General features: G+C 39.8%; 4 protein-coding genes, 2 long non-coding RNA genes, 2 other non-coding genes and 1 pseudogene across 22 annotated transcripts; 5 read left to right on the top strand and 4 right to left on the bottom strand.

Annotated features, from left to right (window-relative positions):
• Nucleotides 1–94,977: 94,977 nt before the first annotated feature.
• On the top strand, nucleotides 94,978–189,605 carry ELAVL4 (ELAV like RNA binding protein 4). Of its 8 annotated transcripts, none has more exons than XM_070786568.1 (7): nucleotides 94,978–95,053; nucleotides 137,762–138,002; nucleotides 164,623–164,726; nucleotides 180,228–180,381; nucleotides 182,232–182,457; nucleotides 184,086–184,124; nucleotides 187,178–189,605. In XM_070786568.1, the coding sequence occupies exons 1-7, from the start codon at nucleotides 95,045–95,047 to the stop codon at nucleotides 187,545–187,547; spliced, it is 1,143 nt and encodes a 380-aa protein (XP_070642669.1). In that variant the 5' UTR covers nucleotides 94,978–95,044; the 3' UTR covers nucleotides 187,548–189,605. The 8 variants fall into 8 exon arrangements, with proteins under 8 accessions (XP_070642669.1, XP_070642668.1, XP_070642666.1 ...); XM_019958413.2 differs by lacking the exon at nucleotides 94,978–95,053 and adding an exon at nucleotides 100,160–100,251; XM_019958412.2 differs by lacking the exon at nucleotides 94,978–95,053 and adding an exon at nucleotides 100,849–101,021.
• Nucleotides 189,606–244,844: 55,239 nt separating this feature from the next.
• Nucleotides 244,845–244,916, bottom strand: TRNAG-GCC (transfer RNA glycine (anticodon GCC)). The gene has a single exon. It is a non-coding gene; the product is annotated as a tRNA-Gly (tRNA).
• A 143,577-nt stretch (nucleotides 244,917–388,493) lies between these two features.
• On the bottom strand, nucleotides 388,494–394,832 carry DMRTA2 (DMRT like family A2). 4 transcript variants are annotated; one of them, XM_070786563.1, is made up of 3 exons: nucleotides 394,115–394,832; nucleotides 392,023–392,586; nucleotides 388,494–390,640 (listed from the first exon to the last, which is right to left on the bottom strand). In XM_070786563.1, the coding sequence occupies exons 2-3, from the start codon at nucleotides 392,576–392,578 to the stop codon at nucleotides 389,589–389,591; spliced, it is 1,608 nt and encodes a 535-aa protein (XP_070642664.1). In that variant the 5' UTR covers nucleotides 392,579–392,586; nucleotides 394,115–394,832; the 3' UTR covers nucleotides 388,494–389,588. The 4 variants fall into 4 exon arrangements, with proteins under 4 accessions (XP_070642664.1, XP_070642663.1, XP_070642665.1 ...); XM_070786562.1 differs by having other exon boundaries at nucleotides 394,119–394,831; XM_070786564.1 differs by lacking the exon at nucleotides 394,115–394,832 and adding an exon at nucleotides 393,645–394,093.
• LOC139182243 (uncharacterized) lies at nucleotides 394,787–399,967 on the top strand. Of its 3 annotated transcripts, XR_011565890.1 has the most exons (4): nucleotides 394,787–394,890; nucleotides 395,086–395,128; nucleotides 395,395–395,557; nucleotides 399,201–399,967. It is a non-coding gene; the product is annotated as an uncharacterized lncRNA (long non-coding RNA). The 3 variants fall into 3 exon arrangements; XR_011565888.1 differs by lacking the exon at nucleotides 394,787–394,890 and having other exon boundaries at nucleotides 394,930–395,128; XR_011565889.1 differs by lacking the exon at nucleotides 394,787–394,890 and having other exon boundaries at nucleotides 394,931–395,128; nucleotides 395,415–395,557.
• Nucleotides 399,968–410,993: 11,026 nt separating this feature from the next.
• On the bottom strand, nucleotides 410,994–908,706 carry FAF1 (Fas associated factor 1). 3 transcript variants are annotated; one of them, XM_070780362.1, is made up of 20 exons: nucleotides 908,271–908,706; nucleotides 853,592–853,660; nucleotides 777,841–777,887; nucleotides 763,697–763,902; nucleotides 719,019–719,110; nucleotides 711,105–711,196; nucleotides 684,522–684,627; nucleotides 637,962–638,048; nucleotides 583,284–583,379; nucleotides 562,396–562,522; nucleotides 561,395–561,458; nucleotides 560,170–560,251; nucleotides 545,275–545,429; nucleotides 520,760–520,896; nucleotides 516,565–516,653; nucleotides 473,505–473,585; nucleotides 471,868–471,945; nucleotides 454,538–454,753; nucleotides 449,395–449,522; nucleotides 410,994–411,250 (listed from the first exon to the last, which is right to left on the bottom strand). In XM_070780362.1, the coding sequence occupies exons 1-20, from the start codon at nucleotides 908,313–908,315 to the stop codon at nucleotides 411,247–411,249; spliced, it is 2,001 nt and encodes a 666-aa protein (XP_070636463.1). In that variant the 5' UTR covers nucleotides 908,316–908,706; the 3' UTR covers nucleotides 410,994–411,246. The 3 variants fall into 3 exon arrangements, with proteins under 3 accessions (XP_070636463.1, XP_070636478.1, XP_070636470.1); XM_070780377.1 differs by lacking the exon at nucleotides 449,395–449,522 and having other exon boundaries at nucleotides 908,271–908,698; XM_070780369.1 differs by lacking the exons at nucleotides 410,994–411,250; nucleotides 449,395–449,522 and adding an exon at nucleotides 414,541–414,651 and having other exon boundaries at nucleotides 908,271–908,705.
• On the bottom strand, nucleotides 424,808–424,934 carry LOC139182384 (small nucleolar RNA SNORA31). Its single transcript, XR_011566049.1, has one exon. It is a non-coding gene; the product is annotated as a small nucleolar RNA SNORA31 (small nucleolar RNA).
• LOC109556878 (large ribosomal subunit protein eL34-like) lies at nucleotides 872,104–873,783 on the top strand (annotated as a pseudogene).
• Nucleotides 908,707–908,830: 124 nt separating the features above from the next.
• On the top strand, nucleotides 908,831–911,250 carry LOC139179809 (uncharacterized). Its single transcript, XR_011564175.1, has 2 exons — nucleotides 908,831–908,978; nucleotides 910,923–911,250. It is a non-coding gene; the product is annotated as an uncharacterized lncRNA (long non-coding RNA).
• Nucleotides 911,251–915,857: 4,607 nt separating this feature from the next.
• CDKN2C (cyclin dependent kinase inhibitor 2C) lies at nucleotides 915,858–921,841 on the top strand. The gene is made up of 3 exons (XM_019957505.2): nucleotides 915,858–917,085; nucleotides 917,538–917,677; nucleotides 921,087–921,841. Exons 2-3 carry the CDS (start codon nucleotides 917,549–917,551, stop codon nucleotides 921,462–921,464), a joined length of 507 nt encoding a protein of 168 aa, XP_019813064.1. The 5' UTR covers nucleotides 915,858–917,085; nucleotides 917,538–917,548; the 3' UTR covers nucleotides 921,465–921,841.
• The last annotated feature ends 139,170 nt before the right edge of the window (nucleotides 921,842–1,061,011 follow it).

The raw sequence follows: 1,061,011 nt of genomic DNA, 5'->3' as shown, positions 1-1,061,011 counted from the left end.
TGGTATCTTATGTTCTATAATTTTTTATAATTGCTTTGTTTGCTGCTCAGGTAGACAAATGCTATTGATTTCTTAAGCTAATAATAGAATTGTGAAATTCAGTGAACTCTCATATCTAACATTCGTTGACTGTTTTCATATTTTTTAAACTATAAGAAAAATCAATAGCAAAACCAGAGTTGTCTGTACCCTTCCTACTCTTTTAACATATTTCATTTTCTCTATTATTATTTTACCAGAGTCTCTAGTATTGTGTTTAAAAACTGGGATTCTTGTCTTTTCCTGACATTAAAAGAGCTGCATCTAAAGTTTTTCCATTAAATGTAACTTTGACTCAAATCTTTGTCAAACTAAGGAATTTTTCAAAGAGTTTTAAGTGACACATTCCCAGGTGGCGCTAGTGGTAAAGAATCCAGCTGCCAATGCCGGAGACATAAGAGACCAGAGTTCAATGCTGGATCGGAGAGATCCCCTGGAAAAGGAAATGGCAACCCACTCCAGTATTCTTGCCTGGAGAATCCCATGGACAGAGGAACCTGGCAGGGTCCAGTCCATAGCGTCATGTGTCAGACATGACTGAAGTGACTTAGCACACAGCACATTGAATTTTAGGTTTGTCATAGATTTTCTTCCAAGGAGCAAGAGTCTTTTAGTTTCAGGGCCATAGTCACCATCCACAGTGATTTTGGAGCCCAAAAAATAAAATCTGTCACTTTTTCCAATTTCTCCCCATCTATTTGTCTTGAAGTGATGGGACCAGATGCCACGATCTCAGTTTTTTGAATGCTGAGTTTTTGTTTTGTTTTATTTATTTTTTAATTGAAGAATAATTGCTTTACAGAATTTTGTTGGTTTCTGTCAAACATCAACATGTATCAGCCATGGTATACAAATGTTGAGTTTTAAGCTAGCTTTTTCATTCTCCTCTTTTACCTTTATCAAGAGGCTCTTTAGTTCCTCTTCACTTTCTGCCATTAAACTGATATCATCTGCATATTTGAAGTTGTTGATATCTCTCCCAACAATCTTGATTCCAGCTTGCAAGTCATCCAGCCCAGTATTTCACATGATGTATTCTGCATATAAGTTAAATAAGCAGGGTGACAATATACAGCCTTGACGTACTTCTTAAAAAGCAGAGACATCACTTGGCACACAAAGATCCATATAGTCAAAGCTATGGTTTGTCCAGTAGACATGGACAGATGTGAGAATTGGACCATAAAGAAGGCAGAGTGCCAAAGAATTGATGCTTTGAACTGTGATACTGGAAAAGACTCTTGAGAGTCCCTTGGACAGCAAAGAGATCAAACCAGTCAATCCCAAAGGAAATCAACCCTGAATATTCATTGGAAGGACTGATGCTGAAGCTGAAGCACCAACACTTTGGCCAGTTGATGCAAAACACCAACTCATTGGAAAAGACCCTGATGCTGGGAAAGACTGAGGGCAAGAAGAAAAGAGGACAACAGAGGATGAGATGGTTAGAGGGCATCACTGACTCAATGGACATGAGTTTCAGCAAACTCTGGGAGACAGTGAAGGACACAAACTTGGTGTGCTGCAGTTTATGGGGTCACAAAGAATTGGACATGCCTTAGTGACTGAACAACAACATCACATTTTAAACCAAAAACCTTATTTTGCAACTGCTAAGATAATCATGTGTTTTTTTCTCTTTTAATGTAGTAAAATTAATTTATAGATTTTCTAATGTTAAGATATTTTTGCATTTTTGGATTAAATATTGTTTGATCACAGATTGTTTTTTAAATGCATTGGTGGATTCAATTAACTATTTTAGTTTTAAAATGTTTACAAATACGCTAGAAATAAAATGGGTCATCTGAGCCTAGAGAATTTGGGAGGGGAAATTTTTTGTTATCATTTCTGAGTTTTAATGGTTATTATTTTGTATCTTTCTGGACCCAACTTTGAAATTTATATTTTCCAGAAATCCATCAATTTTATTTATGTTTTAAATTTTCATATTTTAATTGTTAAGATCTCTCTTGTGTCTATTTATATTTTTTATTATGAATGGTATATATTTCCATCTTTTCTTGATTCACATTACCAAAGATATATTTATCTTACTGATCTTTTCAAAACTTTTAATTTTATGAAGCTCCCACCCTCCCTCTCTCTATCCCCTCTCACTCTCGCTCTCCTTAATTTTTTTTTCTCTCTCACACAGGATTAGATTAAGATACAAATTACAGGAAAACTCAAAATGCCAATGGCTTACACAAGACAAAATATGCCTTCTTTCTTAAGTGTAAAACATCTTGAGCTAATTCAAGGTTGTTATGTTTCTCTAGGTGTCAGGGATCAAACTATATGTATCTTGGTGTTGTACCTTGCATGGTTTCCATTTCAGTCCAAGATGACTACTGGACTTCCAGTCATTAAAGTTGTATTTTTAGCTAGCAAGAAGGAGAAATGTTTTTTAAAAACACATTCCATAACTTGCACATATAATTCTGCATATATCCCACTGAGCTGAATTTGCTCATAGAAACACTCCTAGCTGAAGAAATAAGTCTCTATTATGGGCAGTTATATACTCTGAGCAGGAAAGGATACATAATTGGAGGGGCACAGTGAAAAATTTGAAAAACAAATTTTTCAAAAACTGTATGTGAGACAGCAAGAGACACAGATGTATAAAACACCGTTAAGAATTTCAAGATGGCAAGGTGAAAGCATCAGACTAATCTTGGAGCACTGTACTGTGTGTGACTGCACAGGTCACATGCCCATGAAACTGATCTTGCCCCAGGGTTCTCTATTTAACGAAGAAAAGGAGGAGAAACACTTAGAGACAGCTGGAAGTCTATGCCCCCATTATTTAATTTAATCATTTCTGCCTTTTCCCCCCTTTGTGATTCTTTGGGACTTTCCAGGTATCTCAGTGGTAAAGAATCTGCCATGAGTCAGGTGGATTCCCTGGAAGAGGAAATGGCAACCCACTCCAGTATTCTTCCTGGAAAATCCCATAACCAGAGGAGCCTGGAGGGCTATAGTCCATGGGGTCAAAAGAGCTGGACAGAACTGAGCACACATGCAGGCATGCATGGCTCTTGGGTATACTCTTCCTGATTTGAACATTTAGCTAATTGCTGTATTTCCTAAAAAAAAAAAAAAGGTTATGTATTTCCTTCCATGTACTTAGATAGGTATCATTACTATTGCCATTTTATAAAGCATAAGAATAAGCACGAGAAGATGAATAACATGATCAAGTTCAAAGAGTTTATTGGCAACGTAATTGGGATATGAACCCAACCAACTTATCTGGATTCCATGGTTTCAACTAGTGCATCATGCATACATCTTAATTGTACCTGTCACTTGAGTTGCAACTTATTTTCATGTATCTTCCTTTCCAGTTGTGGGTATATAAGTAAATTAAAAATGTGCCCAACAATTATTCCATTTAAGGACACACACTTGGGTGATAACACCATAAAGAAGCATATAGAAGTGATTGTGTGTCCTTGGTAAGTCTTGATTGTCTCCAAGAAATATAAGTACCACATATACATACACACACACACACACACACACACACCCTCCATGAGGTGTGATTATTTCTTGTGTGAACTAAAGAGGAAATCAGTAATGATATCTTTCTGTTAGGGATAGGCAATGACTGAGAAGAGCAGAAGCTAAGGGAAAACTGACACAAATCAGGCATATATCAACAAAACATCATAGGACAAATTGTTCTCCTTCAGAGAGAGAAGTAGAAATTCAAAAGAAGGGAATGAGATCACAGGCTTCAGAGATTTGGAAGAAGATGGAACGATCCAGAGGGATGGTACAGGGAGGGAGGAGGGAGGAGGGTTCAGGATGGGGAACACGTGTATACCTGTGGCAGATTCATGTTGATATATGGCAAAACCAATACAATATTGTAAAGTTAAAAAAAAAAAGTCAAGGGAATGCCCTTGGCAGTCCAGTGGTTAGGACTCAGCACTTTCACTGCAGTGGTCTGGGTTCAATCCCTGCTTGGGGAACTAAGATTCTGCAAGCCACACAGAGAGGAAAAAAAAGAAAATCAAACAAGACTTTGAACAAATGTTATCATAAGGAAGTCCAAGCAGATGTATTAATATGCGGGCTTTGGGGAGAAGTCCAGTTGTGTAACTAAAACTCATGATCTGGAGTTAGACTTCCTGGGCTCAATACCTGGTTCTACCACTTACTGTTTGTGTTTAAATAGCACTTAAAGCAGCTTAAGCCTCCTGACTTCATCCCAGCTCTTCAGATATTTTACAAATCAGAGACCAGCCTGATGTTAGTGAAAGCTGTGAACCTGGGTGGCGCAAGCATCTTAAGCCAAGCCTCAGTTCCCTAAGGCGGTAATGGTATCTGTCTCAACCAATGTAGGGATATTACAGGAACCAATCCTTGGGAAGCACATGGCACAGACACCAGTTGATAAAAGTAAGCTATCATTACTGGATTTTTCCTATGATTAAAAAAGATATTGAAAAAAAAAAGAAGATAGAGTTAAAGAAAAAAGGTCAAGGAAACTGAGAAGGGAAAATGGTCCCAAGGATGGAAATTCCCACAAAGGCCACCCTCTTTTTGAAGGACCAAGTCTAAAAAGCTTCACTTGCTCCATAAAAAGACACTGCTGAAAATGGATGTGTTTCAGTCTCTGTTTCTCCCACTTCTTGCTAAGTGCTACCTCCTTAAAGAACTTTGTATATTTTATATAGTTCTTCATTTTGGTGAGATTAGCAGGACAGGGTAGTCCAAGAAGAGTCAGACTTCACTTCACCAACCCTTAATACCTAGGGACTCCAGTGGAGATGAGACTGGAGAATGCATTGTACCCATATATAAATTAACTTTTTTTAATTGAGATCTCACAAAATATATTGTCTGTGCCTTAGTTTTATCACTTAATGAGAATTTTCTCATGTCACAAGGTCTTCTTTGAAAACATTATTCCTGTTGCTGTAAAAAATATTCATCTTATTGAGGTGCAATAACTAAACCATTCCCTTCTTCTTGGATATTTAGGTCAATTAGGTCCTCCCTTTTTTTTTTCTGTCATAAATAATGCTGTAGTGAACATCCTTGTGCATATATCTTTGATCACCATCTTCAATCAGTTCTTTGGTTTGGATTTCTAGATACGAGGTCAATGGATCAGAGAGTGTGAATTTTCAAGACTCTTGCAACATATTGATAAATCATTCTCCCTAAGGACCTCATCCCTTTATCCTCTCATAGGCAGGGTGTGCAAGTACCTGTTACACGATACCTTTACCAACATTCTGGCTGTGATATTTACACAAAAAATGTTTTACCCAATTAACCAGGACACATGCACTGATAGAACTTAAACATCTGCTGAGAAGAAACTTGAGAAGTTTGGTTTAAATGTGGAAAAGCTAATTGCAGTTGTCACAGATGGGGCACCCGCCAAAAAGGGGGAAAATTGTTTCATCAGTTTAGGAGAGAAGGATTGTGCAGTCCAGCTTTCATGCCTCTTTCAGAGTGTGTGGTATGAACTAGAGGGTGTGCTGAGTTCTCTGTGATTTAATGAAAGTACAGATGAAGATTTCAAGCTTTCTTCATGCTCATGCCTTAACTGATACTTATTTGTATATTTGAAAGAAGACTCAGTAGGGTATGGAAATCTAGCTTATTTAATGAAGGTGGCTTGATTTTTTTAATATAAATTTATTTATTTTAATTGGAGGTTAATTACTTTACAATATTGTACTGGTTTTGCCATACATCAACATGAATCTACCATGGGGGTACACGTGTTCCCCATCCTGAAACCCCCTCCCACCTCCCTCCCCGTACCATCCCTCTGGGTCATCCCAGTGCACCAGCCCCAAGCATCCTGTATCCTGCATTGAACCTGGATTGGTGATTCGTGTCATATATGATATTATACACATTTCAATGCCATTTTCCCAAATCATCCTACCCTCTCCCTCTCCCACAGAGTCCAACAGACTGTTCTATACATCTGTGTCTCTTTTGCTGTCTTGCATACAGGGTTATCATTACCATCTTTCTAAATTCCATATATGGCTTGATTGTTAAAAACTATTTTAAGAAATAAAATTTCAAGCTTGAAGCTAACATCCATTCTCTGACATCCATTTTGCTAAGTACCCCCAGTGTCATTAGACTGGACTTAATGATGTAACAAATATCGGAATACACTGAGCTTGAAACTGTAGGGAATAAAACAAAGCTATTGCTGACTTATTCACGAAAGTCACAACATTTAGTCTGAACGTGAGGCCACAGAACCATATTATCCAATGCCCAGAAGAATAACAAATTCTAAAGCCATAGCGTTACATGGTAGAGATGGAGTAACAATTTCAGAAGAGGTTCACAGATTAATGCGAATAAGACTAAACTTCCAGAACTGCTATTGGATAAGCATCTCTTCTATCAGTTTTAAGAGAAAGTGATTGTTATTGAGAAATATCAATAACCTCAGATAAGCAGATGATACCACCCTTATGGCAGAAAGAAAAGAAGAACTAATGAGCCTCTTGATGAAAGTGAAAGAGGAGGGTGAAAAAGTCGGCTTAAAACTCAACATTCAGAAAACTAAGATCACGGCAACCAGCCTCATTGCTTCATGGCAAATAGATGGGGCAACAGTGGAAACAGTGAGAGATTTTATTTGGGGGGGCTCCAAAATCTCTGCAGATGGTGACTGCAGCCATGAAATTAAAAGATGCTTGCTCCTTGGAAGAAAAGTTATGACCAACCTAGATAGCATATTCAAAAGCAGAGACATTACTTTGCCAACAAAGGTCTGTCTAGTCAAAGCTATGGTTTGTCCAATAGTCATGTATGGATGTGAGAGTTGGACTATAAAGAAAGCTGAGCTCCAAAGAATGGATATTCTTGTATTAGTCATTGGAAGGACTGATGCTGCAGCTGAAACTCCAATACTTTGGCCACCTGATTCACATCAGAACCGACTCATTGGAAAAGACCCTGATGTTGGGAAAGAATGAAGGCAGGAGGAGAAGGGGATGACAGAGGATAAGGAGGATAAGATGGCATCACTGACACAATGGACATGAGTTTGAGTAAGCTCCGGGAGTTGGTGATGAACAGGGAAGCCTGGCTTGCTGCATCGATGGGGTCACTAATAGTCAGACAAGACTGAGTGAACTGAACTGAATGATATGATTAACTATGCCCAGTAAAAATATCCCTCAATTTGTGTATGAAAGTATATAAATTCCAGAACTGCCTGGAAATTTACTGCTATGTAATGAAACACTGGGCCATTAATTTTTTCTATACAATATGTGAAAAGAATGCTTAATATACAGTAGTGATATAAATCTGGAATTGGAATAGAGATGTTTTGATTTATAAGTACAACAGTTTTCAATAATAGTTTAACCTGATAAAAACCTATATCCTCACTGAGTTGATCAAAATAGATCAATGAAACTACTAGGGTGAAAACTGTATATTTCTGTCCTGTTTAAGAAATAGGATTAATTTTTTCAAAACAGTTGTGCTACAATTTAATACATTTTAATTTTATATTTTTTGAACAGGGGCCTTCCCAGATGGCTCAGTGGTAAAGAATCCACTTGCCAGTGCAGGAGATGCCAGAGACACAGGTTTGATCCCTGAGTTGGGAAGATTCCCTTGTGTAGGAAATGGCAACCCACTCCATTATTGTTGCCTGGAAAATTCCAAGGACAGAGGAGCCTGTCCACAGCATGTGCTGCACCCCGTGGGTTCACAGTGATTCAGACATGACTTAGTGAAGGAACATTTTTGAACAGCCTAAAGGTTTCACTTCCCATCATTGTATTGTCGACTGAAATATAACACACAACCTTAAAGTTGAGAGTTATGTTTTACTTGGTGCAAATTTTTAGGACTTCAAGTCCAGGAGGCAGCATCTCAAGTAATCCTGAGAGAACTGCTTGATGCAAGAAGGGAAGCTGAGTTATACAGAAGTTTGGCAACAAAGGGCAGGTAGTCAGAACATCAAAAGATTATTGTTAATTAGGGAAAACCAGATATCCCAAGTTAAGGAATTTAGTGCTTTTATACGTATGGGAAGATGCAAGAGTCTGGGCTCACTGAAATCATTCCTTTGATAAGTACCTCAGCATCCTGTTTTCACATCCTGAATATCCTCAGGGTTTAACACAGGGAGCAGTTATAGCATGATGGCTGCTAGATAGCAGGTATCCTTTTCCTTCCTGAGTTTCCTCAGGCTCACTGGCTCATGTTGGAAGGTTGAAATGGCTGATGACTATGGATGTGAGAGTTGGACTGTGAAGAAGGCTGAGCGCCGAAGAATTGATGCTTTTGAACTGTGGTGTCGGAGAAGACTCTTGAGAGTCCCTTGGACTGCAAGGAGATCCAACCAGTCCATTCTGAAGGAGATCAGCCCTGGGATTTCTTTGGAAGGAATGATACTAAAGCTGAAACTCCAGTACTTTGGCCACCTCATGCGAAGAGTTGGCTCATTGGAAAAGACTGTGACGCTGGGAGGGATTGGGGACAGGAGGAGAAGGGGACTACAGAGGATGAGATGGCTGGATGGCATCACTGACTCAGTGGACGTAAGTCTGGGTGAACTCCGGGAGTTGGTGATGGACAGGGAGGCCTGGCGTGCTGCGATTCATGGGGTCGCAAAGAGTCGGACATGACTGAGTGACTGATCTGATCTGATCTGATAGCATCCTTCCTGAGCTGGCTTAAAAAAGCTGACTTAGAACTCAACATTCAAAAAACTAAGATCATGACATCCAGTCCCATCACTTTATTCAAATAGATGGGGAAACAATGGAAACAGTGACAGATTCTATTTTCTTGGGCTTCAAAATCAATGCAGATAGTGACTGCAGTAATGAAATTAAAAGATTCTTGGTCCTTGAAAGGAAAGCTATGACAAACCTAGACAGCATATTAAAAAGCAGAGACATTACTTTTCTTTTTTTTATTTTTTTTTTTACTTTGCAATATTGTATTGGTTTTGCCATACATCAACATGCATCTGCCATGGGTGTACACGTGTTCCCCATCCTGAACCCTCCTCCCACCTCCCTCCCCATACCATCCCTCTGGGTCATCCCAGTGCACCATCCCCAAGCTTCCTGTATCCTGCATCGAACCTGGACTGGTGATTCATTTCTTATATGATATTATACATGTTTTAATGCCATTCTCCCAAATCATCCCCCCTCCCTATCCCACAGAGTCCAAAAGACTGTTCTATACATCTGTGTCTCTTGCTGTCTCACATACAGAGTTGTCATTACCATCTTTATAAATTCCATATATATGCATTAGTATACTGTATTGGTGTTTTTCTTTCTGGCTTACTTCACTCTGTATAATCGGCTCCAGTTTCATCCACCTCATTAGAACTGATTCAAATGTGTTCTTTTTAATGGCTGAGTAATACTCCATTGTGTATATCTACCAGAAACTATAAAAATCTTAGAGGAGAACATAGGCAAAACACTCTCTGACATACATCACAGCAGGATCCTCTATGACCCACCTCCCAGAATATTGGAAATAAAAGCAAAAATAAACAAATGGGATCTAATTAAAATTAAAAGCTTCTGCACAACAAAAGAAACTATAAGCAAGGTGAAAAGACAGCCTTCAGGGTGGAAGAAAATAATAGCAAATGAAGCAACTGACAAACAACTAATCTCAAAAATATACAAGCAACTCCTGCAGTTCAATTCCAGAAAAATAAACGACCCAATCAAAAAATGCGCCAAAGAACTAAACAGACATTTCTCCAAAGAAGACATACAGATGGCTAACAAACACATGAAAAGATGCTCAACATCACTCATTATCAGAGAAATGCAAATCAAAACCATAATGAGGTACCATTTCATACCAGTCAGAATGGCTGCGATCCAAAAGTCTACAAATAATAAATGCTGGAGAGGGTGTGGAGAAAAGGGAACCCTCTTACACTGTTGGTGGGAATGCAAACTAGTACAGCCACTATGGAGAACAGTGTGGAGATTCCTTAAAAAACTGGAAATAGAACTGCCATACGACCCAGCAATCCCACTGCTGGGCATACACACTGAGGAAACCAGAATTGAAAGAGACACGTGTACCCCAATGTTCATCGCAGCACTGTTTATAATAGCCAGGACATGGAAGCAACCTAGATGTCCATCAGCAGATGAATGGATAAGAAAGCTGTGGTACATATACACAATGGAGACATTACTTTTCTGACAAAGGTCTGTATAGTCAAAGCTATCATTTTTCTAGTAGTCATGTATGGATGGATGTGAGAGTTGGACCATAAAGAAAGCTGAGTGCTAAAGAATTGATGCTTTTAAACCGTGGTGTTGGAGAAGACTTTTGAGAATCCCTAGGATTAGCAAGGAGATCAAACAAGTCAATCCTGAAGGAAATCAGTCCTGAATATTCATTGGAAGGACTGATGCTGAAACTGAAGCTCCAATTCTTTGGCCACTTGATGCAAAGAACTGACTTCTTGGAAAAGACCCTGATGCTGGGAAAGATTAAAGGCAGGAGGAGAAGGGGATGACAGAGGATAAGATGGTTCGATGGCATCACCAGCTTGATGGACATGAGCTTGAGCAAGCTCCGAGAGTTTATGGTGTACAAGGAAGCCTGGCGTGCTGCAGTCCATGGGGTCACAAAGAGTTGAACACAACTGAGCAACTGAACTGAACAGACTGATAGCATCCTTGTTTACTGATATGGCAGAAAATATTACATTTCTCAGAATTATTGAATATGATAGGCAATAGGTAATAATAAGTAGGCACAAGTTTTGGAATAGAGAAAGTCAAAGTACAAATCCTGGCTCCACCAATGCATAAAATTCTCTCCTTGGCCTTTAATGTCCAACAACCTGGCTAGGCTTGCCTTTCCAATCTCACCTCCGACCCCACTTCTCTTCACTCACCATGCTCCAGCCACACAAGCTCCTTGCTGTTCCTCAAACACTTCAAGCTTGTTTCCCTTTCACAATCTTATTGCTCCCCTTTGATGGAACTGCTCTTCCCTCATATCTTCATATCATTTGCTCTCTCACTTTATTCGTGTCTTTTTTCAAATATCACCTCCTCAGAGACATCCTCCCTGACCATTCAATTAAAATAACCCACACTTTCAGTCACTAATTATTACATTAGCCAGATTTTTTTCTTTACTATCTAAAATCATAAAATTTATTTATTTACCTAATTGTTTATTAATTATTTTCCCATTATAATCTCTATGAGAGCAGGAGTCTTACCTGTTTTGTGCCCTGCTGTATCATCAGCAGATAGGATAACTTTGGACACATCATAGATACTTAATAAACATTTTTGAATGAATGATTCAATACATGAATGAACCAACAAAAGCTAGGATAATTCTATGCACAGCTATTTGGGGAGTACACAAAAGGTGTACCTAACCTAAATTTGCAGTTGAAATGGAGTATGATCAAAGGAAATTTCCTAGAAGAAGGTAAACTATAATCTGAAGTTTTGAAGGATGAGTAGGGAAGGAGAGGATTCTAGGTGAAGGAAACAGAGATGTGAGGGGCAGAGGATGAGAGAATACAGCCTGAATACTCAGGAAACTGCAGGTAATCTGGGATGATTCATCAAAATATGAACAGGAGAAAATGGCTTCTGTGTGGTTGGAGGGGTTGAGTATGGTCCCTGAAGCCTTATAAATGATTTGAGCCCCAAAGCCGCTAAAAACATCCTCTTTCTAAATTATCCCAAGGGTGATCAAAATAATCTGGACTTTCTTTCCAGTAGATTTCCAGAAATATGAAAAGTTAACCGCAACATGGAATGAGGAAGAATTCTTTAAAATTCTCTGTGTGTGACTTGTTCATTTCCCTTCCTACATCCACTCCCCAATTAAGATCTGATAGAGATTGAGGTCAGCTCAGGACATCCAACAAGATCTATAATTATAAGCCAGCAGATTCTATACAGTGAGTTCATCCCTCATAGCTGCATTTAATAATGTGTTGCTATATGTGTCTTGGCAGATGCCCCACAATAAACTGATTGCAAAAGATGTAATTTCATGTATGCATGTTTCCATTGCTTTTACAGTGGCCAAGTTAAGAGCCACATGTCCTCTGCATTTAGAAGGAGAAAGGATACATGTTGCTTTGCAGCGGGTAAAATGGTCCAAACAGAAAACCGTATCCATACCCCAAGGAGTTTGTAATCCAAAAGCAAGAGTGGACATGCTATGAAACCCTGCAGAACAATACCCACATAATACATGCAGATAGAGCAGCATATGTCTATCACAGCTGGAGTGCTTTGTAAAGGATCCCCAAACCATTGCTAGTCGTTGAACATTACCCCAGTTCAAAGCACAGAATACCATCTCTTATCAGCAAACTCAGAAAAGCCAAGCAAGATGCTTAAAATAGACATGAGTAAAGGTCCTATTCCTAAACTGTAGAAAACTAAAAAGCAAAGCTCCCTGACAAGTAAACTACTGCCAAGCACATTACCATCCACCCTCATTGGTAACATACTCTGTATTCATGTTGTCAGAGGCAAATACAACTCATTGACTTTTCCTGATAAGATGCCACTTTGTTCTTTAGTTGTTCAGTTGTGTCCAACTCTTTTGCAACTCTGTAGACATTAGCCCTCCAGGTTCCTCTGTCCATGGGATTTTCCAGGCAAGAATCCTGGAATGGTTTGCCATTTCCCCTTCTAGGTTATCTTCCATATTCAGGGATCAAGCCTGCACCTTCTTGTCTCCTGTGTTACAGGCGGATTCTTTTAATGCTGAACCATTGGAAAGTCCAAGATACCACTAACCAATGATTAGATGAAGATCTTGGATAAACATCTTTTGGGAACAAAAAGGAAAAAGTTAAAGAATTAATCATTTGGCTTAAGTTCATTAATGATTAAAACCCTAGAGCTGTTACTGCTTTTGTTATCCTTGTTGCTAACATCTGCAAACAAAAAATAGAAAAGGAACTGGGATGTGATGAAAAGAACATTGAAACGAGAGCCTGATCAGCTTTTTATTCTCAGCAAGTCACCTCATCTTTCTAAGCTCCATTTTTCCTAACTGTAAAATAGGAGCAATTAATTGTGAACAGTCTACTTCACTAGACTGTTTAGTCTTTGTGATCCCATGGACTGCAGTCTGCCAGTCTCCTTTGTCAGTGAGATTCTCCAGGCAAGAATACTGGAGTGGATTGCTATGCCCTCCTCCAGGGGATCTTCCCAACCCAGGGATCGAACCCAGGTTTCCTGAATTATAGGTGGATTCTTTACCAACTGAACCACCAGGGAAGCCCAGAAATTAGTTTGCATATATTATTAAGGCATTTTCTAAACCAGAAAGCACTGCAAATGTTAGAGCTTATTATGTAATGTCCACTGTTTACATGTTCTCCTAAATTTCCGTGGAAACCATTCAAGTGACCCTCTAAGGATTTTTGTTATTTTTTAAATATATTTTACTTTTTAGAATAGTTTTAGATTTATAGAAAAGTTGAGAAAATAGTACATAGAGAGTTCTTAATATCCTACACATTATTCCCCCTATTATTAAGTTCTTATGTTAGTATGGTTTCCAATATTGATACAGTATTATTAGCTAGTTGATGCATGCTTAATTGTGTACAACTCTGCAACCTCGTGGACTGTAGCCCTCCAGGCTCCTCCATATTTTCAAGAATACTGGAGTGGGTTGCCATTTCCTACACTAGATTATTAACCAGAGTTGATAGTTTATTGATATTTCCTTTGCTTTACCTAATATCCATTTTTCTTTCCAAAATCCCATGCTGAGTATCACTTTACATTTAGTTGATATGTCTCCTGAGGCTACTCTTAACTATGACATTTTCACAGATTTTCCCCATTTTTGATGACTTTAAGCACTATTACTCAAAATGATGCCCCTGTATTGCAATTTCTCTGATATTTTTCTCATGATTAGACAGTGGTTATGGGTTTTATGGAAGATGATAACAGAGGTAAGTTGCCATTTTCTTCACATAATATCAAGTATCAAAGGCATATACTACCTATATGATTTATGACATTGAGGTTGCTCTTGATCACCTGGCTGTGGTAGCATTTGTCAGTTTTCTTCACTAAAAAGTTGTACTTTTTTCCCCCTTTCTGTACTATATTCTTTGGAGGAAATCACCATGTGAAGCCCATACTTAAGGAGTAGTTATGCTTCCTCTCTCTGGTTTTGTTTTTACCAAATAAAAGCAATTGTCCACGGTACAGAGCTTGCCCTTTTGCAACGGGGACTATTACCTTTTAAGATATTTTCAAAGAGCTGGTATGAATCACTCTTTTCAGAAGAAAAACTACAGTAACAGTAGCTTTCTGTTCCTTGCCTTGAAAATCATTTTCAAAAATGAAAATCATTTTCAAAAATGAAAATCATTTTCAAAAAATCATGTTCCCATTTTTACTTCAAGATAATTTTTATCTTAAAGAAAAAAAGTTTTCTTTGTTAAATTTGCCATTCAATGCTTAAGGGGGCCTGTCCTCTTCATACAGTTCTGCCTTTCCTTCTTTCTTCTACTTTTTTATCTGCACCTTCTTTAAAAAGAAAACTCATGCATTCATTTCTTCTTTTAGATTTTTCCACCATGCTGCTTCAAATATGTTGCTTGTATAATTTTCTGAGATAAAAAATTAGAATCTAAGCATCTCTCTGAGGGAATATTACCTTTGAAGTTCAGGGAGGCATCAGAATCAAAGTGAAATCTACAATTTACTTCCCTACAACAAATTCTGGGAAGATAAAACTAACAAGATACAAAAGGAAAAATCTGTTTCAAACTGATAATAAAGATGCAGTAATGAGTAGAAATAAAGAAAACATGAGGAAGTCATGAATAAGAACTACTTGGTTTACAACAATTGCATTTCCCTAAACCTCAGCAAGCCAAAGTATCTAAACCTCAAACTTCTGATTCAGTCATTCCTGGACAAACTTTATTTCTCAAATACAAGTTTCTGTGGCAGAATAAAAAAAGTAAACATACAGATGCACCCAGTGAAATCTGACACAAGGAATTTAGATGGATTAAACAGGAGCCACTAACATTTGTCTTGAAAGAAGATCATACAGAGGTAGGTTATCTTTTTCTGGGGCTTCCCCGGTGGCTTAGCAGCAAAGAATCCACCTGCAAAGCAGGAGACGCAGGAAACATGAGTTTGATCCCTGGGTCAGGAAGATCCCCTGGAGGAGGGCACAGCAACAGACTCCAGTACTCTTGCCTGGAAAATCCCATGGACAGAGGAGCCTGGTAGACTGCAGTCCATAGGGTCACAAAGAGTCAAATGTGACTGAACACGCATGCAATCATTTTCCAAAGATAGTAATGTGGATGTACAATTCTTGTCATCTTGCAAATCGAAAATTTGCACATATCTAGGAAAGAAATTTTGCATTTGGCTAACATACTCTTAATTTCTTTTTTAACAGAAAAAATAATAATAATGATTAAAAGCTTCCTAATCACAAGCAATACAGTGGAAAGTAAGGAATACCAGTTTTCGAATCAGAAGAAACTGAATTCAAATTCCAACCTCACCACTTACTAGCTGTATGACTATATGATAAATTATTTAACTTTCCTGAATCTCTATTTCCTCATCTATAAAAGACACACTAGACCTACCTTATGGGTCATTAGGATGATTAGATACAAGGTAGGTTAGATACATGGCTGCTGCTGCTGCTGCTGCTAAATCGCTTCAGTCGTGTCCGACTCTGTGTGACCCCATAGATGGCAGCCCACCAGGCTCCCCCGTCCCTGAGATTCTCCAGGCAAGAACACTGGAGTGGGTTGCCATTTCCTTCTCCAATGCATGAAAGTGAAAAGTTAAAGTGAAGTCACTCAGTCATGTCTGACTCTTCGAGACCCCTTGGACTGCAGCCTACCAGGCTCCTCCGTCCATGGGATTTTCTAGGCAAGAGTACTGGAGTGGGGTGCCATAGCCTTCTCCAAGATACATGGCAAAAAAGTCTAATTAATATATAGCAGACTCTGAATCAGACAGAGAGAAAGAAGATACTATTCAGATCCTCAGTTTTTAATCTTAGTGGAAGAAATGGAGTCTAATCAAGGAAAAACTAAAAACAATGAAATTATTAAAATTATAAATTCTACAAAGTCACTTAAAAAAAAGGTAGTTTTCCCTGAGTAGGTGATGATGGAACTAAAATATATCACTGGAAAAGCTGAAAGAAAAGTGAAAATTTTAGTTGCTCAGTCATGTTCGACTCTTTGCAACTCCATAGACTGTAGCCCAAAAGATTCTTCTGTCCGTGGAATACTCGAGTATTCAGAAGCCACTCCCTTCTCCAGGCGATCTTCCTGACCCAGGGATTGAACCTGGTGTCCTGTATTGCAGGCAGATTCTTTACTATCTGAGTCACCAGGGAAGTAGGCATTAAATAAATAAAGCCCCAAGGAAGAGCAATTAAGATAAAGGAAACATGATATGCAAAGTTCCCATGATGAGGGAAGAAAGGGTGCTTTCAAGGAAATGAAAGAATACAGGTTTGAGGGGTAGTGCAGTAAGAGATGCAGCAGAAGCCAGGACAAGCAAAGTCTTGTAGACCATCTTAAGGATTTTGGTCCTTGCCGTACAAATAATGAAAAAGCATTGAAAGGTTTTGAACAAAGCAGTGACATTTTTTCAACAGGTTCACTCAGGCTGCTGTGGGGATAAACTATATGGGGCAGGAAGTTCAGTGCAGTTCAGTTCAGTCACTCAGTCGTGTCCGACCCCTTGCAACCCCATGGACTGCAACATGCCAGGCCTCCCTGTCCATCACCAACTCTTGGACATTACTCAAATTCATGTCCATTGTACCAGTGATGCCATCCAACCATCTCATCCTCTGTCGTCCCCTTTTCCTTCCGCCTTCAATCTTTCCCAGCATCAGGGTCTTTTCCAATGAGTCAGTTCTTCCCATCAGGTGGCCAAAATATTAGAGTTTCAGCTTCAGCATCAGTCCTTCCAATGAATATTCAGGACTGATTTCCTTTAGGATGGACTGGTTGGATCTCCTTGCAGTCCAAGGGACTCTCAAGAGTCTTCTCCAACACCACAGTTCAAAAGCATCAATTCTTCAGAGTTCAGCTTTCTTTATAGTCCAACTCTCACATCCATATATGACTACTGGAAAAACCACAGGTTTGACTAGATGGACCTTTGTTGGTAAAGTAATGTCTCTGCTTTTTAATATGCTGTCTAGGTTGGTCACAGCTTTTCTTCCAAGGAGCAAGTGTCTTTTAATTTCATGGCTGCACTCACCATCTCCAGTGATTTTGGAGCCCAAAACAATAGTCTGTCACTGTTTCCATTTTTTCCCCATTTATTTGCCATGAAGTGATGGGACCAAATGCCATGATCTTAGTTTTCTGAATGTTGAGTTTTAAGCCAACTTTTCACTCTCATCTTTCACTTTCATCAAGAGGCTCATTAGTTCTTCTTTTCTTTCTGCCATAAGGGTAATGTCATCTGCATATCTGAGGTTACTGATATTTTTCCCAGCAATCTTGATTCCAGCTTCTGCTTCATCCAGCCTAGCATTTTGCATGATGTACTCTGCATATAAGTTAAATAAGCAGGGTGACAATATATAGCCTTGACGTACTCCATTCCCAATTTGAAACCAGTCTGTTGTTCCATGTCCAGTTCTAACTTGCTTCTTGACCTGCATACAGATTTCTCAGGAGGCAGGTCAGGTGGTCTGGTATTCCCATCTCTTTCAGAATTTTCCACAGTTTATTGTGATCCACACAGGCAAAGGCTTTGGCAAGGTCAACAAGACAAAAATAGATGTTTTTCTGGAACTCTCATGCTTTTTTCTTGATCCAGCAGATGTTGGGAATCTGATTTCTGGTTCCTCTGCATTTTCTCAATCTAGCTTGGACATCTGGAAGTTCACAGTTCACATACTGTTGAAGTCTGGCTTGAAGAATTTTGAGCATTACTTTGCTAGTGTGTGAGATGAGTGCAATTGTGCGATAGTTTGAGCATTCTTTGGCATTGCCTTTCTTTGAGATTGGAATGAAAACTGACCATTTCCAGTCCTGTGGCCACTGCTGAGTTTTCCAAATTTGCTGGCATATTGAGTGCAGCACTTTCACAGCATCATCTTTTAGGATTTGAAATAGCTCAACTGGAATTCCATCACCTCCACTAGCTTTGTTTGTAGCGATGCTTCCTAAGACCCACGTGACTTCGTATTCCAGGATGTCTGGCTTTAGGTAAGTGATAGATACAGGAATTCTTGAGGAAGCCAAGGCAGCAGGCTAAGCTGGGGATGAGAGAGGCATCAGAAGAGTAAGTGCAGGCACAGAGAAATTAGTAAGCGATAGAACCAAAATTGGCAGGTCTATCTTCCCCCAGATTTTGTGTTTTCTAGCTTTGTATGTTGTAATAAAAAACTAAATACCCACAGTGAACAAACATAGGAAGCAGGATACTGAGTTTAAGAATTTCCGCAAGGCCTAGCACTTAGGTTTCTTCCCAAGGATAGAATCACATGGAGAAAGTGAAGAGCACAGAATAGAAGTGTTCTCAGAAAACCAAGGGACCAAACATATAAGGGAGGGAGAGTGGCTGGGAGGTAGAAATGGCACTGGGTACAGACACTGTACCCAGCACAGATTGAAGCTCTAGGCCCAGCTCTGCCACATACATTTGAACAAACAAAGCCCTTCTCCTCTTCAGACCAATCTCATCTGTGAAATGACCAGGAGGAACTAGTTGATCTCTAGGATTCTTTTCAGTGCATATGTTTCCCTAACTCTGGAAGTCATATCTATAAAGGCAACTTAGCACAGTGGTGCAGAGTACAGGTTCTGAAGCCATCATATTAACAATAAACACGTAATGAGCATTTACCATGCCCCAAGCATTATTCTAAGTATTATATACAAACTGCCTTAATCATCTCAATAAATCTGCTGCTGCTGCTGCTGCTAAGTCGCTTCAGTCGTGTCCAACTCTGTGCGACCCCATAGACGGCAGCCCACCAGGCTTCCCCGTCCCCGGGATTCTCCAGGCAAGAACATTGGAGTGGGTTGCCATTTCCTGCTCCAATAAATCTGGTGAAAGTGAAAATGAAAGTTGCTCAGTTGTGTTGGACTCTTGGTGACCCCATGGATTATACACTCCAGGGAATTTTCTAGGCCAGAATACTGGAGTGGGGATCTTCCCAACCCAGGGATTGAACCCAGGTCTCCCACATTGCAGGCAGATTCTTTACCAGCTGAGCCACAAGGGAAACCCAGGTAGTAACTATTATTATTCTCATCAGTTTCACTTTATGTTTGAGAAAATCTAGGCATAGAGACATTAAATAACTTTTTCAAGATCTCACAATTAATAAGAGACAGAGATAGGATTTCAATATCATAGTCTATGTGTTATTATATGCACATTCTTTTAAGGATGTCTAGGTTCAAATACTGGCTCTGAAAAAAAATACTGGCTTTGTTGTTTTTCAGCTGTGTAGGTCCCTCTGTGCCTCAGATTTCTTATCTGTAAAATGGGAATAATAATAGTTCTTACCTAAATGTATTTTATGAGGATTAACTGAGGATATATGCCTATATATTTACATCGAGATACATACACAGTGATTAAAAGAATAGGCCTTGGAATTTAGTAAGTACTCAGTAAATGTTTGGTGTGATTATTAATTGATGGTCCAAGGAAGAACAGACACATACATTGTGGAAAACACTTGTTGGCAAGAATGACTCTGATCCCAAGTTTTCATGGTGTTTCCAAGGCAAGGAAGCAAAGTTTAGATACAGAGACCCTACAAAGGAGAGCTATTGTCTGTTCTGTGCAAAGGATTTCTCCTTGTTTCTCTTTAATTGATGTCCTCACTTAACATTTGAAAATATGAAAGAAACATGGAGATGGTAAATAAAGTAACCTATGAACAAAATAAAATATAATCCCTAAATATAGTCCAAAATAATGCTAATTCATTTTGGAATGCCTTATTGTTTTTATAAACCAATTTATTAAGTCACAGCCAGAATTTAAAAGAAATAACATAATAGGATGGTATAGGATTGGATAGAAAACATCACAGTGCATTGCAAGTAGTAAAAGTAAGTATTTTTTTCATAAAAATTTTGTTTCAGAGGGAGATAAACAGATCATGAAAATTATAGTCTTCAACTTGCACAGTTTTTAAAAAGTTTAAGTAACACTGAACTAGACTATTCACTCAACAAACTTACACTATCAGTAGTTCGTGCTAAGCATTCTGCCAAGAGTTGGATTCATAAGAAATAACTGAGTTCCAACTTTAAGTGAAATGGGAAGACAAACACTAAACAAAACCACATATAACCTTACGGGGCTTGCACCTCACTTCCCGGTAGAAGAGTGATGTTTAGGAGAACAGGAATGTTTGGAATTGCTAAAGTATCATGGTAACTACACCCCTGGGGAAAAGGGCGCTTATTCTATCAGTAAGGTAGCTTGATATATTTTCTTTGCTTTTATATTTGCCATGATTTTTTAAAGTCTAATGTTTACATGGCCAAGGAAATGGTGAGATATAAATCACATTTTATGTAGCTGATTTAATATATTTTCTTTATTTTTAACAGATTCTTTTCTTCTGGAACATCATGGGGGGCAAAGGGTGGCATGGGAGAAAACTAGATCCTTGTTCACTCCTTCTCCTCTAGATCCTACCACTATGGGTTAAAAACAGAAGCTGTTGAACTGTGGGAAATAGACATAGTTTAAGCCCTGCTGTAATTAGTCCAGGAGCCCCACAGATTGTTAATGAGGTTGTTTGAATTAACACCTGCTCCTCGAATGGTTGGGTGTGAGCCCATTGGCTGCCAGGCCCCTTGAGTCAGCGAGAGGGATATGGGTTTGGAGGGAGGGGTCTGCATGCTGCCTTGCAGGTGTTTTCTGAGGGTCCCTGAATCAGTATTTTATTTTCTGTGTATTTTGTGTCATTCACTAAATGCAAGAGGCTGGGCTAGATGTTAGAGGAAATGCACAGGTGAGAGACAGCCCTTGCCCACAAAGAACTCACGCAGAGAGACAAGATATTCACACAAGGGACAAAAGCCCAAAGCAGATGTGGGAACACTGCGTGAGAACACTGACCTTGGAATGAATCATGGTCCTATTGCTTTCTAGCTGTGTGACCTGGGGCAAAATCACCCTTAAGGAGTTTTAGTTACCTTATCTGCAAACTCAGGATGATTGGGTATTAATAAGGAGCAAATGATAGCCATGAGTGAAGTGGGCAGTATCTCACTGAGTGAATACAGTAACTGAGCTGATTACAAAATCAAAGTGCCTGCAAAGAAATACAAATGAAATGCTTTGGAGCTTTAAGGAGGGAACATATCAGGAAAAACTTCTTGGAAGTGGCATCTGAAATAAACCTTACAGGATTTGCCTGATGTTAGAAGGAGGCAGTGGGGGGAAATATTGCCAGGGAGGAATGGAATAAACAAAGGCATGGAGGTGGGACGACCTGGGACATTCCAAATAGCAGGCATGTTTTTGCTGTGGATTGTAATTACATACAAATAAGTGTGGGCTTCCCAGGTGGTGCTGGTGGTAAGGAACCTGCCTGCCAATGCTGGAGATGCAAGAGAGGCAGGTTTAATCCCTTGGTTGGTAAGATCCCCTGGAGGAGGGCATGGCAACCCACTCCAGTATTCTTGCCTGGAGAATCCCCATGGACAGAGGAGCCTGGTGGGCTACAGTCCATAGGGTTGCAAAGAGTTGGGCATGACTGGAGTGACTTAGCATGCATGTAGACAAATAAGTCCAGTTGCTAACCTCAAAAAGCTCATAGTCTAATGAGGAGACAGACTCACGAACTGATAAAGCAAAGTGACACCAGTTTGTGATAGAGGGACTGTGGGAGTCCAGTGGAGGTCCGCTTGGACCAGTCTGGGCTAAGGCTGACCAAGTGGGAATGGTAGAGGATGAAGGGGGTGAGTGGGACTCTACGGTGGCAGGGAAAATGCTGACTGTGTGGCCCATTCTCAATAGAAATGCCAGTAAAGAAATCATATTGGCACACAGGATAGGAACATGACGAGGATGAAAACTGGATTGGTAGCAGTGAGAGAATATGAGAGGCAACCAAGAGCTGGAATTAGAGAGGAAAATGGCAGAATTCTAGAACTTAGAGTTGGAGTCATTTAGTACCATGATGAAGCCTGGAGTTTCTTGTGAAGCTAGGTGGCTGAAATGGAGAGAAAGTGAATCATTGGTGATGAGGATTTCAAGGATAGTGCGATTAAGTGACTAAATAGACTATTACTGTCTGTTGATGACTAGGAGGGCATAGATAGGAGAGAATGCTCTGTGGAGCAGGTCAATGAACCAAGTATTAATATAAATATCACCCAGAAAGGTGGGATTGTGTCTTGGAGGGCAATAGCTGGTTTTAGTGTTTTAAATGCGCTATCTACTTACTGCTGAGCACCTGCTCTATGCTAATCACTTCAGGCTTGCTTTAGTATCTCCAGTTGTGTAGGTTAGCATATTAGCAGGTTTGCTGTGACAAAGGAAGGTCCAAAATAAGTGGTCTAAATAAGATACAAGTTCATTCCTCTGTCATGTAAAAGTCTGGATATGTAGTCCACGGCTGCTATGACAACATATAATCATCAAGGTTCCGGGAGCTTTTCTGTTTTGTTGTCCTGCTACCTCGTATCTCTGTTCCCACCATGGCTTCTGCATTCCTATCAACTAGAAGAAGGGACAGTGGATAGTGTGACCCAGAGTCACCAAGAGTGACCAAGATTCAAGAGAAAGAGGATTAGATTCCCCTCTTGGTGAGGGAGTAGCAAGGTCACATTGCAAAAGAGAAGGTGGGTAGGGAGATATTGTTGTTGCCACATTTGGAAAATACAATCTACCACGCTTTATAAAAATGACCTTTAACAGAATGCTGCTCAGCTTAATAAATGTGAGTAATCTGCAGGACAAATGATCATGAATAAAATGGATTCCATTTACTTGTTCTGTTCATTTTAATCTATAGAACAACCTTATAAAGTAGATTTATTTCACACCCTCATTTTACAGATATGGGAAGTAGGTAACCTTCCAAGATCCATGAGACAGTTGTGGAGCTGGGATTTGAACCAAAGCCTGTTTGATTCCCAAGTTTGTGCTCTTTCCTGACATGGCACAGCCTCTCGCGAAGCCTGGCATCCAGAGGAAATGCAACAGAAAAAAAGATTTGCTTTTCCTATCACAGAAATGAAGTCGCTCAGTCGTGTCCGACTCTTTGCGACCCTGTGGACTGAAGCCTATCAGGCTCCTCCGTCTACGGGATTTTCCAGGCAAGAGTACTGGATTGGGGTGCCATTTCCTTCTCCAGGGGATCTTCCTGACCCAGGGATCGAACCCGGGTCCCCCTGCATTATAGGCAGACACTTTTACAGTCTGAGCCACCAGGGAAGTAATATTTGTCAACTCGAACCAAGTTAAATCAAACTCCTCAAGGAAAATCTTAGAAACAATATCTAAAAGATGTACATAAAGCTAAAAAAAAAGTTAGCTTTGAAAGAAATACATTAACCAGCTAATGAAACAAGATCTATATGAACACCATTTCTTCATTCACTGGTACCCACACAACAAGTAGTAATTCCCTGTTTCATTCTAAACGGATTCAAATTAGATTAGAAATGTCAATAAAATAAGACTTAGAGATTTTCATTATCATGTTAACACACTGGAAATGTCCAGCAAGTGGCAACCACAGTCATTGATGAGAGCAATGGGCAGGGAGCCCAGAGAACTGGGTTCTATTTCTGGCTCTGCATCTCATCAGCTGTGAGAACTTGAGCATATCTCTGAGCTTCCCTAGACTTGACTTTTCTTGCCAGTAAAATGAGGATGATATCAATGGTCTCTAAGGTTCTTTTCAGCATGAAAACCTATGTGAAGGCTGAAGACTCTTTTTCTTACCATTTCCTGTAAGTCATGATTGCCTGAGTTATTTTCTACTAATAAGCAATTAATCATCTAATCTATTAAATGCAAACTGCAACTGTTAAGGAGCAACTAAGAATAGTTAAAAACTGTTAGAGCAAAAGCTCTAATCAAATGTTTCTGAACATATGCTCACAGGTTTACTTAAAAACAGCACTTGTTCATTGTTCCCATTAAAATCTCCTGTGAGGAAACATCAGAGAATGCACAAATTCTGTTATATTCATAATACTACAATGTAGCCTCATTCTGACAATGGAATACATCATTTACTTCACAGCTGTCTTTTTTAAAATGTATCTCTCTCAAGCTTCGATGTTCAGTCTTTCACCTTCTAACCCCTGCTTGTTCAGAACTCAATTCTAGAATCACTTTTTCCCCAGGAATCTTCCCAGACCTTGCCTTCCCCCTCTCCCCAGAGGCTGCCTTGGTATGCTCCTATTCTATACTTTCACAGTCCTCAGTGCTGCTCCCTACTTTAGTACTTGTTATACTGTGGGGTCACAAAGACTCAGACACGAGTGAATGACTGAACACACACACATACTGTGTTATATCGAATTGTCAGTCTGTCATTTCCTTATTTACTGTCCCCTAAGGTTGAGATCTTCTCAAGGACAGAAGACAACTCTATTGCCAGTGGTTAGCAGGAAGCCTAGACCTAGTAGGTGCTTAATGCATACTTGTTTAATGAATAGACTTCTTTCATTCCCTTTCAGGAGATGTTGATGATGAAGACAACAGATGCATTTCTACCTTATGTCAAATCCACAAATATCCATACTTTCACACATGCCTTTTCTCCTACAAATGTATATAGTTGGAGACTTTTTTTAATATTCCCAATGCAAAGGGGAAAGAGGAAAGAGAAGCAACTTGTATTAACTGGTTACTTTACACACTTTTTCCATTAATATTAAAAACAATCTTCAAAACCCATGAGGTAAGTACTATTAAATCTATTATATAGAAACTGAGGCTCAGAGAGATAAAGGCACTTGCCAAAGATCACAGGACTCTTATATGATGGTGGAGGGATTAATCTGACTTATCTAATATCACACGGCCTCCCCAGGGAGAAAAGGGGGAGCATTGGCGTGGTGGGGGAGAAGGGGGTGGGGGTGGAAGGGTAGGGATGGGGTTTCATGCTATGTTTTAAAATTAACATATCCCACTCAAGTTTATACTTACTAACCCTGAATTTTAGCCCTTTACACGAAGATTCAGCAACAAGTGCTCCTCCACCATAACTAATAACTGTATTCCTCCCCAGTCATTATTTGGGGCTTGGAGGTTGTGCAGATGGTATTGCTAAGTTGTTCTCATTAAGAGAGAAATAGGGCGGGACAGGGGAGGAGTGTGGCAAATTAAATCCTCAGGACTGACCAATCAGATAAACAAAGAAACACAGGTGCCCTTATAATTAAGGTGCACAATGAGCTTGTAATGCCTTTGTGTGAAAATTCAGGACTTCTAAAGAAAAATATTGCCATTAATACAGGAATTGTCTTCCAGAGGAAGAAAGTAAGTTTCCAAGCTCTTACTAATTGTTTTGTTACATCCAAGTTGACTATCCTAGAGACACAGTTGACTTGTAATTGTAAAATTATCACAGATTCATTTATGGTGTATTGGGAAGTACATTGTAAAATTATCACAGATTCATTTATGGTGTATTGGGAAGTACAAAGTAAATTATCATTTACTTTGGAGAATTGAACATAATTCTAAAACAATACTATGCTGATAAAATTAATATGAATATATTACCTTTAATTAAATGTATATATGCACATATGTATATAGTTTAGCCTAAAATATATTTTCAATTGATGACAAATAGTTTTTTTCCTATAGCATGGTTCTTAATACTATGATGATTTGCTCTTTTTATGAATTTTTCATAAGCAGTATTAACTTAACATATTCGATTACAAAATTGAAGATGCTTTATTTTTTATCTTTGTGTGGAATTTTTCAATTATTTTCAAAAGACTTCATAAATCCAGAGAATAGATCAAATCTCTAATTGTAATAAACAAAATGCATGACCAAGTAAAGTCCTAAATATGCCAGATTGTTTTATTTGAAGAATCCATGGCTGAACTGTTTTTGGAAAAGTTAAGACTGGAAGAATTGGTATTTTTGTGTATATCTTGTTTCTGAGTTTGATTTCTGTTTTAGTAATATAAGTGCATGTAGATGCCACATGGGTTTCTTTTAAATGGAGACCGCTTCCTGCTATGAATTCTGACACATTTTGCATTTACATAATCTTTTGGCATTAAACAATAATATGTTCAGATATCAATATAAGGAATATGCACTAAGATCTTTATATTAGTGTAAAAAGAACTTACAATTTGTAAACTGTGTAATTATTTAAAAATTTTAATTATACCACATACTATCCTTATTGCTTTCTGTTAACTCAGTTAATACTCAGAACCCCCAAGGAGTCAGTTCTAATGTGATGTCCATCTTACAAATGAGAAAACTAAGGCACAAAAAGAATTAAGTAACATAACCAGGATCATAGAGCTTGTAAGTGGTAGAGCTTGGATGCAAACCAAGATAGGTTTTAAATCCCATGATCTTACCTACCATAGTATAACCCAAGTAGATTCCCTGGATTTGAGTACTAAAATTGTTAAAAAGAACACAACTTGCTTCAAGGGTTGTGCCTAAATTATTTTTTTAAAACTGACATTGAATATATATATATATATATATATATATATACACACACACATATATATATGCACACATGTGTGTATACATATATATGCATATCTGCCAGTATATTAAGCTAAGTGCTTTAAGTACCTGTTGCATTTAACCCTCACCACCACACTATGAAGTATTTATCTAACTGTGTAGACTCAGCTTGTGTAACTTGCCTCAGCTTGAGCCTCAATTTCCTTGTCAGTTGATGTGGGGATGAGATTGTAAACAGAGTGCATAACACAGTCTAGCACAAAGTAAACTCTCATTAATGTTAGCTATTATTGTCATTGCTGTTTTTAGACTTAGAAAAACCAAGTAACCTATTCAAGATGACGTACTTTAAAAAGGGCAGAGCTTATTGGAAACTGCATCTGTTTAATACCTTAACTTCAGTGGTTACGACAGTGTTCTTTACTGTGCTAAACTGAACTGAATTCTTGACTGCTGGCCTTTCCTACATTGTCTTGCTCATTGTAGGTACTTTGATAATAATCAGAGATGGTGATTCATTAAACAAAATTTGTTTTAATTCCAAAACAATAAATATTTACCCTTGACATTTAAAAAAATACAGACAAGCAAAAGAGAGAGAAATAAAAATCACTCCAAAATAACCATTGCTACTCTTTCAAAAACAGGATACAATTTTGTGACCTCCTTTTCTCAGTTTGAAATGTATTGTGAACATCTTCCCATGTTGATAAATATTCATCAACTGCATCATTCTTTATGTTTACAGAATATTCCATTGTATGGATGATCAGTTCTCTTTGTTGACCATTAAAGACTATTTCCAATTTATTCCATATTTCAAAGAATGCTACAGTAAATAATCATAGAGCCAAGTCTTTGAACATATTACTGATTACTTCTTTAAAACAAATTTATAAAAGTGAAACTACTGGGTCAAAGAATACAAGTTAGAATTTTGAGTTGGTATATCCCCATCTTCTCAGGAACAAAACTCTTTTGTATTACACAGTCAAAGGAGACTGTGGGAAACAGCTCTTATAGCCATCAGGGATTATTCCATATTAAGGCTGCACTAAGAATTAAACCATTTAAAACTTGGATTAAATGAGATAATCCATGGAAAGTGCACATAAGTTCTTAATAACTAACAGCTATCATTATAATGAAAATAACATCAAATTCATTTCATTTGTCATTCCAAGTCCTTCTACTACCTAGGCAGTCACTTTATTTGTGTCCAGTTGAAGGTTTGAATGGATCAAGTCCTAAAAACAGAAAATGTGAAAATTCTGAGAATTGTAAAATAAAATAGTAGAACAGGGATTAGAATAACTTTTACAGTTTTTCCTCCTGATTCCCTTGTGATGTGGACCTCAGTGTTGTCACCTATAAAGAAACATTGGATAAGATGATTCTTTAATATTTCCATTCTAACACTACTGCGTTAATGTTTACTTCAACCCAGTAAGTCTTGTCCTACTCATGCTTGTATTTCCTGTATTTTGAATCAAAGTAGATTTCCTTTAGGCAATAATGGGCATTCTCAACCTAACTGAGTTTCTGAGTTTCTGGGCTCTTGGCGGGAAAGTTTTACAAAGGTCTGGAGGGCTTGAAAAGAACGTTTTTTAAACAATTTTTCCCACTTTTAACTATCAGATTTATCCAGCACCAGACCAACACTCTAATACTCAAAAGACTAGTGTGGTTTAAGAGGCCACAGAGTAACTCTGCTCTCCCAAGTCACTGAAGCCAATAAACATAGCTGAAATCATAATGCACAAAAGTCCCAGTCATTTTTGTTTGGGATTTAGTAATGTTAATCATTGTCTCTCTCACTTTGGATGTATCTTAGACACCAGCCAAATGGTCAAACATGGCTTGAAGGACCCAGTTAGTGTGTCCACACTCCGTCAAAAGTATATCCACACTTTTCCAGTGCACCTTTGCCTAAAGCATAAGATTTAACCTAGTGTTAGTCACTCACTCGTGTCTAACTCTGCGATCCTATGGACTGTAGGCCCCACCCCCCCCCCCCCAGCAGAGCCTCCCCAACTCCCCAACCTCAAACCCCACCCCGCCTCCTCCCCTATTCTGTTCATAGATTCGCCAGACGAGAATACTGGAGTTGCAATGCCTTCCTCCAGGGATCTTCCTGATCCAGAGTTCCAATCTAATCTCCTACATTGCAGGCAGATTCTTTACCATCTGAGCCATGAGGTAAGGGCTACCATTTCATCTAAGGATTCCAAATTGATCGCGTTTGTAAATCCTTGGAGCCCAACACGGTATTTGGTCAAAACATTGGTCAGTTGCTGCTGGTGGACTTGAACTGCCAAAAAAAAAAAAAAATGCTAACTCATTTAAAATTTAAGCACCGGTAGGCAGTATTGGTGAAGAGATTCATTCATTTAACTTTTTAAGCATAAACTCGATGCCAAGCCGGGAGCTAGGCGCCAGGGTCGGTTCTGCCACCTCCTGCTCAAGGCTCCCCCTGGAGCCAGCGGTGGGGGTGGCAGCAGCGACGGCATTGGCAAAGCGACAGCGCAGCGCCGGGCGAGCGAGCGCGGTGCGACTCCGCGGATATCCTCCCGCCCGCCGCGCCCAGCCCAGCCCAGCCCAGCCCAGCCTCCGCCGCTTTCGGCTGGATAGCGCCGCAGAGAAGATGCGCCTCAAGAACCAGGTAGCCGCGCCTCGGGCGGGCCCCATCCCGGCGCCCCGCCCACCCGCTGTCAAGGGCGACAGCGGCTTCACGGCTATGTGGCCGTGACTCGGTCGCTCCAGGCGCCCAGTGCCGCCACCCCGACTCTTAGAGAGGGAGAAGGGACCCTTGAAGGCAGGAGCTGCCCCCTCGCGCCCCTAGCTCGCGGACTTCTGGCGGTCCTCTTGACCGCCCACGTGGAGGCTCTGTTCCCGATGGGCTCCTGGTCATTCCCTCGCCGGCCACCAGAGACTTTCCCCGCCTCTGGGGAGACAACCGAAAGTTGGGTTGCCGCGCACCCCGCTCCGCGTCACAGTCGACCCAGCCTGGCTGAGTCGCTGCCCCGCGCGCGCCACTCCCTTCTGGCTTTGCTGAGTGGCTTTGCTGAACTAGCTGGTGGCGCCAAAAAGTCCGGGCTGCTTCGAGCGAGCGGGGCCCTAGGGTGATGAGCGAGAGAGCACAGATCCTCAGGGGGACCCCTCAGCCTGTGTGACTCCAGCTAATTGTCTAGAAGCAGCACCCTCCGATGCGTTTCCCCGATTACAGCCCGTCGTCAACTTGAGGCTTGGGGTGTTTCTATTACATGAAAGTCAGGAGGCGCGTCTGTTGCAATGAGCAGTGCCCTTGTTCAGCAGAGGAAAAAGGGAGGATCAGATGTTGGCTGGGATATATTTGTGTGTTGTAATCGTTGGCTCTCTTTGGGCTGGGGTTGTCAAACGTTTAGGATTTACTAAACGCAGGTCTTGAAGTCTTGAACCTGCTACAGACAATTCGTTTCTAAAAGAGAGAAAACCTCCCATCCCCCAACATATGTTCAGGGATTTGGGGAGACCACAGGGAAACTTCCCAGAGGGACTTCTCAAAAACAACTCCAGGTTTGGGGGAAAATGAGTCATACTGACTCCCCAGGGGTTAGCCAATACTGCTTTTTTTTTTTTTTTTTTTAGCAAAACCCCAACCAAGTTCAATGCTATCTGCCCCCAGCCGCCCACGTGCTCGCGGAGCCACGAGTGGCCCCATCACAATAAACAGGGAGATGTAAGATGTCATTTCGAGAAACTGGGGAAAATATTCAGACTTTGACATTTGGACTGTTTTTCCACTCTAATAACATCAAAACCAGCAAGGGTGGTAATTCTCATAAATCTTCCCTCAGGGTATTCCCTATATACCCACTCCACAACACATTTTGTCACGACCCCTGTGGGCTCCTGAGAGCGGCCTTGTACCCCTTACCTAGCTGCTTTATTCTAGTAGAACCCCTTGAAGAAGGCTGTCTCACATTACCTTCCTGCATTTGTGAGCCTAGTTTTTCATTATTTTATACTTGCAAACTGACACTGAACAGGCTTTAACCTCAGTCATTTCAGAATAAGTTTGATGTTTTAAGTGAAACGTGAATGGAGCTCCATTCATGAGAGAAGTAGTCTGTGTGAAGTGTTTTGTAAATGTGAGTGGGTTGAGTTAAAACACTGAATAAAATTAATGTAATGAGGAATCAAAAAGTTCAATCCAGCTGTTCGCCTCTGTGCTTCCCTGATAAAGTGACAGTGCAGTGCTACAAAGTGATCTCCTGGTGGGTTTTGTAGAGTGAATGGCTGGATTCCTTCTGTTCCTTTTCTGAAGCACTAACCATTCCTTAGGGCTGATGAGGTTGTGATCCACCACCTATATAGAGGATTTTCGCCCTCTCCTAACTACCTTCGAAATACATGAGGGATTTATATGCAGCTTTTTAGTTAAGAAACTTGTAAGTAATCCTCTTTAGTTATCATTAGTATTAGCTTCTGAAACCTTTGCTTGCTTATAAGATAAGGTACTTGGGTGTGATTGTAATAGAAGTGGAGTTGTGGGTTAGAGCTGGTGGCCTCACTAATTCCACTTCTTAGAATGTATTTTGAATTAACAAGAACTCCTTAGTATTTGTATAGAGACAGTGTAGTTTAGCATGAGGAATTCTAATTCAGATATTCTCTATTCAAGTCTATCCCACCTTTCAGTAGTTATGTGAATTTGGGTAATCAATTTCTTGGTCTTCCTATTTTTCCCCATTCTTTTATTCCCAATAGACTAATGGGGCTAATACCAGCCTTTGACATGGGAATTGAATGGAATACCATATATGCACAGTGCCTGGCGTGTGAGCACTCTGTAAATACTCCTATTGTTAACAGTCCATAAACAGTAGCTATTACCATCACTGCTGCTACATCTGAAAAATACCTATCTATAGTTGGGGAAAGAGGTTGACTGCAAAGGGGCAAGAGGGAATTTTCTGGAGTAATTGAAATATGCTATATTTTCATTAGGGTGTTGTGTATCCATTTGTCACAACTCATCACATTGAACCCTTAAGATCTCTGCATTTCTGTGTATTACATCACAATAAAATGTATTTAAAAAAATTAACCTCCAAATGTGTTAAGTACATCCCTCTTGAGAGGTAGGAGTTGACGTAACAGTGTAATTCTGCTTAACCTAGTAATTCATTTCCAGAGGTCCCTCTGCCTGTGAGATATCTTCTTCATAAATTCATGTTGGGTCATAGGAAACATAGAGAGAGGGATCTCTAATTTTTCAGGTTGTTGTCAGGAGTGATGGTCCATGGAGAAGAATGATTATTTGGCTTGTGCCAGGATTATATTTAATTTGGAACTTGCATATGGTATTAGTTTTTACTAATAGCTTTTTAAAAACCCAATTAAAATGTTTTATTTCATCTAGAAATGCTCATTTGCATAATATATCCATCCAGTAAGCACAGTTCCTGAAAGGTCATAGTGATTTCACATCCCTTTCCTTGCTTTCAATAAATTCTTTGCATTGCTGGTAGTGAAGTGAAATACCTAATGCGCATTTAGCATAGTATCAAGGCACATAATAAATGCTAATATATGCTAGCTGTTATTATTTAAAATTGATATGTTCATCTTTTTTGGAGGTCAGAAATCAATACTATACAGATTTTAATGTAAATTCACTATAAAGATGCTGTGAAAAGTTTTTGAAGTGGAAACAAGCCAATAATTATTAATAAAATATTATAAAAATAAAATCTCACTTATCCAAACATAGTGGTCATAAAAACTTTTCAATGTTAGCCCTTAGGAATACAAGAAAAAGCTATGGAGGAAGCAAAAACATTTCTGAGAACCAAAAAATATGCCACAGAGAGTATATTAAATTGTTTACTCATGGGCAAGCCCTTTGGACCCTCCCTCAAGCCTTTTAATTCTTAAGACATAGTTCTAACATACTTAGATCCCTAGTGTCTCAGCCTGCAGCAGATTAGATGGCCTGCTAAGAGGGGAGACACACTGGAATTTTCAGTAAAGGTGAACTGGAAGTAGGTGCATGTGTGCATGCATGCTCAGTCACTAGGGCATGTCAACTGTTTGCAACCCCATGAACTATAGCCCGCTAGGCTCCTCTGTCCATGGGATTTTCTAGGCAAGAATACTGGAGTAGATTGCCCTCTCAACTGAAAGAAAAACAAATTATAAAAGACACGAGAAATTAATCTTAAGTAGAAGCAATAATTGAATTTGAGTACTGAATAACAATTGCCAATTTTATTGAAAGTTTCCATTCTATTCTTTAAAAGTTACATCATGGTATACTCTGTTGTAAAAGGGGAATAGCATATACCAATGTATTTTTAGGAAGCTTTCAATCTGATATGATTAGAATTAGGAACTTTGGTTTGTTAAGAGGCAAGCTTTAGTTACCTGTAAATTTTACTTAGTGTGTACTGATTTATTCCCTTATGATGCTGAATAAATGAGGTGTCCATCAACATTCATGCTTGTGATTTGTGATTGGGAACTGGATTTTTTTTTTAATAATTTAAAAGATTTTTTTTTTTAATGTGGATCATTTTTAAAGTCTTTGTTGAATTTTTACAATATTGTTTCCGTTTTATGTTTTGTTTTCTTGGCCATGAGGCATGTGGGATCTTAGCTCTCCCACCAGGGATCGAACCCACATCCTCTGCATTGGAAGGTGAAGTCTAAACCACTGGGCCACCAGGAAAGTCCCATGAACTGGAGTTTTTAAACTTCATTCTTTTCATGCAGTGACATAATGAGATGAATCATACATGATATATTAGGTTGCTAGGGCCACCATAACAAATACCACAGACTCTGTTGCTTAAACAATAGAAATTTATTTACTCACACTTCTGGAGGCTTGCAGTCCAAGATCAAGGTGTAGCCAGAGTTGTTTTTCTGACGCCTCGCTCCTTGGTTAGTATATGGCCATCTTCTCACTCTTCATATGGACTTTCCTCTTTGTGTGTTTGTTTCCTAATTCTCCTCTTCAGTCATATTGGATCAGGACCCACTCATAGACTTAATTTTACCTCAATTACTATGTCTTTACACACCCTGTTTCCCAATACAGTCATATTCTGAGGTATTAGAGTTCAGGTTATCTACATATGAATTTGCATGGGGGGACACAGTTCAGTACACAACCCATAGTATCTAGTAAAGCTGTGTTGGTTCTTTCGGAATAGCACTACACAGTATGGGAAACAAGTGAGATTTTACTTCTTGTTTTGAAATAGTTCAGTTTGGATCTAGATGTTGTAGTTCCCTGTTGCAGTAAGAAACCCAAACATATCCATCGGGTATAACATACACACACACCTTTTACTTATGAGGTTGATTACAACTGAATCAGGAAGGGTTGTTGTCCAACTGAGTTTAATCTATGACTGTAGCCTTTCAGGCTCCTCTGTCCATGGAGTTTTCCAGGCAAGAATACTAGAGCTGGAGTGGGTTGCCATTTCCTGCTCCAGGGGATCTTCCCAACCCAGGGCCAACCCAGGGATCAAATCCGTGTCTCCTACCTCTCCTACACTGTCTCCTATGCTCCTACATCTCCTACTCCTAAAGTCAGATTCTTTACCACTGAGCCACCTGGGAAGCCTAATTTGTTACTGGGTCCACTAAAATCATGTCCTTCATTGATTGGCTGTGCAGTGGATTCCTAATCTTTCTGACTCTGTAGCACTTGAGTGGTAGAGGTAGAAGATTTGGCTTTCTGGAAAGAAACCATTTAACCCTTTGATACCTTGATACCTAATTCTGTCATCTGAACTCTTTGACTTTCCAGTTATTTCTGCAACACAATAATTATACTAATCACTCAATTCATATTTTTTGCATATTCAGGCCATGAATTTATGGGCCCAAATTTGCTGCACAAGTAACCTTTTTCACTCAAATCAGAAACCAGTGATAGTTTACTTAGAAGTACCTAAACTGCCCACGTCATGATTTATTCCCCTTTCCAGTTTTAACTTTATCTCATCTCCACATGTTCATGTGTCAGGATTGATAATTTATCTAAAGAAAAAGAAAAAATCTTTATTGAAAAAAAAAGAGACATAAACTTATGTTGTGCAAAAATGGGTCCCAAATGCATTATGTGTGTTACTACCAATTTGTTTAATTTGCACAGCCTCTGAACAACTGGCAAAGTGGCTAGTGTTGATATTGCAGCTGCCATGGAACTCCCAGTTGCTTTGGGAGTTTTTACATTTTATAAGTATGCTGACAGAGTTAACAGTTATCCACAGTATGTTATTTACAAACACTTATTATCTATAGTACCACCTTGATGCTTGATCTTATATTTCCTTTAATAGAAATGTTACAGCTTTTACCTTTGGCTATAATGGGGATTAATCATCACTTATATGTTTTCACCTGTAAGCAGAAAATTTTGAGTGAATTATAGTTGAGATGAGGCTATCAGATTTAAAATGCAATGCCAACATAGCTTTCTTTTTTTCAACTTATAAAATTTCCATTAACAGAAAATTGCTAATGTCAGTGAACCTCCTGAAACCATTTTACATGACTAAATGATTGATTGATTAATTCAGTGAAAATTTGTTGAGTGTTCAATGTGGGCCAGGCCCAGTTATAGTTGCTTGGAATACCTCAGTGAACAAAACTCAAACATCTCTATCAGTAGAATTACAAGGGGAGATAGAAATTAACATATGCTTGTTAAAAGTTATAAAAAAAATAATAGAGTAGGATAAAGGGAGTCAGGAACTTGGGCAGGGGACTGCAGTTTTGAATAGGGTTGGCCTCACTAAGAAGGTGATGTTTGAATAAACTTGATGGAAATTAAGAAGTTAGTCAATATGTCTTTCTGAGGAAAAAGCAGAGGGAATAGCCCAAGGAAAGGTCCTAAATCAGGAGTGTAATTTGAGGGGTCCAAGGAATAGCAAGGAGGTCAGAATAGCTAAATAGGAATGAACAAGAAAAGAGTATAAATTGGATTATAAGGTTTGTAGGCAGAATAAATTTTATCATGGTTCATCATCCACTGATAAGTAGATGTGGGTGCATGCCCAGTCACTAAGTCCTGTCTGGCTCTTGTGACCCCATGGACTGTAGCCCTCCAGGGTTCTCCTTGGGACTTTCCAGGACTCCAGGACTCCAGGACTTTCCAGAATACTAGAGCCATTTCCTCCTCCAGGAGATCTTCCTGACCCAGGGATCAAACAGTGTCTCCTGCACTGGCAGGCAGATTCTTTGCCACTGAGCCACCTGGGAAGCCCCAGTGAGTTAGATAGTGCTTATATACTAAGCACTTGGCAGTGGTGGTTAGTTAGTTGCTCAGTCGTGTCCAACTCTTTGTGACCCCATGGACTGTAGCTGATGGGATTTCCCAGACAAGAATACTAGAATGAATTCCCATTCCCTTCTCCAGGGGATCTTCCTGACCCAGGGATCGAACCCCGGTCTCCTGAATTGCAGGCAGATTCTTTACCATCTGAGCCACCTTGTTTCTGGCAAATATTAGAACTGGGATTAGGAAACAGGAAGAGCAGAAAAATAACTTAGAGATGCTGATGAGTAGGTTTCTGAGTCCTATCTGACCATTGTCACATGGACCTCACTAGGGGAATTCATTTTTTCACTTAGCCTTAACCATTTGATACTGAACCACTCTTTTTCTTTTTTTTTTAATTTATTTTAATTTGTTTTATTTCATTTTTTAACTTTACAATATTGTATTGGTTTTGCCATACATCAACATGAATCTGCCACAGGTATACACGTGTTCCCCATCTTGAACCCTCCTCCCTCCTCCCTCCCGGTACCACCCCTCTGGGTTCATCCCAGTATACCAGCCCCAAGCATCCATTCTTTTTCAGTTAGATTTTTCTGTCTTCAAGATTTGAACTTTTAACTAGAATGAAAAAATTCTAGTGGAGAGCTACTCTTGATTTGAAAGTTTGAGATATGTCAGCCTCAGGAGACCCATACTATAGATTGCCATTATTCTTTCTTGTTTACTCCTTATAGAATGAATATTATAATTATTATATTTGTCCTCTGTCCATGGGATTCTCCAGGCAAGAATACTGGAGTGGGTTGCAATTTCCTTCTCCAGGAGATCTTCCTGACCCAGGAATTGAACCTGGGTCTCCTGCATTACAGGCAGATTCTTAACCATCTGAGCCACCAGGGAAGTTGGTATAGTTTACAAATTATATATGTTACCTCATTTGACCCTCACAGCAAATCTGTGTGAGAAGTAGGTATCCATTATTACATTTTGAACTGGGTATCTTACATTTACAACCTATATCTACTCTATTCTTTTCCCCATTCTTTCTGTGGCCTTGGAGGCTGACCTTTATAGACTGCATCAGTAGGCCCTCTTTCCCTCTTGTTTGTAGAAGGATTTGGCCAGTGGGGACACTGGCAGGATATCTAACGACTGAAAGAAAGTGAATTCTGGGTATTTATTTCCCCAACTCTCTCTCTGCTAGGCTACTGGTTAGTAGTGGCTGTGTGCAGGCCACAGCCCATATTTATCCTACAACTACACCTCTCTTTCTCTCTGTCTCTCTGTCTCTCTCTCTGTGTGTTCTCTCAAGGTCAAAGAGGTGATGAGTCTCCACTATTACTAGCCCCAGGGTGATTCATCATCCTGTGATGAATTTCCTTCGTTAAACCTTGCTCCATTTTACTCTTTGAGTATGCCTTCTGTTTCCTGACTCTGACTCTGACTGAGACACCACTTTTAAGATAACAATTTAGACATTGGGGACTTTGCCCAATGATACAAAGCTTTTAAGTGACATCGTAGGAACCTGGTTTTATGATTCAGAAGCGTAATCAATTTTGAATATACCACCGAGGAATATATCTCAATTGGTGGATACTGTTGAAAACCTTTCTGCTTTGGTCTCCAGTTAAAAGTGTACTGTATGGGATATTATTTATTGTATGTCCTTAAACATGGAAGGGCTTTTGTAAAGATTAGTACTCTATAAAAAGAAATACTATTCCCCTTCTTGCCAAAACAATACAAACAAACAAAAACCCTGAACATGATATATCTTCATAACAGAAGAATGTAGACAAAATCAGGAAGCATATACATTGTTTGCTTTTAGTTATTCATGGTAATAAAAATAGGGACAATTGTGAATAATCAATAATCTTAAATTTCTCATTTTCATCTCTCTACTGGTCTACCATAAAATTCTCTTAACTCTTAGCCCCACTTTTCAGTCTCTTCCCCTCCAAATAGCCCCCAAAACCAAACGTCTCTAAAACTTGTACATGTGACCCTGTCATTTCCCTGAGCTCCACTATCCACAAGATGAAGCCTAAGCTTTTTGGTTTGTTATCATACATTTATCCTTACATTTATATCTAAGTATTTGGCCCCCCATTTTCGCTCACTCAAATCCTGCATTTGCTCTGATGTTAAACCATTTGCAACTGACCAAAGGTGCCGCTCATTTGGGCTTCCCAAGTGGCGCTAGTGGTAAAGAACACACCTACCAATGCAGGAGACATATGAGACAACGGGTTCTCTTATGGGTCTTATGGGTTGGGAAGATCCCCAGGAGGAAGGCATGGCAATCCACTCCAGTATTCTAGCCTGGAGAATCCCATGGACAGAGGAACCTGGAAGGCTACAATTCATGCAGTAACAGAGAGTTGGACACGACTGAAGCAAGTTGACATGAATGCACGCAACTGAGCATTTGCTTTTGCTTGTTTGCATTTGCTGTTTTCTCTGCCTACAATCAGTTCAGTTCAGTTGCTCAGTTGTGTCCGACTCTTTGTGACCCCATGAATCGCAGCACACCAGGCCTCCCTGTTCTTCACCAACTCCCAGAGTTTACTCAAACTCATGTCCATCAAGTCAGTGATGCCATCCAGGCATCTCATCCTCTGTCATCCCCTTCTCCTCCTGCCCTCAATCCCTCCCAGCATCAGAGTCTTTTCCAATGAGTCAACTCTTTACATGAGGTGGCAAAAGTATTGGAGTTTCAGCTTCAGCATCAGTCCTTCCAATGAACAACCAGGACTGATCTCTTTTAGAATGGACTGGACTTGCAGTCCAAGGCACTCTCAAGAGTCTTCTCCAACACCACAGTTCAAAAGCATCAATTCTTCGGCACTCAGCTTTCTTCACAGTCCAACTCTCACATCCATACATGACCACTGGAAAAACCATAGCCTTGACTAGACGGACCTTTGTTGGCAAAGTAGCATCTCTGCTTTTTAATATGCTCTCTATGTTGGTCATAACTTTCCTTCCAAGGAGTAAGCGTCCTTTAATTTCATGGCTGCAATCACCATCTGCAGTGATTTTGGAGCCCAAAAAAATAAAGTCTGACACTGTTTCCCCATCTATTTCCCATGAAGTGATGGGACCGGATGCCATGATCTTCGTTTTCTGAACGTTGAGCTTTAAGCCAACTTTTTCACTCTCCTCTTTCACCTTCATCAAGAGGCCTTTTAGTTCCTCTTCACTTTCTGCCATAAGGGTGGTGTCATCTGCTTATCTGAGGTTATTGATATTTCTCCCAGCAATCTTGATTCCAGCTTGTGCTTCTTACAGCCCAGTGTTTCTCATGATGTACTCTGCAGAGAAGTTAAATAAGCAGGATGACAATATACAGCCTTGACGTACTCCTTTTCCTATTTGGAACCAGTCTGTTGTTCCATGTCCAGTTCTAACTGTTGCTTCCTGACCTGCATATAGGTTTCTCAAGAGGCAGGTCAGGTGGTCTGGTATTCCCATCTCTTGAAGAATTTGCCATAGTTTATTGTGATCCACACAGTCAAAGGCTTTGGCATAGTCAATAAAGCAGAAATAGATGTTTTTCTGGAACTCTCTTGCTTTTTCCATGATCCAGCAGATGTTGGCAATTTGATCTCTGGTTCCTCTGCCTTTTCTAAAACCAGCTTGAACATCTGGAAGTTCACGGTTCACATATTGCTGAAGCCTGGCTTGGAGAATTTTGAGCATTACTTTACTAGCATGTGAGGTGAGTGCAATTGTGCAATAGTTTAAGCGTTCTTTGGCATTGCCTTTCTTTGGGATTGGAATGAAAACTGACCTTTTCCAGTTCTGTGGCCACTGCTGAGTTTCCCAAATCTGCTGGCATATTGAGTGCAGCACTTTCACAGCATCATCTTTCAGGATTTGAAACAGCTCAACTGGAATTCCATCACCTCCACTAACTTTGTTCATACTGATGCTTTCTAAGGCCCACTTGACTTCACATTCCAGGATGTCTGGCTCTAGATGAGTGATCACACCATCATGATTATCTTGGTCATGAAGCTCTTTTTTGTACAGTTCTTCTGTGTATTCTTGCCACCTCTTCTTAATATCTTCTGCTTCTGTTAGGTCCATACCATTTCTGTCCTTTATCAAGCCCATCTTTGCATGAAATTTTCCCTTGGTATCTCGATTTTCCTTGAAGAGATCTCTAGTCTTTCCCATTCTGTTGTTTTCCTCTATTTCCTTGCACTGATTGCTGAGGAAGGCTTTCTTATCGCTCCTTGCTATTCCTTGGAACTCTGCATTCAGATGCTTATATCTTTCCTTTTCTCCTTTGCTTTTTGCTTCTCTTCTTTTCACAGCTATTTGTAAGGCCTCCCCAGACAGCCATTTTGCTTTTTTTGCATTTCTTTTCCATAGGGATGGTTTTGATCCCTGTCTCCTGTACAATGTCACGAACCTCCATCCATAGTTCATCAGGCAGTCTTATTATGTTGAAGTAGGATTTTGCTTCCCTTTGAGGGTGTGATATATTCTTTTGTGGTACATATTATACAAGATTAGAATATTCTTTTACTTAATTACATTTTTTTAATCTTTTAATTTTTTAAAAAATTGGCCATGCTGCATGGCATGTGGGATCTTAGTTCCCTGACCAGGGATCAAACCCACTCGCCCTGCATTGGAAGCATGGAGCCTTAACCACTGAACAGCCAGGCAAGTCTCTAGAGTATTCTTACAATAAAAAATTTCAAAAGACAAACATTTTTACCAGACTAAAGTAAGCTTGAATTATTTCTTCTGATTTCTGAAATGGAAGACACACAGTCTGCAAGGGGGAAGTGATCAGAGTAAACTTAAAATTTAGCAATTTGTCCTCTAGTAACAAATAGTGTCATGCAGAGTCATAGTGGACTGCTTTTCTAGATATGTTCTGTTTGGTGGGAGACATTCTCTAATTCATAAATCAGAGAAGAGTTAATAAGTTTGCCAAGCCATATTTGGATAAACAGTGCTATAAAGATTGTCATAATAATGATGGAAAATTGGACATATATGAGATGGAGTGACATTCAGCAGGGGATGAGGTCAGGATAGGACATAATAGGAAGAAAAATTTTTTTCCTACAAAATATTGAGATAGGAAATGTTTGTGAGTAGAAGCATTATTACATCATGTTTGTAGAATACCTTTTAACTTCTTTCTTACCTTTTTCTGCATAGAAAGTGTGTTATATTAATAAAAGGAACATGAAAATTATTAAAAAATAAAAATGAAACTCCAATTAATGGTAAGAATTCTGAGATAATTCCTTCATCACATGTGTTCTTGCTCCTGTATTTATTATCCTGGTTAATGGCATCATCATTTTCCCACGGGACCTAAGTAGAAGGATCTTGAATTATCCTAGATCAATCCCTCTTCCTTATCACCTACTTTCACTTATAAGTCTCTTAAACCAGGTCAGGTCAGTTCAGTTGCTCAGTTGCATCCGACTCTTTGCAACCCCATGGATTGCAGCACACCAGGCTCCCCTATCCATCACCAACTCCCAGAGCTTGTGCAAATTCATGTCCTTTGAGTCAGTGATGCCATCCAACCATCTCATCCTCTGTCATCCCCTTCTCCACCTGTCTTCAATCTTTCTCAGCATCAGGGTCTTTTTCAATGAGTCCGATCTTCGCATCAGATGGCCAAAGTATCAGAGTTTCAGATTCAGCATCAGTCCTTCCAATGAATATTCAGGACTGATTTCCTTTAGGATTGACTAGTTTGATCTCCTTGCAGTCCAAGGGACTCTCAAGAGTTCTCCAACATCACAGTTGAAAAGCATCAATTCTTCAGCACTCAGCTTTCTTTATGGTCCAACTCTCACATCCATACATGACTACTAGAAAAGACCATGGCTTTGACTAGACAGATCTTTGTCAGCAATGTCTCTGCTTTTTAATATGCTGTCTAGGTTGGTCATAGCTTTTCTTCCAAGGAGCAAGCATCTTTTAATTTCATGGCTGCAGTCACCATCTGCAGTGATTTTGGAGCCCAAGACAATAAAGTCTGTGACTGTTTCCATTGTAGTCAACCTGATTTCTTTAGTTAGCCAACACTGATTGAGTGCCTAGTATGTGCCTTGTTCAGACCGGGAAATGATGTAGACAAAAATTCCTGCTCTCAGGGGGTTTTCATGTTCTTAAACATCATATTTCTCTGATTTGAAGATAAGATTCCTGAAATGGAAACCCACTTTTACAATCAGTGTTTGAAAAAAATGCGATTATCATTGCCTGTGCATGGTGCAGTTTGTGAAGCTCATCCAAGTTATCTGTGTAACTGTCACCTTGTTTATTTGCGTTTGGAACCCCCCTATACAAATTTGTATCCCTAGTTGTCATTTAACGTGTTAAAAAGTAGCCAAAAGACACACAAAAGGGGAATACACATCAAAACCATTTTTGGTACTACTTCACATCCACTCGCTATAACATAAAAAGAAACAAAAAAATTAAAAACCAAACTAAGTGTTAGGGAGGATGTGGAGAAATTATAGTCTTCATATCTTGCTGGTGGGATTGTAAAATGATGCAGCCACTGTGGAAAAGTTTGTCAGTTGTTAAACAGGATTACCATGTGACCACCACAATTCTTTTCCTTAATTGTATACCCAAAAGAATTGAAAACAAGTATTCAAGTACAGGTACACACATGTTCATAGCCAAAAGGTGGAAACAGCCGAAATATTTATCAATGGATAAAGAAATTGTGCTATATACACACAATGGAATAATATTCAGCTGTGAAAAGGAATGAAGTTATGATACAGGCTACAACACTGATGAACCTTCAAAACATACTAAGTCAAAGAATCTAGACACAAAAGATGACATGCGATTTTGTTTATATGAAATATTCAGAATAGATAAAACCACAGAGTTAGTAGGCATATTGGTGGTTGCCAGAAGATAGGGACAAGGGAAATGGAGAGTAAGGGGTTTTACTTTGCAGTGATGGAAATATTTTTGAACTAGACTGAGGTAGTGGTTGCACAACATTGTGAATGTACTAAATGCCACTGAATAATTCACTTTAAATGGTCAATTTTATATAAATTTCACCTCAGTTATTTTTAAAATGTTATACTCTGATGCAAAATTGAAAGAAAACTTATTGTGTACCCTGAAATTTGCCTGTCATATGCCATTCAGTGCAGTTAAAAACTGAATACATTTTCAAATCTTTTTATGTAGATTCTAGAATTTCAGAATTCAGAGATTGGTCTGACCTTTCCATGTGTCACCAAGGGCTGTCATATAAGCATATCTTAACATCTCTATGTCAAGAGCTCAACTTCCAATAGAAGCTATATGGCTCTTCATGATACCTAAATATAACAGGGGTATGTATATCCTTTTTCTCTTCAGCAGCTCAGAGCATGTTGCTACGCCCCACTAGGAATCATGAGTGGTGTTTTCTCTTTGCAGCTAAGTCATGAAGTAGGTACTGGTGGCAGAGTTACAGCTTGCCTGGGACAGGTGGATTCAGAACCAAGATCCAGAGCTGTGACTTAAGGACTTTGTGAAGTGGACTCCTGCTATTGCCATGTGGAGGAGGGCCTGGGCTGGCTGTAGCTGAGAATATGCTAGACTAGGTCCTCTTCTAACCAGTGCAGTACCACCAGCATGATCTCATTGTAGCAGTGCTCTCCCACTGTCATCAGCCAAGTCTCAGAACTCAGTGGCACTGTGAGACTGTATTTCCACACCCTTACAGGCCTGGAACCCTGACCATCCTACTCCATCTCTTAAGAGTGTGGCTGGACAAAGCCATCTGCTTATTTCCTATGGCAAGATACTCTGAGTGCCTGTAGCACTCAAGCATGGTTTACACTCTTAATGTGATAAATCTTTTAACTTAGGAAAGGGAGAACAGAGAGGTTTTTTGCTTTTGTTTTGTATTTATTAATTTATTTATTTTTGGCTGTGTTTTTATTGCTCTGTGAGGGCTTTCTCTGGCTGCAATGAGCCAGGGGCTACTCTTCATCAAGGTTCGAGGGCTTCTTATGGCAGTGGCTTCTCTTGTTGCAGAGAACAGGCTTTAGTTGCTGTCAGTTCTGTCCCTTTCTTATGTCTCTCTGGGCATCCTTCAAGGTCATTTTGTTTCCTTGCAATTGAAATAATGCATATTATTGGTACATGCTTAGTAGTTGAGTAAAACTTTCATAAAGTAAATATTATTGCCATTATTATTAATACAATCATATAAATGGTCTTCCCTGGTAGCTCTGTTGGTAAAGAATCCGCCTGCAATGCAGAAGACCTGGGTTTGATCCCTGGGTTGGGAAGATCCCTTGGAGAAGGGAACGGCTACCAACTCCAGTACTCTGGCCTGGAGAATTCCATGGACTGTATAGAGTGGCTTTCACTTTCAATCACGTAAATATATTCTGTGGCTTACACTTCTTCCTTTCTCTTCTGATGCCTCCTCTTGCCACGTATCCTGGTCATTGTCTGCTGTGTACTTGTTGCTTTAAAGCTGCCTGTAGCTTTCCACATGAGTTTGAGCAAACTCCGGGAGATGGTGAAGGACACGGGAGCCTGGCATGTTGCAATCCATGGAGTCACAAAGAGTCAGACACGACTTAACGACTGAACAACAACAGCTTTTCACTATATTAATTCCACTTTTGGAAATACCTGCATAATGTGACCTGGAGATTCATCAGCTTCCTCTGTGGCCAATCTCTAGATTTCTGTTCCTTTATCAGCATCTGCATTCATCTGTTTCTAAGACTTTGCTTTGCTCATCTAGCTAACCACCCCTCTCCCACCAGGATCTCTTGGAGCATGTGCTCTTTCTCTTGACATGCAGCGTTTGTTGACATTTTTCCTACCTCCAGATATCAGGAATTTCTCTCTCTTCTGTCAGTAGTGAAACATTTTTCTTTTGTTATGTCTTCCTGCTTTTATGGGGATCCCATGAGCACTGGGGCTTGGGCTTTTTGTGATGAGAGTTAATTCATTCTTTATCCCACATCCTTCCTTTTTTCAAACTACTAAATGTGGCTTTCAGTCAGAACCTCCCACTATACCTGGAACTGCTGATCCCATCCACCTTGTAAGCCCACTATCCCAGCCTTTTCCCTTGTTTATGGTGTTTTCCCCCCACAAAGAGTTTTCTGTTTTCCTTCTGTTCTACCTGGAAGTAACATTTAAAGTAAGGATGAAGGAAATATAGGAATTAGCTAGTGGAAGAAGGGAGGCAGGATTGGGTAGGGTGATTAGAAGAGATGAGAGATCCAGTAGAAGGAATAGGCTGTGCAAAGCCCCTGAGGCCAAGAGCAACATAGGTGTGTGACAGAGCAAGGTATGCTGAGATAATGCAAGCACTGCAATGTAGCTGGTGCATGATAGGGTGAAAGGGATTAGAAGGTGAGCAGTAATTCTGGAAGGTTAGATTGTGTCAGATTAAAGAGCGTCTTTCCTGGATATTGAGAATAGAAAAAAATAAAATAACCTGGAAATTAAACTTGTTGAGTTTTGCCAAGTGCAGGTGTTTTATTCTTAGCTAAGTTTTCCCTGGTCCTCCAAGGGCTGGAACATGAACTACTGACATTGTGTATGCATTATGCATGGCTTGGATTTCTTCCTGGTCATTCTATCCACCTTCTTTCCTATCTGGTGGGGGGGATTGGTCTAGACATAAGTTTAGACTTATTATCTATTTTCTGGATTTGTTGACTGTCATGATATGGTAGTTGCTTCAAGTTTCTAGGAACCTGTTTCCAGCCCTTCCAAGTTTTGTATGTATTGAGACTCTCAGATAAGTGCTTTTTCCTCACATACAAGGAATTGACCTTGTCCAAATTTACCAGGTTTGAATAATCACCATGTGGATATCTTGAAGCTACAATCACCATGACAGCCCTACAAGAATCACACACCTCCAGCCACAAAAGACTATGATCCCATAGGAAATCTACCATCCTATGTGTCCTTAATGTTCTCTCCCATGTGAATCCTTGCCAGACAGATTGAACCCACATTTCTTTCCCTCTCCCTTGAACTCTGGGCTCTGACTATTTTGTTTCTTCCATTTATTCAACACTAATACCTTCTTACATTTCATCTCTTGTTATATCATTTAGCTTTTTATGTATTTCACTCTTGCATTCTCAACTAATCTTGAGTTCTTTGAGAACAAGAGAACATGGATTTAACTATTTTGTAATCTCAAGAGCCAGTCTTGTGGCTAGAGACATGGGAGATATTTGGTATCTGTCTGCTAAGTGAATCTATTGATTGGCATTGAGCTGCAGGAAAACATGGAGAATGTGGAAAAGCTGCCTGCCAGGCAGCATGACATAGGTCCTGAAGTTATCAGACCAGGAATGACAGCCCCACTGGGCTACTCACAGGCTGTGTGACTTAGAGAGTTGCATTAGTCTCTCTGAGACACCCCCTCCACCTTCTTTTCTCTCCTCTGTAAAACAAAGGTGATAACACAGCTTATTGTAAGGATCAAATGAAGTAACGTATCAGCAAATGAAGTCACTGATGTTATTGTTATTTTTCATAGAAATGGATCTTTGAGTTGGGACAATCAGAAGCATAGGAAAAGGCTAGAAAAGATTATTTATTTTAGAGAAGACTGGGGAAAGTTCCTTATTTCTTGAATTAAATAAAAGATTCTTTTCTTGGATTAACTGCTGCTGTGTAGTTGAACAACCTGACTTAAATTTCGGCCCCACTGTTTGATAGCTGTACAACACTGGGCAAGTGAACTTAAGCTCTGTGCTTGATTTTATAATCTGTAAAATGGGGATAATATTTACTACATAAAGTTATCATGAGAAGCAAATGAAATGACCCCTGTAAACTTGGGGCTTCCAGGATAGCTCAGTTGGTATAGAATCTGCCTGCAATGCAGAGACCCCAGTTCGATTCCTAGGTCAGGAAGATCCACTGGAGAAGGGATAGGCTACCCACTCCAGTATTCTTAGGCTTCCCTTGTGGCTTATCTGGTAAAGAATCCACCTGCAATGTAGAAGACCTGGGTTTGATCCCTGGGTTAGGAAGATCCCCTGGGGAAGGGAAAGGCTCCCCACTCCAGTATTCTGGCCTGGAGAACTTCATGGACTTTATAGTCCATGAGGTGACGAAGAGTCAGACACGACTGAGCAACTTTCACTTTCAAACAGTGCTTATCAGCATGGTGCCAAGCACGTAAAAGGCTCCTGGTAGGCTGGTTTATTTATTGCTACTTACATCAGTTACCTATTTCTAGATAACTAACCAGTCTAAAACTCAGTGGTTCATTATGACTCATGAGTATACAAATCAACCGAGCAGTTCTTCTGATCTTAGTTGGGCTCATTCATACATTTGTAGTGAGCTCTAGGTCAGGTAGGCAGCTCTTCTGATCTTGGCTGGGCTCCCTCACATGTGTGGAGTTGGCTTGTTATAGGCCTTTCTGGTGACTAGTGCATGTGTTCAGTCATGTCCGACTCTCTGCAACCCTATGAACTGTAGCCTGCCAGGCTCCTCTGTCCATGGAATTTTCCAGGCAAGATTACTGGAGTGGGTTGCCATTTCCTACTCCAGGGGATCTTCTCAACTCAGGGATCAAACCTACATTTCCTGTGTCTTCTGATTTAGCAGGCAGAATCTTTACTAATGCACCGCCATTAACATAATAGACTGTTCTAGGATGGCCTTGATTGGGCTCACTGGGCTGTTTTCTATGTAGTCTTTCTTTTTCTGGCAGGACAGCTGGGGCTTGTTCACATGATAGCTGAGCAGGATTCCAACAGAAATTGAAAGTAAGCAAGAGCTGACACAGTAGGAACTCTACTGCATCCTATTGACCAAAGCAAATCACAAAGCCAGCCCAGATATAGGAACCAGGAAACAGATTACATCTCTTGATAGGAAGATATGCAAAGTCACATTGTGAAGGGCATGTGTACAAGGAGCGTTAACGATTATGACCAGTTTTGTAGTTGCTCTGCTACACTACTCTTAACATTCCTTATAAAAATAATAGAAACAGATATTTGTAACACAGTTTGCAGAACAAAAGTCTTTTTGCCTATAACCCCTGAGTCTTACAGCAAGCCAGTAAGTTAAGTATTTCTGAGGCTAAGTATCTGCTTCTATTCATAACTTTTTCTTAACCTTCTTCTTCTTGTTGTTAAGTCACTCACTCACGTCTGACTCTTCGTGACCATATGGACTGCAGCAAGCCAGGCTCCCCTGACCTTCACCATCTCCCAGAGCTGGCTCAAACTATGTCCACTGAGTCAGTGATGCCATCCAACCATCTCATCTCTGTCGTCCCCTTCTCTTCCTGCCTTCTCTTTCTCAGTATCAGGGTCTTCCAATGAGTCAGCTGTTGCATCAGGTGCCCAAAGTACTGGACTTTCAACTTCAGCATCAACCCTTCGAACAAATATTCAGGACAGATTTCCTTGAAGATTGACTGGTTTGATCTCCTTGCAGTCCAAGGGACTCTCAAGAGTCTTCTCCAGCACCACAGTTCAAAAGCATCCATTCTTTGGCATAAAGCCTTCTTTATGGTCCAACTGTCACATCCATACATGACTACTGGAAAAACCATAGCTTTGACTATACCAACCTTTGTCAGCAAAGTAATGTCTCTGCTTTTTAGTATGCTGTCTAGGTTGCTCATAGCTTTTCTTTCAAAGAGCAAGTATCTTTCTTAATTTCATGGCTGTAGTTGCCATCTGCAATAATTTTGGAGCCCAAGAATATAAAGTCTTTCACCATTTCCATTGTTTCCCCATCTATTTCCCATGAAATGATGGGACCAAATGCCATGACCTTAGTTTTTTGAATGTTGAATTTTAAGCCAGCTTTTTCACTCTCCTCTTTCACCTTCATTAAGGGCTCTTTAGTTCCTCTTCAGGAGAAGGCAATGGCACCCCACTCCAGTACTCTTGCCTGGAAAATCTCATGGACGGAGGAGACTGGTGCGCTGCAGTCCATGGGGTCGCTAGGAGTCAGACACGACTGAGCAACTTCCCTTTCACTTTTCACTTTCATGCATTGGAGAAGGAAATGGCAACCCACTCCAGTGTTCTTGCCTGGAGAATCCCAGGGACGGGGGAGCCTGGTGGGCTGCCGTTTATGGGGTCTCACAGAGTCGGACACGACTGACGTGACTTAGCAGCAGCAGCAGCAGTTCCTCTTCACTTTCTGCCATAATGGTAGTGTCATCTGCATATCTGAGATTATTGATATTTCTCCCATCAGAAATATTGATTCCAGCTTGTGCTTCATCCAGCCTGGCATTTTGCTTGATGTACTCTGCATTTAAGTTAAATAAACAGGGTGACAATATACAGCCTTGATGTACTTTTTTCCCAATTTGGAACCAGTCTGTTGTTCCATGTCTGCTTCTAACTGTTGCTTCTTGACCTGCATACAGGTTTTTCAGAAAGCAGGTAAGGTGTTCTGGTATTCCCATCTCTTTAAAAATTTTCCACAGTTTGTTGTGATTCACAGTTAAAGGCTTTAGTGTAGTCAGTGAAGCAGCAGTAGACATTTGTTCACATTTAGGCACTAAGGTTTCCGCCTCAGCCTTCAGCTCTCCTGACTCTTCAAGGGTCATTATTCACTTTGATGGTTACACTGATACTCTAGCCTAAACCTTCCAAGCTTTGTTTCTCTATGTCTAACTGTTTGTTAACCAGCACTTCATAGTTGTCACGTGACCACCTCAACCTCAGCATGTCCAGATGTGTACCTAGATGTGTTATCATTCTAAAATATAATTATACTGATAATCCCAGAGTAAAAATACTATGGAAATACAAAATATATGATGTAATTGTTTGGTCCCTCTATGACCTTTATGTATGAACTTTAACTCAAAATTTAGAGACATTGTAAATAATTTTCTGTAATTAACACTCGTAAAAATATTCTCTTGGATAAAGGCATTGCCTATTTGGTCTTAATCTTGGGTTGGTAATTAGGGTCCTAGAGATAGATTGCGTAGTTGAGGAGTTTAGGAAATTCAGTTTTTATTTAGGGATTTAGTGTGCTACTAAATATAGCATGTCCCATTTTCCCTTTTCCCTCAAACTGTCTCATTGATGTAACATGAAACCAAATAGAACAGTGCTGAACAGCTTGAAAGAGTGAGTATCATGTGTTGAAAAGGAATATCACAGAATCACCTGATAAAAATAGCTTGTATCCACAGCAAGCAGAGATTGGTGTACTCCAGAAGAGTATGTGGTTTTTAAAGGTTTTATTCTCTTTTTTATCCTCAAGAAATTAATAGATGTTTGCAAAAACCCTACCAGGTAAGGGTTTGATGGATGGGGTGAAAATAAGCTTTAAACTTGGTCAAGCAATTAGTTCTTAAAAAGAAGCAGCAGTGATGTAGTAAAAAAGATCCTTTACCTTTCCATGTTATCAACCAGATATGTTTATATTTCTGAGGATTGTGGTAGAGTTTTGACAAAGTCAAGATTAAGAAGACTGAAGATGAAGGGACCATTTGTTTATTTATTCAACAGATCTTAACCAAGGGACAACATGATTTTTATATTCAACAGGCATTAGCAAAGGAAATCAAATTAACAAAGGAAATACCCTGGGTATTGAAGGATACAAAGGTAAAACAGACATGGATCCTCAAGGTGTTTCCTGCCATGTAGGGAAGACATATTCATGTATTAATATAAAAATAAACATATAAATACTACCATAGAGCTTCCCAGGTGGTGCAGTGGTAAAGACCCCGCCTGCCATGCAGGAGATAGAGGAGTCACAGGTTCGATCCTTGGGTTAGGAAGATCCCTCGGAGTAGGAAATGGCAACGCACTCAACTATTCTTGCCTGGAAAATTCCATGGACAGAGAAGTCTGGCAAGCTATAGTCTATGGGGTTGCAAGGAGTTGGACATGACTGAGCGGCTGAGCACAGTACATAAATATTACCATGTCAAAAGAAATGGATACCCTCAGAAAGGTACAAAATGATATGGAATTTGCGTGTTCTGTTGTTTATATATTCTGACAAAGATTGATTGAATACCTACTGTATCTAGGGACTGAGGAGGGATGGATGTCACAGTTGGTGCTGGGGTCACAAATTACATTCCAGCAGAGCATATAAATTATAAGCCATTAACAATTAAATAATAAAATAATGCACTTTCAGATCACAGTTAAATGACATGAGAAAAATAAGGTTAGATTAAAGAGCATAGATCTTGGGATGTTATTTTATGTAGATGGTCAGGAATATGTGGAGATGGGGGTGGGAAATGGAGATCTTGAAATAAAAGACTAGACATGACTGTTGCTGCTGCTGCTAAGTCGATTCAGTCATGTCCGATTCTGTGCAACCCCATAGACGGCAGCCCACCAGGCTCCCCTGTCCCTAGGATTCTCCAGGCAAGAGTACTGGAGTGGATTGCCATTTCCTTCTCCAATGCATGAAAGTGAAAAGTGAAAGTGAAGTCGCTCAGTCGTGTCCGACTCTTAGCGACCTCATGGACTGCAGCCTACCAGGCTCCTCCATCCATGGGATTTTCCAGGCAAGAGTACTGGAGTGGGGTGCCATTGCATGGGAAAATAAGGACTGTTTGGGGAAGAAAAGTTCAGTTGGACTAACTTGGGGATGGGTGAGATGGTGTAATAAGGCTCAGGAGAGTTGGTGAATCTCCATATCCTAGTATTTTGAAGGACTCTAGTGGAGAAGGCAGGAACAACCTGGGACCAATGGCTGGAGGTTTTAGGGGTAGTCTACGCCGTCTAATAGTAGAGGGTAGAATGGGTTCTGGCACTGCTATAGCAACATGGTTAACTGCATGTAAGCTCTGTAGGGACACAGGAATGTTGTCTTTTTCATCTCTGTATCCCTGTTGGTCTGTCCTACCGCCTAACACATAATATGTGTGATCAAGAGTTCATTTTTTAATTGCATTTCTGAATGTCACACATGTAGTTGTGTGAAATCCATGGATCTTCTTGTAGGTATTCAGTTGAGATATATGTGAATTTAAATGGAGGTCTACAGATAAGTTTTCCCTGGAAGGGTAACCTATTCTGTTTGCTCTCCTATATAAGAGGAATAAAAGTAACCTCTTTTTCATTTCATAGGCATTTTTTCTTTCTCGGATCAGAGAGTGGTTTTCGTGTCTGTAGAGCTGTACCTGATTTAAACAGAGTATGGTAATTTCATTTCTATTTTTTCATTTATTCACAATCATTTATTTATTTCAGAGAGAGTAAGTAATTTATTGAGGATTTCACAGACAGTAATCACTGAGGCCTTGTAGCTCTAAGTTCATGCTTTTTCAGCTATATCCTGTTGTCTTATATGAAACAGATTTCATTTCTTGCAAGTTCTGTTTATGTATCTCTGAATCATATTTCAATTTCTTTAACAGCAGCACCATTTATCAACTAAGAGGACTGCCTGTTCTAGATGGAGACCTAGTCACTGTGCTGATGAGGACACCTCACTGTCTGTCTTTCATTAATGAAGCCCTCCTGGATCTTTCTGGGCCCCATTATTTTCTTTTGTCACCTCTAGCATTCATACCCAGACCCTTCTCACAAGCTGGTTTTCTTATTATTTCTTCTGGTGGAGTATTATCTCCTTAAATGTTCTTGTAACCCAAGAGCCATGTTTTAAACCAGGAACTCTGTTAGTATTTTGTGCAACATGAGACACAGGTGCTTATGAAATATTTGTTTGATTCAGAACCACTCATGGGTGAAAGGAAAATTACAGTCACTTCCTCCAGGGTAGGGATCATATTGTCAACCGTATTTATATTCCCTGCCACTACCATCTGGCCCAGAGTATGTGCTCAATAAATGTGTTCTGGATATGTGGCCTTGGATCCCCTATACCCTTGCAGTTTGTTCTTGGCATCTCTGTTTAGTAGTATTCCTCTTAGTGATGTTACCTTTTTTTTTTTTACTTCACCATCCTTGAGGCAGGATCTGGGACTTATTCATCTCTTTAATTATGGTAATAATAATAACAGCTTGGTTTTTAAAGTTATTATTATGTACTGGGCATTATGTTAAGTACTTTACATGAATTATCTTATTAAGCCCTTACAATCATGCTCTGAACCTGGGCAGTCTGACTCCAGACTCACACTTCTAACCTTGGTCCTATATTGCCTTTGTAACCCCCTCCCTGTGCTCAGTAACTCATAGGGAGTCAGTCCTATCCTAGTGAATTTCTGAGGAAGGCTGATTGGAGATATTACCTAAGTATTTTAAACATTTCTAAGTCCTTAGAAAGGACTAAAATAGAATTTTAGTTTTAGGGCTGTAATTAATATCTTTCATGAAATTCTGTGAGCTTTTTCCCTCTTGGGTATATTTGCTACGTGCAGAATTATTACAGGAAATAGCTAGACTAAGTTAGAATTGGTGTATTTGCCACCCCTGGCTTTGCCAGGCAACAGGATTCCTTGTTTTTCCAAAGCTTTCTTGGCAGTTAATGTAGTTAGACGTAGGCGGATATGCATAATGTAAATAATGGCCACTGGAATGGAGGGGATAGCAATTATTGAGACAGTATCTCTAGTTTTCAGGAGATATCCTACAACTGCAATGGCCAGAGAGGACTGAACACTGCATTTGTTTCCCTATTTCCTCATTTAGATTTCTACTCATTTAACACTATTAAGAGCAGTTCCTGGAAGAAAAATTCATGGTCTCTTCCATGGGACTTTCTTCCCCATTATTTTCACTTTCCTCTTACCTGACTTTTCATTTGTTGGCAAGAATATAGAATTTGAGACTTCTACCACTAACTGGTGAGATTTCAAAAGGGCAGAAAGTTATATTATTGTTTTAGATCTCAAATTTTTCCTGTAAATACCACATACTCCGTAGGACTGTTGGTGGAATAACAAGACCCATATTCCTAACTGTGGCCTGCAACAGCCAGTATTATCTGATCTCAGCCTGTCTCTCAGACCACCCAAATCCAGCCCTGCTCCAGCCATCTTGTCTCATTTCAGGATGCTCATTTCAGCTGGCTCCTGCCTTGGGGTCTTCCTGCTCTACTCATACCTCCAACTCTCAGATGGCTTCCTCCTTCACTTGGCTCAGGCCTTTGCTCAAATGACCCCTCCTCAGACAACCTTCTGACCCTCGGTCCAGAAGAGGTCTCCTTCCCTCCCTGTTCTGTCTGTCCCCTTTATCCTGTATTATTTTCCTTATACTGCTTACTTAAACTATTTTGTTTTTTACTGCTTGTTTGTTTTCTCCTCATTTAAATGTAAGTTCCAAGAGGTTGATGACTTCATCTTGTTTCTTTATCTCCAAGTGGTGCTTGGTACACTGTAAGTACTCAAACAGTATTTCTTGCTAAGGATATAAACATGCCTGGTATTATTCATTCCTTGAGGAATAAATATAAATCTTAATTTCAGTTTTGTAACAGCTTTTTTCTTGGATTACACATATTTTTATTTATGATAGTGATGATGATCATGATGTAAGTTTAAAGTGTGTAGCATTATAAAACAGCATCAGTGTACACTACAGAGTGATCACCATCACAAGTCTAGTTACCATCCATCACCATATAGGTCCCCCTTCACCCACTCCCAATCCCTTGTCCTCTGGTAACCACTAATCAGTTCTCTTCATCTATGAGTTTGTTTTTACTATATTTCATTTGTTTGTTGTTTTTGTTTTTAGATTCCACATGATTGAAATCTTATAGTATGTATCTTTCTCCATCTTACTTATTTCACTTAACATAATACCCTCAAGTTCCATCCATGTTGTCAAAACAGCAAGATTTAATTCTTTTTTATGAATGAGTAGTATCCCATTCTGTATATATATACGTGTGTGTGTGTGTGTGTGTGATCTTATCCATTTATCCATTGATGGACACTTAGGTTACTTCTCTATCTTGACTATTATAAACAATGCTGTAGTGAACATAGGGGTACATTTATCTTTTTGAATTAGTGTTTTGGTGTTCTTTGAGTAGATACCCAGAAGTGGAATAGCTGGGTCATATTATAATTCTATTTTTAATTTTTTGAGGAATCTGCATACTACTTTACACAGTGGTTACACCAATTTACCATCCCACAAACACTGTATAAGGGTTCCCTTTTCTCCATTTCCTTATTTGCTATTTCATGTCTTTTTTATGGCAGCCATTTTAACAGGTATAAGGTGACATCTTTTTGTGTTTTTTATTTTGTATTCTGATAACGTTAAACTTTTTTCGTATGCCTATGGACCATCTGTGTATCTTCTTCAGAAAAATGTCTATTTGAATTCTCTACCCATTTTTTAATTGGGTCGTTTGTGTTTTTTGTTGTTGAGTTGTATGAATTCTTTATGTATTTTGGGTATTGAGCCCTTATCAGATATATGATTTTGAAAATATGGTCTTCCATTCAGTAGGTTGCTTTTTCATTCTAATGATAGTTTCCTCCACTGTGCAGAAGCTTTTTAGTTTGTTGTAGTCCCATCTGTTTATTTTTGGTTTTGCTTTCCATCTTTTTTTGAGTCAGGTACACAAAAACATCACTAAGACCTATGTCAAGGAACTTACTAGCTATATTTTCTTCTAGGAATTTTATTGTTCAGATCTTATATTCAAGTCTTTACTCCATTCTGAGTTAATATTTGTAAACAGTATAAGATAGTGGCCTGGTTTCATTGTTTTGCTTTTGGCTCTCCAGTTTTTTCAACACTATTTATTAAAGAGGCTCTCCTTTCTCCATTATATGTCATATTTCTGTTCACATTTATCTCTAGATTTTTAAAAAATTTCTTCTTTGATTCTGATGAAGACCTATTGGTTATTCAGAAGCGTGTTGTTTAAGCTCCATGTTTTGTTTTACCCTTTTTGTCTTACGATTGATTTCTGGTTTTGTACCATTACGGTTGGGGAATATGCTTGATATGATTTCACTCTTCTTGAATTTATTGAGACTTGTTTTTTTATCTATCTGGAGAATATACCATGTGCACTTAAGAAGAATAAGTATTTTGCTGATTTTTGATGAAATGTTCCATATATATCCATTAAGTGAATCTGATTTAATGTGTCATTTAAGTCTACTATTCCCTTATGTATTTTCTACCTGGATGATCTGTCTGCTGATGTAAGTGTGTTATAGTCCTCTGCTATTGGCATATTCCTTTCGGTTTTTCTCTTTAAATCTGTTAATATTTGCTCTGTATATCTTGGTGCTCCTGTATAGGATGCATGTACATTCATAAATTTTATGTCTTTCTGCTTGATTGACCCCTCTACCATTATGTAATGCCCTTCTTCTGTTCTAGTCTTTGTTTTAAAGTCTGTTTTGTCTGTCATGAGTATAACTACTCCAGCTTTATTTTCATGTCTATTTGCATAGGATATCTTTCTCCAGTCCTTCATCTTTTGACTGTGTGCATCCTTGCTTCTGAAGTCAGTCATTTACAGGCAGCATATGAATTGTTTTAAAAAAAAAAAGCCATCAATCACTCTATATAGAGTAATTATTAATAGGTATATATTTTCTGCCATTTTGTTCAGCTTTCTGGCTATTTGTCATTCCTCTCTTCTGTTGCTCTTTTCTCTTGCATTTTGGTGGTTTTCTTTAGTGTTATGTTTAGTTTCATTTCTTATTTTCTTTTGTGCTTTTACTGTAAGCTTTTTTTCTTGTTGTTACCATGAGTTTTACATGTAACATCCTATGTAAATAACAATATTTTTTGATAGCAACTTAAATTTGAACATATTCCAAAGCTATATCTTTTTACTCCCCACCTCCCCATGTTTTATACTTCGATTATATATTTTATATTCTCTTATTTTACATAGTCTTTAACTCATTATTGAAATTTTAGTTAATTTTACTACTTTTGTATTTTAATCTTCATCCTTACTTTATGTGATTTATCAACCTTTACCATTTCCAGTGATATTTTTACTTTAATGAATTTTCTTTATATTAATTAGTGCCATTTTTTAGTTTAAAGAAATCCCTTACCATTTCTTATAGGATCATTTCACTTTTGCTTATCTATAAAACTCTTTTATCTCCTTCAATTCTGAAAGATAATCTTGCTGGATATAGAATTCTTGGTTGGGAGAGTTGTTTTGTTTTGTTTTTTTCTTTTTATCACTTTGAATATATTGTGTCACTCCCTTTTGGCCTTTAAGGTTTCTGCTGAAAAATCTGGAATATGGAATTTCTTTTGTAAGTAACAAATTGGTTTTCCTTTGCTGCTTTTAGGATTCTCTCTTTATCCTTGACTTTCACCATTTTAATTATAATGTGTCATCATGGGTTTCTCTTTGGGTTCATCTTATTTAGAACTTTCTGGGCTTCCTGGACCTGGATATTTGTTTCCTTCCCCAAATTAGAGTTTTCAGCCACTATGTCTTTAAACTATTATTCTGACCCTTTCTCTCTTTCTTCTCATTCTGGAACTTCTATGATATAGATGTTATTGCACTTGATGCAGTCTTAAAGCTTCCTTAAGATATCCTCACTCAAAAAAATTTTTTTTCATTTTTGTCTTCTGTCTGGTTGACCTCCATTGTTTTGTCTTCCAGTTTGCTTGTTCATTTTACTTCATCCAATCTTGTTTTACCCTTCTAGTTTTTCAATTCAGTTATGAATTCTGTTTGATATTTTCTTATATTTTCTATCTCCCTGTTGCAAAGTTTTTGCTGTGTTCATCCATTCTACTCCCAAGTTCAGTGAGAATCTTTATGACTATTCCTTTTAACTCTTTATTGGGCAAGCTGCTTATATCCATTTCATTTAGCTCTTTTTCTGAGATTTTGTTTTGTTCTTAGGATTGCAGTGTATTCCTCTGTCTCCTAGGGCTCAAGTCTTAGTATATTTGAATGAATTAGATAAATAAGCTACTCCTCCCAGTCTTGAAGGAGTGGTCTAATGTAGGAGATATCTTATGGGGTTCAAAAGCACAATCCTGCATGACCACCAGAGCCAGGAGCCCCTACAAAGCTATGAGTGCCTCGTGTTGTGGCAGGGCTGCACTGCTGCTGTGATGCCCTAGTGGGCAGGGTTGTTCCCCTAGAAAGGCTTCTGGACCTGTCTACAGTATGCTGGTGGGTGAGGCTGGCCCCTGGAATAGCTTGAGGCTCATCTGTGGTGGCTGCTGGGTACTGGTGAGCAAGGTTGGCTCCTAGAACAGCCTGGGTTATGCATCTTTTATTTTTATTAATTTAACTAATAAAATTTTATTTGACATTTGATTAAGAGACTCAGAGTCAAGTCAAGGCTTGCTGTGGATATATCTTCCTGTGGAATATGGGACGGACTTTTCTGTAGAAATCATTGGAAACTGATTTTTAGAGAGGCAGCTAATGTAGGATGGGAAGAACTGGAGTTGAGCGGATAAGAGAACACCAACATTTTTGTCTGAATATGACGGAGACTGTAACCAAACCGGATAGGCAATGAGTGCTAAATGCCTTGTACTGATAGTGTGACCTCATTCAAGTCCTTCTACCTCCTCTGCACTTCAGATTCCTTACATGTAAAATGAGGTCCATAACTGGGGAAAGGAGATGGGGAGGGACTGCCTACCACATAAGGCTGTTGTAAAACTATTGAGAAAATATATCTGATAACAGCATATGTTGAGTACCACTCACATAAATTGATATAAATGCATATAAAGTGCTTGGCACCCAATAGGTACTCAACGAATGATACCTATTATTTATATTAAAATTATTAAAACACTTAAAAGTGATTTGAAACATTTGTAAAGATTTGGATGTCTGGTGTTAATGACTAGCTTTTCTTGAATTTAAACAAACTTTAAACAAACTGTTGGATTGTTTTCTGCTCCCCGTTTGCACTTATTAAGCATGGGAAGTCCCTTGAGCATAGTAGGAATATGGAGTCTAGAAACAGAAATGAATGCAAGTCCTGAAGTGAATGAATAAATGAATAGGCAGATGGACAAGTGCCCAAACCTAATCTTAGCCCATGCAAGATTCAGTTTTCTTCCCCCATTGAATTCCTGCCCATCATGTGAAGGATGCCCAAAATGCCAGTAGCAAGAAAAATAAACTGTAGCCTGAATAATTCATAGATGTCTTTTGTATCCCAATATGAATGTGAAAAGTGAAAGTTGCTCAGTCGTGTCCAGCTCTTTGTGACCCCATTGACTATACAGTCCATGGAATTCTCTAGGCCAGAATACTGGAGTGGGTAGCCTTTCCCTTCTCCAGGGGATTTTCCCAACCCAGGGATTGAACCCGGGTCTCCCGCATTGCAGGTGGATTTTTTACCAGCTGAGCCACAAGGGAAGCCCAAGAATACTGGAGTGGGTAGCCTATGTAGCGGATCTTCCCAACCCAGGAATTGAACTGGGGTCTCCTGCATTGCAGGTAGATTCTTTACTAACTGAGCTATGACGGCTTCCCTTGGGAATGACATAAATAATAATCTTGATACAGAGATTGATTGAGTACCTGCTAGTGTCAGACATTGTGCTCAATCCTTTATCTAAATCCTTCTACAACACTAGAAGAAACTACTGTTGTCTTCATTCATTTTTCAGATAAGGAAACTGAGCTTTCCAAAGATGAAATGATTTTCCTAAAGTACCCCAGCTAGAAAGTGGAGGAGTTGAGAGGTCAAACGAAGTCATTTGACCCCAGAGCCTTACTGAGTCATCACTCTCTAAGGTGGTTTGTTGTCTCTGCTAGATTAAACTCTTTAGGAGGTGAGACAAATCTTACTCACCTTTAACTGCCATCCATCCCCAATGTCCATCTCAGTTAATGGTTATTAAGATGAAAATTTTAAATCCCCTCTTTTTGGATGATGCCCTGATATATATTTTGAGCTATAAGATAGAAGGTGTCTTACCTGAATGCCTCTATGGTACTAGAAGGTATAAGTTCTTTTGGTCTGAATTCAACTCAGTCCTTTGCTCAGACAGCCTCCCTCAAGACTCACAACACCTGGAGCTGGAAAGCATTACTCCACCTTTATAGAGAAAGAAATATTCTCCAAGTCCTTCTGAGTAAGCAATGAAGTTGGAATATAAACTCAGGGCCCTTAATTTCACATTTCATTCTTTCACCTCCTTTTTATCCTTAAACTTTTAAGAAACTTAGAAACTTTGGGTATGAGAGCAAGGATATTTAACAGAATCTCTTAATATTGTTAAAAAAGATAAGCTTACCCTAATTGTGAGACAAAAGCTATTTTAATCTCTAAAATAGGCACAAATGCTTTATTGATTTTTTTAAGCAAAGTAACAAAAACCAATGTCCCTCTTTTTGTGAGAAATCATTTTTACTAGGTGTTGTGGCCTGCATGATGCTAAATAAGGATTCTAGCTAAAGTGCATTGCAAAACTATTTCAATGCAAAATCAATAATATACATGAGAAATTTATGAAAGATGAAGCAAGGACAAAACAACTCCTTACCTTTTAGCGAATACATATACATGTATGAAAAATTAATATACACTGTAAATTTTTGGTCATCCACTGGGGGTTTGGGATCTAGTGGCTTTATAAATGAGGAAAATAGCAGCAGCTGTGTCTGAATATAATGGTAAGCATAACCAAACTAGACAGACCATGGATACCAAAGACCTTTCATGCTTAGAAAGGTAGAGATCTAACTGGGTACAAGCTCTTGATTTCCAGGTAGGACTTCTTTGTCTCCAATTGCTTTCCAGACATCTTCCAAGGACCATGTGAACATGACTGTGAGCTATTATCTGGACAGTCATGGCTATAAGAGATGCTGTGCAGTGTAGAGACAGAAGGGGTAGGATAGAGAGGGAGGGGGGACTTGAAAATTATTTAGGGATACAATGCCTGGCTCATAACAGTTACTTGATAGATCAGATCAGATCAGATCAGTTGCTCAGTCGTATCCGACTCTTTGCGACCCCATGAATCGCAGCACGCCAGGCCTCCCTGTCCGTCACCAACTCCCGGAGTTCACCCAGACTCACGTCCATCGAGTCAGTGATGCCATCCAGCCATCTCATCCTCTGTCGTCCCCTTCCCCTCTTGCCCCCAATCCCTCCCAGCATCAGAGTCTTTTCCAATGAGTCAGTTGATAAGTGGTTGTTAAATAAATGAAAGTACAATCTAAAGGATTCAGGAAATCCTGGGGATGAAGGACAAGGAGATAATATGTAAAAAAAAAAAAAAAAAACTGTGCAAGTCATTCAACCTCTCTGAACCTCAGTTCCTCATCTGTAAGATGGGAAAGGTGAGAATACTTCCTATATTAGTGAATTAGTCATGGTTCTCCAGAGAAACAGAATGAATATCATGTATGCTTGTATGTATAAGAATTGGCTCATATATCAATAATTATGGAGGCTGACAAGGCCTAAAATACACAGTCAGCAAGCTGGAAACCCAGGAGAGTCCATGGTATGGTTCCAGTATGAGTCTAAAGGCCTGAGAACCAGGGGAGCTGATGGTGTAATTCCAGTCTGAATGCCTGCAGGCTCAAGACCCAGGAAGATGTTTCAGCTGAAGTCCTAAGACAGGAAAGAACTGCTGTCCCAGCTCAATGCAATCAGGCAGAAGTTCCCTTTTATTCAAAGAAGGTTGGTCTTTTTGTTCTGTTCTGGTTTCAACTGATTGGATGAGGCCCAGCCACACTGAGAAAAGCAATCTCCTTTAGTAAGTATACTGATTCAAATGTTAATCTCATCCAAAAGATCCTCAACCATACCTAGAATAATGTTTGGTCAAATATCTGGGTACCATGTAGCCCAGTCAAGTTGACGTATGATTTAACCACCACATTTTCCATGCTTGTTATGGAAATGCTATGTGAGATTTAAAGCCCTGTATGGATATAAGATAATACCACTATTTATTCAAATCTAAATGTATTCTCTTGAGAGTCCCTTGGACTGCAAGGAGATCCAACCAGTCCATCTTAAGGAGATCAGTCCTGGGTGTTCATTGGAAGGACTGATGTTGAAGCTGAAACTCCAATACTTTGGCCACCTGATGGGAAGAACTGACTCATTTGAAAACATCCTGATGCTGGGAAAGATTGAGGGCAGGAGGAGAAGGGGACAACAGAGGATAAGATGGTTGGATGGCATTACCAACTCAATGGACTAGGTTTGGGTAAACTCCAGGAGTTGGTGATGGACAGGGAGGCCTGGCGTGCTGGAGTTCATGGGGTCACAAAGAGTCAGACACGACTGAGCGACTGAACTGAACTGAACTGAAATATATTCTTTAATGATAATGGCTTTATCTAATGCTTTACAAATACCAGTTACTGTTAAACTTATTTTATATAAGTTCTGTTAAACTTATTTTATCTCATTTAATTCTCACAATGACCTTATCACCCCTTTTATGCCTTGGAGGGATCCACCTCTATAACTGTTACTGCTCCCAGACTGCCTGCACTATGACATGCTAATCTGCTGTGATTTGCATCCCAACTCTTTCACTGGCTGCAAGGAGTCAGTAGTTAACTACTCTGTGCCTTGATTTTCTCTTCTGTGATTTAGGATAATATCTATAAAGTGCTTAGAATAGAGCTTGCATTTAGTATATAAATATTAATATATACTATGTATATATGTTATTGATATTTCTCCCGGCAGTCTCGATTCCAGCTTGTGCTTCCTCCAGCCCAGCGTTTCTCATGATGTACTCTACATATAAGTTAAATAAGCAGGGTGACAATATATAGCCTTGACGTACTCCTTTCCCAATTTGGAACCAGTCTGTTGTTCCATGTCCAGTTCTAACTGTTGCTTCCTGACCTGCATACACGTTTCTCAAGAGGCAGGTCAGGTGGTCTGGTATTCCCATCTCTTTCAGAATTTTTCACAGTTTATTGTGATCCATACAGTCAAAGGCTTCGGCATAGTCAATAAAGCAGAAATAGATGTTTTTCTGGAACTCTCTTGCTTTTTCCATGATCCAGCAGATGTTGGCAATTTGATCTCTGGTTCCTCTGCCTTTTCTAAATCCAGCTTGAACATCTGGAAGTTCACAGTTCATGTATTACTGAAGCCTGGCTTGGAGAATTTTGAGCATTACTTTAATAGCGTGTGAGATGAGTGCAATTGTGCAGTCGTTTGAGCATTCTTTGGCTTTGCCTTTCTTTGGAATTGGAATGAAAACTGACCTTTTCCAGTCCTGTGGCCACTGCTGAGTTTTCCAAATTTGCTGGCATATTGAGTGCAGCACTTCCACAGCATCGTCTTTCGGGATTTGAAATAGCTCAACTGGAATTCCATCACCTCCTCTAGCTTTGTTCGTAGTGATGCTTCTTAAGGCCCACTTGACTTCACATTCCAGGATGTCTGGCTCTAGGTGAGTGTGAGTGATCACACCGTCATAATTATCTGGGTCATGAATATTTTTTTGTGTGCAGTTCTTCTGTGTATTCTTGCCACCTCTTCTTAATATCTTCTGCTTCTGTTAGGTCCATACCATTCCTGTCCCTTATTGAGCCCATCTTTGCATGAAATGTTCCCTTGGTATCTCTAATTTTCTTGAAGAGATCTCTAGTCTTTCCCATTCTATTGTTTTCCTCTATTTCTTTGCATTGAACACTGAGGAAGGCTTTCTTATCTCTCCTTGCTATTCTTTGGAACTCTGCATTCAAATGGGTATTTGTTTCCTTTTCTCCTTTGCTTTTCACTTCTCTTCTTTTCACAGCTATTAATAAGGCCTCCTCAGAGAGCCATTTTGTTTTTTTGCATTTCTTTTTCTTGGGGATGGTCTTGATCCCTGTCTCCTGTACAATGTCACGAACCTCCATCCATAGCTTATCAGGCATTCTGTCTATCAGATTTAGTCCCTTAAATCTATTTCTCACTTCCACTGTATAGTCACAAGGGATTTGATTTAGGTCATACCTGAATGGTCTAGTGGTTTTCCCTACTTTCTTCAATTTAAGTCTGAATTTGGCAATAGGGAGTTCATGATCTGAGCCACAGTCAGCTCCTGGTCTTGTTTTTGCTGACTTTATAGAGCTTCTCCATTTTTGGCTGAAAAGAATATAATCAATCTGATTTCAGTATTGACCATCTGGTGATGTCCATGTGTAGAGTCTTCTCTTGTGTTGCTGCAAGAGGGGTTTTTCTATGAGCAGTGTGTTCTCTTGGCAGAATTCTATTAGGCTTTGCCCTGCTTCATTCTGTACTCCAAGGCCAAATTTGCCTGTTACTCCAGGTGTTTCTTGACTTCCTACTTTTGCATTCCAGTCCCCTATAATGAAACAACATCTTTTGGGGGTGTTAGTTCTAGAAGGTCTTGTAGGTCTTCATAGAACCATTCAACTTCTTCAGCATTACTGGTCGGGGCATAGACTTGGATTACCATGATATTGAGTGGTTTGCCTTGGAAACAAATACAGATCATTCTGTCGTTTTTGAGATTGAATCCAAGTACTGCATTTTGGACTCTTTTGTTGACTATGATGGTTACTCCATTTCTTCTAAGGGATTCCTGCCCACTGTAGCAGAAGAACTAAAGAGCCTCTTGATGAGGGTGAAAGAGGAGAGTGAAAAAGTTGGCTTAAAGCTCAACATTCAGAAAATGAAGATCATGGCATCTGGTCCCATCACTTCATGGCAAATAGATGGGGAAACAGTGAAAATAGCGTCTGACTTTATTTTGGGGGACTCCAAAATCACTGCAGATGGGGACTGCAGCCGTGAAATTAAAAGACACTTACTCCTTGGAAGGAAAGTTATGACCAACCTAGACAGCATATTAAAAAGCAGAGACATTACTTTGTCAACAAAGGTCCATCTAGTCAAGGCTATGGTTTTTCCAGTGATCATGTATGGATGTGAGAGTTGGATTATAAAGAAAGCTGAGCACTGAAGAATTGATGCTTTTGAACTGTGATGTTGGAGAAGACTCTTGAGAGTCCCTTGGACTGCAAGGAGATCCAACCAGTCCATCTTAAGGAAATCAGTCCTGGGTGTTCATTGGAAGGACTGATGTTGAAGTTGAAACTGCAATACTTTGGCTACCTGATGTGAAGAGCTGACTCATTTGAAAACATCCTGATGCTGGGAAAGATTGAGGGCAGGAGGAGAAGAGGGTGACAGAGGATGAGATGGTTGGATGGCATCACCGACTCAATGGACATGGGTTTGGGTGGACTCCGGGAGTTGGTGATGGACAGGGAGGACTGGTGTGCTGCAGCTCATGGGGTGCCAAAGAATCAGACACGACTGAGCGACTGAACTGAACTCATGTATATATGTAGCAATTGTATGTAAATCGATACATATTAATTATGTATTAGTGTTAGTGGTGTTAGTGGTGTTATTAGTGGTGGTTGTGATGACAGTGATTACACAAAGACAAACTCACATGCCTTCCAGGGCCCATCAGGTAACATCAGTATGTGAAGCAGCCAAGGATGAGCTGGAAGAAGTAATAGGATATGTGGAGACCTAGAGAGTGTCCTCTTAGTTTTCCATTAGGATTGACTGGTTTGCTCTCCTTGCTGTCCAAGGGACTCTCAAGACTCTTCTCCCCTACCACAATTTGAAAGCATCAGTTCTTCGGTGCTCATCTTTCTTTATGGCCCAACTCTCACATCCATACATGACTACCCAAAAAACCTCTTAACTTAAAGACACTGAAATCTGAGAATTTATAAAACACTGCTCAGCCACCATCAGTGTTTGACCCCTAGTCTACCATATGCCAAGCTGTGTAATGAGTGTTTTACAAGTAGTTCCCTTAACAATCCTTCTAGTGAGGTGGTCTGTTTTACAAAAAGTGAAAGTTGCTCAGTTGTGTCCAACTCTTTGTGACCCCATGGACTATCCATGGAATTCTCCAGGCCAGAATACTGGACTGTGTAGCCTTTCCCTTCTCCAGGGGATCTTCCCAACCCAGGGATCAAACCCAGGTCTCCTGCATTGCAGGTGGATTCTTTACCAGCTGAGCCACAGGGAAGCTCAAGAATGCTGGAGCGGGTAGCCTATCCCTTCTCCAGTGGATTTTCCTGACCCAGGAATCAAACCAGGGTCTTCTTCATTGCAGGTGGATTCTTTATCAACTGAGCTATCAGGGAAGCCCATTTTACAGATGTCAAAATCGAAGCTTACTTGCCAGGTAGTAAGTACCAGAGGAACTGGAACTGAGTAAAGGCAACAGAGGCTCAACTCCAAAGCCAGTAGTACTCTTTTTTTTTAATTGGAGGATAATTGCTTTACCACGTTGTGTTGCTTTCTGCCATACAACAACACAAATGTCATAATTATCTATATATCCTCTCCATCTTGAGCCTTCCTCCCTGCTCCCAGCCTACCCCTCTAGATCATCACAGAGTGCCAGGTTGGGCTCCCTGTGTTATATAGCAGCTGACCATTACATGCCAATAAAAGTAGTACTCTTCTGACCCTGCTGTATGGTGTAGAGGTTGCTACATGAGTGGAACTGGGGTAGGCATTCTACAGGCCATCTGTCAGCATTGTCCCCCTTATAGACGTGCTTTCTTGCTGATCTGCTTTTCTAGGTTGTGGAGTTAGGGCAAGTGAAAGAAGGAAGGTGCCTGTGTTCCTTGCAGTCTCTCTGGCATGTCTTCAAGACCCTCCCTGTACAAATCACACATCCTGCTGACATCACTCTCTATGCTCCATTCTCATGCCTGACATAGGATCCTGTGTTGGTCACCATGCAGCTTATGACTGTGTTTGTGTTACTCACTCCTTTGTAAGCTTAAAAGGGTTGGGCCTTTATTCATCTTTTCATCCCCTGCCACACTTGCACACTGGTATCCATTGAGTGACATCTGCTGGGTCTGAGTTCTGCTTGTGTCTATCTCACCAGGTGGTGAATTCAGGCAATCAGTTTACTGTCTGAGATGTTTGGTTTGCCATCTTCAAAACTGGGATAATAATTGTCACAGGTTAGATTACCTAGAAAGCAGACTCTCAGATATAGACTAGTATGCAGGAGGTTTACTAGGGAGTACTCTTGGGATCATTGCCAGGGAGGGAAAAGGAGGGGAGGAGAGAGGATCAGGATCAGGCAGGGGGAGAAGTGGGTTTCCAGTACAGTCTTAATAAAGGCCTCAGGCAACCCCAAGAGGATCTCTTGAGATAGCCCTTCAAAACTGTCCTAAGTCAGAATAAGAGTCCCAGGTCATATGAGGTCTTCATATTAACCAGTCACTGGATGTGAGGTGCCCCAAGAAGGGGTCATGACCTTGGGAGAGACAACTCTCTTCAGTCAGCTGAGGGCTATCTATGGGACTGAGTCCTTCAGTCCTGAGGGAAGATCTGGGTGGCTTATCACAGCCTCAACAGCAGAAGCAACTTCCAGGGTCATTGGAAAGCTGATACATACAAAAGCATACTCAAAAGTGCTAAGCAAATATAAGGTTTTAGTTAATATTATATATAATATATATAATAGTAATTATATGTGTATAAATGTATAATATATGTACTATGTATACATACATAATAATGTATTAATATATAATTACTATTTATATTTATATGTATTAGGGAATCAGTAAATATTTCTTCAACTTAGTTTAGTCTATTTTCTTAGAGTAGGGTCTCAGAATCAGGAAGTCAGCATAAACCCTTGTTTTTATTCCTCTCACTTCCCCAAAGACACCCTTTCCCCTCTCTCTTTGTTATTAATCTTGTCTTAAAAGTGCTTATACTATCTTATTTTTAAACCTCTAGGGTTGGTTTGATTTGATTTCCTTTCCTCTGAAATGACTATTCTGAACTCTGACCTTAATCCGGGATGGTTAGAGCAGCTGGAAGCACTTTCTTAACTATCTATCTATCTTCACACTTTATATCCCATATAGGCTCAGAGAAATTCTAAGTCCTGGTACAGTTTTTAAATATTGCTAGCATTATTCCTACCAGTGAGGTTAATTAAACATCATTGAGTGCTGGCTCTAGCATTCCCAACTTTGTACTGACCCTGGAGTCAATTCTGTCAGCTTACAGGGCTCAGACATGAGAACACCTTGGCAAAAACCGTCAGTATGGAAGATGAATGTTGCAGAGATCAAGAATATTGAACAGCTCTGAGTCAATTCCAGGGACCAGCTGCTTATAGGAAGAACTGTGTATGGGAGTTCAAAGGTGTAATACATTCTTGATTTCGCGCGCACACACACACACACACAGATTGCTTAGGCAGTTATTCTACGAATTTCATTACATGATTTCTCTCAAACATGCACTCATGCGAATATATTTCTAACACAAATCTCACTGTCACTTCCCTGCCAAATATCTTCTGTAGCTCCCTAGCATCTCTGCCATAACATCTAAAGTCATAGGAAAGCTCTTTTAGTTCTCTGTATATATCAGGATCTTTTATATCCATGCCATTTCCTTTCCCCAGAAACCTTCTCACTATTATGCATTCTTGAGGTCTCAGTTCAAATGTCATGTCCACCGAGCAGCCTTCCCTGGCTTCCCCACAATGCCACAACACTTTCCACTCTGTATTGCCATTGCTTCCAAATTGTGAGCCACTGAATGGGAAAGAAATTAATTCATGGACCTGACAGAGAAGTGAGAGGATGAGGGTGGAGGGAGAATGAAACAAGTTATATGCAAAGCCCTTTTAGTTAAAACTTATGTTCTGTAGAGTCAGAACTCAATTATGTATATGTCTAAAAGTGTGACATAATATGTCTGATATTTGATTTTGTTCTTGGTTTTAAGAAGAACCAAGAACCATCTTTTGATTCAAAGATTAGAAGAGCTTCTAAGGAAAGGTGTTCTGACAGTAAAACTTTCCCCTGACTGCCCTCTTGTGGAGGTGCTAGAAGAGCCCAGAGATGATAGATAAAAACAAACCTTGTTCCCCAGGTTGAGAGAACAGTGTTCTGGATTGTTCATTGTTCTGTGTATTCAACCTGCCATATGTAGGTAATTACAGATTTTTAAAGAATTAGAGTATAGCGAGACTTGCCTCACATGGAATTCAGTTTGTCTCTGGTAGATCAGATGGTTTCTTGAGAACATTAGAATATCCAGTGTGAAGGTTAATGAACAGCACATGGAGAAAGGCCATGTGTGGTTAAGAGAGGTCACTGGTGGATCTAAGTGCAGATGCACACCAGCTTTCACTAGCATATCTTCACAAGCTGAAGGAAGCGCTATTAAGCAAGAACACTTCAGATTCTATTTCCCCTAGACCAGTGGCTCTAGCCATGCCAAGAATCATCTGCTGAGCTATGTTAAAACACTGATTTCTGAGCTTCTAATTCAGATCTGATTCAGCGAGTCTGGGTCAGAGCCTTAGGAATATGAATTTTAGTGAGTACCCTGTTGTGATTCTAATGGATGAGACCCCACATATCTTTCAGTGGAGAGGGGTTTTGTAGACTCATGTATATGCTTTTCCATAACTAGGGCAACTTTGTGTAGAAGTCATGATATTCTGACCCGTCATCCCATATAGTGTACTTTTTAGACCTCATGCCCTGATTTTTGGCTTGAAAGACATTGTAGTGCTCATTTCTGTACATGGGATTGCTAGTTAGAATTAGTGTTTGATCTATAAGTATGGGACAGTTTCCCTAACTCCCTTCCTCTCTTCCTCCCTTTCTTTGTACCCACCCTCCTGTCTACCTGTCTATCTATTTACCTTTGTACCTGCTTACTCATATTTATGGACCAACCTATGCTCCGTGCCCTGCGCCAAGTGAACCACAGGAAGAGCCAGCCATTTGAAAGAGGTTACCCAAGATTTGGGCATTTTTGAAGGGGAAAGATGAAAGGCACTGGCTAGGAAAATAACTTCCCGTAGAGAATAATACCAACTACCATTTCTTGGGTCCTGGTGCATACAAGGTTTTGTTTGAGCTCTCCGAGCATCTCTGGTGGGTATGGGGTTTGATTCTAACATGATTTTGCCCCTCCTACCATCTTCCTGAGGCTTCTCCTTTGCCCTTAGATATTGGGTTTTTTTTTTTTTTTTTTTTTTTGGTGGGATCCAACATTCTCCTGTCAATGGTTGTTTAGCGGTTAGTTGCAATTTTAGAGTTCTTGTAGAAGATGAGAACACACATCCTTCTACTCTGCCATCTTGGTTCTGACTCACCTTGGTTCTCAGCTATGAAGATAACACAACCCTTATGGCAAAAAGAGAAGAGGAACTAAAGAGCCTCTTGATGAAAGTGAAAGGGCAGAGTGATAAAGCTGGCCTAAAACTCAACATTCAGAAAGCTAAGATCATGTCATCTGGTCCCATCACTTCATGGCAAATAGATGGGGAAACAATGGAAACAGTGACAGACTATTTTCTTGGGCTCCAAAATCACTGCAGATGGTGACTGTAGCCATGAAATCAAAAGACTCTTACTCCTTGGAAGAAAAGCTGTGACCAACCTAGAAAGCATATTAAAAAGCAGAGACATTACTTTGCCAACAAAGGTCCATCTAGTCAAAGCTGTGGTTTTTCCAGTAGTCATGTAAGGATGTGAGAGTTGGATCATTAAGAAGGCTGAGTGCTGAAGAATTGATGCTTTTGAACTGTGGTGTTGGAGAAGACTCTTAAGAGTCCCTTGGACTACAAGGAGATCGAAGTAGTTAATCCTAAAGGAAAGAAGTCCTGAATTTTCATTGGAAGGACTGATGCTGAAGCTGAAGCACCAATACTTTGGCCACCTGATGCAAAGGACTAACTCATTGGAAAAGACTCTGATGCAGAGAAAGATTGAAGGCAAGAAGAGAAGGGGATGACAGAGGATGAGATGGTTGGATGGCATCACTGACTCAATGGACATGAGTTTGAGCAAGCTCCAGGATTTGGTGATGGACAGAGAAGCCTTGAGTGCTTCAGTCCATGGGGTCACAAAGAGTTTGACACAATTGAGTGACCAGACTGAACAGACTGACCATTTCTTGAGCGCATACTAGGTGCCAGGTAATCTACAAGGCTTTTTAGGTACATTATCACTAACCCAGCAAAGTAGTTCACAGGTGAGAGAACTGGAAACTTAAAGAGATAATGTAACCATTTAAGTTGTCCAGAGTCACCAAGTTTGAAACTGTAAGTTGAATCCAGGTGTGTCTGACTCCAAAGCTCACTGCTTGCTTTCTCTGGATGAATAATATCTCTAACTACCTGCAGATGGGCACCAATGTTCATCAGCCTTTTCTAGGTCCATCAGTTAGTTTCTTTCTCATTAAACATAGAATTTTAGTTGAAAACTCCATTTTCAAGAAAGTAAATTAGCAAATCAAGAATTTGTCCAGGGCACTGCTACTAACATCTTCCCAGTTTTTGGAAAATCTAAAAATCGGTTGCATTTAAGCAAAGAGAAGTATGCTTACTGTGTTTTTTTTTAAGAGATTTCTGAAGCTTGTTTAAGGACCAAACTGGGCAGCCATATTTCTTAATTTTGTATGTTGTGGAGAACCTGAGGCATTGTTGGCACTCCTAAAAGGTCAATAGCAAGTTGTTTGATATTTCAAGTTAATTGTGAGTCTCTGCATGTTTGCATAGCTGAACCTTTATTGCTAAAGGTCCCTTATAAATGTTGCATTGCCCTCAATGTTTGAGGCTGCCTTGAATGCCTTGTATGCCAGTGGAAATGCATTTGTTGCAATGGGAAAGCATTTAACACAATATAGTTCATTTTCCTTTAGTCATCAAAACATTTTAAAAAATTAAATTTCTGTTTTTCTGACTATGAAAGAAACATGTTCAATTGTTTAAAATTAGGAAAATATAAAACTGTGTATAAAGAAGATGAAAGTGTTAGTTGTTCAGTCATGTCTGACTCTTTGTGACCCCATGGACTGTAGCCTGCCGGGCTTTTCTGTCCATGGAATTCTCCAAGCAAGAAAACTGGAGTGAGTAGCCATTCCTTCTCCAGGGGATCTTTCCAACCCAGGGATCGAAACTGTGTCTCTGCATAAAGATGAATCAACCATAATCCTCTCATCCAAGAATAATGGTAGTAATAATTTTAAAACTGCTCTCTGAGTAAGGTGTGCTTACTGTGTGTCAGCCACTGTTGTGAGATAGGTAAGATAATCCTAACTTTGTAGATTTGGTAGCTAAGTCTTAGAAAGGTTAAATAACTATCCTTCTGAGTGGCAGGTACTGTAGCCTGGAAATAGTGTTTTATTTTTTTCCCTAGTTCCAAAGCTAATGCTTTGTGCATGTGTCTCGCCCATGTAATCACTGTTAACATTCTAGTATGTTCCTTCCAAGTCATTTTTATGCATATTTTCATGCCTGAGATCATACTGTGAACAGAATTTTTGACCTTCCTATTTTCACTTAACATAAGGGTATAAGTGTTTTTCCTATATAATCTAGCTCTGCCTTCCTCTCTGACTTCATCTCATACCTGTCTGCCAGGTTTCAAGATCTCATGCAGAGGACAAATCTGATGAACTGAGGTTTGAAATGCTTCCATCCCTTAGTTGTCCCAAGTTCTTCCTCCATCATTGTGATCTATCCTCAATCATCCTAGTAAAATATTTCTTAAGTGACATTCTGTGAAAAAAAAATTTTTTTAAGTGTCTTATAAGTATTTAAAAAAAAAAATGGATGTCACATTCCAGCCATACTGACCTGTGTGTTCCTGGGAAAAGCCTGGAGTGTTCCTGCCTCAGGACCTTTGCACCAGCCACTCCCTCTGCATTAGCTGTTCGTGTCTCAGCTCTCAAACGGTTAGTTTTTTTTCTCATCCTTTAGATCCGAGCTTAAATATGTTGGTTTTTCCTGAACGTCTGTCTCAGATAGGTCCTGTTCTCTTTCTTAGCCCTTGTGGGTTTCCTTCATAGCACCTGTTACAAGTTACTATCGGTTTACTTTATTTGGCTTTGTATTGTATCCTCATGTCACCTTCATCTTTGTAGATCTAGCCTAGTATGGGCCTAACATGACTCTATACTGAACTCATTTGTATACACGTGCATGTGTGTGTGCTAAGTCGCTTCAGTTCCACATAAGTTCCACATAAGGGTACCAGTCACACTGCCCCCTTGCTAGTGTGATCAGTTTCAAAAGTCTTAGCTAAGTATACATCTGTGAAACCATCCCCTCAGTAAAGTGGTTTTAAAATAAAGTGAAATAGAAAAAAAAAAAAGTATTAGCTTTTTTGATAGGTGACTCAAATGATGCCTGCACATTATAGATACCCAGACATTTTTGTTGAATGAATAAAGGAATCTCACTTGATAAGGGGATGATATACATTGACACGTGGCCAGAGTTTCAAGAACACCAGAATCCTTTTCTCGGTCCATTTTCCTATCAGGTCACACAGAGATGTGTAAGTGCAGAGAGTGATGGCAAGCAGAGGTGCACAACTGGGCCCCCTCTTCAGCCCTGGTAACCTGGGCTGGACCTTGCAGAGGGTTCCTTTTTCTGGACCTACGGGCAGCCAGAACCTAAAAACAGGGTTGCCCCCTTTCCCTTTTCCCTACATCTGCATCAGAATGGTGAGCAAAAGAAGACTATTGTTGCTGGAATAGACCTCTCCGAATGTCATTTCGATATCATCTCCTTAACAGATAAGCTACTATTTTTATTCATTGTATCACATTAACAAAGACTTTAAAAACTGATAATATTTAATGCATGGCATAGTAAAAACTTTACTCTCTGAGACTGTGAGCCAATAAAAATCTCCTGAACCTGACTGGATTTGTTCCTGCAAGCCTCTTTTTCAAGTGAGCAGTGAGGGGGAGATAAAACCGGAGACCTGCCCTTATCAGTGTTGTTTTCATGTATGTGTGTTTTAAACTAGTCATGAGGTTAACACCTTAAGGGAAAAAATCAAAATAACCTTTTGGCCAACCCAATATTTTCCAAATGTTTGTTAGCCAATTTTAAGCCCTCTTCTGGGTAACTGTTCACATGTTTTGTCTGAGTCTATGTTGATGTCTTTTGTAATATATTTATGTGAGTACTTTAAATAGTAAAAGCAGTAATCCTGTTTTATATCTGTGGCAAATGTTTCTCCATCTTATGTTTCTTATAATTTTTACTGTTTTAGTCTTATTAAGATTTTAAATTTACATGTAGTCCATTCTGTCAATTTTTTTCCTTGTTAGTTGCTTTTAAACTTAGAAAAATCCCAGATTGGATAAATGGTTACTCATATTTTATTCTTATTTTATGCTTTGATGAATATGTCTGGTTTAGAAGGTGCTTTTTAGTTGTATAAAGGAACATTGAAATTGTTTGAGCTGTAAATACCTGTTTCTGTAGTACCTTCCCCGAAATTGGTGTAAACTTTTTTTCCAATTTGGCTTTGAAAAAAAATAGATTTCAAAAAGAGGTATGTCCAGATAAGCTCTAGAGGTATTTCTTTGTTTAGTTCCTTGGAATCATTCAGCTTTTTTTGTGCTCTCCCTGCTATCTCCTGGAATAGTATGCAGAGGAACCCTTTAGCATACTAACATAATAAGGATGCTTTTTATGGCTTAAGAGATCTTGGGAATCCTTGGGAAATTGTTCAGTGACTCTCTGCAATGGAATTAATGTGTTTAAGCCAGAAACCTGAATTCTATGTAAGAGATACATTTTCAGAGCTCTTCTTGCTGTGAGCTCTACCACCCCTCCCTCCTGCTGTCCCAGAAGTGATGTGCACTTGCCCCCCGCCTCCCCCGACCCATGCCGCCCCAGATAATTAGATTGCTGCCAGTGTTCCTTTGTTGCTTGTTTTTCACGGACGGGAGGTTGTGTATTATTCTAGAGGGCTGGGGGCTGCTGTGGTGTCAGGAGCTCCACAGATCCAAGGCTGGTCCTTCATTCTGAGCACCTCAAGTCACCCCCTGGCCTTGGCTATTCATCATCTAAAGGGAGAGACCCCCAAAGGCAGGTTTGATCCTTGAGTCAGGAAGATCCCCTGGAGCAGGAAATGGCAACTCACTCAGTATCCTTGCCTGGAAAATACCATGGACAGGGGAGCCCGGCAGGCTGTAGTCCATGGGGTCGCAAAGAGTGGGACATGACTGAGCAACTGAGCTCACACACACTGATTGTTCTGACCTGTATTTTCAAAGGGAGAGTGCTGGTACCAAGGAAAAGGGTGGGAAAATCAGTTATCTTATTGCCTTAAAACTAAAGAAAATGAGCCCACACTCTAAGGATATTTATTTTATCATCCATTATTTTCCTTAGAAAGACCTTGTTGGAGCAGAAGATTCTTTTCCTAATCACCATGCTGATTTGGATCCCCAAAAGAGCCACCCAGAAATGGGACTCTGAAATATGATTTATTTTAAATTAACGTGTTTTCTTATTTAAACCAGCTTGGTATAATAAGGAAACAGAGACACAGAGAGGGTTAGGAATTTAGCCAAGATGTTACTAACTAGACAGAGCTACTTAATTACAGAGTAAAGATGCTTGGTGTTCATGTCTTCCACGCCAGGACTTTCTATTGCTTCTTTTCTCACAATCTCCAGAGAAGTATATTTTACAGCTTTGGCAATGAACAACAAACAGAATACATATAGCTTCTATTTTTAAAATTCTTTGCTAAAATGACCCACTGAGGACAGATACATTTTTATTTTTGTGAGTTTTACCTTAGTGATGTGACGTAAATTGTAACCACCTGAAGTAGAGGCTGACTTTTCTACATAAAACTTACTATAGACTAAATAATGTCTAAAATTATGTCTAAAATTTATATGTTGAAGTTCTAACACCCACTGAGACTGTATTTAAAGATGGGGGTTTTAGGAGGTATTTGAGGTTAAAAATGTTAGTCATTCAGTCGTGTCCAACTCTTTGCAACCCCATGGACCATAGCCCACCAGGCTCCTCTGTCCATGGCATTCTCCAGGCAAGAATACCAGAATGGGTAGCCATTCCGTTCTCCAGAGGATCTTCCCCAACCAGGGATCGAACCCAGGTCTCCTGCCCTACAGGCAGATTCTTTATCGTGTGAGCCATCAGGGAAGCCCAACTGAGGTTAAATGAAGTCATAAATGTAGAGTCCTAATTCAGTAGGACCAGTGGCCTTATAAGCTGAGGAAGAGAGAGATCTTTCCCTTTCTCTGCCATGTGAGTCCACAGCTAACATGAAAGTGTTTGCATCTATGAGCCAGGAAAATCACTATCATCAGAACCCGTGACACTTTGATCTAAGGTGTTCCAACTTCCAGAACTGTGAGAAAATAAATTGCTGTTGTTTAAATCACACGGTCTATGATCTTTTGTTATGATAGTCCAAGCTGACTAATATACAAGTTTTATTGTCTTACTACATTCTGGTTCTTAGACCCAGCAGACCTGAAAATTACAAGCTCATTGAGAATGATCTGTGGGTTTTTATTTCTCTGTTTTTGTGTTCTGTTTTTGGCCATGCCATGCGGCATGCAGGATCTTAAGTCCCCAACTAGGGATAGAATCCACGCCCTCTGCAGTAGAAGCATGGCTCTTAACCACTGGACCTCCAGGGAAGTGCCATGGTCCATGTTTTAGAAAAAATTGTTCTGATGGTTTCTTTGATGCCCTGGGTTCCTTTTGTGGATTTGAGTTGTGAATGCTTCAGAGCACTTGCTTTATTTATAAGAAATAGCTTTTTTTTTTTTTTGACTGGTAAGAAATAGCACTTTTTTTAACTGGCAATGTCCTGGCTCACTGGTGGGTGGCAGCTGGCCTGTCTTCCATTAAACCAGGAGTAAAGGATACTTTAGCGTCATGATGTCACTGCAGCCAGAGTTCTTTGCTATGCTCTGGACTCACTGCTGGGCCCCTGAAATCACTTAATTAAAGATAAACACACATATACCTGAACAGCATTAACACTTGTGCTTGTTTTGTCTTCCCTGCCATGCTGAGTTATTAATTAACGTTTGTATAAAACATCTGAATCATAGAATTCTTTTAGGAGGTCATCCCTTCTCTCTGTAGACCAACTCTTCCACTTGCATCTATAATGAAATTCTGAGCTTCTCATCCTCCCCACCACAGATTTGGTATCCTCACACCAGTGGATCCAGCTGATGTCAAAATTGGAAGCAAATATTTAACATTGCAACCTCGGACAAAGTATGAGGTCTAAAAATGTGTGACCTTGTGCCTCATAAAGTTCTTTTTTTAATGAATGTATTAGCTCATTTAAAAAAAATTTAATTGGAGGATAATTGTTTTATAATGTTTACAGTGTTGGTTTCTCCCATACAACAATGATAATTAGTCATAATTATATATATATATATATATATATATATATATATATATATATGTATGTATATATATATATTCCCTCCATCTTGAGCCTCCCTCCTATCCCCCCACCTCATAAATTCTTGAAATAAAAGAAACCCTGTCCCTGGTCTGCAGGTGTTAGCAGAGTGGTAACACTACTTTCATAGTGTTAACCATCTCTGAGGATGGACAGGCTCCTTGGATCACTCAAGGCTCTAGAAACCAGGAAACAAGAAAGAAAACCCACCCACATACCAATGAGCACCTCTCACATCCTCCTACAGACCTTGTTCTCCAAATGCTATTCAGTAGACTAATCAGTTAAATCTTGGCGAGCTGCAGTGATGCTTCAGATCCATTCAGATGACTATATTTGGTTCCTAGACAGGGTGGAAGCAAGCAGGGTGCAACCACAGCTCTATTTAATAGCTGATGATGTTGACCTAAAGCAAAGCTTGAGGAGTCCACAGCAAAGCTCTGTGACTATGAGCCACCCTGAAAACCAACCAGCTCTCTAAGGATTATCTGGCCCACTGTCAGACACTGGGATCAAGAGGAGAATTAGACAAGATCTGTGGCCTTGCAGAGCCCTCAACATAGTGGGAAAGAAAGACCTATAAACCCATCATTACAGCATGAAAAGTGCTGCAAAAGTGAAAAGGAAACAGGGGAGGAAATAGGAATAGAGAGGAGGGTACCTAACGCATATTCTTAAAAACTGGCTGAATTAAGTTAAAGAGATAAGACATTGTGACCTTGTAAGTTACCTTTTAGATTCTAAGTAACCTTCATAGTTTCTAATTGCAATGAAGAAAACACAAGTTTTGATATATGTCTTTTAAACTTTGAATTTCAGCATTTTCTCAAGTGTTGGCTTCTTAAAAACTTCTTTCTCACCCTTTTTGTAGTTAGAGTGGACTGGAGAGGTGGGTGTGTGTTTTCAGTGCATGCTACCTTGGGTGACATGGATGAAGCCATGTGCAGGAAAACGCAGCTACTGGCTAAGGCCACCTGCAGAAGAATAGGTGGGGAACCTCAGTGCCCAACAGACTCAGCTGTTTGTTTTAAGAGTCATGTAAAAACCTGGCATTTGGGGTCCCAGCATGGAAAGCACAGCATTGGGATTCTGAGATTGATATTTGGGCATTAGGCAGGTAGAGATTGTAAGAAAATCTGTCCATTGGAGGCAGTTGGAGGATTCTGGTGCTGAGATCAGTGGAAAATGGCAGAGGCCAAGCTCAGTCAGAGGTTCTGTACATCAACCTGCCTTTCCATTTCCTCCTGTTCAAAATGGTGATAGTTTGGCCTGTCTGATAGTTATAAGGGATAAATGAAAGTCACATGCCTACAGACACTGGTCCTTGAAAAAAATCTAACCTTCCCCACCCTTCCTTCCTTCCCATACCCCCTTCCCCTGCCTTTCTGCACTACTCATTTTCACTTATCAGGAACTCGTAGTCAGTCAGTCAGTTCAGTCTCTCAGTCTTGTCCAGCTCTTTGCAACTTCATGCACGGCAGCACACCAGTCATCCCTGTCCATCATCAACTCCCAGAGCTTGCTCAAACCCATGTCCACCGAGTCAGTGATGCCATCCAACCATCTCATCCTCTGTCATCCCCTTCTCCTCCTGCCTTCAATCTTTTCCAGCATCAGCAGGGTCTTTTCTAAAGATTCAGTTCTTTGCATCAGGTGGTCAAAGTATTCGCACTTCAGCTTCAGCATCAGTCCTTCCAGTGAATATTCAGGACTGATTTCCTTTAGGATTGACTGATTTGATCTCCTTGAAGTCCAAGGGACTCTCAAGAGTCTTCTCCAACACCACAGTTCAAAAGCATCAATTCTTTGGCGCTCAGCTTTCTTCACAGTCCAACTCTCACATCCATACATGACCAGTGGAAAAACCATAGCCTTGACTAGACAGACCTTTGTTGGCAAAGTAACGTCTCTGCTTTTTAATATGCTGTCTAGGTCTTCCCTGGTAGCTCAGAAGTTAAAGCATCTGCCTGGAATGTGGGAGACCGGGGTTCAATCCCTGGGTCGGGGAGATCCCCTGGAGAAAGAAATGGCAACCCATTCCAGTACTCTTGCCTGGAGAATCCCATGGAGGGAGGAGCCTGGTAGGCTACAGTCCATGGGGTCGCAAAGAGTCAGACATGACTGAGCGACTTCACTTTTCAGGTTGGTCATAGCTTTTCTTCCAAGGAGCAAGTGTCTTTTAATTTCATGGCTGCACTCACCATTTGCAGTGATTTGGAGCCCAAGAAAATAAAGTTTCTCACTGTTTCCATTGTTTCCTTATCTATTTGCCATGAAGTGATGGGACCAGATGCCCATCACTGGCCAATCTTAGCTTTTTGGATGTTGAGTTTTAGGCCAGCTTTATCGCTCTCCTCTTTCACTTTCATCAAGAGGCTCTTTAGTTCCTCTTTACTTTCTGCCATAAGGGTAGTGTCATCTGCGTATCTGAGGTTATTGATACTTCTCCTGGCAATCTTGATTCCAGATGTGATTCATGCAGCCTAGCATTTCACATGATGTACTCTGTATATGAGTTAAATAAGCAGGGTGACAAAATACAGCTTTGACTTACTCCTCCAATTTGGAACCAGTCTGTTGTTCCATGTCCTGTTCTTAACTATTGCTTTTTGACCGGCATACAGATTTCTCAGGAGGCAGGTAAGGTGGTCTGGTATTCCCATCTGTTGAAGAATTTTCCGTAGTTTGTTGTGATCCACACAGTCAAAGGCTTTAGTGTAGTCAACAGCTCACAGTACACAGATCAATACTAAAATGTTCTCTACGAAATGGACCAATAAGGCTTCTAAGGGAGGTGGAGATACAGTAACTTCTAAGACACTTAGTGTGGTGTTGCCATTTGAATAAATGGAAGGAAAGGTTTGCTGCAATAAACAAACAACCCTAAAATCTCAGAGACCTAACAAGCTTACTTCTTACTCATACCAGAGTTCAACAGGGTTTGAAGAGGCTGTGTTGCTGTCATTCAGGACCCAACCCCTCCCATTTAGTGGCTCTGCCTTCTTTTATTGGCTGGGAGTTTTCCTTGGTACCTCTGCATCTACTTAGTAGGCAAGGAAAGAATGAGAAGATAAAACGTCATACACAAGTTATTTATGGACCAGTGTTTATTTCTACCCACATTCCAATGGCCAGAACTCAATTTACTCAGCCCCACTGTTGCCTAGCTGGGTGGCCAGGCAGGAAAGGAGACAAGATTTGGTGGACACATAGTAGTCCTTGCCCCATGGCAGAACTAACTAAAATTGGGCAAGTTATTGGGAAAGAAGTGAATAGCCTTCTCTCGTTGAAGCTCTATAAGCAGAGTCTAGTGACCCTTTGTCTGGGATATGCTGTTGGGGTGGGTGGGGGCCTTTCAAGCCAGAAAAATGAGAGGACATTTTTCTCTGTGAGATTCTCTGATTTGGTAAAGCAGCAGAGAATTGGAACCAAATTACCTAGCTGAATTTCTGGTGCCTTAAACTGAGTTCTTGGAGTAGAAATAGAACATTGAATTTCATTTCATAAATTGTTCTTCCAGCTTGACGTATTGGAGGTTTTTAGCATGCGGGATCACACCTGGCTGCCCGCCACCTTCTGCCATTGCAGATACGCTTACAGGAAGCTGTAAGAGGATCTGTTTCTGATGCTGGCGGCATCTTACTAAAATGCTTTTGCTGGCATCATGAAACAGGAGCAGAATTCAACTGGGACCAATAATGAGGCTATTTAGAAAGTTCTTTTCTCCACCACCTGACAAGGCAGATATGGTGGGGATTTTTCCACTCTCATTCTGTCGATGGTGGCCGAAATTAGTTCAAGACCATCAAAAGTGTTTAGACCTCCAGAGCCGAAGTCCCAGACCCATAAAGAGGACAAATCCTCTTTTTCCTATCTAGTAAGAGAAAAAGAAGCTCACCCCAGAGACTCCCAACACAGAGGTTTGTCATCTATTTGTTCTTTTAACAGACCTCGAAAAAGCACAGCCATGTGTTAGTTTGAAAGGAAAGAAGTATTGGCGTTTGTTTAAAATATCTCTAGATAACATTACTGTGGCAGATGCTTTTGCCCCATGAAGTAATATTAAATTGAAATCTTTTTTCCTAAGCACTTTCACTTCTATCTTCTCATTTAAAACTCCTGGTTATTATTGTATGAGCTAGGGATTTCATGATTTATTCCAATTTAATAGATAAGACTACTTGAGGTTCAGAGAGATTAAATGACTTGTTTAAGGTCTATGAGATGTAAATCAATATTAGTACTCAGTTATCTATACTTCCAAACTCTTTCGCTGGACCACATGAGATTATCTTAGCTGATGCTTTTTCTTTGGGCTGGAGGGGAAGGGGTGGTGGTGTTACAGACCATTGTAACGGGTTCCCTCTATATGCTGACCCATTCATCCATCTGGCCATCCACAAACTCTGTAGCAGGCACTGTGTTTGAGATACAAAGATGAATGAGGGTCTTTGCCTTCAGTACGTTCACAGCTTAGGAAGGGAGATTATTGTTGTTTAGTTGCTAAGTCTGGTCCAACTCTTTGCGACTTCATGGACTATAACCCACCAGGCTCCTCTGTCCATGGGATTTTCTAGGCAAGAATACTGGAGTGGATTCCCATTTCCTTCTCCAGGGGATCTTCCCAACCCAGGGATCAAACCCACATGTCCTGCTTGGCAGGCAGCTTCTTTACCACTGAGCCACCTGGGAAGCCCCTAGGGCAGATGCACATGTAGATAAATAAGTGATAGATACAATTGTATGTGAAGACCCCAGGGTATGATGGGTGTGTACATGGGGAAGGTGCAGGATTAGACACACAGTGAAAGCATGATTAGTTCTTTCTGATAAGGTCAGGGATGGTGTCACAATGGGGATGACTTTTGAGCTGACTCTTAATGACTATCAGACACATTAAGGACTTGGGGGCATCCCAACCAAGGGTACCAGTTTGTGTGCAGAAGCGTAAGAGACTAAGAGAATATGGCCAATGTATGGATATTCTGGCATATTTGGGGATGGTTTGGAGAGTAGTGAACTCTGGAGGGTACCTGGCAACACTGCTGGGCTAAAAGTGAAGGATGACATTCTATAATGCTTTTATTCACTCGTGTCCTTGGTCCCATAGTGATATCTCAATTCTCTAAACTTAGGGAATGTTTGGGTCTGACCTACTAGAGGCTTCCCTGGTGGCTCAGATAGTAAAGAATCTGCCTGCAGTGCATTAGACCTGGGTTCCATCCCTGGGTTGAAGATCCTCTGGAGAAGGGAATGTCTATCCACTCGAGTATTCTTGCCTAGAGAATTCCGTGGACAGAGGAGCCTTGTGGGCTACAGTCCATGGGGTTGCAAAGAGGTGGACACAGTTGAGCAACTAACACTTTGACTTCAATTCACATAGTCTAGAAAGCAATGGCAGCCCACTCCAGTACTCTTGCCTGGAAAATCCCATGGATGGAGGAGCCTGGTAGGCTGCAGTCCATGGGGTTGCGAAGAGTCAGACACGACTGAGCGACTTCACTTTCAATTTTCACTTTCGTGCATTGGAGAAGGAAATGGCAACCCACTCCAGTGTTCTTGCCTGGAGAATCCCAGGGATGGCGGAGCCTAGTGGGCTGCCATCTATGGGGTCGCACAGTGTTGGACACGACTGAAGGGACTTAGCAGCAGGAGCAGCAGCAGTCCTTGATTGTGCATTCTCTTGTCTTATTCTGTCCTTATTCCCATAAGTCAGCTTGGCCTCCTTATTGTAATGGTAAATGTCCAAAGATCCTGAACCATGTCATGTTCTTGCTGCATCCCCTATCCCAGAACTAAGTACATTGTGGATGCCAAGGAATTGCTTAGTGGTTTGTAAATCTTCATAAATCAAGCAGTTAACTCTAGGGAATGTTCATAGGGCATGACATCATGAGGCGGGGAAGCATGTGGCTTTCAGTTCAGTCAGGTAACCCAGCACTGTGCCCGTCATGGGGACATAGATGAGGACTGGCTTTTGCCCTACAAGAGCTCTCAGTCTTGAGTGGAAGGTAGACATGGAAGGCAGTCATTGCAATTCCATGAGGAATGGAATAGTCTTAGGAACAAGTTCTGTGAGATGTCAAAAAGGGAACTGTTCATTCTGCCTGGGGGAAATTGGGAAGCTTTACTGTCTGCTCCTAGTCTGATATAATCTCTCAAGGCAAGGGATTTGTGTGCCTTGTTTAATGTTGAATTCCTAGTGTCTGGCACATAGTAGGTGCTCTGGGAATTAATACTTGGACTTGATATTGAGGAGTGAGTATGTGTTCACCAAGCAGAAGAAGCAGGGGAGATTGTGATCCAGGCAGAGAGAATAGCTTGTACAATGATACACACGAGTATACATTTTTATTTACCTAAATGTTGTTCTTTGAATGTAATTCCAGAGAGTGTTCTTGTAAAGTGTGACTATTAGTGGGCTTTCTTGATAATGGCCTTTCTTTTTTTGTTGTTGTTTTTGACCACATGCTCCTCACATATTGCTGTGCTAAGTGTCTTAGCAAGGTTGACCATAACGATTATATTTACCAGGGACTTTGTCAACATCATAAGTAGGTATCAGATTAAGCTGGTTTTAGCTAATATGACCATGTAACCTGATTTGCCTTGGACAGTGCTGATTTATGCCTGTTGTCTAAGCATAGTTATTAACAAAGCCTCCTTGTACTCTCAAATGTATCTGAGTTTGATCAAGAGAAAGAAGGGTTCCTTCTCTCAAGCATCAGTCTGGGAAAGTGGTTGATGTAGAAAATCCCACCACCAGATTTCAAGGGCACTAATTCAACACCCATTTAACAGATATTGATTGAATGTGATTCTATTCTGAATACTCCAAGAATCTCCAAGGACGACCAAGACATGGTCTCTCCTTGGCCCTTATTTCAAAGTCATGATTGCTTATATCCTGTCTTTCTCGTGGTTGGTTGTGAGAATATCACAATAAATACTCTGAAAATGTTTGTTGAATGATTATAATGAGTCAATGTATGCATACGTAACTCTCTCTTCCTTAGTTGCCCTCATCTGTCAATGCAGGGATAACAGTAATAGTACCTACCTTATAGGACTATTGTGATATTAAGTGAGTTAGTGCATGTAAAGAGCTAAGACTGGTGCCTGGCATATTTCTTATTGAGCATTTTTGCCCAATAGAAGTTTTTATGTGAAAGCACTTTGCAAAGGAAACAGAGCTACCTATAGCTTTATGTAGCTTAAAAATGAGAAAAACATCTATTTGGAAGCCTTGCTTAAGGAAGGTTGCATTTTTCAATTCATTCAACCATTTGATTATGAATCAGATATGATCATACCCTTAAGGAGCTTAAGCCTAATAAGAGAAACAGACATGCAAAACAAAAGACTATGAACTTACGTATCTTTGTGTCATGAAACAATGGCTTATAATTTGTGGAGTCTGTTATAGGTCTGCTGGGTACTCCTTAATAGACCATTCATTGAAAATCTCAGTAGAAGAGGAGATGGACATTGAGGTTAATCAAGGAAACAATGTAGTTAGATTGAAATTCTAGAAAGGTCACTGTGGTTGGTAAGTGGGATTCAGTCAAAACTGGAGGTAAGAATATGTTGATGATAATAATCCAGGAAAGAGATGCAAAGACTTGAACCATGACAGTAGCATTGGGTGTAAGAAAAATTAAGGAGATATAATCTACACAACCAAGCAGTTGGCAGGATTCTTGGGAAATTTTTTTTCCATTTGGCTGCACTAAGTCTTAGTTGCAGCACATGGGATCTTTAGTTGTGACCAGCAAACTCTTTGTTGCAGCACATGGGCTCTAGTTCCCTGACAAGGGATCAAACCCAGGGCCCCTGCATTGTGAGCATGGAGTCTTAGCCACTGAATCACCAGGGAAGTCCCAGGACTCTTGGGAAACCTACAGACAGCTTTTCTCAACAAAAAGAGGTATATCTTGAAGGATAAGATAGATTTCCAAGCCTCCTCCTCAACAAAAAGAGGTATATCTTGAAGGATAAGATAGATACACCATTTTTATTTTCCAAGCCTCCTCCTCCTCTACACCATTTTTATTTTCCAAGCCACAAGTTAAAACCTGTGTTGTCTTTGCTATTAATTGTTGAAGTTTGTATTTCTGTAAGTGAATAATGAAAGTGGATTAATTGTGAAGCTATAAGGTAGGTAGAAAGTATAAGAGGAGTAAGCAGTATTACCCTGCTTGGTTGGGGAGCCTCAGAAGCTGAGACTTGCCATTTGGAGTCTCGGGTAACAATTGTTGTTGTTCAATAGCTAAGTCATGCCCAACTCTTCAAGATTCTGTGGACTGCAGCACACCAGGCTTCCCTGTCCTTCACTATCTCCCGGAGTTCAAACCCACATCTACTGAGTCAGTAATGCCATTCAACCATCTCATCCTCTGTTGTCCCCTTCTCCTCCTGCTTCAATCTTTCCCAGCATCAGGGTCTTTTCCAGTGAGTCAGCTCTTCACATCAGGTGGCCAAAGTATTGGAGCTTCAACTTCAGCATCAGTCCTTCCAATGAATATTCAGGATTGGTTTCCTTTAAAATGGACTGATTTGATTTTCTTGCTGTCCAAGGACTCTCAAAAGTCTTCTCCAGCACCACATTTCAAAAGCATCAGTTATTTGCCACTCAGCCTTCTTTATGGTGCATCTCTCATATCCCTACCTGACAATTACCAATGCTTTAAATTAGATGTAATAGATAAGGAAACTTGGGCCTAAGGGTGGTAGCTTTGGTGCTAGAACCCAAGTCTTCTGACCCTCAATTCACCTTTTACCCACAATATTATCATTTAGACTAGGCTAGATTGGTTTCCTCACTGGTTTCTTAGTTCCTCAGAGTGCCCAGGAAGTACGTGGGGGCAGTGTAGGTATTTAACAGGGCCCAATCTTCCCCCCACCAGGACACTTGCCCCATTTTACTTGTTTATATGTTGGAGACTTTCCTAAGATTTTACTTTGAAAAATTCACTTGCTGGAAAAAAGTTTGAAAGCAAATCCTCTGGAGTTACAAACTGGCTAGAAATAGCATGGTAGTCCTATAGTGCAGAACTGTCTACTCTCCTTTTAAACTAACTATGTACCTATCCATCTGTATATAATGATTTAACTTTACACACATGTACATATGCATATTAAATATTAATTAATGTTACTGTCCGTATAGGTAGTTATATTAGTTACATGATATTTAGAGTACACTATTAATTCTCCTAAGCACTTGAATTTCCTAGAGTTTTTGCAGAGTTGTGGTTGTTTGGAGCATGGGAATGTGAGCAGGTGATGAATTTATACTCCAAGCTGTAACATCAGCAGCACTTTCCTCTTTTCCATACTTTCTACATCATCCGGGCCTTATTGGAGTTCTCTGTGATTGAAGACCTCTCCAGCTATACAAGCACAATTTCAGTGTGCAGACCCTCCCATTATACTCATTAAATAAGGTTGCAGCCAGAGCATCTCCCCCTCTAGCAATAAAATAATGTCTCTGTTGAAAGCTCATGGCTTCAGCTCATGGGTTTATTCTAAAGAGAGACTTCCACTTTATAGAGTTTCTGATTTTAGTCACTTGAACATTTATTAGAGGGGAAAAGATCATTCTTTAGCAGAGATTTCTCACTTCAGAAAAAATGGTTTTGTGCAAGGGTAAATTCCAAAGGTTAGTTTTTTTGGAACAATCTTTGAGATTCATCTATTTATCATTTATTTCTGAGAGGCCATATCTTCACCTGCCATGTGAATATATTCATTTTACTTTAACAAATATTTAGAGTGCCAACTATGAGACAGCCACTGTACTCAGCTGGAGGGAAACAAAGACAGATAAGAACAATCCTTGCCCTGGAGTACCTTGAAAACATCTCCAGGAGACAGACCTGTAAACAACCGTGGTAATTCTCTGGCATGAATTCTGTGGAGGCAGGAAGAACAAGCAGCTATGAAAGCTCAGATAATGAAGCAGCTAATTTTGCCTGGTGAGGCTGAAGCCTTGAAGGATGGGTATGATTTTTTCTCAGGAGAGAAGTCATACCAAAAGGAATGAAATAGCAGGGGGGAAAGCATGGGATAGAAAGGCCAAGTGATGTAGGAGATTAGAGTAGCCAGCTTAGAGTGGTATATATGGAAGGGAATTTCCCAGAGAAGTCAGAAAGCTTAAATGAAGGTCAGATTATAAGGAGTCTTGAACATCATACTGCATAATTGTATTTGATATAGGCAGTGAGGATCATGAAGTTAAAAAGTCACGGAACATAGATTGAATCATATGAACTTGACAGGATTTGACTGCTTTTGACCTAGAAAAACAATTTCATATGTTCAACCTAATATAAAAATTAGTTAACATTTTGAGTACAGTATTACAGGGTAATACATGCCTTACATCCATTATCTCATTTAATCTTCACAACCTCAGATTGTTGTCCTCATTTTAAGCATGATGACACCAAGAGTATCTTTGAACTTAAATCCAGATACTAGTCCAATTTTTAATTTTAACCTACCATCTATAGTTCTGTAGTTTGTTAAAATAACTCTAATGGCCAAACTAGGTACTGGAGGAACATGACACTAATCTGGCTCTTCATTTGGGGCAGATTTTAAAATCTCCTTCAAAAACTTGTTTTCCCTTTAGCCAGCATTCTTATACTGTAACATCAGTTGAAAAATCTGAGTTAGCCTTACCGAAAATTTTGTTTGCTAATTAAAAACTATTTACATATAGACCCTGACATATTAGAGCTGGCATCTTTCACTTCTTCTTTACTCAAAAACATTCTGGTCCAAAGAGAACAAGTGATTTGCCCAAAGTCTAGAATTATTAGTGATAGATGGAGCTGACCTTGAGATCGCCTGACTCTTCTCTGTTCCCTTGCGATTTAAAATGGACCTTACTTTCAAGAACACACATTTAACACCTATTGTACATGAGGGCCATTGTTCTAGGCATGTTCTTCAGTAATACTCTTACACATGGATATGTGCAAAACTTCTTGTTAGCTGGATGGCACAATTTGGCTATATACTGATACCAACTGAAAAGATATGTGGAAAGAATCTGTCTCTTACTTATTTGTATCTTGTAATTGACACACATAGATTGTGTGGACTTGGTAATAAATTTTTACAGTGAAGAATTCCATTGAAGTCACGGCCTTTGTGCATTTACCCCAAAGTACCCATACACTAATAGACAGCAAAGACAAATTTCAAGTAGGAGTTTGTATCTGAATTGTGAAATCTTGAAGATGACAAAAGAGTTTCGAAATTCTTGAAAAAGAAGTTTTAATAATATACATAGCATATATGACACTCACAGTTTATATTCCTAGGGTTTTGAAGGCTAGCAAAACCTTCAAGCACTTTCATTTTATTGGCAATGTAAAAATAATCAGATGTGATGATTAATTGATTATCCCATGATCCATTTTATGGCTAATAAAGTAGGCAAGGTAGGTATTGTGCTTAGTCACTCAGTCGTCTCCGACTCTTTGTGACCCCATGGACCACAGCCACCAGGCTCCTCTGTCCATGGGGATTCTTCAGGTAAGAATACTGGAGTGGGTTGCCATGCCCTCCACCAGGGATCTTCCCAATCCAGGGATCAAACCCAGGTCTCCCACATTGCAGGTGGATTCTTTACCATCTGAGCCACCTACCAGGGAAGCCCAAGGTAGGTATTAAATAACAGTAAGTACCAGGTTGGGGTAAAATTGGAATTCTTTTTTATATTCTTCTTTAAACTGTCCACAGAAGCTTAGGTTATATGTAACATAGTTTGTAAAACCTTGATGTAGGGTTTAAAACTGTGATTTTAGTTATTCACTCTTCTCAATAAGGGAACAGACTGAATAGTGAGATCAGTAACAATAATCCTTTTAAAAGAACTTAAGTATAATTTCTGTAATAACCTAGAATTGATGGTGACTTGATAAAAGTTATATATTTGTGAATAGTGTTAGAGTAGGACCAGGGCTTCTCCAAGAGCTGAAATTTCACAGAAGCCCAACATTATTATGGTTACATAGAGCAGAATGTTAGATAATTTCATAATATCATAGAGCAAGGTTAGCATGAAATCAGTATTTGTAACCTACAAGGCTTTGGGGGTTACAATGTTAAAACTTCTGTTCAAAAATCTTATATTAAAAAAATACTCATCCTCGTTAAAGGTGTGATCCTTTTCAAGGAGGTATTTTGAACTTGAATCTGCTGTTGCTAAGGTGTTGCTAAGGGAAATGAGCTACTCAGCACTAATGTATAACTTTACTCTTCTGCCTAAAAGTAGTTAAATTGTTCCCCCAGCTTCAGAGTCAGAGAGGGAAAGAACTAAAAAGGGTCAAGTGGACAGTTGCCTCTTTCTGACAGTTATATAGCATGCTTCTTGTTTTTCACATTTTTTTCTTCACTTTTCATAGAGAAAGGAAGTGGCCTTCCTAGGCATAAGAGGGTTGAAAAGGCAAACTAGGCTGCTGAGTAGGGCAGAGCTTGTAATGAATGTAGACTGTCCCTGGCTAAGGCAGAAGGAAGTGCTTGACCACTGAGAGAAATGCTTCTGCTGATGACCAACCTCAACAAAGGGCTTTTTACAATACACCAGCAAGCTGTAAGAGTGGTTTGAAAGAAGAAAATTATGTATCAATGAATGAAGCACCAAATCATTGTGCCCTAAGCATTTGGTTCAAAGTTCTAAAATATTTGGAATTAATTATTTACGTTCTTTTATTGTGTGCCCATTATGTTCCAGATACTGATATTCTATGTACCGGGGTTCTAAGGGAAATAACATACAATTTCTACCCTTCAAGCTCACTGTACAATGTGAGAGTAACAAAGAACTAGAATTCATCGAATACAATCTGCAATAGAATTGTTTGAAAATTGTTGAAGTTCAGAATTATGCTCACAGTTGAGTTTTTGATAAATAAAATTTTGAAAATATTTGGAAAATTTAACCTCTTGGGGATTTAGTTGACAATTCTATCTGAAGATCAGGCACTCTTACCTTTACTTTCAGAGATGGAGGAGGGTCCAGAACACACAGAAAATAATGGCAGGCAAAAACATGCCCCTGTAATTCTCAAGGACCAGGATTCTATCACCGCCTGGTGGCAGAATACTAAAATTACAGGTGTAAGTTAGGTAGTTGGGGTTTTTATAATTATTGTTATTGTTTTAGATGTCAGCGCATAGCAACAGTATTATTCTTAATGTTAGTTTCTGATTATAGAGTAACAGTGGATAAGATTTAAATTTTTTAAATATACACTTTTCTATATAAGGTAGAATTTATAGCAAAAAAAGTGTGGACTGAGGTTAAACATATTTAAGCTTAAAACCTAAATTTGCATCTTTCTAGCTGTGTGATCTTGTGCAAATCACTTAAATTCTCTAATCTTTCATTTTCTTATTTTTAATCTCAGAGTTGTGAGATTAAATGGGATTTATAAGCAAAGCACCTAATGCAATGTTTGACACACAGTTCAGTTCAGTTCAGTTCAGTTGCTCAGTCATGTCCGACTCTTTGCAACCCCATGAATCACAGCACGCCAGGCCTCCCTGTCCATCACCAACTCCTGGAATTCATTCAAACTCACATCTATCGAGTCAGTGATGCCATCCAGCCATCTCATCCTCTGTCATCCCCTTCTCCTCTTGCCCCCAATCCCTCCCAGCATCAGAGTCTTTTCCAATGAGTCAACTCTTCACATGAGGTGGTCAAAGTACTGGAGTTTCAGCTTTAGCATCCTTCCTTCCAAAGAAATCCCAGGGCTGATCTCCTTTAGAATGGACTGGTTGGATCTCCTTGCAGTCCAAGGGACTCTCTAGAGTCTTCTCCAACACCACAGTTCAAAAGAATCAATTCTTCGGCTCTCAGCTTTCTTCACAGTCCAACTCTCACATCCATACATGACCACAGGAAAAACCATAGCCTTGACTAGATGGACCTCTGTTGACAAAGTAATGTCTCTGCTTTTCAATATGCTATCTAGGTTGGTCATAACTTTCCTTCCAAGGAGTAAGCGTCTTTTAATTTCATGGCTGCAGTCACCGTTTGCAGTGATTTTGGAGTCCAAAAAAATAAAGTCTTCCACTGTTTCCCTATCTATTTGCCATAAAGTGATGGGACCAGATGCCATGATCTTCGTTTTCTGAATGTTGAGCTTTAAGCCAACTTTTTCACTCTCCTCTTTCACTTTCATCAAGAGGCTTTTCAGTTCCTCTTCACTTTCTAGATGCTTAATAAGTGTTAATTCTTATTTTGGGTTTTTTTTTTTTTTTTTTTTCATGGAAGTGCTTACTGAATAAAAGGTTGTCTTTCCCACAGTCATCATATCATAATTTTCCTCTATTTGCAACTTTTAAAAAATGGAATGGATTCAGTTCAATTCAGTCACTCAGTCGTGTCCCACTCTTTGCAACCGCATGAACCGCAGCATGCCAGGCCTCCCTGTCCATCACCAACTCCCGGAGTTTACCCAAACTCATGTCCATTGAGTCAGTAATGCCATCCAACCACCTCATCATCTGTCATCCCCTTCTCATTCTGCCCTCAATCTTCCCCAGCATCAGGGTCTTTTCAAATGAGTCAGCTCTTCACATCAGGTGGCCAAAATATGGATTCAGAGGAGATCTCAAAAGGGGTCTAACTAGAATGAGCTGACTGCCAATATCTCCTTCCTGTCTTCCTTTTCAACCTTCATACCTATATGAAATACTCAGAACAAACCTTGTCATTCTTTAAGCCTACCTTCAGTTCCAGCTTCTCTCATGAAGCCTCCCCCCATCACTCCAGATGATATCCTCACCATTGACTGCCCTTCAGTATTTCATTTTGATACTATTTTCTTTACATTCTTCCTATTCTTCCTACTATTAGGATTTATGCATAAAATGAACCTCCTTTCCCAGCCAGACTGTAAGCTCCTTGGTGTACATTGTGACTTGTATTTCTTTTTATTCTTTATGCTAAGAATTTAGCACTGAACTTCACCCACAGGACCAAGTAAATGTTTATCTGCAGCAGAAATTTTTCATTAAAATTGGAACAGACAATTCAGCCTTTCTTAGTTATTATTGTCTTTTTATTCTCTAATTATTTTGGGAGACTTTGAATTGTATTTTCTTCAACAAGATTGCCTTATCTTGTAGCTAGGTATTAATTCATACAGTTTTTCCGTATTCTCCATGTTAATAATAATAACTACCATTTAGAGTGCTGCCTCCACCAAGCCTGTATCCACTTAATTCTGGAAACAAACTTTAATGGAAGTATTATTTTACCCATTTTTACACATGAGGCTATTAAAATTTAAGGAGCCTAGCATATTATTTCCTCCTGAGAAGGTTTTTGTGCATGCGTGTGTGCTCAGTCACTCAGCTGAGTCTGACTCTTTGCGACACCATGGACTGCAGCCTGCCAGGCTCCTCTGTCCATGGGATTTTCCAGGCAAGAATATGGAAGTGGGTTGCCATTTCCTACTCCAGGGATCTTCCCAACCAAGGGGTCAAACTGATGTCTCCAGCATCAACAGGCAGATTCTTTACCACTGAGCCACCTGGGAAGCATCAAGAAGATGTTCATCAACCCCTAACGAATCAAAAGTAATAAGCTGTGGGATAGTATTTGAGGTGATGAGTGTGACTATTGATCTTCATTCATTCCCTATGACTGGAGTGCCGTCTGGAGCCAAGCTCTGTACTGTAAGGGGCTGAGAACAAAGAAGCTGATTCAGTGTTTGCTGAGCAGATACTCTATGTAAGAGGTTTTGCCAATCTTGGAAGAGGAAGTTGGGGACAGGGCTGAGAACTCAATTGTGCCTGCTTAGATTTTGCGCTTTGTAGCTTTAATTCTTTATTTGTCTCTCACTCCAAATTTATAGCCTGGTCATAATGAAGGATTAAATGAGATACATTTGTGAGCATGCCTAGTTAGAAGCACGTTGCAAAAAAACCTTTTGATTTTGTAATTGAGAAAAAAGTCAAACATGCCTTCCATCTTCCCTTTCCTTTCTCTTTTAGTCTGTGCCCATCTTCCTCATTCATTCAGTATGTGTATACTATGTATCTTTTTATGTGATTGTGGAGGGGAGCTCTTTTTTAGATGAGGAAAACACCTTTCTAGAATTCTTAGCTATAAAAATTGTCACTACTGTGATGTTGAATGAGATTGTGCATATCAAGTGCCTAGTACAGTGCCTGGTATACGGTAGACTCCTAGTAAATCTGCAGTGTTCATTCACACTTTTTAAGTCCTACTATTTCTTTCTTTCTTTCTTCTTCTCTTCCCTCCCCTCTATTCCCCTTTACCTTCATCTTTCCCTCTTCCTTCTACTTCTCCTCTCCCTCCTTCTTCCCCAAATTACCTACCTTGTCTTTTATAGTACACCTATTTTTTTATTTGTAGTTACAGAATTATAAATGAGTCCAGAGTTTTAAAAGGCCCTACATTGAATTATTTTCAATATTGTATTAATCTAGTTAAACACTATATCCTTTTGTGAATATTTATATCTATACTAGGGTTTTTTCCCTTTGTTTTTTATTTTTAGTACAGCTCATCTGAACTGAAATGGAAAAGCCTCAAATCCCTTAATACAGGGGTCTTCAGAAATCTCTGTGTGTCTGCACATTGGCCCTTCTGAGTTCTCTTAAGTGATCATGAAGAATATATCAGTGAAAAGTCCAGTCAGGGACACCCCTAAATTAGATTTCTTGGATAAATGTGTATTTACCATTTTTTAGAATTTTGTAAGTAAGGCAATTTTCTTGTTTTTTAAATTTTCTTTCCCAGAAAGATACCCTGGTTATTTAAGAGTGTGGTCAGAGGCACATTTGAAAAATCATGCATTGTTTCTGAAAAGAAGCCTCTGCTTTCAGCTGCTGTTCTAGCATAGGCTTCTGAGTATGGTAAGAAAGCAGGGAGATCAATTGTGTATCCATCCTTCAGTTAGTTTCCCTGCCTAGGTGAACTCTTGGCCATTTAAGTGGACTAGACATCCATTTGTCATATTTCTCACACAGTAGCATTCTTACAGCTATTTCCCACAATCCACAGTAGATATAACTACTTAGGAAAGGGAAAGGCATCACACAGTCAGGTCATATATTAATATCTCTAGTAGAACATCAACAGTGAGTTCCTGATCATACTGATAGACTCTGTGTCATTCTTGGCAGGTTCTTCTTTCCTCTGTGGTATGTTTGCATTTTCTTATAAAATTTGACTTATTGTTTCTACAAGAAAAAAAAAAAAACTAGACAAAACCAACACCACAATTTATCAAAGGAAAATTAGGCTTTAAATTTTATCAAAAGCCCTTAAATATAGTATGCCATTGTCTGGGCATACTGATTGTATTTTCCCTAAAAGAAGAAATGCCAGCAGCTCAGGTTTATTTTTCAAAGGAAGAGAGAGAGGATAAAAAGAAATTGAACCACAGGAAAATGTCAGGTCATAGTCACTGATGATGCTATTTAAATGATGTGCCATAATCATATTAGACCAGAGCACAAGGAATTCCTGAATTCTGCATGACAGCGAAGAAGGGCTGGCAATTATCTGTGTGTGTGTGTGTGTGTGTGTGTTTGTGTGTGTGTGTGTGTGTGGATATGTGTCTGTTCACTCTACCTTTCCACCCCATTTTGCTAATTCAATTGAGGGGCAAGAAGAGGTAATCCAGACACCCGGAACAGGAGGAAAAGGTCTGCAGCTGTGCTCGGAGGGACTGGTGTGAAGAGAGAGGCTCAGTCTGACTTGGAGTTGTGTGCTATTGCACGTGAATGCTCTGGAACTGCTCTAATCGACTGAAAATGAGCCGGCTACGGTCATATGGAACAGGTCTGTTTAGCCACATCGCTGGGTAGCATGGCAGATGGTAGACCGTCAATGGGTGGTATTGATTGGCTGGATTTGCCTTAGGGTAACAAGACTATGGGTCCTTAAAAACCCGCTTCATCTTATTTTCCTTTGTGCAGCTACGTACAGTTGTGGTTTTCTCTTGTCACTCCCCCAGCCCCCAATATCTCCTTTTTTCCCTTTCTAAATCAAAAGCCTTCCTTGGTAATCAAAATAGAGAGGTTACCTTGAGATAAACACTCTTTAAATTATCACCAAGGCAAGAAAACTCGAGAATATTTTATTTACTAGGCTGATTACATTTTAATGTTTGAAGAAAGTGACATTTTTAAATTAGTGTTTAAGGCATATGGTGAGTGTACAAATTAGCTTATTTCATACAACCAGAATTTGATGAGAGCAACTCCTCCTTCTCACTCCCTAGTTAAAAATTGTCATTTGAAACTTAATATATGCGAGGAGGTTAAATGGTATTAAGGGATGCAGACTTGACTTAAAGATGAAAAAGACAGTTACTGTTGTATGTGGCTAAATGTTATCTGGATGGGCTGGAAAAACACTAATGTTGACATCCGTGTTTGCAAGAGGATGTGAAAGTTTCAGGGCTTTAATTTTGTCCAGCCAAGAAAACAAAATCCCAGGTATCTGTGTGTGTTGGTTTCTCTTTTAGATATGAGGGAACATAGAACAGTGCTTGCTTGCTCTGTGAGTAATAAAATCCTCCTTAAAAAACAAGCCATATAATGATATAAGTGATGAGATTTATTTTTGTCAGGTGGTTCTTTATCCTTTTAACGTCATTCCTCCATCACTTGGGGCTTTCAACTTGAGACATTCGATTTATTCCTGGCAGAGTAGCAGATTAATTGGGATAGAATTGTACAAAGGAGATGCCAAGTTTAACTATACAGACAAAATAGTGCACGACAGAATTGTTCCATTTCAAGGTGGATCCTAGGGAAAAGGAACAGCACTGGGGAGATATATGTGATTAGTTTGCTCTTGTGGTTGTTAATAACTATTTGTATAATTGTGTTCTAAAAAGAGATGCTCAAGGCTTAGTTTTTTGTTTGTTTCCAGTATCTTTCAAGCTTGTGGTTACTTCCTATCATGAAACATCATAGCAAATATTACTGTGAAAAAAGTTAACACCCTTAAACTCTTGCCTCCATCTTGTGTGTGCTTCACTCATATGCACACTTTCAAATTGGGTTTTATCATGTGTCAACATTTCTTTCAAAATATCTCCACGAAGATTTTGGTTTTCCCCCCTTGCTCTGCATTGATTGGATTTTCCTTTTTCATCCTTTGCTGAATGAAACAAAGCTTGTTTGCGTTTCATTCTTCACAGTTCTTATTAGAATGGGTGGTGGTGTTTTGTTTCCTCACTATTAAGTCAGGAGAGGGAATTTTATTTGTTTATTTTGACAAGACACAGAGAGAGATACAAGACAGATGCCTGTTAGGATGCTGGTGTTTCTCATGTTACATCCTACACCAAGAGCTATTCCAAGGAAAAAAAAAAACACAAAACAATCTTTTAAGATGGTTCATTTGAATCTGTGCACTCTACCCACCTGGTGGTTATACAGTGAACTGTTACTTTAAAGAGTAGTTTAAACACCAGCCATGTTTGGGGCAGGCTGCTCTTGCAAAGAGAGCAGTACATATAACAGGAGTCTACTGTGTGTGAGATAAGGGGAAAATTCAGCTCACTGACTAGAGGTTTTAATGTGCAAACTCTAGGGAAATAATATATTGACTGTTCCGTGGCACGCAAGAAAATTGAAGAACCCTTTGCAGACGGAGTGCTTTGCAAAGGATTCTATCTGTTTCTCTTAAAACAAAATCTGTGGCAAGATGTTTGAAATCAGCAGGACGCTTAATGCTGCTTTGTTAAATAATGAGGTAATATTTTGTCACTTTTTTCTGGGCAGCATCTGTTTTTCCCCCCCTCTTCATTTTTTCCTGTGTGTTTATGAAGGATTCCTTTTTTTTTTCTTTCTTTCTTTCTTCTTCTTTTTTTTTCCCCTTCTCACTGAAGTCAAGGAAATACAATTCACGCTTCCATTTCTGTTCCTTCCTTTCCGTGCTTTTGGAGAATTTGGTTGTCTTTTTTTATTTGCAGTTTCAGCCGGCTGCTGTTTCCTAGCCCATTGTGCCACGTAAGGCTTCTCCACTGCGCGGAGTAGGTAGTTATTAACGCTGAATTGGCTTCTGGTACAGTCCATCTGGACTCTGTATGGGAAAGCTGTCTGCCGGCGACTGATGCTGAGATATCTGCAACCTTTGGGATGTGAGCATGGTGGCGAGGGGCTGACTGATAGGAGATTACTTCTTTTAAGGGAAATTGTTATTAATGAGTCAAGAAACTGCTCATTTATGGTAAGAAGGATACAGCGGCACTGGCAGCCCCACTGCTCTAGGATATCATTTTTAGGTTGCCTTTGCTGCTGGAGTGAGACAAGTTTCTTCCCGTGGTGGTGGTGGCTTGTGGTGGAAAAAAAAAAAATCATGCATGACTGGGAGACTCGCCTGCCTGATTCTTGCGATAATATATTGAGAATCTGTTGCTTTACAAATGTCATACCACTGATGTAGCGGTCAGCCCCTCACTCTGAAAGATGAATGGTACTATTGGAAATGCAATAATAAGGTTGACTTTTCCCAACAATAGGATTCTGCCTTTGTCTTTAGAGAAAAGGCCTCTGAGGACATTTGTGCGTTTGTTTGAGGATTCTGTTGAAAGACTTTAGAGTGGAGGTTTTTGGAGAAGTGATCGATGTACAAAGTGCATGGATTTTTTAGCCTAGCAAAACCAGCTAATGATTTATACTGTAATATACACTTACTATTTTGGAAAAGTGGCCAGAGTATCTTCTGATACACCTAATGTTAATTTATGGCTCACTAAGCGTGCTGATATTAGTATGGATGAGAGAAAAGGATTTTAAGAAATTCTGACTTTTATAAGCTCCAAAGAAATATACAGCAAATATTTTGTTCCCAGTGAGCTGTTTTTATTTGTGTGTTTGTCAGCATTGTGTTCATGTTTACTTTTCACAGTATCTTGATATTGGTGAAATTGCACTCAGAGTTTCTATTGTTGATTTAGGGCACCTGTACCTGCTCTGGGTACATATACTGAACTCCTTAGAGTGCATAACCTGTGCATTTGTCCTTCGTACACAATTCAAAGGATACTGTAGTACTATTGTGACTCGTAGGACTCTTTATACATTTGTTCAAGAAATTATTTTAAAAGTTTATGTAATTCAGTATTGTTCCACTTTATAGGATTATGGTTTTAACATTTCTACTTTTCAGTTTCATGTATTTTCATTTCTAATAGCTGAATTTATTTATATCCAAGTGTAATTGTTCATATTGTATGTATAACAGATATTGTTTTATGGTGTATCTGTATTTATAACATGTGTGTGTATATCTGTATATTTGTATCTGTGTGGTCTTGAAATAGTAGCTTGGAGAGAATAGTTTTAATTTTTAATGTAAAGGTTATTTCCTTTGATAATAATTTTTCACAGACCCATTTATTCTTGGACTTTGAAGCCCAGAGTGTAGCATGATTTTCGGCCTGGCCTGTATTTCCACATGGCTCTATCCCATCCTGTTGTCAACTACAGCCAAAGATTAAAAATTGTGTTAAACTATGACTTGAGTAATATTTGTTACTTCTGTGTATTTATTGAGGAACAAATTGACTAAATTATGAATTAAATAAATAGTGATAAAACTGCCTTTGGGGTAAACATAAAGCATAAACTTCTCAGATAAGCCACTTTAAAACCCAAAGTAGAACAACAACAAAAAAAATTATACTACTGAAGGCTTAGTAGCATAGAGGTTATGAAATGTATAAAATAGGCAGACAAACTGTATACATCACCACACATTATTTTAAGAGGCCAAAATAAAAAGACATCCTTGGAAGGAGAGAAACAAAATCATGTGTTCAGTTAAGATGAGCACTCTGCACTGGTTATGAAATGAGACTGTTGTCAAAAGTGTATTTTACCCTTCTGTGAAGCAGTACAGAAAGCAAAGAGAGAATGTGTTCCAGTAGATTTTTAAAAATTCAGATCATGCCCCCATCCAAGCTGAGAAATAAATTCATTTAAATAAATCATTCATCATTCTGTTTTGAAAAACTCAGGCAGAAGGCAGAAAGGTAGAGGGTGGCAGCTGACCCCCTTCACCCCCAGCTTTTTTTTTTTTTTTTCTGTTTATGAGGAAATAGTTTTCTGAAGGAAACTTGTATGAACCTAGTTCACAGAGCAAGCCCAATTCTTTTAAGACGCTGGCCATATTAGCTGCAGAAGGAGCATTACTTACTAAAAATCAGCAATATTGGGAAATAATAAAGTTAAAATGTAGATATATTTGCACATTAAAGTGCTTTTGTTGTATCTTTAAGCCCAGAGGCAGATCATTAAATATGCATTTCGCTAGAAAGCAACTGTCGAAAAAGATAAGGTGGTTGAAAACATTCTAGGAGGGAAAAGCCCTCCTCTGAGGGGTGGGGTGGTACAGCCCTCAGGACGAGGGCAAGGGAGAACACTCCCACTGTTAAGGTTTGTAAGCCGCCAGTGACCTGCAGTTGTTACGGTACTTTTGAACTGGGAGGAGGGAAAAGGTAAAAATACAAGTATGGCTGTTGTTGCTTCAGCCTGGCCTTAATTACCAGACACAAGAAGCAGTTCAGAAATCTGGTCTCTGTTGTTGTAGAGGTCACCAAATCATTAACATCGTCAATCTGGCAGTAGCTAATTTAAATAGCACCTGATGTTGCAACGCCTCCCTTCGTTTCCCCAGCCAATCAGATCCTGGCTTCGGCTGACAGATGGTCCCATAAATGGATGTAAAAAGGGGAAGCTTCGAGCCAATTTCAGCAAGGCTCTGTTCAGTTGTTCTTATCTACATCCTAGAATCGGGGGTTTCAGCTCACTGCTCCTTTTCTTTCTTTTTTTTTTTTTTTCTCTCCCCCAACTCCCCCCATCAGATAATTGATTTACTTTACAATCATCCACGCTGTGTTTGTGGATCTTTAAAAATATATAACAATAGTCATTTAAAAATATATTCTGAAACCTTTGCAAATTTTAAGAGAAGAGTCGAAGCTCTGCGAGACCCAATATTTGCCAATAAGAATGGTTATGGTAGGTATGACTAGATTTATAATCTGTTGTTTGTGTTGCTGGAGGGAAGAAAAGCATCTCCACCTTGACCAGTCTTATGCTTGCACAAGAGTTTAGTTCTCTGCTGCTGTTTGGTTCCTACATTTACTATCTCTTTTGTGTAGAGAGTGCGGGTAGGTCCTTTTATTGAGAAGCAGTGGGGAAATAGATTTTCATTTTTAACAGGTCATTGTCAATTTTCCCTTCAACATAAAGGTGGGGGTGGAGAAGGGGAGGTGGGCTGAAATAATTGCTGGTTTGCTGAAAGAGGTTATATTACATGAGATAATAATGGCAAAAGAAGGATTTTCTTTTCTTAAGGGAAAGGGAGGTTTGTCTATGTGCCTGGGTTTTGTGGGGCTGGAGGTGGGTGCAGCCGGCTTAGGAATCTCTCCATTTCTGAGCTGGAAATTTAAACCTTGCGAGGCAGCTCCTGAATCCTGAATGTTGAGATGGGCAGTTGTGTTTCGGGGGACTGCGCAGTCAAAACGGCAAAGAGAGTGATTTATTTGGGCTTCAGTAAATGCTGCATCTTGTATTTCAAAGAGTTTCCTGTCATGACCTCATAAAAAAGAGGAGGCGGCTTGTATGTGTAGCGGTGCCTGGCGTGTTGAGTTGTTGCTTCCTTCTCTGGGCAGCAGCTCTGTTAGAAGGAATGTCAGCTTTTACATAACGTTCCTTTCCGCTTTTGACACACTGTGTGAGGGTCCATCTTCTTCTGATCACAGATGGAGTGGAATGGCTTGAAGATGGTAAGTGAAAAGAGGAAGGCAGCTTGGAGATTCCAGCCGTGTGTGTGTCTGTATGTGTGTGCATAAGGATGGTGGACTGTGCATTGTAAATCACTGTGCAGATCGTTTGTGTATGTGTGTGTTTGTTAGTATTTCTCTTTTCTGAAAACCAGAATCCATCTCCAAGTGTGATGGCACTGCATGCACACAAGGAACACACACTGTCTCTTCCATCAAACTCACATTTTAGCCAAGGAAGGCTGGTGTCTTTTTTGACAATCACAGTGTCACCATCACTGTTGGCTGGCGTGTCCACTGCCTCTGTGAGCTTTCAATGGAATTGCACGACTGTTAAAGTTAAAGGCACATTTCTTTTTCCGTCTCCTGCTCGGAGTGATGGGGAAGGCTGGGAATGAGGGGTGGAGGAGATGAGGTGCAGTACCAGCAGATGCAATTGTGGAACAGGACTTTTGGATGTGGAAGGGGAAGTGGAAAACCTTTCTGCCAAAGTAGTAGATCTATTTTTAGTATCATCTTTTTCTGAAAAAAAAAAAAAAAAAAGCAGGGAAACTCCTTGAGTCCCGCTCCTGTCGCCTGATGTTGACCCTGAAGATATGGCACAAAATGGCACAATCAGATGCCACGGGTGCCCACTTTGACTTTGAATTTCACTAGCAATAGCTTTCACGGGATTTCAAAGCTGGTATGGGGGAAGGCTGTAAATTCATATCAATCTCACTTATTTTTTGCTAGAAAAGCCTGGGGAGGACTTTTCACTCTGCATAGATGTTATAACAAAGCTGTGGTCTTTTTCCCATTCTTAGCGGATTGCCTTTGTCTGGCTGCTTGTTTTGATGGGTGTAAAACAAATAAGATTAGACCGAGCAGCCCAACTGAAAGCGATAGCTGGGAGGAAAACCCAATGAAAGGTTGCCGGGGAAACGAACAGAGGAAAAGCCGAGTAGGGAGCAGGTGGCTATCATGAGAACACACTGCAAACAGTGTAAAAAAAGGAGGGGGGGGGACAGGACCTCGATTATCTTTGCTGTTCTTTGTGGCCGGCCCAACTTTAATTATTCTTTATAAATAGGTGTTAATTACATTTCTAACTCTGGTTTACAGTGATTTTTAGAAATCTATTTTTAAGCATCTGTTCTGTCTCCCCTGGCTTTTTTTTTTTTTTTTTTTTTTGGTTTAAAGAGAGAGAGAAGGAGTGGGGGAAGGGAGGGTAGGGAATCTTGCTTTTTTTTCCCTCTCTGCCTCTCTGTCTTTCCCCCTTTTCCCTGCTGTGAAATTGTATGTGCGAAAAATCGCAAGGAATCCTGTGAGGCCATTTGAAAAAAATGTAAATTATATTGAATGAAGTTGACAGAAGCATAATAGTGAACTCCCACGGCTGATACGTTCTGCAAATGATTTCTTCGAAATTTCCAGCAAAATATCCATAGGAGAAATATAGGTAGAATAGATTTACCCTAAGCAATGATTTTGTGCTAGGCAATATTGGTGTTTTTACTACATCAGATATTGATACTACAGTTCCAGGGAGTTCACTGTATCTCTTATTTCATATCCCGAGTAGAAATTACTTTTTTAAAATAATACATGAAAAGCTATATTCTAGTCTACTACTTCACCTTCATCTCTATGCCTCCAGCCGCAGGATCCATCAGGCTGTATCCTTGCAACTACTGCCTTCCATTTGGCATTTGGTCCTAGTCCTGGTCTTGGCATAAACTGAGTGAAAAGCTGATTTTTTTCCAGCGTCTCTGAACGTCTGGGACCCATGCGTGCACTGGGTGATAGGCATCTCTCGCTTTTTCTCTCTCAAAGTGTGCTTTACTAGTGGTCTCTTTCTCATGATGGTGGGTACCAAAAGGACTGAAAGATATATTACTTAGGTTAATAGAAGGTATCATAAAAACAACTGAAAGTATGATCTATTATGGTTTCTTCCAGAGAGATAAATTAGGTACATGATAATTTTAAGCCCAAGAAAGAGAGATTAAAAGGCACTGAAATGTGTTAAAAGGTTGGGAAATATAACTGGCTGTATTGAAAGTACTCTTAATTTTACTCTCTCCAATGCAAATCTCCGCACCACCACCCTCCACCCCGATTCTTTCGTCCTTGCAGATGCTTATGTTTTATCTTCTTATTGGGGGATTTTTAAAATTTTTTTTGACTGTCAAGGTAATAATAAATAAACTTATATTTTTTTTTTGTCATACACTTAAACCTTCCTCTCATATCATGAATGTGTAACTATATGTCGCTATTAAAAATAGAATAGTTTTCTGATTATCTCGAATGTATTTTTTCTGAGAATTTTTTGGTATGTTTTAGTTAGGGGGAAAATAATTTCTGTAGGAAATGTCACCTTGGCTTGGGTTGTAAAAAAGACACGTGGTTCTACTGCTGACCTTCTTTGCGTCTTTGTCTTAAAAATATTAATACATACTACCTGCATGTGGAGGTGTGTCTTTATGGAAACACAAGGCTGAGTGTGCATTTATTAAGAAATGAAAATCTGATTGGGAATATTTCTGCAAAAAACACCTGACTACATCACAGTTTTAGTAATCAGAATGTTCATGTATCTTATTGTAAAATAATGCTTAAATAATTTAGTATTTAAATTTTTGAATGTAGATGGGTAAACAGCTGGAAAATCTCTTTGAAAATCATTGATTTATAGGACAATGTTAATATCTCATTAAAAAACTAGCAAGCAACTTAACCATTCATTTGTGACCTCAGTTCCATTCATTCCTAACTGCCATTCCTTCAAGTCATCCTCCTGACCAGATATAGATGAGTTTGCTTCTGTTTGATAGTTTTCCAAAGCCCTAAAACTTTTTTATCTTCCTGTAGCCTTTCCTTGGTCCTTTGAATAGTCAAGGATTTTATTATGATAGGAAGACCATATCGTTGTGAGGTAATAACAATAGAATATTTTTTAAAGAAAGAGAAAGAAAATGGGCTACACAGTTTAGTATTAAAACTCCGTCTTGAAATAGAGTTTGAGACAGGTTAGACTTCAAATATTTTAAACTTAGCATTTCTATTGGGGATAATCTATTTAAATTTTTAAATCTGGAAATAATTGCATGAATAGTGCTCTGTGTGTGTGTGTGTTTAATACCTCTAAAAGAATTTATAAGTGAATCAAGGTGTTTTACTCAAGTAAGGGTTACCATGAACAATAAAAGGGTTTCTTCAGGGCAGGTCTTTTTCTTTGGTTTGATTTCTTCCCTTTGCTCTTATTTCCTTGTTGTGGGTGGGTTCTCTTCCTATATGTAGACCAAAAACTATTCCTTCCATGAGGAGATATGTTGATATGCTGCTCCAGTTAGCCCTTGGTATCTTAATGCCTTATTTTAATTAAGAAAAAGCTAAAACAAATTATCAGTGTGTACTGCGAGTAAGAAATGGCGGTCTTGATAGAGGTCACTGTACATAGACAGAAGTACTTTGGCCTTGACAAATTTCTCCATCAGTTTCAATGATCTGTGGCCACTAGGCACTTAATTTATATGCCTGGACACTTAATATGTACATTTGTTGGCGAGCTGGCCAACGGATTCTAGACACGTGAGTATGCGCTGGCAAATGCTGCAATGCAGTATTTTTTCCCAATGTCATTGAGAATTTTGGGGGATTGAAGAGACATAAACGGTCCTAAGCTTTTATCTTACTGTTTTCCAGTCGACGGGCCATATTGCATAGAATGGGCCAATTCCCCTTTTGAAAGTGAAGTCAACATTTTATTGCCCACTATCCATCTCCCATCCATTTGATAGATTCTGTGTGTGTGAGCAAGAAGGATTGTGTGTGTGTGTGTATGTGTGTGTATATCAATGTAAGCATTTGTGTTTCTGGAATCCTGCACCTGTCTTAGGCTTTCCTTATTTGGTATTACCAACTGTGTATACATACTTGCAAATATATGTGCATCTAAAAATGGAAAGAAAACCAAACTGGGCCGTCTTCCCATAAAAAGTGGCTTCTCTTCCTCACAAACTCCAAGAGTTTTCTTATTAGAAAAATACAAAAATTCATCCAAAAGACCTATCTAAACCCCTTGGACCATTAGTAACCAAACACCTTTCTTTAGTTGTGGTTTGAGAAACCATATATGTGCAGATTCATAACAATATTTGTACACTAGATGCTGCCCTTTCAACCAAGCGTTTGGGTTCAAGTTAAAATATACGTGTATATGAAAGCAGAATTGTGTTTTCTTTGGGAGCATTTGCACCTAATCTTTAACCATTGGTAAAAACGAGGAGGAGGTCAGGTGGCTTCTTGTGCTTCATTTTGTGAAGTGTGTGTGTGTGTTTTAGGAACTTCCTTATATTTTTTAAATCTCAGTGTATTTTAGGGGTAGAGAGCTTTTATAGGTAAGCAGCTTTCTAAGGGTAAAAGGAAAGGTGATCTGTGGGTAGCTGGAAGTTATCACAAGCAGTAATTGTCATAAATTAGCCTTCTAGAGGTGGAAGGAAAAACGAAAGCTGGAAGACAAGAGTAGAGAGGGGTACCAACATGGATCTGAACCTTGCCGACATAAGAGATAATGAGTGATAAATCTGAACTGGTGCAGTGCAGGATGCCGGATAATTTCTCAGAACCTTGACTTTGCAGGTTCATTACTTCTTTGCTTGCTTGTTCACACCTTTAATTATATCCAGTTTGGGATGCTAGCTGGGGGCACCGAAGATGAGCCATTTTGTTTGTTGTTTACTTCATTAAGCATTCAGGCAGTGTGCTCACAATAGCTTTGGAGCATCAGCAATAGGAATCAAGCACTTTGGAAATGGAATTGTTACAAAAGAACAAAAAATGAGAAAGCAATCAGTCAGCTAGCTTGCTTTAGATGTTCACATCCACTCTGCCTAATGGTAATATTTATGCTATTCCTTGTACATTCATTAAGAAATCACTTATGCAGTGTCAGTGCTCTGAATAGGCGATGGCTCTCTCTCTCTCCCTCTCTCTCCCCTCCCCATCTCTCTATCTCTATCTCTCCCCATGCCCTCTCCCTACTCCTGAGATTTTTACCTTTTGATGGACCATTTTAGCACTGGCCATTTTTGCTTTGGGGAAGAGCATTATTCAGATCTTCATTGTATCAAACACCAGAAATATTTTCCCCTCTAATGTGGATCCCCGCCCCCTGCAAGGATCAAGAAAGATTGAATGCTGAAAAAAGAATTCTTAAATAAATTTTGGTCGAAAAAGCAGTGAAAATGTTGAAGAAATAGGGTCAGAGTAATTGTTGTAGTTGCATTTTTGTCTTTTGTTGTTTTAGGAAAGCCTTATTTTTAACCGCAAAAGTAAAATGCAAAACTAGCAGATTTGATTTTTTTTTAATGGACAAAAATTACAAGTCATAGGTTTCTCCTGAAAATAACTTTCTCTGGACTCTAGGTTTGAAAGTTACTTTTAAAATTGAATTTCATTTCTTAATTACTCATTTTAAAGCTATAAAATATACTAATTCATGAGGATTTTTTTCTGTAAGAGGTTTAGTTCCCTTTTTAAGATATGAGGAAGCAGAGAAACAATTCCAATCAAAATGGTGAATTCTAAAAAACACACCACAGTGTAGAGGTTGCTTCTGTTTTGCACTTTGTGGCTTTGAATCCACTCCTGCTCATTCCGAGTTAGTTACCTTCTATTGTCTGCTCTCTTGGAACAACTCACCCTTGATGTTATTTTGCCAACTGTATTCATAGTCGAGGCTGGCTGCCATTTGTTGTTGGATGAAGAAATATTTGTTGAAGACTTACTATGTGCATTTTTTTTGAAATGTGAAACTGAAAGTCACCATTTCTTCTGACACTGATCAAAATATATTTTACAGACTAAATCTCTGTGACTTCGGGATAAATGGGAGTGAGGGATATTCAGGTTGGATGTCATTCAATGAGGTTTATGTCAAATTTTGGGAAAAGATCTGCTGAAACATTCAAGTACATAAATGTTTTTCCTTTTGTATTTTAAGAGTCTGTGCATGACTCTAGAAGATAAAAATAAAAACTCTTCTGGACATTTTTGTCTATAAGCTTCCATGTATCCAGATGTTCACTCTCAGGAAAAGGTAAAGTTTGGACAGCTGGAAGGAACTTGTCTATCTGCTATAACTCGACTAGATAATGTATTAATTTTGCAAAAATAAGAAGGCCTTGCTTCTGACACGGATGATTCTCTGAATACGTTTTCTCATGTTACTCTCCAGGGACGATTTGAGAAGATGGTTACCTCCTTGGCATACCACTATGCAAAATTTTTTTTAAGTTATATAGAAGTATAGCTGATGTCACCCCTGTGTAGACTTTACGTTTGCTAGTAAAAGAGTTACTTTGTCATGTACACCTAGATACTATGTGCAGTGTGTGTATATGTGTGTGTTTGTGTTCGTGTGTGTGTGGTAGGGATAGACAGCCATGACCCTCAGTGTGTCCTGTGAAGTATCAGTAATGGCTTTTCAAGTAGCCTGTGTTTTCCTCAGCTGCCAGTCTAAACCCTTTAGAGTTTTGCTTTCTAATTTGTACATGAAAAATAACAGGCTGAGTTGAACTTTTTTTCTAGTGCCCCCTTTGAAGATGCAGCAGTAGTAAATACAGCTTTAATGATAAACTTTAGCTCTAAGTGCTATTTAAAAGTCTGTAGTGGAAAGCCTGAGAACTTGCAATCTTTACTAATGAAACTTTCATTAGGAAAGGACTCACTTAAAATGGAGTAAATGACTAAGTCCTGTAATTTGTGATTTTGACCAAATTTGACTCATCGTTTCTTATGTTACTTTTTGTAATGCAGCCAGCCACACATCTAAAATTCTGGATATTGTACATGTCTTCAATATTCATTATCTCTGTTAATGCACTGGGTACAGACAGTACAATTCCCATAAGTCCAGATTCTTACTGTAACACTAAAACAAAAGTGATATTTATAAATAATATTGGGAAAGTTGTCCTCATAGTAACCGTTCCCCGAAGGAAGCTTTACATAAATGTGCATTTATTATTCACGATATTAAAAGGGAATCCTTAGCTTTTACTTTTTTAATTTGGGCTAAAATATGTAAATTGGTTTTATTTTGAAGTTGCTCTGTTTTAGGTGGCTTTGGGGGAGGATAACTTTCTAGCTTGATTATATTTTAATCGTCTCTGTGGTAGAAAAGGTTCCAGGCCTGAAATCAACCTGGTTATTGAGATTAGAAACCAGAGGGCCAGTGTGCAGATGAGGCTACAAACTTATTACATTGACTTGGGCACATGTAGGAAAATTAGATTTGTTTCTAACTAGATACCACCCTTCCCATGTCTTTGTTAGCAGGGCCAGCTCAGATGCCGTGGAACCATGAGTCTGCCTCAGACTGCGAGGACCTTCACAGGGCATCTGTACTGGCAAGCCTCTGCAAAGAGTGCTCTGTCTTAGGAAACCAGGATGTGCAAAGAACTTCAGAGTCAGATGGACTTGGTTAGAATCCTGGCTTCTCCAATTAGTAATAGGGTGATCTTGGATGAGATACCTAAACTTTCTGGGCCTCAGTTTCCTCATTTTTAAGATGGGAATGATAATGGCTAACTCAAGGGAGGTTCAGTGAGGATCAGATGAGAAAGTATTAGAAGGCAGTCATCATACACAGGATGTAAAGATGCGTAGAGGACATTCATGCCCTTTCAGTCTGTAGTCATTCTATCCATGCCAGATGTCCTGGAAAGGAGTAATATTGCATGCTATGCGCACAGTCTCCTTCCTCTCCATGGAACTCATGAGGATGGAGGTTTTGTTTGACACACATTGCTTTTTAAACATAGACAGGCCCTCAGTTCTTCCCTGGAGTTGTGTGGTTTTATTAAGTTTTCTGTATTGTCCTAGGCTTTTGCCTAGGTATGGCCATGATCACCTTTGGAATTAGAATTAACTTGGGGTTTGTCATTAGAAAAAAGGTGAATATAAAATTAATTCTAGTTGAAGCAGTTTTTTTCCATTTCATGAAAGAGTGTGTTTAGGAACTTCAGAATTCAGCCATAAAGAAAACAAAAGGAAGTTGATGGTTGGATAGCATCACTGACTCGATGGACATGGGTTTGGGTGGACTCCGGGAGTTGGTGATGGACAGGGAGGCCTGGCGTGCTGCGGTTCCTGGGGTTGCAAAGAGTCGGACACAACTGAGCGACTTAACTGAACTGAACTGAAGGTTAACTGATATGGTCTCGTCTTTGATGTCTGTGATAGATAGATAGAGTGAGTTATTTGACTTTGGCCCAGAAACCGACTTACTTTAGACCTATTTTTTCCCTTTATCACATCAGCTTTTCTTCCCTCTATCCCTCTTGTTTCCCCAACAGACTCAGTTTTGAAGTTCTATTTCTCAAGGAGTTGGGAAGAGGTTGAGGCAGAAAGCAGTTTAATGAGATTTTTCTAACTTGCCATCAGTTTTTCTCCTGCTTGGTGAGGCAGGATGATGGATGACTTTGGCAGTATAAACAGCTCTAGAAGTGATCAGATTGACTGAGAGGTGTGGGAGGTGGGAGTGGAATGCTGGCCCTCAATTAATAGCCTCCCATTTGAAGGAAGAAAAGAGAAAGGGGGGAAATCACCCCAAAGGTCTTGACATAGGTGTTGATCACACACATGTGGGAAGGGGTAGTGGGTGTCAGGACTGGTGTTAGGCCAAGCCTAATTTTATACCTTTTCCCAAGGCTCTGAAGCAAGAAATAAATAGGCATATAAAATAAATTCACGAATTGTTTTCAATTGGGACCTGTTGCTGTCACCAGTGAGGGTGAAGAAATAACACATGTAGTCCCTTCAGGGGATTCAAGAATTAAAATGGAAACATATCTTTAGAATACTGTTTTAATATCATGGATTTTGAATTCCACTCTATATAATCATAGCAAGGATGTGAAGGGAGTAATTTTCTTTCCTTCAATTTAACACTTAAAACTAGGGGAAGGGATTATAAATTGATCTGATCCCCCAAGTGCCATTTTGCAGGCCCTATGTTTTTATGAGAAAGATCCTTTACTGTAAAACAGACAACTGAACTTTTCTCTTTCTACATGTATACTATCTCAAGGCTTCACCAAGTTTCATCAGAGGATTTTGTAAGCAGCCTTATATGTGGAATGCAAACTCTCTGGAAGAATTTGGTCAATTTTTAGATTGTGTTTATATGGTGTAAATATATCAGTGAAAGAAAGGGGCTTAAATTTGAAGAAGGTAAACTAGAAGATGTTTCTGCATATTTGGTCCTAGAAAAATCTCATACCTAGTAATCAAAGACCAAAACGAGATGTTTAGGTAAAGGATTTGAACAGGTGAGTGAACAGGGGAGGGGCAGGTGGATATTCTTAGGATCTCCTTCCCAGATAAGTGTTTACATTATTTTAAAATGACACATATTTAAGCCTGTATATGTTTGCATTATTTAAAAATGATACATATTTAAGCCTATACTTGAACCTCAATTCCTTCTTGCTTTATACCTCTGGCTTAAGGTTATCTGCAAGAAGGAAAAAAAAAAGACTTCTAGCTTAAAAGAGCTTTTAAGGACTCTTGAACAGGTGAACTTTGGAGACATGGGCTTGTATTTGATATAATGTTAATGGTACTGTTCCTGAACTGTCAGTTGTTCAGGAATAGAGGAGGAAGTTTACATTTCTAGAACTTCAGCTGTTCCCAGTCCAGTTCTGCTGTAATGGATCTGTGACCATGGAGATCATTTCTCGTATTCACTTAACATTGTAGGATAATTTTAACCCTGTGTTGGCAGTACAATCTCTTTAATGTAATTAAAGAAGGGACCATTGGCCCCTTTTTATAGAAAAATAAAGCTCAACTGCCTGCCTTAGGTTACGTGTTTAGCAACACCAGAAGTCCTAGATCCAGAGTGTTTGAGAATACATCCAACTTGACTTCTCAGGAAGCGAGGGGAAACAATTCCTTTTCCAGATCAAGTTATTCTATATGGAATCAGCAAACACAATTGTGTGTCTGTTGCATATAAACTACACTGTCGGTGCCTCCTGGGATGTCACAGTATTTAAAACATACTCTAATATAGTAGATAAGGATTATGACAGAATGTGCAAATTGTCTCAGCAGAGGAGGTACAATGTACAGAAGAGGGAGACATTCACTGTTGCAGGAAGGAGACACGGCTTCATGGAGGAAATGCCATTTGAGTGGGGTCAGGAAAGATGGATAGACAGAAAAATTAGGAGAAAGGGGAATCACAGATGGAGGAAATAGTATAAGTAAAAACACAGAGGTGGGAACTTATTTATGGAATAAATAGTTTGGCATGAGTGCAGCATTTGTTGTTGTTCAGTTGCTAAATCGTGTCTGATTCTTTACAACCCCATGGATTGCAGCACACCAGGCTCCTCTATCCTCTGCTATCTCCCGGAGCTTGCTCAAATTCATGTCCATTGAGTCAGTGATGCTATCTCTCTCATTCTCTGCCATCCTCTTCTCCTTTTGCCTTCAATCTTTTTCAGCATTTGAGTCTTTCCCAATGAATCAGCTCTTCGTATCAGGTGACCAAAGTATTGAAGCTTCAGCTGCAGCAACAGTCCTTCCAATGAATATTCAGGGTTGATTTCTTTTAGGATTGACTAGTTTGATCTCCTTGCAGTCCAGGGGACTCTCAAGAGTCTTCTCCAGTACCACAGTTCAAAAGCATCAATTCTTCAGCGTTCTGCCTTCTTTATGGTCCAGCTCTCACATCTGTACATGACTACTAGAAAAAACCATAGCTTTGACTATACAGACCTTTGTCGGCAAAGCGATGTCTCTGCTTTAATACGCTGTCTAGGTTTGTCACAGCTTTCCTTCCAAGGAGCAAGCGTCTTTTAATTTCATGGCTGCAGTCACCGTCTGCAGTGATTTTAGAGCCCGAGAAAATAAAATCTGTCACTGAGTGCAGCATAGGATGTGTAAAGATAAAGCTAGAGAGACGGGTAAAAGCTATGGTTTAAGGTGATTTGGGTGTTTTGTCTTGGTTTTGGCTTTATTTGAATCAGTAGCTAAGAAACGTCTTAGATCAGAGGACTAGAGTTTCCTGATGGTTTTGCAGGGGGTCAAGACCTATCTTTATTGAGTCATGATTTCTCAGAAGTTGAAGTCATCATGAAGATGCTTCTAAATTAAATATTGTTTGTTGAGAGGGTGTCAACATTGAAGCACTCTTCTGGTTATGGTGTGATGTTATAATGCTGCTGCTCATCAGCGGAGTCCTACTGAGGATTGCTTTTAGGGTTACAATGGCAAAGAGCGGTAGAAGGGAAAGTACTGACTTTATTTCAGATCATACAGAAATGTGCCATTAGAGGAGTTCACTGCATTCTCTCATCTACTGGTACTGGTGCTCATTTTGTGAGATGGGTGGCCAGAGAGAGGATGGTGGTAGTTTGGGAATAAGATAATTTCCTCCAGAATATAAAAGTACCCACTTCAGACTTTCAAGTGCATGTACTGAGACATGCTTGTCTCCTCTGGTAGTCTGGAAGCCCTAGGGGGCAGAGATCATGTCAAAGGTCTCTTACTTCAATGTTGGGTACACGGTAGGCACAATAAATGTTTATGGAATTGTTATCATAATCTTTTTAAACAGCTTGATTTACAAAGTTAGAAAACTTGTGAATCTTGGGTCTGTCCTCAGTTTGTGGGTCTATTTAGTCCAAATCACCTAACCTTTCTGAGTTTCAGTTTTTTAATTTGTAAAATAGAATTTACTACAGCTTCATAGCTTGATGGGAAGATCAGTTAAACTATATCCTTAATATGCTTGAACAGACAAGATAAAAATATTAGCTAAATTACTAAGTTCTAGTTTGCCTAAAGTTGTTTTACTGAGTCTTGACCAGAATTTAAAAAAATTAAAATAGTAAATGAAATAGAAAATTTCAGTTGCTGGTACTTAGTAAGGGTATTATTTCGTGAAACTTTTGTTTTAGTTACTGATGTTCTGAGTTGCAATATGAAGTTGCTGTGTTCAATATATTTCCAGCTTGTTTTTACTTTGTTAGATTGTGGTTAGTAAAGTTTGAAAAACACTGTTCTAGATGACAATGAGCTCTGAATTATCCAAAGGGAAAAAACTAGACAACTTTTTCCAGAGCTGTGCAATGCAAGTTCTCTAGTATCTTCCAAATTATTAAAGAAAGGACAACTTCTGATTATTTTAGATTTAAAGTAGAACATTATATCCTAAATCTTTGAAAATTAATATCTACCCAATATATGTTGGTGCTCTGTATTAATTACAGTATTTGTTAACTAGCAAATCTCATTCCTTGGTTGAGCTCTTTTACCTGAACCTGCAAAGTAATAATAATAATGAAAATAGTAAGTAGTGGAGGTGAGTTAGATGTAGGACTAGAAATAATGCAATTAGCTTTCACTAGTTGAGCTCTATGACACAGACACTGCGTCTTACAGACAGCATCTCTTTTAATCCTTAAAACAGCCTTAAATGGTAAATATTACTTTTCCTGTTTTATGGATGAGCTAACTGAGATTTTGGAAGATAAAGTTGATAGTCAATAATTGTTTGGGCAAGGATTTGTTTTGAACCCAGGTCTGTCAATTTTGTCTATTTCCAGAACGAAATTTTAAAGAACTATTCAATTTCATGAAGTTGTAGTAAGATGCCTACTGTGTGTTAGCACAGTACTCCTCTACAAGGACAGGTGGGTCAGTTGGTCTTTACCCTCGAGTGCTTACTACATGTGCTTGAGATTTTTCTGTGCATGAAAGTAAGTAAAATGTGATTTAATCATAAGAGGACAGACATAAAGACTCTCATACTAAATATTTTATTTTTGCAAGTACTCAATAAAGTGCCTGGCACATAGTTGTTATTTGCTATTGTTGTTCAATTGCCAAGTCATCTCTGAGTCTTTTGTGACCCCATGGATTGTAGCCCCCCAGGCTCCTTGGTCCATGGGATTTCCCAGGCAAGAATACTGGGGTGGGTTGCCATTTCCTTCTCCAGGGAATCTTCTCGACCCAGGGATCAAACTCATGTGTCCTGCATTGGCAGGCGAATTCTTTTACCACTGAGCCACCAAGGAAGTCCCTGGCACATAGTAGGTATTCAATAAAGATGCACTAAACTGAATTGAAATTGGATTAATTCTTCCCTGATGACTGGGGAGAGAATGGGACAGTACTGGAGAAACTTTGTGCTAAAGAGTGTCTTTACATACAGTGTGGCAGGTGTATCTCTCCTAAAGCCACTGAAACTCCTGGAATGGCAGCATGGAAAAGCCCACCAAAGTTCAAGAATTCGAATTATAAACTTCAAGTTTCATTCAGGCAGAGAGAACCTTTCCCATTTTAGAATGAAATAAAAATCTGTGACAGAGACATTTGGAAAATGATAAATGGAGGGCGGGGTTCCTTAGAATTAAAAATAGCATTAATTATTATTGTTGTTATTTTTACTATACCACTTACTAACCTTATAACCTCAAGCAAGTCACATTACCTCTCTGAACCTCAGTTTCCAAATTTGTAAAATATTTATCCCTCTGAGTGTTGTAAGGATTAAATAGATCCACTTGATAAATATTTACTAAGCACTTGGTGGTCTCTGAGAATTTATTATAATAAAGGAGACATAGCCCTCTGCCCTCAAAGAACTGAGTGTTTGGTGAAAGTGCTGTGAGAGTAGGATTCAGATTCCTACCACATGAACAGGCCACCACTGAAAAAATGCAACACCCTGCAGTCTGCTTTGGGGCATGCCTGTTATGGTCATGCATGCCTCATTTGCATCGTTAGAAGTTCAGGTTTATTGAGGGTGCTATGATAGTCGAAGAATTGATGCTTTTGAACTGTGGTGTTGGAGAAGACTCTTGAGAGTCCCTTGGACTGCAAGGAAATCCAACCAGTTCATCCTAAAGGAAATCAGTCCTGAATATTCATTGGAAGGACTGATGTTGAAGCTGAAACTCCAATACTTTGGCCACCTGATGCGAAGAGTTGACCCATTTGAAGAGACCCCTGATCCTGAGAAAGATTGAAGGCGGGAGGAGAAGGGGACAACAGAGGATGAGATGGTTGGATGGCATCACCAACTCAATGGGCATGAGTTTGAATAAACTCCAGGAGTTGGTGATGGACAGGGAGGCCTGATGTGCTGCAGTCCATGGGGTCACAAAGAGTCAGACACGATTGAGCAACGGAACTAAACTGATGACAGTCATCTTCTTAGCCCCTCCTCCCTTTGGGACCCAGCCATGCCCATTGTTACAATGTTACCTTATGTAGTTGTCACTCAATGGATCCAGCCTAATTCAGCAAATATTTGTCAAGTTGGTTGGGTACTGTACTGGGGAAGAGAGGGTAACATTTGCTGAACAGAGTTGAGTTTAAAACAACTTTGGAGCACGAAGGGGGAACATTATCATGAGGTGATGATAAACTACCCTAGTGCTAAAAGTTCCTGTGATCTGTTCAGGAAGAAAATAGGGTCCCAAAGAAAATATGGCAGCAAGCCTAACAAAAATAATATATTCTTTCTCTTTCTTGGTGCTGTTTTGTTCATATTTCATGGGGAACCACTGTATTGCTACAGGCACAGAAGTTGAGATGAGATCACAGAGATGGCTACCAAATAGATTTGTGGCTTAGGACCAAAGCCTACCACCTTCACCAGACCCAGGAGATCCTCCATGGGAAGGCCTTGCCCACCTTTCCAGAGTCAAGTCCTGCACCTCTCTGCCTTCCACTCATTCTACACTGTGGAACTGCACTCTGCTATGCTGTTCTTATGCCCAAACAGATCCCTGGGTCTCAAACATCCTCTGCTTTTTTTCGCCTGACTTCCTGAGACAATTTGGAGGTGATTTCTCACTCAGCAAAGATTGTCTGTGTGATGCCGGGTTAGAGCCTCCTCTGTGAGCACTGCCAGCATCCGTCCATCATTGATCTTCCACATGGCATAATCAGTTGCTGATTTGTCCATTTCATGACCACCTCAACACTTAAGACTGGGTTTATCTCTATATCTGGCTCAGTAGGTGCTCATTAATTAATTGTTAATTGAATGATGTAGTTGGATGTCTGTTAGATTGTCCATAAAAGGTTCTTAACTGATGGCCTATTAAACTGTAGCCTATGAGAGAGATGTTGGCCCCAAAGCCCCATAATCGCTGACTGATTTTGAAACTCCTGTTGCTCACCAACCACAGTTCTATAACTTTAAGTTGAAGATTTTGAGTATTCTGTTTACATGAAACTTCTCCTGATTACCATGACTCATCTATGATTCCTCAATAATTCTTCTTTCTTCTAGACTCCTTATGTCACTTGCTCTTTGTACCACACAGTTAACGATGCATCACAGTGATAGTGGCCCTTTATAGTGTAGTGTCAGACTTAGCAAAAAGAACTTTGCTTAGGTTATCTCATTAAACCTCACAGCAACTCTAGAAAGCAGGTATTTTTATTCCCGTTTTGAAGAAAGAGCACCAAATAGCTTATATAACTCACATAAGGTCACATGGGTAAGAAATGTCAGATTTGGAATTCCAAGCCTGGTCTGTTTGATTTCAAAGCCCATGTTCTGTCTCCCGTTATCTGTTCAGTTCAGTTCAGTCGCTCAGTTGTGTCCAACTCTTTGCGACCCCATGAATCGCAGCACGCCAGGCCTCCCTGTCCATCACTGTCTCCGAGAGTTCACTCAAACTCAAGTCCATCGAGTTGGTGATGCCATCCAGCCATCTCATCCTCTGTCATGCCCTTCTCCTCCTGCCCCCAATCCCTCCTAGCATCAGAGTCTTTTCCAATGAGTCAACTCTTCACATGAGGTGGCCAAAGTGCTGGAGTTTCAGCTTTAGCATCATTCCTTCCAAGGAACACCCAGGGCTGATCTTCTTCAGAATGGACTAGTTGGATCTCCTTGCAGTCCAAGGGGCTCTCAAGAGTCTTCTCCAACACCACAGTTCAAAAGCATCAATTCTTCGGTGCTCAGCCTTCTTCACAGTCCAACTCTCATATCCATACATGACCACAGGAAAAACCATAGCCTTGACTAGACGGACCTTTGTTGGCAAAGTAATGTCTCTGCTTTTCAATATGCTGTCTACGTTGGTCATGACTTTCCTTCCAAGGAGCAAGCGTCTTTTAATTTCATGTCTGCAATCACCATCTACAGTGATTTTGGAGCCCAAAAAAATAAAATCTGACACTGTTTCCACTGTTTCCCCATCTATTTCCCATGAAGTGATGGGACCAGACGCCATGATCTTCGTTTTCTGAATGTTGAGCTTTAAGCCAACTTTTTCACTCTCCTCTTTCACTTTCATCAAGAGGCTTTTTAGTTCCTCTTCACTTTCTGCCATAAGGGTGGTGTCATCTGCATATCTGAGGTTATTGATATTTCTCCTGGCAATCGTGATTCCAGCTTGTGCTTCTTCCAGTCCAGCGTTTCTCATGATAAAAGTTAACTCTGCATATAAGTTAAATAAGCAGGGTGACAATATACAGCCTTGACATACTCCTTTACCTATTTGGAACCAGTCTGTTGTTCCATGTTGCTTCCTGACCTGCATATAGGTTTCTCAAGAGGCAGGTCAGGTGATCTGGTATTCCCATCTCTTTCAGGATTTTCCACAGTTTATTGTGATCCACACAGTCAAAGGCTTTGGCATAGTCAAGAAAGCAGAAATAGATGTTTTTCTGGAACTCTCTTGCTTTCTCCATGATCCAGCGGATGTTGGCAATTTGATCTGTGGTTCCTCTGCCTTTTCTAAAACCAGCTGGAACATCAGGAAGTTCATGGTTCACGTATTGCTGAAGCCTGGCTTGGAGAATTTTGAGCATTACTTTACTAGTGTGTGAGATGAGTGCAATTGTGTGGTAGTTTGAGCATTCTTTGGAATTGGAATGAAAACTGACCTTTTCCAGTCCTGTGGCCACTGCTGAGTTTTCCAAATTGCTGGCATATTGAGTGCAGCACTTTCACAGCATCATCTTTCAGGATTTGAAATAGCTCAACTGGAATTGCTCAACAAAGCAATTTGAGCTCAACAAAGCTCAACACTAGCTTTGTTCGTAGTGATGCTTTCTAAGGCCCACTTGACTTCACATTCCAGGATGTCTGGCTCTAGATGAGTGATCACACCATTGTGATTATCTTGGTCATGAAGCTCTTTTTTGTACAGTTCTTCTGTGTATTCTTGCCACCTCTTCTTAATATCTTCTGCTTCTGTTAGGTCCATACCATTTCTGTCCTTTATCAAGCCCATCTTTGCATGAAATGTTCCCTTGGTATCTCTAATTTTCTTGAAGAGATCTCTAGTCTTTCCCATTCTGTTATTTTCCTCTATTTCTTTGCATTGATCACTGAGGAAGGCTTTCTTATCTCTTCTTGCTATTCTTTGGAACTCTGCATTCAGATGCTTATATCTTTCCTTTTCTCCTTTGCTTTTTGCTTCTCTTCTTTTCACAGCTATTTGTAAGGCCTCCCCAGACAGCCATTTTGCTTTTTTATATTTCTTTTCCATGGGGATGGTCTTGATCCCTGTCTCCTGTACAATGTCACGAACCTCCGCCATAGTTCATCAGGCACTCTATCTATCAGATCTAGGCCCTTAAATCTATTTCTCACTCAGTGCCTGCTACATGCCAGACACTGTTCTAGGTGCTGGAGATGCAGTGATGACTCAGACAAGTCCCTTGCCTCATGGAGCTTTCACTTTAGAGAGGGCAGACAGACAGCAGAGTAAATAAATAAGTGGATATTAGCAGGTAATATATATTGTGTGATATCTTCACATAATGGAATGTTATTTTAAAAATACAGATAATGGAAAGTGGCACTAATGAGTACATGTCGTGGACATACCGGGAGGCCACCACAGTTCACCCACTGTCTTGTTTCTACTTGATGAGATAGAACAGTCCATGTTCTACTCTGAAAGGCCGGGCTTTATACATCCACCTGCTGACTTTTGGGTGACAGACTTGCCTTACCTGCACTTAGTGTAGGGTGGTTATCCCTGGAAAAGTAATTCGATGATTAGGTTGAGGTATCTGGGCCTCAGTAAAGCCCAACATAGAGAACTCATAAGTAAGCCCGAGGTCTCTGCTCATAAGTTGTCTGTGAGGGAGAGGCTCTACTCTATTGCCCTACAGTTGAGGCTGCGAAATGGAGTAAACATCCTGAGAGGGTCAGAAGGAAGTTTTGGCCAATCATTCAGCTAAGGACAAGGTCAGTTGGAATGTTTTGTCAAGTAATTTCATAAGATCTGGTAGCTCTTTGCAGAAGCCTGGACCTGAAAAGTGCAGGAGTCATTGACTCTATCTTAGGATTCTTTATGTTTGTAAGAATATTATAGTGGTTAAGAGCATAAGCTTTGGGCACTTCCCTGGTAGTCCAGTGGTTAAGACCCTGTGCTTTTACTGCAGGGGACATGGGTTCAATCCCTGGTCAGGGAACTAGTCATGAGACACGGCCAAAAACAAAGCAAACAGACATATGAGAAAAGATCATGAGCTTTGGAGTCAGAGAAACTGAGAGCTTTTTCTTTCCCTTCTTACCTGTAGTGGAGTCCTATAAGGTCACTAACTTGTCTGAGCCTCAGTTTGTCAATAAAATGGGGCCAATAATATCTACTTTAGTGGCTTGTTCAGAGGATTAATTGTCAGTATATGTAAACAGGCTGGTTCAGGTTCTACTACTAGCTACGTAGTCCCCTCAGGGAGTGCATTTTATATATGAATCATTTATTGCAAGGCTCACAGAAAGAGATTTAGACTAAAATATGTGAGCTACTTCCCATTGTATAGCCTTCAAAAAGGAGAGCATATAACCTCAAAACTGAGGATATCATCTCAGAAAGGGCTGTGGATGCCAGAGGAAAACAAGATTTGATTTGCTCCAAATCTTTACAGTAGAGACAGAAACAGCCAGTCTCCCATCACAAAGTTGTGTGGGCTCCATCCTTCTGAAGTCACAGGCCCTTAGAGGCCTGAGGCTCTGAGAAGAAAGGTACTTGGTAAAAGGGCTTTGGAATCTGAAATCCTAAGTTCAGTTCTACTTTTAAGTTTGAGTACTTAAAAATGTGTGTTTCCATTGGTCAAAAGGCCCCTATACTAACTGGAATTGTAAATAATTGATGCTACTTGATACTTCAGTGTGAGCCACTAAAGAATATTGGTTTTATAATATAGATAATATAGATAAAAACCTCTATATTTTTATTTGCTCTCCATTGTATATACTGTTGCCTAAAATTAGATTAAAAATCTTAAGATTAAAAAGGCGAGAGAGAGAGAAAACTCTTATCCCAAAGCTCCATTGCTTTCATTAGCAATGTGTAGAGTTAAAATTACTTAAAACAAACTCTCCATTCGACTCTCTTAACAGTAGAAAAATACTTATCCAAGCATTTGACAGCACACCTTTTGTGCAGAGCACTGGATGAAGCCCTAAATATTTTCTTCCTCTTGTGGTTAATGGCATGTTAGTATTGTGATTTTAGAGACTTATTTGACCCCCTCAGCTATTAGTTTGTGTTTGTTTGATCTTGATGCCTGCACTCATCTAAAGTGAACAGTGAAGAAAAGGCTTAAGAAAAGATTTAAAAATTCAGAACCACATTTTCCTCTTTCTCAGCACACTGCAGAGTCTGGTGGATCAGGAAAAAGAAAGTCTCTTCCAGGATGTCCTTGTCCTCTCTCCCTCTAAACTCTGCTAACACCCCGCCCTTGCCTCTGCTCACGGACTCATTCAGTGGGCTTTAGCTGATTTCTTTCTGGGTACTGCATGCAGGGAGCAGGAAGTCAACCAAAATTCAGGCCCTGTTCTCAAGAAGCTCCCAGTCTGTGGAGAGACAGGCAGGTAGACTGTGACTGAATGCAGGATGGTAAGTCCTACAACAGGAGAGAGAGGAGGTTCCCAAGATTGTGTGGGTCAGGGAGGCTGGCTTCAGCTGAGTTTTGCAAAATGTCAGGGTTATTTAGATGGTGATGGGAGAAGCATTTTAGTGAGGGGATAGGGACCACACCTTCAAAGACATGGAGGAGACATAACGTGAAAGGAGCATACCGCAGGAAGCATTTCAGACTATGGCACTTCCCATATCACATTTTGGAACTTTGTTTACAGATCTATCTGCTAATCCCTCGAGACCTGAATTCCTAGAGGGCAGGTATCAAATGCCTTGGAACTCAATTATCTAAAAATAATAAAATATTTAATCTTTGCCACATCCCTGTTCAGTTCAGTTCAGTCACTCAGTCATGTCCAACTCTTTGTGACCCCATGGACTGCAGGACACCAGGCTTCCCTGTCCATCACCAACTCCCAGAGCTTACTCAAACTCATGTCCATCGAGTTGGTGATGCCATCCAACCATCTCATCCTCTGTCGTCCCCTTCTTCTCCTGCTTTCAATCTTTCCCACCATCAAGGTCTTTTCCAATGAGTCAGTTCTTCATATCAGGTGGCCAAAGTATTGGAGTTTCAGCTTCAGATCAGTCCTACCAATGAATATTCAGGACTGATTTCCTTTAGGATGGGCTGGTTGGATTTCCTTGCAGTCCAAGAGATTCTCAAGAGTCCTCTCCAACACCACAGTTCAAAAACATCAATTCTTCAGCGCTCAGCTTTCTTTATAGTCCAACTCTCTCATCCCTGTGAGTCCATCTCATCTCATCTCAACCTTACCAATACTGAGAAAATTGAGACATAGAACTAATAAGTAATATGGCCAAAGTCACACAGCACAACAAAGATTTGAACCTAGACATTCAGGATCTGGTGCCTGTGTTCTTAAACATTATGCTATGCAATAGACATTTGATAAGTGTTTGAACTGGTTTGAATTGGATGGATGTAGAAGTAATTACATGATAATGTATTCTCTTATTTCTTTGGAAAAAATGGCCAGCAAGCAAGACTCTGATATTAACAGCCAAGTATTAAGAAGCCCCCTTGGTTTTGGCTATGGATTATGTGACATGTAGAAAATCTTACAGGTGGAAATGGTCTCTGGGCTCTTAATCCTCAGACTTCAGCCCGATTCAAACTCAAAGTGAAAATGAAATATGAGTTTAGGCCTGAAACAGAGGAAATCAGAGGTCAAAGGAATCTGCAAGTGAAGAGACAGAGGCTATAAAGATTACCCAGAAAATGGAAGACCCCTGGCCTTAAAATACAGTCTTTTGAAACAGTTTTAAAGAAGTTGAGGGAAACAATAAAGGTAAGTACATGTAGCTTTAAAGGATCAAAGTGCTCCTGTTTTTAAATTGATTTTGAGGAGGAGAGAGATGAGAGAGGTTTATGATAAGAGCTGAATGGTGGGAAACAGAGCAAGGAAAACAGATTTCACTTAGAGCACAGAGAGCCATCCTTTCACTCATTTATTCTACTAATAAAACCTGGAGCTGGTCCCTGGGATTACAGATGAATCAAACACTGTCCCTGTGCTCAAGGAGTTCACAGTCCAATGATAGAGGGAGATAGCAAGATGGAGAGTCCCGATGATGCTCAATGTCTGTGTTGGAAATGTGTACAAGGGATAGAGGAAGGGGCCGCGATGGGTGGGGAGGGAGGGAGCATTAGGCCTGCTGATGAGAGAAGAGGGCCTTCTGGGCCAACAGGAGTGCTTTACAGAGCATAGCATGGGAGGGAACACAGTGTGCTCTGCTTTGCCGCTGCTGGTCACAGAACAGTGCTGTCCAGAGTGTGCTTTCCAAGGGCTTATGGAGGTTGTGGTGGGTAAAGGAGGAAGATGGGAGCCGGATCCCAGCTCTGCACCTTATGAGCAGGGACTAGTCGCTCTACCCCTCATTTTCTCCTTAACTCTCAGTTTGCTCACGGGTAAAATGCCATTGGTGGGAGGAGGGAGGATGGACCCCAACCCTCTCTGAGGATCTTCAGGAAAATTAAATGGGATGTTGAATGTGCTTACAAACTTTCCTACGTCTAGCTTGTGATTTAATGAATTCTTCCCAGTGGCTTTGTAAAGGTTCGTCTTGTTTCTGCAGGGAAATAACACTTGCCACGTAATCTCTGCTCTTGCCAACACACCTTTCCCATGGTAGCCTGGAAAATCCCTGAAGTGCATTTGGTCCATGTCTTTGCCCTTTGGGATCCACAGGAAGGCAGGAGCCATCCAAGTGGAGGGTGGACCAAGAATACACCCTGCTCTTAAACCCTGAGAGGGTCCATGTGGAAAGCCAGGAGCGCCCTCCACTCTCAGTATACAGACAATGTTGTGGTGATTTACTGAAATTTCCCATGAAAACAAGAGGGTTTTCGTTTTGAGAAATCTGAAGCCCTAATGACTATGCTTATTGCATTTGAAGTATCTAACTTTAACCCGTTCACAGTAAAGAGTTTTTTTTTAAGGGCTAAGTGCACCTGAAATTGTGTTTGTAAGTGATTAAAATGGTGCTTTCATCATTCAGTTTTTAAAGTTCACTTAATCTCTCCCCCTTTGCTCTATATTTCCCTGACTGGCATTATTGTGAGAACTTATTAGTTAATGCTTGTGAAGCATTCTGAAGATAGAAATGACTATTGATATAGCTGATGAGTAGTAATGTTTTTAAGTGTTCTTTTCTATTTCAGAAATTAAATTCCAAGGACAAATCTTTCCAGCTCTCAACTTTGCCACCTGCAACACATTTTAATGGGCACATATTTTCAGTATGTTATGTTTTAGACAACAGGAATGAACATATACTAAGTGATTACTATGTGCCAAGCTCTGAGCCAAATACCTTAAATTTGTTATTTTTCAATCTTCACAGTAACCCTGCAAGGCAGACAGAAAATTGTTCACATTTTTCAGATGAGTAAATTTAAATTACACCTCAGAGTGTCGTAAGTAGCTAAGCCAAGGTCAAGACTGGAGTTCATTTTCAAACCCAGATCAGATCAATTCTAAACTTCATGTTCTTTCCATTACACCATGTAGAATTTTGAATTAAGATCTTTCCAGTAATATGAATTTATTTGGCAGTATTTACTAATAGCAGATACATAGTCTAGAATTGTTTTAATCAGATTAGATTATTGACTTTCCCTGAGACTGCTGGATTGCCTTTTATGCTGATAGGAATTCTTTGCCCAGACTTGGAGGTTTGGAAAAGGGCACAGAATTTGGTTTCAGACTTGAGTTGATTGTGTTCTGGCTGAGTGACAGTGGGCACTGCCTGAAGCCTCATTTCTCCACCATATGTCAAGTGACTTCACTTCAAGCCGCAGGCCTCATCTGTAAGTGACAGGAGTGACAATTACCTACTTTGCAAAGTTGTGGGAAAATTAAGTGAAGTAATATACGTGGAGATACGTGTCACCTTTTTTGTGTGTGCTGTTGGGAGTATTGGAAAGGCTTCTGGTAGTTGCTTGCCTAGACATCTTCCTGTGTAAACCAAAGTACTTCTTAATCAGCCTTATCACAGGATCTCCTTTGAGATTGAGCCTTTTTGCCACATTCCAAGCAGGGACTGTGTTAGGCACTTAGTATGTGCTTCTCCATTACCACATTTATGACATTATATAGTAATTACTTATTCACTTATTTATTTACTTCCTTGCAGGCAGGAACCTCTTTTATTTCCTTCATATCCCTGGCATTTAACAGAATGGCTTCTGGCTCATCGAAGGAACTCATTAATGTTCAGGAAGTTAGCTTGGCTTTTGTTCCTTTATACTGCTTTTCTTCTTTTAAAAGCTAACTTCAGTTGTGGGAAGGGGCTATTCAAATGAACTGGTATATTATCATTATTAAATTGTAACTTATAACTTGCCTTAAAATATGCCTGTAACTAAAGAAGTGCAGGCTTCCCTGGTGGCTCAAACAAGAAAGGAATCGGTTTGCAATGCAGGGAACCCAGGTTCAATTCCTGGGTCAGGAAGATCACTTGGAAAAGGGAATGGCAACCCACTCCAGTATTCTTGCCTGGGAAATCCCAAGGACAGAGGAGCCAGCAGGCTGTGGTCCACGGGGTCACAAAGAGTCAGACACAACTGAGTGACTAACATACGCTATAACTTGCTTTAAAATATGCCTGTAACCAAAGAAGTTTAGGTTGCACTGATTTGGCAACAGCTGATTCCGAATATTTGGTAGCCTTTCACTCTTTTAAAAGGTAAATTTGGGGGATGAAAAGAATATGTCAAGAGTCGAAAGACCTTGCAAACAAATTTATTTTGTGATTTCAGAGATTGGTTACCCTACTCAAAGAAGTAAACTCCTCAGTAACCTTAGTGTATTGTAATTTGGATGTGTCATATCCAAATTATTCTTAGGGATGTATTAAATTAGCCCTTAAAGGACCTTACCTGAGAATTATTTATTACACACTTTGAATTTTAAAAAGATGCACATATATATATGCATATATAATAATTTTGGAACTTTATCATGTGTTTTTAAAAGGCTGATTATTTCTCAATTTTTAAAATACCAGTTTGACTCTTGCCCAATTGGTATGAATTAGATTTAAAAGGCATGTTTCGATAAAGACAAAAGATTGTGAAGACAGAAATAGTAACATATTTATCCTCTGTTCTAATCCAAAATTCTCACTGTTATGAAGCAAATCATAATGCATATAGTAGGAGAGTTTGAAAAATAGCACAATGAGATTGAGATGAAGGAAAATGAAGAGAATTTTAAAAATAAGATAAACTCATGGGTAAGGTTTATGCTTAAGAAAAATTAGCTGCAGTGAGGTCTTGTGCTCTTTCTGTACACAGAGAGGGCTACAGATCTGGCACTCGTTTTTCTAGCAGTATTACAAAGAGGGAACCCAGTGAATTACAGGATGTAGCATCCATAAAATAAAAGTAAATCCATCACACAGATAATAGAGAATATTAGTTGTTCATTGTCATAATAACGTATTTGCCTCAGAGCAGATAGAAGTATTCTGATATTTGTGATTTTTTTCTTTTTTTTTTTTTTGCCTCTCCACTTTGCCTCTTGTTCATGAGATTTTTATAAATATGTATTAGGAGGATCTCCGTAAGCAGGAAAGAGAGAGCGAGAAGCTTAAAAAGCATAGCGTGGAATGCTGCTTGACAGTGTCATACATTCACAAGATGTCCTTGAAGATGGAGCACAGAACAGAGATCAGGGAAATCTTGGCAGCTGCAGTTGGGAAAATAAATGGCTGTTGTATGATTGGGCAGATCCTGAAAGCAGGCTCCTGCTCAAACCATGTAATTAAGAAAAGTGGGAGCTTTTGTCCAAGTGCAGAATGTTCATAATATCAGAGTTTGTCAGCAGGAGCTTTTAGAATGGATCAGTACTTTTCACTCCCTGATCCAAGAAATGGTTTTCTTATAAATCATCCACTCTCCTTGCTGTCCTCATGAAGGTTGCCACCAGGCGATAAGGCAGACTTCAGAGTGTAACCTTGCTAATACGCAATGATTTAGGTGAAGGGGAAACCAAATCAGACTGTCTCAAAAAATGCGATTTTTATTCATTTGGGCTCCTATGTAGAAACAAGCAGAGCGTGGCCAAGGAGAAATCCTGCAGGACGGCTCTGGGAAGGAGATGGCATCCTTGTTAATACTGGGTCTGAACTGGGTTGAAGTATTTGATACTTCTTTTCTTTTTAAAATATAACTTTCTTTCAGATTATAAAGGTGCTATTGTAAAACAAACAAAAAACTTGAAGAATAGAAATGGTGACAAATATAACAATCACCTATAATCCTACTATTTATTATTAGCATTTTCATTTTTTCCCTCCTACTCTGTGCATGTTTATGTGATTGACATAATCCATTTTTAATTCTACCTTTTCTCTACATTGATTACAAACATTTTCTCATGTTATAAAAATGCATTATAAACCTAATTTTAACATTTGTAGAATACTGTATCACAAAATTATACAATAGCTTAGTCACCCCTCTGTTGGGCCCTCAGCTTGTTTCTATTTTTCACTCTTCTAGGCACACTGTTCTTAAGATATTTTACTGTGCATACTTTTGGTCTACAGAATTTTGGATTCTCTTCTGAGCTTCAGAATGGATCAACAGGTCTAAGAATATGAACATAAGGTTCAGAAAGGTTGTGCCAATTTATATTTCCACCTATAAAGATAAGAGAGACTATTTCATGACACTTTAAAGCAACACTTGCAAACCTTGAATTTCTGTGAATGTTCTCAGTAAGCATTTTGTCCAGAGATAATTCAGATCCACACTTCTCCCTGCCCAGTTCAGTTCAGTTCAGTTCAGTCGCTCAGTCATGTCCGACTCTTTGTGATCCCATGAATCACAGCACGCCAGGCCTCCCTGTCCATCACCAATTCCCGGAGTTCACTCAGACTCACGTCCATCGAGTCAGTGATGCCATCCAGCCATCTCATCCTCTGTCATCCCCTTCTCCTTCTGCCCCCAATCCCTCCCAGCATCAGAGTCTTTTCCAATGAGTCAACTCTTCTCATGAGGTGGCCAAAGTACTGGAGCTTCAGCTTTAGCATCATTCCTTCCAAAGAAATCCCAGGGCTGATCTCCTTCAGAATGGACTGGTTGGATCTCCTTGCAGTCCAAGGGACTCTCAAGAGTCTTCTCCAACACCACAGGTCAAAAGCATCAATTCTTCGGCACTCAGCTTTCTTCACAGTCCAACTCTCACATCCATACATGACCACAGGAAAAACCATAGCCTTGACTAGACGGACCTTCCAGGTCTGCATTATCACCAACCATGGTTTTCTAGAGCCTAAGTTTACTTGCTCCCCCTTGCTTTCCAAGAGGGTGTCCCTTTTTTCTAATGTTTCTTTCTTATACAAAAACAAACAAAAACACCTGAAAGGAAGTCAGTGAAGAAGGAAATCAAAAACCAAATTGCAAGTGTGATAAAGGAATTTTTAAAACTACCGTATCAGATTGATGTTCAAAACCTTTTCACTGATGAACAGATAGATGTACTATGCAGCTGTGTGCCTTGTCCCTGGGTCTAATTTATATATTGGTCACTTACATTACATGCACTGAGGTGCTGAGAACTGGTTTGTTTCTCTCAGTGTCTTTGACTTCGTAATGTCCCAAGATAATCACTGTCCTTTGAACTGGAAGAACCGTTGGCATTATACAATTCCTCTCAACAAAGCAAATGTTGCTCTGTGCAGATTTTTCTAGATACTAATTCCCTCCACTTCCCTCTGCTCTCTTCCTCATCTCTACCCCAACTGTGTTAAGAAAACAAGTATCTGTTCTCAAAATAAAAAATATTTTTATGTGGATTTCTGAAAAATTTAATCTGAGTTTGCACAGAACAAATGCAGAGAAGTGACCCTATGCTTTAGGTCATGATATAGATACCAAATAACCCACGACTTTTTACAGCTGAATCTTGGTGAGTTTGCTCACACTCTGAGCCACTAGCCAGGCTTTTTATAAATACACAGTATTTAATATGTTTACATAAATTGTGCCACTGGCTATTCTTTATGCATTTAATCAGAAGTCTGACTTAGTCTGTGGACAGTTTTACAAGTGACTCATTAGTGTTCTTTGTATGGAGGACGAAGATAACATAGATACCATCACAACTGGCTCCCATCCCAACAGGAATCCGTAGCTTATTATTAGGCATTTTGGTTATTTTGTCTACATTAAATATTCAGAGTTTGAGGTCTTAGGGAGTAGAATGGGAAGGAAATTGTTTTCCAATTGATTTTTTTATTAAAGGTGATATTTTTTCAGGAAGCCTGAGAGCTTGCCCATGAAATTACATTTATATTAATATAAAGACATTTCTTTTTCAAATATGTCTTTAACAAAGAGAGCTTATTGAAAGTTTGGGACTGTATTTACAGGCCATTTTGGAAAAGAAGACTCAATGGATGGTGGGGTGGGTGCGGTTTGAGGGTTTCCTTGTCTTTACAGTGAACTAGGTGATTAAGCCATCCCTCTGCTCTGGAGAGTTTTCTGTAAAAGTCTGTTAAAACCAAGTACTCGGGGGTTTTAGCAGCACTGCCCCAGGATGGGCACACTAGGAGATCATTTTAGGCCAAAACTGAAGCCCTAAAGGGACACTGTAAGATATTAAGGAGGCCAGTATTTATTTAGGAGGAGAAATGTATGTGATGTGTCTGGGGAACAAGATTAAAAACTCGGATTTCTGTGATTTTGAGAATAATGCCTAAGAGAAATTAAATTTTGATTATGCTTTTCATTTAAATGCTGGCCCTGCTATTTTAAGTATTAATGCCTCTTATTCTCTCCAGTGGCTGCTGATTTTGAAAAAAAACACAACCCTGACTACCACCACTGAGAATACTTTTGGCATGCCCTGTGCTCATCTCCAGTGAAGAAGATGCTGTTTCAGAGGAGTAATGCCTCAAGCTTACCTCATTGTTCCAAATAGTCATTTGTTCAGGACATAAGCATTCAGACCAGAAACAGGATTGTCAGTTCAGTATCAGAGTGGCATATGACTTGTCTGTGTATAATTTCATTCACGTGCTTTTGGTGAGGGGGTGGGGGTGGGAGTCATCAGAGACAGTCTGGAGGGAATTGCTTAAAGAAAGGGGTGTATACCATTGATTTTAATTATTTGTTTATCTCCCCTCCTTTCTCATTCTCTCAACTTGAACTCTGTAAGAGTAGGGATCAAATTATTTTTGTTTCCCCAATTCCTCCAACGGTGCCTTAGTCTATAAAGCATTCAATAAACTTGTCTTGAATTGAATACACTTGTTTTAAAGATATGCTGAGAATTTATTACCACATAACTTCCTAGAGTAAATAGGTCTTTCAGGTTATTTGTGCATCTGCCCAAAGGTATTATTAAACTGTCAGCATGTTTTCCCCAGTTGGAATTAATTTTTTTTCCTAGAGTTTTCTAGTTGCCTTCTAGTAGAATCTACAAAAACTTGGTACAAATGGTTTGGGGGGACATGCAGGCAGTCTTCAGCCAGATCCTCCTGTCTAGCGGTCTCTGTGAGTCATTACCTTAGTGGTGGGGGTATAGTCCTAAATTCCCTTTTCCTAGAGTGATCAGATCATAGATCTCAGCCCCTCCTCTTGGGCCCCACTAATAACTTATGGCTCCTTCCCAGTTGAATCATAACCAGGAAAGCATTGCATTTAGAAAAAACTTAATCTGAAGGGACCTGAGCAAATTAAAACCTCTTGAAAAGGAGAAGAGAGTATAGAGTTTATGAGCTGATGGACAAAACTTTAAAGAAATATGAATTTGGAGGGGGGGGGTGTTGTAAGGACATTTTTAGTATCTTTCAAGGAGCAAGAAGCAAAGTGAAGAATTATTCCTAAAAATAATATGTCTTCAGGAACACAGAGCCTGCTGTGTAATTTTCTAACTTTGGGGATTTGTTTTTCAGGCTTTTGAAAAGGGGGTGAGAGGCAGTAGTCTGGGCTGCTCCACCAGAGTCTCACATAGTGCATGTCAGAATTTATAAGGGTTAAGTGGGAAATGCCTACAAAGAGAATTAGGACTTTTATTTTTGTTCTCATGAATAATTTAAATCTATTTCTTTAATGGCTTGATTCAGTGACTGCCCTTGGTAAACATTATTCTTCATGCTCTTGGGAGTGCTTGTTCTATTACATAAGGCTTAGCTTTTATACATAAATTTTCAAAAGTCCTTCCAACATGGTAAAAGAAAACACCTTTAAATACTCATTAAAATATTTAATAAAATGCATATGTGTATTGCAGATGTACACACCTGAGACGTGTTTGCAATCAGCACAGTCCTTTAGTATCTTTCTAGTTTCCGGGAATACTGACATTTTGAGGGCACTGAAAGTAGAAGGAAGAGTATTTGAAAAAGAAACATATACCTGTGACCTTCTTAGGTTCTTTTCTCTTGATCCTTCTGCCTGCTTTTGGAGTATCAAGGCCACCCCTCCCCTAGAAAATCAGAAGTTGAGAATAGCTGAGTGTGGCATGATAGAGTTACAAGGGTCCTGCGCTGATGATAAATGTCAGCAGTGAGTTCTACAGGCGCAGGTTCCTGTAATATAAACTCGTAATCTTTTATTTTGCCTCATGACGTAAATACTGACGGTGTAAACTAGGTTAAGATACATAAATGCAAGACCATACAGTTTATTGTCAGACTGCCACTTCTATGGAAAATACTGGAGCAGAGCTATGGCGTGTTGTGGCTGACAGAACTGGTGAGGGGGCTGTGCTGGGACCCCTGATTTGCCTCTCTGGGGCCTAAAATAGTGATGTCCTCAGGTGTAAGGCGAGAGACCAGCCCTATAATTCTAACCTGGCTTCCCCACCCCTGAGCTTGAGTACAGGAAAGCCTTGTGAAGAGTGGGGGATAGAGGGAGCTGCAAGGGATTCATGAGCTGATGGAAGAAACATTAAAGGAGGCTTTAAGTCCTTTTTAGGATTTCAGAATGGCTCTTGCTTAATACACTTAAAGGACTTTCTGGCCATAGGACATGCTTATTCTCTCCTCTGTCATGTGGACCCTTTGGCAATAAATATTTGTTTGAATGAATGAATGAATTCTGAGGGCAAGAAATTCCATGAAAAGAGTGATTTGGGAAAGAAGGGAAGTTTCTGCCCTTTGATTATATTGCTACTCTTAGAGTCGATTGGGAGATTTCAGTCTGAGACCAAGGATTGATTTTAGTGTACCCAAAGTGTTATGTGTATATATATAGATAGATAGATAGATATTTCCAAGGAGAAAGGGCAGAGGTATTCAGCAAGTTCTCTACAGGGTCCATGTCAGCCAAAGCTTTAGCGGTCCTGCTTGAATGAATGCCTCTTAAAATCTGCATTTAAAATAATATCTAAATGTATGTCTGGCATATGATAGGAACTCAATAAGTATTCTATCTTCTTGCTATACAGAAGATGGAGATGACACTACTAAAATTGTTGGCTTATACTTCACAGGGTTGTTAGAAGGATTTAGGAACTATTGAACTTGCAAGCACTTTCATTCATTCAGTCGTTCTTAATGCAGAACCTACCCATTCTCAGGCCCTGTCCCACATGCAGGAGGTACTATTATAAATAAAACAGATGTGGTCTCTCTACTGTGGAACTCGGAGTTGAGGTTGCCATTCTTTGTGAACTGCAAAGTACTCTACTCAGAAGAGTAAGGAAATAAACATATCTCCACACCTATATTCAGGCACATTTTTGTGATATAACCATCTTCACACTCCCCCCAAAGATAAAATAGAAGTAAGCTCTCATCCAAATGGCCATGTCTGCATTGTCACAAGAATACGCAATGAGATATAGGCCTGGACCTAAGTGCCATTTCTGCCTAACTAGCACTGTGACCTTGTGCAAGTCACTTCCCCTTTCTTGTCCTCAGATTCCTTGTTATGATTACAGGGTTGGACTCAGTGGCCCCTGATGTTCTTTGACATCATGCATCCACCCTGTGAGCTCAGTGAGGGCCAGCTCCCAGTCTTTGTGTATCCCCTGGACCTTGCACAGTACCTGGCACTCCAGAGCTTCATCCCCGTTCATCTAACATTTCCAGATCTAGCTATCATGGAAATAAACCCTTTTTTTTTAATGAATATAACCTGGCCTGTCCAGGAAGCAGTATAACATATACTTTAGGTGAACAATAACGAAGGATGTTATTGAATGGTTACTTAGGACAGTTGGGAAGGACCCTGGATTGTGGCAACAGAGAAGCCACAAAGGGCTGAGAGGGTTGGCTTTTTTTTTCTCAGTATCATCCTGAGAAAGAAAGAAGCCTGGCCCAACCTCTGCTTCTTCTCCCTCCTGCCTCCGCAGAGATAAACGTCCCTGCAGCTGCATGCCTGAGGCCTTCCCTCTTGCTTTTGTTGTATATTTTGCAGGAAAAAAAAAGAGGGTGGGAGGGGTGAGGTTAATGTGTTGAGTGTGAGTAATTAGTCATTCAAACCATCGACATTGACAGTGACAAGATTTGAGTGCCTGCGTTATTGTGCACTGCTTTAATAGTTTATCCCTGAAATTTTCTGCCTGTATAATGTTTCTTAAAATACATCATGGGAACATAAAAGATTTAATGCAGTGCTTTGTGTAACCATTAGAGTTTGAAGTCAACTGAACCTCCTCAAGGCTCTCTTCTGGATGCTGACTGTAATTCTGTTCTTAATTGCTGTTCAGAAGAGAGAAGGAAGGCGAGTCAGGGGGTTGGAACCTGGTCAGCTACGAAGTTGGCTGTGAGACCCACACAGAATCCTTCATTAAAGTACATATGCACACTTAAGTAACTGATATATTTACTTGCAGTGAAAATTGTGCTATTAGAATATCAAAGGTGTTACCCTGGGGAAGCAAGCATTCTGATTTCGCCAAGCCAGCTTCTGAATTTATTGGAGGATAGCTTCCCACGAACACACATGTTTACCTCTGGTCTTTTTCCCAAGTTGAGATTGCAGGTGTCCTCTCTATAAGGTCTAGCATGTGACCTTAAAATGCCGTAGTTTCATACTCCATACATTTACATCCTCGCAGCTTCTCTTATTTTCCAAGTAACGCTCTTGGTTCTCTTGTGTGTCAGTTTTCAGTCTGACATTTTACATTTCTGATTCTTTTTTTAAGCCTGTCTTGCATCCTGGGATGCGTCATTAAGACCAGCAAGGGGTCTTATTACACAATGTATATTAACACATTTGCAAATGTTTCTCAGCTTTAAAACTGTACGCTTTTATTGAGAAAACTCTGTGTGTGTGCATATGTATATTTCCCTCAGTTCCTTCTGAGTCCACAAAAGGATAACTGTGCAGTGTGTGTGCAGAGTAAAGAGAGCTCCATCTCCACGAGACGGGAATGACTTGACCTGATTTATAGGTTTGTTCGATGAAAGGAGCTCAGTACTGAACATTGTATTTCATGGTTCCTTTTCAGAGGTTTGGACCCCAGTTAGGGTAGGATTGTCTGATGCACAGATGGGGCTCAGCTCCAGGAGTCAACATAAATTAGGAAATCCACACAGGATGTAAGGAGATCCAGAAGGCTTACTGGGGAACTGAAATTTCTTTGCTGCAGACCTGATACTTCCTAGGCCTTTCTGGAGCAGGGAGACCTGTGAAATATTCACAGGGACAAGTACTGGCTTTCACGACATGTGTCTGTGAGTCAAGCATCCAGTGAATTAAGAATGAACACAGCTGTCAGATGACCTGTTACAGTCTTGGTCCCACAGCATCTCAGCGTGCCTGGGTATGACTTACATTTGTCCTGCTCCATCACTGATACTCTAAATGCTGCCTTACTGCAGGATATTTCTCAGGTGTTTGAGTAGGAACCGTAGTGGTGCAGGGAAGGCGTTCTGTAGATTGTGGGACTGATTTTTTTGCCACTAAATCAAAATGTAGCTGTTGGGCAGCTCTGTGGTTCTGCTGGCCGAGCCTCCTGAACTGGATAAATTCTGTTTTTCATGTTCCTTGGTGAGTTGGTGGTGCTCCTTAGGTTTGTTGCCTGGACACCTGACTCAGTGAAGCAGTGAGACAAGACAGCAAAGGGAGGCACTGCACAGACCCAGGAGGCCGATGGCTTGGCAGAGCAGAAACCTACCTCCCAGCCAGGAGTTGTGATGATGTTCTAAAACATCATCTCCATTAGCATGATCCCTCCCCTGGGCACAACGCCCTGATTCTTTCCTGGACCCTTGCCTCAAGGGCAGAGTATCTGCATAGGAGTTACTGGGTGCATTTTTTTGTTGTTGTTAATCAGTGCTGAGGAGAGCTTGATTTAAGATTCCTCTACAGAGCCCTTTACTTTCTCCTTGCTCTCTGGACCAGCCTAACACAATCCCACAGTTGTCCTGAAAGTTTTGATGTGATAAGTGAAGCCACTTAGTTACCTACGTGATGGCAAAGAATCTTAGACGCTTCCCACCTTCCTCCATCTGCCTTGTTTCCCTGATTCCTCTTGAGACTTATTTTCTTTCTTTTGGTTTCAGTTCCCAGTTGTGATTATCAGAAGAAGAAGCAATTAGAGCAAAGCTTATCCATGTAGGGCATAATGAGGAGTAATAGTTACGATGCTTCTAGCCACTTTATGTTCTAGGCATCTTACATACATAAATAACCCTGCACAGTGGTGTTATTCTGGTTTATAAAGAGAAAACAGGCCCAAGAACCCAAGTGCCTGAGATCACGGAGCTAATAAGTAGTAGAACTAGAGTTTTAAGTCAGCTAAAACTCTAAAACTTATTCCCTTCTTACTATACCACTGTGTTTCAGATGAGCAAATAAGCAAAAAGCAAAACAAAACAAAAACAGCAACAACAAAAAAAACAGCCTCTGGACATTGATGAGGATGAGCAGCAACTAGAACTTTCATATTCTGCTAGTGGGAGAGTCGGTTGGTACATCTATTTAGAAAAACTATAGACAGTACCTACTAAAGCAGAAATACCCCTGAACCCCAAAATAGACTCCAAAGAATATTCCCAACAGAAATGTGTATGTACACCATAGGATGTGTATGTAATGCTCATAGCAGCATTATCTATAATAGTTAAAAAAAAAAAAAAAAAAAAACTAAAAATAACCCAGTGTTCTTCAAAGTAAAAGAGATACATAAAACATAATATTTTAATACAATGCAATTTTCTCCAGACATGGAGAAGAACAGTCTACCTCTATATTTCAAAACATGAAAGACACTCAGACATAATATGTGAAAAGACATAAAAGGGTACATTTTGTGTGATTCCATGTATATAAAATTCAAAAAAAAAAAATAAGTCTATGAATTAGAAATCAGAGTAGTGGTTACCTTGGTGGGTGGTATGAATGATGAGGATGGGGACACAAGAAAGTCTTCTGGAATGCTGGTCATTTTCTGTATCATGATCTGAAAGGTGGTTACTTGAGTGTGAGTTGTGTTCATTTTGTAAACATTCCTTGAGTTGTACCCTTGAGACTTGTACAGTTTACTACATGTGTATTAGAGAAACAGGCTTATCTCCCCAAATTTCTCAGAGCAGCCAAATAATAGTAATAATAATGGAAGCTACTAGTAATCAGATATCTGCTAAGCTTGGGTTTCCTTGTCTATAAAAAAACACAGAGGATGTTAGAATATGCCTCACTCCTTTCTGGTGGGGAGTCAGTGAGAGAAGTCACATCAGGTAACTTGCAGTGCCACCAGGGAAGCCCAAGAATACTGGAATGGGTAGTCTATCCCTTCTCCAGGGCATCTTCCCCACCCAGGAATCAAACCAGGGTCTCCTGCATTGCAGGTGGATTCCTTACCAGCTGAGCTACCAGGGGGGAAGCCCTAGAATGACTTTAATGGATATCAATGATTGTGGTTATGTTCCCACCACTATTCAGGCACTTTACATATATTCTGTCACCAGATCCTTCTTAACACCTTGCAAAGCAGGCAGCATTGTTCTTCTCCTCTTTCAAATGAGGAACACTAAGGTTCTCAGAGTTCAAGTCCCTTACCCAAAGTTGTACAACTAGGGAATGACAGAGCATGATCCCATTTCCAAGGAGCTGATGTTCAATTTCACAGAAGATGGAAATAACACCGTAAAGATGAGGAAGGGATGGAGCTCAGATAGAATGGAAAAGTGGGACTGATGGACTGCATTCGGGCCAGGAAAACTGGGTACAGGCCTAGACTCTGCCCCACTTTCCTGTGATGACAAAGAAATCTCTGGATGTCTCTGGAATTCATCTCCAACAGGAGAGTTTTGAACTGAATTGTATTGCCTGAAGTGCCTTCTTTCTGGCTCTGCAGTTTTCTGATTCTCAGTGCTTGTCATACCATACAAGGCATCTTCCTGAACCAGCTCCATGAGCTTAAACCCACTTTTCATGTAAAACCTAATTCTAACAACATCTTGGGACTTTCCCTGAGTACCCCTGTCCTTTAAGCAGGTTTGATTGCTCCTCCATTACATGGCCACTGTCCAATTGCAGCCCTTTGCCTTCTATGTCCTCTGTGGACTGTAAGCTCCTTGTGGATAGAGACTGAGGCTTGTCTCTTTATTCCACGCATGCTGCCTCAAACAGTTAACACATTCGTGGAAATATTTCTTTAAGTAACTATTTAAATACATAGAAGTCTTTTTTTGAGTAATGTGTGAAAGGACCATCTGGGGCTGGACTAGACTTGAAGTAGAGACCTAGAGAGAACTTTCCTTCATGTTTTTTTATTTTATTTGAGGTCCAGGAGAAACAATAACAGAGTAGCTGGGGAGAAGCATCATTAGATAACTTTGTAGCTCCCCAGCGTGCTTTTATGAAATCTAAAGTTTGATCATTATTAAGCATCAGTGAAAATCTAAACCCTTCCCATATGAAACAGCCCCACTTAATTTAATGTCATTTTACTTTATGAGATAGTTAATAAACAGGTACTGTATTTGATCTTGTGAGCGTAGCCCTCTATGTTTAGCTTTTTCAGCTTTAATGGAACTATAATTTTAATCATGATTATTACTTTACATTTTAATTATAATTTGGTGTGGCTTAAGTATACATTTCTGAGAGTGATTGTGTAATGAAAACAGGAATTAGCTTTTCATTAACAAAATAATGGGAGAGTTCCCACTGCATTCTAGTCTGTGTTCAAAATCTATGGGCTGGCCTAAAAATAGCAAGGGGAGTTTAACATTTTGGTTAAAAACATGTTTCTAAATTGGCTGTGTTCACAACCTCATCTCTTTTGCTCCATCCTGCTTTATCTTGTTCCCTTTCTTTACAAAAAATAAAATCAAATCTTGAAAGAGACTTTGTGTCTTTGAGATATCAAAAGGCTTAATATTTTTATTTTTATTTAGATAATTAGCACCATGGAGCCTCAGGTGTCAAATGGCCCGACATCCAATACAAGCAATGGACCCTCCAGCAACAATAGAAACTGTCCTTCTCCCATGCAGACAGGGGCAGCCACAGATGACAGCAAAACCAACCTCATAGTCAACTATTTACCCCAGAATATGACCCAGGAGGAATTCAGGAGTCTCTTTGGGAGCATTGGTGAAATAGAATCCTGCAAACTCGTGAGAGACAAAATTACAGGTACGCTCTTCTTCACTATTCTAGGCTTGGGATTCACAGCCACCTTGTTCCATTAGAAATGCAGACTTTGGCAGGAGTGCGTGTGTGTGGTGGTGGCTTTGAGTGTTTGTAGCTTGTGTCCTGCATTCAAGGATAGCATGGTTACAGTCACAAATGCATATGTGTGTGAATACTACATGCAACCGCTTTGCGGACTGGTAGGACCAGGAAGCAGATAAAGATTTTGGAGCTTCCTCAGCTTTGCTTTATGTGAAATAATCCTTTGGTTGTATCCTCTTTTATTCTTAATCAGCCACCCCTACACTCTGTTCTTTAGTTCTCAGTTCTGCCCTCTGTCCCCAACCCCGTACTCGTCTTTGTCTGTTTATCCCTTTCCTCTTAAACGTTTGGTTCGTGTGTGTCCAGTGTTCTTCCATGTGTCCGAGACAGTGTTTTAGAGGTGGCTATTGTCGTCACAACTGCCCATTGTCCCTGGGAATAATAGGCCTTAAGGAGAGCAGATTATCCTGGAATAAATCTACTCTGTCATGGGAGGGAGATGCTACATGAAGGAATTTTATGTTATGTGTTTGTTGTGAAGATACTCTTTGAGAATTCAGAGACTTTTTACTGGAAAGTAAAACAATACCCTACCCTTCAATACTTGAAAGCTTTAGGTTGTGATTTTTTTCTAATTGACAGTCATTCATTGAGGACCTCGCGTCTGCCAGATACTGACGCTATAATCCTTTGGGGCTGGGGCTGGGGGTCGTTTCCCTGTAATCTTTCTGGAAGTGAGAATGTTTTCTTAGAAAAATATTGGACTACATCGTGATGGCAGTGAAGCTGCTATGCTTTGATGCTCCCCTCCTAAAATCATTCACACTCAGCTTTGAGTATTTATCATTTTTGAATGTTGACTTTTATTTCCCTCTCTCTGGACAGTTTAACTGAAGAGCAGCTGGCCTATATAGGAAAAAGGAAACTTTAAAATATTGAAATACGTTATCTTGATTTTTAAATCAGAGAATACAGTGTATTTGTGTGCATGTAGCCATATTCTCCAATTCTTCTGATTCCCTTGTCAATTTGTCCCCTATATATATTATTTTGAAAAATCATAAAACTCAAATAATTGTCAACATATAAAAATCACATAACTCACCAAACTTAATTTCCTCTTCTGTAAAGTTGGAAAATAATACTTATCTTAAAGGATTTTTTGTGAGGACTAAATGGAAGATTGGATATATACTGCCTAGCACAATGCATCTTGCATAGTAGTCTCTCAGTAACGGGGAGGGTATTATTATTATAAGTACAGTTAGTATGTTTCAAGAAGAGTGACTAGAACAGAGAAATTTTATCAAGGTCTCCAAATAGGGCCACGGCTTTGGTGTTCTTATCCCAGAGCCCTGGATCATCCATCCTTTGACAGAACTGCCTATGCTGTCAGAAAGCCAATGTTTAGATTCCTGAATAATCTTTATATAATAGGATGATAATTCAAACCAAATTAAAACCAGTTAACCATATGATTCTTCCTCCTACTCCTGTATGGAAAATGTATTTTTGGTATAGCCTTACCTTCTAAATAGGGACTCTGCCAGCTATCTTAGTGAATATTATTAAGCACCTTTTCAAAAGAGTTCCTTTAGAAGTGTAGTGAGATTTTTCAGAAGTACTGATTCATGGTGTTGTTCTTTGTTTTCTAAAGACACATGTTTAAACAAGCAGATTCCTTTACTGAAAGAATGCTAATTTGGTAGTTCACTGAGTGGATTTGAATAGGAGTGACAGCTTCGAAGACAGCCTTTAATTTGGTATACAAAACCAAAATTGTCAACTTGGGTTTGTTTAGCACCCTCTCCAGCACAAGCAGAGACATACAGTGGCATCTGAGCTTAAAGAAGAAGCTTATGGGTTGAAGGCAGAAATACAATTCAGGCATAAATTTATAATTATGCATTTTTTAATTCAGGGAGAAAAAGAATTTTATTTGCAGAGAACTTATGGGAATGAGGCAGGGAAATATAGAAAGACCAGAGATATTTGCCCTCATTTGGTAGCAGTGTTTAATAAAAGTAGAACTTGTGGCTGTAAAGAGTGCTTATTAAATTCTTCATTTACACTACCTAATTAATTCTAGCATTTTAAATTAACAGTGAAACTGGTCCCTGCTGTACCATTCCATAGATGCAGCATATTTCCTCCATCCACCCGTTGTTCAGGTTTAATTGGCTACGCTAAAAGTCAGAGAAGGAGAGAGAGAGAGAGACTGTGGGGAGGTAGGGACGGAGTGGGGATCTCTCTAGTGGAAGACCCTCTGAGGCCTGCATTTGGGGTTAAGTGATAACACAGGCTGGGAGGCTGAGGTTTCACCTGCCAAGTTAAAAGGCTGCTGGTGGTGGTTCAGAAGTCAGGGTAAATGACATCATAGGTATTTTTGTTGCCCTGATTTTTAACATCCCAGTCCCCCCTTTTCCTCCAACACCTCCTACAGATCTCAATGCATCTCGATCCTGTGAAGTTTACAGGGAGTTCTAAATACCCAGTGGGAGGATTAGGGGGTGGGAAGTGGCAAAAAGATAAGAATTCAAGATTAAGATTTTCCAGCCTAACCACTCCCTAAGAGAATGTAATCGATCTCCTTAGAAAGTTCTGGCTTCTGAAAGTACAGGAGGGTGGGGAGGGAGGGAAGGAAAGAAGGAGGGAAGGAGGGAAACAGAAACTGTTAATGGTGTTGCCAGTAGGCTGGCTTCACTCCTTGCTGTGGGCTGTCAATGAATTCTCCATTTGAATTTGGGCATGGACTTAAGTGTCATGCGGCCGAGAACATACTTGCTATTATTTATCAAGCACTTACTCTAGGCCAGGTACTTACTGGACACTGAACATACCTTATTTTATTGAACATTGAGAACAACCTCCATTTCCTTAGATGAAGACGCAGAAGCTTAGTGAGGTTTAGTACCTTACCGTGGCAGCACGGTTTATTAGCAGGTGATGGAGCTGGGATTTGCTCCCCGTTTCCAAAAGCGTGATCTTACATGGAAGCATGTGACGACGCCCCTGCCTGTGTTACCTGAAGATAGCCGCTAAGCCTCCCCCATAACCCAGTGAAACATGGCATTCCTCTGAGCAGCAGTTGCTCCACTCTGCCAAGTCTACGTAATGCACCATGGCTTAAAACAAGACCCCTGTGTATAACCAGAGGCAAAGATAACAATATTTATCATCCTCTGGGGATATAACTCAGCCTTCAGTGGAGACTCAAATTTACTGAAAATGCCAGGTTTAAGATTCCCTTACAGTGGTTTTGGACATCTCTGTTACTTATCTTCTCAGAGATATTAGATTTTCTTTTTTCCAATTGGGAAAGGACACTTATCAGGATAATCTAGGTACCGGGGAGAGAAAATATATGTTGCAAGTTGCTTTTGTGTGCATCTGTGAACACAAGGAGGCTCTGGAAGCTATGTTCTTTATTTTTCTCCATCCACCTGCACCTCTGCTCCTGGAGAGAAAGGAAGATGGCATGTGTCCTGCAAGGATTCATGCCACCGAGGAACTCAGGCAAAGAACACCAAACCCCTGGTAGAAATTCTGTTATTCCTGTGGACTGTGGATAATTGAATTAAGTTCTTTTTTGTTGTTGTTGCCTTTTTGTTTTTCAGGCTTTGAGATTGCATTTCTGAATCCAGGTTCCTAGATGATTAGTATTTTAGGGGAGGAAACATATGGCTGAACCAGGATAGTTAGGTGGCTCATGGTATATCTTAAAGCCAGCACAGCTGGAATGCTAAATTGCATCTTTATAATTGTCTCTCTTGTTATCACCCCTCTCGAAAAGGAACAGAAAAAGGAGGGAGGAAAGTAACAAAGAAAATTCCCCAGAAATAAATCAGTGTACGATAGCAAGGAGTTTTGATCTGCCTATCTAGACTGATTATTTGCATCATGGTGATAAAAAAAGAGTTATATTTTTACTTGGTATCACTCTTCATGTACCCATGCAGTATGGTTTTTAAGAGTAGTTTTCTATCCATTTCAGGCAAATGAGAACTCTGAAGTGGGGGTTTAAGGATGGGGTGGTCCAAAATGAACATTATGCATTATAAAACTGAATATATGGAGTGACCAGTATATGAAATAGACTATATGGACTGTGGGTGGTTGAGGAAAGGTGAAGTCTCCATTAGCTAGAGCTATTGAGGTGGCATTTGAAGAATGGGGTTAGGATTTAGGTAGACAGAAGAAAAGCAAAAGGAATGGAGCAAAAATTCCAGTCTAAGAACAAAAGTCTTTTTTTATTCTTCTGTGCTTTGGACAAAGGAAGTAAAGCCGGGTCATGCCTCTCAGACGCAGTCCTCTCATACTGAAGTGCTGCCAAGTGAAGTTAAGCATATGAAAACATTAAGTCAGGGACTTCCCTCACAGTCCAGTGGTTAAGATTCAGAGCTTCCAATGCAAGGGGTGTCCATTCAATTCCTGGCCAGGAAACTAAGATCCCACATGCTGTGCCCTGGGGCCAAAACACAGAACATTATCAGTTAGAGTTGCACCTGATGGACAAAGACAACATTTCCTAAACCCCACCTCTAATCCATCTTTTCATTCTTCCTTTATAATATATGACTTTGGCGTAATTAATATTATCATTTAGTGGAAAGAGCATAATAAGGCAAAAAAGATGCTTCACTACTGGAGGCATGAGGGTGAATGCTTTGCCACAGCCTTTGTGTGTAGAATCACAGCTCTAATTAAAGGAACCAACTCAGTGTTGATTCAGTGACACTGGGTAACTTCTGTTCTTTCTTAGATTTGTGAAAGTGCTAATAATTCCCTCTCAGGAGGTAGGATTGGACTACAGCAGTGGGTGGTTGGGGGTTAGGGGTTGGGAGGAAGCTATGTCTGTTAGAGCATCAAGGCCAAGAGGTATTACATAGGATACAGTCTCTTGGGTTCAAGAGGGAGAGGTGAGTGAGGGTTGTGGGTTACCTTATGTTACCTCATATATTTACAAGGAACTGGACTAATAGGGACATTGTGGGAATTTAATTGTTTTGCTTCTAAGATAACATTATTAACAATTAAAAGGCTCTAAAAAAAAATCCTAAAGTACAAAAATGCTTTGAATTTACTTCTGAAATGTCAGTTCAGCCCTGGGGTAAGTTTATTGATGTAATTTCTGACAGCATCCAGCAAAGACAAATAAAAATAATAGCAGCAGCTTTTGTATGTTTTTGTGTGCTTTCTGTGTATTCTGGATACTATATTACAAGCTTTAAATATAGTCGCTCATTTAAATAGTAAATTGGGACTTCTTGGAGATTCATAATCATAGCCAGTGTTTATTGAGTGCTTACTATGTGCTGATCATTGGGCTGAGATCAATAAATGAAGTTTCATGTAATTCCCAAGACAGTCATTTTACAGTCCAAGAAACTTGAGCTCAGGAGCAGTTGAGTCATTTACCCAAGATGACTTAGCTTCCAAGTATGGGAGCTGGGACTTGAACTCTTGGCTCTCTGACTAATTGTGAGTTGTCCCATTATAGTTTATCTCTGCCAGTTTCCCTAAAAATACTAAACTGACATCTCCCCCTTGCAAACCAACACAATTTATATTACCTAGGGAATGAAAACTTTTAGTACAGGGAAAATATAATTAGAGTTTAAAATCTTTTGTCTCGGAAGATAGCATGATATGCATTAAAAAAAAATACCAGTGACCAGTAAGGTCACTGCTTACCTGAACAGAAAGAATAGACTTCGAGTGGTTCTTATCTTCAAATTCTCTCTTCACAAGATACCCCTCACTGTGTTCTCCTTTTCTTTATCTTCCAAGCACTGTGTTGAAATGGATGCCGCCTTAAGTTTAAGCATACTTAAAACCCAGCCTCAATTATGCAGATCCAAGAAAATCCCAAGATATTGATTAGCTAAATGAACTTTTCTACATGCACATCAGAGGGATATGCGTTAGCAATGGGAAGGGTAGAGGAAATAGTAGCATTTATCAGCATATTTTGCTGCTGATTTTGCAAATGTACTTGATACAGTGCAATGTGCCTCCTGAATTCAGAGGAAAATCAGGCAGATTTGCATCTATTATTTTATTTATCACCTCCCTGCAGTCATTTTATACACATTCCACAAAGAAGAGTAAAAGAAATTTGAGTTGTTGACTTGGGGAGAGGATTGATTATTGTTGGGGGTTGAATGGAAAATTTTTAGTTAAGGAGAAGATTTGACAGACTAATGGGGTTACAAAACAGGAGAATAGGGGTCTGCTTTATTAAGGGGAACTTAAAGAACTCCAAAATGTTAAGTGCAAACCGTGAACCATATAATCATTGTGCCTCTTACACACCCATCAAGGGCAATCAGGGACCTCCCATCCTTTCTAATTAGGACAGGTTGGCAATTGAGTGGAGCTGTGAGGCTTAGAGCTTGTGCAGGTACATTCTGTTTCTTTCAACATATTTTTTCCCCAGGACGGCAATAGGCAGGATTATAGACCAGGTATGGTTTCCTTTTGCCCCCTGGCTATCTTTCCCTTCATCTTCCCTTCCAAATCAGATGGTTCTGTCCTGCTTCTGAACTCAGATAACCGTAGGAAAATATTCTCACATCCCAAGAGAGGTGTCTCAAGGGATTTTTACCTGGGATGTGAATCAGGACTGAGTATTTTAAGGATTTTCTATTTCTGTACTTTAACTGGCTGTTTGGTTCCTAAGACCAATTCCCTGTTCACTCAGCCACCCCTCCTCCCCCCAACACACACACACACACACACACACACACACTCTCTCTCTCTCTCTCTCTCTCTCTCCACTTCTCTTCCCCCCTTCTCTATAGAATGACCTGGTTGATTGAGACTAGGAACTAAGTAGGAAGGTAATGTCTAACTGAAATTTCCATACATTATCTAAAAATGTAATTCATCAGCTTCAGGGTAGGAGGAAAGTGCTTTCTGAAATGTGTTAATGGGAAAATCATTTTTTCTTGTCTTCTGTGAGCTGTGATAGTGGTGATTTTTTTCATTCTCCCCCACCCCACCCCGTACTGCTCTTAACTGATGAACTTTGTTACCTTTTATTCCTTGTCAGAACTAAAGATCTTTAAGTTGCCTTTTTGTTTTTCCTACAGTCCCAAAATTGAGCTTTGATGGGAGAAGATATTTCTAGTTTGGAGAAAAGATAAAATTCAGATGGAGACCATATAGTTGTATAAGGCTTTTACATTTGTGAAAGATTTTCAATCAGCCAACTTTATTTATTTAGTGTCTGCTCCCTCAGACCAAATAAATGTTATATCTTTTCCTTCTATTCTCTTAAATTCTGTATCAGAGTCTGTGAGGAAGCTAAAGAGAATAAGACGTAGTTTGTGCCCGCATGTTGCTGCTAGCACGGCCAATGAGTAGAGGAAGTCAGGACAAATTACAGGGCCCTACAGCAGTCTGCAGGTCTGGGAGTGGCTGGGAGCCCATGTGACGCATAAAGGTGGTGCCACATTTGCTGTTTTCTGTGCGTTGGCGGCAGGGGAGTGGGGGGCGGGGCGGTGCAGGAGGGGCCTAGTGGTTGGGCGGGGGATGTTTGTTTTGTTTTTCACCAAAGCCCAAACTTGCTTTTCCTGACCCTTGCTGTTAATTTCACTGGAAAGAGAGCACAAAAGGATTCATAACAGAACAATGAAGTTGGCGGTTTGATGAGGTACCTACTGTGTGTCAGGCCTTCCCGGGTGGCGCTAGATCCCCTCAAGGAGCGCATGGCAACCCACTCCAGTATTGTCTAGAGAATCCCATGAACACAGGAGCCTGGAAGGTTACGGTCCGTGCTTAGTCGCTCAGTCGTGTCTGATTCTTTGAGACCCCATGGGCTGTAGCCCACCAGGCTCCTCTGTCCATGGAGATGCTCCAGGCAAGAAAACTGGAGTGGGTTTCCATGCCCTTCTCCAGGGTATTTTCCTGACCCAGGCATCGAACCCAGGTCTCGCACATTGCAGGCAGATTCTTTACCATCTGAGCCACCAGGGTAGCCCATGAATACAGGGAGTAGGTAGCCTATCGCTTCTCCAGGTATCTTCCTGACCCAGGAACTGAACCAGGGTCTCCTGCATTGCAGGTGGATTCTTTATCAGCTGAGCTACCAGGAAAGCCCTAGGGTCGCAAAGAGTCGGACACAACTGAAGTGACTTAGCACACATGCACACAGTACTGTGTGTCAGCAACGGTCAGACACATCATGTATGTTATCTCATTGAAGCTTTGTACCAGTTATGCATGGTCCATGGTATTATCTCCATTTTACAGATCAGAAAGCCAAGGATAAGAATCAGTTAGTTGCACAGCACTGTTTACAATAGCCAGGACATGGAAGCAACCTAGATGTCCATCAGCAGACGAATGGATAAGAAAGCTGTGGTACATATACACAATAGAGTATTACTCAGCCATTAAAAAGAATACATTTGAATCAGTTCTAATGAGGTGGATGAAACTGGAGCGTATTATACAGAGTGAAGTAAGCCAGAAAGAAGAACATCAATACAGTATTCAGTTCATACTAATGCATATATATGGAATTTAGAAAGATAGTAATGATAACCCTATATGCGAGACAACAAGAGAGACACAGGTGTATAGAACAGTCTTTTGGATTCTGTGGGAGAGGGCAAGGGTGGGATGATTTGAGAGAATGGCATTGAAACATGTATATTATCATATGTGAAATGGATCGCCAGTCCAGGTTCGATGCATGACACAGGGTGCTCAAGGCTGGTGCACTGAGATGACCCAGAGGGATGGGAGGGGGAGGGAGGTGGGAGGGGGGGTTCAGGATGGGGAACACATGTACACCCATGGTGGATTCATGTCAATGTATGGCAAAAGCACTACAATATTGTAAAGTAATTAGCCTCCAATTAAAATGAATAAATTTATTTTTTAAAAAAAAGAATCAGCTGGAGAATACAAAGCCTATGGTATTTCTGTTACCTTACTACTCTGCCGTTGCTGAATGAAAATGAATAAAACATCAGCTATGGGTGTTCAGAGGAGAAAAGGATCACCGTGGGCTGGGGTTCTCAGAGCAAGTGTCAAATAGGAGTGAGCCGTGAACTTGGTAGAGAGTAGATTATCCGAGATGAGTAGACACAGAGAAAACAGCTGAGCCAAGCTTCAGAGACATCGTCAAGGGATAGTGAATAAAACAGGCAGAACTACTCCTTGGAGTAAAGTTAGGACTCACTTTGTGTTGATGAAATAAGGTCAGAGTGGTTAAGTAATTTATATAAGGTCACAGCTAATAAGTTGTGAAACTGAGATTTGAACCCAAGTCTGTCAGACTCCAAAGTCTGTGTTCCTTCTACTTTGCCAATAAATAACCTGACCTAACACAGGAGGTGGACAACTTGGCAGACTTCTCATGGTGATTTGGGAATTACTGTTTTTCTCACTGAGGTCAGAGTCATGTTCTCTAGTGAGTCTCTTTCCAAAAACTTCAGTTTCGCACTGATTTATAAGTTTGGTTTTCTGCTTGGCCCTTGTTTTGTTGTTGGATGTCTAGTGAGACAGGGCCCAATCTACACTGAGTGGAATACAGCTAATTAGGGTAATTACTCTAACTCCTATGGCCGCCTCTCTTCACAAACATCTTAAATCAGATTAAATAATTTTATTGGTAGTATGACCGTGAAAGGTATACTTAATAACCCCTGATATTTGCCTTTCATGTTTATTTGCAAAGGTTTTTATACTCAGTACTTCTTCTGACCCTATTAAAGTACCCAATATCGGCAATGTCTATACTTACTTTACAGATAAGACCAGTGCACCTCAAAGAAGAAACTCTTGACTTCTTATTTTCCTTTCTTCCTCTTTTTTCCTTTCTTTGCTTGTTTCCTGTCCTACCTCCTCTTTCTGCCTTATTTATTTATATGCCATTTGATCCAAAAAGAATTTGAATTGACTTATGAGATAGAAAAGAGCTAAAATTTAAATAGCCATAGATTTAAAAAAAAAAACAAGGTAGAAGGGAAATAGTAGAATGGTAAAAGGAGACCAGAGAGAAAGTTCATAAATTAATTGTGGCTAGATGACTCATCTCAGAAGTAACAGACCACCTCCCCAAAACCACCTAGTCTGAGTTTTCTTTACATCAAGGAAACGTGGATGATAACAACCTTGATCCCATTCTCAAGTGGTAACCAGGTTCCCAGCCCTGCTCCCTTCCCACCACACTCACTAGAGCCTCTGATCATGAAGACTGTTGCCAATTATCCTATAGGTTGGGGTATGAAGCCTGAAATCACATACATAGAGTTTTCTTTTTTTCAAATTAAATCCATGTTGGATTGATAGACTTGTTTTTTATGGCTGGGGCAGGCAGCCAACAGAGAAGCTGCCTGAGTGGAGTCCCTGTTTTCATTAATAAAAGGTATAGACAGTTGAAGCAGGCTTCCTTGCCTGCTGCCCTGAACTGAGATGCAGGTGGCTTCTGAGTCTCCACAGTCACTCTGTCCCCTTTACATCCCAGGGTTGGGCATGCAGAAACATCAGACCTCTGCACCCATCTCCCTGGTGAGGATTCCTACACTGAGTTCTGGCAAGTTCCCCATCATCCAGGACCCTGAGCTGGTTAATAAACAGGAGAAACAAATGTCAGCCTCACTTCCAGGTACTGACCCTGGAAGCTGCAATTAGTCCTCAGCTGCCTTTTCTCTCCCCAGTGGCCCTCACCTGTCAGCGGAGCATTCCCAGTGAGACAGACCACCCTTTAACTACAAAAGAAATGAGCACTACCCAAGAGCTCTACAGTCCCCAACACACACACACACACACACACACTCACATACTTTCTGGTCAAAAACACCAGATGCCAGAAAAAAGAAAACCAGATGCAATGCATTGGACTAACCAAAGGTGGGACAGGTGTCAAACTCCTGTACCACAACCCCCCTCCCCACACACACACACTTAGTAGAAGTGGGCATGCCCTTGCATAGGTCTGTATTCACCTAGACCTCCATTCTCAGTGTACAATATAAAGATAAATCTTTACCTTCTTTGAACGGTACTTGTGAGTTCAAACCAAATGCCACATGAAGACACTTGTAAACTAAAGCAATAAATGGGACGGGCCCCTTCTATCTCATAACTCCTTCCCGCTTCTCTCCAAGGGTTCTACCAACTGGGCCAGCAGATGGATAAAGGGAGAGGAGTGGAGAGGAGTGTAAAAGTGGATTTCTGTTCTGGTGTAGTCCTCAGCATGTTATTCCAAGGAGCAAGTACGACGCAGGGTGTGAGAAGGCCGAAGAATGGAACGGGAACTTAGATTTATTAAGTACTGCTAGACGCCAGCCCCTCTGTTATCTCATTTAATCCTGGTCTTGCCCGCAAGAGGTAATGGTGGCCCTGTTTTTCAGATGAGAAAACTGAGGCTCAGAAAGTTTAAAATGACTGACCTGAAGTCACACACTTGGCAGGCGACCAAGCTGTGTACCTGTGTCTGTCTGACTACATGCTGCGGCCAGTTGGGTCAGGAGACCTTCACAGAGAGGGTTCCTTGTATTCTGCTGTTTCATCCTGAGTCGTGAACGTGGCTGTGTAGGATGATCCTGGTAAGCCTCAGAGATAACTACAGTAATAATGCACAGCAGTTTTAGTGGCTCTGGAAGATTATAAATGAAAGCCTTTAGTTCAGTATTGGAAAATGTCAGGACGGTTTCTGAGAATTATTTAAAAATCATACCAGCTTTTATGAGTGGCAGCATGAGGAACTGGAAAGAGTCACCAGGTTCTTATTCTAGCTCTAGCTCTGGGCCATTCAGTACCTCAATGCCTCATTTTATGCTGGGCATAAAATGGCAATGACACTGGCTCTTTCCACCTTGCCATCTGTTGTGACATCAGATGAGCTAATGTGTCCATAAGTAGTTAAAGAGCTACACCAATTCAGGACATTACTGTGGTCACCCAGAAGGTAGGCTACTGTAAGCAGGGGATCTGAGGGTAAAATAAATACTAAAACCCCTATGATAAGCTAGCTTTGCTTTCTAGTCCAGATGTTTTGTTCAGTTATCTACGTACATCTCAACAAAAGCTGATTACCTCTTTCAGACATCAGCGTGTAACTGTTATTAATGCTCAAGCTGATCAAATTACAATGCCACAGATCCTACTTGTGCTTTAATATTAGATTTTGGATTCCGGTCTATAATGAATGATTTTTCTCCATGCATTGGAAAAATTGGTTAGCAGAGTTCATAAGAAAGTTTAATTAGCAGGCTGTTTGTGAAAATAGCGGCTGTGAGTCATCGTTCAGAATGAACTAACATTTCTTAGGGTTGGATTTGTTCTTCTGTTCCTTGAGCAGCCACACAGGATCTTTGTGTTTGGGAAGCTGATGTCTGCACGCTGCCCACTTGAACTGCATCGTGTAATAAATTAATGACAAAAACAGCAAATCTGAAAAGCTAGAGAGGAAGAGGAGGTGTAAGGTGTTTATATATTTGAGTATGTGTGTCTCTGTCTTCCAGGGAAATATCATGGACCTACTATAATCCAGGATTGTATGAGGCAGGAGAGCCTAGTGATTAAGAGCTAGCTGCCTATGCTTGTATCCCGGCCTCGCAACCTGAAAAGTGTTAGTCTCACAGTCATGTCCAACTCTTTGCAACCCCATGAACTGGACTGCCAGGCTTCTCTGTCCATGGAATTCTCCAGGCAAGAATACTAGAGTGGGCAGCCATTCCCTTCTTCAGGGCATCTTCTTGATCCAAGGATTAAACCCAGGTCTTCTGCATTGCAGATGGATTCTTTACCGTCTGAGCCACCAGGGAAGCCCTTACTAGCTGTATAACAGGCAAATTTTCATTCTTTCTGTGCCTCAGTTTTCTCATTTGTAAAATAGGGATAGTGATAGGATTGTTGTGAGCATCAGTATATGTAAAACACCCAGAACAACACCTGACATATAGTATATAATTCTCACAGCAGTTCTGTGAGGTGTATGTATTATTTGTCCTATTAAACGGGTGAGGAAACAGACTCAGAAAGGTTAAGTAACTTGTCCTAGGTCACACAGCTTCTAAGAGGCAGAGAAAAGTTGAACCCATGTTTATTTGACTCCAAAGCCTCTATTTTTATGTACAATACTAAACTTCTCTAAATGTGCCTGGTTAGTAAGGTATAGATAGTGTTCACATGTGTGCCTGTGTGTATATATACCTATAAGTGTGTATTCCTGCTTGGGGGCCCATGTAGTCACACACAATTATGTTTTGTTTTTCTCCTGGATCTTTGGTTCTCCTAGTGAAACTCCTTGAACTCGTTGCTATTGATATGTAGCAAGCTAGAACCAGACTTGTACAGTGTATGCTCAGTCTCTCAGTCGTGTCCGACTCTTTGCAACCCTATGGACTGTAGCCCGCCAGGTTCCTCTGTCCCTGGGATTTCCCAGGCAAGAATACTGGAATGGGTTGCCATTTCCTTCTCCAGGATGTACAGTGTGTACTGACATGAATATCTATACACAGATGTCTGATCTCCCCACTGTGCATTTCTGTCCTGTCTAGATTATCCCAGAAGCAAGTCTGTGTGATGTCTTCTGAGAAATAGAATCATGGACTATCACAGTGAAAAGAGACCTTAGACGTAATCTCTGGCTTGGTCTCCATGTTTTCTGCTAGCCCTTCTGGTATCTCTGGAATTGTCAATGTCCACACCCCCAACTTTAGGTTAATTATATCTTGAATTCAGTTCTGTTTCAAAGAGTAATGTTCATTTGGGAATTCTGTCTAAACTTCTTTCCCAAAGATATTTAATAGGTAATTTATGTTTAAAAAATAGTTTATGTGATTGCATGAGTTTTGGGAACTGAAGTAAATCAAGTTAGGAAGGGGTTTCTTTTTATCACTACTTCTCTAAGTCTGTGCTCATGTGTACTATAAATCTTAAAAAGAATGGTATATAATATGTAGCATTACCCAAAAAAGCTTTTCTTCTCCAACATTTTGTGGAATGTACACTCTAAACCAAGAGGAAGAAATGGAGCTCCTTAAGGTAGAAGGGAAGAAGACAATTTGGGCCAGTTACTACCTGATGACCTCATTTCTTTTGTTAAGAAAGAGGTGGGGTCATCTACTGCATGGGGATGGGCAAGTGGAGGCCTCGGTGACCCAGGAAAGTCTTTCCAACACCCAGGAGGAACAGAAAATGATGTCACATGGGTTCATCTCTCAAGCACCGGCAAAGTCCCATCATATACTCGGCATTTTAGCTGAAAATTATTGAGTACTAGATATGTTCTGGAAATTATTTACATTATGGATTCTTTTGGTCTCCTGATTGTCAGGGTGACATTTCATTTTCCATTGCTCAAAAAAGCTGAGTTATTAGAAAATGTTTACATCTGGTGATTCTCACACACATCCCAGATACGCCTTCATTTTCACCTCTCCCAGGCATCTAGCTCAATGTAATAAGGTTGGTCACACGTGCTTGGTGTCCATTCCCCATGAAGCCCTTGGCTTAAAAAAAATAATAACATAAGTTGACTTTCCTCCTCAATTCTTGCTCTACAGACTCCTTTCTGTGTGAGTTGTTTTGTTCCTAGGTTTTTCTTTCTTTCACTTCAGTTCAGTTGCTCAGTCATGTCCGACTCTGCAACCCCATGGACTGTAGCACACCAGGCTTCCCTGTGCATCACCAACTCCTGGAACTTGCTCAAATTCATGTCCATCGAGTCGGTGATGCCATCCAATCATCTCATCCTCTGTCCCTCCTCCCGTCAACCTTTTCCAGCATCAGGGTCTTTTCCAAGGAGCCAGTTCTTCACATCAAGTGGCCAAAGGATTGGAGCTTCAGCTTCAGCATCAGTCCTTCCAATGAATATCAGGACTGATTTCCTTTAGGATTGACTGGTTTGAACTCTTTGCTGTCCAAGGGACTCTGACAAGTCTTCTCCAATGCCATAGTTCAAAAGCATCATCAGTTTTTGAACCACAGTTCAAAAGCATCAGGGCATTTATTTCTTTATTTTGTCTTACTTCTTACCTGTAAGCTGAATGGTGAAGAAAAGGAAATATAGACTTTTGCTTCTTATATCTCTTCTTTTTCATGCATCTGGGGACTTTCTTTCATTTCTAACATTTGTTGGAACCAAACTGAGCTTTCAGACCATGGTCATGAGCTTCCTGATGGCACTTTGCTATCAGTGAAGTCTTTGATGGTAGGGATAGGGAGTTCCCCACAGCTATTAGTAGTAAGTCCAAGGCCAGAGAACCCCAGGTGCTTAGTTCAGAAAAGACACACTGACCAAGATTTTCCCATAAAGTTCTTCTCCAAGTCATATTTGGCATGTTGACTTATCTCTGCACAGACAATTATTTATCTCACCTCCTTTGTTGGGAGCTATGAATTTTCTTTTACTTCGAATAAAGGAAATTTTAATAGGTTTATATTCAGTTAATATTTATGAAGCATCTCCCTTTTACCAAGCCCTCTCACATACCTTATCTCGATTAATTTAAATCCCAACATGATATCAGAAACCTCCACCTGCTCTTTATAAGAACAGTGTCTGATGGGAGTTTCGAAAGCCATTGTTTTAGTGCCTAAATACAGCAATTCCTTTCTTCCACAGGCATTTCACCCAAAGACAATCTCATTTTGCCCAAAGGCTGATTACAGTGTATATAATTAGTATTAACCTGATAACTTTTTCTACCTCTTCCTTTGTCGCTAAACTCTCCGCTGATATTAGCTGCATTTCTGAAATCACCAGTTGGTTCACATTCATTCTAGGGGGAAAGTCTTGTCTGTCTGACCTCTGTGTCATGTGAGAGTAAGCCAACCAAGAATGAAGAATTCTAGTTCGTCTCTCTGGCTTGCTGGGAGTTTGCCAAATTCTCCCTCTTTTTTTTTTCCTAGTTAAAAATATTTAAAGATGTGACTATTCTTTCATGTCTGTAAGAATATTCTGAACATAAATTAATTTAATGTTGCTTCTATTAAGAATATTTTATTGCGCCAGGGTCATCAGTCTGAACACTTCTTTCTGTGTGATAAATGCTGAAAGTAAGATAGTTGTCATTGAGGCTTCTATTTTCTCCCATACATTACCTAGAGTATTTTTTCCTTTTTTTTAAGTCTAAATTCTTGATACTGGCTTTTTATCCTATGAATTGCCTTTCTTTCCTGAACAGACAGAAGAAAAATGAGGTTCAGATTAGTTCTTAAATTCTACCTGATGAATTTATTGAGGCTTATTATTGAAAAGTATGTTTGAAGATCTGTTTGGAACAACTAATTTTATAGGGTGGGCTTCCCTGGTGGCTCAGACAGTAAAGAATCTGCCCGCAGTGCAGGAGACCTGAGTTCAATCCCTGGGTCAAGAATATCCCGTGGAGAAGAAAATGGCAACCCACTCCAGTATTCTTGCTTGGAGAATTCCATGGACAGAGGAACCTGGCAGGCTACAGTCCACGGGGTCACAAAGAGTCGGACATGACTGAGCGACTAAACAACAACAATTTTATAGGATAAACCAAAAGGGTAAATTAACCAAAAAAAAAAAAAAAAACCTCCTTTGAGAATTGGTTGATTGTCTTTCTTTATGAAACAGTGTACTTTGTAGCTGGTCCTTCTTGCTTTGGGGACTCCGGGAAATCATCATATATATACTCGGAATTTCCATGTACCTTACCCCAGTAGCAGAGGTAGTACTTTACATCTACTTGAACAGGTTGGTTGATATTGTCTCTGAAGTCAGGAAACTCTGTTAAAAGCCTGTGTGAGTCCACACAGATGAACTTGTGTCTTGGGATCTGAGGCCTCTGAATATCAGTTTTCTCAATGGTAAATGGCAGTGATCATGCCTACCTTGTAGGATTGTTTTAGGAAGCAGAAGAGATGATATAAATAAAGCCGTCAGGTAGAATTTGAACGTTCTCACCACAGAAAAAGATAAATATGTGTTGATAAACTAGATGGGAGGAATCCTTTCACAATGTATACACATATCAAATCATCATGATGTACACTTTATCTTACAAGCTTATTTGTCAAATTATACCTCCATAAAGCTTGAAAAAAAAAAAAAATAAAGCACTCAGTACAGTGACTAACACATAGTAAGCCCTCAAAAAAAAAAATGATATCTATTTGGTTACTATTTATTTGCTTATTGAATTCATGCATTCATTTAGTCATTCAACACAGATTTATTGAAAGCCTACAATGTGCCAGACATGGGTTATGCCAAGATTAATAAGACCTGTATCCCTGTCCTAAGGAGTTTAGGGTCCTTTGAGAGACACAGTTGGTTCGACAAGTTTATATCAAATGCCCACTATGGACCAAGTGCTTTGCTTATTTTCATCTTGATGTCACATGATGAGTTTTCAACTGGGAAATTACATCTTCTTAGGAAGCCAGAATGTAGCCTCTGGAAATAACCAAGTACTGCTTCAATGTAATTTTAAATACTTTGGGAAATCAGAAGAAGGAAGGCTGGGTTCTGTCCTTTTTTAATAGTGCTTGTTGTTGGCAGAGAACTGAGGCACTCAAAATTTCAGATGTCTAAATGGTTTCTGAATCTGTGCCAGACTATGGGGAGATCTCTTATATACATCTGAGCACTCAACTTGGAGTCGGTATTGTCAGTTCAGGTTGATATCAACAGTATTGACCTCCTGGAAGTGATAGTTATAAACTGAGTAGCAGTCTTCTCTCCTCAAGGAGTAGATGCTCAAACTGTCCCCTCCTCCTGGAATGCTCTTGTCTGTCTATTGCCTGGCTATCTCGTCTCATATCAGTCTTTTCCAATTAGTCTCAGCTCATATATATCTTCTAGAAAATCCTCTCGCCTTCTCTCCATCATAACACTTAGCCACACTCTACTATAGTTGTTGATTCACAGTTCTGATTTTCTTACTAGGCCGTGAACTGCTTGCTTCTTACTTGGTCGTCTGGTGCTGAATTTGTAGGAGACTCAAAGAGGATTGATAGTTAAGTCTTTTCCAAGACTGTCATTCCGTGACATACCAGGTCCAGTTTGAGAGACACAGTCAGTGTAGAAGATGGGAATGGAATACTTTGGGGTATATATGGGAATTAAATGGAAAGAATGAGGATTTGAAAATAGTCCTAGAAAACTCAGGCTCTCTGGAAGTCTCAGGCACACTGTGCTTTGTCAGGGCAAATGTTTAACACACAAATAAGCACATATTGAAGAAATCAGGGCACAGCAGAAGGGTACAGGCTCTGGAATCAGATGAGTCTGGCTACTATTCTCCAGCCAAATAACCCTGGTATGTTGCTTCTCTTTTTGAGGCCTCAGTTTCCCCTTCTGTAAAACAGGGATAGAAATGCCTGCTTCAGAGACTATAAAGATTTAGATAATAATGTATGTAAAGAAGGAGATCAGCCCTGGGTGTTCTTTGGAAGGAATGATGCTAAAGCTGAAACTCCAGTACTTTGGCCACCTCATGCAAAGAGTTAACTCATTGGAAAAGACTCTGATGCTGGGAGGGATTGAGGGCAGAAGGAGAAGGGGACGACAGAGGATGAGATGGCTGAATGGCATCACTGACTCGATGGACGTGAGTCTGAGTGAACTCCGGGAGCTGGTGATGGACCGGAAAGCCTGGCATGCTGCGATTCATGGGGTCACAAAGAGTTGGACACAACTGAGTGACTGATCTGATCTGATATGTAAAATGCTTAGCCCACAGTATGTGCTTAATAAATATTCTCTATTATTTTTATTTTCTCATTTAGAAAATCAGGATAAACTGTGGACATGGGGTCTCAAATAAATATAATTTAGAAGCTTTGTGTCTTAGCATTAGAAGGGATCTTATGAGTTGATTTTGCTAACTGCTACAACATCCCCTGATAAAATGTATACCTGGCCTCTGTTAGCATAGTTCTAGTCATGGGGTGCTTACCACCTCACAAGACAGCCCACATCTTTATAAAATCATTTGTAGAAAGTTCTTCCTCTTATCAAGGCAAAAATCCACTCCCTAACTTTCTTCTGTTGCCTGATCCTCATTCTCTCCCCTGGTAGCCCACATAGCAAGTCTACCCCTGCCTTCCCATTGCAGCCTTTCAAGTATTGGAAGGGGCTTTGAACACCTCTAGAATTTTCTCTCCTTCAGTATTAAAGCCCACAGGGCTTTCAAATGTGTCTCGTGAGTTCTGGTTCCATATGTCTTACCACCATCCTCTGGGAGCATAGCAGAGAACCAAAAAGACTTGGTTTCTGCCATTAGTGAATTGATATTCTGATTAGGAATGAGGGAGTGAGACAAGTTCCCTGAAGGCAGGAACAATTTTTTGGTCACAGTGGGCCCACTTGTAGTATCTGGCATGTATTAGGTGTCAGTTAATTGTGGAATTTATGTACCTATTGCATGGTATGTGCTCCAGTGTGAAAGTAAAGCATCAGAAATATTCTCCACCTTTGAGGAGATTGGGGTCTCAATCAAGAGATAGCATCCCCAGAGACATTGGTGAAGGCAGTGTCTATTGGGGCATGGGGGCAAAAAGGAAAGGAACCAGAACGTATTGTGAAAATGTTAGTCACTCAGTCATGTCTGACCCTTTGCAACTCCATGGACTGTAGCCCTCCATGCTCCTCTGTCCATGGGATTTTCCCAGCAAGAATACTGGAGTGGGCTGCTATTTCCTCCTCCAGGAGATCTTCCTGACCCAAGGATAGAACCTGGGTCTCCTGCATTGCAGGCAGATTTTTTTTACCATCCGAGCCACCAGGGAAGCACTATTGAGCATCTGTTATATACCAGGCACTTCACGTGCATTATCACTCTCAATACTCCTAATAACACCATGAAAAAATAATAGTAAGTCCACTTTACAGATGAGATTACCACAGCAAAAAGGGGGGCAATGTAAGAATGCAAAATCTGAGAATGAAAAGAAATAGCACATATTAAGGAACCCTGAGAGCTTTCCTATCATAGGGGCTTCCCAGGTAGCTCAGCAGTAAAGAATCTGTCTGCAATGCAGGAGACATGGGTTTAATCCCTGAGTCTGGAAGATTCCCTGGGGAAGGAAGTGGCAACCAGCTCCAGGATTCTTGCCTGGGAAATTCCATGGACAGAGAAGCCTTGTGGGCCACAGTCCTATCTGAGCTTCCCTTCCCCGTAACTATGGTTAGATGTGTTGTTTTCTCAGAATCCAGGGTATGGGAAGGTTCATTTAACTTAGCAAGGGTCACACAGCAATAAGCCAAAGCTGCATTTCTTAGAAGTGCCCACTGAGGCCAGTGATGCTGGTACAGGGATCACACTTAGAAGAATAAGACTTTAAACCATGCTTAATTTGAGGGAATTGTGTGAACTACCAAAAGAAGATAAATCCTCTGATTAGTTGGCTCTGCCAACACCCAATCTGCAGGAGAAAAGCCAAGACCCAGACAACCACAGAGGTGGGATGGGAAGGAGCAGAGCCATGGCTGCTCTAGAATCTCAAAGCATCCCAGTCATTGTGAGGAAGGAAAAGGGTCCCCAACATAAGGGGTGTGCATCCCCTTGAGTTCTTGCCTGGTGTCAGACACTCTGCTGTGCCTTTGCACAGAGAGCCAAACCCCATGGAGAGAAGGTATGAACTGGGAAGTCACATAGACCTGGGTTCATTCAAATCCTAGCCTGGAAGCCTACTTCCTGGTTGACTTTGGGGCCGGTTATTGCACAGTTATTAGCCTCACTTTCCTCTCCTCCTCACAGTGAGCTTGATGGTACCCATTTCGAACAGGATTAAATTAGGTAATTTTATAAGCCACTTAGCTGGGTGCCTGGCACAGAGTCAGCACTGAATAAATTGTAGCTGCTGTTCATCCACATGTTAATATAGTTAATCCACAATGATGCTTTGATTGTGAGGATAAGGGATTATCCCTGTTTTTCCAGATAAGGGAACAGGCTGGCGAAGCTTAAATGATTTAACCAAGGATATACAACAAGTACAGTTTGGGGCCACACACTCTAACACATATATACATGCAGTAATAGCCATGGAGCTCTCTGACCCACTTCAGGGTGTGTTGAGATAGGTTTCAAGGCAGCTGGCGGCAGGGAAAGTCATCCCAGGACTGGCAGGGAGGGAGTCCTGGGGTTTGGAGTTGGCTGCAGTGAACCCAGCATGTGGATTACTGCCACGCAGGTGATCTTGAGGTGACTGGGGATTTTATCATGTGCTTTGAGAACAGAATTTCAGCCTGAGCTAGGAGTTCTAACATCCACAAAAACTCCTTACTCGACTCAGAAGTTTTTATCAACAGCAGCTACCCACCTGGCTGCCCCCAAGGGGACTTTGCTGATGAGGGGAGTAGCTGTCAGGTTTCTGGAGAATGACAGTTTTGGGAGAAAGAGCAGAGTGTGCAGGTTGACGGGCAGAAATGCTGAGGTTCCTTCCGGTCAGCCCTGAGAGGAGACAGCTTCTCTTCTGCTGCCATCAGCCGTGAGGATGTCAAATTAGGGTCCTGCTGTCATAACCTCTAGGGCCCCAAAGCAAGGGACAACTTCTGTCTGGAATGACTGGAAGATGAGGGGTTGTATTTAGCTGTGATGATAACACTTCCTAGAGTTTGAATACAATAAAACTGCTTAACACAAACTATTGAAGGTAATTTGCTTTTTCTCAGGTGGTTCAAAAAAACTTCAGAGCAATTTCCAGGCCTCAGAATAGTCACTAACACTTTAGTTCCAATGGAGTAACTGTAGTCACAGCAAAGGAGACTGGATTTGCAGTCAGAAGATCTGGACCAGGGGTCAACAAACTATGGCCCAAAAGCCAAATTGAGCCCACTGCCTATTTTTCTAAATAAAGTTTTATTGACACTCCGTCATGCTCATCAGTTTACACATTATGCGTGGCTGCCTTCCTGGTACAATGGCAGGATTGTCATGACAGAGCAGAGGACCCACCAATCCTAAACTATTTAGTCTCTCACCCTGAACATAAAACAGTTTGCCATCCCCTGATCTAGACTTAGTTTCAGCTATGCAGAAAGAGTAGAGCAAATTGCTATTTCCTCAGAGCTTCAGTTTCCAGCAAATTGCCATTCCCTCAGAGCTTCCGTTTCCACAACTGGGAATGATGATTCTCTCTCCCACAGGGTTGCTGTGAGAATCAAATGCGACAAAATGGGTGGGAAAGCACTTTGGAAGCTCAGGATCTCTATGGAAAGGTGGGCAGGGATGGGTTTTACTGTTCATCTGATCTGTGCTGGAGAGGAACCCACCAGGACATATTTTGTTTCTGGTTTTTTGTTTTTTTTTTTCCAGTCTCTGGTGTCAGCTTGTTGTCCTGTTCTCCCTTTGACACAAATACTAAATGAATTCCCCTCTCAGGCACTCTCATGCTCTTCTCCTGCCAAACATAAACATATTCTGGTTATACACTTCCAGCAATGGAGAATTAATACAAATGTACGTATTCATTCTTCCCCTTCTCAGATATCTGTTGAGTACCTACTGTGTTCAAGTATGCAGACTTTATAAACTAGATTCTATAGGGAGAAGTGTTCTGTTTCTAAGGAGAGAAGTTAGGTATAGAATTACAACAGAAGAGAGATAATGCCACATCGTAGTATGAGGACACGGCATGTCTTTGTATGTGTATGTGCACATGTGCACCATTTAAAAAATAGAAGTATTCAGGTTCACATTTAAGAAAAGCTTGTTAAAAACAAGAATCTGTTTAATCCAAAATACACTAAAGCGCCTTAAAAATGTAGCCATTATGTGTAACAGTTTTCTCTTCAAAATTACATTCTAATTTTAAGTTTCCATCCCAAACTGCCAAGAATGCCTTTCTTCCCATTCATGGTCACTGAGGCCTCTCATCCAAGCCTGCTGGTCAGCCTATTAAGGATTATTAAGGACTGGTCACACGAAAGGGTTATCCTGGGCATCAGGGAGCCAGGCACTCACTATAGTTTGTAAATTTTGAAGGTACTCTTTATTTGGGGCTTTCCAGGTGGCTCAGTAGTAAAGACTGCATCTGCCAAGCTGGTTCAATCCCTGGGTCCAGAAGAGCCTCTACAGGAGGAATGGCAACTCACTCCAGTATTCTTGCCTGAGAAATCCCATGGTCAGAGGAGCCTGGCAGGCTACAGTCCATGGGGTTGCAAAGAGTCAGACGCGACCTAGTGACCAAACAGCAGCAGCAGCAGTCATTTTATAACATTTTATCTTTTCTTTAATTATTGTTTCTCTTTTATTGATGATTCAGTGCACACAACTTCAGTGATTTAATTTCTTTGATTTGCTGTCAAAATATGCTCATAAACTTGGAGCAAAAAAAGTTTAATTTTATGTTCTGAAAGTACTGTCACCATACCTGTATGGTCAGATCTTGCTACCGTTGATAAAAGGAGATGATGCAGTTATTAGAGAAAAAGAAGAAGGAAACTTTATCTATTTCTGGGATGCTCTAGACTCCAGACTGGTTATCCTGGTCTTTCCCAGTATGGTGACTCTTTTGGTCCTCATGGAAATGGTGTTGATATTCTTTGTGAATGTGTATGCTCCATATTTTTCTACAGACTATGTACAATTTGAATACAGAAGTGCAAATCAAAAACCCATCACCAATATATGGCCACCAAAATTAAAACATAAAATTCTTCCTCATTTTACTCCCTGTCCCCCTCCCCCCATTACTAAAAAGTTTCTGAAAGAAATGAGGCTTGGGTTTTTATATTTTCTACCTAAGGGATTTAATTCTCTCTAGAGTTTTTTTTTTTTTTTTTAAAGAATATGCTTAGATCCATCAAGTATTTTTTTATTAGACTTAGCTGTATTCCTTCTATGATGGCAAGAAGCACATGAATGAAGCTTGTTCATGAACTAGGCTAACCACAGGTAGTTTCGTTGTGTTGCCAATTTATCTCATAGCTTTCAACTCACAGGCAAGCCTTTCCACCCGGCTCCTCCTCCTGTTCTGTGCAGTGCCCTGTTTTTGAGTTTGCAGTTCGTTATTTTATATCAAGGAGAATCTCTGATCTTTTTTCCCCTTCCATTCTGAAATGATGTTCATCGGGTTTTTTAGTTTTCCCCAAAGCACCTTCGTTCTTGACGTTAAGTGCAATCTCTCTCTAACCCTAAAGCTGGTGAGGATAGCACAGTTGTGCTCACTGCAGTCAGGTACTAAGGAGATGGTGGGTTTGCAACCACACAGACAGGTCAGTAGATATGATGTATCTTGCTGGGCAGGAGTCTTTCCTTCACTTGACCTTCAGAACCTTCCTAGAATCCGAGTGTGTTTTCCTTCCTCCTGAAGCAGAGCTCTAAAATAAAGATAAAATATAGAATATAAAATTATAGCCACTATATATACTTAAGATTTCCATAAATATATGAATAATTGGAAAGAAAGTATCTCAGGGAACATGCACCACTAGTAAGCATGATAAATTCTTCCATATATATTTCATCAGTGCAGTGAGTCATGAATTGCTTGAAGTTAAGTGGTGAGTGTTTTGTCTATGTTTTCCATATTTCATTTTAATTTTATACAAATTAAATTTAGTTGGATAGATTGACTCTGTCTGACCTGTTTCCTAGTACTCATACATAAGGTTTGTCACTGAGATTATTGCTTTTAAAATGCCTTTTAAAGCCCCTCAACTTGGTGCATGACTGTTCAAAAGAAATAACTGTAAGAATAGTTTACAGCAATTGTTAAGGCTTCTCTTATATACATGGTAAATAGGACTGATAAATTTGCATGATGAAAATAAATTTAATTAGGTGAATTTAGCTAGGCTTGATGAGGTGAAGCTGAATTTAGGATGAATGACATTTTTAAGCCAATGAATTAGTCTCATGTATTTTTGGATTTGCAAAAAATTTTCTCAGAACATGTGGCAGGGTCTTGTAATTCTCACACACACAGCTCTGTCTCTAATTCTTACTTTCCTGTGCACGTGTGTGAATGTGTGTGCCTGAGCACCGGCATGTGCATGCACACGCTGCTTGTACACACATGGCTCACATACCACGCACAGCACAGTAAGAGAAGGGGCCCAGCTACAGGGTGCTCCACGTTCTCTCCCCCTTCTTCAGCTACTAATTCTGGCTGGTGAAGGCATATCTGGCAAAGTTTGCCCCTGTCTTTCCTATTCTAACCTTGTTATTCCAAAACAGAAGGAATATCCTAATGTATTGTCATTTTAGGTTTCCCATTTTAGGGACAAAATTCAGTTGAATTTCCTCCTGATTCTCTCTACTTCCACCCTGTAAAGAATAACAAAGTCACCCATTTTCTGATCCGGAACCCAACTTGTTTTCCCAGGTTCCCTCCTACAACCAACATAAACACAGACATTTACCAGCAAAACAGAAGCTGTTGGAAAGATTTTTTGGCTGCTGAAATGGGCTCCTGTCACCAGGACATGGCAGACTTTTTGCTGTATTGTCTCCCAGCCCTGGCCCCGGTACTCCAAAGAGAGCTTTATGTAATCAGTCTTTCCTGACATGTGACGTCCTGTCATTTTCCTCCCCTTCGGCTCTGCTGCCGCCCACAAATCAATAACATTGCCTGGGAAGTTCAAGCTGGTTGTGCAGCCACCCTAAGCTCTGTATTTCTTAAAGGGTATGTCAGAAAATGTAAAGTTTCCTAATGATATTTCTGGCTGATGACACATGGCAGAGCTGATGGACTATTTATAATCAGTGGCACGATCGCAAGCACATTATTTTTATTTCACTTAGGGGGGAGCCCTGTCACTTGCTACTGCTCGTTTCAGACAAGTTGATGCCATCTTCACCTAAAGTAGCTAAATCCTCTTTGCGGAATTCATTTTCACTCTTCCCTTTGTGTTAGGCGCTCCCCAGTTCCTTCCAATCGAGCCACCTCCCCTTTTTATTGTTCTTAAGCTGGGTGGATGATGAGGGCATGAATGATTTGTAGCAATTGCTTTAAATTCAGGCCATGCCTTCAATATAAATGTCTCCGGTCTTTGCTGCTTGGATCTTGCTACGGTCTTCTGAGTGTGGGCGTGGCTGACATGACAGAGGCAGCAGACACAGCCACTGCATCCAGCACTTGCCCCAATTTTACAGGTCTGAACATAGCAGAGCTGTCTTTTGTTGAGCAGCTACTATGTTCCAGGTAGGCATTTATTTCAGATTCAGTATCTCATTAACTCTCTCACACCTGTCTGTGCAAGTGCTGTTATCTGCAGAGAAGAAATATCAGGGGATGGGGGGAAGCAAGAGATTAAATGAATTCAGAGTCACACAGCTTAATTCCTGGGAAAAACCCCAGGACTCCAGTTCAAATCTCTTCTAACAGACCACACCTTCTTTCTTTCCACTTCCCTGCCCCGCCTCTTCCCAATTAAGTGGACACTTGTGGGTATATGATGTGTATATGGTATGGATGTAGGAGAACTTATGAGTTCCCAGCTAGGGCAGCTCCTGTGAGTTTAAAGGCTGGCCAGAGTGAGAGATAAAAGAAATAGAAACTTCTCAACCTGAGAGTAAACCCTGGTATAAAAGGAACCATATACTAGAGGGTTTTGACACAGTGCAATGGGAAGTGTTACCTCTATCAAGATAATGAGCTCTCTCTCTCTTTCTCTTAAAAAATGTTTCCACAGGACAGAGTTTAGGGTATGGATTCGTTAACTATATTGATCCAAAGGATGCAGAGAAAGCCATCAACACTTTAAATGGACTCAGACTCCAGACCAAAACTATAAAGGTAAGAGGTTATATGTTATATGCCTCTTTATTTAGGAGACACTGGTTAAATTTCATCCTTTGATCTAATAAATCCAGGCTATGAGGGAGCTGGCGGTGGCTTCTTCATTTTTTCAAAGGACACTTACTATCTACTGTACTAAATGAGGGACACAGATCATTACAGAAGAACAAGGTGAGAGCTGAGTAGAAGGAGGGGACCACAGGCTATAGGACTTCCTATCCAGGGAGCAGGTAAGATGCCAGGGATGACCCACACCAAGAAGGCCGGGGACCCCAAGCCTTCAAAGATGGTCAGAGCAGAGCCAAGGGAAGAAACTGCTCTAGGTGGAGATAACACCACATGCAAAGCTGTGAAAATGTATATATACATTGTGAGTGAGGAATGACATACAGAACTCTATGACCTGAAATTCAGTGAGAAGATGATGAAAAGATGAGGGTGGGAGGTGGGCAGAGGCCTCACATGCTAGGCCAAACAGCTTGGCTTTACCCACAGGTAAAGAGGACTGTCTTAAACAAGACTTGAAAAGGAAGAATCAGTTATAAAGAAACACAGTGGTATAATAGGGATGGGTACTATAACATCTGGGAACATAGTAAAGGGATGACAGGAAAAGTAACATTCTAGCAATCCAGAAATAATCAGACTGGTAGGTAATATCTCAAGAGGGGTTGTTTTAAGTTAAAAAAAAAAAAAATCCAGTTACGCAGAGTCTAGTAAAAAAAAAAAAAATCCAGTTATGCAGAGTCTGCTCCTCCAGACGGAGGTTTCTGTGGCTGGATTGTCATGCTCTCGGTTCAAGTTTCAACCTGAGGGGATCCTTGAGGAGGCGGTGCTGTTTGCTTTTGGCCAGTGACCCCTGACAGTCGGTGGTGGTCTCCTGGATGGAGCCTGCCTCCTCCTCAGCCTCCCTTTCCCTTCTTCCCCTACCTACGGGCAGATTTCTGTTTGGGGGCAGCTGCCAGCCGATTAATGAGTCCCATCCTTCATAGCCTATTAAACCACGAGGAGGTGTCTCCTGGGCACTCTTATCCTCACGACAGCAGGTCTGACGCAAAATAGGACAAAAGAGAAACCTCTCCCAGAATGGAAATCTATAGATGGCACCAGCTCTTAGCATCTGAAAACACAAAATCAGAACTTTTTAGTTCAACAGACTACTTTTCTAACATCCAGATGGATAAGGAGGCTACCTGGTGTAAGATAATCTTAGCTGGGAGTTAATCAAAACAAAAAACAGAAACCTCTTTTGTGAATGTATTATGTGGTTATCTATTTTTTCTTTTCTACTCTTTCTGCCTTCCTTCCTTCCTTTCTACCTTCCCTCTTTCTTTCCTTCTTTCCTTTCCTTTAAGCCACTCCACTTTTGGAATTTCATTTAGCTTATTTCTAAAGATGATTGCTTTCCAGATCTCATACAGTCTGCTTCACCAAGACCCCAAAACGGGCTTGATTCAGATTGCCTCAGTCTCAGCTTAGAATCAGTCCCTGTGAGTTCTCTAAGGGGGAAATAATTGAGAGTTGTATAATTATGGAGTATCCTCTGAGAGGCAGGAGTGTTGATTTCTATCGAAGGAAAAACATACCTATTTTCAGTGCTTTGAGATGGGATGCTCTTGTCACCTGACTCTTAGATGAGGCCACACTGGGTTGATGGCTGTATTTGTGGGTTTGATTTTTCTCTGTTATCCAGTTCAGCATTAGAATGTCAGGCATTTGTTCCTCCCTAACTTGAACTGAGAAAGGTACTTTTCTTTCCTCTAGTTTTCTTAAAACCCAAGCCTCCCCAAGAGCTTATGATCAAATTCTCAGCCATCCATTCTGCTTTTTTTAAATAAAATATCCCATGAAGCTGTTGGGGATTCCCCAAAGGCTGAGTGGACCCGGCTTTTCTGACCTCAGAATGCACTCCTTGGCCCACAGTGCAATCAGGAGCAGTGCTTTGTCTCAGTGGATCTTAGAGACAAGGAACATTGATTATTTTCTTTCTGTGAAGAGTCAATCTGCCTCCTTCCCTTCTCTGTATCCCTTTCCCCACCCCCTCAGCCACCCTGTGCTCACCCAGCATCAAAACCCTGCCAACACGTTTGCACCCAGCAGTAACGTGGGCTTCCGTAGGATCCAAAATGCATGATGCCACGGCTGAATCAATAATTTCCATTCTCTACGACGAATGAAAATTTAATGTGCAAACCTGGGAATTTCAGCCCTTTCATTAAAGCAGTTTATTTGCCATACTAAAAATTAAGTTTGAGTGATAGGTTCCTTTATTAACTTTTCTTCCCTTTCCTAAAGGGACACAGTGTTTAAGGTAAAAATCATATTAAAGAGAAGGAAAAAACCAGACCCTTTTCCTGTGCTGTTAATAGTCTCATCATTTATTAATTTTTTAAAAATTGCTTTTCTGCCTTTCAGGCTGCTATTTACTTCTTCTGCATCAGTTTGCTTTAATAAGTGACATGAGATTTATCTCTTTGCTCTGACTCTCATGAAGGAATAGATAATTTGCCTATCTGAAAAAAATAAGTATCTTCTTTGGAAGCATGCATTATATAGATCTCCTCAGAACCATGTAGGTTTGCAAACTTTGGTCAAGTCTGTCTCTCCTTTTGCTTCATGCAAAACACATGAGTTTAAATGTACAGCACAGATGCAGGCAAACCAAGAGTTAATTACTAAGCTTTGAAGGTTAATAATAAGCAGCTAGATTCAGAGATAGTTCTAGGAAGCCTTGAGAAGTGGTGGAAACCATCGTGAGCCGGAGAGCACTAAAAAGGGCAGCTGTTCTTCAGCTACTGCTGATTATTTAGGCCCAGTTCATTGTCAGATCTTCCACTTATTCCGTAGAAGCCAAAATCTAGGTATTTTATGCCAAATCTCCCAATTTTGAAAGGTTGAATCAACTAAGAAATTTTTAGAGCATTATGTAGGCAAACCAAACAAAACTTAAAAGAGTTGACCTGTGGAGAAGTTTGCAACCTCTGAACTCAAATTTAGATACACAAACACTGTTTTGCGTTTTGAAAGTGAGTGATTCATTACTAGGTTGCTAGGAGAAGGTGCCCACAAATGATAGTTCCCTGTTAACAGATATTCCTCTCCCCTTGATTAGTGGGGATGTCTTGTAACTGTGCATGAATACTGAGGACCCATGGAGGGCGAGACCAAGTCTCTGTGCTCAAGGAGAATACAGTCTTGGTGCAGACACAGCATCAAAGCAGAAAAAAGAGACTGCTTCATTAAGTATTCCCCTCCAAGTAATGTAGATGACTGCAGATAACTTGCCTATTAGGAAGAAACAAGTATCTTCGTTGGAAGTATGCATTACCAAGATCTCCCTGGAACCATCTAGTACATGCTTGCAAAATGAGGCTGCAGAGGAATTGTTCTTTGAATCATAACTTCTTTAGTGGGAGAAAGTGGCCAGGTCCCCATCCCTCTGGAGATCAGGCTCAGAGATGAAGTGACTTGTGCAAAGGCACACAATTGGCCAGCAGTTGAGCTGAGTTAGCATCCAAAGATACTGTAAAAGAGTCTTCCAGGAGTTACTTGATAGGCGTGCATGAGCTTGAAAGGAAATAATAGTGATAGTAATGATACCTTACATTGAGTGTGTATAGTGTCTAACTCCTTTGCATTTCATGCTTAATAATATTTAACCCTTGAAGTTTCCCAAAGACTAGAAGCTTTACACACATCAGCTCTGATTCTTAAAATAATGATTCTCTCCCTTATACAAATGAGGAAACTGAGGCCCAAAGAGGTTAAGAGACTTACCTAGGATCAGTTAGTAAGTGAGATTTGGAGTAAGAAAAATATGTGTTAAAAATAACTCTGGCAATAGGTCGCCTGTGTTGGAATGTCACACCACCTGCTTGCTCAGCGGCACATGTATTCTGTGAGTGTGTGGGTGTGTATTTGGTTCTGTGCACACATGGGTTATACTCACTGGCAAGGGAAGGAGATATAAAAAGCAAACAGATGAATTGTGTGGCTCCTCTAGGTTCTTCAGTAAACAGATTTGCGGTTCAGGGCTTCTGCCATCCTTCTGGAGACAGACCTGACTTCAGATCATGTCTTCTCAGACCCCTACCTTCCAGGCCCTGCAGTAGGTCCTTAGGTGACCCAGAGACGACAGTGCCCTGCAGAGTCTTCCATCCATGTATGTCAGAGAGGCATAGGGTAAGGACCAAGGGGTTACTTACACTGACTAGCCCCGAAGACCCCAAACTGGGTCTTTTCTCAGCATTTCAACCCTAAACCCAATGAAGATAATTTGCCCCGTTTTAGGGCCTCAGAAGTGTTGTTTAGCTCCCCGTAACCCACTTTCTCCAACAGAGATCACTTTAGACTCCAAGAAGCATTGGGTTAAACGGCTGTGGATTCTGGAAAATAATTCCCAGTATCCCCTAAACTTCACAGTGGATGCCAGTCCAGTCCTGAACTTCCCTGTAGGCTTTACAAAACAGCTTCTGAATTTACTCTTTATTCCAGCTTCTCACTAAGAAGCACTCCCCTTCTTAGTGCTTCTTCAGAATGCAGTTGCAGTGGTCCAGCTCTTTGTTGCATGAATTAGGAACAAAGAAAAGTAGATGATTCTGTAGTAGTCTCAAAAGAGGGATATGTTTATCAAAAGTTTGGGCTGACATACAAGTGACACTGACCACCTCCAGTAAAAAGTGATCCAAAATGGAATTTGAGGATTTGGAATCCTAAAGCTCTGAGCAGTGGGACACCGTTTGGATTTTAACCCAAGTTTGAGAAGCAGGATTAGAGAAGCATTCAGTGCTCTGCCTCTGGAAGTTCCTCTCTCATGGAAGACACAAACACTCGAAGGAGCACCTCTAATGCAGGGAGGTGGGGGTGGCCACGGGGCTGCAGGGGTCCCCACTTGATTGGGGTAGAGGGGCGGGACTAGGAAGCTGTACCAGGTTTGAGCACAGGAGGGATCTAGTCAAAGTGAAGTTCCAAGAAATTCCATCCGGCAATGGCATGTCACTTGGGGTGTTTGACGAATGAGGCCAGTGGCCTGCGGGCTGTTATGCTAAGTTTTTGTCAGCCTTAGACTTTGGTTTTTCATCATCTCTATTAGGAGCTTTGTTTTACTCATTTTAAAAGCAAAGCAGGCTTATTTATAAATAATTTGGAAAATTCATTATCATCTGATGAAGGCAACATCAGCCATTCCCAACTCAACGCTGTTAACATTTTTGTATTTCCTTCCTTTTCCCATTGTATTACATTCAGAAATGATTTTGTGGCTTTTCTTGCCCTAATCATTGCATTCAGCTATTCCTCAAATTCTGAAACTGTGACTTTAAAGACAGCATTCCCAGAGCACAGTTCTTGTGCAAACTGAAGGTGTGAGTGATTTCAGGATTAGGTTTGGCTGAGGAGACACAAAGGCTGCTCCTGCCACTCTGCCTGAACCCAGGAGAGTTGGCACTCCATCAGGAGAGAGGGTGAGAGAGTAAGAAGGAAGCTTTATCATGAGGCAGCAGCCTGGTTCCAGACGGAGCAGGGCTAGAGGAGGGGAAGGTGTGTGAGTGAAGGCTTTTCAGAAGGGAAAAAAAACCTCTTTTCTCCAGGAAGGAGAGCAGTTCCTTTATTTCAGCCTCTCTTGCTCCGACACCGCTTAGCCATTTCTCCCTTTTCGCTTTATTCTTCTAATAGCACTAACGGTGCCTCCAGGGGAATCTTTCCACACTTGAGTTTCACAGGTTCCCGTTTGCCCCTCCCGCTTCTTTCTCTTGCCAGGGGTCGTCAGGGAGCCTCGCCTCCCTCCCTCCGCCCACAATCCACCTGCCTCGCTAAAGGCCTCCATTCCGCTGAGGCATCTTTTCTTTGCACTCGGCATAAGCAATTATTTCTCCTATCACTGCCCTTAATGCCTCCCGGAGAGTTAGCAGATCATTTTTTGCTGACGGATATCACCCCACCCAGAAATGATAGACTACCTCCCTCAGTCTCATTAATAATAAAAAGGCATTTGTCTCTCCTCCTCCATTATGGCTGTAGTCAGAGCCAGTGTGGGAGTGCTTCCCGGCCAAGGTCAGCAGGGGCGGCTGGATCACTGAATCCCCAAGGAGTGAAGAGAGAGAGTGGCAACACCAGTGAAAATGGGAGACCCGTTTACCCCAGCAGTACAGGACCCTCTTTCTCTCCTGTGATAGATTCTTTTCAGCTGCTTTGCTTCCCAGGGCCCTGTTAACTTGCTCTGAGTGAATAATTTCAGATACAGGTATAGGAGTTGGAAAGATGGAGATACAGTTAGTGAGGTTCATATGTTTCCAGTATCTTAAAGGTCATCCACAGTGCCCCGTGTCTGGGAGACAGGAGAAAATTGGGCAGGTACAGGTTACAAGCACACCTAGGTTTTCATGTGGAATGAGGCTTAGGGCCTTTAGCTGGCTGCCAGTGTAAAAGATCCCACAATGTGATGTGAGCTGCTTAAAAACAATCGTCTACCTCAGCTGTCTTAGGAGAATTGTCCACTCCAGATCCTAGGAAGCAGTGGTCCTTTCTGGTCTACTCTGGTCAACCCATCCCAGGTGTCTTGTTTCCCATTCTCAGCTCCGTGTTTTGAAAGGACCAGACACTATAAGGCTTGTTCAGAGGCAAATGAAGAAGACAGCCAGATGGTCCTGCACTCACGTATTCACCCACAGTGGTTGCTCTTCCATTCTCTAGAGAGGAAAAAAAAAAGTCTGCAGTGACTCTGAAGCTCAATCTTGTATGTCCAGAATCTGAGAAGACAATCTTTGTGTCTGTCATTTGCCTGGGGTCATAGTGAGTCCCTGACTGTCAGAGACATTCGTATGGAGTCATTGGGGATGACTTAGAGGGACTGCTATAGCAGACTGGAGTCTGACTAAATGATCCTAAAGGTCCCTTGTAGCTCTAAGTTGCTATAACTTTGTGTTGTTTCTGGACTTTGAACTGTTCTGTCAAGTATAATTGCCACTAGCCACATATGGCTATTTATATTTGAATTTAAATTGATAAGTTAATAAATGAAAAGTTCAGTTCCTCATTCACACTAGACACATTTGAAGTACTCAGGAGCCACATGTAGATGGTGGCTACCAGGTTGAACAGCACAAATCTAGAACTTTTTCTGAACGTTCTCTTGGGCAATGCTGGCCTAGAGCATCAGTGGCCCTGGAGAATAAAAGATCATTTCTCCATGGTTACCGTGAAGCCCCAGAGCAAACCAGCTGGTCTGTCAAAGGTCATAGAGCCACATCCCTCTCTCCTTCCCCTTTGTTGTCCATTCAAAAGAGCTCTGAGTTCAGACAGAGTCAGATCCAGCTCCGTTAAAAATTACTAGGATGACCTTGGACAATTTAGTTTATTTCTCTGGACTTATTTCCTGATCTGCAGAATGGTCCCTTCCAACTTTAACGGTATAGCTAATAAAATATTATAGCGTGATCTTTCCAGCTTGGTAATTTTCCAAGGAAAGTAGCAGCTTGTGCCAAGTACGTGGCTTCTATTTCACTGTCCACGTTAGCCTGGCATAGTGGAAAGATCCCAGAGTCATATCCAGCACTGGCACAGTGCTGGCTGTGTGACTTTGGACAAGTACTTGTCACACTGAGCCAGAATTATCTCACTTATAGGTAATCCTGGTTTATAGGGAATTCTCAAGATGCTTCCCAGAATGAAGATGATAGTGAATAGGGTTACCCCAAGGTAAGAATTACATAGAGAGAGGGGAAGACTTTTCCCCATCTGCATGTTTCAGAGATACATGAAGAATGAATCTGAGTCTCACTTTGTGTAGTGGAAAGTATTATGGAGCTTTCAAGAGGCCACAGCAGTCTTACCAGTATAGTGAGAGTCGGAAGTTGCAATTTAGTGAGGACACTCAGTATCTTAAGCCCTGAGTCTGAGACCAGCTCTTCCACTAACCAGGCCATGAAATCTTTAGCACATCTCTCTCCCTTCCAGGGACCACTAGACAGACCACAAGGTGCTTATACCAAGTAATCCCCCTTGATAATTTGATGGGCTTTTAAAAAGAAGTTGTAAGGCACATGAATTCTATCACCACACCCCTTTTTAAAAGAAGTCTTTATCCAGTCTACTGTGTACCAAATACTTTCATGATATTGTTGGATTCACTTCATATCCATGGGTCCCTCTAGCTCCTTCTTTACATCTGAGTCAGTTCCTGGGAAAAGAGCTAAAATGTGTTCCATATAGTACATTACACATTTTTTTTGCTTCAGTTCAAAGAATGTTATTGAGTTCCTGCCCTCTATAAAGCTTGGAGACTAGATGCCACAGAGAGTCTGCAGAGACCACCAGAATGCTCTTACTTTGGGGGAGATGAAATGTTAGCACAGATGGTTGTGATGGGTGGGAGGGTGTGATAGCTACTGTCATTGAAATGTGTATCATCTGCAGAGTCTGAGGGGAGAGCAGGCCTTTGTGCCTGGGCTTCACGGAAGAAGTGGCATTCAGTCTGAGCCTGGAAGGATGAGCAGGAGTTCATTTTACCATGAGGATGATGGATAGCAGGAACAGAGACATTTTGTTTGAACTGAGGCTTAGGCTGCTTAGAGGGGTTAGCAGGAGATTAGAGGTGGATCCAGATCCCAGAGGACCTTAGATGCTCAGGTAAGGGATTTGAGCTTCCATCACAAGGTGCTGGAGAAACACTGAAGGTTTTGAGCAGGAAGAAGCAGCACAATTTTAACTCATTAGAGGGATTTCCCTGGTGGTCCAGGAGTTAAGACTCCACACTCCCAATGCAAGGGGCCCAGGTCCGATCCCTGGTCAAGGAAACAGATACCACGAGCTGCAACTGTTTGCACGCTGCCGCTGAAGATTCTGCATACCACAACTAAAAGGATCCCGCACGCAGCAACGAAGAGCGTGTGTGCCACAACTAAGACCCAATGCAGCCAATAAGTATTAAAAAAAAAAAAAAAAAAAAGAACTCATTAGAAACAGTACCATCAGGTCTTGCCCCTGATAGAAGGACATCATATACTAGGCGGTAGGTGGGGAAAATATGAGGCGTGGGGCCACGTAAGCAGACACCTGTCCTGTCTGTGGGCAGGGCTGCAGCCATAGGCACAGGAATAAGCTGATTCTCACAATAAAAACTGTCTTGTCTAGGAACTGGCTGGCTGCTTTCTTCTCTCCCTACTCCAGGAGGTGGGATCAGAGGTCCCAGGGAGGGTTTGCTCCTAGAAGGCCTTGGAAGCACCAGAGTCTGTTCTCTGCTGCCATCCTTCCGGTCTCTTTGGAATGAATGTCCCCAGGGACGTGTATGTTCTGGGAAGTTTCTGCTCACTCAGAGAGTACTGTGTTACAACAGACTGGGGAAAATCTGCAATCTGATCTTCTGAAATAAGTGTATCCTCTGCTAAACTAATAGTCCTGCATGTCAGGGGTTGTTGTATTCATCTTTGTACCGCCAGTGTCTAGCATCAGGCGTAAGTACACAGCAGTTGTTTCAGAGCCCTATTGATTGAACATTTGCTGTGTGGCAGGCATCTGCAGAAGGGAATGGCATGGGAAATCCCATGGACAGAGGAGCCTGGCAAGCTGCAGTCCATGAGGTTTCAAAGAGTTGGACATGACTGAGCAATTTACCACTTTCACTTACTATGTGCCAGGCATGGTGCCTAAGAATCATATATGCATCAGCTTGTTTAATGCTCTATTAGCTCTATTAGGAAGCTTCCAAACTAGGTGATTCAAGTGATAAGCTCAGAAAGTGTAAGTGACTTACCCCAAGCTTTACCATTTGTAGCTAGTAAGTGGTTAGGATTCAAACCTACATCTCTCTACCAAAACCCTTGCTCTTAACCTCTGTCTCTTTCCCATTGCTGAAGAGATGCTCCATTTCTGTTAAAGTAACATAAATGAGAGCTTCCTTGGAGTTATCTGTCTCAAAATACAGTTGTCTGATGCTCTAAATATGACGTATCAGTGAGACCCACAAGATAAGGGGTGATGAGGACAGGAAGGATGCTCCTAGTATGTGGAACCAGAATAGAAATAGGAGAAGATTAGAAGCTATGGGAGAGACAGGTTTGAATTCAGCAGAAGGAAGAACTTTCCACTAGTCAGTGATGGCCAGTGATTACATAGGATGCTTCCTGTCCTTGGAAATGCATAAGGTGGTTGGCCAACTGTCTTACATCCTGCCCTGAACTTTTGAGCTCACTTCCAGCATCAAATTTCTATGAAACAAATTTCAAAGATAATGCATTCTGCTGAGATCACCATTATCACTTGTCACCCTTACCACTTACCGTGAACTATGGTTGTGGAAATGAACAGTTTTGTGAACAGAACACCAAGCTCATGAAAACATCCTAGAAAATGCTAGAGGTCCTTGTAATTCAAATGAGCTCAACAAATGACACCTCTGTTTTCTACATCCAAGTTTTTAAGCCAATTGAGAGATAAGACAGAAAGAAAAACTATGGAACCCTAAGTTCTTTATTACTGATTAAGGCCCAAAGGCTTCTGTGGACACTTTGAACTTCTTAACACAGAACCCCATGCTTTGACAAACTAATACACTATGTCATGGGTGCTTTGGACCCCATAGGACTCCCCACATGAGAGCATAGCCGACTCCCATAGAACATAAAAGCGGAAATAGAAAGTGGACTTCCAGCTGGCATCTGGCTCCCAGAAGGGAGGAAGCAGGCAGCGTCTGTGGCTCACATGCTCATTCCCTTTATTAAAGCCTATTCAGAGCCATTGCACCACTTCCCTGGAGAAGAGGGGATGCAGGGGTACAAAGGAGCTGGACGTTATCCAGGAGGCATCCTCCATGTGGAAGGAAAGTGAGTCTCCCCCTGGCAGGAACAGCCCTCTGCATTGCACTCTCCACCTGTTTGCTTACTCTCCTCACTGGACTGTGAGATCCTTAAAGAAAAAACCCTCCCAGCAGAGGGCCTGGCACACAGTACATGTTCAAGAAAGGGATGAATGAGTGAACACTCACCTTCTATACCAGTGTTTTCCTAAAGAAGCCCCTTTCCTCTCATCTCACCCTCCTTGTAGCACTCAAGACCATGTCTTTATCATGCTTTCCAAGTGCCCTCTTTTTCTGTTCCATGTTGGGTCAGACGAGGGCCACAGTGTTGCCAGATGATTCAGGAAAGGTTTTCCCCAGGCCGTGTTGTTCCTGCCACGCCCCAGCTGTGAGCAGGTGAAGGTACCTGTGAGTGCTGCGCAGCGAGGGGCAGATCCCGCCTTGGTCCTGCTGCCCCATCTGGGACGAATGACAGTGCCTGCCTTCCCACCTTGGTGAGAATCGCTGAGAGCAGCCTTGTGAAGTCACTTTGGAAAGTGAAAAGTACTTTGTAGATGGCAGGCAGAGGAATCTGTAGGAACTTGCTAGAGGAAATTCATGGCTGTGAAGTGGTAAAGGATGATCCCAGGCCCCACCAGTCTGATGGAGGAGGACAGAGCTTCTATAAGTGTTCACTAGTCATGTTCCAAATGGTTGCTTGTGTGGTCAAATTGAAAGATGTGCCCTATGGGAGCTAGCATCCCAGGGTGACCCACAAAAGTCAGTCTGAGTCATCCCATAATAATATTTACTAAGTAGATTCTAAATTCTAGGTATGTGCTAGATGCATTAAGTCTGATGTCTTAATTCTTTTTGAAAAGCCATAGAAGGAGAATTCTCCTCCTTTTTGTCAGTAAACAAACAGACTTATCAAGATCGAATTACTTGCCCAAGGTCACAAAGTTAGTGAGTACTGGAGGCAGCCCACATCTCAGAAGCTCTGTGCTGTACTGTCCCTCTTGCAGAGAGTAGGAATAACTGTAAGCATGTAGGAACAGGAAGGGAGAGGGAGTTTGGAGTGACTTGATCTTCCGACAAGATCATTTGTACAGTCACCTGCCTTTGGGCCGCCCTTCCCCAGAGAGAGGAGTGGTCTCCCTACTCCAGCTCCTGAGATTCAGAGCAAGATTGGTGCAGGCATAGAAATGCCAGTCTTGTCTTCGGAGATTCTGGATGAAAGAAGTGAGCAAGACCCAGATGGTCTGAGACTCAGGGTTCTTTAGGGCACTTCCAGTGTTGGAAGCCCTGGGTTCTAGTGGGGTTAATAAACAAGCAATTGTGTTAAATGTCAGGACAGAGCTAAAAGTCAATGATGTTTTTAGAAATATTTCAGCCTAACAAAGGGCCTGAGACCTGTAGTCACTCAGTTAGGATTTAACAAATGTATGAAGAAACTTGAAAAGTTTTCATACTGGGACAAGCATTTGGATACTGAATGTGGGAAGGTCCGTTTTCTGTTATTTTTGTCCACTCCCACTTCTGCAGGTTTCCAGGATGGGGGACTAAGAGAAACGATAGACCTAAAGTTCCAAATAGAAGAGAAAAATTAAGTGGGATATAGGCTTTGGTGAATGATTGAGGTGCTGTTCACCCTTGAGATCTGTCGCTGGGCTGGGACTGGAGTATGTTGTAGTAATCCTTCCCAGCTGAGATTCTGTCTCTGTCAGAATCCTCTTCTGGGGAATCGATTTTGGTTCTGTCATTAACTTTCCTGTGCCAGCTCCTTTTCCCTAGCAGGCCTGTCCCCAGCCTGCTCTCCCCTGTACCCCAGCCTGCTCTCCCCTGTACCCCAGCTCAGACTGCCTAGAACTAAGGGGATCAAGGTCATTACTACCCATTATGCATTGATGGGGTGCCAGGCAGGCACTGCCCTATGCCCTCAACCTTCACCATCTCTTTTGTCCTCACAGCAGTGGAGGGTCATCATCAGGCGATGGTTCCCTGACCCCACCACACAGTCATACAACCTGTCTCCCCGCCTGTCTCTCCCCATATAGCCCTGGAACGGCACTCACCTTGTGGCATTATGATAACTGGTCCATTTGTACACCATTCGTCTCTGCAGCTCATTTGTTCAGTACCTGCTGTGGTGTTGCCTGTTGCCCCTGTTGGACTCGGAAGTCCACTAGGGCAAGAGACCATGCCTGTTCTTGCTTGCTGTGTATCCCCAGCATACAGCACTATGCCTGGCTCATAGTAGATCTTCAGGAAATGTTTTCTAAGACTGGCCTCTAAATCTAGTTCTTGAACAAGATTCAGTCCTTCCTACCCCAGATTCTGGAGAATAGGAGACTTATCTCTTAGCTCACAGCTTAGCCAATAAAGCTATGATTCTGGATGCTGAACTCTCAGTGATCCCCCTAAGTGGAGGAATTCAAGCTGCAGTTAACCCAACATGCCATTAATGCCCGAGTCATTCATTATGACCTGTGGGTGTTCATTCACTCTTTCAGTAGATGTTGAGCACCCTGTGAGAGTCCGGGTAAGGAGCTAGAACCACAGAGATGAATGAGACACACACACGCAACGCATGACCTCAAGGAGATCAGCAGACTAGATAGAGAAGTGGAGAATCAAGGTCAGAATGGGTTAAGTACCATGGATACCATCAAGAGCACTGCCAGGGAGATTTTTAAGAGGAGGTAAAATTAGGGAAAGCCATCTAGAGAAGGTGGCGTTCGAGCTGGACCTTAAAAGGGCCATACAATTAGGACCTGAGGAAGTAGGTGGGAAAATGTTCCCTATGAACAAAAGCATAGAGATGGGGACGTATGTTTTTGGGAGCATGAAGATCATTCAGATAGTTAATTTGTCAGCAATCGGCAGGGGTGAGATAAGGGTGACCCTCATTACCACAGACATATCACTGTGATGTTTTTATTTTCTTCTCCCTACTGCTCTCTCCTCATGCCTAAGAAAAACAGTTCTGCTAGATTATAACCTGAAAGGTCAGGGTAGGACAGCCTTATGTGGAGTGATGTCCTGTCTTGGCAGTCACATGGTCCTTCAGTCCTCCCCCCTAAATGCACACACAAGGACCTTCCATGCAAAGACCTTCCTGCATGTCGTCCATTTGCTGGGAAGGAGCCTACAGAAGCCACACGTGAGTTTCTGGAAGAGGTAGACGCTGCTGACAGGATTCCTTGCTCCACTGGCAGTAGGAGGCCAGCGAGGCAGATTCGTCACTAGCATCATTTTATCTGTTGAGTCAACATCTATTTTTAGGTGTGGAACCCATAAAGGGACCTGGCATCTCTGCATGGAAAGGGGTAGAGTGAGGGGATACACTCATCCTTCATGCCCCTCTGTGGGATTCACTGCTAGACCCATTCTCAGAGGCAAGGTCTGCTTCACTGATGGAGGTTTAGTTCCTAATGCCTAAGGTCCAATTTAATGCATACAATTCCTTTTGCAAACATGCTTTCGTGTGTGCAGATCACACATACACACAAGCATACCCACTCATTCCCTCACCCCTGTAGTCTTAGCAGGTCCTGTGAATTGTTTATACAAATTAAATAAAACTGAAAAATGCTAAGGCATATAGGTCCCTTCCTGTCCAACATTGTCAGATGTGCTCTGAAATGACTGTTTTCATCATCTATTCTGAGCCATAACCGCCGCAGAAATAGCTTTAGCAGGAAAATGCTTTTGTTAGACTAGCTGTAAATTATATTTCAAATGTCTGATGTTGTTTTCTTAAAAAAATAAATAAGTAAATGAAAGTCTAAAATTAATGACTGCTGGGGTTTGCTTTGCTTATGTGTACTGCTACAGATTTGGCTTCTTGCAGATGGAATTTCAGATCTGTTTACACTTCTGTGTTAGCTTTTTGGGGAGGAAAAAAAGCAGTTGAGAGATCTGGGAGGACAAATTTATAAAGTCAAACTTATTATAACCATCGGAGAGGCTCGAGTCTCTCTCCACTGGCCTCTCCTCCCTCCTTCCCATCGTGCCCTCATTTTTGTTTATTGTGGTTTTAGCTGCTCTGCTTCCAAGTTCGAAGGCAACTGGTTCTTGCAGATGCTATGACAAGGTCACATATCTAGTTTCGCAAGCAGATGTTCATTCAGCCCCATTTCACCAGCACTTTGTCATTCAGCGAGAGCAGACCTTGTGGGAACAGATTGGAACAACACAAAGGATGGGACATTTAAAAAAAAAAAAATCTTGCAGAGAACCTGATCGCTTTTTATGTGTTCAAGAAGGGACTGGGGGTTGGGGGTGGCAAGGAAAGAAAGCTGCAGAGCAGAGTTTCATGGGGATTTTTTTTTTTTTTTTTTGGTTTATTCAAAAATTATTATGTGTTGGATACAGTAAATCATCTATACACCCACATCCAGGAGGTAAATCTTCAGAACTCCATGCGTGGGTTGTTCTGCATTTAACAGCTGCCATACAGTAGCTATTTTGTTCTGCACTTAGAGACCCTCATCTGTGCATTTGTTTTAAGTTATCATCCACTCTCCTTTTGTTCCTCTATTGCTGTTCTCCTGGTGCTCATTACTAGTCCAAGCACAACTAAAAATCTGGGAACTACAGAGTTAGTTATTTGAACTGACACTGTGAGTTAGAATGATAGACGCGGGGCTGTCATCTCGGTTGTGGACTCCGTCTCTACTTGAAAGGTGTTGCCTGTAATGCATTTAGCACCTCTTGCCTTTTCCTAGGTCTCATATGCCCGTCCGAGCTCTGCCTCAATCAGGGATGCTAACCTGTACGTTAGCGGCCTTCCCAAAACCATGACCCAGAAGGAACTGGAACAGCTTTTCTCACAATATGGCCGTATCATCACCTCACGAATCCTGGTTGATCAAGTCACAGGTGAAGTATTTCTAGGCTATTTCCTTCCTTTGGGTCTGTGCCCTGTGACCCACCGGAGCAGAAGGGTAATGGTCACTTAGGGAAAAGGGTATGGGTCATAAGTAGGCAGCTTTCTGACTTAAAAGAAAGACTTTTTATCAATCAACGGCTGAAATTTAAAATGGGCCATCCTGGGAAGTAGAAGGACTCCATCATGGGAATGGTTCCAGCAGCAGCTAAACCACTTGGCAGAGTTGTAAGGAGGATTCAGCCATCAGGCTGGGAGTGGGGCTGAATGACCTTCAAAGTCTCTTTCAACCCTCAACCAAATAACATTACTTTTGCATGTGAAAAGAACCTCTGTGTATAGCTCTGTCTGCTCTGATAGCACTGTAGAGTTAAAGGGAAACTGAAACTGGCTCATTTCACAGGTAAGAGAGCAGAGGTCCAAAGTGGGACACCTGTCCAGTTAGTGCAGGGATAACCCAGGATTGGATCCTGTGGTACTTGGGCTATCATAAAGAAAAGCAGCTGCCACCACCTCTCAGTAAGAAAGGCACCCAGGTTGCATTTTTGATGACAGAAGGTTTTCACCTACTCTAATTAAAAACATCCCCTGAGAGTCGTTTGAAAGTGAGTGTTAGTCACTCAGTCATGTCTGACTTTTTGTTCCCCCATGGACTGTAGCCCACCAGGCTCCTCTGTCCATGGAATTCTCCAGACTAAAATACTAGAGTGAGTTGCCATTCCCTTCTCCGAGGGATCTTTCCGACCCAGGGATCCAACCCGGGTCTCCTGCATTGCATGCAGATTCTTTACCATCTGAGCCACCAAGAGAGTCATTTAGCGTGTGTTTATCATCTGATTATTGCAACAAACCTCACTGAAGGCAGCTCTGCCCCAGATGCTAGGCAGAGGAACACCAGAGATCAGGGACAAAGGTGTCACAGCCCCATTCTTACAAGACCACAGTGTGATGAGTACCAGCTAGAGCTGCCCAGCGCCCCAGGAGAGCTCAGGAGGTGTGCTGTGCCTGGTAGGCACTGATGGAAGGGAAGTCTCCATCAAGGGGATGGTGTTTGAACGGAGTTTTAGAGAATGACTTGAAGCTGTCTGGTGAGAAAGAGAGATAGAACATTCTAGGTGGATAGGATATATCCCATAGAATAGGTGATAGGACATACCCAAAGGCATGGAGTCAAGGAGGAACACAGCCTGTTCAAGGAATATCTGGCAGTTAGTTTGGCTTACATGAAGTTCAACAGGGAGTTGGGACCAGATCATCAGGGGCATTAAATGCCATACCAAGAAGTCTGGAGTTCCTCTGTATGCCACCTGGAGCCATGGAAGGGGTTTTTATGGGTTTTGTTCATTTGTTTTTCTGCCTTTGGAGTAGGGAACAATGAGGAACAGGTACATTCACAGGGTAAAAAACAGAAAAGGTACAAAAAGGTATAAAAGGTGTTTTTAAAGGGTATCGTATGGTCAGAGTTTGCTTTCAAATGGATTATTTAGCTGCCAGGTACGGGGAGCACATTGAAGGGCTAGAAACTGGACAGCGGATGATCAGTTACAGCAACTAAAGGAAGGCTTGAGGGCTGAGCAGGATGGTAGAGGAAAGCAGGAAGGGACAGATGTGAAATATGCCTGTGTTCTGTGGGCAGGAATTGCCAGCCCAGAGCCATGATGGCAAAAAGGCAGGCAGATGCATTTTGATGGGTGAGAGAGATTCAGGAAGCCAGGCTCAGCCCTGGCCCCACAAGTGGGCTGACTCCCCTAGAAACATTGATGGGACTCAGCCCATAACTTCCTGGGGATCTTTACCAGTTTGGTTTGTTCACTGTTTACAAAGGCTCTTTCTCTTTCCCCAGGAGTGTCCAGAGGGGTGGGATTCATCCGATTTGATAAGAGGATTGAGGCAGAAGAAGCAATCAAAGGTCTGAATGGCCAGAAGCCCAGCGGTGCTACGGAACCGATTACTGTGAAGTTTGCCAACAACCCCAGCCAGAAGTCCAGCCAGGCCCTGCTCTCCCAGCTCTACCAGTCCCCTAACCGGCGCTACCCTGGCCCACTTCACCACCAGGCTCAGAGGTTCAGGTAGGTGTACCCACAGGGGCAAGAGCCCCACTACACAAGTACAGAGCTGGGCAAGAGCCAGGGAAGCCCTTGGCCCTGAAGGATGTGGCTGAGTGAGGACATCTGCCCCCTGGAATCACTGTGGGACACTCCCCCTGAACCTCAGTTTCCACTGCTGTAAAATGTGATGACTGGGCCAGGATGCTCTTCTAAGCCCCCTTGCAAACTAGCACATGACTGTGATTAAACTTCAGATTCTTTAATTGAAACAAATTTCTACATTTAACCAGATAAGAAGGTTCAGTTTCAACAGGAGTTCATCACAGATAAGGAACTACATTCAGCAGTTTAGACTAAGGCAGTGAATGACTTTTAATGAAGTCAAAGAAAAGAGTAGCCCAGGAGGCATGTCCTTGCCAAAGGGAGTGGTCTGGTCTGCTCTCCTCTTTCTCTTGCTTCTATTGGGTTGGGTGGGGGGATTAACCCAATCTTCTGTGTTAACTTCACTCTGACATTAAGTCAGCAGACTTTGGGAAGGCAAAGAGGAAGACTTTGTCCAAGCCTTATTTGCATTTCCCTGAGGTACCCAACCCCTAGGAAGCTCCAGGTGCAGTGGGACGTTCTCCTTCTCCTGGGACATTTCTGAAAGGCACATATCTCTCCATGAAGGCAGTCTGACATTGACCAGTCTCTACTGTGCAAGAGATAAGAATATTCTTAACCTACCCATAATAATTCTAAATAATTATTTTAGTTGACCCATGCCCTGACTTCCCTTTAATGAAAGGGTCTTTCTCTTTTTCAAACATCACATAGATAATAGGCCCTTCCATCTGGCCACAATGAGGAGAAAAATCAGCCTCCGAATGTCCTCCCATGCCCCCTGAATATGAAACGGTTAATGATTTCATGAAGAGTCCAAGTCATTTAATTTTTATTTTGTGCGAGAGCACATGCAGTATTTATGTAAAAAGCCTTTCCAGCAGGCTTCTAATGGTGGAAACTATGGTTACTACTGCCCCATGATGTGAAAAGCTTGTCCCTGAGTAAGATACTGAATATGAAGGAGATTATAACAAAATGGCAATTTGCTGGGAGGTGCTTTCAGGTTGTAAATAGTAAGCTAATTAAAAAAAAAAAAAAAAGTCTGAACCCTCAAACTCCTTCCTGCCCAAAAATGTGTGTGGTAAGAAGATTTAGTTAAAATATCCAGGCTAATAAGAAAGATCCATTCTGATATGCATGATGTGTGTGCATGTATTGTTAATCCGTAACAGAGACCTTTATTCATAAATTTCATTACAGTAAAAGTGAACAATATAAGAAGCCATTAGTCCCTTTTTAAAAATTTTCACACACAACATATATAATATCCACACATGTTCTAAGAGATGGGGCGGAGTGAGATTAATTTAGACCTTGAAAGAAAGGAAGGTTCATTTAGACACTTGCTTTAAACTCTAGCATTGACCTCAACATGAATTACGTTAGGTAGGAAAAGGGGAAACTACCAGTGGATAGGCTCCTGAGCACCGGGGAAAGTTTTTGAGCTTTTCTTCTTTGAAAATGGAGCATTCTTATTAATAGTTCCATTGAGCGATCTTGCCATCTGTGAGGCATTAACCCAGAGACCCTCCTTCTCTTTGCAGGCTGGACAATTTGCTTAATATGGCCTATGGCGTAAAGAGGTAATTAAAACTCCACAGATTGCCAGATGTCCGTGTTGGCACAGACTGGGGCTAGAATTTTTTTTTTTTTTTAATTCACTAACTTTACTTTTTTTTTTTTTTAATTCTTCCTTTTTCTTCCACCAGCATGTCAGATTCTTTTTTACTTTCAGACCTCAGTTGGTTTTGTTTCTTTTAGGGCACACAAGTGTGTTTGTGTGTTTCACTTTTTCTTTTATTTGCAGGTGGGCTTCTCCTACGGTTCAGGTGCCACAGCTACCAAGCCCTTGATAATCTGGTCCTCGAATAGCTCCCCTAAGAGGGAAGGCTGTGACTCTTTGCCAGCTGATTTTGCAAACTTGCAAGGCAACTGTTTTGCATTAGCGATGCCAAGATTCACTTAAGAGGGCAGATTCCAGCGAATCAAAATTAGAACATTTTGCTTATCATGGTTGACAATCTTATGATTGCCAGTGGAAAAATTAGATTTTGGACTACCAGCCCTGGCCAAAGCATGAATAAATGCGTGGGTGACCTTATGACTCCTGCCCCCACCTCAGTGTTCATTTCAGGGCACAGTTTGAGAATAAAGTGTATCTGTGTGCACCTCAACCAGAGGTTTCTTTTGTTACAGGTTTTAGCAGTAATTATCAGTCCTCCCTTGGTTATATGTGTATGTACGTTTTAAACTTGCTGTTTCCTTTATTTAAAACCTTTTTGTGGGATCGAGGGTTCAAACAGAGTCAAAGTTTGGGGGACTTTCTAAATGTAGTCACAGGAGTGTTCCAGACCTAGTCTGAAAACTGAATCTGTAAATTGGGTGCTGTATGTCACTGTGTCCATGAGATTCCCACGTGTACTTTTGATAAGCCCCATTGAGCTCCCAGGGACATAGCATCTTTCTCATCCTGCTCTGCAGAGCTGCACACTTTAATTCCCCTTCCTACTGTCAAGGGAAAAAGTGTGGTCATGAGTAGTCTGAATCATTCTCCCCATATGAGGCGAGTCTTTCACCACTTGGCTGTGCAGGGTAAGTGTTGGGTTGCCCAAAAACTTTGCTTGAGTTTTTCTATAACATCTTATGGAAAAGCCCACACATACTTTTTGGCCAGCCCAGTATCCTGCTCTGGAAACCGGCACACAGTAGAGGAAGTAACTGGATTGCAGACTTCACTCTCAAGGCACCAGCCTCTCGAATCGCAATCCCAGCCCCTGTGAGATTAACTGTGAATTACCTCCATGGATCTGGCACACGGCTTGCCTGTTCCCACATTTTACATTTTTCCCAGCTCTGTCCCATACCTTTGCTCCTCTTGGACTTAGTGAGATGCTATGAAGAGAGTGATGCTTATATACAGATGAGGTCAGGGAAGACAGCACACACGCTGCCATCTTCTCCAGTTCCCCACCCATAGTTAAACATCACGAGTCGATAAGAGCATTCTCTTTTCCTACTAAGCCCAGATTTGGATCCAGAGTCCTTCCTACCAAAGTGCTCAGGTAGCATTACCACCTGCAGTTGAGGCTCTACTTGAAACCTCTTTGCTAGCCCCTGACTTTGGCTTTATAATATTTAGCTGTTCTCTACCTATGAACTGAAAGAAGTCCGTTGACTTAGTTGGAGGAGAGAAAGTTGAGAAGACAGTCTTCAGAAATAATGCAAATAACAATTACATATGGATTTGCCCTTCTAAGAATTCGTACCATGATGATTTGGGTTTTGTCCTGTTAATTTGTTTTTAAGTAAGAGGGAAGATTGACTTAGTGAATAATACCGAAAATAATATCTGTTGAGTTGTTGTGTTTAGCATATTTTCAGGAGCCATTTAATTATTTAAATAGTTAGATACAGAGTATTCTTTCATAGGACTTTCAAATCCTATGTGTATATGGATATATGCTTATTTTTAAAACAGTCCTAAATGACACTTAATCCATTCTCTTCCCCAGTTTTTGCTTCCTCTCCTTCTATCCCTCTCTTCAGGAAAAAAAAAAAAACACTAACCAAATGAAAAGCAAATACTAGTCAGTGTATAGAATCAAAATACCCGTATAAGTTTGGTATAAGTAAAATGTTAACAAATATTTTTTCTGCTGTAGGCACTGGTAACCTAATTGTTTCATCTGATGCATCCATCATGAATCACATACATATTTTATCAGACAATGAATAGTATCTGAAGGATTGTTTTTCTTTCCAAGATTATGTGAAAACTGAGAAGATTTCGAAGCCTAATACAAAAGTAGTCATAATAGGACAAATAACAGTTTCCTGCTTTTCTAATGTACAGTGATTCAAGATATGTAAATGTGCAAACCACTTGAAATCTCACTCCTGTGACGCTTAGAAATGAATTCCAGATAATATAGCATCAAGGAGTGATCACCTTTATTATTATTGCTCAGGGGTTTTTTTGGAACTCTCTTGAATAAATGCTAAATGAAACATAAGCTGCCCTTTGGAGTAATAACAAGTCTTGTCTGTTCATTCTCATGTATCTCCATCCTCAATACTGTCAAGAGATCTTTAACGATTGTTAAGTCAAGGGACTGCAAAGATGGTGGACTTGAGCACTTCTAGGGCCATCGCCTAGACTTCCTTAAAAAAAAAAATTTCCCAAGCATTGACCTCTACCAGTGTTATTCACCTATTCAATCAATAAACAGTTATTGAGTGTTTTCTATGTGTCATGTCTGTGAGATTCCTGTATGGCTTCCACTGAATAAAGAAATAGAGTGAAAGGATGGGTGAAGTAGGGCCCCTTCTATGAAGAGTTCACTATCTACTGTGGGGAGGGAGGGAGAGGGTCAGGGTGAGACACCCTATGAACATATACTGTGATAGCGTGACAGAGCCTTGCTCTGAGAGTTCTTCCTGGTTTTTAGGAGTTGAGCTAGGATTTTCTCTTGGCATTTACATGCCTTAGCCAGTCTAGCTGTTCCCATCAGAAGAAATGCCACAGACATTAGTTTTTGCATTTTGGTTTTTAAACCCTGAAGACTCTCCTGCAAACACTCACTCAGCCCTCTGCCCCGTGTCTGTGTCTGTGCATCTGTGTGTTATCCACGGTCAGACTGATGTCTGGACCAGTCCCCCCTTCTGCTTGTCCCCCCAGGTTCTCTCCAATCACCATTGATGGGATGACAAGCCTTGTGGGAATGAACATCCCTGGTCACACAGGAACGGGCTGGTGCATCTTTGTCTACAACCTGTCCCCTGATTCTGACGAGAGTGTCCTCTGGCAGCTCTTTGGCCCCTTTGGCGCAGTGAACAACGTCAAGGTCATCCGCGACTTCAACACCAACAAGTGCAAGGGATTCGGCTTTGTCACCATGACCAACTATGATGAGGCAGCCATGGCCATTGCCAGCCTCAACGGGTACCGCCTGGGAGACCGAGTGTTGCAAGTTTCCTTTAAAACCAACAAAGCTCACAAGTCCTGAATTTCCCATCCTTATTTATTAAATTATATATATAAATATATACGAACAAAACACACGCGCACACACACACACACACACACACAAAAGAGAGAGAAACAAACTTTTCAAGGCTTATATTCAACCATGGACTTTATAAGCCAGTGTTGCCTAAGTATTAAAACATTGGATTATCCTGAGGTGTACCAGGAAAGGATTTTATAATGCTTAGAAAAAAAGAAAAAAAAAAACACAAAAAAAATACCTTTGATGCATTGAATGTTCTTTCATAGCTGTCGTTGTTGACTATATATACATAGATAGCGACGTGCAGGGATTTTTACCCAGCCAGCTAACTTTACTACCTTCCTTGAAGGTGGATCTTTTTAAGATGACCATTCGCTCATTTGAAGAAGAAAAACAAAAAACAAAAAAAAAATAATAAAAATAAAACAATTTTTACAAAGTAATGGGATTCAAAGAGAGAAAATAAAAGTTTTTTTTTTGTCAAAATGTTGATCCAATCAGATTGGTAAAAAAAAAAAAAAAAACAACAACAAAACCCCCACACAAATTAAAGAGGAATAATAAAAATTGCAAAAATTAAAAAACTTTTGCAAATTTTTTTATTTTTCCTTTTTTCTTTTATATCATGTGAACTAAAACAGTCTTCTGTTAGGGGACGGGGGCGAGGGGGATACCTGATGACATTAACAATTTAATAACATTAACATTGTTGCCAAAGAGGTGGTCTCTTTGCTGAAAATGGGTTTCAAGAAAAATCTATTTTTATAAAATATAAAGAATTTTTACAAGAGAATCTGGATTTGAGAAAAAAATATTTTGACTGGCTAATTTAGGGGAAATTGACAACTTTGTCGCGTTCATACTGCACTGGTAACTTTTTAGAGATCAAGATGTGTGTTTTAAACTGGATTCGTAGACTGTTTTTTGAAGGATGGGCTATAAACAGATGATCTTCATATCTTTTCATAGCATGTAATAATAATATAAAAAATTATTAATTACTAGGGGAAAGGAGTGTTCGTTCTACCCAGGGTACCACAGTTCCCCACAGTCAAAACCCAAAAGCAAGGAGATGAGTTGAAAGACAGTTTTTCTTTAAGTCATCAGTATGGGATGTCAGCAGAACAAAAATTAAAAAGATTAATTTTCCTTTCAATCTAAAACTTCCTTAGTTTGAGCAGTAGGTGCTACGAAATTATTTACATATCTTAGTATCATAGTTAAATGTAATGTGTTTAGGAGAGGAAAACAAAAGATACATTTGCTTTAAATTCATTAAGGAATTTTCAAATTCACTTTGTAGCCCATGCTGATAGAATTGGGCTGTGTTGGTACATTTGAAACACTGTTTATGTTGCTTGAAACACTTATTTATTTAATCGCAGATGTGATGATGCCTATGGCCGAGATCAAATATAGCTAGATTGGCTAGACTATGTATTTGTTTACTTAAACTATGGGAAGAAGCATATTATTGTGTCATTCTGTTGTGTGTGTATGTGTATATACAATATAAATATATATATATAAAGTTATTTTTTCTTTGGGTTAATTTATTATAAGTTGTAACACTTGGCTAGTTTTGTTTGTATATGTCTTAAAATGTTTTCTTATGATATTTAAGTGACAGTTAAAGAGGTATCAAGGTAACTTGTGTAGAACTATTGTTTGATATATTGTCATGTTTGTTGTGAATATTTTTTTCTTACTGCACAGTAGAAAAATAAAAACAACTGGGTCTTTCTTTTAATGTAATTCAGATTGGGGAAAACAAAACAGAGCTAAGGGAACAAAACGACTGAGGGAGCATTCTCCCACGTCCAGTGCACTGATCATTTTAGTATGTTTGTGCTTTGTACGGTTATATATTTAAAACAAAAACGAAACAAAAAAATACAAGGGTTCATGCTCTTCCCTGGGTAATAGAAACAGTTACTCGCTATGCATAATCTAGTTGATAGTTAAATTTGCTATTGCTTTTCTTGTCTTGTTATATACAATCTTTTCAATACCAGTTTAGTCTTAATGGTAATAAAACGTTATGGTTATTTATAACTTGTGCTTATTTTGTGCGTTTTTTCCCATGCTGAACCCACTAAGTGCATGTAGACAGAGCTGTTGTTTTCACACTGGAAAGGCAAACTTTGTGGTAGTAGTCGTAGTGGTAGGCAGATAACGCAAACCAGGCTGCGCCGTAGACTCCTCCTTGAAATTTTTTTTCTATTTTTTTTTCCTCGTTTCGGTTTTGAGAAAAAAACAAAAAACAAACACCAGATTTCAGTTCAGAGAACACTCGTTCAACATTCAGGGAAACCTTTTTATATCACCTGCTATGAATGAACGCAGTTTGCTGGCAAAGTTTTGATGCATTTGCTAAGCATTAGTGGGAAAGGCATGCCAACATCTCTTCTCTATAATGTGTTCACTCTTGGGGGAAAAAAAAAAGGAAAAAAAATCTTAGGACCAGGCAGTTGTATACTTTAGTTATAATGAATGACTTCATGTTAATCTTGCTAGTTTAGATGATTTCTGAGGGAAAGTATTGTAAATGTTTTTTTTTTCCTTAATCTTGTTGTGTTTGAATTATTTGTACTTTATCTGTCCAGACAATAAATGAAAGTGTGTAGAATGGATTTGAGCTTCCCAGATTTTTAAATGTGTTTATTCACACTTTTTTTTTTTTTTTCTTTTTGGTAGCATCTTCAGATTCCCCCAATATTTTTACCGTTAAACGAAAAAGGCAGAGTAAAATTCTGTTTTGCAACTTAGCCAAGTCTCTCAAAGTCAATTCAGTATTCAAAAGTCGTTGCCCTAGTTCCACACTACTATAAGGTGTGGTCTTTAATCCGCAGTATAGGCGTCATCTGGGAGCTTGTTAAAATGCAGAGTCTCAGGCTGTATGCAAATCTATATTTAACCAGATCCCCAAGTGAATCACTGGTAAAGTGTCAGAAGCACTGTCCTGGTTGATAACAAGCCAACACATTTGGCAATGTGTTTGGCTTTATGATCCGTTCGCGTCTGTTATTCATTTATAAGTGTACTTGTGACTTGTGCAGAAGAAAGGGAGTCACTATTTGCGGACCATCTATTATGTCTGTGTGGTGCCCTCTGTGTTCCCTCCCTTGGTCCCACAGCGATCTGGGAGAGGGAGATAGCACTATCCTCATTTCACAGATGGCAAGACTGAGGTCAGTGAAAGAGATTAAGTAACTTGAAATGGCTAGCAAATTTCCAGCTGGAACTTATATATATATAATTTATTGGGCTGTACCAGGTCTTAGTTGAGACATGTGGGATCTAGTTCCCTGATCAGGGATTGAACCCAGAGCCCCTACATTGGGAGCACAGAGTTGTAGCCACTGAACCACCAGCAAAGTTCCCCAGTTGGAACTTGAATCCAAGTCTGATAGCACAGACTTCGGTGCACCACACTTCAGTTTTGAGATGGCAGAGCTTGAGCAATAGTAAGGAAACAGACCATCTCTACTGTAAGTGACAAGAAAGATCACTTCTTTATTTAAATTCATTTTTGCTTAGAAGTGGCAAATATCTGACTTTCTTATCTTTGAATAGGAACCCTAAACAAAGACTTTTTCATACTGTGTATAAAGTACATGATTTAAGCTCAGCCTAGGGGGAAAAGACTACCTAAAATATCATCAAGTCATATTAAAATATGATCTGAACTTTACAGATGAGCGTTATAGTGATTTCCTGATATGATCATTCACTGATGATGTACTGTCTTTCTTTTTCATCTTCTCACTAATTGAAAATTCATATTACTCCATAAAACATCACATCACCATCCACAAGCTGACACAGGAAGAAGAAATGCCCCCACTGATCCAGAGGAAGGAGTAGTCAAGATTCACCTCCATTTCTCATTACCTCCTTTTTTATTATTATATTAAATTACTTCAGTGGTTAGCATAATTAAATTCAGGGCAAAGAATGGGATTTAATTAACCACACTAAATATTAAAACTCTAAGCCAGCCTGAACTTCACATACTTAAAGTTTCTTCCTTTAGTTTTATCTTAAAGGCAAGACCCTACGTTCCTTTTCTGAAGAAAAACAGGCATTCAAACTAATCACTGCCCCCCAGGAATAACAGAGCTTCACAAATGTGTGTCTAGGGTTCAAAAATATTGCTGCCAAGCCTATGATAGTTATCACCAAGCATCACCACCTCTGCTCCTTAAAGGTGTCATTTTAGTGCACTTTAAACAAATGGATACATTATTTTGGAATATTGGAAGTTGGTGGAATCTTACCAGTTCAAACAGTTCATTCCCCAACCTCCAACAGATCTATCCTAAAAGTTTCACAAATAGCTGTAGGTGTTTAAATAGATCTTTAAAATATCCGTAGAAGGGTATTCTACATACGCCCTCTCAGCAATGCTTCCCACCATCAGCATAATGTGTCTGCCTAACATCTAATAAAAAATCCATCTCACTGCAAGTGTAAGCCTGTTACCTCAAATCTCCAGGCAAACATTGTATAGTTTCTCTAGGTGTTTGTTGGAAAAGGTTTAACAAATCACAAGAATGCAGAGATTATTAAATTTCTTTCAGGTCCTAGGTACATTATGTTTTGCTTGGATGAAAAATTGCATTCCAGAGAAGACTGAAGGCATTTACTTAGTATTAGTTCTGTCAACGTGATAGGAAGAGAAGGCAAAAAAAACCAGAGACTTGTGTCCACAACCAGCCTGCATCATCACCACCATCATCAAAACTACTTACATCTTCTACCAAAGATCAAACACAACCAAATGATAGTTGCAGCCAGCAGTTTTCATCAACTAGGGTCCTGTTTAAATTTCTTTCATCAAAATCAATCATTACTTGTTCATTTGTAAATAAAACATTTGAATCCCAAAGAATAATATTTAAAAGCGTATTTGATACTCATAAAGCCTCTTGGGGCCCCTGCTTAGTCAGTGTTTGGGTCTGGCTACTTTATCCTTGTCAGAGTTCAACACTTAATCACCTTTTACCGTAGATGATTCAGGAAACTCCCAGTTCTTGAAATTGTTTTGTCCTGCCTTTCTGTAGGCACTACGCATTTGTCCCCTAACAGACAAATGCATGCAAACACACGAGGCAAACATTTGTACAGTTGAATAGGAAATGGGGTTTTCTACTTTCATCTGCAAATTCAAAACTCAGATCTGATAAGACAGCATTAACAGCCAGAGTATGATTTCTAAATGGAAGAGCTATTGAGGCCATCCTTCCTGGATCCATTCCACAGCCTTAACAAGCGCTCACAGAACACAGCTATATAATATCCTTACACCCTTCACTGCCTTTGTTCTACCTGTAAAAGAGAATAATAAAAGGAAATTACATTTTATTTCCATGAGCTAAAATCAAATTTTAATATTGTCCAAAAATGATTCGAACTGTTCCTTTATCTTATTAGCTTTTTGGCATATTAGGTAATAAGATAATTTCTCATGGTACAGTATTTATGTTAGAATCCTATTTCTCTCTGTGCAGATCACTTACAGAAGTGTCTGTTAACAGGAGAGAATGATGCATAATCGGCACTTAAGATTAAAATAGACCTGAGAACATAAACGTGTTCCTTCAATTAAAGGAATACCATTTCTCCAGTCTCATCATTTTGGGATTCCGCGGCAGAATAAAAACTGGCTCAAAATCACCCAACCCCGGGTTAATTACCAGAAGTCCTCGCTATGCAAGTCCAGTGTGATCTACTAGTAGTTCAAATGCAAAGTGGACTCAATGCCACTCCAAGATGCCATGTAATTATTTTAAATGGTTTCCAGCAAAGTCCTCGAGGTTTAAGAAACTGTTTCTAGAAAGAGCGCTAGCATTTATTATCTTTCCAGTATGCCAGGCACTGTACATTTAGCATTTGGTCCTTCTACCAACTCAGTGAGGAATGATATCCCCTTTTCACACTGAGCAAAAAGATTCAGAGAGATTTGGCATCTTGTCCAAGGGAGTAGGTGGTGAAGACAGAATTCAAACCCAGACCTTTGTGACTCCAAAGCTCCCAGTTATACCACCCTGGCTATAAGCCAATTCTGTCATATTTAGCATTTCATTTCAATTAAAAGTGGAGATGAGTCCTGTTATATAACAAACAAGGGAAATAGCATTAATTCTCTGTGCCTGGGGCTAAACTTCTCCCCAAATCTTTAATGGAAAAATGAGTCCAATAACTTCAGTTTACTAGCAAATTGAAAAACAAAACCTAAAAGTAACAGTTTAAACTGCTGTTTGCCCAGCAGTGCTAAAAAATCAAGTAAGATTATTTGTTGACAGACACCAAAAGTCATTGAGGTAGAAAGGGGTCAAGGATAGGATTAGAAAGTAAGAATGTTTACAAGCCACCTTAGCTGCCCTTGACCTTGGTCCTGTTAGACTCCCTATGAATTAAAGGCATTGTGTGGACGAACCAGCATTACTGAGGTGGGAGCTCCTTTCACTCCCTGTGTGCCACCATATCCTCAGACCAATCCTGGGAAGCACATTACTTAATTCCCATGTTATATCTGACAAAACAGGCTCAGAGATGTTAAGTATCTGGCCCAAGATTGTACAGCATGAAGTAGAATTGGAATTTACACCCATGCCATCTGGCTCCAGTCCAATGTCTTTCCACTAAACCACACAATGACCTTTCAGTGTGACACCGCCATCAGTGAGGAAACCAACCTAAGCCTTATCCACACTAGAATCCTTACCCTGACCATCTGCCACGTGCCAGGCATTGAGCTAGAGGCACACGTTGAGTAAACATACTCAATTTTCTTTTCTTCCACTTATTTTGTGTGTGACACTTCAGTAGGTTATGACAGAAAACAAAGCAAAAAAAGCGGGGGGTAGAAGTTTGGGATTCTGTTACAAAGACAAAATATATGGATCAATTATTTAGCTATGCCAGATCGTTTCTATGTTGGGAGGAGAATTAGAGGAAATTTTTAAAATCCGTGAAGAGTGAAAGGAGTATTCCAGGGCCCAGAAAGGAATGGCCTGAAGGGAAGAGGACAGCTCTGGTGAAAGAAAGTTCTGGGTTTGAATTCCCTGGTAAACTGTTTAATGTCTCTGAGACTCCTGATCAGAGAAGGAAGGATATAAAATATATTGAACTTCCCTTGTGGCCAGTGGTTAAGAATTCAGTTACCAATGCAGGGGACATGGGTTCTGTCCTGGTTCTGGGGAGATCCCACATGCTGGAGAGCAGCTAAGCCCATGCGCCACAGCTACTGAAGCCTGAGAACCCTAGAATCCATGCTCTGCAACAAGAGAGCCATCACAATGAGAAGCAGACACTGCGACTAGAGAGTAGTCCCAGCTTGCCGCAACTAGAGAAAGCTCAAAGCAACAAAGACCCAGCACAGCCAAACATAATAAACGGTTAAAAAAAAAAAAAGATAAAATACATCAAGTCTCTGACACTCAGCAAAGAATAGTAAAAGTCGAACTGTAGCCAGAAATCTTGCCAGAGAAAAGCAGCTCAGATGGGGCCATCTGACTGACTGGAAGGGAGGAGGGCAGTGGGGGTCAGTGGTGGATGCCTCTGAATGTAAAGAACAGAGAAACCCTCAAGTAAAGGAGGGACAAGATAGTAGAGATGCATGTGGGAATAGGTGCTTGGAAATCTTACTGGGTCTCATGGTACTTGAGTTGCTTTTGAAACATTGGGTTGGCCAGTTGGGTTCTAATTGGGTTCCCCATCATACAGAAAACCCAGAACAAACTTTTTGGCCAACCCAGTACAATAGTAACTGCAACCACACACCAGAAGAGGCTCTGATTCCTCCTCAGCAACCAGAGAGGGAATTGGCCCATCCTCTGGAGCCCAGCCACTATAGTGACTCCGCCATTTTACTTCCTTACTCCCTGCAACTCTTCAATGATGCACTTTATTGAAGGCCCACTTATCCCTGCATAAACAGCTCAAATTCCAGAGAGAGGGACCAGGTTGACCCTGGTGGGCTGGCATTTACAGGCTGCTGCTATTATCAATTCTCTTTCCCACAGACCAACCTAGTCCAAACAGCAGAAGCCAGGGCTGGAGTCATGTGCTATACAACATGGCCTGCTGGTAAAGAATGGCTTGGGTGGGGCAGGCAGCTTGAAGAGCCTGGGCAACACAGTGAGGAGTGTCTGGGCATGGCAGAGCTAAGGAAGGCCTTCCTGAGGTTAGTGAACAGATGGAGGCAGGTGCTGAGGAGCCTAGGTAAGCAGTCGTGGGCAGATAGCAACAGAACAAGAGAAAAAGAATTGAACACTCAGGCTGAAGCAGTGGTTTTCCTTATAAACACAGGGTGCTAGAAAGTTTTAAAGGAGAGAAATGAGGCATTTTCATTCATAAGCAAATACCTGTTAAAAGACTGATATCACCAAGTCCAGCTCCTCTTGGCTGTAGGCACAAGAGTCGTAAGATCTGGCTCACCCAAGGTGATCTGATCAGACTATTTATAAAAGGTAGCCCTCCCCAACTTTTCACACAATTGGCCTTGGCCTTGCCTTCCTTGGTGGGGCTTCCCAGGTGGCATTAGTGGTAAAGAACCCCCCTCCAGATTCAGGAGACATAAGAGACATGGGTTCAATCCTTGGGTCGGGAAGATCCCCTGGAAAAGGGCATGGCAACCCACTCCAGTATCCTTGCCTGGAAAATCCCATGGACAGAGGAGACTGGCAGGCTATGGTCCACAGGGTCACAGAGAGCTGGACACAATTGAAGTGATTTTGCAAGCAGCATGCATGCACTGCCTTCCCTGGTAGCTATGAGAAGTCCTTGGAAGTCAGTTCAGCCTCTTTATTTGGTCCTCCCTGACCCCCAGCATTAGTGAGAGCAGGGCTGGGGTTTGTGGTGGCCCCATCTGCCCACCCCTTAGCATACCCTCATCAAACTGGGCCCTCCAGGAGCAAGATGCCACCACTGGATCAATTTCATCTCTGGACTCTCATGACTTGGGGAATAGAGGAGGGGAAGACAAATCAGTGGGTCCAACGACATCAGGAGACTGTTTTTCCTGGCTCCAGAGGATAGAGCTTGAAGAATAAAGTAGAAAAATGGAAAGAACACTTTCCTATGAGAGCTGGATTCAATTACCAGCTCTGCCACCAACTTCCTGTGAGATTTTGAACAAATTATACAGTTGACCCTTGAACAACTCAGACTTTAGGGGTGTGATTGGCCCTTTGGCAACTGAACATCTGAATATACATGATAGTTGGTCCTCTGCATCCCTGGATTCAACCAACCATGAACTGTATAGTACTGCTGTGGTGTTTACTATTGAAAAAAGTTCGTGTATAAGTGGACCCATGCAGTTCAAACCCATATTGTTCAAGTGTTGACTATATATTCCAGACCTACTTTTGCTCTTGTATTCCAATTCCCAATTAATGGGGGACACCCAGGAGTATTTCTAAACTCCAAACCCCTTCCCCTAACTATGCAATCATTTACCAAACTCAGTCATTTTCACCTGCTGAAAATTTCTCAAATTCCTCCCTTTCTCCCCCTCTTCATGGCTGATATCCTAGTTTGAGTCTTAACATCTCATTCAGAGATCACCTGGATACCGTCTGTGTTTGTACACAGATTCTGGCACTAACTTCACAGGAGAACTTCCCTCCTCACCATCAACACTCCTTTCACCCCCTCAGCCAGGATGATCTGCCAAAAACACTAATCTGACCAAATCACTCCCCTGCCTACATCCCATCACTGGATTTCCATCACTCAGATGATACAGCCCAGACGCCTGAATATGACTTTCAAGGCCTTGCATCACCTTGGCTCTGATGGTTCAGCTAGCTTCATCCCTCTTTTTTTTCATGCCTCATAATTTGTGGTCCAGCTCTGCAAAACTAGGAACTGTTTCCTGAGTACACGCAGCATTTGTCACAGTCCTACTCACATTTCGTCTTTCTTTCTAATGGAACTCTGATTTCATTGGGGCAACAAAATGCTTAGCCACAAAATATCTTTCAGTTTTCCTTACAATTAGAGGTAGCCACATCACAAGGTTCTGGTCAATGAGATATAACAAGTCCTTGGTGAGGCTTCCAGGAAAGCTCTTTAAAAGATGACACAGGGGCTTCCCTGTTGGCTCAGTGGTAAGTCTGCCTGCCTCTGCAGGAGACACGGGTTCAATCCCTAGTCTGGGAAGATCCCACATACCTCAGAGCAATTAAGCCTGTGTGCCACAACTACTAAACCTGTGCTCTGGAGCCCATGAACTGCAGTTACTGAAGTCCATGTGCCCTAGAGTCTGTGCTCTGCAACAAAAGAAGCCACTGCAAAGAGAAGTCTGTGCACTGCAACTAGAGAGTAGCTGCTGTTCACCATAACTAGAGGGAAAAGCCCACCCAGCAATGAAGACCCAGCACAGCCAAAAATACATTAACAAATAAAATCTGTAACCTAAAAAAAAAAAAAAAGTAGAAAAAAGTGTCTAAAAAAGAACAGATAACACAACATTTACCCTTTTCCATTGCCCTCTTCCCCTTCTTCCTTTCTCCCACATGGAATGCTGGTGTGATGTCTGGAGCTGCATGTGTCTGGCTGCAACCAAAAAGGCACTAGTAAAAACCAATGAATGGCAGATCAGAAGCACATGAGGTGACTAGGTCCTCGGTGGTACCTCTGAATTGCTATAGCAACCCTGGATTATCTCCCCAAGATCTCTTATTACTTGAGAAAAAAATGTCCTCCTTACTGCAGAGCTTCCCAACCACTGAACATATTCTCATTGATGTGCTAATTTTATTTCCTCGGCCCTCTGAGCCACCAGGTGCGACCCTGGGCTCTTACAACCCCTGAGCATGCATCTCTGGCCCCACACGTCTGTCCCTCTACTGGGGACAAATGAATATTTTTGTACTACATCACCATGTGACAAAGACTAGACAACTTTGTCTCACTGGTTTAACTTTGCTTACTACTTTGTCGCACTTGGCTGTTGCCTGTGCCCCTCAGTTTGACCACATTGATGAAGCCTGTCTTGAACTTCAAGTTCACACCAGATGTTCAGAGCCCTTAATGTCTCCACTGCCATGAGTTCCGTCCCCACTCACCTCACTGTCACAGCTGTATTTCTTCCTGCATCAGTCCATGTGGCTAAGGCTTCTCCTGGGCTATCCATCCAGTGGCACTGACCTGTCTTTGACCTCTCATGCCCCTTGGGGCCTTGATCCCTGCCACCCGCTAACTGGAAACCTCAGCATCTTTGCTCACCTCCAGATCCCCAGGGCTGTCTCTCTCTCACATGCTTGCTCTCTCACTCTTGTTCATCACTGGGGATGCACCCTTCCTCTCTCTTATCCTACTTTGCTGGGACAGGAATGATCCTACCACAGAGTTACCCTAGTGTCTTACCAAAATGGTTTTTAGGATTTACCAAGGGGCCAGGTCAAAGTCGGCTAAGAAGAGCTCTATACTATGTCCACGACTAGTGCCCCTTACCTTCACACCCGTTTACCAGCCTGATCCTCTGTGCTTGCCTCCCTCCACTCCTATAGTAATGCTTTCTCTCGGTAATTCCTTGTCCTCATTGTAATCTGGCTTCCAATGCTCTCTTTCCCCACAACCTCAATGTCCATCATATATGCTTATATATGTCTGAATCTCAAATATGAACAATCCAAATTCTTACCTGTGGATTCTATGCCAACCTGGGGACGTAGCTAGACACCCAAAGGGCTTAGACAGTGTGCAGAATCCTGAGGCTCCTGTGACAGAATGAATATCTAAATTCTCTAGGCCTCAGTTTCCCCATTTGTAAAAGCAGGACCAGTACTACCTAATCTCAGCCTCATCAGTCTGATACCAGGAGGAAGCCCAGGGGCAGGCTTGAGGACCCAGAATATAGTAGAACCAGTCTAGGCGCTGGGGGAGGGGGAGAGTGAGGGGGAGAGGAAGTTTTCAATCAGGTGCTGAGTTTTCACTGCCAAAAAATTTCCCACAAACAAACCCACCCCAGCAAAGGAAGCTACTGTCGGCTGGCACACTGCAGAAAAGAAGGCGGGCATGAGGCCTCATTAATCCGGCAAACGTGGGATCAGTCGCAGATACCCCCAGCCCACCCACTTCTCACCATCTGCTGCTGCTGCCACGGAGCTGGAGGCATGCAGCTCTGGTGGGAGTCCAGCCTGAAGCCTGCAGAAGGACCTGCGCCCTAGACTACCGGGCAACCTCGACCACAGGGATCCACACATTCCAGGCTGGTGCCCCAGCTGTGTCTTGCAACCCCCATCCCCACTTGAAATGCAATATCACAACCCTCCACGGAGCTCTGCCTCACTTGGAAGTACCCACAGGAGAAGCCTCAGCACCCTGAACAAATATTAGCAAATAAATGATCAAATTGCATTGACTGAGAACCAACCATGTGTCAGGCACACACCTATCTCTCATAAATACTCCCCCAAATCACACTAAGACTCTCCAAAACCAGTGAGTCTTAATTCTTGATGATTTCGATATGCACACAGATGATCCTTCCAATATAAGTGCTTCTGAATTCTCAACCTCTGCTTCTCTCTCCTCCTCATTACTCCCTCCCTGCTCATACATCAGTCCTTAAGACCTGAATGCCAGTTTCAAGCATCCTCTTGTCAATGCCTACTTCCTATCCCACTCTCTTTACTACCCTGACTCAAAATAACCCTTCAATCCACTGAGACCTTCAACTCACTTTTTACTGTCCCTTCCCTCCCCAGCCCGTATGTCCTCACTTCCATTTCTATTCAGTTTAAATTCCGTTGTTGAATATATAGTCCCATGCTTACAAGCATCCTTTTTTGGCCCTCCCTCATTTCACTGTACTCTAGTTCATTCACTCTCCCTCTCTCCAAGATGATGCCATCCTGCTTTCTCCTCTTTCTTTCAAACCTCCAATACCTCCTGCCTCATCTTCACTTTCAAGTGAGGACTCTGCTTCCTATCCCTACTTTCCTGGCCATCTCTAAATTTCTTCCTCATCTCTTTGACCTCTAAATATTGGAGTCTGAGTTCTTGGACCTTTTCTCTAACTACATTCACTCATCAGAATCACTCATCCAGGGTCATTGATTTTAATATAATTTATGTTCAGATGACTCCCAAATATAATTCCAGCCCAGATTTATCCCTTTGGCTCTGAAGACATATATAGAATTGCCAAATTGATGTCTCCTCCTGACTGTCTAAAAGTGCACTTCAAACTTAACATAACCAAAAGCCATGGCTTTTTACCTTCACATGCACTCAATCTACTCTCTTCCCTATTTTAGCAAAAGGCAGCACCATCCTTCCAGTCTTTTAAGGCAAAACCTTTACCATTAACTCCATTTATTTTCCTTCTCTCCTCTAGATATTTTCCCCATTGTGCAGAGATTTGGACCTTTGTTCACTATTGTAACCTCAGCCCCTGAAATAATGGCCCTTAGTAGGTACTCAATAAATGTTTAATAATGAATGTTAAATAAGTGAATAATTAAGTTAATTGAATTAAATGACTTGAGTATCAAGTCAACCTGTTTATTCAATAAATAAAATAATTACACACTGTGATAAGGTCAACAAAAGAATCCAAAATGCAGTATTTGGGTGCAATCTCAAAAATGACAGAATGATCTCTGTTCATTTCCAAGGCAAAACATCCAATATCACAGTTATCCAAGTCTATGCTCCAATCACTAATGCTGAAGAAGCTGATGGTTCTATAATGAGCTACAAGAACTTCTAGAACTAACATAAAAAAAAAGATGTCCCTTTCATCATAGGGGACTGGAATGCAAAAGTAGGAAGTCAAGAGATAACTGGAGTAACAGGCAAGTTTGGCCTTGGAGTACAGAATGAAGTAGGGCAAAGGCTAACAGAGTTTTGCCCAGAGAATGCACTGGTCACAGCAAACACCCTCTTCCAACAATACAAAAGATGACTCTACACATGGACATCACCAGATGGTCAACACCAAAATCACATTGATTATATTCTTTGCAGCCAAAGATGGAGAAGCTCTATACACTCAGCAAAAAACAGGACCGGGAGCTGACTGTGGCTCAGATTATGAACTCCTTATTGCAAAATTCAGATTTAAATTGAAGAAAGTAGGGAAAACCAATAGACCATTCAGGTATTACCTAAGTCAAGTGCCTTATGGTTATACAGTGGAAGTGACAAATATATTCAAGGGATTAGATCTGATAGACAGAGTGCCTGGAGAACTTCAGATGGAGGTTCATGACATCATGCAGGAGGCAGAGATCAAGACCATCCCCAAGAAAAAGAAATGCAAAAAAGGCAAAATGGTTGTCTGAGGAGGTCTTACAACCAGCTGAGAAAAGAAGAGAAGTGAAAGACAAAGGAGAAAAGGAAAGATACACACATCTGAATGCAGAGTTCCATAGAATAGCAAGGAGAGATAAGAAATGGAGGAAAACAATAGAATGAGAAAGATTAGAGATCGCTTCAAGAAAACTAGAGATACCAAGGGAACATTTCATGCAAAGATAGGTTCAATAAAGAACAGAAATGATATGGACCTAACAGAAGCAGAAGATATTTAGAAGAGGTGGCAAGAATACACAGAAGAACTATAAAAAAAAAAAAAAAAAGATGTTAATGACCCAGATAATCATGATGGTATGATCACTCAATTAGAGCCAGACATCCTGCAATGTGAAGTCAAGTGGGCCTTAGGAAACATCACTACGAACAAAGCTATTGGAGGTGATAGAATTCCAGCTGAACTATTTTAAATCCTAAAAGATGATGCTGTGAAAGTGCTGCACTCACTATGCCAGCAAATTTGGAAAACTCAGCAGTGGCCACAGGACTGGAAAAGATCAGTTTTCATTCCAGTCCCTAAGAAAGGCAGTGCCAAAGAATGTTCAAACTATCGCACAATTGCACTCATCTTACATGCTAGCAAAGAAACGTTCAAAATTCTCCAAGCAAGGCTTCAACTGAGAATTTCCAGATGTTCAAGCTGGATTTAGAAAAGGCAAAGGAATAAGAGATCAAATTGCCAACATCCACTGGATCATCGAAAAAGCAAGAGAGTTCCAGAAAAACATCTACTTTTGCTTTATTGACTACACCAAAGCCTTTGACTGTGTGGATCACAACAAACTGTGGAAAATTCTTCAAGAGTGGGAATACCAAACCACCTTACATGCATCCTGAGAAATCTGTATGCAGGTCAAGAGGCAACAGTTAGAGCCAGACATGGAACAACAGACTAGTTCCAAACTGGGAAAGGAGTATGTCACAGTTATATATTGTCACCCTGCTTATTTAACTCATATACAGAGTACAGATTTTATTTTGGGGGGCTCCAAAATCACTGCAGATGGCAATTGCAGCCATGAAATTAAAAGACACTTACTCCTTGGAAGGGAAGTTATGACCAACCTAGACAGCATATTCAAAAGCAGAGACATTACTTTGCCAACTAAGATCCGTCTAGTCAAGGCTATGGTTTTTCCAGTGGTCATGTATGGATGTGAGAGTTGGACTGTGAAGAAAGCTGAGCACCAAAGAATTGATGCTTTTGAACTGTGGTGTTGGAGAAGACTCTTGAGAGTCCCTTGGACTGCAAGGAGATCCAACCAGTCCATTCTAAAGGAGATCAGCCCTGGGTGTTCTTTGGAAGGAATGATGCTAAAGCTGAAACTCCAGTGCTTTGGCCACCTCATGCAAAGAGTTGACTCATTGGAAAAGTCTCTGATGCTGGGAGGGATTGTGAGCAGGAGGAAAAGGGGACAACAGAGGATGAGATGGCTGGATGGAATCACCGACTTGATGGACGTGAGTTTGAGTGAACTCCAGGAGTTGGTGATGGACAGGGAGGCCTGGCGTGCTGCGATTCATGGGGTCACAAAGAGTTGGACATGACTGAGCAACTGAACTGAACTGACTGACAGAGTACATCATGTGAAATGCCAGGCTGGATGAAGCATAAGCTAGAATCAAGATTGCTGGGAGAAATACAATAACCTCAGATATGCAGATGATGCCACCCTTATGGCAGAAAGCAAAGAAGAACTAAAGAGCCTCTTGGTGAAAGTGAAAGTGGAGAGTGAAAAAACTGGCTTAAAACTTAACATTCAAAAAATGAAGATCATGGCTACTGGTCCCATCACTTTGTGGCAAATAGATGGGGAAGCAATGGAAACAGTGACAGACTTTATGTTCTTGGGCTCCAAAATCACTACAGATGGTGACTGCAGCCACGAAATTAAAACACACTTGCTCCTTGGAAGAAAAGCTATAAGCAACCTAGACAGCATATTAAAAAGCAGAGACATTACTTTGCTGAAAAATGTCCATCTAGTCAAAGCTATGGTTTTTCCAGTAGTCACATATGGATATGAGAGTTGGACCATGAAAAAATCTAAGCGCCGAAGAATTGATGCTTTTGAGCTGTGGTATTGGAGAAGACTCTTGAGAGTCCCTCAGACAGAAAGGAGATCCACCAGTCCATCCTAAAGGAAATCAGTCCTGAATATTCATCAGAAGGACTGATGCTGAAGCTGAAGCTGCAATACTGGCCACCTGATGAGAAGAACGACTCATGGGGAAAGACCCTGATTCTGAGAAAGATTGAAGGCAGGAGGAGAAGGGGATGAGAGAGGATGAGATGGTTGGATGGCATCACTGACTCAATGGACATGAGTTTGAGAAAGCTCTGGGAGTTGGTGATAGACAGGGAAGCCTGCCATGCTGCAGTCCACGGGGTCGCAAAGAGTCAGACATGACTGAGCAACTGAACTGAACTGTGATCAGATCTGGGAAGGAAAATACTACAGAAGAAAATAGCAGAGGGGTTCTAGCTATGCAGGGTAGAAGTCTTTTCCCTGAGAAAAAGACTTTGAAATGAGACCTGAAGGTTTAGAAGGAGTCATTGTGAAAGAGACAGGCAAAGAATATCCATACAAAGTCCTAGAGGTAAGTGAGAACTTAATAGGTTCTTCAGTTCAGTTCAGTTCAGTCGCTCAGTCATGTCCAACTCTTCGCGACCCCATGAATCGCAGCACACCAGGCCTCCCTGTCCATCACCAACTCCTGGAGTTCACTCAAACTCACGTCCATCAAGTCGGTGATGCCATCCAGCCATCTCATCCTCTGTCGTCTAGGAAGCAAGAAATGGCCAGAGGGGCAGAAGAACAGGAAGTGAAGGGACAGAGATGTCAGAAGACATTGGAGAGCTGGCTAAATCATACAGGCTTTTGCAGACTCCAGTAAGGACCGTGGATTTTATTCTAAGGTCACTGAATTCATCTGTCTTGTCAGCTTTCTAAAGAGTGTGGAGTAATGTTAAGACCTGAGGATTTGGATCCCTGTTCTGCCAGACTTACACTGTGTGACCTCTACCAAATATCACTCCTTTGGGAAAACCATTTCTGACCTGCTTCCTTTGGATCTGTCTTCAGATTCAAGTGAGATTAGCCAGGGATCATCAGAGGTGTCATTGCCAGGGCCTGTAGGGCATTTTAACCACATTGTTAAACACACAGACCAAGTGAAAGGGAAAGCTAGAAATGGATTGCATTTAAAGAGGTTAAATATAGTTTATACCAGCAAGGGCTGTTTTGCTATGGTGACAGTTAAAAGGCATTTTCTAGCAATGCCTGGGGGTTTCCAGCCAAGATTCCAGCTAAGTGCCTGGCATTTGAGAAGGGAGGTTGAAAAGTGACCTACTAACAGGAAAGTACCTGGAGCCTAGAGCTCGGTCCTGTTAAGACCACAAAGTTGGGGCTGGCTTTGTCAATCCCTACTTCTGATTTGGCCATGAACCCTCACCCAAACTTTTACCTCTGCAAAAACTTGCTAGGTCTCATCTCCATGCTTAGGGAGAGTTAAATATAAACCTAACGAAACTGCCTTGAGGTCAGGACAGCCCCAAGAAGACTTACAAAAGGAGTAGGACGTGTGAATCAGGCTTGCCAGACCCATGTGTGCTGGTGACCTGAGAGCCAGGCTGGAGTTCTAGGTCAGCTCCAGTTGGGCAGGATAGTAGCTACAGGTAGCTACATCTCGTCCATCTTCAGACAGTTGCCCATGGCTGCTCAAGGGAAATTGAGGCAGTTCAGGGAAAAGGACCAGAGTTATACACACGAACATAGCCAGGTCAAGCCCAGGCATGGGATCTAGGCACTCAGAGCAGACTTAATAATGATGATGCCTTTTCTTGAGTACAGACCAGGAACCAGGAGCTTGAATACACTCTCTGTCATCTTCCTACACCCCCTTTGAAGTATGTAGCATTTTTCCCACCTTACAGGTGAGGATTCAGATGCAAAGGAGTCTTGTGACTCTCCCACCATCTACAGGTTGTCTGTGGGGAAGATGGGATTCTAGCCCAGTCTTTCTGACTCCAAAGCTTATGTATTCTTTCTACTAAATTTCATTATCTCTCCCAAGATATCTGCTTCCTCCCTTCTCTCACATAGCCTGAGGGAGGGGACATGTAAGGCACTTTTGCAACAAAAGTCTTTGCCCCTCAAAGGTGGAAATTTAAGAATATCATCATTGTTTTCAGTATCAGCATCATCATCTAACCAAGATCCCTTCCCATGCAGCTGTGCCTTTACCTTCCGGAGACCCAAGGTTATTCTCTCATTGGCGTGAAATCCTTGAACTTGGTGTAAGAGTTAAGATAGTAATTTTTAAAATGTAGTTCCCATACAGGCAGCACTGCCTATCAATTAAAAAAAAAAAAATACAAGTTTTAAGGCCCTACCTCAGGATCTAGTCAATTGGAAATTTGGAGTGGCGTCCAGAAATCTGTTTTAATAAGCATCGCTAGTGATTTCGGTGCATGCTAGAGTTTGAGGAGCACTGAGGAAAGGCATCCGCCAGCTGCTATAATGGCTTCCCAGGTGGTACAGTTGGTAAAGAATCCTCCTGCCAATAAAGGAGACACAAGAGATGTGGGTTCGATCTCTCAGTCTGGAAGATCCCCTGGAGGTGGAAATGGCAGCCCACTGCAGTATTCTTGCCTGGAAAATTCCATGGACAGAGGAGCCTGATGGGCTACAATCCATGGGGTCACAAAGAGTCAGACACGACTGGGCATGCTCAAAGGCAAAGCTACTGTAACAGAAAACCTGCCCCACCCAGAGAAGTTTATTTCCCATCCACACAAAGTCATAATGGGTGTTCCTGATAGGTAGGAAGCTTTCCTCCAAGTGGAAATTTACAGACCCACGTGGGTCTAGAAAGCCATCCTGTGGCTTCACCATCCCCTAAGGCCCATGACTCCTCTGCATGTAGTCAGCAGACAGGGGAAGAGAGGGGATTACATGTGGGAGGTTTCTATGGAGCCAGCGGCAGAATTACTTCTGCAAACGCCAGGTAAGAAATGTATTTCCATGTGCAAGTGGTACTTGCTTATCACTGGAAGCAACAGCTGGAACCTGCAGCTAAACCTGCCCACTACGAGGTATGTGGGAGGTGTGTGCCGGGCTGACACTGGTGAGAGAAGCAGAACTGTCACTAGGGCCTCTCCCAGAGATCCAAGGGGATGGAAGCAGTGGGTCAGAAGCAGGGACTCAGAAACATGAGCTGGAACTAGTGGGAGGGCGCAGGAAGTCTGCCATGGTAGAACTTGGCCATATGGAGGGACCCCTGGAACTTGGTGACTTGCCCACCCCCATAGCAGACCAGCACTTCTATCCCTTGCAATTTCCCCATTCCCCACCCTAGCCAGTTTCCATCTGTTCGTTCCTCTTCTCTAAGAATCCCTGACATGCCACGTGGCTGCCTTTCTTCCGGCCCCATCCTACTTATAAGTCCTGCTGCTGCTGCTGCTAAGTCGCTTCAGTCGTGTCCGACTCTGTGCGACCCCAGAGACGGCAGCCCACCAGGCTCCCCCGTCCCTGGGATTCTCCAGGCAAGAACACTGGAGTGGGTTGCCATTTCCTTCTCCAATGCATGAAAGTGAAAAGTGAAAGTGAAGTCGCTCAGTCGTGTCCGACTGGCAGCGACCCCATGGACTGCAACCTACCAGGCTCCTCCGTCCATGGGATTTTCCAGGCAAGAGTACTGGAGTGGGGTGCCATTGCCTTATAAGTCCTAGCTCTCCTCTAAGGTAAGACACAGGCGCCATGGAAAGAGCTTGAGTTTGGGGTCAGACCTAAGTTCAAATCTTGACTGCATCACAAGATTTGCAGTGGTTGGTTCCCTTGTCTCATAAAATAGAGATAAAGGTATTAACCTTAATGAGTTGCTGTGAAAGCTAAATGAGAAAATGTATTTCAATCACACATAGTAGATAAGGAAGCTATTTTTGTTGTGCTGATCTTATGACCATATGTTAAATCTTTTCTCCTAAACTAAAAGATCCTTGACGGCAAGGACAAGGCTTCTTGAGAATACTTAATCCCCAGCACCAGCTTCTAGGGCAGTGCCTGGAACCTAGTAGATGGTTAAGAAATATTTGTCAATATACAGTGTTCTGTTAATATAAGAAAAAAAGATCCTGATATGTGACAGGTGGTAAAGACACACAAATCCAAAGTTTGGCCCATCCTCTGGAACTGGCATCCAGTTGTCATCATTCTTATACACGGCAAGAATTGGACTCATTATTAAAATCCCTCCAAGTAACTTCCTTACCAGCTGTCCTTCAGGCTGCAATAAGATGACAAAGATCTGACATCTTCATCACACAATTACTAAAACATCCTTCTTGAGTTGCCATTTTAAAATGTTTGCCTAATTTAGCTGGAATTTGGGTTTAACTACAGGAAGAATGTGGGCTTGAATTTGGGGAAGGGAGGAATAGATGACTGAGGCCCTTACACTCACTGAAAGACTTCCTTGCTAGAGAACGCCCAAGTAACAATGGCCTAGTCAAATAAAGCAAGTGACACAAAAGGAACCTGGAAACATCTTTTTTTTTTTTTTCCAAAGAGGCTTGGAGCAGGAGTCTGAGAAGGTCTAACTCCAGCTAAAATTCCTTCAATGTCTTTCTAGGGCTTCAGGACACAGGTCAGGATGCTTGACCTGGTATTTAAGATCATTTCTTCCTTCCATATTTAAGATCCTTCCAGGTTCTGGCCACACCTCCAGTCTCTGCAATCTTGTCCCCTCCTCCCATCTCTGATCCCCACTACTACATACCCCATTGACTGTGTGGACCTTGAGGCTCTTCCAGCTTCTCTCCTGACCAGGGCCCAGTTTTATTTCTTCTCCTGTGCAATGGGGCTGTTCTAGTCCATCAGCCAGCAAATAATTATTGGGGATTTGCTATGTACCCAACATGATTCTAGATGATGGGGGTAAAGCAATTAACAAATAGATAAAAATCCCTTGGCTTTAAAAAGAAAATAAACAACAAAAATGACCAGATAAATGTCAACAATACTGTCTTTTAAATGGTGATAATTGCTGACCGTATTAGCTCATTTCCCTTTTTGCTGGCACTGGTGAGTAAAGGTAGCAAAACAAAACTTGTGCTTGATTCAGTGTATAATTGTTTTAATTAATTTATTTATTTGGGCACTAATAAATGCCACGTTTATTACCATGTGGCATGTGGGATCGAACTTGTGCCCCTGCAGTGGAAGCTCAGTCTTAAACTACTGGACTGCCAGGGATGACCCTCAATGTACTGTTTTAAACATCTTTCTTTGCTGTTCTAAAGACTCAGAGAAATGCTCTGTACCTTCTCCTACCATTGCACTGAGACCCATTAACTGATATTTACAGCACATTATATTGTCCTTCTGACTAGATCAGTAGCTACTTAAGGGCAAGTATAGAGTTTCATTTTCGTGAAGGCACCAGAGATTATCTACTGAATAAATGGGAGAAGGATTGTGTCAACCCTGGCCTGTCTGTCCACTGACCCCTAGTCATAAACCCTTTTCAATATTTTTCAATCCTTTCATTCTTTTCTGCCTCACAAAGTTTCTGCAACTCTTGCAGTGGGCCTGTCCTGGTTTCTAAAGGGGTCTACTGGGGTTAAAATACCTTGGAGCTGAGATCCCTGCGGACATTCTGGAAATAAGCATGGCTATTTTCCAACCCAACTCAATGAAAATAAATACTGCAAAAGTCATCACCTAGTGAGCATCTTCAGTTGCCAGGCACCATGCTAGGCCCTTGACTAGAATGTCTTTCTAATAAGTAAAAAAATTCTCCTTGGTAATCCTCACAGCGCCAGTAACCGTGAGAAATACATGGAAATTACTAGCTGCTATCAATATTACTGTGTCTGAAACTACCGTTTTCCCCTGCATTAGAACAATCTGAACATTGTTAGGCAAAGACATCTAAGCAATTTTAAAATTATTTGAGTCATGACAGAGAGACTCACAACTGAAATATTTACCTTTCAATTTCAGGTGAGGATGTTCCCAGAGATGGAAGATGTGACAAGTTCCCGCATCACATGAGCATCAGAGAAAAGTTCCCCTGACAAGTCACGTGCAGAGATGGGAACCGCTGATTAAGGAGAGGATTAATTTTATCTTCCAAAAATTTCTGCCAGGAAAATACTCTCAGGTTCGTAGAATGGTGAGGCTGGAAAGGTCTTTTGAGGTCTCCTGCTCAGCCCCTTGGCCTGAGGGATGGGGAAACAAAGGCCCAGAGATCAGAATCGCACCCTAATTGTTCAGATTGCCTTTTCATGTGCCCCACACTAAAATTCACTGCAGGAACAAATGAAACAAATAGGGGGGGTGTTTGGATCTTGAGTTGAGTGTGGATATCCCTTTACTCAACAAATATTTATTCTTTGCCAGGCACTGTTCTAGGCACTGGAGATACAGCAGTAAACAAAGCAAACAAAAATCTCTGCCCTCATGGGGCTTACACTCTAAAGAGAAGAGGTGGACACTAGAGATACATATGCATGCAGGACTTCCCTGCTGGCCCACTGGTTAGGAATCTGCCTACCAATGCAGGGGCCATGGAATTTGATTACTGGTCCAAGGAGATCTCACATGCCGCGGGCAACTGAGCCCATGTGCCACAACTACTGAGCCCACGTGCTGCAACTGGAGTAGCCCATGCCCAGCAACAAGTTGTGTCTGATTCTTGTGATTCCATGGACTATAGCCTGCCAGGCTCCTTTGACCATGGGATTTCCCAGGCAAGAACACTGGAAATGGGTTGAAGTAAATAAATATACATACAAACATAAATAGCAAAGACTGTTAAATGACCATTAAAAATAGAAGTATAAAACAGGAAGGCAACAAGGAGGGCCAGTGGAGGAGGGGATAGAAACTTAGGTAGAACAATCAAAGCCCTCACTTAGAAAGTGATAGAAGGAAGGGAGCCATGTGGACACCCAGTGGACAAAATTCAGACAGAAGGAACAACAGATGTAAGGGCCTGGTGAGTCCAAAGAATGCTGCGGAGGTCCATGTGGCTGGAGCATAGGGAGTGAATTGCAAGATTTTGGACATGAGTTCAGAGAGCTAATGAGGAGCTGGAGAGGGGTATACCATATCCTGAGGGTTCTGTGCCATCAGTGGCTGGTTTCCTCTTGTATTTATCCTTGTTTTTACTTCTCCCTTGCCCTGTGACTTCTGACTAGGTCTGGTCAATGGAAGGCACTGGTAGGAGATGAGAGAGAGGGAGAGGGGAAAAAAGCCAAGTATATCTCCCACTCTCTCTGTTTCAAGTGGTATATCTAGCAGGGGCCACAGCTTCTGATGGGTCCAGCTCCCACCAGACAGGCCTACCTGGTTCTGGCTCCAGAGGGACAGGTCTAGCCCTTGGGTTCCCTTTATTCCAGCATCCCAAGAGGAAGTGGCCACTCCCTGAAATCTCAGTGTTGCTTCATTTTCCCTTGGTTGCTATTCCAGATTTTCTAATGCCTTTGTGGTAAACTCCCTGTATTAAACACTCTCTTCTAAATTCCCTAGAGTGGGTTGTTTTCCCAGCTGGACCCTGCCTTTATGTAGGCTGCAGAGGCCCTTGTAAAACTTGAGCTTTTGCTCTAAGTGACACGGGCAGTCACTGGAGGGCTCAAGCAGAGGTTCATGAAGGGCTTAGAAAGTCCAGATAAAGCATTTGTTTCCATCGGCCTTTCTTGAATTGAAGACACCTGTCCAAAGTCACACAAAATCTGTGATGGAACAGATCCCTGGTGCCTACTCCTCTGCTCTCCACTCAGTGTTTAATAAATGGCATTGAGGATCCAGAGATTTGAAAGACAAGGAAAGGTTTTCATATTCTCAAGCAGTTTTGCCCAGGACTCCAACTTGAAGCCCTTTGGTGGTCAGAAAGGGAGATGACACTGCTCAGAGGGAGGCTTTCCTGGTTGGTTTCCCAGGAGTGCCAGCAGAGTAGAGAAGAAAACCCAACACTCAGGGAGCCTTTGCAATATCCTAGGCACCTTGCCAGATAATTTTGCATCCAGTGGCTCATTTAATCCTACAAGGACACTACTCAGTGGGTATTTTTATCTTTATTTTGCAAACACAGCTTCTGAGCTTCAGAGGGTTAGGGAATTGATCCAAGATCACACACCCATTCCATTGACAAGTAGACCAAGGATTAATTAAGACCCTCAAGGTGGCCATCCAGGCAAGGGAGTGGGGAAGTCTTTGGAGAAAGGATTGGACAAGAGACCAGATCTTTGAACTAAAAGTCATTTGGCTTCTCTGAGTCTCAATTTTCTTATCTATGAAGTAGGAATAATACCAAAGATAATCCATTTCAATGGATTTGGATGGTTGTTCAGACTTGAGGTTGATGCTAAAATTTTATGTACAGGCAGAGATCTGCTGACCCTGCAAAAAAGTCTGACTTTCTTCATGTGTCTTCTACAGATAAGCATCTTGCTGTGTGGATGGCAATTCTAATATTTAAAGAAGGATATTCTCATACATGGCTCCCAAATGTAAACCAACTACCTATTGTATAGACTGTAGGCACATTAGTCACTCAGTCATCTCTGACTCTTTTCGGCCCATGGACTATAGCCCACCAGGCTCCTCTGTCCTTGGGATTTTCCAGGCAAGGATACTGGAGCAGGCTGCCATTTCCTTCTCCAAGGGATCTTCCCAACCCAGGGATTGAACCTTCATCTCCTGCATTGGCAGGTGGATTCTTTACCACTGAGCCACCTGGGAAGCCCATAGACTATGTACTCTGGACTTTAGAGGCAATTCAAAGGATTTTCAAGAGTAAGTTTGATTACATACAATTTTTGCCTCACAAACTATCTTTAGAATCCAACTCCTGCATAAGATGTGACTTCTCTGTTTGTCTGCATGTGGCAGGAGAGTCTGTGGCTCCCAGTAGCAGATTCTCAAAGGAAAAAAATGACCCAAAGTTGGCTAGGAAGCACCCTTCTAGACAAATCTTACAAGTATTACAATGTTAATAATGATTAGCATGCTATGGTGATTGTCACTACATATACATTTACTGAGCAACTACTACATATGTGTCAGGCATAATTCAAGATTGAATTAGAGAAATCCATGACCCCACATGGCTCACAGTGCTGTGGGGATAATGAACCAAGTGTAGTGGGCAGATTTATTGGAGAAGGCAGAATATGAGCTGGATCCTAAAAGATGCTGCTGCTAAAAGATGCCAGGATTCTTAACAGGTGAAGATGATACACGGGGTTGCCAGACAGGAGAGATATCTTGAACAAAGATATGGAATGAAGAAGGTGGCAGAGCATGCTTAGAGAATGCTCAGGTGGGATGGAGTCCAGGTTGAGATGTGGGATGAGCAGAAGTAGGGCCCAGCTATGGACACCTTCAGTGTCAGCCAGGATGCATACCTTCCCCTCTGTCCCAGTTTCTCCAGCTCATTCAGCCCCTTATCTTCCCCAGCACCCATTTCAGGGCTGAATACATATGGATGCTTGGAAGAGGAAAACCCTTAACCTAGATAAAAGCAAGACAGACTTGGATCCCAGTCCTAATTCATCTACTATCCAGCTATGTGACTTTAGGCAAGATCCTTCCTCTCTTTGAACCTCAGTCTCTTCAACTCTAAAATGGGAATAGCCATACTTCTCCTGCCCGTAGCATCCAGTAGGGTGTTCAGTCCTTAGTGGAAGCTCATTTCATGTCAGTTGAACTGGACTCTTGCAGGGCATCAATTGAGGCGGTAGATGGTCATATGATTAGGAAAATAGACCACAGACAGACACAAAGCCCTGTGTTATTGCCATGGTCACTGACCTTGAGCAGTTCTCACTGTATCCAAAGACTCTCAGCCCTCTCTCTGCACACCAAGGTCCCTCTGCTGCAGAGGAGACAGGAGGGACATTTATCAATTGCCTGAACTGATGCCAGACATTGGAAATCTCCCAATGCATGCTAATGCCATCGACCCTCACAGAGATGTGCTGGATTTTCAAACAAGCATATTTGACTCTGATTCACCTCTGGAGAAAAGAAAAGTTACATTATTGATATGAAGAAATATCAGGAACAAAGTCAGTCATCCAAACAACAACAGTTCTCTCCAGGCTTCAAGTTTCCCAACTTCTGCTTAGATTCAGGTGACACACCTTGGTTAGAGAACCCACCATGCCATCCACTCACTTGATTATCTAACAAATGCTCACTTTGAGCAGACCCCGGTAGCACCAAGAGAACACAGAGCAGACCCTGTGCTGAAGAAGCTCCCAGTCTAGGGGCAAGAACAGGGCAGAACCATGGACCCAGACCACTGGGTAAGATGGTTCATAGGATTGGGTAGCCCAGAGTGCTGTGAGAGCCAGAGAAGGGAGCACTCACTAGCTTGAGGTGCACAAAGCCAAAGAGGTTTTGAAGATACCAGACCCTCTGCAGGCTGGGCACAGCTGCAGCCACAATGCTTCTGCCCATATCGTCTGCGCACCTGCCCACATCCTCTGCATCACCATACCAATGACCTGCAACCTTTCATCTGCTCCAGGGCATTTCATGCATTCACACCCCTGATTAGGTACGCAAAATGAGGCTTGGGAACCAATGAATGAACCCTTTTCCTGGAAGAGGATTCAGACAAAGTCTCATAGGGAGAAGCTCCAGTTGGCTCTTAGAATGAATATAAGTTCACCCAAGTTGCGGGTCAGGTACTCCGAATGGCATGTGGGCAGAAAAGAAAACATGGGCAGGGGATGGTACAGAGTTCAGTGTAGCTCGAGCATAAGGGGAGCGTGGGGGGATGTGGAAGTTGAGGCTGGGTGCTGGGACAAGGTGGATGAGGGCCTTGGACACAAGCTAAAGAGTTAGGACTTTATCCGGTAGGTGATAGGAGCCCATCATGGGTTGAAAGCAGGATAGTGACTTGATCAACCATCAAAGTGACCACAGCATTCTTGAAGTAGATTCAGAAGGGGCCATATTTTTGCACATTGAAGGAGAAAATCCTACAATCTGACTCAAAGGCAAGAAAGTGCACTCCAGGCCCTAACAGAGCCTTAGCCAGTGAGCAGTCGCTTCCCCTGCTAGTCTGCAAGGGGCCCAGGACTTCCCAAGGTCACCATTCCTGACAGCCTTTGATGTCGCCAGCAATTCTCCCCACTCTTCTAAACCATCACCTTTCAGCAGGTTCTACACCAAGGACAGATTTGATGGCAAGCAAATGGCCCAGTGGAGAAATAAAATGCTTGTGTTTCTTCAGCAGAGAAAGCTGTTGGGGTTTTTTGTTAACATTATTATTATTTTTCTCTGAGCCGTACAAGTGGCAGAACATAATAATATCATTTATTCTAACTCACTCCTGCAAATCAGAACTTTTTAATATTTTCCTTTCAGATGAAAATGCCATTTATCATTATCAAATGAAGTGCTAATGAAAACAACATGTATAAGAAACACATTCACACAGCAGAGCGTGATGGAGCACCTTGTCAGCAGTCCATAGTCTTGCCGTTAATTTGATTTCTGCCAAAAATCACTTAAGTGAGACTTGGGGATTTTTTTCTCAGTGCTCCAGGCCTTTCTACTGAGGCCTGTTTATGCCCCTCTCCTGAGAAGGCTCTGAAATCCTGAGCCAGTTTTAATCTGACTTTTAATGGAACTCCCATTGATTGCGTGAGGGATGTGTACATGGTGAGGAGATGGGGTCATGCTTGCCCTTGTGTGCGTCACTGCTGATGTATCTCACCCAGGATGTATGTGGCTGGTAGACTTTGGCTGCTTCCTGTTTAGGTATGTGTCTGTTATGTGTGTGTTTGTGTACTTCAGTCTGGGTGTGCCTGAGTAAGTGATTACGTGTTTGTGTCCTTAAACCATGAGGACAGTATTTATGCCTGTTCGTTCCCCATTGTAGGCCCATCATCCAGCCTATTGCCTGACACATGCTAGGCACTACATAAATAGTAATTAAATGAATTAAGTGAACGTGCCTGCATGTCTTCACGAGGCCTGCGTTTTTGTCTGTATGGGTTCATATCTGTGTGACTTATACATGTGGGAGCTTCAAGGTAGGAACTATCCCTTATCTCTTGTGCTTCATACAGTGCCTGGCACGTGCGAGGCTCTCCGTAAGTACCTGCTGAGTGAAAATGTCTAGGGGTTTCCACATATTTTTTTTTTAATACATAATATAAAATTAACAATTTTGGAAATTTTTCTGGTGGTCCAGTGGTTAAGACTCCACACGCCCAATGCAAGGCTCTGGGGGTTTGATCCCTGGTCAAGGAACTAGATCCTCATACCACAGCTAGGAGCCTGCATCCCACAACTAAGACCCAGTGTAGTCAAAGCAGAAATTAACCATTTTTGAGTGCACAGCTCATTGATGCTCAGTATAAATTCACAGTGTTGTAAAACCATCACCTCAATCTAGTTCCATAACATTTTTATCATCCCCCAAAAGAAACCCTTTACCCATTAAGCAGTCACTCCACATCCTCCTGCCGCCAGCCCCGGGCAACTGCTAATCTATTTTTTGTCTCTAAGGATTTACCTGTTCTGGATATTTCATATAAATGGAATCATGTGACTTTTTGTGTCCAGTCCCTTTCACTTAGCATAATATTTTCAAGGTTCTCCATATATGTTTTCATGTTTCTGTATTTAAGTCTGTTATTGTTGTTTTAAGTCACTAAGGTGTGTCTGACTCCATCACAACCCCATGGATTGTAGCCTGCCAGGATCCTCTGTCCATGGGATTTCCCAGGCAAGAATACTGGATTGGGTTGCCATTTCCTTCTCCAGGGGATCTTCCTGACCCAGGGATCCTGCATTGCAGGTGGATTCTTTACTGCTGAGAAACTAGGGAAGCCCATAGGTATGTATTACGTGTTAGATTTTCGGCACAACAGGTGTATCCCGAGGACCTTGCATAGGGTCCAGCAAGGAACAGCTAGCAATGAAGAAGCCTCCTTTTGCCATTTCTCCATCCCCTTTCCTGTCTGGCACTGCTGAGCCTTTGGGTAGTCTGTTCCTCAGCCCAGATCACCTTTCCTCACTTCCACCTCTGCTAAAGCCAAGCTAACTCTGAATGATTCCTTAGTGATCTGCCCAAGTGTTATCTACTCCAGGCAGGCTTTCCTGACCCCAGGCTCGGTTACAAGAGCCTCCTCTGGTCTCCCACTGCCCCACTGTGCAGTCATTGACAGTCTACACATCTCTCTCCCTTTATTGGATCATGGGCTCCTAACTGACAGAACTGTATCTTCTTCACCTTTGTAGTCCAGTGCTTAGCATGTTTAGCTTATAGTGGGTAGCCATAAGCGTCGGTTAAAAGAATGATTTTTTTTTTTTAGTAAAAGATGTTCCACGTAGACAGAGCAGCCTTACAAAAGCCCTGAGGCATGAGAGGGTGCATTCATTTTCAAAAATGTCTGCAGTTTGACATGACTTGAACCCCGGTGTAAATCAAGAGGAAATAAGAATTTAAATAAGAAGCAAGAAGCAGGAATGTGTCTATTGTGACCCACACTGAAGACAGTGGAAAGTCCTAGGAAGGTTTAAGCAAGTGCATGACATGGTCCATCTGTGAACTAGAATGATGGGTCTTGCTATCAGGTGGAGGATGAGTTGGAATGGACCAGAATACACGAGGGCGGAGCATTTAGGAAACCGCCGCAGAAGCAGGCAAGTAAGGAGGGTGGCTTGGTCCGGCATGGTGGCAGTGGGACTGGAGACAGAGACTTGAGCAGCGCTCAGCGAAGTGTGGTCTGCAAACTGGAGCTGATTTGTGAGCTACAACCAGCCCGTAATGAGAGAAGTACAAAAAGGGAAAGGTAAGAGTAGGGACTTAGAAACCTTTACAGAGATTTGATATTTCAGAATAGCATTTGGATATTGCTGAGATGTTCTTATTGTATTTTATAGGACTGTTGGTCCAGAACATAGCAAAAATGGAAAAATTAAATGTCCCTCACCACAGATCGTTTAAAGGACATGCTAATGAGTGGGGTATGTTAGAGACAGGGAGAGAGGAACAAGGATGTCCCCAGCAAGACTGTCAATGACACAGGCCATGTCTGAAGCCTCTCTGTGTCCTCAAGCAACCCCCAGGGTTCATCGGATGGAGGATGAACAAGGTCGAGGCTCCCGCCAAATGCCAGGAAAGGTATCTTAGTCTGTTTGGGGTGCTATAACAAAATACCATAGACTGGGTGACTTCAGTAACAATAAATTATTTCTCATGGCTCTGGAGGCTGGTGAGTCTGAGATTAGGGCATCAGCAGATTTAGTGTCTGGTGAGAGCTCGCTTCCTGCTTCATAGTCATCTTCTGACTGTGTCCTCACATGGAGGACGGGGCAAGGGAGAGCCCTCTGGGGTCTCTTTTATAAAGTCACTAAGATCATTCATGAGGGCTTTGTCTCATGATCTCATCACTTCCCAAAGGCCCCTACCTCCAAATATCATCACGTTGGGGCTTAGTTTTCAAAGTATGAATCTTGGGGAGACACAAACATTCAATCTATAGCAAAAAGTGAGGAAAAAAGCTGGGCCCAGAAGGAAAATGGGCTCTGCGTCCAGGTGGTCAGAAGCCGCAGAGGCGTCCGGCTGTGCTCCCTTCTACCACCAGCTCTGCCCTTGCTCTGCCTAAAGGAACAGGACAGCATGAGCTTCTGTGGAAACCGGAGGCATGGAAGACTCTTCCTTATCCTGCATTTAATCAGCCACCAAGCGCTGTGATCTCGAGAGGCAGTCGAGTGTAAGGTTGAGAGCACGGACTCTGGAGCCAGATTTCCTGACTTTGAATCCTGCCTCCACCACATACAAGGCATATATAAACATATATACATCAAGTGCTTAGAACAGTGCTTGGCATATGATGAGAGTTCTGTGTCGTGGCTGTTATGGTTAATGCTATTATACTAGTTGCTTCTACGTCCTAAGTGTCACCTGGATAAACCTGCCCTCTCTCTATGCTTAGTCCCACTGCCCCAACCCAGGGAACCGCCATTTTTCTCCCCAGACACAGTAGCCTCCTCTCCCCCACTGGCCTCCATGTCTTCCATTGGAGTGTCCTTTGCTCCACTCTTGCCCCAGAATGCTCTTTCTGAACCATGAACCTGGCCATGCCACTTCCCTGCTTAAAACCCATCAGCGGCACTCCACTGTCCCCAGGAGGAAGTCCATGCTTGCAGACATAACTCACTATGCCCTTCATGAGTCAGCCCTTTGATCCTCTCACAGCCTCAGCATTTGCCTCAATTGCCTCCACACTCCATGCATCAGCCTCCTGAGCACTTCTCAGCTCCCCACAGGGGGAGCTTTTGCATATTCTGATCTCTGTGTCTGGATCAGCAGCCCCCACTCCTTCATCAGACCAGCTCCTCTGTCTCCTTCAAGCTACAGCTTCTGAGATGCAGCTTCTGACTCCCCAGGCAGAATGAGGAGCCCATTTGCTGTGTTCCCATAAGCCCCATCCCTCCTCAACAGCGCTGACCACACAGTGTTGTCTTCCGGTGACATATCTGCCTCCCCAGACTTGAGCACCTCCAGGGCAGGCTCTGGGCCTAACCCATCTGTGCAGATGCTCGACAAACCCATATAAAATGGGATTGAATTGGAACCAGCCCAATATTGCATTTTAAGAGCCAGAAAGCAGAATAAAGTGGCTGGATCCAACTTCTCCAGGAGAGGCTCATGCGTGGGCAAAGGGAGCAGGGGATGTTCTTTTCTCACACAGTCCTCTTCCTGCTGCCAGCCCCCTTCTCGCCACGTGAGTCTCGTGAGTTGACTCCAGATGGGATGGGCTTGGCAGTGGCTGCCTGGCTGTGTGCCCACCACCCGTGGGCGCCCAGGAAACACTTGCTGAAAGGAGCTGAGGACCATCCAAGCAGTCCAGCTCTCCAACTCCTGCCAGGAGGCATTGGAGACAGGAGTAGGTGGCAAGCAGGTGGTAGGTCACCTGAATCTCCAATATCTCTATGAACTGGAGTCCATAATCCCTACTGTAACGATTGTCGTGGGTGGTCAAGAAGGTCACAGATGTGGGCACATCATGGGCACTTTTTATTCCTGCTCAACCCTTGTTAACTTTCTTGGCATCACCAGGGAAACTGAGGTGAAGAGAATGAGAAAAATCACAGATTTGGGTAGGATCCCACTTCATTTCAGTGTAGATAAGAAAGCCCTCTGAAAATGTACGATATCTGCCAAGGACTTGGCTTGTTTTTAAAAGCCCCCATGGGTGGTGAACTGGGCACTGATTTATAATGTTTAGGAAGAAGAGATAAGCAGTTCAGGAAACATAAGGTTGTGTGTATATGGAAGGGAAGTGAACTGAAACACTACTGTTGAAAAGAGCTAACATTTATAGAGAGAACAGTGCGCTATATATATATATATATATATATAAAATCCAGAGCATCTTCTTTCTGTATCCACTACCCCTAGACACTCACATACTTAGGGGTTGACTGTTCTCTTCATTTGGGAACTTGACTGAGAACAAGCTTTGGAAATTTTGCAAACCCGAGTCCACATTCTCGACCAGCTCATCCTGTTAGTCACTTAGTCCCTTCACCATTCAAGTCTCAGGCTTCTTGTTTGTAAAATAGAGACTGTCATACCCACTGTGCAAGTGTGAGGATCGAGGGAGGTAATGTATGTGAAGTGCCTAGCTCAGCTCCTGGCCAGTTGTAGATGCTTAATAACTGTATTCCCACTCCCTCCTACTCTTCCTAATCATAAGCTCCCTTATTTGCTTATTTAATATATCCTGTATGTGTGTCTCTCAAGCTCCATTCTAAGATCTGGGAAAATAAAGACCAGGATGTAGCCTTCCTTGCCTTATTCAGAGCACCTAGTTCACTTTTAAAATAATAAGAAAGATGGGAAAAGAGAAATAAGTTTTCTCCATTTAGCCTGAATATGGTACGCTGAGAAAGACTGCGACTTTAAAGTCTACTCAATATAAGCATTTAATTCTCCCTAACTTTTCTCCTTCCTTTTCTCCCTTCCTTTCTTCCACAAATGTTTATTTTCCAATCCTGGAAACACAAAGATAAATAAGACATAGTCCTTACTTTGAGGAGTCCACATTCTAATGTGGGAAACCTCACGTAGACAGATGTTCACAAGACATGGGTGCCTCTATGGTGCGTGATGTTCATGCCCACAGTGCAGGCCCGTGCTGTGACAGAGGGAAGCTCCATGGTGTGGAGGCCACAGAGGACACTTGAGAATTCAGAGAAAGCTCTTTGGAAGAACTTACTCATGGGCTAGATCTTAACAGAAAAGTGGGAAAGTGACATGCAAGAGCAGGAATGAGAAGATATAGTAAAAGGAGTGCAGCCATCAGAGTCAGGTAGACTGCAGTTCAGAGCCTTCTCCCTGTGTGGCTCAGGATGACCCATGTACCCTGTATGGAATTCAGTTTCCTCTTCTGTAAAGTGAAGTAATAATACCTGCAGAAAAGGTTATCATAAGTTTGTTGGCAATACAGAAAGGACTTGCCATAAAATAAGTGTCAATGGAAATTAGGTCCGTCCCACCAACCACCACTGGGACAATGACCTTTTCTAAAGGAGTGTGTGAGTGTGTGTGTGTGTGTGTGTGTGTGTGTGTGTTAGTCGCTCAGTCGTGTCTGACTCTTTTCAACCCCATGGACTGTAGCCCACCAGGCTCCTCTGTCCATAGGATTTCCCAGGCAAGAACACTTCAGTGGGTTGCCATTCCCTTCTCCAGGGGATCTTCCTGGACCAGAGATCAAACCCGTGTCTCCTGCATTGGCAGGTGAGCCACCTGGGAAGCCCATCCTCTACTTTTCTAGATTTGGGACACGCAGTTCAAGAAAAAAAATCCCTGACTTTCTTCCTCCCTTTTCAAACTGAATAAATTCCTGAACTTGTCAAGTTCAGTTCACTTCAGTTCAATCACTCAGTCACGTCTGACTCTGCGACCCCATGGACTGCAGTGCGTCAGGCCTCCCTGTCCATCGCCAACTCCCAGAGTTTACTCAAACTCATGTCCATTGAGTCGGTGATGCCATCCAACCATCTCATCCTCTGTTGTCCCCTTATCCTCCCACTTTCAATCCCTCCCAGCATCAGGGTCTTTTCCAGTGAGTCAGTTTTTCATTTCAGGTGGCCAAAGTATTGGAATTTCAGCTCAACATCAGTCCTTCCAATGAACACTCAGGACTGATCTCCTTTAGGATGGACTGGTTGGATCTCCTTGCAGTCCAAAGGACTCTCAGTCTTCTCCAACACCACAGTTCAAAAGCATCAATTCTTTGGCACTCAAGAACTTGTCAAACATAAATGCAAAGTTATGAAAAAACAATCATAAGTGAAAACTCCAGTTATTAAAATGTATGGGGACTAATTATTGATCTGATGATATGCTGAATAAAAAGAAAGCGACATGCTTGGATAAAGGGAAATCTTTTTAAGTCATAAATATGCATGTGTTTATTTTCTTCATCTACACTGGAAGCTGCAGTAGGGTGTATTGTCTTAACAAATTACAAGGGGTGACAATGCCATGTTCAGCCCGATGTGTGATGTCTCCCTGCTCACTTATTAACTTCTGCCAAATTAAAACAAGGGCACCCTCCCCAGCATGGGACACAGGAATGTGTAATGCAAATATGGAATGCTATTAGGAAGACTGCCGGGGGAACCTGTACACCGGCTTCAAGTGGTTTCCAAGGAAACTGATGGCACTGCCAGCAGAGGGCGCTGCTAGGAGGGGCAGCACCTTGGTTCTATTCCTGGAAGGGTGGCCCTCCCAGCCAGCTCTCCCTTTCCCCTACAGGCAATCCTTGAGCCACCTGCTCCTCCCACGTCTCACCACTGCCCTGCAACTCCCTTGCAAAATAACTGCCTCCCCTCCGAACCTTGGTTTTCTCACCTGCAAACTGGATCTCCTAGTGTGTGTGCATGCATGCTGTCGTGTCCGACTCTTTGTGACCTCATGGACTGTAGCCCACCATGGGATTTTTCAGGCAAGAGTACTGGAGTGGGTTGCTATTTCCTCCTCCAGGAGATCTCCCCAACTCAGACTCACATCTCCTATGTCTCCTGCATTAGCAAGCAGATTCTTTACCATTTGAGCCATTGGGGAAGCCCAAATCTTCTAGAACCAGGAGATTCAGTATAATGGTGAGAAGCTGAGACTCTATCCAGAGTCAGGAAGACCCCACATTCTAGCTGTGTGATCCTGAGCTATAATAACCTCTCTGAACCTCAGTTTCATCAATTAAATGGGGAAACAACAGCCATGTAAACCTCATGGGATTGTCTGAGAATCAAGGAATATAATACATGGAATGCAGTTAGAGCTAGGCTACGTAGTAGATCTTCAATAACTTGCCAGCTATTGTTATTATTGCCTTCCTCACAGCTAAATTAAATCACATAAAGTTTGTGAAAGCAATAAACACTATGCCTCCTCAAAATATTTTCTCAAATGTAAGCAAATGGCTCTAAATTCACTCCCCTCAAAAGACCTCACAGCTTACAGATATATCAGCCAGGCTGGCTGATCTCTGTCAGGTCTGGGCCCCAGGACGTAGCAAAAGGCCAGCCCAGGAAAATAAGCAGAATCACTAAACTTTACCAGATATTGGTTCTGGGGAAGGCTCTGGGCTAAGAAATTCACAAACACAATCTCACCGAGTAGTGTAGTCCTTCTTAAGGTAAGAAGCAGCACCTCATAGTTTTTGTGGACTCAGAGAAGTCAAATCCCTTACCAAAAATCACACAGCTGGTGAGTGGTGTAACCTGACCAGACTGTGTCTTTCTTCCCCAGAACTTTCATCACTTCTGAACCTAACCTTAACCACTGCTTCTTAGAGGGGAAGGAAGGTAGAACGAGGAGAAACTACTTCACTTGCCCCTCTCAGCTTTGACTAGGGCAGGGACGTTGGTTGGGAAGCTGTTTCCAGCTTCCAAAAGGGAAAGGTGGCCAAAGGTGACCACAGCCTCAGCAGTTGGGAGTAAGGGGAGAGCTCAGGCATTCCATGGTGGAATGGAGACGTGTTTCAGAAGGGGCACCTTCAGGATGTGTTCAGTTGTTAAGTAAACGAGTGCTGAGGAAGAGGGATGGACGGATGGGTAGATCGTAGTGCTGTTGTGAGAAACATGGGCTGTGAGTCATCACCCTCATCATTGCCTGAGAGGTAATTTCATGCCACGCCCTGAGCTAGGTGCTTTACATGCATGATCCCATTCAGGCCTCACAGCAACCCTATTAGAAGCTATTATTGTCCCCATTTTATATATGAGAGCATGGAGGCTTCCAAGCAATAGCCTATTTGGGACAATTTATATTGCCAGTGACTTGAACCTTATAAAATAAATATCTCACCAGCCCCTTTTAACCATGAAATATATACCCTAGCTACTCAGTCCCTTCCCCTGACACAAAGAGGTTGGGGTGTCCTATGCCCCTACGTTTGTCCCAAAGTCACAATTCCAGCATCCTGGCACCAGACTGTCCCTCCTAAATTGTTCCTCAGGCACCTCTCCCAGCAAGTTTAGTGAGCCTGCCTACCAAAAGAACTTGGAGGCACCCAGGAGTTCTCGAAGGGGACAGGCAAATCAGCATCTCCCCACTGATGTACCTAAATCTCTACTGTCCACCCAACGTCTACATTCCCCTGTTTCTGAATCCCTGAGTTCCCCACCCCACTGGCTCACTCTGCAGCTTGGGTGTCAGACTCACAGCTACTCGGAGCCCCGATCCCCGGAGAGCTATCACAATTGGGTAAATGCAGCTGCTCTTTTGAAGGAGTAAGTTGAGGGCACTTAGCAAATCAACTTCCTAATGAATCTTTTCAGGTCTGGATGGAAGCCGTTCCGTTACTATGGAACTTGGCTTGATTTGGAAATTAATGTGGTAATTTACAGCCACTCTGCCAGGCAAGAAGATTACAGGAGAGGGAGGGAGAGAGTGAGAGGAGAGAGATGTGCAGCGGCAGAGCCTCAAGAGGCGCCAGCCTGGGGCACGTCTGGAGAGCTGGGCCACACACACGGTTTGGGGGCAACACGGTGGCTTCTGCCAGGCTGGGCCTACCAGGCTGGGTCAGAGGCGGAGAGAGACACTCCTCCAAGCAGACCCCAAAACTGATGACCTAACTCCTCTTTAGGGATTTGAGTCATCAATACTGTTAATTTATATTTTTCTTGAAAGGTACTCACTTTTTATCTTAAATAAATTTTATATCACATCATACATGAAAAATCTATGTTACATACCAAGAAGAGAAAAGTTAATGTAAAATTAATTACACTGAAAACAAAATTATTACATTTCAGAGAGGCCTTTGCCCACTAGAAGTTGAGTCTGAAGCTTCCTTTCTATTTGGGAAAAATCAAATATTAGAGAAATACTCAAGACAGAGTGTGAAACCAAGGTATATGTACTTTTTGATATAATCAGACAGATTGAAAGAAGATTTAAATGGAATCCACTTTTTCAACGTATGAGTTCACTGCTATTTCATACAACGACCTTTGCAGTTTATGTATTTGACAAATGTTTACATAGCACATACTATGTGCCAGAGGCTGTTCCAAAAGCTTTTTTAAAAATTAATTCATTCAATCCATTTAATTCACCTAATAGTCCTACGTGGTTCAGCATTCTTTAGCATTCTTCCTGTCTTTGGAGAGAAGAAACTGAGGCACAGAGAGGTCCAGGAACTTGCAAAAGGTCACCTCAAACCATCTTACATGGCACCTAAAATCATGCATGCCCTGATGAGAGTGGCCCAGGCCACTGTCCAGGCCTGAGCTGCAAGCACATGGCAAGGATACTGTTCAGGCTCAGAGTTCTGAATAGCTGCATGCTGATTCCTCAATGACAGTGTCTGTGGGAGGCCCCCATCAGGCCGCCCCTCTGGGGCCCTCTGGGGCTCTCTGACTGTGAGTCTGGGTTTTATGACTAGTAGAGGAGAAACAGTTGGATGCTGATCCAAAGAAGAATTCCAGAGAGAAGGTAGTGGAGTTTTTGTTTTGAGGGGAGGGTGTTTTTTTTTTAAGAGTAAAGAAATACACATAAGCTTGAGAACCACTGCTTTTTTCTGTTAACTACTGAAGGACGTCTCTGAACAGTGCTCCAAGGACCAGTCTAGGGCTGCAGCTGGAGATCAGGTGGCTAGATCTGAGTTCCCCTGGCACAGGAGTGGCAGCAGGGGTGCAGATGGGACCTGTGGAGAGACGAGGGGCTGTCTGCTGAGGGCTTCTGTGATCAGCCACCTCTGCAAGTGCAGGCAGGTGCCCTCAAGGAGCCCCACTCCAGCAGTCCCACCCAGAAGAGGCCCTGCCTGGTTCTGGCCACAGAGGGTAAGATGTGGGGCAACCTTAACCAAAGCTTCGAGTGGATGGTGGGAACCCTGCATCTTTACTGTGATAAGCCTGCAGTATTTCGGAAATCATTAATGCATCATTTCTTTTGCTTCTCCAAGTACATGAGCTTTGCCCAGTCCAGTGTAAAGTTGAGAATCTTCCAGAAAGAATTTCAGAGAAAGATGAAGTAATATGTAGCTTCCAGTATTAAAAAAAAAAAAAAAAAGCCAGAATTTTATCTTGGCTGAAATTGAAAGCAGTATTTTCCCTATAACTAGTTGGGGGAGAGAGGGGACTCTTAAACAGAATGCCTGAGCATCAATAGAAAAACTAATGCAATCCTTCTGCAGAGTTGGGCTAGAGTGTGAGTTAAATTTGAGAGTTCATGATGGTTAATGGACTTCCCAGATTGCTCAGTGGTAAAGAATCCACCTGCTAATGCAAGAGATGCAAGAAATGAGGGTTCAGTCCCTGGGTTGGGAAGATCGCCTGGAGTGGGAAACGGCAACCCACTCAGGTATTCTTGCCTGGAAAATTCCATGGACAGAGGAGCCTGGCAGGCTAAAGTCCATGGGGTCACATAGTGTCAGACATGTTTGAGTCACTGAGCACACACACACAGGGACAGATAATAGTTAACATTGGCTGAGCATTTCCTTTGCATAAGATTGTTCATTTGACAAATGTTCTACATACACAGTCTCACTTAATCTGAATAATCTTGAGGTTGGTGCTAAATATTGTCCTCCTTTTATAGACGAGGGAAGGGAGGAAGCTTAGTAGCTTGGGCAAGGAGGCAACTGTACCCAAGAAGCAACCAGTTCCCTCAGCCACCGTGACTCAGTTCCCGGAAGCAATCAGAATACATGTCCGGCGAGAGTCTGTCTCCAAGACACACATTTTTAGGCTCACATCACTCAAGGGTTCATATCATATCAGTGTTGGGCTCAGGTCAGTCAAGGACTCACCAGGGAACTTCCAGGTAAGAATCTCTGTTCTGTATCTCATGGATGCTAAAGCCCACAGAGGTTCTAAAGGCAACTGGAAATACACAACCCTGGTCTGCCTCCTCTGGGCACCTCCTAGGACCTTAAACAGACTAGGCACCTGCTCCCACATTCAGATTCCATATCTGTAAATAATTCCAGGGCTTGACACATTTATTTGGCAGCCCAGTGAGTGCCCACAGCTGCCACAGGCTCCAAGCATCAGCCCACATGAGTTACAACACTCTTCCTCCCAGGAGGCAGCTCAAAGGTCAAGCAGGACCTGGTTTTCCCTCTGACTCCTGGGACATTGGAGAAGGCCCCTCCCCTTTCCACCTTTCTCCTGCCCTCTGCCCTCCAGACACAGTCCAGCAGAGAGGGGTCTGCCCCTGGCATACCCAGATCTCTTCTCCCCATCAGGCCTTGGGCCTGGAGGTCAGCCTAGTTCTGCTACTATCTACCACATGACCTTCAACAGGGAAGCTGCCCTCTCTGAACCTCAGTGTCTTCATCCACTAAATAAAGGATTGGAGGCTCTCAGGTTTAGCTTCTACTGTTCCTGCTGCCTGGCAAATCCTCCCTCTACTTCTTAACTGGCTAACTCTTGCATCTTCCTAGACTCAACTTATGTTATTGGGACAAGGAAGTCTGCCCCAACTTTCATCTTCTACCTCCTATCCCAAGCCGGATTGCACCCTCCATGGTAATATTAATTACCTTATTAAGCACTTACCATATGCCAGGGGCTTTTCTAAACATGCTACATATATCGATTTATTTGCTTCTTGCAACGCCACTGGGTGGATACTATTAGTACCCTTATTTTACAGAGAAGGAAACTGAGAAATAGAGGCAAAATGAAATGACTCAAGTTCACTTAGCAAATAAGTGGCAGAGCTGGAATTCGAACCCCTGCATGGTTCCCATGAGTGATGAAAACCTGTGAGAATGTACGAAGGAAGTCAACTTGCCTTGTCAGAGTTCCTGTTTTGATATACGAGCCCATTCAGGGAGTCCCAAACAAAATTTTCAGCCAAATTACATCTTTTCTCTGGGCAGTTTTATTCCTCAGGGATAGCCTCAAATCCAACTTTCTGGCCAAACTCCCAGCATCCATAGTTCTGTCTGTTGACATCGTCAAGCTGACTCTCGATCCACTCAGAACAGAAGTCCTGGGTGTGGAGGCACAAGGGCATAGCAGAGCTGTCAGAAAACTTGGGCTCAGCGTCTGACATTTGGCGTGATTTTAGAAAAGTTCCTGCTCCTCTCTGACCTGGTTCCTCACTGAAAAATGGGGATACAGTTACCTTACAGACTGAAAAGATCAAAAGCTTGTTGAAATTAGGGGGGGAAAGGAGGGGCGGAAATCTCACAAAAAACCCTGGGCAAGAAATATTTGGTCCATAATTACTCAACCAGCAGCTACCTGAGCCTGGTGCTGTTGGTGTTAGGACAAGGAAAAAAAAAAAAAATGCCTGTTCTCTCAGAGTTTCCATTTGAAGGTGACATTTGCACTGGAGTTATTTCCAAGACCTGCTCTTCCTGAAGGGGCCTGTCTCTATGAAACTACCACATTCCCCCACATCAGAACCTCAGGATCCTCACTTTCGGGCACCCATAGCCCCACTCACTGCTGTCTCCTCTTCTCCCTCCTCTGCCCCACCTAGGTTAAGGGGTGACCTCTGCCAGTTCCTCCCCTTCTCTGGGCCTGCTTCCTCTTCTCAAAAATAAGGATCCGGAGTCAGATGGACTTCCAGGAACGTCTAAGTGGCTGTCAGGGATTGTGTGGTTTTTTACTCTTTCCTAGAGGGTATTTCTCCCTTGCATGATAAGGTGGTGGAGGATGGTGGGGGCGGGGAGAGGAAAATGAACCCACACATCCAAGAGGGCCTTTGGAGATAACCAGACATGTTCTCCGGAGAAGGCAATGGCAATCCACTCCAATACTCTTGCCTGGAAAATCCCATGGACGGAGCAGCCTGGTGGGCTACAGTCCACGGGGTCGCTGAGAGTCGGAGACGACTGAGCGACTTCACTTTCAATTTTCACTTTCATGCAGTGGAGAAGGAAATGGCAACCCACTCCATGTTCTTGCCTGGAGGATCCCAGGGACGGGGGAGCCTGGTGGGGTGCCGTCTATGGGGTCGCACAGAGTCGGACATGACTGAAGCGACTTAGCAGCAGCAGCAGCAGCAGCAGCAGCAGCAGCAGACATGTTCTCATTGATGCTGAGGCACTAAGTTTTACTCCCTGGCCACGTCAAGCATCTTCAAGTTCCTTCACCTCCTGCTAAGATCACATGCTGCTTCCTTTGCTGGGAGCTCCCCTCCAGTTCTTGCCTTCCTGGTCAGGCCCTATATTATCTGTAAACTTCAGAGCAGAAATCACCTCCCCCCTAGTCCATCTATTTCTGCCCTCATTGCGCTAGAGTATAATTTATTGATTTGGACATCTGTTCTCCCACCACACTGAGAGCTACTCAAAGGCAGGGACTGTATTTTATAATATTGTGTCCCCGGGCCCTAGGTCAGTGCACGGCTCATAGCAGGTTCTCAACTGGTATTGAATGGATTAAATTGAATGTAATTTAAAGTCACCTGCTGAAGTTCTCAGTTTCAGGAAATGGCAAGACAGGGACTGGAATCCAGTCCTGGGGATGACAAATCCAGCACGCCTCATCTCCCTGCAGCTGCCAGGAGCTGCCCAGAGGAGGGGTGTCTGGACCAGCCACCCTCACTGCCCTTCCTCCAGGGCAGGGATGGTCTTCTGGAGCCTGGCTACCAGAGAAGGTCCTCAGGATGCCCTGGGGCCACTGTCCATGCTGGCATTGCTGTGCATCCTGTTTTCCTTCCCTGTTCCCCTCTGAGTCTCCACCAGCTCAGTCCCTGGCTTTCTGGGGGCTGAAGCCAAACCACCCTTTCCCCGTTCTGCTCCCTCTCCCCAGACCTCTATAAATACGGGTGGGAGCCCAGCTCTCTGAATGAGGTGGGAGGAGACAAAGAGAGCCAACCACCCCCATGCCTGTCGAGTGCCCAGTTCATATTCCTGCTGCGACTGTATCTAAATTTGCAAATCATCACCCCATGCCCCACCATCATGTGTCATCTTTTATGCATGGCCACCTCTGCCGTGCTGCTCGGTCAGTTGCTACGCAACCGACGACGGCGCCGCGGGGGCCTGACATTAGTGAAAGCAAATTGACCAGAGGAGCCCTCATCCCGCATGCAAAGCAGCCAGGGCCTCCCTGAGCCACCCTATTCTTCTCCAGGGCCAGACCCTTGGACCACAGCCTCCTGAGCTTAAGCTGTGGACAGGGGGAAAACCCAGCACTCCTACTTCTCCAAAAAAGGCTAAAATCTGGCCAGTGACAAGAGCTACCTCCAAAGGGAAAGCGGGAGTAGGGGCCAGTGTAGCTTCAGGCTCTAAAATTCTGAGTTTCCAGTGGGATGGACATTGACTCCCACAGGAGGGAAAAGGGGCTACTATTCACTGAGTGCTTACTATGTGCTAGGCATGGTGAGAACAGTACAATGCAAAAACTCTAACTTCCTGGATTCCAGCCCAGCTCCACCATTTCTCAGCTGTGTGTTGTGCATGCAAATTTATAAGGACTGAGACCCAGTCACGGAAAAAGGCTGTCCTCAGACACCTCAGAGGGAAATAAAAGGCTGGATAACAGGCTGGAGGGGGAGGGAGACCAGCAGACCAGAGGGATGAGAAGATGAGCGAAGGCAAGGAGGGGAGGATGGGCCTTGCCCTAAGTGTTTCAGGCCTCTGAGCCTCCTGTTGGGAGGAGCAGAGGAAATTAGGAGTTGGCAGTTCTGATCTCCCGTTCTGCTCCATCCCTCATGGTCCCTACCCCCAGGAACTTGACCTCACCAATCTCCTACTTGAGTATATGCCATTTTGCACTGGGAGGCAGCAAGCCGTGCTAGAAAGAGAAAGAGCTTTGGAAATAATTAGAACTGGCTTCAGATCATCAAATCCTGAAGTTACTTCAGCCTTTTGAATTTCAGTTTTTCAATCTGTAAAATGGGCCTGAGGATACCTACTTCACAGGGTTAAACAGCTGACACTTGCAAAGTGCCTAACGGGAAATCAGCAAATGTTGCTCTTCTCCCCCAAACTTCAATGGCTCCCAATTGTCAGAGAACAAATCTGCTTCCAGAGCCCTACCTGGCCCCCACCACTCAGCTTCTCCCTCTCCCACTCCCTGCACCTCTGTACATGTGCTCAGACTGCTGCGTCTGCCTGGCAAACCTTCCTCCAGCTGTTCACTTTCTGAAATCTGGTATACTTCTCAGGACCCAGAAAAAAATAAAATTCAACTCCAATAGGCAAGCCTGCACTACAGGCCATGCCCTAATCCACTGAAATTTTCCAGCAGAAGAAGGAACAAGGAACCAAGAAGCGATCTTCCCTTCTTCAGGGGTTAATTCGAGAAGCTTTCCCAAACTTTGAGATGAGATCACTCAAAGATCAATCATTTATTGATAAATGCCATTTCTGTGACTCCTGGATCCACGCGTCTACATCTCACCCCAAGGATGAACAAGCCCCGAGGATAAGCACAGCTTACAACTTACTGGGCATCAGGCATGGTTCTGAACCCTATAACATCTTGGACTTGACTAACCACTAATTCACAATTATCTGTTAACATATTAACAGTATCTTTAATGTTTATAGAAATCAGTGAAGTAGATTTTACCTCCGTTTGCTAAGGAGGAAACTGCAGCTCAGAGAGAAAACGTGACATGCACAAGTGGATTGCTAAAGATAAAACTGGAGCAGGAACACAGTTCTACATGAAAATAGACTATGAGGCTGTTGTATATGGACTTCATATCATCAATCATCATTAACATTTCAGAGAGATTTGCCCATTTTTAAAACCTACAAGTTACCAGGGGAAGCCATTTATCTGTTTCTTGTCAGGACAAAGTCTGTACCAAACCTAGAGAGGGACGGCGTGGAGGGTGCTGAGAGCACCAGCTCAGCTCTGTGCCCCAGGGCGGTCCACCCTCTGAGGAGTTCCCTTTCTCTGAAACAGAAGGTAAGTTTACCCATCCCATCCATGTCTATTCTAAAGGGCAAAAGTGATTTAGACACCCAAGCGCTAAACTATGAAGCCTTGTTAGGTTTTAGTATCCCCTTAAAAGAGGCATTCCTCCCAACTAGAAGTTTACCTGTTTCTGACATGTGCATTTCTTTAATTATTCAACATTGAATCGTCACTGTTGTTTAAAAGGAGACATGCCAATTGTATTGCCTTCGTGTTGTATTGAAAAGCATTTCTTCATTATTTGGACTAATTTCCAAACAAATTAAAAACGGTTGTAGCAGTTAAGCTCTGACTGCTCCATCTATTAGATTCAGAAGATGGCAAATTCCTTAAACACAGATATAAACAGTTCTGGTAACACAATCTGATTTTATATAATTAATTTTCTGCCTGAGAAGGCAAAAGTTCTCCTTCCCGCTTTCTTTGCCCTCAAGTTCCTGACGGTTCTCACACTTCTGGCAGACTTTTGGTTAAGGAAAAGCAGATTCTGTTACATGGGATTCTGTGGTGTGTAAAAAGATAAATCCTCTCAAATGTCCTTTGATCACAGAGATGGCAAGGGTAAAGGAACTCAAGAAGTTCCTTTATGACCTGATCTCATTGCTTCCTGTTTCTTGCCCAGTGCAGCCACAGCAAACACATCTTCCTCAATGCCTGGTCACTCAGTGAACCAGCAGCCTACAGAGGCCCCAGCCTGAGCCAGCCTTTGGGACAGACATGCCCTGGGGGTGCTCAAGGTTTAATAGAGGTGTGAGGCTGAAACAGGTGAAATAAGGAAAAACATATATGCAAGGAATTGTTTAAATAGCAAGAGAGTTGCCTGGACTGAGCCCCTTGTGAAATGATGGGCATATTAGATGGATCCAAGGTCTAGTCTGTGACCAAGATCAGGATTCAATGTGAGATCAAGTTTATGGTTCACTATATGGCCGGGATCAGACTCTAAGGCTGAGACAAAGGTCAGGGCTCCATTTGTGACCAGTATCAAGACTCAGGCTATGAACAGGATCAGGGCTCAGTCTGTGGCCAAGATTGAGACCTGAGATCCAGCACCAGTCTCTGGCAACAGCCAGGTTAACTTGTGATCAGGATCTTGGCTCAATCTGTGACATGCCATTGGGATTCATAAATAATTTAGTCTCTGCTCATGGATTTCATAGTCTAGTCAGGGAGAGAGTAACCAAAATTATTCTATCAACTATTAAGAGCTTGTGAAAGAGGATAAGAGGAAACAATAAGAACATGAGTGTTGGTCAGTCAATCGTGTCTGACTCTTTGTGACCCCATGGACTGTAGCCTGCCAGGCTCCTCTCTGTCCATGGAATTCTCTACCCAAGAGTTCTGGAGTGGGTAGCTATTCCCTTCTCCAAGGGATCTTCCAGAACCCAGATCTCCTGCATTCCAGGCAGATTCTTTACTGTCTGAGCACAAGAGAGGGCCAGATTGTCTAGTCTTGAGGACCAGAGACTATCTTCTCAAGAAGGTGAAGCTAGAACTGTGATGCCTTAAGGACCTGGCAAGCTCCATTTCAAAGTCCTTTTTTATATCATTGTTTTGAGCATGTGGCCTCATCCATGTAGTGTCCTCCAATTGCCCCCAGTACTCGGTTGGATGCAGAGTTAGTTCCAAGGGACTCTCCCGATTTTCCTCTAACCCAAGTGTCACCAACCCTGGGCTACAGACTGGCAATGGTCCATGGTCTGTTAGGAACTGGACTGCAAAGCAGGAGGTGAGCAGCAGGTGAAATCTAAGCCATTCACCCTACCCTAGTCCATGGGAAAATTGTCTTCCACGAAACCAGTCACTGGTATCAAAAAAGTTGGGTAGCACTGCTCTAACCAACGAGGTCCTAAAGAACACATAGTTTTCTTCAACCTGAATACTTTCCAGTATCTTCTGTCCACCATGGAGATGCTCTGTTTAACCCTGAAACAAATTCCCAGATAACTCTGTGTCTTTGGTTTGGTTGGATGTACTGGATTTCTATGCAGGGATCCATTTACTCCCTTGTACTACTCATCTCCATCTTGCAGCACAAAGGTATGGACCCTTTCCCTTGGTTTGGATTTAATATCCCTCAGAGGAACAGAATGGTGAAGAAAATCAGACCGTGAAATCAAGGAAACCAAGTGGGTTCTGAGGCCTCAGGAGAATCACCCAATCACTCTGAGCTTCAGTTTCCTCATCTGTTAAGTGGAGCTGAAGCAATCATTGCCCATATTGCAGGGTGTTTTGGATGCCCAGGGAGAGAAGTGATGTAAAAGGACTCTGGAGATGGGGAGAATTACAGCACATCTCCCAGAGATAAAGGAGGCAGAAGAAGTTCATTTCAACTTCATGGGACTGGTCGATTCTCACTGGGGTCCCAGGAGGTAGGATCCCTGGCCCCTGTGTCTATTCACAGTCCAGGTGTGTTGGTGAGGGAAGACTGTGTGCTTCTGAGCCACTTCTTTGGGACATGAGCACAGTTTGTATGCCCACTTGTATATCAATGTATATACCCTTATTGTGTCTTACAGTGGCTTCTTTAGAGCAGATTCTGAGATGGGGAATTCATCTGCAAATGGCTTATTAAGGAGATGCTCCCAGGAGAAACCAGTAAAGAAGTAGGAAAAGCAGGACAAGAATGAGAAGGAGCCAAACAAAGATGTGATCTCAGGAAAAAATCCTATGGAGAGCATATCTTAGCCTGATCTTGCAGGAGAACTCTGGAGTGTAAGATGTCCCAACTCAAGAGTGGAGCTGGGCTTTCACACTGTCCCTTCCAACAACCACACAATTATTGGCGAACTCCCAGATACTTCTGGCTGTCTGGGATGGTGGGCGAGTGCTAGTGTCCAGCAGCCTGAGAGCTGTCCCCTGGAGAAAAGTCATAGGTGCCACTGAAGCACATGAAGTGAGGGGTGGAGATCCAAGGAAGCTGTGTAGAGCACCAACATTATCTGCTAGAAGGCTTTCATTGATATTGGTTTCCCCCAGCCTGTGAATTTGCTTTCCAGTCTCTCCAGCTAACCCTTCTCATTTTCCTGTAAGAACTCTACTTTGTCTGTCACTTAAATGGTGGTATTTCAGGGGCTTAAAACCTTTCCCTGACTCCTGACTGCCTGTAGGATAAAGTCCAAGTCCTTTCACATGATTGAAAAGCCCTTTCATGGTTTGTCCTCTGCTGAACACCCCAAGCCTCATCATTAACATGTCCCCCTCACTCTACCCCCAACAAAAAATTCCGTGGTATGGGGAACATATGGGTTCTAAGGAGCTCTCGAACTCCTTGAGCCCAGTAGGGAAGATGGGGAAGACAGAGATATGACAGGAAAATTTAAATCTTTTAGGAAAAAAAGATAAGGTATATGACCCATCTGGGTTCCATGAGGACTTCCCAGGGAGATGAATGTAAAGAATACAGAGGGAATTGGCAGAAAGGGTTGTCTTGGCAGTTTTTGCAACATGAGGGAACGGTGGGAAGAAGTGCAGGAGCAGATTTGGCAGAGAGTAGTCACACATTAACTATTTGTGGAATGAATGAATGAATAACACAGCCTGGACTTTGGAATTCAAAGTCCTTGATTCCTGACTCCTCTGCTTACTCACTGAGAAACATCCAACAAGTCATTTAACTGCTCTGAGCCTCAGTTTTCTCATTTAGAAAACAGGGCTAATGAGACTATCTGAGACAATAGATAAATATACCTTGCTTCAAAACCCTGCTCAAAGGTTAGTTTTCATTTATTCACCCATTCAAATAATATTTTTGAGTTCCTGTGCTATGCCAGGCCATGTGCTGGAAATTAACTTACAAACAGGAATTAGATGGGAACTCTACTTGTAGACAGAGAGGAGACACATTTAGGAGAGAAGGTGAGGAGAGGAGAAAGTTTAGCTTTCTCCTATAATCAAGATCTGGGAGCTCAGAGACAGTTTGACTCATGTCATCTACTGAGAAGATTTCCCAAAGAAGATAACATTTGTATAACTATGCCCTAAAGGATGAGTGGGGTCTTGCCAAATGCAGAATGGGTCTGGGTAGAAGGAGCTTATATGGAGACACAGAGGCATGAAAGAGAAGTGTGTTTAGATCTTCGGGACTGGTCTGGATGGCAATTGTGTAAATGGGATGATGTTGAGATGTAAGAGGGAATGGGTAAGTCTCTTGAGGTCAATGGATGGATAACTAAACTGTAGTATATCCAGACAATGGAATATTATTAAGCACTAACAAGGAATGAACTATCCAAGGCATGAGAAGATATGGAGGAACCTTAAATGCATATTGCTGAGTCTTAAGTATTATAGATGAGACCCATCAACTTAGAGAAGTCTGAAACACCGTGGACATTCCTCAGATTCACACTAAACACAGCACAAAATAATGGCTACATAAGTTCAGTGTGGTCAGGCAGTAATTTAACTTCCTCTTTTTTTCTCTTTTGGCTGCACCACGTGTGGCATGTGGAATCTTCCTCTCTAACCAGGGGTCAACATATGCCCCCTGCAGTGGAAGTGCAGAGTTTTAACCACTAGACCACCAGGCAGGTACCTGAACTGCCTCTTAAAATATTAATCAACACTCTTCAGAGGAAGATAATAGCACTCATTATTTCTACATGTAATATCCATAGTGTACAATGTTCAATAAGAAGTTATTAGAAGTACAAACAGAAAAATGCAATCCATATTCCAGGAAAAAACATCAAGTCTATTTGTAAGGTGGCCCAGATATTGGACTCAGCAGACAAAGAAGCTGTTATGGATAATCTGAATGATGAAAAGAAATACAGTGAACAATAAGTAGCCTTAGCAGATAAATTTTATTGTTGTTTAGTTGCTAAATCATGTCCAACTTTTTTGCCACCCCATGGACTATAGCCTACCAGGCTCCTGTCCATGGGATTTCCCAGGCAAGAACCCTGGAGAGGGTTGCCATTTCCTTCTCCAGGGGGTCTTCCTGACCCAGGGATCAAACCTGTGTCTCCTGCTTGGCAGTCAGATTCTTTACCACTGAGTCACCTGGAAAGCCCTTAGCACATAAATAGAAACTAGACAAATAGAAATACAGAAAAAGAACCAAATGCAGGGACTCCCTGGAAGTCCAATGGTTAAGACTCCACACTTCCACTGCAGGGGGCGAGGGTTCAATCCCTGGTCAGGGAACAAAGATCCTGCATGCTGCATTGTGAGGCCAAAAATCTAAAAAAAAAAAAAAAAAAGGAGAAACTTCTAGGCCTTCTTAATTATTACCACACACACACAACCACAACAGCACCACTACCACACTTCAGCAATCTCTCCTTTAGATAGTTATTCACTGTGGAAATATCTGTTCAACATGGTTCTGCTTGAAAATTTTGCTTCTACATCATGAGAGTCATTACACACTAGCTCCCAGGGAGCTTTGTTTGATTCTATTGGCAAGGTACAAGATGAAACACCTTCTAAATACTCTTGAATACCCCTCCCTGAAGAGGTCTTAACCAGTTATCTATCGCTGTGTGACAAACCATCCAAAGCTTAATGGCTTAGCACAACCCTGGCTCCAAACTTCGTAGGTCAATAGTTTGGGCTATCCTCAAGTGGGTTCTCCTGCTGGTCTTGGCTTGGTTTATTCATCTGTCAGAGTATATCTGTGGGTCAGCCTGGAAGCTTTGTGTCTGGGAGTTTTCTGTCTGTCTACAGAATGTAAGGGGGTCAGCAGAGCCACGTAATTTTCATCAACCAGTAGGCTAGCCTGGGCTTGGTTACATGGTGATAGCCTCAGTGATCCCAGGACGCCAAGAGAGAAAGCTGCAAGGCCTCTTGAAGCCTAGACTTAGAATTCTCCCAATGTCATTTATTTTATTGGCCAAAGCAAGATGTAAAACCAGACTGAACTGCATTAAATCTCCTGCTGGAAGAATTTGAAAGTATTGCGGCCATTGTTGCAATTTGCCCTAAGGCTTATTTAAGAACTTTTTTTCTATTAATCCTGGCATATGCAAGGAAGAAAGAATGGAGAACACTCCAAAGAAAGCTTTTGTTTTTGTTAACTGAATTATTCCTTGTAACCATAACATATACTAACAGTGTCCTATATTCCCATAGATTATTTATTGTTATATCTTATTATTATTTACTGAGCACCTCGTATGTGTCAGAGACCAGTGAAATAACAGTGGAAAAGGCATACACAATACTTTTTCCCATGCAATTTGTGTAGTGTAATATGGAAAATAACAAGTAGCTATAATGATTTGATAAGTTAGGTGGCGCTAGTGGTAAAGAACCCACTTGCCAATGCAGGAAACATAAGAGACGCCAGTTCAATTCCAGGTTCGGGTAGATCCCCTGGAAAAGGGAGTGACTACCCACTCCAGTATTCTTGCCTGGAGAATCCCATGGACATCCCATGGACATAGGAGCCTGGCAGGCTACCATAGGCAAAGAGTCAGACATGACCAAGGCAATTTAGCATGTAGCATGTGTGGCTTTATTAATCTTTTCCTTTCTGATTTCTGTCTTTAGAGTCTCAATTTTTAAAGCCTTCCATAACTCCAAGATTAAATTAATATTTTCTTGTCCAAATGGATTTGTGGAAGAAGGAAGGTAGATCCCTGACTGGAGGCCCTCTTAACTTGGGTCTCCAATGAACAAACTCAGGCCCTGCCAGAAGGCCAAGCCAAGGAGGGAAACCACAGTTCATCGCCAGACCCAGGTCTTGGCCCCCCTATAAAAGACTGATGCCGTGTTCCTTTCACATTATGTGGCCTCCCTAGGTAGACACCATTAGAGGTTAAAGATCCTGCTTCTATTCAGTTCAGTTCTGTTCAGTTGCTCAGTCGTGTCCAACTCTTTGCGACCCCATGAATCGCAGCACACCAGGCCTCCCTGTCCATCACCAGCTCCTGGAGTTCACTCAAACTCATGTCCATCGAGTCGGCGATGCCATCCAGCCATCTCATCTTCTGTCATCCCCTTTTCCTCCTGCCCCCAATCCCTCCCAGCATCAGAGTCTTTTCCAATGAGTCAACTCTTCTTATGAGGTGGCCGAAGTACTAGAGTTTCAGCTTTAGCATCATTCCTTCCAAAGAACACCCAGGGCTGATATCCTTTAGGATGGACTGGTTGGATCTCCTTGCAGTCTGAGGGACTCTCAAGAGCCTTCTCCAACACCACAGTTCAAAAGCATCAATTCTTCGGCACTCAGCTTTCTTCACAGTCCAACTCTCAGACTTGATGTCGACCCAACTCCAGACTGTATTCTGTCACCACGTCTCCTACTGAACCCCTCTCACAGGTGTTTTAATGTACAACCTGATGTATAATTTAACTACTCAGTAGCATTTGACTGGATTTCATTCAAATGTATACATTCTTACACACTTATGTAGCTATAGGTGATAGAAAGACAGACAGATAGATAATAGTTAGATATACATACAGATAGACAAGAGATAGTTTTGTATTTTTCCACTTAACAGCATATTAGAAAAATTGCCCTATGCTGTTAAATAGATCTACCCTGAGGGATATAGGACAAATAAGTAAATATTAAAGAACCATAAGAGAAGCTGTTTACCCAAGCACCTCTCCTTGGAGTGTCTCCACCCCCAACCTCCCACTGCAACCAGGCCAGTCATCACTGAGAATAGAGCCAAGTACCCACCATCACTCCCTCCCTCCAGTTTTCTGGGTGTTGGATTAATATTTCCTTGAATCACAATGATTAGGTATGAGAGTGGATTTTAGCATCAGTGGCCTGCTTCAGTATGGGGAAATGCATCCCTGATGAGTTTAGGAGAAGGAAATATACCCTGTGGCCCAGTTCAGTTCCCTGGGGCTTGGAAGTGAAAAACCTTAGTTAATAGTAAAGCAGTCAGGGCCTTCCAGTGCAACCTTGGGGGGGTTCGGAGCTCCATTAACAAAATAGAGTTAGGAACAGTACATCCTTTTAGGGCTGTTGTGAGGACTAAGGCAATCAATGCAAAGGCTTTAACAGGCCTCAACACACAGTAAAGAGCTCACTCACTGTTGACTCTGTGCTGTGCTTAGTCTCTTAGTCATGTCCGACTCTTTGAGACCCCATGGACTATAGCCCACCAGGCACCTCTGTCCATGGGGATTCTCCAGGCATAGAGAATACTGCAGTAGGCAGCCGATCCCTTCTCCAAGGGATCTTCCTGACCCAGGAATTGATACAAGGTCTCCTGCATTGCAGGCGGATTCTTTACCAGCTGAGCTACCAGAAAACCACCCCCACCCCCACCCCCACCCCCGCCCCGTTGACTCTACCCACCACTATTAACATTCATTTATTTTATTATTATGTGGTCTTGAGTGAGTCACTGAGCCCCTTTGGGTCTGGGTTTCATGTTTCACCTTGACATGTTTCAGGGCTTCATGATGTTTTTGCACACACTTTTTCTTCTGCTAGAATCCCTTCTGCCTATGCCTACTGGGAAAACTCCTACTCATCCCCCATGTCCCCTCTCAGCCATCAGTTCCCCAGGAAACCTTCCTTCACCTCCTCAGGTACGCTTAAGAGTTCTCTTCAGGGCTCCTGCACAATGTACCCCCTTTGTCGTGGACTGCTTCCTTCCTTATTTCTACTATTTATATCTATGTTACCCCTATACCTTCCCCTCCTTCACCTCTTCTACCTTCTTTGCTCAAGTGTCACCTTCTTCAGGAGACCATCTTTCGGCATCCACTGAAAACTGCTTCACACAAGACACTCTTCATCCTCTTCCTAGCCTTAGTCATCTTCCTAGATGGATGAGCTTCCCTTGCGGCTTGGCTGGTAAAGACTCTGTCTACAGTGCAGGAGACCTGGGTTCAGTTACTGGGTTGGGAAGATCCCCTGGAGAAGGGAAAGGCTACCCACTCCAGTACTCTGGCCTGGAGAATTCCATGGACTGTATAGTCCATGGGGTCGCAAAGAGTCCTAGATGGTGTTAGTGGTAAAGAACCAGCCTGCCTATGCAGGAGACATAAGACTTGGGTTTGATCCCTAGGTCAGGGAGATCCACTGGAGGAAGGCATGGCAACCCACTCCAGTATTCTTGCCTGGAGAATCCTATGGACAGAGGAGCCTAGCAATCTACAGTCCATGGGGTCACAAAGAGTCGGACATGACTGAAGTGACTCAGCACACACACCAGGGTATATGTTCCTTGAGGGCATGGATTCAAGTCTGTTTGGGTCACTGCTATAACCTTACCATCTAGAAAAGGGCTGGGCCTAGAACAAGGGAGACAATATTTAATGAACAAATAAATGAGTAAAGTGGGCCTCCTGATACCATTTCATGCTGGGTATTGGCAATATTGGTGAGACCAGTCAGCTACCAGCTGGTGCTATGATGGAGGGACTCAGTACTAGCTGTGCCCCACCGTGCTGAAGTCTCCCTTCCTTCTTCCTCCCTCAATATTTCCAGCAATACACTTGTAAATGATGGGGATCAGCAGAGTTGAGCTTTGATGCCGAGCTGGTTCCAGAAGCTACACATTCTGCCTTTATTGCCCGATATGGACTCAGAATTGCATCTTTGTATTCCACCACTTCCCAGGCATCTAAAGCCCAAAAGTCCTTGGTCCCTCCCCCTGTCTTTGGACTGGTATGATGTGAATGTCCTCGTTTAACAGGCTAGGCCCCTAAAGTCCAGGAGAGATCAATCAGAGAGACCATTTCTATATACAGGGCATGTGGCCATTGGATCACCTCACAGAGGATTTTCTTTTCTTTATTTTCTGGTTCTCCTGGGTCTTCACTGTTGCATGTGGGCTGTGCTCTAGCTGTGGTGAGTGGGGGCTACTCCTTAGTTGCAAATCACGGCTTTTTGCTGAAGTGGCTTCTCTTGTTGCAGAGCGCCAGCTTTAGGCATTCGCGGGCTTCTGTAACTGTGGCTTGAGGGCTGTAGAGCACAGGCTCAGCAGTTGTGGTGCATGAGATTAGTTGCTACATGGCATGTGAGATCTTCCCAGACCAGGGATCAAACTGGTGTCCCCTGCACTGCAAGGTGGATTCTAAACCACTGGACCACCAGGGAAGTTTGGATTTTCTTTTCTTTACAGATGAAGCTCCTAGGGTCCATCCAGTCCACTGTTTCTCAATCTTTTTTCTATTGTTTCCTACTTAAGATGTGCTTTTAAACAGTTTTTTCTCTTACTTCTCTTTGCCTCATGAAATTTTAATACTACAGGTATATGCTGGGTATCTGTTTATGTACTCTGTGTATGTTGGTGTTTTTTACACTTAAAACAGAGTAAGCTCTTTTTCAACCCCCCAAAACCACATTCCCCCCTCTTCAGGTGAAAATCACCACTTTCTTGGGGGCAATATTGCCCCCTCTGAGAATGTATGATCTAATCTAAAATTTTCATTTTGCAGTTGAAGAAACTGATACCTCAGAGGATGAGGTATTGCCTCAAGGTCACTTAGCTCAGACCCATGGAGTCAAGAGCAGGTCCAGATTCCTGGCTCCTCCTCCCCACACTGCCTCAAACATAGCTGTCCCCTCTCACTCTCACCCCTGCTTTTCCTTCCCCACCTCAGGGCTCCATCCAAATCCAGGCCCCCAACGTTCTTTTTTTTAAGGAATTTGAGGAAATATTATTTGTTATTTTCTTTTTGTTTTTGACTGTACGGGGTCCTCACTGTGGTGCGGGGGCCTTCTCTGGTTGTGGCGCCCAGGGCTTCTCTCCAGTTGCAATGCTCCAGCTCAGTCGTTGTGACATGCAGGCTTAGTTGCCCCATGGCATGTGGGATCCTAGCTCCCTGACCAGGGATCAGATCTACATCCTCTACATTGAAAGGCGGGTTCTTAACCACTGGGGAAGAAGAACCACCAAGGCAGTTTCCAGGCCCTCAACTTTATACGAGCAAGATGGTCTGAAACTAAGGAACCAGGTGCCTTCTAGACTCGGCTGTGGATCAGTCCATGGGGAGACCCAAAGGGTCATCTGGGGCTTCCTTCACAGAGGGCTGGCGTGAAGGGACAAGCATTGCTCACCTTAGGTCTTCACCGACAGATCACACTGACACTTTATTGGAGGTTCAGCCCCATCACCTTTTCCAAATGCATGACAAAGATAAAACTACTGCAGCAATGAAAAAAAAAAAAAAAAAACTTGGAAATAATTAAACAGCAAGGCAGCCACCCATAATGATATTCTGCAGCACACTTTGGGGACAGTTTGCTGCAAAAGCGCCCGAGCACTCTGGTTGTTTAATTAACATTGAAACGGCAGTTCCACAAGAACTAAAAACCCTGCTAATTTATGTGTCTTTTAATGATGCTCATTTAAATACTGTCAACTTTCCATTAGTTTAATATTCATGATTTTGAATCATTAAAACACCCTGATATGGGGGCAGTGGAGGGGTGGGTGCAACTTACTTATATACCCAAAAACACAAACTGAAGACAATAATTTCCAAATTCCTATCTTCCCATCCATCCCACCAAAATCCTAGCCCCTTAGAGAAACTGTAAACCAGCTGGGGTGCTTTGGGGGCTGCAGATAATGCAGTGGATTGAGTGTAGTTTTATCATTTACTGCCCACTCCCCTTTAGAACTGGGGCTTCCCTGGTGACTCAGTGGTAAAGGCTCCGCCTGCCAATACAGGAGATGCAGGTTCAATCCCTGGGTTAGGAAGATGCCCTGGAGGAGGGAATGGCAACCCACTCCAGTATTCTTGCCTGGAAAATTCCATAGACAAAGGAACCTGGTAGGCTACAGTCCACGGGGTCACAAAAGAGTTGGACACAACTGAGTGTGTGCACAGACACACCCCTTCATAACCAAGCTGGCCCACTCTCACTGTGGGTAGTCACAGAACTGGGAGTTCAGCAGGCAAATGCAGGCTCTTGATAAAGCACCAAGAGGCCAGGTTTCAAACCCCATGGTGTTCAGAAATATTTCAATCATGCCTGAGAGACAAAAGTTACCCTGAAATGTGTTTCTGGAAAAGAGGGACATTTAGGATGGCTCAGAATAAGATGCCAATGAAGTGAAGAGGCATAGGTTCAGAAGGGGCTGTGGATGCCTTTGCATGTACAGCTGCAGGACCTCAGACATGAGCATCACACATGCAATTGCAAATGAGTCAGCCCACACAGAAAGCAAAGACTCAACACACACAGATGCTCACAGAAACACGTGCTCAGTAAGAGCACGTGTGAAACTCAGTAAGAGTGTGTGAAAACCACTAAGGGGAATTCAAATCAATCCAGTTCAAGAGGACCAAATTCTCACAGTAGCCCACATAGTATGCTGGCCTCTGAAGATTCCGAACTAATTAAGTAGGGAAGATGGACAAATGAATGGGCAAGAGTCATTCACCATGAGATAAGAACCAGGGGACACGAGCGTGGGACTGTGCTGGGAGCACGGAAGAAGGGGCACGCAAGGGGGAAGTGGGACTGGCATCAGAACCCAGGTTGTCAGTGAAGTGAAGTGAAGTGAAGTGAACTCTCTCAGTCATGTCCGACTCTTTGCGACCCCATGGACTGTAGCCAGCAAGGCTCCTCTGTCCATGGGATTCTCCAGGCAAGAATACTGGAGTGGGTTGCCATTTCCTTCTCCAGGGGCTCTTCCCAAGCCAGGAATCGAACCCTGGTCTCCTGCATGGCAGGCAGATGCTTTATCCTCTGAGCCACCAGGGAATTCCCAGGTTGTCAGTGGGCACTTCCTAAATGCTAGTTCCCATCTCCTCCTCAAGATCTCTCTTTGCAGGAGTATGCTGCAACACTGGATCCTGCTTCCCCTGAGCTAAAAACCAAATGTGGGGGTAAGTCACATCTATCTGTATCTCTATTTATATATCCTTTCCTCAAGGCAGACAGATTATGATTAAGCATCTTGAGAGCAGGGAACAGAGCGCTGACTTCAACACCACCCAGAGCTGGGTTCCACTTCCTATCCTTATGACCCTGGGCAAAGCCAGTTAATAAATAAATATGAATCTGAGTTCCTCATCTGTGAAACTGAGATAATAGCATTAATATTATTTTTTTATTACTGAGGTACAGTGGATGTACAATATCATATAAGTTTCAGGTGCACAACATAATGACTCAGTTTTTAAAGGTTACATTTCATTTATAGTTATAAAATATTGCCTACACTCCCTTTGTGGTACAACATATCCCTGTAGCTTATCTATTTTATACATGGTAGTTTGTACCTCTTAATTCCCTCTCCACTTCTTTCTCCCCACTAGTTTGTTCTCTAAGTCTGTGAGTTCTGTTTCTTTTTTGTTGTATTCACCAGTTGGTTTTATTTTTTACAGTCCACATGTAAGTGACTTTATACAAAATTTGTTCTTCTCTATCTAACTTATTGCACTAAACATGATACCCTCCAAGTCCATCCACATTCTTGAAAATGGCAAAGTCTCATTCTTTTTTAAGGCTGAGGAGTATTCCACTGTGTGTGCATATCACATCTTCTTTATTCATTCGTCTGCTGATGCACACTTTGTTTGCTTCCACACTTTGACAATTGTAAATAATGCTATGAACAATGATCACCAATATCACTTTTATTGAAAATAATCTGTTAATGGGTGTGTCTTTTCACTAGAATGTGATCTACCTTGGGGAATGAACAGTTTGACTTATCTCTGCATATTCAGGGCACGGCACATGGCAGGAACTAGATAGATGCTGAACTGAACCGCACTGTTCACCCCAGAGAAAAGTTGTAATATAAATGAAGTGAAATATATAAAGAGCACTTAGTAGGTGCTCAAAATAAATTAACTGTGACCAGGGAAGGGATCAAGGAGGATCCAAGAGAGAGTCTGAATCTAAAGTAAACCTTGAAGGGTGGTATCAGGTAGACCAAAAAGTAAAGCATCTTACATTGAAAGAACAGAGAGCACAAAGAACCAGGCCAGGAAAGCCCAGCCCCACCTGTCCCTTCTTCAGGCCTCATTCCACCTTGATAGACCCCTCTAAACACCATGCTGTCTCGCAATCCCCTTCCTGTCTTCAATTCCACCTGTTCTTCCTTAATCACCAGTTAACTCCTACCTGGACTTCAAGAACTGGTTCTGGAGTCACCTCTTCTAGGAAGCTTCCCTTGATTCCCAACCTCCCACTGGGGCCCTCTCTGGTTTTTTACAAGTCCTCTGTCCCTGCCTCATCACACCATGTGGTCATCACTGTTTATATGCCTATCTTCTCACTTGGAGATCAAGGCTCACTTCTGAATCACCATTGCACAGCCCAGTGCCCAGCACAGAGCCTGGCACAGAAAAGTTTTTGCCTAACAGATGGAAGGCAGTCTGAGTAAGAATGGTGATTGGAGAATGCAGCCCTCAAATCCACTGGACACAGACACGTGTCAGAAGTGGACATCTGGTATAAACCACCAAGGCCTGGGCCAAACCAGCTTCTTCCTCTCCCTCCCCCAACCACTATCCAGTCATGCTCTTTGCTGGGCACTGGGCATGCAGTGATGATTGATAAGGAGGCCTGACCTCCAAGTGAGAGGAGAGGCATGTAAACAGTGATGACCACATGGTGTGATGAGGCTGGGATAGAGGGCTTGTAAGAGCCCAGAGAGGGCACTAGAGGGAGGTTAGGAGTCAGAGGTCCTGTTGTCTAACAGGATCCTGCTTCCACCCTCCATCCTCTGTGCCTCTTCTACCCCCATTCCCACTGCCCCAGCTCAGGGCTTGCCAGCTCTCCCTGCCTCGGGCTACCACTCCCAGCCCCCCTGTAATCCATTCTCTGTGCAGGGCCAAAGAGACCGAGCTAAAAGCGAAACTCTTCCTCAGAGGGAAATCTAACTTCTCAAACTGACCTGGAAGGCCCTCAGGGATGTGAGTGCCGCCAACCCCTCTCCTTCTCCAGCCTCATTTCTCAAGCCTGCCGGCTTTTGCCATCACCTCTTTCTCCTTCAGGCCTTCCACCTGCTGTTTCCTCTGTCCGGAAAATGCTTTCTCCTCTTCACCTCCTCTTCTCCCAAATAATGTCTCTTCACCCTTCAATCTCAGCTTCGATGTCACCCACTCCAAGAAGCCTTTCCTGGTACCTCCCAGGCTGAGCCAGGCCCCCTCCTATCTTCCCTGGGTCCCCCTTCTCTGATTCTGGGCATTTGTCAGATGAGAGAGAAGATGCTTAGTTAGTCAGAGGTAACCTTATGGAACAGGAGGGAGTCCTCCATGGGGCTGTTCTTTCCTGGCTTATTTCACCCTAAGGAGCAGCTGTACATAGACCCCCAAGCATGTCTGTGTGGTCTTTGCCAGGGGAGGGGGGCTGCCAGAGCAAGAGCACCTTCCTCCTGACCTTCTGCCTCTCTACGTTCTTGTGACTCACTGATGGAAAACATCCACCCCTTCTGGGCCTCTTCCTTATTTCATCACTTTAATAAATTAAGAACAGATTGAAAGGCAGGAAACATTGTCTCCTGGGCCCCAGCACCCACATTCCAACTCAATTACAGGATTTGTTTTTCGGGTCTGGCCAGAGGCAGCTGGGATGTGGCAAAAAGAGTGAGAGAAAGAGTTTAAACGAAGAGGCCAGAGAGAAGGCAATTCAAATTCCAGCTCAGCTGCTCACCAGGGGCCTCAGGCAAATTCTTTCACCTGAGTCTCCTAATCCACACCTGAAAAATGGGTGATAACAATGATGCACCCTTCACAGGGTAGCGGGAGCAAGTCGAATGAGTTAGAGAGTGTAAAAAGGCTTTGTAAGAGAAAGAGATCATTGCTGATTCTCTTGGTTAAAGTTAGCATGGTATCAGGCCTGCTTTCCCTTCTAATAACAGCTCTGGGATTTTGAACCAAGACTCCCAAATTCCTTGAGGTAAAGTCTTCTCTCGTGCTTCGCTGCAGCTAATACCAAGAAGAGGGACTCCCTGAATCTTTAGTCATACATTCAACTGCTGTTCCTTTTGTTTTCATTTGATAGCCAGCATGCTGTATTGGAAAAAAAGCTGAGGTTTGGGTAGGACTTGGGAGATAAAGCCTTGTTCCCAACTGTACTACCTGATTTCTTGCCAACTGCATCACTTTTGCGGCTCACAGTTTAAGTTTCTCTATGTTTAAAGTGAGGGCAGAGGGGGGATAAGTTAATAATCCATTATAATTTCACAGGGTGGAGAATAAGATCAAATTAGACTTTTTACAAGCTGTACACAAACGTAAATTGCTGTTAAAAGGATATTACTAATTCAATTATTATAATAACAACTAAGTAATGATTAAGAAGAATATTCCAGCTAGATGACAATGTCTCCTCTTCTTCAGGGAAGAGAACTGCATAGCTTTCTTTAATCACCCCTTCTGAGTTCTCTGCAATCTATGATACTGGAAGTTCTCCCTTCTCTAACCCAATTATTCCATGCTTCAAGTTAAGCCGTTCTCATTTTATGCTCTCCCTTGGAAAGGAGAATAAGGTCACCATATCCCCTATGAAAACTTTCACCCAGTTTAAGACCATTCATAAGACACACTTCTTCCTTCCAACCTGCCTGAGGAGAGCACACTGAAGGAAAGTGATAAATTCTGTTTTGGAAAGGTAGGTCAGAAGTGCACATAGATCTTTCAACTGAGATGCACAATAGGCTAGCTGGAAATAAAATCTGGAGGTTCAACAGAATGCTCTGTGCTGAAAATAGTGGTTCAGGAGGCCTCAGAATAAAAGTTGCAGCTGAATAGCTTCAATCTCATTAAATGATTCTCCATTTCCTGGCCAAGTAATCCACTGTCATGCCTCCCTGCTTTTGTTCCTTCTGTTTTCTCTGCCTAGAATGTCTTCTCCATCTTATCCACCCATGTGAGTCTATGCATCACCTCCAGAGAGGCCCTAAAATTGCCAGAGACCTCATTCACCTTTCAACAAAATGCTGTAAACTAGTTGTACATTCCAAGCACTGCACAAGGTATTTTGTTAGACCTAACCTACTCAGTCCTCACAACACCACTGTTAAGTATTATAATCCTCAATTTACAGATGAAAAACTAACTAACGTGTCCAAAGCCATGCAGTTTGTGGTTGATCTAGGGTTCAAACCAGGGTCTTCGGGTGATAATCCCAGAGATTTTATTACTACAAGATTCTGTCAACTATTCCAACAGCAAGAGATGTAAGGCGGGAGTGGACTAGCTTCCAGTTCTCAGACTCAGATTCAGATAAAAGCCTGACCTCAATTTAGGACAGTTACTCAAGCTTAGGGCTGAGTTGGCCAAGCAAATCAGCTGGTCAGCAAATAGAGCACTCCTTTGCTTCATGTTATCTCTTCAGAGGTTGCCCTCCTTTGGAGCTCTCCATGGTACTGATATGACTTCCATCTGCGAGTCCTGAACGCCTCACATATTCTCCCCTTAGGGATTATGTAGGTTTGTAAGGGGTCCACCTCAGCCATTTCCCAAGTATGTTCCTCAACTTGAACCTCCAACTTTGCTCTTCCCTATACCAGATACTCCTCTCTCACATACCTTGTCTTGGCTCTCATCAGTTTCTTGATGTAAAGAAGTCACAGTAGCTTTCTCAGAGAGGGTTCTTAGGTACCTAATATGTATCAAGCACTATGGTGATGACTTTTACAGGCAATACCACTTATAACCTACTAACATACTACATGGCTTACTTATTTATTGTATGTATTATTTATGGTTTCTTCTCCACCACTAGAATAGAAAGCCCAGAAAGGCAAGGCAAGGTTTATTGTCAATCCACTACTTTATCTCCAGAAACTAGAAAGAGATGCCTAGCACACAGTTGTTCATCAGCAAATAAATGTTGAATGGTTAAGTGAATTATTATAGAAAAAAATTATAGAAAAACAATACTATAACATAAAGAGAGAATTATGACTGCATTTAACATCTCAGAGCTTGGGCAAAATGACTTCTCATGGATGTTTCTTGTCCTTTCCAGATCCAAATTCACAGTGGGCTCTGAGGGAACTGAAATATCAGAGGCAGCCCAAAGAAAACAAGCAAGGCATACCCTACAATTGCTCCAATTTAGTGCCTTGAGAGAGTTTTTAGACCTTAGAACAAAGAGGGAGGACCCAAGAAGAACCTGGTAGACTCTCTGATTTGAGGAGTCAGAGCTGAAGTCAGGGAGAGCAAGGCAATGAGAGTTCATGAGACAGAATACTGGGGAGGAAAAACACCACACAGAAATCCAGAGATTTACAGAGATTTCTCCTTGAGTATTGAGCGCATACATGGAAAATTACATAAGGCCTAGGAAAAACCCGTCAGTGCCCAGCACTCACATAGGTCAGAAACAGTGCCTGGTGGTGCAGTGGTTAAGACTTCATCTTCCAGTGCACGGGGTGTGGGTTCGATCCCTGGTCAGGGAACTAAGATTCCACATGCCTCAAAGTCAAAAACCCAAAACATAAAACAGAAACAATATTGTAACAAATTCAATAAAAAACTTTTTTAAAAAGAAAGAAATAGTGCCTGTTTCCACTAGTCAGTTTGAAAAACAGCTCATAATTCATAGGGCATTGAGTAAAGCATTCAAAAGGGTCTTACCTTAATAATGGTAAGTAGTTAGCTCTAGACTAGAAGCTGCTCTGGTCCTTTAAAAAAAATCTTACCATCCAGAACCAAATGGATCAAACCACTCCCAAGTAACTTAACTAAATTCCAGAACAAATCTCAAGAATATTTAAAAAAAGGCAAAACATATTCAAGTAAAAATTATCAGAGATGCAAAGAGGCAGGAAAATATGAGCCATACTGTGGAGAAACATAAATAAATAAGAAATGACACAGATATTAGAATTAGGAAATAAGGACATTAAATAGGTAATAAGATTAAATTTCCTTTGTTCAAAAAGGTAACTAGAGTCATAGAAGATATGAAAAAGAGACCCAAGTTAAACTGGTAGAGTTTAAAACTACAGTGCCTGGAATGAAAAATCCACTGGATTGGATTTAAAGCAGACTAGATCTTGTCACGGAGAAGGCAATGGCACCCCACTCCAGTACTTTTGCCTGGAAAATCCCAGCCTGGTGGGCAGCCGTCCATGGGGTCGCACAGAGTCGGACACGACTGAGGCGACTTAGCAGCAGCAGCAGCAGATCTTGTCAAGGAAAAAAAAAACCAGTGAACTTGAAGAAATATAACAAAAACTATTTAAAATGAAACACAGAAAAAGACAGAATTTTAAAATCAGAAGATCATCAGTGACCTGGGGGACAACTTCGAGCAACCTCATATACATATGATTAGAGTCTATGAAGGGAGTGCAGAAAATTATCTGAAGAAATAATGGCTGAAACATTTTCCAAATCTGATAAAAACTATAAACTCATAGATCTAAGAAACTCACCTTACCCCAAACACACCAAAAAAGATGACAAAAACTACATGAAGACACTTCATAATCATATTTCTCAAAACTAGTAATTAAAAAGTCTTAAAAACTATCACAGAAAAAAGAAATATTTTATTTCTTTTTTTATTTCATTTTTTTCAGAGGAACAAAAATAAATTGGAAATAGATTTTTTCTTAGAAATAATGTAAGTCAAAAGACAGTGAAGCAGCATCTTTAAAATACAGAAAGAAAGCTGTCAACTTAGACTTCTATACCTAGTAAAAATACCTTGCAAAGGGGAAAGCAATATAAATCTTTTACAGACCTACAAAAGCTGAAATAATCCATCACTAACAGAACAGTGATGAGTTATAAGAAACGTCAGCTGCTGCTGCTAAGTCGCTTCAGTTGTGTCCAACTCTGTGCAACCCCATAGACGGTAGCCCACCAGGCTCCCCCGTCCCTGGGATTCTCCAGGCAACAATCCTGGAGTGGGTTGCCATTTCCTTCTCCAATGCATGAAAGTGAAGTCGCTCAGTCGTGTCCACCTCCTAGCGACCCCATGGACTGCAGCCTACCAGGCTCCTCTATCCATGGGATTCGCCAGGCAAGAATACTGGAGTGGGTTGCCATTGCCTCCTCCAAGAAATGTTAGAGGAAGTCCTTTAGTCAGAAGGAGAATGAAACCAGATGGAAAAATGGAATGAAAAATATCAGAAATGGCAACTACTTAAATGTATAGGACTTTTAAAATATTATTTAAATCTCTTTAAAAGATAATTGACTTTTTAAGTATAGAATTTCAGTTTGGCAAAATGAAAAGAGCTGTGGAGATGGATAGTACTGATGGTTGTGCAACATTATGAATGCATTTAATAACACTGAACTGTACATTTAAAATGGTTAGACGGTTAACTTTATGTTGTATGTATCTTATCACAATAGAAAATTTTTAAGATAAGTGACTGTTTAAAGGAAAATAATAGCAATATATTGTAGAATTTACACGTGCAATGTTTGACCAAGTTCACATAAATATCAGATGGGGAGAAACAGAAGGGCAGTATTGAAAGGGCCCTATATCGAGTCGTTCAATGTCACTGAAGGTACACTCTGATGGTAATGTTTACTATAAACCCTAAAAAACCACTAAAATAGCACCACAGAGAGTCCATACACCAATAAAAGAGATAAAATGGAGTCATTAAAAAATACTGTCCATCCCAAAGATGACAGATGTAAATCTACCCCACTTTACATCAATAATGGCATGAAATGTAGATGGCTCCCTGCCGCCCTGGGCCTGTTGAAATGACCATGTGATGAGCATGCCTCTCTCACATCTGGATTCAATCCTCAAAGACATTTCTGAGGTAGACAGAGCATGGTTATTGTTTCCTAACACAGATTAGGAAAGCAAGACCTCCTGTGGGAAGATAACTTGTTCAGATCAATGGCAAGTTAGCAAATGAATCCTGATCTCCCTCCTCCCAAGTTGAAGCTGCTTCGACCAAGCCCTGAGACAGACTCCTCCCTTTGAAAACTCATTTATTCCCACCTACCCCCACTTTTCTCTGTCTCGCTCTTAAAAAGAGAAATACAATTTGGCATGAATTAATGATGAGCCTGCCTGACCAATTACCAGGGCTAAGTGCTCTCCTGCTGGGAGCGACCCCCACAAAGCACTAAGTGATGTGGGCCTAGCCAAAGGGCCCCCGCCCACCAAGGCCTAGTGCTCTCCTGGGTCCAGGCTTAGAGGAAGCAGCTTTTCAATTAGTTTTTGCCAGACAGACTGGCTTCTCTGCACAGCAAATTGGGTTAGGGAGCTCTCCTCCAGTTGGCCTCTTTGTCTGGTCCCACCCGCCCCAGCAAAGAGGGAGCTAATCAACTGTAAGGCCAAGCCTGCAAACTTCAGGCCTCCACAGAGGGAGGTCAGCACAGATCTCAGGGTCCTTCCACTAAGGTGGCATTCCAAAAGCTGGGAAATGTACCTGCACTAGTCAGACAATGGCCTCGGAGCCCTGGGATCCAGGCTCCTGAGCTAATCAGAGAAAACCATGCTCAAAGGAAAGAACCCAAGGTCTTACGCTTTCACTCCACCCATAACCACCCTGTTAGTAAAGCCGAGAGTTCAGCTTGCTCAGTGTGCCTTCAGCCTGGGTTTCTCTATTTCTTTCTCTTCTAGCACTTCAGAAGATGCAATGCAGAAGACCCAGTTTCGATCCCTGGGTCGGGAAGATCCTCTGGAGAAGAGAATGGCTACTCACTCCAGTATTCTTGCCTGGAGCATCCCATGGACAGAGGAGCCTGGTGGGCCACAGTCCATGGGATCACAAAGAGTCAGACACAACTGAGCAACTAACACTACTACTATTAGCACTTCAGAGAGAGCCCAGATGTCATTTGAATATGGATAGAAACATGAGCAGAAGGGAGCCTGGGATCTCATCATGATATATTTTAAACCCTGAATCCCCCTTTTCTGGACCAGTCCAGGTTCTAGCACAGAGGTGGCACTCTCCATCCACAGAGCTCAATCAAGGAGGGCTTGACCTGCTCTACCACACCCTCTAGTGGGCACTGTCACATCGAAGCATTGAACTCGCCCTCAAAGTACTGACACACCACTTCACAGTTTACTGTAATTTCAGGGACACTGTTGTACCTGATCCTCACAATAACTCTGTTAGGCAGTCTGAACAGGGGTTGTGGTTCCAATTTTAGAGCTCAGGAAACAAGTTTGGACACGTGAGGAGATTTCTCAGAGTCAATGTGAAGCAGGGTTGTTACCGAAGCCCAGGTCTCTTGCCAATCCATAGATGCATTTTCTCAGCTTCCCTTAAATGACAGTGTGTTTTATTTATCCTGTGAGCCTGAGGGTCAGGTGTATCTTCTTATATGCTATAACCCTCACCTTCACACCTCATGCACACTAAGGTTTGACTCTGAGCAACAGGGAAGGTTCCAGCACAATGTACCCACACAGTCAGCCAGCCAGCACAGACCTGAGCACCTGTCATGATCCAGGTACTTGGACTCCAACATGAATTGGACCAAGTCCCTGCCATCAGGGAGCCCACAGGCATTTTGAGAAAATTAATAGACAATGACACCTTGTGAACAGCATGACATTGGAGGTGCCACAGGAGTTAGGAGGTACACAGGGAAGGCCTCTGGCTCAGAGGAAAGGAGAAGCCTGAACCAAGCAGAAGAGTGAGGATGAGTTCACTGGGCAAAGATAGGGGAATGGGCAGGTGGAGACTATTCCAGGCAGAAGAAACCATAGAGAAAAGAGAAATCACAAGGTGTCTTCAGGAAACTTCTTAGTCTAGCTGTAGCCTGAAGCATGAGGATGCAGAGAGGCATGGGGAGGGACCCATGGCAGGGCCAGACCAAGAGTCCAGAGAGGCTTTCTCAGAGTGAGCTCCCTGTGAGGTGGTAGCTGCAATCCCACAGCTAGGTGGGTTTATGGTCAAATGTGCTTATACCCATCAGGGAGCTAAGCAGAGACAGGGCCTCTGGGGAGTGAGCAGCTGGTGATGCTGAAAAGTGTCTGCCAGGAGAATTCAGCTGTGAACACTTCCCATTCCCAAGAGGTCAAGAGGCCCTGTTGTTCCTCTCTAGTGGAGGCCCTGAGATCACACTGTCATCCATAATTCATTCAACAAACAGTCTGCCTTGTGCCTGTGCTAGCTCTGAGCTAAAACTCCAGGGACATAGAAATAAAAAGACATGGTCCCTGTTTTTGAGGGATGCATGGTCTTTGGGAAGAAAGGGAGCCAGAGGAGAACAGACTGGGGAATTACTGCAGTGCAGTGGGTGGTGGGCACAGAAAGGAAACAGCAAATCTTGTACTGGTGCCAAAGAGGAGAGGAAGCTTGAGCTAGGTTTTAGAGGATGGGCAAGAGTTTGCCATGCAGGAAAGGGTATTCTAGGATGCAAGAAGAGTCTGAAAACCATAAAGACATAAAGGGGCATGGAGGAGCAGGGAGCAGCAGGAAGCAGCTGTGTGTTGAGGTGCATGCATGATGGAGGATCAGGACACAGGAAACCAGTTTTGCTGGCTTAAAGAGCTGGGATGCTCTCCTAGGTTGGGTTTTGGTTTTTAAAGATGACTTCAGCAGAGAGTGGCTGAAGCTGAGGGCTGGCGCAGAAGGCTTAGATCCAAAGGTACTAAGGAGGAAGAACTGGCAGAGCCAGAGGACTGACTGATGATGGGAGGAGACATTCATTCATATCTTGCTTTTTTAAATCACCAAGTCCTGCTAAGTGAACTTCTTCTGCAAGGTAGATATGAGGATTCAATGAGCTAAAGTAAGTGAGACCTCCCAGTACAGACATCCTCACCCTCACACCCAGTAAACATAAAGTCAGGACTCAATAAAGATCTACTGTGCTGACTCCATACCTGACTCAAAGAATGAGGAATGAATGAACAAGTGGATGAGGGAACTGATAACCTGTGGACCCCTAGCAAGCAGCATCAGAACAATACAAGTTTTTATGGCCTCCCAGAAGTTCTGGGGAAATGCTACCCAGAAGCCTAGCCTAGTGGTTTATGTTTCTTAGAGAAGACCTGGGTGAGAGTAAATCTCAGGGATTGTCTTAGAGCTTGGGATCCACCTGATCCTCCTTGGAAGATCTAGCCTTCATTCTTCTGTCTGGTGTCAGGCATTGGAGGGTAACATATCTATACCTGACTCTGAGGACCCATCTCTAGAACTGAGGTTTGGGGGTATCCAGCTGTCCCATCTTCCTTGCACAAATCTCAGTAAGTCAGAAGACAACTAGTGAGAAACGGAAGAAACTCCAAAGGAGTCATTAACATCTCTTAGTCCTACAATGCACAGGCACTGTGCTAGGTATGTATGCATACTGAGTCACTTCAGTTGTGTCTGACTCTTTGTGATCCCAGGGACTGTAGCCGGCAAGGCTCCTCTGTCCATGGGATTCTCCAGGCAAGAATACTGGAGTAGGTTGCCATGCCCTCCTCCAGGGAATTTCCTGACCCAGGGAATTGTACCCACATCTCTTGTCTCCTGCATTGGCAGACAGGTTCTTTACTATTGAGCCACCTGGAAAGCCTGTTCTAAGTATATTATATGTATTATCTCATTAAATATAGCAATCCTGGAAAGAAAGTGATTTCCTCCACATTTTATTGATTAGGAAACTGAAGCATAGAACAGTGTAATCTTTCTTAAGTCATGTAATGACATTCTGGATTAATTATCTATACTTAAGAAACTTATAGAAAGTTGCAAAAATAGACAAAAAGTGATTCAGTGTGATCATCCTAACATAGCAGCTATTATTTTGCCTAGCTCCTGTATGCTTGGCATATACTTAGGATTTTATTATTCATAAAATGTTATCTCACTTTTTTATTTATTTAACATTATATCATAAGCATTTTTCCAGGTAACTATGTTGCCCTCAAACTATTGTTTTTCATGGCTGCAGACTGTCAAATCAGGTGTAAATACCTGACTTTAATTAACCATTTCCCATGGCTGTATACTAAAATTGCTACCAATGATTTTATATTATAAATAATCACTCTTCTTTCTTTTATTTAAAATGGTCTCCTTTCAGCAGGATTATTTCCTTCGGGCAGACTCCCAGACACAGAAATAAGAGGTCAAAGGGTATGGATATTTTAAGGCTTTTGATAACTGCTGCAAATGCCTTTCTCATGGGAACTTTCAACTTCACTGCCCATGTCTAGATACCTTCTTTACCTGTCCCTCTTTCCCTAGTCTCTTTTGCCCAGGCACAATGCTTCCTTGACCCTCAGTCTCCTTATCTGTGAGATGGAATGAATGACTCTGCTCTGCCAACCCCTTGAGCTGGAGATACAAGAGATTCAGAGACCGCATAGGGAAGAGAATGTTATTCTATTCAATGTCCTATTTATACAACATGGCACCAGACTACATGAGTTGGGAGCCCATATCTGTCACTCAGGAGCTGTGTGTCTTTGGGCAAGTTACCAACCTCTCTGTACTTCAGTTTCCCCATCTGCAAAACAAGAGTGAAGAAAACAATAGCAAACTCCACCCCCCACCCCAAGAGTTGCAGATGAAGTTTTAAGGAGTTATTTTATACAGAAAGCACACAGCAAGAGCCATGGTTGCTATAGAAGTGGTGTCTGATAAGGGAGGCAGCACTAGCAGAAAAAGCTCCAGCATTCCTTCCTACGGGGCTGCCCCGAGGGGAGGGGGCACTTGCCAGGTGCCCAACAGACGGACTTTTTGTGGAAACAGCTGATCTAACTCTAATGGCAGTGACCATTACTCCCTCTCTGCAGCCTGCCCAGTATGGGGTCTGCGTTTCTCTGCCCCCAACCTCACCACCACTCCGCCCTCGGGCTGCTGTGGCCCGATCTTATCCCTTTTTCATCAGGCTGCCTAACTGACCGGAAAATGCAAACGCATCCCTAAATGCTTGAAACCCCCCCAACAACCCCCAGCCTTCCTCCCACCCCCGTTCCGGGAAGCCCGGCCCCAGCGCCAGCCTGACGAGCAGCACTTAATTCTTTATTGAAAACCATTAACTGGAGTTCAGTTCTCTGAGCCCCAGTTTCAAATTACCCACAGGAAACACCAGGCTGAGAGAGTGGCTTTCAAGGGCAGAGTCATCTCCTCGAAGAGACTGGCTCCGGGACTGGGGCTGTGGGGACTTATTTATTTTGAGAGGCAGTAACAGCAACAGCAGCAATCATTTCAACTCCTGGATGCATAAAAGCAGGCGAAGCACCCTCCTCTTCCTGCTCTTCCTCCCTCTCTTTAACAATAACCCAAAGCATCAAGGCTGGCAGGAAGTATTATCACCCAGGATGGATGGGAAACCGATGGCCTGAGGGTCACACAAGCAAGCAGGCAGGCAGGCTCTGGATCTCCCTGCCTGTGAGCCCCATGACCCTCCTGTCACAGCACTTCACGGACCACCCATAGCGGGGCCTGCCCGGTGAGAAGCACTGCAAGGGAGATAGGTGAGGGGAATGGGACTCTGGCCCTTGACCAGAGACCAGTCGTGACTGGGCGGGGAGACAAAGAAAAAGACAAGGGTCTCAAAGACCCTGGTTCTAGTGGGGCCTGTCACTGACTGCCTAACCCACGGTGGGGTTAATTATTATTCATGGGACATGAAGGGAGAGGCATTGCTAGAAGAATAAGGACAGGAGTGGGGAAACCGAAAAAAGTGTATCCTCAGTCCTCTCTATCAAGATTTCTAGCCAACTGGAAAGAAACCGCATTCATTCATTCATTTTTGAATCGCCGAAGGTTACACTGAGCAAAGTACAAAGAATTCTCACTGACTCCTCCAAACAGCATTTTGAAGTGGTACTACTAGTCTCCCCACCAACCAAGAAGGAAAGTGAGGCTCCAGGAGTTTGGGTGATTCTCTCATAATTACACACAAGTAGCAGAATCTTCACCCTGACTTCACGATTCCCATGACTTCTTTATCACCATCACAGTCACAATTTGATGAACATCTGCACTGAGACCCAACAAGGGTCTGGAGACCACAAAGGCCCTGTGGATCTCCAGGGAAGGTATCCCAGAGTTGAGAGGTGGGAGAGACTTGGCCAAATGAAAAAAGCAGGGGAGAAAGTTCCACAAAGGGGCAATGACACAGCCCGGGGTTGGGGATATCAAAGCACACGGCGTGTTAAGGCGACTCAGGAATTGCTGAACTGTCTGAACTAAGCACAGACAGTACAGAGGGGCCCTGCCCTCTGGAAGTATGCAGCCCCCAGGAGAGAGATGAAAACACATCAAATGACTTAGTATTTGAGGCAAATTGGGTAAGAATTTTTTTCTAAGTAAAAAGAGCTTTCTACTTGTGTATCTTGCCTCCTCCGCCCAGGAGCCTGAGAAGCAGCTGAACAAGGAGGCTGGGGGAGGGAAAGAGCTTTGGCCTCAAATCAGGGGCCTCCTTCCCCAAGGCTGACTTACCATCTCTGTGAATCTGGATTTTCTCTTCTCTACAAAGCCCCCTTCCCAGCACTTCACATTACTATACCTGACAGCAGCTTGAAAAGAATCAAGAGATTGGGTTTTATTCTCATTTACTTCGTTATACAAAATGTGAATACTGAGGTTCAGAGACATTAATAACTTGCTTATAGGCATTCCCAGAAAATACTTGACGTGAAATTTGATCTCAAATATAATGGATTCCTCTGCCTTTCTGTCACTTCCACCCACAGATCCTATTCAGCTCTCTGGAAAGCCCAATGCAATAAGCCTGCTCCTCTGTCCACAACGCCCCTTCGGATGGATGAAGACAACAGCTGTTGTTCTCACATCTCCTCTTTCCAGCCAAACACTCCCAGATTTTGCACCCAATATGATTACCAAATTACTACAGGATTTAGCCGCCCTTGAGAAAGAAACAAGAAAGAACAAACAATAGAAGTAGTTCCCTGATGCCCAGGCTGGTGTCTTGCCTCTGGATCGGCAGCCAGTACCGCAGTGAACTACCCGCGGAAAACAGTCACAGCCTGTTTGCCTTCCCCAGTCCCTCAGCTCCCACAGCCAAGCTGGACACCAGCTTGGACACTCCAGGGATCTGTCTCCACCTAAACCTTGTCCCGTCCCTGCCCCTGACTGGCCCTTATTTGAGCTGGGTCCATTTTCTTGGCCACATTGCTGACTGCAGTGCACGCTCATTCCAGAAAATGCCGACCTCTGCTCCAAGCCGCCTTGTCGGCAGTTTCCCAGACATAGCTGGACTGTTTATTTATTTATTTTTGTGTTAGCAGAGAGGAGAAAATCACATCGGCCTAAAATGAATACTAATGAAATGCCTTCGTTAGCTTCCTTTGTGATCAGAATGAAAAATCGGATTTCCGCAGAATTGCAAGCCATATATTTCTTTCCCCCAACCTTTTTCTTTTCTTTTTTTTTTTTTTGCCCTTTCCTCTGATAGGAAGATTAGGGACAACCAAGAAGGAAAGTTAAAGTCATTCCATAAAAGATATCTGCATTTTTAGGGGTGCCTTTGTTGCAGAGGGACAAGGAGGTGCAATTTCTCCAAACCCATTTTTCTCAGCCTGTAAAGCAAATGTACCTATTTGTCCTCTGCTGCAACAATGCCAGCTGCATTCAATCAACTGAGAAGCTGCAAGCCATAAACCTTCTTCCCCCAGCTACAGGGGTGGGGGTGGGGGGAGGGAGCAAGCAAGAGAGGAGACATGCCATAAAAATTCATCAGAATAATGTAGGGATGAGACGCTCTCAGATCGCCGGCAAGCAATCAACCAATCACTCATCTCGTGGCATTTACAGCACGTCTCATTCCCCTGTTCCTTAAGGACAATTGATTTTTCCTGATTCCATTAGCATAACGGCGTGGAAAATGTCTGCAGTGCAATATTTCTGGAAAGTTCCAACAAGTAGGCTGGGCACTGGAGTGTGACCATCTCCATAAAGCTTCCTCAGGCTCCGCGGCAGACATGGCCACAGTCACTGCACAAGGCCCAGAGAGAATGGCGCAGCCTCCAAAACTTGGGGGTCCAAGGGCACCTCAGGGGTGTCTAACTAGGTAATTGTCATTGATATGAAACCCCTCATCTTCTCATCCCTGAACAAAGAGGCATTTTTTTTCATGCAAGACAGGGCACTAGGGATTGAAACCCACCCAGCCCAGGAGGGATGATGTAGGTTTCCAATCCTAGGTCCATTTGTGGGCTTTCGAAGCTCCTGGATTTGGGAGCCAAGAAAAGAATGCCTAAGGTGGTTATTCATTTGTGTGTGAACAGGAGGCTGCAGGAGTGGGTGCAGGAGTCATTATTCTGCTCCTCCATCAGCGGGGTCACCATCACCTTCTCCACTGAAACAGCATACACGTGAGGAGGGGATGTGAGGAGTTTGGGGCATGTAGACCTAGGTTGAAATCTGCTTCTTCTTTTTATTTTGTGTGTGACCATGGGCTACAGTTAATGAATCTCTCTGATCCTCAGTTTCTCTGTGAAAATTAGGGGCCTCATTAATTCACAGGTCACTGGGAGAATTAAAGGAAAATGTGCAAAGTTCTTAGCATGATGCAAATGCAATGACTATTCAACAATCAAATTCTTGTCCCTCCCCCTTTCTCCAAACTTCAGTTCTCTCCTTCTCCATCAGCAATGGAATTCTCGAACTATGTCAGTTTCAGCTGGTCAAGGTGGTGAATCTTGAAAGTGCCAAAAGGAAACATACAAAACCCATCTACTCTTTCAAGCAAGATGGAAACCTGGCTATGCCCTTTAGAATGTGCTTGGGGAAACTCTGTACTCTTATTCCACCTCCTGAGTCAGCCCCTATCTCTTCTCTTACCCTCTCCTTTATTCTCACATTGCACTAGAGGGGTCTTTCTAAAACACTACATATATGACTGTCATGCCCCTGCCTAAAACTCCTCCTTGGTTCCTCACTGCCGTTGTCTCTTCAGCTCAGACTGGGTCTCCTGAATGCATGAATGAAAGAATGCATGTGTGCTCAGTCGTGTCCAACTCTTTTGCAACCCCATGGACTGTAGCCCACCAGGCTCCTCTGTCCAAGGGATTTCCCAAGCAAGAATACTGGAGTGGGCTGCCATTTCCTACTCCAGGAGATCTTACCACCCCAGGGACCGAACCCATGTCTCTTGCATCTCCCACATAGGCAGGTGAGTTCTTTACCACTAGCGCCACCTGGGAAGCCCATTGCCTAAGGCTCTACACTTATTTCAGTGTTTGGTCACTGTTTGGGTGCTGGCCATGGTCCTGAATCTTTAAGCGCAACGGAAAGAAGAAAGTAATAAAGAAACCTGGAGTGTGGTGAAAACAATCCACATTCAGATAACCTTTAAACAGCGAGCCTTTGGAAAGCAGAAGGGGGCAGGGATTCTGGGCACTTAAGTTCCAGTCCTGGCTCTGCTGCAAACACTCTGCTCAAGACACAAAGCCTTTCCAGATCTCAATTTTTCTTGCCAGTCAAATGGAAACAAAAATCTGAACTTCCCATATCACAAGATTGCTCTAAGGGTTACAAAGATGATGTCTGTGGATATTTTAGTGATCTTTTTTGAAATTGCTTGCTATGAAAGGGCTGTAAGTTTCCTTCCAGCCCTTTAAGTGCTCACTGACCAAGAATTATCCACAACTGACCACCTCTACTTCCTTACCTCCAAATTGCTCCTCAGTCTATGCTATGTGGCTTCTGGACCCATCACTCTGACAGAACAGTTCTCAAGAATGACCTCATGCTACTAAACTCATTGGCATTTTTCAATCCTTATTACACTTGCTCTCCTAAGACCATGTTTCTTGCTCTCAAGCACTTACCTCAGGATATAATTATGCATTCATTTGTGTGACTGTTATATTAATACCTGCTCCCCAACTAGACTGTGAACTCCATAAGATTAGGAATTGCATCTGTTTTTGTTCACCACTGCAAACCCATGTCCTGGCATAATGGTCATGAGGAGTAGTCTCCCCCATGACTTAGCAGGAAGGCAGGCAGTGTGCCCAGAGTAGGCCTGACCATATCTAGCACTGAGACTCCAACAAAAGCCTGGAACCTCCTGGAAGTCCAAGAGACAACTTCCCAATGCCAGAGCTTCTGCCCCAAGCTTCATGGGGCTTAGAGCTCTGAGAAGGCCTCCACCCTCTTGAAAAACATGGGTGACATGATGAAGACTGGCATGGTGTCTATCCACCTGAACACAGTAAGTATAAAAAGGTAAGTATCATGGGATAACATCTGGGAAAACACTGAGCCCAGATGCTTTGCTGTATGAAAAATGAAAACCAAGGCCAGAGAGTAAGTGTGATCTCTCTACGGTCTCATAGTGAGTTAGTGTCCTCCATAGTACAGAGAGAGAAAGAGGCAAGAAGTGTGATCTCTCAGGTCCCTTGGACTCCCTTCTCTGGACTACCATGACCTCTAGGCTGCCTTCTACCATAATGTATGTGTCCTTGAGTGGTCATTTTCTATTCATGTCTGCCCCCTCCTGAAGGGCAAAGGTGGTATCTGATTGGTAGTATTGTATTTCCAGGGACTAGCTTAAAGTGTGACACACAGAAGGGATCAACCAATGTTTCTTAAATAGACACTGGATGGTGAAGAGATTGAAGGAATGGGTGTTGAGGTATAAGAAGTCTGACTGTGAACAAGGCTCTGAGCCCCACCTAGCTCCAGAGCCCAATAATGAGAGATGGTCAGTCTCTGGATATCCCTCAAGAGCCAGCCTTGGGCTCCATGGTGAAGTCCCATGGTATGCTACTGAGTTTTCAGCCTGTTCACCCAAGAAAGCCAGAGTCATTCCATAACCTCCTGGGAATGACAACTTTAGAGTTCATGATTCATCCTTGCAGGTAACACAAAGCAGAGAATATTATCTGTTTGCATTTGAAGGCCAGGGAGACAGGTTCTTCTATCCATTCCATGGGGAGGCATAAGCAGAGATTTTGCAGTTAGAGCCCCCAAATGTAAATTCCAGCTTCTTTACTTACAACTGTAAACCAAAGTCCACAATGTAGATTTATGAGGATATAGAAAATATGAGCTTTGCCTTGAAGGAGCTTTGTTGTTGTTTAATTGCTAAGTCATGTCTGATTCTTCTGTGACTCCATGGACTGTAGCCTGCCAGGCTCCTCTGTCTAGGAGATTTTCCAGGCAAGAATACTGGAGTGGGTTGCCATTCCCTTCTCTAAGGGATCTTCCCAACCCAGGGATCAAACCCACATGTCCTGTGTCTCCTGCACTGCAGGCGGATTCTTTACCACTGAGCCACCAGGAAAGTCCAGGAGCTTACACTCTATTAATAGGAAAAAGACATGTCAACGAGAACTCTATTGCAGGTAGAATGTGATTAAAAGTCCCCCAAACAGGATGGTACTGGAAGCTCATAGCCAACTGGGAAGAAAGCTTTATGGAGAAAACAGCCTCTCATCTGAGTCTTGAAAGATGCATGGGATTTTAATGGTACAGAAAGGAAGAATATCCTGGTGAAAGAGGAAGCAGGAGAGCATGGGGCGTGTTCCTGGAATGAGAAGTAAGCTTGTTTGACTGGAGGGTTTAGTGGATACATGGAATATAAGTGGAAGTTGAGACATAAAAGTAAGTTGGGCCAAAGTAAAGAGACTTGAATGTTGTTTAAATACTCAGAGAGGTTAAATAACTTATCCCAGAACACACAGCGTCAGCGTGGGATCTAAGACTGGGCTCCTGAATGCTTCCCCTTTACCACTTTGCCCTCATCTTCAATTTGAGTAATGGCACAACAGTTAGCAGAGCCAACACATGAGCACAAAAACACATGGAAAAGAAATAATCAGAATTAGTGTAGCTGATTGTGGAGAGATTAGAGACTCTAAAAAAGAAAAGTGTAAATTACAGGGTGAAAGCAAGGAAATATGTTTTGCCCCGTACCTCTACAAGAAGTATACTCTACCGCCCATCAAACTCATGTTTAGAATAGCTCACTTCTAAAAAACAAAAAACAAAAAACTTTGCCATGGGCATATCATGTTGATACATTAAGTATCAATTAAACACCCCATCACAATTTTTTCCTTCAGAAATATTTATCTTTGCTAACATTTTTTCATGGAAAATGCAAAGGCAAATTTCAGACCAGCTCACAAATTCTGAATTATCACAAACTGAATTTGTTAGTGAAGAGAAGCTGAGATTGGAACCAGGTGATTCAAATATTCAGCAGCTTTAGAATGCTCTATCAAAATGTTCCAGCATCCCCCAGGCTCTAACAAATTGACTTTGCAGAAGGATAGCATGGGCTTAGCCAGACCCATGTCCAAGGATCTGCTCAGACACTATCTAGCTATGTGACCAGGCGCTCCAGCTTCACTCCACCCCTTAGGGCCCATCTCATATTGTGAGGATAAAATAAATCAGGCAATGGATTTGGAGTCTATCACAGATCTCACATTCTAGAGGGGGGAGACAGCAAAGAAAACAAAATAAGTGAAATGGGATGCCCCAGCTCTGTAGGTAGGGTTTCAGGCCAGCGCAAGAGAACTATTTGTGTGTTAACAGGCAGAAGAAGCTTTCCAGGTGGCACTAGTGATAAAGAACCCACTAATGCAGGAGATATAAGAGATGCAGTTCCAATCCCTGGGTTGGGAAGGTCCCCTGGAGGAGGGCATGGCAACCTACTCCAGTATTCTTGCCTGGAGAATCCCATGGACAGAGGAGCCTGGTGGCCTACAATCCATAGAGTCACAAAGAGTCAGACACAACTGAAATGACTCAGCAAACGCTCAACAGGCATAAAGTCACCTTTTGCTTCTGCCCCTCTGAGAGGCACTAAGCTTACCCTTTTATGTAAATTATTTATTGTTGTTATGATGGAGGTTATTACGTCTCCATTTTACAGAAGAGGAGACTGAAGCTCAGCGTATCTTGTCCAAAGTCATATGGCAAAGAAACTATAGGCTGAGATTCCGACCAACACCTCTCTAAGGGCCTGTATGTGCCATCTCTAAGTTATGCCATCTTCGAAGCCCAGTGGGTGTCACCATGGAGACCTAATCTGTATATCCACCTTGCAATCCTGGGGTAGTAGGGATCTTTCTCGAGTGAGGCTCCAAGAACCTTGGGAGAAATGGTAAAGAGAACTTTGGAAGTGATGTTCATGTAAGAGTCACAAACTTAGAGAGGCAATAAAGGCAGTCTAATACCAGAATGGAGTAGTAGTGTGGAGGTGCCTTTTGAGGTAAGAGATGGTTGAAACATGAATGTCTCATTGGGGAAATTAAAGGAGCCGCAGGGTTCCCAAGTTTTGGAGGGGAGTTCCGGCTCAGAGATTCAATAGCAAAATGAGGGTGGGGAGGGGCACTGCTGGTCCCAGGTCTAGGTTCTCAGCTACTTCCTGCTCCCCACCAGGAAGAGGTGATACTCCTGGTATGGCTGAGGATGGATGCAGAGTCTGAGTGTATCTTGCTGTGGAGGAGTGTGACGTAGGGAAGAGGCTAAAAGTTTGGTAGAGCCAGATGCTCATCCTCGTCGGAGGCCACATACCTGATCAAATCAGTGTAGTACAACTCTCCAGCATCCTTAAAACCCTTCTTGGACTTCACTGGCTCTGAGATGCTTTCCATGACCTATTCCCTTAGGTTTGATCAATCTCTCCCTCTGACTTCCTGTTGTGACATCTTCCTCACCATAAAAACCACTGTCAGTTTACATGCCTATCGCCTTGTCCAAAGTGAGAGATTCCCTGGAACAAAGACCTACATCTGAGGCATGACTGGGTCCCCAGGGCCTGGCACAAAGTCCTGCTTAAGTGCAAGCTTGGGAACTGTTTGTTGAACTGGATAACAAAAAGAGTGCTCACCAAAAAAGAAATACAAAGGCATAAGAAGAGCAGTTGTGTGTGTGTGTGTGTGTGTGTGTGTGTGTGTGTGTGTGTGAGTGTAAGGGGTGCTTGAGGCCACACCCTGCCCCTACCCTTTGAGGGAGGAAACCTCATTTCTGGAACTAAGATAAGCCTCCTACCTACACAGAATGTTCAGCCACCTTCACAACTTCTAGGTTAAACCTTCTGCAGGGAGTTCAACAGCAATCCTGGTGTTTTCTAATGAACTTCAACTACTTAAAACCAACCTCAAGCTGATGAACACCTCTAGAGGCTTCTAGAAAAATGCAGACAGACACCTCACCCTTTGCAGAGACGTCTTCAAATACTACATGAGACTACTGTCTGGGCAGAGTCTTCCACGTGGTCACCTGAGAGATCTTTCCTAAGACTGATCCCATCACGGCCAAGCTGAAAATCAAATTGTAAGGTGATCAGCCCTCTGCCCCACCCATACTGCTACCCTGGCCATTTGCCAAAAACACTCTGTTCACATCTCTGTGCCTTTGCAGATGCTGTTCCCTCTGTCAGGAATTCCATACCCATCTCCACTTCCTCTACCCCCATCCCAAGCAAAGGATCTGATACACCTTAGGAACTATCCTAGTTTGGGTTTCCCCAGAAACAAATTCTAAAACAAGGATTCATTTACAGGTTGTATACTTGGGAAATATAGTGTAGTATACTTGAGAAATATTTAGGTCCCTTCTAGAGTTTCCTGAAACACTAGAAGGGACCTTGAGAAGTGAGACAGAGAAGGGAAGGCACCAATAAAGGGTGCAGCAATTTACCTCCATGAGTAAATAGAACCTAACTGCGGGATCCAGTGTAGAACTCTTTGTCTCAAAGTTACCCAGCCTGGAGGGTGAGGGAGCTGGGCTGTTTATCCACCAGATCCCATCCTTCATTGACTGAGAGCTGCTCTGGGGGAGGTGGGATGCTAACAACCTGGTACTGCTCAGAAATGGTAAATGCTGGGGGCCTGAGAGTGGGCACTGATAGCATCTGCTTTAGATGCTTAGACATTTTGCTGGACAAATGGTTGACATGCAACTCAATAATGATGATAATAATTACTAATATTTATAATAATTAGTATATAATTACTAATAGTTTGCTGTGTTTCCAGCACAGTCTAAGTACTTAATACTTTTTTAACCCTTCTAACAACCTAACAACTGAAGTTATTGCTATGTCCAATTTACAGATAAGGAAACAGAAGCACAGAGTCAAGTAACCTACTCAAAGCTGTGCAGCTAATTACTGACAGTACCAGGACTGAACCTTGGCAGTCTGGCAGGTAGGTGCCCTACTTACTCTACCCATACAATCTGGAGATGCTCCACCTTAGAACCTGGAGCTGCCATTTCATGTAGTCTTGGACAAGTTAGACCACAAGTTTAGTTTCCTGATCTGTAAAATGGGGGGCCATACCACTTGATTCCTGTACACACAGCAGAAGCTAGTGTATTAGGGCTGGGCTAGAACTTGGTCTCCATCTATAAAAGGAACTCAAAAGTCTCTCCCAGCTCTGGCACTCAGCTGTCTTGTAACTCAACCTCCTGCATCCTTCTGTGACCTTGCTTAGGTGCACAGCCCCTCATGAGCCTCATTTGTCTCTTCCATGAAGCAAAAATGCGTCCAGTGTCATCAGGGGAGAAGAGGTTGTCTTCCTGCCACCCAATCCTCCTACCAAGAATCCTGACATAATGGCTATAGGAAACGCCAAAGTCTGGGCTGAGGGTCAAATTCAAATTCCAACTCAACCACCACCAGCTGTGGAGCCTTCAGCAAGTCATTCATGCAAATCTCAGTTTCTCCACCTGAAACGCAGAGTTTACAGCCCCTACCCCTAAATGGTTGGGGAGAGCTTAAGCCCCAACACATATTAGGTGCTCAAGTACAAGCAGTTTCACATTCTTTGTTTTGAAGAAGTACGCTGATACAGTTCCATTAGGGTGAAAAAAATCTTAACGTTCACTTTAATTCTAAGCCCTGGGGGCCTTTTGCAGGGCTGACAACTTTGTCTGGAGGATGGTAAATATTTGTCTATTTCAGAGGCAGCATTTATCTTCTAAGGCGCTCGTGCCAGTCCCCGTGCTGACAAGCAACTTGTTTATTTATTACCCTAATAGCAAATAGATTGTCAGGCCTGGAGGCTCTGCAAGCACCATCCTTGAGTTTGGGCCTGCTTCAAGCCCCAGCCACCCAGGCTCTGGCCAGCTCTATGAGGCCTGGGGAGCTGGGGGAGCAGTGACCAGCAGGGACCTAGCTCCTTCCATGTCTTGCCATTTATATTTTTATTTGTTCTATCCAAAAACCCCTGTGTAGAACCCATATCATGAGCCTTGCCCTGGGCTGGCCCTGGGCTGCAAAGAAGAACCACACACAGCCATTATCCTTAAAGGGCTTGCAGTCTTGACCGTGGGGGGATGATGAGAATAAAAACAATAATAATGTGACTAATAGAGTAGCATCAAACACTTACTCTGTGCCAGGTCCTGTGCAAGGTACTTTGTATATACTAACTGATTTGATCCAACAAACAAGTGGATACTTTTATTATCCCCATTTTACTGATAAGGACACTGAGGCATGGAGAGGTTAAAGAACTCACCCAAGACCACCTCTATAAAAATCACAGCAACAGAGAGCAGGGGTAGATGCTGGAAACTATATAATAACTATACAATAATACTTGTACATTTTTGGTGACAGTCACATGTCCTCCTAGCTATTCTTCCCACATGCCAGGCACACCCCTGCCTCAGGGCCTTTGCACTTGCTGTTTCCTCTCCCAAAACAGTCTTCCTCCAGACATCTAGCTCACTCACCTCCTTTAAATTTTCATTCAAATGTTGCCTTTTCAGTGAAACCTTCTCCATCTGCGGCTGCAGTCTCACCTGACCCTCCCTAAGCCTTTTGCTTAATGACCTTCTAGAGCACTTACCATCCATCACAGTACATACTTTACTTCTGTGTGTGTCCACCTCTCCACACTAGCACCTCCACAGGGCAGGTTTTTTTCCTGTCTTATTTTCTGCTTCATTCATAGCACAAAGGGCAGAGCCAAGCACACGGGCGTTTTTTTAATTAATAAATCTCACCTTAAAGATTGAAGAGCACATCTCAGCAGCTCACCCTGGAACTGCTGGTCTCCTCCAGGTCCAGTCTTTCATCCTCCTTCCAGGGGTCACCAACATTGTCCTCAAGAGATTTCACCTCCTCCCATGGTTTCAGGTTCTTCCCTTCTCTGAGGACTCTTGGATCTTTATCTATAAACCAGAGCCCACTCCTGAGCTCACCTGTATAAGCAACAACCCTAAGGACATCTTCACCTGGGTCCTACCTGAGTCTGAGTCCCAAAAGATCTCCCCCATCACACAAATGCACCCCCTCCTCCCAGAAACCTGTCCCCCAGTTACCTGAACCAGGAACCCAAGGGTCAGCCCCAACACCTCCACTCCTCTGCCCCCCAATCAACAGTCCTAAGTCCTCAAAGAGAATGAGATGGTTGGATAGCATCACCAATTCAATGGACATGGACTTGGGCGAACACCGGGAGATGGTGAGGGACAGGGAAGCCTGGTGCCCTGCAGTCCATGGGGTTGCAAAGAGTTGAACACGACTGAGGGACTGAACAACAACAACAACAGAGTTTTCAAAAGCATTTCTTGGCTGCCCCCTTCTCTATCATCAGCTGAATTCAGACCATTATTATAGGAGCATATGGCTACAGCCTCCCTCCTGGCTGCCCCACAGCCAGTCCCTCCCTATGACCATGGTCTGCAGTCCTTCTAAAACACTAATATGCCCTGCAGCTCTACTGTTCCATATTCTTCAGTAACTGCCCTTTGCCCACTGACTGAAGGCCAAAGTCATAGCCTCTTCCTTCCCAGTCTTATCGCTGACCTTGGCCCTCCCCATTCCCTAAATACACCTTGCTGTCCCGCATGCCCATGCCTGTGCTTGGGCAGTTCCCTCTACCTGGAATGTCTGTGCTCCTCTCCTCTGTGTAAGAACTCCTCCTCACCCTTCACAGTGCAACTCAGATGTCACTTCCTCCATGCAGCCTTCTCTGAGAGAAGGGGGCATTGTGAGGACATGAGTGTGAAAGAAGGAGGCCATTTTGGGGGAACAATGGCTTTTGCAGCTTCCAGGACCCTCTGTCAGGGCTGGGCTCCTGTAGGTGGTGAGCTTACTCCTGCTTTAAGGGGATGGTGTGTGACTGACCACGGCTGGGGCCCTCACAGTGACCCCCCCCCCCAGCAAATACATGTCATTCCTGGGCTCTCAAGAGCTTGTGTCAGAAGGTAGCTGATGCCTGAGACTGCAGGACTTCTAACCACACAAAACATTCTGGAGGAAGGAGCCTTCTAGGGCTTGAGGCATCACCTCCTGCCACTGATCAGAGAGATGATGGCCCCACAGGGAAACTGGAACTGTGTTGTATGGTGGTTAAGCCCACAGAGACCCTAGAACTAGGCTGCCTGGCTGCTCTACCACATCCTACCTGAGTCCCTGGACAAGATACAAAATTAGCTTGCCTCAGTTTTTCCATCTATAAAATAGGCAGAGTGCTTATAGCCACTGTACTTCATAGGGTTGTTGTGAGGATTAAATGGGTCATTACACACAAAGCACCTAAAACATGATAAGCACTATTTAATTTTTGGTTATTGTTGTTATTCTTCACACTGTGTTTTGGCAGAAAACCAGCAATGAGATAGAGCAATGACTAGGCACCGCTTCTCCAGGAGGGTAGTGGCCGGTGGACATGACCTTGGGGTGTCCAGGACTCAGCTCCAGCCTACTTTCTCCATCCTCCAAGGCGCTCTCCACTGGAGATCCCACCAACCCTCACCTCCATTATGACCCAATACTGCTCTTGTCTGCTTCCATGCCTGTTTCCCCATCCAGGCTGTGAATTCTAAATGGCAGAATCCATCCTGAAGCAGCTCTGGAGCCCAGGTACATCACTTGGTGCCAGGCAAGTAGTATGGGATCCATAGCTGAGTGGAGCTACCAAAGTCGCCCCAGCCTATAGCCTGTGGCCTGAGATCTGAAGCTTGCAGTGCCTGCCTCCAAGCTAGAGCCACAGGGAAGCACCACACTCCCATGTTCTCAGACCTGGGCATCTTGAAGGGAGTGCTTTTGTTACTTTCTGGAGAGCAGGGCCTCCAAAGCTACAGAGACTGTTTATGAGTTAGAAGTCAAGACCTTGGAGGAACTAAGGTGTTTGTCTGGTAGAGAAGGACAGGGCCACAGCTCATTCCCTGTGAAAGGCCTTATTGCCACAATCAACTTGACCAATCAGGAACCCCCTGCCATTTACCATTCCCAGTATTAACTTTTTTATTGTTTCTTGGCCATGCTGCTTGCTTATGGATTTTAGTTCCCTACCAGCAATCAAACCCACTCCCTCTGCAGTGAAGGCAGAGAATACTAACCACTGGACCACCAGGGAATTCCTCCAGTATTAACTTTTTACATTGCTAGACAGTAGGAAGGCTGAGAGTCCTACGGGAAATGCCAGGACAGCTATTGCCAATCAGTATAAAAATATTTCAACACGTTGGTAGTCAGCAGAGCTCTATTCGTACAGCCCAGCCATTAGCCCTGGTCACACCAATGAAGGGGACCCAAGGCTTTGTCCTGCAGGACTTTACTGCCCAGTGAGAAACTAAGGGGCACTGCAGAGACATAAACACCAGTTACAACCCAATGAAACCAGTGCTATGAAAGAACCACATGCAAAGCTAGATGGGACTCCAGTGAAGGAGAACCTGGGGGGTTGGGAGGAGGGTTATTTTGGTTAGGCTTTGGAGCTTTGACTGGGTAGATAAGGGAGAAACAGCACCACAGGCAGTGTGAACAGCAAGGGCAGAGGCCTGGAATTGGGTATAATCTGGGCGTGTAGAGGGAACAGGGCCAGCAGGGAATGTGGGAGATGATACTGAAGGATAGGCAGGACTCAGACCGTGAAAGGTGAGACTCATATGCCTAGCCAACGAGTTTGGAGTTTTGCCCAGTTGGCAGAGAACAGCTGAAAGTGTTTTTTGACAGGTAAGTGACATGGAAGGAAAACTGATGTGGCCTCAGTGTGGACAGTGAGTTGGACAGGCTATATGGGAGGTGGAGAGGCCAAGGAGGGTCCTGGCCAGGGATAGTGAGGGTGAGGGCAGGGCATGGGCAGTCAGAGAGAAGAGAAGCTGGGCAGTGCCTGTGGGCAGCACCACCTCAGAAGAACATTATCAGCCCTGTTAGGCCAGACTCAACCTACAGGAATTGTTCAGTTTCTGGATTGAGAGAACCCGGAAGGCTTCTGAGAGCCAGGGGAAATGACGCATGAGGGTTTTCCTCCTCATGTATTTAGCCAACAAACAGGGGAAGATTACTGGTGGGTCTCAACCAGCACAGCTCCCAAGCATGGCTAGCTATCCAAGCTACTGTTGTCATCTCCAGGCCTTGAAGAAGAAAGGGAGAAGTAGCTCCAACTCATCGCAGAAGGTTCAATCATCATAGATCTTTCACTAACTGCTCTGTGGTCAGAGCAGTTCTAGAGGCCCATGGATTATCATCCAACCCACCAAAGAAATGTTGCAAAGTGTAAAATCAAAAGGCTGTTGTTTGAGGCTGAGCCCTGTAGATATTTCTGGGCCAGAAGTCCTGCTGCGGCCACTATTTGTCTATGTGATCTTGGGAAAGTCAGTCCACTGACGTTTTACCCCCATTTCCTCATCTTTAGAGGATGAACATTCTGCACCTGGAGATAGCGAAGGACAAGGAGGGGCCTGTTGCAGTCCATGGGGTTGCAGAGTCAGACACAACTTAGTGACTGAACAACAACCATTCTGCCCCTCACCTGAGGATGGCACTTCTGTTCTTGGTCCATCTTCTGCACAACGGTAACAAGCCAACTACCCAACTCCTCAGCTGTAAAGAGTTTTATACAAATATCTGGCACCCTATTGGGAATAATTAGAACAAAAGAGCTTGGAGGCAGGGAGGAAGGAAGAAAAGGAGGATAAGTTGAGATCATCAGGGTTAAACGACAGGTAGATATTGGAAGGTTGAAAAGAAGTCATAACAAGTTGCTGGCTAAGCCAAAAAGAGCAGCCTCTCTCCCCTCTTCTCTCTCTCCTCCTCTCCCTCAATTGCCATAAGAATAAAATAGAATGAGATGTGATAGAAGAGATTGGCTAGCTCTTTACCAAACCCACATCCTCTTCTTCTGGGCACACGGCTAGACCACACTTTTCAGTCTCCTCTCACTGAGAGAAGCCATATGACTGAATCCCGATGCAATGTGAGCAGAAGTGACAAGTGCCACTTACTGACCTGCACACAGAAGCCTCCTGCTCTTTCCCTTTCTGCTGCTAGGTGTAGCTGAGAGAATGCTTCCACAGCCACATGTTGAACTTGACAGACCCACAATATATTAGCAGTCTGGGTCTCTGACTCATCACTTGGAGGACAGATTCCTCTCAATCAGGAACACCCATTCTGTGAATAAAGAAAATGTAGTATATATACACAGTGGAATATTACTCAGTGAAAAAAAATGAAATAATGCCATTTTGCAGCAATATGGATGAACCTTGAGATTATCATACTAGGTGAAGTAAGTCAGAAAGAGAGAGAAATACCATATGATATCACTTATATGTGGAATCTAAATTATGACACAAACGTATTTACAAAACAGAAACAGGCTCACAGACATAGAAAACAAACTTATTACCAAAGGTGGAAGGAGGTTGGGGAGGGATAAATTAGGAGTTTGGGATTAGCAGATACAAACTACTGTATATAAAATAAACAAGATCCTACTGTATAGCACAGGGAATTATTTTCAATAACCAAATGGAAAGGAAAAAAAGGAATACCCATTCTAGACTTTACCAGAGAATAAAATAAAATTCTATAATATTTGAACCGTTATGCTTTCATGGGTTTGCTTGTTATAGCAGCTAGTGATACACTAACTAAAGCTAATAATTGCAGAGTTTAGTGTGGTCTCTGGAACATGGTGATTACTCAGTTTATGGTAGCCAAGAATTCAGGAGGCCAGAAAGCCCAACAATGAGACCATAAGATACCAAACTTACATGGTTCTAGAAAACAAGCCTTCATTCTCTGTCTATTCTAAACCCACAAAAGAACTGATGAGTACATCTCTGGCTCTCTGTGAAACAGAATAAGTAATCCCCATCTGAAATGGTGACCCTGAGGAATAAAGGAAATAATTATGATGTGTCATTTTTGTCAAGATACTTGATTGCATCAGGCATTTAACTAATGGCTTTACCTACATTATCCTATTTCTTTCTCCCAAGAACACGAAGAATCCTCATTTTACAAATGAAGATAGAGACGAGTACGTTAAATAACTTGCTAAGTCACACAGATAGTAAGTAGGCAGTCAAGCCAGGACTTGAACCCAGATCTGATTGATGACAGAGGATAGTCAGAATCCTTAACCACTGGCCTTTTCTGGGTGAGCAGATGCCCTCCAGGGCCCATCTCAGGCTTATGGGCTCCACACCAGGACCTTCGGCCAACAAGGAAGGACAGTTAGGTCTGGGCTCACCAGGGCTGATTAAGTTGAGTCTCAGTGTAAGATTTGGGGGTTCTGCTGGCTCAATCCATCTCTCCAGGCTCAGCTTCATCTCTGTCTTCAGGGACCTGGCCAGCTGCTGCCAGACCAGCATACGATGCAGCATATAAAACACTGAAAAGAAAATGGAGGAAAACAACTCCACAGTAGGCAGCAGGGAACTTGTCACCCAACTCCCTTCCACCCCATTCCCAGACTCCCAGGAGGCAGCTGGAGGTTGGACCCTGGCTTATTCCCAAGGTCACCTTCATGACAGTTCCACCAGGGCTGTGGCTGGCGCACCCGCCAACGCCAGGCCGTGATGGATTACTGCTCACTCTGGCTACTGTTCACTGCACAATCCAATCTACGAGACACACATATTTCTCAATTCAGGGACTTCTTTTATTTTATGAAAAATCAGCCAGCCGCTCAGGCATGAGCGGTTAGGCTTGGCAAGTGCTTAGATTTTGTGAGCCTCCTCCCGCCTTGTTGCCTTCCCAAATTCCCTTCCCTCTGCCCTAGTCTACCCATTACCCACTCTTAGCCCCATAGACGATAGAAGAAAGAACACAGTCTGGGGGGTGAGATAGTCCTGGGGTTAACCTCAACTTCTGCCGCTTATTCTCTGAGAGATTTTACATGAGTCACTTACACTTCCTCATCATGATGACATTACTACACTTGAAAGTTTTTACAAGGCATAAATGAGTCATGGACGTAGAGTTCCTGGCACAGTAGACAGCTCATCTGCACCTACTATGCACAAGAGCTTACTCAGTTTCCTCTTCTGCATCCCTATTCTTCTTTTTTAAAATATGTATTTATTTGGCTGCGTGCATGCATGTTAAGTCACTTCAGTCATGTCCAACTCTTTGCAACATGGACCAGAGCCTGTCAGACTCCTCTGTCCATGGGATTCTCCAGGCCTACATACTGGAGTGGGTTGCTGTGCCCTTCTCCAGGGGATCTTCCTGACCCAGGGATCGAACCTGCATCTCTTACATCTCCTGCATTGGCAGGCAGGTTCTTTACCACTAATGCCACCTTATTTGGCCACACAGGGTCTTAACTGCAGCATGTGAGATCTAGCTCTCTAACCAGGAATTGAACCTGGGGCCCCTGTATTGGGGACATGAGTGTTAGCCACTGGACCACCAGGGAAGCTCCTCCATCTCCATTCTTAACCACTTGTTCTTCATTCTCTCTGTCCTTTGCTCTCTCTTCTTCTTCCTTCTCTATTCTCTGCTTCACTGTAGTTCATGTCAATCCAAAAGATGTCCCAGACTGCTCTATCCTAAAAGTCAGAGAATTACTGCCACAAGCCTCTCTGAACTAAGTTTGTTCCTCATTTTCTATCTTTATCTGGACAACCCTGGTCTGTTTGTGCTGTCATTAGGATATAATCCATATGACTCAGACAACAGTGGTTATGATACTGTGTCACTGACTTCCAGAAAGGCTGATTCCAGGGTTCCCTAAAGATCTCTTGTCATTAGCCTTTCAAATTCTGATGAATCACTGTTCCCAGCCCTTCATCTTTCTTTATACTTAACCCTTCAGATTTGAAAGGGATACCCCTACCAGCTCAAAGAGTGGGGAAATTATTCTCTCGTGGGAAGTGACCAGGAGATTATCTTTACAGAGGTGAGTAAAAGCAAAATGAATTTGGGCAAACTCTGGAAGATGGTGAAGGACAGGGAGGCCTGGAATGCTGCAGTTCATGGGGTCGCAAAGAGTCAGACACGAGTTAGCAACTGAACAAGAACAACAAAAGCACAATAGCAGCTTGATCTGTCCTGTGAACCCAAATTCTCCCACCACTTCATGGATTACTTGAGTCATCTCGATGATGAACTTTTAGATGGATGGAAAATCAAAAAGCTTGATTGGATATAAAATCAAAGCTGAATTAGTGCTATAAGAGAAGATAAAAATTGAGGATAGCTTTATTAAACATCCCTAGGTCTCCTTTTGCTGATGCCATCTTAAGGGTTAGAGGAGGTTGGTCCCGCACGTCAGGAGATACCAAAGACCTTGAGTCCAGGGCAGCCACATGCTGAGCACTGGTACCAGCAGTCAGAACAGAGTGAGAGGCTCTGAGCTGCCTGACTTATCTGTCACACATGTCAGCAGCAGAAGACAGCATCTCCCCAAACATCCTTGACTTCTCAAGTGGACCTTCCCCGCTCAGATACCCAGCCATTCTTCAAGCACCACCAAATCTACCCTCTTTTCTCCATTCACAGTGCTTCTGCCTTATTCCGGGCCCCATCATCTCTCACCTGGGTCACTGCATCAGCCTCCTTCCTGCTCTTTCAGCACCCCCACAACCACCATCACCATCCTCTCTGCACAGCAACAGTGTTCTTCCCAAAATGCAAATCTGACCAAGGCTCTCTACTCCTTGGAAGTCTGCCTCTGTTCTCAGGTTCATCTGACTGGTTAGAATAGCAAACATCCTTGGTAAAGGGCCAGGCAGTAAGTATTTTTGGCTTTGTGGACTCTGTGGTCTCTGTTACAACTGCTCAACCATGCCATTGCAGTCAAAGTAGCCATTTGACAATAAGCGAACAAATGGTAATGGCAAGTTTCAATAAAGTTCTACTTATAAAAACAGGCAAGGAGGGCCTCTCTGGTGGTCTAGTGGTTGAAAATCTGCCTGCCAGTGCAGGACACACAGGTTTGATCCCTGGTCCAGGAAGATCCCACATGCCGAAGAGCAACTAAGCCCATTGCACCACAGCTACTGAGCTGCCCTCTGAGCCCTCCAGCCACAACTACTGAAGCCCACATGCCTAGAGCCTGTGCTCCACAACAAGGAAAGCCATCAGGATGAGAATCCATGCACTGCAACGACAAGTAATTCCTGCTTGGCACAACTAGAGAAGGCCCAGGGACAGCAACGAAGACCCAGAGCAGCCAAGAATAAATAAATAAATCTTAAAACAAAAAAGCAGGCAAGGAGCTAGATTTGGCCAGAGAGTGATGGCTTTAAACCTCCATGATTTACACCAGTCTACATGCCCTGCGTGACTTAACCACTGCCTCACAATGGTTAGCCTCATCACTCATCATGCAATGAGTTCACTGGCCAGCCAATCAATACAACTCAGTTCCTCCAAACAGGCTGTGCTTTATCAAGTGCCATGCCTCTGCTCATGCTGCTCCTTATGCCCATGGCTTTACCTCACTAGTTCCTATTCATCTTAGAAGACTCAGCTCAGTCTTGGAAGAGAAATTTAGCAATACCCAAATACACATTTCCCTTTGACACAGCAATTCAACTTCTAGAAATTTGTCCTTCAGATAAACTCACCTCCTCCTCCTAAGTTACTTCAGTTGTGTCCGACTCTGTGGGACCCCATAGACCACCAGGCTCTGCCGTCCCTGGGATTCTCCAGGCAAGAACACTGGAGTGGGTTGCCATTTCTTTCTCCAATGCATGAAAGTGAAAAGTGAAAGTGAAGTCGCTCAGTCATGTCTGACTCTTTGCGACCCCATGGACTGCAGCCTACCAGGCTCCTCCATCCATGGGATTTTCCAGGCAAGAGTACTGGAGTGGGCTGCCATTGCCTTCTCCATAAACTCACCTATGAGTGTTCAAAGATTTGGGAGAATGGCATTGAAACATGTATATTATCATATGTGAAATGGATCGCCAGTCCAGGTTCGATGCATGAGACAGGGTGCTTGGGGCTGGTGCACTGGGATGACCCAGAGGGATGGGATGGGGAAGGAGGTGGGAGGGGGGTTCAGGATGGGAAACACATGTACACCTGTGGCAGATCCATGCAATGTATGGCAAAACCACTACAATATTGTAAAGTAATTAGCCTCCAATTAAAATAAATAAATTTATATTAAAAAATAAAGTAGTACATAGTATTCCAGAGTACAAAAAATAAAAAGATATATTGAGAAGGCAAGATGCAAAACATTGCACATGATAGAGTCCCATCTGTGTATAGAAGGATGCACACACACACATGCCATGAGTGTACACACAAATGCTTGATATGTATAGAGCATCTGAAAAGATACATAAGAAATATAACAGGGGTTACCTCTGGGGAATGTAGCCTTGGGATTTCTTTGGAAGGAATGATGCTAAAGGTGAAACTCCAGTACTTTGGCCACCTCATGCAAAGAGTTGACTCATTGGAAAAGACTCTGATGCTGGGAGGGATTGGGGGCAGGAGGAGAAGGGGACGACAGAGGATGAGATGGCTGGATGGCATCACTGACTCGATGGATGTGAGTCTGGGTGGACTCCGGGATTTGGTGATGGACAAGGAGGCCTGGTGTGCTGCGATTCATGGGGTCGCAAAGAGTCGGACACGACTGAGCGACAGAACTGAACTGAACTGAACTGGGGAATGGAACTGCAGTTGAAGATGGGGGCGGGGCTCTCAGATACTGTTGTAAAGCTTATACACTACACAAGCCCAGATGGAACCATATACCTAGACCATAATCGTGATGGTGTCCTCTGGAATTGTACAATACAGCAGCAGCCCTGATTTTGGAGAAAATAGATCTTTTATTACCCAACCTTTTATCCCATTTGAATTTTTATGACATCAAATCCTGGACCCTGAGAGTTGGCCCTGGATTTGAAGACTGTGCTATAGCTGTTTGCTTGCTTTCCAGGCTGCGCATTTTTTGAGGAGAAAAAGCCTGCTTTACTCAGACCACTGTGTGAGTCACACCATCGAACACAAGAGAAAAAGATACAGAGACCATAGATTAACCTGACTCGGAGCTGGATCTTGTCAGAGAGAAAAGTAAGGAAGGGTACTTAAGCCAAAGGGAACAGCAAGTGTGAAGGCATCGATGGGTGAAAGAAGCTGCACACTCAGTAGGTGATCAGAGTAATATAGAGAAGTAGACTGCATGTGTGCATGTGGGTATTAGATTTATCAAACAGTTCCTACAATCTACTGGGGCACAGAAAACATGCTGGCCAAGTCACGTTCTTCTGAACAAGTCACATACAGTCAAGGCCAGCCATCCAGAACTGGACACATAACAGCCTTCTGTGATTCCAGTGCTCTGAGGCAGGAAATGAAGAGGAAAACAAGCTCAGATGCCTTTAAAATGAGGTAAAGTATTGCTGGCATCCTGGGAATCAGAGGCAAGAGACAGCTTCTGATAGGGGCTATCAGAGAAGGCTTCCTGAAGAAGCTGGCATAGCTTGTGGTGGGTGGAAGATGAGAAGAGTTTAACCAGGCAGAGATGGAACAAGGCAGGACTGAAGGGGGTGACATTTTAAGGAAAGGAAGGGGCACAAGAGAGCCCAGGATATGCTCAGGTTGCTGGAGCATACAGCCACATGAGAGGAAGGTGGAGATGAAGCCAGTGAGGTTGCTCGGTTGGCTAGATGGGGAGGGCTTTGATCATGGGGCCAAGGATGCTGGCCTGTTTCCAAACCATTGGTAGAGTCTGGGTTTCCAGCTGACATTCTCGGAAGCCGAGGGTCATTATCCAGGACATTAAGTGTCTAATGGGCCCATCTCAGTGCCCTGTGCAGCCTGGAGCACAAATGTTTTCCAAATGCTGTTTTTATCTCTTGGCAACCATGAGGCCAAGCCCTCTGAACTAAAAGCCGTGTGTTGGCTGTAGTGCACTCTCCTCTCTACTGCCCAGGGCCTGAAGCCCTGAGAACTGTCTCCTCATCCCTGCCACCCGACCCCGCCCCAGCCCCAGCCCAGCCCACCCTTCCCCAGAAACAAAGCCAAGCCCACACCTGGTCTCTTTGACCTCATTTCTGCCTCACTAATTGATCAGAGCACAATAATAGCAGGCAACAGGAGGACTCGTCCCCAGTGGATGCAGGGCTCAGGAGAGAGCCTCAATTATTAATCCCACACCAGCTGCTGGAGCCAACAGGCCTCCTGGGTGCCCAGAAGAGCGGCCTGGTCCCAGGTGGGGGTGGGGTCAGGGTTGGGGGTGGAGGAGTAATATGCAGCAGCTCCTAAGCACATCTGGAGTAACCATGGCAGCAGGATCTAGTGCCCAGGCTGACTGAGTAGGGGGCCTGCTAGCCATCTTGGCCTTGCTGAGAGGCAGGCCATTTAAAAGGCCCAGAGGACACCCTTCCACTTCCCTTCTGCTCGTCTGTAGCAGATGCCCTTCCTGCAGCTTCCCCGTCCCACAAAGGCCCTCTGGACAGAACCAAAGAAAGAAGAACAGAAAGAAATCTTGGCCAGGACCAAGCCCAGTGCCTCCCAAATTTTCTCTCCATGCTTCAGGTCTTCTTCCTGGGGTTCAGATCAAGGTCTTTCTGGGGACCTGGGTGTAGGGACATAAATATTACTATGCCGCTTCTGTCTGCCCCTAGCTATACCCAACTTCCATGGCCAACCTACCCAAGCCTCACCTCCTCCAAGAGGTCCCTGACTGTTCTGCCTTCCCTGGCTCAGTTCACCTCTGAATTCCTTTTGCTCTGTGCCATGGAGTCCACAGGATTATAGCCTGCTTTCCTTTTATGTCTCTAAGTCAGCCATTGTATCCCTATAAACTCTTCAAGAGCAAAGTTCTGCCTTTTCCAGACATCCCTGGTGGCACAGTGGATCAGAATCCACTTGCCAATGCAGAGGTCATGTGTTTGATCTCTGGTCCAAGAAGATTCCACGTGCCATGGAGCAACTAAGCCCATGTGCCATAGCTACCGAGCCCATGCTCTAGAGCCTGTGCTCTGCCACAGAGAAGCCACCACAATGAGAAGCCCATGTACAGCAATAAAGAGTAGCCCTGCTCACCACAAATAGAGAAAGCACACACAAAGCAATGAAGACCCAGCATAGCCAAAAATAAATACATGAAATTATAGAGGGGGGTGGAGCTCTGCTTTCTCCTTCTTCTTCTTGTGGGAAAAGGGAAAAGGCATGGAATTGGGAGCCACCAGAACAGAGTTCAAGCCTGGCCTCTGCCACTAATAAGCTACATGACCCCAGAGAAGTTGTTCAGCCCCTCTGAGCCTCAGGGTCTCCATCCATAAATGAAGAAGACAGTAATCCTAGCCTCCCAGGTGACAGGCCAGTGGGGCTGTCCTGTCCATGTCTTCTAACTAGGAACTCCACCTTTCCCACTGGGTCTACTCCTCCAAATACTGTATGCTCTCAAAAGAACCTTTTATCTACTTAAAAATCATATAAAGCAATACGTGTATGTACTGATGATTTGCTGTACCCTGCAGGCTGCTGATGTCACTTCAGTGGCATGTTCTACCAAAGGTGGGTTTCATGGTCAACAAAGGGATGTGTAGTTATAATGACTCCTGGTAGAGAGACCAGGAACCAGGCACAACCCTGGGATATCTTTTAGAACTCATTAGGCTACAAGAAAGGACTGAGGGATATGGGACTCAAGGCAACCATCCAGAAGTATCCCAGGTCCTGGAGTCATCAGGACCTGGGTTCAAGTCATACTTCTTCTTTGAAAGCTGTCAGTTCCCATCTGAGCTTTGGTTTCCCCATCTGGGGATCATACCTTGAAAGCATATTTTAAAAAGGGAAACAAATTCTGTAAAATGCCTGGCACATAATGGATACTCAATAAACTGTATCTGAGGGGATTGATTTTGTGAGGAGCCATCAGCTTTCTTGAGGTATACCAAGATACAGACCAGAAAACGCACCCATTTTAAGTGCATAACTCAGTGGTTTGAACAACTGTTTCCAGTTGTGTAATCACCACCACACTCATGACGTAGAACATTTCCCTCACCCCTTTATCACACATTGCTGGTTCTCCCTTTCAATCTATACCCTCCCCCTACTCATGGCCCCTAGAAACCACTGATCTGAGGTTTGTCGTTATAGTTTTCTTTTTCTAGAATTTCATATAAATGGAATAACACATTACATATTGTTTTTTTCATTTAGCAGACTACAGTGGAGATCCATCCATGTTGTTGAATGTGTCAATACTTCATTCCTTTTTATTAATGAATAGTTTTCCATTGTCTGGGTATGCTACAATTTGCTTATCCTTTCCCCTGTTTGATGAATATTTGAGTTGTTTCTATTATTAATAAAGCTGCTACAAACATTGGCTACAAAAGCCATGGTTATTATTTATTATGGAATTGCAAAGAATTAGAACTGGACGTGTCTTCAGAGATTACCAAGTTCTATCTCCCCGAAGATGAAGAAAATGAGGCTCACAGGGGGAAACTCATTCTGCTACTCAAAGTCTGGTCCATGAATCAGCATCATCAGCAACATCTCAGAGTTCACTAGAAATGCATAATCCCAGGCTCCATCCCAGACTTTCTGATTCAGAATCTAGATGTTAACAAGATTCCCAGGTGCCTCACAGGCATATTCAAGCTTGAGAAGCACTGGTCTAGAAGACAAGAGACCTGTGTGGGTCTAGTACTAATTTATCTGACTCCCAGGCCAGGGCTGCTTTCCCCAAGTCACAGTGACTGGCAGTGGAAGTAGTGGGTCATGAGGGTCCCAGGCTTCAGGATCTGGAAAGCCCTTTGAATCTGGGTCTGACTGGTCCAGCTAAGAGCAGAGCTACAGCTGCCTCTGTAGCCCGAGGGGCCACAGGGCTGCTCAGTGTCTGGGTCAGCTTGGCTCCCAGAGGTCCTGGGCTCCTTAATTGAGAATCATAATTATTTATTTAGGTAACAATGCTATTAGCATGTAGAATTAATGACAGCCATGTGGCCTCAGTTGAAGAAGGCAGAAGGCAAGGGCAAAAGAGTCCTGGCTGGGGCTTTTAAAGCCCAGAAGTGCTCAATAAACTTTTCTCCTACAGAACATAACATAACACCCCTTAACTGTGTTATGTCTATTAAACAGATACCTGTGAGCATAAGCACACTTTCCCCAAACAGCTAAGGAAAATAATAATATTCATTACTATTAAATTTTATAATAATATTTTATAATATTTAAAAATAGTGATTATGAATTGTTTCTGGTTTTAACAAATTATAACACTTCATTGTTCTCATTAATGGGTGGTAATTTCAGGACGGTAAATTTAGAAGAGAAAATAATATTGCTAGACATGAAATTTTCTTCTATTTTGTGACTGGCTATTACAGTATATTTCCAAACTAAGAAACAGGGAACAATCTGGTTCACCCCAAAATGGACAATCAATTAGTAAACCCAGAGCTTTGGGCCTCTCTAAGAGAGAGGGTATCACTGATCTTCATATATTTAATGAGTGTCCATGATGTTCTGCTTACTTAAAGCAGGGAACAGAGAGACAGGAAAGAATCCTTGCTCTCCAGGAGCTCATAATCTAAAGGGGGAGAGGGTAGGAGAAATTTAAGACACAAGTCAAAAACCATACAAGGTATTCTGCCCGTGACCAGTTAGTGGTATAAAATGTCAGTGCTTCTGTAGCTCAGAGAGAAACAAAATCTCTGTGGTTGGAGTGGTTACACAACACTTCCAGGAAGAAGTAAGACTGAGAAAAGTCTTAAGAAAAGGAGAGAATGCACCAGAAAGGGAGAACAGCTTGAGCAGAGGGCCGGAGGTGGGAAACACACAAGCTGCAGACTTTGCCTGACAAGCATATGGCGCCGTTGAGGACAATGGTGTGAGCTGAGTCCAGACACGGAGTTGGGGACCAGCACCCAGCCAGGCTAAGCAAGTATAACTTCGGCAAGAGTTGCTGAAGAACTTTACACAGGAGCTAATGTGGTCAGATTTGTAACCTAAACTTGAGGAAAATTATAGACTCATTACCTATAAAATCGAGGAAGAACCAACTAGTTCACAATGAGACTAGTCCACATGTCACAATCACCTGGTTTCTTGTATAGAAATCCTAGGCCCCGTTTCAGTCCCAATTAATTAAAGTCTCTGGGGTGAGGCCTGGAAATCTGTTTGAATTTAAAAATGCTGACTTTAATTTGTTGAGAGCATTGATTTTAAGTCTTTCATTTTTCAGAAAAGGAAACTAAGGTTTAAATGACAGATTAATTTTTCAAAGGTCATACCACCAGTAAGTGGCAGGGCCAAGAATCCAGACTCCAAAGTCTTGGAATGGCCTGCCTCACCAGATTGACTTAGGATAGATTTTATTTTATTTCAAAAAAACCAAAACTATATCGTACAAGACACTGATCTGCAAAGGTATTTAACAGCACTATCCATAACCTCCCCAAGAGGAAGCATTCTGGTACTTTCTGCTCACCCTTCTCCTCTGGCTGCCCTCCAACCTCTCCTCCCACCCAGGACACTCAATACAAACCAGCCAAGGCTGGTTTGGATCAGCCTTCAGAAGGGCTTCCTGTTGCTGTACAGAACACTAATGCCTCTCAGCATCCTCTAGACCCAGGTGTGGAGCAGATTAGAGGCAGAGAAAGGAGGAGTCAATCTAATTGCATTTCATATCACATAACACAGAGACTTCATTAAGGGTCAAATTTTGCAATTAAAAAAAAAATAGTTATAAATTCTCCTGTGCAGTCTTCCTCGGCCCGCTCTCCCCTCCAGCCCCAGACACTTGGAACTCATTCTCACAGCTAAATTTGGGGCAGGGGTCGGGGAGGAATGGAATCATACTTCCTAAAAAAGGCAGACCTATTTTACATAAAGTGAAGATCCAAAATACACAAAATAATAATAGTCAACCCTTTACAACATTTACTCAGTGCTAGGCATTGTTTAAAATGCTTTACATTGTTAACTCTTATAACAACCTTATGAGATAATTGCCATTATAAAACTCCCACTTTACAGATGAGGAAGACCAGAGATACAAGTGACTAGCCCTGGGTCTTCAGGCTAGTGAGTGGCCAAGCTGGGAATCAAACACAGGCAATCTGGCTCCAGAGCCCATGCTCATAACTGCAATGCCAAACCCACTACATGTCAAGCCCCGTGCTGGGAGCCGGACACAAAGATAAACCACAACCAGCAGCAAAGGAGCTCACAGTGCAGTGGAGGGAGAGAGTCACTAACACAGACAATAACCGCACAGTGTGATAAGGGCTGGGACAGAGGGCAGCCCAGGGATCTGGGAGCATGGAGGAGAATCCCCTCAATGCAGCTTGGAGATCAGGGCTCTCATGCTTAGCTGCTCAGTCATATCTGACTCTTTGTGACCCCATGGACAGTAGCCCACCAGGCTCCCCTGTCCATGGGGATTCTCCAGGCAAGAATACTGGAGTAGGTTGCATGCCCTCCTCCAGGGGATCTTCCCAACCCAGGGATCGAACCCAAGTCTCCCACACTGCAGGCAGATTCTTTACCATCTGAGCCACCAGGGAAGCCCAGAGATCAGGGATGAATCCTGAAAGAAGGAGTGCCTGGTTTGCCCTTGAAAGATAATCATCTGTCAATAATTGTTCCCCAGGAGGCAGGCATTAGCATTTCCTGTGCCTGGACCATCTCTGTTCCTAATAATCCCTTCCTCTCCTAATTGGATCTGGATGCTTTACATCCAGATCCTGCCCTTGATGAAAGAAGACTCAGTAAAACTCTACTTCCTGGATTCTCAATACTCAGGCCTCATAGAAAGCTCCAGCTTAACAGTCTCTCAAAGTCCCATGGCCACAGTGTGGAAGAGATTTTTTTTGCAGTAAACCATCTAACAAAACACAATTCAATTATGTCCTCCAAATCCTAAAATAGAATAATTCTCTTCTCTCTTCTTTAGGGTCTTTAAGGAAAAGGGAACACACACGGGGTCTGGCTTAATCCAGCCACTGTAAGGTTTCCGCAGAGGAGGAGCATGAACTGAGATGTGGACAATAAACCCTAGGTTTCTGCCTACATAATGGAGAGGACAGTCCTCAACTGAGATCAGGAACAAAGGAGAGCATGTCTTGGCTAAGACAGCCTAAGAAACTGAAAGCGTCCTAAGGAGTGTGCCAGCTGTGTCATTCTCCCATTTGGAATCCTTTGAATGAAGAAAAAGGTACAGGTGGCTTCGTTTATTAGTTTTCAGGAGCACCCCATGTGGGTGAGACCTCTAATCAATTTCTGGAAAAGAGATTTTATCAAGCATCCTTAGGGCTAAAAATGGAATGGGGGAGGGGGGAAGACCAGTATTGTTCCCAGAGGCAAGGCGGAAGTCTGAAAGAACAAGACTGGCCTGTCTTTCAACTGACTTGCATGAAGACAGAGTTCTGGGCCCTAGGAACTATGGGTGGGCTGAAAAACCAGGAGAAGAGGTGATGCTGAGGCTATCCTGAGATTCAGCTTCCCAGCTGATTACTTCCTCTGAGTCTCAGTTTTCTCATCTGCGAGATGAGGCTGATAATCTGTGATAGGCTCATCCCTACAGGCTCATCTCACAGAGCTGCTGAGGGAATTGGATGGGATCATGTCTGTGAATGCTCTTTGTAAATGGTTTCAAGGCACAAATGTGACTTTACAGTAACAATGCTCAGTTTGCTTTCTATTCAGTCACTGATCCCCACACAGGAATATGGTCATACTTTTTGTTTGTATATACCTATCATTATTTTATCATGGGTATTTTTCACTTTATACCATTTCTTTAAGGTAGTCAGGCCAGGTATCATCTTATTCCATAGACAAGAAAGCAGAGGCCCAGAGATGTGACTTGACTATAATTCAGAATTTTCTGTTCTGCATCAATTAACAATTAACATATATATTATTTTCAGTTCAGTTCAGTCAGTCTGATTCACGACCCCATGAATCACAGCACGCCAGGCCTCCCTGTCCATCACCAACTCCCAGAGTTCACTCAGACTCACGTCCATCGAGTCAGTGATGCCATCCAGTCATCTCATCCTCTGTCATCCCCTTTTCCTCCTGCCCCCAATCCCTCCCAGCATCGGAGTCTTTTCCAATGAGTCAACTCTTCACATGAGTTAGCCAAAGTACTGGAGTTTCACCTTTAGCAATATTCCCTCCAAAGAAATTCCAGGGCTGATCTCCTTCAGAATGGACTGGTTGGGTCTCCTTGCAGTCCAAAGGACTCTGAAGAGTCTTCTCCAACACCACAGTTCAAAAGCATCAATTCTTCTGCACTCATCTTTCTTCACAGTCCAACTCTTACATCCATACATGACCACTGGAAAAACCATAGCCTTGACTAGACGGACCTTTGTTGGCAAAGTAATGTGTCTGCTTTTTAATATGCTATCTAGGTTGGTCATAACTTTCCTTTCAAGGAGTAAGCGTCTTTTAACTTCATGGCTGCAGTCACCATCTGCAGTGATTTTGGAGCCCAGAAAAATAAAGTCTGACACTGTTTCCACTGTTTCCCCATCTATTTCCCATGAAGTGATGGACCAGATGCCATGATCTTTGTCTTCTGAATGTTGAGCTTTAAGCCAACTTTTTCACTCTCCTCTTTCACTTTCATCAAGAGGCCTTTTAGTTCCTCTTCACTTTCTGCCATAAGGGTGGTGTCATCTGCATATCTGAGGTTATTGATATTTCTCCCGGCAATCTTGATTCCAGCTTGTGCTTCTTCCAGCCCAGTGTTTCTCATGATGTACTCTGCATAGAAGTTAAATAAGCAGGGTGACAATATACAGCCTTGACGAACTCCTTTGCCTATTTGGAACCAGTCTGTTGTTCCATGTCCAGTTCTAACTGTTGCTTCCTGACCTGCATATAGGTTTCTCAAGAGGCAGGTCAGGTGGTCTGGTATTCCCATCTCTTGAAGAATTTGCCACAGTTTATTGTGATCCACACAGTCAAAGGCTTTGGCATAGTCAATAAAGCAGAAATAGATGTTTTTCTGGAACTCTCTTGCTTTTCAATGATCCAGCGGATGTTGGCAAATTGATCTCTGGTTCCTCTGCCTTTTATAAAACCAGCTTGAACATCAGGAAGTTCATGGTTCACATATTGCTGAAGCCTGGCTTGGAGAATTTTGAGCATTACTTTACTAGCGTGTGAGATGAGTGCAATTGTGTGGTAGTTTGAGCATTCTTTGGCATTGCCTTTCTTTGGGATTGGAATGAAAACTGACCTTTTCCAGTCCTGTGGCCACTGCTGACTTTTCCAAATTTGCTGGCATATTGAGTGCAGCACTTTCACAGCATCATCTTTCAGGATTTGGAATAGCTCAACTGGAATTCCATCACCTCCACTAGCTTTGTTCATAGTGATGCTTCCTAAGGCCCACTTGACTTCACATTCCAGGATGTCTGGCTCTAGGTCAGTGATCACACCATCATGATTATTTGGGTTGTGAAGATCTTTTTTGTATAGTTCTTCTGTGTATTCTTGCTATCTCTTCTTAATATCTTCTGCTTCTCTTAGGTCCATACCACTTCTGTCCTTTATGGAGCCCATCTTTGCATGAAATGCTCCCTTGGTATCTCTAATTTTCTTGAAGAGATCTCTAGTCTTTCCCATTCTGTTATTTTCCTCTATTTCTTTGCATTGATCACTGAGGAAGGCTTTCTTATCTCTTCTTGCTATTCTTTGGAACTCTGCATTCAGATGCTTATATCTTTCCTTTTCTCCTTTGCTTTTCACTTCTCTTCTTTTCACATCTATTTGTAAGGCCTCCTCAGGGAGCCATTTTGCTTTTTTACATTTCTTTTCCATGGGGATGGTCTTGATCCCTGTCTCCTGTACAATGTCACGAACCTCATTCCATAGTTCATCAGGCACTCTATCTATCAGATCTAGGCCCTTAAATCTATTTCTCACTTCCACTGTATAATTATAAGGGATTTGATTTAGGTCATACCTGAATGGCCTAGTGGTTTTCCCTACTTTCTTCAATTTAAGTCTGAATTTGGCAATAAGGAGTTCATGATCTGAGCCACAGTCAGCTCCTGGTCTTGTTTTTGTTGACTGTATAGAGCTTATCCATCTTTGGCTGCAAAGAATATAATCAATCTGATTCCGGCGTTGACCATCTGTTGATGTCCATGTATAGAGTCTTCTCTTGTGTTGTTGGAAGAGAGTGTTTGCTATGACCAGTGCATTTTCTTGGCAAAACTCTATTAGTATTTGCCCTGCTTCATTCTCTATTCCAAGGCCAAATTTGCCTGTTACTCCAGGTGTTTCTTGACTTCCTACTTTTGCATTCCAGTCCCCTATAATGAAAAGGACATCTTTTTTGGGTGTTAGTTCTAAAAGATCTTGTAGGTCTTCATAGAACTGTTCAACTTCAGCTTCTTCAGCGTTACTGGTTGGGGCATAGACTTGGATTACTGTGATATTGAATGGTTTGCCTTGGAAACGAACAGAGATCATTCTGTTGTTTTTGAGATTGCATCCAAGTACTGCATTTCAGACTCTTCTGTTGACCATGATGGCTACTCCATTTCTTCTAAGTTATTCTTGCCCGCAGTAGTAGATATAATGTTCATCTGAGTTAAATTCACCCATTCCAGTCCATTTTAGTTCATTGATTCTTAGAATGTCAACGTTCACTCTTGCCATCTCCTGTTTGACCACTTTCAATTTGCCTTGATTCATGGACCTGACATTCCAGGTTCCTATGCAATATTGCTCTTTACAGCATTGGACCTTGCTTCTATCACCAGTCATATCCACAATTGGGTATTGTTTTTGCTTTGGCTTCATTCTTTCTGGAGTTATTTCTCCACTGATCTCCAGTAGCATATTGGGCACCTACTGACCTGGGGAGTTAATCTTTTTGCCTTTTCATACTGTTCATGGGGTTCTCAAGGCAAGAATACTGAAGTGGTTTTCCATTCCCTTCTCCAGTGGACCACATTGTGTCAGACCTCTCCACCATGCCCACCTATCTTGGGTGGCCCCATAGGGCATGGCTTAGTTTCATTGAGTTAGACAAGGTTGTGGTCCTAGTGTGATTAGATTGACTAGTTTTCTGTGATTATGGTTTCAGTGTGTCTGCCCTCTGATGCCCTCTTGCAAAACCTACCATCTTACTTGGGTTTCTCTTACCTTGGACGTGGGATATCTATTCACGGCTGCTCCAGCAAAGCGCAACTGCTGCTCCTTACCTTGGATAAGGGGTATCTCCTCACTGCTGCCCCTCTCGACCTTGAACGTGGAATAGCTCCTCTAGGCCCTCCGGTGCCCATGCAGCCACCACTCCTTGCACTTGGGGTCGATATTATTTTATCATATATCAAATATTATATATTTATAATTAAGTATGAACTTATACTTAAGCATCTTCTATGATCATGCTAAAACCTTGAAAGGAGCAAAGTAGCCCCTTCTTCTATTTCATAGTGAAAAAACTCATGCTTCTAGAAGTGAGAGTAGCAAGTTCAATGCCACATAGCCAGAAAGAAAGAGAACAAAAACTGGAACTTAGCCCTTCAGATTCTAGATTCAGTGTCTGCTTCTCTCCACTGTTTCAGGTTAAGCTACTCTAGTTAGAAACTCCTTCTATTGTAGTGGTTGCAGAATTTGGAGATGGATCAAAATCCATCCAAAGCATTTGCTACCTGACCTTGATTGTCTTTGACCAGTTCACATGAATCTCTTTGACCTTTAAGTGTGCTACTCAACGAATGCCTCTTCTTTGTGACTGCACTAGGCCCCACATAGACTCTATCCTTATGTCTGTGACACTTAACTGTATCTACTTGTTTCCTTCTCTTAGCCTGGGAACCTTCTGAGAACATGAACTCTATCTTACCTTCCCTGTGTCCCTAGTGTCTACACATAAAAAGCCTACCATAAATGACTTCATAATACTGAACAAGCCCCTCATTGCTCTTGACTTCAGTTTCCCTGTCTATCAAATGAGTAGGAAGTGATTACCTCTACATTTCTTCCAGTATTAAAATTGCCTGATTTCATGTGAATAATGTTATCTCTGCCTATCACAATCGTATTCACCCTCCAGTGCCAGTTTGGCTCACTCATGCTCTCTGAGGACTTCTCCAATCTCCCATAGAAATTCAGGGACACTTCCTCTCCTCAAATGCTGGAGCAGTCACTCTCTGTACTACTCACCAGCCCTTGGCCATACCGCCTCTCCCATTTTCTATATCCTGAGTACCTGTACCTTGTTTCCACACATCAGATGGTGTAGCTTATCTCCACATTTGGATTGTAGTTTGAGAACACAATCCATGTACTAACCTTCAGTTTTTGCCCCCATGGTGTACTAAGTGCAGCCCTGGGTTCATGACTATGAATTAGGAGAGCTGGAGCCAACTCCCAACTTCTTCACTGACTCTCTGTGTGACCTTGATTAAGCCACTAGGCCTATGGGCTTCAGTTTCCTTTGTTATAAAATATAACTAATATTGCCTCCAGAATTATTGTGATAAAGTAGATAACAGACAAAAAAGCACTTTGTTAACCATAATAACCTTACAAATATAAAGAACTAAACTTATATTACCATATGTAAAATAGATAGCCAACAGAAATTTGCTATGTGTCTCAAGAAACTCAAACAGGGGCTCTATATCAACCTAGAGGGGTGGGATGGGGAGGGAGCTGGGACAGAGGTTCAAAAGGGAGGGGATATATGTATACCTATTGCTGATTCATGTTGAGGTTTGACAGAAAACAACAAAATTCTGTAAAGCAATTGTTCTTCAATTAAAAAATAAATAAATTTTTAAAAAAGAACTATGTTAGTGTAATTGCTATTATGGTATGCTGCTAAGTCACTTCAGTTGTGTCTGACTCTGTGCGACCCCATAGATGGCAGCCCACCAGGCTCCCCTGTCCCTGGGATTCTCCAGGCAAGAACACTGGAGTGGGTTGCCATTTCCTTCTCCAATGCGTGAAAGTGAAATCGCTCAGTCGTATCTGACTCTTAGTGACCCCATGGACTGCAGCCTACCAGGCTCCTCCATCCATGGGATTTTCCAGGCAAGAGTACTGGAGTGGGGTGCCATTGCCTTCTCCAGGTATTATGGTGTGGTTGCTATTTAATGTATTTGACTAGAGAGGAATAGAAATAGCATGCATGTATTCATTTGTTCAAAAAGTTTTTCAGATACTAAGATTGGTGAACAAGACATGGCTTCTGTCCTCAAAGGATTCTCTGTTCATTGTAGTGAAAGAAGCACTGAATTTAGTGTCAGAGACTTGGGCTTGGATCTCAGTTTTGTCACTTAGAAATTATGTAACCTTGGGTCAAGTCATTGTGACTCTTTGAAAGCCAATTTCCTTTATTTATAACAAGCGATTTGGACCAGTCCAGCCTCCCAGATATGAAAGTCTAAGATTCCATAAACATAAGAAAATTCACGGCATCTTTTCACTCAAGAGGATCTGTGGTAGTGGGGAAAATACATGGTTAACTTCTGAGTGGCTGCTGTCAAGCACAGGAATAGAAAAGTACACCATGACTAGAGTGGAAGATGCTGTCCTCAAAAAGCACATGTCCTAAGCACTACAGATCCCTGGCCTGCTTGTGTCCTTTATCGAGGCCGTGAGGCAGAGACTGTTTCAGCACCATGGATAGCACCATGGCGCTGCCCCCATGGCCTGGAGCCTAAACAGGCCTTTCCACCACCAACCAGATGTTCCTGCTTTCTCAGCCAGCTTAAGGCTAAAACAAACCTTTTCAACCAGGGTTTATCAGAGTTTCTAAATTACATACTGGGAAGAAATTTAATTGGTTTAATTAAGAAAGTTTATTTCATGGTAATTCAGTTTTGTTATGCTGCAAGACTTAATGTGTCCTCTGGTGGGAGCGTCTGTTATAAATATTCATTGCCTCACTCAAATACCCTCTCCTGGCCCTAATCTCCCTCCCTTACCCCCATAGAGCTTGAAAATATGTCTGAAGAACATTGAGAAAAGTGAGGCCTTCCTGAGCAAGGACACCAGGCCAGAACAAGGTCAAATGAGTTCAGTGGAAAGGCATAGAAGGTAAGACTTTTATAATGTGTTACTCCTGCATTTCACAAATAGGGAAACTGAGGCCTGGAGGGGGAAAGACAGGTTATATACTCAGCCAATGACAGAACTGAACTAGGGACCAAGTCTCCTGGCTTCCAATCCATGGCTCTCACCTCCCAGTTTCTAAATTCAGACTGTTTTCAAACTAACTCTATAGATCATCTGGTCAACTTGCTCACATACAAAGGGGAAACCAAGTCCTAGACAGGGGTCTGTCTCATGTGTTTCACTGTCTCCAGTGAAAAGGAGCTCAGTGTTACATTTGCACACATTTGCTGATTATAATAAGGAGATAGAATTGAGGTTTGACATTGCCCTTCCTTGAAGAAGCTTATAGTTCAGTTGCACAAAAGAAACAAATTGAAAATAGGCAGCAAAATGGTAGTAATGAACACTTGTTATGCACAGCTCAAATACATTCCTCAGAGTCCCCCTAATGTACCCCATTACTTCATGCCTTTTTGCTTTTGTTCACAGAGACCCTTTCCCAATGCCTAATCAACTCTCATACATTCTTCAAGACCCCAGAAAATCTTCCCAACCCCTCCCCTGACACACACAACCATAACTAAGTCCCTCTTTCCTCCATGTCCCACTAGACTCTACCCTTCTATCTCATGGCATTTATCACTCTGAATGGTTCCTTTTTCACTTGTCTGTCTGTTCACCTTGGAATCACTCTTTGGAAACACCAGTGCCCAGAGCACTGTCTGGCAAAGACTAGAATCTCGGCAAAGAGAAGCTAAATGGATGAGTATGAAACTGATTTACTGTGGAGTATCAGTACGTTAGGGTATATACCTGGAATAGTTTATTTTTTCCAATAACTGCTACCAACTGTACTTGGTTAAACCCCTCTTTTTCCTTCTGGGTAGCAGGCCACCTTAACAAATTCTCAGTCTGAGGCCACAACTTTTCAGTCACTTTCAGTTATTAGAACAGTTTCATTTGAGTTCTTTAGGATCCAATTCTATTTGCTTTTTTTTTTTTTTTTTCATTCTTGTTTGTTTCAAATCTCTTCCTACCCCATCCTGTCATTTCCTGCCCCTCACCTCTACCACCCAGATCAAGCATCTGACTCTAGCTGGGGTGGGAGGGGCAGGGTCTGCTCTCACTCACTTCCTTCTTCCTCTTCCACTGCTCCAATGTTAGGGTACGAGGAAGGAGGGAAGAGGAAGTGGACACATAGGGTGATGGCTCACAGTGAGATGTTGTTGTTCAGTCACTGAGTTGTGTCCAACTCTTTGTGACCCCATGGACTGCAGCATGCCAGATCTTCTTGTCCCTCAATATCTTCCAGAGTTTGGCCAAGTTCACGTTCATTGCATCAGTGATGCTGTCCAGCCATCTCATCCTCTGACACCCTCTTCTCCTTCTGCCCTCAATCTTTCCCAGAATCTGGGACTTCTCCAATGAGTTGTCCGTTTGCATCAGATGACCCAAATACTGGAGCTTCAGCTTCAGCATCAATCCTTCCAGTGAAAATTCAGGGTTGATCTCACTTAAGATTGACTGGTTTGATCTCCTTTCTGTCCAAGGGACTTTCAGGAGTCTTCTCCAACACCACAGTTCAAAGGCATCAATTCTTTGGTGTTCTGCCTTCTTTACAGTCCAGCTTTCACAACCATGCATGACCACTGGGAAGACCATAGCCTTGACCTTTGTCAAGGTATATATGGTCCATATATGGACCTTTGTCAGCAGAGTAATGTCTCTGCTTTTAAACACACTGTCTAGGTTTCTCATCGTTTTCCTGCCAGGAAGCAATTGTCTTCTGATTTCATGACTGCAGTCACTGTCTGCAGTGATTTTGGAGCCCAAAAAGAGGAAATCTGTCACAATGAAATAGTCCTCTTCTAAGTATACCTTAGCCACTGACCCAGTTTGTTGTTTGTGGGATCCTTATGGGTTGTGGGGAGGCTCTCATAAACCTGGTAATGAGGAGCCTCCCCAAGTAGCTCCCCTATGCACTGGAGATCCCCACTGAGATATGCCTCATTATTGGTTGACACCCTCACATCCTGGTCTCACAACTCAATCCCCTGACACCTCTCACTATATAGGACCCTCAATCTCATCTAGTCTCTGTGGGCCCCTCACGCCCAGAGGCCTGTGAGCACATTTGAGACCTGACTGGGGCAGGGAAGCTGACCTTGCCCCTTTTGTTTGAACACCATCTGTCTCTCCTTAGTTTTTCCAGTGCTACACCAGAGCCAGGCCAAGTAGTTAAGTGGAGAGGCTACCCTTTCTACAAGGCCTTGTCTCAGGGAGGGAAAATTCTTTGTCTCCTCCAGGGAATTGGGATGAAAAGTAACAGCTTTCCCCTCTCCCAATCCTCTCCTAGGGATAAGAGGTCAGAGTGGGACTGATTTTCTAACCAGGAGACTCTTAGCCAGCAGTGGTCATCCTGACTCCTGGTCACCCCACCTAGAGTATGGAGAACAGAGATTACTGCTTCATTTTATAAATGAAAAATTTGAGATCAAAACATGCTGGTGAATGGAGGTAGTGACTTAAAATGTAGGGACTTGCTGTCTTTTTTCTAAGCTATGAACTTTAGTTGTCAATTTCTGGGGGACAAAATGATCCACTTTGCACCTCACTTTCTCCTGCACACTATTTCCTAGAATTGAGGCTAGCACAAGAGAGGTTCAGAAAAGAGTGATTCCCAGGAGATAATCAGGGGAAACTTCCTGAAGGTAACAGTCTGAAGTTGAACCTTAAAGACTAGACAGAATTAGAATTATGGCCTAGCCATGGGAAAGAAGAAAAATAATGGTTATGACATTTTACAGGAGATAGAACAGAGCTTAGCATATAGTGGACATTCAATAAACAGCCCAATTACATGGATCCACTTGCAGCTGGCTCAGCCAGTAAAAAATCCACCTGCAATGCAGGAGACCTGGGTTCAATCCCTGGGTTGGGAAGATCCCCTGGAGGAGGGCATGACAACCGACTCCAATATTCTTGCCAGGAGAATCCCCATGGACAGAGGGCAGAGGAGCCTGGCAGGCTACAGTCCATGGAGTCACAAAGAGTCGGACATGACTGAGTGACTAAGCACAGCACAGCGCCTGCAGCTGGAAGTTCTCTCAAGAAAAAAGTAAAATTGCAAGGACTGTGCAACCAGATTGATTGAATTCAGATCACCACCCTCCCATGATTTTGCATCTTCAATAAGTCATTTGACTTCTCTAAGTCTTTATTTCCTCATCTGGAAAAAAAAAAAAAAAACAGGATATTAAAACCATTTAGAGGATTGTTATAAGGATTAAGAAAGTGGGTGGCACATTGTAGCTGAGAAAATGCCATGTGTCCACAAAATAGGTTTATTTTCTCCCTGGGCACACAGCTTCATTTCAATTCCCAGTTCCCACAAGGAACCCTGTACTGAATTTTATCCAATCCTGCTGCTACTGCTAAGTCGCTTCAGTCATGTCTGACTGTGCCACCCCATTGAAGGCTGCCCACCAGGCTACCCTGTCCCTGGGGTTCTCCAGCCAAAACACTGGAGTGGGTTGCCATTTCCTTCTCCAATGCATGGAAGTGAAAAGTGAAAGTGAAGTCGCTCAGTCATATCTGACTCTTAGTGACCCCATGGACTGCAGCCTATCAGGCTCCTCCGTCCATGGGATTTTCCAGGCAAGAGTACTGGAGTGGGTTGCCATTGCCTTCTCCGTTTAGCCAATGGAATATGGACAAAAGTGAGGCATACTACTTCCAGGCTTGGCCTTAAATCCACCATGTACCTTCCATGCTTCTTTTATTCACCCTTTTCAGTGAGGCTAAAAGGGAAAGAGTCTAGGAAAATAAAGTTAGTATAGAGCTGTTCCCAAGAGCCAGCTGGCCAACTTCTGACTATGATGGACAAGGAATAAACTTTTCTTGTTTAATCCACTGAGATTTGAAGGTTGTGTGTTTCAGTAGCAAGCAATAATGCCTCAACAAACACACACATAGAAAATGCTTGGTAAATATTGGCCATTATTACTGATAATATTTTATAGTTCATAAGAAGTTTGTAAGTAGCTGATTATCACAGAACCCTTGTGAATGGAGTATGGAGAACAGAGATTACTGCTCCATTTTATAAATGAAGAATTTGAGATCAAAGCATGTTGGTAAATGGAGGAACCCACTAACCACACATAAGCAAGGATGTCACATAAACAAGACCAGAAGCACTATATGCGACTCAAACCCCTCTTACCCTGCATGCCCCTGAATACCTGTTCTACTGGGCTGCATAAAGCACTGGCTGCCCTGGTATCCATCCAGGCTAGAGGGTGATAGTAGTGGCAGGATACAAAGAATTACTAATTCCTGACAAGGCTTGTGCAAGGGCAGGCAGACAGATACTAGAGCCAGGTGAGCTGACATCTTCACTCATTCAGAAGCCCACATGCCACCGTGGAAAATACAAGGAGATGTGAATTCTAATGCTGGCTCTGTCACCATCTTGCTGAGTGACTCTGGGCAAGTCACTGTGATCTCAGGACCACAGTTCTGAGTCAAAGTATATAGAGTAACATCAGGACAGACGGAGTAGCCTTGCCCCAGAGGTCTGGGGCCCCCTAGTTACACGTTGAGCAGAGAGTTCCCCACCTCTAGGAGACCTTGGGAATCCCCTCAGAGCTCCATGAGATTAGGCCGGCTCCACCCCTTACCACAACCACACAAAGCTGCTCACTCTCCAAAATCCCAGTCAAAAAGCACCTGCCACCAAAACAAGTGGCCTGCCATTCCAGCAGGGGCAAGAGCTGGAAACAAACGGTGTTTTGTCTAAATAACTGTTTCCACAGCAGTTCCCTCTCCAAGAGGGTTTTTTGTTATTATTATTATGCTTGTTCACTAAATATTTCCAATACAGTTAACAAATGCCTCCATCTGAGGAATCAGCTGCCCTCAGACTGCCAACTCTGGTGAATTACCACCTGTCAAGGGAGGGACCTGAGCACCAGAGACTACACCGTGAGACCCCAAGAGGGGACAGCTTTGCAAAAGATGACATATAGACCAGAGACAGGACCAAAATGAGGAAACAGGTTATCTTGACCCTGAGAGCTGTGTCAAGCTAATAATTGTTACTAATATTTATATTATCATATTGTTAGTACCACTGTTACTATTTTAGAACAGATAGACCTAAGTTTAAATCCTGACCCTCCACTCATTAACCACATGCCCCTCTTTAAGTCTCAGTTTTCTCATCTACAAAATGGGCAAATAATCTCCATCATCTCAGGAAGATCAAATGAAAAAAAATAAAAAATATGTTAAGTGCCTGGCCTGATCATTCTTGTGCTTAGTCGCTTAGTCACATCTGACTCTTTGCGACCCCATGGACTGTAGCCCACCAGGCTCCTCTGTCCATGGGATTCTCCAGGTAAGAATACTGGAGTGGGTAGCCTATCCCTCTCCAGGGGATATTCCCAACCCAGGAATCAAACTGGGGTCACCTGCATTGCAAGTGGATTCTTTACCAGCTAAGCTACCAGGGAAGCCCATTCTTAACTAACATTTAAACACAAGTGGGAAATGTCTCAGAAGGAAGAGCATTTTGGATAAGGGCACAGATGTAGAGCTGGATTGCCAGGGTTTGAGCCTAGCTTTTCTACTTATTAGTGTCTTGCCCTTAGACAAGCTATTTAACTCCTGGAGCCTTGATTTCCTTCATGTTCTAAATGGGGATGATGATGGTGTTGGTGATCACATGTATATTGTAGGGTTAGAGATGCATGCAGTAAGTACTATAAAAGTGCTATCGATTGTTATTTCCAATTTTGCCTCACTCCTGTTCAGGTTTTAAAGAATTTTCACATTAACCTCTCATTGTGGCCTGGAAGGTGGGAGGGCAAAAATTATTCTACACATTTACAGAGGAGACAGGAGACTCAGAGATGCCTAGAGACTTGTCCAGGTCACACAGTCAGGAGGAGGAAGAGCTTGGTCTTGAATTCAGTGTTCCAGTTGTGAGTCCTGATCTCTTCCTGGCCTCTGACAACAGGCGGCCTAGGCCATAGAGCAGAGCGAGGAGGGAGGCCCCTGCCCCTTTCTACCAGCTTCAGCTCCATTCTGTGCCAGGCACCAGTGGTTGAAAGTGGACCTAGTGAACTGAGGAAATGAGTTAGAACAGGTAATGCTGCATGGTTGGCTCCTAAAGTGGGCAGGGGAAGGAGAAGGCAATAATTCTGACTGGATTGATTTTGCCTGTAGAGCCATTAACTTCATGCCTCCCACTTGGTTAGGAGCAAAGCCAAGTGCAGCTGCAGGTCCTTGCAGCCTGCTGCCTCTACCGCTGATGTTAGAAGAGAGGCGGTCACCACTGAGAAGGAGGCCAGACTGGGCTGGGGCAAGAGTGAGACAAGAAGAGAGGGACTCAACCCCAGGATGGTGTGAGGGCCTCCCTAAATTTTGTACCATAGGCTTCTAACTTACCTTACCACTCCTGACCCTGAGCAGAGAAAAGGTCCCACACAGACTGGGGATCAGGACCGCTGAGTTCAAGTCCTGGCTCTGCTGCTCACCAGACTGTGGACCTAGGCAACTGGTTTTACCAATTCCCAGAAATAAGGGTGTGCATCCCTACAATGAAGGACTGAAGGGTGACATGTGGCCTAGATAGGAGGCTGAGCTCTCACAGTGGATGGCAGCCTTTAGTCACCACCTGCTTTGCAAACAGACTTGCTCTCTGCTCCCTCCCAAAGTCAAGGCACATTGAGCTCCCCATTCTCCTCCTCACTCCTCCCCTCCATTGCCCAGCCTGCATATTCACACTTAGTCCAGCCCCCACACCTTTACACAGGCTGCTACCCCTCCTCACCTCCACCCTAGGCCACTAGAATCGTCTTCTTCTCATCCCTGATCGTCCCATTCTTCTATTTCTCCTCTAAATATCAAGTCCCATCTTGCACCCTTGGCTCCACAGGACACACAAGAGTGAACACAAAGACAAGGCCATGTAAGGACATAGCAAGAACATGGCCACCTACAAGCCAGAAAAATAGGCCTCACCAGAAACCAACCTTGCCAGCACATTGACCATGGACTTGCAGCTTCCAGAACTGTGAGAAAATGAATGTCTGTTGTTGAAGCCACCCAGTCTGCGTATTCTGTGGCAGCCCTAGCAGACTGATGTAGAAGGCCTGTGTTACTGTTCATTTGTGATCTGGGCTGGTCACTTCCCTTCTCCAAGACTATTTCTACAGCTGATAAACAAAGAAAGCTCTGCTGAGGGAAACTCAGGAATGTCTTCACAGAGAAGGTGATTATCAACATAGAGTAGGTGCTGGCAGGAAGGGTGACATCCAGCAGAGGGAGGGCACCCAGCAATGCCACGAAGGCTTGAAACAGCCCATCCTAAACCACCAGGTGATTTTTCATCTGAAAGAGCCGTGCATGATGAAGCTGGAGCATGCAGGGCCAGAGGACAGGGCGGGTGGGGGACGGGGTGGGCGGGACCTGCTAAGCTGTACAAAGGGCCAAGTTCTCATTGCTGAGGGCAAAAGACATCCACTGAATCTTGAGTAGGGCAGTGGCATGGTTTATGTTTTAAAAGGGTCGCTCTGGCTGGCATGTGGAATCCGGATTGCATCTGCAGAGAGGAGGCTGCTCTGGGCTCCCTGACATGGGGTGGTGGTCTGGACTAGTGCAGTCGGAGGAGGAACAGGGTGAGTGACAGTAGCAGAATGAATGGACTAGATATGGTGTTGTCTGGATGAAGAGGGAGGAAGAGGGATACTGTTCCCCATCTTCCAATTGGGCAGCTGCTGGGTGGGGCTGGTCCGAGGTGGAGGGGGGCCTGTGGATGTGGAGGTGCTTTTCCACACTGAGGGTGGGGCTGTAGACCACCCCAGCACCAGCACCACATGACATGTGTTCAATAAACATTGGCTCAATAAATAAATGTGAGGAAACAAAATGGTAAGGTTGTCACCTTGGCTACACTCTTGGTCTGAAACTGGGCTCCCTATCCATGAAACTGGCAATCCTCCTCATTACCCCTTTGACCCTCCCAACCAGCCACAACCAAGTAAGACCAGAATTAGGATCACGTGCTGTGGGAGGGACACTCACACTCAGTACTTCATACGACCCCTGCAAGGACCATCCTAGGTAGGAAGATCACCCCCACTTTGGACGGGAGGAAACTGGGGCTCAGAAGAGTTAGCAACTGGCTTAAGGCCACCTGGGCTACTCCATCCCACAGCCTCCTGTCTCCTTGAGGGCTGTGAACTCTCCACCTTTGATAGAGAACAAGAATAAATTCCTAGAAGTCATCTGCTACACCATTTAGCTGAAAAGTATTAATATTTCTTTAAAAATTATTCTGTCATCTTCTTTCTTCATATTTCAGAGTCTTGGGCCACAGCTTTTAACTTAATCTGCTGGAAAATATAGCCTGGCCATGTATCCTGTCCCTCTGATCTGAGGCATGGCTCTCAACCACAAATTATTTCCACTTCTCATTAATAATATTCATCCATCATATCATATTCAGGGCCCACTTATCCTTCCTGAGACATATAATTAGAATAAAACTGGAAATTTAAAGTATCAGAACTTCCTCTGATCTGCCCCTTATTGTCAGCTGGGGAAACTAAGGCCCAGAGAGGAAAAAAGACTGGTCGAGCCACACAGCCACTCAGAGGCAAAGCTGGGCTTTGAACCCCAGTCTTTCAGCTCTGCAATCAGTTTTCTTCCCACAGCCCCTGCCTCGTCTCAATGAAGTCAGAAGCCAGCAGGTCACCCTTGTGGGCCAGTTCACTGCCTTCTTTGAGATAGATTTTCTGTGGCTTGATTGCTGAGGTTCTGGGCTGTCACTGAACTCTCCTTTTACTCACTTCTGATTAAAAAGAAAAAGAAAAGAGCTATGCAGCAGAACCACATGCTGGCACTCTGGTATGAAGAGCCCAAGGAACAAGAAAAGGTGAGTGGAAAGTGAGTTGGGACAGCTAGAGGGCAGGGGGCAGGGGACAGGGGTGGAAAGGAAGGATTCAAAGATCAATGAAATAAGTGAACCCTTATTTTTGAACATCTGCTCTTGCCATGCACTAGGCTAGACAAGATGCCTTCCTTTCCTCATTTAACCCTCAAGTCAACACTATTGAGTGGATTTCCTTCTTTTTTGGATTTCCTTCCAACCTAGGTTACTACAGAGCACTGCACAGAGTTCCCTGTGCTCTACACTATTTTCTTCATTAGCTATCTGTTTTATACATGGTACCATCATGTATGTATGTCAGTCCCAGTTTCCCAATTCAACCCATTCCCCCTTGGAATCCATACATTTGTTCTCTGCATCTGTGCCTTTATTTTTGCTTTGTAAATAAAATCATCCATGCCATTCTTTTTTTCAGATTCCACAAAAATGTGTTAATATACGGCATTTGTTTTTCTCTTTCTGACTTACTTCACTCTATATTGACAGTCTCTAGGTCCATCCACATCTCTACAAATGACCAAAGTTCATTCCTTCTTATCTGCCCCTAGGTATTGTGATTTGGGTAGTTTGAGCAGGGACCCAGGAATCTATTTCTAAATAAATGCTGAAACTGATTCCAATTCACAGTAGGAGTTAAAAGCAAGAGGACCCCCTTGAAATATCCTTTGACTCCCACCTCCACCTCAAGTCCTAGTGAGGAGTGTGGAAAAGTTACCACCCTGGTATGAGTTGGAGGGCTCTGTATCTTTCAAACAAGGGTTTTCCCTAAGATCAGATCAGATCAGATCAGTTGCTCAGTTGTGTCCGACTCTTCGCGACCCCATGAATCCCAACACACCAGGCCTCCCTATCCATCACCAACTCCCAGAGTTCACTCAGACTCACGTCCATCGACTCAGTGATGCCATCCAGCCACCTCATCCTCTATCATCCCCTTCTCCTCTTGCCCCCAATCCCTCCCAGCATCGGAGTCTTTTCCAATGAGTCAACTCTTCGCATGGGGTGGCCAAAGTACTGGAGTTTCAGCTTTAGCATCATTCCTTCCAAAGAACACCCAGGGCTGATCTCCTTCAGAATGGACTGGTTGGATCTCCTTGCAGTCCAAGGAACTCTCAAGAGTCTTCTCCAACCCCACAGTTCAAAAGCATCAATTCTTCGGCGCTCAGCCTTCTTCACAGTCCAACTCTCACATCCATACATGACCACAGGAAAAACCATAGCCTTGACTAGACGGACCTTTGTTGGCAAAGTAATGTCTCTGCTTTTGAATATACTATCTAGGTTGGTCATAACTTTCCTTCCAAGGAGTAAGCGTCTTTTAACTTCATGGCTGCAGTCACCATCTGTAGTGATTTTGGAGCCCAGAAAAATAGTCTGACACTGTTTCCACTGTTTCCTCATCTATTTCCCATGCAGTGATGGGACCGGATGCCATGATCTTCATTTTCTGAATGTTGAGCTTTAAGCCAACTTTTTCACTCTCCACTTTCACTTTCATCAAGAGGCTTTTGAGTTCCTCTTCACTTTCTGCCATAAGGGTGGTGTCATCTGCATATCTGAGGTTATTGATATTTCTCCCAGCAATCTTGATTCCAGTTTGTGTTTCTTCCAGCCCAGCGTTTCTCATGATGTACTCTGCATAGAAGTTAAATAAGCAGGGTGACAATATACAGCCTTGACGAACTCCTTTGCCCATTTGGAACCAGTCTGTTGTTCCATGTCCAGTTCTAACTGTTGCTTCCTAACCTGCATATAGGTTTCTCAAGAGGCAGGTCAGGTGGTCTGGTATTCCCATCTCTTGAAGAATTTGCCACAGTTTATTGTGATCCACACAGTCAAAGGCTTTGGCATAGTCAATAAAGCAGAAATAGATGTTTTTCTGGAACTCTCTTGCTTTTTCCATGATCCAGCAGATGTTGGCAATTTGATCTCTGGTTCCTCTGCCTTTTCTAAAACCAGCTTGAACATCAGGAAGTTCACGGTTCACATATTGCTGAAGCCTGGCTTGGAGAATTTTTAGCATTACTTTACTGCGTGTAAGATGAGTGCAATTGCGTGGTAGTTTGAGCATTCTTTGGCATTGCCTTTCTTTGGGATAGGAATGAAAACTGACCTTTTCCAGTCCTGTGGCCACTGCTGACTTTTCCAAATTTGCTGGCATATTGAGTGCAGCACTTTCACAGCATCATCTTTCAGGATTTGGAATAGCTCAACTGGAATTCCATCACCTCCACTAGCTTTGTTCATAGTGATGCTTTCCAAGGCCCACTTGACTTCAAATTCCAGGATGTCTGGCTCTAGGTCAGTGACCACACCATCGTGATTATCTGGGTCATGAAGATCTTTTTTGTACAGTTCTTCTGTGTATTCTTGCCATCTCTTCTTAATATCTTCTGCTTCTCTTAGGTCCATATCATTTCTGTCCTTTATCGAGCCCATCTTTGCATGAAATGTTCCTTTGGTATCTCTGATTTTCTTGAGGAGATCCCTAGTCTTTCCCATTCTGTTGTTTTCCTCTATTTCTTTGCATTGATCGCTGAAGAAGGCTTTCTTATCTCTTCTTGCTGTTCTTTGGAACTCTGCATTCAGATGTTTATATCTTTCCTTTTCTCCTTTGCTTTTCGCTTCTCTTCTTTTCACAGCTATTTGTAAGGCCTCCCCAGACAGCCATTTTGCTTTTTTGTGTTTCTTTTCTATGGGAATGGTCGTGATCCCTGTCTCTTGTACAATGTCACAAACCTCATTCCATAGTTCATCGGGCACTCTATCTATCAGACCTAGGCCCTTAAATCTATTTCTCACTTCCACTGTATAATCATAAGGGATTTGATTTAGGTCATACCTGAATGGTCTAGTGGTTTTCCCTACTTTCTTAAATTTAAGTCTGAATTTGGCAATAAGGAGTTCATGGTCTGAGCCACAGTTAGCTCCTGTTCTTGTTTTTGCTGACTAAGCCTGTGAGAATTCAGGTTTAATTATTCTTTAGCTCTAAGAGACTAAGATTCTCCAGTTCTGTGATTTTTGCCCAGAGGTCTGGCTCAGCAGGGGATGGAGGTACACCCTGCAGTTTCCTGCTAAGAGGTAAAGAGAAGGCAGGCAGAACAGGCTTGGGGCAGTGAAAATGGCCTTACCAATCTGTTATACCATTTGATGAACATCTAGCTAACATAGCATAAGTATTTAATAAATACTTGTAGAGTGAATAAAATATTTGTCAGAGTTACAAGTGTTGGAAACCCAGTTGAAATTTGCGGAGATAAAGAAGGGAAGGATACGGAGTGTCCCTTGTGAATGAGGTGCGGCTGGGCCTCAGGAAGCACAGCAGCCAGGGTCTCAGATAGTTCCAGGTCTTCCTGTCACCCATCTTGCCCTCTTTCAGCATGTCAGCATCATTCCACCCAAGAAAATCATGCTTTCCCCTATATAGCATGAAAAATGACAACCTACTTCTACCAAGCCTCACATCTAACAACTCCTGCTCTCACCAAAGACCTAGGATTTCCTTCCTCTTATTCCAATTTGAAAAATCCCAAAGACGCCCTCCAACTGGCCCAGCTGAATCAGGGATGCACCTCTGACCAAGTGGGTAAGATTACATAGCACATACCCTGTTCCTAGAGAAAAGGAAAGGTCCATATAGTCAAAGCTATGGTTTTTCCAGTAGTCATGTATGGATATGAAAGTTGGACTATAAAGAAGGTTGAGTGCTGAAGAATTGAGGCTTTTAAACTGTGGTGTTGGAGAAGACTCTTGAGAGTCCCTTGGACTGCAAGATCAAACCAGTCAATCCCTAAAGGAAATCAATTCTGAATATTCATTGGAAGGACTGGTGCTGAAGCTGAAGTTCCAAAACTTCAGCCACCTGATGCGAACAGCCAGCTCACTGGGAAAGACCCTAAGGCTGGGAAAGATTGAAGGCAAAAGGAGAAGGGGTGGCAGAGGATAAAATGGTTGGATATCATCACAGACTCAATAGATATGAACTTGAGCAAATTCCAGAAAATACTGGAGGACAGAGGAGCCTGGCATGCTGCAGTCCATGGAGTTGCAAAGAGTCAGACATAACTTGGACACTGAACAACAAAAATGAATCAGGCAGTTACTTCTTTTGGTGACTATTATAAAAAAAATTTTTATTTGAGTGTTTTCCATTGTAAAGCATAGTAGAGTCAACTTTCCATTTTCACATTATATTGTTTGGTCCTCAAAAGAGCCCTGATTTGGGATGGTAAAAGGAGCATTCTTTACTGTCTGACAGAAGAAGAAAAAAAAAAAAAAAAACTGAGGCTCAAAGAGGTTAAGCAAGGCCCAAGTTAGGTTCAAGGGCTGGGACTAGACCACATGCCTTCTGACTCCTGGTCACATATTTGATGAGCAAAAAAAAAGATAAACATACAACAACAGTAATCACTGCCATTTATAAGTGCCAAGCCCTTTACATCAATTATTACATTAAATTCCAACTACCCTATAAGTATTATTTCCATTCTCATTTTATAGATAAGAAATTTGAAACATAGAGTGTTTCTGTGGCTTGCTAAAAATTAGCTCAGAAAGGACAAAGCCAGGATTGGATCTGTGATGCTTCCAATGTGAAAACCTGAGCCCCTTCTCCTGCCACATGCTGCTAAAAGAACATATTATCAGTGTCAGGTAATTTTGGAAATGCCAGAAAGTTCCTCAGCTTAAAACCCTCACCCCCATTTGCCAATTACAAAAGTTCAGCATTCCTACTTATATAGCACAGAAAACTATATTCGGTACCCTATGATAAACCATAATGGAAAAGAATAATTTTTTAAAATGTATATATATATATATGTATAACTGAATCACCTCACTCTGCAGCAGAAATTATAAATCAATCATACTTCAATGAAATAAAAAGTTGAAATTGAAGAAAAGTAAACAAATATTCAGCATTCCTTCCAATTAATGTTTATAATTCTTTGAGCCCAAGTCTGTTCTGCTGCTGCCGCTGCTGCTAAGTCACTTCAGTCGTGTCCGCCTCTGTGTGACCCTATGGACAGCAGCCCACCAGGCCCCTCTGTCAAAGGGATTCTCTAGGCAAGGATACTGGAGTGGGTTGCCATTTCCTTCTCCAAGTCTGCTCCTGTCCAGGAGCATATATGCCAGAAAGAGGAGCAATCATCCTAAGCCAATGATTATGCAAGTACGGTCCCTGGACCCGCATCACCTGGGAGCTTGTTAGAAAAGCACATTCCGGGACCCCACCCCAGACCTACCTTAACGGGTTGAGTTGTGTCCTCCTCAAATTCACATGCTGAAGCCCTAACTCTTCAGCACGTAGAATGTGACTATATTTGGAGATGGGCTTCCCAGGTAAAGAACCTGTGGTAAAGAACCTGTCTGCCAGTGCAGGAGATGTCAGGGACGCAGGTTCCATCCCTGGATCGGGAAGATCCCCTGGAGGAGGGCATGGCAGCCTACTCCAGTATTCTTGCCTGGAGAATCCCATGGACAGAGGAGCCTGGTGGGCTACAGTCCATGAGGTCACAAAGAATCGGACACTGAAGCAACTTAGCACACACACACATATATGGAAATAGGGTCTTTAAAACAGTAATTAAGGTTAAGTGAAGTCATTGGAGCGGCCCCTGATCTCATATGCCTGGTGTCCTTGTAAGAAGAAGAGATTAGGGCACAGACTCACACAAGGGAGGAGCACATGAGGACACCAGAGGAAGACGGCCATCTATGAACCAAGGAGAGAGGCCCTCAGAAGAAACCAACCCTGTAAACATCTTGATCTCAGGCTTCTAGCCTCCAAAAAAGTAAGAAAATAAATTTCTCTTGCTTAAGCTCCCCTGGCTTGTGGTGGTTTCTTATGCCAGTGCCAGCTAACTAATACACTAACTAAATCAGAAATTCTGAGGCCTAGCAGTTTGAGTTTTAACAAGCCCTCTAGGTGATTCCAATGCACCCTCAGTGTGAGAACCACTTCTCTAAGCCGTAATCAGACATGTATACCTCTCTGTTGCTAGGATGTATGAATACAAGCCTGGACTTCAGCTGTGGTTCTAGCCTGGTGGGGGCAGCCTGTCTGAGAGAATGCAGTCAGATGCAAAGAGAAGCAAACATGAAACTTGGAAAGGGAGAGAGAGAGAGAGAGAGAGCAACAGGGAGCAGAGATGGAAGAAATAGATGACAGTGTTCAAGTTCATAGGAGGCCACTCTGGGATACCCCTGACCAGCTCACTCCGAAGTTTTGACTCTTAAAAGACATCTTTGTCAGTTTCACGTCTGTAAATAGAGTAATATGCTCCCAACAGATAGGCCCTGGTTCATTTCCCCTACATTCTCCACAGCTCTGAGCAACAGGATCATAGAATTACAGATGTCTTCCAAGTAACTGTTGCCTGGTGAACCCTCACAAAACCACTCCTCCTTGCCATCCTTGAGGCCGTGGCTGAGTGTTGGCCTCATCGACTCCTGCCTAAAACCCTACAACAGCCCCTAACTGGTCTTCTACATTCAATCTCTCCTCCTCACCCTCCCACATCCTTCTACCTTGCAGTGGAGGGACCCAATTAATCCCTGGCACTCTGTGACCATGCTGCTGCCCTGATGACCCCCCTTTCCAATAGCTCCCCACAGTCTTCTGATCCTTCAGGAGCTGTTTCATTAACTCCTCCCCCAAGTCCTAACCATTGACCCTTGCTCATATGGGTGGGTTCACCTCTTAGCCCCCAGCACCTGGGACAGAAACCAGCTAGCTAGCCCCCAAATCCATTTTGCCTTCCTTCTGGGAACACATCTAGACTGTATTACCCAAACTCTCTTGCAGCTCACCATATCTATGTGTCTAGCCAATGAAATGTAAGAGGAAGTGATGTGCGTCACTTCCAAACTTGGCCCATAAAACTTCCTGCATGGGAACTTGCCTGGTGGTCTAGTGTTAAGTATCTGCCTTGTAGTGGAAGGTGCTCGGGTTCTATCCCTGATTAGGGAACCAAGATTTCACATACTGAGGAGCAACTAGAGAGTCTGTGAGCTGCAACAAAAGATCCTACATACCGCCACTAAGACCTGACATAGCCGATATACAAATATTTTTTAATAACACCTGCATGACCCTCTATACTCTTTTCCCCCATCTACCAGCTGGAGGTCAACACCCAGGGTGACCTTGGCAGATGCAGGGAAGGTTGTAGAGCCTGGATTAATACTGGTGAGGTTCAGAGTACCCCTCCTCCCCCACTGTCCCTAACTGAACTTTACATGAGCAAGAAATTAACACCTATTATGTTAAGCTATTGACTTTTTAGAGTTTTGTCTGTTATAGCATCTGGTGTTAAGCAGAAACCATGGCCTGGATCATTGCAGACTTGTTTGGGGCCCCAAAAGAGACTTGCTGTGTCTCTCTGTTCACGCTGCTTCATCATCCTATCCAATCCCATCCACTCTTCAAGTCTAGCTCTGGTCTCCCCTCCTCCACAGTGACTTCCCTCACCCCTCTATGCCCCATACCCCAGGCTCAGTGGATCCTCCTCTCTTTGCACCATGGACTCGCTAACATTTATTGAGCACTCACTATGTGCAAGGCTCTGTGCTTAGGCTTTATAATCATTAACTTTTTGAATCCTCATCACCATGACAAGTGGATGCAACCATTCTCCCCATTTTAGAGATGAAGCTTGGAGGACTAAGTGACTTGCCCACACAGCTAGTAAGTGGCAAAGTTAGGATTTCAACTCATGAAGATTGGCTCCAGAGGCCCCACTTTTTTTTCTTAACTTTACATGGTGACACAATACTGCCTCTCCATACCCCCATTATTTTTCTCACATCTGGTAATACTGTCTCCTATGATGATATTTGTAAGTGCAAATTAAATATAATGTGATCCTTTAATTAGAGGGCACAGTGTACACTGAGCAAATCGTGGTTGGTTATAACACAGTGGAGAGGAAGAGTCTGCTACAGGGGAATCAGTGGGGGTGGGGGAGTGGAGGGGATTGGGGGACTACAGTCCTGATGTCTCTAGGATGCTTCCTTAGAGGGGCTTGGCCCTTTGTTTCTCTGGCAGTGAACAGTCAAAGCAAAGGAAGGAGAGAGGAATCTGTCCTAGGACAATATCGCAGTGATAGAAAAAGAAAGGCTGTTCATGTTAAGCAAAAGGGTGGGGATGTCTAAGGATGGATTTGCTCTGTGATGTTCAGGTTTTACAGCCATACACTTATAGCTGTAAAAGCACCTTTATTATTGACGTTCCTAAAGGAAAAATAACTTTGGAATGGCAAGTCTGAAACTGCCTAGCCCTTAACCTCTTTCTCCCCATTGAGGCAATTGTCTCTATGATTTCACTTTTTATAACATAGGATTTTTCAGATGCAACCTCTGCATCCTAATAGAACACAGCACACCACTGGTGTCTGTTGGGATGTCAGTTCCCACAGCAGAGTGCCCTGAGGGCAAGACCAGGTCAGCTCCATTGCTGGGACCTTAGCATCTGGCACAGAGTCTGGCATGGTCTCTGCCACCACCACCATCCTTCCTGAGATCCCAATCTTCCTCTCTCTTCTCTGTCATACCTTTTGGCAAACAAAGCGTCACTAGCTGGTCTGACCCACCTGCTCTATCTCCTGCACTCCTATCTACTGTTACTGCAAACCACAGTGCCCAGAGCCCATCAGCATGTGAAACCCCAGCACATGCCAGCACACACTGCACCACCACTATTATAAAACTCACAGTAGCCCAAATAGACCTGGGTTCAAACCCCAGCTCTACTACTTCATAGCTCAAAGATTTGCAGCCTCTCCAAGCCTCAGCTTCTACATCTGTAAAATGGAGACAAAAAAATACCTAGTGCTCAGGGTTGTTGTGAAGATTCAGTTCAGTTCAGTCGCTCAGTCGTGTCCGACTCTTTGTGACCCCATGGACTGCAGCACGCGACGGCAGCTGTCCATCACCAACTCCCAGAGCTTGCTCAAACTCAGGTACATCGAGTCAGTGATGCCATCCAACCATCTCCTCCTCTGTCGTCCCCTTCTTCCCCTGCCCTCAATCTTTCCCAGCATCAGGGTCTTTTCAAATGAATCAATTCTTCACATCAGGTGCCCAAAGTATTGGAGCTTCAGCTTCAGCATCAGTCCTTCCAATGAATATTCATGATTGATTTCCTTTAGGATTGACTGGTTGGATCTCTTTGCAGTCCAAGGGACTCTGAAGAGTCTTCTCCAACACCACAGTTTAAAAGCATCAATTCTTCAGCACTCAGCTTTCTTTATAGTCCAACTCTCACATCCATAAATGACTATTGGAAAAACCATAGCTTTGACTAGATGGACTTTTGTTGGCAAAGAAATGTCTTTGCTCTTTAATATGCTATCTAGGTTGGTCATAGCTTTTCTTCCAAGGAGCAAGCATCTTTTAATTTCATGGTTGCAGTCACCATCTACAGTGATTTTAGAGCCCAAGAAAATAAAATCTGTCACTGTTTCCATTGCTTCCCCATCTATTTGCCATGAAGTGATGGAACTGTATACCATGATCTTCATTTTTAGAATGTTGAGTTTTAAGTCAGCTTTTTCACTCTCCTCCTTCACTTTCATCAAGAGGCTCTTTAGTTCCTCTTTACTTTCAGCCATAATGGAGGTGTCATCTGCATATGTGAGGTTATTGATATTTCTCCCGGCAATCTTGATTCCAGCTTGTGCTTCATCCTGCCTGGTGTTTCACATGATGTACTCTGCATATAAGTTAAATAAGCAGGGTGACAATATACAGCCTTGACGTACTCCTTTCCCAATTTGGAACCAGTCTGTTGTTCCATGTCTGGTTCTAACTGTTGCTTCTTGATCTGCATATAGATTTCTCAGGAGGCAGGTAGGGTGGTCAGGTATTCCATCTCTTTAAGAATTTTCCACAGTTTCAATTGTGATCCACATAATCAAAGGCTTTAGTGTAGTCAATGAAGAAGTAGATGTTTTTCTGGAATTCTCTTGCTTTTTCTACTCTCCAACGGATATTGGCAATTTGATCTCTGGTTTGTCTGCCTTTTCTAAATCCAGCTTGAACATCTGGAAATTCTCAGTTTATATACTGTTGAAGCCTAGCTTGGAGAATTTTAAGCATTACTTTGCTAACGTGTGAGATGAGTGCAATTCTGTGGTAGTTTGAACATTCTTTGGCATTCCCTTTCTTTGGGATTGGAATGAAAATAGACCTTTTCCAGTCCTGTGGCCACTGCTGAGTTTTCAAAAATTGCTGGCATATTGAGTGCAGCACTTTCACAGCATCATCTTTTAGGATTTGAAATAGCTCAGCTGGAATCCCATCACTTCCACTTTGTTCGTAGTGATGCTTCCTAAGGCCCACTTGACTTCACACTCCAGGATGCCTGGCTCTAGGTGAAAGACCACATCATCATGGTTATCTGGGTCATTAAAATCTTTTTTGTATAGGTCTTCTGTATATTAAATAATATATAGAGTCTGGCATAACACTTAACACAGAGACATCGAATGAATGGTTAAGTAGCACTGCTTCTTCTGCACAAAAGTCCTGAGACAGCAGCAGAGATGGTCCTAGTATTCATTTTCAAAAGAGGAAACTGAGGCACAATAGCCTAGGTGACAGGCTTCGGATCACACATCCTACAGATCCTACTTCCTCCTTTCCTGCTTCAGCATCCCATGAGCAACGCCAGAAATCCCCACTCCAGCAAGGCAAATGGGAGGGCAAGTAGCATTTATGGTGGCTGAGGGTCTGGATGGGCCAGCTAGATCTACACACTGGCCCTATGAGCTGGACCTGCCCTTTGCCCCAATCTCTCTCAAAAAGCCCAGACCCACAGGAGCCATGGGATAGTGACCTCCTGTTCTGGCACTAACAGTCCTAAACCAAGAGGTGGGAGCAGGAGATTCTACCTTCTACTCCACAAGTTAGGAGTTGTGTGAATTTAGGAAAGTCACTGCTCCTCTCTGAGCCTCCATTTCCTCACTTAGCCCTCCATGGGAGTAATAATACCTGCTTTTATAAGTTATTCAAAGATCCAGTGAACTGTTGCATGTAAAGTACCTAACACAGGACACAAGACCTGATCTACACAGGTGTGCTGTGTAAGGAGAAGCTGTTTGACAGTGATGGTGGTGATGGTCATGATACTGCTTCTCAGCGGAACAGGACCAAGGTCTCAGCGAGATTTGCCCCCCCACCCCCCACCCAGTAAGCACTAAACGTGCTTATTCTGATTGGTCAGGGGATGCTATTAGAAACCAGGATGAGTCCAAGTGCCACTGGATATTCCTGTGCCCAAACCCTGCCCTCCCTTCCCTATCTCCTTCAAGTCCTTGAGTGAAGAAAGAACCCAGACAATAAATAGAAAAGGAATGGTTTGGTTACACTGATTTTTAAATGTAGTCTTGACCCCAAACCCAACTCTGAGAGCTGACTAGGCCATGGGAAATCTCTTTCACCTGAATGAGCTGGGACAGAACCAAGGCAGGCCCCCAACTGATTATTCTAGCCCATGACTGAGCCCAAATCTTGGCAAACAACCCCCTCTGTACCTAGGTAAATGCAAGAGGAGACCAGGACAGAGGAGAGAGGCTGCCTGATGCTCTGAGTAGTGTGGGTGCCCTGGGGGAGAAAGCGAGCTGAGAGGGAACCAGGGAAGTCCAAGGTCAAGAGATGGAGCAGGGCTGCAGCAGAGAAGAAAGTGAAGTCACATTCATGAGCTGTCCTTGATCACCTTTGAAACTTCCAAAACTCCCCCAACCCAGAAAGGACCCCACAGATCAGCAGTCCTCTAAAGTCTGAACTCCACCAGAGTCTCTGGGGGGTCCAGTCCTTTTCAACTGGTGTGACACCCCAGAAGATGAGCCCACATTTCATCTCTTGCTGGCCCCAGGTCCCTGCTCCAGCCAGGCCATCCCCTTGCTGGATAGGCAGCAGTAAGAACTGGTCCCAAGGATGCAGTTTCTGTGCATTGAAATCTGGCCCAAATCCTTTAGCTTTATGTTTTCAGCCCACATCTCTCCTTCTCCTCAGCCTCAGGCCCAATGTGCCTCTACTTTGATCATCCACAGCCCCATTTTCCCAAGCCCACTCCAAGTCATGCTGGTTCCAGCCTTCCCTGTCTACATCAGCACCCCACCACCCGCTTTGAGCTCCCACAGCCCATTCTCCCTGCTTCCTCATTTGCTATATTGGCCATTTAAAAAAAAAAAAAAAAAACCTTAACAGAAAGCACCTTGTATCATCAACAGATGTTTAGCCCCTATTTTATGTTAGAGGTTTGGGGAACACAAAGACAAAAGGACATGGTCTCTGACCTCAAGGAGCTCCTGGACCGGGGTGGACAGCACTCCTAACTAGAATCCATGACGGTATGGTGAAAGGATAAGAGAGAGACAAGCCTTGTGTAGTGGAGTTCAGAAGAGGGAAAGATGTGGGCATGTTTCTTGATGTGTGCTCAGTCGCTTCAGTCGTGTCCGACTTTTTGCAACTCTATGGACTGCAGCCCACTAGGCTCCTCTGTCCATGGGATTCTCCAGGCAAGAATAGTGAATAGGGTTGCCATGGCCTCCTCCTTGGGACCTTCCTGACCCAGGGATTGAACCCTCATCTCCTGTGTCTTCCGCACGGCAGGCAGATTCTTTACCCACTGAGCCACTGGGGAAGCCCCAAGACTTCTTGGGAGAAGCTGCATACCAGTAACATCATCAGAAATGAATGGATTCCAGAAGGCAGATAGAATAGAGACGGTATTCAAGGCTGAAGTATACTCAAGTATACTGAAGTACACTTGAAGTATATTCAAGGCAAAAACTTGGAGTGTGAAATTGCCTCCTTGAGGACAGCAAGTATTTCCATTTGCCTAGAATGTACATGTAAAATTACATGTACTAGTAACCATGTAGAATATTTCGCTGATTGAATCAGTCTTTGCTGAAAGAGCCTTGACTGGAGGAATGATACATTTGTTCCTAGACGTGTTGAGGGAAAGAAAGAAAAAATAGGGCCTTTGAAAGATTTTCAGGAGGAACAAACATGACATGATCAAAATGTCATCACAGAAATATTAAGCTGGCAGTGTGAGAAGGATGTATTAAGATGAGAAGAAACTGGGTACAGATATATGAAATACCATTTCATATTCATTACATGGGTGAAAACAGAATATTTGATAACGTCAAGTGTTGGGGAAAATGTGAATCCATGGAAATTCTCAGATGCTAGTGATGGAAGTGTTAATTGTTACAACTATTTTGGGAAACAATATTAATTTATATAGCTTGAATATTTGTCTATGTTCATATGCAACCCCTATGACTCAGCAGTTTCACTTAGACCAATATTCCTTGCTGCTGCTGCTAAGTCACTTCAGTCATGTCCGACTCTGCAACCCCAGAGACGGCAGCCCACCAGGCTCCTCTGTCCCTGGGATTCTCCAGGCAAGAACACTGGAGTGGGTTGCCATTTCATTCTCTGATGCAAGAAAGTGGAAAGTGAAAGTGAAGTCGCAGCAGTTTTAAGTGTGGTTCAGGGACCCTGAGACTTTTGAGGGGAATCCATAAGGTCAAAAACACTTTTGTAATATATTTGAAAGGCATTATTTGACTTTTTCTCTCTTGTCTCACAAAAATACAGAGGAGTTTTATAGAAGCTGTGTAACATAAGATAGCTCAACAGACTGAACATGGAAGTAGATATGAGAATCTGCTATCATCTATTAATCCAGACACTAAAGACATTTGCAAAAATTTAATAATGCCACTCCTTCTACTTAATTTGTCTTAGTAAATGTAGTGATTCTTCACTTAAAATATATAATTTATATTAACATATCATGAGTTTGTTATTGCCATTTTTAAATGAATTAATAAATAATATAGTTATATTTTTCTGTTTTAATTTCTAATATAGAAAAATCTATAGATATAATGCATGTAAACAAAAGTTCTCTGGAATATTGAAACAAAAATGTTTGATAACCACTGCCCTAGACAAATTCTTGCACATGTGTACCAGAGACATGAACAAGAATACCTGTAACAGCATTATCTTAGCAAACTATTTGTAGTACTAAAAACTGGAGACAACTCAAATGTCCACAAACAAGAGAATGGATAAAATTATTACAGTATAGTCACACTACTTTAGTGGACTATCATACAGCAATGAAAACAAATGAACTACAGCTTAAAAAAACCAACAGGATATTTCTCAGATTTATTTTGAATTACATTAGGCAAAATCAAGGCAGAAAATAGAAGAACATTCTTCACAATATCATTCTTACAAAGCTCAAAAAAGCTATAAAATAGGTATGTATATTTAAGGACACAAACATAAGAGATAAATTTTTTTTTAAGCAAGAGAATGATAAATACACATCCACCCTCTCAGATGGAAGCTGAAAGCTGCGATAAAGAAGGGAGAACTACACAATGAACTGCTGTTGATAAGCTTCCGATTATTAAAGTGGGTGGTGACTGATGAGTAGCCCTTTTATGATGATGCTTCATAATTATATATATGGTATATATCTTTTTGTATGTATCAAATAGGTGAACTGTGAACTTCCAGATGTTCAAGCTGGTTTTAGAAAAGGCAGAGGAACCAGAGATCAAATTGCCAACATCTGCTGGATCATGGAAAAAGCAAGAGAGTTCCAGAAAAACATCTATTTCTGCTTTAATGACTATGCCAAAGCCTTTGACTGTGTGGATCACAATACACTGTGGCAAATTCTTCAAGAGATGGGAATACCAGATCACCTGACCTGCCTCTTGAGAAACCTATATGCAGGTCAGGAAGCAACAGTTAGAACTGGACATGGAACAACAGACTGGTTCCAAATAGGAAAAGGAGTACGTCAAGGCTTTATTTGTCACCCTGCTTATTTAACTTATATGCAGAGTACATCATGAGAAACGCTGGGCTGGAAGAAACACAAGCTGGAATCAAGATTGTTGGGAGAAATATCAATAACCTCAGATATGCAGATGACACCACCCTTATGGCAGAAAGTGAAGAGGAACTAAAGAGCCTCTTGATGAAAGTGAAAGTGGAGAGTGAAAAAGTTGGCTTAAAGCTCAACATTCAGAAAATGAAGATCATGGCATCTGGTCCCATCACTTCATGGGAAATAGATGGGGAAACAGTGGAAACAGTGTCAGACTTTATTTTTCTGGGCTCTAAAATCACTGCAGATGGTGACTGCAGCCATGAAATTAAAAGACGCTTACTTCTTGGAAGAAAAGTTATGATCAACCTAGATAGCATATTAAAAAGCAGAGACATTACTTTGCCAACAAAGGTCCGTCTAGTCAAGGCTATGGTTTTTCCAGTAGTCATGTATGGATGTGAGAGTTGGGCTGTGAAGAAAGATGAGTGCAGAAGAATTGATGCTTTTGAACTGTGGGGTTGGAGAAGACTCTTGAGAGTCCCTTGGACTGCAAGGAGACCCAACCAGTCCATTCTGAAGGAGATCAGCCCTGGGTGTTCTTTGGGAGGAATGATGCTAAAGCTGAAACTCCAGTACTTTGGCCACCCCATGCGAAGAGTTGAATCATTGGAAAAGACTCTGATGCTGGGAAGGATTGGGGGCAGGAGGAAAAGGGGATGACAGAGGATGAGATGGCTTGATGGCATCACCGACTCAATGGATGTGAGTCTGAGTGAACTCCGGGAGACAGTGATGGACAGGGAGGCCTGGCGTGCTGCGATTCATGGGGTCGCAAAGAGTCAAACACGACTGAGAGACTGAACTGAACTGATGTATCAAATATAATATGAAAAAATACTCCTAGTATTCAGACTCCAGTTTCTAAATACCATTTCCCACTAAAAAGAAAGGGAGACAATTGGTAAGTAGCATTTTAAACTAGGAGCTAAATTAGTTTAAACTACCTAAACTCCCTTTTGCCCCAAGCCCTTGGAGAAATGGCTGATTGCAGGCCTGGGGCAGGAAATGCACAGAATGGAACACCCTGTCATTCTAGAAAGCAAGGAAGCTAGTAGGGACTACTGAGGTTATAATCAAAGGCAGTTGAGGTTCCCATTAACCAAAAGATAGGACCATATGAGCATTAATAAAGACAAAAACTGAAATGGATTGAAAAACATCCCTTTTATTTAAATCCATGAGTTCATTAGGATACAATATCATCTCATTCGTCACCTTTGGATAATGCAGGAAACCAACCTGTTATTTTTTAAATTGAAAATAAATGATAAGAATCAAGCATTTTTCCTGCTTTTCCTATATGAACTGCACCTCAGGGTATCCAAATAGTTTATGAGAGGATGTTACTCCTTAAACAACTCCAGCTAAAGAACAAAGGAAAAAGTAATCCTGTGGTGGTTATCATTCCCCTTGAGGCTATGAATGCCTAGATGGCTAGCACATCACTTAGCAATCCTCTTATCCAACTGTGCCCCCAGACTGCCCACACTCAAACTGAAACACCTCATTGGCCAACTTCCCTGAATTTACTTCATCAAGTTAGAAAGGTCCTACCAGAGGCACTCATGATTCAGGATTCTCTTCCTTTGGCAGATCCCTACTTTCCTCCATAGTAGTGAGTAGGAATGAGGCTATAATCAGGAACCTCTCCTCAATTCTTAAAGATATTGCAAAATTCACGCTAAAGCAATAGCTGCCAGACAAAATTCCTAAGCCTCTTTGGCCAAAGTTGTTCTTGATAATAGGATGCTGCTGCTGCTGCTGCTAAGTCGCTTCAGTCATGTCCAACTCTGTGGGACCCCATAGATGGCAGTCCACCAGGCTCCCCCGTCCCTGGGATTCTCCAGGCAAGAACGCTGGAGTGGGTTGCCATTTCCTTCTCCAATGCAGGAAAGTGAAAAGTGAAAGTGAAGTCGCTCAGTCATGCCCTACTCTTAGCGACCCCATGGACTGCAGCCTACCAGGCTCCTCCGTCCATGGGATTTTCCAGGCAAGAGTACTGGAGTGGGGTGCCATTGCCTTCTCCGTGATAATAGGAGAGTCCTTGATTAATCTTTCAGCTAAGCAAGGAGGTGTCTGCTGTGGCCAATACTACTTGCTGCCACTGGATTAACACTTGTGGGAAGTTGAAGTTGAGCTGCTTAAGTTCACTGAACAAGTCACTTGGCCAGGAAATCAACGAGATCTTTCTTTGACTCATTTGGCATTGATATTTGGGCCTTGGGGACCATAGCTCTGAAGTGCACTCCACATATTAGAAATTATCTTGTTTATAATACTCATAATGGTCTCCCTAATGCACTGTATTCTCTCAAACTCTTTAAATGCATGTTTGCAGCCACTAATTACCAAGTAAATTATCTTCTTAGGACTGGAACATCAGAAAAGGAATGAAGAAAATGACCAAAAATGGGTTTCCCGTGTGGCACTAGTGGTAAAGAACCCATCTACCAATGCAGGAGACAGATGTGGGTTCAATCCTTGGGTCCGGAAGATCCCCTGGAGGAGGAAATGGCAACCCACTCCAGTAATCTTGCCTGGAAAATCCCAAGGACAGAAGAGCCTGGAAGCCTCAGTCTGCAGGGTCATAAAGAGTTGGACATGACAGAGACAACTTAGCGTGCACATGAATTTGAAATTATGAACTGTAAATACCACATAGATTCTGCAAAAAGATATTATAACCTGTGAACCTCATACAAAACTAGAAAAAAACTGTAAGAACTTCAGGACAGTAACAAGGAGTGATGCTAAGCCCCTAAATTTTGATCAGATCTCCATTAGGCTCTCTCAGTTGACAACATCCCAAAATGTAATCACTTATGCTAAGCCCCATGTCATCAAACCAAGACTTAATATTTAATTACTTAGTTTCAGCCTCTCCCAAGAATGAAATCTTAAACCAGTCAGTCAGGAACTACCTAGTCACAACTAGTGAGTCAATCTGCCTGATAGATCCCTGTCGACCCCTAAAGGAAGGTGACCTTGCCACAACCAGTTCGTTCCCTTCTGCCTGTAAAGTTCTTTTATTTTGTATAGGTCCTCAGAGCTCCTTTCTCTCTGCTAGATAAGATCCTGCCCAACTCATGAATTGTTGAATAAAACCAATAAGATCTTCAAAAATTATTTTAATGACAGACTATAATTATTGTGCAAATGCTGAGGAAGTAATGGATCGATGGCAGCTAATAACAAAAAGAGATGTGATGATTAGACAATTTTGTGCCTCATGGTAAAAGTTCACCCCACCTCTGAAGTATTCTTGCTCAGAATTCAAATCTGATGATGCCTCTAGATTTAACTCCTAATATGGAGAAGGCAATGGCACCCCACCCCAGTACTCTTGCCTGGAAAATCCCATGGACGGAGGGGCCTGGTGGGCTGCAGTCCATGGAGTCGCTAGGAGTCGGACACGACTGAGCGACTTCACTTTCACTTTTCATTTTCATGCATTGGAGAAGGAAATGGCAACCCACTGCAGTGTTCTTGCCTGCAGAATTCCAGGGACGGGGGAGCCTGGTGGGTTGCCGTCTATGGGGTCGCACAGAGTCGGACACAACTGAAGCGACTTGGCGGCAGCAGCAGCAGCATTCAGCAAATACAGGGGACAAATGACCATATCAAAGGACACCATGGGATACAAGCAGCAAAGTCCAGATGTGGCAAACAGGATAAACAACCAAGGTTCCTCAACAAATATAGAGCTAGGGAAAAACAGGAGGAGTAACCTACAGATTAAAAAAGACTTAAAAGACACTATAACCCAATTGCAATATACAGAACTTACTTGGATTCTGAATCACATAAAATTTTAAAGAAACAAAATTATGAACTAACTCAGGAAATTTGAACACTAACTGCATATTTGATGACATTAAAGAATTCTTTATTTTTAGGTATGGTAATGATATCACGCACACTTAGCTGCTCAGTCATGCCCAGTTCTTTGTGACCCCATGGACTATAGATCACCAGGCTCCTCTGTCCATGGGATTCTCCAAGCAAGAATACTGGAATGGGTTGCCATTTCCTTCTCCAGGGGATCTTCCTGACTCAGGGATCTAATTTGGGTCTTCTGCACGGCAGGCAGATTTTTTACCATCCAAGCCACCAGGGAAGCCCCTGATGATATTATAGTTATGTATTTTTCCAATTTTTATTGTGGTAAAATATACAGAATATAAAATTCACCATCTTAACTATTTTTAATAGTTCAGTGGAATTAAATATATTCATAATATTGTGCTACCATCCCCCACCATCCATCTCCACAACTCTCTTCATCTTGTAAAACTGAGTTCTGTACCCATCAAACACTACCTCCTCATTCTCCCCTCCCTCCAGTCCCTGGCAACCACCGTTCTACTTTCTGTCTCTATGATTCTGACTACTCTAAGTACCTCCTGTAAGTGGAATCATATGGTGTTTGTCTTTTTGTGACTAGTTTATGTTTATAGCTATATATTTTAATGTATTCTTATATTTATAGGCCTGATGATATTTTGTCTAAGCTAGGCTTTGCTTTGAAAAGAGTCTAGGGGATTCAGACAGACTGATTTTAAGGCAACTCCATCTATTGTATGACCCTTCATCTCTGATACTTAGTTCATCTTTTTTTTCCATTTGCTAAATGGGAATAATAATGGCACATATTTCAGAACAATTTTTAAAGTATTAAATTAACTCACATGCATAATGCTTAAGAGTACCTACTTATAGACAGGTATCTAATAACTGCTATTTTCCCCATTCATTAACATTATTCTTTCAATAAATGTTTTTATTGTTCATTTGAAAAGATATTTCACATACTGATTTTTTAAAAAATATATGTATTCGAGATGACTGGCTAGAAAGGTTAACAGTTCAGTTCAGTTGCTCACTCTTGTCTGACTCTTATGACCCCATGAACTGCAGCATCTAGGCCTCCCTGTCCAGCACCAACTCCTGGAGCTTGCTCAAACTCATGTCCATCGAGTCAGTGATGCCATCCAAAACTTATTTTATATATGTATACACACACACACACATATATATAAATAATCTGTGGGCACTTCCCTGGTGGTACAGTGGATTCGAATCCTCCTGCTGCTACAGGGGACACGGCTTCAATCCCTGGTCCAGGAAGATCCCGTGGAGCATGCCACAATTCCTCAGAGCAACTAAGCCCATGCTCCACAACTACTGACCCCACACTCTAGAGCCCTGAGCCACAACTACTGAGCCCACGTGCTGCCACGGAAGCCCATGCACCTAGAGCCTGCACTCCACAAGAGAGGCCGCTGCAAGGAGAGGCCTGGATACCACAAAGAGTAGCCCCCACTTGCGGCAACTGGAGAGGGCCCACGTGCAGCAATGAAGACCGAGCTCAACATAAGTAAATAAACAAATAATTTTTTTAAACAATAATAATCTGGGGGCATGGAAGTGTGAGGAGAGTGGGCAGGAGTAGATAAAACAAGGCAGCCTGTGGGTTGACGACTATGAAGCTGGGTGACGTTCACAGGGGTTCATTACTCCCTCTACTTTTGTATGAACTTGGACTTTCCATAATAAATCTTTTTCTAAAGAGCAAAGGCAAAACAAAGATATTTCCAAGCAATAGCAACAACGAAAGAAAGAGAATACGGAAGCAGGAGGGGGTTACAATCATGCAGAGGGGAGGACAGTGATGCCATCAAGAGAGAGACACAGAGAGAGCAGGAAAAGCAGCTTGGGAGGAGCAATGATAAATAGGGTTTTGCACACATTGATTTCAAGATGCCAAACTCCCTCATTTAAGCATCCAGGCAGAATCAGTGCATCTTGGAAAGATCATTTTTAAAAAAACTCCAAAACCTAGCTGACAAGTTCCAACACAACCAGAGCTCTATCCTCTACACTGCCTATCTGGGAAAGCAATTGTTTGTCTCTGCCCTGTTTCCAGTCCATAACTCAGTTCTGTATCTGTGACAAGCAGCTTCCCAGTCCCATGGTGACCAGACATGATGCAGCATTCGGTACCTTGGAAACCGTGAGAGAAGGGAGGAGACCTTGACAGGGTGGGGGCCAGGAGCGTTTCTCAGAGAAATGAATTCACCTCACCTGCCAGGGAAACTGAGGCTTGGCGAGCACAGAGCTTATCCCCAGCAGAGACACCAGCAGAACTCAGGGATCAGGGTTCTCAGCTAAGAGGGACTGGGACAAGGAGGCAAAAGGTAAGTAGCATTTTTAACTACAAATGGAGGACCTTTTTCATGCCAAGCCCACTGGTCATCCCACAGACAGCCCATCACTCCTAGCAACAGTGAAAAATTCAAGTTTACAAGAACTGAGATCTGCTGGACATCAGCAGTGGGGACTCCTCCCATCTCCCATATCTGCCCCCTCAGTTCCTGAAAAATGGAGCCTCTCCCCAAACCTCATATCACGAAGCCCTCACCATCCACCCATGCACCCAGGCAGAAGCCAAAGGACTAATCTTTATGCCATGTCCCTGTCCCTCACACCTCACAAGGATCCCCCATCCCTTCTCCATCCATTATTATTTACCGAGCACCTGCTGTGTGCTGAATACTCTTTTATGGTTGACAACGTGTCAATAAACGAATCAGAAAAATAAATCCCTGCCTTTGAGGAACTTACATTGTAGTGGAGGGAGACGAACAATAACCATAACAAGTAAGTTGATTATGCGGCACATCTGAAAGTACAGTAAAAGAACAGGGTAGTAGAGGCTGGGGTTCTGGGGGGGCGGGGAGCAGCCCGTCACTGAGAACCATCTCTGCCTCCTCACTGCCCTGAACCAGGCCTCTCTCTGTCTCCTGGACCACTGTAGCTGCCCCTTCATAGCCTTCCCTGTCCCCACCGGCCCCTTCCCATCCATCTTACAGTCAAGTTCATCTCGCTCAATCACAGATCAGATCATGTCATTCCTTACGTAAAACCTCTTATGACTGTAAATCCCTCCTTAGCATCTGCCTGCTCAGCTCATCTCCCACCACACAGCCCTGCCCTCCAACTGTGCATGCGTGCTAAGCAGTTTCTGTCGTGTCCAACTCTGTGCAACCCTATGGACTGTAGCCCCCCAGGCCCCTCTGTCTATGGGGATTCTCCACGCAAAGATACTGGAGTGGGTTGCACGCCCTCCTCCAGGGGATATTTCTGACCCAGGGATCGAATCTGTGTCTCTTATATCTCCTGCATTGGCAGGCAGATTTTTTTTTTTTTTTTTTTTTTTACCACTAGTACCACCTATAGTGCACCCTGCCCATCCTGCATGGATGTCAGCCACCCCCACCGGTCCTGAGTTCTGCAACAACCACCCTCAGCCCAGCTTTCCTCACCCTGCTGATGAATCCTGCCCCAAGACAGCCTGGCCCAGCTTTCCTCACCCTGCTGGTGAATCCTGCCCCAAGACAGCCTGGGAGTTCAGGATCTCCATTACCAGACAAGGCAGCAAAAAATCAAGGACCATGGCTTCTGCCTGACATTGGGTTTCCCACAAACAGACTCTCAAGTGAGGAGTTGTGTACAGAAGGCTTACTGGGGAGTCCTCTCTGGAAACACCCCTGTAACTGGGCAGAGACACAAGCTGACCCACAGTGAATTGCAACTGGTATCTCAGCAGATCCCACAGAGAGCCCTGGATCTGAGATGGCCCCTCAGAAGCACCCAAATGAGGGAAGACGGCTGGGCTCTTATACTCCCACATGGGCACAAGGCCCCTTCCTAGCCACAGTGATCCCTTGAGATGAAGCACATGTAAGGGCGAGGCAGTTCCTACAGCCAAGGACAACTTTCAGTGAGCCACCAGCAACCAACATTCCCAGCAGTTGGAGGATGGTGCGTTGACCCTGGGGAGGGGATCCAAGCAAAACACCGCAGTATCCACTACAGCCTCTGACAGACCTGAGTTTGAAACTTGCTTCTGTCACTTACAGCTGTGTGACCTCTGTGGAGATAATAACAGTCTCTGCCACTCGCTGGATGCTGGGAGTCTTAAATAAGAGAAACTGTCTGGATAAAAATGGCAGCTGAACTTTAATGCTTATCTTGTCTCTCTCTCTGCACCCCCTCCCCTAAAATGACAATAAGGAAAAGAGAAGATATAAACCCAGAGGACAGGAAGCAAAGAAAAGGAGTCATAATGGATGAGAAAGTTCAATGAATTTCTGTAAGATTGAAAGGGGTCAGAGGAGTGAGTGGTACTTATGTTGCAGAGTGATGGGACCTAAGCTCTCACACTCCACCACCGCTGAATGAGTGCTCTCAGAATAGCCACACTTGCCTTCTCTTTACATACTTTGGGAGCTGAATACCCCTGTCTGGTAGAATGTTCCTCAGAATGCCCATATAATATCTCCTGCAGTTAATTCATCTGCTTTTCCCAGAAACAATTGTTTATTCCCAAACCTGTTTATGCCAGCTATACTTGCTCTTGTAATTATGTGAGTCAATTTAATATTAATAAGCCAATAAAATATGATAGTGAAAGGGAGTTATTTTATGAAACTAAGTTGAAAGCCTTGAAAAACTCAGTGAAGGCAGATTGCTATTTAAAAACATGTTCAGATAAGTTACAGACAAGCAATTGTAACAGATTGGAAGGAAATTATATAAATCTAGAAGGAATCTGCGTTCAGATTGTTCCATAAGCTCCTGTAAGTTTAGCTGTACTATAAAGAAGCAAACCAGGATCTGGTAGACAATGCTTTAAGCACTGGGGTTTGCACAAGAAAGACCTTACAGAATTCCCATGAATAGACCCATACTCAAAGAAAAAAGAATAGGCATTTGTATGTTTGGGGTTAAAATTAAATGTTTACAATTTAATTTTTCAATGATTAAAAATTAGAAAGTATTTTATTTTTCAATGATTTCTTGCATGGAACAATTTTTGATGAACTAAATTTGTACTAGTTTCTACTGAATCACGTAAGACCCGCAGAAGGTATGCCACTGAGAAGAAAGTCAATGGCTCTGCTGAACTGGGAAGGGGGCACGGAATAGAAGATGAGATTTTGAGGCCAGAAAGGGCAGAAAACAGGAGGATTAACTGAGAATCTGCCCGGTGGTCTGACCTTATTCTCTGCAGAGAATAAGGCTGAAACAGTGACCACAAGACCCATCACTATGTACCAGGATAATAGCTTTACAAACCCAACAACCCATGGGGTAATATTCTTATTAGGTCTAATTTACAATAGAAAACTGAGGCACAGGGAGATTAATTGACTTGTCCAAAGTCATACAGCTAGTAAGTGGCAGAGATGGGATTCAAACCCAGGTATTCTGGCTCCAGAATCCATGCTTTTAACCACATCCATCCTGCCTTACAGAGTAGTCCCAGAGAAAAAAACTTCCCTTGTTGATATTTATCTGTCTCCCAACCAAAAGGCCAGACCCTATCTGATCCACCTAAAGGGAAACTGGTACAACTGCCTCCACAAAAGTCAGTCAACTTCTTGGACTCTCATCCTAATTGTGTACAGAAACCTAAGATCACTAAATATCAGCAACATCTCCAACATGGGGAGGGACACAGAGTCTGAGAGAGACCACAATAAATCAAACAAACAAAACAGGTCAACTAGAGGAGACAGAGATAAGCCAGGGAACAGGAGGAGAAAATCACTAAGTAATATTCTGAGAGATAAATAAAGCAGCTATTTCAATTGTTTTATTTGGGAGAGAACAGGGAACAAATAAGAACCCTTAGAAATTAAAAATATAATAGCTGAAGTTTAAAAATTCAATAGAAGGATTAGGACATAAATTTAAGGAAATAATCTAGAGAGCAGAACAGAGAGAGAAGGACAAAGGAAATAGGAGAAAAGAGGCGAGGAAGGATCCAACTCATAGGCGCTTCAGAGAGGAAAGAGGAAGAAGGAAATTATTAAAGAAAACAGTGTTTTGTCTCCATGGAACTGAAGGACATGAGTCTCTAGATTGAAAAGGGCCACCCAGGGACTAGCCCAATGAATGAGAGTCACAAATATGTCACATGCATTCTGAAATTCCAGAATTCCAAGGATAAACAGAAAACCCTAAAAAACAGAGAGGGAGAAGAAGAGAGAGAAGTTACACATGAAATAAGGAATCAGAAAGCACAAAGATTCTGAACAGTAAATCCAGGTGCAGAAGACAATGGAGCAGAGCGTAGAGTTTCTGAAGGAGAATAATTTTCAACCTAAAATTCTATGCTTAGCTGAATTACCAATCAAGTACAAGAGTAGAATATAGATTAAGTCCACACACATGAAAATTTCCCACCCCTGCCCAATTTCTTAAGAGACAAGTGGAGTTTCCCAAAGAAGGGAGTAAACAGAGCCAGACAGAGGCCCAAGAAACAGGAACATGGGAAGAAAGCTTTGGGGAAAAGAGCCCCAGCAGACAGCTGGCCAGTGCAGTTTGGGAGGGAACATCTCTGGGAGAAGGAGGCCCAAGTCAGAATGTGGAACATGACGGAGGTTTTGTTGGGGGGAAATATGGGTTGAGAGGTGTAAGGCAATTCTGATACAACATTTGCGGAAATGAAGAGCCACATTTTCTTAATAGGAAGGCTGATCACTGAGTTACCTAAATATAGTGTTCCAAATATACTGGGCAGGGGAATGGGATTGGAACACAGCTAATTCTTTATTTATTCCAACGGGCAGACAATAGGCAATGTCTGAAACTGGTAAATTGAGAAGCAGCAGTATAAGCATATTAGTTCAAAAAATATAAGTAAACATTAGAAAACAAGTTAAAAGGGCTCAAACGATTACTACCCGCGGGCAGAACTGGCAGGGTGGATTGGGTGAGCAGGTAGAGCTATTTTTTCAGTAAGAGCATCTGGCCTGGGCCTCAGATTTCCTAAAGCATTTTCACATGCAGTATCTCATCCGCTTCTTAGAAACTCCCTTGCGAGGCAGGAAACCGAGGCTCAGACAAGGGCAGTGATCTCTCAAGGTCAAAGAGCGAATGAGGCCAGACCTCCCAGAGTTTGCTCCTTGCCCCTTTCCCCCACCCACACACCGAGCTCCAGAAACCTGCTGAGGACCAGCGGGTGCACCGGATGGCTCACCCCCAGTCCCGACGCCCCAGACAGTGTCTGGGAACTACAACAGCAGGAGTGTGGGCGCGGCCGGGCTCGGCCAGCCACTGCCCCTGCGCCGCCCGCCGCGTCCACGCTGTCCTTGGAAGAACGCGCGGGGAACCGCGCGCAGTGCGGCAGCGCCCCCTGCCGGACGCCGGGCTCTCCGCTCCCAACCGGCCCCGCGCTGAGCTCCGGATAACCGGATGGATCCCCGGCGCGCGTGGCTGTCACCCGCAGGCTCCGACCCCAGCGGGGCCGACTCTGGACCATTCAGGGCCAGAGGATGAAGTATTGACAGAGAGACCCTCTCTAGAATCACAAGACGCGTCGGCCCCCGGGACCCTCTCCTTGGACGGACTGTAGGACTAGAGAGGGTGACAACCTACCCAAGGTCACACAGCACGTCCATTGTACAACTGCTACTAGGACCAACACCTCCGGTGGAACCTTCCAGAGATCCAAACCTCCCGGTTTCTAGAGCCCCTTCAAACTGGCCTCTTGGGCTTTAGGGAAGAGCCAAGGACGAAGGGATTTGGGTTCCTGCACTGTTAACACGCACCCCTGGGTGACCTTGGGCGGGACCTCCTCCTCCTGGGGGGCCTCGAAGGGCGCATGACCTCCAAGGGTCCTTCGCGCACCCAGCCGAGCTGTGTTCCGCTCTTGGCAGCCGCTCATCGCTCAAGAGGCGCCAACAGCGGCTACGGCTGACCCCTGTTGGCCACGGGAAGAGTCGCTGCTCTGGAGGCTGGCGGCGAGGCGAGCCCCACTGACGGCGCCCACCCAGAGTTGGGGGGACCCCTCCCTTCCCGCGTGTGCATCAGCGGGCACTCTCACGGCGCTCACACTGAACACACGGACTCAGACACACCGCGGCTGGCGCGGGCGGTATAAGACGCTTAAACACACCTTTATAGTTGCGTGTTTTAGATGAGGGAGACCTTCACAGTGTTCCCAGGAGGGAGCCAGGTTTCCGTAAGAGCAGCACAGTGAAGTGGTTAAGAGCCTTGACTATAGAGCCCCAGCAACTGGGTTTGAGTCATACTTTGTTCTTCTCAGCTGTATGACCTCGGAAAAGTTAACAAAACTCTCTGTGTCTCAATCTTTGCCACCGAAAAGTGAGGATAATGCCTAATATATAACGCTTTGTGTATGTGAACTCATCTCGCTACATTGCAACTCCGTTGTGACGTGTGCTCAGTCCCTAAGTCACGTGGAACTCTTTGCAACCCCATGGACTGCAGCCCGCCAGGCTCCTCTGTCCGTGGGATTTTCCAGGCAAGAATACTGGAGTGGATTGCCATTTCCTGCTCTAAGCGTTGTGATGTAGGTACAGTTATTATCCCCATTTAACAGTAAGGCACAGAAAGGGCTTCCCAGGTGGTTCAGTGGTGAAGAATCCATCTGCCAATGTAGGAGACGCAAGAGACGCGGGCTCGATCCCTGAGTGGGGAAGATCTTCTGGAGGAGGAAATGGCAACCCATTCCAGTATTCTTGCCTGGAAAATTCCACAGACAGAGGACAAAGAGTCGGACATGACTGAGCACACACTCACACACAGAGAGAAAGAAAGGCTAAGTAACTTAACCAATAAGTGGTAGAGTCAGGACAGGAATCCGGGTAACCTAGCTCCAGGATTACTGCTCTTAATCATCATACCAGGATGATAATAGTACCCACTTTATGTGATTGTTGTGAAGATTTCATGAACGGATATGTGTAAAGTGCTCCAAACAGTACCTGGCAGGAAGTCTTGGTTCAGTGTTACTATGACTGTTCACTCAACACCTACTGTGTGCCAGACACTATACTAGGCACCTCGGAGCCACTGCCCTGGTGAAGCTGCCAGCCCAGGAAACAGACAGTGAACAGGCCTGAAGAACATGCGGGTGCCCTCAAAGTCAGGATCCCTGGCCCGAGGGTAGCCAGACCCATCTGTCCAGTGACCGAGAGTTGATTGAGAGAAGTCCAGTACAGAGAGGTCTCAGAGTAGAAAACAAGCACCTCAAGCTAGGCTGAGGAAGGCACTCAAGCAGAGTGGCTTCTCCACTGAGGTATTTGCTGAGCAGAGGTGAGCCGGTGTAAGGGTGACAGCCCTGTGGCAGCCGTGGTGTCCATCCGCACCTGCTGCTGCTGCTGCTAAGTCGCTTCAGTCGTGTCTGACTCTGTGCGACCCCATAGACGGCAGCCCACCAGGCTCCCCCGTCCCTGGGATTCTCCAGGCATGAACACTGGAGTGGGTTGCCATTTCCTTCTCCAATGCATGAAAGTGAAAAGTGAAAGTGAAGTCGCTCAGTCGTGTCCAACTCTTCACAACCCCATGGACTGCAGCCTACCAGGCTCCTCCGTCCATGGGATTTTCCAGGCAAGAGTACTGGAGTGGGGTGCCATTGCCACCCGTACCTGGAAGGCCTCAAGTCCCCTGCTACAGCTGGGAATTACCTGCAGGTTGGTCTGGACGGGCTTCCCTGGTAGCTTAGCTGGTAAAGAATCTGCCTGCAATGCGGGTAAGCCTGGGTTCCATCCCTGGGTTGGGAAGATCCCCTGAAGAATGGAACAGCTACCCACTCCAGTATTCTGGCCTGGAGAATCCCATGGACTGTATAGTCCATGAGGTCACAAACAGTTGGACACAACTGAGCGACTTTCACTTCACTTGTCTGGGTGCACGGGTTATTTTGTTTTTAAAAACATCACCCCCATAGCCCAGGGGAAATATTTGCTGTGCAAGAGCTGGGGTCCCAGCTTGAAGCCTGAAGGAGGGGAACTCTGAATGACTCCTTGGGATGTAAACATCTCACCCCTATCAGAGGTGATAGAGAGGCTGGAAGGCCCCAGCAGGAGCTTGTGTATGGGGAGGGTGATGGGACAGGCTGACTTTCCTGGTTCTTCCACTGGTAAATAAGATTGCTCTTTCAAAATGTCCTTGTTGATGCCTTTTGGGGGCTAAAGGGACAACCACCCCTCTCCCCAAGGGGCAACCAGTTTAATCAGATTGCTTATCTTATGGCTCCCAGTTGCAGCCTGAGCTTATAGGAAAAGAAGCATGATAACCAGGTTCTAAAACTTTAAGGTCCTCTTAGGGCTTCCCTGGTGGCTCAAACGGTAAATAATCTGCCTGCAATGCAGGAGACCTGGGTTTAATCCCTGGATCAGGAAGATCCCCTGGAGAAAGAAATGGCAGCCCACTCCAGTATTCTTGTCTGGGAAATCCCATGGACAGAGGAGCCTGGTGGGCCCCAGTCCATGGAGTCGCAAAGAGTTGGGCACAACTGAGCAACTAACACTTTCACTTTTAGGGGGAACAGACTGGAGAACTTTCAGAGGGAAGGACAAGGAGCAAATATTTGTTGAACCCTCTTTTGTGTCAGACCCTTAGTAGGTGCTTTATCTCTATGGTTGTTTCATTTTTAATTCTCATTTTTAATTCAATTCTCTTTAGCAGCCGTGTGAGGTAGAGGTAGTATTCGTCATTCCCTGTAGGCTTCCCCAATGGCTCAGCGGTAAAGAATCTGTCTGCAATGCAAGAGACACAGCAGGAGCCATGAGATCGATCCCTGGGTCAGGAAGATCCCCTGGAGGAGGAAATGGCAACTCACTGCAGTATTCTTGCCCAGAAAATTCCCTGGACAGAGGGTCCTGGTGAGCTACAGTCCATGAGGTCAAAAATGAGTCAGACATGACTTAGACACAACTTAGACACGACTGAACAACAACAACAAAATTTTTTATATATAGTAGAACCAAGACTCCATTGGTGGCATTGCTCTCCCAAGGTCACGGGGCAGGAAAGCAGCAGAGGCAAGATTTGAACTCCAATCAAGGTGACCTTAGAATGGGAACCTTTCCCACCACATTCCAGTGCTTTCTTAGAGGGGACTGGTGGCAGGGAGGGATGATGGGGATGACAGGAAAGGAGAAAGGCTAGAAGAGGGGGGTTTTCCAGACCAGCAAAGTTAGAGAAATGCAGGTTACGAGTCAGCATCTTCACCAAGGTCTTTGTTTCCTCCTGGCCACACAAACTCAGCACGACTGGGGCCTCCTGCCTCTGCAGGGTATTTTTAAAACCACCCACCTCTAAAACTCCTCTGTTCCTGTGCTTTAAAGTCCCTCTGAAAAGTTGGAATAAATTCGCCTGTTTTTTCTCCCAGACAAATGCAGAGGAGGAAAACAAAAAGAACACGTATTTTATGAGCGCAAATTTGGGACAGTGACACCTCCAATCATCATTTTACAGCACAATGATATACAGTAATTAGGTGTCAGGAGTAATCTATGGCCACGAGAATAGAGTCATCTCTGCGAGGAAAAAAAAAATTATTTCTTCCCAGAAGGAAATCTGAGCCGTGGAGAGAGGGAGAGGGTGGGAACTGCAGCCTGAAGAAGGCAGGGCACAGCTGCCCACAGGGCACAGGGCAGCTCAGGTGGCATCCATGAGGGAGAAAGAAGGGGTCACGAGGACTGGATTTGAGCCCAGCCTCCTGGCTGTGATATTTTGCAGCTGAGAGATTCTGGGCAAATCTGTTTCCCTCTGTGGAAGGTGTTTCCTGGGTGTGCAGGGCCCCAAGTCCTCCTGGAAGGTTTCTGAGTAGAGGAGCTGGAGATGGGCCTGAGAGATGGGAGGATATGGACGGGTCCGGTGAAGCAGGAAAGACATTCCAGACCGAAAAGCCGGCCCCAGCAAAGATGTGGAAGAGGGTAGTCTGCCTTGAGAACCCTCTTAAGGGAGAATTGTTTATTAAGACTGTACCATTCACAACCATTTCCAGTTTAATCCTTTATGAGATAAAATTCTGGGGCTTTGCCTCCATTTTCTTCACAAAAACACTACCCAAAGGTCATTTTGTGCCTGATAACTTGGGCTCAATTTGTCTCTACAACTTCCTCAAGTAAGTCAACCATTCAACCTGAGTTTCCTGATCTATAAAAGGGGGATATTGAATCTGAAGCTATTGTGAGGATTACATGAGATAATATAAATCCATGCAATATAGTCAAATTAACTTTCAACAAAGGACCTAAGAATATATAATGGGGAAAGGACAGTCTCTTTAACAAACGGTGTTGGGAAAACAGGATATACATGTACAATAGAATGAAATGGGACCACTCTTACACCACACCCAAAATCAACTCAAAATGGATCAATGACTTGAATATAAGACCTGAAGCCATAAAATTCCTAGAAGAAAACATGAAGGGAAAGCTCCCTGACAATGAGTTGTTGACACCAAAAGCAAAAGCAAATAAATGGGACTACATCAAACTAAAAAGCTTATGCATAGCAAACCACAAATCTGATAAAGGGCTAATATCCAAAATACACAAGGAACTCATACAACTCAACACGAAAAAAAGAAAAACATAACCCAATTTTTTAATGGGCAAAGGATATGAATAGACATTTTTCCAAAAAAGACGTACAAATGGCCAACAGGTACATGAAAAGGTGCTCAACATCACCAATCGTCAGGGAAATACAAGTCAAAACCACAGTGAGCTATCACCTCATGAATGCTAGAATGACTATTATCAAAAAAGACAAAAAATGATGACTGTTAGCAAGCATGTGGAAAAAAGGAAACCCTTGTGCATAGTTGGTAGGAATGTAAATCATTACACCCACTGTGGAAAACAACCAAAATTCTAAAGAAATTAACAACAGAACTACCATATGATCAGTGGTAAAGAATGCAGGAGACGCAAGGTCTCAATCCCTGGGTTAAGAAGATCCCCTGGAAAAGGAAATGGCAACCCACTCCAGTATTCTTGCCTGGGAAATCCCATGAATGGAGGAGCCTGCTGGGCTACAGTCCATGGGGTTGCAAAAGATTTGGACACAACTTAGAGACTAACCAACAACACCACTGTATGATCCAGCAATCCCATTTCTGGATGTATATTCAAAGGATACCAATCACTGTCTCAAAGAGATATCTTCACTCTGTGTTCACTGTAGCTTGAATTTGTTATAGATGGCCTTTATTATGTTGAGATACATTCCATCTATACCTAATTTATTGATAGACACTTGCTCCTTGGAAGGAAAGCTATGAAAAACCTAGACAGCATGTTACAAAGCTGAGACATCTCTTTGCCAACAAAGGTCCATCTAGACAAAGGTCCATCTAGTCAAAGGTAATGGTTTTTCCAATAGTCATGTACGGATGTGAGAGTTGGACCATAAAGAAGGCTGAGTGCCAAAGAATTGATGCTTTCAAACTGTGGTGCTGGAGAAGACTCTTAAAAGTTCCTTGGACTGCAAGGAGATCAAACCAGGCAATCCTAAAAGAAATCAACCCTGAATATTCATTGGAAGGACTGATGCTGAAGCTGAAGCTCCAATACTTTGACCTCATGCAAAGAACTAAATCATTGGAAAAGACTCTGATGCTGGGAAAGATTGAAAGCAAAGGGAGAAGGGAATGGCAGAGGATAAAATGGTTGGATAGCATCAACGACTAAATGGACTTGAGTTTGAGCAAATTCCAGAAGATAGTGAAGGACAGGGAACCCTGGCATGCTACAATCTATGGGATCTCAAAGAGTCGGACATTACTTAGCGACCGAACAACAACATATGATTTTTATTAATATGGTGTATGAAATTTATTGATTTGAATATGTTGAACTATCTTTGCATTCCTGAAATAAATCCCATTTGATCATGGTATATGATCCTTTTGATATTCTGATTAATTCAATTTGATAACATTTTATTGAGAATTTTTGCAGCTGTGCCCATTAGGGCTTCCCTGGTGGCTCAGCTGGTAAAGAATCTGCTTGCAATGCAGGAGACCTGAGTTCCTTCCCGAGTTGGAAAGATCCCCTGGAGAAGGGAATAGCTACCCACTCCAGTATTCTGGCCTGGAGAATTCCATGGACTGCATAGTCTATTGGATTGCAAAGAGTCAGACATGACTGAGCAACCTTCACTCTCATAACATTAATTTTCAAGTGTTGAAAGAACCAGCCTTTCAGGCCTGGGATAAATATCACTTGGTCATGATCAATACAAAATTCTAAATATTTTAAAAACATTTTTATTATGGACAAATTTTTAATATACAGAAATAGGGAGTATAGTAAGCATTCATGAACCTATGTTCCAGCTTCATCAGTTATCAACCCCTGGCCAGTCTTGATTCATCTACATTTCTACCAGCTCCCTCTCCCCACCATCCCCTCATTGTTGAGGGTTTTTTTTTTAATCAAATTCTATTCACTTAATCCATAAACATTTCAACATGTGCCTAAAAAATAAGAATTCTTTCTGTTTTAAACAAATCCCTTAACCTACCTTAAAATTTTAACAATTATTAATGTCATTAAAAATACAACCAAATAGCAGAAACTAACACAACATTATAAAGCAATTATACTCCAATAATTAAATAAATAATGCAATTGGCACACACAAATATTTTTAAGTAGAAGTGTTTTGTTTTATAAAATAGATACAGAAAGTGCACTAATCATAACTACGCAGCTTGGTGAATTTTCACAAAGCCCACTGCCGGTCTAACCAGCTCCCAGATCAAAATACAGAGCATGACAGCACCCCCAGAAGCCTCCCTTGCCACAGAGTAATTCTGCTATTCTTTAAACCCAAAGATTTTCAGGGACAGAGTCAAGCAACAGTAAGCCTGTGACCCCAGCACTGAGAACAACGATTCCAGACAGAAGCCACACAGCCAGTACCTCAATTACTTCTCCTATCCATCAGCTCTTTCCAGTTTTCATTGATGGATTTTTAAGTACTCCTTGTATCATTTCATCCTTGCACTGACCTAGTGAGGTAGGCGCAAGAGGCAGTCCATTAGTTACCCCATTTTATCAAGAAATTGAGATTTGGAGAAGTGGTGTGACGTGCCCCAAGTCACACAGGTAGTTAATACTCAGTAGAGAGAATGCAAGGAACTTGCATGGGCCAGGTTAGTCATATAATTTGTGTCATGTAAACCTCTCAGCAGCCCTCAAGGAAGCTGAGGCCCAGAGAGGTTGGAGTCTTGCCCAGGTCACACAGTTAGTGGGTGGTGGAACTGGGATTTGAATACAGGTCTGCGTGCATGCGTGCATGCTAAGTCACTTCTGTCACATCCAACTCTGTGCAGCCCTATGGACTGTAGCCTGCCAGGCTCCTCTGTCCATGGGATTCTCCAGGCAGGGATACTGGTGTGGGTTGCCATGCCCTCCTCCAGGGCATCTTCCTGACCCAGGGATCAAACTCATGTCTCATGCCTCCTGCATTGGCTGGTGGGTTCTTTACCTCTAGCACCACCCGGGAAGCCCGAATACAGATCTGTGAATGTCGCTCTGTCATGTCCGACGCTTGGCAACCCCATGCACTATACAGTCCATGGGATTCTCCAGGCCAGAATACTGGAGTGGGTAGCCTTTCTTTTCTCCAGGGGATATTCCCAAACCAGGGGTCGAACCCAGGTCTTCCACGTTGCAGGTGGATTCTTAACCAGCTGACCACAGGGAAGACATACAGATCTACTGGCATCTAAACCACAACACTGCCCACCCCACCCCAGAGCCATCACGCCTCTGGATTTCAAGACTGAGCTTCACCCACAGTCACCGACCATGCCCCCAGCCCCTTCATGGACCCTGTCCATTCAGCTCACTTCAACACACTCAGTGAGCAGCCACAACTCTGCTCATACCCACACAAGTTGCCTCCTCCTGGCCAATACCAGGCCTTTTCCAGCACACTATTTGTGGACGTGAAGGACAATCCCCACCTTTGGAACCCCAGAGGCAGGCAGAGAGGCAAGGAGAAGAGGGCCCCCAGAGCACCGCCATCTCAGGTCCTCCTCCCCTTCCCTCCTCCTTGCCTTCTCACTCCCCACCACGCCCCCCTCCTCTGCCCCCCTCCTCTGCCCCTCCGTGCCCCCTCAGTTCCCTTCTCCTCCCCTCCCCGCTTCATCCCACAGCCTCTACCCCACCAGACAAACTTCGTGATCCCCAGTGCCTTCAGCAAGTGAGGGGAAAGTTTTTCATTTAAAGTCAAGCCTCAAAAGAGAGACAGAGGAAGAAAGAGGAAATTAAAGTGGCTCCTGCACCAGGGAGCTGGTGCCACCTCCCAGACCAGCGTCAGCAGGGAGGCCACTCTGGACACTGTAATTCTCTTTGGCTTCTTATCACCAGCGACCTGTGCCCAGCTCTACTAAAGACCCAAGGGGAAGAAAGGGAAGAAAACAGGATGAAAACCAGGTGTGGGAGTAGGCCTGTGGTATGTGAGTAATATCACTTAATTTTAGCCACCTCTAATTTTCCATCTTGTCATCACATTCGATTTCTTCTCCCCGCCTCGCCCCATTCCCAGCTGAACAGTGATTTCCAAATAAGTGGCTCACTCTGGCCCTATCATATAACAAATCTGTGGGCGGATACCAAATAAGGCAGCGCGCTGGATCAGAGGAAGGGGAAACAAGAGATGCTTGTCACTGTCGGTACGTGACCTTTGGGAAGTTATTTAGCCTCTGTAGCCATCAATTTCCTCATCTCCAAAGTAGGGAATAGATAGACAGCAGCTACCTCATAAATTTGATGGTATGAAGGGAGTTAATATGTGGAAAGCACCTCCAGTGCCAGGGACATACTAAGTGCTCAATAAATGCTAATTGATATAGTGATAAGCAGCATCCTCAGCTGCATCTCCGTGGGGGGGAGGGTGGGGGACAAGGGTTAACTCTGTCCATCTGAAGCACCAGCCATCCCTAGGAATTGCAGAGCTGCTGTCAACACTCCTAGGCTTCACTTAGATGATGACTGCAGCTCTTCTTTCATGCCTCCCGGTTTCACATGTGTGGTGTGCCCAGAACATTCTTTACCCCTTTCTCTTTTGGGAGAACTCCTATGTACTTCAAGACCCAGCTCACATGTCACCTCCTCTATGAAGCCTTCCTGACTTCCCAGACCATTAGTCAGTCCCTCTCTACTCAGCATATCCCTGGCATTTTGGGTAGAACCTCAACTGAGAAAATTCAAGACCTCTCCAAGTACAAAGTGCCTTATTATCTGCTCAGCCACTTCCAGGGGCAGGTGGTCAATATGTTTCCTGTGTGATATGAAGCCCTGGAGGACAGGACCTTGATTGTCAACATTCCACTCCAGATAGTTACTGAGGACCCACAAGAAGCCAAGGACCAAGGACTAAATCTTTTAAGTTTTAAGCTACAGCTGAGAAATTGCTTCTGATAAGAAATAGTCTCCACTACAACATCCCAAACTGTAAAAATGTCAGATGTTTGGTAGAAAAACGGGAGTCACAATATCCTACCCCCCTTCCCCGCAGAGTCTTCATTCTGCTCAGCTCTGTCAGTAGCACACAGGGAGAGAAAGAAAAAAGAGAAATACAGCAAACCCAGCTGTCACCAGAGGGGATACACACCAGCAGTGTGGTGCATCCATTGACTTTACATCCCTTATTTCATGTCATCACTGTAAGGCAGGGATTGTTCCTGCTCCCCAATAAGAAAACTGAAGCTCAGAGGGATGACTGACTTTCCCACCCTCATGGGCAAAAGTGGCAAATCTGAGACCACAGCCCAGTGTGTCTCTGGGGAAAGCAGGTGCCCTTCTCTCCACAGGGCGGCCTCCAATCACACGACTGGGGCCATAATTGCCCATTATCTCCATAATCTCCCCTCCCTGGGTTGGCCTGCCTTCCCCCTGACTTCCTTCCCTGTTCTCAGGACATATCCGTGTCCCGAGATTATTTATGAGCTCACCATTAATCAGAGATCAATTTCCACGTGTCTTCTGACTTTACAGCAACCACGAGGCAAACAAACATACCAGGCCTTCCATATACTCCGAGCTCTGTGTTACTTAGGGCAGCTCTAACACCCAGGAAATTGAGGAAAGTACCAGACATTCGGGTCAGCGATTCGGTGAGACTCCGAACTGTGAACAAGAGAATTAAGTGTCTGCTGCACATCACAGCAATGGTGACTAGGCGCTCCATAAGGTTGACAGTATATAATGGAAGATACTACGTTTCACCCCTATAAAACTCAGGTTTAAAAGACGAAGACGACACAAATATTTTAGCCTTTTATCTCAGGCTCAACCAGTAGAGAATTACCATCTCTCTCAGCCTCTTTCCATTCTTTGAGATTATATCCAACCTGAAAAACCTCTCTCAAATCTCTAAGGCCTTCCGCCAAGTGTTCTAAAAATAACAGCATGTAAAGCCCATCTCCACCCAGCTCGTCGCTCTCCCCCCACCCCCTGGGGAAGATTCTATGCAGCTGCAAAGATGTTTGCTGTTTAGATGGCAACTCAAGTAGAATCCGTTAGTACCTAAACATCCTTCAGTCAGAAGCCTCCTGCTCCAAGGGACAGCGAAACTGCGCAGGGTCTGCAGAGTGGCACGGTGGCAGAGCCTGCCTTTTTATTTTGTTATTTACATAGGGCAAGTGTGCAGTGTGCATGGCCCTTCCAAACAAGCACTAATCTATAGGGAGCAGGCACCCTGTAACGTCACTGACTCCTCGGCCGCGCTCACTGGAGGGGAAGGCCATCCCCCAGACAGAGAATGAGGAGTCCAGGAGGCCCCAGCCTTCTTGTCTTGGTCCCTGGGGAGGCTTGCGATTCCTGTTCCATGGCATCCAGAGCTTTCCAGCTGCCTGCACCAGTACTGCCAGCTGGGAGTTCTCCACCCCTGCTTCTGCTGCCCTCCTCTGTGTGGGCCCTGCACCAAACCAAGGGAAAGACCTGGACACTGCTGTTCCAACTCCAGCTCTGCTGATTAATGCTGTGCAACTTTGGGGAAGTAACTTACCCTCTTTGAACTTCAGCTTCCTTAAGTATAAACTGTCTGGGCCCAGTTTAAAAAGTCAGATTGTCCCAGTTCTCATTTCTATGGTTCTACTAAGCACCCTTGCCAATCTTTTTAGGAACCTGAGATTAGTGCTTGCTGGATGGCTTAGTTGGAAGCCACTTCAGGGTCCCTACTCAGAGGTGCTTTCCTTCACTGAAGACAATGACAAGCCCAGCTGCTGCCTCTTCTGGACACTCTTCGCAGAGTCCCAGGACAGTCTTTGTCCCCCTTTCTTTGACTAACACCGGTGTGTGGAAGCCAAAGTTTTCTTTGGTCTTTTTTCCCAGAAGGTCAGTGCATCTCTATGAAGACTGGAATCCTAGTGAGCCGCCCTAACGCCAATGCCAACACCCAACTCAAGAGCCGGGTTGCTCTGATAGACCAGGATGCTCACGAGGGCCAGGCTCAGGTCTCAGCACATTCTGAGTTGTTGTTCAGTTGATAAGTCATGTCCAACTGTTTGTGACCCCATGGACTGCAGCACGCCAGGCTCCCCTGTCCTTCACTATCTCCTGGAGTTTGCTCACATTCATGTCCATTTAGTCATTAATGCCATCCAACCATCTCATCCTTTGTGGCCCTCTTCTCCTCCTGTCCTCAATCTTTCCCAGCATCAGGGTCTTTTCCAATGATTCAGCTCTTTGCATGAGGTCAAAGTATTGGAGCTTCAGCTTTAGCATCAGTCTTTCCAATGATTATTCAGGGTTGATTTCCTTTAGGATGGACTGGTTGGATCTCCTTGCAGTCCAAGGGACTCTCAAGAGTCTTCTCCAACACCACAGTTCAAAAGCATCAATTCTTTAGCACTCAGCCTTCTGTATGGTCCAACTCGCACATTTGTACATGACTACTAGAAAAACCATAGCTTTGACTATATGGAGCTTTGTTGACAAAGTGATGTCTCTGCTTTTTAACAGGCAATCTAGGTTTGTCATATCTTTTCTTCCAAAGAGCAAGTGTCTTTTAATTTCATGGCTGCAGTCACCATCCACAGTGATTTTGGAGCCCAAGAAAACAAAAGTCTGTCACTGTTTCTACTTTTTCTCCATCTATTTGCAGCATCTTATTATTCCTTAGTGTGCCCCCTTTCACAGATGAGGAAACTGAGGCATAGAGGAAGGAGCAGCTAACTCTGGGAGAGTGAAGGAGGGTATCCTAGAGGAGGTGGCTTGGAAGCTCCAGTTACCAGATGGAGAAGAAAGGGAAGGTGCTCTGTGTAGAGAGGACAGGGCTCCAGATGCCCCTCTCCCCTGACCCCCACTACCTAAGTAGCTTCTGGTGAAGTTCATACAGTTATTTTTTAAGTCTGAATCCCAGGGTGTGATTCCACTCATCTTCCAATCCCTTCCAGTCATCTTCTTTGGCCAGAACTCAGCCCGTGTTCACACCGAATGATGAGAGAGGCCAGAGAAACAGTCTGCATGCTCAGGAGGAGAGGGAAACCGGTTTGGCAAGCAACAAACCAGTGTTTGTCACTTCAGATCAACTCCTGGCACTTAGGAATCACAGAACCTTAGAATCATAGACCCATAGAATGTTAGGACTATCACTTTAGAGAATCTTAAAAATATGAAATCAGGGGCCTCCCTGGTAGCTCGTGGTAAAGAATCTACCTGCCAATGCAAGAGACAGGGGTTCCATCCTTGGTTTGGGCAGGACCCCACGTGCCATGGAGCAACTAGGCCCACATGCCACAACTATTGAGCCTGTGCTCTAGAGCCCAAGAGCCACAACTGTGGAGCCCGCACGCCACAGCTACTGAAGCCTGTGCGCCCTGGAGCCTGTGCTGCACAGCAAGAGAAGCCACCACAACGAGAAGCCCACGCACCACAGCGGGAAAGTGGCCCAACTCACCTCGACTAGAGAAAAGTCCACGCAGCAGTGAAGACCCAGCACAGCCAAAAATAGTAAATAAATAAAATTATTTAAAAAAATATGAAGTCATAGAACCTCCAAGTCCTATACTCAAAGAATTTTGAAATAACACAATCCTGGACTCTGAGGAGTTGGTCATAGACTCATCCACCTCGTCCATCAGATTATAAATTATGTGAGAAGCATTTCCCACAACTGCATATCCCCTCAGCATGCGTGCCTAGTTGCTCGGTCATGTCCGACTCTGTGTGACCTCATGGACTGTACCCCACCAGGCTCCTCTGTCCATGAGATTCTCCAGGCAAGAATATTGGAGTGGGTTGCCATGACCTCCTCCAGGGAATCTTCCCAAGCCAGGGATCAAACCCTCATCTTTTATGTCCCCTGCATTGGCAAGCAGGGTCTTTACCACTAGCGCTGCCTGGGAAGCCCCCATTTCCTCAGCACCACCACATTAATCACAAAATAGAAACACTCATAGTGGCAGCAGAGAGGGATGTGGTGCCTCCTATGTGCAAGACACTATTCTAAGCACTTTCAATGTTTAACTTCTCACAACAACCCTAGGAAGTAGAACTATTATTATCCCAATTGACAGATGAGAAAACTGAGGCAGCGAGGTTAAGGAATTACCCTGGAGTCAGACAGCTAGTAAGCATTCAATAGATATTATTGATGTATAAATGTTGAACTCATACGAATTGCTGTACAGATGTCACTGTTTTCCTTTCATGTTATCTCTCAGTTGTAAAGGAGAAGGACAGTGAGTTGTCAGCGCATAACCGAGCATATAAAAGACGCCCACTGATGGAGAACAACTCACTTTGTCACTTGCTCCCTAAACTTCTGAAACAAATTCCCCATCACAGTGGGGAAACTGGCAGGGCCTCATTAATTTCTGGGAGGGGGTTTGAAGTCAGTTTGAAGCACGAGCGAGCGATGGAAGGGCTTATCCACCCGCTCACTGAGGCTCCATCTAATTAACAATAAACCAGACGCCGACACAATCCGCTTCTACATCTGTAACACGCTGACAATCTAAAAATGCCAGCCTCCTCCTTGTGTGTCAGCTAAATGTCACTGGCGACATTTGATGCAATTCAGAGATGAAAGTAAATCCAATATTATCACTGACTAAATAACCACAGGCCCAATCACAGGGCCCCAGGCCCCAGAGCAGGATGGGGAGAGAAGGCAGGGCAGCAGGAAGGAGGGGGAGACGGAGCCCTCCGAGATGAACCAGCCCCCAGCTGCCCGCTGGCAGGAAACTCCAGCTTGCTGACCTGCTCTGCTTAGGAAGATCAGGACTTAAAACTCCCAAAGCCACCTGATTGGCCCCTGAGGGCTGTTTGCCCTCTCTGAGCCTTGACTTCTTCACCTGTTAAGGGAGCAGACCAAAACACTGCCTCTAGCGAAAGATTGATGCTACTCTAATGTTCAGTGATTCATTCAGTCACCCCTTGGCACTGTGTGACAGGTACTGGTCTAGATGCTGGGGACGCAGCAATCTTTTCACCGGTGGTCCTCTCTGCTTGAATGTAAGCATCATGAAGGTAAGCACCAGCCCCGCTTTGTAGCCCAGTTCCAGCCCACACAGGCACTCAGTAAATGTGTGTGGTGTGGAATGAAGGAATGAGTCTACTTGTTCCACCTCCCCCTCAACTTCGAGCTTCTCAGGAGGCTGCGTAGTCCTCAAAGGCAGACATTAGGTATCACTTGTCTCCTCATCGGTTCCCAGCAGAGTGATGACCACCTTGATGCAAATTCCCGCTTCCCACCACATGGGCCACTTCTCAGTGGCAGCCAGGATAAAAAATTACACCACCGACGGTGGACATTGAGTGCTTCCTGGTGTTACCCTGAGAAGGACACAACATCACTTATGCAGTGCTCCAGCCATGGGGGCAGCACCTGAATTTAGTCACGAGGGAACAGCAGACAAACCCAGAAAGAGAAACATTCAGCTGAAAAAGGAGCAGGCAGGGATGGGCAGACTGCATCCTCAAAAATGTCGTTGTCATAGAAGACAAATAAATGCCGAGAAATGGATCCAGTTCTGATCCAGTTATAGGAAGTTAAAAAGATCTGACAACTGAGCACAATGTGTGGCCATAGACTACAGGGAGAGGTGTTATAAAGGACATTACAGGGTCAATCGACAAAACTGAAATACCATCAGCATTGATGAAAGTGTTAATAGTAGTTTCTTTGCTGCCACAACAAATTATCACAAATTTAGTGGCTTAAAACAGTGCAAATTTATTTAGGACATGGCCATCTTTAAGGGCCACTTTTCTGCCAACTCAGTCAATATTTGAAATAAGTATTGTATTAATGATAAATTTACAGAAGTTGATAACTGTTTATCAATTATGCTTATGTAAAAATATATCCTTCTCCTTTAAAAATATGCTTTAAAATATTTAGAGGTTAAGGATTGTGATGTATGCTGCTTACTGGCAGATGGTTCAGGAGTAATAAATAATATACAGTCGGGAGGGGAAATAATAAAGCAAATGTGATGATTTACAACAGGTGATTCAGGATAAAAAGCATATGGTATTCTTTTGACTATACTTGAAATTTTCTGTAAATGTGAAATAATTTCCAAATTAAGTGTGTATGTGTGTGTTCTGGATTCTCCATAAGTGAGATTGCCAAAGAGCTGCAATTAGAGATTTCCTGTGTCTTAGTTTCGCCTCACCAAGTAGATGGAGCTCCTCAGAGGTTCCTCATTGTAGAGAGAAGAAAACCCTAGGTCTTCAACATAGCATTCAAGCTCCTTCATGACCTTCAGCCTCCTTTTCTGATAATCACATCTTCTGTCTCCCATCTATTCCTTTATCCATGCCCAATTACTCATCATTTCTCAAAACTGTATCATAACAATTTCTCCATTTATTAAGCAACTAGTGTGTACTGGGTCCAACCCACGGCATTTCACTTAATCCTCAAACAACCATTCAAGTTAGGTACCAATGTTTTCTCTTACAAATGGCAAATCATAGGCTCAGAGAGGCTAAGTCACTTAAGGTCATACAGCTAAGGCTAGAGTTTAAATCATGTCTCTCTGATTCTAAAGCCAGGCTCTTTCTCGCATACTACACCACCCACCCTCCAAGTACTGATTCAGTAATCATTTCCTAAGTACCCAGTCAGTGCTGGGCGCTATGACAGACTCAAATGCAATCAACTCCACTCCCAACCACTCAGTTCAGTTCAGTTCAGTCACTCAGTCGTGTCCAACTCTTTGTGACCCCATGGACTGCAGCATGCCAGGCCTCGCTGTCCATCACCAACTCCCAGAGCTTACTCAAACTCATGTCCATCGAGTTGGTGATGCCATCCAACCATCTCATCCTCTGTCATCCCCTTCTTCTCCTGCCTTCAATCTTTCCCAGCATCAGGGTCTTTTCCAATGAGTCAGTTCTTCACATCAAGTGGCCAAAGTATTGGAGTTTCAGCTTCAGCATCAGTCCTTCCAATGAGTATTCAGGACTGATTTCCTTTAGAATGGACTGGTTGGATCTCCTTGCAGTCCAAGAGACTCTCGAGAGTCTTCTCCAACACCACAGTTCAAAAGCATCAATTTTTCAGCACTCATTACTATTTTAAACAGTTTTATTTATTTACTTATTTTTGGCTGCTCTGGGTCTTTGTTGCTGCATGCAGGCTTTGTCTAGTTGCAGAGAGCAGGAGCTATTCTGTGGTTGCAGTGCCCATCCTTCTCTTTGCGGTGGCTTCTCTTGTTGTGAAGCATGGGCTCTAGGGCATGCACAGCCTTCAGTAGTTGTGGCTCCTGGGCTCAGTAGTCGTGGTTCTCAGGCTCCAGAGCACTGGCTCAATAGTTGTGGCTCACAGGATTAGCTGCTCTGCAGCATCTAGGATCTTCCTGGACCAGGGATGGGACCCATGTCTCCTGCACTGGCAGGTGGATTCTTTTTTTTTTTAATTTAAATTTATTTATTTTAATTGGAGGCTAATTACTTACCACTGAGCCACAAAGGAAGCCCAGCCCCCAAGAATGTATGATTTAGCCAGACAGGGCCAGGACCAAGGCTGGAGTTAGGTAGGGGTCAGGGTCAATCAGTTTCCAGAGCTTAATCCAGAAGGCTATGACTCAAACCATAGTGGTCATGCAAGTAGAGGAGGACATCTACTGCCCACTCTCAGCTGGTAGGATCAAGCCTGGTGCTTGCTTCTCCACTGTTTCCTGGGTGAAGAGGCTAGGGGCCTTTGTATTAATAGTCAAGTCTCTGCTGCCCTCTAGTGGCAAATATGGAGATGACCGGAGGAGAGGCTTCACGGAAAAGACAGAGAAAGTCTACAATAACTGAGCCTTGGGAACTCTGTGGCTGTCCATTTGGTTAAGACTCTGCCCTTCCACTGCTGGGGGCCCAGGTTTGATCCCTGACTGGGGAGCTAAGATCTTGCAAGGCGCATGGCACAGTGAAAACACACACACACAGTTAACTGAGCCTCTGCTTAGCTGGGGTCTGTGAGCTGATTCCCAGGCTTGTCAGCAGAGGCCTGGTGAAACATGGTTCAGTCTCCTTTAACAGGAGAAGTGGTCAGCTTTTCTCAGATCATATATCAAGCCCCCAAGTTAACACCAGACACAGCCTCCGCAAAGACTGAGCCACGATGAAGGTCACAGCCTGAGCCTGGCCTTATCCATAGGCTGCGTTCTGACCATAATTAGAGACTACAGCCACCCTCAGACCTCCGCCAGTCCCCTGGCCCACTCCCCCATTGTTTAACACCACCATTATTAAAAACTAAATTCTACATATTTACAATTATATAAGCTGTATAACAAAACAAAGGTAATACGAAATGTATTGCTTCTGAATTATTTTATTACATTTTATTTACTCTTCCCCATGCTCTTGAGGTTATTTAGATCTACTGCATCTGCATGGCCCAAATACTACATAACAGTGAGCTGGGGTGCCTCTCCCCCCATCTCCGTCTCCAGGGACATTGGTAGCTTGAAATCACGATGGTGAGAGTATTTACGCTGCAGAAATCAGTAAACACTACGAAACAGGCTTGAGTTACTGTTTTGCTAATTGTCTAGACCAGAAATTAGCCAATCACAGACAACATGTTATTTTTGTATGGTGACCTGAGAATGATTTTTGCATTTTTAAAATTCTGGGGAAAAAAATAACAAAAGGATAATATGCAAGAGAGATCATGGGGGGCTAAAATATTTACTCTCTGGCTAGTTACAGAGAGAGTTTGCTGAACTATGGTCCAGACCTAGGAAAGTGATGGAGAAAATGTTAATACTGCAGATTATTAACATGTCAGGTCTTTAGCTGTTACACTGTAAATCCATAAAATATTGAGGAGGTATTTTTCCAGTTTTGAAAGCTATTATCTAATGCAGAAAAAAAAAATCGTTGACAAACAGGTGAAATTCCATAATGTGTAGTACTGAAGCTGAAAGAGGTTTAAATTTAATTTCAATAATTTCTATGAGGTTTGGACAATAATTTCACAGAAGAACATACATCTGATTTACTGACTAAATTTAAGTGGGAAAAGAGCATATTGGAATGCATCTCTCTTTGTCAAATAATGGTTGAATCACAACCATAGTTAGCCACACATGTAAGAATTTGACAAATATCAGTGAAACTATCCTGTGAGAATCAATTAGATAGATAGAATTAACAATAAAGAATATTACATATTTTATTGTTTTAAATATTTTACTCATATCAGTAAAAATTTATAATTAAAAATATGGATGCATACACACGCATACATTTTTAGATGGCTTGTTGTTAAAATTTTTTCAGCACACCCCTACCCAGCAGTATTCAAATACCCATTAATGCTATCCCTCATTTGGCAAAAGGCTGGGTTTGCCCATGTCCACCAACACCCAGCCCCTTCTTTCCATGAACCTTACTGCCATTTTCTCTCTTCTCTTTTTCTAGAACTTTTACCTTTCAGATTTTGGACCTCTGTTTTGTTTTTGCTTTTATATTTTCCACCTCTTTTTTTTTTTTTTGCTTCCATTTTAGTTATCTCCTCAGCTTTATCTCATAGCCCCTCAATTGCGTTTTTCATTTACACTCTCAAGTATTTAACATCCAATATCTGTTTCTTCACCAATCATTCTTTTTATGGCATCCTGTCCTTTAACGGATGCAATAGTTTCTCCTCTCTGAAAATATGCATGATAGTGTGTTGAATATTTTTAAGTGTTTATCTCCGTATACAATCTGTTTCTGCCAAGTAGCCATTATCCATTTGTTTGTTTGCTTTATTTTGTCTTATCTTTTCTACTAGACACCTTCCTTGGCTCTCTGGTGAGCATTACTAAAAGAATGAAGAGTCCTTGAAGAAATGTCTGATTCCTGAACTAGAGCAGAGAAAGTAGTAGATGAGGCCAGAACATCTCTGTGACAGCTGTGCTCAAGGAATGACATAATGATGGACACAAGAACCAGCCTAAAGGAGCTCCCACAGGATAGATCTGGAATATATTGAGTAGATATATTAAGTAGATATGTAGACTGAGCGATTTCAGTGGTAACAGACTGTAACTCATTGATTGAAATAAAATCCATGAGTCCACATTGATGTAACTTTATAAATAAATATATGGTAATTAAAGGAAGCTCTTCCTTATCCCAGAAACCCAACTAATAAGTATAAAAGGAATGGTGGAATTAGAAAATTGCCACCAGATAGTATCATGATCGGAGAAGGCAATGGCACCCCACTCCTGTACTCTTGCCTGGAAAATCCCATGGATGGAGGAGTCTGGTGGGCTGCAGTCCATGGGGTCGCTAAGAGTCAGACATGACTGAGCGACTTCACTTTCACTTTTCACTTTCATGCATTGGAGAAGGAAATGGCAACCCACTTCACTGTTCTTGCCTGGAGAATCCCAGGGATGGGGGAGCCTGGTGGGCGGCCATCTATGGGGTTGCACAGAGTTAGACACGACTGAAGCAACTTAGCAGTAGCAGCAGCATGATAAGAAGTGATTTAGGAAAGACTTGATGATACTAAAACTAGTGAGTGATAGATATTAATTGTAAGGGGAAACCGATAATTTAACACTGGCGAAATGTGACATCTGCCTCCTTAAGCATATGATTGAGGTTAACATCACTGGCAATGGGGTGAAGAGATGCCATGGGCCTCCTGAATGATGCATCAAGAACCGAACCATTTCTGCAGTGTTCCTGCCAACAGGGCATAAATCAGGGGGAAATATCAGAAACAATCTGAGGGACATTCTGAAAAATACCTGTCCTGAACTCTTGGAGAAAATTATCAATGCCATGAAGGCAAAGAAATACTGAGGAACTGCTTCAGATGATAAGAAACAGGATAACTAAATGCAGCACGTAATCTGGCCTTTTCTCCTTTAAAGGATATTATTGGCATATCTGGCAAAATCTGAATAAGGTCTGCAGATAAGATGATAGCCCTGAAACAATGTTAATTTCCATGTTAGGAGAAGGTCCTTGGTCTTGAGAAACACTCACTAAATTATTCAGTGATAAAAGGACTTTATGTTTAGCAGAAAAAATAATAGGAACATAGGGGAATTTCAGAGAAGGCAATGGCAACCCACTCCAGTACTCTTGCCTGGAAAATCCCATGGACAGAGGAGCCTGGTGGGCTGCAGTCCATGGGGTCGCAGAGTCGGACACGACTGAAGCGACTTAGCAGCAGCAGCAGGAGAATTTGGTGAAGAGTAAACAGGAATGCTTGCGATTTGTCTCTAAGTCTGAAATTAGCTACCCACCACCCCCCAAAAAAAAGTTAAAAGAAAAAATTTAAAAGTTGATTGGGAGCTGTGGGGCTTGGGGCTTGTTGACAGTGGCCACCCTGGGGTGAAGTCTGCCAGAGATCTGACTGGGCCATTTCATTAGGTGCTGCCCTCGTCCCAGGATCATATTCCAGTCTTCTGCTTCAAGATTCCTGCCTGGCTGCCGGGTGCCAGGAGCTGAGGCGGACAGGGAAAGGAGCATTGTCCTGGGGACTCCACAGACATTCAGGATGTAAACAGTTACTTAATCTCCTTCTTTCCTGCCCTCAGGTCCCTGTTTCCCCCAGGTCAGAGACCCTCTGTTTTATACTCTCCAAAGAATAATCCTCTAGTTTTCTGCCCACTTTGGGGTGGGAGGGACATGGGTGGATGGGGGTCATCTAGCCGCCATGCTGTGCTTAGTCGCTCAGTTGTGTCTGACTCTTTGGGACCCCATGGACTTCAGCCCACCAGGCTCCGCTGTCTATGGGATTTCCCAGGCAAGAATACCAGAATGGGTTACCATGCCCTCCTCTAGGGGATCTTCCCAACCCAGGGATGGAACCCAGGTTTGCCACATTGCAGGTGGATTCTTTACCACTGAGCCATCAGGGAAGCCCAAGGCACTGTACTTTAGTGAAATAAACCAGTCACAAAAGGACAAATATTGTGTGATGCTACTTATAAAAAGTACCTAGAATAGCCAAATTTATAGAACCAGAAAGTGGAACAGTTGTTACCAGGGGTTGAGGGGAATAGAGATTGAGCAGTCAGTATTTAATGGGTACAGAATTTCAGTACGGGATGATGAAAAATTCCTGAAGATGGATAACAGTGATGTTTGCCTCACAATATAATGGAATTAATGCCACTGAGTTGTACACTTAAGAATAATGGTTAACATTTATGTATATTTTACTACAATAAAAATAAATTAAAAATATAATACTGGAGTGTGACGTCAAGTGGGCCTTAGGAAACATTGTTGTTGAGTTGATAAATCATGTCTGACTGTTTGTGACCCCATGAACTGCAGTGCATCAGGCTTCCCTGCCCTTCACTAACTCCCTGTGTGCTATGCTTAGTCACTCAGCGTGTCCAACTCTTTGCAACCCAATGGACTGTAGCCCGCCAGACTCCTCTGTCTATGGGGATTCTCAGGCAAGAATACTGGAGTGGGTTGTCATGCCCTCCTTCAGGGGATCTTCTGAAGCCAGAGATCGAACCCAGGTCTCCCACATTGCAGGTGGATTGTTAACCAGCTGAGTGATCAGGGAAGCCCAAGAATACTGGAGTGGGTATAGCCTATCACTTCTCCAGGGGATATTCCCAACCCAATATCTTCTCAACCCAGGAATTGAACCGGGTAGCTGAGTTACCAGTCAGGTGGTCTGTCTACTGCTCTTTTTTTTTCAGCCCACCTACTTCTAGAAGTGCCTGAGCCTTTGGAGGGTTCCCAGTGTAAACCCAATTTCTTGCATAGACCAGTGGGGGTGTAGCATGCAGCTTTCTGAAGTCTTTTGACTCAAATGAGGTCCTAGCTTCCTTGCTGCTGGCATCTCCTCTCCTGTTCACTAAGTCCTTGCAGCTTTAAATCTAGTAATCAAATTTTTTTTGCTGTCATTTTAGTGGAGTTTCAGGAAAAGAACATACATGTGCAGGACTTTAGTTGGAAGTCCTTTGCTGGGTTTTCTAATTTTTCTACAAAGAGCACACATGGCTCCTACAGTTTTAAAATATATTTAAGCACGCGCGTTAAATATTGTGAAATCATATAAAACAGTTTAAGAAGAGGATGTTCATCAGGTGTCCGACGGGAGAATACCTCGAACGGGCTGGGTAGTGTAAGAAAGGTATCCTGAGATGCCCGCGTTTTCAGACCAGGAAGGCGAATAAATTCCTCTGTGTATGCATAGTAACCGCCGCGACCTGCAGTTACAACCGCAACAATTAAGAGAGAGACCACTGGGTTTGGCGGGCAGAGCGGTCCTTGGGGTGATGAGGCTAGCGAAAAACCGTCACAGTTCCTCAGTTCAAACTTCACCGAATTTCAGAGGCAACGGGACGCTTGCACACCCAGATCGGCCGAAGCCCTCCTCGGGAATGAAGCTGAGGAAGGAGCCGGGCAGCGTAGCGTAGTCGAGGGTAGCGGGGAATTGAGGGGTGGGGAGAGACACACAGAACCGAGGTGAGAGCCAGGCCTCTATCCCCTGCACCTAGATGAGGTCAGATAGGTCGGGGGCAGAGGGGGGAGCCAAGACCAAGGCTGAGTGCCAAACCAACACCCTTGTCTGAAGCGGGCAGATGCACCAGGCTCACCCCAGCTGCGCGCTCAGGTGCGCGGAGCCCCGAAGAGGCGGGGCCCGAGATGAGCGGCCTTTCCACCTTGGGCCACACGGGGGCAGCAGAGGACAGGCGGAGAAGACAGAGGGCCTTGGGATGGGGGTGGAAGAGGGTAAGGAGACGGGGAGAAAGAGCTAGAGAGGGCTAGAATCACACCGAGACAAAAGATGAAAGTGAAGGCAGTAAAATGAAGAGAGGGGAGACAGGCAGCCAGACGTCCCGTAAAGGTGCGCCTGGAAGCCCCAGAGCCACCGGGGAACCCAGCACTACTAATCCTGACAGTGACCCCCACCAGGTGCTGTTTGAGGCTGTGATAGAGAACTGCAAACCCATTTTATTGAAGGAACTGGGGAACAGAGAGGACTGTGATCGACTGATAGCACGTGGAATCCTCACTGGATCGTTTCCTGGCTGGGTTATTTAACTTCGCTGCCTCACTTTCCTTACTTGTCTCACGGGGTTGTTGTGAGGATAAAATGAAATAACATATATAACGTGCTAGAGTAGCACTCAGCATCAGTTCAGTTCAGTCGCTCAGTCGTGTCCGACTTTGCGACCCCATGAATCGCAGCACGCCAGGCCTCCTTGTCCATCACCAACTCCTGGAATTCACTCAAACTCACGTCCATCGTGTCGGTGATGCCATCCAGCCATCTCATCTCTGTCGTCCCCTTCTCCTCCTGCTCCCAATCCCTCCCAGTATCAGAGTCTTTTCCAATGAATCAACTCTTCGCATGCGGTGGCCAAAGTACTCGAGTTTCAGCTTTAGCATCAGTCCTTCCAAAGAACACCCAGGACTGATCTCCTTTAGGATTGACTGGTTGGATCTCCTTGCAGTCCAAGGGACTCTCAAGAGTCTTCTCCAACACCACAGTTCAAAAGCACTCAGCATAAACGCCAACAATTATTGTGTTTTTCTACCTTGTGACAACAAGTTAGAATGTTTTATCCATTTAAAAACTTAGTTATCTGTTTTTTAAGTTTTTTTTCTGTGAAATTATTTACAGATATCTTCCTCCTCCCTTGCCCTTTTTAACCTTTACACATATCACAAAGTCAACCAAAATGTTTGCCTACTCTGAAATCTGAATCCTAATTAGTGGTAAAAATTTAAACTTGGTTGGCACATCACACTTTAAAAGTATATGTACCATTTTTTTTTTTTTGGACTAACATTTTATTTGGACATCAGATTATAAACAAGACAAATAAGTAAAATCCAGTGTTAGGAAATAAAAAGAATTTTAAAAGAACAATCACAATGAAGTAAGTCAGAAAGAAAAACATCAGTACAGTATATTGATGCATATGTATGGAATTTAGAAAGATGGTAATGATGACACTATATGTGAGACAGCAAAAGAGACACAGATGTAAAGAACAGACTTTTAGACTTGGTGGGATGATTTGAGAGAATAGCATTGAAACATGTATATTACCATATGCGAAATAGATCGCCAGTTCAGGTTCAATGCAGGAGACAGGGCGCTCAGGACCAGTGCACTGGGATGATCCTGAGGGATGGGATGGGGAGGGAGATGGAGGGGTGTTCAGGATGGAGGACACATGTACACCCATGGCTGATTCATATCAATGTATGGCAAAAGGCACTACAATATAGTAATTAGCCTCCAATTAAAATAAATTAATTAATTTTAAGTAAATAAAAAGAACGATCAGGACAAATGACTCACAAGGGAAAGGGGAGTGACTTTTGAACTAGTCTGTGATTTGTATCATTCTGTAACTTAATTTCTAAATATACCAAATGAATTGATAATTTAATCTCTTAATTGTAATGCTCTAATTTTAAAAAAACTAATGTGAATTATAACATGAAGAGATTTTCATCTTGTTAGTTTTTTTTCTTCTGCCGTATAAAAGATAATTTTTATATCATGTTTTGGGAGTAATAACAGCTTTTTTGCTCTATATAAACACTAGTGGAGATTCTCCTTAACAAAATGATTATTGAAAACTAATAATCTCAAAACATGGAGGGGAGCCTTAGTTTCCATGTTTGCTTGGTGCTGCTGAAAATATTCCCTCCATCCTATAAATGGGGAACCTGAGGCTCAGAGGGATTCAGTGACTTGCCACATGGACTAGAGCCAGGGAAGGCCAGAGCCAGGACTTAAAATCAGGTCCTTTGACTTTTCATGGCCGGCTGACTCAGCGGGAGACAGGAAGTGCCTGCTCAGCCCAGGGGCTAAAATTCGGTTCCACTGTCTAGCGGAGCCAGCCTGATGCCATGCCTTGGCAGGGGCTCGGCAGTGGCCAGCAGCATGTTTTGCTCTCAAGCCGCTTGCTTGAAGGGCTTGAAAGGTCAGCGCTGGACAGCGTTGGGAAGTCTGTCAGATGGGCCCACCGTCGCTGTCTGGAACAAACATCTGGACAGGGAACACCAAACAGGTGGCACGGGAGGGGCACATGCTGGCACAGGAGGAGGGAAGCATGTAGTCTCCCAGAGCGGGGCCCCAGGTGCAGCTGGGCGCCCCTGGCTCAGACACTTAGACTTCCTCCCCCGCCCCTCCCTCTTCATCTGCAAAATGGGGATAACAATGGTCCTTTCTTCCTCAACCAGGCAGATGGGAGGGTGGAATGAGGTGACAAATTTGAAGGGCCAGCCCTGTGCACAGAATGCTCCAAGCAAGGCGCTCCTTTATTATTACTTGAAAAAGGAATAATACTCTTTCAGAATTATTTCAAAGAGTAAAACAAATGAAGGTATTTCAACACTTTGGACACAGCAGACGCTCAGTGGCGCCTTCAGTGGCATCTGCTGCCACGCCTTGGAGTGCCGGAGGCCCCCCGGGGGGATGCACACCCCCACACGGGTTGGTCTTTTCAGCCAACAACAGTAACTGGTGGACAGAACCCCTGGTGCCCCCAAGCCATGCCCTTCGAGAAGGATGTATGCACAGAACAGTGAGGCCGGTGTAGGAAAGTGAGCTTGGGGCTCCCTCAAGGAGGCCCTGCTAAGCTCTGCTGGGCCCACTGGTGGCCAATGGTGGTCTCTCCTCGTGCACCAGCCCTCAGTCTCACAGATGACCCCAGACTCTGCCTGTCAGCTGTGGCCCCAAAGCAGATGACCTGCCCCCCAGCCTTCCCCTTCACCAGTTGCCAGCATCCTCCACCATCCTTGCCCCTGTCCTCTGTCCCTCCAAAAGCCAGGATCCTTCCTCCTGCCCAAAGCCACCCCGCAATCCACGCCCCTCTTCATCAGCTCCTTCTTTCCAGACACCCTCTCACACCTGCCCACTGACACCAGCAGGTCACCCACCCCCATCTTTGCCTCCTCCACACGCTTGAGCCTTGCAGCCCACACTTTCCTCTCCCGGTTCCCTCCCTCGGCTCCATTCCCCACCCCCTTAACAAGAGTCCTTGTCCCCTCCTGTCTCTGACCCCCTCTGGAAAGCTTTGTGAGTTTTTCAAACAAGCAAATGAAAGAAAACCTGGCTTCTATTTGCTAAAGCAGCCCCTTGGCAGCCTGTGGCAGCGAAGATCTCCCTCCTTCGAGAAGGTCCCATGTCCCCTTGATCAGGTCACCCCAGGTTTCCCTCCTTCCTCTCCAGCCACATCTCTGCTTGGCAGACTCTTCTTCCCTGCTGACAATTCCTGAAATCTCTGTCTCCAGCCCAGAGATCTCTCCTAAGCACAGACTCACATGCCCAGATGCCCCATTCATCTCCACTTGTGTGTCCCACAGAAACCTCCAACTCAAAAGGTTAAAACCTTAGCTGACTTCCACCCAAACTGCTCGTCCTCTCCATCTTGGACATGGCCATCTCCACATCCTCTGTCAAATAAGCCCCAAACTTCAGCACAACCCGGCCCCCAACCAACTCACCTTCACCTCCTGCCAGCTCCTCTCCCCAATTCCCTCAAGTCCCTCTTCCCAAAGGCAACTGGGAACACCCAACCCACCTCCCCTGGGAAGTCTTTCCTGCTACTCCACGAGCCACTAGCCGCTCCACCTCTGTCACGCAGGTCCCAAAGCCAAGGGTGCAAACCGGCAACTCAAGGACCAGGGTCAGCCTCCAGAGGTGTTTTACCCCACCATGGACTCAACACAAAGCTTTTAAAAATGAGCCACTGTCAACTGTATTCGTTTCTGAAGGCTGCCAACAGAGTATGACAAACTGGTTGGCTTAAAACAATAGAAATTTATTCTCTCACAGTTCTGAAGGCTGACAGTTCAAAATCAAGGTGTCGGTAGTGCCTTCCCCTCCCATTGCCCCACCACCAAGGGCCCTAGGGAAGCCTCCTCCCTGAATTAGGAGTGGCAGTGTTGATCTCCCTTCTTCAAGAAGGTCCCATGTTCCCTTGATGAGGTCGCTCCAGGTTTCCCTGCTTCTCTTAGGGCTTCCCAGGTGGCTCAGTCGTAAAGAATCCACCTGCCAATGCAGGAGACACAGGAGATGTGAGTTTGATCCCTGGGTTGGGAAGATCCCCTGGAGAAGGAAATGGCAACCCACTCGAGTATTCTTGCCTGGAGAATCCCATGAAAAGAGGAGCCTGGTGGGTTACAGTCCATGGGGACGCAAAGCATCAGACACGACCAAGCACACACGCATGCACACGCTGGCTGATGCTCGCAGTCCTTCACACTCCTTTGCGCCTGGCAGCACAGGTCCAGTCTCTGCCTCCGTCTTCACGTGGCCGTCTTCCCTCTGTCTATCTCAATCCTTGTTTTCTCTTCATATAAGGACACAGTCATTGAATTAGGGTCCGCTCTAAACCATAGGACTGGGACTTCCCTGTTGGTTCAGTGGCCAGGGCTCCACGTTCCTGTTTCATTCCTGGTCAGGGAACTAGATCCTGCATGCCCCAAATAAGAGTTTGCAAGCTGCAACTAAAGACCCCACATGCAACAACGAAGGCTGAAGATCCCACATGCAACAATGAAGGCTGAAGATCCCACATGCCAAAACTAAGACTTGGCACTGCCAAATAAAGTAAATAAATAAAAATAAATATTTAAATAAATAAATAATAAACCATAGGACTCCATAGTATTTATGCGAAGCCCCTATTTCCAAATAAAGTCATGTTCAGACGTGCCAGATGAACATGAATTTGGCAGGGACACTATTCAACCCAGTGTATTTAAAATTAGGAGATTATACATAAATATCTAGATTACCACCCTTCTTTTTAAAAAAAGATCTGACCCCACATCATACTCGTACATTACTTTGCCAACAAAGGTCCGTCTAGTCAAAGCTATAGTTTTTCCAGTAGTCATGTATGGATGTGAGAATTGGACTATAAAGAAAGCTGAGCGCCGAAGAACAGATGCTTTTGAACTGTGGTGCTGGAGAAGACTCTCAAGAGTCCCTTGTACTGCAAGGAGATCCAACCAGTCCATCCTAAAGGAAATCAGTCCTGAATACTCATGGGAAGGACTGATGCTGAAGCTGGTCAATACTTTGACCACCTGATGTGAAGAAGTGACTTATTAGAAAAGATCCTGATGCTGGGAAAGATTGAAGGTGGGAGGAAAGGGGACAACAGAGGATGAGATGCTTGGATGGCATCACCAACTCAATGGACATGAGTTTGAGTAAACTTTGGGAGTTGGTGACAGACAGGAAGGCCTGGTGTGATGCAGTCCATGGGGTCGAAAAGAGTCGGACACAACTGAGTGACTGAACTGAACTGAACTGACTGAGGCTCTGTGGTGACAAGTGGCCAGAGCAGAAAAGTGTTTTTCATTCCCATGTATACTGGGCACATGATCTCCACCCACCACAGTCCCTACACCGAGGGGTCTAACAACTTTGACAGCAGGCCAGGATTAAAGACCACTCCCCTACCCACACCCTACGTCCTTAAGACTAGCAGCGACATTCTATCAGAGTAAGAGGCAGCAGCAAAACAGAGGGTATGCAACTCTTTAAGAGGCAACCGCGCTCCACCCAAGCATTTCTCTCATTGACATTACCTACCTGCCCCTTGGAATTTTCACCTGGAGCCCGGCTGTACGTTAATGACGTGTTTATGTGACTGTCCGTGGCTGGAGGTACCACTCACTCAGCACACCCCCACCCACAGCCCTTGTCCTAACTCCTCCACCACCAGCATCTCCACTGCTTTCCCTAAGGGCTTCCTCTGGCTTCCAGAGCCTGTTTCCCCACCCCACCCCCTTGCTGGTCCTCAAATGACTGACTGAGTTCCTGTATAAAACTCCAGCTCCCTCACCAGCAGCGAAGCGCTCTAAGGCGCATGTTCTCCACGGAGCTGCGCATGTTCTCCACGGAGCTCCGCAGGGTTTCCCAGCGCAATGTGAGCTCCAGCTGCTCACTGTGGGGACGAGGCTTCAGTGACACACCCTCAGGTGGCGCTCCGCCTCACTTCCTCTCTGTCCTGCGGAAGTGCCTGCTGGATCTCCCCTCAGATAACCTGCTTACACAAGAGCCCTTATCCCAGGGTCAGCTGTGGAGGAACCCAGAGTTGAGGACCGAGATGTGGTCTGTTTGCTTTGTTCATCGCCACAGCACACAGCACAGCGCAGGCACGCATCTAGTCAGCTGTCTGCGTGGACCTCTGCCGTCTCCCCTCCAGCCAGGCCTGGCTTAGGTGCTGGGAGACAGTGATGAGAGCGCCACTCTTCCCTGCCCTCCAGGAGTCTCCAGTCCAGGGAAGAGAACAAAGGTGGCTGCCTCCCTAGAAGCCTACCACTTGGCCATGGAAAAAAACTTAGGAATGTGAAAAAGTGGGGAAACAGCACAGACTAGCAAAGAGTGAGAACTAAGATGAATGAACTGATCCTTCATTCACTTGGCAAAAATCCACTGAGGGATATCCTGACAGGCGCGCACACACACAAACAAGCCAACAAAACACCAAGAGGTCAGTGGTCTGATAGGAGCAGAGAGACTGCGGCAGCACGAAGGAGGGCTAACTCAGCCTGGCAGGGCAGGAGGACTCCCTAGAGGAGGCATCTTCTCAGCTGAGTCTTAAAGGATAGGAAGATATGTATAAGATATTAAAAGGAAAAAGCATTCTAGACAAAGAAACCGCACAGAGACTCGTAGAAAGGTATGAAGATGGTTCTGTTTAGCCACTTGCAGTGGCTTGGCATGGCTGAGACAGGAGAGGGCTCAGAGGGAGGAGCAGCCAGGGGCAAGATTATGGACAAGTTTCTCCGTGCTAGACAGAGGCATTCAAACCTCTTTGGGACTCAGTTTTCTCCTCAGTGGAATGAACATGACGAGGCTCTTGTAAAGATAAGACGTACTAATGCAAGAACAGACCTTTATACAACAGCTGGCATTTCACTGGCTCTCAGGGAACTTCAGCTACTTCATCCTGAGAACCATGAGAAGTCACTGTAGGATTTGAAACAGCACAATGCGTGGTCAGCTAGGAGCCTTGGGAGACACCAGCAGGGAGGCTGCTGGGATCCGAAGTGAGATGTCAGCTGCCTGGAGCCCTACCCCACCCCACCCAGTGCCAAGAGCTTCTTATGTCTCTGCCTGAGAACTCTCTCCAGCACTGCAGTCTTCTTGGGTAGGGGCAGGGCAGGCCAGAAATGCTGAGGAGTTAACACCCTCAGATCAGATCAGATCAGTTGTCAGTCGTGTCCGACTCTTTGCAACCCAATGAATCACAGCACCCCAGGCCTCCCTGTCCCTCACCAACTCCCGGAGTTCACTCAAACTCACATCCATCGAGTCAGTGATGCCATCCAGCCATCTCATCCTCTGTCGTCCCCTTCTCCTCCTGCCCCCAATCCCTCCCAGCATCAGAGTCTTTTCCAATGAGTCAACTCTTTGCATGGGGTGGCCAAAGTACTGGAGTTTCAGCTTTAGCATCATTCCTTCCAAAGAAATCCCAGGGCTGATCTCCTTCAGAATGGACTGGATGGATCTCCTTGCAGTCCAAGGGACTCTCAAGAGTCTTCTCCAACACCACAGTTCAAAAGCATCAATTCTTCAGCACTCAGCCTTCTTCAGATACAACCTAACCCAAGAAGAGTTGGGAGTTGGTAGTAAGTCCTACCGCCTCCTGGATCTCATAGGGTCTTCAGTTGTTCTGAGCTCCAGGTGATGCCAGAGGCAACCCACTTATTAGCTTAACTTTTATTAGCTTTTCTCCATTTCCTGACTCATTTCTGTATTCCCTCATTGTGTCTCCTAGAATCATCTTCCAAATAAATGACTCATACCCTAATTCTGTCTCAGGATACACTTTCAGGAAAATCCAAACTGAGTAGCTGGTACCAACCAATCCCCACCCACCCACCCCCAGAAAGCAAATGTCAGCAGGAAATTCCAGAACTAAATGGCTAGCCAGCCATTTTTGCCATTTAGCCATGGCAAAAAGAATCCCATTTCTGGTGGGAAGTGGGAGGTTTTAGCAGCATCACATTCATGACTCTCACCTGTGATGGGTGGACTGGGCAGATACATAAGTGGAAAGGGAATCCAAGCTATGTAATAGCTCCAGCAATTGAAAGATATGGAGGCAACGTAAGGATTATGGAGTTGATTAACTTTTGTTATCTGCCACAAGAAGCCTCAAAGAAAGATAATCTTACAGGTTTAATAAAGTCCACTAGCAACTCAGAACATATTATGAAAACTAGAAGGGCTCCATGACACCAAGAAACATTTATCTCTTACAACCAGAGAACGGACTGTGCCAAAAATCAGCCCAAAATTTGATCGTAAGCAAGGCCGGGTTACAAAAGAGGCTGAATCCACAGGCCCAGTAAGTCATGGGCTAAAGTTAGGGTCCAAAGGGCAGAAGAGGCCCTGAGACTTGGGGTTCAGATTTAAGAACTTCAGACTGCCACATTCTCCTGAACCTTGTAATGGTGTCACAAATACCTCCCTTCCCCTCATAGGCAAGGGGAGCTTCCCACTGCCAGGAGACCATGCCAAATCCTCACCCAAGACACATGTTCTCCAAGATAATGGTCCTTCTCCTGCCTCCCACCACGCCACCCCACCCCAGCCCACCCCACTGCCCATGGCATCCAGCCCAAAAACTACAGTCTGATCTCACAATGACTAGAGTAGTCAGTCAGTTGCTCAGTCATGTCCAACTCTTTGTAACCCCATGGACTGCTGCACACCAGGCTTCCCTGTCCATCACCAACTCCCAGAGCTTGCTCAAACTCATGTCCATCGAGTTGGTGATGCTATCTAATCATCTCATCCTCCATCGTCCCCTTCTCCTCCTGCTTTTAATCTTTCCCAGCATCAGGATCTTTTCTAATAAGTCAGTTCTTCACATCAGGTGGCCAAAGTGTTGGAGCTTTGCTTCAGCATCAGTCCTTGCAAAGAATATTCAGCACTGATTTCCTTTAGGATGGACTAGTAGGATCTCCTTGCAGTCCAAGGGACTCTCAAGAGTCTTCTCCAGCACCACAGTTCAAAAGCATCTATTATTTGGTGCTCAGCTTTCTTTATGGTCCAACTCTCACATCCATCCATGAATACTGAAAAAAGACATGGCTTTGACTATACGGACCTTTGTCGGCAAAGATGGAGTAGTACTGGTCCTTATATGGAAGGTAACAGATTATTCATCATCAAAGCTACAGGAACTGACTAATGGTTTCAGAAGCAACTAAAAGATGAGGGTGTTGGACCATGTTTCTAGACTTGACCAGGTTTTCAGATCCAGAGTCCATTAATTAAAAGAGAGGCCAGATCCCTTTGCTAGGAGCTGATGTGTCATAGCAAATATATACAATACATATTACCCCCCTTTCCCCAAAAGCCATATAACCAGTTACAAGACTAATTGCATATTGAAGAAAGAGAACACCCAAGTCCCTTAAGAGCCATTGAATAAAGTGCCTGAACAGGCACTCTTACCAGGGAACCCAATATGCCATAATGGCTCCCTTGTTGGACTGGGATTGTTTTAAGGCCAGATGACACAGAGAGTCCTAGCCCAAGTCCATCTTATAGTGAACTCCATCCTGTGAGAAAAGGTCAAGTGACATCCCCTGAAACTACCCCCTGTCCTGGCCAAGAGAAGGAGTCAGAAGCAGTGCTACATCATGGGTAGGATGGCAGGAATTAGTTCCACCCTCCGTGATTTAAAGGCTGCCAAGGTGGTGCATTTTGCTACATGTGTGTGTGCTCAGTTGTGTCTGACTTTTTGCGACTCCATGGACTGTAGCCCACCAGGCTTCTCTGTCCATGGAAATTTCCAAGCAAGAATACTGGAGTGGGTTGCCATTTCCTATTCCTGGGGAATCTTCCCAACCCAGGGACCAAATCTGTGTGTCTTTTGTCTCCTGCATTGGCAGATGGATTCTTTAGCACTGTGACACCTGGGAAGCCCCATTTTTACCATATCTCTAATTTACCATTATATCCCCTGAAAAAAAAAAAATAGATTATGGTAGACAATAGAGGACTGTTGGAAACATAACCAATCACAGCCATCATGCCAGATATGCTACCTCTGCTACAAACAATCAGCCCCTGGTTATGGAGCTACTGATTCCACACATGTATTCTTTGCAGTCCCCATCAAAAAGCAAGATCAGCAGTTCACAGTTCCCATTTCACAGTCACCTAGGATAAGCAGCAGTACACACTGATCCTCTTGCCCAAGGGCAGTGGTAATCCTCCTTTCTGTCTCAATATATGTCAGGGGAACACAGATCATTCTGACACTGCCACAGAGTATCATCATACTATCCACCCTGCTGATGGCATCATCTTAATCCCATTACAGAAGTACTCTTGCAAAGATACTTGTGCGCCAGAGAGTAAGTAGATTAACCCTACAAAGATTAAGGGGACTGCCACATCAACAACACTTTAGAAGTCTAATGGCAAAGGGTATTTAGAGGAGATCCCACCACCCCAGAGTAAAGGCTGTTATTGTACTTTTACCTCCTACAACTAAGAAAGAGTCACAGCCCTTAGCAGGTCAGCCCACACTTAGGTAAACTGCTCTAATCTGTTTTCTGGGTGACTTAGAAGGTTACCTACATTGAGAATTCTCTACAGTTGGTTCAAGTTGCTGTAAAAGCTGCCCTGACCCATAAGCTATATGAACCAGTAGACCCAGTGGTGATAGAGGTGTCTGTGGTCAACAAAAAGACCATGTGGAATCTCTGACTAGTCTCAAAAAAGAGCTTCAGTGTAGGCTTCTGGTGTTCATAGTTCTGCAGCAGAGAAGACTTCACTATTCAAAGACAAGTTCCTGGCATACTACTGGGCCTTAGGATATAAACCAAGAACATGACCTAGAATATAAGATGACTACAAAACCAGAGATGCTTATCAAGACCTGGGTGTTGGGAATTCTCTGGCAGTCCAGTGATTAGGACTCTTCACTTTCACTGCCAAGGGCACAGGTTGGTCAGGGAACTAAGATCCCGTAAACCTAGTGGCATGGCCAAAGTAAAAAATAATTAATAAAAAAAAAAACTTAGGTAGGGGTTTCCCTGGTGGCTCAGTGGTTAAAAAAAAAGAAAAGCCTGCCTGCCAATGCAGAAGACGCAGGTTTGATCTTTGGTCCAGAAAGATCCCACATGCTGCGGAGCAACTAAGCATGAGCACCATAACTACTGAGCCCATGCTCTACAGCCTGGGAGTCATAGCTACTGAGCCCACGGGCCTCAACTACTGAAGCTCTTCGAACCAGGTGGCCAAAGTATTGGAGCTTCAGCTTTAGCATCAATTCTTCCAGTGAATATTCAGGACTGATTTCCTTTAGGATTGACTGGTTTGATTTCCTTGCAGTCCAAGGGACTCTGAAGAGTATTGTCCAACACCACAATTTGAAAGCATCAATTTTTTGGCACTCTCACATCCATACATAACTACTGGAAAAACCATAGCTCTGATTGTATGGACCTTTGTCAGCAAAGTGATGTCTCTGCTTTTTAATATGCTGTCTAGGGTTTTCATAGCTTTCCTTCCAAGGAGCAAGTGTCCTTTGGTTGGAGTCACCGTCTGCAGTGATTTTGGAGTCCAAGAAAATAAAATCTGTTACTGCTTGCACTTTTTCCCCTTCAATTTGCCATGAAGTGGTAGGACTGGATGCCATGATCTTAATTTTTTTGAATGTTGAGTTTCCAGCCAGCTTTTTCACTATCCTCTTTCACAGCATCAAGAGAATCTTTAGTTCCTCTTCACTTTCTGCCATTAGGGTGGTATCATCTGTGTATCTGAGGTTGTTGATATTTCCCTGGGCAATCTTGATTCCAGCTCATGATTCATCCAGGCTGGCATTTTGTTATGACGTACTCTGCATATAAGTTAAATAAACGGGGTGACAATATACAGCCTTGACATATTCCTTTCCCAATTTGGAACAGCCAATTGTTCCATGTAAGGTTTTACCTGTTGCTTCTTGACCCGCATACAGGTTTCTCAGAAGACAGATAAGGTGGTCTGCTTTTTCCATCTCTTTAAGAATTTTCCACAGTTTGTTGTAATACACACAGCCACAGGCTTTAGTGTAGTCAATGAAGCAGGTTTTTCTGAAATTCTCTTGCTTTCTCTGTGACCCAATGAATGTTGGCAATTTGATCTCTGGTTCTTCTGCCTTTTCTAAACCCAGTTTGTACATTTGGAAGTTATCTGTTCATGTACTGCTAAAGCCTAGCTTGAAAGATTTGGACATAACCTTACTAGCATGCAAAGTGAGTGTAATTATACGGTACTTTGGACATTCTTTGGCACTGCCCCTTTTTGGGATTGGAATGAAAACTGACCTTTTCCAATCCTGTGGCCACTGCTGAGTTTTCCAAATTTACTGACATACTGAGTGCTGCACTTTAACAGCATCATCTTTTAGGATTTGAAATAACTCAGCTAGAATACCATCACCTCCATTAGCTTTGTTTATAGTAATACTTCCAGTCAATCCTAAAGGAAATCAACCTGGAATATTCACTGGAAGGACTGATGCTGAAGCTGAAGCTCCAATACTGTGGCCACTTGATGTGAAGGGCCAACTCATTGGAAAAGACCCAGATGCTGGGAAAGATTGAGGGCAGTAGGACAAGGGGGCAGCAGAAGATGAGATGGTTGAATGGCATACCAACTCAGTGGACATGAGTTTAAGCAAAATCTGGGAGTTAGTGAGGGCTTCCCTGGTAACTCAACTGGTAAAGAATCTGCCTGCAATGCAGGAGACTCCAGTTTGATTCCTGGGTTGGGAAAATTCCCTGGAGAAGGGCTAAGCTACCTACTTCAATATTCTTGGGCTTCCCTGCTGGTTCAGATGGTAAAGAATGCACCTGCAATGCGCTAGACCTGGGTTTGATCCCTGGCTTCTGAGGATCCCTGAAGGAGGCCATGGCAACCCACTCCAGTATTCTTGGCTGGAGAATCCCCATAGGCAGAGAAGTCTGGTGGGGTACAATCCATTGGGTTGCAAAGAGTCGGACACAACTGAGTGACTAAGCACACACAGGGAATTAGTGAAGGGCAGGGAAGCCTGATGCACTGTAGTTCACGAGGTCGCAGAGTCAGACATGACTTAGCAACTCAATAACAGCAATGCTTCCTGAGGCCCACTTGACTTCACAATCCAGTATTATATTTTTAATTTATTTTTATTGTAGTAAAATATACATAAATGCTACCATTTTAACTATTCTTAAGTGTACAACTCAGTGGCATTAATTCCATTCATACTGTGGGGCAAACATCACCGTTATCCATCTTCAGGACTTTTTCATCATCCCATACTGAAATTCTGTACCCATTAAATACTAACTGCCCATTCTCTCTTCCCCTCAACCCCTGGTAACAACTGTTTCACTTTCTGGTTCTATAAATTTGGCTATTCTAGGTACTTTTTATAAGTAGCATCACGCAATATTTGTCCTTTTGCGACTGGTTCCCTAAAGTACAGTGCCTTGGGCTTCCCTGATGGCTCAGCGGTAAAGAATCTGCCTGCAATGCAGATCTGGGTTCGATCTCTGGGTTCAATCCCTGGGTCTAATCCCTGGGTCAGGAAGATCCCCTGGAGAAGGAAATAGCAACCCACTCTGGTATTCTTACCTGGGAAATCCCATAGACAGAGGAGCCTGGTGGGCCACAGTCCTTGGAGTCGAAAAAGCAAGACACAACTTAGAGACTAAAGAACAACACAGTGTCTTCAGGCTTCTTTCATGTTATTTCATGTATCACAGTTTCATCCTTATTTTAGTCTTTTCATTTTCTATCCATTATTGAGAGAGAGCTATTGTAGTCTCCCACTATTATTATACAACTGCTTCTCCCTTTAATTCTATCAGTTTTTCCTTCAGATATTTTGAGGATCTGTTATTAGGTGCATAAATTTATTATTATTATTATTATGCCCTCACAGCAAACTCTGAGGTAAGACCATTACTATCCCCATTTTGCAGATGAGGAAAAGGTTTACAGAGGTCAAAGTAAATGATTCTTTTTAAAAATGTATTTATCATCATTGGAGACAGTCAAGAAGAGAGTGAAAAAGTTGGCTTAAAACTCAATATTCAGAAAACTAAGATCATGACATCTGGTCCCATCACTTCATGGCAAATAGATGGGGAAACAATGGAAATGGTGAGAGACTTTATTTTCTTGGGCTCCAAAATCACTGAAGATGGTGACTGCAGCCATGAAATTAAAAGACACTTGCTCCTTGGAAGAAAAGCTATGACCAAACTAGAGAGCATATTAAAAAGCAGAGACATTACTTTGCCAACAAAGGTCCATCTAGTCAAAGCTATGGTTTTTCCAGTAGTCATGTATGTATGTGAGAGTTGGACTATAAAGAAAGCTGAGTGCTGAAGAATTGATGCTTTTGAACTGTGGTGTTGGAGAAGACTCTTGAGAGTCCCTTGGACTGCAAGATCAAACCAGTCAATCCTAAAGGAAATCAGTGCTGAATATTCATTGCAAGGACTGATGCTGAAGCTGAAGCTCCAATACTTTGGCCACTTGATACAAAGAACTGATTCATTTGAAAAGACCCTAATGCTGGGAAAGATTGATGGCAGGAGGAGAAGGGGACGACAGAGGATGAGATGGCTGCATGGCATCACTAACTTGATGGACATGAGTTTGAGTAAGCTCTAGGAGTTGGTGATGGACAGGAAGTCTGGTATGCTGCAGTCCATGGACTGGCAAAGAGTCGAACATGACTGAGCAACTGAACTGAACTGAATTGTACCCACTCCTAAGTCTGAGTATTGTCAGTTAACAGGAAAATATAAAGCTTTTAGCCTGCTTGTTCTACTCAAACTGCCTGTCAAATTGCAGGCAAGCAAGTACCTTTGGCCAATGAGGAAAGGTCTTTCCTTACAAAAGAATTTCAACTAGAAAATGTTGATGGAATGATGGGATTAGAAAAACACTTTTTGCAAGTCCTCATGGAATAATATTCTAGATGATGATGAGCAATGGATAAAAAACACATTTGATAAACATTTGGTGGATGTATTTTCTATTGCTACTATATTTACAAACTTAGTGGCTTAAAGCAATATACATTTTATTATTTTACAGTTCTGGAGGTCAGGAGTTTGAAATGAGTCTCAATGGGCTAAAAATCAGAGTGTCACGAGGGCTGTGTTCCTTACGAGGCCCTAGGAAAGAATCTGATCCCTGGCCTATAGCTGGGTTCTAGAGGCCACCTGCATTCCTTGCCTAGCTGCCTCTTTCTCCTTCTTCAAAGCCATCAGTGTAGCATCTTCAGAGCTCTCTCAGACTTTGAGCCCTCCCTCCCATGCCTTCCTCTTCCACTTTAAAAGAGCCTTATGCTTCACTGGGCTTCCCTGGTGGCTCAGACAGTAAAGACTCTGCCTGCAATGCAGGAAACCTGGGTTCAATCCCTGGGTCGGAAAGATTCCCTGGAGAAGGGAATGGCAACCCACTCCAGTCTTGCCTGAAGAATTCCATGGACAGAGGAGCCTGGCAGACTATAAACCAGGAGGTGGCAAAGAGTCGGACATGACTGAGTGACTAACATTTTCAACTTTGTGCTTACACAGGACTCACCTAGATAATCCAAGATAATCTCTTTATCTTAATTTCAGTTGATTGTCACCCTTAATTCCATCTGCAGTCTTTCATCTTTCTAGGTAACATATTCACAAATTCTGCCTATCACAATAAGGAACTAGATGCTTGCAATGTATCAAATTATCAACTTACTTAGAGGTAATAAAGGGGGAAAACACACCTTATCAATGAAGGAGTCAGATTGTCTCCAACTAAACCCACTGATCAATTTTAACATCACTAACAGATGTGGTATGCATTCTGATATTATATAGCATGAAGTAAAAAGAATCACCTATGAAGTATTCTTAACAGGAATGTTTTACATGACTTTAAACAACCTTTTGTAACTAACTTCCAGTTTATCAGAAAGACTGGGGATGGAGGAAAAAGTTAAATGATATCACGAAAAAGCAAGAAAATTATCTTAGTTTCTTTAGTAAATCACTGACCAAAAACAACAACAACAACAAAAACCCAATGGCTGTTTAGGATTAAATAATAATGGTTCCCCCAGAAGCAGACCCCCATATATGGATTTGAGTGTATGTGGGAAGTACTGGAGTATCTGTAGAGATGCAAGGAAGAGATACAGGGAAGGAAAGGTGTTGATACTGGGTTTACCATTAAGCCAGCTACCACTGTGGGCAGCTGAGTCTCAATCTCATGAAGAAACTCTAGGAAATGACACAAAACACAAGATTCAGAATTACCACACCCCCTCAAAAAAAAGAATTACCACACCCAAAGAGCAAGGGAGCTATATAGCAACTGGTAAAAGTCACTTCTATAGAATTGGTCCCTGGGAGTGTTCATTGCTTGGCATGCAGCAAGCAAGTAAAGCAATCTTGTACAGTGGTATACCTAATATATTTGATACATGCAATGGATCACATTTAACCTCTTTCACAATATGAAAACATTGTTTTCAATAATTAGTATGGAATAAGATGAAAAATAATCAGATGGGAAATACAGTAAAAAGTTTCTTTTGTTGAACTTTGTACAACCATGACATTAAAATGTAAAATAATAAAAAATAAAATAAATAATACAATGCCAAAAAAGAAAAAGAAAGATAAAGGCTTTCTAAATATATCAACATAGTTTTTGAAAAAGGGGGGAAACATTCCCCCTATTGATCTATTGCCGTAATGAATAATAACAAAATTTATTTTTAAGCCTTAACTTTTACAAATTTTCCAGGGACTTCATCAAAATTATCTTCTCATATATACATGTCAAACAGACAGTATAATCTGTCAATCTGTCTTTACTCCTTGATAGCAGTTTTAATTTTGAAAAATCTCTTTTTTATGAAGTAACCCATAAATACTTTGATGGAGATTCTTAAAACTCTATTTCACAACAAATTCTGGAAATCATAACATCACATACTACTTTGTTTTTGGAGAATGATGTTGCTGCTAAGTCACTTCAGTCGTGTCCGACTCTGTGCGACCCCAGAGACGGCAGCCCACCAGGCTCCCCCGTCCCTGGGATTCTCCAGGCAAGAACACTGGAGTGGGTTGCCATTTCCTTCTGCAATGCATGAAAGTGAAAAGTGAAAAGGAACTCACTCAGTCGTGTCTGACTCTTAGTGACCCCATGGATTGTAGCCTACCAGGCTCCTCCATCCATGGGATTTTCCAGGGAAGAGTACTGGAGTGGGGTGCCATTGCCTTCTCCGTGGAGAATGATGCTAGTGGATTCTAATTGTCTCCAGAGTCAGTTTTCCACTAGAGTATCTTCACTATTCTACTATGCTTGGTAATCTCCATTTTTATTCTGCAAAATAAGATGAAGTGGCTGAATGACAGAAAATATCGATATTATTTGAGTCACTGTTTTAGAATGAGTGTCCAGTTCTTGGTCGAAATGATCAAAATATTCAAACACTGACTTTTTGTTTCTTCTGGCATCTTTTGTCATTTCTCCTGGAAGTCTTCTTCAAAATTTGGTTCTTCTTTTCCATGTAAATATCCATTCCTTTCATTTTGTGTTGTATAGTCAATGGCCTTCTCCACAATTCTTATGTGTCAGTCTTCAACCATGACTTTTACCATACATTGTTCAAGGTTGATTCTGGACCTTTGCAAACATTAGTTTCCTATTAACCTCATCTAAAATTTCAAACCAAATAATAAAATATAATTCAGAAAACAAATCATGTAGGGCAAAGAACAAATTATGAGTTGACTCTCTTATGTGCATGCTTTCTTTCAGATTGCACAGTATCTCAAAAGTTAACATTAACTTTCAAACTTTGTCTTTATTGTGGACACAGCTTCATTTGCCTAGAATAGTTTGTTTCACTGACATACTCACATTCAGCAGCATTTTTAGTAAATTAGGTGATATTGAAAAGAAAGAATAATTTTTCCCCAAAGTTTAATAAAAAAAAGTCACACATTAAAAAGAACTTCCAAAAGTGTGAACTTCATAAAAGTTCAGAGAATATTGTAAAAGGCATAAATAAGGATTTGGAATTAATATCTTTGATTTTTATCTGAACTACACTATGCTTACCAAAAAAAAAAAAATACTGCACCTCAAATTTTACACTTTGTTTTACTGTTTTAAATTTCAAACACAAAGTAAAATCTCCAAGAGGTCACATGAAGTGACAAAATTAACTCAAGTTCTGATAATTTTTTGATTTTATCACCACTTATTTTGAATCTGCTGTTTAAACAAGGGAATAAATGGTTCCACAGAAGTTGGAGTATTGAACTACATCCTAAGTAAGCTCCGATGATTCCAAACCTTTAGTAATTTAGTTTTGAAACAAATGCAAGTAGTTGAGTTTTCATATACTGGGTACTAACTGTATACCTTTAATTGCTCTGAATTAACTTACAAGTAGAATACAAGGCTTGTTAAAATGTAAGTAATTAAAAAGAAATGATTTGGTTCTGGTTCCAGTTTAGTTGGAGTAAGCACATTTCACCCTCTCTCTCCCAATGTATGCAACCAAAACTTCCCAGAAAGAACACGTGGACCTGTTATCTGAGGACTCTGAAAAGTAAATAATAACAGGAGGGTTGAGGAAGAAAACCAGAACATGAAGAACCACTAACCCAGTGGTGAGTTTTCTTCTTTTACTCCTCTAATTCCCCCCAGCCTGGACTTAAAGTTAGCCTGAAATCTAAAATAGTACATCCAGAACTAATGGTAAAAGACTAAATATTTCCCTCCTAAGATTAAGATATGGCAAGGATCTCTACTCTCATAACTCCCATTCAACATTGTAGTGGAAGTAAAACTACCCCTACTTAAAAGATGAGATGATGATTTATGCAGAAAACCCCAAGGAATATACAAAAAAGCTCCTAATAAGTGAATTTAGCAAAGTTGTAAGATACAATGTCTGCTTATAAATATCAAATGTATATATAATAGTAATGAACAATTGGAAACCAAAAATGTTTAAAAGAGCACTTTCAATGGTTCCCCCCACCCCCCACAAATGAAAGAGGTATAAATCTAACACAACACATTCAAAATCTGTGTGCTGAAAACTATGAAAAGCTGATGAAAGAAATGGAAGGAGAACTATATCATGATCATGGGTTTGAATACTCAATATAGTTAAAATTCAATTCTTCCTTGAAACTGAAATTAAACTATAGATTCAACACAACTCTAACCAAAATTCCAGCAGGAATTTTTGCCGATACAGACAAACATATTCTAAAATTTATAAGGAGACCTAAAAGGAACTAAAATAATCAAAGCAATTTTAAAAAATGAATAAAGTTGAAGGATTCATGGCACTCAGTTTTAAAGCCACAGTGAGGAAGATAATGTGTGATTAACAAAAGGATAGATACATAAATCAATGGAACAAAATAGAATCCATAAATAAACGCACATAGACATGGCCACTTGTTCCTTCAACAAAGGTGCAGAGACAGTTCAATAGTGAAACGATAGTCTTTTCAACAAATAGTGTTAGAACATATGTTCACCTGTATGCAAAAGCATGAATTTCAACCTGAACTTCTTGCCTTTTACAAAAATTAACTCAAAATGAGTCATGGGTCAAAAGTCAAATAATATAGTTATTAAAATTTTAGAAGAAAAGATAGAAAATCTTTATGACTTTAAGCAAACAGTTAGTAGATATGATACCCGAAAAACAATTCTTTAAAAATTGATAAATTGAACTTAATGAGAATTTAAAATGTTTCTCTGTGGAAGGTACTGTTAAGAGAATGAAAAGATAAGCTACAGACCAAAAGAAAATACTTGCAAATTACATATCCAGCAAAGGACTTGTATCCAGAACATACAAAAACAAATGCTCAGTCTGGTTTATTCGATAAGTTATATACAACTCTTTGTGACCCCATGGACTGCAGCACACCAGGCTTCCCTGTCCTTCACTATCTCCCAGAGTTTGCTCAAATTCATGTCCATTGAGTCAGTGATGCTACCTAACCATCTTATCCCCTGCCATCCCCTTCTCCTTTTGCCTTCAATCTTTCCCAGCATTATGGTCTTTTCCAATGAGTTAGCTCTTCACATCAGGTGGCCAAAGTATTGGAGCTTCAGCATAGGTCCTTCCAATGAATATTCAGGTTGATACCCTTTAGGATTGACTGGTTAGATCTCCTTGCAGTCTAAGGGACTCTCAAGAGTCTTCTCTGGCACCACAATTCCAAAGCCTCAATTATTTGATGCTCAGCCTCCTTTATGGTCCAACTCTCACATCCATATATGGCTACTGGAAAAGCCATAGCTTTGACTATACAGATCTTTGTCAGCAAAGTGATGGATGTCTCTGTCTTTTAATATGCTGTCTGTGTTGTGAGAGTCCCTTGGACAGCAAGGAGATCCAACTAGTCCATTCTAAAGGAGATCAGCCCTGGGTGTTCTTTGGAAGGAATGATGCTAAAGCTGAAACTCCAGTACTTTGGCCACCTCATGCGAAGAGTTGACTCATTGGAAAAGACTCTGATGCTGGGAGGGATTGGGGGCAGGAGGAGAAGGGGACGACAGAGGATGGCATCACTGACTCAATGGACATGAGTTTGAGTGAACTCCGGGAGTTGGGGATGGACAGGGAGGCCTGGCATGCTGCAATTCATGGGGTCGAAAAGAGTCGGACACGACTGAGCAACTGAACTGAATTGAACTAAACTGGATTTGTCATAGTTTTCCTTCCACGGAGCAAATGTCTTTTAATTTCATGGCTGCAGTCACCGTCCACAGTGATTTTGGAGCCAAAGAAAACTAAATCTGTCACTGCTTCCACTTTTTCCCTTTCTATTTGCCATGAAGTAGTTCAGTACATGGGACTGTATGCCATGATCTTAGTTTTCTGAATGCTGAATTTTAAGTTTAAAAATTTTTTATATTTAAGAATGTATAAAAACAAATGCTCAATATTCAATAATAAAAAGAACAAACCAAACCCAAGGCAAGTAGAGAAAGGAAATAATAAAGATTAGAGTGGAAATTAATGAAATAGAACATAGAAAAACAACATGCAAAATAAAATTATATGTTATTTTGAAGATTAATAGAATTGACAATCTTTTAGCTAGACTGGCCAAGAAAACAGACTAAAGATTGAGGGAAAAGACTCAAATTACTAAAATCTGAAATGAAAGAGGAGCTTTACTACTGGCCTTACAGAATTCTTTTAAAGGATTATAAGGGAATATTGTAAACAACTATGTGCCAACAAATTAAATAACTTCAATGAAATGAACACTGAAATTGATACAAGAAGTAACATAAAATTTGAACAGATCAATTACAAGTGAAGAGATCAATTTAGTAATCAAAAAACTACCCACAAAGAAAAATCCAGGCCCATGTTGTTTCACTGATGAATTCTACCAAATATTTAAGGAAGAATCAATACCAATTCTTCACAGACTTTCAAAAAATAGAAGAGGGCACAATATTTTCCAACTTATCCTATGAAACTAATATTACCTTGATACCAAAATCAGACAAAGACATCACAAGAAAACTACAGCCTGAAACTCCTTATGAAAATGATGCAAAATTTCTAATAAAATGGGCTGGATCCAACAACATACAAAAAAGGATTATACACCATGACCAAGTGGGATTTACCTCAAGAATATAAGGTTGTTTTAAAATCTAAAAATTGATTAATATAATAATTAACAGAATAAATGATAAAACCATATGATTATCTTGCTGCTGCTGCTGCTAAATCGCTTCAGTCGTGTAGGACTCTGTGCGACCCCAGAGACGGCAGCTTACCAGGCTCCCATCCCTGGGATTCTCCAGGCAAGAACACTGGAGTGGGTTGTCATTTCCTTCTCCAGTGCATGAAAGTGAAAAGTGAAAGTGAAGTCGCTCAGTCGTGTCTGACCCTCAGCGACCCCATGGACTGCAGCCTACCAGGCTCCTCCGTCCATGGGATTTTCTAGGCAAGAGTACTGGAGTGGGGTGCCATCACCTTCTCCGATGATTATCTTAATTGATGCATAAAAAGCATTTGACAAAATTCAACACCACTTCATGATAAAAACACCCAACAAACTAGGAATAGAAGGGTACTTTCTCAACCTAATTAGGACATCTACAAAAAATGCACAGCTAATATTGTATTTGGGCTTCCCTGACGGCTCAGACAGTAAAGAATCTTCCTGCAGTGTGGGATACCTGGATTCAATCCCTGGGTTGGGAAGATCCCCTGGAGGACAGCATGACAACCCACTCCAGTATTCTTGCCTGGCGAATCCCCATGAAGAGCCTGACAGGCTACAGTCCATGAGGTCCCATAGTCAGACACGACTGAGCGACTAAGCACACAATGCTGTAATTAATGATGAAAGAAAGATTAGGAATGAAACAAGAATGTCCAGTCTTGTGGCTCTATCCAACATTTTGAGGGAGATTCTAACCAGGGAAATTAGTCAACAAAGTGAAATGAAAGCCATCTGATTAGAAATGAAGAACTATATGTTTACAGATGACATAACCTTGTATAGACTACTCTGAGGAACTGACTACAAAAATCTATTAGAACCAATAAATGAATCAACAAAGGTGCAGGATACAAAATTAATATACAAAAATCAATTGCACTTCTATACACTTGTAATGAACAATCCAAAAGTGAAATTAAGAAAGCAATTTCATTTACAATAACATTAAAATAATAAAATACTTAGGAATAAGTTTAACAGAATAAGTTCAAAACTAATTTCTTAGAAACTGCAAAACATTGTTGAAAGTAATTTTAGAAGACCCAAATAAACAGAAAGATATCCCATGTTCATCAATCAGAAGACTTAATATTTTTATGATGGGACTGATCAAACTAATCTAACATAGTCAACCCAATCCACATCAATTTTCTGGCTTCTTTGTAGAAATTGACAAGCTAATCCCAAAATTTATATGGAAACTCAAGAAACACAAACTAGAAAAAGACAAACAAAACTAAAGGACTCAAACTTTGCATTTCAAAGCTTACTACAAAAGTGCAGTAGTCAAGACAGCATGGTAGTGACATAAAGATAGACATATCAACAGAAGAGAACTGAGAGTCCAAAGTAGGTCCTCATATTTATGGCTGAGTTTTGACAAGCAGGCCAAGATAATTCAGTGGGAGGAAGAAAGGTCTTTTCAACAAGATTGGGACAATTAGATATCCATATGCAAAAGAATGGGCTTCCCAGGTGGCACTAGTGGTAAAGAACCCTCCTGCCAATGCAAGAGACATAAGATCCCTGGGTTGGGAAGATCCCCTGGAGGAGGGCATGGCAACCCCCTCCAGTATTCTTGCCTGGAAAATCCCATGGACAGAGGAGTCTGATGGGCTCTAGCCCATAGGGTTGCAAAGAGTTGGACACGACTGAGCCAACTTAGCACTCACACATGCAAAAAAAATAAATTAGGACCATTACCTCACACATATACAAAAATTAACTTAAAGTGGATCAAAGATCCAATGTAAGAGTTAAAACCATAAAACTCTTTGAAGAAAATAAAAGTGTAAATCTTCACAATCTTAGTTTAGGCAGTGTTTCTTAAATATAATACCCAACTACAAACAGCAAAGGAAAAAACAGATGAGTTATCCCTTATCAAATTAAAAACTTGTGCTACAAGAGACACTGTCAAGAAAGTGAAAAAAATAACACTACAATGGGCAAAAATACTTGTAAATCATCTAGCTGATAAGGGGCTATATTTTGGATATATAAAGAATTTTTACAACTTAACAGCAAACAGACAACCCAGTTTTAAAATGAGTGAAGTACTTGAACAGACATTTCTACAAAGGTGATATATGGATGACCAAAATGCATATGAAAGATGCTCAATCATTAGTCATCAGGAATATGAAAATCAAAACCACAATGACAAACCACTTTCACACCCACTAGGGTGGCTAAAATTAAAAAAAAAAAAAAAAAAAACAGATAATAACAAGTGTTGTCAAGGATGTAGAGAAACTGAAACCCTATTGCAATGCTGGTAGGATTGTAAATGGTGCAGTGGCTGTGGAAAACAGTTTAGCAGCTCCTCAAAAAGTTAAATAAAGAGCTATGATCTAGTAATTCCATTACCAGGTATATAGTTAATAGAAATGAAAATGTATGTTCACAGAAAAACTTGTACACAAATATTCATAGCAGCATTATTTATAATAGCCACAAAGTAGAAGCAGCTCTTAATTTCAAGGCTGTAGTTGACATCTGCAGTGATTTTGGAGCCCAAGAAAATAAAGTCTGTCACTGTTTCCATTGTTTTCCCATCTATTTGCCATGAAGTGATGGGACCAGATGCAGCCATGAAATTAAAAGACACTTGCTCCTTGGAAGAAAAGCTATGACAAACCTAGACAGTATATTAAAAAGCAGACACATTATTTTGCTGACAAATGTCTGTGTAGATGCTAAGGTTTTTCCAATAGTCATGTATGGATGAGAGAGTTGGACCACAAAGAAAGCTGAGCACCGAAGAATTGATGCTTTTGAACTGTGGTGTTGGAGAAGACTCTTGAGAGTCCCTTGGACTGCAAGGAGATCAAACCAATCAGTCTTAAAGGAAATCAGTCCTGTATACTCATTGGAAGGACTAATGCTGAAGCTGAAACTCCAATACTTTGGCCACCTGATGGGAAGAACTGACTCACTGGAAAAGACCCTCAGGCTGGGAAAGACTGAAGGCAGGGGCAGAAGGGCACGACAGAGGATGAGATGGTTGCATGGCATCATCAACTTGATGCACATGAGTTTGGGCAAGCTCTGGGAGTTGGTGATGGACAGGTAAGCCTGGCGTGCTGCAGTCCATGGGGTCGCAAAGAGTCAGATACAACTGAGGGACCAAACTGAACTGGAAGCAACTCTAATGTCCATCAGCAGATGAATGGATAAACAAGATGTGGTGTAGTCATTTGATGGAATATTATTCAGCAATAAAAAGGAAGGACATATTTATCCATGCTACAGTGAACCTCAAAAGCATTATGCTAAGTGAAAGAAGCCAGACACAAAAGACCACACATTGTATGATTCCATTTATGTAAATTTTCCAGAACAGACAAATTTATAGGCAGAAAGTAAATTACTAGCTATGTAGAGTGGGAGAATTTGGGGCAAATGGGTAGTGACTGTTAATGAGTATAGAGTTTCTTTGGGGGTTGATGGAAATATTATAAAATTGATTTTGGTGATGGTTTCATAACTATGGGAATACACTAGAAACCATTGAATTGTACACTTTAAAAAGTGAGTTGCATGGTACTTGAATAATTTCTTAAAAAGCTATTATTTAAAAATATACAATTGTTAGAAAATAACTCAACTTTTAAAAAACTGGGCAAAATATTTGAACAGACAATTCAGCAAAGATATATATGGATAAAATATAAATACATGAAAAGGTGTTTAAGGTCATTAGTCATTAGGGAAACGCAAATAAAACACAATAAGATACTACTGCACTACTATCAGAAAGGCTTAAAAAAAATGAGCAGACAAAGCAAGACTGATGATGCAGCAACTCTCATGTGCTGCTGGTGAGAATGCAAAATGGTATCACCTCTCTGAAAATATAAAGTTAAACATACACTTACCATATGACTTGGCAGTCACACTTCCAAGTATTTACCCTGGACAAATGAAAACTTGTGATCACACAAAAGACTGTTCATAGTTTATAGCAGTTCCATTCATCCATTCATAATCACCAAAAATGAAAACAATCCAAAAGTCTTTCAACAGTGAATGGATTAGCAAATTGTGGTACATCCATTTAACTGGATACTGCTCTTCAGTCGTGTCCGACTCTGTGCGACCCCACAGACGGCAGCCCACCAGGCTCCTCCGTCCCTGGGATTCTCCAGGCAAGAACACTGGAGTGGGTTGCCGTTTCCTTCTCCAATGCATGAAAGTGAAAAGTGAAAGTGAAGTCGCTTAGTCGTGTCCAACTCTTCGCGACCCCATGGACTTCAGCCTACCAGGCTCCTCCATCCATGGGATTTTCCAGGCGAGAGTACAGGAGTGGGTTATCACTGCCTTCTCTGTAACTGGATACTATGCAGCAATAAATATGAATAAACTACTGACATATGCAACAACTTGGTTGAATCTTAAAGGCATTATGGTGAGTGGAAGAAGCTAATCTGAAGAGGCCACATACTGTATAACTCCATCTATATAACACTCTGGACAAGAAGGAATCGTAAAGACAGAGAACAGTGGGTGCCAAGGGCTAGAGGCTGAGGAAAAGTTTTGATCATAAAGGAGCAGCATGGACAGTTTTCTGGGGTGATGGAGATGTTCTGAATCCTGATTGTGATGGTGGTTATACAAATTTATTTGTGCGTTCCACCACTTAGCAATGTACCACAGAATAGTCAAATATAGAAAAATACAAATAAAAATTTTAAAATAATAAAAAAAAGAAATACCTGAATGTATTATATACATGTGTGTATCTATCTGTATATGCACACAGTCACTGCAAGGTTTGTTTAGGACTTTGACCACCAACAATTTTTTTGAGATAAGTAATATTTTCTTTCTGACACTTTTCAGAATTTCTGGGCTCTGGTGATAATTTAAAAAGCTGATCAACTTGTCAGTATTATTATTGTTTTAGTTCAGTTCAGTTCAGTCGCTCAGTCGTGTCCGACTCTTTGTGACCCCATGAATCGCAGCACGCCTGGCCTCCCTGTCCATCACCAACTCCCGGAGTTCACTCAGACTCACGTCCATCGAGTCAGTGATGCCATCCAGCCATCTCATCCTCTGTCGTCCCCTTCTCCTCCTGCCCCCAATTTCTCCAAGCATCAGAGTCTTTTCCAATAAGTCAACTCTTCACATGAGGTGGCCAAAGTACTGGAGTTTCAGCTTTAGCATCATTCCTTCCAAAGAACACCCAGGACTGATCTCCTTCAGAATGGACTGGTTGGATCTCCTCGAAGTCCAAGGGACGCTCAAGAGTCTTCTCCAACACCACAGTTCAAAAGCATCAATTCTTCGGCACTCAGCTTTCTTCACAGTCCAAATCTCACATCCATACATGACCACTGGAAAAACCATAGCCTTGACTAGACAAACCTTTGTTGGCAAAGTAATGTCTCTGCTTTTGAATATGCTATCTCGGTTGGTCATAACTTTCCTTCCAAGGAGTAAGCGTCTTTTAATTTCATGGCTGCAGTCACCATCTGCAGTGATTTTGGAGCCCAAACAAATAAACTCTGACACTGTTTCCTCATCTATTTCCCATGAAGTGGTGGCACCAGATGCCATGATCTTCGTTTTCTGGATGTTGAGCTTTAAGCCAACTTTTTCACTCTCCACTTTCACTTTTATCAACAGGCTTTTTAGTTCCTCTTCACTTTCTGCCATAAGGGTGGTGTTATCTGCATATCTGAGGTTATTGATACTTCTCCCGGCAATCTTGATTCCAGCTTGTGCTTCTTCCAGCCCAGCGTTTCTCATGATGTACTCTGCATAGAAGTTAAATAAGCAGAGTGACAATATACAGCCTTGATGAACTCCTTTTCCTATTTGGAACCAGTCTGTTGTTACATGTCCAGTTCTAACTGTTGCTTCCTGACCTGCATATAGGTTTCTCAAGAGGCAGGTCAGGTGGTCTGGTATTCCCATCTCTTGAAGAATTTTCCACAGTTTATTGTGATCCACACAGTTAAAGGCTTTGGCATAGTCAATAAAGCAGAAATAGATGTTTTTCTGAAACTCTCTTGCTTTTTCAATGATCCAGCAGATGTTGGCAATTTGATCTCTGGTTCCCCTGCTTTTTCTAAAACAAGCTTGAACATCTGGAAGTTCATGGTTCACGTATTGCTGAAGCCTGCCTTGGAGAATTTTGAGCATTACTTTGCTAGCATGTGAGATGAGTGCAATTCTGCAGTAGTTTGAGCATTCTTTGGCATTGCCTTTCTTTGGGGTTGGAGTGAAAACACCTTTTCCAGTCCTGTGGCCACTGCTGAGTTTTCCAAATTTGCTGGCATATTGAGTGCAGCACTTTCACAGCATCATCTTTCAGGATTTGAAAGAGCTCAACTGGAATTCCATCACCTCCACTAGCTTTGTTCGTAGTGATGCTTTCTAAGGCCCACTTGATTTCACATTCCAGGATATCTGGCTCTAGGTCAGTGATCACATCATTGTGATTATCTTGGTCGTGAAGATCTTTTTTATACAGTTTTTCTGTGTATTCCTGCCACCTCTTCTTAATATCTTCTGCTTCTGTTAGGTCCATACCATTTCTGTCCTTTATCGAGCGCATCTTTGCATGAAACGTTCCCTTGGTATCTCTAATTTTCTTGAAGAGATATCTAGTCTTTCCCATTCTGTTGTTTTTCCCTATTTCTCTGCATTAATCACTGAAGCAGGCTTTCTTATCTCTTCTTGCTATTCTTTGGAACTCTGCATTCAGATGCTTATATCTTTCCTTGGCTTCTCTTCTTTTCACAGCTATTTGTAAGGCCTCTGCAGACAGCCATTTTGCTTTTTTGCATTATTGTTTTAAACTCTCTGCAAATCATGTACCCACTCACTGCCTACTCTGGAGAAAAGGCTCTCACCACCCCAACCCTGGTGTGCCACTTGCTTCTGTGATTCTGCACTTAAAGCCCTTACACATAGAGAAACTGTTTCTGGAAGCTGGAAATAAGTGAACTAAAAGGTCCAAGGGATATAAGTGGAACTCTGACAGGATCTGCTATAGATGACCAAATCCTAGTTCAAACAATCAATAAGTTATATGTTATATGTGTGTGCATACATGCTCAGTAATGTCTGACTCTTTGCAAGCCTATGGACTTAGCCCACTAGGCCCTTCCGTCCACGGGGTTTCTCCAGGCAAGAATAGTAGAGTGGGTCACCATGCCTTCCTCCAGGGGCTCTTCCTGATTCAGGGATCCAATCCATGTCTCTTACGTTTTCTGCATTGGCAGGAGGGTTCTTTACCACAAATGCCACACTTTACCACTTAAACAAATAAATAAGTCTATCCCCAATGGGAGCAATTGGGTAAATCTTCATACATATTGAGTATTAGATAATATAAAGGAATTATTTTTGTTATTGATATTGTATTAACAATACTGGAGTTCTGTAAGAAAATGTCTCATGCTTTAGAAATGCACACTGAAGTATTTCACAATGGAACTTTACAATGTCAGTAATTTATTTTTAAATACTTCAAAGAAAAATTTAGATCAAACAAATATGGCAAATGTTAGTAATTAGTAAAGTTCTGTGATGAATATGTAAAGACATCATATTCTTTTCTCAACTTTCTTAAATGCTTGAAATCTTTCATAATAAAAGGTTTTCAAAATAAAAGTGCACCAGAAAATCCCAGAAATGTTGAGTCTCTTAGTCCCTGAGCCAATGAACCTTCTTTGCAATTAGACCCCATGGTCTGATCATGGTATATCCTGAGATGAGTTTGAATCAGAGAAAGTTTAGAGTATTTCAGTGTCCCTTGGAAACGAAAATGGAAAAGTAAATAGCATGTTTTATATAGCTCCTACCCTAAAATGTTAAAACAAAAACTAGTAGGGCTAAAATAGACATTCAACTGTCCTGAAAGCTTGGTTTTCCAGAGGCCCTATATCCTGCAGAAACCTTGGTAACTGAGGACAGGTTTCAAGGAGGACTTCAATTATCTCTTTTTAAGTTAGTGTGACTTGGGTGTCAGTCACTTGCAATAGTAGAGTCTTGTTACATTCCCTGATCTGTAAGGCTAGATTGTAAAGGGCCACATAGCTGTCACTTTGTTTACTGAAATACCTGCTCTTGGAACTCTGAGTCAACATGTAAGAGGTCTGATACCCTGAGGCCACCATGACAAAGGGCTGCAGGTAGGTGCTCCAATCAATGGTCCAGCTGAGCCCAGCCTTCCTGCCATCCAAGCAAAGGCACCAAACATGTGACTGAAGCTGTTAGCCTCCAGACCAACACATTGACCAGCTGAATACCACTAAGAGATCTCCATCAGCACTGTATGGAACAGTTTTTAGAATGACCCAGCCATGTGCTTAGTTGCTCAGTCATGTCTAACTCTTTGGGACCCTTTGGACTGTAGCCCGTCAGGCTCCTCTGTCCATGGGATTTCCCAGGCGAGAACACTGGAGTAGGTTGCCATTTCCTTCTCCAGGGAATCTTCCCGACCCAGGGATCGAACTAGTGACTCCTGAGTCTCCTGCATTGCAGGTAGAGTCTCTACTCGCTGAGTCATCAGGGAAGCCCAATAAAATAAAATAAAAGACACTGCATATTTTTACTGGAAGCCACCGAAGAATTCCAAGCTGACATGTGCTGTGCTGTTCTTAGTCGCTCAGTCGTGTCTGACTCTTTGCCACCCCATGGACTGTAGCTCACCAGGCTCCTCTGTCCATGGGGATACTCCAGGCAAGAATACTGGAATGGGTTGCCATGCCCTCCTCCAGGGGATCTTCCCAACCCAGGGAGTGAATCCAGGTCTCCTGCATTACAGGCAGATTCTTTACCCTCTGAGCCACCAGGGAAGCCCATGCCCTGTCCAAATTCCTGACCCACAAAATTATGAGGTAATGAAACGATTATTGTTTTAGGTCACTAAATTTGGGGGCATCTGCTATGCAGCAACAATGAACAGAAACAGGAAACCAGAAGGTGTGACCAATGTTGTGCAGTAGCAGATGCAACTTTTAATGGAGCCTGAAACTTTAAGACAAAGAAGCCACTTGACTATGTGCACAAAATGCAAGACCTTGGAAAGAACATGTACAGGTAAGGAGTCTCAAAGTTTAAGTTTTAAGCTCCATTGTGTACAACAGATTCAGGACTGACTGCCCAGGGTCCTGCCCCAGGACAATGACCTTTAAAGGGTGCAAAGTTTTAAGAGAATAATTTTAATATGCCAGCCTTCTTGGCATGAACAAAAATGAGGGAGGCAGAATTCCAATGTCTGGGATCTTGACACCCTTCGCTGGTTCATGGCCTCTACTAAGAGAGTCCTATGTCCTAACGAGTCGGGGAGAGGTAGTACCCATTCATCCTCCCAAGGCCCTGCTACCACTTAAATGCTGACTCTACCATTTTGGTGTCCATTCCTAGAGGTCCTGTAAGTCCTTCCAAGTCTGTATTTTGAATATTGAAAAAATGTTCCTCACCCTCCAACCTTGCCTCTGTTTCAGGAGCCCACATTCCGAGTATCATCCTCAATGAGTCACCCAGCCCAGACATCTGCAAATCAGCCATGAGCTCTCCTCCCAGCTTACTCCCAACACTGGATCACCAGTGGAGAGTCTGGCTCCCAACAGTGCTTGCAGTCAACCTCTTTTCTCCCTGTTCCTGCTCCCACTGGTCATTTTTGGTGCTGCCATCTCTCACAGCTCTTCCTCAGAGGTGTTCACCCTCCCTCCTAACAATCTATGCAATCCAGGATCTTCCCAACAAAGGTTGAATCTTCCCAACGCAGGGATGGAACCCGAGTCTCCTGCATTACAGGTGGATTCTTTACTGTCTGAGCCACCAGGGAAACCCTAGGCTATCCAATACAAATGCAAATCTCACCAGGCTCTGCTATCAGTGTCTGCCAGTACCCATACTCTGAAAGCCAGACCCCTTTTACTGGAGTTCAAGGATCTCCATGACCTAACCTCTAACCTCTAATCACAGAAGGCCCCCAACTCCTTCCTCTCCACCTGCTCCTTTAGAGGGACACTTCACTCCCTCACCAATTTCCTTCCATGAATTGCAATGCTGCCCCTCATCAAGCTCCTTGGAACCCAGTTGCAGCCTTCCCCCGTCTCAGAAGCATCTCCAGAACCCACACTCTCCAATCTGATGACCTTTCTCTGTGGCCCCTTCCGCTGGGCAGGGTGTCTCCCATAACTTGTGACGCTTCAGAGAATTTATAAGCTGAATTTGTCCCAGTCACTCGACCCCTCTGAGCCATTTCTTCCTCTGTGAATTGCGACAATGTCCACACCAAAGAAATCTGAAAGTGAAAAGTGAAAGTGAAGTCGCTCAGTTGTGTCCAACTGTGACCCCATGGACTGTAGCCGACCAGGCTCCTCCGACCATGGGATTCTCCAGGCAAGAATACTGGAGTGGGTTGCCATTTCCTTCTCCAGGGGATCTTCCTGACCCAGGGATCGAACCCAGGTCTCCCGCATTGCGGGCAGATTCTTTAACCTCTGAGCCACCTGGGAAACCCAAAGAAATCTGAGAATTACAATAATGGAAGCCTAGTGAGTAGGCACTGAATAGTGAGTACTGACTGAGCTAAGAGCTTTTCACACAGTATCTCTAATCCTCACAGCACTCAAAGTGGCATAGGCTACCACACCTCTATTTAACTGAGAAGGAAACCAGGGTGAAGCACCTTGCCTAGCTTGCCTTTCACTGGCCTCCCTGGCAGACCTCCTTGGCACTGGTCAGCACATCCTGCTTGCCTGCTTAGTTGTTTCCTGACTTAACTCCCAACACAGTTTTTATTGGGCAGGGATGGCACCTGTCTTGCACTGGGTTTGGCATTCAGTAAGCACTGAGTAAATACTCGCTGACTTCAGTGATCTGTGAATGAATACACATGGCAGACGACAGAGCCTGGATCCCAGCTCTTGGCTCTTCCTCACCTGCCCCACCCCAGGAGGGTCCTGTGCAGGTTATATGCTTAGTACAGGTTCTGGCACACAGCAGACACTCAGTAGCATGGAGCTGCTGCTGTTGGGCTCAAAGGGAAGTTAATTTTTAAAGACTACTATTTCAGTGGTGTGCCCTGCAAGGCAGTCCAGCCCAGAGTTGGCTCCAGCAGGCTTAGGGGAGGGTTTGGAAATAAACAGCCAATACAGATCAAGGGAACTTCTGTCCCATCTTCCCCTCCCGGGATAAAAAAGGTTATGTTCCCATCTTTGTCCTCTATCAGGGGAGACAGCACCGCCCAACTCAAGAACCCCAAGCTCTTCCCCAATGCGGATCCCAGCTACCTCAGGCCCCAGCCCCCTCCAGCCCATCGAGGAAACTCCCTGAACCCGAGGTGCCTCCTCACCCACCCCCGCCACTCCCACCGGTGCAACTAGCAACCTGGCTTGAGCTTCCTGGGCTCCCGACTCCCACTCCTCGAAGATGTCCGACTCTGAACGGGTCAGTCTTAGCCTTCCTGACTGCTCAGTGGACGGTGGAGTCTGGAGCGCCAAAGATGTAGGCCTTCGCCAGGCGCCGAGGCCGTGACTGACTGCCCTGGGTTTCCAGCAAGAAACGAGCTGAAGAACCAGCTTGAAGAGAAACCCTGGAACCCCACTACCCCAGCCCCTCTAACTTCCACCGCCTGAGAACCGTTCTGAGTTCTATGAAAGATGACGTTCGAACCTAACGGAGGCTCCGCGGCCTCTCTGGGCGCTAGGAGAGAGTCGTTTCTCCTCCCTGGGCCGCGTGTGTACACAGGAGTGCAATTTTCGCAGAGCCCCCACCGTCGGTCAGCTTCAAGAGAGGAGAAGAAGGAGTAGGCCCAGTGGGAAAATAGAAAGGGAAAGAGATCCAAGGTCCCCGGATGGGTGGACAAGTCCCTGAACCACTCTGGATCTCGGTTTCCTCCTGATTTGCCTGCGAGGATGAGCTAAAATAATGCCCTTGGAATCTGTGAAGCTCTAGGTGTTTTAGAGAGTGGATAACACGGGCCTATAGGCAGCCTCCCCAGGCCTGGCTTGAGGACCATCAGGAACCAAAAACGTCAGAGCATCCAGTATAGATCCCTCCTGAAACCAAGACATCAAGGCCGATCTTAAGTTCACCTCGAGTGGGGATGAGGGCAGATACTGAGGAGGGGGTGGATAGAACCCGGAATGAGAGAGACCGCGAGGCATCCGAAAACCTGAAGTGAGAGGCAGGACAGCGCAGCCTGGAAGCACAAGCAAGTTCACACTTCTAGAAGCTCCGCTCACTTTCTCCCGCTTTCCTCTCTCCTTCATAGGTAACTCTCTCCTCTTTTCTTTTCCCCCTCTCTCTCCTTTCCTTCCTTATCTTCTTTGCCTGTCTCGAGCCATCTCTGTCTTGCCCCATCTTTCTTCTCTCGCTCCTTCTCACCGCCCCCCACTTACAGCTCTCCCTCACCCTCTCACTTTATAACCAAACAGCCAAACCCCTTTCCAATTAAAGTGGAATTAGGCAACTCAATCAAATTAGTTCCCTATTAAAGCCCTTCTTTATTAAACCGTTTTCTTGTCCTGCTATTAAGTTTCACCGCCTGGCGGAACTCGAGTCGGCCTCAGAAGTTTACCTTGGGAAGTCGCCGGCCCAGCCTAGGGGAGGGGGCGCGCCCGGTTTCTCGGACAGGGGGAGTGACCCAGCTGGGAGCTAGAGGGACGCGGGAGGCCGGAGGAGGGGGTCGGTCCGGAGCCGCTAATTTCCTCCGCTCCGCTGAAGCAGGGAAGGAAAAAGGGGTGCGGAGTGAGGACTGAGGTCTGGCTGGAAAGCGCGTCCTCACTGCTGCTCTCAGATTTCACTGCCTAGGGCGAAGGCAGCACCCCGCCACCCCACCACTCCAAAATAACTCCCAGGCCTCTGGCGGAACACGGTCTTAGCCTTCCCGCCCCAGTCGCCTGATTGTGCCTAGGCTGCGGGTTCGTTCCAAAACCCAGCAGAGAGGCGCGCGGTGGGCGCCCAGATCTGCGCCCAGAGAACAGGAGCCGGGCCTCCAGCCTCGCAGGATTCCAGAGACAGAGAGCACTGGCCAGGCGACCCCGCCGCCGCCCGAGCGGGAGCTGGAGGGACACCAGGTCCCACGCGAGCAGCGGGCGCCACTCCTCCTGGAGGGCGGAGCGCACGCCTCTCCCAGGCGCGGCTGGAAGTCCCCTCGTCCAGCACCCCCGAGGGTCGTAGTACCCGCCGGACCTCGGCCAAGCTTCTCCCAGGCACCGCGGTTCCCGCGAGAAATTAAGATTTTTCAACCCGGCCGCCCGAGAAGCGGGACGGGATTCGTTGCTCTTTTCTTAGAAAATAACATTTATTTCTAGCTCATGTCTATGCAAAGGAAAGCACAAAGTGAGCCATTCTCTGCAGCAGCGTTTCCCGCTGCCGGCCCTTCGGCCGAGGTGTTTGGCGAGTCCAGGGAGGCGGGGATGGGCTCCAGCGGGCGGCTCTGGCTCAGTCACACGTCACTCCGTTCCTGCTTTCATGCGCACCTTGACCGTTCCTTAGGGAAAGACTGGCCGCAGGCAAGAGGGGCGGGTGGGCAGGATTCGTCTCGAGTTTACGATATATTTCATCTATAAAACCTGATAAGTACAAAGAGCGCATAGTCTAATTTTTTCCGTTTTGTCCTTTTTTTTGCTTGTTTTTGAATATTTTTCACGTTAATACCGAGGTCACCTACAGATTACAATTAATAACTTAGAATTCCATTTTATAACATTATACACTGGCTTGTATATATATGTATAGTTTATATAGAGATTTATACATATATAAAAACTCACACTGCACCAAGGAAACCCATGCTTATCGGCATAAGCAACAAAGAGAGCGACAAATACCGCAACGAGGAAAGTGCACCTTAGAATTTCTTTTTTTTTTTTTTTACAATTGGTATCGATATATATGTGTGTCCCAAAGACTCAACTCAGTGCCAAGAGATTTATACATCCTAAATTTATATTTGTTAGAATATTTAAACTTTTTTAAGGAAAGGGGAGACACATAAGACAGACTATCCTGCCATCCATTTGCGAGCGTGGGCAGATGGGACAAGCATAGAGACAGGAGAGGCAGGAGCTGGCCCGGCGGCTGCAGCCTCTGAATTCTCAAGAATTCCTGGCCTTTCGAAGGGCTGGGGAGCCTTGATGAGGAGGTTGGGGTCGAGGATCTGGGCGGCGCATCCCCTCCGAGAACATTTGCACCCGAAGCTGCTCCTCTCTGCTCGGCTCTCCCCACCCACTGTCCAAAACAAAACTGAAAACCACCATGGAGCGAGAGGACCCCAGCTGGGGCGCAGAGAGCGCACCAGGCGAGGCCTGGCCGGCGGCCTGCGGGAACCAGGCTGGAGTCCCTGTTTGGGGGCCGACAGGCTCGGGGCTGCTCGCCCTACTGCTTCTCAGGGGCGCCGTTGACCATGGGCCCGTACAGGCCGCCGCCGTAGGTCGGCTCCTTGTGCACAGCAGCGGCGGCGGCCGAGCGGTCGCGCATGAGATCGCTGAAGGCGTAGTCCATCGGCGGCCGGAAGCCAAGGGTGGGCACCAGGCCAGCGGTGGAGTAGGGAGCCATGAAGGCCAGGCCGCGGCTGTGCGCCGCCGCCGCCGAGTAGGCCAGGCGCAGGGGGCTGAGGCCGAGCGGCGCGCCCAGCGGGTAGGCGCCGGCGTCGGCGCCGAAGTGACTGGCGTTGGGCTGCAGTGGCGAGAAGGCCGAGCGACTGCTCAACGAGCCCAGAGCCCCGGGCGCCATGGCGCCGGCCAGCAAAGGTCTGTGGTGCGGAGGTGCAGCGGGGCCCGCCTGCAGCGGCGCGGGGAGCCCCGGGCCCCCGGCGGCCGCGGCGTCCACGCGGCCTGGCCACGCGTCGTCCGCGGCGCCTACCGCCCCCACTGCGGCCTTGTCTGGGGGTACGGTGGGGCCGAGGCCGGCCGCCAGGCCCCCGCGGTGGTGGTTGAGCACCTGCTCGATGGCCTGCACCACGTCGCCGCCGCAGCCCTGCAACACCAGCTCCAGGACGCCCCGCCTGTGGCCCGGGAAGACGCGCGTCAAGATGTCCAGCGGCGTCCGCTGCCGTGGACCCGGGCCCCCGCCCAGCCCTGGCGCAGGCGAGGCCTCCGCCTCTTCTTTGTCGGCCTCAGAACCGGATTCTGAACCCAAAGGGCTGGCGGATCCCGGGCTGTCCTCCTCGCCGCCACCTCCGGGGCCAGCACTGCCTGGGCAGCTGCCACCTGCCTCCTTGGAGGCCCGAGCCAGGGGTGACCCCGAAAAGGACTCGCCGTCGCCGTTCTCCGAGCCCGAGCCTGGCCGCACCTCTGGGGACGATGTCCCAGGACCCGAGTCCGCGCCGTCGGGTGATAAGGGCTTTCCCGGCTGCGGTTGCGGGCTGCCTGGGCGGCCTGCCTGAAGCAGCGTCTTGGGGAACAAGTCAAACTTCTGTAACTTGGCCTCTAGGAGGGGAGAAAGGGGTACGTAAGGAGGGGTTAGCACGGAAATGACCGCACCCTGTGGCACCTGAGCCCTTCGGATCTCAGCTTCCTTTTCCTCTGAGCCCCACAACCCTCATTCACTGGGCTCCAAAGCCCGTCTTTTTGCTCCAGCGGTCCTTCCCCTCTGAACTCCTATAGCCCTAGCTCTCTTTCCAGGCTGTCAGAGCAGTCTTTCTGTACCCAGAACTCCAGCCACCTATGCCCTGTCAACTCAATGTCCAGTGACCCTCTTCCTACGACTGTGCCCAACATCTTCACTCTTCCTAGTCTTGCTCTGCTCTGGAGAAGTGGCCTGACCCAGAGTTCAAAAAGTAGCCAACACAACTCGCACCTGTACCACCACGCTGTATAGAAGGCCTCACTCTATCCCTGTGATTCCAAGAGCCAAGCCAGCCTCGGGTGTTCTCTGGCCCTGGGCAGCACAGCCTGTAAGGGAGGGTACCTTGGGCGTTTATAAGATTCAAGCCTCTCTACAGGCAAAAGTAGAGCCTCTGTTTTAATCCATCCTTTCCAAAATCAAGAGCTAAGAAGTTCTTCCCTCCCAAGCTGGAAGCTGAGACAATCCGCCCCCCTCACCCGCCACCCCACCCCCCCCACCCACCCCCACCCCCGCCCCGCACCCCGGCCTAATTCCCAGCCCTACCAAAACAGCCTAAGGAGTCTCAAAAAGAGTAGGGCAGGGGCTAGAGGGGGAAGAGGAAAGGAGATTGAGAGAAGGGAGAGAGCGCATACTCTGAGAAAAGGGAGACGAGTGGGGAAAGAAGCTGGAAAAAAGGAGCAGAGCGGTTGATCAGGGAACACTGGGAACAGAAGAAAAGGAATCTCGCCCGGGGAACTGAGGGGTTTAAAAGGAATTCAGTGTCTTCAATACTAGAGAAAAACAAGAGGGGCGGGGGAGGAGATTTGGAGACAGTGGGATTTCTGACGAGAGTTGGGAAGCAGAGGGGCGAGGGCGGGGGTGGGGGGGTTGGGGTGGGGTGGGGAATCTGCGGCATGTGGAGAAGCGCTGAAAGAAGGAAAAGATAAAACGCGTGGGTTTTCGCGCTTGGGAGATGACCCAGTGAACTAATCAAGGAAGCTGGGACATCCCTGCGTTTGGGTAGAGGCGATAAGATTAAAACCTTTACTTTGGGGCCTGCGGTGGGAGAAAGGAATAAAGTGCAAATGCTTCAGAAAGGGGAGAAAGGAGAGTTTTGTGTGTTTATGGCCCAAATTAGCAGTTGGGTGCGCGGCCAACTCCAGCAGTTGGGGCATTTGGAGAACGGGATTCTACTCTTTCAGTATCGAGATTAAGTCCCTAAGGCCTCGCACCCCTGGACCCGTCCCTGCTCCCCTCTCCTCACCTGAGCTCCCCGCGCCCGCGGCGCCGCCCCCGGTCCCCGCGGGCGCTCCTGCTCCCGGCCCCCCGCCGTCGGCTGCGCACACAGAGCCAAAGACCTCATAGGCCGGTCGCGGCGGGATGATGCCATTGGCGGCGGCCAGCGCCAGGCCCTCGGCGGTGCCGTAGAGCAGCTGTAACTCGCGCGCCTCGTTCTCTTCCTGCGCCTGTTGCCTGCGCAGCGCCACCTGCGCCGCCATGACGCGCTGGCGCTCGGCGATGAGCGTGCACTTGGCGCACAGGCAGTCCTTCCAGCGGCAGTAGCGCTTGTGGCCCTTGAGCGCAGACACCACGCCGTGGTTGCGGCAGCGCGCGCATTTGGGCGTCCGCGGGTACTTCTCCGCAGCCCGCAACAGCAGCGGCGGCGCCCGTAGCAAGCCGCCCGCCACGCTCACCGGTAGCGAAGCGGCCGCCGCCGCCGCCGCTGCCACCGACGCCACCGAAGCCACGGGCGGCCCCGTCGCTGTCGCCGCCGCCGTCGCCGCGCCGGGTACGCTGGGCAGCTCAGAGCGCAGCTCCATGGCAGGACCTGGCGTGTAAGACCGTGGGAAGAGAGGAGAAACTTGCGGTGAGGAGCGCATGGTGCAATAAGCTAAAGCGCACCCTTGAGGAATCCAGGTTTAGAGAGGGGCATATCGGCAGCGGAGAGTTTGGCTAACAGTTACCAAATTGCTGGGAGGAGTTGCTTTGGAGCCTCCTTGTAAATGCCCAGCTCCTTCACCCCACTCCCTTCAGAGTTCTTCTTATAACTCATTTATGCACTGTGTGTAGATTTCAATTGAATCAGTGGTTCCGCTGGGGAAAAAAGTTTGAAAGTCACTGGTTCAGATGAGTGTAACGTGGGTTCTTTTTCTTTTTAATACCCCCAAACTTTAGCATAACTGAGGTTAGTCGGGTAGAGAAGAATGTTTGATGGGACTCGGATTAGAGAAAAATTTGACCCAACAATTAGACTGATGCCAAGACCAAAACGGGGAAATCCGGAGCGAAACGTTCGGTTTTGTAGAAGGGTGACGAGGAGGGAGGTACTAAAGCATGGAGATCAGCTGGTGGGGCTGGAACAGTTTTCTCTGGTGAGAGGTGAATGAGAGAGGGAAAAAAATCAAGAATAGGAAAAAAAAAAAAAAAAAGCTCTAGGAAGTGGAGTGAAGGCGAGGAAACAAACTCAGGGGCAAAATTAGGCCCAGGGGCCCAGGGACCCGTGGGAATGTGGGGGCTCCAAATTCCAAGGTACGAGCCTCCAGAGAGTAAGAGAAAATGGTTGTGGAGCTGAGTTTAGGAGGCCTGGGAATGAGGACTAAAGAGGAAATTCAGAGCAAGAAATTTCTTTTCAATAGGCAAACCCACCCCGAAGGTTAGCATGAGAGGCGAAAAAAACAGCGAGAAACAGATGATACTGGGGTCTGGGACGAGGTCTGGGAGAGAGGTGTGTGCATGAAAAAAAGAACCCTCAGGCATAGGCTGGGCTGGGAAACGAGTAAAAACTACAAGTTTTTAGCCTTGTAGTCTGGAGTAGTCGGGGAGGAAAAAGTATCTTGCAGAAGTTAGGCACTGCAGAAGAGAGAGCCTTTTCGCTGAGCTACTCACCCAGCCTTCCCCTCCCCTCCTGGTTTAGGGATCCTAGTCGTCAGACACGCCCTCCCCATCCTGGCGCCCCGCGGGACCCCACTCGGGAGCAGATTTCCCAAGTTCTGGTCTCGGAGTTGGGTTCGTGGGACTTGAACGGCCCAAGCTGGTAGGTCCGAGGCGTTGGGAGTCGCCTCTGGAACGGGGTCTCGGAGAACACAGGAGTCCCCCCTGCGCCTTGGCCTCTGAAGGCCCAAGGAGGCCCAACTCTTAAGCTTCCGCCGCGGCCTCCTCTGGGTCCCGGGTTCCCGGCCTGAGCCCAGGACCCGGTGTCTCCGCGCAAGAATTCTGGACCCCGTTCCAGTGAGCGCTGCCTCTTCCCTCAGGCCCCTCGAGCCGCGCAGTCCCTAAAGCCAGAGTGGCCCGGGCTTCGTCAACAGGGGCGGAAGGCCGGGCCGCGTCCCCCCGCCCTCCCTGAGGCCCTCAACTACCTGCCTTGGGCTCGGGGATCCTCCTCCGCGGGCGCTGCGCGCGCCTCCCAGCTCCGCCCGCGACGCTGGTGCTCTCGGCCTCTTCCCCTTGCCCCCGGCCCCTGATCTGACCACGTCACCCTCCTTCAGTCACCATGTCCGAACTTCCGGACCCCCTCTGAACGCTGCGCAGTTCAACCCTTTCGTCGGAAATCGGAGCCGGGGGACCGTTTAGGGATCGACTGGCTGGAACCCGCGACCCGGCCCTCGCCGCGTCCCTTCGCTGAGCGCGCCGGACGCTGCGCACAGCCGGGCCCCAGTTGCCCGGCGCTGCCAGACTCTCAATGAGCCGCTCGCCCGCTCTATTGTTGCTCCTTAGGGCTCCATTAGACAGAATTGGACAACAATGTGGCGCCTGCCATTGGCCAGGGGAGGCAGACGGCGCTCTGATTGGCCGGGCCCGCGTCCGGGGAGCCCCGCATTCTACAGTGTCCGAAAGATTCGAAACTCCAAAAGCTTCTCTGAGCGCCTCGGGGAGGGGAGGGGGCGCGCCAGGGAAGGAGTGGAAAAAAGTGGGCAAGGAGGAGCGTTGAAAATACCGTGACAAGTAGTTTCCGTGTGCCTGAGAGCGTGTGAATTGCGCCTAATTACCGTGTCCGGTGCGCCTCTACGTAGACGTGTGTAACCCTTCGGTTTCTGGGGCGCGGGCTCTGCTGCGCCGCTCTCACTGGCTAGCGGCGCTTGGCAAGGCCGACATTCCCAAGTAGCCCTGGCGGCTGGGGGCGGGATGGGGGCAGGTGACAATTCAATTACCGCGGCCGGGGTGGGGGTGGAATGGGAGCACGAGGGTGGAGAAGGGAGGGTGCTCATGGCATAAATGCCAGGATGATTTTTCCTGCCTTTATCCCGCTCCGTTTCGGCTTGTTCCCAAGTCCGACGCGTTTGGGGTAGTTGAGACAATTTTCCCCCCCTTTGCCGCCTTTAAAACGCAGGTCCTTTATTTTAAAAGTCCTGATACGATAGGCATCACGGAGGGTAAGTGTGGCTTAACGATTTTCGTTTTTAGAAGGGGGCCGGGAGAGAAGAAATGAGATTGCGCTTCCTGTCGGCGCCCGCCGGGCCAGAGCGCTCTGCGCCTTTCCCCTCCCAGCCCCCCTACCCCGTCCTTCTGCCCCATCTTGCGCTTTCTTTTCCTAGCTTTTGCAACATCCAGATACCTTTTCCGTGGTGGTGGGGTTATTTTCATCGTTGTTTTAAGTTAACAAACAGTTTGATTTTCTTTTTTAAACGAAAATGAAAAGTGGCCTCTCCGACTCCCCAGATCCCCTTCAACGCAGGACACACATCAGTCTGTCCTTCCGGTCCGGAGACAAGGTCGCCGCGGGCCCCCAAGAGTAGTTTTAACTTTGGTCACACTCTCCCGTCCTGACGTCACGGCTCTGAGGAACAGCTTGGTGCGCTGAGGTAACAGGTTTCGGATTTTGTTTCCCTTTTGAATGGCAACATCTGGAATTAATGCCGCGGTCCTCGAGCGGGATCGCTTTGGGTTTTTCTAGCTCTGACTCTTTCCCGTTTCTTTCTTTTTCTCGTTCTAATGCTCTCTCATTCTTTTTCTTTTCTCTTTACTCCGAAAGTAAAGAAAATTCATTTAATTCATGAGCAAAGAAAAATGAATTTCCTGTCGTTCTCTCTCCACTCCCGACCAAGCTTTTCAGCGTAGCTTTTTCGAACTTCCAGGGCCCCCAGGCTCTGGTCCGCAGTCCTGGGCGCGAAGATTCGGCTGGGGCCCTCCGGACGCAGCCCTTCCCACCTGGAAGGTCAACTGCTGCCAGCGCAGCCGCCTCTGAGCCCGGGGCTGGGCAGCTGGGGTGGGAAGGCTAGACAAGCGGGGTTGCCGCCGCGTGCCAGAGAACATCGCGCAAGTTCCTCAGCGAAGCCAAGCCGGGGACCCCGGCAGGGGAGGGGCTGGTTCGAGGAAGCGCCTGGCACGTACGGGGAGATTGCTTCCAGAAAGTTGACCAGGCCCGCACGCGACATGCTCAGACCTTGACCGTCTTCGATAATGATAGAAACCGGACTGTTCGCCCCTAGCATATTCCATTCGCTGGAGCCTGAGAGAGAAAAGTGTCAGCCCCCGTTGGGTCTCCCGCTCTGAGTGAGGGTAAGGGAGTGAGTCTGGAATAACAGTTCTTCAGGGGCGTAGGACCCAGACCCCCACCTTCCAGCACCTTGACAAGGTTATGAGGTTAAGGAAATCTATGCCTTAACTGCACCCTAGCGGGGGCGGGGTGGGGGGGGCGGGTGGCTGGAGGAGAGAGAAGAGAATGTGGCGCCGGGGGCCAGGCGCCTCCCAGAGCTCCCTTGGATAAAGTTTTCTAGTCATTTTAAACCCCAAACGAAAAGAAGTATAGACGTCCGCCTAGTTTGGGAGGCGCAGGCGGGGGTGGGCGTTAAGGCCAAGCCGCTATGAGATTCCCTCTACTCCCATCCCAGTGATCCTGCGGCATCCAAGGGTCAAGCCACAAGGTTTGGGGTCCCCGTATTTTATCCCGCTGGTGTAGAAGGAATCTCATTTCCTTAAGACGGGGAGAGGACACAGCCTGGAGCCCTGCTCAACCAGAGGAACCCAGCCTCCCTAGAGCCTGGCCTTTCTCCTCGCATTCACAACCCAATAGGTCCGGGACCAGAACCTTTTCTTTTGATGTCCCTGAGGTTCTGATGTCCCCCTATGCTCATGTGAGTGCATGTGTCATGGAAGGAGTCAGAGTAACCGTCCTCCGACGAGGTGGCTGTACTCACACCTCCATAGGCCACTTCGGGCTAGTCCTGATTTGAACTGTGCTCTCAGAGGGGAGCAGACCGGAAGGGGGTCATTGGACCTGGCCGCCAAGGGTGGGGAAAGCATGCTCAGGTTGAGGCATTAGGGGGTATGCCCCTTACGCACGCCGCAGTGTGGCTTCACAGCTGGACATACAATCTGCACGTGTGACCTCATTCTGCACAAGTCTTGGACACACCCTCACACCTGAGCACCTCAGGTGGTGCTGGTTTAGTCGCTGCCGGGAGGTTTAGTCGCTCAGCTGGTTTAGTCGCTTAGTCCTGTCCAACTCTTGTGACCCCATGGAATGTAGGCCATCAGGCTCTTCTGCCCATGGGATTTCCCAGGAAAGAAGACTGGAGTGGATTGCCATTTCCTTCTCCAGGGGATCTAAATGCATCTCCGACGCTGCTCTCCCATCCCAGAGGACCCCTACTGAAAGTTTGATGGACTTTACAGCCCTCTCATAAGCATGTTCTCATTCTGAAACATACACTCGGTGTGTGACCTCTCACCCAGAGCTCCACAGACTCCCACCCAGGTGACTAAACACCCAGACCGGAGCATAAGCACTTGTGCCTGGCTAGTCCACGCACGGACCTAACACTACTACAGGCCCCAGCGGGCCACCGGACCCTGGGCAGAGAAAGTCAGACCTCTGGGACAAATGAGGTGAGGAGAGCAGAAAGCCCGCCTTCACACAATCGCACACATATTCACTCGCTTACGCATGTCCTCTTAGCTCTAACTCATTTGCACACACAGTTCTGCTGTGCCAAGGTGTGGGGGCCCCGGGTGAGCGCTCCAAGCAACGAAAATCTACTGCTTGCATGTCTGAGACTGGCTCCCAACCTTCGCCCCCGCCCAGGCAGTGGTGGGGTACAAAGGGACGGCCCTGGTGGGGGCCCAGGGTGATGCCGGGGGTGGAGACTGTAGGAGGGCGCGGTGGCGCTGAGTAGGAGCCGGGCCGGGGACGAGGATGGGGGACCCGGGAGGCATTGACTTTTGCGCTGTTTGCCCTCGGCAGCGGAGCGAGAAGACGCCATCTGTTTGCCGGCTGCGGCGCGTCCCGTTTAATTACCCTCCCGGCAGCCTAATAGAGATGATATTAAACTAAATCTTTCTGACATTAAAAGTAATTATCCCCAAATCAGGGGCTTCGGGACGGAATCGCCCCTCCTGTCTCTGCCCTTCCCCTGGCCGCGCCAGATTCCGTTAGTTTGGCTGAAACTCCTTACCGGGAAGGGGGCGCGGGGAGAAGAGGGAAGGTACCTTTGGGAGAAGGAGTCTACGCAGGCCGCCCCAAGCACGCTGTTTCCAGTACAACTACAGACGCTCTTGTGTATACGATCTGCGCATGGATACACACACACCTGTACATGCACAGACACACAACGACAACATCTTCCTCCAGTTCAACTCATTAAGACTGTCTGCCGCGTGCACCCCCATTTGGACAGGGAGAAGCGCAGCCTGGTTTGCAGTCTCGGTCCCCAGCCCCTAAAATGGTATTTTTGCGTGGTCGAGCCCTCGGATCTGGCCTAGGCCAGAACCAAAGACCTAGATACAGGTTTGCAGCCACAAAGACCCTCTGCCATCGTGGGGCTTGACTTCTCAGGCGCTCGTCCTGCGAGGGGCCCTACGCCGCGTGCTTCCTTCACATGAGATCGTTAAGTCACACCACCCTCTGCCTCTGAGAGGCAAGTCCTGTTATCCCACTTGACAGGTGAGAAGACAGACTCAGAGAGGTGAGGTGACTTGTCCCACATCTTACGACTAGTACGGGACACAGCAGAATTCGAACTCGGCTGTACCAGGAAAGCCAGAGTCCAGGTTCTGCCGGATTCCAGGCGCGGGCTCTTGCTGGGCACGGTGGATGTCTGGGCCTGAGGCCCCTCTCGGAACCCTTACCCTGGCGCCCGCAGGACCGGCCTCTTCCCAGGCTTTCTCAACTCCCCCAGGGAAGGAGTGAATTGGAGACCTAGCTGCAGGCGGAGGGAACGAGGGCATCCACGCGGAGAGCGCGGCCGGAACCCCAAGGCAGAGCCCCAGCCGCAGCCCTCCTCTGGTTCAAGCCCTTGCCTCTGCAGGTCGTGCCCAGGAGGAGCGGCCGCCCCTTGCCGCCTGGCTTCCCATCTCCACATCCTTCTTGTTGAGCGTATCTGAGCCTGGGACAAACGCGCAGAGAGTGATGTTCATCACCCTCTTACTTGCTTCTAGTTCTGAGTGCCTACTGTGTACCGCTACTCTGCTAAACGCTTGGTGTGTGCTGTCTTGCTTGTTCCGCAGTCCTTGGGGGACGTGTGACGTGCGCCTTTCCGGATGAGTCGGCCGAGGTTCCAAGGTTCAGCGAGGCGACGTGACTTGCCCGGAGTTGTAGTGTTGCTGAGCCCAGAGGAAGACCGGCACCCAGATCCGACTCCCACTCCCAGGCGTTTTTCTTCTCACCTTCAGTTCTCGGCTGGTAGGGTCAGACCTGGGGGCTTTCAGTCGATTCCATTCTATTCAACTCGCTGGTTATTCACGGAGACGTGAAAGTTGGTCATCGTTCATTTCATTAATGTCGAGCACCTTGTATGTGCCTGGGCCTGAGGACTGGAGATAAGTCAACCGTGATGGGCCCTTAAAGAGTTCATTGGCCAACTGTGGACCCAGTCACTTAACAATGACCTCACAGGGAGTACAGGGCTGAGGTGTGAGTGGGCAAAGAAGGGTCAGAGGAACCTTCTGAAGAAAGGGACCCCTGATGCAAGACTAAGGTTTCCAAAATGGAAACATTACTGCCTGTTCTGTTAAGTAAAACATTTTAGATATTTCAGCAAAGTGTATCTGAAATATTTCTATGTGCCTACATTTACAAAAATACACGTTGTTACTTTTTAAAATTTGCAAATATGATACGTACTTTTCATAGCAATCAATGTATCTACATAATCTTTTAAAGAATAGCTTAATATTTCATTGTATGAATGTACCTTAATGTATTTAACCAATTCCCTTTTAATAGGTATTTAAGTTTGTTCCCAATATTTGCTATAATAAAAAAATACAGTGAACATCCTTTGTGAATTTGCCTAATTATTTTCTTAGGACAAATTCCTAGAAATAAGACTGATTAGTCAGAGGGTCAGAGGCTTTTTTCAGTTTTTGATTGCAACCTGTCAGCACTCAGGAGAAGTTGTATCAGTGGATACACTCAACAGCAGTGCATTTTGCTGATCTTTTTCATCTTTTCCAGTTCAAGCAGGAAAAGGGGATCTTATTGTCACTGTAATTTGCATTTCCTTAGTTTTCCCCATATGTGTTGGTCACTCATGTTTAAAAAAATCTGTGTATAGCTTTACTTATTTTTCTAACAGATAGCTTCTCTTTTCCTTAATTTGTGATTGCTTTATATAGTAAAATCAACAGTATCCTCTTATCTGGACATATGCTGCATTTCTCCAATTTTATTGATCTTATATTGCTATTGTTATACCAAAACTAACACTTTTCATGTAGTCACATCTGTCATTTTTTCTTTATTCTATTTGCAGATCATACTTAACAAGAGTTTTTCAAATCCAACTATCCAAAAGCATTTACTTATATTTTATATTAGCACTTTAAAATTTACATTTATTTACATTTTTGAAATTAATTTGAAAATTAATATTGGAATATGTGAAGTAAGTTTGTGGTTTAATTTCCCCCCAATAATTAGTCAGTTATTACAGCACCGCTTAATGACTCACCATGTCCCCACTGACAAAATACCATACTCTGCTTTCTCAGGTGAACTCAGGTCCTCTCTGCGCTTTCTCATCTAGGGAGCTATTTCCTTTTGCCCTAGTCTCACCCTTTTGATTATTGTAGTTCTGTAATGCTTGAAAGGGCAAGTCACCTTCTGATTCCTGATTCTTCCCTCCCTCCCCAAATTCTCATAGTTATTTTGAAAAGATAGTCTTCTAAATAAATACATTCGAATTTTTAAGGCTAGTTCCAAAAAGAAAGTGAAAAATTTTAAACCCTTTGGAAATTTGATTTAACTGCCTTTAGACATTACTTTGAGGGAGATTATACATCTTCACAACATGGTATTTTTTCATCTAGGACCCAGAATGACTTTTACTTATTCACAACTTTTACAGCCTTTTGTAAATTCTGTCATGCTTTTTTCCCCCTGTAATTCTGTTTCTTAAGCATTCTTTGGCATTTAAATGCTGTTGTGAATGGAATCTTTGCACTCATTACAGTGTCTTAACTAGTTATGACAGGAGCACAAGAAAGTTATGGGTTATAGTATATTTATCTTGAAACCAGTCTCCTTTCTGACCCCTCCCCCTTTTAAATTAGTTCTCACAGTTTCCTGGAGCTGAGTTTGGAAGGACCTGGAATTGACCAGGCCAAGCAAGGGAGGGAGGGAGAGGCAATTTTGCACAGAAAAAACCATGCAGAGGCCCATGTGATTTGCAGGTCCTCCTGGGACTTTGGAGATGGTGTTCACCTGCAGGGTGGTCTTCTGGAGCATTCTTCTCCTGGTCTCCATCTCCCAAGACGGCCTTTGGAAACAGCAATTGGGGAATCAGCCCTGGGGGCCAACAGGCCATCTAAACTTAAGCCACTGCTGCGCTTTGTGACCCATGCTGGGCTCACCTCCTGGCCACCCTGAAATCAGACTACATGGAGGAGGGCAGCAGCCAGGCTACCGAATTTCAGGGGAAGAGAATTCGAAGAGGATGAGCATTAGGGCTAGGCTCTCGCCTGAGTCTGAGTTCTGACTCCACTTCAGAAATGCGTGGAGGAACGCGTGTTAGCTGGTGTATGCACCCAGACTGTAATCCCCAGGTCACTGACCAAAATGAAGATATGAGGGAGGGATGGGGCTTGGAGGGATGAGACCTAACCCATCCTCACTGGCAGCCCCAGCCCCCACCCTGGGCCTCTTTCCCTCAGATAAAAGAGTTCTGCTACTCTAACTTCCACCCCCCGCAGCCCCACCGCCCATTCCCTCCACCCCTTCTTTTGCGCTAGGACCGCCCTAGTCTTTAAACTGTGTATGGTGGGTGAGTTCCAAGCTGCATGACTGGCTCAGGACCCGTAATTGGTTGGCTTGGAGCCCAACATGTTAGCTCTCTTTCCTGGCCGCGGTGGTGGCAAGGTTGGGGTCAGGGAGCTGGCTCACAAATAGGCCTTTGTGCCCCAGTGGGTGGTTCAGACTCTAGGCTTGAGGTGATAACTAGGTACAGACCACCAACCCCACCCCCCCCTTCCAGGTTCCTAGGCCCAGGCCAGTAAGTTACCTGGAAATTTCTACTGATGCTCTAGTACCCAGCCCCTTGGATCCCTTACTGTCCTTGCCAGAGGCACAGTAGGCACAGTGTGACCCTGCAAGCTCTCCAAGTGCCTCTGCATGCCCCTCTCCCCTCTCTGAAGCAATCTACATCATGTCGTATCAGAGGAACCTGAGAGGGGAAGTGACTTTTCCAGGCTCATACAGCTGGGTGCGGGGTAGGGGAAGCGAGCTGTTCTTTGCATCTACAGAAGAGACTGGTTGGCAACTTGGAGGAGTTGAGGCCACTTTCTTTACCCGCATTTCTCTGAACTGATCCCGTGGGGATGGGTGGAGGAAGGTGTTGGAGCCTCTTCTCTTGGGGGTTTCTTCACTCCTTTCTGTGCACCTAGAACCCCCCTTCACCCCTCAGGAGGGGCCACACTGTGCCTCACTGCTGGGCAAGACTCGAGCACCACCTTTCACTCATCCTCGGCACCTTTGGTCACAAGGCCTGGCTGAGCAGGGCTGCCAGTGTGGAAGCGAACCTGGGCTGGAGTCCTGCTTTTGTCACATCTCCTCCTTTTTGTCACATAGGAGTAGAACTAAGGCTTTCACGGGAGCATCGTGAGGCTTCAGTAACACAAGTGAAGTAAACTCCTCAGTGTCTGACACGTAGTGGACTCAGCTGTACTGGATATTCTTATTTGTTAGCAGTTGTTGGATGAATGATTTTCTCTTTTTTCAGAGAGGAAAATTGTTCCTTTTTCAGTACTTTTTTTTTTTTTCCTCCATTAGAAGGAAGACTGGGGAGGTGATGACAAGAGGTGCCTCCACACTTGAATCAAAATCTGAAAACCCCCTCCAGAGTCAGAATTCTGATGGATCTGCATGGCTCAGAGAGCTTGTAGTGGGCCCGGGGTATTCCCTTCCTCGGTCACTTCACCCACTCTGCCCAGCACCTTCTCCTGGGACTCCATTAACCAGAGCATGTCTGCTACAAAGCACAAAGTGGTACAGTGTCAGTAAGAAAGGAGCAGCCCAGCTCAGGGCACACCCCCAGCCTCTGGAAGCATCCCCTCCTTTCTCTTCTCAGAGGCCTCCACTATTTGGAGCATGCCTGGCGCTGCTGATTCCTAGGAGAGCTCCCCTAGTAGGCCCTGGACCCCCATGACACACTACCATTTTTATTCCACAGAACCTGTTCTTCATTCTGTGTTCATGACTTCCCATAGCACGTAAAAGACTCATAAAATGTACCCCTTTTCGTATGAAGAAACGGAGGCATGTAGGCAATACCTGTGTAAGCCAGTTCCCCACTGATGCTTGGTGTGGTTGAGGAGGCCAGAAGGGAGGCCTTGGCTAAGTCACTTCATTGCTCTGGCCCTCCATTTTCTCATCTGTAGGTAGGCCTGCTGATCTGGAAATGCTCTGAAATGAGAGGACTATGCAGACCCCGCTAGGAAGATGATGATCCCTACGTAGGATGCGCCATCCAGCTGAGGCCCTGGCATCCACCTCTGGAGTACAGCAAAGTTCCTGGCCTCCACACCTGGTTTCCCATGCATGTGCTTCCACCTGACCCCCCAAACACAGAAAAATTTCAGTAAGACTCTCCTTGTTGCCACCTCCTTGGAAAAGTCCTACACAAATGTTAGCAGTTTGTGCCCAAGGAAGGCAAGAAAATTTCCAGGGGGCTGGAGACCTGAGCCCAGAGGGGCAGATCTGATCCCTAGGATGCCTACCTTCTCTAACTCTGGGATCTGACTCTTGGGCTTGGGCGGCCCATTCATTACAGAGGGTACTCTGGCCAGAGCTCCTAGATGGGGTTCACCCCTCCCCAGAGCCCCTCTGACTGCCTGCATGAGGGCCTCCTCTGGGGTCCCACATCTCCTGGCACTCCTCTAAGCATTGCCCACACTGCCTTGAAGTTCGTGGCCCCAGGCCAACCTGGGACTTCTGGGTCAAGGGTAGAGGCTGCGAATCTGTGTTAAACAAAAAGCCTAAATGATGAATGGATGTGTGAGTCAAAACTGACCGAATTTCCATAAGGAAAAGAGCACTTAGGTGCCCTTAAAAGTGCTTCAATTAAATGCTGGTTTGATGAAAATGCATGATGGAAAAAGCGTTTATCTTAGAGTATGCTATATAGTAGCTGTGAGACTTTGGGCAAATGATTTAACCTCACTAAGCCTCAGTTTATCGATGTAAGAGACAGGGATTGTAGATCCTGTATATTTCACCTCAGAGGGCAGTTTTGCTATTCATTCATTTATATAACACTGACTGTCTGTGCCCTATGCCAGGCCCGGTGAGGACACACCTATCATGGTCCACAGAGGAGACTTCTGTGCAAATAATCACAATAATGTGATAAGTGCTCTACTGAGGGTAAGCGCAGGGATTAGAAGGGGCCCTAACTCGTCCTGAGGATTCCGTGAGGCTACCTGGAGGAGGAGTAGTGGGGTGATCATTGCCTGAGTTCTGGAGACAAACTGCCTGTGTTTGAATCTGACTTCTTGGTTTACCAGCTGTATGACCTCGGGCAAATTACTTACCTAATCTCACCAATGTGCTTTAATTTTCTCACCAATAATGTGGGGATACTAATATTAATAGTATTTCATAGGATTGCTGTGAGATGTAAATGAGTTAATACAAGTAAAGCACTTAGTGCTTGGCATATAGTAAACATGATATAAATATTCACTATCGTAACAGCCATCTATCAAGCACCTACACATGGCCAGGCCTGTGCTAAGGGATCTGTCAATGATCAGATTGACACGGACTCTACCCTCATGGAGGCAAAATCTGAACTGAGCATCAAAGTACAAATTGCTTCTTATCTAAGGAAAGTTTGGAACAGAGAAGGCAAAGGAAGGAACTCAGTGGGTGCTGACATTTCACAGGCAAGCAGAGCAGGAAGACTACAGAGCGGACAGAGGGGGGCCTTTCAGAGAGGTGGGAGGGACAATAAAGAAGTGCAGAATCCTGGAAGGCAGAGGGGAGTGGGTGAGAATGTTCACTATACTCTATTATCTGTGAGCTAGAAGCTACAGCTACTGAAGCAGCTCGTGGAAGGCGCCTCACTGGAGGGGAGACAGAGCAGGCATGAGCGTTGGACTCAGATCCAGACTGGAAGGTCAGCTTCTTTCTCTACTTGGACACGTCTCTTGGACAGTGTCAGTTTCTCCGAGCCTCAGTTTTCCGGTTACATAAGAGACACTAACAGTAGGGACCTTACAGTGATGCTGAGGCAGTTGTGGGAGGACAGTGCATAGAGCCCCCAGCACCATGCAGGTCTTACCTGTGCACTCAACACCAATTCTTCTACTCTGTCTCTCCTCACCAGTGCCAGTTGGTTTTGCTCCAGCTCCAATTAATTAACTGCTTCAGTTACTACTGGGTGCACGACAGCTACATGCCAGACCCTGGGCTGGCTCAGAGAATAAACAGATGACTACGATCTGGTCTCTGCTCTCACAATGTTCCCAGAAAGGCTGGATGTTAGAGATGGAAGTGACCACCTTATTAGTATTGATACGTGACTATCATTATTTCTTTGTTTGAATTTGGTTAGTAAGTCCAAATTACTGTGTGTTTACTTCGAGTCATTTTGCTAGGCCTTGAGGATATGAAATAACAGACTCTTTGGGGAGCTCACAGTCTGGGGTCAGGGGGAGGGAGAGCACGTGAGCTGAGAGTTCCAGTTCAGAGCGATTCAGCACTGCAACAAATCCAATCCAGCTCAGCACAGGCCCCTAACCTGGAGAGTGTGCGGGGGTGTGGCCATGGTCCGGTATACCAGCCATGGTGGAGGAAGTGAAGCCTAAACTGAAAGTGAGGGCTGGATGGATGGATGGTGCAAGGAGTCTCATGGTGACGGAAGAACAGTCAGGGGAGAGGGACTAGAAAGTTGATGCTTTTAGGAAACTGCAGGTATTTCAGGATTGAGGGCGTGGCTGGAGATACAGATGGGGAGGGAAGTAGGGACAGATGACAGGTGGTTTAAATCCAAGCAGAGTTTGGGTTTATTTGGAGGACAATGGGAAGCCTTTGAGGGGATAGAAGCAGGGGTGTGGCATGGTAAGGCAGATGTTTTAGAAAGCTCTTTCTGGCAGTTAGGTGGAGACTGGTCTAGAAGAGAAAGGACTGGAGTAAGGGAGATCAGTTAGAATGTAGTTTCATAAGCCAAGTGAGAAATTTAGGTCAGTAGGGACAAAGGATGGAGTAGGGAGTGGAGTTTGGAGATGTCAGAGGCAGAAGCTATGGAAACCTTAAATCACTGCATGTACTTAAGAGGCAGTGCTTAAATTCTGGCTCTGATGCTCTGGGGAATGAGTCATTTTGGAATGCTGAGTTTTCTATAAAAAGTGACTTTTTAAACCCTCTTGGCATCCACCAACATTTAAAAGATGTTATGATTGTAACTATTATTTGAAATGCTTTAGTTGTGTCATACTTTATCTGAAGGTGGCACTGAACTGTCATAAACACAGAAGCTTTGGCGTTGAAGATCTGGGTCCCAGACTTCGCTCTGCACTAGTTCTAGAGCTCAGCCAAGTCACTTCATCATTTTGAGTTCGCTGCCTCTTCAAAGTGGGGTCGAGATGACCCACCTAGCTGGTGGTTGTGGTCTTATGGGAGGTAACGTACCCAAAGCTCTAAGCATAATGTGGGCATATCCTGAGTGCTCAGCAAGCTAGTCCTCCTCGCTCCTCCACCTTCTCACGATGCCCTGGGCTGACCCTTACGGACACCAGTAACTCAGTGACACTTTATGCAGGGCTCTCTGACCTTCCCTGAAGGACCCCAGAGCACTGCATTTGGACTTCTTGTGTCTGCTTTTCATGTTTTCTGTGTCTTCCCCCAGAACCTGCCATTTCATACTGCTGTCGTTACCCAGATAGTAGATGTTCTCTAACTCCCTTACATGTTAGCTAATAGTTAAGTGTGAATCATTTAATCTTCACAACTTTATCAACCAGGTACTTTTATTATACACTTCACAGCTAAAAAGCTGAGGCACAGGAAGGTGAAGTAATTCCCAAGGGCACACTATTAAGTGGGGGAGTGACTTGAATTCAGGCAATATGGCTCCAGAGGCTATTCTCTTAACCACACATTATGTCACAGTTAATAGACTGAAGACTGGAGAGCAGGTCTCTCTTATTGGTGTTTCCTTTCAGAGGAGACTTCCAAAATGCAGGAGCTGCATGGCCAGTTGGGGTTGTTAACGGTGATCTTCCAAAGCAGACTGAGACAAAGGAGAAACACTAAATGTAGAGGGAGGTTCAAGGCAGGAAAGCCTGGTTGTTGCATCTTACCCTCTTTGTGGCTTTTAGAGTTATTAATAATAAAAAAAAAGACTTGATGAGAAGAATCGACAGATTCAACTTCCCAAATGGTCTGATGTTGTTTGCATAATGTAAACGGTGGTGGGGGGAGTCGATCAAACCCACTAACAATTTGATAAATACAGATTCTCCTTCCAGAATAGAACACATTTAACTTTTTGTATACAGTTGTAGGGAATTCTAAGATCCATGTTTGGACATGAAATTTAGAGGTTCTTTATGGAAGAGCTGTGGACCTGAGTATCAGAGCCTGGGGCTTGAGTTCTACTCTTCTACTGCCATTCTCTCTGACTTCAGGCAAGCATCTACCCTCTGAGCCTCAAGTACAAAATGCAATGATCATGCCTGGCCTGCTTCCCTCGCTGCAGTGGACTGTAATGATGGCTGTGGAAGGTGTGGTAAAATGCAGAGTGCTGTGCAAATGTTATCAGCACACTGAGGTTCAAAGAATTTACTCACCTTGGGTCACACAGCTATTCAGTGGCAGAACCAAGGTTCAAACTAAGACACTGTAGTCTCTGGAATGTGTGTGTGTGTGGTTAGGTCTCCCTCCGAGAATCTGAAAAAGGATCAAATGAGATAATGCATGTGGAAGGGTCACTTAGACTATAAAGTGAATTACTCCTGGACTGAATTTAAGATTCCACATCCCATCTGCCTGTGGGATTCAGGACTGGTCGGATGAGGGGCTGAGGGGGATGGTGGAAGTGTGTCAATCAGAGACGCTGCTTATGGAGACAGTTAAGACCCCCTCCCATATCCACATGAACTTCTGTGCTTTCAGGGAAATCTGCTGGAGCTCTGCAACCTCCCTGACCAGCACATTTGACTCAGCATGTCTAGCTTTGAGAGTAGAAATTTTAATACAACTGCAGACTTACTTTATGTTTTTAATGTCACTAATAAAGTCTATAAAAACCTGAATCCTCTTCTCTTACACTGAAAAGGAAAGACTCCATAAAAGAACTCAGAACTTGGATGCTTGCAATTCAAAAATGAACACCTGTGTGTCCCAAAAAACTAGTGATGCCCGAGCACGACACCATTGTAAACCAGCAAACTCCCCCAAGCTGCACCTTCTGAGAGGCAGCAGGAAACTGGCAATACTTCCTTAAACCTTCAAACAATTTCTCCAAACATACAAGTGATAATCCAAGAAATACAAAGGAATGAACTGGATTGAGGCAGGGATGACTGCAGCCCTGGAATGATACTCTGGACAGATGGGCAAGAACACAGAGCACGTGTTCTGACCAACACATTTCTGTGTCCGGAGGCTGGGATGTAAAGCCCAAGGAAGCAGTAAAGCCAAGGACAGGAGGAAGAATTACAAAGGACAATGCTCTTTCTGTGGGGACAGTAAGTCATTTAATGTTTTTCTTGGATCCTAACTTTACATGTCATTTTAATGTTGTGTTTGTAAGAAAGGACATAACATTTCTCTGGCCTCCTGTTCTAAAGCTCAGTAGAACAGAATGGCATGAGTGGACAGTGATAACTAGCTGGGGTGTCTCCTAGCAGAGGGACCAATACGATAGGATTTCATGAGACCGAGCAAGAACTTTTCAAGGCAGGGCTGAAAAAGGGTGTGTAAACTTCATACAGGTTCAAGTAGCATTTAATAACTTTTATGAAATCGGTTTCAGAGTAAAGTCTATATTATTGGAATACAGAAGTGAAGGTGATAGAGGGGAACAATATGATGCAGTCAAACCCAAATTAGATGGAACAGGTCAGATATGAGAGTGAACTCAAGAGTCGCCTCCCTCCAGTCCCCACCCACACCATTGCTGCTGGTCCTGAGTGTGGCCTGGGTTCAGGGCTGTTGCTTCTCCACAGCAGCTACAGAACATGGGCTCCCTGGAGAAAGAAGAGCTGGCGTCCAAGTACATCTGTAGCATTGGAAATGATCGTCTTGTGGGGCCATCAGTTTAGGAAGGTGGGAGTGGAGCTGGAGAGGAAGTGCTCAGGTTGAACTACTCCGGTTTGGGTCTCTTTTCCTTACAGCCTCCCTTAAGAGACCCCTGGGGCCAGAGAAGGCCTGTATACAGGCAGATGTAGCATTAGTCTGTTAGGAACACACTTCTCTTAAGAGAGTGTTCAGGGGAAGTCCCTGGTTTGCGTGTCAGAGAAAAGACACAAGGTGGAATTTTCCTGGCCAATGCCCATTTCTGGGCAGAGGGAAAATGACCAGGCATATCTCAGGCTGTTGTTAAGAGTCTCCTGAGAACCCCTTGGTTTGGGTCAGGGGGACAAACCCAGCACTTAAGACTCTTCTGGGCATGTACAAAATGTCAAATCAGGATCCCAAACCCTAGGATAGAGACCACAGGTGATGTAAAAACAGATACAGAAAAACATTTCAAGACTGAAAATAAATCACTGGTGGTGAAGGTATAAACAGTTCTTGCAAGAACTAAATTCCCAACCCCAAATCCATAGATTATTAATAATCCACATTTACTAAATCATCCCAAATTATTATAGGTAAGTTCAGGCAATACATGTCTTCTGAGCTGAGCCCTCAGGTTTGCTCTCTTAAATATATGAAATCAGAATTTTCAGCCACAGAATGAGATCCCTTTCATTTGAGATAGGAGTCTACCATCTAATACTGAAACATTAAAACAGTGAAACAGTGGGGCAGGTTCCTTATTACAGCCGGGCTCAGAGTCCACGGGGTGGCTGATCGGATTTTGGCGACAGTCAAGGTGCTTAAAACACCAAGTGACAAGGTCCAAATATGTGATGGAGTAGAGGGAGAAAAGAGCGAGAGAGAATTGCATTCAGTGTACACTGACGGACCAGCAACCTGGGAGCTGGTACCCATGAGGTTCTACCTGCCCAAGTGCAAACCTAACAGCAGCTTTCTGCAGCTGGGCCAGGCACTGAAGTCCTGGCACTGGTCCTCTTCACACTATCTCAACATTCACATCGTGAGCTTAAACAGTTTCTCACACTGTAATGGGACAGCAAATAACTCCCAGATGGAACCTGGGGACCCCAAGGCAGCAGCAATAAATAAATATCTTGCTATATGTCAGATGCAGTCCTCAAACACCTTACATCTTAGCAAAGGAGTCAGGAAGTATCAAAAAAAATGATATGCCTTTTGTTTTCCTACAACAATGTTTAATCTCCATGCCAAGAAGTCCCATTTGACTTTATCCCCCTGCCTCTTAAAATTAGGTGACAAAGTAGAAATCCAGTCATGAAAAGAAAAAGGCAGGGGTGTATGAGCCCTGGCTCAATGAGACATATCAAATACACAGCAGCCTGGTGTCGCAGGTCAGGCAGAATGGTCCCCGACCCTGTGTGGGGAAGATGGGCAGGGAGAGGTAAAAATCCTACTGCATGATCACTCACACTTTAACAGCGCATTAGTCATTGAACAAAGGTGAGGTGAAGGGGTCAGGGTGGAAGAGTTGTAATTCTCTACAATGAGGATTGGGAACATATACTCGCGGATGGGAAATTTTAAGTAGCTATGTTTATTATTACTTTTTTCCAGCAATCTTGCAAGAGGCAGAAGTGTGACATTGAGTTGAGTGAGACGAGCGTGTAAATGGGTTGATGAGGAGCCCTCCTCTTGATGCAGGCCTCTGGCTTGTCAAGGAATGGCTGGTTCCACCGCTGAGCCATGTTCACTCTTTTGCTTCAAGGAAAAGGGTTTCTTGAGGGAACAACTTTACTTCCAATAATGACTTATTTGGGTCCAGCTGGGTTACCTAAAAAGAAAGAAAATATATACTCAAAAGACGGGAAGCAGCACTATTTTCTCTCGCGGCATTCAGGTCCTGTCCTGAACTCTGATTCTGAGCCTACTATGTACCAGCACGAGCATTTTCACACCTACTATTTTCATCTGATTCTCAAAATAACCCTGTGAGGTAGGTGTTGTCCCCATTTTATAACCAAGGAAACCAGAGCTCAGAGAGGCCAAGTCTCATAGTTTAGTGGAAGAACTAGCATTTGACCTCAGGATGTACGTTCAAGCTGGAATCTCTTCCTGGGCAGGTGGAGACCCACAGCTCAGCTGGGACAGCAGAGCAGGAGGGCCTTAGGAAAGGGTGCTGGTTAAAAACTGATCGGCATTCCAGAGGACATGCACTTGTTTAACTCTGGACAGCAGGGAGAACCTTTTCTGTTTGGTGGGAGAGAGCTAAGCTTTTGGGGCTGATCTTCCTGCTGAACACACCTGCAGCAGAGACTATACGGTGCCCACCCCATGGAGCCCAGAGACGAGCATCTCCCCTACTGAGGAGAGGCTCCCTAGGGAGGCATATCAGTCTCCCTGTTGGTGGCATTGGTGAAGATATTTAGTTCCAAAAAAAGGAGGGAGTTGATGCCATAATATGACTTTATATTTTAGAAGTAAAAATTATTTTATAATATGAACTAGTACAGAGAATAAAAGACAGAGTCTTCTTGGCTCATTGGGGTATGTTAATCATATCCCAAATCAAACCCTATATTATGTTTATGTCTTCCTTGGTCACCGGCAAGGATGTGATGTGGAGACTTTCTGAATCCAAGAGTGAAAGAAAAAAAAACCTCAAACTTTCCTAAAGGGAACATGAATTTTAAAAAGCTGAGACATACTAATACTAGTCTAGCGATATGGACAATGGGCCGTGACTCCAGAAAGATTCTGGTTTAAATCACAACTGCGTAGCTATTAGCTCTGTGGCTTTGGAGTTAATATCAACCCTGTAGGACTGATATGAGGATTAAGTGAAGAAAAACATAATTAGCACAGTGCCTGGCACAGAGCAGGTATTCAGTGATGGCTGCCATATATGTGAGTAACTATAAGGGTGGATGATGGACACACAGATAAACGGACAGCTCCAAGTGTGTGTGACGGGAGGCTGGGCAGTCTGCTCAGTCAGATTTGTGTACAGGAGCTCTGGGCCCCTGGGCAAAGACTACAGCACCTGAGACAGGCAATCTTGTCCTCTGCTCAACTCAAGCCACACCTAATGAGATGGCTCTGCTGTCTTCTCCAAGATGATGGGGAGAGGACACCCTGGGGGCCTAAGTGTCACAGGCAGGCTGGTGAACTGAAGAAGGGTATACTATCTTTGACTGTATCCAGATGGAAATCTGGTATGCCCAGGAGGGTCATTAAGGAGACACATCCGCCTCCAGAATCCTCTCTGCTTACAAGGAACCCATTGCAAGGCTGCTCTACTGATATCTCTTGGGCTCTGGGCAGATGGGCAGACAAGGTGGTGGGGAGAGCCTAGCCTGCTGTCTGTCTTCCAATGCACAGGGGGTAGGGTGGGGTGGGGAGGGGGGGCAAGCTGCAGGCAAATGTTTACCCACTTCCCCAATTAACGTACAACACTGCGCCGGCTTCTGTCAACAAACAGAGCTATGCTGCCTCTGCTTCTGACTCGTTGGCATTTTCTGCCCAGCTGCTTCTGCTATTGTTCTTAATTAACAAGCCAGAGCTCTTCCGGCATCTTCTACTTTGTTATTTGTGGTTCATAAATATGATGTTTTCTGGGAGAAACCAAAATCATAATACTGCTAGAGCTGTGCATACCAGCAGAAAGTTAGGCTAAGAAGCAAAAGAGGCTGGGAGATTGGAGCCTCGAGGCCATATTATCGATATACAAGGTTAGATGTTTGGAAAACACACACAGTTTTCACTGTGTCTGATAAAAGTTGAGTGATTTTTCCCAGTCAGTTTAAGTGGGAGAACTGGGATTTGAGAAGGAGAAAACTGTAATTTCTTGAACACCTACTACATGTAGAGCACTTTAAATATGTTATTTCATTTAATCCCTAAAAAACTAGGCAAGGTAAGATGGAGATGACAGAATTGAGGCTCAGCATGGCTGCCACTTGTTTAAGGCCACATAGTTAGTGAGGGTCTGTCTATACAGTACAGTAGTTAAAAATAGTGAGGTAACAGATTCAAACTCTAGCTCTGTTACTTACTACTTATATGACCTTGAAGAAGTAATACAACCCAAGGGTCTCAGTTTTCCCACCTCTAAGATGGGAATAGTAAAATTCTCTTTTATAGGTTGTTGTGCTAGTTAAATGGAATAATGGTGATGAAGGCTCTGGTACAGAGACTGAACCAGTAAGTGCTCAGCTGGTAGCAGCCATTACTAGCTGGAGCACTGCCTTGGGTGGGGACTGGATCTGCCTAACTTTAGCTGGAGCTCTTTCTCCAAAGTCTTCTGGAGCTCAGGCCTGCACTAGGCTCTCTCTCTTACTTCCATCTTGTTGCTCAGCAGAAGGGCTCCCTTCTCTCTGATAGATCAATGTCTCAATACTTGGAGAATCCCGTCAGCAGGGCTGTGCCACCAAAAGACTGCTCACATTAAATGTGGTTGTGTTGGGACTGCTCCTTCTGGTGCCCCGTATCACAAGCAATTTTGTTCTCTGAAGGTCATTTCAGACAGAAATTTGAAGTGAACAAGGACAATTTCGTTTCCATTCTCATCTGCCTGGAGTAGACAGAAAGACTGTACTGTACGGAACCTAGCGAGATGCAGGGTGCCATGCCTTTCCCCAGCAAGAGTGTGGCCATACTGTGAACTGATCCTGCAGTGTTCTGGGCCCCATTCAAGAAGGATAGGGAGTGTGCTGGAGGGACCTCCTGTTAGGGAGGAATCTAAAAACCATGTTTTCTAACACACGTCTGAAAAATGGGGTATGTCTTCTTGCTGCTGTAGGGGCAGGGAGGGGGCTGTGTGCCCTCTTTGAACATCTGCAGGGCTGGCAAGTAAGCCAGGCAAACAGAGCAGATGTGTTCTCTGCAACTCCAGTGAACAGAGATGGCAATGATGAGGTGAAATTGTAGGGGAGCAGAACTCAGCTGGTCAGAAAATACTTTTTAATAGAGCAGCAGGTGCTGGTGTGGCCACTACTTTTCTTTCATCTTTCTTCATTCCCCTCTTGTTCTGTAATTGTCTTTTTGTTTTTCTTTTGTCATCATCATCATAGTAGCAATTATCATTCCAGTCGACCCTTGAACAACCTGGGGGTTAGGGGCATCACCTTTCTAAGCAGTGGAAAGTCACATAGTAACTTGTAGTCGTCCCTTCATGTATGCAGTTCCTCCATATCTGTGGTTCCTCTTTATGTGGGTTCTGCATCCACGATAAAACTGAGATCGTGAGAATATGAGAATGGCATATTACTGTAGTATTTGCCGTGGCTGCTGCTAAGTCACTTCAGTCGTGTCCGACTCTGTGCGACCCCATAGATGACAGCCCACCAGGCTCCCCCGTCCCTGGGATTCTCCAGGCAAAAACACTGGAGTGGGTTGCCATTTCCTTCTGCAATGCATGAAAGTGAAAAGTGAAAGTGAAGTCGTTCAGTCGAGTCTGACTCTTAGTGATCCCATGGACTGCGGCCTACCAGGCTCCTCCATCCATGGGATTTTCCAGGCAAGAGTACTGGAGTGGGGTGCCATTGCCTTCTCCGGTAGTATTTGCTACTGAGAAAAAAAATCTGCCTATAAGGGAACCTGTGTAGGGTTCAACCTATAAGGGAACAACGTGGGTTGTTCAAGGGCTAATCATATTCAGTGCCTACAGTGTAGCTGGAACCATGCTAAATACTTCATATAAAATGCTTTTGAAGTAGTCCTCAAAATAGCCAAACAAAGTATGTATTATTATTACCATTTTAAAGTTGAAGATATCATGGGTTATCTTACCCAAGGTTGCAGATTGAATAAGGTTTAAAACTCAAGTCTGCCTGACTCCAAAGCTAAGGATAACCAGAGTGACACTGGCCTACATGTTGACAGGCTGCCCTGGGACAATACAGGGGTTGGGAGGGGAAGGGAAGTGTTCAAAGAGGGGCTTATTTGAGGAAGAAGAAGATCATGATGATAAAGCTAACATTTATTGAGCATTTAATTTGTACCAGCCACATTCTAAGCACTTAACATTTATAAACAATTTAATTTTCATAATAACCCTCTGACATAGGCACAATTGTTATTTCTATTTTACAGATGAGGAAACTGAGCCATGGAACATATTAACACTTGCTTAAGTTCTCAAAGTTGTTAAGGGCAGAGCCAGAATGTGAGTCAAGGCAATTTAGCTTTGGAATCCATATGTTTAACTATTGGACTATTTTGCCAGAGGTGCTGCTAAGCATAGAGTCCACACAGAGAGAAGAAGTTGGATGACATGACCCTGAGGTTGTTTCTAACCAAGCTTCTAGGATATAAGATCTTCACTTTAAGAATGGCAAAAGGTCAAGGGTCAAGGAAAAAATCCTGAAATGTTTATAAAATACGAATACAAAAATGCAATCTGAGCTTATGTCCTGCCATTTACTTGGGATTTTACTGAATTATTGACTTTCTAAATCAACAGAGAAACCCTCCCTTTGGGACCTTCTGGGGGAGGAGGGGCCATTCTCAGATAAGAAGTATGGTCTGACTTTGTCTAGGTTAGAAAAGGAAAGTCAACCTTCTTGATACTTTATTCATTATATTTAAGAAACCTGAAAAAAAAAATTCTCATTAAGTTTACATTTTAGCAAACTGGCTTTTGTTTATGTTAACAAAAATGAGACATGCTTTCTGCCAAAGAGAGTTATTCTTTTCTAGGTCACTTTTCTCAGCAGTTTGAGCTTTCATGTATATTGTACTTCTATTATTTCCCTGGGCTTTTTTTTTTCCTGAAAAAGTATAACATTGCTGCTGAGAAAAATGTGAATCAATATGACAGTTTCTCATCCTTAGGCCATATTGAGTGAGTCCTACAATGTTAGAGTGGGAAAGCTCCTTAAATGCCAAATGGTCCAAGCCCTTCACTTCTCTGTGGGCAACCTGAGGCTCAGAGAGGTTAAGTGACATGGCCCAGATCACATGGTTGATAAAACAGATACAGTGCTCCACCTGTTTCTGACTTCTGATTTGAGGTTCTTTCTAGTCACACTATTTTGCTTCTCACTTAACAAAAAATGCCTGAGCAGAAATATAACACTACTACTAGGCTGGGAGCTACCTGAGAGTAGGAGCTGAGTAATACTAAAAATAATAGTAACTGCAATATATGAACAGTACTTTATAGTCTGTAAGATATTTACACAAACATTAAATCAAAATCTGGTAGGGTTGGTATTATTAATCTTTTATGTTTTATTTAGCTTTCCTGAGGTACGCTTTTATTTTAAAATTGAATAAAGGCAAGTCTGGATCTAATATTTTTACATTTAGAAAAAAATGCTAAGTTCAACAATTGGTTTTGAAACTGAACATCTGCAAGCAAAAAAATGAATCTAGATGCACAGACATTACAGCCTTCACAAAAATTAACTTGAAATGGACTGTGAACTTAAATGTAAAACACAAATCTATAAAATTCCTAGAAGATAACACAGGAGAAAATCTAAATGACCTTGGGTATGGTGATGGCTTTTGGGATACAACACCAAAGACAATTCATGAAAGAAATAATTGATAAGCTAAACTTCATTAAAATTAAAAACTTTGCAAAAGACACTGTCAAGAGAATGAAAAGACAAGACAGAGACCAGGGGAAAATATTTGCAAAAGACACAACTGATAAAGAGCTATTATCCAAAATATACAAAGAACTCTTAAAACTCAACAATAAGAAAATGAACAACTCAGTTAAAAAATGGGCCCAGAACCTTACAGATACCTCAGTAAAGAAGATTGACAGATGGCAAATAAACACATGAAAATATGCTTCTCCAACAGCATATGCCATCAGGGAAATGCAAATGAAAACCATGAGATACCACCACACACCTATTAGAACGGCCCAAATCCAGAACACTGACAACACCAGATGCTGACACTCATCTGCTGGGGGAATGCAAAATGGCAGAGCCACTTTGAAGACAGTTTGATGGTTTCTTACCAAATTAATCATATTCTTACTATAGTTCTGTAACGGCACTCCATGGTATTTACCCAAAGAAGCTAAAAACCTAAGGTCCACACCAAAATCTGCACACAGATGTTTAATAAGCACCTTTATTCACAACTGCCAAAACTTGGAAAGAACCAAGACGTTCTGTAGTAGGTGAATAGGTAAACAGATTGGAATATCCAGACAATGGAACATTATTCAGTGATAACAAGCTCTCCAACTACCGTAACATATATTGTCTAAACCTTAGAGCAATCCTAAGAGATTGGACTAATTTATCCTCATTTTCACAGATGAGAACACCAAAGTTCAAATAGGGACATTACTTGCACGTGGTTATACAGCTAGAAACTGGTGGAGCTCAGGTGTTCTCACTCTAAATCCTGAGCTCCTTCTACTCCATGAGGTAGCACAAAGGCCACATATGTAAATCCCCATATTATATTTAGTAAAACTGAATACATCTACCCTTGGTTTTGTTCAAAATTAGCATTTACTTTGAACTTGGAGAACAACTTGTCTTTCTGGTAAGCTATGAGTAACATATTCTGTTAGCTGTGTATGTGTGCTCAGTCACGTCCAACTCTCTGCGACCCCATGAACTGCAGCCTGCCAAGCTCCTCTGTCCATGGGATTTCCCAGGCAAGAATACTGGAGTGGGTTGCCATTTCCTCCTCCAGATCTTCCCAACCCAGGGATTAAACTCACATCTCTTGTGTTTCCTGCATTGGCAGGCGAGTTTTTTACCACTAGCGCCACCTGGAAGCCCCCAACATGTTCTGTTACTTACTCTATTAAAAATATGCATATTAAATATTACAAGTTTAAAAAATAATTGTCAATGTCATCACTATCAAAAAATTTACCATTTATTTGGCAAAGTGTCAGGCACTATACTAGCTGTTCTATATATTATCTAATTAAATGGTCACAACAATCCTATGAGATCAGTACTCCTGTTATTCTTATTTATAATGAATTCTCTGAGGTCAAAAACGGTTAAGGGACTTGCCCAAGATTACACAGGTAAGTAGGAAAGATAATGCTGGAATTTGCACCCAGGTTTGTGAGCTTCTAGCCTGTATCTGATGCACTGTACTTCACCTCCTTTTAAGTTCTGATCCTTCTTCTAAACAGGGGACAGCTAATGTGACTAAATGGCTTTTCTTGGCCATAAAGAAAGCAGGCATTCTGCAGCTGTCCTGGCTCATGTCCCTGTTGTGGCACAGACTTTGTTGTTCCCCACAGGAAAACAAGCTACCTTTTGTTACTATCAACTTGGTCCTAACAGCTAATTGTCCATTTTCTTTAAACACCTTTTGATGAGCTGGGAATCCTTAAAGAGGGCAGTTATACACACAAAGTATCAGAGGAAGAACTTAAGACCCAATCTGCTGGTCCTGTGCTGATCAGGGTGTGAAAAGGCTTTGGTAACTGTAAAGTCTTTTGCAAACATAAGGGACTGACCATCAACATCATCCACAACACCAGTTGTAGCTCCTAGCAAATTCTCCTCTACATTTGCTGCAGGTGGTAAAGCAAAAAGAACTTCCATTCTGGAATGGTTGCACTATGGGGCTGGGGCTTCACTATGGCTTATTTACATGCCAGCTTCCAGTATAGTTTCTGGACCAATCTGTCTCACAGGATCACAGAAAAGAGTGGCAGTGGGGTGAGGATTTCCAGAAAAGAGTGAGAGGTGCTACTCTTCCCAGTTGTGTGGTAGAACAACTGCGGTGCTAGAAGTGAGGGTGGGTGGTCTTCTGTGGCTGCTGAGCACAGGAGTGCCTATAGGACATCTTATCAGTGTTTTCAGGTGGGAAGAAGAGAGAAAGAAAGAAAAGTTAAAGGAAGAACAAAGGGAGAGAAAACTAAGGTCTAGGCTGCCCTATGTGGTGTTGTTGGTTTTTTTTTTTTTATAGTATAATGATAACAACAGTTAACATTTATGGGAGCTTACTAGGTGCTAATTGTACCAAGTACTTTATAAGTACTACACAACCCCATGAGGGAGGTACTATTACCTCCACTTTAAAATGAGGAATAGAAGCTCAGAGAGTTTATATAACCTGCCTAAGATTGCACAGGTGGGAAGTAACCGAGCAAGGATTTAAAACTAGGTCTGGTTCCAAAGTCTGTTTTCTTAACCACCACATTAGGTATTCCTAGTACTGTAGTCATACAATGCACTATTTATTCTTTGCCTTTTGCTTGGAAAGACTATCCCCTTTGTGTAACTGAAGCATAAATTTCCCCACAACGGAGTATATTACCAACTCAGGCACTTGGGCAAATTTCATTCATAGCTCCTCAATTATCACAGACCTAGTGATTGTTAAAGCTGGAGGGCCTTTAGGAGTCCATCTCTGTAATAGATGGGGAAAGAAAAGCCCAGTGAGTGGAAAGAACTTACCCAAGGTTACTCAGCACTCTCAGCAGATGTGGGACCAAATCTGGATTCTTCATTCCCAGCCTATGCCTTTAGACAGGCTGTTTAATGAGGATACCAATTCTAAAGTGTTCTCAGTAACAAAATGACCTCAAATTTGGTACACTGTCAGGGAGATCCTAGGCATCAAAACAAAAAATGTGATCCTCTCCTTGCACTGCTATCCCTGATGGTGGTTTTGGTCACTACACTTTTTTTTTTTTAAGTTTAAAGCAGGTTTTTTGAGAAAGACACATACTCCACAGGCAGAATGCAGTCCATCTCATAAGGTGAGAGTGGCCTGGTCACTGTATTAAAGGGTAGTGGGGAAGACCCAGAGGGAACAGAGGGACTTCTATCAGGAGAGGTGGGGGGTGGGTTGTGGAGGGGAAAGCCTCTTTAGTCTAGAAACACAAGAAGATCCAAATTGGCAGAATGAATATAAAAAACATTAAAAAAATAGAAGAGGCATGCCTCCTCACCCTGGGAAGCCCAAGATTAGTCCTGTCTCTCCTGGGCTCTGGAAGACACAATTTCAAGTAACTAAAAGGAAGTCCTACTTTACAGAGTGGTTTGCAAGCTCACTGTTTCTGAAAGCTTAATAAACAGGGTATAGGCAAATTCATTAATGAGGATTCTGGAGTGTGGCAAGAGAAAGCCAGAGCCACTCAGCCTTGCTGGTGTGGGTTACAGGTGTACCAGGAAATGGGTCTCATTCCTCAAAGCAGCCAGGATCCTGAGGGGTGGGTCACCTTTGACCCTGAGCACCTGGTGTGATTATCCGAAATGAGGTGCACAAATATTTGCAATGCATGTTCTGATCTGAAACAGTCTGGGAAACATTGAGGGAAGGGACATGCCTCACTTTCAGAGGCCCATATCATGGAAGGCAGCCAGGATCTTGCATAAAAAGCTCCTGGAATAGAAGCTCAGAGAGTTTGCCTCTGATAAAAGATGAGTCCACAACACCGCACTAAGACAAATGAAAGGAGAGAAACCTGTTAACTGTTTAGATTTAGAACTGCTAAGGTTAAGTCACTTCAGTCGTGTCCGACTCTGTGCGACCCCATAGGTGGCAGCCCACCAGGCTCCCCCGTCCCTGGGATTCTCCAGGCAAGAACACTGCAGTGGGTTGCCATTTCCTTCTCCAATGCATGAAAGTGAAAAGTGAAAGTGAAGTCGTTCAGTCGTGTCCGACTCTTAGCCACCCCATGGACTGCAGCCCACTAGGCTCCTCTGCCCATGGGATTTTCCAGGCAAGAGTACTGGAGTGGGGTGCCATTGCCTTCTCCGTTAGAACTGCTACTTCGGCTTAAATACTCTCATAGAAACTCTGATTATTGTTCTTTAGTAGACATGGATTAAGTGCTAATTAGGGAGGCAGTAAGAAAAAGGTCTGGTGGGTTTTGAATCTTCACTCTGCATGAGTGCTCTTGAGTAAGTCACTGGACCTCCAGAAGACCCAAATTTCTCACCTGTAATGACAGTATCATTCAATACCTAATAAGCTCTCACAGACCATTTCTCTGGGTTTCTCCTGTCACTTGAAAGAGAGTTGAACAAAATATCTGAGTCCATCTCCCTCCTACTTAAAACTCCTACAAGATTCCATACGACAACAGGATAGTTCCTTTTTGCTTTGACCTCATTTACCCCAATTTGTAAATGGGTAAGTTTCCTGGCAAGGCTCATAGCATGCCAATAGTGGAAGGAATGGCTGGAAAGACAGTTTGGAGACAGACTGTAAGGGGCTCAAATGCCATATTATGTTTAAACTTCTTGGAAAATTTTTTCTCTCAGGCTTTACAGAGGCCTGGAATAGCATACTAGAAGCACTCTTCAGGCAGAGTGGCTGGGGAGAATGTAAGCACTTTGAATGCATTTTAATACTCAAGCAGAGCCATGTGCGCCGGTGTGTGCGTTAACTCTGCACGCCAACACAGCTCAAGAGCTGGAGCTTTGAACAGGAGTTAAAAGAGTTGAGTCCCTAACGACATACAAAAGACTCGCTGGTGTGATTTATTCTGATGTATTTACTTATCCAATTACCAAAACAGCAGGAGATCATTAAATTTTCTAGTTACCAGATGCAGCACGTTCAATATCTTAAATGTTACCAAGGCTCTCTCTGAGCTATTTTGATATTACATTTCATCTGCCCAAAGCTTATGAAACTGGAAGGCAAGAGTCATGAAGAGAGCAGGTGTTTTCTTTGAAGGCTGGTACAGTGGGTGTTTCTACTGCACCAAACTTATACCAGCTCCCAAACTCATGGATTTAAGGAAAAGTACTCTGATGAGAAACAAAAGTATTTAGGAGGGAAGATGTTAAGAGAGTGGAGATAAGCAATTGAAGGTGGCTGGAGATACGCATTTTACCTGGCCAGAACTTTCTTCATGTTCATTTCCTATCGCTTCAGTTCCGAAGTCCACAGAGGGTGAGTCAGGCCTCAGAGTAGAGGAGAAGAGAACAGAACGAATACCCTCTTAGTGACTACAAACTTCACTACTAACCTTAGCATACCTGTGTGAGCTTGAACAAGTTACCTTTCCTTCTCCACGCTTGACGCTGACATCTGATGCAGCATCTTACAGGCCTGTGATGAGCATCATCACAGCTTGTCTTCACACAAATATTTCCTGTTTAAGACTGAATAACTTAAAAGGTAGGACTGTTTCTGGCTTCTGTATCTCCAACATCCAGCAAAGAATCTGGTATATTATATGCTCTCAATAACTGCTTGTTGAATAAATGACCAAACCAGGGAATGGACATTATGGAATACTAAAAAATACAGGGCAAGACTTTATTAATGATATTTTAGGAGTAAGTTGCAAAATAGACATCTATTCTATTTTCTTTTGAAAAAAATATCAAGAAGTAGAATCTGGGCCTAAACTTTTTGAAAGGGTGGTGGTGGCTTGGCCCCAACATTCTTTACTATTTTGATCTCTAAATACCATCCCTTCAAAGATGTTATGCCCTGGTCAACCAGAGCAGTTTGCTATTCCCCATTTATAGCTTCTGCTTCTCTTCCCTGAACCTTTGTTTATGTTGTTCGCACTAGTGGACCATCCTTTCTCCCCAGTTTCACATGTTGAAAACATCCTTCAAAGCTCAGCTTAACTGCTACTTCTCTCATGAAACCAGGTCTAAGTGACAGAGTGTCTTCTCCCATTCGCGGGGTCATGGCTCCTGTTGACAAAAGGGCCATATATGTTCACTGAGGTCTCTCCTTCATATTCCTATTCCACTACCCTGCACCTGATGAATTCACACTTGCTTAACTAATACTTTTGTTTCCCCTTAGGTTTCTCAGACTAGGTGGCTTAAAGGGTCTGCTGGCAGACTCAAGGTTAGTGTTTAAACTGGAAAACAGGTACAGGTAATGCCAACCTTGTCCTCTGTTAAAATAGTACTCCTATACTTTGACCAGACGGGGGAGCCTGGTAGGCTGCTGTCTATGGGGTCGCACAGAGTTGGACATGACTGAAGCGACTTAGCAGCAGCAGCATACTTTGACCAACCCATTTCTGAAGGACCTACCCCAAAGGATCAGCTCCTGTCTCAGACTAAGTTATCTGTCTGTTCTGTCTCTTAAGCTATATTGCAATTGTCTATGAGTCAGTCTCTCCAGTTATATTGAATTCTGAGGGCATATTCTGAGGGTTTTACTGACTTTGTATCCCCAGGGCCTAGTAGACTACTGGAAACAGTGTGAATTCAACAACTGTTGACTGACAGACAGACCTATTGAATGACTGAATGGAGGCTCCCCACTATCCACTAAAGCCTCCACCAATCCAAAATCAAAAGAAGCCACATCCCTAGACCTCTTCCCTTAGACCCACGCCTATGGCAGGGAGACCCTGCCAGTGATGCCACCAGAAGGTCACCCAGGCAAGTCCTCTAGCTCTGGATTCTCTCTGGCCCTTGCCTCAGTTAGCCCTGCTGCATAGACAAAGGGAATGAAAATAAGTTTGCATCTGTTGCCCTTTCAGAAGGGACAGATTTTTCCCTGCCTATTTAAACTGCTGTTGGAATTGGATAATTAGAAGGATTTAAAAAATCTTAATACTCTAAACAGAGAAAACTGGTTCTGAATTATTAAGCAACATTTTCAATGCATGTGAATAACCTTAAGTGACTTAACTGCCACCTGATCCTAAGCTCTGGCTCAGATAAATAAATGTGAAATATTGTCAAAGCCCCGGCTTATAAGAACTGCCAAGTACAGTAAATAAAAGCTTAAGTCCCCATAAACTGCCTGGGACAGAGACATTCTCATATAAAAGGAGTAAGAGAAGATGATCTTAAATAAAGCCAGCAGGACTGGGAAGCCAATGGTTTTGTTTTAATTTTCAGAAGAGAGTTGTCAACAGGGTAGGTATTATCTATATCCAGGTCATTTAATTATAGAATCACATAGTATCAGAGCTGACAGAAGATTAAGAAAGCACTTATTTTAATCTCTTCATATTTCAGATGAGGAAAACAGGACCCAGAACTTACTTCTCTAGTAAGTACCTTCCTTGAGATCATACAACAAATGGCTGGAAGAGTAAAAATTCTGTTCCAGGATACATGGCTCCCAGCTCAGTTTCCTTTCCACTACATTCCATTCATCTGAGACTACCCTACTGGAGATGTCAAAATAAGAGGCTGACTGTTAAAAAAACACCTGAAATATTTTTTCCATCTCTTCATTTTTAATCTATGTGTATGGCGCTAGTGGTAAGAACCAGCCTGCCAATATAGGAGACATAAGAGATGCAGGTTTGATCTCTGGTCTGGGAAGCTCCCCTGGAGGAGGGTATGGCAACCCACCCCAGTATTCTTGCCTGGAGAATCCCACTGACAGAGAAGCCTGGCAGGCTGCAGTCCATAGGGTCACACAGAGTTGGATACAACTGCAACGACTTGGCACGAACATCCTTTGCCCTAAAATGGGTCTCTCTTTTTTTTTTTCCCCCTGTGTTCCCCCATTCAATCTGGGCTGCCACAATCAGACAGGCAGAAAGCACGAGAATGTTTTTCTTCCATCTGTAGTGTAAACCTTAGCAGACAGTAACTGCTTCAGGTCTGTCAAATAGATGCATTAAAATGGGTCTCTTGTAGGCAACATATTGTAGGTTCTTGTCGGAGGTTCCTTAAAAAGCTAAAAATAGAGTTATCATATGACTCAGAAATCCCACTCCTGGGCATATATCTGGAAAAGAGGAAAACTCTAATTTGAAAAGATACATGCATCCTGATGTTCACAGCGGCACTATTTACAACAGCAAGACATGGAAGCAATTTGTGTCCATTTGACAGATGGATAAATAAGGTGTGGTATATACACAGTGGAATACTACTCAGCCATAAAAAGAATGAAACAGTGCCATTTATAGCAACACGGATAGACCCAGAGATTATCATACTAAATGAAGTAAGTCAGACAGAGAAAGCCACATGTTATATGATACCACTTAGTTGTAGAATATAAAAAAAAATGATACAAATGAACTTATTTACAAAACAAAAATAGACTCACAGATATAGGAAACAATCTTATGGTTACCAAAGGGGAAGGGGGGTGTGTGGGAGGGATAAATCAGGAGTTTGGGACTAACAGATATATACTATTATATGTAACATAGATAAATAAGAAGGACCTAGTATACTGCACAGGAGATTACATTCAATATCTTGTAATAACCTATAGTGGAAAAGAATCTGAAAAAGAACATATGCATATGTATATCTGTATGTCTGAATCACTTTGCTGTACACCTGAAACTAATACAACAATCTAAATCAACTATACTTTAGGAAAAAACAAACAAACATGGGGGAAAAGTAAAAACAAAACAAAACAAAAAAACCACTAAAAATTTAACTACATGGGTGACTTCTTGAATTCCAGAGACTCCATGCTTCGAAGTTCTGCTTCCATGACTATGCAGGGGGAGCAGGAGAAAACCAGAGAGGGAGAGGGAAAGAAAGAAAGGAGAGGGAGAAGAAGGGAGTGAATGAGCAAGTGTACAGGAACATGGAGGGAGGAAAATGGAATAAGTGAGAGTGAATGCCACTATAATGTGGTCCCTCTCTTGCCTTCCTCAACCATGAGGATACCATAAATTACACATGAGTTTCAGCCTGGTGAGATGAGAAATACAAAAACCAAACAAAAACAGTAGATGCATGAATGGGTAGGAGTATTTTATTTTCTCTCATTTATTTACTAGACAAATATTTCCTGAGTGTTTACCATGAAGTCAGAAATCATGCTGGGCACTGGGATAGAACGGTGAACACAGCACTACCCTGTATTCACAGGAATGCAGCATCCAGGCAGGATGTGCAAGAAATCGGCCCACTGCAACTCAGAACAGTCAAGGGCTACAGTACGGAAGAAGGCGGCAGGGGAGCACAGGGAAGGTAAGCACCTGACGCAGTCCTAGTGTGTCATTAACTCTGTGTTGCTCTCTCTTCTTTGTCTCATTCCAGTACACACGACTGTTTCCCACAATCTAATGAACCATTCTACTGACTTTCAGATACAATAAACTAGTATGTGCCAGGCACTGTACTAGGGAAAATTCAAATGAATCAGACATAATCCCAAATAATTTCAGATTTCATATGTACAAACTTTTTTTTGTTTAAAAAAAATGTATATTGTTGTTATTGTGTCCAACTCTTTGCGACCCCATGAACTGCAGCACACCAGGCCTCCCTGTACCTCACCATCAAGTTCATGTCCATTGCAATGGTGAAGCCATCCAGCTGTCTCATCTACTGATGCCCTCTTCTCCTTCTGCCCTCAATCTTTCCTAGCATCAGGGACTTTTTCAATGAGTTGGCTGTTTGCATCAGATGACCAAAATACTGGAGCTTGAGCTTCAGTATCAGTATATCTTACGCTAATTCCCTGACTATGTAAACTTGGGTTAACCATTTCTGTTTTTGGTGTCTTTGGTTTTTCGAGGCCTTGATTAAATTATATTTTTCTCGGCATCTTGCTTTTCTCATCTATAAAATAAGGATTTTTTGCAGTTCTCACAGCCTAAAATGCATGCATGAGGAAGGCCTGTTCACACAAGGAAGGAAAGTGGAATAAACTAGGAAATATCAAGAATCTTCAGGTTTGGGATTCAGCCACAGACACTAAACCTAAAGCCTGCAGGGCTAGATTCTGGATAAAAAGCAGGGTGTGGTCCAGGTGAGGTAGGCTAGGGCTGCAGCCGGAACTGTAACGAGCACCGCAGTGAGGCCCAGGGGAACTGGTATGTTGATGCATGAGCTACTGCACTGGGAAACTCCAGCACTGGCTTTGAAAATTACAAGGAGTGTCTAGAAAAGGTTAATCTGCGCATATACACGTTTGCAGTTGTTTGTATTTACAATGGGGTTATTATACAGACTTTAAGTGAACAAAGCGTGTCTGCAGAAGCACCTGGAATACTGAGCACAGAACTAATGATTTTTTATTTATGGCCGGATGGAGCCAGATTGGATTGTATGTACAGCCTTCAAAAATTTATTTGATTTTGGATACTGAATGATATAGTGCTTTATAAGGACCTTATAAAATTAAGTTCTGGGGCAAAGTAAGTTAATTTGGGAAAGGTTTAAATACATCAGCCTATCTACACACAATCCTAACAGTCACTGCATTTTATGTTTAGCATGTATAGGGAAAGAACCTGGATTTTAGAATCAAATACTGGTATTGACATTTACTATGCAACTTTGAGAAATTTAAGCTCTCTAAGCTTCTGTATCCTCATCTGTAAAATGGAGATGATACGCATCTTTCAGATAACTAATCTACTTGATTGTGCATACAAGTGGCATAAAATAAATGGCATTATTCATTGTTATAATCCCCTACTGTTCCAAGTACTTTGTAAATGAGTTAGAAAGGGGCAAGGGCAGATTTATTAAGTTTTGAATCCCATTCAACTTTCATGAAATGGCTGTAATCACCTCAAATATAAAAACTGTTTTGTGTACCCCTTTTGATCTGGCGAGGAGCATTCAATGATGGGTTTTCTTACAGGGTATCACTTGGTCTCTCAATTTTTTTGTGGGTTAGCAAAATCCTTTCTGTTCCTTGCCATCAACTTCATCACAACGGCTTAGGTATACTGAGCATTTACTACATACTGATGCTAGTGCTTTATAAGTATCATCTCATTGCATTTTTCCAAAAGCCCTGTGAAGTAGGTACTAGCATTATCCTTCTCTTATAGATGAGGAAATTGAGCTACATAGAGGTTAAGTAATTTGCTAAAGATCAAAAAGTTAGGAAATGCAGAGGTGAGAATCAGCTTGGGACTCCAGAATGCAATCTTTTAACTACTGCCTTATACTGTCTCTCTGTCCCGTATCTCCTTCAAATCCACTCCAGTTACTGCCAGGGCCAGTTTTGGTATTGAGCCAGTCTCAGTTTAAATCTCTTTGTCCTCATCAGAAAGTACCTCCTAGACTTTCTCCTGGCACCTCAGACTTAACAAATTCTAAAGCGAACCTGCATCTTCATCAGTCTTCTCTGATTCTGCACATGGTACCTCTAAGCACCTTTGACAACTCCTTCTTCCTATCATCCCTATCCTGACATAGTTAGACAATCACCAAATCTCAGCGATTTGTGCTTCTTCCTGATTCTGTCTCCTCCTCATCTCTACCACTGTCATCTTAGTTCTAACTCCCATAAACCTGTCGTCTTGTGTACTTCAAAACAAGTACCTGGTTTCCCTTCCCAGGCTCCCACTACTCTGATCCTTTCTGATACAAATAATCAACAGGTTTGAGACAGTAGGGGAAAAACACAGAAATATGTAATCAGATGAGATCAGGCATGGTTAGGGTGGCATGATGTAGACAGAAATGTGGACTCAAAAGACCTAGCTGGAGCCATTGATCTGCAACTTATTAGCAACCCAATTTGTTAGCCATTTGACAGCTCTAAGCCTAAATTCTGCATCCTTACACAAGAGCCAACATCTACTTTTAACTAGTTAAAATTTCCACTAGAATTGGTTCCATGAGGGTAAAAACTTTATTTAGGCTATTCACTACTGTATTCCCAATGTCTTATGCTATATAAGAAGTACTCAAGTGTTTGTTTAATGCAAAGAGAACTCTCCAGTATTTTTTACCTCCCATCTCATTTTTCTCCACATCCAACTTCATATCCTAAAATCTAGTCACTGCAAACTGTGAGCAATTCCCAATCAGTTGCTGCTAAGCCTAGTGCTGAGGTGCTAACTAGTGTTCCTAAGTGTAGGAAGGCTGGGTGTAGGAAGGAGAGACTGTGTGTGTGTTAGATGAGCTGTGCTTACGCATGAGTTGGTCACAAATTCAATGTTAACTAATCAACATTATATGTCAAATAAGGTGTCTTTAAAAAGAAACACACATAAGACAAGGTTATATATTGATTGGTTGATGAAAATTTGTGAGGAGAGGCTCATAGTAATTTAACCCTCCACTTCACCTAGGGGCAACAATTGAGTATTTAATGCTTGTGACAACTTTATACAACGTAACTACTGCAAATTATAAGACCTGGCTACACCTCTCAGTTCTAAAGCTAACAGCCCCATGGCCTACAGAATAAAATGGTTAATTTCTTAGCTTTAGTTACCTCTCTCACCACAATGTGCACTCCCGACACAGACCTTTTTGTTCAGTCAAATCAGTGTATGCTTCTGTGCCTTGCTTGGTGGTATGTGCACCATGCCTGCTAGGGTGATCTCCTGCCTTATCGCCCCTACAGACTTGGTCTTTTAGACCAAAGCCATGTTATAATTGTCGTTACATTCTGCCCAGTGTGTGTCATCCACCTACACTCCATCTACCCACAGTTCAGGGAGCCCCTACTCTGCGATAGGCCTGTGTGGTCTCTGTGTCAGAAACAGGGGTCACAAAGGCAAATAAGACAGTACAGCTACTGCCCGACCTGAGTTTACAGTCAGCCCTGGAGGACCGGGATATAAATGTCATCATGAGGAAACGAGCCTGTCTCTCACTCTCAGAAAGACACCATAAACTAATTTAGGAATGCTTCCTACTATGAAAGAAATCTGCTGTTTTGGTAAAACAGAATGCAGATACTAAACTATATATTTCTACTTGAACAGCCCTTACTTAACCTTTTGTTATTGGTCATGCAAGGTAGACTGTTAGATATCCTTCCTGTAAAAGCTGATAGTTTCTAAACAGTTAATATTGGATAAAGATTTCTTGTCTTCTTAAAACCAAAACAGAAAAGAAAAACCAAGGACAGGAAAGAGGGTGTGGGAGTGAAGTGAGAAATAATCATCATTACATCATGTCAGTTACCATTATTAGATTCTTACCCTGTTAAATGCTATATATATATTAAACATGTTACATTTATTCTTTCACTTAATGCTCACAACAACCCTTTAAAGTAGACACTGTCACTCCCATTTCATCAAGAGATGACACACTCTCTCTAAGATCACTTAGTAAAAAGTTGATCTAGAATCAAGGCCAGGTCTGTTTGGCTTCAGGTTGATGCATGCTCTTGTTTTAGGCTACAGCGCCTCAGAAATGTGACTGAAAAGAAGAAGCAGTGTTAAATAAATCATCCTTACAGTGTTGATTTATATTTGCTTATACAACAAGCAAGGAAAAATAAATACCAACAACTCCCTCTTTAAGTAGCCAGTTTGAAGAAAGTAATTCTCCCTCTGTGGTGAGGAAGCATAGTTGCAACCTCAAGAGCAACTGCAGGGGCTCTGAGCAGACCACTACAGATTTGGGGGCGAGTTTATATTGAATATATTGGCACCCGTTTCCCTCAGGTTCTCTTAAAAATCTTTGAAAATACAGGGTTAACTGATGCCTGTTTGTATTCTGAGGTTATTTTTATCCTTCACTACTGGACCAAGTTCTGCTACAAGTAAAGATGAGAGGCAAAGTCAAATGCTTAGAAGTTTCCCAGTTTACGGAGTTCTACCTACATATCTACTAGTAAACCCCAGAAGTAAACTTGAGATGTGACTGTCTTAAAAAATAAAATTATATCTGCAGAGAAGAGGCCTGATGACTATTCTTTTGACAGGCTTGCTTACGAGGTCGGCATCTGGGAACCTGGCTTTGAGGAGGGTTTGTACGATTCCTGGCTTTGAGGAGGGTTTGTAAGACAAGTGTGGCTTACTGTGCCTAGACAGTCTGTACAAACAACTTGTTAATAGTTTATGCTGAACATCTTCTTTTCTTCTGGGATTCTGGATTTTTGGTGTATACCAGGCAGAGGGTATCTACGTGATCAGCCCCCAGTGAAATCCCTGAACTGAGTCTCTAATAAGCTTCCTTGCTTGGCAACATTTCACACGTGTTGTCTCAAGTCATTGCTGGGGAAATAAGTCCATCCTGAATGACTTCCCTGGGAGAGGACCCTTAGAAGCTCTGCCTGGTTTCTCCTAGACTTCAATCTATGTGCCTTTTCTCTTTGCTGATTTTGCTTTGTTTCCTTTTGCTGTAATAATCATATCTGTGAGTATGACTACATCCTGAGTTATGAGTTTTGCTATGGAACCATGAAACTCTGGAGTGGTCCTGAGACCTCTTCCCCAGAAGCCCAACCAGGCTCATCAAAATATGGTGGAAACACTACTTTGGGGAAAAAAAGGATGAAGAAGCAGGGAATGATGAACATTTGGTGCCTGAGTGGATACAGAGTCATTTATCCATGGTATGAAACAGAAGCTGAGCTGATGGTCTGTTGTGAGGTAAAAGCTACCTTATGGAATTTTAAAATAACAGACTCAACCTAGGAGAGTTGGCTTACTGCCTCCCTTGACTGCTTTTGGCTGTACTGGCTAAAGTGAGGGGAAAAAGGTGAGCCTTATAATGCCTTCAGCTTTTGTTCTCGCTCTCAGGTGGCAAGAGATTGGATGGGCCAAAAATGTTAAAAGTTTGTGCTGTTCTCTTCTTTGAGTGTGAGGGAAATGAAAGTTACATGAATTCCTGGAACTGGAGCACAATTTTAGATAAATTAGCAAGAAAACTAAGGGAGAAAAATATTCCAGAAATTTCTTCTGTTTGGCTGCTGTTACCCTTGCTGGGCTTCCCTGGTGGCTCAGATGGTAAAGAATCTGCCTGCAATTTAGGAGACCTGGGTTCAATCCCTGGCTTGGGAAGATCCCCTGAAGAAGGGAATGGCTACTTATTCTAGTACCCTTGAATGGAGAATTCCCTGGCGGGCTACAGTCCATGGGTCACAAAGAGTCAGACACGACTGCATGACTAACACAACACACCCTTGCTGCAGCAGCCTAGTATGGTTCCCTCCCTGACTTCCTTCGTATTCTAGGAGAGGTCTTCCCCCAGCAACTTTAACATTCGAATTTTTGTGGTACTGGAGAAGACTCTTGAGAGTCCCTTAGACAGCAAGGAGATTAAGTCAATCAATCCTAAAGGAAATCAACACTGAATATTTATAGGCAGGACTGATACTGAAGCTGTACTACTTTGACCACCTGATGCGAAGAACCGACTCATTGGAAAAGACCCTGATGCTGGGAAAGATTTAGGGCAGGAGGAGAGGGGCTGACAGAGGATGAGATGGCTGGATAGCATCTATGGACACAACTCAATGGACATGAGTTTGAGCAAACTCCAGGAGAGAGTGAAGGACAGGGAAGCCTGTCATGCTGCAGTCCATGGGGTCACAAAAAATCGGACACTACCGAGTGACTGAACAAAATGCTAAATTTACTGCTGGAGGGTTAAGTAAATTTGCAATGAGAAAAAAAGGAGAGACTAAAACATAATGGTTTTGGGCCTACTATATTTGGGTATATAGTAAAAATTGATATAAAACATGATACACTTCTAATTTAATAAATGCTAGCAGAGTCAGCTTAACTGGGGAAAACTGCAAGCAAAAAGTGTTAGCAGAAAACAGCTGCCTTGCTCTTTGCTGTTGGTGAGTGGGTTAGAATTTAAACTCTTTGAATAACAGAACAAGTCTCCAGAATGATTTTTCCTTATTAGAGCATCTGGAGAAAGAGAGACAACATAGAAAAGAGAAGCAACCTCCAGAGAGAGATACACATTGGGAGTTTTTAAAAAGTAGTTTTTAGTTTACTTATCAGCACTTATAAAATCAGATGTCTAGTCTTTAGAGACTTATGATTTTCCAAGTAAACTGTGCATATTTTTGAGTAGGTAAATTTGGACAAGGCCAAAACAGCATAGAGAAGTCTTGCTTGCCATTTGAACTTGGAAAACAGCTGTCCGTCCCTATAGCATCTTGGCTTTGTGGCTGCAGAAGAAAAGTTGCTGGCTTCTGTTGTTCAGTTGCTAAGTTGTGTCCAACTCATTGTGACCCCATGGATTGCAGCACGACAGACTTCCCCGTCCCTCATTATCTCCCGGACTTTGCTCAACCTCATGTCCATTAAGTTGATGATGCTATCTAATGATCTCATCCTCTACCATCCCCTTCTCCTTGTGCCTTCAATCTTTCCCAGCATCAGGGTCTTTTACAATGAGTCGGTTCTTTGCATCGGGTGGCCAAAGTATTGGAGTTTCAGCCTCAACATCAGTCCTTTCAATGAACACCCAGGACTGATCTCCTTTAGGATGGACTAGTTGGATCTCCTTGCAGGGACTCAAGAGTCTTCTCCAACGCCACAATTGGAAAGCACTCAGCCTTCTTTACAGTCCAACTCTCACATGCATACATAACTACTGGATACCATAGCTTTGACTATATGGACCTTTGTCAGCCAAGTGATATCTTTGTTTTGTCTAGGTTTGTCATTGCTTTCCTTCCAAGGAGCAGTTCAGTTCAGTTCCGTCGCTCAGTCATGTCCAACTCTTTGCAACCCCATGGACTGCAGCACGCCAGCCTTCCCTGTCCATCAACAGCTCCTGGAGCTTAACCAAACTCATGTCCATCAAGTCAGTGATGGCATTCAACTATCTCTTCCTCTGTTGTCCCCTTCTCCTCCTGCCTTCAATCTTTCCCAGCATCAAGGTCTTTTCCTATGAGTCAGTTCTTTGTATCAGGTGGCCAAAGTACTGGAGTTTCAGCTTCAGCATCAGTCCTTCCAATGAATATTCAGGGTTGATTTCCTTTAGGATGGACTGGCTGGATCTCCTTGCAGTCCAAGGGACTCTCAAGTCTTCTCCAACACCATAATTCGAAAGCATCAATTCTTTGGTGCCCAGCTTTCTTTATAGTTCAACTCACATCCATACACCACTACTGGAAAAACCACAGCCTTGACTACACGGATCTTTATTGGCAAAGTAATGTCTCTGCTTTTTAATATGCTGTCTAGGTTGGTCATAACTTTTCTTCCAGGGAGCAAGCATGTTTTAATTTCATGGCTGCAGTCACCATCTGCAGTGATTTTGGAACCCAAAAACATAATTTTTCTCTCTGTTTCCATTGTTTCCCCATCTATTTCCCATGAAATAATGGAACCGCATGCCATGATCTTAGTTTTCTGAATGTTGAGCTTTAAGCCAACTTTTTCACTCTCCTCTTTCCCTTTCATCAAGAGGCTCTTTAGTTCTTCTTCAACTTTCTGCCATAAGGGTGGTGTCATCTGCATATCTGAGGTTATTGATATTTCTTCTGGCCATCTTGATTCCAGCTTGTGCTTCATCTAGCCCAGCACTTCTCATGATGTACTCTGCATATAAGTTAAATAAGCAGGATGACAATATACAGCCTTGATGGACTCCTTTCCCTATTTGGAACCAGTCTGTTGTTCTATGTCCAGTTCTAACTGTTGCTTCCTGATCTGCATACAGATTTCTCAAGAGGCAGGTCAGGGGGTCAGGTATTCCCATCTCTTTCAGAATTTTCCACAGTTGATTGTGATCCACACAGTCAAAGGCTTTGGCATAGTCAATAAAGCAGAAATAGATGTTTTTTTGGAACTCTCTTACTTTTTCGATGATCCAACAGATGTTGGCGATTTGATCTCTAGTTCCTCCGCCTTTTCAAAACCAGCTTGAACATCTGGGAGTTCATGGTTCATGTACTGTTGAAGCCTGGCTTGGAGAATTTTGAGCATTACTTTGCTAGCATGTGAGATGAGTGCAATTCTGCAGTAGTTTGAGCATTCTTTGGCATTGCCTTTCTTTGGGGTTGGAGTGAAAACTGACCTTTTCCAGTCCTGTGGCCACTGCTGAGTTTTCCCAATTTGCTGGCATATTGAGTGCAGCACTTTCACAACATCATCCTTTAAGATTTGAAACAGCTCAACTGGAATTCCATCACCTCCACTAACTGTTCGTAGTGATGATTCCTAAGGCCCACTTGACTTCACATTCCAGGATGTCTGGCTCTTGACACACCATGGTGATCACACCATGGTGATCACACCATCGTGGTTATCTGGGTCATGAAGATCTTTTTTGTACAGTTCTTCTGTGTATTCTTGCCACCTCTTCTTAGTATCTTTTGCTTCTGTTAGGTCCATACCGTTTCTGTCCTTTATCGAGCCCATCTTTGCATGAAATGTTCCCTTGGTATCTCTAATTTTCTTGAAGAGATCTCTAGTCTTTACCATTCTATTGTTTTCCTCTATTTCTTTGCACTGATCACTGAGGAAGGCTTTGTTATCTCTCCTTGCTATTCTTTGGAACTCTGCATTCAAATGGATGTACCTTTCCTTTACTCCTTTGCATCTTTTCTTTTCTCAGCTATTTATAAAGCCTCCTCAGACAACCATTTTACCTTTTTGCATTCCCTTTTCTTGGGGATGGTCTTGATCACTGCCTCCTGTTTAATATCATGAACCTCCGTCCATAGTTCTTCAGGCACTCTGTCTATCAGATATAGTCCCTTGAATCTATTTGTCATTTCCACTGTATAATCATAAGGATTTGATTTAGGTCATACCTGAATGGTCTAGTAGTTTTCCCTACTTTCTTCAATTTAAGTCTGAATTTGGCAATAAGGAACTCATGATCTGAGCTACAGTCAGCTCCTGGTCTTGTTTTTGCTGCCCATATAGAGCTTCTCCATCTTTGGCTGCAAAGAATATAATCAGTCTGATTTTGGTACTGACCATCTGGTGATGTCCATGTGATGTCCATGTCCTCTTGTATTGTTGGAAAAGGGTGTTTGCTATGACCAGTGCATTCTCTTGGTCAAACTCTGTTAGCCTTTGCCCTGCTTCATTTTGTACTCTAAGACCAAATTTGCCTGTTACTCCAGGTATCTCTTGACTTCCTACTTTTGTGTTCCAGTCCCTTATAATGAAAAGAACATCTTTTTGAGTATTAGTTCTAGAAGGCCTTGTAGGTCTTCATCGAACCGTTCAACTTCAGCTTCTTCAGCATTACTGGTCTGGGCATAGACTTGGATTACTGTGATACTGAGTGGAATGCCTTGGAAATGAACAGAGATCATTCTGTCATTTTTGAGATTGCACCCAAAAACTGCATTCTGGATTCTTTTGTTGACTATGAGGGCTACTCTATTTCTTCTAAGGCTATTCTATTTCTTCCTGCCCACAGTAGTAGATATAATGGTCATCTGAGTTAAATTCACCCATTCCAGTCCATTTTCATTTGCTGATTCCTAAAATGCCGATGTTCACTCTTGCCATCTCCTGTTTGACCACTTCCAATTTGCCTTGATTCATGGACCTAACATTCCAGGTTCCTATGCAATATTGCTCTTGCAGCATTGGATTTTACTTCCATCACCAGTCACATCCACAATTGGGTGTTGTTTTTGCTTTGGCTCCATCTCTTCATTCTTTCTGGAGTTATTTCTCCACTGATCTCTAGTAGCATATTGAGCACCTATCGACTTGGGGAGTTCATCTTTCAGTGTCCTATGCTTTTGCCTTTTCATACTGTTCATGGGATTCCAAGGCAAGAACACTGAAGTGGTTTGCCATTCCCTTTTCTAGTGGACCAAATTTTGTCAGAACTCTCCACCATGACCTGTCTGTCTTGGGTGACCCTGGCATGGCTCATAGTTTCATTGAGTTAGACAAGGCTGTGGTCCATGTGGTCAGATTGGTTAGTTTTCTGTGATTGTGATTTGAAAAGAATGAAAATCCAAGGAGCAAACATCTTTTAATTACATGGCTGTAGTCACTATCCACAGTGATTTTGGCAAAAAATTCAAAACAAAAATCACTAATGCCTTGTATTAGAATCCTAAATCCACAAATTCTAATGGCCCAGACCTGACTTTAACCTAAAGTCAAAAACCTGACTGTCTGCTGTGAGCAGTTTCAACATCAGAACGTACTGCAAGTGCTGAACTGCAATTAAGCATAGGTTCAATGAACAGGACTCTGACTCTGGGACCACTGGAGATTTACGATATCTCTGGGTAGGGCCTCAAGTTGTGAAACATATGAATGTTGTCTATACCATCTGGGTCACATACAAATGCCAACATTAAAGGGTTTGTTTTTTGATCGGACCATGCAAAATCAAGCTGCTGATGGGCTTATATCTGATACGGAGACGGAACTATCACAAACAGTGTGACCTCCTTGCCCACTCCTGACAGAATGGACTCCTGACTACCTCGGGGGACATCTCATTGCTGTTGACTTGTGTTCAACTTCCCAGAAGAGTTGTAGTGTGCAACAATGGACTAATAAATAGCCTGACTCTGCTTCTCTCACTTTCTCTAGGAGCACACAACTTTGAAAGACAATTTGATTATTAAATGCTACTGTTTTCAGAAAGGGATTGATCTTTTCCAGGCTGCTCATGGGATAAATGAACAGGACAAAAGAGTGGGAGGTTATATAAAGTCATCTTGAAAATTTTTCGTAATTCAGGATTTTGTACTAACCAAACCCTAAACATGACATGCCTTTCTGGTTTAGTTGTATAAAAATGATATTCTGTAAAAATCTTTTTTCCCTGTTGCATATACAGTCCTTCCTAAGGAAGGGTCTGGTGAGACCAGGGGATAGTTTTTAAAAAAGTAAAATTATGACTGCTGAGACACAACAATTTTACAAAGGAGGGAGAAAGCATTAAAGGTCTTTGCTTTTAAAAACTGTTCCTGGATGTTTCCCCTTCTTCCTAAAGGAAAACTCTCCATGCTGCCTTTCCAAGCTGCTGCAAGTGCTTTGAATTCAAACTGACTGCTGAGTCTACAATCACACATGACAGTGGTGACTATGAGACAGTAAGGGGTGGTCTCAGCTCCATACATTCCAAACAGAATGTCTCCAGATGCCATCTACACTCAGGAGGTGAATGAACCGGTGTCACGGATAAGCAAAACTGTTTGAGACTGCCTTAGGCAGTCCCTCTGAAACCAAGGGCTGAACTAAATCACTGAGAACCCAGCAGTGGGAGGTATCACAGTGGGCCCAACTAACGCCATGTCCTGCTTGGGGTGCTCTAACACTTGTAAGCTTTGTTTCCCATGACTGTCCTCTGTGATTGCACTTCTGGTGTGTACCTGGATATTGTGACACTGCCTCGTCCCTGGAAGGAGCTTCATGTCAGCTTCAACTAGCTAGTTGTGCTGTACCTGAACTGATGCCTTGGGCCAGGTGAGAGAAAGGGTTAACACATAAACTTAAGGAGGAATCCATCTGGCTTTCTTAGACAGACTATAATGGTTAATGGGATTTGTTTTAAGTGGCTAAGTCCAGGATCCCTAAAAAGCATAAATAATTGAGATCAACAACTATTGGTTTTTCTCAGCCTGTGTGTAGGTTCCTACTGATCATAATTTTTCTGTAAAGATGCTTCGGACAGGAGCAAAGGGTGATCTGTGCAGAGTTAACAGAGCAGGCCCAACTGCTATTCTTTGAAAGGTTTGCTTACAAGGTCGGCCTTTGGCTGGTGTCTGGGAACTTGGCTTTTAGGGGCGTTCCCATTATTCCCAGAACTGGTAAGAGTAGCTCACTAATGTTACTTAAATGGTTTGTACAAACAATATAGCTATGCTAAACACCTGCTTTCCTTATCAGATTCTGGAATTTTTGTATGTACCAGGCAGAGGGTCCTTATGTAATCAGGCCCCTATTAAGCCCCTAAAAAGCTTCAGATTGGTGACATTTCACATGTGCTGTCCCGAATCACTGCTGAGGCAATGAAGCTCATCCTATGTGACTCCAGTGACAGAGGACCCTTGGAAGAAGCTTTGCCCGATTTTCTCTGACTTGGCCCCATGTGCTCTTTCTCTTTGCTGATTTTGCTTTATATTCTTTTGCTATAATAAATCACAGCTGTGACTATGAGTATGCTCAATTCTGTGAGTCCTCCTAGAATATCACTGAACCTGGAGGTAGACCCTGGGGACCCTCCTGACACATTATATGAAAAAGTTTTCCATTTAGGATAAAAAGCATAGGTTTTGGATGTTCAAGTCCCAATTATGTCAGTTACCACATATATGACCCTGGAAATAATACTAAATGTCCTGTAGCCTCAGTTATCTTATTTGGAAAACAGAGCCACTATCTATGCTTTAGGGTTTGTATAAAGATTGAGAGAATACTTTCTAAAGTGTCTAGCACAGCATAGCACATTAATAATTATTATTATCCTTGACTGAGTGAAAACTGGAAAAGGCTGTAAGAACTGAAGAGATCACCAAATCAGGCATAAACATTTCAAAGAAAACTTTCACATTAGCATCCACTCACTTTCAGAAGGCTCAGACCCAGCTCATCTGAAACTAAAGTAAAAAACTGTACCAATACTTTTTACTAAAAACCTCTCTGGTGTTTAGTCACATTTCCATGCAGTTCTAACTAAGAGGATTCTGCTTTATGAAAACGGTGGTGTGGAAGGAGGAGAAGAGAATATACTTCCTTAAAGGAAAGTCTGACTAAAAGTGACATGGTGTGGTTTCATCCGACACACGGTGCCTTGCCCAGGAGGCACGCCCATGGTGAGCTATGTCACTTCTTTCCAGCGTAAGCTCTACATATCTTAAAGCCTCACATATCCTGAGTACCTACTACGTGCCATGTCCGTGCTCTCAAATCACCTCATTTAATTTTTAAAACTGCTCTATAGGTGGCTATTATTATCTACCTTCTTACATGTGAAGGAACCAGTTTATAGAGGTTATGTGATGCATCCAAGGTGCACCTGATAATTCACTCCTTATACTACAGAATGATGCCATCTCCCGCATTGTGACTGCCAGTGCTCAGAAAACATTTTTCCTACACCAGGGGAACTACAATAAACAGTGGACTTTCTTCCAAGGAAGGGCCTGTTATAACCCAAGTGACAAAGTGCAGGTCACCCTCATATTAAGGATGAGAAATGTGTCTAAAAAATTTATCTTTTAAAAGTTAGAGACAGGTCAAAGGCAATGACTTGCTGGAGATGGATCAAAGAAACTCAGCATTACCAAATCAAATGGCATGGCCCTCTGAGGTCTACCAAGTGTTCTCATTATCACTTTTGATCTTATCATCACAGTGTATCTGTGAAGATGCACATTATCCTCTCTTGAAAGATGAAGTAACTGAAATATAGAAAACAAATGACTTACTCAGTGTAACTCAGCAAATGGACAGAAGTGCCAACATGAGAATGAAGATCTGTCTGACTCCAAGTACAGAAAAGGGAGGAAGAGCTGTGGAACCATTTATCACAATACTTACAGTCTAAGCATTAGACTTTACATACCTACAACCGTCTCTCTAATTTCCCCCTGTTTAGTTGCATTTTTATCAATCTTATTTTAAGTATTGTGACATCCCCTGACTATTCTTCTGGCTTCAGTCTTTCTCCATGTCAATTCATCTCTCCAAAGTGCCAGTGAGATATGTAAGAAAAAGAATAAGGACCCTCATATTTAATTTCCAGCTCTGCCACTCTCTGGCTATGTAATCTTGGTCAAAACACTTAAAGAATTTCAGTTTCTGTATCTGTAAAATAGAGATAATATTTGCCTGCTTGATATAACATATTCTGGACCTGGGTTTTTAACTTGGTTCTTTATGCCTTTAATTTTTTTCAATTATAAAGTAATGATAATAGCAGTCTCATAGGGTTGTTGTAAGGATTCAATTAAATGATACCTGTCCAGTGCAGAACATAGCTGCCCAACACGCAGTGGGAACTCACACAGTGGTAGACAGCATTATTATTACTTCACAGGTTGTTTGTCTGCTTTATTCAATAGAAAGTTATTTACTGAGTATCAATTAACTTCCAGGTACTGTTCTAGGTGCCAGGTATACAACAGTGAACAAGTAAAGTTCCTGCCTTCAAAAAGCTTTCCTTCTGGTAGGGTGTAGACAATAAACAAGTAAATGTCTATTATTATCTATATAAGATAGTGATCAGTTCAGTGTAGGAGGAAAAAAAGCAGGCTAAGAGGCATAGGGATTGCCATTCTGGCAGCTTAGGGAAGGTGGGGACAGAGAAGAGGGAAGGAGAACTGTTTTTTTTTTTACGTAAGTTGGTGAGAAAAGGCCTCAATGGAAAGGCAGTATTTGAGCAGAGATCTAAAGGAAGTAACAGCATGGGTACTATGGATATCTAGAGGAAGAAAATACAAGTGCAAACACCCAAAGTGGGAAAATGTTTCATGGTTTAAACAAACAACAAGGATGCCAGGGTGACTGCAAAAGATTGAGTGGGGTCAGAGGAATGCCAAGGAGTCGCATCAGAGAGGGCCTTTCAAAAACTCATAACTAGATGGGATGCCATTATAGGGTTTTGAAAAGAGAAATGACATGATCTGCCTTATATTAAAAAAAACAAAAAACAAAAAAGCTGTTACTGTTTTTCAGAAAAAGAGACTGAAAAGGGGAAGGTGCACGGGTGGAGGCAGAATGGCCAGTTAGGACACCATTACAGTAAACTAGACAAGAGGTGACAGTGACTTGGACTAACATTTATTTGCAGAAGCAGTGAGAAGTAGATTCTGAATGTATTTTGAAGGTAAAATCAACGAAATTTGCTCATGAGATGGACAGCAAAATGAGAGAAAGAGAAATCAAGGATGAATCCGAGGTTTTGGGACTAAACAAGAAGAGTGAAGTTTCATGAGATAATGTCATTTAATGAGATAAGGATGACTATGAGAGAAGCAGTTTGGGGGAGGAGGAAATCAGGAGTTTAGTTTTGATTTAATTTGAGATGCCAGTCAGACATAAAGTGGAGATGTTGAGCAGGTAGTTGTACGTATAAACATCTGGAGTTTAGGAGAAAGCCTGGGCTGGAATATGCAGCTGTACCTGTATACAAAGCATTTGAAACTACAAGATGAATGAGATCACTTAGATATTGAGCACAGACAGACAGAGATCAGAGATTTGACACTTACTGAGCACCTACTATGTGCCAGGGAATGTGAATTTATACATTATGGAGTAATGTAGGGGTAATCTTACATTGAAGATAACCGTGACTACCAAGTCTTTCCTTTGTTCAACAATCTACTCATGGAATAAGCTCCCTTTCCTGATATTTGAGGTTTTATATAACCCCCCCATCAGTCTTTTCTCAGAACTTTATAATACAAACTCCATATTTCAATCAATCTGTTCTATGCTCCGATGCCTAGCCATGCCTTGAACTTTCCAACATTAGCTTCTTTCCTCAAGCTGGCTCATGGCATGCAGAATGTTCTCCCTCTATCAACCTACCAAAAATCCTATCATCTTAAAATTTTGTTTATCTGCTTCCTCCTTTACAAAACTTTTCTTGGTCATCCAGGCCAGCTCTGACTTCTTTTGCCCTTTTAGTCTGAAATACTCTTAGGACTTACTATGTAAATCGCACTGTGAGGATTATATTTATAGGAGAGGTGAGAATATTCCCAAAGGAAGGACTGTGCTCCATTCCTTAGCACTTAGCACAGTGCCTGGATAAACAGAGTAAGAAACATAACTAAGTGTATATTTTAGCTACATCTGGCTGTGACTCAGGAATAAAAATTACAAGGATAATATAAAGAAATCAGAGATAATGAAACTTACCCAAAATGTATAAAACTGGGCTTCATTTACACATCAGAAGCATTTTTTTGACCATAAACTATCTCACTAATTCATTCCTTACTTGGCTCAAGAGGCAGGAGAACAGTCTCTAGAATCATACACACTTAGGTTTATATTCAGTTTGGATATTTACTATGACATTGGGCAAGGTGCATAACGTATTTTGTGTCTGAGGACTATATGAATACTGACCTTTAGATCAGTATTAAATGATAATGGATTAAATGGATTAAATGATAATGCACACAAAATTGGGAAAGGAGTACATCAAGGTTGTATATTGTAAGCCTGCTTATTTAACTTATATGCAGAGTACATCATATGAAAATGCTGGGCTGGATGATTCACAGGCTGGAGTCAAGATTGCCAGGAGAAGTATGAACAACCTCAGATATGCGGATGATACCACTTTCATAGCAGAAAGTAAAGAGGAACTAAAGAGCCTCTTGATGAAGGTGAAAGAGGAGAGTGAAAAAGCTGGTTTAAAACTCAACATTCAAAAAACTAAGATCATGGCATCCAGTCCCATCACTTCATGGCAAATAGATGGGGAAGCAGTGGAAACAGTGGCTGAGTTTATTTTTCTGGGCTCCAAAATCATTGTGGATAGTGATTGCAGCCATGAAATTAAAAGACGTTTGCTACTTGGAAGGAAAGTTATGACCAACCCAGACAGCATATTAAAAAGCAGAGACATTACTTTGTCAACAAAGGTCCGTCTAGTCAAGGCTATGGTTTTTCCAGTAGTCATGTATGCATGTGAGAGTTGGACTATAAAGAAAGCTGAGCACTGAAGAATTGATGCTTTTGAACTGTGGTGTTGGAGAAGACTCTTGAGAGTCCCTTGGACTGCAAGAAGATCCCAACAGTCCATCCTAAAGGAGATTAGTCCTGGGTGTAAATTGGAGGGACTGATATTGAAGCTGAAACTCCAATACTTTGGCCACCTCATGCGAAGAGCTGACTCATTTGAAAAGACCCTGATGTTGGGAAAGATTGAGGGCAGGAGAAGGGGACGACAGAGGATGAGATGGTTGGATGACATCACTGACACAATGGACAGGGGTTGGGGTGGACTCCAGGAGTTGGTAATGGACAGGGAGGCCTGGCGTGCTGTGGTTCATGGGGGTAGCAAAGAGTCGGACACAACTGAGCGACTGAACTGAACTGAAACTTACCTAAGGAGACAAAAAAACTGTACACAGAAAATTATAAGACACTGATGAAAGAAAGCACAGATGACATAAACAGACGGAGAGATATTCCATGTTCCTGGGTAGGAAGAATCAATATTGTGAAAATGACTATACTACCAAATGCAATCTACAGATTCAACGTGATCCCTATCAAATTACCAAGGGCATTTTTTACAGAACAAGAACAAAAATTTCACAATTCATTCAGTTCAGTTTAGTTCAGTCAGTCATGTCTGACTCTTTGTGACCCCATGGATTGCAGCATGCCAGGCCTCCCTGTCTATCAGCAACTCCCAGAGTCTACTCAAACTCATGTCCATTGAGTCAGTGATGCCATCCAACCACCTCATCCTCTGTCGTCCCCTCCTGCTCCTGCCTTCAATCTTTCCCAGTATCAGGGTCTTTTCCAATAAGTCAGTTCTTCGAATCAGGTGTCAAAAGTATTGGAGTTTCAGCTTCAGCATTAGTCCTTCCAATGAATATTCAGGATTGATTTCCTTCAGGATGGACTGGTTGAATCTCCTTGCTGTCCAAGGGACTCTCAAGAGTCTTCTCCAATACTACAGTTCAAAAGCATCAATTCTTCAGCGCTCAGCTTTCTTTATAGTCCAGCTCTCACATCTATACATGACTAATGGAAAAACCATAGCCTTGACTAGACGGACCTTTGTTGACAAAGTAATGTCTCTGCTTTTTAATATGCTGCCTAGGTTGGTCATAACTTTTCTTCCAAGGAGTAAGTATATTTTAATTTCATGGCTACAGTCACCATCAGCAGTGATTTTGGAGCTCCAAAAAACAAAGTCTGTCACTGTTGCCACTGTTTCCCCATCTATTTGCCATGAAGTGATGGGACAAGATGCCATGATCTTAGTTTTCTGAATGTTGAGCTTTAAGCCAACTTTTTCACTCTCCTCTTTCCCTTTCACCAAGAGTCTCTTTTAGTTCTTCCTCACTTTCTGCCATAAGGGTGGTGTCATCTGCATATCTGAGGTTATTGATATTTCTCCTGGCAATCTTGATTCCAACTTGTGCTTCATCCAGTCCAGCATTTCTCATGATGTACACTGCATATAAGTTAAATAAGCAGGGTGACAATATACAGCCTTGATGGACTCCTTTTCCTATTTGGAACCAGTCTGTTGTTCCACGTGCAGTTCTAAGTGTTGCTTCTTGACCTGAATACAGATTTCCCAGGAGGTAGGTCAGGTGGTCAGGTATTCCCATCTCTTGAAGAATTTTCCACACTTTGTATGGAAACATCAAAGATGTTGACTAGCCAAAGCAGTCTTGAGAAAGAAGAATGGAGCTGGAGGAATCAACTTTCCTGACCTCAGATTATATATACTACCAAGCTACCGTCATCAAGACAGTATGGTACTGGCACAAAAACAGAAATATATACAAATGGAACAAGATAGAAAGCCCAGATATAAACCTACACACCCATGGGTACCTTATTCTTAACAAAGGAGGCAAGAATATACATTGACAAAGCCAGCCTCTTCAATAAATGGTTCTAGGAAAACTGGACAGCTACATGTAAAAGTATGAGATTAGAACACTTCCTAACACCATACACAAAGATAAACTCAAAATGGATTAAGGACCTAAACGTAAGACCAGAAACTATAAAACTCTTAGAGGAAAACATACATAGAACACTCGATGACATAAATCAAAGCAAGATCCTCTATGACCCACCTCCTAGAGTAATAGAAATAAAAACAAAAGTAAACAAGTGGGACCTGATTAAACTTAAAAGCTTTTGCACAGGTGAAAGCAAGGTGAAAATACAACTGTCAATGGGAGAAAATCATAGCAAATGAAACAACTGACAAAGGGTTAATTTCCAAAATATACAAGCTGCTCATACAACTCAATGCTACAAAAACAAACAACCCAATCAAAAAATGGGAAAAAGACCTAAACACACATTTCTCCAAAGACATACAGATGGCTAACAAAAACATGAAAAGATGCTCAACATTGCTCATTATTAGAAAAATGCAAGTCAAAACTATAATAAGGTATCACCTCACACTGGTCAGAATGGCCATCATCAAAAAGTCTGTAAACAATAAATGCTGGAGAGAGTGTGGAGAAAAGGGAACACTCTTGCACTGTTGGTGGGAATGTAAATTGATACAACCCTATGGAAGACAGTATGGAGATTCCTTAAAAAACTAGGAATAAAACCACCATATGACCCAGCAATCCCACTCCTAGGCATATACCCTGAAGAAACCAGGGTTGAAAAAGACATATGTATTCTACGTTCATTGCAGCACTATTTACAATAGCTAGAACATGGAAGCAACCTAGGATGTCCACTGACAGATGAATGGATAAAGAAATTGTGGTACATATACACAATGGAATATTACTCGGCCATAAAAAGGAACACATCTGAGTCGGTTCTGATGAGGTGGATGAACCTAGAACCTATTATACAAAGTGAAGTGAGTCAGAAAGAGAAAGATAAATATCGTATTCTAATGCACATATATAGAATCTAGAAAAATGGTACTGAAGAATTTATTTTCAGGGCAGCAATGGAGAAACAGACATAGAGAATAGACTTATAGACATGGGGAGAGGGGAAGAGAGAGTGAGATGTATGGAAAAAGTAACATGGAAACTGACATTACCCTATGTAAAATAGATAGCCAATGGGAATTTGCTGTATGGCTCAGGACACTCAAATAGGGGCTCTGTATCAACCTAGAGGGGTGGGATGCGGAGGGAGATGGGAGGGAGGTTCACAAGGGAGGGACTATATGTATACCTATGGTTGATTCATGGTGCAGTTTGACAGAAAACAACAAAATTCTGTAAAGCAATTATCCTTCAATTAAAAAAAAAAAAGCGAGACATTACTCTGCCAACAAAGGTCTGTCTAGTCAAAGCTATGGTTTTTCGGTAGTCATGGATGGATGTGAGAGTTGGACCATAAAGAAAGCTGAGTGCCCAAGAATTGATGCTTTTGAAGTGGTGTTGGAGAAGACTCTTGAGAGTCCCTTGGACTGCAAGGAGATCCAACCAGTCAGTCCTAAAGGAAATCAGTCCTGAATATTTATTGGAAGAACTGATGGTGAAGCTGAAACTCCAATACTTTGGCCACCTGTTGTGAAGAGCTGACTCATTGGAAAGGACCCTAATGCTGGGAAAGACTGATGGCAGGAGGAGAAGGGGATGACAGAGGATGAGATGGTTGGATGGCATCACCAACTCAAAGGACACGAGTTTGAGTAAGCTCTGGGAGTTGGTGATGGACAGGGAGGCCTGGTGTGCTGCAGTCCATGGGGTCACAAAGAGTTGGACATGACTGAGTGAGTGAACTGAACTGAACTAGATGCAGAAATAATATTATAACCTACTAGATACTAGTTGCATTCCATTCCACAGTCATAGTTCTTATTCTCTGAGTCTTGATTACTTAGAGATACTAGAAAATCTCAAATTAGATACGGTGATGTAAAGTGTCTGGAGGGAATGGAACAAGCTCAGCACTGCAACTTTCCTGCATTTCATTGATTCGATGCTTCATCTTACTTTACCATGAAATCAATGCTTTTAAGATATAGGTAGTTAAATGGCATTAAGGTTTTTCTTCTGGTTCTCTTTTTTGGTTTATTTGTTTGTTTTTAATCAAACTCAGTCTAACTCAGGGTCTTTTCCAAGGAGTCAACTCTTCACATGAGGTGGCCAAAGTACTGGAGTTTCAGCTTTAGCATCAGTCCTTCCAAAGAACACCCAGGACTGATCTCCTTTAGGATGGACTGGTTGGATCTCCGTGCAGTCCATGAGACTCTCAAGAGTCTTCTCCAACACTACAGTTCAAAAGCCATCAATTCTTCAGCACTCAGCTTTCTTCACAGTCCAACTTTCACATCCATACATGACCACTGGAAAAACCATAGCCTTGACTAGATGGACCTTTATTGGCAAAGTAATGTCTCTGCTGTTTAATATGCTATCTAGGTTGGTCATAACTTTCCTTCCAAGGAGCATGCATCTTTTAATTTCATGGCTGCAATCACCATCTGCAGTGATTTTGGAGCCCCCAAAAATAAAGTCTGACACTGTTTCCACTGTTTCCCCATCTATTTCCCATGAAGTGATGGGACCAGATGCCATGATCTTTGTTTTCTGAATGTTGAGCTTTAAGCCAACTTTTTCACTCTCCTCTTTCACTTTCATCAAGAGGCTTTTAAGTTCCTCTTCACTTTCTGCCACAATTCTCTGAGCCAGGTATTATTATTCTCTTTTAAAAGTGAAAAAATAAAAGTTCAGCAGGGCTAAGTAAGTTGCTCAATGTCATAAAACAAGTATGTGATGAGGTGGGATTCAGATACAGGTCTAACTACCACTAAAATTTTTATTAAAAGCATGACTTTTAACTAATCTATTTCATTTTCATTCACCCAACTCTCTGTGAAAGGCTCAGGTCAAATTCATTTCCTTTATGAAGTCTTATCATTGCAGGCTGAAATTACCTATCCTTCCAACTGTTTGTATGATTCGTAATGCAGTTTGCTTTACATATGTGTTTTTACTAGAATGTGAACTCTTTAAAAGAAAGTGAAGTCGCTCAGTTGTGTCCGACTCTTTGTGACCCCGTGGACTGTAGCCTACCAAGCTCCTCTGTCCATGGGATTTTCCAGGCAATAGTCCTGGAGTGGATCGCCATTCCCTTCTCCAGGGCATCTTCCCAACCCAGGGATCGAACCCAGTCTCCCACATTGTAGACAGACGCTTTTACCATCTGAGCCACCAGGGAAGTCTGAACTCTTTAAGGTCAGTAACAATTCCTTTATTTCTGTGTCATTATGTCTGGTATGGAGGCTGGCCGAATGGTTGCTCAGCAAATGTTTTACTCTATGAAAGAATGAATAGAAGAATGAAATGCCAGTAACCTATTTTTATTTCCATATGGTGGTAAATAGGACATCCTTTTTTAATTTAAATTTATTTATTTTAATTAGAGGCTAATTAAACACATGTACACGTGTTCCCAATCCTGAACCCCCCTCCCAAAACCCTCCCCATACCATCCCTCTGGGTCATCCCAGTGCAAGTCTAAAGTCATCCAGCAGTAGCTTGTGGATACAGACTGTTAAGTCTGACAAGGGTAAGAACTATGCCATTGTTTTTTAATACTGTGTTCTCAGTACTGAGCTTAGTGCTTGGTGCTTAGTGTAGTAAAGGGAGATGGGGGACAGAGGAAGGAATCTGTTTACCCTAAATTTGTAAGGCTTTCCTCCCAGCTCATTTAAACAAATCTTCACTGTGTGGGGGACTCATAGCTACAGATCTAGAGGAAGAGATGTTCTTGGGACAAGAATGGGGGCTATGTGATTATGCAAGTGGCAAGGCACACAGGTCACCAGTCCTGAAGCTCACCTGTCATCCCCATCTTCATTTAGAAGAAGTCTGCACTCATCTGATAAATAGTAAGACCTCACATTCCAGTTGCAGGTGGATACGAATAGGGTAAAGAAGCAAAGGACAGGAGGCAGGAAGGAGAAGAGCTGTGGGATTAAGAAAACAAAAAATGGAGGGAAGAGTGAAAACAAGGAGGAGAGGGTAATAAGGGTAAAATGGGATTGGAAAGAAGATGGAGGGGTGGGAAAGAAAGGAGGCGAGAAAAAGGAAGAGGAAGGCTGGGGGATGCTGACAACTTTGCACTGAGTGGCGCCAGACAACTGCAGAGGGCAACGGGGAGCCGGCAGGGATCCCTTACTCCAATTCCAAGGCAGGGTGAGGAACAGTGGGGGGCAGTGTCATTCTTCAGTATTTAGACTCAATTACCTCACTGCCTGGGTATGCCTGAGTAAGGCAAATGGGCCAATGATGTTCATATGGCTCTAACATACTGATGAGGTAGGGCCTAATGATGGCAGCTCTGAAATGAATATTACTTGTTCTCTTAGTAAGTGTCATTAGCAAAATGGAAGACAACACAACTAAACAAACAACTCAGTGTTCTCAGCATCTTGACAATCAGCTTCTCCCAGGAAGGCCTGTGTCTGCTGCTATTTTTGGTTGTCCCACAGCACTCAGTTCAGTGGTATACCCAGCAGACATTTAGTAAATAGTTGGGACAGCTGGGAAATCTTAACATGAAGTATTGTTTTGATTGGGGGGATAGGGGGAGGGGCGCAGAAAAATGTTTAACAGGTCCTCTGGTGAGAAACCCGTCTCTGCTTTGTGGAGAAAAGGCTGAAGACACAATAAGACTTCTAGAGTTAAGCCATGTTATTTGTTATTAAAAAGGCAAGGTCTTAAGATGTGCTTTTTAACAGTCTTTAGTTTGGCTGTAATTTAAGATGACTTTTACAAATTAGATCCTAATCCTTGCAGACACAGATGGCTGTTACAGAATAGCCTTGCAAAAACACTAGTCATTCGACTTGAAAGAACATTCAGAGAAGGATGAAGGGCCATTAACTCTCATCCCACCCCTAGCTCTAGGAGGTCTAATGAGTCCTGGGTGGGCTTTTTGGGTTTAGGTGTGGGTCTGGAATCTGGGTGGGCCTATGGCATCTATTCTCATTTGGAACAGTCTCTCTAGTTCACTCTGGAATCAGGGATTTAGGATCAATCAGACTTGAGGTCATTAACACTTGACAACATTAACTTGAATGCTTATGTGTGAGTCATTATGCTGGTAACCTCATGGGAGATAGATACGAACATGATATGAACAGTCTCTGTAAATAATTACAGAACAATAGGACAAATCCTCTGAGAGAGGAATGTATAGTCTAAACTGCACTGGATACATAGGTGAGGAGCTTAAGAGAAGGGGAAGGCTTCCCAGAGGAGGTGACATTTGAACTAGGCATTAAAAGACAAGTTCAAATGGGTCAGGAAAAGTGGGAAGGGTAGATATTCAAGGAAAAGAGAACAAAGTATATACAAAAGCACAAAGGCATGACAGTCTCTTGTGTCTTTAGTGAAAAGTGAGCAATATCTATCTCCTGGTGACAGAATTAAGTAAGGGGAGGCAGGATTTAAGGTGGGAGAGATAGGATTGTGGGCCAGATTGTGATGAGTTTTTAAAAAGCATTCTAATGGGTCTGTACTTATCCTAAGGGAGTAGTAAGCTACCAAAGATTTTTTAAATAAGAAAAAGAACACATGTATACCTGTGGCGGATTCATTTTGATATTTGGCAAAACTAATACAATTATGTAAAGTTTAAAAATAAAATAAAATTAAAAAAAAAAGAAAAAAGAAAAAGAATGATCAGAGTAGGGTTTTAGAATAATCATTCTGTGGCAGATAATTTCAAGTTGACCAAGGACCATAAAATGGACTTGTGATGGATACTGGGAAGCTCTTGTTACAATAGGAACAAGCCTTTTTGGCTAGACATTTTCTCTGAGCAACTGGGCCAAATTTAGTCTAAACTGGCCTTCGGATGAGATGGAAGTAGAAAGGGATCAGGGAGAAGAGATTGTTAACCAGATTGAATAGTGTTCTTGAGCAGAGTAAAACAAATGCGATCTAAGAGTAAATTTTTTCTAAGACCAAATGACTGACCCTCCATTTAGGGCAAATATATAGTGACACTTAACATGGTCTACACTGAAAAGGTTGAATGCATGGTGACTAAGAGCTCAAGGCAGGCAGGGCGCAGGCCTAAGAACCCTCTACATTTCACGTCTCAGTTGCCCTGATTCTTTTTAACAGAAACTTTTCACAGTCCACATTTTTATCTTATGGGAAGAAGTTATTAGTGTTGATCATAAGACCCAGCTCCTTTTAAGAGACTCTTCCTCTCACCCCACTCCCAGTTCAGTTCAGTCGCTCAGTCATGTCTGACTTTCTGCGACCCCAGGAACTGCAGCACGCCAGGCCTCCCTGTCCATCACCAACTCCCGGAGTCTACCCAAACCCATGTCCATTGAGTCGGTGATGCCATCCAACCATCTCATCCTCTGTCATCCCCTTCTCCTCCTGCCCTCAATCTCTCTCAGCATCAGGGTCTTTTCCAATGAGTCAGCTCTTCACATCAGGTGGCCAAAGTACTGGAGTTTCAGCTTCAACATCAGTCCTTCCAATGAACACCCAGGACTGATCTCCTTTAGGATGGACTGGTTGGATCTCCTTGCAGTCCAAGGGATTCTCAAGGGTCTTCTCCAACACTACAGTTCAAAAGCATCAATTCTTTTGCACTCAGCTTTCTTTATGGTCCAACTCTCACATCCATACATGACCACTGGAAAAACCACAGCCTTGACTAGATGGACCTTTGTTGGTAAAGTAATATCTCTGCTTTTTGATATACTCCCAGGAACCAGGTTCAAAAATTAATCTAAAAGAAAGGTTACTTTTAAAAGCCAGGAAGGTCCATAGATTCCATTTCTTTCAGTACTTTCATTTTATAGATGAAGCTCAGAAGGGTGACTTAAAACCAAGTGTTGGAAGGGGTTAATTTGGCTCCTAAGTTATACAAGTTCTCCAAGGTAAGATGTTCATGGTCCAGCATAGCCTGAAAGAAGCATGAGAGCCAGGCTGATCTTGAACACTTTGACAGTACCTCTTTTCTAAGTGTTCACCCATTTAAAGTTCAACTTCAGCCCTAGAATTTAAGGTAGTTTCTTACTTGGCCATCTGGTCCATAGAGCATATGCATGCATGTGTTCCACTATGCATATTTTGCATCTTATATAAGAAAAAAGAAGAAGAGGTTGGAGTAGTAGGTGGGGGCAGTGAGAGAAGGGACAATGTCCAACACCTGAGGTCCACTTTAGTCTCCTTGGGTTAGAGATAGTTGTTGGATCTTCATCCTACTTAAGAGATTTGTGGCTGAGTGGCAGAGCTAAACATATACTACTAGCTTCTGTTTCTATCCTGCAAATCCAATAGCTAATGTGAGGGACTAAGTAGGTGAAGGACAGGGAAGCCAGGTGTGCTGCAGTCCATGGCGTTGTGAAGAGTCAGGCACAACTGAGTGACTGAATGATGATGATGAAAATGAACCTTGACCAAATTCTTGGTTTTGGTGTTGAAGTCTATGCTGTTAAACCTTACATTAGCAGATCATACTGTAGTCACAGAATATCAAGATTTAAAATGTATCTTAGAGATAAGCTAGTCTCAGCCTCTTTTCATATAAAAGAGGAACACCAGGAATGACTCCATATATATTCATTACTGGCAAAAAGGGATAATTCAGTAGTGCTTTGTTAACTTCAAAAATAGAAAAATTACTACCTCACAACACAAAATATTCCTTTCTTAGAAAGACCAAATTTGCTTCCCAATAACTTTCAACTTACTGGTCTAGTTTATTGTTGGAGTCACACAAAATCAGATTTTAGTTTTTATTGGTACGCTTTCAAATAGCTGAAGACAACAATCACATCTCCCATGGCCATTCCTTCTCTAGAGAAAAATACTTCCCCAAATGATATGATTTCCTGTTTCCTTCTCTTCCTAACTGCCTTGCTCTACATAAGCTCCTATTTCTTCAAGTGACAACAAGGGGTTTCAGCATGGAGTCTAAGGACTATTCAAAGGTAGTTTATTTTTGTACAGAGTTGACTACGACTTAAGTTATTCTCTTGATGGGATTACACCTCTAAAAATGCAAAATGGCTTTTTGATGGCGTCATAACACATTATTAATATATTCACCTTAATTTAACCATAATAACCTGTATTCAAGCATGATTTTTCCATCTCAAACTTCAGCAATTTTTTTTCTAAGTCTATGCAGGCATCTCTTTCCATATGTATATATTTCTGTAAAATTTTTCTAGGTTTTACTATTTGAAGGGTTTCCTGAATCTTGTTTTTCATAATCCATAAATATGATAATGTCTTCGTTTAAGTTGCCAATAAGTATGGTGAATAATTAGATTAAATATAGAGCCTTTTGTTTCCTTCCAGGGAGAGGACAGTCTCTTAGCCAGCAGTTTCTGGACACATCTATTTAATCAGTAAAGAATCTACTTAACTGTTAATTTATATCTACTTTTCTCCTGAATATTGTGAGAGACTATCAAAAGCCTTACTGAAATACAGATACACAGTGAATTCAAGTCACCCTCTCTGACTTCCCAGGCTAATAAGAACTATATTATAGTTCTTATTATAAAGTTCTTATTATATAGTTCAAATTATAAAATATTCTTGGTTTAGCATGACTTTTCATGGTGAACCTATAATCACTGACCCTGATCTGAGTGTTAAGTTGTTCAGCACATAATTCTCAGAAGTCCTATGGGATACAGAGATGAGATCTTGGGAAAGCCTGTATGAGTGCTGGAATAGGGGGAAATCATTAGGAAGGAAGAAAGACCTCATACTTAATTCCTTACCTAGGCTATTAGGCACACGTCTGCTGGCCCGGTAAGCCATACCTTCTCCAAAGGCTGAGGAGAGAATGGTGTGCAGAACAAAGAAGGACTCACGAGTGCCTGGTTTTGTGGTAAAGTGTGCCATGGCACTTTGCTTGGACTACTTTGTCTAGACTTAATGATGCGTTATCTCCCATCAGGACGTACTTCCCGAGACAGCTGTGGGAACTTACATCTCTCCTAGGAAAGGTACTCAGTAACTTGAATTCATCCCATGGAAATCCTTTGGAAGCTACAAAATCAAAGACGATCTGGAGCTTATTGCTGGCTAGGAAACGCCGCTCGAGGAACTCGCCGCTTGGGGTCCGGATCCGCAGTTTGCTCACAGGCTCAGCAATTTCTTCCTTTGGCTCAGGAGGCAAGGCCTGCTCTAAGGAGAGCCTGATGGCCTGAAGAGGGCAAAAACAACGTGTTAAACTGCTGATAGATGGAACTGTGGGGGGTGGGGGAAGGAGACACTAGAAAAACCTGCTGGCTTCTAGAACCCATCAAAAAGTCATTGCCCATTTATTAACTAAGCCTAATACTTGAACAACAGAATCACGTGTTTTTCACCTTTTTAAATATCAGCACAATATGCAAGTAATTAAAATAAATCCCATCATGATGACACATTAAACTGATAGGTAACAACATAGAAAAGAAATTAATTTTTTACTGAAAGGCTCAGTATTTGTGATTGATGAAATAGGTATCGAACACCCAATTGCTTCCTTTCTGTGGTATGAATTAAGGCTATTAGAAGCATTTGCAAAAGCACGTGTGTGTGCAAACACACACACACACACACACACACACACACACACACACACAGATGGGGAGGTGGAGGGAAAGACAGAATGAAAGAAGAGAGAAAACATACATTTCCCAAGTAGAAATGGCTGAAGACTTTGTAGAATTCTGGATAAGATATTAAAAATGAAATGGAGGAATGATTCTGCTTGGGGTGATGAAAATTTTTGGAAATAGTGGTGGTGGTTGCAAAATTGTGAATGTAATTCATGCCATTTAATTGTACTTAAAAATGGTTACAAAGGCAGATTTCTGTTATATATATTTTGTTTCAATACAAGAAAATGGAATGGAAAGAAAAGAAATTAAAATACCAGGTTTACTAGAGCAGACTATGGTCCCAGTTCCAGCCTTGCCACTACACTACTGCTGTCACAGTTGGCCAAGTCCAGATCTCTGGATCTAGAGATGGCAGATTCAAACACCTTAGGGTAAACTGTTGGGAGATCTCATGGCTAGGGTTGGGCTCTAGTTCTTAACCTAGTGTTATGTTGTTTTACATTCAAGATACCGCAGCAGAAGGACGTTAAAGGTCTCTGATGTCCCTGCCTATGGCAGAAACTCACTAAAACCATTTTGTTCCTAGCACTGGGGGAGGTTGCTTAGACAAATAAGCCTGGAATTGGCATGCTTAGCTTCACAGAAAGTAACCAGTTGTGTTTCTGGTTACTCTCGCTCTTTCATGTTCCCAGTTTTCATCAACAGGAAAAATAAAAATTTCTCCCAATTAATTTACAACTATTAAAATCAAGTAATATGAGTAACATGAGAGAGTTCCAAAGAATAGCAAGGAGAGATAAGAAAGCCTTCCTCAGCGATCAATGCAAATAGAGGAAAACAACAGAAGGGGAAGGACTAGAGATATCTTCAAGAAAATTAGAGATACCAAGGGAACATTTCACGCAAAGATGGACTTGATAAAGGACAGAAATGGTATGGACCTAACAGAAGCAGAAGATATTAAGAAGAGGTGGCAAGAATACACAGAAGAACTGTACAAAAAAGATCTTCATGACCCAGATAATCACGATGGTGTCATCATTCACCTAAAGCCAGACATCCTGGAATGTGAAGTCAAGTGGGCCTTAGAAAGCATCACTACGAACAAAGCTACTGGAGGTGATGGGATTCCAGTTGAGCTCTTTCAAATCCTGAAAGATGATGCTGTGAAAGTGCTGCACTCAATATGCCAGCAAATTTAGAAAACTCAGCAGTGGCCACAGGACTGGAAAAGGTCAGTTTTCACTCCAATCCCAAAGAAAGGCAATGCCAAAGAATGCTCAAACTACCACACAATTGCACTCATCTCACACGTTAGTAAAGTAATGCTCAAAATTCTCCAAAGCAGGCTTCAGCAATACGTGAACCGTGAACTTCCAGATGTTCAAGCTGGTTTTAGAAAAGGCAGAGGAACCAGAGATCAAATTGCCAACATCCACTGGATCATGGAAAAAGCAAGAGAGTTCGAGAAAAACATCTATTTCTGCTTTATTGACTATGCCAAAGCCTTTGACTGTGTGGCTCACAATCAACTGTGGAAAATTCTTTAAGAGATGGGAATACCAGACCACCTGACCTGCCTCTTGAGAAACCTATATGCAGGTCAGGAAGCAACAGTTAGAACTGGACATGGAACAACAGACTGGTTCCAAATAGGAAAAGGAGTACGTCAAGGCTGTATATTGTCACCCTGTTTATTTAACTTCTATGCAGAGTATATCATGAGAAACGCTGGGCTGGAAGAAGCACAAGCTGGAATCAAGATTGCTGGGAGAAATATCAATAACCTCAGATATGCAGATGACACTACCCTTATGGCAGAAAGTGAAGAGGAACTAAAAAGCCTCTTGATGAAAGTGAAAGTGGAGAGTGAAAAAGTTGGCTTAAAGCTCAACATTCAGAAAACTAAGATCATGGCATCTGGTCCCATCACTTCATGGGAAATAGATGGGGAAACAGTGGAAACAGTGTCAGACTTTATTTTTTTGGGCTCTAAAATCACTGCAGATGGTGACTGCAGCCATGAAATTAAAAGACACTTACTCCTTGGAAGAAAAGTTATGAATATTGAAAAGCAGAGACATTACTTTGCCAACAAAGGTCCGTCTAGTCAAGGCTATGGTTTTTTCAGTGGTCATGTATGGATGTGAGAGTTGGACTGTGAAGAAAGCTGAGGGCTGAAGAATTGATGCTTTTGAACTGTGGTGTTGGAGAAGACTCTTGAGAGTCCCTTGGACTGCAAGGAGATCCATCCAGTCCATTCTGAAGGAGATCAGCCCTGGGATTTCTTTGGAAGGAATGATGCTAAAGCTGAAACTCCAGTACTTTGGTCACCTCATTCGAAGAGCTGACTCATCGGAAAAGACTCTGATGCTGGGAGGGATTGGGGGCAGGAGGAAAAGGGGACGACAGAGGACGAGATGGCTGGATGGCATCACTGACTCGATGGATGTGAGTCTGAGTGAACTCCGGGAGTTGGTGATGGACAGGGAAGCCTGGTGTGCTGTGATTCATGGGGTCGCAAAGAGTTGGACATGACTGAGCAACTGAACTGAAGTGAACTGAACTGAATATGAGAGAAACTGGGATATACATTTTCTGAAAGCTCAACACAGTTTTCCAAGTTGGTGTCACTCTTCCCTTTGGAGAAAGAACAATCACAAAAAACCACTCTATTAAACAACTCTCAGGTAAAAGGGGAAATATAAATGAAAACTACAGAGTATCTAGAAAACAATGACTATTGAAATTTCATATTCATATTAGAATGTAAGGGATTCAGTTAAAGCCGTACTCAGAGGAAATTTGTAACTCTAAAATTCTTATATAATTCAAAAAGAAAGAATAAAAATAATTAAGAATGAGGCTTAAAAAACTAGGAGAAAAAAAATCTCAATAAAACAAATGGAAAGTAAGCTGAGAAGAAAATAAAACTAAAAGCATAAAGGAATTACATTAGAAAAAAGAAAAACATAACTAGTAACCAATAAATAGGCTGCTTCTTTGGAGAAAAATCCATAAACTTACAAAGTAATAAAAAGAAACACAAAAATGGTGACCTGCAGAAGTGGGATAAACAGCGTAGAAGAAGTGACAGCATTTTCTGAATACACTGTTGAATATTTTTTACTTCTGACTTATATAAATGTATTACCTGTTAAAATATATTTAAAACAACTAACAGCAAAACAAAATCTGCTCAGACTCTAGTATGAATAAGAAATTACCTTCTGTGTTATTTATATAATCTGGTTGGTTCTTACACTGAAGTATTTTCAAAAAAGCATTAAAATTTTCTGTACTGTATAGAAAATCTAGTCTTTTCTATAATACTGAGGTCATTTTCCTTCTGGAGGCACTGAATTAATATCACCTACTTCATCCTGTGTGCTCAGTCATGTCCAACTCTTTGCAATCCCATGGACTGTAGCCTGCCAGGCTCCTCTGTCCATGGAATTTTCCAGGCAAGAATACTGGAGTGGGTTGCCATTTCCTTCAAAGGGGATTATAAACATGGGATTATATACACAACATATGTAAAGTTCCCAGTGTGGTGTCTGAGACATAACAGGCTTTGGTTAATGGTTGCTTAGGGTTACACTGTCTAAATAGTCCTATACTCTCATATTTTATATGGTGAAATTGATACTCAGAAATGGAGACAAAAATATTGTTTAAAAACCAGAAGAATAGAAAGTTAAATCAGTTACTTTTATCTTTTTTTTTGGATACCACAAGAAGTTTATTTACTATTAGTGTTCTGAGTCAGCAATAAGTTTCAGCAAAATATTTTCAAATATTAAACTATTTTAGTAACACTGTCATATGTTAAAATCCCAATGAAGAGATGAACCCATGTACATCAAAATTAAGGTCCAATTATGTCTATTATGGCTTTCAGTATACTATATTATTGATACCTGCTTAATGTCTGGCTTTCCCACTAGCCTGCAGGCTCTGTAAGGATGTGAGAATATGTTTTTATTGTAACTACAGGGCATAGTACAAAATAGATGCTCACTATATATTTGATAACAGAAGCACTAAACTAACATGTTAACTGAAATACTGCATGTAAAAGTGCTTAGTATGGTGATAAGCATGTAGTAGGTGCTCAGCAAATGCTAAAAGAATCTGAATATCATGGCTTCTATTTCTAGGAACCAAGAACTGAACACCCTGAGTTTCCTTTCTTTGAGGTTGACTTCCTCCAGCATCAACTTTCTACATGTTGTCCATTAAGTTTCTACATGTGTCCTACGAGGGCCAGCTAACCAAGAGTTATTTAAAGGGTAAACTACCTCTATGGATTAGTTATTTTCTAAATATTAAGTTATTTTCTAAACTATTTTTCCTGATTATAAATGTAATATACATTTACTGTAAAAACTAGAGTAAGTGATAAGAAAGCATTACTAATTAATTCTAGATTCACCACCAAGAGAGAGCCACCAGTGGCATTAAGTATATTCATAGTGTTGTGTTGCCATCACCACTATCTGTTTCTAAAACTTTTCATCACTTCAGAATCTCTTCATTAATTTTCATTTAAATACACATTTTAAACTTTAAAAAACAAAATTTGAAACAGTGTTATACACAGCTGATACACGGTATCTTTTGTTAAAAGTTGTATTTTGTCATTGTTTTAAAGTTTTTATTGAAATATAACATACATGAAAAAGTGTACATATATTAAATATACAACTTGATAAATTTTCAGTAAGTGAACATTTCTGTATAACTAGCACCCTGATTAAAGTTCTCAGAATCCTTTTGTCCCCTTCTTGAGAATTACCTTCCTTAAAGTTAATCACTATCCTGACTTCTAACACTGCAGTTTAAAAAACTCTAGTCTACTAAATGTAATGTACGGTTAGAAAACAGGCTTTTGGTATGACAACCAGAGGTTCAAATCCTGGCCAATAGGCATATGACAGTCTTTATGAACTTCAGTTACCCTATTTAACAGGACCAATAATATCTTCCACATAAGGGTGCTTGTATAAAATGCAGTCACATTTATAAAACACTTAGCAAGTGCTGACACATGGTCAACACTCAAATTAGTCAGATGTGCCCAGCACTGAAGTTCATGCCATAACACTGTGCACACAGATGACAGAGCACAACAACAACTGTTGGTGTTGTTACCATTATCCCTTTGCATCTACTTTAAATCAGAACTTATGTGATATTTCCTGGTTTCTCTTCCTGTTTCTCTTTTAATCCACCTGTCTGCCTGCTTTCTATTTTGACATTTCCCTGCACAGTATAACAACAGATGCTACATTATTATCTGAACTCAACCAATTATACTATAGACAAATAAACAACAGTAGCTCATTACCCCGTTCATTGTGCACACAATGTCTGCTCCTCAATGCACCCGGTCTCCAGGGCTTTTACCCAGAATGAAAACAGACCTCAGATATCTATTCCTCACCAGTGATCCAATGTGGAAAACAATGGAGAGATACTAGGTAAGTCAGCAACCTTGGGATCTGAATACCCAAGTTTTACTGGCAAAAAAAGAACAAAAATACATCAGTAGCTCAGTTTCAAACTGGCTAAAAGCAAAGGCCTTGTGTAAGTAAATACTGTGGCAAAACAAATGACATAAAGGACAGCTACACTTGAATAGCAGTCATAGTAACACTATTGTTAAACTTCGGTTTGCTCAACAAATACAGTTTTTCATTTGCATTATTTTAGGTTTGTAACAAAACGAGGAAACCTAGTGTAAGTTGGAAATACAAACTGGTCTTGGGCTTTTTGTTTCACTAAAGTCAAATGAATATTCAAAGCATTCACATCTGAGGGATGAGAAATGAGGACTTTTTGAAGTGAAATTAAGCAGTAAAGACAGATATCCAAAAAAGATTGTCTCTATACAATTATGTTTTTTAAACAGAAAGTGTAAGGTACACCTACACCAACTTTTCATACGAATAATCCAAGACTGGTCTAACTTACACCCACACATACATACATAAATACATGCACACTCTCTTCTAGTCAGTTATGAGTACACACTAAATAACAATTTATAGCTGGCTGAAGCAGAGTGTGAAATAGGCTAAAGCTAACATTAATTAATTCCATGAACTCTTAAAATGAGCACCTATGTGTCACCTCCCATCTAGATGATGGGAAAATAAGAGGGAACAAAACAGATAAAATATTCTGCTTCCATGAGGCCAACATTTTAATAGGGTGGGAGAAAAATAAATATACACACAAGAAAATATACAGTTTGTCACATAATGATGAGTACTGTGGAGAAAAGAGCAGGAAGTATTGGTAAAGGAAGGTACTGCTGCTGCTGCTAAGTCACTTCAGTCATGTCCGACTGTGCGACCCCATAGATGGCAGCCCACCAGGCTCCCCCGTCCCTGGGATTCTCCAGGCAAGAACAATGGAGTGGATTGCCATTTCCTTCTCCAATGCATGAAAGTGAAAAGTGAAAGGGAAGTCGCTCAGTAGTGTCCAACTCTTAGCGACCCCATGGACTGCAGCCTACCAGGCTCCTCCATCCACGGGATTTTCCAGGTAAGAGTATGGGAGTGGGCTGTCATTAAGGGGAACATTAAATACCATAAACCTCGGTACAAATATAAATACAAATACCATAGGCCTCAGTGAGTAGAGGCCTAAAGGAAAGAAGGAGTCATATTTATATCTAAAAGAAGTATTATAGGCAGAAGTCACAATAAATGCAAAGCCAAAATGATCAGGTGGAAAGGGGTAGGAGTTGGAGTCATAGAGGAAGTAAAGGAGATGAGTGATTAGATCGTTTGTCTTGAGTAGCCCACTTAAATGATTTTTTTCCCATTTAAAAATTTAGGTATAATTTATATATAGTAGCTCAGCTGGTAAAGAATCCACCTGCAATGCAGGAAAACCTGGTTTGATTTCTGGGTCAGGAAGATCCACTGGAGAATGGATAGGCTACCCACTCCAGTATTCTTGGGCTTCCCTTGTGGCTCAAATGTTAAAGAATCCTCCTGCAATGCAGGAGACCTGGGTTCAATTCCTGGGTTGGGAAGATCCCCTAGAGAAGGGAAAGGCTACCCACTCCAGTATTCTGGCCTGGAGAATTCCATGGACTGTATAGGCCATGGGGTTGCAAAGAGTCAGACACAACTGAGCGACTTTCATTTTCCCTTTCCTTGGAAGAAAAGCTATGACAAACCTAGACAGCATATTAAAAAGCAGAGACATTACTTTGCTGACAACAGTCCATCTAGTCAAAGCTATGGTTTTTCCAGTAGTCATGCAATGATGTGAGAGTTGGACCAAAAAGAACACTGAGTGGCAAAGAACTGATGCTTTTGAACTGTGGTATTAGAGAAGAGTCTTGAGAGTCCCTTGGACTGCAAGGAGATCAAACCAGTCAAACCACTTTCGCACATACACATATATAGTAAAACTCATCCTTTTAAATGCATAATTCAATGAATTTTGATAAATGCATACATTTGTTTAACCATCATCACCCATCAAGATAAAGAACAATTCTATCGTCTACCTCCCAATTCCCTTATCCCCCGGCAACCTGTTTTCTATCCCTAGTTTTGCCTTTTCCAGAATGTTATATAAATTTAGTTATAAATGTCATATAAATGGCTTCCTTCATTTAATGTAATGCATTTGAGATTTATCTATGTTGTTGAATATATCAGTAGTTCACTTCTACCTATTACTGATTGGTATTCCATTATGTAGCTATATTACAGTTTGATTACTCTTTCTCCAATTGAGGGACACTTGAGTAATTTCCAGTTTGGGGTGATTACAAACAAAGCCAATATAAACATCTGAGTACAGACTTCTGCATAAAAATACATTTCTCTGTTACTTTCATTTCATTGATATAAATACCTAGGTGTGACTGCTGGGTCATATGGTGTGTATATTATAACTTTATAAGAAAGTGCCAAATTATTTTCCAAAGTGGATGTGCTATCATTAATGATTCCCATCATTAATATATGAGCATTTCAGTTGCTCTTCATTTTTGCTACTACTTGGTATTGTCCTTTTTTTTTCTAAATACTATTCTATTGATAATTAGTGTATATCTATTGTGGTATTAATTTGCATTTCTCTAATGACTAATAATGTTGAGTATCTTCTCACATCTTTATTTGCCCTGATGTATATCTTCCTTGGTGAAGTGTCTGTTCAAATATTTGGCCCATTTTTAAACTAAGGGTTTTTAAAAAAAATTGACTTTTGAGAGTTCATTATATATTTTGGATATTAGAAAGATGACTTTTCTATCAGTCTGTGGCTTGTCTTTTCAGTTTCTTAACGATGTCTTCTGAACACAAGTTCTTAATTTTGATGAAGTCTAAATATTTGTTATTTTTTGACTTGTGCTTTTGATGTCAGAACTAAGAAATCTTTGCTTCACTCAAAACCATGAAGGTTTTCTCCTATGTTTTCTTTTAGGGCTTTAATAGTTTTAGGTTTTACATTTAGGTTTATGACCCGTTTTCAGTTAATTATTGAACATGATGTAAGATATGGATTGGAAGTGTTTTTACTGTTTTGTCTTCAGTTTTGTTTTGCATATGGATATTCACTAGTTTGCAGCATCATTTGTTGAAAAGACCATCCTTTCTCCATTTTATTGTCTTGGCACTTTTTAAAAAATCAACTGACGATCCACACATGTGGATCTATTTCTGGATTCTTTGTTCTGTATCATGTATATATGGGACAATCATTTTGGCAATCCCCACACTGTCTTGATTATACTGTCTTGAAATCTAGTAGTGTAAATCCACTGACCCGTTTCTTTCACAACTGATTTTGGCTATTCTAGTTCTACTGGCTTTTCATAAAATTTTAGAATCCATTTGTGAATGTCTAGAAAAAGAAAAAAAATCCTGCAAAGATTTTGACTGAAATCACTGTAAAGATTTTAGCTTTTATTTTGAGATATGAAGACAGGTGATGTGAAATGACATGATATGCTAATTGTTTTAAGAAGAATGTATCAAAAGACATATAGGAAAGGCAAAATGGAGGCATGGAGTCAAGCTGCGAGGATACTAAAGTAATCAAGGTAACAGAAATGGTTGCTTAGGTGAGGGTGGTAGCAATGGGGTTAGTGAGGAGCATGTGAGTTCCACATATATTTTGAAGGTAGAGTCAACAGGATTTGCTCATTAAATAGGGACATGAAAGAGAGAAGTTCCAAGCTTTTTGGCTCAAACAACTGGAAAGATTTTCCACTTATGATAGGGAAGACTATGAAAGGTAAGATTGGGTGGGGAGAGTAAGATCAGTTGTTCAGTTTAAGATATGTTAAATTTGTGATGCCTATTAGACATCTAAATGGAGATGATGGGCTGGCAATTATACATTCATGTCTGGAGTTCAAGGAATGGGAGGAGATGGAAATATAAATTTGGGGGCCAAATGTATAGACAGTACTTAAAATCATAATAATAAATGAGATCATCAAATAAGTGTAATAGATCTTATACAGGTATTGCTGGTCTGACCCAATCCTAGAGCCATTCTCTGCTCCTGGCAACCAATCATCAATCTAGAGGATATAAAAGCTTACTAAAAATACAGCCTCACTGCTGGATAAAGTAAATCAAGGCAAATGAGATCATATTTCATAAACTGATATTCAGATATATGATTTTTGGGCTGCTTCTGGATATGAAGAACAGGCTTCAGGTAGTAGTTCGGATACCATGAAAATGAAATTTCTAGTTTAATGGTTCACAAGGCTAGTAGCAGAATACTTTAAGTGGAACCACCTAAGCAATGCTGCTGCTGCCGCTAAGTCGCTTCAGTCGTGTCCAACTCTGTGCGACCCCAGAGACAGCAGCCCACCAGGCTCCCCTGTCCCTGGGATTCTCCAGGCAAGAACACTGGAGTGGGTTGCCATTTCCTTCTCCAATGCATGAAAGTGAAAAGTGAAAGTGAAATCACTCAGTCGTGTCCGACTCCTCGCGACCCCATGGACTGAGCCTACCACGCTCCTCCATCCATGGGATTTTCCAGGCAAGAGTACTGGAGTAGGGTGCCATTGCCTTCTCCGGCCTAAGAAATAAGTCTCTATAATTATAGTAAGGTGTATTTATATATTGTCACCTTCCTTACTAAGTTGTTGCAGAGATTCAACAAGTTAATATCTGTAAAGTGCTCAGCACAGAGTTTAGGACACATTAACTGCTCAAGAATTGATGCTTTTGGACTGTGGTGTTGGAGAAGGCTCTTGAGAGTCCCTTGGACTGCAAGGAGATCCAACCAGTCCATCCTAAAGGAGATCAGTCCTGGGTCTTCACTGGAAGGACTGATGTTGAAGCTGAAGCTCCAATACTTTGGCCACCTGATGCGAAGAGCTGACTCACTGGAAAAGACCCTGGTGCTGGGGAAAGATTGAGGGCAGGAGGAGAAGGGGATGACAGAGGATGAGATGGTTGGATGGCATCATCGACTCGACGGACATGGGTCTGGGTGGACTCCAGGAGTTGGTGATGGACAGGGAGGCCTGGCGTGCTGTGGTTCATGGGGTTGCAAAGAGTCGGACACGACTGAGCAATTGAACTGAACTGAACTGCTCAACAGACAGTGACATGCTGATGGCAAAATTGATTATCATTATGGTCCAGTGTAATGGTATTATCTATGTGAAAAGAAGCAACTTACCTAAGATGAAAACACAAACTATAAAAAACAGTTTTAGTTTAATAACCTGTTCATGGTGCCACCTTCATTCTTCCTGTGTAGAATAATAGATAAAAAGAATACTGGATCGGAGTTCTGGTTCTGCCTTTACTAGACAAATGCTAGGTAAGAATTTTAAAATAGGCATTTTAATCCTGCTGTGATCTTATTTTCTTCATCTGTAAGATGGTAATGATTGTTATCTCCCATAATCCATTTTGTAGGATGGTTGTGAAGATTAAATCAGAGAATTGAAGAGAAGTGCCAATGTTTTTAATTTCATGTTCTTCTGTTCTCTCATTTAGTGGTCTTTAATATTGCTTAGGATTTTCTACTTGAAGAGGCATAAAGATTGAAAGGAACCAACTCTGGGTAGATAGGCAAAAACATAGTGTTAGAATTTTCTGTTTGAGGAAACCAGCAGCAAAAGGGAATAGCTTTGGGTCCATTCTTTCCTACCCATGATTCCCCAAAACCTGGCCTTTCAGCACTTAGCTCTAGTGATTGAGACTATGTTCCAAATTTGCCCATTTACAGTTCTGAGGAAGTCCTATGCTTTTCTCCCTTTTTTCCAGCCCATACCTTTTGCCATTCGTCCAGTCACCTATCTATTCAATCCATCCAAAATACTCTTCTACTTCATCTTTAACCACCAATGTATTATCAGTCCTCCAAAGCTTCCTTCCTCTGTTAAGTCTTCTCGTTGCCTTCCTAGTCAGAGGTCATCTTCCTCCAAACCTGCAATTCTAATGGTTTTTACAATGTGTATTATGTTTTCCTATAGTTATTTGGTATTCATCTACCCCTCTGTACTAAACAGTGAGTTCCTTGAGGGTACAGGCTGTCTCACACTTGCTAGATAGTACCCACAGTACCAGACTCATTGATCTGTACACACAAAAATATTAACAAATATTTGCTGAATATTGACTGATTAAAGTCTTGGGAGTCAACAATCTTAGTTGAAACCTTCTCTACTTACTCCAAACTCAGTGACAAAAAACAATATTCAGGAAAGATTTCTTAAAGGATATGTAGTTCATACATTTCTTTAAAAATAAATTAAAAAAAATTTTTTTGGCTGCGCTAGGCCTTTGTTGCTCACAGGCTTTCTTTAGCTGTGGCACATGGGGGCTAGTTTCTAGTTGCAGTGCACAGGCTTCTTACTGTAGTGGCTTCTCTTGTTGCAGAGCATGGGCTCTAAGTCACGCAGGCTTCAGTAGTTGTGGCTCCTGGGCTCAAGAGCACAGGCTCAACAGTTATGGCACGTGGGCTTAGCTGCTCTGCGGCATGGGGGAATCTTCCCAGATCAGGGATTGAACCCATGTCTCCTGAAGAGGCAGGCAGTTTCTTTACCACTGAGCCACCAGGGAAGCCCCATACATTTCTTTAATTATGATAAAATCCATTCTTTAAACTGAACTATCAGAAGAATGTATTGTTTGAGCCTTTGCAGAGATGCTTTCATTAAATTGTGCTCTGGTCTTATGACTTTAAAGTTGAAAGTTGTAAGAAGCTGTTATACATGACTTGCTATTGCTATTACAGCTACTGGATATACTTGAGAACAGTATTCACCATACTGCATACTTTCCTCTCGAACAGGAACCATATGGAACATTGCTCTATGGTCTTTGTGCTTGAAAAATCTAGGCACCTTCTGAGGGACTGTAACATCAGCTTTTATCTGATATTATAGACAGAGTAACACCTGTAAACAATCATATTTTCCTTTAGCCCAAGAGAAGCAAATAACAAATTCTGTGGCAAATGTACAGAACTCAGTCATATGCATTTGGTGTCTCTGCTGGATTATCTGTTGTCAACATATTAATCTTATCTTTCGCTTTATCTTCCTTAATTTACCTTGTCTTGATTTCTTCATCTTTTCTTTTGCTTTTAATCCATTTGAATCAAATTGCATGTATTTATGTCAGTTATTTGAAATTCATTTTGGAAAGAGTAAGTAGATATATAAATTAGGAAGACAGCACAAATTTTTCTTGTCATTTCTTTTTTTTTCCCCTTCAGAATAGTCTTACAGACTTTCACCTTATCATGGCCAAGGACCAGATCAAATGCATTCCTAGATTTTACTGATTTTACTTCAGGACTTACCATAGCAAAATAAAGCCAATTCTGAAGGAATTTTCCTGTAACCAAGGTGATCTAACTATTCAGTACTTCATTTTTCTAAAGAATGTTGTAATACTTAGAGATAATGAAAATAATAAAACCATTCTTGTTTCTCTACAATTACATAGCTTAGGTTTTCTGGTTAGAAAGGGATGCAGTGTTACTGTGAAAAGTCAGGTGACTCGGTTTCTAGTCCAGATTATGTGTCCAACCTGTTTAGTGACCATAAGCAAACTGGATAATCTCCCTGGGTCTCAGTTTTTTCAGAGGTTTCAAAATACCAGCTTTTCCCAAAGAGACATTTATTATACACTAGTGTGCTGAAATATGTTAACTGGTGCTCCATGAAAAAATAGGAACTGAGTCTGGATAGCACTGAATTAAATTGAGATAGGTGCTCGTGCTCAGTTGTGTCTATGACTCTTTTCAACTCCATGGACTGTAGCCCATCAGGCTCTTCTGTCCACAGGATTTTCCTGGCAAGAATACTGGAGTGGGTTGCTATTTCCTCCTCCAGGGGTTATCTTCCTGATCCAGGGATCGAATCCGTGTTTCCTGAGTCTCCTGCGCTGGAGGCAGATACTTTATCCCTGAGCCACCAGGGAAGTCCAAACTAAGATAAGCAGAAGATAAAGAGTTTCTCAGTGGTGGGATTTATAAAAGCCATTAATGCAGCTCTCTGAGGGAAAGGATAGTTCAGCATTACCTGAAGTTGTTTTTGGGAGTACACCAAAGGACAAGTTCAAGTAATGACTAACTGCAAAGTATGACTTATCCTTTCTCCCCCTGCGTCCTGTCCTTACACATGTTTACAGCTGGTACACACTTCCACTGAAGTATGCTAAAGGATATTTATGGGGTTTTCTATGAGAGGACAAGCTTTATCAACATTGGAAAGAGAGAAAATTTTAGCGAAGGGTAAATAAGGTAAATCATCAGAAGAAAGTACATATGCTACCAAGCTCAAGATCCCTTGGAGATGGGAAAAGCTACCCACTCTAGTATTCTGGCCTAGAGAATTCCATAGTCCATGGGGTTGCAAAGAGTCGGACATGACTGAGTGACTCACTTTCACTTTCTAGGTCTAAAACAGGCAGTTAATTGTGTACACTTGGCATCTAGCGAATATATGTTGAAAATATACTATTAGAGAGGAAGCAAGCACATTTGTGAAAGAGCATAAAAGTAAAAGTTCTAATATTTTAAAACTATATTTCTTGGGACTTCCCTTGTAGTCCAGTGGCTAAGACTCCATATTTTCAACGCAGGGGTGTGCTTAGTCACTCAGTTGTGTCTGACACGACTCCACGGACTGTTGCCTGCCAGGCTCCTTTGTCCATGGAATTTTCCAGGCAAGAATACTGGAGTGGGCTGCCATTTCCTACTCCAGGGCATTTTCTGGACCCAGGGTTTGAACCCAGGTCTCCCACCTGGCAGGCAGATTCTTTACCAGTGTGCCACCTGTGAAGCCCTCAATGCAGGGGGCTTGGGTTCAATCCCTGATAAGGAAACTAGATCCTGCATGCCACAACTAAAGATGCTGGAATTAAGACCCTTTGCAGCCAAATAAATAAATACTTTTTAAAAACACTGTATTTCTTGAAATAGCCTAAAAGTATAGTGACAAATCTCTTATCCAAACTTTTATGAAACTCTACACACATGATTCCTATGGTCATACACAATGAAAAATGGCCTTGTACTGGAATGGAGTAAGCAAAAGAGCATGAGCTTGGTACACAGTCATAAAGACCTAAGTGAGAATCTCAGCTGTTCCCATTTCTATGTGTGACTTCTCAATGAGCTTCAGTTTTCTCACATGTGAAGAGAAATCTCTAACCTTATAGCTTGTTTTAATGGTCAATAAGTAAACACAGGTAAAGCAGCTGGCAGAGTACTTGACACAGAAGATGTTCAACAAAGTTATTTCTACCTTCCATTATTGAGAGTCTTCAGCATGTACAAAGACTAGAGTTTGTCAGGTATAGTATCTTGCACATATGTGATAGGCACTCAATAAGTGTTTGAACATGAATAAACTCTGATTTCCAAACGGTGAAATCTTAAGCATTTCTCAAGACCTACCTCAAATATCACCTCTTCTATAGTGTTGTCTGATTTCAAAAGCTGTGAAAGATTTTTACTTTGCCCCTAAACTCATAAGTATTTTGCTTTTATTTCTCTCATGTTATTTAGCACCTTTTCCCTTGATCTGCTGTTAATTGTAGACATGTTGCAACTTCCCTACAACATGTAATCTCTTCTTGCAGGCAGAAAATGTCTTTCTAGCCTTTGTTTCTCTTTCAGTGCTAAGCATAATTCTTATTCAAAAATCATTTGTTGATGCTGGAGAGGATGTAGAGACAAGGGAACCCTCCTACACTGTTGGCGGAAATGTAAATTGGTGTATTCACTATGGAGAACAATATGGAGGTTTCTTTAAAAACTAAAAGGAGAGCTACCACATGATCCAGCAATCCTACCCCTGGGCATATATCCAGAAAAGATTAAAAGCTCTAGTTTGAAAAGATACATACACCTCAGTGTGTTTACACTGAGGTATAAACAGCAGCCCTGTTTACAAAAGCCAAGACATGGAAGCAACCTAAGTGTCCATCAACAGATCAATGGATAAAGAAGATGTGCTACCTATACACGATGGAATATTACTCAGCCATAAAAAAGAATGAAATATTGTCATATGTGGCAACATGGATGGACCAAGAGATTACCATACTCTTGTGAAGTAAGTCAGACTAAGAAAGACCAATATTATGGTTATCAAAAAGGAAAGAAGGGGAAAGGGATAAAATAGGAGTGTGGGATTAACACACTACTATATAAAAAATAAACAAAAATAATTTATTGTATATCATAGGGAACTATAGTCAAAACCTTGTAATTATCTATAATGGAACAGAATTTGAAAAAAAAATATGTGTGTGTGTGTGTGTGTGTATCTGAATCATTTCTCTGTACACCTGAAACTAACACTATGTTGTAAAATCAACTATATATCAATTTTTAAAAATCTGCTGAATAAGTTATGAGGCAGCATCCTCTGACAAAGAATGAAGACTAATGGAGTTTTCCTCAGCCCAAGTTAGGGCCCTCCAGGCTTTTCCATCACTTGCTTCCTTTTTTGATAAATGAATTTGGCCATTAATTTCACGTCTAGCAAAAAGTTCTAAAAGTCCTTTTCTGCGAGCCATCCAAGGAAGTCATTTGATATCACTTCCTTTTTTTTCCCATTGCACTTCAGATAAATCACTAGAATACCTTTTACAAATATTATGTAATTTTATTTTTATAAGACTATGAATTCCTGGAAGGGAGGACCCATAGCCCTGTTCCTAAAGATTTCAGACATGTACTAAGTAGGCAAAAAATATTTGCAAAATGAGTGAATGAAAAATTCTCTACGTTATCATAGACATGACATGAACTCAAGGGGGAAAAAAAACATCAGCTAAGCTAAATGGATTTCTCATAATTAGGGGCCCAGTGCAAGATGTTGTAGGAGTAATTCTCTTTCTCTGGGTGGGTATAGTGAAGTCTGGGAAAAGGGGAGAAAATACAGTCTTTGTGGGGTGAGACAATATTTAGGAAGGATGGGAATATCTGTCAGGCAGGAAAGGGGAGAGGAATTGAGAAGAATAAAAAACCATGAATCTAGTACAAGGTCAAGCTTTCTAAGAGTTCAAAAACATAACAGATCAGGAATGATTCTTCTTAAAAAAAGGTTAGTTTTCCATACTAAAATGAGTCTGGGAAAAGTGGAAAGAATTAAGTTATAAGACATATTAACATCCTTAGTAGCAAATGCAATGGAAATAGACGTAGCATTTTAATAACTTTTCTAAAAATTATGCCCTACCTCACGTTCTTCTTCTTGTTCTTTTCGAATCTGTTCCAAACGAAACTGTTCTGCCATCTCTCTCTCATGAGCTTCCCTCTGTTGATAAAAAAGAATGGAATTCAACACTCAATAAACACTGGTCTACTTAAAAAAAGAAAAAATCCATTCTCAGCATGTCCCAGAGGTACACTATAGTAATGAAAATGTTTCTCTCTGGAACAAAGATGGAAATTAAAGCAACAACAAAGCATAGGTCTTGGATCATGTTTAGGTTCCTATTAAACTTGTGTTTAGGTGCTCTGGGTATTGCAGCATTCAAGATCCTTTAGAGCCTTTCTCTGGTCATCCTTTCTGGTCTTTTCTGCTACCTCAGTTCAGTTCAGTTCAGTCAGTCGGTCATGTCAGTCTCTTTGCCACCCCACGGACTGCAGCATGCCGGGCTTCCCTGTCCATCACCAAGTCCTGGAGCTTGCTCAAACTCATGTCCATCAAATTGGTGATGCCATCCAATCATCTCATCCTCTGTCATCCCCTTCTCCTCCTGCCTTCAATCTTCCCCAGCATCAGGGTCTTTTCTAATGAGTCAGTTCTTTGCATCAGGTGGCCAAAGTATTGGAGCTTCAGCATCAGTTCTTCCAATGAATATTTAGCACTGATTTCCTTTAGGATTGACTGGTTTGATCTCCTTGCAATCCAAAGGACTCTCAACAGTCTTCTCCAGCACCACAGTTCAAAAGTATCAGTTCTTCAGCACTCAGCTTTCCTTATGGTCCAACTCTCACATCCAGACATGACTACTGGAAAAACCATAGCTTTGACTAGACGGATCTCTGTTGGCAGAGTAATGTCTCTGTTTTTTAATACGCTGTCTAGGTTTGTCACAGCTTTTCTTCCAAGGAGCACATGTCTTTTCATTTCATGGCTACAGTCACCAACCTCTCCTGTACCCAAATATCAAGCCAGCCTCTGTCATGAACCCCTGCTTTCTGCCCTTCCTGCTAGCATATATTACTTCCTCTCTTATCTCTCTTTCTCTATCTGGTTGGAATAAACAGCCTCTTCTATGAAACCCTTCCAAGTACATTCCCACTTCTTGGCTGTCCATAAAAGCTTTCCACTGGAAATTCTGTTCATTGAACTCTTACAGAACTCAGGGCTTCCCTTATGACATTTACGATCCTTGCCCAAGTGTTCCAGCTATCTGTGCTCTTAACTTAATCTACTCTCCACCACAGTGAGCCTTCTTTCGAGGGTAAGAAACTGTGGCTTATTCATTTTCCTCTTGTGGAAGTGTGTGCTCAAAAGCACTAAATAAGCCAGTGGTTCTCAACCCTGACTGCACATTAAAATCACCTGAAGAGTTTTTAAAACATTGCTAAATTTCACCATAGGCTGATTAAAGAACAAATGAAGTAAATACTAGGCCCATTTGTATCTTCATTTCTCATGATTCTTGAAAAAGCTATATCTTGTCAAAATGGACCATGCTTTAAGAACCAGAGGCAGAATTATATTCTTTCTGTTAACTGAATCCAGCTTTCTCCAAGGCAAAGCCACCTCTCATGGATCAAGATGATTAAAGGACTGGCACTTAAATAATCAAAGACTATTTAGGACTGATGTCTTTATCCCAGAAGTCCCTTGACCAAACCTACCTTTGCTCTGTCAGCCTCAAGTGAAAGGCGATAGGCCTCATCTTGTTCTCTCTTCACATTTTCTCTGGCTTCTCGTTCATCCTTATTAAGAAAGGAAAATATTCAATGCATTTTACCACATTACTGTTTTTTAAAGAAAAAAACAATAATCCCCTTGTCTTATCCCTGTATAAATTTATTATAATTAACAAGGCACTTATAAAGTATACAGCATAAACAAGTAATAAGGTGCACAGCACAGTATACAGTGAAAATAAAAAGTTTGAAGCTGAGTGCCACCACTTACAAATTGTGTGACCTTGGGTAAGTTATTTAGGTTCTCTAGGTCTTAGTTTCCTCAACTATAAAAAAGAAACAACATTTGTCTCATAGGGTTGTTGTGAGAATTCAATACCATATTATATAAACTATTAATATCTAGAAAAGTACTTGACATTTAGTTCATTTTCAGTGATTAGTTCCTTTCTCTTTTTCTCCTGATTTTTCTAAGATAAACTTGGAGACTGTCAGAACTGGGCCTAAGGGTTGGGGGACAGAAAAAGACTAGGAAGTAATCCCCTGGTCAGCACAGAAAGAGGCTGAAGTGTCACTGCTAAAGCTTGGTTGTGCTGTGCTGTGCTTAGTCGCTCAGTCATGTACGACTCTTTGTGATCCCCTGAACTGCAGCCTACCAGGCTTCTCTGTCCATGGAATTCTCCAGGCAAGAATACTGGAGTGGGTTGCCATGGCCTCCTCCAGGGATCTTCCTGACCCAGGGATCGAACCCAGCTCTTCTGCATTGCAGCTGGATTCTTTACCATCTGAGCCATCAGAGAAAGTATTTCCCCATAACATTCACACTCATGAAGTGTACATAATGTAGAAGTTATTTGAGTTGAAGATCTTTTAGAATATTTTTAATGTCAGAAGTGATTATGCCATCTGCCTACATTTAAACTGTGATGTTATATGAAATTAAGTTAATTCAACTACCAGAATTTATTTGTTAAATTCTGGAGTATAGCCAATATATCAAGGTGCTGTGCTGTGCTTATTCGCTCAGTCGTGTCCAACTCTTTGTGACCTCATGAACTGCAGTCCACCAGGCTCCCCTGTCCTTAGGGATTCTCCAGGCAAGAATACTGGAGTGGGTTGCCATGCCCTCCTCCAGGGGATCTTCCCAACCCAGGTATCAAACCCAGGTCTCCTGCATTGCAGGTAGATTCTTCACCGACTGAGCCAGCAGGGACATATTTATCAATACGTGTACTTAAATTTAATAAATACCCACATTGGTTGACATTAGAGTAGAGCTTCCTTTTATGGTTATTTTGCAGGATAGGTTGAATCATATAAAGTCATCAATATTTGCTGGCTTTTGACCCATAAAAATGGATATTTAGTACGGTTTAACTTAATTCTTTCTTTTTGTCTCCTTGATTCAATATATGTTTACTCAGGCTGAGTATATGCTCAGCACTGTCTTAGGTGCACCCTGTGATATCTACTCAAGGTTGGCCTTCTCCCTGAAGTCTCATACTCCTTTTGGTTTCAATGATCCCATTAACTCTACAATCTCTGGTATAAATAGTAACATTTCATTGATTCCTAGTCTTTCAAATAAAAAATTATAAAGAATTAGATGCTGCCATCCTGAAGTTAATTGCTATACTCTCTATGATGAAGTATGCCAGGGAAATTTAATGTTACAATAAAATATCAGGAACAATGTTTAACCTGAGAGTCACTTAGATTGCAAAGTAATCAGGATAATTTACAAGCCATGTAATATTATTACACATGAATAAAACTAGGTTGTAAAAACTTCTACTTGGAGACTTAGTACTTAGCTATTAGTATTTTCATTTTAAAGAAATAGAAGCATATTCCTTTAAAAATATCTTCATTGATTCCAACGGGTATTTCCCACTTTGGTCTACATACTACAGTTTTACTATGACCAGGTAAAACCAGACTGATGAGACATATTTTGTATATTTCTGTTTATATTTACATTTGCCTAACTCATTACTTTGAGTTAGGCACCTCCTCCCTCCAATATACACCTCCCTCCCCCAATATACAAACTTGTACAGAGTGGACACTTAATAGCTCTTTTGGCCATGGCTGATCTATATTTGACGTATAATATCTTATTTTTTCACCGAGAGAGGTAATGAGAAGATTAGTAGACCTGTGTTCAAGTTCCAGCCATGCTATTAGCAAGCTGTGTATTCTTGGGTAAACAGTGTCTCCCTTTTCAGTCATTTATTAAGTTGAAGAATCGAATTTTTAAGGATTCTGTGCCTTTCTAAACAAGTCTATCTTTCCAAATTTAGATATCCCTAATATTATCAACAACCTATGGGAGTTCTCTTTTAATATTTCAAATAGGGAAATATTTAAGATGCTTAAAATTTTAACTGTAACATACTTTTGATCCCATCCGCAAATTAGTTTAGATTTCTCTTGTAACATCCTGTACTTTCCCTTTAAAAACATTTATAACAATTGTATTGTCATGTGATTATTTATTTAATGTGAGAGTCCCCCATGACAACTGTAAGCACCATAAAGGCAGGGACCTTGTCCATATTACATACCGTTATATTACAAGTGTTTTGCACAATGCCTAACTTTTGGGAGGCATTTAACAAGCATCTGTTGAATAAATGAACTGCCTTTTCAGGCATAAAACATTTATTGTCTACTGTAAAAATTAGGGAGGAAAGTGATACAGCTCATTCACAAAGCAGCTCCATCTGAGTCAATGAAATTGACTAGCTGGGCAGAAATGACCTGTTATGACACTATGTACACACCACAAAGGGATCTTCTAAAAGCTCTATGAGCACAAATACAGTCTAGGATAGAAGTATTCTAGTTGAACAGCTCTGTTTTAAAACAGACTGTTGCAGATATGAAAGGTCATTAAATACAGGGATCCATGGCATAAAATGTGGCACCTGTTGTGACAGGACTTCCTAAACCAGCTAACTTTCTTCCTTCCCTCTCCCCTCTTCTCCTTTCTATTTCTCTGCCCTTCTTTCTTTCTTACAAATATTTTTTAAGCACCAATTTTACTTTAGGCATCACACTAGCAGTGTGAAGCAGGAATACAGAATACAGAAGCAGGACACAGTTTAATAGAGGAAGACATAGATAATTATACATGGACCACCTTTATCATTATTTTGGGTATCTACTGATTTACTGTGACAAGTTCAGTGTTCAAGTTTTGCATTATTTTCCTTTTGTTTCTTAAATAACGTCACTCTTACCACCTGGAAAACATCTTGTTCCATTGGCTGTATCCCTCAAAATTCCAACAGCTTTTCATATATTTTTAGAAATATAAGAGACCAGTATACAGATAAAAGAAACTGAAATCACATAAGGATAAATAAGTTACACATGACCATTAAGTTAGTGGCAGAACTCAGATTCGAATCCAAATCAGCAATATTCTCCTCTCCTCTCCCCTGGTAATTCAATGTTCCTTTCCTTACTCACGATGTCCCTGAGTATCAGACAGGGAGACAGAAGGCCCAGCTCAGGCATGTGGCCCAGGGTCAATTTTCCTAAATTCTATCATGGTCATAGATCCTTGCATGTTTGGTAGTTGCTTGTGATTGACTATCATCCATTTTTTCCCCCTGTCTTGTAGATTTTATACTTGCCTCTCCAACTGTCCTACTCACAGTCATTCCCAATTTGGGGCTATAGAGAATGTTGCTTAGCCTTTCCCCCCATTATCCTATGTTGCTGCTGTTGTGCAGTTGCTAAGCTGTGTCCGACTCATTACGATCCCTTGGACTATAGCCTGCCAGGCTCCTCTCTACATGGGGTTTTTTCAGGCAAGAATACTGGAGTGGGTTGCCATTTTCTTCTCCAGGGAATCTTCCCAGATCAGAGATTGAACCCGCATCTTTTGCACTGGCAAGGAGATTCTTTACCACTGAATCACCTGGGAAGCCCATATTATGATCAAACTTTTAGGACAATTCCAGGTACTGTGGTTAACAGTTCATGTATAAGTTTGTTTACATAACCTGTGCCTCTTGGAACTTCTGTGTCCTACAAATACTGTCCTTGCAGAGGTGCCCCTTGCTAAATCTCAGGGGATGCATCAGACAAAGTGATTAGAAATACACTGCTGCTTAGGTGGAGGTAGAACAGCTGGATGATCCGGTTTAGGAACAGGTTTCAGGTGCTGCCTGATCTATGGCTTGGACTACTTAGTATAAAAATACTTCCTGTTATAGGAAAATGAGAAGCTGGATTGCTCAGAACTAAGCAGTAACCTCTACGGGAGCCTTTCACCTGTAGCATACTTGTCACTGCTCTCATGCTGCTTTGTGCCACACTCATCTGTGTATCTGTCTCACTACTTCCTGCTGCTGCTAAGTCGCTTCAGTCGTGTCCAACTCTGTGTGACCCCATAGACGGCAGCCCACCAGGCTCCCCCGTCCCTGGGATTCTCCAGGCAGGAACACTGGAGTGGGTTGCCATTTCCTTCTCCGATGCATGAAAGTGAAAAGTGAAAGTGAAGTTGCTCAGTCGTGTCCGACTCTTCATGACCCCCTGGACTACAGCCCACCAGGCTTGTCCGTCCATGGGACTTTCAAGGCAAGAGTACTGGAGTGGGTTGCCATTGCCTTCTCTGCACTACTCCCTACTTGAGCTGTAAACTCCCTAAGGGAAAGGACTCTATATGTTCTATAGCATCTAGGCTACTATCTTATACATAGCAAGCATTCGATACACATTTGGTAGATGAATGAGTGGAATTATCAGTGCTCACCAGTTTTACATCTGAAGTTCTTGAACTTCTAAGTATTCTTTAGACTAGTGATTTTTTTTACATAAGCATATTTTTTCTGAGTAGTATAATTACTTGCAAAGAAGTGCTAGAATTCAAATTCAAACCCAGTCTTTTCCTTCTGAAAGCCTAGACCTTTTTTCCACTGTGGCTCTCTGGGTTGCTCAGTAGAGTTTTATATCTCTGAAACAGTGACCACTGAATTAGATGTCTCTACAACTCATCAAAAATAATGTCCATTAGACAGTAAAGTGTCTGCTTACAATGTGGGAGAGCTGGGTTCGATCTCTGGGTCGGGAAGATCCCCTGGAGAAGGGAATAGCAACCCACTCCAGTATTCACGCCTGGAAAATCCCATGGACCAAGGAGCCTGGTGGGCTACAGTCCATGGGGTCGCAAAGAGTTGGATACGACTGAGTGACTCCACTTCACTTCACTTCAAAAACAATGAACACATTTTATGAGCTATCAAATGATTCTTAAATGAGGAAATGAACCAGACATGGAATTTAAGTGCAACTTGTTACTCCTCCTTGTTTAAAGTTAGTAATCATCAATTAATTCTCAAGAACGAATGCAAAATTTCATATTCTCAAATCGAAGCAAGCTATAGTGATTAGGCTGGTTTCAAATAATAACCAACTGTATACACTAATACCCACATACATATATACATATGGTATTTATTTGTTCCTCTGAATGCCCAGGTCAAAATGTACCTTAGTAAGTAGGTCTTTGATAATAAGGAAATGATCCTGGTCTGTCCCTGAGGAGATATAGACCAAGATAGTGTGAAATTCTTTCAATATAAATACTTAGAAATAGTAGATAAAATATAGCAAAAATGTTAAAAAGTATTGCTTAGCATGTGAGAAAGAAAGGACAAAGGAGAATTCCTAAGTACCAGAAACAAAGAGGAAATTAAATATCAGCACTGTAAAGAGTGAGGTAATATGGAACCTGACAGGTAGATTATCCATCTTGGTAACCTAGAGGCCCAGTTGGAACCAGAAGATTTTATTTTGCACCAAAGCAAGGTAGCAAGTTGGAAAAGTTATCTATGGGATAACTTTTGGTAATCTAACAAAAGTGTAACTGGAGGGTGGAAATAGGTGCAGGGAATAGGGTAAGAAAAACTATTTTAAGAAATAATGGCCAAAATTTTTTTGAATTTGATAACTATAAAGCCACAGATCCAAGAATATAAATGAACATGAGACAAAATAAAAATGAAGAAAGCTACACCAAGGCACATCATAACCAAACTGCATAAAACTAATATTAAAACAAAAATTCTTAAAATCTATCAGAGAAAAGACATAATATATATAGAGAAAAAAATAAAGATGAGATCAGACTTTTCATCTAAAACAGTGCAAATGAGAAGACAGTGAAGAAACATCTTTAAAGCACTGAGAGAAAGCAACAACAAAACTTGTTAACTTAGAATTCTATACCCGGTAAAAATATCTTAAAAATTGAAGGTGAAATGAAGACTTTTTCAAATATATACAGAAGCTGAATTAACTACTATCATATGTACTACAATAAAAGTTAAAGGAAGTCCTTTAAGGAGAAGGAAAATAAGTCTAATCAGAAATCTGGATCTACCCAAAGGAATGAGGAGAATTGAAAATGGGCATTTCATGTGTAACTTAATAGACACTGTCCCTTTACTATTTAAATCTCTATAAGGAACAACTGAGTGTATCTCAACAGCATTTGTTACAGAAATAAAAAATCCATTCTAAATTCACATGAAAACTCAGAGACTCTAAATAGTTAAAAAAAAAAAAAAAGGAAAGAAAGAAAGAAAAGAAAAAGGAGAACAATTTTGACAACTCACACTTTCAAAACTTACTACAAAGTTAAAGTAACCAAAACCATCTGGTCTAAATCAATGCAATAGAACAGAGAACCCAGGAATAAACTCTCATATAGGAATGCCAAGACCATTCAATGGAGACAGGTGAGTTTTCTCAACAAATGGTTTGGGGAAGCTGGATTTCCATATGGGAAAGAATGAGATTGAATTACCACTTTACACCACATATAAAAACAGCAACTAAAAATGAATAAAAGATCTAAAATTAAGAAGTCAAAATTATAAAACTCTTAGAAAATAAAGGTAAAAATTTTAATTGCTTTGGATTAGGCAATGATTCCTTTAGTATGACACAAAGCTCAGGCATTAAAAAGTAAAAATAGATATGTCAGTTCAGTTCAGTTCAGTCGTTCAGTCATTTCCGACTCTGTGACCCCATGAATTGCAGCACACCAGGCCTCCTTGTCCATCACCAACTCCTGGAGTTTACCCAAACTCATGTCCATCGAGTTGGTGATGCCATCCAGCCATCTCATCCTCTGTCGTCCCCTTCTCCTCTTGCCCCCAATCCCTCCCAGCATCAGGGTCTTTTCCAATGAGTCAACCCTTCACATGAGGTGGCCAAAGTAATGGAGTTTCAGCTTCAGCATCAGTCCTTCCAATGAACACCCAGGACTGATCTCCTTTAGGATGGACTGGTTGGATCTCCTTGCAGTCCAAGGGACTCTCAAAAGTCTTCTCCAACACCACAGTTCAAAAGCATCAATTCTTCGGTGTTCTTCACAGTCCAACTCTCACATCCATACATGACCACTGGAAAAACCATAGCCTTGACTAGACGGACCTTTGTTGGCAAAGTAATGTCTCTGCTTTTCAATATGCTATCTAGGTTGGTCAAAACTTTCCTTCCAAGGAGTAAGCATCTTTTAATTTCATGGCTGCAGTCATCACCTCCATTTTTTTGGAGCCCAAAAAAATAAAGTCTGACACTGTTTCCCCATCTACATGCCATGAAGTGATGGGACCAGATGCCATGATCTTTGTTTTCTGAATGCTGAGCTTTAAGCCAACTTTTTCACTCTCCTCTTTCACTTTCATCAAGAGGCTTTTTAGTTCCTCTTCACTTTCTGCCATAAGGGTGGTGTCATCTAGATATCTGAGGTTATTGATATTTCTCCCAGCAATCTTGATTCCAGCTTGTGCTTCTTCCAGCCAAGTTTCTCATGATGTACTCTGCATATAAGTTAAATAAGCAGGGTGACAATATACAGCCTTGACGTACTCCTTTTCCTATTTGGAACCAGTCTGTTGTTACATGTCCAGTTCTAACTGTTGCTTCCTGACTTGCATATAGGTTTCTCAAGAGGCAGGTCAGGTGGTCTGGTATTCCCATCTCTTTCAGAATTTTCCACAGTTTATTGTGATCCACACAGTCAAAAGCCTTGGCATAGTCAATAAAGCAGAAATAGATGTTTTTCTGGAACTCTCTTGTTTTTTCCATGATCCAGCAGATGTTGGCAATTTGATCTCTGGTTCCTCTGCCTTTTTTAAAACCAGCTTGAACATCTGGAAGTTCGCGGTTCACGTATTGCTGAAGCCTACCTTGGAGAATTTTGAGCATTACTTTACTAGCGTGTGAGATGAGTGCAATTGTCCGGTAGTTTGAGCATTCTTTGGCATTGCCTTTCTTTGGGATTGGAATGAAAACTGACCTTTTCCAGTCCTGTGGCCACTGCTGACTTTTCCAAATTTGCTGGCATATTGAGTGCAGCACTTTCACAGCATCATCTTTCAGGATTTGAAATAGCTCAACTGGAATTCCATCACCTCCACTAGCTTTGTTCGTAGTGATGCTTCCTAAGGCCCACTTGACTTCTCATTCCAGGATGTCTGGCTCTAGGTGAGTGATCACACCATCGTGATTATCTGGGTCGTGAAGATCTTTTTTGTACAGTTCCTCTGTGTATTCTTGCCACCTCTTCTTAATATCTTCTGCTTCTGTTATGTCCAAAGCATTTCTGTCCTTTATAGATATGTCAGATTTCATCAAAATTAAAAACTTTTGTACATCAAAGGACATTATAAAGAGAGTGAAAGACAATCTACAGAAAGTAAGAAAATATTTGCAAATCATATACTTAGTAAGATTTTAACATACAGAACTCCTATAACTCAACAACAACAAAAAGAGCAAACAATCCAATCCAAAAATAGGCCAAGGATTTGAATTAGATGTTTCTCTAAAGAAGATATATAAATGGTCAATAAATACATATTCATAGTAGCATTATTCACAATAGCCACAAGGTGGAAAGAACCCAAGTACTCATCAGTGGACAAATGAATAAACAAAATGTGGTATATATACAATGGAATATTATTCAGCCATAGAAAGGAACAAAGTTCTAATACATACTATAATACAGATAAGCTTTAAAAGACATTATACTAAGAAGCCAGACACAAAAAGACAAATATTTTGTTTCCGCTTACATAAGGTACTCAGAATAGGCAGATTCAGAGAAAAGAAATATTAGAGGGGAGGTGGGGGGGAAGGGTGAGTTATCATTTATTAGATTGGCTAGAATCTCCAGTTTGGTGGTGGTGAGTAGAAGTGATAGGAACAGGCATCCCTGCCTCTTTCCTAATCTTAACAGGAAAATATTCAGTCTTTCACCAGTAAGCAAAACATTAGCTGACAGGTTTTTTAATAGATGCCCTTTATCATGTTCTAATCTATTCCTATTTACTAAAAGTTTCCATCGGGAATGGATTAACTTTTGTCTAATGCTTTTTCTGCATCCATGAGATGATTCAATGTTGAACACAATGACTGATTTTCAAATCGAAGGCAAGAAAAAGAAATAAAATACATCAAGAATGCAAAGGAAGAAGAAAAACTCTTACAGATAAAATGATTAGGGATCTGGAAAATACTGTGGATTCTACCAAAAAACTATTAAAACTAATAAGTGATTTTGGTCACAATGCAGGATATAAAACTGACATACAATAAGCAACTGTACCTCTATACACTAACAACAAATAATCAGAACTTAAAATTTTTAAGATGCCACTTATAATAGCATGCTGCTGCTACTGCTGCTACTAAGTCCCTTCAGTCATGTCTGACTCTGTGTGACCCCATAGACGGCAGCCCACCAGGCTCCCCCGTCCCTGGGATTCTCCAGGCAAGAACACTGGAGTGGGTTGCCATTTCCATGAAATACTTAGGAATAACTTTGAAAAAAATATGTACACTGAAAAAGTAAAACATTCTGAGAGAAATTAAAGACAACCTAAATGGAGACATATAACCTTTTTATGGATTAAAAGGATAAATGTTTTATATGTCAATTTTCTCTAAATTAGATTCAATGCAACACTAATAAAAATACAAGGAGTATTATTTTTTTTAAAGAAGTTCACAAACTGATTATAAAACTCATATGGAAATGCACAGGACTTAGAACAGCCAAAACAACAATGAAAAGAGGAACACTAGAGGACTTATACTACTTGATCTCAAGATTCATTATAAAGCTAAAGTAATTGCGTGTGGTATTAGTATAAGACAGACAAAAGAATAATAAAATAGAATGTAGAATGGAGTCTAGATATATACCTGCACAAGCAAAGGTAATTTAGCAAATAGTGCCAGAAGTACTGAGTATCTATATATTCTTTTACCTCCAAGAAAAACAAAAAAACCCTTCAGTCCCTACTTTATACTAAATATGAAATTTAACTCAGATGGATCACAGACCTAAGCATACAATCTAAAGGTATAATGTTTTTAGAAGAAACATAGGAGAAAACAGTGACCTTGGTTAGTCAATATTTCTTAGATATGATGCAAAAACAGAATAAAAGAAAAAATTCTAAATTGAATTTCATCAAAACTAAAATCTTCTGCAGTACTAAAGACAGTTGAAAATGATAATGAAAATTAAGCCACAAGTTGGAAGAAAAATCTTTGAAAATTACATATCAAATAAAGGACTTGTATCTAGAGCTTATAAAAAACTCATTTAATATAAAACAAAGAACACAATTTTAAAAATAGGCAAAAGATTTACAAACTTTTTATTAAAAAGATACGGGTAGCAAGTAATCACATGAAAAGGGGCTTGACCTCATTAGTCATTGGGAAAATGTAAATCAAAACTACAATGAGGAACCACCAAAAACATATTAGAATATCTAGAATTAAAAGAGACTAGTTATACCAAATATTGACATACAAACTGGAGCCACTGGAACTCTTACATAGTGCTGGTAGAAAAGTAAAATGGTACAACCACTTTGGAAAACACTTTGGCACTTTCTTAAAAAATGAAGCATATACCTACCATACGATTCAGGTAATTACTATGCATATTTAAATTTAGAAAGCAAAGCTTAAGAAGCTTTATTTAAAAGTAACATATATTGCTTAAGTGACAAGTGGTTGTGATGTTACTTCTGCCTTTAGAAAAACCATAAATGGAGAAAGTTTATCTATACTAGTGCAGAATGGTTAAACACTAGGACCAGGACCTAATTCTTCAGCAGTCAATAAGTCTGGGAGACAAGACCTATGCTTCTGAACAGAGTCCTATAATAGGTTCCCAAATGGACACATAGATTTCTCCTACCTGTCTACTGAGAACATAAACTCTCGAGAAAGGGAGAGAGACAAACATATTTCCTTTCCAGTATGGCAGCCCTGTTACATGGAAAGTCCAGCTAAATGCTCTGGAGATTTTTTTTGGTGCATGTGTGTGCATGCACATGTAAAACAGAGATGATGATGTAACAGTCTTTGAAAAAATCTAAATATTATAGTCTGTGGCCATTCCTTCCTGAAGGCAGACAGATAAGAAGGAGGAAGGCTATTTTCAATCACAAGTCAGCAAACTGTGGTCTTTGGGCCAAAGCTGGCCTGTGGCTTGTTTTTGTAAATACAATTTTTAGTGGAACACAGCCATGCCTATTTGCTCATGAACTGTCTATGGCTACTTCTGTGCTGCAAAGGCACAGTTGAGTAGTTGTGACAAAGAGTATACAGCTCCCAAAGTTGAAAATATTTACTATTCGACCCTTGGCAGAAAATGTGTGCCAACCCTTTAAAATCATCATAAATGTTGGTTTCAGCCTTTATAACTTTTAGTAAGTTGAGAATAAAACCCTAATGAAATTTTAAATTCATAAGTCTAGGGAAAGCTTCAGGAAAAGGTCAGATGGAAAGAATAACTAATTTGCTTATCACACACAAAAAATTAGAAGCCAAAAACTAGCTCTGACATCAGTATGAAAGGTTTAAAGTCAAAGGTCTTACAGCAGCCTATTACAAGGACTAATAATAAAAGGTCTTGAAGGTGGATCACAGATAAAAATAACTGTATTAAATGTAAGAATGAAAGAGAATTACATACTTGGATAGGTTTTCAGGTATCTAGGAAAAGTGGAGGAATGATTTCTAACTCCAGACACATTTAGGGGGCAAATCATCTGTCTTACAGGCTTAGGTATAGAACTTTTGTTCTGTACCATTTGGTATCTTGGCTTAGTTTCAGGCAATGACTCTGTTGAACATAGGGTATGAGTAATACACTGAGCCAGGTATTGTAGGAAAGAGAAAGATGGTAAACTAAACTAGTAGTTGTTAAACTAGCCCTACTTTTAGAAAGTGTTTTAAATTTCATCTAAAAGAAAGGGACAAATGATTTTGGAAAGCTATTTCTATGGAGATTTTGTAGTTATGTATGGCTGTTATCAAATTTTTACTGTTCAAAGTACAATATCAAAGACTTACCTTTCTACAATATAAATCACAGTATAATACTCCTTTTTCCTAACCTTCAATGACTTTCCCACACCCTCAGGATAGTCTTAACTTCCTAGCACAGGAGCCCTCAATTACTTTATCAGCTTCATTACCCATTTTCCCCTTCCGCATACCCTATGCTCTAGCCCTCTCACTGCTCCCTGAACTGCATCTCACTGCATCCTTCTCTGCCTTTGCCTATCCTTTATCCTCAGCCTGGAATATGCTTCATAACTCCTCCTTTGGCAAAATCACACTTATCTTTCTGGCCCAATGTAAATGTCTAGGCATTCACAGGTACTTCACCCTGGGTTGAATGGCTTCACTTTTGTGTTCTATTCGCACTGTATTATTATAATTATATATTTACACATGCCTCTCACTCAGTGGACCAAGCATTTAGAGGACAGGAATACTGTCCTATTAATTTCTGAATTTCCAGCATACGTGAACACTACCATGTTGGCATTTGATAGACAGTAATAGTAAACATCCAGTGGATGCTTAGTATATGCCAGACATTCTTCTAATTATTATTTTGTTGAATCCTCAGATATATTAAGGGAAGGAGGAAAGAAAAGAGATGACTATACAGATAAAAAGAGGAAGAGACCTAAGGTATCTTCTCCAGGAACTGTCTTGCGACCTCAAAAGTGGCAAAAGTCTAAATGCTCTTATTTTACTTTCCTCTTGCTACCATAGGGCTTCCCTGGTGGTTCAGATGGTAAAGAATCCACCTGCAATATGGGAAACCTGGGTTTGATCCCTGGGTTTGGAAAATTCCCTGGAGAAGGGAATGGCTATCCACTCCAGTATTCTTGCCTGGAGAATCCCATGGACAGAAGAGCCTGGCAGGTTATAGCCCACAGGGTCACAGAGAGTCAGACATGACTGAAGCAACTTAGCATGTTTACAGATAGATGTAATAGGTGCACAACACTGTGAATGTACAAAATGCCAGTGAATTGTGTGCTTTAAAATGGTTCATTTTCTGTTATCTGAATTTTGCCTAGCCACTGCACACCCCCCCACATATCAAATTACAGAGCCAAGAACTAAATAGTGACAAAGCTCTCTATGTGTAAAATGGACGAAGATTTTAATTTTTCTTCATGTCAAGTGTAAATGATGAGGGCACTACTTGAAAAGATGTCTTAAGTTAGCATTCAAAAGAAGTACTGACTGGGTAGCATTGGCTTCTTAGTGTACTGTGGCCAGGGCATTCGTCTTCCAGCCAACTTGGATTCTAATCCTTGTTTCATATTGATGGCAGCGCAGTACAGGGAAAAAATACAGCTTCAAACACAGATATTTTAGTTCGGTTTGAATTTTAGGTTGGCCACTTAATTTCTGTGTCCTTGGGCAAGTTCCTTGACCTCTTTCAACACTTATCAATTTTGTCTCTAAAATTGGAAAAACACCTCCTTGTTGGATTGCTGGAAGGAGGAAATTAAATGATGAATACCTATCACCTAGCATAGTGGGCATTTGATAAATGTTACCCTAATAATCATCACTATCATCATCACCTTAATAATATTAGTTCTCTTCCTTGTAATAACTAATGTATAACCGTAGGCCAAACAGTTATATTCCTCTGAGTTTTTCCCAAGGACTTCCTAGGGAGGATGTGGGGCAAATCATCCCTCATTAACAGCATCATTTTTCAGCAAATATATTGGCAATGGTAGAAGAGGATAAACAGGGGAACGTTCATAAATGATTATATAGACACGAGCCTCAGGTCTCTGAAGCATCTTCCCACTGTCCCGTAGCTGAATGCTGTGCCCTACTCTAGTCACTGTCTGAGTACCAGGGCTCTGGCAAGGATCCCAGGGCCAAAAAAAGAACATTAGAGGTCTGAAGCGAGATATACAGCCCATGTAATTTAGAGGCAATATTAAACTGTGTTCAGAAGTCTGACAAAATTGTAATTTTTCTTAAGACAACTTTGATTTTTCTGAAATAAATAATAATAAATAATAATATAAATAATAATATAAATAATAATATAAATAATAAAATAATAATAAATAAATAATAAATAAATTCCAAAAAGGTATCTCTCTGTCTCTATATATTTTTCCTATTTGGTGAAACTACTTTGCTTATTTTACAGGTGCTTGGTCTGCCTTTATATAATCACATTTTAAGCTGCAAAGGAGGGAGGTTTTTAATATGGAGGCCCAGGACAGATCCCTAAGTTTGCTCTACTTCTAAGAGACCCAGGCTGTGAGGATTGAATAGAATACATGTGGGATAGTGCTCTGAAATGGACTAAGACTCCAGACTGGAAGGAATGATCAGTTTGTTAAAAGAATTAGGAATGACTTAGAAGGCCTCATTTACTCTGTGGTAAGAATGAATTTCTTGGCACTAGGCCTAATTTATCACTGATTTCCATTCTGTAAAAAGCTCTCATTTCCTTGTTAATCAAAGTGACCATTAACTAAGTATTTGCAAAGGAAAACATAGTATTAATAAATATCCCCCTGCCTATATCTTTATCTAAAATTTTTAATCCTTTAAAGTCTTATATTTCAAGGTTTACAAACCACTTTCACATGTGATACTTACAATAATTAGGCTGGCCAGGAAGGGACTTCGATCCCCATTTAGAGAAGAGGAAACAGACTAAGAAAGTTTAACTGATTTTCCCAGGGACACTTAGCTTATTAAAATGTAGGCCACTCGTTCTCATTTACAGTTCTTTCTGTCATTTCACCTCTCTTCAACTAACACACTTATCATGTTTCTCCCTCTCTAAATTTTCTTCCTTCCAAACATTGCAAATATCATTCTTGAATCAGTACAGGAATGGTTACGGTATGATTTTATGGGAATAAACTATTTTCACTTGCTGAATGAATGAAGCAGGAAAAACAGATACAGGTTTAGCTCACTTCATTACCAATGGACTCTCCACAGAGAAGAGCAAGATGGTATAGAATGGATGTGTACCTCCAGCCTTGTATTATCCTGTAGAGTTGTCATCATCTATTTACTTGTCTATTTCTCTCTTCAGACTCTAAACAAACTGAAGAGACTTTTCCTTATTTATCTCTAAATCCCTGGTTCTAATCTCCAGCAGTACCTATTACTTTGTAGAAACTTAAAAATGGAATAATGAATGAACACTTTGAACCCACAGACGTGCATTATAAATTTAGACTTGTTAAGCTGAATTGCTTGTAAAATCATCAATGACAGCTCAGAAACAGTGAAATGATTATGGCTAACCTGACACTTGACATTCTTTCAGGTTCCTGAAACAATAAGTTTGGTACCTATTATATCAAGGGCAGAGCCTAAATGTTAGACTTATTGGTTATTTTTAAAAATCCAGTTATCTAAAGTTTTAAGCAGAGAAATTTCAAGATAGTTGTATCTGGTATTTATATCATAGTCTTATCATAGGACTATGAAAACAGAGATGAATTCACAAATAGAAAGTAACTTCCAAGTCCTAACTAAGACTGTCTGTCCTGCTTTGCTAGAATGTCAGTCTCTGGAATTTCCGGCGGAGATGTTTAGAAAAGATTCTTTTTCATCTGGATAGAAGTGGTATGTGGGAGTGAGTTGAAAAGCTGGATTTAAGACTGGTTTGCTAATTTCTTTAGTGGCAGGATTTCAAACGATGAACTGCGTCTCAGAGTCTGCTTTAGAGGAAGTGGGACAACTTGTTAAAGAGAGGGTTCATGTTAAGCTAAAACAATCCAGAGAATCTACCTACCTGCTTGGTAACCTGGGATGAAACCTGCATATTTTCCAAGCATGATGCCTCAGTTCAGGCCCTGGTCATCTCTTGCGACTATGGCATTGGCCTCTTAGTAGATCTCCTAACTTCCAGTCCCTTCCTATAAAATTCATTTATCCAGTCATTTCACTTACACATTTGTAAATCATTTATGCTCTTCTACTATATGTTAAGCTTTGTATTAGGAAATGGAAACAGTAAGAAGTTATTTCCTTCTCTCACTAGTTGCTGGAAACAGATGTATAAGATTGGAAAGGAAGGCAATATGAGGGCCTATTATGGATTAGTCATTTTATATGTTGTTTCTTTTCATCCTCACACTACTACAATTATTACTTCCACTTCACTATGGGAAAACCAAGACTTGACTTGGTTACATAATTAGCCTGTAGTGTCTAGCTTGTATGGGACTGAATTGGCTTTAATATTTAGGTCTTTCTATCAATTTGTAAAGCCTATATTCTTTCCACTAAACTAATGGTCCTCAAATTTTAAGATACACAGGAACCACTTGTGAAACTTGTAAAGACCCAGATTCTCTGGCCCAGCTGATTCAGTAGGTCTAGCATGGAAACTAAAAAGTCTGTACTGTTAACAAACATGTGCTCAGGATCACATTTTGAAAAGCACTGCAACTCAAAAAGAAAAAAATGATAAAATTATAACTCCAAAGTAAGTACTATCATAAAGATTTGAACAAAATAATTAGCAAATAGCATAGACATCAGAATTAATTTCCTAAATAACAAATCTAATTAGGTCAACTTCCTGCTTAAAAGAAGAGATGAATACTCACTCTGCCCACAGTTTAAGGTTCAAATGCTACAGCACAGCATAAAAGGCTAAAGCATATGTTTAGCCTCTTCTTTTCTCTTTTCACACTGTTCATGCTGTTTATGGGGTTCTCAAGGCAAGAATGTTTAAGTGGTTTGCTACTCCCTTCTCCAGTGAACCACGTTTTGTTAGAACTCTCCACCATGACCCATCTGTCTTGGGTGGCCCTATACTGCATGGCCCATAGTTCCACTGAGTTAGACAAGGCTGTGATCCATGTGATCAGTTTGGTACAAGATGGTGGAGTAGAAGGACATGTGCTCTTCTTCTCCTGTGAGTGTCTGGAGTTGCTGGCGGAGGCATGGGTCAACAGTAGCTGCTGGGTCAGGGGCACTGACTACAACTGTCCTGGGATCCGTGGTGTACTGGTCAAGACACTTGCTCCTTGGAAGAAAAACTATGACCAACCTAGACAGCGCATTAAAAAGCAGAGACATGACTCTGCCAGCAAAGATCTGTCTAGTCAAAGCTATGGTTTTTCCAGTAGTCATGTACGGATGTGAGAGTTGGACTATAAAGAAAGCTGAGCGCAGAAGAACTGATGCTTTTGAACTGTGGTGCTGGGGAAGACTCTTGAGAGTCGCTTGGACTGCAAAGAGATCAAATCAGTCAATCCTAAAGGAAATCAGTCCTGAATATTGTCATTGGAAGGACTGATGCTGAAGCTGCAATACTTTTGCCACCTGGTGTGAAGGACTGACTTATTAGAAAAGACCCTGATGCTGGGAAAGATTGAAGGCAGAAGGAGAAGGGGACGACAGAGGATGAGATGGTTGGATGGCATCACCAACTCAATGGACATGAGTTTGAGCAAGCTCCTGGAGATGGTGAAGGACAGGGAAGCCTGGTGTGTTACAATCCAAGGGGTTGCAAAGAGTTGGACACAACTGAGTGACTGAATAACAACAACTTTCCCCTTCCCTCTACTAATATCTCCTTGTTGTCTTACAGAACTACTTTACATTTCTCACTTGTCTCAAGTCATTTGATAATCTCCAAGCTGTAACACATTTCCACATTTTTTCAATGTACTTCTTCCTTAATCCAAATGATTATTTCCTACTTGTTCTTCAAAATTCAGTTTATATATTATTATTGAAAATATTTCAAAAGTACTTACTAGATACCAGGTACCAATCCAAATACTTTACATGTATCAACTGATTTAATCCTAACAAGTAACTACCAACTACTAATTGAGGAAACTGAGGCACAAAGGGACTGAAAGAGTTTTCTCAAGATTATACAACTGCTAAATGGCAGAGCTAGGGCTTGAATTCAGGCTGCATGGAACTTTATATGAACATAAAGCAAAATAATTATTTTTAATGTATGTTCCTATGAATTTTAACACATGTATAGATTTTAACCACCACTGAAATAGGATACAGAACAGCTGCATCATCCCACAAATATCCCTGATGCTAACCCTTTGTTGTCATCCTTGCTTTTGAGTCCTAATTCTCAGCAACAACTGATTGGTTCCCTGTCCCTAGAGTTTTGTTTTTGTAAAAATATAAAATGGAACTCTACAATACGTAACCTTTTTTTTTCACACTAAGCAGAATGCCTTTGTAATACATCCACATTGCTGTACATATAAGCAGTTTTCATTTTTATTTTTTAAGTTTCTGAGTAGTATTCCACAGCATGGATGCAAGCAGTATATTTATTCACTCACCCACTGAGGTGAACTGAAGGATAATGAAGGTCCTATTTGTTTCAGCTCTGACAATTATGAATAGAGCTTTTATGAACATGTGCAGTTTTGCTGTTAACATAAGTTTTCATTTTTCTAGGGTTAATAAATACCCAGGGATAAGACTGCTGGGTCATATGTTAAGTATATGTTTAACTTCCTGGGAAACCATCACCAACTATTTTTCTGAATGGCAGAACCATCTTGTATTCCCAGGAACAATGAGAGTTCTAGTTGCTCTTCATCAGGCATCTCAGTATTCTCTCTTTAACTTATGGGTAATAAGCAGCCCTAGTCCAAGTTCCCAAAGCTATACAAAGCAGTGATGAGTATTTTAGCACATAAACAGTGAATTGCTTCAATAAGACAATGTGTGAAAGTTGCTAAGTCGTGTCTGACTCTTTGCAAACCCATGGACTATACAGTCCATGGAATTCTCCAGGTCAGAATACTGCAGTGCGTAGCTGTTCCCTTCTCCAGGGGATTTTCCCAACCCAGGGATCGAACCCAGGTCTCTGGCACTGCAGGCAGATTCTTTGCCAGCTGAGCCCCAAGGGAAGCCCAAGAATACTGGAGTGGGTAGCCTATCCCTTCTCCTACAGATCTTCCCAACCCAGGAATCAAACTGGGGTCTCCTGCATTGCAGGCAGATTCTTTACCAGCTGAGCTACCAGGGAAGCCCCCCCAAAAATGGGTACAACTGGGAATTCCAAAAGCAAATCCTCTATTAAAATAGTTTTCTCTAATCTGCTAACTTTTTCCCTAGGCTATTTTTCTACATATGTCCAGACATGAACACACACACACACACCCCAAACAACAAAAATTTAGAAGTGTGGAGTGCAGAGGACCATTTATCTTTGTGGTATCTACTGTTAGCGTGCTGCTGCTAAGTCACTTCAGTCTTGTCCGACTCTGTGCGACCCCATAGACAGCAGGGATTCTCCAGGCAAGAACAATGGAGTGGGTTGCCATTTCCTTCTCCAACGCATGAAAGTGAAAAGTGAAAGTGAAGTCGCTCAGTCGTGTCCGACCATCAGCGACCCCATGGATTGCAGCCTACCAGGCTCCTCCATCCATGGGATTTTCCAGGCAAGAGTACTGGAGTGGGGTGCCATTGCCTTCTCTGACTGCTAGCGTACTTTATGGTAAAAATGGTCTGCAAAGACAAGATGAGTATAATAGGAAATGGGAGGTGTATGGCTGTTGTTAGAGTGACATATTTAATCTGAAATTAGAATCATTCTGCCCAATTAACCAAGCAGCCCTCATTTACTTATAATGTGTGTCTCTTCTGGCTGATGATGTAGTCTTCTGATCTAGCCATCTACTAGAAAAGTACCCTTCTTCTGGAAGACACTGCCCTATAAGTCTACCTGCTACAATGTTGCTTTTTCCTTTTTTTAAAGTTTCAACTTAAAAGAACTTTCCCTGACAGGCAGATTTAACATTCTACATCTATCTCCATCTTGGAATTATATAATTATACTGGTATCTTTTTGCCAACATGTCACCAAACATCTAAAGGATTTTGTCATCCTTATATCTACTGGTGCTTGGCACAAATATGGGTCTATAGCAGGTCCTTAATAAAATGTGTTGATTTAGTGGCCAAAGTAATGAATTAATGGTGGTTTACCTGGTGAACATCTACACGTCATGTTTTAAGATTCAAATGTTTCTGCCTCTGAGAATTCTTTGTGTCACCTCTGCACTTTGTGTGTGTGTGTGTGTGTGTGTGTGTGCGCAAGCAAAGTTGCTTCAGTTGTATCTGACTCTTTGCAACCCTCTGGACTGTAGTCCACCAGGATCCTCTGCCCATGGGATACTTCAGCCAAGAATACTGGAGTGGGTTCCATGCCCTCCTCCAGGGGATCTTCCCAACACAGGGATTGAACCCACACCGCTTATATCTCCTGCATTGGCAGGCGGGTTCTTTACCACTAATGCCACCTGGGAAGCCCTCTGTATTATGTACTTATTACTTATTGTCACTGCTGTTTTACATACTATACCATAATTATTGTTTGCTGGTAGAAGTAACTGGATAGTCTAACTGGAGTTAAGGCAAATTTATAACTGTAAGAAAAGTATTCTCCCCCAGGAGAGGCACAAAAATCAGAGAAAAGTAATTTTGAAAGGCAAAGGTGACTCGTTGAAAATACTAATGGTAGGCAATTTAATTTTCCCTCCTGCTATTCTTTCTACACAAATTCTCTGTTTTATCTAAACCTGACTAACATGCCTTCAACTTCTTTACACTATTCCTTTGGTCATACTTTCTCCAAATTGTAATGCTCTCTCCTTTTATTTCTGAACATGCAAACTGCTTTGTCCTTTTCAGTTCCAGATCCAATCTCACATCTTTAGAGAAGTCTCTTGTGATTACACATTTCACTCCTTCTGAATTCTTTCAGGTCATATAACAAACTGTTTACTTTTGTAAGGATGTGCTTTAGCTTTCAAACTGTAGGAACTAAGTCCCTTAAAGGAAAGTACTGTCCCTCATGATTTTATTTTTAAAACCTCTCCAAAAACAAACAGTGACTGGCCCTCAATCTTGTAGCATAATACTTCAAGGTAAAGGAAGAATGCACATGTACTTTCAGCCCCTAAATTCCTTCTTACAAACACAGCCATATATTTCCTAGTGGGAAAGAACAATTTGTGAAGGATATGACTATCTCTAAAGATAGGGATTTAGGTATCATTTAAGATATGAATGGGCTTCCCTGGTGGCTCAGAGGTTAATTAAAGTGTCTGCCTCCAATGCAGGATACCTGGGTTCGATCCCTGGGTCGGGAAGATCCCCTGGAGAAGGAAATGATAATCCACTCCAGTATTCTTGCCTGGAGAATCCCATGGAGGAGAAGCCTGGTAGGCTACAGTCCATGGGGTCGCAAAGAGTCGGACACGACTGAGCGACTTCACTTTCACTTTAAGATATGAACAGTTTCTTCTGAATCTTTTGAATCTTTCTGGTGCCTGTCAGGCTTATGACACTGGGAAAATCTTAATAGCCACTTGAGAAAGACTTTGGAAGTAGTAGAAGGCTTTAATTTTTACTTAGAGAACACTAAGATAGCTACTTTGAAAACAATGGTACATAAAAGAAAATATAATAACTAGATATACTTCCCCCAAAGCTAGCTAATATTGAATAACTACAAAAATAAACATACTTTGTTAGACTCTACTGACACTAAAAACAAAAACTGGACAGGTTGGGCCAGTTGTTTAAAAATTAGTGCCTTTATAGTAATAAATGTTGACAGCCCAAATCAAAAAAGAATGCATTACTGAGATATCATCAATTGTGTTCTGTCATTACAAGGCAGCTCCACCCAGTCTAAGCTTGTCAAAAAGTGTTACTGTAATCCATGAAGAAGTCTCCACCTCAGGCAAAGGAAGGAAAAATGTGATGGGCTGGCTCTGAACAGGTGTGTTGAATTGTAATGCTAATGTTGAGTCATAAATCTCTTTACATTAGCTTCACAAATGACAAATTATTAACTTCTACACTGAGGTGTCAAGCATGAATGAACAGATCTGTCAGTAGGCACTTTAAGAGCAACAAATGTAAATAAACAGCGTGTGGATATAACTTTTTAACAGTGAGCATTATTCCATGGTCAAGACAAACGTTTTTATCCTGCTCAAGTGAACATGATATTTGGGAATCTCTGAGTGTCTGACCTATTCTTGGGTCAGTCCATTGATTCTCCCTAATCTTGATAAGAGAACTGCTTCAGTTTACCCCTTGCATATTTAATGTGAATGTAACTCAGCTTTATAAGGGATGATAAGCGTATGAAAAGCACGTAAGTGTGTATTCTGGTTTTGACACAGCTGTGTGACTTTGGGCAAATTATTTAACTTCTGTAAGCCTCACTTTCTTCCTCAATAAAACAGGGATAATAAGTATCTCATAAGATTACCATGAAAGCTAAAAGAGAATATTTATAGGAATTATCTAACAGACACTCAACACATGCTTGTTCCCTTCTTGAAGGTACTTCAACTGACACCCTTGGTTCCCTAACAGGTAGAAGTTAGGAATTTAATCTAGAGTAATAAACTGCTCAGGATGAAAGTTCATGAAGGTGAAGACTGACTCTTTTCCACTCTATGTCAGTCCCCAGGACTGTCACAAGTATTAAGCCCAAGAATCAACAAGATTGCCAGTGCACAGCATTCTGTATTCTTTGCACTCGAAAGTACTAAACATGCTTGTGTATTGTTTTCTTTTATAAAACATTATTACAGTTATTCCTTTTTTAAAACCTTATTCATTAGAGGGACTGATGCTGAAGCTGAAACTCCAATACTCTGGCCACCTGATGCAAAGAACTGACTCACTAGAAAAGACCCTGATGCTGGGCAAGAAGGAAGGCAGGAGAAGAAGGGGACAACAGAGGATGAAAGGGTTGGATGGCATCACCAACTCAATGGGCATGAGTCTGAGCAAGCTCCAGGAGTTGGTGATGGACAGGGAAGCCTGGTGTGCTGCAGTCCATGGGGTGGCAAAGAGTCGGACACAACTGAGCAACTGAACTGAACTGATAGTAAGATATATATAGATACTATTTTAAGTATTCACTTTAATGGCATTAAGTATATTCACAATGTTTTGCAAACCATCAGCACTATTTAGTTCCATAACATTTTCATCATCCTAAACAGAAACTCTATACTCATTAAGTCCCTAATCCACCCCTTACCTCCACTCCCTGGGGCTCTGATCTACTTTGTTCTTAGGAATTTGCCTATTCAAGATATGTAAGTGGAATCATATAATATTTGACCTTTTGTATCTGGCATTTTTCATTTCAAGATCTATAAGGTTCATCAATGTTGCAGCATGTATTAACACTTCAATCTTTATTGCTGCTGTTGTTCAGTCGTTAAGTTGTATCCGACCCTGTGTGACCCTATGGACTGTAGCACGTGAAACCTGCCACAGTATCTCCCAGGGTTTGCCCAAGTTCATGTCCATCGAGTCAGTGATGCTATACAACTATCTCATCCTTCAGTTCAGTTCAGTCGCTCAGTCGTGTCCGACTCTTAGCGACCCCATGAATTGCAGCACGCCAGGCCTCCCTGTCCATCACCAACTCCCAGAGTTCACTCAGACTCACGTCTATCGAGTTAGTGATGCCATCCAGCCATCTCAACCTCTGTCATCCCCTTCTCCTCCTGTCCCCAATGCCTCCCAGCATTAGGGTCTTTTCCAATGAGTCAACTCTTTGCATGAGGTGGCCAAAGTACTGGAGTTTCAGCTTTAGCATCATTCCTTCCAAAGAAATCCCAGGGCTGATCTCCTTCAGAATGGACTGGATGGATCTCCTTACAGTCCAAGGGACTCTCAAGAGTCTTCTCCAACACCACAGTTCAAAAGCATCAATTCTTCGCTGCTCAGCTTTCTTCACAGTTCAACTCTCACATCCATACATGACCACTGGAAAAACCATAGCCTTGACAAGACAGACCTTTGTTGGCAAAGTAATGTCTCTGCTTTTCAATATGCTATCTAGGTTGGTCATAACTTTTCTTCCAAGAAGTAAGCATCTTTTAATTTCATGGCTGCAGTCACCATCTGCAGTGATTTTAGAGCCCAGAAAAATAAAGTCTGACACTGTTTCCACTGTTTCCCCATCTATTTCCCATGAAATGATGGGACCAGATGCCATGATCTTTGTTTTCTCAATGTTGAGCTTTAGGCCAACTTTTTCACTCTCCTCTTTCACTTTCATCAAGAGGCTTTTTAGTTCCTCTTCACTTTCTGCCATAAGGGTGGTGTCATCTGCATATCTGAGGTTATTGATATTTCTCCCAGCAATCTTGATTCCAGCTTGTGCTTCTTCCAGTCAAGCATTTCTCATGATGTACTCTGCATAGCAGGGTGCATAGCATAAGCAGGGTGACAATATACAGCCTTAATGTACTCCTTTTCCTATTTGGAACCAGTCTGTTGTTCCATGTCCAGTTCTAACTGTTGCTTCCTGACCTGCATATCGGTTTCTCAAGAGGCAAGTCAGGTGGTCTGGTATTCCCATCTCTTTCAGAATTTTCCACAGTTTATTGTGATCCACACAGTCAAAGGCTTTGCCATAGTCAATAAAGCAGAAATAGATGTTTTTCTGGAACTCTCTTGCTTTGGCCACCTCTTTTCCTTTTGCCTTTAATCTTTCCCAGCATCAGGGTTTTTCCCAGTGTGTCAGCTGTTTGCATCAGGTGGCCAAAGCACTGGAGCTTCAGCTTCAGCATCAGTTCCTCCAGTGAATATTCAGGGTTGATTTCCTTTAGGATTGACTAGCTTGATTTCACAGTCCAAGGGACTCTCAAGAGTCTTCAGCACCACAATTTGAAAACATTAATACTTCAATCTTTATTATGACTAAATACTAATCCATACAATGCATATAGCACATTTTGTTTATCCATTCATCTGTTACTGGACATTTGGATTGCTTCCACCTTTAAGCTTTTGTGAATAATGCTGCAATGAACATTCACGTACAAGTTCTGAGTCCCTGTTTTTAATTCCTTAAAATGGATTGCTGAGTAAAGTGATAATTCTGTTTAACTTTTTGAGGCGCTCCCAAACCATTTTCCATGTACCATTTTACATTCTCACCAGCAATGTACAAGGTTCTGATTTCTCTACATCCTTGTTGACAAGTGTTATTTTCCATTCTTTTAGATTACAGACATCCTAGTGGATGTGAGATGGTATCTCATGGTGGTTTTTACTTGCATTTCTCTAATGACTAATGATGTTGAGCAATTTTTCCTGTGCTCATTGGTCATTTGTATATTTTCTTTGGAGAAATGTCTATTTAAGGCCTTTATCCATTTTGAATTGTGTTGTTTGGCTTTTCATTGTTGAGTTGTGAGAATTCTTTATATTCTGGATATTAAACCCTTACCATATATGATTTGTCAGAGAAGGCAATGGCAACCCACTCCAGTACTCTTGCCTGGAAAATCCCATGGGTGGCAGAATCTGATGGGGTCGCACAGTCGGACACGACTGAAGTGACTTAGCAGCAGCAGCAGCATATATGATTTGTAAGTATTTTCTTCCATTCCATAGGTTGTCTTTTCACTCTCTTGACAGTATTCTTTGATGCACAAACGTTTTCAATTTTTATGAAGTTGAAACTTACCTATTTCCTTGTTGTGTTTTCTGTGCTTTTCATGTCAGATTCAAGGAACCATTACCAAATTCAAAGTCATAATGATTTCCTTCTATGTTTTATTCTAAGGGTTTTACAGTTTTTATAGTCTTTTTATAGTTTTTATAGTCTTTTTTTTGAACAAGTGTTTTATTTATTTTTTTACTTTACAATATTGTATTGGTTTTGCCATACATCAACATGAATCCGCCACAGGTGTACACGTGTTCCCAATCCTGAACCCCCCTCCCACCTCTAACACCTATATATGGAATTTAGAAAGATGGTAACGATAACCCTGTATGCGAGACAGCAAAAGTTTTAACTCTTAAATTTAGCTCTTCGATCCATTTGGAGTTAAGTTTTGTATATGGTATTAGGTAAGGGTTCAACTTCATTCTTTTGCATCTGGGTATCCCGTTTTCCAGCACCATTTGTTGAACAGACTCTTCCTTCCCATTGAATGGTCGTGGGCCCTTGTTGAAAAACATTTGACCATACATATGAGGTATGTATGGTTCTCTTCTTGGTTCTCTTTTCTGTTCTGTTGGTCCACATTATTATGCTAGTGCTATACTGTTTTTAAACTGTAAGTCTGTAGGAAGTTTTAAAATTAAGAAGTGTGAATCCTCCAACTCTGTTGTTCTTTTTCAAGATTGTTTCAGTGATTTGAAGCTCCCTGAAATTTTATATGAATTTTAGAATGGATTTTTCTATTTCTGCAAAAATCACCTTTGGGATTTTGATAAGGACTGCACTGCATTCGCAGATCACTTTGAAGTGTTATCTAAAAGGAGGCCTAGGCCTCCTTGGTTACATTTATTTCTAAGTATTTTATTATTCCTAATGTTATTGTAAATAGAATTGCTTTCTAAATTTCCTTTTCAGATTCTTTGTTGCTAATTTATAGAACTACAACTGATTTTTAATTTTATGTCTGGCGACTTTGTCAAATCTGTTTATTAGTTCTAATAGTACATGATGTGTGTGTGTGTGTGTGTGTGTGTGTGTGTGTGTGTGTGTGTGTAATCTTCAGGGTTTTCTACACAGAAGATCATGTTATCTGTGAACAGAGGTAATTTTTATTCCTTTCAATTTGAATGCCTCCTATCTGTTTTTCTTGCCTAACTGCCCTGTATAGAATTACTACTACTGAAAAACAGTGGTGAAAGTAGGTATCTTTGTCTTGTTCCTGATCTTAGGGGAAAAGCTTTTCAGTGTTTCACAACTGACTATAAATGTCAGCTGTGGGTTTCTCAAATATGGCCTATATAATGTTGAGGAAGTTCCCTTGTATAAGTATTTTTGTTTTTATCATAAAAGACTGTTGGATTTTCTTAAATACTTTTTCTTCATCAATTGAGTCTCATTAATACCATATTTACAGATTATGGTGTATAATAGTATGAGTGCACAATATTTGAGGGCCTATTTCCAGTTCACTTTTTATCTTAATTTGTGCACCTCATAATTCACTGGCAAAGAAATGGACTTTAATTCCTTTAAATACTGAGCTTATGATACTGGCCCATGTGTAAACCATCAACTTTAGGAAAATTTCTAAGACCATAATTTTTAGATAATAAAAATAAGCCATAATATTTAATTAATACTAGTAATAGTTTATTGTCAGTTAAAAGGTAATTGATATTGTTTGCAATATTTCACCAAAGTTATTTATATCCAGTTTGATGACTCCTAGGGTAGCTGTAGCATCGCTTTCATATACCATTTCTTTTATTTCTAATAACTTAGAAAATTCCAATTAGACATTTTATTAAGAATAGAATCTAACTGTTGTTGGTTCAGTCACCAAAGTCATGTCTGACTCTTTGCAATCCCATGGACTGCAGCACGCCAGGCCTTTCTGGCATTTTAGAATCTAATGCTTGTTGACTTTCTCAGTTATATCTAAATATCTGGATCAAATAAAGACTCAAATTATAAAGATATTTCTCAAACAGGGCTACTTCCCCTCCACTCCACAACAAGTGGCAAGTGGGATCTTAGTTCCCTGACCATGGATTGAACCTGTACACCCTTCAGTGGAAATGTGGAGTCTTAACCACTGGACTGCAAGGAAAATCCTCGTATATGGCTACTTCAAGTTATGTCAGACTTAAGTCAATCAGTTTATCACACTTAAAAGATAAAGAATTGACTGTTTACCCTTGGGAAACAGTAATAAGTAGATACCTACTTCATTCTTTGGTTGCTCTTGCCCTAAAAAGTATTTCTTCATGTTCTGCTGAAGCTTTTATTAGGGATCTGAAATATCCTCTACTATACATAATCAATTTCACTAAAGAATGAAGAAAATTATCAAGTTTTTGGAAAGAATCAAACTCTTGATAATTAAAGCCATGTGCACCACAGCTCATTTTTAAAGAAATCTTGAAACTTTATTCTCAAAATTAAAAATTATATTTTTAGCTCTGAAAAATAGGTTTAGGCTGCTCAAGAATATATTGCTGATTTTTGAAATCTGAACAAGACCCTTGCATTTTTACCTGTATTATTAGTGTCATGAAAAGTTTTTATGACATGCCTCATTACAAAAACCTATTCTTGTACCTTTCCCTTAGAGGTAAGGATTGTGTACTTTATTGTGCAGTAGAATCAGCTACTGGGCTTGTTAAAACTGATTACTGGGTCCCACCCTCTTAACTCTGATTCAGTAGGTCTGGGGCTGGGGCTTGAGAAACTACATTTCTAGTAAGTACCCAGGTCACATTCTGAAATCTTTGACTCGGATAACCTGTATACTTGTTTGAGAAGGAACGTCTTAGACTCTTTTTCCATTATTTACATGGTCTATCAGAAAGATATCAACTTAAAGCTGCCTAAAATATTAACAATTTTCATTATTTTCTTCAATACCATAATAAGATTTGAGGAGAATATTATTATTAGCTAATCATTTCAGTAAAACAGTGTGTAGATTGACATGCAATTGCAATCTTTTTCATTCCAATAGTCATAATCTTTCTTGTTGTACTTATTTTTTTTAAATACCTTGAGATATAATTTATTCATATCATACAATTCATACATTTAAAGTATCCAAGTCAATGTTTTTTGATATATTCATAGATACATGCAACCATCTTTATTAAGATATAAATCATACATAACATATACTTCTTACATTTAAAGTGTACAAGTCCTAGATATATGCAACCAACAACATAATCAAATTTAGAACATTTTCATCACATCAAAAAAGAACCATATACCCTTTGGTTATCACTCTCCTATCTTCTAAAATCACTCACTCCTCACATCTAACCATAATCAGCAAGCACAATTCTACTTTCTGTCTCTACGAGGTTTCCTACTCTGGACTTTTAAATGAGTGGAGCCATATAATATGGGGTCTTGTATAATGAGTTCATTTAGTATAACGCTTTCAAAATTTATCTGATATTACAGCATGTATCAGAATTCCATTCCTTTTGGACTTCACTGGTGGTCCAGTGGTTCAGACTCTGCATTTCCACTGCAGGAGGCACAGGTTCAACCCCTGCTAGGAGAATTAAGATGTCACATGCCTTGAGGCATGGCCAAAGAAAGAAAAAAGAATTTCCCTCCTTTTTATGGTTGAACAACATTTTATTGTATATATATATACCACATATTGCTAACTCATTCATCTGTTGATGACTATTTGGGTCATTTTCATGTTTGGGCTATTATGAGTAATGTTGCTACAAACATTCATGTACAAATTTTTATATGGACATATCTTTTCACTTCACTTAGGTATACAGCTAGGTATATAACTATGTTTAATCACTTGAGGAACTGTAGACTGTTTTCCAAAGCAGCTTCACTATCTTATAGTACTACTAGCAGTCCATGAGGGTTCAAATTTCTCCATATCCTGACCAACACTTGTTATCTAACTTTTTGATTCTAGCCACTGTAGTTGGTGTGCAGTGGTATCTCGTTGTTTTGAATTTCATTTGCTTGATGACCAGTGATGTGGAACATCTTTCCACATGCTTATTGGCCATCTGCTTTTTTTCCTTGGAGAAATTTCCCACAATTTTTAATGGTAGCAATTTGTCTTTTTTTATTATTGAGTTGTTGGTGGTCTTTATATATTCTAGATACAAGTCCCTTATCAAATATATGATTTGCAAAGATTTTTTCTCAACCTGAGGGTTGCCTTTTCACTTTCTGGATGGTGTTCTTTGAAGTAATGTTATTTGATCATCAATAATGATTCTACCTTATCTTTTCAACTCTAACTGAGAACTTACAAAATAATTATTAACTAAGTTAAAACCTTTCTGGTAATATACATGTCTCACTAATGAACTGAATGAAAAGTGATGACTATTTCTACCTCATATATATATATATAACAATATACCAAGAATCAATTCTTACTTTGCACTCAATAGTGGTTTATCTAACTGCAAACCAAGACAGTGATGGCTATATGTAGAGTCGTCTCTTGGATTGTCGAAAAAGCGTGTTTGCTATGATCAGTGCATTCTCTTAGCAAAGCTCTGTTAGCCATTGCCCTGCTTCATTTTGTACTCCCAAGCCAAACTTGCCGGTTACTCCACGTATCTCTTGACTTCCTACTTTTGCATTCTAATCCCCTATGATGAAAAGGACATCTTTTATTTTTTTTTGGTTGTTAGTTATAGAAGGTCTTGTAGCTTTTCTTAGAACCGGTCAATTTCAGCTTCTTTGGCATCAGTGATTGGAGCACAGACTTAGATTACTGTGATGTTGAATGGTTTGCCTTGGAAACAAACTGAGATCATTCATCTTTGAGGTTGCACCCAAGTACTGCATTTTGGACTCTTTTGTTGATTAGGAGGGCTACTCCATGTCTTCTAAGGGATTCTTGCCCACAGTAGTAGATACAATGGTCATCTGAGTTAAATTTTCCCATTCCTGCCCATATTAGTTCACTAATTCTACTGTGCTGATGTTCAATCTTGCCATCTCCTGCTTGACCATGTCCAATTTACCTTGACTCATGGACCTAACATTCCAATTTTCTATGTACTATTGTTCTTTACAGCACTGAACTTTCTTTCACAACTAGACACATCCACAACTGAGCACTGTTCCCACTTTGGCCCAGCCACTTCATTCTTTCTGAAGCTATTAATACTTGCCCTCCTCTCTTCACCAGTAGCATATTGGACACCTTCAGACCTGGGGGGCTCATCTTCTGGTGTCATATCTCTGTGCCTTTTCATACTGTTCATGGGGTTCTCCAGGAAAGAATACTGGAGTGGGTTGTGATTTCCATCTCCAGTGGACCACTTTTTATCAGAACTCTTCATTATGACCTATCCATCTTGGGTAGCCTTGCATATCACGGCTCATAGATTCACTGAGTTACACAAGCCCCACTGCCACAAAAAGGCTGTGATCCATGAAGAGAAAATCAGATTCACTGTGTTCTTTGTAGCTGAAGATAGAGAAGCTCTATACAGTCAGTAAAAGCAAAATCAGGTGCTGACTAGCTCAGATCATGAGCTCCTTACAGCAAAATTCAGGCTTAAACTGAAGAAAATAGGGAAAACCACTAGGCTATTCAGGTATGACCTTATTAAAATCCTTTATACAATGGAGGTGACAAGTAGATTCAAGGGATTAGATCTGATAGTCAGATTGCCTGAAGAATTATGGACAGAGGTTCATAACACTGTATAGGAGGTAGTGGCCAAAATCATCCCAAAGAAAAAGAAATGCAAGGAGGCAAAGTGGTTGTCTGAGGAGGCTTTACAAATAGTTGAGGATATAAGAGAAGTGAAAGGCAAGAGAGAAAAGGAAAAGACATATCCAACTGAATGCAGAGTTCCAGAGAACAGCAAGGAGAGACAAGAAGGTCTTCTTAGGTGAATAATGCAAAGAAATTGAGGAAAACAAAAGAATGGGAAAGATCTCTTAAAAAAAAACTGGAGATATCAAAGGAATATTTCATGCAAGGATAGGCACGATAAAGGACAGAAATGGTAAGGACCTAATAGAAGCTGAGGAGATTAAGAAAAGGTGGCAAGAATACACTGAAAACTATACAAGAAAGGTCTTAATGACCTGTATAACCATGATAGTGTGTGATCGCTCATCTAGAGTCAGACATTCTGGAGTGTGAAGTCAAGTGGGCCTTAGGAAGCATTACTACGAACGAAGCGAGTGGAGGTGATGGAATTCCAGTTGAGCTATTTCAAATTCTAAAAGATGATGCTGTGAAAGTGCTATATTCAGTATGTCAACAAATTTGGAAAACTCAGCAGTGGCCACAGGATTGGAAAAGGTCAGTTTTCATTCCAATTCCAAAGAAGGGCAATGCCAAAGAATGTTTAAACTACTGTACAATCATGGTCATTTCACATACTAGCAAAGTTATGCTCAAAATCTTTCAAGCGAGGCTTCAAAAATACGTGAACTAAGAAATTACAGATGTACAACCTGGGATTCAAAGAGGCTGAGGTCAAATTACCAACATTCAATGGATCATGCAGAAAGCAAGGGAGTTCCCAAAAAACATCTACTTCTGCTTCATTGACTACACTAAAGCCTATGCCTGTGTGGATCACAAAAAACTGCGGAAAATTCGTAAAGAGATGGGAATACCAGACCACCTTACCTGTCTCCTGAGAAACTTGTATGTGGGTCAAGAAGCAACAGTTAGAACCAAACATGGAACAACTGACTGGTTCAAAATTGGGAAAGGTTGTGTATTGTCATCAAGTTTATTTAACTTATTTGCAGAGTACATCATGTGAAATGCCAGGCTGGATGAATCACAAGCTGGAATCAAGATTGCTAGGAGAAACATTAACAATCTCAGATATGTGGATGATACCACTCTAAAGGCAGAAAGTGAAGAGGAACTAAAGAGCCTCTTGATGAGGGTCAAAGAGAAGAGTGAAAAAGCTGGCTTGAAACTCAACATTAAAAAAAAAAACTAAGACCATGGCATCTGGTACCATCACTTCATGGCAAAGATGGGGGAAAAGTGGAAGCAGTGACAGATTTTATTTTCTTTGGCTCCAAAATCACTGCAGATGGTGACTCCAGACATGAATTTAAAAGATGCTTGCTCCTTGGAAGGAAAGCTTTGACAAACCTACACAGAGTATTAAAAAGCAGAGACATCACTTTGCTGACAAGGTCCATATAGTTGAAGCTATAGTTTTTCCAACAGTCATGTACAAATGTGAGAACTGGACCATAAAGAAGGCTGCACACTGAAGAACTGATGCTTTCTAATTGTGGTGCTGGAGAAGACTACTGAGAGTCCCTGGGACTGCAAGGAGACCAAGCCAGTCAATCCGAAAGGAAATCAACCCTGAATTATTCATTGGAAGGACTGATGCTGAAGCTGAAGCTCTAATACTTCAGCTGCCTGATGTGACAAGCCAACTCATTGGAAAAGACCCTGATGCTGGGAAAGAATGAGGGCAAGCGGAGAAGGGGGCAGCAGAGGATGAGATGGCTAGACAGCATCACCAACTCAACAGACACCAATTTGAGCAAACTCTGGGAGATAGTGGAGGACAGATGAGTCTGGCATGCTGTAGTCCATGGGTCACAAAGAGTCGGACACGACTTAGGGACTGAAAAACAACAAAGCAAGACAGTGAGCACAGGGTGGTCACTGCTCTTCTACAGACCATCCTATTGCCACTGCATGCCATCCAATAGTGCCATTTGATGAAGTTACTTCCTTCAGAACTTATTCTGCTTTATTGTTTGGGCTTTTCTTTTTTTTACTGTTAATTCTGTAGTAGCTGGATTTACAAGTTTCTTGCAACAGTAGAATTTGAATCCATTTTTACCTCAAAGACTGCCATTTGTAAGCAAATTGTCCTCTGTGGTTTGGTTACTTTTCTGAGGTAAGCAATATGATTTAAAAAAATGTGTTAATGGTAAGTATTACTTTTTCTTTTGTCCTGAAAAAAATCTATTGCTTTAACAGAGTGGCAGGTCACTGGACTTTACTTAAAAATGAAACAAAAACTCTGAAGGCTTTGTGCTTTTATGAAAAATTTTATAACAGAGAAGCAGTAGCATTAGGGTAAACAGACTGTGTTTCCTACACAATCTATATTCATATATTTACTTTTCAGTCAAAAGTTTCTTTTATTGAGGCCAGTATGAAATCATCAATATCAATAGTAAGTTCCCTTGCATTTTCTATGCTAGCGTTAGAGTTCTCCCAATTATGTTTACACTGATATTGAACTAGTTTCAACCGTCTATACTGATTTACAGTATTTTTAAATATTTATTTATTTATTTTTTTTGGATGTTTCTGATTATCTGTTAACTTTATTTACATATTTTAGAGTATTTTCCATTAGCATGGAAAACAATTGAAACTTTCTTTTTTTTTTTTAATGTCAATTAAAGTTTTTTCTTCAATTTTTACATTTATCTTTTAAAAAAGTATATCCACCACCCAATTTAACTTAGAAAGATGTTCTCTTTAGGTCCTTCCTCATCATGTCTTCTTCCTTCCCTCACAAGTAAATTTGGAATTTTGTACTTATTATCCCTTTGCTTTATCTGTATCCCAAACATTCTGTATCTATAAAAATATATTTTTTATTGTTCGGTCTATTTTTTTTTTTTATAAAAATGGAATGATTATCAAGTGGTGACTTGCTTTTTTTGCCCGACATTACATTCTTTTTTTTTTAGGGATTTCTGTGTGTTGATTTTATATCCTGCAACTTTACTATAGTCATTGATTATTTCTAGTAATTTTCTGGTGGAGTCTTTAGGGTTTTCTATGTAGAGGATCATGTCATCTGCAAATAGTGAGAGTTTTACTTCTTCTTTTCCAATTTGGATTCCTTTTATTTCTTTTTCTGCTCTGATTGCCGTGGCCAAAACTTCCAAAACTATGTTGAATAGTAATGGTGAAAGTCGGCACCCTTGTCTTGTTCCTGACTTTAGAGGAAATGCTTTCAATTTTTCACCATTGAGGATAATGTTTGCTGTGGGTTTGTCATATATAGCTTTTATTATGTTGAGGTACATTCCTTCTATTCTTGCTTTCTGGAGAGTTTTTATCATAAATGGATGTTGAATTTTGTCAAAGGCTTTCTCTGCATCTATTGAGATAATCATATGGTTTTAATATGATAATAAATATTTATTTTAATTTAATTTTTTTATTTTTGGCTGAATTTGGCCTTTGTTATGGCACATGGGACTATGCCACACCAAGATCTTTCATTGCAGCATATGTACTTCTCTCTACCTGTGGTGTGTGGACTCCATAGTCTGTGGGCTTCGTAGTTGCAGCATGTGGAAACTTAATTCCCTGACCAGGGATCAAACCTGTGTTCTCTGCATTAGAAGGCAGATTCTTCACCCATGGACCACCAGGGAAGTCTCCTGATTTACAGTATTCATTTATAGTATTTTCATCATTATCTTTATGCTTCAATGAATCACATGTAAGCCATGAAAAATTCTGATGAACTAAGAATATAACTAAGCAAGAAAATATGAACGTAAATTTAACAGTAACACATGAATGACATGAAAGTACAGAAGCTGAAACCAACTGCTGCAGTCAACTGAGTATTTGTCAAGACTAAACAACCAATGCAATCCTTGTAATACACGAGGAATCTAATATATTGTAAAAGATATGACGAATGAAACAGGATTTGGAGGGATACTGCAATTTATCTTATATTTCAAAATATGAAATAAATGTGAACAAAACTGACTATGTTGCTTGTTCAAACTAGCTGCTTGTAATCCTTGATAGATAGCTGAGTACACCAGTAATCTGGGAAACACAGTGAAAAACATTGCCTTAGAGATTAGAACGATACCTGGCACGTAGCACAAACGTGAAGAATGACTACTATTATTACCTTATTTCTTAACTCTTCTACCTGCCTCTTAGCTTGCATTGGCAGTATGCAAGAGCCCTTCTGTGTGCTCCATGTCAAGCTGCCTACACAGCATGCCTAGCTCGCCCTGGATAGGTGCTCCTGAGGCTTCATCTACCTGACAGCTTCATAGACTTCTTGGAAATGCTGGGTGGTAAGTCCAAGGACCCTGTCTGTCTTGCTACAGCTGTGTTACTGGTGCCCTACATGTGGCGCATAGCAAAAGAATATGAAATGAATATATAAGCAAGATGACACAAAACGTCATCTGCTGTGACTGGGGACTAACTATGTAGAAAAGTCACTGGATGAAGAACCCTTTCAAAGTATTTATGTACCCCAAAAAGGAGCATCTAAATATTTGGTTGGCCAACCCAATACATAAGACAAATATTAACAGACCTAAAGGAAGAAATAGATAGCAATATAATAATACACCACTTTATTAGTAGATATTTTTGTTAATGGTATTAATTTGGTTTTCTAAGTGTTTACTGAGCATCTATGAATGATACAGCTCCTCACTAGAGAAAGCATTAGTTTAAAGGGAGATCAGTGGCTTAGCTGGTAAAGCATCTGCCTGCAATGCAGGAGACCCGGGTTTGATCCCTGAGTCAGGAAGATCCCCTGGTGAAGGCAATGGCAACTCACTCCAGTACTCTTGCCTGATAAACTCCATGGACAGAGGAGCCTCAGGGGCTACACCCCATGGGGTCGCAAAGAGTCAGATACGACTGAGCAACTTTACTCCACTTTCACTTCACTTCACTAGAGCAAAGTACCTCTCTGTCCCCAGGACTGAGCCCAGTGCTGTATCTTTCATAGATGCTCAGTAAACACTTAGAAAACCAAATTAATACCATTAACAAAAATATCTATGAATAAAGCTATGAAGAGGTAGTTTTGTCAAAACAGAGGCTCATGTACTTTATACTTCCTGGTTAGAGACAGAACAATTAATGACATAAAAGGTTAGTTCATTCTGAGCCAATGAAGAATGAGTCATAAATATATAGGTTGTGCTTGGTTCTATTTAATAAAAGCTTTATAATATAGGCATTTCTGGTTGTACTAATACAATGGAATCATTGAAGTGATGAACATAAGTGAATCAAAGTTAAGTTTAAATAAATTCAGGCCTAGGAAGTCATCCTTCAAACCTGCTCACAAATTCCATTTTAACTGTATGCTTAAGTCTTATTTGAAACTTTTAAAGAAGTAAAGCCAAATTTACAATTACAAGAGACAGTGTTTCTTATCACTAACTCAGCAGATACCAAATTATGATCTATGCATAGTCCAAGAGAAGATTTTAAACTCAGAAAAGCTTTTCTTAGGAATTCTACTTATGACCTGAAAGATAACTTTCATGAAGATACTCTAAAAACAAGGAGAAACCCTTATCTCTTGCAGTTAAATTTCAATAAAAAATTTCAATTATATGGGGTCTTAGACATTTCCTGTAACCTTCATATTAAATTTTGTGCTCAGTATTAAAGGAATTAAAGTCAATTTCCTTACCAATGAATTACAAGGAACACAAATTAAGATGAAAGAATGAACTGGGAATATGCATGCAAATATTATACATTCATATTACTATACAACATAATCTGTAAATCTAGTACTAATGAGACTCAAGATTTAAATGGCTGAAGAATGCGTTTAGTGCATTATTGTCAATCAATGCCTCTATTCCAGGATAAATGTAATCTTGAATGGCAACACACCAATTATTACAAATTCCTAACTAAGTACAGTACTTCATAATTTCAAAATGTCAGTGTCAATTTATAAAGTAACAGATAAACATCTTTCTACCATATTTCCAATTACCTTTCCCTCAGAGTAAATAAAATACTATTAGGAAAAATTACAAACAAAATTTTTACAGCAACAAAAGGAACCTATTGAGTATTAAACTTCTAGTTACAGCACTGTGAACTTTCATATTTGTTAATGTGGATACATCAGGTTTTATACCACTGTAATTAAGTATTATTTTTTAAAGTCACATTATTTTACGTAAGTTTAATTATTTATTTATTTAGTCATTTAACAAACATTTTTTAAGTACCTACTAGTGACTGAACTGAACTGAACTGAATGAACACTGTGAGAGGTTTGTTACTGTTTGGTTGCTAAGTGGAGTCCAACTCTTTTGTGACCCCCATGGACTATACAGCCCACCAGGTTCCTCTGTGGGATTTACCACAGAGGAAATGGGAATTTCCCAGGCAAGAATACAGGAATGGGTTGCCATTTCCTTCTCCAGGGGATGTTCCAGGCTCAGGGATCAAAGCCATGTATCCTGTACTGGCATGTAGGTTCTTTTACCACTGAGTCACCATGAAAGCCCAAACTGTTACAAGACAGAGTTACAATATGAATATGATATAACCCTTGCTTTTAAACTCAAGTCTAACAGAAGACAGAGACAAACAAATAAAGTTAAATACAATATTAAAGGTTATACTGAAATTGTTTACATGTTTCCCATTTGTAATAGCCAAAGGGTATTGTACTGAAAACACTCATTATACCTGGAAACTTTATATTATTGCTCAAAAATCAAACTCTCCTTTATTTGTTCTATGTAACTCTTTCTTTAAAAATTAAAAACAAAGAAAAAATTAAAAAGAATAATTTGATAGATATATGAATTAACAGATGATAATATGTGTTTCATATTTTACCTTTAGATTGCTTTCTAAATCCAGAAATTTCTTGACTGATAAAGCACTAATAATTACTTGAGATTAACATAGATCCTACTCGCTGTGTTGACCTTGGGTAAATTAACCTTTTTGATTCTCAGTTTTCTCATCTGAAAACTAGAGATGACAGTACCAATCTGTGTTGGATTATGTTCCATTTGCCCATTCAGTTTCTGACGGCTCAGATGCTAAAGAATGTGCCTACAGTTCAGGAGACTCAGGTTCAATCCTTGGGTCGGAAAGATCCCCTGGAGAAAAGAATGGCAACCCACTCCAGTATTCTTGCCTGGAGAATTCCATGAACAGAGGAGCCTGATGGACTACAGTTCATGGGGTCGCAAAAAGTTGGACAAGACTGAGCAACTAACACTTTCACTTTCCTTTCACCCATGCTCTACCTGAGCTTCCCTGATAGCTCAGTTGGTAAAGAATCTCCCTGCAGTGCAGGAGACCCTGGTCAACTCCTGAGTCGGGAAGATCCACTGGAGAAGAGATAGGCTACCCACTCAAGTATTCTTGGGATTCCCCTTGTGGTTCAGCTGGTAAAAAAATCCAACTGTAATGCGGGAGATCCGGGTTTGATCCCTCAGTTGGGAAGATCTCCTGGAGAAAGGAAAGGCTACCCACTCCAGTATTCTGGCCTAGAGAATTACCTGGACTGTATAGTTCATGGGGTTACAAACAGTCAGACACGTCTGAGCGACTTTCACTTTCACTTTTCACTTTCATGCTCTACCTAGCTTTTTGCCCAGGGAGGTTCTCTTGCCTGCCTTTCAGTTGCTAGTTGGGTTAGGTCAATAGAAGGTACTAGCAGGAGACCATAAGTATAAAAGGGAAGGGAAGCTATTCCTTAGTTTCTTCCTTATCAGCTCAAAAGGGCTGGCCCTGAAAGAAGCAAATTTCTCCACACACTACCCTTTCCTAGGCCTTCAGGCCTAAAGGTGGTAATGGCTCCCTTTAGCCCTAGAGTATACTATCCATTGATGACTCCTATAAAGTCTGCCCATATCTATATAAATAGTTGCCTTATTAAACTCTTCTCAATAATCTAGTTTGAAAGCATCACCTGTTCCAGCCAGAACTCTGAATTATACGCAACCCTGTGGGATTGTGTTAAGAATCATGAGATGATAAATGAAACGTGCTTTGAATAGTGCCAAGTATTAATACATTATCTTGGTCATGAAGATCTTTTTTGTACAGTTCTTCGGTGTATTCTTGCCACCTCTTCTTAATATCTTCTGCTTCTGTTAGGTCCATACCATTTCTGTCCTTTATCAAGCCCATCTTTGCATGAAATGTTCCTTTGGTATCTCTGATTTTCTTGAAGAGATCTCTAGTCTTTCCCATTCTGTTGTTTTCCTCTACTTCTTTGCATTGATCGCTGAGGAAGGCTTTCTTATCTCTCCTTGCTATTCTTTGGAACTCTGCATTCAGACGCTTATATCTTTCCTTTTCTCCTTTGCTTTTTGCTTCTCTTCTTTTCACAGCCTCCCCAGAAAGCCATTTTGCTTTTTTGCATTTCTTTTCCCTGGGGATGGTCTTGATCGCTGTCTCCTATACAATGTCACAAACCTCCGTCCATAGTTCATCAGGCACTCTATCTATCAGATCTAGGCCCTTAAATCTATTTCTCACTTCCACTGTATAATCATAAGGAATTTGATTTAGGTCATACCTGAATGGTCTAATGGTTTTCCCTACTTTCTTCAATTTCAGTCTGAATTTGGCAATAAGGAGTTCATGATCTGAGCCAAAGGTAGCTCCCGGTCTTGTTTTTGCTGACTGTATAGAGCTTCTCCATCTTTGGCTGCAAAGAACATAATCAATCTGATTTCGGTGTTGACCATCTGGTGATGTCCATATGTAGAGTCTTCTCTTGTGTTATTGGAAGAGTGTTTGCTATGACCAGTGCATTCTCTTGGCAAAACTCTATTAGCCTTTGCCCTACTTCATTCCGTATTCCAAGGCCAAATTTGCCTGTTACCACAGGTGTTTCTTGACTTTCTACTTTTGCATTCCAGTCTCCTATAATGAAAAAGACATCTTTTTTGGGTGTTAGTTCTAAAAGGTCTTGTAGGTCTTCATAGAACCATTCAACTTCAGCTTCTTCAGCGTTATTGGTTGGGGCATAGGCTTGGATTACTGTGATATTGAATGGTTTGCCTTGGAAATGAACAGAGATCATTCTGTCATTTTTGAGACTGCATCCAAGTACTGCATTTTGGAAGCAGAAGATATTAAGAAGAGGTGGCAAGAATACACAGAGGAACTGTACAAAAAAGATCTTCATGACCGAGATAATCACAATGGTGTCATCACTCACCTAGAGCCAGACATCCTGGAATGTGAAGTCAAGTGGGCCTTAGAAAGCATCACTACGGGGAATCCCCTGGTGGTCCAGTGATTAAGACTGTGCTTCCACTGCAGGGGGTGTGAGTTTGATCCCTGGTTGGGGAACTAATATCCCACATGCCAAGTAGTGCAGCCAAAAATAAACAAAAAAAACTTTAAAAAAAAAAAAGAAAAGAAAGCATCACTACGAACAAAGCTAGTGGAATTCCAGTTGAGCTCTTTCAAATCCTAAAGGATGATGCTGTGAAAGTGCTGCACTCATATGCCAGCAAATTTGGAAAACTCAGCAGTGGCCACAGGACTGGAAAAGGTCAGTTTTCATTCCAATCCCAAAGAAAGGCAATGCCAAAGAATGCTCAAACTACCACACAATTGCACTCGTCTCACACGCTAGTAAAGTAATGCTCAAAATTCTCTAAGCCAGGCTTCAGCAATATGTGAACTGTGAACTTCCAGATGTTCAAGCTGGTTTTAGAAAAGGCAGAGGAACCAGAGATCAAATTGCCAACATCCACTGGATTATGGAAAAAGCAAGAGAGTTCGAGAAAAACATCTATTTCTGCTTTATTGACTATGTCAAAGCCTTTGACTGTGTAGATCACAATAAACTGTGGAAAATTCTTCAAGAGATGGGAATACCAGACCACCTGACCTGCCTCTTGAGAAACCTATATGCAGGTCAGGAAGCAACAGTTAGAACTGGACATGGAACAACAGACTGGTTCCAAATAGGAAAAGGAGTATGTCAAGGCTGTATATTGTTACCCTGCTTATTTAACTACTATGCAGAGTACATCATGAGACATGCTGGGCTGGAAGAAGCACAAGCTGGAATCAAGAATGCCGGGAGAAATATCAATCACCTCAGATATGCAGATGATACTACTCTTATGGCAGCAAGTGAAGAGGAACTAAAAAGCCTCTTGATGAAAGTGAAAGAGGAGAGTGAAAAAGTTGGCTTAAAACTCAACATTCAGAAAACTAAGATCATGGCATCCGGTCCCATCACTTCATGGGAAATAGATGGGGAAACAGTGGAAACAGTGTCAGACTTTATTTTTCTGGGCTCCAAAATCACTGCAGATGGTGAGTGCAGCCATGAAATTCAAAGACACTTACTGCTTGGAAGGGAAGTTGTGACCAACCTAGACAGCATATTCAAAAGCAAAGATATTACTTTGCCAACAAAGGTCCGTCTAGTCAAGGCTCTGGTTTTTCCAGTGGTCATGTATGGATGTAAGGGTTGGACTATAAAGAAAGCTGAGCACCAAAGAATTGATGCTTTTGAACTGTGTTGTTGGAGAAGACTCTTGAGAGTCCCTTGGACTGCAAGGAGATCCAACCAGTCCATCCTAAAGGAGATCAGTCCTGGGTGTTCATTGGAAGGACTGATGTTGAAGCTGAAACTCCAATACTTTGGCCACCTGATGCGAAGAGCTGACTCATTTGAAAAGACCCTGATGCTGGGAGGGATTGGGGGCAGGAGGACAAGGGGACGACAGAGGATGAGATGGCTGGGTGGCATCACCGACTCTATGCACATGAGTTTAAGTAAACTCCAGGAGTTGGTGATGGACAGGGAGGCCTGGCATGCTGCGATTCATGGGGTCGCAACAGTTGGACAAGACTGAGCAACTGAACTGATTAATACATTATAAATATTCAGTATATGTTTACTATTATACTGTCAATATTGCTGTCATTATTATTCTATTATATTTGAGGTTCCATGCCCATGTCATCTATGCCATCTAAATGTTTGAGAGACACAAAATTCAGAATTCTGGTGATCTTTTTCACTAATTCTCACAGTGATTCAAAAATATGTTCAAATGTAAAATGTGTTTATTGGTAATCAATCTCAAAAAGAGTAAGAGGACCTTAAAAGGGAGTGAAATACTCATATAATAGTACTGGACTATATAGTTTCTCCTGTAAACATGCTTCAGAATTCATTTCCTGTAAATTGCAAATCTAGCAAAGAATAACTTCATAAAGTTAAACAAATTGTTGGGTCTTTGGGTCCTGAAAAGACTGGACTGAAAGGTAAATTCAGTGGCATAAAAATCCTCAGTTCATGTAGAAATGCATCTTCATCAATGCCTTATCAATCATGACATAGGCAAACATCACCATTTGACAAATTATCTCATCAAAATTCTATTAAATGTCCACTTAACCTTTCACCTTACCTCATCCTTTATATCTTCCTGTTGTTGGGCTGTGAAGATCTCCATTGCAGCCATGAGTCTCATCATTAACTCATCCACTGTTGTGTTACCTAGCAACATACCGAGATTGCCAAACTTTACATCAAGGTTAGAAAATGGGAAGTTGCTCTAGAATTAATCAGTAAGGAATAACTACAGCCTAAAAAATTGTAGACTAGCATGCCAATAAAGACTTTTATGCTTGCATTGAAAAGTTTATTTTTAATAAGAAAGAAAGGCAGTACACTGGCAGTTGAAATTTCAGAATACTTAGATTTGTGAGAACAGTCTCTTTATAAAGATTTTTGGCACTATTTAGAATATCCAACTCACAAGGAAAAAAGTATCTTTCAAAGTAGGAAAACATATGTACTTAACAACACTGGCGACAACTACCATTTGTTTGTAAGCCAGTGATTAGGTTAAATGATTAGGTTTATATATATAAAATCTCATTTAATCTGTATAACAATTCTATAAAGGCTCATTATGATTTTGATAGTAAACAGAAGGAAAATGAGGCTTACAGAGCTCAAGTAACCTGACTAAACAAGGTCAAGTTGGTTAAGTTACAGGACCAGGATTTGAAACCATATGAGTCTGACTCAAAAGCCTGTCTTCTTTGCCACTTTAGCACACTGTTTACTTAGAATTATCTCCTACTAAAATTTCTTTAGTGAAACAATTAGTAATTCAATTTCTGGGAACAAAAATTTTTTCCCCTAAATGGTATTTTTCCCTTTTAGCTGCAAATATTTCCCTTCAAATAACTATGCTATATAATCTTTATGGACAGGATATTTAAAATGTTTGATTCTTTTGAATGCTATTTTATTCCCAGTCCATAACAAACATATAGCACATATATGCCATTTTTTGCATGCATTGAGTCTTGCTATTTGCTTTGGATACATCTACAAGAGAGAAAGTCATGAAGATCCATAAAGATATAGCAATTTTTCTCTTCTTTCAAACCAACAGGCAAAAAAGCCTGTCTTTCTCCAAGGCCTCAAAAGGTGTCTTCTAGTCCCTTAATGGAATGGCCACCAATGAGACAACACATAACAAGCATCCTTGCTTGTATTCTTCCAGAGTACCATCTGCCTAACATGATCCTTCAATGGTCCTTTCCCAGTTTTCCTTATGATCACTGGCAACATGGGGTTAGGGGGAAGTTTTGGTCTCTAGTCAAAGAAATAATCTAATCTGGTCACACTCTCTCCATAAATCAGCTAAAGAACAAATATTATCTTGGAAGTAGATATTATTCTAAAACCTACCAAGAAGTAGAATTGGTTTTAGAGTCAGAGTTCTAACCCTAGTTCTACTTCTTACATGATCTAGTACCTAGAAACTGCCTAGCACATGACAAGGGCTTAATAAATACTCACTTAGTAAACAAGTGAATATGAAAAGAGGGCGTGACTATAGCTCTGAAACAATCAATTTTCTTATCTGCAAAATGAAGATAACACTACCTCTGTAGGGTTCTTAGAAGAATTAGAGATAATATAAAGTGCCTGGTACCAAGGACACACAGCATCACTGTGTGTGACAGATACAATAAACAGTAAAAGTTTAATAAGAGTAACTTCAATGTAGATTTCCATACTGGGCAAATCTTTGGGTTTCCATTTCTTATTTGTAAACTATAGTGACTAAGAGAGCATGGGGCATGAATACTTTGTAAAGGTACTAGAATCATCATTGGGGAAATATTATAATTTTATTGTTGTTGTTGTTCAGTTATGCCCGACTCTATGCGACCCTGTGGACTGCAGCATGTCAGGCTTTCCTGTCCTTCACCATCTCCCTGAGCTTGCTCAAATTCATCCATTGAGTCAATGTCATCCAACCATCGTCCTCTGTTGGCCCCTGAATAGGTGACTACATCATGGCCATTAATTTTTAGGCTTAAAGCTACTGCTTATCAACTATGCTTTGACCCTGATTTACAGATTCATTGCCAAACTGTACTTGAAGGTACTTTATACCTAAGCCCTTAATGATCCAAGATGCAGAAAAGTATCAGTTAATGCATTTCAGGGACAATTTATTTGTTATAGTTTATTGCAAAAGAATTTCTTTATATACTTAAAAACTGTTGAGATCCCTGAAGAATTTTTGTTTATGTGGATATGGTTACCAACATCCACTGTGTTGGAAATGAAAACTGAAATATCTAAAATAGTTATCCATCCATTTAAAAGTAACAATAATAAACCCATAATTTGCTAATATAAACATCATGTTTTATGAAAAATGACTATATGTTCCAAAAAGAAAAATTTACTGAGAAGAATGTCATTACTTTAACATTTTTGCAAATTTCTCTAATGTTATACTTAATAGAACACAATTAGATTCTCATATTTATATCTACATTAAACTAGTTATAATGTGTCATCTTGGTTGAAATTTATGAAGCAATTGTGGCCTCACAGAGATACGTAGTTGGAAAAGGGACAAGTATTTTAATAGGTAATTACATATTTTTTATTTAATACTCCCAAACTGACAGGTGGGATTTTTTTTAAGATTAGGTATGTGAGGAACCGGAAACTGTATCAGTGAACTTACTGTACTGTGTTACATTAAAATCCACTGGTCTATTTTGCCCTTTGAATAGGTCTGTTACTCATACATGAGTTTATAACATTACACACTGGTCATCTGGAAAATATTGGTTCACTGAGTAATCCATTTCTTTTGAATGCTGACACAGCTAATTTTATGATATAAAAAAAAAATTACATTTATTAGTACCACCACTTGTGTCACAAGGAAAGTATTTAAGCTGTCAGTCTTAAATGGTGGAGGAAATTCTAACTTTTTGCTCAAAAAACCAAATTTCTATCACTGGCAACAAATGTTATTTGTTCTAAAGCTTGCAGTAACAGGCTGGCATTTTGTTCATTTTAGAGAAATGTCTTCCCAACTGTGTCACATAAACTATAAAAAGATTTAATATTTAATAAAATGATTTTTTTTAAATGTACATACATGGAGGTGGAAAATATCAGTACAGTTCTGGGTCATGGCCCTGATTTGTGCCAGCAATTTTAAACAGAACTGATTTTGTGCCGTCAGTGCAAATGTCAACACAGTAAAAAACACACACACAAAAAAGTCTATTACTATTATGAAAACATTTTTGACCTTGTAGATGCCCTTAAAGGGTCTAGGGGACCTTTAGGGTCCATGGGCCATCTTTGAGAACCACTGGCTATTGTAACATTGCCCCTGACAGGAAAACTGAAATGAAACATTATCTATTTAATCTATATAATGTGTCCCCCAGCAGGTCTTCTTTAACACTGTTTACGAAAGTGAAAGCTCTAGTTATAGAGAAAACAAAATACTGGAGGTTTTGCTTTATTTGAGTTTGAAAGGCACTAGAAGTTACACCCCTTCCTCATTGCATTATCCACTATCAAACTTTTAGCTTAAATAGGGGCAGAAATTAAGTATTTCACACACCTTGGAGCACTTGAAACATTGTTTTCCCTGTGGCATAGAAAAAATAAACTATTTTCAATTTAAGCTTTGCCACGAATAAGGTAATTTTTTATTCTAATCTTTAGGGTATGTTAGTAACATAAAAAAAAACACTCATTTTTTTGGTAAAGAATGTGCACTGTGATTAAATTGACAGGCATCCTATGGCTTCGCACCTCAAGGTTGCATTCTAGACAAAGATTCACACAAATAAGGAAAAACAACTGCCACTGTGAACTATTCAATTCACAATACTCAGTCACAAGTTTTTCCAGATAACTAAACATAAGGATTTCCTTCAACCAATCAAAATCACAGCAAGAAATATACATATGTATACACAGACACACACACACACATATGACATCATCTTTGATGACTGATAATGACTTAATTTCTACTTTAGAAAACTTAGCAATTTTGAATAGTTAACATGATTAACCTATATCCCAAGGGCTGTGCAGTTTTATTAAGGTGTTTCTATTGGATTTTTATGTAGCATATTTCATAGTTCATAGCACCTGTACTTTTTGAAGATATTCTTCTTCAGGATGTTCTATATTTCAAAATGCAAAGATATTCACCAATACAGAGAATAACTTTCAGCTATGATACTAAATATTATAAGGTTATCACATAAATAAGGAGACACTCTACTCCTCTTTTGAATGTACTTTACCTTGTATCACATTTAACACTTCATTAGATGATCGCTTTCCCATAATAATCAGAAAAAGTGGAAACTGATCTGTTTTTTGAGTCCGAATGGTTTGGGCAACAACACTGCCAAAGTGTCTATTGCACATTGTCAGAAATCTAAAATGAGACAAAATCCAAAGTTAGCTTCATTTCAGAATTTAAGAAATTTACTACTACCCAAAGAAAAAATTCAATCTTATTATAATTATTACAACTGAAAAAATTCAGTTATATTAAATTAGTCTGCTTGATATCAATATGTAAAATCTTACTATATTAAGTTTTCAACTACATCATAAATGGAATAGAAATGATTATCAGACATCAACATCAGAAATGATTATCAGAAGACAGAAAATCAGGCAGTACACCTAAGTGCTGAGTAGGACTGACAGCATAGGATTCTTAGTTTTAAATATTACAAGCTGTGTTATTCTAAACCATCAGAAAAAACAAACAAAAAGAACTTTATGAGGAAAGAATTTCTTCAAGAGGACAAATACTGGGTGGTAAAAGTTAAATTGACGAGCTGCATCCTAGTCTAAACAGGATCCAGCAACATTTTTGCAGGTCCTTAGAATAAAGAATTGTACTTTAGAATTGTGTTTTCTCCAGTAGTAGCAGGTCTTCTAGTTTCATACTTAGTATGGGATAAAATAATAATTCTAAGCTTTTGACCAAAAAAAGCTCAGAGATATTAGCATACTGAAGTCTAGCATTAGTATTCTTAACACGATCTGGAATAAATGAAAAAACTGATAAAGCTTTTCTCTTCTATTAGAGGACTGTTTGAAATTAGCATTTCTTTCAAGAGAAAAGGGTAGCTTATGATATGTTTTCAGATCTGATGGTAAAAAGTAAATGTCATAATAATAATGAATTATGAAAGACCAAATGCAAATATAGAATGCTTTAATAAGATCCAATTTAATAAAGTCTGTAAAAATAATGGACTTTTAATAACACAGGTCACAAAAGGCAAAACAGTGGAAATTCTGGGGACTAGCCACTGGTACTGGCTTATTAATTCTTAATTATGTTCATGAAAGGCAACTTAAATCGTGTATTTTCTCATGCCTTATGATAATATTTTAGGTAACAACTCCTCTGAAATGTATGTTCCAGCTGATGAGCAAAGTCCTGTCGTCACATGCATTAGAAAGTAAATCTATTTGAAAAGACAAACGGCATTAAAATGTCATGTGCTCAGATTCATTTGATATCCAAATTCAAAACAGAATCAAACCACTTAATTTTTAAAACCAATATATTTCTTGTGTATAGAAATTTATCCCAGAAATTTAGGCTGAATCCTCCACAAAAACCTATGCTGTGACCACACACAGGGCCACGAGAACTGTGGGCAAGAGTGTCAAGACAAGTTAGCACCACTGCAGTAAGTTCATTGGGAGTTAGGTTCATACACACGTTTAGAGCAGCAATAACCAGATCTCATGGCAATCTGAAATGACAAGGCCTTAAAAAACCCACTGTTGACCATGAAATATCAGTGCCCCCATGAAAATTCAGATCTTCACATTTCACAACTATTATGAGATAAAAGGTGCTGATGCAGCCTAAGCCTCTATACCAAAATTCGCACACATACAGCTTTAATTCATCAGTGAAGATGTGTAGATCAGGAGACTAGAAAGTTAGATCTCATTTTCCTTTCTGCTTACTACTAAAATATTTCAAAGTCAATCTTGACCCTCATCTGATCATTGACAACCTCTGAAATTAAAGATGTCAAAAAACAGTTGGAATGCTGTTTCCTACAAAAGGGAGAAAATAAGTCCTTGTTGCTTTCACACCAATGGATTAAGCGGATATCACACAGTAGATGCCCATCACAGCATTAGCCTCATGAGTGATATTAAATACTAGCTAAAGAGGAGACCTGCAAAAAGTGAAGGAAGAAAAGAAGCCAGGAAGGAAGGAAGAAAAGGGAGGCAGGCAGGCAGGTTAGCTTAGTAGTTTTAGGAATTCGATTTCAAGACAATTTTGCCTGGAAATTGTGTATATCCCAAATCCTCTTTTTGTGAAAATGAGCTAGATGGGAAAATAATTATGAAAATATAGGTATTTAATTGGGTTTAAATTTACAACATAAATTTCAAAACTATATAAAACATTCAAGGGAGGTACCGACTTCAAGGTCACATTAACCATTAAACCATTCAATTACTACAAAACAACAAGGTGATCAGTTTTCTACCAGGTATTAGCAAATCATTCCAATCATTTCTCAGCAGGTGAGAAATATTAAGGGATCACACAGCCAGTTGATGCTTTCCAATGGCCTTAACTAGCAATTTGTTGTAATCAGAGAAACTTTGTTAAAACTTTAATTAATCTGATTAATCTTCCTAAGATCTGAATTAAGCAGATCTTAATTAAGAATTCAGATCTTAGCTCCTAAGATCTTCCTAAGATTTGAAATTTTCAAATTGCAATCATCAAGAGCCCATAGTGCCAATGGACAGCCCCCAATGAAAAAATTCCTACTTGCCAGTTCCTTCCTTTACAATTTACAAGAACTTCACAATGCAAATATCAAATCTTTCTCATGGGTGGGAGGCCCTGCTTCTTCTTCTCAAGATCATTCACAACACAAAGTTACCATTCACATCACAGTACTGGCAGCAGAAATCTAGTTCAAAACCTTACAGCAAAATCAGACATGGGAAAAACCAGTGGTTTTAAGAGAATAAATGCAGTTCTCTCATAATTGTGGTATTTTCTTCCTCTGAAAATACAAAAGTGTGCCAGTGCATCTAGAGGCGGCAGCAAACTTGTCTAACTACCAATGGTGCTCATCAGAGTCAGCTGCCAAGAAGAGATAAATGATTTCCACAGCAATTGAATTGCTGCAATCTCAAACACCAAAGGGGGAAGCAATGGTAACCATTCTGTGGCAAGAAGAAATGATTTTGTTTTTTGATTGTAAAATATTTTAATAAATCAAACAACCTATGCATCATAGACTGACTTGAGGAATGGGAATAACAAACTGCAAAATCAACCCCCCAAAGCCAAAGGCTAAAGTAACAAACTTGAAAAGACAAAGAATGCTCTTATTAAGGGGGTAAAATGAGGGAAAGAGGAAAAGAAGGACAGGCTGAGAAAATGAATGAAGTAAAATGGTTAATAACAAGTCAGAATTAATAAAGCAACTCACTGTTCCCTGGGGCATGGGTTGGTAGGTAGTGGTGGAGGTGGTGGGGATAGGGAGTGGGAAGCCTCAAACTCTGGCCTTGGTAAAGAAAATTAAAGTGTTAGTTGCTCAGTTGTGTCTGACTCTTTGTGACCCCATAGACTGTAGCCCACCAGGCTCCTCTGTCCAGGCAAGAATACTGGAGTGGGTTGCCATTTCCTTCTCCAGGGGATCTTCCCCACCTGGGGACTGAACCCAGGTCTCCTGAATTGCAGGCAGATTCTTTACCATCTGAGCCACTGGGGATGCCCAAGAAAATATAATTAGAAGCTATATTCACCAATTCTTGCTATTAGAAGTCTAAAACTGGAAAGATAAGAGGAAGTGGTTTTAATCTAAAGTTTGAGGAGAAAAATAAACAGAACATCTGATGGCTAGCATATATTAATCATTAGTAAAATTTTCAGCCTCTGAAGCAGAGATCTTTTCTATCCTGTTAATGGAAACCAGGATTACTAATAAATCAGATATGAGAAAAAGTAATCTCATTTTAATTCAAAACATGATATAGTTTAGTTTCTTTCAATCACACCCATAATTACATAAGTAATCAACTTCAAATCGTATTTCAACAAAAAGTATATACTAAAAGAAACACAGCAATTTAGGGACAGGGTGATGAAATTCTACATCTACTGTCTACCTACTGTATATCAGGTAATGTAAAGAGGCATATTTGCTAAAAAAACAAAACAAAACAAAAAAAACCTGTTAAAAACTGTGTGTGAGGCTTCCTGATTATTACATTTCAATGTGACATCTATAAGTTTAAAGAAGCCTTGTATATAAAGTGGAAATAACACAACTTTAAAACACTTAACATTCTTATACAGAAAGCACTCAGAACTGTGCGTAGAACATGGTAGACAGTTAAAATTGGTGGCTATTTGATCATTATTAAATGCATAATTATATTTAAAATTTTTATCATTTTTTCCATGATTAAAATGATAACATACCTATGGGCCAACACTAAAAGATTTTTTTGTGTATTAAGACACAGCATCAAAGAATTGTTGACGAAGCAAATACAATCACTGGTATTACTCTCATTCAGAGCACAAAAGGGCAGGTATTGATATTTGGGAAATAAGGAAGTACAATTATAAATGCTATAGTTGTGTAGTACCATAAAACTTTACACACTTAAAAGGGAATATGAAATTAAATAATCTGGAGTAAGAAATGGCCACCCGCTCCAGTTGCCTTGAAAATTTTATGGACAGAGGAGCCTGGCGGGCTACAGTCCATGGAGTCGCAGAGTCATACTTGACTGACAGTGTTCACGCATGCTCGTGTGCATGCGCCTGTGCAAGCACATGCACGCACGCACACACACAATGTTAACTAATTTGAAACCAAGAAGAATCAGCATCAAAATTTCTGGCTGCTTACCCTTGAACTATTAAACACATTAAATGTCTTTCTGATAATGTGTGAATCATATTTCCAAAATGAAAGGTTATCGAGTAGAAGAAATTCACATTCAATAGTAATATAGGACTTTCCCAGTATGGGTTGCTGAGTGGTTTTTTTTTTGGTTTGTTTGTTTTTTATATTACATCTTTTGAAATCACTTTGATTTAAGGAGGCTCTTTTTTTAAAGCAAGCCAAACCTGGTTTTTGCTATAGTAGTAAGCCTCATTAGTTATACATATTCATTCATGCGTTCAGGATTTGTTAAAAAACATGTGTACAGCTCAGTAGAAAAACCAGAACACAAAATACATAGAAAGGACCTTAGAGATCATCTACTGTCTAACCAACACAGAATTCTCCCTTCTTCCTTTTTTGCCCTTAATAGGGAAGTTAAAGCCAAGGGCCTATAACATGTAAAGTGAGACCTAACAATGTTGCTAGCATTGTCAAGCATACCAAAAACAGCTAAAGACTACTGTCTCCTACCACGAAACCATTTCTCCAAGCCTGCATGCCTATCCATTGTGCAGCTCAGTTCTGGATATGATCTTCAGCACCACTGGCATATGTGCCTTTGTCCTTTAAGGGTGGCTTTGAGGTTTTGAAATAGTTCTAAGTCTTTGGGTCAAAATAAGTTAGGTAAACAAGCTGAGAGACACTGACTATAAAGGCAGTGATTTTCAAGCTTTAAAGGCCTAGGAATCACCTGTGAAATTTATTCAAAAGGCAAATTCCTCAGTCCCATGGCTGAGAGATTCTGATTTAACAGATCTGTGGTAAGGCCCAGGAAACTGTCTTTTTAAAAAGCTCCCAACTGTCTCCCTCCAAGGTGTTTCTGATTCAAGTGTTTTGTGGGCACACTTTGAGAAACTCTGCTTTTAGGAGGCAGGACTTCTTTCTTTGAGAGCCTTTAAGCTTTCTCTGAAGGCATCTCTTAAAGAAGTGTCCCCTAAATGTTTTGGGCAATGGCATATTCACTGGACCTAGTGTCTACTCTCCTGAGGTGATGACACTGAAGATAATTCCCACTTCCTTCATCTGTATAGGTGAGGTGTAATATGATGTGAGACAAAACTAAAATCTGTGAGCTCCAGGTGATGGAGGAAAAACAAGGCAGGGAAGAGGTGTTGCAATATTACATAGAGAAGTCAACTTAAAAGTTGATACTTAATCAAAGATTCAAAAGAGGTAAAGGATGACGTGGAACACATACTTCTGGGAAGAGAATTCCAGGCAGAGAAAATAGCAAACACAAAGACCTTAAATCTGGAAAGCATCTAGCATATTTGAAAGGTGAGTATAGCTGAAGCAGAGTGAAGCATAAAATAAAAAACTGATAATTTTGAGTTTTCACATGGTTGGAAGAAAACCATAGCTAGGCCAAAAAATAAATTATGAACTGGAAAAAAGTTCTGAATTTGAAACCACAGAAAAAGGGCTAACTTCCCTAATGTATAAAGAACCCTTAATAACTGGGAAAAAACCAACAAAGAATATCTGTCTGCTTCCAGAAACAGAAACAGTAATGGCTCATAAACATGTGAAAAGATACTAAAAATAATTCCTAATGACTTCAGTTCATTTCAGTAGCTCAGTTGTGTCCGACTCTTTGCAACCCCATGAACCGCAGCGTGCCAGGCCTCCCTGTCCATCACCAACTCCCAAGAGTCTACCCAAACTCATGTCCATTGAGTTGGTGATGCCATCTAACCATCTCACCTTCTATTGTCCCCTTCTCCTCCTGCCCTCAATCTTTCCCAACATCAGGGTCTTTTCAAATAAGTTAGCTCTTTGCATCAGGTGGCCAAAGTATTGGAGTTTCAACTTCAACATCAGTACTACCAATGAACACCCAGGACTGATTTCCTTTAGGATGGACTGGTTGGATCTCCTTGCAGTCCAAGGGATTCTCAAGAGTCTTCTCCAACAACACAGTTCAAAAGCATCCATTCTTTGGTGCTCAGCTTTCTTCACAGTCCAACTTTCACATCCATACATGACCACTGGAAAAACCATAGCCTTGACTAGACAGACCTTTGTTGGCAAACTAATGTCTCTGCTTTTTAATATGCTGTCTAGGTTGGTCGTAACTTTCCTTCCAAGGAGTAAGCATCTTAATTTCATGACTGCAATCACCATCTGCAGTGATTTTGAAGCCCCCAAAAATAAAGTCAGCCACTGTTTCCCCATCTATTTGCCATGAAGTGATGGGACCGGATACCATGATGAGTTAGCTCCTAATTAAAACTATACTAAAACCATTTTTTAATCTGTCAGATTAGTAAACACAAAATAAAATTTGGTAATACCTTGCACTGGCCAGGTTATAGGGAAACAGGCACTACTGCTTGCTGTTAGTAGGAGTGAAATTGGTACCCACTCTCTTGTGGGAAATTTGCCAGTGTCTATTAAAATTAAATATACTAACTCTTAACCCAGTACTCCTAAAACTGGGAATTTATTCTATAGATATATTTTCCAGATGGAAATATATGTGCATAGTTATTTACTGTAAGCTTGTAATAGAAAAATATTGGACATGACCCAAATGACAACCAATAGGATCTGGTTAAATAAATTATAGATATTACGGAATTAAAAGGAATACTATGTAGTCATAAAATAGAAAGGATTCTTTATGAACTGATATGAAGTTTCTTTTAAGATATGATGTTAGTGGGAAAAGGAAGGTGTTAAATACTGTTTACCATTTGTGTAAAGTGGGAAAATGATGATATATTAGCTTATTTATGTATAAAATAATCTCTGGATGGATAAATAGGAAACTTAACACATTACTCCTGGAAAAGATAACTTAGAAACAAGGATAAGGAGGAGACTTTTCATTATGTACCCTTCTACAACTTTGAGTTTTGATTAATATGAAGGTATTACCCAGTCAATAAAGAATTTGAACCTAAGACAGTAACTCTCTTATAAAAACAAAGCAAAATTGCACACAATACCCAAATTTACCACAATGTTAATCACATTTGTCTATTTCTTATCAGTCTTTTGCACAAGTACATCTTTTTCTTTTTGTGGTAATCAGTGTTTAGTTGGATACAGTCCTTTTGCCACCTATACAAAAGTAATGAACCAGCAAGTTAGATGGCTGAATAACATTCCATTGAGTAGACGTAACGTCACCATATTCATAACTATTCACCTACAGCTAGATTTTTCTTTTTAGTTTTTTTTTTTATCAGTATAAATAATACTGGGAAAATTCTTAAAGTATTTTTAAGGGAAAAGTCTGTGAAGTGGAATTACAGGGTAAAAAAGTATAGAGTCATTTAATGACTGGTGATAAATACTGTCAAATTGTTTGCTAAAAGAATAGTATAATGTCTCTCTGTACAAATGCAAATACTGAATGCGTGCGTGTTAAAGAACACAGCCAAACTAAAGGTGAATTTAAGAAACCACAAGATGAAACTTGGTGAAAATTTAATCTGAAAAGCAGCTTTCACCTGTCTTTGGTTTAAGACTAACCAGTAACAGTAAACTGCTAAATCGTCTCAATAGACTTGGGGCTGGTGCACTGGGATGACCCAGAGGGATGGTATGGGGAAGGAGGTGGGAGGGGGGTTCAGCAGTGGGAACATGTGTACACCCGTGGCGGATTCATGTTGATGTATGGCAAAACTAATACAATATTGTAAAGTAAAAGAAAAAAAAAAAAAGATTAGTAGTCAGAGTTTAAAAAAAACACACAAGTATCTCCTTGCTGTCATCCATAAATTATTCAAGTGGAAATGCTTTGAAACACTGACAGTTTAATGACAGGGCTGTAACTAATCTACAGGGACCAATTTATACTAATTTTTTGGAGGGACAATAATCAGGTAACTGGCTATCTTCTCACCATGAGTAAGAATATTACTCAAAAACATTTAAGTACCCCATTTTAAGTTGGGTGAGGGAATAGAGAACATTTAACCCAATCGCTTATCAAATGCAGACATTTCTTCTCTAGCAATGTAAAGAGAAGATTCATTTTCCAGGGACTATACAAGAGAACAAATTTATGTTAAATGGCAGATAATATTTTTTCTGTGTTCTGCCTTTTACCAATTGATCAGTACTTATCAGGGTCTACTAAATATGCAAGGTAAGACATGGTCTGTGTCCTTAAGATAATAAGAATATTTCAGGTTTGATAAATCAACACTGCCAAACAGGAAACATAATCTGATATAAAACTGGGGGCTAGATAGAGTGGTTCAGATTAAGGGCTGGAAGAAAGTCAGAGAAAGGAATGGGAGCTTAGAAATCATGGAGAACTTTCTGTTCCAAGATAGTGCTCCTGGACAGCTGGTAGGAGAATCATCTTTTAATCACATCTGTATTCCTAGCACCTACTGCCAAACAGTATGTATCAATATTTGTTACAAGAATGGGCTAGTTCATGCTTCAATAACCTGTATCTCCACTGTAACACTGATGATCATACAATCTTCCTTTGTCTCTTCCAACTACTTTAATTGAAATCAGTTTATTTTTATTTATTTATTTGGCTGTGCCAGGTCTTAGTTGTGGCATGTGGGATCTAGCTCCCTGACCAGGGATCAAACTTGGGCTCCCTGGCAGAGTCCTAGTCACTGGACTACCAGCGAAGTACCCTGAAATCAGTTTAAGACAGTTGGTATGAATTACCATCGTCTCCAAGGCCTCTTTCAGTATGCTTCTACCTTGATAGGTCATTTCATCCCTCAAAATAGCAGGCATTCATCCACAAGTTCATGACTCTAAGCTTCCCACCTGATTTTTAGAATACTGTAGTTTTTACATAATTTCATCCTGTCACCATCTAATAATTGAAAATGTTACTTAGAAGAGGTATAAAGTATCCAAATTTTAACATATTAGAGAAAGTATTAATAGGAATTATTGTAATCAACATAATATTGTGAGACAAAGACTTTGGAGTAAAATAAACCTGATTTTGTTGCTTACTAATTGTTTCTTTGGATATCTTAATTTTTCTGAGTGAGTGAGTGAAAGCCACTCAGTCATGTCTGACTCTTCACGACCCATGGACTATACAGTCCATGGAATTCTCTAGGCAAGAATACTGGAGTGGGTAGCCTTTCCCTTCTCCAGGGGATCTTCCCAACCCAGGGATCGAACCCGGGTCTCCTGCACTGCAGGTGGATTCTTTACCAACTGAGCTATCAGGGAAGCCCTAATCTCTCTGAGCCTTTGTTTTCTCACATATAAAGTGAAGGCAATATTATCTACTCTGGGAGTTGGTCTGTGGATTAATCAATATTACCTCTTTTCCCTCCCTATTATATGTTTTAGAGTCAAAATGGGCTTTTCCTTTCTCTTCCCTTCCCCCCAAATTAAGGATATGGCAAAATGCTTCCTAAAGTAAGTTATAACAGCAAATCTTAGATTCATATCACTTAAATAAGAAGTCATACATATAATACAGTGCCAAGCACTGTATTAAAAGTTACAGTGCTCTGTAACTTCTATGGAATCATCATAAAGTAAGATTATGCCCTACTCTAAGGTGGAAAATGAAGATATACATATTTTTTTCCACGTTATAGTCTATGTTTTTTTTTCCTGCAAAATTTGGAGACTTTGTGATTTTATTATTATGTAAGATTCACTCAGCATTATTATATAAAAATTTTTCAGAGTTGGTTGGCTTCTCTTGAGACCTTGATATTTATATACAATTTCCTTATGTATTGGAAAAGAACTATTGTTCTAACGAATTAAAAAAATGTAGGAGAGCATCAGGAGAAGCCTCATGCACAGGAGAAAAGTTTTTAAAAGATAAATGACCAACAGCATAGAGTATTAGCACTTTAGTCACTCATCAAAGCTTTCAAGCAAGAACTGATTACAACGCAGCACTCGACAAAGGCTCATTTGAGACAGCTGATGTTTGACAGCAAGTTGAACGGTCAGGTTTACTACAAGGCTTTTTCTAAGCTCTATGCCTGTTATGAGTTAGATCATGAAAAGGAGTATTTCAGGGCCGTATTCACCTAAAGAATTACCATGTCTGAAAAAAGATTTAACACAAAGCCCTCTGTTTTTACAGGGGATTGATATAAGAAATATCTATTTAAAGTGATTCATCTTTCTACAATAGTACAAAATAATTATTTATTATATTTTATTATTATATTTCCTAATGTTTCTCAAATTGAAAATCATGCAACAAAATTCTTTGAATTCATTGTCAGGAAATTTTGACACAAATGATTAGACTACCTTTTATCAGACAATGAAAAATTTAAATGGTAAATCATAAACTCTAAGTACCTGGCACATAAATATACATTGGATGGATAGATGAAAGAGTGAGGATATGCCTAGCACATTTCCTCTTTCTCCTTTAGCTGCCAGAACTGAATTCAGAACTGAATTCAATGCTTATGTACAAAACCTTGCTTGTGCTTATTTTTTAAAAAATCAGTCAGTATGATTGTCTCCAGCAGTGTTCAACTGCAAGGCATGGGCATAGAGAAGGTGAATAGTTTGGGTCAACAAACTGAATGCAATGGAGGAAGACAGAGATGAAGGAGTTTCAAGTATTACAAAGAAGTGATAATGATGAACCTTGAAATTTAAATAGGACACGGAAGGAAATGAAGACTGGACACAGGAAAGGGTAGATGAGGTCAGGTGGTGGGGGTCAATAGATTGAAGGGCATGATGAGATAAAAACAAAACGAAACAAATTGAGCACTGGTGACACTTGAGGAGGTAAGTGAAATAGGACGTGTTCATCAGAGCCAGATGTTTGAAATAAAAATATATAAGGTGATACAGTTTCTATTGATGACCAGATCTAAGTATGGTAAACAAAGAGAAGAAAAAATTTTTTCTCTAGTTGGACAAGTCTAGGAATTGAGAGAATTATCAAGAATGATAACAGGAATGCTGACAAGAAGAAGTTCAGGTATTATTTACAAGTGATAAAATTTCAGAGAGTTAATAGAACACAAGCTTCAAAAGATCCTGCCAATCAATTGCATTAGTAGAGAATGGTAGAAATCTGGTTTAATATCAATAACAACTCAGACCCAGTCCCTTCTGGACCACCCAATACCTGAAAAACTGCTAGGGGATTTTAGTTGACTTCTTCAGTTCAATAAAAGCCAATAATAAAGTTATAGACTACAACTGAGCACGGCATCAAACAAATTTCCACTGAAGTATTATGCTCGATTCTGGGTCCCTTTAGAATGGGCTAGGTCTAGATACCCTATCATATGAGGAACAACGGAAGAAATAAATATACTTGGTTGGAAAGGTAAACAAGACAGTTAGGATTAAACAAATAAAAGACTACAATGCAGAAAAGAAGCTAGTCTTATTTCAGGTAATTCCAAGGCCAAAACTAGAACCCAAAGAGAGCAAGTTGGGAAGAAGTACTATTTTTTTTTTTTTTAAACTTTACATAATTGTATTAGTTTTGCCAAATATCAAAATGAATCCGCCACAGGTATACATGTGTTCCCCATCCTGAACCCTCCTCCCTCCTCCCTCCCCATACCCTCCCTCTGGGTCATCCCAGTGCACTAGCCCCAAGCATCCAGTATCGTGCATCGAACCTGGACTGGCAACTTGTTTCTTACATGATATTTTACATGTTTCAATGTCATTCTCCCAAATCTTCCCACCCTCTCCCTCTCCCACAGAGTCCATAAGACTGTTCTATACATCAGTGTCTCTTTTGCTGTCTCATACACAGGGCTGTTGTTACCATCTTTCTAAATTCCATATATATGCGTTAGTATACTGTATTGATGTTTTTCCTTCTGGTTTACTTCACTCTGTATAATAAGCTCCAGTTTCATCCACCTCATTAGAACTGATTCAAATGTATTCTTTTTAATGGCTGAGTAATACTCCATTGTGTATATGTACCACAGCTTTCTTATCCATTCATCTGCTGATGGACATCTAGGTTGCTTCCATGTCCTGGCTATTATAAACAGTGCTGCAGTGAACATTGGGGTACACGTGTCTCTTTCCCTTCTGGTTTCCTCAGTGTGTATGCCTAGCAGTGGGATTGCTGGATCATAAGGCAGTTCTATTTCCAGTTTCTAAAGGAATCTCCACACTGTTCTCCATAGTGGCTGTACTAGTTTGCATTCCCACCAACAGTGTAAGAGAGTTCCCTTTTCTCCACACCCTCTCCAGCATTTATTATTTGTAGACTTTTGGATCGCAGCCATTCTGACTGGTGTGAAATGGTACCTCATAGTGGTTTTGATTTGCATTTCTCTGATAATGAGTGATGTTGAGCATCTTTTCATGTGTTTGTTAGCCATCTGTATGTCTTCTTTGGAGAAATGTCTATTTAGATCTTTGGCCCATTTTTTGATTGGGTCATTTATTTTTCTGGAGTTGAGCTGTAGGAGTTGCTTGTATATTTTTGAGATTAGTTGTTTGTCAGTTGCTTCATTTGCTATTATTTTCTCCCATTCTGAAGGCTGTCTTTTCACCTTGCTAATAGTTTCCTTTGATGTGCAGAAGCTTTTAAGGTTAATTAGGTTCCATTTGTTTATTTTTGCTTTTATTTCCAATATTCTGGGAGGTGGGTCATAGAGGATCCTGCTGTGATGTATGTCAGAGAGTGTTTTGCCTATGTTCTCCTCTAGGAGTTTTATAGTTTCTGGTCTTACGTTTAGATCTTTAATCCATTTTGAGTTTATTTTTGTGTATGGTGTTAGAAAGTGGTCTAGTTTCATTCTTTTACAAGTGGTTGACCAGATTTCCCAGCACCACTTGTTAAAGAGATTGTCTTTAATCCATTGTATATTCTTGCCTCCTTTGTCAAAGATAAGGTGTCCATATGTGCGTGGATTTATCTCTGGGCTTTCTATTTTGTTCCATTGATCTATATTTCTGTCTTTGTGCCAGTACCATACTGTCTTGATAACTGTGGTTTTGTGGTAGAGCCTGAAGTCAGGTAGGTTGATTCCTCCAGTTCCATTCTTCTTTCTCAAGATCGCTTTGGCTATTCGAGGTTTTTTGTATTTCCATACAAATTGTGAAATTATTTGTTCTAGCTCTGTGAAGAATACTGTTGGTAGCTTGATAGGGATTGCATTGGGAAGAAGTACTATTGAAAAAACTTCTGCCACTCAAAATCTTTTGAAGCTTTCATCTCTCCATCCCTAGCAGGATTCATGTGAAAGTGAAAAGTGAAGTTGCTCAGTCCAGTCCGACTCTTTGCGACCCCATGGACTGTAGCCCACCAGGCTCCTCCGTCCATGGGATTCTCCAGGCAAGAATACTGGAGTGTGTTGCCATTTCCCTCTCCAGGGGATCTTCCCAACCCAGGGATTGAACCCAGGTCTCCTGCACTGCAGGCAGACGCTTTAACGTCTGAGCCACCAGCAGGATTCATGTAGCAAAGTGAAAGTGAAAATGTTAGTAACTCAGTCGTGTCTGATTCTTTGCTAACTTATTTGGGGCCCACCAAGGCAATGGCACCCCACTCCAGTACTCTTGTCTGGAAAATCCCATGGGTGGAGGAGCCTGGAAGGCTGCAGTCCATGGGGTCGCTAAGAGTCAGAAACGACTGAGCGACTTCACTTTCACTTTTCACCTTCATGCATTGGAGAAGGAAATGGCAATCCACTCCAGTGTTCTTGCCTGGAGAATCCCAGGGACAGGGGAGCCTGGTAGGCTGCTGTCTATGGGGTCGAGCAGAGTCGGGCACGACTGAAGCGACTTAGCAGCAGCAGCAGCGGCAGCAGGCTCCTCTGTCCATGGAATTCTCCAGGCAAGAATAGTGGAGAGGGTTGCCATTTCCTCTGCCAGGGAATCTTCCCAACCCAGGAATCAAACCCAGGTCTCCCACATTACAGGCAGATTCTTTATGTAGAGACTGTAGTAATATCAGTTAGACATAACATAGGGGAAAATGCCTGCACAGTTGCAAACTGGATGTTAACTAAGAATGTTTCTAACCCCCAACTCTTTAAGATTTGGTGAATTTGGTGTTTATTTGTTCCCTAAGCAAAAGATCCCTGTCTTACACTTCTCTTATACCTCCCACAAGGTCTATGCACAGTTTTTGTACAGTTTGTTGATAATAATCCAGCCTGAAAAGGTCAAGGGACAAGAAGTATGTAGCAGAAAAGTGCAGGTAGATCTAGAGGATTTATATCTGGTACAACCATTTATGTGACCTTGAGTAAGTTACTGAATCTGAGTCAAAATAGCTTCCTAACGTGTGAAATTGGACTTTACCATTGACCTTACAGAACTATGGTTAAGTGGGGTAATGTATATATAGAGTGAGGATTAAATGAGCTTATATATAGTGGTGTTAGAGAAGACTCTTGAGAGTCCCTTGGACTGCAAAGAGATCAAACCAGTCAATCCTAAAGGAAATCAATCTTAAGTATTCATTGGAAGGACTGATGCTGAAGCCGAAGTGCCAATCCTTTGGCCACCTGATGCGAAGAGCTGACTCATTAGAAAAAACCCTGATGGGGGAAAGATTGAAGGCAGGAGGAGAAGGTGACAACACAGGATGAGATGGTTGGATGGCATCACCAACTCGATGGACATGAATTTGAGCAAGCTTCGGGAGATGGTCCATGGGGTCGCAAAGAGTCAGACATGACCACAGTGACTGAACAACACATACAGCATCTGACACACAGTTGGGGCTTAATTAATGATTGCAATTGCTGTGTGTGTGCGTGTGTTTTAAAGCAGTATTGATAATCTTGATCTTAGCTACTGACTCTCTGTCAGTATTTGAATGACAGTTCTAAGAATAAGGAAGATGCCTTTATTGGTAAAAGAGGTGGAAAATGGCCGTGGTTTCCTTAGCTGCTGCTGCTGCTGCTAAGTCACATCAGTCATGTGCAACCCCACAGACGTCAGCCCAACAGGCTCCTCTGTCCCTGGGATTCTCCAGGCAAGAACACTGGAGTGGGTTGCCATTTCCTTCTCCAATGCATGAAAGTGAAAAGTGAAAGTGAAGTCGCTCAGTTGTGTCCGACTCTTATCGACCCCATGGACCGCAGCCTACCAGGCTCCTCCGTGCATGGGATTCTCTAGGCAAGAGTACTGGAGTGGGTTGCCATTGCCTTCTCCGGCTAGACCCCACTAAGGTCACTCTGATTGGATCACAAGTTGGTAAGGGCAATACGCTACAATCTACTTACAAACTTTATTAACATTCATTTTTAAAGTGAAATCTTGCTTACCTCTCATTTTTCTATTGAAAACTGTGTGTTCACATCATCAGAAGGTCATAGAATTTTAGAGGTAAAAAGTTCAAATAGGGTCAGGTCCCCCACATTTTCACAGAAGAAAAAAAAAGCTACAAATATTATACCACCTGCCTAATAACCCATATTCTTCATAATCCCAGACTAACTGAGTCTTATTCTTAATTTACCTACATTTTATGATTTACGTATGACTGTCTGCATAAACAGTGAGGAAACAGATGTATTGAAAATCAGTCTTTTAAGAATAACAGCTAACATATTTAAATGTGAATAGGTTTTGCTTTAAGAACTAATAAATAAGAGTTATATAGCTTTCATAATATCCAAATAATAAATTTTTGTTGCTGTGGTTGTTAATTAAGTAACTTATCTGAGAACAGTTCAAAACCTCCAATACCTTATTTGATACTGGGACTGGGAAACATAATTTCTCAGATTGAGACATCAAAGTCATAGTCTCTTTACTGTTCATATAAACTTGCCTCGTTCTTTCCTTAGTTGAGATCTGTCAAGAAGTATGTTAAAGAGGACTTTCTTGGTGCTGATCACATACTGAGGAAAGGAAAGATACATGAAAGGTGACAACTTATTAGGAGGATTTTAAAAATTGTTGTGGCTACAGGCTGAATCAGTCAACAACAGATAAATTAACAGATGGCTGTTTAAAAACCCCTATAGTTAACTCTGTATTTGTAAGTATATAAAATTGATACTTTTCTCTATTATGATAATGCAACCAACCAAGTACAAAGATACAAACGTATGCTGAAGTAAAGGATACCAAACCTATTCCCTAAAAAACTACCTAAAAATCTATGAAACAGGAGTTCACCTGATCCCTCAACTCCAGACAAATAGTTATTTCCTCTTTCAATTTTTGGTGGCATGTTTGGCAGATTCAATTACTAAGATTATTGGGCACCAAAACCGCTTTTGACCATCTATGTAGACTGAAAGGCAAATATTGGAAAAGTATCAAAGGAATCAGTTTCCATAGGTGGTTTTACATGACTGACCTAATATGTTTCTTTTATAGTTTCTCTCAGCATTTTACTATCAGCATTTATGAAAGAGAAAAATATGCTACAAATGGCATAGATGACATGATTAGCAAAAATTCTTCAGAAACAACCACTAATATAGAAATTATCAATACTGATGAAGCAATTAAGAAAAATCTCTTGAGATCTTATCAATTTCAGGAAAGAAGAAAAGCAAATGATATGAGGGGGTAAATTACTTTAAAAATATTTTATTTGGGGAATGTCATCGTTTTTGAATTTGTTTCATTAGATAACTCATGTTTAGTAATCTATATATATAAATTGAATCGAGTATCTCTGGTAGTCTGAATTTCCTAAAATACAAAGATAACTAGCCATTGGAAGTGAATATTTGCACAAAACTATACATGGGAGTCACACAAGAGGTATGGATTTGGCAGTACAGCACAAAGGGGTGAAGGCTTGGTATGAAGCTCAAACTTTATATATCTTGAGAATGCAACAATTCTTTTAATTCTATGACTCTCAAAATCAAGATCCCTACAATACTCAAAGCACAGAGTTCAGGAGAAAGACCAAGGAAAATGCCAACAGAGTAATAAGAAAAGTCTAGTGCATGAGGAAAATGGGATTTGATAAAAACTTAAGTGAGCTTTTGGACTGCCATGTCAACAGTATCACCCTGCACTGTTCTTTTGTAACAGTCTTCATGCAGACTGTGAAAACAGACAACTGTATCTGAGTTAAACACATATTTCTTGAATAGTGTTAATTGTTAATAGATGAATGTCAAGGAAGTAAAATTGTTTTTACACAAATGCTTGATTCAGATACAATGCATGCACCTCCAGACAGTTATGACTGCAGTACTAGGTAGTAGTGTGGGAAGTATCCAAATCAGAGTTTAAAAAGCTTGTAAAGTGGGAATTTAAAGTTATATCAAAGAACACTTTTAAAAGGATAATTGTCTATTTTAAAAAGAGTAAAAAATGTATTGCAAACAGTTTAGTCATCATCTATATACAGACTGGCTTCTTTTCTATTGAAAGAGACCATCACCTTTTATTCTCTCCCTCTTTTCCTTCCTTTCAGTACTATTAGGAAACTATTTACAAGTGCACCCTTGGACAATGCTGAGCAGTAATTATGACTTGCTGACGAAGAGATATGAACAATTACTGAGCCCATTTTGAAACCCTACACTAATAAAGTCATTAGATGCTGCCCCTGCCATGATCCTTCTAAAAGCTTCTGAAGTTACAAGAACACACAGCATTGTTTGCAGGGACAATTGCTGCTGGCAGAATGCAAACCTTGAGTTAAACCATGCTGCAAATTGATCTTGACATTCTGTTAAGACCGCCACTAAAAATCAAAAGCAGAGGAGAAAAGGAGAAAATGAGTGGGTAGGATGTAATCATGGAACAGGAGGGGTTCCTCCTCACCTTCTCTCCTCCCTCTTCACAAAACAAACCAGGGAGAAAATGACAAACTCTCCTGGTGTTTTGGAACCTTTATTTTAAAGCATTAATTAAGCCTTGACCTGGGATGTTTAGGATGGCAATACATTTCCTTTATAAGGATTTGGAAGGAAAATGTGTCATAAAGGAAATAAAGGAGTTTGGGGAAAATTATATGGAAATCTGGCATGAAGGCACTCTGGAAGTCTTAATACTCTGACCATAACATGTCCATCTGTTTTTATCAGCTACTTTGCAGAATCTATATCTTTTCGTAGGGAAGCAGCTGGAAATTAACACTCCTTGTGTCCCCCAAGGAGACACCACACCTGGGCTATATTTGCTGGATTAAATGGAAGCATAGGGTTAGAGTAACATGGTCAGCTAGCTTCAGCCAGGCATGAACCAGCAAGTAGTTTGGAATTAAGGGTAAGCCACTGTGATATGGCTAATTACTGAGATGGAAAGAGCAGGCAGACAACCTACTGATAATAAGAGATTTAAGCCAATTAACTCTTGCCAAAGATTAAGTAATGTGGAAAACTATTACTTGAATATCAAGGCTAACAAGTACCTGTCAGCACAGCAGTGTAAGTCTACAGTGACCTATTATACTGCACCCAAGGGCATTAAGTTCAAAAGCTAACATTGATAGGCAATAGGATTGTCTGTGAACACTGGTACTAACTGTGTAATGCTACATATGTTACACGTAACCTGTGTAACCCAGGCTCTGTCAGTAATTCCTAGGGTTCTATCTGCAGCTATTCTGAACGCCACTTAGAAATAGTGTGCAATGCCTAATTTAACACTTCGTGGCATGTACACTGATGTGACAAACATTTTCATCTCAGGAACTTACATATAAGCAGCTTGTTCTTCAGCACTCATACATTGCTGATGACCCAGTTTGCACTATCCTGGTCAAATTCAATGTTTAAATTTTCCAGAATGAGATAATCTAAAGCAATATCTATACTGGATGTACGAAGACATTAGCCACATGGGCCTATTCAGAACAAGTGATATCCATTAACTTACTTATTACTGGTTAATATGGGTGGTTTATTGTGCCACACGTATTACATGGCTTTCCCTGATGAAACAACTTTGGTCAAGAACCTGTAGTTCAACACCAAGGGCACTCACGTGTCAATATTCCCACTACCCAGTCCCAAATAGCTCTAATAGAGCTTTTTATATAGTTCTATGTATATTTAATTATGATGGTGCCCAGATGGACCTTTGTCTAGCCTCTTGACATACTGTACCATGAGGCAAGTCCACCATTCTTACATATCCAATGGGCATATTTAATCAATGCCACCACCAAAGCAGAAGGTTCAGAGTACCATCCCAAATGGCCCAATTTGAGAGACCAATTGCTTTAGAGGTATCACAGAGACTTGGTGAGTCTGGGGGAGAAACTTTGGAACCAATGGATAAACTCATCTTGGTTAGAATTCAATCCTCTTTCCAGATGGCCAGCAGGTGCCAGGGGCACTCGAGCTGAGGCCACAACAGCCTGGGGTACTAATGTTAGCAGATGATGAGGTATTCCTTCCAGCTATTTTTAGTTCATTCTCCAAGGAGAAGACTTTTGAAGGCTTTTGCTTTATTATTCCTGTTAACGGCTGTTGGGGAAAATCATACAATTAGAGGGATATGGTAGCATCTGCGATGATATTTCCACTATCCAAGCTCATCTCTCTTATTCATTATGTTTCAAAAATCCTATTAGAGATTATTGGTTTAATCTATCAATAAAACACATATTTTAAAAGGTACTTTAATGCATTGACATTACAGACATAGCTCCCTTGGGAAGCTGACAACCTAACAGGGAGATAGATAATAAACATTCCATATAATGAATGCCATCAGTACAAGTTAGTACAGTGATACTATGGCAGTATACAGAATGTGCATTTTTACCGAGACTGAGGCAAGGGAAGAATGGGAGTAGACGCAAGGCTTCCTAGAAGTGATATGTGTTCTGAATTTCAAGAAATTATTCTCTCATAGACCATCCACTCACTATATTATGCTAAAAATATTTTTGTTGTTTATGTTTATTAGTTAAATCTACCATGGTTTTATACATGTTACAAGTCCAAAGGGTTCCTGATCTCTGCTCCACTGTCTGCCTATAAGCAGATGCCAATAGCAGCATGAATTCTTGACAAAACAACTTCTTGAGATCTGTCTATCCTGATTGGTTGGCCTTAATGTTCAATTTGGTTCAGACCACACTGGATTACATTAGCTGGCCAACTCCTATTTTTTCTCTCCTCCATAATTCAGATAGCTAATTATGAAGTTTAAAGTACCAATATCCTTTTGTAAGAATAGCAACTCAGTAAAGTAAGAATGCTGCTAATATTAAAAAATCTCTGAAGAGAAAGAGTGAAAACCTATTATCACCTTCTGTGTGCCATCTCTTTCAAGTCCTTCCCTTGCTCACTCAGGTAGAGTGACTCAGTATGAATTTCATCTATACTCCCAAGGCACCCTGTATATATTTCATATTACATATTAGCTCTTATGTCAGTCTTACCTACTAGACTACGAGTGTTTTAAGCATTAGCACTGTATCTTTTCCAACTTTTCATCCCCAGTGCATAGCACTGAGCCTGGTTCATATTAAACATTCAGTAAATGTTTGAAAAGTGAAAGTGTTATCACTCAGTCTTGTTAGACTCTTTGTGACCCCCTGGACTGTAGCGTATAGCCATTTCCTTCTCCAGGGAATCTTTCTGACTCAGGATTGAACCTGGGTCTCCTGCACTGCTGGCAGATCCTTTAAAACATCTGAGCCACCAGGGAAGCAATAAATGTTTAATAAATGAATAAACACGGAGCAATATATACCTTTCTTAAGATATTTTAGCCACTTCCATTGAATTACAAGATCTCTTTGTTTACTATTATCTATTTGGTTTTAGCTTTTTCTTTACAGTTATATCCTACTGTTTTTATCAGGATCATTGTTTTACTGGGTATTTGGGAAATTATATCCTCTAGCACCTTTCAAGACTAACAAGGGCTTTCTGCCTACTGCTTTAAGAAAAAATGGCTCTGAAATGCAACTATACCTGGCAGCCAGTAACACTATATAGAATTTTCTAAGAAAGAAACTTCCATTTAGATATACAATACTGAAATTATAAGCAACATTCTTAAGTGGAATTAAATGAATACATTCAATTTGTCAAATTCTTATTGAGTTTCTTCCCCAGAATTTTGTAAAGTGCTTTGTTTAATGAGACAAATAAAATAAGTCCTTCCAGAAGATCATGATTTAGTGAGGGAGAAAAGAGGCAAGTAATCACTACTGTTAAAGTCTGATGTTTTAGTTAATATTTGGACTGTTCCACGATCAATCTAGAAGTTATTCTAATTCATTATACAGATATAGATTGGTTAACTTAAGTATTCAGCTTAGAAAGTTAATAGAATCATTTTGGAAGGGGGAAATCCAAACCATCTATATCTTCAGTGGTGTATACCTGTGACATTCTATAGAAATCTGTTTCTTATTTATTCTAGTTTGTTAATGAAATCAGGCATTCTGGATTGTTAGCAAAACCAGGATATCTAACTTATAATATCAATTCACATTCATATTCTTGTAACTTAACCATTCACTTAGTTCAATATCCTTCACTTAAAACAGAAGAGATTCACAGTAAATTATGGAGGACTAATGTTTCTGTAGGTTTAATCCCTGTATTTCTTAAGCAAAAATAAAATAGTTTGGCAAGTCCTTTCCTGTCTTGGGCATCAATGTCCCCAGCCATCATATCAGAGGACAGTCTCATAAAACCACTAAGGAAGCATCCAGACTAAACAGCTTATAGACATCACAGATATGGAAACTCAAACCATCACAGAGACGGAAACTAAAACTTTTATTTAGATAAATCTATGGTAAATGGTAAGAAAATTGTGGCTAAAGCCAAACTCTTTTGGGGTAAAACATCAGCCTAAGTAATTCTCTTATAATTTTGTATATCAAAAGGAAATCTACTTTTACTCTTTTGGAGTAAAAGTATGGAAGTATGGAATGGAAGAACATTCCATTTCAGCAAATTTTCATCTTGTGTTTGTAGAATGTGAATTTTACCATAGGCCTTAACTGTAAAAATGAGCAGCCGTACACAAACAGTAGCAACATAATTTTACTTATTACTTTATAGAGATAAATGTAATACCTTAAAATAGTATTTAATTTGTAATATGGATAGAATTTGACTTTGAGTAAGGATGCCAAATATTTTAAATCCCAGAAATTATGTTTTCTCCACATTGCCTTTTTTCTTGTTCCTATGTTTATTAAATTCCTAGATGTTTCTATTTACTGTTTAATATCATTTCTTTTTATTTTCATAACAGTAACTTAATAATGAGATGCCACATAAATGTAAATTGAAATATCCTATCATACCTCATAGTTGGTCTTGCAACTCCTTGAGAAAGAGCTCTAAAGCCTTAAACAAGGCCTTTATTTTGTGTTTCAAAAAAGTGTCATAAGGAGTTAATAGGACACAGCTGTACTGGCTCTTTCTAATAAGCAGCTTCTGTCGCTTTGGTCACCACAGGTGTCTCTGTAACCTGCAAACTCTTATTACTAGTGTATCAAAGTTGTGCTTACTTAACAGACTTCTTTAGTAAAACATAACAAAGCAATTACATGGCTGTTGATTGCCAGTCATAAAAAAAACCCTCAAACACTGCTTTTCAAAAGAAACTACACTGCAATTTTTTGTCATTGTAAAATAAAAGGAACTAAGGAATTAAATGGAGGATAGAACAAAATAACAGCAGGTAGCCTGCTGAACTTAGCCACTACAGATGGTTTAGAAATAGTGTTTCCTTCTCCATCAAGTTGTGGATAAAAGGAAAGGAGGAGATTCCTTACTGCCAGTGAATGGCAAAAGATTTAGCCAAGTCTCCAGTCTATGTATTTTGCCTCATGAAAGACCTTCGATGCTGCATTTTTATCTGTTTTTGGCACTGCTTTTCATCACCTTTAACTGAGTGTGAATAATAACCTGATTTAATTTAAACAAATACAGGTGCTAAAGGTTCTTTATTTATGTATAACAGGGAATATTTCCAAGGCAGAACGAAGTCATCCTATGAAAATTCCTAACCATTTACTTAAAGAAATGAAGTATTAGATGAAGAAATTGCTTCAACATTCTTTTGCTTCACTTTTAAGGGAAGAATCATCTTTCTTTTCAGATTCATATTACATAAAACAAAGTCTGAATGGTGAGCAAAAATTCAGTGAGCCATAAAATAATAAAAAGACAAATCAGATGATTTCCAATTGTTCTACAGTCATTTAAATCATGTAACTACAATAGGATTGCCTTGAAATGTATTAATTTAATTTCCATGTTCATAAACCAGGAGGCTGTGATTATGATTGTGTTAACACCACCCAAAGTTGCATCACAGGATGTTGTGGCCACATGTGTAATTAAACACGATGAAATATATTTCAGATGGTAAACTCAAATAGGCAAAATATGAAGAATTATTCATTACTTACAGATATTATGATTAACAAACAAAGTAAATTTATCCTGACAGCTAGGAAAGGGAATTTTTTTTTCCTACTGAGAATATGGATGTATTGCTGGCTGTGTGCAAAAGAATGTGTGCAATAAAGCGATTACATCAATTAGCATATGCTAGAGTTAAGCTATTACCAACTCCACTGGACTGGTCCAGAATGTCCTGCCTTCATCACTGGAATTATTAAGAAAGTAAACTTACTAGTAGGATTATACATTAGATTTTTCCTTGTATTTCCTGAATATTACTCGAAACAGATTTTTAACATTCAACAACATATTAGAACATTAGAAAATACAGTACAAAGAAACATGTTTTATTATTGAAAAAAGACAAGAACAATGTATTTTGGTTTTGGTTTTTGGGTTATTCCTGAATTTAAGAAATCTTTTATTAGTTAAAGTATTTTTTCACAATTGTAAATAACTGCATATATTAACTACAACAGTTTTTATCTAATTAAATGTAATAATAGAAAAGCTGAGGATGAAAATGTTTATGATGATAAATCAAATACAATGATGACTTAAAAAAAAATAAAAGCCCAACTTATAACTTATGAACAACAGTATTACCTTGCTCTGTTGGCATCCTTTGTCAGATCCCAAGCCCAGGTTATAAAATTTTGACTCAGATAAGAGACAATAGATTCAGCACAAAGCATTTGTGAGCAGAACACGTTGGTTAATACACTTTCATCATGGTGGAGGTAGATAGCAAGAAGCTTTCTCTGAAAAGAGGAGAAAAGATTGATGAATTAAAATATCCACTAATGTAACCTTTCTTGAATTTTGAAAGGCACAATCAGTCAATACAAACAACAAAGATAAAAATTAAATGTTATTCCCTAAGAGTATCTGACACCTGGAGCTCCTAAAGCATCTACTAATATGAATACATTTTGCTTCGGATGATTATACTCTGTCTTACAGACTGCTGTCACAGATTCCTGTTAACATTTGCAAGCCTATCTCAAGCATGAATCAAAATAGGATTGCATTTTCTTTAAAGGAAATGTAATTATAATTCTTCATATTTAGTACATACTTTATAAGTAAAGGAAAAATTAATTCTGAGCTATTCAACAATACAGAGAAAAAAATACCGATTAAGATTGAATGTGAAAATCTCCTCTTACATATTTTTTATGTTTTTAACCTGAACACTGAAGAGTCTCTTCTACTTGAAAGAAAAAAGTCTGAAATAACTTTTGTTTTAGCTCCACAGGTAATTTCAAAGTCCTTAATGTTTTCCCATGTCAAAGTCCTTACTTCAGAACATGTGATTGATATCTACTTGCTATTTGAAAGGATGATAGAAAAATGTTTACTTCACATGAGTTCTTTCTAGTTTATATTTCAGAAAATATCCAATGTAGTTTCTCATATAGAAAATTATTCTTTCCTTTTTGCCTGATAAAACTTGCTTTCAGGAAATGACATTTGCTCTTTTAAATGTACCCTCTGTCATAGCTAGATAATCAATAAAATAACTGAAACTAAAAACTGATATTGAGCAATATAATTTGCAAATGTCAGCTTTAACCACAACAATGGTTGTTAAAGAACCTAAATTGTCCTTAACTAATTTTCTGGTGCTACCCTATAGAAGAGCTGAGTTTAAGAACAGCCAGTTACCAGGAAATGGAAAGGTAAAATATTATGATAAATACACAAACTAATCTGTGAAAGTCTGGTGAAGGACAATTTCAAGGAAGCTTAGAGTCCTTCCCCTCATATTGAAAAAGAATGTGATGATGAAAAAAAAAAACTGCTGTGTAGTAAGATGAACAAAAGAAGGGTTTTTATTATAACTCAGGGTTTTTATTTATTTAACCCATTCACAGAAGAAGGGTTCATGCTGATGAACATCTGATGCTTGGAATTATGCTGATAGACAATCCTAATAATAATAATAATCATTATTTTCTTCAAAGGAAAATTTTGTACTAGATGAGGGTAGCCAGAAGTAGATGCTTCCAAAATGAGTGTTAGTTACACACCCATTATCTACTTTAATCCCTAGAATAAACCTGTAAAATAGTATTCTTAACTTATTAACCTATGAGGAAACTGAGCTTTAGAAACCTGACTTATCCTAAATTTCACAACTAATAAGTAAGTATTTTATCTGGGATTGGAATCCAGACTAACTGACTCCAAGCCTAGTGTTCTTTCTTTGATACTGCAGAAGTAGCAAAGAACCCAACTACACTACACTCCAGGCTTAGAGAGCTTGTAGAGTATTAAGGCACCAGATGCTCACACATCAGTACTTTTGGAGCCTCAGAGACAGCATGTAATGTGAATAAGGGCAGAACTCCTGAGTACAAGTAGCTCCAACAGTAGCTGCTTCCAGGTGTCAATTTATTCATTCAACAAGTATTTGTTAAAATATTCTTTGTCTCAGGCTCAGCAGGAAGCAGTAGTGATGAAACATCGAACAAGAAAGGTTTAGGGTTTTTTCATCTATGTTGACACCTGCATATAATAGTAGCTGGTATCTAGGAAGTCTGTAATCAGATACATTGTGGGAGAGAGATTTATCTGGAAGATTCCTACTCAATCTTTAAGGCTCAAAGTAAATGCCTCTATGAAGCCTTCCCTGATTCTCCAAGGCAGTGTTATGTGCTTCCTTTTTGGGCCTCTATCTCTTCTGTTATAATTGTTAACCAGTTTCCCCTCTAAACAAAGTCTCTCAAGGGTAAGGACAGGATCTCTTTTGGTCTTCTTTGCACCCCTAAGTTAGCACAGGTCTCAGCATATTTGAGGAAAGAAACAGGAATGCTGGTATGTATCAACGACAGCCCTCTGGCAAAAAGACACCAAATGGTAGCCAAATCACTCTTAGTAAACGCATCTAGAAGTCTCCTGCTTTAGGGGTGGGAATGTGAACCCTGCAGCACTAACAAGTCCTCTTCCTAGAAGCTCTCTAGCCCAACAGACAGAGAGATGTCAACCTCTAATTCTGCTTGACTGTATCTCAGCAACTACATTTAAAGAGACACTGGGAACAAGAGAGCCGTCCATTTTTGAATCAGCATATTTTTAACCAAACAATAGCAATGGCTATATCTTTAAAATGCTTATTTCTCTCAAGAACACTGCAATGGAACATTTAGACTTTGGGAAAGAGATTAGCAATTTACATTGCTATATCACTGATTTAATTTGAATGCTCTTCCAAAACAAACACACACATACTGAAGAGGCTACTAAGAAACCCAACATGGAGAGTTCCCTATAAGTGCAGCCGACCATGTTGACTGAAACTAAACTTGGAAATCCAGGGCACTAATGCACAATATCAAGCAATAAAAAGCATCTCTTTGGCAATATTTAATTTAAAAAAAGAAGAAAGAGGCAGGCGAAGATCAGGCACTGTCTGTTTTGGAGGATCAACCATTCTGCATTTCAAAGCATTGGTCCCTGCAATATCCAGGTTACTGTGCTAGAATCTCGACTATTATATCGCGGTTGTGAGAGGGAGGGCAAAGATGTGTTTACTCAGTGATTAGGCCCTTAGAATAAGCCTCTAGCTCCTAGAGAGACAGCTCACCACTTATTCATTTGGACCAATTCACAAAGCCTAGGAAGATTAAACATCCATGCTGAGAAGACAAGCGAATGCAGACGGTGAAAAAGAAATAAAAATTCTTTAAAAACTCTGAGATGACTTCATTATTTTTCCACAAGGAAACTTTAGGAAAGTGTTTAGTTAGAGAAAAACCCACATTGACCTCTCTCTAAACCCTTAATCTTCCCTTTGTGGTGGCGCTGCTTTGTGGTGAGCGACTGGCTCGCCTCGCCCCTCTTTTCACTGGAAGCTGAGAGAAAAAAGGCTCTGGAGAAACAGTTTTCGTTACACGGACACAAACCCCTGACACTGTTAAACATGAGATGCCAGGAAAACACACTTTAAAAAAAAATTCTTACTTTAAGCTCTAAACTGTGAGAAAGGAGATGATACAAAGAGTATCAGAGAAGGATCTTCAGGTTGGGGGTATTCCCATAGTAGCTTTCAAAAGAAAAACTGAAAAATCTTAAAATAATCTTTTCTCCCAAACATAATAACGCTTTCAACTTTCAACAAATTTTTTTTCTTCTGCTATTATGACAGTAAAAATAGGTAAAATGTTAAGACTTAATAATATGAAAATGCTACTAAATTTTGGTTACCTAAATCTCTGATTAAACTATAGGCACCTAAATGAAACCCCCCTAGACTCAGATTTCTGATTACTTTATTGACTCAACTAAACACCGGCCAAAACAGTGAGAACTGGGTTGAGCATATCAGAAAACTGCTTTTGTGAAGAAAGGGCATTTAGTACATAGAAAAAGCATAGGAAAATGTTTTGTTTTCCATTACTATAACCATTTTTCCCTTTGGCCCATTAATAATTCAGTTCAACAACATTTACAGAGTGCCTATGTGTTAGGCATCGAGAATATAAAGATGAATAAAACAAAGTTCCCTTGCTCTCTAAAAGTTGGGGGTCTGGAGGGGATGGCAAATGCGGAAAGCAAAGTTTTAATTGCAGTGTTATATGAGAAGCAATAAGATCAGGGCATTTAAAGAATGTACATTTTATTTGTCCTTTCTAATTTGGCAGAGAAAGTGTAAGTCTGGTTGAGGAAAAAGGCAAGCAGCCTAGCTATATTCTCCTCAGACTCCCTCTTTGTGATCTAGGTTTTGGTAACACAGTTAAAGGAAAGCCTCCAAACATTAAAGTAACAGAAAAAACTGTGCTAAATCCAGTTTTGCCACTTAACAGCTGTGTGATTATGTGGGCAAGATGTAAAGATTGTGGATATAGTAGGTAAAATACCTATTTACAATGTGTGGCCCATAATAGGTGCCGAATAAAATGCAGCCGTTAGGTTCAAGATTCTGAAAATATCCATGCAAAATAAAGAATTTAAAGGCCATTTCAAGATAAATTATAGCCATAAAAATACAGTTTCTTCATTCCTCCTACTAGTGTTTGGAATGCTTAATTGTGTCCGCAATTTCAGGGCTTCACTAATCTTCATATTCAAATCCAGGTGCTAAGGTACTAAGTTGACCCTTAGAAAATGCCAGGGTGACAGCAACCAATGTGACCTGGCCCGGAGCTACAGTAGCTATTGTATTTAGACACTCAGCATCACCGAACTACAGAACATTAGGGCTGGAAGAAATGAGCTGGCTATGTCTCAAAATAAGCCAGGCACAGAGCAGACACTCAGAAAATATTTGCTGATGGACTGAAAAGAAAGTTGTCTAGTTTCTTTTTAGGTACCAGAATACCCATAATTTGTGTGTTCAACGATTTTAAAGTTGATATGACAAATAATTTCTAGAAATGGTATTTCATAGCTTTTTCAGGTATAAGAATTAAAATAAAAATACTTATCTTTGTGTAAATTGGGACCCAATTTTATTTCTCTATTTTCAGTTTCCCTTCTCCTTTTATATCATCACCATAATAGTCAGAATCATCACTCTTTTAAGTTTGGGGGTGGTTTACTGATACAAGCCACTGATAAAATGATACAACAGTAAACACTCTTTTATATTTTACCTAGATTGATCAATTATTAACATTTCGCCATATTTGCTCATTCTTTTCATGTTTCTGTCCCTGAAACATTTAAAGCTGCACGTATCATGACACCTCCACTCTACTTTAGTGTCTGTCTCCTAAGAAATAAGGATATTCCCTTACATAATCATTATTTCTTTACTCACATCTAAGACATTTAATATTGTTTACAATATTTACAACTTAATATTGTACAATTATCTAATACAGAGTCCATATTCAAATTTCTCCAGTACCTCAAAATGACCTTTGTAGCTATCTTATTTATTATTTTAAATATAGGCTCTAATTAGTTCACGGCCAGTTCTAATTAGTTCATCCAGTTCACTGCCCACTTCCACAATCTTGTTCCTATATATGGATATTCATAGATCCAGCCAGCATTCAACCAAGACTCAAGCACATAGTAAGAACTTTGGCACAGCAACATGAAGCTACATTGTCTGGAAACAAATTCCTGCTGTGCCACCTCCCAGCTCTGTGACGTTGAGAAACCTATTTCTCTTTTCTGTGCCTTGGGTGACACATAGCTTTGGAAGTCCAACACTCTTAGATGGGAGTGGTGACATGACTACTATATAGAGGGGGTCCTTGGGTCTAGGCATGAACAACAGACAGGCTGCTTCTTTATGAAGGTGATATTTGAGCTGAAATTTTAACTTTAGGTGATAGTGGAAAAAAGGAAGTGGAAAAGGATAGTGGAAAAAAGGAAATGAAGAGTGGAAAAGGCCCTGTGATGTCAATGGCCTGATATATTCAAAGGACTCCAAGCTAGTAATTTTGAAGAGTAAAGAATCAGAGTGCAGACTGATTTTGGAGCGAATTGTGACACTCTGTCTTTTTTTTTTTTGCTCCTAAAACTGAGTTCAGGGACCAACTGATAGCAACCAACTAGAGAAGTTCCGGAAGAAAACAGCCACCTAGTGAAGATGAAGAGATGCTAGGATGGTATCTTTTCCCTCTTACTTCCTAAAGCAGATGTTGGAATGGCACTCTTGAAGACACAGTATATGTCTGAGATGTCTTTGAGTCTCACACTGGGAGATTGCTCGTGTGAAAGTCATAAGTTAAACAAACAAACAAACCAAAAAGCCTAAAGCAAAATTAAACTCTCTTTGTAAAATAAGGTAACAAGTGTTCACTGGGTACAGAGCTTTATCAGTTTGCATTGTTCAAACTGTATTACTCAGGTCATAAAATATCTTTGAGAAAGATAAACATGTGTCTAAAGTTCTTATGAATAAGGAAATTGGAAGCCTGGGACTTCCCTGGTGGTCCAGCGGTTATGAATCTGCCTTCCAATGCTGGGGACACAGGTTTGACTCCTGGTTAGGGAATTAAGATCCCACAAGCCGTAGGGTGACTAAACCCACGAACCATAACTAGATAGCCAGTGTGCTGAAACTAAGAGCTGAACAGTGTGCTGAAACTAAGAACTAACAGTCAGAAATAAATAAATAACTGTTAAAAAAATAAACTGGAAGCTCAATTGACTGGCTGTTACAGCAAACTGTTTTTACTTTTCTTTTCTGTGAAATATTTACTTATATTGCTTGCCCCTGCTGGGTCACTGTCCTCTTTTAATTGATCTTTAGAGTTCTTGATGGGGCTTCTTGTTCTTCATAAGCGTATATGCTAGAGAAATTAAGTTCCCAATACTTCTAATAAAGATACTGGGCAGGCCCTGCTTAACATCAGAAATACTTTGAGTTTCTTAATATAGTTATTTATAAAAGACTGTAAATGACAAGGCAAATATAAAACCAACAGATTCTACTGAAATGCTTCAGAGGAAAGAAAGGTCAGAACACATTAGTGTAGGTCTATGACAAAAGCAGTATTATTCTCTGTTTTGTTAGGCACTCCAAGAAGGGTGTGGGAGAAACAGGATACTAGAAGATACACATGTATAAAAAGGTATACAAAAGCTAAGAGGCTGTGAAACGCAGGAGTCAAAAAGTTTGTAAACTACACTGCGCTATTATTGTACTATGATTTTCTAATCATTGCCTGATACTCCACAATTACACATATACAAACATACACAGTTGCTCAGTCTCTGCCACCAATTTTTCCCTTTCCATCCATTCTATTGATACAAACTGCCACCACAATACTTATTTCTTTGACAGTGTCACCCTCTTCTTCAGCACTTTTAAAAGCTAACTACTACCTCACAATAACAATAGTCTTTAGCTGGTATTCACGGATTTCCATGTTGAAACCCCAGTCTACTTCTCTATTTCAGTCTGATTTCTTACTGCTCCTTTACGTGTACCAATTATGTAGGCCAATTCATCTCCCCTAGTATGTGCATCTGAATAGCTTGGTTACTGTGAAGGTAAGGATTCATTATTCCAAGGTGGGTTAATTGCCAAGGTACTTTAATCTCCATTTCAGAGAAAATTTTGGCTTATATAGTCAGTTTCAGGTTCCAGGTTCAAATCCAAATCTGCCTGATTTATTCAATGTCCATCTACTAAAAGCAAACAATCTTAAAGATGTTTCACAAACATTTTGAAGATGTTTTGCTTATTAATTTCTTGTTAACCTTGTGAGGTATGCACTATAATACAAATTTTTAAGTTGATGCTCAGAGAGATTGAGTAACCTAATTTTAATAGCACATGGCAAGTAAATGGGGGCTCAGAATTAAATATAAGAATTCCCATTATTTCTCTTTCTACCGTACTCTTTATATTTAAATGAAAATGTTTAAGATTAGATATGGAACAAACTTCTTAAATTTATGAATGGAATACTTAAGAGATGCAATTTAGCTTTTTATCCTTTACAAATAGGTAGTATGAGTAACAGATACTTCCTAGGGACAAGGAGGGCTCCTTAAGAGAAATGATACAAATATGACTAAAGCCCACTAATAAAAATCAGCCTTGCTTTTCATATTTTAATAAATTTTACCTACACAGCTTTTTGAATATGGTTATATGGCTCTCAAAAAATGGTGAACAGCAATAAATCGAGAAGAATGCTTCACACAGCAGCGTATCTTAAAACTAATTAATTTTAACTAATTTAAAAAATAATTTTATTATAAACATTAAAGATTTTTACAACTTTAATTAGGTAGATCTGATAACTCAGAGAATTAAAGGCAAATTCTAGATAAGCTAACTATATACTGTTTAGTGGAAATATCTAATTACAGAACAGCATATTTCGTATGGCTGCACTTCTATAAAACCCAGCAACATTTTTACTGATGTATATGTTTGGAGACTTTTCTTTTTTAAACCACATTTAAAAGTGCTTATTTTCAGGTTTAGGATTATGAGGTAACTTAATTTGCTACTTTAAATGTATCTGTATTCTTTTCTTTTAACAAACATTTCATTTATATGGAAACATACTTCAAAAATTATACTAGCATCATAGTTCTTATCTCATACATGTGCCAGATGCTATCCTAGCTGTCATAAAAAATTACTCTAAAGACACTGTCTGCCTTTAAGGAATTTAAATTGAAAGGAAAACAAAGACATGATGAACAAACTGCATATTTTCCAAAGCACAAATTGGTCTGTTTGGCTGATTTTTCTGGATGAGAGAGTGCTAGAAACTTATCAATTGCAGTTCTGGCTTCAGATTTGATTAGTGCTTATTTCTTTTTAAAAAACATTGACCAGGGATGGTTTTTAGGTTCTTAACTTGAGGAAGTAGAAACAGCACTACCTTGTTGCTTAGCTGCTCAGTCGTGTGCGACTCTGCGACCCCATGGACTGTAGCCTGTCAGGCTCCTCTGTCCATGGGATTCTCCAAACAAGAATTCTGGAGTGGGTTGTCACTTCCTTGTCCAGCACTACTTTAAAATGGGCCAATTTTTTAAAATGAGTGAAATAAAACCTGATAATGAACAAAGTACTGTTAGAGCAAAGCATTCATTTTAGAGCTATAAATGCTCAAATGGGTTCTCAAGATTCCTTTATGGAACTGTTCTTAAAGTTAAGAACAGTTTTTTATTATTTTTTTACTCATGTACTGCATAAAAAAATCAGTTTTGGTATTTTTCAGATTATTTTCCATTGCAGGTCATTATAAGATATTGACTATAGTTTCCTATGCTATACAGTAAACTTTATTGCTTGTTGTGTATCTATTTTCTGCGACCCATGGACTATACAGTCCATGGAATTCTCCAGGTCAGAATACTAGGGTGGGTAGCCTTTCCCTTCCCCAGTGGATCTTCCCAACCCAGGAATCGAACCAGGGTCTCCTACATTGCAGGCAGATTCTTTACCAACTGAGCTATCAGGGAAGCATTTATGAGGAGATCCCACTTAATCCTCAAAACAACCATATAAAGTAAATACATATTATCATCAAGCCTTCTTTTTTCTAGATTAGAAACAGGCTCATTACTTGTTTGGGAACACAGAGTTACTAAGTGGGAAATCAAGAATTAAAGCACTGGTTTCCTTAATTTATGTGTAATATTTGGAAACAGCACTGGGTCTGAAGTGAAGATCTAAGGAAGTATAACAAGATTACTGCTATCAAAGCCCAGTCTCCCAAAGGGCGGCTGGGAAAGGAACAATCTTTCACCTGGGACATAAGCCCTGGCACTGGGATTTTTACTGCTGTTGATTTTTAGTCACTTACAAATGTCTAATCATTCTCTGGGGGGCTTTGTGTTGTGAAGAGATCTCAGGGACAGCAGAACTGAGAAAGAAACTTCTTTAGGGGAAAAAGTCCCAAGGAATCATGGGTGTGGCTGGTGGTAACTTCTGCACTATAATTAAGGAGGCAAACCACTGGCTCTTCCTTATCTATAGATAAAATGTAAGCTTCATTCAACAAATATTTTTTAAACACCAGGTAATGCTAGAGCATCACAGACCCCTCTATGCTCCTGTTGATGTTCTTAGCCTCATCATACCAGGCAATCCAACTCTCTGTCTTGCATTGTTTCGCTCTCTGTCTTATTTTTTTGGTTGTACCTTCCCTGGTAACTTAGATGGTAAAGAATCCACCTGCAATGCAGAAGACCCAAGTTCAATCCCTGGGTCAGGAAGATCCCCTGGAGAAAGGAACGACAACCCAACTCCAGTATTCTTGCCTGGAGAATTCCACAAACAAAGGACCCTGTCGGGCTACAGTTCATGGGGTCACAAGCAGACGGACACGACTGAGCAACTTCCACCCTCAATTACAATCTTCTGGTATTTCCTTATGACCTTCTTTTTGTTTAGAATTCTATTTGCCTGTTTTATTTATCTTACAAGATTTAGGTCAGAAGTACCTCCTCTAGAAATCTCCCTGAACTTCTAAGGTCGATGAAGTACCTCTCCTCTTTGCTCCTATAGCATTTTACATTTATAGCATTTTATAGATCTATTTATATATTGTTTTATCTTCCTTACTAGGGCTTCCCAGGTGGTGCTAGTGGTAAATAACCTGCCTCCAATGCTGGAGATATATAAGAGATGCAGGTTCAATCCCTGGGTCAAGAAGGTCCCCTGGAAGAGGGCATGGCGACCCACTCCAGTATTCTTGCCTGGAGAATCCCAAGTACAGAGGAGCCTGGAAGGCTATAGTCCATAGAGCTGCAAAGAGTCGGACATGACTGAAGTGACTTAGCATACATCTTCCCTACTAGACTGTGGACACGTCAAGGACAGGAAACCTCTATATCCTAGGTCCTTAAATAGGCATACAATAAATATTTATGGCCTTCAATTCAATCAACATCCCTAACAGTTAAGGGCAAAGAAGAGATCATAAAACCGATTAATCCATTATCAGAAGTCAAAACTTTCCACAAAATACTTAAACACAAGAACTTAGAATACCTGTTTCACTGAAGTTGGAGCTCTGCTTTGAACAATATTGTAAATTTCTCATGAAAAAGGCAGAAAGAACGTGAGTACCCTCACCAAGTGCTCTCAAATGAAATCAGTTTGAAGCAGTTTTCATTAAGATGGATTGAATGTGTATCGTGAGAAACACTTTATCAAATGTAGTGTTTTACTTAGTGATTAACTATATACCAGTTGATGAAGCTCCCCAAATCCTTTGTAATCCCACCACTCCAATAAACATTTAATGAGTATATAAGTTCAAAAAGCCTAGCAGAGGATTTAAACCTTCAATCTTGTTTTTATTTACTCTTGGAACTCAATTTCTCACTTCAAGTGAAGATTGCTGGTGCTCAAGGCTCATCTGTTGCCCTGGTAAAATTAATGTGTCTCCCACAGTTTAAATTAAACATGTGATGTTTAAGATGAAAGAAATTTAGTAACAATCCCACAGTATCGGTCAAACTTGCCTTAAAATGTTTGAACATAATAGGAAAACTCCTTTCTTAAAAATGATTCATTCAGAAGTTTTTTAAAAAATATCAAAAACAATTTCTTTTAACTTTCAAATGTGCAGTCTGAAAGAAGAGATGAGTTTGATAACTGAATACAGTAGTTTAGCAGTTAGCACTGAAAAGCTTCTCGAAGTAAGACGGTATAGTATAAAATACACTTTTATACGTTCAATCAAAAGAACATCTGCACTTTTACTTGGCCTCTACTGCTTACCCTTGATTTGCCTTTGGTTAAGTAATGTAGTTTTCTGAGCTTCATCATCTCTACAATTGGAATACTGATATTATGTATCCCTATCTCACTGGTTTGTTGTGGGGTTGAAATGAGGTATGTATGCATAGGAAAAAGCTTCACAAGCCATAGTACACCATTAAACCTAAAGTAGTAGTACTATTTCTATACTTTCTAAACCATTGTTTTTAATTTTAAAAGAATCTGTATATAATTTGGTTGATGACTAAAATAAATGTTTCTTCTCAGATTTAATTTTGAATAACTTATCCACTATGCAGATAAATCTTAAGTTTAGAGCAATGTAATAAATGATACATAAACTGCTATTGATCTTCAACTTGGAAAAGAGAAATGAAGAAAGGAAAAAACCCTGGATAAGCAGAAAAAGATAAAGATAGTTTAGGAGTCCAAAGAAGTCAATGGATTTTGACATCAATCTAATATAAAACAACACATTTAATTACATGAACCAATGACTTTCAGTTGTTAAAATACTAATTCACTAATCAAAAAAACAATCGTTTCATTAGAAATACCACAAATTATTAAGAATTTATGTTCCTCTAGGGATCAGCAGTCTGAATAAATCCAAATGCCAATTTACTGTACAAAGACATTCAGTAAAAAGTTCTTTCATCTATTACATATTGTATATTTAAATAATATATCATCACTGAAAGTTATACTGTTTCTAATAGCTTTTAAAATGGAATTCAACAGATGACTATGCCTATTTGGGAGCTATATTTAGGTTATAAAAGACCCTTGTATTTTCTGGTTACTCCAACTGCTTAGCAATCTTGCTGGAAAGCAGAGACAAATTAACTCCAAATACATTCATACCCAGGAATGAATTGAAAAATAGATTATTTTAAAACTATAAATATTCTTTCAAACATATTTATGTTCAATAATAAGTGATTGTTTAAATACAATAACATCACCATACAATGATGGACTCTATAACCATTAAAAATCTGATTATAATAAAGTATTCAGCATTACTTAAAAAGCATTCTTGCAAAAAAAAAGAAATTCACCTGAATCTAACAAAGCTTTAAGCCTTAATATCCATTTCTCAGGAAATACAGTGATAGAGGAACAAGTTAAATAATATCACAAGGAAACAATCACACAAATCAAGAATTTAGAACAATTTGTAATCATCCAACATGATTTCTTCACAAAGCAAATGTCATAAAAACAGGAGGTGGGGAATAAAGGGGGTGTTTGCTTAAAAGGGTATAAGAAATCTAACTAACAAATATAATTTGTTATCCTTGACTGGATCATGGTTTCCCAATCAACCAGTGAAGTTTGAATATGCACTGGATACTAGATGATGTTAGGAAGTTATTGTTAATTATGTTACAAGCAATACTGGTATTGTGATTCTGTAGGAAAATATCATTATTTTTGAAAAGTGTATGCAGCTGTTTTTATGGGTAAACTATGCTGTCACCTTGAAATGGCTTAGCAAAAATAATGAATATATAAGGGTATCCTAACTTATGCAGTTTGTTTCAATAATTTCAAAAGTTTAACTGCTAAAACTTAAAAAAAAATTTGCAACTTTAGATTTCTTTTATATTTGCTTTTATGAATTAAAATAATAAATTCAAAATTATTTCTGCTCCAAAGTTTGCCATTTTCAATCAGAGGGACTGAAACAAAAATTTACCATAAAAATTTATTAATCAAAATCATAAATCTAATAGCATAAATAATGTAGATAACTAAATTTCATATGCTGCTTCTTTATAAGTATGTAGCAGTTAAACTTTTGAAGTTACAAGGCTTAAAATTCCATTAAAACTTTAGGATGTCCTGTATATAAAGAAGCAAATATGGGGTAAAATTTTAGAGATTATTAAGTCTAGGTATAGGTAATTTGAGTGTTTATTGTACTATTCCTTTACTTTTTCTGTATTAAAAATTATTTTAGTAAAAGTTGAAATATTATAAAATAAAATTAAGGAAATGATCATATAATATTAAAAGGTGAAAATAAGCTGTTTTAACAGGATTATAACATGACCAATTTCTTGTTAAATGTGTAAATGAGTTCAACAAAATATATAATAAAAATATGGAAAGAACATATATCATAAAGCTAATCTGCATTAGAATGTATTCTTTGTGCTTTTTAGTATCTTCCAAAACCTGTATAGAAACTATAACACTGTATTACTGTAAATATGTCTTCAAATATAAAATCCATTTAATATAGTTTTAATAGTTAAAAAATTGATGGTTAAAACAGACTTTACATGGGCTATTCAACTATTCTTAGGGTAAATAACAGTTTATATTTCTTAATCTACTTCACTGAGCTGTCAATGACAGATTTAAATTGATCACTAATTACTGTCTTAGAATTCCATTTTTCAAAGTTGTTTTAGATGAATTTTTCTTTACGTCATAAGTAGAAACTAGAAATTCCAGAGCCATCCTTGCACTCTATTCTCAAAATTCCTAATTCTAAAACTTTTACTCTAACTCCATCTACACATTAGTCCTTCCTTCCTCCCTTTCTTCCTTTATTCATTAAACATTCAGAGTATTTACCTAACCAGGTGAAGAGCAAGATGAAAGGTATTCTTAACAGTAAGGCACCATTAGAAAAGAGTAAGATTACGGGGAAATACAAATAGTACACTACTACTACATTAATTAAGTGTAAGGCAGGAAATGGGAAAAGCTGAAGCTGTACAGGTAGGCAAGAGCCAGATAACTGAGGCCTGGACTGCAGTGTCAACATATAAATGGAATAATCACATAGAATCTTCTTGCTCAAAATATAACTACTGATTTCTTGTTACATATTTCAATCTTCTTGATTTTAAGATCACAAAGCTCATTTCTGTATTCAAAGAAAAATCTTTTTGTTGTCTAAAATGACTTTTAGGAAAAAACATTACAGTTATTAGATATATACTATTAGAATCATTTGGGGAAAAGACTGAAGGACAAATCCTTTAGCAAGAAACTGTCAATCACATAACTAAAAAGAACACAAGTACATAGCCTGGTCTCTTTTAAGCATGTCCATCCCTTTTTCCCCCTTAAAAAAGAAAGAAAGAAAGAAAGAAACCCTATTTCAAAGCTTGACAAAGTCTTCTGCAAGAGCCAGTAGTACTCTTATCATACTACTGCTCTCTGACTGAAATGGGCATCTTGGTGATGATTAGGTTGGGAAATGAACCAAAAATCAAGTCTTCAATCTGAAAAAAGAGGAAAACATTAAGCATTGCCTCAGGCCTGGTGGTAAACCTACGGGATGCATTGTTTAATTAAAAAAGGTAAATTGCACTTACATCTCGGGCTTTCACATAGAAGGCCTCTTGAAAAGCTGCTTCTAATGAGCCAATAAAAAATACAGGATGGCAGTCACCATATCTATAGGAAAAATTGTGTCTATTAATTAAAATACATTTCAAATTTACTTCAAGTTTCATAAGTCTAACCAATAACTTTTAAGTAAATGTTGGGGCTAATGTCTCTTTCAGTATAGACAAAACATTGAAGAATTTCTTTAAAGGCGTCGTTAGTGTTTTGAACTCTTCTTGGCCTCTAGAGATAGATCAGAACACTGGAATTGTAAGTACATCAAGCAAATGGACTTAGTAAGTGCCCCATTGCCATTTATAAATAGTAATTCCTGGTTACCTATTTCCCTAAGATTTTCTGATTACAACAGCCTTAACTTTCCATTTTAGTTCATTTATTCTGGAAGTCCAACACAGAGAGAAAAGATGGTCCCTTGCTAAGTTTCCAAATTATATTACATCAGAAAATAGAACTAAAGAGAAATATCATTTACATGAAAATTTAGGTTTAAATATTTAAACACCTTAGGAGAATCTCAAATACACAGAAAAATTTGTATTAGACTATTAAAAGAAGAAATGCTAAATGATTCCAAAAAAATTAAAAGATTCATTTACATTTAAAAATGTTTAATTGTCTTTTTATCCAATAATTTAAAAATATTTTGTTTGTCCTAGGATATACTAAAAATTAGTATCCTATACCTAGTCTTTTTGGACTTCCCTAGTGACTTAGCAGTACAGAATCTGCCTGCAGTGCAGGAGATGTAGGTTTGATCTCTGTTGCGAAGATCCCCTGGAGAAGAAAATGGCAATCCACTCCACTATTCTTGCCTGGGAAACCCCATGGTCTGAGAAGCCTGGCAGACTATGGTCCATGGGGTCACAAAAGAGCTGGACATGACACAGCGACTAAACAACAGCAGCCTAGTCCTTTTGCAAATATCGTCAAGATATTAAATTAGTAATCCATTTATTATGCTTCTATAATGACATAGAGATAAGATAAATACATCTCTGAAGTGGCATAAGTAGTTTATAGTTATCTGATTGGAACACTCTATATTCACTATCAGGACTATATTTATAGATAAATGTATACTTTAAATACTTTAAGGATAAATTTTAAAACAATCTATGATTAAAGTTGTTTAAAAAAATCACAGTAGCATTAAAAGAACATTAATTTATATAGTTAATGTCCTAACCCTACCTTGAAGAAAACTCTGCTGTAAATTGTAATAAGGCATCTCCTTCATTTTCTGCGTTTTCTGGCACTAAAAAACAAACAAAAGAAAAAACAAAAACAAAAAACCAAAACAAATAGACACAAAAAACAAACCACATAACATCTAATCCCACATATAAGAAATATATTTAATCAATAAAGAGGAAATAAAATTAAATTTTCGCTTCTGTGATATATCTGAGAAGACATTTTAACTCCAGCTACATTAGAAGATTTCATCAAACCTTAAAAAAGAACCCCCAAAAATGTCAAGCTCATGAATTTTTGAAAACTAACTGACACAGTCTTGCTAGGTATTCAAAATATGTGCCAGTCATCACTTATGATTTCAAAGTTTTCTTGAAAATGACATCTTGTAATTAAATTATATAAAAAGGCTCTCAAATTAAAGACCTAATGGGAAAAATCAACTTTATGTAAATATCACATCTATTTCTGCCCATAAAGCTTTCCTAATTTCGGAGTAAATGAGTCATTTATGTGCTTAGTTTAACAATCGTCTTGTATGTAGTATCACTTAAGATCCTACACTGCATCCTGTCAAGTGCAAGTGAGGGAGATGGTATAGTTTACTTTTTTCCCTCCAAAGATGGGTGAATGGAAAAATAATATAACTGCTGATAAAACTGGTATCTCTAATAAGATGTGTGGTGATAACTACAGTCACAAAAAGTACAGCTATTTTATCAACTTCCAGGCTTCAAGTAGATAGACGAATTCATACATGTGAAACAAAAGTTACATTCCCTTGAGTTTTTAATGAATTTTACTAAAGTATTGGGAATGGTTGGGCTTAAGATCAAAACTTAAGAGGCTCTAGTTCCTATGAATAATGTCTACTTGCTACATTTTATCTCTCCAAACCTGAAAGTCAGGAAGAAATTCTTAAGTTCATCGTTCCTCATAAGTTTCTGAACTAGGAAGGAGAATCATAATGCTGGACCCAAGGAGCTATTAATACTCACTCATTGGAGATTTTCTCAGGGCAGATGACGCCATGCCGAATACTTCTCCATCATCCACCCCAAATTCGGAAGCATCTTCAAAGTCATCTCCATCACTATCACTAACCATATGAACATCGGTGCTTTGCTATTTAAGAAAAGTCCTATAATTAGTTTCATACTGACTTTAAGAAATCAAATTCCTAACATACAAGTTATATAATCACAATAGGGTATTAGAATTATAAAAATTTTATTAAATAAGAAGCTATTTGCTAGAGTGAAGCTTAATATTTCTCATTTTAAGGCTTATATACATATATGTATTAAATATTAAATATATTTCTAATCTTGCTATGATACCCCTATACTAAAGGATGGAGGCTGAGGGAAAATGAAGGATGCTTACAAAATCAATGAAGACTGGGGTTTTTATTAGTTTTATCCCAAGCATATAGTACACAATTAAGAGCACAATAAACAAGGAAATGGGTAAAATCTAAGAGGTCAGAGATAAATAAGCTGTACAGGTCTTTCAAAAAGCTTATGGGTAGGAGTAATGATAACATTTTAAAACTTGCCATTTCCTAATTGCAATGGTTCTCAAATTTCTCATTAGTGAAATATGGTATGCCACCTCCATGGTATTTTTGGAAGGTAACACAAAATAATATATGAAAGATCTTTTAAAATGAAGGCTATTAAATGAGATGCTTCAATTACAATGATGCTTCAATTCAGTAAATGTTTACTGAGAATTTACTACATGCTGGGCACTAGTAAACATGTTCTGTTTATTTTGTTTTCAGCAACATCAATTGAGATGTAAGGTACTACAATGAAAAACATCACTTTCAAAATGTGAATTCAGCCCCTGATCTCTAAATTAGAATGGGATTTCAAACATTAAAAAAAGTATTTAATGTTCTGGTTGCGTTTGTGCTGGGCCTTTGTTGCTGCCAACGGGCTTCCTCTAGTTGTAACACACAAGCTTCCTCTAGTTATGGAAAGGGGATACTCATTGCAGTGGCTTCTCTTGTTGTGGACCACGGACTTTGGGGTGCACGAACTTAGTTGTCCTGTGGCACATGGGATCTTTCCCAAACAGGAATCAAACCTCTGTTTTCTGCACTGGCAGGCAGATTCTTAACCACCTGACCACCAGGGAAGTCTGGGATACCAAACATTTGAATTGGGTTGTGAATACTGACAAATATTCACATCTTGGATAACAAGGGTGCCCCAGCAAGATATCTGGCTAAATGCCTGTCTGTACTATGTTTAGTAAATCAGGTCTACAAAGCTCATTTAATAAATGAAGTTTCTGTATTTTAAATTATGGTGGTATGTACCTAAATTATTAAAATGTATTAAAAGGAACTCAGGAGCAAAGATTCATGAAACTTGTCTAGAGGGGATGTTATAGTTCAGTCAGTCATAGAATTATAGAAACTAAAACTGGAAGGGATTTTAAAGATCTCTCACTAACGGTTTTCATGTTTCTTTTCACAGAGTTACCTAGCTGTCCTTTGTTTTTGTTCAGTCGCTCAGTTGTGTCCAACTCTTTGTGACTCCATGGATTGCAGCATGCCAGGATTCCCTGTCCTTCACCTTTTTCCCAAGTTTGCTCAAACTCATGTCCATTTAGTTGGTGATATCATCCAACCATCTCATTTTCTAGTGCCCCCTTCTCCTCCTGCCTTCCATCTTTAGCAGCATCAGGATCTTTTCCAGTGAATCAGCTCTTCGCACCAGATGGACAAAGTACTAGAGCTTTAGCATCAGTTCTTTCCAATGAATATTCAGGACTGATCTCCTTTAGGATGGACTGGTTGGATCTCCTGGCAGCCCAACAGACTCTCAAGAGTCTTCTCCAGCACCACAGTTCAAAGGCATCAATTCTTCAGTGCTTAGCCTTCTTTACTGTCCAGCTCTCACATTCAAACACAACTACTGGAAAAACCATAGCTTTGACAGTACAGACCTTTCTTAGCAAAGTTCTCTCTCTGCTTTTTAATATGCTGTCTAGGTTATTCATAGCTTTTCTTCCAAGGAGGAAGCGTCTTTTAATTTCATGGCTGTAGTCACTGTCCATAGAGATTCTGAAGCCTGGGAAAATAAAGTCTGTGACTATTTCCATTGTTTCCCCATCTATCTGCCATGAAGTCATAGGACGGGATGCTATGATTTTAGTTTTTTGAATGTTGAGTTTTAAGCCAACTTTTTCATTCTCGTCTTTCACCTTCACCAAGAAGCTCTTTAATTCCTCTGCATTTTCTGCCATTAGGGTGGTGCACTGGCAAATATGAGGTTATTGATATTCTCCTGGCAATCTTGATTCCAGCTTGTGAGTCATGCAGGAGTAGATATTATGGTCATCTGAATTAAATTCACCCATTCCGGTCCATTTTAGTTTACCAATTCCTAAAATGTCAATGTTCACTCTTGCTATCTCCTGTTTTGACCATTTTCAATTTGCCTTGTTTCATGGACCTAACATTCCAGGTTCCTATGCAATATTGTTCTTTACAGAATCAGACTTTACTTTCACCAGCAGACACATCTACACCTGGGCGTTGTTTCCACTTTGGCTCAGCCTCTTCATTCCTCCTAGAGCTGTTTTTCTGCTCTTCTCCAGTAGCATATTGGACACCTACTGACCTGGGAGGTTCATCTTTGAGTTATATCTTTTTGCCTTTTCATACTGTTCATGGGGTCCTCAAGGCAAGAATGCTGACGTGGTTTGCCATTTCCTTCTCCAGTGGACCACATTTTGTCAGAACTCTCCATCATCACCCGACCATCTTGGGTGACCCTACATGCCTTGGCTCATAGTTTCATTGAGTTAGGCAAGGTTGTGATCCATTTGATCAGTTTGGTTAGTTTTTTGTGACTGCTGTTTTCATTCTGTCTGCCCTCTGATGGATGAGCATAAGAGGCTTGTGCAAGCTTCTTGATGAGAGGGACTGGCTATAGGGAAAACTGGGTCTTGTTCTGGTGGGCAAAACTAGGCTCAGTAAGTCTTTAACCCAATTTTCTGCTGGTGGGTGGAGCCTCAGGCCAAATGCAACCTCTTTCAAAAGGACTTATGCTAGCCTGAAATAATGTTGACTCGGCAGGCTTTTCCTCCTTGGGCATAACCAAACATTAATGCCTAGACTTGTAACATTTTCCCTCTTATCTTAAAGACAGTTTCCCCAATGGTTTGAATAGAGAAGGTACATAATACTAATTGGAAAAATGAAATGAATGGCTCTTGCCCTAAGCATCTTCTATTCTGACTTTACCACTATTTCTCACAGAAGCCTTGGTTCCATTTGCAATCCTAATGTTTCTTAAGTGTTTTGCTTTGTGGAGTCAGAATCTCCTCTTTATTTCAGCAATTCAACAGCTTAAAAATTTAAACCCTTTCCCATATCAAAACAGCGAGGGAACCTACTCTTCAAATACATTTTCTAGGACCATAACTATACTTGAATTCCATCTGTGCTTCAGGTAGGCAAATATCTGGAGCATGAACTGCCTTTGAATTTTGAGGCTCAGTCTTTAAACAGGTAAAGGCTCAGGATATAAAAGGTACATTCCTTTAGAGTACTTAGCCAGGCTCACAGGCAAGTGGAAAGAAACAAAGGTCCAGTATGACAAACTTTCTCGTATTCGCAGTCAGTTAAGCTATCATCTCAGCCTTCACTTAGTCTTGCCTATCACTTACCCTCCCTTTAAGAGGCATCAGATTAAGAAGGAGGTTTGGAGGACAGAAGGATAAAAAAGAAAGAAATTGTTCTATAATTATCCCCACCCCCTCACTGTTTTACCTTACTCTCTCACATATATCCTTTCTCCTAATCTAGTTTTCAGACAAATAAAAACCTCTTTTCATAAAAACAGGACTTGACCTCATACTAGGAAGGTGATTTTAATTTTGTGCCTATGTAATGCATCGTTTTTTCTTCACAAAGTATAGAATTTCCAATTCTCTTAAGAGAGAGATCCTAGAACGACAAACCCTACAACAACAACATCTTCAAAGGAGGCTTTCTAAAAAGCCGATTTTGTTGAAAAAAGTATATTTCACACATAAATTATTGAACTATCTGCAAGAATGAGCTACTTAATTATGTATAAGGAACTCCCAATCTCTTCACATTTTCTTATGAGCCATCTAACAGGTTAGGAAAAGCTTTGTCCAAAAAATGAGATAAATAATCTTTTCTCTTTAATGTTTGCTGATGAGAATAGATAATCTCTTGGTTCAGAGATGGTTGCCCTAAAATTCTTTGAATCCAGAGAACTATTTATTCAGAATTTTTAAATAAAGGTAAAAAAAATTAGTGATTCTATTTTGGCTTATTGCATTCAGTTATTCCCTTTATCATTTAAAATATATCCATAAGCCCTACTAAGTGCTACATAGCCTGGACTTGGATGAAAGATATATAGTGTATGTTCTCTCATGGAATATAATGTAATACATTTGTGACCCTAAGCACTGTAGCCCGCCAGGCTCCTTTGTTTATGGGATTCTCCAGGCAAGAATACTGGAGTGGATTGCCATTCCCTTCTCCAGAGGATCTTCCTGACCCAGGGATCGAGCCTACGTCTCCTGCATCACAAACAGATTCTTTACCATCTAAGCTTTAGGGAAAATCCAATGTAATATACAGTTACAGGTAATTATAATAACTAACAATAAGTGTTTAAAAAAAGTGTGAAAAATAGAGATCTCTTCAAGAAAATTGGAGATACCAAGGGAACATTTCATGCAAAGATGGGCACAGTAAAGGACAGAAATGGTAAGGACCTGAAAAGAAGCAGAAGAGATTAAGAACAAGAATACACAGAACTCTACAAAAAAGGTCTTAATGACCCAGATAAGCACAATGGTATGCTCACTCACTTAAGAATCAGACATCCGGGAGTGTGAAGTCAAGTGGGCCTTAGGAAGCATTACTACAAACAAAGCTGGTGGAGGTGATAGAATTCAGCTGAACTATTTCAAATCCTAAAAGATAATGCAGTTAAAGTGCTGTACTCAATATGCCAGCAAATTTGGAAAATTCAGCAGTGGCCACAGGACTGGAAAAGGTCATTCCAATTCCAAGGAAAGGCAATACCAAAGAATGTTCAAACTACCATACAATTGTGCTAATTTCAAAGGCTAGCAAGGTAATGCTCAAAGTCCTCCAGGCTGGGCTTCAACAGCACGTGAATTGAGAACTTCTAGGTGTATAAGTTGGATTCATAAAGGGCAGAGGAATCAGAGGTCAAATTGCCAACATCTGTTAGATCATAGAAAAAGCAAGAGAATTCCAGAAAAACATCTACTCCTGCTTCATTGACTATGCTAAAGCCCTTGACTGTGTGGATTACAACAAACTGGAAAATTCTTGAACAGATGGGAAAATACTACTTTACCTGCCTCCTGAGAACCTTGTAGGCAGATCAAGAAGAAATAGAACTGGACATTGAACAACAGACTGGTTCAAAATTGGGAAAGGAGTATGTCAAGGCTGTATATTGTCATCTTGCTTATTTAACTTACATGCAGAGTACATCATGCAAAATGCTGGGCTGGATGAATCATAAGCTGGAATCAAGATTGTGGGGAGAAATAGCAAAAACCTCAGATACGCATATGATACCACCCTAACGGCAGAAAGTGAGGAGGAATTAACGAGCCTCTTGATGAGGGTGAAAGAGGAGACTGAAAAAGCTGGCTTAAACCTCAACATTCAAAAAACTAAGATCATGGCATCCAGTCCCATCACTTCTTGGCAAATAGATGGTAAAATTAAAAAAAAAAAAAGTGGGAACAGTGACAGATTTTATTTTCTTGGGCTACAAAATCACTGTGGGTGGTGACTGCAGCCATGAAATTAAAAGACACTTATTCCTTGGAAGAAAAGCTATGAAAAACCTAGACAGCATATTAAAAAGCAGAGACATCACTTTGCTGACAAAGTCCATCTAGTCAAAGCTATGGTCTTTCCAGTAGTCATGTATGGATGTGAAGTGAAATGAAGTGAAGTCGCTCAGTCGTGTCTGACTCTTTGTAATCCCATGGACTATAGCCTATCAGGCTCCTCTGTCCATGGGATTTTCCAGGCAAGAGTACTGGAGTGGGATGCCATTTCCTTCTCCAGGGATCTTCCCGACCAGGGATCAAACCCAGGTCTCCTGCATTGTAGGCAAACGCTTTACCATCTGAGCCACCAGGGAAACCGTGAGAGAGTGCCGAAGAACTGATGCTTTTGAATTGTGGTACTGGAAAAGACTCTTGAGAGTCCCTTGGGTTGCAAGGATATCAGACCAGTCAATCTTAAAGTAAATCAGTCCTGAATATTTATTGGAAGGACTGATGATGAAGCTGAAGCTCCAGTACTTTGGCCACCTGAAGCAAAGATCCGACTCATCAGAAAAGACCCCGATGCTGGGAAACATTGAGGTCAGGAGCAGATGGCGATAGAGGATGAGATGGTGGATGCCATCACTGGATCAATGGACATGAGTTTGAGCAAACTCTGGGAGATGGTGAAGGATAGAAAAACCTGGTGTGTTGCAGTCCATGTGGTCACGAAGAGTCAGACACAACTTACTGACTGCACAACAACAAGTGTTAGGACAGGTAAGTTCAGTGGAGAGCACCTAAGATCATGGCAGTGCAAGGAATCAGAGCAAACTTCTTAGAAAAGAAGATAACTAAACTGCTTGAGACAAAAATTTAGAACTCATGTATACATAAGGGAAACTCATAATTAAAGCTGATATTTCTTTCACCAACTACTCACTATGTTAAGAAGCTAGTTAAAAGTCTGGGATACAGAGAAAATCCATGGTTCCAGTTTTCAAGAAATTCCCATTTTAAAGCAAGACATATTTGGTGGCAAATATGTGTTTTTCAGTGTTAAGGGATACAATAAAAGTTTAAGCAAAGACTACTGAAGAACAAAGGAGACTTGTGCAGGCCTCACACAAGTGCTAATATTTCACCCATATCTTTAAAAAAGATTATATATTAATGAGATTATCTCTTCAACCATTATCTGCTTTGCAAATATTTTCCCCATTTACATTTTCATTTTATTGTGCTTTTGGAGACAAGGAACTTTTTCATTTTTACACTATTGGACTTTTGCTTCATAGCTTTTCTTTCTGGTTGTGGTTAGGAAGCCCTTTTCATCCTGACATATCTTGCAGTTTTTGTGTTTCCCAAAGTGCTTAACATAGTGCCATATGCATATTGGTTTTAATGTGAACATAAGGTTTTAGGACTAGCTGCTTTATTTTACAGGTATGCTTGGGCTTCCCTGATAGTTCAGTTGGTAAAGAATCCGCCTGTAATGCAGGAGACCCTGGTTCGAATTCCTGGGTCGGGAAGATCCACTGGAGAAGGAATAGGCTACCCACTCCAGTATTCTTGGGCTTCCCTTGTGGCTCAGCTGATAAAAAGTCCGCCTGCAATGCGGGAGACCTTGGTTTGATCCCTGGGTTGGGAGGATCCCCTAGAGAAGGGAAAGGCTACCCACTCTAGTATTCTGGCCTGGAGAATTCCATGGATTGTACAGCCCATGGGGTCACAAAGAGTTGGACACGACTGAGCAACTTTCACTTAAAAAAGATATCAATGCTGTGGAGAGTGTGTAATGGAAGATTGTTGGGGAGGGAGCTGTACTCTAGGGAGAGAAAAAACACAAGCAAGAAATTGGATATCTTAAAAAAATCAATAAAAAATTACAAAAAATAAACTAAATCATCAGCTCAATGTATGGAAGTGGAATATGGACTGGCTACAAGGCAAGGAAGTTTTCAGGAAACTAGATTATAGCACTCAAACTGGCATACTTAGGAATTTGGACTTTACTCTGATGGCAATAGGGAAATCACTAACGATTTTCAAGGACACGACTGTTCAGAGAACAACTCTGATGGATGGATGGATGTGTGTGTCTACACGCGTGCATGCATACGTGTCTTTTTGTGGTGATTTGGTACCATATGGCAGATTTGATCAGAAGACATGAGAAGGGATACTTATTTCAATGTTCCAAGTGCAAGGACTTGAGAGTTTATACCTTAATAGCAGTGAGAATTTAATAAAGGGGACAAACTTAAAACATACTTCAATAGAACTGATAAGAATTGTTCATCATTTAGATTTGAAACTTTAAAAAAGTGGAAGAGGCATGTAAAACCAAATTCCTAGTTTGGGTAACTGAGTGGTAGGGAAGGTCAGGTCCAGAAGGTCAGGGAAGGAAGAATATTGAGGCCTGTTCTCAGAATACATCTGAGGAAGCGGTAGGACATCCAAGGAAAAACATCTAATAGGCAACTTGAAAAAAAATCTTTTTAGGAGCTCAAGAAAGAGGTCCAGAAAAGATTTAGATCTGGAAATAATCAGCAGATAAATAATAGCTGAGGTTATAGAAATGAATAAGATCATTCAGGTAAAAAATAAAAAAAAAGAACAACAATAGGGATAAAAGTTTATAGAATATATTTCAACTGGTGAAGAAAAAGAGATGAAGTGAAAACTATCAAAGATTAGGAAGACAATTAAGAGAAAGAATCTGAGACGTAAGATCTGAGGAAATCTCAATGAAGACAAGAAATGTAAACAGATTCAGAAGGATGAGAATTAAGTAAAAGGCAGTTATGGTATGACAAAAAAAAAAAAAGGATAAAGGATCCTGAATTTATAAACAAAAGAATAGGTGTTGAATATTTTGCCATTTTCTATATGACTCTAGGCAAGCATCATTACATCACTAGGGCAGAGGGTGACTTATATTGACACAAAGGTGGCTGTGAAAATGAAAAGATATGGTGTAGTATGGCATTTTATAAAATCTACTTTTTTCTGTCCCAAACTGTTTTTTTATTTAAATATAGTTTATGTACAGTATTATAAAAGTTACAGGTGTACAATATAGTGGTTCACAATTATTAAAGGTTATATTCTATTTCGGAGAAGGCAATGGCACCCCACTCCAGTACTCCTGCCTGAAAATCCCATTTATGGAGGAGCCTGGAGGGCTGCAGTCCATGGGGTTGCTGAGGGTCGGACACGCCTGAGCGACTTCACTTTCACTTTTCACTTTCATGCATTGGAGGAGGAAATGGAAACCCACTCCAGTGTTCTTGCCTGGGGAATCCCAGAGACGGGGGAGCCTGGTGGGCTGCAGTCTATGGGGTCACACAGAGTCGGACACGACTGAAGTGACTTAGCAGCAGCATATTCTATTTATATTTGTAAAATATTGCCTATATTCCCAGTGTTGTATAATATATCTTTGTAGCTTATTTTATACATAGTATTAGGTTGGTGCAAAAGTAATTTAATTTCTGAAAAGAAAACTGCCTTTCTGAATATGAGTTCCCGATCACTGGACATATTCAAGTAAAATCTCTGTGGTAATTTGTTGAAGAACTTCATCAGGAATTAAAGTATTTATGGAGAGTTTTAGTAGAATGTATTGTTGTTGCTGCTGCTGCTAAGCCGTTTCAGTCGTGTCTGACTCTGTGCAACCCCATAGACGGCAGCCCACCAGGCTCCCCCGTCCCTGGGATTCTCCAGGCAAAAACACTGGAGTGGGTTGCCATTTCCTGCTCCAATGCATGAAAGTGAAAAAATAAAGTGAAGTCGCTCAGTCGTGTCTGACTCCTAGCGACCACATGGACTGCAGCCCATTAGGCCCCTCTGTCCACGGGATTGTACTGGAGTAGGTTGCCATTGCCTTCTCCGAGAATGTATTAGGTTGGTGCAAAAGTAATTTTGGTTTAGCACTGCTGAACTTTGCCATTTGATACTGGAATGAATATGTTCTTAAATAAGTGTGATTATGTTATACATCATTTTAATGTGCATTTCTTGCTTTATCTGTCTTGCTAATGAATTATTACTTTTTGTTTATTTTATATGCATTTCAGACTATGGAAATGATGTTAGACAAAAAGCAAATTTGAGTGATTTTCTTATTTGAGTTCAAATTGGGTCATAAAGCACCAGAGATAACTCACAACATCAACAACGCATTTGGCCCAGGAATTGCTAATGAATGTACAGTGCAGTGGTGGTTCAAACAGTTTTGTAAAGGAGACAAAAGCCTTGAAGACAAAGAATGTAGTGGCTGGCCATCGGAAGTTGACAACGACCAACTGAGAGGATCATCGAAGCTGATCCTCTTCACAACTAAATGAGAAGCTGCTAAAGAACTCAACATAGACCATTCGAAGGTCATTTGTCATTTGAAGCAAATTGGAAAGGTGAAAAAGGTCAATAAGTGGGTGTCCCATAAGCTGACTGCAAATGAAAAAAATTGTCATTTTGAAGTGTTGTCTCTCTTACTCTATGCAACAATGAACGATTTTTCAATCAGATTGTGACCTGTGACGAAAAGTGTATTTTATATAACAACTGGTGACAGTCAGCTCATTAACTGGACTGAGAAGCTCCAAAGCACTTCCCAAAGCCAAACTTGCACCAAAGAAAGGTCATGGTCTCTGTCTGCTGCCCTTCTGATCCACTACAATCTTCGTAATCCCAGAGAAACCATTACATCTGAGAAGTATGCTCAGCAAATCCATGAGATTCACCGAAAACTGCAATGCCTGCATACAGCATTGGTCAACAGAAGGGACCCAATTCTTCTCCACAACAACACCTGACCGTATGTTGCATAATCAACACTTCAAAAGCTGAACGAATTAGGCTAAGAAGTATTGGCTCGTCCACCATATTCACCTGATCTCTCACCAACTGACTACCACTTCTTCAAGCATCTCAACAACTTTTTGCAGGGAAAATATTTCCACAGCCAGCAGGAGGCAGAAAATGCTTTCTAAGAGTTCGTCAAATACTGAAGCATGGATTTTTATGTGACAGGAATAAACTTATTTCTCACTGGCAAAAGTGTGTTGATTGTAATGGTTCTTATTTTGATTAATAAAGATGTGTTTGAGCCTAGTTATAATGACTTAAAATTCATGGTCCAAAACCAGAATTACATTTGCACCAACCTAGTTTCACCTCTTAGTCAGCTACCTGTATTCTGGCTCTCACTTCCCTCTTCCCGAAGGGAAAGGAGACTGTATAGTCTATGGGGTCGCAAAGAGTCAGAAACGGGTGAGCAACTTTCATTGCCCTCTCCCCACTGGTAACCACTAGTTTGTTCTCTTTATCTGTAAGTCTGCTTCTTTTTTGTTATATTCACTAGTTTGTTGTGTTTTTCAGAATACAGACATAAGTGATATCACATAGTATTAGTCTTTCTCTGTCTTATTTCATTTAACACAATAACTTCCAAGGCCATCCATGCTGCTGGAAATGGCAAAATTTCATTCCTTACTATGGCTGAGAGGTATTCCATTGTGTATGTGAGCACACACACGTGTGCATATGTAAAATACTATACATATTAATACATATACACACAAATATATAATGCCAGGACCCCTGGCCTGGGGACCCCAACACGGGGCTCAGACCTCTCAGTCCTATGAGAGCCTCTGCAATATAATTATTCTCCAGTTTGTGACTTGGGGCTATGAGACTTGATTATGTCATGAATCTGCCCCTCCTACCCATCTCATTTTAGTTCCTTTATGTCTTTAGTTGGAGGAGATCTTTTCTGATAGGTTCTACTTTTTTTCATTGATGGTTATTCTGCATACAGTTGTGATTTTGGTGTGCTTGTGAGAGAGGTAAGCTCAGGATCCACCATCTTAAATGATCTCCCAAAGACTATTATCTGACTCTAACAGTTAAATTCAATTTTAGTCACATAACAGAAAGAAGCCATGCTGTAGTGAATTAATAAAACAAACAATGAAGAAATAGAGTCATTTAGTACAGATTACGAAGCTTGGCTGTGAATAAAAGAACAGATGAGTTAAAGCTTTAGGGGGAAGCTAAATTTGAAGGAACAGAATATATATATGTAATGCTGCTGCCGCTGCCGCTGCTAAGTGGCTTCAGTCGTGTCCGACTCTGTGTGACCCCATAGACGGCAGCCCACCAGGCTCCTCCATCCCTGGGATTCTCCAGGCAAGAACACTGGAGTGGGTATATATGTAATATATATATTTATAATACAATAATATAAATAAAACATAATATATATTTTTATATAATGCATATGTATTTATATATTATATACATATTTAGGATGAGAGTATATATATTATATATATAATTTATATAAATATTTAGAATGAAGAGAAGGAACCAATAGATAGGGGATTAAAAATGCAAGAGTGAGTCCTTACCCTTCCCATGTTGTACGGAGAGGCTAGTTGGAGTAGGATCAAGATAATAGGCAGAACATAGACTCTTAACAACAAACATTTCAGCTGACAAATTAGGGTAAAAAAATCTGATGCTGATATAAAATACCCTAATTTGAACAGTCAAAAGGATCATAAACATCTTGATGTATCAGATCAACTGGGACAGTTTCAAAGAACAGCAGGTCCCTCAATGACTGGAATAAACAGATTTTGTCTTATTTGAGCCCCCTCCCTCACCTCCCACCTGGCCGCCCAGTCCTACTGTGACGCCCAGCCACCTCTGGAGCCCGAGGCAGCTACCATACGCTAAGTTTTTAAGTAATTGTCTTGCCCTGGGAGTGAGGAAAATAAGAAAGAGACTTTGTTTTAATAAAAACCAGTGTGTCTGGTTGAAACTTTTTCATTTAGGCATTTCAGTTGTATGCAGAGATCAAAACGTGACTAAAGAGCCAGTTTAAGATGGCGGAGTAGAAGGACATGTGCACATCTCCTCCTGCAAGAGCATCAAAACTGCAACTAGCTGTTGAACAACCACTGGCAGAAGGACACTGGAACCCACCAAAAAAGATACCACATGTCCAAAGGCAAGGAAGAAGCCACAGTGAGATGGTAAGAGGGGCATAATCACGATAAAATCTAACCCCATACCCGCCAGGTGGCTGATCCATAGACTAGAGAACAGTAATACCAAAGAAGCTCTTGCACTATTGTGAAGGTTCTGAACTTTCACAGAACCTTCCCAGGCTTCCCAGCTTGGGGATCCAACAAAGGAACTGGGAACCCCCAAGGAATTTGGCCTTGAAGGCCAACAGGATTTGATTATAGGCCTTCCAGAGGACTGAGGGAAACAGAGACTCCAGTCCTGGAGGGGAGGCATAAACAAAATTGTGCACACACCAAGACCCAGAGGAAAGGAGTTGTGACCCCACAGGAGGCTGAACCAAACTACCTGCTAGTGTTGGAGGGCCTCCTGTGGAGCTGTGGGTTGGCAGGGGCTCAACACATAGGGACAGGTACTGGAAGGTCCCCTTGACATAAACTTTCTTGGAGTTTGCCATTAACCTTACCATAGAGCCCATAACACCAGGGCTGGGTCAACTTAGATGGATTTTTTTTTTTAACTTTACAATATTGTACTGGTTTTGCTGTATATCAACATGAATCCTCCACAGGTATACACGTGTTCCCCATTCTGAACCCTCTTCCCTCCTCCCTCCCCATACCATCCCTCTGGGTTGTCCCATTGCACCAGGCCCAAGCATCCAGTATCGTGCATCAAACCTGGACTGGCGACTCGTTTCATATATGATATTATACATGTTTCAATGCCATTCTCCCAAATCATCCTACCCTCTCCCTCTCCCACAGAGTCCAAAAGACTGTTCTATACATCAGTGTCTCTTTTGCTGTCTCATATACAGGGTTATTGTTACCATCTTTCTAAATTCCATATACACGTGTTAGTATACTGTATTGGTGTTTTTCTTTCTGGCTTACTTCACTCTGTATAATATGCTCCAGTTTCACCCACCTCATTAGAACTGATTCAAATGCATTCTTTTTAATGGCTGAGTAATACTCCATTGTGTATATGTACCACCGCTTTCTTATCCATTCATCTGCTGATGGACATCTAGGTTGCTTCCATGTCCTGGCTATTATAAACAGTGCTGCGATGAACACTGGGGTACACGTGTCTCTTTCAGTTCTGGTTTCCTCAGTGTATATGCCCAGCAGTGGGATTGCTGCGTCATAAGGCAGTTCTATTTCCAGTTTTTTAAGGAATCTCCACACTGTTCTCCATGGTGGTTGTGGTTCCTGGTGGAGCAACCTAGAGCCTGTACAGGGCTGGGTCAAACAACTACCAGGAAGGGAGTGCAACCCCCACCCATCAGCAGATAGTTGGATTAAAGCTTTACTAAGCAAGGCCCTGTCTACCAGAGCAAGTCCCTCTAATCAAAAAGCTCACACAAGCTACTTAGACTCATCCATCAGAAGGCAGACAGAAGACGCACAGTCTCACAGTGGCTAAAACAAAAAACATATCACAGAAAGTTAATTACGATGACAAAGTAGAAAGTTAAGTCCCAGATGAAGGGACAAAATAAAATTCCAGAAAAACAACTAAATGAAGTGGAGACAGAACTCAGAATAAGAATTCAGAATAATGATAGGGGAGATGATCCGGGATCTCGGGAAAAGAAGGAGGCAAAGATTGAGAAGATTCAAGAAATGTTTAACAAAGACCTACAAGAACTAAAGAACAAACAGATGAATAATAGGCTAGAAGGAATCAAGAGCAGAATAACTGAGGCAGAACAGATAAATGGCCTGGAGGACAGAATGGTGGAAATAATCGCCACAGAAAAGAATATAGAAAAAAGAATGGGGAAAAAAAAATGAAGACAGCCTAAGAGACCTCTGGGACAGCATTAAATGCATCAATTATTGCATTATAGGGCTCCCAGCAGGAGAAGAGAGAGAGAAAGGACATGAGAAAATACTTGAAGAGATAATAGCTGAAAACTTCCCAAACATGGGAAAGGAAATAGTTAACCAAGTTCAGGAAGCAGAGAGTCCCAGGAAGGATAAACCCAAGGAGAAACAGACTTAGACGCATAGTAGTCAATCTGATAAGAATTAAAGACAGTGATAAAATATTAAAAGCAACAAGGGAAAAATGACAAATAACATAAGAGGGAACTCCCATCAGGCTATCAGCTGATTTCTCAATAGAAACTCTACAAGCCAGAAAGGAATGGCAAGATATATTTAAAATGATGAAAGGGAAGAACCTACAATCAAGAATATTCTACCCAGCAAGATTCTCCTTCAGAGTTGATGGAGAAATCAAAAGCTTTCCAGACAAGCAGAAGTTAAGAGAATTCAGCACCACCAAACCAGCTTTACAACAAATGCTAAATGAACTTCTTTAGCCAGGAAACACAAGAGAAGGAAAAGACCTACAGCAAATAAACCCAAAACAATTAAGAAAATGGTAATAGGACCATTCATATCAATAATTACTTTAAATGTAAATGGATTAAATGACTGGGTGAAAGAAAACATGTGGATGTATGCACTTCCACTTACCACATCACTCTGCTTGATCTGCCCAAACTGTATGTAATTATTTTATACTGTTAAGCTAATTTTGTTTGCTTGCTTGCAATTGTAATTGACTTTTATTTTTTGTCTGGCTATAGATTGTGAAAACTGATAAACATGTTTTACTACTGTGATTCTGTAACTATTACTCATGTAATACCATTGTACCATGATTGGTCAACAGAAAAATAATAGAACTCTATATCACCTAAACTAGAATAAACTAGGATCTAATAGACAAACCTGTAATCACTTTTTAAAATCCAGATGCATATCAGAATTATCTTGAAATTTTTTGAAAAATACAAATGCTTAGGTATTGCTTTTTCTCCAGAGCTCTGTATTTATGTTTCTAATGAGCAGTCATGTTTAAAAATAACTGGACTATATGATGATCTTTTACTTTTATCTAGTTTGTTTCACTTTTTCTATTTCATATTCAGTGTTTCCTCTCATTTAGTTTATGTTCTCCAATTTCTCCATCTTTTTTTTGATGTTCTTCTTCAAGGCTTTATCAAATGTATTATAAAAGCTTTTGTACACACACACACACACACATATATAAATATGTATAATATATATATATATTTTAGAAAGCTTATGAATTTTTGCCTAACTAAAAAAATTATGACATTTTGGTTGTACTTGTTTGGCTTAGTATGAATAGAATGCTATATTTCTTATTAAAACATAGATATGCAACAAGAAACAAAGGTTTACTGTATAGCATAGGGAACTATAGTCAATATCTTATAGTAACTTATGATGGAAAAAATTTTCAAAAATAATATATGTGTATTTGTATTAACTGAATCACCTTGATGAGCACCTGAAACACTGTAAGTCAACTATACTTCAATAAAATATATACATTAAAAAAAAAAACTGAAACACAAATTTTGGGCAATTATGTGCATTCAATTTCATTTAGTTAGGAACAAGCTCCTTTATGGAAAGACTGTTTTTGTTTATAGCCATATTCCTAACACTTATGCCAGTGTCAGGGGTAAAGATGTAATCAGAATTCACTGAATAACTACTGAATAAATCTTTTCTGCCAATTAAGCCAAAATCTAGGTATTCTTACCCTCTCCCTCTTTCTTCTCCCACAGATCCTGTCTGTCACCAGTCCTACTGATTTTCCTTCCAAAATATATCCTGAATCTATTTCCTTCTCTTTTTTGACTAGTGATGTTCTAGTTTAGGATCTCATTATCTTCTGCCTATACTAGTACAACAGATTCATATCTGATTTCTCTGTCTCTAGTCTTGCTTCCCTTACATCTAGCCTCTGCACAGCAGTCAAAATGTTTTTCTCTAAAATGTCCATTTGGGAGAAAAAAAAAAAAAATCACCCTCCACTTAAAAGTCTTCTGGCTCCCCAGAGTTCCAGTTTCCAACTTGAGATATAAAAACCTATTCACCTTTGTCTCATCTCTTATCTTTCTTTGTCTCCCACTTTATTTTGCATGAATACCAAACTGCACTTAGGTCTCCCCATTCACTGTATCAAATCATGCGATTTCCTCCAAATGGAATACTAATCCATGTTTCTTCATTTGGCTGTGACTCATTCTTTTCATTTTCATTTGATATGGATATAAATTGCTCTAGTTCCCCCTCTTCTTCTTTTTTTTAAAAAATATTCATTCACAAAGTATTTATTCTGTGGCTGGTATATACCAGGAGCTTTACTAGGTGTTGGCAATGGCACCCCACTCCAATACTCTTGCCTGGAGAATCCCATGGACAGAGAAGCCTGGTAGGCTGCAGTCCATGGGGTCACTAAGAGTTGGGCACGACTGAGCGACTTCACTTTCACTTTTCACTTTCATGCATTGGAGAAGGAAATGGCAACCCAGTCCAGTATTCTTGCCTGGAGAATCCTAGGGACAGAGGAGCCTGGTGGGCTGCTGTCTATGGGGTCGCACAGAGTCGGACACGACTGAAGCGACTTAGCAGCAGCAGCAGAGCTACAGAGGTAGATAAGGCAGACAAGGCTTTTGCCTACAAACATTCTTGAAAGTTATAGCACCCCTTTCCCCATAAGTGTGTTTCTCTAGTATCTTATGCTTATCTCACCTTTCTCATTAATTACATAATATGAAAATTTCAGTTTATATTCATTTGATCAGCACAGTAAGTATTCAACAGATGTCTGCTTAACTGAAATTACGAATCAATAGTTTTCACATTAACTATATTTTAAACTTGGGATTTTATTTTTGTTGTTGCTATTCTTGGAGTATTCCTCCTACTCTTACACTATCAACTGAGGATTGGACAACTCTCAAAAAACCTGGGTCCAGCCAGGGGTCCCTGTAATGTCCCAACCAAGCAGCTGGGATGAGGAAAGATAGGTACCTAGCTAAGGTACCTAGAAATATGGAAAGGTCGTTGAAAGGGAGGGGCTCCCCAGGTGGCACTAGTGGTAAAGACCCCATTTGCCAATGTGGAAGACATAAGAGATGTGGGTTCGATCTCTGGGTAGGGAAGATCCCCTGGAGGAGGACATGACAACTCACTCCAGTATTCTTGCTGGGAGAATCCCATGGACAGGGGAGCCTTGTGGGCTACAGTCCACAGGGTCGCAAAAGAGTCACACTACTGATGCAGCTTAGCATGCACGTAAGCATTGAAAGGGAGCTCAGGAACAAGGGGAAGATGGGAAGAAATGAGAAAATATTAATTATAAGGAAAATATATTTGCAGGGTTAGAAGGACGATGTAAGAAAGAAAATTCTGCCAGTTAAAGAACACATAAGTACAATGCATAAAATTCAAAACCTGAATTTAACTACTGGTCTCAAATATCTTCTTCCTAACGCAAAGGCTGAAGACAGTCAATAGCAAAGTGGTAATTATCTTGAAACACACAAAGTCATGTAAAAGAAGGGTTAAAACAAGAGGAAAGAAGTAGAACCACTGGGTTCTACACAGTTCTACACAGTCATAGCTTCTGATTTAATACAGGGTAGATAACAACAGCAAAGAAGGCAATGGCACCCCGCTCCAGTACTCTTGCCTGGAAAATCCCATGGATGGAGAAGCCTGGTAGGCTGCAGTCCATGGGGTCGCTAAGAGTCAGACATGACTGAGCAACTTTACTTTCACTTTTCACTTTCATGCATTGGAGAAGGAAATGGCAACACACTCCAGTGTTCTTGCCTGGAGGATCCCAGGGATGGGGGAGCCTAGTGGGCTGACATCTATGGGGTCGCACAGAGTCGGACACGACTGAAGTGACTTAGCAGCAGCAGCAGCAGCAGCAGATACCAACAGAGATGCTCAACAATGGAACCAGTTGCCTCATGAGGACAGAACCCTGCCATTAGAGATAAAATGCAGATATTATTTTGTGTGAGCTCTTCCAGCACAAAGACTGGGATCCTAATGTTTGGCATGTAGAAGACATTGAAAAAATGTTTAAATAAATGAGGAATAAATGGATGGGCAAGTATAAGTCAAATAAAAAATTGCTCCAGTTTCATAATTCTATGACAACATAAAAACCAAGTCACAGCTCCTTTCCCATTTCTCACCACTGGATGAAGTGGTATATTTACTTAGCCAGGGAAGGAAAAATAATGGACTCATTCCAGAAAATCAGAGTTAAAGATATCCCCAAGGCTGTGGCTCTCTTAGTTTTACAAAGCTCCCTAACCCCACTCTACTTTCTTCCTTAATTAATCTAAAGTGTATGCCACCCTCTAATACGCTTTTCCTCAATTTATGGCATTGAATTCCTTCCACTGAAAGTGAAAAGTGAAAGTGGAAGTCCCGCATTCACGTCTGACTCTTTGTGACCCAATAGACTATACAGTCTGTGGAATTCTCCAGGCCAGAATACTAGAGTGGGCTGTTGTTCCCTTCACCAGGGGATCTTCCCAATCCAGGGATCGAACCCAGGTCTCCTGCACAGTGGGCAGATTCTTTACCAGCTGAGCCACACACTCCACTGAACGGAATGCCCAAATAACACATATAATGGTGAGGGTGAGAAAAGGAAATGAAATGAAACAGGTAACTGTCACCTCTTAGATCATAAAATCATTAAGAATCCTGGATGGAGCTAGTTGGCTTCCTAATATTAGCAGATTTATTCATTAAAGGGTTGAAGCCATAACTTACTTTAGCCATTAAAAGTATACTCAAGCAATAAAAGGAAATATTTCAATAAATTGTTTTTGGCAGTTTCTGCCAAGCAGTGAAACTCAATATTATTTTTCCTTTCATGAGGAATTAGCGAGATAGTGTTAGAAAAAATGGTGTGGGCTCTTTAAAGGAAATTAACATTTTTAGAAACCTAAAGAAATAGTATAGTAGTATTTACAGTGGGGGGAAAATCTTCCTTCCTTATGGATTTCCAAAAATTGAGTAGCAAATTGTCATTTTCACAGGATGATCATAGATTACAACTTCAGTTATTCAGTCCCTTTTTCTCTTTTACATATTTAAATGATGCAATTACGTATTCAGAGAATAGTGGGAGAGGTTTTGTGGCAGCTTCCATAATAAATGTCCAAAATATTTAAGCTTAAATAAAAATTTGCAACCATATTTTGTATAGAATGTAAATGGAAAAGGTTTTACTGGACTAATTTAAACTTTTGAAGGACTTCCCTGGTGGTCCAGTGGCTAAGACTCCATGCTTCCAACTCAAGGAGCCTGGGGTATGATTCCTGGCCTGGGAATTAGACACCACATGCCAAAACTAAGAGCTCCCATGGGGTAACTAAAGATCGAACCTGCCCCCATTGCACTGGAAGCACAGAGTCTTAACCACTGGACGACCAGTAAGTCCCCCAAAATACTTCTAAAACTGATAAATTGCAATGTCCAGGCTGTCTTTCTCATTCCCTTATACCCGAGTCATGGCTGGACACAGCGCTATTGTACCCAAGGAAAAGATTCTGCCTTTTAAATAGTTCAGACCTGCAAAGACACATACAGGCATACCACATATATAAACATGTTCAATCTCCTTGCTCCTCTTTGTTTCTACAGCACCCTGTAATGCACTGCTGCCACTGCATTTATTACATTTGCCATTATTATTGGTTTACTAATGTATCACCTTTGACTCTGAGCACCTTGGTATAGGTACATTGTTATTCATCTTTGTTCCCTAGTATTGAGGACAATGTTTGGCACACACAATGTGATCCAGCTCAATGAGTTAAAGGACCTTCAGAATGAATTCTAATAAATGTAGTCTACTATACAGTCAGCAACTAAAAAATTCCTTTGTTAGCCTGACAATTCTAAGTAAAAATCATTTCAGCTGATCCACCCCAATTCTGTCTGTTTGAAACATGAAACTTATAGAACAAGAAGAAGCACATTAGCAATAATTTTGCTCGGAAAGTTTCCGCCTTTAAGAATTTACTGAAATGTTATTCATGCTACATTAACTCTACCTATTCTTTGCTGTGGCAGATAAAAGAGAATAGGAAGTGGGCAGGTGAGTGGAGGACAGACGTTATGTTTGATGAAAAGCTAGCAAACATGCTTACCTCTTCAGACTGCTCCCGGGTCTGTGCAGGTGAAGATCTTCTTCCCACTGTAAGTCGATGGCAGGGATAAGAGAGCCCTGATTCAGCAAGACACATCTGCAAAATGTAGAATCCACTATTTGTAAACAAAATGAGGTCATATTTTACAAAAAAATTATATTTAGACATTTTCTATTATTTCTGAAGCAAAATTAAAGTTCACTCTAGTAGTCTAGGCATTACATTCAAAGGAAGGCTTTACAAATCTGAAATTTTTCCACATATAAATGTCACATTGGTCAAGGCTAGTTTTTATCATACAATAGGCTGGCGCTTCAGGAAACTGCAGCAAGCCTAAAATAAAGCTAATCATATACACCTCCCCACCCTACCATGTCTGCTATTTTTCTGAGCAGGAGAATAACACCTCCATTTCTCAATTCCCAAGGCAATACTCTATAATCTTGTTTCAAAGTGTATCTAGAAGACTGTTTGCTGAAGGCATTAAAAAACATTTCTATACAATGTAACAATGTCATTTATGATCAAATCAATATTAATCCACAAGTTCAGATCATTATAGCTGATGAGTCTATAATACTTAAAAAGTACCTAGCACAGTACCTGGCACAGACATTTAGTTTTATTGCCATTATGATCTAAAACACTAACCAAGTTTAGCCAAACCAATGAAATTAACATATATTAATTTCTATTGAATTTTATAGTGGGTCAGATATTAAATAACTATTTTGAGATTTAAATTAAATTTAGGGAAATGAGAACATGTTCAGTTCATGTTCGAGTTCAGTTCCATTGCTCAGTTGTGTCCGACTCTTTGAGACCTCATGAACTGCAGCACATCAAACCTCCCTGTCCATCACCAACTCCCGGAGTTTACTTAAACTCAAGTCCTTTGAGTTGGTGATGCCATCCAACCGTCTCATTCTCTATCATTCCCTTCTCCACCCACCTTCAATCTCTCCCAGTATCAAGGTCTTTTCCAGTGAGTCAGTTCTTAGCATAAGGTGGCCAAAGTATTGGAGTTTCAGCTTTGGCATCAATCCTTTCAATGAATATTCAGGACTGATTTCCTTTAGGATGGACTGGTTGGATCTTCTTGCTGTCCAAAGGACTCTCAAGAGTTTTCTCCAACATCACAGTTCAAAAGCATCAATTCTTCAGCACTCAGCTTTCTTTATAGTCCAACTCTCACACCTATACATGACTACTAGAAAAACCATAGCTTTGACTAGACGGACCTTTGTTGGCAAAGTAATATCTCTGCTTTCTAATAAGCTGTCTAGGTTGGTCATAACTTTTCTTCCAAGGAGTAAGTATTTTCATTTCATGGCTGCAGTCACCATCTGCAGTGATCTTGGAGTCCCCAAAAATAGTCTGTCACTGTTTCCACTGTTTCCCCTCTATCTGCCATGAAGTAATGGGACCAGATGCCATGATCTTAGCTTTCTGAATGCTGAGTTTTAAGCCAACTTTTTCACTCTCCTCTTTCACTTTCATCAAGAGTCTCTTAAGTTCTTCTTCATTTTCTGCCATAAGGTGGTGTCCTCTACATATCTGAGGTTCTTGATATTTCTCCCAGCAATCGTGATTCCAGCTTGTGCTTCATCCAGCCCAGCGTCTCTCATGATGTAATCTGCATATAAGTTAAATAAGCAGGGTGACAATATACAGCCTTGATGTATTCCTTTCCTGATTTGGAACCAGTATGTTGTTCCATGTCTAGTTCTGACTGTTGCTTCTTGACCTGCATACAGACTTCTCAGGAGGCACGTAAGGTGGTCTGGTATGCCCATCTCCTTAAGAATTTTCCACAGTTTGTTGTGATCCACACAGTCAAAGGCTTTGGTACAGTCAATAAAGCAGAAGTAGATGTTTTTCTGGAACTCTCTTGCTTTTTCGACGATCCAGTGGATGTTGGAAACTTGATCCTGGTTCCTCTGCCTTTTCTAAAACCAGCTTGAACATCTGGAAGTTCACAGTTCACGTACTGTTGAAGACTCACTTGGAGAATTTTGAGCATTACTTTGCTAGCATGTGAGATGAGTGCAATTGTGTGGTAGTTTGAGCATTCTTTGGAATTGCCTTCCTTTGGGATTGGAATTAAAATTGACTTTTTCTAGTCCTGTGGCCATTGGTGAGTTTTCCAAATTTGCTGGCATACTGAGTGCAGCACTTTCACAGCATTATCTTTTAGAATTTGAAATAGCTCAACTGGAATTCCATCACCTCCACTAGCTTTGTTCGTAGTGATGCTTCTGAAGGCCCATTTGACTTCGCATTCCAGGATGTCTGGCTCTAGTTGAGTGATCACACCATCGTGATTATCTGGGTCATGAAGATCTTTTTTGTACAGTTCTTCTGTGTATTCTTGCCACCTCTTCTTAATATTTCCTGCTTCTGTTATGTGCATACCATTTCTGTCCTTATTGTGCCTATCTTTTCATGAAAAGCTCCCTTGGTATCTCTAATTTTCTTAAACAGAATGGTTCTATGAAGACCTACAAGACCTAGAACTAACACCCAAAAAAGATGGCCTTTTCACTGTACTGGACTGAAATGCAAAAGTAGGAAGTCAAGAAATACCTGGAGTAACAGGCAAATTTGGCCTTGGAGTACAAAACAAAGCAGGGGAAAGGCTAACAGAGTTTTGCCAATAGAACGTGTTGATCATAGCAAACACCCTCTTCCAACAACACAAGAGAAGACTCTACACATGGACATCACCAGATGGTCAATACTGAGATCAGACTGATTACATTCTTTGTAGCCAAAGATGGAGAAGCTCTATATAGTCTGCAAAAACAAGACTAAGAGATGACTGTGGCTCAGATCATCAACTCCTTATTGCCAAATTCAGACTTTAACTGAAGGAAGTAGGGAAAACCACTAGACCATTCAGGTATGACCTAAATCAAATCCCTTATGATTATACAGTGGAAGTGACAAATAGATTCAAGGGATTAGATCTGATAACAGAGTGCCTGAAGAACTATGGAGGGAGGTTCATCACACTGTACAGGAAGTAGTGATCAAGATCATCCCAAACAAAAAGAAATGCAAAAAGGCAAAACGGCTGTCTGAGGAAGCCTTACAAATAGCTATGAAAAGAAGAGAAGCGAAAGGCAAAGGAGAAAAGGAAAGATACACCCATTTGAATGCAGAGTTCCAAAGAATAGCAAGGAGAGATAAGAAAGCCTTCTTCAGTGATCAATGCAAAGAAACAGAGGAAAACAATAGAATGGAAAGAGTACATGTTACATTTGTCTATAAAAAGAAACTCACAAACACTGAATAGCCTAAAGATGTATTTTTTCCTTGGTGGTAGTAAAATGATACATATTTAATGTAATGATGATATAAAGTGTCTCTATATTATTATTAGAAATAAAATAGGGTATCCATTAGCACACTGGAAACATCCACTGTAACTTTTGGGGAGCTGTGAGTTAAACTGACATATGAGGAAACCCAAATATCTGCAAATTCATAAGTACCAGACTTAATAGTGGGTTAGTTCTAACTACACTTCAACCATGTGTTATAGTTAGGCTAATTATCTGAAGACAAATAATGGAATGGAAAAAATAAATGTCACCTAAATATCTACATAGTTTCAATCATGTGCAGTGTATGCTGTCATATGGATTATACAAAAATCATATCTTTGATTATGGTTATCTTTCTTTTAGCCTCATTAGTGGTTTTTGTTTGTTTGCTTTTGCATCTAGATATTTTGGCAGTGTACTTTACAAATGCTAGAAGACCTGATTAACACAACAAACAAATAAAACTTCACTGATTCTGTCATTTCTATCCACCAACATAATTATCACAATTAGCTCAATTTATTTCATTTCAGTACAAATAAAAGCAAAGCTAAGTTGGATAAGAAGCATAAGCTAAATTTCAAGCCACACTGCTTTCATTTTTCCATTTGAAAAAAGTTCTCCTCCCCCACTCTGAAATCCTCTGGTAATGAAATAGTAATGATGGTAAATGTCACTGACAATCAGAAGCAGTGCAGTGTAATGGAAAGAGACCTGGAGGAGGCAGAAAAATCTCAATTTAAGTACTGCCCAGCCTCCTGATCTTGGAATAGTCATTTCTCTATTCTAAGCTAGAGTTTCCTCTTTTATTAATTGAGGTGAGTAATCCCTGCCCTAACTACTTCAATGGACTCTTGAAAGGGTTAAATAGGATAAGATAAAAAGATGGCTTTGAAACTATATTGAAATAGCCAAAGAGCTTTTTATCACTCCAACAGTCATTATTTTTAGGACTGAGGGAAGAAAAATAGTGATTAACTTCCACTGTGACTATCACTGCATACAGTCCAATCGTAAATCAAAAAAGGATATATTTTAGGAGGAACTGGAGGAAGACACACACTAAAAGTACCTGGCACTACAAATGGACTGGCTTTGTAATGGGCTTGTCTCCACAGTTATCAACATTAACCTTCTTCATTGTTGTTGTTTAGTCGCTAAGTCTTGTCTGACTCTTGCAAACCCATGGATTGTAGCTCACCAGGTTCCTCTGTCCATAAGATATTCCAGGCAAGAATACTGGAGTGGGTTGCCATTTCCTTCTCCAGGGGATCTTCCTGACACAGGTTAGAATCTGACTCTCTTGCATTGGCAGGCAGATTCTTTATCACTGAGCCACCAACTTTTCCCATAGCTACTAATAATTCCTGAAGATAAGAAGACAGTGATCAGTACTTTCTCTTCAGTCTACAGGTGACCAGGTAGGCCTCACTCTGCACTGAGGAAATTAAAGGGTCAGGAATTTTTAAGTTACTAGGTGCCCAGTGCTGATTAAACATAAGGCATTATGTCTATTTTAAAGGAACATATATACCAGTTGGGGAGATTTACATAGGAACAGAGACAGAAAAAGGATAATTACTGCAGTCTCAGTAGAGCTGGGGACCCTTCGGAGGAACAAATTACTCAGTTATTTCAAGAAGTTAGCACCAAAGTTTTGCTATGACTCATGACAAAAACTTATAACAGATGTGAAGTTAGAAGGCTGAGGTTCCAGGCTGGCTAAAGCACTCAAGTTGCCCAATGATAATGGGCAAAATCACTTAGAATTTTTGTACTTCAGGGTTCTTACTTAGAAAATGATGTAATACAATCTGTCCTTAATTTATAAGATAGGGTAATACAATCTGTTCTCTCTCTCTCACAGAGTTGGTATGAAGATCCAGAAAGATAATGTATGTGAAATCAGATGTGAAATCAGTATTATCACTGGAGTATTTATTTTGCAAGAAACTGGGAAAAGAAAAAGATTATGGCTGCAGGTTTGTTTGAGTTTATAGTTTAAAATTTTACATTTAGATATACATACATTATAATAATTAATTAACCTCTACATAAAGGTAATCTTTCACTCACAAGATTGCTTTAACCTAATACAATGAAGGATTGTGACTCATTTCAAAATCTGTTTCAAGTCTTTATTCAGTTTTTTCTGGTTATGTTAGACTTAATTCTCTGACCTTCCATCATGGTAGATGAAGAGATTCAAAATGGGTTCAAAAATTCAACATAGAATAAAGTCAAGAAACCTTCATTTTATTATTTAATTCTACACAACTGCCACAAATCTGGGTGTATAATCTTCTGGACACTGAAGGATTGGGAAGACTGACAAAAAAGTACAGTTTTTATGACTAAAATATCACTGGTATCACTCATTGCATATCTTTATGCTAAAATGGGTATGTTGTTGAATGGGTTTTGTTGAAAGGGTTGAATGGGCAAAGGATTTTGTTATATATTTATTAAGACTTTTTCTTAAAGAGTAATTTTAGGTGTACAATAAAATGGAAAGCAAAGTACAGATGTTGCTCAAGTTATTTATATAAAATGGCATAGTATAGTCAGCCCGATTTTATCTGCAGGTTCAGCATCTGTGGATTCAAACAACTGCATATTGAAATCCACAGACAGGAAGGCTGATTGTATGCATTTAAAGTTCATCTATGTCTTGCCATGTCTTAAAAGTTCATTTACTTTCAGTGTTGAATGATATTCCTGGATTTGCCGTGGTTCATCCATTCACCTATTGAAGGACATCTTGGTTGCTTCCAGGTTAAGGCAATTATGAATAAAGCTTATATATAAAGTGGAGAGGACAAAAACTTGTAAGTCTACCATTGTAGTAGATTCTATGAGGGCAAGAATGGAGCCTGTTTGTCTAGTTATTGCCTCAGTTTATCATTAAGAAAATTGTTAATAATAATTGAGTGAAAAAAGAAAAATGTCTCTGAGATGAAAATAAATGGCTCTAATGCACATGGGAATCAGATATGACTATTGTAACACCTAAAAAACAACAAACTGGAGGAAAGACACAGCATAAAGAAATTCCATAAGACACTCACATCCCTAAAACAACAAAGTACATGATTAGGTTCTATATAAAATTTTCTCACTGAAAAGGTTACCTTTTATTTGAAGGTTTACAAAAGTTCTCATATTGCAGGGTGCTTCCTCAAATACTTCAAGCTGAACTACAACAGACTATTTGAGAAAGAGTATTTGGGAAAGACTATTTGGGAAAGAATTAGCCTGAAATAACGCTTCCCCTCTCCTGTCAATGATGCTTGAGATGCTTACAGAGCACCTCTGTCAGAACTGGTTAATAAAGCAGACAAGGATTCTTAATACCAACTTCATGATTATTCTTAGAGGTATGATCTCACAACTGCAAGTGTTGGAAGTCCTTATAAATAAGTCTTTAAAAGATATTTTGAAGAATGTTTTGGCTTCCCTGGTGGCTCAGACAGAAAAAAATTCACCTGGGTTGGGAAGATTCCCTGAAGAAAGGAATGGCAACCTACTCCAGTATTCTTGCCTGGAGAATTACTAGGACAGAGGAGCCTGGTGGGCTATAGTCCGTGGGGATGCAAAGAGTCAGACATGGCTGAGCGACTAACACTTGGGAAGATGATGATATATACCTGTAAGACAGATGATTACAAACAAAAACTCCACAGATGCCCTAACGATACATAACAGAAATGGTATTACACTAGTACTTTTTCACAAGGTAGGGATAAGGCTGAGCTAATATGTGTAAAGCATTAAGAACATTGTCTAGCCACAGTAGATGCTCAACAAACACTCCTTTTGTTACTCTGTGAATGAGGACTTGTAGTTTGGGATAAAATGACCAGTGAGAACATGAAAACACTGATTCAAAATAATGTTAAATTAATGAATTAATTTGACAGGTATATATTCTATTACATTAACACAGAACGTTTATGTATTTAAACTGTTCAACAAACTCTCCTCTTTTCAAAACTAAGGGATTTTACAGTACTTTTATTTCAAAAATAAGACCACATTTTTAAGCATGATAGCCACAGTAGGGCTTCCTTGGTGGCTCAGAGGTTAAAGTATCTGCCTCCAACACAGGAGACCAGGATTCGATCCCTGGGTTGGGAAGATCCCCTGGAGAAGGAAATGGCAACCCACTCCAGTACTCTTGTCTGGAGAATCCCATGGACGGAGGAGCCTGGTTGGCTACAGTCCATGGGGTCACAAAGAGTCGGACAGGACTGAGGGACTTCACTTTCACTTTCTACAGTAGGCAAGAATTCAAGCTGATTCTTCCTGTCAGCTGATGACAAAACTGTAATAGGGTAGAACAAATGAAACTCCATATTGGATCTGTTTCTTTTACTTTAAACTCTGTATTCTATTGCTTTTTCTAAAGTTAAGAATGTTGCCTATAGTGTGGAAATAAACAGGAAAGAACATTCTCAAGGTTCTGATCTTCAAAGGTATAATATTTTTCCATTCAAATAGAGACAAATAGCAGCAGAACAGAGAGTAACATTTGTCTTGTTGGAGGTTTACAGGAATATTGTAATCTGACCTACCTATGAGGACAGCTGCAAGAACAAAGGATTCTGGCACCAAGAAGTTTGCAACAACCAATCACATGCCCTCTCCTTTTACTATAAAAGAAGCCTGAATTCTAAGTCAGATATGATGGTTCTTTGGGACACTAGTCCACTATCTTCTCAGTCTGCTGGCTTTCTGAATCAAGTCACTATTCCCTGCTTCAACAACTCAATTTATCGGCCTGTCATGTGGCAAGCTATATAAGTTTGAACTTGGTAACACTAAAAGACAGCAAATTTGTTTTTAAATTAAAGAAAAATGACCCAAATCAAGTAAATCTGCTGTGTTAATGTTAATAAGTAATCCAAGGAAAGTGCAGGCACTTAAAAATTCTGGTGAATAGTTAAAGGAACTCATTCTATTTAACAACAGGGGAAGGCTGAATGTACCATGGACTTTTTAAATTAATAATACACATTTGAAGTCCATCTATGTCTTTTCATGGCTTGAGAGTTCATTTCTTTTTAGTGGGGAAGAATAATAACCCATTGTCTGCATGTACTATAGTTTATTCATCCATCTACCTCCTGAAGGACATAATGATTGCTTCCAGGTTATGGCAATTAGGAATAAAGCTTCTATAAACATCTGTGTTTAGGTTTTTGTGTGGCCATAAGTTTTCCACTCCCTTCGGTAAATACTAAAGAGCACAACTGCTAGATCATATGGTAAGAGTATATTTATTTTGGTAAGAAACTGCCAAACTGTCTTCCAAAGTGGCTGCACCATTTTGCATTCCCACCAGTAATGAATGAGAGTTCCTGTCACTCCATGTTCTCACCAGCAGTTGGTGCTATCAGTGCTCTGGATTTTGGCCATTCTAATAAGTGTGTAGTGGTATTTCACTGTTCTTTTAATTTGCACTTCCTGATGACATATAATGTAGCATTTTTTCCTATGGCTATTTGTTATCTGTGTATCTTCTTTTGGTGAGGTGTCTCCTAAGGTCTTTGACCCTTTTTTTTGAGTTGTTTGTTTTCTTGTTGAGTTTGAAGAGTCTTTTGTATATTTTGGATAAGAGTCCTATATCAAATGTATCTTTTGAAGATATTTTCTTCCAGTTTGTGGCCTGTCTTCTAACTCTCTTGAAAGCAAGGACTTTAAGAATAAGAGTGTCCTGAGTTCAAAATCACTTTTGCTAGTCACTGTGTGACTATTTACTCAAATAAATATTTTATGTCTCTTAAGTTCAGTTTCTTTTTATATAAAATGGATAACATTACCTCTGCTAACAGGCTCTCTGAGAGGATACATTTGCCACATGTAGATATTCCATCATCTAGTTCAGCTCAGTTCAATTGCTCAGTCGTGTCCGACTCTTTGCGACCCCACGGACTGCAGCACTCCAGGCCTTCCTGTCCATTGAGTCGGTGATGCCATCCAACCATCTCATCCTCTGTTGTCTCCTCCTCCTGCCTTCAATCTTTCCCAGCATCAAGGTCTTTTCAAATGAGTCAGCTCTTTGCATCAGGTGGCCAAAGTATTGGAGTTTCAGCTTCAACATCAGTCCTTCCAATGAATATTCAGGACTGATTTCCTTTAGGATGGACTGGTTGGATCTCCTTGCAGTCCAAGGGACTCTCAAGAATCTTCTCCAACACCACAGTTCAAAAGCATCAATTCTTTGGTGCTCAGCTTTCTTTATAGTCCAACCCTCACATCCATACATGACTACTGGAAAAACCATAGCCTTGACTAGGCAGACCTTTGTTGGCAAAGTAATGTCTCTGCTTTTTAATAAGTTTTCTAGGTTGGTCATAACTTTTCTTCTAAGGAGTAAGCGTCTTTTAATTTCATGGCTGCAATCACCATCCGCAGTGATCTTGGAGCCACCAAAAATAAAGCTGTCACTGTTTCCACTGTTTCCCCATCTATTTGCCATGAGTGATGGGACCAGATGCACTGATCTTAGTTTTCTGAATGCTGAGTTTTAAGCCAACTTTTTCACTCTCCTCTTTCACTTTCATCAAGAGGCTCTTAAGTTCTTTTTCACTTTCTGCCATAAGGTGGTGTCCTCTACATATCTGAGGTTCTTGATATTTCTCCCGGCAATCGTGATTCCAGCTTGTGCTTCATCCAGCCCAGCGTCTCTCATGATGTAATCTGCATATAAGTTAAATAAGCAGGGTGACAGTATACAGCCTTGACGTACTCCTTTTCCTATTTGGAACCAGCTGTTGTTCCATGTCCAGTTCTAACTGTTGCTTCCTGACCTGCATACAGATTTCTCAAGAGGGAGGTCAGGTGGTCTGGTATTCCCATCTCTTGAAGAATTTTCCACAGTTTGTTGTGATCCACACAGTCAGGTTTTGGCATAGTCAATAAAGTCATCATTTAGTGAATACTCTTAAATCTACGAAGTTTTTTCTTTACCTTTTACAGAAAGTATTCAGTATTTTCTTAGGAAGACATTAACTATCCCAATTAGTTCTCAAAGTATGGTGTATAGATACAAGGTTCTCTTTAGTCTTGGTTTTTTAAATTTCTACAATGTTGTGTTGGTTTCTGTCATACAACAACATGAATCAACCATAATTATACACATATTCCCTCCCTCTGGAGCCTCCCTTCTTTCCTCTCATCCCTCCCCTCTAGGTCATCACAGAACACCAGAGTTAGCTCCCTGTGTTATGTAACAACTTCCCACCAGTTATCCATTTCACACATGATAGTGTATATATGTTCATGCTGCTTTCTCCATTTGTTCCACTCCCTCCCTCCTTCACTGTGTTCACAAGTCTATTCTCTACATCTGCATCTCCATTCGTTCCCTGCAAATACGTTCACCAATATCATTTTTCTTAATTCCATATATATGCGTTATTATAACAATATTTTTGTTTTTGTCTTTCTGACTTAGTTCACTCTGTTTAACAGGCACTAGGTTTATCCACTTCACTAAAATTGACTCGAATTCATTATTTTTATGGTTCAGTAACATTCCACTATATATATGTACCACACATCTTCTTTATCCATTCATCTGTTGATGGACATCTGGATTGCTTCCATTTCTTGACTACTGTAAACAATACTGCCATGAACATAGGGGTACATGAGATACAATTTTCAGTAACCTTTTAGGGTTCCCATAAAACCAAAATAATTTTTGAAATAAACACATAGATAGTATTTGATTTTTTCACTGTGTTTATACAGATGGTAAAAAATCAATGTGTGCTAATGTGTGTGCTAAGTCACTTCAGTGTGTGCTAAGTCACTTCAGTCATGTCCAACTTGGTGTAACCCTATGGGGTCATAGCCTGCCAGGCTTCTCTGTCCATGGGATTCTTCAGGCAAGAATACTGGAGTGGTTTGCTGTGTTCTCCTCCAGGGGTTCTTCTTGACCCTGGGATTGAACTTGCATCTCTTATTTCTACCAGCTCTAGCAGGTGGGTTCCTTACCACTAGTGCCACCTGCGAAGCCTGAAAACTGCTGATAACCTGAGCACAAACCAAAGTAGTGATACTATATTGTGTTAAAGTCTTCAATACCATGTATTCATTGTAAAAACACCGATTTCCCTCAAGAATGTTCCTGTTGAATGGGCAATTTTATTAGTTTTAATTAAACCTGACTTGAGTACAAGCCTTTTAATATTCTATGTGACAACTAGGAAGCATGCATAACGCACTCATACTGCACAGCAGAGAATTATGACTGTGCAGAGCGAAAAGCACTTATGTAATTATCTGAGTTGTATTCCGAACCAGCTACTTTTCCCAGGGAACACTATTATTACTTAAATAACTGGCAGACGAACTATGGTTATTCAGATTTAGGTGTTAGGATTTCCCAACAAAATGAATGAAGCAAGCTTGTTATCTCAAGGCACAAATCTGACAATATTAATTGCCAATGACAAAATTTGAGTTTTCAAGATTAAAAATTAAAATTTTGGAAAACCACTGATTGCTACCATGCAATCAAAATGCTCCTTAATGCCTAAAGACTTTTCTAATGAGATTGGAGGTGATATTAACAGAGTGATTTTTTTTGACGTTATATAATGCTCTTTTTCAACAGTAGAAAATGTGTGTAATTCGGAGGACCAACACCCTCCAAATAACAATGAATGCATGACATTTACAAAATTATGCATGGATAAAGGATATACTCCATGAACAGTATGAAAAGGCAAAATGATAGGATACTGAAAGAGGAACTCCCCAGGTCAGTAGGTGCCCAATATGCTACTGGAGATCAGTGGAGAAATAACTCCAGAAAGAATGAAGGGATGGAGCCAAACCAAAAACAATACCCAGTTGTGGATGTGACTGGAAATAGAAGCAAGGTCCAACACTGTAAAGAGCAATATTGCATAGGAACCTGGAATGTCAGGTCCATCAATCAAGGCAAATTGGAAGTGGTCAAACAGGAGATGGCAAGAGTGAACGTCAACATTCTAGGAATCAGCAAACTAAGATGGACTGGAATGGGTGAATTTAACTCGGATGACCATTATATCTACTACTGCAGGCAGGAATCCCTTAGAAGAAATGGAGTAGCCATGATGGTCTACAAAAGAGTCAGAAATGCAATACTTGGATGCAATCTCAAAAATGACAGAATGATCTCTGTTCGTTTCCAAGGCAAACCATTCAATATCACAGTAATCCAAGTCTATGCCCCAACCAGTAATGCTGAAGAAGTTGAAGTTGAACGGTTCTATGAAGACCTACAAGACCTTTTAGAACTAACACCCCAAAAACATGTCCTTTTCATTATAGGGGACTGGAATGCAAACGTAGGAAGTCAAGAAACACCTGGAGTAACAGGCAAATTTGGAATACGGAATGAAGTAACAGGCCTTGGAATACAGAATGAAGCAGGGCAAAGACTTACAGAGTTTTCCCAAGAAAATGCACTGGTCATAACAAACACCCTCTTCCAACAACACAAGAGAAGACTCTATACATGGACATCACCAGATGGTCAACACCAAAATCAAGACTGATTATATTCTTTGCAGCCAAAGATGGAGAAGCTCTATACAGTCAGCAAAAACAAGACCAGGAGCTGACTGTGGCTCAGATCAGGAACTCCTTATTGCCAAATTCAGACAAATTGAAGAAAGTAGGGAAAACCACTAGACCATTCAGGTATGACCTAAATCAATCCCTTATGATTATACAGTGGAAGTGAGAAATAGATTTCAGGGACTAGATCTGATAGAGTGCCTGATGAACTATGGACGGAGGTTCGGGACATTGTACAGGAGACAGGGATCAAGACCATTCCCATGGAAAAGAAATGCAAAAAAGGAAAATGGCCGTCTGAGGAGATCTTACAAATAGCTGTGAAAAGAAGAGAAGCGAAAAGCAAAGGAGGAAAGGAAAGATATAAACATCTGAATGCAGAGTTCCAAAGAATAGCAAGAAGAGATAAGAAAGCCTTCCTCAGGGATCAATGCAAAGAAATAGAGGAAAACAACAGAATGCGAAAGACTAGAGATCTCTTCAAGAAAATCAGAGATACCAAAGGAAAATTTCATGCAAAGATGGGCTCGATAAAGGACAGAAATGGTATGGACCTAATAGAAGCAGAAGATATTAAGAAGAGGTGGCAAGAATACACAGAAGAACTGTACAAAAAAGATCTTCATGACCCAGGTAATCACGATGATGTGATCACTCACCTAGAGCCAGACATCCTGGAATGCGAAGTCAAGTGGGCCTTAGAAAGCATCACTACGAACAAAGCTAGTGGAGGTGATGGAATCCCAGTTGAGCTCTTTCAAATCCTGAAAGATGATGCTGTGAAAGTGCTGCACTCAATATGCCAGCACATTTGGAAAACTCAGCAGGGGCCACAGGACTGGAAAAGGTCAGTTTTCATTCCAATCCCAAAGAAGCAATGCCAAAGGATGCTCAAATAACGCACAATTGCACTCATCTCACACGCTAGTAAAGTAATGCTCAAAATTCTTCAAGCCAGGCTTCAGCAATACGTGAACTGTGAACTTCCAGATGTTCAAGCTGGTTTTAGAAAAGGCAGAGGAACCAGAGATCAAATTGCCAACATCTGCTGGATCATCGAAAAAGCAAGAGAGTTCCAGAAAAACATCTATTTCTGCTTTACTGACTATGCCAAAGCCTTTGACTGTGTGGATCACAATAAACTGTGGAAAATTCTGAAAGAAATGGGAATACCAGACCACCTGACCTCACCTCCTGAGAAACCTATATGCAGGTCAGGAAGCAGCAGTTAGAACTGGACATGGAGCAACAGACTGGTTCCAAATAGGAAAAGGAGTACATCAAGGCTGTATATTGTCACCCTGTTTATTTAACTTATATGCAGAGTACATCATTAGAAACGCTGGGCTGGAAGAAGCACAAGCTGGAATCAAGATTGCTGGGAGAAATATCAATAACCTCAGATATGCAGATGACACCACCCTTATGGCAGAAAGTGAAGAGGAACTAAAAAGCCTCTTGATGAAAGAGGAGAGTGAAAAAGTTGGCTTAAAGCTCAACATTCAGAAAACGAAGATCAAGGCATCTGGTCCCATCACTTCATGGGAAATAGATGGGGAAACAGTGGAAACAGTGTCAGACTTTATTTTTTTGGGCTCCAAAATCACTACAGATGGTGACTGCAGCCATGAAATTACAATGTCAGACTTTATTTTTGGAGGCTCCAAAATCACTGCAGATGGTGAGTGCAGCCATGAAATTAAAAGACGCTTACTCCTTGGAAGAAAAGTTATGACCAACCTAGATAGCATATTGAAAAGCAGAGACATTACTTTGCCAGCAAAGGTCCTAGTCAAGGCTATGGTTTTTCCAGTGGTCATGTATGGATGTGAGAGTTGGACTGTGAAGAAAGCTGAGCACCGAAGAATTGATGCTTTTGAACTGTGGTGTTGGAGAAGATTCTTGAGAGTCCCTTGGACTGCAAGGAGATCCAACCAGTCCATTCTGAAGGAGATCAGCCCTGGGATTTCTATGGAGGGAAGGATGCTGAAGCTGAAACTCCAGTACTTTGGCCACTTCATGCGAAGAGTTGACTCATTGGAAAAGACTCTGATGCTGGGAGGGATTGGGGGCAGGAGGAGAAGGGGACGACAGAGGATGAGATGGCTGGATGGCATCACTGACTTGATGGACGTGAGTCTGCGTGAACTCCGGGAGTTGGTGATGGACAGGGAGACCTGGAGTGCTGTGATTCGTGGGGTCGCAAAGAGTTGGACACGACTGAGTGATTGAACTGAACTGAACTGAGAGGATATACTCAAAGTGCGAGACAGATCAATGGATCTTGTAACAAAATACAAAACATACATTGATATGGTACCAGATTCCACATTGAAACTAATCTTTAGAAAACTGTAACTTGTCAAGTTCTAGTTTAGTATCAAAAAAGAATATCCACAATTGTCTGAAAAGACTATTAAATACTCTTCCCTCTTCCAACTACAACTCTGTGTGAGGCCAGAATTTCTTCATATACTTCAGGGGTCCCCAAATTCTGGGATCTAATGCTTGATGATCTGAGGTAGATATGATGTAATAATAATAGAAATAAAGCACGCAATAAATGTAATGTGTTTGAATGATCCCGAAACCATCACTTCCCACCCCTCAGTTCGTGGAAAAATTGTCTTCTACAAAACTCCCTGGTGCCCAAAAGCTTGGGGAATGCTGATCATATGTCAATGAAAACAACATATCAGAATAGGCTGAATTCAGAAGCTATGAGAATCTAATTGTCTTCAATTAAGCTAGACCTCAAAGAGATTTATAAAAGTGTAAAACATCACTCAACTCATTAATTCTAGTTTTTTTGAAAATATAATTACTTTTCATAAAAATGCTATTCATACCAGCATGTAATGCATTTATTACTATTATCTTAAACATTTAATTTTTCTCAATTTTAAATATCGCAAACGTCAGTAGATATAATTCTGACTTTCTTAAGGGTACAAAAGGATCCTGAGACCAAAAAGTTGTGAAGTGCTGGACTATGCAAGGTGTACAGGTGAAACTAATTTTCATAAACAATGGCAATTATTTGAAACAACTCAGAAGGCCCCAAAGCATATTCTTCTGTGAAGTTTGGAATCTTGTCAGTTTCCTCTTACATAATTTCCTTTTAAATAAATTAAAATGAAATACCAAACTAATGTGTAAAAGACAATTCCTATAACCCATCATAATTGATCACTGGTTATTTCTGACAAGTATTCTTATCATTTCAGGGTGCTTATTAGGCCCTTCCTAATAATGATTTCTCTAAACATATGAATTAGTTCTTAAAAGTATTTTTGTTTTGCAGCCAAATTTTAGCCTTTCCCCAAATACAGACTTGTAGCCTGTCTTTTATTCCTTACCATTAATGACAGACTAAGACATTTTTAGAGTACTGCACAAGAATTTAGGAGATCAAATTATGGGACCTTGGGATAGTCATCAGGAGAATCAATATTCTCTTTTGTAAAACATAAGAGCAACCCATATGATTTATCTCTTAGACCCCTTACAATTCTAACAGTGATCTTAGTAAGAGACTAGGAAAATTCAGTTCAGCCACCAGAAGCATCTTCACCCTGCATATGACACACTCAGTAACATAAAACAACAATTCTGAAAGCATAGCTTTACTATGTGCTGTGCTTAGTCGCTTAATTGTGTCTGACTCTTTGCAACCCCATGGACTGTAGCCCACCAGGCTCCTCTGTCCATGGGGATTCTCCAGGGAGGAATACTGAAGTGGATTGCCATGCCCTCCTCCCGGTGATCTTCCCAATCCAGGGATCGCACCCATGTCTCCTGTGTTGCACGTGGATTCTTTACCGTCTGAGCCACCAGGGAAGCTTAACTATATGTACCTTTAAAAAATCAGTTTGTAAAATATAATTTTGTGCTTAAAAAAAAACAAAAGAAAGTTTTTTTAAAAACTATGTTTTCAAGCTTGTCATCATCTTGATACTAGGATAATTAATTTCATCTGGGTCTGGGAATGCTACTGGGCACCAGGCATTCAATACAATCAACACTATACACACACACACACACACACACACACACATATCATTGAGTATTGCTCTGCTGTTGTTCAATCACTCAGTCCTGTCCAACTCTGTGCGACCCCATGTACAGCACGCTAGGGTTCCCTGTCCTTCACCAACTCCTGGAGTTTGCTCAAACTCGTGTCCACTGAGTTGGTGATGCCATCCAACTATCTCATCCTCTGTTGTCCCTGTCTCTACTTGCCTTCAACTTTCCCAGCATCAGGGTCTCCTCCAGTGAGCTGGCTCTTCGTCCGTCCACGGGATTCTCCAGGCAAGATACTGGAATGGGTTGCCACTTCCTTCTCCAGAATATTGTTTTATTGAGGTAAAACTGATCTATGATAACTACACATATTTTGAAGAGTATAATTTGGTGTTCTGAAATATGTATATTTACCCATGAAACCACTCAGCTTAAAAATTATTTTTAAAATAACAGCTATTATTGAGAGTTTAATATGTATTGGTATTATATGAAGTTTTTATAAGCATTACTCCATTTAATTCTCACAATAACCCTGCCAGATAGGTATTATTATAATCCCTTTTTAAAAGATGAGGCTACTAAGTCTTATATAGATTACGAAGCTTGCCCAAAGTCACAGCTACTCAGTAGGAAACCAAAATTAAACAGGCAGTCTGACCTCAGAGCCATTTAAAAATAATTCAATCAAACAACTATTAGTGCCCTACTATATGTTGTCTCACAGTCTGATAAACAATAATTACTTTCTTTGTCTTAATTAAAATAGCTGTTTCTCGATATCATCAATGTGCCAGGCACTATATATAAAATTCTTAACATACATCTACCTAAATGACAATCCTGCAAATTAAAGGCAATCATGATTGTATAAATCACAAAACAGCCTTTTTAGAGGCAGAACAACTTATCCAAGACCAGTCAACTACCAAGTAGCAAAGCAGATTTTATTCCAAAGGCCATGGGGTTTTCAACTACATCATATTTCTGAGCAACACAAAGCCTTTTTATGGAGCCCTGAAGATGACTGCTGGAACACTCCTTTAAAATTTTCAGATGCTCACTGTTTAGCTAGACAGATTATTAACGTAGTTTAAGCCAAACTGAATCAAGAGGCTGAAGTTTCATTTACTGCCAACCAGAGTGCAAATCAAAAAAGCTTATTTATTTCACAATTCAAGCTTTTTTTTTCTTAAATCACTTATGTGCTAGAAAATCACAGAGCTTTTAATTTGTGGCAGGTTGAAGCAAGCTTATTAAGAATGTTAGTTACCAAGTGCACCTCCACTTGTCTGGACTAGTCCACTGTCACATTCTTGTAGCAGGGTTAAATAGCAGTTTAGTCACCTCATAAAAAAACACACTGTTAAAAAGGATGTGACTAATAATAAGCTGGAACCAATGGAATATCATAAGAGATGTAAAGGTCAAGATCAATTATCTACAAAACTCCTGTGTAAATAGCTAAAAAACTGTATTCTCTGCCTGGCCTTGTTGTGCTATAGTACTCAGTTGATTGGACAAGTTAGTAAGATTTAATGAGATAAACACCAACAGTAACAAATTCTGAAGTTTTTTTGTTATGTATATAAATATGAATGCTATCAGCACAGAGTTGGAAGAAACAAGGAAGGCTTCCTGCAGACGGGTTCATTTTAGACTCATAAGATATGAGAGTTGGAAGGGTCCTTAGAATTCATCAAATGGCATTCCAAGCAGGACACCACAGATCTTGAAATCTTAAATGCATTAAGCTTTGCTGCCATACCCTCCCTGTCAAGCATCCCCAGCTCCCTTCCAAGCTAGAATTGAGAATCTCCAGAGAGAAATGTATCAGCAGCCAATTCTTAAACTTCTTCTATCAGGAGTCCCATCATCCCCAACAGATTCCAAATGAAAAGCAGTGTCTTCTCACAAGAAGGTCTGGTCTAATTCTCTCATTTAACTGGGAAAGAAACTGAGATGCACAGAGGTTTAATTTGCTTGCCCAAGTCACGTATCTGCTTAATAACAGCATAAACATATTTTCTTGACTCATATTCAATATCTTTCTACTAAATAATGTTAATTGTGTGTTCTTCAGATGTCACAGGTAGTTGTAAAATACTAATAACTATCTTGATTTAATAACATCAAATTTCTAAAAAAATTTAGGAATATATATGAAAATAATAATAAAAAAAGCTTCTGACTTGTTCTTTGTTCACTTATTTGTTTCTTTCAATCTGCTGGGGAGCTCCAAAACCCATTATAACTGCTCACCTTTATGCTTCTCTGAACTGCTCAAACATTATCTTGAGTTCTATTGAAAAAAAAAAAAAAAAAAGTGCTCCATATACAAGTTTTGTTTAAAAGAAAAAACCTTCTATTGCACCCCAGCCTTTAAAACCAGATTACAGCATAGAGAGATAAAAAGTTGCCCATTGCATCAGAATTAGATGTATTTTTATTTTAAAATGTAATATTTTTATAAACTAGATATACAGGCAATAGCAGCATTCTTGAACCCTTTTATTGATTCTAATAAGTACACTTAGAAGAGCATCTGAAAAACTTCAGAATACTAGAATAAAACCGAAGAGCATTAAGTTATGCAAGAAATATTCCCCTATTAGGCCAGCCTGATGCTGCCTAGTGGCACAGTATTTCCCATATCTATTTAGCAAGATTGGTCAGGTTTACCTGCATAAAGATACTAGCACAGGCAGGCAGACAAGTTGTTATTTCCAAGGCAACTTTAAACCAAAGAAGCTATTTCAACTGAATCAAAGAGTTCTGTTTTAAAGTCAGCTATTTTGCACAGGGGCCAATAATCCATGCTGTGAATTAAAATGCTACTGGTTTCTTTGCTTCTATGACTTTCTGTCATTTAATTGCTTATGAGCACCCTCTGCTGGAGGGCAGAAGAGAGAAAATATTGCTTTAACCCACAGGACTGGTTACAGGGAGAAAGTAATCTGAAACAAGAGCAGATTTCTCTTGACTTTTCTCTTCTTCCTTATAATTAGTTCATAATTTAGAGTTAGCTGTTGAATAAGCTTCATTAACCATATCATTATCTAGAGTCTATAACTTAGTCATTCAGTAAACACTTATAAAGTTCCTATTATATGCCAGGCACTTGGATGCAGATAACCTGGTCTAGGATCCTCATTTTTATATTTAATGTCATTTCCCAGGTAAGCTGTTTAACCTCAAAAGACCTCAGTTTCCTCATATGAGAAATAAGAATAATATCTTGGTTGACAACATTAAAAAGATGAAAAATGAAAAGGTGCCTTAGAAGAGTGGACTTAATTTTGCAATTTGAAACACACACACACACACACACACACACACACACACACACATACAACTTTGGCTCTTTGACAGTGGAAAGGATTATCATATGGGTGTTTTCAAATGCAATACGCAATTATTTCTTCTAAGAAATTTAAGCCTACTCACAAATACAGGGAACAAACTAGTGGTTACCAATGGGGTGCAGGGCAATTTAGGAGTGGGGGAGTGAGAGGTAAAAACTATTGGGTTTAAGGTAGGTTCAAGGATGTATTGTACATCACAGAGAATATAGCCAATATTTTGAAATAACTGTAAATGGAAAGTAACATTTAAAATTGTGTAAAAAAAATTTTTTTTTTAAATTTTAAATAATTTAAGCCTAGATGCCAGTGTTGGGGTTTATTGGTATACGTTGTTTTATAGCACTTTACGTCAACCATGTATAGCTTATTTAGTATGTATCCTGAAACATACACAGAGCAATCAAAAATAATCTTTTCCACAGCAAAAATATCCAGATGTTGGTCAATACTTGATAAACTACTTTTTTCTAGGTGAATAAAGATTATTGAGGTGTTTCTCATCTCTTCTCAAGAGCTTATATGACATTCTTTTAAGTGCCGCCCAGTGGACAGCATGTTTACTTAGATACATTTTGGCTCTCAGTTTATCTAAGAGTTCATCTCTGAAATTCACTATCTGCTTATGACTGGTACTTTTGAAATATATTCTGTAAGTGATATCCAAAACTGGAACTTGTTTAACTCATGAGATGAACTTAATGAAGACTAAGAGATAGGAAAACAGGTTATTGAGGGTATAGAAAAGTCACTGCTGTAGTGACTTTAGGAGACCAGTTAAGCCTACTGAGAACTTTCAGCTTAAATACACTTAACTTAGAAGAGCCTGTAAGCTACTTCTTTTCTGTCACCACCATTAGAGCAAAGCAAGTATTGTTCTTTTATGTCTTAAGACTGCATGGTGCCTTTTTATGACTTTCTCCCATCAATACTGCTTGTGATATGATTCCACATGTATAAAAATATTTGTGGAGCACTGTACACAGATAAAAGGACCTGGATAAAAATCCTAAATCTGCCTCTTACTAAAGTTATTTCCAAGTTATTTTCTCTAACTATGAACCAATTTTTCAAGGCTGTTACGTGGCCCACCTTTCCAGTTTTTATCTCCCACTAATTTTTATACTTTATACAGGTGAGAGGGAAAGGAACTATACTACTGAATAAGGAAGGAACCTCATCCCCTATATATACCCAATGTCTTCTGAATCATTTATATCTATGACAAGGAAGTTTCTGGAAAAAAGTATGTCACTGTAAGGCAAATTCTTTGCTAATTAGGTGTCACTATATTTGCTTGGAGAACTATATAAGAAAAGTGATTATGAAGTTAACTCCAAAGCTACACTGCCAGTGTCTGAAATCCTAGTTCTGTATGCCTCTGAATAATTCTCCCATCTTCTAAGTGCCTCAATTCCCCTCTCTGTAAAGTTCCTATGTCAAAATCTTGTAGTGAGACAAGTAGTAGACTCACAGATATATAGAACAAACTAGTGCTTACTGGCGGGGGAGGCAAGGAGAGGGACAAACTGCTGGGTGTACGATAGGCTCAAGAATGTATTGTACAACTTGGGGAATATAACCAATATTTTGAAATAACTGTAAAAAACTGTAAATTATAACAAATTTTATAAAACATTAAAAAGAAAAAAATTAAGATTATTGTGAGGATTATAGTCTACATGTATACATTATACATTATAGATAGATATAGGAGCCTGGCAGGCTACAGTCCACGGGGTCGCAAACAGTTGGACATACCTGAGTGACTAACACTTTCATTTTCATTTTTTCATGCTGCTGCACCCAGTACATCAGAGACTTAACAGATAGCCAGGTTGGCTCACATCTAAAGTGGAGGTGATGCCACTTTTTTAAAAAAAGCTAAGAGTCAGCATATGTTAGTCCTGACTCTGCTCTGTTTATTGGCTCTGAGATCTGGGGTGAAAACAGGGGCTTCAGTTTTCTTTTCTGTAGAATAGGACTGTAGTAAACTATGCCAAATGCATTCTCATTTAGGGTATACCAAGTATTAGGCATATCAAGGATTAGGTATAGAAGGATTAGGATGGACAGGGAGGCCTGGCGTGCTGCAGTCCATGGGATCTCAAAGAGTCAGATACGACTAAGCGACCAAACTGAACTGAATTGAAAGATTAGGTATGGCAGAATAAAATAGTAACATAGTGTACAATTCATTCACAAACCCATAGCCTAGAAAACCATTCACTTCATCAAAGTAGATACTGTTCACCATTGGTGGTATCCTTGGCAGTCAGCTGAGATCTTGGCACATAGTAGATGCTCAGATATGATTAGTAAAGTGAATTTATAATATATTTAGCACTTTACTTAAAACAAATTTAGTACCACCTATTTGTCTTTTCCTCAGAATTATATTCTAAAATCCTTACCATCAACCATAGATCTATATATATCTTTACTTATATCCGCTGCTGCTGCTTAGTCACTTCAGTCGTATCCAACTCTGTGAGACCCCATGGACTGTAGTCTGCCAGGCTCTTCTATCCATGGGATTCTCCAGGCAAGAATATGGGAGAGGGTAGCCATTCCTTTCTCCAGGAGTTCTTCCTGACCCAGGGATCAAACCCGAGTATCCCACATCACAGAGTCTTTACTATCTAAGCAACTAGGGAAGTCCCACAGCAACATGGTAAAGTTGAATTATGGAAAAGAAAAAAAAAAAAAAAAAGGTTTCTAGGTGTCATTAGATCATCTAAAACCGTAACTCTAGAAACACAATGAAAGAAATAAAGACAGCAACTTATACTGCAAAATCTCATCTGCTTCTTTGCAGTTAGTTTCTATAGTCTGGAAATTTATGAAGAAAAACCATACTAAAACTTCTCTATATTTCTCAGGTTAGATAAACATAGTCATTATGTCATTTGAATTGTTCTGTAAGTAAATTAAAGGTCTCCTGCATTGCAGCATGGACTCTTTACTGACTGAGACACTAGGGAACCACCTTAAAAATACTACTGTCAAAAGAAAATGACAATGGATGGTGCTTGACGAACAGATGAAAAAAAATTTATCAAATCTCACCTGGGTCCTATTCCACTCAGGAAGTATACTGCTGCTATACTTCTCCAAGGAAGCATGTGCAGCACTATTGATATGATGACTTGCATTTCATTCACCTCATTCGTATGTATCATTCTGCTTTGTATAGACAAGTCCAATATACTGAACACCTCTCAAAGTATCTGAAAACCAAACGTTCAAGCAGTTTTTGGTGCTATTTGTGAAAGTATCTTTTCCCAGAAGACAATATAACTTTCTATAAACTACTTGAGATTTCAGACCATAATGGCTTGCTAACACAAGCAGCATGAAAAAAATTTACCAAAACTACTTAAAAAAAAAACAAAAACAAAGAAATCATGTGTTTACCTAAAAAAACAAATGCATGTCTTCCAGCCATTTATATTTCATGATAATAATTAAGTTATTGTTTAATTAGGCTCCATGAAAATACCTCTTGAAAGGTATTCAGCAGTTTATGTTAAATGGTGAAAAAAATCTATCTTGGGTCCAGTGTGTTCAGGTTATAAAAGCACCAGTGCTTATTTTATCTCCCCACAAAGTGTTGCTGAGATAATTACTGCTGACAGCTTTATTCAAGGTTCATTTCACTTTTTCTGCTATTTTTCTCTGGTTAGAAGTTCAACAGAGCCCATGGGAAGCCACACCCCTCACACCTGTTAGGCTTCTTCATGTTACGGAGGGCCAGTATGGACATGTCACTTCAAATTAGCATTGTACCAGGGCGCTAACTGTGACAATTACTTATCACAGGTTTAACTAAAAAAAAAAAAAAAAAGTTTCTAATTCAACCACAAAAACAGTGTGACAGAATGTAATTTAAACCTGTAAAAGCAGGTTGCATTAAAAACATTCAGAGAGCAGCAGCAAAAGTTCCCAGGGTTGAGCTTTGTGCTATATCTGAATCATGCAGGAATGCTCTGCAACTGAACGTTTCCTTTAAAACAAAACCAAAAGAGTAAACAAGGAAGAGCCAGCAGTTTTACCAGTAAGCAATGGTAATAAGTGGGCCTCTTCATGTTTCTCTCTCAATCTTGAATATTTTATTCATTTTGCTAATTCTTTTGTGTCATGTAACTAAATCATAATGAAATTTCCAGCTAAAGCAAAGCTGCTACTTATAGATTTACCAAAGGAAAAACATAGCTCTATAACTTGGTAGGAAAGAATACTCTCTTCAAATATTTGTTTTTTTCCCACTTGCAAACCATAAAATTATTAGGGAGGGCAGATATTAACTCAAAAAGAAAAAGGAAAAAACTCACACTCTTAAATGTGTTTCAAGCTAATTATTATAAGTCTCTGTTTCAAGTGCAAAATAATCTCAGAATTAGGCCACCTCTGAAAGACCTGGGATGGTTGGAGGTGGTTAATATGGACTGCTGGGAGGCTAATTGTGGATCTTGAGTTAATTACTGTCTCCTCATAGGGGATTTTAAAAATAAATAAAATGGTTTTTTACTCAATTTTTACTTCAGTTTGGAGTTAAGGAAACACCAATGATGATGGTTAAGCTCTGGATACTTCATTATTTGCTGCTGTTATTTACATGAAGAAAGTCTTGGAAATAAATATGTCCACATCATAATCAATGTTAATGTGCACTAACAAAACAATAGAGAATGTATCTGTACTTGCCACAGCATGCACGACTTGATTCACAAATACCCGGTGTCTGTTACCTGGGCACAGTTAAAAGGAATTCAGTGTTGTTCCTCACACACATACACATACCCTCACCTGCATGGACGCAGACATATACATGTTAACAATCTGGCTGGAGGATACAAAGCCAAAGCTCATGGAGACTTCTTTGAAAAACAATCTAGAAGTATTAAACACTCATAAAAAGCAAAGGACAAAATAATGATGGTAAGCAGGAATTCAACAGAAGAAATCAGTCACAAATTTATAGGAAATTACATCTATTGGTGAATCCATCATAATTTTGGTATGGCAACTTAATTTCAATACCTTAACAGTTCCAGAAATTAAAAAGCCATCATATACATTAATGGTGCATTAAAAATATAGAATTTTTTCCATCTAAAATACAGACAGGGTATCTTATGTAGAAGAAAAAAAGAGAAACTCCCCAAAATATTTTTCTTCATTTTTCCAACATTTAGAAAGTTAACAAAAGCATACAAAGTCAACATAGGAAATATTCATCATAAGAATCCAAGATCTTATCAAAACAAGTCTTTTGCTTTATTCTATAATCACAACATATTCACAGGCAATAAAGACAAAATCTTTGGTTAGAAAGGTGCTTTTTACCTCAAGCTGGCTCCTCATTTAAGTTTGATGAAGAGGTACTATTAGCAGAAAAACCTCATTATTTTAGAGAGCTACTGTATTAATCAGTGGTGACTTCAGTTTATCATAACCACAGAAGCTTTAAAGATACAAGGATATATCTCAAGTCTGTTTTGTATGCAGAAAGAGTACTAACCAGCCATTTGGCACATATCTAGTCAATAGTGGGATGCCATTTACCCCACAACATTGTGGAACTCTTTGGATAGCAAACATAGTAGCTCTGGATATTTTTCCAGCAGCATCTAATTCCTTGGCAAACTTGGGCAGTTATGCTAACAGCTTTGGTCTCAGCACATGGACATAATGCTCCTGGGCATCTTGTCATGGCTCTTCCTCCTGGGAAAAATAGCCTGAATTAACTACAGAAAGTTAGGCACAGCACTATAAATGGGTGCTATCTAGAAACTAGAAAGAATGTCCCCTCACTCGTTAATGCATACCTGGCCCATGCCAGCCAAGTGATTTTTCTCCTTTTGCTCAACTCCTATACCCTTATTGCAAACTTCTAGAATTCTTAGTCTGTGGTCCTTTTGACTCCGCTTGTGTCTATGTTTAGGTCCTAAAGTCCTTGAAGACAAATCAGTGTTCTCATTTTCAGCCCCCATGGGGCTTAGTAAGTTGCTTTGATAGGCCAGCCATGTAATAAATGTCTGGCATGGTGTGTGTGCTCAGTCATGTCCGACTCTTTGTGACCCCATGGACTTTAGCAGTCCAGACTCCTCTGTCCATGGAAATTTCCAGGCAAGAATTCTGGAATGGGTTGCCATTTCCTACTCCAGGGGGTCTTCCTGACCCAGGGATTAGGGTTAGGGTTAGGACTGAGTGACTAACACTTTCACTTTCAGCCTAAACAAAACACAAAAAGATACTTGTACTTTTCTGGAGAAAAAATTATATCTACCTGGGGAGGGGCTGTGCCTGGAAACTATTTCAAAGTGAGATAAGAAATGCTAAAACTATCATTAGAGTACTGTTTTAGTGATCTCTGGGTTTGAGTGAGAAGCATAAGGCTCAAAAGGATTCTGACACAAAATAGCTTAAATTTAATTCAGTAGTCATTGAAACAACTAGTCAAAATGAGTAAAATACACACCACTTAAATTCAACATCAATATAATTTGAACTTAGACATTTTCATTTTTTTAACATAAAGGCACATTAGTTTCATTTCATATTTAGCATTTCTGCATAATTATCTTTCTATTCTAAAGTATTACATCCTATGTACTACATGGAAATTAGAGTAATTCAAATGTCACTTAAGTTCTACTCTGTAAATATGGTAACTCTCAAATTTATGAGGATGCATAATACAGCTAATAAAAATGTTTTCAGGTATAGAAACTACTCAGTAATGCCTACTATAAACCAAAATGCTATGATACATTTTAAATGTCTCATATAAAAATAATAATATATCAGAATTACTTTACTATTATATTTTTTAAGACTTGCATTAGATAAATACAAGAACCAATAAGTCATCCGTCTATTATACATGTATATATGTTTCTTATTGGTTCATTGGTTCTTCTATATCCATATACAAGCTCATACACACACACACAAAAGAATAATATTTTGTATTAAAAAATAGGAAAATCCTCAAATTCAATAATCTTTAAAAAAATATGTGAAACATGATAGTGTTCCTTTCCTGAGTCAAGCATGTCTTCTGTGGGCAGATTCATACCTGTAGCAGTTATTTATATGAATGCCAAAAAAAATATTGTAAAATGAAACTGTGTTAAAGTGTTAATTCTCCAAACAGGCAGTAATCACTGTAAGATATTAAGTCTTATTTTTAAAATAACTACCTGTGAAAAGAAAGCAAAGTGTTAGTCCCTCAGTCATGGCCAACTCTTTGTGATAGCATGGACTGTAGCCCACCAGGCTCCTCCATCCATGGAATTCTCTAGGCAAGAATACTGGAGTGGGTCGCTATTCCCTTCTCCAGGGGATCTTCCCTATCCAGGGATTGAGCCTGGGTCTCCTGCATTGCAGGGAGATTCTTTACCATCTGAGAGATCAGAAACTTCACTTTAAGCTAAATAAATTTACTGAAATGTACTACAGTTAAAAATAAATAAACTTTAAATAAATAATTTACTTTAAATAAATAAATTTATTGATAAATAAACTTTAATGTGAGTATAACAAAACTAAACAGAAAAGATTTTTCTCCAGAGGCTAGGAATAATTCATTTTATACAAAATTATTCTGATCAATATATCAACATACAGTAATAATGTTAGCAAAATCAAGAAATGATTAAAGAATTTAGGAAAGTTTTATTTTTAAAAGAACACTAATACAGTTGTCACTCAGGACTCATTTATTATTTGAAATTTACCTACTTTTAGTTGATCTATTTCATTTGTTGAAGACTTATGTATTAAAATTGCCTAGAATTAGAGAATTTTAGTTAGGGGAAACCTTGGAGTTGTGGGTAGGGAAGATGATGGAAAGGGAGAGGATTCCGATATTTATTGAGCATCTACTAAGCAACAGGCACTTTAAATTCATCTTCCCACTTCCCATTAATACAAGGGCTATATGAGGTAGGTATTAATACCCTAGTTTTAGGAAATAGAAGTCTTGAGAGACTATATACTCTTGATGGGGTTGAGATTTAATTTTAATTAGAGATGTTCTGATTCTAGAATCTGTATTTGTTCACTCATATGAAAGAAACTGACTTTTATTCAGCCATGCAATCCATATTCATGAACTCATTTAATCCTAAAGCTGCTAATATTGACACATGACAGATGAAGAACACAGGCTTAGGAAAATTAGTAAATATGTCTAAAGCTACTTTAAGATCTATTATACCTGATCACATACATATTTCCTAATATATCTCATTTTTCTGCTCAGAAAATCAACATTCAGAAGATTTGCATGACTTTTCCTACGACGATAAGACAGCAAGTTACAGAGGAAAGACTATGACATGGCTCTATCAGCTTCAATGTGCCGCTTTTTCCATTCTTTGTCATTCAAGACACACATTTCACCACCACTTAATCCAAGAGCCTCATAAATGATGTCATACAAACTCTTCCCCAGCAAAAATGACATTCAACACTATTCGACAAAATCAAAATAACATTACCCAAACTTAGTTCCCTAATTTTCTAATGCTAAAACTTTTACCCAGTTACGGCCTGGGAGAAAATAATAACATGCTGAAGCCAGTCTTAGGTGAAATCTGCTAGGAAAACAGGATAATGTAAGCATCTTCCTGCTTTGCTAACTCAGGAGGCATTCATCAAGGTTGGCTCCTTGGAGCTTAATAACCAGCAGGCTGCCATTTTGGACACATACAGGAAGCTAAGGAACAAGTGGCAATGAACGACTCTCTTCTAGAGTTGAATGTCCTTGGAGATACCATGAGGGGAGGGGTGCCGAGGTCCAACCCCAGCTGATCCAGGGAGTTCGAAGCGGGGACGGCGTCGGCGCGGATCAGGATACAATAGCTTCAATTAGATATTAATTAGATACAAAGAGTAATAGAATGAGGATAGCTCAGTAGGAAAATTCAGTCGAGAAAAGAGGCTGAGTAGCTTGGTTTACGCGAGAGACCAATAAAACTTCAAGACAGGAAGTTTGCACCACTTACGTAGGCCGCAGGCATCCTTCTGTTCTCCCGAAGGAGAGGAGACATTGAGGCCTCCCCGGTTGGATCTTAGAAGCCCAGGCAAAATTAGTAAGCTTGGTGGGTTCCGTGCTCCAGATGGAGACTCAGCCAGAGTTTGAGAGAGAGCGACATGGGGAGACCAGTATTTCGAGAAACTGATCCCAATTCTTTATTTTCCATGGTCTACTTTTATACACTGAGATGTTATGCAAAAGTCACGCAGGGTCAGCAGTCCTGACTTTTATCAAAGTCAGGTGCTTCATACAAATGTATACAGAGGTCTTAGGGGTGTTACATTATCTTCTGGCCAGGGGGCCTGCTGACAATTTATGACCCTCTCCTTGTGACAGCGGCCAGTCAACCAGGACACTTATTTCTCCAGGGGTGATTATTCTTAAAAAAGACTCCACCTTCCGAAGGTACCAGATAAAGTTACATTCCTATAGGGTGAGGGTGTAGTGGGTTTTAATTAAGGAAAGAATTTACTTAGCCTAAGGTCTAACGTGATTAATATCAAAGGTTAATACTTATTTCTTCTATATATTCATTAATGTGTGTAAGGGCAGGGGATGTGGAGACTTAGCAACAAACATTGGCTCAACAAATGAAAAACCCTTCACCAATACAATTTCTAATCAGCCCACTATACTTATACTAATGGTTTTCGAACTTTTCTAAGGAACCTGTTTTTAGAAGGTTTAAAGCATCTCATGCCTCTCACGGTTGGGAGGCTGTGAGCAATCACATGTGGCCGGACAAGCCTGTCAGGCAGGCTAGAGAACCTTCAGAGGAGTTTGTAGGTTAAAACACTCTTGTCACGCCCAGGAGTTTTTATTAACTGGAGCTCTAAGTTAACTCCTTCTCCGAAAGAGGTGGTGGGGGACAGCACCCCGTAAAGTCAGAGGTGTAGGTGAGACCACAAAGTAGTAAAGTAGGCAGGCTCTGGTTATGGGGGTAGATGCTCGAGGATTTCCAGGGGGACTCCTGAGGCTCGATCCCACCTTTGCGTACGTAGAGCCTCTTTCCTCATGACCTTTGCCATGGGCGGAGTGCCTCACGCTGGCCCCCAACAGAGGGGAATCTGGTTCTCCTGGGGAAGCTTTGATTGTACAGCTGTGTATATTTGGGAGCAGTGTTAGTCACAATTGGGCACAACTAGGAGGTAGCCTAGAACTTCTTCTATACTCTACCCCTGTTCCCCAAATCCCCTTCGAGGATCTGGATCTCTCCTTCATCATCTTAGACTTGGTAACTCCATACTGTACCCTCATCTCCATACCTTCAGTTCAGTTCAGTCACTTAGTCGTGTCCCACTCTTTGCGACCCCATGGACTGCAGCATGCCAGGCCTCCCTGTCCGTCACCAACTCCTGGAGTTTACTCAAACTCATGTCCATTGAGTTGGTCATGCCATCCAACCATCTCATCCTCTGTTGTCCCCTTCTCCTCCCACTTTCAATTTTTCCAAGAATCAGGATCTTTTCAAATGGGTCAGCTCTTTGCATTAGGTGGCCAAAGTATTGGAGTTTCAGCTTCAACATCAGTTCTTCCAATGAATATTCAGGACTGATTTCCTCTAGGATGGAATGGTTGGATCTCCTTGCAGTCCAGGGGACTCTCAAGAGCCTTCTCCAACACTACAGTTCAAAAGCATCAATTCTCTGGCATTCAGCTTTCTTAATAGTCCAACTCTCACATCCATACATGACTACTGGAAAAACCATACCCTTGACTTTGTTGGCAAAGTAATGTCTTTGCTTTTTAATGTGCTGTCTAGGTTGGTCGTAACTTTTCTTCCAAGGAATAAGTGTCTGTTAATTTCATGGCTGCAATCACCATCTGTAGTGATTTTGGAGCCCCCCAAAATAAAGTCTGTCACTGTTTTCATTGTTTCCCCATCTATTTGTTATGAAGTGATGGGACCACATGCCATGATCTTAGCTTTCTGAATGTTGAGCTTTAAGTCAACTTTTTCACTATCCTCTTTCACTCTCCTTTCACAAGAGGCTCTTTAGTTCTTCTTTACTTTCTGCCATAAGGGTGGTGTCATCTGCATATCTGAGGTTATTGATATTTCTCCCGGCAATCTTGATTCCAGCTTGTGCTTCATCTAGCCCAGTGTGTCTCATGATGTACTCTGCATATAAGTTAAAGAAGCAAAGTGACAATATACAGCCTTGACGTACTCCTTACCTGATTTGAAATCAGTCTGTTGTTCCATGTCTAGTTCTAACTGTTGCTTCCTGACCTGCATACAGATTTCTCAAGAGGTAGGTCAGGTGGTCTGGTATTTCCATCTCTTTAAGAATTCTCCACAGTTTGTTATGATCCACACAGTCAAAGGCTTTGGTATAGTCAATAAAGCAGAAGTAGATGTTTTTCTGAAACTCTCTTGCTTTTTCGATGATCCAGTGGATGTTGGCAACTTGATCTCTCATTCCTCTGCCTTTTCTAAAACCAGCTTGAACATCAGGAATTTCATGGTTCACGTATTGCTCAAGCCTGGCTTGGAGAATTTTGAGCATTACTTTACTAGTGTGTGAGATGAGTGCAATTGTGCAGTAGTTTGTGCATTCTCTGGCATTGCCTTTCTTTGGGATTGGAATGAAAACTGACCTTTCCAGTCCTGTGGCCACTGCTGACTTTTCCAAATTTGCTTTTTTAATGTTATCTTCTCCTACACCATGACCCTGTTCCTCTTATCATCTCCTAACTCTGCTGAACCTTATATGTGTTGAGTTTCGTCTTCTCAGTGTTTTAAGTATCAACTAACTCAAAAGATGCACAAAGCTTGAACCAGTCTATATCAAGTTAATTGTGGACCTGGAGACTTTGCTAGATTTACATTCATTCATTTAGACTATGTCATTTAAGGGACAATGTTCCACTTTGAATGTAATTTGGAAGTTTTCAGAAATTTTGGCTCAGGTTAAAACATTCCTTATAGATCAAAGCACAAATTGTCCTGGTGTAGCCAACCAGAAAGGTCATGTGGCTCCATGGGAGGCATTCTGGTAGACAAGTCAATCTACTCCAGACTTGCACTTGCACTTCTAATTTTCTAGTGTTCTTGCTAAGGGTCTTTACCTTTCTGATCCTCAGTTTATTTTTAAAAGAATACAACAGCTCTTCTGCCTGATTAAAAAAATATGAAAGAAAAATAAGTCGTTCATGTGAAATGACTTTAAAAACTGGAAAAAAAATAGATGATTGATTTTATTTCTCAATATTTACTAGGCTCATCCTATGTACTATATAACATGGGGCTTCTCGGGTGGCTCAGTTGTAAAGAATCTGCTTGCCAACGTAGGAGATATGGGTTTGATCCCTGGGTCAGGAAGATACCCTGGAGGAGGAAATGGCAACCCCCTCCAGTATTCTTGTCTAGAAAATCCCAAGGACAGAGGAGTCTGGTAGGCTACAGTCAATGGGGTCACAAAGAGTCATATATGTCTGAGCATGCACACATGTACACACACACACACACACAATATAACATAAGCATTATGATATCTGTAACTTTTGGTATGTGCTCACCTGGTTACTTTATAAGACCTCAAAGCAAAACTCAAGTGCCATACGGTAAGCATATGTGCAATAAAAACATGACTATTAAGCTGATCTTGATGACACAGTAAGAATGCTAACTCAAGTTCAATGCACTGTAACTACCCCCCTACACAGCACTAGCATCCTGCAGCTGACCTCAGTCTTAACAACAGTAATAGATGAAATCCCCTATGCAACATGAGTTAGGCCCTACATATGTTCCCATACTTTAAAATCTGACCATTCCTTATTTGTCTTGGTCATTTTTCTCTAATCACCCTATAAATAAAGTAACCATTATATGTCTATGGATAGAGTTTAAAAAAAATAGCATCCCTGCCTTTCAAGGGTTCAAAACAAGTAGTCAAGTGTACTTGTACATAAGAAGTGTTAAATAACCTATTTTCCCAATATGGTAAGTCCCTTAATAGGTGCTTTGGGAAGAAATGACTAGCTTTGCCTGAGAACTTAAGAGAAAATGTCACAAAGGAGTACTAGCTGAATCTTAAAAGGATGATATGATTAAGGAATAGACCAGGAGCGGTACAAGCACCTAAGAAGAGAAGGAATGTGATATAAGCAATGGCAAGAAAGAAGGTAATATATCTAATAAACAAGTAGTCTAGTATTGCTGGAGAGAAAGCAGGGTAAAAAATGGTGAGGGAGACAAGTACAAGGGAAAGAATAGGTCAGATCACAAAGAGTCATATATGCTTCATTAAGGACCTTACACATTATCCTATAAGCAACAGGAAACCATACAGTGATATGAAGCAAGGGAATAATATGATGCAAATGCACTTAACAAAGATAACTAACTGAAGAAGGGAGAAAGGACTAAGGGAAGCAAGAGAGGAAGATCTGTAACAGGGAAAGCAGGAGAAAATGATGAGAGTCTGAACTAAGGCAGGAATGACAGAACGACCATGGAGACAGATCAACAAACCAAAAGAATGAGAATTGAAACCACAATAATTTTTGCCATTTGTTTACACAATCCTACTATCATAGCAAGATTTATTTGAATCTTCAGTAGAAAGAATCAATCTGCTCGGGCATAATAATACCAGTTCCTTACATTTCTTTAGAGCATTGTATTTTAGGGTATGTTTCCACATATATTATCTTATTTGAACCCTACAACAATGCTGAATAGCTGTTAAGAACTGGAAACTGAGGCTCAGACAGGTTTATTCATTCAACCAATATTTACTGAGCACCTTCTATCAGAAGGTATTAGTTATGTAAAACTGAACAAAAATAAGATATTTTCCCTATGAAACTTAAAGCTTATGTGGTAGATAATCACGTAAATGAAATGTAAAATCACAAACGTGGGAAAAGGAATGAAAAAGTAGCTTCCGTGGAGAAGTGACTGAGTTTGAAGAATGAGTAAGAAATATACAGAAGAGACTGAAGGGAAGATTACTGTTCCAGGTAGAGCCAACAGCATTGCAAAGATCCAATAATGGTATAGAAGAACTGATAGAAGACCAGCGTAGCTAGAGAAGAAAAGGCAGTGTAATATAGACAAACACTAAAGAAGCAAGCAGGAATCAGACTATACAGTGCCCAGTGGGTTATGTTAAGGATCCTGGTGCTTATAAGGGAAAATTTTAACATGGACATTGCTTGAGTAAATATATCTTCTCTCTCTCTCTCTCTCTCTCTCTATATATATATATATATATATATATTTTAAAGGATTATCCTGATACAGTATGAAGAGTAGTTTGAAGGGAAGTGAGAGTGGTTATGAGTAGTTTGAAGGGAAGTGAGAGTGGTTATGGGAACCAAGACTGGAGATTCTTGCAACAGTTCAGATTCAAAAAGTTGGTACCTTATATTAGGGTGATGACAGTGGAAATGGATAGCAGAGAATGAATGAGAGATATATGAGCTAATATTCACAGAATTTGACAATTTGGATATAGTCAGAATGGGAGAGCTATTAAGAGTAGCTCCTATATGGCTTGCAGAGCTGGTGGGTGGAGGTGCCATTCATGGAATTAGGGAACTTTAGGAAAAAACAAGGTATGGCCAGGGAAGAACATGGATTCAACTTTGGATATGTTGGATTTGAAGTCCTTTGGGACCTTTAAGTGGAGATGATAGGGCTCTTCTGGATCTGACATGGGATGACTGGGCCAGAAATACATTTGCTAATTGCCATCACATGGGTGATAATTTAAACTATAGCTGTGATAAGAATGCCAAGGAAGAACAAAAAGTAGGACAAAATGATTGCATAAAGCTGAGCCCGATGGAATGCCAATATTTAGTGACTGGGTAGAGAACGATGATGGCTCCCCAGGTGACTCAGTGGTAAAGAATTCGCCCGCCAATGCAGGAGACGCAGATTCGATCCCTGGGTCAGGAAAATCCTCTGGAGAAGGAAATGGCAACCTGCTCCATTATTCTTGCCTGGGGAATCCCAAAGACAGAGAAGCCTGGTGAGCTACAGTCCAGAGGGTTGCACAGAGTCGTACACAACTGAGTGACTGAGCATGCACGAAAGCAGAGAAGGATGAGCTTCCAAAGGAGACAGAAAAGGAAGGAGCATCAAAAGGGGAGGGGAAAAACCAGGACAGTATCATTTCCTGGGAGCCAAGGGAAGAGCACTTTAGGAAGGAGTTTTCAACAGGGGCAAATGCTGCTGAAATCTCTTTAAAATAGCCCAGCAGTAGAAACTACCCAAAGACCCCATCAACAGTAGATGAGATAAATAACATGGAATATCCACATGATGGAATATTATAAAGCAATGAGAATGACTGAACTATAACTACATATGAGTATGAATCAATCTGATAAACATAAAGTTGAGGAAAAAAGGAAGGAAGGAAAGACAGAGAGAGGAAGAAAAGAAAGATAGAGAGAGGAAGAAAGGAAAGAAGAAAAGAACTAGACAAAGAATATATACTATAAGGCTCCATTTATACATGTTTAAAACAAGACAAAATAATCTATGGTCTTATCTCCTAGATAAAAGAGACATGAAGGAGTTTTTAGATGCTGGAAATGTTCTTTTTCTTAGTCTGGATCCTGGTTATCTAAGGGTATTTTCTTTATGAAAATTCATCAAGCTGTACATTTATGATTTGTACCCTTTTATGAATAAATGTATTTCAATAAAAAGGTATTTTTTGTTTTTTTAAATGGCACTAAGAGGCCAAGACGGAGAAGGCAATGGCACCCCACTCCAGTACTCTTGCTTGAAAAATCCCATGGGTGGAGGAGCCTGGTGGGCTGCAGTCCATGGGGTCGTGAAGAGTCAGACACAACTGAGCGACTTCCCTTTCACTTTTTACTTTCATGCATTGGAGAAGGAAATGGCAACCCACTCCAGTGTTCTTGCCTGGAGAATCCCAGGGACGGGGGAGCCTGGTGGGCTGCTGTCTATGGGGTCGCACAGAGTCAGACACGACTGAAGTGACTTAGCAGCAGCAGCAGCAAGAGGCCAAGAACAATGAGATAGCAGTCACTGGTAACTGAAGAAAAACTATTCTGGTGGAGAAGTGGATTGAGGTTCAAAGTGGCATGAATTGAGGAATTACTGGAAGAGAAAAAATTAAAGATACTAAGTATAGATAATTCATTTAAAAGTTTGGCTGCAAAGAAGAGAGACAGTTACAGCTAAACTCAAAAGAGGATTTTTGTCTTTGTATTTACTGTATGTATGTGTGTGTTTCTTTCAAGAGGCTTTTCATGTTTAAATATGGACAGGATATCTAGTATTATGAGATTAGTAAAAAATACTAAAGTAGAGATTATTGATCGTGATAATTGATAATTATCAACAGTGCAGAAAATACAAAAGAGGATGGGGCACAGAACACAGGTAGGGGAATAGACTTCCTCAGGCTGGGCTAGAAACAAGATTTTCTGATCCCCAAGTCCAGTATTCTTTTTCTACACACAGTTATCTGATTGGAATTGTGGGCTGGGGCTAGAGGCAATATTCTAATGTTCAGTGTAAAGGAGTTTTCAAGTTTTAATCCTATTTCTGTGCTGCTGCTGCTAAGTCACTTCAGTCGTATCCGACTCTGTGCGACCCCATAGATGGCAGCCCACCAGGCTTCCTCGTCCCTGGGATTCTCCAGGCAAGAACACTAGAGTGGGTTGCCATTTCCTTCTCCAATGCATGCAAGTGAAAAGTGAAAGTGAAGTCGCTTAGTCGTGTCGGACTCTTCTCGACCCCATGCACTGCAGCTCAACAGGCTCCGCCGTCCATGGGATTTTCCAGGCAAGAGTATTGCAGTGGGTGTGGACTTGGACAAATTTTTAAATAAAGAGCCACAGTATCTTCCACCTTTAAAAAGAGGATAAATTTAATAATATTTCTGGAGTCTGATGATCAATTTGTAAACCATCAACTAATATTGCTTTATAGATGAAGAAAATGGAATGATGATACTTTCTCCTTCTTGGAAGTTAAAAGGTTATTAGTAATTAAACAACTGTCTCTAGACCAGTGACATTAAAAGAAAAATGAAGAGAATTGGCAGACACGGTGCATACTATGGTTACACTGCACTGTAAATTAAAGAAAGATCCAGTTTCCATTTCACATTTCATGAGAGTGGAATTATGGCCACAATGAATGTGGTGAGTTCAGCCTTGAGTTGCTCCACAGTGAACATTACAGCATGGTGAAGAACAAATAAGATGGATAGGTTTTTACAGATTGTCCTGTCACTGATCTTCCTCTGTTATTATGAGAGGCATAGAGTAAGGCCATGAACTCTGTTGTACCTGAGTTCAAACACCATTGCTACTGATTATAAGGTCATAGGAATATGTCTCAGCTTGTTCATGTGTAAAATGAAAAAATAATAATCTTTACCTCATGGGATTGCTAGGCAGATTGAGTCATAAAGGCGATGGCACCCCACTCCAGTACTCTTGCTTGGAAAATCCCATGGATGGAGGAGCCTGGTAGGCTGCAGTCCATGGGGTCTCGAAGAGTCGGACACGACTGAGCAACTTCCCTTTCACTTTTCACTTTCATGCATTGGAGAAGGAAATGGCAACCCACTCCAGTGTTCTTGCCTGGAGAATCCCAGGGACGGGGGAGCCTTGGTGGGCTGCCGTCTAGGGGTCACACAGAGTCAGACACAACTGAAGTGACTTAGTAGTAGTAGTAAGGCAATATATATACTTTGTATATAGTAAGTATTTTTAAGTACTCTATAATGTTATTCACAGAGACACAGGTCTAAGATGAGCCTAAAGCAATGGAACCAATCTTATGGGGCTAAGATAGAGTAAGGAAAATATCTAAAAGTTCCTAATAGGTAAATCTGAAGAACTATGCTGCAGCTGCTGCTGCCGCTAAGTCGCTTCAGTCGTATCCGACTCTGTGCAACCCCATAGACGGCAGCCCACCAGGCACCCCCGTCCCTGGGATTCTCCAGGCAAGAACCACGCTAGGGAAGGAAAAATAAGTAATTGGGGTTTAAGGTCCACAAGAAAATCCCTATGGTACTGTGCAAAGAGGTAGCCTTTAGAGTAAAACTCAGGACAGCATCCCCTTCCAAACCACTTCTCTTTGTGTTGCTGGACACGTTACTAAGCCACTCTAAGCTTGAGCTCCTTCATGTGCAAATTTGAGATAATAATATCTACCTTTCAGAACTGATTAATAGAAAGACTAGAGATAAAACATAAAGGTCCAGAAAAGTGCATAGAAGAAAGGAGGATAAATAGATACTATTCCTGTTATTATTAACAAAATACTTATAAAATAAGGAGAAATGGTTAAATTTCATCTAGACTTTTTACTTTACTTCCTAGATTCAAGTCACAAAAGTATGTAATACTGTGTGTTAAAATAACAAAACTGCAATTTTTGTAAGTTATTTTAGTACACTATAAAATCTGTGATGTCATACTGCAACAGCTACTTTTCACTGAATTATTTTTGACTTTACAGGTACCTGAAAACAGATAAACATCAAAGGCAAAAACTATGATGAAATTTTTGAGTTTCTGAATTCAGGGGATAGGGTGTTGTGTTAGTAAAAAGCTCCAATCTCCTTAATAAAATAACCACTTTTTAACACGCAGTCACCATACTTTTTGAGAGCCAACATGCCCTTTTCCTCTATTCTGTAGGTTTCATTACTTTGGTTTGCTTGTTTGCTTGTTTTGTGTTTTTTTTAAGCAACAATTATAAGCTGATATTTATCAATTCTAAAACACTGTGAGAATGATATGGTCTTAAAGACCATTTCAGTAGATGACTAAGTTTTGAGAGAGACTCTTAAGTGGATAACCACAGCACAGAAAAGCATATGACATAATTATACAACTCTTAAAAATTTCTCTTCTCTTTTCCTCTTAACATAGCAAAACAGATAACTGAAGATCAAGTTAAACCATAAGAAGGAATACAATGAACATCACAGGGTAACACAGTGTTAATAAAAGTCTACTAAATATCATTTGAAAATGTCATATTTATTTGCCACTAGTCTGAAGGTAACCCTTTTTTGTCTGAATGACAAATATTTGAATTTTATGAGTGAGTTTATATCTGCTCAAAATGAGCCTAAAAGGTCAGAAAGTAACACAAAGTAGAACTCCAGCTTTTCAACTGTATAACTAATCTAAGAATTATATTTTTTAGGCCAAATTCTCTTCTGAGCCCTCATTCATGTGCTGTCTATTTGCCTGTTCATCTAGCATGGTTCACCAGCAATTATGAAACTGAGGAACACATCTATTCTTTTTCATGTCTTCGTATTCTCAAGTTACTTCTCTATTTGGCTGGTTCTACCTGCTCCCTATTTAACTGCAAATTACATTTCAATTTTAGGAGTAAACATTTAAGTGTTTCACACCTCCTTTCAGATTTGCATAGTTTAATTTAGATTAGTGTTCCTCTTCTTTTTGGTGTTCTTTTTATTCAGATCAGATCAGATCAGTCACTCAGTCATGTCTGACTCCTTGCGACCCCATGAATCGCAGCACGCCAGGCCTCCCTGTCCATCACCAACTCCCGGAGTTCACGCAGACCCACGTCCATTGAGTCAGTGATGCCATCCAGCCATCTCATCCTCTGTCGTCCCCTTCTCCTCTTGCCCCCAATCCCTCCCAGCATCAGAGTCTTTTCCAATGAGTCAACTCTTCGCATGAGGTGGACAAAGTACTGGAGTTTCAGCTTTAGCATCATTCCTTCCAAAGAAATCCCAGGGCTGATCTCCTTCAGAAGGGACTGGTTGGATCTCCTTGCAGTCCAAGGGACTCTCAAGAGTCTTTTCCAACACCTCAGTTCAAAAGCATCAATTCTTCGGCGCTTAGCCTTCTTCACAGTCCAACTCTCACATCCATACATGACCACAGGAAAAACCATAGCCTCGACTAGACAAACCTTTGTTGGCAAAGTAATGTCTCTGCTTTTGAATATGCTATCTAGGTTGGTCATAACTTTCCTTCCAAGGAGTAAGCGCCTTTTAATTTCATGGCTGCAGTCACCATCTGCAGTGATTTTGGAGCCCAGAAAAATAAAGTCTGACACTGTTTCCCCATCTATTTCCCATGAAGTGATGGGACCGGATGCCATGATCTTCGTTTTCTGAATGTTGAGCTTTAAGCCAACTTTTTCACTCTCCTCTTTCACTTTCATCAAGAGGCTTTTTAGTTCCTCTTCACTTTCTGCCATAAAGATGATGTCATCTGCATATCTGAGGTTATTGATATTTCTCCCGGCAATCTTGATTCCAGCTTGTGTTTCTTCCAGTCCAGCGTTTCTCATGATGTACTCTGCATATAAGTTAAATGAACAGGGTGACAATATATAGCCTTGACGAACTCCTTTCCTATTTGGAACCAGTCTGTTGTTCCATGTCCAGTTCTAACTGTTGCTTCCTGACCAGTCTGGTTCTCAAAGTATCCTTTACTTATCCAGTGTTACTAAAGTTCTCTTTCTTGCAGAATAACACATGTTAACTCTCCTAGCTTTAAGAGTCTGAGTTTGGGGCGGGGGATGGCTTCTTAAGACCTCTATGTTTTTTCCAGGTAAGATTCCATTTTCTTCAGTTATTTCTTGAAATGTACCCTCCCCTCAACCCACCATGTTTCATCACCATAGTGTTTTCTTCTGTATAAGCCTCTGAATAGCTTATATCATTATATGTTATTTATAAAACATTCATTTTTAATTATTACACTGAGAATGCTGAAAAGAAGGTATAATTATAACCCTAAGAACGTGTCCTAATAAAGCTGCTGCTGCTGCTGTTAAGTCGCTTCAGTCATGTCCGACTCTGTGCGACCCCATAGACGGCAGCCCACCAGGCTCCCCCGTTCCTGGGATTCTCCAGGCAAGAACACTGGAGTGGGTTGCCATTTCCTTCAAAGCTACCCGCCTCTAAACAACAAAATGTTAAAGCAATGGTTTCAAATGGGAAAATGATATATAGAAATGAAAGATAACCTCTAAACTTTGAGATGTAACAGCTCTGAGATGTAGCATGGTTCATCAAGTAATTTAGAAGTCAGGTGCATTTACTTAGCAAGTGCCTAACTACATCATCCCTAATAGCCGAAAATGTCCAAATTAATTTGTTACATATGGTTGTGAAACATGAATCGGCACTTTAAAGTTTTATTTGCAGTATCAGTCCTGTATTTTCTAACCTGTTATAATTAATTCACTCCCCTTGCACTTTGAAATCTCCACAATAATAAGAACTTTATCAGGCTGGTGTTGGTATGAAGTGGCACAGCAAACTGAAATCCCACCGGGAGCAGTCCACAGACTTCTCTTCTAAGCAGCAAAAAGCTGTTATCATTTTCTGAATTACAGGAACTATAAAAGGACACTCTACTCAAGCTGCCGCTGAATGTCACCTGAAAAGCAATCACAAAAGGGCTCTGTCTTGGCTTATCTCTGAGCTCTGTCACTACGGCAACCAGCAGGGAATAAGTATCTGTGGGTCTATGAATTTCAGAATCCCATAAAAGCCAGGGCTAAAAAGGCATGTGCAGCCTCTCAGAGATTGACTGCATTAATACATTAGCAAATACTGTGAAACACTGGATAAATGTCAGCAATTATGGAAAAAGCGTCTAATAACGATATTCGTTGCCTGTCAAACCCCCGTGAGGTTTGATATGTAACTGCCACTCAAAGCTGTCTGTAATTTTATCTCTTTTATACATCTGAATCCACAGCATTCAAATTTGTACTTTGAAAGTAATAAACTGTAAAGCAGTTCATTCCGTGTTGATCACAACTGTCAACAAACATACAATAAAAGAACAAAAAGACTTTCTTTGGCTGTGGGAACAATCAGTACCAGCAATCTCTTGTGGCTGTTTATCAAAAACACCCTTATATATTCTACAAGTAGAATATCAAACAAAGTCATGATGTGGGGGCAGCAATTGATTTGACTATTGATCAAGGCACCTGGAGCTCAAATGGCTACTTTAATATGCAAAAATTTTCATTTTAAGCCTTCTCTTCGGGTTACAAAATTTGTAAGAATTTAGCCAATTAGACACAGTTGCAAACATCCTTTTAATTGCACATCAAAAAATGCCACGGAATCTTTGTTAGCCAAAACAGGCTGTAATGCTCTCTTTACTATCTTTCTCAAACAGAGAGTTATGGGCAATTGATTACATCTAAACCCAAGGGTCTAAAGTACAACTTAACAAGCTGGCAATACTGCCCTTCATATTCGTATTTCCATTGCTCAAGAAAAAGACTTATTAAGAAATCTTATCACATATGTTACAGCTGTTCAAATGCAACAGAAAGCATGTTAACTTCAAAACACAAATGCTAGAGATTAAGTACTGCACATATGTATTATAAACAACCTTCCATTTCTCAGTAATAGAATAGGGTCAAGTACAAGAGTTCCAACAACTTCTTTCTCAGGTAACAGCGGAAAAGAGCTTGCTTTCTTGAAAAAGAACAGGGGTATCTCTGAAGAAAGTAATGATATATATTGGAGAATTAAACTAGCAGTTGTTCATTGCAATTTAGCGCCAATCACTTGACTTTTCATCGTTAAGTTTAACATAAACACAAGAAATTTTACTGAATGTTTATTTTGTGCCAGGGTCTTTGCCAGGCACTTGAGACATAAAAATGAATAAGACATGCTTTCTAAGAGGTAGCTATTCAGAAAATATGGTTTGAAGAAACTTTGGAGAAAATTTCTACAGACAGTAATGTATTCCACTGTATACTATTCTATCAAAAATTATGTGTAATCTACTGCTGTAATCTACTACTTGGCTCAAATGAGGTCATGTACATGAAATATGCTTTGTAAACTAAAATCATTACATAAATGTCTGTTAATATACTCACCGACCACTATGTTAAATAACTATGAGTACCAAAATAGAGTCCTGTTGCTCATTCCCTGCCACATTAATGATATGGCTACTATTCAAAAAGACACAAGCATATAATCCAAAGTGCTACAGTGAAAATTTTAAGTTCACTTATCTTCAAAGACTCCTAAGTGCTAAGTTAAAAAGGGAAGATAAAGGCAAAGTTTGTTTCTCTGTTACTGTCTTTTATGAATAACTTTAAAACTTCAAAAGAGCATGAATACAATTCTGGGGAAAAAATCAGACTGGATATTTCAAAACTGGAACTATTTTGAGCAACATGGAATATACAAGGACCAGCATGGTACAAGAGAAAGAACACTGGCATCAGAGAGCAGGCAGATTGAGTTGAATACTGGCTCTGCATTTCACCTTCTCATGTACCAGTTACAGTTTCAGATCAACATGCTCATCATAAATCACTAGTTAAAATTAACTGAGATCTAGTTACCTATAATAAAATGCACCCATTATAAATGTACAGTTCAAGAGTTTTGGCACTTCTAACCACCACAATCAAAATTTCAAAAAGTTCTATCACTCCCCTAAATTGGCTTGTGTTGCTATTTATTTGTAAGACTGTTTTTATGTAACAGGATAGAGGACCTTTGCCAAACACGTTTTCAGATATTTTCTCCTTACTCTTGAAAAGCAGACATAACTTTGTCAACAAATGTCCATTTGTCAAGGCTATGGTTTTTCCAGTGGTCATGTATGGATGTGAGAGTTGGACTATAAAGAAAGCTGAGTGCCGAAGAATTGACGCTTTTGAACTGTGGTGTTGGAGAAGACTCTTGAGAGTCCTTTGGACAGCAACAAGGTCAAACCAGTCAATCCCACAGGAAATCAACCCTGAATAATAATTGGAAAAACTGATGTTGAAGTTGAAGCTCCAATACTTGGGCCACCCTATGCAAAGGGAAAATTCATTATAAAAGGCCCTGATGCTGGGAAGATTGAAGGCAAAGGAGAAGCAGGTAGAAGAAGGTGAGATGGTTAGATAGCATCATCGACTCAAAGACATGAATTTGAGCAAACTCCAGGAGAAAGCGGAGGACAGAGAAGCCTGGTGTAATAGAATCCATGAGGTCTCGGAGTCAGACATGACTTAATGACCGAACAACAGCAGCAATCTGATATTAAGCTCATTGGTGAAATTATCATTTCAGATATTATTTCTCTATCTTTTATATATTCTATTCTTTCATCATTAAATTCATGTTTTCCTTTAAATCCTTGAGCCTATTCATAATATTTACAATAGCTAAAGTCCCTATCTGTCAATTTTATTATGTAACTTCTATGTCTATTTTTTTTTTTAAACTGATTTCTCTCCTGGTTAAGGATTAGATTTTCCTGCTTGTTTGTATATATAGTAACTTTTAATTGGATGCTGGACTCTGTTCTTAGAGGCATTTACCTATTAATCATTTAAGTCCTTTCGGAAACTGTTTCTAAGCTTGTGGAAGGGAAGTCCTAGAGTAGCCTTCACTCTAAGCCTTGTTTATACACTGCACCAAGGTGTGATTCTCCTGTGAATATCTCCTATGGTAGTCCATGTAGTCACTGAGGTGCCTCTACTATGGCTGGTGGGAACTCAAACTATTCCCAGCACTGTGTGGGCTCTGAGTACTGTTTGTCTTACAGCTCCCAATTAATTGTTCTTTTTCCAGGCAGTAGTTCTTTGCCCAGTCTCCTGGAATTTCATTCTATGCATGGCATGGATGGATTGGTATTCAGCTAAAAATCAGGAAAACCATATAGATTTCTGGAGTTTTTTCCCTGTTGGTAGTCTGTCTTGCAAAGTCTAGCTGTCTTGACCTCCCTAAACTCTATTTCAGTCTCTTCAATTGCAATAAAATCAGCAGATTCTGTTTTAGCTTTCTCTCCCTGTTATGGGGTCCAGGAACTGCTTCCCAGCAAGGCTCATTTGTTTCCTTCTTCAGAGTCCTGAACTACCTGTTGTCTAACATCTGAGAACAGCTGTTTCACACATTATATCCAGTCTTCTAGTTGTTCACAGAAGGAAGACAATTCCCATAGCAGTTACCTCTTCATGGGCAGAAGCAGTATTGTACACATTTGAGATTTAATAAAATGAAGTCAACATTCACAACATCAGATCTTAGTGTCTATAAATTTCCTGTTGAGGGCTGCCTCACTTTCATGTGTTCTCCCTCATATTTACCAAGTAAATATGTCCCTTGAGTGCTTCACCCACCCTCCTGAACTTCTCACTCTCACTCTTCAGGGTATAGTCTATTTTACAACTTTCTACTCCTTTTAAACTTAAACTTTCTTCTACTGCTTTTAAACCTGTTCTTTCTGTCTGTTTAGTCTTTGCCTGTGTTATTTGTAAAAGCCTCTATATGTTGACAAGGGCAGCGGACCTTCTGAAGCTACTGAGTCTCACCACCGTTAGAAGCAACATTATCTATGACCTTGTCAAATAAAGAAAAAGCCAGTGAAAATGTCCAAAGAGTTCCTGAATCTGTCTGACCTAGGACAGGCTAACAAAGTAATTTAAATAGCATAAGATGACCCTGACGCTACTCAAAGAATACTTCTGATTCTGCATGCGTACGTGATATAAAGAAGATGCTTATTCAAGGGAAAAGGAGCCAATGTTTGTTGAATGCCTGCTCAATGCCAAACATTACACCACCGGTTAGCAAAATTTTTCTGTTAAGGGTCAAACAGTAGATATTTTAGGCTTTGTGAGCCATGTAGCTTTGCTGCAATTAAACATCCCTGCCACTAGTTACAGTGTAAAAGCAGCTGTATACAATACAAAAGCAAATGGTGTGACTGTGCTCCAATAAAACATTATTTACATTCATCTTGGTGTTGAATTTTTGGATCTGACTCTAAATGCAAAAATAAAAAGTGGGACTACATCAAACTAAAAAGTTTCTCTATAACAAAGGTAACCATCAACAAAATGAAAAGGGAATCTACTGAATGGAAGAAAATATGTGCAAATCACATATCCAATAAGGAGTCAACACCAAAGATATAGTAAGAACTCACACAACTCAACAGCAAAAAAACAGACAAACAAAAAAAACAACATTTGACTAAAAAATGGGCAGAGGATCCAAACAGACATTTTTCTAAAGAAGATCTACAGATAGCCAACAGGCAAATAAAAAGCTGTTCAACAACATTAATCTTCCGGGAAATGCAATTCAAAACCACAAGGAGATATCACTTTACATCCTGTTACAATGGCGATTATCAAAAAGGCAAAAAAAATACAAGTGCTGATAAGGATATGGAGAAAAGGAACCCTTGTGCACTACTGGTGGAATGTAAATTGGTACAGCCACTACAGAATGGAGGCTCTGCAAAAAATTAAAAACAGAACTACCATATGGCCCAGCTCTTTCACTTCTGGGTATTTATCCAAAGAAAACGAAAACACTATTCAAAAAAGACATATGCAACCCTACATTCATTGTGGCATTATTTACAATAGCCAAAATATGGAAGTAACATAACTGTCCATCAGTTGGTGACTAGATAAAGAAGATGTGGTATGTGTGTGTGTGTGTGTGTGTGTGTGTGTGTGTGTGTGTGTCTAATACTATTCAGCCATAAAAAAGAAGGAGATATGGCCATTTGTGACAAGATGAAATAGACCTTAAGGGTATTATGCTAAGAGAAATAAATCAGGTAGAAAAAGACAAATAGCATGGCTTCACTTAATGTGAAGTCTAAAAAAAAAAAAAGAACAAACAAAATAAAATGCATAGATACAGAGAACAGTCTTCTGGTTACCTGAGGGAAAGGAGTTCGGAGGGTGGAGGGGGAAATGGGTGAAGGGGGGTCAATTTTATGGTAATGGATGGTAACAAGACATTATGGTGATCACTTTGTAGTGTATGCTATGCTATGCTATGCTAAGTCACTTCAGTCGTGTCCGACTCTGTGTGACCCCATAGACGGCAGCCACCAGGCTCCCCTGTCCCTGAGATTCTCCAGGCAAGAACACTGGAGTGTCTTGCCACTTCCTTCTCCAATGCATGAAAGTGAAAAGTGAAAGCGAAGTCGCTCAGTCGTGTCCGATTCCTAGCGACCCCATGGACTGCAGCCCACCAGGCTCCTCCATCCATGGGATTCTCCAGGCAACAGTACTGGAGTGGGGTGCCATTGCCTTCTCTGTTGTAGTGTATACTAATATCAAATCATTACACTGTATATCCAAACCAATATAATGTTTTATACCAATTTTGGGGCTTCCCTGGTGGCTCAGATGGTAAAAGATCTGCTTATGATGCAGGAAAAACAGAGAGAGTAGGATTTGGGCTGAATTGCTAAATCCTGCATTATATAAGCTTTACATATAGGTAAAACCATATAGAATGGCTAATATTCAACATTTTGTCCTTGAAAAATGGCAATTTCATACAGTTCAAACTATTATGTTAATCCCTTTAATCTTCACAGCAGACTTTCAAGTGTGTTAACGTCATCTTCATTTTACAGATGAGGAAAATGAAGGTCATACAATAAACAACTTATCCAAGTGATAGCAATGTAGGGATGTGATGAACTTGGACTGGTCTGCTTGTTTCTCTCACACACACATGCACACACACAATTAAACACATGCTAATATAAATTCTCTTGGTATAGTGGCTCCTCACCTTCTAAATTTGCTAGTCTACTTACCAAGAAATATTGAGTTTTGATCATTTTTATTAGAAAGAAAATAAACCTGATTCTCAGTTTATAAAGTCACTATATCATATCAATTCATCATTTAGTTGTTTGTTGTCACAGATGCCACCTGATCTGCCTCTTGAGAAATTTGTATGCAGGTCAGGAAGCAACAGTTAGAACTGGACATGGAACAACAGACTGGTTCCAAATAGGAAAGGGAGTACGTCAAGGCTGTATATTGTCACCCTGTTTATTTAACTTATATGCAGAGTACATCATGAGAAACGCTGGGCTGGAAGAAACACAAGCTGGAATCAAGATTGCCGGGAGAAATATCAATAACCTCAGATACGCAAATGACACCACCCTTATGGCAGAAAGTGAAGAGGAACTAAAAAGCCTCTTGATGAAGGTGAAAATGGAGAGTGAAAGAGTTGGCTTAAAGCTCAATATTCAGAAAACGAAGATCATGGCATCCGGTCCCATCACTTCATAGGAAATAGATGGGGAAACAGTGGAAACAGTGTCAGACTTTATTTTTCTGGGCTCCAAAATCACTGCAGATGGTGACTGCAGCCATGAAATTAAAAGGCGCTTACTCCTTGGAAGGAAAGTTATGACCAACCTAGATAGCATATTCAAAAGCAGAGACATTACTTTGCCAACAAAGGTTTGTCTAGTCGAGGCTATGGTTTTTCCTGTGGTCATGTATGGATGTGAGAGTTGGACTGTGAAGAAGGCTGAGCACCAAAGAATTGATGCTTTTGAACTGAGGTGTTGGAGAAGACTCTTGAGAGTCCCTTGGACTGCAAGGAGATCCAACCAGTCCCTTCTGAAGGAGATCAGCCCTGGGATTTCTTTGGAAGGAATGATGCTAAAGCTGAAACGCCAGTACTTTGGCCACCTCATGCCAAGAGTTGACTCATTGGAAAAGACTCTGATGCTGGGAGGGATTGGGGGCAAGAGGAGTAGGGGACGACAGAGGATGAGATGGCTAGATGGCATCACTGACTCAATGGACGTGGGTCTGCGTGAACTCCGGGAGTTGGTGATGATCAGGGAGGCCTGGCGTGCTGCGATTCATGGGGTTGCAAAGAGTCGGACACGACTGAGCAACTGATCTAATCTGATCTGATGTCAACTTGGTGGAGCTCTGAACAACTCAGATGAGTGAATGTATAAAACACTATATTAAAAAAAAAACCCCAATACACTTTATCCTGCAGTGCATACAAAAATAAGGAAAACAGTTCTTACTCTCAATTTTTAGAATTTACATAAGGGAGGAACACAGGATACAAATTAAAATGTAGTTTAGACTTGTGTAATTTAACTTAAGGGGTATTTGGTTCCTTTTTCTGAGGAGCCATTTTTTCACCATCTGCTAGTGAAATTAGTTGTTTCCTCTTATATGATTCTATGTTTTGCGTTTACATAAACTTCAACCATCACTGTTTATATATCTGTCTCACACTATACTTTGCAAACCCTGAGGAATAGGACTTCATCCTTGTAACTTTAAGGTCCAGTTTGTTTACTGGTGTAAAAGAGTTTTTTTCATGAATGTCAAATGAATGAATAGATGTATGGATGAAAAAAATAGTAATAGCCAAAGATTAACCATATATTAGACATTATCTAGTACAGATTACTTCAATCTTCAAAATAAATAAAGAAGTAACTATATTTGTAACTACTGGCTCTAAGTTTTACAAACTCGAGTAGGAGTATTATCTGTGTTTATGGTTATATAGACTGAGACTCAGAGAGGTTAATCAAGTTATTTGCACTCAGATAAGTAATGGAGCCAGGTGGGAGGGAATGAAGGATGAAAATAACAAAAATAAGGAAAAATAAAAATAATTTAAATAGAAACTAATTTCTAGGTTGGAGATGGTAACATGGGATACAGGCAAAGTTTCTGAAGGAAAAGTCTTGAAGAAAAGAAATAATTATTGAAGATATTGTGGGTAAAAGGAATAGTATGATAAAATACAGGAGTAGAGAACCAAGTATATCAGAAGAACAGCAAAATGAATATTTAGCTAAAGTGGAGATATACGTGGTATCATATTCAATCACTTATTCAAGAAACATTTATTGAGCAATTTCTCTCCAGTCACTCTGTACCCAGCAGCTCCTGCCAGGCATCCCAGGCACGTGAGCCAGAGAGCTAGTGGGACACACCCTGCCTCCTCCCCTCCCTCACCCATGAAGCCCAGGCCAAGGCAATGACCTCCCCAAACAATCCCAGAATCTGCCTTCTCCCTAGCCTCGATTGCACCAAACTGGTGAGAACTGCCACCCCTTCTCGCTTTGGCCATTGCAGTTGCCTTCAGTTGGTCCACCTGCACCCACTCTGATTCCTCTATGACTCATTCTCATAAGGGAAAATAAACCCAGAAGGGCAGTTTTACACTAAAGAATGAAGGTTGTGAATGACAGCATAAAAATCTGTACATAAGTCAGCACATACTGGGTTGCCACTGAAGATAAATAAGTAAGGCTGATGGTGTGGTAGGTATGTGGTAATAGGGAGAGTGTGTACTGGGACAGAAGCTGCTATACAGTGGAGGGTGGGGATCCAGTATAAGGGGAATGTTTATAATTTGACACCTGCCAAAAACAAATCATTAGGAAGAAGTTACAGGAGAAAATGGCCTCCATCAGAAGGATGAAAGTAGACAGCATTCCCTCATTCACAAATTCTTTTTAATAATAATAAAAAAGGAATAAGTCATGTGTGTGACTTTCGTTTTATTGTTATTTCACAGAAAAGCCACTAGGTTTATTCTGTTTATAAATGATCTCATTTTCAATGTGAAAATATTTAATATTTAATAAGTAGTTTTCTGAGTCCTAACATATACCTAAAGACCTCTGGTCCTAGAATTCCTAATTTCTCAAATTCTGATTTAACATTGCTTAGCCAATGATGAAACTACAGATGATTACTATTAAAGAAAAAAGAGGAGGGGAGCACAACAAAAAGTATTAAAAACTGAAGGATTTTTCTTTCTTTGTATAAGTATTACTAAAACCTGGAGTTTTAAAAACTATATATATTCAAATTGTCTGCATTATAATAAGGTGCCTTGACATAATTCATAGAGTTAAAATCATATCTACTCTCTGGAAATCAAGAGTGTCCTGTTAAAGTATAAAATGAGATTTTGCCTACTTACAACTCCTTGTTCTCACAGCTGAACTGTCACAGCATGAAAACATTCCCCTACTGGTGAAGCTTTAGATACCTATTTCCCTGGTGAAAGAGCGCAAAAGGAACTACAAGAGTTATTGACAATTCATACAGTATCCCATGTCCCATTAGAGTACAACTATAAGCAAAGAAAATATTTTAACTCTGAAGGGAGATGGGGCAACAATGCTTTAAATGATTGTTAACTTCACTGAGTAGTGTTGGAAATGTCAAAAGACTGGTCTATCACGTTTGTAAGAGACTCAAGATTATACAAGAATCTAATTATAAGAAGTCTTTCTTTGTCCTGTTTGTTAAGTCAAAGGTTAATGAGAAGTACATTGAAGAAAACACCTTCTGCAGACTGCAAAGTATTTCTCATGGAACATAAAAATGTAAACCAAGAAATATTTTAATATAGTTCTTCACTAGTATCCTTTAAAAATAGCTTTACTGAGATGTAATTTACATGCCATAAAATTTTTTGAAATGTTTAATTCTATGATTTTTAGTAAATTTACAGAGTTGTACAGTCATCATCACAATCTAATTTTAGAACATTTCCATCATCCCGAACTATTAATTTCTTGATCTAAGATATTTCCATTAATTCACAGAAGCCACTGGTATCTAAAACTATTATATATTCAAAGCCACAGAAATTTCTGCAACTGAGCAGGAAAAGTATAAACTAATTTCACCTTTAATGACCTTTATAACCAATCCTCTACTCTGGCATTGGGAAGAAAATGTTCAGGTGCTTTCTCTGAAAGTTAAACCATCCTAAATATTCAGTTATGGCACACTGTCTTGGAAAGAAATTAATTATATTTTTGTTGGTAACACATTTCAGGCTGTTTACACAGCTGACATTTCTCAGCTGCACCCAATTCATGCCCTAAGCTGTGAGGACGATCTTATTTTGTAGCAGATGCCTCCACTTGAGTGATTTAAATAAGTATAAAAACACCATCGCCTGCAACAATATAGATTACAGGCACCAGCTTTACGAGTTTTTTATAGTCCTAATGAAAGAAAGGTTGCATGACATTTCTTTGGCTAGGATTTCTTTAAAAGACTACAATTATAAGCATTTTTTGCCAAGACTCAAGCACTGGAGCTAGTGGGTCTGCTATGGCACTGATTAAAAGCAGCCTGGCCTTAAACATCTTTGTTGTATCAAATCATGCAGATCAAGGCAACATCCTGCCAATGTGGCAACATATGCTCTGGGGAGGTACAGGCAGGCATCACTTCACGGGTTCTGGGACTAGGTGCAAATATGAAAAATGAGGCAGAAAGAATAAGGCTTCTTAATGGACATTCCCTCTTTACTTGGATTTCTAGTACCAAGTAAAGCACAGACGGGAAAAGAATGGTCCAGTGGTAAAAGGCGGTAAAAATCTGCCTACCAAAGCGGGGGATCCAGGGCAGGAAACTAAGCCCGTGCTCCACAGCTACTGAGCCCACACACTTTAGAGGCCATGCTTTGCAACAAGAGAAGCCTCTACAATGAGAAGCCGGAGCACCGCAACTAGAGAGTAGCCCCTGCTCATCACAACTAGAGAAAGCCAGTGCATAGCAACGAAGACCCAGCATAGCCAAAAATAATAAATAAATAAAATTAAAATATATTAAGTACTATGTTACAGAGGAATATATTGCATTTCACTGATTTGCCCATCGCTCTTGGAACTTGCTCTGATAAGCCCACTTCAGCTTGGTGTCCATAAAGATGGAGCCCATGAGCAACTGACTTTTCCAACCCTATTAAGTCCCACATTTCTGGACTTTATTATCTTGAACCAGACAATTATTTTTTGTTTTAAACTTACAGAAATTTTCAAATGTATACAAAACTTGAGAGTATAGTATAAAAAAATCAAATATACACATTAACTATCTTTAACAATGATCAGTTTGGATTTATGAATATCCCCACTCACTCTTCCAACACAAGAGGTTATTTTGAAGCAAATCTCAGGTACTGTTTCATTTATGTAAACCAGTCAATTCTTGCCCATGATCACTCTCTGAGTTATGTTAATATTAAGTTACAATACTGACTCCCATTTATTGTCTACTATGAACAGAGTATTTGTATTATTGCTAATCTTCATTACAATGCTTTAAATAAGTGAGGTATCTGAAACTCAGTGACACACTCCATCTTAATAATTTTCTTCTATTAATGATATAAATTGTAACAGTTTATTAGACAATGTTGAGAACATTCTGGTTTCTTCATATCTTCTCAGGTAAACAAAAAGCTATCATTTATATACTTAGTTTCTTTATTTTATAAAAATAAATGTATCATATTTTCCATCAAATTTCTCAAACAGGAAAAAAAACACACTAAAAACAACAACCACATTCTTACCACTTAGCCATAGACAATCATCAATAATTATAATGACATACTATAATGTCAATGTCAAAATTAACAGTTTATAAATAAGTGTAAGTGCCTATATGTAAATAATTTTTTTCTGAAGGGTTCACTTAAAAAACAAGTTTTGCTAATTTCTGGTAATTTTTGAAGTTTCATAATCCACAAAGCATTTTCCAAAGGCACAATATTTAGATTGTGGAATAATTAGACTCAAGTAGCATCTACATAAACAAATTGTTTAAAAATGTTACTGTCTTCCACAAAGAATTCCTTTAGACTAAAGTATATGATGGTGGTGCTAAGAGAGAAGTGGTAATTATTATTATGACAAAATGTAATATTATTCTGACAAATGTAATATTTAGAACATAAGAAAACATAATTAAACTCTTAGCCATAATCATGTATTTGGATATTTATTGTTGTAATATGTTTACAAAATCTTAGCATCTTTTTAGCCCTATTTATTTTAAAAATAAGACTCACTTCAAAATTCTTGAAAGATTCTAATTTTTTCCTTAAAAATACTGGTTAGAACAATCAAGACTGTGGATAAAAGCAGCCAAATGGCCTCCTCAATGATAAAATTTACTCTCTTAGGAAAGAATAATCACTGGAAACAAGACAGAGATAGGAAAGGTTTCAAAATTTACAATAGGAAATTACTATGAGTAGATGTAATAATAATTAAAAATTACAAACTAGGTCTTTTCTTTCAGTTTTTTATGGCAGTGAAAATTATGAGTATGTTTAAGAATAGAGTGTGATTAATATTAACTATAAAAATTAACTTTTTAAAGTATAGCTCTAACTATGGGAAATGCAGTTATAAAATTAAATAAAATGATTAAATTGATTTTGAAGTATCTGTAACTTAGGAAAAAAATTTTTGTGTTTGGAACATTTCATTAGAAATATCTGAATATTTGTATTTTTTTCATCAAGGAAAAACTTAAGTCAAATCAAGCAGCATAAAGTTCCTGATACTGATATTGTAACATCATCAAGAGAATGCTGATATATTTGGCTTATGACACTAGTTCTGCAAGTGAATGCAAATGATTTATAAAAATTACTTCCATGGATACAAAGCATTTGATTTCCACTTAATATCACGGCCAATTAGGCTGAAAATGACAAAAGAGAGAGGAGGACATAAAACTGACAATTCAACTGTCACTTACGGAGTCATCTGTGGCAGAAGTTGGCCAGCCCTCCCATAACTGATGGCGAACAGGGATACTCGTGAGGTCATACACATTTCTCTTTACCTATAAAAAGAAATAAAACAATTAAAATAGGGTTTCCACATGACTTATGATAGCTGCTAGTCAATTTATGGGATACACTGTGTTTCCTCTGTTCTCTTCTAGATTTAAAACAAGAATTTGAAACTAGGAAAACACAAATCATAAAAAATTTTATTAAATAAAACTAAACCAAATTTAAAAGCAGATTCTCAATGAAGGTTAAATGAAGTAACAGTTCAAGCCATATTCTCCTACCTCACCTTGCTGATTATTTTTATAATCCTGGATGGCTTCAAGTTTCTTTTCAGTCAAAAAAGGGTAGTAGTTTCTTTCCCAGCAGGGTGAAAGGAAAAACCTGGAGTTTCCTTTACTGTTTTATGTACATTTCAAGGATACAATACTTAATAATAAAGCTGTACAGGGTATATTTTTTTGAAATCACCCCAAATTAGAAACTATTTTAAGAAAATATTTATTACCTGCTGCTGCTGCTGCTGCTGCTAAGTTGCTTCAGTCGTGTCCAACTCTGTGCGACCCCAGAGACGGCAGCCCATCAGGCTCCCCCGTCCCTGGGATTCTCTAGGCAAGAACACTGGAGTGGGTTGCCATTTCCTTCTCCAATGCATGCAAGTGAAAAGTGAAAGGGAAGTCGCTCAGTTGTGTCCGACTCTTAGCGACCCCATGGACTACAGCCTACCAGGCTCCGCCGTCCATGGGATTTTCCAAGCAAGAGTACTGGAGTGGGGTACATTGCCTTCTCCATTATTACCTGAGGGCTATCCATTAATATATTATTTAGGCCCTTCCCCCAAAGAAGATATAGTACTGATAGTTTTTATTTTAAATAAGATAAAAGTTGAAAACTATTTTTTTCAACATTTAATATTATACTTTGAAACTACTTATCTATTTATAGCCATACCACACAGCTTGTGGGATCTTCTCCACCAGGGATTGAACCTGAACCCACAGCAATGAAAGCATGGAGTCTTAACCACTAGACCGCCAAGGAATTCCCAATACTTTTTAACTTTAACGGAGAGGACACAAGTAATTATCAGAATGAAGTACTGGAAGGTTAAACTCTTATTCAGTAATTATCATATCCTTTTTTAGCTTTTTTCTCTAAACAGGTTACAAAAATTCTCTTTCATTCCATATTTCCAAATACATGATCAAATCATTAAAATGACTAGATCATCCATCTTAGCTAACTCTTCATGTAAATTCTGAGATTAACATATTGTAACAGTGAAACTAATTTTGAAATGTTGCACATAAGACATTCTATAATATGATTTCCATGTGGAAAAGAAGCAGCGTTCATTCATGTTTTTAAAACGCAGAAGGCTGAAATATCACATTGTCCAATTACAGCATTTCTGTATCACATTACTGTTTATTATACATAAGCATATCTAAGTTACACTTCCAATGAAATGGAGAAATATATTCACTGGGGAAAGAAAGAAACAAAACAAAACCTGGAACTCAATCTATTTTTATCTCTAATATACACCTGTGAAAAAAAGACTTAGTAAATGAGAACTGTGAAGCTTGGGGGCATGGCTTGATCCCCACTCAATTCAAACGAACAGCTTTTTCCCCCAAGATTCTTAGCAATGGCCAGTCTACCATGCAGTATTTTGTTTATGGTCAGTCATATCAAGTTTGGACATTTTCGCTAGTCATTATTAACCCAACAATTTAACAAAATGCAACTGGACTAACCTCTTACCACCTGCACTAGCTAAGACTATTCTGTCATGCTTAAACATTAGTGCTCTTAAGAGGAAAGGTGTTCCATAAAGCCAAAGTATTATTATTATTGTTTATTAATAAAAGAAAGGGAGAGGACAGAAGATGGGAGTATGAGGAAACTTTAAGCCACAAGTCAAAAAATTCCTTTCTTAGAGTTAGTTTTAATTATGTTGTCTAGAGACACCAAGGGTCAGCAGTTATTCTTGGAAGGTGGAGGGGAAGGCAGGGCAAATATTTACATCTGTTGGAAAGGTGGCAAGGCTACCTCTGCATTGGAGAATATACACAAATACTGTGAGTTGAATATATAAACGAGTAACTCTGGAGTGGAATTCCTTAAATTCCATCTTAATTCCAAAACATAACAATACGGTATTATGAAATAAACAGTATTTTTCTTCTTTCATTAACTCATCTGTAACTGCACTGAATGAATAACATTCCTTTGCTATTCTAAGCCTGAAAAGCATGTTCTGGCTATAGTGTTATGTTGGTATAAAGCACAACGCCAGACTGATGTGCTGAACAAAAGTGATCAAAGTTAGAGTAATGTTAGCCATTGCACAAGTATTTGGCTTCATTGTTCTCCCCAGAATGACATCTGTTAAGCAACTTGTCATAGAACAAACTGGTTAATGCAGAAAGAACTTGGCTGAGAGGGTACAACATAAAGCATATTAGGCTAATGTTTGACTGTTTCAATGGAAAAGCTAAGTTCACAGTGTTTCTGAAATTAAGCCAAAAGAATCTTGTGCTAAACCATAATCACTAAACAATATACCTGAAAACAAATTAGTTTTTCGAAAATAATTTCATGTTTATCAGTGCTAAAATCATAGGAAGATTTTACCAGTATATGGAAGAAAGACAAATGATAAGATAGCAAAGGTACAAAATGAGTGATGGTTTTATAAATATAGATAAAAATATTCTTTTGTCTTTATTGATGGCTTTAAATTTTCAGTGACATTCCTGCAGGAAAGAAAAAATCAGAAATATATACAAAATAAAAATTGTTCTTTTAAAAAATTAGTATTCTAGGAAAGCTGAAGGACAAAATATACCTAATTATAAAACGACGCAGATGGATTTAAGGTCATCATGAATCAAATGCAGGACAGAGTTTTCTCAGAGAGAGAAGGATGAAGGAATGGAGGAAGGAGAAAGCAAAGACTTAAGGCAAGGGGAGAAGTGAAGGGCGGGAGACGGGGGAAGGTTGAGATTGATTGATTTGAGAGATTTAAGAGCTCTTCAGAGACGCAGAAAGAACACACACACAGACTAAGTTGCTGTAGCTGGCATGCTCAGCTGCCATTACTGTGCTACTTCTGCTGGAGTTTCATCTTTAGAGATTTGTGTTAAATTCCAGTTAAGGACAAGTGGCACTTCACAGGGTAACATTTCCTAAGGGCCCTTTTGTCTTACATACTTTCTTTGATCAGCTTTGGCTCAAGATCATTCTGAATCTTCATAATCTTTTCAATTCTTGTTATGCATTAAGCTCTAAATCTATGAGATTTTAGGCTGCTAAACTACATAAATGTTTCAATTAGTTCTGAAAAAACTTAATGAAAGCTTTGATTACCAGCTGAACATTAAAATTATGTTACAAACTACACTGTATTTGGATCAAAGGTTCTAGATTGACAACAGATTTTCCAGAGCTTATTTTCCAGATTTTCTAAAAGAACAGTTTCATTTCTCTGCCTTCAGTTGTTTGTGACTAAGAAAAACATATTTGAATCAGATTACCCTGAAATAGTACAGAATTAATGCAGTATTGATTCATTTCCTTATTATTTGTTTTTCACTGTTAATAAACATTTATTTATATATAATAAATAATATAAGCAATGATCTCCACTTCAAACTTCATATTTCCTCACTGTGGAAACTTCAGTGATACACACAGCACTGGGAAAAAAGACTACTTTATTACAACCTGCTCAATATATAATTATATAAAGACATTCATATCCCACAAAGCTTTGAGTTCCATACATTTTTAAACAGTTTTATACTTTGGTTAAATTTTATCAGAATTTCTTAGACAGTTCCTCTTCTAAAGGCTAGATTTTGAGGTTGAGGTTTTAGATTAGCCTTAAATGACCCATTTGCATCTATTCAAACTGAAAAACATAAAAACTGGTAGACAACTTTGTCAGCTATATTTTATAGCAAAATGTTGTGAACTTTACGTTGGACACACTACTGAAAAATATTTTAAGGAAGTTTAAATTTCATTCAGGTATTATTCACGTTAAAGAAGATTCTGATAATGTTACACAAAAGTCACACAATTTGAGTTACTGTGGCATAATACGAGACAGAAAACTAAATTTCTAGTCCCAATTCTACCCAGCTGTTATTGTGGTACCAACTGGTAGAAACTGAGACCAGTTTATTCAATATTAGAAGAGAACAAAATGAGCTCATTGCTAACTTTCTAAGCTCTAAAATTATTTGATTTTTTGGAAAAGACTGGAGTTAATCCTAGGTACAGGAAAAGAAGAGCTAAGTACATTTAAGATATGCAAGTAAAGAGGGAAAGTTTAAAACCATTAAGGCTAGAAAATGAAAGAAAAATAGTAAAGAGTTAATAAATACAACACATCAAAAAGGAAAACAGCAAATAATTTCAGTTAAGAAATCCAGGCATATAATAAACATTTTAAGTGAATTTTTTTCTTGAATAAAGAAAAGTCTTAGTTTTTGCTTTTAATTATACTAAAAAGTCTTAGTTTTTTTTTTTTTTTTAAAGAAAAGACTCAATATATTTTCCCCTCAAGAGATCTCATTTAAAAGTAAAGCTTACTGGTTTACTTACATACTAGTTTCCCAAATAATTATTTCATCAACCAAACAGGCTAAGTGTTGCCAGAATACTAAAAGCGGAGTGATACAAAAAGTTCTATTAATTTATTTCAGCATTTAAAAAATTTTGAAATCTGGCCTATGAATTTTCACATATCAAATAGTTTAAAATAGCAAAAAGTAACATACAAAATATTGAATTGCCATGGGCTTAGAACAGTTATCAGTTTGTTAGCACTTTAGTTTCTAGATTTTCTGAATTAAGAATACCTTGACAAATGACAGCCCTTACAAAAAAGCACCCTGAAACTACATACATTTATCTCCTCTTATCAATCTTAGAAGAGAAAGACCGTTGGGAATATTAGAACCTAAGCTTATTCAAATGTTAAAAGTATCAAAATCTGAACTGCAAGTAATTCACACCATCAAATGATGTTCCAGTTGAGTTTGCTAAATAATAACTGCACCAAACAAATAAGTATCTGTGTGTGATTAAAATAAGACACACAGACTAGGCTTAGTTCCAGTTTCTTAGCAATCACTGGTGCTCAGAAAGGCTTACAATAGGAAACCAATCACTTCTGATCCAGACTGGGTTTTGAACATATACTTCATATCTAAGGACTTTTTTCTTTTTTTTTTAATATACTGTACACTCGATGCAGTTGCACATGGATCTGTTTTACTATGATGCAAGTTAAAATCCTCCTAAAAATACTTCTTGAACAAAAACACTTGAAACCGGATGGTGCAAGGGGAATGAGAAGGTGGCATCAGTAATCAAATGTTAATTAGCAGGCTTTTTTCCCCTCTTCCCTCAGGGCTGGCCTGTGTTGGAGAATTCAAATCAGAAATCAATGCTCCAAGTGTTTAACTATTACTTCTTCTCATTAACCATTTAAGAGACTCAGCAATTCTTTCCTCATAAAAAAAGTAACTCAAGACATTTCTTTTTCTCAAATACCATCTTTCCAGAAAACAATGAAGATATTGTTTGAAGAAAACTATAAAATTGGTGGCTTTCAATCAGGCTTTGGACTGCATTTTGTTCTATTAAAACATTTTTTTGGCTGTATCTGAATTCTTCATTCCAACAACTGTAACTAAGTTTTGCTTTGTAACATACTTTAAAACTTATTTCACTTCTTACTTGTCTATAAAGAAGTCTGACAACTGGCATCTTAAGCAATTACTGGGAATGATGACAATAAAGCTAATCAAATATGGAAACTAGTTTGAATGCATATAGTTAGATGGATTTTATCCAGCCTGATAAACTATCATGGATAAGATTTAACACTTTCAACATGGTTATACTCATAATATCCTATTCTAAAAGTTTGGTGTGGGTGAAAACGATACAAAAATTGCAGTGGTAGGTCATAAAATAAACGAACTAATGGTCATAAAGTTATTAAAATTAATTCATATCTTTATATACACACACACACACACACACACACACACATATATATATTTAGTGTTCTTGCCTGGGGAATTCCATGGATAGAGGACCCTGAAGGGCTATAGTCCATGTGGTCACAACGAGTCAGACATGACTAAGTGACTAACATATATATATATATATATATCTTTAGTTAAAGGGTAAGCCTGGATTGTAAGAAAAGAGAACTTGTAAAGAGTGAAGAAAATGTTTATAAATGGCCAAGGTTAAGTATGTTTCACAAATAGAAAAGATGCTAAATTTTAAGACTTTTGGGGGGCAAAAAAGGTTTAGAGAAATTGTGAAGTTATAGAAGTTGAAGTTATAAACAACAACAACACTACAAAGGGGAACAATCATTTTTCTGCATTTGTGACTCTCAGTGTGTGGTGCCTGATACTAATACAAATAGTATTAGTATCACCTGGAAACTATTAGAAATGAAACTCCAGGGAATCCACCTAAGGCCTAGTACACTGGAAATGCTAGGACCCAACAGTATATGTTCTAACAAGCATTCTAGGTAACTCTTATCAAGATTTGAGAGTTACAGGCTCTCCTAGATGGCCATGCCTTTCTAATTTACTGATTCTCGAGTTCTTTAAACTCCTGCCTGAGGTAGCTAGTCCTTTTGAAAATGAACATGATTAATAATGATTTGTTATAGAAATTCTAGAAATGCTATCACTTTTATGATGATAAAGTAATTATTTTTTATGAAACGAGATGCCAGTCCAGGTTCAATGCACGATGCTGGATGCTTGGGGCTGGTGCACTGGGACGACCCAGAGGGATGGTATGGGGAGGGAGGAGGGAGGAGGGTTCAGGATGGGTTCTTAAATTTGTAAGGAATATATTAAATTTAAAAAAAAAAAAAGAAGAAGAAAAAAAAAAAAGAAAGTAATGAGAGATGGTACTATGTCACTACAGACTCCACAACACTGACATAATTGATAAATAGTAATCTTCATCACTGAAAATCTGTGTTAATCTTCAGTTCTTCTGCCTTAAGATTAAGTGTTATTGCTTTTTGGCTATAATATATATTTGGGCATTGCAATAAAACTGCAAATCCACAATAAATGATCTATTGGTCATACTAAATAAACTTAGAAGGCACCTGTACCTGTCAGTTGAACTGAGGAAATGCCCCTGAACACCAGAGAACTGTTTGAAGCAAAGGAAAGACTAAACAGTTTCTGGTTTGTTTTTTTGGTCTCTCTCATAGGCAAGCTGAAATAAGACCCACAGGAAAAACAGTGGGAGGTTAACCTCATATCAGTCAGTAAAGACCTTATCCTAGAAGATAATATTTCCTCTCTGTACCTTATGGAAACAGTGAGAGTGAAATCTTTCCAACAATAGCCTAATAGATACCAGAGAGGTGAATGTTTTTTATTGTCCTCAATGAATAACACATCAGTCACTCATTAAATGCTCTTAAAATTTCTCCTTTTAAAATGAAGTAAATTAATTTAAAAATTCTTCCATGAAGAAAAACACTAAGTAAAAAGTCAATCTTAGGAATAATGGAGTAATTACAAGAACATTTTAAGGAGTCCTATTTAAATCTTAAAATGTTTTGTTAAAGTTCAATTTTATGTACAACTTTAAAAATTGGTCACATAAATCAAGAAATACTTGTATATCAGGAACACTGATTTTTAAGTCTGAACTTTAGTAGATAAACCATTTGCTATGTATGTCAGAAGCATTATACGAGTTAATGTTTAAAGACATAATCATACATGTAAGCCAAATATTTAACTACAAAGATATTCACTGCAGTCTGTTTATTATTACACACACACAGACACACAATTGGCACAAATTTAATATCTGATAATGAGATAGTTAAATAAATAAATACCATGCAGCCATTAAAACGATGATGTAGAACTAGGGTCAGCAAAGTGCAGCCTATAGGCCAAATTCAGCCTGCTGTTTGTTTCTATAAACGAAGTTGTATTGGAACACCGCTACCTCCATTTGTTTACATACTGTCTGTGGATGCTTTTGGCACTACCATGAGGGCAGACTTAGTAGATGCAACAGAGATCACACGCCCTGCAATGCCTGAAATATTTATTATCTAGCCCTTTTTAGAAAAAGTTTACTGACCCTACCTAGAAGAATATTTAATAACATATAAAGTTTTTACATATTAAAGAAAAACCAAGTTACAAAATTATGCTCATTTCTATTTATTAAGCTATACACATATATATACAAAAGTGAAAAGTGAAAGTGTTAGTTGCTCACTCGGACTCTTTGCGACCCCATTAACTGTGGCTCCCCCAGGCTCCTCTGTCCATGGAGTTCTCCAGGCAAGAATACTGGAGTGGGTTGCCATTTCCTCCTCCAGGGGATCCTCTCTCACCAGGGATCAAACCCGTATCTCCTGTATTGGCAGGAAGATTCTTTACTGCTGAGCCACCAGAGAAGCCCACCTGACACATGACTGTAACATGTAAGAATTTTCCGTTAAGACCATTTACACTTACTCTAAATGGTGAGCATTATACGGTAACAAAAGTGATCAACCAAGGTTACTCTCTCTCGTAACTGAGCCTTTTTATACCTGTTGCGCTGTAACAGGCAATGAAGAGCAGTTACAGGCTGTCAATTTTGTACTGCAGAGGAAAGACAACTACAAGATCTGTGACTTACTGTTTCAGTGACTGAATGCTGCCTTCACAGTAAGAGGGCAGTTCCTGGTGTCACACATAGCTGGGAAGAAATAGCAAGATAAAACATACTCAAGGAAAATAAGTCAAGGTAAAAGAAGAATACTTAAAACAGTAAAATAAACTTTATCGTGTGAGGGTTGGCAAAAACTTCCTTGTATAAACTTTTGCTGAATGCCTTCTGAGTTTCTACCCAACACTAATGTTAAGACTTTTGTCTGGAATAAAAATATAGGAAGACTGCTGCTTCTACTTTGTCTATATACAGTAAACAAATCAATTATGTCCTGTCTTGTTATTCAAGTATTTCCTTCTCTCAACAACTGGGCACTGTCACCAATCCCTCTTCTGTGCTTTGGATCTGGACAAGTGAAACTCTGATTAGATATTTATTTGCAACCTCATTAAGTTCTAAAATGAAATTTCATCTATAGGGAAGATGACACAGGGCAATGCTATTAATCTATTCTGCCAATTTGTTTTTCATAGAACTATATTTTCTTTTAAATTTTACACACAGATAGATTAAACTACTTGCCTTGCAAATGTCATTCACTTAGTTAATGCCTAAATCAGGATGATAATGTAAATTTAGAAATATCTTTTTAATCTATTTCTTGTTAAGAAATTTTTTTTTCCCTTTAAAGAACCAATGCCTCTATAGAAACTTCAAAATTTTTTCAGATGCTGGCAATCTTACAGTTTTGGTGAAGACTCATCTTTATATTATGATAAAGACTGTGTGTATCCTCCCCCACTCTGGTAGCACCAACAATGATGCTTAGACATAATGTTTATGTTTGCTTTGCTGCTTTCTGTTGCCTATCCAGGACTTTGTCTTTCTCTGAGACGCTGAAAAAAGTGGTGGGAACTATCAGCAATGGAACCTCAGTCTATAATCAGGTCTCTTATAATTTTATCTTTTCTTGTTAACAAAAAAATTCAAAAAACAAAGACAACAAAGAGACTTAGTGTTGGGGTCTGCCATGAATACTAAAGTGCCTGGGGGTGTGGCTCATCAAGGGAAAATAAACCATTCAAGTCACCCACATCAAGGAGAAAGTTTGGGAACAACTAGGCCAGTGTTTGCATTTGGGGCCCTGGAGTCAGGAGACTTACATTTCCCTTCCCTCTGCTTAACCAAGGCACCAGAGACAACCTATTTAACCTCTCCTTCTGGAAATATTAAGCAATCATCAAAGAACAGCTCTGTGAAATATTTTAAAATGTGTCTAGTCAGGTTTTCTGATTTTAACTTGCTATTTTCCAAGATCAGCTTAATGCTGTCATTACTTTCTCTGAGAGAAATGTGGGTGGAAAGGCAGGAAGTATATCTTAAGAAAAGTAGCTGCCTTGGCCAAGAGCAAAGTTACAGTAAGAGCATGGCCATCAAAATCACAAACCTAGTTAATTTTAGATGAATGAGGAAGAGTTAGAAACTGGTTCCAAATAACAATTTAATTAAACCTTTCAAAGTGAATTGACATCATGAATGAAAATCTAATACAGTACAATAAACTTTAAGGACTGACGATGCCAATGCTCAGATGCTCCATACAGTTGGTTTTTAATTAAGGAAGTTAAAATCGCACCCCAACGATTTCACTGTTAGGACTGACCCTGAAATGTAAATGTAATTATTTTATAAAAAATAAAACAGGGATACCTTAGCATCATCTCTTAATGTATTAAAATCAGAAAATCTTTAATCACATGATTTATTAAATAAACAGGCATTCTAAACAAACAGCCTGAAGTCTCCTGTTTAAAAAAAAATTTACTCCTATTTATTCATTAACAAAGCTATTGCTTAGCTCATCCCTGCCATAACCTACTCTATTCAAAACCATATGGGAAAGGACATTAAAAAACCGCCACAAACCATGGACTTCTGGTATTAGTGCTACACATTGCATACCCCTATTCATTATTCTACCTCCCTTGTTTAATCTATCATTAAGATTCAGTGACCCTACACTAAATTTAAAGCAGATCCTTCCTTCCTCCCATGCCTAAATTCACATACTTTTCTAGTTGGGGATGCCCTCAAGTATTAACAACTCTACGGGGTTTCTCTAATCTCAGCTCTGAACTATGTCATGCTATAGAACCAAGAAATTGCTGTTTTACATCTCTAACTATGAAGACTTCCATAAAAAAGGACCATATAATTTACTTAATAAGATAAAGGGAGAAAAATCACCATTTAATAAGTATTTTTTTTTTCATTGAATATAGTAGAAAAGGTACATGGAGACATTATTATACACTGTGTTGTCTTAAAAGTGAATAATACTTCAACTGTATTCATCACAGAATTTAGAGTTTTAAATAATGATGAAAATGTTAGGGATTGACTATCTTAATAAATGGAAAAAACATTGTTTAAATGTATAATTGATAAAATAATCATTTTGGGGGCAAAGAGATTTCAAGAAATTAAGCACTATAATATTTCTAGGACATATTCAATTTCATTTTCAAATTACAAACAAAATATCTAGCATACAGTGTGGCAAAATAAGGGATAAGGAATTGTGTATATGATAGCCTACCAGCTGCTAATAGAACTTTCTGTGATGACAGAAATGTTCTGTATCTGTCCTATCCAATAGGGTGGCCACGAGCCCCACGTGGCTACTGAGCACTTAAAACACACCTAGTGTGACTAAGAAAAATGACTTCAAATTTCATTTCACTTTAATTAATTTAAATTTACATATGTGGCTAGTAGTTACCCTATTGGACAGTGGATTAAGAAGGTAGAGAACATAGACCCACACAAAAATATACCGTTGATGTTTACTATACTATATATAGGGCTTCCCTGGTGGCTCAGTGGCAAAGAATCCATCTGCCAATGCAGGAGACATGGGTTTAATCCCCCGGTGGGGAAGATTCCCTGGAGAAGCAAATGGCAACTCACTTCTGTATTCTTGCCTGGGGAATCCCACGGACAGAGGAGCCTGGCGGGCTACAGTCTATAGGGTCACGAAAGAATCAACACAACTTAGCGACTAAACAACAACAACAACATACTTCATATAAAATATATACTATATGTACCTACTGTATATTTAAACATGCTTTAACACATTATTTCCTTACAGTCTTTTAGCCATAGAGGTAGAAACACTGTGCTAAACTGATTTTTTACTTATTCTTTTACTATTTTAATAGGAACTATATGCATTAGTACCACAAAATTGAAAGAGTAGTGATAGAATACATATAATCATAACCTGAAAAAAAGAGCAATAATAAAATACAAAATAATTAAATATCAGATAGTAAAAATACACTGTAGTTAAAGAAATAAGTTCATAACTCACATAACTGCCACATTATATTGGTCTAATTATTCATCAATTCATGCATTCATTTACAAAACAGTTACCAGGGAACAACTACAATGATGTAGATGTGACTAAAATAATTCATGTTAACTGTGCATCTGGCGGTTTTATTTTATTTAAGTGAGTGATGATTCAAACTTAATCACATTCTTTTGGGAGGAACTCATACCAGCAGAGTGGGAAAGACAGGTGTAATGAATGCCATAACAGTACCAGTCTCACACTCTGTCCCTTATTGACTCAGTAAGTTCTTACCAGCATCTATCACTTAAGTCATTACAACGTAACAAAGAAAGTGGTGGACAGACAAGATGCAGACTTTCACACTCCCTTAAGGAACCAAATCTAGTTGGGAAGAAAATGTGTAAATAGTTATGTACAACACAAATACACTTGTTACAGGATTTTTATTTTAAAGCTAAGATTTTTATTTTAAAAGTGAATAACTGAACATATGAGTTAAAAATTACAGATGGGACTGAGAGTTAAGATATACACATAAAACTCTTGCCTCCTTACAAAAAGCACTTCATTCCTTATATTAAGTGCTAAAAATTAGGGTGTCAGTAAAAAAATATTTTAAAAGAAATATGTAATCTACTGCTAACAAAGTGCTAGGAGAATCTCTCACTGGACTTATAAGCAACAGATATACATGTTCTAGTTTAACAACATTCAATGAGTGCTAATAATTCATGACCATTCATTTAGTTGGCTACACAGTCAACAAATATTTATTGAGTGTCTACTAAGAGGAAGGCACTATTTTGTAGTGGTTACTGAGAAAACAAAGTCTCTGCCTTCACGGAGCTTACATTCATTCTATATAGTAGGTGCATAGTGAAGGGAGTAGTGAGAAAGGACAGAGAAAGAAATGTGAATATATAAACAAGATAATTTCAGAATTAGGTTAAGTTCTATGAAGAACGATATTAGAATCCTTATAGTCATTCTCTATTTCTTGGACAGGTTGAATCCTGAATGAGAAGGTACAAATCCCAGAAAGAATGTTCCAGGCAGAGAAAACATGAAATGCAAAGGTTCTGTGAGATGTTTTACATATATGTATATATTCTCTAACTCTTACTATCAACTTCAATGATGCTTTTATTTTCTTTACAGAAAATGCAACTGAGGGTAATAACTCTTCAAGTAAGAACCAAAAGCAAAACTCAAAAGGAAAATTATGGGACATCGAGGCATTTTATCTTTTTTAACTACTTATGATATTTTCCTCCAAAACTGAAACTAGAAAAGTTTTCCAGTCCATCATTACTCCACCCCTATTCCTTACCAAAGAAATGTTACCCACACTTTCACTTACTTGGCTAACCCTTCCTTCACAGATTTGGGACATGCATCAGTTCAACTAAATAAACACAAATCCCAAATTACTGTCAGGTATAAATTAATAAAGTTTATTATACTAATACTAATTCAAAGGGATATTTCAGAGTTCTGATCAAAGATTCCCTGTCTTCAAACACAGTTGGTGTTGTTTGTATGTTTTGCTTAAGTGGAAAAGATATTACCATGCATTCCAAAATAAATGGCAAGTGCATTTGATCATATTTTATTTTTGTCATGTTTCACTGCACTACACCAGTAGTGAATAAATTTGAGGATGTCTAGTTTTGAAAATGTGGCAGACTAGTAATCACATCCAATGAAAGGCAGTTATTTCAGAGCATCATTCTCTGACCATCTCCAACATTACCATTACTTCCTCATGATGTATATTGAAAAAGGTGATGGGAATAGTTGTTGTTAAAGCACAGCTAGATCCGCATCATTCGGGCATTTTAAAGTAGATCAAGTAAACCTTCTATACTTGTTTATGCTTAAGGTTCTTTCAATCACTCATTCATTCAAAAAACATTTGCTGAGCGCTTTCTAAGTTATGAACAGGCTTCCTTGATGGCTAAGATGGTAAAGAATCTGCTCGAAATGCAGGACATGTAGGTTCAAACCCTGGGTTGGGAAGATTCCCCTGGAGAAGAAAATGGCAACCCACTCTAGTATTCTTGCCTGGAAAATCCCATTGACAGAGGAGCCTGGCAGGCTACAGTCCATGGGTCACAAAGACTCAGACACGACTGAGTAACTATCAAAGTTACAAACTCTTTGTCATTAGAGCAGCCTTCTCAAACACAAGTATCTAGAAAAGCAGACAAAAGACGAGTGAAATGTGATGGGCAAAGGGCATTCAGCTTTAGTTCTGAGGAAGCAATATTCAGGTGTTGAGGACTATGGCAAACCAGACAGCATGCCTCTTGAAGGAGGCAGCTCTGCTGCTGCTGCTAAGTTGCTTCAGTCGTGTCCGACTCTGTGCGACCCCATAGACAGCAGCCCACCAGGCTTTGCCGTCCCTGGGATTCTCCAGGCAAGAACACTGGAGTGGGTTGCCATTTCCTTCTCCATTGTGTGAAAGTGAAAAGTGAAAGGGAAGTCGCTCAGTCGTGTCCGACTCTTCTCGACCCCATGGACTGCAGCCTACCAGGCTCCTCCATCCATGGGATTTTCTAGGCAAGAGTACTGGAGTGGCTTGCCATTGCCTTCTCCGGGAGGCAGCTCTACTCCAGAACAATTCATTACTGCCACAGAAACTCCGGGGTTCAGTATTGTTGAATTTTCTGATTCTTCGACAAAAGCCCGAAGCCAGGAATCCCGTAATGTTTTGCTTTATCTTGAAATGTCAAGCTTTCAAACTTTTAAATGTTGGCAACCAGTTCAAATTTAAAACACTCTGGGACAAAAACAGAGAGCTGAACAAAACAGTGTTGTATTTAGTAGTTGGCAGTTGCAAACTCTGCAAGAGAGATATGAAGATCGAGGTGATACTCTTGCCTTTACGAAAGTCACAGCCCAATGAACATCTGTCACACTCAGAAACAAACACTCATGGTACAATGTAATAATTATAATGCTAAAGATATCAATAAAGTATTAGGAAGGTAGAGAAGAGACAACTATAACAGCTGTAACTATCATTTATTGAGTGCCAAGGCACTGATTCGGAGAAGGCAATGGCAACCCACTCCAGTACTCTTGCTTGGAAAATCCCATGGGTGGAGGAGCCTGGTAAGCTGCAGTCCATGGGGTCGCGAAGAGTCGGACACGACTGAGCGACTTCACTTTCACTTTTTACTTGCGTGCGTTGGAGAAGGAAATGGCAACGCACTCCAGTGTTCTTGCCTGGAGAATCCCAGGGACGGGGGAGTCTGGTGGGCTGCCATCTATGGGGTCGCACGGAGTCAGACACGACTGAAGCGACTTAGCAGCAGCAGCAGCAGCAAGGCACTGATTACCCATTTTTCGTGTGTTACTACATTTCATGCTCATATCAACTCTGTGTATACAGAAATGACTATATTAAAGTGGCAGACCCAGATTTGAACTCCATTCTTTCCAACTGTAAAAATGTGTTTTTGTCCTACCATATTACACCGGTACCCACTGCTCTAAATAAAAGTCTTAGTTTCTAAAGATCAACCACATGAACATATGAAAATGAAAAAAATTACTTTTTCACCCATTCTACCTCATTCCAGAAAAAAAGAGAAATCTTTTTTCTTTTCAATTTAATAATCACACTGGAAGATACTTATAAAATGCACTCTTTAAGATGTAATTTTTAGATATTAACATTTGAGTTGTAATATATTTGCATGATTAAGTTTTATCGAAAATGCTGAGATTCCAGTGTTTGAAGAATTACATGTACTCAATATGCAATAAAATTTATGAATTTATTTAGCAGATATTCAAATAGTACTTACAGGCACTAATCTAAGTACTTTGTAAATGTTAACTATTTTCATGATTTTTCTTTTATAAACCATTTTACTGAAGTATGATTAAAATATAAAAAGCTATAATAATATACACAACTTGATGAATTAAACCTGTGAAACTATCACCAGAATTTACGCCATAAATCCATCCATCACCCCCAAAAGTTTCCTCCCACCCTCTTTATTTATTATCATTAGAATTACCATTCAGTTCAGTTCAGTCGCTCAGTCGTGTCCAACTCTTTGTGACCCCATGAATCACAGCACACCAGGCCTCCCTGTCCATCACCAACTCCCAGAGTTCACCCAAACTCATGTGCATAGAGTCGGTGATGCCACCCAGCCATCTCATCCTCTGTCGTCCCCTTGTCCTCCTGCCCCCAATCCCTCCCAGCATCAGGGTCTTTTCAAATGAGTCAGCTCTTCACATCAGGTGGCCAAAGTCTTGGAGTTTCAGCTTCAACATCAGTCCTTCCAATGAACACCCAGGACTGATCTCCTTTAGGATGGACTGGTTGGATCTTCTTGCAGTCCAAGGGACTCTCAAGAGTCTTCTCCAACACCACAGTTCAAAAGCATCAATTCTTCGGCGCTCAGCTTTCTTTATAGTCCAACTCTCACATCCATACATGACCACTGGAAAAACCATAGCCTTGACTAAACAGACCTTTGTTGGCAAAGTAATATCTCTGCTTTTTAATATTTTCTGATAAAAACATTTAACATAAGATCCACCCTCTTGGCAAAATTTAAGTATATAATACAGTACTGTTAACTACAGACACTGTGTTTTACTCTAGATCTCTAGGATTTATATATTCTGTATAACTAAAACTTCGTATCCTTTCACTAATGCCTTCCCATTTCCTTCTTCCTCCAACATCTAGCAACCACCATTCTATTTTCTGTTTCTATAAATCTGATTATCTTAGATTCCTCATATAAGTAGTATCATGGAGAATTTGTCCTGTGTCTATTTCACCTAGCACACTGTCCTCCAGATTCATCCATGTTACTCCAAATGGCAGCATTTTCTTCTTTATTAAGGATGAATAATATTCCATTATAGTTATATTTTATCTTTATTATTTATTTATTTTTAATAATTTACAAATAAATTACTATTTATTTTGTTTATTCATCTAGAGATAAGGCATCTGAGGCACAGAGATGATATGTAACTTAACCAAAATCACGTAACAGTAAGTTCCGGAGGCAGTATTCTGGTCCAGGCAGTCTGGCTCAACAATCCATACTTTTAACCACTATGCTCTTCTGCCTTTCTACATTTTATTCCAGTAATGATATATTGAAAAGGGCACTAAACTAAACACTACAACATATACTTGGTCTAAAGTAAAATTAACAATGTGAATCAAGGGTGGCAGTATCACTGTAGTTTAACCATTACTATACACATTAACTCAGAGAAGGCGATGGCACCCCACTCCAGTACTCTTGCCTGGAAAATCCCATGGACGGAGGAGCCTGGTAGGCTGCAGTCCATGGGGTCGAGAAGAGTCAGACACAACTGAGTGACTTCCCTTTCACTTTTCACTTTGATGCACTAGAGAAGGAAATGGCAACCCACTCCAGTGTTCTTGCCTGGAGAATCCCAGGGACGGGGGAGCCTGGTGGGCTGCCATCTACGGGGTCACACAGAGTCGGACACGACTAAAGTGACTTAGCATTAGCATACACATTAACTAATCACCACTAATTTAATAAATACTAAGATAACCTGACTTGGAAACTACTATAATATCATTAAGATAATGATACAGAAAGAAAAATGTTTACTTTTTGAGTAATTAAGGAAATGCATATTGAAACAAACACCATTCACACCTTTCAGTTCAGTTCAGTTGCTCAGTCATGCCCAACTCTGTGACCCCATGACATGCAGTATGCCAGGCTTCCATGTCCATCACCAACTCCTGGAGCTTGTTCAAAGTCATGTTCATTGAGTTGGTGATGCCATCCAATCATCTCATCCTCTGTTGCCCCCTTCTTCTCTAGCTTTTAATCCTTCCCAACATCAGTGTCCCTTCCAATGAGTCAGTTCGTCACATCAGGTGGCCAAAGTATTCGAGCTTCAGCTTCAGCATCAGGCCTTCCAATGAATATTCATGATTGATTCCCTTTAGAATTGACTGGGTTTTATCTCCTTGCAGTCCAAGGGACTCTCAAGAGTTTTCTCCAACACCACAGTTCAAAAGCATCAATTTTTGATGCTCAGCTTTCTTTATGGTCCAACTCTCATATCTATACATGACTACTGGAAAAACCATAGCTTTGACTAGACTCACCTTTGTCAGTAAAATAATATCTCTGCTTTTTAATATGCTGTCTAGGTTTATTATAGATTTTCTTCCAAAGAGCAAGCATCTTTTAATTTCATGGCTGCAGTCAGCATCTGCAGTGATTTTGGAGCCCAAGAAAATAAATCTGTCACTGTTTCCACTGTTTCCCCATCTATTTGCCATGAAGTGATGGGACCAAATGTCATGATCTTTAGCAGTTCAATGTTGAGCTTTAAGCCAATTTTTTCCCTCTCCTCTTTCACTTTCATCAAGAAGCTCTTTAGTTCTTCACTTTCTACTATAAGGGCAGTGTTATCTGCCTATCCAAGGGTATTGATATTTCTCCCAGCAATCTTGATTCCAGCTTGTGCTTTATCCAGTCCGGCATTTCGCATGATGTACTCTGCACAGAAGTTAAATAAACAGGGCAGCAATATACAGCCTTAATGCACTCCTTTCTCAATTTGTAACCAATCTGTAGTTCCATGTCTGGTTCTAATAGTTGTTTCTTGACCTGCATACAGATTTCTCAGGAGGCACGTAAGGTGGTTTGGTGTGCCCATCTCTTAAAGAACTTACCACAGTTTGTTGTGATCCACACAGTCTAAGGCTTTAGCATAGTCAATAAAGCAGAAGTAGATGTTTTTCTGGAACTCTCTTGCTTTTTCTATGATGCAACAGATGTTGGCAATTTGACCTCTGGTTCCTCTGCTTTTTCTAAATTCAGCTTGAACATCTGGAAGGTCTCGGTTCATGTACTTTTGAAGACTCGCTTGGAGAATTTTGAGCATAACTTTGCTAGCCTGTGAGATGAATGCAATTGTGTGGTAGTTTGAGCATTCTTTGGCATTGCCTTTCTTTGGAACTGGAATGAAAACTGACCTTTTCCAGTCCTGTGGCCACTGCTGAGTTTTCCAAATTTGCTGGTATATTGAGTGCAGCACTTTCACGCATCATCTTTTAGGATTTGATAGCTCAACTGGAATTCCATCACCTCCACTAGCTTTGTTCGTAGTGATGCTTTCTAAGGCCCACTTGACTTCGCATTCCAGGATGTCTGGCTCTAGGTGAGTGATCACACCATCATGATTATCTGGGTAATGAAGTTCTTTTTTGTACAATTCTTCTGTGTATTCTTGCCACCTCTTCTTAATATCTTCTGCTTCTGTTAGGTCCATACCATTTCTGTCCTTTATCGTGCCCATCTTTGCATGAAATGTTCCCTTGGTATCTCTAATTGTCTTGAAGAAATCTCTAGTCTTTCCTATTCTATTGTTTTCCTCTATTTCTTTGCATTGATCACTGAGGAAGGCTTTCTTATCTCTCCTTGCTGTTCTTTGGAATTCTGCATTCAGATGGGTATATCTTTCCTTTCCTCCTTTTCTTTGTCCTTCTCTTCTCAGCTATTTGTAAGGCCTCCCCAGACAACTATTTTGCCTTTTTGTATATCTTTTTCTTGGGGATAGTCTTGATCATTGCCTCCTGTACAATGTTACAAAGCTCTGTCCATAGTTCTTCAGGCACTCTGTCTATCAGATCTAATCCCTTGAATCTATTTGTCACTTCCACTGTATAATCGTAGGATATTTGATTTAGGTCATACCTGAATGGTCTAGCAGTTTTCCCTACTTTCTTCAATTTAAGTCTGAATTTTGCGATAAAGAGGTCATGACCTGAGCTACATTCAGCTCCTGGTCTTGTTTCTGCTTATATAGAGCTTCTCCATCTTCGGCTGCAAAGAATATAATCAGTCTGATTTCAGTACTGACCATCTGGTGATGTCCATGTGTAGAGTCTTCTCTTGTGCTGTTGGAAGAGGATGTTTGCTATGACCAGTGCATTCTCTTGGCAGAACTCTACTAGCCTTTCCCCTGTTTCGTTTTGTAGTCGAAGGCCAAATTTGCCTGTTACTTCAGTTATCTTTTGATGTTCTACTTTTGCATTCTATTCCCCTATGACGAAAAGGACATCTTTTTTTGGTGTTAGATTTATAAGGTCTTGTCGGTCATCATAGAACATTCAACTTCAGCTTCTTTGGCATTAGTGGTTGGGGCATAGACTTGGATTACTGTGATACTGAATGGTTTGCCTTGGAAATGAACAGAGATCATTCTGTCATTTTTGAGACTGCACCCAAATACTGCATTTTGGGCTCTTTTGTTGACTAGGAGGGCTATTCCATTTCTTCTAAGAGATTCTTGCCCACAGGAGTAGATATGGTTATCTGAATTAAATTCAATCATTCTGGTCCATTTTAGTTCACTGATTCCTAAAATGTTGATGTTCACTCTTGCCACTCCTGTTTGACCACTTCCAATTTACCTTCATTCATGGACCTAACATTTCGGGTTCCAATGCAATATTGTTCTTTTCAGCACCGGACTTCACTTCCATCACCAGTCACGTAGACAACTGGGCATTTTTTTCGCTTTGGCTCTGTCTCTTCATTCTTTCTGGAGTTACTTTTCCACTCTTCTCCAGCAGCATACTGGGCACCTTCCAATCCGTGGTGTTCATCTTTCACTATCATATCTTTTTGCCCTTCAATTAGGAAAACAACTAAAAATACTGATATAACCCACTGTTTGCTATGAATACAATGTAACACACATACTTAATAGTGCTGATGGGTGAAGAAGTAGCAAAGCTTTTTTGAGGGGGGCAATCTGGCAATATCTATCAAAATAAAGTGAAAGCAACCTTTAACAGAAGCCACTGCATTTCTAAGTAGCTATTTTAGAGAAATCCACACAACTCACGAAGTAGGACTGTCATCTTTTATTTTTTAGACTCCTGAGTTCATGAAAATATTATTTATTATTTTATTATTATTTTCCATGAAAATATTATTCATGTACTTTTTGAGTAATTAAAAAAAATAACATTATGATGGAAAAACTGCTGTTTACTTCTCAATGTCAAACTTAAGGGATACTTTCTTCACCTAATTTCACATTAGTAGATTTTAAAAAGTAAGAATTATGAAACAAATCTAGGCCACATATGTAGACTACCAAATGAAAATAATTAACTTGTATTTTTTGGTAACTTAAGATGATTTGAGACAGCCACTCTCCATTCAAAATTAATACCTGACATCAGCCCCTTTCCCTTCTATAAGCAGCTTTAAACAATCCCCAACCCCACACCTTATCCTATAAGATATCTCAAAATATATAATATAAAAACTGCATTAAAAAATGGAATTTCCCAAATCTCTCATAAATCCAAATAGCATTAGCCTCATAGACAAGCATACAAGACAAACTCTATACTATGGAAATCACAATGTCATTTTTATTTAACTCATGGGTCAGGTAATGTCAAGCATATATCTAAGGGCAAATTCATTAGTCTTTGATCAGGGTATGATAGAGACTCCTTTTTAACTCTAGCCTACACATTTCATGAAATTCACTGATTTTTAAGAGTAAAAACAAGTGAGCAAGAACTAGACAAGCTGATAAAATTAGTTGCTTTCTTAAAAATTTTTTTTTTCCTATGGCAGATTCTTTATCTACCAAATATGATAATCAACACAGGGTACAATTCTTTGTAACTGCTAAATGTGGCAAAAAAATTACAGAGGGAAAGCAAGTCAGTTCCAATTTGTTAAACAGTGGAGTTACAAGGTTTTAAAGTATCAACTTCATTCATTTATTCCTTCATTCATACAACTAACTATTAAATGTCACATGTTCTATACATTACCACATCCCTCAGTATCCCTATTAAATATATAACATTATTTCCACTTTAAAGATGAAAAAAATGACATCTAAGGACTTGTCCTACTGATATACCTGTTTCTCCACACAGACATTTAAAAGACATTGAAAAGGTAACAGCCAAAGCTAAATTATCATCACATTCAGTCCTCTTTATTTCCAATAAATGACACTACCACGCACTCAAGTCAAGATTTCAGGAACCATCTTTCATTTTCCCCTTAATCTCACCATCCATTCCCTTTTAATCCATATTCAAAGCACGACTACTATAATCTATTAGCTGGACTATGGCAAGAACCACTTCACTAGTCTAGGTGCTTTCACTTTCGCCTTCTGCAATCCACTCTACACACAGAGCAAAAATAGTGTTAAAAACAAAAAAATAGGTCATATCATTTCTCTATTTAAAACCTCTAAAAGCATCCCATTACACTTAGAATGATTTGGTCCCAACTTATTTTTCCAAATTAATAATTTATCCTCTCTCCCATCAAGTTATTTGTTTAAAGATGAATATATGACACAAGCTGGGCCATTTAAATCAGCAGCAAGAATTCTGTTGTAACCATGAGAAAGGCAAACTTCACTGAAGTTAAACTCAGAGCTCTATAGTAGCCACTATATCAGTACTTTGGAAGCTACTGACTAAGAATAAAAATATTTCAGAAGAAAACAGAAGCAAGAGACGGACACAGAGAATCATTTATGCTGATTTGTACTAGACTCACATCACTCTATTTATTATTCAAACATTAACAACTTACTATATGTTAAGCATATGTGTTGGGTGGACCCTGACAGGATCTGAAGATAAAAGAAATCTTGATATATATATATCAGAAAAATAATGTTTCCTTAAAACGCAGTTACTTTCACGCCTCCACACTTTTTCCTCTTGTCCCTTGGAAAATTCTTACTCATTTTTAGAAGTTCACCTCAAATATTGCCTCTTGAGAAGGCTTTCTTCAACCCTGCAGGTAAAGTTAATCCCAGTTCCTACAATTCTTCAACACACTTCATTATGCTGCTGCTGCTAAGTCGCTTCAGTTGTATCCGACTCTGTGCGACCCCATAGATGGCAGCCCACCAGGCTCCCCCATCCCTGGGATTCTCCAGGCAAGAACACTGGAGTGGGTTGCCATTTCCTCCTCCAATGCAGGAAAGTGAAAAGTGAAAGTGAAGTCGCCCAGTTGTGTCCGACTCTTAGCGACCCCATGGACTGCAGCCTACCAGGCTCCTCCATCCGTGGGATTCTCCAGGCAAGAGTACTGGAGTGGGTTGCCATTGCCTTCTCTGACAATTCATTATAATACTTACTAAATCATCTTTAATATGTATGGGTTTATCTCAGAAAGTCCACATGCAAACTATCTTTGTGCTGTCGGCTGTCAGAATGGTGCTTAGCATGTGGTAGAAGCATCAGGAATATCTGTTGTATATATATGCATATGTCTATATTACATGGGGAGATGTTTATACAAATGTCAGAAATTGCACTATTAAGTATCAAAAGAAAGTAATTCTATCTCTATGAAAGATTAGCAATAGTTTTATAGAGGTGGCACTTTTCAGCATGGATCTTAAAAACTTTCTAGATATGGACATGGAATGTAAAAACAATGAGAGCAGAAGCAGTATGAATAAACAAAAGTGCAAGAAATTGAAGAAGTGTGTCTCTAAGAATGCAGAGCAGCCCGGAGCAGTCAGAACCTCTGGTGAACAAGGGAGAATAAAGGTGAAATTGTTACTAGCTCGTTACAACACTCAGACATGAAGAGAGCAACTATTATTACAATGTAGATACTTAAGGGATAGAATCAAGCATCAAATGGGTGTTGAATTAGACTTTAAATTGCTACAGAACACTGTACATTAAATCCCCTACATATGAACCTTCAAGTTGCAAATTTTTAAAGATGCAAACATACATCTGCATGTCAGCTGTTGTACTGTACTACTGTACTTTTCAAGGTACTGTACTGTAAGATTAAAAATGTTTTCTTTAATTTTTGTGTGTGCTTGTTTTTTATGCATTACTGGTATGAAAAGTATTATATATCTATTACATTACAGTACTATATAGCCAAAAATTGTATTAGCTGGGTACCTAGGTTAACTATTTGTACAAATTGGACTTATAAATGTGCTCTCAAAACATAACTCATTTGTATATATGGGACTGACTGTTCTAGATAAGAGTAATATATACAAGTAAGGAAGACACACCCACTATCCTCCTGAAGCTTACAAGGAAAGAGAGTAATAGATACAACAATAAAAGAGTTTCACACAATCCAGGCAATAATATATCTTAAAATATTGTTATAACATGTATTGAGTGCTTATTACATTTTAAGCATTGTTAGGAGCTTCAGATACACTAGTAAAGTTAATCTTCAGAACATACCTGAGACTGATTGTCATCTCAGAGATGAGTAAACTGAGGCAGGAAGAGGCTAAATAACTCCCAAGCTCGCAGAGTTCCTAAGTGGAGGGTCTAGTACAAAGTGTTACATCGGTATAGGAGACTGGATTTGATTGGAAATGTTTCTTAGAGGCAGTAAAACTGTGTTGTAGATACTGAACTAGGTGCTTGGATTATGCCAGGGAATGGAACAACATGGTTTTACTCCTGTAAAGCCTACAGTCTAATAGGAAAGACAAGTAAACAAATATTTAATTACAACTTGTGATCAATCCTATGAGGGAAATAAACTAGTTTTAGTAATGGAAACTAACAAAGGAGTGGAAACCTTCTTAGATTGGGGCAGAGGGGGATGGTGGCAGAGAATGTCAGACAATATTTAAACTGAGACCTGAAGAATGAAGAGCCAATCATAAAAAGAACATTTCAGACAAGACAGTAAGAGGCAGGCAAGAGACTTATGTGTTTAAGTAAAGGAGGCAATGTGATAATTCTCAGTAAATCATTTCGTAGTAAATTATACTTTATTTCTGTTAGCTATATTTCAATTTAGTATTGCTGAAAACATATTGCTGATTAACAAACTCATAACTCTATGTAATTAAAATGTAAAGTACATAGTAGGAAAAAAGAAAATAAAAAATACTAGTAATTGCCGTATCACTCCACAGGTATTTGTAGGTCACAGATATTCTAAATGCAAATACTGAAAAATAGTTCTGTAGCATCTGAACCATACATCTTGGCAGTTAATACATCTAATAACAACATTACATAAGTCAACAATATATTCCATATATGATAAATGTTCTAAAAAGGAATAAGTTCTAGAGCCTGGAACTTATATCTTTGCTTCAAAATAAGTAACATTTTGTCTTGGGATAAAACCTAGCTTAAAAAAAGAAAATCATTTTCACTGCAATACAGCTAGTACTCATAGTAGGTGCTCAAGAAATCAGTTTTGTTTCATACCAAATTAATGATGATACAGAATTAGGGAATGTTAAAAGATTAAAATAATGTCTTCCAAGTTGAAGCAATGTCAAGCTCTGATAGTGTACAACAGAGTGGTAATACGGGTAGCTAATTAATGTTTTCTAAAACTAGTGTTCAAGTCTTATGACAATTAGTTTTATCACTTGAATTATATTTTTTAGTCTGTTCCCTGCTATACATTATTTCAGTTTAGTTCAGTCGCTCAGTCGTGTCCGATTCTTTGCGACCCCATGAATCGCAGCATGCCAGGCCAGATTTTATCAAAAGTATGCCTTTGAAAGAGAAGTTATAATGCTCTATCACATTATTAAGAAAATACTTTGAAAATCAACAGATTATAAGAACTTTAAAGCCAAAAGTGACCTATGGGATCATCTAGTCCAGACGTCTACTCAATGTAGCAGTCACCATAATGAAATTATCTCATAACTGATGAGAATTTTGAGACAATTTCTAACCCTCTCCAAGACTCTCAGATCAACTTAAGATACTTCTAATTTTCCCATTCTTACAGTATAGAACACTTACAGAATTTAAGCAAACCCATTATATGCAGACTCTACAGAAAGCTATTCTCTAATCTGAACAGTTGTTCTACAGACAGAAACTGACTATGCATTACAGATCACAGACACTACATTAAGATTTCCAATTATTTCAATGAAATGCCCGAAAAAACGAAAACTCTTAAGTTACATGCTTAATTTGTGATAACCATGACTTTGTCAGAAAAAAGTAGCTAACGTCTTGTTTTGAATTATTGTAAATTTCAAGTATTCTGAAAATGTTTCACAAATATTCTCCCCTACATACACTTCAAAAGAAATTCTAACACAGTAAAGTTTTTAATCCAAACAAGAATCTCCCATTTTTCTGAATAGCTTGTATCTCTTAACTGTGCCATACAAAAGGTAAGGTTTTATTAAGATGTCATCACTCCATTATTATTATCCTTGAATCAAACATCTTTAGTATCTGTGGTACATTAATTCCATAAAGCCCAGAATTTCAATGTGCAACTGAGTAGCTGATGCTGAAAGATGTACCTCCAGAGAAAGAGTGCACTCGCACCTAATTAGAACTGTTTGAAATTTTTCGCACATTCAATAAAACCAATAAATATGGATGTTGTCTAATGTCATTTTCTGTTTGTCTCGATTTTAACCAACAAAATATTTAACTTGTTGTGTAAAGTGAGAGCAGAACATGAAAAACAAAAAATTATGTTGATAAGCGATTAGTCTATTTATTTACCTCTTTGATCAAAAGAGTGAATATGTTACACATCTAATATGTACTGGGACTTTCTATCTTCTTAAAACAAATTTAAAGTACTATAAGTCACATAAAATACGGTGTACAGAACATAAAACTTACTGAAATCTTTAGAGACTAACTTGCTATATTTCTATTCTTTTAATGATTAGTGTTGAGATCTTAATATAGTGTTGATAAACCTTCAAATTTTACAATATATTAAAAATGGTTTCAAGTTTAGATGGTAACAGATGGCACAAAGAATGGCCAGAAAGCTAGCATTATTTTTAAAAAAACTTGCATGCAACATCATTATGAAGGATGTTTTATAAAAAATTAAAAAGTCAAGTGACTGTTAACATCTTTAAATTTCATCTTATATGCCACTTTTGATAAAATCAACAGAAAAATTAATAAGACAGTTAAGTTGTATTAACAGAATTTTTAAAGTAAAATTTTAAGGTCCTAAGACACTATATTTTCATTTGTTGATATGTGTAACATCTGTGATGAGAGAAAAATCAGTTAGTTATCTCTTATGAATATGAAAAAAAATCTTTCAGCTACTTTGAGATGGTTCACACTCTTGGTTTTCAACTTGGAAATTAAAAAGTAAGTTAATTCATTAAGCAATAGATGCCCCAAACTTAATAGGTAGCAAAGTCATAGCAAAAGTAGCTTAACAAAGTGATAATGGACAGAAATGCCATCCTAACTGTGCTATTGAAACATGTGAGTTTAACAGCCTTGATTTCCAACAAACACTTTTTTCTGGTTTAAACTGAAGCAGAAAGAAAACTGCAGTCCATGACAATGGGTCATTTTGGAACTTGGTCTCAAAAAATAGATTCTCAAATTTAGTTTCTACTAGCAAGAGTTCAGAGAAGGCAATGGCACCCCACTCCAGTACTCTTGCCTGGAAAATCCCATGGACAGAGGAACCTGGTGGGCTGCAGTCCATGGGGTGGCTAAAGTTCGGCCACGACTGAGCGACTTCACTTTCACTTTTCACTTTCATGCATTGGAGAAGGAAATGGCAACCTACTCCAGTGTCCTTGCCTGGAGAATCCCAGGGATGGGGGAGCCTGGTGGGCTGCCGTCTATGGGGTCACACAGAGTCGGACATGACTGAAGCGACTTAGCAGCAGCCGCCGCAGCAGCAAGACTTAGCAGTACAGGAATAAGGCAGCTGATACATTCAATCACTTATTTATTCACTAATTTAGCAAACACCTTTCCTATTACAGAACAGGCACTGAGGCAGAGATGAATCTGAAGGAGTTCACAATTTGCTGGGGGTTAGAGACACACAACCAGCAGTGTGCTGATAAAACTGGATCTCCAAACAAAAGGCTGTGATTTGCAAAGACTGCGGATTTCCATGGTGTAAATACTCTCACTGTGGCTGATTTCAAGTAAGCAACAGTTTGTCAAGTTCACAAAATTTTTGAGTATTTCAGTTAATTTCAACAAATATCTTTTCTTCTACTACTATTCTAAAAGCATTTTGTTTGGTTCAATATAGAGGAAATAAAAAGATGAGAAGATATTTATTAATAGTATAATCACTCTCTTCTCAAAGAGCATATAGGCTGGACAATAGGCTAAGACATCTACACGTTAAGTATGGGACACAGTGACACTCTGTGGCATTTGAGGACAAAATCAACAGGTAAGGAAAGGTTACATTCACAATAGGACAGAGGACTTAAGGTTTCCCACAGGGTGTATAAGCTAAGTATGGTCTTCCCGAAACATATAGGGGTGGCTGAACAGTGTGAAGAGAGAGTGAAAGTGAAAGTGAAGTCGCTCAGTCGTGTCCGACTCTTTGCAACCCCATGGACTGTAGCCAGACATCCTGGAATGTGAAGTCAAGTGGGCCTTAGAAAGCATCACTACGAACAAAGCTACTGGAGGTGATGGAATTCCAGTTGAGCTATTTCAAATCCTGAAAGATGATGCTGTCAAAGTGCTGCACTCAATATGCCAGCAAATTTGGAAAACTCAGCAGTGGCCACAGGACTGGAAAAGGTCAGTTTTCATTCCAATCCCAAAGAAAGGCAATGCCAAAGAATGCTCAAACTACCGCACAGTTGCACTCATCTCACACGCTAGTAAAGTGATGCTCAAAATTCTCCAAGCCAGGCTTCAGCAATACGTGAACTGTGAACTTCCAGATGTTCAAGCTGGTTTTAGAAAAGGCAGAATAACCAGAGAGCAAATTGCAAACATCCACTGGATCATAAAAAAACAAGATATTTCCAGAAAAACATCTTTTTCTGCTTTATTGACTATGCGAAAGCCTTTGACTGTGTGGATCACAACAAACTGTGGAAAATTCTGAAAGAGATGGGAATACCAGACTACCTGATCTGCCTCTTGAGAAACCTGTATGCAGGTCAGGAAGCAACAGTTGGAACTGAACATGGAACAACAGACTGGTTCCAAATAGGAAAAAGAGTATGTCAAGGCTGTATATTGTCACCCTGCTTATTTAACTTATATGCAGAGTATATCATGAGAAATGCTGGGCTGGAAGAAGCACAAGCTGGAATCAAGACTGTCAGGAGAAATATCAATAATTTCAGATATACAGATAACACCACCCTTATGGCAGAAAGTGAAGAAGAACTAAAGAGCTTCTTAATAAAAGTGAAACAGGAGAATGAAATAGTTGGCTTAAAGCTCAACATTCAGAAAACTAAGATCATGGCATCCAGTCCCATCACTTCATGGCAAATAGATGTGGAGTGGAAACAGTGGCTGACTTTATTTTTTGGGGCTCCAAAATCACTGCAGATGGTGACTGCAGTCATGAAATTAAAAGACACTTACTCCTTGAAAGGAAAGTTATGAGCAACCTACACAGCATATTAAAAAGCAGAGACATTACTTCGTCAACAAAGGTCCATCTAGTGAAGGCTATGGTTTTTACAGTAGTCATGTATGGATGTGAGAGTTGGACTATAAAGAAGGCTGAGGGCCGTAGAATTCATGCTTTTGAACTGTGGTGTTGGAGAAGACTCTTGAGAGTCCCTTGGACTGCAAGGAGATCCAACCAGTCCATTCTGAAGGAGATCAGTCCTGGGTGTTCATTGGAAGGACTGATGCTAAAGCTGAAACTCCAGTACTTTGGCCATCTGATACGAAGAGCTGACTCATTTGAGAAGACCCTGATGCTGGAAAGATTGAGGGCGGGAGGAGAAGGGGACAACAGAGGAGGAGATGGTTGGATGGCATCACGACTCAATGGACATGAGCTTGTGTAGGCTGCAGAGTTGGTGATGGAGAGGGAGGCCTGGCATGCTGCAGTTCATGGGGTCACAAGGAGTCAGAAACGACTGACATGACTGAGTGATTGAACTGAACTGAACAAATAATTAACATCTTTATTCTGGATACAAAGTATTCACTCCATGCTCAAAAATGCATCGACTACATCAAAGTAACAGAACAATACTAATTGGGAATTTCCTGGTGTCCAGTGGTTAAGACCATGCACTTCCAGTGCAGAGGCTGCAGGTTCGGAACTAAGATCCCATATGACGTGTGGTGTGAACAAAAACAATACTGATGAAAAAGGTCTATGAAAAATTAAATCAAAGAAACTCTATATGATGAAATCATCAGGACCATTTAATAGTACTGTTCATGTTACCATCATGTAAAGAAATTGGTATTAATCCACTTGGGATATTATTCTAATCATGCAATAGACTTGCCATGAAGTAGAAACAATGTAAGAATTTGTTCCCTTTTAAATATTTACCAGAAATGCTTATGTGATTCCAAAAATCTCTCCAATCCTTAATAATCTCAAACTCAAGAAAAATTCTCTCCAACATTACCAAGTCTGTCTGTTTCCTCTTAACTTCAATAGAAAGGGGGGCGTGGAGGGACATTTAGTTATTATCTCAAAAAGAGTTCTTTAAATTCCTGGCAAATACTGGTAAATTGAAATCTGGTTTCTCATATATGGGTTGGCCAAAAGGTTAGTTTGTTTTTTTTTTCTGTAAGATGGCTCTAGCAGTATTCAAAACAATTTTGTTAGAGTATAGTGTGATGGCTGTCATATCAGTGTACATTTAAAAAAAATAAAAACTGGTGAATTTTTGTGTAGCCATTTTAATAGAAGAAAAACTGAAGATAGAAGAAAAAGCAACATTTCAACATATTATGCTTTATTATTTCAAGAATGGTATTAATAAAAATGCAACTGTGATGCAAAAAAAGATCTGTAGTGTATGAAGAAGGCACTGTGACTGAATGTGTCAAAAGTGGTTTGCAAAGTTTCATGCTAGAGATTTCTTGCTGGACAATGCTCCAAGGATGAGTAACCAGTTGAAGTTGATAGAGATCAAATCAAGACATTAATTGAGAACAATCAACGTTATACCATGCGGGAGATAGCCAACATACTCACAATATCCAAATCATGTGCTGAAATCATTTGCACTAGTGTGGTTATGTTCATCACTTTGATGTTTGTGTTCCACATAAGTTAAGTGAAAAAACATTCTTGACCATATTTCCACATTCGATTCTCCACTTAAATGTAAATATTCTGTTTTTAAAACAAATTGTGACAGGCAATGAAAAGTGCATACTGTATAGAAATGTAGAATGGAAGAGACTGTAAGGCGAGTGAAATGAATCACCACAATCACACCAAAGGTCGGTCTTCATCCAAAGGTGATGTGTATATGGTGGGACTAGAAAGGAGTCCTCTAGCATGCAGTGTCTTCTGGAAAACCAAACAGTTAACTGCAACAAGTAATGCTCCCAATCAGATCAACTGAAGGCAGCAACAAAAAGTGTCTGGAATTAGTTAACATAAAAAGGATAATCCTCCATAAGAGTAATGTAAAAACAGATTTTTCTTTGATGACCAGGGAAAAACTATTATAGCTTGACTGGGAAGTTCTAATTCATCTGCCATGTTCACCAGACATTGCACCTGCAGATTTCCATTTATTTTGGTCTTTACAAAATTCTCTTAATGGGAAAAATTCCAATTCCCCGGAAGACTGTAAAAGGTACCTGGAACAGTTCTTTGCTCAAAAAGATAAAAAATTTTGGGAAGATGAAATTATGAAGTTGCCTGAAAAACAGCAGTAGGTAGTGGAACAAAATGGTAAATATATTTTTCTGTGAAGTTCTTGGGGAAATGAAACATGTGTCCTTTTACTTTAAAACTAAAGCAACTTTGTGGCCAATACAATACTTTATCCTGGTGGCATCATCACCAGTTCTTTAACCCTTTTTGGTATAATATTTCAATTAGTAGGTATTGCATTCTCGTAGGCTCTCAGTTCTTGATACTCATTTTTGTTTAGTTTACTATTTTTAAATGTACAGTCCAATGGGTTACAATAAGTTCACAAACTTGTGCAACCATCATCAATAATGAATTCCACAGTTCATCACTCCAAAAAGAACCTCCCCCAAAATGGATAAAGGATTTAAATGGACATTTCTCCAAAGAATATGATATACAATAGCCAATAAGCACCAGAAATAATGCCAGGTCAATATCACCAGCCACCATGAAATGCAAATCATAAACCAAAATGAAATATCACTCTACATTTACTAAGATGGTTTTATTAAAAAGACAGAAAATAACAAGTGTTGGTGAGGATATGTTGAAATTGGAAGCCTTGTGCATTGCTGATGGGCATGTAAAATAGTGTAGTCATTCTGGAAAACAGTATGACAGTTTCTCAAAAAATGTAACCTAGAATTACCATATGACCTAAAAATTTCACTTGTGGGTATATATCCAAAAGAGCAGAAAGAAGGGGCTTCAACAAATATTTGTCCACCCATGCTCATAGCAGAATTATTCACTATGGGTAGAAGGTAGAGGCAACCCAAGTATCTCGTCAATGCATGAATGGATAGAACAAAATGTGGTACAAAAAATACAATGGAATATTATTCAGCCTTAATAAAACCATGGAAAAATCATACATATGGCAAATTCAGACATTTTAAAATTTTTAACCTTTTTTAAAAAAATTTTTTTTAATTTATTTTTTAACTAAAGGATAATTGCTTTACAAATTTTGCTATTTTCTGTCAAACATCATCAGATTCTTTTTAGAAAGCCAAAAATATTTTAGAACTCTGAAAATTCACTAAAGTAGGGAGAGATATGCACACAAAAACAAATGTGTACACAAATAAATACGTTGGCTTTCCTAATTTCTTAAATATTCTATGGGTACCCATATGAAGACCACTGTGTTGTATTTAGATTACAGTATATTTCTCATCATGAAAAGATGTTGCATGTAAATAAATACACAGGTAAAGATATTTAATATTCTAATGGATTGTTGCATACCTAGCTGTTTATTATTAATGAAATGCAAAAAACAAAAACAAGACAAAGGAAAACAGTATCAAAACACCTAAGTTCATTAGTAGCCATGACCCATTCCCCTTTCTTACTCAGTCAGGTGTCCCTGACAAGCATGAATCTACTTAAAAAAGAATGTTTTTTAAATAGGCTGTAATTTTTAGAGAAGTTTAGGTTTACAACAAAATTGAGAAGAGAGTTTTACATACCTCTTGCCCTGACACATTCACAGCCTTCCCCATTACCAACATACCCTACCAGAGTAGTGTATTTATTACAACTGATAAACCTACACTGACATGTCATTATTACTCAAAGGCCGTATTTTATGTTAGGGTTCTCTTGGTGCTATACAGTGTATGGATTTGGACAAATTTATGGCATGTATCCACCAGTACTCTATTACACAGACTAGTTTCAGCCCTACTAACCTTACGTGTTATCTCTGTACATTTGCCTATTTTGGGCACTTCATATAAATGTAATCACACAGTATGAGGACTTATTGTGTTTGGCTCTTTCATTTGAATAATTTTTTCAAGATTCATCTAATTTTTTTTTTTTTTTTTAGCAAGTACTGGTATCTCATTTTGGTTTGGGTTTGCAATTCCCTAATGACTAAAGAAAGTGAAGTGACAAGTGCCTAAAGAAGGCAGAAAGTGAAGAAGAACTAAAGAGCTTCTTGAAGAAAGTAAAAGAGAAGAGTGAAAAAGTTGGCTTAAAAATCAACATTCAGAAAACTAAGATCATGGCATCCAGTCCCGTCACTTCATGGCAAATAGATGTGGAAACAGTGGCTGACTTTATTTTTTGGGGCTCCAAAATCACTGCAGATGGTGATTGCAGTCATGAAATTAAATGACGCTTACTCCTTGGAAGGAAAGTTATGACCTTTGATAGTTTGATAGCATATTTGAAGTTTGATAGCATATTCAAAAGCAGAGACATCACTTTGAGCAGAGACATAGACTTTGAAGTTTGATAGCATATTCAAAAGCAGAGACATCACTTTGTCAACAAAGATCCATCTAGTCAAGGCTATGGTTTTTCCAGTGGTCATGTATGGACGTGAGAGTTGGACTGTGAAGAAAGCTGAGCGCCGAAGAATTGATGCTTTTGAATTGTGGTATTGGAGAAGACTCTTGACAGTCCCTTAGACTGCAAGGAGATCCAACCAGTCCATCCTAACGGAGATCAGTCCTGGGTGTTCATTGGAAGGACTGATGTTGAAGCTGAAACTCCAGTACTTTGGCCACCTGATTCAAAGAGCTAACTCATTTGAGAAGACCCTGATGCTGGGAAAGATTGAGGGCAGGAGGAGAAGGGGACAACAGAGGATGAGATGGTTGGAAGGCATCAGTGTCAATGGACATGAGTTCGGGTGAACTCCAGGAGTTGGTGATGGACAGGAAGGCCTGGAGTGCTGCGGTTCATGGGGTCACTAAGAGTCGGACACAACTAAGTGACTGAACTGAACTGAATGACTAAAGATGTAGAGGAATTTTTCATGTGCTTCCTGATTACACAGTCTTCCCTGATGGCTCAGTAGGTAAAAAATCTGCCTGCTATGCAGGAGATGCAGAGACACTGGTTCAATTCCTGGATCAGGAAGACGCCCTGGAGGTTTTCAGTATACCTTCAGTACCCCTACTCTAGTATTCAAGCACATAAGTATGAATTTTTCCTCATTTTACCATTGGGTTATTTTTCTTTTTGAGCTGTAAGAGGTTTTCACATATTTGAGATAAAGACTCTTATCAATGTATGATTTGGAAATATTTCTTTCATCCTGTGAGTTGTCTTTTCACTTTATTGATTCTGCTCTTGGAAGCACAAAAGTTTTTAATTATGATGAAGCTCAATTTACCTGCTTTCTTTTTGTTATTTATGTTTTGATGTCATATTTAAGGAATCATTGCCTAACCCAAGATCACAAAATTATTTCTATGTTTTCTGTTAAAAGTTTTATAGTTCTAGCTTTTACACTGAGATCTTTGATGCAAGTGAATTGATTTTTGTATATGATGTGAAGGAATAAGCCAATTTTACACTTTTGCATGTAGATATTCAGCTGACTCAGTTTATTTCTGGACTTTTAATTCTATCCCACTGATGTATATGTCTATTATCATGGCAGTAACTTAGCCTTGATATTCACATAGAATTTTAATTCACTTACTACAAGTGAAACTAATGACATCAAATTAATATACCACTTACTTTTATTGCATCTCAGTATTTTTTAAATCTTATATTTTAGAAAGGTGTGTTATGCATATGCAATTAACTTTTAAAATCTTGTTGCATGATATGTATTTAAGGCAAAAGTGTACTTTAAGATAAAAATAAAATTATTCAGAAAAATTCTTAATTATAGAAATTCAAACACCATGGCAACAGAGGCCTCCATTTTAACCTTGAGCCTTTTAAGTAACACCTTAATGATTAAAGGGATATTTACATCCCACAGTAGTAAATATGTATATTTATATATACATAGTTCGGAGAAGGCAATGGCACCCCACTCCAGTACTCTTGCCTGGAAAATCCCATGGACGGAGGAGCTTGGTAGGCTGCAGTCCAAGACACAACTGAGTGACTTCACTTTCACTTTTCACTTTCATGCATTGGAGAAGGACATGGCAACCCATTCCAGTGTTCTTGCCTGGAGAATCCCAGGCATGGGGGAGCCTGTTGGGCTGCCGTCTATGGGGTTGCACAGAGTAGGACACGACTGAAGCGACTTAGCAGCAGCAGCATATACATAGTTATTATCTATTGACTAGTTTTTTCCTTCTCTCCCTCTCCCTCCCAATCAAGCACATATGAAATTTTAAAATTCACATGTAATCACAATATTTTAGAACCAGAAAAATTCTTGGAAATCATTTCCTATTTTTTATAGATGAACCAAACCCAGGGTAGTTAAATGAACTGCCCAAACTCATACAGGGAGAGAGCAAAATATCAGATATTAGAGTCTAGGTTTCCAAATTTCTTTTCAACCACTGAATGCTAATTCATGTAAATATTTGCTCATTCAACAATCATTAAAAGGCGCTAGGCACTAGGCTTAGTGCTGTAAATATGAAGATTGAATGACTGAGATCCTGCCCTCAAGGAGCCTACCATGAAAAGGAAAACAAACACAAGGCAAATAGAAGGACAGAAATGCTACAACAGAAGCGTCTAACAAGTGCAATGAGACACAGGGACTTTATGCATATTTTAAGGTTCATTTTATATTTTCACTAGAAAAACAGAGCTTCTGCAGTCTTACACTGAAAAAGCCAAACAAACGAAAAAGAAATACCAGGCCACTCAGGCCTAGATGATCATATAGCTTTCTAGTGGCAGGGGGTTTAGACCTCAGATTAACTAATATCATAATGCAATAATCTTTCCACTATCACAATTAATTGCCAATTGAGAAGTACTGTTAGATTAAAACCTATAACACTGAATCTTGGATAGACATTCACTGTACTTAACATTAGGCTTATCTCTATCAGAGAACAAAAAGAGAATTACATAAATGGATATAGAGTCATGTTTTCGAAGTGGGACATATTCAAGAGGTACAGTAGGTATGTAAAAATTCTAGACTTGTTTAGCTTTAAAATCTACAAAATGGAAGTTTCAGTCTCTTTCATAATATGGTTTTTCTCCTTCAACTACGTGGCTTTATTTATTTTTTTTAACTCTCTGCTCACAAAGCAAGGAGAATTTTATCGGTATCATTAAATATCCTCCTTATGGACAACCTGAAAGCAATTCAGCTTATTTCAGTCAAACATGAAGTCATGGTTCCCTAATCTCTAACAATGAAAGAGAAATTACATTTATAAGATAGTTTTATTTAGAACACTTTTTTGTCTTCTCACTCAATAGTTTAATCTTGGACTTCCTATGATATATAATTTATGCTGTCCTCCCAAAAAACATAAATAAAAGTTTGTACTTTCTCAAATGGAGGTTCTTTAATCCTAAATATCCCCTCACAGATATAAGCCTAGTATTTGTTTTGGAGCCAGAAAATAATGCTCTCTTGGATGCCTACAATCATTTCTAGTCATTCCTAGCTAAAAGTTTAACTAGGAAGTTCCTCTCTCACCTTCTTCTGAAATTGGTGCAATCATTTATTTCTTCACTGTTTTTCCCCACCTAATGTCTCTAAATCAAACAGAACAAACATCAGGTTTTTATACTAATACTTTTAATTATTTCTAATTTGTGGGCATCTGAATTTTGTAGCATAAATTTTTAGCAAATTATTCCATAATCAATGTGTGGAATAGCTGTGGCTAAAAAGAAAAAGACTTCTGTCTTGTGTTCAGCCACATGGATTCCATACCTCTAGACACCGAAGACTAAAACTCTGCTGGCATTTTAAAAATTTTGTACTCTGTATGCAAATCTAACTGGTTTTCCACTGTCACTTATAAGTCTTTCCCAGCATTATTCTTTTCCAAAGTACCTTCTTTCCTCTTGTTTTCTTCATCCTTTTCCATCAAGTGTCCATGTTCAATATTATTTCTCCCCCTGCTCTCCCTCCACCCCTATGTATTAGCTGTAAAATAGATGTAAAGCTTGGTGTAAGTCCAAAAATTTTATGATCAAAATACATACTTAGCAAATTGTTTGGCTAAATCTTTCATGTATGATGAAAGATTATTACCACAATTCATTAGCAAATTATAGACTTTGAAATGTAGGCAGACAAATATTTGGCCCTGTATCAATCAATTTGGACCAGCTGGGTAGAAATTCACACAATCCCAGGAAACCCGGGAAGTGAGGTGCTCTTTCATTTTTCATTCACTTGAAACATTAAAGAAAAATTATCATTCTATAAAAATGTCCACTTCTCAAGATTTTAGCAGAGCTATTTTAGATTGAGTTTTATTTTCAGTCAATTACTACTTTAGTGGCCAATAAACTGATCATTTTCCTTGCAACGACTGCAGAATAGTGCCTAATGCATATACGGGCATCTTGACTATTTATATTTCAGTTTAAAAGCTAAATATTTAATAATGATTCTATTGCCCTAAAAAGCAGATGGGGGGAGAAGCTATGGGGACTCTACATATACTAAACCAGCCTGGAAACTAATTTTGCAGTTATTCATGATAAATAATATCATTAACATTCTTCCTCTGAGCCTCTCTTGCCTAGTGAGGTGACCCTTGTCCAAAGATTCTGATTGATCCTGTGTGTCTGTTTTATGGGGACAGCTGCACTTTAGGAGCAACTTAAAACAAATTTCATCTAAGGGGCATCTAATCCAGTCCTTGGTACAAGACACATGGAAAAGTCAGTGTCAAAATTAAACAATGCCGGCTTTGCAATGAGCAGATGCTTTTGCCTTGCAGCTGTAAAAACCTTAAAACAATCCAGTACTCTACTGTCTGGTCACGCAATGACCACAAAGCAAGGAATACATTTTGTCATTTACAGAAAATGTTTGCTATGAGCTTTTAAAGTCTTTTTCTTCTAAAAAAATGTTTAAGAAAATAATAATAGGAATATATTGAGGGTAATATAAGTTAACAGAGCCCTAGACTGAGCAACAAAATTTTTTAAAGTATATTTGCCAAAACAGATACGTTTGAAAAAGGATAACTACTTGGCTAAATAGTATTAGACCACACACAAGACACATTAGACAAAAGAAAAATTACCACACGCAGACATTTTAAGAGGTTATAGACAAATAACGTTTGGTATATAGATAAACATGTAAATATTTCCTGTATGCAGACCTTATTTTTATACACCTAGTCTTAGTCTAGCTTATGTATAAGCACTTTATGTTCATTTACCTACCCACCCTTTGATTTACTTCTTTGTTTTTGTTTATGGTTTTGCTGGGGGGAGAGTGGGGAGAGGGAGAAAATATAATTCTCTTTTATATTTTTATAATTATATAAAAGGAGGCTACATAATTCTCTTTAATATTTTTATATCTATATAAAGGAAGCTATATAATTCTTATTTTATGGCTAGAGGATAGTATAATGTTAAAACACATCTCAGCTTAAGTAATGTGGTATTTACCAAGGTATATAAACCACAGTATTTTCCAACCTTTACCCACAGAAGAGAATCTTGTCTCTGACATTCAGGAATCTAGGGGTTAATATTTTAATACTGAAATAAACTCTTCTTCATGAGAAGAAAAGCTCCAACTACTGTGTGTGTGAAACCAAAGATTAAGCCCCACCTAAACAAATGACTGTATGGTCATGATCAATCCACTTCTGCTAAATGAGGGTCTGGCTTTAAACATAGCTTTTTATGGTACCTATAAGAAAGAGAATCTAGTAGTCTTACCTTTATTTTAAATAGTCTACTGCAAAAAAATTTTTTCAGTAAGTTCCCCTAATCATTCAGATTTTTTCTTGAAATCTCTTTTCCCCCAACAATATCAATTCATTAACACCTCACTACTTATAAATTTCATTGGATATTTTGTTAGTTGAAAGTCTGGGGATTCCCCTTATATTCCTCTCCAGCCTACAATCTATATTTGAATGAACAAGTCCCAAAGTAATGATTGCATTAATAGGAAATTAATTTAATTTAAATATCAAGCAGCATGCTATCCTCTTCATTAAAGATCTTGGAAAAGTAAAATTTTAAATGTTTTTGTGGTTGTCTTTATGTTTCTATATTTTATTTTCTAAGAATATAACTAACACATATTGACATATAAAGCATATTGGTGCATCATGCCAAAATGTAAACTCTAGACATTTGTTTTTTTGTAAAATGTTTATAATTATCACGTAAGTCATATACTATTGGTATGATTCTGTTGTTCTTTGCTAATGGCTATATTTAAAATAAACTTGATTACAGTGTAATATGTGCCATTAAACAAAAGTAAACCATGGAACAAAAATATATCATAAGAGAATTATGCCTGAAATATAAAAATGCACAAAATAATTTGCATGTGATCCTTTCTACTTTAATCCATACACCTTAGAATAAGAATTAATGTTTTACACTGTCAGTATTCCAAGTTACAATTGTACACAAACAGCTTTAAGAATAAAAAATAACTATAAATTTGCACAAACTAGGTTTGCTTATACTTATACTTTCTTTTTTATTTTATAATAATTTTGGTTACTAATCAGAATTATGCTAAGCAGAGCTGTGCAAAAACAATTTATTTGGAAGTTCATTTGGACTTAAGGTTATTAATTACACAAGCCCAATTTTACATTTAATGGACTTTAATACATTATATATTTTTACGGTACCATGTGGAGATTTGGAAAAATGGTTGGCTCAAATAAGTGATTCTCTTTTAAGTGCATTTTATCCCTTTCGGTTTACTCAGTAACAGCGATATATTTTTAAAGTATATATTTTACTCAAAAAATTCATAAGTAAGTCACAAACCAAAAGCTAACAGATGTGTGACTTCTAATTAGTTATAATAATCTCTGCTTCAATGCCATTAGAATGAGCCTTTCTTTTCTTTTGAAAACTAAAAAAGCTTTCCTTTGAATTTTAAACTGTCAGGGTGCTTCAAAGTCAATGTACAAAATCTGCTTTGATTAAAATTTTAGACATCTACAGTGATAACTTTATGAAAGGAAAATATTAAATTATAATTATCCTAAACAGACACAGTCTTGTGAAACTAACCCTACATTCATGTTAAAACACAAAGAGTTGAATATAATGAATTTGATTCATCCTCGAACACAAAGCTTCACCACAGTAAACTCAGTCAACTGTTGCTCTTGCGCCTATATTCATGGTGCTTAAATAGCGCACTTTAAAACAAAAAAAACTCCAATTGGCTTTTCAGACATCCACCCTCCCCAAAAATAACGCACTTGAAAAACTCAAATGATATGAAAGGCTTCAAGGCCTCTTTTCTCCCTTTCATACCCTCTTTTTTTTTTATTTCTGTTTGCAGTAATCTGCCTTTCTCTTTCTCTTTCTCATTGCTACAGAGCAAGCGAGGAGGCTCAGAGCTTTGAAAAGGGGGCTCAGTGTGTAATGGGTCTACTAGAATTAATTTACTTGCACCAAATCCATTGAGCACAGAGGGATTTTTCCCCCCTCTCTCTCTCCCTCTCTCCTCAAATCATTTGGAGTCGAACGCAGCCCCCCAGCCTTTGTAATTCTAGTAAAGCACTTAAAGTGCACAGTAGGTGTTCATGAGGACCATCTGGTCAAAAGCAAAACAAGCTGCTGATTTTGCCTTTGAATAGAATGAAGCAAGTGTGAATTAGTCTCTTCAATTAGCACTATTACAACCTGTCAAGTGCATATTGTAAAACAGGATTATTACAGTATTGGTCACCAGTGCAATTATTTACTCTCTGCCTTTTCTTGCATATAAAAATGTCTTATGTTTATTAGTTTCTGATAACTGAACATAATATCTCTTACCCCAGGCATTTAAAACCTACCAACACACATATCACAGATTATGAAATACAGTCGGCTAAGAAGTTGCTCAGATACACATACCTTAAGTAACAAAGGTCTAAACCACTGTCAACTTTTTAACAAAATTTCATTGTTTCTATCTTCTTGAAATGTAGGAGAAGAAATACTTACATGGGCTAAAAAAAAAAAAAAAAAAGCCCAATAGAGATTATTTTAAAATACTTTCAGAGGGAGAGAAAGACTTGTCAGTTCCAATGGCTGCATTCTAAATATTAAATGTATTTCCTAAGGAGATAATTTATTAAGCATCACAGAAAACCCCAATATTTATAAACTGATCATTACTGATTTGTTCATTCGAAATAGCATAACTTCAACACATCTCTGTTATAAAGTGCAACTTGAAACTTATACATGCATATTTAAAAGAAACTCATAATCTCCTTTACTGAAAGCTGAAGAAAGGCTTGAATTCACTGCCCAGTTGCTTAAGAAATTATCTTTTATTCTTGCTTAGATATCATTTGTGATTTCAAATTAAAAAAAAATCAGACTATGATACATGCTAATTAAAATGGGTTCATTCTAATTGAGCTTATATGTCATTTATCTTGCAATAAAAATAAACCACTTAAACTTTTAATTAAATAAGCACACAATTTAATTTATCCTATTGCATATGAACATTCTCATCTCCCTACTCTTCAGTTCTGTGCCAGCAGCCCCTACACTCTCCATACTGGAAAACAAACAAACCAACAAATAAACAAACTATATCTAAAACATATATAGAAAGGGCATGTTAGTTAAGAAGTTACAGTCAATAAACTACTAGAAAATTGCTCCTTAGTATAATCTGTAAAAGACTACATATTTAATTACTGGTACTAACCTCTAGCACTAAAAGAGAATAGTTTGAAATATATGTTAGTCAAGCAAGTTGAGAAAGTAGGAAAAGAAAATTGCACACAAAACCCTAACAGGAATTTCAATTTGCAGAATCAGAATTAGCCTCATGAGTTCACAGTTATTTAGCCGACATTATTTTCAAGGACCGGTATGATTTATTCAATTTACTTCTTACTTGCTAATTCAAATTTGTAGCTTCCTACTTAACAATCACTAGTATTAGTAATAAAATGTTCTACTATTTCATGCAAGATGTATCTTTATAGGTTGTCAATTTTTCCCTTTAATTCCCATTAAGAAATAAATCAACATTAACAAGAACAGTGAGAATTTTAGGATAAAGGGAAACTCAGAAAAGAATTTAAATAATTCCAATAGCTATTCATCATGCTTTCTGCTGTATGAGACAAGGAATACTCCATGATTCAGAACCAAAATTACTTAGTTTCTTTAATCCTTATTATTCTGGGTCATGTGTATATTCCTTAAATTTGTATGACATCTACAAAGCAAAGTGGATATTTTGTCTAACAGGAGCTTCTGCAATAGCAAGATGGACAACAAAGAATTATTTTCCAAGAAAAGTTGGCTTGATTTCAGGGACTTTATATCCTTTACCACACCTGGGATTAGGATTTGCAGTAGGCAAATCAATCTTTTCTTCCCCTTAATTTAACCAATCCCAAGTGCTTTTGTAACCACAGATCTTTAATAGTATTTGAAGACAGAATTACTTAGATCTATACAATTAACTGTTTAAAAAATCTAAATTCTCAGGGTAGAAAATTCATTAAATTAAGGTAAGCTTGTTTAAATTTTCAAGGAAAGTCACTACAGTGTGCCAGCCAGCTAATTGAGGACCTCAAAAGTAGAAATATCATGAAATTTTCGTTACATTATTTGATAATTTTTATAAACTATCTTGTCATAATGGAAAAGGATAATGGATTTTTTATTCTTATGACTACTTGCAACCCTCCATTTTGACCTTTTTATACTAATATTGCCTTTTCCTCAAGTAGGAGGATAATGTAAGTGGAAGGATTTGTAAAGAGCTTAAAAAAATAACCTCAATATCTAACTAGCTTAAATTAAAGTCTAGAGCACCCAAAGGACATAAGTCATGCATTGTAAGGCAAGAGACCAGAGAGCCAGAATGAACAAACACTTGTACAACTATCGGTTTATCACCACTAACTTGCATGAACATACGGTCAGTGAAGAGTTATTTAAAATTCAAACTGCATCTAAGTTCTATTTTCCAAGTCAGTATTTTTTAAAATGTATTTTGTTAATTAAAAGTTGAAATTATAGTGCCTTTTTCGATCCTATTTCATTGAAAAGAACTTTCCCTTTAGGGTGTAAATATTATAAGAGTTTTCTTTTTAAAATACAAGACTTTCAAAATACCCCCAAAATGACATTTTTCCCATCTAAAACAAAAATAATATACTACTAAGTGAAAAATAAAATCAAGTTTAAAAAAATTTCTTCTTTTATCTCATATGTTGCTTAGAATTCTTCTTGAACCTTTTAAACAATACTGAAAAGAGATTTCTGAAACTGGTGACAAAAATTAATTTACAAGTTAGAATATATGGTATCATTAAGCTTCCACAGTAATAGCAAAATTTCTAGCATTTATAAAGTAACACTGTAAAATCATTTCAAGATTATATTTTTGTTGTGTTGCAACGTGACTTTCCATCAGGTTACTACAAAAAAATACATGTATTTAAGTGTCACTGTGGGTTGCAAGGCGTAGCATAAGAGCATTTTGTCCTCCTGAATCCCCTTCCAGGTATTCCAGAAGTTGAAGAAGAAAGGTCTTAGGGTTAGGACTACAGAGTAGGACCCAAGGCCTAAAGAATATAATCCACATTCCTTTTCTAACCTGTACAGAATAAAAGAGCCTATGTGTACCTGTCTGCCCACAGATACTAGAAATGAAAATATTTATTTTTTTCCTGGCAACTAGTATTTCAAAATATTATTTTAGGTCAACTTTTAAAAAAGGAAAAAAAAAAAAGAGAGAGAGAGAGAAAAGGAAAAAAAAAAAACCAAACTCTTGTTAAGAAATACATTTAAGAACACCCATCTGCAAAAATACTTTTGAGACATTTTTCATTTAGAAAATGATGTAAAAAGATTTACTGTTTTCAAGTCCTTGAAGCTTAAAATATATTTGATAATCTAAATAGCAGGCTACAGAGAACAGTTTCAGCCAACTGTGGCGTACAATGGCACATTTACAGAATTTTAAATATTTCTTTTAATAATTGATGTAGTCATTTTGAATCATTCTGCATAGGATATCAGGTGTGAGCAGATTGCATTAACGCTGCTTAAACATTTCAACTTGTCAGTATGGCCAACTCGATTTCGGAAATATTTGCAGTATTTTCCCATCGAAACAGTAATAAAGGCAAAATAAATATATGCCACTACTTTATAATCACCGAACATTAATGAATATTTTATGTCTTTTTAAATCTCCCTGTTTAATTTAAAAGGGTGAAATTAAGTCTCCTCCCTGCAATGTGCCAATTATCTGTAAATCAAACAATAACTTGGCCATTATGCTCCTTTTTGTTAATATAAGAGAAGCTAATTTGAAAACACTGAATGGCATTTTTAGACTATCAGTTTAATAGTCCTCTCTGCCCTCTTGTGGGAGAAAGTTGAAACACACTCAAACTATAAAAACTGGGAATGTTAAAACAAAAATACAAAAAACGATAAAATTTTGGCTATAAAAATCTCAATCAAAAAGAAAAATAGGGCAGTCTATATTTATCCTTCATGCATTCTACTAGTCTTCAACTTAAAAAAGTAAATCAATAACAGTGAAATTTATCTCTCATTATCTGTGCTTTTCTTCATTAAATTGAGGTTATTTATTATGAAACTAGATTTCTTATTTAATTTTATTCATATAATTTAAATTTCATAATCATGAGGTTCCAAGAATAACTTTCCAATAGGGCCAGAGTTATTATTTTTATTTTATTATTTTTAACATAAAAACAACAATGATTCTTCAAGGAATTAAAATCTTAAATTCAGAGAACAGAATATCCATTTTAGAGATTTTAAATGAAATGGCAGTCACTATATTTAAAATCTTAGAAAAAAATCAAATAATTTAAACCTAAAATTCAAATTAAGGGCCAAAAAAATTTTTTTTAAATCTTAGTTACTAGTCAATAAACTATTCAAGTGATAAACAGAGAAAATAAACTTCATGTAATGAGTTCTTTATTGCCAAACTCAGCAGTTGAAATTTATTGATAAAATGAAAAAAGAAAACCATTAACTGTCCAGCCATTTCAGAAACAATTCATATACTTCTGAAGTATGATTAGGATGGAAACTTGTTCTTTCAATATGACATTAATAATTAGTTTAAGCAATGTAGTCCAAAAAAATTTATGAAATAATCCAAGATTAAACATGATTAATAAAAACATGATTAGACACATGACTGCTGTCTTTATATCTTACAAGAGGTAATGTGACATAATCATTTCACTGTTTCTAAACACAAGTCTCATCATAGCCTTATACATATCTGCCCCGCCCCATCCAAGAAGATAAATTACTAGCTTTTAGGTGGGTGGGGCCACAGACAAGAAGTTACCTCTTCTCTCTTGGGGAAGGTTCTTTTTTGAAACAGTGGCCCTGGTTGGCTCCATTGAAGAAAATATTGACACTATAAATAGATTCTTATTAGATACTCTGGGCGAAATGACTGGGTTCCTACAGCATCTCTAGAACACTGCCCACGGCTGGAATTCAGCTGCTTAAGAAAAGCCTCTTCAATTCCTTTTGGAAGCAGGCAGGATACACATTATAAATAATACATTTGAGAGCAACCGTTCAAATAAAATATAAGCATGTCTGAAAATGCATGCTATCAATAATTTCCAAATTAGTATTCTGAATAATTACTATAACACTGTGACATATATAACAATGGGTTATTTTTAAGAAAGGTTTTAAAAGTTGACTATATTAAGAATTATCAAGAGCTTTCATTTACAACATCTATCTTTCTAGGTCAAGTAATATATCTACAATAATCATTGATGCTCCAGTTAATTAAAATTAAGAAGCCAATAATGAAACATAAAGAGAGTTTCCAACCAGAACAGATAAGCCCGCTTTAACAGGGTCAACATTAGCTATAATGAGCTACCTTTATTCCTTAACTGTGAGACATAACTCACCTCTTGAATGGTACTGCTTCCTGAGAAGTTCAGGTTGTACTCCCGCTGGACTTCTCGGTGGGTGATGATCAGCATGAAGTTTTGATTTAATGACTCCTGCAGGGCACTGAAAGGGTTGAAAGAAAAACAAGGAACTCTGAGATGAACAAGTTCTAGCTTGCTTTACAGTCAGCTGCAAAAACCCCAGGAGTACCATAACCTCCACACAGGCATGTCCGGGCCCAATGTTATCGTCTTTTCAGCTCCTAAAGGCAAGAGAGCATGCTGAGAACAACCAAGGGGAGCTAACTTGTTAACTCCTTCTCTACCAAGGTGTTTTTAAACTTCAATTATAAATATATTGCATACATAAGAATTTCTACAAGTTATATGCTATTGCCTACCTATGTATTTTCACCAAGAGAAGCAAATTTGTCAACTATATTAAATTCCAAATATGCTACTAAAATGTACACTCAAAGACTCTGGTTTCCAAGTGAAACAGCAGTTCTAGAAGAACAGAAATTTGAAACTATACTCATGAGTATTGTATAGGAACAGAAATACAGCTTCAGTAAAAATTGAGAAACCATTGAAATCTACAGAACTTTAACTGCTATACCATAATTCCCTCAAAATAACACACTTTCACTTAGGACTCAGAAAAACCCAGTATTTAGAAATTGGAGAATTCAGAGCAACATTAAACTCTGTGCCAAAGTTTCAAATAGTAAGAAATGTGCCAGAATCACGAATAATAAATACATTTAGCCACATAAATTAAGAAACATAAGCCATGGTTCGATTTGTTTATGATAATATTAAAAAGCACTAACAGCAATAAAAATTTTTAAATGTCACCATTACATATGAACAATCTGTATTGCTAGTCTCAAGTGTAATTATGCCATACTTATGGAATAAAAAATAATATACAATTCTGGCCTTCATCACTCCTTCTTTGCCAATATGTAACTATGGGATAGATATACGTACAAAGTAAGATTAGAATTAGGCAGTTATCTGTACCTTGGTGTCTCCCATAGGGTCCACAGGTTAATTACATATTCAAAATATCTAGGAAACACCAATATACAGCATGAAATATTATTAATCAAAGTCAAAGAAAACAATACAGTTTCTTTGGGCATGGCTCTGTCACTGTAGCCTTACCACTTAAGCGTAATGTCTGGCACACTTCAGATAAATATTTGTTTAATAATGAATAAATTATAAATTCACAAGACAAGAGCAATGTTATCTTCTGGTAAACTATATGGGAATCAAGATTCTGATTTTTATTCATTTATTTATCAATATTAACTATGCCTTGCATTATTCCAGATGCTAAGGAAACCAACCCAAATAATATACAGCTCCTGTTCATGAAAACCTTCACAATCTAATGAGGGCAGACAGATACATAAACAGCTGTAGTATAATGTAATAAGTAAAACTGAGAAATTGAAAAAAGTACAATGAAAACTGAGAAGGAAGTGCTTAATTGTGCCTTAGTGAAAGGGTGAAAGGGCTAAGGAAAAGCTTCAGAGGAGAAGAAAAATATAAACAGAAACTTAAAGGACCTTAGAGTTTATTAATGAAAAGGGATGAAATTTTAGGTTTGGGGAAGAGAGATGGGTAGCACTTCTTAGACAATGAAATAACACATGGAAGAACACAGCATGTTCATTCATTCAGTCAACATGTATTTATTGAGCACCTACCTACATTTATGACACCATTCTAAGAGCTAGGCATATGAACAAAAAAAACCATGGTCCCTGCTTTCATAAAACTTATATTCTAATAAAGGAAACAATACTCAAGTAAATTAATAAGTAACTTTAGAAAATGCTAAGTGTTGTGAAGAAAATAAACAGGATTGTAAAAAGTAGCAGAGGGGCAGGGGGAAGGGAATTATTTTCAATAGAATAGCTGGGGAAGACATCTCTGAGGAAGTGACATTTAAGTTGAGGCTGGTATAAGAAAGAGATAGCAGGAGTCTGATCATGTAGGTCCTTACAGACCACAGTAAAGAACTTGGTATTTATAGTAATTGCAAAGGAAAGCCATTGGAGAGTTTTACATTGGGAAATGGTTAAGATCTGATTTACACTTACATTTATACATCATCATTCTGGTTGCCCTGGCTACAGTGTGGAAAGAGTCAAGGCACGGCTGGTCTCAGCAAGAAATGATGGTGGCTTATGCTAATGAGGGTAGTAGAGGCACAGATAGTGAAGATTTGTTAGGTTCAACTGTATTTGAAAGGAAGAAACCAGACAACTTACTAATGAAATATAAGAGAAAAACGTTAACTCCAAGGCTATCTAAACAAATGGAAAGATGGAACTGCATTTAACAAAGAATCAGGTTAAGAACAGGCTGGGTGGAAAAACTAAGAGTGAAATTTTGTATATATTAAAGTTTCAGGTACCTACTACAGATCCAAAAACAGTGATGTACAGTTGTGTATAAGAATTGACTGTCAAATAAGCCAGCTTAGAGCAGGAATGAAGACTGCCAGGAGAAATATCAATAACCTCAGATATGCATATGACACCACCCTTATGGCAGAAAGTGAAGAAGAACTTAAGAGCCTCTTGATGGAAGTGAAAGAGGAGAGTGAAAAAGTCGGCTTAAAACTCAACATTCAGAAAACTAAGATCATGGCATCTGGTCCCATCACTTCATGGCAAGTAGTTGGGGAAACAGTGGAAAAAGTGACAGACTATTTTTGGGGGCTCCAAAATCACTGCAGATGGTGACTGCAGCCATGAAATTAAAAGACGCTTGCTCTTTGAAAGAAAGCTATGACCAACCTAGACAGCATATTACAAAGCAGAGACATTACTATGCAAACAAAGGTCCGTTTAGTCAAGGCTATGGTTTTTCCAGTAGTCATGTATGGATGTGACAGTTGGACTATAAAGAAAGCTGAACGCCCAAGAACTGATGCTTTTGAACTGCGGTGTTGGAGAAGACTCTTCAGAGTCCCTTGGACTGCAAGGAGATCTAACCAGTCCATCCTAAAGGAGATCAGTCCTGAATATTCATTGGAAGGACTGATGTTGAAGCTGAAACTCCAATACTTTGGCCACCTGATGGGAAGAACTGACTCATTTGAAAAGACACTGATGCTGGGAAAGATTGAAGCCAGGAGGAGAAGGGGACGACAGAGGACGAGGTGGTTGGATGGCATCATGGACTCAATGGGCATGAGTCTGAGTAAATTCCGGGAGTTGGTGATGGACAGGGAGGCCATTCCAAGGGATTGCAAAGAATTGGACACAACTGAGCGACTGAACTGAACTGAGAGCAGGAGAGTTGACAGCACATAAAACAGCATCCCCCTATCCTCAGTTTCCATTTCTGCAATTCCAGTTATCTGCAGTTAACCAAGGTCCAAAAATATTAAATGGAAAAATTCCCAAAATAAACAATTTCTAAGTTTTAAATTGCAGGCTGTTCTGAATAGCATGATGAAATCTCATGCTTTCCTGCTCCATCCCACTTGGGTCATGAATCATCCCTATGTCCAGAAGTCATTCAGCAGTTATCTTGTTTATGAGGTCAACTATCACAGCGCTTACATGCAAGCAATCCTAATTTTACTTAATAATAGCCACAAAGCACAAGAATAGTGATATTGGGAATTTGGATAGGACAAAGAGGAGCCATAAAGTGCTTCCTTGATGTGAACAGGTAAAAGTTAAAAAAAATAAAAATGTATACTGAGTTTGCTAAACTCAACAGTAAGAATGAATCTTCTATCCATGAAATTGTGATGAAGGAAAAAGAAATCGTACTAGTCGCAGTCTCACCTCTACTTCCAAAAGTTATGGCTACAGTGCATGAAAGCGCTTAAGAAAAGGCATTGTATTTACACAATAAGATATTTTGAGAGAAAGTCCACATTCTTGTAATTTTTAATACAGTATATATTGTTATAATGTGTCTATCAACATTTATTGATGTTTATCTTTTACCTAATTTAATACTGTGCCTAATTAATAAACTTTATTATAGGTACAGGCATACCTCATTATATTGCACTTGGCTTTATTTTTTATATTTTTATATTTTGCTTTACCATGTGTTTTTTTTACAAATCGAAGGGTTGTGGAAACCCTGTACTAAGCAAGACTACTGGCATCATCATTCCAACAGCATTCTTTTTAAATTAAGGTATATACATTGTTTTTTTAGACAGAACTCTATTATACACTTAACAGACTACAGTATGGCATAAACATAAGTTTACATGCATAGGGAAACCAAAAAATTCATTTGATTTGCTTCATTAGTGGCTCACATGGTACAGAATCTGCCTGCAATGTGGGAGACCCAGATTCAATCCCTGGGTCAGAAGATCCTGTGGACAAGGAAATGGCAATCCAATCCGGTATTCTTGCCTGGAGAATTTCATGGACAGAGGAGCCTGGAGGGCTAGAGTCCATGGGGTCGCAAAGAGTCAGACACAACTGAGTGACTAACACTTTCACTTTTATTTCATTATGATATTTGCTTTATCGCGGTGGTCTGGAATTGACTTTAAAATATTTCTGGGGTGTGTGCCTGTATAAGGAAAAACACAGTATATGTAGAATTTTGTACTCTTTGTAGTTTCAGGCCCACCATGGATGGCAGGACTACTATAGATAGTATTTCCCTTATGATTATACAGTGGAAGTGAGAAATAGATTTAAGGGCCTAGATCTGATAGATAGAGTGCCTGATGAACTATGGAATGAGGTTAGTGACATTGTACAGGAGACAGGGATCAAGACCATCCCCATGGAAAAGAAATGCAAAAAAGCAAAATGGCTGTCTGGGGAGGCCTTATAAATAGCTGTGAAAAGAAGAGAAGCGAAAAGCAAAGGAGAAAAGGAAAGATATAAGCATCTGAATGCAGAGTTCCAAAGAATAGCAAAAAGAGATAAGAAAGCCTTCTTCAGTGATCAATGCAAAGAAATAGAGGAAAACAACAGAATGGGAAAGACTAGAGATCTCTTCAAGAAAATCAGAGATACCAAGGGAACATTTCATGCAAAGATGGGCTCGATAAAGGACAGAAATGGTATGGACCTAACAGAAGCAGAAGATATTAAGAAGAGATGGCAAGAATACACAGAACAACTGTACAAAAAAGATCTTCATGACCAAGATAATCACAATGGTGTGATCACTCACCTACAGCCAGACATCCCGGAATGTGAAGTCAAGTGGGCCTTAGAAAGCATCACTACGAACAAAGCTACTGGAGGTGATGGAATTCCAGTTGAGCTCTTTCAAATCCTGAAAGATGATGCTGTGAAAGTGCTGCACTCAATATGACAGCAAACTTGGAAAACTCAGCAGTGGCCACAGGACTGGAAAAGGTCAGTTTTCATTCCAATCCCAAAGAAAGGCAATGCCAAAGAATGCTCAAACTACAGCACAATTGCACTCATCTCACATGCTAGTAAAGTAATGCTCAAAATTCTCCAAGCCAGGCTTCAGCAATACGTGAACCGTGAACTTCCTGATGTTCAAGCTGGTTTTAGGAAAGGCAGCGGAACCAGAGATCAAATTGCCAACATCCGCTGGATCATCGAAAAAGCAAGAGAGTTTCAGAAAAACATCTATTTCTGCTTTATTGACTATGCCAAAGCCTCTGACTGTGTGGATCACAATAAACTGTGGGAAATTCTGAAAAAGATGGGAATACCAGACCACCTGACCTGCCTCGTGAGAAATCTGTATGCAAGTCAGAAAGCAACAGTTAGAACTGGACATGGAACAACAGACTGGTTCCAAATAGGAAAAGGAGTACGTCAAGGCTGTATATTGTCACCCTGCTTATTTAACTTCTATGCAGAGTACATCATGAGAAATGCTGGACTCGAAGAAGCACAAGCTGGAATCAAGATTGCTGGGAGAAATATCAATAACCTCAGATATGCAGAAGTGAAGAGGAACTAAAAAGCTTCTTGATGAAAGTGAAAGAGGAGAGTGAAAAAGTTGGCTTAAAGCTCAATATTCAGAAAACTAAGATCATGGCATCCGGTCCCATCACTTCACGGGAAGTAGATGGGGAAACAGTGGAAACAGTGTCAGACTTTATTTTTCTGGGCTCCAAAATCACTGCAGATGGTGACTGCAGCCATGAAGTTAAAAGACGCTTACTCCTTGGAAGGAAAGTTATGACCAACCTAGATAGCATATTCAAAAGCAGAGACATTACTTTGCCAACAAAAGTCTGTCTAGTTAAGGCTATGGTTTTTCCAGTGGTCATGTATGGATGTGAGAGTTGGACTGTGAAGAAGGCTGAGTGCCGAAGAATTGATGCTTTTGAACTGTGGTGTTGGAGAAGACTCTTGAGAGTCCCTTGGACTGCAAGGAGATCCAACCAGTCCCTTCTGAAGGAGATCTGCCCTGGGATTTCTTTGGAAGGAATGATGCTAAAGCTGAAACTCCAGTACTTTGGCCACCTCATGTGAAGAGTTGACTCATTGGAAAAGACTGATGCTGGGAGGGATTGGGGGCAGGAGGAGAAGGGGACGACAGAGGATGAGATGGCTGGATGGCATCACTGACTCGATGGACGTGAGTCTGAGTGAACTCCGGGAGTTGGTGATGGACAGGGAGGCTTCGTGTCCTGGCGTGCTGCGATCCATGGGGTCGCAAAGAGTTGGACACAACTGAGCAACTAAACTGAGGCCCCCCCTCCAAAAAAAATTACCTAGGGAACCAGAGAAAGAGAAGAAAGGCCAAGATGGAGCCCTGTGGCATTCCAATAATTTGAAATCAAACAGGGAGAAATAAATGAAAAGGAGATTGATAAATGGCCAATGAGATAACAGAAAAACCAAGGTAGCCAAAAGACATAACCGTTTCAATTAGGAGGGCATAAGCAATTATGTCAAACGATACTTGAGTTTTACATGCACTAAGGCCAGAAAAAGTGATCATGCTCAGGAAATTGCGGAAAGCTCAGTGTAACCACCATAAAGGGTATATGAGAGGACTATGGTGAGGCGCAAATAGTAGGCTAGGTCAATGCTGGAATGCATAGCCATTCTCTTCTCCAGGGGATCTTCCCAAGCCAGGGATTGAACCCAGGTCTCCCACATTGCAGGATTCTTTATCCTCTGAGCCACCAGGGAAGCCCCTCAATATACATACATATGTCAAATGAATCTGGAGCCGGAAGTGGCAAGACTGGAAAGCCTACTTGGGGTTTCAAGGTCTTGCATGGGTAAACCTATTTCACAAGTATTCTCTAGAATTCAGCTTTTGCTCTAGAGCTTGGCTGACTTCCCCTCACATCAAAAACTTTACCCCAAACTCACTTTGATCTCGATTCATATTGTTTTCATCCTTCTTTATATCCCTCTCCTCCCAAATACTGCACATGTGAGTAGGTGAGTGAGTCGCTCAGTCATGTCCGACTCTTTGCAACCCCATGGACTGTAGCCTACCAGGCTCCTCCATCCATGGGATTTTCCAGGCAAGAGTACTGGAGTGGGTTGCCATTTCCTTTTCCAGGAGATCTTCCCGACCGAGGGATTGAACCCAGGTCTCCCACATTGTAGGTAGACGCTTTAATATACTACACATATACCTTATTTAATACTTATTTATTATGTGTTTTGTAAGGTTTGCTTTGTTTCATGTGTGGAAGGCCTGAATTCAAGACTGCAACCCTTTTGAGGGTAAGTATTTTATCATTCATCTGTATTTCCCTTGGCATTAGCATCTAAAAAGTGATTCAATGAAATCCTGTAAATATTTAAGAAATAATTCTGCATATAGTTTAAAAACCATATTTGATTCTATGTTCTTTGTACACCAGCATTCTATCTCCCAAATAGCTAGGCTGCTTTGAGGATGTAACAATGAATAAGACCCCTGACTGCTAGGAGTTCACAACTCCTCCAGTCTTTCTATAATTATTTGATTCTTATTTGTAATAATATAGGAATCAAAGACATAATCACTGACCTCAAGACAGACTAGTCTGAGTTACAACGTGAGGATTTTGGAAAAGCGAACAAGTACTTTGAAGTACTATGAAGAAGAATAGATGGCAATTTTATCAAGTAGATAATGGAGGTGATTTCAGACACAGACTAGTTTGAGCAGAGATAGCGACTGGAGAATACAGGTAAGGGTGTAGAAAGCAATGAGGAAGAAGTGTAAGAGGATGTAAAGAAGGGTTTCTGAACGAGGAAACTTGAAAAACATTAAAGACCAACATTATGGGAGCTTCAAACGCTAGGCTAAGGAATTCAAAATTCCAGAATTCTTGATTATTATATACACAGGTCCTCTTATCTTTACATATGAATCTACACAAATGCTTAATACCCTTAGTGCTTGCCTTTATGCAACTCCTTAGATATGTTTCTTGATCTTGATTTGCAAACTTGTGCAATAACTTTGGAAAAAGGTTTGCCAGGATGAGCACTGACTGCCAGAATAGATTAGAAGAACACCAATTTAGTCTAGTGCTACAATTTTCTAGTAGCCCTGGGGAAGGGTAAGTTTGGCAAGAAAAAATATTTATGGCTTCAAACTGTTTGGGAGTCAGAGACAGATTTGAATACCTGGTTCATTACCTGCTAGTTGCTGAGAGTTGTCCCCCACCCCAACAATAACACATTCTTTGAATACTATTATTATGCCACCATATACAAGGCCTGTAGTTGAGACACTTAACTACTCTATAAATTTTCAGTTTCCTCTTCAGAAAAAAGAAAAATAACTTTTACTTGATAAAACTATGAATATTAAATTTTAGAAAGCCAAGTCGGAATTTTTATTACATATAAGATTTATGGTGACCTATTATTAAAAACTAGAATACTTTTGAGAGGTACCCACAATTTAAAATCTTACAATGACAGTGAAACATTGACTCAAGGATCTTTGGTGCTTTTGAGGCAGCTATTTTTCATGTTTTAGTTCTATTTTTCTGTAGTAATTCATAGATGGTAAAACTTTTTTATAAATTTTTATTTTATATTGGAGTAGTTGATCAGCAATGTTGTGTTAGTTTCAGGTATACAGCAAAGTGATTCTGTTATATATGCATCTTCTTTTCCAAATTTTCCCATTTACATTGTAACAGAATATTGAGTAGAATTCCCTGTGCCATACAAGCTATTTTTTTAAATATAGCAGTATGTACATGTCATCGCTTTCCTGGTGGCTCAGTGGTAAAGAACCCGCCTGCAACGCAAGAGGCGCAGGTTCAATCCTTGGGTCAGGAAGAGCTCCTCAAGGGCATGGCAACTCGCTCCAGTATTCTTGCTTGGGAAATCCCATTGAGAGAGGGGCCTGGTGGGCTACAGTCCATGGGGTTACAAAAAAGTTGGATATGACTTAGCAACTAAACAAGAACACATGTCAATTCTAAACTCCCAGTCTTTCCCTCCCCTCCCAGGGAATATTGGAATGGTAGCCTATCCCTTCTTCAGGGATCTTCCCAAACCAGGAATGGAAACAGGGTCTCCCATATTGCAGACAGATACTTTACCAGCTGAGCTACCCATATGATAATCTCCAGGTAAAACCATGTTTGATGCATGAAATATAAGTGTATATTATGCCTAACATTATACAAGCTTATAGGTTCTTTTTAGCACAGATCTTGTTTAGTATTTATACACACATTCATGTTCCCTGTGAAAACATTTTTTTTTATTATTTCCAACCTGAAGAAGAGAATGGCAACTCACTCCAGTATTCTTGCTGGAAGAATTCCATGGACTTAGGAATTCCATGGACTGTTGGGCTACAGTCCATGGGGTCGCCAGGGGTCAGACACGACTGAGTGACTAACATGTTCACTTTTCATGCTAGGATAGTTAGCCACAGTTAATCCACCTTCAAGCAGTCTTCTTTCACCTTCAAAATGCAAAGTCATCCATGCTACTTCAACTTTGACCTTCAGAATAGCTCTAAGGGTAACTGCCAACCAAAGTAGGTGGATGAGAAATAACACAAAACAGTTTTTTGTTTCCCTTAATGGCATGTTTTCTCTTCAATGAGAGGGAGAAGGAAAGTGTTAGCAAATGTAGAAAATTATCAGAAGCAGTTGAATTTTATCTCAATGCAAGAAGTGGTTTTAAATAGAAATCTATTCTCTCCTCACTGGTTTTTAATGTATTATTCTCCATTGTGCTTTTCCTTTCAGTTTTAATAGCTGTATTTACCAACAAGGAGATGGTTGTTTCTACAAACAGACAACAGTTATTAAAACTTACCATTACTCTACCCTCAAACACAAACTGAAATTAACATTTAAAATGTAATAAATATCATATACAGTCCCCAAGCTTCAAGCTGGTGGGTATTTGCAAAGACTACAACATAATGAATGTTAATACTTTAAAGCAGTTAGTGGCAAAGTGCACATTTACCATCTCATAATTTTCCAGCCAGTTTCTTAATATTCAAGTTGGGGGAAAGGACAGAAGGAGGGAGGTACATTCTAAGAGAGGGAACTATAAAAAGACAGACAGACAGGTGAATAAATAGATATCCACCTCCTTAAATTTTTCAGTATGATAACTAAGCATTAGTATCTAAACCAATAAAATTCTAGAAGTAGTTTCAATAGAACATCCCTTCTCTACTTTCATTTTTGTCCACAAGTCTTGCCCTTCCAGTGCTCTTTCATTAGCAGAATGTCCATCTCTACCTGGGGGGAAATCCCATTCCAATTTAATTATGAGCATTTATCAGGAACAGTGAAGTCGTCTGTAAAATATCTGCCTTCTAGTGAATAACAAGTTTATTTTAATTCACTGACTTAGTTTAAAACATTGTATATTCCTTTCTAGTTTTTTTCTTTTTTTGTGGGGGGTGGGGGGGCTGGGGTTGATGGTAAGGAGAAAATAGCATTCAGCAAATCTTAACACAGGCCCCAATAAATAAATCTGAAGTTACAGACATTTTTATACCTGTGAACATAACAAGTCATAAATTACTGGCTTCCATATGTCAAGTATGGATAAAACAACATTAAGAAAATATATATAACAGCCTTTACTGTCTTGACTTTATTTCACATTGAGAGGGTACTTTAATGATTCACTAATACAGAAAGCATATGGATATTCTAATATATATGCCACAGTGATTTGTCAAGGTTAACTTATGGTTGAATTATGGTAGCAAAACAATCATTTGATTATCATGTCACTATATACCTGTCATTAATTCCTGATTAAGAAGAGGAATGGCTTCTTTCTGACAAAGAGCAGCAGGCCCATAGGGTGGAACAGTAGAAGGCAGGGTGTTTTGCATCAAGGATATTAACAGTAATTTTAAAGATTTCCTCTCCAGAAATTCCTTGAATCAAGAATTTCCTCTTAAATCTTCAGTGGACAGAAGATTTGGTCAGGCTAAACCACAGCCTTTCTATTATTAATAAAACAAAAACAGTTCTGTGAGAAGCACTCATTGTTATAAAGTATAAATCCATCAAGATTAAACAACTAGACTAGGAAGAACAACACATTTAGACTTGGGACTCAAGGCTGTTACAGAATGAATGTTTGTGTATCCCCTCAAATTCACATTCTGAATACCTAACACCCAACGTGATGATATTTGGAGGCAGGGTCTTTGGAAGATGATTACATTTATATGAAATTATGAGGATGAGACTCCTAAAATGAGATTACTGTTCTTATAAGAAGAAGAGAGATACAGAATGCTCGGGGCTGGTGCACTGGGATAACCCAGAGGGATGGGATAAGGAGGGAGATGGGAGGGGGGTTCAGGATGAGGAACACATGTACACCCGTGGTGGATTCATGTCAATGTATGGCAAAACCAATACAATATTGTAAAGAAATTAGCCTCCAATTAAAATAATTTTTTTTAAAAAAGGAGAGAGAACAGAGCTTGTGCTCTCCCTCTGTCAAGTGAGGACACTGTGAGAAAGTAGCCATCTGCAAGTCAAGAAGCAAGCTCTCACCATGAACCAAGTCTGTCAGCATCGTGGACTTTCTAGCTTCAAGAACTGTGAGAAAGAAATGTCTGTTGATTAAGTCACCCTGTCTACGGTATTTTCTATAGCAGCCTAAGTGACTGACATGAGTTTTTAGGGGTTCTGTATTCATAGCACTCAAGTAAACAGACACCATCAATTCAGCACAGGCTGTTTGTTAAATACCTGTATTCACACATCCAAATTAATATCCCACTCATTTAAACCCACTGTAGCAAACAATAAGCATTTGTCAAATCTCATGTAACTGGGGGGCACTTAAGAATTATGCATTTATTGTATGTAAATTATATCTCCATAAAAAATTATAAGCCATAAAACGTACTTCAACAATCGGATGACTACTATTTGTGCAATCAAATGAGTCCTGTATTTCTAACCTCAAAAACACACTTTTAATCAACGTAAATGGAAACTATAGATTTTTTCCTCCAATGCTACTTTATAAGAGTATGTGACCACTGACATATACTGGTTGTTGTCCATGAAATTAAGCTCCTCAAATCAATGCTGTATAGGTAGTTCAGATGTGTAAAATATTAACATCAATAAAGATATAGAAAATCTTCTGTTTCATTTCTGCTTGTATGTGTATGCTATTTCTTTTTTTGCACTGGATATTTTAAACAAATATCAATGAAAAATAGGTTTAGAAGGTTCATTTCCATTAACTTTATTTTTTAAATATGATCTAATACTGAAGCCAAAAAATCAATTTTTTCAAATTACTGATTTTCTTTTAAAAATAAAATAATCTTAGAATGTGTTACTGAATTTTTCATTAATATTTTACAATTTATATTTTTCTAAAAAGCTCTACAAAATTTTCTCTCCTTTGTCTCTTTGGGAATATTTTATGAGGTACAATGATCTTTTTATCCTTTCAGATATAGCAAGCTTTTAAATTAAAAAGCATGACACATGGCAATTTAAATTTCCATTCTAAACTTACAGAGTCTTATGAGCTCTTGTCAACAAAAGACCAAATTTACTATAATTATGGATTATTTACACTAAAACAAAATAAGAAATCAATATGTAAATGTAATGTTTGTTGTAGCTAATGCAGCCAGCAATGACAGATTAGGTTCAAATAGCAATCAGTTTGAAAATCTGGCACATATGTAAATGAGCTAGGGACTTGATGTTTACCTTTGACTGTATTTCATTCAGGATTTTTAAATTGTCTCAGGAACAGCACAAAAATAAAATGTTAATCTTTCTACTACAAATACAACTTGAGCCCTCATCATAACTGAAATTAGGTTTTGTTCCTGTCCGGCTAAACTAACATGTGATATTAATAATTCTGAGCTGCAGATTACATCATTCTTAATTAACACTCTGCTACAGTTGTTAACATCCTCCAAGACACCATGTTATCATCACCACAAGTTCTGTAACAATCTTAAAACCACGTTTAACAAAGGTTGGCCTCTTACTCTGCCGATACTTTTAATTGCTTTCTTTGCTGGCAATTAAATATGTCTAGATAAACAAACATTTGGTTTCACATAATTCTTAATACCATTTTTCAGGAAGATTTCAAGGTTCAGGTGTCCTTATGTCTATAATTACTGTTTATCAATATAGAGATATATTGGATTCATGAAAATGTACTAACTAAAGTATATAAGATTAATCAAAATGTGGTAATTAGCGGTGATAGTGATATATTGTGATCTACCAAGTAGTTCATAGCAAAACTGTCAAAACATAATTCTATCCATCTAGACAAACCATGAACAAAGAAAAAAAAACTTACAGATACATCGATTTTTGTTTCATGAATTAGTGACCAAGTTTCCAACTTTCCATTAAATCAACCACAGAGAATACCTGTAGTTCTTTTTCAAAGTGTGATTTTAACAAGCTAATCTCAGTAGTCACTGACCTATCAATAGGCAGTTAACTATATAAACAGGTTTGGTACATCAATCCAATTAGAAGTGTTGTGATCTCCATCAATGCTGTAATTGGGGACAAGTTTCTTTTATCCAGAATGCATAACTTTAGGGAAATGTCGTCTTCTTAAAATAAGCCACTTTTCAGTACCCTTTATTAAGACACATTTACTAATCTAATGCTTCTAATATCACTTTTACAAAATGTAATAAAAATGCTCACGAGAATTGAAGTTAAACACTAACCACAATAATGTACTTGAAACACTGATTATACTATACTAAGAAATGATGAGTTGCTTTAAGAATGATATACATCAAATTGTTATCAAATATTGTACTGCTTACAGCACCAGTAAAACATTTTCACAGATGAATATCATTTGTGAACAAAAAAGTTGTTTTGTAAAGCATTTTGGAAGGAAAAATTAATCCATCCATCCAGAACCTTTACTTGCATATGTAAAGTTACATCTTTCTGTACCTCAGTTCTCCAGTCATAAAATGGGACTAGATTAGATGACTGCTTTAAATCCTTCCAAAGATGATACCCTAGAGTTGTCACCTTATTCTAAGTCAGAGATCTCATAACTGTGACTACTGCATTAAAGGAGAACACCAAAAATTGAAATAGCAGGACATAGACAAAAAGAGTGAAAAATATTACAAGGATTAACATTGGTGCAGAGATTGTGAGGTGGTGGGGAAACAGTAGTAGGATGAGAGCTATCTGAAAGCATCCTTAGAATGTTCTTGTAATAAGTGGACCCCAAGTAGTTCTGTGAGACTTCTCAGTAATCTTTTTAGTGGTGATAATGAGGATGAATGAGTATCTTGAATAGCCTCAGAACAGGGTAGGAGAGATGGGGGAAAAAAACAAAAAGAAAAAAGTAAACTGTCTGTGTAAGTATCAATATACATATCACCCAGAGGTGTCACCTCTTAGCTAAGACCAAGGCTAGGAACATAGCTGCATACTTATTACCACAGCTAGTTATAAGAAGTAGGGGCAGAAGAGGAATACTTCCATTTCCCCCTTTTTTATACTACGTTTAATGGATATAGGAAGAGCATATCCAAAGCACATTAGAAGAGACCTCAGGGATCATGAGAACAATGTTTCATTTGCTTTCCTTCAAACTTCTGCCTCTGCTCACAGGTAAGTACTGTTTCTGCCCATGCTGCTTCTCTTCAGGAAGGAAGGCTTCTAATAAGAACACTTGTGGCATTTTTTCCAGATTCTAAACTTTCTTCTTCCAGAAAAAGAGAAAAGACTATTACAATTATTCACAAAGTCACCGTGTACTAGGTTAGGTTTCACAGAAGGTGAGGATGAAGACGAGCAGCTTTGACCCCCATTTCCTATGCCCTAGCAATGGCACCCCACTCCAGTACTCTTGCCTGGAAAATCCCGTGGATGGAGGAGCCTAGTAGGCTGCAGTCCATGGGGTCTCGAAGAGTCAGACACGACTGAGCGACTTCACTTTCACTTTTCACTTTCATGCACTGGAGAAGGAAATGGCAACCCACTCCAATGTTCTTGCCTGGAGAATCCCAGGGACAGGGGAGCCTGGTGGGCTGCCGTCTATGGGGTCACACAGAGTCGGACACGACTGAAGTGACTTAGCAGTAGCAGTGCACTAAATTGGGGCTTCCCTGGTGGCTCAGATGGTAAAGCGTCTGCCTGCAGTGCAGGAGACCCGGGTTTGATCCCTGGGTTGGGAAGATCCCCTGGAGAAGGAAATGGCAATCCACTCCAGCACTCTTGCCTGGAAAATCCCATGGACAGAGAAGCCTGATAAACTACAGCCCAGGGGGTCGCAAAGAGTTGGACACGACTGAGCGACTTCACTTTCTTTCACTTTCAGTGCACTAAATTACATTCCACTTTTTATCCCCTGTGGTATATAGTCCTGAACAAGGTTTGCCATGAGCTCTCTAAGCTACGTTTCCTGCTGTGACCAGGTTGGTGAGGCAGGCCGACTGCATCAGTCCTTAAGGCTCTGAAAACCCAGTCATAACTCTTTCTGTAGGTCACTTGAGCATGTGAAAAAGTAAAAGGGTTAGTTGCTCATTTGTGTCTGACTCTTTGTGACTCCAAGAACTACAGCGTGACCGGCTCCTCTGTCCATGGAATTCTCCAGGTAAGAATATTGGAATGGGTAGCCATTCCCTTCTTCAGGGGATCTTCCCAACCCAGGGATCGAATCTGGGTCTCCTGCATTGCAGGCAGATTCTTTACCATCTGAGCCACCAGAAACGTGGTTCCTAAGATTTAGGTCTGGAGTGAAAGATAAAAGACCTCACGAAGAACTCAAGTCAAAGCCACATGATCTACTTGGTGCTTGTCTGGTTACTAAAGCAGTTTCTTTTTCCCAATCATGGAGCCTCTTTATTTTCTGGTAGCATCTAAGGCCCAGAGCAGAAGAGTGACCTGCCGTATCAAACATTGATTCTGTGGGAGAGCTGGGGCTAGAACTCAGACGGGGCTGCGACTCAGATATCTTGACTCACTACTACTCAATTTCCTTCCAAAGTATCCACTGGAAAATATAATACCGTACTCTAGATTAATTCAAGGCTATTGTTATCTGATTTCCCATGAATGGCTTTCCAAGAAGGCCAAAGAAAGGCCATGTATGTTAATACCAGTAGTTTACTTAACTATCACAAGAGCCTCAATTAGTACCCTGAATTTACTCAAGCTTGCACAAATAGCAGCTAAGTCAAGGCCAGAATAGGCCACACAAGAGGACCATATGCTAGACTGTATGACCAGAGTTCAACAACACCCTCACAGAACCCATCGAAGTTTTAATGGGAACCATCCTCCCAGTATAAAAAGGTTAAAGTTCAACAGCAAGACTCAATTACTACTTGTAAAAAGGGACAACTATATATAAGGGATACTTTATTTTCTATCATCCTGCCACAAAAAATTGAGACAATCTATGTAATTATAATGGAGCTGGACATTTTTATTACTTATTAGGATAAGACTAAAGCAAGCTGAAAAGACTATACTCTATTACCAAGGCACCTATGCAGCCACTAGTTATTGCCACTAGTTATTTCCCTTGCTTAGAATACTATTCATTCTGCTCTTCACTTTAATAGTGTTTAATCATTCATGTCTCAGCTGAAATAGTAGATCTTCTGAGAGGCCTTTCCTCACCATACAACTTACAGGAGTCGCCAGTTACTTCTTACCATGTCATTCTATTTCAGTTTTCTGCAAAGCACTATTATCATCTGATGCCTCTTCTTGTTTGATTCATAGTTTGGTGCCTGTCCTTGTACCCTACCCCCACACCTACACATATTATATTGTAAACTCCATGAAAGCAGGTACCTTGCCATCTGATTTCTCATTGTATCTCTAACACCTAGAACAAGGAACTAACACACTGTAAGATCTGGTAAATGAATGAATAATTGACATCCTATAAGAATAAAATGAGATGGACTCTCCATATATCTGAAAAACAAAATTAGCAAAACAGCCAATGGAGAGACTATATGTGTATGGATGAAAACTAAATCCCTCAATTTGTCATGAAACTTTTCATATTCATTAACAACAAATGTTTATTAAGGGCTTCTATATAGACGGCCATAGATGAGCTGAGGGAGATGCTCAGAAAGAATGCTCTTGTTTTCACAGCTTGGGATCTGGCTGGAGAGAAAGGACAGCCATTTATGAAATAATACTGGAGAAACTAAGATTCACAGAAGAAAGGTGCTGCCGGAGGCCACAAAACCACTGGGACAGACATAGGATAAACAGTGTCTGACTATAAAGTCAGAGCTTCTTCCATTATCCCATACTTCAGTGGGAAAAAAAAAATTCAAAAGGAACACTGGAAAAAAATGCTAAACTCAGACCAAGGCAAGACTGCCTAGTTTATTACACTTATGGAACACTTGTAAGATCTTCAGCTCCCCAAATATCTTATATCTGTACTGCATGATGCTTGATATTCCACACTAGAACTTTACTCGTTAGCTTTGGTCTCTCTTAGGAGGCAAACATTCTCAGGGATATATTACTTCACAATATTCATTCCATTACTATTTCTAAGTACTTACAATGCTTCAGGCACTCTTTCAGCTGCTGAGGATATAAAAGTAAACAAAAAAGGTCCATAATTTCTTGTAGCTTTATATTATGATAAGGAATACAGACAAGTAAGAATATATTACTAATATAATGCATTTTGTAATAATGTAAGAAAAGGGAAAGACTGTAGCAGAGGGACTCTTTTAGCCAGGGGAGTTAAGAAAAATCTATCTGAGAATGTAACATTTGAGTAGAGGACTGAATAAAGTAAAGGAGTGAGTCAAGTGGATGACTGATGGAAGAATATTCCAGGGAGGGGAACAGCATAGTGCAAGTGTCCTGAAGTTGATGAAGCACCCTTAGAATGTTTAAAGAAGAACAGGGAGGCCAGTGTGGCTGCCAAGATACAAGCCAGAGATGAGAATGATAAAAGATGAAGTTAAAAAAGTCAGGGACAAGATTATATAAGTCCTTAATATACTTTGGTAAGAAACCTGAATTTTTGTCTAAGAGTAACGGAAAGCTAACGGAGGGATGTGAGCAGGGGAAAGACACAATCAAGCTATGGTTTTGATTCATGTGTATCTTAGACCATTTAAATACGGGGAGAGCTGCCATTTGCAGGTAGTGGAATAAGGACAGGGGAAAGAAGAGGTCATTAAATGGTAAGACTGAGAAAGCAAAGGAAAATTTACCTACTCATTTTTATTATCTATGATTATAAGTAAGAAATACACACAATTTTTTCTTACATTATTTTTTCCAGTTTTGATAAGATTACACAAACATTATAAAATAAGATAGGTAGCAGTCCCACTGGGAAGTTTGTGGTAAGATTTCTTTATGGAAATCCTCTGGGCTAGGGGAAGAATATAGCATGCAAAATCTTATACTTTAAGTTCAATTTCTGTAATAGTTATATTACTTTTTCAGGTTATCTAAGTCTTATATTCATTTTAGTACCTGATAGTTTATAGAAAATTCTCTATTTCAACCAAACTTCAGATTTTACTGCCACAAAGATAAGTTTATTTTATTACTATTCATGTATACTTTCACTTTAGAACAATTTATTAATTTCTTATGTTTAGCATTAACTTTAATAATTATTATACCAATCAAAACCTTTCCTCTGAATCTGTAGTTAAGTCCTCTTTTTCAACCTAATATTTTTGTGCTTTTTCTCATCCTTTCTTGGCTAGATTTCTCAAGCAGTTATTATTTGTTGATTACTTATATCATTAATTGTATGCGTGCTCACTCATATTTGACTCTCTGTGATCCCATGGACCATAGCTCGCCAGGTTCCTCTGTCCATGGAATTTTCCAGGCAAGAATACTGGAGTGTGTTGCCAATTTCTACTCCACTACCATTAATTACTGCTTTTAAATGTTTCTTTCCATCTATTTTCTTCAGACTTACTCTACTGCTATTTCTGTAACTTCTTAAGTAGAACATAAAATGCACTTATTTTCTCTCTCTATTGTCTTCTAATTAGTGGACTTAATATTACAAATTTCCCTCTAAGTATCACTTTTGCTGTATTCAAAGTTTCAATATATAGCACTCTTATTTGTTCAGTTCAGTTCAGTTGCTCAGTTGTGTCCGACTCTTTGCAACCCCATGAACTGCAGCACGCCAGGCCTCCCTGTCCATCACTAACTCCTGGAATTCACCCAAACTCATGTTCATTGAGTCAGTGATGCCATCCAACCATCTTATCCTCTGTCATCCCCTTCTCCTCCCGCCCTCAATCTTTCCCAGAATCAGCGTCTTCTCAAATGAGTCAGCTCTTTGCATCAGGTGGCCAAAGTAATTGCACTCATCTCACACGCTAGTAAAGTAATGCTCAAAATTCTCCAAGCTAGGCTTCAGCAATACATGAACCATGAATTTCCAGATGTTCAAGTTGGTTTTAGAAAAGGCAGAGGAACCAGAGATCAAATTGCCAACATTCGCTGGATCATCAAAAAAGCAAGAGAGTTCCAGAAAAACATCTATTTCTGCTTTATTGACTATGCCAAAGCTTTTGACTGTGTGGATCACAATAAACTGTGGAAAATTCTGAAAGAGATGGGAATACCAGACCACCTTACCTGCCTCTTGAGAAACCTGTATACTGTTCAGGAAACAACAGTTAGAACTGGACATGGAACAACAGACTGGTTCCAAATAGGGAAAGGAGTACGTCAAGGCTGTACATTGTCACCCTGCTTATTTAACTTATATGCAGAGTATATCATGAGAAAAGCTGGGCTGGAAGAAGCACAAGCTTCTTCCCAAGAATCAAGATTGCCGGGAGAAATATCAGGAACTTCAGATATGCAAATGACACCACCCTTATGGCAGAAAGTGAAGAACTAAAGAGCCTCTTGATGAAAGTGAAAGAGGAGAGTGGAAAAGTTGCCTTAAAGCTCAACATTGAGAAAACTAAGATCATGGCATCCGGTCTCAACACTTCACGGCAAACAGGTGGGGAAACAGTGGCCGACTTTATTTTTGGGGGCTCCAAAATCACTGCAGATGGTGATTGCAACCATGAAAATAAAAGACACTCCTTGGAAGAAAAGTTATGCTCAATCTAGACAGCATATTAAAAAGCAGAGACATTCATTACTTTGTCAACAAAGGCCTATCTAGTCAAAGCTATGGCTTTTCCAGCATGTGAGAGTTGGACTATAAAGAAAGCTGAGCACTGAAAATTGATGTGTTTGAACTGTGGTGTTGGAGAAGACTCTTGAGAGTCCCTTGGACTGCAAGGAGATCCAACCAGTCCATCCTAAAGGAGATCAGTCCTTGGGTGTTCACTGGAAGGACTGATGTGAATGGGAAACACTAGAGATTTCTTCAAGAAAATCAGAGATACCAAGGGAACATTTCATGCAAAGATGGGCTTGATAAAGGACAGAAATGGTATGCACCTAACAGAAGCAGAAGATATTAAGAAGAGGTGGCAGGAATACACAGAAGAACTCTACAAAAAAGATCTTCACATCCCAGATAATCACGATGGTGTGATCACTCACCTAGAGCCAGACATCCTAGAATGTGAAGTCAAGTGGGCCTTAAGGAAGCATCACTATGAACAAAGCTAGTGGAGATGATGGAACTCCAGTTGAGCTATTTCAAATCCTAAAAGATCATGCTATCAAAATGCTACACTCAACGTCAGCAAATTTGGAAGTCAGCAGTGGCCACAGGACTGGAAAAGGTCAGTTTTCATCCCAATCCCAAAGAAAGGCAATGCCAAAGAATGCTCAAACTCTTATTTGTGCTCACTTCTAAATTACTAGTGGTTGTTATTATGATTTCACTTTTACCTGTAAATTATCTGTAGTATCCAAATGTATGGAGGACCTCAGAGATACCTTTTTATTACTACTTCACCTTTAATTTTACTGCAAAATGGCCAAAGAATGGATCAGCATGACAGTGATTCTTTGGTAGTGATTCTTAATCATCCTACTTGGAATACATTGCAGTATTTTGTACCATTACCACTGTATATTTGAGACAAAAAATACAGGTAGTAGTACAGATTTCTCAGGATTGTCTCAATCTAGAGACATATGACTGGATTACAAATGGGAAAGACATGCCAGTGAAAGCTCAACTGGCAACTAGGAAACGGGTGTTTATAGAGGTTTGTCATTTATACATATTTGGAAAACAAAGCACTGAGAGGAGATGTCAGGGAAAATGTACAGTAAGAGGGGTTGCTGAAAGAACTCTAGAGGACACCAACTTTACAGCAGATGAAGAAAAGAGGCACTTACAGGATGAAACAACCTGAGTGGCAGATAGAACACCAGAACAGTGTTGGAAATTTTCTTTAAAGAGATTAATTTTTTAAAAAGTCACAATATGTCAATGACTAGGTTGTAAGTGCCTAGAGGACAGAGCATGTTTCCATCTACTAGTTAATCAATAAATATTTGATAGATTGACCCTCTCCTATGATATGAAACAGGTATAATTGACAGCTCCCCTCTTTTAATTTTATTGTGATTGACAGTACAATCTGAAGTTGTGCCATAGGTGTAACTGCATCACCTTTGAATTAATAAGTGAAATCTGATCTATTTTAAGAAGCTAAAAAACACTTTTCAATTGTTAAAAAGATTATGATTAAAGAGTTGCTCTTAAATTCTCAAAAAGCCTGAAATTCTACTTTCTGAAAAACAAAAACATAATTTACTTTAAAATAATTCTAAATATAAGGTTATAGACACTTACATGGTAATTCTGTTGCTCTTAGCTTTTTAAAAAATACTGTAAATACAAAATGAGATTCAATTACCAGGCACCCCCTAGTGGCAGAAAAATCAAGTTAAAAAAATTTTTCATAAGGCATGGTTTAATATATAGCTCTCACCAAACCTTGAGAATAAAACTATTTGTCAGTAAAGAATGTAAGAGCATGTTATTTTACGTCTATATTTTACTAGATGATGAATAGTGTACAGTAACTAAAAAGTTCATTCACACACTAAAATTTCATCAATACTCTTGAAAACTACAGTAACTAAAATGCATATAAATGAACTTCAAGGACTATATAATGACAAATTACAAGATTTTTTAAAAAATGTCATTACAGAAAACAGCTTCTGAAAAAGAAGTCATCTTTGGAATAAAGCTTTATATATTTCTGTCAAGAAACTGGAAGCTAGATGGAGAGTCAGATGAAGATATCAGTAGCAGAAGTTATTATTCACTGTTGACCTTAAACCAGCTGCAAAACTCTCTTTAAAACACCTCAAGTTCCTAATTTATAATACAGATATCAATATCAGCCTCTGTGTTCTTACAGAGGTGCTATAAAAATGAAGTGAGAGTTGAATGAAAAAGATTACTACTGGTATTTACTAGCATACATGTTTTAATAATTATGTTTTGCAATTTGTGTTTTTGCATATGAATGTACCTCTTCTGTTTAATGAATTTTTATAACCACCCTGACAACTAAAATCAATGCTTCCTATTTTATATAAGGAGAATCTAAGACCCTAGATAAACAGGGATTATAATCTAGGACTTTTCTCTCTAGATCTTACCTTTTTTGCATGGATAGATTATAATCACATTACTTTCCTGATTTGATCATAATAAACTTTGTTTAGGAATGACACCATAACATCAGTATTGTCCAGTTCATTGAAAGAAGACTGATACTCTAAAGAAAGAACATAACGTTTGCCACTGCACTGAAATTGGAACGGTGGAATCCAGCAGCAGGACCTCGTCATAGTTCTGCACTGCAATTAACAGGCAGTTTATTACCCAGTTTCCCTCAGTTTTTCCACATCCACTGACTCGTGTCAGAGAAATAAAAGAATAAAATCAATTTAATATCAAACCAACCACCTAAATCAAATATACCTTTTAAAAGAAATTCCAAATCTGAGGAGAAGGATGGGGTGGTATGTACATAAACTTTGCTATTTTCCTCTATCAGTTTCGAAGTTTTTCTATTTATTTACCAATTCTCAAATATAACAATCAGAATGATATTTTCTCCTTTTTAGATTATATACTGAGTTACAAATTATAAATAAGGTTTGTATGAATCCGCCAATTGTAAAAAAATTTTGCAAAAACAAATCAACTTGATTTATTATGTAGGTTAGTGCACAGCAATATTGTCTCCCATATTTGATAATATGATATGCTATATAACTCAATATTAAAATACTTTTGGGTTCCATTATACAGTTATGATATAAAAATTATTTTTGTTTGATAAAACACAAGTGAAAATCATAAGTTAAAAATAATTATTACCATTAGCTTTTAAAATTCTGTATGGATTTTGTTTTTAATTGTCTCTCATGAAATGAGAATTTAAGATATATTTTATAGATGAAAAAAGAAAAATAATCTCTAGCTTTATAGAAAGATATCTTGGATTAACATATCTAAAAGAAATACACTGTAACTTTTATGTGCATTATTAAACTTCTTCATCAGCAGGAGCCTCTATGCTCCTCTCACTAGCCAGATACACTGTGTTTTTTGTATCTTTTATTTGACTTTGAATTTTTATGTCTTTCTTATCATTCCAACATAGGAAAAAGCACCATTATAACTTGCTAAAAATCCATACAGCCAACTAAGGAATACTACTTTGAAAAGTGAAAGTGAAAGTCACTCAGTCCTGTCAGACTCTTTGTGACTCCATGGACTATACAGTCCATAGAATTCCCCAGGCCAGAATACTGGAGTGGGTTGCTTTTCCCTTCTCCAGAGGATCTTCCAAACCCAGGGGTTGATCCAAGTCTCCTTCATTGCAGGCAGATTCTTTACCAGCTGAGCCACAAGGGAAGCCCAAGAATACTGGAGTGGGTAGCCTATCCCTTCTCCAGCAGATCTTCCTGACCCAGGAATTGCACAGGGGTCTCCTGCATTGCAGGTGGATTCTTTACCAGCTAAGCTACCAGGGAAGACTAGTTTAGTATTATATAAAGTAGTCATTCTCCAATAAACACTGCATTTCAAGAAACACTGTAGGCCCCTGCCTGCCTAGGGACTGAGACACATGGCAATGAACATTTCCATTAGCCCAGGAAGACATTTTTCAAAAATCCATTTAATCATACTACTGGAAAGCAACAGATTACAACCAATGATGTCTCTTATCTACATTTAATTATATGGATTACATACTGGATGACATTCTTAACTAACCTAAAAATAATGTTGTACCTGAGTGGATACAGAACCCATATCTATAATCTCATCTGGCATCTAAATCAACATTACTATAAGCACAAGGACTGTAAGTACTGTTTCTCATAGTATGCAAATGAAAATTCCCATTAATATATGATCTGAACATAAGATACAGAGCAACCCAAGAAATCTTTAAATTCTTAACCTAAAACAAACCATTAACAAACTATCAGATACAATTATACAATTATATCAGATTTAACTTTCTTCAGTGATTTCTACTTTGGTAAAGTGAAATTTACTTTTCTTTTTGATACTATCTACCTGTGATGGTATGAGCTGTTAGAAATACACATTTGGTTTTCTTCCCCATACAGAGCTCCTAAAATCTTTGCAATTTTTTAATTAATAAGAGTGATACTAACAAGCTTCTATACTGGTTGCCAGGGGAACCAACCTCATGATTAGAGGGTTAGAACATTTAACCACCTCTCCCTCCTACCCTACTCTGTGAAGAAGAGAGGAGCTGGAAGTTAGGCTAATTACTAATAGCCAGTGATTCAATCAATCATGCCTATGTGGTGAATCTCCATAAAAATCCTAGTTGAAGAGCTCTGGAGAGCTTCCAGGTTGGTAAAAAAGAAAGCATCCACGTGCTGGCAGGTGGGCACACCTTAAACATTACAAGCACTCCTCTGCTCAAGACCCTTGCAGATCTCATTCTATATTCTCTTCATTTGGCTGTTCATTTAAAATATGTTTTACAATAAATTGGTAATAGTACATAGAGCATTTCTGAGTTCTGTGAGCCATTCTCTTGCAAATTATCAAACACAGAAGGGAGTGGTGGGAACCTCCTATTCACAGCCAGTTGGTCAGAAGCACAGGTGACAACCTATACCTGCAACTGGGTCTGATATGGGGCAGTGTTATGGAGCTGAGTCCTGAACTTGTGGGATCTACTGCTATCTCCAGGTAGGTAGTATCAGAATTTTGTTAAATTGAAGAATATCCAGCAGGTGTTGAAGACTTGGTGGGTAGTGGACACATTTGTTGGCCAGAACTGTTCCATGAGTAGTACAGTAAAGAAAACAGGATGTTTTTCCTTTCACTACACTAATAATAAAGATACTGGGGAAAAATTTGACAATATTTGAAGTTTAGAGACACCAAGTTGTATTAAATTAAAAAAAAAGAAAATGTGCAAAAAATTGTGAAAATCTAAGAATGTAAACACAGTTCCAGAAGGAAACTGTGCTCAGGAAAATTATGACTCTATCACTAGCTTAATGATTCACTTTAGATCCAGTTGCTTCATTAGGCAATAATAATACAATATATAATTAAATATTGAAATCATTTGATCATTCTATAAATATACTGAGTTTCACTGTAAATACTGAAAAAAGAATGACACTATCTATTCCAAAAAGAAAGAAAATCTTAAAAATTTTATATCAATGTATTTCAAGCTGTATTCTCCAGAGCACAAGAAATTTCCTCAAAGATATACTGCTTCAGCCATGGGAGAAACTAGAGTTCCAGTTGCTCATTCTCTTCCCTCCAACTCTCGTTCTTCCCTTCAAACAGAGAAGTACCATTTATGACTCTTCTATTATATAAATAAAGTTTTGCTAGCTTTTCTTTGTAAAAAGATTCCATCACTAAAATCAAACAAATTTGGGATTTGGGAGATTTGGGAGATTTGGGATTTGGGAGATTTGGGAGATTTGGGAGAAAAAAAAAAGATTTGGGAGAAAAAAAATAAATAAATAAATAAAATAAAATCAAACAAATGAACACTCCAAACCAAATAGTTTGAAACGTTATATAGTTAATAGTTGTTAGTAAGCTAAAACTTCAACAAGTTTTGATTTAATTTTGATATTTATATACAGCTTAAAGAAATTTAACAATCAAACTTTTCATTTCCTATTTCCAGGAAAAGTAAACACCTTACCCAGCATGACTAGATGATGAAGGTGGTGGCAAATCTGGTGTAAGGACATAAAGACTGTTGTTTTTTGGCAAGTGTAGTGATTTTAAGACGGTCTGAAAAAGAAAGAGTAAAAACAAAAAATAACTATTGATTGTGCATTATTAATCTTTTCTTATAATTCTTAGAAAATTATTGCCACTGCAGCTTGGCTTTTCATCTTTTGACAATTTCCTAAATAGGATAATACAGAACTACTGAATCCAAATAAATTTGTTTCTCCCATGCATAAGTTAGCATAAATCTGAGTATTAAAATAAAATACAAATTCTTTAGCTCACAAAGAGATACAAATATACACAGTTATATACAGTTGAAGATTATTAATTACTTCATTGAAGAAGCATAACCTTGCAACTAATATCTACTTTATTCAGGATCATTATAGCAAAAATTAGCAAGTTATGTTTTCAGAGATCATTAGATCCAGAAAAGATGATAGAGAATATCTTAAACCAAAGATTTTATAAATGAGGAGCTATAGCCTAAGAAATGAAAAGACATGGATGAGGTCTCTACTAAGCGTTACCTAGGTTACTTAACTCTTCCTCCAGATAATCATCATGTGTGTGTGTGTGTGTGTGTGTGTGTGTGTTCTCAGTAGTGTCCAACTTTTGGGGACCCCATAGACAGTAGCCTGCCAGGCTCCATGGTCCGTGAGATTTCCCAGGCAAGAATCCTGGAGTGGGTTGCCATTTCCTCCTCCAGGAGATCTTCTCAACCCAATGATCAACCCATGTCTCTTGTGTCTCCTGCACTGGCAGGCAGATTTTTCACCACTGCACCACATGGATGATAAAAAAAAATTTTAACATGAAAGTCAATGCTGAAGGTTCTTCAGAGAGGAAGAACTGGAAACGGAAATGAGGAACAATGAGGACACATATTTTAACAGTTAGTCCAGTAGTATAATGGTTACTTAAGTTCAGTTCAGTCGCTCAGTCGTGTCTGTTTGTGATCCCATAAACCATAACATGCCAGGCCTCCTTCTCCATCACCAACTCCCGGAGTCCACCCAAAGCCAATCCATCAAGTTGGTGATGCCATCCAACCATCTCATCTTCTGTCGTTCCCTTCTCCTCCTGCCCTCAATCTTTCCCAGCATCAGGGTCTTCTCAAATGAGTCAAATCTTCGCATCAGGTGGCCAAAGTACTGGAGTTTCAGCTTGAACATCAGTCCTTTCAATGAACACCCAGGACTGATCTCCTTTAGGATGGACTGGTTGGATCTCCTTGTAGTCCAAAGGACTCTAAAGAGTCTTTTCCAACACCATAGTTCAAAAGGATCAATTCTTCGGCGCTCAGCTTTCTTTATAGTTCAACTCTCACATCTGTACATGACCACTTGAAAATCCATAGCCTTGACTAGACGGACCTTTGTTGACAAAGTAATGTCTCTGCTTTTTAATATGCTATCTAGGTTGGTCATAACTTTCCTCCCAAGGAGTAAGCGTCTTTTAATTTCATGGCTGCAGTCACCATCTGCAGTGATTTTGGACCCCAGAAAAATAAAGTCTGACACTGTTTCCCCATCTATTTGCCATGAAGTGATGGGACCGGATGCCATGATCTTAGTTTTCTCAATGTTGAGCTTTAAGCCAACTTTTTCACTCTCCTCTTTCACTTTCATCAAGAAGCTTTAGTTCTTCTTCACTTTCTGCCATAAGGGTGGTATCATCTGCATATCTGAGGTTATTGATATTTCTCCCGGCAATCTTGATTCCAGCTTGTGCCTCCTCCAGCCCAGCATTTCTCATGTTGTACTCTGCTAAGTCACTTCAGTCGTGTCCGACTCTGTGTGACCCCATAGATGGCAGCCCACCAGGCTCCCCCGTCCCTGGGATTCTCCAGGCAAGAACACTGGAGTCGGTTGCCATTTCCTTCTCCAATGCATGAAAGTAAAACGTGAAAGTGAAGTCGCTCAGTTGTGCCTGACTCTTCGCAACCCCATGGACTGCAGCCTACCAGGCTCCTCTGTCCATGGGATTTTGCAGGCAAGAGTACTGGAGTGGGGTGCCATCGCCTTCTCTGCATGATGTACTCTGCACATAATGGTGACAATATACACCTTTGACGTACTCCTTTTCTTATTTGCAACCAGTCTGTTGTTCCATGTTCAGTTCTAAGTGTTGCTTCCTGGCGTGCATACAGGTTTCTCAAGAGGCAGGTCAAGTGGTCTGGTATTCCCATCTTTTTCGGAGAAAAGCAATTAAAACTGAGAATCCTCCAAAGAAACAATATCTTCAGGAAGGCAGATTTCAGTCAGAAGTAGATGGTGAAGAGAATGTGTAACAAGAGGTTGGCAATAGAAGGAATTTTGCTAATGATGAAATTAGTTCCATAGGGCTCAGGAAAAAATTTTCAAGCAGTGGAGAGCAAAATGAACAGAGACAGATATGAGCTGTACAGAGGCTATGGAGATTTAAGTGAGGAATAATTTGGGAATCTGAGACTCCTTGTGGTGACTGGCATAAACAGTATAAAAGGCATAATGAAACTGGTTCTGGTTGAATCAAAGCAAATAATAATGTCAAGGCTGAAAATATTGGAAAGAAAGGTGGAGTAGATATCTAGGAATCACTTTTAACCCTGAATATGAAAGTAGGGACACCTGGGGAGAGTTGATCTTATCCTAGCATATAACCTAACGAATTTATTCTTGACCCTTCGTGAGAGTACCCATCTTACTAAAGGCAGAGTCTTCCTTCACAAGCTTTGGGACTTATTCTTGACTTATATTTGTCATACCTTAATACTTACTCATTATCTGCAATATATTCTGACATCCTTTATCCCTATTTCCTTTTCTTTTAATGCTGGGTATAACCCACTCAATTAACTTCACAACTCACTAATGATTTGTGACCATGGATTGAAAAAAACACTGTAATAGGCAATTAATTATAACTTCACAATCATCCAGGAAGACTTGAAGTTCTGAATCTTTTTGTCAAATATATGCAAGTTACTCTGAAATCTGTTATCTTGCAAGAGTTAATATGCAAACAAACAAACAAAAATATGGCCTACAAACACAGGAAAGTTACTTTTACCATTTTTTATCTTTCATTATTTTACTTTGATGATTACTGATAACAGCTTGGTCTTACCACTTGATCATTATTGTCACTTTACCATTCCTGATCCAAAGATTTTCCAATAAACCTTCTCAAACCACATATGATATGATTAAACATATACTTTAAGTAGGTCAGTCATTCCACAAACATTTATTTGATGCTTATTATATCCGGCACTGGATATATAATGATGAAAGAAACACCATTTTGTATGGTGTTGTGATAGAAAATGCTGAGATGAGAATCATTTTACAAAACACAAATAACTATTAAGAAAGTAACGTTTAAGCTGAGACTTGAAGGATGAAAAAGTCACCCATGTGAAGAACTGAGGATAAAGCATTCCAGGCAGCTAAAGAGCATCTGTCAGATAAAGATGTAAAGAGCTTTAGCATTTTAGAAGAATTAAAAGGTTCTATGATCGCAGCTTGGAAAGTGAAGGTATGTAAGGCTGAAGATGAGGTTGTAGAGGTGAATATAGGGTAAATAATACAATACCTTTTAAACCATGGTGAGTAGCTTGAATTTTATTCAAAGTGCAATAAAAAGTTATATTTTACCAGGAAAGTGATATAATTTGATTTATGTTTTTAAAAGAACATTGTGGCTCCTCTATGGAGAATGCATAGGAAGAATCCCCTCCCAAGAAAAGCTGAAAAAATAATAATGAAGCTATTACACTGGTCCAGGCAAGATATGCTAACAACATGGATTAGGCCGTGCAATAACAATACTGTAAAGTGGCTATGGTTGAGATATATTTTGAAAACAGAGTCTATAGGACTTACTAAGGATTAGGTACTTTTGAAATTTTTTTAAAAATTATTTTATTGAGGAACTCCCTGGCAATCCAGTGGCCAGGACTCAGTGCTTTCACTGCCATGACCCAGGATCAGTCCCTGGTTGGAGAAGTAAGATCCCGCAAGCTGCAGAGCATGGCCAATTAATTTATCTATTAAAATTTATTTTACTCAAGTACAGTTGATATACAATGTGCTGAGTCAGTTTCCGAGGATTAGGTGTTTTTCAAATGGGAAAAGATTAATGCCCACATTTTTTGATTTAGCAGTGGTGATATGGTTCTGCCATTTACTGGGGAAGACTGGTAGAGAAATGGCATGGGAAGGAAAATCAAAAGTTCCATTTTAAATATGTTAAGCTAAAAATGCCAATAAGGTATGCAAGAATAAAAGTGAACTACCAATTTGGTTATACGAATTCAAAGACGTATAACTTAGCAATACATATTTGGGAGTAATCAGAAAATTAATGGCATAGAAATAGAAAATATCACTTAGGGAGAAGAGCACATAAACTGTCAGCCCTCTGTATCCATAGGTTCCACACCCAAGGATGGAAAATACTCGTAAAAATAAAAATTCCAGAAGCTCCAAAAAGCAAAACTCGAATTTGCCACACATCAGCAACTATTTACATAGCATTTACTTTGTATTAGGTATTTTAAGTTATCTAGAGATGATTTAAAGCATAATGAGGATGTATAGGTTATATGCAAATACTATGCCATTTTATATAAGGGGCGGACTTTATTTTTATGGACTCCAAAATCACTGCAGAGGGTGACGGCAGCCATGAAATTAAAAGACGCTTACTCCTTGGGAGGAAAGTTATGACCAACCTAGACAGCATATTGAAAAGCAGAGACATTACTTTGTCAACAAAGGTCTGTCTAGTCAAGGCTATGGTTTTTCCAGTGGTCATGTATGGATGTGAGAGTTGGACTATAAAGAAAGCTGAGCACTGAAGAATTGATGCTTTTGAACTGTAGTGCTGGAGAAGACTCTTGAGAGTCCCTTGGACTACAAGGAGATCCAACCAGTCCATCCTAAAGGAGATCAGTCCTGGGTGTTCATTGGAAGGACTGATGTTGAAGCTGAAACTCCAGTACTTTGGCCACCTGATGCAAAGAGCTAACTCATTTGAGAAGACCCTGATGCTGGGAAAGACTGATGGCAGGAGGAGAAGGGGACGACAGAGGATGAGATGGTTGGATGGCATCACCAATTCATGGATGTGGGTTTGGGTGGACTCTGGGAGTTGGTGATGGAGAGGGAGGCCTGGCATGTTGCGGTTCATTGGGTCACAAAGAGTCAGACACAACTGAGTGACTGAACTGAAATGAACTGAACTTGAGCATCCATAGATTTTGGTATGAGGGGGGAGATGCTGGAACCAATCTCTTATGGCTACTGAGAAACAACTTACCAGAACACATTGGGGTTTAAGAACATTTTGAAAATGTTTGCCTTTCTTTTTACAAAATGCCGGGTAGGTAATTCATATCCATGGGTTTCCCAATAAATGAATGGATAAATGATATAGCTATGTAAACTAATGCATTTTGCTGTTTTATTTCTACCAAGGTTGTTGATTTACTTAGTCAATACTTCTTTTTATTATTAAATCTACATTTCAATTAGAACAGCCAAAAAGGACCAGGTGTCAGTCAACTATAGCCTGTGCAAAAATTCAGCCTACTACTTAACTTTTGTATGTTCTGTCAGTTAAGCATGATTTTTGCATTTTTAAATGTTTGAAAAAAATTCAAATGAAGAGTAGTGTCTGATATATGAAATTATATAAAATGAAAATTTCTATGTCCACAAATACTGATTTAACCCAACAGTCATGCTCACTGGTTCATATATGGTCTAAAGTTATTTTCATCTATGATAGCAGAACTGAGTGGTTGCAACAGAGATTCCATGGTCCACAAAGCCTAAAATATTAACTACCTGGCTCAGTACAGAAAAAGTAAGGTAACTCCTGATGTTGTTGTTGTTTAGTCGCTCAGTCGTGTCCAACTCTTTGAGACCCCGTGGAGTGCAGCATACCAGGCTTCACTGTCCTTCATCATCTCCGGAGTTTGCTCAAACTCATGTCCACTGAGTCGATGATGCCATCCAATCATGTCATCCTCTGTTGCCCCCCTTTCCGCCTGCCTTCAATCATTCCCAGCATCAGGGTCTTTTCCAATTAGTTGGCTCTTCACGCTAGGTGGCCAAAGTACTGGAGTTTCAGCTTCAGCATCAGTCCTTCCAATGAATACTGATTTCCTTTAGGATGGACTGGTTTGATCTCTGTGCAGTCAAAGGGACTCTCAAGAGCCTTCTCCAACACCACAGTTCAAAAGCATCAATTCTTCAATGCTTAGCTTTCTTTATGGTCCAACTCTCACATCCATGCATGACTACCAGAAAACACACAGCTTTGACTAGACGGACCTTTGTCGGCAAAGTGATGTCTCTGCTTTTTAATATGCTGTCTAGGTTGGTCATAGCTTTTTTCCCAAAGAGCAAGGACCTTTTAATTTTATGACTGCAGTCACCATCTGTAGTGATTCTGGAGCCCAAGAAAATAAAGTCTTTTCATTGTTGTTTCACTCTTTTCATTGTTTCCCCATCTATTTGCCATGAAGTGATGGGACTGGATGTTATGACCTTAGTTTTGTGAATGTTGAGTTTTAAATCACCTTTCTTACTCTCCTTTCTCACCTTTATTAAGAGGCTTTTCAATTCCTCTTAGCTTTCTGCCATTAGGGTGGTGTCATCTACATATCTGAAGTTATTGATATTATTATAATATCAATAACCTCTAATATAGCACATCACTAATTTTTACTTAAATTTATAAGTATCTTGCCAACCTAAAATTCCTATAAATAACTTAATGAAGTACTCAGAGTATCTCCATGTATCAAATGAACTCACATACAAATTTTTATAAGCACAATGTCTATCAGAAACTGTTGACAGAGAGTTGAACTGAAAGTTGAAGATTTTAAGTTCATGCCTGGTATTTAAATATCAACTCAGTTACTAGTGTGAAAAGATTTAGTTATTTCTATTTCAAACATCTAAAACTTTACTTAACTCATTTCTTTCCATCCCTTACCACTCACTCTGTCAGAAAAAGAATGTGCATAAAATATTTTATGCCTGAGGCTGCAAATGGGTGCTTGAGAATAGCAACTACTAGCTTAAAATTGCAACATTTTGTGTAAACTCTTAAAATATAACTCTTCCATGCACCTGACCCTATCCACCTAACAAAGAAGCATTCTAACCATTTAAATTTTCTAAGTTAAAAATATTTCCTATTACCTTTTTGTTCCATATAAATACTTGATATAAACATATATGGGCTTCCCTGGTGGCTCAGATGATAAAGAATCCACCTGCACTGCAGGAGCCCTGGGTTCCTGCATTGCACAAATCTGCAATGCAGGGTTCAATCCCTGGGTTAGGAAGATCCTCTGGAGAAGGGAATAGCTACCCACTCCAGTATTCTTGCCTGGAGAATTCCAAGGACAGAAGAGCCTGGTGGGCTACTACAGTCCATGGGGTTGCAAAGAGTTGGAAACAACTGAGTGTCTAACACTCACTTTCACAAATGTATATATACTGGGTATGACTTCTTTCAGGCAAACAAGTAACTGTTTAGGTAATTATTATTCCAAGGCAATTACTGACATCATATGAGGTTTGAGAAAAGGATAAAATGCTCTCAAAAAAAGATGTCAAGTTGACTTCTATAAAATACTTATAAATAGGAAAAATATGCCAAAGAGTGATTTTACTTATATACCTAATGAGTGTTGCTGATTAACAATGAAATGTTTTAACTTGAAAAACACTGTTTGCTGTATTCTTAAACAAACTTACTATTACCAAATCTCCATTTGTCATATGTAACAACATTAACAAAAAACAATTTTATACTTTAGTCAATAGCATAGCTTAATTTTCTTTTATTTCTAGGTAATTATGAAACTCACACTGTCTTCCACGTCTCCAGTCTTCCAGCCTTTTAAAAGCATTTTAGACATAGGTATCTGAAGTTCACTTTCTAAAATCTGTTTAATTTCTCCTGTACAAATAAAAAGAGACCAAATATTAATAACAAAATAATACAATCAGTATTTATTCATATCCAAAGCTAGTACTAATATTAGGGATATGGTTCTCAAGTCAATGACATTTGTTTCATGAATGAATATGAAAAATTTCAGTAGTCCAAACTTCAAATCTTGATCATACAACATGATGTCCCTTTGAAGAAGTGAAGTTTCAACATTATAATAAAAAACTTAATAATTAAGCAGTTTTTTGTTTTTTTTTTTTTAAAGAAACAGATATCAGTGATGGGGTTTTGAATAGAAACAATCTATTTCAAACCAACCAATAGACCAATATGTGATCAGCATATGGTGGGAGTAGTCAGTAAAGAATAAAACTTGAGGCATTATAGTATAAGGAAAGCAAACTGTGCAATGCAGTTTGGGGTTGAAGTCTTAGCTTAAAGAAATAAAATAACTTGTCTATTTTTAGTTTTTGTATCTGTAAAATGGGATATAATAATGCCTATCTTATCTACCTCTAAGGTTCAAGGATAGAGGAGACAACATCCATGAAAGTAGCTGGAAAAAAAAAAATGCATATAATCTAGAAGACAATTTAAACTGTCTTAAAAAGAAAAGGAACAGAATTTAAGAAAAGAAAAAAAAAGTTATGTTGGATCAAATAAAGAAGGCTTTGTGAGACAGGTGAGACTTAAACTCAAGTTTCAATTGTAGCTGGATTAAAACCAAGCATGAAGTATGCTAGGGTTTCGTGAAGGAGAACTAAATCAAAGGAAAGGATATACTATTCAGTGCAGAAAAAGACCAAAATGTAAAAGCAAAAGTGAAAATGATGCTAATCAGAAACAGTAAAGAAACACAATTTTTCCAGCATGCTACAAAGTACTTTTCAAGAATCAAGTCTACTTATTAATTAACCAGCTCATTTCTGGTTCTACAGTACAATAAACAGATCATTAAATCAGAATGTACAAATATTTCATGTATATGCTTTTATTAGATTGGTTAATCTATAATTTTAGATTAACATGTAATGCAATTCCATTTATAATAAGTGACTGAACACTGCAGAAAATGATCATACTATACATTAAAAGAAAAGTAATTCCATGCTGATAAAGGAAAAGAAGGAAGGTGGAGCTTACCCTACATAAGTTCTAAGGAATCACAGTGGTCTAGGTAAGCAACGCTACAATCAAACCCTTCATGGCCTTCAGTTCAGTCAGTTCAGTCATGTCCAACTCTTGGCAACCCCATGAACCACAGCACATTAGGCCTCCCTGTCCATCACCAACTCCCGGAGTTCATCCAAACTCATGTCCATTGAGTCGGTGATGCCATCCAACCATCTCATCCTCTGTCGTCCCCTTCTCCGCCTGCCCTCAATCCCTCCCAGCATCAGGGTCTTCTCAAATGAGTTAGCTCTTCACATCAGGTGGCCAAAGTACTGGAGTTTCAGCTTCAACATCAGTCCTTCCAATGAACACCCAGGACTGATACCCTTTAGGATGGACTGGTTGGATCCCCTCGCAGTCCAAGGGACTCTCAAGAGTCTTCTCCAACACCACAGTTCAAAAGCATCTATTCTTCGGCACTCAGCTTTCTTTACAGTCCAACTCTTACATCCATACATTACTACTGGAAAAGTGTCCTTAGTGACTTTTTTTTTTTTGCTTTCCTAAGAAAATTCCTATCTGGGCACTTTGGATAGTGATTAAACATCATAAAAGAATTCTGATTCAACATTATACTTTAGAAGCACAAAATACATCGACTTTGACCTTCAAAAATATCACTGTTGAGAAAGGATTGTTCTCTTCATGGAAATAAGAGAAAGGTGAGCCACATTTCTTATGTGATTGTGATTGTGTTAGGTCCCTTGGTTGTGTTCAACTCTTTGCAATCCTATAGACTGTAGCCCACCAGGCTCCTCTGTCCATGGAATTCTCTAGGCAAGGATACTGGAGTAGGTTGCCATTCTCTTCTCCAGGGGAGCTTCCTGACCCATGGATTGAACCCAAGTCTCCTACATTACAGGCAGATGGCACTGCCACTATAGTACCCCTATATGTGAAAACTGATGATACGTAGATTTCATCAAGGAACACTCCACTAACTGCCAAGCATATATGAGATACAGGTTTAATATCCAAAATATATAAAGAACTCACATAACTCAATAACCAAAAGCTCCTAAATAATCAAACTAAAACTGAGCTGATTTAGACATCTTTCCAAAGAAGACAAAAAATGGCCAACAGGTACATGAAAAGATGCTCAATATCATTAAATACTAGGGAAATACAAACAAAAAGCCACAATGTGGTATCATCTCACATCTGTTAGAATGGCTACCATCAAAAAGACAAGAGATAAGTGATGGTGAGGATATGAAGAAAAGAGAACCATTGTGGGGTTGCTTCCTTTTATTCTTACTTTGCTGGGATTTAATTACTTAAAAAATTTTTTTAATAAATGAAATTTTAAATGTTTTTTAGTCACTAAGTCATGTCTTTTCAACCCCGAGGACTGTAGCCTGCCAGGCTCCTCTGTCCGTGGGATTTCCCAGTCAAGATTACTTGAATGGGTGGCCATTTCCTTCTCCAGGAGATCTTCCTGACTCAGGGATTGAACCTGCATCTCCTTTATTGGCGGTGGATGCTTTACCACTGAGCCATCAGCAAAGCCAAATATTGTTGTTAAATATTGTTGTCAATGCTTTTGACAAGCCAAATATTGTTGTCAAATGTTTTTCCCTCCATCTATTAAAATGATCAATAGATTTTCTCTCATTCATTGTACTAATATGGTGAATTAATAATGGATTATATAAAAACTGTTAAACAAGCCTTGTATTCCTGAGTAAAGCCCACTTGACCATGAGGTATCGTTATACATATCTATATTTTTGTTACATTTAATGAGTTCAATTTATAAATATTTATAAAGGATTTCTGCCTCTAGACTGTAAGAAATATCAGTCTATAATAGTTTCCTTTTCCTATAATGTCTTTGATTTTAGTATCAGGGTTAATGCTGATTACATAAAATAAATTAAGTAATATTTCATCTTTCTCTATTTGTGAATGATTTCTAACACTTCTTCCTTAAATATTAGACAGACTTTACCAGTGAACCCATCTGGGCTTGGGGTTCACTTTTTTTTTGGAGGAGGAGGAAGGGGGGAAGGGAGTGAGGAAGGGAGCAGGGAAGGCTTTGATTGTTATAGCTTTATATATTAGATGTACAGCAATTAAAATTTTAAATTTTTTCTCTGTCAACTGTGGTAACTTACACCTTTAAAATAATTTTTCTAGCTTTTAAAGTGTTTTATGTAGCTTTTAAATTTTCTAGCATGAATCCATTCTTAATGTTGCCTTATAATCCATTTAATGTTTGTAGGTACCTTTCATTCTCAGTATGTTTAACTTGTGTTTTCTCTCTTGTTCTTATTCACATTAGCAAGAGAATTACCACCTTTATTGAGCTTCTAAAAAAAAAAAAAAAAGCTTTAAGTTGTGTTCATTTAGTTCATTTTCTCTATAATGTTTATCCATTTTCTGCTTTATTGATTTCTATGCCTGTGTCTATGTATGTATAAGTTTTTCCTTTCATACTTACTTAGGGTTTGATTTGCTCTTTTCAAAAACATTTAAGTTTTATTATGATTGGTAAAAAACAAAATACACATATTCACAATCTATAATTTGATAAGTTTTAACAAATATATAAAGTTGATGAAACCATCATCATAATCAAGATTATGAATTTATTCAGCAACCCCAAAAAGTTTTCTTATACACCTTGTTAACTCTTCCACACTACCCCTTTCCATATCCCCAGGGAACCAGTGATTTGATTTTGGTGATTGTGAATTGGTTCAAATTATCTAGAATTTTAGATAAAAGGAATTTCAGAATATACTTTAAAAATATGGCTTTCATTCAAAATACATTGTCTGAGATTCTTCCACATTGTTACATGTAATGACAATGTTTCTTTTATTACTAAATAGTATTCCATTGTATGAATATAAAACAATTTGTTTATCCATTCACTGGTTTATGGACATTTGTTGTTTTCCATAGTTTCAGGCTACAAATAAATATTTGAGGTTACAAATAACATACATGTCTTTGATGGGACATATGATTTCATTTCTCTTGGGTAAATACCTAAGAGAAGAATGGTCAGTGTATTTTTAACTCTGTAGGAAAAGAGTCAAACACTTTTCCAAACTGTGATGTCTTCAAATTCACTGTGACAAATTTTTACTGTGATGTCTTCAAGTTCACTAATCTTTTCTTCTTCAATGTCTAATCTTCTGTTAATCCCACTTTGTATGTTTTTCATCTCAGACATCATGGTCTTAACCTCTAGACATTCGATTTGGGCTATTTTTACATTTTCAGTCATTTATGATTTGAAATCTTTTATTTTTCTGAACTTAAGTAACAGTTATAATAATTGTTTTAATGTCCTTATTTGCTAATTACAACATCTATGTCAATTTCAGGGGTTTTTTTGGTTAACTGATTTTTACTTTATGGGCCAGGCTTTCCTCTTCCTTGAATGCCTGGTAATCTTTATTGGATGCCAGACACTGTGAATTTTACCTTGATGGGTGCTAAATATTTTCTTATTCCTATAAATATACTTGAGCTTTATTTTGGGAGGCAGTTATTTGAAAATAATTCTGTCCTTTTGAGTCTTTGCTTTTAAGATGTTGTACCACGTGAGCGGTATTTAGGACTAATCTTGACACTACTAAGACAAAAGCCTTCTTAGTACAGTTAACTCTTATTAAACAACACAGGTTTGAACTATGAGGGTTCACTTATACATGGATTATTTTTCAACAGTAAACACTACAGTATTATACAATTTGCAGTTGGTTGAATTGCAGTGGATGAGGTACTGCAGATAGAGAGGAAAAGGGTATATAGAGGGCTGACTATAAGTTATACGTGGATTTTAAGCAGTGCAAAGGGTTGGTGCCCCTAACCCCTGAGTTGTTCAAGAATCAACTGTACTCCATCCAAAGCCTCATGAATTATGAGGTTTTCTAGTCCAGTTGGTAAATGTGTATTTGGTTCTCAAAAGCAGAAGGGTGGGGTGGAGTGGGGACACTTTTCTTGTTTCTCATTGCTTCCAGAACTTTCTTCTTATATAAATAAACATGTGAACTGTAAATTTCCCTTCCATACCACTTTGTCAGAGAAGGCAATGGCACCCCACTCCAGTACTCTTGCCTGGAATATCCCATGGATGGAGGAGCCTGGTAGGTGGCAGTCCATGGGGGTCGCACAGAGTCGGACATGACTGAGCGACTTCACTTTCACTTTTCACTTTCATGCATTGGAGAAGGAAATGGCAACCCACTCCAGTGTTCTTGCCTGGAGAATCCCAGGGATGGGGGAGCCTGGTGGGCTGCCGTCTATGGGGTCACACAGAGTCAGACACGACTGAAGTGACTTAGCAGCATACCACTTTGTCAGCATAAAAGAAATGTTGATATGTGATGTTTCCATCATAACTAAAAATATTTTCTAATTTCCTTTGTGATTTCTTTGTTGATCCTTAGTTTACTTAGAGATATGTTAATTACCTCCAGAATTCTTGTCTGGAGAATCCCATGGACAGAGAAGCCTGGCAGGCAAGAGCCCAGAGGGTCCCAGACAGTTGGACATGACTGAAGCGACTTACAATGCACACTTGTATGTTAATTACCAAATATATCAGAATTTTCAAGTTTCCTTTGATTTCTATTTTAATTCCACTGAGTCAGAGAACATACCTAACATGACTTTTTAAGTCACTTTGGGTCACTTTCTGTGACTTGTTTCATGTCAGAGCATTTTTTTTAACCTTGACGAATGTAGCAAATGCAGGTGAAAAGAATATAAATTTTCCTATGGTTATGAGAGGGCTTCCCAAGTGGCTCAGTGGTAAAAGAATCCTCCTGCAGTGTAGGAGACCTGGTTTGATCCCTGGGTCGGGAAGATTCCCTGGAGAAGGAAATGGCAACTCACTCCAGTATGCTTGCCCGAAAAACTCCAGGCACAGAGAAAGCCTGGTGGGCTATAGTCCATGTGGTGGCAAAGAGTTGGACATGAGTAAGTGACTGAGCATGCATGCACGCACGGTTTTAAGAAGCATTTTATCTATTTCACGTAAGTAAAATTGGTTGATACACTATTCATATTTTCTATCTGTTGTTTTGAACATTACTATGAGAAAGGAGTGTTTTTATGCCCAATTACAACTGTAGTTTTTTTCCTTTTCTCATTGCAGTTCTAGTGATTAGTTTTTGGTACACAGACTTTCAAAGTTGTTATTATATATACACACATTTAGGATACTTATGTCTTTAGGATTAACTGACATTTTCATCATTATGAAGTGTCCCCATTTAGCCTTCATAATAGATAGTACTTGCACAGAATTTTAGTTCATTTAGTATTAACATAATATGTGATTAATAGAACACATATATTGGTTACTATTTTCTTATTTATGTTTCAATCTTTCTATCTAAAGTGGATTTCTTATACATATATAATTGGTTTTTCTTTGTTATACAGTCTCACAATCTCTACCTTCTCATAAGGATGTGAAGATAATTTAATTATCTATATGCTTATTTGTTCTCTATTTGTCTTGATTTTTACTTCTTTTATCATCTTCCTCTACCTCCATTTGCAAATATTGAATATATTAGGTATTTTCATTTCATTTTCAAACCTTAACTTAATTACTTTTATGTGTGTTTCATTGTTTTAGGGATGGTCTAGGGTTTACAATATGCATATTTAATTTCACACAGTCCATCTTCAAATAACACAGGACTTGTCTGACAAAAACATACTTCCATTCCCCTTTCCTGTTGTGTTCTTTCCATAACTTTACATCTATAAAGTCAATATCTTTTAAAGAAATTTAAACGAAAGAAAAAATATACTCATATTTTTACCATTTCTCTTCGTTTCTTTGTATTAATCTAATTTCCTATCAGGCGTCATTTTCTTCAGCTTGAGGAACTTACTTCCATAGTTTAATAGCTCTTGTAGCTTTTGTATGAAAATAAAGTCTTAATTTAGTTTTCATTTCTGAAAGATACTTTTGTTGAATATAGCATTCCAGATTGACACTTTATTTCTTTGGCACTTAGAAACATCATTACATTGTCTCCTGGCTTGCACTGCTTCTATTACAAAGAGTGTAGTCATTATTTTGAAGACTTCCCAGTGGCTCAGTGGTAAAGAATCTGCCTGCCAATGGAGGAGATGCAAAGACGGGAATTCGATACCTGGGTCAGGAAGATCCCCTGGAGTAGGAAATGGCAACCCAATCCAGTATTCTTGCCTGGAAAATTCCATGGACAGAGGAGCCTAGCAGGCTCAATGAATGTCTGTATTTAATAGTTTGCCTCTAGGGAGTGTAGAAGTTTATTTTGACGGGTCCTTAAATTTCATGCGTATCAGGTTGATCCATTTGAGACTTCTTTACAACACTATTTTGGTGGATCTGAAGCAGTGATTCTCCAAAGTATAATTGATAATTTGGGGAATTCCTTGAGAATGTATAAAATTAATGATCATTATGTTGACAAGCATTATCTCAATTCTATCACTAAGTGACTGTTAGTTACTAACCCAATTTATTGGCCCTCTCTGAGACTCGAATTCCACATTAATTAAAAAAAAAAGATAAGAATGTATTTCATATTAATGTCACCTGTTACCATTTTTTAATGGGAAAAAAAAAAAAAACAACACAACACAGCACCAAAAAGTAAAAACTGCCCCTAAAGAAAATTGAGACTTAGTCTCCCAGTAAATGCAAGAAAATCATACCTGTCACCTAGAAAATGAGAAATAATATATCATGTGACTTTCTCTCAAGCATAAATCTCAAGAGTGAATTTTTGCCTTCTTTGTTCAAATCACACTTTTTTTGGTAATATCAGAAATCTTCCAGTGCCTCTATTCTTTTCCTTATTTTAAACGCTATAAGCCATCAACACCTACAAATATTTGTTTCAACTATGAAACTGCTCTTTTGAAAAAAATCGGACTAAGATTCTGTAGCAGAAGCAGCATATTACATATTAGATACTAAAGGCTAGACAGGACCCAGCTCAGAGGCTTTTTAAAATCATCCTGGGATACGACTTACCCATGAACAACCAGTAAGTTAATGGCAAAACCTATAAGGCAATGTTCCATTGCTTTTCCCTCCATACATTTTCACCTCAGATACTCAAAGGTGCAGTCGTTGTATATCTTGCTGCTCAAACATACAAATTTAAACAAAAAGATCATTACTGTAACACCTATAGTTATCAACAGAATCATAAATATGTGACAACTTACAGAGTCTGAGACAAGAGGGTTCCAGAAAATGCTACTCACTTTTAGGTTATATACAGTATATCACAGCATCATCTTTCAGGAATGATGGAATTCCAGTTGAGCTCTTTCAAATCCTGAAAGATGATGCTGTGAGAGTGCTGCACTCAATATGCCAGTAAATTTGGAAAACTCAGCAGTGGCCACAGGACTGGAAAAGGTCAGTTTTCATTCCAATCCCAAAGAAAGGCAATGCAAAAGAATGCTCAAACTACCACACAATTGCACTCATCTCACACGTTAGTAAAGTAATGCTCAAAATTCTCAAGACAGGCTTCAGCAATACGTGAACCGTGAACTTCCACATGTTCAAGCTGGTTTTAAAAAGGAGAGGAACCAGAGATCAAATTGCCAACATCTGCTGGATCATCGAAAAAGCAAGAGACTTCCAGAAAAACATCTATTTCTGCTTTATTGACTATTCCAAAGCCTTTGACTGTGTGGATCACAATAAACTGTGGAAAATTCTTCAGTTCAGTTCAATTTAGTTGCTCAATCATGTCCGACTCTTTGCAACCCCATGATTTGCAGCACGCCAGGCCTCCCTGTCCATCACCAACTTCTGGAGTTCACTCAGACTCACGTCCATCGAGTCAGTGATGCCATCCAGCCATCTCATCCTCTGTCGTCCCCTTCTCCTCCTGTCCCCAAACCCTCCCAGCATCAGAGTCTTTTCCAATGAGTCAATTCTTTGCATGAGGTGGCCAAAGTACTGGAGTTTCAGCTTTAGCATCATTCCTTCCAAAGAAATTTCAGGGCTGATCTCCTTCAGAATGGACTGTTTGGATCTCTTTTCAGTCCAAGGGACTCTCAAGAGTCTTCTCCAACACCACAGTTCAAAAGCATCCATTATTCAGCGCTCAGCCTTCTTCACAGTCCAACTCTCACATCCATACGTGACCACTGGAAAAACCATAGCCTGACTAGACGAACCTTTTTTGGCAAAGTAATGTCTCTGCTTTTGAATATGCTATCTGGGTTGGTCATAACTTTCCTTCCAAGGAGTAAGCGTCTTTTAATTTCATGGCTGCAGTCACCATCTGCAGTGATTTTGGAGCCCCCAAAAATAAAGTCTGATACTGTTTCCACTGTTTCCCCATCTATTTCCCATGAGGTGATGGAACTGGATGCCATGATCTTCGTTTTCTGAATGTTGAGCTTTAAGCCAACTTTTTCACTCTCCACTTTCACTTTCCTTCTTCAAGAGATAGGAATACCAGAGCACCTGGCCTGCCTCTTGAGAAACCTACATGCAGGTCAGGAAGCAACAGTTAGAACTGGACATGGAACAACAGACTGGTTCCAAATAGGAAAAGGAGTACGTCAAAGCTGTATATTGTCACCCTGCTTATTTAACTTCTATGCAGAGTACATCATGAGAAACGTTGGGCTGGAAGAAGCACAAGCTGGAATCAAGATTGCTCGGAGAAATATCAATAACCTCAGATATGCAGATGACATCACCCTTATAGGCAGAAAGTGAAGAGGAACTCAAAAGCCTCTTGATGAAAGTGAAAGTGGAGACTGAAAAGTTGGCTTAAAGCTCAATATTCAGAAAACGAAGATCATGGCATCTGGTCCCATCACTTCATGGGAAATAGATGGGGAAACAGTGGAAACAGTATCAGACTTTATTTTGGGGGGCTCCAAAATCACTGCAGATGGTAATTGCAGCCATGAAATTAAAAGACGCTTACTCCTTGGAAGAAATGTTATGACCAACCTAGATAGCATATTCAAAAGCAGAGACATTACTTTGCCAATAAAGGTCTGTCTAGTCAAGGCTGTGGTTTTTCCAGTGGTCATGTATGGATGTCAGAGTTGGACTGTGAAGAAAGCTGAGCACCAAAGAATGGATGCTTTTGAATTGTGGTGTTGGAGAAGACTCTTGAGAGTCCCTTGGACTGCAGGGAGATCCAACCAGTCCATTCTGAAGGAGGTCAGCCCTGGGATTTCTTTGGAAGGAATGATGCTAAAGCTGAAACTCCAGTACTTTACCACCTCATGCGAAGAGCGGAGAAGGCAACGGCACCCCACTCCAGTACTCTTGCCTGGAAAATCCCATGGACGGAGGAGCCTGGTAGGCTGCAGTCCATGGGGTTGCTAAGAGTTGGACACGACTTAGTGACTTCACTTTCACTTTTCACTTTCATGCATTGGAGAAGGAAATGGCAACCCACTCCAGTGTTCTTGCCTGGAGAATCCCAGGGACAGGCGAGCCTGGTAGGCTGCCGTCTTTGGGGTCGCAAAGTCGGACACGACTGAAGCGACTTAGTAGCAGCACTTAGCAGCATGCAAAGAGTTGACTCATTGGAAAAGACTCTGAAGCTGGGAGGGATTGGGGGCAGGAGGAGAAGGGGATGACAGAGGATGAGATGGCAGGATGGCATCACTGACTCGATGGATGTGAGTCTGAGTGAACTCCGGGAGTTGGTGATGGACAGGGAGGCCTGGCGTGCTGTGATTCATGGGGTCGCAAAGAGTCGGATACGACTGAGCGACTGAACTGAACTGAACTGAACTGAACATGTATTTGTCCTTTTCTGCATCTGGCTTATGAAACATTTAGCCTAATGTCTTCAAAATTCAGCCATGTTGTAGTAAATAGCAGAATTCTGTTTCTCTGTAAAGCTAGAACAATATTCTACTCTATCTACATACCACATTTTGCTTATCCATTCATTAGTCGACAGTCAGTTGGGTTGCTTCCACTTTTTGTTCTGATTTTCTGTAAAAGCTCCTATTTTCCATTATTTTGGATATATATTCAGAAGTGAAACTGATAGATTATGTGGTAATTCTATGTTTAATTTTTTAGAGAATTGACATACTATTTCCCCAGAAGTTGTACCATTTTGCATTCCTACCAACAATGCACAACACTTCCAATTTCTTCATACCCCCAAAAAAGCAGATTTTAAAGCATCAAATTGCCAACATTTGTCACTTTTTGTTTGGTTGCAGTTATTTTATATATATATATAACAGTCATTTTAATGGGCATGAAGTGGTATCTCAGTGTGGTTTTGATTTCCACTTCCTTAATGATTCACGATGTTCAGTATCTTCTCATGTGCCTACCGGTCACCTGTATCTTATTTGGGGAAATACCTATTCAAGTCCCTTTGCTTGTTTTAAAAAATTATTATTGTGACATAATTGACATATAACATTGTATAAGTGTAACATATACATGTGCTGATTTGATATATTTATATACTGAAATACAATTACAACTATAGGATTAGCTCTATCACATCACTTGGTTTTTTGTAGTAGGAACTACTTTAATTGGTTTTTTGTTGTTGTTATTAAGTCATAAGGGTTCTTTATATTCTGGATACTAATCCCTTATCAGATATATGATTCACAAATATTTCTGCCATACTGTAAGTTGCCTTTTTACTCTATAGACACTGTTCTTTCATGTATAACTTTTTAATTTTGATTAGGTCTGATTCACTTGCTTTTTCTTTTGTTCCTGTGCTTTGGTGTCATAAATAATAAATCATTCCAAAACCCACTGCCATGAAGCTTTTTCCCTATGTTTTCTAAGAGTTTTATAGTCTCAGTTCTAATGCTGAAGTCTTAGCGAGAGTTCTGATTTTTTAAATATCACAAACTACTGGCAAGACTACAAATTAGTATATTGTTAATGGCAATTTAAAATAAGATTTCTCTACAGAGTAATTTGGTAGAATATATCTAAAACTTTTAAAGTGTGTATCACCTCTCAGGCAGAAGTACACCTCTAGGCATCTTTACAAAGAAAAATAATCCCTGAGGTTCAGCAAAGTTCACTATAGCATACTACAGTGAAAGATCAGGAATGAGGGAAGCTCAAAATAACCAGCAAAAAATAAAATAGTATAATAAATCATAGTACAGGTTTTAAAAATTATATGATTCAATGGTATTTTAAAATACACAAAATGACCATGATGTAATATTGCAACTAAAAAAGAAAAGCAGATTTTAATGCATCAAACATAGTCTATCTCAATTTTGTAAAATATTTATTTATATAAAAGACATAGAATGAAACTGGGAATAAATGCAGCAAAATGTTAACTGCAGTTAAAAGTAGAATTACTGGCAATTTTTACTTTTTTCACACTTTTATTCAGTTCATAAACATTCTACAATCAACATTGGAGCAGGAATACGGTTGGAAATGAATTATTTCAAAACAGAGCAAGGCAATTTCTATCCCAGGATTCAAGAAAGAAAGGGGAGACAAAGAAGCTAATATCTGTTGAAAGACTTTCTTCTAAGTGCCAAATTTCAACCACATATATTGAATAGTAATAGGAACTTGTTACTTTTTCAAACAAAAAAATCTACTAGTAGAGCAAAGAATTAAAAAGGAAACAGAAGAGAGGAACGCTATTAACCAAGGGTATTAAAACAGCAAGATAAGAAATAGTAAAAGAAGGCATAAACTGCTTATGTTGAAAATGGAAAAGGTGATGCACGAGACAGTAAGCTGAAAAAAAGACTCTTTAGCAGTGTTTCTTAAGATGTAGTTCTTCAATTTCATCACAATAACCTACTGTTTGTTTCTAAAAATGCATATTTGTGGGCTCTACCTTGTTAGAGAATTAGAATCTAAATCTATGGGGTGTAACCCAGGACTTATACATTTAATCAAACCCCATCCCCTTTCCAAGGTGATTTTTATGCATATAAAATTAGTAACATTCTGATGGAATTTAATAACTAGTAAAACCTGAAGATGACAGGGATGAAGAAACAGAAGAAATGGTTGAGCTATCAAGAACACTGGTACCAGCGCCATGTTGCTGTAGACTCTTCATAATCCACAGCCTTGCCACACCACTGCTGCTTTATACTTACTTTACCTTGACAATCACTTTTGCCTCAAGTCAGTTGCTTTCCATCATACTACCTAACCGCTTAATTTGTTCTTTAGGGAGTATATTTGATTAACCTCTGAAGCTGTTTATCTTAAAACTTAATAAGCATTTTAATGTCAAGCCTATCCTTCAGGGACTAGAAGAGCACTTGAAGGCATACAATGGAATCAGAACCAGGTATTTACAAGGTAAGGAAAGCAGTAGGGCTAGAAAGGTAGGATAAGACTAGATAATGAAGGGTATATGTTTCCATACAAACTATGAAATTATTTGTTCTAGTTCTGTGAAAAATACCATCGGTAGCTTGATAGGGTTTGCAATGAATTTATACATTGCTTTGGGTAGTATACCCATTTCCACTATATTGATTCTTCCAATCCACGAACATAGTATATTTCTCCATTTATTTGTGTCATCCTTGATTTCTCTCGACAGTGTAGAGACTCCTTAAAAAACTGGAAATAGAACTGCCATATGACCCAGCAATCCCAGTGCTGAGCACACACACTGAGGAAACCAAAACTGAATGAGACACATGTACCCCAATGTTCACTGCAGCACTGTTTACAATAGCTATGACATGGAAGCAACCTAGGTGTCTGTCGGCAGACAAATAAGGAAGTTGTGGTACACATACACAATGGGATATTTCTCAGGTATTAAAAAACAAAAGAACACATTTGAGTCAGTTCTAATGAGGTGGATGAAACTGGAGCCTATTATACAGAGTGAAGTAATTCAGAATGATAAACACCAATACAGTATATTAATGCATATATATGGAATTAATAAAGATGGTAATGATGATCCCATATGCAAGGCAGCAAAAGAGACATAGACATAAAGAACAGACTATTAGACTATGTGGGAGAAGGAGAGGCTGGGATGATATGAGACAAGAGCACTGAAGCATGTATATTACAATATGTAAAATAGATGACCAGTGCAAGTTCGATGCATGAAGCATGGCACTCAAAGCCAGTGCTCTGGGACAATCCAAAGTGATGGGGTGGAGAGGGAGGTAGGAGAGGGGTTCAGGATGGGTGGGGTGGGGTGGGGTGGGGGGTGGAGCGCACATATGTGCCTGTGGCTGATTCATGTTGATATGTGGCAGGGGCCCCCACAGTGTTGTGATGTGACTGTCCTCCAATTAAAATAAATATATTAATTTTTTTTTAAAAAAGGTATATGTATGCTTGGCTAATGTACTAGAACTTAACCGCAGTTAATCTCTTAACTCTGGATCTGATTTTTTTTTCACTAGTTTTACCTTTTCAGAAAGTTATATAAATGAAATTATAGATTTCCTTCTGTATCTGGCTTCTTTTACTTAGCACGATATTTGAGATTCAACCATGCTATAACCAGCATCAGCAGTTTATTCCTTTTTGTTGCTAAATAGTACTCCATCGCATTGTTGTACCACAAGCTGTTTATTTATCAATTGATGGACAACTGAGGTATTTCCTGTTTGAGGTCATTATGACTAAAGCTTCACTGAACATTCATGTAGAAGTCTTTGTGGGGAAATGTTTTCATTTCTCTTGAGTAAATATCTAGAAATATAATCACTAGGTCATATGGGTAAGTATGTTCTAACTGATAAGATTCTATTGTATCATACCAAACTCCAAAACGTTTTTTTAAAGCTATATCATTTTGCATTCCCAGAGCAATATATGAAAATTCTAGTTGCTCTGCCTCCATGTCACCCTTTGGCATTTCAGTCTTTCTAATTTTAACCATTCTAATAGTTGTCTGGTTGTTTCTCGTTATGATTTTAGTTTTCATTTTCCTAATAACAGTACTGAATTTTTTTCATGAGATTAAGTTCTACCTCTCCAACAAAAAGATTTTTTTAAAATATTATTTTTTACCTATGTATTCTTTGAAAAAGTGTTTAATAGACTCTTTTCCTCATGTTTTATGTGCTGTTTATCTTCTTCAGATTGAATTTTGAGAGGGCTTACCTTGTGGCTCAGCTTGTAAAGAATCTGCCTGCAATGCGGGAGACCTGGGTTTGATCCCTGGGTTGGGAAGATCCCCTGGAGAAGGGAAAGGCTACCCACTCCGGTATTCTGGCCTGGAGAATTCCATGGACTATACAGTCCATGGGGTCACAAAGAGTTGGACACAACTGAGCGACTTTCGCTTTCATTTTAGATATCCCAGATATAAAACCTTTATAAGGCATGTGTTTTGCAAATATTTTCTTCCAATATTCTTCAGCTTGCCTTTTCATTTCTTTAAAGAATATCTTTCAAAGATCAGAGTGTGTAATTTTGATAAAGTTTAATACTTCAAATTTTCCTTGAGATTTGTGTTTTTTCTGTCCTAGGGATCAAGGGGAACTTGGCCTAGCCCCAAGTCACAAAATCTTCTTTCAGAAATTTTACAGTTTTAGCTTTTACATTTAGGTCTGTACACTATTTTGGATTAATTTTTCTATGTGGTATAAGGGTAACGTGGAGGTGATGCTGATATGGCTGTCTTTTTTTGTGTGTGTGTATTTCAATGTCCAAATAGTACCAATTCCACTTGTTGAAAAAACTACTCTCACTAAAATGAATTAACTTACAAAGTTGTAAAAATCTGACTGACCAAGTATATGTAGGTCTATTTCTTGACTTTATTCTGTGCCAATGACCTATCTATCTTTGTTGCCAATACCATACTGACATGGTTACTATTTTAAAATGAGTCTTAAAATTAGGTGGTATAAAGCTAAAAATGTTTGATTTTTTTCAAAATTCTTCTGACTATTCTATACCATTTGCATTTCAATACAAATATTAGAAAAAACTTGTCAGTATCTATTTTTTATAGCTGGAATTTTTAGTGGAATTGCACTGACTGTATAGATTAATATGAGACTAAGGACCCTTTAATAATATTGAGTCTTCCAATTCATGAATGTAACATATCTCTCCATTTGTTTAGGTTTTTAATTCATCAGGAATGTTCTATGGTTTTTTGTTAGAGGCCTTAAATATATTTTGTTATATTTACCCTAGAAGGTGAAAGTGTTAGTTCCTCAGCCATGTCCAACTCTTTTGAGCCCCCATGGACTGGCCTACCAGGCTTCTTTGTCCATGCAATTCTTCAGGCAAGAATACTAGAGTGGATAGCCATTCCCTTCTCCAGGGGATCTTCCCGAATCAGGGATCAAACCCCCATCTTCTGCAATGAGGCAGATTCTTTACCATCTAAGCCTTCAGGAAAGTCCTAAGTCTTTTAAAAAATATTTTTATAATATAAAATATAAGTTTTTAATAACACTTTAGTTTCCAATTGTTTGCTGCTAGCATAAGGAAATGGAGAAGGAAATGGCAACCCACTCCAGTGGTCTTGCCTGGAGAATCCCAGGGATGGGGGAGCCTGGTGGGCTGCCGTCTATGGGGTCGCACAGAGTCAGACACGACTGAAGCAACTTAGCAGCAGAAGCATAAAGAAATACAATTGATCTTTTATATATTTACTTTGTATCTTGTTGACCATAGGAATTTCAATTATTAGTTCTAGTATGTATCTTGTAGATCATCTGGGGCTTTCAACATAGATTACTATGTCATTTTTGGATAAAGATATTTCAATCAATATTTTATTTCTTCTTCTTTCTTGCATTCTAACCTAGGACTTCGAGTAGAATGTTAAACAGAAATGGTAGGAGGGATCTTCCTCGCCTTGTTCTTATTCTTAGGTTGAAAGCATTCGATCGTTTATCATTAAGTATTATACTAAGTATAGGATTTTTATACATGCCCTTTATCAGGTTGAGGAATCTACCTTTAATTCCTAATTTTGAAGAGTTTCTTTCAAATGGATATTGAATTTTGTTAAATGCTTTTTCCGTATCTGTTAAGATGACTGTATGGGATTTTTTAAAGTCTCTTGTTAAGGTACATGATTTCCTAAAGCAAATCAACCCTAAATATTCACTGTAAGGACTGATGCTGAAGCTGAAGCTCCAATACTTTGGCCACCTGATGTGAAGAGCTGACTCACTGGGAAAGACTCTGATGCTGGGAAAGACTAAGAGCAGGAAGAAATGGAGGGGCAACAAAGGATGAGATGGTTGGACAGCATCACCAACTCAATGCACAAGAGTTTGAGCAAACTCTGAGAGATGGTGAAGCACTATCTTCACTATCAGAAGCACAGAGAGAAGCCTTGTGTGCTGCAGTCCATGGAGCCTCGAAGATCAGACACAACTCAGTGAACAACAACAAGGTACATTAAATTTTTTTCAGTCACAGGAGTGACATGATTCTAATTCTATTCATGATAGGTAACTTTTCATAGGTTGCAATTTATTTTTAATGAATTGGTTATGTCTATATGCCTTGCTAATTTCTATGAAGATAAATGTTATGCCTGTTTTCTTCTCCATCTTATAACTAGGATTGAATACAATACCTAGATCACAGTAGAAAATGCATACTGAGTGAATAAACAACATGTAAACAAATGCAAGAACACCAACTGCTATTAAGAAACTGCTAGAATGGAGAAAGACCAAAAGTGGAAAAAATAATGAGACTATCTCAATGAGGATTGATATTTCCACAACAGAGTAGTTCAGGGGTAAAGGATCTAATCTGATTCAGTTCAGTTCAGTCGCTCAGTCGTGTCCGACTGCACGAATATTGAATCACAGCACGCCAGGCCTCCCTGTCCATCACCAACTCCCAGAGTTCACTGAGACTCACATCCATCGAGTCAGTGATGCCATCCAGCCATCTCATCCTCTGTCGTCCCCTTCTCCTCCTGCCCCCAATCCCTCCCAGCATCAGAGTCTTTTCCACTGAGTCAACTCTTCCCATGAGGTGGCCAAAGTACTGGAGTTTCAGCTTTAGCATCATTCCTTCCAAAGAAATCCCAGGGCTGATCTGCTTCTGAATGGACTGGTTGGATCTCCCTGCAGTCCAAGGGACTCTGAAGAGTCTTCTCCAACACCACAGTTCAAAACCATCCATTCTTCAGCACTCAGCTTTCGTGACAGTACAACTCTCACATCCATACATGACCACTGGAAAAACCACAGCCTTGACTAGACAGACCTTTGTTGGCAAAGTAATGTCTCTGCTTTTCAATATGCTATCTAGGTTGGTCATAACTTTTCTTCCAAGGAGTAGGTGTTTTTTAATTTCAAGGCTGCAGTCACCATCTGCAGTGATTTTGGAGCCCAGAAAAATAAAATCTGACACTGTTTCCACTGTTTCCCCATCTATTTCCCATGAAGTCACTGGACCAGATGCCATGATCTTCGTTTTCTGCATGTTTAGCTTTAAGCCAACTTTTTCACTCTCCACTTTCACTTTCATCAAGAGGCTTTTTAGTTCCTCTTCACTTTCTGCCATAAGGGTGGTGTCATCTGCATATCTGAGGTGATTGATATTTCTCCCGGCAATCTTGATTCCAGCTTGTGCTTCTTCCAGCCCAGCATTTCCCATGATATACTCTGCATATAAATTAAACAAGCAGGGTGACAATATACAGCCTTGACGTACTCCTTTTCCTATTTGGAACCAGTCTGTTGTTCCATGTCCAGTTCTAACTGTTGCTTCCTGACCTGCATACAAATTTCTCAAGAGGTCAGATGGTCTGGTATTCCCATCTCTTTCAGAATTTTCCACAGTTTATTGTGATTCACACAGTCAAAGGCTTTGGCATACTCAATAAAACAGAAATAGATGTTTTTCTGAAACTCTCTTGCTTTTTCGATGATCCAGTGGATGTTGGCAATTTGACCTCTGGTTCCTCTGCCTTTTCTAAAACCAGCTTGAATATCTGGAAGTTCACGGTTCACGTATTGCTGAAGCCTGGCTTGGAGAATTTTGAGCATCACTTTACTGGCGTGTGAGATGACTGCAATTGTGCGGTAGTTTGAGCATTCTTTGGCATTGCCTTTCTTTGGGATTGGAATGAAAACTGACCTTTTCCAGTCCTGTGGCCACTGCTGACTTTTCCAAATATGCTGGCATATTGAGTGTAGCACTCTCACAGCATCATCTTTCAGGATTTGAAGTAGCTCAACTGGAATTCCATCACCTCCACTAGCTTTGTTCGTAGTGATGCTTTCTAAGGCCCACTTGACTTTGCATTCCAGGATGTCTGGCTTTAGGTGAGTGATCACACCATCGTGATTATCTGGGTCATGAAGATCTTTTTTGTACAGTTCTTCTGTGTATTCTTGCCACTTCTTCTTAATATCTTCTGCTTCTCTTAGGTCCATACCATTTCTGTCCTTTATCGAGCCCATCTTTGCATGAAATGTTCCCTTGGTGTCTCTAATTTTCTTTAAGAGATCTCTAGTCTTTCTCATTCTGTTGTATTCCTCTATTTCTTTGCATTGATCGCTGAGGAAGGCTTTCTTATCTCTCCTTGCTATTCTTTGGAACTCTGCATTCAGATGCTTATATCTTTCCTTTTCTCCTTTGCTTTTCGCTTCTCTTCTTTTCACAGCTATTTGTAAGGCCTCCCCAGACAGCCATTTTGCTTTTTTGCATTTCTTTTCCATGGGGATGGTCTTGATCCCTGTCTCCTGTACAATGTCACAAACCTCAGTCCATAGTTCATCAGGCACTCTATCTATCAGATCTAGTCCCTTAAATCTATTTCTTACTTCCACTGTATAATCATAAGGGATTTGATTTAGGTCATACCTGAATGGTCTAGTGGTTTTCCCTACTTTCTTCAATTTCAGTCTGAATTTGGCAACAAGAAGTTCATGATCTGAGCCACACTCAGCTCCTGGTCTTATTTTTGTTGACTGTATAGAGCTTCTCTATCTTTGGCTGCAAAGAATATAATCAATCTGATTTCAGTGTTGGCCATCTGGTGATGTCCATGTGTAGAGTCTTCTCTGTGTTGCTGGAAGAGGGTGTTTGCTATGACCAGTGCATTTTCTTGGCAAAACTCTGTAAGTCTTTGCCCTGCTTCATTCCGTATTCCAAGGCCAAATTTGCCTGTTACCCCAGGTGTTTCTTGACTTCCTACTTTTGCATTCCAGTCCCCTATAATGAAAAGGACATCTTTTTTGGGTGTTAGTTTTAAAAGGTCTTGTAGGTCTTACAGAACCATTCAACTTTAGCTTCTTCAGCGTTATCGGTTGGGGCATAGGCTTGGATTACTGTGATATTGAATGGTTTGCCTTGGAAACGAACAGAGATCATTCTGTCGTTTTTGAGATTGCATCCAAGTACTGCACTTCGGACTCTTTTGTTGACCATGATGGCTACTCCATTTCTTCTGAGGGATTCCTGCCCGCAGTAGTAGGTATAATGGTCATCTGAGTAAAATTCACCCATTCCAGTCCATTTTAGTTCGCTGATTCCTAGAATGTCGACATTCACTCTTGCCACCTCTTGTTTGATTACTTCCAATTTGCCTTGATTCATGGACCTGACATTCCAGGTTCCTATGCAATATTGCTCTTTACAGCATCGGACCTTGCTTCTATCACCAGTCACATCCACAACTGGGTATTGTTTTTGCTTTGGCTCCATCCCCTCATTCTTTCTGGACTTATTTCTCCACTGATCTCCAGCAGCATATACTGGGCACCTACTGACTTGGGGAGTTCCTCTTTCAGTATCCTATCATTTTGCCTTTTCATACTATTCATGGGGTTCTCAAGGCAAGAATACTGAAGTGGTTTGCCATTCCCTTCTCCAGTGGACCACATTCTGTCATTTGTCATAATGTGGTCATTAGGACCACATTTCCTAATCTGATTAAGAAAACAAAAAACAGACAAACAAAAATTTCAAAGTTTCTACATGCCCAAGCTATCTGGAGAAATTTAGGCCGATATCAGCAGTCTACATCAATCAGGGTGTGAGTTATTGTCATCACCAAACTAGGAAATGAAGGCCAGGAAATCTGCTCTATTTCTCCTTGGTTACCACATATACTTGAATTAACCTAAAACTTTAAGTTTCCTTGATCCTCTGCAAACTAGAAATTATTTTCCAAGTATATAAAGGAATTTCCAAACCAAATCTGTTTGTGTATCAGCTTGAAAAGTGAAAGTGAGAGTTGCTCAGTCGTGTCTGACTCTTTGTGACCCCATGGACTATACAGTCCCTGTAATTCTCCAGGCCAGAATAATAGAGTGGTAGCCTTTCCCTTCTCCAAGGGATCTTCCCAACCCAGGGATCGAACCCAGGTCTCCTGCATTGCAGGCAGATTCTTTACCAGCTGAGCCACAAGGGAAGCCCAAGAATACTGGAGTGGGTAGCCTATCCCTCTCCAGCGGATCTTCCCAACCCAGCTATCAAACCAGGGTCTCCTGCATTGCAGGCAGATTCTTAACCAACTGATATTAAACCATCAGTTTAATATCCTATAATAGCATAATTGCCTAAAATGGTAGAGAAGGTCAGAAGAGGTATGCAAAACAAAGGATAAGCTCAAAAGTACAACAATCCTAAAATAGCAAGATGTACTAAGATGTTTGTTTTTATTGAAGTGTAGTTGATTTACAATGCTGTGTTAGTTTCTGGTGTACAGCAAAGTGACTCAGTTTCAGTTCAGTTCAGTCCCTCAGTCGTTTCCGACTCTTTGCAACCCCGTGAATTGCAGTACGCCAGGCCTCCCTGTCCATCACCAACTCCAGGAATTCACTCAAACTCACGTCCATCGAGTCGGTGATGCCATCCAGCCATCTCATCCTCTGTCATCTCCTTCTCCTCTTGCCCCCAGTCCCTCCCAGCATCAGAGTCTTTTCCAATGAGTCAACTCTTTGCATGAGGTGGCCAAAGTACTGGAGTTTCAGCTTTAGCATCATTCCTTCCAAAGAACACCCAGGACTGATCTCCTTTAGAATGGACTAGTTGGATCTCCCTGCAGTCCAAGGGACTCTGAAGAGTCTTCTCCAACACCACAGTTCAAAAGCATCCATTCTTCAGCACTCAGCTTTCTTCACAGTCCCAACTCTCACATCCATACATGACTACTGGAAAAACCATAGCCTTGACTAAACGGACACATGTTGGCAAAGTAATGTCCCTGGCTTCTGAATATGCCATCTAGGTTGGTCATAACTTTCCTTCCAAGGAGTAAGCGTCTTTTAATTTCATGGCTGCAGTCACCATCTGCAGTGATTTTGGAGCCCAGAAAAATAAAGTCTGACACTGTTTCCACTGTTTCCCCATCTGTTTTCCATGAAGTGATGGGACCAGATACCATGATCTTAGTTTTCTGAATGTTGAGCTTTAAGCCAACTTTTTCACTCTCCTCTTTCACTTTCACTTTCATCATCCTTTTCATACTCTTCTCCATTATGGTTTATTGCAGGATATTGCATATAGTTCTCTGTGCTATATAGTAGGATGTTACTGTTTATCTATTTTATATATAGTTATTCGTATCCTCTAATCCCAAACTCTTAAATTATCCCTCCCCCACCTCCTTTCCCCCTGGTAACCATGTTTGTTTTCTATGTCTGCAAGTATGTTTCTGCTTTGTGAATAAGTTCATTGGTGTCATATTTTAGATTCCAAATATAAGCAAACTATCACTTGATAACTGTCTCTGTCTAACTTACTTCACTTAGTATGGTCATCTCTACGTCCATCCATATTGATGCCAATGGCAACATTTCATTCTTTTTATGACCAAGTAGTATTTCATTGGGTATACCATATCTTCTTTATTGTTGGGCTGATAGAAGAGGTAATAATTAAAAACGCCTTACATTAAGGGGATATTCCTATTGCTTTTTCTTCTCCAGACTTTAGCCTACTAAGATGGTAAACAAGTTGGCCTTTGGAAAGGCAAGAGAATGGTCTGAGCAAATCAGAAATTCAAGATGCATATGAATTGGAGCTATAGGAAAGGAAATTCTCATTTAAAAAAAAAAAGGAAAAGAAAAACACAAACTAAAAGAAAAGGAAAATGGACAGGAGAAGATACCATTAAAGTTTAAGTATCAGATCAGGGCTCATCCCATTATCTGACAAATGTACTCAACAAATATTTAACTAACACCTACTACTGCCAAGCACCAAGGCACAATAAAGATAAGAAACTATGTCCATCTTCAAGGAACTCACAATCTAACAGAAAGATAACTTGTTAAGAAACTATAAAATAATTGCTATACGTCAATATATAATGGACAGAAAGAGAGCACAGGGCAAGATCCAATCACCATCTCACTGTGAGACTCTGAAACACCTGAAAAGGAGGTTCCAAAAGATACATTCTAAAATGAACCATGGATCTAAAGTGTGAAACTATCTGGAAATGATGCCTCACAAAGAATGTGCTATTTCCAGTTTTATTGAAATATAATCATTATATAACATACTGGTTCCAAAGTACCCAACATAATGATTTGGTATATGTACTGCAAAATGATTACCACCATAAGTTTAGTTGACAATCACCTTCTTAAAATTTTTTCCATGCAATGAGAACATTTTTAAGGTCTACTGCCTTAGCAAATTTAAACTACCTAATACAGTGTCGTCAACTATAGTCACAATACTACCCATTATATCCCCATAAAGCACACATTTTAACTTCAATACAATTCTGTGCAATAGTTGAATGAACTAAAGATATTTAGACTGAAGAAATGGGGGAAAATAGAACTGTCTTTTAATATCTGGAGAACTGTCAGGAGAGAAAATATATCACTTTGTGTATTCTTTCTCTGAAAACAGAATGAGATCAAAGTAGAATGAGGTCAAGTGAAGTGAAGTGAAGTCGCTCAGTCGTGTCCGACTCTTTGCGACAGGCTCCTGAGTCCATGAGATTTTCCAGGCAAGAGTACTGGAGTGGGTTGCCATTTCCTTCTCCAGGGGATCTTCCCGACTCAGGGATTGAACCTGGGTCTCCTGCATTGTAGCAGACGCTTTACCATCTGGGCTACCAGGGAAGCCCTGGTAGAATGAGGTCAAAGTGGTCACTTAAAATAAGAAAAAATTAATACATTTAGCTGATACCTGTTTTGCATGTGGTTGATGAAGTGTTTTTATTTATAAAATTTTAGTCAGAACTGCTGAACAATGGAATTACTTCCTTAAAATTAATGGGCATCCCATTGCTAAAAGAATTTAGGCACACACTAGATAAACCTAAAACAAAAATGCGGAAAAGACTACTTAGTGATCAGCTAGACTAGCTTTTACAGATCTTCCAAAACCATTAATCTCCATGAACCAGTAAGTCACTTACTCTCTTATGTCAGTTCTCACATCTATAATGTGGGGATCCAGGTTCTGGCTATCTCAAGGTAACATGAAAATAAGTAAGTCAATGAGTATAAAAGGGCAGGGGCAGAAGTGGGGCAGGATCAGGAGAGGAAACTATAGCATGAATCTGTCACTGGTAGAAAAGGAGAGAACTTTTCAGCTAACTGAAGACCAAAACCCCACCTTTATGCTCAAGATTGCAAATTCCTCCAGACACACCATTATTATTCCTGCTTCTGTGCTTTTCCTTGCCTAGAATAAACTCCTATGTCCACATGACATATTTTAACTCATAGCCTGGTTATTTCATTTCCTGAAATCTTTCATAGCCTGGTTCCTCTGTAATCTTTCCTAATCACTCTCATAACTCTATTTATTCCCTTTTCATATTTCCAAGTCACCAAATAAAACTGAATTGCTTCTTTGTCAACAGTCTCACAGCACTCTGTATGTATTTTCATAACTGACACTGTTTTATTGGAAAGATCATGAATTCTAGATTTGTTTAAGACTAAATCTGTGGTTCAGGAATTCTCTGAGCCTCAGTTTATTCCTCTCCAAAGCAGTTATAATAACATCTGCCTTACAGTATTGTTGTAAGGGTTGTACAGCAATTAAGTATAGTCAACATAGTAGCTGGTATACAGTAGGTAATGTATGTTTGTGTGTGTGCATGTATGTAAATGAATGAATGAATAGATAAATGTCCTTTTTTCTATGTCTTCTTCCTCTCTCTATCCAAACAGATGATGGAGTTTTTTGGGATAAGGAATTCCTTATTTATACATAGCCCAAGACCTTAGCATAATATTAAGCATAAAGTAATCAGCAAACACCTATAACAAAATGACCCATTCTAATTGCACAGAAGTCTTTTGAAATTTACTCCCTAATTTTCAGCAGTAGTTGCTAAACATGAGACCCTGGGAAAGTACAACATTATTTACTATTGCTATTACCTCATTTTATTGCACTCTGCAGGTTATTTCCTTTCTTACAAATTGAAGGTCTGTGGCAACCAGGAAATCTACTGGTGCCATTTTTCCATCAACATTCGCTCATTTCATTCCTATGTCATATTTTGATAAGACTCATGAAACTTCAGACTTCTTCATTACTCTTTTATTTGTTATGGTGATCTGTGATCAAATGACCTCTGATGTTACCAGAGAAATTGTTTGGGGGCACTATGAACAATGCCCATATAAGACTAGAAACTTGATAAATACTGTGTGTACTCTGACTGATCCACCATCAGGCCATTCCCCTTTCTCTTTCCTTGGGTCTCCCTAATCCCTGAGTCACAATAGTATGGAAATTAGGACAATTATTAAACTTACAATGGCCTCCAACTGTTCAAGTGAAAGAAAGGGTCATATATCTCTCACTTCAGAATCAAATGCTGTAAATGATTAAACACAATGAGGAAAACATGCAGAAAGTCAAGACAGCCCAAAAGCTAGGTAGGCCTTTTTGAACAAACATTATCAAAGTTGTGAAAAGGAAAAGTCCTGAAAGAAAATTAAAAGTGCTATTTCAGTGAATATACAAATGAAAGAAAGTGAAACAGCCATATTTGTGACACAGAGAAAGATTCAGAGGTCTGCACAGATCAAACTAACCACAACAATCCCTTAAGCCAAAGCCTAATTCAGAGAAAGGTCCGAACTCCCTTCAATTCTAAGAAGGTTGAGAGAGGTGACGAAAGTACAAAAGAAAAGTAGGAAGCTAGCAGAGGTTACTTTAAGAACTTTAAGGAAAGAAGCCATCTCCATAACAAGAAAATCCAAGGTAAAGCTGCAAGTGCTGAGGTAGAAGCTAAGGCAAGTCAGAACATTAGTCAAGATAATTAATGAAGAAGGATACACTAAACAACAGATTCTCATATAGACAAAACAGCCTTATATTGGAAGAAGATTCCACCCAGGGCTTTCACAGCTAGAGAGAAGTCAATGTTGTTGTTCAGTCACTGAGTCATGTCCAACTCTTTGGGACCCGAGGGATTCCAGCACACAGGCTCCCCAACAAGGCTTCACTATCTCCTAAAGTTTGCTCAAATTCATGTCCACTGAATCAGCAATGCCATCCAACCATCTCAATCTCTGTCATCCCCTGCTTCTGCCTTCAATCTTTCTCAGCATCAGGTGCTTTTCCTATGAGTCAACTCTTCACATCAGGTGTTGCAAGTACTGGAGCTTCAGGTTCACCATCAGTCCTTCCAATGAATATTCAGGGTTGATTTCCTTTAGGATTAACAGGTTTGATCTCCTCGTAGTCCAAGGGACTCTCAAGAGGCTTCTCAGTCAGTTCAGTAACTCAGTCCTGTCAGATGTTTTGTGACACCATGGACTGCAGCATGCCAGGCTTGCATGTCCACACCAACTCCAGGAGCTTGCTCAAACTCATGTCCATCAAGTCGGTGATGCCATCCAACCATTTCAACCTCTGTCGTCCCCTTCTCCACCTGCCTTCAATCTTTCCCAGCATCACAGTTTTTTCCAATGAGTCAATTCTTTCCATCAGGTGGCCAAAGTACTGGAGTTTCAGCTTCAGCATCAGTCCTTTCAATGAATATTCAGGACTGATCCCCTTTAGGATGGACTGGTTGAATCTCCTTGCAGTCCAAGGGACTCCCAAGAGTCTTCTCCAACACCACACTTCCAAAGCATCAACTCTTCAGCACTCAGCTTTCTTTATAGTCCAACTCTCATATCCATACATGACTACTGGAAAAACCATAGCTTTGACTAGACTCACCTTTGTCAGCAAAGTGATGTCTCTGCTTTTTAATAACTTTTCTTCCAAGGAGCAAGTGTCTTTTAACTTCATGGCGGCAGTCACCATCTGCAGTGATTTTGGAGCCAAAGAAAATAAAGTCTGTCACTGTTTCCATCGTTTCCCCATCTATTTGCCATGAAGTGATGGGACCAAACGCCATGATCTTAAGTTTTCTGAATGTTGAGTTTTAAGCCAACTTTTTCACTCTCCTCTTTTACTTTAATCAAGAGGCTCTTTAGTTCTTCTTCACTTTCTACCATAAGAGTGATATCATCTGCATATCTGAGGTTACTGACATTTCTCTTTGGATATATTGATCAGATCAGATCAGATCAGTCGCTCAGTCGTGTCTGACTCTTTGCGACCCCATGAATCGCAGCACGCCAGGCCTCCCTGTCTATCACCAACTCCCGGAGTTCACTCAGACTCACGTCCATCGAGTCAGTGATGCCATCCAGCCATCTCATCCTCTGTCGTCCCCTTCTCCTCCTGCCCCCAATCCCTCCCAGCATCAGAGTCTTTTCCAATGAGTCAACTCTTCGCATGAGATGGCCAAAGTACTGGAGTTTCAGCTTTAGCATCATTCCTTCCAAAGAAATCCCAGGGCTGATCTCCTTCTGAATGGACTGGCTGGATCTCCTTGCAGTCCAAGGGACTCTCAAGAGTCTTCTCCAACACCACAGTTCAAAAGCATCCATTCTTTGGTGCTCAGCCTTCTTCACAGTCCAACTCTCACATCCATACATGACCATAGGAAAAACCATAGCCTTGACTAGACGAACCTTTGTTGGCAAAGTAATGTCTCTGCTTTTGAATATGCTATCTAGGTTGGTCATAACTTTCCTTCCAAGGAGTAAGCATCTTTTAATTTCATGGCTGCAGTCACCATCTGCAGTGATTTTGGAGCCCAGAAAAATAAAGTCTGACACTGTTTCCACTGTTTCCCCATCTATTTCCCATGAAGTCATGGGACCAGGTGCCATGATCTTCGTTTTCTGAATGTTGAGCTTTAAGCCAACTTTTTCACTCTCCACTTTCAATTTCATCAAGAGGCTTTTTAGTTCCTCTTCACTTTCTGCCATAAGGGTGGTGTCATCTGTATATCTGAGGTTATTGATATTTCTCCCGGCAATCTTGATTCCAGCTTGTGTTTCTTCTAGTCCAGTGTTTCTCATGATGTACTCTGCATATAAGTTAAATAAACAGGGTGACAATATACAGCCTTGACGAACTCCTTTTCCTATCTGGAACCAGTCTGTTGTTCCATGTCCAGTTCTAACTGTTGCTTCCTGACCTGCATACAAATTTCTCAAGAGGCAGATCAGGTGTTCTGGTATTCCCATTTCTTGAAGAATTTTCCACAGTTTATTGTGATCCACACAGTCAAAGGCTTTGGCATAGTCAATAAAGCAGAAATAGATGTTTTTCTGGAACTCTCTTGCTTTTTCCATGATCCAGTGGATGTTGGCAAATTGATACTTCTATGCAAAGTATCACGTGAAATGCTAGGCAATCTTCATTTCAGCTTGTGCTTCATCCAGCCCGGCATTTCGCATGATACTCTGCATACACGTTAAATAAGCAGGGTGACAATATATAGCCTTGATGTACTCCTTTCCCAATTTGGAACCAATCTGTTGTTCCATGGCTGGTTCTAATGGTTGCTTCTTGACCTGCATACAGATTTCTAAGGATGCAGGTCAGGTGGTCTGGAATTCTCATCTCTTGAAGAATTCTCCACTTTGTTGTGATTCACACAGTCTACGGCTTAGTGTAGTCAATAAAGCAGAAGTAGATGTTTTTCTGGAACTCTCTTGCTTTTTCAATGATCCAACAGATGTTGGCAGTTTGATCTCTGGTTCCTCTGCCTTTTCTACATCCAATTGGAATATCTGGAAGTTCTCGGTGCACACACTGTTGAAGCTTGGCTTGGAGAATTTTGAGTGTTACTTTGCTAACGAGTGAGATAAGTGCAACTTGTGCAGTAGACTGGCATTCTTTGGCATTGCCTTTCCTTGGAATTGGAATGAAAACTGACCTTTTCCAATCCTATGGCCATTGCGGAGTTTTCCAAATTTGCTGGCATATTGAGTGCAGTACTTTCACAGCATCATCTTTTAGGATTTGTAATAGCTCAACTGGAATTCCATCACCTCCACTAGCTGTGTTCGTAGTGATGCTTCCTAAGGCCCACTTGACTTCACATTCCAGAATGATTGGCTCTAGGTAAGTGATCAGGCCACTGTGGTTATCTGGGTCATTAAGATCTTTTTTTGTATAGTTCTTCTATGTATTCTTGCCACCTCTTCTTAATATTCTCTGCTTCTGTTAGGTCCATACCATTTCTGTTCTTGATTGTGCCAATCTTAGCATGAAATGCTCCCTAGGTATCTCTAATTTTTCTTGAAGAGATCTTTAGTCTTTCCCATTGTATTGTTTTCCTCTATTTCTTTGCATTGATCACTGAGGAAAGCTCTCCTATCTCTCCTTGCTAAGAGTCTTCTCCAGTACCACAATTTGAAAGCATCAATATTTTGGCACTCAGCCTTCTCTATGGTCCAACTCTTACATCCTCACATGACTACTGGAAAAACCATAGCTTTGACTAGACAGACTTTTGTCGGCAAAGTGATACCTCTGATTTTTAATATGCTGTCTGGGTTTGTCATAGCTTTTCTTCCAAGGAGCAAGCGTTTTTTAATTTCATGGGAGCAGTCACTATCCACAGTGACTTTGGAGACATCAATGCCTCACTACAAAGCTACAAAGGACAGGCTGACTCTCTTGTTGGGGGCTAATGCCACCAATAGTCATTTTATCATTCTGAAAATCCTAGTACCATTAAGAATCACAGTAAATCTGTGATAGAGCACTCTGTTTGTGCTCTATAAATGGAACAACAAAACCTGGATGAAAACAGATCTGATAACATATTTGCTGAATATTTTAAGCCCACTGTTGAGTTCCTACTGTTCAGAAAAAAAAGATTCTTTCCAAATTATTTCTCTCCACTGACAACACACCTGGTCTTAAAAGAGCTCTGATGGAGACGTACAAAGAGATTCATATTGTTTTCATGCCTGCCAACACAACATTTATTCCTCAGCCTGTGGATGAAAGAAGGAGTCATTCCAAATTTCAAGTCTTACTTTTTGAGACATACATTTCATATGGCTATAGCTGCCATAGATGATAATTCCTCTGATGGATATGAGCAAAGTAAATTCAAAGCCTTCTGGAAAAGATTCACCATTCTAGATGCCATAAAGGATAGTCATGATTCATGGGAAGAGGTCAAAATATGAACATTAACAGGAGTTTGAAAGAAGTGGATTTCAACCATCATGGATGACTTTGTGGAGTTCAAGACTTCAGCAGAGGAAGTAACTGCCAATGTGGTGCAAATAGGAAGAGAACCAGAATCAGAAGTAGGGCCTGAAGATGTGACTGAATTGTTGCCATCTCATGGGAAAACTTGAACAAATGAAGAGCTGCTTCTAATGCATGAGCAAAGAGAGTAGTTCTTTGAGATAAAATCTACTATTAGTGAAGATGTAGTGAAGATGCTGAAATGACAACAAAGGACTTAGAATATTACATAACCTTAGTTGATAAAGCAGTGGCAGGGATTGAGAAGATTCGTTCCAATTCTGAAAGAAGTTCACTGTGGGTAAAATGCTATCAAAGAGCATCACACACTACAGAGAAATCATTTGTGCAAAGAAGAGTCAATTGATGTGGAAAACTTCACTGTTGTCTTATTTTAAGAAACTGTCACAGGCAAGCCAACCTTCAGCAACTGACACCCGAATCAATCAGCATTCATCAGCACTGAGATAAGATCCTCAACCAGCAAAAAGATTATGACTCGCCAAAGGCACAAATGATGACTAGCAAATTTTAGCAGTATTTTTAAGGAATGTGGATTATTTTCTCAGACATAATACTACTGCACATTTAAAACACTACAATACAGTATAAACAAATTTTTAATGCACTGGGAAAGCAAAAAGTACATGTAACTTGTTTCATTGTGACAGTCACTTCATTGTAGTAGTCTTGGAACCAAACCCACAATATCTCCAAGGTATGCTTGTACAAGTATGTGCAACCCATTACTATGTATGATTATTCCTTTAAAAAGGAGAAAAGCTATTTTACAATCTTTCAAAGGAAGATGATAGGGAACTTTTCAAAGGAAGATGATAGGGAACTATCAGAGGAAGAGGAGATTGAAAGATGAATGGAAGAAAATAAAGATGGTAGAAAACATAACTCTATGCTTCTGATCTTCACTGCCTTCCTATGAAGATATGACAACAAAAATCACATGAGGAATGAAAGTAACTGAGTAAACATTATTTCCAGATAAAGACATTTTATAAAATGTCAAACTTAAACCACGCACCAAACTGACAATTGCATGGATTTAAGAATCAGAGGTGGCTCAGACAGTAAAGATTTCATTTGCAATGCAGGAGACCGGGTTTGAACTCTGGGTCGGGAAGATCCCCTGGAGAAGGGAACGGTCACCCGTTCCAGTACTCTTGCCTGGAGAATTCCATGGACAGAGCACCGGTGGGCTACAGGCAAAGAGTTGGACATGACTGAGCAACTAACACTTCGATACTTTTACTTTTGAAGAATCAGAGAGGGAAGGTACTCATTTTGTTCTTTATATACATCTCTATTTTAAAAATGTTTACTAAAGCACAGTATCTAAAAATGTGGGGCTAAATTTTTTTTAAATTCTAATGCATAAATAAAAATAAATTATGCACAGTAAGACCAGCATGGGATGATGCTTATTTAGACTTTAAATTGACTTTATATGATGTATATAACTCAAATCATTATGCCTCACACCTTAAACTGTGCTCTATGTTAATTATAACTCAATAAAACTTGAAAAATGATTTTATAAATAATTTGGAGTACATAATGGTTAACATGGTGACAACAGACATGAGTTTGCTGATGGACCAAAGAAAAATATTACTAATAGATAACATTTGCTATCTTTCCTCTTCAGAAGTACAAGCTATGATCAGTTCTCTTGCTTCATGCTGATTCATATATGTGAGGCAAAAAAGGTTGCTACTATTTCTTTCCACATGTACCGATAACAACAACAAAATTACAGAGTTTATCTGCATTTAAGAGTCAAGACCAGAAAACAAGTTCATATATTCAAGACAAAAACTGGTTTGAAATATTCCAAACTATTTTTTTAGGTTCAAATGCACTTGGTAAATGTTTTAACTCTTTCCATACTCATCAAACACTTTTACACCAAAATGGCATTCAACATAATAAAAGGATTAAAAGCTCTTAAGAAAGAAGATTTAAAAAAAAAATAAATAAGGCAAATGGTTCAGCTCACAACAAACCCATTTTTCTGCTACACTCCAGAAATGGAACTTAAGGCTTTGCTGAACAGGCCCAGCAAAAGCAGGTTTGCAGACAGATTTTATGGAACAAACTGTATCGAACAAATACCTGTATGTCTATTGCTAGATCTTAGACATAAAAATATACAATAATTCCTATCTTCAAGGTGACACTACTTCACAGTAGACAGTATTGCTGCTTTAAAATAATTCTTTTAGTTTATTCAAGAAAATCCAGAACAATTTTGTAATAAAATGAAACTACAGTAATAAAAAGGACACAAAAATATTAACAGACCAATACAATTACCACTAGGTGTCACTCTGATATAAAGTTCTTGGCTGCCTTTAGGCTTACTTTTATACTTTGTAAAGTCTTCCTGGTAATAACATGGGAATGGCATTATCTTATTTAGTATCTCTCTGTACTTTAGTATTTATTTACATATATATATATATATATATAGAGAGAGAGAGAGAGAGAGAGAGAGAGAGATACAGGAAAAGTAGTATTTATCCAACTCCTTAATAACAGTAAGATGGCCAACAGCTAAAAACTAACAATTATAAGTCACATAAAATTTCATGTGTCTATTTTTTAAATTTCCTGCAGTAGACGATTTAATGTGCATACAAATTTATACACATGCTCATTTACTGAGACATACATATTAACTGATCTGCTGCTGCTGCTGCTAAGTCGCTTCAGTCGTGTCCGACGCCAAACATTGCGTTTAGAGGAAGAATTCAGAGACAAAAAAAGAACATGGTCTCTGAGTTTGAGAAGTTAATATTCACAAGGGAAAACCAAAACACAAAAAAAGAGTAAGATGTTTTAAAATCAATTTTGAAAGTATACACAAAATTTTATGATATCATAAGAGATGAATCAAAGTAACTATGTCAACAGTGGTTAGGAAGGGCTTCATAAAGGGAGATGTTTACTCATGGTATTCAAAGATGAGTGTAAGCTTTCCAGAAAACTAAAACAAGAAAGAAGAAAGTCAAACAGAATATAGAAAGTAAGGTACCACCAAAGGATATGAGGAGATTTAGAAAGATTATAAAAGATCACCATAGGAAAACTATGTAAGATACAGAACAGAGGAAGGAAGAAACTGAAAGAATAGAAATAGAGGGAGGAACTGTTACAGTAACTAATGAAAGAAATTAATTCTTGAACTGCAACATAAGGAATCAAAATAAAGGAGGAATTCAAGTGATACCATGAAACTAAGAGAACTTAATCAAAAGCAGTGAAAGAAATGAAAGAAAAAAAACTTCCAACAATTCCAAATATCCCTGAGTGTGCCTTCCACAGTGATGCATATCAACAAACCAACAATGAACAAAGAAAACATCCATGATGTGATTATTTAACTGGTATATAATTCATAATAAGAGAATAACTATAATCCAGAACAAATAAAAAATTGGAACAGTGTGGACAAGCAGTAGAAAGATACATATCATACAATAATAGTATCCGGCTTACAATTTATTTGGAATCAAGTTTCATTTATAAAATGTATGTAGCTACTTAAATTGTATTTGTTTTCTTTTTTTTTTAAGTTTTTTTTTATTTTTTAACTTTACAATATTGTATTGGTTTTGCCATATATCAACATGAATCCACCACAGGTATACACGTGTTCCCCATCCTGAATCCTCCTCCCTCCGCCCTCCCCGTACCATCCCTCTGAGTCGTTCCAGTGCACCAGCCCCAAGCATCCAGTATCATTCATCAAACCTGGACTGGCGACTCATTTCATATATGATATTATTCATGTTTCAATGCCATTCTCCCAAATCATCCCACCCTCTCCCTCTCCCACAGAGCCCACAAGACTGTTCTATACATCAGTGTCTCTAGTACTCTTGCCTGGAAAATCCCATGGATGGAGGAGCCTGGTAGGCTGCAGTCCATGGGGTCGCAAAGAGTCAGACATGACTGAGCGACTGCCCTTTCACTCTTCGCTTTCCTGCATTGGAGAAGGAAATGGCAACCCACTCCAGTGTTCTTGCCTGGAGAATCCCAGGGACAGGGGAGCCTGGTGGGCTTCTGTCTATGGGGTTGCACAGAGTCGGACACGACTGAAGCAACTTAGCAGCAGCAGCATTCAGGGTTATGGAGAAGGTAATGGCACCCCACTCCAGTACTTTTGCCTGGAAAACCCCATGGACAGAGGAGCCTGGTAGGCTGCAGTCCAAATGAATGATAACACAAATGCTTCTGTAGAAGTCCATTTTTACAGTAAATTAAAAGACTAAGAGTTTACAAAATGTGACCCCTAGAAACTCTATCATATATATCTATAACAAAGCTTTAAAATAGTTCACATTCTCCAAACTAGGATAGAATTAAAGTATAATTTTAACATATATAATCGAGAAGTGAACATTTTCATCACCATCTTTGAAATGAGCAGGGACACAAAACTGACTCCAACTGAGTGAACCAATAAAAAGTGGATGAAGTGATTAAAATATCCATGAACTTTCACCATATCCCAAATACTTCAACAACAAAAAAGTGAAGTCACTCAGGCATGTCTGACTCTTTGCAACCCTATGGACTATAATCCACCTCCTCCATAGGCTCCTCCTCCATCCATGAGATCTTCAAGGCAAGAATACTGGAATGGATTGCAATTTTCTTCTCCAGGGGATCTTCCTGACCCAGGGATAGAACTCAGGTCTCCCACAACAAAAAGAATAAGGTCAATTTGAAAGAGTCGCTATTAACTACTCAGTCTCATGCTATACAAGAGCAGTTAAAATTTATTTAATACAGAACTGTATTCTAGTATTCTTAAAATAGATAAAAACTTGAGATAATTTTATGATTTAAAAGAGAAAGTATTACATGACACTGAGTTACTTCTCTAATTACAGTGAATACATTCATCATTATGCTAAGAAAGTAAAGGCCTGCTAATACCCTCCTAATATACCAAGGATAACTTGGCAATATTACTGAAAATACGTATAGGCAATAAGCATGATCAATTCTAACTAATTATAATACTCCTGTAAAGATAAATAAAATTATTTTTCAATATCAGTAGATGAGTTTTGTGATTTTAAAAATGCAAGCTCATTTTAAATGTCAGCAAAGAGACAGAAAGTATAAAAATTATAAAAACTATAAAAAAGAATCAAACATAAATCCTGGAGCTGAAAAATACAATAAGTGAATTGAACATTTCACTAAAGGGGCTCAACAATAGACTTGATTAACAAAAAGAATCTATGTGCTAAGACATGTCACTTGAAATTATCCAGAGAAATAAAATGAAAGATAAAAAAGACTGAAGAAAGGCCAAAGGCCTTATGGTAATCCATTAATGGACAAATATACACATAATGGGAGCTGCGGAGGGAAGGAGAAAGCAGATTTGAAGAAATAATGGTTGAATACTTCCCAAATATGGGAAAGAAAAGACATTCAGATTCATAAGGCACAAAAGATAACAGAAGGATAAATCCTAAGAAATCTACATCAAAACACATTAAAATCAAACTGTCAAATTAAAGGATGTGAATGCGTGCATGTGTGCTCACTCAGTCATGTACAACTCTATGCAACCCCATGGACTGTAGCCTGCCAGGCTCCTCTGTCCCTGGAATTTTCCAGGCAAGAATATTGGAATGGATAGCCATTTCCTACTCCAGGGGATCTCCCTAATTCAGGGCTCAAACCCACATGTCCTGAGTTTCAAGCATTGGCAAGTGGATTCTTTACGACTGAGTCACCTGGCAATTAAAGGATAAAGAGAAATGTGAAAACAGCAAGAGAAAAGCTTGTCACATAAAGGGGACCCTCACAAGACTATCAGCTAATATTTCTCAGTAGAAACCTTTCCAGTCGAAAGAAAGTAGAATAATATATTCAAAGTTCTGAAAGAACAAAACCACCAAACAAGAATACTATGGCCAGCAAAATTATCCTTCAAATATTAAGGCAGAATAAAGACTTCACCAGATAAACAAAAGCTGAGAGAGTTCATCAACAGTAAGCCAACCTAATAAGAAATGCTCAAGAGAGTACTCTAAGTTCCAACAAGAAGACACTACATAGAAACAAACCACAGAATATTTTAACAGTGGTACTTAAAACACTTAATCTGAGAGAGGAGTTAAAAGACAAAAGTGCAAAAAATAAGTATAACTAAAAATATGTTAATGTATACATAATATGAAAAGATGCAATTTATGAATCAGTAACAAAAACAGGCAGGTCAGGTGGTCTGGTATTCCCATCTTTTTAAGAATTTTCCAAAGTGTGTTGTGATCCACACAGTCAGAGGCTTTGGCATGGTCAATAAAACAGAAATAGATGCTTTTCTGGAACTCTCTTGCTTTTTTGATGATCCAACGGATGTCAACCTCTTGAGAAATCTGTATGCAGGTCAGGAAGCGACAGTTGGAACTGGACATGGAACAGACTAGTTCCAAATCGGGAAAGGAATATGTCAAGACTGTATATTGTCACCCTGCTTATTTAACTTATATGCAGAGTACATCATGAGAAATGCTGGGCTGGATGAAGCACATACTGGACAAGATTGCTGGGAGAAATATCAATAACCTCTGATATGCAGATGATACCACCCTTATGGCAGAAAGTGAAGAAGAACTAAAGAGCCTCTTGATGAAAGGGAAAGAGGAGAGTGGAAAAGATGGCTTAAAGCTCAACATTCAGAAAACTAAGATCATGGCATCTGGTCCCATCACCTCACGGCAAATAGGGAAACAGTGGGAAAGTAATAGACTTATTTTTGGGGGGAACTCCAAAACCACTGCAGATGGTGATTGCAGCCATGAAATTAAAAGACACTTCCTCCTTGGAAGTAAAGTTATGACCAACCTAGACAGCATATTAAAAAGCAGAGACATTACTTTGCCAACAAAGGTCTGTCTAGTCAAAGCTATGGTTTTACCACTAGTCATGTATGGATGTGAGAGATGGACTATAAAGAAAGCTGAGCACGTAAGAATTGATGCTCTTGAATTGTGGTGTTGGAGAAGACTCTTGAGAGTCCCTTGGACTGCAAGGAGATCCAGCCAGTCCATCCTAAAGGAAATCAGTCCTGAATATTCACTGGAAGGACTGATGCTAAAGATGATACTCCAATACTCTGGCCACCTGATGCAAAGAACTGACTCATTTGAAAAGACCCTGATGCTGGGAAAGATTGAAGGAGGGAGAAGGGGACGACAGAGGATGAGATGGTTGGATGGCATCACCGACTCAATGGACATGAGTTTGACTAAACTCCAGGAGTTGGTGATGGACAGGGAGGCCTGGCATGCTGCAGTCCATGAGGTCGCAAAGAGTTGAACATGACTTAGTGACTGAACTGAAATGAACTGAACAAAAAGAGGAGACAATAAAACAGCAGAGGTTTTGTATATGACTGAGGTTAGGTTAAAATAGATTGTAGTAACTGTAAGATGTCTTATATAAACCCAATGGAAACTACAGAGAAAATACCTAAAGGAGATATACAAAAGAAAATGAAAAGAATCAAAGAATGATACTACCAAAAAAAAAAAAAAATCAACAAAGAAAGACAGTAAAAGAGGAAAAGAGATAAAAAAGCCACAAGACAGAAATAAACAATTAACAAATAGCAACAGTAAGTTCTTTTCTATCAGTTATTACTTTAAATGTTTATGGATAAAACTCTCCAATCAAAAGACACAAACAGGCTAAATGGATTAAAAACACAAACTCCAACTATATGCTGTCTATTGTGTGTATGCTCAGTTGTGTCCAAATCTTTGCAACCCCATGGACTATAGCCCATCAGGCTCCTCTGTCCATGGGATTTTCCAGGCAAAGTACTGAAGTGAGTTGCCAAAAGTATCTTCCTGACACAGGAATCAAACCCACGTCTCAGGCATCTCCTGCATTGACAGGTGGATCCTTTACCACTGAGCCACCTGGGAAGCTCATATACTGTCTACAGGAGACTCTAGATTCATGAACACATACAGGCTGAAACTGAAAGAATGAGAAAAGATATTCTGTGTAAATGGTCCAAAACCAGACAACTAGATGAAGGAGATCCCTCGCTCTCCCTATCCCTCCCGCCCACTCCCCCAAACACACACACACACACACATTCACGAGTACTATTCAGCCATAAAAAAGTACGAAATGCTGTCATCTGCAGAAACATGGATAGATCCAGAGATTATACTTGATGAAATAATACAGAGAAAGACAAATAATATATGATATCACTTTTATGTGGAATCTAAAAAATCTAATACAAATGAATGTATATACAAAAGAGAAAGAGACCCAGAGACATAGAAAACAAACTTATGGCTAAAAACGGGGAGAGGGAGCCAGGGAAGAAAAATTAGGAGTATGGGATTAACACACTACTTGGCTGGAGAATCCCAGGGACGGGGGAGCCTGGTGGGCTGCCATCTATGGGGTCGCACGGAGTCGGACACGACTGAAGCAACTTAGCAGCAGCAGCAGCATACGTGAGATAAATAAACTGTACAGCACTGGGAATTACACCCAATACATTTTAATAATCTATAGGGGAACATAATCTACAAAAATACTGAAACACTATACTGCATACCTGAAATTAACGCAATACTGTATATCAATTATACTTCAATCTAAGAAAAAAGAAAAAATGTTGTGAGAAAATATTATATAATGATAAAAGAAGCAATTCACCAGGAGGACATGTCAATTATGAGCATATATGTACTCAACATCAAAGAACCCAATTTACAAAGCCAACAAGGAAAGAATCAAGGGGAGAAATATATAACAACACAAAAATAGCAGAGGATTTCAATAATGGATAAAACTTCCACAGAGAAGATCAATAAGGACTTGAACAAAAATTGTAGACAAAATGGAATTAACAGACATGTACAAAACATAACATCCAACAGCATACACATCAGAATACACATCCTCTTAAGCACACATGGAACATGCTCAGGACAGATAATAAATTTAAGAAAAGCATAAAGGAAAGTGCTGCTGACTTTCAGTTTCATTATACTGTGGTTGGAAAACATATGTGGTATGATTTGAGTCTTCTTAAATCCATTAACTTGTTTGTAACCGAATATGGCAGGATTCCCTGGCAGCTGAGAGGTAAAGAATCCACCTGCAAATGCAGGAGATGCAGGTTTGATCCCTGGGTTGGGAAGATCCTCTGGAAAAGGAAATGGTAACCCACTCTAGTATTCTTGTCTGAGAAATCTCATGGATAGAGGAGACTAGAGGGCTACAGACCATGGGGTCACAAAAGGTGGACATGACTTACTGACTAAACAACCACCACCACCTAATATGTCCTCTATCCCAGAAAATTTACAAATATGTAGATATTAAACAATGTAATGCTTGAACAACCTATAGGCCAAAGAAGAAATAAAGAGAAGTAGAAAATATCATCAGACAAATGAGAACATAACATTACCAAAACTTATGGAAAGCTGTGCTAAGAGGAAAGTTTCTAGCAATAGATGCCTACATTTTAAAGAGTAGAAAGATCTCAAATAAAAACAATACTAAAATTCATATGGAACCACAAAAGACCCTAAATAGCCAAAACAATCTTGAGAAAGAAGAATGAAACTTAAGGCTTCACACTTACTGACTTCAAGAAATTTTACAAAGTTATCAAAACAGCCCAGGACTTGCATAAAGAAGAGAATAAAATAAAGTCCAGAACAAAACCCACACATAAGTCACATGATCATTGACAAGGGTACCAAGTCTACATTATAAAGAGTCTCTTTAACAAATAGTGTGGGCAAAATTGGATAGCCACATGCAAAAGAATGAAATTAGATGCTTATCTTATACCATACCCAAGAATTACCTCAAAATGGGTTAAAAATCTGAAATTGCAAAACTCCTAGAAGACAACATAAAGAAAAAACTCCATAATATTTATCTTGGCAATGATTTATTGGATATGACACCAGAAGCGTAGACAACAAATACAAAAATAGACTAGTGGGACTAAATTAAACTAAAAAGCGTCTGTACAGCAAAAGGAATAACAGAGTAAAAGGAACCTACAGAATGGGAAAAAATATTTGCAAACTACATTATCTGCTAAGGGGTTAATATTCAAAACAAAGAAATGTACAACTAAATAGCAATAAAGTTAAATAATCCAATTTAAAACTTGGCAAAGGACTTTAACAGACATTTCTCCAAAGACATACAAATGATCAACAGCTATATAAAAAGATACTCAATCATCATGAACTATAAATCAAAACTACAATGAGATGTCACTCATACATGTTAAGATGGTCATTATAAAAACAAAAACAAAATATCAGAAAATGACAAGCACTGGTAATGTGGAAAAATCAGAAGGAATACTTGTGTTCTATTGCTGGAAATGTAAAATGTTCAGCCACTATGCAAAAAAGTATAGAAGCTGCTCAAAAATTAAAAACAGAAATACCATATGATCCAGCAAGGCCACTTCTGGGTATTAATCCAGAAGAACACACCTAAAAGTCTATTGACAGAGGAATGGATAAGGAAGATATGGTACCTATATACAATGGAATATTTATTGTTGTTTAGTCCCTAAGTCGTGTCTCATTCTTTGCGACCCCATGGGCTACAGCCCATCATGATTCTCTGTCCATAGTATTTCCCAGGCAAGAATACTGCAATGGGTTGCCATTTCCTTCTCCAGGCGATCTTTCTGACCCAGAGATTGAACCCACGTCTCCTGCACTGCACTGGCAGGCAGATTTTTTTTACTGCTGAGATACTAGGGAAGCTCTAACAGAATATTACTCAGCCACATAAAAGCGTGAAATAATGCCATCTGCAGCAACACTGATGGACCTAGAGATTATCATACTAAGTGAAGTGAGGCAAATATCATATATCATTTATATGTGGAATCTACTTTTTAAAAAAAGAAATGAATGTATTTACAAAACAGAAATGAACTTACAGATACTGAAAACAAACTAACAGTTAGCAAAGGGGGAATGGGGAGGGGTGGCAATAAACTAGAACCCTGGAATGAATACACATACACTACTATATATAAGATATTAATAGATAACCAACAAGGATCTACTGTATAGCACAGGGAACTCTACTCAATATTCTGTGATAGCCTATAAGAGAAAAGAATCTTAAAAAAAAAGAATATATATATATATACATATAACTGAATCACTTTTGCTGTACACCTAAAACTAACACAACATTGTAAATCAACTATACTCCAATAAAATGAAATACAGAAAACAAAAACAAACAAACAAAAAAAACAGAGGAATAAACCAACACACACACAAAGAATTGAAAGTAATGTCTAAAGAGATATTTGCAATCCCATGTTCACCATAGCATTATTTACAATAGACAAGAGGTGGAAATAACCTAAATGTCCATAAACAGATGAACAGATAAAACATGGCACATACACACAATATAATATTCAGTTCAGTTCAGTCGCTCAGTCGTGTCCGACTCTTTGCGACCCCATGAATCCCAGCACACCAGGCCTCCCTGTCCATCACCAACTCCCGGAGTTCACTCAGACTCACGTCCATCGAGTCGGTGATGCCATCCAGCCATCTCATCCTCTGTCGTCCCCTTCTCCTCCTGCCCCCAATCCCTCCCAGCATCAGAGTCTTTTCCAATGAGTCAACTCTCTGCATGAGGTAGCCAAAGTATTGGAGTTTCAGCTTGAGCATCATACCTTCCAAAGACACCCAGGACTGATCTCCTTTAGAATGGACTGGTTGGATCTCCTTTCAGTCCAAGGGACTCTCAAGAGTCTTCTCCAACACCACAGTTCAAAAGCATCAATTCTTTGGTGCTCAGCTTTCTTCACAGTCCAACTCTCACATCCATACATGACCATAGGAAAAACCATAGCCTTGACTAGACAGACCTTTGTTGGCAAAGTAATGTCTCTGCTTCTGAATATGCTATCTAGGTTGGTCATAACTTTCCTTCCAAGGAGTAAGCGTCTTTTAACTTCATGGCTGCAGTCACCATCTGCAGTGATTCTGGAGCCCCCAAAAATAAAGTCTGACACTGTTTCCACTGTTTCCCCATCTATTTCCCATGAAGTCATGGGACCAGATGCCATGATCTTAGTTTTCTGAATGCTGAGCTTTAAGCCAACTTTTTCACTCTCCTCTTTCACTTTCATCAAGAGGCTTTTTAGTTCCTCTTCACTTTCTGCCTATAAGGGTGGTGTCATCTGCATATCTGAGGTTATTGATATTTCTTCCGGCAATCTTGATTCCAGCTTGTGCTTCTTCAAGCCCAGCGTTTCTCATGATGTAATCTGCATAAAAGTTAAATAAGCAAGGTGACAATATACAGCCTTGACGTACTCCTTTTCCTATTTGGAATCAGTCTGTTGTTCCATGTCCAGTTCTAACTGTTGCTTCCTGACCTGCATATAGGTTTCTCAAGAGGCAGGTCAGATGGTCTGGTATTCCCATCTCTTTCAGAATTTTCCACAGTTTATTGTGATCCACACAGTCAAAGGCTTTGGCATAGTCAATAAAGCAGAAATAGATGTTTTTCTGGAACTCTCTTGCTTTTTCGATGATCCAGCAGGTGTTGGCAATTTGACCTCTGGTTCCTCTGCCTTTTCTAAAACTAGCTTGAACATCTGGAATATTACTCAGTTTTAAAAAAGGAAATCCTGTAATATGTTACAACATGGATGAACCATGAGGATATCATACTAAGTGAAATAATCCAGAAACACAAATGCTGCATGATTCCACTTATATAAGATATTTAAAGTAGTCAAACTCATAGAAGCAGAAAATAGAATGACAACAGCCAGGGAACTCGGCAGTAGGGGAAAATGGGGAGTTGCTTTTCAGTGGATACAGTTTCACTTCTACAAGTGAAAAAGTTATAAACATTTGCTGTACAACAATGTAGCTACTGTTAATAAAACTATAATGTACATATCTCATTTATATCTGGAGGAATTTAGGCAAAGAAAAGAACAAGTCCAAATGCCTTACTGGGTATAACCTATTCAGTGAACTGAAAGAAGTCCATTACAAGTTGGGCACGGTGAGTAGAAGGAGAGTGATAACAGATGAAAACTAGAAATGCAGCAGTGTCTGGTCAAGCAGGGACTTACAGGCCATGTTAAAAGACTTGAATTTTATCCTCCAAACAGTGGAAAGTTTCTTAATGGATTTAAGTAAAGGAACAACTATCTGATTAGTTTTAACAGCCTTGCTTTTCTCTTAACATACTTCAATTAATAAAATTAAATAAGAATCTCCCCAAAAATGAACAAAAGCAAAATTTCAGAAATATCTAAAATTTAGATTTAAGGAAAAATTCTATTAAAATAAAAATACAATTTCTGGTTCTACAACAAACATGGATCAAATAATCTGAATCGAATATGAATTCAACATAGTTTCTCTATAGAATTTTGGTAAAGTTTGTCTTAAAACGGCAGGCATACACTTTGAGTTTCCTTTGAAAGAATAATGCTAAAGCATTTATTCAGACGCCAGGGAGGGAAAGTAATGGAAATGTCTTATTTCTGATCTCTCATTAATCAGTATTAAAAATGAGGGCACTTCAGCTAAAAAGTCTGATATCAATGTACTTAATAATTTTGTTATTTTTTTTAAGCTCTGAGATATTTGGTTGGTATCTGCCCTGAAACAGCTTTATATACCATTCTGTATATGTAGAACAAAAAACCTTTCTTCTCAAACTTACCTCAATCTCAAGACAGTATTTAAAATTAGAACACAATAATCTATATGGAACAACATCAATCTGGTTTTCTTTCTCCTTCTTGGTATAGCAGTCAACTCAAAAGAAAAGAATATGAGCTGAATGTTTACCTAATAAATTTTTTATTTGTGAAGGCTATATGGCAGGAAAAACCTTACCAACAGTACAGCTGTCTTCCAGTACCACATCAACATTTCTGTCTCTGTACTCAACCCTGAAGTCCAGCATCCGCGGTTGCCTTTCTACAATTTGCCTAGATGGCATTACAGGTCGAAATGCTGAAGAGGAAGAGGGAGCAGGAGCTGGAGCTGGGTGACTTGCTGGATCAAATGCAGGTCCTGATATAGTCTCACCTCCATAGTCACTGAAATATTGACAAAAAAGCATTATCATCAACCAAATCACTACAAATTACCACTAAAGATCTACTCCATACTTGGCTTGTGTTGTTCTTCACATCATATTTATCTACCTGTGCATCAAGGACTAACTTAAGTTCTAATTCTTTCACAAAATCTCTCCCACTGAGTGAAAGCCACCTTACTTTCCCTCTCATAGTAGTATCACACATATTATTCAATTATTTTTTTGTCTTGTGCTCTTACTATGTTGGTAAAACATCATTTAAACTCTTGTGAATTACAGTATTTTCTTAACCCACAGTATTTTCTTTCTGATTTACTTACCCAGTCGTTAACTACATTTTCCACAAAATCTATTCTGAAAACTTTACTATTTCTAAACCAAATAAACAAATAGCCTTAACCATTCCTTCTAAGAACAATCTTTCCTTCCCATCCCATCCCCAAATTTCACCTTTCTTCTAGCTAAATTATCCTTCATATCTCAGATTGAATATTTTTCAACTCAGAGCACGTTTTACTACCTCAGACTAGTTCTAACTTCTCACCACTACCAATAATTATGAAGCTCACATTTGTGTTTTTATTGGCTGTATCATCTGCCAAGTTCAATACTTTATCACAGGAGATACACATTTAACAAACTAATGAGAGGAGAAATAATTCTAAAGAATTTGGATTTCTTTCTCTAACTTAATGTATATTTTATATAATATATATATATATATATAGTCACTATTTTCCCCCTCAGTAGGAAAAGTAGTGGGGGAGCATAAGAAATGCTCCCATTAAATATCATTATTGTATAACTTTTCTCCAACATAAGAACTATAAGCTCAGTTCTAAAATACTTTTCTTCTCACCCTGAAGCTAAAGTAAATTAATGGGTGGGGGGCTCGAATAGGAACAATGACAAGAATGACCAAAAACAAGCTAGGTTAAGCCTTGTTTATACAATTAAGGAGAAAATATTTATATTTACTTCATATTTTAAAGAATAGAATTAGGATAAGACTAAGAATAGAGTAGAAGAGAACAGAATAGAATAGAAATTATCAGTATGTTTAATAGTTAGAACTAAGTATTGTTTCAAAAAACTTTTGATTCTGGGACATATTTGTAATATGTGTTTTGGATTCCAAATATTTCTCACTGTAGGTCACTGTCAAAAAGTCTTAACATGACTAGGTTAGATCTTAACTGAGTTCAGGCACTCAAGTAATCGCTGATTCAAAGACATAAACCTATCCATTCTCCCAGTTGTTACAGTCAAGGAAAGTAATGTGGGAAGGAAGACATGAGAACAGAGAAAATGTCCCAAGCAGGAAGAATGTCACTGCTGGAATCCAAAGTGAGTTTCTAATATCTAAGAACAGAATCTGTGCAACACTTCAGGTATCTAAATGTTGTCACAATGTCTCAGAACCTAAGAAAAACAGTAGCTTAGTCACTGACTTATTGTTTCTTAATTCCAAATTCACCCCTGTATAGTCTTCTGTAATTTAGGAGCTAAGATTTCTGCAAAATTATATTTTTTCTTTAAGGTTTCCTGATAGACTTTGTCAAATAGAGGTACTAGATAGAACTTAGTAACTAGGAGCAGGGCAAGAAAGATTTCCTTCTTCCTGTTTACATGCATTTCCATTAGCATCACCCTGCAGCTTTCAGTCGCGCGCTTTTTTTCAGCATTCCTACAATCAGCTTCTTGTCATTCCCCCTGAGATACCAGTTAATGGCTAGACAATAAACATCCCACAGAAGTCTGATCCTCCATTCCAAAGAGCCCATCTGAAATTTAAAGTTCTGTTAATTTCTTACACCTTCAAGTGGTAACTTCCTGAAGCAATGATTATACCTGTTACTTCAGTTTTACTTTTTTGCTCTTTTAGTCCTCCAAACCTGTTTAACTGATCCTACACTGTGTGCTTAGTCACTCAGTCGTGTCCGATTCTTTGAAACCCCATGGACTGTAGCCCACCAGGCTCGTGGGATTCTCCAGGCAAAAATACAGCATTCTTGGATTCTGAATTCATGGGATTCTCCAGGAAAGAATTCTGAAGTGGGCAGTCATTCATTCTCCAGGGGATCTTTCTGACCCACAGATCGAAGCTGGGTCTCCTGCATTGCAGGCGGATTCTTCACCGTCTGAATACCTCTGTTAAAAATACCCTAGAGTGTGGTTTCATTTTCTTGATAACGAAGGTGTCCCAGGAAACAGAGGATTCAGGAACTGCCTTGATTATGGTCTTGACCTTCAATGCACTGCTTAGCTCCTTGCCAACGGAAAATGCGATATTAGTGACCCAAGCCATGCACTGGCATAATGATTAACTATCACTATTGAAACAAGTGCCTGAAGGAACCAAATGATGATCTGACCTGACCATTATGGTGGTAATAATGATAACAAGAACTATGAGCAGACTGCTTCTCACTCCAAAGGAGAGCTTACAGAACAGAATGACACACTAGGGAGTTTTAACATTCCATTCATTCATGTTAAGAATGTTACAGAGTTTCTGAAGTGGCACTTTTAAACAAGTTTCTTATCTCTTGTAATCAAAGGTATGATTCTCCTAAAAATCAGACTCAGAATTTAAGTTTTCAGCTTGCATAGCTATAGTGAAAGTTGAATATACATGCTTTTTAAATCTCTCTTGTGAAAGTTAAGGCACTGTTGTGGAAGGAGTGAGGCCCTAAGATGTGGAATGGGGATGAAAGTGAAAGTCGCTCAGTCATGTCTGACTCTTTGCAATCTCATGGACCGAATAGGGGTCGTATGCTGCTGCTGCTGCTAAGTCACTTCAGTCGTGTCCGACTCTATTCGACCCCATAGACAGCAGCCCACCAGGCTCGCCCGTCCCTGGGATTCTCCAGGCAAGAGTACTGGAGTGGGTTGCCATTTCCTTCTCCAATGCATGAAAGTGAAAAGTGAAAAGTGAAAGTGAAATTGCTCAGTCGTGTCCAACTCTTAGCGACCCCATGGTCTGCAGCCCACCAGGCTCCCCTGCCCATGGGACTCCCCAGGCAAGAGTACTGGAGTGGGTTGCCATTGCCTTCTCCAGGGGTCGTATAGGGGACTGTATTCTCCAGGCCAGAATACTGCAGTGGGTAGCTGTTTCATTCTCCAGGGGATCATCCCAACCCAGGGATCAAACCCAGGTCTACCACATAGCAGGTGGATTCTTGACCAGCTGAGCCACCAGGGAAGCCCAGGAAATGCAGATACCTGAGTGGATTCAGATAAAGGTTAGAACTGTGAACCCCTTGAGTCTCTCTGAGCCTCTTTTGTAAGCAGAAATAGCTCCTCCTCATGGTTAAGAAGACTAGTCTCTTGCTTAAAAACTATTAATACTATTACCTGAGACAGTTCCCTTGAAAGTTGATGCCTATTCTTAAAACCTACCTCCACCATTCCTTACTACTTAGAAAGTCGGATGTAGGCATGCTCCACAAAAACAAGTACAACATATTAACTGAGAAAAGATAGCTTATATCCAAAAGTAATTATAAGATTTTGATAAATTATATCAGCAAAATCATAGGGAATAGTTGTGGAAATAAGTTTGAAGTGAGTTTGACAAAAAGAGTTTGGATAGGGCCAAATATAATATGTTTGCTTAAGCAGCTGTAAGAACCTCTAATAGTTTTCTTGTTGACCGAAGGAAACTTAAATCCCAAATGAGTCTACATTTAATGAGGATGAAATGCCCAAACTTTCCTGGCAAAATGTAGAAGAAATAAAGATGCTTAAAAAAACATGAATGCTGGAGTTAATTAATCATGTAGAACCTGAATATATACACATCATCCCATGACATTATCCATGAGGTCCCAGAGAATACTGCACTAAAGCATTGAAAAAACACATTAGGAAGGAAATCTACATCCTTGAAAAACTCTGTAGTAGCTGTCTTCTGTGGGTAGGGAATAAGACAGGTGTTCCAGGGCTAATGACACCACTGAAAAAGATTCCCTAATAGGCATGATGGGATCCCACAGTGCAGAGGTCACAGAGCAGAGTTCAACAAGAAAAAGGTGGAAGCAATGATGTTAATAGACATCATGGATGAAACGTAAGAATAAGAAGATTTCAACCTGCAGAAATCTTTAATAGTACTTCATTGAATGTGGCACTTCTAAGAAACAAAATTGAAAGTCAGTTGACTAAAATTACTGATCTATAAACAGTAGAAACCTAGATCTGGCAACCTAGATCCTAACTTCCATAATATCTACACTGGAGGGTCAAGTCCTTAGTCCCCTAAAGACAATGCAAGAAAGCCACCGTAAGTATTGTAAAATTTCCTCTAAGAATTCCCCTAAGAGACCTGTAGCTATTTACTAAGGGTTTGTGTACTGATTAAAGGAAAATCTAGATCTTTAGGAGATTACTAGATGCTAACTCTAATACTAATTCTCCTGGGAATATAAAAATGGAAGATTACAGTGGTAAATGAAGTTTTGGCCTAATCTAATCACACAAGGTTCATTTACTCTCTTCAACCTACTCTGCAGTTTTTTCCCCAGATCCCGATAGATAGCTCCTATTGACTTCCTGATCCATGAAATCAGGGATATTAGGTAGGAGGAGAGAACAGGAAGAACAACTCTTGCATACACTTTTTGTTTTAATTTGCAAGCACCACGACAAGCATTTTGCTTCCTCTCAGCAGGGTAAACAATATGCCCTCACTGTCTTTTCCTGAAGATTAAATCAACTCTCTTGCTCTTTGTCATAATAATCTAGCCTGGGCAGATCTTGATTACCCAGGTATTCCACAAAACATTATAGTGATGACAATGCAGACTGGCCCTGAAGAGCAAAAGCAGCAAGCATTTTGATGCTTTGGTAAGATACACTGGCGTGCTAGACATTAGGAGATACACACCACAAAAATGCAGGGCCCTTCACCTTGTTGAAGTTTCAGGGTCCAGGGTCAGAAGCTGGTTGCTGTCCCTTGTACTCCCATCAATGCCTAAGAGATATCTAAGCTAACTGAGAAAGAAAAAATTTGGACTGGGAAAGTAAAAAATGATTATGTCTAATATGCCAGTACCAACCAAAAATAGACTGCTGAAACATCATTACAACCCTAATCAAAGATATCCCTGAATGACTTCCCTGGTGGTCCAGTGGTAATGAATCTGCCTGCCTGCCTATGCAGGGGACACAGGTTCTGTCCTGGTCAAGGAAGATCCCACATGCCTTGGAGCAACTAAGCCCAAGTACCACAACTACTGAGCTCATGTGCTACAACTACTGAAGCCTGTGAGACTAGAGCCCATGCTCCCCAACAAGAGAAGCCATCACAATGAGAAGCCCACACACTACAACGAAAGTAGCCCTACTCACAGCAACTAGAGAAAGCAACTAGCACACAGCAACAAAGATGCAGCACAGCCAAAAATAAATAACTAAATGAAATTTTTAAAAAAGACAGTAGTGAGAGTGAGGAGAACTTAAGGTTGTAACACAGGGTGATCACTTCATTTAGACGGAGAAATAACTTGAGATACAAATCTATACTGAATCACATGAAGTTGTTAATGAATTGGTCAGCTGATCAGAACTTGGAAAACATAAAAAGAAAACTGACTCACACAAGAGTCTGAGGAAGAGGAATGGAAATGGATCATTTAGTGTGGACACAAAATGTGAAAATATGTTATTGGGTGACTGCTGTCTAGGAAACTGAAAGTAAAAGTCACTTAGTCGTGTCCGACTCTTTGCAATCCCAGATACTAGTCCATGGAACTTTCCAGGCCAGAATACTGGAGTGGGTAGCCATTGCCTTCTCCCGAGGATCTTTCCAACCCAGGGATCAAACCCCTGTGTCCTGCATTGCAGGCGGATTCTTTACCAACTGAGCCACAGAGAAGCTATCCAGTTAAAAAAACAAAAAAAAAAGGAGGGGGGACTCTCAATACAGATAAAATGGCATTGTTCTGCTGATGTCAGTGAGCTTTATTCATTTGTACCCCAGGACTATTCAATACTTTAAGGTATAATCTGGCCATGCCAATAGGAGTGGAGGTTAGGCACAACAATATCAACTTACCCTCAACAAGTCTGCATCTGGCTAGGGAATCTACAGACTGCCTAAACGGCAAACAAGAGAGACCAATATGGAACCCTCAATACAACCCCATTCACAGGAGTCTGGTAATGGATCATTTCTACCATGGAGGGGGCAGTCAGTCATCTGTTCCTATCTAAAAAGACACTTTTCTGGATACATAGTTGACTTCTCGGACAGCAATGTTTCTGCCAGCACCACCATTCATGGATTTAAGGAATGCCTCATTGATCTATGGCTTTCCATCCAACACTGGTTCTAACCAAGGAACTCATTTCATAGTAACAGAAGTTCAGCACTGGTATCACTGATGTATACCATTACCCAGAAGCAGCTAGCTATTTAACAGTGGAATGGTTGAAGATAGTTATGGCACAGATTGGGTATAGTTTGTGTGTCAGTTGCTCAGTTGTGTCTGACTCTTTGCAACCCTATGGACTGTAGCCCACAAGGCTCCTCTGTCCATGGGATTCCCCAGGCAAGAAAACAGGAGTGGGTAGCCATTTCCTTCTCCAGGGGATCTTCCCAACCCAGGGATCAAACTCAGGTCGCCTGCCCCGCAGGCGGCTTCTTTACCTCCTGAGCCGCCACGGAAGCAGTTCTCAAAGTTTAAAGGATGGTATATGCTTTACATTAAGGACCAAAACATCGTGATATGTCTCACTGCCAGGGGGAAAAAATGAGTATGAGAATTAAGTGGTGGTATTAACTTATTATGCCTAATAACTTACCAAATTTTTGCTTCCTGCAACTTTGGGATCTGGTGGTTCAGAGATCACAGGACGTAATGTTTCCACAGTACTTCCACTGTGTTAGAATTTGAGAATGCCAATTGGCCATGTTATTATACTCCTCAAGTTACTGAATCAGCCAACAAAGGAGGAGATACTAGCTGATATCTCCTGATAATCAAGGGAAAAAAATCAAGACTGTTGCTACATGCAATGGGCTATTTTCTAGGGTATACCCAAAGTTAAGCAGAGAAGGCAATGGCACCCCACTCCAGTACTCTTGCCTGGAAAATCCCATGGATGGAGGAGCCTGGCGGGCTGCAGTCCATGGGGTCGCTAAGAGTGAGACACAGCTGAGGAACTTCACTTTCACTTTTCACTTTCACGCATTGGAGAAGGAACTGACAACCCACTCCAGTGTTCTTGCCTGGAGAATCCCAGGGACGGGGGAGCCTGATGGGCTGCCGTCTATGGGGTTGCACAGAGTTGGAAACAAGTGAATTGACTTAGCAGCAGCAGCAGCATAACCAATTTTCTTCAAAAGTCCACTGAGGATACTAACTCTTCAAGAATGAATGTTTGAGATGTCCCACCAAGTAGAGAACCTTGACTATTTGAGGTACTGACTGACAGAAAACAGTGGAAGAACAAACCATGGCTGTATGGCCAGTAAACAGAAACAAGGACAGTAACAACATGTGTGTACACACACAAAATTCTGTTCTTAGAGTTTACACACTGAACCTATCAACACTATCCTAGCAGTGACAGCACCATCAATGGCACCCACTTTGTTTCAGAGTCAATCACTCATGTTAGCTTCTATTTTCTTTCAATACTTCAAAACAAACCTCTGCATACTGGCAGAAATATCAGTATCAGCTGAGCAAGATTTCTTTCTCATGTCTGGTGCTAAGTTCCTAGGGTTCTTCCTCTGAGCTCCAAAATTCTGCTAACTTCAACCTCTCCCAAAATCTTTCTTTTCCCTCCAGTACAAAGAATGACTTTGTGCCCTTCAGTGGTCAATAGGGGGTTCTTCTGGGCAACCTGTCCTAGAGCAAGCTCTCTGGAGTGGGTTCCACGGATCTGGCCCATACAGTCCCAGCTCTGCCCACTCTTCTCAGAGGACGCCACAGCTTTAAGTTTTCTCTGGCCCTAGGCTCCCTTCCTTATTCACCAGTAGAACACACCCCATCTGGGCCTAGTGGTGCATTTGTTTCCTGCAGTCGTTACATCCAGATTGTTTTAAGTATCCCTTTTTGGCTCTTTCAACCTACACCACATCTGTATAACTATGCACTACATGAAAGACCCTTAGATTTGAAATTCCTAGTGTGCTGCTTTTCTCTTACCAAACCCTAACTCAAGGACAGAGTTTAATATTTCTAATCAAAGCAGGCTTTGTTGGTCACAAAGGATTTTTTTTTAAGTTATCACTTTAAAATTTTCTTATTAGCTATAATTATTCTATTTCAAGATCGACAAAACATAATGAATTTATATTAGAGTTTCTTACTAGCAATTAGAAAAAGAGAGAGAGACAGAGGAAAAGAGGTCCAGTTAATGAATACTCTTATCAGTTGTGACTAATGTTCAATAGCATCCAAAGAGTGCAAAGGTATCCAAAACTGTTGACTCAAAAAATATATTTAAAAAATTTTCACCTATGAAGACTTCAATCCTATAATCTGACCTTCTCACTATTCTAGTTAACCAAAAATTTAAAAGAAAAAGAAAAAAAATATATACACACACAAACACACTGAGTGGTAAGGGAAACTCTATGGAGAAAACTATTTTAGATCTAAACTTCAACTAAAGTGTTGTTTTTATCCTTATTCAACTTTCCTCTACAAACCACACAGGTCCAGGAAAGACAGTGAACAAAGCAAAGCAAACAGAGACTCTAACCTTGTTATTTCCATTTTGAAAAGTTAACCCCTTGGTAAAACCTCTAGGTACAAGATAAATAAATACAATGTGCCTTAAAGATAAATGTCTTAAAAAAAAAAAAAGCCAGATTTTTTAAATGGACATCAGAAAGACAATAAACAGAAACTAATTAGCCCAAATGGACATTTTCTAAATTAGAAAACTTCAGTATCTACCTATTCTGAAAGTTATTTATAATAATGCTCAAGATGTGAAAACAAACCTCTCTTCTCTAGGCTTCCTCAATAAATTAATAAACAAAGACACATACAGTACATATGTGTGGATCACAACATAAAATAGTTGATAAACACCATTCAGTCAATGAGCAAAATTACACAGTATTAATTCAAAAAATTTTTAGAAAACATAACATATACTGGCCAAAAACACAAGTAATTCATTAGTGCATCTTTCTAACAATAACTATCTCCAAAAATAATTTTTTAAAGGTGCTGAACAATATCCTGAATAAATAAAATATTTTACCAAGAAGGGTTAAATATACATGTATATATTTGATGTTTATGAATAAACATCATAGATTCTGATTGCATTAGTTACAAACTTTATTCAGTTCAGTTCAGCCGCTAGTCGAGTCCAGCTCTTTCTGACCCCATGGACTGCAGCACGCCAGGCTTCCCTGTCCTTCACCAACTCCCAGAGCCTGCTCAAACTCATGTTCATTGAGTCAGTGATGCCATGCAACCATCTCATCCTCTACCATCTCCTTCTCCTGCCTTCAATCTTTCCGAGAATCAGGGTCTTTTCCAATGAGTCGGTTCTTTTCATCAGTTGGCCAAAAGATTGGAGTTTCAGCTTCAGCATCATCCTTCCAATGAATATTCGGGACTGATTTCCTTTAGGATTGACTGGTTTGATCTCCTTGCAGTCCAAGGGAATCTCAAGAGTTGTCTCCAACATCACAGTTCAAAAGCATCCATCTTTGGCACTCAGCTTTCTTTATGGTCCAACTCTCACATCCATACACAACTACTGGAAAAACCACAGCTTTGACTAGATGGCCCTTTGTTGGCAAAGTCATGTCTCTGCTTTTTAAAATGCTGTCTAGGTTGGTCATAGCTTTTCTTCCAAGGAGCAAGCGTTTTTTAATTTCATGGCTGCAGTCACCATCTGCAGTGATTTTGAAGCCAAAGAAAATAAACTCTGTCACTGTTTCCATTGTTTCCCCATCTGTTTGCCATGAAGTGATGGGACTGGATGCCATGATCTCAGTTTTCTGAATGTTGAATTTTAAGCCAGCTTTTTCACTCTCTTTCACTTTCATCAAGAGGCTCTTTAGTTCTTCTTCACTTTCTGCCATAAGGGTGGTGTCATCTGCATATCTGAGGTGATTGATATTTCTTCCAGCAATCTTGATTCCAGCTTGTGCTTCATCCAGCCCGGCATTTCACATGATGTACTCTGCATATAAGCAGGGTGACAATATACAGCCTTGATGTACTCCTTTCCCAATTTGGAACCAGTCCGTTGTTCCATGTCTGGTTCTAACTGTTGCTTGGACCAACATACAGATTTCTCAGGAGGCAGGTAGGGTGGTCTGGTATTCCCATCTCTTGAAAAATTTTCCACAGTTTATTGTGATCCACACAGTCTAAGGCTTTGGCATAGTCAATGAAGCAGAAGTATGTGTTTTTCTGAAATTCTCTTGTTTTTTTCTATGATCCATCAGATGTTGGCAATTTGATCTCTGGTTCTGCTGCCTTTTCTAAATCCAGCTAGAACACCTGGAAGTTCTTGGTTCACATATTGTTAAAGCCTCTCTTGAAGAATTTTGAGTATTACTTTGCTGGCGTGTGAGATGTGTACAATTGTGCGGTACTTTGAACACTCTTTGGCATTACCTTTCTTTGGGATTGGAATGAAAACAGACCTTTTCCAACCCTGTGGGCACTGCTGAATTTTCCAAATTTGCTGGCATATTGAGTGCAGCATTTATACAGCATCATCTTTTAGAATATGAAATAGCTCATCTGGAATTCCATCACCTCCACTAGTTTTGTTCGCAGTGATGCTAACTAAGGCCCACTTGACTTTGCACTCCAGGATGTCTGGCTCTAGGTGAGTGATCACACCATCATGGTTATCTGGGTCACTGAGATCTTTTTTGTATAGTTCTTCTGTGTATTCTTGCTGCCTCTTTACATGATTTCAAAAGTAGAAATTTTCTTTTTTATAATGTACCCGTAAGTTAAGGACACTTAAGAAACTTTTTTTTTTAATGCTTAAGGTATTGTGTTAGGTAATTGATATTGTTTTATTAAATCCCATTAAAACACTTAAGAAAGAAATACTCATATAGATGAGGAAACTCAAGATTAGAGAATTTCTAGATTCACCAAATGCCACAAATGTAATAGGTGGTGAGGTCTGGATTTTTTCATTTTAAAATCATGCTTTTTCTTTTATACCACTCTGTCCTCTTGAAGTTATTAATCTAGTCATAACTTTTAAGATTTTTTTCCCTTGGGATAAGAAGGCAAAATTTAATGCATGTATATAGCATCTTTCTTCTACAGCTTTGCTTTTACAGTTATGATTTTAGTTATAAGCAAGCATATGCTGTATTAGCAATGTATTATGTAGTTAAATAAGCCTTGGAGGATGAGGCAGAAGACTTGCTTATATTCCTGACTCCATCAACATCATGCTGTATTATCTGAGTCAAATCACTCATGGCTTATTCTCTCTCCTTTAAAATGAGACATAAAAATACCTGCGTTTACTTGCTTATAACTGAAATAATGACTGTAAAAACAAAGCTCTAGAAGAAAGATGCTATATACATGCATTAAATTCTAACTTCTTTACCCCAAGGAAAAAAATCTTAAAAGTTATGACATGACTAGATTACTGACCTTCAAGAGGCCAGATTGGTATAAAATAAAGAGCATGGTTTTTAAAATGAGAAAATCCAGACCTCACCACCTACTACACTTGTGGCCTTCAATGAACCTATAAATTCTCTAATCTTGAGTTTCCTCATCTACGAAATATGAGCATTTACTTCTTAAGGGTTTTAATGGGCATTAATAAAGAAAATCATATCAATTACATAGCAAAATACCTTAAGCATTAAAAAAAAAAAGTTTCTTTGCCTTGAACTTACGGGTACATAAAAAAAAAAAAAATTCCACTTTTGAACAAATGTGAACATCTGATTTCAAGAAAAACTATAAAGTACAGAGATTAGGTTCTTTTCCACCAAATAATTTACATATCAAACAACAACAACTCTCTTCTTGGTAACTCTTCTCTCTGTTGAGGTATAAACTGACAAATTGAGGTAGTTGTTTTCACAGACTATCGTCAACTTATTATAAAATTCAAACACACAAAACAAAGATTCTTTTAAACTGCCTACATATACCATTCCTAGCACTGTATCTTATACTTTCAGTGTTAAATCCATGAGAAAGTACAAAGAGCCCTCTTTCATTTCCTCTGGTCAGCAGACTACAAGAAGAATTTTCAGTTCTGTCAAATCCACAGTGATTTGAAAACTAAAGAACAAAGTTAGGAAGGAAAATAGTTGAAAACTATTACTTTCTTCTATGGACCTATGATTCATTCCTTTAACAAGCAAACAAAAGAAAACCCGCTCTGATGAACATTAAACCCCAAATATTACAGTAACTTTATTAGAAATCAATTCAGTACTGAATTTCTAGCTATAAAATATATTAAGCAAAAAGTATCTTCTGTGACAGGAAGTTGGGATGTTTCCAGGGATGAGGGAATTTCTATAGTTCACCTCTAGCAAATACTATTAATTATAAGATATATCCAATATGTACTCAGAATCTAGCAGCTGAATCCACAAGGGTTTAGCAAGCAAAAATTTTGGCACAAAATGTGACATAACATTTACTCAAGAATAAAACTGGAGCCATATTTAGCAGTCTAAAACTTTCTAAACCAAGGGGAAAAAATAATCTTGAAGGAAGCTCTTATAATCATCTGGTTTGCTTTCTAGACAAGGGTTTCAATAGAACTGAATGCTTGTGAACTTAAAAAAAAAAAAAACTGAACAAACCAACAAACAAAAATTTGGTACAGACTGTGGAAATCAGCCACATTTACTCTGGATGAAATTCTGATAGTCTTCCAAAAAAAAGAGAGAGTGGGGAATAGGTCTGTTTATCACTGCTTTGACCTAAAAACTATTAATCACAAAGGGTGGTACAGGTATCAAACAGAATTTTTCTTCCTTTCTAAATATATTCAGTTTCCTATAAAGTACAGCACATTTTGCAGTTCATGGTGAATTTTTTGATGTTTTTGCAACAGCACTTTCCTTCCTCTCCAAAACAACCTCATTCCTAGTCTGCTGTTTCTGTTTGCCTCATCTGCACTTAGCAGATCATGCTTCAGTGACTTAGAAATCCCAGCCACCAAAATTCAAGCCAAAGTTTGAACTGCAAGGAGAGAGGAGGGGTAGAGGGAATCAAGTAATTAAACTATACTTGGAAGGGAGAATGGTTTGCCTCCTATGACTTTATAATGTGCTCTCTTAATCCATAAGCAGTCTCCCATTTTAAGAAAAGAAAGTTATGAATTTATTTTTAATTTAAGGAATTATTTTGTAACTACTATAGCTCTCTTGGCATCATCTTCCAATTTTACCTTTTGGCAATGACACAAAACCACAAAGACTATTCCACATGTTTTACAGTGGATACTTCAGGCAAAATAGTTCAAAGCTCTGGGAAGTTTCATTAAGGACTTGCTCAAATTGTTGCAAATTAACAAAAATTTAATTTAGAAACCAAAGAGAAGGAAAAAAAAAAAGAATTAGTAAGGTTGGAGATAAAGCCTGTATAGTTAAATGATAACCATGCTCTGGAGTTACTGAGCCATGTCTGATTTTCTCACTACTAATAGCTTGAAAGATTCAATTCCTTCCATCTTATGAATTAGAAGATGATCTTGAAAAGTTTTCCTAAAAATAAAATAAAATCATCTTTAAAAATGGTATCACTCAGTCTGAAATAACATTACACAGTTAAACACTAGAGACTTTTAGAAATTAATGTAACTAATCAAATGTCTGGAAAGAAGAACAACTGTATCAATAACTTTATACACCAAAGATCAAATGCTCTATGAAAAAGTGAAAAAAAAAATTAACCACTATCTCTTTTTTGCTTTAAATTCTCATCATCTTATAACATACCTTTGCAGAATGCCATTTTCCTGGGGTATTACACCATTAATAGCTGCCTGTAAACAAAAAACAGAGAAGACATTTAAGGAAACAGAAAAATGCTCAGGGGTGGAGTGTAGTGGGATGGAAAACACTATAAAAGAAAATAAGTATACTTCGAAAATTTAAACAAAATACTAGGTGTTTCCTCAGTGATAAAAAAATTTTTCTATTAAATATTTTTTATACATCTCCATAATAAAACTGTATTTTAGAGGATTTTTAAAAATGCATTTGGCATATAATACTTTCAAATCTTGAGTCATAAAAGCTGAATTCCACAGTCCTCATTCAAGCAAAACACCCACAAGATGAAGGATGTTTAAGGATGTTAGACCAAGTAAAATTTAAGTACCTTAAAAGTTACCTCTTAATATTATTTCCTTCCTCAGATTGAGAGGAGAAAGATATAGAATCACAAATGAAAAATGCCAATAAGAATTTTTAAATTAGCTCAGGAATTAAATTCATTGTGTTATGTTACAGTCATTATTCCTAACGAAAAGAACAATCAGAAGGAAAAAATGTAGGGGCATAAGGTGTCTGATAAACACACCACAATTATATCAGGTTACAAAAGGAGCAGGAGCATCACCAGGGAAGTCTCCTTACATAAAACATTTCTGAAATTGGTCTCTAAGCTAACAAGTCACCAGTTACTTAAGAGCACAAATGTGACATGATATGGACATTTTTAAAGACTACTAAGCAAACAGGTTGTTACATCCTAGATTGTGGGCAGATCATTACAGGGTAATAGAGAAGATTCTCTGAAGGAAAAAAAAAAATGATTCTTCCAACTCTGCTTTTGCATCATAACGACTTCTTCCCTCCCCTTTCCCACACGTCCACATCAAAATGCAGATAAACACTCTGATGTTTAATCAGCTGTGTGGAGATCAATTGCAAAAAGGAGTTTGTATATTTTGTGAAACATTAGTTTAAATACTTGCCAGAGGTAGGTCAAGTTTACAAAATTATACGGTTGAATAGGAACAATGTAGAGTATAAGACACTTGCTATGAATTTTCAAAGTTTTAATGCTCCACAGGCAAAAGTCAAAGAAATCCACAGATTAATATAGATAGTGGATACCATAGAACCCTGACAACTCTGGAGGCTCATAAATCCTTTGAGTCAAGCAAACCCTAAAATCAGTTTTGAAAGCCACAAATTCAATAGAAGCACCTCTTCCTGGTGCCAGGTCAATTATCCCTTTTCTGTTGACAGCAATGGTTCCATATACAAATATCTTCTTTGTTAAAAAACAGAAAGTGGCAAGGGAATGTTCTGTGATGTTGGAAAAGAAACAAAATACCAGAGTCTGGAAAGATTTTGTTCAAATTTTCACTAGAGAATGCCAAGGTATAATGGAAAGAACACTAAGGATTTATAAAGTCCAAAGTTTGAATCTAGATTCCCCCACTTATTGCTTTGATGACCTTAGTATATATTCTCCATTCACTGAACTTCCTTGAGCCACAGTTTCCTCATCTATATGAGTAAATACTATATCTTCAGTCAAAGTGGACTTGCCTTTTTGTTTCTTAAACGCCTTTTAAGATACTATATCTGCTTGGAATGCCCTTTTTCCTATTGCCTGTCTGACTGAAACTTAATCATCCTGGCTTCTAGCATGGAAAAAAATCCATTCAACAATTAATCTTACCATGAGAAGTTCTGGTAATATCCAAAAGGAGACAAAAAGTAATTTTAAAATTACTTTTTTTTAATTAAAAATCAGAGCTAGATTAAGTAAAACATCTATTTAAAGGCAGATAAAAAGCAGCTTTGGAAATATTTTAATTCCCTCCCTCTCTTTCTTCTTTGGTGAAGAGAAGTGAGACAAACAGAATCTTGGGGAATTCATACATGTAGGAAAAAGAGAAGAGAAAGATAAAACCAAAAACAAAACAATAAAAATGGAAGGGTTAGAAAAGAGGGGAAAGAGTAGGTATATGTCATATAGAGGACAACAAAGATAAAATAAAGAGGGATTAGACAAAATAAAAAAATATGAAATCAGTCCAGTATCAGTCCAGTTCAGTTCAGTCACTCAGTCATGTCCAACTCTTTGCGACCCCATGAACTGCAGCACACCAGGCCTCCCTGTCCCATCACCAACTCCTGGAGTTCACTCAAACTCATGTCCATCGAGTCGGTGATACCATCCAGCCATCTCATCCTCTGTCGTCCCCTTCTCCTCCTGCCCCCAATCCCTCCCAGCATCAGAGCCCAGCATCAGTGTCTTTTCCAATGGGTCAACTCTTTGCATGAGGTGGCCAAAGTACTGGAGTTTCAGCTTTAGCATCAGTCCTTCCAAAGAACACCCAGGACTGATCTCCTTTAGAATGGACTGATTGGTCTCCTTGCAGTCCAATGGACTCTCAAGAGTCTTCTCCAACACCACAGTTCAAAAGCATCAATTCTTCGCTGCTCAGCTTTCTTCACAGTCCAACTTTCACATCCATACATGACCACTGGAAAAACCATAGCCTTGACTAGACAGACCCTTGTTGGCAAAGTAATGTCTCTGCTTTTGAATATGCTATCTAGGTTGGTCATAACTTTCCTTCCAAGGAGTAATGAGGCCTAATAAGAGACTGTTAGACATATTTGAAAACAGTTTTGGTAAAAACTGTATTATAAAAGACTAAGAAATATATAGGAAATAAGAAAGTATAACTGATCTTGAAACGACACAAAAAGTAAAAATATAGGACCTGCAAGAAGAATGGCTACAATAAATTTTTGTCTGTGTTAAAAAAAAAAAAAAAAAAAAGAATAGTGATTTATTGAGTTCAAAGAGAATTCATTAGAAAAGGAAACAGTAAAGAATAAAGAAATAAAGAGTAAAATTAAAAGTTCAGTTCAACAAACTTAACAAATGCCTATTCATTGCCAGGCACTATGCTAGACTATGGGGATACCTGGGATCTATCTAGGGCTCAGGAGAGCACAGATAGAGAGGATACCTTTAGGAAAGAGACTAGATTTAGAAAAACCTACATTAGAGACTGGGCTTCCTTAGTGATCTTCATCAGACTGAAATCTATTTCAAAAACAGCACCTTGCCTTGATCTAGGTTATAGTAGTTTGAAAATCCATTTTGGTATAACTATCATTGCTTTTATGCCATTATGTCAATGACATTTTTAATCCACTAATTTACCACAATTAGAATCCAGCTTCTAAGTTCTCTTTAGCAAAACTTGACAACATTTGAAACGTCATTTCTCAGAGTCCACTGGAAGATAGGTGAGGTTATGTTTTAAGTATAATGGAAGTCAAGGTCACAGGTGGCTGTAAGAAAGCAATGGCACCCCACTCCTGTACTTTTGCCTGGAAAATTCCATGGACAGAGGAGCCTGGTAGGCTGCAGTCCATGGGGTCTCGAAGAATTGGACACGACTGAGCGACTTCACTTTCACTTTTCACTTTCATGCACTGGAGAAGGAAATGGCTACCCACTCCAGTGTTCTTGCCTGGAGAATCCCAGGGACAGGGGAGCCTAGTGGGCTGCCATCTATGGGGTCGCAGAGTCGGATTCGACTGAAGCAACTTAGCAGCAGCAGCAGCAGCAAGAAATATTCTTATCTTCAGCCTTAACAGATGGAGAAAATGATGACACTCATGGTGGGCTATTTAGACCTTTTTGGGGATGGGAAATGGCAAAAATTCCTGTAGACAGTCTTACATTGTAAGATATGAAAGAAAAAGAAGCCATTGGTAAACTGGTGGATTATAAAACTATGGCATCCAATAAATAAATAAATAAATTTACAGGATCTAATACAAATCATCCCCTACACATATAGTAAATCTTGGCTTTGGGTTTCTTTATATTTAAGAAAATGCTAATAAGATTTCTTCAGAAGGGAGGGAGATGATATTATCCAAAAATTTCAGTGTCAACTTCTGAGTAAAAGAGATGCAGTAATAATAAAGGTAGCTAACATTATATATTAACAGTACTTACTAGGTGTTATGCATTCTCTAGGTGCTTTACTTGTGTGTGTGTGTGTGTGTGTGTGTGTATGTGTGTGTGTGTGTGTGTGCGCGCGCGCGCGCGAGCGTGCTCAGTCATGTCTAACTCTTTACAACCCCATGGACTATAGCCTACCAGGCTCATCTGTCCACAGAATTTTCCAGGCAAGTATACTAGAGTAGGTTACCATTTCCTACTCCATGGACTGTTACCTACCAGGCTCCTCTTGCTTGGAATTTTCCAAGCAAGAATACTAGAATGGGTTGCCATGTCCTACTCCAGAGGATCCTCCTGAGCCAGGGATAGAACTCTCATTTCTTGTATCTCCTGCATTGGTAGGCTCAAACTAAATCAGTCAACTTTCATATTACTCCCTCATTTTACAAATGAGGATACCAAGAAAACAGTAGAAAATGATAGGCAAAAGATGAAAGAAAAAAATGATGAATATAAAAGTTTTAAATGTTTGCTCTTTGAAAGACACCATTAAGAAAATGAAAAGGTAAACCACAGACTGGGAAAAGTATTTGCTACATATATATGTCTGAGAAGGGATTTACCTTCAGGATATTAAAAAAATTCTTACGACTCAAAAATGACAAATAATAAGATCTGAACAGAAAAGTCTCAAAAAAAGATGTATGTACAGCCAATAAGCATATAAAAAGCTGTTCAAATTAAACAGTCATCAGAGAAAGGCAAATTAAAACCATGGTAAATGACCACCACAAACCTATTAAAATGGCTAAAATTAAATCAGATGATACAAGTTTGGACAAAAATGTTGAACAATAGGAAGTCTCATATAGTGTATAATCACTTTCAAAATTGCTTTGTATATAAAGGTAATAAACATATAAGCTAGCAATATTACTCTTAAGTATTTACCTAAAAGAAATAAAAACATATTCCCCAAACAAAAACTTGCATACTATAATATTCATAGCAGCTTTAACCACAATTCCCAATAACTGGAAGTAGCCCAAATGCCCATCATTCAGGCAAATGTTGTTTGGGGTATAACACATTGTCTGGATACAATGGAATACTACCCAGCAATTAAAAAAAAAAAAAAAGAACATCCTACAGATACTTTCAACTATATGGGTACATCTCAAACACATGATGCTAAATGAAATCAGACACACACGAGAAAATACTACATGATTTCGTGTATATGAAATTCTAGGAAAAACTAACTTAATCTCTAGTAAAAGAAGGCAGATCATGGGTTGCTTAGGGTGGATGGGGAATGACACAGCATTAACAATAGAGCAATTAAGGGATAATGACTCTAGTGGTGGTAGTAATATAGATTCATACAAAACTCATCGAATTGTACATTTAAAATGAGTCCATTTTACCATCAATAAACTTAATTTTTGAAAAAGAACAACTAAGAAATCTGCTTCAAACACACTAAAATGGGTGAAATTAAAAAGACTAACACCACCAAATGGTGGTGAGGATTTGAAGCATAAGAACTAACACACTGCTGATGGCACAACTACTTTGGAAACAGTTTGACAGTTTCATATATAAAGTTAAACAAACACTTAACATACAATACCACTTAGGAATTCATCCAAGAAAAATAAAAATATGTCCAATAAATACTAGCATACAAATATCCATAGCCACTTCATTCCTAATACCAAACACTAGATACAAGCAAAAATGTCCTTTAACCAATGAATAAGCAAGACTGTGGCATGTTCACACAAAGGACTGTTATTCAATAATAAAAATGAACTTCTGATACTTGCAACAATACTGATGAATCTCATAAATATCATGTCAAGTAAACAATGCCAGACACAAAGACTGCATAGTATAGGATTCCTTTTACATGAAGTTTTAGAACAGACAAAACTTGCAAAATGTAGTAATACAAATCAGATCAGTGACTGCCTGAAGCAGGGTTAGGAGTTACTGAGGGGAAAAGAAAAGATTTTCTAATGACAGAAATCTTGAAGGGATGGGGACTGCACACACAATGTATACATAAACAATGTAAACATCATCAAAACTCATAACTGTGTACAATTAAATTTTGCATATGCATATAAATTAGTCATTTTCAAAGCTGATTTAACAAAAGAACATTAAAACTCTAATTCAGTCTCATAGAACACTAGAAAATTGTCATCTCAGATGTATATATCATCCCATTAGCTATTATTGTGCCCCACCTGTGGTCTGTACCCACCCATCATCACCTCCCTCTTTACTTTTAATTAAGATCATCTGTCTCCTTTAGAGAACTACGCACACCTCATCCCATGTGATACTGAAAATGAGTTAACAATGGTGACCCAATTTAGACCAATCAGGCTCTCCTGGGAGTGTGGATTTGAACGAGTAACTAACTGGTTGAAGCTGTGTCCTGACAATAGTGCTCAGAGGCACTTTTCACAATAAGCTTCTGACAAAGCAATTCTGTTCACTAATTGTCCTAAGACTTGGTTGTTCAAGCTTTCTTTCAAATATGTAAGCAACCTTCCAATAAACCCTGCTTCTTATTCTCCTTAATTCTACTTTGCAATCAAAGACTGATAAACCAATATTCAATGAGGTTCCATGACAAACTCAATACACATTAAGTTATAGATCACCATTTTTCCAGTCTTCAACAACTGTCAGTATTATTAGCTTAATTCTTATAGCAGCCTTCTCAGCTGGTCAATCTCCAAATTAACTATTGATTACAAATCAGTGAAACTAAATACATTTCAAATACAAGAATCTATAAACAAGTAGAAAACCTGTTAAATTTTAAAATTTATGAAAACAGAAATGACATATACATTTTCATTATATAATCACACACACATACACACGCACACAATCTCCAGATAGACTAGTATAGGCGACTCTGTATATTCTAAATGTTTGGAAAGCCTGTGAACTAGGGTAATAATTATGATCATAATATTAGCATTGTTTCCATCTCTTGAAAATACTTAAAGTATAAAAAATGCTTTCTAAAATAGTGTGCTTTTGTTAAACTTGAAATTATTACTCTATGGTATGTCATATTTCAGGTATTTTCAAAATATCTTAATAATAGGTGCCAGACCCACAAAGTACTCATATTTTAGCATTCACAACTCTGATATTGCCATCAAGTGAATTCTTCCAACAAAATCCAGGCTTTCTCTTCCCCATTATCAAGGCAGTGTTTTAGACACTGGAGGGAATACAAGGATGACAGACACAGTCCTCCCAAGTTGACCAGTTAAAGAAACAATTAATGGCAGTCCAACCTGAGAGACAGTATGGAATTTAGAAAGGAAGGAATGCCTATTGTTGATTAATAGAGCTCAAGACCCAGATCTGAATCATTTTCTCCGAGAAAAATTTAACTGACTCACAGTAGTGAGTCAATGATTTTTCTCAATGATTTTTCCATTGTGTTGTACTTACATAGCAATCATTCATCTTATTTACACATTTGAATATTTCATTCTTTCACTCCACCATTAACCCATTCAACAAATATTTAATTATTAACTTGGAACTATTCTAAATACTAAGGAAATGACTGTTGTGAATAAGACACAATCATTCTCCTCTCATGGTCTGCTGTAAGTTGAGCCAATGAAAAATTCTGAAGAGATCATCATTCTATAACTCTGTATTCCATAGCTCTGAATTGTGGAATTTTCACCTCTGACCTTGTATGGGGGGAAAACATGCTCATTCCCCTGCGTGTCTCCTCTACTCTCAAGCGTCTACCACAACTCTTCTTCATTTCTGACGGCATTTGTGTAGGTTTTCTATACATCAAGCAATTCTGTAACACGAGGAAAGTATCCACATAACTTAAGTCTGACACTATCTTCCGGAAGATAGATCCCACAAGTTAAGAGTTCAGTCCCACAAGACAGTTCCTACTTCAGATGCTGATCACAATTGCAAGTTGTCATCTGTGCTTCTCATCAAACGTCTATAAAGCAGAGGTTTCCATGATCCTCTCCTCGATTCAATTAATTTGCTTAAGTGGCTCACAGAAATCAAGGAAAGGTTTTACTTACTAGTTCACTAGATTATTATAAAAGGATATAACTCAAGAACAGCCAAATGGAAGATATGCATAGCGTGAGGTATGTGGTACAGGACATGGAGATTCCATGCTGTCTCCGGGCATGCTACCCTCCTATGCATTCACCCAAAAGCTCCCCCAATCTGTACTATTGAGATTTTTATGAACACCTCAACATGTAGGTATAATTAATCATTAATTAACTCAATCCCCAGTCCCTCTCCCCTTCCTAGAGGATACGGCTTGGTCTTTCTAGTGACCAGACACTTTCTGAAGCCTATTCACAAACCCATGAGTTTCATTAAAACAAAAGACACTCGTATGACCCAGGAAGTTCCAAGCTTAGCTTTATGTTAAGAACCAGAGTCAAAGATAAAATATTAGAATAACAACAACAAAAATGCTACTCTTATCACTTGGGAAGTTACAAGGGTTTCAGAAGCTCTGTGCCTGGAACCAGGATAGACCAATACCAACATCTATTATTTCACAAACCTCATTAGAATTATGTTAATCAAGTGATCTATTTTGGGATGAAAACTTCCCCAGCTACCAATGTGACAGACCAAAGAAATAATAGATTTAAGTGTCCACACTAAAAACAGCTATAAGATTATGGTTGAAAGCCAATAAGGTCTCCAAAAGATGCTTAATACCATTTCCTCCTCTTTCTGAGCAGAAAGGAAAATCATTTTAATAAATAATTATTTAATTTTTCATATCTGTAACAGCTATTTCCAACCATCTACTATATTTAAGGAGAAGGAAATGGCAACCTACTCCATTACTCTTGCCTGGAAAATCCCATGGACAGAGGAGCCCGGTAGGCTACAGTCCATGGGTGTGCAAATAGTTGGACACATCTGAGCGACTTCACTTCACTCACTTCATACTTTATCACTGGAGAAGGAAATGGCAACCCACTCCAGTATTCTTGCCTGGAGAATCCCATGGACAGAGGAGCCTGGCAGGCCATGGTCCATGGGGTTGCAGAGAGTCTTGACACGACTGATGTGACTAAGCACGCACTATATTTAAATTCTTCCAAATATCAATAACCTCAGTTATGCAGATGATACCACCCTTATGGCAGAAACTGAAGAGGAACTAAAAAGCCTCTTGATGAAGGTGAAAGTGGAGAGTGAAAAAGTTGGCTTAAAGCTCAACATTCAGAAAACAAAGATCATGGCATCTGGTCCCATCACTTCATGGGAAATAGATGGGGAAACAGTGGAAACAGTGTCAGACTTTATTTTTTTGGGCTCCAAAATCACTGCAGATGGTGACTGCAGCCATGAAATTAAAAGACGCTTACTCCTTGGAAGGAAAGTTATGACCAACCTAGACAGCATATTCAAAAGCAGAGACATTACTTTGCCAACAAAGGTCCATCTAGTCAAGGCTATGGTTTTTCCAATGGTCATGTACTGATGTGAGAGTTGGACTGTGAAGAAAGCTGAGCGCTGAAGAATTGATGCTTTTGAACTGTGGTGTTGGAGAAGACTCTTGAGAGTCCCTTGGACTGCAAGGAGATCCAACCAGTCCATTCTGAAGGAGATTAGCCCTGGGATTTCTTTGGAAGGACTGATGCTAAAGCTGAAACTCCAGTACTTTGGCCACCTCATGCCAAGAGTTGACTCATTGGAAAAGACTCTGATGCTGGGAGGGATTGGGGGCAGGAGGAGAAGGGGACGACAGAGGATGAGATGGCTGGATGGTATCACCGACCCGACGGACGTGAGTCTGAGTGAACTCCAGGAGTTGGTGATGGACAGGGAGGCCTGGCATGCTGCGATTCATGGGGTCGCAAAGACTCGGACACGACTGAGCGACTGAACTGAACTGAACCGAACTGAAATGTACCTTCAAATTCCTATTTTCCAAATATGTTAATCATTATGATATTCTTCTCTAAATTTTTCTAAAGGACTCCACTGTATGACTGCAAAGCTGATGACTCTTATCTACATTTATTATGGACTTCAATGGAGAAATACGTAAGATATTCTAAAGGCAAAAGAGTGGGAATAATCTGAATGTTAGGAAGAAAGGATGATTATTTGAAGCAAGTATTAAAACAAGGCTTTTGCAGGGAAAAGGAAGTTGAATGAAAGCATTCAGGGACAGATTTTCTTTCTTTTAAGTGGATCTACTTAATTTACCCAGGAAGGTAAAAGTAATTTTGCGTGGCATCAGGAACAGTTTACATTAGGAGGCAGTGAGAGGCCAGCTGGAAAAGTAAGCAAGAGTTAGATTATGAGATGTGGGATAAAGGCATTAAAAGTTTTGTTTAACCTGAAGATAAGGGGGAGGCAACTGCTGCAACTTAAAGCTGCCCTTTAGGAAAATCATTTTAGTAGCACTGTGAGATACGAACTGAAAAGGAAAAAACGGCTGAAAATGAAATCTGGGCTTCTGACTTGAATGAGGAGACTGCTCCTGCTCCAGTTCTCTCAATCACTAAAAATTACAAGCAATTCTAATGATTCCACTGTTCAAGTCAAAAATCATACAATCATCCTCGATTCCTTTCTTTCTCTCTTACTTCACATTTAATCTATGAGGAATTCTTCATTATATGTCCAAAATGTAGACTGTCACCAATGTTCTCTGCTATCACCCTGGTCTAAATCACCATCTTTCCTCTGGTGTAGTATTCCAACAGCCTCTGAACATCCTTGCTCCACACACTTACTGCCTATTCACACAACAGCCAGCATGATGCTTATAAATGTCAAACCAAATAAAATCCCTTTCCTACTCAAAACTTTTATGCCTTCGCATATCATCAGACTCTAAGTCAAAATCCTTATTCGGACCTTAGAAGACTCTATATATTCTGGCTCCAGCTCTCTCTCTCTGACATCACCTTCTACTAACCCTACCAAGTTGTTCTGGTTTCCTTACAATCTCTTGCACAAGCTAAGCAGCCTCCCACATTAAACTACTTAACGTATTCTTCCCCTTGTCTGGAATGCTACTCCTTTAGATAGCCACATATCTCACTCCTTCACTCCAGTCAAGTTTCTACTCAATGATCATTTAAGAGAGGCCTTCCTTAATCAACCTACTATTTCCTTGTTTGTTATCAGATAACAAGCTCCAAATGTCTTTATTTTGTTCACTAATGCACCATCATCAGGATCAATGGTACCTAGTACCTACGTAGTATGAGATAACATACACTAAATGTTCAAGTGAAAAAAATAAATGAACATGAGCAAAGGAATAGGCTAGTAAGGATAGGGAGGTTTGAGGCTTTCAGGTTTAGGCATGTTGATTTTGAACTACACATGGAACATTCATAAAGAGATATCCAACAGATCGTTAAGAATCTAAAATGTGTGAGTTTGAGATTGACATGAGTCAATCACTTAAAAAGAATCTAGGGAAAAACAGAGCTACCAAATGATCTAGCAATCACACTTCTAGTTAAATATCAAAAATAACTGAAATCAGGGTCTCAAAGAGATATTTTTATACTGACATTTACAGCAACAATAACCAAGAGACAGAAGCAACCCAAATGTCCATCAATGGTAAGAGATTTTTTTTTAAGTGTTACATACAAACAATAGAATATTATGCAGCTTTAAAAAGAAGGAAATATTGTCACAGACTACACATGGATAAATCTTAAGACATCATGCTAAGTGAAATAAACCAGTAAAAAATAACATATGCTATCTGATTGCACTTATATGAGGTACCTAGAGTAGTCAAATTCATAGAAACTGCAAGTACATAGAATGGTAGTTACCAAGAGCTGGGGAAAGAGAAGAGGGTTATAATTTAATGGGTATAGGTTTTCAGTTTTGCAAGATGAAAAAGTTCTGGAGATCTACTTCTCAATAATGTGTATATATTTAATGCTATCAAACTATATACTTAAAAGTAGTTAAGATAATATACTGTCTTTCATATCTCAATGTTGTTTTTTGTTAAGTATTTGCAAAAGTCCTAGGAGTGAAGTCACCCAAAATGAGACGTAGTGTGGACAAAGAAAATGTCTCAAAATGGAACCTTTGGAATGCCAACATTGTAAAGTAGTATGTAGGAAAAAAATCACAGACAATATTTAACAGAAGTATCAGAGCAGGAGGAGATAACATGCGCATCTGAGCTTCAATACAAACCTCAGTTACAGTTATATAGCTATGTGTGTGTATATATATATATATATATGCATGCATCAACCAAATTGTTAATACTGAAATGCTGGCCTTAGAGAAAATGCAGATATGATAATTTACTGCCATTAATAGAAAATGGATAAAAGGCAGATGGCATGCAACCACTAATTTTTATATATTCATTTTATATCTTTGTTTCCAAGCAAAGAAAAAAACTACAGTAACAATTCATATTCAGCATTTAGTTCTTTATGACCTGTGATCTACTATAATTTCACCAGATCAATTAAGGGAATTCCTGTGTTCCACAGTCTGACAAGTCTGTTTTCAAACCCTGGCTCTATCATGTACTTATTACCTGTGTGACTTCCGTCATGTTAATTTGACTACTGTAAGATTTAGTTTCCCATCCATAAAGTAGAGATAATACCAACTTATTTCATAAGGCTGTTATAAGGATTAAATGAGATAATACAAGAAAATACTCCACAAATGTTAGCCACCATAATTATCCATCCCTACTACGTAGTCTTTGTTTTAATCAGTTTTGTTATGTTATGCGCTATACATCAGTGGTGCATAAATGTCTGCCTCATGCCGGACTAGAAATTCAGATACATAAAGTCCTGATCCCAGTGATTCTACTTCAGGTGGTTTGAAATAAGACCCAAAAATCTTTCTTCCCGCCACAAACTCCTCAGGTGATTCTGATGCACAACTAGATTTGGGAACAACTATAGAGTATTTGTGGGGTTCCCTGGTGGGCCAGACAGTAAAGAATCTGCCTATAATGCAGGAGACCCGGGTTCAATCCCTGGGTCGGGAAGATCCCTTGGAGAAGGTAATGAATATTCAGTCCAGTATTCTTGCCTAGAGAATTGCATAGATAGAGGAGCCTGACGGGCTATAGTCCATGGGGTTGCAAAGAGTCAGACGTGAATGAGCAACTAATACTTTCACTTTTTCACTTTTCATAGAGAATTTATAGCATACATTTTTAAAGGCCTAGATAAAATCTGCTAGTCTACCACTACAATACAACAGAATCTATTATTTCCCCCTGAGCCCCTTATTATTTCAGAAATAAATGTCTAAAGGAACAGATTCTTCATAAACTCACTCATATGTTGTTAAATATGCAATATTTAAAAATATTTTAAATATGAGGGCTCTTGAGCCAGAAAGCCTCATATTCCAGCGCCATCATTACTAGTTGCATAATCTTGAGAAAGTCTACTTCTCTCTGGCTCAGTTCTTTCATCAATAAAGTGCAGGGGGGAGGGGCCAGCAGTGATAACAGTACTTGTTCACTGGGTTTTTATGAAACTTGCTAACACATATAAAATGCTTAAATGGTGTTTGACACATAGTAAAATACCCAATGAAGGTGAACTGCTTTTATTGTAACTGCTATCATATTGAGAGCTACCCTTGTTTGAAATCATAAACAGATTTTAATCATAAAATTCTGAAGGCAAAGAAAGGACACTATTTAAAAATAGAGAATTTTCCACTCATAACACTTTACCAATTGCAGACAACTTATTTCTGGACATACTTCCTCTCTCTCTTCACTGTTTACATAAAGATCTACCTTCATCAAAATACTCTAACAGTTACAGATAAGATGATCAGACCAAAGTAGAAGTGAAAAGTTTAACATCCTTATCTAACTCTAAACTCAAATTTCTTTTTATTAACCTTGCTCTTTATTATTGCAATAGAAAAGAATTACAACTGGCAATCCTATAACAGATTCTAACAGCCAAATATTTGGTTTTAATAAGTTCTGATTTGATTTTTATCAGGGAAAAAATGGAAAGCAAAACAATTTAAGAAATGTAACCATTCTACAATTTGCTTTTAGTCTAACACAAAAAGAAAGAAAAAAAAAAAAACGCTCACTGAATATTTCCATAAAGATATCACTATCACAATAGCCCAACATGCAGAACCAAGACTGGTGCAAACCAAATTAAAGACAGAGGAATACAAGGCACGTCCTAAGATTAATAATGGTACCAGAGACACTCACCCTTGTCAAATATCTATAGATGAAAAAACAAACAGCAAAACAACATAGCTAAGATAAAAACAAATGGAACACCAAGATCTCATTTACTAAAACTGAAATGTGAGAAAGGTGGTTTCTGGTACGGTCACTTCCCTTCCCTGGATTTTTGACTCTTCCTTAGGCAACTGGATGGTACTTAGACTTTAGTCAGCATCACATAAAGGGCTACTCAACCTCTCTCTCCTGCCTATTACACAATAATTATTTTCTGCTCTATCCAATGACTGTGGAAAAAGAAAGGGCAAGTTCATTAATCTGCCTTTTCTAGATTCAACTGGCAAGCTAAAACCCAAGAGACAGAAATGTCTTAAGGTTAGCAGTTTGAAAGTTTTATAGAGGTAGACATCCTATAGTAGTCAAGGGAAGACTTTTAGTTAGTTGAGCAAAGACAACAAACCAGATATGCTTTATATTACAAGCAGCAACATAAGGAAAACACTTTTTCTGGTTACTAGCAGTCCTGAATACAGCTACCTCCATTTTGAGACTGATGTTCATCTAAAAAAATCAATTTAATCCAGGAAATAGATTGCAATTACTCTGTACAAAGAATTGTGCTAGATACTACAGTTAACAAACAGGCAAGACAGCCCCAAACTTTTGGAAACCAGGAGGACAAATAACAATACAACATTAAGAAGAATATAGAAAGTTTCACAACCTTAATAAATGGCAACTCCATTCTTCCAGTTGGTCCAGCCAAAAACCTCAGAACTATCCTTGACTCCCTTTTTCTCTCACTATTCCCTCCTTCTCTACTTATTAGCAAATTCTGATTTCTGGAAAAACATTCAGATTCTGTTCATATTTTACTGCTACCACATTTCACTGCCACTCTGGTCCTAGTCTCCATCTTCTCTCTCCTCCTGCATTATTATAATAGCTTCCAAACTGATTTCTGGGCCTTGCACTTCCTCACTTTCAATGTATTCTTATTTAATAGTGAAGTTATTTGATCACATAAAAGCGCTACTCAAAACCTTCCACTGATATGTTCCCTAATATAAAAAGACAACATCCTTAAGATGCATTTTTCCTCCCTCACTCTCCTCATCTCTCTAATTTGTCCGTCTCCTCTTTTCCCAAGCCATACTTGTGTCTGCTTGATGTTCCTGGGAAAATGTCAGACCTTATTTCTCACTTCAAGAATGTTCGTGGTCACTATTACCCTAGCCTGAAATATTCCTGCCCCCAGATACATGGATCATTTGCTAACTCCCTTCTTCCAGGTCTTTATTCAACTATCACCTATTTTTTCTTAAAAACAAAAAAAACAAAAACTGCAGAGCACCATCCAACATACTTTAGCCTTCTTCCCCGTTTTATTTTCCCTTAGAGTTAACATTTTCTGATACACTATATAATGTTATTTATATCATTTATTTCTATCTCGCATTAAGAAAATGTAGTTCCATCATGGCATGGATTTGGATGAAACTGTTATTTCTCTAGCACTGAGAAGAGAATTTTGCATATAGTAAAAGCTCAAAAATATTTCCCAGTGAATTTCTGATTGAGTGTCAAGTGAATAAACCTGATTATATGTGTTTTGGGTCTTAAAGAGGAATGAGAAGAAACGGAGCATCTGTCATGTGCAAGGCATAATTACACATCATTACCTATCTCATTTAATCCTCACTCTATGAGGTAAGCATGTTAACAGATGAGGAAAATGACATTCTGAAAAATTAAGAGATTCATCCAAAATCACATACAGTGAAAAAGTTGGCTTAAAGCTCAACTTTAAGCTTGAAATATCCAGTCCCATCACTTCATGGCAAATAGATGGGGAAACAGTGGCTGACTTTATTTTTCTGGGCTCCAAAATCACTGCAGATGGTGACTGCAGCCATGAAATTAAAAGACACTTACTCCTTGGAAGGAAAGTTATGACCAACCTAGACAGCATATTAAAAAGCAGAGACATTACTTTGTCAACAAAGGTCCATCTAGTCAAGGCTATGGTTTTTCCAGTGGTCATGTATGGATGTGAGAGTTGGACTATCAAGAAAGCTGAGTGCCGAAGAACTGATGCTTTTGAACTGTGGTGTTGGAGAAGACTCTTGAGAGTCCCTTGGACTGCAAGGAGATCCAACCAGTCCATTCTGAAGGAGATCAGTCCTGGGTGTTCTTTGGAAGGAATGATACTAAAGCTGAAACTCCAGTACTTTGGCCACCTCATGTCAAGAGTTGACTTATTGGAAAAGACTCTGATGCTGGGAGGGATTGGGGTAGGAGGAGAAGGGGACGACAGAGGATGAGATGGTTGGATGGCGTCATTGACTCAGTGGATATGAGTTTGGGTGAACTCCGGGAGTTGGTGATGGACAGGGAGGCCTGGCGTGCTGCAATTCATGGGGTCGCAAAGAGTCAGACACGACTGAGCGACTCAACTAAACTAAGCACTCAAACTGGGGCCTTTTTGACTCCAAAAAGTCCAGCTCTTTTAATCATAAAGCAAGTTGGGGCCTATTTCTTGACAACACAGAGGAGAGGGGCTACTTTTGAGTATCAGATCAATACAGTACAAATCTCTATAATTTACTTGAAATACTAAAATTTACTATAGTTCCTTAGGTGACTAAGTCTATTTTAGGAACTGGAAAATCAATCCAGTTCTCATCTGTGTCTATATGGAGGAACGGAGGTGATGGCTGGGTTGGACGGTGAGGTGGAGGGGAGCATGGAACTGACTGCTACCACCAATATGATCATTCCTAGAAATCTCTCAATTCCTTAAGGCTACAGACCACCTTTCCAGAGTAGTGCTACACAACAGAACTTTCTGCAATGATGGAAATATTCTGTATCAGCACTATAGAATATTGTAGCTACTAGTCCCATATGGCTATTGATCATTTGAAGTATGGCCAGTGGGACCAAGGAATTAAATTATAATTTAAATACCTACATGGCGTTAGTAGCTTTTGTATTGAACAGCACTGTTCTAGACTCTCCATTCCACTTCAACCACCTCCTTCGCCTAACTCACTAGCTGACTTGTAATACTTGGTCAATTTTAGATGACAACACTGAATATAGGGTTAAATCTGTCCCCCAAAACTATCCCAAAGAAAAGAGGAAACTACCCTATAGCTGAGTCTTTACATTATTTTATTTTTTAAGAACAAAAAACTATTTAGAAAAGACATAGAGCCTAAACCAACTTCAGACAATACTAGTTCTGGACACTGAAAACAAGTTACCAAATGGAATCAGTTAAAAAGGATGGCAAAGAAATTCAACAAATTTCATATTTATTTGGCAGAGTGGGGGAAGGTACTGGCTCAGAATTAAAACTTTACATATCATTATAAATAAGCCTGTTAAAGATTACTTGAAAGGGTTTCACTGTAAAGCTCATGAATAGCAAATAAGTTCTTCTGGCTTGAGATTAAAATTTCCAGAAAAAGTACCATATCCAGATTTTTTAAGTGTTCTAATTTAAACCACTTAAACACAAATTAAGATCAGGTGCTCTGGAAAAATACGAGACTAATTTCAGTAATGGGGAGGACACTAACATTTAAAATGTGTGTGAAGTGTTTGAATATCATTGTTTCATTACATGAGTATTTTTTAAAAGCAACATTTCTAAAGTAATATTTTATATTATATGACTTAAAACATGTATATTTAAGTTAATAAGCTAACTTAATGACTATTTTGTCTACAAGCTTTAAAAAGTTTATAGGGCTTCCTTGGTGGTTCAGTGGTAAAGAATCCACTTGCCAATGCAGGACACACGCGTTCAATCCCTGGTCCGGGAAGATCCCACATGACACAGAGCAGCTAAGCCCATGTACCACAACTACTGACCCCCACATACTGCAACTACTGAAGCCCATATGCCCTAGAGTCCTTGCTCTGCAAAAGGAGAAGTCACTATAAAAAGAAACCCAAGCACCAAAATTGGAGAATAAGCCCCACTGACAGCAACTAGGGAAAAGTCCATACAGCAACGAAGGCCAGCACAGCCAAAAATAAATAAATAAAATTATTTTTTTAAGTTTCTATATTCAGGCTAACAAAAATATTTTTATCTTGTCACTGAAAAATGAGAATTATCTCATATTCAGACATATATAATAACCCCCCATATTTATTTTAAAAGCTAAGCTCATCCACTCCAGGCAATTTAGAGGCCCAATTCAAGTCTCTGTTTCCTACCCTGAGCATTCTCATGCATTCTCACATTCTTTCAATTTTTATTGCCAAAATATATTTGAATATGGTTATTTAATGGGGACTCACTTAGCACACAGTAATATATTTTGCCTTATAATGTTAATCTTTTTTCTGCCAGTTAAATGCTCTATATGTTCCAGATATTCAAGCTGGATTTAGAAAAGGCAGAGGAATCAGAGATCAAATTGCCAACATCCGTTGAATCACTGAAAAAGCAAGAGAGTTTCAGAAAAACATATACTTCTCCTTTATTGACTACACCAAAGCCTTTGACTGTGTTCAGTTCAGTTCAGTCAGGCACACAACAAATTGTGGAAAATTCTTCAAGAAATGGGAATACCAGACCACCTCTCCTGCCTCCTGAGAAATCTATATGTAGGTCAGGAAGCATCGGTTAGAACTGGACATGGAACAACAGACTGGTTCCAAATTGGAAAAGCAGTACATCAAGGCTGTGCTGGATGAAGCACAAGCTGGAATCAAGATCGCTGGAAGAAATATCAACAACCTCAGATATGCAGATGACACCACCCTTATGGCAGAAAGTGAAGAAGAACTAAAGAGCCTCTTGATGAAAGTGAAAGAGGAGAGTGAAAAAGCTGGCGTAAATTTCAACATTCAAAAACTAAGATCATGGCATCCAGTCCCATCACTTCATGACAAATAAACAGGAAAACAATGGAAACAGTGACAGACTTTATTTTTTTCGGCTCCAAAATCACTGCAGATGGTGACCGCAGCCATGAAATTAAAAGATGCTTACTCCTTGGAAGAAAAGTTATGACCAACCTAGACAGCATATTAAAAAGCAGAGACATTACTTTGCCAATAAAGATCCGTCCAGTCAAAGCTATGGTTTTTCCAGTAGTCATGTATGGATGTGACAGTTGGATTGTGAAGAAAGTTGAACGCTGAAGAATTGATGCTTTTGAACTGTGATGTTGGAGAAGATTCTTGAGAGTCCCTTAACCAGTCCATCCTAAAGGAAATCAGTCCTGAATATTCAATGGAAGGACTGATGCTGAAGCTGGAACTCCAATACTTCGGCCACCTGATGGGAAGAACTGACTCATTTGAAAAGATCCTGGTGCTAGGAAAGATTGAAGGCAGAAGGAGAAGGAGATGACAGAAGATGAGATGATGGAATGGCATCATCAACTCAACGGACATGAGTTTGAGTAAGCTACGGGAGTCGGTGATGGACAGGGAAGCCTGGCGTGCTACAGTCCATGCGGTTGCAAAGAGTCGGAAACGACTGAGCAACTGAACTGAACTGACTGATATGTTCTATGTCCTCAATTAGAGTCTAAGCTCCCACATGCAAGAACAATGTATTACTTCTTTGCATTCATCATAGCACTTACAGATGATTGACTTTCTAGAAGACAAAAGGAAAGCTGTATATCGGGTGCTCCAAATATACTAAATAATGACAAAATAAAATTGCCTTCAATCTATTACACAATAGATCTGCAAGACAATTACCTCAAGTTCAGTAAACTTGAGTAATTTGCACAAGGTAAGTGCTACTAAAATCTAGGGTCTTTCCAATCCCAGTTACCAAATGTTAATCCTTTACTGATTGATCACCATCTTATTTGTACACTTTAAATATTAGCACTCAGAAATCAAAATGCTAAAGGAGCACAAACCATTGAATTGGTTATATTTTTTCCTTTTTCAGTCCTATAAACTAATAATGAGTAAGCTCCCTTTGTAACTATATGAAACTGAAAGTAATATGCAACTTAATGATCTACTTTCTTTCACCTAAATGAAAAACTTCTCCCCACCACCACCCTCTCCCCTCAATCCCTTCTACTGGCACTACAGGAAGGGAGAAAAGGCAAGAGAAATAAGATGGAGGAGAGACAATAAGGGTTAATGAAGCAGAAAATTTACATGTGTCCATGGAACATAATTTCATGGTAAAAGCATCCACTGGAGAAATGTCTCGGCTAGCAACAGTCAGACAACAGCCTAGATATTTTCACTCAGGAAAGAATCAGTATTAACAGAAGATAAGGGATCATAAATAATTAACACCTAAAGAAAGGTAAGCTGTATGAATCACTTATCGTCCAAACCAATGAAGGGAAAAGGCTCCAGGCTGATGAGAATCAAAAGTTCACTAAATCCAAATCACTTCTTCCTTGCTTATTACCAGAAAGTGATGGGTATAAAAGAAATATACAGAGAATGTAGCATAATAATTACGAATCCTAATCCCAGATACAGAGATCTAAATTCAGATAACAGGTCTGTTGCTGACTATCTATGTCATCTTCAGTTCAGTTCAGTTCAGTCGCTCAGTCGTGTCTGACTTTTTGCAACCCCATGAATCGCAGCACGCCAGGCCTCCCTGTCCATCACCAACTCCCAGAGTTCACTCAAACTCACATCCATCGAGTCGGTGATGCCACCCAGCCATCTCATCCTCTGTCATCCCCTTCTCCTCCTGGCCCCAATCCCTCCCAGCATCAGAGTCTTTTCCAATGAGTCAACTCTTCGCATGAGGTGGCCAAAGTACTGGAGCTTCAGCTTTAGCATCATTCCCTCCAAAGAACACCCAGGGCTGATCTCCTTCTGAATGGATGGACTGGATCTCCTTGCAGTCCACCAACACCACAGTTCAAAAGCATCAATTCTTTGATGCTCAGCCTTCTTCACAGTCCAACTCTCACATCCATACATGACCATTGGAAAAACCATAGCCTTGACTAGGCAAGTCATTTGCCCTCCAAATATGCAAAATTAAAGACAATTATAATAATAGTTATTTCCTAGGGCTGTTGTGAAAATTAAACTGAAAGAAAAATACAAACTACTTAGGAAGGACCTGATGTATGGAAAGTACTCAATATGCTTATTTTTTATTTGAAGTAAGAGAGGGTGAGCTTTTCCACCTGGTTTTATAGCTCTGGGCATGGTTATTTCAGGTAATAAGAGTGTTGAATTGGAAACCAAGAGATGGGTTCATATTGTGGCTTTCTCAATAACTTGATGTTTGATCTTGATCAATTTCTTTCTCTCTATGAGTCTTTATGTTTCCAAATCTGTAAAACCAAAGGGGTTGGCCTAAATGATCTTGTATTATTCAGAGTTCTCCAGAGAAAGGGAATTAATAGGATGGGGAGAGAGACAGAGAAAGAGAGAAATTAATTTTAAGGAACTTGCTCATGCAGTTATGGAGGCTGGCAAGTCCAAAATCTACAAGATGGGTCAGCAGGCTCTATACCTAGGAAAAAGTCAGTGCTGCAGCTGTCATCTACTACGTAACTCCCCCTTGCTTAGGAGATGTCAATCTTTTTTCTGTCCAGGCCTTCAACTGATTGGATGAGGCCTATCAATGTTATAAAGGGCAATCTGCTTTACTAAGTTCACCAATATAAATATAAATCTCAACCAAAAGCATTCTCACAGAACATCTAGCATGCCAGATCAAATATCCAGGCACTGCGGTCCAGCCAAGTTGACACATAAAATTAACCATCACAGATTTGTAGGGTCCTTTCCAGACCTAAGATTCCATAACCTCTGACTTCTCCATCTGTGAAAATACTTACTTCATAAGTCTACTGATGTATCTTTATGGAATTCTGAAATTAATAATAATAACTACATATATATACATACATATGCATGCATACATATTGGAGGAGGGCATGGCAACCCACTCCAGCATTCTCACCTGGAGAATCTCAAGGACAGAGGAGCCTGGCAGGCTACAGTCCATAGGGTGCAAAGAGTTGGACACAACTGAAGCAATTTAGCATGCATGCATGCACATACATACATACATAATTTGTTAAAGTGGTTTTAACTTTAACAGGATAACAGGACAAGAATTGAAACTAGAATAGATGTAAAGTCTCCAATGACTGTACGTTTTTAAAACTAGCCACAGAGTCTTGGACAACACTCCCATCAGGAAGTGGGCTCTTAAATCTATATAGGTTTGTGTGACTGCTTTGACCATTGAAGTACAGCAGTAGTATACTATGTGATTTCTGAAGCTAGGTAATAAAGGGCTACAGATGGTAACTTTCCACATGGTTTCCTTAAAAGTTCACTCTTGAGAAACTCCTTTTCAGAACTTAACCCCAAGCTGTGAGAAAAGCACAAACCACACGGAGAGGTCATGTAGAGATGATTCAGTTTACTGTCCTAGCTGAGCTCAGTCTTGTAGTCATCCCAGCACAGGTTCCAGACACATGAGTGATGAAACCATCTTGGAAGCAGATCCTCTAGCTTCAGATATTCCAGCTCCCAACAAGGAGTCACTCTAAGCCATCCCAGCTAAAGCTCTGGACATCGTGGAGCAGACATGCCATTCCTACCATAATTTTTTAAAATTTCTGATCCATGGGATCTGTGAACATAATAAGGTGTCTATTTTATGCCACTGAAGTTTTGGATTAGTTTATTATACAGCAATAGTAATGGGAACACTTTTTCATATCTACCACTCAATATCAAATCAGATTCAATATGACAAACACATTGCTAGGCACTTTCCATATGTAATTTTGTTTAATCCTTATAACCTTGTGAAATAATTATGATTACCTGAGGATTAAAGCAGTTAATTTAACCAAACAGCCACACTCTTACTACTGTAAGAATGGAGTATTAGAATGGAGCTGTAAGTCAGGTCTTTAGGCATTATGTCTACTATTATAGTGCTGCCATTTTCTTAAGTATGATGTTGAGAGAGAAAGTAGACCTAAGGTATTGAGATAGATACATGAAAAAGTCAAACAGAACTTCAAAAAGTACGAATGTGGACTTAAGGCAACTGTAGACTGAATGACACAGTGAACCAACACCCTTCAACTCCAACAAATTCTCTTTAGTGTTCTACCCAGATATTGAAAGAAGCTCATAAAAATTACAGACTTGGTTGGAGGTGCAACAGGGCTCTGCAACAAGTTCCCCAGGTGAATTTTAGCTCACTGAAGTTTAAGAATCACTGATTCCCAAACTAATTAGACCAATGTCAAGGAACATTGATAGTCCCTTGGTTTCAAATTTCATCAGGAAAATCTATATTTTCCTTGAAATAATTTAATGGCTTACCTAAGAAGTCCCCAAAACAAAATAATACTATATATTAGAGGTGAAGAAGTAAAAGTGATGCTCATTTGAATTTCACAAATTAATCATACAGTGTATTTTTGTAAGGTTGAAACTATTACACTGGGTTGGGGTAGCACTGGAGTGATTTTAAAAAATATTAAATCCTAATGATTAAAACTCTGATCATCAATAGATAGAAGTAAATAGACTAAACAAAGGCAAATGTTGTCTTTTCCCAACTAAATAAATAATACCATCATTTTATATACATAAAATATAGTGAAACTATTCAACATCTGAAAACACCCTGGCCACACAGAATCAGTTCAGTTCAGCCACTCAGTCATGTCCGACTCTTTGCAACCCCAAAACCGCAGCAAGCCAGGCCTCCCTGTCCATCAACAACTCCCGGAGTTTACCTAAACTCATGCCCATTGAGTAGGTGATGCCATCTAATCATCTCATCCTCTGTCGCCCCTTCTGCTCCTGCCTTCAATCTTTCCCAATATCAGGCACTTTTCAAATGAGTTAGCTCTTCGCATCAGGTGGCCAAAATATTGGAGTTTCAGCTTCAACATCAGTCCCTCCAATGAACACCCAGGACTGATCTCCTTTAGGATGGACTGGTTGGATCTCCTTGCAGTACAAGGGACTCTCAAGAGTCTTCTCCAACACCACAGTTCAAAAGCATCAGTTCTTCGGCGCTCAGCTTTCATCACAATCCAGCTCTCACATCCATACATGACCACAGGTACAACCACAGCCTTGACAAGATGGACCTATGTTGACAAAATAACGTCACTGTTTTTAAATATGCTGCCTGCTGCTGCTACTGCTAAGTCGCTTCAGTCGTGTCCGACTCTGTGCGACCCCATAGACGGCAGCCCACCAGGCCCCGCTGTCCCTGGGATTCTCCAGGCAAGAACACTGGAGTGGGTTGCCATTTCCTCCTCCAATGCATGAAAGTGAAAAGTGAAAGTGAAGTTGCTCAGTCGTGTCTGACTCTTAGCGACCCCATGGACTGCAGCCTACCAGGCTCCTCCATCCATGGGATTTTCCAGGCAAGAGTACTAGAGTGGGGTGCCATTGCCTTCTCCGAATATGCTGCCTTGTTTGGTCATAACTTTCCTTCCAAGGAGTAAGCGTCTTTTAATTTCATGGCTGCAATCACCATCTGCTGTGATTTTGGAGCTCCAAAAAACAAAGTCAGCCACTGTTTCCACTGTTTCCCCATTTCCCATGAAGTGATGGGACCAGATGCCATGATGTTAGTTTTCTGAATGTTGAGCTTTAAGCCAACTATTTCACTCTCCTTTTTCACTTTCATCAAGAGGCACTTTAGTTCTTCTTCACTTTCTGCTGTAAAGGTGGTGTCCTCTGCATATCTGAGGTGATTGATATTTCTCCCGGCAATCTTGATTCCAGCTTGTGCTTCATCCAGCCTAGCGTTTCTCACAATGTACTCTGCATAGAAGTTAAAGAAGCAGGGTGACAATATACAGCCTTGACGGATGACTTTTCCTATTTGGAACCAGTCTGTTGTTCCATATCCAATTCTAACTGTTGCTTCCTGACCTGCATATAGGTTTCTCAAGGGGCAGGTCAGGTGGTCTGGTATTCTCTTCTCTTTCAGAATTTTCTACAGTTTATTGTGATCCACACAGTCAAAGGCTTTGGCATAGTCAATAAAGCAGAAATAGATGTTTTTCTGGAACTCTCTTGCTTTTTCGATGATCCAGTGAATGTTGACAATTTGATCTCTAGTTCCTTGGCCTTTTCTAAAACCAGCTTGAACATCTGGAAGTTCACGGTTCACGTATTGCTGAAGCCTGCCTTGAGAACTTTGAGCATTACTTTACTAGCGTGTGAGATGAGTGCAATTGTGTGGTAGTTTGAGCATTCTTTGGCAGTGCCTTTCTTTGGGATTGGAATGAAAACTGACCTTTTCCAGTCCTGTGGCCACTGCTGACTTTTCCAAATTTTCTGACATATTGAGTGCAGCACTTTCATAGCATCATCTTTTAGGATCTGAAATAGCTCAACTGGAATTCCATCACCTCCACTAGCTTTGTTTGTAGTGATACTTCCTAAGGCCCACTTGACTTCACATTCCAGGATGTCTGGCTCTAGGTGAGTGATCACACCATTGTGATTATCTGGGTTGTGAAGATCTTTTTTGTATAGTTCTTCTGTGTAGTCTTGCCACCTCTTCTTAATATCTTCTGCTTCTGTTAGGTCCATACCATTTCTGTCGTTTTTTGAGCCCATCATTGCATGAAATGTTCCCTTGGTATCTCTAATTTTCTTGAAGAGATCTCTAGTCTTTCCCATTCTATTGTTTTCCTCTATGTCTTTGCACTGATCGCTGAGGAAGGCTTTCTTACCTCTCCTTGCTACTCTTTGGAACTCTGCATTCAAATGGGTATATCTTTCCTTTTCTCCTTTGCTTTTCGCTTCCTGTTTTTTCACTGCTATTTGTAAGGCCTCCTCAGACAGCCATTTTGCTTTTTTGCATTTTTCTTGGGGATGGTCTTGATCCATGTTTCCTGTACAATATCACGAACCTCTGTCCATAGTTCATCAGGCACTCTATCAGATCTAGTCCCTTAAATCTATTTCTCACTTCCACTGTATAATCATAAGGGATTTGATTTAGGTCATACCTGAATGGTCTAGCGGTCTTCCCCACTTTCTTCAATTTAAGTCTGAATTTGGCAATAAGGAATTCATGATCTGAGCCACAGTCCGCTCCTGGTCTTGTTTTTGCTGACTGTATGGAGCTTCTCCATCTTTGGCTGCAAAGAATATAATCAATCTTATCTCGGTGTTGATCATCTGGTGATGTCCATGTGTAGTCTTCTCTTGTGTTGCTGGAAGAGGGTGTTTGCTATGGCCATACAGAATAAATAGCTGCAATTAATAATGCTGAATTCATTTAATTGAGCTGTGATAACAGAGATATTTTTCAATCAATAATAATGTAGAGTACAATTCTTTTTTTTAAGTTTTCTTTAAATTTAGTTATTTATTTTTGGCTACACTGGGTCTTTGTTGCTACATGGGTTTTCCCTAGTTGCAGCGAGTGAGGGGCTATTCTCTAGTTGCAGTACACAGGCTCTAGGGTGCTAGGGCTTCAAAAGTTGCAGTTTGTGCACTTGAGAGTACAGGTTCAAAAGTTCTGGTGCATGGGCTTAGTTGCCCTATGGCATGTGGAATCTTCCTGGACCAGGGATCAAACCCACATTCCCTGCATTGGCAGGCGGATTCTTAACCACTGGACCACTGAGAAAGTCCTAGAGTACATTTCTTTACAGGAATGTGGAAATGCTATAAATGATTTCATAAAACACTCAAATACACTTGCTCAGGCCTTAAATTTTTCTGTAAGCCTCTTGAACTATAATCCATACAAAACACCATGATGTTTTTGCTTCATCTATCCTTTTAACAATACAAAAAGATGGCAAAACCTTATCTGCCAACTGGTACACAGATGTTAGTCACAACAGCAATGTAGCAAACCTGAACATTTAACCACAGTCGTAAAACACAAACAACATAAACTGCAAAATGGCCAAATTATACTCCTTGAGCATGCTGAAAAAAGTAGCTATCATCTCCCCTATTTTTGGCACACATGGAAAAATTTTAAATTCAGTTAGCTTTTTCTCTAGTTCCTTTTCAATCACACTAACAATTTTACAACTTAAGTCTCATATCAAAGCACTGAGATAGCAAAAACTACAACCAAGAATTCTATAACACTTGGTTGACATTTGATCTCAAATCATGTCTAAAGGACCTCCAGCCACTTTTTCTACTTTCCAAGATGGTGCCATCTTATCACCAGGCATGATAAGAGATACAAAGCAAATTAATAAGATAACCAGCAAGCACAGGGAACTCTACTCAATATCCTGTAATAATCTAAATAGGAAAAAATATTTTGAAAAAGACAAAGATACTTGCATATATATAATTGAATCACTGCTATACACCTCAAACTAACACAACACTGTAATCAATTATACTCCAATATAAAATAAAATTTTTTAATGTTAATGGTAGAATATAGGTGACAAGGTGATAGATGTTAACTGTAAAATCCTTTAAATTTTTCTATACATTCAAATATTTTCATAAAAAATATTGAACTTTTTTTTTTAAAGAAACCAAATTGAAATTCAGCAAAAGACCCTTCCTCCCTATCTATTACTGTGGACAAGAATCCCTTAGAAGAAATGGAGTAGCTCTTATGGTCAACAAAAGAGTCCGAAATGCAATGAAAAATGAAAGTGAAGTCACACAGTCATGACAGAATGATCTCTGTTCACTTCCAAGGCAAACCATTCAATATCACAGTAATCCAAGTCTATGCCCCAACCAGTAATGTCAAAGAAGCTGAAGCTGAACAGTTTTATGATGACCTACAGACCATCTAGAATTAACACCAAAAAAATGTCCTTTTCATCATAGGGGACTAGAATGCAAAAGTAGGAAGTCAAGAGATACCTGAAGTAACAGGTAAGAATGGCCTTTGAGTACAAAATTGAAGCAGGGCAAAGGCTAACAGAGTTTTGCCAAGAGAATACACTGGTCACAGTGAACACTCTTTTCCAACAACACAAGAGACAGATTTACACAAGGACATCACCAGGTGGTCAATAATGAAATCAAATTGATTACATTCCTTACAACCATGGAGAAGCTCTATACAGTTAGCAAAAACAAGACTGGGAGCTGACTGTGGCTCAGATCATCAGTTCCTTATCGCAAAATTCTGGCTAAAATTGAAGAAAGTAGGGAAAACTACTAGACCATTCAGGTATGACCTACATGAAACCCCTTATGACTATACAGTGAAGGTGACAAATAGGTTCAAGGGATTAGATCTGGTAGACAGAGTGACTTAAAAACTATAGACGGAGGTTTATAACATTGTATAGGAGGCGGTGACCAAAATCATCACAAGGAAAAAGAAATGCAGCAAGGCACACTGGTTGTCTGAGGAGGCCTTACAACTAGCTGAGAAAAGAAGTGACAGGCAGAGGAAAAAGGGAAAGATATACCCAACTGAAGTAGAGTTCTAAAGAATAGCAAGGAGACATAAGAAAGCCTTCTTAAATGAACAATGCAAAGAAACAGATAACAATAGAAGGGGAAAGACTAGAGATCTCTTAAATAAAACTGGAGACATCAAAGGAACATTTCATGCAAAGATGGGCACAATAAAGGACAGAAATGGCAAGGATCTAGCAGTAGCAGAAGCAGAAGAGATGTCAAGAATATACAGAAGAACTATACAACAAAGGTCTTAATGACCCAGATAACCACAATGGTGTGGTACTGGAAAACCTGTTTTCATTCCAATCCCAAAGAAAGGCAATGTCAAAGCATGTTCAAACTACTGCTCAACTGCACTCATTTCACACACTAGCAAGGTAATGTTCAAAATACTTCAAGCTAGGCTTCAACAGTACGTGAAATGAGAACGTCCAGATGTACAAGCTGGATTTACAAAAGGCAGAGGAACCACAGATCAAATTGCCAACATCCAACCGATCATAGAAAAAGCAAGAGAATTTCAGAAAAACATCTGCTTCAGTGACTATGCTAAAGCCTTTGACTGTGTGGATCACAATAAACTGTGGAAAATTCATAAGGAGATTGGAATACCAGACCACCTTACCTGCCTCCTGAGAAACCTGTATGCAGGTCAAAAAACAAGTTAGAACCAGATATGGAACAATGGACTGGTTCCAAAATGGGAAAGGAGTACGTCAAGGCTGTATATCGTCATCCTGCTTATTTAACTTTTTTGCAGAGTACATCATGCGATATGCTGGGCTGGATGACTCACAAGTGGAATCAAGATTGCCAGGAGAAATAACAACCTCATAAGTGCAGATGCGACAACTCTAATGGCAGAAAGTGAAGAGCAACTAAAGAACCTCTTAATAAGGGTGAAAGAGGAGAATGAAAAAGCTGGCTAAAATCTCAGCATTCAGAAAACTAAGATCCTGGCATCCAGTCCCATCACTTCATGGCAAATAAAAGGAGAAAAAGTGGAAACAGAGACAGATTTTATTTTCTTAGTCTCCAAAATCACTGCAGACAATGACTGCAGCCAGGAAATTAAAAGATTTAAAGGAAGAAAACCTATGAAAAACCTAGACAGCTTATTAAAAAATAGAGACATCACTTTGCCATATAGGTCCATATAGTCAGTCCATGCTATCATTTTTCCAGTAGTCATGGACGGATGTGACAGCTGCACCATAAAGAAGGCTTAGCGCTGAAAAATTGATGCTTTCAAACTGTGATGCTGGAAAAGACTCTTGAGAGTCCCTTGGACAGCAAGATCAAACCAGTCAATCCTAAAGGAAATCAACCCTGAACATTCACTGGAAGGACTTGATGCTGAACCTGAAGCTCCAACACACTGGCCACCTGATGCGAAGAGCCAACTACTTGGAAAAGACCCTGATGCTGGGAAAGGCTGAAGGCAAAAGTAGAAGGGTGTGACAGAGGATGAGACAGATAGCATACCGATTCAATGGATATGAATTTGAGCAAACTGTGGGAGATAACAAAGGATAGGGAAGCCTGGTGTGCTGCAGTCCATGGGGTCACAAAGAGTTGGACATGACTTAGTGACTGAACAACAACAAAAAAATTATGCCTCAATTTAAAAAAATTTTTTAAGTTATAAAAGAAGCCAGAGAAAAAGTGCAATTTAAAATCACAGGAATGCCATGAGACTGGCCCACTAAAAACAAAACAGAAAGGCCAAAATATAATGGAAGAATGATATCTTCAATCAATGTGTTAAAGGAAAATAACAACTAACTTAGATTCTATACACAGGGAAAATAATTTTCAAGAATAAAGGAACGAGGGGAAAACGATGCTTCAGACGAACTAAACCTGGAACCTAATCATCAAAAGGAAATCATCACTTTATTGTTGTCACTCACACTTGACAAAAGGATACTAAACAAGTTTATGAACATACAGAGGTAGAAATCACCAGGAGCCATCTTAGAGTCAGTCTGCCACCAAAAATATCAATAAACTGCAAAGGACTGAAGTCATACAAAGTGCACTATCCCATAATGTTATAATTATAGCAGAAAACAATAACAAAGATTAATTTCTTAAAAAACATATATTTGAAATTTTATACACATATGTCCAAATATATCCATTTGAATTCTAAATATATCCATGTTAATTCTAAATAAATCCATCTGAATTTGTTTTTACGTTTTCATTGCGCTGCTTAAACACTCCACTGTGTCATATAATAACACTTTTTAAAAATTCTTGCCTGATCATTGAAATATGTGGATACCCTATGGATCTGTTTCTGTTGTGTTTCTCTTGGTCTTCAGTACAAACTTTACTTTTGGGGAAAGAAGAATGGTACAGAACCTTTCATTTAAGGGGACAGTACTAGCATTTCCTAAAATTGACAGACATCATCAAGACACATATCAAAGAAATCCTATGAACTCCAAGCAAAATAAATAATAAAAAAAAGCCACACATAGGTACATATTAGTTAAACTGCTAAAAAACAAAGACTATCTTAAAAGCAGCCAAAAAGAAAAGTTTTCCTTTCAGGAACAGAACTAAATCTATAGTTGTTTTCTTCTGGAAAGCAAAAGGAAAATTTTTTCAAATTAATGAAAAAGTAGATAAACTTTCCAATCCAGAATTCTATATTCAGTAAAAAAATACTCTTTAATAATGAAGGAAAAAATGAGATTATAAATACATTTCTGAAAATATTTTATTTTTTATTAATAGACCCACAATAAAGCAAAAACTAAAAGATGTTCTTCAAGCAGAAGAAAATGGTACCAGATGGAAGGAAGGAAATGCAGAAAGAAATTAAAAGCAACAGAAGGAGTAATTAGAAGGTAATTCTAAAGACATATTATAGTGTAACACAATAATAATAACCTCTTATAAACTACAAATGCATATAGAATTAAATAACACAATGGGCTTCCCAGATGGCACTAGTGGTAAAGAATCCACCTGCCAACGCAGAAGACACAAGTGACGCGGGTTCAATCCCTGGGATGGGAAGATCCCCTGGAGTAGGAAATGGCACCTCACTCCAGTATCCTTGCCTGGAAAATTCCATGGGCAGAGGAGCCTGGCAGGCTACAGTCTGTGTGGCTACAGAGTCAGACACGACTAAGCAACTGAGCAAACACACATATAACAAAATACCTAAAACATAAGAAGCAAAAAATGGACGTTGTGTTGCTCTACTGTCACTGCTTTGTTTGGAAAGAGGTAAAACTCATTTATATTATGTTTTAAAAAATCAGGAGTACAATGTTTAACCTCTATCGTAATCAGGTTAAAAAGAATAAAATATCTAATAAATAAGAATTTAATATCCTTGCAGGATATTGGTCAATATATAAAATTAATATCTGTCCTATATACCATCAATGAATAATCCAAATTTTAAATTAAAAACATAATATAATTTACACTAGCACACTCAAAATGAAATATTTAGCTCTAAATCTAACAAAATTCCAGGCATAGATTACTTCATGGATAAATTCTACCAAATGTTCACAGAAGAAAACACCAATATTACACAAAGTCTTCCAGAAGAAAAGAGAGAGGCAACATTTCTGAACTTACTTGTGCTGCCAGATAAAATACAGTACACCAAATTAAATTTAAATTTCAGATAAAAATATTTTCAGTGTAATTATTCATGGGATTTTTATTTGCTATATATGGCAGGCCTTTACAGTCAGATAACCTTGATATCAAAACACATTAACAGTACAAGAAAAAAAATATTTTACTTTACTAAGTACTTTCTTAAGCACAGATGTAAAATTCCTAAAACATTAGCAAAGTAATCCAGAAGTAAATGGAAAAGAATAACATAGTCAAATATTAATTAATTAATGCACAACATTAATAGAAGAAGAAAATGTCTCTGGCCATTTCAACCTATGAAGAAGTATTAGTCAAACTCAATACCAATTATAATCACAAAAGATAATTTCTTTACAAGAGAAAAAAGAAATTTCATTAGCCTGATAAAAAGTAGCTATAAAAAACCTATAACTAAGGTCACTTTTAAACACTCACTGAAATCTCTACCTGTAAGAATGGGAATGATTCAAGGATACTCACTAGATCATTCCTTTCAACAGTATAAAAAAAGATCTTAACCAGGACAATATGCAAAAAGCAAAATGCAAAGTATTAAACAACAATGAATAAAAATTTTAAAACAGCATTTACATCACAATCACAAAGGTTTAAGTACCTGGAGACTATCTAATGAAAAATATAAAAGACAACAACAACAGAAAAAAACCCCAGAATAGTAAGAGACATTGAAAACAGGTTCAATAAATAGAGTGATATTCTACTACGTTCATGGATTTGAAGATTTCGTGCTGTAAAGATGTTAATTCTCTCCAGATTAGCCTCTAAATTCAATATAAACTCAACTATAATCCTGGCATAATTCTTTGTTAAAACTGATAACCTGACTGTAAATATATACGAATATGCAAAGATTCAAGGACAGCCAAGACAACCTTGGAAAGAACAAAGTTCAAGGACCTATTCCGCCAGATTATCAAGATTTTTTTAAAATAAAATACAGTAGTAATGAAGCAAGAGTAGATAAATAGAGTAATGTAACAAAATAGAGTTCAGAAAACAGGTCTACACATCACAGGTGTAATCAATTTTTGACAAAAAGGCACAGCTAAGAAGTAGGGAAAGAACAGTATTTTTAATAAATGATAGTCAAACATATATTTGCAAGAAAAAATAAAACAAAAAACTTGAGCCTATCTTATACCACACACACAAAAATCAACTCCAGATGAATTATAACTCTAAATGTAAAAAGCAAAAATGATAAAACTTCTAAAAGAAAACATCTGTAAGAACATTTTCATTAATTTAGGTTAGGCAGAGATTTCTTAAAAAAAAAAACAGGACCCAGAAATCAAATTCAGTAAAGGAAAAGATTAATAAGCAGAGCTACATTAAAATTAGTCATTCCTACTCATTAAATGTCCCACAAGAAGAGCAATAAGGCAAGCCACAGAATGGAAGAAGATATTTACAATACATACAATAAAGAGCTTCTAAACCAAAAATATGCACAACTCTTAAAAAACCAAGCGGAAAAATTCACAATCCAATAAAAAAAATAAATAGGTTTGAACAGGTACTCAGAAAAGAACATAGCCAAATGGCCATCAGTAATCTGGAAAGTATAAATTAAAACCACAGTGAAATGCCCTTATATGCCTAAGACAAAAGATAAAAATTAAAAGACTGGTAACACCAAGTACTGGCAAGTATGTAGGACAACCAGAACTTTCATACTCTGCCAACTGTTAATAAAATTGGTGCAAACACTTCAGAGGTAATGTGACACAATCATTATGTACACAGGAGTGGGATATGAAGGTGCATTCCTGCAAGGAGCTTTATTCCAACATGAAGGTAAAAAATGGAACCAAGCCGGTCAGAAGGGTGGGGCAAAATATACAAAAAAGGTCTTATCCTTACACACTTTTTCAACAGTCTCACAACCTGGTTTTCACAGTTTTAGCTACTATGGAATACTAACATTGTGTGCCGTAAACTATAAATTGATTCACCCTCAGCTAAACAGCCTCTCATTAGAGCCTAACCTCAACACTGCTGACGCCCATCTGTTGCCTTCCTCAACACATTCCCAAAGTGGAAAACAGGCATGTGTGCCAGGGTAGGTAGGAAACTGAGACTGCTGCTCTGAATTAAAAGCAGTCAACGGCAACAATCCTTCCCAAAAGTCCATTCCTCTTTCAGAGCATTTTGTACTACTGAGTGGAAACATCAGGAAACCAAGAAACTACCCCCACACCATTCTCTTTTTTCCTATTCCACTTGTTTCTTCTAAATCTGGGCAGCTCTACTGCATCCTGTAACTGAGCTGCCAATTATTGACAAACCAAGGGCCAGCATTTCAGTTGTTTAAACCTCAGGAGCCAAACTGCTTTTGCAAGTGAGTTAAATAAGAAAAAAAAAGTATTATAAATAAAAAGCATTATTAGTAGCATGAAAGAAACTGTGAGGTTACAAAAGTAACAACAGGTTGGTCATTAGAATCTGCCCTGCATACAGCACCCAAACCTTGGTGACACAGAGAGACTATTTTTTTTAAGGTTTCTTTAAATTTTTTCTTATAAATTTGATCATTAAATCAACAGAGAATCAGTACTTCAGCAACCATTTTTTTAATAAAACATTTCCAAGTTTTACCAACATACATTTTATAATCTGAATAGAAATTGTTACTAGTTTATCAGAAGCTATTCTATACTGCGACTTCCTCCAGGGCTCAAAGTCTTGTTTACCAATTCCGATGGCTTCTCATATCACTTTAAAATATGAAATAAATACAACTAAAACTTTACTGAAGAAAATAAAAAGAAAATTTGAAGACATGGAAAGCTACCCCTAAATGGAAATATTATTGCAGTGATGCCAATTCTTCCCAAGCTACCTTACAAGAATAAAGAAATCCCAATAGTAATAACAGTTTTCTTTTTGTAACTTAAAATAATTCTAAATCCAATCTAAAGGAAAAAAATCTGCTGAAAACAAGCAAAACATTTTTATAAGAGCAGTATAAGGAAAATATATTCGTCCATCAGATGTAAGTACACACTATAAAGCTACCTTAAGGAAACCAACTTGAAACTACTTCAAGAATAGATTTTAAAAATTTAAGGGACCACCATATGTTCCAACCATCCCACTCCTGACATATACCAGGAAAACACCATCCAGTAAATCCCACACATACAAATTTCCAAGGATGCAAACGTGTTTGCATGTCCAATCATGTAAGTTAGTCCATATGTCTAGCGTACACTGCCACATGCACGCATCCTCTACAAGTGGTTGTGCTTTTGCGTACTGTACAGTACTGGATAAAGTTCAGTAGTACAGAATCTTTATTTGAAGCCCAGGATGTCCAGAAGCAAATATAAAAGAAGCAGTGATACAGCTGGTACTGCTAAGAAGCACTAAGAAATGACAATGGAAACAGAAGTGAAAATAATTGAGAGAATGGAGCAAGGCAAAAGGATGGTAGATGTCGCTTGTTCTTGTACAATGAATCATTCAACCATCGGAACGATTCTAAAGAACAAAGACAAGATCATGGAACACACGAAGTCTGTTGTCTAAAGAACAAGGACAAGGTTGTGGAACATGTGAAGTCTGCCATTTTGATGATGTTGACAATAACATCAAAGATGCATGGAAAAGTGATGGAAGAGATTACGAAATTGCTTAGTGTGTGGATGTAGGGTCAGCATCAGTGTCAGGCCCCACACGGGTTAACACTGATTCATGAGAAAGCTAAAAGCTTTTATGGAGACAGGAAGAAGAAACATGGCGAAGAATCACGGGGCACATCTTTAACACCAGCCATGGCTGTATCATCAGTTCAGGTTTACAGCCAATCTTCACAATGTAAAAGTAAGTATTGACTGCAAAAACAGTAGCTGCCCAGGAATTTCCTGAAATGCTTTAAGAAATTATTGATGAGAGGCATATTCACCTGAGCAGGTTTTTAATGTGGGTGAAACAACACTGTACTAGAAGAGGATGCCAGATTGAAGTTACATCAGTAAGGAGGCAAACTTGATATCAGACTGTAAAGCTGCAAAGAATAGGCTAACTCCAGTGTTCAGAGGCAATACTTCTCTGCAAAAAGTGTACAAGCTGGAAGGCAGTGGCATCACATTTTTCAAGGGCTGATGGGAGAAAACCTACAATCTAGAATATTCTACTCAACAAATTATTATTCAAAACTGTCCAAGAGATAAAGAAGTTCTCAGACAAGCAAAAACTAAAAGAATTAATCAACAGTAAACTGACCCTAGCTTTGTAGCCACAATGGGTGTGATCTCTCACCTAGAGTCAAACACCTGGAATGCGAAGTCAAGTGGACCTTAGGAAGCATCACTACAAATAGAGCTAGTGGACAAGATGGAATTCCACTTGAGCTATTTCGAATCCTAAAAGATGATGCCGATAAAGTGCTGCACTCAATATGCCAGCAAACTCTGGAAAACTCAGCAGTGGCCACAGGACTGGAAAAGGTCAGTTTTCATTCCAATCCCAAAGAAAAGCAATGCCAAAGAATGTTCAAATTACCGAACAATTGCACTCATTTCACACACTAGTAAAGTAATGCGCAAAATTCCCCAAGCCAGGCTTCAACAGTACGTGAACTGTAAACTTCCAGACGTTCAGGCTGGATTTAGAAAAGACAGATGAAACCAGAGATCAAATTGCCAACATCCATTGGATCATAGAAAAAGCAAGAGAATTCTAGAAAAACACCTACTTCTGCTTTATTGATTATGCCAAAGTTTTAACTGTGTAGACCACAACAAACTGTAGAAAATTCTTCAAGAGATGGGAATACCAGACCACGTCACCTGCCTCCTTAGAAACTTGTATGCAGGCAAAGAAGCAAGAGTTGGAACCAGACATGGAACAGACTGTTCCAAATCGGGAGAGGAGTACGTCAAGCAGGTAAATTTTCACTCTATTTATTTCACTTATATGCAGAGTATATCATGCAAAATGCCTGCCTGGATGAAATACAAGCTGGAATCAACATTGCCAGGAGAAATATCAATGGCCTTAGATATGCAGATGACACCACCCTTATGGCAGAAAGTGAAGAGGAACTAAAGAGCCTCCTATTGAAGGTGAAAGAGACTGAAAAAGCTGGCGTAAAACTGAACATTCATAAACCTAAGATCATGGCATCCAGTCCCATCACTTCATGGCAAACAGACGGGGAAACAATGGACACAGTGACAGACTTTATTTTCTTCGGCTCCAAAATCACTGCAGATAGTGACTGTAGCCATGAATTTAAAAGACGTTTGCTCTTTGGAAGAAAAGCTATGACCAACATAGACAGCATATTAAAAGCAGAGACATTACTTTGCTGACAAAGGTCCATCCAGTCCTTGCTGACAAAGGTCCAACCAGCTATGGTTTTTCCAGTAGTTGTGTATGGATGTGAGAGTTGGACCATAAAGAAAGCTGCTGTTGCTGCTGCTGCTGCTGCTGCTGCTAAGTCACTTCAGTCGTGTCTGACTCTGTGCAACTCCAGAGACGGCAGCCCACCAGGCTCCGCCATGCCTGGGATTCTCCAGGCAAGAACACTGGAGTGGGTTGCCATTTCCTTCTCCAATGCATGAAAGTGAAAAGTGAAAGTGAAGTCACTCAGTCGCGTCCCACTCTTCGCGACCCCATGGACTGCAGCCCACCAGGCTCCTCCGTCCACAGGATTTTCCAGGCAAGAGTACTGGAGTGGGGTGCCATTGCCTTCTCCGAAAGAAAGCTGAGTACCAAAGAAATGATGCTTTTGAACTGTGGTATTGGAGAAGACTCTTGAGAGTCCCTTGGACTGCAAGGAGATCAAACCAGTCACTTCTAAAGGAAATCAGTCCTGATTATTCATTGGAAGGACTGATGCTGAAGCTGAAACTCCAATACTTTTGTCACCTGATACAAAGAACTGACTCACTGGAAAAGACCCTGATGCTGGGCAAGACTGAAGGCAGGAGGAGGAGGGGATGACAGAGGATGAGATGGTTGGATGGCATCACTAACTCGATGGACATGAGTTTGAATTTAGCAAGCTCTGGGAGTTGTTGATGGACAGGAAGTGTGGCATATGGAGTCCATGGGGTTGTAAACAGTCAGACACGACTGAGGGACTGAACTAAACTGAAACTAACCCTACATAAAGTGTTAAAGGGTCTTCTCAAATGGCTCAACATTAAGTAAGACTTTATAGGTATATAAAATTCTCACTAGCAAAGGCAAATATATACTAAAGACTATATTTCGAGGGATGGTATGGGGAGGGAGGGAGGGAGGGGAACACATGTATACCTGTGGTGGATTCATTTTGATATTTGGCAAAACTAATACAATTATGTAAAGTTTAAAAATAAAATAAAATTAATTTTAAAAAATTAAAAAAAAAAAAAAAAAAAAAAGACTATATTTCAATCACTTAAAGGACTGTAGCTCCCAGGTTCCTCTGTCCACAGAATTCTCCAAGCAAGAATACTGGAGTAGGTTGTCATTCCCTTCTCCATGGTATCTTCCCGACCCAGGGATCAAACCCAGATCTCCTGCATTGTAGGCAAATTCTTTACCATCCAAGCCACTGGGGAAGCCCAGCACAAAGATTTAAAGACAAAAATTCAAATAAAAAAATCTGTAACTATAATAAACAGTTACAGGAAAATATACAGGTGTAAATAAGATATCAAAACACAAAACATGAGGAAGGGGAGTAAAAAATGTAGATCTTCTGGAATATGTTTAATCTCAAATGACTATCAATTTTAAAAGAGTAGATACAGGTGGCTCAGACAGTAAAGCATCTGTCTGCAGTGCGGGAGACTTGGGTTTGATCCCTAGGTTGGGAAGATTCCCTGGGGAAGGAAATGGCAATCCACTCCAGTTCTCTTGCCTGGAAAATCCCATGGATGGAGGAGCCTAGTAGGCTACAGCCCGTGGGGTCGCAAAGAGTCCAACACGACTGAGTGACTTCACTTTCACTTTCACTTTGGGGCTTCCCTGGTGACTCAGATGGTAAAGCATCTGCCTGCAGTGCGAGAGACCCGGGTTCAATCCCTGGGTCCAGAAGATCCCCTGGAGAAGGAAATGGCAATCCACTCCAGTACTCTTGCCCGGAAAATTCCATGGATGGAGGAGCCTGGAGGGATACAGTCCATGGGGTCGCAAAGAGTCGGACACGACTGAGAGACTTCACTCACAGTTAAAAGTCAATATATATGAGGCCATGGTAACCACAAATCATAAACCAACAAGAATTACTTCCCTGGTCCAATGGTTAAGAAGCAACCTGCCAAAGCAAGGGACAGGAGTTCAATCCCTGGTCCAGGAAAATTTCACATGCAGCAGGGCAACTAAGCCCATGAACCAGAACTACTAAGCCAACACTCTAGAACCCACGGGTCACAACTAATGAAGCCTGCACACCCTAGAGCCTGTGTCCACAGCAAGAGAGCCACTGCAATGAGAAGCCCATGCACAAGCTACTTAGAGAGCAGCCCCTGCTCACCACAACTACATAAAGCCCATGCAGCAATAAAGACCCACTGCAACCAGTAAATAACTGCTAAGCCCGTGATCTACAGCCCACGAGCTGCAACTACTGAGCCCACGGGCTGCAACGACTTAAGTCCTCATGCTGTACAGCCTGAGCTCTGCAACAAGAGATACCACAGCAAAAAGAGGCCTGAGCTCTGCAACCAAAGAGTAGCCCCCTCTTGTCACAAATGGAGAAAGCCCATGCACAGCAACAAAGACCCAGCAAATCCAAAAATAAATAAACAAATAACAATAAGATACACATAAAAACTAACAAGAAAGGAACACAAGCATAGCACAAAATAAAATCATCAAAGCACAACAGAAAAAGACTAAAAGAAGAAGAGAACTACAAAAACAACCAGAAAACAAGAAACAAACTGGCAATGGGTACAAACCTATCAATAAAGACTTTATTTTTTTCAACATCACTTTAAATGATAATGGACTTAGTGCTCCAAACAAGAAACACAGGGTGTAAAATCATATTTTTTTAAAAACTGCCATTTAAAGAGATTCACATCAAAACTAAAGACACATACATAATAATATTGAGGGGATGAAAAAATGTATTTTATGGAAATGGAAACAATAAGAAAGCTAGGACAGCAATACTCATACCAGACAAACTAACCTATAAAACAAAACTCTATAACAAAAGACACAGAAAGACAGACCTTATATAATGATAAAAGGGTGAACATAAGAATAGTATATATATAATATTAATTAACATACATGCACTTATTATATGAGCACCTAACCATATAAAGCAAATATTAAGACAAAAAGGAAGAAGTTCACATTAACACAATAAATAGTATGGACTTTAACATCCCATTTACATCACTGGACATATTATCCAGATAGAAAATCAGTAACAGTGGCCTTAAGGATATATTAAACAAGTTGGACTTAATAACCAAAAGCAGCAGAATACATATTCTTTTCTAAGGTTCTATAAAAACCTACAAGGACCTCTTAGAACTAACACCCAAAAAAGAAGTCCTTTTCATTATAGGGGACTGGAATGCAAAAGTAGGAAGTCAAGAAACACCTGGAGTAACAGGCAAATTTGGCCTTGGAGTACAGAATGAAGCAGGGCAAAGGTTAAAAGAGTTTTGCCAAGAGAACGCACTGGTCAGAGCAAACACCCTCTTCCAAAAACACAAAAGAAGACTCTACATGTGGACATCACCAATGACCTATACCGAAATCAGACTGATTATATTCTTTGCAGCCAAAGATGGAGAAGCTCTATATACTCAGCAAAAAGACCAGGAGCTGACTGTGGCTCAGATCATGAATTTCTTGCCAAATTTAGACTTAAAGAAAGTAGGGAAAACCACTAAACTATTCAGATATGACCTAAGTCAAATCCCTTATGATTACACAGTAGAAGTGAGAAATAGATTTAAGGGACTAGATCTGATAGATAGAGTGCCTGATGAACTATGGACGGAGGTTAGTGACATTATACAGGAGACAGGGATCAAGACCATCCCCAAGAAAAAGAAATACAAAAAAGCAAAATGGATGTCTGAAGAGGCCTTACAAATAGCTGTGAAAAGACAGGAAGTGAAATGCAAAGGAGAAAAGGAAAGACATACCCATTTGAATGCAGAGTTCCAAAGAGTAGCAAGGAGAGGTAAGAAAGCCTTCCTCGGTGATCAATGCAAAAAAATAGAGGAAAACAATAGAATGAGAAAGACTAGAGATCTCTTCAAGAAAATTAAAGATACCAAGGGAAGATTTCATGCAATGATGGGCTCAAAAAACGACAGAAACGGTATGGATCTAACAGAAGTAGAAGATATTAAGAAGAGATGGCAAGAATACACAGAAGAACTGTACAAAAAAGATCTTCATGACCCAGATAATCATGATGGTGTGATCACTCACCTAGAGCCAGACATCCTGGAATGTGAAGTCAAGTGGGCCTTAGGAAGCATCACTACAAACAAAGCTAGTGGAAGTGATGGAATTCCAGGTGAGCTCTTTCAAATCCTGGAAGATGATGCTGTGAAAGTGCTGCACTCAATATGTCAGAAAATTTGAAAAACTCAGCAGTGACCACAAGACTGGAAAAGGTCAGTTTTCATTCCAATCCCAAAGAAAGGCACTGCCAAAGAATGCTCAAACTACCACACAATTGCACTCATCTCACACGCTAGTAAAGTAATGCTCAAAATTCTCAAGGCAGGCTTCAGCAATACGTGAACCGTGAACTTCCAGATGTTCAAGCTGCTTTAAGAAAAGGCCAAGGAACCAGAGATCAAATTGCCAACATCCGCTAGATCATCGAAAAAGCAAGAGAGTTCCAGAAAAACATCTATTTCTGCTTTATTGACTATGCCAAAGCCTCTGACTGTGTGGATCACAATAAACTGGAAAATTCTGAAAGAGATGAGAATACCAGACCACCTGACCTGCCTCTTGAGAAACCTGTATGCAGGTCAAGAACCAACAGATAGACCTGGACATGGAACAGACTGGTTCCAAATAGGAAAAGTCATCCGTCAAGGCTGTATATTGTCACCCTGCTTCTTTAACTTATATGCAGAGTACATCATGAGAAAAGCTGGGCTGGATAAAGCACAAGCTGGAATCAAGATTGCTGGGAGAAATATCAATAACCTCAGATATGCAGATGACACCACCCATATGGCAGAAAGTGAACAAGAACTAAACAGCCTCTTAATGAAAGTGAAAGAGGAGAGTTAAAAAGTTGGCTTAAAGCTCAACATTCAGAAAACTAACATCATGGAATCTGGTCCCATCACTTCATGGCAGATAGATGGAGAAACAGTGGAAACAGTGGCAGACTTTATGTTTTTGGGCTCCAAAATCACTGCAGATGGTGATTGCAGCCATGAAATGAAAAGATGCCTACTCTTTGGAAGGAAAGTTATGACCAACCTAGATAGCATATTAAAAAGCAGAGACATTACTTTGCCAACAAAGATCCATCTAGTCAAGGCTATTGTTATACCATAGTCATGTATGGATGTGAGAGTGGACTATAAAGAAAGCTGAGCGCCAAAGAATTGATGCTTTTGAACTGTTGTGTTGGAGAAGACCCTTGAAAGTCCCTTGGACGGCAAGGAGAACCAACCAGTCCATCCTAAGGGAGATCAGTCCTGGGTGTTCATTGGAAGGACTGATGTTGTAGTTGAAACTCCAGTACTTTGGCCACCTGATGTAAAGAGCTGACTCTTTTGAAAAGACCCTGATGCTGGGAAAGATTGAGGGTGGGAGGAGAAGGGGACGACAGAGGATGAGATGGTTAGATGGCATCACCTAACTCAATGAACGTGAGTTTTGGTAGGCTCCGGGAGTTGGTGATGATGGACAGCGAGGCCTGGCGTGCTGCAGTTCATGGGGTCACAAAGAGTCCGACATGACTGAGCAACTGAACTGAACCTTATTTGAAAACAGGGTCTTTGCAAATGTGATTCAATTAAGATAATACAGAAATAGGGTGAGCCCAGTATTTTTGCCGAGGAAATCCCATGGACGGAGGAGCCTGGTGGGCTACAGTTCATGGGGTCATAAAAGAGTCAGACACAATTTAGCAACTAAACAACAACAACAAATCCAATAAGAGTATTTTTATCAGAGACAAAAAAAAAAAAAAAACCCCCACACAGATGTCATGTGAGGATGCAGTTATGCTGCCACAAGCCAAAGAACACCAGGAGCCATCAGAAGCTAGAAGAAGCAAGAAAGGATTCTCCCTTTAGATCTTTCAGAGGGAGTGTGGCCCTGCCAAGTCCTTGACTTTGAGTATCTGGCCTCTAGAACTGTGAGTAAATTTCTCTTGCTTTAACACACCAAGTTTGTGGTGATTTGTTAAGGTAGCCCTAGGAAACTAGTATACCTGCTGTCAGAAACATTAATGTGCAGTGTGACAGGGAACATATGAAGGATGAAATTGGAAAAACCAATATATTTCCTGTCAACATATCTTCAAATCCAGTGGAAACATTATTTAGAAGTTCTAGAATAGTACAGCGGAGAAGGCAATGGCACCCTACTCCAGTACTCTTGCCTGGAAAATCCCATGGACAGAGGAGCCTGGTGGGCTGCAGTCCATGGGGTTACTAGGAGTCGGACACGACTGGGCAGCTTCACTTTCACTTTTCACTTTCATGCACTGGAGAAGGAAATAGCAACCCAGTCCAGTGTTCTTGCCTGGAGAATCCCAGGGACGAGGAAGCCTGGTGGGCTGCCGTCTATGGGGTCGCACAGAATCGGACACGACTGAAGCAATGCAGCAGCAGCAGCAGCAGAGTAGTACAGACATTAGCATTAGCTGTTTGAACAGTTGTTCCCAGAGTCCTATACTGCCACAGAACCCAGCAGAAGTGATAGGAACAGCGTGATCCATCATCCACTGCACTTCTTGTACTTAGTACCAATTTTGATACCAGAGAGTTTTCCAGATTTCTTGACTGGAGGAATAAAAGCCAGCAGCATCCTTATAGTATAATAGTTTTTAACAGCTTCCTGCAGAACAAGTATGAGAGCACAACAAATACTAAATTTATGTGTGCAACTGCAATAATATTAACAAGGAGACTTTCTCCAGTGTACATTCCGTAAGAAAATTCTCAAAACCAAAACTTATAGCCTTTGAACTCCATGAGCATGTTTAGAAAGTTGTTTCTTTTTTTTTAATTAGTTTTCTCTTTTTTCTGTCTTTAAACTGCTTCTAATAACCCTCTATGCTTTTAAAGAAAACAGAAGCTAAATTGGTTTTTAGGGAACCAAGTCTTCAGGTGGGAAAAAATACATATATTCTGTATAAATCTGGAAATGACTACATCTCTGGTTTGAAGTTCCATCTTTTATTCTCTTTTGACACTAAGGCTGAAATTAAAAAATAATTTAAGCTAGTTGCTCCCCTAGCTATATTTCCCTCAACACAGAAAATCCAGTTTCTTACAGAAGAAAGAAGTATCATCACGCCCTCCTCCAGGGGACCTTCCCAACAGGGACTGAATCCACATCTCTTCTGCTTGCAGGCAGGTTCTTTACCACTACTGCCACTGGGAAGCACAATTTACCCTACACATTCTGCCAAAGTGGAACTCTTACAAAACTACTGTCACTGTGTCAAACCTTTGCTCAAAAACCTTTCAGATGAAATAATAAAATCAGAGTGACTGGGAAAGGAGGATTTGAGGGGTAGGGAAGGGCAGAAAACATTTAATTCAACCTGTCATTAACTGCATGCGGTAACAGAGGTCTAGAAAATGAACAGTGACTTGCCTAAGAGAGTGTACCAAATACCAGAAATCAGGTTCTCCGATTTACCATTCCAACACCGAGGATGAACAAAATAAACATAAAAGTCACAACAACTCGGAGAAAATCTAATTTTTCCAGCTCCCCTAGGCAAAGGTAGTTTTACAGTTTTACTATTAGATGATGGCCCATCAACATTTACTGACCCTAGAGTTCAGAGTTTTAAAGCAAGGAATAAAAATGTAGTTCTATAACAGAAACATGCATAGGGCAAAGAAAAAGTACCTAATTCAGCCAGCGAAGGTGTTATGAAGACTTCAAGTAGGAATTCATACTTTAAAATCTTGAATAAGTGTGACAGATAATGTGGCTGAGAAGACAGCTAGGGGAATAACAAATATGAAGGCATGAAGTCACAAGAGACTTGTCGCTGTTGTCCAGTCGTTCAGTCATGTCCGACTCTTTGCGACCCCATGGGCTGCAGCACGCCAGGCTTCCTATCCTTCACCATCTCCTAGAGCCTGCTCAAACTTATGTCCATTAAGTTGGTCATGCCATCCAAACATCTCATCCTCTTGTCATCCCCTTCTCATCCTGCCTCCGATATTTCCCAGAATCAGGATCTTCTCTAATGAGTAGGCTCTTTGCATCAGTTGACCAAAGTATTGGAGTGTCAGCTTCATAGTCAGTCCTTCTAATACATATTCAGTGTTTATTTCCTTTAGGATTGACTGGTTTGATCTTCTTGCAGTGCAAGGGACTCTCAAGAGTCTTCTCCAGCACCACAGTTTGAAAGCATCAATTCTTTGGCACTCAGCTTTCTTCACAGTCCAGCTCTCACATCCATACTGACTACTGGAAAAACTATAGTTTTGACTAGATGGACCTTTGTCGGCAAAGTAATGTCTCTGCTTTTTAATACACTATCTAGGTTTGTCATAGTTTTCTTCCAAGAAGCAAGCTTCTTTTAATTTCAAGACTGCAATTGCCATCTGCAGTGATTTTGGAGCCCAAGAAAATAAAGTCTCTCACTGTTTCCACTGTTTCTCCATCTATTTCTTGAAATGATGAGTCTGAATGCCATGATCTTCACTTTTTCAATGTTGAATTTTAAGCCAGACTGTCACTCTCCTCTTTCACCTTCATTAAGAGGGTCTTTAGTTCCTCACTTTCTGCCATAAGGGTGGTGTCATCTGTATATCTGAGGTTATTGATATTTCTCCTGGCAATCTTGATTCCAGCTTGTGCATTATCCAGCCCAGCATTTCACATGATGTACTTTGCATAGAAGTTAAATAAGCAGGGTGACAATATACAGCCTCGATGTACTCCTTTCCCTATTTTGAACCAGTCCATTGTTCTATGTCCGAGTCCAACTGTTGCTTCTTGACCTGCATACAGGTTTCTCAGGAGGCAGGTTAAGGTGGTCTGGTATTCCCACATCTTGAAGAATTTCCCACAGTTTGTTCTGATCAACACAGACAAAGGCTTTCGTGTAGTCAATGAGCAGACTATAGCAGCTGCAATTCAGCTCTTCATTGCAGCTGAAAAGTAGGATAAATGTGAGAAGCATGTAAAGAAGAAAAAGAAGCACGTAGGGACGAGGTGGTATGAAGTGCTTTGTTTGCTGTTTTCATGCTATCAGTGAAAAGAAGCAATATGGCTACACTTGCTTTTGAAAAGGCTCACTCTTCAACAGCTTGGAGACTTAACTAAAGAAAATGGGGTTGATAAGAGAAAGACTGATTAAGTAGGCTCTTTAAGCAATCAAAACTGAGACTTAAACAACGGTAGTGTCACTGAGAGTAACAGAAAAGGTCTTAACTTAGGAAACTGGAGAGAATGAAGTCCTTATAAACTGGAAGTATGTGTGTGTGTGTGTCGGACTGTGTGTGTGTGCACGTGTGCATGTACGTACATGTGTGTGTGTGTGTGTGTGTGTGTGTGCTCAGCCACTCAGTAGTGTACAACTCTTTGCGACCCCATGGACTGTAGCCCATCAGGCTCCTCTGCCCATGGGATTTTTCAGGCAAGAAAACTGGAGTGGGTTGCCATTTCCTCCTCCAGGGGATCTTCCCAAGCCAGGGATCAAACTCACGTCTCCTTCATTGACAGACGGTTCTTTACCACTGAGCCCCCAGGGAAGCCCCAGAATACTAAATAAGTACATGAAAAATACTAGCTCTCTTTCCCCATTTCTTCCTCCCCTAAAGACAATTACATAAAAGGATAGTAATTGTAGGATGATACCCAGGTGCCTGGCAGATTCACCTAGATAGATCAAGGCACCCCTAACTATGGAAAATAAACAGAAAGGAATAAGCTTATGACACTTTGCATTTAAGATATCTATGTGACATCTAGATGTCTCATGAGTAATTAGAAAGAGGAACGACCTCAAGGTTTAGGAGAGGAGTCTGAGCATGAAGTAGTTGTCTATGACCTTAGGCATATTTCTCTAAGCCTTACATTACTCATCCGTAAAGTTAAGAAAACATCATCTATCTTACCTAGTTCACAAAATGTAACAGAGTGTATATAATCCTTTACATATATTATTTTCAGAGTTACCATATGATCCAGCAACCCCATTCCTGGGCATATATCCATAGAAAACTCTAATTTGAAAAGGTACATGCACCCCATAGTTCACAGCAACACTATTTAAAATAAACAAAACATGGAAGCAAACTAAATGTCCATCAACAGCTGAATGGAAAATGTGCTATATAAATAATGGAATAGTACTCATCCATTAAAAAGAATGAAATAATGCCACCTGCAGCAACATGGGTGAACCTAAGATCATCATAATAAGTGAAGTCAGAGAAAGATAAAGATCACATGCTGTCACTTATAGGTGGAATCTAAAAAAAATTATACAAATGAACTTATTTATAACATAAACAGACTCTCTCTGACACAGAAAACAATTTTACGGTTACCAAAAGAGGTAATGAGGGGGTGAGGAGGATTAGCATTTGGGGATTAACATATACACACTACTATATATAAAACAGGTAAACAACAAGGATCTGTATATAATATAGAGAGAATATAAAAAGAATCCCTATAATAAGAAACAATACAAATGTAATGAACAAAAAATCTGAATAGACACTTCACCAAAAAATATAAATGACCTATAAACAATGGAATGTTTCCTATAGAATCGTTCTGTGACAATGGAAATGTTCTATATATTGACTGGAGGCATTAATTACACAGGTATATAAAACTGTCATAATTCATCTTACTGCATACTTGAGAACTATGTGTTTCATGTATAAAAATTATAATAAAAATATTCCATAATGTGTAGTGTTAGTAAAAATAAACTTTGTTATCTATAAATTTCTCGAGTGCAATTAGGCAATTCATATAAAATTTGAGCAATTTCACTTCTAGGAGTATATCACAAGGAAATCATCAGACAAGTAAATAGGAAGGTATTTACTGCACCTATCTTTCGTTTATAATAGAGAAAAATTAGGAAGAGCCTAAATGTATGTCAGGAGAAGATTAATTATATAAATTATGGTACATTCAACAATGGAATATTATTCAGCTAGATAAAAAAAATTACATGATAGGTTATTAAAACTGGTACTGACACTACATATTATCAAAACTTAGTCTCTCAGGACCCAGTCACTTGGTACCTGGATGTCATACTTTGACAAAAATAGCTAACAATGGACATGATTATGAGAGAGGAACATCCCAACCATAGCGTTACCACGACCAAAGGTAAGGAGCACAATGGCTCTACTGCAGAAGAATAAGATCTAAAAGAATAACGTTTAGCAACACGTAACAGTAAGTGAAAAAAACCAGTGCCGGTATACTGAATTCTGAATTCTCCTGAAAATATATATAAAACATTGTCTTTTAAGTGCTTTTTCTTCATCCATAAGTTCCAAAATATTTTAAAATACTTGTGACCCAAAACAGTTTAAGAAAAACCAATACATATGCATACATGCTTATACATAAGCACAGGATGGGAAAAAAAGACGAAAAAAATTTATCAAAATGTCAAACAAAAGTTATAGTATCAAACGATTAGTGATTTTCTCCTTTGTTGCTTTTACATAGTTTTCAATTTTTTCAATAATATCTTATGTATTGTTCACTATTTAAACACAAATATTTATATCATAAAAACGTAATAGTAGTAAACTCAAAAGAAACAGACTAAACTTAGCTATGCTTTTCACTTGTTTCTTTGCCTTTAAGGTTTTAGTAAAAGGAAGATAAGGGTAAGAACAGGGCCTTTGCCTAGCAAAGGGGAAATAAAAGAGAAAAACATATGAAGTTATTTGAAAAGCAATATTTTTAATTAGCCAGTCAATTAATGTAAGAGAGAATGAAAGGCCAGATAGTAAAAGATTTTTTAAAAGAAGTTATTAAGGCAAAAAGAAAAACTCAGATTGACACATAAAATTTTAAAGAGATTGATCCAAAGCAGGGCTTGAATAAATTAATGATTCCAAACTTCACTTTGACCATGTATTTCTATTTCCTTTCCATCAAACCTTCATACCAATTGCTAAGCAATATCCAGCTAAGAGCTGGACTATTATACTTCCTGACCAACTAGGAATGCTGGATCATTACATTTCCAGACTAAGTAAGAGATTTGGACTCCATTACATTTCCTGACTGACTAGGAATGCAAGGGCCTCATTATATTTTCTAACTTACTTGGAATTCTGGAGTACATTTCACTTATTGACCAAAAATGTAAAATCCTGTTATACTTCATCTAAGTATACCAAGTTTTATTACCCTAAATATGGTTGCTGGGTCCAGACACATTAATGTACTAAGCCTCATTACACTGAGTACTTACTTAACCACTTCACACCTACTGACCAGAACCAATACTTACTTTCAGTCATGGATTTTGAACTCTGTCACTGCAGACCAAAAAGTGAAAGACAGGTAGGTACAAAAAGAACTGAGCATCTGAGAAGTGATTTCTTTAGAACAGTAATAAGTTCGTCCCATTGTTTCTTCATTGATAGGTATTATATAATTTGTCATTTTAAGAAAACAATATTTTGTAACCCAAACCAATATTATTTTCTATCATTCTTAAGCATGTATTTAAATGTTTCATGTATTAATGAGAAAGCAATTTGGGAGTTATAAGTTATCAAGTTGAAATTTTCTTGATACACATAAAATTTTCATCTATGCCCAAAGATGGGCACAATAAAGGACATAATAGTAGAGACCCAGTAAACACTGAAGAGATCAAGAACAGATGGAAAGAATACACAGAACTGTACAAAAAAGACCCAAATGAAGCGGATTACTATGATGGTGTGGCCAGCCATCCAGAAGCCAGACATTCTGGAGAGCAAAGTCAAGTGGGCCTTTGGAAGCACTGCTATTAATAAAGCTAGTGGATATGACAGAACTCCAGTAGAACTATTCAAAACCCTAAAGGACGATGCCATCAAGGTGTTGCATTCAATATATGTCACCAAATCTGGAAGACCCAGCAGTGGCCACAGGATTAGAAAAGGTCAATCCTCATCCCAATTACCAAGAAGGGTAGTACTAAAGAACGTGCTAGCCATCAGACAACTGTACTCATCCCCCATGCTAGTAAGGTCATGCTTAAAATCTTGCATGCTAGGCTTCAGCACTATGCAAATCAAGAACTTCCAGATGTCCAAGCTGGGTTTAGAAAAGAAAGAGGAACCAGAAATCAAATTGCTAACATTCACTGGATCATAGAGAAAGCAAGGTAATTCCAGGAAAACATCTACCTCTGTTTCATTGACTATGCCAAAGCCTTTGACTGTGTGAATCATAATAAACTGTGGAAAGCTCTTAAAGAAATGGGAACAGCAGATCATCTTACCTGTCTCCTGAGAAGCCTGTATACAGGTCAAGAAGCAACAGTTAGAACGCTGTATGGAACAATTGATTGGTTCAAAATTGAGAAAGGAGAATATGCTGTTACCATGTTCGTTTAATCTATATGCCGACAGCATCATGAGAAATGCCGGGCTGGATGAGTTACAAGCTGGAATCAAGATAGGCAGGCAAAACATCAACAACCTCAGACATGCAGATGATATCACTCTAATGGCAGAAAGCAAAGAGGAACTAACCAGTGTCTTGATGAGGGTGAAGGAGAAGAGTGAAAGAGCCAGCTAAATACTAAATATTAAAAAAACTAAGATCATGGCATCAGGTCCCATTACTTCATGGCAAATAGAAGGGAGAAGGTGGAACTACTGACAGATTTCCTCTTCTTAGGCTCAAAAATCACTGTGGATGGTGACTACAACCATGAAATCGGAAGATGTTTACTTCTTGGCAGGAAGGCTACAACAAACCTAAACAGTGTGTAGAAATGCAGAAACATTAATCTGCCGACAGAGGGCCATATAGTCAAGACTATAGTTTTCCCAATGATCATGTACAGTTGTGAGAGTTGGATTGTAAAGAAAGCAGAGTGCCAAAGAACTGATGCCTTCAAACTGTGGTGCTGGAGAAGACTTCTAAGAGTCCCTCGGACAGCAAGGAGATCAAACCAGTCAATCTTAAGGGAAGGCAACCCTGAATACTCACTGGAAGAACTGATGCTGAAGCTAAAACTCTAGTATTTTGGTTATCTGATGAGAACAGCTGACTCACTAGAAAAGTCCCTGATGCTGGGAAAGATTGAGGGCAGAAGGAGAAGTGTGCATCAGAGTATGAGATGGCTGGATGGCATCACCAGTGCAACAGACGTGAACTTAGACAAACTTAGGGAGACGGTGGGGGACAGAGAGGCCTGGTATGGGGGTCACAAAGAGTTATGCACAACTGGGCAACTGAACAACAACAACAATAATTTTTAGGTTATGAGTTACCAAGTTGAAATATTCTTGCTACACATAAAATTTCCATCTATAGAGTCCTACAAATTCGAGTCCCTATCTCTTGTTCTGCCTTAGTATTCACTTCCCTTTGCTAACTATAGCCACATCAGAGGTCCATCTCTTCCTCAAACACATGTTGACTTCTTCCTCGGGGTCTTTACATTTTCTCTTCCCTCTGTCTCTGCAAAACTTTTTCCTTGTATCTTTACATAACTGGCTCCTCATTCCCAGGTATCAACTAAAATGCTACCCAATAAAATAACATTACTTGAATCCATAATATAAAAGAGCCCTCTCTATGTTTGGTTTCCTTCCTGTTTGGTATTACTTTCTAAAATTATATTGTATGTTTACAAATTTATTTACAGATATTATGGCTCCTACCCACCCAAGACTGCAAGTTCCAATAAGACTTGCTGGTCTTATTCACTGCTATATTCCCAGTGCCTAGGAAAAGTGCTGGCACATAGTAAGGATTCGATGAAGTGAAGAAGTGAAGTCGCCCAGTCGTGTCCGACTCTTTGTGACGCCATAGACTGTAGCCTACCAGACCTCTCCATCCATGGGATTGTCCAGGCAAGGGTACTGGAATGGGTTGCCATTTCCTTCTCCAGGGGATCTTCCTGACACAGGAATCAAACCCGGACTCCTGCATTGCAGGCAGACGCTTTACCCTCTGAGCCACCAGGGAAGCCCAAGGACTCAATATATTTAATCAATTAATAAGTGAAGCAGATAAACTCACTTTGGGGTTATATATTAGCTTCATAGAACACATCATGGCAGGCGGTAGGAGCAGAGAAGCAATGTCAATTATCTTTGATTAAAACCAAAACCTAAAACTTCGACTTGAACTCCATTACTAATGAACACAATTGATTTTTAAGACACTCCAAAATCAATGTGTTTACAATGAAAAATATATGTCCATGGCAGGTATTCAGAAGCACCTGAGTCACTTTTTCCTACTAAATCTGGACATGACCTCAAATCTTAATACACTTCTTTAGTCAGGCACTATCAACTGCCTTTGCAAGCAGAAAAAAACAAAAACAAAAGAAAAATCAACAAAATTAGGTTATGTGCTAAAAGCATCTGCTGTCTCTAGTATAGTGAAATCTAAATCCAGCATCAGAAAACCTGGACAAAGTTCTGGTCCTTCAGCAATGTCAATGTAATGATGGAAGCCAAAATTTTAGTCGAAAAAGACAGATACACAAGATTTGAAAAATAGTGTAAAGGTGGCAGAATCAATCAATTATAGATCCTAGTGTGCCTGAAGGACTTCCAAGTCTAGTTATTAAAGGGTATGAGATAGGGGTGGGAAAGACAGATGTCTGAAATTAAGATTACCAAGGACAGGGCAGTGATTGGTAATAAAATGGTTAAGAAAAAGATTATTATAAGAAGGTGCCTGTGGCAGGATAAATGTTTGACACACTGAGAGAAAGGAAAGGTTTGAAGTACCAAGTGATGGCACGGCAAACACAGGACTTAGTAAGAAAAAAAGGGTACAAATATATAAAATTTGGTGAGACTTCCAGATAACTTAAGCCAACAATGGCTGCCTAACTATCATGCAATATTTCTTTCTGTGTTATTTATCAGTTTACTGACTCTCAGATATGAATGCACATTTATGTTCTAGGATAGGGCTGAATAGGAAAGGAACAAAACAAAATGGAACAAAATGAAATTCCTTTAAATATCTCTTTTTTAAAGGGAGCACAATCTTAAACTTTCTCAGTAGAGAACACTAGGACACTCAGAGGAAACAGGTTCTCCTGCAGTTTCCTGTTGCCACATAGGGGCTGGCAGTGTGGAAGTAAGGCCAGCCAGTGGAGCTCTGCCACAGACATGGGCCCAGAACACAGTCTTTTCTGTAACCTTGCAATCTTGGCCTAGAGATAATATTTTCATGACCCTTTCAATATAAAAACCAGTGTTCAAAGATCTCTTGCCTACCCACAGTACCTTGACTCCCTCTACAAGCCCCTGTGAACAGCCTGCCTGTGGTCAGAGGGTTCCCACCACGCCATCCCTTCTTCTTCAAGTCTCCAGTCCACCACATGCAGCGCTCCTGTGCCCAGAGGATCCACAACTCTGTGCAAGCTCACTGTACACCCATACTAACTGATTGCTGATTTGCTCCTCCATCTGCACACCAGGGGGCTTCCCAGGTGGCCCTAGTGCAGAACCTGTCTGCCAGTGTAGGAGACATAAGAGACTTGGGTTTAATTCCTGGGTTGGGAAGATCCTCTGGAAATGGCAACCCACTCCAGTGTCCTTGTATGGAGAATCCCATGGACAGAGGAGCCTAGCAGCCTACAGTCCTTGGGGTCGCAAAGAGTCGGACACAACTGAAGTGACTTCACACACACAGCATACCAGAGAGTGCCAATTACTTGCCTAGTGATTACAAACCATTTCTGGCTTGGTCAAACAATGAACATTTCTTCTACTGAGTGAGCTGAACAACTTCTCCATCAAGGTATGATTCCCTTCAAAGTATGTCCATCCTTGGGTACACTCCCTCAGTACTACACAGTACAATATAGTTTCCTCACATCTTATCTTTACTGGTTTATCATAGTTATTAATTCATTATATTAAACTTCACCTGTTTAACCTACTTTGTGATTATATACGTCCTGATTGAGCCCAGACTACTATACCATACATAACAATACTACTCAACAAGGGAAAAATAAAGCTAAACAAATATTGAAACTACAAAAACAACTATGAATTAAAAAAAAAAATTACCAAATCTTAGTGCCTGATCTCTCATGTTCCTGGTCCCATCCCTAACCTATAAAGACATACCCAGAAAAAAAATGAGAGGAAGACAGAAGAGGGAAGCTAGGGAAGGAGATTAAAATTGCTCTAAAACTACTGCCTGAAAGCTCAAGTTCAATCTGTCTGAAAACATTAAAAAAAGTATATCAACAGATCAAAGATAACAAGAAAGGAACTTCAAAAAAGCACAACTTAAAAGGAGCAGACATGACCTAAAGGGCAAGTTAAGAAACACATAGCTTCTGCAAAGAAGAAAAAAGACAAAAAGAAAGTGAAAAGTTCCCTACGACAACCAAGTGGTAAAAGGGAAAAGAGGCAAAAGAAAATCATAAAACCAAAGTACTTGTTACTCCTCACCACCCTTCCTCACCAGCCCCACACACACTAAAACAAATCAGCCAAAAAACTAGCTAAAGTATTTGAACTTTGACAAACTGACAGAAGAGGGCGCCATTAAATAAAAATCTTATAAATCACACCATTCCCAAGAAAATACATATATGATGTATTGCAAAAAAAAAATCAGGAAATGAAATTACACACATTTCTACTAAGAAAAATTCCTTCCCACAAAATAACCATAAAGCAGGGAAAACCTGTAAATCAAATAGTATATTAAATATACTTATATATTACTTATATAAATATATTAGTATATTAAGTAAATTCATAATGACTAACTCTGAGACATATTATACTAAAATATACTTCAAATAGTATATTAAATATACTTAAATTAGCATTTGAGGATATGAAAAATCACCTTGAATTAGTAAATTCAAAAACTATAAATACCCCCCCCCCCCCCGCAAAAAAAGGGCATGGAAAAATGGAAGAAAGTTGATGTTACCACGAAAGAAAAGAAAGAAAATTCTCTTAGAAATGAGGAACAAATCACAAGATGCCCAAGGGAAAATAGATGCCAACAAAATTTAATGTGAGGCACTGAAGAAAGGCCTCACCAACAAAGAACCAACCAAGAAAATGAAAATAACATAAAGGTAAAAAGGATCAGAGAGAAAGTAGTGGAAGTAGTAGACAAAGTAATAATATTCACATTGTCAATCCCTCATTTCTCATTTTGTTGTATTTGCTGTGCTTTCTATGAAATACTACGTGATTTATCAATTTTCAAGTACTGTCTCAGCCTTGAGAAAAACAAAGCAATGGAATAGATGTAAAATTTAAAAGTATAATCTTCCCAAATGGCACTAATGATAAAGAACCTGCCTGCCAATGCAGGAGACATAAGAGAAGCAAGTTCGATCCCTAGTTCAGGAATATCCCCTGGAGGAGGGCATGGCAACTCATTCTAGTATTCTTGTCTGGAAAATCCCATGGGCAGAGAAGCCTGGCAGGCTACAGTCCATAGGGTCGCAGAGAGCCAGACACGATTGAACCCACTTAATAATCTAAGAAAGCTTTCCAGAAATACGATAAAGACAAGAATCTATATTTTGAATAGCTCACTGGATGCCTCAGAAAAATTCATAATGTCTCTGAGACATATTCTACTAAAACTACTAAATTTCAAAAATAAACTCCTCAAAGCCTCCAGGAAAAGATCAATAATTTACAAAGACAAAGGAGTAAGAGTAGCATCAGAGTCTTCAAACCAATATATAAAACAAAGCAATAATGAAGCAATATTAGGGTGGGTGGGGGATGAACCAAAGATTTTTATATACAGAAAAGCTGTCTTTCAAATTTCAGGGTGACAGAAAAATAGTTTTCAATAATACAGGAACTTAAGGAATTACTCTTCAATCAGACCTTCTTGATAAATCTACTAGAGAAAGAGCATCCAACTGATGACTAAGAAACTTTAAGTAAAAGGATCAACGATAAGTATTTTTAAAATATGTGAGTATTTTTAAATACAAATAAATATACACCACTAAAACAAAGGCAGGATGCAAGTTGAAAGGCAAATAGATAAATCTTCATGTTCTTAAAAAGTATAAATAATGCAATTTTTAAGTGAAAGAAGGATGAGGGAAAGGAAAATACAATAAGTATACTGATTGCTACATAGGCAAAGGTAAGCTGAGACAGTACTTGAAAATTGATAAATCACGTAGTATTTCATAGAAAGCACAGCAAATACAACAAAGTATGCAAGATTACAAAATATTATAACACCACTGACCAAAAACATCAATTATATTTAGTGAATATGAATGGACTATACTACTAAAAGAAAAACATTTTCAGTTCAGCTCATGAAACAAGACTCAACTATATGCTATATATAAGAAATACAACTAAAACAAGGTAATGATTAAAAATAAAATTAAAATATCAAGTTAATGGAAACAAAGAGAGTAGGGGTAGGCTGCTGATATCAGACAAAACAGAATTTAAGCCCAAAGCATTATATGTGAAAAGATCACTTTCTAATGCTTAACGCCATATTTCACAGTAAAAGATATTACTCTTATGAATATGTATGCATGAAATAATCAATTTCATGAAGGAAAAACTATAGGAGATTTAAAAAAACAAAAAATATACTAAATAATGAGGCTAAATACACTCACTACTCTCAATAAAAGACAGAGCAAACTGATGAAAGAAGATAGAACATCTTATGGATATATACCTTGAACTCTACATTTTATAACAAAGAACACACCTTGTCTCAAAAGCCAAAGACACATACACAAAAATCAATTATATGAGAGATCATAAGAAACATAATAGACACAGAAACATCATAAGCTGATACTCTCTGATTGCAACAAAATGGAACTAGAAGTTACTAACAAAACAAAAAAAGAAAACAGGACTCTGCATCTGAAAATTCAAGAACATCTATTAAACCTTTGTCTGGAAAGAAATACAAACTGAAATTACAGTGATTTCTCAAGGTAGTGACAGTGAATCATTAGAGAACTGGAAAGTATATTGTTTCCAACCTAAATATGGACATCTTACCATGGATGAGACATGCAAGCTATTACTTTTGCTGGAATCTGATCCCAAGGTCTATTCTCTACCATTAGTGGGAATGTAAGTATTGCATTACTTATAAAAAGCTTTTCAGCCATATATGTATTTAAATGTATATGATAAACATGTGAATCATTTGTACTATGAGTATGTCATTTATACTTGGATGACCTTATAAAAGGTGATCACCTTATAAAGGACTTTCCTGGTGGCTCAGATGGTAAAGCGTCTGCCTATAATGCAGGAGACCCGGGTTCCATCCCTGGATCGGGAAGAACTCCTGGAGAAGGAAATGGCACCCGACTCCAGTACTCTTGCCTGGAGAATCCCATGGATGGAGGAGCCTGGTAGGCTACAGTCCATGGGGTTGCAAAGAGTCGGACACGACTGAGTGACTTCACCTTCTTTTCTTTCTTTCCAGCTTTATAATGGAAAGAGTAAGAGCACAGGTACATGACTTTTCTGAAACCCATCAGAAAGTAAGATCACAAGGCAAAAAATTGGCCCAAAATCTAAGACAGGTTAACCCTGTCAAAGACAGACAAAATGCGAGCACTGGCTTACTAAAGTAAAAGTTACACTAGGATGACTGACTAATTGGTAGAGGCTACCAATGTACTGCTGAGAAAGTTAAGACAAGTATAGGGAAGGGGTCTGCAAGTTCCTGCAGGCTTTTACTCCATCAACACCACAAAGTGCTCACAGAAAGGGAAAAAAAAAAAAAAGAGGAGGAAAAAATAAATAAATAAATGGCAAAGTCCTAAGGAACTCTATTATGGTGCAGAATAAAGAAAGAGGACACTATGAGAGGGGCACAAAACTCTACCAGGACTCTGGCATCTCCTTCACAAAACAAAAGCCTTAATCTGAGAGGAGAAGGGCAACAACCATCGTCATCTTGGTGCACTTGTGATATCCAAGTAGAAAAGGGAAAAAATCCTCTGCCCCAGGAAGAGGAGCAGGAAAACATGCTGGGCTCACAACTATATCTGGAGAGAGACATGAGCTTTGCAAAGGCAACAAATCCAAGGTCCAGGGACTCAATGCCTGCAGAAGCCTGAAATATTATCAAAAACAGAGAATGCCCTTCCAGTTCCCATAGTCAGATGGCTAGCAGAGTAACAGGCAACTTGCAAGAGATACATCCTCTCTAAAAGATGATGCTGTGAAACTGCTGCACTCAATATGCCAGCAAATTTGGAAAACTCAGCAGTGGCCACAGGACTGGAAAAGGTCAGTTCTCATTCCAATCCCAAAGAAGGGCAATGCCAAAGAATGCTCAAACTACCGCACAATTGTACTCATCTCACATGCTAGTAAAGTGATGCTCAAAATTCTCCAAGCCAGGCTTCAGCAATACGTGAACTGTGAACTTCCAGATGTTCAAGCTGATTTTAGAAAAGGCAGAGGAACCAGAGATCAAATTGCCAATATCTGCTGGGTCATCGAAGAAGCAGAGTTTTCCAGAGTTTTCTGGAAGCAAGAGAGTTCCAGAAAAACACCTATTTCTGCTTTACTGACTATGCCAAAGCCTTTGACTGTGTGGATCACAATAAACTGTGGAAAATTCTGAAAGAGATGGGAATACCAGACCACCTGATCTGCCTCTTGAGAAATTTGTATGCAGGTCAGGAAACAACAGTTAGAACTGGACATGGAACAACAGAATGGTTCCAAATAGGAAAAGGAGTACGTCAAGGCTGTATGTTGTCACCCTGCTTATTTAACTTCTATGCAGAGTACATCACGAGAAAAGCTGGGCTGGATGAAGCACAAGCTGGAATCAAGACTGAGGAGAGAAACATCAATAACGCAGATGTGCAGATGACACCACCCTTATGACAGAAAGTGAAGAAGAACTAAAGAGCCTCTTGATGAAAGTGAAAGAAGAGAACAAAAAAGTTGGCTTAAAACTCAACATTCAGAAAACTAAGATCATGGCATCTGGTCCCATCACTTCATGATAAATAGATGCGGGGACAGTGGAAACAGTGGCTGACTTTATTTTTTTGGGCTCCAAAATCACTGCAGATGGTGACTGCAGCCATGAAATTAAAAGACACTTACTCCTTGGAAGGAAAGTTATCACCAACCTAGACAACATATTAAAAAGCAGACACTTCACTTTGTCAACAAAGGTCCGTCTAGTCAAGGCTATGGTTTTACCAGTAGTCATGTATGGATGTGAGAGTTGGACTACAAAGAAAGCTGAGCACCAAAGAATTGATGCTTTTGAACTGTGGTGTTGGAGAAGACTCTTGAGAGTCCTTTGGACTGCAAGGAGATCCAACCAGTCCATCCTAAAGGAGATCAGTCCTGGGTGTTCATTGGAAGGACTGATGTTGAAGCTGAAACTCCAATACTTTGGCCACCTGATGCGAAGAGCTGACCCATTTGAAAAGACCCGGATGCCTGGAAAGATTGAAGGTGGGAGGAGAAGGGGACGACAGAGGATGAGATGGCTGGATGGCATCACCGACTCAATGGACATGAGTTTAGGTAAACTCCAGGAGTTGGTGGTAGACAGGGAGGCCTGGCATGCTGCAGTTCATGGGGTCGCAAAGAGTCGGACACAACTAAGCAACTGAACTGAACTGAAGCACAGCTCAGATAAAAAAAACAAAAATTAAGGGCAAAGTGAACATTAAAAAAAAAAAAAAATCTCAGAATTCTCTGGGGGACTAGTGGTTAGGACTCCACACTCTCACTGCTGAGGGCCTGGATTTAATCCCTGTTTGGGAACTAAGATCCCACAAGCTGCATAGCCCAAAAAAATAATCTCTACCAAATCAGTTGACACCCTAAACACTATGTATCAGGAGAAGTGTTTTTTTTTTTTTTAATATTTATTTATTTGGCCACACCAGGTTAGTTGTGGAACACAGGATCTTCAATCTTTGCTGCAGCCTGTGAGATCTAGCTTCCTGATCAGGGGTCGAACCTGGGTCCACTGCAATGGCAGCACGAGAGTTTTAGCCATTGGACCACCAGGTAAGTCCACAGGAGAAGAATTTGAAGGCCTTGGTATACTGAGCAAAAGCCATTGCAGAAATGAATCTCAAGCGCAACCCAAATCAAAATCAGATCAATTCAAACACCTGCACTAAAGTCTTAGCATAAAGAAAGGCATGTCAATTTCCAGACATAAAATACTGGGCTGGCCATTAACTTTGTTTGGGTTCTTCCATAACATCCCAAAAGAACTTTGTGGCTAACCCAAGATTTACCTTAGTCTCTACCTAGCAATAAGTTAAAATGGCAGAGTAGAAGGACATGTGCTCATCTTCTCCTGTGAGAACACCAAAATCTCAACTAGTTGCGCAACAACCATCAACAGGAGAATGTTGGATCCCACCAAAAAAAGATACCCCATGTCCAAGTGCAAAGGAAAAGTCCCAACAAAATGGTAGGAGGGGCATAATCAAGTTTAGAATCAAACTTCATACTCGGCAGGCACAAACAAAACCTCGTGTGCACCAGAACTCAGGGAAAGGAGCAGTGACCTCCACAAGAGACTGAGCCAGACCTCCCTTTGAGTGTTTGAGGGTCTCCTGTGTATGCATGGGTCAGTAGTGGCCTGCCATGGGGTCAGTGGCACTGACTACAGCAGTCCTGGGAGCCATGGTGTGTTGGCCTAAGTCCTTTTGAAGGAAGTCGCCATTAGCCAAACTATAGAGACCCTGAGCAGACGACCCACAAACTGGAGAACAATTATACCAAAGAAGCTCGCACACAGAGAAGTTCTCTACTCAAAAGTTCTAGGACCCGCAACAGATTTCACAACCTGGTGATCTGGCAAACAGACTGAGAAATCCCAGGGAACCTGACTTTGAAGGCCAGTGGGATTTGATTACAGAACGACCAGAGGACTGGGGAAACAGACCCTTGTTTAGGCACAACAAAACCCACACCAGGACCCAGGAGAAAGGAGCAGTGACGCCACAAGAGACTGAGCCAGACTCGCCTGTGAGTGTCATGGAATCTCCGGTGGAGGTGGGGGTTGACAGTGGCCTGCTGCAGGGTCAGTGGCACTGACTACAACAGTCCTGGGAGATGCAGCATGCTGGCCTAAGTCCTTTTGAAGGAGGTCGCTATTACCACCAACCCCTACTACAGTTTGGCCTCAGGCCAAACTACAGGGAGGAACACAGCTCCACTCATCAGCAGAAAATTGGATTAAAGACTTACTGAACATGGCCTCACCAACCAGAGCAAGATCCAGTTTTCGCCACAGCCAGTTCCTCTTATCAGGAAGCTTGCAAAAGCCTCTTATCTTCATCCATCAGAGGGCAGAAAGAATGAAAACCACAATCACAGAAAACTAACCAAACTGATCACATGGACCACAGCCTCAATGAAACTATGAACAATGCCGTGTAGGGGCCACCCAAGATGGATGGGCCATGGTGGAATGTTCTGACAAAACATGGTCCACTGGAGAAGGGAATGCCAAACCACTTCAGTATTCTTGCCTTGAGAACCCCATGAACAGTATGAAAAGGCAAAAAGGTATGACGTTGAAAGATTAACTCCCCAGGTTGGCAGGTGCTCAATATGCTACTGGAGAAGAGCAGAGAAATAGCTCCAGAAGGTATGAAGAGGCTAAGCCAAAGTGAAAACAACACCCAGTTATGGATGTGTCTGGTCATGAAAGTAAAGTCTGATGTTGTAAAGAATAATTTTGCATAGGAACCTGGAGTGTTAGGTCCATGAATCAAGGCAAATTGGAATGTTCAAACAGGACATGGCAAGGGTAAACATCAACATTTTAGGAATCAGTAAACTAAAATGGACCAGAAAGGATGAATTTGATTCAGATGACCATTATATCTACTCCTGTGGGCAAGAATCCCTTAGAAGTAATTAAGTAGCCCTTATGGTCAACAAGAGTCCAAAATGCAGTACTCAGCTGCAATCTCAAAACAGAATGATCTCTATTTGTTTTCAAGGCAAACCATTCAGCATCATAGAAATCCAAGTCTATGCCCCAACCACTAAATGCCAAAGAAGCTAAAGTTGACTGGTTCTATGATGACCTATAAACCTTCTGGAACTAACACCAAAAAAAGATGTCCTTTTATCACAGGGGACTGGAATGCAAAAGTAGGCAGTCAAGAGATACCTGGAGTAACAGGCAAGTTTGGTCTTGAAATACAAATGAGGCAGGGCTAAGGCTAACAGTTTTGCCAAGAGAACGCACTGGTCATAACAAACTCTCTCTTCCAACAACACGAGAATCGACTATATACATGGACATCACCAGATGGTCAATACCGAATCAGATTGATTATATTATTTGCAGTCAAAGACTGAGAAACTACATACAATCAGCAAAAACAAGACCAGGAGCTGACTGTGGCTCAGATAATGTACTCCTTATTGCCAAACTCAGACTTAAATGGAAGAGGGTAAGGAAAACCACTAGACCAATCAGGTATGACCTAAATCAAATCCCTTACAATTATACAGTGGAAGTGACAAATAGATTCAAGGGATTAGATCTAATAGAGTGCCTGAAGAACTATGGATGGAGTTTTGTAACATTATACAGGAGGTGGTGATCAAAACCATCAAGAAAAGAAATGCAAAAGGACAAATGGTTATCTGAGGAGGCCTTACAAATAGCTGAGCAAATAAGAAAAGCAAAAGGCAAAGGAGAAAAGAAAAGATATACCCATCTGAATGTAGAGTTCCAAAGAACAGCAAGAAGAGATTAAAAAAACAAATACGTTCCTAAGTGATTAATGCAAAGAAACAGAGGAAAACAACAGAATGGGAAAGACTAGAGATCTCTTCAAGAAAATTAGGGATCCCAAAGGAATATTTCATGAAAAGATGGGCACAATAATGGACAGAAACGGTATAGACCTAACAGAAAAAGAAGTGATTAAGAACAAGGGGCAAGAATACACAGAACAACTATACAGAAAAGATCACACCACAATGGTGTGATCACTCACCTAGAGCCAGACATCCTGACGGGCGAAATCAAGTGGGCCTTAGGAAGCATCACTATGAACAAAGCTAAAGGAGGTGATGGATTTACAGTTGAGCTGTTTCAAATCCTAAAAGATGATGCTGTGAAAGTGCTGCACTCAATATGCCAGCACACTGGGAAAACTCAGGAGTGGCTAAAGGACTGGAAAAGGTCAGCTTTCATTTCAATCCCAAAGAAAGGCAGTGTCAAAGAATGTTTAAACTACCGCACAACTGCACTCATTTCACATGCTAGCAAAGTAATGCTCAAAATTCTCCAAGCTAGGTTTCAACAGCATGTGAACTGAGAACTTTCAGATGTTCAAACTAGATTTAGAAAAGGCAGAGGAACCAGAGATCAAATTGCCAACATCCAGTGGATCATATAAAAAGCAAGAGAATTTCAGAAAAACACCTACTTCTGTTTCACTGACCACGCTAAAGCCTTTGACTATGGGAATCACAACCAAGTGTGGAAAATTCTTCAACAGATGGGAATACCAGACCACCTTACCTGCCTACTGAGAAAACTGTACGCAAGTCAAGGAGCAACAGTTAGAACCAGACATGGTACAATGGACTGGTTCAAAATTGTGAAAGGAGTACGTCAAGGCTATATAGTGTTACCCTGCTTATTTAACTCTATGCATAGTACATCACGCAAAATGCTGGGCTGGATGAAGCACAAGCTGGAATCAAGATTGCCAAAACAAATATCAATAACCTCAGATATGCAAATGACACTATTCTATGGCATAAAGTGAAGAACTAAAAAGCCTCTTGAGGAAAGTGAAAGAGGAGAGTGAAAATGCTGGCTTAAAACTAAGCATTCAAAAAACTAAGATCATAGCATCCCATTCAATCACTTCATAGCAAATAGATGGGGAAATCACTGCAGATGGTGACTGCAGCCAAGAAATTAAAAGACACTTGCTCCTTGAAGAAAAGCTATGACAAATCTAGACAATGTACTATACTAAAAAGCAGAGACACCACTTTGCTGACAAAGGTCCTTATAGTCAAAGCTATGGTTTTTCAAGCAGTACGTACATATGGTTTTTTCAAGCAGTTACGTACAGGTGTGAGAGCTAAACAATAAGGAAGGCTGAGTATCAAAAAACTGATGCTTTTGAACTGTGATTGGAGTCTTGGAGAAGACTCCTGAGAGTCCCTTTGACTGCAAGGAGATCCAACCAGTCAATTCTAAAGGAAATCAATCCTAAATATTCACTGGAAGGACTGATGCTGAAGCTGAAGCTCCAATACTTTGGCCACCCGATGTGAAGAACTGACTTGCTGGGAAAGACCCTGATGCTGGGCAAGATTGAAGGCAGGAGGAGAAGGGGATGACAGAGGATGAGATGGTTAGATGGCATCACTGACTCGATGGACATGAGTTTCAGCAAGCTCTGGGAGATGGTGAAAGACAAGGAAGCCTGGCGTGCTGCAGTCCATGGTGTCATGAAGAGCTGGACAAGACTGAGCAACTGAACAACTACTATCCTACATAAAATGTCCAGCTTTTGACAAAAATTGCAAAGCATACCAAAAGGCCATGTAAAGCATATTTGCAAGTGACAAGCAATCATAAGAAACCTACTTAGATAGGATACTAAAATTGGGAATTTAAATGCCTATGATCAAAATATTAAAGGCTTTAATGGGAAAAATGGACAACATATAAGATCACATGAAAAAATATTTGGGGGGGTTAAAAAGGGAGAGAGTTAGAAGAGGCTATGTTAGAAATTTAAAAAATAATAATACAGTAACAGATGAAGAATATCTTCAACAAGTTTATCAGTAAAATTGACACAAAGAAAGAATCAATGAACTTGGAGACAGGTCTAGAGAAACTACTCAAACTGAAACATAAAAAAAAAAAAAAAAGATAGGGAAAAACAGAACAGAGCATTAAAGATGTGTAGAACACCAAACCACACTATTTAATATATGCAACACAGAAGGAGAAGAGAGGAAAGAAAAGAGCAGGAAAACATAATAACCAAGAATTTTCAAAACCAACTAAAGAGAGCTGGTGGTTGCACAACACTGTGAATACACCATATACCACTCAACTATATACTTTATGTTACATGAATTACAGAAATCTTCAAAGTCACAGATCTAAGAACATCAAGCTGGATTACAAACGCTACACACACAAACACACACATACACATACACACACACACACACACACACACCCTTGGGTAGATCATAGTCAAACTGATGAAAAACAAAAAGAAAATCTTGACAGCCGCAGGAGAGGAAAAAGACATTACATACAAAGGAACAACTATAAAAATAGCAATGGACTTCTCTCCAGAGACCAAGCAAACTAGAAGATAACAGCATGGCATCTTTAAAAAGGTAGAGGGTAAGGAAAAAAATTAAAACTTTCAGTCCAGAATTCCATACCCACTGAAAGAATCTTTCAAAGCTGGAGACAAAACAAAGACTTTCTCAGACTAAAAAAAACTTATGAGAATGTATTGCCAGCAAACCCACAATACAATAAAGGAAGTAGTTCAGGCAGAAGTATGATACCAGATAAAAACTTAAACCTACCTAAAGAAATAAAACAAATACAATTAAAATTTTATTATTTTTCTTTATATTTTATTGCTCTAAAAGATAATTATCTGAAGAAAAACAGTAGCAACATATTATGTGTTATAGCATATGCAAAACTAAAATATATGAGAAAGTGAAAGTCGCTTGTCACGTCCGACTCTTGTGATCCCTATGGACTATACAGTCCATGGAATTCTCCAGGCCAAACTACTGGAGTGGGTAGCCTTTCCCTCCTCCAGGGGATCTTCCCAATCCAGGGATCAAACCCAGGTCTTCTGCATTGCAGGCACACTTAACCAGCTGAGCCACAAGGGAAGCCCAAAACTATACGAGAACAACAGTAGAAAAAAATAGGTGAGAAGAATTGGAAATACAGTGGTATAGGATCATCACACTACATATGAAGCAATATCTTATTATTTAAATATAGATTTTGGTGGCTTAAAGATTGTATTTTAAAACTTAGAACAACTACTAAAAAACAATTTCAGAAGAGAGATTACAATAAATCAACAGAAGAGAAAAAATTAGTGGGCAAAAGTTCAGTGAAAAACAAGATATTTGTATTGTCTCAATGTATCTCCTCACAAGATACTGACTAATTACAAAGGTGAAGAAACCTAGGAGACATCATCTTAACCAAGTGCCAAAATTAACACCATCAATAGTAAGACACATTAACATCATGTACCTCCTGTTGCACTGAGAAAGGCACAAAATTACATCTGTGGTATTCTTGCCAAGAATGTATAAACTCAGTCTATCATGAGAAACATCATACAGCTGTAAACTTAGCAATATATTGCATGATATCTGAAATGTCATGGTCTCCAAAAGTGTCATGGTCATAAAAAAAAAGATCACAAAAAAAAAATTAAATTAAAAAAATGCATAAATAAATAAAAAAAAGAAAAAAAAGATCACAGACTAGAAAGGGCTAGAAAGACAAGAAATCTAAATGCATTGTGGAATTTAGATCTAATACTGAACCAAAAAAAGTACATTAAGAGAGTATCTAGTGATATTCAAATAAAGTCTGTTGTTCAGTTAACAGTATTATATCAACAGTATAATATTACCAAAATATAGTACTATACCAATTGTATTGTGTTTATGTAAGATGTTAACATTAGAAGTCTGATAAAGGGTATAAAGAACACTGCACTATTCTGCAACTCTTCCGTAAGTCCCTAGCATTTTCAGATGTTCTCATGCCCTACTCACGTTGTTATACATGCTCCAGAGTTATGGAAACTCATTCATAATGAAATTGTTTAGTTTCTAAGTCATGTCCCACTCTTTTGCAACTCCATGGACTGTGACCGCCAGGCTCCTCTGACCATGTGATTTCACAGGCAAGAATACTGGAATGGGTTGCCATTTCCTTTTCCAGGGGATCTTCCCAATTCAGGGATAGAACCTGTGACTAACAAACACACAGCATAGTCAGTCTTAGAATACCTTAATATCTGAGGAACTATGAAACTATGTTTATCACTGTTTACTATGGAGAGCGTTTAAGCTTGGCTATGATTTTTTTAAAAACATACAAGTCGTCTGTGTTTGAGAGAAATTTACCCACAAGAGAAAGAAGCATTAAATGAGGACCCCAAAAAATACAATTTAAAAATTACTAAAATATCAAGTTAAAACCTAAACCAAACAACAAAAGCCAAAATAGATTATTAAAAGAGAATGAAATTGTTGCGAGTAGATCTTAAGCATTCTCACCTCGAAAAAAAAAGGTTTAATAAGAAAAATAAGTATGAGGGAATGAAGAAAATGAGAACCACAGGATACATAGGAAAGAACTATAAATGTTTTTATGTGAACATTTTAAGCACGATTTTACTTAAAGACAGAAATACAACTAAACTTTTTAAGAAACTATACAGCCATTAAGTACCAATTTATTTAAAAATTGTCAGTATAAATACAAAGTTCTAAAGATAGGAATTTAAAATACCATATTACTTTTTCTTTCCAAGCACACACTGATTTATGTCAGCTAATCCTTGAAACCAGCAGAAAGAACAGCAAGTCATCACATTTACAGGTGTAACCACTAAACCACTTATTTTGCTGCAATGATATTTTGTTTAAACCACTTCCAGTAATAGAAATAAATTAAATATAATATCAAGGCAATAAGTTGAAAATATACCCATTTTTCAAATGAAGTTAACTTGTAAGTTAGCAAGCTTTGTAAAATATCAAGATCAAACTACATCTAAGTGAACTGAACAACTTTAAAAACAAAACCATGTACATTTTTATTTTCTTTTAAATGTTTAAGTCATAGCCTTTGGCTTAATTTCATAGCAGTAAGGGGACTCCTTACTACATGCTCTATTTGAAGAGTATCAGTTCAGTTCAGTTCAGTTGCTCAGTCGTGTCCGACTCTTTGCGACCCCATGAATCACAGCACGCCAGGCCTCCCTGTCCATCACCAACTCCCGGAGTTCACTCAGACTCACGTCCATCGAGTCGGTGATGCCATCCAGCCATCTCATCCTCTGTCGTCCCCTTCTCCTCCTGCCCCCAATCCCTCCCAGCATCAGAGTCTTTTCCAGTGAGTCAACTCGTTGCATGAGGTGGCCAAAGTACTGGAGTTTCAGCGTTAGCATCAGTCCTTCCAAAGAAATCCCAGAGCTGATCTCCTTCAGAATGAACTGGTTGGATCTCCTTGCAGTCCAAGGGACTCTCAGGAGTCTTCTCCAACTCCACAGTTCAAAAGCATCAATTCTTCGGCACTCAGCTTTCTTCTACACCTGTGCTCTAAATCATAGGTTAGATAAGTAATACTAGAAATCAATAAATATTAAGCCACATTTCCAAATTGCACTTAACAATGGGCATATCATTTCCTGCTGGGTGATTAACATATTGCATTCTCACCAAGTCTTAAACCCTCTGAACTTTTATCTATCATGGGTTTTATAAAACAGGAGATATCTGGCTTATGTAATAGAGTAGTTCTAGAACTAGATTACATTCAAAGGAAAAGTAACATATGAAGCAAAAGCCAATAAGAAATAAGCAGAAAGCTAAGTTGCAGTCTGGGGTAAAACATGGACCTCAAACAGTTTTGATTTAATAACGTGAACCATTAACTGTAAGTTTTGTAAACTGAGAATTTCATGTTTGTAAAAACTCAAGTTTTCCTTTGAAAGACAGAAAACAATTCTTTCATACCCACTTAATTATACATTAATTAGAAGTGATCTTTTATCACACTTAGTTTTCTCCTGAGAGGCAGAACTGTGAAAAACTTCAAATAGGTTTCATTAGAGCTTCCTTTACAGTAGAATGGTACAACCAGAAATAAATAGGAGAGAAAAAATTATTTTTGAGATGCCAAGAAAAAAACTTGCAAAGAAAAGGATTTATTTGTGAATAATATTTCTCAAAAAGCCACAATAGGTAGAAATCATCTAAATTTTATTCGTGAGATAATGAAATCAGTCCAATCTATACCTTATGTAACTGGGCCTCCCTCTTTCCTCAAATCTTATGTTTGCCAGATAAGGAAGACTGACAGCAATAAGAATCACAAGTCTGAATAGCAAAGACTTTTCCAATATCCAAATAATGGAAATGGAAAATAGACTTAAAAATAAGTATATTAACAATCAGATCAGATCGTCGCTCAGTTGTGTCCGACTCTTTGCGACCCCATGAATCGCAGCATGCCAGGCCTCCCTGTCCATCACCAATAATATCAGTCAAATATTTTAGTAAGCAACTACCATGTGCTAAAACAAAATTAATAAGAAACATAATTCCTTTCCTCCAGAATATTAGAACCTATTTGAAATCAGAGCATAAACATATTTAAATTACCATTATGTAACTATAGCAAAAGCTCTTTCATTTGACAACATGAAATAAGCTGTGAGTGACAGAAAGAAAAGTATAGTTCAGAAAAGATTAACACACTACAGAAAATCTAGTAACCTTAAAACTACAATATTAAAGCTATTAAAATTTTAAAGGGGAAACTCGAGTTCAAAACCACAGTTTTACCCCTTATTAGCTGAGTGAGCATGAACAATTTACTTAAAGCACTGGGCCTCAGTTTCTCATCTATAAAATAAAGATAATATCTACCTACCCCCCTTAAAGATAATATCTACCTGCTGGGAAGATTAAATGAAATAATGTACGTAAATCACTTGACATGATAGCTAGCACAAAGCCGACCCTCAATAAAAGAAGAGAAGGTAGAGGTGGGTGGATGATGGTCAAATCACAAAGTGAGAAACTGAAAACTTCTGTAGAATTTTAAAGGGCTTATAGTCCCATAAAACAAGGGAAACAAAGAAGGCTACAGCAAAGGAGGAGAAACTGATATGACGAGGTACTCCTTCACAGTAAAATCTCTTCTGTCACAGCAAAGATCTGTGCAAATATAAGCCAGTGTCTAATGGCCATTGATGAAGCCCAGCACTCAATGCTTGGCTGCTTCTGACGATGACAGAGACTCATTATGTCACTGGTTAGACTAGTTCATTCATAAAACTGCAGGTGTTCATAACACTGTATAAAGTAGCAAAGCAATGCACATTCGAGGAACTCTAAGCCACATCTTGAGTAACGCAGAAGAAGAAATTGTTCTATCGCATTTCAGGATAATTATTAAAACACATTTCTTCAAAAGTGAAAATTGGTGGAATGGAAATGTCTCAAAGCACCTCAATGAATCTCAAAATGAGACAGATTATGTGCATAATTTTCCTTGGGTTTGACTCTTTAGATTTACTGTCTTTACTATAAACTTCTATTAATACAAAATTATTTTTGAAGACTAGAAATTCAGTAATGATCCAAAATTGGACACGCTGATTTGTTTCACTTTTGCCGTAAGTTGGGACACGTAGTTAAAGATAAATACAAGCACTCTGAATAGAGCCTTTCTTCAACAAAGCAGCTATGTCAGCACAGGCAGCAAATTAGAGCAGAAACTGAGTGCAAAGTTCAAAAATTATTTCCAAAGAGCATGGAGTACTTAAAATGAAGTATGGCTAGGTTAATGTTTACTTGTACTTTATTTCACTTAGCATTAGTTTATTAAGTATACATCAAATAGCTTCCCCTGGATCTCCTAGAGCTCAGTGGAAATATTAATTTACTGAAGGAGTTTCATATGTACAGACCTTCCATGAAACAACTAGCACAGCATCTTGTCCATTATTTATGTCAAAAAGCTGTTAAAAGGATTAATCAAAATAAAACACACAAGTGTTTCAAACTTATAAAGTTCCACTAAAATATTTACTTGTACTATAATTCATAATTGACTGTTTTTATAGAATATTATTAGAAATTAAGACATAAATACTCTTCATAAGTATTTAATGTTTCAGAGATCTTGAGTATAAACTAGTCCAAATTCCTTAATTTTATATGACATTCAGAGAGAAGTAACTTGGCCTAGGCCACACTGAATAAAATTGTAACAAGAAGTTTGAAAGTCAGGGCCCTTGATTCAAGATGAATGCAATGGGTTTACCATGATAGTTAGCTGCCTCATATTTTGATTACTCAAAATAAGCACAAGCTGCACTGACTACTACTCTCCATTGGCCCAAAATCTTCTATACTGAAAACAGAATATGAGCAGTGGGTCAATAGTGGAGCCCAGATTTATAATTTATAATATATAGTGATCATGCAGCACGCTTCCATGTAAGAAGGCAATCCTTTGGTAAAAGATTCTAATTCATTGCTAATAATTCTTCTTTAGGTATTCAGCTTTCTGGATGTACATTGAAAATACTTTTCTGCAAAGAAGGAATCACTGCAATGACATTAATCTCAACTAAAAATGCAAGACAATGTGAAAAATCTAAGTCTGAGGTAGACAGAAATACGGGGAGTAATACTACAGGATTCACATCAAGTAGATCAGTATCTCAAGATGCTTACCAATATTATTAAAGTTGATGTTATTTTGTTTTAAGAATTTAGCATATATAAGCCAACTTGCAGTTGCCCCCCCAAATAAGCAGTCAATTGTAGGCCACTTAAAACATTGGGTTTGGAAGCACTGTTCTGTGGATAGCTATATAATGAAAATAATGTACAGGATCAGAGAAAGTGACTAATAATTAAAGTTGCTAGGACTGGGCTTTCATAAAAAGTTCCTTTTTATTTGTATGTCTAAATCTATCAAATGGCAACAATATTTGCAATCATTACTTTTTCAGGAAGTTATACCCATTTCTGAGTATAATATGCATGTATAAAAGACCACCTGTTTTATCAATTTCTCAGTACACTTCAGACACCATATAGTGTTAACATGTTTTTAAGCTTCCATTGTATCGAGCATAAATCTGGGTAAACTGTAAGCATTCAGCACCAACAGAATGAGTTTTCTGTTACTGGACTTTTTAAATTTCATTACAATTCCAGACCATGATGCCTAACTTACATTCCTTTCCACATCTCTAGTAAAATATGCACAAAAACACTGGAGATGTCTTACTGATACATTTAGCAAATCTGAAATTCAAACATGTCCTTAGTTAAAAACTTAAACTATGCAAACTCTTCCACAAGGCCCATAAAATACAAAGCAGTGATAATCATAATTTAAAAACACAAAATATAATGCACAGACAAAATATATAAAACACCACATAAAAAGTTTCATCATCCTAAAGAAAGTTTGAACTAGTAATGGATTATTCAAAATACTTGCTTTGTTTTTTAAAAACCACAATGTAAAGTAAGTTCTACATAAAAACAAAGTAAATGAGAACTTACGAGTAAGATAGTTACACAGCATAGCAATCGTTTACTGTGAATACAAGTGGATTATGTGCAAAGAACAGCCAGCTAAGACAAATATTTCAAAAAAAAAAGCCAGTTTAAAACTGTGAAAGATAGCCCAACAAAGGATGTTTGGGCACAACAAAGAATGAGATTGCATTTCTGCAGAAAGATAGCATCAGTGTTTTTAGCCCAAATGCTATTTTAATATTTTTCCAAATTTTAACTCACAGATGGAGAATACCTGTACCATTCAATTATTTAACTACCTGGGAAAATTCTCCTCTTACAATATTCTAGATTATTGGGTTGAGAAAAAATCCAGATTCAGTAAGAATTTAACCTTCAAAACTAATGAAACAGACCAATATGAAGCAGACAAGGAAAGAACTTATAGCCATTCCCCCAAAATGGAAATTCTTACCTCAAAGACCTGGAGTCCATTAGTCCCAATATACAACCTCCCTTTACTCCAGTACCATGCATGCGTGGCTTGGTGAGATTTTTAACCTTAACCAGTAATTTGCATCAGCCTCTCTAAGAGATACTCTAAAAATATACATACTAAATAAAGCAATGTTCTTGCTATTGCAAAAGAAGTTTCAAGACAAGAAACCTGGTGATATTATTTCAAATAAGCTACTGTCCTTTCCCCCTTCCACCACATAGAAACCAGGAATATGTCACCTCTATCATGCTTTGTTAACAGAATCACAGTGGTGAAAGCATGGTTTTGAAGTCAGGCCATAAGAATATTTATAAACTTTGACAAGTGCTAAAACATGAAAAAATAAGATAATGAAACAGGCAATCCTAAAAATGTATGTAAGTCAGTAGAAATTTAAATTAGCACAACCAATCTGGAAGGTAGTATAACTATAATTATCCAAAAGCCTAAAAATATGTACATAATTTGACCCAGAAATTCAAATTATTAATTGAATTTATTCACTGTCTTCCAGGAAAACAGTAGGTTAAATACACAAGGATGAATGTAAAAGAATATCCTATAACATATATAATTCCAAAATATCACAGAAATTCTATCTAACAGCATAAGACTGATTGGTCAAATTACTCTGCTATAACCATACCATAAAGCACCAGCCAAACATTAAACATTAGAGAGAATGATGAATGGTCACATTTACTCAAACAGAAAGACATTCATGATAGCCCATTCAGTGAAAAACTCAGACTACAAAACAGTAGAAGTAGAAAACTCTAATTTGCATTAAAAAAAAAAATTTAAATCATAAAATTAAAATAAAACATTCTAGAATAACATACACAAAAAAGTTAAACAATAACTATCTCTAAATGATGGAATTAAATGTGATTATTAATTTATCCTTTATAAATTAATAGTGGTAAATCTACACAAAACACATAGATAATTAAGTTGATTATATAAATCTATGTATGGACTTGAACATACCTACGTATCTAATCTCACCTCTATTATTACTTTCAGTTTTGACTTTTGAAAATTAACATTTCTTCAAAATTCTAATTTAGACTTCTTTAGGATTTCAAAGGCATTGAGAGATATGTGTCATCCCAACACGACCAACACTGTTCCTATACTACTGTACAATTTATTTTTAGTTTGCTTTGCAATTATAAATAAAATACAATTTTGTCAATGTGCAGTGCTACGCTGGGCCTTGCCTTCTGAGTTACTGCCCAACCCCTCTCCAAAAAAAAAAACAAAAAACTAAACCATTTCTATAATAAACTGCCTGAAGTTCATAAGGAAAGCCACAGCACAATGCCACTTCTTTAATAGCTTTAGAAAAAAGTAATCATCAGTGAGGCCCCCTACCTCCACCCCAAGTGGAGAAACATCAAGTAGACTTATTCAGACATTCAACAAGTCTGACTTCCCTCTCCTTCCAAACATCTCTACCACAATACTACAGGGGAAAATGAAGCTTAATATACAGTAAGAGAAGTTTAAAGATAATTGAAATTACCTAAGATTTCATAATAATTTAGCAGTTTAATACTGAACCAAATATGAACTTCATATTAAATATATGACATTCAGATTGTCCTCATTCAGATTACAATTATAGATGGACCATGTATGATATGCTAAACCACCTGTAAGTAATGCTAAAGACATTCCAGAATTGATAAAATTTCATTGTCAAGATAGAGTTAGTTGCTCAGTTGTATTCAACTCTTTCCAACTCTATGGACTACAGCGCACCAGGCTCCTCTGTCCAAGGAATTCTCCAGGCAAGAATATTGGAGTGGGTTGCCACTTCCTACTCCAGGGGATCTTCCTGACCCAGGAATCGAACCCCCGTTTCCTGCATTGCAGGCAGATTCTTTGCCATCCTAGCCACCAGAGAAGCCCAGATAAAGAAAAAAGCACTTGAAGTAAGTCAGACAGTGAAAGACAAATACTGCATGATTTCACTGATATGTGTAATCTACAAAGAAAACCAAATCATAAAAACAGAATAAAGTGACAGTTGCTAGGTGTGGGTGGAGAATGGGTAAAGGTGGTCAAAAGGTTATAAACTTCCAGTTTTAACACGAATAAGTTCTGGGGGTCCACTGTACAGCATGGTAACTATAGTTAGCAATACTGTATTATATAGTTGAAAGTTGCTAAAAGAGCAATGTGTTAACTAACCTTACTATAGTAACCAGTTTGCAATATATATGTACATCAAATCATCACACTGTACACTTTATACCTACACAATGTTGTTTCTCAAGTATATCTCAATAAAGCTGTAAAAAAGAAAAAGCACTTACCACTAAGTCCCAATTATTTTGTTCAAGCAGTGTAATAGCTTCATCAATGTTTTCAATGCCAGTACATGCCTGAAAACAAAGTAAGAATTTTAGATAGAATTTTGGGAATGAAGGTTAATTAGCATTGAAAGAAACAAACAGCATAATGTGCAATTTAAGTTTGAACAGGTATGTGAACAAAGCCAAGACATTAAATGCCTAACACTTCTAAGCATTTTACACAGATGGTCTGAAAATTGTTCATTACAATATAACTTAACATTACACTGAAGTAAAAGACAATAAAGTAATAAAGTATGTTTAAATGCTGATTGGAGCCCAGGATGATCACTACATCTCTACAGCCCCAGGACAACTTCTATTAAACAGCTTCTGATGAACAATCATGTGTTAAAAAAATGAACTTTGATCCATACTTCGCACTTTATTCAAAAATTAACTCAAAATAATAACAGACAAAATATTAGCAGCCACTGCCACTGCAGAACCACAATGCTGAAAGGAAAGCAGCAGCAGCAGCAGCCCTCACTGCCAGAGCAGGAGGAGCCTGGAGAGGGCTGAAAGTCCCATCAGACTACCTCACCTTCGAGGCCCTCCTGTCATGGCAATGAAAACCCTGGTGACTCCAAGTCAGCTCTTCACGATGATTCCACCATTGCTCAGTCTCCCATCTCCTCCCTGGGGCAGGGAAAAGGGTTAAGCCTCAGATCTGGCTCATGTGGTCACAGCTGGTAGGGGGCCAATGATGAACTGCCTTTTCCTGGACCAGGCCACAGGGATCCCTCCAGGCAAGCTTTTACAAAAAGCGGAGAAATCCTCCAAGTCTCACGAGCTGGTCTCTTACTTAGAATACCTGCCTATCCAAGGATGGACCCCAGGTTATGAAAGACATGACTCAACTGCCCTGTCTGCTGACGCTTTGCCAAAAAGGTCCACTGTTCATATGGGGACTGAACTCTTTGTCTTCTACCACCCAGGCATCAATGGACTTCCTCTGTGAGACTGTGCCTTCCCACAGCCCTCTGTAACCTACCAGCCATATACTTCCCTGTGGTCCTGTGATAGCTAGTGTGGGGCTGTTCCAACAACCAATCAGTGACACCCACTCCCAATGGCCACCTCCCCCATTTGGGGTCCAAAGTTGTGTTTCATCACTGGTGTGCAGTGTACATACTTCTGATCGAGCCTCCAGAGACTCGTTTTCAGGACCCCATCTTTGCTCTGTTCAACTGCCTCCTGGATCCTCCTCCCCCTAGCCAATGACTGCTGAACAGGAAACTTCTTTGGTGCTGTTTCTTATTCATCTGTCCACCCAGCCTCCAGGGTTGCCCTTAATTCCTGAGAGGCGTAGAGCAGTTCTCTTCTTCTAGCTGCTTGTTTTTTAAGTTCTTTATATGTCACAACCCCTACACCCAATAGTATCAGCTGCTCTGTGAAACCGACCAGGTGGTCCAATCCCAGGTCAAGCTTGAATGACTGGTAGTCATACTCCCTGAAAGGCTATACCTCCTGTTTTTAAGTTTCACTGCTTCTGCACGAATAGCATGATCCCCACTACTAAGGTCTCTGGTCAGTATACTTTGTGAAACTGTGCGTCCCCTCATAGCCTTTCTTGGTGTTCACATAATCTTTGTCACTTTCAACAGTATAGTACTCTTTTCTCCCCAACTGAGTGAGGCCACTGTACTGTCTAGACTTTCCCCACCTCCCAACATGGAAAAATTATGAAACTTTACCCAAGACTGCCTTTCTGGTCCTCCCCATTTTTCCAGTGCCAATTTCTTTGGGTCTGACATAGGCCCAAGAGATGTCCTCTAAGTATCAGATGGGCCTACCCTGTGTCCTCTTTGACTTCCCTGGTGGCTCAGACAGTAAAGTGCCTGCCTACAATGCGGGAGACGCTTTACCATCTGAGCCATCAGGGAAGTCGAAGAGGACACAGGGTAGGCCCATTTGATACCCAGGTTAGAATCCCTGGGTCGGGAAGATCTCCTGGAGAAGGAAATGGCAACCTACTCCAGTATTCTTGCCTGGAAAATCCCATGGACGGAAAAACCTGGTAGGCTACAGTCTACGAGGTTGCGAAGAGTCGGACACGACTAAGTGACTTCACTTTCAATCACTCTTTCTTTTATGTCCTCTTCAGCCCATTTTACTTAAGATTACATATCTGTGAGGTGACCCGCCCTTTTGCTTGAATTCTGTGAATCTCCCCCTGGCCCATCTTTGGGTAGAACCTAGACAGTACTGTTGGCACCCCACTCCAGCATTCTTGCCTGGAAAATCCCCATGGGCGGAGGAGCCTGGAAGGCTGCCTGGAAGGCTGCGACCCATGGGGTCGCTGAGGGTCGGATACGACTGGGCAACTTCACTTTCACGCATTGGAGAAGGAAATGGCAACCCACTCCAATGTTCTTGCCTGGAGAATCCCAGGGACAGGGGAGCCTGGTGGGCTGCCATCTGTGGGGTCACACAGAGTCGGACACAACGGAAGTGACTTAGCCGCAGACAGTACTGTTGCCCACTCCCAACCTTCTTTCCCTACATCCATGGCATTCGCTGATGTCCATGCAAATGGGAGTGAACAGATTTAGTTTTGAACTGGCCCTAAGGAAAGAGGTCGGAGTTGTATGGGCAAAAGGGAAGAATAAGAGCCACTGGAGAACTGAGAATGAATTATTTTAACTTTTTTTATATTAGTAACAAATACAGTGGAAAATAAACAAATACATACATATCTAAATAAATAAATAAATAACAGACATAAAGTAAAACCCCAAACTACAAAGCCTCTAAATTTGTGCTGTTGAATACTACACACATATGGCTGGTGAGCCCTTGAAATGTAGTTCAACTGAGTTAAGATGTGTTAAATACATACCAGTGAAGGACTTAATACAAAGATTAAAATGGGAAGTATCTCATTAATAATTTTTCTAAATGAACAAATGTTGAAATAATCATTTAAAGTATATTGGCTTAAAGGCTTCCCTGGTGGCTCTGTGGTAAAGAGTCCACCTGCCAATACAGAAGACAGGGTTAGATCCCTGGTTGGAGAATATTCCACATGCTGCAGAGTAGCTAAGCCCACACAACACAACTATTGAATCTGTGCTCTAGAGCCTAGGAACTGCAACTACTGAAGCCCATGCGCCCTAGAGCCTGTGCCCCACAACAGAAGCCACTGCAATGAGATGCTCACGCACCTCAATGAGAGAGTAGCTTCTGCTCCCCATAACTAGAGAAAAGCCCACACAACAAAAAAGACCCAGCACAGCCTAAATAAATAAACGAAATTATAAAAAATTATAAAAAATAATTGGCTTGAATAAAACACATTTAAATTTATTTTACCTGTTTCTTTTATTTTTTCTGTTTCTTAATGTGGACACTAAAGAAATTTATTACATATATGATTCATTCTATTTCTAATGCTATTCTAGAAGAAAACATAGAAGGAAATCTTTGTGACATTTAGATACAAATGCAAAAGTACAATCAAAAAAACTGATAAAATGGACTTTATTAAGAACTACCACTCACGAAGACCAAAACAGACATGTCTCCAAAGAAGAAACAGAGACGGCCAAGAGGAACATGAGATGTCAAATATCACTAATTATCAGAGAAATGCAAATCAAAGTGACGATGAGATATCACGTCACACCAGCCAGAAAGGCTATCATCAAAAAATTCACAAACAATAAAGGCTGGAGAGGGTGTGGAGAGAAGGCAACCCTCTTATACTGTTGGTGGGAATGTAAACTGGTACAGCCACTATGGAGAACAGTATGGAGGTTGCTTAAAAACTAAAAACAGAGCTATCATATGACCCCGCAATCCATTCCTGGGCATATATCCAGAGAAAAACATGATCCGAAAAGATACATACACCCCAATGTTCATTGCAGCACTGATTACAATAGCCAAGACGTAGAAGGAACCTAAATGTCCACTAATAGGGGAATGGCTAAAAAAGATGTGGTACATATATATAATTCTTACTCAGCCATTAAAAAGAATGAAACAATGTCATTTGCAGCAACATGGATGGACCTAGAGATTGTCATACTGAATGAAATAAGTCAGACAGAGGACAAATATCATCTGACATCCTTTACATGTGGAACCTAAAAAGAAATGATACAAATAAACTTACAAAACAGAAAGAGACTCACAGACTTAATGAGAACAAACTTATAGTTGTCAGGGGGAAGGATGAGGGAAGGAATAGTTACAGAGTGTGGGATCAATAGATACACACTGCTATATTTAAAATGAATAACCAACAAAAACCTACTGTATAATACAGGGAACTTTGCTCAAAGTTATGTGGCAACCTGGATGGGAGGGGAATTTGGAAGAGAATGCTGACTACAAACATCAAGAGGGAATTCTGGAGGGTAAAGGAACAGCTTAAATCCTAAATAACATAAAAAAGCAAAACAAGTAAGACATTTAAAAATGGAATCTTCATTTTAAGCTACATGAAGAGATAGGAATAATCCAAAGGATCCAAATACTAATAAAAGCTACTAAAAACAAGACTGGGAGTGGACTTTGGCTCAGATCATGAACTTTTTATTGTCAAATTCATACTTAAATTGAAGAAAGTAGGGAAAATCACTAGATCACTCAGGTATGACCTAAATCAAATCCCTTATGATCATACAGTGGAAGTGAGAAATAGATTTAAGGGACTAGATCTGATAGACAGAGTGCCTGATGAACCATGGGGAGGTTCATGACATTGTACAGAAGACAGAAATCAAGACCATCCCCAGGGAAAAGAAATGCAAAAAAGCAAAATGGCTGTCTGAGGAGGCCTTACAAATAGCTATGAAAAGAAGAGAAGTGAGAGGCAAAGGAGAAAAGGAAAGATATACCCATTTGACTGCAGAGTTCCAAAGAATAGCAAGGAGAGATAAGAAAGCCTTCCTCAGCGATCAATGCAACGAAATAGAGGAAAACAACAAAATGGGAAAGACTACAGATCTCTTCAAGAAAATTAGAGATACCAAGAGAACATTTCATGAAAAGATGGGCTCGATAAAGGACAGAAATGGTATGGACCTAACAGAAGTAGAAGATATTAAGAAGAGGTGGCAAGAATACACAGAAGAACTGTACAAAAAAGACCCAGATAATCACAATGGTGTGATCACTCACCTAGAGCCCGACATCCTGGAATGTGAAGTTAGGTGGGTCTTAGGAAGCACCACTACGAACAAAGCTAGTGGACGTGATGGAATTCCAGTTGAGCTAATTCAATTCCTAAAAGATGATGCTGTGAAAGCGCTGCACTCAATATGCCAGCAAATTTGGAAAACTCAGCAGTGGCCACAGGACTGGAAAAGGTCAGTTTTCATTCCAATCCCAAAGAAAGGCAATGCCAAAGAATGCTCAAACTACAGCACAATTGCACTCATCTCACATGCTAGTAAAGTAATGCTCTAAATTCTCCAAGCCAGGCTTCAGCAGTATGTGAACCATAAACTTCCAGATGTTCAAGCTGGTTTTAGAAAAGGCAGAGGAACCAGAGATCAAATTGCCAACATCTGCTGGATCATGGAAAAAGCAAGAGAGTTCCAGAAAAACATCTATTACTGCTTTATTGACTATGCCAAAGCCTCTGACTGTGTGGATCACCACAAACTGTGGAAAATTCTGAAAGAGATGGGAATACCAGACCACGTGACCTACCTCTTGAGAAATCTGTATGCAGGTCAGGAAGTAACAGTTAGAACTGGACATGGAACAACAGACCGGTTCCAAATAGGAAAAGGAGTAAGTCAAGACTGTATATTGTCACCATGCTTATTTAACTTATATGCAAAGTACATCATGAGAAACGCTGGACAGGATGAAGCACAAGCTGGAATCAAGGTTGCCAGGAGAAATATCAATAACCTCAGATATGCAGGTGACACCACCCTTATGGCAGAAAGTGAAGAGGAACTAAAAAGCCTCTTGATGAAAGTGAAAGAAGAGAACAAAAAAGTTGGCTTAAAGCTCAACATTCAGAAAACATCATGGCATCCAGTCTCATCACGTCATGGGAAATAGATGGGGAAACAGTGAAAACAGTGGCAGACTTTATTTTTCTGGGCTCCAAAATCACTGCAGACGGTGACTGCAGTCATGAAATTAAAAGACGCATACTCCCTGGAAGAAAAGTTATGACCAACCTAGACAGCATATTAAAAAGCAGAGACATTACTTTGTCAACAAGGGTCCGTCTAGTCAAGGCTTGGTTTTTCCAGTGGTCATGTATGGATGTGAGAATTAGACTTTAAAGAAAGGTGAGTGCCAAAGAATGGATGCTTTTGAACTGTGGTGTTGGAGAAGACTCTTGAGAGTCCCTTGGACTGCAAGGAGATCCAACGAGTCCATCCTAAAGATCAGTCCTGGGTGTTCATTGGAAGGACTGATGCTGAAGCTGAAACTTCAATACTTTGGCCACCTGATGCAAAGAACTGACTCATTTGAAAAGACCCTGATGCTGAGAAAGATTGAAGGTGGGAAGAGAAGGGGACCACAGAGGATGAGATGGCTGGAGGGCATCACCAACTCAATGAACAAGAGTTTGAGTAAACTCCGGGAGTTGATGATGGACAGGGAGGCCTGGCATACTGCAGTCCATGAGGTCGCAAAGAGTTGGACACAACTGAGCGACTGAACCAAACTGAAAAACAGTTAAGACAGGGCAGAAGTTACATAGCAGAAAGTAGAAAGAAAAACTACAGGAGTAGAGAGCAAGTCTAACCACAGAAATTACCAGAAAGCACAAGCAAAAATACACCTCTTCAATGACAACACTATTTTTCTTCAAAAAGAAAAAGAAAAAATTTTGAGGAGGTAGTTCTAAGAACCCATCCATCCACAGAAACTTATATCAATTGAGCAAAAACTGTCAGAGACAAATTTGCCAAAACTCTGGAAAGTGGTGAAAGCTTTATGTCAACCAAACAAATACTGAAACAAAATAAAGGTGACTTAAAAACAGTATAAAAACCTTAAGGCATTTTTATTCTCCCCTTCTTCATTCTTGGGTCAATAACAATCTTGAATGCCCTAGCCCACATTCCAATGGTTGGACCCTTGACCCTAGTTCTACAGGGAGCAGAGTATACTTTGTTTTCAAAGAATTTGTTTGTCTATTGTGACCTGTATGGGGCTACCTCAAGGACTGATTGAGGGCACTCTCCTTTGATCAATCTGGATCTCTTTAGACAGAAAAGTAGCTATCAAGGGGCAATTCTTTGAAAAAGAATTTAAGGAAAATGAAAAATCCACTACCAGAACTTCCCTGGTGGTCCAGGGGCTAAGACTCTGTGCTCCCAATATAAGGATCCATGGTTCAATCTCTGGGCAGGGAACCAGATCCCTTATGCCACAACTAAGAGTTTATATGGTGCAACTAAAGATCCCACGTGCCACAACTAAGACCCAGCAGAGTCAAATAAGTAAATAAAAATAAATATTTAAAAAGAAAAAAAATTAAAATCCGCTGCCTTTTGGGACAAAATATTACAGTTAAGTGAAATAAGACATGTCTAAAATCTGGAGAAAAAGCTGCAAAGTGAATTTCTTTGGGAAATTAGGGCACTGAAAAACATGTGGGGAATTTAGAAGGACATGCACATGTCCAAGGTAAGACACCTACTCACAGAAAACAACTGGCTCATCTCTAGGCATAGCATGAACAGGAAATAAAGGCTAACATGGAGTTTCATACAGCCCAGCTGAGTGTTAGAATGTCTCAACACAGAGTCAGCCTGCAAAGACTAGGAAAGAATTTCCTTTCTTCCTTTTCTCTTTCCTCTTATTTTCTTTGTTATTCAAGGTGTTCAGGAAATCTCTCTCATAACACTAGCAGATCACAGCTAAAGAAAAAGAGATTTCAGATACTGTTACACATATAATGTTTATGTCCTCCCAACCCCTTTCAAACTTATATGCTAAAGTCCTGAGGGCTAGTGTGATGATGCATGGGGATGAGCCTTTGGAAGGTAATTAGGTTTTGTTGTTCTTCAGTCGCTCAGTCGTGTCCAACTCTTTGAGACCACACGGACCGCCGCACGCCAGACTTCCCTGTCCTTCACCATCTTCTGAAGCTTGCTCAAACTCATGTCCATTGAGTAGGTGATGCCAACCATCTCGTCTTCTGTCGTCCCCTTCTCCTCCTGCCTTCAATCTTTCCCAGCATCAGGGTCTTTTCTATACAATCGGCTCTTCCCATCCAGGTGGCCGAAGTATTAGAACTTCAGCTTGAGCATCAGGCCTTCCAAAGAATACTCAGGACTGATTTCCTTTAGAATTAACTGGTTTGATCTCTCTGCAAGTTTCTCTCAAGAGTCTTTCCCAAAAGCACAGTAAGAAGGCATCAATTCTTTAGCACTCAGCCTACTTTATGGTCCCAACTCTCACATCCATAGCTTTGATAAAAAGGACCTTCATTGGTAAAGTAATGTCTCTGCTTTTTAATATGCAACCTAGGTTGGTTATAGTTTTTCTTCCAGGGAGCAAGCGCCTTTTAATTTCATGGCCACAATCACCATCTGCAGTGATTTTGGAGCCCAAGAAATAAGTCTCTCAATGTTACCATTGTTTCCCCATCTATTTTCCATGAAGTGATGAGATCAGATGCCATGATACTAGTTTTTTGAATGCTGAGTTTCAAGCCAGCTTTCTCACTCTCCTCTTTCACACTCATCAAGAGGTTCTTTAGTTCCTCTTCACTTTCTGCCATAAGGGTGGTGTCATCTGCATATCTGAGGTTATTGCTGTGTCTCCCGGCAATCTTGATTTCAGTTTGTGCTTCTTCCAACCCAGCATTTTGCATGATGTACTCTGCAACCAAGTTAAATAAGCAGGGTAACAATATACAGCCTCGACGTACTCCTTTGACAATTCTGAACCAGTCCATTGTTCCATGTCTAGTTCTAACTGTTGCTTCTTGACCTGCATACAGGTTTCTCAGGAGGCAGGTAAGGTGGTCTGGTATTCCCATCTCTTCAAGAATATTTCAGTTTGTTGTAATCCACATAGTCTAAGGCTTTAGCATACTCAATGAAGCAGATTTTTTACAGAATTCTCTTGCTTTTTCTATGATCCATTGGATGTTGGCAATTTGATCTCTGGTTCCTCCACCTTTTCTAAATCCAGCTTGAACATCTGGAAGTTCTCCATTCATGTACTGTTGAAGCCTAGTTTGCAGAATTTTGAGCATTACTTTGCTATTATGTGAGATGAATGTAATTGTGCAATAGTTTGAACATTCTTTTTCATTGCCTTTCTTTGGGAATGGAATGAAAACTGACCTTTTCCAGTCCTGTGGCCACTGTTCAGTTTTCCAAATTTGCTGGCATATTGATTGCAACATTTGAACAGCATCATCTTTTAGGATTTGAAATAGCTCAGCTGGAATTCCATCACCTCCACTAGCTTTGTTCATAGTGATGCTTCCTAAGGCCCATCTGACTTCGCACACCAGGATGTCTGGCTCCAGGTGAGTGATCACACCATCATGTTAGGTCATAAAGGTGGAGCCCTCATGATAGGATTAGTGCCCCTTAGACAAAGAGGGCTTGCTCTAGTTCCCTCATCTGTCTCTCAAGGCCATGCAAGAAGAAAGTGAGAAGGTGGTCATCTGCAAGGCAGAAGAGAGTTGCTGCTGCTGCTGCTAAGTTGCTTCAGTGGTGTCCAACTTTGTGAGACCCCATAGACAGCAGCCCACCAGGCTCCGCCATCCCTGGGATTCTCCAGGCAAGAACACTGGAGTGGGTTGCCATTTCCTTCTCCAATGCATGAAAGTGAAAAGTGAAAGTGAAGTCGCTCAGTCGTGTCCAACTCTTCATGACCCAATGGATTGTAGCCTACCAGCCTCCTCTGTCAATGGGATTTTCCAGGCAAGAGTACTGGAGTGGGGTGCCATGAAGAGAGTTATCAGAATTCAATTGTGCCGGGACCATGATCTCAGAGTTCTAGCCTTCACAACTGTGCAAAAATAAATTTCTGTTATTCGGTATTTTGTTACAGTAGCCTTAGCAGATTAAGACAGAAACCACTCATAACCAAATAAATTACAAAAATAGTTTACAAAAAGTCACTAAACAAACAGAAAACTACAACCCACAGAAAGCAACAAAAACAAGCCATGAGTAATGGGGAAGAATCTTATTTCCCAAGTTATCAAGCTACGATATTTTAAATACCACTTATCAAAAAAAATTATGACACATGCAGGTAAACAAAAAGGATGGTCCATTCAAAGCAGAAGTGAAGTGAAGTGAAGTCACTCAGTCGTGTCCGACTCTTTGTGACCCCATGGGCTGTAGCCTACCAGGCTCCTCCATCCATGGGATTTTCCAGGCAAGAATTCAAAGGAGAAATAAATAGAAACTATCTATGAGGAAAGAACAGAAATCCGACTTACTAGAGAAAGACTTTTAATCACTGTCTTAAATATGCTCAAAAAACTCAATAAAAAACATTAAAAAAGAACTAATGAAAATCAGAAGGATGACATGTGAACAAATGGAGACTATCAATAAAGAGATAAAGATTATTTCACAAAACAACAACAAAGAAATCTAGAACTCAACAGTACGCTATAGGATTTTAACAGCAACTTTAGGCAGGCACAAGAAAGATCAGAGAACTTGAGGACTAGCCAGCTAAACTTATTCAGTCTCAGAAACACAAAGAAAAATGAACAGAGCCTAAGAGATATTATGGGACCCCAATAAGTGTACCAGTACATGCAGAACAGGGAGTCTCAGAAGGAAAAGAAAGAAGAGAAAAATATTTGATGAAATAATAGCTGAAAACATCCTAGAAAACTTCCTAAATTTGACCAAATATAGGAAACCACATATTTATGAAGTTCAACATGCTCCAAGAAGGATAAATGAAAGACACCCACAGCAAAACACATTATGATTAAGCTGTGCATGCTTAGTCACTCAGTCATATCCAACTCTTTGTGACTCTATGGACTGTAGCCTGCCACGCTCCTCTGTCCATGGGCTTTTCCCAGCAAGAATACTGGAGTGGGTTGCCACTTCCTCCTCCAGGGGATCCTCCTGACCCAGGGATCAAACCCATGCCCTCCCACATCTTCTGCACTGCTGGTGGATTCTTTACCATTGAGCCACCAGGAAAGCCCATGATTAAGCTATCAAAAGCCAAAAGAACCTTGAAAATAACAAGAGAAAAGTATTTCATGTATAAGGAATCCTCAATAAGATTAGAAGCTAATTTCTCATCAGAAAATATAAAGATTAGGAGGCAGTGTGATACATATTTAAAGTGAAAAACAAAAACTGTGAACCAAAGGGAAAAAACTGTCCTTCAAAACTGAGGCAGTAATATTTTCCTAGCTAAACAAAAGCTGAAGGAGACTGTCACTACTAGATCTATGCTTCAAGAAACGCTAAGTGGGAAATGAAAAGACAGTAGACAGTCACTGGAAGCTATACAAAGAAATAAAAACACAGGTAAACAGGTAAATATTAAAGCCAGTATTATTGTGCTTTTGATTTGTAACTCCTCTTTTTTCTGTATGATTTAACAAAAAATGCACAAAACAATAACTATAAATTGATGTTAATGGGCACGTAATATATAAAGGCACAACATGTGATTACAGCATAAAGGAAGAGAGATAGAAGTATAGCTGTATACTGCTGAAGCTGGTGTTAATTCAAAACAGAAAAACTTCAAAACATACCAAAAAGGAAATTAGAAAAGAATCAAATCAGTACAATATAAAAAAGTCAAACACGAAAGGCAGTAATGAAGGAACAGGGCAGGGAGTGGGGACAGATAACACATTAAAAAAACAGCAAAATGGCACAATTAAATGTTTCTTTATCAGTTATTATTTTAAGTATAAAAGGATTAAACACACCAATTAAAAAGCAAAGATTAGCAGAAGGAATAAAAAGACATGACTCAACTAAAGGTGATCTACAAGAGACTAAGATTCAAAGACAAAACTAAGTGGAAAGTAAAAGGACGGAAAGGTATGCAAAAGACAGCTTGGGTGGCTGTACCAATATGAGATAAAATGGACTTTAAATTTTTAAAAAATTATAGGATAGTTAAAAAGGTATTATATATTGATAAAAGGGACAACCCTCAGAAGATAAAAAAACAATAAACATATAGATAATAATAACAGAGCCTCCAAAGTGTACTAAGAAAAAATTGACAGAATTGAAGGGAGAAACAGTTATACAATAATAGTCGGAGATGTTAATACCCTACCATCACTGTGGTACAGAACAACTAGAAAGAAGACCAATAATGAAATAAAAACCTTGAAAAATATTATAAGCCAACTAGATATAACAGACATTTGCAGAATACTCCACTCCCAAACAACAGAAATATGTATTTTTCTTTAGAGCATACAGAATATTCTCTAGGATAACACATTATACATAGCCACAAAACAAGTTTCAATAAATTTTCAAACACTAAAGTCATATAAAAGATTGTTTCACTACTAAAAATGAATGTACAGCTATAAACATCTTCATTTTAAAAAACAAAAGATCTCAAGCCAATAATCTAATTTTATACCTTAAGGAACAGAAAAAGAACTAACTAAACCCAAAGGCAGCAAAAGGAAGAAAACAATAAAATCAGAATAAAATTAATAAAAAATAGATAAAATTAACAACACCAAAAGTTGTTTCTTCACAAAGACTAACAAAATTGACAAACTTCTAGCTAGACGAAGAATAAGAGAAAGAAGACTCAAATTACTAAAGTCAGAAGTGAAAGTAGGGATATCACTACTGACCTTATGCAAATAAAAATATAAAAATAATGTTATGAACAATTATATGAAAATGTATTAGGTATCCCAGATGAAATGGAAAAATCCCTAAAAAACAAACTACCAAAACTGACTCAAGAAAAAAATAGAAAATCCAAATTGACTTACAAGCAAAAAGATTGTATCAGCAATCAAAAGGGTAATCAAAAGGCTTCCAACAAAGAAAAGACAAGAATGAGATGGCCTCACCGTTAAATTCTACCAATCATTAAGAGAATTAATACAAATCCTTCTGTAACATTTCCAAAAAACTGAAGAGGAAACACTTCATAAGTCAGTCTATGAGGTCACTATGACCCTAATAACAAAGTCAGACAAACAGAGCACAAGGAAAGAAAACTAGAGACCTATATACGTTACAGATAAAGGTGAAAAAAACCCTCAGCATAATACTAGCAATATGGAATAAACTACATATTAGGAGTATAAGGCATGATCAAGTGGAATATTACAGGATTGCAAGGGGGTTCAACAAAGAGGAATCATTATACCACATTCTTAAGCTGAAGGAAAAACAAAACAAAATAACATGATCCATTTAAATGACGCAGAAAAAGAATCTGAAAAGCCAACAACCTTTCATGGTAAAAATAGACTATGAATAAAAAGGAACTTCTTTAACATGATAAAAGACACTTATGAAAAACCCAGAACTAAATCATACTCAATTATGAAAGACTAAAAGCTTTTATTTACCCTAAGATCAAGAACAAGATAGGATGCCCACTTTTGCCACTTCTATGCAACATTATATAGAAAATTCTAGCAGATCAATTAGGCAAGAAAAAGAAATGAAAAACATCAAAACTGGAATAGAAGCAAACTATCCATATTCCCAGATCACAAGATCATATACAAAATCCTAAGGAATTCACACACACACACACATACATACCTCCAACAACCATTAGAGCTAATAAATTCAGCAAAGTTAAAGGATAAAAGATCAATGCACCAAACTAGGTTATATTTGCTACATACACTAGCAAAGAACAATCTGAAAAGGCTCTTAGAAAAATAATTCTCTTTATGATGTGGTCTAAAAGAATAAAATATCTAGGAATAAATTTAACCAAGGAAGTGAAAGATTGGTACAGTGAAAACTACAAAATATGATTAAAAGAAATTTTAAAAGACCTAAATAAGTGAAAAAACATCAAATGTTCACAGATTCCAAGATTTACTTTCATTAAGAGTACCCAAAGTAATCTACAAATTCCATACAATCCTTATCAAAATTCCAATAGCTTTCTTTGTAGAAATGGAAAACCCAATCCTCAGATTCATATAGAACAGCAAGGAATCCACAAGAGTTATAATAATCTTGGGAAAAGAAAAACTTGAAAGACTCACACTTGGTTATTTCAAAACTTACTATTAAAAAGAACTGAGAGTCCAAAACTGAACATATACATCTATCAACAACTGCTTTTTCAAAAATGTGCAAAAACAGTTCAATAGGGAAAGAACAGTCTATTCCACCAACAGTGCTAAGAAAACTAGATATTCATATCACATGCAAAATAATGAACCTGGACCCCTACTTTACACCATATACAACAATTGACTCAAAATGGATTAACAACATATATATAAGACCTCAAAACATTAAACTCTTTGAAAAAAATAAAAGGGTATATCTTTAAGACCTCAGATTTGGTAATGAGTTCTTAGACATGACATTTAAACAATGAGCAACAAAGAATGGTCAAACTACCGTACAATTGCACTCATTTCACATGCTAGCAAGATAATGCTCAAAATCCTTCAAGCTAGGCTTCAACAGTACGTGAACCATGAGCTTCCAATGTACAAAATGGATTTAGAAAAGGCAGAGGAACCAGAGATCAAACTGCGAAAATCTGCTGGATCACAGAGAAAGCAAGGTAATTCCAGAAAACATCTACTTCTGCTTCACTGACCATGCTAAAACCTTTGACTGTGTGGATCACAACAAACCGTGGAAAATTCTTAAAAGAGATGGGAATCCCAAACCACTTTACCTGCCTCTTGAGAAACATATGTGCAGGTCAAGAAGCAACAGTTAGAATAGGACATGGAAGAATGGACTGGTTCAAATTTGTAAAGGAAGTTAAGTCAAGGCTGTATGTTGTCACCCTGCTTATTTAACTTTTATGCAGAGTACATCATGGAAATGCCAGGCTGGATGAAGCACAAGCTGAATCAAGACTGCTGGGAGAAATATCAATAACCCTCAGATATGCAAATGACAACACCCTTACAGCAGAAAGCAAAGAGGAACTAAAGAACCTCCTGATGAAGGTTTAAGAGGAGAGTGAAAAAGCTGGCTCAAAACTCAACATTTAAAAAACTAAGATCATGACATCTAGTCCCATCACTTCATAGCAAACAGATGGGGAAACAATGGAAACAGTGAGAGAATTTATTTTCTTGGCCTCCAAATCACTGTGGACAGTGACTGCAGCCATGAAATTAAAAGACACTTGCTCCCTGGAAGAAAAGCAATGACAAACCTAGACAGTGTATTAAAAAGCAGAGACATTACTTTGCTGACAAAAGTCCATACTGTCAAAGCTATGGTTTTTTCAGTAGTTATGGACAGATGTGAGTTGGACCATAAAGAAGGCTGAGCCCTGAAGAACTGATGCCTTCTGTGGTGCCAGAGAAGATTTTTGAGAGTCCCTTGGACTTCAAGGAGATCAAACCAGTTAAGGCTAAAGGAAATCAGTCCTGAATATTCATCGCAAGGACTGGTGTTGAAGCAGAAGCTTCAATACTTTGGCCATGTGATGCAAAGTGCCAACTTACTGGAAAAGACCCTGATGCTGGGAAACAGTGAAGGCAGGAGAAGAGGGCGACAGAGGATGAGATGGTTTGATGGCATCACCAACTCAATGGACATGAGTTTGAGCAAACTCCAGGAGATGGTAATGGACAGCAAAGCCTGGCATGCTGCAGTCCATGGGGTCGCAAAGAGTGGGAAATGACCTAGTGACTAAACAAGAACAAATAGTTGACTTATAGTATCATGTTAGTTTCAGGTGTACAGCACAAGGATCCAGATAGCCAGATAAGATTCCTTTTTGGATTCTTCTCCTTTAGATGTTATTACAAAATATTCAGTATAGTTCCCTATGCTATACACTAGGTTCTTGTTGGTTATCTACTTTATATAGAGTAGTGTACATATGTTAATGACAATCTGCTAATTTATCCCTCCTTCCAACCCCATTTCCCCTTTAGTAACCATAAATTTGTTTTCTATGTCTGTGAAGACTGCTTTAATATTTAAAACATTTTTCCCAACCCTGGAGTAATTCCAGAGTCCTTATTCTGCCTGCAGCACACCAGGCTTCCCTGTCCATCACCAACTCCTGGAGCTTGCTTAAACTCATGCTCATCGAGTCGGTGATGCCATCCAACCATGTCATCCTCTGTTGTCCCCTTCTCCTCCTGCCTTCAATCTTTCCCACCAAGAGGGTCTTTTCCAATGAGTCAGTTCTTTGCATCAGTATTGGGAGCTTCAGCTTCAGCATCAGTCCTTCCAATGACTATTCAGGACTGATTTCCTTTAGGATTGACTGGTTTGATCTCCTTGCAGTCCAAGGGACTCTCAAGAGTCTTCTCCAACACCACAGTTCAAAAACATCAATTCTTCGGTGCTCAGCTTTCTTTATAGTCCAACTCTCACATCCATACATGACTACTGGGAAAACCATAGCTTTGACTAGACGGACCTTTGTCAGCAAAGTAATGTCTCTGCTTTTTAGTATGCTATCTAAGTTGGTCATAGCTTTTCTTCCAAGGAGCAAGCATCTTTTAATTTCATGGCTGCAGTTACTATCTGCAGTGATTTTGGAGGCCAAGAAAATAAAGTCTCTCACTGTTTCCATTGTTTCCCCATCTGTTTGCCATGAAGTGATGGGACCAAATGTCATGATCTTAGTTTTTTAAATGTTGAGTTTTAAGCCAGTATTTTCACCTTCCTCTTTCACTTTCATCAAGAGGCTCTTCAGTATCTCTTTATATAAAGATTTGCATAAGAATGTTAGGTCGGTTTTATCCATGATAATCAAAAAGTAACTAACAACTCAAATATCCATTAACAAGTGAACAGATACATGAAATGTGAAATATTTATATAATATAATACTCGTTGTTGTTCAGTCACCAAGTTGTGTCCAACTCTTTGTGACCCCATGGACTGCACACTAGGCTTCTGTGTCCCTCACCATCTCCTGGAGTTTGCCCAAGTTCACGCCCATTGCATCAGTGATGCCACCCAGCCATATCATCCATCCTCTGTCGCCCTCTTCTCCTTCTGCCTTCAATTTTTCCCAGCATCAGGGTCTGTTCCAATGAGTTGGCTATTTGCATCACATGGCCAAAGTACTGGAGCTTCCGCTTTAGCATCAGTATTTCCAATGAGTATTCAGGATTGATTTCTTTTAAGATTGACTGGTTTGATCTCCTTGCTGTCCAAGGGACTCTCAAGAGTCTTCTCCAGTACCACAATTAGAAAGCATCAATTATTCGGTGTCTGCCTTCTTTATGGTCCAGCTCTCACAACTATATGTGACTACTGGAAAGACCATAGCCTTGACTATACGGACCTTTGTTGGAAAAGTGATGTCCTTGCTTTTTATCACATTGTCTAGGTTTGTCATAGCTTTCCTGCCAAGAAGCAATCGTCTTTTAATTTCATGGCTGCAGTCACAATCCACAGTGATTTTAGAGCCAAAGAAGAGGAAATCATATAATATAATACTTGTTGTTCAAGTAGTGTCTGACGATACTACTCAGTAGTAAAAAAAAAAAAAAAAGAATGAATTTGATACATGCATCAATGCAGATAAATCTCGAAAATACTGAGTTCAAGTAGCAAATACAAAATGTATATGCTACATGATTCCATATACATATTCAAAACTAGAAAACACTTATCTGGTGATAGAAATAAGGACAATAATTGCTTCTGGAGGTAAACCGATGGGTCAGAGACATCAAAGAACTTCTGAGGGTGACAGATATGTTCTTTATCTTAATCGGAGCTATGGTTTCTTGAGCATACTTTTGTTGAAATTTGTCAAACTGTATTACTAAAGGTATACCTCAACAACAACAAGAAAACCTACTAGGGAAAAATTTAATGAATGATTGGAAAGCGTCTGCCTGCAATGCAGGAGATCTGGGTTCGATCCCTGGGTCAGGAAGATCCCCTGGAGAAGGAAATGGCAACCCACTCCAGTATTCTTGCCTGGAGAATCTCATGGACAGAGGAGCCTGGTGGGCTACAGTCCACAGGGTCGCAAAGAGTTGGACACGACTGAGCGATCTATAGATAGAACCCTATCTCACTCCATGCCTTCATTAACTCACTCAAAAAATATTTATTGAGGATCAGCTACATTCTTGGCACCGGTTTAGGGCTGGGGATACAGTGAATAAATATAGAAAACCCTGCTTTCATTACACATGCATTGTAAAGGGAGGATATAGACAATAAATAAGAAATATAGTTTAAATACATACATATATTTAAGATAGTTAATAAACTGAGTATTAAAGCAAGGGGAATAGGCAACATTAATAATAGACTGAAATTTCTGATAGGTTGACCAGTGAAGACCAACAGTAGGAAGATAACTTTGGGGCTTATATCTATGACTTGGTTGTATAAATGGAGTGTAACTGGATATGGCATTATAATTCTGAGCCTAAGGCTTTAGTTATCGTAAGCTTCTGCCTGTCCCCTTACATCTATGTCAACATCACAAATGTTAACCCAGACAATCACTGGGTTATCTGCAGTCCCCTAAAGAGGATCTTAAAATGAATACGTACAGGACCTATCTGAGCCCAGCAAGGAGCCAAGTTCAACTAGATCTATACCTTGAAGTCAACTCACAGCAAGTGGCTGAATGAGAATAAGTAATTGTTGCTTTAAAATACTAAGCTATAGGGTGGTTTGTTGCTTAGCAATAGTATTAGTTTGGAAGAAAATACTGTCTGAGATTTACATTTTAAAAAATACTCTAGCAGTACTATATAATTACAAAAATTGTATAAATCACAAAAAAGAGACTTCAGAATATATCCTTGAGTGAAGAAAAAAAAGTTGTAGAAAGTTTATGCAATATGCTATCAACTATTTAAGATTAACACAAATAGGAGGGCTCAATTGGTAAAGAATCTGCCTGCAATGCAGGAGACCCTGGTTCGATTCTTCGGTCGGGATGATCCACTGCAGAAGGGACAGGCTACCCAGTGTTGTAACCTCATGCATAGCAAACTGCCTGGCACATAAGTAGACCACTCTATTAATATTTGTTAAAAGGATAAATGGATGATTTTTATACAAACACATTTCTCATGCACTGCTCAAGCATTTTAGACACATTAATTCATAACTGTGTCATCATCCTTACAAGATAAAGTATCACTGATGAGAAAACTTAAAACTTAAAGAGATCAAGTCACATATCCAGTTGCTCACCTGTTAATACTTGGTGGCAGAACTAAAATCTAAATCTACAACCAGAAAACTAAAGCATTCAACCTTTCCACTGCTGCTGCTGCTGCTGCTGCTAAGTCACTTCAGTCGTGTCCGACTCTGCGCAACCCCATAGACGGCAGCCCACCAGGCTCCCACGTCCCTGGGATTCTCCAGGCAAGAACACTGGAGTGGGCTGCCTTTCCTTCTCCAATGCATGAAAGTGAAAAATGAAAGTGAAGTCACTCAGTCGTATCGGACTCTTCATGACCCCATGCACCCTACCAGGCTCCTCCGCCCATGGGATTTTCCAGGCAAGGGTACTGGAGTGGGGTGCCATTGCCTTCTCCGAACCTTCCACTACAATCCTGCAAATTTCATCAAGGTATTAACATTAAAAAAGGAAGGGTATCTGTAGCACAGTCTCAGGAAGGCTTGGGTTGTTCCCCAATTTCCTCAAGAAGAGCAAACTGTCACTTCTTTTTCCTCTTCCAGAGACTGTATCTAGATGCATTCAGGATAGTCCAGTGTTTGACTTACCATCATAGGCTGTCCTACAATACAGCCTCTAACAAAACCAGGACGTCCAGAGGTTCCCTGGTAATTGTTTACCTCTATACTAAGAATTCTGGGAAAGAACAAAAATCTGCCCAGGCAGACTCCAAGGAGTTTGCACTGTGAGACCTACAGTTCTTGGAGGTTGTGTAAAAACAAAAAAACACATCAGCCAGGCCTATGGTAGTTCCATGTGTGCTAAATGTGTCCATGACAGGATCAAGTTCATTCTCCTTATCAAGGAGCAGAAAACCAGTGTGTGAAATATTAAAAGCACAAGTACAGAGTCAGAAAGTGAAATTTAAAAAATGAAACTTTTTTTCAGACTTCCCTGGTGGTCCAGTGGTTAGGGGTCTACCTGCCAATGCAGGGGACTCAGGTTCAATCCCTGCTCTGGGAAGATTCCAGTGTGCCACAACTACTGAGCCCACACGCTGCAACTACTGAAACCCACCAGCCGTAGAGCCCATGCTCCGCAACAAGAGAAGCTACCACAATGAGAAGCCCACAAACCATAACTGGAGAGTAACCCCCAGTCATCAAAATTAGAGAAAGACGACACACAGCAATGGAGACCCAGCACAGACAAAAATAAATTAAAATTAATTTTTTTAAAAGTTAGATCTTCTCCATTTACTTTCAACTACACCAAACGGAATTTTGCTTTTGATGCCACAGGCATATAAATAAGTATACAAAATTAGGCCAATAAAAATCATTTTTTACTCTAAGCTAAATTTCCCCCTAAATAAGTATATGATAATAAAGAGAGTGAACTAATGCTCCTTTCTAGCATCCAGCATCAGTTATTCTTCAGACTTAGCTCACTGGAAAACTGCTTTTCCAAAACTACTGTAATTAGAGCATCAAAGTGAAGTGAAGTCACTCAGTCGTGTCCGACTCTTTGTGACCCCATGGACTGTAGCCTACCAGGCTTCTCTGTCCATGGGATTTTCCAGCCAAGAGTAGTGCAGTGGGTTGCCATCTCCTTCTCCAGGGGATCTTCCCGACCCAGGGATCAAACCCAGGTCTCCCGCATTGCAAGCAGACGCTTTACCCTCTGAGCCATCAGGGAAGCAGAGTATCAAAACAAAACAAAAAATCTGACTGACTTACTTAGCATTTAATCACATTCCATTTTGAAATGTGGGAGAGATAAAGTCAAAAGATGACTTGGATTTTAAGCCGTAAAGGCTTAACGTCCCTTATACATGAAGTCCTAGAAAAACACAATTCTTTCTGTTCTCTTATGATTCTCTGCAACAATCACTTTGCATTTAATTCTACTCTGCCTTATACTACCATTTGCCTCATAATGTTATTAATGAAACTTAGGGAACCTCAAACATATTGCCACTTTTCTGGTAAGTAATATTTACTAAATTTTAGGCATCCTCAGGTTAGAAAATTAAAAAAAGGTTCAGTTCAGTTCAGTTCAGTCGCTCAGTCGTGTCCGACTCTTTGCGACCCCATGAATCACAGCACGCCAGGCCTCCCTGTCCATCACCAACTCCCGGAGTTCACCCAGACTCACGTCCATCAAGTCAGTGATGCCATCCAGCCATCTCATCCTCTGTCGCCCCCTTCTCCTCCTGCCCCCAATCCCTCCCAGCATCAGAGTCTTTTCCAATGAGTCAACTCTTCGCAGGAGGTGGCCAAAGTACTGGAGTTTCAGCTTTAGCATCATTCCTTCCAAAGAAATCCCAGAGCTGATCTCCTTCAGAATGCACAGGTTGGATCTCCTTACAGTCCAAGGGACTCTCAAGAGTCTTCTCCAACACCACAGTTCAAAGGCATCAATTTTTCGGTGGTCAGCCTTCTTCACAGTCCAACTCTCACATCCGTACATGACCACAGGAAAAACCACAGCCTTGACTAGACGAACCTTTGTTGGCAAACTAATGTCTCTGCTTTTTAATATGCTATCTAGGTTGGTCATAACTTTCCTTCCAAAGAGTAAGCGTCTTTTAACTTCATGGCTACAGTCACCATCTGCAGTGATTTTGGAGCCCAAAAAAATAAAGTCTGCCACTGTTTCCACTGTTTCCCCATCTATTTCCCATGAAGTGATAGGACCAGATGCCATGATCTTAGTTTTCTGAATGTTGAGCTTTAAGCCAACTTTTTCACTCTCCACTTTCACTTTCATCAAGAGGCTTTTTCGTTCCTCTTCACTTTCTGTCATAAGGGTGGTGTCATCTGCATATCTGAGGTTATTGATATTTCTCCCAGCAATCTTGATTCCACCTTGTGTTTCTTCCAGTCCAGCGTTTCTCATGATGTGCTCTGCATAGAAGTTAAATAAGCAGGGTGACAATATACAGCCTTGACAGATGACTTTTCCTATTTGGAACCAGTCTGCAGTTCCATGTCCAGTTCTAACTGTTGCTTCCTGACCTGCATACAGGTTTCTCAAGGGGCAGATCAGGTGGTCTGGTATTCCCATCTCTTTCAGAATTTTCCACAGTTTATTGTGATCCACACAGTCAAAGGCTTTGGTTAGAAAGTTTAAAAAAAAAAAAAAAAAAACCCTCTAAAGAAAAGAGCATCCTTTTTGGTAGTCTTACAAGACAGAACTTACACTCAAAAATAACCAGGGGGCAAGGCCTCAGACAACACACCAGGCAGGCTCTAAGGTAAAATAAAAAGGCAAGACACAGACTAGGATAAAATATTCATAATACACGTCTGATGATCCTCAAAGCATTAGGTTGAGGGGCAAAAAAAAAGTCAGACTTAAAAGATTGCATGCTATATGATATTGTTTACATGAAGTTTAATAACACGCAAAACTAATCTACAGTGATAGACGTCAGACCTGTGATTTCCTATGAGGGCATAGGGATTGATTGGATGAGGCCTTGGGGGAACTTTTCTAGAACAAAGAAAATATTCTACATCTTTATTACGATAATGGGATACTACATGGCAATAAAAACTACATATATTCTCACATACGGATGAAATGCAAAAGACTGCATGCTGTATGACTTCATTTATACAAAGATTAAAAAATGGCAAAACTAATTAACCGTGATAAAAATCAGAACAGTGGTTCCAGACATCCCTGGTGGTAAAGTGGTTAAGAATTCAACTGTCAATGAAGGAGACCTGGGCTCACCACAACTACTGAGCCAGAGCTCAAGAGCCTGCGAGCCACAGCTAGTGACCCCATGTGCTGCGACTACCAAAGGCCGCAGGCCCACAGTCTGTGCTTTGCAAAAGGAGAAGCCACCACAATGAGAAGCCCCAGCACTGCAACTAGAAGAAAATCCATGTGCAGCAAAGAAGACCCAGAGCAACCAAAACAATAATAAATAAAATATTAAAAAAAAAAAAAAAGAACAGTGGTTTCCTATGAGGAATGGGGATTGACTGGAATAGAATATAAGGAAAACTTTCTGGAACAATGAAAATACTACGTATTTTCTTATGGTGGTGGTTAAAGGGGTATTGTCCAAGTAAAATGCATTTCAATGAATATGCATTTCACATAAATTAAAAATTTTTTAGTTATAAACAGTAAAATAAAATTTAACTTATCAAAAGAAAAACAGCAGAGTAATCAAATTGTCAAACAGCCAAGACTTAATTTCCCTAATGAATTTCTTCAATACTCTGCCAAAATGTTTTAAGTACCCAGCACAGTTAAGTTTACCACTACTTCTAACTCCTTAGTAAAAAATTAATATATAAATAATTAAAAGACAAAATAAATTTTCAGATAAACAAGAGCTGAGAGCTTCCCACCATCAGATCTTTCTTGGTACAAGAAATAGTTAAATTTTTCATGCTGATGGGAAATGATACCAGAAGAAACTTTTACACCAAGAGTGCCAAAGATGGTAAATATATAATATTTTTTCTCATTTCTTGTATTCTTTAAAAGACAATTAACTTTTTCACTTCCTTGGTGGTACAGTGGATAAGAATCAGCCTGCCTATGCAGGGGGCACTGGTTGGATCCCTGGTCTGGGAAGATTCCACATGCCACAGAGCAACTAAGCCCATGCGCCACAGCTACTGAGCCCATGTGCCACAACTACTGAAGCCCGAGCACCCTGGGGCCCGCTACAACTAATGAGTCTGCATGCCGCCACCACTGAACCCCACATGCCAGAGCCTGTGTTCCGCAGCAAGAGAAGCCACCGCAATGAGAAGCCTGCGCGATGCAATCAAGAGTAGACTCCGCTCGCCGAAACTAAAGAAAGCCTGTGCACAGCAACAAAGACCTGGTACAGCCAAAATAATTAATCAATTAACTTTAAGAAAAAAGATAATTAACTCTTTAAAACAAAAATAATAGCAATGAATTGTGATGTCTTTAACATATGTAGAAGCAACAATATATAAAAATAAAACAAAGGCTGAGAGGAGATAAATCAAAGTATATTCTTTAATTATAAAGTCCTCTCATTATATATACAGTGGTATAATTAAAGTTAGACTGTGCTAATTAAGCTATGTATGTTGTAAACCCCAGAACAACAAGGTGAAAAAAGATGTAGGTGATCTGGCAAAATGGTATCAACTGATCTCAGACTCTATCTAAGTTGCAACCACATTAATGAAAATTTCTTCTGAGTGGTTTCAGGTCAGGAATGGCCATAAGAAAAATACGTGCAAGATTTAGAAAGCAGAAGAGAAGCATCAAGAAAACTACCCTCCAAAAGTCTAGTTATGGCCCAAAGTGTTATTGCAACCCATATACACTGTTACTGATCCACTGGCTCACCTCATGAAGATTCAACAGAGAGAAGGTCCACAATTTCTCCAGGTCTGGATTAATTTTCCTCATGAAAACAGATGCAAAAACCCTTAACAAAACCAAATCCAGGGACATATAGAAAGAATAACACATCATCACTAAGTGGGGTTTCTTCCAGCAATGCAAAAGTAGTTTAACATGAAAGAAGCGAAGGTATCTTTTAACATAAATGACTGTACATTGAAAATCCTCTGCATTCTTTAAAAAGAAAAAGCTTCCAGAGTGATAGATAAATGTTTAAGGTCACAGGATACAAAATATATGACAAAAGTCTATTATTTTCTCAAAAAACTAAATACAGAGCTACTATTTGATCCAGCAATTCTACTTCTGGGTATATACCCAAAAGAACTGAAAGCAGGGATTTGAATAGATTTTTATAGATTTGTGTTCATAGCACAATAAGTCAAAAGATGGAATAACAATAGCACAATAAGTCAAAAGATGGCATCAACTCAAATGTCCACTGACCAATGAATGGATAAACAAGATGTGGTATATACATAACAACAGAATAATACTCAGTCTTAAAAAGGAAGGAAATTCTGACATATGCTACAATAGGGATGAACCATGAGGTCATTATATCAAAATAAGCCAGACACAAAAGGACAAATACTATATGATTCCACCTCTATGAGATACCTAGAATGGTCAAATCCATAGACAGAGAAAGAATGGTGATTGCCAGGGGCTAGAGTGAAAGGAGAATGGAGAGTTAATGTTTAATCAGTATGGCATTTAGTTGGGAAAGATGAAAAAACTCTGGAAAAATGGTAGTGATTGATATGCGCAATAAAGGGCATGTACTTAATGCCACTAAACTGTACACTTAAAAATAGTTAAAAAGGTAAATTTTGTTACACATATTTTAATATACAAAAAGAAAGCGTACACATAGTTTCACACATACAGTGTTTTTTCAGGTAAAACTAATATATATAATATTAGATTCAAAGTACTGGGTTTTCCTAGAGCATGGGGGACAGAGCAGGGGGAAGTGTTGACTAGAAGGAGACTTCTACTTATATTGTTTTCTTAACCTGAATGTCGTTTTCACGGACATATTCATTTTGTGCAAGTTCATGAAACTATACTTTTATGATTTGTGTTCTTTACTTTATGAATATTACACCACAATGAAGTTTTATTTTTTGTCTTAGTTAATGACAGACAAATTGTGATTTTGCTGACTGAGGACTGGATCATGCTTCATATCTAGATAGGTTTCAAGAACACATACCAGTCTAGCAAATGAGCCCAATATCTACCTGAATGGGTGGGGGTTTGGGAGAGGATTCATGGATATGTACAGCTGAGTCCCTTCACCGTTCACCTGGAACTATCACCACACTGTTAATCGTCTGTACTCCAATACCACATACAACGTTTATAAGAAAAAAAGTCCAGCATCTATACTACAGTAAACATTTATTGCATGCTACCTGTCTTTGGCACATCGAGTATAATTTTTCTCAAGAGGTGAAAATATTGCTTCTGTTTCAAAAATAGTCTAAAATCAAAGTCAACTTCTACTATTAACAACAGAAGTAAACAGAAAATGAAATCTAACAGTGTAATATGAAAATCTCTAAGTATATCAAGAAAAGAATGTCAAGGACATATATCTGTGTTAAAAAGATTTTTCTACATGTCAAAGTATTTCCAAGGCCCAGATGCTTACTGTCTCAGTTGGATTAAGTCTTTAGAACAAAAATATTATGCATTTAAAAAAAAACTGTTTGGTCAGGTCTTCTAATATTAAAAGCTATAGAGGGCAAGCAAACTGATTAAGTTTTTTTACTTTGATCAAAACAAGTAGTGATTTTTAACACAGGAAATAATACTCAGTAATACTCTCATACAAAAATATCTAATGTGGTTTTAGAATTAAAACAAAAAAGTTATTTTCATAATTGTAATTTATATGCAGAAAATTAGAAAGAATATGCTTAAAAAGTGCTACTAAGTTCTGGATTGAGTATTAATTTACAAACTTTATCTTGGACATTACACAGTGATACTTGAACATGAATTCTGTGTTTTAGGAGTATACATGAACTAAAAAATTTAGAGTTGATAAACTTCTATGAATTAATATCCTTCCAAAAAGAGAAAAAAATTGATATTTTGTATACTATTTATGGTTCACCTCTTAAAAACAAAACTAGATTATAAGAACTTACATTCTCCTTTATATCCACAAGAGGGAGCAAACATTTAATAAATCATTATAAGAACTGCATTACATACTAATTTTTACATGAGACTTTTAGGAACAATAATCAGAAAAAATAATAAAACTACCAAAAATATTTGAGTGTCTACCACATACCAGCAGAGTCTGCAAAATACAGCAGGTTAAAAGATATAGTCATGATCTCAGATTTCACAGCATATCAGGCAACAAAGTACATCTAGAGACTTGTAAGGTAACACAAATAATACTTAGCTTTTTATAGCATCACTGTAAACTAAAGTTTATAAGTATTCAGTCTGACCAGAAACTACAAATGTGATGAAAAGATTAAATAAGTATCAGTAATACATAGTCTACAACTCTAAGAGGCAAATAACATGCATTATGCAATTTATCATATAAAGAATGCACAACAGGCTACAAAATGCCAGTATCTTTTTACCAAGCAGACTTTGATGATCTAAACTACTTTGTCTTTCCATTAAGCTTAATCAAAATGAAAGCAAATTAACACTGACTTAAGGGAATGCTGGGCCGTAGTTAAGGTACTTCAGGAGAGGCATCTTTGAAATATACTGATTAGTAGTAAAATCATAATGCCAACACTAAAAAGTCTCAATCACAACCTATTAATAACATTTGAATACAATTATTTTTATATGACTTAAAGAACAGGTTTCAAAAGGGCATGATTAATTAGGTAGTAATAATCCAGGAGATCTTCCAATTAGGTATGCCTATATAGAAGCAAAACAAATCTGAATCAACACAGAACCAGCAGGCGGCCTAATGGTTAGGACTTCATGCTTTCACTCTTCCATAGATCCACATCCATCTTTAGGTTGAAGAACTTGCATCAGCATTTCTTATGAAGGCCAGGTCTGCTGGCAATAAACTCTCTCAGGCAATATCTTCTGACAATGTCTTCACTTTCCCTTGCGAAAAATAATTTCACTAAATAAAACTCTATTTTGACTTTTTTTTCAGTATTTAAAGGTATCATTTCATTGTCTCCTATATTCCATAATTTGTGATGAGATGTTAACTAACACTCTTGTCACTGTTCTCTTCATAGAATGTCATTTTTTTTCCCTCTGACCGTTTTTAAGACTTTTCTCTCTATCTTTCATTTCCAAGAATTACGCTGTAATGTGCCTATCTGTCAGTTTCTTTGTAATAATCCTACTTGGTGTTCTCAACTTAAATATATGTCTTGCACCAAGATCCAACAAAGATACTAAGCGATTTTTCTTTTTTCAGCATAAGGCTAGAATCACTTCAAAAAAGGGGGGAAATAGAAAAATTAAGATAACTATTATTTCGCTATCAATTCATAACAAGTTATAAAATAAATTCTTGAAGAGATGCTGGCCAATGGATCCTCAGTTCAGTTCAGTTCAGTTCAGTCGCTCAGTCGTGTCCAACTCTTTGCGACCCATGAATCGCAGCACGCCAGGCCTCCCTGTCCAGCACAATCTCCCGCAGTTCACTCAGACTCATGTCCATCGAGTTGGTGATGCCATCCAGCCATCTCATCTTCTGTCGTCCCCTTCTGCTCCTGCCCCCAATCCCTCCAAGCATCAGGGTCTTTTCCAATGAGTCAACTCTTCGCATGAGGTGGCCAAAGTACTGCAGTTTCAGCTTTAGCATCATTCCTTCCAAAGAACAACAAGGGTTGATCTCCTTTAGGATGCACTGGTTGGATGTCCTTGCAGTCCAAGGGATTCTCAAGAGTCTTCTCCAACACCACAGTTCAAAAGCATCAATTCTTTGGCACTCACCTTTCTTCACAGTCCAACTCTCACATCCATACATGACCACAGGAAAAACCACAGCCTTGACTTGATGGACCTTTGTTGGCAAAGTAATGTCTCTGCTTTTCAATATGCTATCTAGGTTAATTATAACTTTTCTTCCAAGGAGTAAGCATCTTTTAATTTCATGACTGCAGTCACCATCTGCAGTGATTTTGGAGCCCAGAAAAATAAAGTCTGACACTGTTTCCACTGTTTCCCCATCTATTTCCCATGAAGTGATAGGACCAGATGCCATGATCTTCGTTTTCTGAATGTTGAGCTTTAAGCCAATTTTTTCACTCTCCTCTTTCACTTTCATCAAGAGGCTTTTTATTTCCTCTTCACTTTCTGCCATAAGGGTGGTGTCATCTGCATATCTGAGGTTATTGATATTTCTCCCGGCAATCTTGATTCCAGCTTGTGTTTCTTCCAGTCCAGCGTTTCTCATGATGTACTCTGCATATAAGTTAAATAAGCAGGGTGACAATATACAGCCTTGACAGATGACTTTTCCTATTTGGAACCAGTCTGTTGTTCCATGTCCAGTTCTAACTGTTGCTTCCTGACCTGCATACAAATTTCTCAAGAGGTAGGTCAGGTGGTCTGGTATTCCCATCTCTTTCAGAATTTTCCACAGTTTATTGTGATCCACACAGTCAAAGGCTTTGGCATAGTCAATACAGCAGAAATAGATGTTTCTCTGGAACTCTCTTGCTTTTTCGATGATCCAGCAGATGTTGGCAATTTGATCTTTGATTCCTCTGCCTTTATAAAACCAGCTTGAACATCTGGAAGTTTATGGTTCACATACTGCTGAAGCCTGGCTTGGAGAATATTGAGCATTACTTTACTAGCATGTGAGATGAGTGCAATTGTGCGGTAGTTTGAGTATTGTTTGGCAGTGCCTTTCTTTGGGATTGGAATGAAAACTGACCTTTTCCAGTCCTGTGGCCACTGCTGACTTTTCCAAATTTGCTGGCATATTGAGTGCAGCAGTTTCACAGCATCATCTTGCAGGATTTGGAATCACTCAACTGGAATTCCATCACCTCCACTGGCTTTGTTCATAGTGATTCTTTCTAAGGCCCACTTGACTTCACATTCCAGGATGTCTGGCTCTAGGTGAGTGATCTTATCATCGTGATCATCTTGGTTGTGAAGATCTTTTTTATACAGTTCCTCTGTGTATTCTTGCCACCTCTTAATATCTTCTGCTTCTGTTAGGTCCATACCATTTCTGTCCTTTATCGAGCCCATCTTTGCATGAAATGTTCCCTTGGTATCTCTAATTTTCTTGAAGAGATCTCTAGTCTTTCCCATTCTGTTGTTTTCCTCTATTTCTTTGCATTGATCGCTGAGGAAGGCTTTCTTATCTCTTCTTGCTTTTCTTTGGAACTCTGCATTCAGATGCTTATATCTTTCTTTTCTCCTTTGCTTTTCACTTCTCTTCTTTACACAGCTATTTGTAAGGCCTCCCCAGACAGCCATTTTGCTTTTTTGCATTTCTTTTCCATGGGGATGGTCTTGATCCCTGTCTCCTGTACAATGTCACGAACCTCCGTCCATAGTTCATCAGGCACTCTATCAGATCTAGTCCCTTAAATCTATTTCTCAATTCCACTGTAAAATCATAAGGAATTTGATTTATGTCATACCTGAAAGGTCTAGTGGTTTTCCCTACTTTCTTCAATTTAAGTCTGAATTTGGCAATAAGGAGTTCATGATCTGAGCCATAGTCAGCTCCTGGTCTTGTTTTTGCTGACTGTATAGAGCTTCTCCATCTTTGGCTGCAAAGAATATAATCAATCTGATTTTGGGTAACTATTATCATTATGAATAAATGATATCCAAACATTTTTTAACAGATGATTTGACTTGTATGTCAGGAATATAATTATATTTCATAAATATGGATTTCAATAAGGCAACTGACAAAATTTCTCTGCCTTATTCTGAAAGATTAAGTATAGAAATAAAGACTTCCCTGGTGATCCAGTAGTTAAAGACTTCACCTTCCAATGCTGGAGGGTGTAGGTTCGATCCCTGCTTAAGGGGCTGGGATCCCATGTGTCTCACAACCAAAAAATCAATACATAAAACAGAAGTAATATTTGCAACAAACTCAACAGTCTTTAAAAATGGTCCATGTTTTTAAAAATATCTTTTAAAAAAAAGTACAGAAATAAAGATGAATCCTACTAGTCATGCTGAAGCTTTAGAGCATGAATGCCTTCATCTAATTTCAACTTGACTTACTTCTGTTCAATAAACACTGGTACCCTGATATTCAGCAGGCACTGTGGTAGGTACCAGAAATACAAAGGTGAATATGATACAATTCCAAATCTCACGACACTCAAGAGTCTTAACTAACACACTGACATTCATTTACATATACAAAAGACACAAAGCTAAAGTAGCTAATATTCTGATGACAAAATCAGGATCCAAAATCTCATGCATATGCTTCTCATCATACTCTATCTTATTTCAACAATATCAAAACTAGTTAAGTTCAATTTAATACTCAGTGAGAATACACTTTGTGCCAGAAAAGATGCTAATCATTAAAAATACCAAAATGACTAAGATCTAGTTTCTGGCTATAAAGAACTCACAAATTAGAAAGAAAGACAAACAGATATTTAAAAAGTATGTGAAAGCTGCAATGACAGCTATTATGTATAGGAATAATACATATAGAGGAGGAAGGAATAAGTAAATGTCAGGGAAGACTTCACAGAGATAATGCCTATGCACAAGTCTAAGAGATAAACTGAAGACTGAGACGCAAGCAATTGAGAGAACTGGCAAATTCAAAGTGACATCACATGATAAAAGTTCACAAAAATTACAAGTATCAAAGTATCACTATAGAACAAGTCATTGGGAAAAGTATAGGCTACCTTGGGCCAAATCACAAGGAGCTCTGTTAACCATGTCAATTAAGTTGACTCATCCTATATAAGCAATCAAATAGAGAGTTCAAGAGATGTTAGGAATGAGGCTGCTGCTTTGGGAGTCAATAGCACATACACATGGAGAAGGAAATGGCAACCCACTCCAGTGTTCTTGCCTGGAGAATCCCAGGGACGGGGGAGCCTGGTGGGCTGCCGTCTATGCGGTCGCACAGAGTCGGACACAACTGAAGTAACTTAGCAGCAGCAGCGGCAGCAGATACATAAGTGAGTGAAAATCGTTCAGTCATGTCTGACTCTTTGCAACCCCATGGACTATACATTCTCCAGGCCAGAATACTGGAGTGGGTAGCCTTTCCCTTTTCCAGGAGATCTTTCAACCCAGGGATCAAACCCAGTTCTCCCACATTGCAGGCAGATTCTTTACCAGCTGAGCCACCAAGGAAAACCAAGAATACTGGAGTGGGTGTTCTATCCCTTCTCCAGCAGATCTTCCCAACCAAGAATCAAACCGGGGTCTCCTGCATTGAGGGCGAATTCTTTACCAACTGAGCCACCAGGGAAGCCCAGCACATACATAATGGGTAGTTAAAACCAAAGAAAAGATGATTATCCAAAGAGACCATACGTGACCTGGAAGTATGGAATGGAAAAGGGAACAAGGAGAGACCCTTAAGGTATACTGATGTTAATAATTAAGAGAAAGATGGGAGTGGGAGGGAGCGATAGAAGCACTCAGAGTAGGACATAAAATCAATAAAGCCTATTTTTAAACTGAGAAAAACTTGGTAAATCTTTAAATTGGAAGTGGGCTCAGAAACAGGAGCCAGTAGAAAGGGAGCCACAAATCCAAAGGAAATGTAAAGAAAAACTGATGTGGTGCAGATTCCTAGAGATGATTAAGAGCACGTAGAGGGATGGCAGTTGAAGTTTAATGATAAACTCCCAAGCTCCTCCTTTGAAGTGTGCCATTAACAAGTAAACAACATATCCAGAAAAAGCAACCAAGTGATAAGACTGGTGGAAAGACCTGGAAAATTAGGGCTCAGATAATAAGAGTTAACAGTGACATAGCTGCCTTCAGGTGGTGGGAAAATACATCCTGTAAGGGTCTAAAGTAAATCAGTACATCCTGGAATGCGAAGTCAAGTGGGCTTTAGGAAGCATCACTACGAACAAAGCTAGTGGAAGTGATGGAATTCCAGTTGAGCTATTTCAAATCCTAAAAGATGATGCTGTGAAAGTGCTGCACTCCATATGCCAGCAAATTTGGAAAACTCAGTAGTGGCCACAGGACTGGAAAAGGTCAGTTTTCATTCTAATCCCAAAGAAAGGCAATGCCAAAGAATGCTCAAACTACCGCACAACTGCACTCATCTCACACGCTAGTAAAGTGATGCTTAAAATTCTCCAAGCCAGGCTTCAGCAGTATGTGAACCGTGAACTTCCTGATGTTCAAGGTGGTTTTAGAAAAGGCAGAGGAACCAGAGATCAAATTGCCAACATCCGCTGGATCATGGAAAAAGCAAGAGAGTTCCAGGAAAAACATCTATTTCTGCTTTATTGACTATGCCAAAGCCTCTGACTGTGTGGATCACAATACACTGTGGAAAATTCTGAAAGAGATGGGAATACCAGACCACCTGACCTGCCTCTTGAGAAATCTATATGCAGGTCAGGAAGCAACAGTTAGAACTGGACATGGAACAACAGATTGGTTCCAAATAGGAAAAGTCATCTGTCAAGGCTGTATATTGTCACCCTGCTTATTTAACTTATATGCAGAGTACATCATGAGAAACTTGGCTGGAAGAAGCACAAGCTGGAATCAAGATTGCCAGGAGAAATATCAATAACCTCAGATATGTAGATGACACCACCCTTATGACAGAAAGTGAAGAACTAAAGAGCCTCTTCATGAAAGTGAAAGAGGAGAGTGAAAAAGTTGGCTTAAAGCTCAACATTCAGAAAATGAAGACCATGGCATCCAGTCCCATCATTCATGATAAACAGATGGGGTAACAGTGGAAACAGTGGCTGACTTTATTTTTGGGGGGCTCCAAAATCACTGCAGATGGTGACTGCAGCCATGAAATTAAAAGATGCTTATTCTTTGGAAGGAATAAGCTTGCTCCTTAAGAAAAGTTATGACCAACCTAGACAGCATATTAAAAAGCAGAAACATTACTTTACCAACAAAGATCCATCCAGTCAAAGCTATGGTTTTTCCAGACGTCATGTATGGATGTAAGAGTTGGACTATATAGAAAGCTGAGTACCAAAGAATTGATGCTTTTGAACTGTGGTGTTGGAGAAGCCTCTTAAAAGAGTCCCTTGGACTGCAAGGAGATCAAACCAGTCCATCCTAAAGGCGATCAGTCCTAAGTGTTCATTGGAAGGACTGATGTTGAAGCTGAAACTCCAATACTTTGGCCACCTGATGCGAAGAGCTGACCCATTTGAAAAGACCCTGATGCTGGGTAATATTGAAGGCAGGAGGAGAAGGTGAGGACAGAGGATGAGATGGTTGGATGGCATCACCGATTCAATGGACATGAGTTTGAATAAACTCCGGGAGTTGGTATGCTGCGGTTCGTGAGGTTGCAAAGAGTCAGACACGACTGAGCAACTGAACTGAACTGAACTGAAACTTTTATTAGCTATCTTAGTTGCATTATGAAGTAGTGATCTCCCAATTACTAGTACAATGCCTGGCACAGAGCAGGTATTCAGTTTTGTCAAGTGAGTGAAAATATTCATGAAGACAGTTTCAGGTAATATATTTTTTTGGTATTCTTCATATCCTCACATCACAATATATGAAATGTAATAAGAACTGAAGATTCTATTCATTAATCCAGGACTATCACTAATATCACCAAAACTCCATGATACTCCGATCTCTTTTAATTCACTCATCTGACCACAATAACAACCAGAAGAGACATATCAATATTTCTGAGGAAAGGTCTTGTTGGGCAGGATCAGAGCATCCTATCTGGGATAAGTGAAAAAAACAGCCTAAATACATGACTCTATAGTTTTATACTTTTCCATGGGTGACAAACAGCCGCTGCAACTGTTAGATGTGGCCTGGCCAGCAGGGAATTCCTTGAGAGTATCTTCATGAAGGTATCCTAAAAACTCAGGACTGCACATGGAACTGAGTCCTAGGGCCAGCTATGTATGTTACCACTGCCCTTTAATCAAAGGATGACTCTACATCCATGTTAAATCAGTTTACCTTCAGGATCCATCCCCTGGAAATGCCAAGGCTCTTCTTTAATCTCTCGTCTCTCTCTCTGTCTCTCTCAAACACACATACATGCACACACATGAACATAAAGCACAGATTAAAAAAAAAAGTAAAGACATAAAAATCCTCTGTTAGACATGCCAGGAAAGTATGTGGTTGTTTCTTGGCATATTAATATTTTTATCTTGGCAAATTAAATTACTCCTGGATTATGGACAGGATTTATGATCCAACAAAATCTTTAATCTTAGCAATAAAACATACTTTATTATGTCACAATCTACATTTTAACTTTACATACTCTTCATGCCTGCTTAAGTGGGAAGACTAATAGCTTAAGCAGTATTTCTCTGATCTTAAAACAAATCCACATTAAACATATTTCATGAGGCCAGCATTACCCTGATAGCAAAACCAGGCAAGGACATCACTCACAAAAAAATTTCAGGCCAACATCACTGATGAACACAGATGCAAAAATTCTTAATAAAATATAAGCAAACCAAATTCAACAATATATAGATAGGATTATATACCAGGACAGAGAGGAATTTATTCCAGAGTTGCAAGGATGGTTCAATATCTGCCAATTAGTCAATGTATACACCACATTAATATAACAAAGGGGGGGGGCGAATCAAATGATCACCTCAATAGATATAGAAAAGGCATCTGATAAAATTCAACATCCATTTATAATAAAAACTCTCAATAAAGTGGGTATAGGATGAATGTACCCCAACATAATAGAGGCTACATATAACAAACCTGCAGTTAATATCACACTTAACAGTGAAAAGCTAAAGCTATAAGGAACAAGACAAAGATGCCTATTACTGCAATTTTATTTAACACAGTGTTGGAAATCCTAGCCACGCCACAGCAATTTGACAATAAAAAGACATAAAAGGAATTCAAATTGGAAAGGAAGAAGTAAAACTGTCATTATTTGCAGATGACATGATATTATATATAGGAAATCCTAAGGACCCTGCCAAAATATTACTAGAACTAATAAATAAATCCAGTAGCCATAGGATACAAAATTAATATATAGAAATTTGTTGCATTTATATACATTAACAATGAATTACTATAAGGATAAATTAAGACAATAATTCCATTTACAACTGCATCAAAAAGAATAAAATGCCTAGGAAAAAATATTACCAAGAGAGGTGAAAGACCTGTACACTGAAACCTATAAGACAATGATGAAAGAAATTGAAGAGAACACAAATAAATGAAATTCCATGCTCATGGATTGGAAGAATATTGTTAAAATGTCCATACTACCTAAAGCAATCTACAGATTCAATGTAATATCTATCAAAATTACAATGGAATATTTTATAGAACTAGAACAAATAATTATAAAATTTGTATAGAACACAAAAGATCCTATTTAGCCATAATCTTAAGAAAGAATGAAATTAGAGGTATCATGCTCCTTGATTTCAAACTACATTACAAGCTATATAGTATGGTACTCACACAAAACAGATTCAGAGCTCAATGGAACAAAATTGAGAACCTGTAAATAAACCTACAGATAAATGGTCAATTAATTTATGACAAAGAAGGAAAGAACATACAACGGAGAATGGATAGTATCTTTAATAAATTGTGCTGGGAAAACTGGACAGTCACATGCAAAAGAATCAAACTAGACCACTATGTGGGTTTTTCTGATGGCTTAGTTGGTAAAGAATCCGTCTGCAATGCAGGAGACCCCAGTTCGATTCCTGGGTTGGGAAGATCCGCTGGAGAAGGGATAGGCTACCCACTCCAATATTCTTGGGCTTCCCTGGTGGCTCAGCTGGTAAAGAATCCGCCTGCAATGTGGGAGACCTGAGTTCAATCCCTGGGTTGGGAAGAACCCCTGGAAAAGGGAAAGGCTACCCACTCCAGTATTCTGGCCTGGAGAATTCCACAGACTGTATAGTCCATGGGGTCACAAAGAGTCCGACAGGACTAGCGATTTTCACTTTCACTTTCAGACCACTATCCACACCATACATAAAAATCAACTCAAAATGGAGTAAAGACATGAATGTAAGACCTGAAACCATAAAATTCCTAGAAGAAAACATAGGTTTTAACATTACTGATAGCAGTCTAGCAATGTCTTTATGGATGAGTTCAAAGGCAAGGGAAACAAAAGCAAAAATAACAAATGGGACTACAGCAAGCTAAAAAGCTTCTGCACAGCAAAGGAAACCATCAAAATGAAAAGGTAGCCTACTGAATGGGAGAAGATATTTGTGAATCATATCTGATAAGAGGTTAATATCCAAAACATACTTTAAAAACTCTTATAACTCAATAACAAAAAATAAACAGTTGTTGTCAAACAACAATTAAGAACTGGGCAGAGGATCTGAATAGTTATTTTTCCAAACAAGACATACAGATAGTTAACCCATACATGAAAAGGTGCTCAATATCTCTATCAGAGAAACACAAATCAAAACCACAATGAACTATTACCTCACAACTGTTAAAACGGCTATTAAAAACACAAGAAATAAAAAGTGTTGGACCGAATATGTAGAAAAGGAAACCCACATTTGCTGTCGCGAGTTTTGTAAACTGGTGCAGTCACTATGTAAAACAGTATAGAGACGCCTCAAAAAATTAAGACTAAAACTACCATATGATCCAGCTACCCCACTTCTGGGTATTTATCCAAAGAACACAAAAATATTAATTTGAAAAGATATATGAATCTTTATGTTCACTGCAGCATTATCTACAATATTCAAGACACGGAAACAACCTAAGTTTCTATCAGTGATGAAAGGACCAAGAAGACGTGTGTGTGTGTATGTGTGTGTGTGTGTGTGTGAGAGTGTGTGAGAGAGAGAGAGAGAGAGAGAGTGTGTGTGTGTATGTATAAATTATACACAATGGAATACTCTTCAGCCATAAAATAAATTTTGCCGTTTTTGACAACATGGATAGACCTTGAGGATATTATGTTAAATAAACCCAGAAGGGAAAACACAAATACCTATGATTTCACCTGTATGTGGAATCTAAAACAAAACAAATGAACAAACAAAACAAAACCAGTCTCACAGATACAGAGAACAGATCAGGGGTTATCAGAGTACAGGAGCTGGAGGTGGATGAAAGGGTAAAGGAGGTTAAGTACATGGTGATGAAGGGTAACTAGACTTCTAGGGGTGATCACTTTGTAGTATATAAAGATGTTGAATTATAATGCACCTGAAGCATATATAATAAAAATGAAAGAAAAGGACAGAAAGAAAAAAAACATATTTAAACATTATCATCACTTGCTATTCTACTGGGACAACAAAGGCAGAATGAAAACTAAAAGGACACTGCAAAAAGCAGGCTGTATCAATACACAGAAAATGACATATCACTAACTGGCCTTTATCTTTTGCTTGATATATCTTTTGTACTTAGGTTTCTGATTTTATTTTGCTTAATATGTCTTTTGTACTTAGGTTTCTGATTTTATTTAAATATTCCTTTAAAAAAAGAAAAAAGCCATTAACACCTCTTTGCCAAAATAACTCTTCTCTTCAGTTATTAAAATTTAGCACACAAAGTTAATTCCTTACAAGTTTCTTTTATTTTAGTTAGAAAATTGATTATTTTCAGGAAACCTTTATTCCAAGACTTCAGCTAAAGCTTTTAAGAAAGAAAATTTAAATAGTAAGCTACTTTAAATTTTACATTGAAGACAAAAATTTACCAACTTTATTGGTAAAATGCTAGAATTATATAACATTATTATGATTGTTGTAACTTCCTTGTAATAGTCATATCCCTATTCCTCTAATCTTACAGTACATTGGAACATGAAGATACTATCCTAAAGCTTACAATCTCCCCGAAGTAACTTTTATTTTGGCAAAACATCTTTTTTACTTTTTTATGAAAAAGATATAGCACATACAAGAGTAGAGGCTAACAGTAAAATGAACAACCATGAACATAATAGCCTCGTCAACAAGTACCAAGGCACAACCACTTTTGTTTTATTCCCCATCAATCTAGCCGCAAAGACCTCCCAGAGAGTTCTGAAGTAAATTCCGGACATCATATCATTTCATCTGTAAGTATTTCTGTATATAGTTCTAAAGGATAAGAACATTTTTAACATAACCTAATATATTTTATCATATTTCAAAACCCTAAGTATTTAATTTCCTCAAATATTCAGTCAACCGTGGCAAAATATCTTACTACATTATCCCAAAATAATCACTAAGTAATGTTTTTCTTTTTTAAAAATACAATGCAAAAAAAAAAAAAAAAAAAACACACAGTGTAAAACAAAGTTCATGTATATCAACTTGGGGTCAACTTGATTGATTCAGTGGAATCAACTCTATTACTCTTGCCACTATGTCATTACAGTATCCATGGATGTGAAACCTGCAGACTGTACTGGGCCATTCTACGTAAGGGACTTAAACATCCTGGGATTTGGGTATCTTCAGGGACTTGTGGAGCCAATCCCCCATAGATACAGAAGGACTTTAGCTTCACATCCCACTACCAGGACCTCACAAGTATACCCAAACAGACAGCACGCCCCAAAATGATGCAAATCCTGATAAATGCAAAAGTAAAGTAAAAAAAAAAAAATACCAGTGACAGGATAATCTCTTGCTAAAGTACTAAGTAATCCCAATAGAAACCACTGCCACACACAATTTCAAGATAAGAAGTCAATGAATACCAGTTTTGTTCTTCTTTGATTCCTCTATTAACCTCAGTAAATCCTGAGACACCAGAAAAACCTCGTTATTCTTCCTTTTTGTGTTTCACAAAGCTATATACAATAAGATGAAAATCAAAACTAACTGGAGGCATCTTGGTGTTTTTCTCTTAAGGCTACCATGTAAAATGCAGTTCTTATTAATATTTTCCTCTACTGTAGTCAGAATAATAGAGGAAAACATGTTCTCTCACGGGAGGGGAGGAGATGACCCAAAGAAAAGCAGGCCACATTTTTACAATTTCTTTGAAATTTCCTTTTCTATTTAAAATTCATGCAAATTTTATATTTACTTCATGATAACTATCTTTAATTTTTTTATTTAAATTTATTTTAATTGGAGGCTAATTTCTTTACCATATTGCATTGGTTTTGCCATACATCAACATGAATCTGCCATGGGTGTACACATGTTCCCCATCCTGAACCCCCCTCCCTCCTCCCTCCCCATACCATCCCTCTGGGTCGTCTCAGTGCACCAGCCCCAAGCATCCTATATCCTGCATCGAACCTGGACCAGCGGTTAGTTTCTTATATGATAAGAAATTAAAAGACGCTTACTCCTTGGAAGAAAAGTTATGACCAACCTAGATAGCATATTGAAAAGCAGAGACATTACTTTGCCAACAAAGGTTCATCTAGTCAAGGCTATGGTTTTTCCAGTGGTCATGTATGGATGCGAGAGTTGGACTGTGAAGAAAGCTGAGCACCGAAGAATTGATGCTTTTGAACTGTGGTGTTGGAGAAGACTCTTGAGAGTCCCTTGGACTGCAAGGAGATCCAACCAGTCCATTCTAAAGGAGATCGGCCCTGGGTGTTCTTTGGAAGGAATGATGCTAAAGCTGAAACTCCAGTACTTTGGCCACCTCATGCGAAGAGTTGACTCATTGGAAAAGACTCTGATGCTGGGAGGGGTTGGGGGCAGGAAGAAAAGGGGATGACAGAGGACGAGATGGCTGGATGCCATCACTGACTCGATGGACATGAGTTTGAGTGAACTGCGGGAGATGGTAACGGACAGGGAGGCCTGGCTTGCTGCGATTCATGGGGTCACAAAGAGTCGGACATGACTGAGCGACTGAACTGAACTAAACTGATACATGTTTCAATGCCATTCTCCCAAATCATCCCCCCCTCTCCCTCTCCCACAGAGTCCAAAAGACTGTTCTACACATCTGTGTCTCTTTTGCTGTCTCGCATACAGGGTTATCGTTACCATCTTTCTAAATTCCATATATATGAGTTAGTATACTGTATTGGTGTTTTTCTTTCTGGCTTACTTCACTCTGTGTAATAGGCTCCACTTTCATGATAACTGTCTTTAATTCTTTAAAAACATATATTTTGTTTATTCTCGTAAATTGGTCCTACAAAATGTGCATATTTATTCTGTAGCTTTGGGTACTCCCTAGCATGCCAATGGCACCCCACTCCAGTACTCTTGCCTGGAAAATCCCATGGACGGAGGAGCCTGGAAGGCTGCAGTCCATGGGGTCGCTGAGGGTCGGACACGACTGTGCGACTTCACTTTCACTTTTTACTTTCATGCATTGGAGAAGGAAATGGCAACCCACTCCAGTGTTCTTGCCTGGAGAATCCCAGGGACGGGGGAGCCTGGTAGGCTGCCGTCTATGGGGTCGGACACGACTGAAGCGACTTAGCAGCAGCAGCAGCAGCAGCACCCCCATTTAAGAAATGTGTATATATATAATTTCACAGACTAGAACTGAGTTCCAAAACCAGTCTTGTTATGACTAGCTGTCATTAGATAACTACTTAACCTCTTTACACCTCCATTTTTTCATCTTTTAAATGGGAATAATAACAAGAGCTACCACAGATTAGATGTCATATACCAATTAGTTTGGATAATGCAGATAAAACACATCACAGACACCAGTAAAAAGTAATGCTCAGTAAACGTTAGTAGTAATTACAAGTATCTCCAAAATCAATCTGTACCATGAGGGATTACCAACCTTTCATGGTGGTAAGAACTGTGAAGCATCAAATATTACTCTCAACTTACTTGCATGCTAACAATGCAGCCTGTTATAATTTCATGAATGCTGGAGGAAGGCTCAGTAGTTGTGGTATACTGGCTTTGCTTCACAACATATGGAATCTTCCCAGACCAGGGAGTGAACCCGTGTCTCCTGTATTGGCAGATGGATTCTTATCCACTGGACCATCAGACAAGTCCGAACATGAATCTTTTATCGTGGACAGTAAGCATGCCCACTCTTTACTTTGTTTATCTTTATTTTCCAGGCCATAAGCAAACTTGCCCTTTGGTCTGGAAGGAGACATGTGACCATGGCTGGTCACAATCCAACACCCTTGAAAACAGCAGTTTGGAACAACCAGTGTCTCTATTCATAAGACATGCAGAAATAGAAGAGACACAGAAAACCATCTCCCAACAATATCTACCCCTCAATCCTAACCATTTCTGCCACTGAAAAGTTTCTCATGGGTATACCACTCCAGCAGCCACTGTGATTAATCTGATTGGCAGAAGCTAGGGCTAAATCTATCTAATTTGTCTCATACAACATTTAATTAAGGCAACTATCAACAGTCAGCAGGATGATGCCAACCTTCAAAATTTATTTCATCCATGTTCCTCAGGGTTCCACACCCAAGTAATATGAAAAAAATCAGATAAGTCATCAGGGTTTACCTCAGAAAAGTGTGTGGGGCTTCCCTGGTGGTCTAGTGGTTAAGAACCCACCTGTCTATGCAGGGGACACTAGCTCAATCCTACCTGCTGTAAGGCCTGTGAGCCACAACTACTGAGCCAGTGCTCCAGGGCCTACGTACGGAAACTACTCAATCTACATGCTGCGACTACTGAGGCCTGCTCACCTAGAGCCCACGCTCTGCAACAAGAGAAGCCATCGCAAAGAGAAGCCCGAGCACCAGTACAAAGACCACCCCAGCTCACCGCAACTGGAAAAAGCCTGTGCACAGCATCAAGGATCCAAACCAGTCAAAAACTAAAATCTTTAAAAAAAAAAAGTCTGATAGCTTTCTCTCAGTTTCTGTATTAACCTTTTCACTTGGCCCAAGGCATTAATCTAGAACAAGGGAATGAATTAACAATTATACAGACTCTGCCCTGACCCACAGGAAAGAAGTATAGGGCAATTTCATCAACTTGTGACTTGAGGCTGACCTGAATGCTTTCCAGAGCTAAGATGATCCACTGATCACTTCAGCTAAAAAGTCAGGAACAAATTTTGAACCACCTATTCTAATTGAATGACTTCCCTCTGAGAGATAACTGTCCACAGGGTGCACGCAAATAACAAATCAAAAATCACTCTGCGAGGCTTTCCCAAAGATAGCCTCATTTGGGAGAGATCTTGGCAGTCATATGAAGGCTACAAGATCTACTGGTGATGTTTACTTAAATATTCAAAAGGTGAAGGAGTCCATATTTTTTGGAGGAAGGGGAATTAATGCCTGGTTTCCACACAAGAAATACAGTCCTGAAGGCAGACACAGTGCACCTAGAAAGAGTGGGTTGTTCACAATTGTTGGTTCCTTCCAAGTGGTCCCTACATCAGTCTGGAGGCACTATTAACTTGTGTCTCAACATGATGTCCCATTTAAGTGGTGGCCTTAGGGTTCCCAATTCAATTCCTACAATTGAGCTTAATCCTTGTTGTTGACAGGAATTAATGAAGGCAGTTAATCCAAACCGTCCCAGCTGACCAGGCCCACCAGTAATCTGCCCCACAGAATCTTTAACTGAAGGCTATGGTGTGGGGCTGGGGTAGGCATCAGGAAGTGCTGCAAGGTGTTTTGCATGAAAGTGAAGAATCTGGAGGCCAACTCCTGATATTTCCAATAGACCTGTCCATAAGGTTAAGAGAAATCATAGGAATGACAATCAAAAAGCTGTGAATGGTAGAGTGCATCAAAGGTCCCTCAAATACCTTGACTGTCAGCTCACTACTGACTTTTGCAATAAAAACAACACCATTGTCAGACTGCAAAAGGTCCAGAAAGATGGAAAGTAGAGCACAATTAGTTTCAAGAGCCAAAATGGCGTAGCCAGTCAGCTTACTGGACCAAGAACAGTGAGGCACTGCTGATATTTCAGAGAGGGAGGTCAAGGTCCAATTTATTTACCCTGCCAAAAGCAAGCAGAGGCCACATCCCAGGCAATGTGGCTTCTCTCATGTGACAAACAGGTCAACTTTTGGGAGGAGTCACAAGTCTGGCATGCAATGGTTCCCTCTGCATCAGAAATACAGTCTTTTACTTTACACACACTTTATGATAGTTAATATGTTGTCACATCTGATATGATGATGGATCCTGGCCAACAGTAATGGCTCTGGGCAGTACAGGCTCAATCAGAAGCTTGATTCCAGGGGGCTTCATCAGAGAAAAAGCCCTTACTGTGGGCATCTACATGAGTGATTCAGACAGTTTGATCAGCAGCTATAATTTGTTTCCATAGTTCACAGCTTCAAAGAAAGCTGTCTTTAATCTGTCAGTCTATAGTTTCCAAGTGGCAGACCAAATAGCTGGGCCACTGGCTACAGGCCAAGGGTCAATAGAAATACAACAAGTCTCATGAAGGAAAGGATAGGCCAGACCTATAAGAACACTCTTGAGTTCTATACACTGAACACAGCAATTACAGTCATTACTAGTCTGCATAGCTGGTGCAGAGGCTGAACAGTCACAAACGACAAGCAGACACAACCCATTTCAGCTTGGCTGAACCACGGGTGAACCAGGTCCAGGTTTAGGGAAACCTTAATAAATTGAGGACCTCACTGAGTCACTGGCTTTGCTTTAGATAATGAAGTTGGGAATAAAGCTTCCTTCAAAGGAGGGGCTGAGCTACAAGACATTATGCACCCTCATCCTCTGATCTCTCAGACAAACCAGTGAAAGTTCTAATAATTTTGCTTTCTGTCCACGGGACTGTAAATTTGACTCCTTTCACATTCAAATGTAGGTGTATATACATCTGTAAATGTCTGAAAGGAGGCAGAACCTTCTGCCCAGCCAGGACAAATCTTATTGCTATTTGCTACATTGTGGAGCGTCAGAATCTGAGTCTGACTGACAAATTGGTGGAAAACATTCCCTCCATCTAAGAGGACATTTGAGAGTTGTTGAAAGTTAGCCACAACCAGTGAAGAAGGAAATGACAACCACTCCAGAATTTTTACCTAGGAAATCCCTAGACAGAGGAGCCCAGCAGGCTATGACAACAACAAGCCACAACCAGAGGACTGTTTAGGCAGCTGTCTTTGAACCTACTTCCTGGTACTCAGTCTGCAACCACCTACTTACTTCCTCCTCATTAATAGGCAAGAAAGTAGAGAACCACTCAGTTCTGTCAACACATTCACTACCAATTCCCAAGGACTTCCCTCAAATTATTAACCAGCCCATAAGGCCCTCAGTCTTCCTCTTCCAGAAAGTTAAGTGTCTGTCAACATCCCATCCTTATTGCTAGAACTGCTAAGAGAACTGAAGGATATGTGATTTTCACCCTGCTTGCAAACGAGGTTGGAGCCTGCCAGTTTCATGGATGCTGGCAGAAGACCTAGACTCCTGAGTTGGAGACAATGAACTTTATGATTCATGGCAATATTTGTAGTCAAAATATCAGAATTTTCTTGCACAGTTTCCTAGTTCAATTTCCCACTGCATGACACAAACAAAGCAGTCCACACGATACCTGCACGTACAGTGGACTGTATTACAGAGAAGGAGCCCAGAGCCTGGAGCACCGAATTCTTTTTAAATGGACACTGTGCGTGCTTACCCTTTGCTCCAGAGAGAGATACTACCTCTATCTTCCAAGGCTTCTCACTGCACAAATATCCTTGAAAATATAATCAGAAACAAAAGCAGCAGCAGTCAGGACTCTGACAAGTTATACAGAAACCGTGGTTATCTCTGAAATCCAAGACAGGGTTGCTGTAGAATTTAGACGTTAAGAACCTAGCACAATATCTGGCACATACAAACTAGTCAAAAGCTATATGCTAATATTATTATTCCTTCCTCATTAAACCTAAAATAAAAACGATCAATCATGTCTCCATCTCGCTTTAAAGATGCCAAAGAATATGACTAAAATTGACTTTAAAAACAGTTTAAACAGTTTTTTTTTTTAAAAAAAAAAAACAGTTTAACCACTATTCTTCCCTTGAGAGAAAGAGAGTGGGATGCCAGGAGAGCACAAGAGACAAAACTTTCCTCTAACATTTTTCTATTATAGTTCAGTCCTTAAAGCACATGAACTCTGGGATGGAGGGGAGGGGAGGAAGGGAGGGGAATGTGACGGAACCTAACTCTAACGCCATTAAGGTGCATATAACCTGCAAACTTTTCTACTTTTCTTTACCATAACTTGATATCTCATTCTATCTCAATTTTTCCTCTATAACCACAAATAAGTATAAAGACTGGTACAATTATTCCGTTAATTTTGCTTCTCAAATTTACCTTAAAATGATTAATGATTTAACATGGTAAGAAATTTTGATTTGAGATTAGAATTTCTGCCTTAAAAACAGTTTGAGTGAAAATGTAATCAGGTAGAGTGGTAACATAAGGCAATTCAGTGATAGCATTCAAATTTTACAAAGGTCATGGCCTCAAGCCCTATATTTTGCCACATTATCTTACTGAGTCCTCTATAAAAGCTAACACAGAGGGTAGGTGTTTTGAACTTCTCTATAAATGGCTCACCTTGAAGTTATAACCCTCAATTCAATAAATGAGTCTAATTTTTACTCTCCCAATGACAGATTTACTTATTCAAAACTATATGTCACAAAACAGTAGGCACTTAAAAATACATAAAATTTTACAATTCTACTCCATTTATTTGTACCATAACAGCCAATATTCATAATATTCCTTCAAAAATATTCACTGAGCACCTCTTAATAGATACTACAGGAACAGTGGTTAAGATCCAGGTAGTTGTTCAAACAGCTCACAGTAGAGGAAAGAAACATGGTAAGTGATTAGCAACAATCTGATATAAGACTCAAAAGAAGAGAATATGTACAAGATATATAAGAAGAAATGATTAACACTAACTGGGCACAGAATATTAATGTAATTAAATAAGAAAAAGGTAGGCAAGGATTTTGAAAGACAAACAGAAGTACTCCAAAAGGATATGAGGGTTTCCCAGGTGGCTCAGTGGTAAAGAATCCACCTCCCAATGCAGGAGATGCAGGAGACACGGATTCAAGACCTGGTTTGAGAAGATCTCCTGGAGGGATAAACAGCAACCCACTCCAGTATTCTTGCCTGGAGAATCCCATGGACAGAGGAGCCTGGCGGGCGATAGTCCATAGGGTCACAAAGAGTCAGACACAACTGAGCACGCACACACTCAAAGGGATATGAAAACTAAGCCTTCAAACATATAGACTCATGAAACACCACATTTTATTATCAGCATCAAGTATACACTGAAATACTCAAATTTTTCTAAGTCATAAAAAATGGAAGAATACTTAAGATCACAAAATCAAAGAATCACAGGAATGAATGTAACATCAAAAATAATTTAGTTCAGTTGTTCTCTAATCCACAGATTCAGCAACATCAGAATAACCTGAGAACCTGGTAGAAATGCAAATCTGCAAGCACCACCCACGATCTACTCAATCAAAAACTCTGGTCTCGTGATTTAACAAGTCCTCCCAGGTTGTTTTTTTTTTGGTGTTCCCTAGTGGCTCAGTCGGTAAAGAGTCTGCCCACAATGAGGGAGACCTCGGTTCAATCCCTGGGTTGAGAAGATTCCCTGGAGAAGGAAATAGCATCCCACTCCAGTATTCTTGCCTGGAGAATTCCGTGAACAAAGGAGTCTGGTAGGCTACAGTCCATGGGGTCACAAAGAGTGGGACACGACTGGGTGACTAACACTTTCATTTTCTTCCCCAGTTATTTTTATGCAAGCTAAAGATTGAGAACCACTAATTTAGACCAGTGGTTTTTAGCACTATTGAAATTCTAAGGCAGATAATTCATCATCATCATGGGATGTCTACTGCATTGTACAATATTTAGCAGAACCCTGGCCTCTATCCACTAAATGCCAGCAGCACCCCCCAGTTGTGACAGCCAAAAATGTTTCTAGAAACTGCCCAATGTTCTCTGGGGCACAGAAATCATCCAAAGCTGAAAACCACTTATCTAGACCAGGGATCAGTAAACTTTCCTGTAAGAGCCAGGGCTCTGCAGACCATGCAATGAACTACTCAACTCTGATAACAAGGGCAAAAGTGGCCAGAGACAATACATAAATGATTATGCATAACTGTCTTCCAATAAGGCTTCACTAAAAAAAAAAAAGATGGTGATTTGGCACTCAGGATGTAGCTTGCTAATACCTTAAGCTAGATAAGGGCTTCCCAGGTAAAGAATCAGCCTGCCAGTGCAGGAGATATAAGAGAAGCGAATTTGATCCCTGGGTCAGGAAGATCCCCTGGAGGAGGGCATGGCAACCCACTCCAGTATTCTTGCCTAGAGAATTCCATGGACAGGAGACTGACAGGCTACAGTCCATAGGACGCAAAGAGTTGGACACAACTGAAGAGACTTAGCATGCACATGAACTCAACAAGCTAGATAAACTGGCTTCTCTGGTGGCTCAGTGGTAACGAATCCTCCTGCCATTGCAGGAAACACAGGTTCAATCCCCGGATCAGTAAGATCCCCTGGAGAAGGAAGTGACAACCCACTCCAGTATTCTTGCCTGGGAAATCCCATGGACAGAAGAGTCTGGAGGAATACAGTCCATAGGGTTGGTCGCAAAGAGTCAGACATGACTTAGCGACTAAAGAACAACACAACAAAGCTAGATAAACTACCTAAATTATATCTGAATGTCCCCAACATCAAGTGATTATTCAGACTCTATCTGAACACCTGATCTAGTCCAATCTTTTATGTTCAAGTAGATAGGGCTCTAAACAGATCTCCATCTTGTATTCTGAGTAACTGATATCCAGAAAGGATAAATGACTCTCTCAGAAAACCACAAGCCAAAGCAAAAAAAAAAAAAAAAAAAACAGCTCTAGTTAGCCTAAGTGCCTCCTATAGAAGAGTAAACATATAACGTGGCCTGTGATACATTCAAATGTTCTCACTTTAGAGTTACTAAAACCTAGAAAGAAAAGTACTGATATCATGGGGTGGGCTGAGGGGTATGTTATGGGAAAAGGTAGATAAGTTTATCTTAAAAGCCCAGATAGTAAATATTTTAAGTTTGTGGGCCATGAAGTCTCTGTCTCAACTACTCACAGAGCAGTCATAGAAAACAGGTAAATGAATGGGTGTGGCTGTGTGTCAATAAATCTTTATTTATAAAAACAGACAACCAGCTTATAGATTACAGTTTCCTGACCCTTGAACTACAGAGTCCATAAAACCTGTCTGGCAAACAATAGGCATCCACCCAACCACACTCAACAAATCTGAAGTCTTCCATTCCACAGTTTCTGACCACCTGTGAGGTTAGAAGCATGGCACTGGACTGGACTGAATGGCAGTCTAGGGAGATCAGTCCCTCCCTTCCTCCTCCTTTTCTTCCCTCCCTTCCTTCCTTCTGGCATGTCTGCTATATGCCAGGAACTCTTTATTTATACATAAGTTTTATCAATTTAGAGAAATTTCTAAGTGGTGGATCTTGTTTTCCCTTGGAAATTCAAGCTATCTGACAAATTAAGCTAGAAAATGAACAATCTTATATACACCTGAATAAAACCTTTGTTTCAAACCAGTTCATGACCTTGGACAAGTCACTTCCCTTTTCTGTGTCTCAACTTCCACAAAAGGAAAAATGAGAAGCTAGAAACAGATGATCTCTGAAGTCCCCTGCAGGAAACAAGTGTGTACCTTAAAACTGTCAACAATGAAAATAACAGCTAAAATTTATTAAACACTTTCTATATCAGACATCTGTTCTAATCACTTTAACTCATTTTTCCTATGGGAAAACTGAAGCGAAGTGGTATGAAGTAACTGGTCAAAAATGACAAGATGAGTAAGAGGCAGAGCTGTGATTTTAATCTAAATAATCGGACATCAAAGTCCATTCTCTTAACCACTATTTACTAAACTTTAACCTACATGCCAAAACCTTATTTCCACAATGACCAACCATCCAAACACAAAACAATATGATTTGTCCCTCTAAAAATAAAGGGACAGTGAAGAAAAGAAAAGAAAAAAGAGTAACAAGACTACTTCCTACCATAGCACTCAATCTCACCCAAGATAACTTCCCAGGAAGTAAAGATGATGTTCCATGAATACTTAGTTTGGTCCCTGATTCACAATATCACCAAGGAAACCTGTCTGTCTGATTAGTACCAATTCTATTCACAGTCTGATATCCTCTTTTGTAGAAGATAACTCTTTGTGTCAAACTGAGAAAGACAGGAGGATTCACAGCTTTACTTAGAAGGAAAAAATGTAATGAAAGGGTAGACCAGTAGTGTCATGAAGAGTTCATGCTTCAGAGAGGAATTGATAGGCAAATGAAAATTTATTATATTGATAATCCAATAAATGTAAATGTACAAAGCAATTTAGGTAACAAAGGTATTACTAGCGGGAAAGACCAGGAGTGGAAAACAAACGCACAATTGTGTCATCCAGGATACACAACTGAAGTAACATCAAAATCAGTGCCAAATTAGAGAAGAAATAAAGGTCTTCTTATTGTGACCAACAGAACTAGATTCAAGAAAAAAATACTTTTTTAGCAAAGCAGATGAGTTTTGTTTAAGAAAAAGTCTGAAAGAAAATATTACTACTAGTTAGAGTTGCTTTTGCTTCACTTGAGTAGAACTCTAATCTATGTGTCTGTATTATCGGTTACCAAGAAACAGAAAAATATGTGACGCACATGTGACACTAAATTGCTACACCACTCATTTTGCTCTCAAAAAAAAAAAAAAGTATAAGTAAAAAAAGTATCTTAAATGAAAAACAATTTGGCATAGTATTAATTGAAAAGTTAAAGGGATGGGGAAGAGAGAAGACTCATTCTTCTGTTCATCTAGAATTAAAGTAAAAGGTAACTATTTACTAAATAGCAACTACAATTTTGTTTGCAAAAGTGTTTTCTCATCTGTAAGCAAATCAAATACAGTATCAAGAGTTTGTTTGATCAAATGATTTTTGTTCTATACCTCAACCTTTAAAAAAATTCAAAGAATTATACAATTACAAAAAGATTTGGAATTTTCACCTGAATGCATCTCTTTGTTATAAAAAAAGACCTTAAGGAAGGGGAAAAACTCACAATTCATCAGTGCCTGCCTGTTTTTTAAACCCAGGAAATTCCTTTACACCCCCTCCTCATTCTGGTTAGCCAGAACTGTAGGTGTACTAGTCTACTCATTCCTTTACCAGTAATATACTATGCTAACACTATTTACATTTAAAGCTGATTTTTGTTAGACTATTCTAAGTTCCAAACTTACTTGTTCAGAGTGGAATTTACAAATAATTGATTAAACACTATGTTGTCATTCTCTCCACTCAATTTTGGGGATGCAACCACTATGGAAAACAATAGGCAATTCCTAAAAAAATTAAAAATAGAAATACAATATGATCTAGCAATTCTACTTCTGGGCATATATCCAAAAGAATTGAGAACAGGGACTTAAAGAGATATTTGAACACCCATGTAGAACATCAATGATTCACAATAGCCAAAACATGGGCGAAAAGTGTCCACTGGCAGATGAATGGATCAACAAAATGTGGTACCTACACAAAATGGAGTATTATTAATAGTCCATTATATTCCATATTCCATTATATTATTCCATGTATTCAATAATATTAGAAAGGAAGGAAATCCTGACACATGCTACAACATGGATGAATATTGGGGCCATTATTCTAAGTGAAATAAGTAAGTCACAAAAGAACATATACTGTATGATTCCACTTATCTAAAGTACCTAGAGCATTCATATTCACAGAGACAGAAAGAATGGTGGTTGCCAGGGACTGGAGAGAAGGAAGAATGGGAAGTTATTTAATAGAAACAGAGTTACAGTTTTGCAAGATAAAAAGAGTTTTGAAGATGGTTGGTTCCACAACTGTGATCATACTTAAAGCCACTGAACTGTCATCCACGCATCTCTATCTCAAATCTCTTAACTTGAAAATAGTTAAGATGGCAAATTTTATCTTATGCGTATTTCACCACAATTTAACATTTTTTCCAATTGGTAGCTGCTTTTACTTGGGGTTGAGGGGGAGAAATCTTTTAGAAGACAATTGGAAATATATTTGCTTTGTAATTGGTTCACTCACCTACAAAACCAAATGTATTCCATTAAGTGTGAGCCATAATCTTTCATCCACTACTTATCCCATTAAAAGAAACCAGGCAATTTTTAAAAATTATAGCCTAAGACTTGGAATGTAGATGCTTGAATGATACATGCTTCTTCTATAACTGGTCAAATCAATTTCCCTACCCAAAACTCAACATAGTAAAATTATGTTCTATTTACCTCATATGATTGTTAGCCACTCCTCCACTGACTTCACCAGAAGTCCTTTCTTTATTAAGATGAAATATTTAGAGAGAATACAAAATCCTTCTCAAGAACTTTCCCACATTTGGACACTGTATTTGTAAGAACCTATTATCTAGCAATAATCAACGTCATAAACGTAATTATTTTAAATTTTAGTCACATTTTAAAATCATGTCCTTTTCTACAATGGCAGCAATGAGCTCAAAACTATTATTAATTTTCACAATCATATGAAATAAGCAGAACATAATTACACTATGTTCACTCTTGCTGGGGAAATCAATTTGTCCAGTTACAGAAGAAGCCAGTATCATCCATACATCTATATCTCAAATCTCAAGCTATAATTTTTAAAGTAAATTGATTGGTTTCTGGTAACTGGATAAATGTTTTTTTTTAGGTTAATTCTATAAAACTTTTACATAATATTATTTAAAAGAATAATTTTTATTTTTGTTTTGTATTGGAGACAGCTGATTTCCCTGGAGAAGGGAATGGCAACCCACTCCAGTATTCTTGCCTGGAGAATCCCATGGACAGAGGAGCCTGGAGGGCTACAGTCCATGGGGTCACAAAGAGTTGGACAAGACCGAGGAACTAACACACACACACACACACACACACACACACACACAGCTGATTTACAATGCTGTGTTAGTTTCAGGTGTACAGCATAGTGAAGAATAATCCATTTTAAAACCAAGTCCACTGGAGTAAACTGATCTGGAATCATCATTTGCAAGAGGAATACAAGGTTCCTAAAATACACAAAAAGCTAACATGCTTGTGTACGGTTTTCTAAATAACTTTATTTTACAATAATATTCTCCTTCCTATTTGACAATATGAAATTAACTCTCACCATTTGGCAAATAATTGTTTGATGCAGATGCCATAAGCTTCTTTTTTCCATTTGTAAACAACTGTTCACAGCATTGCCAATTGTTTGAAGAAAAAAACTTACTAGAATGTTTTCATGTGCTCAAAATAAAATCTGAAAAGCTTGTCAGAAAATCTTACTTTACCTCTGAATACAAGAATTCTAAATTTCCAGACCAAAACCAATACATCTGAGCATAATAATTGTCACAAATGAGAGAAAACAGCAACAAGTTACTAGAGTAAGTTTTAATGAGTAAACTATCCTTTTTGTTGTAGTCTAAAGCTGTTCCTACCAGAGCAGAACAATTTTACAAAAGGATAAAACCATTTCTAGATATATAGAGTCCTTTGTCACACAATCATATTCCACATTAGGTAGAAGACTGAATTGGAGAATGAAAAAAGAAAGTGAAATTAGGCAGAAAATCTCAGGCCAATCCTAATCCTACAAAGCACCAAAAGCTTGTGGTCAACTTTTCAGAACCTCTTTCTGAGTTTGAAAGTTACAGTATAATGAAATGCAGACACATGCATTTCCCTAATGTAGCAGGTATCTTAGATAATTAAAAGCAAACTCTGGAAATGGACATCAGAATATAAAGTTGTAAGAATAAGTAACTTTAAAAATCAAAGAAAGAAGAAAAGCCCTACAAAATATCATTAAGAAAAAATACTGCCTACTAAGCTAATGTTAGACCATGTGCAATGATGACAGCGTTAAAGGAAGGAAATGTCTGCCTATATGTTACTGAAGCTTCTAAGTTAATGCCAAAATAAATGATTAAAAACATCTCACTACAACATTTTCTTCAAACATCAAAAGGCAAAAGTGGTGTTTACAGGGTATTCTAACTCCAAGTGCTTCGTGAAGCATACAGCTCTACTTTCAAAGGGTCTCCCTAAAACAATCATATGCCAGTGGCACTACAGTTGGGTTCACTAAGAAATAATCTTAGCTCATCCTTTAAATTATTCCTGGAGAAAGAACACCAACCAAGTAATTCAAATCTGTAGAGGAAGGGAGTCCAAAAGCATGGATTGGTAATTTATTCAACTTGTGAATTCAGTTTGTAAATTCACTTTGATATATACACTCCTCATCTTCCTATACCCAAAGAATCTAATTAGGCATCAAAGTCTCAAATGTTTATTCTCCTTCAAAACCAGCACAATGCCCTGCTACCCTTACCATCTCATCATTCTTTTTAACTCTCCCCTTAATACACCACACCCACAACACCACACCCACACTCCACACAGCACACTGTCCTCATAAACAACCCAAACTCCTCACCCAAAGCACCTCATACTTAGAAGCCCCATATTTAATACCTTCAAACTCTACACACTCTTCATATAATACAGGAAACAATACACAGTCCACACACAAAACAACCCAACACAATACCACCTCACCCTATAAACCACATTCAAACCGTACATAACACATTCTACACACGCCCCAACACACCATAATCCCCCACAGCTCACAACACACACACATCCCAAGCCAGGTACTGTATAAAAAAAAACCTAAACCACACAGCACTGCTGTGCTCAAACAAACGCTGTGAAGAGGCCACCCTTTGGGCACTGGGAAGCCACGAGGTTGGAGATGGGAGGACAATCGGGCCCAATACTTCACCTGAAAATCCGCCAGGATCATCTCCCGGTCCATGTTGGACGTCATGGCGGCCGCCGAGTTCCGCGGCTCCGGGAGCGAAGCGCGCACCTGGGAGGGAGACTGCGCCTCCTGCGGCCGTCGCCGCCGCCGCCGCCGCCGCCGGGCGCCGAAGGGCTGGCGGGCGAGCCGGCGGGCGGGCCGGCGGGCCGGCGGGCGGGGCAGTGCGGGAGGCTAGGCGCTCATGCACTCGGTAACCTTCAGGCGCCTGGGCCGCCCGCCTGTACCCTGTAGAGCCCGCTCCGCAGCCTCCCAGACAGAGAGGTTGGTAAGGATGTGGGTCCGGTCTTACTGTCGCCGGCCAGGATGAAGGCAGGTTGCGACACCGCGCACCCGGCTCTCTTCAGCGGCGGCGAGACCGGCGGGGGCGGAGAAAGACAGCGAAAAAGCAGGCGGGCAAACGCCACGGCCGCCTCCGCCTCCTCCGCTTCCTCCCAGGCCGCCGCCTCCGCCCCTGGTTGGCCAGAGCCAAGGCTGTCGCACATTTTGCCTGTCATCGAGGTCGCAAAGCGCCGCTTTGCGGCTGCCACGTGACTGCTCTCCTGTCAAGCGCTGGACTCGCGACTACCCGGCGGGGATCTGCGCGCGGCTGGCGGGGACGCCAACCTGAAACTGCGGGAGCTTGGAGTCCCGCAACAGGTTTTTCCGGTTTGAATCAAGCAAAGGCCTGAGGTACCGCCTCTCTCTGGCTGGGTTGGCGGTCAGTTTCTGCTCCTTACGTTGTTATATAGTAGCACACATACACGTCAGCCCTCACAAACCAACTCAGCACAGTCACAACCCGTCTAACAGCATTTCATAAATGTACATTTTCTCTAACAAAGTTTCACCAAAATACAACTTCATATACAGTCTTTTACGTCAACCTGTCAAAACCCACTTACACACTGTCATACTCGATCCCAAGCCCTGACGCTTGCATCTTCAGACATAATGTATAAAGGATGACGCCTTGCATCCTCAGACATAATTAACAAGGAGTAAGAAATAACCAGATTCCCACGGTAGTTATGGGGCAGACATGGAAGCTGAGAAAGGTGAGAATATCCATCCCAAGACAAAGATGATCAGGCTTTGAGCCAAAAATAGACAAAGACTATGTACAGTGAGAAGGAAATGGCAACCCGCTCCAGTGTTCTTGCCTGGAGAATCCCAGGGATGGGGGAGCCTGGTGGGCTGCCGTCTGTGGGGTCATACAGAGTCGGACACGACTGAAGTGACTTAGCAGCAGCAGCATGTACAGTGAAGTGTGATAGTTTGTAATTGTCGCTGGAGGAAGAGTGACAATAGAATTGGTTCAACTTTGACTTGGGAAGATATCATCTTCTGGATTGAACTAGAGCTTGTATTTGTCTTGGAAAGTATATAAAATCCTGAAAGTGTAAAGTAAGATGGATAATTTTGTGCTGTAGAGTTGAAATAGATAATAGTGAAATCACCATATAGAATCAAGGCCTAGATCTTTGTATTCCCTGAACTCGAAGAGCACTGTGGTGTTCCAAAGGTCTAGGTTTATTATGTGGGTTTTTTTTTTTTTTCTTTAAATGAAAACAGTCTGTATTTAGCCCAGAATCAGCTAGATAAGGAATAGAACCCTCCATAGTCATATGAATTGAAGGGTTTCCTGGTTAATTGCTGCCCCCCAAGGAATTCCAAAATAAAGCATGAATGTGAATCACGAGGTGAAACATACTACCAGCAATTTAAGTGTGGCAATTCACTTGTCCCATTCATATATGTCATTCTCAGCACAAAGCAAGTGAGCAAATCCTGCAACGTTGAGATTTTTCTGTGAGGAAATGTGTGTGTATCCGAGCCAATTCAAATCTAGTACTGCTCCCCTTTTCCCTCCCTTCTCTCCATCTGGAAATTAAAAGGATGTGGTAATGTAGAAACCAGGGAAGAGTACACTGAACATTCAGGAATATGGTTTCTAGTACTGCTTTCCCAACTAATTAGTTAGGGAAAACTGGATGGGTCACTTAGACTCTCTGACTCCAGCTTCTGACATGACTATTTCAGGTGATGAGAAAACAATTATGAAAATGCATGGAAGCATAAGATATTTTTACAAAACAAGCATAAACTGCATAGCATTACTAGGCTTGAGTTCTAGTTCTGCCCCTTGACAAAAACAAAAAACTTAGCTCTGAGTCTCAATTTATTTCTAAAATGGGGCTCATAAAACTTACTTCATAAGGTGATTGTGAATATTGAGTGTATAATGCTTGTGAAAACTTTTCAGAAACCTTAAAGCTGTCTAAACATATTAGTTGCTATTACTTGTATGTATGCATGTGTGCTAAGTCACTTCAGTCATGTCTGACTCTTTGCAACCCCACGGATTGCAGCCCACCAGGCTCTTGCAGGCAAGAATACTGGAATGGTTGCCATGCCCTCCTCCAGTATTACTTGTACACCAGTTCCTAAATGCTTTTCTCAGGATAACCTCTTTCATAAAACTTAAGCCAACAAGGACTCTCTTCCTTTCTAATCACTGCTTTAACGATCTTTACAACACAATTTAATACTCTGTAATTAAACTCTGTAATTTTTTTGTCTAATTGTTTCATCTACACATTTTAATATTTATTTTTGTTTATTTGGCTCCTCCAGGTCTTAGTTGCAGCATGTGGGATGTAGTTCTCGACCAGGGATCAAACTGGACGCCTGCATTGGGAGCTCAGAATCTTAACCACCACACCACCAGGGAAGCCCCTATGCATGTTTTAATCTCTCCTCAAAGTCTGAACGTCCCTTGAGATTATAAGCCATTTCATTCCATGTATTTTTATATTCACCATAGTTCATTCATGGCAAAGTCTTGGGTATATAACAACCAAAGCTTTTGAATTTATTTTTATTGGATGTCTAGTATGTACAGGTATTTTACACATCTTATCTCATTTAATGTTTACAACGGAATAAACAGAATAAAAAACTGCTCTGAGAAGTTAATAATGTGCCCAAAGTCATGCTATACAGTGAGGCTAGGTCAAAACTAGTGCTCTTTCCACTTACCTGTTGTTTCCCCACATTTTACCCTCCATAGTGTATAGTGAGGCGATTGATTCTTCTCTATGACCTAACTATTCATGGTTGGATATCCAGAGTAATTTTCTACCAGAAAAATAAATACTGAATTGAGAAAATTCATTTCACCAGAATTCCTTCCTTAAACAATTTCATTGCAGTGTCACAAACTAAGAGAATAAAAATGTATAGAGATTCTCTGTCCATAAACACGAGCAAAGAAAAATGGTTTTAATATATCCATCCTTAGTTGTTCTACTGCATGAACTCATGGAGCTCAGTCTAATTCAAATATAGATCTTTCTCTAGAATCTCCATGTTCTTTGATCTTCAGTTCAGTTCAGTTCAGTCGCTCAGTCGTGTCCGACTCTTTGCGACCCCATGAATCGCAGCACACCAGGCCTCCCTGTCCATCACCAACTCCTGGAGTTCACTGAGACTCATGTCCATCCAGTCAGTGATCCATCCAGCCATCTCATCCTCTGTTGTCCCCTTCTCCTCCTGCCCCCAATCCCTCCCAGCATCAGAGTCTTTTCCAATGAGTCAACTCTTCGCATGAGGTAGCCAAAGTACTGCAGTTTCAGCTTTAGCATCATTCCTTCCAAAGAAATCCCAGGGCTGATCTCCTTGCAGTCCAAGGGACTCTCAAGAGTCTTCTCCAACACCACAGTTCAAAAGCATCAATTCTTCAGCGCTCAGCTTTCTTCACAGTCCAACTCTCACATCCATACATGATCTTACCATTCTTCTTTCGAAAGGAAGTTTTATTTCATATTTTTTCAAATATATATATAATATAATCTATTTGTAAATATTTTGATAAATTTTTAGTTGTAATAATTTTCAATTTATCTAATACTTGCAAACATAGTACAGAATGTTCCTTTAATCCAGCTTCCTCTAATGTTACCATCTTACACAACCATGGTACTGCTATCAAAACTAAGAAATTAACATTGGCATAATACTGTAATGTTTCAGAGACTCTATTTGGATTTTTACATTAATGTACTTTTTCTGTTCCAGGGTCCAAGCCAGGATTAATGGTTCTGTTTCCTTAGCCTCTTCCAATTGTTAACAATTACTCAGTCTTGACTTTTGAAGAATAGTGGTCAGAACTTTACAGAATGCCCCTCAGTTTGGGTTTGTCTTATAATGTCTTCTCAGAATAATGCTGAGTTTATGGATTTAGGGGAGACCACAAACATAATATGTCCTGATCACATCATATCAGGGACACATGATATCAACATGACTTATTATCGGGGGTGTTAAGCTTGATCTTTCAATTAAGTTAACCAAGTTTTTAAACTGTTACTCAATTATAAATCATGAGATTAATGCTACTACAGTTAGATCCACACTCAAGTAATCAAAAACATATTATATATAATGATTTAATGTTCCTTAAGGCACTAGTGCCTGATCCTGTCTCGTTTTTTTTTTTTTTTTTTTTTCCTTTCTTTTACAACTTATTACAGAGAAAGGGAAAAGGATACAGGCCAAAACCAGCCCATGGAAGAAGCATTTAGAGAAAAATCTGGAAGGGTTCCAAACACAAAGCTTCCAGAGTCCTGGACTCTGAAGTAGTGGAAAAGGCCTAACATTTGGGAATCCAAGATCTGAGTTCAAATCTTATATCCACTACCTACTGGCCTTAGTCACAATTTCTATAAATCTCAATTCCTTCACCTGAAAAGAATGAGGAGATAGTTTTATTTACATCCCAGAGATGTTGTAAAGATTAAATAATGTATACATCGTATGTTATATCCAGGAAACACTACACAAATATTAATCGTTGCCATTATAAACTTTTGAGTTGCTTACTGTGCATTTTTTTCTCACTTTACAAAAAGACTTCCATAAGTGGTATGAGAACCCATATGAAAAAGCCTACTGAATCTCAGAAATAAAATGCCAAATGCCATTTCATTATGCCACAATAATGAAATGATGAAAAGTTCCCCTGAGTATACCAACCTGTTTCCTACCTCTCTTGGATCTATAAATATAATAAAAGGAAGATTTTGAAACTATGTAAATAAATTGTAAATACCATATATACATACCCATAAGTCATTCAGAAACTATGCATACTTAAGTCAAAGAGGGGGAAAGCACAAAGGAATTTGATTATAGTCTTTCTATAAGTCCTTTAAAATAAGTATGAATTGCTGAAAAGAAAAAGTTTCCATGACTGTTTGTATTTTATACCCAACTAAAAGGCTCTGTTTCAGTGTTTGAGATGTGCCATTACTGTGTTAAAAGACAAACTACTATTTTCAATATAGTAGATTCTTAACTGTAAATCTTTCTTGTATACCACGTTAGAATGTAAGCTTGTTGACCGCAGAGATACTCACCTTTGAATCTATTTCAGTGAACTAGCAATCAATATGAGATTTTCATTGAGGGTCCTCTGTAGTCTTACTTATGCTTTCTGAACTAAAATTGTAACTTCTGTGCCTCTGGACTGCCAGTTCTGGGTTATACAATAAGCAAACAAAGTATATGCTTTAGGACACCAGCAAAGCCAAAGTGAAAAACAAACACACACATACACACACAACTTCCTTAAATTGTTTAATATTTCAGCAAAATCACTCAAGTAGTAAGATGGGAAAAGTCAGAACCTTGTTGGACTTCTTCACATTTATTTTTTGGTCTTGTATTATTTTTATTTACACATTAGGTGAATTGGTGGGACATCAAAATCTTTTCAGTGCTTAGGATCTCCAAAAATCTTAATCCAGCTCTGTAGGCATCTTAAATTACCCTAAATTTTATTTCTTGTTATTCAGCAAAAAGAATTTTATTTCATGAAAATTATAAACCATGTATACCTATACTTCACATGAGTACAATTTAAGAATCTTCCTTATTACACTGTCTTCTCTTAGAAACCATAATAAATGCTAGACAGCAACTCTCATAAGTTGGATTAATGCCAGTTACCTTATCAGCCAACAATACTACTATATCATCACACACCCTCCAGCTGTACTGAAGGATTACATATTAATTTCCCAGAATAATCAGAAGTAAATTATATTATTTATGGTATTTACTGGTATATATGGAATCCTAAAAGTTCTATTTGAAATGTCTAAATACACGTAAGAAGCAAGAGGAGTTAATTTCTTGTGTTGTAGTTCATGTTTGATTCACATTTCAAGTTTAGTCACCTAAGAAAATAGCTCTGGTTATTTTTGTTAACAATTCCGTTAAAGGAAACACCACCAGATTGTTCAAAGTTTGAACTCTCCCTCTACCTACCAGGCAATCTGTTGCTAATGACTATCCAGATGTTGTTGGTGTGTTTCGTTGCTAATACCTACAGTGTACCTCAAAGAGCTCGGTATAGATGTTGCTTGAAAATATGCTTGCTAGAGGCCGGTAATAATTAGACCACCTGTCACTTTTTGTTTGGTTTCATTTTGCCCACTGGGTGCATCATGCAACAGTGTTGGATATTTTTAAGACCAAAAAATATAGAAAGCAGTAATTAATTAATCTTACATAGCTAAAAAAGGAAGTAAAAGTACAGAGAACTGGTACCTCGGACGACTGAAATAAACATTAGGGAAGATATTATTCCTTTACATTTAGACACCCCTCCCCCACCCCAAACAAGTCCCATCTAAAGTAGTCAGAGAGAACTTTGACAAAAACAAATGGCCTTCTTAGAAAACCCTTCCCAAAACCTACTTTAAAAAAAATTTTTGGCTTTAAAGTTAATTGCTTTTCTCCCTTTCCCCAAAGAAATGGAATATTTCCGTTTCAAGTCCCTGGAACATTAAGGCTTCAGAGTTCGTCGTGATTTCTTACCTACACCATGCCTTTAGTTTTCGTAACAATCAGTCTAGAAAAGACTTTTGCTTTTTCTGAGCACAGTTTTTTGCTGTCAGTCAGGTCTCTCCCTCCATCCCCGCGGCCACCTCGGCCCACCGCGGCCCTGGGCGTTGATCTGGCAGGTGCGGGGCCGAAGCGCTGGACTGAGAAAGAGGCCGAGTTTGCACAGAGCGCGCCACGGAGGTGGCGGCGGCAGCGGCAGGCCTGGCCTCCCGAATTTCGAGAGCCTGGCCGGGGAGCGCTGAGGCGGGCGGCCTGCCCCGCCAAGGCCGGGGAAAGACTAGCTCCGCGCCAGCCTCCTCTCTGCCTTCCAACAGTCAGCGCCGCCGAGCCTCCGAGGCCCTGCGGCTCTCCGCACCCTTAATTAACAAGCCTCGTTTCCCCACCTCCGGCCCCGCCGGCCTCAGGACAGCTCGGGGTTTCACGTCGCACCCTCCATTCCGCCCGCCAGCCAAAGGAGGCCAAACCCGGCTTTGCCGGGCCGAAAGCCGCTCCAGCCCGGGCCTGGCCGCTGGGCTGGCGGGTGGGAGCCAGCGCAGGAGACAGCGAGGGAAGCGGAGAGCCGGGAGGCGGGAGAAAGGGCGCGGGGCTGGGGGCGGGGCGAACCGGGCTGAGAGCTCGAGCGCCACCAGGGCGGAGGGCGGGGCGTGGGCGGCGCCCGGCCTTCCCGCTCCCGCGGTGCTGTAACTCCGCCGAGCCTCCTTAAAACTCTGCCGTTAAAATGGGGGCGGGTTTTTCAACTCAAAAAGCGCTCAATTTTTTTCTTTTCAAAAAAAGCTGATGAGGTCGGAAAAAAGGGAGAAGAAACCGGCACCGTCTCTGCAGCGGCAACAGAAGCAGCAATTGTTTGAGCGAAAAAAGAAGCGAGGGAGGGAAGGAAAAGACCAGAAAGGGGCAAGACGCACAAGTGTCTGTAGGGGTGAAGGGAGCAGGGACCAGTGATTTGGGGGGGACCGGCTACAAAAGAAACTGTCACTGGGAGCGCTGCGGCTCGGGAGGAAGCGGTGCTACCCGGCTAGGCTCCCGGGCACAGCTGGCTGGCGGCCGCTGCCCTATCGGCGGCACAGGCTGGGGGCACAGGCCAGGGGACTGCGAGAGGTTGGCGAAGTGGCACAGGGCGCCGAAGCCGTTGAGCTCTCGCCGAGGGCGGAACTGGCTGCGCCCTGGAATTGCGGCGACTCGCAATACTCAGAGCTTGGCCTGAGACTTCCTAGGACCCTTCCGATCTCTGGAGCCCTCAGAAAACCGGGAAAGTAAGGAAAAGAAGCGGCGGTCGCTCAATGAGCTTCTACATTAGGAAGTCTGAACTGGCTCGGTTGTAGGCGGGAAGTTACCAGTGGGCTGCCCCGTGCAGCCGCGATGCTGCAGCGCGCTGCCTCAGCAGCCGGGGCTCCATAGACACTTCCCGCATCTCTCTACCCCTTCCTCACGCTGCTGGGCGTCCCAGGACCCGGTGGGGCCGGCATGACCGGCTTGCCGGGGGCCCGCCGCGCGCCCGGCCGTCTCCGGAGACGCGCGCCGAGCCTGGCTCCCACGGCCTCTCAGGCTCGGCAGGGCTGCGGTAGCCCGGCGGGCGGGCTCCGGAGCCCTCCCGCAAGGCATTAGCCCGCAGCTCGGCCTGGACGCGGATTAAGACTCATCCGGAGAATCGAAGGCCACGGAGGAGTCCTTACGACCTGTAACTTGAGGGCCACGGAACTGCTACTCTCGTTTGATTTTGGTGATCATCTTTAACCCCCGGAGCACATCAGCATCCAGCCACCGAGGCGCTCTCCCTGCAGCGGAGGACTCAGAACTACCCCTTCGCCGAGACGGATGGAGACCGAGCCCCTCGGAGGACCTGCCCCTGCGGTACTGGCTCGCGCGGCTCAAGTCACTGCTGAGAACAAGGGTGGGTTAATACCTTTTCTTCCCCCATGTCTCTTTTTCCACGGTATTTTCTGCCCTAACCTAGTCCCTTAAATCTCCGCATACATTCCTCCTGGGGATCTGTAGTGTAGGTACGTGCCAGCTCTGCCTACATTTTACGTCCAGAGTAATTTACCAGGAATATATGTGTGTCTGTATATCTCTCAGTTTAATCACCAGAATTCTTCATAGGGGTTAAGCTAAAAAGCGAGGAGCGGAGCCCCTCTCCAATGGCTCAGTTTTGCTGAATAATCACGTGTGAATCGAGGGGCGGGCTTTTGGCAGGCAGATCTTACTAGTATTTACTACCAAGCTCTACTCCAGATTAACCATCCCAGTCCTTCTGTCAGTCTCCGATGCCATCATGCAGCCTGGTTAGGAGCGAAGGAAAGGGGAAAAAGAAAAACAACTAATTCATCTTTTCCCGATCGTCAGGACCCTAAAGAATGGCCGAGCCTTGGGGGAACGAGTTGGCGTCCGCAGCTGCCAGGGGGGACCTAGAGCAACTTACTAGTTTGTTGCAAAATAATGTAAACGTCAATGCACAAAATGGATTTGGAAGGACTGCGCTGCAGGTTGGTATCCAGAGAGGTGGGGAAAACAGGTCAACAATGTTGCCTACGTGACCCGGGTTTCTAGAATAATAGCTTTCAAGCTTTCAGGGGTACTAAATTTCACTGTTCTTAAAACTAGTTGGTTGCCATATTTTATATCTTTAAGTGGATCCAACTCCCCAAAATGACGTACTTTGAACAAACTCGTCAAATCCAATAACATCCTCTATATCAAGTGGGTTCCAGGTTTGGTCTTAATTTTTGGAATGTTTTTGTGACTGTGGGGATTGTATACCAGTCGTAGCAGCGCCGAGTTTTTTTGGTTTTTTTTTTTTTTAGACAGTTCTGTAAACACGTTATTATGATTATTATTTGAAGTAAATACACTGCTATTAGTGGTTTCCGTACTTTGCTCCAATAATTGACTTTAACGTTAATTTTCCTGACTACTGGGGAGGGTATTTTTCCTTCAAATGCTTCAAGTTTTGACAAACGACCTTTCCTCGTTTGGAATGGGTGGCCTGGGCACGGGCACAGGATGTACATTTCACAGTTAATATAATACCATCCACCCATTCAGGATTGAGTAGGAATAAAAAGTTGAATTTTCTAATCAGAGCTCAGTTTATAGTGTTTTTGTCTCTGCGGTCTTACCGTGGTATGTTCTAATTTTTAGTAATTAGATTTACAAGCAACAAATGAAACATGTTCAGCTGCCAAGTATTGTACCTGATAACTTTTTTCCTCCTCTGAACGTTATCATGTAACTTGGTTGCAAGGCTTAGAAACAGAAAAATGGCAAAGTAGTCTCAAACAGTTGCTTTATCTGAGTTCTGATGATATTCTTATAAGCAGTTCGTATTTGAAATGCAACACTTAAAGCTGTTTTTGAAAATCCACTGGGGAGAGGGTTTTTAGAGTGCTTTGTTTTTATTTGCAAGAATGAAAAATTTAAGTGACAGGAGATGTACTACTAACAGACGAAAATCATACACCCTGTATATTTTAAATCAGAATACACTGACTTTGCAAAAATTTCAGTATTAAAGAAGCTTATAGATAGATACTAAATTATTTATCTTGTTATTTCAGATATATTAAGTGGGGAAAGGATTTTTTTATTTTTCCACCTCGTAGTTTTTAACAGGTATTGTGATGATAGTAATGTCATAAATTTAATATATTGAAATTTTTCCTATTGAACATTCAAATATTATATAAATCTCACAAAGAATGAGCCACTTAACCCTGTAAGAATAGGATCTTGCAGGACTTGTGACGAGCAGGAAAACTAGGAGATTAATACTGCAAAACAAAAGTTTTGACAAACATTTTTAATACAACTCTGCAGTCTTGTTTATATTAAACATACTTATCAAGATATTAGCACCCACTTATTGTGGCTTAGTCGTAGTACATATAATGAAACACACACAAACAGGAGTCTCAAAGCTTGTTTTCAGTATGTATAATCCTGACTGAAGTTGTATCATAACTCAAGAAAGAACTTTCTTTCAAAACAGTTTCCAGCATTGCTATTATTTTCTGTGGAATATGGCAAAATTTCTCCTACAGTAATGTTTATTTAACTGAATTACAAAAGGTTTTTCCCTCTTCCTAGTGTTAGCCTCTCAATCAGGATAATATCAAAGGCCCTGATCGTACATTTGCTTTACAAAGATCCAAGGTGTCTGTCTCCTATTTTTCTCAGTTCAGGTCCTTAAATGTAACTAAATATTTAGAGGCAGTTGTGGTAAAAATTAGATTGTGTTAATTTTTAATAACCAAAAAGTGTATTTCACCTAAGTTCTTAAAAAATAAATTATGTATCATTTTTAACCACTGCCCCAAAGTAAAGGCCAAAAGTCAGCAGAGTTTTATCAACAGGGAAGCTTAACATCTTGGTCATCTATATAGTTTGAATTAATAAAATATTATTCATTCTAAATATATTTTATATTACTTAATTTGTGATTTTTAAAACAAACATTCTAAAGAGATAGATCAGCTTTGTATGTTTTTCCAGGATGTATTTAATTTCGAGTGTCTACTATGCAATCTATTTACTATAACTTTAGGTTATTATGAATATACCTAGGAATAAAACAATTAAAATGCTGAAATTTCCTTGCATGTTAATGAGACTATATTTTTTCACAACTAGATTATATGTATTGTATAATTTCATGCTGCTGTACAAAATACTTTATAATTATGAGAGCCTAATAGAGACCTCTTATTAGAGTGAAATATATTCAAACACCAGTACATAAGTCTTTATCATGTAAATTAGTTGTATGTTGATAGCAAATTTTAATATCAAATTCTGGCTTTTAAAATATTGGCAGTTTACAAATAACTATTCCTAAATGCCTGATAATAACTGCAAAAGGAAATAAGATGAGGTCACCAGTTGATTAACAAACAGGCTGAAACCACAGACAAAGCTTTCTATGTCCCAAAATATACGTTAAATATCTTACTTTCTCTTCTTTTGCTCAATTGAAAATTTGGAAACTAGCTAGAACTTTTTAGGAGACAGTAAGTAAAATAGTAGAATGACTGTTCCATTCCTTTTAAGAACAGTTGCCATACAGTCTTTTCCTGTCTAATATAAGGCATATCATTAATATGTTATGTTTTAGATAAATCAGTATCATTGGCAATGTAAAAAACACTTGCTTTTAAAAAAAAACACTTTAATATTCAATAACGTTTTAATTTTTCAAGTGGAGGATTCTAAAAACTAAATACACCTAGTAACCCACATGAAATAATTGCAAAGAAAAAAAAACATTTAAAAATTACTTGGAAACTTCGGGCTTATCTGTTTGGAGAGAACTTGTGAAAATTAATAATTTAAGAAAATACCAGGTTTGGATTTTTAAGAGATCATTTTTACACTAGTAAAATCAGCCTAGATGGAGTCTGGTGTGTGGAAATATTTCTTTGAGGATTTAAAGAAGCTCATTCTCCTTCTTTTTAGCTATTTATAAAATTTTTACCCACATTTAATTTTACAGAACAGGCACATTTTATGAACATGATGAACCAAACAGAAGACTTACTTAAATCTCAAATTCCATTTCTTTTATTTTAATAAATTCATGAAATTACACTAACTCTTTATGGGAGACCGAGAGCTGAGTTGTCAGTGAATTTTGTACAATCGCACTCATTCTATTTTTATTAATCGATATATCCTACTTTGGGGCTCGTTTAAGATATTCCATCATAGAAGCTCAATTTTTAGAAGTTTTCTTCTACGTTTACTCATCTGCTGCAACTGAGCCCTTCAAACTCCATCACATGGGTCTTCCCAAAGCACTCCTTCACCAAAAAAAGTTACATAAATAGAAAGATGGATATTCTAAAAGAGTCTTGTAGTAGGAGCGCTTGAAGGATTCTACCGTTTTTTCTCCTCTTCTAGGTTATGAAACTTGGAAATCCGGAGATTGCCAGGAGACTACTACTTAGAGGTGCTAATCCCGATTTGAAAGACCGAACTGGTTTCGCTGTCATTCACGATGCGGCCAGAGCAGGTTTCCTGGACACTTTACAGACTTTGCTGGAGTTTCAAGCTGATGTTAACATCGAGGATAATGAAGGGAACCTGCCTTTGCACTTGGCTGCCAAAGAAGGCCACCTCCCCGTGGTGGAGTTCCTTGTGAAGCACACGGCCTGCAAAGTGGGGCATCGGAACCATCAGGGGGACACCGCCTGCGACTTGGCCAGGCTCTACCGGAGAAACGAGGTCGTTAGCCTGATGGAGGGAAACCGGGCGGAGGGAGCTGCGAATCTGCAATGAATGTGGGGAGGGCTCTCCCACACTGTCTTCTGTTTTGTCAGTTAATTGATTGGCTGTCCTATTTTAATATCATTTGTTAAAATTCAGTTTTGTCATATTTTAAGCAGCTAGTTAAAGCCTCTGAAACTGCTAAGTGGAAATCTTACTACAGCTTTATGAATATATTTAAGCAACATCTCTTTCACCTGCAAAACCCTGAGTTCTAACATGTAATTGCAAAAGCTTTGGCTTTCTTCTGAATATTTTATCTTTCCCTGACTTTTCTCCTTGCCTCTCCCTTTGCCAGTCTCAGTACCCAACTTGGAGACTTTGTTTTTAAAATGGTTTGTCCTGATGTTTCTTTTGCCTGATTAAAACACATTTTCAAAACAGGACAATGTTTTCTGTGATTTCCACGCCTCTTATAATCCACATGTGATATGCTTCTTGCTAAGGAGAACTAAACTGAAAGATCATGGTGTTTTAAGTCTTGACATCAGAACTAGACATATTCTATTGATGATCCAGTTAAATGCTTTTCTTTCTCTCCTCATGCCTCCCAGCAAAGATTTTACTTGATGCCTAATATGTCTGCTTTAAAATAGAGTAAGAACAACATTTTTTTGGAAATCAAACCTGAAATTACTTCAGTGTAGATTTATCCTAATATTTGATCTTCCTTTTTTCTCAAAGTTAAGTTAAATCGTTGAAAAACAGGTTTCAGAAGTAACGATCTGGAATCAAATATATGTTAGCCCTAAAAGCCACTTCAAAAAGAAATTGCCATTAAAAAGTGCTTCCCATTTGTTGATTTTTTTAAAATCACAAAATGAAACAATTGGTTAAATAGTATATTTCCCAAAAGTATACCATAAGTATGCTAAATGTAACAATGGCTTTTTCTCCCTGAAATACCAGAAGTGTAAAATTATAAAATGTTTAAGTATTAAAATGCACTGCAAATACCAATATTGAGGTGATAAAAAGCTTAGCAAGAACATATATATATTAATTACATGTGTCATTATTTATTTAGGGGCTACAGTATAATAAATATAGAAACTTTTACAGTAAATAAATAGGCCACTCCTACACATAGTACTTGATTCCCTCAAAACTTTTTAGTAAAGGCATATAAAACTCTTAATAATACATCTAGCTAAAAATTTTTTTGAATGAAATAGAAATATCAAATTTCCAAGAGAATTTTCCTGTATCTACTACTTAATGTTATTTTAAAGATTTCACCAAAGGATTTCAATGCAGTTACCTCTTATAAATTTATAAATACTTTATTCTTCATCTCCCACATGAACAAAAATGTTTTATGTAAAAGGTCCCTCCTTCTGTTTCATAAGCTCCCTGCCCTCGCTCCAAAAAGAACAAAATACTTGAAGGTTTATTGAAGGACATGGTTCTGATGCTTGCCCTAACAAGGATTGGAAGGTTGCAGACAAGTGGTTTTCGATAATTTATTTTTCATAGTAGTATAAAAGAATATGCAAGAAAAAATCCTTTTCATTTGGCATTTTAAGTTCACCTTCCCTATGTCAAGTGCAACAAGACTTCAACTTCTGCCATCTCAAACCACAAGTTACTGAAAAAATTTATTTTTGACAGCAACATGAAATTAAATGTAAAACACTTATTTTAAAGTTTAGGAAAAAAGTAGAAATTGAGATGATTTTGAAAGAAAAGGGTGTATTTTGTATTTAAAAACTAGAATCAATATACAAAATACACTGCTTGAGTAAGCTGAATACTTTCTAAACACAAGACTATTACTAAAAATAAAAGTAATACTTCTTACAAGTTGCAACTGTAAAAGATAAATGTTTCTTAAAGTCGATTTAATGGACTTTTCAGTATCCACCAAGGATAAGCATTAAAATCGCTCTTTAGCTATTTCGAATATAGGATGTTCATTGAAGTTAAAGAGCGGTACTTCTGCGCTTGCCTTAGTCTCAGATGGTCGGAGCACGGTGAGGAGAAAGAGCTCTCTCTCTCTTCATCAGCCTAAAACTTGCCTAGACATTAAAACATCGCCACTTTTCTTTGGTTCTTCGCAGGAAATAGCTTTGCTAATCTAAGTATTTTAGAAATGAGTTGTGTGGTCCCCTCTAGGAAATATGAAAAGCCATTATTCAATCTCTTAAAAACCTCGACAATATTCAGTAAGACAAATACACCGAAATGTATAGGATGGAAGAAACTATACTGCAGAGTTTAACGGGGTTTAATTTACAGCCAGCTGAGACCGGAAAGGATCTGAGCTTTTTCAGATGCAGAGTAGAGAGGCAAGTGCTAATCAATGAAGTGACCAGGGCCTCAGGGGACGAAGACAGAGAAAGAGTGGCGCGGCAGTAGGCAGAGATGCGTTTCTCAATTATTCTCTGAGCCCGCATCCACGTCGGGAAACTCAGGCTTAGCCTTTGCTCAGTAAAATGAACCCCCGGCATATACCTGGGGCAAAGCAGGGCCGGTGAGGGGTTGCGGGGAGGGTGGGGGAGAACACCAAAAGGACCTCAGTCCATGTTCTGGTCTCCAAGCCACCAAGCAAACTGCACTTTATCATTTTTTGGTAGTAAATCAATAGTTCTCTGATAAACAATACACATCTCCTAATAGTGTGATGAGCTCCTACAAACACACACCACGCTGGGAGACCAATAAATGGATAAAATATTTCTGTCCCAGGAAAGCATTTCAATTAGTAATATTGTAAATGTCCCTGATAATGTGGGTCAAACAAACGTTGTGGAATCCGTAGCCCCGGACTGGTTTCGAAATCTCAGTTCCCAAAAAGGTGCTTTCGGCTTTTGCCGGGGGAAGAAGTAATCGTCCAGAAGTGCTGAAAGAGCACAGTGCTGGAGCGAGAAAGGGTCGTACTCCCAGCCTTCCTGACTGCCCTAAGCGACCTTCATCAAAAAGGAGGGGGGTAGGGTGAGGGGTGGAGGGGAAGGAAAAGTCCGGGTCTTGGTCTATGGAGACTGCTTTGATTTTTACACCACAATTTCAAAATAATCAGATTCACGTTAGGGACCTAATGAGAGGCTGGAAACAAGCTTCCAGCCTAAGACTCGGGGTAAAAAGGCTCTGCCCGTCGTCAACCCAAGTCCTCTATGGAGGGGCTGCAGAGTCATCCTTTCTGTTCCTTCGAAATTCTCCAGACTCCAACCGCAGCTCCCGGCTCCCTAGCGAGGAAGCTGGAGCCCAGAGCTCCCTCAGGGCGCGCAGAAAAGCCCGGGGTGGGGGTGGGGGAGTTTCAAAACCGTTAGCTCGCGTTGTGTTTTTTTTTTTCCCCTCCCTCGCTAAGGTTTCTTTTCTTTTCTCTTCCTGTCCAAATATTTCAAATTTCCGCGCCTTAAATAACAGTCTCCTTTTATTTAGTTAGTTTCCTCGGCAGGTTTGGCCGCCCGCTTGTCTCTGCCCCCCAGCGGGCCCGGGGCGCCTTGGATGCCTCGGTGCTGCCTGCAGCCCCTGTGCGCTGCCCCCCGGCCCAGCCAGCGCGGCCCGGAGCGCGGCCGCCGGAGCCACAGCCCCCTCTTGCCGCGACCTCGCCTGACCCGACTCTCCCAGCACCCAGAGCCAACTAAGGCCGCCCCCCGCCCGGACGCTCGTCTGCTCCCAGCTCGAGACTTCCCTCCCCGGACTTTGGAGTCTCTTCTGCTTTGGGGTTTGGAACCCGATCGCCCTGGAGCGGCTGAAGAGCCGCGGCGATAGGAAGGCAGCGGAGGAGGCCAGTGGCCGGAGACTGCCCCAGCCCCCACCCCGCGGGTAACCTTGGAGGCGCCCTCGGAGTGAGTGTGTGCGCTGCTGCGCCAGCCGGCTGGGGCAAGCGGGCGCACGGCGCGGCAGGCAGGAGGCGGGAGCGGGGGCGGGGAGGGGGAGCGGGCCCCGGTGCCTCACTGCAACCGCCAGAGCGCCCCGGGTGCTACGGGCTGCCAGGGCGGCCAGGGTTCCCCGGCCCTGGCCCTCAGGCAGCGGTCCCTGAGGAGGCGGCGGCCATCCCTCTGGATGGTTCCGGCGACCTATGCCTGAGGACTGGGGCCGGAGGGCGACTTGGGAGCAGGGGCGAGCGGGCCGGTGAGTGCCTAGCTCTCCGCAGAGGTGAGCTGGCGGCGGGACCGGGCGCGGCGGCTGGAGCAACTCCATGCCCAATGCCAATGCCAGCACTCCCTCCCCCTCCCCCCGTGACAGCTGAGGACAGCCGGGCTCCGAGCCTCACGTCCAACTGCGAGGAGGCAATTGCCTCTCCGGCTTCTCACCCTCTTCGACTGTCCGAAAAGTCCTATGGTGTTGCCCTTACCCCACAAATTATTAGACGTCCGAGACTGAAAATGCACATTCATTCGGAAAGACCCTCAGCTTGAAACACTGAGAATTGTAGGCCCGTCGGGACTTTGGGTGGGGCTGGGGTGCGCAAAACACCTAGAAGTGGTCTTGTTTTTCAACCCGGAATAGAGCCGAAAATCCAGTAAGGATCTTCAGCGGTGCCTGAAAAGATTAAAAACTCTGCAGATCTGGATATTCACTTGGTAAATCAAGTTTCCAGTGAAATGTTTTGCCATCTGCTATAGAAACATTGTGCGAGCTTCAGGTGTTAGGATGTGGGTTTGGAATTTTCTGTGCTGTCTTTAATCCTCAAAGACATTCAATAACAGCATGGTAACACACCCGGCAAAGGAGCAGAGGTTATCCTTGCCACCACAGCACCTGCAAAAGCACAAGTGGGTCTCCTTCCTAAGTTCTAAAATGGCTTCAGGACGGTCCAGAGGTACCAGCACATAAGAGGAGAGGGACAGGGGGCTGAAGGAGTTTGCACATTTTCTAAAACTACACAGATACTGTTATACTAAGAGTGTTTGACCTCATCTCTCCTCTCTCCAGTCACCACTGGTCAAGGAAGATTTTCAGTGTAGGCCTATTCAATAATTCAACTTACAGACTTTTTCTCTTCCTTCCCCCTCCCCGCCCCCCCGCAAAAAAAAAAAAAAAAAAAAAGTCAGCCAAAAACATCAGCTCTTTGGGGGAGGAAGTAAAAAAACCACCAATCCTTATCCAAACTACCCGTCATTTCTTTGAGCATTAAGAAGAAATCCTACATATAATCTATACTGTGAAAGAAAAAAATAATTTACCAGGACCTCAGATGCATTCAATTGATATAATTAAAGTGATATTAATTGCTTTTTAACATTAAAATAATGGGACAATTTGTGGAATTGATAGGTGAAAAGCTTAAAAAAACTGCATTGAAATGTTTGGAAATGGGAGCTTCTGATCCCCTTTATATTTCATAAGTACAGTAGTTACTTAGAAAAAAAACCTGATACTTTATCTTGACCATATAAAGCAGTATCATTCTAACTAATTTTATTTTAGTTATACGCCTTAGTTTTTCAGATTAGTTATAAGCAGAGTGAAAGTTCACATATAAAGCAAAACTGACGTCTTTAATGTTAAAAGTTTAATTTAGAAATGCAACTAAATTATCACAACTATACTAAAGTACAGTTCACTCCCTTGTTTCTTCTAAGTGTACAGTTTGTACAACTTGCTGGTAAAGAAGTCTGTCGTGGGTTTAAAATGTATGCCTTAGAAACATAATTTCCTAAAGTAAAAAATAACTCACTGTGCTTTAAGAATGATTATTCTATAATTTGGCTATTCTGTACTATTGCTAATGTAACAGTATCTTCTTTTATATTTTGGAACTATTGTAAAAGCCATTTGGGCCCAAATTGTTCTTGTTCCAAAGTTTTCTTCTTCAGATATTTTTACTAAGAAGTGGCTGTCCTTAATGATATAGCAGCATTCTGATGCCCATTCTGTTAATTCAAGAACTTCACATTAGACTTATATACACATTTAAAAAGAAATGTGCATTTCTTCTTTTGTCCAAGTTCAGAACAGATGTGGATGAACGTTAACATTTGAAAGGCCTAGAATAATTAATTTGCAAATCAGTTATTACACTGTCATGATGAAAGATGAAATTTTAAAAATCTCATATATCAAAAGAATAAATGGGATCACATTATTAAGTAGCATTTGATGTTGATTAATAGTACAGTGTTACCTATCTCAAATTCAAATAAGTGATAGTGTGTATTGTGGTATGATTTTTAACTGTGAAAGACAGTTATGTAATACTCCTCTGATATATAAAAGGGGTTGAAGTCCAGAATATCTTTTTGAATGTTACATAAGATATAATTAAAATGCATTAGTTTAAAAAAAACTTAACTACACTATCACCTATGTTTTTGGCTGTCCCCATATTTCTTTCTTTCTCTTTTTTCCAACTTCTCTTACTTTTTTGTCTCTACATTATAGGTGATGAACAAAAATAGCATGTAGAAAAAGGTTTCCAGTTCTCCTTTATTCCTGCTGCCTCAGTCACCTACTTCTCTATTCATAAATATGACTTCAATTTTAAAAACCCTGTTTTGTGATGCTAAAAAGTAGTCATTCCCATTAATTAAAATTTATCATAGGTCTATGAGTGAAAAAGCATTGTCTGTATTTTATTTAAAATAAAGTTAAGTGAAAAAAATGGTCATTAGGTTGTAGCAAGTGTATATTTATGTTTTGAATATAAATTAGTTGGAATCTTAAAATACATTCAAATTTTGACATATGCTAAGGTTATAATTTTAGAATCAAGATCTTGAAAATATTAAATTTAGTTTCTGGTCTTTGCAAAATAATTTAATATATTTTAATTTGTCACAGTAAGGTAAGGCTAATTGTTTTAACTTGCAAAAAGTTAGAATGTTGATACTTGGAAAATATGAAGAGAGGACTATGATATCAAATCCAAGGCAGCGTTTTCTTTTTTTAAGTAAATTACTCCTACTGGTAAATTATATACTTTAATTGTAGTGATTATTATTTTATAATTAAATTTTACACTTGGCAGATGGACCAAAGTTCTCTGTGTTTATCTATAAGCATATATTTGGTTAGGCAGGTAATCCAAATAATACTTTGTAGTCTTGTTATATATGAGCATTTTTATGTATGTGTGTGTATATTTAGATATTTCTTACTAATGTTCAATACTGAGTAAATAGATATTTTGGACAAATACTACAAATGCACTTCTTATTGCTGTTTTTTAAGATGATAAATTATGATTTGCTTCAGGAATATAAGCTGATAATTTTTTAGATATACATGAGATTCTTTTCACTAATGATCCAGGGAAAGGTATAAATTAAAATTAAAATCTTAGAACTGAATACACTGACACAGGTAGCAGAACAAGAACCTAGTTCCATCTAGGTTATTGTTTCAAATTCTTATCATGAAGCAAATATATATGAAAGCCACTTAACATCCACAATTAATGTAATCAAATATGAAATATTAGAAACAGAATTGTGGTAAAGATAAGAGGAATAATGGACTTTTCAAGTGTTTTGGATAGCCATGCCTCTGAATTAGCTTAATATCAATTACATGATGGGCAATTTGCTAAATAATCCAAAAGCAAGGACAAAGCAAGACCAGTAAAGACATCTGCCCAATAATTCAAAAGTGCGGCAAAGACCAAAAAACAATTTTTTCCCATTACACCACCATGGGAAATAAACAAATTAATGTACTTGTATGGATAATTTTATAGTTTCCAGTGAAGTTTTCTACTATTTCACTTAGATAATGTTTTTTAAAACACAGCTGGACAGTAACCACTTATTATATTTGGTCATATTTTAAAATTACATATATGTTTTATTTAAATACAACGTATACATATTCTGTCCAAAAATAGCAAGTTTAACACCAATCTGAAAGGGTGAATGGATACAGTTGGACATCTGGACTAGACTGAGGAGCTGTTTAATGTGCAGCCCGAGTAGGGCCGCATGGGAGAGAGTACAAAACTGACTGAATGCTGGCTAATTTGCTTAAGAGTAATCAAAATGGCTCTGAGGTACTATAAATTTCCTACAGTTTTTTAATATACCATGTACCTGATGAAAAAGCAAATAGCTTTATACAAAGACAGTTAAAAGAAGGAATATATATATGTTTTTTGAATCCATAGGGACATCACAAATGTCACGGGGAAGTATTAATGTAATATTAATATAAAAGAAAACTGTACATAATAGCATCAGCTGAAGGTAAATGGTTGCTTTCATTTCTTTAAAAAGGCTTATTTATTATGTTTAAAAAATTTTAATGTACAGTTCTTCAAACATATGGATAATATCTATAAAATATACTGCACATACTAATTTCTGATATTCTAATTTTTAAATTTTTCTCAAAAAAGTTATTCAAAGTACCTTTTAGTTCATCAGATCCTATTAAAAGATAATGTACCATACCCTAAAATCAGCACATAAAGTTTGAGGCTTAGCCATATAAAAGAATTGTAAGGATAAGTGCTTTCTAAGGAAAATGTTCTGTCTCAAATTATCAAGATAAAGGTCTGGGAATTTTCAGTAGCAGATTTCATCTTCTATGAACAAAAAGATTATATTTAGGATCAATATAAGGTTTATTTAATATTTCTATAGTAAGGTAATATTTTAATATCATCATTTTGAGTTTAAATATGTAGAATTTAAACAATGAAACTCTGTAGAGACATTGCAAGGTTTCTCCTTATTTAGCAACAGAACAGATTAAAGAGAAATCAGATCAAAACATAAAATTCAGATAAAAGATTCAAGTTAAAGAACAATGATATGAAATCAACAGAAAAATTGTCTCACCTGAAAATCTTCCATTAATTTGGGGAAAAGGTGTGATAGGAAAAAAATATTTAAATCCTTTTCCATTAGATTAAAATATTACTCATTTCTTATCCAATATTGTTGGAAATAAAATCCTAAATATTTAGAAAAAGAGATATGACCATGCTAAAAAGCAAGTGAGTCTCTGTATAGGATGTGTGATGGTAATTGACCTGAGAGGATTTTCTAAAACTATTTTAATATAGTTATGAACATGCTAGCATATAAAAAGTACTAAATATACTGAAATTTGTCATCATCCTGTTAAATTGTGTACACAAAGAAAGTAGGAGATGCTCTAATAATTGTCTCTTCTTTTTGGTACTTCTTAATTTATAAATATATTAATTCAATTTACATTTCAGTAAAAGGAGAGAGAAGAAAACACAAAATCAAGCAAGTTAATAAGTCAATATCCATTATTTAGTCTCTGTATAACCTAATTTAATATTCATAGCCCCTTCATGGATTGAGCTTTATTCTCTCATTTTTATAAATCCAGAAACTCAGATTTAATGATGTTGAATAACTTGCCCATGTTACAGGCTTGTAATTTATAGCATAAGGATATGAACCCATGTCTTTTGTCACTTCATTATAGCCAGATGAAAAGATCTTTCAGGGAAATAACAAATCAGTCAACTCAACAATCACATATTAAGGATTAAGTTATAGTCACTTAATAGGTTTATAGCTTTGAGACCAATTATATCCAAAGCTTTCTACATCTGCAAAATGGGGGTAATACTACCTAATTTGTTGTTACTGTAAATGAAATTTGTGTAAATTTCCTGGGACTCAGCAAGACTTTACTAACGGGAACTATTATTATAGGGAATACAAAGTAAGAGAAAACCCATTCTTGACCCCAAGAACTTAAACTATTTGGGTAAATAAAGTTAACATGTGGCACACATATAACAACTAGAAAACAAGCAAGATACAAGCAAGTACATGGAAGTATGTGGTATAGCTTACACCATCTTATTAGATTTATGATACTGATTTAAATATCCTATAGTGGAAAATTTCCTTTATTGAGAAGAAAAGGGAAAGGCCACTTCAAAATAATTGACTTCTCTAGCATGTACGCTCTGGAGGTGTCCACATCTAGCAATATATTGGGTGAACAATGGAAAGCAACTGCGTGGACAGAAAATATAAAAAACATGTGTAAGTAGGTATTTTGAAAGGTATAAATGAAAGACATTATTTTAGAATAAGTGACTGTGATATTCTGATTCAAATGGGAATAGAAATACCTAGGAGTTTCATAATCATTAGATAATGGGATCCCTAATAAGCAGTAGAGGATAGTGAGTGAATGGCTTTAGGACCACTCACTATTCAAAATAAATAACCTTTATTTCTAACTCTGGTAGATTATATATATCTTACTTTGGAACAGGCACTTAACCTTTCTAATCCTCATTTTCTCATTTGTAAAATGGGCATAATAATAACAATTACTTTACCAGGTTGTAATAATTAGGAATAATATTTATTAATAAGTCATTTAATACTCTAACATAGGAAGCTTGAAAGGCTATACACTAACAGGTTTTCTGAGATTTAGAGTTAGTTATATTAATCAGAAAGAAAAGAAAATCCCTCTTCCGTGAATACAACCTTGAGTAACACAGACATTTGTGGATTAAGAATAAAAACTTTTAATTTAAAGTCATTACTCCAAGTATCTATGCATATGACCCATATATAAGTATGTTCAATTTAATAACCACATTTATTAAAAAGCCATTATAGGTAAGGTGCTTTTTCTATATGAAGATATGAGGATATGAAGGTAAGACATCCATCTCAGCCCTCAAGGAACTAGAAATTTAATGAGAGAAATAAAATATCTTATATGGTGTATAGTAGGATATTAGATATAATGAAATAATAAGTTACATTTGGAAAGTAATAAGTACCTTTAAGACACCAAACTCCATTTTCAGAAAGTTACTCTGGAAGAGTCAAGTAGATTTTCATTTCCAACAAAATGAAGACTAGATTTCCTTAAAATCTTCCCAAAACATAACAAATAAATTGCTGGCTAAAATATTTTTTAAAATATACTTTAGAATTCAGAGTTGCACTGATAAGAAGGTAAGGGAAATCTGCAGAGACCAAAAATGAGGGAGAGTGAGTCTTGATGCCAGCTGTTGTGGGGGGCATCCACTGATCTCTAGTATGGTATTTTCCTGGGGCTGCTGTAATGAAGTATTACAAACTGAGTTGCTTAAACAACAGAAATTTATTGTCTCACTGTTTAAAGCTGAGAAGTCTGAAATCAAGTTAGTTTCTTCTGAGGGCTGAGGGAAAATCTATTCCATTCCTTTTTCCTAGCTTCTTGTAGCTTCAAGTATAACTTGGCTAGTAGATGCTGTTCATCGTGTTTTCTCAGCCTTCCCTTTATATGTATCTACTTCTGCATTCAAATTTCCCTTTATTATAAGAATACCAGTCATAATGAATTAGGGCCTACCCTAATAATCTCATCTTAACTTGATCATCTGTTAAGACTCAATTTCCAAACCAGAACACATTTGCAGGTACTGGAGGTTAGAAGTTTGACATCTGTTAGAGGGACAAAATTCAACCAATAACATTTGATAACCTCAAGTTTTAGTTTTAAAGAGACTCAAGGAGAGGAAAAAAGGTAATGCTTAGAGCAACTGTGACCTGGGAAGACTGACAGAAGGCCCCTTGACAAAGCCAGAACTGCCAAAGGATAATACACTCAAGGCAAAGTTAAACTAAATGTCAAAATATTTTGCCTACTTTATTGTTTATTTTCTTATTATTGAATTTTGAGAGTCCTTTGTATATTCTGGATAAAAGTTTTTTTTTATCAGATACGTGTTTTGAAAATATTGTCTCCTAGACTGTGGCCTGTCTTTTTGTTTAATCATATCTTTTGAAAAGATATCTAATTTAATGAAGTACAATTTATCAATTTTTTTCTTTTCTGGTTCATGCTTTGCATGATCCAAGAAATCTTTACCTAAACCAGGGAAATAAAGTTTTTCTCCTAGAAGTGTCATGGTTTTAGAATTTACATTTAGATCTGTGATCTATTTGAAGTAAATTTTTATACATGGTATGAAGAAAGGGTTAAAAGTTTTGGGGTGTTTGGGTTTTTTTTTTTTTTTTTTTTGCATAGGTATATCCAGTTACTCTCGGATCATTTGTTGGAAATACTATCCATAACCACTGAATTATCTTGACATCTTTGTGGAAAAATCAATTGACCATCTATATGTGTAGGTCTAATTCTGACTTTTTATTCTGTACCACTAATCTATATGTCTATCATTATACAAAAAAAAAAAAATCTTTTTTCTTTTTTTGGCTAGGCTGTACAGATTGTGGGGTCTTAGTTCCCTGAACAGGGATTGAACTTGTGCCAGTGCATCAAAAGCACTAAGCCCTAACCACTGGACCACCGAGGACATCCCCGTACAAGTATCATAGTCTTACTATAGCTTTACAGTAAGTTTTGAAATCAAGTAGTGTGAGTCCTCCAACTGTTCTTTTCCAAATTTAATTTTGATATTCCATGTCCTTTGATTTCTATATACATTTTCAAATTTTAGGTTTAGCATGTCAAATCCTCAAAAATGATTAGGATTATGTTGAATCTATAAATTAATTTGGGGGAAATTGACATCTCAGCAATTTTGAGGATTTTGACCATGAATATCTCTCTAATTATTTAGGTTTAATATTTCTTTCATTAATATTGTGCCATTAATAGTATACAGATTTTGCATACATTTTGCCAGACTTGCTCCTATTTTATATTTTTATGCAGTATACATTTCAATTTGCAGTTGTTCATTGCTAGTGTATAGGAAATCAATGACTTTTGTATTTTAACCTTATTTCCTATAATCTTGCTAAACTCACTAATTATTCTAGCTTTTTTTGGTAGATACTTTTTGACTGTCAACACAGATAACCATGTGTCTATAAATAAAGACAGGTTTCATTTTTTTCCCCTATCCAATCTGTATGCCCTATATTTCTTTTTCTTGTCTTACTGCACTGGCTATGACCTCCAATACAGTGTTAAATAGGAGTGGCAAGAGAGCACCTTCTTCCCTTATTTCACTTCTGAACTTAAGGAGAAAGCTTTCAGTCTTCCACCATGATACTCAGTTCAGTTCAGTCACTCAGTCATGTCTGGCTCTTTGCGACCCCATGGACTGCAGCACGCCAGGCTTCTCTGTCCATCACCAACTCCTGGAGCTTACTCAAACTCAAGTCCATCGAGTCAGTAATATCATCCAACCATCTCATCCTCTGTCATCCCCTGCTCCTCTTGCCTTCAATCTTTCCCAGAGTCGGGGTCTTTTCCAGTAAGTCAGCTCTTCACATCAGGTGGCCAAAGTATTGGAGTTTCAGCTTCAGCATCAGTCCTTTCAATGAATATTCAGGACTGATTTCCTTTAGGATTGATTGGTTGGATCTCCTTTCAGTCCGCGAGACTCTCAAGAGTCTTCTCCAACACCACAGTTCAAAAGCATCAATTCTTCGGTGCTCAGCTTTCTTCACAGTCCAACACTCAATCCATACGTGACTGGTGGAAAAACCATAGCTTTGACTGGATGGACCTTTGTTGGCAAAGTAATGTCTCTGCTTTTTAATATGCTGTCTAGGTTGGTCATAGCTTTTCTTCCAAGGAGCAAGTGTCTTAATTTCATGGCTGCAGTCACCATCTGCAGTGATTTTGGAGGCCAAGAAAATAAAGCCTCTCACTGTTTCCATTGTTTCCCCATCTATTTGCCATGAAGTGATGGAACCAGATGCCATGATCTTAGTTTTTTGAATGTTGAGTTTTAAGTCAGCTTTTTCACTATCCTCTTTCACTTTCATTAAGAGGCTGTTTAGTTCTTGTTCACTTTCTGCCATAAGGGTGTCACCTGCATATCTGAGGTTATTGACATTTCTCCTGGCAATCTTGATTCCAGCTTGTGCTTCCTCCAGCCCAGCATTTCTCATGATGTACTCTGCATAAAAGTTAAATAAGCAGGGTGACAATATACAGCCTTGATGTACTCCTTTCCTGATTTGGAACCAGTCTTTTCTTACATGTCCAATTCTAACTGTTGCTTCTTGACCTGCATACAGATTTCTCAAGAGGCAGGTCAGGTGGTTTGGTATTCCCATTTCTTTAAGAATTTTCCACAGTTTGTTGTGATCCACACAGTCAAAGGCTTTGGAGTAGTCAATAAAGCAGAAGTAGACGTTTTTCTGGAACTCTGTTGTTTTTTCGATGATCCAACAGATGTTGGCAACCATGATACTAGTTCTAGATTTTTCATAGATGCCTTTTTATCAGTTTAAGAAAGTTTTCTCTTATTCCTAGTTTGCTGACAGTTTAAAAAAATCATAAATGAATGTAATTTGTAAAAATTTTTCCTGCTTTTCTTGAGGTGATTTTTTTTTTTAGCTTCTCATAGAGGTGAATTACATTGGTTTCCAGATATTAAATCAACCTTGCATTCCTAGAAGAACTCTCACTTGGTTTTTATTATTTTACTTCTTACATATTGCTGGTTTTGATATGCTAATATTTTGTTAAATATTTTAATGTTTATTTTCATGAATGCTATGGCTTATAGTTTTGCTTCCTCTTGACATCATGATATAGATGGAATATTTGTGTCCCTGCCCAAATTCATGTTGAAACCTAATGCTCGATGTGATGGTATTAGGAGATGAGGACCTGTGGGAAGTGCTTAGATCAGGGGGGCAGACCCTTCATGAATGGGATTAATGTTCTTATGAAAGAACACACCCCCCAGAGCTCCACAGTCACTATCACCTATGAACTAGAAAGCAGACCTTCACCAGACATTGAACCTACCAGAGTCTTGATCTTGGACTTCCCAGCCTCTAGAACTCTGAGAAATAAATTTCTGTTGTTGAGAATTCCCTGGTAGTCCAGTGAGTAGGACTCTGAAGCTTTCACTCACGAGGTCTGGGTTCCAACCCTGGTCAGGGAGCTAAAATTCCACAAGTAGTGTGGCACAGCCAAAAAAAAAAATCTGTTGTTAATAAACCACTAGTCTATGGTATTTTGCAGCCTGAAAAGATAAGATGCATCTCTCTTCCTCTCTGATTTTGGTAGTATGATAATGCTGACCCCATAAAATGAGTTGGGAAACGCTCCCTCTTCTGTTTTATGAAACAATTTATATAGAATTGGCATTATAACTTTCTTGAATGTTTGGTAGAATTCACTAGTGAAGGCCCCGTGGCCTGGAGTCCTCTTCATGGCAAAATTTTTATCTAGATTCAAAATTTTAAATAGGTTATTTAGGTAATCTGTTTATTATTTAATAAGATTTGTTAGTTTGTGTTTTTAAAGGAGTTTGTCTATTTTATTTTTGTTGTTAAATTTATTGAAAATTCATTGGTCATAATATTGCTTTTTTTTAATGTCTGTACTATACGTAGTTATATCCTGTCTTACATTCCTGATGTTGACAATTAATATCTTTTCTCTCTTTAATTCATTTATTTTGATCAATTGATGATATCATTGTACTGAATTTTTCAAAGAGTCAGTTTTTGGCTTCACTGATTTTCTTTATTGCTTTTTTTTTTTGCTTCAGTTTCACTGATTTCTGCTCTTACCTTTATTGTTTTCTTTCTGTTTGCTTTCAGTTTAATTTGCTCTTATTTTCCTTTTTAAATAGAAGTTTAGCTGATTTACAATATTGTGTTAGTTTCAAGTGACAGCATAGTGATTTATTATTTTTTCAGATTATATTCCATTATAGGTTATTTTAAGATAATGGGTGTAATTCCCTGTCTGTATAGTATAGCCTGTTGCTTATCTATTTTATATATAGTAGCTTCATCTGTTAGTCCCACACTCCTAATCTGTCCCTCCCACTTCCCTCTCCCCTTTGGTAATCACGAATTTGTTTTCTTTATCTGTAAGTCTGTTTCTGTTCTTCATATAGATTAATTTGTGTTATTAAAAAAAAGTTTTTTTCATTTATTTTAAAATTTTATTTATTTATTTTTAGCTGCAGCACCATGCAGCATGCAGGATATTTAGTTCCCTGGCCAGGTATCAAATCCATGTGCCTTGCATTAGAAGCATAGAGCTTTAACCACTGGACTGCCAGAGAAGTCCCTGTGTTATTTTTTTAGATTCCACATGTAAATTATATCATACAGTATTTGTCTTTCTTTGTATAACTTATTTTGCTAAACACAATATTCTCTAGGTCCTTCAACATTGCTGCAAATGGAATTGCAGCAATGTTGAATTCCTTTTTATGGCTGAGTAATATTCCATTGTGTATATGTACTACATCTTAACTGAATCATCTGTTGATGAGTACTTGAGTTGTTTCCATGTCTTGGCTATTGTAGATCATGCTGCTATGAACACAGAGGTGCATGTATCATTTCAAACTGGCATCTTTGTTTTTTCCTGATATATACCCAGGAGTGGAATTGCTGGGTCATATGGTAGTTCTATTTTTAGTTTTTTAAGGAACCTCCATAGTGGTTGCACCAATCTACATTCCCACCAACAGTATATAAGGAGGGTTCTCTTTTCTCCATATCCTCTCCAACGTTTGTTATGTCTAGACTTTTTGATGATAGACATTTGACCTCTCTGTTATGATACCTCACTGCAGTTTTTGTTTTTAATTTTTTAAAAGACTTTAAAATATTTATTTGTTTTTGGCTGTGCTGGGTTTTTGTTGCTGCGCATGGGCTTTCTCTATTTGTGGCTAGCAGGGACTATCTAGTTGTGGTTCAAGGATCTCTCATTGTGGTGGCTTCTCTTATTGCAGAGCATAGGCTCTAGGCATGCAGGCTTCAGTAGTTGTGGCACATGGGCTCAATAGTTACAGCTTGCAGGCTCTAGAGAGCAGGCTCAGTAGTTCTAACACATAGGCTTATGTGGCATGTGGGATCTTCCTGGACCAGGATTGAACCCATATCCCCTGCATTGGCAAACGGATTCTTAACCACTGGACCACCAGGGAAGTCCCCTCACTGTAGTTTTGATTTGCAGTTTTCTAATAATTAGCAGTTTGAACATATTTTCATGTACTTGCTAGCCATCTGTATGTCTTCTTTGGAAAAATGTGTATTTAGGTCTTCTGCTCATTTTTTGATTGGTTGTTTGTTTTTAATATTGAGTTATATGAGCTGTTTGTATATTTTAAATATTAACCTCCTGTTGGTTGCATCATTTGCATTATTTGCTCAGTTGCTCCTCAAATTTCCCAACATCCAACAAATTCTGATATGCTCTATTTTCAATCAATCAAAAATATTTCTCATTTTCCTTGTGACTTACTCTTTGATCCATGGGCTATTTGTACTATGGCCAGAAAATATACTTTGTATTATTTCCATTGATATCAACTACATCAGCCATATCAACAAATGTGAATGGCCAAAAAACATTAAATGAGAAAAATGAGGAAACTTTAATAATTACTGAAGACAACAGTACACAGTGAATTTATAAAAGTTATGAATTATATGAACCAAATAACAGCAACTTCATAAATAACTTATCATTATAAATTAGTTAGTAGTTATACGAGGTGCAAGGAAAAATAGTACTAACAAAAACATACTAACATATGATTCTTAATCCAACACGTCAATTTTAACCAAAGATGTAAGACTCAAAAAGTCTTAAACAACACAATAAATATGGTAGTCCTAATGCATATATCAAACTTTACACTCTGATAATAGAAAATACACCTGCTTCTCAAGTGCTCATGAAGCATTTATAAAAATTAGTCACATAGTGAGCAAAAAAAAAAAAAAAAAAACCTCAACAAAAGATAAAGTAAATATATTACAAACAAGATTCTCTTATTTCACTTAAGAAAACTAAAAATAAATAGTAATTTTTTTTTTTTTTTTTTTTGGTCTCCAGAAAATGTTTTATGTAGCTGCTGCTGCTGCTACTACTAAATCGCTTCAATCATGTCCGACTCTGTGTGACCCCATGGACTGCAGTCCTCCAGGCTCCTCCATCCATGGGACTCTCCAGGCAAGAATATGGAGTGGGTTGCCATTTCCTTCTCCTTTTATGTAGCTGTGTAGCTTAAATATTTTGTTTGTTTTGTCATTAGAAAATATAGAGTAATGATCAACAATTCCTTGTTTTTCAGACCCTCTGTCTTGTGGCATTAATAATAATGGCAGTTAACATGTATTGTAAACTATGTGCCAGATACTGTCTTTTTTTAAAAAATTTTTTTACATTGGGGTACAGTTGTTTAACAATGTGGTGTCAGTTTCAACTGTATAGCAAAGTGATTCAGTTATACATATACATGTATCTAATCTTTTTCAAATTTTTTTCCCATTTAGGTTATTATAGAATATTGAGCAGAATTCCCTCTGCTATACAGTAGGGGTTATTGGTTATCTATTTTATTTTTTTATTTATTCATTTATTTAAATATTTTATTTTATTTTGGCCATGCCACATAGCATGTGGGATCTCAATTCCCTGACCAGGGATCAAACCCATGACCCCTGCAATGGAGGCTTGGGGCCTTAACCACTGGACTGCCAGGGAAGTCCAGTTATTTATTTTAAATAAAGCAGTGTGTACATGTCAACCCCAAAATCCCAGTCTGTTGCTCCCCATATCCTTCCCACCTGGTAACTAAAAGTTTGTTCTCTAAGTCTGTGAGTCTGTTTCTGTTCTGTAGATAAGTTCATTTGTATAATTTTTTTTTTTTAGGTTCTGTATATAAGTGATATCATGTGATATTTGTCTTTCTCTGTCTGACTTAACTTCACTTAGTATGATAATCTCCAGGTCCATCCATGTTGCTGCAAATAGAATTATTTCCTTTTTCTTTTACTTAGTTCTTTATTTTTCCTCAGTTTTTAAAAATTTATTTATTTTTTAACTGAAGGATAATTGTTTTACAGAATTTTGTTGTTTTCTGTCAAACCTCAACATGAATCAGCCATCGGTATACCTATATCCGCTCCCTTTTGAACCTCCCTCCCACCTTGGCTGAGTAAATATTTCATTGTATATATGTACCACATCTAAAAAAAAGCTTCTTCCAACTACATATTTTATAAATTTCTCACGAACAGTTCTTGGCTATAAAGGAAAATAAAATTGAAAAATCCCAAAATTTCTCAAAAAATGATAATAATGTGTAGATGTCAGAATCTCAGTGACATAATTAAAGTAGTGGTCAGAGGAAAATATCTTTAAACACATACATCAATAAAAATGAAAACACATGAATTCGTTTTTCAATTTAACAAGCTAGAAAAGAAAAATCAAATGAAATCAGAGGGAGGACATAATATGTAAAAGCAAATATTGAGGTAGAATACAGAGAAACTGTACAACAAATAAATTAAAGCTTCTTTTTCTTTGGGGAATGTCAATAAAATAGAAAAATCTCTAGCTTTCCTATCAAGTGGCAGAAGGTATACATATGCAAAATAAGAAATGACAAATAGGAAATAAACACTGATACAGAAAATATGAAAACAAATAATGAAGAACTACTTTTCACAACTCTATGCAAACACATCTGAGTATAGTTAAAAATACATAATTTCTAGTAAATAAAATTTACTAAGATTGACCTCAATATAGATAAAAAGCTTAAATAGGCTGATTTCCACAGGAAAAAAAAAAAGAAAAAATTATCAAAGAAGTAGCTCTCAAAAAAGCAATATTATATGTTTGACAGGCAAATTTTACCAGCTTCTCAAACACAAATAATGACAAGCTTACTTAAATTATTCCACAACATCATAAAAAAAGGAAAAAATTTAAATGCTATACTTGATAAAGATAGGAACAAAGAAAAATACAATGGTAGATTGAGTTATATGACCAATTACTCATTGTTCCCCATATCTATATGCTTTGCCAGGTGAATTTGCTATTCCTCTCACAAAAAGCAGACTATATTTTCCAGCCCCTTGTATTTAAGCTCAGTCATAAGATTCGTGTTGGCTAATAGGATTGTTAGCTTTTGTTGGTTAACTGACCACCCCAAAACTTAATGCTTAAAACAATAAGATTTATTATTTAATATGGTTCTGTGGATTGACTATCCAGGTTGGTCATAACTTTTATTCCAAGGAGTAAGTGTCTTTTAATTTCATGGCTGCAATCACCATCTGCAGTGATTTTGGAGCCCAAAAAACAAACTCTGACACTGTTTCCACTGTTTCCCCATCTATTTCCCTTGAAGTGATGGGACCAAATGCCACGATCTTCGTGTTGGGTCACAAAGAGTCAGACACAACTGAGCAACTGAACTGAACTGACTGTGGATTGACTAGAGGCTTCTTCTCAATTTGATCAGTTTACAGAAAGTTGGATAGTCTAGAATGGTTTTTAAACATTTGAAAAAATATTCAATTTCATTCAAAATTATATAAATGCAAAGTGAAAATATAATTCTCACTGATAACTTTGGTAGGAAATTTTTAATTTGGTAAAAAAAAAATGAACAGTGCATTCTGTTGGTGAGGCTAGGGGAAAACAGGCACTCAAATCATTATTGGTGGGAATAAAATAGTGGTACAACCTCTCTAAAGTAAATCTGACAACACATAACAAATGCATTTGAATAAATGGATAAACAAAATATGATATATTCATAAAATATAATATTTTCAGACAAAAGGGAATGAAGTATTGATATATGGTACAACATAGAGGAACCTTGAAAACATTATGCTAAGTGAAAATAAGCCAGACATAAAAGACTACATATTGTATGATTCTATTCATATAAAATGTCCAGAATAGGCTATATACACAGAAAGTTGTCAGGGGCTATTGGAGGTGGAAATAGGGAATGACTGTTAAAGGATATAGAGTTCCATTTGAAGTGAAGTGAAGTTTCTCAGTCATGTCCGACTCTTTGCAACCCCATGAACTGTAGCCTACCAGGATCCTCTGTCCATGGAGTGGGATGCCATTTCCTTCTCCAGGGCATCTTCCCGACCCAGGGATCGAACCCAGGTCTCCCGCATTGTAGGCAGACGCTTTACCGTCTGAGTGATAAAAAAGTTCTTGAACTAGATAGTGGTGATAGCAACACAATTTTGTAAAAATGCCAAAATCACTGAACCATTCATTTTATTAAAAGGGTGAATATTATGGTGGGTGTATTATATATAAAATCATTTTCAAAAAGAAAGAGACAAAAAAAAAATCAAAACCCAGAATGTGTCTGTGCCTTTACTTGATACAAAAATGATGATGAGTCTAAATAGGATATGTTCTTTAGTTTTGAAGTGCTAGAAGAGGCTGTTTCTTTATTTCTCTCAATGTGAATGGGGAAATGTATTTCTTTTGGTTACCTCACTATCCCTAATTCCTTCCATAGTGCCTAGAACAGGGTAGACACCCTGTAAATATGTGTTGAAGAATGAAGAAGAGAGTTAAGAAATGTTATTTTGTAATCACCAGTGTAATAGTACTTAGCTAGAAATCACTATGTGAAAGTTTGCTGGGTAACAAGATACTTACGAAACCAAGCAGAACTCTGTGAGACTCCTGGGCACGGAAACTTTCCTGTGTCACTGTTTCTTTTTTTTTTTAATTAATTAATTTATTTTAATTGGAGGATAATTACAATATTGTGATGATTTTTGCTATACATCAGCATGAATCAGTCACAGGTATACATGTGTCCCTCCAGTCCTGAACCCTGCTCACACCTCCCTCCCCTCCCTATCCCTCTGGGTTGTCCCAGAGCACTGGCTTTGGGTGCTATGCTTCATGCATCAAACTGCCACTGGTCATCTATTTCACCTATGGTAACGTACATGTTTCAGTGTTATTCTCTCAAATCATCCCACCCTCGTCTTCTTGCACTGATTCCAAAAGTCTGTTCTTTTTGACTGTGCCTCCTTTGCTGCCCTGAATGTAGGATTATAGGTACCATCTTTCTAAATCCCATACATATGCATTAATATGCAGTATTGTCTTTCTCTTTCTGACTTACTTCACTCTGTGTAATAGGCTCCAGGTTCATCCACTTCATTAGAACTGACTCAAATGTATTCCTTTTTATAGCTGAGTAATATTCCATGGCTTCCCTGGTAGCTCAGCTGGTAAAGAATCTGTCTGCAATGCAGGAGATGCCAGTGGACATGGGTTTGACTCCTGGGTCAGGAAGATCCCCTGGAGGAGGAAATGACAATCCACTCCAGTATTCTTGCTGGGAATATCCAGCAAGAGGATATGGGCAGAGGAGCCTGGCAGGCTATAGTCCATGGATTTGCAAAGAGTCGGACATGACTGAATAATTAGACATACACAGCTTAATCATAATGTGTTTTGCTATGGATGACATTCATTTATCCTTCTTGGAACATATTGAACTTCTTGAATACGTAGTTTCTTATCTGTGGTCAAAAAGCACACGCAATATTTCATTGTGTATATATACCACAACTTCCTTATCTGTTAATCTGCTGATGGACATTTAGGTTGCTTTCATGTCCTAGCTATTGTAAATAGTGCTGCAATGAGAAATGAAAATCAAATGCAAATCAAAACGACAATGAGGCATCATCTCCTACCAGTCAGAATGGCCATCAACAAAAAGTCTACAAACAAATGCTGGAGAGGGTATGGAGAAAAGGGAACACTCTCACACTGTTGCTGGGAATGCAAACTGGTACAGACATTATCAAGAACAGTGTAGAGAATCCTTTAAAACCGGGAATAGAATTGCTGTACAACTCAGCAATCCCACTGCTGGGCGCATTCCCTGTTTCTTTTAGAGAAATGACTCCAGCCTTCATGTTCCTTGCTGAGTTCCAAAGGGCAGATTGAACAGTTGCTAATTAGACAAGGGAGGGGGATACAGAAATAAGGGAGAAGTAGAAACAATAGTGCAGCCTTGGGGGCATTGTCCTGATGCCTCCTCAAGGGATACACAATACAATATCTTTGACCTCTTTGTTGATGTTGTTCAGTTGCTAAGTCCTGTCTGGCTCTTTGAAACCCAATGGACTGCAGAATGCCAGGTTTCCCTGTCATTCACAGTTTCTAGGAGTTTGATCAAACACGTGATGATTGAGTTGGTGAGGTCATCCAACCATCTCATCCTCTGTTACCTCTTCTTCTCCTGCCCTCAATCTTTCCCAGCATTAAGATCTTTTCCAATAAGTGGGCACTTCCCATCAGGTGGCCAAAGTATTGGAGCTTCAGCTGTAGCATCAGGCCTTCCAATGAATATTCAGGGTTGATTTCCTTTAGGATTGACTGGTTTAATCTCCTTTCAGTGCAAGGGACTCTCAAGAGTCTTCTCCAGCACAATTCGAAAGCATCAATTCTTGGGCACTCAGCCTTCTTCATGGTCCAACTCTCACATCCATACATGACTACTGGAAAAACCATAGCTTTGACTATATGGACCTTTGTCAGAAAATTGATATCTCTGCTTTTTAATATGCTGTCTAGGTTTGTCATAGGCTTCCTGATGGCTCATGCGTGCATGCATGCTAAGTCACTTGTCTTTGCAACCCTAAGGATTGTAGCTCGCCAGGCTCCTCGGTCCATGGGATTTTCTGGGCATGAATACTGAAGTGGGTTGCCATGCCCTTCTCCAGGGAATCTTCCCAATCCAAGGATCAAACCCACATCTCATATCTCCTACATTGACAAGTGGGTTGTTAACCACTTGCACCTGTAAAGAATCTGCATGCAATGCAGGAGACCCTAGGTATGATCCCATTACTTCATGGCAAATAGATGGGGGAAAAATGGTAACAGTTACAGATTTTATTTTCTTGGGCTCCAAAATCACTGAAGATGGTGAATGCAGCCATGAAGTTAAAATTAAAAGATGCTTGCTTCTTGGGAGAAAAGCTATGACAAACCTAGAAAGCATGTTAAAAGCAGAGACATCACTTTTCTGACAAAAGTCCATAAACTCCAAGCTATGATGTTCCCAACAGTCATGCATGGATGAAAGAGTTGGACCATAAAGAAGGCTGAGCGCCAAAGAATTGATGCTTTCAAACTGTGGTGCTGGAGAAGACTCTAGAGAGTCCCTTGAACAGCAAGGAGATCAAACCAGTGAATCCTAAAGGAAATCAACCCTGAATATTCATTGGAAGACCTGATGCTGAAGCTGAAGCTCCAATACTTTGACCACCTTGATGGTCAAATACTTGTACCATCATCAGTACTTTGATGCAAAGAGCCAACTCATTGGAAAAGGCCCTGATGTTGGGAAAGACTAAGGGCAGGAGGAGAAGGAGGTGACAGAGGATGAGATGGTTGGACGGCATCATTGATTCAATGGACGTGAGTTTGAGCAAAGTCTGGGACACAGTGAAGGACAGGAAAGCCTGGTGTGCTACAGTCCATGGGATCGTAAAGAATCAGACACCACTGAGCAACTGAATAACAAAGGTTTGTCATAGCTTTCCTTCCAAGGAGCAAGTGTCTTTTAATTTCATGGCTGCAATCACTGTCAGCAATAATTTTGGAACCCAAGAATATAAAATCTGCCACTGTTTCCACTTTTCCACTTCTATTTGCCATGAAGTGATGGTATTGGATGCCATGATTTTAGTTTTATGAATGTTGAGTTTTAAGCCAGCTTTTTCACTCTCCTCTTTTACCCTCATCAAGAGGCTCTTTAGTTCCTCTTCACTTTCTGCCCTAAGAATGGTATCATCTATATCTCTGAGATTGTTGATACCTTCTCAGCAATCTAGATTCTAGAAAAAACTCTCAACAAAGGAAAAATTCTTCAATCCTGAGAAGAACACCTAAGAACACCTAAGATTAAAGGAAGTAGAGAAACTCATCAAGAGACTACCTGAAATCAGATCAAAGGAGTGCAGACCCTGTACATACACTAATCCTTATCAGTAATCCTGCCCTTGAACCATTGCTATAAAATTTCTTCAAAATCCTCCCAGGTGGGACTCATAGTTTTTCAGGGCATGAGTCGGTATTCTCTTCTGCTTGACAATGAACTAAAGCTATTGTTTTATAAAGTAAATGTTAGTCACTCAATTGTGTCCAACTCTTTGCGACCCCAGGCACTGTAGCCAGCCAGGCTCCTCTGTCCATGGAATTATCCAAGTAAGAATAATGGTGTGAGTTGCCATTCCCTTCTCCAGGGGAATCTTTACAACCCAGGGACTGATCCTGGGTCTCCCACATTGCAGGGGGATTCTTTACCATCTGAGCTACCCTACAACTCTGTCTCCAAGATTTGATTCAGCACAAGTGCACAGAGGCTGAGTTTCTGGCATCATTTATATGATCTCCAAGTATCACCCTTAAGATTGCTTATTAATCACAAAAGGGAATCGTAAAATTATAATGGAGATCTCTTGAACATCACTTTAATCAATGATCAAACTTAGCATGACTGTAATGGAATGAACTGATATTAAAGCATCTCCTGATAAGATACAGGGGACAAACACAATTGTTGTTCACTCAGTTGTGTCCGACTCTTGGAGACCCAATGGACTGCAGCACGCCAGGCTTCCCTGTCCTTCACTATCTCCCAGAGCTTGCTCAAACTCATGTCCATTGAGTTGATGATGCCATCCAACCATCTCATCCTCTGCCATCCCCTTCCCCTCCTGCCTTCAATCTTTCCCAGCATCAGGGTCTTTTCCAATGAGTCAGTTGTTCGCATCAGATGGCCAAAGTATTGGAGCATCAGCTTCATCATCAGTCTTTCTAATAAATATTCAGGGTTGATTTCCTTTAGGATCGACTGGTTTGATATCCTTGCTGTCCAAGGAACTCCCAAGAGTCTTCTCCAGCACCACAATTTGAAAGCATCAATTCTTCGGCACTCAGCCTTCTTTATGATCCAACTCTCAGTCTGTACATGACTACTGAGAAAACCCTAGTTTGGACTACATGGACTTTTGTCGGCAAAGTGATATCTCTGCTTTTTCATATGCTGTCTAGGTTTGCCATAGCTTTTCTCCCAAGGAGCAAGCATCTTTTAATTTCATGGCTGAAGTCACTGTCCACAGTGATTTTGGAGTCAAGAAAAATCTGTCACTGTTTACACTTTTTCTCCATCTATTTGACATGAAATGCTAAGACTGGATGCCATGATCTTGGTGTTTTGAATGCCAAGTTTTAAGCCAGCTTTTCACTTTCCTCTTTCACTTTCATCACGAGGCTGTTTAGTTCCTCTTCACTTTCTGCCATTTGAGTGGTATTATCTGTGTATATGAGATTGTTGATATTTCTCCCTGCAATCTTGATTCCAGCTTGTGCTTCATCCAGCCTGGCATTTCTCATGATGTACTCTGCATGTAAATTAAATAAGCACAGTGACAATATACAGCCTTGACATACTCTTTTCCCAATTTTGAACCAGTCCATTGTTCCATTTCCTGTTCTAACTGTTGCTTCTTTACCTGCATACAGATTTCTCTGGAGAGAGGTAAGGTGATCTAGTATTCCTGTTTCTTGAAGAATTTCCCACAGTCAAAGGCTTTAGCATAGTCAGTGAAGTAGAAGTAGATATTTTTCTGGAATTCCCTTGCTTTTTCTATGACCCAACAGATGTTGGCAATTTGTTCTCTGGTTCCTCTGCTTTTTCTAAATCCAGCTTGAACATCTGGAAGTTCTTGGTTCACGTACTGTTGAAGCCTCACTTGGAGAATTTTGAGCATTACCTTGCTAGTATGTGAGATGAGTGCAATTTTGTGATAGTTTAAACATTCTTTGTCCTTGCCTTTCTTTGGGACTGGAGTGAAAACTGACCTTTTCCAGTCCTGTTGTCAGTGATGCGTGTTCCAAATTTGGGGGCATACTGAGTGCAACACTTGAACAGCATCATCTTTTAGGGTGTGAAATAGCTCAGCTGGAATTCCATCACCTCCACTAGCTTTGTTTGTAGTGATGCTTCCTAAGGCCTACTAGACTTCACCCTCCAGGATGGGTGGCTTTAGGAGAGTGATCACACCATCATGTTTGTCTGGGTCGATAGGATCATTTTTGTATAGCTCTTCTGTGTATTCTTGCCACCTGTTCTTAATATCTGCTGCTTCTTTTAGGTCCATAACATTTTGTCCTTTATTGTGCCCATCTTTGTATGAAATGTTCCCTTGGTATCTCTAATTTTCTTGAAGAGATCTCTAGTTTTTCCCATTCTATTGTTTTCCTCTATTTTTTTGCATTGTTCACTTAGAAAGGCTTTCTTATCTCTCCTTGCTATTCTCTGAAACTCTGTATTCAGATGGGTATATCTTTCCTTTTCTCCTTTGCCTTTCACATCTCTTCTTTTCTGTTATTTGTGCACAGTGCTACTTACATATTGTACACATAATATTACTTATGAAATTTCTTGCCCAAAATGTTTAACCAGAGTTTAATTTTGAAAATCAATCAGACAATAAACAGATTGTGAGATATTCTATGGCTCAACCCTTTAAAAATATCAGTGTTATCAAAGAAAAAAGAGATTTACAGTGACTAAAGAGATGATATATGCAGCAACATGCATGGTCTTGTCTTGGATCCTTGATTGAATTAAAGACAACTTTAAAGAACATTTTTGGACAACTAGGGAAATTTTAATGTGGACTGTATGTTGGACAATATGAATATATCAATATTAAATTTCCTGTGTGAGGTAATAGCAATGTGATTATTTTCAAGAATATCCTTGCTAGAAGATACCAAAAGCTGGCCTTTGAACAGGTTAAAAAATATTCATAAACCTTTTAGCTAGGTTGATCAAGAAATAGATAATACAAACATTAACCACTATAGATTTTTAAAGGATAAAAGAAAAATTATGAAAAAATTTATCTTAATAAATCCAAGAACCTGAATGAAAAGTACACATTTCTTCTTGGCAATAACAGATAAACAAATTAACAAATGGAATCAAGAAGAAATATAACTTTGATGAGTTGCATAGTGTTTTACCTATTAAAGAAATTAAATTCTTAATTTAAAACTTTAATGCTAAGGTAACTCTGGTTCCAAATGACCTCAATGATTTGACTTCATAAAGTTTAAGGACTTCATAAATCTTCATAATGCTAACCCTGCACAAACTCTTTCAGAAAACAGTAGAAATACTTTCCAATTGATTTTATGACATAAGCATTACCCTGATACCAAAACTGGATATCAGAAGAAAATAAAGCTATTGAATATCTCTCATAAACATGGATAAAACACTTCCTTTCAAAATATTCACAGTTAGAATTCATTAATATATAATATAGCCTGAGGAAGTAAAGTTTAGCACAGAAAGGCAAGGTTGGTTTAACATTCAAAGGTCAATCACTTTAATTCACTATGTTAGCAAAATTCAGGAGAAAACTCATATAATCATCTCAACAGATGTAGAAAAAGCATTAATAATATTATAAAAGTTATATAATATATATTATATTATATATATTATATTTTATATAATTATATATATTAATTATATAATATAATATTATATAAAAATATTATAAAAGTAAAAATAAAATGGACATCCTTAACCTCAGCAGGGCATCTATGCAAAAATTATGACCTCATTTGTAATGATTAGACTCAGTGTTTTCCTCCATCAGATCAGGAGCATGGCAAGAATGTACATTCTCACCAGTTCTATTCAATGTTGTATTGGTTATCCTAACAAGTGAAATAAGCAATAAAAAGAAAAAAAAGGCACAGACACTAGGAAGGAAGTTACTTTTTAATGTCATAAATTACTTACTGATGAACTTAACAAAATATGTTCACAAGTTATACATTTCAAACCACAAACATCGGCAATAAGTTTTAAAAATAAATGGAGAGATATAGTAATAGACTCATGGAAGAAAAGTCAGTAGCACTAAGATCTTAATCTTCTCAAATTGATTAATGGAGTCAACAGAATCACATTCAAATGCCTAGGGGGTACCCTTTGTTAGAAACTAACAACTTGATTCTGTAATTTGAATGAAAGTGCAAAGCTCCTCAGTTCAATTGAGTTCAGTTCAGTCACTCAGTCGCGTCTGACTCTTTCCAACCCCATGAATCGCAGCACGCCAGGCCTCCCTGTCTATCACCAACTCCCGGAGTTCACTCAGACTCACGTCCACCGAGTCAGTGATGCCATCCAGCCATCTCATCCTCTGTCGTCCCCTTCTCCTCTTGCCCCCAATCCCTCCCAGCATCAGAGTCTTTTCCAATGAGTCAACTCTTTGCATGAGGTGGCCGAAGTACTGGAGTTTCAGCTTTAGCATCATTCCTTCCAAAGAACACCCAGGGCTGATATCCTTTAGAATGGACTGGTTGGATCTCCTTGCAGTCCAAGGGACTCTCAAGAGTCTTCTCCAACACCACAATTCAAAAACATCCATTCTTCGGCGCTCAGCCTTCTTCACAGTCCAACTCTCACATCCATACATGACCACTGGAAAAACCATAGCCTTGACTAGACAGAACTTTGTTGGAAAACCAATGTCTCTGCTTTTCAATATGCTATCTAGGTTGGTCATAACTTTTCTTCCAAGGAGTAAGCATCTTTTAATTTCATGGCTGCAATCACCATCTGCAGTGATTTTGGAGCCCAGAAAAATAAAGTCTGACACTGTTTCCACTGTTTCCTCATCTATTTCCCATGAAGTCATGGGACCAGATGCCATGATCTTCGTTTTCTGCATGTTTAGCTTTAAGCCAACTTTTTCACTCTCCTCTTTCACTTCCATCAAGAGGCTTTTTCGTTCCTCTTCACTTTCTGTCATAAGGGTGGTGTCATCTGCATATCTGAGGTTATTGATATTTCTCCTGGCATTCTTAATTCCAGCTTGTGCTTCTTCCAGTCCAGCATTTCTCATGATGTACTATGCATAGAAGTTAAATAAGCAGGGTGACAATATACAGCCTTGACATACTCCTTTTCTTATTTGGAACCAGTCTGTTGTTCCATGTCCAGTCCTAACTGTTGCTTCCTGACCTGCATACAGATTTATCAAGAGGCAGGTCAGGTGGTCTGGTATTCCCATCTCTTTCAGAATTTTCCACAGTTTGTGGTGATCCACACAGTCAAAGGCTTTGGCATAGTCAATAAAGCAGAAATAGATGTTTTTCCTGAAACTCTCTTGCTTTTTCCATGATCCAGCGGATGTTGGCAATTTGATCTCTGGTTCCTCTGCCTTTTCTAAAACCAGCTTGAACATCTGGAAGTTCATGGTTCATCTATTGCTGAAGCCTGGCTTGGAGAATTTTGAGCATTACTTTACTAGCGTGTGAGATGAGTGCAATTGTGCGGTAGTTTGAGCATTCTTTGGCATTGCCTTTCTTTGAGATTGGAATGAAAACTGACCTTTTCCAGTCCTGTGGCCACTGTTGAGTTTTCCAAATGTGCTGGCATATTGAGTGCAGCACTTTCACAGCATCATCTTTCAGGATTTAAGAGTAAAAATAATTTTGAAGAGAACAATAATGTTGGAGGACTAACTCTACCTGATTCCTAGGTGTACTATAAAACTTCACAAATATTTTACACAGCAAAGGAAACCATAAACAAAACAGAAAGACAACATATGGACTAGGAGAAAATATTTGCAAATAATGTAAGCAACAAGCCAACTCAGGGAGATAATGAAGGACAGGGAAGCCTGAGTGCTGCAGTTCATGGACTTGTAAAGAGTTGGACACAACTTAGCAACTGAACAACAACAACATACAACTCAATAAGAAAAACCAATTCTATTTAAAAATGGGCAGAAGATGTAAATAGACATTTATTTGAAAAAGGCATATAGGTGGCCAAGAGGTAGATGAAAAGATGCTCAACAGCACTAATTTTTGGAGAAATACAAATCAAAACTACAATGAGATATTACCTCACTTTAGGGAGAATGACCATAATTTAAAAATCCACAAAAGACAAATTCTGGAGAGGGTATGAAGAAAAGGGAACCTTTGTATACTGATGGTGAGAATATAAATTAGTGTAGTCACTATGGAGAATAGTATAGGAGTTACTCCAAAAACTGAAAAATATAGTTCCATATGATTTAGCAATCCCCACTACTGGGCATATGTCCAGACAAAACTATAATCTGAAAAGATACATGCATCCCTATGTTCATAGCAGCACTATTTACAATAGCCTTAGACATGGAAACAACCTAAATGTTCATCGACAGATGAATCAATAAATAGATATACCATACACACAGACACATACCCACAAGAATATTATTTAGCCATAAAAATAATGAAATCACTTGCAGTTCCATGGGTGTACCTAGAGCTTATCATACTAAGAGAAGTAAGTCAAAAAGAGAAAGGCAAATATCATAAGATATCACATATATTTGGAATCTAAAATATGACACAAATGAGCATATCTATGAAAGAGAAACAAACTCACAGACATAGAGAACAGACTTGTGATTGGCAAGGAGAAGGAGGAGTTGGATTGAGAGTATGGAACTAGCAGATGCAAAATGCTATATTTAGAATAGATAAGCAATGAGATCCTATTGTATAGCAAACTATATTCAATATGTTGTAGTAAAGCATAATGGAAAAGAATATGAAAAAGAATATTCTGTATACCAGAAACTAACACAGCATTGTAAATCAACTATACTTCAATTTTAAAAAGCCATAATGGAAAAGAATTTTTTAAATACTTCGGAAATAAAAGATATACAAATTGGAAAGGAAGAAGAAAATTATCTCTGCCTATAGATGATATGCTCTTATATGTACAAAACACTAAAAATTCTACAATCACACACACTTTAGAGTTCATAAATCAATTTAGCAAAGTAGCAAAGTTGCAGGTTACAAAACTAACACCGATAAGCCAGCTGCATTTTTATACACTATCAATGAACAGTTTAAAAAGGAAATCAAAATATAATTCCATTTACAATAGTATTAAAAAAGAATAAGATGTTTAGAAATAAGTTTAACCAATCTTGTACACTGAACATCACTGAAAGGAATTTTTAAAAGGATTAATGAAGACATAAATAAATGAAAAGACACCCCATATTTATGAATTGTAAGACTTAACACTATTAAGATGACAATATTATTAAGATGGCAATACTACCCAGAGTACTTTACCAATTTGATGCAGTTCCTATCAAAATCCAAACATTTTTTTTCATAAATAGAAAACTCATTATAAAATCCATATGGAATTTCAGGGGACTCCAAATAGTCTAAAATAAATAAGAATAAAATTGGAAGACTCACACTTCTTGACTTTAAAACTTACTACAAAGTTACAGTAATCAAAGCAGTGTGGTACTGGCATAAGGATAGATGTACAAATCAATGGATGGACTTCCCTAACGGTCCAATATGCCTGCCATTGCAGGGGACACAGGTTCTTTCCCTGGTTTGGGAAGATCCCACATGCCATGGAATACTAATGTGTCCCACAGTTACTGAGCCTGCACTCTAGAGCCTGCAAACTGCACCCACTTAGCCCATTTTCCCTTGACCCCATGCTCCACAACAGTGAAGACCCAGCTCAGTCAAAAACAAAACAAACGGAACAACAACAACAGACACCACGCAATGGACTAGAATAAAGCCCTCTCCCCCAGCAAAAGAACCTAGAACTATAGTCTCACGTAATGGTCAAGATGATTTCAATACTGCTGCCAAGATCATTCAATGAAGGAAAGAAGAGGTTTTTGTTTTTTGTTTTTTAACACAATTTACTAGGAAAATTGTACATCCACATTCAAAAGAATTAAATTAGAATATTACTTTACACCACATAAAAATTAACTCAAAATGACTCAAAGCCCCAAATGTAAGAGATAAAACCATAAAACCCCTAAAATAAAACATAGAGGGAAAGCTTCACGACATTAATTTTGGCAGTGTTTATTTGATACAACATAAAAAACACATGCAACAAAAGAAAAAATAAATTGAGCTTCACCAAAATTAAAAACTTCTGTGCACCAAGGGACAGTGTAAGGAGAATGAAAACACAACTCATAGAGGAGAAAAATATTTCCAAACCATATAATTGATAAGGGATTAATATCCAGAATATAAAAAGAACTCCTACAACTCAACAACCATAACAAAAAATCCAGCTTTAAAATGGGCACAAGATTTAAGTAGTCATTTTCCCAAAGAAGAAATACAATTGTTCAATAAGGAAATGAAATGGTGCTCAACATCATTGACTGTTAGGGAAATGAAAATCAAAACCATGACAAAATGTCACTTCACACTTATCAGGATGGTTATTACTACTTTTAAATGAAAATAACAAGATGACCGATAAAATGGAGCTTTCATGCATTTTTGTTGGGAATATAAAATGACACAGTTGCTGTGGCAAACAGTTTTCAATGTTCCTCAAAACATAGAATTACCAGATGACCTAGTAATCTATTGCCAAATATATACCCAAAGGAATTAAAAGCAAAGAATCAGATATTTGTACCATGATCAGAGTAGTATGCTTTTTTTTTTGGCTGTGCCAGGTCTTAGTTGCAGCACTTGGGATCTTTAGCTGTGGCACGTGGGATCTAGTTCCATGACCAGAGATTGAACCTGGGCCCCTGAATTGGGAACACAGAATCTTAATCACTGGACCACCAGGGAAGTCCTCACAGTAGCATTCTTCACAATAGCCTGAAGGTACAAACAACTCCCATCTATAAATGGGACATATAAATCCACCGTATAAATGAATAAACAAAATGTGGCATATACATACAATGAAACATTACTCAGCCTTAAAAAGGAAAGAAATTCTAATACGTGCTACAACATGAATGAACCTCAAAAACAATGTACTAAGTGAAGTCAGCCAGACACCAAAAGATAAATATTGTGTGATTCCAATTATACGAGGTCCTTAGAACAGGCAAATTCATAGAGACAGAATGTGGAATAGTGGTTACTAGGGGCTGAGGAAGCAGGGGATGAGGAATGATTGTTTAATAGGTACAGAGTTTCTGTTTGGAATGATGTAAGAACTCTGGAAATGGATAGTGGTGATAGTTGTACAACATTGTGAGTGTAACTTAATTCCACTAAATTGTATGTATACAAACAGTTTAAATGGCAATTTTTGTTGTATATATTTTACGATAAAAAGAACAAGGTAAACATTTATTAATAAAAAAATTGTGGTCTTGGTGTAAGGGCAGATACAAAAAACAATGAAATAATACAATCTGCAGAAATACTCCCATGCAATTATGCTCAATTGATTTTTACTTTTAATATGTTATGTATTTTTTTATTTGGTTGCATCAGGTCTTAGTTGTGGCAAGTGGGATCTTCCACTGTGGCACTCGGGATCCATAGTTGATGCTCTGGTTGTCTAGTTGTAGAACATGCACAGACTTGGTTGCTGCATGGCATGTGGAATCTTAGTTCCCCAACAAGGGATCAAACCTGTGACCCCTGCATTGCAAGGCGGAGTCTTTACCTCTGGACCACCATGGGAAGTCCAGGAGGTTTTCAACATACCAAGATAATTCAAGGGAGTAAGCTTAGTATTTTTAGCAAATGATACTTGTTTGGAATAAATGAATCTTGACTCTTACACCATACACAAGTTAACTTATTATAAATATAGATTTTAAGAAAATATATGCAAATCATATATGTAATAATGGACTTGTATCAGAATATATAAAGCATTTTTACAACTCAATAATAGACAAATGACCTAATTTTAAAATGGGCATAAGTATTTTAATTTTAAAATGGGCATAAGTATATCTCTAAAGAAGATATGCTAATGGTTAATAAACCCATGAAAATATGCTCAAAATCATTAGCAGATAAACAAGGAAAAAAACACACACAGGGAGATACCACTTCACATACAGTAGAATGGCTACCATCTAAAAAGACTATAAGTGTTGACAAAGATGTGGAGAAATTAAAATCCTCATTCACTGCTGGTAAGGATGTTAGTAGAACCACTTTAGAAAACAGTTTGACACTTTCTCATATTGTTAAACATGTAGGTACCATATGATGCAGAAATTCTATTTTCAGTGTATAGAATATCAGAAAGAAATAAAACATATGTTCAAAAAATTATGTACACAAATGGCCATAGTAGCATTACTGAAAGTAGCCAAAATAGTGGATACAACTCAAATGTCCACTAACTGATGAATGAATAAACAAAATATGATATATCCATACAATAAGTAAAATTTTTGTTTTGATGAAGCCCTTTTATAATTTTTCTTCTGTCATGATTTTCAGGATCCTCTCTGCAAAAACTTTGCTTAATTCATGATCATGAAGATATTTTTTTTTCTTCTTCCAATAGATTTAGCTTTCATATTTAAATCTGCCATCCAGTCTATCAGTGGTTGACACATGGCTATTAAGTCTTCAGCTATAATTATGGATTTGTCAATTGTTCTTTCAGTTTTTACTTCTAATGTTTTGCAGATCCGCTGTTTCGTGCATATATATTTAGTATTGCTGTGTCTTCTTGGTGGATTGATCACTATATAATGCATTATACATTCAGCAAAACAAGACCAGGAGCTAACTGTGGCATGAACTCCTTATCGGAAAATTCAGACTTAAGTTGAAGAAAGTAGGGAAAACCACTAGACCATTCAGGTATGACCTAAATCAAATCCTTATGATTATACAGTGGAAGTGAAAAATAGATTCAAGGGATTAGATCTGATAGAGTCCCTGAAGAACTGTGGACAGAGGTTCGTGACATTATACAGGAGGCAGTGATCAAAACCATCCCCAAGAAGAAGAACTACAAAAGGCAAAATGGTTGTCTGAGGAGGACTTAGAAATAGCTGAGAAAAGAGAGCTGCAAAACACAAAGGAGAAAAGGAAAGATATATCCATCTGAATGCAGAGTTCCAAAAAATAGCAAGGAGAGATAAGAAAACCTTCCTAAGAGAACAATGCAAAGAAATAGAGGAAAAGGATAGAATGGGAAAGACTAGAGATCTCTTCAAGAAAATTAAAGATACCAGAGGAACATTTCATGCAAAGATACGCACAATAAAGAACAGAAATGGTATGGACCTAAGAGAAGCAGAAGATATTAAGAAGAGGTGGCAAGAATACACAGAAGAACCATACAAAAAAGATCTTCATGACCCAGATAGCCACAATGGTGTGATCACTCACCTAGAGCCAGATATCCTGGGAAGCAAAGTCAAATGGGCTTTAGGAAGCATCACTATGAACAGAGCTAGTGGAGGTGATGAAATTCCAGTTGAGCTATTTCAGATCCTAAAAGATGATGCTTGAGAGTACCATACTCCATATGCCAGTAAATTTGGAAAACTCAGCAGTGGCCACAGGACTGGGAAAGGTCAGTTTTCACTCCAATCCCAAAGAAAGGCAAGGACAAAGAATGTTCAAACTACCACACAATTGCAATCCTCTCATAAGCTAGCAAGGTAATGCTCGAAATTCTCCAAGCTAGACTTCAGCAGTACGTGAACCGTGAACTTTCAGATGTTCTAGCTGCATTTAGAAAAGGCAGAGGAACCAGAGATCAAATTGTCAACATCCGATGGATCATCGAAAAAGCAAGAGAGTTCCAGAAAAACATCTGCTTTATTGACTATGCTAAAGCCTTTGACTGTGTGAGTCAAAACAAACTATGAAAAATTCTTAAAGAGATGGGAATACCAGACCATTTTAACTGCCTCCTGAGAAATCTGTATGCAGGTAAGGAAGCGACAGTTAGAACTGGACATGAAACAACAGACTGGTTCCAAATCAGGAAAGGATTAAGTCAAGGTGTATATTGTCACCCTGCTTATTTAACTTCTATGCAGAGTACATCATGAGAAATGCTGGGCTGGATGAAGCACAAGCTGGAATCAAGATTGCTGGGAGAAATATCAATAACCTCAGATATGCAGATGAAAGGGAAGAAAAACAAAAGAGCCTCTTGACGAAAGTGAAAGAGAGTGAAAGAATTGGCTTAAAATTCAACACTCAAAAAACTAATATCATGGCATCCGGTCTCATCACTTCATGGCAAATAGATGGGGTAACAATGGAAATAGTGACAGACTATATTTTTTTGGCTCCAAAATCACTGCAGATGGTGACTGCAGCCATGAAATTAAAAGATGCTTACTCCTTAGAAGAAAAGTTATAACCAACCTAGACAGCATACTAAAAAGCAGAGACACTACCTTGCCAACAAAGGCCCATCTATTCAAAGCTATGGTTTTTCCATTTGTCATGTATGGATGTGAGAGTTGGACTATAAAGAAAACTGAGTGCTGAAGAATTGATGCTTTTGAACTGTGGTGCTGGAGAAGACTCTTGAGAGTCCCTTGGACTGCAAGGAGATCCAACCAGTCCATCCTAAAGGAAATCAGTCCTGACTATTTGTTGGAAGGACTGAAGCTGAAGCTCCAACACTTTGGCCACCTGATGTGAAGAACTGACTCACTGGAAAAGACCCTGATGCTGGGAAAGATTGAAGGTAGGAAGAGAAGGGAATGACAGAGGATGACATGGTTAGATGGCATCAGTGACTCAATGGACATGAGTTTGAGTAAACTCTGGGAGTTGGTGATGGACAGGGAGGCCTGGCCTGCTGCAGTCCATGGGGTTGCAAAGAGTTGGACATGACTGAGTGACTGAACTGAACTGAAATGACATCTGACTCTCTTTAGTTCTTCAGATCCTATTCTTCACTTAACTTTGTCCCATACCTGTAAACATCCTTTATAATGCTGTCTTAATTTACATGCTTCTGAGCATGCCATCCATTTAGTGCAAGGGCTATAAATGATTTCAACATGCACTCTGAATGAAGGTTGATGTTAGAAATATTCAGATTCTGATTAGAAAATGAAAGTGAAAGTCACTCAGTTGTGTCCGACTCTTTGCGACCCTATGGACTGCAGCACGCCAGGCTTCCTTGTCCCTCACCAACTCACAGAGCTTGCTCAAAGTCATGTCCATCAAGTTGGTGATGCCACCCAACCATCTCATCCTCTGTCATTCCCTTCTCCTCCTGTTTTCAATCTTTCCCAGCATCAGGGTCTTTTCAAATGAGTCAGTTCGCCTCAGGTGGCCAAAATATTGGAGTTTCAGTTTCAGCATCAGTCCTTCAAATGAATACTCAGGACTGATTTCCTTTAGGATGGACTGGTTGGATCTCCTTGCAGTCCAAGGTACTCTCAAGAATCTTCTCCATAGTTCAAAATCATTATTTCTTCGGCGCTAAGACCATGAACTCCTTATTGTCAAATTCAGACTTAAATTGAAGAAAGTAGGGAAAACCACTAGACCATTCAGGTATGACCTAAATCAAATCCCTTATGATTACACAGTGGAAGTGAGAAATAGATTTAAGGGCCTAGATCTGATAGATAGAGTGCCTGATGAGCTAGGGAATGAGGTTCATGACATTGTACAGGAGACAGGGATCAAGACCATCCCCATGGAAAAGAAATGCATAAAAGCAAAATGGCTGTCTGGGGAGGCCTTACAAATAGCTGTGAAAAGAAGAGAAGCGAAAAGCAAAGGAGAAAAGGAAAGATATAAGCATCTGAATGCAGAGTTCCAAAGAATAGCAAGAAGAGATAAGAAAGCCTTCCTCAGCGATCAATGCAAGGAAACAGAACAAAACAACAGAATGGGAAAGACTAGGGGTCTCTTCAAGAAAATCAGAGATACCAAAGGAACATTTCATGCAAAGATGGGCTCGATAAAGGACAGAAATGGTATGTACCTAACAGAAGCAGAAGCTATTAAGAAGAGACGGCAAGAATACACAGAAAAACTGTACAAAAAAGATCTTCATGACCCAGATAATCATGATGGTGTGATCACTGACCTAGAGCCAGACATCCTGGAATGTGAAGTGAAGTGGGCCTTAGAAAGCATCACTACGAACAAAGCTAGTGGAGGTGATAGAATTCCAGTTGAGCTATTCCAAATCCTGAAAGATGATATGTGAAAGTGCTGCACTCAATATGCCAGCAAATTTGGAAAACTCAGTAGTGGCCACAGGACTGGAAAAGATCAGTTTTCATTCCAATCCCAAAGAAAGGCAATGCCAAAGAATGCTCAAACTACCGCACAATTGCACTCATCTCACATGCTAGTAAAGTAATGCTCAAAATTCTCCAAGCCAGGCTTCAGCAGTATGTGAACCGTGAACTTCCTGATGGTCAAGCTGGTTTTAGAAAAGGCAGAGGAACCAGAGATCAAATTGCCAACATCTGCTGGACCATGGAAAAAGCAAGAGAGTTCCAGAAAAACATCTATTTCTGCTTTATTGACTATGCCAAAGCCTTTGACTCTGTGGATCACAATAAACTGGAAAATTCTGAAAGAGATGGGAATACCAGACCACCTGATCTGCATCTTGAGAAATTTGTATGCAGGTCAGGAAGCAACAGTTAGAACTGGACATGGAACAACAGACTGGTTCCAAATAGGAAAAGGAGTACGTCAAGGCTGTATATTGTCACCCTATTTAACTACTATGCAGAGTACATCATGAGAAACGCTGGACTGGAAGAAGCACAAGCTGGAATCAAGATTGCCGGGAGATATATCAATAACCTCAGATATGCAGATGACACCACCCTTATGGCAGAAAGTGAAGAGGAACTAAAAAGCCTCTTGATGAAGGTGGAAGTGGAGAGTGAAAAAGTTGGCTTAAAGCTCAACATTCATAAACAAAGATCATGGCATCCGGTCCCATCACTTCATGGGAAATAGATGGGGAAACAGTGGAAACAGTGTCAGACTTTATTTTTCTGGGCTCTAAAATCACTGCAGATGGTGACTGCAGCCATGAAATTAAAAGACGCTTACTCCTTGGAAGGAAAGTTATGACCAACCTAGATAGCATATTCCAAAGCAGAGACATTAGTTTGCCAACAAAGGTCCGTCTAGTCAAGGCTATGGTTTTCCTGTGGTTTTGTATGGATATGAGAGTTGGACTGTGAAGAAGCACCGAAGAATTGATGCTTTTGAACTGTGGTGTTGGAAAAGACTCTTGACAGTCCCTTGGACTGCAAGGAGATCCAACCAGTCCATTCTTAAGGAGATCAGCCCTGGGATTTCTTTGGAAGGAATGATGCTAAAGCTGAAACTCCAGTACTTTGGCCACCTCATGCAAAGAGTTGACTCACTGGAGAAGACTCTGATGCTGGGAGGGATTGGGGGCAAGAGGAGAAGGGCACGACAGAGGATGAGATGGCTGGATGGCATCACTGACTCGATGGACATGAGTCTGAGTGAACTCCGGGAGTTGGTGATGGACAAGGAGGCCTGGCGTGCTGCGATTCATGGGGTCGCAAAGAGTCGGACACTACTGAGCAACTAATCTGATCTGATCTGATCTGAAGCTTTCTTTATAGTCCAACTCTCACGTCTGTTCATAACTATTGAGAAAACCCTAGCTTGGATTATATGGGCCTTTGTCGGCAAAGTGATGTCATTGCTTTTTAATATGCTGTCTAGGTTGGTCATATTTTTAATATGCTGTCTAGGTTGGTCATAGCTTTTCTTCCAAGGAGCAAGCTTCTTTTAATTTCATGGCTCCAGTCACCATCTGCAGTGATTTTGGAGCCCCACAAAATAAAGTCAGCCACTGTTTCCCCATCTATTTGCCATGAAGTGATGGGACCAGATGCCATGATCTTTGTCTTTTGAATGTTGAGTTTTAAGACAGCTTTTTCACTCTCCTCTTTGATTTTCCTCAAGAGGGTCTTTAGTTCCTCTTCACTTTCTGCCATAAGCATGGTGTCATTTGCATATCTGAAGTTACTGATATTTCTCCCAGCAATCTTGATTCCAGCTTGTGCTTTATTCAATCCAGCATTTCTCATGATGTACTCTGCATATAAGTTAAATAAGCAGGGTGACAATGTACTGCCTTGATATCCTCCTTTCCCGATTTGGAACCAGTCTGTTGTTCCAGGTCCATATCTAACTGTTGCGTCTTGACCTGCAAACAGATTTCTCAGGGATCAGGTAAGGTGGTCTGGTATTCCTATCTCTTTAAGAATTTTCCACAGTTGTTTTGATCCACACAATCAAAGGCTTTGGCATAGTCAATAAAGTAGAAGTAAATGTTTTTCTGGAACTCTCTTGCTTTTTTATGATTCAGCAGATGTTGGCAATTTGATCTCTGGTTCCTTTTCCTTTTCTAAATCCAGCTGGAACATCTGGAAGTTGTCGGTTCACGTACTGTTGAAGTCTAGCTTGGAGAATTTTGAGCATAACTTTGCTAGCATGTGAGAGAATTGCAATTGTGTGGTAGTTTGAACATTCTTTGTCCTTGCCTTTCTTTGGGATTGGAGTGAAAACTGACCTTTTCCAGTCCTGTGGCCACTGCTGAGTTTTCCAAATTTGCTGGCATATTGAGTACAGCACTTTCACAGCATCATCTTTTAGGATTTGAAGTAGCTCAACTGGAATTCCATCACCTCCACTAGCTCTGTTCGTAGTGATGCTTCCTAAGGCCCACCTGACTTCTCACTCCAGGATGTCAGGCTCTAGGTGCATGATCACACCATCGTGGTTATCTGGGTCATTAGGATCTTTTTTTGTATAGTTCTTCTGTGTTTGCCACCTCTTCTTAATATCGTCTGCATCTTTAGCACCACTAGGGCGTTCCCTAATGTTTAAATGCTTTACTTACTTACTTACAATCTTCTCCAGTAGACTGTAAGCCAAAGCAGAAACCATGTTCATTTTTGCCACACTGTATTTTTGTTTCTAGCATATAGCAGGTTATTAATAAATATTTTCTTTTCTACTTATTTAACAAATAAACATTAATTGAAGACCCTTTGTGTGACAGGCCCTATTTCAATTTCTGGAAACAGAAAAAATAAAGCAAATTCCTTCTTTTATAAAATGAATAAATAATTTGCATTCCAAGTATCAATCTATGGGTATTAATAGCTTTTACATGACAGAAGCATTTTACGGGCAAATAAATTTAGGAAACAGTTACTGAGAATTTTTATTAAATTTTTTGTTTCAGGCTTTATCAGTTACTTTAATAAGCAATCATGATTTTTGCAAGAGGATCTTGATATATATTCACTGTGTCTTCAGCTCTTCTATCACAGAGCTCCCTTTTCAATGAGCAGTCAAAGATTTTAAAGTGGGCCATAATCTGGCTGCGGGGTTGGGACATGGTTGTTGTTTTAGATTTTTAAGTGGGTCTAAAAAGTTAGAGATTTAATTTCCCTGTCTAATCCATTCCTATTTATTATCTAATCCACTCCTATTTATTTCCCCAACCAGAGAAGCCCCATTGTCCTTTAACCAACTGATTCAAAATGTATAACATAAAATGATTTTTTTTTATGTAAGATGATATTTCTCTTTTAGAAGATATAAAATTTAACATTTTTTCTGGTGATTCATGGAGTGATGTATAACTTTTTATCTTTTTTAATTTATTTATTTTTAATTGGAGGATAATTGCTTTACAGTATTGTATTGGTCTCTACCGAACATCAGCATAAATCAGCCATAGGTTTACTCATATTCCCTCCCACTTGAACATGATTAATAACAAATTTTCCATAGAAAAGTTAGCTCCTCAAAGAGGTATAATTTCAAATTTATCCATGTTTTCTTCAGGGTCAGGCCAAAACAGCCTTCATCAGTTTTACCAATTTACAAGATGGCCTACTGGGAAAACCATGTACCTTCTCATTTCTACCTCTTAAATGCTTTTTTCCCAGAAGAAGTCATAGTTCCATCTCTTAATCACTGTGTCTTTGGAAAAAAGATCTCATCTTTGAACCTCAGTTCTCAACTATGAAATGAGATAATAATTGCTATCTCATAGGAATAAATAAGATTGTACATACATGTATATATGTATGTGGGCTTCCCTGGTGGCTCAGTGGTAAAGAACCCACCTGCCAACCCAGGAGATGTGGGTTCAATCCCTGTCTTGGGAAGATCCCCTGGAGAAGAAAATGGCAACCGACTCCAGTATTCTTGCATGAGAAATCCCATGGACAGAGGCACCTGGCAAGCTACAGACCATGGGTTGCAAAAGAGTCAGACATAACTTAGTGACAAAACAACAACAAATATATTTATGTATATATTTATATACACATACATACATTTCCTCTAATGACTGGGAGGTTATAGAAAAGTCTGAGAAAGAGACTAGAGTGATAAATGTGGTAATGGATTCAAGTTGGCCACAGCAGTAAGAAAGCATGTTTGATTAATATAGATACAGATGAGCAAATATAGCATGGATCATCTTCTGTCATCAGAATGTAAGGAACTGTTCAACTCATATACACGTATTAGTGGGACATGTCAATGGGGCATAGGAGCCAACTGAAAGAATTCCCAGTGGTCAGAGTTGGAACAATCTAAGCACTGTTCACATATAAGTAGGACTGGATTATAACCAAAAGTATAAAATAAATATTCACAAACCCATATTGATATAAATAAATGACTGAACACATTAGTAAATGAACGAGAACAGATAAATCTCCCATGCAGAAGAATTTCAAATAAATTATGTAGATGCTAAAACTTAAAGGAAGGGGAGAATATGTTCCCACTCTTTGAGTGTGGGCTGCACATAGAGAATTTCTTCCAAAGAGGACAACAAGGAAAGGAGGTAAGAAAGAATATCCTTACAGTGGAGAAGCCTGATGAACATTACTTCAGTCAGGTGGTCAAAGTCAACATCAACAGTCTTAAGTAATTGTGGTGGTATGTAACTTTGATATGATATTATAAAATGGAACTTCATATTTGTAGTATTCCTCCAAAAACTCCCTAATTCATACCATTACGCACCTATTCAGTTCAGTTCAGTTCAGTAGCTCAGTCATGTCCAACTCTTTGCATCCCCATGATTGCAGCACTCCAGGCCTCCCTGTCCATCACCAACTCCCGGAGTTCACCCAAACTCATGTCCATTGAGTTGGTAATGCCATCCAGCCATTTCATCCTCTGTCGTCCCCTTCTCCTCCTGCCCCCATTCCCTCCCAGCATCAGAGTCTTTTCCAATGAGTCAACTCTTTGCATGAGGTGGTCAAAGTATTGGAGTTTCAGCTTCAGCATCAGTCCTTCCGATGAACACCCAGGACTGATCTCCTTTAGGATGCACTGGTTGGATCTCCTTGCAGTCCAAGGGACTCTCAAGAGTCTTCTCCAACACCACAGTTCAAAAGCATCCATTCTTCGGCGCTCAGCTTTCTTCACAATCCAGCTCTCGCATCCATACATGACCACTGGAAAAACCATAGCCTTGACTAGACGAACCTTTTTTGGCAAAGTAATGTCTCTGCTTTTGAATATGCTATCTAGGTTGGTCATAACTTTCCTTCCAAGGAGTAAGCGTCTTTTAATTTCATGGCTGCAATCACCATCTGCAGTGATTTTGGAGCCCCCAAAAATAAAGTCTGATACTGTTTCCACTGTTTCCCCATATATTTCCCATGAAGTCATGGGACCAGATGCCATGATCTTAGGTTTCTGAATGTTGAGCATTAAGCCAACTTTTTCACTCTCCTCTTTCATTTTCATCAAGAGGCTTTTTAGTTCCTCTTCACTTTCTGTCATAAGGGTGGTGTCATCTGCATATCTGAGGTTATTTATATTTCTCCCAGCAATCTTGATTCCAGCTTGTGCTTCTTCCAGTCCAGCATTTCTCATGATGTACTCTGCATAGAAGTTAAATAAGCAGGGTGACAATATACAGCCTTGCTGTACTCCTTTTCCTATTTGGAACCAGTCTGTTGTTCCATGTCCAGTCCTAACTGTTGCTTCCTGACCTGCATACACGTTTCTCAAGAGGTAGGTCAGGTGGTCTGGTATTCCCATCTCTTTCAGGATTTTCCACAGTTTGTGGTGATCCACATAGTTAAAGGCTTTGGCATAGTCAATAAAACACAAATAGATGTTTTTCTGGAACTCTTGCTTTTTCCATGATCCAGCAGATGTTGGCAATTTGATCTCTGGTTCCTCTGCTTTTCTAAAACCAGCTTGAACATCTGGAAGTTCATGGTTCATGTATTGCTGAAGCCTGGCTTGGAGAATTTTGAGCATTACTTTACTAGCGTGTGAGATGAGTGCAGTTGTGTGGTAGTTTGAGCATTCTTTGGCATTGCCTTTGGGATTGGAATGAAAACTGACCTTTTCCAGTCCTGTGGCCATTGCTGAATTTTCCAAATTTGCTGGCATATTGAGTGCAGCACTTTCACAGCATCATCTTTTAGAATGGCCACACACCTATTAGAATGGCCAAAATCTAGAACTCTGAGAACACCAAATTCAGGCAAAGATGTGGATCAATGGGGACTGTGACTCGTTGCTGGTGGGGAAGCAAAATCATACAACCACCTTAGAAATTTGGCAGTTTCTTACATAACTAAATATACTTTTATTCTTTGATCCAACAGCTGCATTCCTTGGTGGTGATGGTGGCGGTTTAGTTGCTAAGTCGTGTCCGACTCCTTGTGACCCCATGGATGCCGAAGCATGCCAGGCTTCCCTGTACTTCACTATCTCCTGGAGTTAGCTCAAATTCATGTCCACTGAGTCCGTGATGCCATCCAACCATGTCATCCTGTGGCCCCCTTCTCCTCCTGCTCTCAATCTTTCCCAGCACCAGGGTCTTTTCCAATCAGCTCTTTTCATCAGGTGGCCATAGTATTGGAGCTTCAGTTTCAGCATCAGTTCTTTCACTGAATATTCAGAGTTGATTTCCTTTAGGATTGACTGGTTTGATCTCCTTGTTGTCCAAGGGACTCTCTAGAGTCTTCTCCAGCACCACGTTTGAAAGCAAGTAGGCCTTAGGAAGCATTACTACAAACAAAGCTAGTGGAAGTGATGGAGTTCCAGCTGAGCTTTTTCAAATCCTGAAAGATGATGCTGTTAAATATACCATCAATATACCAGCAAAATCGGAAAACTCAGCAGTGGCCAAAGGGCTGGAAAATCAGTTTTCATTACAATCACAAAAAAAGGCAATACCAAAGAATGTTCATATTACTGTACAATTGCACACATTTCACATGCTAGCAAGATTATGCTCAAAATCCTTCAAGCTCGGCTTCAGCAGTATGTGAGCTGAGAAATTCCAGATGTACAAACTGGATTTAGAAAAGGCAGAGGAATCAGAGATCAAATTACCAACATCCGTTGGCTCATAGAAAAAGCAAGGGAATTCCAGAAAAGCATCTACTTCTGCTTCATGGACTACACTAAAGCCTTTGACTGTGCGGATCAAAACAAACTGTGGAAAATTCCAGAGATGGAAATACCAGACTACCTTACCTGCCTCCTGAAAAACCTGTATACAGGTCAAGCAACAACAGTTAGATCCAGACATGGAACAATGGACTGATTCCAAATTGGGAAAGGAGTATGTCAAGGCTGTATATTATCACCCTACTTATTTAATTTACATGCAGAGTGCATCATATGAAATGCTGGGCTGCATGAAGATCAAGTTAGAATCATGTTGCTGGGAGAAATATCAATAACCTCAGATATGCAGATGACACCACCCTAATGCCAAAAAGTGAAGAGGAACTAAATAGCTTCCTGATGAAGGTGAAAAAGGAGAGAGAAAAAAGCTGGCTTAAAACTCAACGTTCAGAAAACTAGATAGTGGCATCCAGTCCCATCACTTTGTGGCAAATCGATTGGGAAAAAGTAGACACAGTAGCAGATTATATTTCCTTGGGCTCCAAAATCACTGTGGACAGTGACTGCAGCCACAAAACTGAAAGACATTCGCTTCCTTGAAAGGGAAGCTATGACAAACCTAGACAGCATATTAAAAAGCAGAGACATTAGTTTGCCAACAAAGGCCCGTCTAGTCAAGGCTATGGTTTTTCCAGTAGTCATGTATGGATATGAGAGTTGGACTATAAAGAAAGCTGAGCGCAGAATTGATGCTTTTGAACTGTGGTGTTGGAGAAGACTCTTGAGAGTCGCTTGGACTGCAAGGAGATCCAACCAGTCCATCCTAAAGGAGATCAGTCCTGGGTGTTCATCGGAAGGACTGATGCTGAAGCTGAAACTCCAATACTTTGGCCACCTCATGCAAAGGGTTGACTCACTGGAAAAGACCCTGATGCTGGGAAAGATTGAGGGCAGGAGGAGAAGGGGACAACAGAGGATGAGATGGCTGGATGGCATCACTGACTCAATGTACATGAGTTGGGAGTCTGGGAGTTGGTGATGGAAAGGGAGGCCTGGCGTTCTGTGGTTCATGGGGTCACAAAGAGTGGGACAGGACTGAGAGACTGAACTGACTGACTGACTGAGCTTACCTGGAGAGGGCTCTTTCTCCCAAAATTTTAATTCATCTAAATGAATGTTCGTGTATTTTAAAATATGACTTTTTGTCATTTTTCCCACTATAATGGTCCACAGGCATCTCAATTTCAACATTTCTAAAATATTTTCTAAGCTTTTTTATTATGATATGTTACATATCCACAGAAGAGGGAAAAAAGCCACAGAGAAAGGGAATATATTTGCAACACATAAAACTTATCAAGAACTCATTATAGAAAAAATATGTATAAAAATCTCCTTCAAGTCTTCAAAATGTAAACAACCTAATAGGGAAAAGAAAAAAAGTAAAAGACATATATTTCACAAAAGGGAAATCCAGTGCCCATAAATAAATGAAAACAGCTCAATTTAAGTAGTAATCAGGAAAATTCATTTTAAATCATAATGATAATTCCACTTGTAGATAGGATATAGGGGAGGATAGATTAATGTTCTGCTGCAATAATTTTTTAAAAGTGGATAAATTACAAAAAGTCATATTTTAAAAGATATCAGCATTCATTTCAATGAATTAAAATTTCAGAAAGAAGAGACTGCTCCAGGTAAGCTGACAATAGCCAACTATTTTTCTTTTTTTCTTCATTATACTTTTTAATTTTAGGCACAGACTGAAGAACTGGGCTTGGCCTAGCCAGAGAGACTCCTTTGGAAGAAATAGAAACAGAAAATCATTTGATAGCTGGCATAATGGGTCAGAATTTAGAGGTACCTCAAATGCGCAGCCAGTTTATCACTTGGGATTTTTTGACAGTGAATCAGAAAGCTGGTGGGCCTGGACCAGGGAAAATGTTCAAGGTGTTTGCTGCTAAGTCACCTCAGTCGTGTCCGACTCTGTGTGACCCCATAGACGGCAGCCCACCAGGCTCCCCCGTCCCTGAGATTCTCCAGGCAAGAACACTGGAGTGGGTTGCCATTTCCTTCTCCAGTGCATGAAAGTGAAAAGTGAAAGTGAAGTCGCTCAGTCGTGTCCGACTCTTAGCGGCCCCATGGACTGCAGCCTACCAGGCTCCTCTGTCCATGCGATTTTCCAGGCAAGAGTACTGGAGTGGGGTGCCACTGCCTTCTCCGAGGAGACATTAGAGTGAAACAGTTCAGTTCAGTCACTCAGTCATGTCCGACTCTTTGCGATGCCATGGACTACATCATGCCAGACTTCCCTCTCCATCACCAACTCCCAGAGCTTGCTCAGACTCATGTCTTTGGATTTCCCAAAACTGATAAAAAAAGATCGCAAAATAACAGATTCAAGAATTTCAGGATAAATGCAAAGATAACATTCCCAGATAAAACTTAGTAAAATTGCTGAAAATCAAAGGAAGGAAACCTAAAATTTTAAAAGCATCAGAGAAGAAAGGTAGCATTTCCTTTAAAAGAGCAACAATAAGATTTCTAACTGACTTCCACTAGAAGTTGAAAAGATCATGGAATGACATCATTAAATTGTTAAATGAAAATATCTTCAAACGTAGAATTCTGTACCCAACAAAAATATTCTTCAAAATGAGGTAAGATAAAGACAGAAAGCAAGCTAAATGAATTTGTTGCCAGAAGACTCACAGAACAATAAATTCTAAAAGGTCTTCAGGCTGAAGGAAAATTATATAGAATAAGTACAGAGCTGCAGAAGGTAATGAAGTGTAAATACATGGTTTACTGCAAAAGAATACAGGTTTTTCAGAAGGCAACACTAACAATAATATTGTCTTTTGGGTTTGTTACATATATAGATATATATGGTAACAGTGCCACATGGGGAACAAGGGAGATAGATTGGGCTAAACTACTGTATATTTTGCTATTGTGGTAGAAATTTTAATTTACTTTGACTGTATTTACTGACTTATCTACTAATGATTATAAGCCAAGGATTAAAACAGAGATTTCTAAAATATTGCCTATTTGGTATCCAGTTATATGTGGCTATTAAGTACTTGATATGGCCAGTTCAAGTTGAGATGTACTGTAAAAGTAAAACACAGGTTTGGAAGACATAGTATAAAAAAGAACGTAGAAAATTTTATTAACAATTTTTAAATTGATTACATTTTGAAATGGTAATACCTTGGGTATATTTTGTTAAATAAAAACATTCTTTAAAGTAATTTTGCCTCTCTTTGTTTGCTTTCTTAATGTGGCTACTAGAAAATTTTAAATTACATCTATAACTTGTATTATATTTCTATCGAACTAATCTAGAGCAGTGGGTCTCAACCAGGGTTGCTTGGCCACCCCAGGGAACATTTGGTAATGTCTTGAATTTTTTTGGATGTCACAATCTTGTCAGGGGGTTTGGGAAGGTGCTGCCACTACATATAGGTCAGATATGTTGCTGAATATCTTATAATTCACAGGACACAAGAATTATCTGGTCCAAAATGTCAATAGTGGAGACTTCCCTGGCAGTCCAGTGGTTAAAGACTTTGCCTTCCAATGTAAGGGATGTGGGTTTGATCTCTGGTTGAGAAGCTAACATCCCACGTGTCTCATGGCCAAAAAATCAAAATATAAAAAACAGAAATAATACTGTAACAAATTCAATAAAGACTTTAAAATTGGCCCATAGAAAAAAAAAATCTTTAAAAAATGTCAGTAGTGCTGAGCTTGGGGAAACCACATTCCAAAGTGATCCTTAATATAATAATAAAATAAAATATGTAAACAAAAATTCACCAGTACAAAAGAAGAAGATTATAATCACTACCATAGGAAAGGAGAAATAAGAAAACAAAGATTGGATGAAACAAATAGGAAACAAAAAGAAATATGTTAGATTTAAATCTACTTATATCGGCACTTACATGTATATCGACACTGATTAAAAGACACTGACAGAATGACTGAAAACAACATTCAAATACATACTGTTTATAGGAGGCATGCTGTTAAAATAAGACTAGATAAAGGTTGAGAATTAACTCTAGTCAAAAGAAAACTATCATAGCTATATTAATGTGAGAAAAAGTAAACTTTAAGGCAAGATGTGTTTCTAAGTATAAACAGACATTTGATACTGTTTAAAGTATTGCTTCAAAAGGAACATGTAACAATCCTAAATATAAGCACCTAATATCATAGCTTCAAAATATATCAGCTCAGTTCAGTTCAGTCGCTCAGTCATGTCCGACTCCTTGCCATGCCATGAACTGCAGCATGCCAGGTTTCTGTGTCCATCATTAATTCCTGGAGCTTACTCAAACTCATGTACATCAAGTCAGTGATGCCATCCAACTATCTCATCCTCTGTCATCCCCTTCTTCTCCCACCTTCAATCTTTCTCAGCAACAGGGTCTTTTCAAATGAGTCAGTTCTTCCCATCAGGTGGCTAAAATATTGGAGTTTCAGCTTCAGCCTCAGTCCTTCAAATGAATATTCAGGACTGATTTCCTTTAGGATTGACTGGTTTGATCTCCTTGCAGTCCAAGGAACTCCCAAGAGTCTTCTCCAACACCACAGTTCAAAAGTATTAATTCTTTGGCGCTCAACTTTCTTTGTAGTCCAACTCTCATATTCCTACATGACTACTGGAAAAACCATAGCTTTGACAAGATGGAGCTTTGTTGGCAAAGTAATGTATCTGCTTTTTAATATGCTCTCTAGGTTTGGTGACTCAGATGGTAAAAAGTCTGCCTACAATGAGGGAGATCTGGGTTCAATCCCTGAGTTGGGAAGATCTCCTGGAGAAGGAAATGGCAACCCACTCCAGTATTCTTGCCTGGAAAATCCCATGGACAGAGGAACCTGGTAGGCTACTGTCCATGGGGTCTCAAAGAGTGAGACACGACTGAGAGACTTCACTCACTAGGTTTGTCATAGCTTTTCTTCCAAAGAGCAAGCGTCTTTTAATTTCATGGCTGCAGTCACCATTTGCAGTGATTTTGGAGCCCAAGAAAATAGTCTGTCACTGTTTCCATTGTTTCCCCATCTACTTGTCATGAAGTGATGGGACCGGATGCCATGATCTTCGTTTTTTGAATGCTGAGTTTTAAGCCAGCTTTTTCACTCTCTCATTTTCATCAAGAGGCTCTTTAGTTCCTCTTCACTTTCTGCCATAAAGGTGGTGTCATCTGCGTATCTGAGGTTATTGATATTTCTCCCAGCAATCTTGATTCCAGTGTGTGCTTCATCCAGCCTGGCATTTCGCATAATGTACTCTGCATAGAAGTTAAATAAGCAGGGTGACAATATACAACCTTGACGTACTCCTTTCCTGATTTGGAGCCAGTCTGTTGTTCCATGTCCAGTTCTAACTGTTGCTTCCTGACCTGCAGACAGATTTCTCAGGAGGCAGGTAATCTGGTAAGGAGGCTTCCCTGATAGCTCAGTTGGTAAAGAATCCACCTGCAATGCAGGAGACCCCGTTTCAATTCCTGGGTCAGGAAGATTTGCTGGAGAAGGGATAGGCTACCCACTCCAGTATTCTTGGGCTTCCCTGGTGGTTCAGCTGGTAAAGAATCCGTGTGCAATGCCAGAGACCTGGATTCGATCCCTGGTTTGGGAAGATCCCATGGAGAAGGGAAAGACTACCCACTCCAGTATTCTGACCTGGAGAGTTCCATAGACAGTATAGTCTACGGGGTCACAAAGAGTCGGATATGACTGAGCGACTTTCACTTTCACACAGTCAAAGGCTTTGGCATAGTCAATAAAGCAGAAGTAGATGTTTTTCTGGAACTATTTTGCTTTTTCGAGGATCCATCGGATTTTGGCAATTTGTTCTCTGGTTCCTCTCTGCCTTGTCTAAATCCAGTTGGAACATCTGGAAGTTCACAGTTCACGTACTATTGAAGCCTGGCTTGGAGAACTTTGAGCATTATTTTGCTAGCATTTGAGATGAGTGCAATTGTGAAAAGTGATTTGAACATTCTTTGGCATTGCCCTTCTTTGGAATTGAAATGAAAACTGACCTTTTCCAGTCCTGTGGCCACTGCTGAGTTTTCCAAATTTGTTGGCATATTGAGTGCAGCACTTTCACAGCATCATCCTTTAGGATTTGAAGTAGCTCAACTGGAATCCCATCGCCTCCACTAGCTTTGGAATGATGCTTCAAAATATGTTAAAGAAAGCAAAAGGTAAAGAAGGAAAAGGAAAAAATCTGTTAAAGAAACTGTGTTCAAAATTAAAACTCTTTCCACAAACAAAATTCCAGGCATATATGATTTCATTGGTAAATTATTCCTCACATTTAATGAAAGAAATAATACCAGTATTAACACACTCTCTCAGACTATAGTGAAAGAGTAAACAGTTTCCAACTTGTTTTACATAGCCAGCACAACCCTAATTATAAAACCTGACAGTAATATTACAAGAACAGAAAATTACAGGCCAGTATTTCCCATGAAGCTAGATGCCAAAATCCTAAACAAAGTATTAACAAATCAAACCCTGTGGTATGTAAGAAGAATACCACATTATGACCAAGTTAGATTTATTCCAGGAAGCAAGCATGGTTTAAAATTAGGAAAATTAATTAATTTACTACATTAACAGAATAAGAAGGAAAACAATTTGATCATCTCAATTGCTGCAGCAAAACCATTTGCTAAAGTTTGACATGCATTCATGATAAAAAAAAAAAAAAAAACTTTCAGCAAACTAAGAAAAAAAGGAGAACTTTAAAAGTCTTTTAAATGTTATTTATATTTCATCTAAACCTTCCCCTAAACTTGGGAAGATGACATCAATGTTCACTACTCTATTCAGCACAGGCAGGCCTAACTCATTTTATTGCTCTTCACTTTATTACACTTCACAGATACTGTGTTTTTTTTTTTAGTAAACTGAAGGTTACCCTGTGTTATCAGATGGTTGTTAGCATTTTTTAACAATATATACATTTTTATAGACATAATGCTCTTTCAAACTTAATAGATTATAATATAGTGCAAACTGGTGGCTCAGATGGTAAAGAATCTGCCTGCAATGCAGGGGACCTGGGCCCAAGCCCTGTGTTGGGAAGATCCCCTGCAGAAAGGAGTGGGCTACCCATTCCAGTATTCTTGCCTGGAAAATCTCAAGGACAGAGGAGCCTAATGGGCTACAGTCCATGGGGTTGCAAACAATAGGACACAACTGAATGACTAACACTTTCACTTCACACATACTGTAAACATAACTTTTACCTGTACTGGAACACAAAAAATTTTGTTTTATGTGTACTGGGAAACCACAAAAGTCTGGGATTTCTTTACGGTCTGCAGGCTCAAAATGTTCCAGGCTCCGTAATTTCTGACTTGAACACTACAAAGATGACACTAAATTTATTTCCTTCAAGAAGACATTAAAACGTAGAAAGTTAGACTCCCTTGGTGGTCCAGTGTTTGGGAATTGGCCTGCCAGTTCGGGAAACATGGGTTTGATCTTTGGTCTGGGAAGATTCCACATGCCTCGGGGCAACTAAGCCTGTGTGCTGTGACCACTGAAGTCTGTGCGCCTTAGAGCCCAGGCTCCACAACAAGAGAAGAAATTGCAATGAGAAGCCTGTGAACCACAATTAGAGAGAAGCCCCCTCTCTCTGCAACTAGAGAAAGCCCGGGTGCAGCAACAAAGACCCAGTGCAGCTAATAAACAAATAAATAGATAAAAATTTTTAAAAAGATTAACAAATGTGAGGTGTTAGTGACATATCAAATTAAGATTTAAAAAACATAGAAAGCTGTTCATATTCCCAGAAACAATTTTAGTAGTTAGGTGATTTAAGTAGGGGACAGATGATTTTCCCCAAGGCAGGTCCAGCAATCAGTAGATCTATAATCTTTCCTTAAGAGTAACCATGAGAGCAATAAAAATGGGCAAATCAGGCCAGCATAGCTCATTCTTATGTTCATTCATCAAGGGCTTTCCTGGTGGCTCAGTGTTAAAGGATCCACCTGCCATTGCAGGAGACATGGCTTCGATTTCTGATGCAGAAAGATCCCATATGCTGCAGAGCAACTATTGTGCTCTAGAGCCCAGGAGCCATGACTAACGAAGCCTGTGTACCCTAGAGTCTGTGCTCTGCAGCAAGAGAAGCCACTGAAATGAGAAGCCAACACACTGCAAGGATAAAGTAGCCCCTGCTTGCTGCAACTAGAGAAAAACCTTCACAGCAGCAAAGACCCAGCACAGTCAAAAATAAAATCAATAAATAAACAAAATTTTAAAGAATGAAATATAATGGCATTAAACATTACATGGAACAATGGACTGGTTCAAAATTGGGAAAGGAGTACATTAAGGCTGTATATTGTCACCCTACTTTTATTTAACTTACATGCAGAGTGCATCATGAGAAATGCTGGGCTGCATGAAGATCAACCTGGAATCAAGATTGCTGGGAGAAATATCAATAACCTCAGATATGCAGATGACACCACTCTAATGGCAGAAAATGAAGAGGAACTAAAGGGCCTCTTGAGGGTGAAAGAGGAGAGTGAAGAAGCTGGCTTAAAAGTCAACATTCAAAAAACTAAGATCATGGCATCCAGTCATATCACTTAATGGCAAATAGATGGGGAAAAAGTGGAAACAGGGGCGGATTTTATTTTCCTGGGCTCCAAAATCACTGTGGATGGTGACTGCAGCCATCAAATTAAAAGACACTTGCTCCTTGGAAGGAAAGCTATGAGAAACCTAGGCAGCGTATTAAAAAGCAGAGATATCACTTTGCCAACAAAGGTCCAAATAGTCAAAGCTATGGTTTTCCAGTAGTCACGTATGGATGTGAGAGTTGGACTATAAAGAAAGCTGAGAGCCCAGTAATTGATGCTTTCAAACTGTGGTGCTGGAGAAGACTCTTGAGAATCCCTTGGACAGCAAGGAGATCAAACCAGTCAATCCTAAAGGGAATCAGTCCTGAATATTCATTTGAAGGACTGATGCTGAAGCTGAAGCTCCAATACTTTCTCCACCTAATACAAAGAGACAACTCATTGGTAAAACTTGGATGCTGGGAAAGATTGAAGGCAAAAGGAGAAGGGGGTGGCAGAGGATGAGATGGTTAGATAGCATCACCAACTCTGTGGACATGAGTTTGAGCAAAGTCCGGGAGATAGTGAAGGACAGGGAAGCTAGAAGTGCTGCAGTCCATGGGATCGCAAAGAGTTGGACGTGACTTAGTGACTGAACAACAAAACATTAGAAAATGTAGAAATGACTGTCTTCATAGTACTTTTTTTTAAAATAGAGCTTTAAAGTTAATTTATCATATTTAAAATTTTGAAAATAACCATAAACAGAACAGTATATTCCTAAAATATCACAAAATTATATAGGATTAATTACATTACACCAATCTGACGTGCATTCAGTTGATAGTTTATACAGATCAGATCAGATCAGTCGCTCAGTCGTGTCCGACTCTTTGCAACCCCATGAATCGCAGCACACCAGGCCTCCCTGTCCATCACCAACTCCCGGAGTTCACTGAGATCATGTCCATCGAGTCAGTGATGTCATCCAGCCATCTCATCCTCTGTCGTCCCCTTCTCCTCTTGCCCCCAATCCCTCCCAGCATCAGAGTCTTTTCCAATGAGTCAACTCTTCGCATGAGGTGGCCAAAGTACTGGAGTTTCAGCTTTAGCATCATTCCTTCCAAAGAAATCCCAGGGCTGATCTCCTTCAGAATGGACTGGTTGGATCTCCTTGCAGTCCAAGGGACTCTCAAGAGTCTTCTCCAACACCACAGTTCAAAAGCATCCATTCTTCGGCTCTCAGCCTTCTTCACAGTCCAACTCTCACATCCATACATGACCACAGGAAAAACCATAGCCTTGACTAGACGGACCTTTGTTGGCAAAGTAATGTCTCTGCTTTTGAATATGCTATCTAGGTTGGTCATAACTTTCCTTCCAAGGAGTAAGCGTCTTTTAATTTCATGACTGCAGTCACCATCTGCAGTGATTTTGGAGCCCAGAAAAATAAAGTCTGACACTGTTTCCACTGTTTCCCCATCTATTTCCCATGAAGTTTACACAGGTACACCTAAAATTCAGTTTCATAGTACTATTACAGTCACAACACTCTTCATCTTTAAATCAACAAAAGATGTCTTAATATCACATCGACACTTACTGGAAACCACTTTTTAGTTCTTATACTCATGTTTAAAGTAACTTCTAAATTGTAAAACATTAATACAGCAAAAATATAGTCAAACGCTTTTACAAGACTTGATATTGCATTTATTTCATTGTAAACCATTTTCTTTTTAAATTAGAAATTGAAGTTAAAATTCTCAAAAGATGTAAATTGGCAGCTAACCTCTCAAACATTAATGTAACATCACAAATTAAAATCTAATATTGCATATTTTAGTTTAATTTATATTTGAGATTGTCTCATCCATTACATTCGCATTGGTTTTGATAGTGATATGATGTAAACTTTTCACCAATTTCTAGAACAGTTTCTGGTACAGTTTAGTCTGAATAACTTATGATGTTTTAATAGCAGGAAATCCTGTTGCTAAATTTGTTAATATTCATCTACTACTAGGATTTTAATGGTAATTTGCTCTTGTAAACATAAGGTCAAAAGTATTATTTGGGAATGTGTACCCAAAACCAAGTTTGGAAGAAAATGTACCACAGTAAACTTTTAACAGAAATGCAATTCAAGGATTTAGAAATTTATCATTTTAATGACTCAAGAAATAAGCATTTCTCCTAAGAAGCCACCTGTAACACATTAAGTATAAATCATAGTTTCTCAAGTGCTGTTTTGGGACCTTTTTGTTGCAATTCCAGATGCATAAGTTAGGTTGATTAAGCAAGGGTATTGTAATTGGAGTGAGCAAAAAGAAAGTGATGAAAGGCAGGCCTTAAAATAAGTTAAGGGAGAAACACTTTGGAATTTAAGCTTGATATAGAGTAAGTGTGGTGAAAAATAATATAGCATAAAGTAAGTGAACTTTAAATTTATAAACATCTATATAGCAGAGGAACATTTGTTTACTGGCCTTATTAGATTTATTGTTTTTAAATCATGGCTTGGAAAGATTCCCTCTTATTAAAAAATATAACAAAATAGCACCAAAAAGTCTAAATTATACAAAAAACTGTATTTTAACATGTAAGTATCCATATAAAAAATAGAGTTCAGTCTTAATCCTAGAACCTCCTAAAACTTTTGCTAAAATTCCTCATTATTTTCCAACAATACTTTTATAATACTTACAAAGTACCAGTTACTATTTTAAATACTTCATAAATATGAAATCATTAAATACTTATAATAACCTAATGAGTTAAGTATATTTTCATTTTACAAACAAGGAAACATGTTACTTTTAGCTGGGTGAAACCTGCAACAGATTGAACCTCAGCTACTTGTCCAAGGTCACAAAGTTAGTAAGTAGCAGAACCAGACTAAACCCAGACAATCACTCCAAAGACTATGTTTGATCTTATCTACAATATGCTATATTATGCTTAATATGAAGTCTTCAGAAGATTAACTGGTATCAGAAAATAGTAAATCATTTTGAATTTTTTTAATTGAATGAAATGTCAATGAATATAAAGGCTAAGGGTATGAACTATTAGGTTGGTGCTCTCCTAATTAACAAAAGAGTCTGAAATGTAGTATATGGGTGCAATTTCAAAAACTATAGAATGATCTCAGGTCATTTCCAAAGCAAACCATTCAGTATCACAATAATCCAAGTCTATGCCCCAACCACTAATGCTTAAGATTAATGGTTCTATAAACACATACAAGACCTTCTAGAACTAACACCAAAAAAAGATGTCTTTTTCATCATAGGTGACTTAAATGCAAAAGTAGGAAGTCAAGAGATACCTGGAGTAACAGGCAAGTTTGGTCATGGAGTACAAATGAAGCAGGGCAAAGGCTAACAAAGTTTTGTCAAGAGAATGCATTGGTCATAACAAACACTCTCTTCCAACAATACGAAAACTTATTCTACATGTGGACATCACCAGATGGTCAACACCAAAATCAGATTGATTATATTCTTTGCAGCTAAAGATGGAGAAGCCCTATACAGTCAGCCAAAACAAGACTGGGAGCTGACTGTGGCTCAGATCATGAACTCCTTATTGCCAAATTCAGACTGAAATTGAAGAAAGTAGGGAAAACCACTAGGCCATTCAGGTATGACCTAAGTCAAATCCCTTATGATAATACAGTGGAAGTGACAAATAGATTCAAGGGATTAGATCTGAAGACAGAGTGCCTGAAGAACTATGGATGGAGGTTTGTAACATTGTACAGGAGGCGGTGATCAAAACCATCCCCAAGAAGAAGAAAGGCAAAATGGTTGTCTAAGGAGGGCCTTACAAATAGCTGAGGAAAGAAGAGAAGCTAAAGGCAAAGGAGAAAAAGAAAGATGTATCCATCTGAATGCAGAGTTCCAAAAAATAGCAAGGAGAGGTAAGAAAGCCTTCTTTAAGTGAACAGTGCAAAGAAACAGAGGAAAACAATAGAATTGAAAAGACTAGAGATCTCTTTAAGAAAATTAGAGATACCAAATGTTCCTTTGGTATCTCTAATTTGGAAGGACTGATGCTGAAGCTGAAACTCCAATACTTTGGTCACCTGATGTGAAAAACTGACTCATTTGAAAAGACCCTGATGCTTGGAAAGATTGAAGGTGGGAGGAGAAGAGAATGACAGAGGATGTGATGGTTGGATGGCATAACTGACTTGATGGACACGAGTTTGAACAAGCTCTGGGAGTTGGTAATGGACAGGGAAGCCTGGTGTGCTGCAGTCTATGGTGTCACAAAGAGTTGGACACTACTGAGCAACTGAACTGAACTGAAAGGAACGTTTCATGCAAACACGGGCACAATAAAGGACAGAAATGGTATGGACGTCACAGAAGCGGAAGAGATTAAGAAGAGGTGGCAAGAATACACAGAACTATACTGAAAAAGTCTTAATAACCTGGATAACCACAATGGTGTGATTACTCACCTAGAACCAGATATCCTGTAGTGTGAAGTCAAGTGGGCCTTAGGAAGCATCATTATGAACAAAGCTAGTGGAATCGATGGAATTCCAGTTGCGCTATTTCAAATCCTAAAAGATGATGCTGTGAAAGTGCTGCACTCAATATGCCAGCAAATTTGGAAAACTCAGCAGTGGCCAAAGGACTGGAAAATCAGTTTTCATTCCAATTCCAAAGAAGGGCAATGCCAAAGAATGTTCAATCTACTGCACAATTGCACTTGTTTCACATACTAGCAAGATAATGCTCAAAATCCTTCAAGCTAGGCTTCAGTAGTATGTGAGCTGGGAACTTCCAGATGTTCCAGCTGGATTTAGAAAAGGTGGAGGAATCAGAGATCAAACTGTCAACATCTACTGGAGCATAGAAAAAGCAAGGGAATTCCAGAAAAGCATCTACTTCTGCTTCATTGACTATGCTAAAGCCTTTGACTATGTGGATCACAGCAAACTGTGGAAAATTAATAAAGAGATGGGAATACCAGACCACCTTACTTGCCTCCTGCGAAACCTGTATGCGGGTCAAGAAGCAACAGTTATATCTGGACATGAAACAATGGACTGGTTCCAAATTGGGAAAGGAGTACATCAAGGCTGTATATTGTCACCCTATTTATTTAACTTATATGCAGAGTGCATCATGTGAAATGCCAGGCTGCATGAATCTTAAGTTGGAATCAGGATTGCTGGGAGAAATATCAATAATCCCAGGTATGCAGATGACACCACCCTTATGGCAGAAAGTGAAGAGGAGCTAAATAGCTTCTTGAAGGTGAAAGAGGAGAGAGAAAAAGCTGGCCTAAAACTCAACATTCAAAAAACTAAGATCATGGTATCTGGTCCCTTCAGTTCATGGTAAATATATGGGGGAAATAGTGGAAACAGGGGAAGATTTTATTTCTGGGGTCTCTGAAATCAGTGCAGATGGTGACTGTAGTCATGAAATTAAAAGACATTTGCTCCTTGAAATGAAAGCTATGATAAACCTAGACAGCATATTAAAAAGCAGAGACATCACTTTGTCAATAAAAGTCCATATAGTCCAAGCTATAATTTTTATAGTAGTCATGTATGGGTGTGAGAGTTGGATAATAAAGAAAGCTGAGTGCTGAAGAATTGATGCTTTGAACTGTGTTGTTGGAGAAGATTCTTGAGAGTCCCTTGCACAGCAAGGAGATCAAACCAGTCAATCCTGAAGGAATCAACCCTGAATATTCATCAGAAGCACTGATGCTGAAGCTGAAGCTCCAGTAACTTGGCCACTTGATGAAAAGTGTCAACTTGTTGGAAAAGGCCCTGATGCTAGTAAAGACTGAGGGCAGTAGGAGAAGGGGACAACAGAGGATGAGAAGGTTGGTAGGCATCATCGACTCAATGGACATGAGTTTGAACAAACTCCGGGAGATAGTGAAGGACAGGAAAGCCTGGCATATCGAAGTTCATAGGGGTCACAAAGAGTCAGATATAACTCAGCAACTGAACAACAACAACAAAAGTAATTATGCTTTCATACTCTGAATTTTTAAATTATTATAACTAGTCTCAAACACATCTTTATTAATTAAAATAGGAACCATTGCAATCAACATACTTTTGCCAGTAAGAAATAAGTTTGTTTATTCTGGTATCATAAAAATCCATGCTTCAGGATTTGATGAACTCTTGGAAAGCATTTTCTGCATCCTGATGGTTGTGGAAGCATTTTCCCTACAAAAGTTTTGGAGCTTCTTCTTAGTCCAACCACTGAGAAGGTAATTGCTGGTTATTTAAATAAATTCCACTTTTTGTTGCAGGTCACTATCCGATTGAGAAATGGTTTATTGTTGTTGAGTAGAGAAAGAGAAGAGGACACTTGAAAATGACGACTGTTTTGATTTGTGGTCAGCTCATGAGTCACCCTCTTAACCAGCTTTTTCACCTTTCCAATTTGCTTCAAATGCCAATCGACCATAGAATGGTCTATGTTGAGTTCCTGGGCAACTTCTCCTGTTTTTGTAAGAAGATCACTTTCGATGATCCTCTCAGTTGGTTGTTGTCAACTTCCAATGGCCAGTCACTGTACTCATCTTTAAGGCTCTCATCTCCTTTGAGAAACTACTTGAACCACCATGACACTGTATATTAGTTAGCAGTTCCTGGACCAAATGCATTGTTGGTATTGCAAGTCGTCTCTGCTGCTTTACCATTTTGAAATCGAATAAGAAAATTGCTCAAATTTGCTCAAATTTGTGTCTAACATCATTTCCATAGTCTAAAATACATATAAAATAAACAGTAAATAATAATTCATTAGCAAAATATAAGAAATGTACATTAAAATGATGTATAACATAATAACATTAATTTAAGAATGCATTCTGATATCAAATGGCAAATTTCAACAATGGAAAACCAAGATTACTTTTGAGCCAACCTAATACATTCTATTAAATACTTTAATTCCTAATGAATTTTGTCAACAAATTTTCATAGATATTTTACTTGAATACTTCCAGTGACAGGGAACTCATATTCAGAAAGACAATTTTATTTTCAAAAATTAAATTTTTACTGAACTGTGTCTACTTTAGTTTTTTATCCTATATCTAACTTATCTTCTGAAGTCATACAAAATTAATCTTTTGTATAGCTGCTCTTCAAATATTTGTGAAAGAACTAATTATATTCTAATTTCCCCTGACCCAAGCTAAACATTCAATTTCCTTCAAAATTTCTTTTTGTACAAGGTGAAATTTCCTTACATTTCTACTTTTGTCCTCTGGACATGCTCCAATTTGTCTTGTATCATTTAACTAGTAGCAGTCCCAAAACAATTTCCATATTCAAGAAGCATTTTGGCCATAATAGAGTAACAACATTACCTTTCATTGTAAATATTGTTTATATAGATCAATATTGACTTTTTTAGACAGCATTTATAGACTTTACACCAGGTTTATTATAAAATAAAACCTCTAGGATTTTCTTTCACATATGCTTCAGTTAACAAACATAATTTACTTGTACAGTTGACTTTTGGACATAAATTCAAAATAATTTAATTTCATGAAATTGGAGATTAGCCTATCAGTCTGTTGAGATCTTTTAAAATCTTGGTTATCCCTTTAAACAAATGAGCTCTCTCTTCTCATTTTTCTCAATCAAACCTGGTTTGGACACTATCAGTGCTTATTCAACATAGTAATTTATATACCAAACATGAAAGAAACAGAGCTTTACTATTAGTCATTTAGAAATTTGTTTATTAAATAATCTGCTCATTTTGTAACAGTTTTAGATATATGGACTTATTACAATGATAGTACAGAGAGATATACTCCACCCTATCACTAACTTTTAATACCAAAGACTGCCTCCAGTTTAAAACATCTATGATTCTTATTATTGTCTTTGAAAATGAAAGTGAAAAGTGAAAGTTGCTCAGTTGTATACGACTCTTTGCAACCCCATAGACTTCTCTGTGAAGTACATGGAATTCTCTAGGCCAGAATACTGGAGTGGGTAGCCATTCCCTTCTCCAGGGTATCTTCCCAATTCAGGGATCGAACCCAGGTCTCCCTCATTGCAGGCTGATTCTTTACCAGCTGAGCTACCAGAGAAGCCCATTATTGTCTTTAATAGATATTTTTTTAAATAAAAATTAACTGTATTGCATAATTATCAAGTCAATATGCCTACGTTATCCACTATCTGTTGTCAAAAGGGATTAGGTGCAGAGTATTAGCTGAATTCCAAACATAACATATAATGGTTTCCTTCTTCTAATAAAGGTCTATTAATACCTTCAAATGACATTATCTAAAGAAAATAAGAGGTTCTTCTTACTGGACATGGGCTATGTGCAATTATGACTGAAAAAGATTAAAAAACAAAGTATCAGAACCTGAAAATAAATCAATTAATTAAAGTTGTTAAATATGCAAATAAAATCTTAGCATCCAGACATATAGGACAATATATGGCAAACAATCTGTAATTATTCCTCTTTACATGGGGTAGCTATTATACTGTTGTAAGCTAGCAATGGAAATGGCAACCCACTCCAGTACTCTTGCCTGGAAAATTCCATGGACTGAGAAGCCTGATAGGCTACAGTCCATGGGATTGCAAAGAGTCGGACACGATGAGCGACTTCACTTTCACTTTCAAGCTAGCAATAAGTTCTATAATCTCAAAAAAACAGGACTTTTAGAGACAGTAATGTAAATGATGAAAATGTTGAGAAGTAGAAAGTAACAATAAAGGTTAAAGTCCACCTGAACTATCACAACATTTTTAATTGACTATACCCCAATACAAAATAAAAAGGTAAAAAATAATAATACAGGTTAAACAACTATATTACTCTAGAGAAAAGACATATACAGAGTTATTTAACAGTGCTCTTAAAGATTAAGGCACTTATCTTTCTCTAGTTGCTTTAGGTATAAGGTTACTTTGTTTATTTGTGATTTTTCTTGTTTCCAGAGCTGATTGTGTTGCTATAAACTTCCCTCTTAGAGCTGCTTTTGCTGTGTCTCGTTGGTTTTGGATTGTCAAGCTTTCATTTTTCTCTAAGTAACTTTTTATTTCCTCTTTAATTTCTTTAGTAATCCATTGGTTGTTCAGTACCATATTGTTTAGCCTCCACATGTTTGTGTTATTTACATTTTCTTTAGTTTACTTCTAATCTCATAGCATTATGATCAGAAAACATACTTGATATGATTTCAGTTTTCTTATATTTATCAAGGCTTGATTTGTGACCCAAGATGTGATCTATTCCAGGAAATGTTCCATGTGCATTTGAGAAGAAAGTTTTCTGCTATTTTTGGATGGAATGCTCTATCAGATCAGATCAGTCACTCAGTCGTGTCTGACTCTTTGCAACCCCATGAATCGCAGCACGCCAGGCCTCCCTGTCCATCACCAACTCCCAGAGTTCACCCAGACTCACGTCCATTGAGTCAGTGATGCCATCCAGCCATCTCACCCTCTGTCGTCCCCTTCTCCTCCTGCCCCCAATCCCTCCCAGCATCAGAGTCTTTTCCAATGAGTCAACTCTTCGCATGAGGTGGCCAAAGTACTGGAGTTTCAGCTTTAGCATCATTCCTTCCAAAGAAATCCCAGGGCTGATCTCCTTCAGAATGGACTGGTTGGATCTCCTTGCAGTCCAAGGGACTCTCAAGAGTCTTCTCCAACACCACAGTTCAAAAGCATCCATTTCACGAACCTTTGTTGGCAAAGTAATGTCTCTGCTTTTGAATATGCTATTTAGGTTGGTCATAACTTTCCTTCCAAGGAGTAAGCGTCTTTTAATTTCATGGCTGCAGTCACCATCTGCAGTGATTTTGGAGCCCAGAAAAATAAAGTCTGACACTGTTTCCACTGTTTCCCCATCTATTTCCCATGACGTGATGGAACTGGATGCCATGATTTTCGTTTTCTGAATGTTGAGCTTTAAGCCAACTTTTTCACTCTCCACTTTCACCTTCATCAAGAGGCTTTTGAGTTCCTCTTCACTTTCTGCCATAAGGGTGGTGTCATCTGCATATCTGAGGTTATTGATATTTCTCCCGGCAATCTCGATTCCAGCTTGTGCTTCTTCCAGTCCAGCGTTTCTCATGATGTACTCTGCATAGAAGTTAAATAAGCAGGGTGACAATATACAGCCTTGACGTACTCCTTTTCCTATTTGGAACCAGTCTGTTGTTTCATGTCCAGTTCTAACTGTTGCTTCCTGACCTGCATACAGATTTCTCAAGAGGCAGATCAGGTGATCTGGTATTCCCATCTCTTTCAGAATTTTCCATAGTTTATTGTGATCCACACAGTCAAAGGCTTTGGCATAGTCAATAAAGCAGAAATAGATGTTTTTCTGGAACTCTTTTGCTTTTAAATATCAATTAAATTTAAGGCCTGTGTTTCCTTATTGATATTCTCTGTGGATAATCTGTCAATTTATGAAAATAAGGTGTTAAAGTATCCTACTATTATTGTATTACTGTTGATCTCTCCTTATATGGCTATTAGTATTTGCCTTATATATTAGAGTGTGCCTATTTTGGGTGCATATATATTTATAATTGTTTACCTTCTTCTTGGATTGATCCCTTGATCATTATGTCATGTCTTTCTTTGTCTTTTACACCATCTTTAAAGTCTATTTTGTCTAATATGAATATTTCCACTCCACCTTTCTTTTGATTTTCATTTGCATGGAATATCTTTTTCCATCCCCTTTCTTTGTCTGTTGTGTCCCTAAGTCTGAAGTGGGTCTCTTGTAGGTAGTATATATATGGGTCTTATTTTTGCATTCTTTCAGTGAGTCTATGTCTTTTGGATGGAAAATTTAATCCATACATATAAGGTGATTATCAATATGCATGTTCTTACTGCCATTTTCTTAATTGCTTTGGATTTGTTTTTGTAGGTCTTTTTATCTCCCCTTCCTCTTTTGTTCTCTGCTATTGTGATTTGATGACCAATTTTAGTGTTGTGTTTGGATTTCTCTTTCTTTTGTGCATGTGTATCTGTTGTAGATTTTCAGTTTGCAGTTATCCTGAGGATTTGATAAAGGGCTTCCCTGGTGGCTCAAATGGTAAAGAAACTGCTTGCAGTGAGAGAGTTTTGGGTTCATCTCCTGGGTCAGAAAGTTCCCGTGGGGAAGGAAATAGCAATCCACTCCTGAAGAAATCCATGGACAGAGGAGCCTGCATACTACAGTCCATGTGGTCACATGCTGCTGCTGCTGCTAAGTCGCTTCAGTCATGTCTGACTCTGTGCGACCCCATAGACATCAGCCCACCAGGCTCCCCCGTCCCTGGGATTCTCCAGGCAAGAACACTGGAGTGGGTTGCCATTTCCTTCTCCAATGCATGAAAGTGAAAAGTGAAAGTGAAGTCACTCAGTCGTGTCTGACTCTTAGCGACCCCATGGACTACAGCCCACCAGGCCCTCCGTCCATGGGATTTTCCAGGCAAGAGTATTGGAGTGGGGTGCCATTGCCTTCTCCATGTGGTCACATAGAGCGGGACAAAACTGGATAACTAACACTTTCACTTTGATATAGAAGTCTATATATAAACAAGATTGTTTTAAGTTGCTGGGCTCCTAATTTCAAATGCATCTCCAATATCCTGCACTTGTGCTCTCCTCTTCCCACAGTGACTGGTTTTGTTATGGTATTTGTGTGCAGATGATTTCCTACTTTTACTTTATGTTTGCCTTTACTGCTAAGCTTTTCCATTTGTAATTTTCTTGTTTCTTAAAGTGGCTTTTTTTTTTTTTTTTTTTTCTGCTTAGAGAGTTTCCTTTAGCATTTGTTGCAAAGCTAGTCTGGTGGTGCTGAATTCTCTTAGCTTTTGCTTGTCTGTGAAGCTTTTGATTTCTCCATCAAATATCAATGAAAGCCTTGATGGGAAGAATATTCTTATTTTTTTTTAATTTACTTATTTTATAATTGAAGGATAATTGCTTTACAAAATATTTTTGTTTTCTGTCAAACAGCAACATGAATCAGCCATAGGTATAGGTAGAATATTCTTGGCTGTAGGTTCTTCCCTTTCATTGCTTTAAGTATAATGTGCCACTTCCTTCTGGCACACAGTTTCTGCTGAGAAATCTTCTGATACCCTTATTGAAGTTACTTTGTATGCTATTTGTTGCTTTTAGTATTTTTTTTACTTTAATGTTTGTCAATTTGATTACTATGTGTCTCAATGTGTTACTTCTTGGGTTTATCATGCCTGGGACTCTCTGTGCTTCCTGGACTTGGATGACTGTTTCATTTCCCATGTTAGGGAAGTTTTCAGCTATTCTGTCTTCAGTTGTGCTCTTTGTCCTTTTTTCTCTTTTTTTCCTTCTGGGACCCCTATAACACAAATGTTGGCGCATTTAATATTGTCCCAGAGGTCTCTTAGACTATCTTCATTTCTTTCACTCCTTTTTTCTTAATTCTATCTTGAGGCAGTGATTTCAACCATTCTATCTTCCAGGTCACTTATTTGTTCTTATGCCTCATTTATTCTGCTCTTGATTCCTTCTAGTATATTTTTCATGTCAGCTGTAATATTGTTAGTTTCTGTTTGTCTGTTCTTTAGTTTTAAGTCTTTGTTAAACATTCTTGTGTCTTCTCAGTCTGTACCTCTATTCTTTTCCCAAGATATTGGATCATCTTCATTATCACTACTCTGAATTCTTTTCCTGGTAAATGCCTATCTCCACTTCACTTAGTTATTCTTTTGGGGTTTTATCTTGTTCCTTCATCTGGGACGTATTCCTCTGTTGTCACATCTTGTCTACCTTTCTGTGATTACTGCTTCTCTTCCTCAGGATTCAGGGTTATAGTTCTTTCTTCTTTTGTCTTCTTTCTGGTAGAAGAGGCTGTCTAAGAGTCTTTGGCAGGTTTCCTGATGGGAGGGCCTGGATTCTGCTCACTGTTGGGTCTTGTCCCTCTGGTGGGTAGGCCCATGTTCAGGAAGCTGCTTATTTGCTAATGGATGGGGCTGTGTTACTATTCTGTTGGTTGTTTGGCCTGAAGCATCCCAACACTGGCCTACAGGCTGTTGGATGGGGCTAAGTCTGGGGGATGGTAGCCTACAGAAGGGCTTGCACCAATGAGTGTTTACCAGAGCTACCACTGCCAGTGTCTTTTTCCCTTGTAGTGAACCACAACCATCCCCCACCTTTGTAGGAGACCCTCTAATACTAGTAGTTCTGGCCCAAAGTCTCATGAGCTCACTTCTTTTTTCCCTTTGGTCCTGATGCACACTAGACCTTGTGTGTACCATCTAAGAGTGGAGTTTCTGTTTCCCTCAGAATTCCTGTGGAATTCTGCAATCAAACTCCACTGGTCATCAAAGTCAGATTCTCTGGGGGCTTCTCATCCATTGTCAGACTCTAAGGCTTGGAAGCCTGCTGTGGGGCTCAGGACTTTCACTCCTGTAGGAGAACTTCTGTGGTATAACTATTTTCCAGTTTGTGGGTTGCCTACCTGGCAGGTAAGGGACTTGATTTTATCATGACTATACCCCCTTTTATCATCTCATTGCACCTTCTTTGTCTTTGGGTGTAGGGTATCTTTTTTGGTAGGTTCCAGGATGTTTCTGTTGTTGTTTTGTCAATACTTGTTCAGCAGCTGTGATTTTGGTGTTTTTGTAAGAAGCAGTGAGCTCATGTCCTTCTACTCTGCCATCTTGCTGGCAAGTCCTCTAAGACACTCCTTTTCAATGCCCAGAAGCAATTTAGAGATTATTGAAAACATTAAAATCATTTGATACGGTGCATTTAAAATTTTTAAATTTTATGCTGGAGTATAGTTGATTTGATATAGTCAAGGAAATCAGTCCTGAATATTCATTGGAAGGACTGATGTTGAAGTTGAAACTCCAATACTTTGGCCACCTGATGCGAAGAACTGACTCATTGGAAAAGACCTTGATGCTGGGAAAGATTGAAGGCAGGAGGAGAAGGGGAAAACAGAGGATGAGATGATTGGATGGCATCACCGACTCAATGGACATGAGTTTGGGCAAGCTCTGGGAATTGGTGATGGACATGGAAGCCTAGTGTGCTGCAGTCCATGGGGTCACAAAGTGTTGGACACGACTGAGTGACTGTGCTGAACTGAACATCATTCAATTCTTCTGAAAAAATTAATATATAAAAGATCTTCTTCCAGCAACATGTTGGACTATACACTTGAAAGGTTTTCCTATTACATTATAATGGCATCCTGGGTAAAATATAGGCATTCTGGATAAACTATAAGACTTTTTTTTTAAGTTTTGCTGAGCTTTCAGTATAGTGAAAGAAATTTCCAAGAGCCAAAATAAAGACACAACAATATGAAACCTGAATTGTGAGAGGTTAGTAAATTCTTAAGAGAAGGTTCCATTGGATTTAAATGCCAATGCCAACACTGATATAGGGAGGCAAAATATAGATCCTGCTCCAAAGTGAAGGAGCTGAACTTGAGACTCCAATAATTAATCAGAGTTCATGAACAGATTAAAGTGGTCTCATAGCATCCCCAGTTATTATTGCTGCTGCTGCTAAGTCGCTTCAGTCGTGTCCGACTCTGTGCAACCCCATAGACGGCAGCCCACTAGGCTCCTCTGTCCCTGGGATTCTCCAGGCAAGAATACTGGAGTGGGTTGCCATTTCCTTCTCCAATGCATGAGAGTGAAAAGTGAAAGTGAAGTCGCTCAGTCATGCCCGACTCTTAGTGACCCCATGGACTGCAGCTTACCAGGCTCCTCCGTCCATGGGATTTTCCAGGCAAGAGTACTGGAGTGGGTTGCCATTGACTTCTCCAAGTTATTATTAGAAACAAGCAAAATAACATGTTTTCCTCTTGGAAATTTTAATTTAGACCTTCATGATTCCATATACATTGAATTCAATAAATTATGTGAATTCAAAATATCAAACAAAGAAAGAAAAATCCAATGAGTAACAGTCAGTAAAATGGTAACAAATTTATACTTACAAGAAGATCAGATAAAGATTATAAAATATGTAAATTACTGATATGATATTTTAAAATGTCAAAATAAACAAGATACAATCAAAATGATCAGGTAAATTTGAAAGTAAGTAAAACTTCTAGAAATGAAAAATAAAAGAAAATTTTAAACATTAGTTGTTTAATTAAACAGCAGACTAGCTACAGAAAAATGTGGACAATAGGCATGAGGTAGAAAGGAAGATTGGTATGAAGCAATTCCCAAGAATGAGGCACAAAAAGAGTAAGAAAGAAAGTAGAAAGAAGAATTTAAGAACTAACATATATCTAAGAAGATTTCAAGAAAGAATGGAGGCAATATAATATGCAAAGAGATTATAGCTTGGAATTTCTAGAATTAATAAAATACATGAATATCTAGCTATAAGAAACACAACATGTACCACACAGGATAAGCAAAAACAAAACCCCCCAAATCCATTTCTAGATATATTCCTGAGAAACTTGAAAAAACACCATAGGTTTAAAAAAGATAGGTCTTAAATGTAGCCAGAAAGAAAGGACAGATAACTTATAAAGGAATAATATAAAGGGCCAGAGCAAAGACTTCTCAGAAGCAATCCTGGAAGAGAAGAAATGGAATAATAAGTTCAAAGTGCTTAGAAAAAATAACTTTCTAAAGTTGTATAGCAAAATTTTATTTCAAGAATAATGGTTTTTGGTCTTCCCTGGTGACCCAGTTGTTAACAATCCACCTTGCAATGCAGGGGACACAGATTCTACTCCTGGTCCAAGAAGATTCCATATGCCACAGAGCAGCTAGGCCCAGATACCACAACTACTGAGCCCACACACTGCAATAATTGATGTATATGCACCTAGAGCCTGTGCTTAGAAACAAGAGAAGTCACCGCAATGAGAAGCTTGTACACTTCAACTAGAGAGTAACCCCGGCTCACCACAACTAGAGAAAGTCTGAGATCAGCAATGGAGATCCACCATTGTGAAAAATAAATTAAAATTTTAAAAAGAATAATTCTTTTTTAAAAACATACTTTTAGATTAGCAAAACTTATGAGAGTTATCTACCAAGAAACCTAAACTAAGTCTTCTAGAGGATTCATTTCAGAAATAGGAAAAATGACCCCAGCAGGGGAGTCAACAATATGTAAAGAAATAGTGAATATATATATAAACGTGTAGAGACGTTTATATGAAAACTGCCTGATATCAACAACAAAAAAAAAATTGCTTAGTGGAGTTAAAAATAAAGTATTAAGAGGGAAAGAGTTACAGCTGTAACAGAATGAAAAGCTTGATAAATTCTTTTACCATAAAACAACTTAAAACTGGATGAAATGGAAAAATAAAATATTCACAAATCAGAGAGAATTAACAAGTAAAAAATATTTGTGGAAACCTGCTAAATAGTAGGGAGAATGTAGAATTCTTGCTTTCTCATACAGACAGGAAAATATGACTCATTCTTAGGGTGGTTTTAGGTGTGTTATAATGTTGCACTTAGTATGAAATTATTTCAAAGCTGTTATGAGTTCAGAGAATTAAAGGGACCCATATTTAAAGATTAAAGGAAAATATAATCAAAATAAGTGAATAGGGAATATTCATATAAGTAGAAATTATTTTAAAGGGACCCACATTTAAAGATTAAAGGAAAATGACAATAAATAAATATCAATATAAGCAGAAATTATTTAAAAGAAGCTAATGGTGATTTGAGAGTTGAAAAGCAATATAGTCAAAATGAAAAATTCAATTTGCTCAACAAAATATTTAAGTGCTAAAAAAATTAGTGAACTTGGGCTAGATCCATAGAAATACTAAAAATTTAAGAACATAGAGTAAAACATTGAATAAAGATTAACAGCACCTCAGAAACCTGTGGAACAGTATCAAATGTACCAGCATACACTGAGTGGATATTTCAGAGAAAAGCAGAGGAAGAAAGGGGAGAACAATTATTTGAAAAACAGTGGTTGGCTTCCCAAATTTGATTAACAGGAAAAAATGTTGACTTAGACTTTCAAGAAGTTTGAAAAGCTAGAGAGAAAAACTTTAAAAAAGCAAGAGAAAAAAGATTCATCAAGTAGTCACACTTAAGCGATATTGTGGTTTCAGTTCCAGACCACCACAATAAGGCAAATATTGCAGTAAAGCAAGTCACACAAATTTTTTTTGTTTCCCATTACGTATAAAAGTTGTATGTCTATACTATACTGTAGCTTAAGTGTGTAATAGCGTTATGTCAAAAACAACAATGCACCTACCTTAATTAATTTTATTATCATTTGGAACTTTTGTATGTATTTTAAAAATATTTTTTGCTGAAGTATAGTTGATTTACAATGTTGTGCCAGTCTCTGCTGTATAGCAAAGTGACTCAGGTATACATACATAAATATATATTTTATATATATATATATATATATACACACTCTTTTTAATGGTTTATTATATGATATTGAATATAGTTCCCTATACTGCACATTAGGACCTTGTTTTTCAACCATTCTAAATGTAATAGTTTGCATCTACCAATCCCAAGTTTCCAGTCCCTCTCTTCCCCTCCCCCTATCCCCTTGGCAACCATACATCTGTTCTCTGCGTCTGTGAGTTTGTTTCCATTTTGTAGATAAGATTCATTTGTGTCATAGTTTAGATTCAACATATAAGTGATATCATATGATATTTTTGTCTTTTTTTAATATAAATTTATTTTAATTGGAGGCTAATCACTTTACAATATTGTATTGGTTTTGCCATACTTTGACATGAATCAGCCACAGGTGTACATGCGTTCCCCATCCTGAACCCCTCTCCCACCTCCTCCCCATCCCATCCCTCTGGGTCATCCCAGTGCACCAGCCCCGAGCATCCTGTATCACACATCAAACCTGGACTGGTGACTCGTTTCACATATGATAATATACATTTTCAATGCCATTCTCCCAAACCATCCCTCCCTCGCCCTGTCCCACAGAGTCCAAAAGACTGTTCTATACACTTGTGTCTCTTTTGCTGTCTCGCATACAGGGTTATTGTTACCATCTTTCTAAATTCCGTATATATGCATTAGTATACTGTATTGGTGTTTTTCTTTCTGGCTTACTTCACTCTGTATAATAGGCTCCAGTTAAGTCCACCTCATTAGAACTGATTCAAATGTGTTCTTTTTAATGGCTGAGTAATACTCCATTGTGTATATGTACCACAGCTTTCTTATCCATTCATCTGCTCATGAACATCTAGGTTGCTTCCATGTCCTGGCTATTATAAACAGTGCTGCGATGAACATTGGGGTACACGTGTCTCTTTCAATTCTGGTTTCCTTGGTATGTATGCCCAGCAATGGGATTGCTGGGTCCTATGGCAGTTCTATTTCCAGTTTCTTAAGAAATCTCCACACTCTTCTCCTTAGTGGAGATTCCCACCAATAGTGTAAGAGGGCTTCCTTTTCTCCACACCCTCTCCAGCATTTATTGCTTGTAGACTTCTGGATAACAGCCATTCTGACTAGTGTGAAATGGTACCTCATTGTGGTTTTGATTTGCATTTCTATAATAATGAGTGATGTTGAGCACCTTTTCATGCGTTTGTTAGCCATCTGTATGTCTTCTTTGGAGAAATGTCTGTTTAGTTCTTTGGCCCATTTTTTTTTTATTGGGTCGTTTATTTTTCTGGAATTGATCTGCAGGAGTTGCTTGTATATTTTTGAGATTAGTTGTTTGTCAGTTGCTTCATTTGCTATTACTGTCTCCAATTGTGAAGGCTGTCTTTTCACCTTGCTTATAGTTTCCTTTGTTGTGCAAAAGCTTTCTGGGGAGGCCTTACAAATAGCTGTGAAAAGAAGAGAAGCGAAAAGCAAAGGAGTAAAGGAAAGATATAAACATCTGAATGCAGAGTTCCAAACAATAGCAAGAAGACATAAGAAAGCCTTCTTTAGTGATCAATGCAAAGAAATAGAGGAAAACAACAGAATAGGAAAGACTAGAGATCTCTTCAAGAAAATCAGAGATACCAAAGGAACATTTCATGCAAAGATGGGCTCGATAAAGGACAGAAATGGTATGGACCTAACAGAAGCAGAAGATATTAAGAAGAGATGGCAAAAATACACAGAAGAACTGTACAAAAAAGATCTTCACAACCCAGATAATCACAATGGTGTGATCACTGACCTAGAGCCAGACATCCTGGAATGTGAAGTCAAGTGGGCCTTAGAAAGCATCACTATGAACAAAGCCAGTGGAGGTGATGGAATTCCAATTGAGCTATTCCAAATCCTGCAAGATGATGCTGTGAACGTGCTGCACTCAATATGCGAGCAAATTTGGAAAACTCAGCAGTGGCCACAGGACTGGAAAAGGTCAGTTTTCATTCCAATCCCAAAGAAAGGCACTGCCAAACAATGCTCAAACTACCACACAATTGCACTCATCTCACACGCTAGTAAAGTAATGCTCAAGTTTCTCCAAGCCAGGCTTCAGCAATATGTGAACCGTGAACTTCCTGATGTTCAAGCTGGCTTTAGAAAAGGCAGAGGGACCAGAGATCAAATTGCCAACATCCGCTGGATCATGGAAAAAGCAAGAGAGTTCCAGAAAAACATCTATTTCTGCTTTATTGACTATGCCAAAGCCTTTGACTGTGTGGATCATAATAAACTGTGGAAAATTCTGAAAGAGATGGGAATACCAGACCACCTGATCTGCCTCTTGAGAAATTTGTATGCAGGTCAGGAAGCAACAGTTAGAACTGGACATGAAACAACAGACTGGTTCCAAATAGGAAAAGGAGTACGTCAAGGCTGTATATTGTCACCCTGCTTATTTAACTTATATGCAGAGTACATCATGAGAAATGCTGGACCGGAAGAAACACAAGCTGGAATCAAGATTGCCGGGAGAAATATCAATAACCTCAGATATGCAGATGACACCACCCTTATGGCAGAAAGTGAAGAGGAACTAAAAAGCCTCTTGATGAAGGTGAAAGTGGAGAGTGAAAAAGTTGGCTTAAACTCAACATTCAGAAAACGAAGATCATGGCATCCGGTCCTATCACTTCATGGGAAATAGATGGGGAAACAGTGGAAATAGTGTCAGACTTTATTTTTCTGGGCTCCAAAATCACTGCAGATGGTGACTGCAGCCATGAAATTAAAAGACGCTTACTCCTTGGAAGGAAAGTTATGACCAACCTAAATAGCATATTCAAAAGCAGAGACATTACTTTGCCAAAAAAGGTTCGTCTAGTCAAGGCTATGGTTTTTCCAGTGGTCATGTATGGATGTGAGAGTTGGACTGTGAAGAAGGATGAGCGCCGAAGAATTGATGCTTTTGAACTGTGGTGTTGGAAAAGACTCTTGAGAGTCCCTTGGACTGCAAGGAGATCCAACCAGTCCATTCTGAAGGAGATCAGCCCTGGGATTTCTTTGGAAGGAATGATGCTAAAGCTGAAACTCCAGTACTTTGGCCACCTCATGCGAAGAGTTGACTCATTGGAAAAGACTCTGATGCTGGGAGGGATTGGGGGCAAGAGGAGAAGGGGACGACAGAGGATGAGATGGCTGGATGACATCACTGACTCGATGGACATGAGTCTGAGTGAACCCCGGGAGTGGTGATGGACAGGGAGGCCTGGCGTGCTGTGATTCATGGGTCGCAAAGAGTCGGACACGACTGAGCGACTGATCTGATCTGATTTGTTTATTTTGCTTTTATTTCCAATATTCTGAGAGGTGGGTCATAGAGGATCCTGCTGTGATTGATGTCGCAGAGTGTTTTGCCTATGTTTTCCTCTAGGAGTTTTATAGTTTCTAGTCTTACATTTAGATCTTTAATCCATTTTGAGTTTATTTTTGTGTATGGTGTTAGAAAGTGTTCTAGTTTCATTATTTTACAAATGGTTGACCAGTTTTCTCAACACCACTTGTTAAAGAGATTGTCTTTAATCCATTGTATATTCTTGCCTCCTTTGTCGAAGATAAGGTGTCCATAAGTGCATGGATTTATCTCTGGGCTTTCTGGTTTGTTCCATTCATCTATATTTCTGTCTTTGTGCCAGTACCATACTGTCTTGATGACTGTGGCTTTGTAGTAGAGCTTGAAGTCAGGCAGGTTGATTTCTCCAGTTCCATTCTTCTTTCTCAAGATTGCTTTGGCTGTTCAAGGTTTTTTTGTATTTCCATACAAATTGTGGAATTATTTGCTTTACTTCTGTGAAAAATACCATTGGTAGCTTGATAGGGATTGCATTGAATCTATAGATTGCTTTGGGTAGTACACTCATTTTCACTATATTGATTCTTCCGGTCCATGAACATGGTATATTTCTCCATCTATTTGTGTCCTCTTTGATTTCTTTCACCAGTGTTTTATAGTTTTCTATATATAGATCTTTTGTTTATTTAGGTAGATGTATTCCTAAGTATTTTATTCTTTTCATTGCAATGGTGAATGCAATTGTTTCCTTAATTTCTCTTTCTGTTTTCTCATTGTTAGTGTTTAGGAATTCAAGGGATTTCTGTGTGTTGATTTTATATCCTGCAACTTTACTATATGCATTGATTAGCTCTAGTAATTTTCTGGTGGAGTCTTTATGGTTTTCTCTGTGTAGGATCATGTCATCTGCAAATAGTGAGAGTTTTATTTCTTCTTTTCCAATCTGGATTCCTTTTATTTCTCTTGCTGCTCTGACTGCTGTGGCCAAAACTTCCAAAACTATGTTGAATAGTAGTGGTGAGAGTGGGCACCCTTGTCTTGTTCCTGACTTTAGGGGAAATGCTTTCAATTTTTCACCATTGAGGATAATGTTTGCTGTGGGTTTGTCAGATATAGCTTTTATTATGTTGAGGTATGTTCATTCTATTCCTGCTTTCTGGAGGATTTTTATCATAAATGGATGTTGAATTTTGTCAAAGGCTTTCTCTGCATCTATTGAGATAATCATATGGCTTTTATTTTTCAATTTGTTAATGTGGTATATTATGTTGATTGATTTGTGGATATTGAAGAATCCTTGCATCCCTGGGATAAAACCCACTTGGTCATGATGTATGATTTTTTTAATATGTTGTTGGATTCCGTTTGCTAGAATTTTGTTGAGGATTTTTGCATCTATGTTCATCAGTGATATTGGCCTGTGGTTTTCTTTTTTTGTGGCATCTTTCTTGGCTTTTGGTATTAGGGTGATGGTGGCCTCATAGAATGAGTTTGGAAGTTTACCTTCCTCTGCAATTTTCTGGAAGAGTTTGAGTAGGATAGGTGTTAGCTCTTCTCTAAATTTTTGGTAGAATTCAGCTGTGAAGCTATCTGGACCTGGGCTTTTGTTTGCTGGAAGATTTCTGATTACAGTTTCAATTTCCGTGCTTGTGATGGTTCTGTTAAGGTTTTCCATTTCTTTCTGGTTCAGTTTGGAAAGTGTACTTTTCTAAGAATTTGTCCATTTCTTCCACATTGTCTATTTTATTGACATATAATTGCTGATTCTAATTTTGTTGATTTGATTTTTCTCCCTTTGTTTCTTGATGAGTCTGGCTAATGGTTTGTCAATTTTGTTTATCTTATCAAAGAACCAGCTTTTGGCTTTGTTGATTTTTGCTATGGTCTCTTTTGTTTCTTTTGCATTTGTTTCTGCCCTAATTTTTAAGATTTCTTTCCTCTACTAAACCTGGGGTTCTTAATTTCTTCCTTTTCAAGTTGTTTTAGGTGTAGAGTTAGATTATTTATTTGACTTTTTTCTTGTTTCTTGAGGTATGCCTGTATTGCTATGAACCTTCCCCTATCACTGCTTTTACAGTGTCCCATAGTTTTTGGGTTGTTGTGTTTTCATTTTCATTCGTTTCTATGCATATTTGGATTTCTTTTTTTATTTCTTCTGTTATTTGTTGGTTATTCGGCAGTGTGTTGGTCAGCCTCCATATGTTGGAATTTTTAATAGTTTTTCTCCTGTAATTGACATCTAATCTTATTGCATTGTGGTCAGAAAAGATGCTTGGAATGATTTCAAATTTTTTTGAATTTACCAAGGCTAGATTTATGGCCCAGGATGTGATCTATCCTGGAGAAGTTTCCATGTGCGCTTGAGAAAAAGGTGAAATTCATTGTTTTGATGTGAAATGTCCTATAGATATCAATTAGGTCTAACTGATCCATTGTATCATTTAAAGTTTGTGTTTCCTTGCTAATTTTATGTTTAATTGATCTATCCAGAGGTGTGAATGGGGTATTACAGTCTCCCACTATTATTGTGTTACTGTTAATTTCCCCTTTCACACTTGTTAGCATTTGCCTTACATATTGTGGTGCTCCTGTGTTGGGTGCATATATATTTATAACTGTTATTCTTCTTCTTGGATTGATCCTTTGATCATTATGTAGTGTCCTTCTTTGTCTCTTTTCACAGCCTTTGTTTTAAAGTCTATTTTATCTGTTATGAGTATTGCTACTCCTGCTTTCTTTTGGTCTCCGTTTGCATGAAATATCTTTTTTCCAGCCCTTCACTTTCAGTCTGTATGTGTCCCTTGTTTCGATGTGGGTCTCTTGTAGACAACATATATAAGTGTCTTGTTTTTGTATCCATTCAGCCAGTCTTTGTCTTTTGGTTGGGGCATTCAACCCATTTACATTTAAGGTACTTATTGATAACTATGATCCCATTGCCATTTACTTTGCTGTTTTGAGTTTGAGTTTATAAACCTTTTCTGTGTTTCCTCTCTAGAGAAGATCCTTTAGCATTTGTTGGAGAGCTTGTTTGGTGGTGCTGAATTCTCTCAGCTTTTGCTTGTCTGTGAAGCTTTTGATTTCTCCTTCATATTTGAAGGGGATCCTTGCTGGGTACAGTAATCTGGGCTGTAGTTTATTTTCTTTCATCATTTTAAGTATGTCTTGCCATTCCCCTCTGGCCTGAAGAGTTTCTATTGAAAGATCAGCTGTTATCCTTATGGGAATCCCCTTGTGTGTTATTTGTTGTTTTTTCCTTGCTGCTTTTAATATTTGTTCTTTGTATTTGATCTTTGTTAATTTGATTAATATGTGTCTTGGGGTGTTTTGCCGTGGGTTTATCCTGTTTGGGACTCTCTGGGTTTCTTGGACTTGGGTGGCTATTTCCTTCCCCATTTTAGGGAAGTTTTCAACTATTATCTCCTCAAGTATTTTCTCATAGTCTTTCTTTTTGTCTTCTTCTTCTGAGACTCTTATGATTCGAATGTTGGGGTGTTTAACATTGTCCCAGAGGTCTCTGAGGTTGTCCTTGTTTCTTTTAATTCTTTTTTATTTTTTCCTCTTTGTTTCATTTATTTCTACCATTCTATCTTCCACCTCACTTATCTTATCTTCTGCCTCAGTTATTCTACTGTTGGTTCCCTGCAGAGTGTTTTTGATCTCATTTATTGCATTATTCATTATATATTGACTCTTTTTTATTTCTTCTAGGTCCTTGTTAAACATTTCTTGCATCTTCTCGATCCTTATCTCCAGGCTATTTATCTGTAACTCCATTTTGTTTTCAAGATTTTGGATCCTTTTCACTATCATTATTCGGAATTCTTTATCAGGTAGATTCCCTATCTCTTCCTCTTTTGTTTGGTTTGGTGGGCATTTATCCTGTTCCTTTACCTGTTTGATATTTTTCTGCCTTTTCATCTTATTTATATTGCTGTGTTTGGGGTGACCTTTCCGTATTCTGGCAGTTTGTGGTTCCTCTTTACTGTGGAGGTTCCTAGCTCTGGGTCAGGTTGGACGGGTGGCTTGTCAAGGTTTCCTGGTTAGGGAAGCTTGTGTCGGTGTTTGGTGGGTGGAGCTGGATTTCTTCTCTCTGGAATGCAATGAAGTGTCCAGTAATGAGTTTTGAGATGTCAGTGGATTTGGTGTGACTTTGGGCAGCCTGTATATTGAAGCTCAGGGATATGTTCCTGTGTTACTTGAGAATTTGTATGGTATGTCTTTCTCTGGTACTTGTTGGCCCTTGGGTGGTGCTTGGTTTCAGTGTAGGTATGGAGGTGTTTGATGATTAATCGATTAATGTTCCCTGGAGTCAGGAGTTCTCCGGTGTTCTCAGGATTTGGACTTAAGCATCCTGCCTCTGGTTTTCAGTCTTATTCTTATAGTAGCCTCAAGACTTCTTCATCTCCACAGCACCGATGATAAAACATCTAGGTTAATGATAGAAGTTTCTCCACAGTGAGGGACACCCGGAGAGGTACACAGAGTTACATGGAGAAGAGAAGAGGCAGGGAGGAAGATAGATGTGACTAGGAGGAGAAGAGGGGGAATCAAAAGGGGAGAGAGCAAGCTAGCCAGTAATCACTTCCCTATGTGCTCTCCATAGTCTGGATCCCTCAGAGATGTTCACGGAGTTACACAGAGAAAAGAAGAGGGAGGAAGGAGACAGAGGTGACCAGGAGGATAAAAGGGGGAATCAAAAGGAGAGAGACTGATGTAGCCAGTAATCAGTTCCCTAAGTGTTCTTCACAGCCCGGAACACACAAAGAGATTCACAGAGTTGGGTAGAGAAGAGAAGGGGGAGGGAGGAGATAGAGGCGACCTGGTGGAGAAAAAGGAGAGTCCAAAGGGGGAGAGAGCAATCCAGCCAGTAATCTTGCTCCCAAGTAAAAATGGGTACTGAAGATTGGGTTCTTAAAGGTACAAAATTGATAACAAATACCAAAAAGCAAAGATTAAAAATCTAGAGTAGAGGTTATATTCTCAAAAATACAATATTAAAGAAAAAATCAAAGTCACAAAAATTATAAAATATATATATATGAAGTTTGCTTTAAAAATAGGGTCTTTGTTTTTTGTGCAAAGTAATAGTAGGTTACAAAAAGGAAAATTAAGGAGTAATAGAGGACTTAAATTTTTTTTAATTTAAAAAATGATAATAGTAAAAATATATCTAGGACTTTCTCTGGTGTTGTTGTGGACAGTGTGAGGTCAGTTCATTTTCAGATAGTTCCTTGATCTGGTTTACACTTCTCAAGATCTATAGGCCCCTTCCTATGTAGTCAGTGCTAACTGCAGGGTTTTAATCTGTTGCACCTGTCACTTCCAAAGCGGTTCCCTCTGTTTATTTTAGCTTCTTCTGTTTGCTGGTCTCTTCAGTGTCTAACTTCCGCCCTGACACAAGGAGGCAGTGGTAGTCACTTTTTTAGGCTTACTTGTTCAGTCGTGCTGTGGGGAGGGAGGAACACTGCAAACAAATATCACTGGTGTGTCTGGGGAGTGCTCGCAGTTTCTCGGCCACACTGGGTTTGCCCCCTCTCACGGCGTGTGTGCTTTCCCATTCTACACTGTTCAGGCTCTAGGTTGCTCTGCCGGGAACTGTCTGAGGTGGGCCCTGGGTTTCATGCACTTCCCAAGTCTAAGCCGCTTAAGTTCAGGTTCTCGGGCACTCCACAAAGGCACAGACTTGGTTGGGCCTGTGTTTTGTGCCCTTCCCAGGTCCGAGCAGCTCAGGTGACCGGGTGCTTGGTGAGTGCAGTCGCCCCCAGTTGGAGCTGCAACTTATCGCCTCCTCCATCCCTTCCGCTCAGTTTTCTGGGTGTACAACGGCGCACCTTCTCAGGTGTGCCATGTGTCTCTTCTGGGGAGCTGATCTCTGGCTGTGACCCTCCTGGCAGATGTCGACCATCCAGAATCCCAAGAAGTCTTGGTTAGCAACAAAGCCTGCTTGCAGTTTGGTAGATGATGCCTCTGGGGCCGCGATTGCCCCCTTCTGGCTCTGGTTGCCCTCACCTGCCTGTCTCCTGTGGGGGATGGGCTGGCTGGCAGCCGGCTAGCTCTGCTCAGTCCTTTGTTCTGTCAGCGGGCTGGAGGTTTCTTAGGTTAGGGCTTTTCGCTGGATAGCTATCCCACAGTCTGGGTTGCTATCTCTAGTTAGTTCCCTCAGATTGCCCTCAGGGCATTCATGCCCGGTCCTCACCCTAAGCAATGCAGCCCACACCTCCCCGTCCAGTCCCCGCTTGCTACTGGTGGATGCGAGTGTCTGGGCTGCTTCTCTGCTGGAAGGTGCCTTAGGGACATAATCTGTGGGTTTTAATTATTTATTTATTTTTCCTCCCAGTTATGTTGCCCTCTGAGGTTCCAAGGCTCGTCACAGACTCGCCAGTGAGAGTGTTTCTTGGTGTTTGGAAACTTCTCTCTTTTCCAAGACTCCCTTCCTGGGATGGATCTCCGTCCCTACCTCTTTTGTCTCTCTTTTTTATCTTTTATATTTTTTCCTGCCTCCTTTCAAAGACAATAGGCTGCCTTTCTGGGTGCCTGATGTCTTCTGCCAGCATTCAGAAGTTGTTTTGTGGAATTCGTTCAGCGTTCAAATGTTCTTTTGATGAATTTGTGGGGGAGAAAGTGGTCTCTCCGTTCTATTCCACCACCATCTTAGGACTGTCCCCTTCTTTCTCTTTCTGAGTTACTTCACTTAATGAGATAATCTCTAGTTGCATCCAAGTTGCTGTAAATGGCATTATTCCATTCCTTTTTATCAGTGAGTAGTATTCCACTGTATATGTATACCAGTTTTTATTATCTGGTCATCTATCTATGGACATTTAGATTGTTTCCATGATTTGACTATTGTGAGTAGTGCTGCTATGAACATAGGGATGAATGTATCTTTTTGAATTATAGTTTTGTCCAGGTATTTTTCCAGGAGTGGGATTGGTGGAACATATGGTAATTCTATTTTTAGTTTTCTAAGGAACAGCCACATGGTTTCCCATAGTGACTGCACCAATTCACATTCCCACCAACAGTGTAGGATGGTTCCCTTTTCTCCACACTCTGTTCAGCATATGTTATTTGTCAACTTTTTAATGATGGCCATTCTGACTGATGTGAGTTGATATCTCATTGCAGTTTTGATTTGCATTTCTCTAATAATTAGTGATGTTGGGCATCTTTCCATGTGCCTACTGGTCATCTGTATGTATTCTTTGGAGAAATGTCTATTAAGGTCTTCTGTCCATTTTTTAATTGGGTTGTGTTTCTTTGTTGTTGAAGTGTATGAGCTGTTTGTATATTTTGGAGATTAAGCCCTTGTCTGTTGTATCATTTGCAGATATTTTCTCCAATTCTGTATGTTGTCTTTTCATACCTACCTTAATTAAAAAATATGTTATCACTAAAAAATGCCTACAATCATCTGAGCCTTCATTGAGCTGTAATCTTTTTGCCAGCAGTGGGTCTTGCCTTGATGTTGATGGCTGCTGATTGATCAAAGAAGTGGTTGCTAAAAATTGGAATGCCTGTGGCAATACCTTAAAATAAGACTACAAAGTTTGCTGCATATATTGACTTTTTTCACAAACCATTTCTCTGTAGAATACAATGCTGTTTGAAAATATTTTGCCCACTGTAGAACTTCTTTCAAAGTTGGAGTAAGTCCTCTCAAAACTTGCTGCTGCTTTATCTACTAAATTTATGCAATATTCTAAATTATTTGTTGTCATTTCAACAATCTTCACAGCATCTGTACCAGGAATATTTTCCATCTCAAGAAACCACCTTCTTTACTCAGCCATAAAAAGCAACTCCTCATCCATTAAATTTTATCATGAGTTTGCAGCAATTCAGTCACATCATCAGGCTCTACTTGAGATTCTAATCCTCTTGTTATTTACACCACATCTGCAGTTGCTCCTTCAAGGAAGCCTTAGTCAACCATGAGAGTTGGAATCAACTTCTTCCAAATTCCTGTTAATGTTGCTATTTTGATTTCTTCCCATGAGTCATGACTGTTCTTAATGGCATCTTCAACGGTGAATCCTTTCCAGAAGTTTTTCAACTTATTTTGCCAAGATCCATCAGAGGAATCACTATCTATGGCAGCTATAGCCCTATGAAGTGTATTTTTAAGATAATGAGATTTGAGGTCAAAATGATGCCTTGATCAATGAATTGCAGGACATTAGGTTAGTAGGCATAAAAATAATATGAGTGTCACTGTACAACTCTGTTTAGAGCTCTTGGATGACCAGGTGCACTGCCAATGAGCAGTAAATTTGGAAGGAATCTTTTTTCTGAGTAGTAGCTCTCAAGATTGGGCTTAAAATATTTAGTAAACTGTATTGTTAACATATGTACTGTTATCCAGGCTTTTCTGTTCCATTTATAGAGCACAGACAGAGTAGATTTAGCATAATTCTTGAGGGGCTGAGGATTTTCAAAATGATCAATGAGCTTTTGCATCAACTTAAAGTCACCGACAGCATTAGCCCCTAGCAAGTGAATCAGACTGTTCTTTGAAGCTTTGAGGTCAGGTATTGACTTCTCCTCTCTAGCTATGAAGATGCTATGGCATTTTCTTTCCATATAAGGCTGTTTCATTTACATAGAAAAATCTGTTGTTTAGTGTAACCACCATCATTAATTTTCTTAGTGAGATCTTCAGGCTGACTTGCTATTTCTACATCAGCACTTGCTGCTTCACCTCGCACTTATATGTTATTGAGATGGCTTCTCTCCTTAAACATGAACAACCAACCTCTACAAGCTTCAACCTTTTCTTTTGCAGATTTTTCACCTCTCTCTTGAAAAAAGTCAGGGTCTTGCTCTGGATTGGCATAAGAGAATGCTGTGATTAGTTTGACCTATGTAGAACTCTAAAACTCCCCAGATCACCAATAAGGCTGTCCTGCTTTCTTATCACTCATGTGTTCACTAGAGTAGCAATTTTTGTATCTTTTCTTAAAAAAGAAAACATTTTTGATCTTTCAGTACAGTACCTTAAAAGATATGTAGTATAGTATGACAGATGGCAAATAGGGGCTGGCATCAAGTGAATAGGCAATAAAAGTTACTGATTGGAGGACAGAGAGGAGGTGGGAGATGGGATTTCACTTGGGTTGTTTGTTTATTGAGTTGGATGAATTGTTTGCATATTTTGGATAGTAACCTCCTGTTTGTCACATCATTTGCAAATATCTTTTCCCATTCCATAGGCTGCCTTTGTTTTGTTGATTGTTTCCTTTGCCAAGGCATTACCAAATTCCTTTTCCAAAGATTATTTCCTTTTAAGTTTGATTAGGTTCCATTTGCTTAGTTTTGTTTTTATTTATTTTGCCTTGGAACATTGATGTAAGAAAATATGGCTATGGTTTATGTCAGAGAATGTATTGCCTATGTTCTCTTATACTAGTTTTAGTGGTATCATGTCTTATATTTAAGTCCTTAAGCCACTTTGAGTTTATATTTGTGTATAGTGTGAGGGAGTGATCTAACTTCATAGATTTACGTGTGGCTGTCCAGCTTTCCCAACACTGAAGAGACATTCTTTTCACCATTGTATATTCTTGCCTCCTTTGTTGTAGATTGACTGTAGGTGTGTGGCTTTATTTTGGGGCTCTCTACCCTGTTCCATTGATCTATATGCCTGTTTGGGGGACAATACCACACTGTTTCCACTCTGCAGATTTGTAGTATTAAGTATGGAAGGGTTATGCCTCCAGCTTAGTTCTTTTCCCTCAGGATTGCCTTGGCAATTCTGGGTCTTTTGTGGTTCCATATAAATTTTAGGAATATTCTAGTTCTGTGAAAAAAAATGTCATAGATATTTTGATAGAGATCACATTAAATCTGTAGATAGCTTTGGGAAGTATGGCCATTTTAACAATCCAATTCAATGAGCATGGCTATCTTTCCATTTCTTTGAATAACCTTCAGTTTCCCTTATCATTGTTTGATAGTTTTTAGTATGTAGGTCTTTCACCACCTTGACTAAGTTTCTTCCTATTTTTTTTTTTAAATGGAATTAGTTTTTTGCTTTCTGTCTATATTTAATTGCTAGTGTAAAGGAATGCCACAGGTTTCTATGTATTATTCTTGTATCCTACTGCCTTACTGAATTAATTTGTTAGTTGTAATAGTTTTTGTGGGGAGACTTTAGGGTTCTCTTTATAGAGTATCATGTCATCTGCAAACAGTGACAGTTTCACCTCTTACTTTCAAATTTGGATACCTTTTATTTCTTTTTCTTGTATGATTGTTGTGGTGAGGACTTACAATATTGTGTTGAATGAAGTGTTAAGAGTGGGCATCCTTGTCTTTTTCCTGAATTTAGTGGAAAAGCTTTCAGCTTTTCCCTGTTGGCTGTAGGTTTGTTGTAACTGCCTTTTATTATGTTGAGATATGTTTACTCTATAGCCACTTTGGTGAGAGTTTTTATTGCAAATGATGTTGAATTTTGTCAAACACTTTTTCTACATTTACTGAGATGATCATGGGTTTTTGTCTTTCCTTTTGTTAATGTGGTATATCATACTGATTGATTTGTTTATGTTGAGCCATCCTTGAAACTCCTGAATGAATCTAATTAGATCATGGTGTATGATCCTTTTTGTGTATCATTGGGTTTGATTTGCTAATATTTTGTTGAGAATTTTTGCATGAATATTCATTAAAGATACTGGCCTGGAATTCCCCCCCCCCCCTTTTTTTTTGTAGTCTTTTTCTAGTTTTGGTATCAGTGGTGATGGTGGCTTCAAAAAATGAATTTGGAAGTCTTTCCTCCTCTTCAACTTTTTGGAATAGTTTGAGAAAGACAGGTATAAGTTCTTCTTTGTATGTGTGGTAGAATTCCCCAGTGAAGTTGTCAAGTCCTGGACTTTTGTTTACAAAGAGCTTATTATTATTATTATCACAAATTCTATTTCACTTCTAGTGATTTATATGTCCAAATTATGCTTCTTCTAGATTCAACTTTGGTTGGCTGTATGTTTCTGGATGTTCCTTTTTTTATAGGTCATCTAATTTGTTAGCATGTAACTGTTCTGTATGACTTTCTGAACTTCTGTGGTATCAGTTGTACACTTCCCTTCCCAATCTTTCGTGTGACTTCCCTTCTCTATTTGCCATCTCCAAATGCCTGTGTCAAAGAGTAGAATTTTATAAAAATATCAGAAAATAGAACACAGAAAAGAGGGAACATCAATTATTTTTATGAGGCAAGGAAAACTTGATAGAGCATCCCAACAAGGATAGCACAAGAAACATGCCAGCAAATTTCATTTATGAAAATACCTATAAAAATCTTAAATATTAGCTGGATGAATCCAACAGTGTATATTAAAAATGCAATATGATCTAATGAAACTTAGCTTAGCAGTGTTAAAAAATTATCGAAATTAACCTCACTAATGCTCAACATTGCTTATTATTAGAGAAATACACATCAAAACTACAATGACGTTATCACCTCACAGTGGTCAAAATGACCATCATCAAACAATCTACAAGCAGTAAATGCTAGGTGCAGGAAAGGGAACCCTCTTGCACTGTTGATGGGAATGTAAACTGATACAGCCACTGTAGAGATGAGTATAGAGATTCCTTAGAAAACTAGGAATAAAACTACCATATGACCCAGCAACCCTACTACTGGGCATATACACTGAGAAAACCATAACTGAAAAAGACACATAATCCCCAGTGTTCATAGAAGCACTATTTACAATAGCCAGGACATGAAACAACCTAGATGTCCACTGATAGATGAGTGGGTCAAAAAGTTTTGGCACATATATACAATGGAATATTATGCAGCCATAAAAGGAATGAATTTGAGTCAGTTCTTGTAAGGTGAATGAGCATACAGCCTGTTATACAGAGTGAAGTAAATCAGAAAAAGAAAAACAAATATTGTATATTAATGCATACATGGGCTTCCCAGGTGGCTCAGTGGTAAAGAATCCACCTGCCAATGCAGGAGACTCAGGTTTGATCCCTGGATCAGAACGATCACCTGAAGTAGGAAATGGCAACCACCCCAGTATTCTTGCCTGGAAAATTCCATGGACAGAGGAGCCTGATGGGCCCTGGGGTTGCGAAGAGTCATATACTACTGAGCACACGTACACAACACATAATAAGGAATCTAGAAAAATGGTACTGATGAGCCTATTTGCAGGGCAGGAATAGAGATAGAGAACAGACTTGTGGACACAGCAGAGGAAGGAGAGGGTGGGACAAATTGAGAGAGTAGCATTGAAACATATACATTACCATATGTAAAACAAAAACTGAAATGTGATTTACAAGGTGAAAGTGAGATATATATCAGTTAGCTGTAGCTCTGGTCTGCTGCTGCTAGAAAGCAAGTTTTATAAATGTGCAGCTCTCTGAAAAAGGATTCCAGTGTCCATTACCTATGATTAAAGAAACAACAGTCACGGCAATGCTTTTGCATTGGAATTTATACTTTGTAATCTCTAGTTTGCTGTCTTAGAGACTCATTCCTTGTCTTCTTGAGTATAAAAAACTATTGTGGCAGCAGCTTCTTAAAGCATAGATGCTGTGGCCTCAGTGGTAGTTGTCACTTCAGACATTCTGGTAGTAATCCTAGGATGCTTATTCAAGAAACCACTCCTTTAATTCTCTAAAGATTCTGTAATCACTTAAGTCCCTGTATCAAATCCCTTCCTGCATGAAATATCAAGTCTTCTATCTGTTAAGAGTGTTTGGTATCAGAAATGGATGATGCTATAAACAAAATTACTCAAAAGTGCAACATCTACATTTGCTTAGTAGATGGAAAAAAAAAACAATTGTATGCTGAAAATTTAATTACTTTCATATACTGTGGAAAGACATTTGGTAAAATTGTTGTCTCTGATATCTTGGAAGTAAAATTATGCATTAAGAGAACCTGGAGCTCTAGATTAAGAAATTACAAAATGCTAGCATATGGTATGTATTGGCTATTCCTTGATGCTAACAGTAAGATATTATAACAATGAAATCTCTTCAAACAAGAATTGGTTAATTTTCAAGCATAAGTGATAAAGAATTCAGTTCTCTTAAGAGAGATTCTTCCTGCCTGTGGGTTGACTCATACCCAGTGGGTTGACTCATACCCGGTGGGTTGGAAAACTCCAATCAGTTATACTCCTCCAAACTACTTTATTTGGCTCCAGATTTTTCTCAAGCTTCTTCCATTAATACTTCTCTTCTATAAAATGGAAGATAGAGCAAAAATAGATTAAGAATGATATTTTCCTTCCCAAGCCTGTTATTAACTTAATTGGACTCAGCAGCAAAAATAAATATAAATAAGTTAGTCTCAAGAAAACAATTTGCACTGTGATTATTAGCACAAAGAATTGTCTGGAAGTATGTCAGAAACTTGCTAAATATTTTAGGGAATTGAGATGCCAAAGAAACCATAATTCAAGTTTATAGAAAACAATGAGTATATCTAGGTGTAGATATCCTTGAGTTTATCCTTAACTGGAACTTCTTTAGCTTTTCTGAGGTGTTGATTAATGTGCTTCACCAAATTTACAAAATTCTTGGCCAAAATTTTAAGTATTTTTTTCTGTTCCTTTCTTTCTCTCCTTGCCTTCTTGGACCAACCTTATGCACTATTCATTATACATACATACTATTATGCATATAAGAATGCATAATTGAGATTATCCAGTCTGAGGAACAGGAAAAAAAAAAGAATGAACAAAAATTAACAGAGTCTCAGAGACCTGTGAAATACTATCAGGCTATATTAACACGTGCATAATTGAAGTCCCAAAAGAAAAGGCAAGAGAGAAGGAGCATAAGAAATATTTTAAGAAACAATGCCCCAAGTCATCCAAAATTTTGATGAAAAACATTACTCTATACGTCCACACAGCAAAATAAATTCCAAGTAGAATAAACTCAAAGAGATCTACACCCAGACACTTCAAAGTCAAACTGCTGAAAAAGAGAATCTTTAAAGCAGCAAGGGAGATGCAACTCATTAAGTAAAAATATCCTAAACAAGATAAATAGCTAATTTTTGATAAGAAATCATGGAGGCCAGAAGTGATGAGGTGACATATTCCAAACACTCAAAAAAAAAAAAAAAAAAAAAAGAAAGAAAAGAAAAAGAAGACTGTCAAACAGAAATTCTGTATTGGTGAAACCATTCTTCAGAATTGAAGGGGAACTTAAGACACTCCAAGACAAACAAAAACTGGAAGGATACATCCCAGCAGAAATACTAAAAGGAGTCCTTCAGGCTAAAAACTGTACTGTGATATCATTTCTCACATATCAGATTGGACAAACCTCACAAGTTTTTCAACACACTATATTGGTGAGGCTTTGAGGAAAGAAGCAGTTTCAGATGCTGCTGATGGGATTGAAAAATAGTGCATTCCCTATAGAGGTGAATATGGCAATATCTAACAATTACATACATATTTATACTTTGACCAGCAACTCCATGTCTAAAAATTTACCCTCAAAATACATATCCAAAAATAAGAAAATACATATGCACAGGGCTATTTACTGTTCCATTATTTGTAATTACAGAATACTGAAAAAACCTAAATGCTCATACATAGGAGACTGGTTGAATAAATTATAGTATATTTACACAATAGGGTATGCAGCTGTGAAACCAAATGAGGAAGATCTGTATAAACTGAAATGCAGGGATTTTTCAGGATGCACATAAAGTGAAAAAAAAACTGTAAGAAGAGCAAATATTATATGCTATCTTTTATGAAAGCCAAAAGAGAAATAAGAGACTATATAATACATATGTCTTTCTGATTTTTATCAAAAAACAGTAGCACAGGAAAAACAAACCACCATCCAATGTAACTGACAATGCAATAAATGTAACGGGACAAACCGATATCATCATTAAATAGTATGTGATCAAATGAATAATCTGAATCTAATTGTGAGGAGACATCAGAATATAAAGGATATTCTGCATAACAACTATTCTATACTCTTAAAAACATCAATATATGAAATACAAAGAAAATTTGAAAAACCATTCTATGTATTAAAGGAGACTAAATGAAGACAGCAACAAAATGCAATGTATCATCCTGGTCTGGATCCTGAATCATGGGGAAAATTCCATGAGAATATTGCTGAAATAACTGCCAAAAATTGCATATTGACTCTACATTCAATAATACTGATATACCAGTGGAAAATTTCCCAAATTTTGTAATTGTATTTTGACTATATCATCATTTGTTTTCTTGTTCTTAGAAAAACACATGAAAGTTTTTAGGGCATTATGTCTATTAACTCCCACTCTCAAATGACTCAAGAAATTATGTATATATACAAATATATATATATATACATATGTACTCATGATCTAGCAATTCCACTTTGCATCTGTAACCAAAAGAATTGAAACCGGAGTCTCAAAGAGTTATTTCTATGCCCATGTTTATAACAGTGTTATTCACAATAGCTAAAACATGGAAGCAACTCAAGTGTCCATCAATGCATAAATGGATAACCAAAATGTATATATATAAAATGGAATAATAAGCATCTTTTAAAAGTTAAATAATTCAGAAATTTGCTAAAACACAGATGAAACTTGTTGCAAGTTACATCATGTTAACTGAAATGTTAAGCACAAAAAGATAAATATTGTATGATTATACTTATTTGAGATACTTAGAATAGTGAAAATTATAGGAATGGAAAGAATGGTGGCTTCCAGGTGCTGGGAGGAGGGTAGAATGGGAAGTTATTCAGCAGGTATAGTGTTTCAATCCTATGGGATGAGAAGAGCTATGGAGATAGATATCTCCCTGTCTCCATAGCTCCATCTCCATAGAATGTGCCGGTTGCATAGCATTATGAATTATTTAATACCACTGAACCACACACTTAAAAAATTGCTCTTCTTTGTTTAGTTGCTAAGTCATGTCCAACTCTTTAGCGATCCAATGGACTATAGCCCACCAGGCTCCTCCATCCATGGGATTTCCCAGGCAAGAATATGGAAGTGGGTTGTGCCACTTCCTTCTTTAGGGGGTCTTCCTGACCCAGGGATTGAACCTGAGTCTTTTGCAATGGCAGGCAGATTCTTTATCATAATTGCTAGGGCTTTTCTGGCAACTCAGGGAAGCCCTAAAAATCATTAAGATAGGTAAGTTTTATGTCAATTGTATTTTACCACAACAGAAAATTGAACAATACATATATGTATGTACGTATGTAGAGAGTGAAAGAATGATAATAAAAAAGTAGGAAAACAGTAAAAATTAGTGAATTTGACTGAAGAATATAGAAAACTTTGTACTATTCTTATTATTCTTTTTTGGGCTTGAAAGTATTTGAAAACAAGTATTTAAAAAGATGTTGATTAACCAAAGTCATCAATTTTTTAAACCAGTGCCTGCATTAGATGAAAATATGATTTTACGATGAATAATGAGAAATTAAAGAGCCTCTTGATGAAGGTGAAGGCAAAGAGTGAAAGAGCTGGCCTAAAACTCAATATGAAAAATTTCAGATCATGGCATCTGGCCCCATTACTTCATGGCAAATAGAAGAGGAAAAGGTGGAAGTAGTGACAGATTTCCTCTTCTTAGACTCTAAGATCACTGCAAATGGTGACTACAGCTACAAAATCGGAAAATGATTGCTTCTTGGCAGGAAAACTATGACAAATCTAGGTACTATGTTGAAAATCTTACTCTGCTGACAAAGGTCCATATAGTCAAGGCTATGGTCTTCCCAGTGATCATGTATGATCGTGAGAGGTGGACCGTAAAGAAGGCAGAGCACCAAAGAATTGATGCCTTCAAATTGTGGTGCTGGAGAAGACTCCTGAGAGTCTCTTGAATGGCAAGAAGATTAAATCAGTCAATCTTAAGGGAAATCAACCCTGAATACCCACCGGAAGGACCGATACTGAAGCTGATACTGAAGCTGAAACTCCAGTCTTTTGGTCATCTGATGCAAACAGTTGACTCATTGGAAAAGTCAGCTGGGAAAGATTGATGGCAGAAGAAGAGGATCCTTCTTCTTGTCCTCCTGTGTCAGAGGATGAGGTGGCAAGATGGCATCACCTGTGCAAATGAACATGAACCTGAGGGACAGGGAGGCCTGGCGTGCTGCAGTCCATGGAGCCGCCAAAAGTCAGACCCCACTGGGCAACGGAACAACAACAATGAAAAATGTCTGTTGGAAGACAGGAGGAAAGAGGCAGTAATTGAAAGACTGAAAAATTCAGAATAAGTCCAAAAGAAAATAAGATTTCTAAATAGTTGTATCACCAAAACAGAATTCATAAAAGGCAATTCTTAAGCAATAGATTATATTGGAAGTAGAATACCAGACTAAAATCCGAGATAGTGTATAAATTTGTAAAAAGAAGTAATTAAGGTTCTTTTTTAAAGGTTTCTGGATAAGTAATTCAGAAATGAGGTAGAAAACATATTAGACCTATTAAACAGAGAAAGAAATGGCAAAATCTTGTAATGAATAAGTCATGAAAAATACCAGACTAATCAAAGAAGACTTCAAGTACAGCTAACTAATAATAATTGCACACCATAATAGAAAAATGCAAAGAGATAAGAGTTTAATGGTAAAATTTTAAAATAATTTTAGGTGTTCGTAGGAAATCCAGTCAGAGTATTTTCATACTTCCACTTTTCCACATATTTTTCACTTCACTTTTGCCCATTTCCTAGCTTCCCTCTTGAGCTGCTTTCTTAAATTTCAGAGTATTCTTGCTGTATACCTCTGACTATTTTAACAAATTCTCCCCATCCACTCATCAAATTCTCCTTTAGATTTTCCTTCAAAATACACCCTTAAAATGATTATATTAGATATTTCATCGACAAAATCATTATTACTACAGCTATGTGCTGTATGTGTGCTAAGTCACTTCAGTTGTGGTCAACTCTTTGCGACCCTATGGACTATAGCCCACCAGGCTCCTCTTTCCATGGGATTTCCCAGGCAACAATACTGGAGTAGTTTACCATTTCCTGCTCTAGGGGATCTTCCTGAACCAGGGATCGAACCTACATCTCTTATGTCTCTTGTATTAGCAGGCTGGTTCTTTACCATTAGCACCACCTGGAAACCACTGACAGCTATGGTGAACCTAAATTGGAACAGCCTTAAATATTGTTAACAATTATATATGGTTAACTATAAATAATCGGAGAAGGCAATGGCACCCCACTCCAGTACTCTTACCTGGAAAATCCCATGGATGGAGGAGCCTGGTAGGCTCCAGTCCATGGGGTTGCTAAGAGTCGGGCACGACTAAGCGACTTCACTTTCACTTTTCACTATCATGCACTGGAGAAGGAAATGGCAACCCAGTCCAGTACTCTTGCCTGGAGAATCCCAGGGACAAAGGAGCCTAGTGGGCTGCCGTCTATGGGGTCGTACAGAGTCTGACACAACTGAAGCGACTTAGCAGCAGCAGCAGCAACTATAAATAATAGTTGATTGTTATAAACTGTATGAATTTCCATCTACTGCGCAAAACATGCTTTATTTTTTAATAATTTTTCTGCAGTTTTGGTAATTTTTATTGTTAAAGGTTGTTTTAATCTGCTCAAACTGCCATAACAAAATACCATAGACTGAGTAGCTTTCCAGTGGTCATGTATGGATATGAGAGTTGGACTATAAAGAAAGCTGAGTGCTGAAGAATGGATGCTTTTGAACTGTGGTGTTGGAGAAGACTCTTGAGAGTCCCTTGGACTGCAAGGAGATCCAACCAGTCCATTCTGAATGAGATCAGCCCTGGGATTTCTTTGGAAGGAATGATGCTAACGCTGAAACTCCAGTACTTTGGCCACCTCATGTGAAGAGTTGACTCATTGGAAAAGACTCTGATGCTGGGAGGGATTGGGGGCAGGAGGAGAAGGGGACAACAGAGGATGAGATGGCTGGATGGCATCACTGACTCGATGGACGTGAGTTTGGGTGGACTCTGGGAGTTGGTGATAGACAGGGAGGCCTGGCGTGCTGCAGTTCGTGGTGTTGCAAAGAGTTGGAAACGACTGAGCGACTGAACTGAACTGAACTGAACAGTTCTAGAAGTTGGAAGCCCCAAATCAGAATGTTAGTATAATCAGTTTCCCATGAGAATTCTTCCTGGCTTGCAGAATGCCACCTTCTGGCTGCATCCTCAATGGTGAAGAGAGAGAGTAGGCTTTCTGGTGTCTTTTCTTATAAGGGTACTTATCTCATCATGAGGGCCCCCATCCTGAGCTCATCTAAACATAATTACCTTCCTAAAGTCCCATCTCCAAATACCATCACACTGAAGGTTAAACTATCAACATATGAATTCTGGAAGGACACAATTCAGCTCATAGCGAAGACCTAGCCTATGTATAAGATTAACTGATGCTAATTAATGGAACAGTATTTGGATGTTCTTCTTGATTATGGCAGTAAAGATGGAACATGAGATCATTAAAAGCACATCCATTAATTTGTAAAATATAAAAGGTCCAATTGATGTCTCTTTTAGCAACTTTGAATATAATTTCATTGTTTAATATTCCTTTTGAAGAAACATACATTTACAAAGAACAAAACATTTTAATATTAAAATGTAATAATTTGAACATGCAAAATGCATTAATGAATATTATTATAAAAAACAAATGAAAATTTGGTGGTAATTTTGTCATATACAATGGTGTGTCAAACACTTTCTCCCTTATTTTCAAATTTCCATGTTAACATGTTAACCATGGCACCATCTTGTGGATATTTATCAAATAGCTGAGCTGTGCAAACATTTATCTGAAGGTACTAAAAATGAAAGTATTTATGAAAAATATGAAAGTTTTAAAATAAAGTTTAGGTTAATGAAATAAAATGTTGGCAAGTGATCTTCTGCAATCTTTCAAAGACCTTTAATTAGATAAATAAACTCTTGAACCAACTCCAGCATTACTTTTCCTTTTTAAAGCATCTTCTTCATTAAATGCTTATGTAAAATTTCTAACTGGCCACTTGGTTCTAAATACACCAAATAGATTATATTTTAGTGTCTGTAGTATGTGCACATGTATGTTTATAAAATTAAATATAAATGTATATGCTACTATAATTTTATATTGATTTAAGATCATGGTTTGTTAAAAAATAGGAACTGATACAGAGTAGCTTTTTTTTAAAGCAAAACAATATTTAATAAATTTAAGTTTTGTTACTCACTGGCTATGAATCACCTCTTTTAAATCTTATTTTTCTGAGCTAGAATGAAAAATACTGATAATTGTCAAATTTTAGAGGAAATGTACTAAAACACATTAAGCTCTAACAATGTCAAATCAAAAAGTATATGTTATTTCATATATAAGATTTAAATATTTATTGACTATAATAGGAAACTATACTAAATGTGGTATTTTAATTAGAAAACTCTTAATCACACAATGTTTTAATGACTTCTTTAGAGAGTATAAAGGAAAATCATTGCTGTAATTAATGTGATTTTTCAAAAAGATTACTGAATGTGTTTCTGTAATATCTTCATTGTAAAGTTTCAGAATTTAGAGTTCACAATTACATTTAATTGTAGCATTTATTATAGATTCCACTATAGTCTACACATCTGTGTACATTATCTAATACATCCTTCCAACAATCTTTTGAGTTCATACTATTATTTCTATTTTGCATGTAAGGAAAATTGAGACGGAGTAATTATATAACATTTCATGAAAAGATGGGCACAATAAAGAACAGAAATGGTATGGACATAACAGAGGCAGAAGATATTAATAAGAGGTGGCAAGAATACACAAAAGAACTATACAAAAAAGATCTTCATGACCCAGATAACCACTATGGTATGATCACTCACCTAGAGCCAGACATCTGGAATGTGAAGTCAAGTGGGCCTTAGAAAGGATTACTACAAACAAAGCTAGTGGAGATGATGGAATTCCAGTTGAGCTATTTCAAATCTTGGAAGATGATGCTGTGAAAGTGCTGCACTCAATATGCCAGCAAATTTGGAAAACTCAGCAGTGGCCACAGGACTGGAAAAGGTCAGTTTTCACAACAACCCAAAACCTGTGGGACACTGTAAAAGCAGTCCTAAGGGGAAAGTTCATAGCAATACAGGCATACCTCAAGAAACAAGAAAAAAGTCAAATAAATAACCTAACTCTACACCTAAAGCAACTTGAAAAGGAAGAAATGAAGAACCCCAGGGTTAGTAGAAGGAAAAAAATCTTAAAAATTAGAGCAGAAATAAATGTAAAAGAAACAAAAGAGACCATAGCAAAAATCAACAAAGCCAAAAGCAGGTTCTTTGAAAGGATAAATAAAATTGACAAACCATTAGCCAGACTCATCAAGCAACAAAGGGAGAAAAATCAAATCAATAAAATTAGAAATGAAAATGGAGAGATCACAACTGACAACACAGAAATACAAAGGATCATAAGAGACTACTATCAGCAATTATATGTCAATAAAATGGACAACGTGGAAGAAATGGACAAATTCTTAGAAAAGTACAACTTTCCAGAACTGGACCAGGAAGAAATAGAAAACCTTAACAGACCCATCACAAGCACGGAAATTGAAACTGTAATCAGAAATCTTCCAGCAAACAAAAGCCCAGGTCCAGATGGCTTCACAGCTGAATTCTACCAAAAATTTAGAGAAGAGCTAACACCTATCCTACTCAAACTCTTCCAGAAAATTGCAGAGGAAGGTAAACTTCCAAACTCATTCTATGAGGCCACCATCACCCTAATACCAAAAGCCAAGAAAGATGCCACAAAAAAAGAAAACTACAGGCCAATATCACTGATGAACATAGATGCAAAAATCCTTAACAAAATTCTAGCAATAAGAATCCAACAACACATTAAAAAGATCATACACCATGACCAAATGGGCTTTATCCCAGGGATGCAAGGATTCTTCAATATCCGCAAATCAATCAATGTAATACACCACATTAACAAATTGAAAAATAAAAGCCATATGATTATCTCAATAGATGCAGAGAAAGCCTTTGACAAAATTCAACATCCATTTATGATAAAAATCCTCCAGAAAGCAGGAATAGAATGAACATACCTCAACATAATAAAAGCTATATCTGACAAACCCACAGCAAACATTATCCTCAATGGTGAAAAATTGAAAGCATTTCCCCTAAAGTCAGGAACAAGACAAGGGTGCCCACTCTCACCACTACTATTCAACATAGTTTTGGAAGTTTTGGCCACAGCAGTCAGAGCAGCAAGAGAAATAAAGGAATCCAAATTGGAAAAGAAGAAGTAAAACTCTCACTGTTTGCAGATGACATGATCCTCTACATAGAAAACCATAAAGACTCCACCAGAAAATTACTAGAGCTAATCAATGCATATAGTAAAGTTGCAGGATATAAAATCAATACACAGAAATCCCTTGCATTCCTATACACTAACAATGAGAAAAAAGAAAGAGAAATTAAGGAAACAATTCCATTCACCATTGCAACGAAAAGAATAAAATACTTAGGAATATATCTACCTAAAGAAACAAAAGACCTATATATAGAAAACTATAAAACACTGGTGAAAGAAATCAAAGAGGACACAAATAGATGGAGAAATATATCGTGATCATGGATCGGAAGAATCAATATAGTGAAAATGAGTATACTACCCAAAGCAATCTATAGATTCAATGCAATCCCTATCAAGCTACCAATGGTATTCTTCACAGAGCTAGAACAAATAATTTCACAATTTGTATGGAAATACAAAAAACCTCGAATAGCCAAAGCAATCTTGAGAAAGAAGAATGGAACTGGAGGAATTAACCTGCCTGACTTCCAGCTCTATTACAAAGCCACAGTCATCAAGACAGTATGGTATTGGCACAAAGACAGAAATATAGATCAATGGAACAAAACAGAAAGCCCAGATATAAATCCACGCACATACGGACACCTTATCTTTGACAAAGGAGGCAAGAATATACAATGGATTAAAGACAATCTCTTTAACAAGTGGTGCTGGGAAAACTGGTCAACCACTTGTAAAAGAATGAAACTAGAACACTTTCTAACACGATACACAAAAATAAACTCAAAATGGATTAAAGATCTAAACATAAGACCAGGAACTATAAAACTCCTAGAGGAGAACATAGGCAAAACACTCTCCGACATACATCACAGCGGGATCCTCTATGACCCACTTCCCAGAATATTGGAAATAAAGGCAAAAATAAACAAATGCGACCTAATTAAACTTAAAAGCTTCTGCACAACAAAGGAAACTATAAGCAAGGTGAAAAGACAGCCTTCAGAATGGGAGAAAATAATAGCAAATGAAGCAACTGACAAACAACTAATCTCAAAAATATACAAGCAACTCCTACAGCTCAACTCCAGAAAAATAAATGACCCAATCAAAAAATGGGCCAAAGAACTAAATAGACATTTCTCCAAAGAAGACATACAGATGGCTAACAAACACATGAAAAGATGCTCAACATCACTCATTATCAGAGAAATGCAAATCAAAACCACTATGAGGTACCATTTCATGCCAGTCAGAATGGCTGTGATCCAAAAGTCTACAAGCAATAAATGCTAGAGAGGGTGTGGAGAAAAGGGAACCCTCTTACACTGTTGGTGGGAATGCAAACTAGTACAGCCACTATGGAGAACAGTGTGGAGATTCCTTTAAAAACTGGAAATAGAACTGCCTTATGATCCAGCAATCCCACTGCTGGGCATACACACTGAGGAAACCAGAAGGGAAAGAGACACGTGTACCCCAATGTTCATCGCAGCACTGTTTATAATAGCCAGGACATGGAAGCAACCTAGATGTCCATCAGCAGATGAATGGATAAGAAAGCAGTGGTACATATACACAATGGAGTATTACTCAGCCATTAAAAAGAATACATTTGAATCAATTCTAATGAGGTGGATGAAACTGAAGCCTGTTATACAGAATGAAGTAAGCCAGAAAGAAAAACACCAGTACAGTATACTAATGCATATATATGGAATTTAGAAAGATGGTAACAATAACCCTGTATACAAGACAGCAAAAGAGACACCGATGTATAGAACAGTCTTTTGGATTCTGTGGGAGAGGAAGAGGGTGGGATGGTTTGGGAGAATGACATTGAAACATGTATAATATCATATATGAAATGAGTTGCCAGTCCAGGTTCGATGCACGATACTGGATGCTTGGGGCTGGTGCACTGGGACGACCCAGAGGGATGGTATGGGGAGGGAGGAGGGAGGAGGGTTCAGAATGGGGAACACATGTATACCTGTGGTGGATTCATCATGATATATGGCAAAAGCAATACAATATTGTAAAGTTTAAAAATAAAATAAAATTTAAAAAAAAGAAGAAGAAAAGGTCAGTTTTCATTCCAACCTCAAAGGAAGGCAAGGACAAAGAACATTCAAACTACTGCATGATTGTACTCATCTCACATGCTAGTAAAGTAATGCTCAAAATTCTCCAACCTCGGCTTCAACAGTACATGAATCAAGAACTTGCAGATGTTCAAGCTGGATTTAGAAAAGGCAGAGGAACCAGAGATCAAATTATCAACATCTGTTGGATTATAGAAAAAGCAAGAGAATTCCAGAAAAACATTTGTTTTACTGACTACACCAAAGCATTTGACTGCATAGATCACAAAAAAATGTGGAAAATTCTGAAAGAGATGGGAATACCAGACCACCTTACCTGCCTCCTGAGAAATCTGTATGCAGGTCAAGAAGCAACAGTTAGAACTGGACCTGGAACAATGGAATGGTCCAGATTGGGAAAGGAGTATGTCAAGGCTGTATATTGTCACCCTGCTTATTTAACTTCTATGCAGAGTACATCATGCAAAATGAATGAATGAAGGCTGGATGAAGCACAAGCTGGAATCAAGTTTGCCGAGAGAAATATCAATAACCTCAGATATGCAAATGACACCATCCTTATGGCAGAAAGTGAAGAGGAACTAAAGAGCCTCTTGATGAAAGTGAAAGAGGAGAGTGAAAAAGCTTGCTTAAAACTCAACATTCAAAAAACAAAGATCATGGCATCTAGTCCCATCATTTGAAGGCAAATCAATGGAGAAACAATGGAAACAGTGAGGGACTGTATTTTCTTGGGCTCCAAAATCTCTACAGATGTTGACTGCAGCCATGAGATAAAAAGATGCTTACTCTTTGGAAGAAAAGCTATGAAAAACTGAGACAGCATATTAAAAAGTAGAGACATTACTTTGCCAACATAGGTCTATGTAGTCAAAGCTATGGTTTTTCTAGTAGTCATGTATAGATGTGAGAGTTGGACCATCAAGAAGGCTGAGCACTGAAGAATTGATGCTTTTGAACTGTGGTGTTGAAGAGGACTCTTGAGAGCCCCTTGGACTGCAAGCTCAAAGGAAATCAACCCTGAATACTCTTTGGTAGGACAGATGCTGAAGCTGAAGCTCCAAATACTTTGGCCATCTGATGTGAAGAGCTGACTCATTAGAAAAAATCCTGTTGCTGGGAAAGACTGAAGGCAGGAAGAGAAGTGGGAAACAAAGGATGAGATGGTTGGATGGCATCACTGACCAACGGACATGAGTTTGAGCAAGCTCTAGGAGTTGGTGATGGACAGGGATGCCTGGTGTGCTGTAGTCCATGGGGTCACAAAGAGTCAGCCATGACTGAGCCACTGAACTGAATTATATAACTCACCAAGGTCACACAGCTAATAAGAAGTCATGATTTTAACCCAGGTCTTCAAAGCCCAAATTCTTGTCACAACACAAACTTGCTTCTCAGAAATTCAGATAAATATCAGGTAGGGACTTCCCTGATGGTCACGGGTTAAGAATCCGCCTTCCAATGCAGGGGAAATAGGTTCGATCTCTGCTCAGGAACTAAGATCCCACATGCCATAGGCAACTAAGCCCATTCACAACAGTGAAGAGCCTGTGCTCCACAACCAAGACCCAGCATAGGGGGAAAAAAAGAAAAGAAATTCAGATAAAATCAGATATTTTAATCCAGACATCAATAAAGAATTTAAAAATCTGTTTACTGAAAGTCCCAAGCTATGCCAAATTAAAACTGCTTTATTTTACACATGCAGTTTTTAATGCACCAAATTTTTTTTAATGCATCAAATTTAATATTATTACATTTTGAAACATAATTCTCCCAATAATATAATACCATGAAATACAGGAATGTAAGGTATATTATTAATTCTCTGTGTGTGCTAAGTCACTTCAGTCATGTCCAACTCTTTGTGACCCTATGGACTGTAGCCCACCAGGCTCCTCTGTCCATGGGGATTCTCCAGGCAAGAATACTGGAGTGTGTGGCCATGCCCCTCTCCATGGGATTTTCCCAACCCAGGGATCAAACTTGTGTCTCTAAAATCTCCTGCATTGGCAGGCAGTTTCTTTACCACTAGCTATAGATTCCACTTCATCATTATCTTCTTTTATTAAATACTATAGCATAAAACTCTTTACGAGACTTTTATAATAAAAAAATTGTGATAGGAACACTTAATATGAGATCTACCCTCAACAAAATTTTAAGTGCTTAATATAGTGTTGTTAACTACAGGCACAATGTTGTACAATAGACCTCTAGAATATACTCATCTTGTGTAACTGAAACCTGATACCCATTGAACAATTCCCCACTTCCTCTCCATTTAGCCCCTGGTACCTATCTTTGTATTCTCTGTTTCTATGAGTTTTACTATTTCAGATATCTCATAAAAGTGGAATTATGTTGTATTTGTCCTTTTGTGCCTGGCTCATTTAACTTAGCATAATGTCCTCTAGGTTCATCCATGTTGTTGCAGGATTCTCTTCTTTTTTAAGGCTGAATGATATTCCACTGTATGTATATAACATGTTTTCTTTATCCATTCATCTGTTCATAGACATTTAGGTTTTTCCCACATCTTAACTATTGTGAACAGTACTGTAATGAACACTGGAGTGTTCATCTGAGATCCAGATTTCTCTTCTTGGTATATACCCAGAGTAGGACTGCTAGATCATGTAGTAATTCTATTTTTACTTTTTTAAGGAATCTCCATACACCATTTTACATTAGCACCAACAGTGTATAAGCATTCCAATTTCTTGATAACAGCCATACTAATAAATGTGAGATGGTATCTCATTGCAGTACTGATTTGCCCTTCCCTGATGATTAGTAGTATTAAGCATCTTTCCATTTACCTGCTGGCCATTTGTATGTCTTTGGAGAAATGTCTATTCAAGTTCTTTCTTATTTAAAATATGTGTCATTTTATTTTTTTGCTGTTAAGTTGTGAAAGTTCCTTGTATACTTAAGATATCAATCTCCTACCAGATACATGGTTTGCAAATATTTCCTGTTCTATAGGTTGCCTTGTCACACTGTTGATTGTTTTTTGAGTTTTTGTTTTTGCTGTGCAGAAGCTTCTTAGCTTTATATAGTCCCACTTGGCTTTTTTGCTTCTGTTGCTCATGCTTTTGGTGTCCTATCCATATCAGTAGCGTATATCAATCATTACCAAGCTCAGTGTTACCAAGCAGTGTCCCTATGCTTTCTTCTAGGAGTTTTACAGTTCCACGTCGCAATGTTAAGTCATTAATCCACTTTGAGTTGATTTTTCACTATGGTGTAATGTAAGAGTTTAATTTTATTCTTTTGCATGTGGATATCCAGTTTTCCAAACATCATTTGTTAAGGAGACTGTTCTTTTCCCATTGTATACTCTTGGCTCTCTTGTTGAAGATCAATTCATCATTATCTGTGGGTTTATTTCCAGGCTTTCTATTATGTTCCATTGTTCTAGATATATTTGTTTTTATGTCAGTCATACTTTTAAAAAATAATTTTATTTATCTATTTATCTTTGGCTGGGTTGGGTTTTTATTGCTGCTTGGGCTTTTTTTTTTTCCTAGTTGCAGCAAGTGGGGTCTACTCTCTAGCTGCAGCGTGCGGGTTTCTCATTGCAGTGGCCTCTTGTTGCAGAGCACAGGCTCTAGGGTGTGTGGGCTTCAGCAGTTGTGGCATGTGGGCCCTAGAGCACAGGCTCAATAGTTGTGGCGCTCAGGCTTATTTGCTCCACAGCATGTAGGATCTCCCTGGATCAGGGATCAAACCCATGTCTCCTGCATTTGAAGGTGGATTCTTTAACATTGAGCCACTTGGGAAGCCCCAGTCATACTATTTTAATCACTATTGTTTTATAATATATTTTAACATCTGAAAGAGTGATGCTCCAGCTTTGTTCTTCATCCTTAAGATTGCTTTGGCAACTAGGGTTATTTGTGTTTCCATATGAATTTCAGGATTGCTTTTTTCTATTTCTTAAAAAACTGCCATTGGGATTTTGATATAGACTAGATCAAATCTGTAGATTGTTTTGGGCAATATGGACATTTGAACAATATCAAGTCTTCCAATCCGTAAATACAGGAAGTGTTTCCATTCATTTATGTCTTAATTTCTTTCACCAATGATTTATAGTTTCTATTGTATGAATCTTTAAACTTTGGTTAAGTTTATTCCTAGGTATTTTATTCTTTCTGACACTATTGTAAATGGGATTGTTTTCTTTTTCCTTCTCAGATGACTCATTCCTAGTGTATAGAAATACAACTTATATCTATATATTGATCTTGTACCCTATAATTTTATTGTATGCATTTATTAGCTCTAATAGTTTTTTTTGTGTGTGTATGTGTGTTTGTGTAGTCCTGAGGATTCTCTATACATTAGATCATGTGATTTGCAAATAGAGGTAATTTTACTTTTTCCTTTCTGATTTGGGTATCTTTTATTTCTTTCTCTTGTCTAATTATTCTGGCTATAACGTCCAGGATTATGATGAAAAAAAGTGAAGCGAGTGGACATCCTTGCATCATTCCTGACCTTAAAGGAAAAGCTTTTGATTTTTCACTGTTGAGTATGATGTTAGCTCTGGGCTTTTCACATTTGTCCTTTACTATGTTGAAGTAAATGCCTTCTGTACCTACTTTGTTGAGAGTTTTTATCATGAAAAGGTGTTAAATTTTGTTATGTGTTTTTTCTGGCTTTATTGAGATGATCATCTGATTTTTATTCTTCAATCACCTAATACGGTGAATCACATTAACTGATTTGCATGTGGTGAACCATCCTTACATCTCAGGGGAAAATCTTCTTGGTCATGATGTATGATTCTTTTAATGAGCTGTTAGGTTCCGTTTGTTAGCATTGCTTCTTTGTTTTCAGAAATTTTACATCTATATTCATTAGGGATATAGGTCCATAGTTTTCTTGTAGTCTTTGTCTAACTTTGGTATCAGAGTAATTCTGGCTTCATAAAATGAGATTGAAAATGTTCACTCTTCCTCAGTTTTTGGAAAGTTTAAGAAGGACCAGTGTTAATTATTAAATATTTGATAGAAGTCACCAATGAAGCCATCTGATCCTGGGCTTTTCTTCATTGGGAGTTTTTTTTTGTTTTGTTTTGTTTTAGTGATGAAATCTTATTTGATATTGGTCTGCTCATGTTTACTAAATCTTAATGATTCTGTCTTGGTGAATTATGTGTTTTTAAAATTTTAGCTAATTCTTCTGGGTTATCCAGTTTGATAGCGTATAACTGTCCATAATAGTTACTTGTGTGCTCAGTCACTTCAGTCATGTCCAACTCTTTTCAACCCTATGGACTGTAAACCACCAGGCCCCTCTGTCCTTGGGATTCTCCAGGCAAGAATACTGAAGTGGGTTACCATGCCCTCCTCCAGGGTATCTTCCCAACCCAGGCATCAGATCCGGGTCTCTTGCATTACAGGTGGATTCTTTACTGCTGAGCCACTGGGGAAGCCCATAATAGTTACTTACAATCTTTTAAATTTCTGTGGCATCAGTTGTAATTCTGCTCTTCCATTTCTGATTTTATTTAGTTCAATCTTCTCTTTTTTTCTTAGCCTAGCCAAGGGTTTGTCAATTTTTGTAATCTTTTTAAAAAGCCAACTCTTTTAATTATTATTTATTTATTTTGGCCACACCATGTTGCTTGCAGGATGTCAATCACGTCAGTCCTCTGTATCAAGTGAGATAGAAACCAGCCCCTTGGGTGGTATACTGAAAGACTGCTAACTTTGGGGACATGCTATAGTCTTTCCCCTCCCTTTGAGAAGCATCAGTCATGTGCCTTTTTCAACCTTGCAGAGCCATGCCAGCTGCAGAAATGCTGTCCATTCCTTTAGCCACAACAGACAACTGTATTATGCTAATTCCTTCTGTGATCCATGTGAAATGGGACTGAAGCTGGTCCCTCTGGCAGTCCACTGAAAGACCAGAAATGTAGAAGTTTGCCCTACCTTTTCTCCCTCCCTCCAAAAAAAGAGGAATCACAATCTCTCTTAGTGCTTAGTTGTGATACAAGTAAAGAAAATTTGCTCTGTGTAACCTCTCTAGATGAAGCTGATCTCAGCCTGTGCTTGTCTGGAGAACTGTAACTTCTTAACTGAATTATATACTGCTCATAAGGATATTTTGTTACTTATGTTATTGTTAAATCCATGTATCTGTGAGGAAACAAGGACTTGCCATCTAGCTGATGTCACTCCATCCTGTCTTTTAGACACAAATTCTCTGACTCATTTATTATGAAGATAAATGTACTAGAGATTTGATAGAAATTGTTCAATTTTGCTCTGTTATGTGAACAGCTAGGTCACTGCTGCCATCATACATAGATAGATTACTGTTCTTTACAAATCTCCCCAGTTCTTCTTTGGAATTTTTTTCAAAATAATCTAAACTTTTAATTTTAGACATAAGTATTTTCTGGTCTATAATATCATCAAAAAAAATTTCTGGAATTCACTTCTTTTTTTTCTTTAAAATATCTCCAAGTAACAGACAGTTCGCAGAAATAAAATACATGTATTTTAAATGCATTAAGACAGGATGCTCAGGGCCAGTGCACTGGGACAACCCTGAGGGATGGGATTAGGGGTGGAGGTGGGAGGGGGTTCAGGATGGGGGACACATGTACACCCATGGCTGATTCATGTGAATGTATGGCAAAAACCACTACAATAAAAAAAATAAATAAAAAGCAGAGACATTAAAAAAAACTTTCTGATAATAAGAAAAAATAACTTAAAACTACACTGTGTATTGTTTCCTTATAGTGACAAAAAATTGAATATTATACCACTTCGTGAAGACCTTGAAAAATAGAGGCATTCTCATACATTGTTTTAATTCAGTATTTTGTATGATTCCATTCTCACTCTCTCTGGCTGCACTGCATGGCTTGTGGGATCTTAGTTCCCCTACCAGGGATTGAACCCAGGCCCTTGGTAGTGACAGTGTGGAGTCCTAACCACTAGACCACAAGGGAATTCCCTCCATTTTCTCTTTCTAAGCACATCAGTTATACTTAAAAATTTGGTTTTCATGATTGCTTTAGAGTTTGGAATGCATATTTACATCTAAGTCCACTTTCAAACAATACTGTAACACTTCATAGGTAGTGGGAGTACCATAAGAAAATAATCCTAATTCCCCCCTCCCATCTTTTGTATAATTTTGTTATTCATTGTACTTATACGTAGGCATACACACACACACAACTAAACACATTGTTTTGAACAAAATTTTTTCCTATTAGATCAATGAAGAAAAAGAAAAAATTTTAATTATTTCATATTCCTTCTCTGATGACCTCCCTTTCTTAATGTAGATCAGAGTTTCTGCCCTACATGATTTTTCTTCTCTCTAAAGAACTTCTTTAGAATTTTTTTATAGTGCAGATCTACTATCAACAAATTTCTCAATTTTTGTTTGTCTCAGAAAGTATTTATCCTTCATTTTTGTAGGGTACAGAATTCTAAGTTGTTATTTTTTACTCTTAGTGCTTCAAATATTTTTTCCACTCTCTTTTTGCTTGCATGGTTTCTGAGGAGAAGTTGGATATAACTAATCTTTGTCCTTTTATAGGTAAGGTTTTCCCCTACTCTGGTTTCTTACAGAATTTTTTATTTATCTTTGATCTTCTATAATTCATTAAAAAAAAAGTTTCTTGGCATTCATCCTGCTTGATGGTATCTGAGTTCCTGGATCTGTGATTTGGTGTCTGACATTAATTTGAGCAAGTTCTTAGTCTTTATTATTTTAAATATGTCCTCTGGTCCTTTCTCTTTGTTCTCCTAGTATTCCCATCACACGTACATTATAGCTTCTGTAGTTGTACTACAGTCCTTGGATATTCTGTTCTGTTTTTGCAGGCTTTTCTCTCTTTTCAGTTTTAGAAGCTTCCATTGCTATATCCTCAAGCTCAAAGATGATCTCTTTGGTCATGTCTAATCCACTGTTAAGTCCATTAAAGGCATTCTTCATTTCTGTTATAGTGTTTTTGATCTTTAGTATTTATTTTTGGCTCTTTCTTAGGATTTTCATCTCTCTGTTTACACTGCACATCTCTGCTTGCAAGCTTTACTTTATCCATTAGAGTCCTTAGTATATTAGGACTTCCCTGGTGGCTCAGACAGTAAAGCATCTGTCTACAATGCAGGAGACCCAGGTTCGATCTTTTTTTTAAATTACCATTCTGATAATTCCAAATTCCCTGTCACATTTCATTCTGATTCTAGCTCTATGTGTTCAAAGTGTGTTTTGTGCCATTTAGTATACCTTGTAGTTTTTTCTTGATAATGAGACATGATATGATAGGTAAAAGGAACTGTTTTAAGGATACTTTTAGAACTATGCTAGTAAGGTGTCAGGGGAGGGGAAACAGTCCTATGATTAGGTCTCAGTCTTTCAGGGAGCCTATGCCACTGGACTGTGAATTTCACGAGTATCTCGGTTTTTTTTCTCCCCTCTTGGGTGAGGCAGAATGGCTAGAGGAAGCTGGAGTTGAGCATTTCCCTTCCCCCTCCCCCCCACCCCAGTAGGCTCTGATAATCTCTCAGCAGATTAGGCTCTGTTTAAACAGTTCTCCCTGATGGCAGGTCTTGACAAAAAGAACAGAATGATATGGCATATTTCAAACCGGTTCCTTTTTCCATCCTCATGCTGGAAACATGAAGGGATTCTTCTCAGATATTTGCTGTGGGAACTTGGTTGAACTCTTGGTTGAACAACACTGTGAGTGCTCCCCTATGATTATATTCCTTGGAGTTTTTGACTCTCAGACAGGCCCATGTTGAGGCTCCAGCAATTCACAATTACAGTTCAGGGTCTCCTACCCTGACACTGGTTTCTGGTTCATTTTCTGCTTAGGCAGGAGTCTCTGCTCTGATAAACTGTGACTCCTTGTATTTAATTGTCTTTCTGACCCTGTGTCTTCAGTTTTCTATTTTTCAAACTGTCAGCTTTTTACTTATTGTTAGGATGGAGTGGCGACTTCCAAGTTCCTTATATGTGAAAATGGAAGTCCTCATATATTATTAAGGGAAGTATATAGTGGTATTTCTATGGAAGACAGCTGGCAAAATCTATTAAAATTACAAATGAATATATTCTTTAACCCAACAATTTCACTTATGAACTTATCTCATAGATTTATTGATATATAATCACGATGGTGTGATCATTCACCTAGAGCCAGACATCTGGAATGTGAAGTCAAGTGGGCCTTAGGAAGCATCACTATGAACAAAGCGAGTGGAAGTGATGGAATTCCAGTTGAGCTATTTCAAATCCTGAAAGACGATGCTGTGAAAGTGCTGCACTCAATATGCCAGCAAATTTGGAAAACTCAGCAGTGGCCACAGGACTGGAAAAAGTCAGTTTTCATTCCAATCCCAAAGAAAGGCAATGCCAAAGAATGCTCAAACTACTGCACAATTGCACTCATCTCATACACTAGTAAAGTAATGCTCAAAATTCTCCAAGCCAGGCTTCAGCAATATGTGAACCGTGAACTTCCAGATGTTCAAGCTGGTTTTAGAAAAGGCAGAGGAACCAGAGGACAAATTGCCAACATCTGCTGGATCATCAAAAAAGCAAGAGAGTTCCAGAAAAACATCTATTTCTGCTTTATTGACTATGCCAAAGCCTTTGACTGTGTGGATCACAATAAACTGTGAAAAATTCTTCAAGAGATGGGAATACCAGACCACCTGACCTGCCTCTTGAGAAACCTGTATGCAGGTCAGGAAGCAACAGTTAGAATTGGACATGGAACAACAGACTGGTTCCAAATAGGAAAAGGAGTACGTCAAGGCTGTATACTGTCACCCTGCTTATTTAACTTCTATGCAGAGTACATCATGAGAAACGCTGGGCTGGAAGAAGCACAAGCTGGGATCAAGATTGCTGGGAGAAATATCAATAACCTCAGATATGCAGATGACACCACCCTTATGGCAGAAAGTGAAGAAGAACTAAAGAGGCTCTTGATGAAAGTGAAAGAGGAGAGTGAAAAAGTTGGCTTAAAGCTCAACATTCAGAAAACTAAGATCGTGGCATCTGGTCCCATCACTTCATGGAAAATCGATGGGGAAACAGTAGAAACAGTGGCTGACTTTATTTTTCTGGGATCCAAAATCACTGCAGATGGTGATTGCAGCCATGAAATTAAAAGACGCTTAGTCCTTGGAAGCAAAGTTATGACCAACCTAGACAGCATATTCAAAAGCAGAGACTTTACTTTGCCAACAAAGGTCCATCTAGTCAAGGCTATGGTTTTTCCAGTGGTCATATATGGATGTGAGAGTTGAACTATAAAGAAAGCTGAGCACCAAAGCATTGATGCTTTTGAACTGTAGTGTTGGAGAAGACTCTTGAGAGTCCCTTGGACTGCACGGAGATCCAACCAGTCCATCCTAAAGGAGATCAGTCCTGGGTGTTCATTGGAAGGACTGATGCTGAAGCTGAAATTCCAATACTTTGGCCAACTGATGCAAAGAGCTGACTCATTTGAAAAGACCCTGATACTTGCAAAGACTGAGGGCAGGAGGAGAATGGGATGACAGAGGATGAGATGGTTGGATGGCATCACCGACTTGATGGACATGGGTTTGGGTTTGGGAGTTGGTGATGGACAGGGAGGCCTGGTGTGCTGTGGTTCACGGGGTCAAAAAGAGTAGGACACGACTGAGCAACTGAACTGAACTGATAAGAAATGACATATATAAAAGGTTATTCATTACACCACAGTTGTATTAGCAAAAGATTAGAAGCAACTTGACATTCATCAATTAAGAGCTTGTTATGTCCACATATTCATGGGATGGAAAACTAAGCAGCCATACATATGAAACTGGTAACACCAGTTGCTTGAGTAGAAGGGAACCATAACAGAAGGTAGATATTTCATTATTCACTCACGTACCTTTTGAGTGTTGAATCACCTGAATTTACAGGTGCTTAAAAATAAACAATGGAGTTAAACCCCTGCTCCCCAAGCCCTCTGACTCTGACTTCCCTGGTTCCCCAAGGACCTTAAATCTGAGATGGGCATGCCTAGGTGACATATACTCACTCTGGATATCCAGCTATTAGGTTGATGCAAAAGTAATTGTGGTTTTGCATTGTTGAAGTTTGCCATTTGATATTGGAGTACATTCTTAAATAAATGTAGTTATGTTATACATCATTTTAATGCACATTTCTCATTTTATGTTTTTTAGCTAATGACTTATTACTTGCTGTTTATTTTTTATTTATTCTAGAATAGAGAAATGATGTTAGACAAAAAACAAATTCAAGCAATTTTCTTTATTTGAGTTCAAAATGGGTTGTAAAGCAGTGGAAACAACTTTCAACATCAACAAGGCATTTTACCCAGGAACTGGTAACAAACATACAGTGCAGTGGTAGTTCAAGAAGTTTTGCAAAGGAGACAAGAGCCTTGAAGATTAAGAGTGCAGTGGCTGGCCATTAGAAGTTGACAGTGACCATTTGAAAGGATCGTCAAAGCTGATCCTCTTACAACTACATGAGGAGTTGCTGAAGAACTCAATGCCAACCGTTCTAAGATTGTTTGGCATTTGAAGCAAGTTGGAAAGCTGAAAAAGCTTCATAAGTGGGTGCCTCATGAGCTGACCATAAATCAAAAAATAATCATCATTTTAAAGTGTTGTCTTCTTTTATTCTCCACAATATCAATGAATCATTTCTTGGTCAGATTGTGACTTGGGACAAAAAGTGGGTTTTATACAATAACAGGTGACGACCAGCTCAGTGGTTGGACTGAGGAGAAGTTCCAAAGCACTTCCCAAAGCCAAACATGCACCAAAAAAAGATCATAGTCACTGTTTGGTAGTCTGCTGGTGGTATGATCCACTACAGCTTTCTGAATCCCAGTAAAACCATTATATCTGAGAAGTGTGCTCAGCAAATGGAAGAGATGCACTGAAAACTTCAACACCTGCAGCTGGCATTGGTCAACCAAAAGGACCCAATTCTTCTCCACAACAACACCCGACCACACGTTGCTTAACCAACACTTCAAAAGTTGAATGAATTGGGCTGCAAAGTTTTACCTCATCTGCTATATTCACTTGACCTCTCACCAGCTGACTACAGCTTTTTCAAGCATCTTGACAACTTTTTGCATGGAAAATGCTTCCACAACCACAGAAAGCAGAAAATGCTTTCTAAGAGTTCATGAAATTGCAATGCTTGGAATTTTATGCTAGAGGAATAAACAAACTTAATTCTTGTTGACAAAAAAATGTGTTGATTGTAATGATTCCTATTTTGATTAATAAAGATGTGTTTGAGCCTAGTTATAATGATTTAAAATTAATTGTCTGAACTTGCAATTATGTTTGCACCAACCTAATATTTAGAGAAAAATGAAAACAAAATCACAACGTACCAAAACATGGAATGCAGAGACAGCAGTGCTCAGCAGGAAGTTTACAGCTATAAATACTTAAATTAAAAAGCAAGAAAGGTATGAAATCAAGAACCTAACTTCAAAACTTAAGGAAATGGATAAAGAACAAAGAACCCCAAAGCTAGCTTAAGGTAGGAAATAATAAAGATGAGAGCAAAGATAAACAAAATAGAGAAAGATAAACATAATAGAGAAATCAGTGAAACCAAAGGTTAATTATTCAAAAAGATCAACAAAATTGACGAATTATTAGGCAGATGACTAAAAAGAAAAAAAGAGAAAGAAGATTCAAATTTCTAAAATCAGAAAGGGAAGCATTATTATTGACCCTATAGAAATAAAAATATTATAAGAGTACTATAAAAGATCATATGGAAAAAATTTGGATAACCTAGATGAAATGGACAAATTCCTAGAAACACAAAACCTACCAAGACTAAATCACAAAGAAATAGAAAACCTGAACAGACCTATAAGGAGACCCTGAACAGACCAGTAAGGAGACGGAAACCATAATAAAAAATCTCCCAACAAAGAAAAGCTCTGGACTTGATGGCTACACTGGTGAATTCCACCAAACTTTTAAAGAACTATTACCAATTCTTTTGCATATCAGATCCTTTTTGTACATCAAAAGACACTACCCAGAGAGTAAAAAAGCAATGCACAAAATGGGAGAGAAAATTTGCAAACCATATATCTGATAAAGGATTTACATCTAGAATAGACAACTCAAACTCAACAACAAAAAGCAAACAATCCAGTTCAAAAATGGGCAAAGCACTTGAATACTGACATTTCTCCAAAGAAGATACATGAATGACCAATAAGTATATGAAAAGATCTCAACATCACTGATCATTAGGGAAATGCAAATAAAAACTACAATGAGATACTGCCTCACATCAACAGAATGGCTAATATTCAAAAAAAATTAACATAAACCAGAAAATAAATGTTGGTGAGGATGTGAACCCTTGTGCAATGTTGATGGGAATATAAAATGGCCCAGCCACTGAGGAAAATGGTATAAAGGGGCCTCAAAAAGTTAAAAACAGAATTATCACATGATTTAGCAATTCCCCTTCTGGGTAGTTACCCAAAAGAATTTTAAGAAGTGTCTCAAAGAGATATTTGTACATCAATGTTCATGGCATCATTATTCTCAATAGCCAAGATACAGAAATAACTTAAAAGTTTATCAACATATAATTGGATGAAGAAATGTGGTATATACATACAATGGAGTATTATTCAGCCTTAAAAAGGAAGGAAATCCTACCATATATTGCAACATGGATAAACCTTGGAGACATTACACCAAGTTAAATAAGCCAGTCACAAAAAAAGAAATACTGTATGATTCTATTTACATGAGATACTTAGTCAAACTCATGAAGAAACAAAGTGTAATACTACAGTGGTTGGCAGGGCCTAAAGGGAGAGGAGAATGGGAAGTTATTGTTTAATAGGTATAAAGTTCCACTTTTACAAGATAAAAAGAGTTATGGGGATAGATGATGGTGATCACTGCATATCAATGTTAATGTATTTAATACTACTGAACAGGTAAGATGGTAAATTTTATGTGGCCTGTATTTTACAACAACAACAACAAACTGAGGCAAATTAGCTTATTCATCAGTTCAATATCCTTCAACAGTTCTCATCTCAGAGTAAAAGTCAAAGTCTTCATTATGACTCACAAAGTCTTTCATGATCTAAACTCTTTCCCTTTATCACTCCAACCTCATCTTACTATCTACCACTTCCATATTCTGTTCCTGCCACATTGGCCTTAGGGCCTCTGCACTTGATATTCCATCTCTTCACATGTACTCCCCACACATAACAGCTTGATTCTTTCTCCTGTCTGCTTTAGGTAAGGTCCTCCTTGGCTATCCTACCTAAAAAGTTGGAATCAAGATTGCCGGGAGAAATATCAATAACCTCAGATGTGCAGATGACACCACCCTTATGGCAGAAAGTGAAGAGGAACTCAAAAGCCTCTTGATGAAAGTGAAAGTGGAGAGTGAAAAAGTTGGCTTAAAGCTCAACATTCAGAAAATGAAGATCATGGCATCCAGTCCCATCACTTCATGGGAAATAGATGGAGAAACAGTGGAAACAGTGTCAGACTTTATCTTTTTGGGCTCCAAAATCACTGCAGATGGTGACTGCAGCCATGAAATTAAAAGACGCTTACTCCTTGGAAGGAAAGTTATGACCAACCTAAATAGCATATTCAAAAGCAGAGACATTACTTTGCCAAAAACGTCCTTCTAGTCAAGGCTATGGTTTTTCCAGTGGTCATGTATGGATGTGAGACTTGGACTGTGAAGAAGGCTGAACGCCGAAGAATTGATGCTTTTGAACTGTGGTGTTGGAGAAGACTCTTGAGAGTCCCTTGGACTGCAAGGAGATCCAACCAGTCCATTCTGAAGGAGATCAGCCCTGGGATTTCTTTGGAGGAAATGATGCTGAAGCTGAAACTCCAGTACTTTGGCCATCTCATGTGAAGAGTTGACTCATTGGAAAAGACTCTGATGCTGGGAGGGATTGGGGGCAGGAGGAGAAGGGGACAACAGAGGATGAGATGGCTGGATGGCATCACTGACTCGATGGACGTGAGTCTGGGTGAACTCCAGGAGTTGGTGATGGACAGGGAGGCCTGGCGTGCTGCGATTCATGGGGTTGCAAAGAGTCAGACACGACTGAGTGACTGAACTGAACTGAACTGAACTACCACATACATCTTACCTCCATTCATTACTTCACTTTTGTATTTAACACTTAACATCTAACATGCAACATATTTTACTGGTTTATATTTATCTTATTGCCTGCATCTCCAACCAGAATGCAAACTCCATGAAGACAGGGATTTTGGTCTGATTGATCCTCTGTTTCACACAAAGTAAGAGATCAACAAAATTTATTGCATTGATCAATGAAAGAACATGAAAAATATGAAGTAGTAAAGAAGTTAATCTACTTCTGCTTATTTGAAAATGATTCACATATCTTCACCAGTCTATATAGTTTTTCTGTTAACAGTAACTAAGTGCCAACCTGTATGATTCTATTTACATGAGATACTTAGTCAAAATCATGAAGAAACAAAGTGTAATAGTATAGTGGTTGGCAGGGCCTAAAGGGAGAGAATGGGAAGTTATTGTTTAATAGGTATAAAGTTCCACTTTATACCTAAGTATCTTAGATATAGACTGCTGCTGCTGCTGTGTTGCTTTAGTTGTGTCTGACTCTGTGCGACCCTATAGACGGCAGCCCACCAGGCTCCCCCATCCCTGGGATTCTCCAGGCAAGAACACTGGAATGGGTTGCCATTTCCTTCTCCAATGCATGAAAGTGAAAAGTGAAAGTGAAGTCGCTCAGTCATGTCTGACTCTAGAGACCCCATGGACTGCAGCCTACCAGGCTCCTTCGTCCATGGGATTTTCTAGGCAAAAGTACTGGAGTGGGGTGCCATTAGACTAGGTATCTCATGTATATAGTACCTTAAGTATCTCATGTACTGGCACTTAGTGCTAGTTGCTAGTTACAACTTAGAATGCTGTCTATTTTACTAGACAGCCTTCTCCTCTATGCCATAAATGGGGCTGAATGAACTTGGAAGCAAAGGCCAAAAATACATAGAAATATGTAGACACAGACTGACCTTGATTAACATCCCAGATACTCCACTTGATAGGGTAGGGTTTTTAACCCCTATGTGCCTGCATCGCTATAAAGACAGTGTGAAGTACTGGAAAAAGTATGTTGGCTTAGGAATCAGAGTCCTGGACTCCATTGTAGTTGTAACTTTGAGCCAGTGTAGTTATAACTTTGAGCAAGTTATTTAACAGATTGCTCAGTCTCAATTTCTTTATCTACAGAATGAGGATAATAGTTCTGTCATAGGGTCCTTGTAAAAATGTAAGGCACCTGACACAGAAGATAACTAGTAAATGTTCATTTCTGTTACCAGTGTAGGACAGTCATTAATTTCCTGCATGAGATAACTTTGTTCATTGGTAAGAAGGCATCCGCCTTAGAGATAGTTTTTTTTTTTTTTTTTTTTTGGTCATGACTATGACTTTCATAATGAGCTAGGATGATTGTTTGTCAATATTACTAATAAGCCCTATGGTTAGAGACCAAAGCCAGAAACGCATTTTTATTAGTAAGATTTTACCCACAAATATACATTCCTAAAGAAATGGAAGGCAACAGCAAGCACTGCCAGCGTAAAACATTCGTTTTGCATCCACTTTCTGTTTTCTATTACAGGTGGAATTTCATTTTAATGAATACCATTTTAAACATCTGTACGGACATGGTGAAGCTATTTTTGTGTTCTAGGAGATGAGCCACAGGAACTGTGCTTTGTTGACTTGGCTAAAACAAATTCTAAAAAAAAAAAATATTTACAAGGGCTGTCAATGCAGAAATAGGTATTTTAATAAGAAGCAATTATCATTCATAAGTGAAATACCTTGGCCTTGGCTACTTCCAAGAAAACAGAACAAGAGCTGGTGAGTAGAAGGCAAGGTGAACTGGAAAGCAAAAGAAAATGGAGCAAAGCACTCAACTGAGACCTGTTAGAAAGTTCAAACCTTAAGCCAGAATTCCACTTGTTAACATAACCCCTCCTCTTCTACTGCTTACTTTACAAGTTACTTCCTCTACAGAGCATTTTCAATTCCCTCTAGACATACAGTTCAGTTCTCTGTCTCCTGTAGTCCCACTTGTTCTGAATCTGTGCTTAGCATTTACCATTATTCATCTTATACCTTTAAAGATAATTGTTTTGTGCTCTGTCCCTTTCCCCCACCAAGACTCAGAGCTCAGATCTCTAAGACAAAGATTGATTCAACTTTCTATGACCAAAGCCTAGAACAGAGCTTAGTACATAATAGCTATTTAATAAATTCTCGTTGAATTTAATATATATTAAATATATTTTTATGTATATAAATATAAAATACATATATAGTTGTTGGTGAAGCTCTCAGGACAGGGACTTGGAAGGGCTTAACACACTGTTAGGGTTTCGCAGGCTGCAAGAACAAGTACCTCATAAGAACCAAAGGCCAGAATGGGGACTGCGAAATGGACTTGAAGGAGCCGTCTGGCAGCACATTAGAAGGCTTGGTCCCCTTCCCTGAGATAACATCAGCTCAGGGGCTGGTGCCAGTGCGCGACAGAGCTATTGTGAATGAAGTTCCAACTTCCAACCTCCCTGCCCCAGGTTTCTCGCCCTCACATCTTGACTTGGCACTGCGTGCTGGGTCCAGGCTTCCAAGCCTGCCAGGCTCCTGCTTCCGGCTGCGAGACTCCGGCTTCCGGCCGGCCGCTGAGGCACCGCTCAGTCCCAAAGGCGCGCAGTGGGTGCGGCGCTGGTAGTTGGTGCCGCGATGGCAGTTGGTGTTGTGAGCCTTCTTGCTCCTCCCTTTCCTAGAAGATCTTTCCTCTTTTCTCTTTCTGCTGTTCCAACAAGCTGCAAACCCTATATTAAAAAAAAAAAAAAGCCTCTGTGCCTCTATCTCCTGTGAAGTTTGCCATCTTCAATGGAGTCTCCTACTGCAGGGGTGAATTAACGCCTGGCACCTGTTTTCGCCCTCATTTTCTTTTGCTCCCTTTCTTTGGCAGCCACTAGGCTTTAGGATTTTGGAGTCGACTTCCCTCTCTAATCTAGGGTTCTTGAGAGAGCTCTGCTTTAGTTGACTCTGGGTTGCAACGGTTTCCCAGGTGGCGCTAGTGGTAAAGAACCTGCCTGCCAATGCAGGTAGATATGAGATGCAGGTTTGATCCCTGGGTTGGGAAGATCTCCTGGAGGAGGGCACAACAACCTGTTCCAGTATTCTTGCCTGGAGGATCCCCATGGACAGAGGAGCCTTGGCGGGCTACAGTTCGTAGGTTTGCAGTGAGGATCCCCTTGCCATGTTTGTAAGGCAAAACCAGAATCTTAAAATGATGAAGAAACTGCTGACTCTAAAAAGTTGCAGAATGGTCTTTGGAGTACTGAGATAATCCTTTTTTGGTCTCCCTATGCCTGATGCCCTGGTGGCTCAGAGGTGAAAGCGTCCGCATGCAATGCGGGAGACCTAGGTTCGATCCCTGGGTTGGGAAGATCCCCTGGAGAAGGAAATGGCAACCCACTCCAGTATTCTTGCCTGGAGAATCTCATGGATGGAAGAGCCTGGTGGGCTACAGTCCACCGGGACGCAGAGTCAGACACAACTGAGTGATCCAGCGATTGATGCCTGCCTACAAGACCTTTTAGAACTAACTCTCAAAAAGGATATCCTTTTCATTAGAGGGGACTGGAATGCAAAAGTAGGAAGTCAAGAAACACCTGTGGTAACAGGCAAATTTGACCTTGGAGTACAGAATGAAGCAGGGCAAAGGCTAATAGCAAACACCCTCTTCCAACAACACAAGAGAAGACTCTACACATGGACATCACCAGATGGTCAACACCGAAATCAGATTGATTATATTCTTTGCAGCCAAAGATGGAGAAGCTCTATACAGTCAGCAAAAACAAGACTGGGAGCTGACTGTGGCTCAGATCATGAACTCCTTATTGCCAAATTCAGACTGAAATTTAAGAAAGTAGGGAAAACCACTAGACCATTCAGGTATGACCTAAATCAAATCCCTTATGATTATACAGTGGAAGTGAGAAATAGATTTAAGGGACTAGATCTGATAGACTGCCTGATGAACTATGGACGGAGGTCCGTGACATTGTACAGGAGACAGGGATCAAGACCCCATCCCCATGGAAAAGAAATGCAAAAAAGCAAAATGGCTGTCTGGGGAGGCTTTACAAATAGCTGTGAAAAGAAGAGAAGTGAAAAGCAAAGGAGAAAAGGAAAGATATAAGCATCTGAATGCAGAGCTCCAAAGAATAGCAAGGAGAGATTAGAAAGCCTTCCTCAGTGATCAATGCAAGGAAATAGAACAAAACAATAGAATGGGAAAGACTAGAGATCTCTTCAAGAAAATTAGAGATACCAAGGGAACATTTCATGCAAAGATGGGCTGAATAAAGAAATGGTATGGACCTAACAGAAGCAGAAGATATTAAGAAGAGGTGGCAAGACTACACAGAAGAACTGTATAAAAAAAATCTTCACGGCCAAGATAATCCTGACAGTATGATCACTCACCTAGAGCCAAACATCCTGGAATGTGAAGTCAAGTGGGCCTTGGAAAGCATCACTACAAACAAAGCTAGTGGAGGTGATGGAATTTTAGTTGAGCTATTTCAAATCCTAAAAGATGATGCTGTGAAAGTGCTGCACTCAATATGCCAGCAAATTTGGAAAACTCATCAGTGGCCACAGGACTGGAAAAGGTCAGTTTTCATTCCAATCCCAAAGAAAGGCAATGAAAAAGAATGCTCAAACTACCACACAATTTCACTCATCTCACACACTAGTAAAGTAATGCTCAAAATTCTCCAAGCCAGGCTTCAGCAATACATGAACCGTGAACTTCCTGATGTTCAAGCTGGTTTTAGAAAAGGCAGAAGAACCAGAAATCAAATTGCCAACATCCACTGGATCATGGAAAAAGCAAGAGAGTTCCAGAGAAACATCTATTTCTGCTTTATTGACTATGCCAAAGCCTTTGACTGTGTGGATCACAATAAACTGTGGAAAATTCTAAAAGAGATGGGAATACCAGACCACCTGACCTGCCTCTTGAGAAACCGATATGCAGGTCAGGAAGCAACAGTTAGAACTGGACATGGAACAACAGACTGGTTCCAAATAGGAAAAGGAGTACGTCAAGGTGTATGTTGTCACCCTGCTTATTTAACTTCTATGCAGTGTACATCATGAGAAACGCTGGGCTGGAGGAAGCACAAGCTGGAATCAAGATTGCCAGGAGAAATGTCAATAACCTCAGATATGCAGATGACACCACCCTATGGCAGAAAGTGAAGAGGAACTCAAAAGCCTCTTGATGAAAGTGAAAGAGGAGAGTGAAAAAGTTGGCTTAAAGCTCAACATTCAGAAAAGGAAGATCATGGCATCTGGTCCCATCACTTCATGGGAAATAGATGGAGAAACAGACTTTATTTTTGGGGGGCTCCAAAATCACTGCAGATGGTTATTGCAGCCATGAAATTAAAAGACTCTTGCTCCTTGGAAGGAAAGTTATGACCAACCTAGATAACATATTCAAAAGCAGAGACATTACTTTGCCAAAGAAGGTCCATCTAGTCAAGGCTATGTATGGATGTGAGAGTTGGACTGTTAAGTAAGCTGAGCGCTCAAGAATTGATGCTTTTGAACTGTGGTGTTGGAGAAGACTCTTGAGAGTCCCTTGGACTGCAAGGAGATCCAACCAGTCCATTCTAAAGGAGATCAGTCCTGGGTGTTCTTTGGAAGGACTGATGCTGAAGCTGAAACTCCAATACTTTGGCCACCTCATGCAAAGAGTTGACTCATTGGAAAAGACTCTGATGCTGGGAAAAATTGAGGGCAGGAGGAGAAGGGGACGACAGAGGATGAGATGGCTGGATGGCATCACCGACTCGATGGACATGAGTTTGAGTGAGCTCTGCGAGTTGGTGATGGACAGGGAGGCCTGGCATGCTACAATTCATGGGGTCACAGAGTCGGACACGACTGAGTGACTGAAGTGACTGATGTGTGCCTGAACACTCTGGCAAGAAACTAATTTCCTAGCACGTGCTAATTGAAGTAATGATCAATAACCTCTCCTTTGTGTATGACCTTACTTTTGCAGGGGCTGTAATTGAAATGAAGTGTAAACTTTCAGGGTATAAAATAATATGTGTTGCTGACTTATTCCAAAATTAAGGTTTGCTGAATCTTAAGAAAGGTGTAAATACCTCAGAGGTAGCGCAGGTTCAGTTTCAGACTAGGACAATACAGTGAATAGAGCAATAAAGTGAGTAGCACAATTTTTTTTTGGTTTCCCAGTGCATATAAAAGCTATATTTACACCATACCGTAGTGTGTTAAGTGTGCAATAGCATTATGTCTAAGAAAACAATGTACATAACATAATTAAAAATGCCTTATTGCTAAAAATGCTGGGCATCATTTGATAATGCAGTATTGTCATGGACCTTCAGTTTGCCAAAACAAAAAGTGTGATATTTGTGAAGCACAATAAAATGGGGTATGCCAGGATAGCAGAGAAAGTGAGAAGAGCAACCAATTCTACTTGAATATATTTTCTGTTATTAATCCATCAGATGTATTTTTCAAAATGTAATTCATTTTATTCTCTGTCAGGAACGTGTATTCAAAACTAGTATTCTTTTCTTGAACTTTTATAATCTCACTCTAAGTTTATACTACATATAAATTTAATTATGGGCCTGACCAATAGGAAAGAGAAAGCTCAAAACAAGTTAGGAGGTGATATAAATGATTACAGGGGCTTTCCTGGTGGCTTAGAAGTAAAGAATCTGCCTGCAATGCAGGAGACATAGGAGTTCAATTCTTGGGTCAGGAAGATACCCTGGAGGAGGACATAGCAACCCACTCCAGCATTCTTGTCTGAAGAATCCCATGGACAGAGGAGCCTGGTGGGCTCTGGTCAATGGGGTCTTAACGAGTTGAATGTGACTGAGTGACTATAAATGTAATAGAGTGTAGGTTACACAGAGTAAGATGGACCAAACCTCACTATTTATTAGCTGTGTATGAATTTAAGCAACTTTTTTTTTATCTTAAGTTGGATTCTCCTACAGCTAAGACCCTGAAATAAGGCATGGGGTACTAATTCTCTTCTCTTAGTGGTTGACAGTTTCTTTTGGGATTGTTAATTCTCTGGTACTTCCCTAGGCAGCCTTCCTTCGAGTACTTTGTGCCTACTGCTAGAGAAAATCCTCAGGCAGAAAGACAAACAATTGAGATAGGAAGCCATCAGCATAGCCTTAATGGAAATTGGCACATGAACCTGCAGATAGCCTCTAGGGTAGGACAACAGAATATGGGCTGGCACTGATGATGTGTGATACATTAATTAAGCCTTAATTTCTTTTTCTGTACTCTAGCTTATAGCTATAGCTATAAGCTAGATTATGGCTAGAAAGATAAGCCTCTAGCTCATAAAAATATTTAAAATTTTTGAATATGTTAATATAATAATGTTGTGTAGTAATACTTAGTCACCTCTTTTTAAGATTTTAAACATGCATTAATACTTGTGTGTCACTCTGTTTGTGGGACACACTCCCTTTTCTTCTTCTGCTGCTGCTGCTGCTAAGTCGCTTCAGTCGTGTTTGACTCAGTGCCCATAGATGGCAGCCCACCAGGCTCATAGATGGCAGCCCACCAGGCTCCTCTGTCCCTGGGATTCTCCAGGCAAGAACACTGTAGTGGGTTGCCATTTCCTTCTCTAATGCATGAAAGTGAAAAGTGAAAATGAAGTCACTCAGTCATGTCCAACTCTTAGCGACCCCATGGACTGCAGCCTACCAGGCTCCTCCGTCCATGGGATTTTCCAGGCAAGAGTACTGGAGTGGGTTGCCATTGCCTTCTCCACCCTTTTCTTCTAGTCTACTTCTATTCACTCTTATAGGAATCACACATTACCTAGAAGATGTTCCTAAACCTGATCCCTTAACACCCTACTCCTCTCTCTAGAATAATTTGTCTCCCCACTAGATAACAAGAACAAAGGCAGTGTAATACTTCAACAAAAATGTATGAAGCACTGTGACAAACTGGAGAACATAAAGATTAAAAAGGAAACCCCACTTTCAGGGTTTTACAATTCAGACTGGGTATAAACAAAAAGTTAAACAACCAAAATACTTCATGATACTTAGATAAAGGTAAATACAAGGTTTTAAAGAAGAAAATAGGAATTAACTCACCCTGTCTTTGAAAGTCAGAGAGAGCTTCAGAAGGAAATGTAGTTAAGCTTACAGTTGATGAATAAGTAGAATTTAGCCTGAAAGGATACAAACGAGACTGTTAATAATAGTTACCTGTAGAGAAGGAAGTGTGTGTTTGTAATTCGGAGGTGAGAGGGCAAAATAAAGGAATACTTAATTTTTACTCTGTGTGCTTTTGTGTTACCTGAATCCTTTGTAAAGAATGTATACTCATCATTTGCTTGTGTAATTAAAGAGAGAAAAGAAAAAACCTACTAGCTTGATTGAAGGGATACCAGAGAGGAAACTGTAAAGGTAGAGAATTCAGCTCAGGAAACTGCATCACATTCAGAGAGGTACATGTATGGCTGTTACATAATAAGCCTAAAGGAAAGTGTCAGGAAATCAGAGAGTTAGATTTGGGCCAAACCAGATGTGTAGGTTATTTGCAATAGTCAATTGGAAAAGCATGAACACATAAACTAACAAGGGTGAGAGAAGGAGGAATGGAGGATACCAGAGACAGAGGTAGTGAAAGAAAGTTTTAGTCACTCAGCCATGTCTGACTCTTTGCCATCCTGTGGTCTGTCCATGAAATTCTCCAGGCAAGAATCCTGGAGTATCTTCCCAACCCAGGGATTGAACCCGTGTCTCCTGCATTGCAGGCAGATTCTTCTATAGTCTGAACTACCAGGGAAGCTCAGAGAAAGAGGTAAAAGCTACATAATTTGGTGCACAGATAGAGAAGGTAAATGAGCACCTATCTCAACTGAGTTCTATGAGACAATTAAGCCCTTATGTCTTAAGATATCTATTATGTGCAATGAATTAATTTCCCATGCATCTGGAATAGTACTAATTATTTAATTATCCTTGGAAAAATTGTGAAACTAATCACTTAAATAATTTTCCATGCTCAGATAAAGAACATGGATTGAGAACGTAATTGTCTGGAATATGGTTGCATATTATTGGCAAAAATGTGTCCTGTATATGTAGAAGTAAATTTGAGTTCAGTTTTCAGTATATTGAATTTGAATTGTTTATGGTACATTTAGGAGGAGTGATGTGATAGCTTGTTGAGTAAAAAATTCTGGAGCTTCTACTAGATGTCTTGACTGGAAAGAAAGTTAAGTAAGTCTTCAGCATATAAGTTAAAGCCATAGATTCATAAAGTAACTCAACTCAAGTAATGTGAGAAAAAAAGATTTAAAATAGAATCTTAGAGAAGTATGACATTTGGGAGATGGGCATCAGAAGATGAGCCTGACAAGAAGATTAGAGAAAGAACTGGAAACCTGAAGAAAATTATTCATAGAAGTTGAGGAAGAGAAGGATTATAAGAATGATGAAAGGATCAACAGGGTCATTACTGCTGAAATGTGTCCATTGACACTTCATTGCACTGCAAAGAGAAGAGATCCAGCTCCACCTACCAGAATACAGACACAGGTTCCCCTAACCAGGAAACCTTGACAAGCCATTAGTCCAGCCCCACCCAAAGGGAGGAACCTCCACAATAAAAAGGAACCACAAACTTCCAGCCTACAGAAAGGGCCCCCCCAAACACAATCTAAACAAAATGAAAAGGCAGAGAAATATTCAGCATGTAAAGGAACATGATAAATGCCCACCATTGTAGCTGAATGGACAAAAAAATGAGACCCTTATATATGTTGTTATATGTTATATACAAGAGACCCACCTCAAACCAAGGGACATATACAGATTGAAAGTGAAGGGACGGAAAAAGATATTTCATGTGAATGGAGACCAAAAGAAAACAGGGGTAGCAATACTCATATCAGATAAAATAGACTTTGAAATAAAGACCATGAAAAGAGACAAGGAAGGACACTACATAATGATCAAAGGATCAATCCAAGAAGATATAACAATTATAAATATATATGCACTCAACATAGGAGCACTGCGATATGTAGGGCAAATGCTAACAAATGTGAAAGGGGAAATTAACAGTAACACAATAATAGTGGGAGACTTTAATACCCCACTCACACCTATGGATAGATCAACCAAACAGAAAATTAACAAGGAAACACAAACTTTAAATGATACAATGGACCAGTTAGGCCCAATTAATATCTATTGGACATTTCACCCCAAAACAATGAATTTCACCTTTTCCTCAAGTGCACACAGAACCTTCTCCAGGATAGATTACATCCTGGGCCATAAATCTAGCCTTAGTAAATTCAAAAAAATTGAAATCATTTCAAGCATCTCTTCTGATCACAATGCAGTAAGATTAGATGTCAACTACAGGAAAAAACTATTAAAAATACAAACATATGGAGGCTAAATAACACACTTCTGAATAACCAACAAATCATGGAAGAAATAAAAATATGCATAGAAACAAAAGAAAATGAAAACGGGACAACCCAAAACCTATGGGATTCAGTAAAAGCAGTGCTAAGGGGAAGATTCATACCATTACAAGTTACCTCAAGAAACAAGGGGAAAATCAAATAAATAACCTAACTCTACACCTAAAGCAACTAGAAAAAGAAGAAATGAAGAACCCCAGGATTAGCAGGAAAGAAATTATAAAAATTGGGGCAGAAATAAATGAAAAGAAACAAAGGAGACCATAGCAAAAATCAACAAAACTAAAAGCTGGTTATTTGAATAGATAAATAAAATAGATAAACCATTAGCCAGACTCATCAAGAAAAAAAGGGAGAAGAATCAAATCAACAAAATTAGAAATGAAAATGGAGAAATCACAACAGACAACACAGAAATGCAAAGGCTCATAAGAGACTGATATCAGCAACTATATGCCAATAAAATGGATAGTTTAGAAGAAATGGACAAATTCTTAGAAAAGTATAACCTTCCAAAACTGAACCAGGAAGAAATAGAAAATCTTAACAGACCCATCACAAGTACAGAAATAGAAACTGTAATAAAAAATCTTACAACAAACAAAAGCCCAGGACCAGACAGCTTCACAGGTGAATTCTACAAAAAATTTAGAGTAGAGCTAACACCTATCCTACTCAAACTCTTCCAGAAAATTGCAGAGGGGAAGGTAAACTCCCAAATTCATTCTGTGAGGCCACCATCACCCTAATACCAAAACCAGACAGATGCCACACACAAAAAAGAAAACTACAGGCCAGTATCACTGATGAACATAGATGCAAAAATCCTTAACAAAATTCTAGCAAACAGAATCCAACAACATATTAAAAAGATCATGCATCATGACCAAGCAGGCTTTATCCCAGGAATACAAGGATTCTTCAATATTTGCAAATCAATCAATGTGATACACCACATTAACAAATTGAAGAATAAAAATCATGTGATTATCTCATTAGATGCAGAGAAAGCCTTTGACAAAATTCAACATCCATTTATGCTAAAAACTCTCCAGAAAGCAGGCATAGAAGGAACATACCTCAACATAATAAAAGCCATATATGATAAACCCCACAGCAAACATTATCCTCAGTGGTGAAAAATTGAAAGCATTTCCCCTAAAGTCAGGAACAAGACAAGGGTGCCCACTCTCACCACTACTATTCAACATAGTTTTGGAAGTTTTGGCCACAGCAGTCAGAGCAGCAAGAGAAATAAAGGAATCCAAATTGGAAAAGAAGAAGAAAAACTCTCACTGTTTGCAGATGACATGATCCTCTACATAGAAAACCATAAAGACTCCACCAGAAAATTACTAGAGCTAATCAATGCATATAGTAAAGTTGCAGGATATAAAATCAATACACAGAAATCCCTTGCATTCCTATACACTAACAATGAGAAAACAGAAAGAGAAATTAAGGAAACAATTCCATTCACCATTGCAACAAAAAGAATAAAATACTTAGGAATATATCTACCTAAAGAAACAAAAGACCTATATATAGAAAACTATAAAACACTGATGAAAGAAATCAAAGAGGACACAAATAGATGGAGAAATATATCGTGATCATGGATCAGAAGAATCAATATAGTGAAAATGAGTATACTACCCAAAGCAATCCATAGATTCAATGTAATCCCTATCAAGCTACCAATGGTATTTTTCACAGAAGTAAAGCAAATGATTTCACAATTTGTATGGATATACAAAAAAAAACACAAACAGCCAAAGCAATCTTGAGAAAGAAGAATGGAACTGGAGGAATCAACCTGCCTGACTTCAGACTATACTACAAGGCTACAGTCATCAAGACAGTATGGTACTGGCACAAAGACAGAAATATAAATTAATGGAACAAATTAGAAAGCCCAGAGATAAATCCATGCACCTATGGACACCTTATCTTTGACAAAGGAGGCAAGAATATACAGTGGAGAAAAGACAATCTCTTAACTAGTGGTGCTGGGAAAACTGGTCAACCACTTGTAAAAGAATGAAACTAGAACACTTTCTAACACCATACACAAAAATAAACTCAAAATGGATCGAAGATCTAAATGTAAGACCAGAAACTATAAAACTCCTAGAGGAAAACATAGGCAAAACACTCTCTGACATAAATCACAGCAAGATCCTCTATGACCCACCTCCCAGAGTAATGGAAAAAAAAGCAAAAATAAACAAATGGGATCTAATTAAAATTAAAAACTTTTGCACAATGAAGAAAACTAGAAGCAAGGTGAAAAGACAGCCTTCAGAATGGGAGAAAATAATAGCAAATGAAACAACTGACAAAGAATTAATATCAAAAATATACAAACAGCTCATACAGCTCAATACCAGAAAAACAAACAAACCAATCAAAAAATGGGCCAAAGAACTAAACATACACTTCTCTAAGAAGACATTCAGATGGCTAACAAGCACATGAAAAAATGCTCAACATCACTCATTATCAGAGAAATGCAAACAAAACCACAATGAGGTACCATCTCAAACCAGTCAGAATGGTTGCTATCAAAAAGTCTAAAAACAATACTGCTGGAGAGGATGTGGGAATGCACACTAGGACAGCCACTATGGAGAACAGTGTGGATATTCCTTAAAAAACTGAAAACAGATCTGCCATACGACCTAGCAATCCCACTGCTGGGCATACACACTGAAGAAACCAGAATTGAAAGAGACACATGTACCCCAATGTTCATTGCAGCACTGTTTACAATAGCTAGGACATGGAAACAACCTGGATGACCATCAGCAGTTGAATGGATAAGAAAGCTGTGGTACATATACACAATGGACTATTACTCAGCTATTAAAAAGAACACATTTGAATCAGTTCTAATGAGGTGGATGAAACTGGAGCCTATTATACAGAATGAATTAAGTCAAAAAGAAAAACAGCAATATAGTATATTAACACATATATATGGAATTTAGAAAGATGGTTAATGATGACCCTGTATGTGAGCTAGCAAAAGAGACACAGAAATAAAGTCCAAACAGTCTTTTGGACTCTGGGAGAAGGTGAGGGTGGGATGATTTGAGAGAATAGCACTGAAAGATGTATATTACCATATGTAAAATACATCACCAGTCCAAATTTGATGCAAGAAACAAGGAACTCAAAGCTGGTGCATTGGGACAACCGAGAGGGATGGGATGGGGAGGGTGGTGGGAGGGGGTTCGGGATGGGAGACACTTGTACAGCTGTGGCTGATTCATGTCAGTGTATGGCAAAAACCACCACAATACTGTAAAATAAATAGCCTCCAATTAAAATAAATAAATTTTTAAAAGAAAGAAATGTGTCCATTGGCCATGGTAATGTGGAAATCAATGTTGACATTAGTGAGAGCGGCTTTAGAGGAATTGCATGGACAGAAGTAATATTAGAGTGAGTTGGGAAGTGAAAAAGCAGAGTCAGATCAGATCAGATCAGATAAGTCACTCAGTCGTGTCCAACTCTTTGAGACCCCATGAATCGCAGCACGCCAGGCCTCCCTGTCCATCACCAACTCCCAGAGTTCACTCAGACTCACGTCCATCGAGTCAGTGATGCCATCCAGCCATCTCATCCTCTGTTGTCCCCTTCTCCTCTTGCCCCCAATCCCTCCCAGCATCAGAGTCTTTTCCAGTGAGTCAACTCTTCACATGAGGTGGCCAAAGTACTGGAGTTTCAGCTTTAGCATCATTCCTTCCAAAAAAATCCCAGGGCTGATCTCCTTCAGAATGGACTGGTTGGATCTCCTTGCAAGGGACTCTCAAGAGTCTTCTCCAACACCACAGTTCAAAAGCATCAATTCTTTGGTGCTCAGCCTTCTTCACAGTCCAACTCTCACATCCATACATGACCACAGGAAAAACCATAGCCTTGACTAGACGAACCTTTGTTGGCAAAGTAATGTCTCTGCTTTTGAAAAAGCAGAGTAGTGACACATTCCAAGATGCTTGGCTGTGAAGAAGGATAAAGGTTTTATTTATCTTGAAGATGGAAGGGACTTTTGATTGGTATATGTATATGTTAAGGGAAAAGATCAAGAGAGGGATGGAAAAGAAATAGTACAGAAGGAAGAGAGAAGATAGTTTCCAACTGTAGTGCTGGAGAAGACTCTTGAGAGTTCCTTGGACTGCAAAGAGATCAAATCAGTCAATCCTAAAAGAATCAACCCTAATATTCATTGGAAGGACTGATGCTGAAGCTCCAATAATTTGGCCACCTGATGTGAAGAGCCTGCTCACTGGAAAAGACTCTGATGCTGGGAAAGATTGAAGGTAGGAGGATAAGGGGACAACAGAGAATGAGATGGTTGGATGGCATCACCAAATCAATGTTCATGAGCTTGAGCAAACTCTGGGAGACAGTGATGGATAGGGAAGACTGGCATGCTGCAGTCCATGGGGTTGCAAAGAGTCAGACAAGACTTAATGACTTGGACAACAACAATGGTAGCTCTGTTTCTGTTTTTCTGAGGAACCTGCATACTCTTCTCCATAGTAACTATATCAGTTTACATTCTCACCAGCAGTGTAGGAGAGTGCCCTTTCTCCAAACCCCTTCAGCATTTGTTGTTTGTAGACTTTGATGTTGGCCATTCTGACTTGTATGAAGTGATACTTCATTGTAACTTTGATTTGTATTTCTATAATAACTAGCAATGTGAGCATCTCTTCATGTGCTCTTTGGCTATCTGTATGTCTTCTCTGGCCTTTGACTGTGTGGATCACAATAAACTGTGGAAAATTCTAAAAGAGATGAGAATACCAGATCACCTGACCTGCCTCTTGAGAAACCTATATGCAGGTCAGGAAGCAACAGTTAGAACTGGACATGGAACAACAGACTGGTTCCAAATAGGAAAAGGATTACATCAAGGCTATATATTGTCATCCTGCTTATTTAACTTATATGCAGAGTACATCATGAGAAACGATGGGCTGGAAGAAGCACAAGCTGGAATCAAGATTGCCAAGAGAAATATCAATAACCTCAGATGTGCAGATGACACCACCCTTATGGCAGAAAGTGAAGAGGAACTAAAAAGCCTCTTGATGAAAGTGAAAATGGAGAGTGAAAAAGTTGGCTTAAAGCTCAACATTCAGAAAATGAAGATCATGGCATCTGGTGCCATCACTTCATGGGAAATAGATGGGGAAACAGTGGAAACAGTGTCAGACTTTATCTTTTTGGGCTCCAAAATCACTGCAGATGGTGACTGTAGCCATGAAATTAAAAGACGCTTACTCCTTGGAAGAAAAGTTATGACCAACCTAGATAGCATATTCAAAAGCAGAGACATTACTTTGCCAACAAAGGTTCGTCTAGTCAAGGCTATGGTTTTTCCAGTGGTCATGTATGGATGTGAGAGTTGGACTGTGAAGAAAGCTGAACTCCAAAGAATTGAAGCTTTTGAACTGTGGTGTTGGAGAAGACTCTTGAGAGTCCCTTGGACTGCCAGGAGATCCAACCAGTCCATTCTGAAGGAGATCAGCCCTGGGATTTTTTTGGAAGGAATGATGCTAAAGCTGAAACTCCAGTACTTTGGCCACCTCATGCGAAGAGTTGACTCACTGGAAAAGACTCTGATGCTGGGATGGATTGGGGGCAGGAAGAGATGGGGACGACAGGGGGTGAGATGGCTGGATGGCATCACTGACTCGATGGATGTGAGTCTGGGTGAACTCCAGGAGTTGGTGATGGATAGGGAGGCCTGGCATGCTATGATTCATGGGATCACAAAGAGTGGGACACGACTGAGCAACTGAACTGAACTGCACTGAACTGATGTCTTCTCTGGAGAAATGTTTATTTAGATCTTCTGCCCATTTTTAAATTGTTTTATTTTTTATGTTAAGCTGTATGGACTGTTTATATATTTTTGAGATTAATCCTTATCATTTGCAAATATTTTCTCCCATTCTGGTTATCTTTTTGTTTTGTTTATGGTTTTCTTTTTGTGCAAAAGGTTTTAAGATTGATCAGGTCCTCTCTGTTTATTTTTATTACTCTGCAAGGTGAATCCAAAAAGAGATTGCTACGATATATGTCAGAGAGTGTTCTGCTTGTGTTTTCCTCTAAGGGTTTATAGTATTCAGTCTTACATTTAGGTTTTCGATATATTTTAAGTTTATTTTTATGTATGGTGTTAGAGAATATTCTAATTTCTTTCTAGTACATGTCCAGTTTTCCAAGCACCACTTATGGAAGAGGCTGTCTTTTCTCCATTGTATGTTCTTGCTTCCTTTGTTGTACATTACTTGGCCATAAGTACTTGCATTTATTTCTGAAATTTCTATCCTGCATCGATCTATAAGTCTTTATTTGTGCCAGTAATCAAAACAGTAGCTTTTGATTACTGTAGCTTTACAATATAGTTTGAAATTAGAACTCCTGATTTCTCCAGCTCTGCTTTCGTTTCTCGAGATTGCTTTGGCTCTTCAGAGTCATCTGTGTTTCCATACACATTTTAGGTTTTTTTGTTGTAGATCTGCAAAAAATGCCATTGGTAATTTCATAGGGATTGCACTGAATCTGTAGATTGCCTTTGGTAATATAGTCATTTTGGCAGTATCAAAGGCAACTTCATTTTATGATTAGTTTTCTTGCTACATTCTTCAGCATATTCTTTCTAATGATATTTTTTAGTACTTTTGAGAATTTTTCAAAGAAATTGTAATCATAATAATAAATGATTTAATATTGAATACTAAAGTGACTTAAAATATCTGCTTAATTATGGTTGTATTTTACTAAGCTTTTCAAGTCAATTAAAAGGGTATCAATATCAGTGCTGAACTAAACCACTTACACTGGACAGCTACCATCTTCAAATTCAGAGTAGACCACACTTCAAAGAATTTAATTTATTAAAGGGCTAGGAATAAAAATTATTTATGGTTGTTAGAAAGGCAAAATTTCAACAGAAAATATGAAACAAAGGCAAGAATTGGCAACAAAAAGTTTCATTTGAAAATATTTTAACACTCATTTAATATGGTAAGCAAAAAGAATATCAGTGAAATTAAGATATCTATTTATAAAAGATAAAAATGAAAAATGAAACTCTATTCAGCTTTAAGAGCAAAAATTATATTGTTTGGAATTGTAGGAGTTTGAAGAAATACATATAATATGAATCAGATCACATATTATGAAAGAATCTTAAACTTACCTAAGAAAGAATGTAGTTAAAAAAAAACCAATTCAATTAACTTTAATAAATATTAACAATATACTCTGACACATGGTTGGTAAATACATTAAGAAAGTCTTGTGAGAATAAAAAAGCACCTCAGTATTAAATTTAACCTACTCTCTTAAGAGCAATGAAAACAATCATTTCAAACTAAAAGCAAAAAAGATACTATGATCTTCAGTTCCATTCAGTTCAGTCACTCAGTCGTGTCCAACTCTTTGCAGTCCCAAGAACTGCAGCACACCAGAGCTCCCTGTCGGTCACCAGCTCCCGGAGTCCACCCAAACCCATGTCCATCGTGTCGGTGATGCCATCCAACCATCTCATCCTCTGTTTTCCTCTTCTCCTTCTGCCCTCAATCTTTCCCAGCATCAGGGTCTTTTCAAATGAGTCAGCTCTTTGCATCAGGTGGCCAAAGTATTGGAGTTTCAGCTTCAGCATCAGTCCTTCCAATGAACACCCAGGACTGATCTCCTTTAGGATGGACTGGTTGGATCTCCGTGCAGTCCAAGGGACTCTCAAGAGTCTTCTCCAACATTACAGTTCAAAACCAGCAATTCTTTGGTGCTCAGCTTTCTTCACAGTCCAACTCTCACATCCATACATGACCACTGGAAAAACCATAGCCTTGACTAGACGAACCTTTGTTGGCAAAGTAATGTCTCTGCTTTTGAATATGCTGTCTAGGTTGGTCATAACTTTCCTTCCAAGGAGTAAGCATCTTTTAATTTCATGGCTGCAATCACCATCTGCAGTGATTTTGGAGCCCAGAAAAATAAAGTCAGCCACTGTTTCCCCATCTATTTGCCATGAAGTGATGGGACCGGATGCCATGATCTTCATTTTCTAAATGTTGAGTTTTAAGCCAACTTTTTCACTCTCCTCTTTCACTTTCATCAAGAGCCTCTTTAGTTCTTCTTTACTTTCTGCCATAAAGGTGGTGTCATCTGCATATCTGAGGTTATTGATACTTCTCTTGGCAATCTTGATTCCAGCTTGTGCTTCTTCCAGCCCATCGTTTCTCATGATGTACTCTGCATATAAGTTAAATAGGCAAGGCGACAATATACAGCCTTGATGTACTCCTTTTCCTATTTGGAAGCAGTCTGTTGTTCTGTGTCCAGTTCTAACTGTTGCTTCCTGACCAGCATACAGGTTTCTCAAGAGGCAGGTCAGGTGGTCTGGTATTCCCATCTCTTTCAGAATTTTCCACAGTTTATTGTGATCCACACAGTCAAAGGCTTTGGCATAGTCAATAAAGCAGAAATAGATGTTTTTCTGGAACTCTCTTGCTTTTTGATGATCCATCAGATGTTGGCAATTTGATCTCTGGTTCCTCTGCCTTTTCTAAAACCAGCTTGAACATCTGGAAGTTCACGGTTCACATATAGCTGAAGCCTGGCTTGGAGAATTTTGAGCATTACTTTACTAGTGTATGAGATGAGTGCAATTGTGCAGTAGTTTGAGCATTCTTTGGCATTGCCTTTCTTTGGGATTGGAATGAAAACTGACCTTTTCCAGTCCTGTGGCCACTGCTGAGTTTTCCAAATTTCCAAAAACTGTGATTTTACAGCATTACTAAAAGTTCTTAACTCAAAGATAATTCATCAGAATTTCAGAACATAGAAACCATATGACTCATTTAAATCACTGCATTTAAAAATTGTTTTATGTGTTAAACAGGAAAAATAAAGGAAAGAACCCCACAGTGTTTTATTTAAAGCATGTCATGGAGGATTATGGTTCTTAAAATAGTTTAATAAATTGTTGAAACACTTGACAATATTCTCAGTCTCAATAAATTCTCAAATTTATTGCAAAGGGAAAGTAAAGATTCTTCATCCTTATGAACCTCTGTTAAATGAAAATCAACCTAAGTTCAAAAGAGTCACCAAGTTGCAGAAAATGTAGGTTTGATTGTAATAGAACAAGCATACTCAAGGTAATTCAAGAAACCTTTGTAATCAAATGAGAAACAGTTTCCAACAGTTACTTAGTTTATTTTAAAATGCAGTAGAGAAGCAGCTTATTAATTTGTTCAAGAAAAAATTCCTATGTTCATTTAAATTGGCAAAGATTTTGAGATTTAAATACAGTCATATAATGGAATATTCAGAACCTTTTGAATGAATTTACCCAGATCAACAAAATAATACATTTCTAAGGCCAAATGGTTGTTCAGTTACTAAATGGTGTCCAACTCTTTGCAACCCCTTGGACTGAAGCATGCCTGGATTCCATCCTTCACTGTCTCCCACAGTTTGATCAAACTCGTGTCCATTGAGTCGGTGATGCTATCCAACCATCTCATCCTCTGTCCCCCTCATTCTTTCCCAGCATCAGAGTCTCTTCCAATGAGCAGGCTCTTCACAAAGAGGTAGCCAAAGTGTTGGAGCCTCAGCATCAGTCCTTCCAATGAATATTCAGGGTTGATTTCTTTTAGGATTGACTGGTTTGATCTTCTTTCTGACCAAGGGACTCTCAAGAGTCTTCTCCAGCATCATAATTTGAAAGCATCAATTCTTTGGTGCTCAGCCTTCTTTATGGCCCAACTCCCACAACCATACATGACTACGGGAAAAACCATAGCTTTGACTATATGAACCTTTGTCAGCAAAGTGATGTCTCTGCTTTTTAATATGCTGTCTAGGTTTGTCATAGCTTTTCTTCCAAGGAGGAAGGGTCTTTTAATTTCATGGCTGCAGTCACTGTCTGCAGTGATTTTGGAGCTCAAGAAAATAAAATCTTCCACTGTTTCCATTTTTCCACATCTGGATGCCATGATCTTAGTTTTTGAAAGTGGAGTTTTAAGCCAGCTTTTTCACTCTCCTCTTTCACCTTCATCAAGAGGCTCTTTAGCTCCTCTTCACTTTCTGCCATTAGGGTAGTATCATCTGCATATTTGAGGTTGTTGTTATTTCTCTTGGCAATCTTGATTCCAGCTTATAATTCATCCAGCCCTCATTTCACATGATATACTCTGCATATAAGTTAAATAAGCAGAATGACAGTATACAGCCTTGATGTGCTCCTTGCCCAATTTTGAAGCGGTTTGTTGTTCCATGTCATTTCTGTTTTTCCTTGACCTGCATACAGGTTTCTCTGGAGACAGGCCAAATGGAAAATGTAACAAAAGAACCAAAAGTTTTATATGTTTAAATTGATAAGTAGCAGGAATGAATCACAAAAGAGACAGGTATCTACGGTAAAAAAAATATTCTTGAAAAGAAGCAACATGTAAATCTGTATGTGACCTAAAGTCAACATTGCATTTTTTAGTAGATCACTTTCAAATAATGCAAATATATTTTAAATCGGGGACTTCCCTGGCAGTTCAGTGGTTAAGACTTCACATTTCCAAAGCTTGATTGGGAAACTAGTATCCCACATGCCATGCCACATGGCAAGGCCAGATGTAAAATAAAAGAATTAAAAAAAAATAAAAGTGAATGCCTACCACTGTCCACAATAGAAAAATATTTTCAAAAAAAGTAATTAGCACATTTATGAGAGAATTCATGACAGCCTTCTATAAGATTGAATATATTAGTCTTTAATGTATTGAATATATTACTTAGGGCTAGAAAATTGTAGTCTTCTAATAAATATATTCCTTTTTTAACTATAGAATTGCAGCTTCAGTGGGAAACACAGGGAGATTCTTCACAGATGTAAAATATCGTTTTTTTTCTGATGGATTTAAAACTTGAAGACTAAGAAATCTTATGCTTGAAAGTCAAGGTAAGAAAACTAATAATTTTACATACTTTTTAATGAGATGGAATTTGTTGTTGTTCAGTCAGTGAGTCATGTACAGTTCCTTGCAGTTCCATGAATTTTAACACACCAAGATCCTCTGTCTCCATTACCTCCCAAAGTTTGCTCAAACTCATGTCCATTGAGTCGGTGATGCCATCTATCAATCATCTCATCCTCTGCCACACGCTTCTTTTGTCTTCAGTTTTTCCCAACATCAGGGCCTTTTCCAATGAGTTAACTCTTCATATCAGGTGGGCAAAGTATTGTAGCTTCAGATTCAGCATTAATCCTTCCAATGAATATTCAGGTTTGATTTCCCTTAGGATTGAATGGTTTGATCTCCTTGCAGTTCAGGGTACTCTCAGTCTCCTCCAGAACCACAATTTGAAAGCACCAATTCTTTAGCACTCAAAATCCTTCAAGCTAGGCTTTAGCACTATGTGAACCAAGAAATTCCAGATGTATTCCGGGGTTTTGAAGAGGCAGAGGAACCAGAAATCAAATTGTCATCATTCATTGTACAATGGAGAAAGCAAGGGAGTTCCAGAAAAACATCTACTTCTGCTTCATTGACTACACAAAAGCCTTTGACTGTGTGGATCACAACAAACTGTGGGAAATTCTTAAAGAGTTGGGGACACTAGACCATCTTACCTGTCTCCTGAGTAACCTGTATGCAGGTAAAAAGGCAACAGTGAGAGTGGCACATGGAACAACAGACTGGTTCAAAATTAGGACGGGAATACGTCAAGCCTAGCTTGAAGGATTTTGAGCATTACCTTGCTAGCATGCGAAATGAATGTAATTATACAGTAGTTTAAACATTCTTCAGCATTGCCCTTCTTTGAGATTGGAATGAAAACTGACCTTTTCCATCCTGTGGCCACTGATGAGTTTTCCAAATTTGCTGACATATTGAGTACAGCACTTTAACAGAATCCTCTTTTAGGATTTTAAATAGCTCAGCTAGAATTCTGTCACCTCCACTAGCTTTATTCATAGTTATGCTTCCTAAAGCCCACTTGACTTCACACTTCAGGATGTTTGGCTCCAAGTGATTGACCACAACATCATGTTTACTTAGGTCATTAAGACCTTTTTTTGTATAGTTCTTTTATGTATTCTTGCCACCTGTTCTTAACCTCTTTTGCTTCTGTTAGGTCCTTCCTGTTTCTATCCTTTATTGTTCCCATCCTTGCATGAAATGTTCCTTTGATAGCTACATTTTTTTAAGAGATCTCTAGTCTTTCCCATTCTATTGTTTTCCTGTTCTTTGCATTGTTCATTTAAGAAGGCCTTCTTATCTGTCCTGTATATTCTCTGGAACTCTGCATTCAGTTGGGTATATCTTTCTTTCTCCCTTCTCTTTTGCTTCTCTTCTTTCCTCAGCTATTTGTAAAGCTTCCTCAGACAACCACTTTGTCTCTTGTAATTCATCAAAATTGAACTTTCATAAGTCTGTTCCTTCCAGAACCTTGAGTAAAAGAAGTGCAGTACAGATGATGAAATTCTCACAATAACTATTGGTAAGCCTAGATCACAGTGTTGGTATTAATTCTTCCAATGAATGAATAAGGTACATCTTTCCCTCTATTTGTGTTGTCTTCAGTGTCTTTCCTCAGCATCTTACAGTTTTCTGAGAACAGGTCTTTTACCTCTTTAGTTAAATCTGACTGTCTTTTTGATGCAGTTATAAATGGGCTTGTTTCTTTATTTTCTGTTTCTAATAATTCAATATTAGTATATAAAATGCAACAGATTTCTATATATGTCAGTTTTGTATCCTACATCTGTACCAAATTCATTGATGAGCTCTAGTAGTTTTCTGGTGCCCTCTTTAGAATTTTCTATCAGTAAGTATACAGTCATGTCATCTGCAAACAATGACAGTTTTACTTCTTCCTTTTCAGTTTGGATTTCTTTTATTTCTTTTTCTGTCTAATTGACATGGCTATGACTGCCAATACTATGTTGAATAAAAGCGGTGAGAATGGAAATCCTTCTCTTCTTCCTGATCTTAGAGGAAGTTTAAGATCTGAAACCATGAAACCTCTAGAAGAAAACATAGGCAGTAAGCTCTTTCTTATAAAAAATTTTTTTTGGCTGCACTGGGTCTTCATTGCTTTTGCACGGGCTTTCTCTAGTTGCAAAGAGTAGGGGGCTACTCCTCATTGTAGTGTGAAGCCTTCTCATTGCGGTGGCTTCTCTTGTTGTAGAGCACAGGCTCTAGGCATGCAGGCTTCAGTAGCTGTGGCACACAAGCTCAGTAGCTGTGGCTCGCAGGCTTAGTTGTTCCACGGCATGTGGAATCTTCCTGGACCAGGGATCAAACCTGTGTCCCTTTTATTGGCAGGTAGATTCTTATCCACTGAGCCACCAGGGAAGTTCTGGCAGCAAGCTTTTTGACATCAGTCTTAGTAATTTTTTTGAATATATCCCCTCAAAAGAGAAATGAAAACAAAAATAAACAAGTGAGACTACATTGAACTAAAAAGCTTTCACACACATATATACACACATACATGTAGATATGTATATGTGTGTGTGTGTGTGTGTGTATAGATACAGCAAAGGAAACTATCAACAAAATGAAAAGTCCACCTATTGAATGGGAGATTATATTTGCAAATAATGTATCTGTTAAGGGAGGTAATAATCCAAAATATACAAAGAACTCATACAACTCAACATAAAAAAAAACCCAAGTTAAAAATAGGCAGAGAATCTGAACAGACATTTTTCCAAAGAAGACACATGGATGGCCAACAGGTAAATGAAAAGATGCTTAGCATTACTAATCATCTCAAAAGTACCATAAGAATGCTCTGGTTAAGAAAATGAATAGCTAATTTGAAAAGATATATGTACCCCTATAATTCATTTCAGCATTATTTATAATAGCCAAATATGGAAGCAGCCTAAGCTCCCATTATTAAATGCTTGGATCAGATGTGGTATATCTGTATGTACATATGTTTGTATATATACATGCCATGCATGCTGTTCAGTTGTGTCTGACTCTCTGCGACCCCATGGACTGTAGCCTGCCAGGCTTCTCTGTCCAAGGCATTTTCCAGGCAAGAATACTGGAGCAGGTTGCTATTTCCTACTCCATGAGATCTTCCTGACCCAGGGATCAAACCTACTTCTGTACCACCTGGAAAGCCCCAAGTGGTGCTAGTGGTTAAGAATCCACCTGCCAGTGCAAGCAACTCAAGAGGTATGGGTTTGTATTATTCAACCATAAAGAATGAAATCTTGCCATTTGT

This window comes from Bos indicus, chromosome 3 (genome assembly GCF_029378745.1).
Source record: "Bos indicus isolate NIAB-ARS_2022 breed Sahiwal x Tharparkar chromosome 3, NIAB-ARS_B.indTharparkar_mat_pri_1.0, whole genome shotgun sequence".
In the NCBI taxonomy this organism is placed as follows: domain Eukaryota; kingdom Metazoa; phylum Chordata; class Mammalia; order Artiodactyla; family Bovidae; genus Bos; species Bos indicus.
Note: the sequence above shows the minus strand (reverse complement) of the source record. Positions and strands in the feature narration are given on the sequence as shown.

Bases quoted from the DNA above. Each gene is read 5' to 3' on its own strand.
- ELAVL4 (XM_070786565.1), top strand. From the start codon at position 99,948: ATGGATGTAAAAAGGGGAAGCTTCGAGCCAATTTCAGCAAGGCTCTGT. The intron at 182,458-184,085 runs GTAGGTGTACCC...TTCTCTTTGCAG, and splicing joins CACCAGGCTCAGAGGTTCAG to GCTGGACAATTTGCTTAATA. The intron at 184,125-187,177 runs GTAATTAAAACT...ATCCACGGTCAG, and splicing joins ATGGCCTATGGCGTAAAGAG to ACTGATGTCTGGACCAGTCC.
- DMRTA2 (XM_019958410.2), bottom strand. From the start codon at position 392,638: ATGCGCTCCTCACCGCAAGTTTCTCCTCTCTTCCCACGGTCTTACACG. The intron at 390,641-392,022 runs GTGAGGAGAGGG...CTCCCCTCCTAG, and splicing joins CGCGGGCGCGGGGAGCTCAG to AGGCCAAGTTACAGAAGTTT.
- FAF1 (XM_070780362.1), bottom strand. From the start codon at position 908,315: ATGACGTCCAACATGGACCGGGAGATGATCCTGGCGGATTTTCAG. The intron at 561,459-562,395 runs GTGAGTATTAAT...TTTGTTTTTTAG, and splicing joins CCTGAGAAAATCTCCAATGA to TGCCAGAAAACGCAGAAAAT. The intron at 449,523-454,537 runs GTAAGTTCCCAC...TTAATCCCACAG, and splicing joins GTACCTTTCCTAGGAGAGAT to CTCTTCTCCTTCCTGCCTCC.
- CDKN2C (XM_019957505.2), top strand. From the start codon at position 917,549: ATGGCCGAGCCTTGGGGGAACGAGTTGGCGTCCGCAGCTGCCAGGGGG. The intron at 917,678-921,086 runs GTTGGTATCCAG...CTCCTCTTCTAG, and splicing joins TTGGAAGGACTGCGCTGCAG to GTTATGAAACTTGGAAATCC.